At 47.2% G+C, this 1,112,363-nt stretch overlaps 18 protein-coding genes, 7 long non-coding RNA genes, 3 other non-coding genes and 8 pseudogenes across 161 annotated transcripts, besides 157 other annotated features; 17 read left to right on the forward strand and 19 right to left on the reverse strand.

Moving 5' to 3' along the window:
• Window positions 4,958-5,047: a silencer, noted in NCBI's record as "silent region_1730". NCBI's record gives its function as "represses an Ori minimal core promoter by ATAC-STARR-seq in GM12878 lymphoblastoid cells {active_cell/tissue: GM12878}" and the evidence as "EXISTENCE:reporter gene assay evidence [ECO:0000049][PMID:35858748]".
• Window positions 10,204-10,745: an enhancer, noted in NCBI's record as "H3K27ac-H3K4me1 hESC enhancer chr1:204721386-204721927 (GRCh37/hg19 assembly coordinates)". NCBI's record gives its function as "activates a minimal SCP1, AML or CMV promoter by ChIP-STARR-seq in primed H9 embryonic stem cells {active_cell/tissue: H9 hESC(primed)}" and the evidence as "EXISTENCE:reporter gene assay evidence [ECO:0000049][PMID:30033119]".
• NFASC (neurofascin) lies at window positions 86,598-280,768 on the forward strand. Of its 56 annotated transcripts, XM_047449947.1 has the most exons (34): window positions 128,022-128,084; window positions 128,550-128,646; window positions 178,578-178,686; window positions 202,172-202,352; window positions 208,503-208,520; window positions 209,957-210,062; window positions 212,134-212,330; window positions 212,775-212,897; window positions 215,602-215,772; window positions 220,054-220,104; window positions 226,195-226,306; window positions 226,744-226,928; window positions 228,562-228,693; window positions 231,222-231,365; window positions 232,125-232,236; window positions 232,603-232,769; window positions 233,217-233,364; window positions 234,617-234,741; window positions 235,627-235,671; window positions 236,914-237,015; window positions 237,308-237,505; window positions 238,316-238,386; window positions 239,744-239,966; window positions 241,973-242,088; window positions 243,856-244,060; window positions 245,364-245,486; window positions 246,579-246,752; window positions 249,238-249,252; window positions 255,116-255,352; window positions 259,116-259,232; window positions 260,542-260,694; window positions 267,503-267,634; window positions 270,743-270,812; window positions 274,254-280,768. In XM_047449947.1, exons 4-34 carry the CDS (start codon window positions 202,262-202,264, stop codon window positions 274,483-274,485), a joined length of 4,095 nt encoding a protein of 1,364 aa, XP_047305903.1. In that variant the 5' UTR covers window positions 128,022-128,084; window positions 128,550-128,646; window positions 178,578-178,686; window positions 202,172-202,261; the 3' UTR covers window positions 274,486-280,768. The 56 variants fall into 56 exon arrangements, 55 of the variants coding, with proteins under 55 accessions (XP_011507618.2, NP_001365258.1, XP_011507620.1 ...); XM_011509316.2 differs by lacking the exons at window positions 128,022-128,084; window positions 128,550-128,646 and adding an exon at window positions 86,598-86,728; XM_047449950.1 differs by lacking the exons at window positions 128,022-128,084; window positions 128,550-128,646 and adding an exon at window positions 174,016-174,203.
• Window positions 180,003-180,703: an enhancer, noted in NCBI's record as "H3K27ac hESC enhancer chr1:204891185-204891885 (GRCh37/hg19 assembly coordinates)". NCBI's record gives its function as "activates a minimal SCP1, AML or CMV promoter by ChIP-STARR-seq in naive H9 embryonic stem cells {active_cell/tissue: H9 hESC(naive)}" and the evidence as "EXISTENCE:reporter gene assay evidence [ECO:0000049][PMID:30033119]".
• Window positions 181,404-182,104: an enhancer, noted in NCBI's record as "OCT4-NANOG-H3K27ac-H3K4me1 hESC enhancer chr1:204892586-204893286 (GRCh37/hg19 assembly coordinates)". NCBI's record gives its function as "activates a minimal SCP1, AML or CMV promoter by ChIP-STARR-seq in naive H9 embryonic stem cells {active_cell/tissue: H9 hESC(naive)}" and the evidence as "EXISTENCE:reporter gene assay evidence [ECO:0000049][PMID:30033119]".
• Window positions 182,105-182,804: an enhancer, noted in NCBI's record as "OCT4-NANOG-H3K27ac-H3K4me1 hESC enhancer chr1:204893287-204893986 (GRCh37/hg19 assembly coordinates)". NCBI's record gives its function as "activates a minimal SCP1, AML or CMV promoter by ChIP-STARR-seq in primed H9 embryonic stem cells {active_cell/tissue: H9 hESC(primed)}" and the evidence as "EXISTENCE:reporter gene assay evidence [ECO:0000049][PMID:30033119]".
• Window positions 199,782-199,881: a silencer, noted in NCBI's record as "silent region_1731". NCBI's record gives its function as "represses an Ori minimal core promoter by ATAC-STARR-seq in GM12878 lymphoblastoid cells {active_cell/tissue: GM12878}" and the evidence as "EXISTENCE:reporter gene assay evidence [ECO:0000049][PMID:35858748]".
• RPL13AP11 (ribosomal protein L13a pseudogene 11) lies at window positions 204,514-205,140 on the forward strand (annotated as a pseudogene).
• Window positions 233,675-233,794: a silencer, noted in NCBI's record as "silent region_1732". NCBI's record gives its function as "represses an Ori minimal core promoter by ATAC-STARR-seq in GM12878 lymphoblastoid cells {active_cell/tissue: GM12878}" and the evidence as "EXISTENCE:reporter gene assay evidence [ECO:0000049][PMID:35858748]".
• Window positions 247,581-247,670: an enhancer, noted in NCBI's record as "active region_2373". NCBI's record gives its function as "activates an Ori minimal core promoter by ATAC-STARR-seq in GM12878 lymphoblastoid cells {active_cell/tissue: GM12878}" and the evidence as "EXISTENCE:reporter gene assay evidence [ECO:0000049][PMID:35858748]".
• Window positions 270,348-270,901: an enhancer, noted in NCBI's record as "H3K27ac-H3K4me1 hESC enhancer chr1:204981530-204982083 (GRCh37/hg19 assembly coordinates)". NCBI's record gives its function as "activates a minimal SCP1, AML or CMV promoter by ChIP-STARR-seq in primed H9 embryonic stem cells {active_cell/tissue: H9 hESC(primed)}" and the evidence as "EXISTENCE:reporter gene assay evidence [ECO:0000049][PMID:30033119]".
• Window positions 272,009-272,560: an enhancer, noted in NCBI's record as "H3K27ac-H3K4me1 hESC enhancer chr1:204983191-204983742 (GRCh37/hg19 assembly coordinates)". NCBI's record gives its function as "activates a minimal SCP1, AML or CMV promoter by ChIP-STARR-seq in naive H9 embryonic stem cells {active_cell/tissue: H9 hESC(naive)}" and the evidence as "EXISTENCE:reporter gene assay evidence [ECO:0000049][PMID:30033119]".
• Window positions 275,931-276,728: an enhancer, noted in NCBI's record as "H3K4me1 hESC enhancer chr1:204987113-204987910 (GRCh37/hg19 assembly coordinates)". NCBI's record gives its function as "activates a minimal SCP1, AML or CMV promoter by ChIP-STARR-seq in primed H9 embryonic stem cells {active_cell/tissue: H9 hESC(primed)}" and the evidence as "EXISTENCE:reporter gene assay evidence [ECO:0000049][PMID:30033119]".
• Window positions 276,729-277,524: an enhancer, noted in NCBI's record as "H3K4me1 hESC enhancer chr1:204987911-204988706 (GRCh37/hg19 assembly coordinates)". NCBI's record gives its function as "activates a minimal SCP1, AML or CMV promoter by ChIP-STARR-seq in primed H9 embryonic stem cells {active_cell/tissue: H9 hESC(primed)}" and the evidence as "EXISTENCE:reporter gene assay evidence [ECO:0000049][PMID:30033119]".
• Window positions 283,706-284,546: an enhancer, noted in NCBI's record as "NANOG-H3K4me1 hESC enhancer chr1:204994888-204995728 (GRCh37/hg19 assembly coordinates)". NCBI's record gives its function as "activates a minimal SCP1, AML or CMV promoter by ChIP-STARR-seq in naive H9 embryonic stem cells {active_cell/tissue: H9 hESC(naive)}" and the evidence as "EXISTENCE:reporter gene assay evidence [ECO:0000049][PMID:30033119]".
• Window positions 300,852-300,996: an enhancer, noted in NCBI's record as "145 bp 1:205012106 sequence used in MPRA reporter constructs". NCBI's record gives its function as "activates a minimal TATA-containing promoter with rs4951159 allelic activity by MPRAs in C283T melanocytes {active_cell/tissue: C283T}" and the evidence as "EXISTENCE:reporter gene assay evidence [ECO:0000049][PMID:36423637]".
• Window positions 300,852-301,088: a biological region, named in NCBI's record as "melanoma risk locus-associated MPRA allelic enhancers 1:205012106 and 1:205012198".
• On the forward strand, window positions 300,895-336,235 carry CNTN2 (contactin 2). 6 transcript variants are annotated; one of them, XM_017002199.3, is made up of 24 exons: window positions 301,158-301,340; window positions 311,046-311,201; window positions 315,154-315,356; window positions 315,867-316,011; window positions 316,127-316,302; window positions 316,514-316,609; window positions 317,030-317,239; window positions 317,529-317,628; window positions 319,191-319,366; window positions 319,811-319,947; window positions 320,386-320,515; window positions 322,268-322,418; window positions 322,569-322,696; window positions 323,033-323,208; window positions 323,735-323,855; window positions 324,387-324,545; window positions 325,047-325,196; window positions 327,437-327,507; window positions 327,773-328,007; window positions 328,372-328,484; window positions 329,893-330,079; window positions 330,429-330,541; window positions 331,014-331,510; window positions 331,602-336,235. In XM_017002199.3, the coding sequence occupies exons 3-24, from the start codon at window positions 315,302-315,304 to the stop codon at window positions 331,822-331,824; spliced, it is 3,549 nt and encodes a 1,182-aa protein (XP_016857688.1). In that variant the 5' UTR covers window positions 301,158-301,340; window positions 311,046-311,201; window positions 315,154-315,301; the 3' UTR covers window positions 331,825-336,235. The 6 variants fall into 6 exon arrangements, 5 of the variants coding, with proteins under 5 accessions (XP_047285060.1, NP_001333012.1, XP_016857688.1 ...); XM_047429104.1 differs by lacking the exons at window positions 301,158-301,340; window positions 315,154-315,356 and adding an exon at window positions 300,895-300,988; NM_001346083.2 differs by lacking the exons at window positions 301,158-301,340; window positions 315,154-315,356 and adding an exon at window positions 300,895-300,988 and having other exon boundaries at window positions 331,014-331,182.
• Window position 300,924: a transcriptional cis regulatory region, noted in NCBI's record as "rs4951159 or 1:205012106 MPRA-significant variant associated with a GWAS melanoma risk locus at 1q32.1". NCBI's record gives its function as "allelic transcriptional activity by MPRAs in C283T melanocytes {active_cell/tissue: C283T}" and the evidence as "EXISTENCE:reporter gene assay evidence [ECO:0000049][PMID:36423637]".
• Window positions 300,944-301,088: an enhancer, noted in NCBI's record as "145 bp 1:205012198 sequence used in MPRA reporter constructs". NCBI's record gives its function as "activates a minimal TATA-containing promoter with rs2071533 allelic activity by MPRAs in C283T melanocytes and UACC903 melanoma cells {active_cell/tissue: C283T | UACC903}" and the evidence as "EXISTENCE:reporter gene assay evidence [ECO:0000049][PMID:36423637]".
• Window position 301,016: a transcriptional cis regulatory region, noted in NCBI's record as "rs2071533 or 1:205012198 MPRA-significant variant associated with a GWAS melanoma risk locus at 1q32.1". NCBI's record gives its function as "allelic transcriptional activity by MPRAs in C283T melanocytes and UACC903 melanoma cells {active_cell/tissue: C283T | UACC903}" and the evidence as "EXISTENCE:reporter gene assay evidence [ECO:0000049][PMID:36423637]".
• Window positions 305,155-305,659: an enhancer, noted in NCBI's record as "H3K4me1 hESC enhancer chr1:205016337-205016841 (GRCh37/hg19 assembly coordinates)". NCBI's record gives its function as "activates a minimal SCP1, AML or CMV promoter by ChIP-STARR-seq in primed H9 embryonic stem cells {active_cell/tissue: H9 hESC(primed)}" and the evidence as "EXISTENCE:reporter gene assay evidence [ECO:0000049][PMID:30033119]".
• Window positions 312,123-312,318: a silencer, noted in NCBI's record as "fragment chr1:205023305-205023500 (GRCh37/hg19 assembly coordinates)". NCBI's record gives its function as "represses an EF-1alpha promoter that drives an FKBP-Casp9 reporter gene in an ReSE screen in phorbol 12-myristate 13-acetate-treated (for megakaryocytic differentiation) K562 erythroleukemia cells {active_cell/tissue: K562(+PMA)}" and the evidence as "EXISTENCE:reporter gene assay evidence [ECO:0000049][PMID:32094911]".
• Window positions 312,123-312,914: a biological region, named in NCBI's record as "H3K4me1 hESC enhancer GRCh37_chr1:205023369-205024096".
• Window positions 312,187-312,914: an enhancer, noted in NCBI's record as "H3K4me1 hESC enhancer chr1:205023369-205024096 (GRCh37/hg19 assembly coordinates)". NCBI's record gives its function as "activates a minimal SCP1, AML or CMV promoter by ChIP-STARR-seq in naive and primed H9 embryonic stem cells {active_cell/tissue: H9 hESC(naive and primed)}" and the evidence as "EXISTENCE:reporter gene assay evidence [ECO:0000049][PMID:30033119]".
• Window positions 312,510-312,654: an enhancer, noted in NCBI's record as "145 bp 1:205023764 sequence used in MPRA reporter constructs". NCBI's record gives its function as "activates a minimal TATA-containing promoter with rs4951163 allelic activity by MPRAs in UACC903 melanoma cells {active_cell/tissue: UACC903}" and the evidence as "EXISTENCE:reporter gene assay evidence [ECO:0000049][PMID:36423637]".
• Window position 312,582: a transcriptional cis regulatory region, noted in NCBI's record as "rs4951163 or 1:205023764 MPRA-significant variant associated with a GWAS melanoma risk locus at 1q32.1". NCBI's record gives its function as "allelic transcriptional activity by MPRAs in UACC903 melanoma cells {active_cell/tissue: UACC903}" and the evidence as "EXISTENCE:reporter gene assay evidence [ECO:0000049][PMID:36423637]".
• Window positions 330,364-331,563: an enhancer, noted in NCBI's record as "MED14-independent group 3 enhancer chr1:205041546-205042745 (GRCh37/hg19 assembly coordinates)". NCBI's record gives its function as "activates an origin of replication core promoter dependent on BRD2, BRD4, P300/CBP and CDK7 cofactors, and independent of MED14, by STARR-seq in HCT116 cells {active_cell/tissue: HCT116}" and the evidence as "EXISTENCE:reporter gene assay evidence [ECO:0000049][PMID:35650434]".
• Window positions 333,100-333,244: an enhancer, noted in NCBI's record as "145 bp 1:205044354 sequence used in MPRA reporter constructs". NCBI's record gives its function as "activates a minimal TATA-containing promoter with rs10900443 allelic activity by MPRAs in C283T melanocytes {active_cell/tissue: C283T}" and the evidence as "EXISTENCE:reporter gene assay evidence [ECO:0000049][PMID:36423637]".
• Window positions 333,100-333,306: a biological region, named in NCBI's record as "melanoma risk locus-associated MPRA allelic enhancers 1:205044354 and 1:205044416".
• Window positions 333,162-333,306: an enhancer, noted in NCBI's record as "145 bp 1:205044416 sequence used in MPRA reporter constructs". NCBI's record gives its function as "activates a minimal TATA-containing promoter with rs10900444 allelic activity by MPRAs in C283T melanocytes {active_cell/tissue: C283T}" and the evidence as "EXISTENCE:reporter gene assay evidence [ECO:0000049][PMID:36423637]".
• Window position 333,172: a transcriptional cis regulatory region, noted in NCBI's record as "rs10900443 or 1:205044354 MPRA-significant variant associated with a GWAS melanoma risk locus at 1q32.1". NCBI's record gives its function as "allelic transcriptional activity by MPRAs in C283T melanocytes {active_cell/tissue: C283T}" and the evidence as "EXISTENCE:reporter gene assay evidence [ECO:0000049][PMID:36423637]".
• Window position 333,234: a transcriptional cis regulatory region, noted in NCBI's record as "rs10900444 or 1:205044416 MPRA-significant variant associated with a GWAS melanoma risk locus at 1q32.1". NCBI's record gives its function as "allelic transcriptional activity by MPRAs in C283T melanocytes {active_cell/tissue: C283T}" and the evidence as "EXISTENCE:reporter gene assay evidence [ECO:0000049][PMID:36423637]".
• Window positions 333,612-333,756: an enhancer, noted in NCBI's record as "145 bp 1:205044866 sequence used in MPRA reporter constructs". NCBI's record gives its function as "activates a minimal TATA-containing promoter with rs7518906 allelic activity by MPRAs in C283T melanocytes {active_cell/tissue: C283T}" and the evidence as "EXISTENCE:reporter gene assay evidence [ECO:0000049][PMID:36423637]".
• Window position 333,684: a transcriptional cis regulatory region, noted in NCBI's record as "rs7518906 or 1:205044866 MPRA-significant variant associated with a GWAS melanoma risk locus at 1q32.1". NCBI's record gives its function as "allelic transcriptional activity by MPRAs in C283T melanocytes {active_cell/tissue: C283T}" and the evidence as "EXISTENCE:reporter gene assay evidence [ECO:0000049][PMID:36423637]".
• On the reverse strand, window positions 341,075-342,406 carry TMEM81 (transmembrane protein 81). Its single transcript, NM_203376.2, has one exon. It carries the CDS (start codon window positions 342,264-342,266, stop codon window positions 341,499-341,501), a length of 768 nt encoding a protein of 255 aa, NP_976310.1. The 5' UTR covers window positions 342,267-342,406; the 3' UTR covers window positions 341,075-341,498.
• Window positions 342,407-344,087: 1,681 nt separating this feature from the next.
• Window positions 344,088-379,924, reverse strand: RBBP5 (RB binding protein 5, histone lysine methyltransferase complex subunit). 10 transcript variants are annotated; one of them, NM_001193273.2, is made up of 14 exons: window positions 379,801-379,924; window positions 373,804-373,829; window positions 372,735-372,851; window positions 362,974-363,114; window positions 361,803-361,965; window positions 359,546-359,655; window positions 358,098-358,217; window positions 357,857-358,010; window positions 357,687-357,758; window positions 356,935-357,052; window positions 355,272-355,341; window positions 354,628-354,857; window positions 352,819-353,010; window positions 344,088-346,758 (listed from the first exon to the last, which is right to left on the reverse strand). In NM_001193273.2, the coding sequence occupies exons 5-14, from the start codon at window positions 361,941-361,943 to the stop codon at window positions 346,733-346,735; spliced, it is 1,233 nt and encodes a 410-aa protein (NP_001180202.1). In that variant the 5' UTR covers window positions 361,944-361,965; window positions 362,974-363,114; window positions 372,735-372,851; window positions 373,804-373,829; window positions 379,801-379,924; the 3' UTR covers window positions 344,088-346,732. The 10 variants fall into 10 exon arrangements, with proteins under 10 accessions (NP_001180202.1, XP_047282863.1, XP_047282861.1 ...); XM_047426907.1 differs by having other exon boundaries at window positions 344,088-346,761; XM_047426905.1 differs by having other exon boundaries at window positions 352,933-353,010; window positions 372,735-372,907.
• Window positions 348,867-349,161: a silencer, noted in NCBI's record as "tiled region #1805; K562 Repressive non-DNase unmatched - State 17:Gen3'". NCBI's record gives its function as "represses a minimal TATA promoter and a strong SV40 promoter by Sharpr-MPRA in K562 cells {active_cell/tissue: K562}" and the evidence as "EXISTENCE:reporter gene assay evidence [ECO:0000049][PMID:27701403]".
• GYG2P2 (glycogenin 2 pseudogene 2) lies at window positions 349,109-349,976 on the forward strand (annotated as a pseudogene).
• Window positions 362,764-362,908: an enhancer, noted in NCBI's record as "145 bp 1:205074018 sequence used in MPRA reporter constructs". NCBI's record gives its function as "activates a minimal TATA-containing promoter with rs6683762 allelic activity by MPRAs in UACC903 melanoma cells {active_cell/tissue: UACC903}" and the evidence as "EXISTENCE:reporter gene assay evidence [ECO:0000049][PMID:36423637]".
• Window position 362,836: a transcriptional cis regulatory region, noted in NCBI's record as "rs6683762 or 1:205074018 MPRA-significant variant associated with a GWAS melanoma risk locus at 1q32.1". NCBI's record gives its function as "allelic transcriptional activity by MPRAs in UACC903 melanoma cells {active_cell/tissue: UACC903}" and the evidence as "EXISTENCE:reporter gene assay evidence [ECO:0000049][PMID:36423637]".
• Window positions 364,105-364,249: an enhancer, noted in NCBI's record as "145 bp 1:205075359 sequence used in MPRA reporter constructs". NCBI's record gives its function as "activates a minimal TATA-containing promoter with rs4950981 allelic activity by MPRAs in C283T melanocytes {active_cell/tissue: C283T}" and the evidence as "EXISTENCE:reporter gene assay evidence [ECO:0000049][PMID:36423637]".
• Window position 364,177: a transcriptional cis regulatory region, noted in NCBI's record as "rs4950981 or 1:205075359 MPRA-significant variant associated with a GWAS melanoma risk locus at 1q32.1". NCBI's record gives its function as "allelic transcriptional activity by MPRAs in C283T melanocytes {active_cell/tissue: C283T}" and the evidence as "EXISTENCE:reporter gene assay evidence [ECO:0000049][PMID:36423637]".
• Window positions 377,984-378,542: an enhancer, noted in NCBI's record as "H3K4me1 hESC enhancer chr1:205089166-205089724 (GRCh37/hg19 assembly coordinates)". NCBI's record gives its function as "activates a minimal SCP1, AML or CMV promoter by ChIP-STARR-seq in naive H9 embryonic stem cells {active_cell/tissue: H9 hESC(naive)}" and the evidence as "EXISTENCE:reporter gene assay evidence [ECO:0000049][PMID:30033119]".
• Window positions 379,706-379,885: an enhancer, noted in NCBI's record as "active region_2374". NCBI's record gives its function as "activates an Ori minimal core promoter by ATAC-STARR-seq in GM12878 lymphoblastoid cells {active_cell/tissue: GM12878}" and the evidence as "EXISTENCE:reporter gene assay evidence [ECO:0000049][PMID:35858748]".
• Window positions 380,026-380,245: an enhancer, noted in NCBI's record as "active region_2375". NCBI's record gives its function as "activates an Ori minimal core promoter by ATAC-STARR-seq in GM12878 lymphoblastoid cells {active_cell/tissue: GM12878}" and the evidence as "EXISTENCE:reporter gene assay evidence [ECO:0000049][PMID:35858748]".
• Window positions 380,607-380,901: a silencer, noted in NCBI's record as "tiled region #3970; HepG2 Repressive non-DNase unmatched - State 4:PromP". NCBI's record gives its function as "represses a minimal TATA promoter and a strong SV40 promoter by Sharpr-MPRA in HepG2 cells {active_cell/tissue: HepG2}" and the evidence as "EXISTENCE:reporter gene assay evidence [ECO:0000049][PMID:27701403]".
• Window positions 390,279-390,779: an enhancer, noted in NCBI's record as "H3K27ac hESC enhancer chr1:205101461-205101961 (GRCh37/hg19 assembly coordinates)". NCBI's record gives its function as "activates a minimal SCP1, AML or CMV promoter by ChIP-STARR-seq in naive and primed H9 embryonic stem cells {active_cell/tissue: H9 hESC(naive and primed)}" and the evidence as "EXISTENCE:reporter gene assay evidence [ECO:0000049][PMID:30033119]".
• Window positions 392,592-396,288, forward strand: LOC124904585 (signal peptidase complex subunit 1-like; annotated as a pseudogene).
• Window positions 393,296-393,440: an enhancer, noted in NCBI's record as "145 bp 1:205104550 sequence used in MPRA reporter constructs". NCBI's record gives its function as "activates a minimal TATA-containing promoter with rs4330974 allelic activity by MPRAs in C283T melanocytes and UACC903 melanoma cells {active_cell/tissue: C283T | UACC903}" and the evidence as "EXISTENCE:reporter gene assay evidence [ECO:0000049][PMID:36423637]".
• Window position 393,368: a transcriptional cis regulatory region, noted in NCBI's record as "rs4330974 or 1:205104550 MPRA-significant variant associated with a GWAS melanoma risk locus at 1q32.1". NCBI's record gives its function as "allelic transcriptional activity by MPRAs in C283T melanocytes and UACC903 melanoma cells {active_cell/tissue: C283T | UACC903}" and the evidence as "EXISTENCE:reporter gene assay evidence [ECO:0000049][PMID:36423637]".
• Window positions 395,774-396,322: an enhancer, noted in NCBI's record as "OCT4-NANOG-H3K27ac hESC enhancer chr1:205106956-205107504 (GRCh37/hg19 assembly coordinates)". NCBI's record gives its function as "activates a minimal SCP1, AML or CMV promoter by ChIP-STARR-seq in naive H9 embryonic stem cells {active_cell/tissue: H9 hESC(naive)}" and the evidence as "EXISTENCE:reporter gene assay evidence [ECO:0000049][PMID:30033119]".
• Window positions 399,663-399,807: an enhancer, noted in NCBI's record as "145 bp 1:205110917 sequence used in MPRA reporter constructs". NCBI's record gives its function as "activates a minimal TATA-containing promoter with rs3902193 allelic activity by MPRAs in UACC903 melanoma cells {active_cell/tissue: UACC903}" and the evidence as "EXISTENCE:reporter gene assay evidence [ECO:0000049][PMID:36423637]".
• Window position 399,735: a transcriptional cis regulatory region, noted in NCBI's record as "rs3902193 or 1:205110917 MPRA-significant variant associated with a GWAS melanoma risk locus at 1q32.1". NCBI's record gives its function as "allelic transcriptional activity by MPRAs in UACC903 melanoma cells {active_cell/tissue: UACC903}" and the evidence as "EXISTENCE:reporter gene assay evidence [ECO:0000049][PMID:36423637]".
• DSTYK (dual serine/threonine and tyrosine protein kinase) lies at window positions 400,451-469,648 on the reverse strand. 8 transcript variants are annotated; one of them, XM_011509392.3, is made up of 13 exons: window positions 469,217-469,648; window positions 445,391-445,752; window positions 427,109-427,778; window positions 421,669-421,901; window positions 420,869-420,952; window positions 419,982-420,158; window positions 419,204-419,333; window positions 418,060-418,216; window positions 417,493-417,625; window positions 415,219-415,332; window positions 408,626-408,740; window positions 406,151-406,285; window positions 400,451-405,691 (listed from the first exon to the last, which is right to left on the reverse strand). In XM_011509392.3, the coding sequence occupies exons 1-13, from the start codon at window positions 469,479-469,481 to the stop codon at window positions 405,504-405,506; spliced, it is 2,763 nt and encodes a 920-aa protein (XP_011507694.1). In that variant the 5' UTR covers window positions 469,482-469,648; the 3' UTR covers window positions 400,451-405,503. The 8 variants fall into 8 exon arrangements, with proteins under 8 accessions (XP_011507694.1, NP_056190.1, XP_047273103.1 ...); NM_015375.3 differs by having other exon boundaries at window positions 445,364-445,752; XM_047417147.1 differs by lacking the exon at window positions 469,217-469,648 and adding an exon at window positions 429,453-429,507 and having other exon boundaries at window positions 445,364-445,491.
• Window positions 432,645-433,146: an enhancer, noted in NCBI's record as "H3K4me1 hESC enhancer chr1:205143827-205144328 (GRCh37/hg19 assembly coordinates)". NCBI's record gives its function as "activates a minimal SCP1, AML or CMV promoter by ChIP-STARR-seq in primed H9 embryonic stem cells {active_cell/tissue: H9 hESC(primed)}" and the evidence as "EXISTENCE:reporter gene assay evidence [ECO:0000049][PMID:30033119]".
• Window positions 449,505-450,049: an enhancer, noted in NCBI's record as "OCT4-NANOG-H3K4me1 hESC enhancer chr1:205160687-205161231 (GRCh37/hg19 assembly coordinates)". NCBI's record gives its function as "activates a minimal SCP1, AML or CMV promoter by ChIP-STARR-seq in primed H9 embryonic stem cells {active_cell/tissue: H9 hESC(primed)}" and the evidence as "EXISTENCE:reporter gene assay evidence [ECO:0000049][PMID:30033119]".
• Window positions 452,544-452,688: an enhancer, noted in NCBI's record as "145 bp 1:205163798 sequence used in MPRA reporter constructs". NCBI's record gives its function as "activates a minimal TATA-containing promoter with rs12078075 allelic activity by MPRAs in C283T melanocytes {active_cell/tissue: C283T}" and the evidence as "EXISTENCE:reporter gene assay evidence [ECO:0000049][PMID:36423637]".
• Window position 452,616: a transcriptional cis regulatory region, noted in NCBI's record as "rs12078075 or 1:205163798 MPRA-significant variant associated with a GWAS melanoma risk locus at 1q32.1". NCBI's record gives its function as "allelic transcriptional activity by MPRAs in C283T melanocytes {active_cell/tissue: C283T}" and the evidence as "EXISTENCE:reporter gene assay evidence [ECO:0000049][PMID:36423637]".
• RPL17P8 (ribosomal protein L17 pseudogene 8) lies at window positions 460,117-460,717 on the forward strand (annotated as a pseudogene).
• Window positions 468,978-469,027: a silencer, noted in NCBI's record as "silent region_1733". NCBI's record gives its function as "represses an Ori minimal core promoter by ATAC-STARR-seq in GM12878 lymphoblastoid cells {active_cell/tissue: GM12878}" and the evidence as "EXISTENCE:reporter gene assay evidence [ECO:0000049][PMID:35858748]".
• Window positions 469,448-469,577: a silencer, noted in NCBI's record as "silent region_1734". NCBI's record gives its function as "represses an Ori minimal core promoter by ATAC-STARR-seq in GM12878 lymphoblastoid cells {active_cell/tissue: GM12878}" and the evidence as "EXISTENCE:reporter gene assay evidence [ECO:0000049][PMID:35858748]".
• Window positions 472,034-472,178: an enhancer, noted in NCBI's record as "145 bp 1:205183288 sequence used in MPRA reporter constructs". NCBI's record gives its function as "activates a minimal TATA-containing promoter with rs12137432 allelic activity by MPRAs in C283T melanocytes {active_cell/tissue: C283T}" and the evidence as "EXISTENCE:reporter gene assay evidence [ECO:0000049][PMID:36423637]".
• Window position 472,106: a transcriptional cis regulatory region, noted in NCBI's record as "rs12137432 or 1:205183288 MPRA-significant variant associated with a GWAS melanoma risk locus at 1q32.1". NCBI's record gives its function as "allelic transcriptional activity by MPRAs in C283T melanocytes {active_cell/tissue: C283T}" and the evidence as "EXISTENCE:reporter gene assay evidence [ECO:0000049][PMID:36423637]".
• Window positions 485,543-485,682: an enhancer, noted in NCBI's record as "active region_2376". NCBI's record gives its function as "activates an Ori minimal core promoter by ATAC-STARR-seq in GM12878 lymphoblastoid cells {active_cell/tissue: GM12878}" and the evidence as "EXISTENCE:reporter gene assay evidence [ECO:0000049][PMID:35858748]".
• Window positions 485,813-485,992: a silencer, noted in NCBI's record as "silent region_1735". NCBI's record gives its function as "represses an Ori minimal core promoter by ATAC-STARR-seq in GM12878 lymphoblastoid cells {active_cell/tissue: GM12878}" and the evidence as "EXISTENCE:reporter gene assay evidence [ECO:0000049][PMID:35858748]".
• On the forward strand, window positions 485,892-531,289 carry TMCC2 (transmembrane and coiled-coil domain family 2). 9 transcript variants are annotated; one of them, XM_047436073.1, is made up of 6 exons: window positions 485,892-486,717; window positions 498,678-498,866; window positions 499,451-499,990; window positions 526,896-527,830; window positions 529,066-529,201; window positions 529,759-531,289. In XM_047436073.1, exons 3-6 carry the CDS (start codon window positions 499,478-499,480, stop codon window positions 530,068-530,070), a joined length of 1,896 nt encoding a protein of 631 aa, XP_047292029.1. In that variant the 5' UTR covers window positions 485,892-486,717; window positions 498,678-498,866; window positions 499,451-499,477; the 3' UTR covers window positions 530,071-531,289. The 9 variants fall into 9 exon arrangements, with proteins under 9 accessions (XP_047292029.1, XP_005245743.1, NP_055673.2 ...); NM_001375652.1 differs by lacking the exon at window positions 485,892-486,717 and adding an exon at window positions 487,661-488,115; XM_005245686.4 differs by lacking the exon at window positions 498,678-498,866 and having other exon boundaries at window positions 529,742-531,289.
• Window positions 491,723-495,237, reverse strand: TMCC2-AS1 (TMCC2 antisense RNA 1). The gene is made up of 3 exons (NR_183258.1): window positions 495,130-495,237; window positions 494,451-494,904; window positions 491,723-492,089 (listed from the first exon to the last, which is right to left on the reverse strand). It is a non-coding gene; the product is annotated as a TMCC2 antisense RNA 1 (long non-coding RNA).
• Window positions 509,707-509,904: a silencer, noted in NCBI's record as "fragment chr1:205220889-205221086 (GRCh37/hg19 assembly coordinates)". NCBI's record gives its function as "represses an EF-1alpha promoter that drives an FKBP-Casp9 reporter gene in an ReSE screen in K562 erythroleukemia cells {active_cell/tissue: K562}" and the evidence as "EXISTENCE:reporter gene assay evidence [ECO:0000049][PMID:32094911]".
• Window positions 515,279-515,788: an enhancer, noted in NCBI's record as "H3K4me1 hESC enhancer chr1:205226461-205226970 (GRCh37/hg19 assembly coordinates)". NCBI's record gives its function as "activates a minimal SCP1, AML or CMV promoter by ChIP-STARR-seq in primed H9 embryonic stem cells {active_cell/tissue: H9 hESC(primed)}" and the evidence as "EXISTENCE:reporter gene assay evidence [ECO:0000049][PMID:30033119]".
• Window positions 521,211-521,908: an enhancer, noted in NCBI's record as "H3K27ac hESC enhancer chr1:205232393-205233090 (GRCh37/hg19 assembly coordinates)". NCBI's record gives its function as "activates a minimal SCP1, AML or CMV promoter by ChIP-STARR-seq in naive H9 embryonic stem cells {active_cell/tissue: H9 hESC(naive)}" and the evidence as "EXISTENCE:reporter gene assay evidence [ECO:0000049][PMID:30033119]".
• Window positions 525,971-526,471: an enhancer, noted in NCBI's record as "H3K4me1 hESC enhancer chr1:205237153-205237653 (GRCh37/hg19 assembly coordinates)". NCBI's record gives its function as "activates a minimal SCP1, AML or CMV promoter by ChIP-STARR-seq in primed H9 embryonic stem cells {active_cell/tissue: H9 hESC(primed)}" and the evidence as "EXISTENCE:reporter gene assay evidence [ECO:0000049][PMID:30033119]".
• Window positions 527,435-527,955: an enhancer, noted in NCBI's record as "H3K27ac-H3K4me1 hESC enhancer chr1:205238617-205239137 (GRCh37/hg19 assembly coordinates)". NCBI's record gives its function as "activates a minimal SCP1, AML or CMV promoter by ChIP-STARR-seq in primed H9 embryonic stem cells {active_cell/tissue: H9 hESC(primed)}" and the evidence as "EXISTENCE:reporter gene assay evidence [ECO:0000049][PMID:30033119]".
• Window positions 529,659-529,803: an enhancer, noted in NCBI's record as "145 bp 1:205240913 sequence used in MPRA reporter constructs". NCBI's record gives its function as "activates a minimal TATA-containing promoter with rs9659978 allelic activity by MPRAs in C283T melanocytes {active_cell/tissue: C283T}" and the evidence as "EXISTENCE:reporter gene assay evidence [ECO:0000049][PMID:36423637]".
• Window position 529,731: a transcriptional cis regulatory region, noted in NCBI's record as "rs9659978 or 1:205240913 MPRA-significant variant associated with a GWAS melanoma risk locus at 1q32.1". NCBI's record gives its function as "allelic transcriptional activity by MPRAs in C283T melanocytes {active_cell/tissue: C283T}" and the evidence as "EXISTENCE:reporter gene assay evidence [ECO:0000049][PMID:36423637]".
• Window positions 531,467-531,761: a silencer, noted in NCBI's record as "tiled region #11318; K562 Repressive DNase unmatched - State 12:CtcfO". NCBI's record gives its function as "represses a minimal TATA promoter and a strong SV40 promoter by Sharpr-MPRA in K562 cells {active_cell/tissue: K562}" and the evidence as "EXISTENCE:reporter gene assay evidence [ECO:0000049][PMID:27701403]".
• Window positions 532,006-532,587: an enhancer, noted in NCBI's record as "H3K27ac-H3K4me1 hESC enhancer chr1:205243188-205243769 (GRCh37/hg19 assembly coordinates)". NCBI's record gives its function as "activates a minimal SCP1, AML or CMV promoter by ChIP-STARR-seq in primed H9 embryonic stem cells {active_cell/tissue: H9 hESC(primed)}" and the evidence as "EXISTENCE:reporter gene assay evidence [ECO:0000049][PMID:30033119]".
• Window positions 532,588-533,170: an enhancer, noted in NCBI's record as "H3K27ac-H3K4me1 hESC enhancer chr1:205243770-205244352 (GRCh37/hg19 assembly coordinates)". NCBI's record gives its function as "activates a minimal SCP1, AML or CMV promoter by ChIP-STARR-seq in primed H9 embryonic stem cells {active_cell/tissue: H9 hESC(primed)}" and the evidence as "EXISTENCE:reporter gene assay evidence [ECO:0000049][PMID:30033119]".
• Window positions 533,779-534,438: an enhancer, noted in NCBI's record as "H3K27ac-H3K4me1 hESC enhancer chr1:205244961-205245620 (GRCh37/hg19 assembly coordinates)". NCBI's record gives its function as "activates a minimal SCP1, AML or CMV promoter by ChIP-STARR-seq in naive H9 embryonic stem cells {active_cell/tissue: H9 hESC(naive)}" and the evidence as "EXISTENCE:reporter gene assay evidence [ECO:0000049][PMID:30033119]".
• Window positions 542,444-542,543: an enhancer, noted in NCBI's record as "active region_2377". NCBI's record gives its function as "activates an Ori minimal core promoter by ATAC-STARR-seq in GM12878 lymphoblastoid cells {active_cell/tissue: GM12878}" and the evidence as "EXISTENCE:reporter gene assay evidence [ECO:0000049][PMID:35858748]".
• Window positions 549,627-549,866: an enhancer, noted in NCBI's record as "active region_2378". NCBI's record gives its function as "activates an Ori minimal core promoter by ATAC-STARR-seq in GM12878 lymphoblastoid cells {active_cell/tissue: GM12878}" and the evidence as "EXISTENCE:reporter gene assay evidence [ECO:0000049][PMID:35858748]".
• Window positions 551,863-553,062: an enhancer, noted in NCBI's record as "P300/CBP strongly-dependent group 1 enhancer chr1:205263045-205264244 (GRCh37/hg19 assembly coordinates)". NCBI's record gives its function as "activates an origin of replication core promoter dependent on BRD2, BRD4, P300/CBP, MED14 and CDK7 cofactors, with strong dependence on P300/CBP, by STARR-seq in HCT116 cells {active_cell/tissue: HCT116}" and the evidence as "EXISTENCE:reporter gene assay evidence [ECO:0000049][PMID:35650434]".
• Window positions 551,863-553,444: a biological region, named in NCBI's record as "P300/CBP strongly-dependent group 1 enhancer GRCh37_chr1:205263045-205264244".
• Window positions 552,591-553,444: an enhancer, noted in NCBI's record as "NANOG-H3K27ac-H3K4me1 hESC enhancer chr1:205263773-205264626 (GRCh37/hg19 assembly coordinates)". NCBI's record gives its function as "activates a minimal SCP1, AML or CMV promoter by ChIP-STARR-seq in primed H9 embryonic stem cells {active_cell/tissue: H9 hESC(primed)}" and the evidence as "EXISTENCE:reporter gene assay evidence [ECO:0000049][PMID:30033119]".
• Window positions 558,559-559,410: an enhancer, noted in NCBI's record as "OCT4-NANOG-H3K27ac-H3K4me1 hESC enhancer chr1:205269741-205270592 (GRCh37/hg19 assembly coordinates)". NCBI's record gives its function as "activates a minimal SCP1, AML or CMV promoter by ChIP-STARR-seq in naive and primed H9 embryonic stem cells {active_cell/tissue: H9 hESC(naive and primed)}" and the evidence as "EXISTENCE:reporter gene assay evidence [ECO:0000049][PMID:30033119]".
• Window positions 558,559-560,263: a biological region, named in NCBI's record as "OCT4-NANOG-H3K27ac-H3K4me1 hESC enhancers GRCh37_chr1:205269741-205270592 and GRCh37_chr1:205270593-205271445".
• Window positions 559,327-559,621: an enhancer, noted in NCBI's record as "tiled region #6944; HepG2 Activating DNase unmatched - State 1:Tss". NCBI's record gives its function as "activates a minimal TATA promoter and a strong SV40 promoter by Sharpr-MPRA in HepG2 cells {active_cell/tissue: HepG2}" and the evidence as "EXISTENCE:reporter gene assay evidence [ECO:0000049][PMID:27701403]".
• Window positions 559,411-560,263: an enhancer, noted in NCBI's record as "OCT4-NANOG-H3K27ac-H3K4me1 hESC enhancer chr1:205270593-205271445 (GRCh37/hg19 assembly coordinates)". NCBI's record gives its function as "activates a minimal SCP1, AML or CMV promoter by ChIP-STARR-seq in naive H9 embryonic stem cells {active_cell/tissue: H9 hESC(naive)}" and the evidence as "EXISTENCE:reporter gene assay evidence [ECO:0000049][PMID:30033119]".
• Window positions 560,009-579,691, reverse strand: NUAK2 (NUAK family kinase 2). Of its 3 annotated transcripts, NM_030952.3 has the most exons (7): window positions 579,344-579,691; window positions 569,651-569,771; window positions 566,527-566,678; window positions 566,111-566,176; window positions 564,134-564,253; window positions 563,145-563,277; window positions 560,009-562,459 (listed from the first exon to the last, which is right to left on the reverse strand). In NM_030952.3, exons 1-7 carry the CDS (start codon window positions 579,572-579,574, stop codon window positions 561,396-561,398), a joined length of 1,887 nt encoding a protein of 628 aa, NP_112214.3. In that variant the 5' UTR covers window positions 579,575-579,691; the 3' UTR covers window positions 560,009-561,395. The 3 variants fall into 3 exon arrangements, with proteins under 3 accessions (NP_112214.3, XP_047287265.1, XP_005245572.1); XM_047431309.1 differs by lacking the exon at window positions 579,344-579,691 and having other exon boundaries at window positions 566,111-566,171; window positions 569,651-569,740; XM_005245515.5 differs by lacking the exons at window positions 564,134-564,253; window positions 566,111-566,176; window positions 566,527-566,678; window positions 569,651-569,771; window positions 579,344-579,691 and adding an exon at window positions 563,377-563,485.
• Window positions 560,264-561,115: an enhancer, noted in NCBI's record as "H3K27ac-H3K4me1 hESC enhancer chr1:205271446-205272297 (GRCh37/hg19 assembly coordinates)". NCBI's record gives its function as "activates a minimal SCP1, AML or CMV promoter by ChIP-STARR-seq in naive and primed H9 embryonic stem cells {active_cell/tissue: H9 hESC(naive and primed)}" and the evidence as "EXISTENCE:reporter gene assay evidence [ECO:0000049][PMID:30033119]".
• Window positions 561,969-562,819: an enhancer, noted in NCBI's record as "H3K27ac-H3K4me1 hESC enhancer chr1:205273151-205274001 (GRCh37/hg19 assembly coordinates)". NCBI's record gives its function as "activates a minimal SCP1, AML or CMV promoter by ChIP-STARR-seq in naive H9 embryonic stem cells {active_cell/tissue: H9 hESC(naive)}" and the evidence as "EXISTENCE:reporter gene assay evidence [ECO:0000049][PMID:30033119]".
• Window positions 571,610-571,699: an enhancer, noted in NCBI's record as "active region_2379". NCBI's record gives its function as "activates an Ori minimal core promoter by ATAC-STARR-seq in GM12878 lymphoblastoid cells {active_cell/tissue: GM12878}" and the evidence as "EXISTENCE:reporter gene assay evidence [ECO:0000049][PMID:35858748]".
• Window positions 579,198-579,377: a silencer, noted in NCBI's record as "silent region_1736". NCBI's record gives its function as "represses an Ori minimal core promoter by ATAC-STARR-seq in GM12878 lymphoblastoid cells {active_cell/tissue: GM12878}" and the evidence as "EXISTENCE:reporter gene assay evidence [ECO:0000049][PMID:35858748]".
• Window positions 579,692-594,006: 14,315 nt separating the features above from the next.
• KLHDC8A (kelch domain containing 8A) lies at window positions 594,007-614,985 on the reverse strand. Of its 5 annotated transcripts, NM_001271863.2 has the most exons (9): window positions 614,934-614,985; window positions 614,479-614,515; window positions 606,322-606,536; window positions 602,080-602,404; window positions 601,175-601,739; window positions 597,590-597,754; window positions 597,140-597,355; window positions 596,441-596,542; window positions 594,007-595,538 (listed from the first exon to the last, which is right to left on the reverse strand). In NM_001271863.2, exons 5-9 carry the CDS (start codon window positions 601,548-601,550, stop codon window positions 595,345-595,347), a joined length of 1,053 nt encoding a protein of 350 aa, NP_001258792.1. In that variant the 5' UTR covers window positions 601,551-601,739; window positions 602,080-602,404; window positions 606,322-606,536; window positions 614,479-614,515; window positions 614,934-614,985; the 3' UTR covers window positions 594,007-595,344. The 5 variants fall into 5 exon arrangements, with proteins under 5 accessions (NP_001258792.1, XP_024303889.1, NP_001258794.1 ...); XM_024448121.2 differs by lacking the exon at window positions 606,322-606,536; NM_001271865.2 differs by lacking the exon at window positions 602,080-602,404.
• Window positions 597,876-597,925: a silencer, noted in NCBI's record as "silent region_1737". NCBI's record gives its function as "represses an Ori minimal core promoter by ATAC-STARR-seq in GM12878 lymphoblastoid cells {active_cell/tissue: GM12878}" and the evidence as "EXISTENCE:reporter gene assay evidence [ECO:0000049][PMID:35858748]".
• Window positions 601,223-601,783: an enhancer, noted in NCBI's record as "H3K27ac-H3K4me1 hESC enhancer chr1:205312405-205312965 (GRCh37/hg19 assembly coordinates)". NCBI's record gives its function as "activates a minimal SCP1, AML or CMV promoter by ChIP-STARR-seq in naive H9 embryonic stem cells {active_cell/tissue: H9 hESC(naive)}" and the evidence as "EXISTENCE:reporter gene assay evidence [ECO:0000049][PMID:30033119]".
• Window positions 608,458-609,365: an enhancer, noted in NCBI's record as "H3K27ac-H3K4me1 hESC enhancer chr1:205319640-205320547 (GRCh37/hg19 assembly coordinates)". NCBI's record gives its function as "activates a minimal SCP1, AML or CMV promoter by ChIP-STARR-seq in naive H9 embryonic stem cells {active_cell/tissue: H9 hESC(naive)}" and the evidence as "EXISTENCE:reporter gene assay evidence [ECO:0000049][PMID:30033119]".
• Window positions 609,167-609,553, forward strand: SNRPGP10 (small nuclear ribonucleoprotein polypeptide G pseudogene 10; annotated as a pseudogene).
• Window positions 630,327-630,621: a silencer, noted in NCBI's record as "tiled region #5187; HepG2 Repressive non-DNase unmatched - State 22:ReprW". NCBI's record gives its function as "represses a minimal TATA promoter and a strong SV40 promoter by Sharpr-MPRA in HepG2 cells {active_cell/tissue: HepG2}" and the evidence as "EXISTENCE:reporter gene assay evidence [ECO:0000049][PMID:27701403]".
• LEMD1-AS1 (LEMD1 antisense RNA 1) lies at window positions 631,198-645,386 on the forward strand. The gene is made up of 4 exons (NR_038425.1): window positions 631,198-631,380; window positions 637,000-637,271; window positions 639,973-640,090; window positions 643,179-645,386. It is a non-coding gene; the product is annotated as an LEMD1 antisense RNA 1 (long non-coding RNA).
• Window positions 634,167-634,461: a silencer, noted in NCBI's record as "tiled region #658; HepG2 Repressive non-DNase unmatched - State 12:CtcfO, and K562 Repressive DNase unmatched - State 20:ReprD". NCBI's record gives its function as "represses a minimal TATA promoter and a strong SV40 promoter by Sharpr-MPRA in HepG2 and K562 cells {active_cell/tissue: HepG2 | K562}" and the evidence as "EXISTENCE:reporter gene assay evidence [ECO:0000049][PMID:27701403]".
• Window positions 634,856-636,596, reverse strand: LOC105371698 (uncharacterized). Its single transcript, XR_922462.2, has 3 exons — window positions 636,378-636,596; window positions 636,227-636,255; window positions 634,856-635,106 (listed from the first exon to the last, which is right to left on the reverse strand). It is a non-coding gene; the product is annotated as an uncharacterized LOC105371698 (long non-coding RNA).
• On the reverse strand, window positions 639,324-707,912 carry LEMD1 (LEM domain containing 1). Of its 9 annotated transcripts, none has more exons than XM_011510162.3 (7): window positions 679,936-680,002; window positions 678,401-678,520; window positions 677,176-677,298; window positions 674,178-674,242; window positions 647,522-647,587; window positions 642,234-642,310; window positions 639,324-639,802 (listed from the first exon to the last, which is right to left on the reverse strand). In XM_011510162.3, exons 2-7 carry the CDS (start codon window positions 678,480-678,482, stop codon window positions 639,604-639,606), a joined length of 612 nt encoding a protein of 203 aa, XP_011508464.1. In that variant the 5' UTR covers window positions 678,483-678,520; window positions 679,936-680,002; the 3' UTR covers window positions 639,324-639,603. The 9 variants fall into 9 exon arrangements, 8 of the variants coding, with proteins under 8 accessions (XP_011508464.1, XP_011508462.1, XP_011508465.1 ...); XM_011510160.3 differs by lacking the exon at window positions 647,522-647,587 and adding an exon at window positions 655,865-655,948; XM_011510163.3 differs by lacking the exons at window positions 647,522-647,587; window positions 677,176-677,298 and adding an exon at window positions 655,865-655,948.
• Window positions 668,456-668,956: an enhancer, noted in NCBI's record as "H3K4me1 hESC enhancer chr1:205379638-205380138 (GRCh37/hg19 assembly coordinates)". NCBI's record gives its function as "activates a minimal SCP1, AML or CMV promoter by ChIP-STARR-seq in naive H9 embryonic stem cells {active_cell/tissue: H9 hESC(naive)}" and the evidence as "EXISTENCE:reporter gene assay evidence [ECO:0000049][PMID:30033119]".
• Window positions 688,632-688,681: a silencer, noted in NCBI's record as "silent region_1738". NCBI's record gives its function as "represses an Ori minimal core promoter by ATAC-STARR-seq in GM12878 lymphoblastoid cells {active_cell/tissue: GM12878}" and the evidence as "EXISTENCE:reporter gene assay evidence [ECO:0000049][PMID:35858748]".
• Window positions 688,902-688,951: a silencer, noted in NCBI's record as "silent region_1739". NCBI's record gives its function as "represses an Ori minimal core promoter by ATAC-STARR-seq in GM12878 lymphoblastoid cells {active_cell/tissue: GM12878}" and the evidence as "EXISTENCE:reporter gene assay evidence [ECO:0000049][PMID:35858748]".
• On the reverse strand, window positions 692,832-713,991 carry BLACAT1 (BLACAT1 overlapping LEMD1 locus). 4 transcript variants are annotated; one of them, NM_001397426.2, is made up of 2 exons: window positions 713,863-713,991; window positions 692,832-699,008 (listed from the first exon to the last, which is right to left on the reverse strand). In NM_001397426.2, the coding sequence occupies exon 2, from the start codon at window positions 698,970-698,972 to the stop codon at window positions 698,871-698,873; it is 102 nt and encodes a 33-aa protein (NP_001384355.1). In that variant the 5' UTR covers window positions 698,973-699,008; window positions 713,863-713,991; the 3' UTR covers window positions 692,832-698,870. The 4 variants fall into 4 exon arrangements, with proteins under 4 accessions (NP_001384355.1, XP_047277145.1, XP_047277146.1 ...); XM_047421189.1 differs by lacking the exon at window positions 713,863-713,991 and adding an exon at window positions 707,814-707,912; XM_047421190.1 differs by lacking the exon at window positions 713,863-713,991 and adding an exon at window positions 702,982-703,091.
• Window positions 696,021-696,602: an enhancer, noted in NCBI's record as "H3K4me1 hESC enhancer chr1:205407203-205407784 (GRCh37/hg19 assembly coordinates)". NCBI's record gives its function as "activates a minimal SCP1, AML or CMV promoter by ChIP-STARR-seq in naive H9 embryonic stem cells {active_cell/tissue: H9 hESC(naive)}" and the evidence as "EXISTENCE:reporter gene assay evidence [ECO:0000049][PMID:30033119]".
• Window positions 697,765-698,344: an enhancer, noted in NCBI's record as "H3K27ac-H3K4me1 hESC enhancer chr1:205408947-205409526 (GRCh37/hg19 assembly coordinates)". NCBI's record gives its function as "activates a minimal SCP1, AML or CMV promoter by ChIP-STARR-seq in primed H9 embryonic stem cells {active_cell/tissue: H9 hESC(primed)}" and the evidence as "EXISTENCE:reporter gene assay evidence [ECO:0000049][PMID:30033119]".
• Window positions 698,345-698,926: an enhancer, noted in NCBI's record as "H3K27ac-H3K4me1 hESC enhancer chr1:205409527-205410108 (GRCh37/hg19 assembly coordinates)". NCBI's record gives its function as "activates a minimal SCP1, AML or CMV promoter by ChIP-STARR-seq in primed H9 embryonic stem cells {active_cell/tissue: H9 hESC(primed)}" and the evidence as "EXISTENCE:reporter gene assay evidence [ECO:0000049][PMID:30033119]".
• Window positions 699,328-699,447: an enhancer, noted in NCBI's record as "active region_2380". NCBI's record gives its function as "activates an Ori minimal core promoter by ATAC-STARR-seq in GM12878 lymphoblastoid cells {active_cell/tissue: GM12878}" and the evidence as "EXISTENCE:reporter gene assay evidence [ECO:0000049][PMID:35858748]".
• Window positions 701,168-701,680: an enhancer, noted in NCBI's record as "H3K27ac-H3K4me1 hESC enhancer chr1:205412350-205412862 (GRCh37/hg19 assembly coordinates)". NCBI's record gives its function as "activates a minimal SCP1, AML or CMV promoter by ChIP-STARR-seq in primed H9 embryonic stem cells {active_cell/tissue: H9 hESC(primed)}" and the evidence as "EXISTENCE:reporter gene assay evidence [ECO:0000049][PMID:30033119]".
• Window positions 703,215-703,726: an enhancer, noted in NCBI's record as "OCT4-NANOG-H3K27ac-H3K4me1 hESC enhancer chr1:205414397-205414908 (GRCh37/hg19 assembly coordinates)". NCBI's record gives its function as "activates a minimal SCP1, AML or CMV promoter by ChIP-STARR-seq in naive H9 embryonic stem cells {active_cell/tissue: H9 hESC(naive)}" and the evidence as "EXISTENCE:reporter gene assay evidence [ECO:0000049][PMID:30033119]".
• Window positions 703,727-704,238: an enhancer, noted in NCBI's record as "H3K27ac-H3K4me1 hESC enhancer chr1:205414909-205415420 (GRCh37/hg19 assembly coordinates)". NCBI's record gives its function as "activates a minimal SCP1, AML or CMV promoter by ChIP-STARR-seq in naive H9 embryonic stem cells {active_cell/tissue: H9 hESC(naive)}" and the evidence as "EXISTENCE:reporter gene assay evidence [ECO:0000049][PMID:30033119]".
• On the reverse strand, window positions 706,248-706,344 carry MIR135B (microRNA 135b). Its single transcript, NR_029893.1, has one exon. It is a non-coding gene; the product is annotated as a microRNA 135b (primary transcript).
• Window positions 707,929-708,138: a silencer, noted in NCBI's record as "silent region_1740". NCBI's record gives its function as "represses an Ori minimal core promoter by ATAC-STARR-seq in GM12878 lymphoblastoid cells {active_cell/tissue: GM12878}" and the evidence as "EXISTENCE:reporter gene assay evidence [ECO:0000049][PMID:35858748]".
• A 12-nt stretch (window positions 713,992-714,003) lies between the features above and the next one.
• On the forward strand, window positions 714,004-726,970 carry LEMD1-DT (LEMD1 divergent transcript). Its single transcript, NR_148934.1, has 3 exons — window positions 714,004-714,169; window positions 714,838-715,023; window positions 724,567-726,970. It is a non-coding gene; the product is annotated as an LEMD1 divergent transcript (long non-coding RNA).
• Window positions 726,971-732,088: 5,118 nt separating this feature from the next.
• Window positions 732,089-732,161, forward strand: TRK-TTT8-1 (tRNA-Lys (TTT) 8-1). Its single transcript has one exon. It is a non-coding gene; the product is annotated as a tRNA-Lys (tRNA).
• Window positions 738,985-739,044: a silencer, noted in NCBI's record as "silent region_1741". NCBI's record gives its function as "represses an Ori minimal core promoter by ATAC-STARR-seq in GM12878 lymphoblastoid cells {active_cell/tissue: GM12878}" and the evidence as "EXISTENCE:reporter gene assay evidence [ECO:0000049][PMID:35858748]".
• Window positions 739,220-739,820: an enhancer, noted in NCBI's record as "H3K4me1 hESC enhancer chr1:205450402-205451002 (GRCh37/hg19 assembly coordinates)". NCBI's record gives its function as "activates a minimal SCP1, AML or CMV promoter by ChIP-STARR-seq in naive H9 embryonic stem cells {active_cell/tissue: H9 hESC(naive)}" and the evidence as "EXISTENCE:reporter gene assay evidence [ECO:0000049][PMID:30033119]".
• Window positions 748,779-749,430: an enhancer, noted in NCBI's record as "H3K4me1 hESC enhancer chr1:205459961-205460612 (GRCh37/hg19 assembly coordinates)". NCBI's record gives its function as "activates a minimal SCP1, AML or CMV promoter by ChIP-STARR-seq in primed H9 embryonic stem cells {active_cell/tissue: H9 hESC(primed)}" and the evidence as "EXISTENCE:reporter gene assay evidence [ECO:0000049][PMID:30033119]".
• On the forward strand, window positions 762,615-790,736 carry CDK18 (cyclin dependent kinase 18). Of its 11 annotated transcripts, none has more exons than NM_002596.4 (16): window positions 762,615-762,824; window positions 781,093-781,243; window positions 781,429-781,571; window positions 782,178-782,303; window positions 783,085-783,141; window positions 784,011-784,125; window positions 784,313-784,407; window positions 784,721-784,783; window positions 785,740-785,863; window positions 785,994-786,114; window positions 786,945-787,042; window positions 787,270-787,375; window positions 787,467-787,509; window positions 788,205-788,295; window positions 788,574-788,651; window positions 789,290-790,736. In NM_002596.4, the coding sequence occupies exons 2-16, from the start codon at window positions 781,114-781,116 to the stop codon at window positions 789,322-789,324; spliced, it is 1,425 nt and encodes a 474-aa protein (NP_002587.2). In that variant the 5' UTR covers window positions 762,615-762,824; window positions 781,093-781,113; the 3' UTR covers window positions 789,325-790,736. The 11 variants fall into 11 exon arrangements, with proteins under 11 accessions (NP_002587.2, NP_997668.1, NP_997667.1 ...); NM_212503.3 differs by having other exon boundaries at window positions 762,615-762,742; window positions 781,429-781,661; NM_212502.3 differs by having other exon boundaries at window positions 762,615-762,742.
• Window positions 764,539-765,192: an enhancer, noted in NCBI's record as "H3K4me1 hESC enhancer chr1:205475721-205476374 (GRCh37/hg19 assembly coordinates)". NCBI's record gives its function as "activates a minimal SCP1, AML or CMV promoter by ChIP-STARR-seq in primed H9 embryonic stem cells {active_cell/tissue: H9 hESC(primed)}" and the evidence as "EXISTENCE:reporter gene assay evidence [ECO:0000049][PMID:30033119]".
• Window positions 768,049-768,596: an enhancer, noted in NCBI's record as "H3K27ac-H3K4me1 hESC enhancer chr1:205479231-205479778 (GRCh37/hg19 assembly coordinates)". NCBI's record gives its function as "activates a minimal SCP1, AML or CMV promoter by ChIP-STARR-seq in primed H9 embryonic stem cells {active_cell/tissue: H9 hESC(primed)}" and the evidence as "EXISTENCE:reporter gene assay evidence [ECO:0000049][PMID:30033119]".
• Window positions 769,594-770,208: an enhancer, noted in NCBI's record as "H3K4me1 hESC enhancer chr1:205480776-205481390 (GRCh37/hg19 assembly coordinates)". NCBI's record gives its function as "activates a minimal SCP1, AML or CMV promoter by ChIP-STARR-seq in naive H9 embryonic stem cells {active_cell/tissue: H9 hESC(naive)}" and the evidence as "EXISTENCE:reporter gene assay evidence [ECO:0000049][PMID:30033119]".
• Window positions 773,354-774,054: an enhancer, noted in NCBI's record as "H3K27ac-H3K4me1 hESC enhancer chr1:205484536-205485236 (GRCh37/hg19 assembly coordinates)". NCBI's record gives its function as "activates a minimal SCP1, AML or CMV promoter by ChIP-STARR-seq in primed H9 embryonic stem cells {active_cell/tissue: H9 hESC(primed)}" and the evidence as "EXISTENCE:reporter gene assay evidence [ECO:0000049][PMID:30033119]".
• Window positions 775,457-776,156: an enhancer, noted in NCBI's record as "H3K27ac hESC enhancer chr1:205486639-205487338 (GRCh37/hg19 assembly coordinates)". NCBI's record gives its function as "activates a minimal SCP1, AML or CMV promoter by ChIP-STARR-seq in naive H9 embryonic stem cells {active_cell/tissue: H9 hESC(naive)}" and the evidence as "EXISTENCE:reporter gene assay evidence [ECO:0000049][PMID:30033119]".
• Window positions 779,372-780,197: an enhancer, noted in NCBI's record as "H3K4me1 hESC enhancer chr1:205490554-205491379 (GRCh37/hg19 assembly coordinates)". NCBI's record gives its function as "activates a minimal SCP1, AML or CMV promoter by ChIP-STARR-seq in naive H9 embryonic stem cells {active_cell/tissue: H9 hESC(naive)}" and the evidence as "EXISTENCE:reporter gene assay evidence [ECO:0000049][PMID:30033119]".
• Window positions 787,079-787,198: a silencer, noted in NCBI's record as "silent region_1742". NCBI's record gives its function as "represses an Ori minimal core promoter by ATAC-STARR-seq in GM12878 lymphoblastoid cells {active_cell/tissue: GM12878}" and the evidence as "EXISTENCE:reporter gene assay evidence [ECO:0000049][PMID:35858748]".
• Window positions 794,383-794,884: an enhancer, noted in NCBI's record as "H3K4me1 hESC enhancer chr1:205505565-205506066 (GRCh37/hg19 assembly coordinates)". NCBI's record gives its function as "activates a minimal SCP1, AML or CMV promoter by ChIP-STARR-seq in naive H9 embryonic stem cells {active_cell/tissue: H9 hESC(naive)}" and the evidence as "EXISTENCE:reporter gene assay evidence [ECO:0000049][PMID:30033119]".
• Window positions 801,347-801,396: a silencer, noted in NCBI's record as "silent region_1743". NCBI's record gives its function as "represses an Ori minimal core promoter by ATAC-STARR-seq in GM12878 lymphoblastoid cells {active_cell/tissue: GM12878}" and the evidence as "EXISTENCE:reporter gene assay evidence [ECO:0000049][PMID:35858748]".
• Window positions 801,487-801,781: an enhancer, noted in NCBI's record as "tiled region #5902; K562 Activating DNase unmatched - State 4:PromP". NCBI's record gives its function as "activates a minimal TATA promoter and a strong SV40 promoter by Sharpr-MPRA in K562 cells {active_cell/tissue: K562}" and the evidence as "EXISTENCE:reporter gene assay evidence [ECO:0000049][PMID:27701403]".
• Window positions 801,497-801,626: a silencer, noted in NCBI's record as "silent region_1744". NCBI's record gives its function as "represses an Ori minimal core promoter by ATAC-STARR-seq in GM12878 lymphoblastoid cells {active_cell/tissue: GM12878}" and the evidence as "EXISTENCE:reporter gene assay evidence [ECO:0000049][PMID:35858748]".
• On the reverse strand, window positions 812,218-827,251 carry SLC60A1-AS1 (SLC60A1 antisense RNA 1). 2 transcript variants are annotated; one of them, NR_027086.2, is made up of 4 exons: window positions 827,075-827,251; window positions 816,397-816,496; window positions 816,113-816,247; window positions 812,218-814,790 (listed from the first exon to the last, which is right to left on the reverse strand). It is a non-coding gene; the product is annotated as an SLC60A1 antisense RNA 1 (long non-coding RNA). The 2 variants fall into 2 exon arrangements; NR_152721.1 differs by having other exon boundaries at window positions 812,218-815,416.
• On the forward strand, window positions 824,662-824,745 carry RNU2-19P (RNA, U2 small nuclear 19, pseudogene; annotated as a pseudogene).
• SLC60A1 (solute carrier family 60 member 1) lies at window positions 826,960-860,864 on the forward strand. The gene is made up of 10 exons (NM_181644.5): window positions 826,960-827,245; window positions 837,697-837,895; window positions 838,607-838,867; window positions 841,901-842,069; window positions 842,822-842,937; window positions 843,980-844,153; window positions 850,086-850,233; window positions 855,726-855,796; window positions 857,077-857,197; window positions 858,352-860,864. The coding sequence occupies exons 1-10, from the start codon at window positions 827,016-827,018 to the stop codon at window positions 858,405-858,407; spliced, it is 1,545 nt and encodes a 514-aa protein (NP_857595.3). The 5' UTR covers window positions 826,960-827,015; the 3' UTR covers window positions 858,408-860,864.
• Window positions 827,241-827,790: an enhancer, noted in NCBI's record as "H3K4me1 hESC enhancer chr1:205538423-205538972 (GRCh37/hg19 assembly coordinates)". NCBI's record gives its function as "activates a minimal SCP1, AML or CMV promoter by ChIP-STARR-seq in naive H9 embryonic stem cells {active_cell/tissue: H9 hESC(naive)}" and the evidence as "EXISTENCE:reporter gene assay evidence [ECO:0000049][PMID:30033119]".
• Window positions 827,791-828,339: an enhancer, noted in NCBI's record as "H3K4me1 hESC enhancer chr1:205538973-205539521 (GRCh37/hg19 assembly coordinates)". NCBI's record gives its function as "activates a minimal SCP1, AML or CMV promoter by ChIP-STARR-seq in naive H9 embryonic stem cells {active_cell/tissue: H9 hESC(naive)}" and the evidence as "EXISTENCE:reporter gene assay evidence [ECO:0000049][PMID:30033119]".
• LOC124904491 (uncharacterized) lies at window positions 838,866-850,091 on the reverse strand. The gene is made up of 3 exons (XR_007066823.1): window positions 849,816-850,091; window positions 842,796-842,995; window positions 838,866-840,121 (listed from the first exon to the last, which is right to left on the reverse strand). It is a non-coding gene; the product is annotated as an uncharacterized LOC124904491 (long non-coding RNA).
• Window positions 843,688-843,737: an enhancer, noted in NCBI's record as "active region_2381". NCBI's record gives its function as "activates an Ori minimal core promoter by ATAC-STARR-seq in GM12878 lymphoblastoid cells {active_cell/tissue: GM12878}" and the evidence as "EXISTENCE:reporter gene assay evidence [ECO:0000049][PMID:35858748]".
• Window positions 844,217-845,007: an enhancer, noted in NCBI's record as "H3K27ac-H3K4me1 hESC enhancer chr1:205555399-205556189 (GRCh37/hg19 assembly coordinates)". NCBI's record gives its function as "activates a minimal SCP1, AML or CMV promoter by ChIP-STARR-seq in naive H9 embryonic stem cells {active_cell/tissue: H9 hESC(naive)}" and the evidence as "EXISTENCE:reporter gene assay evidence [ECO:0000049][PMID:30033119]".
• Window positions 849,827-850,121: an enhancer, noted in NCBI's record as "tiled region #9898; K562 Activating DNase unmatched - State 1:Tss". NCBI's record gives its function as "activates a minimal TATA promoter and a strong SV40 promoter by Sharpr-MPRA in K562 cells {active_cell/tissue: K562}" and the evidence as "EXISTENCE:reporter gene assay evidence [ECO:0000049][PMID:27701403]".
• Window positions 849,827-850,701: a biological region, named in NCBI's record as "Sharpr-MPRA regulatory region 9898".
• Window positions 849,942-850,301: an enhancer, noted in NCBI's record as "active region_2382". NCBI's record gives its function as "activates an Ori minimal core promoter by ATAC-STARR-seq in GM12878 lymphoblastoid cells {active_cell/tissue: GM12878}" and the evidence as "EXISTENCE:reporter gene assay evidence [ECO:0000049][PMID:35858748]".
• Window positions 850,201-850,701: an enhancer, noted in NCBI's record as "H3K4me1 hESC enhancer chr1:205561383-205561883 (GRCh37/hg19 assembly coordinates)". NCBI's record gives its function as "activates a minimal SCP1, AML or CMV promoter by ChIP-STARR-seq in primed H9 embryonic stem cells {active_cell/tissue: H9 hESC(primed)}" and the evidence as "EXISTENCE:reporter gene assay evidence [ECO:0000049][PMID:30033119]".
• RNU6-418P (RNA, U6 small nuclear 418, pseudogene) lies at window positions 852,987-853,093 on the forward strand (annotated as a pseudogene).
• Window positions 857,911-859,110: an enhancer, noted in NCBI's record as "CDK7 strongly-dependent group 2 enhancer chr1:205569093-205570292 (GRCh37/hg19 assembly coordinates)". NCBI's record gives its function as "activates an origin of replication core promoter dependent on BRD2, BRD4, P300/CBP, MED14 and CDK7 cofactors, with strong dependence on CDK7, by STARR-seq in HCT116 cells {active_cell/tissue: HCT116}" and the evidence as "EXISTENCE:reporter gene assay evidence [ECO:0000049][PMID:35650434]".
• ELK4 (ETS transcription factor ELK4) lies at window positions 865,889-889,957 on the reverse strand. Of its 2 annotated transcripts, NM_001973.4 has the most exons (5): window positions 889,578-889,957; window positions 881,622-881,837; window positions 877,912-878,784; window positions 876,903-877,019; window positions 865,889-874,590 (listed from the first exon to the last, which is right to left on the reverse strand). In NM_001973.4, exons 2-5 carry the CDS (start codon window positions 881,826-881,828, stop codon window positions 874,492-874,494), a joined length of 1,296 nt encoding a protein of 431 aa, NP_001964.2. In that variant the 5' UTR covers window positions 881,829-881,837; window positions 889,578-889,957; the 3' UTR covers window positions 865,889-874,491. The 2 variants fall into 2 exon arrangements, with proteins under 2 accessions (NP_001964.2, NP_068567.1); NM_021795.3 differs by lacking the exons at window positions 865,889-874,590; window positions 876,903-877,019 and having other exon boundaries at window positions 877,214-878,784.
• Window positions 883,331-884,296, forward strand: LOC100420878 (GABA type A receptor-associated protein pseudogene; annotated as a pseudogene).
• Window positions 886,732-887,001: an enhancer, noted in NCBI's record as "active region_2383". NCBI's record gives its function as "activates an Ori minimal core promoter by ATAC-STARR-seq in GM12878 lymphoblastoid cells {active_cell/tissue: GM12878}" and the evidence as "EXISTENCE:reporter gene assay evidence [ECO:0000049][PMID:35858748]".
• Window positions 889,005-889,424: an enhancer, noted in NCBI's record as "active region_2384". NCBI's record gives its function as "activates an Ori minimal core promoter by ATAC-STARR-seq in GM12878 lymphoblastoid cells {active_cell/tissue: GM12878}" and the evidence as "EXISTENCE:reporter gene assay evidence [ECO:0000049][PMID:35858748]".
• Window positions 889,435-889,624: a silencer, noted in NCBI's record as "silent region_1745". NCBI's record gives its function as "represses an Ori minimal core promoter by ATAC-STARR-seq in GM12878 lymphoblastoid cells {active_cell/tissue: GM12878}" and the evidence as "EXISTENCE:reporter gene assay evidence [ECO:0000049][PMID:35858748]".
• Window positions 889,715-889,864: a silencer, noted in NCBI's record as "silent region_1746". NCBI's record gives its function as "represses an Ori minimal core promoter by ATAC-STARR-seq in GM12878 lymphoblastoid cells {active_cell/tissue: GM12878}" and the evidence as "EXISTENCE:reporter gene assay evidence [ECO:0000049][PMID:35858748]".
• Window positions 890,035-890,344: an enhancer, noted in NCBI's record as "active region_2385". NCBI's record gives its function as "activates an Ori minimal core promoter by ATAC-STARR-seq in GM12878 lymphoblastoid cells {active_cell/tissue: GM12878}" and the evidence as "EXISTENCE:reporter gene assay evidence [ECO:0000049][PMID:35858748]".
• On the reverse strand, window positions 915,797-938,455 carry SLC45A3 (solute carrier family 45 member 3). The gene is made up of 5 exons (NM_033102.3): window positions 938,340-938,455; window positions 922,431-922,832; window positions 920,779-921,564; window positions 919,807-920,072; window positions 915,797-917,617 (listed from the first exon to the last, which is right to left on the reverse strand). Exons 2-5 carry the CDS (start codon window positions 922,600-922,602, stop codon window positions 917,180-917,182), a joined length of 1,662 nt encoding a protein of 553 aa, NP_149093.1. The 5' UTR covers window positions 922,603-922,832; window positions 938,340-938,455; the 3' UTR covers window positions 915,797-917,179.
• Window positions 918,023-918,611: an enhancer, noted in NCBI's record as "H3K4me1 hESC enhancer chr1:205629205-205629793 (GRCh37/hg19 assembly coordinates)". NCBI's record gives its function as "activates a minimal SCP1, AML or CMV promoter by ChIP-STARR-seq in naive H9 embryonic stem cells {active_cell/tissue: H9 hESC(naive)}" and the evidence as "EXISTENCE:reporter gene assay evidence [ECO:0000049][PMID:30033119]".
• Window positions 919,931-920,485: an enhancer, noted in NCBI's record as "H3K27ac-H3K4me1 hESC enhancer chr1:205631113-205631667 (GRCh37/hg19 assembly coordinates)". NCBI's record gives its function as "activates a minimal SCP1, AML or CMV promoter by ChIP-STARR-seq in primed H9 embryonic stem cells {active_cell/tissue: H9 hESC(primed)}" and the evidence as "EXISTENCE:reporter gene assay evidence [ECO:0000049][PMID:30033119]".
• Window positions 920,486-921,041: an enhancer, noted in NCBI's record as "H3K27ac-H3K4me1 hESC enhancer chr1:205631668-205632223 (GRCh37/hg19 assembly coordinates)". NCBI's record gives its function as "activates a minimal SCP1, AML or CMV promoter by ChIP-STARR-seq in primed H9 embryonic stem cells {active_cell/tissue: H9 hESC(primed)}" and the evidence as "EXISTENCE:reporter gene assay evidence [ECO:0000049][PMID:30033119]".
• Window positions 921,951-923,150: an enhancer, noted in NCBI's record as "P300/CBP strongly-dependent group 1 enhancer chr1:205633133-205634332 (GRCh37/hg19 assembly coordinates)". NCBI's record gives its function as "activates an origin of replication core promoter dependent on BRD2, BRD4, P300/CBP, MED14 and CDK7 cofactors, with strong dependence on P300/CBP, by STARR-seq in HCT116 cells {active_cell/tissue: HCT116}" and the evidence as "EXISTENCE:reporter gene assay evidence [ECO:0000049][PMID:35650434]".
• Window positions 927,123-927,202: an enhancer, noted in NCBI's record as "active region_2386". NCBI's record gives its function as "activates an Ori minimal core promoter by ATAC-STARR-seq in GM12878 lymphoblastoid cells {active_cell/tissue: GM12878}" and the evidence as "EXISTENCE:reporter gene assay evidence [ECO:0000049][PMID:35858748]".
• Window positions 927,213-927,292: an enhancer, noted in NCBI's record as "active region_2387". NCBI's record gives its function as "activates an Ori minimal core promoter by ATAC-STARR-seq in GM12878 lymphoblastoid cells {active_cell/tissue: GM12878}" and the evidence as "EXISTENCE:reporter gene assay evidence [ECO:0000049][PMID:35858748]".
• Window positions 927,963-928,524: an enhancer, noted in NCBI's record as "NANOG-H3K27ac-H3K4me1 hESC enhancer chr1:205639145-205639706 (GRCh37/hg19 assembly coordinates)". NCBI's record gives its function as "activates a minimal SCP1, AML or CMV promoter by ChIP-STARR-seq in naive H9 embryonic stem cells {active_cell/tissue: H9 hESC(naive)}" and the evidence as "EXISTENCE:reporter gene assay evidence [ECO:0000049][PMID:30033119]".
• Window positions 933,334-933,834: an enhancer, noted in NCBI's record as "H3K27ac hESC enhancer chr1:205644516-205645016 (GRCh37/hg19 assembly coordinates)". NCBI's record gives its function as "activates a minimal SCP1, AML or CMV promoter by ChIP-STARR-seq in primed H9 embryonic stem cells {active_cell/tissue: H9 hESC(primed)}" and the evidence as "EXISTENCE:reporter gene assay evidence [ECO:0000049][PMID:30033119]".
• Window positions 933,835-934,335: an enhancer, noted in NCBI's record as "H3K27ac hESC enhancer chr1:205645017-205645517 (GRCh37/hg19 assembly coordinates)". NCBI's record gives its function as "activates a minimal SCP1, AML or CMV promoter by ChIP-STARR-seq in primed H9 embryonic stem cells {active_cell/tissue: H9 hESC(primed)}" and the evidence as "EXISTENCE:reporter gene assay evidence [ECO:0000049][PMID:30033119]".
• Window positions 936,241-936,410: an enhancer, noted in NCBI's record as "experimental_1682 CRE fragment used in MPRA reporter constructs". NCBI's record gives its function as "activates a minimal promoter by MPRAs in K562 erythroleukemia cells, with activity observed for the introgressed 1:205647508 or rs2793374 variant allele {active_cell/tissue: K562}" and the evidence as "EXISTENCE:reporter gene assay evidence [ECO:0000049][PMID:34662402]".
• Window position 936,326: a transcriptional cis regulatory region, noted in NCBI's record as "Neanderthal adaptively introgressed variant 1:205647508 (GRCh37/hg19 assembly coordinates) or rs2793374 in the experimental_1682 CRE". NCBI's record gives its function as "modulates activity of the experimental_1682 enhancer by MPRAs in K562 erythroleukemia cells {active_cell/tissue: K562}" and the evidence as "EXISTENCE:reporter gene assay evidence [ECO:0000049][PMID:34662402]".
• Window positions 938,000-938,219: a silencer, noted in NCBI's record as "silent region_1747". NCBI's record gives its function as "represses an Ori minimal core promoter by ATAC-STARR-seq in GM12878 lymphoblastoid cells {active_cell/tissue: GM12878}" and the evidence as "EXISTENCE:reporter gene assay evidence [ECO:0000049][PMID:35858748]".
• On the forward strand, window positions 938,316-948,381 carry LOC105371701 (uncharacterized). Of its 3 annotated transcripts, none has more exons than XR_007066825.1 (4): window positions 938,316-938,445; window positions 941,366-941,521; window positions 947,697-947,879; window positions 948,107-948,277. It is a non-coding gene; the product is annotated as an uncharacterized LOC105371701 (long non-coding RNA). The 3 variants fall into 3 exon arrangements; XR_007066824.1 differs by lacking the exon at window positions 938,316-938,445 and adding an exon at window positions 948,303-948,381 and having other exon boundaries at window positions 938,538-941,521; window positions 948,107-948,227; XR_001738415.2 differs by lacking the exon at window positions 938,316-938,445 and having other exon boundaries at window positions 938,538-941,521.
• Window positions 946,293-947,249: an enhancer, noted in NCBI's record as "H3K27ac-H3K4me1 hESC enhancer chr1:205657475-205658431 (GRCh37/hg19 assembly coordinates)". NCBI's record gives its function as "activates a minimal SCP1, AML or CMV promoter by ChIP-STARR-seq in primed H9 embryonic stem cells {active_cell/tissue: H9 hESC(primed)}" and the evidence as "EXISTENCE:reporter gene assay evidence [ECO:0000049][PMID:30033119]".
• Window positions 951,095-951,644: an enhancer, noted in NCBI's record as "H3K4me1 hESC enhancer chr1:205662277-205662826 (GRCh37/hg19 assembly coordinates)". NCBI's record gives its function as "activates a minimal SCP1, AML or CMV promoter by ChIP-STARR-seq in naive H9 embryonic stem cells {active_cell/tissue: H9 hESC(naive)}" and the evidence as "EXISTENCE:reporter gene assay evidence [ECO:0000049][PMID:30033119]".
• Window positions 958,833-959,334: an enhancer, noted in NCBI's record as "H3K4me1 hESC enhancer chr1:205670015-205670516 (GRCh37/hg19 assembly coordinates)". NCBI's record gives its function as "activates a minimal SCP1, AML or CMV promoter by ChIP-STARR-seq in primed H9 embryonic stem cells {active_cell/tissue: H9 hESC(primed)}" and the evidence as "EXISTENCE:reporter gene assay evidence [ECO:0000049][PMID:30033119]".
• Window positions 959,335-959,834: an enhancer, noted in NCBI's record as "H3K4me1 hESC enhancer chr1:205670517-205671016 (GRCh37/hg19 assembly coordinates)". NCBI's record gives its function as "activates a minimal SCP1, AML or CMV promoter by ChIP-STARR-seq in primed H9 embryonic stem cells {active_cell/tissue: H9 hESC(primed)}" and the evidence as "EXISTENCE:reporter gene assay evidence [ECO:0000049][PMID:30033119]".
• Window positions 970,768-1,008,128, reverse strand: NUCKS1 (nuclear casein kinase and cyclin dependent kinase substrate 1). Of its 2 annotated transcripts, none has more exons than XM_005245453.2 (7): window positions 1,007,903-1,008,128; window positions 987,518-987,567; window positions 985,646-985,751; window positions 981,872-981,927; window positions 978,447-978,599; window positions 977,473-977,619; window positions 970,768-976,425 (listed from the first exon to the last, which is right to left on the reverse strand). In XM_005245453.2, the coding sequence occupies exons 1-7, from the start codon at window positions 1,007,917-1,007,919 to the stop codon at window positions 976,226-976,228; spliced, it is 729 nt and encodes a 242-aa protein (XP_005245510.1). In that variant the 5' UTR covers window positions 1,007,920-1,008,128; the 3' UTR covers window positions 970,768-976,225. The 2 variants fall into 2 exon arrangements, with proteins under 2 accessions (XP_005245510.1, NP_073568.2); NM_022731.5 differs by having other exon boundaries at window positions 977,473-977,622.
• Window positions 989,167-989,298, reverse strand: LOC124900423 (small nucleolar RNA SNORA72). The gene has a single exon (XR_007067368.1). It is a non-coding gene; the product is annotated as a small nucleolar RNA SNORA72 (small nucleolar RNA).
• Window positions 997,770-998,375: an enhancer, noted in NCBI's record as "H3K27ac hESC enhancer chr1:205708952-205709557 (GRCh37/hg19 assembly coordinates)". NCBI's record gives its function as "activates a minimal SCP1, AML or CMV promoter by ChIP-STARR-seq in primed H9 embryonic stem cells {active_cell/tissue: H9 hESC(primed)}" and the evidence as "EXISTENCE:reporter gene assay evidence [ECO:0000049][PMID:30033119]".
• Window positions 998,376-998,982: an enhancer, noted in NCBI's record as "H3K27ac-H3K4me1 hESC enhancer chr1:205709558-205710164 (GRCh37/hg19 assembly coordinates)". NCBI's record gives its function as "activates a minimal SCP1, AML or CMV promoter by ChIP-STARR-seq in primed H9 embryonic stem cells {active_cell/tissue: H9 hESC(primed)}" and the evidence as "EXISTENCE:reporter gene assay evidence [ECO:0000049][PMID:30033119]".
• Window positions 1,000,086-1,000,689: an enhancer, noted in NCBI's record as "H3K4me1 hESC enhancer chr1:205711268-205711871 (GRCh37/hg19 assembly coordinates)". NCBI's record gives its function as "activates a minimal SCP1, AML or CMV promoter by ChIP-STARR-seq in primed H9 embryonic stem cells {active_cell/tissue: H9 hESC(primed)}" and the evidence as "EXISTENCE:reporter gene assay evidence [ECO:0000049][PMID:30033119]".
• Window positions 1,000,690-1,001,292: an enhancer, noted in NCBI's record as "H3K4me1 hESC enhancer chr1:205711872-205712474 (GRCh37/hg19 assembly coordinates)". NCBI's record gives its function as "activates a minimal SCP1, AML or CMV promoter by ChIP-STARR-seq in primed H9 embryonic stem cells {active_cell/tissue: H9 hESC(primed)}" and the evidence as "EXISTENCE:reporter gene assay evidence [ECO:0000049][PMID:30033119]".
• Window positions 1,007,302-1,007,901: a silencer, noted in NCBI's record as "silent region_1748". NCBI's record gives its function as "represses an Ori minimal core promoter by ATAC-STARR-seq in GM12878 lymphoblastoid cells {active_cell/tissue: GM12878}" and the evidence as "EXISTENCE:reporter gene assay evidence [ECO:0000049][PMID:35858748]".
• Window positions 1,008,322-1,008,571: an enhancer, noted in NCBI's record as "active region_2388". NCBI's record gives its function as "activates an Ori minimal core promoter by ATAC-STARR-seq in GM12878 lymphoblastoid cells {active_cell/tissue: GM12878}" and the evidence as "EXISTENCE:reporter gene assay evidence [ECO:0000049][PMID:35858748]".
• RAB29 (RAB29, member RAS oncogene family) lies at window positions 1,025,932-1,033,428 on the reverse strand. Of its 16 annotated transcripts, none has more exons than XM_005245571.2 (6): window positions 1,033,348-1,033,428; window positions 1,032,779-1,033,032; window positions 1,030,442-1,030,513; window positions 1,029,418-1,029,599; window positions 1,028,679-1,028,800; window positions 1,025,932-1,028,399 (listed from the first exon to the last, which is right to left on the reverse strand). In XM_005245571.2, the coding sequence occupies exons 2-6, from the start codon at window positions 1,032,900-1,032,902 to the stop codon at window positions 1,028,288-1,028,290; spliced, it is 612 nt and encodes a 203-aa protein (XP_005245628.1). In that variant the 5' UTR covers window positions 1,032,903-1,033,032; window positions 1,033,348-1,033,428; the 3' UTR covers window positions 1,025,932-1,028,287. The 16 variants fall into 16 exon arrangements, with proteins under 16 accessions (XP_005245628.1, XP_047289461.1, NP_001129134.1 ...); XM_047433505.1 differs by having other exon boundaries at window positions 1,032,779-1,033,037; NM_001135662.2 differs by having other exon boundaries at window positions 1,033,320-1,033,428.
• Window positions 1,032,293-1,032,342: an enhancer, noted in NCBI's record as "active region_2389". NCBI's record gives its function as "activates an Ori minimal core promoter by ATAC-STARR-seq in GM12878 lymphoblastoid cells {active_cell/tissue: GM12878}" and the evidence as "EXISTENCE:reporter gene assay evidence [ECO:0000049][PMID:35858748]".
• Window positions 1,033,429-1,047,040: 13,612 nt separating the features above from the next.
• On the reverse strand, window positions 1,047,041-1,071,144 carry SLC41A1 (solute carrier family 41 member 1). Of its 2 annotated transcripts, NM_173854.6 has the most exons (11): window positions 1,070,754-1,071,144; window positions 1,068,016-1,069,033; window positions 1,058,899-1,059,006; window positions 1,057,705-1,057,776; window positions 1,056,903-1,057,047; window positions 1,056,615-1,056,761; window positions 1,055,850-1,055,997; window positions 1,054,870-1,054,949; window positions 1,053,290-1,053,424; window positions 1,052,816-1,052,964; window positions 1,047,041-1,049,664 (listed from the first exon to the last, which is right to left on the reverse strand). In NM_173854.6, the coding sequence occupies exons 2-11, from the start codon at window positions 1,068,385-1,068,387 to the stop codon at window positions 1,049,479-1,049,481; spliced, it is 1,542 nt and encodes a 513-aa protein (NP_776253.3). In that variant the 5' UTR covers window positions 1,068,388-1,069,033; window positions 1,070,754-1,071,144; the 3' UTR covers window positions 1,047,041-1,049,478. The 2 variants fall into 2 exon arrangements, with proteins under 2 accessions (NP_776253.3, XP_047272843.1); XM_047416887.1 differs by lacking the exon at window positions 1,070,754-1,071,144 and having other exon boundaries at window positions 1,068,016-1,069,035.
• Window positions 1,049,578-1,049,637: an enhancer, noted in NCBI's record as "active region_2390". NCBI's record gives its function as "activates an Ori minimal core promoter by ATAC-STARR-seq in GM12878 lymphoblastoid cells {active_cell/tissue: GM12878}" and the evidence as "EXISTENCE:reporter gene assay evidence [ECO:0000049][PMID:35858748]".
• Window positions 1,057,960-1,058,910: an enhancer, noted in NCBI's record as "H3K27ac-H3K4me1 hESC enhancer chr1:205769142-205770092 (GRCh37/hg19 assembly coordinates)". NCBI's record gives its function as "activates a minimal SCP1, AML or CMV promoter by ChIP-STARR-seq in naive H9 embryonic stem cells {active_cell/tissue: H9 hESC(naive)}" and the evidence as "EXISTENCE:reporter gene assay evidence [ECO:0000049][PMID:30033119]".
• Window positions 1,068,209-1,068,440: a silencer, noted in NCBI's record as "fragment chr1:205779391-205779622 (GRCh37/hg19 assembly coordinates)". NCBI's record gives its function as "represses an EF-1alpha promoter that drives an FKBP-Casp9 reporter gene in an ReSE screen in K562 erythroleukemia cells {active_cell/tissue: K562}" and the evidence as "EXISTENCE:reporter gene assay evidence [ECO:0000049][PMID:32094911]".
• Window positions 1,070,875-1,071,134: a silencer, noted in NCBI's record as "silent region_1749". NCBI's record gives its function as "represses an Ori minimal core promoter by ATAC-STARR-seq in GM12878 lymphoblastoid cells {active_cell/tissue: GM12878}" and the evidence as "EXISTENCE:reporter gene assay evidence [ECO:0000049][PMID:35858748]".
• Window positions 1,070,875-1,071,504: a biological region, named in NCBI's record as "H3K27ac hESC enhancer GRCh37_chr1:205782120-205782620".
• Window positions 1,070,938-1,071,438: an enhancer, noted in NCBI's record as "H3K27ac hESC enhancer chr1:205782120-205782620 (GRCh37/hg19 assembly coordinates)". NCBI's record gives its function as "activates a minimal SCP1, AML or CMV promoter by ChIP-STARR-seq in naive H9 embryonic stem cells {active_cell/tissue: H9 hESC(naive)}" and the evidence as "EXISTENCE:reporter gene assay evidence [ECO:0000049][PMID:30033119]".
• Window positions 1,071,275-1,071,504: a silencer, noted in NCBI's record as "silent region_1750". NCBI's record gives its function as "represses an Ori minimal core promoter by ATAC-STARR-seq in GM12878 lymphoblastoid cells {active_cell/tissue: GM12878}" and the evidence as "EXISTENCE:reporter gene assay evidence [ECO:0000049][PMID:35858748]".
• PM20D1 (peptidase M20 domain containing 1) lies at window positions 1,085,971-1,108,078 on the reverse strand. 2 transcript variants are annotated; one of them, NM_152491.5, is made up of 13 exons: window positions 1,107,850-1,108,078; window positions 1,105,831-1,105,917; window positions 1,103,271-1,103,503; window positions 1,102,757-1,102,843; window positions 1,102,033-1,102,163; window positions 1,101,613-1,101,732; window positions 1,100,622-1,100,697; window positions 1,100,100-1,100,161; window positions 1,099,757-1,099,835; window positions 1,098,198-1,098,269; window positions 1,090,544-1,090,712; window positions 1,088,226-1,088,325; window positions 1,085,971-1,086,689 (listed from the first exon to the last, which is right to left on the reverse strand). In NM_152491.5, exons 1-13 carry the CDS (start codon window positions 1,108,016-1,108,018, stop codon window positions 1,086,566-1,086,568), a joined length of 1,509 nt encoding a protein of 502 aa, NP_689704.4. In that variant the 5' UTR covers window positions 1,108,019-1,108,078; the 3' UTR covers window positions 1,085,971-1,086,565. The 2 variants fall into 2 exon arrangements, 1 of the variants encoding a protein (NP_689704.4); NR_135186.2 differs by lacking the exon at window positions 1,100,100-1,100,161.
• Window positions 1,092,251-1,092,750: an enhancer, noted in NCBI's record as "H3K27ac hESC enhancer chr1:205803433-205803932 (GRCh37/hg19 assembly coordinates)". NCBI's record gives its function as "activates a minimal SCP1, AML or CMV promoter by ChIP-STARR-seq in primed H9 embryonic stem cells {active_cell/tissue: H9 hESC(primed)}" and the evidence as "EXISTENCE:reporter gene assay evidence [ECO:0000049][PMID:30033119]".
• Window positions 1,108,007-1,108,301: an enhancer, noted in NCBI's record as "tiled region #4160; K562 Activating DNase matched - State 4:PromP". NCBI's record gives its function as "activates a minimal TATA promoter and a strong SV40 promoter by Sharpr-MPRA in K562 cells {active_cell/tissue: K562}" and the evidence as "EXISTENCE:reporter gene assay evidence [ECO:0000049][PMID:27701403]".

Raw genomic sequence — 1,112,363 nt, forward strand, 5'->3', positions numbered from 1 at the left:
TCCTTGTTGCTTTTACTATGGGGAGAGGGATGATTTGTCCAAATGTTTTCTTACTATTTGCTGATGAAATGCATGAGGCAAAAAGAAAATCTGAGGACCTCACCATCATGTCATTCCTCAGGTCACAAGGTCCCTTGCCAGTTTTGCTGTTACCCTCCACCTTTCAGAGTCTCCTTGGGTTAGTGTCATGTGTAATGTCCAGGGTGTTTAGATGTACCGAGCAGGAGGTATAGGGAAAAGCATGTCTATTTCATTGTTCCAGAAGCAGATGTCCCCAATCCGTTGTTTTTCCTATTTCACAAATGAAGTAAAAGACTCATCTATGCGTGCCCCAGATCACAGGATTTGGAGAAGGATGTGGAGTGATTACCATGGAGCTTTTCCTCCTGCCAGAAACCAGAGGGCCCAGAACATGTAAGAACCAGCAGTAGGGGCCTCAGTCATTCATAGGATGTTATGTGCCCCAAATCACACAGCAGGTAAATAGCAGAACTAGAATGTCATTTCACAAGGTATGGTTCACAGACCACCTGCATAAAAATGTTAAGTATGTCTGTTAGAAATGCAGATACCTTGGACCCTAGCCTAGACCTTCTGCAGAAGGTGATTTTGTTTGTGTGCCCTTTAAAGGCTGTTAAGCACTGCTATGAGAAAAAAGAATTCCATGATCTCTTGGTGCTCCTCAAACTGAGACTCCATGATTCTCTTGAAGCAGTCACCCCAGTCGCCCTGCATGGATGACAGCCCGTGCTTCTTGTTTAATTTCTGGTAAAACTAGCCTGGCGAGCAAGGCCAGCCCTGACTTACTGGAACACACCATGAGCCGTGGGGGTCAGAGAGCTTTCTCCATGGGGAGGAAGACTGGGAGGGGGTGCAGCGGGAAACCTAGTCAGAAGCAGCAGACAGTGGAAGACTAATGGGATTAATACTTGGGATTCATTAGCCAAGGATTCTGGAACTTTTCCAGTCCTCTCCAGCAAATGGCCCAAACTGCCCCCTTAATAGCATTAAGTGAAATTACAAATCAGAGACGGTGGCTGATCAATCTCCTTGGGGCTTCTCTACAGCTTTTGTGCAGTAGGGGTGGTGACAGTCCTTCAGTGGGGCGACTGGTCCTCTGCCAGCAGCTGCAGCACTTGCTCCACTTGGTCCGTTTCCCTCTTCCCTGGCCTGGAAGAAAGGAGCCAGAACACACAGGTCTGGATCACCATCAAGGCTTCTTCCTCACCCATCTCACTCCCTCCCGTTCCATAGCACAAAAGCCACCAGTCAAAGGGGAGCCAGTCAGAAGCAAAACGCTCTGTCCCAGAAATTTCCACGGTCATAAAATTTGGATTGGGGTGGTGTCCTGGGCAGAGGAACCACAGTAGAATGGTGGCAGGAAAGACTTTCTTTTTCAAACATAGCCGAGCCTACATGCCTTGCGAATCTTAGAGGCTCAAAGAGAGAAGAGGAGCCTTCATCCCCTGGGTACCACTTCTCCTTCCAAGTCCAGGCTCTGGGGCAGGGAACCCCCTCGGATGGAAAGGTTCTGATGGAATCTCCCCACAGAGGTCTTGCTGCCTCATCTGATCACCTGCTCACGTTCTCCACCTCTTTAGCCTAACGGATGGGGTTTCATGATCATCCATCATTCTCTCTCTCCTTCCCAAGACAAGCCTAGATCACTTCGTCACCCACATCCATCCTTTCTTCTAGGAAGAAGGATGGGAAATAAATCAGTCAAAGTTCTCCAGAGAAGTAGAACCAGTAGGATATGTAGATATATCACAGGAAATTTATTCAGGGAATTGGCTCACTCGAGAAGTCTCGAGATATGCTATCTGTAAGCTTGGAGAACCAGGAAAGCAGTGATATAATTCAGTCTGAGTATGAAAGCCTGAGAACTGGAGCTCCAGTGTCTGAGGGAAAAAGAGGATGGATGTTCCAGCTCAAGAAGAAAGTGTAAACTTGCTCTTTCTCTACCTTTTTGTTCCATCTGGGCCTTCAGTGGATTGGACGGTGCCTGCCTACATTGGTGAGGACAATGGTTTTTACTCAGTCCACTGATTCAAATGCTAATCTCTTCTGGAAATGCCCTCAGAGACACACTCAGAAATAATGTTTTGCCAGCTATCTGGGTATCCCTAAGTCTAGCTGACACGTAAAATTAGCCATCACAGGAAGATAACCAAGCCAGGTCCTGAAGTGAGAGCAGACGGGTAAGCAGTTTGTGTTGTTCTGCAGTGGCTGAGCCCCTGAGGGGACCAGGGCTGCTGTGCCAGATGGGGAGTGCCCAGCTCCAGGGATGCTTCTATGTTGGCAGCAATCATTAAATCTGCCTGCCTGAATCTCATTGGCCAGGCCTCGTCTCCTGCCAGGTACAGCGTCATTGCCCCTCACTGAGACCAATCAGCAGCACAGTCAGCAGTAGAGTGGGCCAAGAGCAATTTCTTCATGACATTTACAAAGAGAGGGTGGGATTTAGCACATTGTGCATTTCTCTGGGCTCCCTGACGGTCTGATGGCATCCAAATCCCAAAGGTGGTGACCACACATGTGAGCATATGCAGGGCCTGCTGAAGCTGCCTACAAACAGATGTGCATGTGTGAGGAAGCTCGGGTGTTTCTGGGTACCCAATAAATAATCTTATCTATAATACATCAAAACGGGAAATCAATTCTGGTAATTACCCTATTTTCTTCATTCTAATATACCATTGATTATAAGATGCATCACTGATTTAACAGCTGCCTCAAAAAGAAACTTTACAATAAACATGCAGGTCTATTTTAAGACATATCCCCATTTCAGAAATGTTAAAATGTGTGCGAGGAAGAGGGGAGATGCATATTATAATTAAGAGAAAATGGTAATGGGGAGATAGTCAAACCAATTGACTGATTGAATTAATCAGTAAATGCAGTGAGTGTGATTCATTGGAGGGTTTTCAGTGTGTTGGTGGGCACCCTGACTCAGCCACCCTGAGATAAATTATTGTGCTCCCCTCTTAGCCAGCTCTCAAGGGTCTCTTCCCAGAGTAACTCCTCATATTCATTGTCACGTCTGATAGTGACATGTTATAGTCAGGCATCTGATCCTAACTAGGTGACTCTCAGAAGAATTACAGGCAAGAAGATGCTCTCCTCTCCTTTCATCTGGCATTGACTTTTGAGCTCAGTTCCTCCCCTCTATTCCCCAGGGATCCAGATCTCCTGGGGTATCACCATCATGAGATGCCCCTACCTCTAAGCTCCACCAAAAAGCACTGGGCATTCTCCTCCTACCCGTTGTCCAGGTGAGGAGCGAGACCATTATCATTTGCCTCCAGTCTGACTCTCTTACATCTGTCCCAGTGCACCCCAGTATGGAGCCTGTAGCCACCCTGTCTGTCCCTATCTCTCCAGTGCTCTGGGATTCCTCTTGCCCCCAGTCTTCTCCAGTGCTGTTCTCCTAACCCTGAGGGCCTTGGTGACCTTGATCACCACCCCAACTATTGCTCTGAAGATGAAATAAGGTGGGCTGTGGACACATATTGGATCCTGTGATGGACCAACAGCTGATAACAGGCCAGCAGGACACCAGGAAGGTCTAAGGCAGAGGTGTCCAATCTTTTGACTTCCCTGGGCCACATTGGAAGAAGAAGAATTGTCTTGGGCTACACATAAAATACACCAACATTAACAATAGCTGATTAGCTAAAAAAAAATTGCAAAAAAAAAAACTCATTATGTTTTAAGAAAGTTTACAAATTTGACTTGGGCTGCATTCAAAGCCATCCGGGGTCACATGCGGCCTGCGGCCGTGGGTTTAAAAAGCTTAGTCTAAGGCTGGGGAAAAAGCACATTTTTGAGAAAATAAAAATCACAATTTTTTGTTTTTGAGACGGGTTTCACTCTGTCACCCAGGCTGGTGTGCAGTGACACAATCACGGCTCACTACAGACTCGACCTCGCTGGACTCAGGTGATCCTCCCACCTCAGCCTCCCAAGTAGCAAGGACTACAGGCGTGTGCCATCAGGCCTGGCTAATTTTTGTATTTTTTGTAGAGATGAAGTCTCACTATGTTGCCCAGGTTGGTCTCAAACTCCTGAGCTCAAGCCATCTGCCCACCTCAGCCTCCCAAAATGCTGGGATTACAGGCGTGAGCCACTGCACCTGGCTGAAAATCAGAAAATTTTGATCCACACTGGGGACAGGGAGTAACTGGTTGTTAACTGAGTGAACAACAAGGAGGATGGAGTGGTCTAGAGAGAAACTTAAGAGAAAGAGAGAGAGAGGCCATATGCAGTGGCTCATGACTGTAATCCCAGCCCTTTGGGATGCTGAAGTGGGCGAATCACCTGAGCCCAGGAGTTTGAGACTAGCCTGAGCAACATAGGGGGACCCTGTCTCTACAAAAACAAAAACAAACAAACAAACAAAAAATTAAAAATAGCCAGGCATGGTGGGGCACGCCTGTGGTCCCGGCTACTCAGGAGGCTGAGGCAGAAGGATTGCTTGAGCCTAGGAGATTGTGGTTACAGTGAGCTATGATCACGCCACTGCACTCCAGCCTGGGTGACAGAGCAAGACCCTCTTTCAAAACAAAAGACAAAAACAAAACAAAACCCAACCAACAAAACAAAACAAAAATAAAAAGAGGAGACAGTCTTTATGAGGGTGCTACAGAACAGCCCTGCTTTGAGGAAGGTAGGGCACATTTCAGGAGTCCCTTATGGTCTTTAGATTTCTAAATTTTCTATTTTTATCTAGTCTTCCCATCTTCCATTCACTGGTTCTCAACCTGGGTTTAAGGTACTGGCCCTGCCTAGGAGTGTTTGGAAATGCCTAGGAGAGTTGTGGCTGTCACAACTGGGCCTCTACTGCCATGTAGGGGGCAGGGCCAGGGATGCTAAGAAGCCTGAAGCTCTTGGTATTGCAGGTGGAAAAATTGCCTGTCCCAAAGACAAGATACAGATTGAGAAACACCAGTCCCTGCACTACCTCACCTAGCCTCTAGGGGTGCTCTTCTCCCCCTGCAGAGCTGGCCTGAGTTTGCCCTGACTCTGCCATCCCCTATCAGACTCAGCCTGATTTGGAGTTTTCAGATGGAAATTTCTAAAGAAACTTAAGAAGACAGATGGGAAATTATCAAAGAAAGCAACAAAGCATAAAAAAAGAGGAGCATCAACAGATTTCTGAGTCTAAGGAAGCTCAAGTCTATTTAGTCTAGTCATTTTTTTTTTTAACTCACAATTTTCCTGATTGAAACAATTTACTAGGTGCAGAGGCCTCATTTCTTTCCTTATGCTAAGGACACTACAGCCAGTCATAGCTCAGGCTGGCCCTGATACTGGCCTGGTAGAATGTTTAAGCTTTCTAGAGGCCAGGCTCTGGATCTTTTTCTTGGTGTGACCCAGAAAGACCATGGGCTCAAATCACTCCAGTCTCAAGCTGCTTTGGCCTTCTGGCCTCTCCTCAGTCTTTGACCCCTTGCACTAGCTCCACACATCAGGTCTTTCTGAGCAAGGTGTGGCCTTCTCTTTTGCCTTTAGAGTAAGTGTCAAGTAATGCTAGCAGCTGTGATGGAGTTCTCATCAACGCTCATGGTTCCAGACAAGAACAGTTGCTTTTTCACTCACTTACAGCCTAAAACCAATGGTACCAACTGGTGGCAGGTCTCCTCCAAGTGGTAATTCTGAACCCTAGGCTCTTTTCATCTGGTGGCTTCTCCATCTTCATTGTGTGGTTTCTCCACAAGGAGCCTGCAGAAGAGGAGAGGGGATGGAGGATTGCCTGCACGTGGTTTTCATGGGCCAAGCCTAAAATTACCACACATGACTTGTGCTCATATTCTACTGGCAGGAATGGAGACACATGCCCCCAACCTCCAGCTGCAGGAGATGCTGGGAAATGTAACCTAGCTGTGTGTTCAGGAAGATGAAGAATTGGGTTTTACAACCAGTCAGCAGTACATACCTCCACCTCCCATGAATGGGCTTCTAGAAGTCCTATTTTCCTTTTTCTCTACAATTTTTTGGCAGGTCTAAAGCAATGTCCTGGTTACGAATAAGTGGCTGGTTCCTCAAAAAGTTAAACATAGGATTATCACATAATCCTACAATCCTACTTCTAAGCTTATACACAAAAGAATTTAAAACAGTACTCAAACAAATACATGAACACACATGTTCATAGTAGCACTATTCACCCTAGCCAAATCCTTATCGATGCAATGAATGGATAAACAAACTGTGGTACAGATATACAATGGAATATTATTCAGCCATAGAAAGGAATTAAGTATTGATACATACTACAATGTGGATGATTATGCTAAGTGAAAGAAGCCAGACAAAAAGTCACATGTTGCATGGTTCCATTTGTATGAAATATCCAGAATAGTGAAACCCATACAGATGGAAAGAAGATTGGTGGTTGCCCAGAACTGTGGAGTAACTGCTTAATGGAGACCCTTTGGGGATGATGAAAATGTTCTGGAACTGGCTGAAGATGGTGGTTGCACAATGTTGTCAATGTATTAAATGACACTCAATTGTTCACTGAAAAATGGTTAATTTTATGTTATATAAATTTTACCTCATTTAAAAAAATGTTTAAATGATTCTAAAAGAAAGAACAAATGGATGGATTTTTTGCTTTGGTTTTGTTTTTAATGAAGCCTAGTTTTTACGTATTGTTTGTTGTTAATTTTTCTGGTCTGCATCACATAAGATGATTCTTAGCACTTGACCTGCTCCAGCAACTTAACTCCATCCTGTACGCCTTCTAAAGACATTGGAGAAGCAACTAATCTTTCCTTAACTCCATGGACTCTCTCCTTGGGTTTGGTTTCTGATCATATGAAATGCATTTCTGATACCTAGAATAATTATCTGTTAGAGTGTTCATTTGCTGAGCAATGACGATTGACATACCTGGGGCTTAATTATTTTTAAATTTAGCTCATAGTCTCACTTCCATCCACTTCTGGAGGCTCCTCAGCTTCTTTCCTCTCCTTCCTGCCCTCATCTGGTAGCTGCTCCCTTCCCCCACCTCTGGGTGCTGCTTAGGAGGTGGGGACCTATAACATTTTCAAGCCTTCCTCTCACCGGGTGCCAGTCTTTCCTGGGCTCATCAGTCTAGTCAAATATCCCCTAGTACTAAAAATAATTTTAAAAATCAATCTTATTCTACTTATGCTTCAAATAAAATAGCACTTAGCATGATGTTTTGTACTTCTTTTGATATAAGACATTTCATTCTTCTAGACTATAAGCTCTTTGATGGTAAGAACCATGCCTGAATTACGTCTATATTCTTAGCACTTAACACAGTAGCTGATTTATATAGTAGTTGCTCAATAAATATGAATTAAGTGAATAAATAAAATGTAATAGCATACAGATAAGAGAAAGGCTATTTTTTCATGTGAATAAACAACCCAATTGAAGCCATTCTCTTGTAGAGAGAGCAGCTTTTTACCTGAAATCAATGAATTGTTCATTCCTGCAGACCAGCACAAAAGAACCATTATCTAGGGCTGGCATGAATTATAAGCAGGCAGGCTCAAGGAAAAGAACAAGTTTTGTTATAATAAATGGGAGTCTAGAACTCAGTAAACAGTGAAAGGGGGCCAAGGAGGAGAGATCAGAATAGAGAAACCAGTCCCACTTACTGGGGGAGGGTAGGCAGGCACTGCTATGGATGGTGGGAGACATTCCAGCCAGGGCGTGTACTCTGAATGTGTGTGGGGGCATAGGTGGCCTATCAAAGGGAAAAAGAGAGGGTCCCAGCGGTGCTTGACCATTGTGTGTGGGTGAGATGGTGAGGTGCTGTAGCAGGCACCAAGGGAGAGCCAAACAGGCAGGTGGTCAGCATGCAGGGGAACTGACAGCGGGCTGGGCCCTGGGCAAGATTTCTGGGATGAATGATGGGATTAAGAATCCTGGGAAGATGAATGAGAGTAAGGCTGGGCCACAGCCTTGGAGGAACTAGGTTCTTACCAGGTTTCCTAGGCAGATATTCAGGCCCAGGTAGGGGTGTTTGGTGAGAACTTGGACACAAACAAGGCCTTAGAACTGGGTCATGTGGTCAGAGCAGGTCTGGGTGACTGACCTCCTGGACTAGGTAGGGCTCCTTAAACTCGCTATGACTGAGGCCTGAATTATCTGAGATTGAGATAGGACTGTGCATGCAGATGAGACTCAAGTGCCTCTAGTGGGGAAGGAGGGGCTTCAGGGAGAGTGGAGTCATTATAAGCTAATGGCGAAAATCAGACTTAAGTGGTTGCCAAGCTAATGGCGAAAATCAGACTTAAGTGGTTGCCAAGCTAATGGCAAAAATCAGACTTAAGTGGTTGCCAAGCTGGATTCAATGATGAGGCTGTGTACCTATAAATTACTCCACAGGATTTAATGTGTACACATTTTAAAGATTTTCTTTCCCCATAGCAAAGTAGATTTACAGTCTGAATGACTGAGCTTATTAATTCTAATAACCTTTTTTAGAATAAAAGTATATAAGAAGATGGGAAGTAAAAGCCTATGTCCTTAGGTCCAAGAAGGAAGAGGAGCCCTCTCTAATTCCTGCAGTGGTAAGAGTGCCTGGGTGTGAGTGAAGAGGGCCTGCTGCTGACCTCAGCCTGGAATTCCGGTTTCCAGTGCCTCCTCTCCCCACCTGTTCAGCAGGCACCCTCCTTCCCTGGGGTCTCCAGACCAGTAACACTCTCTGTTCTCTTACTCAATGGTTTGTTTGATTGATCTACTCTTCCTGGATGTGTTCAACTGAGATCTCAGTAGAACAGCTCCAGGCCAGTATCTGAAAGACCCTCAGTACGTTCTGAGTGGAGGGCTGCCTTGCCAGAGGTCAGGCTGCCCCCTTTCCTGCCTGTTATTTGAGCATGGTACTCTAGTTATCTCAGCCACTCTGTGAGCTACCCAGTGCTTTTTCAATAAACCCCCTTTTCAGATTACATCAGTCTAAGCCAGTCCTGATGTTTGCAATCAGGAAACTGAACAAATATAAAAATTGGTGTCTTAAGGGGTGGCAGGAAACAGACCCTCAGAGAAGTAAGTTGTGTCAGGGCTTGCTATCTGCCTAGTTGGAGCTGAATGCAGTGAAAACCCAGCAGGGAACTCTAGCAGCCTATGGCCCAAGTGACGAAACAGCCCCTAAAGTTACCCAGTGGTCCCAGACTGAAAAAGCCACTTCAGGCAAGGATATGGAGGTCCCATAGCAGATGGTCTTGGTATCTGCGCCATGTCCCCCTTGTTCTCTCCTGATTTCAGTGCAGCTGTGACGATCTTGTTCAAGCGTGTGCCAGTTTCTCTTTCTGCTTTCTTGCCTCAAGCCTTTCTCCAAAGCCAGGAAAGACCCCTCAGAGGCCATCAGGGCAGCTAGCCCCTGAGTGGGGGGAAACTTACCATCCCTGAGGGCAAACCTCAACCCAAGTGGGATGGGAGCTGGTGGATAAATGTTCCGATTCCTTTCCATCCCAGGACAATTCTGAGGTGCCTTCTGCAACGTGCTTCAGAAGACCCCCAGTGGGAATGAGCCCACACATTGAGGAGCTCAGTCATGCTCCCTTTGTTATAGTAATTTTCCATCCTTTCCTGTCTCCCTCCCACTGCTCCCTCGTCTGCTTTTTGACAGACAGCCCAGATAAACGACCTGCAGCCAAATCTGTGTCTCGAGCTTTCTTTCAGGAGAGCCCAAGCTACTACCTGAAAATGTGACAAGAGAAGAGGAGTTAAAGGACTAAGTGGGAGATGGGAGATGGGGGGTTGGCAGTAGCGTTGCTTCTTCCAGCACTGGGAAGCTTAAGGAGAAAATGAAAAACTCAAACTCATGAATTTCAGCCCAAGGCATAGGCAGAAACCCAGGGACTTTCTAAGACCTACTGAATGGGGTTCATATTTATTTATTTTTAGAAACAAGGTCTTATTATGATGGCAGTGGCTGTTGCCATCACGCTGGCTGCAGCAGGGAGGCGCAGCTGGGGCCGCATACTCCATGGAGCCAGTGGGAGCCCCGCCCCTTCTGAGTTGGGACGCGAGCTCCCTGGGTGCTGCTGTAGCCGCCCAACCCGCAGCTACAGACCCACGCCTCCTGCTGTATGGAGCGGGCAGGAACCCCAGCCTCCTGGGTGGGGCTGCAGGCGCCCAAACTGCAGCTGTGAATGGGAGCCTCCCTGTGCCCTTCCGGGAGGGCCAGGAGCAGGCAGGATCTGCCTTCCCTGGTGCGGCTGCCACGCCCTCCCAGGCTCAGGAGCCGGGTGTCTCTGCAGCCTGCACCCTCGGGGCCCCAGGAGGAACCTCTGTCCCTGCAGGTTCCGGGGTGTCTTCTCCTGCTGCCTGGCCCCTCTCCACTCCCGGCACCTGCTCTGATCTTGGAGCCGGGGTTGGGGCCGAGCCTGGGGGCTATGAATGGCAGCAGAAGGCAGATTGATTCCTGGGCGGGGAAGAGGGGGAGTCCCCAGTAAGGCCCCACCTTTGGGTCAGGGAGGGCCTGAAGGCTGGGGGCTGGGCTGCCAGTCCTGCTGACTGGAATGGGGACTCGTGGTGCCTCTTCTGGGCTGCCATTGGCCACCCCTGGACCTATCAGCATGGACGCACTTCCTCCCCGCTGAGGTCCATAAAAACCCTGGGCTCAGCCAGAGCAGGGCAGAGGATGGCCAGAAGACGAAAAGGGCAGAGAGACTGGGATGGACAGAGAGACGGATATGGGATGGGATGGCATGGGATAGGATGGGATGGGCGACTGGCAGGGAGGAACTACCCTGTCTGCTGAGAGCTTCAGATACCTGCAGAGATATCCAAATGACTTGCCTGCAGAGAGGAGCCACCCTCTCCAGGGCCTCCTCTCTGCTGAGCGTGAACACTCGTTGGGAGGACTTGCCTACAGAGAGGAGCTACCTATTCCTCTGAGCTGTTCTAACACTAAATAAAACTCTTCTCCTTTTTCACCCTTCACTTGTCTGCGTACTCATTCTTCCTGGATGCAGGACAAGAACTTAGACAAAAGTGCTGTGGCCACAGAGGTTTCCAGCCAAAAAAATCGACACCCCAGAGATCCCGTAACAATTATGTTGCTCAGGCTGGTCTTGAACTCCTGGCCTCAAGCATCCTCCCGCCTCTCAAGTAGCTAGGATTACAGGCATATGCCACCACACTCAGTTCAGAATGATGTCTTATGGCTCATAGTTGCAGGACTGAGATAGTCAAAACCAGTCACAAAGTTTGATCCTACAGGTGGTCAAATTATAAATCTAGTAAAAAATCACAGCTTCTCCACATTTCTAATGTGAAAGATAGAAATGATTGATCAGAAAAGAGGGGGACCACAACAGTTGCAACAAGGATATATGGGAAGATTTGATTGGGCTCGTAGTACCTTGAGCTTCTCACCCAGGCTGAGCCTGTCTTGCCAAAAGCAGTAGCTCCTCCCCTTCCGTCCAGTGAGGCTTATCCCTGCCTTGCTTGGAAACTTTATATGAACCCACCTTATGGAGCTACCTTGCAAGGGGAGGAGCCACTACCCTTTTTATCTCCATACTGGAAAAAATAATTAGAGACATTCCAGCATGGGACAGTGGTGGTGGTGGTGAATTACCTAGTTAAACTCTGGAGAAGAAAACATACACACCACAAGTGTTGTATGACATTATTAATTTGAATCATTAAAGATCTGGAAAATTCATGTAGGAATGGATTATTAAAAAAAATAAAACCAAGGAGAGAACAATAGAGTATTGAAGTACCTGGATTTGAAGATTTAGGGACATTTGCTAGAAATTCTACATTGAATGTTCTGTTCTAAGTTGCTAGGAGTGATTTTAATTCTGTTTGGTTAGCTGAAACATAGGCTCCACATTGATTCCCACTAAATGGAGTTGAGAAGCCAGAAATCCCTTGGATGTAGGGAAGAAATGCATAGAACTTAGAAGATAGAAATGGATTTATGTGAAACCCACCTATTCCCTCTGAGAAAACCCAGAAGAGTTTACTTTCCCCATGTTCATCAGGATGTCTAATAGGACACGTCCTGCTGTCGGAATTATAGTTAAAGTCAATGCTTAGAATAGCAGATGCTAAGTACACACATTCTAATTTTTTTTTTTCTTTTTTTTTTTTGAGACAGAGTCTCACTCCATCACCCAGGCTGGACTGCAGTGGCATCTCTCAGCTCACAGCAACCTCAGCCTCCTGGGTTCAAGCAATTCTCGTGCCTCGGCCTCCCAAGTAGCTGGGATTACAGGAACTCACCAACAGACCAGGCTAATTTTTTTTTTTTTTTTTTTAGATGGAGTCTCGCTCTGCCACCCAGGCTGGAGTGCAGTGGTGCAATCTTGGCTCATTGCAACCTCTGCCTGCCAGGTTCAGGCAATTCTTCTCCCTCAGCCTCCCAAGTAACTGGGACTACAGGCGCATACCACCATGCCCAGCTAATTTTTTTTTTTTGTATTTTTTTTTTTAGTAGAGACGGGGTTTCACCATGTTGGCCAGGCTGGTCTTGAACTCCTGGCCTTAAGTGATCCACCTGCCTTGGCTTCCCAAAGTGTTGGGATTACAGGTGTGAGCCACTGTGCCTGGCCACACATTTTGAATTTAGAGTCCACAGCCTCTATAAAGGGCATACTGCAGGGTACCACCCCCCCACCCCCATCCCCACAATGTTAGCCTGTGCGGAGTGTGGTGTACACAAGAAGAAGCCATTCCCTCTCTTCACACCCTTGTGGGAGAGGAAAGGAGGAGGGGTACTTCAAGAGGATCCCTTGTAGAGACAGAAGCAGAGAAGATGGCCGTTTCCTGTCCTGGCTGGATGTCTGCTTAGCTGACCTGAGCAAAGGAAAGGAGACATGGAGAAAAATGATAAGGTAAGGTGTGTGCGTTGTGGGGGGAAGGGGCAGTAAAGCAGCCTCCTCCCACCACTTGGTATGGTAGCAATCCAGGCGTTTCCCCATAGCTGGGTGGACAAAGCAGAAGGGTGAGGGAGCTGGTCTTCAGTGGTCAGTGACACCACACAGGAGGACTGCAGCCCACCAAGGGGTCCCGGCAGCTGGAGCCCAGAGTTGATGACATCAAGTGGGGGCTGAGGGGTGGTGGAGAAATGAGGCGAGCCCAAGTCAAATCTCCAGGGTCAGGGAAATGAGCAGTGCAGGGTCTCCAAAGGGTCCACCAAGAGCTCACGTACAGAGCAGACGCCCAGCATTTGATGCCTGCCCACAAGGGGCTTGAGGACTGGCCAGAGAAGCTGCAACAGTAGACCAAAAGAAGACTTCAACCTCACCCAGTGAACAAGGGAGATGTCTGCCTTTTTCCTTCTTGTTCCTCTTCACCTAATTATTTAATATCCCCAAACTCCAGGACTGGCAAATAGAGACCTGATTTGAGCTATGATGGAGGATCATGGCTCCTCACTTCTTTCCATCCCTGATTCAGTTCACGGACATGGAGTTTTTAGCAATGGGAAGGCCAGGTACTCTGGAGGGAAGGTGCCGCAATAACAGCACAGTAATGCGTTGTGAGTCTTCTTCCAGCTCCCCTAAAGGGGTCTGTGGCCATTTACCAGGGTAACTATGTATTGATCAAGGTAACTGAATGACCCAGACCTTTCAAGGATTATTGACACTGGATCTGGTATAACATCAATCCTGGGGACCCAGAACCCTTTATCCATGGGTTAACATGAGGCTTTTGAAGGCCAGGTGATAAATGGATTTCTACCTGAGTCTGTGTCATGGTAGACCCAGTAGGGCACTTACACCATCCCAGAGTTATTTTCTCAGTTCCTGACTAAACTATTGGAATAAATAACCTCAACTGGCAGACTCCCTACCCTGGCTTCTGACCCGTGAAGTAAGGGCTATTTCCACAGGAAGGACAAAGTAGGAGTCTCTGGAGCCCTTCCACAGCCATGGGGAATAGCTGAGATTAATGCTATTAGCTGAGATTAATGCTTCCACAGCCATGGGGAATAGCCAAGATTAATGCTTCCACGGCCATAGGGAATAGCCGAGATTAATGGCTTCTGCTTTGAGAGGGGCCCAGAGCAAGAAAAGGTTCTGTTGCATGTCCAGGTTGCCATGCAAGCTGCTCTGTCCCGTGCCTCTCATGACCCAGCAGATGCAATGATGATCAATGCTGTGGCAGATCAGGCTTCCATACGGAGCCATTGGAAAGTACCAATGGGAGAATCACAGTGGGGACCCCTGGAGTTTTGGGACAGGGACATCATTTCTTTGCTGTAACTATGCATGTAAGAAACAGCTCTTGACTTTCTACTAGGCCTCACAGACTGAGCACAGTATACCTGGTGACCATGCAACCCAAGTGGCTCATCCAGAATTGGGTATGATCTAATCAACAAACCAAGAAGGGCATGCCAAGCACCACCACATCATCAGGTGGGAACAGTTTATTTGGAACTGGGTCAAGCAGGTCCTGACAGCACGAGCGAGTCACATGTGCTTTACTCTCCCAACACCCCTGCTCCTGTTATACTGCCACCCCACGCACATACCTGTAGCTTCACGAGGAGTCCCCTGTGACCTGTTGACTATGGAGGAACAACTGCAGCCTGATTTACAGGTGGCTCCGCACAATGTGCTGGCATCACACAGGACTGCTGTGGCATTAGACCTGCCCTCAGGACCAGGCTCAAAGGACAGCACAGAGGCGCATCCTTCCAGCAGTACAGCGTGACCACTATTCTCAACAGAAGAGATGGCCCGAGGTAAGCGTCTAATGTGATTCATGAGCAATAGCTAGTGATTTAGCAGATGGCCAGGGACTTGGAGAAATCATGATAGGAAAATTAGAGGCAAGGTGGTTTAGAGAAGTGGTCTGTGGATGAACTCATACCCCCAAATTACAATAACTTGTAGTCTTTCTTCCATCTCTAATACATCTCCCACTCTGCCCTCCAAGCGATCTTGCTAGCAGGCTAATCTAATCATGTCACTCCCCTGACAAGAATTTTAATGGCTCCTCATTGCTTATGGGATAAAATACAAACCCTTTGCAAAACCTGCCCCTTGTCTATCTAGCCAACCTCATCTCTTACCACTTCCTTCCCTAATACTTTGTGCTCCAGGCTGATTCCCAAAAGCATGCCTTTTTTTCTTCAGGTTTCTGAACCTTTGTCTTGTTTTTTCCTCTGCCCAGATGGACTCTGCCCTATTCATCCTCCAGGTCTCAACTCAGAGGTCACCTCCTCCCAGAATTCTTCCCAGATTTGCCCAGGCAGATGCAGGATGGTTACTGTAGTAGACTCCAAAGCCAGACTGCTTCAATCCTGGCTTGGTTACTTACTAATCATGTGACCATGGACATATTATGTAACCTTACTGTGCCTCAATTTCCTCACTTGTAGACCAGGCAAGGTTGGTGTGAGGATTAATTAGTATATAAATATTATTAGTAATAAAATAATAATTAGGTTTTAAAATAATACAACATAAATATTTAAGTAGGACCAGGCAGGGTGGCTCACGCCTGTAATCCCAGCACTTTGGGAGTCTGAGGTGGGTGGATCACCTGAGGTCAGGAGTTTGAGACCAGCCTGAGCAACATGACAAAACCCTGTCTCTACTAAAAATACAAAAATTACCCAGGCATGGTGGCGCTCGCCTGTAATCCCAGGTACTTGGGAGGCTGGGGCAGGAGAATTGCTTAAACCTGGGAGGCAGAGACTGCAGTGGGCCAAGATCACGCCACTGCACTCCAGCCTGGACAAGATTCCATCTCAAAAATTAAAAATATATGCATATACACACACACATATATATATACACACATATGTATACACATATATATACACATATATATATTCCATCTCAAAATATATGTATATATAAATATACTCCATCTCAAAAAATGTATATCTCTATATTTATTATTTATTTTTATATATAAAAATATGTATTTTTAAGTAAATAATACATAAGCAGAAATATAAAAGCAGAAGTGGGCCTGGCCTAAAGTCACTGCTCACTATATGTCATTGCTGCCAGTGAGTGCTGTTTTCCCTACACAGCCCCCAAATTTTATGCACATGCCCAGGCAGACAGGGTAAAGGCACTCTTCCCCCTTGGTGTTTTTAGTTCCCAGCAAGTGCCTGGCACATAGCAGGCTCTCAATAAGTTCTTACGGGATGAACAAATGACGTCTGGAATCAGAATCAGGGGTACAGTCCCAGTTCTATCACTTACTAAAAACCTTGGACAAGTTATACATGATTAAAAGCCTCAGTTTCCCCATTGGCAAAAAGACAGCGAAAGCACAAATATTACACTGAACCATATGAAAGTGCCATTTTTGCTGGTCAAAACCAACTGAACATCAGCAATTTCATGTGATTCAATATAATTCTTCCAGCTTAGAGCTGAAGGGAGGCCCAAGTGAGGTAATGGATACGAGAGTGATTTATGAGCTGTAAAGGGCTGTACAATGTCACTATTGATTATTATCAAATATGTGTGGCAAACTAGAGATGATATATTTGAGTAGAAGAATCATTTCATTTAGTTCAGTTTGTATAATAAATAGCAATCTGGAGAGACAACTTTAAATTTTAGATTCACATGACAGTGTCATCAAAGCAGATTTGAACTCAGGACTCTTGCAGCAGAAGGGCCATGGGTTTGAGTGGGTCCCACGCCAGGGGAGGAGCACAGGGATGTCCTGTGGAGAGTCATGGATTGCAAAGAGGCAGTGGCCTGCTTGTCTGCCTGCCTGTTTGCATTTAGCATTCTATGGCTCTTGGAACCCCCTCGGGGATTTTTCCAGCACTCTATTTCCTCCAAGAGCACACACTATATTTGTTCACACTCACTCCACCTCTCCCAGACTCCCAAGGTGACAGCCTCCCTGGAATTCTTGATGCAGCAGGAGCTCCACAGGTGAGTGTCAATATGCACAGGTCCACAGGAGCCCACAACTTCTAGACAAACCCTTCCATACCTAGGGATTCTGGTGAAAGAGATCTGTTTGCAGACTTGGCCTTCTCCCAGAAAATGCCCTTCTTGCTGTCCTTTTCTTGGCTCAGATGGGTGACTATGTCAGATATGATATGAGGAGAGGGGTTGTGCTTGATGGACTTCTGAGATCCTGGCAGCCAAGCAGAGTCAGTGTCTAGCAGAATCAACACCAAGCTTGCTTCTATATTCAGAGCCCCTTAGTTGCAACTTTTATCTTTTGCCCTCTGGAATTTCCTATATAAAAAAGACTTTCCTATGTAAAAAAGACCTCTGGCCAGGTGTGGTAGCTCATGCCTGTAATCCCCACTTTGGGAGGCCAACACAGGCAGATCACTTGATCACTTGAGGTCAGGAGTTCGAGACCAGCCTGGCAAATATGGTGAAACCCCATCTCTACTAAAAAACAAACAAAACAACAACAACAAAAAAAAAGAACAAGAAAATAAAAACCTAGCTGGGTGTGGTGGCATATGCCTGTAATCCCAGCTACTCTGGAGGCTGAGGCAGGAGAATCACTTGAACCCAGGAGGCGGAGGTTGCAATGAGCCAAGATCACGCCACTGTACTTCAGCCTGGGTGACAGAGTGAGACTGTCTCAAAAAAAAAAAAAAAAAAGACTCTCAATTACTTAAACTTAGTGTGTATTTCATAGAATCATGCGCTGCCAGAGCTGGAAGGGTCCTCAGAGATCATCCCATAATTTACAGCTGAGAAAACTAAGATCAAACCAGAGTTAAGAGGCTTGACTAGAAACTAGGGTTATGGAATCCCAGACTAGTACCCTTGATGCTATACAATATATTTTAAAACAATAGCTATCATAATGTGGGTGTATGCCATAAGATAGTTCTGCGTTCACCTAAATCTGCCCCTTACCAGGTGTGTGATCTTGGGAGAATCACCTTCTCTCTGAGAGCCTCAGTTTTCTCATCTCTAGAAAACTTCTCAGTGTTGTAGAGAATGAAATAGCATGTGAAATGTCCACGATACACGGAGTGCTCATTAAAAGTAAGTTTCATTTCACTGTGGAACAAAAAGCAAACTTAGTGGAAGGATCGAGAAACAAGTAAGAAGATTTGGGGTAGCCTTGGTTGGGAGAAAGGGGAAGGGGAGTAACACCCCAACATATGTGATGTCAAACCATTTTATCCTGCTTTTGTATAAGACTGGGATTTTCCCCCAATTTAATTAAATTCAGGGAACATTTATAGAGCACTTATTATGTGCCAGACCAGGTTAAATTTTATGGGAACAGACTATAAGACAGTGTCCCTCCATTCTGGATGGTGAACATCTAGCTTGGAAGACAGATGGGTAAAGAAATAGCTGTGATGTTATTCTGCATTTGATGTGTGCTAACAGAGGAGTGTACAATGGAAAGGGCATTCCAGGCAGAAGGAAGAGTTTGAACAAGTGCCTGGAGGCATGAAAATCAATTGGAGAATGTATCAGGTAGGCATAGGCTTGGCAGCCAACAATAGAGAACTCAAAATAGCAGTGACTTAAGTAAGCTAGAGGTTTATTTCTTTCATACACAAGAGAAGTGCAGAGCTAGGCAGCCCGGGGCTGGTGTGGTAGGTAGTTCCTGAGTCATGAGGAACCCAGGCAATGCAAGATGACTGCTTAGAGCACGGACTCCAGAGTCACACTGGCCTGAGTTTTAGTCCTTTCTCAGGCCATGAGATTTTGAGGAAGTTACCTTTCCTCTCTGCTTCCTCATCTGTAAAATGAGGATAATAAAAGTATCTATCTTTGAGGACTGCTCTGAGGATTAAATGATTTAATAAAGGAAATGCGTTTTGAACAGAACCTGGTGCAAAATGGTGCCATATATATTTTAATATTCCGCTTTTCTGCTCCACATCCTTAGCACATGGCTTTCATTCTCAAGGTCATCTCACGGTCCAGAATGGCTGCAGGAGCTCCAGCCAACACATCCCAGTTCTGGGCAGCAGAAATAAGAAAGGGAGAGAAGGACAAAGGCCCCTCCCTTCAGCTGAGTCAGTTTCCTTTAAACAGCTTTTCAGAAGTCTCACATTTCACTTCTGTTTAGACATCACTGCCAGAACTTAATTGCATGGCCTCCTGTTTCACAAAGGCTTGGAATCATGGTCTTTTAGCTAGATTCTCTTAGAAAGAAAGAATGGAGATGGATTTTGATTGGCAATTTGCAGTCACTGCCACAGGAAATAATAGATAAGCTCTAATAGTTGGGCTCCACCTTAGGGGTTTAGGGTGAGGTCGCAGGAGATGAGGCTCAGACAAAATTGTGGCTAGCCTTGTCTGCCATATCAGAGATGCGAGGGATCTCAACCTCAGTAGGGAACTGAGCTTGGAGCTATTTTCTGGCAAGTCATCAGAATACAGGTAGTATTTGGAGCAATGGGGGAGTTGAAGATCCCTTAAGTATCACAGGCAGGAGTGAGAAGAGAGATGAGGAAAGAGGTGTATTCAGGTTCTAACATCACAGAGTGCCTGCCTAGGGGCAGGGATTCAATTTCTGATTGGTGAAGGGCAAGTATGTGAAAAAGGTGCCATCCTTTGAAAACTGTCTCCCCACATCTTACAGTACTGCTGCTGCTTTTTTTTCCTCTTACAACAATTGTGAAATCTTTTAACAGATTTTCATCAGTCTTAATATTGACATGCAATATATTACTTTAAAAAATGAAAGGTGCTACTTTTCAGGAATATTCTCTCTTGCACTTCCCTCACTCCCAATGAAGACAGAAGCTTGGAGAACACCAGCATCTAGAGGAGAGGAAAAAGAGGGGTTAATGCATGTGGTTAGGACTCTGAGCACTCAGCTTACTGGTTATGTTTACAGAAAACACCTGTATTCTGCACAAGTTTGCTAAGCATGGGGGTGGAATGGGCCAGGTATGCCCGCATTCATCCTAGCTGTGGTTGATGGCAGAGTGGTCATCCAGTTGGAGACCCTCTGGAAACCAGGCCTACATTTGATGCTCTACTTTTATGCTCAGGGTCCTAGGACCCTCCCCATTCTTTGAGAAGTAGCAATCACTTACTGACAACACTGGCAGCTTCTCTGCTGAGCCCTTTGTAGGATAAAAGGTCGGGTCAACTTTTCTCCAGGAGCTGAAATTCTTTGTCCTCAGAGCACTGCTCCTGACCTGGCATCCCCTGCTGCCTTCACCCAGGACAGCAGACAGACTAGCCAGGATGATGCAAGCAGGGTATCCAAGCTACATTTAAGTTCAGGGAGATGGAGATACATCAAGGAGATGGAGTGTATTCATTGTCTATTGCCGCATATCTATTTACCCCCAAATTGAGTAGCTTAAGATAAAAATAAGGAACATACATAATAAAAAATAAATAAACACAGTGTGTGGGGGTCAGGAATCTAGGAGAGGCTTGGCAGGGCAGTTCAGGCTTGTAGTGTCTCAGGAGATTGCACTCCAGGTGTAGGCTGGGCTGCAGTCATCTGAAGGCTTGATTGGGGCTGGAGGAGCCACTTCCAAGGTGGCTTACTTATATAATGGGCGTGATGGTGCTGGCTGTTGGCAAGGAGACCCAGTTCCTCTCCTCATGGACCTCTTCGGAGGATGCTTGAGTGTCCTCATGACATGGTCACTGGCTTCCCCCAGGGTGAGAGACCCAGGAGAAAGAGATTCAGGCAGAGGCTATCCTTTTTATGATCTAGCCTCAGAAGTCACATGGCTTCACTTCCACCACATTCTATTCTTTAGAGAGAAGTCTGGCTCACATTCAAGGGGAGGAGAATAGGCTGCACCTTTTAAAGAAAAATGTATTTTAAAAGTTTGCAGAAAAATGTAAAAACCATAATATAGGGATTGGACCTTGGGAAGCCTGAGATGAAGCAGGCCAGAGGTAGAATCAGAAAGGAGACTTACAAACTTCACCCTCAAGCCTCTAGGACTTTAAAGACAACGGTGGAAAATTATGTTGGGTTGGGTTGTCACTGGAGGATCCTGTGATCTAATACAGAAATTTCCACATGCCAGGTGGCTCTGATGTTGTCTCAGTAAGGCCTCTATTTAGTTAATGCTAATGCTCCAAAGCCCCCAGATTACAAATTGGTATTGCTGTCGAGATCTATTGCTTTCTTACTAGAAGGTGGCTTCTTCTGGTATGGAAAGGGAAACTAAAGCCTGGAGAGGTTAAGCAATTTGACTTCTAGTCCTTTATTGAGGCACAGGCAGTGGTGGGGAGGGTCCTGAGTCAGGCAGTCTAACCACTGACCTCTATACCCCATCTCTCCAAACCACAGTATCTCTCTCCTGATGCTCTGAGAAGCTAGCATTTGTGGGAAACTTCCAATATGCCCACAGTGTGCTGAGTGCTTTTATGTCATTTTATTCTCCTAACCACCCACTATGGTAGGTATGGAATCCCCCATTTTACTGATGAGGAAACTGAGGCAATGTATAACAGGTATAAGTAGCCCAAGGTTATTCAGGCACTAATGTGTAAGGCTGTGATTCTAAGGCAGACTGACTGACTACAAAGCTAATGTTCTTAATCCCTAGATGCTCCCACCTTCCAAATGTCCTGGCTCCTAGAATTACATCTGTTCTACTCCCTCCATGGCTCCATGGAACCTGGACATCTCAATTTCCTCCCCAAAAGCTGGAGTTCTCCAAGATGCAGAAGCCAGAGGGCTGATGTTCCTGTGCAGGAAGAAGCAACGCCCAGGCCCACTGCCCCCACTCTCTCAGCAGATTCTCATTTTCAGAATCCTGGAAACCAGAGCTAGAAATCTGCCTCCCTCTGTTTACCCTGAGTTCCAATGTCACCAACCCCCTTAATTAATGCTAGGGTGCTGGGTCATGCATAGCACGGTCAGCTTGGTCTCCAGTTCTGGCAGCAGCTGCAGCCAAGGTCAAGAACAACGGGGGCTGGGTTAGCTCTTACTCATCCACCTAAATGCCACTGCCCACGCTCTCCGCTCTCGCCCCTCCCGCTGAGCAGTGGCTGCCAGGGCGGCAGGAAGTCCTTCTTCCTGGGCCTGGCGCCCTCCAGCGGTGGGCGCAGAGCACTAGGCTCCAAAACTAGGAAGCCGGCTCAGCCTGCAGCAGGGCAGCTTGGGCAGCTTCACACCTAAACCAGCCTCTAAACGGGCGCACCTGGACAAAACCCAGTAATTTAGAAAAGCCTGTGTTTCTAGACATCTCGCACTGCCAGCATTCTCCATGAGAAAGGAGCTAATAGGATCAACTTTTCCTATACGCTGGAGACTTAATGAGTCCCTCACCGACCCAAGGCTGACCTGTAATCTGACAGATGACCACGAAAAAGAGGCAATTTCAAGCCTAAAGAAAGGACCCCATTATGTTGACATTTAGGCATGAGTGTGGGTGGCATTGGGGCAGGAGTCCTATGTGCTGCTCAAATCCCACCGTAGAGTCAACTGGCAGTGTGGCCTCTGTCTGACACAGCTCAGGCTCTCCTGCTCCGAGGGAGTTTAGCAGAAGGTCCCTTACCCCACCCAGTTCTGCAGCCCCTCTGAGAAGTCACATAGCTGATGCCCATGGGGGCTGGCGGTGTGCCTTCTCACACCTCTCACATTGCCTGTGGTTCCAGGAGCCAGCTGCGTTTAGTCTGATCTCTGTTTGTGCCAGTTGTACTCTTTTGTAATCACATATTTTTAATTAAATACTATATAACTTGATGAAATACAAGTAAAAAGAATTGTTTCTTTAAAATTTTTTTATTTTAATTTTTGTGGCTACATAGTAGGTGTATATATTTATGGGGTACGTGAGATGTTTCGATACAGGCATGCAATGTGGAATAATCGCATCACATAAAATTGGGTATCCATCCCCTCAAGCATTTATCCTTTATATCACAGGCAATCCAGTTATACTCTTTTAGTTATTTAAAAATATACAATTAAATAATTACTGACAAGAATTGGGTCTATAAAATTAGTCTGAATACTTTGGAAAGAGCCTCTACAGGCAATTTATCTTTAAAAAAAAAGAGTAAAACGTTTTCTATTGAGGTGTGGTTGAATTGTCTGTAAAAGATTAGTGGGAGTAGCAGTGGGGGAGGGGAATTATAAAAATCCCAAGGACTCTGCATTCAGGTTGCTACACAAGTGTTTTCTTTCTTTTATATATATATAATACTTTAAGTTCTAGGGTACATGTGCACAACGTGCAGGTTTGTTACATATGTATACATGTGCCATGTTGGTGTGCTGCACCCATTAACTCGTCATTTACATTAGGTGTATCTCCTAATGCTATCCCTCCCTACACAAGCGTTTTCAAGTTGCTGGGTAGAATAAAAATGAATCTCAGCTGATGTATTATGGGTACAGTTTATGAAAGAAAGATGAGGGGAAGGAAAGTGCATCTATACTAACAAAAAGGTCACGGTCTGACATCAAGAAATTAGCAAATGCCCATTTATAATTTTCAAGGCAATGTTTAAGGTAGGCAATATTTTTTGCATATGTAGATGGCAGCCTGTGCTTACAGAGCCTAACGAGGGAAGAGGCCACGGCAACCCCAAAGTCTAATTAGAAAATCAATGCATCCAGCCCTAACTGACAACGCTAATCATCTCTTTGAACTAAAGTGTCCTAGCTGCACTAGAATCATTAGAGCCTGTCAGCAAAAGATAAGAGTTTAAGATTTCCGCAAGGAAACAGGGTTTTTTACTCAGCAGACCTGGACTTAATCAATATTTCCAATATCATGACCCACGACCTTCCTCCAATTAACAAATGCTTATGCTTGGTAATAGACTTCACACTCTGGACTCCTGATGGCTTTGCCTGCTGTGAGGCTGCATCCCTCTGGACCTGCATGGCCATCTTGGTGCCTACAACTGAGTAGTGCAATGAGGTTGGAAGAAAACTTTACCAGGGAACCTGCTTTTACTGTAAATTCTTGACCACAGCCCTCAGATTGGCATCCAATACTGCCTGGTAATTGCATTATGTTTGTTTTCTGGGGAAAAGTTTAGCACTGTAGGAGATGACTATTTGATACCTTTTCTTCTCACTCCAAGCTTCTCACCTCTGTTCCTTCACTGCTTACTCTCCTGGAACAAGAGAAGCCATCTGACATGCACTGTCTCATCTTTCTCAAACTTTGTCCCTTTTCTCCACTCTTCGCTTTCTCTTGCCTTTCTGTTACAATCAAGAAAGTGCCATGAGGGCAGGGACCATGTCTGTGTTATCTTCAATACCTAGCCCAGTGCCTGGCACTTAGAGGGCTCTCAAAATTGATGAATGAACAATATGGCATCTGCTAATAATATGGCATGACTTATCAGGTCACTCAATTGTTTATGATCTTCGGGAGGAGAGGAGGGAAGACCATAGCACGTTGACTTCAGTATCCCAGATAATAAATAAAAATGGACTCAGTGCTGTCTTCATCATTTATGGATGCTGTACTCAGCTCGCCTTTCCAGGCTCACTCAAGCTTTATTTCATCTGTCACTGTGTTTGTGTGTGCTTCTCCCACAAGGCTGTGCTCTGTATGTCTGGATCCTCAGCATGTAGCAGTACAATGCTTGACACATACAGAGGTGGGGGCTCTGTGAAAGAGAGATGAATTGTTGAGTGTCCCCAAACCCTACAAGTCACTCTGGATTCCTTCTTTTGCTGCTCTTCTCACGTCCAATCCATGAGCAGACCCATTCACTTTTTATCTCTATGCAGGATCAGCACACTTTTTCTTATAGGCATGTGGAACATGGTCTCCATTGCAACTACTCAGCCCTACCATTATGGTATGAAAGCAGCCACAGACAACGTATCAATGAATGGGCATGGCTGTGTTCCAATAAAGCTCTATTTACAAAAACAGGTATGCGGTCCGGCGCAGTGGCTCATGCCTGTAGTTCCAGCTACTCAGGAGGCTGAGGCAGGTGGATGGCTTGAACTCAGGAGTTTGAAACCAGCCTGAGCAACATGGTGAAATGCTGTCATTACAAAAAAAAAATAAATAAAGAAACAAAAATAAACAAAGCAAAACAAAACAAAACAAAAAAGCAAAAATTAGCCAGATGTGGTTGTGTGAAACTGTAGTCCCAGCTACTCAGGAGGCTGAGGTGGGAGAATTACTTGAACCCAGGAGGTCGAGGTTGTAGTGAGCCATGATTGTACCACTGCACTCCAGCCTGATTGACAGGGTGGGGCATTGTCTCAAACAAACAAACAAACACAAAAACAAACAAACAAAACAGGTATGAATGGGATTTGGCCCCGTTTGCAGATCCCTGCTCTATAGTACTGCTTATCTCAAAACTGTTGTTAGCAGAAGAAAATAATTTTGGGAAATGAAGTCATCCTCAGTGTCTTCATTCTCTCCCAAAAGTAACAGGGGAAGGGTTATTTAGCCTTACATGGTCATGGGTATGTGCTTAAATTTAGAGGGGGATCTTCCCTTCACAGGTCAAATAAGCTCTTTCCCTGGCCCACGAATAGGTCTCCCATACCCTTCTTCCCTGATGGGCTTATGTATTCTAGACACAAAAGTTGGTGCCCAGTATTGCCACTTATTAACTGGGTGACCTTCCCTAAGTTGTTCAACCATTAAGATTCTGTCTTGTCTCATTTTCAAAGTTGGAGTAATATTGCTACTTTCCTCATTGAGTTGTCCCAACAGTTAAGAGTGATCATGCACGTACCTAAAATGCTTAGTACCGTGTCTGGCATAGAGCAAGCACTCCATAGCAGTTGTAGTGGTTATTATTATTATCATTACATATTGATATATATTTCTCCATATATAAACACAGCACAGCTCTGTGGTTAAAAGCATGGGCAATTGAGCCAGTCTGCCAAGGTTTGAAACCCACCACTTATTGATTGTGTGAACTTGGGGAAATTTCTTACTCAGTCTGCACCTCTGTTTATCTAACTTGTAAGGTTGTTATGAAGATTAAATGAGTTATTGTATATAAAGTGCTTTGAAAAGTACCTGGCAAACGGTAAGCACTGTGAAAGTGTTTGCTATCATCACCATCATCATTAACATCAACATCATCACCAGGACCAGGACAGAGTCCCAGAATCCCCTGGCCTTCAGCTGCCTTGGGGTCCAGGCATCATGTTAATTGCTCAACTCAAGGCGTTCTAGCATAAAGAGTCAGTGGACCCTCCTTCTTGCTTTGACAGCGTCTGAGCTCCCATGCCCTCCTATGCAGAGCAGGATTCAAAAGCTTCTTCCATTTTCCTTTCCATCTCCCGCCAAGAAAGCCTCTTCTTCTTTCCTGCCTGCTTTAAGCCGGTGGGTAGGGTACCCTCTCTCTCCATGCTTCTCTCCTCCCCTCAACCCTTCCCCCGAGGATATTTGTGTCCCTGATATTTATTTAGCTCCCATAATCAAACTGCTTGTGCTGTGATGATTGGAGTCATACACACTGAGTAAGAATAGAATTCGGTCATTAGCTTCCTTGAAGACCTTACTCACTACTACTGCTCACAGCCTGGCGTAGAGAGGATGGGGGATAAGGGGGTGGGGTTCACCCCTCTCCTGAATTCTTCCAGCATCCGCTGAAGTAGTTTACCCGCCTTGGCATTAAGTACTCAGACAACTGCCTCCTTTGCCCTTTATATCAGATGGACTCCGCTCCTACTGGCCGGTCTTTCTTTCTTCCTTTCTTCCTTCCTTTCTTTCTTTCTTTCTTTCTTTCTTTCTTTCTTTCTTTCTTTCTTCCTTCCTTCCTTCCTTCCTTCCTTCCTTCCTTTCTTTCTTTCTTTCTTTCCTTCCTTTCTTTCCTTTCTTTCTTTCTTTCTTTCCTTTCTATGTTTCTTTCTCTTTCTTTCTTTCTTTCTTTCTTTCTTTCTTTCTTTCTTTCTTTCCTTCTTTCTTTCCTTTCCTTCCTTTCTTTCTTTCTTTTTGAGATGGGCTCTCACTCTGTCTCCCAGGCTGGAGTGCAGTGGTGAGATGTCAGTTCACTGCAACCTCTGTTTCCCAGGCTCAAGTTATCCTCCCACTTCAGCCTCCTGAGTAGCTAGGATTACAGGCACATGCCACCATGCCTGGCTAATTTTTTGTATTTTTGGTACAGACGGGGTTTCACCATGTTGCCCTGGCTGTTCTTGAACTCCTGAGCTCAAGAGATCCCCCCACCTTGGCCTCCCAAAGTGCTGGGATCACAGGCGTGAGCCACTGCGCCTGGCCCCTACTGATTTAGAGTCTCCATTGTGAAATCTGTGATACTCCCACTATTCATGGGGGCTGAGCATCTTTTAAAGGTCAATGGATGCTCTTTAATTTTTACAGGTTTCTGGAGACATCTCCAAGTGATCCATGTGGCCTGATTAAGGTCAGCATGAGAGCAGTAGTTGGACTACTTCAGGCATCGGTGGAAGAAAAAAAAAACAGGATATAACACTGGATACATTCCCATTTTCCATTTTAAAACATTTAATTAGCGAATGGCATGGAAAACTCTTCTTCTTAGAAGGTATGAAATACTCCAGTTAGAGAAGAGTTAAAAGAAATACACCTCCATCGCACAAAATGAATGCTCTGTCATTAACAAAACTGTTATAAATTTCCTTTCTCTGAACAGTTGCTTGTTTATCTCTTCTCCCCACCTCCAGGCAGCCTTGGGCTTTTTCGAAGGTCTAACGCAGTTCGTGTGCAGTTTCTGCTTAGATTACTGATGTCAATTATCTCCTCAGCACCTCTGCCTCTTTGTTCAGAACTCCAAGTCTCAGAGGTTGGCCCTATTTCCAACTTGCCCCAAGTAGCTCTGAACTTCTTTCTAAAAGAGGTACTCCTGCCAGTGTCTTCCCTCGGCTCTTTCTCCCTTGCCCACTCAGGTTCTTTCCTTTCAGTAAGAGAAATCTTCATTTTATCATATGACTTCTGAGGGAATCAGGACTTTCTTCCTTCTGAATAGCCATCAAACAAAACAGAACATGAATTAAACGAGCCTCTTCCCACTCGAAGAAGGAGCTGTGTGCTGTAAGAGCAAGAGCTGAGGCTTCTTGGTTAACAGGATGCACGGAGCAAATAGAAAAGAACTTTACCTCCCCAGCCCCCACCCCTCCCAAACACAAGGGGTCACGGATAAAACAGAACTAAAGAGAATTTGAAGACACAGCCATACTCAAAATTAAGAGAGAGAAGTCCCCAGTGCTTGAGAAAGAGAGCGAAAACTCAAAGTCAGGGTAGTCAGAGGTTGCTGAATCCAAAATGACTCATGGAATGATCAAATCAACTGGGGCTAGAGTTCCAATACCTGACTGGGGAGTGGAGTCTTGGCTGCAGGCCCCATGTGGTGGAGTTGAATGGTCATAAAGGTAAAGATCATGAGAACTGGTGTACCCATGAAACAAGAATAAGAAAAACCCCACAGGCCATCTTGGAAGTTGATGAGGAAAGTTTGATGTTCACTGTGGCCATGGGTATATAACAGGTCTCTACCAGTCCATTCTTGCACAGCTATAAAGAAATACCTGAAACTGGGTAAGTTATAAAGAAAAGAGGTTTAACTGGCTCACAGTTCTGCAGGCTGTGCAGGTAGCGTAGCTGGGGAGGCCTCAGGAAACTTTCAATCACGGCAGAAAGGGAAAAGGAAGCAGGCATGTCTTCACATGGACGGAGCAGGAGAAACAGAGAATGGAAAGGTGCTACACACTTCTAAACAACCAGATCTCATGAGAACTCACTCACTATCATGAGAACAGCAAATCTGCCCCTATGATCCAATCACCTTCCACCAGACCTCTCCTCCAACACTGGGGGTTACAATTTGACATGAGATTTGGGTGGGGACGCAAATCCAAATTGTATCAGGTAATGATAGCCATTATGAATAAATTGGCATCATGAACCAAGTGATGGGCTTGAGTTCTAAGTTCCTACTACTTACATGGTCAGGAACCTCAGCTGAGAAATCAAAATTTAAACCAGCCAGAAGCATTTGAACCTTGTGGGGCCCTACAGATGCCTTGTGAGAAGTGGACACTTCTGGACACTTCCAAAGCCCAGGGCACATGGGAATCCCATAGGAGGTAATCTCCACTGAAGAGCTACTCACCATCAAATATTATAATCACAGAAGAAAACAAACCATCGAAAGGAATTGTCAGCAGATACATCAAATCCAAGAATTTATACCCCAATATCTAGACATAATAAAACCATTTGAAAGAAATTTTAATAAGTACCTTTAAAATGTTAAACTATTAAGGAAGAAAGAAGCACTAAGATGATATGAATAAGACCATACAACAAAATATGTAATTGTCAAAAAGAACATATAAAAATTCTGGAAGTAAAAATCCAATAGTGAAAACCTAAAAATTCAATGGGAGGATGAATAGCAGCCTTTTCAAGGCCAGAGAGAGAATGAGCTACGTTTTTAAAAGACTAGATCTGAGATAACAACCTAAAGTCAGGTTAGGTTAGTTAGGTCAGGAAGACGTGGTATGGGAGAATGTTGGCCCTGTTGGAAGCCTTAGAACCCATTTTTCAGGTCCAATAAACCCCCGGGTCTCCTCCTAGTCACTCCTCCTACCTCCTGGTTCACTAGGAATGAACTTCCTCATACACATTGATTTATGCATTCGCTCTTTCAATGTATTTTTGCTGAGTATCTACTATTTGTCAAGCACTCAAAAAGCTCACATGGTTTTCAACAGCGCTAGACATAAGAATCACACTGAATACCTTGCTAAAAAAAATGTGAATTCCCCGAAAGATTCAGATTCAGTGGTAGAGTCCAGGAAAACACATTTTTAAATTAGCAAGCCAGGTTATTCCGATATGAGCGATTCTTGACTCACACTTTGAGACACATTGGCCTAGTTCTTCCACAGGCTCAGAGTGGCTCACCATTTATTCCCTGTGCCACCAAAGCCTTCATTCTGCTCAGGCTTTCTGTGGAGACTGCAGAGCCGAGAGAGAAGGTGTGGAGTCTGGTGGCCTCATTCTCAGGATTGTGGGCCTCCTTCCTCTCCCACCTTCCTCCACAGAGGAAATCACAGCTCTGAGTGTCGGTGTGTTTGCAATGAATGGGCCCTAAGACTTTCTATAGGGCCAGCAGCCACATGCTTTTTCTTTGAGCCTGTTTGGCTGTTTTACTAATGGACTCTGATATTCTTGTCCCCCCTGCTGTTCCCCCTGCTCAGATATAATGTCTCCAGCTATGAGTTCTGATGTCCTGCCTTCACTATCCTCAGAGGAGATCATTGATTCTGCTTGGTTTCACTGGACTAGAGAGAGAGGTTGAAGCTAGGCTTTCTAAGTACAAGAAAGCCCACTGGACCACATGTACGCATGTGTGACAGATTTAACCTGTTTGCAGAGACACTGATGCCAGGCAGGCAAGCCCCAAAGTGGGGCTTAGTCCATGAGGGTTCTTGGCTTTGTCCAGAAAAGAATTCAAGGGCCAGCTGGTGGTAGAAAAAAATAGCTTTATTGAAGAGGTGTTACAACTCTGTGACTACTCCTGCAGCATGGAACTACCCCGCAGGCAGTGTACAGAGGGTAGCTCAGGGCAGTTTTGCAGTCCATTCTTCTTCTTGGGCTTTGCCAGCTGCTTGGGAACCCAAATTTTTTCTCTCCTTCTCATGTTTTGTTCTTCCTGAATTTCTTGCCCACTCATCTATGCCTACCTGGTCCTTAGCTTTTTATAGATATGGCCCACAACAGATTAGTTTCTCTTTAGAAAGACAGAATTTTCAATCCATTGGCTGTTGTATTTTAAGAAGTTTTAGAAATCATCTAACAGAACTAACTACCCTGCCTCAACCTTCTCCTCTCCATTTTACAGATGTGAAAATTGATATGCACAGAAAAAAAGTAATTCCTTGTGTTTATTCAGTTCACAATCAAACATTAGTGTATCCCTCATCCTCAATGTCAGTTAAACCCAAGGCAAAAATGTGTAAGATAATGTAGGAGATGCAATTAACGGGCAAACATTTGAAGAGAAGGAGGCCTCAGAAATCTGCAGATAAATTATCCGCGCATCTCTAAGAGTGACTTGGTTGTCGTTAGTCTCCTGTTTCTAAAAAGCACAAAATATCTTTCTTTTCACATGATCTCATTTATTTCCAGAGTAGTCTTGGAATTCTAGAGGGTGAAAGATAATTCTTCCCTTCTGCATGCATGAGAAATCAGCTGAGCCCCAGAAAATTCATTTGATCTGCCCATGGTTGTATTGCCAGGACTTTGAACCCAGGTCTCTGACTACCAGGTCCTTGTCCTTTGCATCCCTGGCTATTCCACTGTGAAGAGCCACTTTGACAGCCCAGAAAGACAGTTTCCTTCCCTTTGGGGAAGAAGCAGGCTGCAAAAAACACATCCCATTGGCCAGTGTCCTTCTCCCAAGGTGGAGGTATCTCTGACTTTGTTCTCATGGCTGACTTTGTCTCCTGATTTTGTTCCTTTGATCAGTGACCTGGCCAAGAATGTCAGGGTAATGGCAGGAGATTGCCACTGTAAGAGGAGAATGTTACTTGCACCATGTAGCCCGGGGCTCTGGACCATGGGGCAGGGACATGTCACTTCTAATTCTACACACAGGAGTCTGGGGGAAATCCCTTGGCTTCTGTCCACTCTTTCTGCAGCCCAGCTTTCCCCTTACAATGTGACCACTTACTGAGTTTTTTCTTGCTCTATTTTTTTCTTTCTCAAGATCCATGAAAACAGTCTGTCTTCTTCCCATTTTCTAGACCTAAGAAAATACCCCAGAACAGAAACCAAATAAATGGAGAGCAGCAATTCAAGGGGTTTGTGTTCTAGTCAGCTGCCACCCAGACATGGGGAAAGTCACTTAGACCCTGTGCGCCTTTGTTGTTCTGAATGTTCGGGGGAAAAGCAAAATATGCCTTTGCCATTTCAAAGGCTGATGTGAGACTGAAATGCGAGCATAAGTAGGAAAAAGGCGTGAAAATATGAGCACCATATAAACACAAGCATCAGTGGTTCACAGCCATTGTCATGACAACAATCAATCCTCAGCTCCTAGAAAATTTCTGCTAACCAGAACTCCTTCAGGGCTCCTCTTTCAGCAGGAAAATGATTTTGAATCAAGCTGATATTGGGAATTTATCTTTTGATAAAGTAACTTCTGTCCTGTGCAGTTCCTTCAGCCCCATCACCTTCCCTGTCTTTATCTACATTATCACCTTGAGACTTGGTCTTCTGGAAATAATCACCTTGAGGGCTTTTAAGATCCCCGCTCATCAAAGAAAGCATCAACCATGCTCACTAGGCTGTGCTTATGGTGGGAAGAAAGCAGAGTCAGACGTTTCAGAGAGATATGTAACGAGAGTTTGCAGAATAAAACTTAGTTACTTAGAAAGCTCAATTTACCAGAACAATTCATTTCATGAACATTCCAGTTAGTTGTGCTGCATTGTTACCTCCAAAGGTTTTCCAATAAATGTTTGTTGAATTGAAAGGAACTCCACAAACCTTCTCTTCTCACTCACTGGGGCTGGAGAAGAATGAAGAATGGAGCCCTGCCAGGGCCCTCCAGCCTGTGCTTCTCCCATTGGCAAGGTCTCAGTAGACAGTACTCTAGAGCCACCTCCCATGAGGCCCTGAAAGAGCCAGTAATCCCAAGGCATAACAGCATCCCAGTGTCCTATTGGCAACTAGAACCAGTCACCTAGCCAGATATGGGAGGCCCTTATTGGACCCTATTGGTTCAGTGACAAGAGGAGCCCAAATGGCCGGGAGGAATGTCAACTTCCAATTTAATGAAAACATGGCTGTGTATATGAAATGGTTTGGATTTGTGTCCCTGCTCAAATCTCATGTCGAGCTATAATCCCCAATGTTGGAGGTGGAGCCTGGTGGGAGGTGATTGAATCATGAGGGTGGATTTCACCCTTTGATGCTGTTCTCCTGATAGAGTTGTCAGGAGATCTGATTGTTTTAAAAGTGTGTGTCATTTCCCCCCTGCCGCCCCATTCTCTCATTCTCCTGCTCCGGCCATGTAAGATGTGCCTGCTTCCCCTTCCCCTTCCGCCATGATTGTAAGTTTCCTGAGGCCTCCCTAGAAGCTGTTATTCTTCCTATAAAGCCTGCAGAACCGTGAGCCAATTAAACTTCTTTTCTTTATAAATTACCCAGTCCCATTTATGTCTTTATAGCAGTGCGACAAAGGATTAATACAGTGTGTATCCTTGGGGAAGCATTCCTCCCTTAGGAACTAGGACCTCCAAACCTGCCAAGAGCAGGAGAATGTGCCCATCAAGGAAAAATGCAGTAAGTGTATGATTAGGTGTCATTGTGAGAGGCGTCACTCCCACCTCTTCCTCTTGGGTTTCAGACCCTTATATTTTGGCTTTGAGGAAAATGGCACTATCTTTTGGTCACAGGTTTAAAGCATATGTGGTATCCTATAGGATGACAGCCCAATCTCTCAGAGTATTGTCACCCAACTCAGGTCATAAGTGAGCCTCTACTGACCATTTTCCTTGTCTATCAGATCAGCTGCCTCCAGGTGATGGGTACGTGGCAAAATCTGAATTCTATGGGCATGAACCTATTACTGTTCTATTTTTGTATTAAAATGAGTCCCTTTGTCAGAGGCAATGTTGCATAAGATACCATAATGATGAGATTCTGTAGGTCCCCTGATGATAGTGTTGGCAGAAGAGTTTTGAACAAAGAAGGTAAATCTACATACAGAATGTGTATCTATTCCCGTGAAGACAAAGCCCTGCCCCTCCAAGGTGGAAGGAATTCGTAAAGTGAGGTGATAGGCTGGTTCCCACAGGGATTCTGTGTGAGCAGAGCTCAGTGTTTTGCTCTGCTACTGGCAAGCTGGGGACTCAACAGTGGTGATTGACAGGGAAGCCCTGTGAAGGGAAGTGAGTGACCATTTCTGCACAATGGCCACTATACACATGGGCTGTGGAGCAAGCAGCAAAGTGGCTGGGGAAAGAAGTCGACCACAGCTACAAGGGCTGTCATCTGATCTAACTTGTTTTTGGAAGCTTCCTCTGCAGTGAGTGCTCTCGGCTTAACGTTTCCCAGGGTCATAAATGTCTTCACCACCTTCACCTACTCCAAGAGTTTTATCCACATACTTTTTCCCAGATCTCTTTGTCATAGCAATCTCCAACTCCTAGTCTTTCCAAGCCCCTGACCAGTCAAGCTAACCTGTTAGCCACTGCCCATGAGACTAGATAGATTCCTACTTCAATCCACCTTTCCTTCCAAGCAAATCAGATATTTTGCCCAAATTTCTGCCCACCGGGAAATTTTCTTTATCACTGCCTTTCAGGGCCATCCCTGAGTAAGGTTATAGAGCATCAGCCATTCACTTCTGGCTGGTGCCAGGATACAAATAGACTTATCTATGAAGCAGGCCTACAATTTTTCCTTCTTCTGTTAACTGGTCAGAGAGAATTTCCCATGTGACCATTTACGTGGGTTGAGGAAGAGATGGTGAAATAGTGGATGTGGATGCAATGGGAGTCTCAGTCAATGTATCCTGTGCATCCCAGACCTACTAAGGCCTGGTTTCACATAGACAAACTCTACCTAACAATGGAATGCTGCTGCACACAGCTAATTTTATGATTTAGAGAATGAGACAACACTGAATTCATAATGAACAGCTCAGGTCACATAATCACTCGGTATCATTCAGTCAAATGTGCAGGATCACTTGGTATTCTTTAGTCAAAGTATCTGAATACTTTAGGTACCATTGGATCTGCTGGGTCATACGACCTAAGTGGTACAGCAACTTGTACATCGTCCTCTATTGCTCTGGGACCAGCCCTAAAATGGCAACCTCATGGTTACTGAGTAAATGGGCCAGAGTAGAAGACCCACATGTTTCTTTGAAAATTCAGAGAGATCCACCAAGTACTGGGCCTTTTTCTTTGTGATGCACAGTACAAAATGGAGAATTTAACTTTAACTTTGGAAGGGCTACCCCAAGGCCATCTAGACTGCTGAATCCCCAGGAATTTCATTCATGTGTCAGCATCAGGCTCCTACATGTTGTGGGGTTTCTCTTCCTCCCTCTGTCATGCCTATATCTCACAAAGCCTTCAAAGGTTCTTGGGGCATCCTGGCTCACCCATTGCAACTGACATAATGCCATCAATATATTGGAACAGCATGAAGTACTGTGAAGTATAAAGGCTACTCTGGATTATATTAAGATAGAAAGCAACAAAGTTGCATAACCGTGAAGATCATGAGTATATACTGCATAGACTGCTTCTGATTGTTTTTGCTAATTAAGATGGAGGGAAAAAATCATTTTCCAAGTCAATAGCTATATACCAGGTGGCATTGCTCTAGTAAAGATACAACCAGAGCAGGAGCTGTAGTCAGCAACAGTGACCTAATTGAGCTCAGACAATCCATAGTAATTATCCACAACCCATATGATGCTTCCCCTAACCAAGTAGGTATTAAACAGGGATATGGATATGATTGGAGCCACCATCCTCTCTCTCTCTCTTTTTTTTTTTTTGATACAGTCTCACTCTGTCACTCAGGCTAGAGTGCAGTGGCAGGATCTTGGCTCACCACAACCTCCACCTCCCCAGTTCAAGGAATTCTCATGCCTCAGCCTCCTGAGTAGCTGGGATTACAGGCGTGTGCCACCATGCCGGATAATTTTTGTATTTTTACCAACATGGTTTCACCATGTTGGCCAGGCTGGTCTCCAACTCCTGACCTCAAGTGACCCGCTTGCTATGGCCTCCCAAAATGCTGAGATTACAAGCGTGAGCCACCGCACCCAGCCCATCCCTTCATCTTTTAAGGTTTTGATGGTGACTCTAACCTCCAAATACCCTCAGGAATGTGGCATCGCTTTTAGTTTATTATTTTTAGCGGGTGGGAAGATAAATAATGTCAGCTTCCCAGAGGCTTCCTCTTGGCCTTTCTCACCTTAATAGTTTTCATTCCATGGCACAGGGAACCAGTGTGGGATTCTCCCAGTTGCCATTTATGTCTATTCCAGTTACACCTTCAGGTACTGGAGAAATAACCACGGACTCAGTCTCCGGGCTTGCTAGAGTCATTGTAAGACAGCTCAAGACAAGATTTCATTTATCACCAGATCCTTGTAAGTCCCCACTCTGGCTGATGGACCATGGTGATTTTTAGGATCTCCAGAGATTAGCATCCCTTCAGAGTTAGTATCCAATAACCTCAGCAAGGTCTGCACATTTCCCTTGTCTTGTGCCCAGTCACCCTAGCAAATCGCCTGTCAGGTATCTCTGGGGAAGGCGTGGAGGAAATTTACAGAGTCCCCTGTGGTCATATTTCAGGGCTCTTTCTTAAAGAGACCTGACCTCTCTCTAAGTCAAAGGATTCTAAGCTTGTGAACCGCCTTATCTTTGTGAACTAGGCGAAAAGTTTTTGGCTTTATGTCTGCCTGAGTCAGGTTTCTGTCCACCATAACTATGATTTTCCCAATTATATGGATCTATACTATCTAATGTGGTAGCTGCTAGTCACATGTGGTCATTGAGCACTTGAAATGTGGCTAGCCCCAATTGAGATGTGCTTACATGGAAAATACACATTGGATTTCAAAGACCTAGTACAAATAAATAATATAAAACATCTCATTAATAATGTTTTATATTGGCCAGGCATGGCTTATGCCTGTAATCCCAGCACTTTGGGAGGCCAAGGTGGGAGGATCGCTTGAGCCCAGGAGTTAGAAACCAGTCTGGGCAACACAGAGATACCCTGTCTCAACAAATAATTTAAAATCAGCCAGGGCTGGGTGTGGTGGCTCGTGCCTATGATCCCAGCACTTTGGGAGGCTGAGGCAGGTGAATCACTTGAGGTCAGGAGTTCAAGACTACCTTGGCCAACATGGTGAAACCCCGTCTCTACTAAAAATACAAAAATTAGCCAGGCATAGTGGCACATGCCTGTAATTCCAGTACTCAAGAGGCTGAGGCACGGGAATCTCTTGCACCTAGGAGGCAGAGGTTGCAGTGAGCCGACTGTGCCACTGCACTCCAGCCTGGGTGACGGAGTGAGACTCTGTCTCAAAAAAAAAAAAGGAAAAAAAATTTAGCTGGGTGTGGTAGTGCACACCTGTAGTCCCAGCTACTTGCGAGGCTGAGGTGGGAGGATCACTTGAGACTGGGAGGTTGAGGCTGCAGTGAGCCATGATCGTACCATTGCATTCATGATCTGCCTGGGCGGCAGAGAAAGACCCCATCTATAAATAATAATAATAACAAATGTTTTATATTGATTACATGTTGAAATGATAACTCTTTAGATATGAGTTAAAATACATTATTAAAATTATCATCTCCTTTTTTAACTTTGTTAATGTGTCTACTAGAGAATTAAAATTTACAAATGTGGCTCACATTACATTTCTTTTGGGCTATGCTGATAAAGATCAGTTTGCTACTACCTATGATCAATGTGCTGCAACCATAAATCCATGTGGGACAAACAGTCTGATTACTGTTCTATCTTTCTGTCTTATTGGAGTAACTGGGCCCACCTTGTCTCTGATAGTCAATCACTGTTTCTGATTGTCACTGTGAGTTCCTATTACTACAGTTAGTATTACAGACTGTAATGTAATGGCAACATCTCATCTCACTGTCATCCCTAGTCTTTAGAAGCTACCACAGAACTTTTCAAAGATGCTGGTGTTCTTACTGATGAATTTTTAAATATTTTGTAAGGGAAGTGTCCTCTGTGCCTTAGGGGATGGATTCAGCAGATTATATAATATATAATAGATACATTTCAATTTCCCACCTCAACAAACTTCCAATTCTTTGATTCTTTCTACAATATGCTAGGGAAGTTCTGGCATACTCAGCCTCATTAGATGTAGGGCATTGTTATATCAAAGAGTGAATTACTTAACCAGGCAAACTATTAGAGCCATTCCCAGCTGCTTAAGCTACATCTTGAATCCCAGGTGAATTCACCTATATTGCCAAATTTGATCCAATCCAGCTAGATTTCATCCTGCTTGGTCTACTACTCTTGGAATCTATTCCCAAACATGTTCACCAGGTTTCTGCTAATATAACAAAAAGACATTGTAATTCTTTTGGAGTATAACTATGTCCTTCTGGAGAAGATCTTTCATTTTTTTCCTCTAGGCCATAAGATTTCTCCTGGCCCTGGAGGCAATGAGATAAGGTGGGGCTAGGTCTTTAGGACAATAGACTGCCTCTTGCAAGGCAACTACCCTATGTGAAATAGAAAAGTCTATGCAAGGGACTACTTTCTCCAGTAAGGGTAATTCAGGGGCACTTAGGGGGCCAATTATCTCAGTTTGTTTGTTTGTTTGTTTGTTTGTGACAGAGTCTCACTCTGTCACCCAGGCTGGAGTGCAGTGGTGAGATCTCAGCTCACTGCAACCTCTGCCTCCCAGGTGCAAGCAATTCTTGTGTCTCAGCCTCCTGAGTAGCTGGGATCACAGGTGCGTGCCATCATGCTCGGCTAATTTTTGTATTTTTAGTAGAGATGGAGTTTCACCATGTTGGCCAAGCTGGTCTCGAACACCTGGCCTCAAGCCATCCACCCGACTCAGCTTCCGAAAGTGCTGGAGTTACAAGCTTGAGCCACTGCTCCCAGCCAGGAATTTCAGTTTCATTTGTTTCATTCCAAATGTCCTCTTCCCAATCTCAGGGCCCAATTCTAGCACAGACTAATGTTAGATAAGGTTGTACATTTAAGAGGCTTTACAAATCTTCAACCCCCACAATTATATCTTAGGCGTGACCCACAGCTTTGTCTTCCCTGAGGCTTCATGAGATAAGGAATTCCTATAAGGCCTCCGTAGAAACTTTCCGGTTCTACACCCATGTCTTGAGTTGCAAGTTCAAGGTTCAAAGCTTCTCTCTCTTTCTCTCTCTCTCTCTCTTTCAAACTCTCCAGCACAGTCAGAACTAGCCAGCCCATCCTGTAATTACTGTAATCACCTCTGACTGTTGCCATAACAGTGGTCACATAAAACTGCACCTTCCACTAGCTCTCCATCCTACATCACCATCAGTAATAATGTGAGTCATCTTAATGCTACTTCATGCCACACCATGTCCCATTTCCATCCACCATAAGGTCATTTATGCCTTCATTACATAAGTGAGAAACCTAGTTCCCAAATCTCATTTTCAAGGTTGTTCCTAGGACCACTTCAGTTACCAACTATTGCATTAGTCAGGGTCTCAGCAGGAAGCAGCATCTACACCAGATGGTTTAGATAAAGATATCTTAATGAAGAGCTATCACAGAGGCATGAGCAAGGTTAAGGGGGCAAATGTGGGATGTTAAGGAACTAATGGCTTAGCAACTGTGTGAAGCCATCACTACTTCAAGGGCTGAGAGCAGAAGCAAATAATGTCACCAAAGGAAGAAGTCAGATGTAGAGTCATGAAGGAAGAGACACAGGGCAGGAGTTGCAGTCCATGGAGGGTCACAGCCACCGCCAGAGATGTAATATACATGCAGGGAAGAACTACTCCAACCTCACTGCCAAAAACAATCGGAAGCTGGAAGACAAAGGAGCCTAGGCAGTGCGTTCCAGAAAAAGGGCGAGTATCCTGGGCCACAAGCAGCATAAAGAAGGGCTGAGAATGCATTTCAGGTAGGAGGGAAAAAGCTCTCCAGCTCTCCAGGTATGGCACTATACATGAACCATGTCCCTTAATCCTTCTAACCTAATATTAATAAGGCATAAACTATTATTATCCCCATTTTACGGATGAGGACATACGCTCAGAGAATAGCTTGCTCAAGATTATACAAATAGTCAATGGTGGGGCTGCAACTTGACCTGGGCAATTTGAACTTTAGTTTTTGTATCATGCTGAATGAGATGAGTTAGGCTAGAGTAGAGGGTTCCACTAGAGGAGAAGTGAAGACATTTGGGGCCAAAGCATGGAAGACTTGAAATCTGCTCTAAGGAATTCTGTAGCTTTCTCTCCAAGTTGTAGGCAGGTACCACAACTGTTCTGCAGTGCTTAATCAAGCCCTGCAGGAATTAGAAAATTTATTCACCTTTGCTGCTGCTTCTTAGTAACCTGGTCCAGAGAGTCAGCCTTGAAGAACCTGCCTTGTGCTCCTGAGTGTGGAAGATGTTGGCTGTTTGTGCTCCCCATTATCCATATCCTTTTATGGAGTAAGTATGCTATCATATTACTCTGGGGGAGCCTCCACCATTCCTCTTGGGTCATGAGTTTTGGGTTGAGGTCCTAAGCAAGTCAGCATATTGCATTTTCCTCAGTGACAATGATTGGCCCAAAGATGGATCCAAGCTCCTCAGGAGGCTGAGGCAGGAGGACTGGTTGAGCCCAGGAATTCAAGACCAGCCTGGAGAAAATAGCAAGACCCTGTCTCAGTAAATAAATAAATAAATAAATAAATAAATAAATAAATAAATAAATAAATACGGTGGGCATATGACTCAAGTCAGGCCAAAAGGAGCCAAGAAAAGTCAATTCCTAGAACTTCATCAGAGTAATAATCATCTGAAAAGAATTTGGGGTATGGCTTTTACTGCCAGATTTCTATAGATGAAGCCAAGACTGAAGCCAACACAGAAGAAAGGCGAACTGAGACATGACCCACGTCACATCCCTATAACAGGCTTGAGCCTTCATCCAGCCATAGCCACATCCTGGCAGATCCCTGGACTTTTTGTTACGTAAGCCATCAATTCAGTTTTTTTGCTTATGACAGTTTTTTGCCTTTTGTAATCATAAGGCAAATGTGGCAAGGTGAGCAGCTGGCCCCACCTTCTCCAGAAAGTGCTCCAATATTTCCCTTTATCCCACAGATTCTATAAGCCTGAGGAGTGAGTCCCAAGATGGAAGAAACCTATGTGATGGCAGAGGGTGAGACGCCCCGGAGAAGAGGAATATATCCCCTGGGATGAGAGACAAGATAAACGCTTGAATCAACACACTCCTCCACAGAGGTATATTTAGTAAACTTTTTTCCTCACAGGGCTTGAAAGATCAAAATTGCTTTTTAAAAAATAATAAAAAGAAGCAGCCACTGTGGTTTCTTTTGACACCAGCCCAATTTCGTGCCTGTCACAATACTTCCAAATAACATGTGTAAGACTTCGCTGGGCTGTCTCTTTTTCCATGAAACCCAAAGCAAAAAACAACAACAAAAGTCTGCAGTTCCAGCTGCACAATAACGTTTGGTCAGAGGCTTCCTGAGACCTCTAACATTCCTGGATGGTTTATAGGACCTGATGTTTTCCCTGCAACTGCAAAATATCTTTGCACAGATAAATTGTGGGCTAACAGTATGAACCCACACTGACAGCCTAAACTCCCAGATTCATAATTTAGTGCCCTTGGAGAGCCTCCAAAATCTACCTGGTCCATATTTATACCTAGAAAATATAGAGGCCATCAGAATCTTCCTCATGGAAGACAGAGCCATTGGGCTACTGAACTTAACGTTTCACTGTAGCCCTCAAAGACTTCCTGCTCCACCCCACTTCCCACCCTATTCCCCTCCGTGCAAAAATACTCCCCAAAATAGCTATATTCTCCTGCACTCTCGGTTTCTTTCTTCTAGGCACAAAAGTATATCTTCCAGAAAAAAAGTGTATCTTGTCTTATGCCAAATTTGCCCTTCTATTTGTAGTTTTGATCCTATTTTACACTGAGGACTTGGTCTTCAGTTACTCATTTTCTCTAATTTTTAAAACAAAGTATTTAATCAGCTTCATGGAAGTATAATTTACATACAGCAAAATGCAACCATTTTAACAAATGGGTGAGTTTTGGCAAATGAATACATCTGTCTAACACTTAGCACCACAATCAAGATATAGAACAGTTCCATCACCCCAAAAAGCTGCCTCATGCAATCAATTCTCCTTCAAATCTGCCCCCCACTTCTCAGTAACCACTGCTGGGGTGTTAGAGATCTGTCCTCCATCATTATAGATTAGTTTGTGCTTTAAGAGAATGTCACATAAATGGAATAATACAATATGTAGTTTTTTATGTTTGACTTCTTTTGCTCAGCATAGTGCTTTTGAAATGCATCATATTGTGTATGTCAGTAGTTCACCCTTTTTATTGCCAAGTGGTATTCCATTGTATAGATATGCTACAATTTATTTATTTTTAACTCTGCATATTTACAGGGTACAGTGTGATTTTTTTTTTTTTTTCTTTTTGAGACAGAGTCTCGCTCTTTCGCCCAGGCCAGAATGCAGTGGCTCTATCTTGGCTCACTACAGGCTCCGCCTCCCAGGTTCACGCCATTCTCCTGCCTCAGCCTCCCGAGTAGCTGGGACTACAGGCGCTCGCCACCACGCCTGGCTGATTTTTTGTATTTTTAGTAGAGACGGGGTTTCACTGTGTTAGCCAGGATAGTCTCAATCTCCTGACCTCATGATCCACCCACCTTGGCCTCCCAAAGTGCTGGGATTACTCGCATGAGCCACCGCGTCCGGCCTACAGTGTGATATTTTAATACATGTATACGATGTGTAAAGATCGAATCAGGGTAATTAGCATATCCATCACCTTAAACATTTATCATTTCTTTGTGTTAGGAACATTTAAAATCTTCTCTTCTAGCTATCTGAAAATATACAATTAGTTGTGGTTAAATAGTCATTCTACAGTACTCTAGAACACTATAACATACTCCTCCTAGATAGCTGTCATGCTATAACTTTTAACCAACCTTTGGCTATTCCCCTCACCCACCCCTACTTTACCCCTACCTCTGGTAACCACTCTACTTCTATGAGATCAACTTTTTTAGCTTCCACATATAAGTGAGAACATGTGCTATTTATCTTTCTGTGCCTGACTTATTTCACTTAACATAATGTACTACAAGCTTATCCATGTTGCTGTGAAATGACAGCATTTCATTCTTTTCTATGGCTAAATAGTATTCCATTGGGTATATATACCCCATTTTATTTTTTATTTTCTTTTATTTTATATTACTTTAAGTTCTGGGATACATGTGCAGAACGTGCAGGTTTGTTACATAGGTATACACGTGCCATGGTTCTTTGTTGCACCTATCAACCCATCATCTAGGTTTTAAGCCCCGCATGCATTAGGTATCTGTCCTAATGCTCTCCCTCCCCTTGCCCCCACCGACAGGCCCCAGTGTGTGTTGCTCCCCTCCCTGTGTCCATGGGTTCTCATTGTTCAACTCCCACTTATGAGTGAGAACATGCGACATTTGGTTTTCTGTTCCTGTGTTAATTTGCTGAGGATGATGGCTTCCAGCTTCATCCATGTCCCTGCAAAGGACATGATCTCATTCTTTTTTATGGCTGCATACTATTCCGTGGTGTATATGTACCACATTTTCTTTATCCAGTCTATCTTTGATGGGCATTTGGGTTGGTTCCATGTCTTTGCTATTGTAAATAGTGGTGTAATAAACGTACATGTGCATGTGTCTTTATAGTAGAATGATTTATATTCCTTTGGGTATATACTCAGTAATGGAATTGCTGGTCAAATAGTATTTCTGGTGTTATATCCCTCAGGAATCACCACACTGTCTTCCACAATGGTTGAACTAATTTGCATTCCCACCAATAGTGTAAAAGTGTTCCTGTTTCTTCACAGCCTCGCCAGCATCTATTGTTTCTTGACTTTTTAATAATCGCCGTTCTGATTGGCATGAGATGGTATCTCATTGTGGTTTTGATTTGCATTTCTCTAATGATCAATGATGATGAGCTTTTTTCCTATGTTTGTTGGCCGCATAAATGTCTTCTTTTGAGAAGTGTCTGTTCATATCCTTTGCCCACTTTTTGATGGGGTTTTTTTTTCTTGTAAATTTGTTTAAGTTCCTTGTTGATTCTAGATATTAGACCTTTTTTAGATGACCTTTGTTAGATGGGTAGATTGCAAAAATTTTCTCCCATTCTGTAGGTTGCCTATTCACTCTGATCCTAGTTTCTTTTGCTGTGCAGAAGCTCTTTAGTTTAATTAGATCCCATTTGTCAATTTTTATATACCACATTTTCTTCATCCATTCATCTGCTAATGGACACAAGTTGATTCCATATCTTAGCTATTGTGAATAGTGCTGCAATAACCAGGGGAGTGCAAACATCTTTTAACATACTGGTTTCCTTTCCTTTGTTTTCTTTTTCTTTTTGTTTTTTTCTTTTTAAGGGACACAGCCTCAGGAAGTCCTGACAACCTGTGCCCAAGGTATTCCCCTTTCCTTTGAATATATACCCAACTAGTGGGATTGCTGGATCGATATGTCACAATTTACTTATCTATGTATCTGTTGATGGACATTTGGGTTGTTTTCAGCATATACAATCTTTGTGTGACCACTTTTACGTTTCTCTTGTAGAAATACCTAGAAGTGGAATTTTGAATCATATGGTAAGTGTATATTTACTTTGTAAGAACCTGGCTGGGCGTGGTGGTTTGTGCCTATAATCTCAGCACTTTAGGAGGGCCAAGGTTGGAGAATTACTTGAACCCAGGAGTTTGAGACCAGCTTGGACAAAAAAGTGAGACCCTGTCACTACAAAAAATTTAAAAATTAGCCAGGCATGGTGGCGCATACCTGTAGTCCCTGCGACTCAAGTGGCTTGAGTAGCTTGTGCCAGGAGTTTGAGGTTGCAATGAGCTGTAATCATGCCACTGCACTCCAGCCTGGGAGAAAGAGTGAGATCCTGTCTCAAACAAAAAGAGAGAGAGACCAAGAGAGAGACAGAACCTGACAAATTGTTGTCCAAAGTGGATATACCATTTTACACTATGCCAGCAATATTGAGAGTTCCAGTGCTTCACATCCTAACCAGCACTCAGTATTATCAGTCTTTTTAACTTTTGCCATCTTATAGATCTGTAGCAGTATCTCTTGCGGTTTTAATTTTCATTTCCCTAATAACTAAAGATGTTGTGCATCTTTTCATGTGCTCTTGACCATTTGTATCCTCTTTATTCAAATCTTTTGCACATTTTTTTGTTCTCCTATGATTGAGTTGCATTAGTGTTTTGTGATACGTATTTGAGAGTATGTATAAATATGACAATATATTTATATGAAAATATATAAATATTTTCAGTATTTGTATTATATACATATGTCTTCATTTATGTTTGTTTCCATTTTCTTAACAGTATCTTTCAAAGGGCACGATATGGTTTGGATCTGTGTCCCTGCCCAAATCTCATGTCAAATTGTAATCCCAATGTTGGAGGAGGGGCCTGGTGGGAGGTGATTAGATCATGGGGGCAGATTTCCTCCTTGCTGTTCTTGTGATAGTGAGTTTTCCTGAGATGTGGTTGTTTAAAAGTGTGTAGCACCTCCCCCTTTTCTCTCTTCCTCCTTCTCCGGCCATGTGAAGATGTTCCTGCTTCCCCTTCCCCTTCCCCTTCCACCATAATTGTAAGTTTCCTGAGGCTTCCCCGGCCATGCTTCCTATACAGCCTGCAGAACTGTAAGCCAATGAAAGCTCTTTTCTTTGGAAATTACCCAGTTTCAGGTATTTAGGTATTTCTTTTTCTTTCTTTTTTTTTTTTTTTTGACAGAGTCTCACTCTGCCACCAAGGCTGGAGTGCAGTGGCATGATCTTAGCTCACTGCAACCTTCACCTCACAGGTTCAAGCGATTCTCCTGCCTCAGCCTCCCGAGTAGCTGGGATTACAGGCATGGGCCACCACACCCAGCCAATTTTTGTATTTTTAGTAGAGACAGGGTTTCACCATGTTGGCCAGGCTGGTCTCGAACTCCTGACCTCATGTGATCCACCTGCCTCAGCTTCCCAAAGTGCTGGGATTACAGGTGTGAGCCACCAAGCCTAGCCAGGTATTTCTTTATAGCAGCAATTAGAATAGATTAATACAGAGCACAATTTAATTTTTATGAAGTCTAATTTGTCTCTCTTATATTTTAACTTTTGCTGGTTCCTTCCCTTCAGCATAGAAACACATTCCAGTCTTGTCCAATATCTAACAAAACTAAGCCAAACAAAAACAAGATAACCACCTCCTCCAAAAGCCCTTTATTGAACTCATATCCCTTTCCAGCTACTGGCATGTCCTCTTTCCTCCTTTCACAGCCAAACAGCTCAAAGGAAAAGTCACCTTTTACTGTCTGGACATCTTCTAAAACCTCATTCCATCTTGAACCCACTCTCACCACTCCACTGCAAAATTGGCAGAGTCTTTTTAGACTCAGAAGTATAGCCGTGTTCTAACATCTAGGGAAGCAAGTGTATACAAATATTACCACCCTTGGTTTGCAAGGGCAGGGCTGAGAGCAAGGCTGGACAGAGGTGGGGCTTGTGCAGTTGGGTGGTGGGGACTGGAGAAGCCCTTTGACTACTTTCTCTTCATGTTTCAGAATCTTGCTTTCTCTTGGTTTCTTCTCATATCCTTTGTTGCTGTCTATATAATCATCTCATCAACACATTAACTTAAAAATGATTGATGAAGGCTGGGTGTTGTTTGACAGACCAAGGCAGGAGGATCATCTGACGTGAGAAATTCAAGATCTTCCTGGGAAACATAGCAAGGTTCCAAATCTAAAAAAAAAAAGATGAGGAGTTACCTATGGAGATGCACTTGATGAGGATGATCTTTCCCTGCTTCCACTGCTTCCTCCCAGCCCTTTGGCTTCACAAGCCCACCACTCTATTCCCACCCACTCCATCAAGTAGACTTCAGGTCTCATCTTTCCTGTCTTCCCTACAGTGCTGGTCAGTGTCAACTACTCTCTTATTCTCTGTCACCTCCTCCTTCTTGCCTAGAAACACATATTGAGTACCTATTGTGCAATAGCTCAATGACAAAAAATATTCACCAGATTATGTATCTGATGATGAGAGACACAGATCCTGCTCTCAGGAAGCTCATGTCCTAGTTGGTGAGCCATCTTTCACCATAGTATGATATACAAGGGTGCAGAGGAGTAGCACCCAAGTCAGTTTAAGGGCATTAAGGCATTACAGGAGCTCCAAGCACTGGGAACAGCACCTTCAAAAGTGTGTGAATGCAAGTGTAAAATAAATCAAGTGTGAGAGAGCAAGGCATCTACAGAAAACAGTTCTGATGGGTGGGGCTTAGGGAACTGGTGGGAAGTGGCACAGGATGTTAAGAATAGCACTGCCTTTGTATCACAGAAGTGCCTATCTATCCACCAAAATCCAATCTCCTAGAGATGGCTGGACTACTGGACCATTCCCCAGCCTCCCTTGTTATTAGGTGGAGACACATGGCTATGTTATCATCAATGGGTTGAGAGCAAAAGTGGTATGTGTCACTTCTGAGCCAGGGCTTTTTAAGAGAGTGAGTGTGCCTCCTTCTTGCTCTCTTTCACATTTGAGAGCTGGATAGAGACAAAAACAAGGCCCTAAGGAGACGGTGGAGCCATAAAATGAGAACAGTTCAGATTCCCGAATGACTTTGTGGAGCAGAGCTTCATTGCAAACCTGAACAACTGGCCAATATTGTTACATGAACAATGAAACTTCTAATGTGTTAAGCGTGGAAAGTTTTAAGTCACTTTTGTTGTTTCAGTATAACCTACCCTATCTAATACATTCTGATTATGGTGCATTTGTGAAAACTTTATAAAAATAAATATATATATGTATATATTTAAAAATTGAGTGAAATATACCAAAATGTTAGTAATGATGGTTGTCTGTGGGTGGTGAAATTATGGGTGGATTTTATTTTCTTTCCAGTTTTCTGCCTTTTCCAAATTTGCTACAATGAGCAGTATTGTTTACAGTCATGACAAATGTAAGTTCTCTAAATTTACAGAGTTAAGAAAGTTACAGAGTTAAGAAAGAATCTCATTAATGGAAGCATATAGATATCTATTCAAGTAGTAGATTTAAGGGTAGAAAAAAAAAACAGAGGAAAAGGCAAGAGAGCAATTCAGTTCCACATGTATTGAGGACCTAGTCCTGTAAAGACAAAGAGTAGGGACACAACAATGAAAAGCTCCCAGTCCTTGCCTCTCCTGGATTCTTACTCTCCAGCCCCCAAGCCCAAAACATCACTCCACCCCATGACACGCCTTGTTGCTGCTGGTGGGTGGCAGGGAGGAAGGTTTTCTTTTAGCTTCCTTTGTGTTTTCCTTCACATAGTTTAGGGAGGCTGAAAATACACATGAAGTTGACAGAGAGAGATGGGGGGACCAGAAGATGGAGAAATGAGAACCAGGTGTTGGAAAGGGGAACGCTGGTGGGGCTTTACAGATGGAACACACACTTCCTGTCCCTCCCACTTCCTTCCTAAAATTTACTACTCCCTTGGCTTCTGTGAGAACACAAATTCCTAATTATCCTTCTATCCCTCTGGCCACAGGCTGCTTTTTCTCTGTCATATTCTTGGTTCCTCAAGAATCCATCTGAGGTCTCTTCTCTTCTCACACTGCCTTCTGAAGGGGTCTCATCATGCCAACGTCACCCCACGTCTGTCCTCCAGCTTAGCAACAAGTCCAGATGGAAAACTGCCTCAGCGGCAACACAATGAAATTCCACCACCTCCCTCCCTCCTTCCTACCCGTAAGCCTAGCTCACCACCATTTTATCCAACCCCAAAGAAACCTAGGTGTTATCCTCAATCTTCATCCCTCTCCTCCACTGATTACCAAGTCTGTTCCTTATATTTCTTTAAGATCTTTTGAAAGCACCTAGTTCCCTTCATCCCCACTGCCATGGCATCTATTCAAGGCACATCATCTCTTGTGTGAATTTCTATAACAGTCCCTGAATTCATTTTCAGACGCTGAAGTCTCTCCATTTTTCACACATATCCAAGAATGTATGTTCCTATGTTTCTCTGACTTTAAAACTATGAATTCTTTCTTTCTTTCTTTCTTTCCTTCCTTTCTTTCCGTTCCTTCCTTCCTTCCTTTTCTCTCTCTCTCTCTTTTTTTTTTTTTAGAGACAAGGTATTGCTCTGTCACCCAGGCTAGAATGCAGTGGCACAATCATGGTTCACTGCAGCCTCAACCTCCTGGGCTCAAGCACTCCTCATGCCTCTGCCTCCCAAGTAACTGGGACTACAGGAACATGACACCACACTCTGCTAATTAAAAGTTTCAGTGGCTCACATATACACCATGGAATACTATGCAGCCATAAAAAATGATGAGTTCATGTCCTTTGTAGGGACATGGATGAAGCTGGAAGCCATCATTCTCAGCAAACTATCGCAAGGACAAAAAACCAAACACCGCATGTTCTCACTCATAGGTGGGAATTGAACAATGAGAACACGTGGACACAGGAAGGGGAACATCACACACCGGGGCCTGTTGTGGGGTGGGGGGACGGGGGAGGGATAGCATTAGGAGATATACCTAACGTTAAATGACGAATTAATGGGTGCAGCACACCAACATGGCACATGTATACATATGTAACTAACCTGCACGTTGTGCACGTGTACCCTAAAACTTAAAGTATAATAAAAAAAAGTTTCAGTGGCTCTAAATTGCACTCAATATAACTTCTAAGCTCCTTAACCTGTCTTTCCGGACCACCTGTGGAAGTATTTTGGTCAATAAGCACGTGGGCTCTGGAGTGTACCACCTACCAGCTTATGTAACCAATCAGCGACTTAACTTCTCTGAGCCTCAGTTTCTTGTCTGCAAAATGGGGATAATATTGTGGGGCTGTTGGAGGATTAACTGAGACGTGCAAATTGCCTAGCAAGGTACTTGGACCAAGGCACAAGAAAAAGGTGGAAAGAGGTGGAGAGAGGAAGCTTTTGAAGGAAGAGGAGAAGAAAACAAGAGAAAAAGATCAATAGAGTTTGAGGAAAGAGTTGGACAAGAGGGAGAAAGAAGATTAGAGGAGGGATGTCTAAATGGAGGTAAAGAAAATGGGAAGAAAAAAATGTCGAAGGAGGAGCTACCTTTCCGAGGGAAAACAGCCCTTCTCAGGATGAAAGGGGACTGTGAAGTCTGGGAGCATTTAGTATGATAATTAGGGCTGCCGAGCCTGGGGTGGATGTGGGTGAGGGCTGTCCTGGCGTGGGTCCTATCTCAGGGCTGGACCAGTTCCGCTAGGGGGCAGTGTGGAGCTCTTGCTCTTTGGCGGTAAGTAATTCACCTTCTTCTCCCTGAGGGTGCTGGGGAAACAGCCTCCGTTGATGTCAAGTCACTCGGATAGATTCTGCTACTTGTTATTTGAGGGATAGGACAGGCATCGAGCTTTCTGGAGATTAATTTTTGATTTATTGGTGGTAACAATGATTTATTCTGATACACCCCCAGGGCAAAGAAAGGGCTGTAAATATTTTAAAAGCTGTTAGTCGGTGACAAGAAACATCACCGCTTAGGGAGTAGGGCAGGTGAGAATTTCCAATGCCTTCCCTAAATTACTTAAAGGCAAACTGTGAACGCTTGCTAGCTTGTTTAAGACAGAGGCTGGGGGAGGGGGTGAGAAACATATTAAATTATTATCTTATTAACTCAGACAACATCTTATGTTTTCTCCGCAGAGTCCATTTGCTTTCCCGACAAACTGCATTGGATTGGATTTCACAGGCTGCTGAGGCAATGCAAGGAGACAGCTTTCAGACTCCTGGAGAGAGGAGGCTGCAGGAGCGTGATCAGGACAACAGCCACGTGGCCCATGCTCTCCAGCAACACCCAAGGAGCCCAGGATTCAGAGCAGGGCCGGTGGTGGGGAAAGCCCTGAACGAGAATCCCACACTGGCTGCATGACCTCAGATGAGGCACCTTGACCCTGAATCTCAGTTTCCCTACCTGTAAAATAGGATGATAATTTTTGCTGGTGTGGCAGAGTGGAAACTAAGTCTGGGAGTGTTTGGTTTGATTATTAGAAGAAACAGGCCAGGCACAGTGGCTCACGCCTGTAATCCCAGCATTTTGAGAGGCTGAGGTGGGTGGATCACTTGAGGTCAGGAGTTCAAGACCAGCCTGGCCAACATGGCGAAATCCTGTCTCTACTAAAACTACAAAAACTAGCTGGGTGTGGTGGTGCACACCTGTAATCCCAGAGTAGGCTGAGGCAGGAGAATCGCTTGAACCTGGGAGGCAGAGATTGCAGGGAGCCAAGATGGCTCCACTGCATTCCAGCCCAGGCGACGGGGTGAGACCCAGTCTCACAAAAAAGAAAAAGAAGGAGAAGAAGAAGAAGAAGAGGAAACTGCCCCATAGAGTAGGCTTTTTCAGCCTCCTCTCCCTGGGTCCTCATATCAGCCCTGATTGCCAGGAAGAAGAGAGGTGACGATTTCCTCTCACATAGTAAGGAAATTGTGGCTCAGCGATAAACTCCAGCTAGCTTGGGGAGTGAGAGGAATGCCAGGAGTCAGTCGTGGGTGATGGGCAGCGCCGGGCTCTCTAGGAGCTCCTGTGGTCGTCTGGCTTTATCCCTCCTCAAAGAGCTGGGAGTAGGGGAGTGAGGCACTTGCCTCAGGCATGCAAAATGTAAGGGGGTGCCAAAAAACTCAGTGATCAAGATAAATAATATCTTAATGTGATATTTTTAAAAATCAAAATTGGTGCAAAAAATCCATAATGAACAAAATATCTAATTTTTAAATAAAGATAAGATCAATCCTTATCTCATAACACAAGCTGTCTCTTCTGCCTGAGCACAGAGGCAGGAATGCCCTGGGATGGAGGAAATACTGCGTGGGACTCCATATTGGGGTTTTATTCATCTTGGCCTCTCAGTTCAGGGGGTGACTCTTTTTTTTCTCTGACCTCCAGCTTTCCCACCAGAGGCAGGAGAGCCAAGCAATCTGCCCTTAGGCTCTGGAGTAAGGTAAAGCTGGATGTTAATCCCTGCTCCATTACTTATTAGCTAGGGGACCTTTGGATAGTAGCTTGGAATAGTGGCTTAACATCCTGTAAACCTCAGTTTTCTTTCTTTTCTTTTTTTTTTTTTTTTTTTGAGATGGAGCCTGGCTCTGTCACCCACGCTGGAGTGCAATGGCGTGACCTCTGCTCACTGCGACTTCCGCCTCCCGGGTTCAAGTGATTCTCCTGCCTCAGCCTCCTCAGTAGCTGGGATTACGGGTGCGTGCCACCACGCCTGGCTAGTTTTTTGTATTTTTAGCAGAGACAGGGTTTCACCATGTTGGCCAGGCTTGTCTCAAACTCCTGACCTCAGGTGATCCACCCACCTTGGCCTCCCAAAGTGCTGGGATTACAGGCGTGAGCCTCCACGCTCGGCCTTAAACCTCAGTTTTCTAGTCTGTAAACCTCCATTTTCTAATCTGTACCTGCCTGGCTGGGTTACTGTGAAGATTAAATGAGAAAATGTGCACATGGCTTTTAACACAGGACCTCCGCCATCATAAGTGCTCAATAAACATTACTTACTGTTTTTACCTCTAAATTAAGTATCATTGTCCTCAGTCCCAAAGTGAGACAAATTATATGCTAAAGAGATATGATAGCACCTAGAAGGAAGGAGAAAAAAAATCAAGCACAGTGTCCCATTCCACTGCTGGAAGCCACCAGGAAGACAGTACTATCTACACAACTCTCTGTCTCCTAAAGGAATTCTGGGCATAGTCTGGGTGTTTCAGCCAGGCCCCTCCCAAGAGAAGTTCAAGGTTGAACCCAACCTGCTGGACCACAGGGAGTCTCCTAATCCCAGCCACACATTCCCCAGAGCAGGTGCCACAAGCCCAGAGACAAGTCACCATGGGAAGGTGGATGTCAGGGCAGCTGAGCCCTGAGGGTCTTGGTAATGAAAAACTCCCCACCAACACTATCACTGGTCCTGCTTCCCTTTTTGAATTGGATGCTAAGGAGCCTAGAGCTAAATTTACAGCCCATCTTTAGCAAGCACATAATACTTCACTTCATACATTTGGTGTGGAAACCTCCATCTACAATTCCTGCTGTTATTTTCTGTTTGTCTCATTTCCTCTCACTTGTTTTAATGTACTTTACGCTGCCTTAAATCCATTTTGGAACAAGGTGGGGAATAGATAAATACATCCTAACTGTATTTAAACAGCTTTCCATTGTATATGTATATATTCTTGTGTATCTCTTTTCTAAAAATTACTGCCTGCTGATGCCTGCAAATGGCTGTGTTTGCGTGTGCTAATTGTGTAACTGACTGGATTTAAAATTGAGAGCTTTGATGAGTACCCAGGAAGCAAGGAAACAGGGTGTTTTCATTTTCAGTATAAAAGGGAGGGTTGGGCCCAGGTGTCTGCCTTAAGAATAGTCAGTTTAAGGCAATGGTTCTCAACTGGGGCCAGTTTTCCCTCCCAGGGGGGCGCTTTTGGCAATCTCTGGAGGCATTTTTGGTTATCACAACTTAGAGGGCAGGCATCCGGCATTGCTACTGGCATCTAGCACGTAGAGGCCAGGGATACTGCTAAACATTCTACAATGCACAGGACAGGCCCCTCAACCAAGAGGCACCCGGGCTAAATCATCAATAGTGATGAGGCTGAGAAACCCTGACTTCAAGGTAGAGGAGTTCTAGAAGGAAGAAGGAGCAGAGGCTTGCAGGTACCAAGGCTGCTCTGGGAACCCTCAGGGCAGCCTTCCTGAACCGGGCCAGGAAGAGGAAACAGTGGAGAGGGCCCCAGCTCCTCAGTTACCAGGAGAACCCGGAATCTCTTACTGGGCCATGAGAGAAACAAGAACAACTCATGAATGAAACAGATTCCTCAGGTGTCCAGGAGGAGTGAGGCTTTTGTTGTCTAGGAAGGGGGAGCCTTTCATCTGACACAAGATAGCTTTTTTTTTTTTTTTTTTTTTTTTTTTTTAAGACAGGGTCTCACTCTGTCATCCAGGCTGGAGTGCAATGGTGCAATGTAGGCTTACTGCAGCCTCAACCTCTGAGGACCATCTGCTACACTCAGTCCACCAATTCAAATGCTAATCTCTCTGGGGCCCAAGGGATCCTCCTACCTCAGCCTCCTGAGTAGCTGAGAGCACAAGTGTGCACCGCCATGCATGGCTTATTTATTTATTTATTTTTGTAGAGATGAGGGTTTTCCTGTGTTGCCCAGGCTAGTCTTGAACTCCTGGGCTGAAGCGATTCTCCTGCCTTGGCTCCCCAAACTGCTGGGTTGAAGGTGTGAGCTGCTGCACTTGACCTCAGCAGCAGATGTCTTCTAGTTGCCCCTGCTCCTCCTCCACTGAGATCTCTGCCTCAAGAAGCTTCCAGTTTTGTTCAGCCCCAGCAGAGGATAAGAAGGCAAAGAAAACTGAAGAAGGGACATTGATTTCCTGGCCCCTCTCCATGGGGCTGCCTCAGGTCAGCTGAGTTCCTCCACTGAAGTCACAGCTCCTCTCAAAGGGTCCCTCTCCATAATAATATTTCCTTACAGACTCTGGTAATGACTTAATGTCATCTTCTTTCATCCTTCTAGGTTAGGGATGGTCACAGCCCCCCATTTGACTAGTGCTGGCATATTATGCCATGTCTCATGGTTTCCCCATAGCCTGCTGTATTAGGATTCTCCAGAGAAACAGAACCAAGAGGAGACAGATAGATAGATAGATAGATAGATAGAGAGATAGATAGGTAGATAGATAGATAATAGATAATTAGATAGATATATGATATATTATTAGATAGATGATATAGATAGATATATAATTAGGTAGATAGATGATAGATACACAGATGGACAGATAGATTACACAGATACTAGATAGGTAGATAGATGATAGAAAGATAAATAGATTACATAGATGATAAATAGATGAGATAGATAGAGAGATAGATAGATAATAATTAGATAGATATATGATATATTATTAGATAGATGATATAGATAGATATATAATTAGGTAGATAGATGATAGATACACAGATGGACAGATAGATTACACAGATACTAGATAGGTAGATAGATGATAGAAAGATAAATAGATTACATAGATGATAAATAGATATGATAGAAAGATAAATAGATTACATAGATGATAAATAGATGAGATAGATAGATATAGATAGATAGATAGATAGATAGATAGATAGATAGATAATAGATAGTGATATAGTTTGGCTGTGTCCCCACCCAAATCTCATCTTGAATTGTAGCTCCCATAATCCCCACATGTCATGGGAGGGACCCAGTGCGAGGTAATTGAATCATGGGAGTGGGTTTTTCTCAAGCTGTTCTTGTTAATCAGTCTCACGAGATCTGATGGTTTATAAAGGGTAGTTCCCTTGCACACTCTCTTTTGCCTGCCACCATGTAAGATGTGCCTTTGCTCCTCCTTTGCCTTCCACTATGATTTGAGGCCTCCCCAGCCATGTGGAACCATGAGTCCATTAAATCTCTTTTTCTTTATAAATTACCCAGTGTCAGGTATTTCTTCATAGCAGTATGAAAATGGACTAATCCAGATAGATAGATAGATAGATGATAGATAGATAGATAATATATAGATAAATATTGGCTCACACAATTATGGGGGCTGAGAACCTCCACTGTCTGCTGTGTGCAAGCTGGAGACCCAGGAAAGCCTGATGTAGTTTGAAGGCCTGGGAAGTGGAGGGCCTGATGATGTAGATTCCAGTCCAAGTATGAAGACTTGAGAACCAGAAGTGCCAAGGGCAGTAGAAGATCAATGTCCCAGCTCAAGCTGTAAGGCAAAAAATGATTTCAACCTTCCTCCATGTTAGTATTCCGTTCAGGTCGTCCATGGACTGGATGGGCCCACCCATATGAGGGAGGACCATCTGCTACACTCAGTCCACCAATTCAAATGCTAATCTCTCCTGGAAACAACCTCATAGACACACCCAGAAATCATGCTTAACTAGATAGCTGGGCATCCCATGATCCAGTCAAATTGACACATAAAATTAACCATCACACCTGCCTATACCTCATAAATAGTCCCTTTATTAAACTTTCCTCAAATTCTCCTAATTTGAGTGTGCCATCTGTTTCCTTCAGGGATCTTAGATGATACACATTCATTCATTTGTTTATCAAATGTTCATTGAATGCCTCCTGTGTGTTTAGACACTGTTTTAGGTGCTTTGGCTACACAGATAAAGAAAATAAACCTCCCTGTTCACTGTCCCCTCACCTTCTAGACAGCACAGAGTAGCGCCTGAGTCTGCCTCGCTTCTCGCTGGACAGTGTCACTGTGCCTGCCTCAGCTCCATGCCTGAAGAGTGTACGGCCTGAGTGAGGGCTGCTCAGAGGCCAGCTGGGCAGCATGCAGAGGTGATGGGCCCAGGGCAGCAGGCAGCAGGCCATAGCCCTGACTTTCATGGCTCTGCCACCAGCCAGCTCTGCACCCTTGAGCAAGCCCCTTGGCGTCTTTGGTTTTCATTTTCCTTGTTTCCAAGGTGAGTGACTGCACTAGAAAACCGATTTGCAGATTTCTTGTATTTGGAATGAGAATTTCCTGGTCTGAGTTGTGCCCAAATCCTGTGTTGGGGGCAGCAGAAGCAGGCATTGTGTGCCAGTTGTATACATCCTAAACATTCCAGAAGGAGCCCTGGTGAGGGTGAGAGAAGGCTGAGATTTCCAGGTCCTGCTGTTTGCTGTCGGAGCTAAGGCCCCTGCTTACCTTCTGGGGTACAGAGGTAGGGCAAGTTCCTCTGGGTCCTCTGTGTATCCCTGACTCCCTCACCCCTGCCATGCCAACCACTCCTTTCTCTCAGGGCTCTATCTGTTCTTCTAGGTCCAGGTACTGCAGGCTAGGAAGCTGCAAGGGTGCAGGGAAGGCAGTCCCTGGTCCCCTCAGCACGCCCAGTGTGGCCTTGCCGGTGCCAGCTGGCAGGCCCAAGCAACTTAGGCAACCATATACACAAAGCTTTCTGGATGCTACCAGCCAGCAGGGCCTGCCAGAGGCAAATGGTCTCCCCTGCCTTGAGGCAGTGTTGCATCCAGCCATCTCAGACTTGCAGGCATGTCTTCTGCTCTGATAGACCTTCAGGGCTGGACCCCAGCAACCTCATTTTAGAAAGCCAGTAGAGATTGAAGAATGGGTAACTGGGCCACCAGCAGTGAGCAGTGATCCATGCTGGGAATGAGTAAGCAAACATTTGGTGAGTCCCCTGCCAACCACTCCTTTCATTGTGCCAGGCACCTTAATAGACAGCATCTCACTTAACCCCACAACTCCTTGGTGAGTTGGGTAATCATACAGCCCTTCATGGATAAAGACACTGATCTTAGAGAGGAAAGTGACTTTCCCAGGGTCACACAGCCAGCAAATGGAAGAGCAAGGATTTGAACCCAGGACATTGGGCTCTAAACCCAGAGAGCTTCCCATTATATCATATGCATCTCACTGTACAGAGACAACACTCTGTTCCCCAACCGCAGCTCCACCCTGCTGCAGGATCTGGTCCCTAATCTGACTCCTTGGTCCCATGGGAAATGGTAAAGTTAAAATGGGAGCTGCTGCTTTTCAGCATCTAATCTATCAGGACTCTCTAGGCTCTCAAGTGCCTTCGAGCCAGTCAGTTTAAGAGATGGGGGCCCCTTCAGGAGAGCAACACCCCTGAGGGCCTGCCCTTTGGCACGTAGCCTTCTGGCTAAGGCCCACCCCAACTAATGCTGCGCAGACAGATGGTCAGGTCCTGCGGACATCTTCTCCTGACATCTTCTAGTGAAGAGAGAGAAGGACAACAGGGGCACTGGCCCAGGGTCTAAGCAATCTCCTATCAGCCTTGCATCCGCCTGGGCTGTGGCTGTAGCAGGTGAATTTTGCTAACCCATCAATCAGGGACAAGGCTACTTTCTCCTTTTGAGTCTGCAAGAGCCCAAAGGTGAGAAAATGCTCTTTTCTTTCCACCTAACTTCTTTTCTAGGCTAGGATGGGAGATTCCCTCCTTCTCCCACCTCTCTATCTCTTCCTTTCTTCATTTTTTCTCTTCCATCCATATCTTAACCCCCCTCTCCAATACAGACTTAGTTATCAACTTCCCTTTTGCTCTCAAGAACCCAGTGCATGCTTTATCATGGCCTTATCATCTGGCGCTATAATTGCAACTTATTGTCTGTCTCCTCCAGCCTCGGAGCTCATAGCTCTGCCCTGGCCCAATGCCTGGCAGAGTAAGGGTCCCATACAAAGAACCCTTGGGAGACCCCAGTGCCTCTGTTTGCTTCTGTCCACTGGTGTTATGAACTGCCTGCTCTGTGCCTGGCTCTGGGCTTGGGACTAGAAGAGACTTCTTGGCACTAGAAGAGGGAGGAACCAGAAGACTGGTCTCTGCCTTTGAGGCTTATGGACTACACATCAAGACCCTCCTACTACCATCAGGAAGGGCTTGTACAGTAATCTAAAAAATATTATTTAGCCTTGCAGAAGGAAGAGATCAGTGAGGACAGAAGTTATTAGAGAAGGCATTGAGGAAAAGGTGGAATCCTGAAGAATGTGGGAAGTTGGATCAGTGAAGAGGTGGAAAGGAGAGGGCACAGTCAGGGCAGGGTAAATGGAAGTGACTAGTCTGGCCAGGTCAGGCTCAGCTCTGGAGAGAGGTGGGAGAGGATGTAAGGTAGATTCCTGTTTAGTCCCTGCATGTCAAGCACCTACTATGTGCTGCACACTAATTGAGGCGCTTCACATACAGGCTCTCGCCTGCTCCTGAGAGCAGACCTATGGGGGAAGGCAGAGCAGGTAGATAGCAGGGGATGTAGAAGCTCTGAGCAGTTCAGCAAACTATTCAAGGTCAAAAGACAAAGGTACAAAGTCAAAATCTAAACCAAGCCCTTCTGGTTTTGTGGTACTGGGCTGCATTACTCCATTCAGGCTACTATAACAACCTACCATAGATCTGGTGGCTTCTCAACCACAGAAATGTAGTTCTCACTCTTCTGCAGGCTGGGAAGTCCAGGATGAAGGTGGTGGTGGATTTGATGTCTGGGGAGGCCTGCTTCTGGTTCACAGATGGCCATCTTCCTACTTTAACCTCACTTGGTGGAAGTGGTGAGGGAGCTTTCCAGGGTCTCTTACATAAGGGCTAATCCCATCCATGAGGACTCTGCCCTCATGACCCAATCACCTGCCGAAGACCCCACCTCCTGATACCCTTACATTGGGGGTTAGGATTTCTTCATTCACTTTATGAGAGACACAAACATTCACTGCACTGCACGATGCTCAATGGATGATGGCAGTGGTAGAACAGGAGCTGGACATTCATGCATTCATTCAACAAGTATTTCTTGAACACCTAATAGCTGGGTGCTGGGGCTATGCCAGTGAGCAAGACAGGTACAGTTCTGCCTGCATGGTGCCTGCAGTCTAGCAAGGAGGCGGGCTTCAGATTTCAAGAATTATAAAAATATTTATATGGATGTAATTTAAATATGTATTTTTTGTAAACATAAACCTTGTTTTAAAAATAAGACATATATATATATAACTTTGAACAAAAAGCACAGGGTTCTATGACAGCAAGTAACATGTACCAGTGGGTTCAGAGTTCTCTATAGAAGGTACTTAAGGACGATCCTTGGAGGGGGCTAGGGATCTTTTCTTAAAGCTTTATTGCATAGCAAGCACTTTGTTCTCATATACAGTGGTGTGCTGGTAAATGTTGAGCAACCTGCTGGGGGATGGGGAGAATGATTTGTAGTGTGTGCCAGTTTCCTTAGTGTGGAGGCTCCCTTCATGGCCAATTTCATGCTACCAATGTGAAATCTGAAAGCAGCATTGAGAACAGATGCACACAATCAGCTCTGGCACACCACTGAATTATGCTTATTGGGGTGGGGGGCTTTGAAGGGATTGATGGAGATTATGGGGCTCTAAAGCACCCCCAAGCTTCTCCTTAGTGCTGCCTCTGGGCTATCCTACTCTGGAGACACAGAGAGGATTGAGCCTGGCCTCCTCCCTGGGCCATGTTTGGGGACTGTGCTCTAGGTCACCTGCTGACCCCTGCAGATGAGCACGGAGTCCCAGCCTTGGTACTCTCCAGAACCCGTGCTCCCAATCAGGGTGTCAGATCTGGTGAGGTTCCTTCCAGGCCCCCGTACTGTCCACACACGGCACAGTGCCTCTCATGCATCTTCAAAACACTCTGCAGCAGGTGGCCAGGGTGAGCGAGATGTCCCTGCAGACAGCATTTGTGACATTGACAATGTTTGTGGTATGTGGGTTGATTGGACAGGCAGTTGCCTCATAAAGAAAAGAGAGTTGGTCTTGGAGCCAAGAACTTGAATTTGAATCCCAGTTCTGCTGCTTATGGCTCTGGAACTACAGATAAGGCAGGTCACTATTCTAAGCCTCATTCTCCTCCTGTGGGAGTTGAGGAAATGGGTGGTATTAACCCCTGGACATTGTGGAGGGCAGAATGAGATGGCATCTATGAAAGCATCTGCTTGGTGCTGGGTACGTAGAGCTTGAGTTCTGGGTCTTCATGTTTAGTTAACTATAATCCATGGTGACATTTACATCCCACCGAGTCACAGAGTCACAGAATCTGGGCATTGGGGTGGGCTGAAGGGGTTGTAGATTTCTTCTTCCCACCCTATTAAGAACTCCTTTTACAGTATCCCTGATGGTGGCCACCTTGTCTGTGCTTGATTAAGTCTAGAGGTTGAAGTTGGCTACATCTTGGAGACCCAGACAGCACTCAGGGTTAGAAAGTTCTTCCTTTCTCTGTGTCCATCAGCAGGCCTTCCCCTGCATACTCACATATACTCTGACACACGTCAGTAGGAGCATAAATATTTATGACATGTAGCTAATGCAGTCGGCTTATAGGATTCCCAGAGCTTCAGATGGGAGATTTTTGCACGAGAAGCCCTTTATCTGGGGAGGGGTTCTGGATGGGGTAGCGGCAGATGCAGGCTCAGAGATGCTCCTCTTGGCTTCTCTGAGTGTTCTGGAAGCCTGCCCTTCACTGCGGCAGCCCAAGTGTCTGAATTTGCAAGGAAGGTTAGCTGGCAGCTGCCACTGTGGGCTCTGAGCACTGAGAATCAGCCAGCCTTCGGAAGCTTTCACTCAAGAAGCCCCTCCTGGGCTCTGCAGGACCAGGCCTCAGGAGGATGGATCCCCGGTCAGAGGGTCTAAAGTGCTTCTCACCCTGGCCTCCTTGAGGCGGAGCCCTTTGAGAGGGTAGAGCAAAGGGCACTTACACTCACCCTCACTGGCTTCTAGATTTCCTCCAGAGCTGATTGCCGGAAGGAAGTCTTAGATGACTGCCTCTAACCCTCAAAAGGGCCCCTGGTAAAGTCACCCCAGCACATAGCCCACACACCAGGAACTGCAAATATTACAAAGACTTCAAATAGTGTAGCTCAGGGTTCATCCACACATAGGGTCAGTTCCTCCCATGGCTGGCTGGTCAGTGCCCACCATGTGGCTGTATCATCCTCTAGACTTGGGGGTGGGGCTGGGGGTGAGGAGTGGTGGGCAAAGGAGTGAGAGAGCTGGACTCCCTGGAGAGCAATCAGGCTTGGGCATGAGGGTGCTCCTGCCCAGTGGGATCTTTTCTGGGGAGCATCAGCAGGGTAGAGCTCGGGCTAGCCTGGCCATTGGAGCCTGTGCCCAGCCTGATCTGGAGAGGGAACTGGAGAGGAGAGTGCTCCCTGGAAGGGAGGAGAATGGCTTCCAGCTGGACTCTTGATGAGGCAGGATTTAGTCACCCCAGAGCCCCACTTCCAATCCTCTCCAAACCTGCACGCTGAACTGCTACCTCTCCCTTCAGGGTCTTACACTCTGCACATCTATTTTACCAGGATCTAAACTCATTCCTTTTGCACCTTTGATGAAACCGGTCTCCTTTCTCCGACCTTGGACAGCTAGGCTGAGAAAAGGGAGAGAGCAGAGTATCCAGGCTGAAAAAGACTAGCTGTGTGAGCTGGACTGGGAGCCCCAGGCTCTCATTCACCTTTAAACCTGAGCCAGAGAACCATCTCCTCCAGAAAGTCCCTCATCCCCCCACCCACAAAACCAGTGCAATTCCCCCACCCTCTGTTCTCCTAGCACCCTGGTCAGCTCCCGATCGATCACTGCTAACAACATTGCATTAATTTTGTTCATGTGACTGTTTTCTCCAAAAGACTGTAAGCTCTTTAAGAGCAGCATCTGCACACTGTTTGTCTATCTTTGAACTCAGAGTGCTGCCAGGGTTCAACACATAACTATTCATAAATATATAGTGAAAGTTTCCCTGAACTTGAGAAGTTCACAAAGGAAAATTTAAGCCTCAGTGTACACATATTCATGGTTAAGGTAGGGGTGGGATTAAAGTGCGGTAAGAAAGAAGAGACCTGCCTACATTTTTACATTTTCCAGGGGGCTGGTAGGATGAAGCTGAGGAACTGGGGCTGCAATGATGGAAGAAGGTGCGGGGTTCTGAACTCCTGGGCACACGACCAGCTACAGGCCACTCCCTCTGCCTGTGTGTTATTTCCACAGTGGGAGAGGACCATGGTCTTGTGGCATAGAAAGCAACTAGACCTCCAGGACCAAGTGTTAGTATCCACTGGGTGACCAATAAAAGCAGTAGTGATGTTTTTCTGTGTTGAGTGACCTTCCATCCATCACCTGGGAACTCAAGATATCTCTCTGGGGTTCCCACTCTGCTCTCAGCACTGAGCCACCACAGAGATGAGCAAAATCCAGGCCCCTACCTTCTAGGAGCTCCCGGTGTAGCTGGGGTGAGACTCCTAGTGCTTTGATGGGAAATTTGCCAGGGTATAATTACAGAATGCATTGTGTGGTGTGACCATGAGTGTTCTGGGAGGTCAGGGAAGACAGGAATGACTCTTTACCAAAGGCAGATGGCATTCTTGGTGATAGAAAGAAGTACAACACAATTCTCATGGTAGATGTAGACAAGCAACAAACGCACAGAGCAGCATAAATAGAAAAGAAGAAAGGAAGGAAGAAAAAGGAAAAAAGGCAGGAAGCAGGAAGAAAGAAAAGGAAAAAACAGAAAGAAAAAGAAAGGGAAAGAAGGAAGGAAGGAAGGGAGGGAAGGAGGGAGGGAGGGAGGGAAGGAACATTCCACAAGTTACATGTTGACAGCAGGGAGAGGCCACCTCTATGGGCTTGAGAGAAGGAGTCAGAAGCTTGAATGAGCCTTGAAGAAAAGAAAGTATTTAATTAGGGAGAGAAATGCAGAAGCAGCAGGGCAGATCCAAAGATACATGGGTCACTGAAGAGATGGGAATGTGGGTGCTTGGTCTGTGCCTAGAGACTTGCCTCCCTGTCAATGAATTTTTTTGAAGAGTTTGAAGTTAATGCATGCACACCATAAAGAATTAAAACAGTGTAAAACTAGTATTGATTGAAAATCTAAGCTCCCTCCCAGCCTGACTCTTGGCCCACAGTTCCCTTCTCATGTTAAGCTGGTACCTGTCTCATGGGTTATCTTTCCAGATATTTCTAGGGATATAAAAGCTTATATTTTAATGCAAATAGCCACATACTACACATAGTGTTCTATATCTTGTTGGTTTTTTTAAAGAGATGGGGTCTTGCTATGTTGCTCAGACTGGAGTGCAGTGGCTATTCACAAGTGCAGTCATAGGACACTGTGGCCTCTAGCACTTGGCCTCAAGCAATCCTCCCATCTTGGCCTCCCCAGTAGCTTGGACTACAAGTATGTGCCACAACACCCAGCTTGTTGATCTTTTCCTTACTGATTGGTAGGAGCTTTTACTCATTAAAGGAACCATTTGTTCATGATGTTGCAAATATTTTCTCACTCTGTCATTCATGCTTTTACTTTTTTATGGTGGTTTTTGCTACCATAGTAGAAATGTATGATCTGAGCTTATCAGTTTTTTCTTTTATGACTTCAGGGCTTGAACCATACTTAGATTGTGCACACTTCAAGATTATAAAAATATGCTCCCAGATTTTCTTTTGATACTTGTATAGGTTCAATTTTATTTTAAAATATTTGATTAGTGATCTAGTACTAGTTTTTCTTTTTGACTTTTGCTTGTTTAAATTTTTTATTTAATCCTAAATTTATTTTTAATTATTATGGATACATAGTAGTTGCACATATTTAGAAGTAGTTTCAATTTTAGGAATGATTCTGCTTTTTTAAGTTACAATCTATCTTGGATTTCATCCTTACCATTTTATGAAAGTCATCTCATTCTTTTTCACTGTGTTAATAGTTACTCTATCACATGGACTTACTATAATTCATTAAGTGTGGTAACTCATGACTGTAATCTCAGCATTTAGGGAGGATCACTTGAGGCTAGGAGTTTGAGGTCAGCCTAGGCAACATTAAGACCCCCATCTCTAAAAAAAAATAAAAAATAAATTAGCCAGGAGTGGTGGCACATGCCTGTAGTCCCAGCTACTCAGGAGACTGAGGTAGGAGGATCACCTGAGCCCAGGAGTTTTTCAGTGACTTATGATTGTGCCACTGTGCTCCAACCTGAGCAAGAGTGAGACCCCACCTGTTTAAAATAAAAGGGGAATAAGGCTGGAAGCATCACACTATCTGACTATACTACAAACGTAAAATGCACTACAAAGCAATAGCAATCAAAACAGCATGGTACTTACTCGCAGAAAAACAGACACACAAAACAACAGAACAGAATAGAGAGACCAAGAATAAATCTATGCTCTTACAGCCAACTGATTTCCAACAAAGGCATCAAGAACACACATTGGGCAAAGGCCAATCTATCCAATAAAGGGTGCTGAGAAAACTGGATATTCATATGCAGAAAAATGAAACCAGACTCCCTATCTCTCACCATGTCCAAAAATCAAATAGAGACGGATTAAAAACCAATGTAAGGCCCGAAACTGTGAAACTACTGGAAGAAAATTGGGGAACCCCTTCATGACATTGGTCTGGGCAAGGATTTTTTGAATAAGACCAAAAAAGCACACGCAACAAAAGCAAAAACAGGCAAATAGGATTCCATTAAACTAACAAGCTTCTGCACAACAAAGGAAATGATCAGCAGAGTGAAGTGACGACCTACAGAATGGGAGAAAACATTCATATACTTCGCATCTGACAAGGGGTTAATATCCAGGACACACACGGAACTCAAAGAATTGTAAGTCTTAAACGATGGCTTTAAACAAATTTTGTGAAAATTTAACCATCAGGTCTGGTATAAGCCAGCTCCAGGACACCACTGGAAGGGTTCCTGTTTTGGAAGCTGGACTCTGTCCTCCTCTTGGAGCCCTCGGAGAGAGCAAGCGAGGCTGCTCTGTTCTGGAGGCTCCGTGCCCCTGAGGCCTTTGACCCCGTTACCCGCGTTCCTCCCCTTGAAGCCCGGTCCCGCTCTCCCAACACCAGTGTTCTGCTGCCCCCTAATGGCAGCTTCTGCCATCTGCGGCTGTCCGGGAGCTAGATCCACCGCAAAGTCCACCAGCTCCGCTCCAGGATCAGAGACCCCTGAGCAGGTTAAACAATCTTCCCCCTCCACTCCAGACTTTTGGAACCCAAGGACGGCCGGGTCAGAGTACCCAGGACCTCAAGCCCCGCTGCCCCTTGTCCATCCCAGAATCGTGGTTTCCCACTGCCCTCTGCAGTGCCGCGGCGAAGTGATGAGCCCGGCACTGTGGCGCCACCTAGTGCCTCTGCTGGGTCAGTGGCACCTGCACCTGCACTGCCAGCCCCCTGCTGGGAGAATTCCGACTCAAGAACTGTAGTTTGTTGTGTGTTGTTTTTGCTTTGGGGCTCACTGGGAAACTCTCACCAGTCACCTGCATTACAGCCTGGGGCTTCCTGTCACTGTAGAGCAGGTAAGAAGAGGAGGGAAAGAAAAGACCTCAGCAGCACAGCACCAGACCTTCCTCCACTTGGTGGGGCCTTCTGACCACGAATGGTGAATAGTCCAACTAACAACTAAAAGCTCCAGCTGGGAGGACCCTGGAGCTCCCCTGAGCCTGTGGCCTTCAAACGGTACTGACCAAGCCCATCAGTAAGCAGTGCATTTTACAACGCAACAGTCCAGGACACCCCTGCGTTGAAAGAACTCAGGAAGCAATACTTACCCTTAGTATGCATAGCGTATTTTGACACTTCCATTACTTTTGATTCTAAAAAAAAAAAAAAAACTTGCCACAACTTAATAACTGAATTCACAGTTCATTAATGGGTCACCACCTACAGTTTACAAAACAATAATCTAGCCCTCAGTTCACTGAGAAGAAACAGAGGACAAAGAACAAATTTGCCCAATAGCAAATTAGGGGCAGATTCAGATCTAGGATCTAGAATCCAGGTCTCTGATGCCCAGTCTCATCACTTCAAGGCCTCCTCTGGGCTCTGTACCAAGTTCCTTTTGCACTGAAGCACAGAGCTCTGTCTCTCTCTGTGGCCCAGATCTATATAGGGCAGACTGTCAGGATCTGACTGCAGGCCCCTTTGTGCCCTGGAAGTAAGGGGTTGTCAATTGCTGTTTCTCTTATAATGAACTTCTCCTGTTCTAGCACAAGGCGGCAGCAAAGAGAAGCAAATGGCCTTGATAGTTGGAAGGAAAAAGGAGAAAATAGGCTCTGGGCAGTTCCGGTAACCTAACAAGTAAATGAGTAGCGTTAGCGTTTTGCTTGAGATCAAAAGCCAAAGGGCGGTATTTTGTCAAAGACCTTTGGAACTTAATTTTAAAAGTTAAGGAGGGCCAGGCATGGTGGCTCACACCTGTAATCCCAGCACTTTGGGAGGCTGAGGCAGGGAGATTCCTTGAGTCCAGGAGTTTGAGACCAGCCTGACAACATAGCGAGATCTTGTCTCTACAAATAAAAAACAAAAAATTAGCTGGGTGTTGTGGTGCACATCTGTGGTTCCAGCTTCTTAAGAGGCTGAGGCACGAGGATCCCTTGAGCCCAGGAGGTTGAGGTTGCAGTGAGCTGTAATCATACCACTGCACTCTAGCCTGGGTGACAGAGCAAGACCCTGTCTCAAAATAAATAAAGGCTAAAGGGTGTTGGGAATACTCTAGTCTAAACAATACCTGATGCACTGTTTGTTGCAGGAGTGTTGATAAAAAAGAAATCCGTAATCTTCCTAGAGAGCATATGAATTTTATTTTAAAATTTTAAAATGTTCAAACCCACTGATCCAGAAATTCCACTAAAAGGAATATATAAAGTGCTAATTTTATCCATACAAAGTTGGTCACCACAACATTTGATATTTTTTTGACAGAAAGAGCTAAATAATATCTACATGGAATTAGTTTTAAATCTTGTGTACACCAAAACCAAAAATGTAATACTATGCAGCCAGTAGGTAGGATGATGTAGAATGTGAAAAGCAGTTTACAAAATCCTATGTGTAGTATGCTCCCATCTGTGTAAAGTGCCCAGGGATTCTCTAGGTACTGGGGTGAAGGTGGGGTGCCTCTCTGAAGAATGGAGTCATCATTCAGAATCACCTGGAGAGATTTTATAAACCACAGTCTTCCCCAACCACTCACCCCAGGAAAGTGTGATATGCCCCTTTGGGAGATATGGTTACATTTGAGAATCATTTCAGGAAGGGAAAAGGATAGAGAACTGCTGGAGGTGTACATATAACCATTTGTGTGTACATGCATGTGAGATGGTAGTGGGATGCTTCCCAGAATGACAGCATCAGTCTTCTCTGAGTGGTGAGATTTTCAAGTGTTTTTCAATAATAATAATGACAATAATGATACTTAGAATAATCATGATAAAAATAGTTTGTTTAATCATCTACCTGTTGAAGGACATCTGGGCTATTTTGAATTTTCACCTATTACAAATAAAGCTGCCATGAACACTTGGTGTACAGGTTTTGGTGTGAACGTAAGTTTTTATTTCTTAGACATAAATGTCCAAGAGTGCAATTAAGGCTTGTTTTATGGCCTAGCATATGGCCTATCCCTGATGTTCCATGTGCACTTGAGAAGGATATATATTCTGTTGTTGGATAGAGTGTTTCATAGATGGCTGTTAGGTTCAGTTGGTTTACAGTGTTGTTACAGTTTTCTATTTCCTTGTTGATCTTCTGTCCAGTGGTTCTGTCTATTTTTGAAAGTGGGATGTTGAAGTCTCCAACTATTACTGTTGAATTGTCTATTTAATTTCTGTCAGGTTTTGCTTCATGTATTTTGGTGCTCTGATATTAGGTGCATATATGTTTATAATTTTTACATCTTTCTGATGAATTGAACTTTTTGTCATTATAAAATGCCTTTGTTTGTCTCTAGGGACATTTTTTATTTTGAAGTGTTTTGTTTTATATCAATCAGTATAGCTGCCCCAGCTTTCTTGTGGTTGCTGTTTGCATAATATATATTTTTTCCACTTTTCTACTTTCTATTTGTATCTTTAAATAAAAAGCATGTCAGATAACCTCTGTCTCTAGGAACAGGAAAAGATTTCATGATGAAGACACCAAACGCAATTGCAACAAAAGCAAAAATTGACAAATGGGATCTAATTAAACTAAAGTACTTCAGCGCAGCAAAAGAAACTATCAACAAATTAAACAGACAACCTACAGAATGGGAGAAAATTTTTGCAAACTATGCATCAAAGATCTAATATCCAGTGTCTATTAGGAAGTTAAATTTGACCTTTGTCTAATATCCAGCATCTATATACAAGTTCCTTATAGATGCTCTCATTGTGTAAAGGGATTCTCTAGGTCATGCCCATGTAGCCCTGAACTTAAAATAAAAGTAAAAAAAAAAAAAAAAAAAAAGCAAGTCTACTGTAGACAGCATATAGAGTTAGATGATGTGTTTTTTTCCCAGATAATCTGTCTTTTGATTGAATTGTTTAATCTATTCATATATATTGATATGGTTGGATTTACATCTGCCATTTTACTTTTTGTTTCCTATGTCTCATGTCTTTTTTGTTGCCCCATTACAAAGTGGGCAAAACATGAACAGACACTTTTTCACTTTTCAAAAGAAGACATACATGCTGCCAACAAGCATATGAAAAAAGCTCAACATACTTGATCATTAGAGAAATGTAAGTCAAAGCCACAATGAGATACCATCTCACACCAGTCAGAATGGATACATTAAAAAGTTGCTGGCAAGGTTGCAGAGAAAGAGGAATGCTTATACCAAGTTTGTCCAACCTGCGACCCCCAGGCCACATACAGCCCAGGACGGTTTTGAATGTGGCCCTACACAAATTCATAAACTTTCTTAAAACATTATGAGATTTTTTTTTTTGCAATTTTTTTTAGCTCATTAGCTATTGTTAGTGTTAGTGTTGTTAGTGTTCTTTTTTTTTTTTTTTTTTTTTGAGATGGAGTCTCACTTCTGTCACCACGCTGGAGTGCAGTGGTACGATTTCAGCTCACTGCAATCTCTGCCTCCTGGGTTCAAGCGATTCTCCTGCCTCAGCCTCCCGAGTAGCTGGGACTACAGGCACCCGCCACCACGCCTGGCTAATTTTTTGTATTTTTAGTAGATACGGGGTTTCACCATATTAGCCAGGATGGTCTCGATCTCCGACCTCTTGATCTGCCCGCCTCAGCCTCCCAAAGTGCTGGGATTACAGGCGTGAGCCACCACGTCTGACTCATACACATCTTAAGTCATCAGAATTAGCTTTAGGTTTACACTAGCTTAATTCCAGTGATACATAGAAATGTTTCTTATATATAGTTCTATTCCCTCTCCTCCCTCTTCTGTGGTATTATTATTAAATCAGTTGTCTTTTTTTTTTTTTCTTTTTGAGAGACAGGGTCTCACTCTGTTGCCTAGGCTGGAGTGCAGTGGCATGATCATGGTTCACTGCAGCCTTGAACTCCTGGACGCAAGCAATCACCCTGCCTCAGCCTCCCAAGTTGCTGGGACTACAGGTCCCAACTACTTGGCCATAACATTTATATAACTTTTAAATTTTTGTAGAAGTAGGGGTCTTACTATGTTGCCCAGGCTGGTCTCAAACTCCTGGGTTCAAGTGATCCACCTGCCTTGGCTTCCCAAAGTGCTGGGATTACAGGTGTGAGTCACAGCATCTGGCTGAGGAGCTTTTGAAACCTACAGTTTTCTGGACTCCACCCTAGACCTACAGAATCAGAATCTATATATTTTTAAAGCTCCCGGGTGATTCTGATGATTGACAAGTTTGGGGATCTCTTTTCTAGAAGGTGAGGAAACTGAGGCTAAGATGTAGCACCAGCCATACTCCCAGGGGATGACCAGCCTGTGCCCAGAGCCCAGGCCTTCCAGCTCCCAACCCATACTCTTCCCCGCACACCCTGCTGCTTCCCCATGTGACTGCCCTATGACCTCTCTGTCAGTTTCCTGCTTTTGGCTCCTGCCAGCTTCTCAAAGAGGTAAAATGGATTAGGAGGGGAATCAAGTGCCTTGTAGATTATTGTGCCTTCATGGATTTGAGGGGAAAGTTGGAGACCTTGTACAACCTTTTCCATGGTGACCAACAAGGACCTGGATGAGTCATTCCAAGAAAGGCTTACTCCTCTTTGTTACCTATGAGGAGCTAATACCATAAACTAAAGAATAATCCACCCACTCATTCATCATTTATTAAGTGTCTAGTATATGCCAGGAGTTAGGGCAGGCATTGTAAATAAAAAGATGAATGAGATGCAACTCCTGTTCTCAAGATGTTTATGAAGAACAATGAAGTAAAGAATACATGGAAAATATTTAACCTACTCAAAAAGTTTTGTAAACAGATTTTTTTTATAATAACTTATGTGGTAGCAACATCTGATTAAACCTGAAAATATTTGGTGCGAAAACCTGAGCTGAACTGACATAAGTTAAGGAAATGAATTATAGCTTTATTCATGTCACTTAGTGTGAATATTCATACCTTTTACTGCATACATATTAATGTGTTTGATTTACAAAATTATGCCTCAGACCTCACTGGAGTTGTGACATAACGAATAGTATCTGAACCAAATAATCTTTCTAAAATCTGAAAAATTATGAATTCTAAAATACATCTGGCTCAAGGATTTCAGATAAGGGATTGTGTATCTGTATTTTTTAAGTTCCTTTTGGTTCAGGAGGAATTCCAGAGCTTTGAAGTTCATGGCCATGGTATAAGGCAGAACTTCCAGAAAGAGCCTCTGAATGATAACTGAGATACACGTGTAAGAGCTTCAGCTCTATGTAGGTCAGCCAGGCTACAGCCCTTTATCTTCTATTGCTACAGAGCACTGGACTAAATTTGGCTGGTGAATCTTCTATAGCATCATGCCATAAGCTTGGAGATGGTCTCACCAACTTTGGCAAAGGGCCAAAGAAACAACTGGAACTGTACTGACCCCACAAAGCCAGGGCAGACCCCTCTGCAGGTGCTGGGCAGTGACTCTGAGCCTCTGTCCAGCAGTCAGTGCACAAGTCAGGTTGGGGTCTGACAGGAGGGAACAATTTCCCCAGCAGCTATGTGCAACTCAGCAATGGGAAATCCAGGCATGAAGACATGGAGAATCCAGGGTGAGAGGTAGGCAGCAAGGTGCAACCCTAGACAAGGGGCTCAGGACAGGCCTTCGGTCCCAGAGAAGAGGACAGGTAAAGGCAAGCAAGGACTCAGTCTGAGAAGCTGCCAAGGCAAGAGCTCAGTCAGTGGGGACAGTACAGACGACAAGTTACCTGCCTGAGATTAAAGCAGGGACTGGGCCTCAAGTATGAGACTGGGCCTGCTCAGTATCAAGGCTGCCTGGATCTGAGTTGCACTCTAGAGAGCTAAGTCTTTCCCTACTAAGGTCTAGTTCGACCCCTGAGACTGAGCATGGACCAGATTCAAGGAAGGTTCCCTCTGCAGGCAGGGCCTGGCACCAGAGACCAAAGGTCCACAGAGAAGAGAGATTAGGAATCCCTCCAGTCCTAGGCACCATAGTGACTTGATTTGGTCCCTGTGCAGTAGAGAATGACCTTCCCCACAGAAAGGTTTGATCCTTGCCCAGATGCTGGGAGGTAACCCCTAAGCCCATAGAATATCCTGCCTGATAAGGGTGTGTTTGTTTACCTGCAGGTCTATGGCCATGCCGGGTAGTTTGAATGCTAACAATGCAGTATATGGAATTGGGGGCAGGAAGAAGGTGTTAAACCACCCACTGTCAGTTTGGTTTCTGGAGGGGCTGGAGACTAAGATGTGTGCGATCAGTCACACCTACATGATTAACTCCCAGTAAAAAGCCCTGGACCCCAAGGCTTGGGTGAGCCCCTCTAGCTGGCAGTACTCTCCGTGTGTTGCCCCATATCACTGCTGAGAGAAGTAGGCACTGTCCACAAGCCTTTCCTGGGAAAGGACAACTGGACACTCACACCTGTTCTCTCCTGGCCCAGCCTTATGTGTGTAATGGTTTTTCTGAGTTCTCCAGGTCCTTCTAGTAAATCACTGAAACTGTAGGCGGTCTTGGGGACCTCCCAAACTCCCAAATGGGGCAGTCCCATTTTCCTCCCTAAAACAGACCCCAGATGGACCCTGAATGCCAGGCCTTTTCGTGTCATTCTTATTCCTCCAGGCGCTCCACCATCTCAAGTGCCTCAATGACCCGCTGAATCCCTCTGCAGATCAGTGTGCCATGGCAGCCAGTCTCTTCATCCCCACGACTGGGGCCAGGGGGAGACAGTGCAGCTATGTGAGTGTTCCATCTGCACCGGGTCACAGAGTTCCGTGTCTATTTCTGGCTTCCAGGCCACTTTCCAACAAGAAGTCCAATTATGGAACTAAAATGTGACTTGGACATTGTATATTAGCAATGATTTTATGAGTTCCTATATAAATAACTCACCCTTAACCCCCCACTCCCCACTCAGTGGAGGAGCTGCCTGATCACAGTGAGATCTCCAGCAAGTCCCTTCTCATCTCCAGACTTCAGCTTCCTCCCTATAAACTAATACCTGCCCTGCCGACTCTATAGCTCATGAAGACTAATTATAACCTAGTGTCTGTAAGTGCTTTGTGATATGCAAACTTCAGGAAAGGACATTTTCAGAGGGAGCACAGAGGGTTCTGCTCTGACTAGCTTTGGGTAAAAGCCAAAACTTTTGTCTATGTCTCCTATGTCTCCATTTTCCTTAGAAAAATATTTTATTACCAGCAAACTAAAATAACAACCTTCAAGAAAATTTAAAAAATAGAATGTAGAGCAGGAGAGTACATTCACTTATGCTTTGTGAGTTCCCCGCCCCTATTTCTTTATAAGCATAATTTTAATTGCCTATAACATAGAAAAAGGCTCTCCTCCCTTCACATTTTCACCTAAACCCCTTCTTTTCACCAAGGGAAGTCAACCTTAGTCGTGATTTCACTTTCACTGTGATCCTTGCCCCGATCCCCATAATTCTGGGGGCTTTCCTGCCCGCTGGTCCCTTCCCTTGGTTGTCCCAGCTGATCCCTGCATGGCACAGACACAGCATTATCATTGATGAAGTGTTTTTCCAGAGCAACCACAGCCCAGGTGGTGAGATAGGCATTATTACCCTGTGGGCTCCCTCAGGTGCCACAGCCTGATCCCTCTCAACTTCTCTAATGAGCTGGAAGACAGGAAAAATAACCTCATGAATATGCAGGTGCCATGTCCTGAGACTGGGATCTGTCCTCATCTCTTCTTCCTAAGACATCCTTGCTCCCTCTTCCATTTTTTCCCCACGTTGCTCCCCACCCAGAAGAATCAATAGAGACCAGCAGGATGAAAAAGGCTTTTCACCACCAACCCCCCAAGGAAAAGAAGCAATTCACAAAAAGCTAAAAATCTGAAGTTTTAGCCCAAACAGTCATGCAAACTTTGCTTTCTACTTTAAAATGTATCTACATTTGCTTAAGACATATGCAGTTGGTCCTTGAGCAATGCAGGGTTAGGGACCCCTGCACAGTCAAACATTTGTGTATCTTTTGACTCTCTAAAAACTCAATTACTAATAGCCTATCGTTGACCGAAAGCCTTACCAATAATGTAAGTAGGCAATTAACACACATTTTATGTGTTAATATATTATATGTACATTTTATATATATTATATGTTATGTATATTATGTACTGTATTGTTACAATAAAGTAAGCTAGAGAAAAGGAAATGTTATTAAGAAAATCTGGCCAGGTGCGGTGGCTCATGCTGATAATCCCAGCACTTTGGGAAGCTGAGGAGGGCAGATTACCTGAGGGCAGGAGTTCAAGACCAGCCTGGCCAACGTGGTGAAACCCCATCTCTACTAAAAATACAAAAATAAGCCAGGTGTGGTGGCGGGCACCTGTAATCCTAGCTACTCCAGAGGCTGAGGTGGGGGAATCACTTGAACCTGGGAGGCGGAGGTTACAGTGAGCGGAGATCATGCCACTGCCCTCCAGCCCGGGTGACAAGAGTGAGACTCCACCTCCCCCCCAAAAAATGAAAATCTTAAAGAAGAGAAAATATACTTATTTACTATTCATTAAGTGGAAGTGGATCATCGTAAAGGCCTTTATTCTCTTGTTTTCTTCATGTCGAGTAGGTTGAGGAGGAGGATAAGGAGGGGTTGGCCTTGCTGTCTCAGGGGTGGCAGAGGTGAGAGAAAATTCACATATAAGTGGACTCACACAGTTCAAACCCATGTTATTCAAGGGTCAGCTGAACAGCCATATCTCATTTTATTCTGCTTCATTTTATTTTACTTCCCAGATACTGGGAAGATGCCATCTAGGACTTTCATAGCTACAGAGGAAAAGTCAATGCTTGGCTTCAAAGCTTCAAAGACTGACTCTCTTGTTATGAGCTAAGGCAGCTGGTGACTTGAAGTTAAACCCAACACTCATTTACCGCTTTGAAAATCCTAGGACCCTTAATAATGATGCGAAATCTACTTTGCCTGTGCTCTATCAATGGAACAGCAAAGCCTGGATGACAGCATATCTGTTTAAAGCATGGTTTACTGAATATATTATATACGTGTGCCTGTGTGTGTGTGTGCTTGTGTGGGGGTGGGAGGGGAGAGAGAGAGAGGGAGAGAGAGAGAGACAGGGTCTCACTCTGTTACCCAGGCTGGAGTGCAGTGGCACAATCTCAGCTCACTTCAGCCTTGACCTCCTGGGCTCAAGTGATCCTCCTACCTCAGCCTCCTGAGTAGCTAGAACTAGACACACACCACAACACCTGGCAAATTTTGTTTGTTTGTTTGTTTGTAGAGACAAGGTCTTACTGTGTTGCCCAGGCTGGAGTTTACTGATTATTTTAAGCCCGTTGTTGAGACCAACAGCTGAGAAAAAAATCCTTTCAAAATATTATTGTTTATTGACAATAAAACTGGTCACCCAAGAGCTCTGATGGAGATGTACAAGGAGATGAATGTTGTTTTCATGCCTACTAGCTCAACATCCATTCAATAGCTCATGGAACAAGAAGTAATTTTGACTTCTGAGTCTTACTATTTAAGAAATACGTCTTCTAAGGCTATAGCTGCCAAAGATAATGATTCTTCTAATGGATTTGGGTAAAGAAAATTGAAAACATTCTGGAAAGGATTCACCATTCTAGATGCCATTAAGAACACTCATGATTCATGGGAAGAGGGAAGAAGTTGGTTCCAACCCTCACGATGACTTTGAGGGGTTGAAGATTTCAATGGAGGAAGTAATTGCAGATGTGGTGGAAACAGTAAGAGAACCAGAGTTAGAAATGGAGCCTGAAGATATGACTGCGTTGCTGCAATCTCATGATCAAACTTAAACGAATGAGGAGCTGCTTCTTATGAATGAGCAAAGAAAATGTTTTGTTTTGTTTTGTGACAGAGTTTTAGCTCTGTCACCCAGGCTGGAGTGCAGTGGCACAATTTCAGCTCACCGCAACCTCTTGCCTCCCGGGTTCAAGCAATTCTCATGCCTCAGCCTCCCAAGTGGCAGGGACCACAGGCACCTGCCACCACAGCTGGCTAATTTTTATATTTTTAACAGAGACAGGGTTTCACCATGTTGGCCAGGCTGGTCTCAAACCCTTGACCTCAAGTGATCTGCCCACCTCGACCTCCCAAAGTGCTGGGATTCCAGGTGTGAGCCATCACGCCTGGTGAAAAGTGGTTTCTTGAGATGAAATCCACTCCTGGTGAAGATGCTGTGAACATTGTTGAAATGACAATAAAGGATTTCGGATATTACATAAACTTAGTTGATAAAGCAGTGGCAGCTTTTGAGAGGACTGACTCCAATTTTGAAAGAAGCTCTACCGTGGGTAAAATGCTATCAAACAGCATTGCACGCTACTTTAGTAAAAGGAAGAGTCAACTGATAAGGCAAACTTCATTGTTATTTTAAGAAATTGCCACGGCCATCCCAACTTTCAGCAACCACCACTCTGATCAGTGAGCAGCCATCAACATGAGGCAACACCCTCCACCAGCAAAAAGATTACGACTCGCTGAAGCCTCTGATGATTGTTAGCATTTTTTAGCAATAAAGTATTTTTAAATTAAGGCATGCACATTGTTTTTAAAGATGTGCTATTGCACACTTGATAGACTACATTATAGTATAAACGTGACTTTTATAGGCAGTGGGAAACTGATAAATTTGTGTGACTTGCTTTATTGAAATATTCCCTTTATTGTGGTGGTGTGGAGCCAAACCTGCAGTATCTCGGAGGTATGCCTGGTAGTTTTTGGTTAAAAGCACAGACTCTGAGGCTGGGCGCAATGGCTCACACCTGGAATCCCAGCACTTTGGGAGACGGAGGCAGATGGATCACTTGAGGTCAGCAGTTAGAGACAAGCCTGGCCAACATGGTGAAACCCTGTCTCTACTAAAACTACAAAAATTAGCTGGGTGTGGTGGCACATGCATGTAATTCAAGCTACTCAGGAGACTGAAGCAGAAGAATTGCTTGAACCCAGGAGGCAGAGGTTGCAGCAAACTGAGATCACACCACCGCACTCCAGCCTGGGCAGCAGAGCAAGACTCCAGCTCAAAAAAAAAAAAAAAAAAAAGTACAGACTTGGAACCATACCACATAGGTTCAAATCCAGCTCTTCAGTTTGCTAGCTAGGAGACCTTGGGTAACATATTTAACCTGTCTTTAGCCTAGGTTTTCTCATCACATTGTAGTAATGATTCAATGTGCTTTATCTGTTATCAAGTTCTTAGAGACATGCATATGGTAATCACTACTTGCGTTAGCTATTATTATTTCAGTATACAAATACATAAAATTACCTTCTAGCTAGATTACAAAACTTTCCCCATTCTACCCATGTTCTCATTAAATCTGAGCCAAAATGATGATCCATGAAGATATTTCATGTTCTAGAACCCTTGTTATAGCACTGATACCCCATGTTGAAGTGCATGGAAATAGAGAAAAGTTGGCCCCAGAGCAATCCCAGCCAAAGGCCCTGTAGCAGGGTGTTTGATGCCAACCGGACCAATGCTAAAACCCTTTTGACTGGTGCCAAAGCCCAGCCCAACCTTGTGTGACTGCAGGTTTCTATCTTACTGCTCCTGAACGCAGGCCTATTTGTCAGCCTTGGTACTGTCTTTGCTCATGTTGAGTTCAATTTGGTGCATATTTACTGAAGAAGGGAATGTGAAAAGCAGGATAAAGGAAGTTGCCAAGCCAGGATGTGTCCATGTAAAGGCACATCATACTTTGGCCTGATTCACAGATACTCTGAGTGTAACTCCTCCGAAGAATAGTCATCCTTGAGGCAAGGGGAAGGGATTTTTGCCCCTTGTAAGTCATCACTGGCAACTGCAACCTCCACGCATCTCAGGGAGAGGCAGGTCCTGAAGTGGGATCAGGGCTTCAGGGAGGGACACAGGTGTGACCCCTTCCCCATTAGCTGCAGCACTCACAGCAGCTGGGGGATGGCAGCACCAGCTCTAAAGTGGATATGGCTGGGTCACTAGCAGTGTCTATGTCTGGTTTCCACTTTTTAAGAACGCATCATGCATCATGAGGTTGCCATGGAAGCTATGACACAGAAATTCTAAGCTGGAAGTGGCAATAACAACAGGGACACAGACATGTGACTGAGTGGCTCCAGGGCAATAATGTGCCGGAACAAGCTTATGCCAGCTCACAGGAGCTGATTGTTAAATTTTCAGGAACTTTGCAAGCCAGCTGTGAGAGACAGCCATCAGGAAACATTAAATTATATAAACTTACAATTAAATAATTACATTAAATGAAAAAGTAGAAATAACTCGAAACCCATCATTTTCTAATGATTTTCCTGTGTTTTACTATTATCTATGATCTTGAGGTTATTTACGTTCATAGTAGCTGTATGGTGGAAATGTAATATAATGGTCTCTCCTTCATCACATTGAGTGACATCATGTTGTCATCTTGAGATTGACCATGGCAGGGGAATTTACATCACAGAAATCAGAAAATGCTATACCTCAGGGGTTTTTTTCTTTCCAGTGAACCAGTTGTTAACTATTTACTAGCGCACCACTGATTCAGATGGACTCATTCTCCCCCTAATATGCACCAACGCACACAATAGCCGAATGCTTATCCATGGAGAGGTTCTTCCTGGGCAAGGATGGATGAGCAGCTTTTGTTTGCTCTTGGAGTTTTTTAAAGCTGAGTCTGAATAAGAAAAGGGGTTTCATTTCTCTCACTCCTACATCTTTGCAGGTAGGATTCACCTGGTCATAGCACTTGGTTCGTATGTAGCAGAGGGAACTTATGGCCCATGAAAATGTCTCAGGTACTTTTAATATTTTCCTTAAATGATGACTGTTCATCAATTTGTTTAAAATGCTCTCTTGTGTCTGAGAGGATATGGCACCACTTATTTCAGTCCCAGCTTCAATGAGGGGGTGAATGATGAGGACTTATTACAAGTCAGAAAGTCCCTAAGGAAATATAAGGAAAATATCATTTACTGCAGCTCCTAACACCTAAGAACTGAAGGAGTGAGTCCACTTGGGGCCCTGAGAAGGAACAAGATTTAATTATTAAGGCTATGTTATTTATAAAGCTTAATAGAGTAATTCTTTGTTGCTAATGAAGTCGTAGAGGACCCTTAAAAGGAAGCCTGCACAATTACATGTAAAACTGTGACAAATCTTGTATTTAGAAGCATACACCATCCCATCTGCCACTGTCAGATCCACTCTCCCAGGTCTACCCAGAGGAGGTGGGAGGCAGGAAGGCCACCCACCTCGGGCCTGGCCTCTCAGGTGTGCAGTTTGCAGACCTGAAATATAAAAGCTTATTTTAAACAGACAACTCCTCCAGCCCACTTCCCAGGGGTTCTGTGCTAATAAATTGGCATTAATAAGATAAACTAATTGGGGGTGGCCAGGCCCACAGGCTGGGTTCTCAGCTGCGACCTCCTGGCTCCATGCCCTACTCCTGCTGATCCTGCCAGCCAGCAGAAATTGTGTTGGGGGTGGAGGCAGGGGCAGGACAGGATAGAAACAGAGGAGTCTGGGGTCTGGGGTCTAGGGTCTAGAGACTGGAGCACAGTACCCCTGACTTGCTACAAAGTGAAGGCGAAGTCTCCTTTCCTTTTCCCCAGCTGGGTGGGTCTGGCCCAGTGCAGGAGACATCCTTAACCATTTGGACTTAACAGTTTCTTTAACAGAATAAAATAATAACCCACAGGAAGTGAAAAAGACCCTCAAGGTACAGGGACCACATTTTCCTGATAGAAAGCTGAGGTACTTCTGGTAGGTAATAGCTTAAAAAAAGAAAACTGAGACACTTTCTGTGACAAAAGATTTTCAGACATTTGCTATGTGCAAGAAGCAGTGTCAGAAAGACAATTTAGAGGCTGAAATGTTGCAATGGATAGGACATTTCCATGGTTTATTGAAAACAACAGAAAGACCATCATAAATCTTACCTTATCCAGAAAAATCAGTGGTTGCCATGATGGAGACCTTCTGTGGTTGCTACGTGAAGACAAATATTTTCTTTGGCTATATTTCAATAGCCAGCATGGTTATTTCTGTCTAATATGTTTATTTCTCCAGGAAATAATTCTAGCCAAGTAATGTCCATTTCAAGAAGGGAAACAGACACTAGTTTTTAGGCTGTGAGGACGTCAAACCTCTTTGTATTTCCCTTCTTCGGTCTGTTCATTCTCTCTATATTTGATGATACCTACGCATAGTCTGTTTACTTCATTTGACCCATATTTACTCATCGAGAGGCCATTCTTTACAATGTGTTTTCAGATGTTCTCATGCCTGTCTTAGACTATAAATGTCTGTGTAATTCTTTGATCAGCAGCTAGCACAGCAGCGGTCACAGTACTGCACACAGAGAGGTCCTTCATTCATACAGGCCCACTCTGAACAGTTGTGCAGGTCACGCACTGCATAACTTCAGCTGGGCCCATCATAATGTAGTCCAGTGCTGTTCAATAGAACTTTCTGCAATTATAGCAATGTTCTTTAATCTGTGTCATTTAATACAGTGGCCGCTAGGCACATGCAGCTCTTGTACACTTATAATGTGGTTAGTGTGACTGAAGAGCTGAATTTTTAATTTTAGTTAAATTTAAATAGTCACATGCGGCTAGTGGCTACTGTCATTGGATAGCACTGTCTATATTCATAGCAGCTCTGCTTTTATTCATACTTTTATTTATCATGCACTCATCCATAGCTTCAGCTATGAGCAGTGTATAGTGCTGGACCCTGTAGATACAATGAGAGGAAGATGGTCCCTGTTCTAGGAAACTTCCAGTTGGAAACGCAGTGCAGTAAGTGCTATGAGGGAAGCCCTTACTGTGTACACTGCTGCACAGATGAGAGGCTGAGTCTGGCAGAGGAAGAGTTTTTTGTTTTGTTTTGTTTTGTTTTTCACACCAGAGATGTTTAAGCTGAGTCTTCAGAAAGGAGTACATCACAAAGACAAAGTGAGTAAGGGCTTTCCGGAAAAGAGATTGTTTTAATATATTTTGTTTTGGGTTTTTTTTTTTTTTTTTTTTTTTAAGGACCAGAATGTCTCACTGTGTTGCCCAGGCTGGAGTGCAGTAGCTATTCACAAAAATGGTCATTGCACAATGAAGCCTCCAATACCTGGGGTCAAGCAATCCTCCCACCTCACCCTCTCAAGTAGCTGGGACTGTAGGCATGCGCCACCGCACCAGGCTTTTAATATGTTTTAACCATTTGATTAAGATGAAATGAATGCCTTTGTGGTTAGCTGGGCACAATCACTCTCAAGACTATTAACACAAATACGTTTGCAAGACAACTGCAAAAGGAAAAGCTCTTTTGATAAAGGTTTTCTAAATTCCAGGGTTCCCACCTGGGGAGGGACCATATTTCCCTGTCTAGGGACAGGATTATGAAGCAACCCACCTAGAAGACCAGTCCTCAAAGTCCTCCAGAAAGACAAGGTTTCATATGTTTATAGAGAGAGTTTGCAGTTGGGCTTTTCTTGCTGGTTGGCTCATTAGAAGTAAGAGAGAGAGAAATAGCTTATTTTACTACTATTGTTAATAAACAGGTATAGGCCTGATATGGTTTGGATCTGTGTTCCCACCCAAATCTCATGTCAAATTGTAATCCTCAATGTTTTAGGTGGGGCCTGGTGGGAGGGGATTAGATCATGAGAGTGGTTTCTCATGGTTTAACATCATCCTCCTTGGTGCTGTCATCGCGATAGTGAGATCTGGTTATTTAAAAGTATGTGGCACCTCCCCTTCACCTCTCTTCCTCCTGCTCTGGCCATGTGAAGATGCCTGCCCTTCTGCCATCAGTAAAATTCCCTGAGGCCTCCCCAGAAGCTGATACTGCCATGCTTCCTATACCACCTGAAGAACCATGAGCCAACTAAACCTCTTTTCTTTGTAAATTACCCAGTCTCAGGTATTTCTTTATAGCAATGACAGAACAGACTAATACAAGGCCTTTCATCATGGTAGAGAAAGACTCCAAAAATCCTACTCTTTCTAATATATTTATGCAGGTGAAATTCAAAGGTAGTCTTTAAAGGTGGAAACATGCTCTGTATAAAAGCAGACGGTGGGGCAGTTCCACCCTTTGCCTCCCTCACTCTTGGAGCAGGGACAGGTCTGATACCCAGGCCTAGAGTCAAGGCTGGTTAATGGCTATTCCAAAGCTTCTCTCTCCTCCTCTCTAACTTCCCCATTCACTGCCCCATCTCTCAAATTCCATTCCAGGAATGGAATTTCACCTACGTACAGTGGAAGACTAATTCTATGTAGCTTGGGGAGGTCTCTGCATCTGGAAGGTAAAAGCTCTAACACATGCACATTTCCAAGTGACTTCATAAACTGAGCTCTATGGCTGGCCCTTGGCAGTGGTGGGCAAGAGGCAACTCCCAAGGAGATTTTTATTTTTTAATTTCAAAGCGGGAAGTAAGAGAGCAGATGGAAAGATGCTCTCCAGCTTGGAGTTGGGCTGAGTGCTTCCTTTCCTTTGGCTACTCCCCAGCATGGGGGGAAGAAAATTCTAGGCACTTGAGAATGTGACAGGTGTTGGGGGGTGATGAGGACCTGCAGACAGCATGGGGTCTCCACATCTGCCACTGCTTTGGATCACCAGCATGTGTGCACTGGCCAAATGGGAGAAGGACCAGAGCCCTGTTCCTGGATCCCTCCCTCCTTCCCTTAATGCTGTGTGCAAATTGGGATGCAACTTTCCCCCTTGGCCTAGGGAGAGACTAGAAGATGCTGAGGGAGAGATGAGATAAGAGATCAAAGAGTCTAGTAGCTTCTTGGGGGACCTATGGGAAATTCCTAGTGGTTTTTCCCATTGGCTTTCACTGCACCTGTCTTCCTGCCCTCCTGCATTATGGGGGGGGCCTATATTCCTGGAACTTTCTAAAATTTGCCCCTCTACATTCCTTCTGAACATGCTACTCTGCTTGCTTTTCTGCATCCTCATCCACCTGCTTTGCTAGAGCTCAGCATGACTATCACTCTGCTCTTGTTCTTCCTCATGATAGTGACACAGGATTGTTCCCTTGACCCCCTTTGTGGGCAGGAACTGGAGTGGCTCATTTCACTCAGCCTGCTGATGGCCACTCCTGGCAGAAGGGAGTGTGTGAGTGAGTGCGGGAACCAGAGTGAACGAATGCTAGAACTAGCCGGTCACTCCTCTCTGGTGGGAGCAAGCTCTGTGTGGGCCCTGCAGCAGCATCCAAGTGTGTTGCAATGGATGCTCTTTCAGCTCTGCTGTCCAGAGATGGCCAAGTGTCAGTCAGCTCAGTGGAAGGTCAGGGTGGCAGCCCCTGCCCTCTCAGCACCCGGGTTCTTGTCCAGTGTCCAGGAAGAATCAGGTCACATGAACTGTTTGAAAGGTGATGAGTGTGGAAGACTTTATTGAGTGGTGGTTGGCTCTCAGTGGAAAGGGAGCCTGGAAAGGGGATGGGAAGGTAATCTTTCTCTGAAGCCTGGCTGTCTCCATCTGGGCCCCTCTCTGAAGCCACACTGCCTGAAATTAGCCATGTCTATCCACAGTCTCTGATGTTCAGTTGCTTCTCTGCTCACTGCTCAGCCACTTGTCTCCTTGCCACTCAGCCACTTGTGTTTCTCTGCCAGCTAAAGTCTTTTATGGGCAAGGGATAGGGGCAGGGCAGGCCAAAAAGGCAACATTTGGGAGGAAAAGTGGGGTCAGCTATATCCACTTAGGGCCACAGTTCCAGGCTTAAGGGTGGGGTTTAGCCGGGAGCCCAGCCCTTTTGTATCAGTGGCAGAGTTTCTGTCCTTTGGCACTTGTTATACAATAGGTCGGCGTAAGGGAGTGTTGTGCAGTGGGAGAGGGTACACCCTGGAGACTCTAAGATCTTTGTCCAACTCCCAATTCCACCACTTACCATCTACAGAGTTAGGAAGCAGTCCCTGAGACCATTCTTACTTCTGACCAATTGCAAGCTCAAGCATTCCCAAGACCCCTCTTAGGTCAGTAATTTATTAGAAGGACTCATAGAACTGAGAGCTCATAGGCTCATAATGGTGGTTTATTACAATAAAAGGATACAGATTAGAATTAGCCAAAAGAAGAGACAGGTCAAGCAGAGTCCAGGAGAGTTGCATGTGCAGAGATCGCAGTTATTCTCTCTTGATGAAGCTGAGGACAGTGCTAAAGTCTCCCAGGAACAATGTGTGACACTGCATGCAAAATATTGCTAATCAGGGAAGTTCTTCCAATCCTTAGTGTCCAGGGATTTTATTGGGGCTCAGTCATGTAGTCATGGCTGACCATCCAAGTGGTTGACCTTAGTTTCTAGCCCCTCTGGAGGTTGAGCCGATGCATGCCCAAAGACCCCACCATCCATCATTGTTAGTATAGACTACCTGGTTTTGCCCAAGACCCCCAGGTAGATAAAGATACTCTTATCAGGTGAGATAACCAAGGACTCAGAGATGACCTCCCAGGAGCCAAGGACAAAAGTCAGATCTCTCTAGGGGCAAAGCTAACACTGTACCACACCCCATCTGTGTGATGCTGTACTCTTATTAACCTCACTGGGCATCTATTTCCTCATCAGTAAATTGGGGACAATGATCCCCACCTCACTGGGGTTTCTGAGGAATGAGTAACATAATATATGCAAAAGGCCTAGTATGTGAAAGGCTTCAACAAAAATTAGGTCCTTCCTAGTAAGCTTAAGGGCCTTTGCTCTTATCTTCTAAACTAGCCCAGGGCATTATTCCCTCTTTCCTCTTCTTCCCACCCTGTCTCCCAATTTGCTTTCCCTTTTCCCCCAGAAAAGGATAATACCTTTATTCCCTGTATGTCATTATTAACTTGCTTTTTAAAAAACAAATGTGTGTGTGTTATCATTGTTATAATTTTTAAAACTGTGCTATTGCATGGATTATTACAATGGATGTAATCATTGTCCTCTTGAGCCGCACTGAGTATCCTTGTGCATACACATCTTTGTGGATTGGGCCAGTGATTCTGCAGGCTGGATTCTTTGAGGTGGCATTGATGGGTCAAGGGTGTCATTAAAGTCTTGATGGTACTGCTGTATTGCTCTCCCAAAAAGGCCATACCAAGTTAAACCTCCACCAATGATGCACGAATCTGCCAGTTTCCCCACACTTCCTAGGGACCAGTGTGGAAGAGGATGGCTTCAAGTGCCCGAGACTCATACCTGGGGCTTTCTCTTGGTCTGAGCCCAGGATGAGGCAGGGCTTATGGAATTTCATTGGGAGGAATGAAACACTAGGGAATGTGAAAATCCTGTGACTTGCCATTCACCATGACAGAGGACACAGTGAGTGAGGTTTCAGGTCTGGGTTGAAAGTCCATGCTTGCTGAGGGTTCCAGCCAGAACTAGAGGTGCAAACCCAGGGAAGAAAAAGAAGCAGGAAGGCCAGATAAATGTCAGGAAAGAAAAAGAGCAACCACTTTCTGCCCTCGGTCCTGAGTGAGTCTGTTCCTGACACAGCAGCAGAACAGCCTGCAAGGTGCGTAGGCTCTTCTTAGTCCCCAGAGTCCATCACCAGCAGGGGGTGCCTCTCCCTCCATCAGGACTTGCCTGCAGCTCTGGGACACCACCGAGGCCAAGGAAACACCTTCACCCTCAGGGCCTCTGGGGGTCACCATGCTCCCTTTAGGCCCACACTTAATTTCTTTATACTAAGGCCATGAAACTTGAGTCCCAGTTCAGTTTCAACCACCAAACCACTGTGTGGGGTCCATCTCTCTAGACCTTCGTGTATTTGCTGTTTAAAAGTAATGAAGAAAGGGGAGGGAAGGCTGAACAATAATTAACATTTGTAAAGAACAGTTTGGTTCAGTACCTTATCTCATTGATGCTCACTCTATGCCCATTTTACAGATGGGAAAAAGAAGACTTAGAGAGGTTAAGTGAACTGCCCAAGTTTACCCTGCTGGTAAGCCAGGACTTTCTTGGCAAATCCTGTGATCCTTCAACTTGACCATATTAGAAGATTCTAGTATTGGTGAAATCTAAAACTTGTAGGGCCCATCTTAAAATAGCAAAGTAGTTTTAACTAGGCACTGTCAGATGCATCTGGGCTTTGAATTATTACTTGGGCAGGTTCCTTGAACTTTGGTGTTCTCATCCAGAATAAAAGACAGTGGTGCCAGGGTAGGAGCTATGAGCACAGAGAAAGTAGCCCTTGAATGGGGCCACAGAGGGATGCTGCAGGGGACTGTAGTTTTGGATGAGGAGCTGAACTAGAAGCTTCCAAGTGCTCTTCCAAGACAAAGATTCTATGATTCCCTAACTGGGATCTTTCCACTGTTTCAGGTGATAATTCTGAGCTCAGATCCTGTGCACAGAACCTAATGCAGTCTTCGTGTCAGAGCTAGAAGAGACCTTGGGCGACCACCCAATCAACTTTTCATGGTTCAGTTGTGGAAACTGATGTCCACAGATAAATGTCTTGCTATCATGTCAGATAGTTCTCCAGCCACGACTGAGGCCTGAGTCCCCCTAGGGCAGAGGAAATCTCCCATTTCTAAAAGAAAGCCCCGCACTGTTCATAGCAGTCACAACCTCTCTCACATCCCTGAATCAGGATCCAACGACTTGCCAATCAACAAATGTTGCTGGAGAGTTTACCACAAACAAGTCTCTGTGCTAGGCCCTGAGAACACAAGCTGTCCGGCAACTTCCTGCTCCCTAAAGTCACAGTCTATGGTGGAGGTGCAAACAAGCGATCCTGTTGGGGCTTCAGGGTACTTCCTCCTGTGTGCTTTGCACGTAGTAGGTGCTCAGCGAACGGAAACGGGGAGACTAGTTATCACTCTCCAGGCAAGCCCGCAAAGAGGCCTCAGGTGAAAAGAGAAAGGAGGATTTTTTTTTCCGGCCCTGGCTCTGCGCACCGCTCCCCAGCGCGCCAGGCGGGGCTGCGTCCGGAGCATCCTTCCCTCCGCCTCTGTCCTGGTCCCCGCTCAGCGGCCGCTAGGAGCGCGAAGGGAGGGGCGCGGGGGCGCGCACGCAGGGTGTCGGGGGCGCGCCGGCCGCCCGGGGACGCGCACGGGCTGGTCTCTGCCCTAATGCGGCGGCTGGCGGCGAGAGGCGCTGCAGGGGACGCGGGGGAAGTGGCGGCGCCGGCAGCGGACAGCTCGGACAGCGCCCAGGGCCGGAGCCCGAGCCCTTGGAGGTAGGCGAGCGCGAACACCGGAGAGATGGGGGTAGAGAGTCATGGAAACCCACCTAGCGACACCCCCTTGTTCCCGCCCTCGTCTGTCTCCATCCCCTGACCTGCCCCCTCCCCCTCCGTCCACATTCCCATCCCTTCCCCTCTCCACACTGTCACCTGCCCCGAATCCATCCGATTCTGTTCGTATGCCCACCCCGTCCCCGTCCAGCTCCCAGCCCCCTGCCCACCCCAACACCCTTTCTATCTCGTTGGCCGCGTCCCCTCCCCCTTCCCGCATCCTCAACCCTTTCCCTTTCCTCTCTGTCCCCGCCTCATCCGTGAGCCCTGCCTGCCCTTGTACTTCTGTTTACCTCGACACCCCACTTTGGATGACCCCATGCCTCCTGTATTTCCTACCGCACACATCAGCCCCTTCTTGCCTCCCCTATTCTCTTCCCCATCTCATGCCCCTACCAGTTGGTGTCCTGTCTCTCCATTTGCTCCCTCAGTTTCTGTCCTCCCCTGGTTCCCCCTTGCACGCCCTGTCCCAGCCCCTTCCCAGCTGCCTCTTGGTGTCCTCCTGCATCACAGTCCCTCTCAAGAACCCCGCCTTCTCCCCCCTTTGGCTGTTAGCTGGCCTGACACCCGTCACCTTCCCTAGCTGCCCTTCCTGGTGCTGTGTGGAGCCATACAGCCTGTACCCAGCCCTCCCTCAGTGGCCTCTGGACCCCCCTTCCCTGGGTGGGGATCTTGGTTGTGGAATATAACCCCTTTCTGCATGTTCGATCCTATTTGTGGCTTGGGGAAGAATGCTGGGGGTTAGTAGGCCTCTCTCTTATGTTCCTCTCCAGCCATGCAGCCACTCTACTCCTCTAGCTGTTCAGGTTTGTTTCCTAGATGGATTGGGGGAGGGGGTGCTAGGCATTGGGAAACTAGGATGGGGAAGGGGCAGGGTCCAGGGGAATGACTGAGCAGACTCCTCCTGGGGCTTGGCCTGAGCCCTGATGTAAAGGCCTGGATGAGGAGCCCTGCTGGAGGGCTGGATAATTTTGGATTTTAGAAAAGATTCTGCTTCAGCCTCCAAGTCAGCACTTTGGCATCTGGAGCTGTCATGAGTGTGGCCCATGGGCTGGGCCAAGAGTGGGCAGAGTGCTGAATCACCTAGAATCTGGTCCCCATGGCAGCCCCCATCCTGTCCTGAGCCAGGTTCTGCTCCTGACTCCTTCCTTGGCATTTTGGCATGGGGTGTGTGTGTGTGTGTGTGTGTGTGTGTGTGTGTGTGTGTTGAGCAGAGATGCCTCATCCCTCAGTGTGGGGGAGAGGACAACAATACCCCTTTTCTGCCTGCCTGTGTCCCTGGCATGAGGGCCTAGTGCGTCTCATCTACCCTTGGAAATGTGCTGGGCCCTGCTGGGCCTCAGTCAAATCTCCAGCAAGGCAAGGGCAAGCCACAGGGCTTTGAGACCTGGTTGGACAGGAGTTTAATTGTTTGTGTGGAGCCAAAGCCAGCCTCAGAGCCCACAGAACTTAAAGCAATAGGAGAATAGCCCAGGGAAAATGTGTGTGAAGAGTGGAAGCCTCTGGGGATAGGGGCCATACCAGCTGTGAGGTGGGGGCAGTGGAGGAAGGCAGGCAGAGATCTATCCTCCTTCTGGTTTGGGGATGATTGGATGTGGTGGAATTGCATTGCAGGAAGAATTGAAGGAGATGGGGGCCTGCTACGCAGCTAATACATTTCACCTTTTGTCTTGACTGAGCTGGCACTTCGGAGGGAGTAATTTCTCCCCTTGTCTTTGGATTCAACTGAAGGGGTGTGTTGTGTGTGTTGTGATGTGTGTGTGTGTTGTGATGTGTGTGTGTGTTGTGATGTGTGTGTGTGTTGTGTGATGTGTGTATAGAGAGAGAGAGAGAGAGAGAATTATGCCAGTAAGGAAAGAGACTCACTCCCACTTAGCCCCAGAAATTGTGGTTGCCACTGTGGAACAGGGAATGGCAGCCCGATTCCTGTCTTAGGGGCTTAGACGAAACCCAGAGGCTTAAATTGAGGCGTTAAGAGCGAATTGCAGACAGACTCTGTCCCTTCTCTGCAAGGCTTTCACTTTAGGAATCCAAGTGACTGGACTCCTTCAGCTCCTGTGCAGTAAACTCTGAATGGGCCTCAGGCAGTGCCTGGCAAGGGGATGTGCTGCTGGGGGCACTGGCTGCACCTTGCTTTGTCACCCTTCTCCGTCGCCTCTCCAGCGTGAGAGGGGGTGGGGCTGGAAGCTTTCCCTGGCATCAGTGCCTAAGGGCTGCCAGCTTTTCCTGGTACAGGGAGAAAGCATTACCTGCAGCCGTTGTTGAGAGCTGATTGGATTAAGGTCCTGATGTTGAAATGCTTGACTGGAGCTCAGGTGAAGTGGGGGATTCTAATAACAGTGTACATATTTCCCAGTTTTGTGCAATGAATTTCACCCCTCACCCCCTTGTTTGGCATCAGAAAGAGTACGGAGAAATAAACCAAGGCACACGGAGGGAGAAGCCAGCTCCCCAGAGAGCTGGAGCAAGACCTTCCAATTGTACCTAGCCAGCTCCCTGTGGGCTGAACTGGCTGCGCTCACAAGGGCTGGTTCTTTTAAGGCACACATTGAAGAGGTGGCTGAGAGCTGGGGGTGGGGTTCTGGCTTTGCATTTCTGGGGTGGGTGGGCCAGAGGAGGGTCTGATTTCTGTGGTGAGTGAGAGACAGGATGCCAAGGCTCTGATCAGTATATTGCAACTTGTTTCCTACCTCTGGCTCCACTCTTCTCCCTCAGGCTTTTTTGGAGGCCAGAGGCACCCTGAGATCTTCAAGACCATGGAGGAGCTGGAGTGTGAGAATCATCCCTTTGTCTTTAGAAAAAGAAATTCTTAGGAAATCAGAGAGGGGGAAGCAGAAAAATTCAGTTCTCAGTCTGTTTGCCTGGGGTGATGTTTGGGGTGGGGAGGGGAGAAGTGAGAGGAACGTAAGGCCGGTTTCATACTTACTCATTTAACAAAGATCCATTAAGCCCTACGGTGTGCTGCTCTGCTAGGTGCTGAGACCATAGAGATGAAAAGTAAGCTAGGGTCCAATCTCTCCGAGCTCCTGGGCAATGGAAGAGGAAGACAGGTGATCAGACAAATAACAGATAAGCTTGAGCAAGAGCATCCGGATAGGGATGTTACACAGCGGGATCTTTAATTCCAGTGGTATCAGCACCCTGCTCTCCACAGCTATGAAGAGGGCTTGGCTGATGCTATCCGGAATGGTAGCTCAGGGCTGACCCTGAAGTTGACTCTCAGGAAAAGGGTAGGGGACAAGATGAGGTTCAAGGTGTTGTCAGATCCCCAGCTTGAAGGGCTAGAGGGGTAATGTTCTGTGTGAACACCTGTGTGAACAAGGTGAACCCGGCTAGATGTGGCTAGAACCTGATAGGGGAATACCCAAAGGGAGCTCTGTGATGAGGTCGAGGCTGCTTAACTCTCCCAATCCCATCTTCTAAGCTCTTGTATTTTAGGGGTAAAGTGTGGCTGGATATGCTTAGAATGTCAGTGAGTCAGAGGAAAGAGGCTCTGGGAGCTACTCGTGTGTAGGCAAGATGCACAGGGATGTGCTGAGAGGCAAGGCGAGGAAAAATATTGTGAGGACTGCAAGGTTCACACACCTGCAAGGTGTGTGAAAGGATTTGGCATTATGGGGAGGTCAGAGTCAGGTGGGAGTCATTGATGGGGAGGGCAAGTTGTTGGTAAGCAGGAGAGGTCCTTAGAAGCTATACACTTGACCACAGATTCCCGCAAATATCCATAGCCGAAGTGGGAAAATAGCCTAAGGAGAGAGACTGTCAGTTTCATCTGTCTGAGTAGCCCCTCTTTTCCCCCACACACCCATTTTTGTTCATTTCATCAATGTATCCTGAGCCTTTGAATCTGTCAGGAGCTGTGCAAGCTATTGGGCATGTAAGTCAAATTGGAGACACAGAAATGAAACCAAATTAAGACTCAGCACAAGAACTGCTATAATTGAGGTTAGATGAATTCCTGGTGTTGTAGGAGCATGGCTGAGGGGTCATAGTGAGCAGTAGGATCTGGAGTGATTGCACCAAACTGTCTGGACAGACCCCTGCCTTGGCTTGAGCAAGTTGATGACAAACCTTTGGGCACTTACAATGCCCAGCTAAGGCCCAGGTCTAGCTGCAAGGGCCCAGGCCTAACTGTAAGGGCAGATGTTGGATGCATATGGCCTGGTCCCTGGACTGCAGAAGAGGGCCTGGGAGTTAATGGCTGTGCGGGGTGCTTGAGTAGGCACTTCCACAGCTTTGCTGACCCAGGACATTGGTTAGATTGTGCCAGCTTGAGAACTCTCAGGCCACCCTTTTTTCATTAGGTCTTGAGGCAAGCCAGAAAAAAATAAAAGTGGCGTAATAACAATAGTCACCATTATCGAGTTCTTTCTATGTGCTAGGCACCCTACTCTATGCTTTATATGCATCATTTCATTTCATCCTCAAAGGGTTAACCCTACAAATGAGATATTGTTAAGTTGCTGGTTTTACAGAAAATGACAGATTCAGAGAAGCTGTTACTTGTTGAAGATTACAGAACAGGTGAGTTGCAGAGCTAGAATCTAAACCTTTATTTGTTTGACTTCAAAGCCTGTGCTCCTCTCCCATATGTCGTACTGAGCCCCACCTCCCACCCCCTCCCCGCCTCCAACCCCAGGTAGAAAAATAAAAAGCTAGGATGTTTTATCCACATGCACAAGGCTTTCTAGGAAAATCTGTTAGAAGGATTCAGTTAGAAGGCATTTTTGAATGCCTTACTTTCTTCTGAAAGATAGAAATGTGGTTCCTGCTTTCAAATAGAAGAAATAAGACTGAGACAGGTAAAACACCTTGAGAACAAGACAATACAGGGTCTAATTAAATCTTCATTGGTGCCTCAGACCTGGGACGGTAAAATTTCAAAGAAAAGCATGATTTGTTAGTTGGATTAGGTTGTTGGAGTCATGGAGGTGACATGGCACAGTAGAAACCATTCAGCCTTTGCAACCAGACAGATCTGCATTCAGACCCTGCTTCTACTACTTGCTAGCTGCATAGCTGCAGCTCATCTGCAAAATGGGGATATTAATATGAACCTTGCAGGGCTGTTACAGAGATTAAATGTGAGAGGATAGTGAAAGGCCCAATGTAATACCTAGCTGGTAGTAAATATTCATCAGATGCTAACTGCTGTACACAGAGGTGTTGGGAATGGAACTGAGCCTCGAAGAATTGGCAGAATTTGGATATGCAAGAGAAGCAGAGGGTATTCTAGATGAAGGAACCATCAGGTGTATAAGCAAAAACTTGGGTTCAGATTCTCTGGGAAAGAAGTGACCTGCCTCATCCTGCCTATTCTCCCCCACCCTCCCCCCACCTTCTCCCTGGTCCATGCCGCAAAGTCTTACAGGAAAAGGACATCATCCTAAAAGGCATGAGGGGCCTTCAACTTCTGGCCCCATTGTTAACTTAAATGGATTTCTTTCTCTGTAAAATTACAGGGTTGCTGCAAGTTCCTGTCCCACAGCCTGTGTTTCTGGGATTTATGTCATTGATTAATTTCTTGTCCTGGCTTTCCTCTCCCACATGCAGTGCCATGAAAAAGTTGGAGTGCCTGGGGCATGGTAGGGTCATGCCCTCACTCCCCTATCATCCCCTCCCGGCTCCTGCTGCTCTCTTCCTCCAGGAAGCAGCTGTCTTAGCATCTGCCTTCTCCTCCTTCACCTGCTCCTCCTCACTCCTCCCCTCCCGGGCTGGCCCAGCCCCTCCTGAAAGGCCTCCCTGGCAGCCCCTCTCCCCGTTATTGTGATGCTAATCATGTTGTTATTTTTTTTTGAGATCCAGAAAGAAGGCCCCAATCTGTTCTAATGAATTTAATTAGAGACGGGCTTGGAGAGCTTCAGAACCTCTTACCGGGATCACAATAAACAGAGTTAACAAGATAAACAGCCTGAGATCAGCCACTCAGGGGTTGGAAAGAAGGATTTCCCGGTCAGTCCTAGAATAAAAAAGTTCTTGGCACCCAGAGTTGGAGGAAGGCTGCGTGAATAGTGGTCCTCCAAGTGGGTTCCCTTCTGGCCTGTTTCTGCCTGCCCCACCCAGCCCCTCGTACTTAGCTTCATACCTAGTTCTGACTCTAGGTGGCAAATGAACCTCCTAAGAAGGTCTAATTATTCTCATCATCATCACCAAGCACCTGCTATTTGGGTCAGCGTTACCACATCATCTTCTGGAGCAATGTGGAGGCTTATGAGACCCTGTCTTCTGCCTTACAGGTGGTAAGAGATATGTGTCCAAATATAAGTAATATTTGCTAATTCCAGAATGTAAGTTCTAGAAAGCTGATGGAAGATCACATTGGGCTTGGGTGATCTGGAAAAGCCTCTTGCAAGAGGAAGTACTTGAGGTGGGTCTTTTTTTTTTTTTTTTTTTTTTTTTGAGATGGAGTCTTGCTCTGTCACCCAGGCTGGAGTGCAGTGGCACGATCTTGACTCACTGCAACCTTGCAACCTCCACCTCCCAGGTCAAGCAATTCTCCTGCCTCAGCCTCCCAAGTAGCTGAGACTACAGGCATCCACCACCACACCCCGCTAATTTTTGTATTTTTTGTAGAGATGGGGGTTTCACCATGTTGGCCAGGCTGGTCTTGAACTCCTGACCTCAAGTGATCCACCCACCTTAGCCTCCCAAAGTGTTGGGATTACAGGCGTGAGCCACTGCGCCCGGCTGGTGGGTCTTGAGATATCAAGACTTGAAGACTTTCTCCAGGACTACTGGAGAAAAATCATGTGCAAAAGCAGGACTATGTAGAGGATCTTTGATTCATGAAGGTAAATGGCATGGTTTGGGTGGTGGGTGCATGTAATTCAGTAGTGAGGGGTGTGTCTGGAGCAGTATATGGAGACAAAAATCATAGAGAACCCTGAGTGCTAGTCTTTACTCTTCTAACCTCGTTGCACTGCTGTCTCCCTGATTTGCTTCTCTGAGCACGTACGATGCCCAGCTCTGGGAAAGGCCTTCTAGGATGGGAGACTTCTGGCCTCCATGCTGAGCTAGCTTTCCTGGATCCAGTTTGGGCCAACTGGAGTGGATTGATCAGATGCTAAGTTTTGTTCTCAGATCTTGTGATTTTCTGGGATGAGAGTGAATGGCTGGCAGAGCAATTCCAAGAACTTTTCCCAGTGATGAAAATTCCCTTTTTCTTTACTGATGCTGGCCAATTTGCTTTGGCAGTAGCATTTTAAACAACCATTTGGTGAAAGCTCCAATTTCAGGGTCAGAGAATTTCATCACTCTTTTCTTTATATTACTAAGAATTCTCTGAGTTGTGTATTGGGATATGTGTGTGCATGTATGTCTGTGTGTGCGTGTGTGTGTGTGTGGTGCCTATGTTAGTAGAATTATTCCAACTAAGTCTGGTTCTAGTTTTATCTTTATTTGCAGGGTAAAAGTCATTAAATATTTCTAGGCCTTTTTTGTTGTTCAAAGGTGGAAGAATCTCCCCTATATCTTACTGTGTGTTGACCATAAGCCAAATTATTTGAGAATAACAGGATGTTAATTATGAGGAGGTATTATAGCTATCTATCATTTTGACAGAAGGTGTAATATTGAGGTAAAATTTTAAGTCTGTCTCCCTGCCACCTAATTCTTGGAACATCTTGACTCGTGAGACCAGCCAGAGTTTTATTTGGGGGCACCACCAATGTTTATGCTTCTTGTTACTTTTCCTAGTCTGTCTGGGCTTGTGTGTAATTAGTAAATGAAGTTAGTACATTGCTGTCAGGTGTTGGCTGACCTATATAAGATAAATTTATATGCAAGACATTGTTGTCACTGCCATTGTTATAATACCTATTGTGTGGTATTTTTCCACATGTTGGAGGTGAATGTCTTTATGGAGGAAAATGCCTCCAAGGCCATAGATGATATTTCTATGCTGACGTAGGTCAGGGCAGAAACTGGATATCTTTCCGATTATCATCACACACTGAGTGGAATTGAAGCCTTTGTCATCCACATTGGGAGCTAAACCAGGATTCTGTGGCTGGCCTCAGCCCTGGGATATGCCCTCGTTTTGTTTTTGTAAGATATTCATTGCATCTGCAGTTATTATTTGAAGACCCTGCTATGTGCATTGCACTCTTCTAGGTGGAAACTTGTTCTGAGAGAAACCTAAACTCAAAAATGTTAGAAATGTTTTAGTTCAAGATAGTTATTTTACTAATCAAGAAATGACTCAGAAGTGTGGCATGACTGACTTGTGACTGCATGGCTGGTTGCTGGCAAAAGCTAGTTCTGGCAAAACCCACATAGGAACCTGGTAATGATACAAGATGATTGATAGGTAATTAAGTTTCTAAAGCATGATCTAAACTAGAAGTGCTTTGGGATGTCAGACAACAGAGGAAATCAGTGTAGATTAAAGTCTTTGGGGAAGGTTCTGAAGAGAAGTGGGGGTTGGCTTGGGCCTCTAGAGATGGGTAGGACCTGAACAGTCAAAGATAAGAAAATGGCATTTCTGGTGGGGAAAGGAGTGCCCACTCAAAGGGCTAGAAGAGGGAAACAGCTAGTGTGGTCAGGCATGGTGAATTGGCCAGGCTGCAGCAGTGGAAGAAGCGGTCTGGGGCCAGACTGTAGCAAACCTTGGCTTGCTGAGGAGTGAATTTTTTTGGCATTGGTGAGGAGTATTTGAAGCTTCATAGCTGAACACTCTCTTGTTCTGAAGACAACAAGATTGTGGTGTTAGAAGAAGTGGGTGGGAAGTCCCTTCCCAGGCACCTGGTGGTTTCTGAGGGGATAGTTCCTTCTGAAGGATGTTTGGGGCAGACGGGAGTGCTGAAATACACTGGGAAGGAGCTTGTCGCTGTCCAGAGTGCTGACCTGACCTGAGATATTTTTCTCTTCAGTGATGCTGCACTGGAAAGTAACGCCGGGGAATGCTTACAACCAGCCAAGGGGATCTCGAGAATGATTCTGCCTAGGACTAGGCAGCATGTGGGCTTTTTGTCAGTAAAATAGTTACAGTATCTGACTTTATGGTCCTTGTGATGAAAGCAAAAGTGTGGAAAGACTGTGTGTCCACGTATGCAGGCTAAGATGGCCCACTTTGTAGCCTTGTAAGTTTTGCCTTAGAACTTTTGGGTTTACATGAGAATTCCAGCACACTGCTTCTTTCATTATGAAAATGCACACCCTCTATTCAGCATCCCACAGAACACCTAAAGCCTCCCCAACAAACCAGGGGAGAGCAGCAGAACTTCCCAGAACACCGTACTCATTACTTCAAATGAAACATCTAAATGCTTTATATTAGTGCTGTCCAATAGAACTTTCTTTGATGATGGAAATGTTCTGTATCTGCACAGTCTAACATAATTAAGCCACCAATTACATGAGCACTTGAAATGTGGCTAATATGACTGAAGAATTGAATTTTGAATTACATTAAATTTATTTATGTAATTTATATTAGACTGCACAGCTCTATAGAGTCAGAATCTTTGACCTTTGCCACTTACCTCTCCTTATTGATCCTCATACCTAAGCCTCTCTGACTTAGAGTAAAGTGGACTTTTGAGTGGGGGTAAGTTTGACCAATTGTTGGAGAAAGCCCCATGCTGAATCCAAACTGAAGTCTGTGTCTGGCTGTGAGTTTTGCCCTGACTTTCTTGTTTTCATAATGAGAAAAACCATCCATGATGCCCTGCAAGTTTTCCATTCAAAAGCCGAGGGAAGGCTCCTTGGATTCTGTCTGGGGTCTCAGGGACCTGATCTAAGACTTTTCGGAGCCTGGAACGGGAAAGCGATGTAGTGTTTATGGCCCTGAAAAGCTGGCTGTGGGGTGAGGTGGGGTGGGGTACAAATAATGTGCTGTGGTGTCAGATGTTTGCAGGCATCTCAGCAGAGAAAGGTTCCCGGTCCTGATCCATCTCCCACTGCAACTCTATGTATCTTTACAGTCATCCCGTTTATCTGGTATAGTGAACATGGCCCAGGGTGGGGGTACAGGTGAGCCTTTTTCTGTTTTGTTTTTGTTTTTCTGAGCCATTTTTGCCCCAAGGAAGAGTGAGTGTTAGAAGTATCAAAGGGTGATAAATGCTTACAAATGCCAAGCAAGAGGTAAGTAATAATAATCTGTCAAAAGACTGGAGCAGAAAATTTCCATGGTGTTGGCGCATGCCAGCCTCCATTGGCCTGCCTAACCTTACCATGAACATGCTTGATTTCCTGTGTCTCTGTTCTTAGGCTTGCTATGTATAAGTCTGATTTCCTAAACCGGGATGCATGCTTTTTGAAGGTATTTCTTATTGTCTTCTTGTTTTCTCCAATAGAATCTCAATGTGCTCATAGTAATCCCTCATAAAGGCCTACTTGTGAGTCACTCTTTGTTAGCATGGAGCAGTGGGTTTGACCCCTAGAAAATGTGTGCACATGAATACAAATAATATTTATTGAGCCCCTGCTGGGCATAAGTCTCTGTGCTCAGTACTGCGGGCATTGACAAAGGAGGAGCTGAAGGTGGTTGCTCCCAGTCTAAAGGGAGAGGAAAGGCAGGCACGTATGAAACACACACACACACACACACACACACACACACACACACACACACACACACGATAGGGAAAAACAAAGACAAAGGCGGTAGCGGGGATCCAGAGCTGCGGGTGGGATGCAGGGTGCTGGAGGGGCCAGATTACATGCGTGTCCCTGTCTGGCCTCTCAGGGATTCCCTCCTTCATGAGGGAATGGCTTAGCTGGTACCAGCCACCTCCATGCCTGCAGTGACAGAGCTGCCTTTATGGTTGGTCAGGCAGCTTGCTCTCTCACTGGGCTGTACCGAGGTAGGGCTGTCCTGAGCTCGCCTCTCCTCTTCCATGGTGAAGAGCACTTAGAAGAGGGTAGGGACATTGGGGAAGAGGGCTGTGGAAAGGGAAGAAACTCTTTTTTCTTTTTGTCACTTAAATGGTGACAGAGCCTTGCTCTTAGACTTCCTTTTAGTCACAGAAGAGATTTGTTGGGTCTCCATCAGCTCTGGCACATGGAGCCCCATGATGCAGGCCCAGGTGCAGCTCTGGAGGAGCAAGAGAAGCAGAGCTTGGTGATGTGGCTCCCCATGATCACCCAGGCCCCTGGCTCTACTGTCTTGGGGTGTGCCCTGCCTGGTGGGGAGTGAGTGGGCTGCATATCCCTGTTGGGGTTGGGGAAGAACTTTTCTGGCTGCCTTGCAGGGAGGAGTCTGCCCTTCACCATCCTCCACATAGTGCTTCTCAGTCCTCCACATGCACACAGATCACCTGGGATCTTGTTAAAATGCAGGTTCAGAATCAGCAGGTCTGGACTGGGTTTGAGATTCTGCTTTTCCAACAAGGTCCCAGGTAATGCCAGTACTGCCCATCTGCAAACTGCACTTTGATGGACAAGGCCCTACGCATGGGTTCTCAACCCTGCCAACATGGTAACATCACTTGGGGAGATCTTACAATATGCTGATACCTGAGACCCAACCTGTACCAAATAAATTGCAATCTCTGAGGGTTGGGTCTAGGTACTGGGATGTTGTAAAGGCCTTCCAGGTAATTCTACTATATAGCCCAATCTGAGAACCACTGGACAGTTTTTCTCCTCCTTCTGCTGTGCTTTTCACGTGGCTATATCTTCTTTACAACAAGAGACTATAAGTGGCTTGAAGTCAGAGAATGTCTTACAGCATATTACTAACACCTGCACCACAGTAGTAGTAGTTCTCTGATGTGTGGGTGGTTAGTTCGGTTGATTACAACATGATGCCAAGGGCTCTGTCACTTGGTGCCACAACTACCACTTGCACAACTACCACTGCCCTGGCCACCACTCCTGTAGATCCACCATCACCCATGAGGGATCAAAGAATGCAGCTGGCTTAGAGCAGGCTAGCTCTACTCTTGGAATAGTGACTCTAAGTGGGTGTCCAGTGCCTGGAACTAAGTCAACTTTCAGTAAATATATACCAAATGGATGATTATTCCAGTGGTGGGGAGGGCAGAGACTGAATTAGGGATCAGAAGACTGGGGCTAAAGTGACTAGCACAAACTGTTCAACCTTCCTTTGCTTTCATTTTCTCAGTTGTAAAATGAGGATACTAATGCCCACTTAATAGGGTGATTTAAGTAATCGTAGAGAAGTGGTCCTGTAGATGCTAGTGTTTTACAGATAAATGATTGTATAAGAATTCATTTCCAAAGTGGCAGGGCTAAGCTATAATGTTAACCCTCTGACTCACGTCCTAACGACCCTTTGGGGTCTCACTATGTGTGCCTGCATCTACAGAATAACAAGAAGGCTATGGGACATGCAATTGACTGGACACCTACTCTGTATCAGTGACTGTCCTAGATGCTTGACTTTGTCATCTCATTGACTCATCACAACCCTGATTAAACGTTATTATTCCCATTACACTGAGAAAATGGAAGCTCAGAAGGGGAACCACCTTGCCCCACATAGCACATGGGTGTGTCTGATTCCAAAGTCTCCTAATCCCAGCTCATTACCCATTGGGAAACTCTGGGTTCCAGCACGAGTTGATGATCCCTTTGTTTGAGAAGCCTCCTTGTTTGGCTGTTGCTTGTATTAGTTAGTGAGATAAGAGTCTGAGTATCACAGAGATTCCAATCTTCTGTTAGGGAATGTTAGGATCTGACAGCATGGGAGCTTTGTGAGTCTTAGCCAACACCATACCATAAAGCCACTGTTCAGTGCTCTTGAGGCCCTGAGGCTGAGGCTGTGACATCTTCCCCATAGAAGAATCACCACCTGCCACCACTGTCCCCTCTCTGCTTGACAGAGCCATTGAACCCAGCATTGGTCTGTTTCACTTACAGGTTTACTTTTGATTGTGGTATTAAAAGAAAATGGGAACATACAAGGGGGACAACCCCATGAGCCTTCCCTAACCATCTTACTTCCAGGTGTGTTGTCAACAGAATGTTTATATCACCTGGTGCCAGTCCCCCCATCCTGAGGGGTCGGTGACTCCTCTCCTCCAGTAGGTTTAGCACTGAGATGAGGTCTGATGTCTGCTCTCCTCCTGTCCACCCCTTTGGCTTCAGCTGTGATGCTATTGCAAGGGCACTTCCTGGCAGAAGTCACCCTAGCTAAGCTCTTCAGTAAAAGGAAACAGGAAGGGTTGATTTGCATGGTCTGACCAGTTAGCGGGTGGAGCCCCAGTCCAGGTGCTTATACATCTATACCTGGAGTAGATCTTTATCTCAAGACCTTATTAGGTATTTGCTGAGGCTAACTGAACCCACACTGAAAAGAGAACAATATATAGCTTACCAGACTGGAAACTCAAGCCTGACTACCTAGGAACTGCAGATATGCAATGGGCTTCCAATATACATTTCTAATGCTTCTCCCTGAGGTCTGACTAAGCATATCTGGTCCACATTTGTTCTCTTGATATCTTCTAATTTGGCTGATTCTTCTCTTATGTATTTCCTGAAATTCTTCAGGGCCAGTTTTACACCACCCAGAACTTTCTTAAGCTTTGCTTATGAATTGTTCAAAGTTTACTTAAAGTACAGAGTGTTTAAGCACTGTATTGCTTCAATTTGTTCTCTGCTAAGTCCCCGCTTTTACATTGTTGCTTTCTCCTCCTTTTTTCTCTTTGAGTGTCCCTAGAGCTTTCTCTGTCTGAAAACTCTTTGTCCCATTTTTGAGTGTACATGGTCAGTATGTTGCTCCTCTGGTTGGAATAGAAACTTCCAGTTAGGCCTGGGCCCAAAACAAATCCCCTGTCACCCAGAAGCCTGGCCCGTTCTGTGTAACACCATTAAATGCTCCATCTGACCACAGAGGCCTGGGGTTTTAATGCTTAATCTTTTTATTCCCACTGACCTGTGGTTATTCCAGCACAACCTGTCCTTTTATTTTAGGAATCAGCATGAAGCCTAGTGGGCTCCTGGGACATGGATGGGCTTCGGGAACTACTGGGGCTTTGATGGGTTTGACTGGTGGGCCCGCAGATTCCTGCCTCCTTTCCTCCTCCATCTGGCTGCCCTCAGCAGTGGGGCCATCAGTGTGTTGCCTTGCTCAGACACCTGGGATGGGAGTTGTCTGCCATTGGTGTGGAGGGAAGCTGAGGCTTAAAGGAATGAATGCTGTATGCTGGGCCCTCCTGGAAGGCTGATGTGGGAGTGGGTCAGGGCTGGGTCAGGTGCTGGCTCCATTCTGAGTCAGACTAGGAAAATCCTCTCTGAACACATCCCATGATTCCTCTGTGTTCCTGAAACCTTGACAAATAAAGAGAGAGCTTTTATATGGCACCATAAAAAGTTGCAGCTGGGGCTTCTGAGAGCAAGAATCCTTTGTTTCTCAGCAGGCTGGTGACATCATCCAGGGCCTACCCAGATGCTGGTGTGTTGGGGACAGACCAATATAGGCCAAGGACTACTCAGCAGTGGCTAAAGATATTGTGCTTGCTGGGACTATTTCCTTTTTTAATTGAACATGTTATTGAGATGGTTAATCCACTTAAGAAATAATACAGAGAGATCCTATGTACCTTTATGCAGTTTCTCCCAATGGTAACATCTTGCAAAATCGTAGTACACTCTCGCAACCAGGATATTGATGTTGATATAATCCACTGATCTTATTTTGACTTTTCTAGTTTTACTTATACTAATTTCTCTGTGTGTCACTCAGATTGTTTTTGCTCCAAATCATTTGTCTGCCTTCTCCCCTTTCTTCCCTCTCCAGGTCTGTCTCTCTCTCTCCCTTCTCTCCTTCCTTCTTTCCTTCTTCCTTCCTTCCTTCCTTCCTTCCTTCCTTCCTTCCTTCCTCCCTCCCTCCCTCCCTCCCTCCCTCCCTTCCTTCCTCCCTCCCTTCCTCCCTTCCTTTCTCCCTTTCTCTCTTTCTCTCTCTTTCTCTCTTTCTTTCACGGAATTTCACTCTTGTTGTCCAGGCTGAAGTGCAAAGGGGTGATCTCGGCTCACCTCACTGCAACCCCTGCCTCCTGGGTTCAAGCGATTCTCCTGCCTTAGCCTCCCGAGTAGCTGGGATTACAGGCATGCACCACTATGCCCAGCTAATTTTGTATTTTTACAAAATTAGTAGATACGGGGGTTTTTAGTACAGACGGGGTTTCTCCACGTTGGTCGGGCTGGTCTTGAACTCCTGATCTCAGGTGATCCGCTTGCTTCGGCCTCCCAAAGTGCTGGGATTACAGGCATGAGCCACTGTGCCTGGCCCCAGGTTTGTTTCTCTAAGGCTACATTGTGCAATGCCAGAGTGCATGCATCTGGTCTTGGAAATAGAATATGGAGCAAGAGCCAGGGCCCAGAACCACACTGCCTGGGTTTCCATTTGGCTCTCTGTTCACCAGTTGTGTGATTTCGGCAAATGACTTACATCTTCCCTAATTTTCATTTGTAAAGTGGAGAGTTAAGTAGGGCTTACCCTTCATGGGTTGTTAGGATTAAAATAAGTAATGCACATGAACCCCTTTGCCTAGTGCCTGGTAAAGTAGAAATGCCCTATGAAAGTTAGCTGTTGTATTCTTGCCCCACTCCCTTCCTGAGGGTAGCTTCATGCTCTGCCTTATTCAAGTACACCTGATGGCTTTGGTGAGCAACCATAAAATGTTTTTGAGCCTCAAATAAGTGCTTAATTGTACGCTAGATACTGTGGGTATTACAGTGGAGACAAAGAGGCAGTTTTTGCCTAAAAAGCCCTTATATTCCAGTAGAGAAAGTATGCCAGGCATCCATGCATGGTAAAGATAACTACACAGGTACTAAAGGACAACTGCAGGCTGGGCGCGGTGGCTCATGCCTGTAATCCCAGCGCTTTGGGAGGCTGAGGCAAGCAGATCACTTGGGCTCAATGTAAGAATTAAAGAAAGAGGAGAGAGACACGAATGGTGGCTTCTCAGTCAACAGGGACAGGTTTATTTTAAATAAACTTGAGAGGGGCAGCTGGCTGAGTTAGGTCAGAGCCACACTCTCCTACAGACTGAGAGTTTTTAAGGATTCTGGGTGGGAGAGTTTATCAGAGGCTTGGACTGCTTCTGTGTCTCTTTGTTGTGCTTATCTGGGAGGGAGAGTTGTGTGTCTGTTCCCATACATCTTTCTGTAGCTGCAGGCATATCCCCCCAAGTCTGCGTTTAGCTTCCCTATCTTAGTGCACCTGAAGAGAAAGGAATGTGCTTATTAAGGCCCACTGTTTTACTGGGGCCCATTGTATGAGGGTGAAGTTTGGTAGTTACCCAAGGGACTTTCCCCCTACTTCCCTCTGTGCCCGAGCTGTCTTATCTGTGTTTTACTGTCCACTCTTTCTGGCTGCTTGTAGTTAAAAGAGAAATGTTTTCCTTGAAATGCATGAGGCTAGAAAGGGAGCTGGAACTTAAAGTGGCGGTGTATGTCCGAGATGATGGTGCTCCTGCTCTGTCAGTCAGGAATTCAAAACCAGCCTGGCCAACATGGTAAAACCCTGTCTCTACTAAAATACAAAAAAAAAAAAAATAGCTGGGCGTGATGGTGAGCACTTGTAATCCCAGCTACTTGGGAGGCTGAGGCAGGAGAATTGCTTGAACCTGGGAGGCGGAGGTTGCAGTGAGCTGAAATTGTGCCACTGCACTCCAGCCTGGGCGACAGAGTGAGACTCCATCTCAAAAAAATAATAATAATAATAAAATAAAGGACAACTGCAAATGGCTGGTTGAGACCACAGAAGCTCCTGGAGTGTAGGAAAGGGAGAGGACATTTTAATCTGTGGTACCTAGAAAGACTTAAAGGAGGAGATTTGGGGTGGAACCTTGAAAGATGAAACTCTGGCCAGGCATGGTGGTTCACACCTATAATCCCAGCACTTTGGGAGGACCAGTCAGGAGGATCCCTTGAGGCCAGGAATTTGAGACCAACCTGGGCAGCATAGCGAAATGCCATTTCTAAAAAAATTTTTTAAAAATCAGCTAGGCATGGTGGCACAGCTATAGCCCTAGTTACTTGGGAGGCTGAGGCAGGAGGATCGCTTGAGCCCAGAAGTTTCAGGTCACAGCGAGCTATGATTGCACCACTGCACACCGCGTGTGTGGTAGGCTGAGACCTCTGACTCTTGCTCCCAATAAGCTCATGAGGTTATGGCTCCACGGGGGAAGGGGCTGGAATTCGGAAGAAATGGACAATCCAGTTATCCTCAAGCCCTGATTGCCTTCATGCTGGCCACACCTACAGGGACAAAGGATGGAAGGAGGAAGGGATGACTTCTGATTTAAAAATGGGGCCCATGGCTGGGCGCCGTGGCTCACACCTGTAATCCCAGCATTTTGGGAGGCTGAGGTGGGAGGATTGCTTGAGCCCAGGAGTTTGAGGCCAGCCAGAGCAAGACAGTGAGAAGTGAGATCCTGTCTATACAAAAAAAAAAAAAGAGGGCCAGGGAGGGTAAGGAGACTGACACAAGAAGGTTAGTCAACAAAACAGGTAGAAGTGAGGTGTTATGTTTCAGAGTAGGGAATTGGAATCCATTTCTCATAGTAAGCCATTTTCCTGTGATCTAATTGTGTCCTTATACCCTTGTTCCACCAGGTTAATACACTAAGCCAATATATTATTTCCTCCATAAAGATGGGGAAACTAATGCACAGAGAGCTTGGTGGCCATTTGGGAGTGCGGCATGAATTAGGGTGGGGCCATGCCATGGTAGCCATCTCCTGACTTTGGCCTGTGGATTTCTAGCCTAGTTCTCTCCTGGGCCTCTGTGACCCAGGTCTCAGCTGATATCTAGCCTGAGGTAAGCTCTGGATTCCTAGGTGGGGGATGGAGGGTAATCCACCCAATGTAAGACCTCTTCCAGATCAAGCAGACCTGGCACAGAGAACCACGTGACCATCACTGCACCCTCCCGGCTGTGGCAGGGTTCCAAGCCCTGGTCTCAACAGCCACGGGACTTGGTGGCCAAGCCTGGGAAGAGCCCATTGTCTTCTTGCATCACCACTGGCTGTGTGGCTGCTGGCTAGCTTGCTTGTTCATTATTTGTTTTGTGGAGGCTGCCCTGAGTCCTATATTCAGCCACAGCTGGGCAGCTGGCACTTGCTCAACTTTTGCCCCAGTCTACCCTAGAATCTCAGTGGTGCTAATGGAAGACTGCTGCCTGTGTGTGTGTACGCGTGTGTGTGTGTGTGTGTGTGTGTGTGGTGTGTAGGAGAAGAGGGAGAAAAGAAGGTGTTAAGCCTCCTGAAAAGGTAGGAGATTTCTGTCTCCACTGGGGGCCTGGTTTTGGGTTGAGAGAACTCAGATGTGTATAAATTGACCTTGGTTATTTGCCTTAACCACCAGTGGGAGGACACATGGGTGGTCATGGGGTCTAAGTGTGAGTGGCCTGTGACTACCCCATCCTGGCTATTGTCATAGCAGCAGCAACAGTAGTAATAATAATAGTTAAGTTAAAATAATGGCAGCTACCAGATATTCAAAGCTTACTATGTGCTAGACAATGTCCTAAGTGCTTTAAATAGATACTATCTCACTCCACATTCTACTTACGACATTTTTTCAGCTGCCCTGTTTTCCAGGCAAGAAAGTGAAGCACAGGGCTACCTTCCCATCTGGTAGCCCAGGGTTCTCTAGCCCTGATCTATTTGTAGGATACCTTTGCTTCCCCATGCCCCTCCACCTGCCTACCTAGGCTGCCTATGTGAGACAGTGAGGAAGGAAGGGCAGGTCTACTTCTCTTCTTACCTTGGGGCTGCTGACTTGCTCCGACTACAGAGACTCCTCCTGGCTCTTTCCCAAGGCTACCAGCCTCTTTTCCTTTATGTCTGCTCACTCATTGGCTATGCATTTGGGAAGTCAGGGGGTTGCAGAGGACGTGACTCTCTCCTGCCATTCCCCCTCCTCTACCTTTTTTCTCCAGAAAATTCCACAAACCCAGTGGGTTAAAAGTGGCTCCTCCTTGGCCCTGTGTTTGATCCACTGCCATCTCTGTTTGGAGGCAGGCCACTTTATATTTTACTTCTTTTCCCATGAGCGGTGGGCATGGGTGGTGAGGGGAATATTGTTCAGTTCCTCTGTTTGTCCCATTCTGAAGTGAAAGCTCACAGGATCCCTCCGGGTCAGAGGAGTTCAAGGACATTAGTCACAGTTAATGGTGTTGATAAGAAGATGGATATAAAGAGAGGGTGGAGGGCAGTTTGGGGTGGCAGTAGGGAACTCACCTCTGGCTCTGCTTTTGTCTTCCCATTACCCCTTTGTACTGGAAACAGTGATAATTCCCCCATTTCCCAGCAGGAAACACTGAGACTTAGAAGGGCCCCAGGAGGGAAGCCTGGAGAACTCGTCCTTTCCCTCTCATCCATTCTCTGTCCAGGAGCTGACACTGCCTCTTAGCAGGTGCTCAGTTGGTCAGGCCCAGTGAGTTAGATGCAGTCCCCTTTTTCATCACTTTTGGCAATTTTGTATTTTTTGAAACAGGATCTTGCTCTGTCACCCAGGCTGGAGTGCAGTGGCGCAATTACAGCTCACTGAGGCCTCAACTTCCCCAGTTAAGTGATCCTCTCACCTCAGCCTCCTAAGTAGCTAGGACCACAGGCATGTGCCACCATGTTTAGCTAATTATTTTTTTTAAGAGACGGGATCTCCCTATATTGCTCAGGCTGGTCTCAAACTCCTGGGTTCAAGCGAACCTCCTGCCTTGGCTTCCCAAAGTGTTGTGATTACAGGCATAAGCCACCACACCCGGTGCGAATTTTATTAAAGTGAGACATACAGTAAAGTACACAGATTTATACTTTCTACTTTTTAAATGTTATTTGTCTGATTATAAAGGTAAAAATCATAAACTTTGAAAAGTGACAATCAAAAAACCCCAGTTGCTTGGGAATAGCAACCGTTAATATTTTATGTGTACTTTTTCTGTTGGTCTTCTAATTTGAGAGTTGTTGCTAGAATCTGGCTGTTGGGAACAGAGCAAATAAGGACAGGGGTCATGGAGAGCTCGTTGCCCTCTTCTCAGGATGTTTCCCGGTTACAACCCAGCTTCTGATCTTCACCTGCAGCTTAGAAGCAAAGCGTTCATTATCATCCCTACCCCAGCTGTTAATAAGTTAAATAATCTGCGATAATACCACAGAGGCCATTATTTATTGAACAGCCTGCTTTGTTCAAAATACAAAAGTCAAGTTTGACATGTGGAATGAGATTCCTAGGGCTTGGAGGCAGGCCTGTCCCTGGGGACACCAGTTGGCCTAAGTGAATTCTGTGTGCTCACACACCTCTGTTAATAGATTGGTGTCTACCTTCAGTCTGCTTCTTAGGCCTCCCTTTGGGGCTTGTGATCAAAGCCAGAGGGTGGGAGCCCTGAATGGGAAGATGTGACCCCATTCGTGGACTTAGCAGCCTCAACCATGTGTGTTTGAGCCTCTCTACCGAAACTAGCTTCTGCTGGGGCCTTGAGTTATTTTATGTGAAGTGCTCACAAGAGTGCTTGGCACATTTTGAGAACCTTGTGTTAGCGAATACCATCACCATCAAGGTCACCATCATCTCCTTATCCAGGCTGGGATAGAAACTGTCAGAGCTTCAAGAGACGTTAAAAACAGTCTCTTCTGTGGTTCTCATGCTTTAGCCTGCATCTGAGGCACTGGGGGGGCTTGTTAGAACATGGATTGCTGGGCCCTGCCCACACAGTTTCTGAGGCAATAGGTATGGGGTGGGGGCCAAGAATGTGTGTTTCTGACAGGTTCACAGGTTCTGCTGATGCTGCTGGTCCAGGGACCACACTTGGAGAGCCATTAGTCCAATTCCCTCATTTTGCAAGTGGGGGCCTGAGGGAAAGAACTCAGTAGGAAGCTTAATACTGTTTGGTTTCAGAGCTAGAACCAAACCCAGGTCTGCAGCCCAGTGCTTTAACCACATGATGTTCTGGTCATCCATCCCCCTGGAAGTGCCCGCAGTTGGGTGGTAAGGGACTGCCTTCCCAAGAGTGAAATAGTTTCAACTCTGGAAAGCAAGCAAGAGCAGGCACAGCAGGCCTCTGAGGGCCAGGAGTCCCAATCCTAACCCTGCTGTGGTCTCTCTTTTATGATGTTGGGTCATTCATCCATGTATGTATCCAAGAAGCATTTACTGATTAATTACCTTCTGTGGGAAAAAAGCTGTGTCTGGCACTGTGACGGTACTTAGACAAACAGGACGTAGGAACATCTCTTTCTGTTCAATCCCATGGTGCTGCCGTTTCCTGCAGTGGGCTCTGGAACCTTCTCCCGAGGGGCACACAGTGAGAAGAGAGGACTTGGAGTAAGGAGACTGGATACTAATCCTTGCTCTGCTCTGACTTAATGGGTGGCCCCAGGTGACCTCTCTAGGCCTCAGTTTCTTCATTAGAAAATTCTGTGAGGCAATGAGTGAAGTGATGGTGAACAGAACTCCTTTCCCAGCCTGAGATTTTACAACTCTGGGGGCTTTCAAATAGCTTGTAATGGCAGCTGTCTTGGTTTCAATTTTTAATCATTTATTTAGTACCTTGTCCCATGTTTTCTTCCTTAATATGGAACAGACTGGACTCTCCTTGTGTATAAGGTGTGAGGAGCTAGAGGAGACAAGATGCCTCTCATGCTTCCACCTCTCAGGTGTCTTGTTATCTGCTGAACACTGCCAACTGCAGTGGTGGTTGATACAGCTTGGCTCTGTGTCCCCATCTAAATCTCATCTCAAATTGTGATCCCCACATGTCAGAGGAGGGGCCTGGTGGGAGGTGATTGAATCATGGGCACAGACGTCCCCCTTGCTATTCTTGTGATAGTGAGTGAGTTCTCACGAGATCTGATGGTTTAAAAGTGTATGGCACTTCTCCTTTGTGCGCTCTGTCTCCTGCTCCGCCATGGTAAGACGCGCTTGCTTCCTGTTCACCTTCCGCCATGACTGTAAGTTTCCTGAGGCCTCCCAGCCATGCTTCTGTACAGCCTGTGGAACTGTGAGTCAACTAAACCTCTTTCTTCATAAATCACCTAGTCTCAGATAGTTCTTTATAGCAGTGTGAGAATGGATTCATACAGTGGTTTTGCCCTCATAGTTTTGCTTTGCTTTTCTTCTTAGTCTATTGTTTATTTTATCCATAATGAACCAGGAAACATATGCAACTTCATAGAGTTAATGAGGAGCACAATAATAATAATAATTCTACAAATTTGTCTGAAGATGATGGCTACCAGATTGTATTCATTTCACCAGAATTTTTACATGACACATCAAGATGTTTCAGTACTAAAAAAAAGTGATAATTATATCTGAAGTGGATTTTCATTTACTGGGAATAAACACTATCTACAACAAAGAAGTGCATGTAAATCAGTCTGAAAGCTTCTCTTTTTTAGAAGCAAAATTTAAAACTGACAAAGCACCAAGTGTATGAATTTCCAACTTCAGCATGTGAGAGCAGCTTTTGACTATTTTTAAACCTTAACATTTGATGAAATTATTGTAATATAATTTGACCCCCAAGACTGATATAACATCTAAAAATGTGTTAACAAATCATGCTTTTCTTTTTTTTTTTTTTTTCTTTTTTTGAGACGGAGTCTCACTTTGTCACCCAGGCTGCAGTGCAGTGGCATGATCCTGACTCACTGCAACCTCCACCTCCCAGGTTCAAGTGATTCTCATGCCTCAGCCTCTGGAGTAGCTGGGACTACAGGTGCATGCCACCATGCCTGGCCAATTTTTGTGTTTTTAGTGGAGATGGAGTTTCACCATATTGGCCAGGCTGTTCTCAAACTCCTGACCTCAAGTGATCGGCCCACCTCAGCCTCCCAAAGCGCTGGAATTAGAGTCATGAGCCACCACACCAGGTCAAATCATGCTTTTATTATCTAGTTAATCTGGAATAAATTGAACAGTATGTGCCATTGCTAAATGGGGAAAAAGTTGAAATTTGCCTTTATGCATATAACAATCAACATTAAATATTGTGTTAAAACTACACTTTGTAAAAATTTTCATAGTAAGCTGATCTAAAATTACATATTTTAAAACTTAAAATAATCAACATTAACCAAATATTCTAAAATTCCCTTGGGGTGATCACAAGATAAAAAAGATGAAAGGATTAGAAAGAACAATCTCCAGGATTCTGGCTTTGATGCTCTGGAATTCTAAGATGGTACAGGGTCTGAAAATCATGAAGAACAGGTGAGTATAGTAGTTTTCTAGGAGTGAGGGATGTAATGTGCCCCCCATGCCCTAGGATTGTTGTTAGAAACAGGATTAGACACAGTCTTTAAGAGTCTACATAGCAGAACTAAAATCAGAGAGCAGCTTTCTGTCTAGTTTATCCAAGAACTTTCTAATCATGGGAATCACTGGATATTAGAATTGGAAGGAGCATTAGCGATCATCTGATCCCATTAGAGCTGCCCCCAAATAGAAAGTGGAGTAAGGCTTGGCGTGGTAGCTCATGCCTGTAATCTCAGCACTTTGGGAGGCTGAGATGGGTGGATCATCTGAGGTCAGGAGTTCAAGACCAGCCTGGCCAAAATGGCGAAACCCCATCTCTACTAAAAATAGAAAAAATTAGCTGAGCGTGGTGGCATGTGCCTGTAGTCCCAGCTACTTGAGAAGCTGAGGCAGGAGAATCTCTGGAACCTGGGAGACAGAGGTGGCAGTGAGCTGAGATCGCGCCACTGCACTCCAACCTGGGTGACAGAGTGAAACTCCGTCTGAAAAACAAAACAAAACAAAACAGAAAGTGGAGTGAGAATCCTTGTGAGAAGTAAGTGCTACATCTTAGGATGTGTTTAAGCAGAGGCTGGTTGACCCATGCCTGGGACAATGGCCTCTGTTTGGGCCTTCATGGCTGGAGCCTTCCTGAGGCTCAGAAATGAGCATGGCCACATGGGCAGTATTCCCTTCCATCCTCTCCTACCAGCTGAGTTTTCTTTGGCAAAGTTCAGTCCATAGATGGGTGAGCTCAGGGCCTGGTCCTGGGACTCTGGGGGTACTGCTGTGGCACCATGGAGCTCTCACCAGCCTCCTGGGCTTGCCTCATCTGGGTGAGCTGGCTTGTGTGTCTTCAGTGACATGAGAATTTTAAGTACATGTTTTGGGGACGGGGGCAGTGACCTTTGAAAGAGAGGCTGACGGTCTGGTCTGGAGGCAAGTCCCATGGACTTGAATTCAAGACACACCTGGGGCCTTGCCTAGCCCACAGCATCTACTGCCTTGTCAATAGACAGTGTTCCCATGCCACCTCCTCCCAGCCTGGCTTGATACTATTATGACCCCACTAACAGATGGGAAGCAATGCTGTGGAAAGCCTAAACCCCAGATAATCTACAACCCACATTTGGTTTAGGAATGATCTACTGGATGTCATTTCTAAAACATAGATTATCCTTCCTAATTTTTATTTAGTCAAGGCTGAAAAAAATGTTTTAATATACTTGGAGTCCATATTAGAAGTGGCTAGCCTAGAATGTGTTCAGGCTCAGAAATAAGCTGTCCCAGACCTGAACATTTGCTGCAGATAATTGAGGATTGCTTTTAGTTCCCCATAATCACATTAGCTCATATTTTTGTATGTTAATCCTCTTCAACTTTAGTTATTTCCTCTGTGTGTATGTGTGTCCCCCATGTCCCCCATTTAGACTTGACTGGCTTCCCAGAGCTGCAGCCTAGAGCCTTCTTTCTGCATCTCTTCTTACCTAGGGCTTAGTCACTGGCTCCTGTAGTACTTTGAGGTGTAGTTAAGCGGAAGCCAACTGAAGCATAGGGTTTATAACCTGGAGCCAGTGCTTTGTGTTCTATTCCTATCTGGGGAGACCTTTGTTGGGTATATGTGCATGTGTCCTAAACACAGCTGTTCACACAGCTGCTATCTCTTGGTATTGTGCCAAACCCATACCAGCCCCCTATATTGCACTGAACTGAGAGAAGACTCTGATGCTCTTGGCTTGTCCCACTTGGAGAGAGAGAAGGGAGTCCCCATGGTGAAGGTGTGAATGAGTTTCTTAGCTGGGTTTCTCAAAACACCCCTTTCTGCCTGCTATTCCTACCCATCGGGGCCAGCTAGGCACACCCCTGGGTCTCTCCTGGCAAGGGGGAACCCATCCATAGGGGAGAGAGGGGGAGGAAAGAGACAGGCCACAAGAGAGCTGATTGTGGGGGCTTCTGCTTGGCTTCTTTTCTGCTCCTCCTTGGGAAGGGCTCCAAGAAAGCCTCCTGCCTGTCTCACAAACCTAGACATAGCCATTAGCATAATCTCATAGCTAAATTGTTCACTGACTGCCACTAGGCTGCCCATTCCCCACCCCCACCCACCAGCCTTTTTGCCTGACCTATTCATAGACTCTCAGCAAGAGCCAAAACTCTTGGCCAGTTATCAATGTCTCTTGTTTGCTCTGTTCCTTGGGTAGTGGGCTCATCAAGGGGATGCACGAGTTGGGGGCTGTGTGGGAGTAGCCTCACCTACTTCCATCTCTGTCACGTCAGGCCCCTTCATTTTTGGTTGATGCCTAACCCAATAGGTGAATGCCTATCTTGCCAGTAAGGGAGCTGGCACCTGGGAACTTGGTGTGAGACATAGACCCCGGTTGCGTTGCCTTCCCCCACCCTCCTGACCTGGGAAATCCTCTAAGCTGACCTAATTACCTGCAGTAGGGAAAGCATATGGATTCCCAGCAGATGCTGCAGTTTGAGGAGGGAGGGGACCCTGGGACAGGTGGGTGTGTGCATGACTCTGGGATTAACCCTTTGGCTGCTGCCTCCTTAGGACAGCATCTCCTTTCACTTTGCCATCCTTGTGGGAATGAACAACTCTGGAGTTCTCTCAAGCTGGTTAGCCCTCTCCAGGGCATTCATCTCTGGGACACAAAGCATCAACTTAGTGCCAACTTAGCACTGACTTGGGGGACTTTCTGCTCCTTTCACTTGGCACTGATCATCAGTAGATGGGTCTACTTAGCCAGAAGCCCTAATCTTTGCTTCTTCAAGGTTCCCTGTTCAGTACCCTGGCAAGTCCTTGGTAAGAAGTAGTTTTCCTCTGAGCCCTCTCCTGGCCTCACTCTGGGCTAATAGCTGCTTCTCCAGACCCAATACCATCAGAGAAGCTGAGATACTTGGGAGTGGTATACAAGGTATCTTCACCCAGCTCATCACGCAGTGATTGAGTGTGTGCTTTGCTAATAGTGTCTTACATTGTCACAGTGCTCTTTTACTTGCATTGGAGAGCCTCCTTTGAGCTTCCTGACAGCACTGCAAGGTACTCTTGGGAGCCCTCACAAGGACTCCTGAGACTCAGGCTCCATCAGTGAGTGAGGGATAGAGCCAGGATCTATCTGCTGTCAGTCCACCTGACTCCAGCAACAGTGCTCTTCGCACTATCAGAGCTGCTGCATTAGTGTAGATAGAGCATATGTATAATGAGACTTAGCCTCTTACCTCAAGGGCATTATCTTAGTTTGGAAGCAAGGTTTACCCATGCAGAAAAAGACTCAAGAATACTATTCCATGCTGAAACACAACTGTATAACTGGGAACCAAGAGACAGCAATGGGATTGAGAAGGAGAAAGGCCACTGTTGACTGGAGTCATTGGGGAAGGCTTTGTGGAAAAGGCAGACTTTAAGCTAGACCTTAAAAGATCAATAATATTTTGATACATGGTGAAAAAACGAAAAAAGACTTTAGAAATTAGGACCTAGGAAAGACTGTGGTGGGAATGGGGTGGGTGAGATATGGGGAGGAGGAATAGTAAAGAGACCTCTGAGCACAGGGCAAGGTGTATTATTGAACAGGAGGGCACTGAGCGAGGGCTGAATTCCAAGGTCAAGTCAAACCCAGTTGGACCCAAGAGACTGGAGGAGAAGAGGCCAGGGCTGCCTCACACAAGGACCCTTAGAACAGGGACACAATTCTAAAGCATTGCCTTGGACCTCACCCTCCAACCCTTGCTGCTATGGTCTCACCTGCCCTCCATGCTCCTAGAAGCAGGAGTTTTAGACCCAGAATCCCTGCTTGTTGACATAGCTAGAGATCCAGCAGATATTCTGAGATCCACTGAATGAGGTCTCTAAAGTGGAAACCATGTAACTGGGATTGGGCAGGAAAAGCTTTCAGGGAGGAGAAGCACAAGAGAAATATTTATGAAAGACCATCCTGTTGGACCTTTTATATATGTTTCATTAACTCTTACAATGACCCTATGAAGCAACTATTATCATTATCCCCAGTTCACACAAGAGGAAGCTGAAGCTCAGAGAGATTAGAGTAACTTGCTCTTGGTGACACCGCCAGTCCACGGCTAGGGCCTTTTGACTCATAATTGCTGTTCCCTCCTGCCTCCCTGCTTGTAAAAAGACTGAAAAGTTATGGTCTTTGCCCTCGAGAGCTTGCAGTCCAATTGGAAGAACAGGCTCAAAAGGCCAAGAAGACCCCTAAGAGTACTGGGCAACAGGGTGGGGAAAGTGAATATACAGACAGATGGCTGTTGCAGACAAAGCTTCCCAAATGAAGCTACACTTCGGGACATCAGTGAGGGTGGTGGACAGGGAGAAGGCCAGTTCTGATGGAGTTGGTCACAAAAGTGCCAAGGAGAGATGCAGAACAGGTGTGTGTGTGTGTGTGTGTGTGTGTGTGTGTGTGTGATTGTGTGAAGAAACGTCTGCCAAACATATGTAAAAAAGAAACTAGAACGATCCCCCATGTACCTAATGTCTAAATTTTAAAAATAAGTTATTGAGGTAAAATTTGCATGACATAAAATTAATAATTTTCAAGTGAACGATTCAGTGACATTTAGCAGATTCACAATATTGTGCAGCTATCTCCTCTCTCTAGTTTCCAAACTTTTTCTTCATCCCAGAAGATCACCCCATACCCATTGAAAAGTCATTCCCCATTCTCCCTCTCCCTATCCCCTGGCCATCACTAATCTGCTTTCTGTCAGTATGAATTTGCCTTTTCTGGATATTTCATATTAAAGAAATCATACAATATGTAGCCTTTTATAGCTGGCTTCTTTCACTTAGTTTTCACTAATGTTTTCAAGGTTCATCCACATTGCGGCATGCATCAGTACTACATCCCTTTTTATGGCTGAATAATATTCCATCATAGGTATATACCAGAATTTGTTTCTCCATTCACCTGCAAATAGATTTTTGGACTGTTTCCACCTTTCTGCTATTATGCATAGTGCTGCTATGAACACATAAGTACATGTGCTTGTTTGAGTACCTGCTTTCGATTCTTTGGGGCATTTATATACCTAGGAATGGAATTGCAGGGTCATGTGGTAATTCTGTGTTTAGCTTGTGGAGGAAATGCTAAGCTGTTTTCTAGAGGCTGCACCATGTTATGTTCCCACCAGCAGTGCATGAGGGCTCCAGTTTCCCCTCCTCTTCCTTGCTAGTGCTTGTCTTTTGACTTGAAGATGACCCCTTACAATTTTACACACTGAACTCAGCACAGCAGGTGCCACCTTTTCCTCAAAGTGGGCCCAAAATCCCACCCAGCTTGGGCCAGGAGCCTTGGCCACTTCTCGATTCTGCTTCCCATACTTGCTCTGGCATCGCCAACCTTGTCTTCTCTTAGGTTGGGAGACTGGACTTGTAGAAGTTGGAATATCCTGCTGTGATGGTCATCGGAGCAGAATAACCCAAAATATATGCAGTTTCCTGCACGGCGTGCCCCTGCCTGCCTAGCAACAGGTCAATTGGCTGGTTTCTGGGCTGGGCTGTCCTGCCTGCCCCTCGAGTGCCCTCTGTCTCCCCTGTCGCAGCCCCCAGAATCCCATTGTGTGACCACGTGGGATCTCAAAGTCTGCTGACCCTGCTGCTGGGATGTTTTCAGTCCTGCTTGGGTGCCCCAAAATGTCAGCTGGCTTGAAGGGATGTACACTGCTAGTAGGGTGGTGTTTTTGTTTGCTAGGGCTGACAAAACAAAGTACCACAACCCTGGTGGCTTCAACAACAGAAACTTCTTTCCCCACAATTCTGGAAGCTGGAAGCCTGAGATCAAATTGTTGACAGGGTTGGTTTCTTTTGCAGGGTCCTCTACTTGGCTGCAGATGGCCACTTCTCCCTGTGTCTCCATGTGGTCCTCCCTCTGCAAATGTCTGTGTCCTAGTCTCCTTCTTCTTCTTCTTTTTTTTTTTTTTTTTGAGATGGAGTTTCACTCTTGTCACCCAGGCTGGAGTGCAATGGCGCGATCTCAGCTTACTACGGCCTCCACCTCCGGGGTTCAAGCAATTCTCCTGTCTCAGCCTCCCAAGTAGCTAGGATTACAGGCGCCTGCCGTAACCCCCAGCTAATTTTTGTATTTTTAGTAGAGATGGGGTTTCACCATGCTGGCCAGGCTGGTTTTGAACTCCTAACCTCAGGTGATCCACCTGCCTCAGCCTCCCAAAGTGCTGGGATTATAGGTGTGAGCCACCGAGGCTGGCCTAATCTCCTCTTCTTATAAGGATGCCAGTCATATTGGATTAAGGCCTACCCATGTGAGCTCCTTTTACCTTAATTACCTCTTTAAAGGTCCTGTCTCCAAATACTGCTCAGTCATATTCTGCACCCATACCGGGATAGAACACCAAATGTGCATAATAATAAGGGAGGGGGAAGGGCATCTGGGAGAGGCCTTGTGGTTCCTCTGGGCTCCTGTTTTGGTCTGAGTGACTCATCCAAGCAAATACAGAACAGGTGGAGGGGAAGAGAGTCATGATGGCAACGAAGAGGGCACTGGGGACTTCGGGGAGGTGGGAGAAGCAGTGTCCATGATCAATAATTTATTCCTGGATACTAGGCAGGAGGGCGTTGTCATGGCAACAGGCAGCTCCAGCAGGGACTCCTCTGGAGTCCCCTCTCCTCACTCCCTCCGCTCCCCCTCCTGCCTTCCCTGCTTTCTCTTGCCGCTTCCCTTCCTCATCATTTTCCTTGACTGTCTCAGGAGGCTTTTTGCGGAGTGGAGACTGCCTGCACCTGCTCCGTGTAGGAGCTCTGGGGCTCCCAACAGCCATGGCAGCTCCTTCCCCACCGGGGTCGTAACCCTGACTCTTCTTTCTGGAAAGACCCCAGTGAGGGGCCATCTCACTGATTCCCCACCGCCAGGCATCTTGCTTTAGTGGAAGCACACGGGGCACTCCTTTATCTCACAGCCGGTTTTACCACCCGTCTCTTGCCCTCCGCTATTCAGTTGAATGCACTGACTTTTTTTTTTTTTTTTTGAGACAGAGTCTTGCTCTGTCGCCCAGGCTGGAGTGCAGTGACGCAGTCTCGGCTCACTGCAGCCTCTGCCTCCCGGGTGCCAGCGATTCTCCTACCTCAGTCTCTTGGGTAGCTGGTATTACAGGCGCATGCCAACACGCCTGGCTAATTTTTATAATCTTAGTAGAGACGGGGTTTCGCCATGTTGGCCAGGCTGGTCTTGAACTCCTGACCTCAGGTGATCCACCCACCTCGGCGAATGCACTGACTTCTAACCATGCTCTGCTCACTGTGCCAGGTGCTTCTGTCCTCAGAGAGATCCCCCAAGCCAGGCAGCCGGGCAGGGTCTTCCCCCGCCTTAGCCCCTAGATGGGACCATCCTTGGGACTGCTCATCATTGGCCACAGCAGTTGGTCCTTCATCTCTTCCTCCTGTCCTCAGTGGATGGGAAGATGCCAGGAGCATATGGCCAACCAGAAAGTCTGTGTACCTCACTATACTGTAAGCTCCATGGCAGGGATTCTGTCCTTAGTGCCACATAGTGGGTGCCCAGTAAATTATCTGTGCTATATTGTGGAAAACATGAGACAGGTCTGAAGGATGTCTGAGACAACAACTGGGTCTTGGGTCTCTAAACCAATATTTCCCAGAGGCTGGGTCTTGGGTCCCGCAGCTGCACTGAAGGAATCCATTGAATATTTAAAGTTGTTTTTTATGCACATTAAAATTCACTGCTCCCATAATTTACTGGCTGTAACAACTAGTAAGGGATCTGGGCCTAAAATAACCATTTAAGACTTAATGTTATTAGTCTTGTAATTGCTGCTAAGGGTCTTGTCTTTTCTCTGAGTTTGTAAATCCTCATGCACAAAGATTAGGAAAACATACCCCTAAGCTGGAGGGCGCCAAGGGGACTGGGCAGTTGGAGACCAAACTCAGCTGCCTTCCTGATGTGTTGGTTTCCTAATAAAGCCTTGAGCTGGGGGTGCAGATATAGCCGTGGAGCATCTGTGAGCATCCTTGGGGATCAGGGAAGAAAGGGAGGGGTTACCCGGCAGAAGAGTGTGGCGTGGGCTGCCCTCATGACAAGCAGCTGCCAGTGGAGAAAAGAGCCTTATCTTCAGGGAAGGGACAGCTCCTTCCCAGCCTACAGGCTCACACCCTGATGGCCCAGGAGAGATAGCAGTGATGTTGTAATCAAATGGCCATGATACTGCAGGCAGGGATTAGAGTCACCAAGAAAACTAGCTGTATTGGAAATGTCTTCCTCTGGCTTATCTCAGGAACTGTTCCTGCTTCTCCCTGCAGGGGATCATTTTCCAACATGCCTGTCTCTAGTCCTCATCAAAAAGCATTTATGAAAGGCCTGATAAGTTTTGGTGTGGTGAGAGGTCAGGGCACATGGGCTGACTGTCACTGGAGTGTGGGCCAGTGTCCCCTGTGCCACCCTCACTTGTCTGCCACCTGTGAGGGTCTCAACACTGCTGCCTGTGAGAGCTGCCAACCAGAGCCATCAGCTGCTGCTCTCCCATACCAGAGCTCTCCTAGCAGAATTTAGCACAGAAATTCTGCCCACTTCTTTTTTCTTTGGGGAAAAAGGTAAAATACACTTAACATAAAATTGGTTAAAATTTACCGTTTTAAAGTATGCAATTCAGTGGCATTTAGTACATTTACAATGCTGTGCAACCACCACCACTATCTAATTCCTTAAGACTTTTATTACCCCAAAAGGAAACCCTCTACCAATGAAGTGGTCACTTCCCATTCTTTCTTCCCTTTAGCCCCTGGCAATCATTAATCAGTTTTTTCTCTATAGACTTGCCTATTCTGGACACTTCATGTCAGTGGAATCATATAATATATGGCCTTTTGTGGACTTAGTATCATGTCTTCAAGGTTTATCCACATTGTAGCATGGATCAGTTCTTCATTCCTTTTTGTGGCTGAATAATACTCAATTATCTATATATGGCACATTTTTATTTCTCCATTCATCCATTGATGGACCATTTGGGTTTTTTTTTCTACCTTTGAGCTATTGTGAATAGTGTTGCTATGAACATTTTTGTGTACAAGTTTTAGTTTGAATACTTGCTTTCCTTTTTTTTTTTTTTTTTTTTTTTTTTTGGAGACAAGATCTCATTCTGTCATCCAGGCTGGAGTGCAGTGGTGCAATCATCTGTCACTGCAGCTTTGACCTCCTGGGCACAAGCAATCCTCCCACCTCAACCTCCTGAGTAACTGGGACTACAGGCATGCACCACCACACCCAGCTAATTTTTGTATTTTTTGTAGAGATGAGGTTTCTCCATGTTGCCCAGATTGGCCTGCAACTCCTGAGCTCAACTGATCCACCTGCCTTGGCCTCCCAAAGTGCTGGGATTATAGGTATGAGCCACTCCACCTGACCTGAGCACTTGCTTTCAATTCTTCTGGGTATATACCTAGGAGTGGAATTGCTGGGTCATATGGTAATTCAACATTTGGCTTATTGAGGAACTGCCAGACTCATCTCACTTCTTTTTTTTTGAGACGGAGTCTCGCTCTGTTGCCCAAGCTGGAGTGCAGTGGCGTGATCTCAGCTCACTGCAAGCTCCGCCTTCAGGGTTCACGCCATTCTCCTGCCTCAGCCTCCCGAGTAGCTGGGACTACAGGCTCCTGCCACCACGCCCGGCTAATTTTTTGTATTTTTAGTAGAGACGGGGTTTCACCATGTTAGCCAGGATGGTCTCGATCTCCTGACCTCGTGATCTGCCCACCTCGGCCTCCCAAAGTGCTGGGATTACAGGCGTGAGCCACCGCACCCGGCCTCTTCTCACTTCTTGACACATGCCAGTCTGTGTCTTCTTTTGAGCGAGTGGACAGCCTCCCTGTACCCACTCCAGACTCATGAACTTTGGCAGCCACTTTTGGTTGGTTTCTGGTTCTTAGCCTCTGGTCAAGACGCAGTGACATGGGTGGACACAACATGGGGATCTAGCATTAACAATGGGGTGATTTCTAATTATTTTTAGTGGTGTTACCAGATCTTATTTACTCATACATGTGCTGTCCTCTGAAACTGTACCATGTTGTGGGCTGCATATTTGTTCCTATAATGAAGCCAGTGCTCAAAACCTTGTTTCATCCTGTGTAGGAATAGCCTTCAGAGTTCTTGCCTTGATAATCATTCTTTGCTTTTGACACTAAACAGTATTCCCAACTGCATCACCCACCATCTTTCCCATTCTTGGCTCTATCTTTCAACTTAAGAAAAAAAATTACCATCTACCCTCATAGGATAAAGATTTGTCACCATGGGGTCCCATCAAAAGAATATACTGTAGGCTTGAAAGCAGTTCCAAAAGAAAAGCTTCTGAAATGTTCTAAGCACTGGTGGGTGCATTGTTGGAATATGTATATAGCTTCCCAAGGGGACTTCTTTGAAGGAGACAGCACTAATTTAAATGTATAAATTCTGGTGTGTTCATTTAAAAGATCAGCTGGAAGGCTTTATAGGCATATAATAAAAAGTCGATGTGAATGGTTATTGAATTATGTACACCTCCAGGAAATCAAAGAAAGAGTTTTACTTTAGGAGTTTTAGAGAGATCAAGTTTAAAATATAACCTGGGAGTTTGGTGGGATGGTTAACACAAAATAGTATTACCCAGCTGCTAGAGAGGAGAAGGGTCAGTGGGGAGACCAAAGGCTTGGAACAAGCATCTCATCTTCATAAGGGTTAGGAGGTCACTTAGGTAGTCTGGCTAGGAAGGGGAAGTTGCTATTTTTATTATTCTTTATCTTTGGAGGGCAGTGTGAGGAGGGAGGCTGGTGAGAAGTACAGGTGAACTGGAACCTTGGTGAGTTAAGTTTTTAAATTTTTTAAATAGCACATCTCTTGCTATAGCCTAGACTACTCAAGGCTTCCCTGTAAACTTCAAATATTTTAGCCAGCTTTGGAAGCCTGGCAGAGAAGCTTTGGACCAAGCACTTAGGCCAATGTGCTGGGTGTGTTTGACCTACTGGATGTGGTGCTTTTCCTCCTCGTTCAAAAACTAAAGTCAGCACAGAATGGGGTAGAAGTAAAGTCATCTGGAGAGTAGACTGGAGGGAAGTGATGGGTCAGAGTTTAGTCTGGTTCTTTCGAGATTTCAGAGGTACACTGGAGACTGGTGACACTGTCCCTATTTGACAACCAGGCCTGGGAAGTGGATGACAGGGTCAGCGGAATTTCAGAGCCAAGAATAGATCCCCAGCTCCATGCCATCACCACAGTAACTCACTCCGGAGTTTGAAGAATATCGCCCTCTGGGGAAATAGCGCTTCTGAAAACTGTTTCATGTCTTTGTCTCATTTATCCCAGCAATCATTTATTTGGGGTCAGATATTGATGGATTTGACAGCAAAGCAGTGAAGGATGTTGCAGTGATTTTTAAAAACATTTTTATTGTGATGAAACACAGTTGTCTATATAATAGAAAACTTGCTATTTCAACCATTTTGTAGACATACAACTCAGTTACATTTAGTATATTCACAATGTTGTGTAACCATCACTACTTTTCTGTTTCCAGAACGTTTTCACCCCAGACAGAAACTCTGTAACCAGCCAGGCGCAGTGGCTCAGGTCTGTAATCCTAGCACTTTGGAAGGCCGAGGGGGGTGGATCAACTGAGGTCAGGAGTTCGAGACCAGTCTAGCCAACATGGTGAACCCCGTCTCTACTAAAAATACAAAAATTAGTCAGGCGTGGTGGCGGGTGCCTGTAGTCCCACTACTCGGGAGCCTGAGCCAGAAGAATTGCTTGAACCCAGGGGGCAGAGGTTGCAGTGAGCCAAGATCGCGCCACTTTACTCCAGCCTAGGTGAAAAAGCAAGACTCTGTCTCAAAAAAAAAAAAAAAAGAAAGAAGGAAAAGAAAGAAAAGGAAGGAAGGAAGGATGGAAAGAAGAAAGGGAAAGGAAAGGAGGAAGAAAGAGAGAGAGAAAGAGAGAAAGAAAGAAAGAGAAAGAAAAGAAAGAAAGAAAAAGAAAGAAACTCTATAACCATTAAGCATTAACTTCCTATTATCTACTCCTCCCAGCCTTTGGTAATCTTGAATCTACTCTCTGTCTCTACGAATTTGTCCATTACATTACATATATTTCACATAAATGGAATCATACAGTATTTGTTCTTTTGTGTCTGGTTTATTTCACTTAGCATAATATTTTCAAGGTTGAAATGTATCAGAACTTCATTCTTTTTTATTGCTGAATAATATTCCATGGTATGAATGCACACCGTTTTGTTTATCCACTCATCTGTTGAGGACACTTGCATTGTCTCCATCTTTTGGCTGTTGTGAACAATGCTGCAGTGAATATTGTATATAAGTACCTGTTTGAATTCCTGTTTTCAGTTCTTTTGGGTATACACCCAGGAGTGAAATTGCAGGGTCGTATATTAACTCTTATGTTTAACTTTTTGAGAAACTACCAGACTGTTTTCCAAAGTGGCTGCACTATTTTACATTCCCATCCAGCAGTGTACAAGTGTTCCAATTTCTCCACATCCTCACCAACACTTGTTATTTTTCATTTTATTGATTATAGCCATCCTCTACACATCCTATAGTAGGTGTGAAGTGGTATCTCATTGTTTTGATTTGCATTTCCCTATAATGATTAATGATATTGAACATCTTTTCATGTGCTTCTTGGCCATTTATGTGTCTTCTCTGGAGAAATGTCTGTTCAAAGTTCCTTGCTGTTTTTAAATTGGCTTTTGGTCTTTTGTTGTGGTTATTGTTGTTGGGTTTTAGGAGTTCCTGATATAGCCTGGATATTAAACCCTTATTAAGTGGAATAAGCTGTATCTTCACAGCACAAACCCTCAGCCTACCCTAGAGAACCTTGGGATTTGCATCTGTTTTCTCCCGTTCTGTAGGTTGTCTTTTCACTTTATTGATAACATCCTTCAATACATAAAAGATTTACATTTTGATGAAGCCCAATTTATCTCACCTTGTTGCTGGTGCATTGGTGTTACATCTAAAAGTCCATTAACAAACCCAAGGTTATGAAGTTTTACTTCTAGTTTTCTTCTAAGAGTTTTATGGTTTTAGCACTCATATTTGGGTTGTTGACCCATTTTTGACTCAGTTTTTATATATATTAGTGCCCCTTTATCCATGAGGGATACATTTCAAGATCCCCAGTGGTTGCCTGAAACCATGGGTAGTACTGAACCCCATATATACTATGTTTTTTCTTATGCATACATAGCTATGTTAAAGTTTAATTTATAAATTAGGCACAGTAACAGATTAACAGCAATAACTAATAATAAAATAGAAAACTTATACTGTAATAAAAGTCATGTGAATGTAGTCTCTCTCTCTCAAAATATCTTAATGTACTGTATTCACCTATTTTCAGACCACAGTTGACCTTGGGTAACAGAGACCTCAGAAATCAAAACTTTCAATAAGGCAGGGGGGACTACTGTAGTGTGAGGTTTGTAGTTTGGGGTATAACTTCATTCTTTTGATGTGGAAATACAGTTTTCCTAGCACCATTTGTTGAAGAAACTGTTCTTTCCCCATTGAGTGGACTTGGTACTCTTGTCAAAAATCAGTTGACCATAGAAATATGGGTTTATTTGTGGACTCTCAATTCTATTCCATTGGTATGAAAGTTTTTCCTTATCCCACTACAACACTGATTTGATTACCATAGCTTTGTAGTATGTTTTGAAATCAGGAAATGTGAGTCTCTGACTTTATTCTTCTTCTTCAAGATTGTTTTGCCTAGTTGAGGCCTCTTGCAATTTCATATGAATTTGAGTATAATCATTCTTGAGCATAGTGCTGGCTTCTGTTGGCTGAATACCCAGAGGTAGAACTGTGGGGCCACAGGATAGAAGTATGTTCAGCCTTAGTACACACCGGCAGTTTTACAAAGTGATTGTGCCAATTTACCCTTCTGCCAGCAGTGTATGGGAGTTCCATTTGTACCACACCCTTATCAATATTTGATATGCCAATCCTTTTGTAAAATTTAACCTTTCTGGTAGACTGCCCTAAAATTATGAGTCAAACATTGCTATCTCCTTCAAGGGGCAGCCAAAGTGCAGTCATCCACAACTTTGCTCAAGTGGACTTTCTCCTAGCACTGGGTCTTGGAGATTGCTTCTTGCTTCCTTCCCCATCAGCAGCAATCAGGGTCTAGCTCAGGTCCGGAGGCTGGAGCTCTGGCTGGTGGAAGAGGCAGAATAAGCTGTATCCTCACACTGCCAAACCTCAGCCCACCTGAGAGAATCTTGGGATTTGGAGTGTGTGCGTAGTGGGGGCAGAGAGGATGATCAAGGGATGCTAAAGGAAAAATGGTAACTGGATGCCGTCTTGGCTGCAGGAGTTGGATATGATTCCAGTGTGGATGGGGCTTTTGGAGCTATGCCGAGCCCTTGAGAGGTCAGTTCTTAGGTAACCATGCTTCCAAGAATTAAGAAGCTGGCAGACCTGTCTCATTTGACCTTGAAAAGGCTCTTTCAGCTACCGATCCTGAGTCCAGAAAGGGTAAAAGGCTTTTCCCAGCCCTACAGCACCCTGGGGCTGGAAACTCTCAGGCCTGTGCCTTATACTTGCTCAGCTCTAAAGGCCCTGAGGCAGTGAGCACTCTTTCCACTCACAGCTTGCTGCATAGGTGAACTCAAGTTTAGTAAACATTCACTGCAAGCCTGTGTGTGCAATACATCAAACTAGGCACCTTGGAAGCTGCAAAGGACATAATATGAACTCCCTGACTATAAGTTTTTCATCATCTGGTAGAGGAGGAAATATCTGCACATATCATTACAATGAATCTTTGCTTAGTGATGGAGATACATAATGTCCTTTGGAAGCCAGGGCAGGAGAGTTCATGTCCCACCTTGAGAGATTTGGTGTACCATATCCATGGTTAGTGCGTGGACATGAAGGGTTGGATTGGCTTCCTGGAGGAGGTGGCATTGGTACTGGGCCTTAGAGGATGAATAGGATTTGTTGGGCAAATTTTACTCCAGAGATGGAGTAAAGGAATTGTAGGCAAAGAAACAAAAAAAGCAGCAGTGTAGATGTTACTATCCTGGACATTTGGAGAAAAACAGGTGCAGTCGGATTACTGAATGCTGACAAGGGGGGACCCCTAGATGTCAGCCTGGAGGAGCTAGATTTGATTTTGCAGAAACAGGGAGTCCCTGTTGGATTTGCACATGGAAGATTTATTTAGTGTTGCTCCTAATTGGAGAGCATTCTGGTAACAACAGGGAGACCATGGGACTGCTCCACCCACACAGAAACAGAAATACAATACCCATATCCAGATAGGCATATGTGCCCACAAACACACATACAGGAACTAGGACAAACAAACACACTGAGACCTAGAGACCCACATATCAAAACACATAGTCATACTATCAGAACTCACCACACACACACACACACACACACACACACACTACACAATCCGTAAACCCAAGAAAACACATATTCAATACCACACACATGTCCTGAATACCTATAGACACATGAAGGCTGACAGATGCCCACATGTACTGAGTCACACTAAGGCACACACATATAAGTCAGATAGATCCCCTGTGCCTGATATACACAAACGCCCACCAAGCCTGGCAGGTATACATGCACATTTAGACTTATACATACACCAACACGCTTACACACACACACACGGCCAGAACATGCTCACACTCACTGAAGCCCCTCCCCAGAGACACACATGCTATCTGCGCACTCATGGTCACACGCTCATGCATAGGCACAGCCACAGGCAGACCCACATAGCAGCCACTCCAAGCAGAGACAGAGACAGGCCCTGGCGGGTACCGACTCAGCCCATGGCTGCCTGGTGGCACCTCACACCCTCCTCCAAGGCTCTCTTCTAAATGACTTGTCTCTTGGCTTCCAGCCCTGGGTCATCCTGGGGTCTCAGCCCTGGACAGGCCCTCGAGGCAGTCACATCCTACCTCCTACTCAGTGCTGAGATTTCTAAGCTCCTCTGACAGGGTTACCCAGCTTCTGCTTAAATATTTCAGACAAAATACTTTGTGGTGACAAGTTTCCCGTTGTAATAGCGTTCACTTTCCACGCTGGGAAATGGGGATTATGCACCCAGGGATGAGACTGGACCCTTCACTGCAGTAGTTACAGTCAGTGAGCAAATCCAGCTGGACGGCCTCTGGCCTGCTCAGTCCACCCTGTCCCCAAGTCCCTGTGGGCTGCACTTGGCCACAGGATCAACAGTTCCCCTAAGTCATTGTATTGCTGATCTCTTCTGGTGTGGGAGAGCAGGTGGGCTGGATGTGGCACACCAGACCTCTTTGGAGGGAGCTGTGGCTGGCAGGGGAGTAAGCCTTGGGGAATCGGAGGAGCACGACCTGGCTGCCCTGCCTAGGATGCCTAGGACATGCTGGCGCTCTCCCCCAGGCAGGCCAGCTGTTACTAGAGCCACTCTGCATTGGCACGGGCTGTCCTCTGTGAATGTGACCCACATTCAGGCCTGCCCAGCAGCTGTCTTCCCCTACCACATTCCTCTTTCTGGCTGCCAACCCCTCCTGGCTTCCTGTTCCCTATCGGCATTAGGCTCCCTGGGTTGAGAAAGGGGCTGCTGTCCACAGGTGGCTTTGGGAGATGGGCTGGGCAGGTGTGGCTGCCTCTATGAGGAGAAAAGCCGCAGGAACTGCAAAGCGATGGCTTCCAACACTGAGCTGAGCTCAGAGCAGGCAGAGAACAGGAGGCAGGAGCATGGGGGCAGCTACCCTCTGGGTCTGCCCACCCCTCCAACCCCCAGGCCACCCAGCAGGGGGTCATCTGGATGTCACCTGATTTTCTCAGCATTTTATCCCCTTTTGTTCCGCTTCAATGTGGGATCAATCTGATCTCTCCATTAACCCCTCTGTACCTTGCTGATATGGAAAAGGGCTGCCTCTTCCGGGGCAGAACTTTGCCCCTGACCTGGGCTGCTCACTCTGTTCTGGCTCTGAGTCTTAGGGCCAACGCCTTCCATCCTGGTTGTGCCTTTCCCCTCTATCCTTCCCATTCCCTTACAAACTCCATTAGCCCTGTATTCATTATAGGCAAGAGAAATGGCTCAACAGGAGCCCCTGTGAAAAGGCCAGATGGGGGCTAGATGTGGGGCTGGAGGGAGCCAGGGTGGGAGTGCGGGTTGTTGACTTGAAGCTCAGTATGAGCCAATAGTGGGATGTGGTGGTTGAAGAGGCATCACAACATGAGCCTGTCCCAAAGGGCTGCCCCGTGCACCCTGTGTGGGGAAATTATGCCCTGCCCTGGGCGCCATACCACAATGAGTACTTTATCTTGTTAACAAAAGTGATTTATGTTTACATTGCAGAACACTTAGAAAAGATAAATAAACACAAAGGGAAAAAAAGCAAATTATCCATAATTTCACTGCTCAAAGATAGTCATTCTTCTCCTATATTTATAATCTGTTTTTTACTCAATCTTCCATTTGATTAAAATATTTTACTATATTATTTTATCATTTTGATAAAATATATCATATTTCATTGCTTATGAGAGTATTAAGAGTACAGGCCAGTTTCTTAGCATTTACCATATGTATTAGGTACTGTCATTTAGAGAATCTTTGTACTCAAGTTGACTGTGATCCCAGTTGTACAAATAAGGAAACTGAGGCACAGTTTCCCGAGGCTCGCCTGCACTAAGTAACTTGCCCAAGGCAACATGGCCAATAAATGGCAGAGCCAAATTTTGAACCCAGGTCGCCTGCTCCAGAGCTCTTATAATCTCCACACTATACTGACTTTCAAACCATGGGCGTGCCATAGTTTGTTTATCATTTCCTGTAGTGATGGTTGTTTAGGTTGTTTCTAACTTTTTCTTATCATTATAAACAATATTCTGCTGAATATTTGTGTGACTTAAATATTTTAATTATCTTTGATTATTTAAGATCCATTCCCAGAAATGGAATTTATGCAATGAAGGGTATAAACATTTTTAAGATGTTTTCATGTTTTTCCAAACTCCCTTCTGGGAATGCTGTTATCAGGGGACGCCTCCTCCAGGAGGGTAGGAGAGCTGAGCCTTACACTCTAGGAGAATCTCTGACCCAGTGAAGTTTGTCCATCTCAGAGGAAGCAGGACAATGTGGTGAGTGGAAATAGTTTCATCAGGGGAGGTTGAAGGGACTGGAGATATTTAGCCTGCAGAAGATAGGGACAAGGGCCACACGCATGGCTGTAATCAAATGTGTAATGGGCTGTCAAGTGAAAGAGAGAGGTTTGTCCTGAGGCTCTCGAGCAGAAGTGGACCAGGGGACCAAAGTTGCGGAGAGCCATTGTTCTGTGCGGGAGCCATTGTCCTGTGTGGGGCCAGCACACAGCCCTGGATGGAACAGGGTGGGTATTACATAAAGGTTACATGACCAGCTGCCACCTCTGGCTTGGGTTCATGGAGGACGTGTGCATGGGGGAGGGCCAGGACCACCCCCGCCACACTGTGCTCCCCTACAAAACATGACGTCTCTGAATCTTAACAGGGGGGTCTGCTCCCCACCCCACCCCCGCCTTGGGGAGCCTGGCCCGGCCTGGTACGTCTCTCTGTCTATCCCCTCAGGAGCACAGCCTGGCTTGTGTCATGGGCCACACAACTCTTCCATTATGCATGAGGGAGACCCAGCGGTGAGCGAGTGAGCAAGCCGGCCGAGGGAGGGGTGAGTGGTTATTAATAAACAAGTGTATTGTGTGGCGTTCCATTCACGGCACTCTCAGAGGACGTGGTGGGCTTGAGATAATAAAGCCCTGTTTATGCCACGGAGGGCTGGGGAGGTGGCCGATGGGGGTGACAAGGAGCAGGGAAGCCAGGAATTATTTTGATTCCACCCAGGGCAGGGCTGCTGTGTTTTCTCTGAGGCCAACTTTCAGGGAAAAGAAGGATCTTGCTGGGATTTTGCTCAGGCCTAAGTCTGCCAGCTGGGATGGCCTGGGGCCTAAGAAATGCCTAGCTTCCCTCCCCACCTGTCCCCATGGAGGGAGACTGAGAAGACGCTGGATGAACCAGACCATGGCTCCTTCAGGAGAGAGGTAGGATGGTCAACTCTGCCCTCCCTCTTGGCCTCTCATCCTCACCCCATTCCTCCTGCTTTGGCCTTCAAAGACTCTGAAGCGGTGTGTGCTAGGATTGTGCATACTTTCCCAACAAAGCTAAGACTGTGGTTGTGCACAAGGGCTGCAAGAATCTTCCCGGCCCAGGGAGTGGATTGGTTGGGGTTAAGATCTGAAATATGAAGTAGGCAGGCTTGAAGGGGAAAGAGGTGGTGGTACTGGTCTCCTGTCCTAAATGAGCTGAAATTTTAGGAGGAAGAGAGGCCAAGGACAAGGCTCCAAAGCCCCTGTGTGGGTGGGCAGGGGAGCTTTGATTTGAGGAATGAGGGTGTCTGGAAAAGTGAGATGCCGGAGAGCATTTTAGAGGAGGGAGACTCAGTGTTGTGCGTCTAATTGTGAAGCCTGTGTTAACTCTGTGGCGTGTCTCTGTCCTACGTTAGTCTTCTCCTGTTCCCTCGTTTGGCCATTTGCTCTGGGCTCCACCATCTCAAACCAGCTGTCTCCCTCCTGAGTCTTGGCATTTCTGGATCTCAGGATCTCAGGCCAGGAATGCAGAAGCTGCTGGTTGGGAGGAAGTGAGAATAGTCCCTTTTGCTCTCAGCTGGCTTCTAGGGATGGAGAGCAGTTTCTGGGTCAGGAGAGCCTTGGTTTCCTGTCACTTCATGCTAAACCAAAACAAGAGTGAAGACAGAGCCCACACAGGCTTATGTCACCTGGTCTGGCTGATGATGTTCACTTTGACCTTTGGAGGTGGCTTTGGTCCAGAGCTACCCTGAGTTAGGAAACTCTTTCATGTCAAGACAGCTCTGTCTACAGAGATGTGTACTGGTTTGTTGTTGGTTGGGAGGGAAAAAGGAGGCTGATGGAAGGGACAGTCTGTCTTGTCCTTTGGGTACAGGGCTCCCTGAAGCAGGGGTTTGGATCCAGTGACTTTAAAGTTTTGTTTGGGTTGAAGATTCAGTGACCGTACTTAACCCAGGAAGGTTCGAGGCTGCATTAGGGCCAGAACAAACTGATGATCCCAGGTTATTGGAGTATTGCCTCCCTGGCTCAGACCAATTCAACCTTCCCAGAGGCAGTCAGACCTCACCCCAGGACAGAGTGTCAGGAGCATTGCGGAGTGCTCCCTCAACCCTATGCACAAAGCAAACGGTACAGTTTTCCCTGAGCATCACGCATCCCAGGCCTGAGTGCCGCAGGGTGATGAGGAGGCTCTACAGAGAATTGCAGCTCCTTCCTGGACTCTCCTTGGCTCCCACAGGCACTGTGGACACTTGCTTCCCATCTCCCTCCCACGGTCTGAAGGAGCAGTGACTATTTTTAGAAGCATCTGCATGCTCCTGGGAGCACTGTTTCTGTGGTTTATTGCTGGGCTGAATGCACAGGAGCTGGTGAGACAGCTGGGGCTGGGGAGCGCAGGCTTGTGTGTGGTCAACTCAACCGCAGTCAGCCGGCTGGGCACCTGGCCTGGAGGAATGACCCAGTGTCCTCCACCAAGCTTTTTGGGGGCTCCTACTGGCTCTGTTGTAACATTGTCATTTGCTGTGGGAGGCTTCCTGGAAGATGAGGGCCTTCATCATAGAGTTGGGCAGGCTGAGTCATCCTTGGACAACCCTCTCTCTGAGGCTGATGTGCTCAGGGTGCAACAGGAGGAATTGGTGAGATGGCCTCCCCCAGTGATGGCAACACCATCAACAACTATAATCACAATGGCTCTTCACTGAGAGCCTTCTCCATGGTAGGCAGTTCTCTGAGCATTGGATGTTTGTCCTCATATAAACCTTTCAACAACCTATGCTATCTTCATTTTAAAATCAAGGATCCTGAAACCCAGAGAAGTTAAGCATGTTGCCTGGTGTCACACTGTCGGTGACTGAGCCAGGCCCAAGAACCTGTTCTTTTAGAGCCCCTATGCTTGGAGTCTCTTGGAGCTTGCTGCCATGTTGCCTCTCAGTAGAAGACAATAAAGTGGGTTATTTTGGTGTCCATAAGAAGGACTGAGGTCAGATGCAAGGAAATACTTCCTGACAGTGAGGGGGGCTATGTGAAATGTTCTTCCTTCCAGGCACCTTGCATTTGAAAGGCACCTTGCATTTCAGAGGGGAGCTCTCTTGCAGGCTGGACTCTGGATTAATGACCACTCAAGACATTTTCTCTCTTGGGATTTTGGCAGCTCTGTTTTCTGGACCCTGGGCCAGCAGTGGTCTGCCATGAAAGATGCTGGACCATGTGTCAGTAAGAACAGGGAGCAACCAGCCAGCAGCTCTGGGTACACCAAGTACCTGGCTGGGATTTGGAGTCCTAGGAAAAAGCCAGGGAGGCCAGAGAATCCCCCAGGCTTAGAGAAGAAGCCCGAGAGAGAGAAACCACTCCCGTGGTTTAGTGGACATTTCATTTCTGCCTTTGAGTCAGATGTGCCTGTTCACCCAGAAAGAAGCCTTTGGCTTCTGCTGGGGCCTCTGTTCCTGGGCCTCCCACCACAGAGCACACAAGGAGCTGGACAGATCCCGGGGAAGGCTTCGTTCTTTACCTAGGACACAAGCATCTGCGGGTCATGTGTGCTAGGGACAGCTGCTGGGGGCCTTCCATTCTGAGGCAATGAAGAAGCCAGAGAAAAGAGCCCCTCAGTGGGCTTGGTGAGCCATCTGGATGGGGATGGGGGACTCTTCTTTGCCAACCAGCTGGGCTGCTGTAGCTTTTACTTCCCCTCTGTCACCCTGATCTGTACCATGGCAGCAGTCTCAGGAGAATGTTCTGGGGGTGGGGTACGGGCTGTGTCTTCTCCCTCCAGGAGCTGCAGTGGGGAGCAGGGCAGCTAACACCCTGCAAGTAGCATGGCACAGTGGGTGGACAGGTGGGGTTGGAGCCAGACTGCGGGGGAACAGTCCCAGTTCAGCCCCTAGCTGGGTGACCTCTGGTTTCATCATCTGTCAAGTGTGATATTAATAGCACCTGCCTCTTGGATTTTGAGAAGATAAATGAACTAATCCATGAAATCATTAGCACAGGAGTAGGAAGGAGGAGGCTCTCTCTGTCCAGTCCTATGCAGCCTTTGTTCCCCTTCGTTCCTACCCAGCCGAAATCTTCCTGCGCTGGGGGACAGGCCCATGTTGGAGGTGTCCTCACTGTGTCTCCTGCCGCTGGGCTTGGCTCAGGTTAAATAACCCATGGTCTCCATGTTGCCTCCTGCTGCCACTCCCTTTTGTCGTAGGAGCCAGTGCAAGACCACATGCTAAATTCCAGTTCTTCTGCCCCCTGGGCTGCCTTTCGCCCCATTTTGGGTCTCTGGAGGTGAGCATCGTCTTCTGGTGTACGCCAGGCTTCTGACTTCCTGTTCTTCCTCACAGCTCAGTAGTATCTGGCTGCTTGGGGGCCTGGGAGTGGAATCACGTGGCTTTATTCCACCCGCTCTGCCCTGTGACAGGCTCTCCAGGGCCCTGCCCCCGGTTCCCATTCCTGCACTTCCAACCCACCATCCTGAATCTACTTCCCTCCACCCTCGGGCCCTGGGTCCTGATGGCATCTGCCCCAGATCCTTCCCGCCTCTGCCGGTGCCCTTCTACCCTCCCCACCTAGGCCTGGGGCCTGGTCTGAATGTCATCTTGGTTTATACTTCTCAGGGATTCAAGCACACTTTGCATGCCTAAAGCAAACTTCTCTTGACATTTAAAGGAGGGCCCGGTGATAGAGTCAGCCCCACATTTATAATCACTTCGGAAAAGGAGAGGTAACTTTCCACTTTGCTGTAGACTGAATAAGGTCAAAATGAGAGGGGTGGGTGGTGGGGGCAGGTGGCATCATACTTTCTGGCTACCCTCAGTCACTGCTCCATTCTTTGATATGTCTTTATTTAGTCCCTCAGTAACCTAATGGAGGCAAATACCACAATCCCCATTTTATAGATGGGGAAACACGTTAAGTGACTTGCCTAAGGTTACACAGCAATTAGGTAGGAAAGTCAAGATTTGAGTGTGGGTCTGCTTTGTTGTTGTTGTTGTTGTTGTTGTTGTTGTTGTTGTTTGAATCATTCAGCCTCTAGAAGAAAGTGGGTTGGATAAGGTGCTCATATTGATGTAGACACATCTGCATTTTGATTATCCTTAAGCTGGATTTCTGAGTGTGAACAAATCCAAATCTCCTGTTCACATTGCATCTTCCTCACTCCCCATCCCTTGGCTATGGGCCCTTCTCTCATAAAGAGGCCTGGGAGGCACTGAAGGGAAGATGGGAGACCCCAGCCTTCCACTGTTTTCCACTGGTCTAACCTCCAGGTTAGACCAGGAGCCTGGCAACACTACTGAGGCTGTCTGCCTCCCAGAAGTCACATGTGCCTAAGAGGTGACTATATTTTGCTGGAGGAAGTGGAAAGAAGAACAGAGTAGGGAATCTGGAGGTGCCTGAGTCATACGGGATTAGAAAGTTAAGGTGCTTCTTTTCCCTAAAAACAGTCTAGGAGGGAACATTCTGCAAAGTGATTGCAGATTGTCGGGAGGCCTCGAGGGCTGGAGAGGTGCAGTCCAATGAGATTGCTTGGATCTCCAGGCCCGGGTTCTCTTCTGAGTGCTCCCCTGCCCTTTCCCCCCACCACGCCCCTCAGGTCCCCTGCTGTGGGTTCTTTGTAGGAGAAGATGTAAGTGACATGGTAATGGCCCTAAGCACACACCAGAAGCCAACGGTAGATACCAGCCACCCTGTTCCTCCCCACTCCCACAAATCTCCAACCAAGACAGGATGTTATTAACTAGTTTTTGAGGGAACATTTGGAACTCTAACTTCTATCAGACTGAGGAGAGGTCTGATAGGGTCTTTGTTTGACTGACTCTGAAATTCCAGGGTTGGTGGGGAAAAGTGGAAGGAGGAGGGGTCTGCAACCCTCTTAGACTCAGCCTAGAATTGCCTGGTAATACACAGTCATTTGGGATGTATTGTCTTCCTTCCTAAGCCTTTAAGATAGGCCTCCTAAATTACTAGTGAGGCATGGGGCGCTCTTGCTTTATTTCTTAGAGATTTTTTGTTTGTTCATTTTTGGTTTTTTCTCAACTTTGAAAATCAACTGTATCAAGGTATAATTTACACTCAATAAAATGTAGTCATTTTAGAGTACAGATGCGTTTTGACAAATGTATATGCCCCATGTAACCACCACTCCAATCAAGATGGAGTATATTTCTATTGCCCCCTAAAAATCTCCTCATCCAGTTTACAGTCCACCGCCACCCCACAGCCCCTGCATATTTTAAGGATACTTTCAGCTCTAGGGAAAAAAAGATATAAACTAAAGCCAAAATTTTGCCATTATGATATATCTTTCTTTTCTTTCTTTTGTCATTATTTTCTTATTTCATCATGGTAAAATATGTACAACATACAATTTACTATTTTAACTATTTTTAAATGTACAGTTTGGTGGCATTAAGTACATTCACTTATTATATAACCATCATCACTACACCCATCTTCAAAACCCTTTCATGCTCCCCAACTAGAACTGACCATTAAACACTACCTCCTCATTCTCCCCTCCTTCCAGCCCCTGGCAACCGCCATTCTACTTTCTCTCTCTTTGAACTTAGCTACGCTAGGAACCTCAATAAGTGGAATCATACAGTATTTGTGCTTTTGTGTCTGGCTTATCTCACTTAACATAATGTTGTCAAGGCTCATTATATTGCAGCAAGTATCAGAATTTTATTCCTTTTCCAGGCTGAATAATATTCTATTGTATGTGTTGTCAACTGAAGAATCGTGGGACTCATAAATGTGGAGAGGAGAGCTTTGTTTTTTATAAAGATTTGCAGCAGCTTGTAGGCTCGGAAGCATAGCCTCTGGTAGAAACCAAAAGCAGGCACTTTGATGGAGGGAAGGGTAGAACAGGAATTTATGCCAAATGAGTTGGCTAAATATGTATATATATATATATATATATATATATATATAATATATATTTATATATATATAATATATTTATTTATATATTTATATATATATAATATATTTATTTATATATTTATATATAAATAATATTAAATGTTAAAATATTAAATAATATATAAATATATATTTAATAGATTATAGGAGGAAATGTGAATATTCACAAAGCAGGGGATGCACACATGCACAGTAAGCAAACATGCATGTTACATACATCTCATGTTCACTTTGGAATGGAGACTTAACATTTAAACGCATTAAAATTAGGCTCTGCACACCCAATGGTGAAATGGAAGGCACAGAGGCATCCTATACACAGCGTCTGTGAAACGGCCAGAACCAGTGCATGGTCAGTGGTCTCCTGTTGGGAAGCCGTGCTGGTCACTTGTATCAAAACTGCAAAATGGAACAGGCAGGCAGTTGGTTGAAATCGGGGGTGGATCAAGTCTTTGGAAAGGGTAAGTTTCTATTTAACCTTTAGGAAGGAAACTCTGATAGTAGTTACTGAGGTGGGAGGTATAATGAGGTATGTCTGACCTCCCATCCCATCATGGCCTGGAACTCAATTTTTAAGGTTTCTATGGGGGTCCCCTTGGCCAAGAGGGGTTCCATGCAGTCGATCGGGGGACTTAGGCTTCTGTTTTTATTTATCAATATATACTACATTTTGTTTATCCATTTATCCATTGGTGGACATTTGGGTTGTTTCCACCTTTTGGCTGTTGTGAGTAACGCTGTCATAAACATTGGTGTGCAAATATCTATTCGGGTCATTATGGTATTTGAGTGCTCAGCAGCATCTCCTAGCAACTTCTCCTGGTTCAACCTGCCCTCGCACCAGGACCCGGAGTGGAATGCATTTCTGCTCCTCATCTGCTGCCCTGTCTCCTCTGACTTCGTGCCTGTGGCAAATGATGTTTCAAACACTGCAGCCCTTGATGGGTACTTCCGGACCCAGGCTTCCCAGGCAATAGAGTTTGGAGTTCCTTTCCCCAGAAGCTTTCTTTTCAGTGTATCTAGGTTTCTCCTGGCCAGCAGCTGACTTCTGGAGTTTGATTCCATTAAGCTTGTTAATGCAAGAATACAACAGAACATCTTTGTTTCCTCAAGGAAAAAAGACTAAATTTTATCAAACATCTACTAGGTACTGGTTCAAGGTGTCAGCACAGCACTAAAAACTTCACCTTCTTTTATACAGCAGCTCTGTGAGATAGGGTCAAAATTTGTTTCAAGGGCAAAGAAACTGAGGAGAGTCTCAGAGAGGTTAAGTCACTTGTCCAAGATCACAAAAGCCAACACTCTTTCTCTACACCAACTAAATATTAGTAAATGCAGTTTTCGCCGTTAAAAAAACATAATGGCAAAAACCGCAATTACTTTTGCACTAACTTAATAACTCCCTGGTCTTGTAAATGCAAATGTGCTAGAGAAATTTCCTGGATGTTTTCTTTTACAATGGAAATCAGGCCTGGAGTTCCCCTGATAATTTGGAAAGAAAACCCCTTGGGCTTTCTTGCCCTAGTTCTGGTAAAATATGGAATTATAATTAAAGTTTTGTTGTGTTTTTCAAAATATACAAAAGTAAAGAGTGTAGTATAATGAATCCCCACATACCCATCACTCAGCTTCAGCCATGATCAACACTTGGCCAGTCTTGTTTCATCCAGCGGATTCTTCTCTTTGATCTGCGGGATCCTCCCAATTCATGTGGTAGCAGTTGGTGTGTTTTGGAAGAGGGTAGGAGAGTCGGCAGATCTGGGCACCGTGGAGCTAAATCCTTCCCAGCTGGAAGAGTGTTAATTGCCACCGGTTGAATCCCCTCTGATGGTTCATTATTCATCTGGTTACTGAACACCATCCAGGAGGCAGGGGGACAGATCTTTGGAGAGGCCTGGCCAGAACTGGTGGGGTGGGTTGCACAGAGGCTTCCCTTTTGAAGAGCAATTTCTTCCTACAGTTTGATTTTTATTGGAGATTCTTCTGAGTGGAAAAAAAGAAGGTTATTTGAGGATAACCTTCCCCTTAGGGGAATAGCACTGAGCCAAGCTAATCTGAGGACAGAAGTAGGGACCAACCAGTGCAAAACAAGTCTGTGGCCTCTTCAACTAGATTTAATGAACATTTTTATTTTGTAAATGAAATTTAAAATATCTGCAGCATGCCAGACACTAGGTGCTTTGAATGCAACTATGACAAGTTGGTTAATCTACTCTCAAAAAGTTTGTGGGACAAAAAAATAATAGTGAATAACTAACATTTGTTATGTGCCGACGTACTTTATGGAAATGTGTACGTTGTGTCTCATATTACTACTCGTCTCCCCCGCAAAACAGTCGTCTGTAGGATAGGGTACAGTGATCTCTGTTTTATAGACAAACCAGGGCTTGGGGGCGCTCACTGAACCCACACAGCTAGCAGAGGTGGAACCCATGGACTTTGCTTCTGCTGCTGTCTGTGCAGGGTGAATGTAGGACAGGGAGGACCAAGGGGTGGGAGAGAGGAGAGATAACGGGAACCATCCCTTAGGCTGCAGAAATGTGGTTATGTAAAAATCTCACCAGATGTGCTTTCTCATAGGATCTGGGGGCAGCCAAATGGTACATTTTTCTCTTGACATTATAGAGGACTGTGGGATTTATTTTTATTTTGAAAACAGGGCAGTTCTTTTGGAAATGGGAAGGAGTGAAGACTGGAACTTGAGAAAGTGTTCTATCCTGAGACTGCAGAAAAGGATGGAGAGAAAGGAATTCAGCTGGGTTTGTTTGTTCTGCTTTTATTTAAAAGAAGATTTAGCATCTTTCAAGGGAGAAGAGCTGTGGGAATAGAAGGGATAGTATGAGGTATAAAGGGCAATTTCTGATCTGGTTTGACCTTGCTCAGTGATCAGATGGTTTGGGGTTCTCATGCTGTGGGCTCTCGGCTGTGGGCACAGCTGGTGGTGCTGGCCCTCTCATTCTGGGGTGAAGTGGCTTGGCAGGCTTATTCTCTGCATGGAGGCCTACCTTGTGAGTGTGAACACATTTTCTAGAGCCAGAACATTGACTCAGCTAGTTATCTCAGTAGCAGGGGGAGTGCACAATTTATTTTAAAAGAAAACCTGAGAACCTCTTTTCTTCTCATCCCAGGAAGCCCCTCATCCCTGTCCATGTTTAAGCCATCACCTACAGGCTTTAGGTTAGACTTAGACAGCTCTACCTGCGTGAGCTAAGAGGGAGTTGAAACACTGAAGTGAGGCCCAGTATGGCTGAAATCTCTTAGGAATGAAGAAAAAAGAAGTGTAGCAATTGGCATTTTAATGTAATTTTTTTTCTCATTGTAATGTTTAATTTCTTTTTTATTTATTTATTTTTTGAGACAGAGTCTCGCTCTGTTGCCCAGGCTGGAGTGCAGTGGGGCGATCTCAGCTCACTGCAAGCTCCGCCTCCCAGGTTCACGCCATTCTCCTGCCTCAGCCTCCCAAGTAGCTGGGACTACAGGCACCCGCCACCACGCCTAGCTAATTTTTTGTATTTTTAGTAGAGACAGGGTTTCACCATGTTAACCAGGATGGTCTCGATCTCCTGACGTGCTGCACCCGCCTCAGTCTCCCAAAGTGCTGGGATTACAGACGTGATTCCCACTTGGCCTTGAGTTTTTCACTGTGAGATGGCAAGAGGTTTCATCTGGTTCAGAGGTAGGGGAATGAAACCTCTCAAGTTCCTTCCAGCTGTGGGATTTGGGGTTTTTGATTTTTTCCTAGTTGACCCCACCCTGAGTTCCCAGGTGTTTCAAAAGCAAAATTTTATGCAGGATCAGCGTCAGAGAGAACCCAAAAGAAAGTCCTGTCTTTGAATGGATGTATCATGTCCATTTGCACCTTGCTGACTGAGACAGGAGACAGATGAAAGTGGATGAGGACACGTCTTTCAGGAGTTTCAGGCCTCCCAAGCTAACCAGAGAAATGCCTGTCTCTTTTCAGAATAAGCGAAGAGTGTAGCAGCCCTCCTGCCCTCCCTCCTGGGACTGCAACTCACAAATGTCAGTTACTATGGATACGGGCAACTGAGGCTCCCCTGGGGCAGGGGCAGAGGTGGAGGCTGTTTGTGGCAGTGATGCAGGGTAGTGTCGCTGTGTTCCCCACAATGGTGCCTCAGCATGGCAGGCAGGGACCGGCTTTGCTTGAGCCTCTACCTTGGCCCTAGGGACTGGACCCCAGGTTGACCAGCAGATGCATCTGTTGAGCCACCCCTGGGGGTGTGTGCCCCTGAAGTAGGCGACACCTGTGCAGAGCCGCTGGGCATTAAGTGGCAGGTAGGGCACAGTTCAGGTTGGGGAGGCCTCTCTATTGGTGACAGATGCATAGCTCCCTCCTCTTTTTTCTGATTGTATTAAAAGTAATGGCAAAAATTGCAATTACATTTGCACCAACCAAATAGAGCCTGCTAGGCTAATGCTAGTAGTTCCTCTGCTCCCTGGAGCTCATTTCTGGGTTGGAGTCACTATCCAGTTGAGCTTTACTATGAGTGGGGCCTTGTCCTGAAGACAGAAGGCAGCAGCAGAAGGTAGGGAAGAGCTTCTGGTATGAGACGGGAGACACAAGCCCTGCCGTCAATGAGCTTCAGTCTGATGGGGGGAACCACGGGTTCCTGAAGAACACGGGATAGTAGACAAAAGACAGAAGGAAAAACCCATCAGTCCCTTGTTTCTGACAAAGATTCTTTGCTTGACAAAGATTCTTTGCTTGACCAAACTTTAGCCAGGTTCCTGAACCTTCCGCTAGGCCTACCTCGGCACTTCCTTATAAAATCCAGTTTTAGCAAGAACCCTGCTAAGTCAGTTTGACAAGAACCCCCCACCTTGGATATCTGATCACCCTTGATATCTGACTAGGTTCCTCATCCTCCACCACTCCCCAGGTGATGTCTGATCACCCTGGCCTGTTTGCAGCAGGAATCCTGTTCGGTCTGTTTAGCCAGAATCCCCCTTACTCCTGATGTTTCCTCTTAGTAATTTTCCATCCACCAACCCCCACCCTGCTTCTTGGCTATAAATTCCCACTCACCCACGCTGTATTCAGAGTTGAGCCCAATCTCTCTCCCCGACTGAAAGACCCTATTGCAGTGCTCCCTGCACCTATCTGGATGGTCCTGAATAAAGTCTGCCTTACCACGCTTTAACAAGTGGTATTGGATAATTTTTTTCTTTAACATTTCAACCCACCCCAACCCCTGGCCATGCCTTCCTTCATGCTTCCCCTAAAGTCAGGCTCATCTCCATGGTATACAAGGCACTGCATGATCTGGCCCTCCCTACCCTGCCCCACAGTTCCCCCTGCTCTGCCGGGCTGTCTTTAGGCTTTTCCTCAATGTTCCAGCCAGCTCTAGCCTTGGGGCCTTTCCTTTTTCTTCCCTCTGCCTTAAGCTATTCCCCCCCTCACCTCCCAGTTCGCTCCTTTATTTTATTTAAGTCTCTCTTTGATATCACTTCCTGACCACCCTATGTAAAATCTGCCCTTTCTTTCCCCACTGTGTATTTCTTCATAGCACTTCCCCACTACCTGCACTTACGTCTCTGTTTATTGTTTCATGGCCCGTCTCCCCCACTGGAAGGTAGGCTCTGTGAGTGCTGGGACAATGTCTTGTTTACCCCTGAATCCCATTGCCAAGAGCATTGCCTGGCACCTGTGAGGCCCTCGGTAAATATTTGATGAATAAGTGAAAACTGTAGCTCAGTGTTTCTCACTGAATTCTGGGAGAATGTTTACCATGTGCTTTTCTATTATTTTACCAGTTAAAAGACAAAACTTCTCTTTTGCAATTCTAATTTGAAATTGAAAGATGTTTTTCATAAAAGTGGATTTTGGTTTCTTAGGATAGTGTCTCTCACACTGGGGTATATAGACGCCCGGGGTTCTCAGGTATGCTCATGGGAGTCTGGGAGGTATTCTTTCCTTTGGAATACGCCTACATATGAGTCAAGTTTGGGAAAACCCGTGTATAGCTGCTGGAGGCCATGGATAAGGGCTGAAGGTCAAGCATAAGGGCTAGAGGTAGGGTGTGTTGGAGTTGTCTCCAGAGAACTTTCTAGAAAGCCGATCTTAAACAGTAGTTACAAGGAAGGGGTGAGCCTCAACACAGGATAGAATGGCACTGGATGACTCGCACTGGGAGCCCAGCTTATGTGAATGCAGAGAAGCTATATGTGGCAAGCACTATAGGCCATAAGGGGCTTGGCTGAAACACGGCAGCCTGACTGAATAGGAGTTTCAACTTGGATAGAACAAGGTGCAGAGTTGAGGGCACTTCATACCCCAAAAGTCGAAATTTGAGTGAGTGACAGCTGTGCAGGGCTGGGGCGGCACTGGAGCAGCGACCCATAAACTCTGCTTTCTAGCCCCTTCCCCATCACTTACATCCCATTGAAGTCATGTCAGCATGAAGGCCCCACCAGGGAGCATCGACCCCGCTCTGTGGCCTGTGCAGCTGGGGTGTGGAGTATATGTGCTCAGGAGTCAGCTGGCAGGTGGAAGATGACCCAGCCCTCCGGAGGATGGTCCCCAGCTCACCAGCTTGCAGTCCTTTGTTTAACCAGGAACCTAGCAGGCCAGAGGTCAGCATTTTTCTTGGAAGACTGTCAAAGCATGCCTGTAGCTGAAGAGGAGCAGGGTCAGATTCCCAGGGAGTGGGCCAGCATAAGGTCCTATCACTGCTTAGTTCTGCACTGTCTGCAGTCTGGCTGGTGCCAGCAGCATGGGATTGGCAGGGCAGCTTCCATAGTCTGGCCATAGAACCACAGGCCTGAGCCACTGGAAGGCCCTTTACAAGCCACACAGTGACCTCCATGCTGCAGGGATGAGTGGTGCCTGAGTCCCAGAGAGTTACTGGAAGATCTGAGACCTGAACCCGGATGTCCTGACACCTAGCGTGGTGCTCCCTCTGCCATCTCCTGATCAGGACAGGGAACCCAGGTGGGTAACCCAGTGGGGAACCCAGCATAACAGTGCCTCGACATCTTGGTTTTTCCCTCCCCTGCGTCTCACACAGAAGTATTAAGTTGACGTTGGGAGGCTGAAATAAATGCATCCCACTCTCTGCTGGAGTGACAGTGATTCTCCTTGGACATGTAGCTATAATGTGGCTCTCTCACCCTGTCAGGGCCTTGGGTGTTTTCAGGGGTGAGGGGTGTGTGTGGAAGGACTGTGATTCAGGAACTTTCAAGCCTCAGGGTAGCATCTATATGTAGGGCAGCTTGTACAGAAAGGCTGCTGGGCCTGGGGAGAAGGAGGTCTATGCCACTCAAGGTGCTACCTTTTCTCTGTCAGCTGCTTTTTCCACCTCCCTCTGGTTCTTCAATGGTCAGCAATCTCATTGGTGGTCCCTGAAGTCAATACCCCTTGGGTATTGAGAGCCTCTTCTTCCCTGGCCCTGGAGTTTAGGAAGGCAGGCGAGGGAATGGAGCTGAGGTAGAGAGAACCACCTGCGGTAGAAGATAGGCTGAGGGTGTGTTCTAACTTCTTAACTTGGCAGGGAGTGATGTCTGGATGTTAAGACCTCTGCTTTTGGAGTCCAGGACACCTAGATTTGTACCTGAGCCCCTCCCCTGACCTTGAATAGGCTACTTACTTAGCCTTTGTGAGCCTCAGCTTGAAAAATGGAGTTAATAGCCCCTCGCACATAGTACTGTTCTGAGGATTAGCTGAGGTCGTGCATATCAGCAGAGTACCGTTTGAGTGCCCAGCACACAGTAGGCATATATGATCATGTGATAACATCACCATCACCATCACCACGTGATGGCTGGGTGCCTGCACTGCACCCACCAGCATGCTGGGTGCTATGGGAAATAAAGAGAGTGCCACACTTCAGCCATAGAGCGCATGGTCTTACTAGAGAGAGAATCACACAGGAAAGAGAGGATGTGCCAAACTAAGATTGAGAGATTTAGATTATGGGATATTGGGAGAGATCCATAAAGAAGTAGCTGGGCACAGTGGCTCACACCTATAATCCCAGTACTTTAAGAGGCTGAGGCAGGAGAATCACGTGAGACCAAGAGTTTGAGACAGGAGGATCACTTGAGGCCAAGAGTTTGGGCAACATAATGAGACCCCCATCTTTTTTTTTAATATGTAAAATAAAATAAACTGAAAAAGATGATTTTAAAGACCTTTTGAGGAGCCCAGGGTGGGAACAACTTGATAAATATTCAAAATAATATTTCACTTTTAGTATCTCCTCTCACCCACCCATCACCCCTAAAGTGAACATTTTAGAATAACACAGTGTGGAACAAGGAGGAAATTGTTCCAGCCGTGGGCCAGCAGAAGTCCTGAGTGGCCAGGAGCCCGGGGAATAGAACCCTTCACCTTCACCCTCCCCTTTGCCCTGTGGGGGGGGAAGCATGGTACACTGGGCACCTCCTTGCCAAAGTCCAGAAAATCTGTGTGGCTAAATGGTGAAAGAATTTTCCACCCTCTTTGCCCTCACTGGACTTTGTGGGATGCTAGAAATATTTTGCAACCCACCGTCAGAGAAAGAATTGACCAGGGCTGGTGCCAAAATATTCAGTACATTCAAAAGAGTCTTTTGTTTTATGAAGAAAGTGACTGGGCTGGGAGCCTCGTCTTCTGATTTGACATCACAGCCTGGTGGGTGGGGCCTTCTACTGATCCTGTCCCCACTCCCTGGTTCAAAGTTCCTTAGCCTAGTGAAGATTCTTTAGGAAAGCTAAGTTCTGGTTCAGTTTGTGAGTTCCATAACCTTAGACACATTCTTCACCCCCTTTGGCATTCACTGCTCATCTGTGAAATGGTGAGACTATTCCACTCCTGTCGAAGGGTGAGTTCTTGTTCCCCAAGAATGACCTCTTGTTCCATTTCCAGCTCTCAGGTCTGAGCTTGCATGAAGTGAGTGTTGCCCCTTTCCAGATGGGCACTCTGTGATGTCAAACATGTAATTCTGTCATTATCCGAAACACGTCTGAGCTATGCTTTCGAAATCGCTTTCGAGGCTGCAGCACATTCTTTGAATATCCTCAGGGATGGGCAGTCTTCTTCCTTTTAGAGGGAATTTGATTTCTGCAAGCCGCCTAATCAGGACAATAAGTCTAGGCTCAAGCTAAATGAAGATACTTTTAGTTCCAAACAAATGAAGCTGATTTCGTTCAGCTTCTAAACTGACTCAGCAGTCGGTTCCAAATAAAGTTTCAAAAATGCTTTAAGCAAGAACTGCATCATTAAAACAGCAGGTGGTAGGCTATTATAACTTTTAAGGACAGCACTCATTTGGACTTTTAAAAATTATGATTTTTAAAAAAAATTAATTTGCTACTTTATATTTACATCTCATTTTTGTAAAAAGTAATTATTCTCTTTATTCCTATTCATTTGCTAATGTGTTTTTATGTGTCTGGCTGTTTATGCTTTTTATTTCCATAAAAATGTGGCTTACTCAGATCACTATTAGCTATAAAAACATAAAATGTCCTAGCTCAGTGGTTCTCAAACCTATCTCAGCTTGTTCAAACCTAGACTGCTGGGCCCACACTCAGAGTTCCTGATTCGGGAAGTCTGGGAGGGGCCCAATAATTTGCATTTTTCATACGTTCCCAGATTCTGCTGCAGGACCACAAGTTGAAAACCCCTGGTCCAGCTGAGGTGCTTTGGTCATCTAGTTCAACCCCCTTGTACAAATCAGTAAACTGAGGCCCAGGGAGACGCAACTCCCTTGCCTAGTGTTATAGAACTAGTTACTGACAAAGTTGGAACTGGAGCCCAGGGATTCTGTATGCCCATTCTAGTGCTCTAAAATGATCATTTCTTGGTTGAAGACTTCTTAGCATGACTGTAGGTTCTTACCATTTTGCAGGACCCTATCGAATTCAAATATTCCAGCCTGTTATCCTTTTTAGCACAACTGTGTCATGATTTTTATTTCATCACAGGAAGAGCCTGTGTTTAATTTGCCTCATTAAAAAAAATTGTGATAAAATATACATAATATAAAATGTACCATTTTAATCATTTCAGTTGTATGGTTCTGTGATATTAAGTACATGTATGTTGCTGTGTGCATCTACATTGCCGCCATCCATCTCCAGAACTTTCTCATCTTCCCAAAATTAAAACTCTACTCATTAAACAATAACTCCCTATTCCCTCCTCCCCCAAGCACCTGGGAACCGTCATTCTGCTTTCTGTCTCTATGAATTTGACCTCTCTAGGTAGGTCATATGAGTAAAATCATACAGTATTCGTCCTTTTGTGAGTGGCTTATTTCACTTAGCATGAATGTCTTCAAGGTTCATCCAGGTTGTAGCATGAGTCAAAATTTCCTTCTTCCAAATACTGAATAATAGACCTTTATTTGCATGGATATACCACATTTTGTTTATCCATTGTCAATGGACATTTGGGTTGTTTCCACCTTTTAGCTTTTGCAAATCATGTTGCTATGAACATGGGTGTACAAACAGCTCTTCAAGTGCCTGCTTCCAATTCTTTGGCATATCTGTACCTGGATATGATGTGGAATTGCTGGATTATGTGGTAATTCCATGTTTAATTTTTTTGAGGAGCCTGATTGGCTTTTTTTTTTTTTTTTTTTTTTTTTTTTTTGAGACAGGGTCTTACTCTGTTGCTGTCACCCAGGCTGGGGTAAGATCATGGCTCACTGTAGCTTCGAACTCCCAGGCTCAAACAGTCCTCCCACCTCAGCCTCCCAAGTAGCTGGGACCACAGGTGTGTACCACAACGCTCAGCTAATTTTTTATATTTTTTGTAGAGCCAGGGTTTTGCCATGTTGGCCAGGCTGGTCTCAAACTCCTGGGCCCAAGCAATCAGCCCGCCTTGGCCTCTGAAAGTGCTGGGATTACAGGCATGAGCCACCATACCTGGCCCCTGATTGGCTGTTAATTCTGGGAGTTGGAGGCTGGAAATACAGCTCTGTTCTTAATAAATTGGTGGGTAAACAGAGCCTGAACAGTCCCTGGCTCTTACCCATCTGGTGCTACTCTTGGTGCTCCCCTGAGGCCTTGTGATAAAAGAGACCCTGTTATTCACAGTTCATGGCCGGAGGCTGCAAATGGTCTCTAGGGTTTTCTCTCTTCTCCCCCTTGGCTCTCTCTGATTTCCGTGTCACCAGTTTCCATCCATATTTGTCTCCCTCTTTGCCTTTGGGCAGTTATCTGCTTGTATTTCTGTCTACCAAATCTAGCCAACCCCAAAGCACTCCCACTGTACTGCAGAACCAAGTCTGGAACCAATGGGTCAGCTTCATTACACTTGCCAAAAGACAAAATTACAACAAATTTAGTTAAAGATCGAATTAGCTTTTATTTGTGATCCTAGAATTGGGCAATACCTCATTCTTTAAAATGGAATGAGTGTTCCCATGACCTGAGCAGAGGAGGTTGGCTTTATAAGCAGAAAAAAGCTGAAGAAAACAGTCACAGAGAACAAAAAGCAGATTGGTCATTTCAAACTAACTGTCCTTCTAGGGTTAAAACAGAGGGGACTTCCTTATGCTGACTCAGGTTGACTGGAATCTTCTGGATTTTTGAAAACTGGCCCATTTCAAAGTTTGGTTTGATTCCATGGCACTGAGCACAAGTGACCTCGCATAAACTTTGTTTAATACACAACACCTTAAATTCTGTAATGAAATGGGATTGTAATCTAAGGAGGCAGTATGCCAGGTCATGGGGTGGGAAGACCTCCCATATAGTAGAGATTTTAAAATGCTTACAGAATTAAATGAATGAGTATGACAAGATGGCAAGAATGCTGTCAGGCAGAGCTCTAGGGCTGGCCATTTTGTAGGAAACAGCCAATTACATGGGTTGGTTTTCACCACAATCCAGCAGTCTGGGGATCCACCAACTCTAGGGAACCCTGTGCTGCCCTAGAGTTAGAGGAGGCAATGGGGAAGCCTCATGCTTTCTGCTTCTGAATGATCCCAGCTTGAGAGTTGAAGCACGAGTCTTCCTTGGGGTTCACCCTGGTTGGGATGCTTCCCGTGGGTTGTCAGGCAGTGAGTCCAGGAGTCAGCCGTGTTTCAGGAGCTCAAGGGCAAGAACGACCAGGCTTTGGTTTTGTTGATTCGAGGTTTCTGCCTGTCTGCACAACCTCGAATTTCTCTTACCTGATTTCAGGGAATATTGTGAAACTCTAAAACCAAAACTATTATTTTTTACATTTAAGGAAACTTAAAATGATACAATATTCTTTTCCTAGGTGATTTACAAAATCCTTCTGTCAATGAAGTTAAACTAATAGCAGCCAAGTATAGAGCCCCCATAAGGCTTGTTTCCACATCACCTTCCCAACTTTCCCAGGATCAGTTAACTGAGTGGATAGGTTACTTTAAAGAAAATGTTTTGAAGCAGCATGATGCCTATTATTGATGTCATCAGAAATTACCCTTTTGGTGATAGTACAAGTGCTTCATTACGCAGGTTAACAGGAAAAGTGAAGCAGGTGTGGTAGTTAATCCACAAAATCCATATTGGCTCAGAATAGCAGGTTATTTTGTGACAGCAGAAGCTACCACCTTTCTGAATAGTCTTACGGTGTTCACTTTTACCCACACACTGGTGAATATCTTCTCAGCCCTGGGGACTTTGTGTTTCCCTTCCTCCAGGCTATGTTCCCTGAAGGAGGTAGTCTAGACGTCCGCCCCCAGTGTGCAATATCCTTGTTTCCTTTCCTCAATTAGAATGGAGGCTTCTCAGAGATCCCAGATCCCAGAAACAGTCCGGGAAGGCCAATGTACTGGGTGGTAATTGGTGAGATTTATCTGGCGGCTGGGAGCTGTCATCAGGTTTTCAGAGTACAAATTTGTATTAATAGAATCCATTAACATCAGTGCTTGCAGCAAATTGTAACCAGACTCCACCTTATCACAGCACCATGCTACTGCTTCAGAGGGTAATTCCCCTCCGGCAGCCGACTTCTCTTTCCTGCTGTTCTGTGTGTAAAAATGAGAGGATGTTTATTTCCTCGGGGCTGTAACAAAGTCATCAAATGAGACCAAAAAGGTCTTTGTGGGCCTCCCCTATCTCTGAGAGCTGCTCTGGTGCCATCTGCTTAGGGTGAGGCTGAGCACACAGGCAAATTGGTTGACTTGCCTGACAGAAGATGTAGGGGAAGAGTTGTTTCTTATTTAAAATCCCCTGAGGTGGAGGCTGTGCGATGACCCCTGGGTAACACCTATCCCTTCCTGCATCCATCCATTCACGCAGGTTGTGTTGGCTGCACATGTGCTCATGCTGAAGCAGCCCAGAGTGCAGAGCTGTGAGACCTGCTGCATGCCTGCCCAGAGCCCCCATGTGATTGAGGGATCCAGACGGCACTATGTGAAAACCTAGGAAGCAATACAGGGCAGGCCTGGGGGCAACCAACCCCATCCTTTTATAAGTAAATAAAGTGGGCACGGGAAACTTAGCTTTTTCTCTTGAACTTGGTATGAAGAAAAATCAGAAGGGGAGAAGGGAAACATTTTCAGTAGCTTAAGTAAAGGTCCTTGAGAAAAAGGATGCCTGGTGTCTTTGGAAAGCAGGGAGGCACTTTTTTTTTTTTCTTTTTTTTTGAGATGGAGTCTCACTCTGTCGCCCAGGCTAAAATATAATAGCATGATCTCTGCTCACTGCAACCTCTGCCTCCCAGGTCCCAGCTATTCTCCTGCCTCAGCCTCCCGAGTGGCTGGAATTACAGGCGCCCACCACCACACCTGGCTAATTTTTGTATTTTTAGTAGAGACAGGGTTTTGCCATGTTGGCCAGGCTGGTTTCTAACTTCTGACCTCGGGTGATCCACCCGCCTCAGCTGCCCAAAGTGTTGGGATTACAGGCGTGAGCCACCGCACCTGGCCAGGGAGGCACTTTTCTAAGAAGTGGGTGGTAGAGGGAGTGATAGTGGCATGCATCCCCTGATGCTCACCCAATGGTCTCACCCTGGTAGTGGGCCAGGCCTTCTCCCAAGGATAGTGGGATGAGCCAAGAAGGTATTACTTCAATTCAGGGCCAGAAATTTGGGTCTCCATTGAAGCAGCTAGACATAAGGTGCCTAAAGTCATACTTGAGAGTAGAATGTAAAGGTCTCTTCCCTGATTGGGTCCTAGGTCACTTGGCATCTTGGCATGGAATCCCTAGAAAGCAGAACCTCGGGCAAGGCTTATGTGTTACAACTTTATTAGGGAGTGCAATCCCAGAGAACAGAAGTGAAGGAACAGGCAAGAAGGGCGAGGAGAGGATGAGCCAATATGAGGATGCCCCCACTTCCTGGTCTCAAACCCAACCAGTGGCTCAGGCTATTGGAAGTGTAGAGATGGACTGTTGCTAGGGACAGTGCATCAGGAGAAGGGCCACCCTTTCCCACTGGTCAAAGTTTCAAACCATGGGTCATTAATTCCCCTGAATTTCTGGGTTGCACATGCCTGGGATCTCTGAATAGGTCCTACTTTATCTCACCCCTCATTGTCAATAAGAGGCCCTAGGGCTAGAAGCAAGAGGTGCAGGAAGCTAGGCATACGTCGTGGCACTGTGGGGTGGTGCCTGTATGAAGTGGGTAGCTCTTGCAGAGATAGTCACTACAGCGGTATTTGGAGCCCTGTAAACATGTGCCTGAGAGCATCTGAAATGGCACTGGACCACACACCTCTATAGCACTGTGGATGGGCATCAGGATAGATTTTCTTTCAGTACTGCCAGGAGTGTGGGGCACAGAGTGGGGCTGGAGTAGGTTGGTCCAGGAAACATTATTGTTTTCCTATGGGGGACTCCTTGCAGGCTTGATGAAATGCCTGGCAAGTCCAGAGGAAGGACACAGAGATGAAGAGGCACGTTGCCCAGGCAGGCAACAAGCATGGCTGCCACTTACCTGCTGCAGCCAAAACTTACGGCCAAACTAACCCAGTCTACGAGGAAACCTAGTACCATAATCTTCTCCAGCCCTAGCCTCCATGGAGCCCTGTACCTAGCCTAGGGAAGAAGATACCATGGGCTCCTCTGTTATTACTGAGCATCAGGAATGTGCCTTGTATGCTGTAGGCATGCATTTTTTTAAGTAAATGAGTAAGCCCCATAGCAAGCAATTTTAATCACAGGAAGGTGGCTCAGAGTTGGTAAAAAGGAAATATATTAAGGGAAAGTGAGTTCTCTGATGCTGACTACACATTTGAGGACTGTTTTTGCTAGGTTAGCTTAACCCTTCTTTATCCACCTTGAATAGTTAACCCCTTCCTTTCCTGAACTCTTAACGACTTTCAGTTCCTTAGCAAATGTAGCAACACTGTCTGCTCTAGTATCCACTGTCTTGTTGCATAACAAGCCACCCCAAAACTTAGTGGCTTAAAACAACCATTTTATGTATTCACAATCTATGAGTCAACAAGTTAAGCTGGGCTCTGTTGGGAGATTCTTCTGATGGCCATGTCAGGTGTCACTCATGTAGCGACAGTCATCTGGTGGCCCCAGTACAGCTGGATGATCTCAGATGGCCTCACATGGCTGACATGCACTGCTGTCAGCTGGTTGGTCTAGGGCTGTGCTGTCCAAAATGGTAGCCACTAGCCCATGTGACTATTGAGCACTTGAAATGTGGCTGACCTGAATTGAGATGAGCTGTAAGTATAAACTTTCCATGTTTAATGTAAACTATCTCGTTAATAGTTCTCGATAGTTCTTATGTATTGATTAGAAGCTGATAATATTTTGAATCTTGGGTTAAATAAAATACATTATTAAAATTGAATTGATTTCACCTGTTTCTTTTTACTTCTTTAATATGACTATTACAGAATTCGGAAAAATCCCATTTGTGGCTTACACTATCATATCTCTATTGGACAGTTACTGGGTTGTGCTAAAGCACGCCCACCTGGCATTTGACCCAGATATTCTAAGGTTCTAAGGAAGTCTGTATCATCCATGGCTACAGCAAAGCAAAACTGTACCATGTGTCTTGCAGAAACTCAAGATGAATGTTGTTAGGAAGCAAAAAAACAATGACTAGGTTTCATAGTAATCCCATGAGACTTGAACTAAAGAATCTGTAGGAAGCAAGAATGTAAGGGATAGAGTAAATAGATACTCTGGAGCCAAAATATAGGAGTTGGGTGTGGGAGACTTGGAGAGGGAGAAGAAGCTGCTTTTCAAGTCTAGCTGGTGAACATGCTAGATGGTGTTATTCACTGATAATGTGACTGTAAGGAGGAAGAGAAGATTTGGTAGGATGATCATGGGTCTGGTCTTAAATATGTTGTTTTTAAGGTCCCAGTGGAGATCCAAGTGGAGATAGTTACTGAACAGCTGAAAATATAGATTTAATGGTGGGAGAGATGCTTGGACATGAGAAATCAATATGGGAGTCATTATTGAGCAGGAGGTGATTGCAACCATTGGTGAAGATAAGATTTCCCAGGGAGATTGTGGAGACTAAGAGCATCTCTGAGAGTGGCACCTGGGAAATGCCCATGTTTGAAGTACAGAGAAAGGAAACAAACGTCTGCAGAATACCAAGAAGTGATCTAGCAGCAGGGCCTAGTACCAGATCTAAAATTGCTAAAGAAAGAGAGGAAGCAAGATTCCATGGTGAGCCGTGTGTTCTTCATCTTTTTGTTCCCCAAAGGGCATTATACAAAGAAGACGCACAATTAATGTTTGTCGAATTAGATGAAGTTGCATTGTATTGCGCTGCACTGTATTGCGCTAACTCAAGCTCTGCTGCCTCCTGGGCTGCTCTGGCAGTTTTAGGCTTTCCCCCACTCTGTCAAGCTTCTCCCCCTTTGCCTCTCTTATTCAGTAAGTCCATTATACAGTAAAGCTTTGTTGCCCAACTAAATATTTTAGGAACTTAGTAAAAGCTGGTGTGAATTATGTCACCAATTCCCATTTGCCTGCCTTTAGATGGCTAACAACGCCCAGATAGCAGAGGCTGAAGGAAAAGGACATTAATGACCTCTCATAACAAGTAGTCTGGATGTAGGTGCTTTCAGATTTGGGGCAGGACTTCAGTTATAAAGGACCCAGGCTTTTTTTGCCTGGCCACTTTGGAATCTTCAGCTTATCAACTCTTTGTACCTGGATGTATCACCTCATAGTTATAAGCATCATGTCCTAAAATAGTCAACTTCTTGGTAGGAATAAGATATCAGGCCTCTGCTGTATCTTTGGCAGAGATTAAAAAAATATTTGTCAAAAGTTTCCCCAGCTGACTTCCTCATGCCTCATTGGCCAACTTGGCCATATGCCCATCCTTAAACCAACTACTGGCAAAGGGGAATGTTATTATCATGCTTGGCTTAGCCAAATCATGTCTTATCCCTTGGAGCTGGGGAAGAAGATGGGAATGGCTGTTGGGTAGGAGGAAATGCATTTTGTCTTCCATACTCATTTTTAGGGGATGGGGTTCCTTGTAATTTAGTTTCAAAAACATTCAATTCAACATTTATTGAGTGCTTACTGTGTATCAAGAACAGTTGTTTTACCATTGAGGCAAATATTAATTACAAAGAGCCTAGATATTAGCATGCTGAGTAGATCCTTCTGCCTACCACCTCTTGTTGGCCCTCTGTTATTCCTTGGAATTCTTTCTAGTTGGGATGCTAAACCAGTCCTCTGCCCTCCTGGCCTCCCCTTCAGCTCCTCCCTTTAAAACATTTTACCACCTATTCCCCTTTTGATTTTTAATCAGTCTCCCTCAGTCTCACCTTCCATCAGTCAACCTCAGTGTCACCTTCAAGCTTGTTTTCTTACTGTTTTTCTTCCTGCATCATCCACTGTCTTCTGAGTCATGCCTTTCATTATGCCATTCTCAGGAGTCATCTGCTCACCTCTGCTGACTATTCCCGATTTGGACACCATCCCTGGCTCCAGAAGTTCTAGTGATTCCCTATTGCCTGTTACATGAGGTCTTTAGCCTGGCAGAAGGTTATCTACCTAATTACTAACAGTGTTGCCTCCAAAAGAGACTTGAATGAGAGAAGGGAGCATTGAGGGGTTTATTCACTTAATCTTTATTCTTTGAATCTTTTTACTGCTGGAATGTCTTCTGTGTTGCTTGCATAGTTTAAAAAAACTGAAAACCTCTAGTCTAACATTCCAAATGTTCTGTTTTTTCCAGTTCCTCTCCTACTACTCTTTTACACAAACTTTCCTCTCCATCCAAACTGGTATCCTTCCTGCCCATAAGAACAGCCTTGAGTTATTATTGCTCACACCACAACCCAATATCATATGACCCCTGCCTGTCCCTCCTGACTTACCTAATTTCTGCCACTACTCAAGCTTTCAAGACCCAGACTGTCTACACTTTACCCAACAGCCCCGTCCCATTTCCTGCCAGCCCCTTCCCACTACCACCAGCTTCTTTTAATTTCTTCCTTCTCTGAACTCCTGCTTCAGTTTTGCTGTAGTACATCAGGGATTGGCTCTGAACATGTCTGCCCCTTTGTGTCATTCAACCCTGCTTTTTTACTACTGCCTAATAGAGGATGTGCATCCATTCTCACAGCTTTTACTCATTCACCCCCTGATTTTTGCTGATGACCATGTATGTGGCTGGATTGACCACAACAGTGGGCAGTCAGGATTTCAGCTTACAAAGATGGGCTTTAAGATGTGATCTCCAGAAATGCATTGCCTATAAACTGGAACATCTGAACTATTCATTTCACTTTTAGATGTTTACTTCCTGGTAATATCACTGATATTGTAACCTTGAGGCATTATTTGAATACCACATTGTTACTTTTCAGTGCTGTATTTCCAAACCAGTACTCACAAATATCCTCATTTTTTAAATACTTAAGACCCTACATTTGAATTTGAGCATCTATGTTCCCAACCCCCTTTATGTAAGTGACTCCTCTAACATCATAATCACCTTCTTAGAGATATAGGATCCTCAGTCTTGGGTGCCTTCTTCAGGTTTCTACTTTCCTCCCCAACCTGTAAGAGGTTGAGAATGAAGGGAATTTGTTCTGCAAAGGGGATCAGTGTCCAATCTATTGGATTCCTTGAGATTATTTTGTTTAGGAGCTTCTGAGCTGCGAACAGCTTTGCCCACTCTCTGGCCTGGAAGAGATGGCATGGAGAAGGCCAAAAGGAACAATCTGGAGGAGAGGAAGTGGGGTGCGGTAATCAGAAAAGCTGAATGCAGAGAACTGAGGTGCATCGCCTGAAGCTGCCGCAAAATCAGTGGGAGGGGGAACATTGCAGCCCCCGCCTGTGGCTGCTGCTTGTTGGGTTTAGTAATTGTATTCTGAGTAGCATTTAGACTGGCATTTAGACGGGTCTAGAATGTGAATTCTTGCAGGGGAGGCAGCCAGCACAATCCTGCTTTGTTCCAGTTCTTTGAGGACTAAGAAAATAATTTTTAAAACAATAACCCTCCTTCCTGGGCTGTCACTTGTTTGTTTGCTCTGGGGACTGCCCAGTAACTCTTTGGTCTCTGTTATTTGTGTTTAAACTCTGTGTTTCTACCCACAAGTAGGAATTGGTAGAAGGAAGAAGGTAGAAGGAAGAAGGTTCATAGGAAAGGCTGGTGATGTATTAATTGTGCCATTCCATGTGTGTTGTACACTCAGGAAGGGACACAAGCCAGGGTCTCTCATTCATTTGTTCGTTTAGTCATCCATTCATCAAACACTTTCCAGGTCTTGGTTTTGTGTCTAGGCCATTGTGGGAACTATTTGTGGCAGCAAAGAAGTAAATATATGGTTTTTGACCCAAGAAACTATAATCGGCATATAAAAAAATTATTATTATTAATGGCAGCCGATGCCATTTATTGAATTCCTTGTACTCTGATCAGAAACAAAGCTAGAGACATTATAGATATTGGTCAGTTTAATCATCAGACATTTCTTGAATGCTTTTCATCTAGGCACTGCGCTAGGGGCTGGGATAGGGCAAGAAGCAGCCCGGGGCTCAAGTCTGGCAGGAATTACAAGAGTAATGGTAGGTATGCAAAGGGGCCTTTCCATTCTCAAAGGTGCTCCTTCTAGCAGCATCAGACTACCTGGAGCTTGTTAGAAATACTGACTGTAGGTTCCCCCCCTTCCCCCCGACCCAGACATGCTGATTCAGAACCTGTGCATTTTAACAAGGTCACTGGGTGTTTCATTCATGTGTACATTGAAGTTTGGGAAGCACTGGTGAGTAGCCTGGGATGTAGCTTGGTCTAGGCTAGGATATCAAGGAAGGCCTTTCTGAGGAAGTGACTTTTAAGCTGAGATGTGACAAATGAGTAGAGACTAGCTAGACAAGACAATGACAGATGGAGGGTGGGGTGAGTTCCAGGCAATAGAAGTGCCTGTGGGCAGGCTGGGACTATGAGGTCCTGTGTGATAGTGATAGCAGAGCAGAGGAGGAAACCCCGGAGCAAGGCCTTGTAAACCAGGCTAGAGTTTAAACCCAGTGATACGGAGAAAGGATTGGAGAGCAATCTTGTTCCCAATTTATAGACAAGGATGGGCTGAGAAATTTGCCCAAGGTCACACAGCTAATACTCACTGGTAAACTAATAAGAGCTGGAATTTATATCCAGTGCTCTAATTCTAAAGCTTATTTTCTTTTTCCTTTTTTTTTTTTTTAGATAGGGTCTCACTCTGTCACCCAGGCTGGAGTGCAGTGGCACAATCATGGCTCACTGCAGCCTCAACCTCCTGGGTTCAAGTGATTCTTCCACCTCAGCCTCCCGAGTAGCTGGGACTACAGGTGTGTGCCACCATGCTCAGCTAATTTTTTTTTGGGGGGGGCAGAGTCTTGCTCTGTCACCCAGGCTGGAGTGCAGTGATATGGTCTCACCTCACTGCAACCTCTGTCTCCTGGGTTCAAGTGATTCTCCTGCCTCAGCCTCCCAAGTAGCTGGGATTACAGGTGCGTGCCACCACGCCCAGCTAATTTGTGTATTTTTTTCAAAGAGACAGGGTTTCACCATGTTGGCCAGGCTGGTCTCGAACTCCTCATCTCAAGTGATCCACCCGCCTCAGCCTCCCAAAGTGCTGGGATTACAAGCGTAAGCCACCGCACCAAGCCGCCTGGCTAATTTTTAAAAATTGTTTGTAGAGATGGCGTCTCACCGTGTTGCCCAGACTGGTCTTGAACTCTTGGGTTCAAGCAGTCTTCCCACCTGAGTCACCCAGAGTGCTGGGATTACAAGTGTTGAGCTACTGTGCCCGGCCTAAAGCCCATTTTCTGAACCGCTGCATTAAGGTCATTAAGAAGACAAAATATACAGCTGATAAAATTTTGAATGCAGTTTTGTATTATTTAGGATTTGAAGAACCTTATAATAATCTGGCTTAAATTTAAAAGATGATCAAATTTAGTATAAAATAATAAAACCCATGAGAACCCAGGAGAAAATGTAAGTTCCATTTGAGCACACATTTTTCCCTCGAGTTTCTTAGGAAATATGGTATAAAAGGAAACCTTCTGTATAGATCGCTCTTTTTATCTGAAAGAATGAAGTAGACCTCTCTCTGAGGAAGAACTTTTTATTTTTCTTATCATTAAAGTGTAAGAGGAAGCATGAAGCAATGGATTGTGAGGGCAGAGCACTCTATGGCTGATCTGGGGTCACTTCTTTCTCTAGGGCTGCTGGGCTGAGTGAGCCCTGTATCCTTTCTTTCTGTCTATTCCCAGTGGGCCAAAAGGCAGGCGGGGAGACGGGGGAGCAGAGACCCAGTGCAGCCTCGTGTCCTCCACATCTCAGTCCAGACATGTAAGGGTTGAGCATCGGCACCAGCTCACACAGATCTCCTTTCAGGAGACTCACAAGGTCCCGTGTAGTTCATTGATTTCTAAAAGGACTAATTGGCCGACCCAGTCATTTTGGAGGAGCAGTGAAAGCATACCCCAGTCCTAGGTGTTGGAGGAGGTTAAATGAGGAGATAGGAGCCCTCAGGTTCTAAAGCTATTCTAAAGCTATTTGAGGATATGACCTTTAACCTTGGGGAGCTTCCAGTCTAATGGCAGAGACACAGCCCCTGCCTTCAGACAGCTCCAAGTGTGATGGGGGAGGCACAGCTCCTGCGAAGTCCGGACTGGAGGGGAGAAACAGACCTGCCCCAGGGAGCTCCCAGGCTGATGGGAGGAAGAGAGCATAGATAAAGAGTAAATAAGCACATACGTATCAAAGGTACTGAAGCTATTAAAAAAAGTCACAGCACCGCTGGCTCCATGCAGCCATCAGAGGGCTTTGGAACATGACAATCTGCTTCTTCTTGCCTTTTCCTGAACCACTGCAAAAGCCGTAAGTGCTCATTGCATCTGCAAAATTAGAAGCCAGTGGAAACAGCAACGTCCTCTTCATTAAGTTGGTTTTCTCTGCCCAGGGTTTATTTGAGGTTTCTGCTCATAGCCCTGGCAAGAGAGGAGAAGCTCCTGGGGCTGAGGCCGGCAGCTGGGCAACACTCAGCATCTCTCTCCTTTCCCCCAGTCCAAGCGCCAACTCCACTGGTACCAGTAGGTGAGACATTTGCCGGTTCCTGCCTCTAGAGAACAGCTGTGCTTTCCAGCAGACGTTCCAGAGCCCTGTCTAGCATACAGTATATTTGTCTGGCCTTGGCAGAAATGGAATCCTTCTGTCTCCCTGCCCTTCCTTCTCAAAAGCTCCCCTGGCAGCCGTGACTGCTGATGTTAGGGAAAGAAAGAAAGAAAGAGAACTTGAGGTCTTCTGAAAGGGATGTTGGATTCATTAGGAGGTGCTTGCTTTTGTCCCACAAATGACTTACATATCACCTTGAGCAAGTTCTCCATTTTCCCATCAGTATTAAACCAAGGAAGCATGGCAGAGAAGAAAGGTCACATGATCTGAAATCCTGAGACCCAGGTTCAACTCTTGGCTCTATTACTCCTAGCCACATGACCTTGAATAAGGGGATCCTATTTGTCCTCAGATAAAGGATTTTTAAAAATCATTTGAGCTTCAATTTTCTCATCTGTAAAGCGGGTGTCATGATAATATGTACTGTACTAAGTGGTTAGGATGATCCATTATAGTGGATGTGTTGAAATGCTTTGAAAATCTTAAAGCATTTAATAACCAGTGTTATTGTTGAGGTGGAGATGGCTACCCTTCCCTTTTCTCCACTCATGGTGTGTTGTTGATAATATTGAAAAAAGAATCAGACATGAAAATGAAAAGTTTATTAAAATATAAGATTAAGACTAGCCAAAATAAATACTCTGTTTGAGAGCCTGAGCAGTAGGAACAGTTAATTCATGGTCAATACTGTGCTTGGGCTGAGGGGGATAAAGGATAAATGGAAAACCAGATCTCAGGTTCAAAGAATTCACAGCCTACTGAGAGAAATAAGAACTAAGAATGGGAACAGTAATACATAATATTAACTGCTGCATTTCAAATTCCAAGTGCTGGGAGCTTCAGAGGTGTCAGGAAAGGCCAAATGAAGCAAACACTTTTTATTCTAGCTGCATGTATAAATGTATTCATTTATTCAACAAATATTTTTGGACCACCTTCTATAGACTGAACACTATTCTAAATGCAGGGGATATAGCAGTAAACAAAACAGATAGAATCGCTGTCTCTCAAGGAACTTATTTTTATGGGAAAAGACAGATAACAGGGAAAATAAGTAAAATATGTGTACATTAGGTGGTGCTAAGTGCTAGTGAGGTATAAATTAAGCAGGCAGGGGAGACAGGGAGTGCTGGGGGAGGTGGTTTGCAATTTCAGGTCAGGCAGCCAGGGAATTCCTCACTGAGAGGGGGACACTGGAACGAAGACCTGAGGGAGAAATATAGGCTAGCAGGCAAGAATGGTAGCTTAGACTAGGAGAGTAGTAGTAGAGGAATTGAGAAGAAAACAGATTAGTTTTTTTTTTCAAAGTGGAAATGGGGTCTTGCTATGTTGTCCAGGCTGGTCTTGAACCTCTGGCCTCTAGCGGTCCTCTCCTCTTGGCCTCCCAAAGTGTTGGGATTACAGATGTCAGTCACTGCATCTGGCCCAGATTCCTTTTAAAGATGAAGGCACTAGGATTTGCTGATGGCTTGGGTGTAAGGTGAGAGAGAAAGAGAGGAGGCAAAGAGCACTCTTGAGGTCTGTCATGAACTAAAATGGGAAAGGCTGTGTGTGGTGGGGCAGGGAAGTGCGGGGAGGAGCTGTGTTTTAGTTAGCAGCTCCGAGATGCCTGTTAGAAATACAACTGGACATGTCAAGTAGGCAGTTGGATATGTGAAGCTCAGGGGAGAGGTCTGGGCTGGAGATTTAAAACTGGGAGTTTCCAGTATAGAGATTGTATTTCATACTGTGAGTCCAGATAAGATCACCAAAGCAGAAGAGAAGAGATCCTGGGAGATCCTGGGGTACTCCAACCTTAGAAGCTGGGGAGAAGCAGAGGAACAGCAATGAGAAAGGAGGAAACCCGGGAGGTGGCAGTATTCCAGATGCTAAGTGAAGGATGTGTTTCAAGGAGGATGGAGTGCTCGCTTGTGTTAAATCAGGAATGATGAGAGCTTAGAGTTTATTTATTTACCATTGGACTCAGCACGTTGAGGTCATGGATGACCTTGACAAAATTTGATTGAGTTGTGGTGGGGGAAATCTTGATTGGAATGGATTTAAAAGAGGTTTGGAGAAGAGAAATTATAAGCCATAAATGTGGGCAACTCTTCTGAGGCCTTTCCTTGTGAAGGAAAGAGAAATAAGGCAGTAGCCCGAGGGGAGAGTGGGGGCAAGGGAGGCTCCTCAGGTTGGGATAAATCACAGCATGTTTGTAAGCTTCTAGGAAAGAGCCAGTGAAAAAGGAAAAGTTGAGGAGACAGGAGGTAGAGGAGGATTGCTGGAGCATTGCCCCAGAGCACTGTCCCTGGAGCAGACAGCTCACCCGCGGTAATGGAGAGAAGGTGGCACAGAGGGGCAAAGGCAGGCAGACGGATGCGTGAGGGGGCGGCACCTGTGCAGGTTCTGTTTTGGTGACTTGTTTTCTCAATCAAAGAATAAACAAGGCACTTACCCAAGAGTAAATGAAGGGAGAACCCCAGTTTCTCTAAAAAAAAAGAAGTGTGTAATCCCAACACTTTAGAAGGCCGAGGCGGGAGGATTGCCTGAGCCTAGGAATTCGAGACCAGCCTGGGTAACATAGTGAGACCCCGTCTCTACAACAAGTTTTAAAAATTAGTTGGGCATGGTGATACACACCTGTAGTCACAGCTATTCAGTAGGCTGAGGTGGGAGGATTGCTTGAGCCAAGGAGGTCAAGACTGCAGTGAGCTGTGATTGCACCACTGTCAGAGTGAGTCCCTGTCTCAAAACAAAAAAGGGTGTAAAGAAAAAAAGAGGGAGGCAGAACTTATATAATAGAATAAAAGAGGCCTATTACACATATCAACTAATACGTTGGCCTTATTTGGATTCTGACTCAAACAAACAGTAAAAATAAAAAGACATTTATGAGACAATTGGAAATTTGCACCATCAGTGGATATTTGATCCTATTAAAACGATTAATATTGGAGGTGAAATAATGTTATCAAGGTTACATTTTGTAACAGAGTCATTGTCTTTTAGACATAGATGCTGAAATATCAGTAGATGAAATTAGACAATGACATGGATTTACTTCAAAATAATCCAGTGGAGGGGTGGGGAGAAGGAAAGGTGGGGTGTGGATGAAGTGTGATTGCCTTTGGGTCAATAATTGTTGAAGTTGGCTGATGTGCAAGAGTCGTTATGCTTTTTCTACTTCCATGATACAAATTAAAACAAAGGAAAAAAGAAGAGGGAAGGAGATGCTGGGTGCTTAAGAGGAAAAGGGAAAGTTGGAATTGCCATCTGGGACTGCCAGTGAGGGGGAGAGGCATGTGACTGTCAAATGCCACGAAGGGCCCACTTGAGATTCAAGAGCATAAATTAAAAGTGAGGCCAGACGGCAGGGAGGTATGTGTGAATGTATTTCCGCAGCCATGTCCAGCGGCACATGCAGGCACAGAGTAGGTGGAAGGTTAGATTCGACCAGAGTTCTGAGTTTAGCCAACAAAATATGAGCATTGAGAATACCATTCTCCCATCATATTGATGACATCTCTGAGGACCAGAATTATGTCTTTGCTTCAGTGACATTGGGCTAATTTGACTAGATGATTGCCAAGTCCCCCCTACCCCCACAAGTTTTGACCAATTTTAATACTCTGTCCTCAGCACTTACAAATGATGTATTTGGTTGCATGAGCAAGACAAAAGGAGGGTGGTGGGTACAAGTGGCTCTAATTGCCTTGTCTCTCATTTTTCTACCCTTCTTTCCAAAGTGAAGGGTGCTCATCTTGGTTTGAGTGATCCCTCCCAGTGTGTTTGTGGCTGGGCCAGGAGTGACAGTCATGCCTCTTTTGAACGATGACCTCCCTGCCTTGCATCCTTGTTTTCACTTGTTAGCTTGGTCTGTGGAGGAAATCATTGAGGTCCAGTAGGGAAACAAAGCACTGCCTACAGAGGCCAGGTGTCTCCCATATCCCTGATTATAGCTGGGCCTTTGTGGGGTGTCCCCCTCAGCCCCTCCTGTCCATCGGCTTGTGATCTTTCCCAAGACTATTCCATCTGAGGCAGGAGCTTGGCTCTCATTGGCTCTTTTCTTCCCAGGTCCTACTTGCAGGACTGGGGGCCCAGTTGCTGTGACTTACCTGCTCCAGCTTCCTTGGAGAGAGATGTTTCATAAATCAGAACATGTCTCTGGCCAGGTCATGTTGACCGGTACAAATTTGTCTCTGACTCATGGCATGTTTTAAAACAAAGACATATTGAACATGTAAACTAAGTATAGCCAGTATGGTTTTTATTCCAATTTTTCTTTTGAGAATTATAGCAGTTTTCTGAGATAATCACAAGGGGAACTTTTTAAAGAAATCTCTGTGTCGTTTGCTTATCTTTTTATCTTTCACAGGGTTGTAGGGTGTTTGTTGAAATTTTGCTATATTGCCATGAACTAGGTTTCAGCATGGCATAAAAGGAGTGTAGACTTGGGAACACCAACCTGGGTTTGATTTTGGCTTTGCCACTCACTAGCTAAGAAACCTTGGACAAGTTATTTAACATCGCTAGGCTTCAGATTTCTTCTTCTTCGAGTTTTTCGTGTGTGTGTTTGTTTGTTTGTTTTGAGACAGGGTCTCCCTCTGTTTCCCAAGCTGGAGTGCAGGTACAATTTTGGCTCACTACAGCCTCCACCTCCCAGCCTCAGGTGATCCTCCTGCCTCAGCCTCCTGGGTAGCTGAGATTACAGACACATGCAACCAAGCCCGTCTAATTTTTGTATTTTTAGTAGAAACGGGGTTTTGCCGTGTTGCCCAGGCTGGTCTCGAACTCCCGGACTCAAGTGATCCACCCGTCTTGGTCTCCTAAAGTGATAGGAATGCAGGCATGAGCCACTACGCCTGGCCTAGGCTTCAAATTTCTAATGTGTAAAGTCAGCATAATAGTGTTTCCCTTGTTGGAATGTTGGAAGGATTAAAAGGGATGGTTACTCTAGAAATGGATGTCTGTTCTTAACTTTCCCTCACTGTTGTTGCCTTTTTTGACAAGCATGGCTGTGAAGGGATTAGAATGTAGATATCTCTGTGACCTTAAAGAGATCATTCCTCTTTGAGCTTCATTCACATTTCTTATCTATCTCTGCACCACTTTTCACATGACATTGAACAATGGAATCCAATTAGAGATTTCTGAGATCCCTTTCAGTTTAGATAATCTAGGTTTCCTTTGACTTATTGGAACAGCTTTTCTTTTATTTTTAGAGCTCAGGTGCACAGCACTGGGTTAATCATAATTGTTGGTTCATGACTCACTCTCATCATTGGTCCATGCAGGTCCCACTCTTTTTCTTTCTCTTTTATTTCTGCTCCTTCCTTCCTTTTCTTCCTATTCATCCATCCACCCATCTGTTTGCTTACTTATTTATAATAATATAATAAGTATCTACAAACCTACCACCCCCAACAAAAGCTAGGACCTTGATAATTAGCAAATGTCTAATCTTATGATTCCCTCGCCACCACCAGTACCACCAATCTATCCTCATTGCCTCCTCCACTACCAGAAGCAATTGTTATCTTTTGATTTTATTTTTAATTAATTATTATTTTTTTGAGATGAGGTCCTGCTATGTTGCCCAGGCTGGAGTGCAGTGGTGCAGTCATAGTGCATCATAGCCTGGAACTCCTGGGCTCGAGTCATCCTCCTGCCTCAGCCTCCTGAGTAGCAGGGACTGCAGGTATGCACTAGCACACCTGGCTTATTTTTAATTGTTTGAGAAACTGACCTGCTGTTTTCCTTAGAAGCTGCACTATTTTACATTCCCACCAGCAGTGCACAAGGCTCCAACTTCACATCCTTTCCAGCTTTTGTTATTTTCAGTTTTTTTTTTTTCATAGTAGCCATTCTAATAGATATGAGAAGGTGTCTCGTTGTGGTTTTGATTTGCATTTCCCTAAAGATTAGTGACTTTGAACGTCTTTTTATATGTATGTTAGCCATTTGTGTATCTTCTTGGGAGAAGTATCTATTCAAGTCCTTCGCTTTTTTTGTTTTTGAGTTGTAGTAATTATTCTCTTGAATCCTGTTTTCTTTTTTCTCTTTGCTTACATTATCTTATCGTATAGCATCCTAATTCACATTTTGACTTCTATGTAATATTTCATTGTTTGACTCTACCACAGTTTCATTATCCTTTTCTCTGTTGAACTTTTAGGTTTTTCCTAGGTTTCTGCTGTGGTGAATAGGACTGTGAGGAACATTTTTGTACCTGTGCAAGAGTGTCTCATGGGTATATATCTAGGAGTAAATTTGCTGAATCAGTTTGTGAATGTTCAACATTAGAGGTGATACAAAACTTTTCGCAAAGTGGTTGCAATATATAAGAAATATATAAGCAACAGATAAGAAATCCTTTGCCAACATTTGGTATCATTAGACTTAGTAATGTTTTCCAATTGAATGAGTGTAAATTGGTTTCTGATAATGGTCTTCATTTGCATTTCCCAGACCACCAATGTGTTTATTAGCCATATGTATTCCTCTTTGGTTCCTGCCTAGATGTCTGTTGGATTGTTTATCCTCTTATTAATCTGTGAATCTTCTTTATAAAATATTTAAAAATATTTTTATAGTCACTCATCGTGAGGTGTATCTTCATTGTTTTCTAGGTTTTAACTTCTCATATATCTTAAGGCTTTTTTCTTCCAAATGAGGTTTACTGAGTTATAAGTTACACAGAACAAAATTCACCCTTGCTAGGTGTATAGTCCTATGAATTTTGCCAAACACATAGAGTTATGTAACCACCACCATAAGCAAGATACAGAACATTTCCATCATCCCAGAAAGTTCTCTTGTACCCTTTTTTGGGTTAATTCTCTCCCCTTAATCCCAACTCTGGATAACCACTCATCTTTATTCTGTCTCTAGGGTTTGCATTTTCTAGAATGTCGTATAAATGAGATCCTACAGTATTGAGACTGGCTTCTTTTACTTCATGTATTTGAGATGCCTCTAACTCGCTGCGTGTATCAGTAGAACATTGCTTTATATTGCTGTATAGTATTCCATTGTATTGCATACCATGGTTTATTTACTCATCTGTTGACAGACATATGGTTTGTTTCCAGCTTTTGACAATTATAAATAAACTGCTATAAATATTCTCATGCAGTTTTTTGTGTGGACATATATGCATTTTTTTTTTTTTGAGATGGAGTCTCGCTCTGTTGCCCAGGCTGGAGTGCAGTGGCGCGATCTCGGCTCACTGCAAGCTCCGCCTCCCGGGCTCATGCCATTCTCCTGCCTCAGCCTCCCCGAGTAGCTGGGACTACAGGCACCCGCCACCCTGCCCGGCTAATTTTTTGTATTTTTAGTAGAGACGGGGTTTCACCATGTTAGCCAGGATGGTCTGCATCTCCTGACCTTGTGATCCGCCCGCCTTGGCCTCCCAAAGTGCTGGGATTGTCATTTCTCTGGAGTACATACCAGAAGTAGGAATCCCAGGTCATATGGCAACTGTATGTGTAACTTTTGAAGAAACTGCCAAACTGCTTTCCAAAGTGGATGTACCATTTTTTATTCTCACCAGCAATGTATGTGAGTTCCAGTGGCTGTACATCCTAACTAGGACGTGGGATTATGAGAAGTTTGTTTGTTTGTTGTTTAGCCATTCTAACATGTGTATAATGGTATCTCAATGTGGTTTTAATTTGCATTTCTGTGTTGAGCATCATTTTGTGTTTGTTTGCCATACATATATCATCTTCAATGAAGTGTCTGTTTAGCAAAATGATCTTTTGCTCATTTTTTATTAGGTTGTTTGTTTTCTTACTATTCCACTGAGAATTTTTAAATATATTATGAAAGCCCTTTATAGATTATCAAGTATTTTCTTTCAATCTGGGGCTTGTGTTTTCATCCTCTTAGTAATGTCTCTCAAACAGCTGTCTTAGACTACCCTAGTCTGGACTAGCCCCTCCCTGCCCCCTCACTGTAAGGCAGGCATACATACCTTCAGATGCATGTTCGACCCTGGGTTTCCCAGTGTCACCAACAATCACTCTGGCACCTTGCGAAGATATTGGCTCTCTGCATTGCTTACTGTCCCGTTTGGACTGGTCTAATTGATGAGAGTGCTTACATCTGTTTTGAACTTTCCAGAGAGAATGGCTCAACTCCCTTGCATTTCAAAAACCTTCTCCTCTTGCTAGTGGCTTCAGAATGCAGGTCCAGTTATACTAAAATAAGTTCCCTGTTTTAGCTGAATATGAGATTCACTTAGCAAAAGAAGTTATCAAGGAAGGTTAACACATCTCCTTTCTTGGAAATGTCATTCTTGGGCTCATGATGCCTTGGCATTTTATTCTCAGGAGAAATAGCTTTTAAATACACCTGGGAAAGTGTTTTAGTTTTTAGAATCTATAATACATACTAACACATAATGAGAATAAATGTGTGTGTGTGTGTGTGTGTGTATGGGTTTTAGTTTTATTGTTTGTTTGTTTTTGAGACAGGGTCTTGTTCTGTCACTAGAGCCAGAGTGCAGTGGTGCAACCATGGCTCACTGCAGCCTCAACCACCTGGGCTCAAGTGATTCTCCTGCTTCAGCCTCCCAAGCAGCTGAGACTACAGGCACGCACCACTATGCCTGGCTAATTTTTGTATTTTTTGTAGAGACAGGGTTTCACCATGTTGTCTAGGCTAGTCTCAAGCTCCTAGGTTCAGGCAATCTGCCCACCTTGGCCTCCCAAAGTGCTGGAATTACAGGCATGAGCTACCATGCCTGGCCTGAGAATATATTTTTACAATATTTTCTTCCAGTTTGTATTACTTTATGTGGTAGTAGATTTTTTTTTCCTAATTTGTTTATGCTTTAACTAACATTAAATTGGTTCTGCCAAGAGAAAAATATAAGGTATAAAAATTGGAAAGGAAGATATATTATGATTATTTACAGATTATATAATTATTTACATAGAATACAAAAAGAATCAACTGAAAAACTCTTTTTAATCAAACTTTTTTTTTGAGGGTATTATAGATTCACATTCAGTTGTAGCAGATAACACTACTTTGCCCAGGTTCCCCCAATAGTAACATTTTGCAAAACTATAGTACAATATCACAACCAGGATATTGACATTATACCATCAGGATCACCAGAAGGATCCCTCATGTTGCCCTTTTATGTGTGTGCCCATTTCCTACCACCACCTCCCCCTTCCTTAACCCCTGGCACCCATTAATCACTTCTCCATAATGTTATCATTTCTCCTATATAAATATATCATTTACATCATATATATCATTTCCACTATAAAAAGTCACAAAGTATGTAACTTTTGGGGACTGGCTTTTTTCATTCAGCATAATTCTCTGGAGATTCATCTAAGTTACTGCATATATCACTAGTATAAATAGTCCATTCCTTCTTATTGCTGAGTAGTGTTCCATGGTGTGGATCTACCACAGTTTGTTTAACCATTCACTCATTGAAAGACACCTGGATTGTTTTCTAGTTTTTGCCTATTATGAATAAAGCTGTTATAAACATTTATGTACAGGTTTTTGTGTGAACATAAGCCTTCATTTTTCTGGGATAAATGCCCAGAGGTATATTTGCTGGGTCATAAGACAGTTACATGTTTAGTTATTTAAGAAACTGCCAAACCATATTCTAGACGCTGTACCATTTTACATTTCTACCAGCAACATATGAGTGATCTCATTTCTCCACATCTGCACCAGCCTTTGGTGTTGTCACAATTTTTTTTAAATTTAGTCATTCCAATAGGTGTATAGTGATGTCTCACTATTTTTTTCTCATTGTGGTTTTAATTTGCATTCCCCCAGTGGCTGATGATGTTGAATGCCTTTTCATGTGCGTATTTGTTGTCTGTATTTCTACTCTGATGAAATGTCTTTTTATGTCTTGTGCCCATGTTCTAGTTGGATTATTTGTGCCTCTACTGCTGAATTTTGAAAGTTCTTCACATATTCTAGAACTAGTTCTTCGTCATATGTGTGGTTTCTCCCACTCGTCATCTTCTTTCGCAGATAAAAGCTTAATTTTAGTGAAGTTCAGTTTATCCATAAATTGTTCCTTCTATGAATTATACTTTTGGTGTCAGATCTAAGAATTGTTTGTCTAGCTCCAGATTGCAACAATTTTCTCCTATTTTTATTGTACAAGTTTTATAGTTCTACATTTTATGTTTAAGTTGGCCATCCAATTTGAGTTTGTCTTTGTATAAGGACTTAGGTTAAGATTCCTTTTTTCTTTCTTTCTTTCTTTCTTTTTGCCTAAGGATATCCAATTATTTCAGCATCATTTGTCGAAAAGACTGTCTTTTCTCCATTGACTTGCTTTTGCATCTTTATCAAAAATCAGTTAAGTATATGTGTGTTTCTATTTTGGGTTTTTTTTTTAATTATGTTCCATTGATCTATGTGTCTCTTCCTTCACCAATACCATGTAGGTTTGGTTACTGTAGTTATATAATGAGTCTTTAAATTGGGTAGACTGATCCTCCTATGTTTTTCTTCTTTGTCAAATTTGTTTCAGCTATTCTTGTTCCTTTTTATTTCCATATAAATTTTAAAATAATTTGTCTAGCTGTTAAAAATTTTGTTGGGATTTTAATAAGGATTGCATTAAACCAGTATATATATATGGAGATAATTTGCATCTTTACTGTGTGGAGTATTCCAGTTTATGAACAAAGTAGGCCTCTCCATTTATGTAGATATTTGATTTCTTTAATCAGTTCTGTGTAGTTTTAGCATACATGTCCTATGCATGTTTTGTTCATTCTATGCCTATTTTTATAGATTGTAATTTATTTAAAATTTCTGTTTCCATATGTTTATTATGTGCATATAGAGATAGTTGATTAATTTTCATGTTTGTCTTGTATCCTGCAACTTTGGTGTATTCATTTATTAGGTTTAATTTTTTTTTAATTTGAGAAGCAAGAGCTTTTTCTGTTGTCCAGGCAGGAATGCAGTGGCACCTTCTTTGGCATCTTAGCTCACTGCAGCCTTGAACTCCTGGGCTCAAGGGATCCTTCCACCCCAGACTCCTGAGTAGCTAGAACTTCAGGTGCAAGACACCACATCCAGGCTTGCATCTGGATGTGCTGAGTTGCACCTGCAGTTCTAGCTACTTTAAAATCTTTTTAAATTTTTTTTGTAGGGAGAAGATCTTGCTATGTTATCCAGGCTGGTCTTGAACACCTGACCTCAAGCTATCCTCCTACCTCCGGCCTCCCAAAGTGCTGGGATTATAGGTGTGAGCCACTTTGCCTGGCCTCATATATTAGTTCCAAGAGATTTTTTTTTAAATCAATTCTTGGAATTTTCTGTGTAGACCATCATAGTATCTGCATATAGGGACAGTTTTATTCTTCCTTTGTGGCCTATATGCATTTTATTTCCTTTTCTTGCCTTATTCTATTGGCTAGAACTTTCAGCACTGTGTTGAATAAGTATAGTGAAAGCAGATATCCTTGCCTTGTTGTTAATCTTAGAAAGAAAGCATTTGGTCTTTCCCCATCAAGTATAATGTTATCTGTCTATTTTCTAAACGTTTTTTAAAAAATCACACTGAAGAAATTTCTCTCAATTCCTCTTTTTCTGGGTTTTAAAAAAATCATGAATGAGTGTCTAATTTTGTCAGATGCTTTCTCTGCATTGATTGACACGATTGTGTAATTTTTCTTAATTAGCCTGTTAGTATGGTAGATTATACTGATGAGTTTTAAAATATAGAACCAGCCTTGCATCCCTGGAATGAACCCCATTTGGTCATGGCGTATAATTCTTTTTATTTATTGCTGAATTCTGTTTGCTTATATTTTGTTAAGGACTTTTTTTAAATGAATGTTAACATTTTAACTTTTTATTTAAGAAATGGAGGTCTCAAGATATTGCCCAGGCTGGTCTTGAGCTCCTGGCCTAAAGCAATCCTCGTGCCTCAGCCCCCTAAGTAGCTGTGACTACAGGCAGACACCACCTCACCTGGTCTGTTAAGGATTTTTGTGTCTATATCTGTGAGAGATTTATTGGTTAATAGTTTTCTTTTTCTTTTGTTTCATCTTCTTTTTAAATGTTGCACTATCTATGTCTGGTTTTGGTATAAGGGTAACACTAACCTCATAAAATTAATTAGAAAGTGTTTCCCCTCTTCTATAAAAGAGATTTTATTGAATTGGTGTTAATTCTTTAATAATTTGGTAGAATTCTCTAGAGAAACCATCTGGCCTGAAGGTTTCCTTTTTTGAATATTTTTAAATTATTAATTTCATTTTCTTAATTATAAAGCAATTCAGATTATCTGTTACATATTGGGAAATGTGGCAGTTTGTGTTTTTTGAGAACTTGGTTCATTTCACCTAAGCTTTAAAAGTTATGTGTGTAGAGTTTTCATGGTAGTTTCTTATAGCCCTGCAGGGGCTATTAAGTCTGCAGGGGCTACAGTGGCATCCCTCATTCATTCTTGAGATTGATAATTGAGTCATTCCTATTTTTTTGTGTTTTTCATTTTTGCTAAAGGACTGTCAATTGAAGTGATTTTTTCAAAGAAACGGCTTGTTGTTTCATTGCTTTTTCCCTATTGTGTTTGTTCTCTGTTTTATTGATTTCTGCTCTTTATTATTTCCTTCCTTCTGCTTGCTTTTAGGTTTTGGGGTGGGAGGCTGGCTCTTCTTTTACTAGTTCCTCGAGGTGGGACCTTAGATGACTGATTTGAGGTGTTTCCTGTTTTCTAATGTGTGGATTTATAAACTTCCCCTTAGCAGTGCTTTAGCTGTGTCCCTCGGATTTTGATATGTTGTATTTTCATTTTTATTCAGTTCAATGTACTTTTTCATTTCAATTGAAACTTTCTCTTTGAATTATGGATTATTTAGAAATCACATTCAAGCCAGGCATTGTGGCTCATGCCTGTAATCCCAGCTACTCAGGGGGGCTGAGGCAGGTGGATTACCTGAGGCCAAGAGTTCAAGACCAGCCTGGGCAACATAGCAAGACGCCCCATCTCTAAAACTATAAATAATAATAAATTAGTTGATGCGGTGGCAAGCATCTGTGGTCCCAGCTGCTCAGGAGGCTGAGGCAGGAGGATTTTTTGAGCCCTGGAATTCGATGCAGCAGTGAGCTATGTTCACACCACTGCACTCCAGCCTGAATGACAGAGCAAGCTTCCATCTCTAAAAATTAAAATTAAAATTTTTAAAAAATTGTGGTCTAGGCACAAAGGCTCATGCCTGTAATCCCAACACTTTGAGAGGCTGAGGCAGGAGGATCACTTGAGCTCAGGAGTTTGAGACCAGCCTATGAAACATAGTCTAGAGATCCTGTCTCCAAAAAAAAAAATAATTTAAAAATTAGCTAAGCGTGGTGGCACGTGCCTATAATCCCAGCTACTCAGAAAGCTGAGATGGAAGGGTCACTTGAGCCCTGGAGACTGAGGCTGCAGTAAGTTGTGATCATGCTACTGCACTCCAATCTGAATGACAGAGCAAGACCCCATCTCAAAAATATTTTTTTAAATTTAAAAATAGAAAAATAACTTTCAATGTGGTGGGATTCAAAATTAGTATGCAATAATTATTTAAAATAGCTTAATGAACAATCAAATGCATAGTAATAAACATAAAAATGTTCATAATCTGTACAACAAAATTTTAAAATGAAATTGAAGAATTCCAAAGAAAATTTGAACAAATTAAAATTCATATCACATTCTTAGAGTCAACATCATAAATGTCAATTCTAAGTTAATTTATAATTTTAATATGACTCCAATAAAAATATCATTTGATTTTCTTTAAGAAAGAAAAAGTCTGATTCTAGAGGAATCTGTAAAAAAATTGACAAGCAAGAGTAAGCAGAAAAAATTTTTTAAAGACTATAAACTCGATTATAAAACTACAGTAATTAATACGGTATGATACTAGCACATGAAGGGATAAACAGATGAGTAGAAAATAAAGTCCAGAAATAGACCTAAACACATAGGAGAATTTAGTAGTGTGTATGATTGAAGATGACATTTCAAACCATAGAATAAAAGGTAAATTTTTAAATAAATGAGGTTAGGATCCTCACCATCTTATATACAGTTAGATCCCTTCTTCACATGATTTCAAAGTAAGTTCTAGATGGATTAAGATTGAAGCATGATTACCAGCCTGGGTAACATGGTGACACCATGTCTCTATAAAAAATTTAAAAAATAGCCAGGTATGCACCTGTGGGCCCAGTGCTTGTGGTCCCAGCTACTTGGGAGGTTGAGGTGGGAGGTGGGAGGATCACTTGAGACTGGCAGATCAAGGCTGCAGCGAGTCATGATCATGCCACTGCACTCCAGCCTGGGCAACACAGCAAGACCCTGTCTCAAAAAAAAAAAAGAAAAGAAAAAAGAAATTAAACCACAGAAATGTTAATGAAAAACATGGAAACATAAAAATAGTCTTGAAAAAAGAAGGCCTAAATATGACACAAAACATAGTGAAATAGAAAAGATCCAATCAACTATGAAAAAAATTTCATGCATAATAAAAACACCACAAATAAAGTCAGGAAAAAAAATAATGATGTGGTCGATTTGCAGCCCCTCTTATAGAGAAGGAGTTTCCTAGTAAAAGAAGTTCCTTCAAACTGATAAGAATCAACCAACTGCCCAGTAGAGAAATGGGCAAATAATAGGAATATTGAAATTGATATGGTTTGGCAGTGTCTCCACCCAAATCTCATCTTGAATTGTAGTTCCCATAATCCCCATATGTAGTGGGAGGGACCTGGTGGAGGTAATTGAATCATGGGGGCAGTTTCCTCCATGCTATGCTCATAATGGTAAGTTCTCACAAGATCTGATGGTTTTTTAAGGGGCTTCTCCCTTCACTCAGCTCTCATTCTTGTCTCTCCTGCCACCATGTGAAGAAGGACATGTTTGCTTGCTTCCTTTCCACCATGATTGTAAGTTTTCAAGGCCTCCCCAGCCATGCTGAACTGTGAGACAGCTAAACCTCTTTCCTTTAGAAATTACCCAGTCTTGGGCAGTTCTTTATGGCAGTGTGAGAATGGACTAATACAGTAAAACGAAAATACTCAATCTTACTTATAGTAAGAGAACCACAAAGGAGATGCCAATTTCTGTGTATCACATTGTCAGAGATCAAAAAGATTAATAACACAACATATTGGAGAAGGAATGGGAAACAGGAACTCTCATACATTGCTGGTGGTAGTATAAATTGTCACTACATTCATGGAGAGCAACTTGGCTGCATTATCTTTGGATAAATTACTATCCAATAATTTATTTGAATAACAGTCTTGCAAATATAAGAATCACATTTACCCAAAGATATGTATTGTAGCAATTTTCTATATGAAATGATTACAAGCAACCTAAATGTCTATCAGTAGAGGATTAAGTAAATAAATTATGATCTGTTTATACAATGGAATACCATGGAACTGTTAAAATAACAAGGCACGCTGGGCGCGGTGGCTCTTTTGTCTGTAATCCCAGCACTTTGGGAGGCCGAGACAGGTGGATCACGAGGTCAGGAGATCGAGACCATCCTTGCTAACATGGTGAAACCCCGTCTCTACTAAAAATACAAAAAAATTAGCCGGGCGTGGTGGTGGGTGCCTGTAGTCCCAGCTACTCGGGAGGCTGAGGCAGGAGAATGGGTGTGAACCCAGGAGGCAGAGCTTGCAGTGAGCCAAGATAGCACCACTGCACTCCAGCCTGGACAACAGAGCAAGACTCTGTCTCAAAAAAATAAAAATAAAAATAATAATAACAAGGCAGTTTTATATGAATGAATATAGAAAGATATCTAAGATATTTGTTAATGGCAAAAAGCAAGGTAGGGGAAAATATGTATAGTATGCTAGAATTTTTAAAAATACATGTATATGTATATGTGTTTACATAGACTCTCTGGGAGGGTATACAACAAACTAGTAACTGGTTGGCCAGGGACAGGGTATGAGTGGAGCTTGGGAAGCTGTGCGACAGGTTTGAGAGGACGATGTTCTAGGCTCATCTCAAAAGTATACTGTATATAGTTTTGTATCATTTGAGTTTCATATCACGTGAAGGGATTAACTATTCAAAAAGTAAGTAAAATAATTTTTTAAATGTTTAAGTAAGAATCCTGAGAGACAGAGACAGAATGATCTTTTTGCCCTGAGCACAGTCTAAATATTCAAGGGGTAGAGGCACATGAACCACGAGTCAGGAGAATTTTGATTGTGTGCTTCTTTAGAAATACGCCCTTATGGAATTAGGGAATTCCAAGATGAGAAAGTGTAAGAGATCCCGGGACCAGCTTATACTTTGTGGCAGAGGGAAGGACAGTCTGAGAATAAACGTTTGCTAAGGAATGATCTGTAAAGAATCCCCAGACAGTCATTAAGATATGAATGCTGAAAGAAAGAAGTGTTGGAGCTGGTTAGCAACCCCAGACACTCCCTGTCATCAGTCCGACATGCTGCGTCCTGCCTTTGTTGCTGGGGAGTGTCTTCCACACCTACTCTCCTTGCTTCCAGCCCAGACCTCATTCAGAGGAACGAATGAGGTGTCTGCAGCGTGGCTGCTTCATCTGACCTTCTGGAATCTAGGGACAGCAACCAAGTGCCTAGCAAACTGACCATGGTCTCCTCCTTGCTGTGACCCAGAGCTGCTCTTCTTGCAAATTGGAAGATATCAGGTGCCTTGTTGGTCTCTAGTCCTCCCTGGAGTATCAGGTATCCTTCCTGGAACCTTCCTATGCCTGAGTCAGAGGGACAGTCTATTTCCTGGATTCTAAGTTTCACTTTTAACTAACCCTAAAGTCCTATGACTGGTGATAAAAGCACTGGTGGTAATTGTGATTTCATTCATCTTTAAGGATTATCTGTCTGTCTATATATCTGTCCATCTATCCTCAAATCACAGCCCTCATTTGATCTCTACAGCAATCCTATAGGTAGATCTGATCTCTCATTTTTAAATGGCAGTAAAATATTTGTACGAAGATTTTGTTTTCCAAGTACTTTCCTCTGTGTTATCTCATTGCTGTCCCCTGACACTCTCATCTAGGTGAGGAAGGATTTATTAACCCAGATATATCAATGAGGGTATTGGAGAGTCAACTGTGTGGAATAGTGGGCCTTTGAGATAAGAACATGTGGGTTTGACTCACATGGATTCTTTTTTGTTTTTTTTGTTTGTTTGTTTTTTGTTTTTTTATTTTTATTTTTTGTAGAGACAAGGTTTTGCCATGTTGCCCAGGCTGGTCTCGAACCGCTGGGCTCAAGCCATCCACCTGTCTCAGCCTTCCAGGGTGCTGGGATTACAGGCGTGAGTCACTGTGTCCAGCATCACATGGATTCTTTACACCTATTTCCTCAGGTGTAAAATGGGGATAATAATATCTATATCAGGCTGGGCACGGTGGCACATGCCTATAATCCCAGTACTTTGGGAGCCAAGGTGGGAGAATTGCTTGAGTTCAAGAGTTCAAGTCCAACCTGGGCAACATAGTGAGACCTCATCTCTACAAAAAATAAACAAAATTAGCCAAGCGTGGTGACACATACCTATGGGCCCAGCTACTTGGGAGGCTGAAGTGGGAGGATCACTTAAGTCCAGGAGGTCAAGGCTGCAGTGAGCTGTGATCGTGCCACTCTACTCCAGCCTGAGTGTCAGAGCAAGGCCTCATCTCCTAAATAATAATAATATCTACATCATGTCATACTGGATTACTGTTAGGATTAAATGTCTATAATGTCTATCATTCAGAAGAATTTCAAGAATTAATATTCCAGTGATTTCCTGTTTCTTGACCTGTTCTATCACTTAAAATATTTTTTTACTTTGAAAATGTTTTATGGAAGAGGAGAGAATAATATAATGAAACTTATGTATCCATCATCCTTGTCAATAATTATCAATATAAGGCCAATCTTGTTTCACCTATGCCCCTACCCACTTCCCCCTTTCTTTTGTTAAACAGTTTTCAAAGTAGTGAGGCATTTCCCTGACATCCTTCAGATGTGACTAATGGCTTATTTAGGATTATTTTAAAATATTATTAGGAATTCATAGATTTAAACACATTTGTTATGTTTCTCCCTGTTGCAGTTATTATCTTTATTGATGCTCAGCTTGACCAGGGAAACCTTATTCTTCTTGGTCTCTGAGTCCTTTTGACATGACTCTACTAGTCTTTGACACGACTCTACTGGTCTTTGACACTCTGTTTGCTTTTTTGGTATGACAGTATGTTTAGGCTTATCTTGTATGTTTGCTGCATCAAATTTGGAGTCAGTCATTTCTCCAAGGAGGCCCAATTCCTTCTTCGGGAATGGTATTTAGAATTCATAATCTGATTGCTAGAGGTGCTCATTCTGACTAGGATGGTCATTGTTTCTAGGCCTTACAGTGAACAGAGCTAGGAAATGTGCATGCACAGGTGTGTGTGATTAACCTAAAACATATGAAGGACATACTGATACTCCCAGTTCACAGCCAAGACTACAGAATTTTTACGCAATCTCATTAATCTTACTTTTGTGTCTCCTTTCAACCAGTAAATCTTGTTTCCAAGCAAGATCAACAGTATTACTCATTTGATTTATTCCCAATGAACATATAAAATCTCACAATAATAATATTATAGTACCATCAATAATATGGTTATTGAAAACAGTTTAGGATTTCTTGTGGGGCATAAGGTAGTTCTTTTTATCTTTGTGGTACATCTATCTAAGGCTAGCTTGTCCAGCCCACAGGCCACATGCAGTCCAGGATGGCTTTAAATGCAGCTCAACACAAATTCATAAACTTTCTCAAAACATGGATTTTTTTGCAATTTATTTTACCTCCTTTTAGTGTTAGTGTATTCTATGTGTGGCCCAAGACAATTCTTCTTCTTGCAGTGTGGCACAGGGAAGCCAAAAGATTGGACACCCCTGATAAGGATATGCAGTCAAATTACAATTGTTTTAATCTATGTGTAGTATGCCAACCAACTGGGCTCAAAGGTTCATTTGTTTCATTTTATCTTCATTTTTACATAATTCTTTGAAACTTTTTTTTTTTTTTTTTTTGAGATAGGGTCTTGCCCTGTCACCCAGGCTGGAGTGCAGTGGCATGATCTCAGCTCACTGTAACCCCTGCCTCCCAGGTTCAAGCGATTCTCATGCCTCAGCCTCCCGAGCAGCTGGGATTACAGGTGCCCACCATGACGCCCGGCTAATTTTTGTATTTTTAGTAGAGACAGGGTTTCACCATGTTGGTCAGGCTGGTCTCGAACTCCTGACCTCAAGTGATCTGCCAACCTTGGCCTCCCAAAGTGCTGGGATTATAGGCATGAGCCACTGTGCCCACCCTCTTTGAAATTTTTTAATTATGTTTTGTAATTATGTCAAATATTTACATAGTCCAAAGCAAATCCATGTAACAAGGTCTGTTCAAAGTCCAACTTCTGTCTGTCCCCTGCACTTCTTGTCTCCCTCTCCTTGTAGGGTTTTTTGTTTGTTTGTTTTTGAGACAGAGTCTTGCTCTGTCACCCAGGCTAGAGTGCAATGGCATGATCTTGGTTCACTGCAACCTCTGCCTCCCCAATTCAAGTGATTTTCATGCCTCAGCCTCCCAAGTAGCTGGGATTACAGGTGTAAGCCACAACGCCTGGCTAATTTTTTGCATTTTAGTGGAGATGGGGTTTCACTATGTTGCCCAGGGTAGTCTCAAACTCCTGAGCTCAGGCAATCTGCCTGCCTCAGCCTCCCAAAGTGCTAGGATTACAGGCGTGAGCCACCGCACCTGGCCCCTGTAGGTCTTTTAAAATGTATTTTATGCTTCATCATTTTATTGTCTTTTTTAAAAATACAAGCAAATGCATATATATTTTTGCATTCCTCCTCTCTTTCCTAAATAAATGGTAGCATATTAAACATTATTTTCTATCATGTGTTTTTCACTTAACAAGAACCTTGGAGATTGTAGGTATATAGGATATATTTTAAATAGATTCCTGGAATTGGGATTGTTGGGTCAAAGAGTAAATGCATACTTATTTAGATAGCTATTGCCACATTCCCCTCTACAAGAGTGGATTATACCATTTCCTGCAGACACTTTTTTTGGGGGGCAGATGGAGTCTTGCTCTGTTGCCCAGGCTGGAGTGCAGTTGCGCAATCTTGGCTCACTATAACCTCTGCCTCCCGGGTTCAAGCCATTCTCCTGCCTCAGCCTCCCGACTAGCTGGGACTACAGGTGTGCCCGGCTAATTTTTGTATTTTTAGTAGACACAGGGTTTCACCATGTTGGCCATGCTGATCTCAAACTCCTGACCTTAAGTGATCCACCCTCCTTGGCCTCCCAAAGTGCTGGGATTACAGGTGTGACCCAACATGCCCAGCCTCCTGCAGACACATTCTAATGTTATAACAAATGACTAAATGGAATATGTTATTGCTACCAAGAAAGGTTATATGATTGTTCAGAACTGGTCTTGAACCCTGCTAACTAATGATCTGATCCTGTCTATCATGCCTTCTCCCCATGTTACAGATTAAGAAATTGAGTCACACATAGAGAAGTGTCCTACTCTAAATGACATAACAAGCTAGGATTTAAAATTTGCATCTCCTGACCCTAAAATTGGGTCCCCTTTTAATGTGTTATGGATTTATTTATGGTGAGCTTGGTTTGTTTATCTGTAGACAGAGAAGAAAAACATAGTTCTCCTAGGAAGCTAAAAAATTAATGAGATGATTATGGGTAAATTCTCCCCTGGTGGAGGAGAGATTCTTCGAGGTATGGCTGAACTTCTTGTGGTGAATAGGGAATCAGCAATTAGACTGTGGTGTCAGGGCACTAAGAAATGATCTTACAGATAAGAGAGACAATCACCCTTGCAGGATCTGTCCTTTTTTTTTTTTTTTTTTTTCTTCCAGAGTGCTTTGAACTTCTTTGAACAAAGATGCTGTTATGCTATGCAAAACTTTACCAATGGATGTGGACAAAAATGTAATTTCCCCAGTGAATGAGCAAGCTGCAAACCACAAAGGCTTTTTTTTTTCTTCCTTTCTTAGAGTAACCCTGGGGTTCTCCTTTGTGCTTGCTTGAGACAGGTTGATTGACTTATGTGCAATTTGGGACGCTGGAGTTTACCTTCCCTCCGCAGCCTGGAACAGAGCCTCCTCTGGTGTTGCAAGGAAGAGGCTGAATGAGGCAGAGAAGGTAAGCAGGACTTGGGCCTGGGGTATGTGTCATTGGAGGGGTGAGAATGAGGGGACATTCTCGCCTCCTGCCCCTTCTCTTTGATAAGGGAAGCCTGTTTGCCTGGCCCCAGGAATCTTCTGAGAGGCATCTCCTTTCTTCTCCCCAGAGATAGAAGCCCTGAGTTGCCACAGAACTGCATGCCAAAGTTCTCCTTGCAAGGAGGCTGGTGAGGGTAGCGTTTAAGCCTTCCCTGGCAGGGACAGTCAGCCAACATTAGCGCTGGCATTGTCCCAATGTCCACCTAATTGAAAAATTGGGAAACAACTTTGTGACCCACACCCTACTTAGTCTCGGCCTCTACAACCTGGATGCTCCTGAGTGACAGCCCTGGCATATGGGAGACAGTCCAAGAACCCCTGCCCTGGGCGGGGCATTGGGCCCTGGCAGATGGACAGTTATCCAGGCGCAGTAAGCAGCCAAGGCCCACAGCACTTAGCCATGCCCTGTGCCCAGGGTCTGCCTTGTTCCATTCCGGGTTAGATTTTGCTGCCACTCCCAGCAACTCCTGTTTTACTCTCAGGCCCTGGTAGCCGGGGAGGACATGTGACAACTGAGGGCTGCAATTTTAACAGAGCAGTAACGGGCAGTAGTGACAGACTGGCCTCCTGGAGGCTGCTGGGCTGAGAGGGTCTGGGCTGGAGGCCTGAGCAGGGCAAAATTTCCTTATTCTTTGAGTTTGGGCATCTCTACCTCATCGAAGGTGTCTTTCTCACTCCACCTCACTCTCTTGTTGTCTTTTTTCCTCCCAGAAAGAGTTGGAGCTGGGGGGAGGGGCGTGGAGAGGGTTGAAAAGTGGAAGCTGAGAGTGCCGACGACATGGACTTGGGATCCAGACACATCTGCTGGAATTCCAGATCCACTTGCTTTGTGACCTTGGGAACGCTGAACCCCTCTAGGCCTCAGTTTCCTAGTTTGTACAACAGGGATAATAACCAACATTTTGTGGTAAAGATTAAAGAGTAAATATATAAACAGATGAAGAGCCCTGCAGAGTGCCTGGCTCATTTAATCAATGAGGGTTATTATGATTTCTCATATCAATGGCAATTCAGATATAGTTTTTTTTTTTATCAAGGTAGTTTCTTGTGTGGGCCCTTTAGGGCCACCACTTATCTCAGAACAGTGTCAGGTTTCAGAGACCACCTGGGAAATTCCTCTGACCTTAGGGCTTTTTCACCCTGTCATTGTTACTAAACATTGAACTTGAACATACTGACTGACAGTGTGTGTTTTGGCAGGGGTGGCGCGGGCAGGGGGTGCATGCCATTCTTTTACTACACGTGGAGGAGTATGATTGCAAAAGCGGTGTACCCATTTATTTAAACGGGTACGAAGTATATATGAAACTGGATGGGGACAGAATCGGGTAGTTAATGCAGCTCTGTGTCACCAAGTCCCCGCTCTTGGCACTTTCCCATGCACCCTTCCCACTCTCTATCCCTGTCCCTCCACAGCTCTCTCTGAACATTCACTCTAGGTAACCTGACCAGATCCCCACCTAAGGAACCCCGGGGGCTGGCTTCTCTGATGACAGCAGCCTCACTGTCCGACAGCAGATATGGCTGCCCTGGAGTCGTGCCCTGCCACCTCCTGCCTGACCAGAATAGATTCGTTCTGGCTCGTACTTCTGGACACCACCAGTCTAACCAGCAAAATCGAATATCGGTTCTGAGCTTAATCCTTTTAATAGTGTTTCCATTTACATTAATTGTGTCATTTGACTGTCAACACAATTCAGTGATATGAGCAAGGCTGCTGTCATCATTCCCATTTGATTGGTGAATAAACTAAGGCTCTCTGAGAAGTTATTTCCCCCAAGGTTTCGCAAAACTAATTAGCAAAAGAGCCCCTCCTAGGCTTGGATGCGCTGAATTGTAGACTGTTTTTCTCGCTGTGATATCACACTGCCTCCTCCAGTCTGAGGCACCCACAAATCATGAAGGGGGAGTACCTATCAAAGGACTTTCAGACACACAGAGGAACCTTAAAAAAGACATAAGACTGCAGAGACTGCTTGCCAGCAGGACATACGGCTGTTGAGCGTACAGTAAGTTCTGAGAGAAGGGAAGCTGACCCAGGCTTCTTTAGATGATGATAATCGTCATCATTATAATAATCAGCATCTCAGCACTCCCCGTGCACCAGGCACTGTGCCCTGCGCTCCATCCTCCCACAGTGGCCCCATGAAGTAGGGCCCATTATTACCCGTGTTTTACTGATGGCAGAATAAAAGTCCACAGAGGTTAAGGAACTTGCCCAAAGCCCCCCATCTAAGAAAGGGCCTGGATTCAAATCCTGTGGTCCAACTCTGGCACCTGTGTGGCAACCATTTGGGTTTGGGGCTGGCTGTGTATTTAGGGTGGCTCATTCCAAGATTCACTGGAAACACTGCGTAGCTGTTTCTGAGCAAGTGTTCCCCGGGGCTGCAGGTGTGAGCTCTGAAACCGCCTAAGGAGGAAGCCCTCCGTTTATCTGCGTCTTCTCCCTTTGTTGGAAGCCACTGCCATATGGAGCTGCCCCAAGCGTCTGCTCCTGAGCCGCCCCTCCCTCCTCCTCCCACTCCAGCATGCAGCACCCTCCAAGCTCAGGCTTCGTCTCTCCCCTTCCCTCCCGCCATCCCCAGTACGTCCACTCCTTGTCACCTCCCATCACGGGAAGCAGACACTGGCCCTCTGATGCAAGGCAGAGAAACCACTGAGCTTCCCCAGGCCTTCAATTTCCCAAAAGGATCTATTTGATTAATTGCACTCACACTCCTAAGTCCCTCTGCCTGTCAGAGAGAAGCTGGGCCTCCTCTCTCCAGAAACATTGACACAGGCCCCCTTGGACAGCATGGGCCCAGGACACACAACTGTGGATCACTGAGGGTGGGACCATGGAGCTTCATTAGGAACTGTCTTCCCCACCTGCTGCCCCCAAACCGATTTCAGGCCCCTGAGGCAGGCACCTGAGGCAGCCCCCATGCTTAGCCCCATTTTCCTGTGGGCACCGAGACCTGTAGGGTAAGTGTGGGGTACATGAGTGTCAACGGTGAAAGCTACTGCCCTAATAGCTTGTGCTGTTTACCTCCTTTCTGCTGCAGTGATGCAATCATGTCTAGACCCCTCTCAGCCTTTCCTGCTGCCTCGCCAAGCCCACCTTTCCACCAGAGGCTGGGCTGTTTGAAACAGCATGTCACCTGTGAGTTTCTAATAAGAGGACCATATGCTCTAGCAAAGGGAGGCCCTTCTAGGGCATAAGACAGCAAGGTTTCCTCCACACCACTGGAGCTAAGAGTCTTTGGTATAAGCACTTGCAGCCGCCAGCGCTTTGCAACCAGACTTCTAGACAAATGGTGCATCTTATAACTCAGGAAAATCCTCATTCTGTTGGCTGCCTCCCCCTTTTTGCTCCCACCTCCCCTCCCCCATGCCTCCTGTATTTTCACATCTCCTCCAGCCTGTAGAAGCCTGCCAGGATAGCAGTTGGATCCAGACTGATGTCTGTATGGGATGTAAATGCAGAAGGCTGCAGGGAGGGAGAGAAGGAACAGGTGCTGCTCCCTCCTGCTGTCTTAGTTCTTTCCTCTCTATGCTCCCGCTTATCACATCAGACAGGAATTTAAAAAATGCAACCGGGGATGTGCTGTCCTTGAAATATCAGCAGCTAAACCAATATTGGCAGCTGAATTGATGTCAATTCAGAAGACCCAGCTCCCTCTCTGGGGCTGACTCCAGCTGTTTGGTGGATGTCAGAGCTGGTGGGACATTGGTGGAAGAAGCTGGGGTGGAGTGCTTTGCTTGTAGAAACCATGGCAAAGGCAGGAGAGAGGGGAGCCCAGAGGGGATTTGGCTGGCCTGGGATTTTATAGGAGCCTCCCTTCCTCTCTGGTCTAAAGTAGACTGCCTGTGCAGATAACCATCTGTTGGCTCTAAGAGTAAACAATAATTCCTTAGGTATAGAGCTAGGGTATGGTGTCTGCACAGGCATCGTCTACACTGTAGATCTACAAAGTAGATGTGAAACCCCATCTTGTCCAAAGCCTTATCGCAAATCAGTATACCAGCTGTAACTTGGGGGAGAGGAGAAAGGGCCAATCGTTTATTTTGTTTGCTTTGTTTTGTTTTGTTTTGAGATGGAGTTTTGCTCTGTCACCTAGGCTGGAGTGCAGTGGTGCAATCTGGGCTCACTGCAATCTTCACCTCCCAGGTTCAAGTGATTCTCCGGCCTCAGCCTCTCGTGTAGCTGGGATTACAGGTGCCCGCCACATGGCTGGCTAATTTTTGTATTTTTAATAGAGACAGGGTTTCACTGTGTTGGCCAGGCTGGTCTTGAACTCCTGAACCTCATGATCCACCTGCCTCAGCCTCCCAAAGTGCTGGGATTACAGGCGAAGAAAGGACCAATAGTTTTTGAATGCCAGCTATGTGCCAGGCCTTGGATTAGGTGCTATACATGTACATTAGCTCATTAATTCATTTAGGAATTGTCACAGCAACCTTGTAATAAATAAGTGCATTTATCCCACTTTTAAACATAAGAAAACAGAGAGAGAGAATAAACCGCGGAAGACCATGTAGCAGGTAAATGGCTAGGTGGGAGGGAAACTCAGGTGTGTGTGGCTGCAAGTCACATGTGCCAGCTGGATTAAACATGCTTCCTTGTGAGACTAAATCTCTGCATCTTGTCTGGTATGTTTCCCCTGGTCTGCATGGCTTCCCAGCTAGTGGTTTGTCATTCACCAGTTTATTAAGCCCAGCCCTGTTCTGCTTTGAGTTAATACTCACTTCTGTGAAGGGCCAAAGAAAAAGTAAAAGGCTCTTCCTTTGCCCTCAAGAAGCTCATAATCTGGCTAAGAGACTGAAAGTCATCTCTCTTTTCCCCAACCCAAGTTTCTTCTGCTACAGTCTTGCCCCTCTTTCTTTCCCTGCTCAAGCTCAGCCTATGGTTTTCAAATGGCTTTAGGACTATGGTCTGTTGAAACTAGGCTTGCAATCCACCCAATAGAGGACAGAATAAGCAGCTTGATTTGAGTGATGTCATGAGCAGATGTGTCCAGATGGTGGGTCCTCAGATGGACAATGGTCTGGATTTCAAATGGACAGCCCACTTAGGGAGCTTGGCAGGGCCCAGGGTGAGGAAGCTGGGGTTGGAGATAAGGATGGCTGGTGGAGTCGCACAGATATCTCTTGGGAAAGCTGCTCAGGGAGGGAGAGGTTTCTGGCCATTCTAGAGCCACCTTCCTTTTGTACAGCATTTTATAATTTACTGTGGAGATAGAGACCAGACAGTTTGTGACTTGCTCAAGGTGACATACAAGATCTTAGCCCTAGGTCTTTTTTTTTTTTAATTAACCAATCTTCAATGTATTAAAATTACAAATCCCCAAACCTAATTATTCCTTAAACTTTTTACCTCAATCAACAAATTTTACAATTTTCTTCATGAATCTTATAGATTTTAGCAATCACTTACTTGGTTTTATTAATAAACTTAGTTAATTTAATTCCTTTGAACATTTGAAACTGTATGTGTAAATTTATCCATTTTCCTTTTCAAAGTATCACAGTTTTTTTTCTAACAAAGGCTTCCAAGTCCTTATGTAATTCTTTTTTCATGTATATATATATATATATATATATATATTTTTTTTTTTTTTTTTTTTTTTTTTTGAGAGAGGGTCTCACTGTTGTTCAGGCTGGAGTGCAGTGGCACAATCTCAGCCCATTGCAGCCTCAACTTCCTGGGCTCAAGTGATCCTCCCGTCTCAGCCTCTTGAGTAGCTGGGACCACAGTTGCGCGCCACCATGCCCGGCTAATTTTTGTGTTTTTTATAGAGATGAAGTTTTGCCATGTTGCCCAGGCTGGTCTTGAACTCCTAGACTTGAACAATCCACCCACCTCCACCTCCTAAAGTGCTGGGATTACAGGCGTGAGCCACAGTGCCTTGCCTTATTACTATTTTTAAATGACAGCTTTATTGAGATACAATTCATGTTATAATATTTACTATATAAATTATAGAATTCAGGCTGGGCACAGTGGCTCACACCTGTAATCCCAGCACTTTGGGAGGCTGAGGCGGGTGGATCACTTGAGGTCAGGTGTTCGAGACCAGCCTGGTCAACATGGTGAAACCCCGTCTCTACTAAAAATATAAAAATTAGCTGGTGCACGGCAGCGGGTGCCTGTATTCCCAGCTACTCGGGAGACTGAGGCAGGAGAATCGCTTGAACCCTGGAGGCAGAGGTTGCAGTGAGCCGAGATGGCGCCACTGCACTCTGGCCTGGATGACAGAGGGAGACTCCATCTCAAAAATAGATAGATGATAGATAGATAGATGGATGGATGATACAATTCAGTGATTTTTAGTGCCCATAGACTTGAGCAGCCATCATCACAATGGATTTTAGGACATTTTTATCGCCACTCCCAGCCCCCGCAAGAATCTATGCCATTGTTAGTCACTCCTCTTCCCCACCTCCACCCCCAGCCCTAGGCAACCACTGATCTATTTTCTAGAGATTTGCCTATTCTGGACATTTCATATAAATGGAATCATACAATATGCGGTCTTTGTGTCTGGCTTCTTTTCCTTAGCAAGATGTTTTGAGAGTTCCCCACATCAGTAATTCATTTCTTTTTATGGCTGAATGATATTCCTCTGTGTAGATATACTGCATTTTGCTTATTCATCTGATGGAATTACTGGGTCATACTGTAGGTCTGTGTTTGACCTTTTGAAGATCCCTAGACCTTTTAATGCTAATTCCAAGGCCCCTTTCTGGACTTCTACCTTCAGCTCCTGAAGTATTTTTATACTCTACAAAAGTATACTCTATAAAAAATACTCTCTACCACCTGGGTCCCTCCTCCTTAGCCTTCCCAAATCTTGGGTCCCCACCCTTAGGGACCTGTCACACAAGATTATCACTCCCCACCTCACCATCCCCCTCCCTCTGACCACTCTTCTTTAATGACAGAGCCCCTGGAGACAGCTGCTGCCTGACACCTTGATACCCCACGCCTTCTCCACCCACTTGGAGCCGGGAGGGGGTGGGGTAACTTCACAAGCCTCTCCCTCCAGCTGTGAAGAAGGATGTGTGTCTAATTGCTGTGAAAACTTCCTCCCTGAGGGGAGCAGACAGGGAGCCAAGGCAAGTGAGAAGCTGGGTTCTTGAATTGTAGAGAGGTGGGGGCTCTTCTCCGTGGTGGTGGGATCGGAATTCCTCCCCAGAGGGGGGAGTTCGCTTCTTGCTTTTCAGCAGGTGGAGGCAGGCAATACACCCTAGTGGTAACACCTTAACTTGTTTTCTTTACATCCTGTTTTACCTGCTAATCTTTGTATGGCAGGAGACTGGTCAGGCTGTCAGTGACTAGTAGGGCCTGAATACATCCACTCACAGATAATCCACAAATCTTATTTAAGCCAGCCCTTCACAGGGTGTTGGGTCAGCTAATCAGGAGGGTATACCGACTACATTTGAGCATCTTTTCCATTTCATGCATGTTCCCTAGTCCTGCCCCTAGGAGCATGAATGAGTAAGCAGTAATGAGGAAAAACCCCACAGCCCCAAAGACCCGTAGAAAGCTGGCTGGATTGTAGAGTCGGCGATGTCCTCCCCAGTGTATCCATTGACTGCCAGTCTGTGTGGTGTGGGTGTCAACGACAAAGCTGGGCTGTAGACCAGGGACACCTATGCACTTTGGGCTTCCTTGCTGTGCCAGGCTGCAATGTGCCAAGCTCCAGTTAGTGGGCCTTGGGTCAAAGAGACAGCATGAAGCAGCAACCACATTTTCTCCATATACAAGGATATAAATACAATGACGTGAGTTGTACCATTGTTGTAATAGGGGGGAAAATAAAGAAAAACAACTTAAAGGTCCATAACAAGTGGATGGTTAAAAGATTTGTGGCAGTCCCACACAATGGAGTTACAACAAAGAACACAGACGTCTCTGTGTCCAAGCTATATGGCTTGATAACCCAGCTAGTTGTGGTGTGGCAGTGAGATGCAGGCACCTCCCACCCTAGAAGTGGCTGCACTTTATTGGTGGGTTCAGGCTTTTTGTGGGGCTCTGGTCCTGCTGGTGGCTTATGAATAACATGGCGCCTCATAAAGAGTTTTCGCCCTAGAGAGCCTGGTGTGAATACGAGGTATTCATTAGATCTTCATGGTGGTCACCTAGAGGGAAAAGTCCCTTTCTTCTTTCCCAGCCCTTCCCTCTTCCCCAGCTTAATAATAGCCAAGAGGTTTAGGTTTCAACCTATAGATTAGTTCCGAGTGTTGAGCAGGAAACAGCTGTTTTTCAGCCAAATCCCTAATCCTAAAACCAGGTGTCCCCCTCCACCCCATCCCCAGGAGGGAATCAGGACCACCTGATACCATTTCCCTCCCCCATCCCCCTGACCCATGTGAACTTAGCCAAGGCAGGGAAAGACAGGCTAGGCCTGCTGAGTGCTATCAATGGTTAAACACACAGCCCCTCACTCCTCCCAGATCTCTGCCCCTGACAATGAAGGGGAGCCAAGCGTGAAACACAGCCAGTGAGCAGATGGAGACCACCCCCATCCAACCCTGAGGAGGGAGGAGGGGGAAGCAGGGAGTCAAATCCCATATACAGGGTTTCCTGGGCTAAGTGAAAATTCTAGAAGACAATGACTGGTTGACCCCACACCGGCCAGGAAGCTGGGTTTCTCTCCCTGAGTGTGGGGGAGGCCGAGGTCCTGAAGCAGGCTGGTGAGTGCTTTCCTCTGCTGCCAAGTCCTGCCCTGGAGAGTTTGGTATAGTTACTGCCTCTTCTAAAAGGGGAGGTGGGAGGATTGTGTGGGCAGACTGACTTTCTTAGAAGTTGCTGAGACATGGGGTCATTTCATCCAGGGTAAAGAAGAGATATGGTGAGATGTAATTCTGTGGCAGGTGCTCCCTGGGGAATGGGAGCTGGGGAGTCGCTCCCTGGGGAATGGGAGCTGGGGAGTCCCTCCCTGCCTCTTCCCCTTCTAATCTTATTTTCTTCCAGAGATCCCTCTTTCTCCACTTGCTTGGTGTTCTGTCTCTTTGGGATGGGCTAGGCATCAATAGGGGGCAGTTTGAGTTTCCTAGGAGACTCATAGTTCTGGCCTTCAGATGCCTGTGAGCTGGAAGGAATGGAACACGGCTGGGTCACCATCTGTTGCATCGTTCCTTCCTTGGCATGGGAGAGATGGAAGGGAGGTGGCCATGGGGATCAGAGGGCAGGAGGGGAAGTGGCGGACGGTGGCCCTCAGTCATGCCTAGCCGATCCCTGGGCTGAAGGCAGATTTCAGAACCCAGTGCAGCCAAGCCAGAGCCTCAGGATGAAAGAGAAAGGAAGAGACTGAGAATGGAGGTGTTGTTGATTCTGAGGCTGCTGCCTGGGGTGTCTGAATCCCTCAATTCTGAGAGTCTGTAGAGTGGAGCAAATAGGGTGACATTGAGTGTGGCCCTGACAGGTCAGACAGAAAGCTCTGAGAGTCAGCAGGGGGAGATTTGAGAAAGAAAGATGAGCATGTCTGCAGAGCCGGGGCAGGCTCTGCTACAGGGACAGGATGCTGGTTAGATGTTATTGTTAGGTTATTGCTTTTGTTGTTATTACTCAGGCTTATACTGTACAACAGATCTATCCCGTGTTATAGCAACCAAGGATTTATTGTACTGATTCATTGATGAGCTATTAAAATATCTCCCAGTAATAGGAAGTATCTGATAGGATGTCTGTCCACTCATCCCACGTGTGTTTATTGTACTGTCTCAGGAGAGACAAGACATGGACTCTGAGCTTAACATCAGAGTCTGATGCAGGAGATGGATTTGGGAATAAACTCATCCCATGAGGCAGGAGGAAATGACCAGTGGAACAGAGCATGGGGCATGCTAGGAAGCACAAGAGAAACTGCCACCCACTTTCAATGGGAAGGCAGCAACCCTGTTGTGGAGGGGTGGCCCACTTAGGGCCTTGGCAAAAAGGGAATTTGCACTGTGGAGAAGGAAGAGAATAGCATTTCTGGCGTCAGCAAAGTGGGAGCAGAGATGGCAGGAGGTGCAGAAAGCACGTGGCCTATACAGGCCTGGAGGCTGGTGTGGGGATATAGGAGGGCAGATGCTGGGAGAGGAGAAGCCACACAGGGGTCAGGAGCTGGGTCATACCAGGGCTTGAGGGCTGCTCTGAGAAGGCAGATTTTATCCCTCAGATTCCTGGATGACTTTTTCTGGACAAATCCTGGAGTTGTCCTGGATGACAAATGTAATAGAGGCTAGGCCCAGGCAGGACACACACTGGCTCCTTATTCTTTAAGAAGAAGAAAAAAAAAAGAATATGAATGAGAATGTAGTTATTATAATGTTAATAACCTGAGCTGCTCTGCAAACATTATTACTTTGTATTAGGAACAAATTTCTTGACAAATACATATGATCATTAGTTCCAACTAAAAGGAGCTGCTGCCTGTCCACATGGAACCCTCCATCCCAATGAGGGATAAATCTGAGCTCTTTTCAGATCTCCCGTGTACCCACATGCATACTCCTTAATTTTGTATACTTCTATTTCCTCCTATTTCAGCTCCTCTCTCTCAGTCCTGAACAAGTTGTTTCCAGGCAGCTGTAGTGATAAGCCCTGCTACATTTTTTTATCCCAATGCAGAATGGCTGAGTTTTGCATTGGCTCTGTTGGGCTTTTATTATCTCTTTGTTCCCCAACAATTTCCTGTGGCAGTGATGTGTGAATGTATTTCTCCCTTGGTTCTTGTAGTACTATTCTAGTCACTTGACTAGTTTATTCTAAGAACTAATTGCTGGCATGTGGCCTTGGTAGCAGTAATCTGTTGGTGTATCCCTAGGCACTAACTCATGTGCACAACCTTGGAATACCTGACGAACTGTTTCATTCATGGCTCTTAGACATTTCAAACTGAATATATTCTGTTCCATGCTTGTGATCTCCCTGCATCCCAGTGACTACCAGACTCACTCTCCCTTCTGTGTTCTTGGTGTCAATTATTAGAGTCATCCTAGTCCAGTTTCCCAAGCTAGAAACCTTGATGCCATCCTTCTTCTTGCTTCTACTACCGGTCAGTCATCAGATCCTATTCTAACACAAAAACAGTCCTCAACAGGCTTTGGAGAACATTAAACCATCCTTCTATCATGATCTCCCCTTTTCTCTCTCACTCTGACCAGGGCCACCTGTGGAATCTGGAAGAAGGCAAGTGAAGTGAAGCGGGAGAGGAGACATGGGCTGAGCAACCTCACTCTGGGCTTCACTCCCAGAATAAGGGGATACTATAAGGCAGAGTGTGGCCTGCAGCTAAGCCCCAGACCAGCCCCTGAGAGGCAGAATATAGGTCTCCGTTGGGTCAGGTTTACCCTATATTCAGAGAAAACATAAAGGTCTTGCTTTTAGTGACGTCACTTGAGTTTGTCAGGAAGGAATGCACTAAGAAAAAGTAAAAACAGCTTTATGTTCCTGTGCAGTATTTTATTTAGTTCTTATAACAACCATCTGAAAAAGTCAGTAATGCAGTAATATTTATTTCCATTTTTGAGATTTTTTAAAGGCTTGGAAAACAAGTAATTTGTAAAAGATAAGAGGCAGGATTGAAACCTTTACCTGGATCTTCCATTCCATAAATATTCCTTGCCAGGGACTATGCTGGCCACTCGGCACACAGGAATGAACAGGACACGGTGTCAGCCTCAAGAATTTCACTAAGATTGACAGCGTTTGCAAAAGGCATTTAAAAAAAAAAAAGAATTTCACAAAGTGGGGAGAAAGATTAAGTCAGAAGTTAGCAAACTACAGCCTCTGGGCCAGGTCCAGACCAATATCTGCCTGTTTTTGTCAATACAGTCTTATTGGAACTGAGACACGCCTGTTCACTCACTGTCTGTGGCTGCTTTCACACTGCGAAGGTAAAGTTCAGTAGTCGTGACAGAAAGTGCGTGCCTCACAAAGCCTAAGATAGTCACTATCTGGACGTTTACAGATGTTTCCCACCCTTAGTTTAAACATAGTTTTACCGCAGTGTGCCACATGCCCCAGAGAGGTAGATTTGTGGTTGAGTGGCACAGCAGGAGTGCAGGATTCTTCACTCGGCAGATGTCTGAGCAGAGTCTTGAAGACTGAGTAGGAATTGATCACATGGAAGGAGGAAAGATCCTTCCAGGCACAGGGGATCACATGTGTAAGGTATGGAGGCACAGATGGTGTGCTACAGCATGCAGTTAAAAAGCATTTGGGGTTGGTGGTGGGAGGGTAGCGGGGGCAGTTGGAGAGACCTGCAGGAGCCTGATCTCCAAAAACCTTGAGTGCTGCACTCAGAAGTATGGGTCTGATCTTATAGATTAATGGGATGATATGAAAGGGTTTTCAGAGGAGCACTGACATGATCAGATCAGGTGTTTAGAAAAGTCACTGGAATAGCAGCATGGAGAATGGATTGGATGGAGGAGACCAACTAGGAGGTTATTGCCGTAGTGTATGAGACATGTATGTGAAAGGTGAGATGGGGAGAATGCGGGGGAGATGGAGAATAAGCAACACTGGGAAGTAGACAGTCTGAGGGCCTTGATGCCTGGGTATGGGCTATGAAAAGGGGTGGGTTGTAAGGGCAATTCCCAGGTGTCTGGCTTGAATGACTTGGGTGGGTACCACCAACAAAGATGGGGACTGGAGATGGGGCACATGACCCCAATGGAGACACTGAATTTTAGGCAGAAGAAGAGAATCCGGCCATGGGATCAGTGTCACCATGGAGGCTATAAATGCCAGACCCAAGATGGGGCCTCAAAGTGATGTCTCAGAAGCCAAGGAAGAAAGAATATTAGGATAAATGGAGTGGTTAACAATTTTTAATACCTCCAGGAGGTTTGGCAAAATAAAGACTGAGAACACTAGATTCAGCCAGTGGGAGGTCAGGAGAGGAGAGTTAGAGGAGCATGAGGAGTGAATGGGAAAGGAAGAAGCCAAAAAAAAAAAGCTTTCAGAAGAGAAGAGATGGAGAAAAAAATTCTAGTATGCATATATAGGGAGGCTGTGGGATACAGAGAAGGATCTTTTTGTTATAAGATAGGAGAGGCTGGGCATGGTGACTCACGCCTGTAATCCCAGCACTTGGGGAGGCCAACGTGGGTGGATCATCTATGGTCAGGAGTTCGAGGCCAGCCTGGCCAACATGGTGAAACCTTGTCTCTACTAAAAATACAAAAATTAGCTGGGCGTGGTGGCAGGTGCCTGTAATCCCAGCTACTCGGGAGGCTGAGGTAGGAAAATCACTTGAACCCAAGAGGCGGAGGTTGCAATGAGCTGAGATCACGCTATTGCACTCCACCCCGGGCGACAGAGTGAGACTCCATTTCAAAAAAAAAAAAAAAAACAGATGAGAGAAACTTGAAGATGTTTCTCTGCTGAGGCAGAGAGCCAGTTGAGAAGAGTTTGGAAGTTCTGGGGAGAGCAGCATTTCATGGTCAAGGGCAGATCCATGCAGAAGCTGGGGCTGGTCCAGGTAGAGGTGGGCAGGAGGAAGGACACTTTTTATATACAGAAAGTGGCAGCATAGGTAGGCATCAACCAGCATTCTAAGGGCACTTCTGATTCTGACAGCACTGCCAGTTGCAAGTGATAGAAAATTCAACTCTAATTGGCTTGCAAATTAAAGAGAATTGTTAATGTAAATGTATATGTAATTAAAAACCCACAATAAGACTTGTTTCAGAAAATGTTCAATCAGTAACTCAAACAAGGACATGAAGGATTGAGTCTTCCTATGTCTTCTCTCTGCCTTCCGGGTTATCCTCAGATTTCACATGGAGACACCCTTTCCCACCCCCAACAGCTCCAGCCTCTCCTCTTACTGAAGATGACCACAGGGTCTTTTTCAGAAGAGAGGGGAAACTCCTCTTTCCCAGAGGTCTCAACAGAAGTCTTCATGAATCACATTGCCGCCTGCTGGAATAGATGCCCATTCCTAAACCAGTCGTGGTGGTGACAGGCTAGGAGATGGTAATTGGCTTAAACTAATCAGGGCCCAGCCCTGGAATTGGTGTAGGATTGCTCTGAGAAAGGGGTAGAGATGAATTCTCCGAAGAAAAATATGGGCACTGTGGACGGGAGGAGGATAGTATGGGTGCTGGCTATGCAGCCAGTAAATATGCACTAGAGTTCTCTGTGTGCTGGACGTTGTGCAGGTTGAACAAGACACTGTCTTAGCCTCAAGGAATTCATGGTGCAGTTGGGGAAACAGACAATTAATTGACACTGAAATCTAGCACTCATTATAGTGAATATATTCCAAAATGCTCTAAGAGCACTTAGGACGAGGACCTAATCCAGCCTTGGTGGGAAGGGATGGTGCCAGGAAAGTAAGGGAGACTTCCCAGAGGAGGTAGCACCTGACCTGAGCCTGGAAGATGGCAAAGAATTAGGAGAAAGAAGGAGAGCAGTAAAGGCAGACTAGGAAAGAAGAGTGATTGCCGTAAAGACAGTGTGGAAGTAAACAAAGATCACCCACATGAGAACAAGCGGAAGCTATTTATTCAGAGCTTGCTACAGCAAGGGAGTCAGCCACCATCACCTGCATTTGACAGAGACTCAGAGGCAGGCAGGGGAGTGGGAAAGCTTTGTCATGAGTGAAAGGAAGGCTCCAGATGTGTCTGGGAAACTGGAGATGGGCAAACTAGAAGTGGGCATCTTATGTGATTGGTTTGGGAACGTATTCAGCTTTCCTGGTCAGTTCTGAGTAGAAAGTGGCAGCAAGAAATAGGGGAGCTGACAGCACTGAGCAAGCCTGACTGTCCTGGGCTGGGTGCTGCAGAGCTTGTGTGTCAGGACTGTACTGTCATCTAGGGGCTGGCCAGCGTCTGATCTGTTCAGTCTGCATGGGGTATAAGTAGGAGTGATCCGAAATGGGATAGAGGAAGATGAGACTGGGCACCCCGGTCCTCAACACAAATGCAAAGGCTAGCGTGGGAAGGCTGGGGGATTTTCCAAGGCCAGCACTGCAGCCTTAGCCTGGCGTGTTCCTCCTCACACCCATGTCTTGCCGTTGCCCCCGTGCATCATGGCCACTGGGCACAGGGTTTTTGAATATGGAACATTAGGCTGCTGCACAGGGTTTCCAGTTCTTTCCTCCCACACTATCTTTATGTCAGTCACTCTCCTTTCCCAATCTGCCTTTACTGTGGTTCTTCCTTCACTCAACAGTCTTTTCTTCAAATAAAACCTTATATGAAACCCCAGTATAAAAACAGTCACTGTTGGCAGCTCTGGGGAGAGTGGGAGGGGGGTCCTGAGTCCCACCTGTTCTCCTCCTGCCCAATCCTCCTTGAAGAAGGCCCCTGAGTCATTTTCGGAAAACCCACCAGCTCCTCTGGACCCAATGTGAAAACCTAGCATTAACAGATTCCCTCTCTCTCTCTTTCTTTTTCTTTTTTTTTTTTTTTGAGATGGAGTCTTGCTCTGTAACCCATGCTGGAGTGCAGTGGCACAATCTTGGCTCACTGCAACCTCCACCTCCCAGGTTCAAGTGATTCTCCTGCCTCAGCCTCCCGAGTAGCTGGGATTACAGGCGTGCACCCCCACGCCTGGCTAATTTTTTATATTTTTGTAGAGATGGGATTTCACCATGTTGGCAAGGCTGGCCTCAAACTCCTGGCCTCAAGTGATCTGTCCACCTCGGCCTCCCAAAGTGCTGGGATTACAGGCGTGAGCCACCATGTCCAGCACTAACAGATTCTTAAGAAATCTTTAGCTCTGTCCTCACCCCTCTGGGTATTTTATGTTTTACCCCAGAGATGGCCATGAGGCTGGCTGCACAGGGTGGGGGTCTTGTTGAAAGAGTGTGGGGTGTCTGGTGTGCAGGCTGAGGGCTGGCCTCACTCAGAGGCTGTGGAGCCTCCTACCTGGCCTCCCCACTTCCACCCTGGCCCATTGACATTCTGCCCTCCATGTGGCAGCCAGAGTGGTCTTTACAAGCAAATCTCACCATGTCACTCTGGCTTCAAACCCTGCAGCCGCTTCCTATCATGCTTAGAATGTGCTTCAGGCTCCTTCTTTTGGCCTTCAGAGCTCTCCGTGAGCATGCCCTGGACTCTCTCTCTGACTGTGACTTGTTCCATTCTTGTCCTTGCGCCCTCCAAGCTCCAGCCATGCTGGCTTCTCTCAGTTTCTTGCATGGGGCAATGTGATTCCTGCCACAGGGCCTTTGCACAAGCAGCTCTTCTTGCCTGGGATGCTTTTCTGACCTGTCTTTGCAAGGTTAGTGCCTTCTTACCATTCAGGTCTTGGTCAGATGGCAACTTCTCACAGAGAGGCCTTCCTTGACCACTCGCTTCACTTTATTACATCACATCAATCACTACTGTGGTTTCTTTCTTTAAAAAAAAAAACACTTCTAGAGCAGTTTTAGGTTCAAGGTACAGAGAGTTCCCATGCACCCCATCTTCACACGTACACAGCCCCCTCCATTATCAACATTTCTTACCATACTAACGTGTTCGTTACAGTCGATGAACCTACATGGACACATCATTATGACCCACAGTCCACAGTTGATGTTAGGGTTCACTCTTGGAGTTCTATGGGTTTGGACAAATGTATTATATAATGACAAGTATCTACTATTAGGGCATCATACAGAGAAGTTTCACTGCCCTAAACACCCTCCTCTGTGCTCTGTCTATTCATCCCTCAACCTGCACCCCCAGCAACCACAGATCTTTCTAGTGTCTCTATAGTTTTGCCTTTTCCAGAATGTCATGCGGTTGTAACCACACAGTGTGCAGCCTTTTCAGACTGGCTTCCTTCACTTGGTAGTGTGCCTTTCCTTCATGTCTTTCCATGGCTTGGTAGCTCACTTCTTTTGGGCACTGAGTAATATTCCATTGGATGTACCTCCGTTTCTCCATCCGCTGATGGGAGAACGTCCTGGTTGCTTCTGTCTGGGTTTTGGCAAAATTATCAACAAAGCTGTTAAACATCCACGTGCAGGTCGGTTGTGTTTTCTCCGTTGCACTTATTGCTACTGGATTTTTGGTTCAACATATATTTACTGTCCTCCCTGCTGGGATGGAAGCTCCATGAGAGTAGAGGGACTTTGTCTCTTGTCCATGCATGTGTTCTCTAGAATAATCCCTGCCATCCAGTCGGCTATGTGAATGAATCCCTGCCCACTGCATGCAGCCCAAAAGTCTGAGATGGCTTTCCCTCCAGGAGACGAAGAGCTGCCAGCTGAGCCATGTCTCGACGCTGCCAGTCTTCTCTCCTTGTCACTTCAGATGTGTTGTGACCACCAGGACAGCCTGCCCAGAACGTGGCTGTGGGAATGTGAGGAGCTCCCGATGGCGACAGCTCGTGGGAGCCACGGGATCTCATCCATCTGCCAGGGACAGCTTGTGGAATCAACACCACGGGCCCCCAATGTGGGGAAAGAAACCAGGGCCCAGAAGAAAAGGAAAAACAGAAAAGCAGGCTGTGACCATGGATGCGTCATTATTACAGCCACTTACTACTCATATTGGTCATGTCGTGGAGGTGGACAGAATGCTTCCCTCATCCCTTTGAGCTCAAACCCACTCAGGGGCAGCAGCTGACATTTTTTAAGCATTTACGCTGTGCCCCATGCTTTACCAAGTGTTTTACATAGGAATTGTGTGATAAATCCTCACAGCAGCCTTCTAGAATTGGTGCTATTGTTATCCCCATTTTTCAGATGATAAATACAAAGCTTCCAAGCTTCAGTGCTTGCCCAAGCCCCCCACCCTGCCGCCGGCTCCCATACTTTTAAGTGGGAAGTGGCCTCAAACCAGGCAGTCTAACCATGCAGCCAATGCTCTCGAACTAGACAAGACACCACCATGTCCAGAGGTCTTCTACCAGGCAGATCATTAGCAAACTCACATGTGACATCTTGGACATTTTGAATCTGAATCACTCACAAGCCTTGCAGATTTAAAGGCCTTGTGTTCAGGCAGGTTGCCCATGTGTGTGGACCATCCCTGTGTGAGATAACAGGTTCTAAGAGCATTAAAAACAATCTACAACCTGATTTGGCCCCTGCCTAGAAGATTGAGGGCCCGGGAATCTGTATGTTTGAAGAGTGTCCAGGTGACTCTGAAAAGCATCCAGCCTTCCTCCTGTGTGGGAATGTTGTCAGTAACACACCTAACCAATGCCATTTGGAGTTTTTATGAAACAGTACTTAACATGGCAGAACATGTCACCTTCAGGTAGTTCTATTCTCTTTTCTTCCTGTATGGATGGATGTGTGTGTGTGTGTGTGTGTGTGTGTGTGTGTGTGTGTGTGTGTGTGTAGGGGGATTGGGAGACCTCAGATATACATGAGCTGAATTAATCATGTTCTCCAGTACTTAGTATACCATGCATCCACATAGGATTTATTTCTTTGTTGTATTTATTTTTGTTCTTTTCTGCACTCTCCCCCTGCCCCCTGCAATGAGCCCTCCTCTCATGTATTTTATATCCTTACAGCCTGCCTCTTATGTTATTATATATAAAAGGATCCTTCAAACATATCATATGTAGAGTATGTTTTTTCACTAATGGTATTGTGGCACGGCTGCATTTATCAGACAATTCTTCCTGTGACTCAAGGAAGCACCTGCCTTTCTGAAACATCCTCCTATTTGGTCCTAGCTTTGCCCCTGTGGAACTAAACAGAAAAATTCTACACTCTCTCCCAGCATGTGAATACAATCACTGTGGCCCCTCTTCTTCAGGCTCAACCTACCCCCTCTCCTCTACTTTCCCTCCTAGGATGTGGGAGTTTCCTGGTCCTCCCTGGGATGATCCCACTAGAACCAACCACCCCCACATCTGGATGTTGCACTTCTCTGCACCTAAGCAGTCACCTCTGGTGTGGTTGGAAGTGCTGGGAGAGGAACCCGAGAGGTGGCATGACTGGGCCCTAGGGCAAGACTGTGCAATGACTAAGGTTGAATGGGAAGTGTGGACTTGATTGCTGTAGGCTAGCAAGCCTGTCCCTTTCACCTTTCTTCCTGGTCATCAGGACAGGGGAACTGTAAGCCTTGCTGATGTAGGGGTACCTTCAGGCAGGGCATCTCTGCTGTCACTCTATGTTGGGTTCTTTGAGCTCAGTACTAGAACTCTCATACTCAGAAAGATGGTGGATTCATTCCTTCCTTTGACTTGGATGGAAATTTCCTCAGAATGGATGGCAGGGGTTGCAAACCATGTGCCTGCCTTCCATGCTGAGTGAGCCCAGCCTGGGGAGCTGAGGGCCCTATATGCTCACATCAAATAATCTGTCCTCTTCATCCTCTGTCCCATCTTTATGAGCACATAATGGAGGCCAATATTATACTTTTCTTTTTTGTTGAGGTGAAACATAAACCGTTTTAAAGTGCACAGCTCAAAGCCGGGCGCGATGGCTCACACCTATAATCCCAACACTTTGGGAGGCCGAGCTGGGTGGATCACCTGAGGTCAGGAGTTTGAGACCAGCCTGGGCAACATGGTCAAACTCTGTCTCTACTAAAAATACAAAATTTAGCTGGGTGTGGTGGCACATGCCTGTAATCCCAGCTACTTGGAAGGCTAAGGCACGAGAATCACTTGAACCCAGGAGGTGGAGGCTGCAGTGAGCCGAGATCATGCCACTGCACTCCCGCCTGGGCAACAGAGTGAGATTCTGTCTCAAAAATAAATTAATTAAATTAAGTGCACAATTCAGTAGCATTTGGTCCATTCACAATGTGTGCACCCACAACTCTATCCAGTTCAAAACATTTGCATCTCAAAAGGAAACCTCATACCCATTAACCAGTTTCCCTCCTTCTCCCTTCCCCTCTGCCTCTGGTCACCAAAGACAATCTGTGTTTTGTCTCAGTGTATGTATCTATTCTACAGATAAGACCTAGACATGTCATATCTATGGGATCATTCCCTGTGACCTTTTGTGCATGGTTCTTTCACCGAGCGTGTTTTCAGGATTCATCCATGTTGGAGCATGTCAGTATTGAATTCCTTCCTATGGCTGAGTCATATTCCAGGGTATATACATACTGGAATTTGTTTATCCATTCATTCCTTAGAGGACATGTGGGCTGTGTCCACCCTTTGGCTGTTGTGCATGATGCTGCTGTGAACATTTTGTGTACATGTACTTGTTTGATGCCTGTTTTTAATCCTTTTGCACATATACCTTAGAATTGCAGAGTCATATGGTAATTTTATGTCTAACTTTTTGAGGAACTGCCAAACTATACATTTCTTTTTTAAATAGCAACCTTACTCTGGTACTTTTCCTGTATATACAAAGAGAAAAATGGGTGGAAAATCCCTGGACTAGGAGTCAAGAAACCTGGGTTCTTTTTCTACCTTTGCCACTAACCAGCTAGGTAAACTCAAACCAGTCACTTCCCTTCTCTCGGCTTTTGTTTCTTCATCTGAAAAGAAAGGGGATTGGATGAATCTAGTGTTCTTTAAATTCTTTTCCTCTTGTAAGGTTTTGTTGGAAAAACTGGGTTCCAGAGAGGAAAGAGGGAGAGAATTGCTACACAGCTAAATGTGATTATCTTGAGATTCTTTTTCCACTCTATTGCTAAATAGTGAATTTAAAATATCCCATACAATTGGGCTTTTTTTTCTTGCCAATGTGTATCTGATTTAATGAATAGCTTCTGGCTTCCTAATTCTATCAAGAGTCCCAAAATAAAATATCCGTCTCTTTCCCTTCACTTCCTACTGCTTGGCAGCTCCTAAACCAAACATGGTGGTCGTGGAGCCCGGATGGGAGCCATCCCTGCTGCCCCTGCTGTGCCTTCCTCTATCGCAGGTTCCCTCAGCACTAAGGGTTCAGTTGCCTGATCTGAGTCTGGTCTTTGGAGATGTATAAGCCAAGGAGAGGCATTAGTGGATTCTTTCTGCGACAGTATAAGGACCATCTTAGAGAGTTGGGAAGGTGAACCAAAGACCTCCTGTGATGCCTTCTAGCCAGAGGGTCCCTCCTTGGGAGATTTTCTACTCTCTTAACCCTCTTTCAGCTTGTTGGTTTCCTCTCCAGAGAGCACCGTCTGTGTAGGGGCGGATTTTTTTTGTTCCACTAATGAGTAGCCTTCACAGTATGCCACCCAGGTCCACAGCATGTGCTCTCCTGCGCCGCCTGGTGGTTTTCTGGGGAAACGTGAGGTTTTAAAAAGCACATGATGGTCCAAATGGCTTCTTATTTCATCCATTTAATCATTCGTTCATTTTTTCATCCATCCATATGTCGATCCCTCTCACAGTTTTGAGGATCTGCTATGTTTTAGGTACTATGGTCGATTCTAAGAATAAAACAGTAAACAAGATAGGGTACCTTCCCTTATAAAAAAGCTTTCATTTTCATAGGGGAGATAGACAAGTGGCTTTTGGAATGAATACAAAGTGAAATGTGCCATAATGGGGGAAGTAAAGGGTGTGCAGGAGCACAGATGAAGGACACGTATGTCATACCTGGCAAATACTAACGAGAGAGGGCAGACACAGAGTGTTCTAGACCAGAGCTTAATGGTGCAAAAGTCAGTAAGCAAGACCAAGCATGATGTACCGAGGGAGCTGGTAGAAGAGCAGTCTTGGCTGGAACACAGGATGCAAGGGAGAGATGAGCAGTGAGCTAGCAGAGGGGATGCATTATGCAGGGCCTCTGAGCCATGTCAAGGACACTACCTTTAACTCCCAAGCAGCAGTGAGCTATTGAGAGTTGCACTAGGGGAGTAGCACATTTCTGTTTGCCTTTAGAAATAACAGCTTTGGTTATGAGTGGAGAGTAAATCAGAGGGGCATATCACACTGCATCCCATAAATGCGTACAATTATTATGTGTCAATTAAAAATAATAAAGTAAAAAACAAACCACAGGGGGGAAAAGTGGACCTGGAGAGACCACTTAGGAAGCTGTTGCAGTAACTCTGGCATGAAATGTTGGTGATCAAAACCACGGTGGTGGCAGTGGGAAAGGAGGCAAGTGGAGGAGTCCAGAAATATACACAAAGTTGAGGTTTGGTGCTGGGCCCAGCTTCTGGGAAAGAAACTGCAAAAATGTGAATAAGAATCCTTTAGTTTGCCCCATATCCTGGCACAAGGGAAGTCCCTTGTCCTATTGCAATAATCAGTGACCTGCTTTTTGCTCCAGGTCTCCAGAAGGATGGCCTTGTCTCCCAGGATCTCTCGCCCCCTCAGAGAGCAGGCACTGGAGTCCTGTTCTTATCTTCTGCACCCTCAGTCAGGGTGGATAGGAGATGGTGCATGTGCACAATTGAGAGTGGGCTTCAATTTGCTGCCGAATAAAATAGGAGCAGGAGAATGATGTGTCCATCTGATAGGTAGCTATGAATCTAGGAAAACTGGAGGAATTCTGGAGAAGCCACCTCCTGCCTTCCTCTTTGACTTGCCACCACAGTAGAATAACAAACTGGACCAATTTTTTAAAGTGTATGTTTCAGAACCTCAGGCAATCTTAAAGCACTCTATTTGAGTCTCAGCTGTAGGCCATTCTTGCTCTTCTCTTTCTAGAGGAGGAGAAGAAAGGTTTGTCTCTAAGGATCCATTCTAGGTTCCTTGGACAACCATTTTTAACACCATCCCTGTAAGCCCTGGAATGATTTCTTGTGCTTGAGGATGAACACTGAATCATCATACATGCTGTTTACTCTACCAACCACCTGAAGCCCGCTTCTTCCTGGTCATTGTCTCACCACTGCCGTTATCTATAAAAGGACAATATCAGGGACCACTGTACCTTAGCTGCACAAAATACTTGCAGAAATCATTCATTTTTCTACAAAAATGACAAAAAGTCCTTTGTGCGCCAAGTCTTCACTTATCTAACCCATGATCCCCAGTCCTGCCAATGTCACCCTGCCCCCTTCGTCCTGGGATCAAAGGACATCAGTGCGATCTCATCTCTGTGCCTCTACCGCAAATATGCTCAACCCCAGGCACACTCAGCACATGTGGTTCAGAGAGGCTGTGAGATTGGTGCATTTCTTACCAGATCGGTGCATGGCATCTTCTGGTTGCTGGGCCTGCAGGCCAATAGGCCAATGTTTGTTTTCATGACTGTTCTTTGCAGAGTTGCCCTTCCTTCTCTAACAGTGGTTTTCAGCTGGGAGTTTTGCCCTCCAGGGAACAATTGCCAATGTCTGGAGACATTTCTGATTGGTAGTGGTGAAGGGGGTGGGCTGTACTGGCTTCTATCGGGTAGAGGTCAGAGATGCTGCTAAACATCTTACAATACCCAGGACAGTTCCCCAGGCCAAGAATTGTTCAGTCCCACGTGTCAGTAGTGTTGAGGTTAAGAAACTCTGCTCTATCTAGAACATTACTCTGTGACCAAGGGGGCTCTTCGGTCCTCCAAAGCCCTGTAGGATTGCTAGAGCAAACCACAAGTTCATGAAAAACTCACTTGCTCTTATGTTTCTTTCCACAGCTGAGTGCTGTCCAGGAGGCCCAGTTAAAGCGGCTCGAGGTGACAAGACCCCGAGTGCTGGGGAGCAGGGAGCAGGGCCAGGTGCCGAGGATGGCCAGGCAGCCACCGCCGCCCTGGGTCCATGCAGCCTTCCTCCTCTGCCTCCTCAGTCTTGGCGGAGCCATCGAAATTCCTATGGATCGTGAGTCCTGCCCCATTCTCTTCTCTTTTTTTTCCTGATTTTGGGCAGAGGGGTGGGAGGGGAGGGAAGGTCAGAGGAAAGTTCAGATAATCCAAGGAGATTGAGGAGAGGGGACGCAGTGGATTCTGAGATTCAGAGCTGGGTTTCTCTCCAAAGAATTGACACAGGCTCATGTTTGGAAGTTTGAGACTGTATGTTGCAGAGCCAGTTTCTCAGGGCTGTGGCTGAGCTGATGCTTGGGGTGCCTGGAGCCAGCTGAGTGGGACTAGAGGTGGCGGAGTTTGGGATTCTGAGTGCCACTTGGGTTTTTCCCTCTGCTCACCTCTCCAGGTCCTCTGTGGTCTTGACTTGCCCATGAAAGCAGTCCAGGGTCAAGTGTGGTGGAGCAGTTCTTACTTGCCTTTCTAATGTCTGATATATTCAAATCCACACCCTTCGGGCCCTCTTGGCTGGAGTAATCAGGAGGACACAGGCCTGGGAAGGGCTGGGAGCAGAATTATCTTTGCAAAAGACATGGCTAAATGAGACATTAAAATAGAGCCCCATTATCATGCCGCATGGGAGAACCAGGCATGGATTCCTTCTCATTGTTTTCAACTTTCCTGCAGTAAAGATAAAAAGTAAAATCGCTGTCATTCTGTTTCTCATAGAGGGGGCATTATTTGACCATCAGAATCATAAAGTAAGGGGCTTAAAATGCAAATCTAACAGCCATGTCTCCACCAACCATATCTGTTGCTGCGTTCATCAATGGCCCATGTATTGGCAGCCAAGCTCCTCGGCCCTGCCTTTAGGTGTGTGCCACCTTTACCACAACTCTGACACTTCTGGCAAAATGTCTTAGCATCCCCAGGCTAGGATGTGAGCATGCCATCTCTGACCCCTGTTCCTTGTGTCAAGGAACAGAGGGGACCCACATGACACCAACATTGGCTTGGGCTCTCTCCAGTTAACAGATGTCTGGGGAGGGGGGCAGGAGAGTAATACAAACTCTAAAAAGTCGTCCCTGAGCTCTCCAAAGCCAGACCCCTGGTCCTGGAGTTACCACAGTTTGGAGAAGAGTTGGAGGTATCTCAGCCCTCCTGGCACTCTACTTCACCCATAATAGCTGCCCCTGCCCCAGAGGAGGGGACTTTTTGGATGATAGAACACCAGTAGTAACTGTAAGTCAGACCCAGAGGTAAGATGGGCAAAGCCCCTGCTGCCCTCCCAATACCCCCAGGCATGTGGACTTGAATGTATGTGTGCATATGTATGCATGCCCACACACGTGTGCATGTGCACAGGGAGGGAGGGAGGGAGGAGAGGAGAGTTGTGAAAGGACCTGTTCCCATGGTAACTGTCTGCGAGGCTGGCTCGAGGAGAGTTTCTCATTAACAGTCCCAGGCAGACAGTCTAATAAGGAGCCTGGTAAGGCCAAGTCCCCGGAGGGAGGGTGTGCAGAGGAAATTGGGTTATCAGGGAAGTGGTGAAGGCTCATTTCTCTTCTGCCACTTCTCCTCTCTCACTCACCTGCTGCTTTGATCCCCAGGGCCAGTGGGTGAGGGGTCCCTGCAAGGTGAGCCTATAAATAGATGGCTTTGGTGTCTATCTTAAGAATCTGGAATTCTAAAGCTCTACAGGAAACGGAGACACAGCAGACACCCCAAGCAGTCAGGCTCTCCAAAGCCCCACCTGTAGGGTAGAGCTGAGAGTGCCCTGATCTCCCCACCATCTCCCCATTCCAGTGTCCCTGGGACGACCCCCACCCCACGTTGTGTTCGCGGAAACTCAAGCCTTTGCTAGCTTAGAGTCACACAGCAAATGGTTGGTGGAAACAAAAAAGAAACCACTGGAATCGCAGGTGTCATGCACCAGGAAGTGAGCTAAGTGCTGCATGTGCCTCATCGCACATGGTTCTGGCAGCTAACCCTCAACATAGGTGTTATCCTTAGCCTGCGGGTTAGAGACAAGGAAGCGACAGAGCCGGGATAGGACCACAGCACCTCTCTGATGGAGAGGGAAGTCCTTCTGCAATGCCATTCCAGATGCTCTGGCTGTGTCGGGGCAGGAGACCCAGGCTGCCCGGAGCATGCCCCACACACATGGCACCTCCCCGGTTGCTGCAGGTCCAGTGGCCCTGGCAACGTGTCCAAAAAGAGTCTGCAGAAACTGAACACACTTTCCCAGTGGCCACCGAAGATGACAGGGGATGAGGGGGCAGGTCCTGGCACTCTATGGCCGAGGCCATCTCCTGGGCCTCCTGTACTGCTGGGCTGGAAGGTGGTGGTCATGTACGGCGAGGGCATTGGCATTTCTGGCAATTTCTATAGAAACAAGTTAAAGTACCTGGCCTTCCTCTGCAAGTGGATGAACACCAACCCTTCCCGAGGCCCCCACCATCCCTGGGCTGCCAGCCTTCTTTTTCGGCAGACCCCACGGGGCATGCTACCCCACAAGACCAAGCGAGGCCAGCCGCCCTGGACCGCCTCATGGTGTGTGATGGGATCCCACCGCCCCTGACACAAACAAGCAGATGGTGATCCCTGCTGCCCTCAAGGCTGAGCATCTGAAGCCCACAAGAAAGTTTGCTTGCCTGGGGCACCTGTCTCATAAGGTTGACTGGAAGTACCAGGCAGTGATAGCCACCCTGGAGGAAAAGAGGAGGGAAAAGGCCAAGATCCACTACCAAAAGAAACAGCAGCAGAAACAGGCCCAAAAGAACGGGGAGAAGAAAATTGCAAGTTCACAGGGGTCCTCAAGACCCATGGGCTTCTGGTCTGAGCCCATAAAGACTGTTTATTCCTCAAAAACAAACAAACAGAATAAAGAAGCTGAATGCAAGACAGGAGGCCAGCCCTTCAGAGAGGCCCCCGGCTGCCCTGGGAAGAGGCTGTCCTCAGCAGGTCTCTCCATCTCACTGGGCCCAGCACCACAGACCTCCCATGTGTGCTGAGCTGAGCCCACCCTCCATCCAGCCCTGGGCTGAAGGAAGATCAGGCATTCTTAACGTTCTCGCCCTGCCAGGTGTTCTTTCTACTCATTTGCCCCTTCAGTGGACATTATCTGTGTCTCGAGGGCAGGGGCACTGCTTCTATTCTGGAGAGGCTGGGCGCCGCAGGCCTCCTGGAGCAGAGCCCCAGACCGCTGCACAATCCCTCATTGAAGGCCCAGCCTCCAGCTCCCACTGCTGTGCCAGTGAAGTCACACGCACCCCTCCCACCCATCCCCTCCCTCCCTCCCTCCTTCCCTCCCTATCCAGCCCCAAGGAGAACAGTATGACCTTTGAAAAAAGCCAAGGGTCGCCTCATCAACCAGAGTGAGTTTGCCAAAAAGTGGGTCTGCTGGCCCTTTTGTCCCTGGCCCTGCATCAGGGGACAGCATTTTCCTCCCAGAAGTGGCAGAAACAATTCCTTCCCACCTTCATCACAAATAACACTGCAGGATGGCCTCAACTCATATGCACACTCTCACACATACATGCACATTCACACATACACTCACGCTCACACCTGCTCACTCATGCACACTCACACCCACTCACACTCACACCCTCACATATCCTCACATGCTCACACTCATGCACACTCACACGTGCCCTCACATACCCATATGTGCTCACACTTATGCACACTCACTCCCACTCACACACCTCAATCACACGCACTCACGTGCTCCATCTCCTGAGGGATGGGTGCCAGAGGTCATAGGTATCAGAGCCAGGGAAAGAAAAGAGGCACACGAGTAAAGAAACCTCGCAGACCGAGCAGGCATCTGCCTAACTCCCTGCAGAGCTGGGCTGGAAGAGCTATGGAATTCACTTTCCACTGCTCCATAGAAGGCGAGTGGTGTGACACTGGGTGGGAGCTTGGTCACCCTCATCCGTACAAGCTGTCCCCACTGTCTTCTCCCTGTGGCAGCTTGTCTTCTGGGTTGGTTCTGTCCCTGTAAGAAATTCCTTAGTAGCACAGTGGTGGCTGCAGACGCCATCCCTATAGTCAAGTAGATTCTCCAGAGGTCCTTGGCCTGATAGTATGGGGGCTGGGGACAGCATCCAACCAACTCTTGCTGCCCTGAGAGTCTCCAGCACCCACAGTCTCCCCTCTCACTCACCCTTCTCCAGAATGTCAAGGAGAGCAGAGTCCTGAGGCCCCAGCTGGCTCGCTCACCTCTCTGGCCAAGGATGGATTTGTTAAAAACAAAACAAAACAAAACAAAAAACTCTGGACCAGGCACTGGGAGAGCTGGTTCTCCTTCTAGCTCTGCAGCAAACTTCCTGTATGATCTTGGCCGAGAGACTTCTTCCTTGGATCTGGAGATTCCCTGGACAATGTCTAGGGCTCTTTCCATTGAGTCAGCCTTCGATTCTATAAAAGAGAGGCTTGAAGTCTTGAATAGGCAAAGGAGGTCCCTTGTCAGGCTTGCTAACCAGGGTGAGACCCCAAAAATGTCCTGAATGAAGAAGCTAAGGGCCTGGGCTAAGGGCCAAGGGGAGCGGGTCCCAGTGACAGCCCCACCTCTCCTAAGAATGGCCCCTTCTCCCCACCCAAGCCAACTGGAGTTACCTTTCTTGGGGCCCTGGCAAGAATATCACATATGGGTGAAGATGCTGTGGAGACGAGCTCCGGGGAGCATGTGTTCAGAAGCCATAGATTTTTGCTTTCCCCCTGGACTTTTCATTCCTTTGTCTCCTGCCCAGGCAGCCCTGGGCAAATGGCGAAGCAAATGTCTCTTCAGTCTTCTAGGGGCCACACGAAATAATTATTTTGGATCTTTTCATGAGTCTTAGTCTCAAGATTTTCCTTCATGCATAGCATGTACGGCAGGGCCCTTGTCCTGCCACACTCTGCCCCTCCTCTGGGATCTCTCTTCCCTTCCCTGCTGTGGCTCTTCCTGCACCTCTTGTTCTGAGCTTAACTCTGGCTTCTCCAGGCTGCCCTCTCTAAGCCCCCAGAATCCTCGCCACATCTCACTCAAGTCAAGTAGGAAGGCTTCAAAGTCACCATGGCTTTGCCCTGATGCTGGCAGCTCGCAGCTCCCCACAAGGAGCCCTCACTCTGAAAAAGTCAGCCTGCAACAACAGTACAGTAGTCTGCACCTGCATGAAATGAGAATGCCATGTTACTTTCTGATATATTCATCAGGAAAAAACATTTGAAAGTCACAGCAACACATGTTCCCTTTTCTGCACATTTTAACCAAGACCTTGTCCCCACAAAAAGCACACCATCTAAAACCTTCCTATGCAGAGTGTGGTTCACACACCACCAGCATGGCATTGCCCCAGCACTTGTCAGAAAGGCAGAGTCCCAGGCCCCACCCCAGCCCAACTGAATCAGAACCTGCATTTTAACCAGCCCCCAGGTGATGCATGTTAAAATTTGAGAAGCCCAGACCTCAGATACATACATCCACCTGCACAGGAGCACACCTATACAAGCACATGCACACTTCAGGTAGGAGCTGGGGGAGATTTGTGCCACCTGCCTCCTTACCTTCTTTGTGAAAAGCACAGAAAGGAGCTGTAGCCTCTGCTTCATCTCTGGAGCCTCCCATTGAGAAGCATGATTTCTATAAGGCAATGTACCATGAATAGAAGCAATGTACCATGAAAGGGGCATTTGCCTCTAGAGTCTTCCATAGGATGGGAAAGGAGGAGATGCCAAGGAGAGAAGGTGTCGTGGGAGAAATGAGGCCTTGGAGCTTTGCTCTGCAGCAGTGTTTCCAATCCACTCCCTTCCTGGCACCTGTCTTGCCCTCAGCCTCTCCTGTTCACTGTTGGCTGAGGAGCCCACTTCCCTCAGTGGCATCAGATGGAGGGAAATACCTTCAGGGCCTCTTTCAAGCAGCATTGTCACTTGGGGACATGTGGACTTCCTGGTGACACTGTCCTTTGATCAGAGCCAGTCTTTCTGCCCAACTCTGTGGTTTTGGTCACCCAGGGGAGGCGTCACCTTCTCCATAAGGCACTCACTGGGTCCGTTCCCCAACCCTGCTTGGTTCTTGCACTGGGCTTTGCAGCCAGGAGGAGAGAGCCCTGTGCTCAGCGCCCTCCCCAGGCACACCCCGCCCACTCCCTGTGTGCTGGGGCGTGAGGATGCCTGGGCGGTTGTGTGCATAACGATGTTCTTCTTTTCTCCCTCTCCAATGCTAACCCGTCGGAACTAACAGCAAGCATTCAGAATGAGCGTAAGTGCCCTGTGTGCCTCTCTGTGCCTCTGGGAGTTGGGAGGGAGGAATGAGGCATGAGGTGATACCTGGGGATTAGTGGCCTGCTGGGACTTCTGCTGGGGCCTCTTCATACCAGAGCCCTGTAGTGAGGTATCTTACTGCGGGGGAAGGAAGGAGGCTTGCCTGCAGCATTCTCTTGCTGGGAAAGACAGAAGGGCACGTGGTAAGAAGAGGGTCATTGGATCGAAGCTCATGTGCACCACAGCTGTTTCCCCATCCTCCAGTGGCTGGCACAGGACCCCAGGGTAGCACACTGGCACTTGGGACCTAGAAGGGGAGGATCTGGGAAGTTCTTGGGGACTGAAGGCCCTCTCTGCTCTAGCCTCACCATAGTTTGGCCGTTTGTTGAGCCTCCAGGGCTCAGAACCACCATGACCCCTAAGTTCTGAAAATCTAGCTGCTTTTTCTTCCTTTATTCATTCAACAGACATTTATCAAAAACTATTGTGCACTGTATGTTGTGCTAGGCATTGTAAGGTAAGGATGAGTAAACTAAAAGTCTGGCCTTCAGTTTCTCCTCGGGATGCTATGGGATTTTTTTTTTTTTTTTTTTATGGAGTCTCGCTCTATCGCCCAGGCTGGAGTACAGCAGCACAATCTGGGTTCACTGCAGCCTCAGCCTCCTGGATTCAAGTGATTCTCCTGCCTCAGCCTCCCGAGTAGCTGGGGTTATAGGTGCTCACCACCATGCCCGGCTAATTTTTTTTTTTTTTTTTTTTTTACTTTTAGTAGAGATGGGGTTTTACCATGTTGGCCAGGCTGGTCTTGAACTCCTGACCTCAGAAAATCCATCCGCCTCAGCCTCTCAAAGTGCTGGGATTACAGGTGTGAGCCACCATGCCTGGCCTATGGGATTTTTTTTTTTTTTTTAAAACAGAATATCGCTCTGTCGCCCAGGCTGGAGTGCGGTGGTGCGATCTCGGCTCACTGCAAGCTCCGCTTCCTGGGTTCTTGTCATTCTCCTGCCTCAGCCTCCCGAGTAGCTGGGACTACAGGCACCCTCCACCACGCCCGGCTAATTTTTTGTATTTTTTAGTAGAGACGGGGTTTCACCGTGTTAGCCAGGATGGTCTCGATCTCCTGACCTCGTGATCGGCCTGCTTCTGCCTCCCAAAGTGCTAGGATTACAAGCGTGAGCCACCACGCCTGGCTGCCTATGGGATCTTTTTAAAGGGATTCTTCTTATGCTTAATCTTTGACACCCACCTTCTTTCCTGCGGCACCATTTAAGGAGCTGGGTCTCTAGAATGGGGCCCTGTTCACCGCCCCCCACACCCCACCCACTTGCCTGCTTGCATGTGTGGCTTCTGAAGCTCTTCATCTCAGCTGTTCCCCAAGCTGGACCCCAGGGAGGTCCCTGCAGCCCTGACCATGCTCCCTGTGCACTGTTGCAGTGACGCAGCCGCCAACCATCACCAAGCAGTCAGCGAAGGATCACATCGTGGACCCCCGTGATAACATCCTGATTGAGTGTGAAGCAAAAGGGAACCCTGCCCCCAGGTGAGTGAAGGGGAAAAAGAGTGCATTGAAACCACCCGCTTGCCTCTGGGCCTGATGATAACTAAGGCAAATGAGGCAGCAGGAAAATTGGACTCATCCATTCCAAAAAATTTCCATTAGGCACCTACTAGGTGGAAGGCATAATTGAGGTACCAGGAAATTTTGCCGGTAAGCAAACTGGAGACCAGAAAACAAGTGGCTTAAGTTCACACCAAAAGCCAGGACTGGATGTTCAGTTTTCTGACTTTCCGTATAACATTCTTTCCTCCACGCTGTGTTCCCATCATCTGCCCCACGTTTAGCTTATAGGAAGTTCCTTTTCCAAGCCAACTTGAGTCTTTCATTCTGAGCTTGCCTCTACCTGTTTATGTGCTCATTAAGACCAAGTAAGATGTCAACAGACATGAATTAAAAGCCTGTTGTGTGTGTGTCCGGGCTCTGTGTTAGGTTCTGTTACTCACGTTTTGTTCGACCACCTAACAGTGCTCTGGGGAAGGACCGATGTCCTTATGAAGAGGAGGGGAAAAGGGGTACAAAGGTCCAAGGTTACCCAGCTTGAAAGGGGCAGAACCCAGATTTAAACTCATGCATTTCTACCAAATGATAAGCATCGGAGACATGACAGACGTTATTATCTGCCCCCATCCCCATCCTCAAAGTAGCATCTACAGACTGAGCCTTTCAGGAGCCTCATGCAAGATTCAGACCCGTATGTGACAGGACCACATCTAGGGTGTGTCTGTCAGCAGGAGAAATGAGGCCAAGCAGAGGCAGCCAGGTATGCAGCAGCTTTATTCTGGCCTCCTGGGTTCACACAAGACAGTCTCAAACCCAGAGCTCTGAGCCTGGGAACCAGCAGGGACTCTCTCGCTGGCCGTGGGAGTCACCCTGAAGGGTTAGTCAGGGTAATGGTAACCTCACTTGCTTCTGAGGTTTGGTCTTTCCCCCATGGTTCCTTTGCAGAGACAATAATCCTGTGGCACTGAGCAGCCCCTGCTGTTCCAGCTGCTCCTGCTTTCCCTGCTTCTTTTACAAGTTAGATTGTGGGCATCTGAGGATGTGAGGCCTTGGCTGCAGCTCCCAGGAGGAGCAGAGGGGGCCATTCTAGTGCTCTTCACCAGTGGCTCAGTTCTACTAGGCTGCCATTTCTTTAAAAGCTGCCACTGTTTTTTTGTTTGTTTGTTTGTTTTTTCTAATTGAGACGGAGTCTCGCTCTATCCCCCAGACTGGAGTGCAGTGGTGCGATCTTGGCTCACTGCAAGCTCCACTTCCCGGGTTCATGCCATTCTCCTGCCTCAGCCCTCCCAAGTAGCTGGGACTACAGGCACCCGCCACCACACCCGGCTAATTTTTTGTATTTTTAGTAGGACGGGGTTTCACCGAGTTAGCCAGGATGGTCTCGATCTCCTGACCTCGTGATCCACCCACCTCAGCCTCCCAAAGTACTGGGATTACAGGCGTGAGCCACCGCGCCCGGCCAAAAGCTGCCACTCTTGGGCTACAGGGTGTGGTCACTGCTATATAATCTGTACTCACTGAGCAGGGCACAAGTAACCTAAGCCGTTTCACTTTGGCTTTAAAATGGATTGTAAAATTAAGGTGGCAGGAGGAGCAGAGCCAACTCCCTGAAGTATTTAGGTTGGGTGGAATATGAATTCAAGTTTGCATTCCTAGTAGAAGGTTGGAAATGTCCTGGGGTGGAAGAAGCCACAGATTCTAGATTCTAGAAATGAAAATCTCTCCTCAATAACGTGTTTAACATAACCCCCGAGTAGCTACTTCAGTATCTAACACTTAGAGCCACGAGTCCCAGTCTTAGGTGGGTAGAAATACTAACGTCAGGCCCCTGCCCTGGACAGTCACTTGGGTGGGACCTGGGACTTTGCATTTTATTGAGCTCTCCAGATGGTTCTTCTGCTCAGCCAGGCTGAGACCTGTTGGTATGGGGTGCCACGATGGGACTGAGAGAGGGAATTTTGGTACTGAGCCAGGGACTAGGGATCTGAGATCTGCCTGGAGCCCAGAGCCCACCCCATTCGTCTTGGTTGCCACTGCTCCCCACTCTCCACAGCTTCCACTGGACACGAAACAGCAGATTCTTCAACATCGCCAAGGACCCCCGGGTGTCCATGAGGAGGAGGTCTGGGACCCTGGTGATTGACTTCCGCAGTGGCGGGCGGCCGGAGGAATATGAGGGGGAATATCAGTGCTTCGCCCGCAACAAATTTGGCACGGCCCTGTCCAATAGGATCCGCCTGCAGGTGTCTAGTGAGTAGCGTGGGGCAGGGCTGAAATGCCCTGCTCCTGGGTAAATGGAGAGTGGGGGGTGTGGAAGGCCATTCCAGAAGGGCTGCCCCTGCCCTTGGCCTGCAGTTGCCTTGGTGTTCTCTATGCATCTTCCCCACCTCAGAATGATTCCCTGGAAAGGAAGCTCCCAAAGCTTCCTTTTGAAGTTGTTGTCTGCAACAATTTCACTGGCCACTGCGGGCACAGGAGACGGGAAAGGAGGGGAGCCTTGAAGATGCCTCCCTTCTCCTGCCTCTCAAGGGCGGCCCCTTGAGTAGGCTCACGTGCCCCGTCCCTCTCTCTTGCTCCCTCCTTCTCCAGGTGCCCCTTCTGTTTCTCCTCCTTGCATGCCTGCCTCTGACCCTGCTCCTTGCCCCGGGCCCAGCCATCACCCTCACTTTATCCTCTTTGTCCACTTCTCTCCAGAATCTCCTCTGTGGCCCAAGGAAAACCTAGACCCTGTCGTGGTCCAAGAGGGCGCTCCTTTGACGCTCCAGTGCAACCCCCCGCCTGGACTTCCATCCCCGGTCATCTTCTGGATGAGCAGCTGTGAGTCTTGGGGGCCTGGTGTTGTGTTTATATCTTAACCTTAGGGGGTGGGGTGGGTGTGTTAAGTGGGGAGGGGCTTGCCCAAGCTAGAAGGCCTTGATTTGTGAGAGGCAGGTGCAATGTGGCAACCAGGCTGAGAACACAGGCTCTGCAGAGAGAGGCTGCTTGGGCTTATTTTCTAGCCTGGCTGCTGTGTGATCTTGAGCAAGTGTGATCTTGAGCAAATTGCTTACATCTCTGGGCCTCAGTTTCCTCTTCTGGAAAAAAACAGAGCTAATCATAGTACTTATCTAATAGGATTATTATAAGAATAAATGAGTCAATACGTCCAAAGTGCTTAGAACAGGGCCAGACACACAGTAAGCACTTGGAAACATGATAATGAAAATGAAGAGCAAGACAGAAGGGATTAGGGGAGAAGAGGAGAAATGGTTTTTCCAATTGGCCAATTGAAAGTGGTTGATACCAAACCACCTCTTTCAATTATTGGCCGGTCTGGATTTATTCTGATTCGCTCTTCTGGTAGGAGGAAGGGTGAATGGGGAATTGCAACCTTTCATAAAGGAGTGATGGGGAGATAGGGTATCTGCAGCAGGGACAGAGTAGCATCATTCAGCGATTGTTCTGGCTCAATTTTGAACTGAGCCTCATTCATCCTCTCCGGACCTCAGTTTCTTCCCATGTTTTCAATTTAAATAAAAGCAGAAGCATTAATAGAGGTAAATCGAAAACTGCTATCTCTCTGTGTGTCCTTCTGGCTTCCTGTCCTCCCTCCCTTCCCGCCTACCTGTCTGCCTCCTCTCCCCCTCCTTCCATCCCTCCTTTCCCATCTATCCAGCCATCCATCAACCTATATCTCCACCTACGTACCTGCCAGTCATCCATCCTTCTATCCATCCCTGAATTCTTAGCAGCCTACTTTGAAAAGAGGCTGCCCTGTTGATGAGGCAGCATTGTAAGTTATTTTGCAGGTTGAGGATGGCTTTGTGCTCAATCACTGTCTCTCTCTTCCCCCATCACAGTGCACATTTATGGGGAAGGCTGCCTGGCCACAGGCTGCTGGCCTCACTTGTTAATTCACAGTTCAACTTCTCCTCTCTCATCTCTCCCACATCACATTCACCATCAAGTTGTGTTCACTCTGCCTCCCAAGTAGATCTTAGACCCTTGTCTTCTTTCTGTCCTCACTGACATCTCCCCAGCCCCGGCCACCATCAGTTTTTCCCTGGGTTACAAGAATTATCCATAACAGGCCTCCCTGGTCTTTCTAAAAATGTGATACTTAATTGATAGTTTCATTCATCTGCTTAAAGCCCTTCACTGGCTCCTCCATCACCTCAAAATAATGGTCCAGATCCCTTTCCCTGGCACCCAGTCCCATTCCAGATCTGGCCCTCTGCCTCTCCAGCCCTTGTCTCCCCTCATCCCCTTACACCACTGAGTGGACTATGTACTCTTAGCCTTTATCACACACTCTTCCAGCTCCTTAGAAACCTCAGCTCCCCTGTCTTTTCTCCTGGTATAAGATATGCAGGCTTCAAGGCTCAGCTTAGGACCCCCTAGAATGCACTGGGTTCTTTTTTGCAGTTAATCCCCTTCTAACTGGTGTGTTCTGCTCGCCACGCTGCATTGCAATTGTTTATTTATCTGCTGCCTCTTCTACTAAACTGGAAGTTATTTGAGGGCAGTAACAGTCTTGCCCAACCTTTCACCAGCACCTAGCACAGTGCCTGGCACATAGTAGGCCTACAGTAAATCAGGAATGGTTTGAAGAGCTGACCAGCCCATTATGGGGAAGTTGGCATCATTAACCTTGTGCTTTAAGAAATGGTGACTTAAAAAACAATTGTGGGGATAGGAAGGAGACAGCTGTGAGTAGTCAGCTTTAGGTATATTCTAACTAACCTAACAGCCTGGAAACCTGGTCTTTTGGGTTTACATCAGATATAGCACTTGAAAAAAAAAAGAAAAGAAAATATAGTCAACATTTTCAGCCACTCCAGTTATATCATTAATCAGACATTTTCATATTTTAACATCTCTAAAATTGAAATCAGATTTAACATCTCTTAAAACTGATGATGTACATCATTGATTGGTATATATCTTACAGTTATAATCAGTAGTGCTTTCTTCTTAGGAATAAAAAACAAAGGTATACATTATAATTGATGATTACATTTTTGTTAAATGCAGCAAAGCCAAGTTCAATTTCATTTAATTCAGCAAACTGTTGAGTGACTCCTATATGCCGAGTCCTAAGACAGGTGCTGGGGCATAAGATGAACAGATCATGGTCCCTGGCCTCTGAGTGCTGTCGCTGCTAGCTTGAGAATTTGAACCTTGGGGAGTACCTGAAGGTTTGTGTTCCTTCTGCTGGTCCCACAGCCGGTGAGATCTTTTGTGGCGTGAACAGGAAAGAGAAAAGTGTGGTCATAGAACATGGACATGGTGGGCAGGCAGGTCTGCATCTAAAATCCTGCTCTCCTCTCTGCCTTTGCAATGCTGGACACATTACATCCTCTGCTTTCTGATCTGTAAAATGGGAATAAGCCATACTTCAGAGTTGAGAGGATTAGACCAAGTAATGTCAAGCTCCTGGTCGCCACCTGACCCTCTGTAAAGTGTTCTGTCGCCAGGACTGCGGTGGTGATGATTACTGTTATTACTACTAACCTGCTGCCGTACCTCTGCTTTCTTATAGCCATGGAGCCCATCACCCAAGACAAACGTGTCTCTCAGGGCCATAACGGAGACCTATACTTCTCCAACGTGATGCTGCAGGACATGCAGACCGACTACAGTTGTAACGCCCGCTTCCACTTCACCCACACCATCCAGCAGAAGAACCCTTTCACCCTCAAGGTCCTCACCAGTAAGTGAAGGCCCCTGTCCCGGGGCTGGGGGCCAAAGAAAGAAGCCCACTGATCCCACCCAGCCCTAGGTACCTGAGTCTATAGGGGGAGACTTGTCCTTGAGGCTGACCTAGAAATCCTTCCAGCTCATGGTGCCTGAGCCACTTCAGCTGCTCTTAAACGATCTCTCTTGATTGTGAAACCTTGAGTTAAACTTGGTCCTACTCTAAGTCAATCCTCCTCAAATTCTGGTGGGAATCAGAATCACCTTAGAACCTGGCAGCGTACCCAGAACCAGCCTATCGTACCTCAACAGCCCTGAGCCTCTTTGTTCTTTATGAGCCCTCCAGGTAATTCAAGTGCACCCCAGAGTTTGAGAACCACTGCTTCCAGTGGTCATCTAGAACCCCTCTCCGGACACAGCTTGATTATTTCTTTTATTTCTTCTCATTGCTTGGTTATCTTTATTTGTATAAGAAACCCATAGCAGAAAATATGAAAATTAGTGGAGACACCAAAATAAATTTTATTTGATTCTGTAATATGTATATGCTGAACCATATGGAATCGCTATGTTTGTAAGTTGCAGGCTTATGTTTGAGTTTTATTTGTTTTCGTTTCTATTCCCTGATTCTGTTTGGCTGGTACAAAAGCAAATCAGCATTTCCCGACCCATTATAGTGTTGGTGGCTCTCCCTTGAGGAGAGAGAGAAGCTTAGTCAGAAATGTTCTTCTTGGCAAGGACGAGGCAGCCTAGAGCTTTTGCTGCAAAGTCTCAGCCCACTCAGGACGTTGGAAGTTGTCTATGTTGATGTACACCATGGATTTGTAACACGCCTTCCATAAAGGAGCCCCCCAAAAAACAGACCTTAGTCTGACTCATGCTGTGAGTGTTGTTTCTGATGCTCTGGACAGTGAGGATTGTTGGGGAGGCCAGTAGAGAGCACCATGTGGGTGCTGGCAGTTTGCAAAGGTCAGAAAAAATAGGCTGACCCTGGCTTCCTGGAGCCCCTGCAGAGGTGGTGAACAATGGCTCCCCGGGTGGGTGTGGGTCAGGAGAGGTTCAGGTGAGATCACTTCTCATTCAGGACAGGTAGGGGGTGTGACCATTATCGTTCTCTTCCTTCCTCCCTATCCCTGCTGATGGCAGAGGCTGGTGGTCCTGAGAGCCAACACAGCCCCATGCTCCATTTCCACCATGGCACAGAGGTGGATCCAAAAGGAAGCAGCTTCCTTTTCTCTTCCCCTTCTCATGTTTTTTTTTTTCTTTCACCTTTTCATTTTCTTCCTTTTTCTTTTTCACTTCCTTCTTTATTTCTCCTCCCTCTTTCTTTTTCTTTCTTCTTTTCCATCTCTCTGTTCTGTCTTGGAACTCCATTCTGCCCTCCTCTAATCATCGCCTCCTGCCTTGCAGTGTCCCCACACACTGATCTGTGTTGGTGCTGGGCTGCCAAAGGTGGTAGCCGGCAGGTTGCCTGACACCTGCAGCAAGCCCCTCGAGTTCCTGGCAGGGTGACCTGGCTTCACTCCAGTTGCTCCCCCGTCCCTGACTTTCTCATTCCTGACCCAAGCCCAGGGAGACCCCTTGGAGGAGAAAGTTGGTTTGTCTGCAGTGTCTCCTCAGTCCACATCAGGGTGACTGCCTGCCAGCTGGCTGGGCTGGGAAGGACAGTGTAGTCTGCCCAGGACCTCGGAGTGGCCTCAGCAGCCAGGACAGGACTAACAGCATTGGCAGGGGGAGGAGCAGGGATGTCAAGAACAAGATAACATGCTCGCTGAGCTGAGCCTGGACAGCCATCAGCATCACCACCAGGGCCCCTCTCTCCTTGCCCAGACGACGCTAGAAATCGGCCTGCTGCTTTTGGAACTGAGTCAGTTGACCTTCTGTCATCCTGGGCAGAGCCCATCACTGTCACACAGAGTAGAGCAGAGGCCAAGAGACTGAGGTGGTGAAGAGTCTTCCTCTGTAGAATTAACTAACTTCCTCTGCAGTTAGAGATTTAAACAACATGTAGAACTTGGACTTTCCAGAAACACTCTTCTCTACCAGAAGAAGTAAGGGATGTTTGTTAATTCTTCATTTCTAGGTCCTCTATTCCACTGAAAACTCTTTCCTCCGAATGGCGAGAGACCCCCTAGGTGATTGGAACAGAGCCCCATCAGCTTCCTGGAGTTCTCCCAGGGGCAGCTCTGGCTGGGAGCAAGTTCTGGGCATCTGAGCCAGCCCAGAATTGGGCACACTTGCTTAAAATAGCACAGTGGTGCTCTCTCTACTTTCCTGTCTGGAGAGGACACAGGCTTTCTCTTGTACCTTCAGAACCAGGTCTGGGGTGGGAGGCAAAGCAGTCAGGCAGGGGCAGCTTCAAAGGCCCTATTCTCACCAGGCACTCCTGTCACAGTTTGCCCATTTGGGAAGAAATAAATCTCATCATGTCCCATTTTTATTACCTGCATTGAAGGAAGTTGACAATGGTATGTAATGCAAAATACTGGGTAATCTGAAATCATTTTTAAAACCTGGGATGCAGTCAAAGATAAGCAGTGGAGTTGGGCTACAGAGCTGGGCCCGTCCCACTCTGCCTATGCTGTAACAGGTGCTGGGTGCCTCCTGATGCAATAAGAGGCAACTGTGGTAAGCGAGGAGGGTCCTCCCTAAGGCAGACACCAGGGCACACCCCTTCTTCCTCCAGTGTCTAAGTGACATTCTTGGAGCAGTCAAAGAAGTTTCCGTGAATTTCTCACATGTGCTCCAGAATTCACAAACCACGAGGTCAGTTCTGGGCGTGGGCTACTTCTCTGGAGAGAGATAGGTTACATTTCACCTGGTGATATGGGAGCATGAAGGAAGGGCCCTGTCATCTGTATGTGCCACCATCCACCCCCAGGAGAGGAACAGAGTTGCCTCCCAAGCCCAGCTGCAGCCCCCACCTGCCCTTGGGCCACCCCATCTCTTCGTTACATTGTGGATTTATTCCTGCCTTTAGCTCCAGATGGACCCAAGCAGACTTCCCAAACAGGCTGGGTCTTTACAACAAACCCCATCTTAAGAGAGAGTTCTGAATAATGAAAATCTTCCTACCAGGTGGCAAGCAGATTTGGGATGCAATGCAATGCCAGTCCCAGAAAAGGACTCTCATACTTCTTGCAACTAGTTGTAATGGGATTGGATCTGTCGACAAATATGCAAATGTTTTGGCAGAGCCCCTGTTGTCCCTCGAGCAGTTGGACCATGTTCTTGCCTCCTCAGGGCCATCTGCTTGGCTTCCAGTCAGCTGTATACCCCACCCCCTTTTAGTACTGTCACAATTTGAACCCAGTTGCTGGAAGGGACCAGAGGTAGAGAGGGAAAAGCTCCTTCAGGACGCTGGCGTGATGATGTGTCCTCTTCTGAAATGTCTTTCTCATTAAGGAGTAAATGCCCACGAGTTTGAATTACCTAACATTGGAACTGAAGCCACTGATCTTGCTCCATAAGGAATGTCTTCAATCCTGCATAGTCTAGAGAGCTTCGAACCTCCAGAACGTTCAGGAGGACTTTCCTAGTCTGAAATGTAGAACTCACAGCTTGCACTTTCTCCTGTCCCAAGCTCCAATTCTAAATTCTAAAGCCTGAACCTCAGGGATGTTCTCCCCACCTCACTGAACCTCTCCCGGCATCCTCACAAGGAGGGCTTTCTGCCAACAGAGACATCTCCAAGATCATAGTGGTGCCCACCTGGGCAGACTCCAGTGACACATGTTGCTGGGTGTGGCCAGGGCCCCTTGGCCCAACTCTTTTGGTCAATGACCTCCTCCCATTTACCACCAACCTCCTGCAGCTTAGCTTCTGCCCAGGCAGCACTTTGCTCTTCCCCGGAGCTCACTAACACTCCTTTCTCTTTAGCTGCTCCAAGAGCTAGCCTGACCCAGAGTCCTGGGAACTGAGGATTTTGATAAGAAGGAGTTGTTCAAAAGATGGCTACAGGACACCACTAATCCTTCTCTCATTTGTTTGAAAATATAGCAGGACCAATTAATTAAAGTTCAAACCTAATTTCTTTAATTTTAAAAAAACCATTACTGTATTATTGCCTTCTTTTGCAGGATTTAACCTTTTTTTCTCCTTTTGTGGGCTGTTTTGTGTTGCTTGTTCTTCACTGAGCGTATTGCCTTTCCAAATATGCCGTGTCTTTCCTTTGCAAAAGACCACTGCTGCCCTCCTCAGTTGTTTTTCTGGCTTTGCATTTGTTTTCTCTCCCCGTTTATGCCTCTGTGACTTCTCCGTGGCCTCCTGTTTGCTCACCCTCTTTTGTTTGTTACAGACCACCCTTATAATGACTCGTCCTTAAGAAACCACCCTGACATGTACAGTGGTGAGTCGCAGCGGTAACCTTGGGAGTAACCTTGCCTGTGCTAACCCCAGTTTGCCTAACTTGACTGATACCACGTCATTAACTCCTGCTGGGTGGCAGCTGGCCCAGCCAGGGTGCCAAGGTGACACCTCCAGAAGGCTGCCTGCCAGGAGGCAGTGTGGGGGTTTGAGGTGGCTCACCTGGTGGTGTGGTCTCCTCTAACAGGCATGCCTCAAGTTGCTGAATTCTCAACAAGTTGTTCAAACCAGGGTAGGACTTCAAAAGAACTTCTTGAAAAGCAGGAACTTTTACTGAAAAAGTAGAAGCTTAGGAATCAAGAATGGATGAAGGGAGACTATCTTAAAATAGGTGAGTTCCATAGTGAAGAGAAAACAGGAAGTCTGGTTCCTATTGGTAGTTGAAAGAACACAGAAAGCTTGTTAGTATGTTCAGTTAACTCTAGATAGGAATTGCCTGCTTTGTAATCTCACCTTAGTTACCGGGAGTACCATTTCACAGTGAGGTCCCGTGTCTCTTTAAAATCCATCTGGGCAATAGGAGTAAGAGTCCAGCTCTGAGTTCTCTTTCAAGATGAGTATAAATGAGGTGAAACCATCCACCGTACCCTCTCACCTAGGCCTCTCTCCTCCTTTGGTAGTATATGCAAATCAAATGCCCACCAGTCCACACTTGCGAGACATGGAACAATTACAATGAGGCATGGTTTTAACTCATGACACAGCTGGTTGCTCAGTCTGATTAATAGGGTAATTGGCTATTTCCACACCTGAGTTACCCCTCACCATGGCTCAAGAATGTCTTATTTTCCCTGAGCAGCCAGAGGCACCATCATTTGCTGGCTCTGGTGAGGCAGCTGGCCCCCATCATTAGTTATGCCTCAGAAGCTGAGGCTGCAGGTCCTCAAGGGACCTCACTGTGGGCTGAAACAGATAGGAAGTGTCTGCACTGTGATGTGCTAATACAAAGGATGATGAGTGACTGGAGAAGGGGATGGGATGAGGGAGCGCGAGCCAGGGAGAGAGGCAAAGGCTCTAACTTGGCACCAAGCAGCTAGAACCACACTGAGATCCTGCCAAAGAGATTCACTACCCAAGGAATCAGGGGACCTTTGTTGGATTCTAAGCATTGTTTGTTTTCAAGATAATGGGGCCAACTACTATTGTGTTAAGAGCCCCAGAGCCCTGGTATGGAATGGGCCTTGTTCTAAATCGGATTCCAGGTAATCTGTTATAGGAAGTATTCTGTAAGCCTGAGTGCATCAGAGCCAGAAGTTCCCTTAGAGACCATCTGGTCTAAGTTCCTCACTTTATGTAAGATAAGCCATACAGGGGAACGTACACATAGAGTTGTTTTATCAATGGAATAAGTTTGAGTGATTCCAGTCACTTAAACCAGTTTGTGACCATTGATCAAACTATTATTGCAAGAGAATGAGTGGGACTTATGAGATCCATCCAGGACTATGAAACAAGCAAAGCTTACAAGAGTTTACCTGGAGATTGACCCCTTGTCCTCAATCCAGGGTAGGACGGAGCTGACCCAAGTATGAAGCTGCTGGAAAGGATATAAAGTCAAAGGGAGACACATTTTGAACAAAAGACAACTAGGCTGATGCTTCTAGCAAGAAATCAAAGGGAAATGGAAGGAAGGAGGATGACTTCTTTCTGGAGTGCAGGCATCTGGACAGAGAGACTTGATGAAAAGTGCCCAGGGCATCTGTCTGTTTGGCTCTGAAATATGGCACGTCTCTTTTGTAGCAGGAGGGCCACCCCATACTTCTATTTTGTTTTAGTGATTTCTAGAGTGGATTGGTATCCTCTGAACACTGCTAGGTGCCCCCTGACCTGCTGAGTGGCAGGAGAATCTGGTCTGAGATTGTAACTTGCCGCTTAGGATTCAGCCAGGTGAGGAGACCAAGTGGTTAAGAGTGTGTGCTCTGAGGTAGACTGCCTTGAATTAAATCCAGGGTCCGGGACATACCATTGAGTGATGCTGAGTAAGTCATTTAGTGTCTCAGAACTTTAATGTTCTCATTTGCCAAATGGATGTATTACCTGTCTCATAGGATTGTTGTGAAGATTAAACAGGAGAATGTGCTTATGGTTCCTAGTATGTGTTGGGCACATTCTCGATACTTAACAAGTGTTACCCATTACTGGTTTTAAAGGGAATGGTTTAGTGTTGACTGTATCCTGGATAGTTCTTCTATGCTTCTGAAATTAAGAAGGACAGACAGAACTTAAAGAGAAGCCAAGGGGCAAAAAGCAGGTGCAATTATAGGAAGAAAGTACCATAGAGGGAGAAATTGTAGGGCAGACCAGAGAAACAAAAGCTGTTCAAATCCTCAGCTGTGCTGAGAACTGCATAAGAAGAAAAGCTCCAACTACTGCATATGAGGTTTGGGTTAAACTTACAGGAGAAATTTCCTGGTACTGAAAGGTATCAAATATTACTAGACAAAGAGTTTTTCCTATCTTCTGGGGTTGTTTGGTCAGCCATTCCTAGAGCAAGAGAGGTGAATGAGATGCCAAGAATCTGGCCCCATGAGTCTCTGGTTCTCAGTTCTGAGAATCGAAAGCAGCAAAGTGGTCTGGATGAGGGATACAGATGCCCCTAAAAGCTGTTTTTGGTAGAGGTCCTCAGATACGTCTGATTCATTGAACTTTCTTGTCCTGCTAACACATAGCACTTGACAGAGGGGGGCAACTAAGGTTGTCAGGAGTCTTGATGTTTCCTCAAAAGAGATGATCAAGAGGCATTTATCGTTGGACCTTTAAGGCCAACATGGTTGAGGCATTGTCATCTCCTGTTGTCTGCTAGCTGACCATATTTCCCCAGAAACCCATGGACCCACTCTGAGCCACAGCTTACGAGAGCAGGAGAGGACTGACTGTCCCTGGGCAAGAAGTCAAATGAGCTGGCGAGGGAAGCTCTTCCTGAATCCACACAGATATGAGCTTTAGCGTATGGACTCTGAGTTTGATCAGGCATTAGGTCAGACCCCACTCTGAAGATCAGGGCGAATAACCAATACTCTCCAGGGATCCCTGCCTCCATGATGAAAGAGGGTGTCCCATGATAAGATGAGACAGTCATCTGCCACCATTTAGAGTTTCATCTAGTAATCACTGTTGTCTTAGAGTCTTCCTGTCTCTACTTCTCCAGGGAAGGAAATTAGGCACCCTCTTTGAGAACAGTGGCTCTCAAAGCCACCAGCTCTAGTATCCTTCCTAGATTTTCATATGAGTTCCTCCTGCTGCAATTGACTGCATTTCTTCATAACCTTTCCTTTAGGGCCAGCCATCTCATTCCTTAATGATATTATGTCCCCCAAATCTTCTTCAAGTTTTCCATGCCTTTAAGAATCCAACTGAGGTGCCTTTAGAGCTGCTGAATTCCCTCCTCAGCTTCTTTTTCTCCACCTTGGGCCCGAGTTTTTTTTAATAGCCACTGAGGAGAGGTGGGATCTTAGCTGAGACAGTGAGAATAGTAAAACATAGTGGAAGAGTTTCACCAGAGCAGCTCACTAAGACAGAAATATCTTTCTCCTTTACCTCTTTTGCCCTTGCATTTTCTTTGGTTTGAATAAGAAAGATATTCCTGAAGCTGACTGTCAGAAGTAGGAACAAGTGGGATGCCCATCTTTAGACAGAGAGGCAATGTAGAGTGGGTGGAAAGCACACGTTTTTGGTGCTAAATGGCACAGAATCCAAAACATAACTAGCTTGGAACCTTGGGCAAGTCTGTTGACTTCACTGAGCCTCAGTTGCCTCTGCTGAAAATGGGGATACAACCCTCCAGGTTTGCTGTGAGGATTAAGCATAAATGGTGGTGTGGATGGAGCTGTCAGCACAGTGCATGGTCCCTAGCAAACGTTCACTGAATGGTGGCCCTGATTATGACCTCCAACTTTTAGGATGCTCTTCTCTTTTTTTGAACTTTGGCTTGTTTCCAGTAGCTTCTCCTTCTTTAGGATAATTCTATTGTTGCTAGCCCACATCCTACAAATGCAATATTGCTGTAACCTCTTTATAGTCACAGCTACAGTGTGTCAAGGCACCCACAGCAGAACTCTGTGCTAAATTTTCCTCCTTCCCATCATTATTGCTTTGCTGGGTTGTGCGTGCTGGTGGTGTCGCGCGTTATGGTGTAAATTAAACGTCCATAGGGTCACAGATTGGTTTCTGCAGATTTCCTCCCAGTGTGGAAGGAGTATGACGACTTAGCTGGGACCTACCTCTTCCACAGAATCCCAGGGTTCCCAGCTCTTGACGGATTCACCAACCTGACAACAGAGCCTTCTGCCCTAGAATCTCCTTTCCTCATAGTGCCCATGTGTCTTGGTTGTTTTGGTGATTCCGTGATGGTGGGTGGGAGGAAGCTGTTGGTGTCAGGCTTCCTTGGTGCTGAGAATTGGATGCTACAAGAGTTATAGACATAGATGATAACCAATTAACCACATAATGGATTAACCCCTTCAGTAGTCACTGTTGTAATGTGTGTGCTGGTGGGACAGATGAGGCATCTACAGAAAGAGAAATAATATGGGTTAAACTGCTGCCTTATTTTTTGTTCTCTTCTTCCCCTCCAATCCATTCACCTTATAAACCTTCATTGAGCATTTGCTGTATGCCGTGTATTGTATCATCAGCCTCGTTACCCTCTGCATATGTTTCATCCTTTCTTCTTTTGACAAAAAGATAAAATAGAAGCAAACTCTATGAATTGCACTCCACCAGTGCCGAGGGAGAGAGTTGAGTGCCCCAGAACAGGAGCCCCGCCGGTGCAGCCAGGCCCCAGCAAACCCAGCAAGCTCCTTTAGGAAGCACCAGTTACATCTGGATAAAGTTCCCCCGCACTCTCTCCTCACGCTACCAGCACCGATTAAACCCTGGATAAGTGTCTTCATCCTCACCCCAGGTGTCTCTGAGGCCTCCCAGCTCCTGGCAGCTCTGCCTCCCCTCCACCTTTCCCTTGTCCTGCTGAGTCTAAGACCCCATTAAACCCATGGGTGGGCTCAGCTTCTATTTTTGTTTTTAGCCATTCCTATGTACGATCGTACACCTTGGCCAGGGGGTACTTCCTCCAGTTTCCCTTTTGCCTTGGGGTTTCTGGATGGAAAATTCTCGTTCTTTTCCCTTCCATCTTACCCATTCCCCTAGAGCTATACAAAGAGCTCTGGGGGAAGAGGTGAGGCTCGGGGAAGGTGGAATTCACTCTGTCATGGGTGGGCCCATGCTGGCACAACCCTTCTACAGGGAAACAGCCATCCTGAAAATGCCAATCTCTGTGAGCCACCTGGCCTTCAAGACCTGCATGAATCTCATTGATTTCAGACCCATGACTGTTCCGGCCTAGTTGCATTATAGATCATCACCTCCTCCAACTTGGCGGCCACTTTTCTCCCACCCCCTCCCCGAGCAGCTCACATGTAATTACTACTCTCCTCCCCAGCTGTCTTCCCGAGTCATTAGTGAGGAGGCAGAATGGTCTTGGCCCCGGAGTGATTTCCTGTCATCTCTGTTCATTAACTCTCTCCATGTCTTTGCTAAGCCATTAATAACTCTCCCTGCATTTCTGATTGATTGTGCGGGCTTTGTGACTCCATCCCAGCACCTTGTTTTCAGGGTCCTAAAGAGCAGGTTGTCTGTCCTGTGGACCCAGTACATGCCTTCTCTGCTTCCAGATCCCTGCCTGGGGAGAAGGACCGCTGCTGAGATGGCCTGCCCTGGGGGCCACACAGTGGCCTCTGGGATCCCAACACAAGCTGCTCTGGAGTAGATCTCGCACTGCTCAGACAGCCCCTCCCCGTTCCAGGGAAGGGGAGATTCCCTGAACCTGAGGGAAGCTGGGCTCCTCCAGGCAGATCCTTTCAGAACCTAGAGCTCCTCTCTCTCATGTAGGTGGGGCTGAGGAGCCCTGGGCTTCCTAACACACCTCACTTAATGATGCCCAAGTCCTTGGGATGGTTTCAGCTGGGAGGATCCGGCAGGGGCGGTGATGCCACTTCTCTCTAGCCTGACAGCGTTGGCCTAGTGGGGTCTGCCTTCTGGAAGGAGGCTCATGGGAGTTTGTTCTCTCCTGTTTCAGCCCGAGGAGTTGCAGAAAGAACACCAAGCTTCATGTATCCCCAGGGCACCGCGAGCAGCCAGATGGTGCTTCGTGGCATGGACCTCCTGCTGGAATGCATCGCCTCCGGGGTGTATGTGCGGTTTGCAGCCCCTCTTCTAGCCACCCTCCAGGAGGATGGGGATGGGAGCTTGTTCATGCTCTTGTTAATGCCACATTTAGTGCATACCAGTAGCACAGCAAAAAGAGAAGCAAACAGCCTCTAGTGAGCAGGGTGTTGCAAACCATAGTCATCTCCATCCTATCCTGGCCATCTCTGTTTTGGATAATGAGGAAAGAAGGTGATTAGGCATCCCGTAGATGCGTTAGAATCTCGTGGGACCTTAGCTAAGCCTTCAGGCTCTCTGTGGCTGAGCATCCTCCTCTGCACAGGAAAGATCAGCTTTTAGAGGACATGCATCCTCCTGGGCCCAAGTATACTTTTAGGCCACCTGGGTGTCCCCAGCTGTATAGAAGAGGAGAAAGGCCACGTTTAGTGATAACTTGTTTCCTGCTTGGCGCCTCTCCTAGCCCAACACCAGACATCGCATGGTACAAGAAAGGTGGGGACCTCCCATCTGATAAGGCCAAGTTTGAGAACTTTAATAAGGCCCTGCGTATCACAAATGTCTCTGAGGAAGACTCCGGGGAGTATTTCTGCCTGGCCTCCAACAAGATGGGCAGCATCCGGCACACGATCTCGGTGAGAGTAAAGGGTACGTTGTGTGTATTTATCATTATGATTATGTTGCCAACCCTGAACACCATGCCCACCCTTCCCTCTGAGGGTGGTTGGGGGCAGAGTGAGTCGGAGAGACTTCCAGCCCACTGCTCAGTGGCAATGGCGATCTGCCATGGATGGTGTCACTCGCTGGACGTGAGAGGGTGTGTGCATGCCCGTGCATGGGGCAGGGGGTGTTAAGGAGATCCACCCTGGCCATCATCCAACTCTCCTTGGTGCCAGCGCTCCCTCAGCGGGTGAATTTCCTCCCACGGCCCATTTGGATCATTCCCAGAGCCTTTTTTTCCTTTCGTTTTGCATTCCCGTTTGTGATGTGTCACGTGAGCCCGTGCTGTCTGTGTACCTATGCATGATGCTGTGCTGCTTTTTAAAACTGGGGAGTGGTCATGGCCAAAATTATTTTCTAAAATCACTTCCTTCCCCCCAAAGCAAAGAGGGCCCACCCGAGTGATTGCAGGCACCAGAGCACGTGTCGTCATGGGTCCCCACCGTGTGTGGCAGGCTGCACTGGTCACTGTTTGGCCTGGGGCTGTATGGATGGTTGAGATAATGATGTTCGAGACCAGAGTATAGAAACTTTCTTAGCAGGCAGTCAGTTGATCTTGTGACCTTGGCTTCAGCACCATACACAAACTAAGGAGTTCTTAGACTTTGAGGGGTAGGGGGTGAGTATCAAGATTGTTGATAATCTGATCTGAAAGGCTCACTTCTCAGAAAAATCCACATTTCCACATATTCACAAAATTGTCTAAACAACTGAACAAGGTGGCCAGCTGAGAACTGCTCTAGCTGGGCGTGGTGGCTCATGCCTGTAATCCTAGCACTTTGGGAGGCCAAGGTGGAAAGATCATGAGGTCAGAAGATCGAGACCATCCTGGCCAAAATGATGAAACCCCATCTCTACTAAAAATACAAAAATTAGCTGGGCGTGGTGGGACATGCCTGTAATCTCAGCTACTCAAGAAGCTGAGGCAGGAGAATTGCTTGAACCTGGGAGGCGGAAGTTGCAGTGAGCCAAGATTGCGCCACTGCGCCCCAGCCTGGCGACAGAGCAAGACTCCATCTCAAAAAAAAAAAAAAAAAAAAAAAAAGAACTACTCTAACCAAAATTCAGTGCCTAAAGAAATGTTCATTAGGCTTTTCCTAAATGGTCTGATCTTGCAAAACAGAGATCCAGAGGGACCAACTCAGTGCCCACTTTACCACCTTCCCTAGCAGTGGAGCCATTGGATGCACACCTCAAACACTGGTGACCTCTAAAAGCATCTGCCACCCAGGCCTCCTGTGAGGATTCTGATTTAGTAGGTCTGAGATAGGCCCTAACATCCCTTTTTTTAAAAAAAGCTCTTCAGGGGATTCTAGTGAGCAGCCCCAGTTTAGAACTATTGTTCTGTGAACTCAAAATAGACAGATCAGCATCTGTGCAGCCAAGCCAGCCAGAAACAGGCTGGACCAAGTTATCCCTGTGAGGATGAGCCCTGGGGCAGGTGGTGAGCACGTGGTGCTGGGACTCAGGGGCTCCTGCCATACTAGAGGGAGACTGCTTGGTTTCTTCTGCCTGTCCCATGCCATCTAACTCCCCTGCCTGTGTCTGTCTTGTCTTCCAGCTGCTCCCTACTGGCTGGACGAACCCAAGAACCTTATTCTGGCTCCTGGCGAGGATGGGAGACTGGTGTGTCGAGCCAATGGAAACCCCAAACCCACTGTCCAGTGGATGGTGAATGGGGAACCTTTGCAATGTAAGTAGCGAGCTGTTGTCCCATCTGACTCTCATCTCTCTGCTGTCAAAGGCTTCAGATCCCCATCACTGTAGCCAGTGCTGGTCACACTAGAAGTTCAGGAAGAGAGAAGCCCACTGGTGGCTGTTTCTCAGCTGCCCATCTCTTCAGACATCTCAAGAGGCAGGAAACCTACCCTCTCTTTGTGTGAGAGAACAGGAGGCCTGGAACTCTGTGGTCATATTCCCATGCTTAAGGGATTTCTGCTCCCTTGGGGTTTTTTAAATCTCTGCTTTCTCCCTCTGAACAACTTCAGAGCCCAGTTGATGGCCTGGGGACTGTGGCTGCATCTCTGGGTGGTTGGGCTTTGAGTGATGGCTGGGGCTGGGAAGGTAGAGGAGAATTCAGTAACCCATTGTTGGTTACTCAAGTTCCGCTCTCTGCTAAGGGCAAAAGAAGAAGCAGGGTTGTACAATAATGTGAAATATTATGGTTAGATATGAGGAAGAACTGCCCCCAGAAGAGCAGATGTACAAGTGCACTTTATCGAGTATGCTTAGACTTTGGGGACATTTAGTCCTGCCCAGGTGGATGGAGTAGATGACTCCAAGACCCCTTATAATCAGTGGCCTTGGTCAAGTTTTCACATCATAGACTCTCTGGTTGCATTACTTTTCAAAATGTCCTGTCCTTACTTTCTCTAAGAGGTCAGAGGAAATGTAAACAATGGTATCAACCAAATGGGGAAAAAGTAGATGGCGAGAACTCAGTCTAACTCAAGAGCAGCAGCTGGTAGAAGCAGGTGGAGAGGGGGGGACACAGGTAGAGGAGAGGGTAAGAATTTACCTATTTAGACATATATTGTATGCCACATTCTGTGCTAGATGCTGCACTCCATTGTTGCTTTACTTTCAAACATTTAAGGTAAGGAAATAAGGTTCTCCTCAGTGCAATGAGTTGCCCAAAATCGCATGGCTAGGAAGTGGTGAAGTTGTGGGTTGCTGTGAGTCTGCAATACAACTGCACCAGCTAGTACTGAACCTAGTTATCCCCAGTAAATGTTACTCCCCAGCTACAAGCAGAGATATGGACACTGCCTGCCCTCTACAGTTCTCTCCGTCTTAATAGGACTTTGGGGGTAAGCTAGGCAATTGCGCTAAACTTTACAGCACCATTCAATAAAGCAGCTCAGGACTTGCAGCTGAGCCTCAGCCCTGGAAAGGTCACCTGTCACTCTCCCCAGGGAACGTGTAAGGAGAGTGACTGGGGGGATTATTGGTTGCACGAGAATTTGCCAGGCAAGGAGGTGTACAAGTTTCTGGCATTGCCTTCCTTGGTCCCTTTTCACTGAGTGGGGACCCGGGCGTGGATGATAAGGGTGCTAACTTTGTCTTCCTTTCCCATCTGCTGATTCCCCGGTTCTGGGCTCAGGCTGGCTATCTGTGGAGTGGCGCCTGCAGGGCGACTCCTGCATCCTCCGCTGACTTCCCCTGTAGGTCTGAGTCATCTTGAATGCGTTCATGTACTCTGTAAGCTAAGTCATCAGCTTCCTAGTCCAGAAATCTTAGGAAGGAAAGTCACTTTCTAGTGGTTAAAGATGAGAAAAGTGGCAATTCTTTACATTTCTAGAAAATTTTTGTTTTTACAGCTCATTATTGTTCTCTTATCTTAGCCTTTCTTAGAGTAGGGGAAAGGTGGAAGTGATTCTTCCCCATCTTACAGAAGAAGGAAATGAGGCCCAGAAAGGTTTGTTGATTTACCCCAGATCCCAGAGTGAAGTGTGGACCCCCAGCCCTCTCCAGCCTCTGCTCTCTGCATCCCAAGCCAGCAGTACTAGAACTGTGGGCAAGAATATCCTCTCTCAGTTTAGGACACATTTTTGGGGAAGAGCTGTGAGCTTTGTCAAATAAAATGACTCATTCCATTTTCAAGAGGCATTGGCTTATGGGTTTAACTTTATGAATGTTTGGAGCATGCTCTCTTTGGAGGATGGGAAGGTGGTAGGTTCTGTCTATTGTATACTGTTTTGTCCTTTTCAAAACACACTTAAATATATGCACATTCGATTAAAATGATAATAACAGTATGTGTTAGACCTTCTGTTCATCATTTTGTACATGCATAAAATCTCAGGTTATCTTCACAAAAACCCCATGAGGTGATCTGTTATTCCCATTCTGCAGACAAGGAAACTGAAGCTCACAGAGATTGAATGATGCTGGTAGGAAGTGATGTGGTTAGAACCAAAACTCCTTTCTGTTTCCAAAGCTAATGCTCTCAACCACAACTGCCCAATGGGTAGGTAGGTCGAACAGGAATTCATATTCCATACTCTAGGCTAGATTAGAAATAAACCCCAAAGGTTCAGAGAAGGGCTCAAGGTCACACACAGCCCAGCAGTGGCAAGGCCAGAAGCCCTGTCATCTGGCCCCCCATCTGGTGCTCCCCACAGCACCCCGCTTGTTCCTGGGAGCCCTGGCCAGAGCCCCAAGTGCCCTTCACCCTGCCCTCCCCATCTCTCATGAGGAGCGTCTCTTTCTTGTCTGTAGCGGCACCACCTAACCCAAACCGTGAGGTGGCCGGAGACACCATCATCTTCCGGGACACCCAGATCAGCAGCAGGGCTGTGTACCAGTGCAACACCTCCAACGAGCATGGCTACCTGCTGGCCAACGCCTTTGTCAGTGTGCTGGGTGAGTGTGCCCTTCGCAGCCTGTTTCCCCCTCCTCTCCACTACTGCACAGTCGCCCTGGGGCTTGGTTATGTCGTGGGGCACACTTTCTTCTCCGGGGATTGGCCAAGCTGGGTGAGGTAAGAGGATGTTGGATAGGGGAAACATGGAGATGGGAAAAAATTTGTGAGAGGGATGGAAGGGTCAAAGCTGGGAGGAAGTTAGCAGATCATCTGGATCAACCTCCTCATTGTACAGATGGAAGACTTAAAATTCACAAAGCTGGATGAGCAGACAGTTAATTCCATCAGAGCAGTCAATCTTAGTCTTCTCCCTCCCCTGATGAGATAGAGTGGGACTGTCCCATCGCCTTGGTGTATCCATGTTGACTTCCCCTGGGTTCGCAGCTGGATCTCACGGTGGGAAATGGTTCTGAGTATATTTGCTGTACCCGCTGGGCAGGGAGATGGTGGTGGAGGGGTAGCTAGGAAATGCCTTAGGGCTGTGATGGGGCAGCTATGGAACCTGCTGGATAATTTGGGGAGACCCTTTGCAAAAGCTGGATTTGGATGTAGGGTAGGTTGAGGGCAGAGGACGTAGTAAGCTTCTCCTTCCCCACCTAATCCTTAGGGGCTTCCTGAAGGAGGGAAGGTTGATAGGGGAAGGTGTCTCAGTGCCTGGGAAGCTGCTGTAAGCAGAAGGCATGCAGAGGTGAGACCGAGGGGGAAGAGATGGAAGAGTTTAGACTTGGCACTCGAGATTGCTTCTCTGGGAATTTCAGATGTGCCGCCTCGGATGCTGTCGCCCCGGAACCAGCTCATTCGAGTGATTCTTTACAACCGGACGCGGCTGGACTGCCCTTTCTTTGGGTCTCCCATCCCCACACTGCGATGGTAAGTTCCAGGAGATCAGGCCTTCCACAGCAGGGGTCACCTGTCTCATCTTCTCCTTCCCATCTGGCCCATAGTAGGTGTTCAGCAAGACCTGGGAATCTTAAAGGGTCAAAGCTGGGAGGAAGTTAGCAGATCATCTGGATCAACCTCCTCATTGTACAGAATGGGAAACCAAGACCTTGAGAGGGATGGAGGCTTGCCAGGGCCACCTGGTGGCTAGAGGCAGACCCTCCGAGGCTCAGGGCTCCAGTCTCCTAGCATGGGGCTCCTTCCACAGCCCCCATGGTCTCTCTTGATTGGCTGCTGCCCCTGCCCTTGGGCTGGTCCTGTCTCAGGATGCTGTGTGTTCTGCTGCTCTGTTGTGAGGTTTAAGAATGGGCAAGGAAGCAACCTGGATGGTGGCAACTACCATGTTTATGAGAACGGCAGTCTGGAAATTAAGATGATCCGCAAAGAGGACCAGGGCATCTACACCTGTGTCGCCACCAACATCCTGGGCAAAGCTGAAAACCAAGTCCGCCTGGAGGTCAAAGGTAAAGGAGAGGGTTCGCCAGTGGGAGTTTGGAGAGGGACAAGGAGGCCATGCTGGCAGTTATCCACATACAATATTCACATTGAAAATGCACCACACCTGTCTTTAACCTGGAGTGGGCTGCCCAGTTTGCACCTGTGGAGTCCTTTTAGGATCAGTGTGGTCCAAAGAGAATTAGGAAGGGAAACCTTCTGCTCACACCAACTCCCCACTACCAGCCCAGAAATTACATCATATATTCCTGAGCCAGATGGAGTGGATTTGGGGCATTATCTGCTTTGGGGATTACCCACCCAGAACTCTGCTCCGTTCATACCATAGCATACTGTTTGTGCCCCACTCCATAGTTGGCCCAAGGCCTCGAGGGCAGACATATGCCACTTTGTGGCCGCATGGGGATGCTGGGCAGAGAACAGGCCAGTGGCGAGTGCTCTGGGCTTCTCCACAGACCCCACCAGGATCTACCGGATGCCCGAGGACCAGGTGGCCAGAAGGGGCACCACGGTGCAGCTGGAGTGTCGGGTGAAGCACGACCCCTCCCTGAAACTCACCGTCTCCTGGCTGAAGGATGACGAGCCGCTCTATATTGGAAACAGGTTTCTCTTCCCCCTTCCCCCTTCCTAGTGCTAGTTTGAGGCGCATTTTCTTTTCCCTTGCTGTTGGTGACACATGGAAGAACACAGGGACAGGGAACCCGTGTCATGCATGTCACCAAGGAGCTTCTGCAGAGGGGGTGATGGCCTGGGCAACTCCCCTGCTTCAGGGGAGACCCCCCCACCGACCCTGTACAACCTCCCTCTCTCCCACCAGCTCCCTGCTTCTCTCTCCTACACCTCCTCTCTCTCCCTCTTCTCAATCTCTTCACTTCTCCTCTCCCTGTCTCCCCTCACTTCGCCTCTTTTCCCTTTCATTTTTGCCCCTGTCTTCTCTTTTCCTCCTTTGCTGCATCCCAGGCTCCAGCCTTTCAGCCCTATTTGCAGTACCCCTAATCTTCAGCAGAGGGCAGGGTTGATCTGAGCCAGCTCTCAGCCCTGACTGAACCTGGCATGCTTTTACCACACCCACGCCTGCCCCGCTCCTCAGACCCTGATTTCATTGGTGTAGGGTAGGACTTAGGACACTGGCAGGGTTTAAAAGTCCCCCTGGGGGTTCCAGTGTGCATCAGGGTTGAGAACCACTGTTCCGAGCCTCCCTCCCCAGGGCTTACTTTGCTTTACCTTCTTCCACCCCGAGGGAGCAAAGTTGTGCAGGGCCCTGCAGTTGGACACGGTACCAGCGGTTTCTAGCCATCATTTGACTTTTTGCAGAGGGTGTTCCCCTCTGTAAACCTTCTGGCACTCAGTGCTGACAGCTCTACAGCCCCATTCTGCTCTGTGGCCTCCCCTCTCTATAGGAGACAGTTCCCAGGAGCCTGGGGTCAGGCTGGCCTGAGCATGGGTGCAGAGGAGACAAGTCTGGGCTGAAGACAGACAAAGCTACAAGTATGAGAGGAGAAGGAATACCAACCTACCTTGGGGTCATGGGCCTCATGGTGCCCTCATCTGGGAGGGGTGCACAGCACAGTAAAGGCACAGAGGCAGGCACACGTACAGAATTTGAAGGTGGCAAACGTGCTTCACAGCCACTTGAGCTCCGCCCACTCTCTGTTCCCCTCCATCAAGTATGATGAGTGCTCCAGGTGACTGTGAAGACCTCACCTCTGTCAAAGCATTGAGAGGGAGCCTCATACCCCCAGAAGGAGCTTCCCTTGCCCTCCTGACTCGAGAACCCCCTCTAGGGAGAAAGCAATGGGCAGGACTCAGCACTCCCCTACCCCCTCCTCCCAACCCTTCCTCGGTACCTTTGCAGGATGAAGAAGGAAGACGACTCCCTGACCATCTTTGGGGTGGCAGAGCGGGACCAGGGCAGTTACACGTGTGTCGCCAGCACCGAGCTAGACCAAGACCTGGCCAAGGCCTACCTCACCGTGCTAGGTAACTGCCCATGCTCACCCTGGCACTGACCAGCCCCACCCCCTCCCCAGCAGCCAGAGAAGCAGTGGCCCGGGGCAGTTCCGAGGGCAGTGCCTGCAGTCAAGTGGCCGGGTCAGGCGTGGTGATCTCTTCTTGCCTCGTGATGTCAGGGTTAGGGAGCTGCCAGTTTCAGAACAAGCTGTGCTGGACAGGTTACCTCCTGAGTGGAGTCATTAACTTCCCCACGTCTCAACTGAAAGGGGCCTGAGTGATATAGAGAAAGTGGAGAGGGGTTTCTCGTTGTGATCATTTTACCTTTCTTACAGCTAACTCCACCACTAAGTCAATTAAAACAATCCATCCTTAAAGCAAGACTGAGTTTGTGTTTGTGCTTCCAATGACCTCTGCCAGCCTTCCTTTCCCTCCCGCTCCATCCCTGGGTTTTGGTAGCGTTTCATCACATGCTATGCACTAAGCAAGATGACGTTGTGTCTTCCTGTCCTGCACCCAGGCTGGACTGTAAATACTAAGCTAACCCAAACCAAGAGGAAGGAGGCCTCTCCCTTCCAGGCAAGCAGGTCCTCTGTCACCTCTGCCTCCCCGTGGGTGCCCTACTGCCACTAGCATTGGCGCAGTGGAGAGGCACAGTTGCAGAGAGGGTGGGCCCAGACACGATAGTCACATTGGGATGGTAAGGAAACAGAGGTGCCGCCCCCAGCTGTGGAGGAAACACAGATGGCCTCTATAAGGGTAGGGGATTCCCCATGGAAGGACGGGGACAGCCCTGCCTAGAACACCTCAGCCCAGAGGCAGCTGTTTAAGCCTCGGCTGCCTACCCCCATCCTTCTAGAACACCTTTAATGCTGGATAACCTGCTAACCTGGATAACCCGTCTTACCTTTGCAGCTGATCAGGCCACTCCAACTAACCGTTTGGCTGCCCTGCCCAAAGGTAATTCCCACTAATCACAGTCCCCTGCCAGTGCCCTCTCTTGGCACCCAGGGTGTGGAGTCTGGGAGAAGGAAGCCACTTTGGGAAAGGGCGACAGTGTGTAGGTTTGTGGGCAGCACTCCTGGCTACATGGGACCTCCTTTGAGTTGCCCACGTCCACCTCCCCACGGCCCTTTGCTGGGCTTCCTGCTCCTTACAGGGTGAGCTCGGAAGTTCTCGGCTGCTGTTTTACCCCATCCCTTGCCTCCATCCACACTCACCGCTCCCTCAGGGTGGCCTGTCCTCCCAGCAGTCTTTCAGGTCCTGTTTGCAGGGAATGCGAAAGCCTGCTCCCTTCACATCACCTGGAAACTCATTGTTCAGCCTCCCTGCATCTATTGCTTTCTATCCATTTACAATCTACACACACATGCCACACATACGTGAACGTGGGCCTGTAGGACTCACCTTCCAAGTCCTTCTAGTGACCATCTGAAAGATGGAAATACCTGGTTCAGGGAGTCAAGATGGAGAGAAAATCTTGCCTACCCGTACCACTCAGTAGCCGATGTCTTTATCCCAGGCCAGGATGGCACTTAGACCCACTAAAGCAGTCCCAGTGAGATTCATGCCCTAAAAAAGGTGCTGCCCTCACCCCTGTTTGCAAGCCTGCTAGGCTTCTGTCCTGCTGTCCATCAATGAAATGCCTAAGCCAAGTCTCCATCTCCTCCCTGGTCTGATCCCCTCTCTTTGTTGCCCCCACTCCCCTAACCCATCTGCCATGTTCAGCAGGCCAAGCCCTCTCCTGGGTTCCCATCTCCTCAGAGCCTTGGCACACAAAGTAGAGGACAATTAATGTGAGAAAATGGGACAGAATCCCACACTCCCTCATCAGCCTTCCTAAGTGTCGTGAGCATGGGTCTGATGACGGGTGGCATTCCTGAATGCTTGCACTCTCAGAAGATCCACCAAGACGGAATGGCGTTGGTCCCAGTTCTGTCTGCATAAGCCCCTTTATTTCCTTGTTCCACACCCATTGATATTCTTTGTGGGGGGGGGCTGGGATTTCAGGAGTCTCCTCTTTGTTTTCCCTTGGGCCCCTGTGGGAAGGGAGTGGTCCCTGTGCTCACCCCTCAGGGCAGGCTGGGGTTGGATCCAGCTGGTAGCGAAGACAGCCCGTCAGGGAGCTGTCCAGGGCTAGGGCCATCACAAGGGTGGACCTGCTCTAACTCAGGAGGCCTGCGTGGTGTCTTCTGCCACCAGGACGGCCAGACCGGCCCCGGGACCTGGAGCTGACCGACCTGGCCGAGAGGAGCGTGCGGCTGACCTGGATCCCCGGGGATGCTAACAACAGCCCCATCACAGGTAGCTCAGGGCCTTGCACCCCAAAGCTGGAAAAGAGGGACGGCAACACCCTTAAACCGAAGGCCTTTCCTGGTTTCCAGCCCCACTTCTGCCTCGCTTGATGTGTGTCCTGGGCTAACCTCAGAATGTACAGAGGCCTTGGTGTCTCTTCCTGTGCCTTGGGAAGAATTCTCCTTGTGCCTTTGTGTGAGAGAGATTATAAAGATCAATGGAAGCCAAGAAGGAAGTGCTTTTAAAGAAGACCACTGCTAACTGAGCTCCCGAAACAGCTCTGTTTTCCTTGCCCACTCAGACTACGTCGTCCAGTTTGAAGAAGACCAGTTCCAACCTGGGGTCTGGCATGACCATTCCAAGTACCCCGGCAGCGTTAACTCAGCCGTCCTCCGGCTGTCCCCGTATGTCAACTACCAGTTCCGTGTCATTGCCATCAACGAGGTTGGGAGCAGCCACCCCAGCCTCCCATCCGAGCGCTACCGAACCAGTGGAGCACGTGAGTACCCGAGGGCTGCCAGAGAAGGCTCCGGAACCCCGCACCCCAAACTCACACTGAGATCCCCCCATTCCCAGCCATGTGAACTTAGGTTACTTAACTTCTCCAAGGCCCGGCCTCATCTGTGAGGCAGAGAGTAATAATAACACCTACATCACAGAGCTGTTGTGAACATTTGAGAATGTGTGCCAGGTACTTACTATGATGCCTGGCATGTAGTGAGCACATGATAAATGCTAACTTCCATTTTTATTATTAGTAATTCTTGATTATCTGCTTTAAAGGGGAGAGCTGTGGCAAAGAGGTACAGCAGAAATACATAATTCAGTGTGAGAAATATATAAATTGGTATTACATCAGATTTCTTTTCCTAACACTCTTGGGTAATATTTGGATTTCTGAAATCACACCAGCTCATAGAGGGTAGAGATGCTGCCCAAAAAAAATGTTAAATGCCAGGGATAAGCCAGTCTGGTATGAAACACATTTAGTGGATAATCCACAAAGGAGCTAATCCACATTGAGTTGGCTTACTGACCACCCACAGTGTGGAAAGCCTTATGATAAATGCTGTCTGGTAAAGGATTAAAATTCAGAAGAAATTAGCCCTGCTCTGGGAGTTTAAATCTCAGCTCAAAAGGCACATCATGCACAGAGTAAGCTCATTTACATACCAGACCAAGCGTATACATAGATGCCGAGGAAAGACAGAGCATAGAACAGACCCATCAGGTAGGACAGAGGAAGGTTCCTTACCTTGCCCTGGAAAGGCACAAATTGGACTTGAGCCTGTGTCTGTTTGGGTTCCAGCCCCCGAGTCCAATCCTGGTGACGTGAAGGGAGAGGGGACCAGAAAGAACAACATGGAGATCACGTGGACGGTAAGAGGCCCTCCCAGCCCCAGTGGAGCAGCTCACCTTGCCGCATGCACCGGGAGCCCCTCTCCCTTGATGCCCCGACACTACGAGGCCATGATGTGGTTCAGACTCTCTGGCTGGTCTTGGTGGCCATTCTTCTTTGAGAAACCAAGCTCCTCTCTGAGTTGGGCATCCAGAAACCAAACAGGACAAATGTCTAAGTGTAAGATTTCAGAGAGGAGACAGGAGCAGAGGGGACCAGGGTCCACCGACTGCCAGTCTAGCAAAACGCATAGAGGATGCAGCAAAATCAAGCAGACTTCTCTTGAAGGAGGAGGGACTGGGGTTAGACTTTAGAAAAGATCTAAGCACAACACCAAACCAAGTTCTGGTGTGTCCTAGGGCCCTTTCACTGGAGATTTGTGGGAGCTGGGGAGAGACCAACATCTGAGATGTGTCCAGTACAGGCTTTCTTTTGGTCCAAGAATGGACTAGGTCATTCCAAAGACTCCCTCTGGTCTTAGAAAATCCCATCTTCATGCTGGCTCACTGACTACATTTTCCAAACCAAAACTGGAGTATGTGGTCTCAAAATGACTTTTTTCCCAAACCACTTCCCAGTCTGAGAATGCAAACGCAGCCACTGAAATATTAACATTTCTGAGCTTCTGCCATGAGTAATGGAAACTGGGAGATGCAGTGTTTGGGATCATGACCTTCCCTGTCTTTCTGAAGGCTGCTCCCACAGCAGCCTTGGCCAAACAGGGCAACGGCAGCTGGGCTGAGCCCAGATTCAGGACCCTGGTCTGTGGCTCTGTATAGCAGGCTCCAAGAGGACTGATTCCTGGGCCAGGCCCTTAGAAAATAAAGAGCAGAATCACACCCATGTTTAAAGAACTCTGACCTCTTGGGAAGGACAGGACAGACACACACAAATTCGGTAGAACTAAAGTCCATTCTGGAATTTTGAGTTCATTAGCAGGAGCCATGCTGTGGTTAACCACAACTCATTTCTTCTGACTTTGGAGAAGTTTACCTTTTGTCTATATTTTGCTTTATTGGTTGCTCCTGTCACAGGAAGGAGTTTTGTTGAAAATAAAACCTTTGCACCTACAAATGCGGGTGGCTCTCAGAGTCAGAGTAACTGGGTCTCAGGCGAAGCCTGTGTCACAGAAAATCTGCATGCTGCTGGGTTCACAGGACCTTGGGCTTTTGGGGGACTCACTGGGGTGGGGGATATGGTCTTCCCTACCCTGCAAGGGGGCAGGCCAGTGTTGGGCACATCTGGAAGGGATGCCTGGCACAGCAAGAGAGGGCAAGCTGTGGGTGGATCTGGGCCCCTCTCTGGCAGCCTCTCCAGCCTGTCTGTCCCTCTGCCCAGCCCATGAATGCCACCTCGGCCTTTGGCCCCAACCTGCGCTACATTGTCAAGTGGAGGCGGAGAGAGACTCGAGAGGCCTGGAACAACGTCACAGTGTGGGGCTCTCGCTACGTGGTGGGGCAGACCCCAGTCTACGTGCCCTATGAGATCCGAGTCCAGGCTGAAAATGACTTCGGGAAGGGCCCTGAGCCAGAGTCCGTCATCGGTTACTCCGGAGAAGATTGTGAGTAGTCTCCTCCCCGTCCCCCCATCAGGACCCTTGTGGCTAGGTCGCACGAGGCCACGCTCACAGGCCAGGAACCTTGGGGTGGGTATGGGAGGACAGCCAGTTCCCAGGAAGGAAAAATGTTCTGTAGTGACCTAGAGCAGACAGGCACCCAGTAATGTCAGGAGTGGAAATATCATCCGAACGTAGTTGGAATTACTGAATGTCATCACCCAGTCCAGAATTCTCATTTCACAGATGTGAAAACTGAGGCCCAAAAAGGGAAAACCCTCGGCAGTGTTCCATAGTCATCAATGTCAGTCTTGAGAACAGAGCCCAGGTCTTCCGATCCCCTGGCAGTCTGCCTTACTGCTAAGCCATACTAGTACCAAGAAAAAACATCAGGACTACCCATCCTAAAGAGCTATAATTAGACACTTCTGTAGGAAGCAGGGCAGCTGGCCAGAGGTTCCCCCGGGGAAGCCTTGAGGGATCAGGAGGCCTCCTCAGCAACCAGACAGGAGCACCCCAGACCAGCCCCTCCTGGTGCTCCCGCTGCGGCTCCCAGCCCTGGGAACTGAGCACAGAAAGAGAAGGTCTTTGGGGGCTGGCCCCTGGTAAAACAACAAGATTCTGGTCATATACATGGACATATATGCCTGGCTTCCCAGACGGTGGTGGCCTCTCTGTCCCCAGCACATCAATCCTGTAGGCTGCTAAACAAAGCAGGGGTGTCGGGGAGTCCCCTCCTGGTTGAGGGCCTTTGCGCCCTGTTGAGTCTGGGTCTGATCGGAGAAGTGATCATGTAGGTGGATGGAGTGGGCAGAAGGAAGGGAGGAGGGACAGTCTTGAGTGGGGGAACTTAGAAGGAGCAGTCAAGAGTACGGCCAGTGGCATTCCTAACAGTGAGATGGAGGAAGGGAGGGCTGGGCCCTGGGCCCCACTTTCCCAGAGGTGATTATGGATTGGACTCACAAGGGAGATGAGCAGAGAGGGTCAGCAGGTCCTCTGTCCATCCCACTCCTCACCTCCATGGTGGTGGGCACTTCAGACAGGAGCCCGATGGGACCACTGGATGGTAAGTGCAGAAAGGGTGGCATCTGGTCATGGATTTTATGGACCAGCCCACAGTTTCCATTGCACGCTTCTACCCTGCGGCCCACGCTCTGATGGATTAGAAGGGACGAGGCAGAGCTGCTTTTGCGGCAGAGTGGAGAAAACAGGGACAAGAATCAGTTATGGGGGAGGGAGGGGCCTTCCCTTTCCAGGTAGTCGCAGGGTCAGAATCACTTCCTGAACTAGATTAGGGCATCTTCAACCTGTGGGTAATGTTTCCTGCCAGGAAACAGATGCATTCTCAAAAGGAACTATTTATAACGTGTGGAGAGAGTTGGAGGGAAAACGGCAAGATACGTGATCCACCTTAAAGGCTGGCAGCAGCAGGAAGCCATTATGCCACTCTGAGCCTCCATGGACGGGGATAGATGAGTCCACAGCAAGCAAGGACCGCCCTTAGGAGCCATGGCCTTAGGTAGAAGAGTACAAGGCTGTCAACCTGTAGCCCAGCAAAGAGGAACCCAGGGGAATTGATACCCACCCTTCCTCTTCTCCTGCCCTGGGGCCTCCTGTTGGCACCTGCTATTGGTTAAACCCATCTGGAAGCCTGAGAACAAGGGAACCCCGCTGATAAGGTCCAGCGAGGGCAGCCCCCCAGGAGACGGAGCAGGGTGAGGAAGGGTGGAGGACAAAACGAAGGGGCTGATGGAAACTACCCAGCACAGGAGGGGGCAAATGAGTGCCCTCTGAACATGTAGGCAGAGTCTCTTCCACCTAGACTGCCACCCTTTTGTCCTGAGCCTTCCCCACCACTTTTTCAAGTACTGTCTCATGGAGGAGATATGGCCCCTGCCCTCATGGAATGCCCAGTGTTGAGTGGAGTGCAGGTACAGGCCAGCAGAGAACAAGTCAGAAGCAACTGTAGAGTCCTGCCTGCATAACCAGCTCTCTGTCCCAACACATTGCAGATCCCAGGGCTGCGCCCACTGAAGTTAAAGTCCGAGTCATGAACAGCACAGCCATCAGCCTTCAGTGGAACCGCGTCTACTCCGACACGGTCCAGGGCCAGCTCAGAGAGTACCGAGTGAGGAAGCCAGCTCCGGACTCACCTAACTACCCAGCTCACTAACCAGGGCCAGGGGTAGCAAATGCGGGCTATAAGATATTTGAAAGAAACCCTAGCGTTGTTTATTGAATCCAGGGTTGACTCAAGAAGATAATGTCTAGGGTTAGATGTTCAAAAATATACCCAGAAAAAAAAATTATATATATATGTGTGTGTGTGTGTATATATATATATGTGTGTGTGTGTATATATATACGCATATATATATATATATATATATATATATACACCCAGATGTGTCCAACAGATATGCTGAGAGATTCTGCTCAGCAGAAAATCACGTGAAAGGTGGTGGGTTTGGGTTGGTGTTGCATAGCACGTTGCGTTTGGAATACATGCGTGAGTGGGCACACATGTATCTTCAGAGCAGTGTTGAGGCACCGCTGAGCTACTCCCCTCCCCTCTCCCAATGGCCCCTACTGGGCTCCTTATCTCCTAAGCCACAACTAACAGGCAAAGCCACTGAAAGCATGCAAATGCCCTCCCTGTTGTCGCAGCCAACTCCAGATAACCCAGTATATGGACTATCAAGGCTCTTGGCTTCTCTTGGTCCTCCCTGCCTGAGAGCAGTTTCTGCTCTATCATCCATCCTCTTCAAAAGGGTGAGCTCAGATGGGAAGAAGAGAGAGAGCACCCAGGGTATACACGGCGCTCCCTTCTGAGTAGCGCTAATTAAAAGTTGGCTGGAAAGTGAGGGAGGCAGTAACTGTGATTAATGCACGTTCTGTGGCCTCAGAGGTCATCAGGAGTTGGCTGATGGACAGTTGGAGGCAGAGCAAGAGAGGCTAGTCTCTTCCCAGGAAATGAATTTGGCCAGTAGGGGAAAGAAGGCAACGTGATGTGTACACTTGAATGAGCTCTTCCCCACAGATGACTTGCACCCTTAACCTACTTGCTTAGAGATTTTTCTGGCTAAAGCTTCCCCATGGGTCCCCCTCTAAGTCTGGACCCCTTCCTACCTTGCCACAGGCAGCCTGGGAGACACTGGCGTGGCCAACTGACCTGTGGCTTCTTACCCACTGCTAATTAGAGACTTCTTGTTGCCCAAACTCATTCCACTGCCCCCTCCAACACCACCATCTTCCATAGCTGTCCCTTCCCATCCAAGCTCTGCTACCATGCAGCCTGGCATCCCACTGACTTGGACATGTGACTGTCTCATCCCTAAAGATCTTCCAACAATATGAAAAGAAGTCATTTTACTTCAAAGGATTAAATCAACCCTTTCTCATATTCAGACTTCCGGGGGTAACTTGCTACCTTTCAACTGCTGCCTGCCGTCAATCTAAACCATACTAATCCAATTCAAGGTGATGTGGTCTTTGAGCACAGAGTGGAGCTTTCCATGCCTGGACCCTTGGCTCACTATTTTTGGTTCTGGCACGGACTCCCTGAGCAACCTGGTACCCACCTTGGAAATCAGTCTCATGATGGAGCAGCTCAGATGTAAGTTTGGCCAACTTGCTCATTCCCCAAAGACGTGGCATGGATCAGAAAATAATTGGAACCAAAACCCTTATTTCTTGTTTAATATAAATTCATGTTCAGGAGTGGCTAATGAGCGGGGATTAAAAGGCTGCTTCCTCAGCCTGGATAGGACTGATGAGGTCATTTGGGACTTGGAGGCTGTAGCAAGCAAAGGAAAGACCGGTCACTACCACCACCACTAACAACTAACCCAGCCCTGCCTGCCTGACCCCTCACCAGCCTGCCTCTGTCCCGAAGGCCTACTACTGGAGGGAGAGCAGCTTGCTGAAGAACCTGTGGGTGTCTCAGAAGAGACAGCAAGCCAGCTTCCCTGGTGACCGCCTCCGTGGCGTGGTGTCCCGCCTCTTCCCCTACAGTAACTACAAGCTGGAGATGGTTGTGGTCAATGGGAGAGGTGATGGGCCTCGCAGTGAGACCAAGGAGTTCACCACCCCGGAAGGAGGTAGGTCTGGCCTGCAGCTCTTCAGGGTGGGGCAGGAGAAGGGTGGCACACACCTTGGGCCTGGAGAAACTCCAGCGTGGCTCAGCATGGATGGCACAAGGTGACTTCTGCGAGGCCTCCAGGAGCGGATGACCTGCAAGCCGAGCCACTACAGCCATTCCCAGACCACCATCGCCAAGGTGACCTGCCCTGCGAGGAGGTTGTATCTCAAGAGAAGACCTGTGAGGTCTGCTGACATAATTCCAGACGGGTTATGCAGACTGATCCCCGAGGGCACGGCGGGCACCTGGGCCACCCCACCACCTTCCGAGGCAGAAGGCAGCACGTCCATCCTGACTGCCTGGAACCATCTGATTTGTTTGCCAGCACCCAACACCTTCACGGTTCTCCCCCCACGTTCTCAAGAAGCCGTCACTGAAATAGTCGGCCTGTGTGTGCGGTGGCTCTGCAGAGGGATACCCAAGTATAGCCCCGCCTTCTGCAGGCCTATGGTTTCACATGGCCCTGGGGTCAAAACCCCTATTTTTTGTTTCACATAAATTCAAGTTCATGAATTAACAGATGACTGCAAAGTTCCTGGTTCATCTCCTTGTTCTTGCCAGTCTTCTTTTATCTGCTTTGCATCTGTTTCATCCTCCTCCGTTTCTCCTCCCTCCCTCTTTAATTGTTATTTTCCCCATTTTTCCTCTTCTCTTCCTCCTGTCCTCTGTTCTTCCCTCTTGTTCTCTTTATCCCTGTCTTTCCCTCCCCTTGGTTTGGTTTTCATCATTGGCCTCTCCCCAACACTCCCACCCTCCCACCTCTTCCGGATGTTCCACCCTGGCTTTCTGTCTCCTTACCCCTGAACCCAACATTCTCAGCTCAGAAGCCTGGGCCTGCTGCCTGGACCCAGTGATGAGAATCCTTATCTGAGGATAGGGAACTGCAGCCTCTGTACAAAACAGCTGTAAGTGGTTCTCTACCTAGGAATGGCTCTGCCCAATTTCGAGGTATCTTTGCAGAATCAGAGCCTAACATGTGCTGAATCCAGAGTAGTTGCTAGAAGAAAACCTGATTTACTTCTTCCTCTCTTAAATAGCAGAGTCTGAGCTATGTTTGTCCTCAGACCTGAAGGAAATAGCATCCTGGATGGGGCAATGGGCTCCGGTCGTCTCACGGTTCTCCCAGGCTTCAGTTTAGCAGTGTCGAGCATGGGGGTTGTCCAGAGGTCAATGCCTTCATACTTGTGCTTTGTTTTTTGTGTTTTCCTCATCCTCCCTGCCCCCTCCCCCTCATCTCCCCTGCTCTCTCCTCCTTCCCCAAGTACCCAGTGCCCCTAGGCGTTTCCGAGTCCGGCAGCCCAACCTGGAGACAATCAACCTGGAATGGGATCATCCTGAGCATCCAAATGGGATCATGATTGGATACACTCTCAAATATGTGGCCTGTACGTTCTGCCCTTCCCTTTCTCTTAGATAATCTGGGAACCAGAAACCCCATTCTCACCACTTTTCCTAAGGACTCAAGGTAGAAAGCCTGTGGGTGCAGATGGCATTGTGGAGGGATGGAGGGGCCAACGAAACAGTTCCCAATAGGATTAGGGGAGGCAGATGGGACTCAATCCCTGCTCTCCTTTCATAGTTCTGCCTGCAGGGAGCTTCTAGTCTCACTGATGAGACAAAGGGACCTCCAGTCTAATGAAGCAGACAGCCATGCCTTTAGGGATCTTTTGTAGTCTCCAACACGTACAGAGTCTAGGAGAGAGAGTTCCTCAAGCTCTGGAGCTTCCACCTGATGGGGTAGATAGTATACTCACAGGAGTCCACAGTCAGGACACCCCTTGACAAGATGTCATTTATGATAAGGCAGCTGCATGTAGAGCTGCCCGGTGACTGTGGGGTGACCCGAATCAGGAGCCTGGGTTGGAAAGACCCCACCTCAAGAGCTCAGCATCACCATGCAGGGACAGGAGTGCCATTACATTTGAAACACTTTAGGCCTTCAAAAGTAGGTAACGTACCTCGTTAGGAAACTCAAAGAGCCAAATGTTGTGTTGTTAGCAATTTTAATAGCCAACTCTGTGCTTGTATGCTGTTCTGAATTGATCTCTGGACCAGACCCTTTCACCCTTTGAGGTCCATTGAATAGGCACTTTACAAAGGAGGCATTAAGAATCAAAAGGCCTAGTGGCGTTGTCCTAGTTCTGTTTGAAAGGAAGAAAGAAAGTGAAGAGTTTTGTCCTTGTTGAAAGGGCTTAAGAATATAAACGGAATCTTTCTGAATCAGCCACATAACTCTGCAGTGAGCTAGAGACAACAGGATCAGTGAAGAAGGATTAACCCTGGGTGTAATCAAAGAGCCCGGAGGGAGTTCTTGCCGAGTGTTCTGCCTTTGAACCAAGCCTTTAAGATCACCAGGCAGGTGCCATCATTTCCCTTTCCAGCAAAGTCAGGAAAGTGTTCTTCCTCCAGCTTGCAGATTATATAACCCATCAATAAATGTTGCTAAAGTTTAATTCCACTTACCTCTCTCTCCCCAGTTAACGGGACCAAAGTAGGAAAGCAGATAGTGGAAAACTTCTCTCCCAATCAGACCAAGTTCACGGTGCAAAGAACGGACCCCGTGTCACGCTACCGCTTTACCCTCAGCGCCAGGACGCAGGTGGGCTCTGGGGAAGCCGTCACAGAGGAGTCACCAGCACCCCCGAATGAAGGTAGGTGCATGGCAGCAGCCCCTGGGGTAAAAGGTCCCAGCTAATTCCGAGGCCTAGAGAAACACTGAGATCTGTAGCTGGCTGCCTGGGATGGAGAGGAAATGAGACTTGCAAGTCCTCAAGCCCTCGGAAGGTGAGAACCCATCTTATGTGTGAGAGGTAGGTGCTGGCATTGTATCTGGAGCTCAGCTCTCCTTGGACCACTGTGGTCACACCTGGGTCCCCACTTGCCCTGACTTGCTCAGTCACTTGACATCTATCATCTTTCCTTCTTGTAGAGGAATAAGGAAGAGAGCATGAGTTGAGAAATGAGAGAAATCATAATGAACTCCAAAGAACAGTGAGTGTTCACCTCTTGAGGGAGGCAGGAATATGATTGTGAGTGCTCCCATGAGGGCTCTGGGGACAACCTTCTTTCTTCGAAGGCACATGGGTTCAAGGAGGTAGGGGAAACCGTCAGGATGACGCTGTTACTGGCATCATGAGTAGAGCAGAGAATGTGGTCCTTCCTTGCAGCCTGAATTGGATGCGTTGTCAGGCTGCAGAGAGGAGGAGGAGTTAGGAAACAGCCATTTGCCAAGCCAGCTTCACAAAGAGCAAATGAGTTCATCACCTGGGTCCAGGCGTCATCTGGCAGCATTTCAGCCCCACCAGAGCTGCACCTGCCTGAGGACTCCACTAGAGGGGGCTCCAGGCTCACCCGCACACGCACTGGCATCAGGGGAATGTGCAGTCTGGGACCTCTCGAGGAGGCAAGGCTGCAAAAGCCTCAATACTGGCACACCCTCTGGGAAAGGCTGGGGACCCCCGTGTGTCTCCAGAGATACAATGGTCTATTCAACAGCCATTTCTTGAGTACCCACAATGTGAGGTGCCAGACACTGCCACACACAAGGGATATACAAAGGTAACAAGAAGCTCACACCATCTAGAGGGGGAGTCATCTATAAGAATATCTAATTGCATGTCTAAATGAGGGGGCGCAGTGGCTGGGCAGAGAAGGGGATTCAGTCTTCACGGGAAGACTCCAGAGAAGAGGTGATGTGAGTGGGCACTCTGGAAGCTGACAAGTCATCGTGTCTGGTGCTTTCCACAGAAGGGTCAGGTCCCGTGGCCTGGCCCAGGCCCAGACGGGGTCTTCTGAATACCACCCCTACCCGCATTCCAGGAGAGCATCAGTGCTGCCTTCTCTGGGGCTACCAGGCCCGCTGCGTCACCCCGGGATCCCAGGCAGCTTCACAAGCTGCCCACATCCTTCCCCAGCCCACCACTCTAGCCAGTAGACCAGCGCTGAGGCAGGAGAAGAGGGGCCAGGCAGAAGCAGAGAAAGGCTGACAGCCCGCTCTGCATCCCTCTCTGGTCTCAGAAACCAGGAGTGAGTCACACAACCAGCTCTCCCTCCTGCTGTGCTCTTCTGCACTCTCCCAAGCCCCTGGGCACTCGGGAAGTTTATTAGGGCAGGGGGACTTAGGTTAGTGGCTGATGTGTGTCTGTCACCAAAGGCCAGGCCAGGCCAGGCCATGATGCACTTTCTTGATTACTCAATTCTGCAAATAGATAGATAAAGAGAGCCCCTTCTTCCCTCCCTATGTGCACCCCAATACAGAACATCAGATAACAAAGCCCTATTGTCCAGCCCCAGTAACCACCACAGAGAATGTTCTGCAGCCCCAGGGGACAAAAGGACAAATAGAGGCTTTTTTCTTAACTTAGGGCTTTGCAGAAAATTCAAGAATTTCACTTAGGGCTCTCAGTCCAAAAAAAAAAAAAAAAGAAAAAGAAAGAAAAAAGAAAGGGCTCTCAGTCCAAACTTGGGTTTCTAACTTCATAAAGTCCAACTGGAGGGGAAGAATTGGAGTGACGGAATACCAGGAGAGGGGCTCCAGGCTCCATCCTTCAAAGTTCCCGCCTTCCAAGGTTGCGATGGTGTGGAGTGGGTGCAGCTGAACATGCTCCCTCTCTCCTATCCATCCCACTATTCAGCATCTTCCCCCAAAGACAGGAACCATCCTTTTGACTGGAGTTGGTGTCCTCCCACACCACCTACTCCTTATCCCCTCAATTCCTGGCATCATGGAGCGTCACCCAGCCTGCTCAAAGGTCATGCCAACCTAGCCAGAGCAGGACATGCTGTTGAGGACAGAGCTGGGAACATAATGCTCTGAGTGGACTGTCCCTGCAGCCACCTTTTAGATGTCCAGTCCTTGAATCGAGGTAGAAACAGTGTGTTAGAAAGGTCTCCAAGGCCCAGGTGGAAAGGTTTCTGTAGGAACATGCCTGACTCAGGTGGAGTTGACCGTGAACCCTGAATGCCAGTTGGCATCCTCAGGCCAGCAGCCAGCACCTGGCCACGCCGTCTGCATAAGGTTTGGGCTGGAACCTTCCCTGCTTTCCTTGTCCTGTGGTCTCACTTGTGCTCTGTTTTCTCTTCCCTTTTCCATCCTTTCTCCCTCTGTCTGGCCATCTTGGGCGCTGTGTTCTGAAGCTACTCCAACCGCAGGTACCGTACCAGCCGCGGAGGTAATGGGCATGGCATGGGGCAGCGCAGGCGGAGCCCAGCCCAGCCAGGGCGGACAAGGAGGGAGAGGCTCAGGCTGAAAGCATGCTCCAGACTCACCCTTTCAGTGGTTGGGAAGCCAGACTGTCAAGAGGGATGTGTGTGGAGGATGGGACCAGAGGAGAGCAAGCCCACTTTCCCCCCTTCCCAAACTATTTGCCCCCTGCTGAGTAGGAGAATGGCTCAGCAGGGGTCACACACACACCGGCCCTGACCTGCTCTCTGGAGCTGCAGTTTCATTCTGACACTGAGTAGATTACTTCCCGTTAACCACCTGAGTCCTTGCCTGGGCTTGACAGCTCAGAGCAGTGTCCCCAGCTGTGGCCCTAGAAGGCGCGCTGCAGCAGGAGCAGGGACAGCTGGCTCCTGGTGGGGCTGCCATCTCCTGAAAGGGTGAACATGCTGTGCATGCCAGCTTCGCATGCTGCATGGGGGCCCGGCACCGGCTCTGCCAGCCACCACGGGCTCTGCTCAGTGAGAACAAGCAAGCATGTCCATGGATAGGGCCAGGTGCTCCAGTTCCTGGAGTCTCAGCAGGCACCGTGGGCTGATTATCTCCTCACCCTTCAGAAACCCAGCTTTTCCAAGTCTTTATCGTTAAGAACAGTCTCCACTCTCGGGGTATGGGAGGTAGATCTACAGTGGACTAAGGTGCTGGGCAGCTCTGGGCTTAGGACCTGCTAATCAAGTTACTCCTCTCCAGTCCTCATGTCATGGGTTTGAGGGTCATCAAAGGGCTCTTCATCACAGTTGGCCTGTCCCCAGGCTGGAGAAACGAGGCAGGGGACCCCAGGGTTCCTTTCCAGGCCCTCCTCTGAGCCTGAATTACATCAGATGGGAAATGAGAACAGGATTCACCCTGGCAGAGCAAAGGCTACAAGCAAGTGCTCAGCAGAGCCTCCTTACATGCCAGGCAGTGGAGGGAGGGCTGAGGACCGGGCCAGGAATCTGAGGGTTGGCTTATGAAGGGGATGCCACCTTGCCCAATTCGATTTCCTCCTCGCCTTTGCTTATTCATCCCCACCCCCATCCTAGGTTGATTCTATTTCTGTTGCATACCCTGCTTCCTTCAGTTTGTGTATGTTTTGCGGCCAGATCTGTGGATGGTGAGCTGCCATCATCCTTCCCTCTCTCCCTCAGTCCTCAACATTCACCCACCACCCCAGTGCCTCCCCACAAGGTCTGAACACCCCTGTGAAGATGTGAGGCAGAGAGGTGATCCCAGGCCTGGGGAACAGGGTGAGAGCCATCCTTGCCACACTGGGGGCCTCCCTGACTTCCTGCTTGAAGTTTACGTAAGTCTCTCCCGTGACGAAGAGGAAACGCAGGGAGGGCACCAGGCGAATCAGCTGCAAGCTCAATGGGGAAGCAGCTCCCCGTCCACCTCCCCTGTTCTGGCACCCTGGGACCCAAGGCAGGTGGGCCTGGTGGCAGGCAGTCTGTCTTGTTCAGTGGGCATCTGTGCCGGCCTGTGCTGTCCCTCTACTGAGTGGGTGAGAGGTATCTTTGCAATCACCCCACTTCCTACTTCCCATTTAGAAAAGATCTACACTCATCCAGCATGAGCTCACGGTCTCAATCAAATGTTTCCTGGGCTCCAGCTTCCGTGTGACATGGCAGTGGAGGCAGATTGCACTTTTTTGGAAATGAGATGTGCTGATAACATCAGCTGTTCTCAGCTTTAAATGCGTAAGAACCTTCTGCACAATGAGCAGGTGCCAAGCAACGAAACTCGGGTTCCATGTTTCTGACGTGGGCCTGGCGTCCGGCCCACTGCTGTCTTCCCTCTCGTCCTCTCCAAACCTGGGCACTATTTCCCCAAACTGCCCTGTTCATCTCTCACCCAGTGAAGATAATCCCTCTCATCCACCTGTATCTGTAGTCTCTTAGGATTGCTGCCCGTCTGTCTGACAATCTGTGATTTGGCCGGGGTAGTCAACACGCCATGTGGACATTTTTGGACTAAACCTTCCACCTTGGAATGTAAGGAAGTGCTGTTCTCTTCTTTGACCCAGCTCAGGTCTGCAAATGTTTGGTGGGCTCTTGATAGGTGCCCTGTTCCGTGGCAGGTTCTGGGACAGAAAGATGAATGACACATGTCATCTCTCCTCAGTGTTCTCCATCTCATGCATGGTGCTCCCTGAAACCCACCTGGAAAACCCTTGGCCGCAGCCAGGGTGCCTTCCAGTGTGCATTAGGTCACAAACCTGTGAGGTTGACGCTGCCATCTAGGAAGGGCCTTGTGCTTCCAGCCGAAGCCCACTCAGGATCCCCCCTTAGCTAACAGAGAGTCTCTGCCCGCTGTCCTTGGTCGCCAGGCTGATGGTCTCCACTGAGCACTGGCCAGGATTGCTTCCAAACCTGTAGCTCCTATTGCGGCAGGAAATGACATCCTAGCCCAGTCATGTGTCTGCCCAGCCTGGTGCTGCTCTGTTGGTAAGCCCTACTTCTCAGCTTCGTTGCTCTTCTATCCTCTCCTCCACCTCAGCCCCAGGGGATGAAATAATCTGAATCTCCTTAGACCTGAGCAGTGGAAGGTTTTCCCCATGGAACACTTGTCCTCCTCTCGTTCCCACCTGTACTAGCCCCCTGACAGCTCACTGCCTGACTCTTCTGCACCTTCCCTCGGAGGCTTTTCTTCTTTCCTCCACCCTCCCTAGCTCTCTGGAGGCCCTGTCTTGCCTTGGGACAATAGACACAGCTAATGAGTGGGTCGGAGATGTGCCAGCAGTGACCTTAGCCAGCTGAGGTTGTATCCTCTATGGTAACTTCAATGGTGGGAGCCCCGGGGAGGCTGCCGGAAAGTGACCCCTTTCCTCTCTCTCATCTCTTGCTCCCTCTTACTAAGCCTGAGCCAGACAGGAAGCAGCTAGGTAGCCATCATCAGAGAAAAATGCTTCCTTTCTGCCACACTTGGCAGAAGTGGCCATCAGGGGAGGGGACAATGCAGTGTAGAAACATCTTCAGAGCCATCTCTCATCCTTACCTCTGCCCAGCAGGGCCGGTGAGGAAAATGCTGTCACCTGGGCTCTCTTGACACCTCTGTCCCCCAGCTACTCACTGGAACATCCTGGGAAGTGTGTGCCCCCAGCTATGGCCCTGTTGGGGTATGAGTGTGTGTGTGTCTCTGCGAGTCTGAGGGCCACATGAGAGAGTGTAAAGCTTTGGGGAAGACTGACTTGGATTCTGGGGCCTGGGAAATGTAGCACCACTGCACCTGTAGGAAGGGAGGCCCAGGCTCCTGCACTACGCGGTGTGATGATTCAGGTTAAAAGGGAGTGTTTGCTTTTTTGTTTTGTTTTGTTTACTTGAGGCAGAGTCTCGCTCTGTCGCCCAGGCTAGAGTGCAGTGGCTTGATCTCGGCTCACTGCAACCTCCTCCAAAGGGAGTGTTTTCTAATGATGCCTTTTAGATAGTCATGAGAAGGGCTACCTTGTAAGCATTTGATTTGTCAGAAATTATTAGAAAATATACTATTGATAAGGAACTCCGGCAGGTGCACACTTTGGGAGGCTGAGGCTAGAGAATTGCTTGAGCCTGGGAGTTCAAGACCAGCCTGGGTTCCATGACAAAACCCCATCTCTACAAGAAATACACAAATTAGCCAAGCATGGTGGACCTGTAGCTGGACCTATAGTCCCAGCTACTCAGGAGGCTGAGGTGGGAGGATTGCTTGAGCCTGGGAGGTCGAGGCTACAGTAAGCCATGATCACACCACTACACTCCAGCCTGGGTGACAGAGCAAGATCCCGTCTCAATTAAAATAAAAAAAATCAGAGCAGTCCTGCCCAAGTAGACAAAATAATTGCTCCAGGTCTGTGCCAGCAGCACAGAGCAGCGGAAAGAGCCCATGTGTGTCTATGGCCATGAGAGCTGCAGGGAGCAGGCCTGGGAGAGAACTGACCTTTGCCCCATGGGTCTCTCAGGCTTTCCCATGTATGATGTGTGCACAGTGTGTGTGTGTGTGTGTGTGTGTGTGTGTGTGTGTGTATGTGTGTCGGTGGGTGGGGATAAGTGAATTCCCTCTTGTTGAGTGTTTTTAGTGCTGAGATTATATTCCAGGCCTGAGGCCATCCTGGACTGAGCACAGCCCTAAATAAAGAATCTGAGAGGGAGAGTTGCCCCACCGCTCACCCCTCCGCACGCCGCCCTGATGTCTGTGGGTTGACCGGGGTTTGGGGAGTATAGCATTGTGAGCTTTGAGCCTGCCCAGGAACCTCTGGAACGTATGGGGCATAGTCAGCTGCCCAGTGTGACTTCGGTGGCCAGCACCCTCGGGGCACAGTAGTACCTCTGATCTTATTAGCAGGGAAGCAGGAGTATTCCCTCCTTCTCCAAAGAGGGACTTGTAATTTTGGAGACCCAAGGGAATGAAAGGGCTTTTGCTGGGCAGGCTCTGGCTGAGAAGGCTTAGGATCACTTCACTCTCCCTTAAAAAAAGCTCTCTGGCAATTCTTTCTCTGGCATCCCTCCCTGCCCTAGCCCCTTTCTCGGGGATATTATTTTCCTGAGAGATTTGAGGCTGGGTAGGATTCCTTGGGAGTGAGAGTTAGCTGCCTGTGTTTTAAAGTCCCTGCCTACTGCCCCATTAGCGTCAACACTAGAAAGTGGAGTGCTGTCAGATCACAGGAGATCCAGTGCAAGGAGGAGAGGGGGCTTTGTCTCTCTCTGCTTGGCCTCATTCTCATACTCTCAGCTTTAGCAAATATTAGATCTGCGGGTAAGGATAGGGCAGCCCTTTCCATGACCTTCTATATCAGGAAAGAAGACCTGTGAAAAAGTTGTCACATACATAAGCTTAGCCCTCCCAAGCTGACCAACATCCAAGGATAGCTTTGGGTGGGAGATGGGTGTCATGAGAGGGTTAGCCCAGATCTGAACAATTCTGTGCCCCATGAAGATTTATGCAGAAAAGAAGCCCAGCATGCGCCTCACTCTGCCTGGGACTCCTCTGTCTGCTGTGGGCTGGGAAGGTGGTGCTGCTGAGTGCGGGTTATTCCATTAGCTCCCTCTTCCCATGTTCTCATGTGAATAGAAAGCACCTGGGGTACCTGGACCCAAAGTTCCTAGAGAGAAAGGCAGTTATAAGAAGTGTCACTTTGGATTAGGGTGGTTGCAGGAAGGGCTACCACTGAGCAGAGAAGGGAAAGAGAGGGAGGAGAGGCAGGGGAATGACCGAGGAGAGCCAAGACCGGAGGAGGGCGAGGGCAGGCAGAACGCCGTGCAAGGCTCACCCGCGCAGAGTGGAGATTGTTCCCTCTCTGTCATCGGGTTTGGGTGGCTGTTTGGGCTCATGCAGGCATGACAAAGGGTGATTTTGGAGTGATTGGTTGGGAATGGCAGGCCACTCTAGGCCTCTGCTGGACAGGGCCCCACCGCCTGCCCACCTCTAGGCTGGGGCTCCAGGGCTGGACCCAACTGGTGCTGCTTGGGCCTGTGTCTGGGTGGCATCTGGCCAGTGTTTGGCCTGGGGCTCCATGCCATCCCTGGGGTCTGAGCGATTCAGCCCGTGCCCCCTTCCCGTCTCATCCTCACGCATCCTTGGCTGGGTGCATGCTGGGTGTTTCGAGCCACGCAGACCATGAGAAGAAAATGAAACACACACAGGGCTTCATTCTCTTCCTCTCCCATGGTTGTGTCTTCTGTTGCTGCGACCCGTCTGACCCAGTCCGTTATGCTTGGGGAGGCTCCTGATGACTAAGCCCCGTCTCCTCACCGGGCTGCCTGCCTTGCACGCGGGGGCCGTGTGTCCAGGCTGGGCACAGCCAAACCAACCAGACTCGGCTGTTTTACATTTCCCTCTCAGCTCCTCCCACATTGCCCCCGACTACCGTGGGTGCGACGGGCGCTGTGAGCAGTACCGATGCTACTGCCATTGCTGCCACCACCGAAGCCACAACAGTCCCCATCATCCCAACTGTCGCACCTACCACCATCGCCACCACCACCACCGTCGCCACAACTACTACAACCACTGCTGCCGCCACCACCACCACGGAGAGTCCTCCCACCACCACCTCCGGGACTAAGATACACGAATCCGGTACTGCGCATCGCCCATGCTCCCCATCCCCTCCTGGCCCGCCTCCCCAGCGGCCTCCAGACGAACCCACAGGCTCCCCCAGCGAGGAGGTGGGGTCTGGGGTGGTGTTTGCCACCACCTCCCTTTGTGTTTCCTTTGGAAACTCACCCGTGACTGGATGCTCAGTCCCGTAGCCTGGAGGCCCAGATCTCCCCAGCCTGGCCCTGACACACACACACTCCTTGGGTGGTCCTCCACCACTCAGTACCCCAAATTCTAGCTTCAGATCCCTGTTCCTTAACAGACGGCCAAGCTCCTTGGGCAGGGCCCCCAGGTTCCAGATGTTAGGACCGCCTCCAGCTACATGTCAGGCAGTCAGCTCAGAGCCGAGCACTCCAGAAGGAAGACAGCGTGAGGAGGGGAAAAGGACCAGATACTGTACAGCTGGCCTGAGGGAGTTTCCTGCCCTGGCCACGTCTGCGTCCGGCCTAGAGGCTGAGCAGCAGGGAGTGGCTGTGCCAGGCAGCTCTGTTCCCAGAACCCCTGTCCCTTCCTTGCCTCTCCTTCCGCGAGGAACACTTACAGACTTTTCTTTTACAAAGTCAGAGCTTCCAGGAAACTGTATTGCCAAGGAGGCCCTTAATGCCAAACTCACATTCCCCAAGCCCTCAAATGCAGGCATGGAGGGAAAATTACGGGCATTCTCAGAGCCCCTGGTAAGAATCGATCCCAGGGCTGGTACGCTGAGCCACGAGAATGCACTGTTCCTGTATCATGCAGCCAGGCCAGGAAGCTCTGTTCTTCCAGTTCGGGGAGACCCCAGGGGAATTCAGCGATACTTCCAAGCACTGAGCATCAGTCTTTTATTACCAACAAGGGGAAGGTCTGTAGCTTCCTGAGCTCACAGGCCAGCTATAAAATCAGCGTGAGGCAGCCAGGAAGCACCCAGAACTCTTCTGCCACAGTTGTAGAATTGTAGGACCCAGTGGGCACCACCTTTGTCTCCTGGGCAAGTCCCTTTACCTTCCAAGGCCTCCTTTCTCCCACCCTGCTCCACTTTTCTCAGCCTCCTGAATGAGGATGGAGGCTTAATAGACATGAGAGGATTTTGTTTTCAGTTCAATGACATAGAGTTAAGTGAGCTGTCAGGGAAGACGAGAGGCATAGCTGCTGTGAGCTCCTGAGACCCTGAAAATGCTGGTTTGCTTCACAGGTGCCATCTAGAACTTAACAGGCACTTTCGGAAAAAGTTGGCTGAGGAGGAACCTGCTGGGGTATTAGAAGCTGCCACCAGCGGGTTGGTGATTGATGTTCTTTGGGGCCACGGTGAGGCATCTTTTTCATTAAAAAGTGGGGCTTTGTGTCCTACAAGTGCTTTGAGTTCAGAGAAAAGATGAACCAAAAATGAAGAAAGGAAGTGGCTCTTGCTTCCCCAGCAAAGAGTTACTTGCCTTCTGAAACACAGGCCTTGTTGCCACATAGGACCAGCCCCTCCAGAGTCTCACTCCTCAAGTTCTGTGAGACGCTGCAGAGGACCTGGCCATGGCCTTGATCTTATCTAGACCTTGGGAACACCCCTCAACCATCCTCACCTCACTTCAGCAGAATGGCTGTCTAGGACTTTAAAAATGAATGTTCACCTTTATCGTGCCTTACATCTTGGAAAAAGATGTTTCATAAGTTTACTCTTCTCAGGGTGAAATAGGCCTTTTTATTTGTCCTTCGCCTGTCTTTTTCAGATTTCCAGGGAGATTCCTTAATTCTTACATTCCAGGAGTCAGTGAGACAATCTATGCTTCCCCTCCCTGACCCTTTTTGTGTTTCTCGGTGTTGATATTTCACATGCTTGGTCCTTCTCTTTGAACTTTTTAGTGCTTCCGGGTCATCATCCTGATCTCTCTGTGGCAATGCCTTCCTCCAGCTCCCACCTCTAAATCATCTTGGCTTCCCACTGCCTGGCCTTTTCTAAAAGAACCCCAATCTTCATTGCCTTTAAAACAGCCAGATTTGAGTCAATTTCATATTGGTGGCCAGACTGTTTAAACACAAATTCTCTAGCTATTTACAGGGCTCAGAGCTGAGGAGGAAGAAACTCAAGTCCCCAAATAATGACTAATCACAATTCATTCTCACCAGCAAGAGCCATGAAATTCTAAGGAGCTGGAATTTGGGATGGCTTCAAGTGGCCAGTACAATTGAAGCGTCTGGCAGACAGGCAAAGAAGCCTACCTTCTCCCCTCCCCACGGTGCCATCAATGGAATCACTTTCTTGGTCCCTCACTTAATATGAATCATATTCACCTGGGGCAACCAACGCCTGACAGAGTTGTAGTGCAGAAGGCACCTCTTTGAAGTGAAAACCAGGAGATCTTTTATCACTTCCCCAGCCCTGCAGGCTCAGTCACATGTCAAATAGATAATGAATAAATGCATCGCCAATGCACTCTATTCATTTATTTTTGACAAGTGAGTTGGTGACAGTGCCCCCTTGCATGCTAATAAAATATACAGCAGCCACACTTGTAAAGTCTTTGAAATACGAGGCTTCATGCAAGTACTCCACTATTAAATCTTTGCTGGAAAATGGGGTAACCAGACTGCTGGGACTCTTGCAAAATGATTACGTTTGAAGATTAGTGCCATTCTCCTCTACACAGGCTATGGTTTCAGACAGCACCATGGCTTTGATAAAGTGGCTCCCAGCTCATAGGAACTTGATAATTAATGTCCTCTGTGTTGCATAGAGATCAGGCATCAAAAACTCGGTGGTGCTGAGACGCCAACAGAACAGGATTCTTCTGGTGTCTGGACCACTGAGGGCTGGTTGTCAAGGAGTTATCTTCTCTTGGTCGCACCTAGTCCACGTGAGGGAGAGGAAGGCTTCACATTGTCTTTACTTGGGCCCCTGAGATTCTAGGCTTTAGACAATCTGAAGCTGTTAGACCTATCAGCCAGGCTTCTCTCTGACCAAGGACAACCCAAGGGGCTCCTTAGACCAGCCTCACCTGTCTGGATCACCATTCTCCTCCAGCTTCAAAAGTCCATCCTTCCTGCAAATCTCATCAAGACTCGCGGCTCTTAAAGATAACCCTCTCCTTCCTGCAGCACTTCTATGCTTGAAGGGGAAGGGGCTGGCACACATCTTCTCTGTGTGGCCTCCTCCTCCTGGCCACACGGCCTTTTTCCTGGCCCCTTTCCTTACACTGTTGACATGACAAGGGATCTGAAAAGGGAATAAGTCCAGGTTAAAGCCTCAAATGGCACAGATCAAAACCCACTCTTTCTACAAAAATTTGCCGGGCATGGTGGCGGGGGCCTGTAATCTCAGCTACTTGGGAGGCTGAGGCAGGAGAATCGCTTGAACCTGGGAAGTGGAGGTTACAGTGAGTCGAGATCGCACCACTGTACTCCAGCTTGGGCAACAGAACAATACTCCATCTCAAAAAAAAAAAAACAGAAAACAAAAAAACTCTTTCATTCCTAACGCTACCTATGTGGACACAGTCAGTTTCCAGCTCTCCCTCCGAAGTCCTCCCGACTGTACCTGCTTGTCCCTGGACAGCGACCTCTGGCCTGGCCACCAAGGCTGCAGCTTGGAGCTCTGTCAGGCCCTGTGCACAGCCATTTCTGACTCTCCCCTTTCCTAGATGACTGTGTGTACATGTGTGCGTGCGCGAGTGTGGGCATGTGCGTGCATGCACACGCTTGTGTGTATGTGTGTGTCTCCATATCTCTGGTGCCACTCCCTCCTCATCACTAACCCCTTTTCTAACCCGTCCACCAGCCCCTGATGAGCAGTCCATATGGAACGTCACGGTGCTCCCCAACAGTAAATGGGCCAACATCACCTGGAAGCACAATTTCGGGCCCGGAACTGACTTTGTGGTTGAGTACATCGACAGTAAGCATTGCTGTGCGGGGTGGTGGTGGCGGCAGCGGCGTCGGCAGCAGCGGCGGGTAGTGGTAGATGCCATTAAAGAGCTCCTGTGAACTCCCCCAGGCTCAGAGAGGCCTTTTAGCCTGGCTTAATTATGGCTTAATGAAATCGATATGCACTCAGGCGGCAGTGAGGTGGGAGGAACAGGCTCAAGGAAAAGGAAGGGGGCTTCTCAAGCCATTAGTGGAAGTCTAGGATTGCATGTCTGTGGAGGACCTGGGTAAAGGGGCCCTTCATTCATTTCCTGCCCAGGATGAGGGTTCTGAATAGCCCCCAAATGAGCCAAATCTGTCCTCTGCATTGATCTCCTTAACTCAGGCTCCACTTGACTGGGTGAGCCAGTTCACAGACTTGGACTATAACCCTGCTTTGCTCCCAGAGGAATGCCAGCGGCCCCCAGTCAGAGCCACAGACCAGAGCCATTTGTCCCAGCTGGTGGCTTGAGCTGAGTTGCTCACCCTTTGCTGGAGCTTGGGACCAAGGGTACAGATTCGTTGGACTGCAGAGTGTGGCCCCTGAGTGAAGGACCCTGTTCCTACAGGGTCAAACCCACCATCCTGGCATCTTCAGTATGTGCTCTAAGCAATTAAGCCAACTAACCCAGCCAGCAAATCCACCTGGGATAGCCTACCCAAAGACCCTCTCAGGAGAGAGCAAAGCTGACTTAGTTCTCTCTGGTTGGAGGAGGAGTTCACATCCACAGCACCTGGACTCCATAGTTTGGTCCATACTTTTTCAGGCTCCTACTACCCCTATTCACCCTACAGCCTACATGCACAGGCACACACTTTTTCTGATGTGGGAATTCACCACATGGTGAGAAATGAGAGGTGAAACTAGGAATGAGAGCCAAGAGACAGAGTCCCAGCTCATCTCTGGTTTTCAGGAGGGATGCTAACTGGCTTTTGGCCCTCACCAGCCAGATCCATGTGAAAAGTTAATCGCTTCCAGGGCAACAGAGCATCTGCTGACAAGCTGAGAGTTTAAGGAAGTAGGTTATAATATGTCTAGTGTGAAGACTGTGGTGAGGAAAGCGAACTTCAGGAGAGGGAACGGTGTCCCCAGCTGAAGGGTCGTTTAAAAGCGTTAGTATTGCACAGACAGGCATAGGGAAGCTGCCTGGAAACCTCCTGGTCTGTATGGTGGACTGGACCCGCGGTTCCCTGGTCCCTTCCCCCACACTTTCTACCTTTGACAGGTGACCAGGACCTAAGCACTGGCTCTCCAGCTCCTGGTGCCTGGCTCTAGGCTGATTGAGGTTTCTGTTCCCCAGGCAACCATACGAAAAAAACTGTCCCAGTTAAGGCCCAGGCTCAGCCTATACAGCTGACAGACCTCTATCCCGGGATGACATACACGTTGCGGGTTTATTCCCGGGACAACGAGGGCATCAGCAGTACCGTCATCACCTTTATGACCAGTACAGGTGAGAGGGGACCTGGCCTGGCCATCCCCTGCAAGCATGGGGCATTTCATTCTCATCCTCAGCTTCCTGCTTGCCTCTCTCCTCGGAAAGAAGACTCATCCCCCACCCCATTTCCCACCTTGCATGGCGTGTCTCAGCTCTTATTATGTATCAGCTGAAGGCTCCCAGGAAGCCTAGAGGAGCCCAGTGTGCATGCGTAGTGGAGAGGAAACAGTGATTGTGGCCCCGTGCGGGTCAGAAGGAAACAAAGGATGTTTAATGACAACAGAGAACACTTAGCCCCCTGCTCTGCCTGGTGTGTGTGCACATTTGGTCACTGTCTGTGGGTCTGGGGGCTGCAGGAGAGTAGTGCAGCCTGGCCTGTGCGCACAGGGGCTGGCTCCCTTCATGCAGGATCAGGGGATAGGGCCAGCGCAGGGCCTTGATCTAGAAATCGCTCCAGGAGATCAGTGCATTTGTTACTCCCTTGCCACCATCATCTATTGTTAAAAATTTCAAAGTGAGTGACACAACTTGTTTGGGGCTTTGTTTTTGTCCCAAATTTGTCTTGGCCTAAAAGTAGGTGATTTTTTGTCATGCAGGGAGAGGGGAAGAAGCTCTCCAGAACCGGAAAGGTTCTGGCTCTATAGCGGCTTTAGCTGTGGATGAAGAAACATCTTCCTTGTGCCAAATGAACAGGCCAACTGGGGCTCAGCAAAGGGTACAAGGTTCAGCAATCTCTGTGCTAGTAGGGGTAGCTGGCAGTCTGGATACTTACAGGGCACTCCCTGGTCTGAGTGAGTGTAGCTTTAAACTCAGCCGAGCAGGCTGCCAAGTGGCCGGTATGCTAAGCCCTGGGGCTAAGGGTAAGGGTGGGGAAAGAGATTAAGAGAGAAAAGGATCAGTACCTTGCCCCCAGGGGATATCCTAATCAGATGCAGGTCATTAGATACACAGCATAGCGGAGGGGAAAAAACACACAGTGATTTACATGAACTTCTGAATGTTGACTTAAATATTCATTACTCCTCCTGCACCTGGCCTGGCGAGGCTGATCCTGGTAGCTTGCATCTTGGGAGTCCCTGCCCATCTGTGTAAACGTCTCACCCCACCCCTTCTATCCTAGTCCTTCCTGGTCCAGCATCCTGTCTTCCTCCGTGTCTCCGCCTGTCCTGCACATTTGCATGCCATCAAGGCTCAGAGGGTCTGAGAGTCGGGCTCCCTGATTGAGGCTAGCCAGGCCGACTCAGGCAGGATGTCTGAGTGGCCAGCCTGTCCTGTAACAAGGGGAGCAAGGCCAGGCAACTGGACAGTGGACTGAGCAGAGCAAGTGGCTGGACTCTGTCTAGCTCAGATGAGGTCCCAAGCTGTTGCTCACTGGTATGTGCATTTGATTTTGCTTCATTACATATTTGAGTCCAGCACAGCAGCAAAAAGCAAAGATGATATTTGAAAATAGAGTTCCATCCTAGGGAAGACTGCCAAAACCAGGGCAGCCTGCTTTCAGAGTTTGACTTCTCCAGGTGCTAAGCCCTAGGGCTGTGGGTGAGGGTTCAGGCCCTGCCCTCAGGGATGTCCTAATCTGATTTGGGATATTAAGCACACGACAGAATAATGATTGATACTGGGTATGCTTCTGAACCTAAATACTCATTTCTCTTTTCTTGCACTTGGTGGAAAGGCTCATCTTGATAGCTTGCTTTCCAGTGATGAAGCACTCAGCCCTGGCAAGTCTTCCCAGACTCCTCCCAGCGAGAGCTGGAGTGGGCAGGTTGATGAGCCCAGCTCTGAGTACATATTGTCCACTTCTCTCACAGGCTGGCTGGAAATTACTGTCTGCAAACCACATAGGGAAAGGAAGTATTTTCACTTTCTGAAGTCTGTGGGTGTGTGTCGATATCCTTCAAAAATACACATTCTCTTTCCTGTGGATGGACTCCAGAGCCAAGTCCATGCAATCCACAGATCTCTGTGTTTCATTAAAGCAAGAACTCGTGAGCATCTCTGGGCCCTGACCACTGGTCACTTAGACAACCACAGGCAGTCACTTTAGTCTGCAGACTTGAGTGCGCTATAGCAGTTCAGGAAGGAAATTGAAGGAAACCACTGGGAAGGCTGACAGCCTCTCTGACCCTCACCAGAAAAATCCCAATGGGAAGTTAATCACCTCCTTGAAGTGTCTGAAGCCAAAGAGACCTGAGGGGCTACAAACACATAACCCTGGACTCCAAGAGGCCCATCAGCCCTTCTGTGCTGGGGGCGGGATGGGGTAAGGCAGGAGGATGGTGGAAGCTTAGAGTGGGCCAGCAGTCAGATAGCAGCCTGCCTCGGACCTCAGGAGAGCAGGGAGCAGGGCCTCAGGGGCCCTGAATGCAGTCAGCTTCTGCTGTGTTTGGGAGAAGCATCTCTTTGGTGGGCCAGGATGGGGCAAGGGGTGGAGAGGTGTCAAATGGTGCTTAAGTGAGAACAGCCAAGCCAAACTGTATTTGGGGAAAATCCATCCCCGTTATATTTGTTAATCTATCCCTATTTCTAGAACATAATTCTTCTGCAGACTTTGAGTGACTGGCCTTTCTTCCCTGGCCAAACCCAATTCCTCCCAGTTAGAATTAGGAGTCATGAGAGCTGTCTGCTTTGCAGGTGTATTGCCCGCTTCTGAGTGGGTGTTGCCGGGAGAGGTGTGGAAGGCACACAAAACACGTCTTCTAGTCCAGTGTAAGAGGCGTGGGGGCCGGACGAGAGGATGCTGTTCTGGCTCCCGTCAGTTACAGCTGAGAGTGGCAAGTGTAAACGCACCCTGGTCTTTGCACACAGATATTACTGGATCCGTTAGGAATCTTGAAACAAGTTTAACAGACCGATTGAGTATGGTGTTGACAGTCAAATATAATTGCTCTGGGGCCTTGCTAAAATGCCTTCCTCTCAGAGTCCAGGTCATGGAGTCCCATTATAAGTGTGATCATTATGTCCTAAATTTCTTTTGGTCCTTGAGAAACTAAATCACTTTGATGGGATGTGGTTGAGCCCACCTTACCCCAGATCCCACTTGGTTTTGAACAGCCTTCTGTGTCCAAACTTCACAGGAAATTCTTTCACCTTTTCGGTAAGGACGGAAGGTAACATTTGAACTTCACCTGGTACGTCAGGAATGAAAAGCCACATTTGCTTCCTAATTGCCCATGTGGCCCCTTTCCCCTGGAATGATGACTTTCTTTCCCAAGAGGAAGGAAGTCTTGTGGAGACAGCTGTCAGGGTGCATCAGAACAAGCACCAGGAAGATGGTGGTGCAACTAGGCCATTGACTAGGTCGTTGCAGACGCACAAACCAACCTCCTTGCAAAAGGTGGGTAGAACTATCCAAACACATGTTGAAGTAATTCCTTCATCCCAGTGCCCAGTTCTAGCACACGGGCAAGCCAGTATCCATATGACCCCTAGCTGATATCAGGGGAAAAACCTAAATCAGTATGCCAGGTTAACTGTATTATAGTAAGATTAAATTCACCCATTAATCAATAAGTAGTCACTGACTACTTGTTATGTGACCAGCATTGTGCCAAGTACTACGAGGCTAAAAGAGATCCCCCGTTCTCAAGACTTTAATAGTATAATTGGAAACCAGGACCCAGGAAATAGAACAATTAAATGTTCCACTGCATGGCGCAGCTGGGGGTGAAATCGGAGTTTGGAGATGGTGTGAGTTGGAGCAAGGGGAGATTCAGGGAGGAGGGGTAGAGTGTGCAAAGGTGGCAGTGAGCTAGGAGGGCGACAGCCTGGGCTTTCTTGGGCAGGAGGGGCAGGATGCACGGAAAGGAGACTGGAGCTCCCAGAAGGCCAGGCTCAGAAGCTGAGCCCACACAGTGGAGAGTAATGAAAGGTGGCACCATTGGAAGCCTCCTAGGAAGGTGGTAACGGGATGTCTCATTGTATCCACAGGAAGTGGCAGGCAGGCACAGGTGAGGGGACCCCTGGAATAGAATGGAACAGTGAGAGGAATATGGGAAGTGTTTTGGAAGAAGTGGCAGCTCTTAGAGATGGGCACAGTGGTGTGGCCTGTGGCAGCAGCAGGAGAGCTGGGAGAATCAAGGCAGGGGGCAGGAAGATGCAGGTTGAATTTCAAGCGCATGCATCCAAGGAGAGCTGTAGGAGGAGGCTCTGGGCTTACGGTTGTGGAGGTGGCTGGAGGGATGATGGGGATGAATAAAGGGTCACTGGTGCTGATGAGAGTTAAGGAGGTGGAGGTCAGCTTGGGAGAGGCCCACTCAGTGGTAACAGCTGAAGCGCTAAGAATAGAGGGGCTTGAAGTCAGCTTGCTGGGGGTACAGAAGAGTTGTCGGGAGCTGGAGGGGGTGGAAGAGCATAGAGCGTACCAATTAAGAGGGCAGCATGTGAGCTGGAGCTGAAAAGTGTGGCAAGTTCCTCAAGGGTTTTTTTTTTTAAGACACAGGAACACTTAGGACTTTGAGACCAGCCTCCACAACATAGCAAGACCCTGTCTTTACTAAAATTAAAAAAACAATTAGCTAGGCATGGTGACATGCACTCGTAGTCCCAGCTACTTGAGAGGCTGAGATAGGAGGATCACTTAAGCCCAGGAGATTGAGGTTGCAGTGAGCTATGATAACACCACTGCACTCCAACCTGGGCAATAGAGAGAGACTCTGTCTCAGAAAGAGAAGAGAAGAGGAGGGAAGGGGAAGGGAGAGTAGGGGAGGGGAGTGGGATGGGAGGAGAAGGGGAGAGGATTGGGGGGAAGAGAAAAAAGAAAGGGAGGGAGGGAAGGAAGGAAGGAAGGATTAAATAGATAATGATAGATCTATATATATTAAATGGTTATAAATGCTATGAAATAAGAGATAGCAGCTGGGTGGGAGTTGGGGAGAGGGGCTTTGTTTAAGCTGGGAAGGTTCAGGAAGACCTCTCTAGGAGGTGCCAGTTGCCAAGGCAGCCATTAGAAGAAAAAGCAGCAGATGCAAAGGCCCTGCAGTAGGAATGAGAGCGGCCAGCATGGCTGGAGCATAAAGCATGAGGACAGGGTGGTGGGAGGTAGGACTAGAGAGATGGCCAGGGCCTGCTCTGATGGAGCCCGACAGGTCAGGATAAGGAATGGAGAGTTTTCTTCAATAACAATAAGAAGCTTTGGAGGGTTAAAGCAAGGAAGTGATTCAGTCCTACGTGGGGGGTTGGAAAGATCACTCTGACACTGTGGCGGGGGCCTGCTGGGAGCAGGAGTGGAAGCAGGGATGGGACTTTTCTCTGCAGCCTACCTAGATCATGGTACTCACAAGCCTTGTTCTCGCAGGCCTCACCTGCTTTTCAGCCCGGGGCGCCCTGGGCAACCAGAGTGCAGAGGACACGTGTTCATCAGTCTTCACCCCGTACTGGCAACTTTCTTGGTGCAATGCCCTTGACTGGGCACTGGGAAGGCTGTAAAATCAGTCTTCACCCCGTACTGGGAACTTTCTTGGTGCAATGCCCTTGACTGGGCACTGGGAAGGCTGTAAAAACAGTTTCTGCCCCCAAGAGGAGCAAAGGGTGGGCTTGCACCCAGATAACTGCCCCACAAATGGCATGTGCTGAAGACCTGGGGGCGCAGGTGCTGTGGCCCTCATGCTTTTCCCCGTGCTCCTGGAAGGAGGCTCAGTGCCTTGGCGCCAGCTCCATGGTTCTTGGGGCTCCTGCTGTTGTGTGCCTCTCCCCAGGTGTCTCTGGGCTGGCTGGTTCCAGGGTTACTCTGGGTGTATTCAGTTCCTTTGATCCTTCCCTTCTGTCACAGTCTCACGTTCTGTGACAGGCTGCATTTCAGGAGGGGTCGCTTTTGTTCTCCAGCCGGTAGAAAGGAGAAGGGTGAGTTGGTACTGACCACACCCCCCCTCCCAAACCCAAACCCAGCCATTGGGTCATCAAGGACACCCTCAGGTGACTCCTTAGCACCTGTACTTCAGGCCGTCCTGCAGGCCTTTTAAATCACAAAGGGATCTGCCCACTTTGAAACAGGTCTGCACATACGCTGGGCATGGACAGAGAGGGACTCACTGTCACAGGGGTTGGAGGGGGAACATCGGCTTGTCACAGACCACCGGGGGGGTCACCCTGTGTGGAGTAGCCTGGAAGTGGCATGGAGTGAGCAGAAGGCACAGCCCCAGCCCCACATCGCTGCTGGCCTGGCTAGGGGTACCCACACCAGGATTGCCTTTGCTGTCAGGAAGCGCAGGATCCACTAGAGAGATGTGAAAAGATGACAGGGCATCCTGGGCCTCCACTTGGTCCAGTCCCCACCCTCAGGAAGCCTGGATGGCTTCAGAGCCATGCTGGTGGGCAGGGATGCTGCCGTGTGCCTGTGCAGGCCTGCGAAGGTGTTCTCATAGCAGGTTTTTGCAACGTGGCCACGGCCTGCACTCCCTGATGGGTAGCTTGCCGGCTCCCATTTCTCCACCCTGGACTCATCCATGGGGAATCATACTTCCATGGCCAATCCGTGGCCATCCCTCAGTCCCCATTAGGCTGTGACCAGCCCTCTGGTTTCCAAGAATGCCGTGCTTCATCCCTATGACACTTTCCCCTTCCTAAAGGACCTGTTCAACCTTCTGCTTATTTGCTCCTTGTACCCCTTTCCTTTGCCTCTTTTCTGATCTTTTGACCTTGGCTCTTTAATTATTTTCTTTTTGTCCTTTAGCAGGGTAGTTTGGGCCAGGGGGCTGCTAGGTGGTAGTGTTAGGCTCCAGGAGAAACATCCACATGAGATAGCTGAAGTTCTTCCCTCCATCTCCCTCCTCACCATCTCCCCCATGAAATCATTCACGGGTTTGCTTCCGGCCCTCCCCGCCAGCTTACACCAACAACCAAGCGGACATCGCCACCCAGGGCTGGTTCATTGGGCTTATGTGCGCCATCGCCCTCCTGGTGCTGATCCTGCTCATCGTCTGTTTCATCAAGAGGAGTCGCGGCGGCAAGTACCCAGGTGAGATGTGCAAGAGGCGTGGGCTTGCAGGGTGGGGCACGTCCACTTTCCCGTGAGTCTCCAGGTCTCCAGCCAGATCCGGGGAATGTGTTCTCTCAGTGAAGCCAGCCCTTGCCCGGATTGGAAATACAATCCTCTTGCCTGTGCATCTTCAGACTGCCAGCGAGCACTTGAGTTAATTAAGTTCGCCTGAGTTGGGCGGATGGCACAGTCCAGGCGGCCTCAGAGAGGGGATGGAAGGAACCCTGGCTCCTATTAAGAATGACCTTTCCTCCCCTTGACTCACCACCCATCTGTTCTATAAATTGGCTTTTTTTCAGCCTGAATCTCATTAGGATCCTGTGTCCCAGGGAAGGAGAAAGGAAGAGAGGCATTTTCCCTAACCGTGTCCCAGAGAATGGGGAGAGGAGGGGCCTGGGCAGAAGCAGCACCCACATGAGAGAGTTCCAGAGGTGGGCGCTCAGCAGGACAACAGTGTAACTGCCAATACCACTAGCAAGGGTCAGAAGCGAGGAGCAGGGAGAGGCTGAAGATGGGTGGCACTGGTAGGGACCCCCATGGCCCTAAAGCACTTTGGGCTTCCCTAAAATCCCAAGGATACCTCAAGATCCTTCAGCCCCTAGCCAGGCACAATGACTCACACCTGTAATCCCAGCACTTCGGGAGGCCAAGGTGAGCAGGTCACTTAAGGTCAGGAGTTTGAGGCCAGCCCAACCAACATGACGAAACTCCGTCTCTACTAAATATACAAAAATTAGCTGGGTGTGGTGGCAGGTGTCGGAGGTCCCAGCTATTCAACAGGCTGAGGTGGGAGGATTACCTGAGCCTGGAGAGGTCAAGGCTGCCATGAGGCGTGATTGTGCCACTGCACTCCAGCCTGGGTGACAGAGACCCTGTCTCAAATAAATAAAATTTTTTAAAAGATCCTCCAGGCCGGGCGCAGTGGCTCACACCTGTAATCCCAGCACTTTGCGAGGCTGAGGCAGGCAGATCACTTGAGGTCAGGAGTTCGAGACCAGCCTGGCCAACATGGTGAAACCCAATCTCTACCAAAAATACAAAAAATTAGCTGGGTGTTTTGGCACGTGCCTATAATCCCAGCTACTCAGGAGGCTGAGGCAGGAGAATCACTTGAACCTGGGAGGCAGAGGTTGCAGTGAGCCGAAATCGTGCCACTGCACTCCAGCCTGGGCGGCAGAGCAAGACTCCGTCTCAAAAAAGGAAAAAAAAAAAAAAAGATCCTGCAGCCCAGACATAACCAAGGTCAAGGATAAGGACCTCTGGCATTCTTGTTTCTGGAAATATTGACTGTTTTTTACACAGGAGCAAGAGAGCCATCTGTCTGTGATGGGGTGGGTAGGGACAGGAGACAGGATAATGGATGACCCTGAAAGCAAAGATCTGGCTGGACCACAGAATGCAATTTCTCCCTGCTCCAGAAAGCCCCATCACCAAACACAACCCATGCTCCCCAAATGCTTCCTTCTCCCCATCTCTTAGAACAGGTCCTCCCCCAGGACCCCCCCCAAAACTCAACACAAAGGAAATAGAAGGGAGAGGAGACTGGATTCTTTTTCATTCCCCATGCCCAAGTACCCACAGACTAGGACTCTGAAGAGCTGTGCCTTAAGTGAGGGAGGGCAGGAAATGATTGTCCCTTACTGGTGAGCGATGTTTTCTTTCACTCTGTTCTGCTGTGCTGGGCCTGTCTGGTTCTGTAACAGAGAAAGCCTGAGTTAGGGAAAAGGCTGCCTCCTCCGTCTGACAGTCAGACTTGGGTGGACTGAGTTCACGCCCATTCCAGGTGGAAGTGGAATACTGGAAGAACCCAGCAGATCAACTCTGAGCTGCCCTTTGCCCTTTCAGAAAGTATCTCATTCCAAACAGTTCTTCGAAACTAACCTCTTGCCCTCCAGCTACAGAGTAAGCCCCTGGTCCCTTAAAAAGATGAGTGAACCAGGAGCTACAAGGCCTGGTTGCTAGCCTTCCCTCCAGTCTTCATTCAGTCACTAATTAGTTACGTGACATGCTCTTCAACTCTCAACGGTTCGGTTTCCCTCATCTAAAATGGGGATGATTATCTACCTTGTGTCTCAAAAAGGACACATAGGCCGGGCGCGGTGGCTCACGCCTGTAATCCCAGCACTTTGGGAGGCTGAATGGGTGGATCACCTGAGGTCGGGAGTTCAAGACCAGCCTGGCCAACATGGTAAAACCTCGTCTCTACTAAAAATACAAAAATGAGCCAGGCGCGGTGGCAGGCGCCTATAATCCCAGCTATTTGGGAGGCTGGGGCATGAGAATCGCTTGAACCCGGGAGGCAGAGGTTGCAGTGAGCCAAGATAGCACCACTGCAAAAAAACAAACAAAAAAAGATACATAAAGAGGTTTTCATGTAAGTGCCCGCTGTGCATCCGCCTCTGTGCTGTGCACTAGCGATACTGGAGGAAAAATGATCTCTCCTCAAGGGCACCGTAGCTGACACCGAAAGAATGAGCACAGAACAAGGCAGAGCCTCGGCTGAATGCTCACACATCACAGAGGAAGTGGAGGAAAGGGGGCACGCCAACAAGGGGGTCACAGAGAAGAGACACTTTCCATCCCATAGGTGTGTACGGCGTGTCTTCTCTGCTCAGGGCACTCTGCTAGGAACTGTGAAGAAGCACACAGACCCCCACCCTTGAGGAAAGAACTAGCCTTCTGTGATAGGCATGAAAAAACGTCCACAAATAGTTACACCACAGAGCAGAGTAAGAAAGGTGCAAACAGTGGAGTGTTTGCCTTTGGCAAAGGAAATGATCACATCTGTTTGGTCTTTTGGGGAGACTTCATGGAGATGTGGTGGGGGGAGCTTGGTAGGAGGAGATTTCAGTTGTCAGTAGAGATGTAAAGAGACCCCTGGGGCTGAGAAGGAGGAGGCAGAGTCAACTTGGCAACTGATTGAGTACAGGAAGCAAAAACAAGGGAGGCGTGGATGGTGCCTTGTTAAAAAAGAGTGTCAGTGAGCCCAGGGCGGTGCCTTCTGGCCCTGCATTCAGTGGAGCCCTAGAGAGCAGGGGCATGTACTTAATCGTCGTGTCTGTGTCTTTGCTTCTCCTTTTGACCAAGTACGAGAAAAGAAGGATGTTCCCCTTGGCCCTGAAGACCCCAAGGAAGAGGATGGCTCATTTGACTATAGGTGCGTGATCTCCCTCCTCCTCTCTCAGGCAGGCTGTCCTCCCTGTCCCTGAGGCACCACCCTCCCCTCAGAGTAGCTCCGCTTGGCTGAGAGGCCATGAGTAGCTGTCCTTGCCCATTGGGCTGTGACTCTGCCTCTCTGGTGGCGCTGTGGTGGAGAGTGCATGCTGCTGAGTTTACTCAGAGGCTTCTCATCCTGAGAGTGCCAGACGAGGCTGCTCCCCCAGGAGTCACTGCCCGACACATGCGTGCATTAGTTTGACGAACAGCATTTCATTCATTCAACTGCACAACTCAAATGTATCAAGCTTGCTATGTATGTCTTTCCACCTTTTCACTCTGAACATGAGCCCCAGGACCCTCTTGCCGTGAGATGAGCTCAGCTCTCATGCTGATTCTCTGCCCACACTCCATTCCTAACCCTGAAGATAATGACCCTGGGAGGCTGTGATGTCTTAAAGCCTCAAGGAATGAAGGTGGGGTGATTCCAGGTCGTTTCTCCTTGAACTTGGCGATATCTTTGGGCTCTAGACTGGAATGGGCCTTGGAAAGGCTTCTGGTCCAGTGCCCTATGCCCCAGATGAGAGGACTGAGGCCCAGACCAGGAAGCGAATTGTCTAAGACTCTTCCAAGGTCCCCACCCAGTGAGTTAGTGGCAAAGCTGGAAAGGCCAGGTCCCGCATTTCCAGCTGGTGCTGCTATTCTATACTTCTATACCCATGCTCCTGTCCTACCTGGATGCATCTTTGTATGTGGGCTTAACAACATTGTTGTGGGTCCATGGAGATGGCGAGTATGTTCTGAGCTGAAGGATGATGCAGAGTGGGCTGTGGAGTGTCATTCCCAGACCAAGTGCTATGGGAGGGAATGTCTGATCAGAGCCCTCCCTCCTCATGCCACCCAGTTACTGCCTGGGCCCAGGTCCCCTTGTCCTCTGCTACAGTCTCCTTTTCCTGTCCTGGGCCTCTGCCACTCTGCCCATCAGCCTGGCAAGCACAATCAGATCAATGTGTGGTGGAGCCACTGCCCACACAGGAGCCTGTCTGCAGGCTTATGGGCCATGACTGTCCACCTAGTCCCGACATTCCCAGAAGCATCCTGAAAGGGCAGGCACAAGAGCCCCCTTCCCATCTTCCCTGGCAGGGCTTCCCTGACACAGCTTCCCTGTGGGCTGAGACTTCCCTGGCTTTTTGTTCCAAAAGCCACAGGGCTTCTCCTCCCCCAGACTCTTGGTGCAGCCAGAGAGGAGGAGCTTGGACCTCCTCCAATACAAGGCTGGGCAGCCTGTACTGCGAGGAGTTGCTTCCTTATGCACCTCTCCTGCCCCAGACACCAAAGCTGTCAGGCAAAAACCCCTGCCTCCTCCCCGCAGACACTGACCCTGGGTCTACACGCACAGGAGCATGCCTGGGCCTGCACCCCTACACGCACACACCCCTCTGCTTTGGCTCTGGAAGGTCCGCAGCATCCATCCTAGAGCCCTCCCTTGGATGAGTCTAAGAGCCCTAACCTGGGAAAAGGCTGAAATTAATACATCAGAGAAAGAACTAAGTTTCTAGAGAGGATAGGCCTAGGGGCGAGGAGTGCTGTTCTCTCACTCCAGTCTGTGGCTAAGTGGCCGACCACCTTTCCCATGGGGCACCCTCTGTTTTTCTCCCCTATATCCATCCACCTAGACCTTGAAGATGTCTCAGAAGTGAGGCTGACAGGTGGCCAGACCAGGGCCACCCCTAGTCATTCTAGTTTCTTTCAAGCTTCCCTTAGGAGAGGTCTGTTCGGTCTGTTCTTTTCAGACCTAGATCCCCCGTCCCCTCAACAGCCTGGCATGCTACAGATCTCTTCCCCCGCCCCTTCCACTGGCTGGGCTGTTGCTGCCCAGTGGCTGCACTTAGCTTAGCTGCCTGGAAACAGAGGAGGAATTCCCACAAATCCCATAGCACAGTCCTCATGCCCCTGCACATGGGATAGAGGGCCCTGGAAAGGAGTGCATGCGAATAAGACCTGCAAGTGGGGTGAGGAGCCTGGCGATTTCCCTCCTCCAGTTGGCAAACAGTGACTTCCGCTTCCTGCACAAACTCAGCACAGCCCCAGAGAGCTGCCTCCCTCACACCATCTCCCAACCCACGGCTGTCCCACGAATACAGTTAGGCTGTATTCGTGGGGCAGCACTGTGGGGAGTGGGCTAATAGCTTTCAATCTTCTAACACAGCCCCGGCTCTGGCTCGCTGCCCTCACCTGACAGCTGTCTTTGCCCGACACTGCTATTAGAAGTGAGAACGCACTGCCCACTATAATGGCAACTCAGCTGGTTGTCTTCCCCACGTCCAGGAAGGACTGGGGGTGGGTGGGGAGCTGGGGGCAAGGCAGTGTGTGGTGTGTGTCTGCTCAGACCGCCTGGCACCGCTATGGTCCCACCACTGAGACCCAGACTCCCACTGCTCAGACCCAGACTCCCACTGCTCATCCTGAGCTGCCTCCTGCCCAGGAACTGGGCTAACCTCTGAAGTGCAGCCAGCACCACCTGGTCCCCACTCTGAGCCTTTCCAGCCAAGGGAAGGGACATGGTGCCTGAACAGACGCTGGCTCAGAGAGCAGCCCCGCGCCTCCTCAGGAGCACAGCAGACATCCCAACTGGGTGGCTGTTCCCAGCGGCCCGTGCAGCTTTACTCGGCAGCCTCCCAGCTCTCCCTGCACAAGGGGAGCTTAGGGTCAGGGCCTATGGGCCTCAGAAGGGGCTGGGCATGATCCTCTGAGCCTTGCTGTCTTCTCACGTTTGCTGGCATCACCTGCTTACCTGTGTGCCCCCCCACCACCACCACTCTTGCGCACCTGTGCTTGCTAGGCCCAAAGCAATAACATCTTTTTATAGATCAACCAGATAGCTCAGCGAAAGACACCAAGACAGACAAGCAGAGAGGTGAGGGAGAGGTTTGTTCCTTTAAAAGCCTTGCTTGTTGTCAAGGCGAGAGTGTTTCCCTACAGAGTCACAGGTCTTGGGAGATCAAAGCTGGGCCAGCCCCTCTTGATGGACAGACTGAGGCCCAGGTCACAAAACCACACAGTGACACACTCGGGACTAGAACCATTCCATGTGGTCTCACAAGCAGTGGCTCTGCCTCACCATGGGGTGGCCATCCTCTGTCCACTTCCACCACACACAGGGACCCAATCTCATGGAAAAGACCCAGAACAGGAGCCCAAAAGCATGGGCTCCACTCCCTGCCCTGCCCTGACCTGCAACCTCACCTTAGAGAAGGTGCTTGTCCTCTCTAGGCCTCCATTTCCCTTCTGCAAAGCAGGCTGGACAGGGGAGGGTGAAGCGGGGGCTGGACTGGGCGGTCTCCTGGATCCCATCCTCTCTGAGCTGTGTAGGGCATGTGCTGGCAGGAGGCCAGCTGCCCCATCTCACCCCACCTGAGATTCTCTGTCTCTCTTTGGCCAGTGATGAGGACAACAAGCCCCTGCAGGGCAGTCAGACATCTCTGGACGGCACCATCAAGCAGCAGGAGAGTGACGACAGCCTGGTGGACTATGGCGAGGGTGGCGAGGGTCAGTTCAATGAAGACGGCTCCTTCATCGGCCAGTACACGGTCAAAAAGGACAAGGAGGAAACAGAGGGCAACGAAAGCTCAGAGGCCACGTCACCTGTCAATGCTATCTACTCTCTGGCCTAACGGAGCCCACCCAGGCACAGCCACCACTTTGCAAGTGGGAGGAGGGGAGAAGGGGAGACAAAACCACTGCAGACCTACCACGAAGCCACCACCACCTTCAGTAACAAGGGTACGATATGGGGGTCTGCCAAGCTGTGAGGACCAGTAGCCACCAAGCCACCCACAAGCCCCCTCCCAATGACCCCCCTTCAGCCCCGGGTGCCACCAGTGTGGGAGAGCTGGAGCCGTGGCTGAGCTCAGCTGGAGGGAGCCTGGCCCCTTGCCCGGTCTCGCAGCCACCCCGAGCGTTCCACCACACTGTCCGCCCTTGGCCTCGGCACACGCTCACCTTTTCTGTTGGTTACGGGACTTCTCATTGTCTTAATTTCGCTTTGTGCATCTTCCCCTCCAGACCCAATGTCTCTGTTTTCTTTTCCTTTTGAAAAAGAGTCCCTGGAAAAGAAAGAATAAGTGGATTCTCCCCCAGGAGAATCCTTTTTGCAAAGATAGGCAAAAAGGATTGAATCCATACCAGAACACGTAGACAGGCTGTAATATTCAAACCACCTCTGGGCCAATGCATTTCCAAAGGATGCCTTTCTCGCCATATGCCTCCCCTGGCCCCCAGCCCCTCTGCCTCGGCCTTGTCAGTTGCTGAGCTGGGCTTGGCTCCTTTCTGGAAAATGACAGTATTTTTGGCAGGGAGAAGGTGCGCAGGCCTCCTTGCTGCTCTCTGGTTTGGTTGGGAGGTGTGTTTACCTCTTGCTCCTCATTCCTCCCCTGCCCTTTTCTCTGGAATATCTAAGATGTGAGCTGCATTGACTCTGAAGACGTTTGAGGAACAGGAGTGGGCACTGATAGAAAGGACTTCAACGCCAGTGACTGTGTACCTCCAGCAGAAGAAAATCAGGTGTCTGGTCTTGGGGGCACTGTGCTCACTTCTAGAGAGAAGAAAAAGGCTGGGTTTGGACTTCATGCCTCCTCACTGGTGAAACCCAGGATGTAGATAGAGGGCCACACCCACCCTGTCCAGAGTAGAGGGCACCTGTCCACGTGGCCAGGGCCCATGCTGCCACCCTCGAGGAGATGGAACCCTGTGATGCAAAAGCTTTGCTGGTGTGTTTGGGGCATAAGGCACTGCTCCCCTTCCATCTCTAGCAGATATCATCTTCTCAGCCAATTCTGTAGGACACTGAGGCTCTTGTTTGACATGGTGTGTGGATGGGGACTTGCCCCAAGACTGAGCAGGTCTGCCCTTTCATTGGGGTGTATACATATCAGGGGACCCTGAGGTGGCACCGTACTCAGTGTTGTGATGCCCCCACCTAGGGAGGACTCAATGCTCTTTGTATGCCTTATGCAGCGCTGATCTGTCCCTGGAGTTCCCAGGTTCCCAGCTCCCCCCCTGCAAGCCTTGAAGCCTCCAGCAACGTCTATCTCCAGGAGAGCAGGGCAGCCTATGCAAGTGTTCCGGCAGGACCAGAAGTGGCCACTCAACACACGTCCTCACCAGTCACCCCAAATGGAGACACTCGCAGACCTGCAGTTCTCAGACCGAAGGTGCTGCCTTCATCCTCCCCACCTAATGCATTTTTGAAACCAAAGGTACCTAGCCTCAGAGACAGAGAAGGAGAGGGGGAGATCTTGAGTCTAAGAGGAACCCTTTAGCTGTTTCTGCAGCTGAGGTCAGTTTCAGGAGGGTGAAGCTGATCCCCAGGAATGGATCAGCTGCCATGGGCACAGCCTCCGATTTGAGCCTCTCCGGCTGCCAGCCAGGGGGCCTGGGCCAGACCAGGGCTCTGTCCTTCCGTGACTTTATTAAAGCAACATTTGCCACATGTTTAAGCCGCAAAGGTATTAGCAATGCTTGCATCATTAATAATCATTCAGTTGAAGGTCAAGCCCATAGACACACACTCTCTGCTGGTAAGAAACCATAGCCCAGAACTGAGCCAATAAGGTTGTTTGAACCTGAGAGTGTGTAATGGTCATTTGGGCCAAGCCTCAGCTAGGGCTGCTGCCTGGACGCCTGAGGGGCAGCTTATCACAGTGCAAGGGGACAGGGTAAACAGCAGGGGGTGGGGTGTGAGCTTGGAGGGCCCCTCCCCTGGATTTCCTCCAACACCTGCTTGGATACTAGGCCCACTGTCCCTGAAGGGAATGTCAGGGAAGTGTGCCTGTGAGCTGAATTAAAGGACTGGCCTTTCCAGAAAACGCTTTGGATCTGAGCAGAGTAGTCAGTTTCTCAGACACTCATTCCATACTGCACCGTACATGCCAGCGTACCCATTGCACCGAAAGCAGGCCCTTAGGGCAGGAAGGGACGATGAGCAAGTCTGCCACACCACCTGGTGACTGGGAAGGGCTGCTTCTCTCGTAAGGGTCTTGGGGAGAAGTAAGCCCGCAGCCTGCCTCTGCACCTCGTTCCAGTGTCCTGCCAGGCTCTGTACTGTCCTTTGTGTATGAAGAAAATGCTGTTAGCCCTCTCTCAGGCTGCTGTTCTGTGGGTGCTGAGAGCTGCCCCCCATCACCACGCCATCACACCCCTCTGAGCAGAAGCAAATCTGAGGCTGAAGAATTAAGTTTTCCCCAAGCAAGGAAGGCAGGTGGTCAGAGAGATCAAACGCTGAGGCGTGGGGATTGCAGGATTCAGGAGGCAGCCCCTTTGGGGAAGAGGAGGGTGCATTTTCCATGGAGCCCATGTCAGAGTCCACTCCAGCTCAGCAGGAAAGTGGAATTGCCCAGTACTGCCTGCCAGCTGGGTCTCCCAAGCAACTACCCCAAGACATACCAACAGTGAAGCCAGGACAGCACCATGCCATCGGCGCTCCAGTCTGTCTGGCTGGGAGGAAAGTGCTGGGCATCTTACAGTAACTCTAGAAGTTCCTTTGACTAGGCTGCAATCCCACCTATATGCTCAGCCCTAAGAGCTGTGGTTTCCTGTGCTCTCATTTGTCCATTCATTCATTCATTCATTCATTCAGCAAATAATCTGAAATCCAGTCTGAACTAAGGCCTGAGCTGTGGATACCATGGCGCGTGAGTTAGATGTGGTCCCTGCCCTCATGGGGCTGACAGTCCTAAAATCAAGTGCTAGGACACAGTGGCCATTGAGCTGGGAGCATTCTTCCCTCTACCGCTTAAGCCACTGATGGCTGCGAGCTTGAAGAGAGGGATTCTGAGGGAGAGCTTGGTCCATCTGGTCACCAAGGCTGGGCGGGACAGAGCAGTCAAGAACCACGGTGTGGCTTGAGAAACAGTCCTGCTTCCTGAGCCTCTTTGCTCTGCCTCTTGGGGCAAGCTCCTTAACCTGTCTGTATTTTTATGCCTCTGTCTCCCATTCAGTTCCTCCTTGAATACCTCTTTCTACAGAGAGGCACGGGCTCCCCTGAAGGATTGTCGAGGCCAGGGTTCGGGAAGTACACTGCCATCGGTCAGGGGACAGCTGCCTCCCACCTTGCCTGGGTGATGGTGAATGGGACTCATCTTTTCCTGCCTTGCTTTTGAGGAGATGGTTGAATTTAAGCTAACAGGAAAGCCAAACCAGCACCCTCCTTTGTGCTCTGAGAGGTTGGAGACATCTGGTCCACCCCATTGCCCCTGCCCCTGGCAAGCCCTGAAGTCGGGAGAGGTGACCACAGGTCTGAAAATCAGCCAGTGCCAACATTGCTTGCCCTGCAAGGTGCAACTGAGCCCACATAGCGCATTCATAGTTTCCCTGACCACAGCCTTGGGAAGACGGTGGAAACCCGAGGATGTGTGGGTTTCCCAGCTAACGGACAAGCTCCCCTGCCACACCCAGTGCCCACGCATGCTCACATACATACAGCAGACCACAACCCTGTTGCCAAGCAGTGCTTCCAAGGGATAGCGATCCAGATTCCAACATTGTCTTGGAGAGGGTTAGTCCACATCCAAGTTGCGTGAGATAAGATGCAAAGGGCTCTGTGTGGATGAGGAACGCACCTTAGAGGAGTGGGAAAGGCCACCAGGGTTGGGCCCTGTTTAGGTAATTCCTGTTGGCAGCACCTAGAGAGAGCATCTGAGCTGAAGGAGTGGGAAACTTTGCCCAAGCAATGGCACGGGCAGCGGGCTCTTTCTGGCGCCCTGTGCTGGAGCAGGGCCAAGTCTTAGGGCATCACAAACAGCCCATTTGATGGAGGGAGCAGGGACATAGCACATTTTTGTCTGTCTTTGTGAGGCTGCTTTGCTAACTCTCTGAGGAGAGGAAGCCTCTCGGGCTTTCCGTCGGCTGGGGCTAGTGCCAGAGAATCCCTTCTCAGTGGCCAGCAGGTTCCTGGGAGGCCGGCACAAGGCACCGCTCCCCACTCATGACACCTTGGTGCAGAGTGACCTCCTGCCCAGTCACCACTCCGGCCAGCCCCAGCCAAACACACAAAAGCCCATGGTTGCGGTTGCATCTACACCGTTAGTTGGCAAAGGATCCTGCTTGAGCTCTGCGTGGTGGCCAAGGAGTAGCATGGAGGAGGGCCCTGATTTTAAAAAGGAAAAATAGAGAGGCCTCAAAACAATGAAACAAAGAGCTTGATATGTCAAGAGGAGACCAAGGCCCTGGGAGGCATAGGCAAGCCGGGCAGAGTCAGACCAGTGCCCTCCCTTGACCATCTCCTAGCATTCCTTAACCTAGACAGGGGCTACCCCATGTGAGTCCAAGCCAGACTTTGTGGCTGTCCCCAGCCTGCACAGCCCAAGCCCAGGGAAGTGTCCTTTCTTTCCCTTCCTTACTAATAATGGGCCTTCCTGAGACACATTCAGAGAAGGATCAGAGAGAAAGGAGAACCATCCAGGAGAGCCACAAGCGTCCACCAAACAGTGTCTCAGGCCTCACCTGAAGCTGCTGTTCCTCCTATCAGCACACTAGTATTAAATGGGTGTTCCATAATGAGGAGAATGGAAATAGGTACAAGGCATCTAGCTTAGGACAGAATCGGATTTCGGCATGTGAAGGAATCCCAGAGCTGATCTCATTGAAATGATCTATCGTACAGACAAGGATATGCAAATCCACAGAAGTGAAGGGATTTTTGCTCAAGATCACATAGCTGGTAAACTAAGGTAAGGTTAGGGCTTGAACTTGGGCCTTCTGACTCCTTGTCCAGTCAGTGTTCTTTCATCTCACCACAGCTGCCTCCTTTGAAACAGAGGTATTAAGATCTGTCCTTCTGGTTCACCCTCTCATACCTCTTTACTGCGTCTCCCACATCCCCCACATGCCTCCCAAAATGAAAGACAAACAGGATTGTTTCTGAGACCAAGATCAGTCTGTCTGTGATCAGCCTGTGTGTGGTTCACCCAGTCATGCAATTAAGGGCAGATCTGGGCCAGTGGAATAGGATAGCTGATTGGTGTTTGTTACTGTGAACCCTAGACCGTACCCCGTAGAATGGTGTCTCTTGCTTTGTAACACATCGGGCCTTCAGTGTGCTGTATTCCTCAGAAGTGAGGGCATCTCGGTCCATTCTGCCCATGGCCACAGGGTGCAGAGAGGCAGCAGGGCCCATGCAAGCTGCCACCCTGGGATTTGCTGGGCTGGAGTTCAACAGATGTAAAGACTTCAGTGAAGCAATAAACACAAAACTCTGGGAGAAGATATCCAGAATTTTGTACATTACTCTGTTTCTTTTTCAAAAATGAGGCAGATCAGATGCCCCTGAGCTGCCCCTTTTTTTCTGATTCCCAACTGCAATGTCCTCAGTCAGTGTTGTCCCTCTGCCCGGCTCCCCAGCTCTTTGCCAACCTCTTCACACTCCCCTTGAGCTGAGCATCAGTCGCCTGTGACGTGGCCACCTTCTGTCCTGCTCCCACTCCCGACCCATGCTGGACCCCGGAGGACCTCCTGCCCCGCCCCCACCACACACCCATATCCCCCACCATTCCAATTTGTTCTTTCCCGTGGGGAATTTTTTTTCCCAGCGTCTCCATCCCTTCCTACATATCCACACACACACAAATTGGTCTGATCTTTTTTCCATTGGTTAAACATTTAACTCCATGCCAGACCTTGTTTTAACCCCTCTCACATCATGTTCTTTCCTTTTTTGCGAGTTATTTTGCATTAACCAACTTTGTCAGTGACAGATGCGTATCTGAGGGTGTCACACACGACCTTCAGCAGGGAAGACTTCTGGGCCATGGAGGGCCGTCTAATACATGGACTTATAAACTGACTGCATGAGCAATGAAAAGGCCAAATTATTCTGAATTTTTTTTGAATCACTGTAAAAAAACTGATTTCTTTTGTATAGAGAACACTAAACGTATAATAAAAGTTGTTCAAAATGGACTCTTGCCATGTGATTTGCTCATTTTCTTGATTTGTTCCTGTTGGTAGGTAGGAGAGGGGTGTCAAAGAGCTGATGGCAAAAGTGGATCAAAGGGTTTTTCATGGGTGCCAGACAGCACACTCTTCCAGAATTCTACCATACCATCCCCCCTCTAGAAGTTGTTATTCTCGAAGACTCACTTGCACAATTTGTGTTTTAAACATAGTGTGACTGGTATAGGAATGTGTAATGTGTACAGTCGTGGAGACACCCTCTGATTCAACGTGATGCGTGTGCACATCCACCATTGAAAAAGTGCCATGCTAGGGAAGTCGGGAGAATGGGAGAAATTTGCCATGGTGCTCCGTCTCCTAGCCCCCTCCTCTTTCTGCACCGCTTGCCCTTAGGTCAAACATCAGCGTATGCCCAGCATTGTGCCTGGCACAAGGTAGACATTTCATATTGTTGAAAGAATAAATAAAACTGCTTACTACAAACCAAAAACCCCTCTCAGTAGACTCAAAGGAATCTTGATCAACAACCAAATAGGGGCCAGGCACGGTGGCTCACGCTTGTAATCCCAACAATTTGGGAGGCCGAGGTGGGTGGATCATTTAAGCTCAGAAGTTCGAGACCAGCCTGACCAACATGGTGAAACCCCGTCTCTACTAAAAATACAAAAAAAAAAAAAAAAAAAATTAGCTGGGTGATGTGGCGCATGCCTGTAGTCCCAGCTACTCTGGAGGCTGAGGCAGGAGAATCACTTGAACCCGAGAGGCAGAGGTTGCAGTGAGCCGAGATCGTGACACTACACTCCAGCCTGGGCCACAGAGCAAGACTCCGTCTCAAAAAAAAAAAAAAAAAAAAAGGAAGGGAAAAGAGACAGAGGGGGCCATGTTGATTGTTGAGAGGCAGTGCTCGCAGCTTTCACCATGTCCCCTGGATACTGCCACAACATGTCTGTAGCTGTGCTGGTTCTCACTGAGGAGTGGCCAAAGAGCCTCAACCAGGCAGGATAAGACATGAGGGACCCCCAGACACTGTAACCCCCCTCCCTTTCCTCGGGGTGGTGTGGGGGTTGGAGTGAGCACTGAGAGGTGGTTCTGCTCTTGTAGAAAGTTAACGGATAGTTTCTAGGCATAGGCTATAATGGGGAATGAGGGCAAATGAATTCCCCTGAAAATGCAGACCAAGTCTCTTGGACAAAGAACCACCGAGTAACTGTCCAACCCACCTGTCTTACTCTCCCTTCAAAGTCCTCAGAACAGACAGGGTGGGTGCAAAAAAGAAAAAAAAATGTCCCCAGAACAGATCATGGACTTGAGGGATTATAGCTTCATTAGGCTAAAATGGGGCCTTATTTCCAGGCCTGGCTCCTCCTGAAATGTTGGGTAACTTGGGGAAGTCACACACCTCTGAACCTCCCTATTTACTCCTTGAAATATGAGAACGATCCTTTCTCTCTCTCTCTCTCTTTTGTTTCTGAGGGGTTTCGTTTGTTTGTTTGTTTGTTTGTTTGTTTGTTTTGAAATAGGGTCTTGCTCTGTCACCCAGGCTGGAGTGCAGTGGTGCAATCACGGCTCACTGCAGCCTCGACCTCCCAGGCTCAAGCTATCCTCCCACCTCAGCCTCCCAAGTAGCTGGGATTACAGGTGCCCACCACCGTGCCCAGCTAATTTTTTTGGTATTTTTTCTAGAGACAGGGTCTCACTATGTTGCCTAGGCTGGTCTCGAACTCGTGGGCTCAAGCGATCCACCCTGCCTCAGCCTGCTAAAGTGCTGGGATTACAGGCCTGAACCACCGCGCCTGGCAGGAAGATTCTTTCTCATCATTCTCAAGTTCACATGCTGTCTTTGAAATTTGTCCCTCACATCCATATGCACTGTCTCACCCTTAGTCCAAGCCCTCGTGGCCTGAATTGAGTGTTCCTGCCTCCTGTGTTGCCTACTCCCTCATGAAACTGTAGCCAGAGGGAGCTTCTAAAATACAAATCTGATCATGTCATTCCTTTACTTGAAACCTTCATTCCCTACATTAGATAAAATCTAAACTCCATGGTTTGTCATGTTAGACCTTTAGTGATCCAACCCTCACCTCTCCATCCTCATTTTTCACCGCTTCCCACAAGTACCCCAAACTCTAGCCATTCCAACTATTTCCAGCTTTCCCTGACAGCAACAAAATTCTCACACTTCCCAGGGTTTTCAATTCAATTCAAAAGTATGTATTAACAACCTACTCTGTGCCAATTAACAGCATAAGATAAGTAGAAAGCCCAGACTGTCATGAGAGAAAGTCAAGTAAACAAAAGCGACATTAGAGTGTCTTGGGCAAAGGGCTCAATAAATATGGGCTCAATGGATAAATTATGGCCCAAAGGTGGGTCTGTCTGACACACTCTTCTCTTGACCTTCCACACCACCCCCTAATCCTTCTGCGTTCCTCCTCTTCTTCTCCTTCTTGTTTCCCATTCCAAGCCCCTCTAGCCCCTTTTCTCCTTATAGGCCATTCCTCCGAGACTCCTTGAAGGCAGCTCAGGGAACACTGTCTGCCCTAACAGCCCTGCACACACACACACACACACACACGCGCGCGCGCACGCACACACACGCACACATACACACACATGCACATGCACACATGCGCAAACACGCGCATACACACATGCTGAATGCACACACATGCACACACGTGCACACATGCACATGCACACACACAGGCGCACGCACACACACATTTGCAGTCTGGTTTAGACCCCTTCACTGTGCCCATAGAGCACCTATTTTATGTCTAATGGAGTCTGGGATACAACATTCGTTGTCTTTTTCTTTTTTTTTTAAGAGATAAGGTCTCAGTCTGTCACCCAGGGCTGGAGTGCAGTGGTGCTATTATAGCTCTCTGCAGCCTCAAACTCCTCAGCTCAAGCAATCCTTCCATCTCAGCCTCCCACGTAGCTGGAACTACAGGCACTGCCACTTATGCCCAGATAATTTATTTTATTTTCTATAGAGATGGGGTATCACTATGTTGCCCAGGCTGGTCTTGAATATCTGGCCTCAAGCGATCCTGCCACCTCAGCCTCCCAAAGCACTGAGATTACAGATGTGAGTCACTGCACCCAGCCTCATTGTCTTTCTTTCACTAAACTGTGAATGAACATCCTGACTACAAAAGACCAGTTTTTCACCTGCATCCACAATTAAGTGCTTGGCACATAGCAAGTGCCAAGTGAGGGACAAAATGAATTAATATGAGTAAATGAATGAGACAACATTCCTTTGAAAAATAGTGGTCAGGTGAATTTGAGCTTTGCATATCATCCTCTTTGGATATTGGATTCTTGGATATGACATTTGGGGGCAACCCACCGGCTCGGTTTCTAGAATAGGCGCCTCCACTCAACGGAACAGAAGTGGAGAGATGAGGCGAGCACGTTGTTTGAAGAAAGCCAACATCAATGCAACTGAGGCCAGACAAAGCGCTTGCCTGTCTTCAGAGCCCCAGGGACCCACCAGAATATCTGTCATCCCTCAGTCTCCTGAAGGCTGCACCTCCCAGCCCATTAGAAATGCTAATCTCCAGCTTGGAGTGGGATTAACAGGCCCAGTGGGGAGGGCACAAGCCATCTTCCCATCTTTATTAAGAGTGAAGGCTCTGCCCCCTCTTGCCCAGCTGCCCACAAAGGGCTGGAATCTGGGAATTCATTACAGCCTTTCTCATCAAGGAGGCCTCTCCTGTCCAACATTATTTTAGGTGGAGAAAGGCGGGGGAGGGGGACCCATTTCAGCATCCCCCTCCCCACTTAACGCATCAGAGCCCATTTGTTTGATGTCAGTTCCTGCTGGAGCACCGACCAGGCAGTGGGCCTCAGAGCAATTTAGAGCCACAGCTGTGGCCCGACAGCCCAGCCCCCAGCCCCCAGCCCCAGCCCCCAGCCCCCAACCCTCACTCCTACTCCCACCCCAGAATTTGCTGCTGATTAGCCCCAGCCACACACACACCCCAACCACCCCCCCAACCACCACCAGCAAGAAGCATGGCTTTGTGTAGACCTGGGACTCGGTTGAGTCTGATAAGGTCTGCACACAGACCCTCAGCCCTGGCCGGGGCTCACTGGAAACTCACCTCACCCACACTGAACCCAAACAGGAGTTCTGACTGCTCAGCTTCGCGCAGAGACAACTGCAGAGAGTGAGAAGCTAGAGGACGGGATTCTTCCACACTGAAACAAACACACACAAGGACATCTCCTGTGCTTAAAACCCCAAATACCTTCTCAAAAGGCTGAATCCTAGTAAACCAAGGGTCCAGGCTTGATCTGGGTACAGAGGTTGCAGATAGCATCTGGGGAGAGCTTTGTATAATAGAGAGGGGGAGATTTTGGACCTACAGGGCAATCCAGGGGGCAGCAACTGAGGAGCAAGAAACAGCAGAAAGGAGATTAGAGGAGTGGTTCTCAAAGGGTGGTCCCTAGACCGGCAGTATCAGAACCACCTGGGAACTTGTTAGCAGTATCAGAACCACCTGGGAACTTGTAGCAATTCACATTCTTGGCTGGGCACAGTGGCTCACGCCTGTAATCCTAGCACTTTGGGAGGCTGAGGCAGGTGGATCACTTGAGGCCAGGAATTCAACACCAGCTTGGCCAACATGGTGAAACAAACCCCTTCTCTACTAAAAAACACATTCTTGGGCCTCACCCTATATCTACTGTATCAGAAACTCTGGGATTTGTGTTCTCACAAACCCTCCAGGTGATGCTGATGCAGGCATCATGTTTGAGGCCCCTAGATGAGAGGGACACACTGAAAAACCTGTGTATGCCTGGATGTGACCCTTCTTCACGTCCCCCGAATTGGCAATCAAGCCTACTACATTTGTGAATTTGCTTCTTGTGAATGGATGTTTTATGCAAACTAGCAAAGTTGCTGGACTTTACATCCAAATTGATGCAGGGCACAGAGACTGCAGAAGAATAGAGGGGTCAGAGCATGAACCCCCAGGAATTAGCAAAAATGGTGAGGGGGGCTTGGACTTTCACAGTCCATGGAATTGGCAGGGGACTGAGCTGTTTATACATTACTGTCAAAGAGGCAAGAAGGCACCAGATGGTATTTGGGTCACAACACATTTACATGTAAGTGACTTAAGAGGAGAAGGGGAACGAATATTGTTGAAACCAACTGCATGAGGCACAGTGATGTGCATTTCATGCCAATGCTCTCTTTTAGCCTGCACACCAGCCCTTTGACGTAGGTAGCTTTACATCCTGTTTTGCATGAGGAAATTGTGACTCCAAATAGCAGAATAATTTTTTTTTTTGAGACAGAGTCTCACTCTGTCACCCAGGCTGGAGTTCAGTGGCATGATCTCAGCTCACTCCAACCTCCGCCTTGCTGTTTCCAGCGATTCTCCTGCCTCAGCCTCCCAAGTAGCTGGGATTACAGGTGCCCACCACCATGCCCAGCTAATTTTTGTATTTTTAGTAGAGACGGGGTTTCACCATGTTGTCCAGGCTGGTCTCGAACTCCTGACCTCAGGTGATCTGCCCGTCTCAGCCTCCCAAAGTGCTGGGATTACAGGCGTGAGCCACTGCACCCGGCCCAAATAGCAGAATAATTTGCCCAAGGTAAATGACAAAGCCAGAACTAGCTGCCAGTTTGGTCTGACTAAAAAACCTCCACTTTCACTACTGTGATTGGGGTATGAATGGGCCTCCCTGTGAAGAATCAGCCCTGGTGCCTGTGCCTCAAAGGCATCATGCCAGAGCAGCCCCTGCCAACTCTCCAACATGTCCCCGCAACCGTTCGCCCCCCTCCTCCGCTCTGGGTAGCAGGACGTGCAGGCTCCTGAATGCCCCAGGAAACCCCAGGAGAAGGTTGTGGGTGCCATGCAGCTCGTGGTCACATGATGAGGGGGCAGCAAATTACAGGTGCTCAGCTTTCTGCAAATGTGCCCTAAGTACCAAGTAAGAGCCAGGACTCTGCAGACAGGTCAGGCACTAGCTGTGTGACCTCAGGCAACTGACTGAACCTCTCTTTGCCTGAGTTTCCTCATCTACAAAATAAGGGTTGTCATTGTAGCTACTTTGTAGGTTGTTGTAAGGATCAAATCAATTGAAATGTGAAAAGTGTCTGAGGCATAGGAAGCACTATATAATAATGTATTACATTTAAATAAATGAATGAATCACTTTACACTTTCCCCTCTGCTGTCTACCCAAATGTTCTTCCAGACTCGACACCCTCCTTCAAAAACCCTCCCAATCCTTCAAAGCAGGCTCAAATCCATTTCTCATAATCCCCTTGGCCCACGGGGCTAGCTCTCTCGAGAGCTTTTCTCAACCTTCTTGCTCCTCCAGCAGGGACTTGTCTGACATTGCAGAGACTTTCTCCTGTATCTGGCCAGGCTGCAAACCTGCGGAGGGCAGGGCCAGTACTTTATGCCTCTTGTACCTTTGTGGCCCCCAGTCCTGTGCCCCACACATAGTGTGTGGGGGTCCATAAATACATGTTGACTGATCCTTGGGACCCGCAGTCCCTGCAGGGTAACCAGATCCCATTTGTATTCAAGCTGTCTGCGTTACTGTATTTATTGGCCGGCTAGTGGTTTAGTCCATGGTGTATAGGGGTTAGGGATGAGGAGGGGGCAGGCAATATTTCTCTTCCTAAAAGCAAGTTTACCAGGTTCCAAGTGGCTGGATGTAAGGGCCAGTGATGAGTGTTGAGAGCTGGGGTTCACTCTACAGCCCCATTAATTAACTTTCCCCAAGTCCCCTAAGTGCTCTTGCCTCCCGTTAAAGGCCAGCAACCCACCGTCATTCATCAGAAAGGACAGTCCATCCTTCACTTCCCTCCCTCCTGCTCCTTCTAGCTCCAGCCTGGCTGTTAGGACACACTATGACCCTCAACTCACCCAACAACCCGTGTGGCAGAAGAGGATAAGGCTGGATGTCCAAAGGCCTGGGTTTGCCCCAAGAATGACCCCAGGACAGGACTCAGCCAATGTCCTTTTCACAAGCCCCACAGCACTGGGTCCCCATGGATGTGGATGCGGTTACCTCTCTGGGGTCATTTTACACCAAGATATAGGAGCCTGACTCCCAAGCTTAGAGCTTCTTCCGGGCCATAGGCATTCGGGGTTCCTTCCTTCTCAACACTGACAACACCCCTCCTCAGGGAAAGATGGTCTGGCGAAGACCGACATCAATGCAGTCAGCCCTAAGACCCAGAGGAGCTCACGTCTTCCATCCTTCTCCCTACCGAGTCCCAGCAACAATCTCCGTGAAAAGCAAAAAACACACAGAAAATCTTTCCTTCCAAATTACTGCATCAACCTCCTTCCCAAGTTTTCTGCAGGGCGTGCCCTGGTGTGGCTGGCATGGGTGAGGCCGCTGGCTGACTGCGGGGAACGTGCACAGGGCCCACCCAGGACCCCAGGAGACCCCCTAGTCCCCTCTCAATTATGTGCCTGTGGTTCAGACCCATGGAATGTCAGGGCTGGAGTAAGCCCAGGTCCAGTCCCCTTGTCTTACAGATTCCACACACCAAGTGCTAAATCCAAAACTGGCTCCCATACCGCACAGCAAATGTACCCCCCCACCTTCCACATGAGCTAATGCGTCCTCAGAGAAAGCAGACTCACATTTCAAATGACGGCCACCAGACCTCATCTGAAAGAGCTGAGGGCTTTTCCGGGAGGAAAAAATACACAAACTTAGAAATAGACTCATTCCAAAGCCAAATAGCAATCATCTGGGATTTTCGGCTGCCCCAGACCCTCCACAGCCCACGATCCTCCTATGAAAGCTGGCAGCTAGGGCTGTGGCCAGTTTGGGAAAGTTGAAGGCAGGCACAGGCAAGATGGTAAATCTCAGGCAGCTCATCCCATGCTAAGCTGAAGAATTTGTAGGTGTGACTTTGGTTCCCAGAAGCAGACTCCAGACCAGGGCCTCTACACCCCCTTTCTTCCCTCTCCCTAACCCCGACATGCACCTCCTTCCATTTACCATTCCCCAGCCCCTCCTCAGAGCCCTCAGACCACTCTCGCAGGTCCATCAGTGGCTTTTAAGTGAGTCCCCAGCTTTCATCCTATTAGTGAGCCGGGGAGTAATTACGACTTCATTAGCCAAATAGGTTCTTGGTTCAGAGACTCCCTCCTACAAAACAAAACACACACCCGCTCCCCTCCATCTGAAGTCTGTCCCCGGAGGCCTGCAGCTAACAATGCAGTGGCTTCGGGGAAAGCCAGCAGGAAAGGGGGAAGGAGAGAGGGGAGGCCGGCCATGGGGAGGAGGCCCCCCGCCCTCCTCCAGGGCGCATCTGTCAGCTGGCCCCATAGAGACCTGTGACAGGGAGAGGGATGACACTCCAGCAAATGAGGCCGTGACCCCTCCGAGCCGTCTGCTGTCCCTTGCCCTCTGGCCTTGCTCACCCCTCCAGTTATGGGCTTAACCCATGGCCAGTGCACTTCACAGATGGGCAGGCAGCCTCCTCAGCTGAAGGCTCTCTGGGCTAATGTCCAGGGCCTCCAGAGGGCAGGGTAGTCCTGGCTCCCCCGCCCCATCTCCCACCCTATACTTCAGCTGCTGCAGCTCCAGGAGCAAGGAAGCCATGGGTCTGCCAGAAAGGACAAAGCTGTGACCCCAACCTCCCTGGCCAGGGGAACTTTAGCCAGCCCGCGGCCACCAGACCAGGCAGGCAGGTCCTGGGAAAAATGCCACAACCCCCGGCCTCTTATCTGTCATCCCACACCTCAGCATTAGAAAGAGTTTTCTTTGGGTCTGTATGAGCTCTGCATTGCAATTAAAACCATCCACACTTGGGCAATCGCGTACCCTCCTTCTCTTTTCCTATTCTTTTAATGGATTTTAGGAGCATGGAGTCTAATCCTCCTGCCTCTGAGTGGGACCCAGCTAGCCTAGTCTATGCCAAATCTTCCTGAGTTTCTCTAGCCAAACAATGCTAATCACAACGTCCCGCCTCTCCGCCAGGTCAGGTAAGCATCCAGGATGAGGCCACACCCGCTCCCATCACTCTTTTTTTTTTCTGAGACGGAGTCTTACTCTGTCACCCAGGCTGGGGTGCAGTGGCACGATCTCAGCTCACTGCAAGCTCCGCCTCCCGGGTTCATGCCATTCTTCTGCCTCAGCGTCCCGAGTAGCTGGGACTACAGGCGCCCGCCACCACACCAGCTAATTTTTTGTATTATTTACTACAGACAGGGTTTCACCGTGTGAGCCAGGATGGTCTTGATCTCCTGACCTCATGATCTTCCCGCCTCAGCCTCCCAAAGTGCTGGGATTACAGGCGTGAGCCACCGTGCCCGGCCTCCATCACTCCCATTGCCCACTCTCCGCTAGGAGAAGAGGCAGGCTCCCTGCAGACCCTCTGGCATGTGCCTCTTTGTCCATGCAGCTTCCAAAGAGAACTGGCTGCTTCTTCTGGGGGCTTTGCAAGTAACAGCTGATGAATTCTCATTCCTGCTGAGGGCCCCTCTGCTTGGGTCCTCCACCGGCAAGATGCCATCTGCTGAGGCTGGACCCAGAGGCAGAGGGATAGATGAGATGACCTCCAGACAGCCTTGCCATTTACAAGACTCCAAGCTATGTACAGCCTTGGCCCTGGCTCTGGCTCTAACTTGACCCCATTCTGTCCCCAGGTCCAACGACTCAGCCTCCATCCTCCCTCCCCACCACCCCAATCTACAACCAGTCCAGAAGCCAGGCAAGAGGACCTCTGCTCCTTGCCCTTCAAGGAAAAGGAGTCCTCAGAGGCCAGCCCAGCTGTACACACTGCGCCCCTGCTTGTGTTCCCTGAAAGCAACCGTCCTTTTGTTAATTCTGCCATTTCCCAAAGTGCCAGGAGCATCTCATCTGACAGCCACAGCATCTGTTCTTCTCACTCTCCAGAAGGTTGGGTGGGAGCCGTGCCAGCTTTTCCCCAAGGCTCTCCCAGCCTCACGTTCCTTCTGCCTGAGTTGGACACCCTGCTCACCTGGTCCCCTGGGGGCACCTCCAGTTCCCTCTCTGCATCCCTGGCCCCTGGCACCTCTTCCTATGACCACGGTTGGCAGCCTCGATAGCCATCTCCCCTCCCGGGGTCAAGCTCACCTGGCCAAGCAGATGGGCACCTATCCTCTTCCTTAGGGAAATGCAGGGAAAGTGGCTGTTTTCCATTTGAGGCCTGCCCAGGGCCCCTAGCAGGTATAGGAGCCACAGGCTGCCAAGGAAGGGAGAAGACTCATGCTTGGTCCTTTCCAGGGCCCCCTCCCTCGGTACATACAGCCTTTGGAATGCTCCATTGATTCCAAAGCAGTGAAGTTCTGGCTAGTTCCCCAGCCCATAAGACCCACTGGGAGTCTGGCCTGGCCCTGCCCTAAGCTTTAGCACGGGGCTCCTTCGGGCCGGGAAATTCTTAGGTGGTGGGGGCTGACCTGTGCACTGTAGGATGCTTAGCAGCGTCCTCACCTCTACCCACTAGATGCCAACAACACACCTTCTACCCCACACACACTCCCACTGTGATAACTACAAATGCCGCCAGACCTTGCCAAATGGCCCCCTAGTTGACAACCACTGAGCTAAGGCAAAAAAGAAACCCAACACCTAAGTGTCAGTGACTGACATCCCCCTGGTTTCTGATTCCTAGGCTGCAGGTGACAGAGGCATGGCTTAAACCAGGGATCAGCAAACATTTTCTGTAGAAAGCCAGATAGTAAATATCTTCAGCTTTGTTGAATGAATATCTTCATACAGCCTCTGTTGCAACTACTCGACTGCCGATGTGGCATAAAAGCAGCCACAGACAATATATAAATGAATGAGCGTGGCTGTGTTCCAATTAATCTTTATTTATGAACACTGAAATTTCAATTTCATATGATTTTTATGTGTCGCGACATCTTCTGATTTTTTCAACCATTTAAAAATGTAAAATGCATTCTTAGCACACTCTATGCCGCTGGCTTACAGGAGCTCAGAGGGATCAAAACACCTGGGGCCCTGTTGACCGGCTCCTAGGAGATTAACAAAGCCAAGGGCAGGGTTTGAAGTTGTGAATGAAGTCCTGCGCCTCTAGGACAGGGAGGAAGATCATTCTTTGGCCCAGTAACTCCAGGTACTGTTTTTAGTGGGGAAACCCCACTGACCTGAGCAGGACCAGCCACGTAACTTGCAGTGAGTGCCCAATGCAAAATGAGAATACTAGGCCCCTTGTTTAAAAGTGATTGTAAATTCCAAGACAGCAGCAGAAAAGCATTAAACCAAGCATGGGGCCCTTCTGAGCACAGACTCTACACACAGGCTGGGGATCCAGAAAGGTGGCCCTGGACCTCAGTCTACCTCCCAGAGAGGTCTGCACCCACCTCACAGCCTCTGCCAGCTCAGGCTCATCCTCTGACCCTGGTGGACAGCTTCTCCCAGGGGCCCTGCATGATGACACCTGGCTGAGGCAGTGAATAAAGAGTTAAACCTGGCTCATGCTCCCTCTCCATGCTGTGTGCCCTGGTGCAATTCTGCGTCTGCTTTTTGGGGTAATTTGCTCAACTTAGGTTGGTACTGGTCCTGCCTCCAGGGCACCCAGGGTGGAGAGAGAAGTAGCCACTTGTGCCCCAACACAATTGGTTGTTTATTTGCCTGGTGAGGCTTGGGAATGAGAAAACATTTTAACTGTGTCTTGAAGGAAGACTCTGAGTTTACCAGGTAGACCAGGTGTTTGTGGTATGAGCTGGAGGAGGCAGGGAAGAGATGGTGCCAGGAAGAAGCAACAGCTTGTGCAAAGGTGGCAGCATGGTAGATTTGAAAGGGAGTTGGTTAGCATGCCTGGAGTTGAGGGTGCAAGGAAGGGGTGAGGCTGTATCCCAGCACTTGGTGTAATGCCTGATACAAGAGGTACTTGGCATTTACTTGTTAAATGGATGTATGTAGGTATAGGTGAATGGATGGATGAATACAATATTTTCTAACAATTTCTGGTTATTGTTTATTGAACACCTGTCTACCCCCATTGTGAACCCCCAGAGAGGAATAGAATGACCCACTCATCAATTCATTTAACAAATATATATTAGTGGGTGGAGTACAGTGGCTCACGCCTATAATCCCAGCACTTTGGGAGGCTGAGGTGCGTGGATCGCTTGAGCACAGGAGTTCGAGACCAGCCTGGGCAACATGGTGAAACCCTGTCTTTACAAAAAACAAAAATAATCAGCCAGGTATGGCAGTGCATGCCTATAGTCCCAGATACTTGGGAGGCTGAGGTAGGAGGATGGCTTGAGCCCAGGGGGCAGAGGTTGCAGTGAGCTGAGATCAAGCCACTGCACTCCAGCCTGGGCAACACAGCCAGACCCTGTCTCAAAACACAAACCAAAAAACCCCAAATATATATTGGGCCTTTGCCACTATGCTCAGGGTACAAAGATACAAGATGCAGTGGTGGAGACACCCCGTCCACATAGAGATTAGTAGGCAGGATGCCTAGAAAGGGATAAGGGCACTGCAGAGGGTCACCTACCACCTACAGGGAGAGCCCAGAGCGGGCCTGGAGAGAGAGACTGCTGGCCTACATCTTGAGAGCCAGGGGAATTTAACCAGGTATACATAAGAGAGAAAAGTGCTATTACAAGCACGGAACAGCACAAAGAGAGTGAAATGAGAGAGTCCAACCCCTTCCAGAAATGGCAAGTGGGTCAATCAGGCTGAAGTAAGTCAGGAGAAGGCAAGAGAAGAAGGTAGACTGAGGAAGGATCAGACTACACTATCCCAATGAGCCCTGTGTGGCGTGGGAAGGAGCCTGGAATCTTACCTGGAGGCAAGAGATGCTGGAGAATTTTTAGCAGGAGAGTAACTGGATCTGATTTGCATCTTTGGTAGCTCATTCTGACTGTGGATCTGGAGAGTGAATGGGAGGGGTGAGACTGGAAGGCCTGGTGAGGATGTAACAATGCAGGTGAAAACTAGGGAGGGCCAGAGCTAAGACTGGGAGGAAGGCTGGGAAGGCAGAGGATACATAGAAGAGGCCTTTCGGGGGCAACAGAGTCAGCAGGCCTGAGTGGTTGGCAGGACTTGGGGGTGGGGTTGAGGAGAGAGAGGAGCCACAGAAGATGGAACAGTTTGGAGGGTGCCATTCATGGAGGCAGGTGTCTCCCACAAAATAATATGTTAAAACCTAAACCCTCAATGTGATACCATTAGGAGGCACAGCCTTTAGCAGGTAATTAGGTCATGAGGGTGGAGCTCCTATGAATGGGATCAGTGCCCTTATAAGAAGAGACAAGAGAGCTTGCTCTGTTGCTCTCTGCCATGTGATGATCCAATGAGAAGATGGCCATCTGCACACCAGGAAGGGAGCCCTCACCAGACACTGTCTGCTGATGCCTTGATCCTGGACTTTTCAGCCTCCAGAACTGTGAGCAATACAATTCCATTGTTTCAGCCACCCAGTCTGTGGTATTCTGTTAGCAGCCCAAGTTACTAATACAGCAAGGAACCCAGGAGGAGAAGCAGATAGAGAGGGTGAAAGTATGTATCAATCAGGGTTTATGATTGGGTTTATGAAGTTTATTTCAAGAAATTGACTTACAATTTGGGGGTTGGCAAGTCGGTTTTCTGTAGGGCAAGCCAGCAGCCTGGAAACTCTCAGGCATGAACTGATGCTGCAGGCTGGGGGCAGAACTGCTTACGTCTCAGGGAAACCTCTGTGCTCCTTAGGCCTTGCAACTGATTGGATGAAGACTATCCCCATTATCGAGAATAATCTTACTTAAAGCCAACTGACTGAAGATGTTAACCATGTCTACAAAATGCCTTCACAGCAATACCTAGATTCATGTTTGATTAAATGACTGTGTACTATAGCCTTGCCATGTTGACCCATAAAACTGACCATCACAGGTGGGGGTTTGAGTATCCTGTGGTGACATGAGAGGCCCATGGGCATCCAAGTGAAGACCTGTGGCTGGCCAGCACAGGTCTGAGCTCCGTGTCGAAGGACCCTTCCAGGTCTATGTCACCTCATCTACGACCTGCTGCAATGCCTGACTCGTCAGCCTTCCGATCTCCAGGTAGGCGTCTGTTCTGTGCACTCCACCCTCCCTGCCGCCCCATAGTAGACTCTTCAAAACACAAGTCTCAGCCTTGCAGGTGTTGCTTACATCCTCAGATCCTTCCAACTGTTCCCCCGTTGCCCTTGATAAAGGCCCCAAGGGCTTATAATGCTCATCGTGGACTGGCCACAGCCTACGCCTCCAGCCTCATCCCTTCCTTGCACCCTCAACTCCAGGCATGCTAACCAACTCCCTTTCAAATCTGCCATGCTGTCACCTTTGCACAAGCTGTTGCTTCTTCCTGGCACCATCTCTTCCCTGCCTCCTCCAGCTCGTACCACAAACACCTGGTCTACCTGGTAAACTCAGAGTCTTCCTTCAAGACACAGTTAAAATGTTTTCTCATTCCCAAGCCTCACCAGGCAAAGGCAGATGCCCCTCCATGATACTTCGTGCCAACTTGGGTTATAGCATTTGCAGGATTGGATTCTGATTATTTGTACACGTCATTCCCACCATTAAACTGTGAGCTCCTCATGAGCACTCACCGTGCCTTATTCTCCTCTGTATCCCAGCACTTGGTGCAATACCTGATACAAGAGGTACTTGGCATTTGCTTGTTAAATGAATGTATGTAGGTATAGGTGAATGGATGAATGAATACCATATTTTCTAACAATTTCTGGTTATTGTTTATTGAACACATCTTTTGTGCCAAACACTGTGCTAGAAGCTTTCAGTCCTGAATCAGTCTAGGTTCTCAGTTGCAGGCAGCATAAATAGACTTTGGCCATTGTAAACAGAAATGGAATTCACCAGAAGGCTATCAAGTCGATCACAGAATCAATGGAAAGACTAAAGAAGTCGACTGAGAAATGGGCAGGAGCCAACACAGGCCAGCCAGCAGAGACAGGCTGAGGTCACATCTGGGCAACGTCCAGCCAGGACGCCACCGCTGGCATCACCCACACTGGACACTCCCTTCACTGATGCCAGAACCTTGAAATGCCCGCTGCCTCCTCCACTGTCCAACATGTATGTGTACCTCGCCTCGGCTGATCCACGCAGCTCTCTGAAGCAGAGCCTCTCCTCCACTTTACAGATGATGAAATTGAGTCTTAGAAGCCTATGGTCACACAGCCAATCAATAAGGTGGGTGGAATTGGAATCAAGATCTGTCTGACTCCAAGGCCTTCCAACCACTCTGCACTGTCTCCTTCCCGGGGGCACCACTGACATTGTTCTTCATGAAGGAGCTCCCTGTGTAACGCTACACAGCAGCCCCGAGATTCCACATTGACGTGGGCTGATTGAAACTGCTTCCAAGAGGTTGTACATCAGACACCCAGAGATCCTGGAAAACAGGGGTCTGGCCTAAGGCTCAGGGAGGCCTGCAGAATCTAGTAAAGGACTCCAATGTCCCCACCTGCCCCTTCCAGCTCCCATGTTCCATGGCTGCCTATTAGCCACCCCGGGCAGGCTTAGTAAAGGGCAGACAGAGCAAAAGGTTATCGACTCTTCAGCCCAGCCCACTTCCAGGGTCACAGCTGCCCCCAAGACTGTTCTGTCATATCCTCTGGATGGCATGGCTTTTACCGGGACCAAAAGATGTCCCCACCAGGAACGTCCTCCTTAAACCCAGATGACCTGGGGCAGTCAAGGACAGAGCTCCAGGCAGGGAACCCACGCACCCAGTCCTAGCCCAGCCCCACCTCCACTGCTCTGTGACCTTGGCCCAATCATTTCACCTTTCTGGCTTTGCTTTCTTTGTGACTCAATCCCTCTCTACTGTCCTGCCCTCCTGCCCTCCCACCTTCCACACCAGCCAAATTGTTTCATAAAAAAAGAACTCAGGGTTCTTTGAGCTCTTTGGAGAGACCACATAAATGCAGGGCATTATTAGCATCATTACTATTAAATATTAATAATGACATTAGCATCATCTATTATAAGCCTGAAAAAGGAGCTGCAAGAGCCCTGGGTTGAAATGGCAAAGAGAATAATTAGGCCCCTCCAGGCCACAGACCCCTCTGGGCCCTCACATGAAATTAGGAAGGCAAATGCAGACAGGGCATTGAGATCTTCCTTCCAGCACCCCTGCTAGGTCAACTTGGCTTCTCCAGGCATTACACAAATCATGGCCTTCCCAGGCCCCACATCTTGGCTCCTGCCACACCACATGCCCCCATGCCAGAAACACATTCCCCACCTCCTCTCTGTCCATCCAGGCTCAATTCAAGATGCACCCACCCACCCCCACTGAAAGCTTCACCCACATCCTACCTCCCTCTCTCCTCATCCTCTGAATGGTTACTATAGCTACTCTCCTTCATTCATTCACCCAGTCAACAAATATTTATTGAGTCTCCACCATGCACCAGGCACTGTGCTAAACAGGAGGGTGGGGGACTGGGAGAATACGGACTGATGAGATAATCCCTACCTTTTGGACTGCATAGCTGAGGGAATGGCCATCAGTATTTGATATGGCACTTTGCAATTCAAAGTGCTTTTAAAAACCATTATGTTTAATTCACATATCCTCACTACCATCCTAGATAGGAGTAGGATCATTCCTATTTTACTGGTGAAGAAATGGATTATCTGGGCGATTAAGTGTCATTCTGTTACTTGCCCAGAGTCATCCAGGTAGGAGTGACAGAGCTGGGACAGAGTCCAGTTCTCTTGACTACAAATCCAGAGCCACCCCAACCACTTGCAGCCCTTACTGCTCTGCCTCATATCCTTGTTTTACAGATGAGGGAGGCTAAATCCCAAAAGGGAAATACTGACATTTATTGAGCACCTGCTGTGCTAGCTACTTCACGTGTAACTCAACACTCACATCAACTCAGTGAGGTATGTGTCTTCATCCCCATATTCTGGGTGAAGAGGTATGTGGCTTGCCCATGGCCTCACATCTCCTCAGTAGCAGGACTGGGTGTCAAACGGGTCTGTCTGCAGAGCTTTTCCTTATGGCCATATCAGTTTTCCCCAGAGCTGTGGATGGACAGTCCTGTTACCACTGTCACACTGCTTCCAAAAAGGTCACTGGCACTTTGAAGACCGCATCCCCTGGCTCTTGGATCCCTACATTCCAGGCAGAGGAGCTGCTCCATAAATACATGGCCTCCTGGGAAAAGGGTCTGGGCAAAGATGCTGGTGGCGGGAGAGGCCAGGAAAGGAGAGGTGAGGCGGGGGAGTGGTGAGGAAAGAGACAGCAAAGCTGCAGCATCCTGGGGCCATGGCAGGGTCTCATCTCCTCCCCACTTGTCCCCAGGGATGGGGCCTAGAGGTCCCTTCTTGATCGGTTAGAGACCCACTGGATTCCATTGCTATCAATCTTGTGTGGCTACAGTAGGAAGAAGCAGATGGTCTGGGCAGGGTTGGGTGGCCCTCAAAATGCTTTCTGATCCCCACCCACCACCACCAAGGGAGCACCACATGTTTGCGGACAAATTTATAAGCCATTTGACTAGCCACCTGATTATCTTCACTGGCCCTTTCTTGCCCTGTTTGAAAGTCTGTGGGGACTCAACTTTGAGATGTGGAGTCCCAGCTCTGGACAACATGGAGTCATATTGATCAGCCACAGAAAGGAGAGGTGGCCCTTATGGTCAGCTGCACTGAAGATTGTGGGCTCTGGATGTCACCAAAGAAGAAGAAACTGTTCTGCCCCCTATTTTGCCCACCTCAAAAGAACAGACAGTAGGTAGCTGGAGTCCATGGCACGGTGGCTAAGCCAGGATGCTGGAGGCCGATCCCAGGCCTCACTCTGTCATCTAGGCTGGAGTGCAGTGGCACGATCACAGCTCACTGCAGGCTTAACCTCCCAGGCTCAGGTGATCTTTCTACCTCAGCCTCCTAGGTAGCTGGGACTACAGGTGTGCACTGCCACACTGGCTAATTTTTGTGTGTTTTTTGTTGAGACGGGGTTTCGCCACGTTGCCCAGGGTTCCACTTGTTTACTATTTCTTTTGAGCAAGTTCCTTACTCTTACTGAGCAACATCTGAAAAGTGAGGATAATAACAACATGGACCTCTTGCGCAAGTAATTCAGGTAAAGCATTTAGCACAGCTCCCGGCATGTGGGAGGCATTCAAAACAGATATTATTTCTGTTATTATCAAGCTAATGGGCCCCACAAGCAAAACTCAGCCTGCACCCCCAAATGCCCACCCCACTCTCTCCTCAGGAACAGGAGCATCTCAGAGACTGGGAGTGCAGATCCCCCTAATCTCCCCAAACTCATTCATACTAGACTTCACTGAGAGCTTCAGACAAGTGAGAAGATGAGACTTTGGGAACTGTCTCCCCATCCAAGTCTAGGCTTGGCAAATGTTCTTGTTTTCACTTATTGTGTCTGCCAGAGTCCACATGGAGCATGCTGGTTGCATTGAGATCTGAGAGTCTTTAAGACCCAAGTCACCTGTGCTAACGACCCTCCCCAGAGACCCAGCTCCCACCACAGGGCAGCAGCTGTCCTAAAATAGAGTCACAAAGACAGCTGTCTCCGTCTAAAGCAATCCTTGCAAGCATTTCCAGACTGTTGGTTCCTGGGCCAGCCTATTTCCTGGCCCGTCAGCCCCCTGCAGCAGACATAGCATCCTTTTCTTGGCAAGGACTTGTTCCTGCCGTTTTCTGCTAGGAGAGAACTTGCAGAGCCTCTCTTTGGAGCCCAGGCTGACTTGAATGGTGCCAAAGAGCAAGGTTCACCTCAGGAGCTCAGAGCCAATGTGCCAGCCCTCAGACATACAGATAGGCAAGGACAGTGTGGGCAGGGGAAGGAAGGGAAAGATATCCTGGCAAGGGGTTGATGTGTCTGTCTATATAACAGCATTCAACATTATTTAAGAAACATCATTAGCAAAATCCAAGTCCTCCCCATCAGGAACAAAGAAGACTATCTCTCAAGTTGGGCAAGCCCTTTGGAGGGGCTCAGAAGGAAAGGAGGGGAGCGCATGTGGGACCTGGGCAGACATTCCAGCCTTGGAGGCTGAGCAGCAGAACCTCCCCGACTCCTTCTCCTTTTCCAGACCCTCTCATTCTGGCCCAGGTCCCCAGGACCTCCTCCACTCAGGGAGACATGGAGCCATGATCCAGGCTTGACAGGTATAGCCATTTAAAACTGGGAGGCTGGCCTGGCCCTGCCAGCTGTTGCAGCATCTGGACTGCTCACCGGTCTTGCCTGTGCAAGCTGGACAGCAGGCAGATCAGAGGGGGGTGAGACAACAGTGACAGCCTGACAGGGCCGACTGGTGCCGCAGATGGCTGGTCCCTCCGCCTCCGGGCCACAGCCTTCCTGGGCACTCCCCCACGTGACCGGAGCAGGGCAGGAGAAAGGCATCGCTGACAAGGGTGAGCACTTAGAATCTCAGAGCTGGCAGGACTGTGTCCATCTTTAATCCCTTCAGGTACCAGCGAGGCTCAGAGAGGGCAGGGCACCTAGCCAAGCACACACAGCCAGTCGGTTGTGGAGCCCAGAGTATGCTTCAGACACCCAGACCCCTAATCCAGGGAGCTTTTCATGACATCACACTGCTGGTTGCTTAAAAATGGGATTGGATCCAAACGTACTGATGCGTAAAAGTGTCCAAGATCAGTTACACAGTTAAAAGTCTTTGGCCAATCCTACTGTTTTATGTAATCACATTTGTGTGAAATAACCCTACTAACCCATGTAATTGTATACACGAAAATAATAAACCTGGGGGCATGTACTTAGATTTATTAAGAGTAGTGGTTGAGGGACTTTCACTATGTATTTTTAAATGTCCTCTAATATTTAGATATTTTGACAAAAAGCTCAAACTACTTTTGAACAAGGGAAACAATAAAGAGGAACATGGGGTGGACCGGGCAACAGAGACAGCCCCTCCCTGCCACTTGCCCCACACAGCAAGCTGGGATTTCTGATTTGGATCTCTTCCTCGGATAGGGGATTTCTGGGGAAACCAGGAGTTTTGGCTCCATGGGTCTCCAGGGTTTGAGGAGTAAGAGCCACTTTCTTTTCCCTCTTCACCCCGCCCCTCTCCTGCCCCTTCAGCCCTGGGCAGGGGGACTAGAAGTGGGGCTGGGCAGGATCGGGAGGGCAGGCGGGCCAGACAGCGCCCCGCGGCCTGTCCATGAGCGGCCCATGCATTATGGAAGACGCGCGCTGGGCTCGCTCCCTGGTCCTTAAATGACAGCAAATGAGGTAAAGCCAGGAGGGTGGGGACGGAAGTGGGGTGGGAGGGGGGCAGAAGGAAGCCATCTCCAGGGCCCCCGAGCGTTGGCTGAGGACCAGAGCCAGCCAGTGAGCGGAGCCTGGGAGAGGGAGGAGCACATCTTGATGCAGAGATGCTGCAGTGGCTCCGGGCGCGCTCACACACACGCGCCCTCACCCGCCACCGCCGCCGCGGCCGCCGCCGCACCCGGACAGCGAGCGGCTGAGGCCGCCAGGGCCCAAAGGACAGCGGCCCAGACAGGGGCTGGCGGCCCGGCCGGCCCCGGCTCACCGACTCGGGCAGCATCCACCTGCCCCAGCCAACACCCTTCTCTCGCCCCAGGTAGGTGCCAACCGCTTTTGTCTCCTCCAACCCAGGGACTTCCCTGCGTGCTGTTATGGGCCGGGGCTCCCGGCTCAGTTCCTGTAAATATCCCCCTTGTAACTTGGGAGGGAACAGGGACAGGAACACTGGCAGGCTGGGGCCGTTCTGACTTCTCCCCTCAGCCCCAGGGTGGGTGCTGGGGCTCCCCTCCGCCCTGTCTACGTGGGCGGCATCCCGCAGGGCTCTCTCAGGCCGAGCCTGGCCGAAAAGCTGGACCCCAGGAGTGTGTCCAGGAATTCCAGTTGGCCAGCGGGCAGTGGCAGCTGCCTGTGGAGAGGGCAGTTTCTCCTGGGCCGGCCCTGGGCACCCGGTCCAGGACAGGACCAGTCCATACAGCCAGGCCCTGGGCCCTGGCCTGCCCCAGAAGTCCCTGCATGGAATTGAGCCGGAGTCCCCAGTTTTGAGGTCACCCAGGGTCTACCTCTGCAGGGTGACCTCTTTGCAAAGTCTTGCTTCAGCTGGATGGAGAGGGGGGCTGTGGAAGAGAGAGGGGAGAGTGGAGCACAAGTTTGGGCAAGGGCCTGTCCAGGAACTGGGACTCGGGGAGGAGAGTCCTGAGGCCAGTCACATCCCAAAGGGCGAGAGGCTGGGGCTACCGGGCTGAAATTCCTTTCCTTCCCTTCCCCCTCCCAACCTTAGCTTCTCCTCAAATCCCTCCCCCCCATCCTCACTGGTGGGAGGGAAGAATTTGCACAAAGTTTGGCTTTCCAGTAAGGAAAGGGGCTGGGGCCAGAATGGTATGGGGAAGGGAAGGGGCAGAGCTGGGGAGTTCTGGAAAGAGAGGGCAATCCTTCTGCCCAGCACCGTGGGGCTTACATAATGGGCTGGAGGTGGGGGGCAGCCCCAGCCAGTGAGTGTCCAGAGCTGAATCCTGTCACCTTCTCCAAGAGGGTCTCTCAGGTCTGGGAAGCAGCGGGGCATGGAGAAGGCAGTGCCTATGGAAGGGGAGAATCCTGCTGCTACTTGGGGATGGAGACGGGCACCCTCTAGCCCCAGACCCCTGGGGGTTGAGCCTGTGTCCTGGGGGGGGGGGTCCAGTGAGGCCAGGAGGGAGTGGGGTTGTGCATGCCATGGCCCCAGCCCTGGAGAAAGGTGGGTTTCAGCATCTTTTCCCTCTGCTCAGAAGGAGCTGGGAGGAGGAACAGCCCAAGAAACCCAGTGCACAGGTGATGTTCTGGTCTCGTCTGGGCAACAGTTTCGGCCTCCTCTCCCAACCGTCTGGCCAAAGACGCCTCAGCTCACTTAGCCTCCGAGTCTCTCTACCTCCTGGTCCCACTCAGAGGGGCCGGATGAGCCACTGGAGATCGAGTGCAGCAAAAGGTGGGCCACCTGTGGGAGAGGCTGCTGTGATCGCACCTGGACAGGGAGATGGCCTGGAGGTCACAACAGGTGCCCTCACTCCTGGCCTTGGGAGAAGGGAGCTCTCCCCTTAAAGACAGCAGCATCCAAGCCCCTCCCCAGGGTGCCCACCAGTTAACCCCTTTCTAGCCAAGCTGCAGAACCATGGACAGGGCTTTTGCCACAAGGTCAGAGTCCTTCCTAATCTCCCGTGGAAGTCCTCAGCGAATAAGAGGGAGGCAGGAGGTGAGACAGACAGGAAAGGGCCCCTGACCTGATGATGTCAAAGTCACCCAAGGTCCACCTGCCTCACAGGTGCAGAGACCACTGTGCTCACACCATGAGCGGTGAGGGAAGCAGAGGCACACTCCTTATGCAGATGAGTGCCTCAGACTCCAGGAGTCTGCTCTCATTCCCGGCTCTTTCTCTCTTACTCTCCTCCCTTCCTCTACTCCTTCTTTCCTCGCACTCCCTTCTCTCATCGCGTGTACTCCACCGGCTTCAGCCCTCAGCCTCCCGCCGCCACCATTTCCCCTGCCAGATTTCACTCCTTATGCAACTCCATTCCAGCACCTTCTCTGCCAGCAGTTGTTCAAATAGAGACACATGTGGGATGGGCCTCCGAGGAATTGTGCTTAACGGGGTGATTGCACATCTCGTCTCTGGCTGACCAAACTTACTCCTTAGGAGCATGTACATAGACAGGTGTACCCCAAGGCATCCTTTCTGCCTCTAAAGTCACCAGGGAAGCAACGCATTTGGGGTGGTTTGGAGGATGCATGGTGCCCTCTTCAGAAACCTCCTTGAGCCAAACGTTGGTGAGAAAGCGTATTTCAAAGACAATCTCTAAGCCTGAGTGTGGGTGGTATTTGTATTTTTGGAGGGATTCCTAGGGCAGAACCAGGGGGTTGGAGAAGAGGTGATTGATATGCAGGGGAGGAAGAACCAGAGCAAAGAATATGCCAGGGAAGCCAGAGGGACTTAAGTTAGACTGCAGGAGACACTTCCTGGCTAGAAGAGTGAGCCATGAGGAGGTGGGGCAGTCTCCTTTCAGATGACTCTAAGGATGGTGTGGAGAACTGGGGTCTGGTCCAAGGTTAGAGAGTCCTGCCTAGAGGCAAAGGTTGGGCTGGCTGACCCTGTAAATTTCTTCCAACTTCTAGTAATCCTCTTTCAAATGGTAAAAGGTGGATGTGACTCAGGAATCCATAAGAAGGCAGACATCCTTTTCATCCCCTCATGCATGCTGGCCACCCCCTCATCCTTCAGGACTACAACCCCAATCTAAACAAACCACCCAGAGGCTGTTGCTAACCTGGAACATTTATGGGAGTTTCTGTGGGCTCCGTATCCTGACGGTAACCATCCTAGAGTAAGTCCTTTCTTAGTTTGATGATTCCTTGCTACAAGATTAGCCCATGTTTCTTTGTTTACCAAAGAGAATGCAAACAAAAGCAAGGAGTGTGATATTCTCATCCAAAACCTGAACACCTCCCATCCCAGGACACACTCAGGCCCAAACGCATCTCAGTGTCCTTTTTACCTAATGAGACATTCAGTTCACTACGTAGGTGGGGAAGTCAACCCCAGCCCCTCACACACACCCATCTAGTCAAACCTGCTGGGCTTCCTCCAGCCTAAGCCCACATCTTCTCAGTGCCTGCCACCCTGAACACCCTGACCAAGGGGTTCTCCCACCCTGTGCCTGGCTGGAGGGCAGCCTTCCTGCAGTGCTGCCCAAGAGGTGAAGTTAATCTGGACCCCAAATCCAAAGGAAACTAGCTTGAGAGGAGGAGCAGGTTGGACCTCACCCCCACCAGGCTTAAGCTCTGAGCCACCCTGGAGGAAGCTGTCTAGGAACTGGGGGGAGCCTCCTTGCAGCAGAGTTGGGGGACAAGCAGAAATTGCTCTGCTAATGCACGAGGAAATTTTCTTCCTGATTTGCTTTTTCAGAAACAAGTTGAAACCATTGTTCTTACGCCTGGCATCTCAAAAAGGGATCCTTCTAAAGCCCTCACTCACTGCCTCACACCACACACAGAGCAGGGCAGGCAAGTAGGAAAACCTAAGGTCTGGGGGTGGCTGGCTTCTGATCCTGAGCTTCCCAGGAGGATGGAAGCCTCTCTTCTTCTGTCCACTCCCTACTTTAAAGGGTCTCTCTGTTAGAGTAGGTCTCTCTTGCAGGGGCAAAGACTCTAGGCTCAGATCAAGGGCCAGACTCCCCCCTGCCCAATGCTAGAAGATCAAACAAATCCATGAGCCTGGGAGCCACAGCTCTCCCCAGAGGGCACGTCAGCACCAGGGCTGGGCCTCGGGGAAGCAGCTGCAATCACAAAGAGCCTGCAGAGAGAGCTGAGCAGCTCACAGAGGGGACTAAGGAAGGACGGGGCTGCACGACACCCCTGGTCCCCATTGGGGCTGAGGAGGTCCCTATGTCCCCATTTCTGCCCTAAGGATGTCTCCAGCTCAGGGTACCACAGAGACCCCTCAGTCACAATCCTTCACCCCACCCCTGCCAGCTGCAGCCTGGCCTGGCCCGCTGAGATCCTAGCAGCCCTCACCCACGCCACCACAGAGCCCTGTACTGACCAGAGGGGCATGGGGATGGTTCAGACCTTCCTGGAGGATGATGGTGCTGTCCCAGGAGGCAATTCTTGTCTTAGGCAAAGGAAAAGGTACTGATCTTAGATCCCATCAGGCAGGAGGTGAGGGCTGTTGAGAAGGAGTACCTGCTTGGGAGTGCCTGTCCTGGCCGCGTGACCCCCTGAGCACATTGTACCAGGTATAACTCTGGCATGGGGGCTGTGTCCTTGTGCCCTAGTCTGGGGTGCTGTGCTAGTGCTTACCTATGACCATTGCACCTTTGAGGCGTAAGAGGAGGGAGGCACCTGCCCAGGAGATTGTGGGTTTGTCAGTCTCCTAAATACATATGAGTGCCGCCTGGACGTTGTGACTGTATAGAAGTAAGCCAGACAGGCACAGTGGCTGCGGACACACGGCTGTGAGATTTCTCAGTTCTAAGATCTGATCTTTCCTGAGCACTCACTATGAGCCTGTGATGGTGCTGACCTCACAGCAGCCCCATGGGGCGGGTCCTGCCCTTCTCATCCCATTCTTGCAGATGGGAGAGTGAGGCTGGGAGAGGTTAAGTAACGACTGTGATAACCAGGTTATACTAGTTAGTTTTATTAGGGTTATACTAGCTAGACAGCAGCAGGCAGGTTGACTCAATGGCCTGCCCTGTTAACCAGTGTGCTGTTTTATAGGATAGAGGTCAAGCGGGGGCCTGAAGGGCTCCTCAAGTACTTTGTAGGCTGATAATAAATCACTTAGTCTCTGCCCACAGCTGGGCTCTGAACTCCCCTTTGCTACCACCATCCATCGGAAGTTGCCAAATCTCTCATTGCTCTCCAATCTCCATTACTGGGGAGAAGGGGAGACAGATTCAGGGCCAGGAGCTGGGCATCCCAGTAGGGAGAACTCTGGGGTGGAGGGTGTACCTTTTATTTTTTGACTGGCTCCATGCGGGGGGCCTTATCCCAGAAAACCTTGTCGTGTGTTGGAGCCCCACTCATAGCCTTCTGTCCCCCAGCTGTCCCCCAGGCCCTTTGTTTCCTGGGACTGACAATTCAGCCAACTCCCCCTGGTGCCCCCGAACCCCCCAGTGGTCCACTCCCCCATGTGCTGGTGCCTTGCAGGACCAGCCCCTGCTGATGACAGCCTGTGCTTGCCTGTGCCAGTCTGTGCCTGCACCCCTGCACCAGGGCAGCTGGCCTGGGCGAGGCTTGGCTGGCTCAGGGTTCGCAGGGCCAGCTCTGGGCCTGGCATAGCTCCACTCCAGCCTTGCTCCTGACAAAAAGGCCTCCTCCATCCTGGGCATTCTAGAACGCATAATAGGGCAGATGGTATGGGGAGATGACTGATCGGTGAACTCATGAGCGCATTCTAGGCTGCACTCGGGCGGTCGGGGAGCTCTGTAGAGGCAGTAATTTTATTACTGTCTCCCCTGTGCTTAGCACAATGCCTGGCACATGGTCAATAAACACTGTGATGGAAATGGATGCAGGGCAAGACTGGACGCCAACTGCCTCACCTTTAGGGAGGCAAGGAGCTCCAGCCTTTAGCCCAGACTCTGCGTGTGTGTGTGTGTGTGTGTGTGTGTGTGTGTGTGTGTGTGTGTGTGTGTTCACCCAAGGCTGTGGCACACAATGGAGCTCAATATACATCTGATCAGGCTGATGGGTCTGTGGTGCTCCCCCAGGGCAACCCCAGGTGCTCCTGGATCCCAGCCCCTCCCCTGCAGTCTCCTCTAAGGCTGTATGTCTCGATCCCTGGAGGGTACCCAGGATCCCTGGGCCGGATTATTCGTGATTACCCATGGTAATTACTTATGGTAATAGAGATAACAGATAATTCTGACTACTGGAGGTGGAGGCGAAGGATCTATGATGCAAACCTCCTGGTGGGTTTCAGGGAAACAAGGCAAGGGGCTGAGTCCTCACACCCGACACACACACACACACACACACACACACACACACACACACACACAGACATACACACAAAGACCGGACATCATCATACACAGACACATAGACACATACATACATATACACATATATACATATACATATATGTATATCACACATATACACAGGGACATATAGACACAACAGATACCCACAAGCATTACATCCACGCACACTGGGACACAGACGCGCACACACACCCAGCTGTCACCAACACTGCTGTGGGAGCTAGGGACTCCGGGTAGGAATCTGCTCAGAGGCTATCCTGGAGTCTCCAGCCCCTGGTTGTCTGTCTCTGCCTTGCTCTGGCACATTCAGTACAAGTGCCTGGAGCCCAGGCTCCTCCCCAGGCCAGCACCCTGCCCCCAGTGAGCTCCCGGGCCTGACAGGCTGGCAAAGAGCAAGGAGCAAATGATGATTGAGCACCTTCTCTGTGCCAGGCATCAGGACGCAGCACACCAGTGCCAACGGGGTGATTTTCCAACTTTTTGGAGCCATGGAGCCCTTTGTTTAAAGGGAACTTCATAGGAAAGTCCTGCATATAAAGCAGATACAAGTGGAGCTGCTCTGGCTGGAGTGGAGAAGGAGTCTGGAGCCCCATGCTCTCTCCCTAGCCTCCCATGGTGGCCTTGAGACAGGTCCAAACAGCCCCAAGACTTCACAGCAGCTTGAAAACCACTGCAGGGCACTCTAGCACCTCATGGAACCCTCCAAAGAACTCTGTAAAGTGCATGTTACAATCTCCACTTTGCACATGAGAAAACTGAGGCTTCACAAGGGGCATTAACCTATCCCAGCTCACGAAGCTGTTCAGAGATGAAGTCAATATTAACAACTCCTGTTTATCAGGTTCAAACCCTGGAAGGTCCCGACACCTCTCTATTCTGAGGATAACTCCCTGCATTCGTATAGCATCCAGGGACATATGTCTGTGATTTCCCCTGACCAGATACGCTGCTGACCCTAGAGCTCTGAGTGTGTGTGTGTGTGTGTGTGTGTGTGTGTGTGTGTGTGACAGAGAGAGAGAGAGTTTGTCTTGGGGCTGCCCCCAGGAAGAACGGAAGACCTGTCAACCCTATCAAGTATATACAGACTGTCCCTGACTTACAGTGGCTTGACTTAAAATTTTTCAAATTTACGATGGTGCAAAAGCAATACACATTCAATGGAAACCATACTTCGAGTATCCAACAACTACTCTGTTTTTCACTTTCAGTACAGTATTCAATACATTACATGAGATATTTAACACGTTATTATAAAATAGGCTTTGTATTTGGTGACTTTGCCCAACTGCAGGTGAATGTAAGTGTTCTGAGTACATTTTTTTTTGAAATGGAATTTTGCTCTTGTTGCCCAGGCTGCAGTGCAATGGCATGATGTTGGCTCACTGCAACTTCCATCTCCCAAGTTCAAGTGATTCTCATGCCTCAGCCTCCCGAGTAGCTGGGATTACAGGCACCTGCCACCATGCCCAGCAAATTTTTGTATTTTTAGTAGAGATGGGGTTTCACCATGTTGGCCAGGCTGATCTCGAACTCCTGACCTCAGGTGATCCACCCGCCTCGGCCTCCCAAACTGCGGGGATTACAGGCGTGAGCCACGGTGCCCGGCCTTCTGAGTACGTTGAAGGTGGGCTAGGCTAAGCTATGATGTTCAGTAGAATAGGTGTATTAAATGGAGTTTCAACTTATGATATTTCCAACTTTCAGTGGGTTTATCGGGATGTAACCCCATCGTAAGTCAAGGAGCATCTGCATGAGCCCCATCATGTGTGCCCACGCATGTGTTCACTGGCTCCTGGAGGCATATAATCACAGTTGTTCTTGACCAGTTAAATGCAACATACAAGGAACAACTATGATGTGCCAGGTACTTTGCTAGGCATAGGTAATACCAAGATGAACACAACACAATCTCTCCCCTGGGCAGCTCAGAACCTTCTAATGGAGATGGACACAGTTCTACAGGCAGGGTACCAAAGCTGTAGTCAAGAACAGAGTGAATTGAATTTTTTGCGTAGACAGGGGCATCTTAGGCCCTTCCCGGCAGGGATGAGACATGGACAGGGCCTTGCAGGAGAGACTGCCTTGCCTAGGAAGGGCATTACAGGAGAGTGAAGATGGATGTGCTGGGGGAATGTCGGAGGGGTTGCAAGTGCAGAATGTCTTGAGTTCAAGTCGAACTGAGAGTGGCAAGGACAGGGAGGGGCAGGTATTTTGGGAGAAGTGGCACCTGGGCACCCTGCCTGTCAATCGGAAGTGGATATGAGGCTGCAGTCGGGGTGGAGGAGGGAGTGCCATCTGCTCCAACGCCCCCCACCCCCAGCAAAACACCCAGCTTCTCGGCTTCCTTGGCCATATCCTTCCTGACGGGCCCTGGGGACAACTCTCCCTTCTCTCCCCCCAGGCTCCTTTGGGTGCCAACTGTGGCTGTGAAAGAGGCAGGAAAAGGTTGTGGAGTGGTCAAATGTGGAGGGTTGAAAGGGTTTGGGAGCTCTCTTCCTGAGAAAATAGAGTGTGATGTGAGACAGGGCAGATCCTGAGCTTGCACTGGCCTTCAGCCCCTGCACAGGCCTGAGAGGCAATCTTAGGTCCTCTGCAGCCTTCTTTCTCCACACGGGTCCCCATCCAGGGGACAGCATTCCCAAGCCCTTGGCCACTCTGCATTCTGGGAGCATCACCAGAGCCAGAACACTGAGATCCAGAGATGGGACGGGTCTTGCAGGCAGTTGGTGAAAGGGCCCCCAGCCAGGCTCTCTCCCCAAGCCCTGACCCCCTCCCACTGCTCTTAAGTTTCCGCAAAGAGGGCAGGCAGAGCAGAGCAGCAGAATCTGCAGCCGGGCTCGCTGGCCCCTGTGGAGGCTCTGAGCCCAGTGACCCAGGTTCACTCTGATAACCAATAACTGGAAAGCAGGCCCCTGACATTCCACACTCCCCTCTGAACTAGGAAAGTCCTCCCAGGGACTGGGAGTGAACGGGGAGGCTGGCTCTGCCCCCGCCCTCACCTCCCAAGAGAAGGCCCCATCTCTGAGACTGATGGGACAGGCATCTGACTTGCTCTCAGCAGCTACAGGGAACAGGTTCTTCTCCAGAGCTCAATGATTGAACCAAGCCTCAGCTCATCTCTGTGCAAGAGGGAGGCTCCTCTGGGAGATGCATTAACTCTTTCGACCCAGAAAGCCTGCTGGGCCCCTTCACCCATCTGGTTGGGGGCATTGCTAATGGGGCCAAGGTCATGACTCCACTGGCAAGAGGGTGTGGACAAATCAGTGAGACCCCTCCTCACTGCTAGGAAAACAAGACTGGGAGACTTAAGGCAGCTCCCAGAGGGGCTTACTAGCCCCCACCCAGACAGCTGAGGGGAAGGGGCAGGGGGAAAGTCAGCCCTGAGCCCACCTGCCAGAGGAAGATGTTACTGACTTCCAACCCATGCACAAGTCCTGTTCTCTTCCGGCCTCGCCTCAAGAGCTGACGGGCGAGACGGCAGGTGGGTTCTTACCTCCCAATTAATCACTGCTTTCACTTCCTAAGCGGCACCCCACTGGCTGGAATGGGGGCAGGTGGGGGTACAGGGCTGAGCCAGACTCCCAGGGGACCAGTAGGAGGCACTCAGCCCCAGGAAGAGCTTCTTGGTAATAGCCAAGCCCCTTCCTCTGGGGCCCTGGGGAGAATTAGTGCTTGGGCAATTCCGGCAGCTCCCCAGGCCGAGGTAAAAGCTTTACGGACCCAGATGTGCCTGGAGCTGGGAGGGGCGCTCCTCGGCTCAGAGCCCTCCTTTCTGTCTGCCTCCCCAGGTCCTTTCTCAGCCTCCAGCTGGGCTGTCCCCAAGCTGAGCTGAGGCTCTTCTCCTCCGATCCCCACCTCTGCCCGGACATCCACCATGGGGACAGCCACCAGGAGGAAGCCACACCTGCTGCTGGTAGCTGCTGTGGCCCTTGTCTCCTCTTCAGGTAAGAGGGCTCATCTGGGCTTTGAAGCCTAGCAGGCATGATTATAGTGTTATATCCTTGCTATGATTTGGGTGACGATTACAGAAATCATTGGCTCTGCATTGTGGGAGCAGCTAGATTTCTGAGGCCATTTCCTTGCTAAAATTTCCCATTTGTAGATCTTACCTTCCTTTGAGTTTAGGAGGAGAGGGAATATGTCTTTGCCATATTATAGATGAAGGAAGAATGACCCAGAGAGGGTGAGTGGCTTACCCTAGGTCACACAGCAAGATGATGGCACGCCAGATCTCCACAATATCACCCGGAGTTGTAGCCTCAAAGGCTGCACTGTCCAATATGGAAGGTAATAGCCACATGGGACTACTACAACTCAGATTCAATTCCATTTTAAAAATAATTTCCTCAGGTGCACTAGCCACATTTCGAACGTTCAGTAGCCATATTGGATAGCACACAGCATAGAACATTTCCATCATTGCAGGACATTCTCCCAGACAGGGCTCTGTAGTCCCCTGACATGAGCAGACAGCGGTCAATCCCACTAAACCCTGGAAGGGTTTCTTAAGGCAACGCTGCATCCCAGCAAATGGACCAAGCATAGAACAGGATCTGGGAAGAGATGCGGCAGACGAGGGAGCTGAGGTTCTCCTCCCAGGGGAGCTTCCAGCTTGGAGGAGAGGCAGAGGAAGGCTGGCAGGAGGGGAAGGAGAGGGTGAAGAGGGCAGGCCGAGAGCCACAGGCCAGCTGGACTCTGGAGAGCATGTCAGGCCAGAGGAGCCGGGCCGCTGGCCTGTCCTAGGGCAAGAGGGAGGTCCCCAGCCGCCTCCTGCTCTAAGGGGTCTGCTGGACCCACTGCTTGGCCTCTGCCCTGACCCTCAGCCCAGATCAATAGATGCTTCTTTTCTCCTTAAACATCTCTGTGGGACTCTCCATGGTCCTGGAGTTCTAAGCACCTCAGACTCCACCTCCCCTACCCCACACCCCCTGCAAGGCTACAGCCGGTGCATTTCAGGTCCTTTGTCTCACGAGGGAGGGACTCCACTGGCATACTTTCAGACGTTCTCATTCTGTCCTCACTGCTTCCCAGTCCTGCAGCTCAGTCAGTGAGGCTGCTGGGAAACAGGGCTGACTCAGAGTGTGGGGCGAGCCATCCAGCCCCCCAGGCCTCGCTACCTGTCCAAGGGTCCACCAGACTGGGAAGAGCTACAGGGATGGGAAGCCTCAACTGCACAGAGCAGGAGATGGGCACCCCAGACGGAGCAGAGGGGAGGCGCCTGGGCTTCTAGCATCCGCTCCCTCAGGGACACCTCAGTGCTGGATCCACACCATCTGAGGAAAGGGGTATGGACAGCATCCAAGTTCCTTAGACCCAGAGACACATGAAGCCAATGACCAAGGGGCTGGGATCTGGTCTGCCACCTCCCAGAGCTCCAGAGAGAGACAGGAGTGGCAAATCCCATCGCTGGCCCCCACCCCTCCCAGGAAGTTGCCTCAGCTCTGGGCCTTTCTTGCTGCCCTGTCCTCGGGATATAGCTGTGGATTCCTGGCACTCCAGTGCAAGGAGGGGTATCAAGGATCCCTCTCCACCTTCTCATCTCTTTAACTCCGTTCCTCTGCAAGGTTTCTGACGCCTGTGTTTGGGGGAAAAGTTACCAGGACAGGGCATCAGAAAAGAATCAGAGAGGATGAGGAACAAGAATAAGGAAGGGCTGGCCTCGCCTGGGAGAGTGTGTTTTGTTGTTGTTGTTGTTGTTTGCGGGTTTTGTTTTTGTTTTTGAGATGGAGTCTTACTCTGTTGCCCAGGCTGGAGTGCAGTGGTGTGATCTTGGCTCTCTGCAACCTCTGACTCCTGGGTTCAAGCGATTCTCCTGCCTCAACCTCCCGAGTAGCTGGGATTACAGACACTCGCCACCACGCTCGGCTAATTTTTGTATTTTTGGTAGAGACGGGGTTTCACCATGTTGGCCAGGCTGGTCTCGAACTCTCGAGCTCAGGTGATCCTCCTGCCTCCGCCTCTCAAAGTGCTGGGATTACAGGCAGAGAGTGTGTTTTTGCATGTGCATGTGTAAGCACACACACGGGGAGGCTCATGTGTGGGTGGGTGTGTATGTAGCTGAAGAGGCAAGTGTGGGTGTGTGAGGGTGTCTGTGGATATGGATGGCTGAGAGGCTGGAGGTATGAGTGAGGTGCCTGCATGGAGGTGGTACTACGCTGGGGATAATGAATGTGTCCAGAAAGTCTCACAGCACAGTGTGACCAGCTCTCATATCCCAGCCTCCCTGCAGAATGCCCAGGGGCATTTTCTAAGACTTGGTCTCCTGAGCCTCACTCCAAGAGATTCTGACTCCTTATCTGTGAGATGGAGCAGGGCCTCTGGTGGTTCTGATGGGAAACAGAGGTCAAGAGTCAGGAACAGTGGGGTTAAGAATGCTTGTGGTGGGGTCAGCCTGGCCAAGGTCCAACCCCCCAGATCCGCTCCTTCTCGCTGTGGGATCTGGGGCAAGTTATTGAAGCTTTCTAACTGTCAGTTTCCATGTCAGGAAAATAAGAAAATGGCAATACCTATCTTGTAAAGAGGTTATGAGAAGGAAATATGGAGCATGGTATGGGATAAATAGTAAGCAGTCCGTCTATAGCACCTATTTTTATTATTATGAATGCATGGATTATATATAAAAGTCTCCATGGCCATCTATAGCTGTGTGTCAGGGGGGAATGGATGTGTGTGTAAATGTATGTATCTTGCCATTTGAGCAGCTTAGGGAGGTGCATATGTACGAATGTGTGTATGACATGAGCGTGCATATAAGAAAATGTGTGTAGGTGAGAGATGCGAAGGGGTGTGTATGTGAATATTTGGGTGAGTGGACAGCTGAGAGCAGAGGAGAAAGGTTTCTCGGGAAGAAAGAGTCTGAATGTATCAACATGCCCTGAGCCCACTCAGCCACCCCATCACCCAGCGTTCCTGGAAGCTGCTATTGTACTAGGTGGTTCCCAGCAGTCCGGCTGCCTCCCAGCGCCTCCTTTGCCTCCCCTCCCAGCAGTGCCAGCTGGGGCAGGATTCCTACCGTACACCACCATCATTAACTTGGGATTAAGCTGGACTTTCCAGCCGAGATGATGCCGTCACCGCCCGCCGCCTCCGCCTCTGAGGCCTGGGGCGGCAGTGAGGGAGAATGGCACAAGGGATGCCTGCACCGGGCCATTCCTGGGAGCCCTGCCTCCTACCTCATTCTGAGAGCTGCTTAGCAGCTGCCCTCACTCCCAGGGGGCCAAGGCTGGGCCTCAGCTGCAGCATGGGGCCACCCCCTACCCCTGGAAGAGGACTGATGGCTGGATGCGCTGGGAAAGGAACTAATTAGTTAATGGGGATCCCTTTCCCCATGACCCACCAAGGAAGGCCTGAAATCAGCTGCGTTAAGAGGTAGAAGCCAATTAGGGATAGCCTGGCTCCCACCTGACACCGCAGAAGCAAAACGGACTGGCCCCACCAGTCAGCAGAGAGCCCACCCCAGCCCTGTCGAAGGGCAGGTGTGATGTCCGGCCAATCTGTGGCTCTTCATCCCCTGCCCTGCCCTGCAGCAGGACAATGATGCATGAAGAGAGAGGAGTCTGCCCCATTTGCCTGTGTGGTGCTCATTGGTCCACCAAGCTCAGGAGGAATTGATCTGTCTGTGCCACAGACTTGCTGGGTGACCATGGGCAAGTCACTCCCTTTTCTGGACATTTCTTGAATTGTGATACTGGAATTGTATAAAACTGCCACCAAAGCAAACTGCCCACCCTCCACCCACCATAAGGCAATCCTTCTCCTCCAAGTCCCCACCCCACATGTGGCTCCAGCAGACATCTGCTGAGCACACTCTCCGTGCCCGCCACCTTCCAAGGGTTTGTCTGGCTGAATCCTCATGCAGACCCTGGGAGGTGAACTCATATTCTTTTCATTTCACAGGTGAAGATACTGAGGCTCAGAAGAGTTCTATAACTTTCCCAAGGTCCCACAGCTAGTAGAGGGCCAGCCTAGTCCCCAGGCCCAGGCCTCGTTGGTCCACACTGCCCCAGTAAGGGTATTAGGCTCCAGGGACACACATCCTCTCTGCATGTTTGTGGCTGGCGACGTCTCATGCACCTCACACCCCACAGATCAGTTCTTCTGTAAGGGTCCCTTGAAAGCCCCCTGGGAGGTAGAACTGCTTCCATTCTGAGGCCCCAGCATCTTGAACTTTATGGCATTTGCTACCTTGCACTGTCAATTTCCTGTCTCCCTCCTTGGACCGCAAGCCCCTTGAAGAAGAGGGACTGTGTCTTAATCATCTTTACAAGCCAGTCTCTAGCCCAGTGCTGGGTATAGAGCAGGTGCTCAATACCTAAGTGTAGGATGGGTGATTGATTGAACTAGTATGGCCAGATGGGGCCTGCCCAGCCTATTTAAATTCAAATTTAAATTAATTAAGTAATATAAAATGTAAAATGTCGTTCTTCAGTCGCAATAGCCACATGTCAAGTGCTCGATAGCCCTACGTGGCTAGTGGTTACCACATTGAACAGTGCAGAAAATGGGACATTCCCATCATCAGAGAAAGTTTTACTGGACAGCACAGCCCAAGAGGCCAGGCTCCAGCCAGGCCAAGGCTCTGAGGCATCTGGTGGTGTCATCACCTGCAGCTTGGAGTTCAGCCCTGGGATCCCAAACCACCTTCGGGCCTGTCTTTGAAGACCAGCCCCTCAGTGTGCTATTCCCAGAGGAGTCCACGGAGGAGCAGGTGTTGCTGGCATGCCGCGCCCGGGCCAGCCCTCCAGCCACCTATCGGTAAGGCCTCTGCAGTGGGTGCTGGGAGGCCCTGGGCAGCCGTTGAACTTTCCCTCTCATCAGCCCTGCCACCAGGCAGGACTCAGAGGTCCCCTTCCTCTGTCCCCTGCTGCAGGTGGAAGATGAATGGTACCGAGATGAAGCTGGAGCCAGGTTCCCGTCACCAGCTGGTGGGGGGCAACCTGGTCATCATGAACCCCACCAAGGCACAGGATGCCGGGGTCTACCAGTGCCTGGCCTCCAACCCAGTGGGCACCGTTGTCAGCAGGGAGGCCATCCTCCGCTTCGGCTGTGAGACCCGCGGGGGACCAAGACACTTTGGGGGAGGGGGAGAGGGGGCTAGGAGAAATTACTGAGAAAGGATAAGGGACACCCTCAAGCCGGGCCTTCCTGACCTCACATGACATGCCTTAGTGAACTGCTGCTTCTCCGTGAAGGATGAGTCGGGGAGGGGCTCGCAGGCCAGGAGGACAGTGCCTGAGCCCCTGGTCTCTGCCTCCAGTTCTGCAGGAATTCTCCAAGGAGGAGCGAGACCCAGTGAAAGCTCATGAAGGCTGGGGGGTGATGTTGCCCTGTAACCCACCTGCCCACTACCCAGGTGAGTCCAGACCTGGGGCCAGGGTTAGAGAGGGCACAGGAAGGGCTTCCAGATGCTTGGCAGAGGAAGGATGGAATAAAAGGAGACCCCTGGAAATGACCCTTAGAAGCACCCATCCCTGGGACCCTAACTTTAAATGATCTGTGTTTCCTTTATAGGTCTGTCACTTTCCATCGTTGTGCCCTGCTTCCGCCTTCAAACTGGGTGGCCCCTGAGGGCTGCGATCCCTGGCAGACTTAGCGCTCCCTGAGGGCAGGAATAAAGTCACTTCTTCCCTCTAGGTCTCCCCTTAGCCCCAGTTCAGAGCATGGTGGCTGTCAGGACAGGGCTTGCAGAACCGCACCAGCATGCTGGGGTCCCACCCAGAGTGGCCCTGTTAGCCCAGCACCCCCTGGTTTCCTCAAACTCCTCACATCCTAGGCTTGTCCTACCGCTGGCTCCTCAACGAGTTCCCCAACTTCATCCCGACGGACGGGCGTCACTTCGTGTCCCAGACCACAGGGAACCTGTACATTGCCCGAACCAATGCCTCAGACCTGGGCAACTACTCCTGTTTGGCCACCAGCCACATGGACTTCTCCACCAAGAGCGTCTTCAGCAAGTTTGCTCAGCTCAACCTGGCTGCTGAAGGTCAGGCTTGGCCAGGCGTGGCTGGAGGGAGGGAACTGGAAGGGTCAGCGGGCATTAGGAAAAGGGTTTTTCCTTTGGAGATTGGAAGATCAGCTTGCAGGGCACTGATTCCAGGCCCTGGACCCCCAGATCCTCCTGCTTCAAATCCTGAGGCCCTTGCCCCAGGCCTCAAGGAGATTCCACACAGCTGCCTAGACAGAGTTGGCTCTGAAAGGTGCTGAGATCCCATGCACGGGAGCACCTGACCTGGAGTCATCTGCATCTGATTTGTAAAACCCTCTCTCCCCAGATACCCGGCTCTTTGCACCCAGCATCAAGGCCCGGTTCCCAGCAGAGACCTATGCACTGGTGGGGCAGCAGGTCACCCTGGAGTGCTTCGCCTTTGGGAAGTGAGTGTGAAGAGGGAGGGGAAGCAGAGCACGGTCTCTCGGGGGCACAGGTGACCCCAGGGTGAGGGCAGGCAGAGTCAGGGCTCTTATCTTGGTGTCCCTCACAGGGTCTAGCAAAGTACTGGGCACACAGTGGGTATCGACCACCACTCACTGGACAGTACCTCTCTGGGTGAGGCATCGCATATGCCAGGGGCCTTCCATGGCCAGGATCACTTGGTCTTCCAGCAGTGCATGGCAGGCTCAGACAGCTTGAGTAACACCCAGGGCTGGAGGCAGGCAGCACAGTGTACAGACTCCAACCCTGTCTGTCTCATTCAGATCCCAGCTCTGCCACCCGCAGACCTTGGGTAAACTGCCTAACCTCTCTGTGCCTCAGTTTCTTTATGGTGGTGATAATAGTACCTACCTCATAGGGTTGTCATGAGGATTAAATCAGTTCATATATGTGAGATACTTAGAACAGTGCCTGGAATTTAGTTAAGTGTTCCGTGAATGTTAACAGTGATCTATTTGAGAATGGCAGCAGAAAGTGTTCTCTTTCTCGTACTCCTAGAAGAAGGAGTCACTAGAACAGGGCTAAGCAAATAGCAGGTGCTCAATAAATGTTTGTAGTATGAAAGAAAGAATGTGATTTGTACTTTGGCCCCCTCCTCCCTCAACTATCTCCTATGGTTACCTGGGAGAATCTCTGCCTTGTGGGAAGTTTTGGGCTTCCAGAAAATCCACATGAAAAGCATGTGGAAGTGGGGCCAGGTGCGGTGGTTCATGTCTGTAATCCCAGCACTTTGGGAGGCCGAGGTGGGAAGATCATGAGGTCAGGAGATCGAGACCATCCTGGCTAGCACGGTGAAATCCAGTCTCTACTAAAAATACAAAAAAAACTAGCCAGGTGTGGTGGCGGGTGCCTGTAGTCCCAGCTGCTCGGGAGGCTGAGGCAGGAGAATGGTGTGAACCCGGGAGGCAGAGCTTGCAGTGAGCCAAGATTGCCCCACTGCACTCCAGCCTAGGTGACAGAGCGAGACTCCGTCTCAAAAAAAAAAAAAAAAAAAGAAAAAAAAGAAAAGCATGTGGAAGGGGAATATATTAACCCATTAAAACTGATACCTCAGTCCGTTTTAGTGCACAGATTACTACTAACTAAAGTCCCTTTCAAAGTAGGGGCAAGGCCTGCCCTGTAGAGGCAACGGAAAAGAGAACCCGTAAAGACCCAGGTCACAGGCCACTGTGGCGGAGGGCAGACCCAGAGGCATGGTGACCGGTGCGGGAGAGGGCAGGCCAGCTTCAGGGTGCAGACCCCGCAGAAGCCCGGCTTCACTGGCTCCAGGGTTGTTGCAGGGGGGATGGGTAGAGCAGCCCTGCCTCTTGCCCCTTCCCTGCGTGTGCTCCGAGCCTACCTGGGAGAGGAGAGTGAGGATCAGCCAGAAGGCACCCTCTCTCCCTCTGTTCCTCCCAGGCCCAGCATCTCAGGAGGGCCTGAGAGTCTGGGTATGAGGAGCTGCGGGCACTGGAGGGGTAGGCCCAGCTCAGCCCACACCCTCTGGCTTTGTCTCTCCTGCCAGCCCTGTCCCCCGGATCAAGTGGCGCAAAGTGGACGGCTCCCTGTCCCCGCAGTGGACCACAGCTGAGCCCACCCTGCAGATCCCCAGCGTCAGCTTTGAGGATGAGGGCACCTACGAGTGTGAGGCGGAGAACTCCAAGGGCCGAGACACCGTGCAGGGCCGCATCATCGTGCAGGGTACAGAGCCAGGGACACCTTCTCCGCCCCTCCCGACCCCCCTTCCCGCCTTCACCCTTGTCCCCAAGGAAACAGACCCAAAAGTCAGGGAGGAGACTGGGAGGCCCCCTGCATGAGCCTGCTTGCCCTAGGACTGCACTGAGTCTGGGACCAGAGGAGGCTAGTGCTGTGGTCACCTCAGAGCTTCAGTCAGGGGTGCAGAAAGCACACAGGAGGCTCCAGAATGATTTAAGTTGCAAAAGCAGCCACTGGCACAGCCACAGAGTGCCAGCTTTCTTGTGCCTCCTTCTTCCGGCCCCCTCCTCTTTGTCCTCTCCATCTCAGAATGCTCATGGCGCCCTCTGCTGTCTGGCACAGGTGCTGCTGCCCTGATTTTCTGTTCCTTTTAATGAGCTGGAAGCTCCTCCTAGCTCATGCCAGGTTTTCTTTTCCGGGCTCCCACAGCTCAGCCTGAGTGGCTAAAAGTGATCTCGGACACAGAGGCTGACATTGGCTCCAACCTGCGTTGGGGCTGTGCAGCCGCCGGCAAGCCCCGGCCTACAGTGCGCTGGCTGCGGAACGGGGAGCCTCTGGCCTCCCAGGTAGGAGACATGGGGCTTCCCCCGACACATCACAACTGTCCTCTGCTCACTTGGTTCCCTCCCCCGCCCAGAACTTCCCCTGCACCACTAGTAGCCCCTCTGGGCTAATTAGGGTGTCAGAGGGTGGTCCTAGGACCACCTAAGGACTTCTTCCCATCCCAGTCCCATTGTCACAGGCTAGGCCTGGATCCAGGCACAGTTCAGCCACAAAAGAAGTGATGTGGTCCTGACTGGGTCACCTCACCCTTCCAGCTTTGGGGAGGCCTGGGTAATCTGCATCCTGAGGTTCCAGGCAGCCCTGAGGTAGGACTGGACATATAAGCCATATCCTCTAGGGATTATCAGCCTAGAGTCTCCACTGCTCCCACCCCTGCCAACCCCTCCTCCCTGTGGCTCCTGTGGTCCTGATCCCCCTGGGCTCTGGGCTCTTCTGCACAGAACCGGGTGGAGGTGTTGGCTGGGGACCTGCGGTTCTCCAAGCTGAGCCTGGAAGACTCGGGCATGTACCAGTGTGTGGCAGAGAATAAGCACGGTACCATCTACGCCAGCGCCGAGCTAGCCGTGCAAGGTAAGGGGCCCAGGGAGGCAGGGGACATCCCAAGGACATGCATATGGTGGCTTTCAGAGCTCTGAGTTTAGGTGTTTCCAAACACACATGCACATACCCTGTGGCCATTTTCCTTGGTTTTCCAACAGTTTCTAAGTAGGAGAACTCAGAGATTTAAGAAAGGAGATGAGACACAGGGTTGACAGCTGCCAGAGGGCAGGGTCTCTGACTTGTTCCATGTCTGGCACACAGTAAATGTTTGCTGCAGTGAGTGAAAAAAACAGAAACCAAATCAATCAGATTTGTGTAACCCAACCCTTTCAGCTATGTGAGCTTTGGCAAGTTACTTAGTGTTTCTGTGTTTCAGTTTCTTGATTATAAAATATAGGCAATAATAGTCCTGCCCTCCTGGGCTGCTGTATGGAACAAGTGAGATGAAAGAGGTACAGCATAAAGGGCCTGCCCACCATACAGCAGGTGCCCGGGAAATGTAAGCCAGTGCTAATATTTAGTTGTGTGACTTGAGCTCACTGAGCCTCAGTTTCCTCATCCATAAAATGGACACAGTGATACCCACCACATCAGGTTTTAGTGAAGCTTTGCTAAGAAGCATTCATTCGTTCCTTCATCCATTCAACCACTACTTACTCAACACTTCACAGGGATGAATATAAAAGATACGGTCTCTGCCTTTAAGTAGCTTACAATCCAGTAGAGGGAAAGGGACAAATAAACCCCAAATCAAACAATTAAATAATTTCAGCTAGCCATCAAATATAGTATAAAGAAAATCCAGGCAGGGTGCAGTGGCTCATGCCTGTGTAATCCCAGCACTTTGGGAGGCAGGGGTGAGTGGATCTCCTCAAGCTCAGGAGTTTGAGACCAGCCTGGGCAACATGGTGAAACCCCATGTCTATGAAAAACACAAAATTTAGCCAGGCATGGTAGCACACACGTGTAGTCCCAGCTACACAGGAGGCTGAGGCAGGAGAATCACTTGAGCCCTGGAGGCAGAGGCTGCAGTGAACTGAGATTGTGCCATTGCACTCCAGCCTGGGCAACACAGCAAGACTTGTCTTTTAAAAAAAAAAAAAGAAGAAGAAAGAAAAGAAAAGAAAAAGAAAGAAAGAAAGAAAGAAAGAAAAGAAAAGAAAACCCAGTAGAGTGATGGGCGTGAGATGGGCCTGTTAGGTGGGGTGGTCAGAGAAGTCCTCTCTGAGGAAGTCTCATTTAGACTGTGACCTGAATGTTAAGAAGCCAGCCGCGTGAAGATCTGGGGAATTTCCAGGCAAGATTTACAGCAAGTGCAAAGCTCTGGAGGCAGGAAAAGACTTCACAACTTCAAAAGAGAGAGAGAGAGAAAAAAAAAGGCTAGGTGATTGGAACATAATGAATGGGGGATAGAGTGGAGCAAGATGCGATTGGAAAGGTGGAGACTTATTTGTGAAGAGCCGGGCTTCACTGAGTGTGAGTTGAAAAAGCTGTTCATTCCCAACTGGGTGGAGAAAAGATTGTAGAAGGAAGGTGCAGAAACAGGAAGACTGATGTGGGGTGGCAGGGGTGGTGGTGAGGGGCGGAGGGGGGGCGCGTTGTCAATAGTCCAGGCGGGAGATTTGATAGCTTAGGCCAGAGAAAAAAGGGCTTGGTTCTGGATGCATTCTGGAAGAGGTGCTAATAGGAGTCACTCATGGCGTGGCTTCAAAGGGCACGCCAAGTAACGTCTTAATCAAGGGTGACAGTACTTTTCTCTGTGGCTCTCCCCTTTCCTTCTAGCACTCGCCCCTGACTTCAGGCTGAATCCCGTGAGGCGTCTGATCCCCGCGGCCCGCGGGGGAGAGATCCTTATCCCCTGCCAGCCCCGGGCAGCTCCAAAGGCCGTGGTGCTCTGGAGCAAAGGCACGGAGATTTTGGTCAACAGCAGCAGGTACCACCCACACCCCACCCTGCACAGTTCCTGCTCCTCCTCATTCTCCATGGAGGCCAATTCCCCTCCTGTGACAACAGTCACAGGAGTTGGCCAGCCCCAGGGACAACCATGCCTGAGTTGGCCACATCTGCCTTGTCCTTGCCACAGAGTGACTGTAACTCCAGATGGCACCTTGATCATAAGAAACATCAGCCGGTCAGATGAAGGCAAATACACCTGCTTTGCTGAGAACTTCATGGGCAAAGCCAACAGCACTGGAATCCTATCTGTGCGAGGTGAGGGCTGCCATGTGGGTAGGCCGGGGGCTCAGCCTCCTCAGGGTACTGTCCTCCCCATCATCCTGCTCCTGTGTCCACATTGCTCCTAGTTTGGTGTCAAGGCCACCCCAGGATTCAGTTTTGCTTGGGACCACCCCCTGGCCACCACTGAGACTCTGGTCATGCCTCCCTGCCTGCCACACACTCATGCAGTCCTGGGCAGTTGGGACCTGTGGGTCACACCACCTCTTCTCTTTGCTGGGCCTTAGGACAGAGCCTCTCAGCCTGCCCTGCGGACCCGGCCTGGGCCCATTTCCTCCCCCATCCACCCAAGGGCCTTGTTTTTCTTGGCAGATGCAACCAAAATCACTCTAGCCCCCTCAAGTGCCGACATCAACTTGGGTGACAACCTGACCCTACAGTGCCATGCCTCCCACGACCCCACCATGGACCTCACCTTCACCTGGACCCTGGACGACTTCCCCATCGACTTTGATAAGCCTGGAGGGCACTACCGGAGAACTAATGTGGTGAGACCTAGGGCCAGAGCCCCATGGCTTCTCCCTCCTTCTAGAGAGACAGGGGCCCCAAGATGTCCTTAGCCATCCTCACCTTTAAGAAACCCATAGCCTAAGCGCCCCCATTCCCTCAGGCCCACACATGGCAAGCTCATCCTTGGATGAACAGCTGACCTTCCTGGATTCCACCCAGGGACCATGCATTTAGGAGAGGGTTAGGGACAAACCTGGAGTTGTGGGCAGCCACCAAGACACTCCCACTACTGTTCTTGTTAGCCTGTCCCCTAGGGCAAATGATATTATTAATGTGGACAGTCATTGACTGTCTCCTGAAACAAACTTTGCTGTTTAGTCCCCAGTGGTTCTAAGTGATGAGTCGTGATTCCTCCCATTGAGCAGACAGGAAAACTGAGATCCAGTGGGGTCCATGGATGTCATGGAGTAGGGGACTCCCAAGCGCTGCCTCATGTCTCATGGCCTGCTGCACTGGTCAGGGCCGGTGGTCTGACCTGCTGCCCCTAACTGTCCCCGTGTGCAGAAGGAGACCATTGGGGATCTGACCATCCTGAACGCCCAGCTGCGCCATGGGGGGAAGTACACGTGCATGGCCCAGACGGTGGTGGACAGCGCGTCCAAGGAGGCCACAGTCCTGGTCCGAGGTGAGGGGTTTCCCACCTCTACCCCTACCCCAACTCCCTTAAAACCCAGCTGGGCTGTTCTGACCTGCTCGCCTCATCTCCCCTCCCTTCCCTCAAAGCTGCGGGGAAGGGCTTCCGGCGGAACTCCTGTGAGCTGGATATACCCTGTGGTTCTTCACAGGTCCTAAATGATCAGGACATTTTTCTTCCAAAGTCAAAGTTTAAAAAATCCACTCCTAAACACATCCCAAGACAGGAGTGCTTTACTGAGCCCTGAAGTTTTCAAAGCCTAGTGCTGGGAGATCTATGCACCTCTCCATGTGACAGCCTCTGTGAGCTCCCCCAGCCTTGAGACACATCCCTCCACCCAACAACTGGCACCCGCCCCAACTGCCCACACCCCTTGCCCGCCCTCCCGCCTGGGTGTGTGTTCACTGCATCCTCTGCTGCCCTGTCTTGGTACTGTACCAGCTCAAGCCTGGCTGGGAGGAGGTTGGCTCAAATTGGAAGCTGCCCAATTCTGACCCACTGTGCTCTGACCTCTTGGTGCAGGTCCGCCAGGTCCCCCAGGAGGTGTGGTGGTGAGGGACATTGGCGACACCACCATCCAGCTCAGCTGGAGCCGTGGCTTCGACAACCACAGCCCCATCGCTAAGTACACCCTGCAAGCTCGCACTCCACCTGCAGGGAAGTGGAAGCAGGTTCGGACCAGTAAGTGTGAGCCCCACCTGGGTCAGTGCTGATAAGGCTCGACTGGGTGTAGGAGGTGGAAAGGGTCAAGGTTTGGGGATCGGGGTCTGAGGGCCAGGGCTGAGCCTGGAGCTTCAAAGAGGGACAAGATCTGTCCTCTGCCAGCAGAGAGCATGCAGGCAGGCAGGAAGACAGTCACACAGAAAGTAGGAGAGTCGGGAAAGAGTTAGAAGAGGAGGCGCTTGGTCTATGCCCTTGAAGAATTGGTAGGATTGTTACTGGAGCAATGAAAATATTCATGGGGACATAGGGGCGTAGGCGTGCACACAGCATTGCAGAGGCACCAAGATAGGGAAATTGAGTAGTTTTTCAATCATTTCTGAAAAAGGTACTGAGTGCTTAGTATATGGCAAGTACCGAAGTGAGGGCTGGGTAGATAAGGGGTGATTCAGGCCAGTGCCTGCCCTCTGCACCCAGATGAATAAGCGAATGCTGGAATATGGACTCCCTGGTGCCTTGCAGATCCTGCAAACATCGAGGGCAATGCCGAGACTGCACAGGTGCTGGGCCTCACCCCCTGGATGGACTATGAGTTCCGGGTCATAGCCAGCAACATTCTGGGCACTGGGGAGCCTAGTGGGCCCTCCAGCAAAATCCGGACCAGGGAAGCAGGTGAGAGTCCTGTGTGTCCCAAAAAGCTATCATCAGGGCAGAGACCCTGGCACCACTTATAGGGAATGCCAAGCCAGCCGCAATTATGCTGAGTTCCAACCCTGCTCACAGGGTTCAGACTCTCACAAAACAGAGGAGGACAGAACACCAAGTTGGGACCAGGGCCACTGCATGGACAAACCATCTAGTCCAAACTCCTCATTTAAAAACTGGCCAACCTTACAACTGCATGTGCATCTATAATTTTTTTAAGTTTAATTTTTAAAAGTGGAAAAACCAAAGTTCGGAGAAAGGAAGAGTCACATTGACAGAGCTTGGACTTGAACCCAGGACCATGGGGTGGTAGACAGATGTCTTCCTGGAAGAGTATGCACTACAGAAATCAGTTAATGCTGGCTGGGCGCAGTGGCTCAAGCCTGTAATCCCAGCACTTTGGGAGGCCGAGGCAGGCAGATCACCTGAGGTCAGAAGTTTGAGACCAGCCTGGCCAACATGGTGAAACCCCGTCTCTACTAAAAATACAAAAATTAGCCAGGCGTGGTGACACACACCTGTAAATCCCAGCTACTCGGGAGGCTGAAGCAGGAGAATCGCTTGAACCCGGGAGGTGGAGGTTGCAGTGAGCCAAGATTGTACCACTGCACTCCATCCTGGGCGACAGAGCGAGACTCCATCTCAAAAAAAAAAAAAAAAAAAAAAAAAAAAGAAAGAAAAAAAGGAAATCAGTTGATGTGAAAGATGTGTGTGTGTTCTGTGCAGGGGGCTAGGGAAGCAGCCAGTGTCTCCAAGCCTTTAGATGGTTTCTTTGGGAGCAGATGGAATTGAATAACCTGCCCACAACCCTCAGCAAAAAGCGTGTGGGTGTCAGAACTTGAGTGGAGAAGGAGGGGGAGAAAAGAACCCAGGAGAGAGTAGGGGAGGCACAGGCTCCAGTCAGCATCTGCTGAGAGGCTCCTGCCCATCTCCGAGCCATTCGCAGGGGAAGGCCTGGAATGAGAGCCCGGGGATCCTGGGACCAGGAGCATAGATTAAGGACCCTGCCTCACCTCCTCTACAGACCTGTTGCACTGGATGTGTAGTGAGGGTCCACCTTCTTGTCTGCCTGAAACATGTTCTCCTACATGCCCCAGACTGACTCTCCAGGCCCTTTTTCTAGAATCACTCAACATTTTTAGCTGGTACCTCTCCTGAGTAAGAAATTCCAGAGGCAGCACTTTCTTTGATTGATCCTGAACTTCTTGGAGGGTCAAATGTGGAGAAATGAGGGGACTCCTTTATTCTATTTACAGCATCCCAGTAGCTGAGGAGCACAAAGACAGCTGTGATGCAAAGGAAACATGATGGGCTTTAAAATGAGAAGGGCTGAGTTCAGATTCTACCTGTGCCATGTATTAACTGTGTGACCTTAGGCAAGTTGATTAACTGCTCTGGGCCTCAGTCTTTCCACCCTGAAAAGGGCAATAATAACACCCACCTCACAGGATCAAATGGCCAATGTGTTTAAGTACCTCTTGCAAATTACACGGTCCTAAACTATTGTCATCAGAAGCAAGTGAAAAATCTCCAGCTGCTGGATTCTCTACGGAAATATTTTGACCCCCAGCCAAGTTACTTTCTGCCAAGCTGCAGGAGCTGATGAAATAAATTCCTGTTTTAATATCAGCCTTGTTTAATACTAGAGACAATTAGGAGATTAAATCTGCAACAAAAAGAAAAATAGATAATATATCACCCTGGAGCCCAAAAGTAGTTTGTTTTGTTTGTTTGTTTGTTTGTTTGTTTGTTTGTTTGTTTGCATTAACTGCAGTTCTGGGTTATTTATTCCCCTTATTTTAAAGCGAGTGAGAGTTGGTCTCTGTGATTTAGTTTAAGTTGATGGAGTAAGGAGGACAATGATCATGTGTGCATCATCTGCTCTATACTAACCACCGTCTTGTCTAATTTCATTCTCATTATGGCCTCTGAGAGAAACATGATTATCTTCATGGAGAAGAGAATCAGAGGCTCAGAAAGGTTAAGTGACTTGCCCAGGGAAGCACAGCTAGTAAATGGCAGAGGTGGGATTTGATTTCAGGACTGCCTGACTCCAAAGCCTATGTTCAGAGGGACCACTGGGGGGCAAACCCAGGGCCCAGTTGAAGGGGTTCCCATCTTACGGTGCTCTACAGGCACAGGCTCAGGGCTTTCATTTTTTCCTTGCTCATTAACAAGCCATATCGGTGTCCCTTGGCCCTTGACAGCCCCCTCGGTGGCACCCTCAGGACTCAGCGGAGGAGGTGGAGCCCCCGGAGAGCTCATCGTCAACTGGACGGTAAGCTGCAAGGGTCAGATGTCCTCCTCCTCCTCCCTGACCCCTCTCCCGCTTGAGCAGCTGCAGAAAGGACCACTGCACAGCTCTGACTCAAACGCGGATAACTTCCTGTCCCCCTTCCACGCACCCGCTGCCCCTTACGCGAATCCACGCTGCAGGCGTAGGCGTCCAGGGCCGCTACTCTTGGCAAAGGTTGGGTGGGGCCAGGGAACGGGCAGGGACACATGCCGCGGACCCTCGCCCATGCCATGCTCTTGCCCCTCAGCCCATGTCACGGGAGTACCAGAACGGAGACGGCTTCGGCTACCTGCTGTCCTTCCGCAGGCAGGGCAGCACTCACTGGCAGACCGCCCGGGTGCCTGGCGCCGATGCCCAGTACTTTGTCTACAGCAACGAGAGCGTCCGGCCCTACACGCCCTTTGAGGTCAAGATCCGCAGCTACAACCGCCGCGGGGATGGGCCCGAGAGCCTCACTGCACTCGTGTACTCAGCTGAGGAAGGTGGGCTGCCCCTGGGCCCCCTGCTCGTCCCTACCCCAGCCACTTGTCCACAGGGATGTGGGGTGGGGGAACGCTACTCATCTCCCAGCTCAGTTCCATAGGAGGAGGTTGAGAGGACACCTGGGTTCCACATCATTGGCCTCACTTCCAGCTCTTGCTACCTTGTCTCCCTTCGGGGTTAGGAAAAGGGAGGCTCTCTGGGAATAGAAGTGGGCCCTGGAGCATTGCTTGGGGGGCTCCCACTCGGCCTTCATCCTGAAGGCTTTCCTCCAAAATCTTAAGCAAAGGCAATCCTGGTTGGGGGCTGCTCTGCAGGACACAGGGGGGCCCTGGGAATCCAAACCCATTCTGTATTGGTCCCCAGAGCCCAGGGTGGCCCCTACCAAGGTGTGGGCCAAAGGGGTCTCATCCTCAGAGATGAACGTGACCTGGGAACCCGTGCAGCAGGACATGAATGGTATCCTCCTGGGGTATGAGGTGAGCACCAACCTGGGACTTGGGAGAGGAAGGGGTGCTGGGGCTTCAAAGCCAGGTGGGAACAACTCACAGACCACTAATCATTCCTCCTGGCGTCCCTGGTTCGCTGACATGGCAAACTGAGCATCCAGTCTGTGTAGCACTGTGAATGCAAATTTCACTAAGACCCCATGGCAGGCCAGGCGCGGTGGCTCATGCCTGTAATCCCATCACTTTGGGAGGCTGAGGCGGTAGATCTCCTGAGATCAGGAGTTTGAGACCAGCCTGGCCAACATGGTGAAGCCCCGCCTCTACTAAAAATACAAAAATTAGCTGGGCATGGTGGCCCATGCCTGTAATCCCAGCTACTCAGGAGGCTGAGGCAGGAGAATCGCTTGCGTTCAGGAGGCAGAGGTTGCAGTGAGCTGAGATTGCGCCACTGCACTCCAGCCTGGGTGACAAAGCGAGACTCCATCTCAAAAAAAAAAAAAAAAAGACCCCATGGCTTATGCCCATTGGGGAAGACAGACCCTGGAGGCAGCCTTAAAGTAAATGCTTGGCTAGAGCCAGCATTGGAAGCTGAGAGGGTAGAAGGAACAGGTTCTGGGAAGGGGCATGGCCTGCCCCTTTCATCCCAGAGCCCATTCAGGCTGGCCTGTCCAGGGCTGCACAGAAAACAGCCTGAGCCGCTCTATGGACAGTTGATCATCCTGTCCCGGGGGAATCTGGGGCCCAGCAGTCTGGCCTGAGTCCTGGGCCCACTGAGAACTCCACAAAGGGGTACCTGTGGAGCAGATGGCAAGTGATGGGAAGCAAGAGGGAGAGAAAGAAGGAAAAGCAAGAAGAAACCATCAAGCTGGGCCTACTAGTGATAGCACAAGTTCATTCTAGTAGAGTACTCTAGATTTGAGTACAATAGCTTAGGCAAGCCACAGTGTGGAGATAATTCCAAACTCTGCCCTTGCCTCTGCCTTTGAAAGCATATTTAGCAGGTCTTCATGCTATGATTACCATGAAAATGGGTTTGCATTTATTAGGCAACCTTCAGAAGCTTGCTTAGGGCCAGGGGACTACTTTGCAATACAAATAAGCATTTTCTGTCCCTTAGCAGAATGCCCACGGTAGCCCCCCAAGTTAATGAAATGAAATGGGTTCCAGCAGGCCATTGCTAGGTTGAGCCTGTGCCACCAGCTCCCTCCCTGACCCATGTCTTGAGCACCTTCCTTGAACTACGCACCAACAGACAGCAGGGACTCACACCCACATGGCCCTGCTGTCTGGGTGCTCATGATCTAGTCTCCAGGTTCTGAGGCCTAAGACTGGGTCACAGGGACCAGGATGAGCAAGAGAGGAACAGAATGTGGGGGCCGGGGCAGCCCTGAGATCCTGGGCTTGACTACTACCCCTTGGGTACCCCCGCCTCCTTCAGATCCGCTACTGGAAAGCTGGGGACAAAGAAGCAGCTGCGGACCGAGTGAGGACAGCAGGGCTGGACACCAGTGCCCGAGTCAGCGGCCTGCATCCCAACACCAAGTACCATGTGACCGTGAGGGCCTACAACCGGGCTGGCACTGGGCCTGCCAGCCCTTCTGCCAACGCCACGACCATGAAGCCCCGTGAGTCTGTCTGCCTGGGGTGGGGGTAGGGCAATATTTTGGAGGGTGGGTGCCTCTGAGATCATTCCTTCCCCAATGATAAGACAAATGCTCTAGCCCACCAGCTCTGGGCTGAACAGAAATTAGGCAGCGAGCCTAATGGAAATAAGGGAATGGAATTCATGGCCCCTGAAGCGTCTCACACTTCTCCAACCTTTGGATTTTCATGGGCTTTGTTTCGTGGGCATGACAGAATGTGCTGGGTGTAACTGCTAGAGGCAAACATCCAGAGAAGGGCTGGTTAAAGGTGAGGGGGTGCGGGGTGCCAGGGAAACGTTTGGACATCTCTCCAATTCTTCCTCTCTGGCAGCTCCGCGGCGACCTCCTGGCAACATCTCCTGGACTTTCTCAAGCTCTAGTCTTAGCATTAAGTGGGACCCTGTGGTCCCTTTCCGAAATGAGTCTGCAGTCACCGGCTATAAGGTGAGGAAGCAATCAGCTAGGCCCAGAATGGGAAGGAACAGCTCCTCTGTGTTTCCAGTGAACATAAGCAGCAGCAATTTATAGCAAGAGGCATCTGAGTGAGACATAAGCAAAGGGTTTGTGACTGTGAGAGGAATGAAATTCATGAACTATTCTCTCAGTAACTTGCAGTAGAAACTATAAAAACGGGCAGATGGTATCACTGCAGAAAGGCAGAGTTCACAGGGGCAGTGATGGACTATGGGGATGGAGTATGGGGGTTCTTCTAGCTTAAGGAGTCTACGGAAACAGTTCAGTGGCCTGCAAGCTTTCCTCCACCAATGAGGAGCTTTGTCAATGGGGAGGAGGGGTGAGGAGGCTGGACCTCAAGAGCCCAGAACCATCGGGTCTCCTCCCAGTACCTAAAGCTGGGGATGACTCAACGATCAGCCCTGGTGTCAGGAAACTCCACCTGGAAACCTCCTTCCCACAGATGCTGTACCAGAATGACTTACACCTGACTCCCACGCTCCACCTCACCGGCAAGAACTGGATAGAAATCCCAGTGCCTGAAGACATTGGCCATGCCCTGGTACAAATTCGGACCACAGGGCCCGGAGGGGATGGGATCCCTGCAGAAGTCCACATCGTGAGGAATGGAGGTGCTGCTCCTCCCCTACCCTTATCCCCTCGAGAGATTCAGGATCCACCCAGATACCTGAGAGGATCATTCCCACCCAGGCCAACTCCAATCTCTACCCGCAAAGGAAAGTGGAAGGCAGGCAGGAACCAAGTGCAAAGTAGTCTTAGAACTGCCTCGCCGCCACCTTTCTACCCAGCCCCCAGAACATCCCCGAGGGCCAGGGAAGGGCGCAGGGTGCAGGGGGAGGCTGAGGACCAACCAGCAATAGCAAACGGCCTACAAAGCACCGTAGGAGTCGGACTGAGAAGACCACCCAGCCGTCCGCTCCCAGGCCTGCAGCTGGCCCTGTGAGTCTCCTTAGGAAAGGTCTCAATCTTGCCACAAGGGTGGGGCTAGGGTAGTCCCAGGCCCAGCTGACTCAGCTTGTGCTGGTTTCAGGCACAAGCATGATGGTGGAGAACATGGCAGTCCGCCCAGCACCACACCCTGGCACCGTCATTTCCCACTCCGTGGCGATGCTGATCCTCATAGGCTCCCTGGAGCTCTGATCCTGGAACCCCTCCCTCTGCGCCGCAGCTGGACGCCACCTCCGACGGACACAGCCAGCCCCTTCCTGCTGCCAAGGTGGCCTGACACTGTGCCAGAGAGTGGCTGGTTTTAAATACCTACTTTAAACAGTGCCCTTTTTGTAGGAGGTAGGATATTTTATATTCTGCCGCAGGATAGAACCCACGCAAGGATTTTCTTTAAATTGAGAGGCACCAGGCAGTAACTTCCATGATGACACTGACGCCTATACCTGAGCTCTAGGCTGCCTGGAGGGAAGGAACAGGCCCATGGGAAGAAGGGGGTTTTAAAAACATGTCTTCAACTCAGCAGAGATGGCCCTCTGGGACCCTATACGGACTCCGCCACTTGAGAGCAGTCCTAGGCCCGGCAGGAACACCAGACATGAACAGGTTGAAGAACTGGAGCGAAGTGCACACCTCACCATCCTTCAGTCTAAGGAAGAAGGGCAAGCCCTGGGACCAAGAGCTCTCCCGCCTTCTCCCTCGAGCAGCAGCAAGGACCCTGACGCTGTCCCCGATAACTCCCTAGGGGCTCCTGCCTGCCCAAGCGGCTGAGAACCAGCGCCCCGATGCCTGAGGCTGGGAGCCTGAGCCCCTTCAGCTTTGAGGGGGGTGATACTCCAGGCTGTTTGGGGTGGGAGCCAAAAAGAGTTGAGAGGCCAGGGCCCTTGGTGGAAAGGGGCACCAGCCTTGGTCTGAGATAGTCACAACCCAGGTGACGATGCCCTCTCAGCCAACACTGCCAACCTGACCCTGTCATCCCGATTGACAGCGCCACTTCAGGTGGCTGGGTGACTAAAGGGCTTGTCTTGGTGGGGTCTCCCACCCCTCCAAGACCCATTCTGCACAGTCCCTCCAGGGTTTGGGCAGGAGATGGCCAATCATGCGCCCACCTCTCCAGTGCTGCCTGCAGTCAGCTCGGCCTCCCCGACCTGCAGCCCCAGACTCTGCTCTCCCAGCACTGACTCACTCCTGCCTGGGAGGGGAATGCAGCATTCATGCTGTGTGTCCTGGTATTGGGAGGTTTCTGGGAAGGGCAGAGGATAAATGTGGCCCTGCCTGCTCCCAGGTATACCTAGGACCACCTGGCCAGATCCGCTCCCAGACGGCCTTGGACTGCTTGCATTTCCCCGGAGAAAAAGGGGTTAATAAATGGGCCATCCTTTCCTGAGCTCTGGGTATACTACCAGTCACAGAACGTCAGAGCTGGAAGAAGCCTTAGAGCTCAACTTCTTCAAGCCCCTCACTTTACAGATGAGGAAATGGAGGTGGTCCAGAGAGGGTCTGGGATTCCCAAGGTCACACAGCCCAGAAGAGATGGGGCTGGGTTAAGAACTCGAGTCTTCCACCTTTCTGTTCAAGGCTGTTTGTCTACCCAGAGGAAGGAGGCACTGCTGAATGGCTATGGCCTGGCTAAGAAGGTGATTAGTCAGTAGGGTGTGAAAATTCTACTTCAAGGGGTTCGGATTGGTGATCATGGGGATTGGCATGGCTGGGTTCCCGTCCAAGGTGTGGGCAGAGCTTCTACCAAACTTCAACATGGAGGGCTGACTTGAAGCTCCCTGTCCCCCTCACTCTTGCCCCAAGAAAAGAGGCCAAAGCAAGAGCAGATTCCCTAGGCAAGAGCAGCAGCACAACTAGGAAACCCCAAAGCCCATGCTCCGACAGGTGGCCCTTCACAGGGGGCAGCGGGACAGGCATCTTGAAGGGCATATGTCCTCGGAAGCTCCGAGCCTGTTTTCTGTAGTTTATAGTTAGAGCTCTATTTTGTTATGGTTTTTTAAACTTTTAAGTCCTGCTCTATTTTCCTGGGCAGGTTTATGTTGATGTTTACCCACTACAATTTTTTAAAAATATAAGCTCACATGCCTTTTCCCTGCCACAGCCAAACCCCCACTGCACCCTACCCACCCACCCCTAGCCCAGGTCAGCTTTCCTGGAGCTGGCTAATGAAAGCCTCCTCACCTCTTCCCAACCCTTACAAGCAAGGGTGCTAGGGGCTCAGCTATACGACCATTCTCCCTGACAGGGAGTCCAAACTTGGCCTAGCATCCCTCCTGGCCCCCCTCTGGCCACGACTTGGCCTGTGCCTGGTTCTCTATCAGAAAGGGGATGCTGAACAAAACCTCCTTCCAAGTTTTATCCAATTCGTTCCTCATTGCCTCGGGCTGCGTCAGGGGAAGCAGGGGACAGGTGTCCAGTTGCTGGGCCGAGGGAGGAGCTGGTTTGGCATAGGACCTAACCAGTGAAGCTAGAGGCTACAGCCACTAAACTTGCTTCAGGCCAACGATAGTTACTCACAAGTAAGTACCTTAATGCTAATGAGGTCCACTAAAAAGGGGAGGAAGGCAGACCTCCTGGGAGACCCACGAAGGGTTTTTAGCCAGGGAAAACTGAGCCCCAGGAAAACCTAACCACTGGGCAGGCAGAATTTGTTTGAGGGATAGAACGACAACAAAATAAATGTTCCTGCAGCCTGAGATTTCAGGTAGAGTACTGACTAAGGTTTAATAAGACAATAGGTGACCTGAGGACATGCAAGCTTGTAAAATGCAACAGCCTCCTGCTAGAGTGACTTGTACATGAGCTTGCTTGCAGAAGACTAGATTAGATGTTTCTCAGGATCCCCTCCTGCGCAGGGGTTCTCTGATTTTCGTGTTCTCTGCCCAGATGGGCTGGGGGAGTTGAGAGTGTGCTTATTTTCACTGCGATCATGAGACCACAGTTCTGGGTTATCTCCTCTCATACATCAAGCCCCAGAGGAGGCGGCAAGAGGAACAGCCACAAACAAGTACTTTACCCCACAGCTTAGTGGCCAGTAAACACCCTGGGGACTAGGAAAAGGAACCAACTGTAGGCACCTCTCCAGGGCCTAGGGAGACAAGTGTCCTCTCTTCTGCATACATTTGGGCTCCCCTTACAGAGCCCTTTGCCCTGGCTCTCTGGTCCTTGTTGCTCTAACAGTCCAGATGTACACCCAGCCTCAGGGGGAAGGCAGCTCTCTCCAGACAGAGTCTCAGGGCCCAGCAAGGTCAGGTTATCTGCTTTCATTCAGGGCAACAAATGATACAAATGGTGCCAGGGAGTGGCAAGGCCATGGGGGTAGGTGGGGGTGTCTTTTTCTTTTCATAAAGTAACAACAGACGAGACTGAGGTTAAACATCAGAAAAAAACCTCTGGAATGACCTTCCTCATTCCAGGAGGCCCTGGAATAAGGAAGAGGCTTCTTTCTGAGGGAGCTTTGAGGAATTTTGACAGCTGTTGACATGGGATTTGGGAAAGGTGAAGCTGTGACTGGAGGGGCAGGAGATGGTCCAAGTGTCCATCCAGAGATGAGACTCTTAGAATCAAAGTGTTCAGCCCAGGAAGTCTTGGAGATCCCACCTTCTGTGGCCCTGCACCTTATGGGAAGCCATTAAGGGGGCTCATCTAGGAATTCTGGTTACAGCCCAGTGCTCATCCCAGCGTATGCTGCCTCTTTAGGGCAGCCCCAAGGGCCAGCCAGCCTGTACTCTGGGCAAGAGCCCAAAATGGCTAGGAATGTTTGACTCCCTTAATCTCTTCCCCAGCTACAGAGGAATCTTTTCTCTGCCTGGTCTCAGAATGGGACTGCCAACTGGCTCATTGGTGGGAGACACAGTATCCTCAAACCTGTGGCCACTGGCATGACAGTGGTGCTCTGTCTCCCTGGGTGACACCCACCCTAGGCTTCCTCCTGGATGTGATGGGGATTGCCAGAGAGGCTCTTAGCATAAAAGGCATTAGGTGGGCATTTTTCTGTGTGCCCCCAAAAAGCTCCATGGAAACAGGCACCTGGTAGCTGCGGAACACCCGTGGACTTGTGTATATGGTCATAGGCTTTGGGAAGACAGGACGTAAAGGAAAATGAGAGAAACAAAATGGGTCAGATAGCTTTGGCCACAGCCCCAGGCAGCCTTTGGGGCCTATGACACTTAGTGCCCTTAGATGGGATACATCTTGCCTCGGCCCCAAGACTCCTCCAACTTACCCGTCCCATCCAGGGCCTGCACAGCTTAGAGAGGCTCACAGCTTGGCAAATGCTAGGGCTTCATCAGACCACTGACTTGACTCAGTGTTTGTTAAAATGGAACCACTCCCGTTGGCCTACTGTTTCTCTCCTGTACTTCTTGTAATGATAGTTATTTATTGACTCTGGTAGCAGGCAGTTCTTAAATAAAGATGGTTTCTCAACCTGTTGGGGAAGCTGGCACGAGCTGTGGGTGTTATCATCAGGCTAAAGCATACCTCCTTGTCCTGTTCTTCACTCCAGAGGCTTTTATCCAAGAATTTCTTTACCCCCCACACAGTGAAATATAAGTAAGTTACAACATACAGTCTATATTGCTTCATCCAGTCCCAGGAGGAGGGAAAAATTAGGCCAAGATCTTAAGGCAGGTCCAAGCAGAGCACAGGCAGGCATTTGGCTAGAATCAGTTGGCTTTACCTAATACAGTGGCAGTAAACAATGCTTATGTGATGGTACTGCTTCAAGGTGGCCTGATTTTTAAGACATCTTTGAGGTGTTGACTCAGTGGTCCCAAAGGAAAGTCTCCCTGCAGATATATTAATGATACCCAACTGGTGAGAACGAGGCTGCTGCCTCTACTCTTGGTTCACAGCAGCCACAAGGGTGTGAATTACTAGTCACTTTCCAGCCACACTTTCTCACACATTCGATAACCATTTATCAAACTTTTTTTTTTTTGAGACAGAGTTTCGCTCTTGTCGCCCAGGCTGGAGTGCAATGGCATAATCTCAGCTCGCTGCAACCTCTACCTCCTGGGTTCAAGCGATTCTCCTGCTTCAGCCTCCTGAGTAGCTGGGATTATAGGCACCTGCCACCACAACTGGCTAATTTTTGTATTTTCTAGTAGAGACAGGGTTTCACCATGTTGGCCAAGCTGGTCTCCAACTCCTGACCTCAGGTGATCCACCCACTTCGGCCTCCCAAAGTGCTGGGATTATGGGCATGAGCCACGTGCCCGGCCTATCAAACTTTTATTACAGATGAAAATGTGTGTGGAGATACACTTGCACGACTCTGTGTTTTGAGTCTTTTAGTGCAAAGCAGGTAGGGCTCCATGCTGACTACGCCCCCAGCTTTTTTCAGCGAAGAGGGAGATGGTGAATGGAGGCCTGAATACTCATTAGCTGTGTGCCTGGAAGCCCAGGCTGACAACAAGCCTCCGGAAGGGGCCTGTACGGACACCAGTATGATATCACAAAACGGTCATCTCTTCCACTTTGCCCCCAAAGGGGATGTGGGAACACCAGCCACTCTAAAACCCAAATATTAGTCCAGTCAGCATCCCCTTGACCCTGCAAAGGTAGATTACCTGCACAGACTTCAACAGGTTTTGCTTTACTAACACAACTGAGCATCTTTTGTTCTCTTCTCTGCTCAATCCCTTCACATCCTTGGAGTCAAAACTCAAGAGCCCAATGCATAGAGGGTTATAATGCCAGAACTGTGCAATAGTCCATCCCATGCTTGACTACTGGCTGCAACAGAAGACTGCAAAAGTTACTCAGTCTCTCCATCTGGAAAATGGGACATAGTACCCATCAGTCTTCCTCCCTCCTCAGCAATGTCATGTTGAGTTCATTAAAGTAGGATATTTTATGGTCTTCTAGTGTCAAGACTGCTTGCTTAAAGTACAGCAAGCTATCTCCTGAATGTCTCAGCAAGTTGTCCCGTACTGAATGCTTCATCAATAATATTCCTGAACTCATGTCCCGTACTTCAGTTTACCTCACAGGATCTCACTGGATCCTCACAATCACCTATTTCAAAGATGATGTCAGGTAGCTTGCCCCATTACACCATCAACAGCAGAACAAGGCCCAGAACCCAGGTCTTCTGAAATCTATCCCCTCTGAAGTAAACAGAATGGGGGTAAGGGTACGTGTAAAATGTAAGATCTTTTTTAAAATAAGAGCAACAGTAAAATGACTCCCTATGCCTGGGCCTCAGTCAGTGGTTCTCAACCTTAGCCATATATCAGAACCACCTAACAACCTTAAACAACAAAGATGCTCTGAACTCATGATATACATCTAGGACACTGAGACAGCCTAGGAGCAATGACTCCCCAGTAGCAATGAGCACACCCAACATGCAAACCTTGGTTTCTCAATGCTACTCCCCACACTAAGAGGAACCAGGGTTCCTTGGGGAAAGACCAGATTCAGGTTTGGGGCAAGGAGAGTCCAAATGTGAATCTGAGATACCGTGTTGTACTAGAAGCAAGAAAATGCTCAATGTCAAATAAAACCACAGCAAAAGGGCAAAAGAGCTTGCCTGAGGGGACTCCTACTGGCCAAAATTGGGGACAATTTGAACATCAAGATAATGATCATTTGTACACCAAACCCCCATGACATGCAATTTACCTATGCAACAATCCTGCACATGTACCCCTAAACCTAAAAAGTTAAAAAAAAGATAAAATGATAATGGATTATATATAGCTCACTGAATAAGAAGAATCTATTGAGACCTCAAAAATAAAGAGGGTAAAAAGAGTAAGCTCTTCTTTACAGAGAAATGCAGGCTAATATAGGTAAGATGAACATAAAGAATTGCCAGTTTGCAGTCCCCAACATGTAATGTTCAACAAGGCAAAAACAATGGATGCCAAAATATGTGAAGAGTTTTTGGAGAGCCATATAATCATAAAGTATTACCCCACAGACTATGAATTACAAAGGGGAAAATACACACACACACACACACACACACACACACACACACATTGGTGGTGAGATCTGGCCATCCACCACCTTAACCAAATGATCAAGCTTATTATCAATAGTGGGTCAACCTTGGCTGGGCGCGGTGGCTCACGCTTGTAATCCCAACATTTTGACAGGCCGAGGTGGGCGGATCACCTGAGGTCAAGAGTTTGAGACCAGCCTGGCCAACATGGTGAAACCCCATCTATAGGCGTGGTGGCACATGCCTATAGTCCCAGCTACTCAGGAGGCTGAGGCATCAGAATCACTTGAACCCGGGAGGCAGAGGTTACAGTGAGCCGAGATTGCACCACTGCACTCTAGTCTGGATGATACAGTAAGACTCCATCTCAAAAAACAAAAACATAAACAAAAACATGAGCCTTGTAATGTGGTGCAGTTAAGTACATATCTACATAGGGCTCTTGTCAAAAATGTTTAAGATTCATTCCTCATGAATCTACTCATGAGGAAATGGCAAATACAAATTATGGAATCTTATCTAAGACAACTGGAGTAAATTATTCAACGAAATCAATGTCATGAAAGACAAAGGAATGCAGGAGGTCTGTTGTAAAAGAAGATACTTAAGAGAAACATAACACATGAACTTCTATTTGATCCTGGATCAAAAATGAAATTAAAAAGCTGTTAAGATTTTGGATATTGAGAAGTGAATACAGGCTGAGTATCCCTTATCCAAAATGTTTGGGACCAGACATGTTCCAGATTTCAGACTTTTTCAGATTTTGGCATCTTTGCATTATACTTATAGGTTAAGCATCCCAAATCCAAGAAATCCGAAATCTAAGCTCTTCCAATAAGCATTTCCTTTGAGCACCATGTTGGTACTCAAAAAGTTTCAAGTTTTGGAGCATTACAGATTTCAGGTTTTCATACTTGGGATGCTCAACTTGTATAAACTATATAAGATTAAGAAATTGTTAAATTTTGGCCAGGTCCAGTGGTTCACACCTGTAATCCCAGCACTTTGGGAGGCCGAGGCAGGTGGATCATCTGAGGTCAGGAGTTTGACCAGGCTGGCCAACATGGCGAAACCCCGTCTCTACTAAAAATACAAAAAAATTAGCCAGGCATGGTGGCAGGCACCTGTAATCCCAGCTACTCAGGAGGCTGAGGCAGGAAAATCACTTGAACCTAGGAGGCAGAGGTTACAGTGAGCTGAGATCACACCATTGCACTCCAGCCTGGGCTACAAGAACAAAACTCCGTCTCAAAAAAAAAAAAGAAAAGAAAGAAATTGTTAATTTTTTGTTGTTGTTTTTGAGACAGAGTCTTGCACTGTCGCCCAGGCTGGAGTGCAGTGGCGCAATCTCAGCTCACTGCAAGCTCCGCCTCCTGGGTTCACACTATTCTCCTGCCTCAGCCTCCCGAGTAGCTGGGACTACAGGCGCCCGCTACCACACCAGGCTGATTTTTGGTACTTTCAGTAGAGACGGGGTTTCACCGTGTTAGCCGGGATGGTCTCGATCTCCTGACTTCGTGATCTGCCCGCCTCGTCCTCCCAAAGTGCTGGGATTACAGGCGTGAGCCACCGCGCCTGGCCAGAAATTGTTAATTTTCTTAGTGTGATAAAGATATTGTGGTTACAGAGAACATCCTTATTAGGAGATGCATACATGGTTTAAGAGTTAAGAGTTGCAATGTCTGTGACTAGCTTTCAAATGGTTTAACAAAATCAATCTATATTGAGAAAGATAATTGTGACAAAATGTTAATTCCTGGTGAATTTTGGTAAAGGTTCTATGCATGGTCACCAAACATTTCTTTCAGCTTTTCTATGGGTTTGAAATTTTTACAAGTTAAAAGTAAAATAAATAATAGAGATCCTTTGACCATAATTTAAACTGAATTAGCATTGTCAGGATTAGAGCTCAAGAACCTTTATTTTTCACAAGGTCATCCAGATGATTCTAACACACATCTAGAGAATCGCTGGTCTTTGGTTTCTGCTACCTCCTGTAGTCAGAGAAAAGTGAGAGGAAGAAATGTTGTAATTCTCTCAGTAGAATTAGCTCAGCTGGTGGCCAAGAGTCTTTCCCTGATGGTTCCACAAGCCAATTATCTCAGACACGGTCCGAATGGCCTCGGAGTCTTAAGACTGGATTTCCTATGGAGGAATCAAAGTACTAATCCTCCTTTGGGGGCCTTGGCTGCTGTAAGAAACCAATACTTGACCCTCCCAGGAATAGAAGCTTCAGGGCACTGAAAGAGCTAAAAGGACTGGAGTGGAGGCAAGCCAAGGTGCTGTCTGAATGGTAAGAGGAAACCTACCAGGTGAAGGATCTAGTGTTTTGCCAAGAAATTCAATTTAATACCAAACAGGGGATTTACCTGGGCAGAACAGGCAATTTGTTAATATTTAGTGACTGTTACACACCTGAGTTGGATGTCATTACTAACAACCCCTGCCATAGGCTTATGCACTGCACCCCCTGCCCCCAAAAGCAGACAATTGGTTTAATGTCTATTCTAAGAAACCTGAGGAAAATGAAGCCAGACTGATTATGGGACAATTTAAATAAATACAAGAAACTGAAGAGCAGAAAAAGGTCTCCATACAGCTACTGTGAATTACTTTTATTGAAAAAAAATGTTCACTAAAAAGGCTGAATACATCCCTCTACATGAATACACAGCTCAGAAGAGGGGAAATGGAGGTGGGGAGGCATCCAAGTCATAAAGGGTAGAAAATGAATGCAAGCTTCTTAGAACTCTTCCCAGGAACACAGGCAATGCTTGCAGTTTCCTGGGTACCCAATGGGCAGGGAAGATCAGGAAGAGATCCATGGGACATAAGGAAGTTAGGTTACTGCGCATAGCTCCCAGGAGATTGTCCCCTCCATTTCTCCCACTCATTCTTTTGGCTGTGGGAGTGTTCCCTCTAAGCTGATCCACTACCAGCAGCTGGAACACTCCCCTAAAAAGCTAGCTTGGCTTCCTGGGCAGCCAGTTCTTCAGGAGCAAGGCTGTTAAGTTCTTGAAGCTGTCACTGCTGCAGGCCCCCCCTTAGCGCACAGAGGACAATCCTCACCAACACGCCACCAACCACTCCAATGGCAATTCCTATTCCCAAGGCTGACGCCACCTTCTTTTTCCACTTTGGGTGGTGAGGCTTGGAGTAGCTGTCCAGATTAACTTCCAATCCCTCATCTATTAACTTCTGATCCTCAGTAAGTGACTGATGGAAATTCAGATTCACCAAGTTAGGAGGAAGGACCCTCAACCCAAAATAGAGCCTCTTGACGAGTCTCAAGTTTTTTACCAGCTGCACATCACAGCGATATGTCCCAGAGTCATACTCCTGAGCATATTTAAACTTCACAAAGTGGGAGTTGGCTTGAAAGGGTTTGAAGACCTCATCGTCAGTGGAGATGACACCTCGAGCAAGTCTCCAGGTGAACCGGAAAGCTTCCTGTCCAAACTCCAAGATGTCTGAACTCAGACAGCTAAGCTCAAATTCCTTGCCAATGAGAATGGTGAAATGGAGCATCCCACAGATCCAGTTGGTCAGACATTCTAAGCGCCGAGTCTGACATTTCCTTCTCACTCCATCAGGGCCCACCTCACAGACGGTCTCCTCCTTATAGCCAAGGCCACAGGTGACAGTACAGGTTGTGGCATTGATGATAACTTTCCCCACAGCTTCTTGCAGCTTCTCAGGGATGGCCAGTGTTTTAGGTGTAGTCACCACCAAAGGCAGGTAGAAGGCCAACCCCAGGCTCCCAAGGACAAAACTAGTGGCTAAAACCTTCATGTCTCGGTAGGCGTTTTGCCACCCTCAGCCAGCACCCACAAGGTATTCCAGCTGAATCCTCTATAAATCATAACTTGATTCCTTTGACATGAGATATCCTTCAAAGTCAAAAGATATGATGCATGTATTGTCAATAAAACAACACAACTTAATAAATAAAAGTCCAGTCCTTATAAACAGGTGAGGCCACAAGGCAGGAAAAAAATCACAATGGTGTTGCTTTACTAACTATCGTTGTTAATAAAATAACCACCTTACCTACTAGTCTTCACGCTTTTTTTTTTTTTTTTTTTTTTTGAGGCAGGGCCTCACTGTCAACCCAGGCTGGAGTGCAGTAACATGATCACAGCTCACTGCAGCCTCAACCTCCTAGGCTCAAGTGATCCTGCCACCTCAGCCTCCTAGGTAGCTGGGACTACAGGTGCAGGCTATCACACCTGGCTAATTTTTCTATTTTTTGTAGATACGGGGTTTCACCATGTTGTCGAGGCTTGTCTCCAACTCCTGGGTTCAAGCAATTCACCCACCTCAGCCCCCCAAAGTGCTGGGATTACAGGCATGAGCCACCGCGCTGGCCGTTTTCGTGTTCTCTTAATGACTTTAAATCCACCTCTTGGGAAGACAAAGAAGAAAAGACTTCAGAAACTGAAGTAAATTTCCAGATTACCTCAAATGCATAGTGAAGTTACACTCTTCCTCACCCTTCCCCTTCCCCTCTATAAACTAGGATCTAAATTAAGGGTTTCAAAAGCCCCAGTTAAATGTCACCAAATAAAACAAATACTAAAGTCTAAAAAAAGGAAGATTAACTTGAATTATTTTAATGTTCCTAAACTTCCTATAAAAAGGATTAAGAACTCTGGACTAGGAGGCAAGTAACTTACCCTTCCTGAATTTCTGTTTCCTCCTTTGTAACTTAAGACCTCCTTGCCTATCTGAGGAAGGTCACTTAGAGCACTGAATGATATACTGTATGTGAGAACACTTTGTAAAGTGTGAAACACTGTTCAATGTGTAAGGAATTTTAAATAGAAATGGAAATTCATAAAGACAAGGGCCAAGATGACCTTTTCAAATCAGAATGTTTAAGGTTGTGTTAAAGGCAGCTCCTCTCCCCCTTTTAGGCACTCTTCCTTCCCAAGGATACTGAAGATATATTTTGAGTGAGAGGATGCATGATGCTCCCTGACTCTTGGCCTACTCCCTTTATCCTACAGAATAGAGCTCATTATTCACGTAGGTCAAGGTTGCTATGAAACAGCTATGATGTCAAAGATGGAGTTCTCAATCACATAAGATTAATAAGTAGACCCTCAAATTTGACATTAAAATCAAAGACTTACATAGACTTTGTGAAACATCTTATCTTTAGGAGACAACGAGCATTTAATAAATTTTAAAGCTGCTTCATTCAAAAAAAAAAAAAGGCTAATAAGAATTCAACCGTACTTACTTAGACTTGAAGAAAGGTCCTTGGAAGACAGGAACTTCCTAGCATGCATTTTTGTAACCTCCAGAATGCCTAGCCCTACGGCCTCTTCAGAGTAATTGCAAAACTATATTGAGTTAAATAATTGGAAGACAGATCATTCCTAGATGATCTTTTTGATCAACAACTTTTCCACTTGCATCATTTATTTACAATCTCATCTAGAGGCAGAAATCTAGACTACCTGTCCACTCCCTACCCCTTCCAGATCTATCTTTCCACACTGAAAGATCTAGTATCAACACAGGAAATCACACTTTCCTTTGTACTAAAGCAAAGTGGCCAGAGAGTTCCAGAAGTGAGCAGTGTTTACAAATAAACATCTACACCTGTTCTTTAATAAACATCCGATTTTATTTACAAAGCATTAAAGCTTCAGCAAGAAGTACCCAAGGCTAAGTCTCATCTTGTACAAAACTACAGATTTTTTTTTTTTTTTTTTTTTGAGATGGAGTCTTGCTCTGTCACCCAGGCTGGAGTGCAGTGGCGCAATCTCAGCTCACTGCAACCTCTGCCTCCTGGATTCAAGCAATTCTCCTGCCTCAGCCTCCCGAGTAGCTAGGATTACAGGTGCCCGCCACCACGCCCAGCTAATTTTTGTATTTTTAGTAGAGACGGGGTTTCACCATGTTGACCAGGCTGGTCTCAAACACCTGACCTCAGATGATCCACCAGCCTCGGCCTCCCCAAGTGCTGGGATTACAGGTGTGAGCCACCATGCCCAGCCCAGAATATTTTTAAAAACAAAATTTTGGGGGTGGCAGGGCAGGGATGACAAAAAGGAAGAAGAGAATATACATATATTGTACAAATCAAATAATTCAAATTGAAATGGATAGAAGGTTTTTTAAAAGTTGAAAAAAAAATTCCAAAAACATAAATAATTATTAGGAGCTACTGCCAGAGACAATCTGACAGGGCTGAAGATGATTTTCTCAGTAGCCAGTTTAGGAGGTGGACATAGCACAAACATCCAAATGCACAGGCAGAGGAAACCAAGCTACTTCACACGTGGAAAGATGGCAGAAACCCTCTAAGTCCCATAGTTTGCACACTGCTGCAGTGTACAGTGCAGAGGACTGGAATGGATATAATGTCTGCAAAACAAAAACATGTCTAGTGAGCCATCTACTAATCTCAACCACTGGTCTAACTCATGACAGTCTCAAAATGAATATTTAAGAAAAAAGTAGTGGCATCTAAAAATATAGACGTTTTGCAACTGACTCAGGGAGAGCTCTTTCTTCAACTACTGAATATACTGGTTTTAAATGATGGAGTGAGACAAAGAGGCTCTTGCTGACGTGCTCTACTTTGATTTCTATCCTAAAATCTAACAGGTAATCAATGTGTTTGGCTACCTATAGGAGCATCCACCAACTGATATCATTTTTTTTTTTTTTTTGAGATAGAGTCTCATTCTGTCACCTAGGCTGGAGGGCAGTGGTGCGATCTCCACTCACTGCAACCTCTGCCTCCCACGTTCAAGTGATTCTCCTGACTCAGCCTCCAGTGTAGCTGGGATTACAGGCATGTACTACCACGCCCAGCTAATTTTTGTCTTTTAATAGATACAGGCTTTCACCACGTTGGCCAGGCTGGTCTTGAACTCCTGACCTCGGGTGATCAACCCGCCTTGGCCTCCCAAAGTGCTGGGATTACAGGCGTGACCCACCACGCCCGGCTCACCAACTGATATATTTCACAGTAAGCACAGTATTTAAATTCTCCTTTTAAAATATTGAAAAAAAAAAAAAAAAAAAAAAGACGATCCAGATTAAGCACTTCCAGTCAGCTAAAAACGCCACTCAGAGAAGCTACTGAGCCCTTTTCACACCTGGTTTCCTAATGGGATTTTCAGAGAATTTCAAACACCAAATGTACACATCTATCCAATCTGTTATTTTTATAAAGAACAACAAATGTCAAAAAAAAAGCTAAGCAACCTTTCACAGAAAGGAAGTGACTGAAAACACAGTAAGAAAAAGGAGCACAGGTATAGGCAGGGAAAAATGCAATGACTGATGAGGATAGATTTCCACAGGCAGTGATACAAAAAATTCACCTTGATCTTTGATTTGAACTATGTGGTTGCTGCTTTGATTCTGGATGGTTTTACTTTACTCCTTGCATAGATTCCCCCACCCCAGTAAAAAAGTAGCTTGTTGAGAGACACCTGGGTTTGTTTCCATCTCTGGAAGCCAGCACAGGTAAAGCAATATAAACTATTGATGATTCTTTGCTGGAGATGGATAAAACTAGCTATCTTCAAAAACCATGATTGATGACAATGAACCAATATTGGAGGGAAACATGCAATGAGAGGAAAACAAGGGAAAACCCTGAATTGTTACAGCCCAGCTTCTTGAGCAAAACGTGGTATGAGAGGAAGAGAGGGCCTTCGTTGTTCCCTTTCTGAAAATTTGAAATCTTTCAAGCACTTTCTTTTCTGCCCATCCTTTGCACACAATATGGAAATATAGGAGGTATCTGGGGAGAGGAGAAGTTTAAAATGAGAGTATCCAACAAAAGCTTTCCTAGGATACCAGTAGCAAAATTTCAGATAAGAAGTCACTCAAAGACATGCATTGAGGACCGAAGGCAAATGGGAGATAGGAAATGACATGTCAAAATGACGCTGGGTACAATGAAGTTAGATGAGCAAAACATAAGTATCTTTTCTCCAGCAACATAACTAAGCATCAAAGTTTAAATGAGTCAAAATTCCTATCTGATGTCTTCACAAATCTTCATTCCTGAGAGTCTATTTGGACTTATGCTTGAAAGGGAAGGGAAGGTCGTATACTCTTCTTCCATAATTCACTTCTTCATTTAAACATAAAATTCACCCTCCCACCTCCTGGGTGGGAGGCACAGGCCTTTGTTTTAAATTAAAGTCAATTTTCAAATGACTGACCACAGTGTCCAGAGGCCACATGATGGCAAAGTGAGAAAGAATGAAGAACTTCGAAGGTCTTCATAACAGTTCTGAGATTGCTCCTCCTGCTAAAGAGATTAGACACAAAAAGATTTCTTTTAGCTTCAATTTAGACCAGTTACTTGTAAGAACAGAAATACTGAATGCTGGATGATGCATTACAAGCACACGTGGACCAAGAAATTCCCCTTTTTAAGAAAATACATAACCAACTCCAACTCCCAATTACTCTTTATTGAACAAAAAACAATCCAAATCCAAACCCCCCACCCCAATACTTTCCTCAGTACTGTCCCAAAGGGTTGGGGGAAAAGCAAAATGATCAGAGTTCTATTTTTTCTAAGCTGCTAACCATGCTCTAAGGTGCTAACAAATAATGTTTAACATTCCAAAAAGTGCAATGAGGAGAGGAGAAGAAATTTTAGGGTACCACACCTTTCAACCCTTCATATATTTTAAAGATTGATTAGTCACTAAATGATTAACAAGTGAGCAAGAAACCCTTTTCCCAGCACCACAGTTCCTTAAGTGACATACTTATCACCTTAGAATCCCAAATATGGTGAAATGTTCGTGAGAGCTACTGTCTACATTGCTATACACCAACAATGATCGATAAATAATATCCTGAATAGTACAATGAAATGAACACTTCCCTGATTATTCCATAGAAGCTGCTCAACCTCTGAGAGACATCGTTAAATGAGCTGCTGTGAAATATTAACTAGGAAGTGTAAAAAGAGAAGAAGGTGAAGAAAATCCTCCCAGGTGTCATTTGGAATGGCAGAGAGCATGCCACTTGAAGGTATAATGGTTAAAAAATAATCGCCCAAACTATGAAAGAAAAGTACCCATTTATATAACTTTGATTTTTGAAGTTCCTGCACAAATGAAAACTGGCAATAAAAATATATTCACATGTGCCTGAGAACAGACTAAAGTTACAATGAGATACAAACTTTCTACTGAATGTTATGCTGTTAAAAATCAAATTTAAACTTTTCCATAGTTCAGTCAGATTAAAAGCTTACTTAGCAATGGTTTTTCAGATCTCTCTCAACATAAATCACAATGAATTCCTTGCATTGATTTTTTATTTATTTTATTTATTTTTATTTTTTTAGACAGAGTTTCACTCTTGTTGCCCAGGCTGGATTGCAATGGCGTGATCTCAGCTCACTGCAACCTCCGCCTCCTGGGTTCAAACGATTCTCCTGCCTCAACCTCCTAAGTAGCTGGGATTATAGGCGCCCACCACCATGCCTGGCTAATTGTTTTGTATTTTTAATAGAGACGGGGTTTCACCATGTTGGCCAGACTGGGCTTGAACTCCTGTCCTCGAGTGATCCACCCGCCTCGGACTCCCAAAGTGCTGGGATTACAAGCGTGAGCCACTGTGCCCAGCTACATTGATTTTTAAAAAACTTCCTGTGATAGAAAAATCCACTCCACAAGACTCAATATCATGCCTTACCACTTTAAGGCAATTTTCACCAACTATTCCCACAGGTACCCTGACCAATTTAGTGGTAATCATCTAAAAATGAATACAACATTGCCATTTTAAACCTAAATCATAATAGGAGAAAGTGGCTTGATCACTAATCAACAGCATTAGTAATAGGCACTCAAGATGACTAATGAGCTACCTTATACTGGAGGGCAGCTCATGTTTCTATACCGTCCTTGTTTTTCTGAATAGACAAAATAAATAAATAAAAGTCAAACAAAACAAAAGCTTGTTGAGGCATCAGGCAACAAATCAAAACCAGAGCAAGCAGTACTATGAGCAAGATAAGATACACAGAACTAGCAATATAGAAGACTCCAGCCAATTTAAAGACCTGACGCAGCAACTGCCCCCAAGGAAACATATTATTTAGCTACAACATAAAGGAAATCTCCAGTAATGTAACAGGTAGGAAAATTCAGCTCAAAATGACCAGCTATTATTGGTACTTTCCAGTAGCAGCCCAATCTAGGTTGGCCTAAGAGAACACTGAATCATGATTTCAAACCCTACCTTAGTTAGTTAATAACATCCCACAGAGTGAGAAAGACTACCTTGATTCTAGCAGGAATTCATAAATTAGTCTTCACAAGGAAAGGAAGGAAAAGAAGGAAAGGAGGGAGGGAGGGGAGAGAAAAACAAAGAGAGAAAAAAAGAAAACAAAACTACCAAGCATTAAAAAAAAAAAAATCACAGATTCAGTAAGTGACTTGGAGGTGGTTCAGAGCCTTAGGGTGATGGGCTGGCACCAGGGCAGTGGTGTAGCGCAGCCCAAGACAGGGAAATCTGCATGGTGCCTGTCCACTCCCAGAAATGTCGCTTCTGCTCACTTTGGCCCTTGCCATCTCCAACAGACCCAGGTGTGCACCAACCCCTTCATGTCTACCATCCCATGAGGCCTTTAGAACGTGTATGTAACCGACCACACCTTTGTCCCACTTTATTACTGATGTTTTTACTGCCAAGGAGCCCTAGCTCTTGGGCAATCCTTGAGCAATCACAGACAACTAGGACTGGTGATTCTGCTCACATCTCAAGTTTCTGGTCTCAGGACTGTCCTCTGGAGAGTATTTAAAGTAACTAAGAAGCATTTGATAGATAGCGCAGACTATGTTAGCCTGGTCCTTCCCAAAAGTCCCAAGCTCAGGGTTACCCTCACCAAGCTTCACTTTGGGTCCTCATTCACATAGAAAAATGTCCACATGAATGTGGGCCCTCTAGTGCTAGCCAACACTGACAAGCTGTTTGACAGGAAACAATTTTCTATAGCCCCAGATTCCAGATGGCCAGATTATCTCTATAGTGGTCTCTCTGCCAATTTTCCCTTGAAATGCATACTCTCCTGTTGCAACAGACAACAGACTATGGTAGTTTTGTTAGGGCTAATCAGTTTATGGAACAGTTTCTACAGTAACTGGTCAACTACAGATATTAACAAACAGTTGTCATTCATCTAACTTGGGTAGTAACACAGCCTACAACTATAATCCTACCTTCAAATGATTTGACTCAAATGCTGAAGTTGTCCATGGGGCAGGGGGCCAAAACCTTGAATCTACACATACAACCCTCAGACCGGAGTGATTTTTGAAGATGGTTTGGCCTCAGAAGTTTTGCATCAGGTTTCCTTTCTTAATACCTGGTGGAAAATCTACAATAACTATATATTGGCTTTTACTGAAAATCTCCAAGGTGTGGAAGAATATGAGATCCAAATGCCAGAGTTTCCCTGAGTGGTCTTGATGGGCCATATGCAAATCAGCAGCAGGTACCAGTCTGACTTAGCTTGCTCAGAGCCCTCCAAGACGACCACGTTACTGGATAAAGCCCTACCCTCACCCAAACAATCCCATATAAAAACATGATAGGTTGCCCTAAAACAGACTTTTGATGGAATTATCTGTGATATCCAATTTCATCACTCTCCCCAAAATTTTCAACCTTCACAAAGATCCAAACCACTCTGCAGCTGGTCAATAAAGCCAGATGTAATCCTTCTGTGGAAGTCTTGGAACTATACCTCAATGCCCCTTTGAGGTTTTTGGGTTGTTTTTTAATTATTTTTTTCTTTTGTAGAGACAGGGTCTCACTATGTTGCCCAGGCTTGTCTCGAATTCCTGGGCTCAAGCAATCTGACCGCCTCAGCCTCCCCAAGTGCTGGGATTACAGGTGTGAGCCATTGCACCTGGCTGGTTTTATTTTTGTTTGAGACAGGGTCTCACTCTGTTACCCAGGCTGGAGTGCAACGGCGTGATCATAGCTCACTGCAATATCAAACTCCTGGGCTCAAGCGATCCTCCTGCCTCAGCTTCCTATGTTACCAGGTGGACCACAGATGTGCACCACCACGCCTGGCTAATTTTTTGATTATTTTGTTTCCCAGGCTGGTCTCAAACTCCTGGGCTCAAGCAATCCTCCTGTCTTGGCCTCTCAAAGTGCTGGGATTATAGGCATGAGCCACTGCACCCAGCTCAAGGTTTTTTCTTGTTTGTTTGATTGGCTTTTACATAGATGGGGTCTCACCATGTTGCCCAGGCTGGTCTTGAACTCCTGGGCTCAAGAAATCCTTCTGCCTCAACCTCCCAAAGTGCTAGAATTACAGGCGTGAGCCTTATTTACCATAATTTCCTTTTGAAAAGCACATGATTAGGGATAGACACGTTTTAAGAAGCTAGGAGATTATGTCCTAAAGTGTTTTAATTAATTATGTTTGGCCACATTTTAAATCACCCTTAAAATATTTTAGCTCTCCAGGCCAGGGAAATCTATTTAAACTTTAAATTGCGTTTCTTCTGTAGTGGCATCAGTGTGTGCAAGAAGTGGGTTTGGAAGGATTGCTCTTATTTACATCTAGTCATTCTGCAATCTTTGTTGGCAATGCCCACGACTGCTCCAGGCTACTTTACAATATATACAAACATGCCGGGCGTGATAGCTCACACCTGTAATCCCAGTACTCTGGGAAGCTGAGGTGGGTGGATCACTTGAGGTCAGGAGTTCAAGATCAGCCTGACCAACATAGTGAAACCCCGTCTCTACTAAAAAAACACAAAATTAGCCAAGCATGGTGGTGCACGCCTGTAATCCCAGCTACTCAGGAAGCTAGGCAAGAGAATCACTTGAACCAGGAGGCAGAGGTTGCAGTGAGCTGAGATCGCACCACTGCAATTCAGCCTGGGGACAAGAGTGAAACTCCGTTTCAAAAAAAAAAAAAAAAAAAAAATATATATATATATATATATATATATATATATATATATATATATATATATATATACACACACACACACACACACACACACACACACACACAGCATTATATGTATATATACACAAACACAGCCTTAGGTGGGTTGAATGTGGACGTGGTAACCATCAGTGCACCACCATAAATGTTGTCGGGAAAAAAATATTGGTACTCAGTGGTATGGTGTTGGGCTATCAAAAACTAAAGTCTAAATCTAGTAAACTCGAGATGGAATACTCAAAATGATGAATAACTGTCTATTTCAGCTTCTCTGTAAGAGAATTCATGTTTACAGACAATGATTAAATGATGTAAGTTATAAATTAAACAAAGAATTCTGTTTTGCACTCTAGTCCACACATTTAGATTAAAATTTTAAAGTCGGGGGAGCCTGAATACAACCATTGATACGTTATCAATCCTACCTTTGAGTCTACCAAACTAGCCACAAAAAAATTGAGAATACTGTATTAACTAAAGCAGTGCTTCTATATAAAGCAAAAAAACAATTTCCAAAGCCCAATGTTTACACAGAAATGGATTCTAATTTGATTAACATTTTCTAAACAAGAGACCAATTAGCCTAGGCTCACAAGTATTTGGTAAGAAACAGAAATTGTTTTCTGTCCCCCAATAAAAATCCCTCAGTAATATAAAAGTGAGAAAACTCAAATATTATGTATCAAAAGGCTTAGGTGTTAAGAAACTACACAGATACTGTAGTTTCTGTCTTTTTGATCATCTCCTCCTGTTTTCAGATATTGGAAAAAAATCAAAAACCAAAACAAACCCCATCTTCTTCCTTAACACGATGGTACTAACAATTTCATTATTGCTTCTGGAATACTAAGAGAGAGAAAGCACTACCTGTGGGATTTGAACAATTTGAAGAGGGAGAGAAAAGATGCCACAGTGAACCAGTCAAGGACTATATAAAACAAGCTTGTACTTCTGGCTACTTGTCTGGCTCTTTGAGACAAAACAAACAAAAAACCTAAGAGCAAATATGGATGAAGAAATGAATTAAACCAGAGGTTCTTACCCTTCTTTGGGTCATGAATTCCTACAGGAATCTGAGGAAAGCTATGGACATCTTCCCCAGAAAAATATTCACATAATATTTTGCATATAACATCAGGGGAATGTAGATTTATTGAAAACTATTTACAGACCCAAGGTTAAGAGCCACTGAATTAAGCCAAATCTGGTTTAGCCTGCCCTTAGCAGCAGCTTAAAATTCAGAAATTATCTGCTGCTGGGAAAAACGAGGGAAGAGAGGGGGAAAAAATGTTGCAGTTAAATGAAGTCAAGGGCTACACAAAGCAAGGCCACGAAGCAAGCCAGACAATGCTCCCAATGTGTCCTTACCTGTCAAGGGCTGGCTGAGTTCCGCCTGCACTTTACCCTTCGCTGATCCTTCCAGAGGTAAACCTCTGTCCCCTTTGTAGAGTTTCGGTTTAAATGGAGAATCTTTCTCTTTACCTTTTGATCCTTTAGGCCGGCCTGCTTGCTTCTTCTTGGATTTGCCATCCCCCTTCACACCCAGTAGTGGATGGACTTCTGTAGGACAGACAGGCATGGAAAGGAATCCACATGACACCAGTCTCATCACCCCAACCACAACTTTGTTGAGCAAAGAATGTTGCTTTGTGTCCCAGATCAATTAATAATTATAAAGAGAAAAGTTTGTCTTATTTCTATAAGTATAAAACAGTGGTCATTAAATGAGAGATAGTTCCTTGGCCAAAAGGCACACATGGCTTATATTAAGCTTGTCCAATCTGTGGCCCACAGGCTACATGCGGCCTAGGACAGCTTTGAATGTGGCCCAACACAAATTCATAAATTTTCTTAAAACATTATGAGTTTTTTTTGCAATTTTTAAAAATCTCATCAGCTATCATTACTGTTAGTGTATTTTATATGTGGCCCAAGACAATTATTCTTCCAATGTGGCCCAGGGAAGTCAAAGATTGGACACCCCTGGCTTATATGTTCATGCCAAGCCACAGTAACTCTAAACTGAACAAGTAGCTGAAAGATGCACTAATACTATCAAACCAAGCCAGAAGAAGGAACACACACAGATGCACACACACATACACAGAGAGGCATGTGAGAGCAGAAAGAGAATGGACTTTGGAACTAGAGAGACTAGAATGAGAATCCTGACCCCACCACTTCTGTGAGACTTTAGGCAAGTTTACAGAACCTCTTACACATAACCTCAGCCTAAATTTTCTCCTTTAAAAAGCAGGTAAAACAACTTGCAGGGTTGATGTAAAAGTCAGCAATGGTACATATACCAAACAGTGTCTGAAACAGAGTAGACACAGAAATCGATAGCATCAGGAAAATAAGTAGTTGCAAAATGTGATCTGCAGTTAGCTAAAAGAGAAGAGGAAGGGCCGGGCGCAGTGGTTCACGCCTGTAATCCCAGCACTTAGGGAGGCCGAGGCAGGCGGATCACTTGAGGTCTGGAGTTCGAGACCAGCCTGGCCAACACGGCAAAACCCCACCTCTACTAAAAATATGAAAATTAGCCAGGCGTGGTGGTGCATGCCTGTAGTCCCAGCTACTCGGGAGGCTGAGGCAGGAGAATTGATTGAACCCGGGAGGCGGAGGTTGCAGTGAACCAAGATCATGCCACTGCACTGCAGCCTGGGCAACAGAGCGAGACCCTGTCTCAAAAAAATAAAATAAAATAAAATAAATAAAAATAAAAGAGAAGAGGAAGAAGGATGCTCAATGGTAAACACACACCCCCATCCATCCCTACTTATCCCAAGACATGATAATAAAGGCTTCCCAAGTCAGACTCTAAAAGGTGGCAGGAAGGATGAAATGATTGTCCAAGTCTAACTAGTATTTTACATCTAATAAAACCACTCTACGGGGAAACATTTAAAAGAAGAATGGTATAATAAACTCTGAGCCGGCTGTCAGAAGAATTAAAGTGCAGCATCTTAGGCAAAGTACTGAAGGGCAGAATTTCTCCATTTTAAGAGAGAAGTGAACACAGACGCAATCATTATAAAGTTGTAAAACACTATAAAACAGACTCATGGGAAAATTCCTCTAAGGTGAAATCGCTCAAACAGGAAATTACCAGGTTGCGCTGGGGAGTGAGTAGAAAGTGGCGTCTGCCAGGCCAGAGGGAGAAGATGTAGCTCTTACCATCATTTGGTACTCCTTGAAGTTCTATATTGGTTGTTTTGGGTTTCTTCTTAGGTGGCTGGGACCCATCTGCTGAGGACTGCCTCTTCTTCTCTGAACTAGCCCCTTCATCCATCAAGGAGGTTTGGACTGCATCCGGTGGGGGGCCGTAAGGATTTTCTTCTGGGTCTTCTACCTCAGGGGCAATGGGTAAATACAATAGAGCCTTTGAATCTTCCAGCTCTTCATCACTATTTGGAGCAGGATCAGACAAGGGATTGGAAAAAAGAGGAGATAGTTGCTTAAACCATGAGCCCTTCCTCTATCACCTATATTAAGCATAAGCAACAGGTATGGATCTAGAACTTTAAGAAAGCCAAGAAGAATAAAAGGGAATCAAACAATGTAATTGATAAAATTGGTGATAAAAATAAACAGGATAAATGAATTATTTTGGTTCCTTAAAATTCTCTATCAGGGAGAAGTGAAAGGAACATAGGACTAGAGAAGAAAGGCTACATTGGATTTCTTGTACACCAAACGAGTTATCTCTTTTAGCTAATAAGCAGACGGGAATGAAGGGATAGCCAGGGAAACTGCAGAGTACTCCCCCAGAGGCCAGGAGCAGCAGTAGCCAAGGTGCCCAGCCTTCCGGGCCGGCTCACCTGCTACAGAAGGCAGCAATAGGGTCCACGCTGGTGACATCCACTTCCTCATCTTCTGCAGCATCAGCCCCTGCAGGACAGAAACACAGGAGATGTTTGAGAAGAAGTGAAAAACTGCTTTTTATTTGCAGCTTCAAGGTTTTCATAAGTTGAAATTCCAGAGAAACAAAGGAGGAAAACCAAACAGTTCACTTCACTTAATCATTTAACAAATATGTGCTGAATTTCCACCCTATCCTAGGCACTGAAAATAGTGCAATGACCCAGAAAAAGTTGGGAACAGCTCTTCAGTAAAAGGTTTATAGTCTAACTGGGGAGACAGAGAGACAGTTTCAATTTAATACAGTAATGGTATGTGTAACTTGCTCAGGATATGGGAAGGAGGAACAATTTATGTGGAAATCTGGGAAGGTTTGACAGAACATAACCCTATAATCTAGAACATTCTACTTCCCTGGAGGTCCTCCTAAAACACATTAGGCATGCAAGTTATCTAATATCACAAAAGTGAGGACCAGCACTTTGACACTAAACAGAATCAACCTCATTCCCAATCCTGATTCCTGGCACCATCAAGTATCTCGGGGGTCAATAATCTGTGGCATTAATTACTCACTGACAGTGCCAACTGGGCATCCTAAGCATTCACCCGCACAAACCTTACTATGTTATAAAGCCCTGTGTTAGACACCACGGGGATTAAAAAGTCAAATCTTTATTCTCAAGGAGCTCCTATCTAGAAATTCAGAAGAGATAAAATCACAGTCATAATCATAATGGAAATTAATATCTTAGTGCTTATTATGGCCTAGGCATATATTAAATGCTTTACATGAATTATTTCACTTACTCCCCACAACCCTAAAAAGCAGGTACTATTACTGTCCCTATTTTACAGATGAGGAAATTCAGTTTAAGCAGTATTTTGCCCAAGGCAGTCTGACTTCAGAGCCCAGGTTCTTGACCCTTCTCTTACTGACAAAGGAGTGACAGAATACATGGGAAAAGCTGAGCACTCTTAGCATGGTGAGTTCTTTGCTAGGTGCTGCATGTATGTCCTCACTTAGTCATCTGCAATTAATCAGGAAATACACAATGATATGTTAAGAGAGCTGCTTGAGCCCTGGTAATACCCATATAAGCCCTTAGTAAACACCTTATAAATTAAGGCTCTCCAAATACTGTGGAAATTGTGTAAGCTTAAAGAAAAAAGAAGGCCAGGCACAGTGGTTCATAGGCCAGGCACAGTGGCTCATGTCTGTAATGGCAGCACTTTGGGAGGCCAAAGTGGGTGGATCACCTGAGGTCAGGAGTTCCAGACCAGCCTGGCCAACATGGGGAAACCCCATCTCTACTAAAAATACAAAAAATTCGCTGGGAGTGGTGGCAGGCACCTGTAATCCCAGCTACTCGGGAGGCTGAGGCAGGAGAATCACTTGAACCCAGGGGGCAGAGGTTGCAGTGAGCCAAAATCACATCATTGCATCCAGCCTGGGTGACAAGAGCGAAATTCCATCTCAAAAAAAAAAAAAAAAAAAAGTGTGGGGTGGAGGGGGGCATTTTAGATGAAGTGCTGAAATAAATTTACAACACAAATGAAGAATATTAAGTAAAGCAATCATTTTCCCTTTAGGAAATCCTGTCTGCAATTTAGAAATAGTACCTGTCTGCTCAGGCTCACTCTTATCTTCATCTTCAATATCAAACTCTGATTCCCTTTCTTCGTATTCTACATTTTCATCCAATTCTTTGAAGTCTGGTGCAAATGCACTCCAGTTTTCCTATACAACAAGATATACTACTTAACCATATGTGAAAGCAATAATCTGTAATCTACACATTAATGATAAAATGAAAGATGTGAGCATGAAAGGAATTCACAATTCTTAGATTAAATTTGGCAGACAAGAAAAAAATGGGTATCTGTAAGTTTTACTAGCTTAGGTATTTTCTATCTTAAACATTAAGATAAGCTAAGTTATTAACTGTAGCTCTTTTGAATCACTGCCTTCTTTGGTCATTTTAGGAATTTAGAGGTAAAATGTTAAATTTTCTTGTAAGTACACTGATTACAAACATAATTTAAAGGTGTTCAAAGTAAAATTAAGATGTAAAACAGAAACTGAGCTGAAAGTAAGAAAAGCAAAAGAAAAATGTTATCTCAAATAAATAATAGAAAAATGCAACAGAAAGTTCAATAGAGTTTCTCCCTGAAAAGAGCCAGAAAACCAACTTGGGACCAAGACCTTCCCACCAAAATAAAGTGCAACTAGATGCACTGAACCTATGTAATTTAGGTTGCGAGAATCATATGCAAAAGAAAATAAAAATGTAATTTTTAGCTTCCTATGTATAAGGTTCTTTGATAAAAAGAAGGGGTAACTAGTTTCGAAGCAAGTAAAATAGAATACTTACTACTTGATTCTGTGCCCAGATAGATACCACTCCACTGGAAATGGATGCTATGATGGGTCGAACAGGATGCCACTAAATTTTAGTGAAGGAAAGAAAAACAGGTTGTTAAGAACAGATTTTAGATTTTTTGGATTATGTGACTAACAAAAGCAATGTCCTAATGTACTCACAGCTACATCCAAGAGGAGTTCTCCTCTCGTCCCATGGAGAATCTTCACCAGGTTGCCAATGCTCTTCTCCCAGATGTACAGGGCATGCTGCCGGGCAGAACCTGCCACGATGTATTCCCCATCCCCAGAGAAACAACATTTCTTCCATGGGGTCCTAAAGGACAAGGAAAGTACCAAGGAGAGCTGGAACTCAAGCCCAGGTCATGAATGATCACATATTCTTCTAGGTTGTGATACATACCTATTCACCAAATCCTGCAATTTCTGCATAGGTTCAGGCTCTCCATCTCTTCCACATGTTAAGATTTCTCTGCCATCATAAACTCTGATTATTCGATCTGCCGTGTTAATTAAAAAGCAACTACGGGAAGGATAAAAATATCAACACCAGAGGTCAGAAATCTGTTCCTTAGTACTACAAAACGACTAATAAACTAGGGAAGAATTGAGGAAAAATCAAAGTAATAGACTAGAATATTTATATATCTACTTGTCATCTCCCAAACCAAAATACAATTTTAAGTGGGAATATGTTTTATACTTCCTGTGTATCCCTGAACCCAAAATATACAAATTGTCAGCATTAACTAAGTTCCAAGACCTCTCTACTGAAACCAGCTTCCTAAATTCCCAAGTTTACAGTGAAATGGATATAAATACTTCATCTCTCTGGCCTGTTTTACACATAATATATATTTTTTAAATGAGGTAATAAACTAAATATGTCATTTTAAAATGTCATTTTTACTGTAATGACATTGAAAATCTTAGAAATCTGTATGAAATATTAGTTATTTCATCACTTTCTTGCAGACTTCACTGACTATAACCTTTTCTTAATTCAAGAGAATTTTGAACATTAATATCCTCTAAGTCAGCTGTCCCCAACATTTTTGGCACCAGGGACTGGTTTTGTGGAAGACAATTTTTCCACGGCCCAGGCTGGTGGGAGGATTATGGTTTCAGGATGATACTGTTCCACCTCAGATCATCAGGCATTAGATTCTCATAAGGAGTGTACAACCTAGATCCCTCACATGTGCAGTTCAAAATAGGGTCCGTGCTCCTATGAGAATCTAATGCTGCTGCTGATCTGACAGGAGGCAGAGCTCAGGTGGTAATGCTCACCTCCAGCTGTGTGGCAGGGTTCCTAACAGGCCAATACTGGTCTGTGGCCTGGGGGTTGGGGACCCCTGCTCTAAGTCATGTATGGGTGTTCCTAAACAAAATAGGAGGACTATTACCTCTTACTGACAACGTATTTCCTATTTCTGTTGATATATTCTACGACTTCTAACTAGGTAACCAAACCTACCAGAATAACATCCAAAATTAAAAGGGTAAATAGGCAGTATTCAGTTACAATGTGAATTTGATGACATCAGTCCTGATGATAATAAGTTAATATATACCCAGTGCTTACTATATGCCAGGCATTTTGGTTTTAAGCACTGACCACTTACTTATTTTTCTGTAAAGTAACCGCCTGATAACCTCCAGATAAGGAAGATGTAACTACGGCAGGAAATGTTATGAACTCGAAAACCAGATATTGTAAGTTTCTAAAAACCTTAAGTACATTTTTAAAAAATGCTTAAGTATAATATACATGAAAACTGCAAATCTCCATGTATTTTTGCATTCTATTCACTCTTAAAACTGTCCCTTAAAAGGTAAGATCTCACTCACCTCCCCTTCCGGGCAAACTCAATTGACTTAATGGCTGTGGTATTGCTTGTTCCAGTTGTCACTCTGAAGGAAGCAACAAGATCCTGAGAATCTGTTTTTAGGACCAAAATCTAAAGTTTAAAGGAGGGGGGAAAAAAGTAAGTGTTCCAATAACTAACAATAATTGATTTGGCTTGTTTCTAATACTGCGTAAAGACTGGGTAAAAATGCAAATGTCTCTATTCCCATATATTTGACCTGATTAACTGGTATTGCTGTTTTGCTTCCTTAAGTAAGACAAGGTCTTAATCTAGTCTTTTTTTTTTTTTTTTTTTGAAACGGAGTTTCGCTCTTGTTGCCCAGGCTGGAGTGCAATGGTGCAATCTCGGCTCACTGCAACCTCTGCCTCCTGGGTTCAAGCAATTCTCCTGCCTCAGCCTCCTGAGTAGCTGGGATTACACGCATGCGCCACGACGCCTGGCTAATTTTGTATTTTTAGTAGAGACAGGGTTTCTTCATGTTGGTCAGGCTGGTCTCAAACTCCCAACCTCAGGTGATCCGCCCACCTCGGCCTCCCAAAGTGCTGGGATTACAGGCATTCACCACCACGCCTGGCCAATCTATTCTTAAAATATGATGTTTAGCATTATTCACAATAACCAAAATATAGAAGCAACCCAAGTATCCACAGATAAGCCATATAAACAAAAGTGGTATAAACATAAAATGGAGTATTATTGAGCCTTGAGAAGAAGGAGAAAGATTCTGACACATGCTACACACATGGGTGAAGCTTGAGGACATGAAACTAAGTGAAATAAGCCAGTCACAAAAGGGCAAATACTATATGATTCCCCTTATATGAGGTACCTGGAGTAGTCAAATTCATAAAGAGAGAAGGTCAAAGGGTGTTTCTAGGGGCTGGCGGAGAGCAGGGAATGGGAAATTATGATTCAATAGGTACAGAATTCCAGTTTTACAAGAAGAAAAGATTTCTAAAGATGGATGGTGATCATTGCACAATAGAGTGAATGTACATTAATTACCACTGAACTGTACAGTTAAATATGGCTGAAATGGTAAAATTTATGCTGTGTGTATTTTATCACAATTTCTTAAAAATCAACTTTCTAGGCCAGGCGCGGTGGTTCACACCTATAATCCCAGCACTTTAGGAGGCTGAAGCAAGTGGATCACCTGAGGTTGGGAGTTCAAGACCAGCCTGATCAACATGGAGAGACCCCGTCTCTACTAAAAATACAAAATTAGCCAGGTGTGGTGATGAATGCCTGTAATCCCAGCTACTCGGGAGGCTGAGGCAGGAGAATCGCTGGAACCCGGGAGGGAGAGGTTGCGGTGAACTGAGATGGTGCCATTGCACTCCAGCCTGGGCAACAACAAGAGCGAAACTCCATCTCAAAAAAAAAAAAAAAAATTGCCTTTCTAAGGCCGGGTGCAGTGGCTCACACCTATAATCACGGCACTTTAGGAGGCTGAGGTGGGCGGATCACTTGAGGTCAGGAGTAATTCCAGCTACTCAAGAGGCTGAGGCAGGAGATTCGCTTGAACCCAGGAGATGGAGGTTGCAGTGAGCCGAGATCATGCACTGCACTTTAGCCTAGGCAACAGAGTGAGACTCCATCTCAAAAAAAAAAAAAAAAAAAGGAAAAATTGCCTTTCTAAAATAGCCATGAAATTATACTAACCCATGTGCCACAGTCAAAAAATAAAAATAAAAATAAATCAAGATGCCCAGTGGAACTATCCTAAGCATGAAAAGAATCTTTAAAAGGTCACCTAACCTGACTTCTTATTCCACAGAAGAAACACCTTCTACAATGTATTCCAGAGAAAAGGGCCTACACATTCCAAAAGGCAAAGTCAGAAGTTTGAAGGAAAAAGAAGAATAAGTCTCAGTACTGTAAGTTAAGCTGGCCTGAATTATACAATCTTTTATAAAACCAGATATTGAGAAATTTTGATCAGCAGTGTTCCAGCTGATAACATGACATTGAAATTTTATAATTTCATAATGGCCCTTCATTACTAGCATCCAGTAAAGGTCCTCCCATGCTTTTCTAGGTCAAATAATCTCTATCACTCTAAATCCAAAGAACAAAAATTATTATTAAGAGATGGAAGAAAATTAGACTACATTTGCTGCAGAAAGGAGCTGTGCTTAGTCCAAGAATAAAAACAATTTTCAAAAGAAACAAAACAAGTAAACATTAAATGAGCCAGTGTACAAGATGCCTGATTTGCCAGCTTTTAGGCTTACCTTGCCTTTTGCGTTTCCCGTATAAATATATTCCCCTCGCCTATCAAAAGATGCCACAACGTTCAAATCGGAGTCATCGTCCACCGGCAGAACAACATGTTTGGAATCTGAAAGGGTCAACATGACAGGAGCAGATTTCATGGGACACACGAGAACCTTGTTCCTGTTTAAAAATACGAACAGTACATTGGCTGTTGCTTTGGTATCAGCAAGCTGATTCCCTGTCCTTTTCCCTGATCCCTGTCCATACCCTCATCAATTCTCCCACCCAAGCAAATTTGAAACAGTGAAAAAGCATAAAATCCACAGGTCTAATAACAGGGAAAATTCTGAGTAAAATTAGTCTTGACAAAATAAAACATGATCATTAAAAAAAAGTAAGAGGCCAGGTGCAGTGGCTCACGCCTGTAATCCCAGCACTTTGGGGAGGCTGAGGCGGGCAGATCACTTGAGGTCAGGAGTTCGAGACCAGCCTGGCCAACATGGTGAAACCCCATCTCTACTAAAAATACAAAAACTTAGCCGGATGTGGTGCCTGCACCTGTAATCCCAGCTACTTGGGAGGCCGAGGCAAGAGAATCGCTTGAAAACAGGAGGAGGAGGGTGCAGTAAGCTGAGACTGTGCCATTGCACTCCAGCTAGAGCGTCGCAGCGAGACTCCATCTCAAAAAAATTAAAATTTAAATTAAAAAAAACGCATTCAGGGCCAGGCGCAGTGGCTCATGCCTGTAATTCCAGCACTTTGGGAGGCTGAGGTGGACAGATCACGAGGTCAGGAGTTCGAGACCAACCTGGCCAACATGGGGATACTCTGTCTCTGCTAAAAATACAAAAATTAGCCAGGCATGGTGGCACGCACCTGCAGTCCCAGCTACTCGAGAGGCTGAGGCAGGAGAATCTTGAACCCAGGAGGCAGAGGTTGTGTGAGCCAAGATGGCGCCACTGCACTCCAGCCTGGGTGACAGAGCAGGACTCTGTCTCAAAAAAAAGAAAGAAAGAAAGAAAGAAATGTATTCAGTAGAGCCAACCTAGATGGAAAGATTATTTTATGTAGAAGGTTTGAAGAGATGTGTATTTGCCTTCTAAAACCATAAACTAAAATTATCATGAGCCCAGAGCTAATCCATATAGAATTAGACCCCACCCCAGGAGAGAAATAGCTTAAACATACTGATCTCGTGGATGATATTGGACTTTTAAGATGGGTGAAGGGAATCGAAACCTCTGGTCACAGTCGCCTGAAAGAACATCCCACTGTGACACTATGTTATCAGTGGAAGCACTCACGAGTTTATGACCATCTCGGCTCCAGCTGAGGAAAAAAAAGGGGTAATTTAGCACATATTCTAAGTATATCATACCACTCTCATGAATAAACTGTGTAAGTCACACACATTGCTGCAACTGCACAGGTCAACAATGTTTTTGGTTTTGTTCCACGTATACTCAAATCCATAAGCTTTTCCAACTAGGCAATTAATAAGAAGGTTTTCATGACATTTTACTATCTAGTAATGGAAGCTCATAATATTTCAAGATAAAACTATAAAGTGACTCAGTGAAATAAGAGATTAAAACATCTTAGAAGAGTCTAAAAAATCAGCTGCGCTTTAAGAGTTGATATATTTGAACTTTCTGAAGTCATCTCAGAAGTAGCACCATCATGGTATAAACAAAACAAAAAAATGATAAGTATCTGTTATTTAAAATAATTTTAAAAGAACTGAGAAAGAATTAATTCCTCCTGGTAAGTACAGATAAACACACTGGACATAATATATAAAACAGACAAAAAAGGTTCTGAAAGGTAGACAAAGGACAGGCAAGCCAGAGACTGTAGAATCTTAAGGATGACACAGTAGTGAAATCCCTGAATTTTCTGCCTCATGTTCCCCGTTCTGGGTGAAGGAGAAGCCAACAACCTGGTAATGCCAGTGGGCACGCATAAAAAGCCCCAAGAAGAGCTAAGGGACCAGAAAAGGACAGCCCAGCAAGACAGAAAACTTTAAGACAATAACCAACCTACGCCAGCCAAACATCACAGAAAAGAAATGCAAATCCCCCTCTTAGCCAGGTTGAAGCAGATAGCCTAGACTTCACCTTTATCCAGCTATAACAAGGCACCCTCCCCACCTCACTGGGGTGGTGTCAGAGAAGGATCAGTAGAGAATCAGATTTGCATTACCACCAGCAGTAATGAGGTCGCACCACCATGGTGTCAGAGAAGGACACATAGAGAGAAGGAACAAGGAATTCCTATCCTTCCCAGACAGGATGTTATCAGCAGAGACCTAGTGGAGAGCCTAAACTTCCAATCCCACCCAGCAGTAATGAGGCCAAGTAAGAAGAAACCTGGACTTTCACCCACCTCTGGGAATAACAAGATGGTACACTCCATTTCCCTGTGCAGTATCAGAGGAGGCCTGCTAAACTAAAAGATTTAAATAACATCTATAGGACGGGCGCAATGGCTCACACCTGTAATCCCAGCACTTTGGGAGGCCAAGGCAGGCAAATCACTTGAGGCCCAGAGTTTGAGACCAGCCTGGCCGACATGGTGAAACTCCGTTGTCTACTAAAAATACAAAAAATTAGCCGGGCATGGTGGTGTGCACCTGTAGTCCCAGCTACTCGGGAGGCTTGAGGCAGGAGAATCGCTTGAACCTGGGAGGCAGAAGTTGCAGTGACCCAAGATGGCGCCACTGGGCTCCAGCCTAGGCAACAGAGTGAGACTCTGTCTCAAGAAAAAGTAAAAAATAAATAAGATCTACAGTCTCATAATACCCAAAATGCCCAGGTTTCAACTGAAAATCACTTGTCAACTCAAGAACAAAGAAAATCTCAACTCGAATAAGAAAAGACAATCAATAGACACTAATACAGAAATGACATAAATGTTAGAATTATCTGACAAGGATTATAATGCAGCCATCATAAAAATGCTTCAACAATTATGAACATGCCTGAAACAGATGGGGAAAAAAGCCCAGAAAATCTTAGCAAAGAAACAGAAGATACAGAGAAGAACCAAATGGGAATTTTAGAACTGAAAAATATAGTAACAGAAATAAACTCAATAGATGAATTCAGCAGCCAATGGAGGAAAAAAAGGGAAAGAATTAGCAAACTGGAAGATGGAATAAAAATTACCATAGACATATATATATATGTGTCTGTGTGTATATATGTGTGTATATGTATGTGTGTGTGTGTGTATACATATATATATATACACACACACACACATATGTATCTATACACACAGAGCCTCAGAGACCTGTAGAACTATAACAAAAGATGTAATATTCATGTCATCAGAATCCTGGAAGGAGAGAATACAGACTGGGATGTTAAGGTTATTTGAAGAAATAATGGCTGAAAATTTCCTAAATCTGGCAAGAGATACAAAACCTACAGATTCAAGAACATCAACTAGGATGAGCCCAAAGAAATCCACTCCGAGAAATACAAACTTCTGAAAACTAAAGACAATGAAAAAATCTTGAAAGCTGCAAGAGAAAAATGATGCCTTATCTATAGGGGAACAACAATATGAATGAAAAGGGATTTCTCATCAGAAACCATGAAGGCCAGAAGGAAGTGGCACATTTTTCAAGCACTGAAAGAAAAGAACTGTCATTCCAGGAATAAACGGGTAAACTGAGACACTTGTTGCTAGCAGACATACTCTAAAGAATGGCTACATAATGTTCGGAAAAGATTAAAGGAAGGGTTTAGAACATCAGGAAGGAAGAATGAACAATGAAAAGAGTATAAATATATGGGTAGATAAAATTACTTTTTCTAAGCCAGGTGCGGTGGCTCACGCCTATAATCCCAGTACTTTGGGAGGCCAAGGTAGGTGGATCACCTGAGGTTGGCAGTTGGAGACCAGCCTGGCCAACATGCTGAAAACCCGTCTCTACTAAAAATACAAAAATTAGCCAGGCATGGTAGCACATGCCTATAATCCCAGCTACTTGGGAGCCTGAGGCTAAAGAATCGCTTGAAACCAGGAGGCAGAGGTTGCAGTGAGCCGAGATCGCGCTATTGCACTCCAGCCTGGGTAACAAGAGCAAAAATCTGTCTCAAAAAAAAAAAAAAAAAGGCAGGCGCTGTGGCTCACGCCTGTAATCCCAGCACTTTAGGAGGTCAAGGCGGGCGGATCATGAGGTCAAGAGATCGAGACCATCCTGGTCAACATGGTGAAACCCGGTCTCTACTAAAAATACAAAAATTAGCTGGGTGTGGTAGTGCACGCCTGTAGTCCCAGCTACTCGGGAGGCTGAGGCTGGAGAATCACTTGAACTTGGGAGGCGGAGGTTGCAGTGAGCAGATATCGCAGCATTGCACTCCAGCCTGGGTGACAGAGCATGAATCCGTCTCAAAAAAAAAAAAAATTACTTTTTCTCTTCTTGAGTTTTGATGTTTGAAACACACATTTTAACACTGTCTTATGTGGGTGTCAATGTATGTAGAGCAAATATTTAAGACAATTATATTACACACAAGAAAGGACAAGGGGACAACAGGAAGGTAAGGTTTCTACACTTCACTTGAACTGGTAAAATGTTCACCAATACAACTTATCACCAGTAGACTGTGGTAAGTTATAAATGTATGATGTAAAACCTAGTAACCACTAAAGCTACACAAGGGTATACACTCAAAAAACACTACAGATAAAGCAAAATGGAATTCTAAAAACTTGTCCAAGTAGCCCACAGGAAGGCAGGAAACAAAAACAAAAAACAAATGGAACAAGTAAAAAAGTAACCCAAAACCGATACTTTACCCAGGTTTTGAAATCAAGAGGAGGTGCTATTGAGAAACTCAGCAGGCAATATAATCTCCATGGTTAAGAATATGGCTCAAAAGTCAGACTTCTACTCAAGCCTAGACATTACTACCTCCTAGCTGTGTGATCTTAGCACGTTACTTAAGCTTTATGGGCTTCAATTTCCTCATCTATAACACAGGAATAAAAACGGTATCGACCTGCAGAAGGCTGTTGAAAGAATTTAATACATACAGAATTCTTGGCTTGGCACATAATAAGTACTCAATGCCTGATACATAATAAGTGCTCAATGCCTGGTACATAATAAGTGCTCAAAAAATTATTTATATCAGAGACAAAATAAATATACTGCCAGACTCAGGACTCTAGGAACAGAGGAAGGCAGGGGTAAGCTAAGGTTATAAATATAGAGGGATTAAGTTAAAGCCTGCACACAAAAGGACTCTGTGTGTCTCTTCTACTGGGTCTAGAATACCTGTAGTCAGGCAATCAGTGAGTCCTTCTAGAGAATGTCAACTCTAAAGAGGCCTAAAGGTGTTAAAATGCAAAGGTGCACAATAAAAAAGCCAATAGCTGGATGATGATGATGATAGGAGGGTAAAAGGGTGGATGATGGGAGGGTAAAGGGTAAGTTAAAATTCAAATACACTGTAACAGGAAACCCAATTTCTGAAATTAACAAACCAAGAAAAAGCAATACACATTATATCAGAAATATGAAGCTAAACAGCAGAAGAAATAGCCCCCAAAAATAGAAGTCTACTGGGAATGGCACAAGACTGAGAGTGAGGAGAAAAAAGGAACAGGTTTCGTTGCTATTCTTGTAGGCCTGTTAGCACAATTTGACTATAGAACAAAATGTTAGCTATGATTCTATTTTCCCTCTAAACTCTTCTGTACTAGGGGGTGGGTGGGGTAAAAAAAAAAAGAAAAAAAACCTACTGCTACTGCACTATAATTTTTGTTTTCTTTCACAGCAAGCTTGTATTTCTGTCATAATGGAGGGAAATCTAACTAAAAATTAAGTTATAAACAAAAGTAAAAACTAAAAAAAAATTTATTCTTCAATTCCAAATTCCATAACCTCAAGAATTAGGAATTATACTTTTTCACAGCTTCTTTCCCAAAAACAGATGGGTCTTTACTGATTCCAATGTGCTAAAGTCTACCTATGGCCCCCATCCAGTGCTTGAATTTCTTCTGCAGCATCCTAACAAGGGGGGTGGCAAGCTCAGGCAGGAACAGCTCTCAGATAGCTCTCTCCTGGGCAGTCAATCCCACCCACAGCACCTCTGCTTGGGAGCTCCTCTCTACTTGGAGTTAACTTTGTTTCCCTATAGCTAACTTCTGTTCACTACCTACTAGTTCTGTTTTGTTTTTTGGGTTTTTTTTTTCCGAGACAGGGTCTCGCTCTGTCGCCCAGGCAGATCCCGGCTCACCGCAACCTCCATATGCCGGTTCAAGCGATTCTCCTGCCTCAGCCTCCCGAGTAGCTGGGATTACAGGCGCATGTCACCGCACCCAGCTAATTTTTGTATTTTTAGTAGAGACGGAGTTTCACCATGTTGTCCAGGCTGGTCTCGAACTCCTGACCTCAAGTGATTGGTGAGCCTCGGCCTCTGAAAGTGCTGGGATTACAGGCATGAGCCACCGTGCCCAGCCAGTACCTACCAGTTCTGCTTCTACATCCTGGGCCATTTTTTCTCTCTTTCATACATCAACTTTACTAATAGTTGAAGTCAGCTATCATGCCTACCTAAAACTTCCCTTGGTAAAATTTGTTCCCTAATATGCTCAAATAAGGAACAGTTAAATCTATGATGCATGTATACTGTGCAATACTCTATAGACACAACTATATAAAATAAGGAGACACAGAGAAATATCCACTATATGCTAAGTGGAAAAGCAAGCTACAGAACAAAATATATTTATTTTTGTTTAAAAACATATTATGTGGATATATGTATTAATTATTTCCCACATAAAAAGATATAGATATCTTATAGATAGAATATATTCCACACTCTTTAACAGTGGTTACCCTAAGAAGTAGACAAAGGGCTTTCATTTTTTACTTTGCATATTTATATATTCTTTTAATTTTTAAAAATATTTTTAAATGGCCAAGCACGGTGGCTCACTACTGTAATCTTGGCACTTTGGGAGGCCAAGGCAGGCAGATCACCTGAGGTCGGGAGGTCAAGACTGGCCTGGCCAACATGGTGAAACCCCACCTCTACTAAAAATACAAAACTTAGCCGGGCGTGGTGGCCTGCTTCTGTAATCCCAGCTACTCAGGAGGCTGAGGCAGGAGAATCACTTGAATCTGGGAGGCGGAGGTTGCAGTGAGCCGAGATCGTGCCACTGCACTCCAGCCTGGGTGACAGAGCAAGACTCTGTCTCGAAAAAATTTAAAAAAAACAAAAAACTTTTAAATAATCAAGTATAGGTTTTGTGATTTTAAAATATTAAAAATGTTGGAGGGAGGGGTTGAAAAATCTCTTACTTTATATCCTTTGACTGACTAATAACACTTCTGGAAGTCTACTGTAATGAGAACTCATAGACCAAATGCCCTTTGGGCATCTCAGATGCTTATTGGGACATTTCCCATTCATCCGACAAGTATCTGAATGGCTACTGTATATCAGGTACAACGCTAGAAGCTGAGAACATAGCAGTGAAATGGCACACAAGGTTTGTACTCAAACAGCACTTAAGATCTTACAGGGAAGATACTCTAACACAAATATTTGCAATAAACTAACATGAAAATAATAGGAGACATGCAACCATAATCTCAAACTCACCACTTCCCCCTCAAATCTTCCATTAATGAGTATCTTCAACCAAGCCAGAAACCTAAGAATTATCTTAACTTCTCCATTTCACTCACACCCCAATCAAATTAATGACTAAGTCCTCTTATTTCTACCATTTCTCACATCTGTCTAACTTGGCTCCTTTCTTACTGCAACACTCATTATCTCCAGCCTAGACCACAGCAGTTCTCCTATGTTCACTTACTGTTGCCCCTTCAATCTCTTTTCTACTTGTTGCTTTGAAGATCTTTCTAAAATAAAAGCTCATCATGTGACTTTCCTGCCAAAATCTTTTAATGACTTCAGAGTACATATGAGCTAGGAATCAAATTCCTGAGTATGGCAGACGAGGTTCTCCATGAGGACCTTGGTTTACCTTGGCTCTTGTCATATCGTATGTCCCATACCACAATCCAGCTATCCTGATACCTGTAGTTCCCCATTGTACCATACTTGTTTCAAGCTGATATGCCTTGGCCTGTGCAGTGCCCTCTGCTTGGAATATATCTGGCAACATCTACTTATCTTACAAATTTAAAGTTATAAATTATCTGGCTGGGCATGGAGGCTCACACCTGCAATCCTAACAGTTTGGGAGGCCAAGGCAAGCAGATTACCTGAGGTCAGTAGTTCAAGACCAGCCTGGCCAACATGGCAAAACACTGTCTCTACTAAAAATACAAAAATCAGCCGGTCATGGTGGTGTGCACCTGTAATTCCAGCTACTCAGGAGGTTGAGGCAGGAGAATTGCCTGAACCCGGGAGGTGGAGGTTGCAGTGAGCCGAGATCGCACCACTGCATTCCAGCCTGGGCAACAGAGCAAGACTCTGTCTCAAAAAAATTAAAATAAAATACAGTTATAAATTATCTCATCTATGACGGCTTTTCTGACCGTTATTCCCCTTCACTACAATTGATAACTTCCTTCTTTGTGCTTTCATCTCCACTAAATCTTAAATATAGTTCTTGTATAGGACATATAAAGCTTTAGTATATGTACCTGTATGCAAATCCACCTCCCACTAATCATCTAGAATTTCTCATTTGTTTTTGTGTCCCCAGAGCCTAACATAGCACCTGGTACATAACTCATGGTCAACACCTGCTGAATAAATGAATGAATGAATATATAAGAAAAACTATGGCACAAAGACATTCACTAAACACTATGTAGTTGAGGAAAAAAAACAGAAAATGGTTAAGTAAATTATGGTTTATCAGACAATATACAGTCATTTAAAAAGTTGTTAAAGGCTACTCAAGCAGAAAAATGTCGAGACAGTATTAGGAGGGAAAAGCAAAATACAGAATATAGCACAATTACAAACTATGCTTTAAAAAATCATATCTAGAAACTGGGCAGACATGGTGGCTCACACCTGTAATCCCAGCACTTTGGGAGGCTGAGGCAGGAGGATCGATTGAAGCCAGGAGTTCAAGACAAGCCTGAGCAACACAGCAAGACCCTGTCTCTATAAAAAATTTTTTAAAATTAGCCAGGCATGGTGGCGCACATCTGTAGACCTAGCTACGCGGGAGGATCACTTGAGCCTGGGATTTCAAGGTTGCAGTGAACTGTGATCGTGCCTGTGACTAGCCACTGCACTCCAGCCTGGGCCACAGAGCAAGACCCTGTCTCAGCAACAACAACAAAAATCTATACGTACAAAGTAGTAGTATCTGGTTAGGAGGACTACAGAAAATACTAGTTATCTCTATTTTGTTTTATTTTCCATGATTTTCTAGAATAAGTATATATTAGTATATAATAAAAACACACATATTTTTAATAGGTAAGAGTTCTTTTTTTTTTTAAGAGACAAGGTTTATTGTCACCCAGGCACTGGAGTGCAGTGGCACAATCATGGCTCATTACAGCCTAGAACTCCTGTGTTCAAGTGATTCTCCCACTTCAGCTTCCTAAGTAGCCAGGACTACAGATGTGCACCATACACCCAGCTAATTTTTTTACTTTTTGTAGAGATGAGGTCTCACTATGTTGGTCTCCTGGGCTCAAGGAATCCTCTCATCTCAGCCTCCCAAAGCGCTGGGATTATAGGCATGAGCCAACGCATCTCGCCAGGAGTTCTAAAATTATATTGTGATGATGGTTGCACAACTCTGAATATATAAAAACTTGTGAATTGTACACTCGAAATTTTATATTATGTGAAACACATACACACACACATAAAAATGTGTATTTTTTTTTTTTTTTTGAAACAGAGTCTCACTCTGTTGCCCAGGCTAGAGTGCAGTGGCACAATCTCAGCTCACTGCAACCTCTGCCTTCCAGGTTCAAGCGATTCTCCTGCCTCAGCCTCCCAAGTAGCTGGGATTACAGGCACCCGCCAACATGCCTGGCGAATTTTTGTATTTTTAGTAGAGACGGGGTTTCACCATGTTGGCCAGGCCAGTCTCAAACTCCTGACCTCAAGTGACCTACCCGCCTCAGCCTCCCAAAGTGCTGGGATTACAGGCGTGAACCACCGCGCCTGGCCCTATTTGAATCTTTATTGCAAGAATACAACAAAAAAGAAACAGAAAGGCGGTGGAAGGAACCTAAGAGATCATCCAGGCCAGTGCTTCCTGGATTATTGGATATGAAAGAAAAGTTTTGGCCCAGGCCACCAGTACTTTACTGGCCAAACTTTACTGTGATTCAGGCCTCCTCCCAATCCAGTGCTTTATAATACCATTTAGACAAAAGGAGATAGACTTAACCTTGATCTGATTAGGTCCTTTTGTTGGCCCCAAGTTCATTTAAAAAAAATGCTGCCCCAAAATAAAATTTTCTGAAGCAAATAGTTTCAGAGAGCAAGAGTGAAATCAATGGGAATTTATGTTACAGCAGATTTCAACTGTTTTTACGTTTTCTATAAAGCCTTAATAACTATATTTCATTGAAGGAATAGTCATACTTGTGACCACTAAAATTACTGGAATTCAGTAAACTGCACAAAACTGGACTCGATGACTTCCAAGCTTCTGTCCTAACCGAGACTTTTTATTCTAAATGAAAAGTCAATATCACAATTATACTACAATTACAATCTGAAAATATTTCATTTCAGTATTGAGATATTCTCAGCGCCTGATACAGATCCATAATACAATGAATTTCTCCCAAGAAAGGTGCTTCAAGGACAGCATGGACTCAGGATCTACATAAACCATGATAAACTGTATTACTAATGGCTGAATATTTAAAAATCTAAGTATTAAAATATCTACAATGAGATTTGCAAATATATAGTCATCATTCATTCTCCTCATATTTAAATATTAATTAAAAAATGTCTTACCATAAAGAACACACTGGATGGATGTGTGCACTAATTATTTTAGCAATGCCTCTTGTCAAGAAATCCCAGATGACAATTCGGCCATCATTACAGCCAACTGCAAGCAGTGTGCCCCACCTGTTAAAGGTGCAAGTCAAAGCCATGCTGATACAATCCAAAGTTCCATCAGCTTCCTAAAAATTGAAACAAATACAAGAATAGAGGCAACAATAGCCAGGTATCCAAATTATTTCCTAAAGGTTCTTTATCACTTGTGATACTTTTATTGAATATAAATTACACTGCATACCAAATAATCTCTCTGTGTCTTCTTATATCTATTAAAATAGCCAAAATGAAGGAACATTTATTAAAGCTAACCATGGATTCTGGAAACAGATGTGATCAATCCCTTACATCACTACTATAACTTTGTATAAACTTTCTGGAGGGCAAATGGGCAAAATATAACAGAAGTATTTAAAAAGTCATATCTATTGATGCAGTCATTGTAATTCTGGGAATTTATTCCAAGAATTTAAAACAAAAAGAATTTAAACAAAAAGAATTTAAAAGAATTTTTTAAATAATTAAAAAAGAAAAACCCTGGAATAGCCTACAATGCATAACATTAGAGAAGTCAAATTATTTCATATCAATACCAAGCTATTTAAAATAACCACAATGTCTATCCTCAAACATTCAAGTGTTATAAAATAGTTTTACAATTAAAAAAGTAAAGCACATCTATAGCATACATTTTGCTTTACTACATAAAAACATTGATCAAAACGAGAAAAGCACAAACCTATGATGGTGGTGTTTGTGAAAAATCCTTCAATGAAAGTTTTTCTTTTATTTAAAGGAAAATGAACTGTAAGATTACAACATCATGGTAAGATTTCTAGCCCACATTGCCTATTTCCTCCCTGATCAAAATTGTACACTAGCTCCTTATTATAGCATAAGATATATTATCACACTTAATGCTTCTCTGTCAAAACACAAGGATCAAAAAGTATTTTCTGTTCTAACATAAACACCCAGAAGTTACTATGTTCCTAAAATCACCACAATACTATACTCTTACCTCTGGATAGTTCTGCCCAAAGGACTCTGCAACAAAGCAAAGAAAGAGTTGATGGCACATGTACCACATAGCAAGGATCATACAACTCACGAACAGTGTATAGCAGTGGCTGACAAAACGAAAAGGGGGATATGATGCCCTTTCAGGCATTCCATGAGGCCATACGGATTTTCAAGATCCTGCTAAGATGACTTGTTTACTCTCATTATCTCGGAAATATACAGATGCGTTTTCCTGAGACTATATGACCTGGGATATTGAAACAGAGTGAGGGCAGAAGCAGATGTGAGAAGTCCCCCAACTTCTATTCAGGCAAACATTGAAGAGATTTGTAAAAATGTCACAACAGTGGCATTTTCCTCACTAAATACTTTGTTTTTGAAAACAAAATAACTACTCACATAAACATGTAATGGATTTATTATGGTTATTTCTATATAATATGCTTTAAAAATATTATCTCAGTTTTAACTTCTAAATTGGTAAACACTGGTAGGTAGATATCACCTACATAAACAAAAACTCTCTGGGGACCCTCTACTTCTTAAAAGTATAATAGGATCCTGATACTAAAAAGTTTGAGAACTGTTGACATATCCAAGTTAGCAACAGTCTTTCTCCATCACACCTTTTGGGCATTTCACAATTTATTTCCAAATTTACTAAGGTAAGAGCAAGGAGCCGGGCTCGGTGGCTCACGCCTGTAATCCCAGAACTTTGGGAGGCCAAGTTGCGGCAGATCACAAGGGAGTTCAAGACCGGCCTAGCCAAAATGGTGAAACCCCGTCTCTACTAAAAATACAAAAATTAGCCAGGTGTGGTGGTGTGCACCTGTAATCCCAGCTACTCAGGAGGCTGAAGCAGGAGAATCACTTGAACCTGGGAGACGGAGGTTGCAGTGAGCTGAGATCGTGCCACTGCACTCCAACCTGGGCGACAGAACAAGACTCCGTCTCAAAACAAAAAGAAAAAGAGCAAGGAAAGGCAAGAGTCAATTCATATCAGTCAAATTATCACAATTACTCTTTGAAACCTTGAAACCTTTAACAAAAGCAGCGATCACACCCCTTCCTGACTAATAACAGCATTTAGGTTGCAACAGCAAATAGCAGTTGATTAAACATGAAATTCTCTTTATTTCTTTGTTTTAGTTTTTTTGGGTTTTTTTTTGTTTTTCGACCGGCCTGGTTTTTTTTGTTTGTTTGTTTGTTTGAGACGGAGTCTCGGTCTGTCTCCCAGGCTGGAGGGCAGTGGTGCAATCTTGGCTCACTGCAACATCTGCTTCCCAAGTTCAAGCGCTTCTCCTGCCCCAGCCTCCTGAGCAGCAGCTGGGATTACAGGCATGTGGCACCATGCCCGGCTAATTTTGTATTTTTAGTAGAGACAGGGTTTTACCATGTTGGCCAGGCTGGTCTCAAACTTCTGACCTCAAGGGATCCACCTGCCTCAGCTTCCCAAAGTGCTGAGATTACAGGCATGAGCCACCACGCCCGGCCTAGTCCTTACAAATTTATGTGTAAAGAGCCCGTGTGGTGGCTCATGCCTGTAATCCCAGCACTTTGGGAAGCTGAGGCAGGTGGATCACCTGAGGTCGGGAGTTCAAAACCACTCTGACCAACATGGAGAAACCCTGTCTCTACTAAAAATACAAAATTAGCCAGGCGTGGTGGCGCATGCCTGTAATCCCAGCTACTCCAGAGGCTGAGGCAGAGGAATCTCTTGAACCTGGGAGGCAGAGGTTGCAGTGAGCCGAGGTCACACCATTGCACTCCAGCCTGGGCAACAAGAGGGAAACTCTGTCTCAAAAAAAGAATAATAAAAATAAAAATAAAAATAAACAAATGTATGTGTAAGTGTGTTTATATGAGCAAGGAAAAAGGTATAAAAGGATAACCCCACTGAAAATTTGGGATGGGGAGGCTTTTTTTCTGTATCTGTACATATATATATATCCATATATATATTTATTTGTTTTGAGACAGAGTTCGCTCTTGTCTCCCAAGCTGGAATGCAATGATGTTGGCTCCCTCCAACCTCTGCCTCACAGGTTTAAGTGATTCTCCTGCCTCAGCCTCCCGAGTAGCTGGGATTACAGGCATGCACTGCCATGTCCGGCTAATTTTTGTATTTTTAGTAGAGACGGGGTTTCACCATGTTGACCAGGCTGGTCTCCAACTCCTGACCTCAGGTGATCCACCCACTCTGGCCTCCCAAAGTGCTGGGATTACAGGCGTGAGTCACCACACCCCACCTCAACTGCTTGTAAGTGCTTTTAGCTGGATTCCCATAGCTCATTTATTGTGGTTCCCTATTATACACAGCTACTTGTTTGTCTCTCCTCTTAGCTCTATTTACGAGGGCAAAAGTGGTATCTTATTTCAATGTTTTTCAAACAGTAAGACGCAATCCACCATAAATGGATACATTAATTTAGTGAGTTGGAACAAATGTTGCAATAGATTAGAAAATATCGGCCAGGTGCAGCGGCTCACGCCTGTAATCCCAGCACTTTGGGAGGCCGAGGTGGGCAGATCACTAGGTCAGGAGTTTGAGACCAGCTGAGCCAACATGGTGAAACCCTGTCTCTACTAAAAATAAAAAAAAAATTAGTTGGGCATGGTGGCACACGCCTGTAATCCCAGCTACTTGGGAGGCTGAAGCATGAGAATCACTTAAACCCAGGAGGCGGAGGTTGCAATGAGCCAAGATCGCCAAGATCATGCCACTGCACTCCAGCCTGGGCGACAGAAGCAAGACTCCCTCTAAAGAAAAAAGAAAAGAAAAGAAAAGAAAAGAAACTATCAGAGAACACTGAACATAACAAGGATTAAATATAATTCTGAGAAACTTAGTTACACGTGTAGGTATATATAGTGAACTGTGATAGAATATATATTTCTTACTGTGATTTGTGGTAAAAATAAGTTTGACAAATGATCTTATTTAATTATATCTCCGGTGCACACTGGTGAATACACAGCAGGGACTCAAAAAGTGGTTGCAGAAGTAAAACTAGTGTCTACCTATGAGCCACTTGTCTAACCACATTAAAAATACATTGTCATTCATTTCCTTCATCTGGCCAGATGTCCTTCAGTAGGCTTCCACAATCACATTACTTCTGTTCCTTTCCTTTTATCTATAATCATTAACTTTCTCACTTTAAAATGCAGAGTCATTTTCAGAGATTGTTATCTTTCGGACCCAGGCTTCTTTAATTTGTCTAACCTTCCAGTGCTAAATATTCCTTCCTGGCTGGGCACAGTGGCTCACACCTGTAATCCCAGCACTTTCAGAGGCCAAGGTGGGCAGATCACTTGAGGTCAGGAGTTCCTGACCAGGTTGGCCAACATGGTGAAACCCAGTCTCTACTAAAAATACAAAAAATATAGCCAGGTGTGGTGTTGGGTGCCTGTAATCCCAGCTACTCGGGAGGGCTGAAGTAGGAGAATCGGTTGAACTTGGGAAGCGCAAGTTGCTGTCAGCCGAGATTGTGCCACTGCACTCCAGCCTGGGCAACAGAGCAAGACTCCGTCTCAAAAGATAAATAAAAATAAATATTCCTTCCTAAGTTTTATCCTAATGAACCTTCTGTATCATTCAAGAAAAGCCTTTTGCAAGATCCTGCTACTCTTTCAAAGTACTAGCGTTATCACCTTTCTTCCATCCTTAAGTTTTTACAAGTAAGCGTCAACCTTTTGCCCTTGTCTCCCACACCATTCTAAAATCATTGTAATCTGGTTTCTGTTCCAGCTGCTGAGGAGTCCCAAGCTGCCAAAGGACTAAACAGAGCAACCCATTCTCAGCCCTCAGACTCAACTGCTCTGATTGGCTTCTATGAAGACGCCACACCAATCTGTACTCTCTTCTTCCTCTACATAGATTAATACATGGAAGGCACTTGAAAATCTGCCTAGCTCAGAGAAAGTACTTTATAACCGTTAGCTAACTTATTATCTCCACTTATTCCTCCTCTTAACCTCTAACTACAGATTGTGTGCTTGGCAATTTTCTTTTCTCCCCCTCCCACTTTTTCTCTAGATCATGTCCTCTATTCACAAGGTTTCAATGAGCCCATCTGAAAGAATACAAATCTCTCCCATAAATCCAAACCTGTCTCCTGACCCCTAGACCACATTCAGCTTCTCCAAAGCTGTCTTTTTCCAATGACCTTACACTTTATCAACAGCATCATTATTTGCTCTCACCATTTTTCACGTCACTCTCTTACTCATCAGCACTATATGCAATCTATTCTCAAATTTGTCATCCCTACCTCCTCAATGTCTTTTCTATTTCCTAGCTCAGGCCTTCCTCATCACTCATATAATCTACCCCTCCAAACTGGTTTTACACTCCTCCAAAACTCAACTCCACATTGCTGTCAGACAAACCTTACAAACTCATAGCTCTGATTGAGTTACTAAGTCAAAATCCTTCAATGGATCTACCCTACCTTCCCTAAAAAGCCCAAACTTTTGAGCTAGGCATTCGAGAACCAACACAAAATAGATGGCACCGATCCCATCCCCTGGCATTCTCTTTATCCACAACCTGGCCAAGCAGGAAAATTCTTTAGGTCTTCTCTCACTGATGCCTACTGAACATCCCTCCCATATTTTCATACTTCAGCCTGTTGATATTTTACCAACCTTAAAAATCCACTTAAGGCCGGACACTTTGGGAGGCTGAGGTGAGTGGATTGCTTGGGGCCAGGAGTTTGAGACCAGCCTGGCCAACACAGTGAAACCCCATCTCTGCTAAACATACAAAAATTAGCCAGGCATGGCAGTGCGCACCTGTAGTACCAGCTACTCAGGAGGCTGAGGCACGAGAATCACTCGAACCCAGGAGACAGAGGTTGCAGTGAGCCAAGACTGTGCCACTGCACTCCAGCCTAGGCGACGGCGCGAGGCTGTCTTAAAAAAAAAAAAAAAAGTCCACTTAAAACTCCAACTCCTCCACAGGTTTGGGGGGTTTGTTTTTCCTGGTTGACTTCTTCCTTTACCCCAAAGACATTCACTCTCTGTTCCAAACATTCTTAGCAACTGGTAATGACTCTTTCAGGCCTGCCTACATTCTGCAATATCCTACAGCTATTTTACATAATCACCTTAAACTCCCTGCTTAATGAAAAGCTCTTTAAGGGCAAAGACCATTTTTTATGTATCTTTGTAGCCCTTTTGACAATTAACATATCTTCTGACTTTTTTAAAAGAGAAACCTAACCATTAGGAACAGCAAGTAGTGCAGAAGTCCTTGAAAACCTCAGCTACCCCTAGAATACCATGCTAAATGTCACCTAATGGAAGTCCAGGAGAAAGGACCTACAGTTTTTAAATAATCTGGATAGGAGGTAAGGAGGCAATGACTCAAAGTGAGGGCGACAAAAGACAACTCCCTCCGTATTTCACACCTCAGTGTTTTACACACCGTCCCTAGCAAAGGACCTTAAACAGAAAGTTAGGATAATTGGATTCCAGTGCCAACTATGCCATTTACTTGCTTAGTGCCTAGCCATTACCCTCTGAGCCTTTATTCATCTGTTCAATGAGAAGCTTCTACCAGAAGATCTCCAAGTCCCCTCCTTAGACTTCTCTTTTCTACAAAAAGATTAACCTGTTCAGGCACCCAATTCCCTGACAAGTCTTCAAAGCTTCATCCCAAGCCTCACTTCTTCAAATTCCATCTCCAACAACTCTGGTCCTGGCTGCTCTGGGTACTTCAACACCTGCGATCCTCATAATCAAAGCTAAGTCACAAACTGTCTGTCCCCATCGCTCCATAATTGATATGAAAGTGGCCTCGGGAGGGGCAATGCAACCTACTCGGGCAGAAGGTGGGCTTCCTCCTCCCGCTGCTGCTCCACATCAGGTGTGCCCAGTGATCCATAGCCGAACAGTGTCCCTAAGATTGCAGCCTGACTCCCCTCCCGCCTGGGTTCCCTCCTTTCCAGTACCCAACGCTTCTCTAAAACGCAGCCACAGCCCTTCTCACCCAGCAACTCGAGGTTCATCCCTGCGGACTGTGGCCGCCCGGTCTCAGCTCCGGCAACAACACCTTCTCCCCGGCCGGCTTCAGCAACTTGCGTCTAAGTGGTGGACGCCGCGAAGAGACTGGCGCAAGCTCCGAAGACTTTCGGCCTTAGAAGGCCCCGCGGCTTCCGCTTTCTTCCCCCGCCTTCCTTGTTCGTTTCAGGTGGGCTGCCCAAATATATGCCTGACCAAAATCAAGCATACACTCTCTCGGAAACAATTAATTATGATCTTTGCTGAGGTACAACAATGTTATCGTCACTAGGGACTTTAAATAGCGCGACAATTTAAGATTATTTGCTCCGGGAACATGTAGGTGAGGTAGAAATTCCAGGCATACAGTTAACCTACTAGTTCTTGCCCTGTTGTGTGTTCAGCGGCGTTGTCCGGGCGGGCTACCTCAGACTCCGCAGGAAAGGTTCCGGACAAGTCCTGCTAATGCAAGAAACCAGGGAAGGTCGTCCCCTAGTGCTCGGGTGTGTAGCGCCGCTGACCTCACCAAGGCGCGTACTTACCCTGTATGTAGGTGGCGTTGCAGGGTGTTTCGGTCTCGTGAAAATTATTTCTCATTTGTAAAGATATGCTATTGATCCTACAGAAAGGTACGACAACATATGTTAGGCCTGTCTGTGTTAAGATAATAAAAACCTTATTATCTAAGGTTTTACCCTTTACCAAACAGTGTTGACAGGGACGCTGTGAAAAAGACTGTGAAAAAGAATTGGAATGAGGGGTGGACTGAGTTTCCCGGAGCTCAGTCATACAGAACTCCAATGAAATACCCAAAGCAATTAGAGAAGTCCAGTTACTGGTATCTAGCGAAAGAGCAAATTTTATATGAACAAATTCCTACTATAAATGCTGTGGCTCATCAGAAAAAGGAAACAACGTCAAAGGCTCGCTGCAGAAAATAGTACTCGGGCTAGGTCTCCGACAATGGAAAAATACACATACACAAGTTTATTAATCGCAGTATTGTCTGCAATTGCAAACTTTTGGAAACAATAATGAAACTTTTGAACTAGGGAGCCCAGCATTTTCATGTTGCCCAGGGCCCTGCAAATTATGTAGCTAGTCCAGTCTGCCTCTACTTGACAAATTTGCAGAAAAAGCAGCCTCATTCACACAGTGCACCCTGTCCCTGGGCCCCAGTTGATTGCTCTTTCAGTAAGCCCCTGACCTAAGCTCAACCCAATTAAATTCCTTTCCCAAGAATTTGGAATGGGAATTAAGTGGCCCCCACAGTCTGACACATCGATTGAAGAGAGTAAATGTGAATTAAGGAGCTATTTAAAGCGCCTAATAATAGATGGACACCATGGTAGTTGGCTGCAGGTTGCAGAATGAAGCAGAAGTCCAGAAACTAGTCAAAGATAATACTTGGTGTATCCAATTAGTTCCCAAGAACATATTACATTAATGTCTTCTATTTCCATTATCCTTGGACCTTTATAAAGTATGTCTTTTGCAGCCGGGTGCGGTGGCTCACGCCTGTAATCCCAGCACTTTGGGAGGCCGAGGCGGGCTGATCACCTGAGGTCGGGAGTTCGAGACCAGCCTGATCAATATGGAGAAACACTGTCTCTACTAAAAATACAAAATTAGTTGGGCGTGGTGGCTCATGCCTGTTATCCCAGCTACTCGGGAGGCTGAGGCAGGAGAATCGCTTGAACCCGGGAGGCAGAGGTTTCAGTGAGCCAAGATCGCACCATTGCACTCCAGCCTGGACAACAGAGTGAGACTCTGTCTCAAAAAAAAAAAAATCCACAGTTTTTCTACTCTCCAAAGACAAAGGAAAACTTTGCATAAAGGCAAAAGCAACAAGGAAAAATATCGTGTGAAAACCACAGCCTAGTTTCCTCTAAATTCTCTGACTCTACTCTCAAATCCAAAGTAATCATATATATATGTATTTAGAGATATGGTCTCACTCTGTTGCCCAGGCTGGAATGCAATGACGAAACCATAGCTCACTACTGTAACCTTAAATTCCTGGGCACAAGTAATCCTCCTGCCTCAGCCTCCCAAATGCAGGGATTACAGATTACAGCTGTGAGCTACCACGCCTGATTCCAATGTAATAATTTTTACAGATTGGATGCTAATATAGCTAATGAAGTTAAAATTAAAGCTGTTAAAAATAAAAATAGTGAGGCCAGGTGCAGTGGCTCACACCTGTAATCCCAGCACTTTGGGAGGCAGAGGCCAGGCGTATCACGAGGTCAGGAGTTCGAGACCAGCCTGGCCAACATGGTGACACCCCGTCTATACCAAAAATACAAAAAATAGCCAGGTGTGGTGGCGCATGTCTGTAATCCCAGCTACTAGGGAGGCTGAGGCAGGAGAATCGCTTGAACCCAGGAGGTGGAGTTTGCAGTGAGCCAAGATCATGCCATTGCACTCCAGCCTGGGCAACAGCAAGACTTCATCTCAAAATAAATAAATAAATAAAATGAAAATAAAAATAGTGTTAGAAAACCCCTGAGGAATTTTCTTTTCTTTTCTTTTTTTTTTTTTTGAGAGGGAGTCTTGCTCTTGTCGCCTGGGCTGGAGTGCAGTGGCGCAATCTCAACTCAGCACCCGGCCCACTGAGGGATTTTCAGTACACCTTTTTCCTCACACCTCTTTTTCCCTTTCTACCCCTCCAATCCTATTTGGACTTTCTTTTTTTTTCTTTTCTTTCTTTCTTTTCTTTTTTTTTTTTTTTTTTGAGACAGAGTCTCACTCTGTCGTCCAGGCTGGAGTGCAGTGGCATGATCACAGCTCACTGCAGCTCAACCTCCAGGCTCAAGTGATTTTCCCACCTCAGTCCCCCCAAGTAGCAGGGACTATAGGCAGGCACCAACATGCCCAGCTAATTGTTGTAGTTTTTGTAGACAGGGATTCACCATGTTGCCCAGGCTGGACTCGAACTCCTGGGCTCAAGCTGTCTGCCCACATCGGCCCCGCAAAGTGCTGCCATTACAGGTGGTGAGTCACCATGCCTGGCCTTTTTCTTTTAAAAAAAAAAGAAAGTTTAAATAACCTGTAAAAATTAGAGAGCAAGCCATGGCACTTCAAAAAAAGGGAAGTGATCTATTTGACAACGCCAGATCTCATCAGTAATCAGTAAAATGCAAATTAAGTCACAATTAGATATTTACAACGACAAAGTTGACAAACTAAAAGAAGAGCACCCAAAATTCTTGTAAGAGAATTCTCTCAAGAGAATGTGAATCAGTACAACCACGTCGGAAAACAATTTCTTGTTATGTAGTAAAAATGACCTTGTTTACATTTTTATACACTATGACCAGGAAATTCTACCTGTAGGTATATATTGTAGAAAAACTCTTGCACAAGTGCACCAGGAAACATGTACAATGGACATAGTACCATTGTTCATAATAGCAAAAAAAAATCACAAATAGCCCAAACATCAAAAACTGTAGAATGGCTATATCCTGATATATTCATATAATGAAATCAGCAATAAGCAGCTAATTGGCCCCCCTGCTACCTACCTCTCTTCTACTGAAACTCATTCTTTTTTTTTTTTTTTTTTTTTTGAGACGGAGTCTCGCTCTGTCACCCAGGCTGGAGTGCAGTGGCGCAATCTTGGCTCACTGCAAGCTCTGCCTCGCGGGTTCACGCCATTCTTCTGTCTCAGCCTCGCGAGTAGCTGGGACTACAGGTGCCCGCCATCGCGTCTGGCTAATTTTTTGTATTTTTAGTAGAGACGGGGTTTCACCTTGTTAGCCAGGATGGTCTCGATCTCCTGACCTCGTGATCCGCCCTCCTCGGCCTCCCAAAGTGCTGGGATTACAGGCGTGAGCCACCGCACCCGGCCTGAAACTCATTCTTTTCCAGTCACATTGGCACTGCCTTGCTATTATATGAGCTTGCTAAGCACTTTATTCCTGCAGGAATGTAGCACTTTTGTTCCCTCTGCCTGAATCCCTCTTTATTTGTGTGTGTGTGTGTGTGTGTGTGTGTGTGTGTGTGTGTGTGTGTGTGACGGAGTCTTGCTCTGTCACCCAAGCTGGAGTGCAGTGGTGCAGTCCCCACTCACTGCAACCTCCGCCTCTTGAGTTCAAGCAATTCTCCTGCCTCAGCCTCCCAAGTAGCTGGGATTACAGGCATGCCCCACCATGCCCAGCTAATTTTTGTATTTTTAGTAGAGACAGGATTTTGCCGTGTTGGCCAGGCTGGTCTCGAACTCCTGACCTCAGGTGATCTGCCCACCTCAGCTTCCCAAAGTGCTGGGATTACAGGCGTGAGCCACTGTACCCGGCCCCTACTTCATTTTCCTTCATGGTAGTTATCACCGCTTGTCCCATTATACATTGATTCATTTATTTGTTTCTTCATTGTCTCCCTTTTACGAGAGTATAAGCTCCTTAAAGGTAAGTACTTTGTCAATTTTATTCACAGATATGCCATTGTGCCTAGAAAAGAAAGGGCATACAGGTGCTTTAATATGTATTTGTAAAATATTTGCAAAATAAATGAATCAGTATAATTAATGCAAAGATTTTTTCAGACTGGCTTCAGAGACAGAGGCTCTCAGACTGGCTTAAGAAATTAAAAATAATCCTTTTTATTCATTCTGCAGAAGATAAACAAATATATTGAGATGGCCGTCTCAAAATCTAAAAGCTGTTCTAGCTTTTTAAAGTTATTTGGAAATAAAAATTAAACTTTTTTTGTACGAAACCCTCAGCAGTTCGTTGTGATTTCAGATTATATCATAAGTGATCAACAGTAATACAATTTATGAGCCATTGTTATCTCTTACACTAATTATTCTTTTTTTAACTATATATATATATTTTAGAGATGGTGCGGGGGGGGGTCTCCCTATGTAGCCCAAGCTGGTCTCGAACTCCTGGGCTCAAGTGATCCTCCCACCTCAGTCTCCCAAAGTGCTGAGATTACAGGCATGAGCCATCATGCCTGGCCTACTTATGCTTCGTGAAGTCACATAGTTATTTAAAATATGTCTTATGATTCTTGATAAATAAAAAGATTTATATTTTAGATGAGTAATAAGACCATTTACCAGTAGAAACCCTTGTTCTTTACATTGTATAATAGTGTAGAAAAACATGGTAGAGAAGTCTGCCACTTAAAAAATAAAGCAGAGAGATGAGAATAAAATAATTATAAAAGACTACTTTTTGTACCACTTCATGACAAGAAATTAAAAAATCTAAAGGAAGCCAGGTGTGGTGGTTCACACCTGCAATCGCAGTACTTAGGGAGGCTGAGGCAGGAAGATCACTTGAGCCCAGGAGTTCGAGACAAGCCTGGGCAAAATAGTGAGACCCTGTTCTAAAAAAGAATAAAAACGGCTGGGCACAGTGGCTCACGCCTGTAATCCCAGTGCTTTGGGAGGCTGAGGCGGGCAGATCATGAGGTCAGGAGTTCGAGATCAGCCTGGCCAACATGGTGAAACCCCATCTCTACTAAAAGAATAAAAATTAGCCAGGCATGGTGGCATGTGCCTCTAATCCCCACTACTAGGGGGGCTGAGGCAGGAGGATCGCTTGAACCTGGGAGGTGGAGGTTGCAGTAAGCTGAGATCGTACCACTGCACTCCAGTCTGGGCAACAGAGCGAGACCCCGTCTCAAAAAAAAAAAAAAATACAGCTTTCTGATAACTTTAGGATCACATCATTTGGACTAGGTAAGAATTCTCAGAACTCTAATAAAAGGAATGACTGGTTTATAAAACTGCTAACCCAAACAGGACAAGAATTAATTGAAGGCTGGGGTAGTGCCTCATGCCTGTAATCCCGGCACTTTGGGAGGCCAAGGCAGGAGGATCCCTTGAGCCCAAGAGTTTGAGGCCTGTCTAGGCAACATGGGGAAACCCTGTCTCTACAAAAAATATAAAAATTAGCCGGACATAGTGGTGCATGTCTGTAGTCCCAGTTACTTGGGAGGCTGAAGTGGAAGGATTGCTTAAGCCTGGGAGGGGGAAGTTGCGGTGAGCTGAGACTGCACCACTGCACTTCAGCCTAGGCAACAGAGTGAGACCCTGTCTCAAATAAATAAATAAATAATTGAATACCAAGAAAATACTTTGCCAAATTGTCATACTAGATCAGCCAGTATGGAAATTGTTAAGATGTGCAATTTGAATAAATTCCATGGTCCAACTCAAATTACCTATGCTAACCCATCTAATAAACAGTGCTATGCACCTAAATTGGGGAAACACAGTTGGTATTAAAATATAAGTCCAATATTAGGCGCAGACTCATGGAGAACCCTGATGGCTGCCTGGCCCTTCCTGAGTCCTTAAAGCCTCCATTATTAAGCTTTCCATGATTCATCATGAAGAGATAAAATGTTCCAAATTAAATGTGTGTGTATGTGTGTGCGTGAGTGGGTGTGTATGATGACTGTTCTAAATTGCTAAAATAGTTTATGATCAATGTTTTGTTTGTTAAACCCATAATCCTGGGAAGATGAACACAACTTCAAGTACATTTCTGCTACCTGATGGGTCACTTAAACCTTTATAGAAGAATTTTATTCAATTGTCATTTTCAGTGCATGTTTTCTGGTTGTAGTGATAGAAGTACTAATACTTATTTCACTGGACAAGTTGTAAAAACAGTTTTATTTATTTATTTTGTTTTTTTTTAATTTTTTAATTTTTATTTTTTTGAGACGGAGTTTCACTCTGGTTGCCCAGGCTGGAGTGCAATGGCGCGATCTCGGCTCACTGCAACCTCCGCCTCCCACCTCCTGGGTTCAAGCAATTCTCCTGCCTCAGCCTCCCTAGTAGCTGGGATTACAGGCGCCTGCCACCACACCCGGCTAATTTTTTCTATTTTTAGTAGAGACGGGGTTTCACCATGTTGGCCAGGCTGGTCTTGAACTCCTGACCTCAGGTGATCTGCCCACCTCAGCTTCCCAAAGTGCTGGGATTACAGGCATGACCCACCGCGCCTGGCCTATTTATTTATTTATTTATTTTTCAGACAGAGTTTCACTCTTGTTGCCCAGGCTGGAGTGCAATGGTATAATCTCGACTCACTGCAACCTCTGCCTCCCAGATTCAAGTGATTCTTCTGCCTCAGCCTCTCAAGTAGCTGGGATTACAGGCATGTGCCACCACACCCAGCTAATTTTGTATTTTTAGTAAAGGTGGTGTTTCATTATGTTGGCCAAGCTGGTCTTGAACTCCAGACCTCAGGTGATCCACCCTCCTCGACCTCCCAAAGTGTTGGGATTACAGGCATGAGCCACGGCGTCTGGCCATAAAACAGTTTTTTGTTTTTTTTTGGTTTTTTTGAGATAGAATGTCCCTCTGTTGTCCAGGCTGGAGTGCAATGGCATGATCTCAGCTCACTGCAACGTGTGCCTCCCGGATTCAAGTGATTCTTCTGCCTCAGCTTCCCAAGTTGCTGGGATTACAGGCAACTGCCACCATGCCTGGCTAATATTTATATTTTTAGTAGAGATGGGGTTTCACCATGTTGGCCAGGCTGGTCTCAAACTCCTGACCTCAGGCGATCCTCCTGCCTTGGCCTCCCAAAGTGTTGGGATTACAGGCATGAGCCACCGCGGCTGGCCAGTTTTTAAAAAAGGATTGCAGATACAATAACATTAGGCAAAGCTAACTGAATTGACTAGATTGCCTTGGTCAAAGGTGTACCAGATTGATGACAATCAGATCCACTTCCAGTAGAAGATGGAAGTTGACCCCTTATGAAATAAATAGTCACTGGAAAGGCCTATGCACCTAATAATAGAACGTCTTGTATCTTCTGCTACTAAATACTGATATGACTAAATGCTACAAGGTTTTAATGCATTATGCCAAAGTGTATTTTCACCAGGTTAAAAAAAACTTTCATAGTCCACTGACTGAGGACAATCAAACCTTTCACAATCTAGAACCTGGAGATCGATTGGGTCTTCTGAGGGCAACATCACAGAAAAACTGCCCTTGGCATCCACAATGCAGCAAAACTTTGAGATCCTGAACCTTGGTCTCATAATCTCACAACTCAGAAGGGCCTCCTCCAGACTCTTGGAACTGTATACTGATTGGAAACCTTAAGGTAAAGCTAACCAGGGAAGATTCTCTCCAGAAGCAGATGGCATCCCAGATGTAGACAGCTTTTTCTCAAGATCATGGATCAAGATTGTACTATCATGATACTCTTCTCTCTCAAATTTTTTCTTGCTTGTGCCTGTATGAACAATAGAACTGAAAAAGTGATCTCATGTGTGTACTCATGGGGTATACTTTTATTTGTAGAGGATTTTGCAGCCACATGGACAGTCTTACACTTTGATAGATAGAAGATAAAAGGCCAGTGTCAGGGGAAAAAGAAAGAAAATTCTTAGAAGCACTTTATTAAGCACTTAATTTATCCCTTTTTTTTTTTTTTTTTTCTGAGACAGTGTCTTACTCTGTCACCCAGGCTGGAGTGCAGTGGTGCAATCACGGCTCACTACAGCCTCTACCTCCTGGGCTCTGGTGATCCTCCCACCTCAGCCTCCCAAGTAGCTGAGACTACAGGCATGTGCCACCATGCCTGGCTAATTTTTGTATCTTTTGTAGAGACAGGGTTTCACCATGCTGCCTAGGCTAGTCTCAAACTCCTGGACTCAAGCAATCTGCCCACCTCAGCCTTCCAGAGTGCTAGGATTACAGGCATGAGCCACTGTGCCTGACCTTAATTTATCTTTAGCACCAGGATACACTAAACTTTCTGGAGCTAGGAAACAAAAGACTATTAGCTAGAAGGAAAGGAAAATTGGAATATAGTGAGTTTCTCTCCAGTTCATTAATATCTTAAGGGAATGCCTAATCAATTCTTTGAACATAAGCTTCTTGAAGGCAAGCAGCCTACTCTGTTTTGTTTCCAAGTGTCTAGATTAGTGGTTGGCACACTATACATCCTCAATAAATAATTGTTGATCAATAAACAACCACAGGAACAATTTATGAACTATAATTCTCATCCTAGGCTTTTTTTTATTACTTTATGTTATTATCTAAAAACAGTACACAACCTTGAAACTAATTCACTGTACATTTTATAAGTGATAAAGACAAAATACCTAGCACATTCAAAGCCACGTGTTAGCTTATATTAATTGCGATCCAAACTTGCACACTGAGTTCAGCTCACCAATCCAGTTAATCAAGACAGATCAAAAGCCGATCAGGGAAGGCAGAGGAAAATGAAATGCAGACAGGTCCTATCTTTATTTAAAATTTTTTTTTCATCATGGCTTCTTTTTGGCATTAATTCTGACTTTTAAAAGTATTGAGTTTTGGAGTGCCCCCTTAAATTTTGCACGCCAAACAAGTGCCTCACTTGCCCCACAGCAGAGGCCTCAGACAACCCCACAATAAGCACCAGAGGAGGAATGCTCCTTCCGAGTCATACCAAATTAAGGTCAGAGGGCCAGGCCATTATAGCCTTGAATGACCAGCCATTGGACATTGACTGGTTTTGGCAAGGAGGCAACACCTTGTGAGAGCCAACTCGTATCTGCTGAAGGCAAAATCTGTGGAGAGGAACTTGGCTGTGAGCTATCAGCATCCAACACCCTTTCCAGCTGGGAGACATTCCTGACAGTTTGGTCCTTAAGGGGCAATATGGGAGGCACAACAACTTTTTAGTTCTGGTATTATTATTATTATTATTATTATTATTATTATTATTATTATTTTGAGACAGAGTCTCGCTCTGTTGCCCAGGCTGGAGTGCAATGACACGATCTTGGCTCACTGCAACCTCCACCTCCTGGGTTCAAGCAATTCTCCTGCCTCAGCCTCCTGAGTAGCTGGAATTATAGGCATGAGCCACCTCGCCCAGCTAATTTTTGTATTTTTAGTAGAGAGGGGTTTCACCATGTTGTCCAGGCTGGTCTCAAACTCCTGACCTCAGGTGATCCACCTGCCTTGGCCTCCCAAAGTGCTGGGATTATAGGCATGAGCCACTGCGCCCGGCCAACTTTAGACATTTCTCTACTGTTAAATTACTACAAGTGTATTAACTTTGTAATTCAACTCATTAACATATTGAGTCTCTAAACAACAACAAAGACTGGGATATGAGGTCCTGTGGACCACAGTTTTACATCCTACTGAGGTAGGAGATGACCTTTCTGAAACCCCAATCCAGCCAGTCATTTATTCCAGCTTCTATCCTATAAAAGTCCTCTCCCACCCTACAGACTGGTGAGCCTATCCCAGGGAACACAGCGCTTAGGCTGCAGATGGTGAGGGTAAGCGCCCCTCCCTCAGGTCTCTTAGGCAAAAGGGGAGTTGGTATTTAGGGTCAATGAGAGTAAAGGGCTGTTGATGAGTGTAGGAGGGTGGCTCAGACATCTCAGTTTAGAACCCCAGGCTGACTCGTTCTCATTCTTACCCTTTCTCCCTTTCCTGGGCAGGTCCTCAGATCCCTGACCCCCTAGGTGAAGTGGAGACAGCCCAAGGCAGCAACCTCTGGCCGGCATGCCTCCCAAGTGCTGCCGTGTCATCTGCACCAAGAAGGGTAAGTGGGGGTCCAGGCCGTGGGGAAACGGGCCCTGTCTTAAGTCAGCTCCACTGCCACAACACAATACCATAGAGTGGCTGAGTTAAACAACGGAAATTATCTCTCACAGTTCTGGAGTCTGGAAGTCCAGGATCAAGGTGTTGATGGATTCAGTGTCTGGTGTGGGCCTAACTTCTGGTTCACAGACAGCGTCCTCCCTGCTGTATCCACCTGATCCATCTGCTTCTCAGTCTACATCTTGCCTGAGGTCTTCTTGAGGGACTAGGACAGAGAGCAAGGGCATGAGGGACCTGCTGTGCTCTAGTGTTCCAGAAAGAATGGAGTCTGGCTGCTTGTTCTCGCAGTCCAATAACAAGATGCAGACAGACTGGGAAAGAAGGGAGTTTATTATTTTTATTTATTTATTTTTTGAGACAGCATCTCGCACTATTGCCTGGGCTAGAGTGCAGTAGCACGACCTCAGCTCACTGCAACCTCTGCCTCCCGGGTTCAAGCGATTCTCCAGCCTCAGCCTCCCGAGTAGCTGGGATTACAGGCACCCACCATCACGCTCGGCTAATATTTTGTATTTTTAGTAGAGACAGGGTTTCACTATGTTGGCCAGGCTGGTCTCGAACCCCTGACCTCATGATCTGCCCACCTTGGCCTCCCAAAGTGCTGGGATTACAGGCATGAGCCACCGTGCCCAGCTAATTATGCCTAAATCTTGGCAGAATCCAGAGCCCTCTCATTATTCTAACCTTGTGGGCTTTTATCAGTTTTACAAAGGCAGTTTAGTTCTGGGAAGGGCTATTATTATTCTTGCTTTAAGATTAAACTATAAACTAACTTTCTCCCAAAGTTGGCTTGGAATGACCAAGGACAGCTTGGATGTTAAAAGCAAGATGGAGTCAACTATATCAGATTTTTCTTACAGTCATAATTTTGGAAAGGTGGTTTTATCTGAAGGTAATCAGTATCTTTATCCTTCTCTGAAAATATAGGGATCTTACAATATTTCAAAAGTTCACCCCCTCATTTGAGCCCCAGAGTTCAAGGCTGCAGTGAGGTATGATCATGCCACTGCACTCAGCTTTGGTCAACAGAGCAGAACCCCATCTCTAAAAAAAGGAAGAAAAACCTCTTGGCTGAGATTCTTTTGCCTCAGAAGTTAGATATCATTATACATATTGCTTTATTTATGTATTTATTTGTTTGTTTGTTTGTTTGTTTTCTCGAGACAGAGTTTCACTCTGTTGCCCAGGCTGGAGTACAGTGGCACAATCTTGGCTCACTGCAGCCTCTGCCTCCTGAGTTCAAGTGATTCTCGTGCCTCAGCCTCCCTGAGTAGCTGAGATTACAGGCATGCGCCTCCATGCTTGGCTAATGTTTTTGTATTTTTTTTGTATTTTTAGTAAAGACAGGTTTTCACCATGTTGGTCAGGCTGGTCTCGAACTCCTGACCTCAAGGGATCCTCCCGCCACAGCCTCTCAAAGTGCTGGGATTACAGGCCCATTACATGCCCGACCTGATATCATTATACATTTTTTTTAATATATAACCAATGTGTGTTTAGATTTAGCCATCCATTTACTGTTTTCTTCGCTTACCATTCATTCCTGCATGTCAGGCCTCTCTAGGTTCATGGTTTCCTTTTTCCTAAAATACATCTTTTACATGAGTATTAATGAAAATCAGTTTGTAAATTATTTCAACTTTTGATTTTTAAAAAATGTTTTAATTTTTATCCTCATTCTTGGAGTATACATCAGCTAAGCATATACTTACAGGTTGGTATTTCTTTTCTATCGCCACTTTGGAGATGTTATTTAAAAGACAAGACAGGGCCTGGCGCAGTGGCTCACACCTGTAATCCAGCACTTTGGGAGGCTTAGGCAGGCGGATCACTTGAGGCCAGGAGTTCGACACCAGCCTCGCCAACATAGTGAAACCCTGTCTCTACTAAAAATACAAAAATTAGGCCAGGTGTGGTGGTGTGTGCCTGTAATCCCAGCTACTCGGGAGGCTGAGGCAGAAGAATGACTTGAATCTGGGAGGCAGAGGTTGCAGTGAGCCGAGATGGCACCATTGCACTCCAGCCTGGGCAAAAAGAGCAAAACTCCACTCAAAAAAAAAAAAAAAACAAAAGCCAAGCGTGGTGGTATAAGGCCCAGACCCAGACCCAGATCTGAGTTGCAGCCACCCTCACCATGCTGCCCACTGCCTGCGCTCCACCACCTGCCTCCATGGCCAGTCATGTTGGAGCATATGAGCTTGCTGCCCATACGAATAGATTACAAGGGACAAAAGCTAGTTGAACAAATGTTTCAGAGAATTATTATTTTTTCTTCAGTCATTGGATTTATCTACGGTTATGTGGCTGAACATTGCAGATGAACTGTCTATATAGTTATAGCTGGATTTGCTTTTTCACATTTGCTGACACTTCACCCGTGGCCCATCCATCAGTGGCATCCCCTCAAGAGGTTACTTGTCCAAGACTCATCACAGACAACCAACAAGAAGCTGGGGATAGAAAAATTAAGAGGCATGCTAAAAATACTCTATTGGGGTTTTCCTGGTTTGGCTTTGCTATAACACCTGTTTTTGTTTCATGTGAAATGGATCCAAAACATCAGATAAAAGCCACTCATGCAGGCTGGGCCCGGTGGCTCACACCTGTAATCCCAGCACTTCAGGAGGCCAAGGCGGACGGTTCAAAAGGTCAGGAGATCGCGACCATCCTGGCTAACACGGTGAAATCCCATCTCTACTAAGAATACAAAAAATTAGCTGGGTGTGGTGACACACGCTTATGGTCCCAGCTACTCGGGAGGCTGAGACAGGAGAATCACTTTAACCTGGGAGGCAGAGGTTGCAGTGAGCTGAGATCGTGCCACTGCACTCCAGCCTGGATGGCAGAGAGAGACTCCGTGCCCCCCAACCCCCCCCAAAAAAAACACTTCATACATCCAGGCATGGTGGCTCATGCCTCTAATCCCAGCACTCTGGATCACCTGAGGCCAGGAGTTTGAGACCAGCCTTGCCAACATGGTGAGACCCCCCCCCACCCCCGCCATCTCTACAAAAATACAAAAAAGTTTAGCCAGGCATGATGGTGGGTGCCTGTAATCCCAGCTACTAGAGAGGCTGAGATGGGAAAATTGCTTGAACCTGGGAGGCAGAGGTTGCAGTGAGCCAAGATCATACCACTGCACTCCAGCCTGGACCACAGAGACTCTGTCTAAAAAAAAAAAAAAAAAAGCCACGAATGCTTTCTGGCACAGCTGTATGTAGATCTGGTTTTCTATATTTCATTTTTAATCCCATTGGGTTTTGATTTATAAATATTTTAGAGCCTCTCTTTATTATCTTGCTCTGAAATGGAGAATAGAAAATACAAGTATGCAACATTTTTTCAGGTTTTTATAAAGTTTTCATAATGAAGAATAGTTGGCTTACAAATTATAATACAATTTAACTATCGAAGTGTGTGCATGTGTGTGTGTGAGACAGGGTCTGGCTCTGTTGCCCAGGCTGTAGCGCAGTGGCAAGATCTTGGCTCATGTAGCCTCGACCTCCCAGGCTCAAGCGATCCTCCCACCTCAGCCTCCCTCCCTGTAGCTGGGACCACAGGTTTTGTATTTTTAGTAGATACAGGGTTTCACCATGTTGCCCAGGCTGGTGTTGAACTCCTGGGCTCAAGGGATCCACCCACCTCAGCCTCCCAAAGTGCTGGGATTACAGGGATGAGCCACTGTGCCTAGCCATTAACTATCAAAGTTTTATAATTCACTATGAGTAAACTGTTTAATATTTTCAATTAAAACTGATAGCCTCCTGAGTAGCTGGGATTACAGGCGCCTGCCACCACGCCCAGCTAATTTTTGTATTTTTAGTAGAGACGGAGTTTCACCATGTTGGCCACGCTGGTCTCGAACTCCTGACCTCAAGTGATCTGCCCATCTCAGCCTCCCAAAGTGCTGGGATTATAGACGTGAGCCACCACACCTGGCTGGCAAATTTTTAAAATTTTTTGTAGAGACAGGTCTCACTATTTTACCCAGGCTGGTCTTGTACTTCTGAGCTCAAATGATCCTACCACCTTGGCCTGCCAAAGTGCTGAGATTACAGGTGTGACCCACCATGCCTGACCACACTTGCAAATTTAAAAACATACCTCTGTAAAACTCACCTCAACCTCCTGGGCTCAGTCAGTCCTCCCACTTCAGCCTCCCACGTAGCTAGGACTACAGGCACACACCATACAATGCCTGGCTAAATAATATCATTTTTATAAAGCACAAACACAGGCAAAACCAACGTATATATTGTTTAGAGCTACACATACATTTGGAAATACTTTTCTTAAAAAAAAAAAACAAGAGAATGGGCCAGACGTGGTGGCTCACACATGTAATCCCAGCACTTTGGGAAGCCGAGGCGGGTGGATCACGAGGTCAAGAGTTCAAGACCAGCCTGGCCAACATGGTGAAACCTCGTCTCTACTAACAATACAAAAATTAGCTGGGCAAGGTAGTGTGCACCTGTAATCCCAGCTACTCAGGAGGCTGAGGCAGGAGAATTGCTTGAACCCAGGAAGCAGAGGTTGCAGTGAGCCGAGATCATGCCACTGCACTCCAGCCTGGATGACAAAGCAAGAATCCATCTCAAATAAAAAAGAAAAAAAAAAGAGAATGATCAACACAGTAGTAACCTACGGATGGGAGAAAGGCAGGGAGGTGCCGGAACTGGCATATGGGAAAATCACACAGGGGCTTCCAAACCATGGCAGTGTTCTGGCCCACAAATTGCACAGTAAATTCACATTTTAAAAATTGTTCTTGGCCGGGCATGGTGGCTCATGTCTGTAATCTCAGCACTTTGGGAGGCCAAGGCAGGTGGATCACCTGAGGTCAGGAGTTTGAGACCAGCCTGGCCAACATGGCAAAACCCCATCTCTACTAAAAATACAAAAGTTAGCCAGGCATGGTGGTGCATGCCTGTAATCCCAGCTACTCGGGAGGCTGAGGCATGAGAATCACTTGAACCTGGAAGATGGAGGTTGCAGTGAGCCGAGATGGCACCATTGCACTCCAGCCTGGGCGACAGTGAGATTTCGTCTCCAGAAAAAAAAAAAAATTGTTCTTCTGCATCAATTTTTTTTTTTTTGAAGACAGAGTCTCACCCTATTGCCCAGGCTGGAGTGCAGTGGTGCAATGTCAGCTCACTGCAACCTCTGCCTCCTGGGTTAAATTAATTCTCCCTGCCTCATTCTCCTGAGTAGCTGGGATTACAGGCACCCGCCACCACACTCATCTAATTTTTGTATTTTTAGTAGAGATGGGGTTTGGCCATGTTGGCCAGGCTGGTCTCGAACTCCTGACCTCAGATGATCTGCCCGCCTCGGCCTCCCAAAGTGCTGGGATTACAGGCATGAGCCATCACACCCGGCCGCATCAAAATATATGAGGATGTTACATCTACTCCTTTGCCAGTATCTATAATTTTTAAAAATTGTAAGCAAATCCTGCTCAGTAAAATGTCTTAGACTAACCATCGTGTTTCTCTATGGTCCCAGCTTAGAACCTGGAGCAGTTCCCCTTATTTTCAGAGCCAGTGGCTTCACATTGAGCCTGACATTTGCCTCTTAAACTCCTGCTTCCACACATAGAAAGGCTCTGAGTTAGCCTTTACCTAGATGCTTGAGGGTCTTTGTGATTCATGGGGAAGCCATGCTGAGAAAATAAGGGACGAAGGAAAGAGAGAGGAAATAGAAGCCAAGGCAGTCTTCATAGGTTGAAAAATACTCCAGAGATTTAGAAATGTCCTTCCCAGAGACCAAGTTGTGGCCTCTCTGTGTCAGGCCCCAATCTGTCAATCTTCTTTCACGACCTTGCCTCCCAGTAGTGCCAGAAGGGTGGCTGTGGAGGTCAAGGAGCCCAAGAGGTGAACTGTAGCGACCATGTGTCACCTGGCACCTGTCCTGAATTTAGGTCCCTTTTCTAACTGCTGCTTGATTACTTTTCAGGAGTTATATCTCCTCCAATGAATGTAATTTTTAGTGAGCAGGCAAATTTAGGTGCCTGCCTCCCATCATGGAATCTGAAGGGGACAGATCCTTCCAGTTCTGAACCAGTAAAGCTAGAAGATGGGCCTGGGACCTATGCTGGGCCAGTCGAGAAAACGCGCCCTGGCTGCTAACTCATGAGGGAGTAAAGATGGTTCATCATAGCCTTAGACAGGCCTTTGCAAAAGCTTGCAAAGCTGCTCTGGTTCTAAGGGAGGAGACCACCCCTCATATTGTCTTGTGCCCAATTTCTGCCTCCAAAGAAAGAAGAAGTAAAAACTAAAAGGCAGAAATGAAATCCACAAGCAGACAGCCTGGCGCCACACCCTGGGCCTGGCAGTTAAAGATCGACCCCTGACCTAATTGGTTATTTGCATAAAAAAGGCACTGTGAAGATCCTGTCCTGTTCAGTTCCTTTCTAATTACCGGTGTATGCAGCCCCCAGTCACGTACCCCCTGCTTGCTCAATCGATCACGACCCTCTCACGTGGACCCCCTTAGAGTTGTGAGCCCTTAAAAGGGACAGGAATTGCTCACTCGGGGAGCTCGGCTCTTGAGACAGGAGTCTTGCCGATGCTCCCGGCCGAATAAACCCCTTCCTTCTTTAACTCGGTGTCTGAGGGGTTTGTCTGTGGCTGTTCCTGCTACCGGTCCTGCCTACTGATTCTGTGAGTCTGATCTTCCAGTTCTAGTTGTTGATTTTTTGAGGCACTAGTATTTTTCCAATACATATTTCCTTCCTCCTAAATTAGCCAGGATTCATTTTCTAGATGTTCATAGCAGATAAACAATACAGTAACAGAAATTCCATACTCTAAAAGTTGGAAGTTGCCTCTTTAGGAAAATCACTATTATCAGTTTGATTTATACATTTACAAATTTTTTTTTCTGTGCACTATACATGCAGATGGGCTAAATCTCTCTCTTTTTTTTGAGACGGAGTCTTGCTCTGTCACCCAGGCTAGAGTGCAGTGGCGCAGTCTCAGCTCACTGCAAGCTCCGCCTCCCAGGTTCACACCATTCTCCTGCCTCAGCCTCCCAAGTAGCTGGGACTACAGGCACCCGCCACCACGCCTGGCTAATTTTTTGTATTTTTAGTAGAGACAGGGTTTCACTGTGTTAGCCAGGATGGTCTTGATCTCCTGACCTTGAGATCCACCCGCCTCAGCCTCCCAAAGTGCTGGGATTACAGGCATGAGCCACTGCTCCTGGCCAGATGGACTAAATCTCTAGATAATTTGGGGTTATGGGGAACAAAGGGATTTTTACCAAAAAATGGGTTATGTTATATATATTCTTTTTTTGTTGTTTGAGATGGAGTCTTGCTCTGTTGCTCAGGCTGGAGTGCAGTGGCATGATCAGCTCACTGCAGCCTCTGCCTCCCAGGTTCAAGTGATTCTCCTCCTGCCTTAGCCTCCCCAGTAGCTGGGGTCACAGGCATGCACCACCACACCTGGCTAATGTTTGTATTTTTAGTAGACACCATATTGGCCAGGCTAGTCTCAAACTCCTGATCTCAGGTGATCTGCCCACCTCAGCCTCTGAAAGTACTAGGATTACAGGCATGAGCCACCGTGCCCGGACAAGCCACTGTGCCCAGCCTACAGTTTTGTTTTTTTGTTTTGTGTTTTTACATTTACATCTCTCCCAGACCTGGACTTTTTTTTCACATGATGATTTAAGTATTTTTTTCCTCAGGTGGTGATATGATTTGAATGCATGTGTCCCTCCAGAATTCCTATGTTGGAACTCAAACCCCAAGCTATTAAGAGGTGGGGCCTTTGGGAGGTGATTAGGCCATGCGGGCTTAGCCCTCACGGATAGGATTAATGGCACTATAAAGAGGCTCAGAGGGCTGCCTAGTTCTTCCATCTCTTCTGCCATGTGAGGACAGCGTTAGTCTCCTGAGGGACGCAGCAACAAGGTGCCATCTTGGAAGCACAGAGCAGTTCTTACCAGATAGTGACCCTGCTGGCACCTCAATCATGAACTTCCCAGCTCCCAAAACTATGAGGAATAAATTTGTTATTTATAAATTACCTGGTCTGTGGTATTTTGTTATAGTAGCAGGAAAAGACTAAAACAAGGGGATAGCCAACTTTACTGACTAATCTATTTTTTTCATGGATTTGAAATGCTAACTTCAAAATATACCAAGGGGGCCAGGAGTGCTGGTTCATGCATGTAATCCCAACGCTTTGGGAGGCCAGATCACCTGAGGTCAGGAGTTCGAGACCAGCCTGGCCAACGTGGCGAAACCCTGTCTCTACTAAAAATACAAAAATTAGCTGGGCATGGTGGTGCGTGCCTGTAATCCCAGCTACTCAGGAGGCTGAGGCAGGAGAACAGCTTGAACCTGGGAGGCGGAGGTTGCAGTGAGCTGAGATCACACCATTGCACTACAGCCTGGGAGAGTGAGACTCTATCTCAAAAAAATAAAAATGAAAATAAAATATACCAAGGAATAGACTCTCCCTAGAAGGGCCACAAGAGGCCTCAATCAGTGTGTGTCTCCCCGTAGTAACTGCACTCCAAAGGAGGTTATTCAGTTAGCACTTCATGGACTCCTTGGGATTCTGCTAAAGACAGAAATTTTGAGGTTGAATTTAATAATGTTCAGAAGCCTGAACTCCACCGAAATAAAGGATCAGGAAGGCCACTCAAGTTGCCCTACTCAGGGCACATACCTACTGAGGGATGTGTTCTTGAAAAAGCATACCCAATCTGAAAATGTGTATACCACAAGCTATTTTTTTCCAAAGTAATAAGGGCAAAGGAAGAGGTTAAGAGAACTCCGTCACACTGAACTTCCTAGGAAAATACAGGGCATATGCATATAAGATGGGATATATTTAACTATGAAGTGTGGCTGGAGTTACTAGAGAGTTTCACAAGTGTTAAGAGGCTTATCTGGGCTGGGTGCATGGCTCACACTTATAATCCCAGCACTTTGGGAGGCTGAGGCAGTATTGCTTGAGCCCAGGAGTTTGAGACCAGCCTGGGCAACATAGCCAGACCCTGTCCTTAAACAAACAAAAACAGCCAGGCACGATGGCATGCATCTGTGGTCCAGATACTCAGGAGGTTGAAGCAGGAAGATTGCTTGAGCCCAGGAGGTCAAGGCTACCGTGAGCTATGTTTGTGCCACTGCACTCCAGCTGGGGCAACAGCAAGAGCAAGACACTGTCTCCAAAATAAAAAATAAAATAAAATAAGGCTTATCTGCATTATTAGCATTAACTAACTGAGCTAACCGGCTTCAGTTGCATTAAATGAATACTGTGTCGGTATAGGCTGAGAACCAGCGAGATCAACCTCAAGGAGCAGGACTACACCAGCTATTTAAGATGTGCTGCCATCTGCTGGCTAACCTTGTGTTGCAGTCAAACCAAAAGTACTTACAGCAAAAAATGACAGCCACACAAGCCGGACATGGTATGATAACAAAAAACAAACCAAAGCAAACGCACCTCGTGCTGCACGCTGACCTTCCCTGGTGACTAGAAGTGGTGCCTGTCTCTTGGCGGTGGCCCATGGTGGTGCCTGTCAGGCACTGCTGAGCAAGCAAATCTCAGCACTGGGGTGAGCCTAAATAGAAAATGCAAAATACACTACATGCAGATAGGCCAGCGTAAGATTATGTGCCCAGTTCCCTCACCATGTATTATAATAGAGTAGCTAGGCTCATATATGAACTCACAATGCTGCAGGTTCGTGCTTAAAAGAAGCTGGAAAAAAGCATGTCACCCAGGATAGGCTCTGGAAGATACATGACTATCATCTCACCCCTTTTCTCCACTATCCTATCTCCCATTCCCTTGCCCCACCCTTCAGTAGTGATGATGTAAAGTACCCAGAGGCCAAGAGCCATGGTGGCTGGGGAGGGCCCCTGATGGGAGAGGAACATGTTCCATCCATCTCTCCTAAGGCAAACTGAAAGACATCTGACTGAAGGTCACCAGTGGAAATGGAATGGATTAGGGAACGTCCTGTTACTATGGGTAGTGAGGTAAGGGAAAACCAAAACCAAACAGATAGAAACCTAAAACGTTAATGTGATCTTTATTATACAGCACATCTGGTATTTGTGTATCCCAACAAGTATACAGAATACTCTATAAAACCAAACCCAACCCTTCAATATTACACTAATGAAGATTAACCCAGAGTCGCATCTCTTCAAAATGCACACAATTAAGACGGTCCTGCTGTAACAATATTATGGAAAGAGCCAGGTAGCACAAGAAAGGAGAGAGGATAAAGACTGAAGTGTGTGCCAAAGTCATTGTCTTTTGTTATTGCACTTTTATTCTACACACTTAGTATCTTACACTTTTATTTAACACTGTAATAAACATTAGTCCTTTAAAACAAAGAAAAAACATTACATGAAGACAAAAGACAACAGGCTGCCCAGACCAATTTTCTTTTCAACTATCTGGGCAAGGTGGCCTCCCCAGTGCTAGATGTCCTGATGCACCTCTGAGATCACCTCAATTGGACTGGATGTTAACAAAACAGATGAAGTTAAAAATGAAACCCTTTTAGGAACAGTAGTGCTACTGGAAACCTCCAGGAGAGTTTGGAATACAAGTGTCTCAAGGCCACTCCCTCCTTACCCACTTTAACATCAAACAAGCTCTATTCATCCCACCTCCATAACTGAAGGATTAACCTTCTTTTTCTTTTTCTTTTTTTTTTTTTTGAGATGGAGTCTTGCTCTGCTGCCCAGGCTGGAGTGCAGTGGTGTGATCTTGGCTCAATGCAGCCTCTGTCTCCTGGGTTCAAGCAATTCTCCTACCTCAGCCTCCTGAGTAGCTGGGACTATAGGTGCCCGCCACCATGCCTGGCTAATTTTTTCTATTTTTAATAGAGACGGGGTTTCACCATGTTACCAGGCTGGTCTCGAACTCCTGACCTCAGGTTTTAAAAAGTGGGTTACTTGATCCAGAAAATCCAAAAGCTTTGGAAATTCCAGGAAAGCAACTACTCTTTTGGCAGTGGACTCTTCCAGGGTTGTTAATCCCACTCTGACACAATATGGATGGACTAGGGAGGCTTCCTGATTATCCAAATGGAATACCAAGCATGCCATCATCTCTCCAAAGCAAGCCCAAAGGGGGCTTTAACTTCCCAAAGTGCTACTGTAATCACCAATTCCCCTGGGCCTCCCAGTGCTAAATAATAAGCCAAAGCCAAAAAATAAAGTGTCATTCAGTGCAGTTGTCACTTTGCAGCCCTGCAACCCCGAGGCACTTCTTCCATGAGGAAGAACACTTTGTGACCCTTCTTTGGCAGCTCAAGCAAAGACACAAGAATGCATTTGAGAGCTGACAGGTACTAGTCGAGAGTTCTATGAGTCCCCTATTTCTATCTGTGGTAGTAATGCATTCTTTCCTCCACTGCTTCCTTGAATTTTAGTGTTAAAAATTAGGAGAATCTGCTGCCTAGGCTCTGTCCCCTTGAAGTTGATGGAGTCAAAAGTGACTCTCTTTGGTCTGGGAACAACCAGCACAGTCCTCCTGAAGCGCTTGCTCAGTCAATGAGCTACTCTTTGCAGAGGATCAGGGAACTAAGGTATGCCTGGGGAAACCCCACCCAAATGAGCCATGCCAGACAGCCCTTGCCATCAGCTCTCTAGGCACAGGGTCAGCCATTCCAGGGCCCCAGGCTCCACCATTTCTCCTGACTGCTCTGCAGGAAGGCCTCTCACTCATTTCTGAAACAAAATGAGAGACCAGACTTCAAGCTCTGGCCATTAAAAATGGCCAGGTCATCATTTTCATGTTGGGGTAAGCTGCCCTAATTATGTTGATTAGAAGGACAGACCACAATAAGGGTCATTCTTTCATGCCATCCTTTTTCTTCCTCCAGCCACAATCTCACCTCACCACTTGGGAACACATACAACCAAAGCTGGGAGGTAAAATCTTTAGGACTTTGGTCATGCTGAGCCCTCTATAACCCAAGTGCTGCCAGACTTCTTTGAAAACCTAGTGTCCTCCCAAGTAATATACAATACAGTACATTTCATGGCATTCCATCACTTATAATAAGAATGGATGCCAAAGAACAAAGCCAAAATTAGCTGACAATGTTATAAAACAAAAGCAAAGTATACACACTCTATACACACGTATACCTGCACTCAGCCTGCTGAGTATTTAAATAACATCCCCAAATATCCATATGTGGACTTTGGCTGGCCTAGAGACTTTCAAGAATATTTTGCACCTTTTCTCAAAATACTTTTTTTTAAAGAAAATGAACTGTAACACAACTACTCATCTCCTTACTTATATCAGTCCCTCCCTTCCACCCTCCCCACTGGGGAAAAAACTGTTGGGGAATCTGCTAGAGAACTGGTATCTGACAGCAAACTAAGCCGTGGGGTAAACTAAAAAGGGACTCTGGGTAGAGGAAAAAAATCTAACCTCCCATATGTGAATGAGAGTATGAGCTAATACTTCCCAAGAATGCTAGGAATGTGACCTTCATAATGGAAGCACAGACTTATGATTATAGTTAGAGTCAAAAGAAAACAGTCTGGAAAGGGAACTATATAAGACTTTTCCTAAAATTTCATACACAACAGACTTACAATGATTTTCCAGCAAGTAGAGAGTACTTACCCCTCCTTTCTTGACACCTGACTCCCTTGAAGCCCCATCATAGTTCCCAGAAGGACAGTAAGTTAGTGCAGAGAATAGAGTACTTGAAGTATAGCTAAATAGGTGGTAAAAATTCTGAGAATATACTGAACATCCTACCAAAACAAGGCTAAAGCCTGCAGAGCCCAAAGACACTGAGTCAGTTACTTTATCATTTGCAAGTAAAAAGGTTATTAGCACTACATGGAATTTCTGAAAGGCTCCAAGAGTTTAGGGAGCTACTATGCTCAAACATATCATGATCAGAGCCCAGGATAGCCAAAGAGTTAAAAGTTATATGAAAGACCCATTATAGACTCCATTTATACTCCATTAATATTTAAAAGATGGTCATTCTGTCATAGACAACCCTAGAAAATCCCAGCAGCAGATGTGCGACTCATCTTTGTTTTTTGTTTTTTTTTTTGTTTTTTTTTGAGATAGAGTCTCGCTCTGTTGCCCAGGCTGGAGTGCAGTGGCGTGATCTCGGCTCACCATGACCTCTGCCTCCCGGGTTCAAGTGATTCTCCTGCCTCAGCCTCCCAAGTAGCTGGGATTACTGGTGCGTGCCAGCATGCCCGGCTAATTTGCAACTCATCTTATACACCTACCTGGGGACCTGTTTTACAAACTCTCGGGCTGAACACAGGGGCCAGACCACAGTTATTGGGGATTAGGCAGATGGAGGGAGACTACTCACTTCCACTGTCTACTTCCTCGTCTACCTGTTTTTCGGAATCTAATGGACCAGTTTGGTTGAGGAAGGCTTGAAGTCAAGTGCATCTGAGATGCACCAATATTTAAATTGTTCCCCTTCCTCTGCCTAGAATCAGAATTTCTTTCCTCAAGCACACTTCATGAGGAACCCTCCAAAAGACCACCCACCCGCCTCCCACCTTTCAGGGAAACTTCCCAGACACTAGCACACAGGGGTGAGGGGCACACACAGAACTACCAGAGGAGGGTTTTTCTCTTTCGTCTGCTGCTTTTTTTCTTCTAACAGATTTTTAAAAAGGTAAAAAGAAGGAACAAATTGCGGGAGAAATCGTGGTTAAAAGCTCATTGATCAAGTTTTCCAAACGTCAGTGTGTTAGATTCAAACACAAAAAGAAAAATTTCTGATTGTGTTAAGTTTTAAAAACAAGCTGGTTTTCTTCCAGTATGTTTGTACATAGGCCATGGCCTCCAATCATCTCCCACCTCTCAGTTCTCACCCAAATACTTCGCATTGGGTTGGTTTTGCTTAGACACTCACTCCTAAGTACCATGTTATCTGGAGCTTTCCCACTTTGAGATGAAAAGAGGTAAACAAAAGAAAAGACTCAAAGGTAAAAGAACAGATTCTGTTCTGGGGTTAGCAGTAACTCTAAATCCAATAACTCCTGTGTGTATGTCTATATAGATAGAGATATAGACACACACACATATATACATATACACACAAATATATGCATACACATTCTATTTTTTTTTTTTTTTTGAGACAGAGTCTCACTCTGTCGCCCAGGCTGGAGTGCAATGGCATGATCTCGGCTCACTGCAACCTCCGCCTCCCAGGTTCAAGCGATTCTCCTGCCTCAGCCTCCTGAGTATCTTGGATTACAGGCATGCACCACCACGCCCGGCTAATTTTTTGTATCTTTAGTAGAGACGGGGTTTCACCATGTTGGCCAGGCTGCTCTTGAACTCTGGACCTTGTGATCCGCCCGCCTCAGCCTCCCAAAGTGCTGAGATTACAGGCGTGAGCCACCATGCCTGGCCTCTTTTTTTTTTTTTTTCCTCTTTTCAGGGCCTCTTGGTGATGTAACAGTGAAACCCTCCCCCAGAAACCAGGGATATGTGGTCCTATAAATGTAAACACACTGGCACTATGAGGAACAGATAGCTCTGTTTCTAGCTCCCTCACTGGGACTTCTGACCATTGCAACCTGAGATACCTGGCTGCAGACAGCAGGAACCAGACATCCACAAGTTATTGTTTTTGTCCCCATGTTTTCATAATCCCAGAACTAAGCTCAAATTTTCTGAGTCCTGACTAAACTATTCCTAGCTAGAGCCAAAAATCATGAGAATGAGATTTTTTAACACTATTGCCACTGCAGTGTCCCGCTTGCTGTCTTAGAAGTATATACAGTGAAAAGACAATGGTAACATCTGCCTCCTTTTCATTTGTGAAGCCAGAACACCACATTCCTCAGCTTTTACACATCTGAGACACTTTTTTGCTAAAGGGATAGCTTGGCGCTTCAGTGAGCTGCTGAATATGCTCAGTCATTCAACTCTTCACTGTCCAGGAGTCATCCCTGCCTGGGAAGGTTCCAAGTTTCCCAGCAAGCACCAGTTCCCTTGGGAGTGTGTCCTATAGTGAATAAATGTCAAATTCTCCCCATGGCCAAAAGGTGAGGGGGAAGGAAATAACTAGAGAGTGAAAGAGAAAGGTCTTTGCTTTCAAGTAGAATCATCTAGTCCTCTGTTTGGCTGCTCAGAATTGGACTTGCAGAGCCGATTCATGATGCCCTGGAGCATGGGCTGGACAATGCCCAAGAGAGGCCTCTTCAAGGGGTCGCCATCCCAACAGGCTTCCATCAACTGCCAGCACTCCTCATCAAACACAGGAAGACGTTCTGGGCGAGCCCCTAGAGAAAGGAGCATGGAAACAAGATCACAGTGAGAGGGACCCAGCACAACAAAGAGGCATGACCAGCTCAAAGGCTGACTTCCCAGTGGGGCTCAGAATACTAAGAATGCAAGGAGTTTTGACTTCGATTGCAAACATCTAGGTTAGAACCTAACAGTAAGAGCAATTAAAAAAAAAAAGAAAGAAAGAAAAAGAAAAGAAAAACTGGAACACATTAGCATATGAAGTTGAAGAATCGGACATTTTTTAAAAAAGACTTTTCGAGATAGTTCAATAGAGAGTTGACTTGAAGCAAAGGTTGACTTAAATATCTTTTCTGGATTCATGACAGTTTAAACGTATCTACGGCCCTGCTATGGAGTGGCCAGATGGGATGACAGGAGACCCGGTGACATTGCCTGGGCTCAGTCTGCGCTAGCCAGGGGAGTTAGGACAAGGTAGTACTTGTGGCTCTTACCCCTCCGCACATTGTTCCAGAGATGGTCTTTGCTAGCACACCTCTCAAATGCCTCAGGGAGCTTGACAGAGCCTGAGCAGATATACCAGAAAAGAATTCCAAAAGCGTAGACATCCACGGAATTATCGTACTTCCCTGATGGCAAGAAAGGATGAAACGTAATGAGCCACAGAGAGTCAGGCAGCAGCATCTACACCACCTTGCCTCAGTAGAGGGTTGGCTTTTTCCAAAGCTTTTAACAACTATTATCTCTCAATAACAACCCTGCCAGGTAGGCAGGGTACATTTATAATGCCCATTTTACAATACAATCAACTAAGACATTGGGAGGTCACAGCTCAATACTAAGAGAGCCAAGCCTAGAACTTGACAAAGGAGAAGGAAAATAAGGCCTTTCATTCTGCTAGGACAGTCAAAAAGATTAATCACAAAAGGTCATATTAGGGAAATAAAGTTGGAAATACAGGTGGGTAGGTATGTTGGAACCAGAATATAATAATTTTTAAAGTCAGGTAGAAGAGTCTGGATTCAGTGAGAAGCAGGAAGTCATTTATGTTTTAGAGTAGGAGGTGACATGAAGAATATAATATTTTAGAAAGATGATTCCAACAGCAATAGGGTGGACTGTAATAGAAACAATAAAAGAAATTTAAGTATGAAGTAGCCAAAATAGAATAACAGCAGTGGAATTAGAAAGTGTTTTTTTTTTTTTTTTGAGATGGAGTTTGACTCTTATTGCCCAGGCTGGAGTGCAGTGGCATGATCTCGGCTCACCACAACTTCTGCCTGCTGGGTTCAAGCGATTCTCCTGCCTCAGCCTCCCGAGTAGCTGGGATTACAGGCATGTGCCACCACGCCCGGCCTATTTTGTATTTTTAGTAGAGATGGGGTTTCTCCATGTTGGTCAGGGTAGTCTTGAACTCCTGACCTCAGGCGATCCACCTGCCTTGGCTTCCCAAAGTGCTGGGATTACGACATGAGCCACCGCACCTGGCCGAAAGTTTTTTTTTTTTTAAGTAAATCAAGAGAAAGAAAAATGATGACTATCTACTTGGTTCAGATGTTGAGTACGACTACAGCTGTCTCACTAACACCTAATCCTTACATGTATCACCCAGTGAAGGGCTGGGGGAAGACTCGTACATGAAATGAAAGAAATTTAAATATATTGCTAATTTTAACTCTTACCAATACTAATGACTGACCAGGGACTACCTTTCTATCTTCGCTGGCAATGGAACAATCATTCCCATCACTTGGGCTCAAAACCGTGGAGTCATCTTTTAGTCATTCTTTTCTGTTCACTAACCATATCAAGTTAGCACCAAAATTTTGTTCATTCTTCCTCTGAATTAATCTCAAATTTCTCACGTTTGTTTGTTTTAGCACTAACACCAGCTTAATCATGGAGGCAACCATAGAAGACCAGCTATCTAGTCTTACCTTGGTTCTTCCCAAATCATCTTTACCTACTGTTGCTAAAGCTCATCTTCTATCAACATTTTCCTCTGTCCCCTACTCAAAAGCTCAGTAGCTCCTTAAGTCTTGCACAACAAGCCTTGATTCTTCTGTGGGAATTTCAAACTCAATGTATTTTATCTCCAACCTTGTTTGCTACTATTCCCCAAATGGATTTCTTTCCTGTCATGCTTATTTCTATTCTGTGATTTTCTTCATTATTTCCCCTTCTTTAGCCTCCAGAATTTTCTCTCCTTCATGCTACAGGGTTATACTATGGAGACAGAAAGTCCTAGTCTTAAATCATAGCTCCATTACCTTTTAGCTCAATGGTTTTGGGAGTAGGTTTCTTCATCAATCTGGTCTCAATTTTATCCATTGAATGGACATAAAAATACATCATCGTCACAGAATTAAACAAAATATGTGAAAAACCTACCCATACTGCTTAGGTCAAGGTATATACTTAATAAATGAGTTCCCTTCTCACCTACCAATTTCCCAAATCTGACTCAAGTTCTATTCAAAATCTCACCTCCATCACAAAACCACCAAACATTTCCACCTTCATTTATTCCTTCTCTAAACACCAACAGTACATTATATAGCACTTAATTTAGCACTTAATCATACGTTGTGTTGTACTGCTTCCTATTTTACCTCTTAATATATCTCTATGTCAACGGTAAGTTCTTTAATGATAGAGGACAACTCCTATCACACAGGAGTTATTCAATCAATACTTTATGATTAAATAATTGGCTGATTATGGCAGTTATGGCACTAATAACCGAGAGAGATGTCCAAATGGTGATTCCCATTTGTACTTTTTCTTTCTTACTCCTTTACCTCTTCACTTTCCCTGCTACTTGCCTTAGGTAGGTCTCCCCTGATCTGGTTTCTCCCTTGCCTGTGCCAGACCTGCCAGTAGTGATTGTGGAAACGAGCTCAAGGGGTAGCACTCAGGATTAAAGTAGTACGCCCTGCCCAGACCCACTGCCTGCCCTCCAGCCTTACCTGTGAAAAGTTCAGGGGCCATATGGATTGGTGTCCCCACAATGCTGCCTGACATCATGGCCTCTGGCTTGCAGAATCCTAAGTCAGTGATCTTGGCACGGTTCTGCTTATCCAGCTGCCAACAAAGCAGGGCAAGAGTCACCTTGTTTCTGATCCTGCACACAGCACTGCTGCGTACCTAAGCTCAAAGGTAGGTACCTCAAAGTAGTGTCACTGGATAGGATTATGCTCTGAAAATGAGTTGTCAGGTGATTTCATCCTTGTACAAACACCAGACTGTGCTTACACCAACCCAGATGGTATACCTGCTACACACCTAGTATGGTCTTTTGCTACTAGGCTACAAACCTGTACAGCGTATTACTGTACTGAATACCATAGGCAACTGTAACACAATGGTATTTGTGTATCTAAACATACTTAAACATAGAAAAGGTACAGTAAGAATATGGTATAAAAGATAAAAAATGGTATACCTGTAGAGGGCATTTACAATGAATGGAGCTCGCAGAAGTGGAAGTTGCTCTGGGTGAGTCAGTGAGTGAGTGGTGAGTGAATGTGAAGGCCTAGGACGTTACTGTACACCACTGTAGGCTTTATAAACACTGTATATTTAGGCTACACTAAATTTATTTTTAAAAGCTTTTCTTCAATAATAAATCAACCTCTACTTACTGTAGTTTTACTTTATAAACTTTTTAATTTTTTAAGCTTTTTGTTTGACTCTTTTGTAATAAACACTTAGCTTACAACACACATTGTATAGCTGTACAAAAATAGTGGCTTTTTGTTGTTGTTGTTGTTGTTTTAAAGAGACAGGGTTGTGCTCTGTCGTCCAGGCTGGAGTGCAGTGGCACAATCATAGCTCAAGGCAGCCTTGAACTTCTAGGCTCTTCCCACCTCGGCTTCCTGACAGCTAAGACTATAGTTGTATGCCACCATGCCTGGCTAATTTTTTGATTTTTAGTAGAGATTGGGGTCTTTCTCTGTTGTCCAGGCTGGTTATAGGCTTTCTTTTTTTTTTTTTTTAACTTTTAAAACTTTTTTGTTAAGAACTAAAACACAGACATATTAGCCTAGGCCTGCATGGGGTCAGGATCATCTATATCACTGTCTTCCACCTCCACATTCTGTCCCACTGGAAGGTTTTCGGGGACAATAATACACATGGAGCTATGACAGCAACACCTTCTTCTGGAATTTGTCCTAAGGTCCTGCCCAAGGTTGTCCTTACTGGTTTATATATTTACTATATTATACTCTTTATTGTTAGAGTATCTAAAAGGTATGAAAAGATAAAAAGTATAGTACAGTAAATATATAAACCAGTAACAGAGCTGCTTATTATCAAATATTATATACTGTACATAATTGTGCTATACTTTTATATCAGTAGGTTTACACGAGCATCACATGTGTATTGCACTGTGCTGCAACATTACAACAGCTATGATGTCACTAGACAATAGGAATTTTTTAGTCCATTATAATCTTTTTTGTTTGTTTTTGTTTTTTGAGAAGGAGTTTCGCTCTTGTTGCCTAGGCTGGAGTGCAATGGCATGATCTCGGCTCATCGCAACCTCTGCCTCCCGGGTTCAAGCGATTCTCCTGCCTCAGCCTCCCGAGCAGCTGGGATTACAGGCATGCGCCACCACACCCAGCTAATTTTGTATTTTTAGTATAGACAGGGTTTCTCCACGTTGGTCAGGTTGGTCTCGAACTCCCAACCTCAGGTGATCAACCTGCCTCGGCCTCCCAAAGTGCTGGGATTACAGGCGTAAGCCACTGCGCCTGGCCAGTCCATTATAATCTTATCGGACTACATCGTATATGTGGTCTCACTGACCAAACTGTCATTGCGCAGTGCATGACTGTACTTCATAAATCCTGCCGCCAACCTTCCTGTCTCCAGGTTCATTTCCATTACAGGTTGAGTATCCCTTATCTGAAAGGCTTGGAACCAGAAGTGTTTTGAATTTCATTTTTTTTTTTTCAGATTTTGGAATGTATCTATTATATTTGCTGATTCAGCACCTCTAATTAAAAATCCAAAATGCTCCAGTGAGCATTCCCTTTGAGGGTCATGTCAGTGCCCAGAAACTTTTGGATTTTGGAGCATTTTGGATTTGTAATTTTTGGATTAGGAATACTCAACCGGTACTGTCTTCCTCCCCATACTATGAGCAGCATGAGGGCAGGGATTGCTGTTTTCATCTTTGCATCCCCAGTGCTTAGCACAGTGCTTAGCCTGGTACATATGAAGATCCTAAAAAACCCTGGAAGAATGAGGAAGTACAGGTCCATGGAAGGACACCAGGGAAACACTTCAGTGCCTGACTCTCCTCCTGACCCCAGGGCAGAAAGTTGAGGTCCTCCGGTCAGCTAAGGAGAGTTTCCTAAAGTCCCTGTAGTTTCCTTTCCTAAAGGTCGAAGAGAATAAGTATGTCTAATTTGGCTATTGATCAGCCTTTTAGGTTTCAGCTGTCAATTTTAGGGAGATCGTTCCCTTCCCCTAAATTGCTGTCATCTTTATAAATCATTTAAGTATTGCCAGAAACAACTTAATGATATGCCAGTATACTTTCAAGAGGAGCAGGTCGAAAGATTCTTTACAATTCAAATTACAGGACTGGAGGGTTCATGACCATCTCACCATTTAAGGTACACTTACCCATCTCAGCCTTCATCCTACATCTCTGATCAAACCTTAAGCAATAACAAAGCTCAGACTCCTCAAAGGCAGAAAGACTATTCTAGATTAAAGGAGACTAAAGAAACATGACAACAAAATATACTATATATTTCCTGGATTGGATCCTGTATCAAACAAACAAACATACCATATTTAGGGCAACTGAACATATTTGGGACAACTGAAAAATGTTAATATAGATTACATATTAAATAATAGTATTGTATCAATGTTAAATTTCTTGGGTATGATAATGACACTTTGATTATGTAGAACAATGTCCTTTTTCTTAGGAGATACTTAGGAATAAAATGTTTTCTGTAACTTACTTTTTGTGTGTGTGTGTGTGGCAGGGTCTCACTCTGTCACCAGGCTCCAGCCTGGTGCAGTGGTGCGATCTTGGCTTACTGCAACCTCTGCCTCCAGGGTTCAAGCGATTCTCCTGCCTCAGCCTCCTAAGTAGCTGGGACTACAGGCATGCACACGCCTGGCTAACTTTTTTTTTTTTTTTTTTGTATTTTCGGTAGAGACAGGGTTTTACCATGTTGGCCAGGCTGGTCTCGAACTCCTGACCTCAGGTGATTCACCCACCTTGGCCTCCCAAAGTGCTCGGATTACAGGCATAAGCCACTGTGCCTGGCCTTGTAACTTAATTTCATATAGCTCAGTAAAAAAGTATGCACACGTGTGTGTGTGTGTGTGTGTGTGTGTGTGCATGTATAGAGAGAAAGAGAGAGCGTACATTTTGGAGAAAAGAATATGAGTTTGGGTGAAGGGTATATGGGTCTTCATTGTACCACTCTTCCATAAGTTTAACATTTTTCAAAACAGTGTAGGGGGAAAAAACCTTACACAACATCAGCTAGGTCTATGATGAAACTCCTCCCTAAGCTTTAAGTCTCACACACCATCTTTCACCATGCTGTCAACTCTACTACTTTCTGATATGATTTGTCCCCATCCAAATTTCATCTTGAATTGTAACTCCCATAATCCCCACATGTCGTGGGAGGGACCTGATGGGAGGTAAGGGGTTTTTCCCCCCCTTTTGATCGGCACTTCTCCTTGCTGCCACCATGTGAAGAAGGACATGTTTGCTTCTTCCCCTTCCACTATGATGGTAAGCTTCCTGAGGCCTCTCCAGCCTTGCGGAACTGTGAGTCAATTAACCATTTTTCCTGTAAAAGGTACCCAGTCTCAGGTATGTCTTTATTAGCAGTGTGAGAATGGACTAACACAGTAAATTGTACCAAGAGTAGGCTGCTGCTGTAAGGATACATGAAATTGTGGAAGCGACTTTGGAACTGAGTAACAGACAGAGGCTGGAACAGTTTGGAGGGCTCAGAAGAAGACAGGAAAATGTGGGAAAGTTTGGAACTTCCTAGAGACTTGTTGAATGGCTTTGACCAAAATGCTGATAGTGATATGGACAATGATGTCCAGGCTAAGGTGGTCTCAGATGGAAATGAGGAACTTGTTGGGAACTGGAATAAAGGTCACTATTGCTGTGCAAGGAGACTGGAGGCATTTTGCCCCTGCCCTAGAGATCCGTGGAACTTGAACTTGAGAGAGATGACTCAGGGTATCTGGTGGAAGAAATTTATTTATTTATTTATTTATTTATTTATTTAGAGACAGAGCCTCACTCTGTCACCCAGGCTGGAGTGCAGTGGCGCAATCTCAGCTCACTGCAACCTCTGCCTCCCAGGTTCAAGCAATTCTCCTGCCTCAGCCTCCCAAGTAGCTGGGACTACAGGTGTGTGCCACCACACCCAGCTAATTTTTTATTTTTAGTAGAGACAGGGTTTCACCATGTTGGCCAGGCTGGCCTCGAACTCCTGACTTTAGGTGATCCACCCACCTTGGCCTCCCAAAGTGCTGGGATTACAGGTGTGAGCCACCATACCCACCCCGGAAGAAATTTCTAAGCAGCAAAGTGTTGAAGAGGAGGCAGAGCATAATAGTTTGAAAAATTTGCAGCCTGACAATGTGATAGAAAAGAAAACCTATTTTCTCGCTGGGTGCAGTGCCTCACGCCTAAAATTCCAGCACTTTGGGAGGCCGAGGTGGGCGGATCACTTGAGGTCTGGAGTTGGAGACCAGCCTGGCCAACATGGCAAAACCCTGTCTCTACTAAAAATACAAAAATTAGCCTGGCTGCCTGTAATCCCAGCTACTTGGGAGGCTGAGGCAGGAGAATCGCTTGAACCTGGGAGGTGGAGGTTACAGTGAGTTGAGATTGCGCCACTGCACTCCAGCCTGGGCAACAGAGCGAGACTCCATCTCAAAAAAATTTTTAAAAAAAAGAAAGGAAAAAAAAAAGAAAACCTATTTTCTGGGGGAGAAATTCAAGCCTGCTGCAGAAATTTTCGTAAGTAATGAGGAGCTGAATATTAACCAGCAAGACAATGGTAAAATTTCTCCAGGGCATGTCAGAGACCTTAACAGCAGCCCCTCCTATGACAGGCCTGGAGGTCTAGGAGGGAAAAATGGTTCTGTGGGCTGGGCCCAGGGCCCCCCTGCTGTATGCAGCCTTCGAACATGGTGCCCTGCATCCCAGCTGCTTCAGTTCCAGCTGTGGCTAAAAGGGGCCACCACATAGCTCAGGCCATTGCTTCAGAGGGTGCAAGCCCCAAATCTTGGCAGCTTACATGTGGTGTTGGGCCTGCAGGTGCATAGAAATCAAGAATTGTGGTTTGGGAACCTCCACCTAGATTTCAGAGGATGTATGGAAATGCCTGGATATCCAGGCAGAAGTTTGCTGCAGGGGTGGAGCCCCCATGGAGAACCTTTGCTAGGGCAATGCAGAAGGGATATGTGGGGTTGGAGCCCCCACAGAAAGTCCCCACTGGGACACTGCCTAGTGGAGCTGTGAGAAGAAGGCCACTGTCTTCTAGAACCCAGAAGGGTAGATCCACACACAACTTGCACCGTGTGCCTAGAAAAGCCACAGACACTCAACACCAGCCCATGAAAGCAGCCAGGAGGTAGGCTGTATCCTGCAAAGCCACAGGTGTGAAGATGCCCAATGCCATGGGAGACCACCTCTTGCATGAGTGTGCCCTGGATGTAAGACATGGAGTCAAAGAAGATGATTTTGGAACTGCAGGGTTTAATGACTGCCCTATTGGATTTCAGACTTGCATGGGCCCTGTAGCACCTTTGTTTTGGCCAATTTCTCTCATTTGGAATGGGTGTATTTACCCAATGCCTGTACCCTCATAGTATGTAGAAAGTAACTAACTTGCTTTTGATTTTACAGGCTCACAGGCAGAAGGGACTTGCGTTGTCTCAGATAAAACTTTGGACTTGGACTTTTGGATTAATGCTAGAATGAGTTAAGACTTTGGGGAACTGTTGGGAAGGCATGATTGTGTTTTGAAATGTGAGGACATGAGATCTGGGAGGGGCCAGGGGCAGAATGATATGGTTTGGCTGTGTCCCCACCCAAATCTCATCTTGAATTGTAGTTCCCATAATCTGCATGTGTTGTGGGAGGGACCCAGTGAGAGGTAATTTAATCATGGGGACAGTCACCCTCATGCTTTTCTCATGACAGTGAGTTCTAATGAGATCTGATGGTTTTGTAAGGGGCTTTACCCCCTTTTGTTCAGTACTTCTCCTTGCTGCTGCCATGTGAAGAAGAATGTGTTTATTTCCCCTTCCACCATAACTAAAAGTTTCCTGAGGCCTCTCCAACCCTGTGGAACTGTGAGTCAATTAAACCTCTTTCTTTATAAATTACCCAGTCTTAGGTATGTCTTTACTAGCAGCGTGAGAATGGACTAATACACTTTCTGTGAGGACTTTTCTTAGGATCTAACTTACATTTACATGTACCCTCCAAAATCACTCAGCCACAGAGGTAGGGTATAATCTTGGGGAAACAGCTTTTACTTACCAGCACATTTTTCAGTTTGATATCACGATGGACAAGTCCCTGGCTGTGCAGGAAGCGGATTCCCTCCACCACATCTAGTGCTATCTGCAAACGTGTCTCCAGGGTCAGCCCAGCCTTGGGGAGACAAAAGAGCTTACTTGTCATGATAAGGCAACTCCTCAATTCAACTGACTATACTAGGGCACATGAGGACAGAAAAGTGATTTTTAAAAAGGGGAAGAGCCGGGCACAGTGGCTCATGCCTGTAACCCCAGCACTTAGGGAGGCCAAGGTCAAGAATTTCAAGACCAGCCTGGCAAACATGGTGAAATCCTGTCTCTACTAAAAATGCAAAAAAGAATTAGCTGGATGTGGTGGCAGGTGCCTGTAATCCCAGCTACCTGGGAGGCTGAGGCAGGAGAATCACTTGAACCCAGGAGGCAGAGCTTGCAGTGAGTTGAGATGGTGCCACTGCACTTCAGCCTGGGTGACAGAGCAAGACTCTGTCTCAAAAAAAAAAAAAAAAGGTTGGGGGAGAAAAAGCAGTTAGGAGAGGGAAGTAGAGGAAAAGCAAGGAAGAGCAAGTTGTAAAGGAGACAAAGCCAGATAAAATCCCTTGCAGGCTGCAGTTAAGCCGAACAGATAACTTCAAATGTGACTAGCAGATAGAACCAAACAACTAAGGCATGAGCTCATTTCTAACACTTGAAAAAATTCTGGAACTGCCCTTGAGGCTCAAAGTGACTATTTCTAGGTCCCTCAGGAAGATTTATTTCCATTGCTTTACAGGCCTGGTTAGCCCAGGTTTGGTTTTATGGATTCAAATACCAAAGTCACTCATATTACTTCAATTCAGGGTCTCCTGAATACTGGAAAATGTCACATCACTCATTCAAAAGCTCAAAGGACATTCTCTAGCTCACTTGTGGAAATGCATCAGACAATGCTTAACTCCTCTGAAATGAAGAGGGAAAGCTGCTTGGAGAGTCATTTTCTTCATCATATTGATTCCTCATGACTCTGGGAAGCATTTCTAAGGTTTCCTCTGCCCTACTTCTGGAAGCCTCCATATAAACTGGTCCAAGAGGAATCTGTGAGAAGGGATCTACTCGGAGACTCTGAGGTCAGCTTTTCTCTCCTTCTACTCAGCTCCTACATAGGGAACAGACAAAAGAAACCTCTCTAATTCCCTCTTGGTGGTTTAGATAAGGGAAACTCAACATCCAACTGAGGGTTTCACCTTCACTCAAATAAAATCCTTTAGTAGCTTCTCACAGTCTATAACAGAATTCGAATTCTATGGAAATTCTTAACATTTTGGGTCTTATATAATTTGTTCCCAACATCTCTTTGCACATTATGTCTCCTGATTCCCAAAATGAACCAGCTGCTCCAATGTGCCCAGTGTCCTTACCGGCCTTCGAATGCTCTAGGCATTAAGCTGTTCCTTCCCCTTGCTATGGCCTCTTCCTTCCACTGCCCAAATTCTACCCATCATGGTATATTTGTCAAACTCAAACGCCACATCTTCCTGAAATGGTTGCTGACTACAATTCTCTTAATAGTGCCTGTCAATTATACCTTCTGATATCCTCTAATGGTGCTTAATGCTGGACCTTGTACAAAGCAGTCACTAATAAATATCTGTTGACTAAACAACAAAAACTAGCTTTATCCTCCTACAGCAAAAATGAGAAAGAAGAGCAGAGTTACAGGAAGCTATACTGCTCTTCTAAGGAGTTTAGATTTTTACTACCACCACAGGGGTCTGAGTGGTGATGACAGTATTCTGGGCATATAATGGGGTGAAAATAGGTTCTGATAAATCTTTAAAAATTTTTTTTTTTTATTTTTAGAGATAGGGTCTTGCTCTGTCACCCAGGCTAGGGTGCAGTGGCATGATCATAGCTCATTGCAGTCTCAACCTCCTAAGCGCAAGAGATCCTCCCAGCTCAGCACCCTCAAGTAGCTGGGACTACAGGTATGAGCCACCATACTCAGCTAACTTTTAATTTTTTATAGAGACGAAGTCTCCCTCTATTGCCCAGACTCGTCTCAAACTCCTGGACTCAAGTGATCCTCCCACCTTGGCCTCCCCACGTGCTGGGATTACAGGGGTGAGCCACCATGCCCAGCTGAGAAATCTTTAAGGGTTTTTGGAAATAAGTGAAATAAACCCTAATTACTCCAACAATCTCTGATGAAAGCTAAAAGCTCTTAATAAACAGGAGAGGATGAGTGGCCAGAAAGGAACCCGTGGATTTGGCTGCCAGCTGGATCTTGCTCTCTCCTTACCTTCAGCCCTGTGTAGAGATCCCGGTGTAGCCGCTCCATAATGAGGAGCACAGCAATGCTGGAGCCACCACCATAGTTGTAGTCAATGACTGAACCATGGAGATCCACCAATCGCTCATGCTTCGGCAGAGACCTGGAGGGAAGGAGAGAGATCTGGGCTACAAGGCTTGGGCTCTAATCCTGCATGCCATGCCACAATGTATGAGACAATAATTTCCAGACCATGCTTAGGACAGGTCCAGAGGTAATGGCCCTCAGTGCAGACAGAGCCCTCAGTACAGACAGAGCATGGCCTCTTCAACAAGGATGAAGAATCCTGGATTCTAAAAACTGATAAGGCTTAAGGACTAAAGAAGAAAGTTAAATGGAATGATGAGTCTGAGAAATTAGGATGGTGGGGAAAGAGCAAGCAAAGACAGTAAAGGCCTGAAAGGGAGCACATGTCTGTTAGACACAGAAAACTAAATATAGAGAGGCCATGCTGTAGCTCTTGGTACAAAATCTAAACCAGGGTTCTAGATTCTTCTCTGGATCTTTCTCATAGAGATGAATGAGGCCAGGACCCACCTCATATAGTGAAATTCCAAAGCCAGATCATTCCAGTGCTTCTCATCTGGAGGGACAACTGATTTGAGGGCACAAGGGAAGTGTCCTCCCCAGTTGTCACACAGGTATACCACACCATACTGGCCCCGGCCCAGTTCCTGTCCCAGTTTAGGTTTACCTATAAGGTACAGAGACAGAGATAAGGCAGGAGGAATGGGAACTTCGTGGGCAACCTCTGTAAGATTCTTTTTTTTTTTTTTTGAGACAGAGTCTTGTTCTGTCACCCAAGCAGGAGTGCAGTGGCATGATCTCTGCTCACTGCAACCTCTGCCTCCTGGGTTCAAGCGATTATTCTGCCTCAGGCTCCCAAGTAGTTGGGATTACAGGCATACGCCACCACGCACAGCTAATTTTTACAGTTTTATTAGAGACGGGGTTTTGCCACATTGCCCAGGGTGGTCCCGAACTCCTGGGCTCAAGTGATCCACCCACCGTGGCCTCCCAAAGTACTGGGATTACAGGCATAAGCCACCATGCTGGCCCTGTAACATTCTTCATTGTGAACCTGCCTTTAGGGTCAGGAAGCTGTAATCAAGCCCAGGGATAAAATTCTAGTGTCATTCTAACCCAATAGAAAATAATCTAACTGGTTTAATTCAAATAAACTGTGGTTATGTGGTTTTTTGTTTTTTGTTGTTTTTTTTTTTGGAGACAGAGTCTTGCTCTGTCACCCAGGCTGCAGTGCAGTGGTATGATCTTGGCTCACTGCAACCTCTACTTCCTGGGTTCAAGTGAATCTTCTGCCTGAGCCTCCTGAGGAGCTGGGGTTGCAAAGTGCCACCACGCCCAGCTAATTTTTTTAGTAGAGATGGGGTCTTGCCATATCGCCTAGGCTGGTCTTGAACTTCTGAGCTCAGGCAGTCCACCCACCTCAGCCTCCCAAAGTACTAAGATTACAGGTGTGAGCCACCACACCTGGCCTGGTCATGTTATTTGAACTATATAAATAGCAGGAAGAGACTTTAGGAATTCAAAAACATCAGTAAGGGTTTAGGCAGCTTTGCAAAGAAGCAGCTTTAGACACTAGGATTCTCTGAGGCTGGACATAAGAATGTCAGGTATCCTGAACCATCCTCCAGTTTATCTAGAAGAAAACCAGACTCACGATGAAGCAAGACATCCTGTAAAGAACAGCTTTCCAGAGAAAGGCGGGCCAGGCGGGGAGCATGATCTTTCCGAACCCTCAGCCATAGATCTTCCGTTTTCTCTAACCGGCCTGAGTGGCCAGCTTCCAGCTGGGAGAGAAACAGAAAAAGTACATATGACTTAAGTCCCTAGCTTCAGCTTCCTCACCTGTTATACAGGGATAATAATATCTACTTCATATAGATAATTGTGAGAATTAAACAAGATACATGTAACATGTTTAGCACAGAGACTGGCACAGAGTAGACTCTCAATAAATAATAACTTTTCCTCCTGGATGCATACTCACATCTATCCACTCTCTGCCTGGACACACCCACTCCCCGCCAGTGGACAATCAGATGTCAAACAATTATGAAATATAGAAGTTGGAAAGTCATGTCCTTCTGTCATTTGTTCCTAAAATACTATATAAACATACAAAATTCCTACTCCTATTATCTTTCCTCACTCTGAAATGGGCAGGAATTAACTGAGCTCACTCCATTCTCCCGAGAGTTAGGAAAATATCCACATGAAAAATTTATTGAAAAAACTTCCTATAACAATCTAGAAAGAAAATATACTGATGATTTTAATATACATATGTGTGTGTGTGTATATATATGTGTATATATATGTATACACACACAGACACACACACATATTATATATGAAGAGCGGAGAGCGAAATATTCCCATCTGGATGAGGCTCTTCTCTGCTTGATCCAGCTGTATCTCCTTTCCTACATACCAACCTGCCGCAAGGAGGCTGCAAAAGCCTCGTGGGAACTATTGAGCCGAGTCCGGAATTGGCTGCAAATGCTCTTAGCCAATTTGGAGGCGCTGAGGCTCTCAATGGCTTCCTGGGCCACCTTCCTCTTCCATTCCAGAGTGATGGCAGGTGGGCTCACCCATGTGATGCGCTGGATGATCTACCAGGATGAAGACAGCGAGATCACCAAGGAATGAGAGACAAGAACCACTACAAAGATCCAGTGTCCTTCCTTTTCTGGGTTACCCATTCATTAAGAGCAGGCTCATAAGATGGGAGCCATACGAAGTCCAAAGTTCCTTTCCAATTCCATCTACCACAAAATCAGGTCCTAGCCCAGAGAAAAGCATCAAAGAACACCAGGCCTAGTCTACATGCTCACAAACCCTCAATATATTACATTCAGTGCCAGGGAGTGCCTGATAATCTTTCTGAAGTCAGTAAATAACTCTACATAAGAGCCAGATCAAATTCCAGAACAGAAACCACATTCACAGCCTCTGGCAACAACAAAGCCTAGTTCTGAGAAAAGATTTAGGCTGGGAAAAAGAAATATGAAGAAGCTAGTGTGGTAGAGTCTTATGGCTCCATGAAATATCATTTATCTTTTTTTTCTATTTTTCCATTGTCCACAAAGAGCACCCAACATAAAAATCATTTAAACCCAAAACTTCTGAGAGTTCAAGGGAACAATGTTAATAATTATTTAAGAATAGGCATAAACCAGAATTCTCCCAGGCAGGCAAACCAGAACAAATGGTCACCCTGCCTTAACAGAAGATCCTAGATATCTGTTTCCTACTGGGGTCACTATGATTCATTTGAGCCAACTAGGGGCTTTGAAATCTTTCTCTAAGTAATAATCCCTACCTGTTTGATTTGCTCCCATAGCATCCTTGTAACTGACGACCCTGAGTGAAACGTGACTTCAACATGATAGGCAGCATTTAAGATCTGAAAGAGACAACGCCAAAGAAAACATGTCCTCAGTAGTGTGGCTATTTTAAAAATGCAATAAATGATACTTATTTCAAGAACACAGTCCAGACTCAGGGTTTCCAAACTTACCCCTCAATATATATGCAGAGTCAACTTAAGCTGATTATTTATTTTGTGACTATCTAGCCCCTTCTACCTCATCTTTATATTCATCAACTTATTTTTTTATTTTTTTTTTTATTTTTTAGACAGAGTTTCACTCTTGTCCCCCAGGCTGAAGTGCAATGGCGTGATCTTGGCTCACCGAAACCTCTGCCTCCCAGGTTCAAGCGATTCTCCTGCCTCAGCCTCCCAAGTAGCTGGGATTACAGGCATGCACCACCACGCCCAGCTAATTTTGTATTTTTAGTAGAGATGGGATTTCTCCATGTTGGTCAGGCTGGTCTCCAACTCCCAACCTCAGGTTATCCGCCCACCTCAGCCTCCCAAAGTGCTGGGATTACAGGCGTGAGCCACTGTGCCTGGCCTATATTCATCAACTTAACTGCAGTTTTACAGCTCACCAACATCTCCCACAGGCAGTGGTCATGTGACAGGAAAACAAAATAAAATTCAAACAAGATTCGCAAGAAGCTGAAAGGGAAATTCTTGCCTAATTTGAAGTGTGGACTTGTGCAGATTTTTCATGTGCTATCTATGACACGATGTCTTAAAAATCATTCTTTGTCTACCTGTTTGAGATAATTACTGGTGATGTGAACTGAGACATCCTGAGACTTCTCCAGGCTCTGCAGACATCGTTCCAGGGTTCCGACGAAGCTTTCCCTCAGGTAATCCACTGAGCTGATCAGCTTATTAGCCACTGCCTGATTAAGTCGGGAGATGATGAGTTCCTGGATCTGTCGGATGCAGCATTTGATCTCTCTGGTGCCTACTGGTTCTCCATTCTCAGGGACAATGACGTCTATGGAGGCAGAGAAATAAGCTGAATAGTTGTGAGGAAGAAGGGGCAGACACACTAAATAAAGTCATCTCCCAAATCAGAACCATGGAACTACCGTGATGATGATGGCTGCAAAAAGACATGATTCGTTGATGATGTCTAACTCTCACAATGATCAGGGGTCACGTAACCCTCAACTACTAAAGGCAGCTAAGATCCTGAGAAGAAGCAATTAAGTCCAGGTGCAGTGATTCACGCCTGTAATTCCAAAACTTTGGGAGGCTGAGGCAGGAGGATTGCTTGAGCCCAGGAGTTCAAGATGAGCTTGGGTAACAGTGAGACCTCATCTCTACAAAAAGTAAAAAGATGAGGCAGGCGGGAGGATGGCTTGAACCTAGGAAGTAGAGGCTACAATGAGCTGTGATTGTGCCACTGCACTCCTGCCTGGGTGATGGGAGTGAGACCCCGTCTCAAAAAAAAAAAATAAATAAGAAGCAATAAGTCTAGAATGAGACTGTTGATTTTGTTAGCTTTTTTTTTTTTTTGAGACGGAGTCTCGCTGTGTCGCCCAGGCTGGAGTGGAGTGATGCAATCTCGGCTCACTGCAAGCTCCGCCTCCCGAGTTCAAGCCATTCTCCTGCCTCAGCCTCCCGAGTAGCTGCGACTACAGGCACCCGCCACCACGCCTGGCTGATTTTTTGTATTTTTAGTAGAGACGGGGTTTCCCCATGTTGGCCAGGATGGTCTCGATCTCCTGACCTCGTGATCTGCCCACCTCGGCCTCCCAAAGTGCTGGGATTACAGGTGTGAGCCACCGTGCCCGGCAATTTTGTTAGCTTTTATGTCACATTTATAGGAGGGGAGGAACAACATTTATGAAGTGCAAACTATTTGAAAGGCACTAAAATAAGGATTTTACACATGTAATCTAATTTCATCTTCACAATAACTTTGTTACATGGGTATTATAGATCAGGAAACAGCCTCAAAGAGAGAACAAAGTAGACATGGGAAGGGAATAGTACAGTTAGGAAGTAATACAGCCAGCTTTTGAACCCAGTGCTCATTATTCCAAATCCTATGATCTTTGCAAAATTTCACACTCCCTAGCATATTAATGAGAAAAACCCAAGAGTCAGGAATTGTATTCTATGTTTTGTTTTGTTTTGCTTTTTTTGAGACTGAGTTTAGCTCTATCGCCTAGGCTGGAGTGCAGTGGCACGATCTCGGCTCACTGCAACCTCCGCCTTCTGGGTTCAAGTGATCTTGTGCCTCAGCCTCCCAAGTACCTAGGATTACAGGCACCCACCACCACGCCAGACTAATTTTTGTATTTAGTAGAGATGGGGTTTCACCATGTTGGCCAGGCTGGTCTTGAACTCCTGACCTCAGGTGATCCGCTCACCTTGGCCTCCCAAAGTGCTGAGATTACAGGCATGAGCCATTGCCGCCGGCCAGGAATTTTATTCTAATCAATTACTAGATAAATAAAAAGTAAAACTCAATTGTCCCCACCATGCCACACTATCTCTTAGGATTAGAACATCTATTAATGTTGTAAATCAGAGGACAGAAGAACTTGAGAGAAGTCAAACTACTTGCAAAAAGATGTGCTCCTGAAAAGGCACTCTCATGTCTACTGGTGGAAACTTAAATGGGTGCCACTTCTTCAGAGGAAATTTGGCAATATCTATTAAAATGTTCAACCAACCAAGAAAAATCTACATACCCTTTGATCTAACTATTTTGCTTCTAGGAATTCTTTTTCTTGAGATATACCCTTACAAGTCCCAAGGTGTATATGTACAATGATGATTAATGCAGTACATTTTGTATTAGCGAAAGAGAAAATAAAAAATAAACAAATAAGCCTGGCCAACATGGTGAAACCCTGTCTCTACTAAATACAGGTATGATGGTGTGATGGTGCACACCTTTAGACCCAGGTGTGATGGTGCACACCTTTAGACCCAGCTACTAGGGAGGCTGAGGTGGGAGGATTCCTTGAACCCAGGAGGCGGAGGTTGTAGTGAGACTAGACCAGGCCTCTGCACTCCAGCCTGGGCGACAGAACAAGATCCTGTCTCAAAAAAAAATAAATAAATAAAAATAAAAAACAAAAACAAACAGCTTAAATGTCCACCAATGAGAGAATAGTTCAATAAATTCAGGCATATCCATTAGAAGAAGACAAATTTGTATGAATATTTATGGAATGCCCTCTAAGATACATATTAAATGAAAAAGACAAGTGCAGAAGAACATATGGAGAAGAACTGGGTGGCTGGGGGATGGTGTCTTTATAACTCTGAGTTAAGTACTATACATATAGGTTTTATCTTAAAAATAAATTTTATAAAGTGTGAATATCATGATACCTAGCACATATGCATTGTCTTTATTTAAAAACAGACAGTAATAGTAATCTGGCTCAACGCTGGGCACGATGGCTCATACCTGTAATCCTAGCACTTTGTGGGGGCTGAAGCAGGAGGATCGCTACAAGCCTGGGCAACACAGCAAGACCTCGTCTTTACAAAAAAAAAAAAAAATCTGGCTCCATAGAATATGTGCTAGCTTGCTTCTAAATCTTCTTATTGTTTCAAGGATACTCAGAAAGCACTTAGAACAAGGTAAGAACAATCGGATACTTTACTGTCTGCCCAACCTAGCTGTCCTGACCTCCATTCTGTGTAATATGATGCCGGCAGTGATGCTCTGGTGTCTTTAATCAAATATTGAGAAGACTTCCTAAGATTTCCACTGCAAGTAACACTTCTCAACAACTCCTCTCGCAGTGGGGAATTAACCAAAGAGGTATCTCTGTTCATCTTTAGAATGACTATAAGAAATCAGGCAACCTATGTTTGCTAAAGTCAACCATACTTCCTTTGTATTTATAAGTGTAACTTAAACTAGATACCATCATTCACACACTCATTGATTCTCCAAAGACGTACTGTATACAAGAGTCTGTGTTATTTGCTGCAAGGAATATGATGATGAATAAGACCCAGATCCTACCCTCTTTCAACTCTAGGATTTTAGGAAGTAGTCCGCAGTACATAAATAACTATAATAAAAGATAGAAAGTGAAATATGCCAGAAATAAGTTACAGATGGAATGCTATGGGATTTCAAATGACTGCAATTGTTATTAGCTAAGAAAATTAAAGCAGGGCTAGGTGTGATGGCTCATGCCTATAATCCCAGCACTTTTTAGGAGGCCGAGGTGGGAGGATTGCTTGAGACCAGGAGTTCAAGACCAGCTTGGCCAACATGGTGAAACCCCTGTCTCTAAAAAAAAATACAAAAAGTTAGCTGGTGTGGTGGCATGTGCCTGTAGTCCCAGGTGTGCAGGGGGCTGAGGCAGGAGGATTGCTTGAGCCCAGGAGATTGGGGCTGCAGTGAGCCATGACTGCACTACTGCACTCCAGTCTGGATGGCAGAGCAAGAACCTGTCCCAAAAATAAAAAAAGAAGGAGAAAATTAAAGAAGACTTCATGAAAAATGGCATTTGGGAGACAGGCCCTGATGGGTAGGTAGGATTTGGAAGTTCACAGACAAATCAAAGACATTCCAGGTTTAAGGCAGGGTGTTAGCAAAGAAAAAGTAAAGGGAGCGTATGGAGGACAGAAAGAAGTTAAGACCAACTGACATAGAAAATACAGGAAAGTGCATAGTGGGGAAATAAGACTGGAAAAGTTGGTAAGGGCTAGGCTTTGGGAGGTCTTTAATACTAGGTGTAGGAGTTAAACTTAGTCTGTAGAAGTAGGGAGCCAGTAAAGGTGAACTGAAGAAAGAAGTCAGGGAGATCAGTTAGATAACAATAGTTCAGTTAGACTTAAGACAGAATAGAAAAGCATAGATAGGTATCGAATACGTAAGAAGATTAATCGAGGCCAGGTGTGGTGGCTCACGCCACCCAGCACTTCGGGAGGCCGAGGCGGGTAGATTACGAGGTCAAGAACATCCTGGCCAACATGATGAAACCCCGTCTCTACTAAAATACAAAAAAAAATTTAGCCGGGAACGGTGGCACACGCCTGTAATCCCAGTTACTCGGGAGGCTGAGGCAGGGGAATTGCTTGAACCCAGGAGGCGGAGGTTGCAGTGAGTCAAGATCACGCCACTGCACTCCAGCCTGGGCGACAGAGCGAGACTTAATCTCAAAAAAAAGAAAGATTAATCAGTACTTGGCAACTGATTAGCCAAGGGAAGACAATTCAAGACCATGCTGAGGTTTTGAAGGTGGGTACCAGGAAGAAGGTGGCATCAGTAACTGGAAACAGATTAAGAAGCAGTAAAGGATGGAAATTAAGAATATGGGCTCAGGAATCAGACTGTCTGGATTCAAATCCTGCCTCTAATATTTACTAGCTGTGTGACCCTGGGCAAATTACTTACTCTTTCTAAGCCTTAGTCCCTCATCTAGAAAAAGGAAATAAGCAGAATCTACCTAGGGAGGTTATTTTTTAAAAATACTGATGCTGGGTCCCATGTCAGAAATCGTGAGTAAGTCTGCAGTCATCTTTAGTGGTCTTGAGCATGTGTATTTTCAGAAAGCCTCCCAAGGGATTAGGATACTCACAACTGAGACTCTAAAGGGTAACTTGCAAACCATGTCATTTTAATCTTGCATGGAGGTTTATACAGAAGTCAGTATACAAAATCAGCAGCATCTCAGACACCCAAAGACCTGACCAATCACTTTCACCCAATTTTGTTAGTAGCCATTTGTGAAGAATAGGACTGTCAAAAGGCTAAAAACACAACTTTGGGAAATCCTCCTGATGTGGGCTTCAGAAGCAGCCTGAAAGGAAATTAGACCATGAGACAAAAAGAACCAATAAAGAGGCATGAGCCATACTGCAGGAGCAAAGGTTAAAGCACAATTTACTAACATTCTCCAAGCAGCTCTTCTCCAGCTCCATTAGGGGTTGAGGGGGTACAGGCAGAAAGTGGAGATTACAGAGCTATTAGGATGAATTTACCAAAAGTTGAGCTAATGTTCTTGGGAAGGAATGAGGGTGGAATCTTCCACAATGATCTTTGAGAGCAAGAGAGGCCACCTTGGCTAAATAGTGGGCTCCTGCTGGTAACAGTGGGGTGGATGAAGTTACCCTGAGATTCCTTTAACCTTAGGAATTAACGTTCTTAATTTCCGGCTAGAAAATGGTTAGAGACTCCTCCCGTGCCAGCACCCCAACAAGCTCTCTGGGACCTACCTTTAAACTCCATGTTAGTAGCATCATCCAGAAGTTCCTCCTTCATGGTATTAAGTGTCTCAACAATCATATCCTTCATTTCCTCCTGCTTTCGGTTGGCAATATTCATCAATGATTCATACAACTCATTCTCCTTTTTTCGAGTATATTCCAGACGTTTGGGAGTGATCTGCAGGTCCCGCTGCATGTCAAATGCCTGGTTAATAAAGATGTCAAGGCAGTGGCAGTGCACCAGGTTCAGGGCCTTGGCTGCATCCACCAGGCGAGTCTGTAACACCTGGTGAGAAAATGTGCTCAAGTGTCTCAGCTTTTCACTCTGTTCCACCAACATGCTCTGAGCTTTAGTATCCTGGCCAGGAGCCCCACAGTTCCAGTGACTGCTGCTCAGATAGCCCAGGTCAATTAGCTGGCGATAAAGCGGTGATCTTTCGCTCTCCATTCTCCTGGTTGAGGAGTCTATTATCTCCGAGCCCAGTTTCGGCACTTTGAAAAAGAATACAGGAAAGGAGAAATACTTTCGGATTTCCTGAAGCTCTTGCTCATCCCTCTCAGAGAGTTCATCTTTGTGGAGTGCATAGGTTATCACAGGCAAGAAATCATTCACCAAGTCACCCAGAACATCCACTGTGGGCCGGAGGCCTTGGCATGGTGCTACCACAACGTCCACTTCCTGGAAGGGGAAGGGGGTCATATATCAGCGCCTCAGGGTCAGAACCAATCCCTGTCTCCCCAAAGTCCCACACTGAGACCAAAATCCTGATCTACAATGGAACAATTGGACTTCGGTACCCCAGCCATTGATCCACCTCCTTCCTCGGTTACCAACACTCCCTGGTGCAGCCTATGAAGGCAGGCACTCATCTAGAGAGAGTGAAAAAACAAAGAAGTAGAAAGGATGGCAACCCCTTTAGCCATCAGATTAAAAAAAAATTTTGGTCTCTGCCTTCCTTTATTGCTTAGACATTCCCACTGATTCCCTCTGATGAAGAATTAAGACAAATAATGGAAGAAAAAGGAATTGTAATGGAAATTATCAGACTGGGAGTGAGTCGACCTGGGGCACTCCTCCCCCTCTTGCTCTCCTCTGACACCTCCATCCCTGCCATTCTGACCTGGCTAACTCCTAAGCATCCTTTAAGTTTCAATGTATATGTTATGACATATCCTTATAGAGCCTTTCCTATCACACAGCCCCAACCAAGCACACTTTACTTCCCTCTTCTTAAGGTTCAACATATTTATAATCCACTTCTTTAAAACCTTTCTTTCCCCCATGGGTCTGTAAACTCTTTGAGGGCAGGGACTGGGTCTATTTTGCTTACTATCGTAGCTCCAGTGCCTAGCATGTGGTAAGTCCTAAATACTGTTGAATTAATCAATTAAGCAGGAAACGAAAAGCCAGGTTCACCAAACATTATTACTGTCCTGTTCTGAGTCTGTAGATATCCCGAAGTCTTAGCAACCTAAGTCTAAGAAATACCTTTAGGAATATGATCGATCACTTGGTATGGCAAAGACCAAGGTTTGCCTATCCAATATCTAGTCTCCATGTTATAAGTGAAGGCAATGTCCTTTACAGATAGGGGTATCCGATAAGTGGGTGGGGTTTCCAGGAAAGCCCTTTAGGGTACAGGGGGTGGATTCTACCAGGAAATATGTCCTTTGGCCTTGTCCTTCTTCCTGCTTGGAGCACAGATGTGACAGCTAGAACAGCAGCGATCACTCAGCAGCCCTAAGGCAAACCTGATGGTGGAAGCCAGCACTAAAGATGATGACACCAAAAGAAAGAGGGAGCTTAGGTCTCTGGTGATCACAGAACTGCCATGCCAGCTCTCAGTTACCTAGCTTCAGACTTCTTTCATGTAAGGAAAAAAAAAAAAACCCAAAAACTCTATCTTTAAGTTCCTGGTTTTTTTGTGTTTGTTTGTTTGATGATCTGTTACAATTGAACCTAATCCTAACTGAAATACCCAAGTTTGCTAAAGTGAGTTTCGAGAATGATCTTTAAGCTCGGCGCAGTGGCTCACACCTGTAATCCCAGCCCTTGGGAGTCCAAGGCAGGAGGATCGCTTGAGGTCAGGAGTTTGAGATCAGCCTGGCCAAGATGGCAAAACCCCATCTGTACTAAAAATACAAAAATTATCCGGGTGTGGTGGTGGGCGCCTGTAGCCCCAGCTACTCCAGAGACTGAGGCAGGAGAACGGCTTGAACCCAGGAGGCGGAGGTTGCAGTGAGCTGAGATCGCCCCACTGCACTCCAGCTTGGGCGACAAAGCAAGACTCTGTCTCAATTAAAAAAAAAAAAAAAAAAAAAGATCTTTGAGGTTTGAGGTTTAGAAACAAACCTTCCACAGGTCCTTTGCCTCGTCTGCACTTTCCACTTTGTGTTCTGCTTCTTTCCTGTGAAGGTTCCAAACACACAAGAGCATATGTCCATCTACTGCATTTCCATCCATTGCACAGGTTGTTCCTCTGTGTCTCTGACATTGTCTACTTTGCCTGGCATTCCAGGTGTAAACGGTTAACTAGGGACTCACACATATTAATATATTACCACTGTAGGTACACAGACTCCTGATGTCTTCAAGGGTCTGTAAACTCAGAATCAATCCTCCATAGAATTCTAGCATATTTTAGAGTTATAAAAGAACTCAACACAAATATGCTCAAGTTTGTGTCCTTAACAGTTATCAGATGTTGAATATTTACTTTGTCTGAAGTCTAAAAGATACACAATTTCGTTTCTTTCAGATGATTATGCTGTTTTTATTTCTTACCCTATCTGAGCAGCAGGTTTATTGATTGATTGATTGAGATGCAGTCTCACTCTGTCACCCATGCTGGAGTGCAATGGCACGAGCTCGGCTCACTGCAACCTCTGCCTCCTGGGTTCAAGTGAATTCTCCTGCCTCAGCCTCCCGAGTAGCTGGGATTACAGGCACGCACCACCACGCCCGGCTAATTTTTGTATTTTTAGTAGAGATGGGGTTTCACCATGTTGGCCGGGCTGGTCTTGAACTGCTGACCTCAAGTGATCCACCTGCCTCAGACTCCCAAAGTGCTGGGATTACAGGTGTGAGCCACCACACCCAGCATGAGCAGTAGGTATTTTTGATAAAAGTTTTTCTGTTTGTTTGTGGTTTTTTTTTTTTTTCTGAGACAAGGTCTTGTGCTGTTGCCCAGCCTGGAGTGCAGTGGTGCAATTAAGGTTCACTGTAGTCTCAACCTCCCAGGCTCAAGTGGTCCTCCCACCTCAGCCACCCAAGTAGCTGATACTACAGGTGTGAGCCACTACGCCCAGCTAATTTTCATTCTTTTTTGGGTTTTTTTTTTTTGGTAGAGATGGGGTTTTGCCATGTTGCCCAGGTTGGTCTTGAACTCCTGAGCTCAAGCGATCTGCGCCTCAGCCTCCCAAAGTGCTGAGATTACAGGTGTGAACCACTGTGCCCAGCCTTGAGTTTTTAAAATCTTTTTTATTTCCAACAAAGCACAAATATCTCACTTTCTTTTCTCACAAAGAACTATGCTATATTCTCAGATAGGTCACATAACTTTAATTTGCCTGGCCACTTTGAACTCCCTAAAGCTCAAAGTGCTTTTAGCATCTCACCATTTGTCATTTTAGCAAACACTACATAAGTCAATCCACCCTTTATCCAACCCCAAGCCAAGAAGAAATTTGCTGTTTCATCTGTGTCTCAAGTTGCATGGAATGTTTTCTGGTTGGAAGACTAGTCTGATGCTCATCTTGCTATTCAAAACAAACCCCCTTTCACTACCCTGAGTCACACATGCTACAGTATGAATCATTTCAGTCAGGCATATTCAAAAAGTTGGTAAGTAACAAATTTTAAGGTTTAAAATAGAACATACAACTGCATAAATGACAACATTATAATCACATATAACAATGAGATAAAGACTAAAAGGAAAGGAAAACAGTTACATTAGGCTGGGTGTGGTGGCTCACACTTGTAATCCCAGCACTTTGGGAGGCTGGGGTGGGCAGATCGTTTGAGGTCAGGAGTTCAAGACCAGCCTGGCCAATATGGGGAGACCCCGTCTCTACTGAAAATACAAAAATTAGCCAGACATGCTGGTGCACACCTATAATTCCAGCTACTCAGGAAGCTGAGGCAGGAGAATTGCTTGAACCGAGGAGACGGAGGCTGCAGTGAACTGAGATCACACCATGCACTCCAACCTGGGTGACAGAATGAGACTGTCTCAAAAAAAAAAAAAAAAAAAAAGAAAAGAAAAGAAAACAGTTACATTAAAGTAAAGAATTATAGGTGGAAATATTTTTTATATTACAAAGCTGCCCTAAAGACATATTTTTTAAAAGATATAAATCAACCAATCAAATTTATGAAAGGAAAGCCTAAATATTCAAAACCAAAGTATTGTTTAGAAATTTCAGGAAGAATTTTGTTTGTTTTTTCTGATGGATTATCTTAAAATTCTAGAATAAATTTTCAGGTTTTCCTTAAAGGACCATTTTGTGTGCACAACAGAAACATCAGCCAAAGCTGCCAAGTCCATTTGTAAGACCAATACGGTTGTTTTTTTTTTTTTGAGATGAAGTCTCGCTCTGTCGCCCAGGCTGGAGCGCAGTGGCACGATCTTGGCTCACTGCAACCTCTGCCTCCTGGGTTCAAGTGATTCTCCTGCCTCAGCTTCCTGAGTAGCTGGGATTACAAGGCATGTGCCACCATGCCCAGCTAATTTTTGTATTTTTTGGTAGAGATGGGTTTTGCCATGTTAGCAAGGCTGGTCTTGAACTCCTAACCTCAGGTGATCTGCCTGCCCCAGCCTCCCAAAGTGCTGGGATTATAGGCGTGAGCCACCATGCCTGGCCCAATACTGTTTTTAAGAGACCAGCTGACTTTATTTGCTCATAGGTGTAAATTCATTATTAAAGAAATGAATTTTGGAAGTCAGGCACAGTGGCTCATGCCTGTAATCCCAGCACTCTGGGAGGTTGAGGTGGGCAGATTGCTTGAGGCCAGGAGTTCGGGACCAGCCTGGCCAACATGGCCAAAACCAGTCTCTATTAAAAATACAAAAATTAGGCTGGGCAAGGTGGCTCACACCTGTAATCCCAGCACTTTGGGAGGCCGAGGCAGGTGGATCACGAAGTCAGGAGTTCAAGATCAGCTTGGCCAATATGGTGAAACCCTGTCTCTACTAAAAATACAAAAATTAGCTGAGTGTGGTGGCACAAGCCTGTAGTCCCAGCTACTCAGGAGGCTGAGGCAGAAGAATCACTTGAACCCAGAAGGAGGAGGTTGCAGTGAGCTGAGATCATGCCATTGTACTCCAGAATGGGTGACAGAGTGAGACTCCGTCTCCAAAAAAAAAAAAAAAAAAAATTAGCTGGGCATGGTGGCATATGCCTGTAGTCTCAGCTACTTGGGAGGCTGAGGAATGAGAATCACTTGAACCTGGGAGGTGGAGGTTGCAGTGAGCTGAGATCACACCACTGCACTCTAGCCTGGGCAACAGAGTGAGATACTGTCCAAAAAAAAAATTACTTAATTAATTAATTAAAAAAAGGGATTTCAGGCTTTATTTTTAATTTTTTTTTTTTTTTTGAGACGGAGTTTCACTCTTGTTGCCCAGGCTGGAGTGCAATGGCACATCTTGGCTCACTGCAACCTCCGCCTCCCAGGTTCAAGCGATTCTCCTGCCTCAGCGTCTCGAGTAGCTGGGATTACAGGCATGCGCCACCACGCCGGGCTAATTTTGTTTTTTTAGTAGAGATGGGGTTTCTCCATGTTGGTCAGGCTGGTCTCAAACTCCCAACCTCAGGTGATCCACTCACCTTGGTCTCCCAAAGTGCGGGGATTACAGGCACCAGCCACCGTGCCCTGCCATGGATTTCGGGCTTTCTAATGGTAGAGTATGGCCTGATATATTGGCACCCACAAAGAAGCTGCCCTTTTTTTTTTTTTTTCTGAGACAGAGTCTCGCTCTGTTGCCCAGGCTGGAGTGCAGTGGCGCAATCTTGGCTCATGCAAGCTCCGCCTCCCAGGTTCACGCCATTCTCCTGCCTCAGCCTCCCATGTTGCTGGGACTACAGGCGCACGCCCGGCAATTTTTTTGTATTTTTAGTGGAGTCAGGGTTTCACCATGTTATCCAGGATGGTCTCGATCTCCTGACCTCGTGATCCGCCTGCCTCAGCCTCCCAAAGTGCTGGGATTACAGGCGTGAGCCACCGTGCCCGCCAGAAGCTGCCTATTCCTAAATATACCTTGTACTAAACAAAAATGGATAGAAAACAGGTATCATGCTCTGTCTTCTCCCTTCCCCAGTTGACCAACATGTGCAGTTGGTCTCACTGCTCTGAGTATCATGATTGTCAGAAGATAGGCAAAGAGCTGCTGGCAGAGACCCTGGCAGCAGTACGAATTAGGCTGGAATGTGATATGCGATTCTGCAATACTCAGTGAAGGGATGACTCATGCTTGACGGTTATAAACAAAAAAGGACGCCAACACTGTTTCCTGGAGACAGGGAGTGAAAAAATAAAAATTAATATAAAGAGGATGAGCCAGAGCTGTTATGGGCCTTAGTATGGCCACCTGAGAGGGAAGTCTGACCTCAGACTGTTTCATGGATGGCTATATACCTTCTTAGCACCTAGAACAGTGCCTGGCACTTAGTAAGCATCCAATAAATAAACATGGAATGAATTAATGAAGAAATGATGCTCAAAGCCACTTTCAATCGGCATATGTAAAATCTTCTATCTTTCAACTCCCATCCCACACATTTTATCCCACACATTTATCTGAAATTGCATTTGCCTCTACTCCAAGAATAAAGCAATGAGTAAGCATTTTGCTCCTAACTCAATCAAGTAAAAAGAATCTCAAGGAATCATGACAATAACCCATAATTCCTATATTGAGTCATAGTGAATTCCTAAAGAGATTTCTCTTGTAGAACGCATTCTGCATAAATCTGTGGAGTTTACAGAAGTTGATCTGTTACCACCCATTTTCTCGGCATGATTAAGAAATGCAATAGAGGCTGGGTGCAGTGATTCACGCCTGTAATCCCAGCATTTAGGGAGGCCGAGACAGGCAGATCACCTGAGGTTGGGAGTTCAAGACCAGCCTGATCAACATGGAGAAACCCCATCTCTGCTGAAAACACAAAATTAGCCGGGGTGGTGGCGTATGCCTGTAATTCCAGCTACTCGGGAGGCTGAGGCAGGAGAATTGCTTGAGCCCAGGAGGCGGAGGTTGCGGTGAGCCGAGATCATGCCATAGCACTCCAGCCTGGGCAACAAGAGTGAAACTCCCTCTTAAAAAAAAAAAAAAAAAAAAAAAAAAAAAAAAAGAAATGCAATAGAAAGGAGCTTGCTACTCTACAAACACCAGAATATACTTCTTTGGTTTTGTTTTGGGTATAAAGTGTAAAATGACACTATTTTATTTATTTTTAAATTTTTTGTAGAGACAAAATCTCACTAAGTTGCCCAGGCTGGTCTTAAAACTCCTGAGCTCAAGCGATCCTCCTGCCTCAGCCTCCCAAAGTGCTAGGATTATAGGCATGTGCCACTGTGCCCAGCCAGTGACGCTATTTTAAATGCCAAGAAGTAATCACTCAATCACTGACGAAGGCTGACCCCTTCCTAAGAATACTGACTCTTATAGGTGAAGAATCCTTACTCTGTAGCTCATGGCACATTACTAAAACTCTATTATAACAAAGGATGATTATACTAACTGATAATTCAAACAGAAAACAGTGGCCTGGCACAGTGTCTCACGCCTGTAATCCTGGCACTTTGGAAGGCTGAGGCTGGAAGATCCCCTTGAGCCCAGGAGTTCGAGACCAGCCTGGGCAATATGGCGAGACTCCATCTCTACAAAAAATAAAACAAATTAGCCGGGTATGGTGACACCCACCTATAGTCCCAGCTACTCAGGAGGCTGAGGCAGGAAGATCCCTTGAGCCTAGGAAGTTGAGGTTACAGTGAGCCGTGATCACGTCACTGCACTCTAGCCTGAACAACAGAGTGAGACCCTATTTCTAAAATATAAACAAACATACAAACAAAAAGCCAGAAAACAGTTATGTACGCAGGCTAAAGTTGGTAGGTAGCAGATGTCTTTGCTTTCTCTAGAGTTCTGAAGCCTCAGGTTCACACACAACTATATATTAGTAATTGTCCTGCCCTTGGACAGCCTTGACCTCTATCCTTGTCCCCATATTCTAGCTACTTTACTTCCAATTCTCCTCTCGTGACATTCTCATGGGGCATTTGAAAGGTTTCTCCTGTTTGTTTTCACACAGGGCTGATTCTTTTTCATTTCTAAATAGTTCCCTGAACCATCACTCTTAAATATTAATTACATATTAAGTAAAATACCTCCCTATTTTTGTTATTGTATAGAAAATACCTTGACTTGGCTGGGTGTGGTGGCTCATGCCTGTAATCCCAGCACTTTGGGAGGCCAAGGCGGGTGAATCACTTAAGGTCAGGAGTTTGAGACCAGCCTGGCCAACATACTGAAACCTTATCTCTACTAAAAATACAAAAATTAGCCAGGCATGGTGGCAGGCACCTGTAATCCCAGTTACTCAGGAGGCTGAGGCAGGAGAATCGCTTGAACCCAGGAGGCGGAGGTTGCAGTGAGCCAAGATCGTGCCACTGCGCTCCAGCCTGGGAGACAGAGCGAGACTTCATCTCAAAAAAAAAAAAAGAAAAAGAAAATACCTTGACTCTTTTTGGTACATATACTTTCCAAGGGGGAGCTGCAACCAAACAGGCTATAACATGTTTCTAGGTTATAACATGCCTCAAAGAAACTGGGATCAATGTGAAGGCAAACCAGAGTTTTATCCCAGTAGTCAACATTGAATGGATACAAGCTCATCTCCCTACCTAGTAAAAGCATCAGTGTGTAACTCAGGCCAGATATAAGACTTAGAAAAAACAGAATCACAGTCATAGCCCTCAGTAGCCATAGAAAGCATGAGACAATCATGCTAAAAGTAGAAGAATATTTATAATCCCAAACACCCCAAAGCAAAGGCTTTAGCTCTGATTCTCAACTCATGAGCATGAAGACTTTAAGGATCTCAACTCTCTTCTCTCTATCTCGAATGACAATGGATTAGGTAACCGACAAGTTGATAAGAATATATTGAATGGTCTCTATGCATTCTACCTAATGGACAGTCAAACACCCAGGTATCTACTGATGCAGATAACAGTAGAAATCTGAATTTTATTCTCTTGCCACTTACTAGATTGAGAGAGAGAGACAAAATATTTTCTCTAGAATGGAGAAGAGGGAAATAGAAAGGAGGGAAAACTTTACCTTTCAACTTTTATATACTTCTGTATTATTAACCTTTTATAACAGCTTTCTCCTTTCATTTTATTACAAAAGTAAGCCATAATGAATTATGAAGAACGTTCTCTCTAATAAGAGTAGAAGAATAACTATAAGTAAGTTGGAACAAGAAGCCTTAAGTTTTGGGAGGAGTTCCAATGTGGATGATCGTCAGGGAAAGGATGGGTGGCTGAGAGAGCAGGAAATCTTCTCAAGGACACTGATTTATTCAAAGGCAGGTGGAAATGGGCTTACTATGTGCCAGACACTGTGGTAGGTGCTTTCAACACATTCTCTCACTTTAGCCTCATACCAATTCTAAAAGATAGGAATTATAGGCCGGGCACACTGACTCATGTTTGTAATCCCAGCACTTTGGGAGGCTGATGCAGGCAGACTGCTTCAGCCTAGAAGACCAGCCTGGGCAACATGGCAAAACCCCATTTCTACAAAAAAATACAAATATTAGCCAGGCATAGTAGCATGCACCTGTAGTCCCAGGCACTCAGGGGCTGAGGTGAGAGGATCACTTGAGCCTGGGAGGTTGAGGCTGCAGTGAGCCAAGATCTTGCTACTGCACTCCAGCCTGAGCGACAAAGTGAGATACTGTCTCAAAAAAAAAAAAAGACAGGAATTATAGCCCCATCTTACAAATGAGAGAACAAAGTGACACAGCTAAGTGACAAAACCAGGATATAAATCCAGGTCCATGTAGCTACAAAGACAATGTTTAAACAGTCATTGAAGGCCCACTGTGTGTCAAGCACTGTCTGATTTGGTGTTTGGGAAGTTATGAAAGTAGAATAAAAGATAGACTAGATGCGGCCGGGCGTGGTGGCTCATGCCTGTACTCCCAGCACTTTGGGAGGCCGATGTGGGTGGATCTTGAGGTCAGGAGATCACGAGCATCCTGGCTAACGCGGTTAAATCCCATCTCTACTAAAAATATAAAAAAATTAGCCGGGCGTGGTGGTGGGCACCTGTAGTCCCAGCTATTTGGGAGGCTGAGGCAGGAGAATGGTGTGAACCCGGGAGGCAGAGCTTGCAGTGAGCCGAGATCGCGCCACTGCACTCCAGCCTGGGCAACAGAGTGAGAGTCCGTCTCAAAAAAAAAAAAAAAAAGATAGACTAGATGCTTTCAGGGGTCCTAACAATTCTAGCTAGGGTTCTGTATTAAGAAGTATATGCTGGTTACAAAGTAAAGGCTTTGTTATCAAACAAGATAATATCCTCTATGGATTGGCTGAGACATCACAATAGCAGTCAAAAAGAAAATATTGTTAATAGTCCTAACAACAGTTTCTGCCCGTTGACAATACTTTTCAATCTCTGAGTCTCTGAATTAGGGAAGATTCCCTACCCCATCCATCCTCTACTCAGAAGGAAACAAACAAATATGTGAGATAGTAAAAACAGAAAGGAAGCCATTTGGTGCAGGAAAGAGGTAGAATCCTAGCAAAGGCAGAAGACAAAAGAAGAAGATTAAGACTGTGACTGCTGTCAGATTTTTGCCTCAAGAGCTAACCCTGGAAGGCCAGAGATGAATCACTGACAGTGAATTGAGAAAATACAGCCTCAGCTTCAGGATGTTATTTTGTTTTGTTTTGTTTTTACTTTAAGTTCTGGGATACATGTGGGGAACGTGCAGGTTTGTTACATAGGTATGGTTTGCTGCACCTATCAACCCGTCATCTAGGTTTCAAGCTCCACCTGAATTAGGTATTTGTCCTAATACTCTCCCTCCCCTTTCCCCCCAGCCCCCGACAGGCCCCCGTGTGTGATGCTCCCCGCCTTGTGTCCATGTGTTCTCATTGTTCAACTCCCACTTATGAGTGAGAACATGCAGTGTTTGGTTTTCTGTTCCCGTGTTAGTTTGCTAAGAATGATGGCTTCCAGCTTCATCCATGTCCCTGCAAAGGACATGAACTCATTCTTTTTTATGGCCACACAGGATGTTTTTATTTATTTAGTTATTTTTTGAGACAGAGACCCAGGCTGGAATGCAATGGCGCGGTCTCAGCTTACCGCAACCTCCACTTCCCAGGCTCAAGTGGTCTTCCCGCCTCAGCCTCCTGAGTAGCTGGGACTACAGGCATGTGCTACCACACCCAGCTAATTTTTGTATTTTTTGTAGAAAGAGGGTTTTGCCTTGTTGCCCAGGCTGGTCTCAAACTCCTGAACTCAAGCGCTCTGCCTGCCTCGGCCTCCCAAAGTGCTGGCATTACAGGCGTGAGCCACTGTGCCCAGCCAGGCTGTTCTTTTAAGAGATATCAAGGTTACTATAGTGAGCATAGGGATTAAAAAAAATTATTGCCTCTGAATCACACATATCCTTCATAGGTATATTAGCCTATAACAGGAACTCCCAGGTTTTTTGGTAAAGAGCAATGTATGCAGGATGGTTAGATTTTACTATGTATGCTAGTGCATGCTAGGGTAAAGGTGAGAGAGATATTAAAAACAAAATAGGATTACTGCCATGAAGAATTTATAATTTAGCATTTACCTGAACTTTCCACATCCTTTTTAAATATATCACTTCAGTTTCCTTTTTTTGCCACATAAAATAAGAGTTTTTAAAATTTTAATTATACCTCTAGAATATCATTTCTTGTTTCTCTGTCCTGTACATATAAATGATCCTTGTTTCTTTTCCCTTGGAGTTGACCATTTTTTGGCCCAATTCCATAGACTCCTTCCTCCAACAGTATCTTCTTGCCCTGAGGATCTCACTCAGCAGTCTTTCCTACCTTTTACCTATCAACTTTTATCTTTTAACCTAGATATACTCAAGAGACAATATGGTATCTAACTAAAGGTAAGTAATATATAACAAATGTTGGGTTTGTTTTTTTTGAGACAGAGTTTCACTCTTGTTGCCCAGGCTGGAGTGCAGTGGCATGATCTCGGCTCACTGCAACCTCTGCCTCCCTGGTTCAAGTGATTCTCCTGCCTCAGCCTCCTGAGTAGCTGGGGTTACAGGTGCCTGCCACCATGCCCAGCTAATTTTTGTATTTTTAATAGTGACAGGGTTTTACCATGTTGGCCAGGCTGGTCTCAAACTTCTGACCTCAGGCGATCAGCCCACCTCAGCCTCCCAAAGTGCTGGGACCACAGATGTGAGCCACAGATGTTGGGGTTTGTGTGTGTGTGTGTGTGTGTGTGTGTGTGTGTGTGTGTGTGGCGGGGCAGGGGTGTGGTTTTTTTTGAGATAGGGTCTCACTCTGTCACCCAAGATGCAATGCAGCCTCGACCTCCTGGGCTCAAGTGATCCTCCTGCCTCTGCCTCCTATGTAGCTTGGACCACAGGTGTACACCTCCACACCTGGCTAATTTTTTGTAGAGACGAGGTCTCACTTTGTTGCCCAGTCTGGTCTTGAAATGCCAATACCTAGACAAGAATTGAGAGATGCCAGTTTTCTAGCAACAAACAGTGTTTAGTAAATTTGGGGTTAAAATTTTATGTAAACTTGTCATTTTAAGATCCTTTATAATGCTTATGAGTTGTAAAAGCATTAATTACTGAAAATTTTAAAATAGCAATATCTGTTTATTAAAAACAGGTTAGCAAAACAGACGAACAAACAAACAAAAACAATTAGTGGCCAGGCGTGGTGGCTCATCCCTGTAATCCCAGCACTTTGGGAGGCCGAGGCAGGCAGATTGCTTGAGCTCAAGTGTTTGGGACCAGCCTGGTCAACATGGTGAAACCCCGCCTCTATAAAAAACACAAAAATTAGTCAGGCATGGTGACGCACGCCTGTAGTCCCAGCTACTTGGGAGGAGGCAGGAGAATCACTTGAGCCAGAAGTTGCAGTGAGCCAAGATCGTACCACTGTACTCCCAGCCTGGACAACAGAGTGAGACCCTGTCTCAAAAATTAAAAAGCCAAAACAAACCAAAACAAAAAAACAGATTAGCTATTAGTTGAGGACTATAAAGATAAAACTTTACTACTCCCATTGGTTAGAGTTAAAAACGGTAAAAAAAAAAAAAAAAAAAAAAAAAGGCCAGGCGCTGTGGCTCACGCCTGTAATCCCGGCACTTTGGGAGGCCGAGGTGGGCGGATAACCTGAGGTCAGGAGTTCGAGACCAGCCTGGCCAACATGGCGAAACCCCATCTCTACCAAAAGTACAAAAATTAGCCAGGCATGGTGGCAGGCACCTGTGATCCCAGATACTCGGGAGGCTGAGGCAGGAGAATCGCTTGAACCTGGGAGGCAGAGGTTGCAGCGAGCCGAGATTGCGTCATTGCATTCCAGCCCGGGTGACAAGAGTAAGACTCCGTCTCAAAAAAAAAAAAAAAGTTCCCTGAAGTAAACCCCAACAGATAACACCATGAGCCAAAAACCAGGTCAGTATGTGGAAGCCCAAAGGGCCAAAAGCACCTGGTGGGGATAAACAGGCTACTGATCAGAGCAGATCAACTGAAGGTATGTAACTGCCACAGTAAATGAAACGCCACCTCCAGGCTGCAGGAATCCCATCTTACGCTGAGCAAGTTTAATCACTTCTGCTGCTGCTTCTTCCTTTTCTTATAGGTGTTCACAGGAAAAAAAAAAAAGCACACACACACACACACACACAGAGATATATCAGATTGAGCAACTCTAAGGCAGACAACTGTTCCATCAGATTTGTAAGAAGAAAGAAAAAGAAAAGGAGGTGTCAGATATACATGCTTGAAGGAAAGGCAGGAGGGTGGGGAAGAGGGAGTACTTTTGTATACAAAGACACAACTAGTGAATATGGTGAATGGTGAAATGTGCTGCCAATTGGAAAGTGACTATATTTGAACACTAAATGAGGTTTCAGATACTAATGGCTTGACGGTGTTCCTCTATTGTTGAATTATGAACTGAGAATCTCAGGGGATCCAGAATTAAAAAGGTGGAATACCAAGCAGTGTGGGTCCATGTGAGTTGGCCTATTCTGGAACAAACTGAAAATGGCTAATTTATGAGGACTTTAAAATAACGTATTAGAAGAATGACCATTGTATAAGAGGGCAGGGGAAATTCTGCTTTGATAATTTGACAGTTCAAAATGAACATTGCATTTCCCCTAATTCAATCTTGATTTCCTTTAGCTAAATGTTTCCTTTCTTTACTACCCTCTTCACAAATCAGATGGAAGGGCTGTTTAGAGCTAACTCACTGGTCCTAAAAATAACTGGAGCTAAACAAAAAGCTCATTCTTGCTGGCATGAACAGTCTTCCAGGTAGCTGCTGTACAATGCCCCCAGCAGTAAGCTGAGCATTGCTGATGTATCTAACAGAGACAGGAGCTGGGCTGCAGTGAGAGGGCAGTGCTTGGATTCCACGAAGGTTGCAAGGCCCTCTGAGACTCAACATCAAAGGGTTCTAAACTTAGAACTACAGGGATCTGGTATGAGGCCTACATCAAAACCACTGGAGAATAAAGCAGATCTTGAGAAACACTGGCCAAGGAAGCCTCACAAACCACATGAAACAACATGAGAGGCTAGAGAATTCCTCAAGAAAAGAGAAGAGAGAATATATTTTTTAACTATGCTGAGAGAAAGCTGATTTGGTAACTCAACACCCCATCCAAGTAGTCTCCTCAGTTGTTCCCTCTGTCTGCATGCTTAGCACACACCAGGAGCAGGCCCTGGGAGCTCTCAGTGGGAAGACACATGCTCAGATACGCGCTTGGGGGGATGGCTCATACTTTCCTTTTTGTGACTTTCTTATATCACCTCAATTTATGGAACAAAAGTAAATGAGCATTAGAAATTAAAAAAAAAAAATTTAGGGCCAGGCATAGTGGCTCACGCCTGTAATCCCAGCACTTTGGGAGGGTGAGGGGGGCGGATCACTTGAGGTCAGTAGTTCCAGACCAGCTGGCCAACACAGTGAAACTCCATCTCTACTAAAAATATAAAAATTAGTCGAGTGTGGTGGCAGGCGCCTATAATCCCAGCTACTTGGGAGGCTAAGGAAAGAGAATCGCTTGAACCCGGGAGGCAGAGGCTGCAGTGAGTCAAAATCACTCCACTGCACTCCAGCCTAGGCAACAGAGTGAGACTCCATCTCAAAAACACAAACAAACAAAAAAACCCACAAAGTAATGAAGAGAAAGATCTTTAAAAAATTTTTTTTGAGACAGGGTCTCATTCTATTGCCCAAGTGTTGTACAGTGCTACGATCACAGCTGACCACTGCCTCCACTGGTTGAAGGATCACTTGATCCCCCAACCCCAGCCTTTCAAGTGGCTCAGACCACAGGTGTGTACACAGGATCTCACTAGGTTGCCCAGGCTGGTGTTGAACATTTGGGCTCAAGCTATCCTCCTCCCTCAGTCTCCCAAAGTGTTGGGATTACAGGCATAATCACTGTGCTCAGACAAGCATTAGAAATTTAAACCAATAAAATGAAGGGGCCGGGTATGGTGGCTCATGCCTGTAATCCCAGCACTTTGCAAGGTTGAGAGGTGGGAGGATCACTTATGGTCAGGAGTTTGAGACCAGCCTGGCCAACATGGCGAAACCCCATCTCTACTAAAAATACAAAAATTAGCTGGGCGTGGTGGCACACACCTGTAATCCCAGCTACTTGGGAGGCTGAGGCAGTAGAATTGCTTGAATCTGGAAGGCGGAGGTTGCAGTGAGCCAAGACTGCGCTACTGTACTCCAGCCTGGGCCACAGAGCAAGACTCTCTCTCAAAAATAAAAAATAATAATAGTAATTTAAAAAAATAAAATGAAGGGACTAAGAGAAAAAAGTCAAATGATTTGCCTCTCCTGCAGATGGCTTTGTCACATTCCAGGATTGTTACTAAAGGCAAGAATGGGGAAAATCACCACCTGACTCACAGCAGTCATTTCTGCTATTTAACAGTATTATTATTATTTTTTTTAGAGACAGGGTCTCACTATGTTGCCCAGGCTGGATACAACTTCTTAGGTTCAAGCAATCCTCATGCCTCAGTCTCCCCAGTAGCTGGGACTACAAGGGTGTGCCACTGAGACCAACAGTGTTTTTTAAGCTACAGGTTATAATCTATCAGGTCATAGCATCAACTTAGTGGGTTGCTACTAACATTTTCAAAAAATGAAGTCGAAGAGAGAAGAAATTATCAGTATGTATTGCAGAAAGCAAAAGTAATATTTCATGAAACTTATATTTCAAATGTATATGTGTATATATGTACTGGGTCCTGAAAGAAAATGTATGTCTTACAGTGAATTAAAATATAAAAAAGTAGCCAGGCGTGGTGGCTCACGCCTGTAATCCCAGCACTTTGGGAGGTTGAGGTGGGTGGATCACTGAGGTAAGGAGTTCTAGGCCACCCTGGCAAACATGGTGAAACCCTGTCTCTACTAAAATTACAAAAATTAGCCAGGTGTGGTGGCGGGTGCCTGTAGTCCCAGCTACTCTGTAGGCTCAGGCAGGAGAACCACTTGAACCCAGGAAGCGGAGATTGCAGTGAACTGAGATCGCACCATTGCACTCCTGCCTGGGCAACAGAGAGAGACTCCATCTCAAAAAAGAAAAAAAGAAAAGAAAAAAAATATATATATAAGTTTGAAAACCATTGAGCTATTGGAAGCTTGAAGGAACTAGACCAAGACTGTATACTACAGAGAGACTGTGTATGGATGGATGAAATACTTGTGAATTGTGAAGAAGTTCATGGGTCAACTGAACATGCCACAGTTAATATACAAAGATTACTGCCAGAGTTACTATCAGAGCTATTCAAAAACCCTCACATTATCCTGGAGCTAGGAAATGTGAACTCTCAGTTTGAAAACACAGGAAACCACCACTGAAACTGAGCTGAGAGAGAATGGGGGCTTGTTACATAGCCCCCTGTGGCATTTATCAAGATGAAAGAAATATGGACTGTGGAAGGAAATGAGAGGACAATTTTTACTTCTAGAGTGTCACAGGCCATGGCCACAACCAAAGGACTCATTCATTGACTGAGAAACTAAGCTTCTTAGAAGTGGGGTAGATGAAGTGGTTATAAGAAAGAAGGAAAGAAGAAACCACTCTTTCAGGTCCTGCCAAACTAGCCCATCCTTCCTGGCACAGTTAACCAAGAGCAAAACTCTGAGTATGGCTGAATTATTTTATCCCTACCCACTCCTGACCCTGCCATAGTCACATCCCCATTTGGTCTAATTAAATAGCCTGGTCCTAACTATCCAGTAGGAAAGGAAACGCAGACCAAGACAGAAGTTATTTCCTAAGTGATAATGTATAAAGTCTTAGACAATATGATATCTTACGAGATGGCACAGATCTGTGCTCTCTTTGGGAGTTTATGAGAGAAACTAAGATACTCTTCAAATAACAGGATCTCCGCGTCTCCTTACATTGAGCCAGACCTGTCCTCACATTCCCATGTTCCTTATAAAGTAGGAGAAATGATCTATCCTCTGTACTACTTAGTAAATTAATGGTTAGATCTAAGGAAGAACCCACAAAATTCTTCACTTGGTCTCAATTCCAATAAGAACAATACTCATCCATCATCTATCATTCCTTTTAGAAAGAGGTAACTAGAGACAATTCAAGCAATATCTTCCTGTTAAGAAATGAGAAAGGATTTCTAACTTTGATTACAATTATTCTGTAAAAGCATGCTAAGATACAAGTATCACATATTCCTTTCATTTCAGAAACAGAGATAAGGAAGTGAGGAGACAAGCAAACTACTCAGGGCCTTGCAGCATGGTAAGGAGAGGCAGGAATGGGTATTGCTACAGCCTTGTTTGTTTTTCAACTTCCCAGATTATGTTCCTCTGACTCCACTAGCCACTGCTGCTCAGAGTTCAGACTATATATCATCGAATTACTTTTTTAGAAAGTCAAAATAAAAGGAAAGCTGGTATATATGTATACAATTGGTATAGAAGTATGAGATTGGTACCTGTAAGAGAGCATGGTGCATCGTTACCTCCAGTTCCGCTAAAACATGAGCAGCATCCTCATTGTTCTCTTGGACCTCCAGATCCTCCTCAGGGATGGTCTCCCAGTTGCCCTGATGAGCAACCAGCGTGTGCACTAGTTCATACTGTCCAGGGAGCGCCAGGCTGACCCGAGTCTGAGTCCCATAGGTGAAGCGGAGGCGCCGAAGCTTACAGCTCTCCTCACTGCCCAGCTTGGTGGTGGGAAGCACCTGCACCCCCAACAGCAGATTCAACAGCTGGCACTTGACGTTACAATCCTGGCCGAGGATCAGTATGCAAGGGAGGCAGTCCACAATCTGCTGGAGGTACTTCTCTTCCTTAGGTGGGAAGGAAATGCAGCTCAGTTGGCCTGGTTGGGGAAGGGGAGAGTGGAGGAAGAGAAAGGAGTAGAGAGAGAGGAGTGAGGAAGGGGAGAGAGAGAGACTCACGCAGAAATCCCATGAGGAAGACAAGGTCCTAGAGGAGAAATTTCTAGGAACCTTGGTTGAAGGACATATCAGGGAAAAAACCCCAGTGAGAAAAAGCTCTTCACATATCAAACAGAATTCCTTTCCCTAGCTCACCCCCTAGGAACAAACTGTTATTTCTACCCAGAAATGTGGGAGTGACCTGATCTTCCCGCCCCGCTCCTTTTTCATTCAGTGGAGGGACAGCCTAAGGAGTTTATAAGGACTCCATCACAAACACCAAGATTATTAAAATAACAAAGCCAGAAAAAAACTACACTAGTTGGGATGTGAGCCCAAGGAGAAACGTAACTGAATGTGTCAAAATTAAACCCTTTCTTCTGACAGAAGACCTAATACTTGAACTCAGATTACAGTCGTGTGTTGCTTAACAACAGGCATACATTCTGAGAAATGCATCATCAGGCAATTTTGTCATTGTGTAAACATCAGAGTGTACTTACACAAACTTAGGTGGTATGGGTATAGCCTACTACACACCTAGGCTATAGGGTGTAGCCTATTGTTCCTAGGCTACAAACTTGTACAGCATGTTACTGTACTGAATACTATAGACAGCTGTAACACAGTGGTAAGTATTTGTGTATCTAAACATATCTAAACATAGAAAACGTATGCTAAAAATACTGTACCTTTGTTGACCAAGATGCCATCATGCAGCACATAATATAGCACTATGGAGCCCTTTTAAATTATCTACCATATGCGGTTTTAGCTTATGTTCTTCATTGTGACATATTTTACTACTAAATGTATGAGCTATAAATGTATAAAATGTATAAATGTATAAAATGAAATGTTATTCAAGTTTGCATAAGCTCTAGAATCTTTTCCAGTTCATCTCTCTGATGGCTGGTGACAACGTCCCAGCTGCCAAGTCATCTGTTTCCTTAAAACACTGGGTGCTCAATTAACATCAATACCTCCTAATCAAATCACATTCCTTCTGTTTATGGGAGACAAGACCCTAAATAGGACAAAGGGAAAGAACTGCCTATTAGGATAAAATCCAGGCAAATCTAGAAAGAGATGTGATTTATTTCAAAAACATTCTCCTTGATGGACATCCCAATTACCCTGATTTGACCATTACCACATTGTTACCCACATATCGAAATACCACATGTATCCTATAAATATGTACAATTACTATGTGTCAATTTAAAAAATCTGTTTTTCACCACCCTTACGTTTTGTACAAAAAAAATAAAAAATAAAAATCTAAAACAAAAAAAAACAAAAAAAACTTCTCCTTTCAAGGCAACTACTACTAATCTAAATGGATAACTTCCCCAAACACGTTCAAATAATGTTCAAGACAGAACAAGCTTCCTAAAGAATGAGAATCTGTGTTTGAGAAAAATAATCCGAAATTAGTTCACTGAAACTCTCAGCCTGAACTATATCACTTCCTTATTCCTTCAGTATCAGTGTCTGCCTATCTCTAAGATTCAGGCAATTCCTGCATTTGTTCAGAAAAGCACAGACACAGTTCTTAGGCTGCAAAAGGGCCAATCCTTGAGCCAAACACATCCATCATAACTGAAATTTTGGGTGGCACTAACTGAAACAGTATTTGCTTTAGTCACTTAACCATAAGCTGCATTAAATTATTTGTAGGCCATTTATTTTGTTTGTTTCCAGAATTGGAAGCATAAGAGGCCTGAATCAATTAAGAGGTGGTTCTACTTCAGAGTGAACCTACCTAGCTACGATTTCAAATCCCCAAGCATCCTTCTCTTCCACAAACAGTAACACCAAAAGGGTTAAAGAGGTCTGTGTTCACGCAGATCCCTCTATGCATTTCATTAGGGCCCTTCTTTTCATGTCTGTCTATAAGGATATCAGCCTGGCCCGCACATATACATCAGCAACACCAGACACTGAAACAAGCAAATCTACTCTCCTTGGAAAGAGATGAGTGCCTTTCAAAAACCAACAGAGTTAACTAAGTATATAATTCTGTGCAAGGGTATTTACTAAATACAAGAGTATAACACCAGACCACTAGTCTACTCTTTTGATCTACAACCTAAAAGCAAGAGGACACAGCAAATTGCTTGTGTGGCCACTTAACAAGTAGCAACAGGCCAGTCCTGAGTTCCTTCATACCTTATTCTCAACTGCAGAACACCTACCATGCTTTATTCTAATTACCTGTTTATAATCATCTAAAGCAGGAAGAACCATCCTATTTCATCCTCAACACCCAACACAATGCCTGACACTTACCAAGGGCTTAATGTCATAGATTTGTTTGTTTTGTCTGAGAATCCATTTAGTGGGGACAGCTACCTATAGAAAGCTGTAAGCAAACCCACTGAGTACTTTGAAAAGTCCAGTATCATGATGAATAGTTTAAGAGCAACCATCACTCCTAAAAACCTCCTTCATGTGGATAAAAGAATAGGACCCTTCAGCCAGGTGCAGTGGCTCACACCTGTAATCCCAGCAGTCTGAGAGGTGGAGGTGGGCAGATCACCTGAGGTCAGGAGTCCGAAACCAGCCTGGCCAACATGGCGAAACCCTGATTCTATTAAAAATACAAAAAATCAGCTGGGCGTGGTGGTAATCCCAGCTACTCGGGAGACTGAGGCAGGAGAATCGCTTTAACCCGGGAAGCGGAGGTTGCAGTGAGCCAAGATCACGCCATTGCACTCCAGCCTGGGCAACAGAGCGAGACTCCATCTCAAAAAAAAAAAAAAAAAAAAAACCCAAGAGTAGGACCCTTCCATTCATCTTGTGGAATTTAACTACCATAGTCTCAGCTCGAGCAGTGAGAAGTCCAGCTAGACTGTCTTCACCTCACCTACACTTCCTAGCTTTCTTCTATTCCCTGTCCTCCCCAGATTTTCACATAAGTGTCTACGCATGAATGCATACTGACAACCTTTAAATTCCTATAATAAAAATGGTTTCATCACAAAAAGACCAACAAAACTAAATAACCTTTGTTACTGCTACTACCAGGAGAGTGGATAATAGAGAAGAAAACCGACTAAATCACTTTTCAGGACGAGAGGGAGAGAGCCTCTGCACCTCTGAAACAAAGTGTCAACTACAGGACAGCCAATGAAACAGGCTGCATCAGCCAAAACCAGAGCAGACACACCCCATTATTCATCTGACCCAAATGAACACTTCCCCCCTCCATCTTTCCTACAAAAAGTCACCACAAATAAACTTGCTACTGTCAAAACGACCAAAGACCAGCGCAGTAGGAAAGGGTGCTGAAGTTGATCCCAGTACACTGTTAGAAGTCCATGGCAAACATCACCGTCTTTGTTTTCCAACATGTCACTATCCAAGCTCTTTGCTTCTCCCACTAAATCTTTAGCTTTTTCATCCATTTGACATCTCTACCAGATTTGAACAAGGGCATGGAGAGAAATGAAGTTGAAAGCAGATGGTTTTACTCCTGGATTCTTGCACACTGCTCAGTGATGTGGTGGAATGCAATATGGAAGTGGGAACAGCACGAGAATGAAGGCAGGCTTTGCCACTCTGACTAGCTCTGTGACCTTGGCAATCCACTCGATCTTTCTGAGCCTTGAAATGCTCGTCGGTAAATGGAGGGGGGTGGAGTTGGATTAGATAATCTTTAACATGCTTTCCAGTTCTAAAATGCCAGGTTTTAACTGCTGAAAGACCAATGATGTGAGGGGGATGGGTGGTTGGTGTGGTGGTTTTTATTTTATTTTAAATTATATGTGAATTTAATTACGCAAGTGCCCCTTGGACCACTATAACTGCAGAACAAAAAGTAGACTGAACTAGCCAGGGGCTCTGAGGACCTACAGTGCAGTCTTAGCAGTTCTCTAAAGAAGAGATTAAAAGCTGTAGACTGACAGTAGGAGGGAGGAAGAAAACCTGTTTCAGAGCTGGAGCAGCTGCCTCACTGACAGTTAAAGGACTTCAAGTTAATCGAGTTTTCTTTTGTAATTAATACAACAGCATCTGCATATGGGCTGCCAGAAGGTAACAGCATGGCTTCTCAGCTGGCTCACATTAACCCTGCCAACTCTGGCTGGAGGAAAAATCATATCAAATTGTCTTAAGTGCAAACCAAGGCTTCTGTTGTTGTTGTTGTTCTTGGTGGTTGTTCTTAAATACAGATTTTGATTTTTGTTTACTTCTAAACAAAAGTTTCAAGCTAGATGGAAGAGAAGAACAACTAAAGCAGCAACCTATTTTGGTTTTTGTTTTACATAACATTTATTGAGCCCTTTCTATGTATTGATCACTTTATTTGCTTCATTTCATTTAATGCTCACAATTCTACAAGACAAGGACTATTATTAACTCCATTTAAAAATGAAGAAATGGACCAGGCATGGTGGCTCACGCCTATAATCCCAGGACTTTGGGAGGCCGACATGGATGGATGGATGGAGCTCAGAAGTGCGAGACCAGCCTGGGCAACAAAGGGAGCAACCCCCGCCGTGCCTTTGTTTCTACTAAAAATTTTAAAAAATCAGCTAGGCATGGTGATGTACTACTCAGGAGGCTGAGGTGTGAAGACTCCTTGACCCTGGGGAGGTCGAGGCTGCAGTGATCTGTGATCACGCTACTGTGAGACTCTCCTGGGTGAGTCACCTGCCTCACAAAATAATAATAATAAAGATGAGGAAATGGATGCTCAAAAAACCAAACCAGGCTGGGCGTAGTGGTTCATGCCTGTAATCTCAGCACTTTGGGAGGCCAAGGCAGGTGGATCACCTGAGGTCAGGAGTTCGAGACCAGCCTAGCCAATATGGTGAAACCCCATCTCTACTAGAAATATAAAAACTAGCCAAGCATGGTGGCCGACGCCTGTAATCCCAGCTATTCGGGAGGCTGAGGCAGGAGAATTGCTTGAACCCGGGAGGCAGAGGTTGTAGTGAGCCGAGATAACGCCATTGCACTCCAGTCTGAGTGACAAGAGCGAAACTCCATTTCAAAAAGAAAAAACAAGAAACAGCTCAGGTTTCTCCATTTCTCTCAGCAGTGAACTGCAGAGCTCTGGGGGCCAGTAGACAATGACCCCTACGCCACATTGTTTTCCAGTCTGGGGTCAAATGCAATTTAGTAACTGTAGGACCTCAATGTAAAGCAGACTGATACAATCCCTATGAAAGTTGCCCCAAACCATGAGGAATAAAGCATATGGAGAAAACCGCAGCATTACCACTGGCTGGTACACACTTTCAAAAAATGTTATTCTACCTGAGATCTCTAAAGTCTCTTTGCTAAAAGAAACAGTAGGCTCTTTTCAGAGAAATTCTTAGTGCTCTGCTCAACAGTCAGTGTGTATTACTGTTTGGGTGACTACTCTGAAAAGAGAAGATGGGAGGGAGGAAATACTCGTGACCTGTTTCTGTTGCTAGTGACTCTTTAAGATACATACTTTATTTAAATTGTTTTTGGGGTAATGTCAATCGATTTGTAGCAACACATTCTCCTTCTTGCCTATTTTCCATCCCATCAGGCTCAGAAAACAATAGCCCAAAGTATGGTGCTTTGGCATGCTGAGCACTTTGAACTAAAGGAGATTGGAAGGCTTCAGAAGCAAGGTTGCTCTCTGACCTTCTCCTAGCCTCCTGTCTGCCTCCCCTTTTTCTCCCCTTAAGCTACTCACAGAAACCAGAATTCCTCTTCCTCAAGACCATAGAAACTAGAAACCCTGGCCGGGCACAGTGGCTCATGCCTGTAATCCCAACACTTTGGGAGGCCCAGGTGGGTGGATCACTTGAGGTCAGGAGTTCGAGACCAGCCTGGCCAACATGGTAAAACCCCACCTCTACTAAAAATACAAAAATTAGCCAGGCGTGGTAGCATGTGCCTATAGTCCCAACTAGTTAGGAGGCTAAGGCAGGAGAATCGCTTGAACCTGGGAGGTAGGGGCTGCAGTGAGCCGAGATAGTGCCACTGCACTCCAGCCTGGGCAACAGAGTGAGACTCCGTCTCAAAAAAAAAAAAAAAAAGGAACTAACTAGCAATCCTCTTCTCTGAAGCAAGCCATAAAACTAGAAAGGTTGCTCTCTTTTCCTCTGAAGACCCTCATTCCAGAGAGGACCTGCCACATCCCACACCCTGGGGGAAGGAATGCACATAAAGAGCCCAAGAATAACCTGAGCAGACCAGCCTTGCTGGGTTTCTCAGTCTATTACCATTAGATCATGTCCTACTGTCCAATCACTTTCTACAAAGCAGTCAATTCTTCATCAAACCTAAGCATAAAAACAGTTTTCCCTGGGTCTTTGTGACTTCATTTCTAAAGGCTCCCGTGTCACATAAATTTGTTATGCTTTTCTCTTGTTAAACTGTCTTTTGTTAGAGAAGTGTTGGCCATGACCCTCAAGATGAGTGAGGAAATCTATCACACCTTTCAGCCACTACCAATCAATAATACATACTCGTGAAAGGTAACTGAAGGCTCTTAAGGTACAGTCTATGTCCAAGGTAGGGAAGGCACTACAAAAGTTGGTGAAATAGAAAATGCTTTTGCTTTATTATACTCCTGCAGCTCATAAAGTTAACATGGACTTCAAAGTTAATTCAGGTCTCAACAGAGTTATTACTGCAATACTTGTTCCTGGTACCCAAGGATTTCCCTCCTTCAGTAGTTTTAAAAATCTCACTTTTTTTTTTTTTTTTAAAATAGAGATGGGGTCTCACTATGTTGCCCAGGCTGGTCTCAAACTCCTGGGTTCAAGCGACCCTCCCACCTCAGCCTCCCAAAGTGCTAGGATTATAGGCATGAGCCGCCGTGCCTGGCCTAAAAAAAAAAGACAGAGACAGAGCTCAAAAAAAGAAAACTCCAGCTCTGTCGCCCAGGCTGGAGTGCAGTAGCATGATCTTGGGTCATAGCAACCTCCACCTCCCTGGTTCAAGCAATTCCTGTGCCTCAGCCTCCCAAGTACCAAGTAGCTGGGACTACAGGCGTGTGCCAAAACTCCAGCTCTGTCGCCCAGGCTGGAGTGTAGTGGCATGATCTTGGGTCAGGGCAACCTCTACCTCCCAGGTTCAAGTGATTCTCGTGCCTCAGCCTCCCGAGTAGCAGGGACTACAGGCAAGTGCCACTAATTTTTTTTTTTTTTTTTTGTATAGACAGGATTTCACCATGTTGGCCAGGCTGATCTCAAACTCCTGACCTCAGGTGATCCGCCTGCCTCAGCCTCCCAAAGTGCTGAGATTACAGGTGTGAGCCACCATGCCTGGCCAAAAATATCACTTCTAACATTGAATTTTCCATGCTTTTATGGGAAGTCAACTTAAGTCCCCTCTGAAAGTGAATGAAAAACAAAGGATTTTTATAGTTAACTGAGGCAACCAGTGACACAAAGATGCATTTCCACAAATAGGTAGTGATGTTTTATTTCTTACTATCTATACCAAAAGTAGAGAAAAGAACAAATCCTAAATTGAGAAAGTAATCTTATATAGTCTTTCTACTACAGTCAATTCTACCACAAGCTTCAAAGTACTAAGCTACAAAAATTCCAGGGACTGAGACAGAAAAAATTCAGTCTAGAAATATTTATTTATCCTTCCTAAACAAGCTCTCTGACCTTCAGCTAAATTTTAAAGACTGACACAGAAGGCACCCTCATTTAAGACAAACAGATGCTTAGGTAGTCTGGCTTTCAGAATCTTCAGGACCAAGTAGTACACGCTATTTCTTTGGAAGGGGATGGTTATTGAAGATTAGAGACTGAAATGCACTCTAGTAGGCAAAGCTCTCGCTGGAATCGGAAAAGTCAAGTTGGCAGAAGTCTCTCTAAAGTTATTCTATGTCAGGACCACGTTAAGATCTCTCACAGCTTTTAAGAAGCAGATAGTATTGGCACCGGGGGAGAGGAGACCGCCTCCCTAGGGGCTGATACTCCCTGGGAGCCACGTGAAATGGGAACGCACTCAGCAGCATGCTGAACAAGCTCCTTTCTGGGTGAAACTGCTCCTGAGACTGGTCACACTACCGAGGGAACAGAATCACAGCTGGCAGTTGAGGCTTTAACGTATGGGACGCAGAGATGGAAGTAGTTCCTTGAAGGAAGCCAACCCCATGCTTTACAGAGGGCTTAGTTTCTGGCATTTGGAACGCAGTGTATAACAGTTTATAAGCATTACCAATGATCCAAAGGTGGGAATATGTCAAAAGGACACAGGAACCAGCTTGAAGGGAAACTCACTCACCTCACCAAAGTGGGGACAATTTATGCATAAAAAGTGATAGGAAGATATTACAATCCATTGAAAAAATTCACAAGTCTACACTGATTAAATAAACAAGAGAAAAGGAAAGCTCTTCTTTACAGTAGACTACAACTAATACATATAGAAGGAATGATGGATATAAAAATCACCATTGGGCTGCACACGGTCACTCATGCCTGTAGTCCTAGCACTTTGGGAGGCTGAGGCAGGAGGATCGCTTGAGCCTAGAAGTTCAAAACCAACCTGGGCAACATAGTGAGACTCCATCTCTACAAAAAATTTAAAAATTAGCTAGGCACGGTGGCATGTGCCTGTAGTCCCAGATACTAGGGAGGCTGAGGCAGGATTTCTTGAGCCCAGGAGATTAAGGCTGCAGTGAGCTATGATCACACTACTGCGCTCCATCCAGCCTGGGTAACAGAGCAAGACCTTGCCTGTAAAAAGAAAACAACAACAAAAAAACCCCATCACTGAGACAGGTGGGAGTTGTCAGGGAATGCTAGGTCTACTGGAAGGAGGTTTTTTGAGAAACAGGGTATCAGTGAAATACAAGAACACCTCTCCACAAACTAATCAATTGCAAAGGAAAAAAATGGTGAATTCACAAACTAATCAACTGCAAAGCAAAAAATGGTGAATTTTTTTTTTTTTTTTTTTTTTTGAGATGGAGTTTCGTTCTTGTTGCCCAAGCTGGAGTACAATGGCATGATCTCAGCTCACTGCAGCCTTCCGGGTTCGAGCAATTCTCCTGCCTCAGCCTCCCAAGTAGCAGGGATTACAAGCATGCACCACCATGCCTGGCTAATTTTTTTTTTTGTATTTTTAGTAGAGATGGGGTTTCACCATAGTGGCCAGGCTGGTCTTGAACTCCTGATTTCAGGTGATCCACCCGCCATGGCCTCCCAAAGTGCTGGGATTACAGGCATGAGCCACTGCGCCTGGCCCTAAAACTGGTGAATTTAAGGTGGAGAAAACATCTCCAGGGATGGGTTAACGTCATATACCCTGTGATGAAAGGAAAAAAAAAAAAAGGAGACATTGTTGGGACAGTTGGCAAAACCTGAACAGGGTCTGTGGACTGGATGGTAGTACTGAACCCATGTTAATTTCTTGATTTGGCGAGCTGTATGGTGATCATAGAAGCACATCCTTGTTTGGGAGGAATGCATACTGGAGTGTTTAGAGGAGATGAGAAAACCTAACTGCACTCAGCTCTCAAAAGGTTCAGAAAAAGGCTACATCTAATATAGATCAGGAAGGAGAGAGACTGGGTGATGGAACAAATCCATGAAAATGTTAACAACTAGAAAATTTGCATGAAGCAGGTATTGGAACTCTTTTATTGTTCTCGCAACACTTACGTATGTTTGAAATTATTTCAAAATAATTTTTTTAGGATCCAAATATATACCTAGCAAAGCGTATCCAGCTCTTGATCTCAGAGGAAAGAGATCAAGAGATAGGATTTTACTTGACAAGAAAAACCAGCCGGAAAAAAAAAAAATACATCAAATACAGCAATAACAGGATTTGAACAACAACAGTTTCTTCACTGTCTCCACTTTTGCCCTGCACATTACCTTCCATCCCATCAATCTTCCTGTGATGTTTACTATTGCTTGTTCAGAGTCTGGGGAGTTCAAGGCACTGATCTAAGCAAGTAGTTTAGGATCAGACTTAGAATCCAAATCCACAAGTCTAAGCAGTATAGACCAACATGATGCTCCAGTATAGAACAGTCTGATGAAAGTTACCTGTAACCATCAGGTTCATTAAATAAGAAACCACGAAGGCCGGGCGTGATGGCTCATGCCTGTAATCCCAGCACTTTGGGAGGCTGAGGCGGGCGGATCACCTGAGGTCGGGAGTTTGAGACCAGCCTGACCATCATGGAGAAACCCCGTCTCTATTAAAAATACAGAATTAGCTGGGCGTGGTGGCACATGCCTGTAATCCCAGCTACTCGGTAGGCTGAGGCAGAAGAATCGCTTGAACCCGGGAGGTGGAGGCTGCGGTGAGCCAAGATCACGCCATTGTACTCCAGCCTGGGCAACAAGAGTGAAACTCCGTCTCAAAAAAAAAAGAAAGAAAGAAAGAAAGAAACCAACAGAGGAAGCTTGACTTTGATTTTGCACTGCCTGTAGTGGCCCCTTATGTTTATTAGTGGTAGAGACTATATTGCCATTATACACTAACTACTTTTATCCTATACCAACAAACCACTTTTCCAAGTTAAAGCAGCAAAACTTTTCCAATTCTCTCCATGGGACAGAACCAGAAGAGCATGTCAGTTGTTCAATCAGGAGAAAGTGAAAGAGGTTTCCTCAGTGGGGTTCTTATATACTAAAAAATAAGAATGACTTTTCTTTACTAGCTATATTCCCCCACATTCCTCCTTGCACCTAGATATCGCCATAATATTAAACGCTAAGGCTAGAGTATATCATATGGAATATTCCTAAAACGTAAACTCCATACTGGTTCATTCTCACTGTCCCTCTCATTTGAATAGAAAGAGCTTTTATTTAAAATAGTCTTGTAACCTAGCTGCATTTGTGATAGGGCCTTAGTCTTTGCTCTGGCAAGTTTGACTTGATTTAAAAAAAACAAAAACAAAAAAACCCTGGGAAATTCTCTCCCCATTAAATAGACTAGAAAATATTAAAAAAAAGATCTAAACTGAAATTTGTCTGGCATAAATAAGGCACTAAAGCTTTTTTTTTTTTTTTTGAGATGGAGCCTCGCTCTGTCGCCAGGCTGGAGTGTGGTGGCGCGATCTCGACTCACTTCAATCTCTGCCTCCCAGGTTCAGGCGATTCTTCTGCCTCAGCCTCCCAGGCACTAAAGCTCTTAATCTGATGAAACTAAAGTTAGACACTTTGAGGATGAAAGTACTTTTTTAAAATAAGTGGAATTTTTTTAAAAAATCAAAGGCTTTTATAAATATATAACCTAGACATAATTATTTGGGACAATTCTGATGTATCATTAGTTAGACAAGTGAAAAGCAAAACAATCCTCAAGTCCTACTCCCATCATCCTGCCCAGAGCACACCACCTCAGGGAATGGAAGCATGTTATAATAAAGCCCAACTCCAAAGAAAGCGGTGGTCAAAAGGTTCCCACAGCCACGTGGCACACAGCTGGGGAATATATCCAAACTGCTCACACTGCCTAGAGAAGAAAATAGAAAAACACACTGCCTGTGATGGGCACTTCAACCAGAACCCACAGGGGATACTGATGAGTCTCCATGCTCTGACCAACTTTCCCTCCAAGAGTTTTGGTTTGGACTTTGGAGGAACATTACGCATAAGGGAACTTTCTCAGAGAGTCTCATTTATAGCTCAAAGCAAGGAGACACACATCTTAAGCATTTCTACATCTGTTCTCCTCTGGTCATGTAAGTGTCAAGTTCCAGGTTCCATAGGATCACCAAACTCCCTGTGTGACAAAGAACTGAATCAACCTCCAAGCCTGGGAATGGCCTATACTGAGACTGGACATCCTCCCACGGCACTCCAGTCAGAGCTCTGTGAGGTAAAATAGAAAAACTGCACCCCCACGTGGACTCGCCCTCTGTAGTCTTGTTATGAATGACACTACTCAGATTCCCTGCACCATGTAGGAAGCAAACCCCGTCATCCCTAGAGGCTATTTTCCTGTAAGAAGGAGCAAATTAACCTTAGGTTTTACAACCATAACCAAAAAAACCACATCCACCCATAGCTCGTAGTTTTCCTACCGGCTTCTCTGTAACTTCTAAGAAAGACAGAAATGAAAGAAGCTCTAATAGTAATCTTCATAAATGCATTCTGCATTTGAACCACAAAAACGAGATGATATAATTTTTCCATCAAAGAGAAAATAGGCTGATTTTCCTCTACTGTCAGAAAGTGGGCAGAACATTTCAACTCTTATTCTTTTTTTTAATGAGACAGAGTCTCGCTCTGTCACCTTGGCTGGAGTGCAGTGGTGCAATCTCGGCTGGTTGCAAACTTCGCCTCCTGGGTTCAAGAGATCCTCCTGCCTCACCCTCCCAAGTAGCTGGGATTACAGGCGCCTACCACCGCGACCAGATGATTTTTTGTATTTTTAGTAGGGACAAGGTTTCACCATGTTGGCCAGGCTAGTCTTGAACTACTAACCTCAGGTGATCCACCTACCTTGGCCTCCCAAAGTGCTGGGATTATAGGCATGAGCTACCACACCCAGCCAATTTTTTGTATTTTTAATCGAGATGGGGTTTCGCCATGTTGGCCAGGTTGGTCTTGAACTCCTCACCGCAGGTGATCTGCCCACTTCGGCCTCCCAAAGTGCTGGGATTACAGGTGTGAGCCACTGCGTCCGGCCTCAACTCCTATCCTTATCAATGCCATTTAATCTTACAATTTTCCATATGCCCTACACTCCTACCCACTCAAAGACAACTAATGATTAAGTAGGTAACCAATTTGTAGAAAATCCTCTGGGAGAGACATGATGAAACACTAATCCTTTTTTCCTTCATAACATCAATTTGGAATTAATAATCTCAGTTAGTTGGACAGAGTGGTTCACCAATGCGTGTCCTGTGCCTAGTACAGAGTCAGGCATTAAATAAAGGTTTGCTGAGTGAATGAATATTAAGAATTTACTTCCCATATCATGGTGAAGCTCAGGTCTACTGGTATTGCATGCAAGTCATTCTTTGGAACATGAAAATAATTCTTTGGGATACTGGCACAGAATGCAACTGCACCTACTACTTGATAGCACAACAGGGTGACTATAGTCAATAATAATTTAATTTTTTTTTTTTTGAGACAGAGTTTCACTCTTGTTGCCCAGGCTGGAGTGCAATGGTGCAATCTTGGCTCACTGCAACCTCCGCCTCCCAGGTTCAAGCTGTTCTCCTGCCTCAGCCTCCTGAGTAGCTGGGATTACAGGCACGTGCCACCATACCCGGCTAGTTTTGTATTTTCAGTAGAGATGGGGTTTCGCTATGTTGGTCAGGCTGCTCTCGAACTCCTGACCTCATGTTATCCACCCGCCTTGGCCTCCCAAAGTGCTGGGATTACAGGCATGAGCCACCATGATGGCCCAGTTGTATATTTTTAAATAACTTAAGGAAAGTAATTAGATTGTTTGTAACTTAAAGGATAAATGTTTAAGGGGATGGCTACCCCATTCTCCATGATGTGTTTATTTCACATTGCATGCCTGTATCAAAACATCTCAGGTATCCCATAAATATATAAACCTACTATGTACACACAAAATTAAAAACAAAATTTTTTTAATGCAAAAAAAAAAAAAAAAAAAGAATGCAACTGCAGCCTAACTAGTCACCTATGAAATGCATATCATTGTTCTTTTTTAGGGGCCCAGAGAGTAAAATGTGTGTGAATTTACAAAAATCCTTATGTTCTATGGGGCCAAAAAAAACGCCCTTCCAAGGAAGGAATTAAATTGCATTTAATTTCAAAACATCATTCCAATATCCACCAGCTGTGGAAATAATTTAACAGATATTTATTTGCCCATTATGTACAAAGCACTATGGTAGGCACTACTGGGGGTACAAAATGAGTAAAACATACTCTTTACCCTTAGGGGTACACAATCTTGTCAGCAGGCTAAGACAAACATACTCACAGCTATCATACAAAAGAAAAGGCTGGGCGCAGTGGTTCACACCGGTAATGCCAGCACTTTGGGAAGCCAAGACGGGAGGATCACCTGAGGTCAGGAATTCGAGACCAGCCTGACCAACATGGTGAAACCCTGTCTCTACTAAAAATACAAAATTAGCCGGTCGTGGTGGTGCATGCCTGTGATCCCAGCTACTCAGGAAGGCTGAGGCAGGAGAATTGCTTGAACTTGGGAGGCAGAGGTTGCAGTGAGCCAAGATTGCACCACTGCACTCCAGCCTGGGCATCAGGAAAGGAAATGTGGGAAACTCGGGAAGGGGAGAGGGGAAAGGGAGAAGGGGAAGGGAGAGGGGGAAGGGAGAAGGGGAAGGGAAGGGAAGGGGAAGGGGAAGGGGAAGGGGCTTCTTCCCCTACGTGGCCTGAGGTAATCCGTGAAAATGGTTCGCTATTCACTTGACCCAGAGAACCCCACAAAATCATGCAAATCAAGAGGTTCAAATCTTCGTGTTCACTTTAAGAATACTCATGACACTTCTCAGGCCATCAAGGGTATGCATATACGAAAAGCCACGAAGTATCTGAAAGCTACCACTTTACAGAAACAGCATGTACCATTCCAACATTACAATGGTTGCGTTGGTTGGTGTGCCCAGGCCAAGCAGTGGGGCTGGACAAGGTCAGTGGCCCAAAAAGCTTGCTGAATTTTTGCTACACATGCTTAAAAATGCAGAGAGTAATGCTGAACTTAAGGGTTTAGATGTAGATTCTCTGGTCGTTGGGCATATCAAAGTGAACAAAGCACCTAAGATGCGCCGCTGGACCTGCAGAGCTCATGGTCGGATTAACCCATACGTGAGCTCTCTCTGCCACATTGAGATGATCCTTACTGAAAAGGAACAGATTGTTCCTAAACCAGAAGAGGAGGGTGCCCAGAAGAAAAAGTTATCCCAGAAGAAACTGAAGAAACAAAAACTTATGACACAGGAGTAAATTCAGCTTTAAAGTAAATACAATTAAATATTTTTTTAAAAAAAGGAAAGAAAAGAAAGTAAATAAAGGCATAATCTGTATGAGCAGAGCCTATATTAACTGAGTAACAGGTATAAGGTAAAATTCATATTCCCCTTTATTTCTGTAACTTTTTTTTAGGTTTTATTCTGAAAGGATTGTTTTTGAGAAGTGCATTTATTGGAGAAAGATTCCCTGTTCTCTTAACCTAGTAAAACAGAGAACAGAAGCATGGAGAAAGAAAAGGAGAAAGTAGACAGAGCAAAACAAAATATAAAAACCAGACTGGATTTTTATTTAAATCCATGCCTTCTGTAAAAACTACTTGCAAGGCTGAAGAACTAACCATACTGAAATCAGTAATGACTTTTAAGACTAAACATATTGCAAATTATAATAAGCTTAAAGGCAATAATATTTTCTCTTTTAAAAGCAGGCAGGATGGGCATGGGAGCTCACGCCTGTAATCCCAGCACCTTGGGAGGCCAAGGTGGCCAGATCACTTGAGGCCAGGAGTTCAACATCAGCCTGGCCAAAACGGTGAAACCCCGTCTCTACCAAAAAAAAAAAATAGCCAGGTGTGGTTCGCGCGTGCCTGCAGTCCCAGCTACTTGGGAGGCTGAGGTAGGAGAATCATTTTTATCTAGGAGGCAGAGGTTGCAGTGAGCCAAGATCCAGCCTGGGCAACAAGAGTGAGACTGTCTCAAAAAATAAAATAAGAAAAGGAGAGGGGAGGGGAGGGGTAGGGTAGGGAAGGGGAGGGGAGGGGAGGGGTACGGTAGGGAAGGGGAGGGGAGGGGAGGGGAGGGGAGGGGAGGGGAGGGGAAGGGAGGGGGCAGAATTTCCCAATGTTTTTTAATAGCAAGCTGACCAGCTGGGCAAGGTGGCTCATGCCTGTAATCCCAGTGCTTTGGGAGGCCGAGGCAGGTGGATCACCTGAGGTCAGGAGTTCCAGACCAGCCTGACCAATATGGTGAAACCTTGACTCTACTAAAAATACAAAAATTATCTGGGCATGGTGGTGTGTGCCTGTAGCCCCAGCTACTTGGGAGGTTGAGACAGGAGAAATGCTTGAACCGGGAGGCAGAGGTTGCAGTGAGCTAAGATCATGCCACTGCACTCCAGCCTGGGCAACAGAGCGAGACTCTGTCTCAAAACAACAACAACAAAAACAGCAGGCAGACCTGTACCATGGGAAACAGATTACCCCCAGAAAGGAAGATTCGGAAGGAGAAAGGCCAGAAAGGGAAAGGGTGCAAAGAGCCACTGTGGTTAGGGAGGCCATTTCCTCCCAGGGAGCAGGAGATAGCAAGATCAGCAACAAGGGGCCTGATGCCCTAAATGTCAGGGAGTGGAAACTAGAATAAGAGCCTGAGTAGGTAGTGCCACATTATACTCATTCAATCAGATAGTCTCCCACTCAGTAAATGACAGTTCCATACAAGCTGTGGAGCCTGGGTGACGACTCATCTGTAACAGAGTCTCTTTACTGCCAGGGTGTATTTTGTATTCCCATGGTCAGGTCAGAAAAGAACAAAGGAAGAGCCGCAGAAGCAGAATTGGACTGGGAGCCTAGAGACTCGGGCCTAAATCTGCCTCTAGCTCAAAACTGTTCTGTCCCACATTCCATCTTTCTGTTCCTCTCATTCTTCTGCGAACCCCATGTTCCAACTTTCTAAATCAATGCTCACCATACACACACACACACACACACACACACAACCACTCAAACAGCCATATATATTTAGCATTAATTATATGCCTGTGCTTTAAGGTATATTATCTCCAAATGTCACAACTTTGTAAGGCAGGTATTATCACTCCCATTTTATTTATTTATTGAGATATAATTCACCCCTTTTAAGTGTACAATTCAGTGGCTTTTAGAATGTTCACAAAGTTGTACAAGTATCATCACTATTTAATTCCAGAGCACTCTCATCTCCTCCCAGAAAAATTCCATACCCATTAGCAGTCACCCCTTATTTGCTCATTTTCTTCTCCCCACATCTCCTAGCAACCACTAATCTACTTTCTATCTCTATGAATTTGCCTATTTTGGATATTTCATATCAATGGAATCATACAATATGTGGCATTGTGTATTACTCCCATTATATATATGAAGAACCCAAGATTCAAATAGGTTAAGTAACTTGCCCCAAGTCACACAGTTAAAAAGAGAATGCACTAGAATAGGAACCTAGGTTTCATTCAAATGCTATGCTTGCTTTTGGCCACTGAATGCTGCTTCCATGAGGGAAGAAAATTAAGAAAGAAAGACCAAGTTTTGGATATACTTGGAAAAATGGGATTTTGTTAATCTAAGGTATTACCTTAGAATAGATTATCTTTTATTAAAAGTAATAACCAAAACTACAGCACTATCTTTACTGAGCTTATGTTGAAATGCACTGGCAACTCTTCTAAACAGATGATAGCAAACTACCACAGAGTACACCCATCCCAGTCTCAGCACTGCTGTCACTGTGCTCCACCTCACAATCCCAGCTTCTCCCCACCCCTAAGCCCCATAAAGATGACAGCTCTATAAAATGAAGCTCTAAAGAATCTCCTCTTTCCCAACTTTTCATCCCTTCCCCAAATGTCACTCTGCCACTTAAACTTACTTATCATACAAATTTCTAAGATGACCAAGGAAAATGCCTATTTATTTTATTTTATTATTATTATTTTTTTTTGAGACACAGTCTCACTCTATCACCCAAGCTGGAGTGCACTGGCATGATCTCAGCTCACTGCAATCTCTGCCTCCTGGGTTCCAGCGATTCTCCTGCCTCAGCCTCCTGAGCAGCTGGGATTATAGGCCCGCACCGCCATGCCCAGCTAATTTTTTGTATTTTAGTGGAGACGATGTTTCACCATGCTGGCAGGCTAGTCTCGAGCTCCTGACCTCAGGTGATCCACCTGCCTCAGCCTCCCAAAGTGCTGGAATTACATGAGTGAGCCACCGCGCCCAGCCGAAAATGCCTATTTTAAATAAGTACACTAGTGCTTTTCCCCTTCTTTTAAATGCTGGCACATTTAAAAGGTGTGACAAAAAGAAGGTGAAGAATGTTGGAGAAACATAGCTGTAAGCTCACCAAAGGCAAAGAGCTATAAAAAAAACCTGAGAATTATAACTCATATAAAATGCTTATAACCTCCCTTAGCATTCTGCTTTTTTATGTACGTGTTTTATGTGTTGCACACGTATATGGTTTAGATTAGATTATACCTTTCTAGAGGACCAAGTTCAGGTCTTCTTAGACCTTTTTAATCCATCATCAAACATAAATGATTATTGATGATAATTATAATTATTTTTTCTTTCTTAAAAGTATAGAAGGGAAAGACTGATCTTCACTGGCCTAAGGCCAAGGCCAATGTCTTTATTTGACTCTTTATCCCCCATACGCAGCACATTGCTCAGTACATACCAGGCACTCAGGTATTTATTGAATAATAGCTAATACTTACATAGCACCTTAGCAGGCACTGGTTTTTTTTGGTTTTTTTTTTAGTTTTTTGTTTTTGAGACAGAGTCTCGCTCTGTCGCCCAGGCTAGAGTGCAATGGTGCAATCTCGGCTCACCAAAACCTCCGCCTCCCGGGTTCAAGCGATTCTCCTGCCTCAGCCTCCTGAGTAGCTGGGATTACAGGCATGCACCACCATGCCCGGCTAATTTTGTATTTTTAGTAGACATGGGGTTTCTCCATGTTGGTCAGGCTGGTCTCAACCTCTTGACCTCAGGTGATCCACCCGCCTCAGCCTGCCAAAGTGTTGGGATTACAGGCGTGAGCCACCGCACCTGGCCTGTTCTTTTTTTTTTTTTTTTAAAGACAGAGTCTTGCTTTGTCGCCCAGGCTGGAGCACAGTGGGGCAATCTCGACTCACTGCAACCTCCGCCTCCCAGATTCAAGCGATTCTCCTGCCTCAGCCTCCTGAGTAGCTGGCATACAGGCACCTGCCACCCTGCCCGGCTAATTTTTGTATTTTTAGTAGAGATAGGGTCAGGCTGGTCTCAAACTCCTGACCTCAAGTGATCCGCCCTCCTTGGCCTCCCAAAGTGCTGGGATTACAGGCATGAGCCACCGCTCCCGGCCCAGGTCCTGTTCTAAACATGCACATAGATTCACTCCCAAGAACTCTAGAGATCAGTACTGTTATAATCCCTATTTCCAGATGAGGAAATAAAGGCACAGCACAGTTGTGATTTGTCCAAGATCATTTGGTTAGTAAGAGGTGAAACCAGGATTCAAAGAAGGCACCACAGACCACAGAACTCCAACAACACATATTTAAGTCACTCCAGTATCTTTTTTTTTTTTTTTTGAGACAGAGTCTTGCTGCGACACCCAGGCTGGAGTGCAATGGCTCGATCTCGACTCACTGCAACCTCCGCCTCCTGGGTTCAAGCGATTCTCCTGCCTCAGCCTCCCGAGTAGCTGGGGTTACAGGCACGCGCCATCATGCCTGGCTATTTTTTGTACTTTTAGTAGAGATGGGGTTTCACCACGTTGGCCAGGCTGGTCTCGAACTCCTGACCTTGAGTGATCCACCTGCCTCGGCCTCCCAAAGTGCTGGAATTACAGGCGTGAGCCGCCGCACCCGGCCCACTCCAATTTCTTAAAATTGAGAGGCTTATGACAAATTGCAACAGCTAGGAACTTTACTGGATAATAAAACAAGAAAAATACTTTCCCATGCCGGGCACAGTGGCTCATGCCTGTAATCCCAGCACTTTGGGAGGCCAAGGCAGGCAGATCGCTTGAGGTCAGGAGTTTGAGACCAGCCTGGCCAACACGGTAAAACCCTGTCTCTACTAAAAATACAAAAACAAAATTAGCTGGGCCTGGTGGCAGGCGCCTATAGTCCCAGCTACTCAGGACGCTGAAGCAGGAGAATCACGTGAACATGGGAGGTGAAGGTTGCAGTGAGCCAAGATCACGCCACTGCACTCCAGCCTGGGCAATACAGAGAGACTCTGTCTCAAAAAAAAAAAAAAAAAAAAAAAAAAAAAAAAAAAAAAGAAAAAAAATACTTTTCCCTCTGCTACTCTTAATACTCCACCCTGCCTTTCCTCAGAAGTGCTCAAAGCCTTTATTTATGTATTTATTTATTTATTTTTTGAGACAGAGTTTCGCTCTTCTTGCCCAGGCTGGAGTGCAATGGCGTGATTTCGGCTCACCACAACCTCCACCTCCCACATTCAAGTGATTCTCCTGCCTCAGCCTTCCCCAGCAGCTGGGATTACAGGCATGTGCCACCATGCCCAGCTAATTTTTTTGGATTTTTAATAGAGACGGGGTTTCTCCATGTTGGCCAGGCTGGTCTCCAACTCCCAACCTCAGGTGATCCACCCACCTCAGCCTCCCAAAGTGCTGGGATTACAGGTGTGAGCCACCGCACCCAGCCTTACTTTTTAAATTCTAAAATATCATGTACATTACATATTCTCTACACTGACCCCAGTGAATTCAGAACTATAAAATGTTAGAGGCAAATATTATTTTGGGGTCCTTTACTCTTTTGTGGGTGAAAGTGAGACAATAAAAATTTTTGGTATCATATGGCATTACAAATGGTATATAGACATGAAAATTGTTTTACTATTGTTACCATACTTATACTCCAATCATTTCAAATTTAGAGTTAATCCCTGGTCTTCTTTCAGTTGCTCAAATACCATACTACATCAACCTAGAGGCACAGTTCCATTCTGAAGTGATGCTTAAAACCTACAGGTTTGTTAGGGTAAGAATTGAGTGTTCCTTCAACACCCAAGTTCCTATTAATCAGAGACTAACATTCATAAAAGAAAGTTGAGGACTGGGTGTGGTGGCTGATTACTGTAATTCCAGCACTTTGGGAGGTTGAGTTGGAAGGATCGTTTGAGGCCATGAGTTTGAGACCAGCCTGGGCAACAAAGTGAGACCCCATCTTTACAAAAAATTTAAAAAAGAAAGTTGAGACAGTCTCTGAATAACTTGACCTTACAAAGATGGCCTGTAAATGGGGAGAACAAGAGCTAGTTGTCTTTTTAGGAGTGATTTCTACTTTCTGACATGACCACCTAAACAGCTAGGAAAATGCATCCCTCAAATATACATATTAAGTGTCCCTTCACTAACTTTCCTTGGTGCATTTTTACCCCCAAACTCTCCACGCTGAAAGGAAGAAAAGCATTTTATGGAACAAAACCAAATTGCTCCCACTCCTGCCATCTGCACCCTCCCAGGTTTTTATCTGGGATGGACAGACTCCCGATGGTGAAGAGAGTTAAATACGCAAAGATCAGTTCATGATGCAGTCAACTGGAAAAGCCAATGAAGTGAAATGCAAAGGTATATTTGTATGTCTTAAGTTGTTTTTTAAAGAATAAAAACAACAGCCAACCAAAGTGCCTTGAAAACCTCCATCTCTCTGAGGTTAATCAATTCTCTTTGTTTTAGAAGCAAGTCTAAAATAAATAGTTGTTTTAAAATAAAAACAGCAATAAAGGGCTTTTTAAGATAAGCTGTGAGAGAAACTTCCGAGCAGGAGACACCTCTGGAAAGCACTGTTATGGGTGCGGGTGAAAGTACACATTCTGGGGATCGTCTCAGAAAACATTAGCCCTTCCCATCAGCTGTTTTCTGGTAGCCTCACAGATACTGGTTCTCTCTACAAGTCCATTCCAGGACAGTATATTTCTGGACGTAAGATGTCAAAGACTAGTTTCAGAAAAACTAGTCATCCCCAGAAATGGTGATAAAAATAAGATACTAAGATCATGACAGGGTCCTAAATGATACCGTTCCATTTAGTTGGTTTGGATAGGAATTTAAAAAGCCTTATTTTACCTTGTAACATAAAAGGAGGGGGATGACTAGTTTTTCTGAAACTACTAGTTTTTCTGATACTGTCATGATCTTAGTATCTTATTTTTATCACCATTTCTGGATTCCCAGTCGGATGTAGGATATTAAGCGCAAAACTTTGGGAATATAAGACCTAACACGCAAAGTCAGAACAATTCATCCAGTTCTAAGCCTTGTGTTCAAATTTGCTATGAGCATCTAAATTCATGGTTCTGAAAGTATTTTAACGGACCACCTGCATCACCTTCCCCAGTGTCTTTTATTATTACTATTATTATTATTATTATTATTATTGAGACAGAGTCTTGCTCCGTCGCACAGGGTGGAGTGCAGTGGCACAATCTCTGCTCACTGCAACCTCCGCCGCCTGGTTTCAAGCGATTCTCCTGCCTCAGCCTCCCCAGTGGCTGAGATTACAGGCCTCAACCACCACACCTGGCTAGTTTCTTATATTTTTGGTAGAGACGGGGTTTCACCATGTTGGCCAGGCTGGTCCCGAATTCCTGACCTCAAGTGATCCGCCCCGCCTCTGCCTCCCAAAGTGCTGGGATTACAGACGTGAGCCACCGCGCCCGGCCTCTTCAGGGTCTTTTCATGTTAAATTAGATTCTTAGGACCCACTTCACACACCTATTCAATAGGAATTTATGAGCTAGAGCACGAGACATGGCATTTTTAATACGCCCCTGGGGTGAGTTTAATACACACTTTAGTTTGAGAATCACTAAATTAAACCCACAGACTTCTTTGCTGTTTTGTCCCCAAGATATCTATCTACGTGGAATGTCAGTCCCTTCTCCCTTCCAATCTAAAGTTATTTCCTAATTAGACGCAGTAGTTAACAAATCCTCCAGTTCCCCACCAACAGCAGTTTAAAAGGAAGCAAGACGTTAGGAAAGATTAAAGACTGCACGATTTTAAGTGTTTGGGGGCCTCTGGCACATCCTAGAAAGAATCATGCAAGAAAGAACAAGAGTAGCTAGTTCTCCATTGGCTCAGGACCAAAATGATCCCTTCCCTCTCTTCTTCACCTTAAGCATGAGCAACATCTCTGGCAATTCCGTGGCACCCATCAGATATGATTTCCTCTGGCGACCCCCAACCCTATTTAGAGAATGTCCCCTCTTCACAGAGCTGCCTCATGATTGGTGTGAACACATTTCACATACATCATCAAACCCACACACCCGACTACAGTCCCATGGCCTCCTCGGACTCCCGGGACTCGCTGCCGCCTCTGCTCCATCTCTAAACTGGGGCTCTGACCCACAACGGCGCACGCGCCCGCCCCCAACTCAGAGCAACTTTCCCCACTCCTCGGATTAACTGCTACCCTCTCCGAACGCCGGCCCGCCCCAGGTCCGTCAGCGCACACCCCGGTCCCCGGGGTCCCGCTCCGGGAACTCCGGCCCTCGGTTGCCCCTGGCTCCCGGTCCCCCAGCGGGCCCCTTCCTCCCCTCCTCAGAAGGATGCCCTCCCAAGGTATCCCAGATCCGGCCGGCCCATGCCCGGGGACCCGGCCACACGACACGACTGCCCCTTTCCGCCTGCCCGAGAAGACTCGGGCTTGTTTTGCAGGGCAGGGGTGCGGTCCGTCCTCCGATTTGCCTCTCCTGCCCTCTCTCCCTCCGGGCTGCCCTCCTTACCCGCCTGCAGCCCGGTTTCGGCGACATCGCCTGCAGGGCCGCGCTCGGCCCCGCCGCCGCCCGTGAGGGAGGAGAGACAAGTGTGGTTGTGGGAGCACTTGATGTCGCGGAAGAACTTCTGGGTCTCGCGCAGGTTCTGTCGCAGCCGTCCCAGGTAGCGGCGGTAGCGGCCGAAGCCCCGGCACAGCTCGCGGATCATTCCGCCGCCGCCGGGGCCGGGACCCGAGACGGGCTCGCTGCCCCATGGCACCCCGTCGCCCTCCATCGCCTCTGCCCGCTCTGTCTTTGCGGCTCGGTCCCCGGCCGCAGGCCCGGCCTCCCTCCTCCCCGCCCCCCAGTGCCGAAGGGAGGAGGAATCCGCCTCCTGACGCCCCCGCCTGCAGTCAGCCTGGCTCCCAACCTCCGTCACTGCCGTTGCAAACAAACCAAACCGCAGTGCGCCGCTATCGGAACCTTTCTCTCCACTATCCAGAAGCGTGAGGGAAGGATCGCTGGAGGACACCCTCGCCGCGGGGTCTCCTGGGACTTGCAGTCCGGGCTGGGACCAAACGCCAAAACCTCAAGGCTGGAGAAGGGGAGGCTGTGGATGGGACTGATCCCTTTTGGAGAAAACCCTCACTCGTTCTTGTGTTTTCGCGCTCTCTTCATTTTAAAAAGTGTTCCTAATCCCTCTATGAGCGTCCCTGAGGAGAGGGAGGAGCTGCAGGACCTGAGTGCCAGCAGAAGTGGGGGGGCCTTACCGAAATCGTAGCGAAAGATGTTAATAGTAGAGAAAAGGAAGGAAACAAGACTGAAGACAGTCATCTCCATGGCTACCCTAAGTGGCTCTCTAGTGTTTCGGATACAGTAGATACTGGGGAATCGGCTAAAAGTACCCTGGAAATCGGCTGAAAGTACCCTGGAAATAGGGAAATCTCTTATATTTGCATTGCGTTCCCCTTTTCCAACTTTCCTTCTCCAGACTTGGAAAGGAAGGGTGTGAAAGGATCAACAAGAGCTGTAAGCTGAACTTCAGTGGGTTCCTGAAGTAGGGAGACCGGACTGGGTAAGGGGAAGTTGAGGTTTGTAGCCTTCCAAACTATTTCTGATTATCTTAACTTGGTTTCTGCTAATATGGAGGACTTTCATTGACACACACAGTCACAGACTCCTGGACACAATTACAAAGGGGGCAAAACTTGACGTCACCTCTTTTGTGCTTCCTGAATTATCTCTCCCCTCTTCACCAGGCACAGAGCCCATCTGTATCTTTCTTGCTATAGAAAGACACCGTCTTTTACCTAGGCCAGACTTCTTCTCTGATAGGCTACATGATGTAGTTCCTTGACTGAAATTAAGAGGAGATTTGAGTTTGGATCTGGACTCTTCCTATACCTTGCATTGTGATCTCGGGCAAGACCCCGTTTCATCTTCTATAAAGTAAGGGTTTAGAATGGCAGATCTTTAAGCCCTTTTGGTTTTAAATTTTTGTGAGTCCTGCTTCAGAAATTTTACTTCTCCTGACCTCTCATCGCAGAACACCCAGGTGTTCTTAGCCAAATGATGTCGTGATATTTGGATTAATTGTTGTAAGATGTGAAGGCCTTACCTTTCCAGGGGCATTAGCATTTTATAAAAAGGGGTCACTAATTCAAATGAATCTGTATTTGATAAATGTCTGTGAGGGCTGACTGCAAGGAGGGAGCCTCATGCTCCTTCCCATTTACCCACTCCCCCTTCTGCCTTTTACTTGGTCACGTATTTTCCATCAGCCATTCTTCTTTTGCAAGATTATATTCCCCATGCAATCCCCAAAGGTTCAGTAAAATAGAAATGAAAATTAAAAATGGGAATTTTAATACAAAGTAGATACTATTTTTAAAATAGAAGAGCTGTAAGAAAGCAATGTGTAATGATTTGCCACACACACGAATTTCTAGCACAGGAGATCAGATAAGAGCACTCAAGCTGGAGTTATCCAGAAAAGGAATCTATCTTGAAGAAGGGGCAAAATTTAGATAGGTGGAAGTAATCAGAGAGGGCATTATTTCAGGTAAATATCACAAAGCCCACCCTTTTAAAAACTATTCCTTAGTACTTTGCATTTATTTTCAAAATAAGTAATACACGAATGTGGTATAAAATTCAAATGGTGCAAAGGATATATAAGGAAAAACTAAGTCTTTCTTAGTTTTTCTGTTCACCTCCCAGTCACCTAGTTCCCCTCCCAGGAGGCAACCACTGTTGTAGATATAAATCATGTATAAATAGATCCTATATATGTATTTATATATGTGTATGCATGTATTTTAAATACAAATGATAGCATACGTAATACATATTTGATTATGGCCTTGCAGACTTCTGTACCAAAACATAAAGGTCTGTTTCATTCTTTTTAACTGTGTAACATACTACCACATGGATTGGCATGTTTTATTTAACAAGTCTTCTATTGGCGGACCTTTAGGTTTTTTGCAGTCTTTTGATATTAAAAACAATACTGCAAGAACTAATCTATGTACATCATTTTGAATATGTGTAAGTATATCTCATACCTATTTTTGATCTGTTGAGAAAGGCAATAATTTTTTGCTATTTAAAATCTTAAAAAATGCAAGTGACAATGAGCCCTTTGTAAATCATAATAACTTACCAATTAAAATACATATTTTCTTCAAATATCTAATTCAAAGGACAAATGGAGAAAATAAAGTTTTGAACGGTAAGAAGAGAGGGTTTAAGTTGGTATAGAAAAGTATTTCCTGGCTGGGCACAGTGGCTCACACCTGTAAACCCAGCACTTTGGGAGGCCAAGGTGGGTGGATCATGAGGTCAAGAGTTCGAGACCATCCTGGCCAACATAATGAAATCCCGTCTCTACTAAAAATACAAAAATTAGCTGGACGTAGTGACGCATGCCTGTTGTCCCAGCTACTCAGGAGGCTGAGGCAGGAGAATCGCTCAGGCTTGGGAGGCGGAGGTTGCAGTGAGCTGAGATTGCACCACTCTACTCCAGCCTGGCGACAGAGTGAGACTCTGTCTCAAAAAAACAAAAACCAAACAAAAGAAAAGTATTTCCTGGCCACGTGCAGTGGCTCATGCCTGTAATCCCAGCACTTTGGGAGGCTGAGGCGGGTGGATCATCTGAGGTCAGGAGTCTGAGACGAGCCTGGCCAACAGGGCAAAACCCTGTCTCTACTAAAAATACAAAAATTAGCTGGATGTGGTGGCATGCACCCGTAGTCCTAGCTACTAGGGAGGCTGAGGCAGCAGAATTGCTTGAACCCAGGAGGTGGAGGTTGCAGTGAGCCGAGATCATGACACTGCACTCCAACCTGGGCAACAGAGTCAGACTCTGTCTCAAAAAGAAAGAAAAGTATTTCCTGAAAGTGTCGAGAGTTAAACAATTAATGAAGATGAACACACAGATCTACTTTTGTTCCCTCCTAGAACACCATTAAAATGACAGTAATGGGATTTTTTAAAGCACAAAGCCAGGATAATGAGAGGAGTTGGTAGCAAAAAAGAAAGTGGAAGATGAAAAGCAAATGGGCAAGTTTTAACTAAGAAACCTGAATCCTAAACCCAAAGTAATAAAGTTGAGATCCAACCTTATATTGAAGAATCCCCTAAGTCTTAGAAACTGGTGACAGTAGGTCCCCCCACTGCCTATTGTGGAAGTATAGTTGCTTAAGAGCAGTTAAATCCTGAGGTCACTTCCTCATCTTCAACTTCCACCCCACCCTCCGAAAAACAAGACTGAAGTATTTATTCTCCAGAGAGGGTTAAATAGCTCTCTGCATAAACAGGGAGATAAGTGAATGTATGGATATTGGATACCCTCTTCATTCAATTCCTAGATCTTTGGCTACCAGCTGTTTACCCTCCAAAGATAAAACTTAAAGTGTCATCATGAAGGAATATGAGCAGCCCAAGAAGAAAGACCCAAGTTACTGACATCAGAACTGAGATTTTTGTCTGGCTGTTTGTTTCACTGCTGTATCTCCAGCACCTAGAATAGTGCCTGTCACTTAGTAGGTACTCGTTAGATATTTGTTGAGTGACTGAGTGTTCACTGTAGATTGATTGATTGATTAAGTAGAGGCAGGGTTTTGGGGTTTGCCATGTTGTCCAGACTGATCTCGAACTCCTGGACTCAAGTGATACACACCTGCCTTGGCTTCCCAAAATACTGGGATTACAGGCGTGAGCTATCATGCCCAGCCAACATTTTTTAACATTCAGGAAATCACAAAAGAGAAAGTAAAAACCACTCATACTTTTACTACCCAGAAAAAAACAGTAGGTTATATTGGTATCCATTAATGTTGTCATTGGAGGAAACGAGATAGGTGAGAAATATTCTTTCTAACTTTACTTTTCTATACAAGTTCCTCTTGGTTTGATGATTTCTGGAGAGATTCTGAAGCCTTGATCTTCCTGTTCATGTAGGTGGAAATCATTTTTTTAGAACACCATAAAACATTAACACTTAATTCTTCCATATGAATTAAGAACAGTTTACTAAGAGAAAGTATGACTATTTTCTGTTATGCAACATAAAATCAGAATCACAAATCCAAGAATTTTAAAAATCTACAAATTGAAGGAAAAATAAAGAATTACATATTATTGAGTTTTATTATATTATATTGAAAAATTATATTGATAAATATAAGTATTTCTTTACTACTTGTTTGCTCATTATCATCTTCTAAAGTTACCAGCAGGTAGGTAATATTTAGCTCCAAAAGAGAGGACAAATTATGGAAGAAAAGATGAAAAATACAACCCATTAACCCAATTTTTTTCTATGAATTGGGAAAAGTCACCATTATCGAATTTAACAACCAAACATACTTTCTTGAATCTCAATACTGATTCCCAAGGGAACATGTTTGAGAATCCCTGGTTCTAGACAATCTTGCCCTCTTCCCTGCCTATAGTGTATAATGCTGGCAGTGTTGCAGAACAGTGCTTCTGAAACTTCAGTGTGCTCATGAATCATGTGGAGATCTTGTTAAAATGCACTTCTGATTTAGTAAATCTAGGGTGGTGCTTGGGATTCTGCATTTATTTTATTATTATTATTAATTTTTTTTTTTGAGACGGAGTTTTGCTCTTGTTGCCCAGGCTGGAGTGCAGTGGCATGATCTCAGCTCACTGCAACCTCCGCCTCCTGGGTTCAAGCAATTCTCCTGCCTCAGCCTCCTGAGTAGCTGGGATTACAGACACACGCCACCAAGCCCAGCTAATTTTTTGTATTTTTACTAGAGATGGGGTTTCATCATGTTGGCCAGGCTGGTCTCAAACTCCTGACCTCAGGTGATCCACCCACCTCGGCCTCCCAAAGTGCAGGGATTACAAGCATGAGCCACTGCGCCCAGCCTATCTTATTTTATTCTATTTATTTTATTTATTTATTTATTTTTGAAGCAGAGTCTTGCCCTCTGTCACCTAGGCTGGAGTGGAATGGCATGATCTCGGCTCACAGCAACCTCTACCTCCCAGGCTGGAGGTAAGTGAAAGTGCTTTGAAATGGAAATTGGCCAGGTGTAGTAACTCAGGCCTGTAAATCCCAGCACTTTGGGAGCCCAAGGCAGGAGGATTGCTTGACCCCAGGAGTTGGAGACCAACCTGGGCAACATGGTGAAACTCCATCTCTACAAAAAACTTAAAAATTAGCCAGGTGTGGTGGCACACGCCTGTAGTCCCAGCCACTTGGAAGGCTGAGGTGGGAGGATCACCTGAGCCTGGGGAGGTTGAGGCTGCAGTGAGCCATGATCATGCTGCTGCACTGCAGCCTGGGCAAGAGAGTGAGACCATGTCTCAAAAAAAAAAAAAAAAAAAAAAAGAAATCCTGTAAAAATGTAGGGAAAAGCAAGGGAATCAGAGAGAATCTAACCCGAATTTCCAGTCCTGGCCGTGCTGCTTACTTATTTCATGATCGTAAGCAAATTACTTAGAGCCTCATTCACTTCATCTGTAGAGGAGAACTAATACCCAACTCACAGGGTTGTGAAGATTAAATGACATAATGTTTAAAGCAGTTAGCACCTTACTTTGCACACAGACATGCTTAGGAAATGTTTTCTGTCTGTAGTAACTATTCACATTCAGGATTATGTATTTTTACAAGGAGGATAGCATTTCCAAGAATATTTTATGAGATTCTCTACATGAAGGTTTATTAACTTGAAGATTAAAGCTCTATAAAATTGAACTGCTAAATGCTATTTAATTATACATCAAATATCATTCCAATGCTGAATATTTCATCAGTGCCATGCCTGGCTGTTAGGATGTAGAGCATTGGAGGGAAACAATCAAAGGGAATTTGGTATAACTCTAAACAGAGATCATCTTTGTTTCACTGCCAAGTAGAAGAACAAGGTTTTCCAGAAATGTTTTAGAGTAACTGATCCAAAGCTTTCCAGAAGCCCTGAACATAGTTTTGTCACAATTCATTTTTCATCAGTAAGACAGTAGATCGGCATTGCTTTTCTTTTTCTTTTCTTTTTTGAGACGGAATTTCGCTCTTGTCACCCAGGCTGGAGTGCAATGGCGCAATCTTGGCTCACTACAACCTCCGCTTCCTGGGTTGAAGGGATTCTCCTGCCTCAGCCTCCCAAGTAGCTGGGATTACAAGCACCCACCACCACACCTGGCTAATTTTTTGTTTGTTTGTTTTGAGATGGAATTTCGCTCTTGTTACCCAGGCTGGAGTGCAATGGTGCAATCTCGGCTCACTGCAACCTCCGCCCAGGTTCAAGTGATTCTCCTGCCTCAGCCTCCCGAGTAGCTGGGATTACAGGAATGCACCACCATGCTCAGCTACTTTTGTATTTTTAGTAGAGACAGGGTTTCTCCATGTTGGTCAGGCTGGTCTCGAACTCCTGACCTCGGGTGATCCACCCGCCTCAGCCTCCCAAAGTGCTGGGATTACAGGCATGAGCCACCGGGCCCATCCCCATTATTGCTTTTCTAAGTCTAAATGGCTGTGATCCTTTCTCCACTATGTTATCTGACAGTTCAGTGGAACCCATATTTGGTTTATTTCCCTACCTACCTGGAATAACACCTTATAATTGGTTATATTCTTATCTCTGGGCTGATCCTAGGTGGATAAAGATAGATAGATTAACACCTACCAGTACCCTTTTCTATGTCAATGTCATTTATTTATTTATTTATTTATTTTTGAGATGGGGTCTCTCTCTCTCAATCTCTCTGTCGCCCAGGCTGGGGATGAAGTGGTGCAATCTCAGCTCACTGCAGCCTCAACTACACAGGGTCAAGCGGTTCTACCACCTAAGCCTCTTGAGTAGCTGGGACCACCATGCCCGGCTAATTTTTTTTTCATGGAGTCTCACTATGCTGCCCAGGCTTGTCAACATTATTTTGATAGAGGTTTTCTAGAAGATTCTGAAGCCCAATATCTGAAACATATTCCATCCAGCTTAGTCTGTATCTATCCACATATGCCAAGCCCAATGCCTGAAACAAAGAGTATACTCAATATATATTATCTGAAAGAAAATATTTCCTTTCATTCCCCTCCCTGCGCCCTTTCTCATAAATCCAGCCACCTCTCCAGGGAGGTGGTTTGATGGAAGTGACGGTTAGGATTCTGAAGCAAAGGTGGAAGGCATTCTGGTCAAGAGAACATTCTCTATTCCCAAATTTCAGAGGAAAGAGGGACCTCCACCTATCGAGCTTCACGTGAGCCTCCAAGTGCTTGGAAGAAAGTTCCCGGCACCTGGTTGAGCCACCATCACATATCTCTGTGTTGACAGGGTCCTACCATTTTCCTAGAGCTGATTTCAGAAGCACCAGTCTAGGCACTTTCTCAAAATAAGGCTTAGGGATCCATTTAGGCAAGTTTCCAGTTTACATGCACAAATTTCTTGCATAGGGAATATGACAAATTTTAAGGATGTGGAGGAATAAAGAGTAAAAAATAGTATTTAAAACATTATAAAAATAAATCAATTTTACATAACATTTTAACAGTCTCACATTCTAGCATAAAATTTAGGATTATTTCTTAGCACTGCCTCCCATATTTATCCATGACTTACCCAAAATGTATCAATATAGTTTATATCATATTTCTTTTTTTTTTTTTTGAGATGGAGTCTCGCTCTGTCGTCCAGGCTGGAGTGCAGTGGCGCAGTCTCGGCTCACTACAAGCTCCGTCTCCCAGGTTCACGCCATTCTCCTGCCTCAGCCTCCTGAGTAGCTGGAACCACAGGCGCCCACCACCAGGCCCGGCTAATTTTTTTTTGTATTTTTAGTAGAGATGGGGTTTCACCATGTTAACCAGGATGGTCTCGATCTCCTGACCTCATGATCCGCTCGCCTCGGCCTCCTAAAGTGCTGGGATTACAAGCATGAGCCACCGCGCCCGGCCCAACATATTTAATTCTTACAACAACCCCAGATAGTTTTATCCTTATTTTACAGATGAGGAAATTGAGACTAAGGCTAAGTGATTTTTCTAAGTCCATATAGCTAATAACACAGATTTGTTTGACTCCAAAGCCCTAATTCTTCTAGCTCTACACAATTTTGCATTCTAATGCTTTCATTTTATATTACTTAAAGGCGGCTTTTAATATTTCTATATATTCATCATATTATCCCTTTTAATAGCAGCACAATGTTCCATTCCATTATATTGTTGTGCCTTGTTCCTCATCCATTCCCTATTCTTGAGACATTTTGGTAGTTTCAGGTTTTTCATTATTATTATTATTTTTGAGATGGAGTCTCACTCTGTTGCCCAGGCTGGAGTGCAAATGGTGTGATCTCAGCTCACTGCAACCTCCACCTCCTGGGTTCAAGCAGTTCTCGTGCCTCACCCTCCTGAATAGCTGGGACTACCGGTGCCCGCCACCATGCCCAGCTAATTTTTGTATTTTTCATAGAGACAGGGTTTCATCATGTTGGCCAGACTGATCTTGAACTCCTGACCTCAGGTGATCTGCCTGCCTTGGCCTTCCAAAGTGTTGGGATTACAGGCGTGAGCCACTGCGCTCCGCCAGGTTTTTCATTATTATAAACAATGCTGCAATAAACTTTTTTTGTCATTGTTCATGTAGCTTGTTTTCTTCTTTTGAATTATTTCCTGGAGATCAATTCCCAGGAGGGTATTACTGAGTAAAAGAGTATAAACCTCTATATGGCTGTAGCTCTATGGTACTAAACTGCCATCTGATAGAACTGCACTGTGTCATTGCCTGTTGAAACAGAGTAATATCTTCTTTCACCAGCACCCTGTGAGAGATATAAGACAAGCCTGGGTGGTCTCATTAATGAAAACGCCTTTTGTCCCTATGTCTGCTTGGGTATGTCCCAGAGCCATATGAGCTGCCTGAAAATGGCTTATGACATAAGGATACATAGTCCAGAATAGTATCTCACATGGATGATGTGATTCCCCTTCTCACGAGAGACTTCCTTAAGTGGTCTTTTTGAAGTCACAAGATCAGCAGAAGGTTTTTCAAACAACTGACATTTTCCTCTTAATTCAGAGCAACTCTCCATTCCCATGTTGGAAAAAAGTGTGGTGCCCGTTAGAACTGAAGCCTAGACTTCAGTTAGAATGGCTCATTGTTTACCATTCCAATCTCAGTGTAAAAGGGTTGGGACATTTAGGTAGTTTCAGGTTTTTCATTATTATTATTATTTTTATTATTATTATTATTATTATTATTGAGATGGAGTTTCACTCTGTTGCCCAGGCTGGAGTGCAAATGGCATGATCTTGGCTCACTGCAACCTCCACCTCCCGGGTTCAGGCGATTCTCCCGCCTCGGTGGGTCCTTCCAGGAAGGACAAAAACAAGAAACCTTTTTTTTTTTTTTTGAGACAGAGTCTCGCTCTGTTGCCCAGGCTGGAGTGCGGTGGCGCGATCTTGGCTCACTGCAAGCTCTGCCTCCCGGGTTCAAGCGATTCTCCTGCCTCAGCCTCCCGAGTAGCTGGGATTACAGGCGCACACCACCACGCCCGGCTAATTTTTGTATTTTTAGTAGAGACGGGGTTTCACCGTGTTGGCCAGGATGGTCTCGATCTCTTGACCTCGTGATCCGCCCGCCTCGGCCTCCCAAAGTGCTGGGATTACAGGCGTGAGCCACTGTGCCTGGCCACAAAGTTTGTTTTATGGACTAAATGGGAAGGTGTGTTATGCATATAGTAAGTGCTCAACTAATTAATAAATCTATCAACAAATGTAATCAAACAAGTCTTCCCCTACATCAGTGGTTCTCAAACTTCAATGTACATATCACTTAGGAAACTTGTCTAAAAAGCAGAGTTTCAGGCTCCACCCCCAGAAATTCGGTTTCTATCAGGTTGGAATGGGACCTGGGAATCTGCATATATAACTAAATTTCAAGGTGATTATGTTGCTGGTAGTCCATGAACCATACTTTCAGAAACACTACCCTACAGTCTCAGAGAACAAAGAGAAGAAAAATAATTCCGTTTTAATATGCCATACAACTCTATAGCATGCAGATATAAAATTAAGGAGATCCAAATATTGAATGTTCTATTTTCAAGATGATATTTAGTTCTTCCTTACTTAAAAGAATTAGAATCATCCTAAAGCAATATTTTATCCTTTTAACATTCATGATATGGATGAATGTGTGAAAACATCTCTTTTTGGAGTCATCTTGATCCCTCACAGAGATCTCTCTCTCCTCCAGAACTTGGTACTTAATTAGCTCCCCTTGGAGTGTTGGCAGACATTACCATTTCAATCTTGTGTTGTTAATTGACATTTCGTCTGTATCTCACCTCCCCAACTGGACTTTAAGGCAGGGACGAATGTCTTTTATTGTTCTATATCCTCCACAAGCATATTGTAAAGCCTTTGTACATGATATGTGTTTCATAAATATATGTGAACGAATGTAGAGATATTGAATTGCAGACTAATATTAATTAGAGTATTACTTACCATAAAGTGACTCAAAATTATAGTTGTGAAAAGGTGAGCTATTAGGCTTTTAAGCTTAGAGTAGGGGTGTCCAGTCTTTTGGCTTCCCTGGGCTACACTTGAAGAAGAAGAATTGTCTTGGGCCACACATAAAATACACTAACGATAGCTGATAAGCTTAAAAAAAAAAGGAAAAATGTAATAGAGAAACATGTAATAATGTTCAAAATGCTTCTGAGTACATGATGGTTTTTTGTTTCGTTTTGTTTTTGTTTTTGAGACAGAGTTTTGCTCTTGTTGCCCAGGCTGGAGCCAGGCCACATGATGTTTTAAGAAACATGGAGCCAGGCCACATGATGTTTTAAGAAAGTTTACAGGCCCAGAGCGGTGGCTCACGCCTGTAATCCCAGCACTTTGGGAGGCCAAGGCAGGCAGATCACCTGAGGTCGGGAGTTTGAGACCAGCCTGATCAACATGGAGAAACCCGGTCTCTACTAAAAATACAAAATTAGCCAGGCGTAGTGACGTGTGCCTGTAATCCCACCTACTTGGGAGGCTGAGACAGCAGAATCGCTTGAACCCGGGAGGCGGAGGTTGCGGTGAGCCAAGATCGCACCATTGCCCTCCAGCCTGGGCAACAAGAGCAAAACTCTGTCTCAAAAAAAAAAAAAGAAAGAAAGAAGGTTTACAAATTTGTGTTGGGCCTCATTCAAAGCCGTCCTGGGCTGCATGCGGCCTGTGGGCTGGGGGTTGAACATGCTTGCTTTAGAGTCAGACGGAGCTGAGCACAGATCTTGGACCTATTTTTAAGTGCTGTAACTTCTCTAAGCCTATTTCTCATTTGTAAGGTGGTAATAACACACCTTGTAGGGTTGTTTCAGGAGAGTGTTCACAAGGTTCCTAGCAAAATGTCAAACACCTGTGGATCTCTTTAAATGGTGGACTTTTACTATTACTATTGTATCTAAAAGTACCACATATGATTATAGATAGAACTGCCCACAGATATTTATTTTCAGATGTAAAATAATAAACAATCGATTCTCTCTGAGCAAAGCTGATATTTTCTCTTTCTTTTTAAGGTCTAGAATTTTCAGCTTTAAGTAACAGATTGTCCAGAGGTTTGTATGGATTCCCTATAGAGATGGGAAAGGGCACAAAGCAGCCATTTTACCAGTCCCAGGCTTTCACACATAGTAGTACAATCAGGGTTTAAGTTTATGCTTCACAGTCCTCCTCTGTTCATGGCCATGATTATCATTTTTTCTCCCATTACAGAGGAGAAACCAGAATAAAGAATATGCATCCTACCTGAAATGAGAAGCAGGAACTTCTGGCTTTTTCATATTACAGATAGGAGATTCACCCACCCCAGGAATGAAACAGACATTGGAATCTCCTGTGTAAGTCTTAGGGATGCTGTGAGAGAAATGATCACAAAGTTAGTAATCTGGGTTTGCTTACTCCTTTAAAACATTGCCAGTTTGGGCCAGGCGCCGTGGCTCACACCTGTAATCCCAGCACTTTGGGAGGCCGAGGTGGGCGGATCACCTGAGATCAGGCATTCAAGACCACCCTGGCCAACATGGAAAAACATTTTTAGTCTCTACTAAAAATTAGTCCGCAAAAAATTAGTCAGGCTTGGTGGCAGATGCCTGTAATCCCAGCTACTCGGGAGGCTGAGGCAGGAGAATTGCTTGAACCCAGGAGGCAGAGGTTGCAGTGAGCCGAGATCACGCCACTGCTCTCCAGCCTGGGCGACAGAGCGAGACTCCATTTCCAAAAAAAAAAAAAAAAAAAAAATTGCCAGTTTGGTATCAGAGATTCTGTGTTTTGAATGAAATAATGTATACAATTTCTGCATAAATATAGTAATGGCAGCTTTATTTCTAAAGGCAAAAAATAGAGAAAATTATGTCAAAGGATGAAGTGGATAGTATGTTAAACCATGATATCTTCAGTTGACAGAACATTAAGCAGTCATTTAAAATGTTTACTTAAACATATGGAATATGGCTAATAATATATGGAATAATATGGGAAAATGTAATAATGTTGAAAATGCTGCTGAGTACATTTCAAGTAAAAAATAGGATAAAATTTAGTTTAGGCTAATAAGAGCTTTCTCCAATCAGGAGTGATATAGAGCCTTCCTGGTCCTCTCTTCCTTTTACAATAGCCAGTAAAAAGCCTGTATTTAGGTGGTGGGATTGTGACAACATCAACAATCCAGACAATCTTCTTAAGGATTATTTGCATAGTTTACTCTTCCTAATCCAACAGAACTCAATTTCTTTTAAGGAGTGCACTGCGTGGAAGTGGTCATCTCCAACAAAAAGGGAAGAGAATTACATTAACAAAGGAGTATATGCAATGATATTGGTATCAAAATTCAGTGAGCAAAATTATTATATCTAGTCCCTCTAGAGAGTACTTTTACCTTTGAATCACTCTACTCAGTATGTTAAATCTTAAAATAGCGCACTGACAACCACTTATCCATTTGATGTTTAAATGTTTTTTTAAGTATTGCTATGGAATAGGACATAGAATTGCCTTGGATAATCTGCAAGCTTCTTACTATTGGCAAAAAGAGAAGCCTTTTATTTTTCAGACCTAATTGCTTTTACAAAAAGAAAGAAAACAAAACAAAACCCTACTCTACACTTTGTTAATCTTGGCACCTTATCCTCTATAATGAAAGCTTCAACCATTTATCAAACTAAATGAACTGGGTGTTGACAAGAGAGCAGGATTCCATAATTCTGCCCTTTATACTCCTTGTGTGTATACTTATTGGTTTAGCAAATTTGATACTACCAGAGTGCTCCCTTTCATTAGTTTAACTGGGATTTCTGTTCACAAAAAGCATTCAGCTTATTGGGATAATTCTCTTTCTCATATGGTATATGGGGGGCTTGGACAAGTTAATTATTTTTGTTTCACTTAGTTTTACTGCACATATACCATGTGTCAAGCATTTTCACGTGCATTATCTACCTTCATCCTCACAATAACCAGTGAAGATAGATAGTATTAGCCCTGGTTTATAGATGAGAAAACCGAGGGTGAAAGAGGTTAAGCTCACAAGAAGTAACCGAACTAGAATGCTTACATGAATTTTCTGACACCAAGACCAATGTTCTTCCCACTAAATCATGTTATTTCCTTGTAATTAACTAGGTGTGCCAAAACAGAATGGAAATGCTACTCCTACATAGAAAATATAATCACTTGCATTGTGTATCTGCAAACTTTTGTCTAATCTTGAATATCAAAACATAATTTGTGCCTATATTTTCCCAAAGAAACGTAGAATGATAGAATAATCTAATGCCGTAAACAAAATTTCAACCAACCAAAGTACTTTCAAGTTCTGATTTTCTTAGGTGCTCAAGAATTTGCTGCGGCTAATGAAAATTTGCCATTGGCTTCAAACTGGTGGTTATAGGTCACTCAGGTCTCTACACAGACTTCTCAGCCAAACTTCTTTGGCAGTAGCACACTTATTCCATAATATGACACTCAGTGAAAGTCAGAAATTGGTGGGACACATTTGAACTCCTGAAGATAGAAGCATTGGAGTGAAATGTGCAACACTTCTGAAACTGGATGACATCTGTGGTTATAGCTATGGCCCTCATTCTTTGCTAGGCAATGTCCAAGTGCTTTACATATATTACCCAACACCCTGTATGGTAGGTACTGTCATTATCCCTACTTCCAAATAATTCAGAAACTGGAGCATGAAGAGGTTAGATAACGTGTCCCCACTCACATGGTCAGTGAAGAGCAGAGCTAGGATTTGTCCCCTATCTGGCCATAGAGCCTGAGCTCTTAACCATTATGCTATGATGCCTCTCCAAAATGGAATGTAAAGTATTAGCTGATTTTATGAAACACACCACAGACTTTTTTGCTGACCTGAATCACACCTTGCAAATATGACGACAAGTAGAAAATGTGGCTGTCATGCTGTATGTATATGATAATATAAAAATCAAACTTAAGACCAACTTTTATCTAGTATAGAAATGAGGCATAATTCAAAATTATAATGCTCTCTGCTTCCTTAAACGAAACCAAATCCCTTCCTTAAACCAAATCCCTTCACTTTCCTTCGGCTTCGAGTCAGGTCATGAACATGTGTCAATGCATGCTCACCATTTGCTGGCCACCGCGTGCCCCTCAAGACTTGCTCAGGGTCTTTGGGGCCGCTGCACTTATCTGGGCCAAGTCAGGCAGGGAGCAGTATATTCCTCTGCTTGAAACCTTGCACCATGGGAACCTGCCCCCACCGGTTCTGTCTAGTCCTGCCCACGGTCTACACTGGCATCCTGCCATCCCCTCACCATTGAAAATGCTAAATAAAGGCTTATAGCTTTGTGTTTCCACATTGTGCTCGATTCTTTGTGGTAGATGTGGGGGGTGGTTCCACATTCCCAGCCCATCCTAAATTCCTATCTTCTAAAAGTGGAGCTGCCTAGTTTAGAAAGTAGCTGCTTGGCTGAAGTAAATTCTTAACAAATTAGTCTCTTCTAGGATACACATTAAAATGAGTGGTTGGAATGGGAAGAAGACAGAACAGAAAGTCAAGAAACTCCGACTAGTGAGACTGAAGTGAGGCTACAATGGCATGATGGGTGCGAAAGAGATTGGTAAACTGTAAAATCCTTTAGAGACCGTGTGGCCCCTTCACTGTCTAGGCCAGTGGTTCTCAAAGGGTAGTGTGTGTCAGAATTACCTGGAGGGCTTGTCAAAACACAGATTTCTTGGCTCACTACTTCTGATTCTCTAGGTCTGGCTGGTGGCCAAGAATTTGCATTTCTATCAAGTTCCCGTGTGATGCTGAAGTTGCTAGTCCAAGGATCACAATTTGTGAACCACTGGTTGCTGGATGAGTAAAATCCATTGTGTCCACAGGAGGCATACAATAGACACTCAGATGGGGTTGTTATTATTACTACTCTCCATATCTTGGTAACCCCAACGTTTGCTCTCTTCTGCTTCCAGATTACTCAGCACAGTTTGGCTGAGATTTATGCAAAGAGAGACAGCATTCCCTTTCCACACATCTATATGTAGCAACCTCCTGCCATTAATACCCTTTCTTATTTAAAAGCTGCTTCACAGTTTGTAAGGAACTCTCACATACGTTATTGTGTTTTTATATGAAATTCTTCCCAATTTCTGAGCATAAATTATGCCAAGTAAAGTCTCATTAAGAAATAATGCACTTAAAGCGGGGGACGGGGCGATGAGGAGAGAACGCCCCCTCCCCTTGGCATTTGCAGCTCTGAATGTAGGCATAGATTTAACTCAGACCAAGTATCCTAGAGGGGATAGGTGTCTCCCTTATGGCTAGAAGGTGCAAAGTTAAGAGCCCCAAAAAGCAGTGATAATAAACATCCCTCTTGTGCTCCTTCTCGCCAAATAAAGCGAATGGGTGGAGGAAATCCTGGGCGAGCCCTCCTCGGCAGGGTCCCTCAAGCTGGAGCCGAAACTGCGACTCCCACGCCCGCCGCCCCCGCCCCTGAACTGCAGCCCGCTCTCTGCAATGCAAAAACGCAGCAGCATCGTCCTCCAGCCCTCTCCTGGGGGATCGCACGGTGCAACCAACCCCAAAAACGAAGCTGCGCGACGCCCCCTCAGCCCCGCGGGCTTCCCATTGGCCGGTTGCCGCTGTCACTCCCTCCTAGCCTCGCCTTCCCGCTCCCGGGCGGAGGCAGCCGGGCGGGGTAGGTTGCGCGCTCGCCGCGGGCTCGGGCCGCGGTCGCGGCTTTGCGGCAGGCTGCGCGTCAGGCGGGGAGCGGGGCGCGCGGGCCGGGGAGGGGGCCGGGCGCGCTGCGGGCTCCGCGGCCGGACCATGCGGGGCAGGGGCCGGTTGCAGGGCCGGGGGCTGCAGCCGGCGCCGATGGCGGCCGACTAGGACCTGCCCGGCCGGCTGCCCCGCGCCCCGCCTCGCCCCGCAGCCCGGCCGGCCGGGAGGGATGCGCTGTGCCGCCCAGCTCCTCTCCGTCCTGCCCATGCCCTGAAGCAGAAAGTTTGGGGGCCGGGGGTTGTCTCCCTTCTCCCTCCTGCAATGACTGCCCAAGGACTCTTGCTGCCCAGCCTCGACTGTGACCTGTCTTCGCTCCCCAGGTCGAAATGAACTATTCCAAGCTATAACCAAGGCTCCCCCTTCTCGCCCCTCCCTCACCCGCCTTTAAGAATTTTTTTTTTAATTCAAGAAATTGTGGTCTGCCATCTCCCCTCCTTGTTAATAATTTAGACCCCAGGCCTCATATGAATATAAGAGGGGGTGCGGTCTTCCCCAAGACGGCGCGCTGGAAGGACAGATTCCCCTTGCCGACCCACATACACCATGAAGAGGTGCAGATCGGACGAGCTGCAGCAACAACAGGGCGAGGAGGATGGAGCTGGGCTGGAAGATGCCGCTTCCCACCTGCCGGGCGCGGACCTCCGGCCTGGGGAGACCACGGGTGCTAACTCTGCTGGCGGGCCAACTTCAGACGCCGGCGCTGCCGCGGCGCCCAACCCAGGTCCCCGAAGCAAGCCTCCTGATTTAAAGGTGAGCGCAGACCATCCCCCCGGCAAGCCCAGCCCGCGACTTAGCTCTCGCCACCCCACGCAGAAGTGCTTTAACAGGATAAAAGTGAGGGGGGAAGCCAGGCAAAGGTCAGAGAGGATGAGCGGATGCTTTGCTGGCACCCCAGGGGGGACGTCAGGTACCATTTATGCCTCTGTCTTTCAGCTCCGTGTCAGGTCTCTGTGTTTGTTCCCCATTATTCAGCAAGCGTTTTAGTGACTCACCCATCCGAGATTGTTTGAATAATGTGTGAAGTGTTATTCGCAGACAAAGGGCTGGAGAAATCCAAGATGCTAACCAAAAAGTGGACAGCAGGTGACCATTAGTTTTCCTTGCTGAGTAAGTCTCTACCCATTGGGATCTTTGTGTGTGTGTGTGTGTGTGTGTGTGTGTGTGTGTGTGTGTGTGTATGTGTGTGAGACGGAGTCTCGTTCTGTCGCCCAGGCTGGAGTGCAGTGGCGCGATCTCGGCTCACTGCAACCTCCACCTCCTCGGTTCAAGCGATTCTCCTGTCTCAGCCTCCAGAGTAGCTGGGATTACAGGCACCCGCCACCACGCCCGGGTAATTTTTGTATTTTTAGTAGAGACGGGGTTTCGCCATGTTGGCCAGGCTGGTCTTGAACTGACCTCAGGTGATCTACCCGCCTCGGCCTTCCTAAGTGCTGGGATTACAGGCGTGAGCCACCGTGCCGGGCCCCATTGGGATCTTTGAGCGCTTTCCTGGATGAAGCTCAGTTTGCCGATCTGTGAAGGGGCGGGGGGGGGGGGGTGGTGGCGGGGGCGGGGGGGGAAGGTGGATTTCCTGCCGTTAGGTGGAGCCAGAGGTTAAGATAGTGCTTGGAGATCTCTGCCTGCCTGCTGAACCAACCCCCAGGGTGGAGAACTGACAGGTGGTGGAGCAGTGCTTGGGCTGGTTTGGGGCCTCAGTTCAAGTTGCATACATGCTGAGCCAGCAGCTAGAACCAGAAGCCGAAAGAACTGTTCACATGGAGCTGTTTATTTTCCGGCCTGAGGTTGCCGAGACAATTGGCGAGCTGTCTTGAATATATCTCTATCAATTAAAACAGCAGCTGAGATAAATAATGCACCTTTGCCGGAACTGCCACAGGGACTGCAGGCTCAGGCTTCTCAAGCCAGCTCACCGTCCAGCTGAGCGAGATGTCAGCCCAAGGAAGGAACTTAGATGCCTTGGAAATTGATGCCTCACAGTTATTTTCTCCAGAGAAGGTGCAGGGTCTGGGCTAGGGAAACGGAAAGGACTCTGTTGCATTTAATAAAGCCTATATCCTATGGCAGCAGCCACTAAGGAGCTCACCAGAATAAGCCAATGCCATTCCTCATTTGGCCTGAGCAGCTCAGAGTCAGGAAGTCAGAGCGCAGGTGAGTGTGTGTGCTCTTACCTGTGTATGTTACCTGTCTGTGTGCCTTGGGGAGGAGTGAAAAGGGGGACGACTAGGTTATTGTTGTGTGTGTTTTTTAAACTTTGCAGTAATTATTCAAATCTGAACTCTGGTTCTGCCGCCGTCCTTTTCAGAGCTTCGTGGCTAGACTTATGTCTAGAGGATCTCTGTGGGATAGGCTCTCTCTGCACAAGAAGCTTGAGCTTTTGCCAGGCCCAGGGAGTCCTTGGTGTTTATCTCTGCTGTCACCCCCGAGTCCATCCCATGTGGTCAGGAGGTGTAGTTCCTGTTTTAAGTGAGATGGTGAGGGGGAAGGGGTCTCTTGAATGCTGTTGTGGGGAGGAGGCTAGCCTTCTGCTGCAGACTTCAGCCTCATTCTGAGCCGGTCCAGATGAGTCTGGCCAGCAAACCCTGAATCTTTGACCAATGAGACCCTCAGCTGAGTCTGTGAGAGGCAGCTTTGGAAATTCCCCACTCTCCAACTCAGGACAGCAGTGGAAACTGCTTTCTCCATTTATTCCCCCAGTTGCCTTCATGAGGAAGATGGGTTGGTCATGGCATGGGGGCTGCAGTGTCTCTGTAGAGGGACGCCTTAAGGGATGCCACGTTTCCACTCTCCTGTATTATCTTTTTTTTCTTTCTTTCTTTCTTTTTTTTTGGCAGTGCCCTCATTCTGGTCAGGGGCAGATGTAGTAACAACTTTACACTTGATATTAACTGCCGAACTGCCCTCAACCAGAATTGAAATCAGGTGTAAGAAAAGGAGGCTTCCCCTTACCCCGCGCCCCCATCCACCCCATCCCCCCATCCCCCCCCCCGCCCCCAGAGAAAACATACCATTGAACCCAGCAATGTGGACCCAGTAAGGAGCAGAAAACCCAGCTGCAGCCTGCTTGTGGGAGCATGGGGAAACAAGCAGGGCTTTTCCTGTTTATCTCTGTCTGCTTCATCACAACATGTTTACTACCGGGTGCAAGGGACTTCCAACCAGATGTGACTTGGGGACTTTCACAGTTTGATTTGCTGTGTGGTCTTGGGCAAATCACTCAACTTTTCCGAGCCTTTTTCTGGTGAAAGGGACTAGGAATATCGGAGTGTGTCCAAACTTATTTATTTATTTATTTTGAGACAGAGTCTTGCTCTGTCACTCAGGCTAGAGTGCAGTAGCATGACCACGACTCACTGCAGTCTCAAACTCCCAGGCTCAAGTGACTCCCCAATCTCAGCCTCCCAAGTAGCTGGTACTACAGGCACACGCCACCATGCCTGGTTAATTTTTAAATTTTTTGTAGAGACAGGGTCTTGCTATATTGCCTAGGCTGGTCTTGAACTCCTGGACTCAAGCGAAACTCCTGCCTCATTCTCCCAAAAAGCTGGGATTACAGGTGTGAGCCACCGTGCCCAGCCCCTCCAAACTTGCTTTCCAGTGCTGGAAAAATTGTTTTCCAATGCTGGCACAGTTTTCCAATGATAGAAAAATTCCATTATTGACTCTGGAACTGGGTAGAAGTTGACTTGTTTTAGATTTGATGGTGGTACCACAGAAGGGTGTTTAATTTTTAATGCTCCCCTACCTCATACCTGTGTTTGGTCAAGGCAGATAAGCAGTTCTGGTTTGCTTTTGTTTTCATTTTAAACTTTGGAGATGAGAACTTTTGGTATCTTAGTTCCATTTCTGTTTTCTCATGACAGCTCCAGGCACTGTGATGAATTAAGTGCATTGGAAGAAATCATCTTGAGAAAGGGGCAAAAATAATAATAATAATAATAAAGGACTCTGTGTAAAGCACCTCCGTAGAGGTTGGGGCGGTATTGGAAGAGGAGAGAATTTTTATCTTTGCCAAAGAAATCTGAATGGTGTTTAGTGACAGTTAGTGGTTTCATGGGCTCCTATGGTCTCCCTCTGTTCCTTCAGCACTGTGGACCATCTTACTGTACACTGTAAATTTCTGCTACAGTGCCCTGGGATCTGTGATTATAGGGTGGGAAGGGCCAGTGAAAAGTAGTAGTTAAGCAGCAATTTTAAAACTGTAATTGAAAAATAACCTAAAAATGGACATTGCCTCACAGGAGGCTCATGCAGATACATTGAGGGCCTTCTCAACTGTTCCACACACCTGTGGGACCTTCGGGGAAAATCTCAGTAGACATCCTGCAACAGGAGCACAACAATTCAGTCCCATTCTTCAGCCACTTGCAGCTTGGATTCCTGTTGAAACACTCGAGTTCATGTTTCGATTCATTTGTCCTTATTGCCCAGCCTTTTGCTGCTAACAGATTCCCTGCTTGTTGGGAGGAGATGCTGGGGTTGCTAAGCCACAGAGAGTGCTGGCTGACCAAAAGTACACCACAATTCTACAGCAAGAAAACCCAGTTCCATTGCATATGGGAGGAGAGGTGGGGCTTAGGGGAATACTGCAGACAGGGAGCACACATTCCTGCTAAGAATACAGCATACGGGCCGGGAGCGGTGGGTGGCTCATGCCAGTAATCCCAGCACTTTGGTAGGCCGAGGTTGGTGGATCACTTGAGGCCAGGAGTTTGAGACCATCCTGGCCAACATGGTAAAATCCTGTCTCTACTAAAAATACAAAAATTAGCCAAGTGCAGTGGCACACACCTGTAGTCCCAGCTACTTGGGAGACTGAGGTGGGAGGATCGCCTGAGCCCAGGAGGTTGAAGCTGCAGTGAGCCATGATCATGCCATTGCACTCCAGCCTGGGCTACAGAGCAAGACCCTATCTCAAAAAAAAAAAAAAAAAAAAAAAAAACACAAAAAAACACACACACAAAAAACAACAACCGAAAAAAAAAAAAAAAACCACAACGTGTGGTAGATACTTCTGAGGCCCAGGATGAGTGGCCAAGCATAAGAGTGAGCTGGTTCTATCCTGATATGTGATGGAAGTCTGAAGGCACGGGAGGAAATTACCAACCTCCCCACCTCTCTCACAGTGGGAAGAATTGAGTCTTTCCTGAAAGGAGGTGTCTGGGGATGCTGGCCATGGGCTTTCCCCCTGGACTTCCCCTAAGGTTCTCTTTCCTCTCACAAAAGCCCCTTTAAGTAATTTCCCTGGAGATTTCTGAGCAGTATTAATATATTTCCCTGAAGAAAAAGGGGGAGCTCCAAATTCCATCATTCCCCTCCTGGTTTGAAGCACTTTTGACTCAAGACTCATTTGGGTTCCAGTTCATGTTCCAGTCACACCATACACTGGTCTTCCTGCCTACTTAGTGAAGAGCAGGAAAGATAATTCGAAGCCAGATATCTGAGAGAAAGTCACAACTGAGTCCTGTGTGGTTCTCCCTGCTGGCTCTCCGCCTTTCCTGGTGGTCACAGGCAGCTTCCTCCCACTGTGAGTGGCGTGTGTTCCTTCACCACTCCTGCAGAGAGCCCACTAGAGAAGGGTTCATGCAGTCAGCAGATACCACCTTCAGCAGGAAAGGTGCTGCTGAATTAAATTGTGAAACATGCTTATAAAAGTGCCTGAAAACATGTACGCAGTTTAAATAACAGAAGCAAAGCAGACACCTCATCTACCCAAGTCAAGGAAAAAAAAAAACTGACATTCCCGAGAAGCACCTGCTTGTTTTCTATTTGTTTATTTCTTATATATATATTTTTTCAAGGCTCAGGGTTTTGATAAAATTTATAGGTCTCAGTTTCTCCTTTTTTTTTTAAAGGGTAGTCAAATGAAGCAGTGAGAGTGGAGAGTTTCTTCATTTTTTAAATGAAGGAGAAGACAAGCTACTTCATAAGAACGTAGGTGGAATGAAGATATGTACGTTCCCTGGGGCTCTCCAGGAGTGTTGTGATGGTTGCGATGGCTCTCTGAGGGCCTGCTGCATCTTGAGGCCCAGTAGATATGTTAAGGCTTGAAGATTCCTGCAATCTCAGGTGGGAGCCGGACGCCTGGGATAAGTTTTATCAGAGGAGGTAGAATTGAAGTATACCTAAAAACAAGGACATGGGAGGCCAGGCGTGGTGGCTCACACCTGTAATCCTAGCACTTTGGGAGGCCGAGATGGGTGGATCATGAGGTCAGGAGATCAAGACCATCCTGGCTAACACAGTGAAACCCCATCTCTACCAAAAATACAGAAAAATTAGCCAGGCATGGTGGCGGGCACCTGTAGTCCCAGCTACTCTGGAGGCTGAGGCAGGAGAATTGCTTGAACCTGGGAGGCGGAGGTTGCAGTGAGCCGAGATCGTGCCACTGCACTCCAGCCTGGGCGACAGAGCGAGACTCTGTCTCAAAAATAAAAAACAAAACAAACAAACAAAAAGGAAATGGGAAATTAGTTATTTGGCCTCACCTCCAGCTGATCTCCAGGTCAAATAGGATGAAATACTTCTAAGAAAACCATCATGGAAATACATAGAAGTTAAAGGGTACTTAGAGCATCATGCAGTGCAATCAGAAACTTATGGGGGTTAATCAGGAAAGTTGTTCTGCAAGAGGTGGGTTTAGAGCAAGATTTTTTTTTTTGAGATGGAATCTCATTCTGTCTCAGGCTGGAGTGCAGTGGCGCAATCTTGGCTCACTGCAGCTTCTGCCTCCCGGGTTCAAGCGGTTCTCCTGTCTCAACCTCCCGAGTAGCTGGGACTATAGGCATGCACCACCAGACCGGGCTAATTTTCTATTTTGAGTAGAGATGGGGTTTCATCATGTTTGCCAGGCTGGTCTGAAACTCCTGACCTCAGGTGATCCACTCTCCTCGGCCTCCCAAAGTGCTGGGATTATAAGCGTGAGCCACTGCGCACGGCCTAGAGCAAGATTTTAAAGAAGGGGTGGGACATTTATTACCAAACAAGAGAAGAGGGGCTTTCTAAATGGGGGAAGTGAGGTAGCAAGTGCTTTTGTAGGGTCTTTGCCCTGTTTGACTAGAATGATCAGGAACAATGGAGGGTAGTGCAAATGCTGAAGTTAACTGTTTTGTCCCGCTTGCACCTTATATGAAGCAGGCAGAGGGTTGGAAGGCCCAGGATTGCCTCCCCCCCACCCCCTCCAGCCTAGGTAATATTCAGAGCAGCCCTCTATGTGGGCTCTGGGGGAACTGGTGACCGATGGGAAAGCATGTGGCAAACGAAACTCCCTGTTCTCCTGCCACATATTGAGTTCTAGATTAATTCCCAGCTGCCCTAGTTGTTCTAGTGGGAACTGTCTGGCAGGCTCAGTATTTACAGAATGTGCTTCTTTTTGTGTATCTAATTATGTCTTCACTGCCAATCCCATTAACAAGAATCTCCTTCAGCAAGGAGTTGAAATATCTGATAGGACCTAAATTTTGGGCTGAAGTTTTCAAAGTGTGGGGTTATCAGGAGCTGGGGAAAAGGGCTCAGGCAGCTTCTCAGTGGTGGTCTTAAAGGCCAACTCAGAACTCATTTCTGTTTTCATCTCTCCCTTAAGAAATGGCATCTGCCTTTGAAATCCCCATAGACTACTAGCATGCTACATTTTTGGAATGAGGCCATAGCTGGACAGGGTCCACCTTTGTCAGCCAAACACTTAAGTCTCTCTTCGTGTAAGAAGTTAGAACAAAGCTGTTGGGGGATAACAGGTATGTTTTGTGACTGTGCTAGAAAAACAGTTATTTGGCTGGGCGCGGTGGCTCACGCCTGTAATCCCAGCACTTTGGGAGGCCGAGGCAGGGGGGTCACGAGGTCAGGAGTTCGAGACCAGCCTGGCCAGCATGGTGAAACCCCGTCTCTACTAAAAATACAAAAAATTAGCCAGGCATGGTGGTGTGCCCGTATAGTCCTAGCTGCTCGGGAGGCTGAGGCAGGAGATTTGCTTGAACCCGGCAGGCAAAGGTTGCAGTGAACGGAGATCACGCCATTACACTCCAGCCTAGGCGACACAGCAGGACTCTGTCTCAAAAAAAAAAAAAAAAAAAGAACAGTTATTTTTAAACCAAATGACTAAAGGCTTCCTTATTCCAGCCAGGTTAACTGAGTGATGTCCACCAGGGAAAACAAATCTGGCTGTAAGGACATGAGCCCCCTCCCAAGCCCTCCCTAAGCCATTTGTGAAGACATCACATACATTCTGGCTCCTTGGTCTGTGTTCATCTCCTTCCAAGCCAACTCAATCTTGGCGGTTACTAAGATAATAGAGTGAGAAGAGGGTTTAAACTGCAGCAGGAGAAATCTGAGTTAGACACAAGAAAAGGCTGTTGGAGCATTTGAAATCTTTGTGAAAGGTTATGTCTTTGGAAAAGGTAGTCATCTAAGGATTAAAATCACCTTTGTAAGATGGATTTGTAGAGACTTGGATAGTGGCTGCTCAGAAAATAAATGAACAAATAATTTACCTAGCTGTCTTCCATGTTGGTGTTGAGGCCTCTGCCAGGTAATGTTAGGGACACAGAGATGTAGGAGCTGTAGCTCCTGCTGTCCAGTCACTCATATTGTCATCAAGGGTTCCATCCGTCAGCAGGTGAGAAGTTGGATAACAGTCAGACAAAGCACTAGAAGCGATGTCACAAGGCAGTACACGATTAATTGCAAAATGAGTGGTGCAGATAATGAGCGCTTATGTGTTCAGAGCAGGGCGAGATCGCTGCAGACTGGTGTGATCAGAGAGGGCTTTATGGAGTGGCGAGGTGGTGAAGGATGGGTAGGATGCAAAGAGGCAGAGAGAGGGCACGCCATGCTGGGAACTTTAATAAAAGTCTTCTATGTTGGTGTGTGCTGAATCAGTTCTGCCTAAAGACATGGTGGATGAGGTGACCTTTTCCCACTTGCTTTGGCTCCAGGCTGAATTCTCTAAGCAATAAAGGAAAGAGGAATCAAAATAAAATTGAGAATGGGGGAATTTTTTGCCCGTGTGCCCATGAGTTGAGTTTTTTTTTTAAAATTTCATCTGTGAGGCTGGGGAATAAATAAATGATTCCAAAAATCTTTCATCACTGGGTTTCCAGTAGAAACTCCAAGTGGGCCTGAACAGTTGCAGCTGCCTACTGTACACCACTGTGATCATCAGCGCCAAACCTGGGGTAATGGTTCCTCTCCTGCTCCCACTCAGGCTCCCCACCCAGAGCTTCTTAAGGGCAATTGGAGACTTCTTCAATCCACTTTGGATCCTAAGAGTAGAACTCTGTGGGTTTTTACAGTGATTAGTTCTCTAATGCTGGCCCTGTTTCCATAGAGACCCTATAAATAGAGGAATGTTGGCGACCTAGGCTGGCAAAGGCTCAGGGTGACCCAGTCACCCCACTGAACCCTCACAGCCAAACTGTTGGTAGGGCGGAAGGAGTTTCAAACCCAGGTAGGAGGAAGGGCTATGCAGTCAGCTGCCAGGTGGGATAATTAGCTATAGATTAGTGTGACTTTAAGCTTTCCTGGGATTTGTTGAGAACACACGTACCTGTAAAAATTAGAAACCACTTTTGGTCATTTTTAACCAGATGGTGCCAATGACACTGTACCCCAAGGCATTTTAGTTTTGTATTCATGCAGCTGTGTTTGCAGATTTTGGAGCAAACTTCCCCTTTGGGGGACCCACACCCAGGGAGAAAGACGGATGAAGCCCAACTGTTCAGAAACCACAGCCTTCTCAGGAAGGATCTTTCAGAAGCCATCTAGTCCTCCCTTTTTTCCTGAAAGGACAGTGCCACCCAAGGAGATGGGGCTCTTCCTGCCCTTTCAGATAGTTCCAGGGGAGGGACAGCCAACTCCCCTCACTTCCTTCCCCGGGGCACCTCACCCTGGGAGGCTCTCCTTTCTGACTACCTTATGGCCAGTTCTGGGGACGGCACTTCTTGCTTCGGTCTTACAGATCATGAAAGCCCTGTTTGTTTGCCACCTCTAACTCTGAAGCATCTCAGCTCTCTAATGCATGGCTTCATTTGGCCACCAAAATGGTTTCTGGCAGCCAGGGAAAAGCAAAAGTCAATGTGGAAAAGCAAGTGACATTTTAGGAGCTGGAACCTGTTAGTCAGAGCAGGTGGTGCTTTCTGCTGCGTTGGCGGCTAAGTTCCCTTAAGCTAGTCACCATGGTTTTCCTCACTTCTGAAACTTGTAGCTGGTTATGTGTATGTGCTGAGTTTTTTTTTTTTAAAACACTTACTGTGTTATGTCAAAACTCCTTAACCATCTCCTCCCTGACACCCACATGCAGAAGCGGCCCAGCCCTTGCGTCACTTTGCTGTTCCCGCCTCGCACCTTATCAGTGAGGAAAAACCCCTTCATTTGGAGTAATCTCCTCTCTCTGCACCTTGTTCTTTGACTTCCTTTTTGTTATTTCCCTCCTGCCTGCCTCAGACTTTAATAGATTCCTCGGTCTGCTGGGACAAAGGTCCTGGGGTCTCCTGGTCACTTTCCCTAGGTTTCCTTCAGCTGCAGGACAGCTCAGGGAGGTGGGAAGTAAAGACTTTATAGTTGAGGGTCTTGTCCCATAACATGGGATGGGCAGGTCACAACAGCAGTTCAGGGGACCTAACAACCCTTGACCCAGGCATTTTTGTTTGGCGCCTGCCTCTGATACTATTCTGGGACACATGCAAATACCCTATCTACTTTAAATCTTAAGTCTTGAAATCAGTGTATGGGCCCATGAAGGTAAATTCAATTAGAAGTCGGGGGTTTCTCTGTGTGGCTTGGATGAGCCACTTAGCTATGCTGTGCCTCCGTTTCTTCATCTGCAAAATAGACACTGATGCTGTGACATCTCACATTCCTAGCTCCTGAGATTAGGCTAGTGTCAGATTATAATGACAGTATAAATCGGAACGCACTTTGCAAAATGCTGTTGTATAAATTTTAAAAGTAAATTGACCAAGGATTTTAGGCTCCAAGGCAATATGGCAGACATCGGTGGCCACCGTAGCTCTCCCCAGCACCTCCACCAGCCTCCCGGGGATAGGGGAGAGGAAATGCCTCAGAACTCTAGGACCTCTGCTGAAGTCTTTAGAAGGGAAACTCTTTCTGCCTGAGTGGATCCTCAGTGTTGGAGAAGCCAGTTTAGGAATGGGGGGAGAAGAGGAAGGGACCTGGAATAGAACGCTAGAAAGACAATTCGTATTATGGAATGTGACGATTTGGCAGAGGCAGCTGGGCAAATGCCAGAGCCAGCTGGCCCCATCACAGTGTCTGGAGGGAGGTCTCACATCAGCTTGGGCCTGGGGAAGGGGGAGGTGTCCTGGCAGGTCCCTGGTCTGAAGGCTGCAGGATCTGGCCTGTTCCAAGTCCATGGCAGAGTTGACATCTTGGTTCTCCCCAGCACAGATTCAGGTGAGCCTTGTGACCCTGCCTCAAGCTGGCCCCCAGGGGATGGTAACTCCTGTGGGAAAAGCTGGCATTGTGTAACTTAAGATCTCGAGGGCTGCCCCAGAATTCAGTTCTTGAGAAGGAATCATGGTAGCCTTAATTTCCTCTTCTCTAAATGGAGATGTTTCCGTTGTTGCTTTTGTTACTATTTAGGAGAATCAATGGGATAATGCAGGATACAAATCTCCTTTGAAATGAAAAACCGTTAGTTCGTGATGAGTTGTGATGATGTAATTTATCTGGTCTGTAAAATGGGTGATGTAAGGGCCTCATCTACTTTAAGGATTCTGGGGATACTCAAATGAGGTGAAAAATGAAAATCCTAAAATTTTACACAAATACATAATAGTACAGTTATTGTATCCAGCTGTAAGCGCAGCCATCTGCACAAACTCAAGGCTGAGTTGTAAAGTAACCTAAGAGTGGGGTCAGCTCATTTAGAGGATGTCAGGTTGCTTTTTCTTGGTTTCTATATGGTCTAGATTTTCTGCTCTGTAAGTTTGTTTCTAGGGAAAAAAAAAAAGAAAATCCAGTCTGTGTAATTTTTTGGAACATTTTTTAAATGACTGAGGCAGCCTGGTAAGATTGTGGGTTGTTCCTCACAGGAAATCCTGCTATGGCTCATTGAGTCCCAAATGGCTGGGCCCTGAGTTTTCCTCTAAGGAGCTGCAGAATGTGAGGTGTCTCCTGGTCCTCCAAGTCTCACCCCTCCTTCCAACAGCTCCAAAGCTCTCATAGAGGGCTCAACCTGGCCGGATAAGCCGTCCCCTGACAGAAGCAGCTGTCTGGAATTATACCACAGTTGCTCGCCCTGGCAGGCCATCCAGCTGCCCCTCTGTGAGCAGTCTTGCCGGAAGAGCAGCTGGAGAATCTCAGCAACAGGGCTAAGAGGAAAGGCTGTGGCCTGGGCGGCACCGGGTTGCAGTGCCTCTATGCTTTGGATCTAAGGGGAAAGACACTCATTTGGATAGCTTGTTCTGATGTGTATGCTAAAGAATTGGTCACATTACTATGTCACAAGGTTTGCTCATAGAAGTAAAGTTTATTTCATTGCCAACCATATCAGGAATGAAATTGGTTGCAAATAACAGAAAATCATACTAGAGTTGTGTAGACAAAGATGGGTTTATTTCATGCAACAAGAATCCCAGGATAGATGTTCACAACTGGTTTGGTGGCTCCATAGACCTTCAAGTTCCCAGGCCTGTCCCTTGGGCTCCACCATCTGTGTGCAGACCCTCATCGTCAACCATGTCATCTTGTGGTTGCAGAATGGCCACTGCATCTCCAGGCACTACGTTCCCATTCCAGATGGGAAGATTTGGGAAGGGCCAGTGCCTTTATCAGGAAAGCAAAAGTGCTCCCAGAAGCTCTCACCTTGCTTTTCGTTGGCCCAAACTGTGTCATGTGGCTACTCCTAGCTGCAAGGGGAGTCTGATGAAGCAGGAATTTTTAGCAAGGTGAGTTAAGTCCTTGCAGTTTGGTTGGTAAGAAAGAAAAATAGATATTGGGTAGGCAATTAGCAGTGTCTGCTACAACAGTATAACTTGATTGTATGACCCTGATTTTACTGGGGGAATGTTGGAATTAGGCAACTTTGGAAATCGATGCTTGGTGGCCTGAAAGAACTAGTACAGCTTGAAGGGTCGTCTAACTTGGAAGGAGGGAAGGACTGGGGGTGGGGATCAATCTAGAGGGATACAACCCCATGAGCCAAGTGCTACCTGTGTATGCCATTAAGCCCCAGACTGAAGCCCTGAGAGCATCATTCCTAGAAACTCTGAACCTTCATTTTGATTAGGAATGTCCCGTGGAAAACCGTGGGGGCACACTTCTTTCGGAATGAAAGGATGGGTCTGGGTTGCCACCTTTTCGCAAACTGACCCTTTATGCACGACGGGCCATCCACAGAGATCTTCCAGGTTCAGATGGCTGCATTAGCTATGCCAGTCTACCAAGGACAGACCCTTCACCTTCACCCTCCTACTGACTAGGCAATCAAGAGCTTTCCACTCACCAGGGTTCTTCATCTCTCCCCCTTAAGAAAATCCAGCAGCTGTCAGAGGGCTCCATGTTTGGCCACGGTCTGAAGCACCTGTTCCACAGCCGCCGTCGGTCTCGGGAAAGGGAGCACCAGACGTCTCAGGATTCCCAGCAGCATCAGCAGCAGCAGGGTATGTCCGACCATGACTCCCCAGATGAGAAGGAGCGCTCTCCGGAGATGCATCGCGTCTCCTACGCCATGTCCCTGCACGACCTGCCCGCCCGGCCCACCGCCTTCAACCGCGTGCTGCAGCAGATCCGCTCCCGGCCCTCCATCAAGCGGGGCGCCAGCCTGCACAGCAGCAGTGGGGGCGGCAGCAGCGGGAGCAGCAGCCGGCGCACCAAGAGTAGCTCCCTGGAGCCCCAGCGTGGCAGCCCTCACCTGCTGCGCAAGGCCCCCCAGGACAGCAGCCTGGCCGCCATCCTGCACCAGCACCAGTGCCGTCCCCGCTCTTCCTCCACCACCGACACTGCTCTGCTGCTGGCCGACGGCAGCAACGTGTACCTCCTGGCTGAGGAGGCCGAAGGCATCGGGGACAAGGTGAGATGGGCCTTCTGGGGCAGGGGGAGACTCAGAGGCAAGGGCCATCCGCTGAGGGGCCTTGAGACCTGGGGAGCTGAGCCAGGGGCCCTCCCTGGCAGATACTGACACCCCACCGTCTGCAGAGTTATCTACCTTGGTTAAAGGAGTCGGGTATGACTAGGCCAAAAACAAGAGATGATTCCCAGGATGGCTAATTTTTGTTTCCTTAGGGCTGTTTTTCAAAATTGTGTTTTGCTCATGCTGATATTAATGTTGACTTGTTTTCCTTAAATGGGCTATCAAGAGGCAATAGGTATAGTAGTTTAAAGCACAGACTGGAAGCAACTCTGGTTCTGCCACTTACTCAGTTAACCTCTTTGTGCTTGTTTCACCAATTGAAAATGAGGATAATAATAGTACAGTTGTAGGACTAAATGAGTTAATATATGTAAAATACTTGGAATAGAGCCTGGCATAGTATCATCTTTACTATTGGCACCAACCAAAGAAGATAGGGGATCCATGAAGGGTGATTTGGGAAGGAGAAAAGCTAGTTTAGCACTTCATGAATTTATATATTCGTTCTTTTATTCGTGTAACAAGTATCTATTGAATTCTTATGTTGTGCTACAAGAATGAACAAGCCAGTGTTGCTGTCCTTGTGGAGCTCACTCTAGAGGGGGTACAAGTGGGTGAATGGACAGAGAGATGGGAGCTGCTGTGGGAGCTTCAAGGGAGAGGGGACTTGAGGAGAGAGCGAGGAGCTGGCAAAGACCTGTTTGAGGAAACCATTGAGCTGAATCTTGAATAATTTAGCCAGGGAAGAACTGGGAGAGGGGAAGGGGGAAGAGAGGGCATAGTATGTACAAAAGCACACAAGCTGGTGCTAGGGGCTACTGGGGGTTCATTATGGCCAGAGCATCTAGCACTTTTGGGGATTGACAGGTAGGCAGAGGCCACATCACAAAAGGCCTTGCCATGTTGATTCTGGGAGTAGTGTGAAGCTATCAAAGGGTGCTAGGCAGGAAACTGGCAGGACGAGGTTCCTCTAGGTCTCAATATAAAGAGTAGATTGGGGCCAGGCACATGGCTCACACCTGTAATCCCAGAACTCTGGGAGGCCGAGGTGGGTGGATCACTTGAGGGCAGGAGTTCAAGATCACTCTGGCCTACATGGTGAAACCCCGTCCCTACTAAAAGTACAAAAATTAGCCAGGCATGGTGGTGGGCGACTGTAATCCCAGCTCCTCAGGAGGCTGAGGCAGGAGAATTGCTTGAACCTGGGAGGCGGAGGTTGTAGTGAGCCAAGATCGAGCCACTGCACTCCAGCCTGGGAGACAGAGCGAGACTTCGTCTCAAAAAAAAAGAAAAAACCAACAAAAAAAATCAGTAGATTGGGAAGGGAGTGCAGGACGGGAGTCAAGGAGACTTTGGAGCTAGTGCAGTAGTCTAGGCTGCAGCAGTGGGGATGGAAAGAAGGCGCCAAGTGCAGAAAACATTTGGAAGTGAAAGTCAGAAGTAGTAGGTGAGAAAGTGAATAGGAGGCAAAGGAAAGGGAGGCGTAGAGGATGATTCTAAGGTTATGGGCTTAGTGGCTTTAAAAATGGGGGAATTCTCTAGTTGAGGAATCACAGGAGAAGGAGCATGTTTTGGGGGGAAGGTGATGAGTTCAGTTTTGGACCTGTTGAGTTGCAAGTGCCTTTGGGAGCTGTCCAGCTAGGGAGGACCAGCTGGCAATTGGGTCTGTGGGGTAGGGGCCTGGGCCAGGGCCAGTGCTCTGGGAGCTGGCGCTGAGGTTGAAATCATGGGTGTGGGTGTGATCTTCAAAGGAGGATGTGTCGAATGAGAAGGAGGCTGTGGACAGACCCAGCTGACATGTAAGTGACAGGCCAAGCACCAGGAGCCCGAGAGAGAGCAGTCAGATGGATAGAAGTAAACTTGCAGCAAAGCAAAAGGAAAATGAGCTTGAAGGAGGAGGAAGTAATCAGAGTGAAATGCATAGAAGGGGCAGGTCACATCTGGGTTTGGAAATGTGCACAGGCAGTAGCAAGCAGTGGCTGTCATTGGGAACCATGGCCTGAAGCCAGTTTCTGTGGATTAAGGAGAGGGTGGAAGTGAAGGCAGGTGTGTAGCTTGGCTGGGAAGAAGGAGGGTATCAGGTGGAGGCAGTCTGGTTTTGTTGGTTTTTTTAAGTTGGGAAGCACCTGAGCCCACCTCCATGCTGGCTGGAGAGGTCCCTATTAGGCAGAGATCGAAGATAGCAGTGAGGAAGGGGAATTCTCACTGGGGTGAGGTCAGTGAGTAGGTGAAAGGGTGTGAGATCCAGAAGTCAGCATCGTCCTTGGTCACAAAGAGTCACCTCTGGGAGGCAGAAATGAATTCTTACTTTGTTTTTATTTTCTATGGGGGAAGAAACCAAAGGTGCAAGTGTTTATTGAGAGCAGGAGGGGAGGTGGGAAGGGCTGGCTTGAGGAGGGCAGTAAAGCTTTGGCTTGGGGCAGAGCAAGGCTCTGAGCAGGAACTCACGGGTGACCTGTCTGGTGTTGTAGAGGCTGGTAATTTGTGCTGGCAGCACCCTAGTGGTTGCGATTTGTTTTCTCTCTAGTGGTCCTAGCCAGAGGGTAGGAACAGAGCTGAACGATTATCAGGCTAATCCAGGGTTGGGGGTTGCTGGGAGGGCATGTAAGGGTGACAAAGGAGTTGGGGGTTTGTTTGGGTCAGAGAATGCTCAAAAGGTTGGACCTTGAAACCTCGGCTAGCAGAGAAGGAGGTGGGGATAGGAGAAGGCTGATGAATGTGGAGAAAAGGAGATGGGGGTACTGAGGGAATGAGGGAGCAGGTACATTAAGAATAAAGAGGAGTGAGAGAGACAGGAGAGGGCATTGGAGTTTACAATTTGGGGGGTGGGATAGGGAAGACAAAGGTCAGAGTATACTCATAGAGCATGACAGACAAGGAATGAATGGAAAGATAATTTGCAGTGGCAAGAGCTGAGAGGCTAGGTTGTGGGATGGGCTGTCCACATGACATGGAGATGCCCCCTTGGACAGTGGTCAGGAAGGAGGGCAGCAGGTCTCTTTGATGACTGGAGGGTGGGGGAGAAGAGTGCAATGGCAGGGACCTCGAAGGCCAGGCTGAAGCAACACTGAGTACAGTAGAATGCTGGTCCCGTCTCCAGAGGGCACAAAATGAGGGAGGAAGAGGAAGAAAAAATCACTGCGATTAATGAGGGCTCCGGGGCAAGTGGAGCTGCAGTAAGAGCCTGCAGGGGCCCAAGTGCTAGACTATGGGCAGGAGGCAGCTTGTTTGTTGTGGAAGGAGGACTCTGGAAGGTCCAGTGGGAGGGCGGATGAAAGAGAAGACAGTTCAAGTGGAAGTGAGAGGAGACATGATGGAAGACCAAACAGTTCTACATTTGGGGGATGTGAGGCCCCGTGGATTTTCCAGCGTCAGAGTTCCAAGGGAAACTCAGATATAAAGTTGTTTTTACCTTAGATGATCACCAGAGCAGATCCATCTCCACGTACAGTTTTAAATTGTCCTCTCATCAACACAGACTGTTTCTCAAGTTCTTGTGCATGTTTACATTTGAAAATGTTTGGATGTTCATTCATTCAACAAGCATTTGTGTGTATGCCGTGTGCCTGGCACTGTATAGCAGCTCAGGTTTGGTTTTGCACTTTTCTAACGTAGAAAGTGCTTTTGTAGACATCATTTCATGAATTCATTAAAGCAATCCTGTGAGATAGCTAAGCCAGCTGAAGATATCCCAATTTTTTTTTTTTTTTTTGAGAGAGTCTTACTTTGTCATCCATCTCGGCTCACTGCAACCTCCACCTCCTGGGTTCAAGTGATTCTCCTGCCTCAGCCTCCCGAGTAGCTGGGATTACAGGCACTCACCACCTCGCCCGGCTAATTTTTGTATTTTTAGTAGAGATGGGGTTTCACCATGTTGGCCAGGCTGGTCTCAAACTCCTGACCTCAGGTGATCTGGCTTTCCTCAGCCTCCCGAAGTGCTGTGAACGGGGCGTGAGCAGGGCATCTGGTTCAGAAGCTGTTGAACTACTCTGGGGGTGGGGCGGAGTACCTGTATTCTGGATTGGTTTCAAAGATCAAGCCACAAAGGTTTCTGATGATTCTATGTGGGCATGACAGAAAGAGAGAAGTCAAATGTGGTTCACAGATTTGCGGCCTGGCAGCCAGAAAGAAGAAATGGTCAATAACTGAGTCAAGGAAGATGGCAAATAGAATGAGTACCTGGCAAGGGGTGTGAGGTGGGGGCGGGGGGTGGGGGCAGAAATCAGAGCTAGGTTTGGGGTACCTTCAGTTTGAAGTGGCTATTAAACATCCACGTGGAAATGCCAAATAAGCAGTCAGCTGTACGAGTCTGGAGTTCTGGGGAGAGATCCAAGCTAGAGGCATAAATTTGGGAGTTGTCAGCATATAGATAGTATTTAAAATGATGGGACTGAACCATTTGCAAGCCTAGCCTCCACTGGGGAGAAGTCTGTTCTCAGAGTGAGGAGCTCTGCACGCGTTGGCTAAAAGGGTGGCGTGGCTTTGTGAAATTGAGAGCTGGAGGAGCCCAGCAGAATGAACCAGGTTGTTCAGCCCTTAATGAGCAGACACTCTGCATGTAGAGGCAGCCAGGCCCACCTCTCATGGGTGAGTCAATGAATACATTTTAAAAATCAAATTAGAAAAATCCTGTCAAGCAGGAGTCTCTGGTATGCAGCTATTTTATGAGGAGGGAAAACGTGAACCTTGCTGTCTTTGGTTGCCTAGGGCTCCCATGAAGACCTCCTGAGCAGGGGGAAGACGTTGGGGTGGGCAGTGGGCACTGTCGGAAGCTGGTGAAGGACTGTGGATGTTTGCAGGGGCCTGGGGGAAGTGGGGCAGGCTCATTAGCTGGGGAGCTTCTCTGTGGGGCTCTGCCATGTGGCTCACTGTGCCCAAGATATCCAGATGGGAGGGAGGAACTCTTTTTTTGCTGCTTATGGAAGACGAGACCCAGACACTTTGGGTGACCTGATGAGGGGACGGTTCCCTGGGTTCAGGGTGATCATGGGGGAAATGGTTGTTCTTGTGACTATTTTATATCCTTCTTTAGAACCCTCAGCTTTGTTAGGTGTATGGCCTGGTTGATCTTTATAACATACCTGTGAAGTTGGCAGAGCAGGTGTTATCTCCATTTTACAGATGAGTAGACTAAGGCCTAGAGGAAAAGAGACTGCTTGCCTATGGCACCCAGCTAGGTCTTGGCAGGGAGACAAGGGATCCTAGTCTGTACCCAAGACTCATCTGAGAGGTGACGTCACTGAACCCGGCTGGGGACCATTTTATGCAAAGTCTATGGAGAGCAGGTTTGCCTCAGCCCGAGTGGGATGATTTTATCTCTTGGTTGCCATTTCCCCTTCAGTTGCATAGATTTCCTGACCTGGAGCTGTCCTTCCAGGAATGGGCGTGGCCCTGGGGGTCCTGAGGAGAGAAAGGTTGCTTCCCTGTCACAGAGGAAAAAGGTCTTCCAGCCATCGGTAAACCCTGCTCTGTCAGCTGACTCCCCCAGACCCAGAGGCCCTGGGCTGGTGTGAGAAGCAGTAGTGGTTCTGCCCTGATCTCTGGGCATGAATAGGAGGTATTCTTCTCTCCCTAGTAAACACAGCCCCACATGCTCTCTGCAAGATCCCTGGCGGTTACTAGCATCTATTTTTAATTCATAAGCCTCCCCCACTCCCCCACACCCCCTGCCATTGTTTAGAACTCACCAGCTGGCTTTCGGACCAGAGCAGCCCTGGCAGGGTTGAGTCCAGCCCTGGCGGGGTTGAGTTACCGAAACACCCTGGAGGCAGCTAAATTTCCTCAGCTGTCCTGGAGAGGCTCACCCCAGCCCCACCCCAAGAAAGTAGGAGACCTCAAGCCCCAAAGGGAGCAGGGTGTGACGGGGGACAGATAGGGGCTCACGGTCCAGGGAAGCAGCTCAGCCTTGGTGATGGTAATTTGGCTGTTGGTTATTCCTGCTAGATCCACTTAGTTGTCTTTGAGGTTGTGCCTTCAATTACTTCCCTGTTTAAAAACAAAAACAAAAACAAAACATTCTTGGCTGGGCAAGGTGGCTCCTGCCTGTAATCCTAGCACTTTGGGAGGCTGATTTGCGTGGATCAGTTGAGCCTAGGAGTTTGAGACCAGCCTGGGCAACATGGTGAGACCCTGTCTCTACAAAAAGAATTTAAAAATTAGCCGGGTGTGGTAGCGTGCACCTGTAGTCCTAGCTGCTTGGGAGGCTGAGGTGGGAGGATCACTTGAGCCCACGAGGTTGAAGCTGCAGTCAGGCGTGATTGCACCACTGCACTCCAGCCTGGGTGACAGATTGAGACCCCATCTCCATTTTAAAAAAATCGTCATCTCAGCCTCGCCATTCTGCTTTCTAGTATGTATGCGACACAGAAAAGTAACTGCTCTCTATGTCTTAGATTTGTAAAGTGGGGAAAAAGTTGTCATCAATTGTGGGTGCACTTGGGCATTGGCAGGTGATTAGAGAATGCAGGTTTTCCATCCATGTGTTGCCTTAACCTCTGGGAGGCACAAGCCCCGGGGACTAGAAAGGGAACCACTGGTTATACGTCCAGTGGAGATGGCCTTGGGCCACCTGGCTCCTCAGAAAACAGATGAGGTCCCCACCCTCTTCTCCCTCTTCTTTTTTTTTTTTAACAGCAGTTCCTGGAAAACCTAGGGTCAGAGGGTTGTATTTCTCCTTCTCTCATCTCTCCCAGGCCTGGTTAGGCATCAATCCCTTCTCTCCTTGTTCAGAACCTCTCCCCAGCTGATCCCTGGGCTTGTGCATGGAGTGTCAGGAAGGGGACGCAGCACAGGAGTGCTGGATTTACAGCCAGCCAGCCCCTGACTGTGTCCTGCTCACCCCTTCCCCTCCTGCAGTGTGGCTGAGAAGCAGCACGGGGCAGAGCTGGGAGGGCTTCTGGACAGCTTCAGGAGACTCTGTGGAGGTGCTGGGGACAGGAGGACTCTTATGACAGGCCCCACTTTGAGAGCAGGCAGGAAGGAAGAGAGGGCCAAGATCTCCCCAGTCGTGCTGCAGGTGAAGTGAGGAGGGTGGAGAGATGACAACGTCCTGACTGGATGCTTCCCTGTGGCCTCATGGTGTTATCTCCAGGCTCCAGACAGGGAAACCAGTGGAGTTCAGCCCATCACCTAAGCGAGAGCAGACTCTGAATGCCCTGTGCTCTCCGTCCACTCCCACACCAGATTTATCCAACAAGATTTCTTCTCTGCCCCAGCATAAATAAGCACCCCTGTTTACTCTGAAGGATGGTGAGTGAGGGGCCCCCCCAACCCCTGGCTCTTGCCAAGAAGACAGATCTTGGCAGCTGCCCAGGGGCCTTGGTTTGTTTATGTCTGGGAGTCTGCTGGTTCAGAGGTGGGTGGGGCGGGCTCTGCTGAGAGAGGTTTCCAAACATGACCGCTCAGCCAGCCGGCCGTGGGGGCCCCTGGTATAACTGAACTTGTAGGCCAGGTTGCATGGGAGGCTGAAGGGGCCCAGACGGGCCACTCTGCCTGTTCACACGAATGCATCCACCTTCTGAGCACACCACCACGCAGGTACATGCGCCAGCCTCTGCCGGCCTGCCCTTCCTCACACCCAGGAGTGGTGGAGGGCAACTGCCTCCTCTGTTCCCCTCCTCCATCCCATCTCATCTCTTCTGCCCTTCTTTCTTCCTCTCTGCATGGAAAGGTCCCTTGGGCAGAGGGAGAGCCAGAGGCAGCCAGACCAGCAGCCTCAGAGGAGCCTTTCAAGGCCGTGCCTGTGCTGCCAGTGGCTCGCCAGGCCAGGGCAGGGCAGCTGTGTGATTTGCCATGAATTGCTGCTCCCTGTCTCAGTGACTCAAAGCCCCTATTACCCAGAGGCCTTGGGGTCCCAGCACAGCTGTATATCCTCTTGTGCCTGGAGATCCGAGAAGTTTCTTCCTTTAGTCTGATTTGAATTCCTCATGTTCAGGTGAAGCCCTTGCCTTGTAGGGGTCCTGTCTGATTAGGAGAGGGGCCCATAGTGAGGACTCTGTTTCTGACCTAAAGCTCTGACACCAGAGATCATAAGCTGCAGCGTCCTCTTGACTTTTCAGACAGAATCAGCCACCAGGTAACTGGCCTCCAGAATTAGCCTTTATGCATCTTTTCCCCACTAACACCCACTGACTTTCTTTCTAGATTGAAAATATCGGCCGGGCACGGTGGCTCGTGCCTGTAATCCCAGCACTTTGGGAGGCCGAGGTGGGTGTATCACCTGAGGTCAGGCGTCCGAGACCACCCTGGCCAACATGAGGAAACCCCGTCTCTACTAAAAATACAAAAACTAGCCGGGCGTGGTGGTGGGCGTCTGTAATCCCAGCTACTCGGGAGGCTGAGACAGGAGAATCGCTTGAACCTAGGAGGTGAAGATTGCAGTGAGCTGAGATCGCGCCATTACACTCCAGACTGGGCAACAAAAGGGAAACTCCGTCTCAGAAAAAGAAAAAAAAGAAAATATCCAGTATTCTCCAGATTAGCTCTGGCATCTGGGAGTACAGAAATCACCAGGATAGAGGGGGCAAAATTAGATAACTTCCAAGTTACCTAGCCAAGATGTAAGGTCATGCCTTGTTGACGCCTTTGTCCCTAAGCTCAGGCAAAACTTGGTGGGAGACAAGCTGTCTGTCTGCAGACACAGGTGGGAGAGGCCAGCCAGGTATCTGCCTGGGCTTTCCAAGCTTGCCCAAGGGGAAGGTGCACTCAGGTTTCAGGTGTCAGACCCCTATGCCAGAGCTGGTAGCAGTCAGCAAGAGGAGCTGTCTGTCATCGGGTTCCAGACGGCAAGGAGCCGGCACTGATGATGTGGGCTGGGTCATGGGAGTTGGCTCAGGTCTCCCCGGCTACCCAGCACGTTCTTCCCTGGATCTGCCACATCCCTGAGATGAGAAACGTGACCCCAGTCCCCTCTGGGGTGCCAGATGAGGCAATGGATATACAGCATCATTAACCTGATCCCTGCTTCTGCCTCTTCTTTTCATAGGCATATTTTGGGCTTTCTCTGTATATCCCACAGAGCAGAGGGCGCTGAAATAGAAGTAAAACTGAATGACTGAATGTACACACCCTATTGCATTCCTTCTAGGCTCCTAGGGAATCAGAAGCTCCCCTGAGCTGCAGTAGGGAGTTGGGGGAAGTGAGTGTCATTTCTGGGGACAGCCTTTTCCTACCTCCCTTCTCTGTCCAGGGACAGGCTCTTGGACCCCTAGCCCATTTCCCAAATCTTCCAGAGGCCAACCTAGAGGCCTCCTGCCCGCTGCTGCTTTTGTCCTCTTTGATCCCCCTCCAGGTCTGATTCTGGGAGTTCTCACTCTTCCTTTCCATTTCCTCTTCCTTACAGTTCTCCAGATACCCCACCACTGGGACCCTAGAGCTGAGCTAGTGTCCATAGCTAGTGAATAATTCATCAGGCTCAGCAAGAGCTAAATTAGACCCAAGGTGATACTGTGACCAGGAGGCCTCCTTTGGGCATCTGGAAAGGCGAATCCTGCCCTGGAAAGACAAGTGCTCTGTAACATTAACTTCATTGTATAAGGTTTCTTCATTGCCTGAGAAGGTAGCTTCAGATCCAAATATAATCTGGGCCCTGTGCCTGTCCACTGACTTCTCAGGGGCTCAATGGCTTATGGGCATGCCCCCCAAGAGGTGCCACTCATGTCCTTTTGAAAGCCTTCCTGGCATCAACAGTCAGCTGAACAGCATGCTACAGTTTGCAGAATGCGTTCACACACATTTCTCGTTTAGTCACGTCAGCTCATGGTATGCTCTGAGCCCTTGAGTCAGCAGGAGCACACCAGAATTCGGTGTTTCAATCCTCTGCTTTTAGAAAGGAATTATTCCAAATTATTCCTGGCAAATAGGGTGGGGTAGAGGGTGCTCTGCTTCCTAAAAGTTGCCCAAAAAGGAGATGTGGCTTCCTCTCCGGGTCACTTTCTCTTGGGCCTGTTCCCAGTAAAACCTCCTCCAGGGAGAGTGACTATAAAGGCATGAAATCATCCGTCTTTCCTACCTGCCTGGTACAGATTTTGATTTGCCTAAAAGTGACCTATGTAAGTGGTTCTGTTCACTGCCCAACATCTGGGCTCATGTCTGTGCCCAAGAAGGACTACCTAAACAGGAGTGTCTGTGGCATTAGATGGGCAGAGGACCAGCAGGAGAGATGGCATACTCCCTCCCTGGAAGCAGCTGAAAGGTGCCCTGGTGTGTGCATGTGGGTGCTGCCCTGCAGCTTCCTCCACTCTGGCCTGATCTGTCTGCTTTCCCAGCTCACACAGCTGTGCCTATTCCTCCACGTATTCCTAGGAAGCATGCCCACCTGGGTTGCTGCTGTTCACGCTGAAGAATATTATCCTTCCTCTCGCATTTCCCTGGGGGTTAGCAGAGCTCTTTGGTCACATGGGTTTCTAAGAAGATGCACCTTCTGGCTTGATCTGAAAGTGAATACTTGGGGAGGGAACCTCTGAAAGATGACCATTTTCCAAACCTCCATTTCCAAGCAGGCTTGGTGAGCATAAAAGAAGCCGCCAGCCTTTCAAAGAGGAGTCCTCACTGGCAGATTTTCACAGCACATTTGGGGCCTGAAATTTTTTTAAGGCCTCACCTTGTATTCTAAGCTACTAAATTTAGCTACTTTTTAGCGTGGTTCTTTGCTCCTAAAGCCTATGACTTCTCCAGTTTCCCACCCTTCAAAATGTGTGGTTTGTGATTTTTTTTTTTTTAAGAGAAAGAAAAGTAGGCCAGGTGCAGTGGCTCATGCCTGTAATCTCAGTGATTTGGGAGGCCAAGGCAGGAGGATCACTGGAGGCCAGAAGTTCGAGGCCAGCCTGGGCAACATAGTGAGACCTTGTCTCTCTTAAAAAAAAAAAATAATAATAATAAAACTAGCTGAGTGTGGTGACATGCACCTGTAGTCCCAGCTACTTGGGAGGCTGAGGCAGAGGATCATTTGAGCCCCCCAGAGTTTGAGGCTTCCGTGAACCATGATCACACCACTGCACTCCACCTTAGGGGAAAGAACGAGACCCTGTCTCTACAAGAAAAAGCAAGAAAAATAAGATGATTTTAAAAGGGCAGTGGGGAGAGAACGGAAGAATAACAACAAGGCAAAGGAAGAGAAAATAAAAAAAATAAGATTTAAAGAATACTAAAGAAAGAAGGGGCATGGCATAAAAATTAAGGGAAGAGAAAGAAGGATGTGGAAGAAAAAACTAAACTAAGGGGAACCCAGTAAAAGGGCTGAGACCTTCCAGACGTGCAGAGAGAAGAGCCTGTGCCCAGGACCTGGGCTTCCTTCCAGTCCACCCTTCTCAGATGACAAGAGCCTATCTGTCACCCCCGCCTCAGGCTTAACTTGGAAGGGTGGAAAGAGTGAAGCCAGAGACCCCCTGCCACAGCTCAGCTGCCCATCCTGTGAATTGATAGTGACCACTCTGTGTCACTGAGATGTGGCCTCCATCTCTGCCAGGCCAGAGAGGAGGCGCCCCAGGGATGTCCAAGACTGACCAAGAAGTGCAAGTGATGTGGCTTACTCCACAGCTCCTTTTCTTTGCAAAAGAAGAGCTGCTTTGCAAGTGGTGTCCTTTCAGAGCCCACTGCTTTAGTGCCCTTGGCAGCTTTTCCCAGGTGTGCCTGCAACTCTCTTTGCTCCTGATGGCAGCTACTTCTTTGGCTTTTTCTGTTTCAGACCAAGTCTTCCAGGTACTGTCTGGAATACTGTGGTTTGTGTATGCATGTGCACATACATCCATGGTGAGGGAGCTTCAGGACCAGTCACCTATTTCAGTAAAACTTAGAAAGTGCCATGTGTTTGCACGAGGGCCCTGGGAGATAATGGTCCTATGTACCATTTGCAGCTAGGAGAAGTGAGACTCAGCTGCACAGAGTCTCCAAGGCTTGGCTCATTCACCCTCTCCTCCATCTCCTGATGCCACTGGTCTCACTCTCCAAGGCCGCCTCGTCCAAGCTGCTGCTTTGTAGTTGCTCCTGCCTCCTCACAGTTGTGAAGCGGCACGGACAGAACATGGAAGCCGCACAGCTAGCAAGTGGCAGGGTGTGGATTTTAGACCAGGTCTTCTGACTCCCAAGCACTCTGTGGGCCACTGAAAGGCTCATCCAGTGCCCAGCGAGCCCAGCTCTGGCACATCTTCCTGCCAGACACATTCACCTTAACCCCCTGTCTTTACGCCGTCCTCCCATCACATTTGTGGAAACAGTCTCAGCGCCTACAGTGACTTGACCAAGGTCACTTAGAAAGCATGGAAGTGAGTCTCACGCCCAGGGCTCTACAGGGCCTTTCCCACCATGCCACCATGCTTTGGGCTATCTGTTCCCCACCCCCACCACAGGAAGCTCTGCATCCTTGGCAGATTTGGGAACACGTCTCATGTATAAAGACGAGCAGGCTTAGAAAAGCATTGCTCTGCTGCTAGCTTGCCTGGCAGACATCTCCCTGGTTCTTGTTTGCTACTTTTCTCCTAGTGAACTATTGGTTCCCTCCTGAACCCCTGTTTTCCTGCTGTTCAGTTATTGTGCTGATGGGTAAGCTGCTCTTGGAGTGGAGCTATAACCTTCCATTAGGGAGCTGCCAGGTGCCTGTGTTGGGGGCAGCTCTCCCCAGTTCATTCTGGTGGTGCAGCATGGCCTTGCAGGAAACTCTTTCTGTTGCTTCTGAGCCCTCCTGATCCCGGGAAGCACAGAGAGACCTACCATGCAGAGTGAACCCCAGGGCTCTCAGCTCACTCGGCCCCTCCCCACCTGTCTCCTGCTGCCACTGCCTTCTCTTCCTTTTCCTCTGCTTAATAAGAAAAAGTTTAAAATGTTAGCTTGGGCTGGGCATGGTGGCTCACACCTGTAATCCCAGCACTTTGGGAGGCCAAGGCAGGTGGATCGTTTGTGCCCAGGAGTTCAAGGTCAGCCTGAGCAACATGGTGAAACCCCATCTCTGCAAAAACTAGCTAGACATGGTGGTGCACACCAGTAGTCCTAGCTACTTAGGTGGTTGAGGTGGGAGGATTGCTTGAGCCTGGGAGGTCAAGGCTGTAGTGAGGTGTGATCGTGCCACTGCACTCCAGTCTGGGTGACAGAGCAAGATCCTGTCTCAAAAAAAAAAAAAAAAAAAAATCCTAGCTTGGTGGGGCCTAGCCTGGAGCGGGCAGAGAAGGGGTATCTTGGCCGGGTGCAGTGGCTCATGCCTGTAATCCCAGCATTTTGGGAGGCTGAGGCGGGTGGATCACGAGGTCAAGAGATCAAGACCATCCTGGCCAACGTGGTGAAACCTCGTCTCTGTACTAAAAATACAAAAATTAGCTGGGCGTGGTGGTGCACGCCTGTAGTCCCAGCTACTTGGGAGACTGAAGCAGGAGAATCGGTTGAACCCAGGAGGTGGAGGTTGCAGTGAGCCAAGATCGCGTCAATGCATTCCAGCCTGGTGACAGGGCAAAACTCCATCTCAAAAAGTGAAAAAAGAAGGGGTATCTTGAGTATGAGAAGACCAAGCTGTCTTTGTTTCTACCTGAGACAGAACTGCAGTGGCTGGACTGCCTTTCATGGCAGCTAAATGAGGTAGATCATTTCATTGTTTTACGATGTCAGTATTGAGGGAGGATCAGTCTTATGCTAGGCACAGTGAATGGTCCAGATGAACATAAGATCTGATCCCTGCCTTATCATTTAATAGGGGCATAAGACCTATTTACAAATAACCCTTATGCAAGAACAGTGCTTGGTGCGAAAATATAAAGTCAAGATCCAGTACCATAGGAGGGGGATCATTTGCAGAAGTAGGGGAGCTGCCAGAAGTGTTCCCTGGCCCTACAGGTCAGAGCTGGCCCCAGAAATTGGGACCTATGTAATATGCTTTGCCAGGCTTCTTCACAAACCCCAAGTCATCAGCCAACCACAAATGTTTGTATAGTTTCCATGAGCCCAGGGTATGAGGACTCCTGATCTCAGTGATTTTGGCCTGCAAGCCCTGGCACTGGCTCCCAGAGATAGCACTGGGCCCTTATCTCTTCACACCTTCTTGAATTTGGGACTACCCAATCAACGTGACGCGTGTCGGCCATCAGTATTTAAGCCTGGAGTTCCTCACCAGACTCAAGTGGGTGCAGAATCCATGTCTTTCTGAACGACAGTTCTGCTGTGAGAAGCTGCCATTAGAGAGATCCAGCAGGCCCCAGGACTCAGCTGGCCAGCCGGTGACACTGCTCACTGCTCATTGTCCTCAGCTGTGGACCTCTGTCCCCCTCTGCTGGCCACTCACAGAATTTCCTGCTGGCACTGTCAAGATGAAGTCCAAGGAGGAAGAGACTGCTGTGAGTTTCCCATCTGTGCTTTATCTTGGGTGTTTTTGCCAGGGCAATGCTGGCAGAGACTGGGAAGCAGAAGCTAGTGCAGAAGTGGCCATTGGTGTCCAGGGCAGAGACTGGATTTCTGGGACAGGATCTCAGGGCAGAAGAATTCCCCTGGTGAGGCTGGCTGCTGTCAGCTTCCTCCAGGTGGTTATTGGAGTAGAGAAACTGCCTTGGAAGTGATGGTGCCTTAAGCCAACGGGCAGGGCAGCAGGGAGAGGAGGAGAGGACTCTGGCTGGAGCTGGCTGTGTTAGGATCTGCCAGGGAGCCCCCCTCCAGGCTCTAGTCTTTTTTGGCTTTGGAGAGCTCTTCGCTATCCTGGAAGGCTGGCTGGGAGGCTCACTTCCATTCCGAATCCATGAGACTGCTCTGTTTGTGAGAGGAGCTTCTGATCATGGGAGGCATTTCTGTGAGATGGGAGGGGTGAGGTGGAGTGCCTGTCTTCTGGGTGGTTGAAGGATGCAGGTGCACATGTCATGTGTCCTCGTGCACATCCCTTTCAACCCCCTTTGCCCCCCACCCCCACCCCTCCTCATTGATGCCTGTCACACCTGGGTGTCCTTATGCACACAACTCACAGTGGAACAGCTGGACTTGTGGAGGGGCATCTCATCAGAGCTCGGTCCTCCCGCGCTCGGTGATCCTCCCTGTCTCCTGCCAGATGGGAAGGAGCAGCCCGTGAGCCCCAGGGGAGGGGGAAATCTCCTAGAGCAATCCGCCCCTAATCCCCAGGCTGTGCCTCAGTCTGGAGATGGCGGCTGCAGAGTCTGGGAACTCAGGCACACCTGCTCGCAGCCCAGTGCTGCCCAGGGTCTGTGACCCCGGGGGCCTGACACAGTCCGCAGACAGCTGGGGCCTCAGAGCCCCGGGTACCTCATCGCCGGCACGGCTTCGGGAAACAGTGCCCACACAGGTGAGGCGTCTGGTGGGTGGAAGGAGAGAATTTCACCGGGCGGGGTGGAGTTGGGGGATGGGAAAAGGCCTGTTCTGCAGTTAGTCAGGTGGGCTGTGCTTACACTCCAGTCTCTCAGGGAGCTCTCCTCCAGGTATAGAGAACTGTTTGTGGGTGGGAGAAGGGAGGAGCCTTAGGCTGCCAAATGCTGGGAGAGCCCCTGGGGTTGGATGTGGGCGCCCTGTGCAGGAAGGCAGGTGAACCCTGGCAGAGATGCCTCCAGAAGCTGTGGCTATGTGGCACTTCAGCTGGGGCCCAGGCACCTTATTAAGTGGAGGGGTGTTCCTGGTTGTGGTCGCTTGTGTCTGTGAAGAAACAGTGACAGGAATGGGGACTGTGAAGGTCCAGTGAGTGCTGACCCCAGGGAGACAGTGGGAGAGGCCATAAGGAGTAAAATGTTTGGGTACTGAGAGTTTTTAGGGAATTCAGAGGATGGACAATGGAGAAGACCTGAATATGAGAGGGGAGCTCGGGGCCCCAACTGGGATCTGTGGGTGTGAGGAGACGAGGAGGGTGCAGGACATTTACTGGACAAAAGGGCTTTGTTCTCCACAGGGCAGACACTGAGGGGAGGATGTAGTTTTCATCAGAACTGAGGGGTGGCCCTAATGGAAGGGGCTAGAAGCCAAGGGTTAGATGAGAGGGATGTCTCCACCAGGACAAGAGAGTAGCCCTTAGGGTCAGGGCAGGAGGAAGAACTTGCTGGCCACAGGAGGTGGCAGGTGGAAGCCTCTACCTGGTGTCAGCTGATAATAGGCAGCTGGCTCTGCACTGCCTGGAGATGAGTAGTTGCTGCTTGAAAGGATGAGTGAGTGACTTTCCTTGTCTCTCGGTAGTTTGCACCTGAAATCCCCTTGTAGTAGAGCGAGATGCCTTTTAAAGCTACTGAGGGCATGCTCTGCCCTTCGAATCCCCCATGTGGCAGCTGGGGCCTTGCTACAGGGGTTTTGTCACCCCCTTGTGCCCATGGTGAACTGACTCAGGTCCATACTGCCCCACATGTGTCCCATTCAGTGTCTGAGCACGTGGTGCCTGCCCTCTTGAGAAAAGCCGCTTAGGCTCCCAGGCACCAATTAAACCGATAGGTAGGCTCTTTCTCCACCCCCACCCCTTTGCCCACCTGGGAGCACCCGGGTCAGCTGTGATGACACATCCAGAGCTGGAGTGAGCAGCTTCCTGTTACCCACATATCCTCACCAGGAAGGCAGAGAGCCACCAGCCCCACCGGGCTATTCCTGCTGAGTTGAAAAAATGGAATGGGGAAAGCCTCTGACTTCAGGACCAAGGGTTGGAATAATTTTTCCACCCTGCTCTTGCTGGAATGTTGGGTTGGTACAAGAAATTTCAAGTTCCTTCTCTCCCAACTTTACCGTAAGGTCACATGACCTCTTTGGGTTGAAGGATTTTAGCTGGCTGTAGGCTTTCCTCTCCATCCTAGTCTGGTTGACCTCCCCTTCCATCTGAGAATGGGTAGAAAAAGGGAATCTGAGCGTTCTTTATCCCGAGAGGGCCACTGAAATCAGAGTCACGGGGCAGCAGTCAGCAGATTGAAGCATCTCTGCTGAGTCACCCAGGCCTGCCAGCCCCGGGGCCGCACTCGCCTGCTGGGCTCTGACCCACTGGGAGCCCAGACCTTGCTCCCAGGAGCGGTGTTCTGCACAGGCCTGGGCCTGCTTGTCTAGACCCATAGACAAGCCAGGGTTGACACCTGACTCCATTGTCAGGATGACTGGGCTGCCCTGCTTTCCTAAAGGGAAGCATAGGAACCCCCAAAGCTTTTTCTTTGTCTTTTTTTTTTTTCCATCTAAGAGTGACCTTATATTGTCTTTCCAACTCCTGAGCAGATGGCTAACATGAGAAGGCCCCTTTCTCCCTGTCAGCCTGCTGTGGGGACCCTAACGGGTTCTTTGCGAGTCTGGGAAGGGGCTGCCTGCCTCAGAGGGAGGAGGGTCAGAGGTACAGCTTTCTCGTGCAGCTGGGAGCACAGGTGTGGAGCACATGTTCCTTGCAAATGGCAGCTGTTTCTGTGGTCTATCTTGAAAACTGCTTAATGCATTTACATTATGAAGAAAGAGAACCACGATTCACATTTCCCAATTTACATAGCTAGTGCCCTTCCCCTCCCTCCACACAGCTTCACTTAAGCCTGGATACTTTCTGTTCCAACAGTGTCTACTGTGTGCCTCCCGGATATCGGGGATCCAGGCTGCTGGGCTAGTGTGTGAGAGGAAGCACCGGTGTCCCATGTCCAGGGCCGGGTTGACACGAGGACACTGAGTTCAGGCCCTGGGAGGAGGTGGAAACCCCAGGAAGTTCCACGGGAGCCAGGGCTGGGAAGCCCTGATCCGGCAGCTCCTTATAATCTGGCAGAGAGCCTAATCCAGCTTCATTTAGTGTTGTGAAAGGGGCCAGGGAGGTGAGTCCGGGGTGCCACCAAGGCCATGTGGAGGGGAGCCCCCAGGTGTGCGTGGGCTGAGGGTAGATCTCACTGGAGCAGGAAGAGGAATAGGGAAAGTTGGGTCTTGGACACTTGAGAGAACGTCCCAGCTCTGGCTTATCCAGACATTTGTCAGCACTTCTCAGCCCTCAGCCTTTGTGTAGAGCAAGATGTAAGGCCCTGGCTGGTAGGGTCCCTGAGCAGGGGGCATTCTGGTGTGGAGGGGGATCATGGAAGAAGTATGACTCTCCCTCCACGGTTCTCCTCTTAGAGCTTGCCCAGCCCATTCACAAGGATTAATCTGGAGTCAGGTACCTGTGGAGTGGCCAGCCTATCTCAGGCAGGTTGGGGTGGGGTGAGGAGGTCATGGTGTGGGGGCCACAACTCCAGGTGTGGTGCTGGTGGCTGGGCATGGATAGGGAGCTGGGTGGCATGGGCCAAACAGGACTCTGTGATGGTCTGGAGAGAGGAGCAGTGGTTCCTGTGTAGCCCACCTGTGCCCTGCTTTGGGCTGGGGAACCTTGGGCATTTCTGCCTGCTACTGACTGGGAGTTGAGTGATCTGGTCTTTTTAGTCAACCAGCTGCACGACAGGGGTATTAGGAGTGTGTTAGGAAGAGCTGCTACCCTACTAAACCTGACACAGTGAGCTGAAGGACCCAGAGACCCTCCTGCATACCCACTCTGTAATGGACAATGGTGGGAGCTGTGGCCCAGGCCAGTGGAGGACCCTGGCCTTCCACACCCAATTGTTGAAACATCACCTCCATCTAGTTCCTAAACATTTTCAGCAACCCCAAGGAAACCCTGTACCCATTAAGCTGTTACTCCCCATTCCTTCCCCCACCCCCACCCCAGCCCCCTGGCAGCCACTAATCAGCTTTCTGTCTCTGTGGATTTAACTGTTCTGGATATTTCATATAATGGAATCATTCATTATGTGGCCTTTCTTGTCTGGTTTGTTTCACTTAGCCTAACATTATTGAGGTTCACCCATGTTGGAGCATTACCGGCACTTTGTTTCTTTCATGGCCGAATAGTATTTCATTGCAAGAAATGTCACATTTTGTTGACCCATTCATCAGTTAATGGACATCTGAGTTATGTCCACCTTTTGGCTATTGTGAATATTGCTGCTATGAGCATTTGTGTACAAATGAGTGTTGAATACTCATTTTCAATTCGTTTGGGAATTGAAAATATCTAGGAGTGGAATTGCTGGGTCATAAAGTAATTCTATGTTAACTTTTTGAGGAACTCCCAAACTGTTTTCCACATCAGCTGTGCTGTTTTATGTTTTAGGTATGTTGCACAAAGCTTCCAATTCCTGCACATGCTCACCAACACTTATTTCCTTTTTTTTTTTTTTTTTTTTTTGAAGCAGGGTCTCACTCTGTTGCCCAGGCTGGAGTGCAGTGGTGTGTGTGATCATAGCTCACTGCAGCCTCGAACTCCTGGGCTCAAGCCATCCTCCTGCCTCAGCTTCCTGAGTAGCTGGGACTACAGGCATGCACCACCACACCTGGCTGTTTTTTTATTTTTTGTAGAGACAGGTCTTGCTGTGTTGCCCAGGCTGGTCTTAAACTCCTGGACTCAAGCAATTTTCCCATTTTGGCCTCCAAAAGTGCTGGGACCACAGGTGTGAGCCGCTGTGTGCAGCCCACTTATTTCCTTTCTAAAAATTACTAGGGGCTGGGCTTGGTGACTCATGCCTGTGGCCCCAGCTACTTAGGAAGCTGAGGTGGGAGGATTGCTTAAGCCTGGGACGTCGAGACTACAGTGATCCACGATCATGCCATTGCACTCCAGTCTAGGCCATGGAGTGAGAACCCGTCTCAAAAAAAAAAAAATTATTATAGTCATTCTAAGGGTGTGAAGCGTCTCTTAATTTGTTCGTATTTGTTTCTAAGCACCTGCTTTATGCCCTTTACTCAGTGTTTCATCTCATCGTCCTGATAGCTCTCAGCTGGTAAGTGACAGAGCCAGGATCTAAATTAGTGCCCAACTCCAACTTTAAAGCCCTTTCCTTTACCTTCCGCAGACCCTGTATCCTGTCTCATGGCTGTTCTTTTTGGCAAGTCTTTCTCCTTTTCTCACCCTCTGTCCTGTTCCAGCACTCTGAACAGCTTTCTCATCTTTTTCTTCTTGTTCACTAATTTTCTTTCCTTTGTTAAAGCATAATCTTTCCTTTGTTAAAGCTGTCCCTATCTGTGTACCAGCTCCTTGGCTCTGTTTACCTTGGTTGCCCTCTCTCCATCGAGTCCTGAAAGGTAGCTGTCACCCTGGGTACATGTGCTGGGGAAGGCAGGGCATGGAGAGCTCCCCACCTTCTTCAGACATGCCAGCTCCCTCCACGGGGAAGGAGAGCAAAGTGATGTTCTGTGATTGGAGACCCAACAGCAGATCCCAGGCATTGTAAACCTCTGTGAGGGGTAGGAAAAAGCCGGCGTCCTGCTGCAGGACTCCCAGGCTGGAATCTTGACCCTGGGGTAGAGAAGAGGGGCTAGCAAGAGGACCAGGATCCCAGCCCAAGGCCCCTCCACACACCAGGCCCAGGAGTGTCTCTTCTCTCATTCCTGGGGATTTCCCAGCCAGCTCCGACTCTGCTTCTCAGAGTTGTAACTAGACAGCTCAGCCTCTCAGGGATCTGGAGGTCTTGGGTTTCCTCCAGGGATGGGGGCAGGGACTAAAGATCCTGGAGGGGAAGGATGGGGGGATGTCTGCTATTTCCTGTTAACATGCAGGGTGTTTCCCTTGTTCTCCAAACTTTGAAATAACCTTTCCTGGGTTTGGTCAGCTTGTGTGTGAAGAAGGCAGATCCAAGTGAGATAAATGTGAGGTTTGCCCCAGAGGGAGGCTACCCCATTCTTGATTTGAGGAGTGTCTCAGTGCAGGCTGGGGCTCCAGGCAAACTCTGCCTACATCCCCGTGTCCTTCTTTGCATCCCTGATGGGTGGAGTTGGGGACTGCAGGATCTAAGGAGGAGGCTGGTGGTGGGGAGAAGCTCTTAGATGCTTTCCTGAGGTTGGGCTCCAGGCTACAAGCAGGAATGAGCTCAGTCTCAACTAGGATCTCGTGGTGAGTCCGTAGTAAAAGTCTCTGGTTGGCAGGGGGAGTTATTGAAGGGAGTTAATTCAGATGGAAGTGGTTGCCGAGGTGTTCCAGCCTCGAATGCAAAAACCACAAACAGGATCTTGGTATCTCCCACAGAGTGTTCCCTCAAGCACCCCCCACCGCCTCCCGCAACACACACAAACCTCTTCTCTCTCTTGTTCTGAGGTTTGCCCACATGCATGCAGGTACACACACACACACCCCTAAGCACGAGACGGGGCTGGGTGGGCAAGTGGAGTCTGCATGGAGACCAGTGAGATTAAGGGTTACCTCCAGTGAGGAAGGCTGGAGATGCCACCGTGATGTCTTCAGAGGTGATTTTAAATGCTATGGCCAATATTTGGACCTTTCTAAGGATTTGCACGCCCTCAGATATGGAGAAGGCAGGACGGGGCTGGGGAGAACTCCTTTCTTTTTCCTTGCTCTCTCAGGGTGTAAAAACCCACAGTCTGGCCGAGTGCAGCTTGGCTCAGGCCTGTAATCCCAGCACTTTAGGAGGCCAAGGCAAGAGGATTGCTTAAGCCCAGGAGTTTGAGACCAGCCTGGGCAACATGGCAAAACCCTTTCTCTACAAAAAAATACACAAATTAGCCAGGTGTGGTGGCATGTACCTGTAGTCCCTGCTACTGGGGAGGCTGAGGTGGGAGGATTTGAGCCTGGGGAGGTCAAGGCTGCAGTGAACCATGATTACCTTACTGCACTCCAGCACTCCAGCACTCCAGCCTGGGCAGCAGAGTGATTCTGACTCAACAAAAAACAAAAAAAGCCTGCAGTCTTAGCTATATGAAATTCCAGTTTCATCGCTGTGGAGTGAGGCTGGGCTGTGGTTGATAACCACTGATTAGACTCTTGCTTCCTAAAAAGGTGGCAGAGGGCCAGCTCTCCCAGCCAAAGGTGTCTTAAGCTGTGGATCTGTCAGAGCTACCCAGCCCTCCAAGGTGAGGTTAGGCCCTGAGTTTTGGAGCCAGACAGGATTTATATTCTAGGTTCTTTACTTACTAGTGGTGTAGTCCTGGGCAAGTTACATCTGTAGGCCTTGGTTTTCTCTCCTGTAAAATGGAAATAATAGTGCTACCCATCTTGTGAGGTTAATACTGGGATTAAATGAATTAATAGGTGTAAACACTGAGAGACAAGTCTGACGTATGTCAAGAAATGTTAGTGTTTGAAGGAGATTGGTTCCAAGACCCCCTGCAGATACCAAAGTTCCAGATTGCTTAAGTCTCATACAGTAAATAGTGTAGTATTTGCATAGAACCTGCACACATCCTCCCTTTAAATCATCTCTAGATTACGTACAATACCTAGTACAATGTAAATACTATGAAAATAGAAAATAGTGTGACACTGTTGTTTCTTGTTTTTTGTTTTTTGTTTTTGTTTTTGAGACGGAGTCTCTGTCACCCAGGCTGGAGTGCAGTGGTGCAGTCTTGGCTCACTGCAACTTCCGCCTCCCAGGTTCAAGTGATTCTTCTGCCTCAGCCTCCTGAGTAGCTGGAACAACCGGAACATGCCACCACACTCAGTTAATTTTGTTTTTTTTTTTTGGGACGGAGTCTCGCTCTGTTGCCCAGGCTGCAGTGCAGTGGCGTGATCTCGGTTCACTGCAAGCTCCGCCTCCCAGGTTCGCGCCATTCTCCCGCCTCAGCCTCCCGAGTAGCTGGGACTACGGGTGCCCGCCACCACATCCCACACCCAGCTAATTTTTGTATTGTTAGTAGAGACAGGGTTTCACCATGTTGGCCAGGCTGGTCTCCAACTCCTAACCTCAGGTGATCCGCCCGCCTTGGCCTCCCAAAGTGCTGGGATTACAGGTGTGAGCCACTGCGCCTGGCCCCTGTATTTTAAAATTTGTATTATTATTATTTTAATCCATGGTTGGTTGAATCCATGGATGTGGAATTCTCAGATACAGAAGGCTAACTATAATTGTTATCCTTATCCTTTGTCCAAAACATTTAGAATTTGAGAAAAAGAGAAGAGCCCAGAGGCCATAGGGAAAATATGCCACCTTTCTGGAAGCCAGTGGAACTGAGTCCTCCACAGGGAAGAGAATAAAATGGGGATATGTTCTGTGACTGGAGACTGACCCGCTCAATCCAGGCATTGCAGACCTTCATGTCACCAAGGAGGTGTCCAGGCCTCTGTGGAGGGACGGAAGGAGCTGGTGTCCTGCTGCAGGACTGTTAGGCTCAAGTCTGGGTCCTAGGGTAGAGAAGAGGGGTGGACGAGGGGGCCAGGGCTTCAGCCCAGGCCTCTGCACCCACCATCAGGCCCCAGCTGTTTTTCCCAGGAGTGTTTCTTCTCCTCTCATTAATGGGGATTTCACAGCCAGCTTCAACTCCGCTTTTCCATTTGTAAGCCAGAAAGATGCCAAATCAAGGGAGGAGAGAGCCAAGCTGCTAGGAAGGAGCCACGGCAGGTGGAGACTTTGCTATTTTACACTCCTGTATAGTCCTAAAACACTTTTGCTTTTCACAGCATTTCACATCCATTTCTTATTAGCTCCTCCCACTCTCCCCCTAAGTAGTTGGGACAGACTCTGTCCCTGTTACAAAGATGAGCAAATGGCAGTGATGCAGCCAGACTCAGAACCCATTTTCTTTTCTTTTTTTTTTTTTTTTGAGACGGAGTCTCGCTCTGTCGCCCAGGCTGGTGTGCAGTGGCGTGATCTCGGCTCACTGCAACCTCTGCCTCCCAGTTCAAGAAATTCTCCTGCCTCAGCCTCCTCAGTAGCTGGGATTACAGGCGTCCGCCACCACGCCCAGCTAATTTTTGTATTTTTAGTAGAGACAGGGTTTCACCATGTTGGTTAGGCTGGTCTCGAACCCCTGACCTCATGATCCACCCGCCTCAGCCTCCCAAAGTGCTGGGATTACAGGCATGAGGCACTGCACCTGGCCCCAGAACCCATTTTCTAGATATTCTTTCTCCCAAGAAGACAGTGAAAGAGAGCTGGGCATCTGTGGAAAGGGCAGCAGCTTTATAAGAGAGACAGGTTCTGGGCTGGGCGTGGTGGCTCAAGCCTGTAATCCCAGCACTTTGGGAGGCTGAGGCGGGCGGATCATGAGGTCAGGAGATCGCGACCATCCTGGCTAACACGGTGAAACCCCATCTCTACTAAAAATACAAAAAATTAGCCGGGCATGGTGGCAGGCGCCTGTAGTCCCAGCTACTCGGGAGGCCGAGGCAGGAGAATGGCGTGAACCCCGGAGGCGGAGCTTGCAGTGAGCCAAGATTGCGCCACTGCACTGCAGCCTGGGCGACAGAGCGAGACTCTGTCTCAAAAAAAAAAAAAAAAAAAAAGTTCTGTAACATCAAAGGCCATGTGTTGCCTATAAAACATAATTTTGGGCCGGGCGCGGTGACTCATGCTTGTAATCCCAGCACTTTGGGAGGCTGAGGCGGGTGGATCCCCTGAGATGAGGAGTTGAAGAGCAGTCTGGCCAACATGGCGAAACTCCATTTCTACTAAAAATACAAAAAAATTAGCCGGGCGTGGCGGCTCATGCCTGTAATCCCAGCTACTCAGGAAGCTGAGGCAGGAGAATCACTTGAACCCAGGAGGCATAGGTTGCAGTGAGCTGAGATGGCCCCACTGCATTCCAGCCTGGGCGACAGAGACCCCGTCTCCAAAAAAAAACAAAAAACAAATAAAAAAAAAAAAACCGTTAATTTTGTGTAGTTCTAGCAATACAGAGTAAATTTGTTGGTATAATTTCTGAAATAAATTTAGGCCAGCTTGATTGCAGGCATTTTTTCTCCCAGGGGAAAAAAGGGATTACGCTGCCTAGATTCAGATTCAGCGTTTAATGAGCACCTTCTGTATGCTTCGCACTATGCCAGCTTGCCAGACGTCATCTTGTATAGCTCTCACAAAAGACCTGAGAGTAGCTGTGATTACCCGCTTTTTGTCGGCGAGGACACTGAAGGTCAGGAAAATGGAGAGATGGGCTTTTTGCTGTCACTGCAGGGAACAAGGCAGGAAGAAGCAGCCTAATTGCAGGTTAGGGTTTTAAGTCAGGCTACTGGGACAGTTAAGACCTTGGAGCAGATCACTTAAGGGAGACTGTGGGTATGAAAGGTCAGAAATTCTGAGAAGCAGAGTCCTGAAGGTATGAGCACCTGCTGGGAGGTCAAGGGGGGATGAGGGGAGACCCAAAGCAAACATAAGAGGGAAGTCCTGACTTCAGGAGTGATTAGGGATGGGGTTGTGGTTGTCCACAGCATCCCCAGGGGGAAGTGTAACCTGGAAAAGCCCCAGTGGAAGCCCACAGAGGAGCCGCCCTCCCCTGGCTCCTGAGTTTGGCAGGGCTATTATTTTCAATCGTGTTTTCCAATAACTTTGCACCTTGGCAGAATCAAGCCAAGTGACTTATGCCTGTAATTGGCAGGGACTGTTTCCAGTTCTGGTGCATGTGACTGGGCCACTATCTTTGTGTTTAACCCCTTCCCCCACATATATCTGACCACACCCCTGCCCCCTCCCATACATACTAAGGGCAAATGATCTGACCCAGCCTTGCTTGGGGTGTGCTGTGTGTAAAAATACATGGGGTTGAGCCATTTCCTGCTGCTTCCGTTGTTGTATGGCGATAAGACACTGGGGACTCAGCTGTGGACAGAAAGATCCTCCAACAGGCTGAGAGGAACCAGGCACCAGGGGAGCAGGTCTCAGGCCTCCCCGCTTTCAGCCCACCTTACATTTCCCATCTTTCCTATCTCCTGTGACCTTTTCCTCCTTTCTCTCCCTCCCCATCATCCTTTCTTAGTCTCTCTTCTCCTTTCCTTGTCTCTCCGACTTTGGTGCCACCCTGATGCACTCGGGAAGCCTGCCCGCCTGGTGGGGAGTGAAGGGGGCTGTCATTTCCTTCCTACGCATTCACCCTCTGCAAAGCTGGGCGGCTAGTAGCCTCAGGCCCCCAAACTGGTCCCTGCTTCCCTTGGCCTTTGAGTTACTTCTGGGGCTTTAGTCCTCGGGGACCTGGCCAGCAGGGTGGGGGTGGGGCATGCTCCTCTCCCAATTCTCGGATACTAGGAAGGACTGGGGGCTTCCACCATTATGAAGCGGAAAAGGTTACCAATGACTCTGGAGAGCCGTAAGGTAATGGAGGGCCTGGGAGAGGTGTCAGCAGAGGCAGGGTGGCCCGCTGAGCTGCGTTGTTAGTGAACATGGGGTGGCGAGGGCAGGCAGGCAGGGCACAAAGTGTAGGCGGTCAGCCCTGAGGGAGAGGCCTGCTCAAGGCAGGAGCCTTATGAAGTGGTTGAGTCCAGAGAGAAAATTTGTCTCATTCCTCAGAAATCCAACCCCATGACTCCAGTGAGGCCTCAGACCTGCCTGGTCCATGTGCTGGAGCTTTAAGAGCTCTGGGCTGGGGCCAGGCGTAGTGGCTCACACCTGTAATCCCAGCACTTTGGGAGGCCAAGGCAGGCAGATCACTTGAGGTCAGGAGTTCGAGACCAGCCTGGCCAACACGGTGAAACCCCATCTCTACTGAAAATACAAAAATTAGCCAGGCATGGTGGTGGGTGCCTGTAATACTGGCTTCTCGGGAGGCAGAGGCAGGAGAATCCCTTGAACCAGGGAGGTGGAAGGTGCAGTGAGCTGAGATTACGCTACTGCAGTCCAGCCTGGGCAACAGAGCGAGACTGTGTCTCAAATAGATAAACAAACAAATAAATAAAAGAGTTCTGGGCTGGAGGTTCTGTCCCTTCCTGGCCGTGTGTCCCTGAACAACTTGTTTGACCTTTCTGGGCCAAAAGAGGAGCAGCTCTGCCTAGACTGCATTTTGGGGATGCTGTGGGGACGGGGTAGAGAGCAGATGTGAAAGCCCTGTGTAAGTGGCTGTCAGGGATACTGCTCTTGTGGTGGTTGTCTTCTTTTGGACTCCTGCATCCATTTTCTAGATAGAAAAACCAAGTCCAGAGGCATCCAGGGGCACTCCTATGGTCCCAGGGTTTACCCATGCTTCCTCTGCCTGCCTCTTTCCCCAGGTCGATAAGGGAGACCTGGTGGCCCTGAGCCTCCCCGCCGGCCATGGTGACACCGACGGCCCCATCAGCCTGGACGTGCCCGATGGGGCACCGGACCCCCAGCGGACCAAGGCCGCCATTGACCACCTGCACCAGAAGATCCTGAAGATCACCGAGCAGATCAAGATTGAGCAGGAGGCTCGCGACGACAATGTGGCAGAGTATCTGAAACTGGCCAACAACGCGGACAAGCAGCAGGTGTCACGCATCAAGCAAGTGTTCGAGAAGAAGAACCAGAAGTCAGCCCAGACCATCGCCCAGCTGCACAAGAAGCTGGAGCACTACCGCCGGCGCCTGAAGGAGATTGAGCAGAACGGGCCCTCGCGGCAGCCCAAGGACGTGCTGCGGGACATGCAGCAGGGGCTGAAGGACGTGGGCGCCAACGTGCGCGCAGGCATCAGCGGCTTTGGGGGCGGCGTGGTGGAGGGCGTCAAGGGCAGCCTCTCTGGCCTCTCACAGGCCACCCACACCGCCGTGGTGTCCAAGCCCCGGGAGTTTGCCAGCCTCATCCGCAACAAGTTTGGCAGTGCTGACAACATCGCCCACCTGAAGGACCCCCTGGAAGATGGGCCCCCTGAGGAGGCAGCCCGGGCACTGAGCGGCAGTGCCACACTCGTCTCCAGCCCCAAGTATGGCAGCGATGATGAGTGCTCCAGCGCCAGCGCCAGCTCAGCCGGGGCAGGCAGCAACTCTGGGGCTGGGCCTGGTGGGGCGCTGGGGAGCCCTAAGTCCAATGCACTGTATGGTGCTCCTGGAAACCTGGATGCTCTGCTGGAAGAGCTACGGGAGATCAAGGAGGGACAGTCTCACCTGGAGGACTCCATGGAAGACCTGAAGACTCAGCTGCAGAGGGACTACACCTACATGACCCAGTGCCTGCAGGAGGAGCGCTACAGGTAGGTGCCTGCCCACCCCCTCCTGCAGCCCAGCCGGACGTGGGATGAGGCAAGGAGCACTGGGTTTCAGACCCAGGGTGTGGAGGCAGTCAGAGGAGCATCCTCAGCCTCCTGGCTGCTGGAAGGAGCCAGCACGAGGCCCTAAGGAGCCTTCTTTCTTTTTTCCTTCTGTATTTTTTGGAGGCGGAGTGTCTCTCTGTCGCCCAGGCTGGAGTGCAGTGGCACGATCTCAGCTCACTGTAACCTCTGCCTCCTGGGTTCAAGCGATTCTCCTGCCTCGGCCTCCTGAGTAGCTGGGATTACAGGCACGCACCACTACACCCCGCTAATTTTTTGTATTTTTAGTAGCGACAGCGTTTCACCATGTTGGCCAGGCTGGTCTCGATCTCCTGACCTCAATTCAGGGATGACATTAATTCCTTCTTCATAGGGTCATAAAGATACAATGAGTCCAGACCTGTAAAGTCGAAGCATGTGAATGGATGTATAGCTTCCAAAACATGAACCTCCAGTCGGAGCTCCTGGGGCCAGCCTGGAACAGAGCTGACATCTCTCGGCCTCTCCTTCTGTGTCTCCCTCCGGTCCTGTGCTGCCCTTTTCTGCCCTTGGCTCTGTGCCTCTGCAGCACTTGCCGCTCGCTCCCTGGGCTTGTGGGGGGATCTTTTCCTTAGCTAGCACTTTCTCTTTTTCTTCTCCATATATATAAAGAAGGCTTGGAAAATTGAAGGGGAGCCCCACCTAAAAGCTAACCACTCCTCACATAACAGTCATCTTACGCTATTTTGTGCCTTCAGAGCCGGGATTGTGTCCTCTACACCCATGTGTCCCTGGTACCCAGAGAGCATCTGAGCCTAGGGCTTAAGAGCCCAGGTTGAAGTCAGCCAATCCTTAACTCCTCCATTCATGAGCTGCGTGATCCTAGGCAGGCTCCTCAGCCTCCACGCCTCAGTCTTCTCCTCTGTAAAATGGAGATGACACTGGCACCTATCTCATGGGATTGTGGGGAGGATCCTATGAGGTCATGTAGGTAAAATGCTTAGCACAGTGCCTACACCTAAGAAGTGCTGTGTAAATAGTAGCTTCTATTGTTGTTGCTGTTAAAATTAGAACAGAGCAGAGCTGGACACGGGGGATGGGCTGAGTCATTGTTTATTGAGAGAATGAATGAATCAACTGTGGGAGAGAGTGGAAGCTCGGGGAGCCAGGACTGGTGTCACTCTCTCTCCCTCCGCCAGGTACGAGCGGCTGGAGGAGCAGCTCAACGACCTGACTGAGCTTCATCAGAACGAGATGACGAACCTGAAGCAGGAGCTGGCCAGCATGGAGGAGAAGGTGGCCTACCAGTCCTATGAGAGGGCACGGGACATCCAGGTATGGCCAGGGCAACCTTGGGAGGCCCCAGATGTGCTGGTAGAGCTGGCAGCAGCCAGAGGGTTAGGGTTCTTGTCACGTGGGGCATGATAGACACAGGCTGGCCTGTTGGCCGGGGCCGATAGGCACATGGATGAAGAGGGCAGCGTAGCGGGAGCGGAGTGGAGTGAGCAAGACAGGCCTGAGGCTGACAGCGTGCACTGTGCAGAGGCAAGCCCACAGGGCAGAGGCCACCATGCCCCCCACCTCTTTGATGGCAGCTTCGCAAATGAGTATTTGGAGTTTCCAGGCTCCAGCCTGCCTCAAGAGGGAGCCAGCTGGGATTGGGCCAGCTCTTTTCCTTCCCTAGTAATCAAGACTCTCATTTCCTAGCATCCTCCCCAAAGAGTCATCCTTAAAGGTCTCTGACCCCAGTTGCAGCTGGTCAACCTCCACTCCTCCTGGCCTTTGGAGAGGAGACTTCGTTATAGGCACCTTCTCAGTGGGGTAGGTAGGTTTTCAGCCTAGGGGTCCTGCCCATCCTGAGCGCACACATGCCAGCCCCTCTGCCCCTGCAGGAGGCCGTGGAGTCCTGCCTGACCCGGGTCACCAAGCTGGAGCTGCAGCAGCAACAGCAGCAGGTGGTACAGCTGGAGGGCGTGGAGAATGCCAACGCGCGGGCGCTGCTGGGCAAGTTCATCAACGTGATCCTGGCGCTCATGGCCGTGCTGCTGGTGTTCGTGTCCACCATCGCCAACTTCATCACGCCCCTCATGAAGACACGCCTGCGCATCACCAGCACCACCCTCCTGGTCCTCGTCCTGTTCCTCCTCTGGAAGCACTGGGACTCCCTCACCTACCTCCTGGAGCACGTGTTGCTGCCCAGCTGAGTGGCCAGCCACACCAACCCTGTGCTCTCTGGCCCCCAGCTGGCCACACTTCTCCAGGAGGGACCCTTGGACTTCTTTGTGTGTCCAGTTTGGCCTCCTGCCCAAACTGTCCATTCCAGCAGCTCCTGCCCCCTTCTCTGTACTTGCTTCTGTCTGACACCTTCTCCCTGTTGGCCTGAAGGGAGCTTAGAATGCAGCCCTACCTGGAGATAGTGCGGGCACCTGTGGCCAAGTGGAGCAGAGGTGGACATGGGGTTGGATTGTTTTGATTATTTATAGTTACACAAGGACTTCTCCCAGCTGACCCTCAGGATGCCCCAAGTCAGGAAGACCATTAAGAATAGGAGGAGAGGGCTCTGCCTCAACTTTCCTAGGAAAGAGCCCACCTCGGAGATAGCTACGGTTTTCTCTGGTGGAGATGGTGAGGATGAAGGCTGGAGAGTGAGGGAGGAGGCTCTGCTGGCCGCAGAGAACACAGGGATGGGAGGGTCCCTAGCCTTCGGGCACCTCCAGGGCCAGAGAGCAGGCTCAGAGCAGCTAGTGTGGAGCTCAGCATCCCCACCCCACCCCTCCTCCCTGTAGAGCTGATTTGAGGCCTCCTTCTGGGGCTGGGCTCTGCAGGCCAGGTGGGTGTGGCCTGTGTTTTCCCTTCTGTTCTTTCTGCCTGTACTGGATCTGTTATTTTCAGGGAAACAGGCCCCAGGGCCCCCCTGAGCCTCACCCTAAGCCCTTAGGCCTCTGAGAGTGCTGTTGGGTTCTATTTATTTATTTATTTGTTCCTTTGTTCCCTACCCGTGCCCCCAGTGTCTTCCCTGCTGAGTACCAGGAGAGGTCCTGCCCCATCCTCTCTCTGAAGCCAGGGCCCTTCCATTCCATTTAGCCTTTGGATCATCCTGGCTGGGAGAAGTGGGACCGAGCCACCCAGCCCCACTATCCCCAAGCAGCCCTACAGCCGGGATGGGAGGCACGTGGCCTCTCTTTTATCCGTCTATTTATTTTGTAAGTGTATTCGTGTGGAGGAGGTTGTTGCTTTATTTTTTTAAGGCTCTGGAGTGTTGTGTATGGTTTCTTTTCACATCCCAGCCTCCCATGGGCACTTCTAAGAAGAGAGGGGATTTCTTGGAAAAGGAGAGAGGAATCCCCTAGAGCAGGGAAAGCAGTGCCTGCCAGCTGTTGTGCACCTTCCTGAGAAATAAATATCCTCTAAATTTTCAAACCATCCTGTCTGGTGTTGGTTGATTAGGTTGTGTCTGTGGGAACCACCACGTCTCTCCCCACACCCAAGCATTCTGGGTAACACAGGCTAGGCCTCTCCTGTTGACCTGAGGCCCTCTTCCTCCAGAATCCGACAAGGAACAAGGCATGGCCTAAGCGGTATGATAGAAGGGATGATATCCACCCCATCCAGGCCTCTTAGAGTCCAGGCAAAGGCAATTAGGAGAGAGATTTCCATAGCTCGGAGCAGGTGAGCCACCAGCGGCCTGAATGGCAGCAGCCATACCCAAGTGAGGCCACGAGAGGGCAGCAGAGTCCTTACGCTAACACTTTCTCCCGGTGCAGCCCCAAAGAAGGCAGCTGCTGGAGTTAGCTTGGTTTTCTCAGAGCCGTCAGCCAGAGCACAGAGCACCTGCTCTCCAGGTGCTGGAGCATGGGCTTGAGTGTAGTGACCAGGCCCTCTGTGGCTGCAGCACCCACTCCCGGCAGTTCACACAGATGGGCACCCTAGATGGCACTGCACTCCCAGCAGTAACCCTGTGGGGGTTTAGGAGAGGCCACCTGAATCTCCCTGCTGGGATGAAAAGATGCTGACTTCCAGCATCTGGAACAGGAGGGATGGTGGGAAATGCACCCACCCCAGAGACCTGGGTCCTGGCCCATAGTGAGTAGATGGCAGCCAACTCACATCTCTCTGCACCTCAGTCTCCACATCAGCGGTAGAGGATGTGCAGCAGCTCACTTCGAAGGGCTTGGACATTCTGCAGTTCTGTGGGTCTGACAAATCAGAAGTTGCCGCTGTACTTGTGGCCTCAGGCTTGAGGAGACAACAAGAGTCAGAGACAGTGCTGTCACCAGATTGGAGAGAAGGCTGTGCTGGTGCCACGGGGGGTGGCATTGGTGGCTCATCCTCACCCTCTGCACAATGTAAGAGTTTCACTAGGTGACCTTGCCGGGGCCTTCCAACAGTGTCATTCCTGGACCCTACACTCACCTCCCTTGGGGGCCACAGGTGTCCTAGAGCCCACATTCCTGGGCCCCAGGTGGGGGGTGGCTGCCCCAGGCTGCAGACATTTCCCACATTCCTCCCCAAGGTCAGGTGCCTTCCCTGAATTAAATGTCACTGCCAACAACAGCCCACACTGAAAGGGAGGAGGAAAAAGGGAGGGAGGGTGGCGGCCATGCTCAGCTGATCCTGAGACTGACAGCGAACAGAGGAGGTGGGGGAAGACCAGCCCCAGCTACACAGGGTCATCTGCAAAAAGGACAGAACACCAGCCTGTGTTTGCCTTATCATGACAACGTGTCTAATAAAGCCCTGCCTGTCTGGGACTCTGATGGTCACTGATGCTTCCTTGTTTGTGTTTGAGCCTTCTCGCCCTTTAGAAAAAAGGGGGTGCGGCCCGGCATGATGGCTTACGCCTGTAATCCCAACACTTTGGGAGGCCAAGGTGGGTGGATCACCGGAGGTCAGAAGTTCGAGACCAGCCTGACCAACATGGTGAAACCCCATCTCTACTTAAAATACAAAATTAGCCGGGCGTGGTGGCACATGCCTATAATCCCAGCTACTTGGGATGCTGAGGCAGGAGAATCACTTGAACCTGGGAGGCGGAGGTTGCAGTGAGCCAAGAGTGTGCCATTGCACTCCAGCCTGGGCGACAAGAGTGAAACTCTGTCTCAAATAAAAAAACAAAAAAAAAGAAGGAAAAAAGGGAGTGCATTGCCCCCACTTCAACCTGGCCTCCTTTGCTGGGGACCGTTCTTCAGAATGCAGGGCCAACAGGCAGGTCCTTCCCAGAGCATCTGTCATGCAGGTCCCAGCCCCTCACCTGAGGGTCCGGAGGTCTCAGCCAGGCTGGTATGCTCCCCTCAGCCTGGGTCCACTACAGAGGGAGTAGCTAAGAATTCATGTTGAAGTTGGCACGTTACTGCTCCAGCAGCACTGAGCAGGCAGGTGGCATGTTTACCATGCCCGTGCAGAGCTGGCACTCCCTGCCAACCTCATCAAAACTGTAGGGCTACAACAGGTGCAGCCCTGGCAAACAGCAAAGCAGGCAGACAGCACAGGCCAGCAGGAGGTGACTTAACCCCTGCCAGCACAGGTTACTCTGGAGTGGTTCTGAGCTATGGAGGGAGGGAAGGGAGGAGGAAAGACTTGGGGCCACAGGGTGGGAGAGGAGGGGAGCTGCAGCCTGGGCACCTGGAGGGATCTTCATGGCAGGTTCAATTTCCCTTTCAAAGCCAGGGCCCTTAAGTCAAGTCTGGATCCCAATATTAAGGAGCCAGCAGACCTAGGCTCAAACCCCAGTGCTGCCACTCACCTTGGACAGGGTTCCAGCTGCTCTCAGCCCAATCTCCTCATCTTCCAGGAGGAATGGAGATGACATGGCACTGGCTCACAGGCTTGGGTGCAGGAGACTTGACATTCTGCAGGTCAAGACTTAAGCACAAGGCCTAGAATATGATGGATTAACCCGAGACTGGACTTATTACTGCTCCTCTTTCCTGAGCCTGTAAGATATTAAGATGCAGAAGAACTCTTCAGGGAAGTCTAAGGCCGACCCCACAGGAACATACAAGGCCAAGGGTGGCTAAGTGAGCCTCAGCCTCTGATTCTGGAAAACCTAATAGAGGTCCTTAGGGTTCCTCTTCCCTGGGAACCCAGAGCCTGCTTATTCCCAGCAGCCTCTCCCCTCGGTCTGGTAGACAAAGCTGGTCCAGTCCCAAGAGGCCAAGCCCCAGCTTGAGAGAGGACTGGATTCAGCCTATTTGACCCAAGATGGCTGCCAACACCCCAGCTCCACAAGTGTATCAGTCTGTGGGTCCCTCCCGCCTCCAGCCCATGGTCCTGGGTGTGGGGTCTAGGAAGGAGAGCAGGAATCAAGATGCCTGCTTTTGAGTTGAGACTGTGGAGGTTGTGGGCCTCAGTTTCCCCAGCTGAAACATGGGGATAATCATATCCGTGCTGCCCAACTGTTAGGACACCGGTGAGGCTCGTAGGTGTCAGCTATGAGTGCCTGCCCCATGACACCCCAGGATCTCACTCTAGGGGAATGACCTGTTAGAATGCTGCCAGCCATCTGGGGCCCCCAGGGAGGGCTTTGATCTGCCCAGGGACAGGGCTGGGCAGGGCTTGGGAAAGCAGCCAGCAGTGACCCATGGGCCTGACGGCTTGCAGCCAAACTCCAGATGCAGATGGAAGGAGGAAGCTTGGTCCCCACTAGGCTGCGGGGAGGCATGTGGGGAAGGAGGGGAGGCTGAGACTTGTCCCAGCACATTTGGGCCTGCTGGCAGGTCCTGAGTCACTCAGCCAGAAGAGCAGTCGGGGTGGTGACAGCAGCGATGCCCGCCAGACACAGGGCCTCCCAGGAGAGCACTCCCGCCTTGGTCCCCCCATACCCCAAGGCTCGACTGTCCGGATGAAGCATCCTGGGCCCAGCGGTGCCACCTCAGCCATGCGCCTGCCTCCAGGCAGCCATCCACTAAGCTGGCTCTGATTCCAAAAGCCCCAGAGGTGATCCTGAGAGGTCTGGGTGCCCAGTCTCGGCGCCCTGCCAGCCTCAGCTGAAGGTTCTCTTGTTGCCCTTACTGTGTTTTTTTGTTTTGTTTTGTTTTTAAGTGAAACAAATTATTTCAGTTTAATTTTCTCAGCATGTATCTGGCATTAAGTAGTTGTTATAATTTTTTTTCCATAGGTTATTGGGGAACAGGTGGTGTTTGGTTACATGAGTAAGTTCTTTAGTGGGGATTTGTGAGATTTTGGTGCACCCATCACCCAAGCAGTGTGCACTGTACCCTATTTGTAGTCTTTTATCCCTCTCTTGTTGCCTTACTTTGATTTTTTTTTTTTTTTTTTGAGACAAAGTCTTGCTCTGTCGCCCAAGCTGGAGGGCAGTGGCACGATCTTGGCTCACTGCAACCTCCACCTCCTGGGTTCAAGCTATTCTCCTGCCTCAGCCTCCTGAGCAGCTGGGACTACAGGTGTGTGCTACCATGCCCAGCTAATTTGTTTTTTGTTTGTTTGTTTGTTTTGTTTTTTTGAGACGGAGTTTTGCTCTTGTTGCCCAAGCTGGAGTGAAATGGAATGATCTTGGCTCACCGTAACCTCCGCCTCCCAGGTTCAAGTGATTCTCCTGCCTCAGCCTCCCAAGTAGCTGGGATTACAGGCATGCGCCACCATGCCTGTAATACTAATTTGGTATTTTTAGTAGAAATGGGGTTTCTCCATGTTGGTCAGGTTGGTCTCGAACTCCCAACCTCAGGTGATCTGCCCACCTCAGCCTCCCAAAGTGCTGGGATTACAGGTGTGAGCCACTGCACCCAGCCTCATTTTTGTATTTTTAGTAGAGACTGGGTTTTACCATATTGTCCAGGCTGGTCTCGAACTCGTGACCTCAGGTGATCCACCTGCCTCAGCCTCCCAAAGTGCTGGGATTACAGGCATGAGCCACTGCGCCCGGCCACTTTGGTTATTCTTGCTGTGATCTCAGCTCCCTGAAGATAAGTCTCAAGTAAACACTTTAGAAAGATCTGAGTGTTTCTCTGGCTGGTCTGGGGCTCTGTTCTTTGCTCTCCTGTAGGAAGAGTGAGTCCTCTCCGTACCACCCTAGTTAAGAAACCATCCACTCCTACCTGGCGCTGTCTCCAGCTATTACTTAACTGGGGTCCCTCTGTCCTTTTTCTAGTTGGGGTCAGCCCCAGTCACCCATACTGAGCGTGGAGATGGAGAAGAGAGGATTTCCCATGAAACTGGTCATTAAATGAACTCATGCAAGAGACAAGTCACCAACACAGACCTGATGTCTCTCTGACCGGCATCCTCCTCTCGAGCTTCTCAGCCAAGTGTGGCCTGGCCTGGCCAGGCCAAGGGTGGGAAGACCTGAGTGATGGGATTCCGACTTCTGAGAAGGAAAAGGCCAAGGAGGGGTTCCCTTCCTTCTTCTTCATTTTCTCCTCTGTTGGTCTTGAAGCTCTTATCATGGTTTGGCAGCCATGGAGTCCAGGTTTGTGACCCCCAAACCACCCAGCTTTAGGTTCAATTAAATTCAAGAAACATGGTTTTGAGCTCCGGCTCTGTGACAGGCACTGGAGACACAGAGGAGCAAGACATGGTCTCTGCTGTCATGGAGCTCACGAGCTAGTGGGGACAGACACACACAAACACACACACGCACACGCACATGCACACACACACCATCAACACAAGGGCAGGCAGAGATCAATGCTGCCATAGGGCCTGGCGGGGACAGGAAGGTTTACAAGATGTAGAGCTTCCTTCTGATGGGGGCTAGGGGAGGTTTCTCCAAGCATTGGAGGAAGCATAAGAAGCAAAAAGGGACCGTGTTCTATAGCATGATGGCTTTGGTCACGTCCTGGGGTTGGAGTGGGAGACAGGGTATCCATGGCATGAGTAGCTGTGCAGTTATTTCAGGCATTAGCACTGCCTGGCCCACAACCCAGAGGGCAAGATACCTGAGGAAGGGGCTTCTAAGTCTGTGGCAGTGAGAAGGAGAATGAGGATGGCTTTCAGAGCGGGAAGGAAACTCCACCCCAGAACTCTGAGGCTTGGGGGCTTCAAAGGGGTTGTCTATGCTTGAAAGCCAAAGGTGGCTGGGCACGGTGGCTCGTGCCTGTAATCCCAGTACTTTGGAAGGCCAAGGCAGGTGGATCTTGAGGTCAGGAGTTCAAGACCAGCCTGGCCAACATAGTGAAACCCTGTCTCTACTAAAAATACTAAAATTAGCCGGGCGTGGTGGCGCGTGCCTGTAGTCCCAGCCACTCGGGAGGCTGAGGCAGGAGAATTGCTTGAACCCAGGAGGCAGAGGTTACAGTGAGCCAAGATTGCACCACTGCACTTCAGCCTGGGCAGCAGAGCGAGACTCTGTCAAAAAAAAAAAAACAAAAAAACAAGGAAAAAAAAAAGCCAAAGGGAAGGGAAACACAAAACCACAACAACCACGCAGGTGCCCCTGGCATGGGGACAACCCATTGAAAGCCAAAGGGAAGCCAGAGGGAAGCTTTCAGAAAGAAGAGAAAGAAAAAGCATTCCCTTGAGGAAGAGCTGGAGCCATCTGGCATTCTGGGGATTTGGGGATTGATGCTTAGATGTGCTGTGTGACACTGAGCAGGTAACATCACCTCTCTAGTTCTTGTGTCCCCATATCTACACAAATCAAGAACTTAGGATGGAGAGACTGACATGGCTAATGAGTGACCAAGCCCTGGGGGCTGTGGGAATACCTAAGATGGTGTCTGTGTGCAAAGCCAACTCAAGGGCAGGTTCCCAACATGGTAGAGGGGAGGCTTATGGAGTCAGGGTGGTGGAGAGTAAAGACAGGTGTGGGGCCGGGTGCAGTGGCTCACGCCTGTAATCCCAGCACTTTGGGAGGCCGAGGCGGGTGGATCACCTGAGGTCAGGAGTTCAAGACCAGCCTGGCCAACATGGCAAAACCCCATCTCTACTAAAAATGCAAAAATTAGCTAGGCGTGGTGGCGCGTGCCTTTGGTCTCAGCTACTCCGGAGGCTGAGGCAGGAGAATCGCATGAACCCGGGAGGCGGAGGTTGCAGTGAGCAAAGAAAAGACAGATCTGGGACCTGTGTTCTGACCACCAGAGGGGTCCTCAGTGCTGGATGGTCAGGCCAGTGAGGAGCTCCAGGTGAGGACAGGAGCAAGATTTGGGCTCCACTGGGCTTCCCTGGCCTCTCTGTCACCCTCCCCCAGGGGTGAGGCTGAAGATGAAAGCGATACCAGGGCTACCCTCTCTGCTTGTCAGCTTTAAGATTAAAAAGGAGGTGGCTTCCACGCAAAGCAGCTGTCATCGACTCTGGTATGATTTGAGGGTGTGGGAAGGCCCCACCCTGGCCCAAAGTCATGGCAATATGAACCCTTTTTCTGTTCAGGCCCTTATAGCTCACAAATGCTTCTTGTGTGCTGGACTGAATCATTGTATCCTCACAGCAACCTGGAGAATGGCCAGAAAGGTGTCACTGGACTCTATTTTACAGATGAGCAAGCTGAGGCTCAGAAGGATGAAGGGAACTCACTCATGGACACACAGCTAGTGGACAGCACACCCAGGATGAACCCAGGTTGGACAACAATGCTCCTGCCTGTAACTGAAGCGTGACAAGCCATATTCAGGTTAGGCGTTACTTCTTCGTGTAACATGCAGGTGTGGCTGGGTGCGGTGGCTCACGTCTGTAGTCCCACCACAGGAGACCGAGGCAGGAAGATCACTTGAGGTCAGGAGTTTGAGACCAGCTACATAGGGAGACCCTGTTTCTACCAAAAAATTAAAAAGTTAGCTGGACATGGTGGCTCACGCCTGTAGTCCCAGCTACTGGGGAGTCTGAGGTGGGAGACTTGCTTGAGCGTGGGAGGTGGAAGTCGAGGCTGCAGGCACTACATTCCAAACTGGGTGACGGAGCAAGACCATGTCTCAAAAAAAAGAAAACCAAAGAAATGGGCCCAGCATGGTGGCTCATGCCTGTAATCCCAGCACCTTGGGAGGCCAAGGTGAGTGGATTGCTTCAGCCCAGGAGTTTGAGACCAGCTTGGGCAACATGGCGAAACCCTGTCTCTACAAAAAATATAAAAGATTAGCAGAGGAGGGTGGCGCGTGACTGTAGTCCCACATACTTGGGAGGCAGAGGTGGTGGATCACTTGAGCCTGGGAGGCAGAAGTTACAGTGAGCCAAGATCATGCCACTGCACTTCAGCCTAGGCGACAGAGGGAGGTTCTGTCTCAAAACAAACAAACAAACAAACAAACAAACAAACAACAAAAATGTAGGTGCCCCTCTATTCACAACAGCAAAGACTTGGAACCAACCCACATGTCCATCAGTGATAGACTGGATTAAGAAAATGTGGCACATATACACCGTGGAATACTATGCAGCCATAAAAAAGGATGAATTCATGTCCTTTGTAGGGACATGGATGAAGCTGGAAACCATCATTCTCAGCAAACTATCGCAAGGACAAAAAAAACCAAACACCTTACTCATAGGTGGGAACTGAACAATGAGAACACTTGGACACAGGGTGGGGAACATCACACACCAGGGCCTGTCATGGGGTGGGGGGAGGGGGGAGGGATAGCATTAGGAGATATACCTAATGTAAATGACGAGTTAATGGGTTCAGCACACCAACATGGCACATGTATACATATGTAACAAACCTGCACATTGTGCACATGTACCCTAGAACTTAAAGTATAATAATAAAAAAAAATGTAGGTGCCCCTGGTGTGGGTGACAACCCATTGAACACTCTCCTGCTTTTCAGGAGAAAGGGAAGGTTGGAGTTCGGGAAGTTGAGGGAAAAAATCACTTTCAAAGAGGCAGAAAGCAAGACAAAATGTCTCCAAATTCTGTTGACTTTGTATTTTTTCTCAAGTCTGGGTCCTTCAGCCATGGAGCTTAACTCTAACCCCAAAAGCGAAAAGCCAGGGAGAGGTTGCAAAGGAACTGTTCACGCTTCTGTTCTTCAAACCTGTAGAAACGTTGGCTTGGGCCAGGCATGGTGGTTCATGCCTGTAATCCCAGCACTTTAAGAGGCCGAGGTGGGTGGATCACTGTAGGTCAGGAGTTCAAGACCAGCCTGGCCAACTGGTGAAACCCCATCTCTACTAAAAATACAAAAATTAACCAGGCGTGGCGGTGCTGGCCTGTAATCCCAGCTACGTGGGGGGCTGAGGCAGGAGAATCACTTGAATCCGGGAGGTGGAGGTTGCAGTGAATTGAGGTCGCGCCACCGCACCCCAGCCTGGGCGACAGAGTAAGACTCCATCTCAAAAAAAAAGAAAAAAAGAAAGAAACATCAGGGCCAGGCGTAATGGCTCACACCTGTAATCCCAGCACTTTGGGAGGTCAAGGCAGGTGGGTCACCTGAGGTCAGGAGTTCCAGACCAGCCTGGCCAACATGGTGAAACCTCGTCTCTACTAAAAATACAAAATTTAACCAGGTGTGGTGGCACACACCTGAAGTCCCAGCTACTCAGAAGGCTGAGGCAGGAGAATCACTTGAACCCGGGAGGCGGAGGCTGCAGTGAGCCAAGATTGGGACACTGCACTCCAGCATGGGCAACACAGTGAGACTGTCTCAAAAAATAAAAAAAGAAACATTTGCTTCGTGTAGGAGCTGGGGTATCCAGAGGTGAGCTCGACAGACTCTGCGTGAACATCTTGAAATCTATCGGGAAAGACAGAGATGAAAATAGGTCAGTGACAAGAGAGCTTGGTAAGTGCCAAAATAAAGTCAGGATCTGAGGAAGAGTACAGAGCAACAAACTGCCAGAGGCGAGCTGGATCAGCAGGCAGAGCTCTCTCGGCTCCATGACACACCCATCATCACACACTTCACCCATCCCAGCGCCTCGTTAGCCTTCCAGCCAGAAAGTCTTTTTTTTGGGGGGGATAAGGTCTCACTGCAGTGCAGTGGCACCATCTCAGCTTACTGCAGGCTTGAGCTCCTGGGCTCAAGCGATCCTCCCACCTCAGCCTCCCGAGTAGCTGGTGGGACCACACCCACTAATGCACCCGGCTAATTGTTTTTTTATTGTAGAGATGAAGTCTCACTACGTTGTAGAGATGAAGTTCACTATGTTGCCCAGGCTGGTCTTGAACTCCTGGGCTCAAGCAATCTTCCCACCTCGGCCTCCCAAAGCAGAAAGTCCTTTCTGTTACCTCGTTTAAGTGTCCCTTGTCCAGCAGTGCCCAGTACACCTGACCATGGCCAAGGACCTCACCCTATGATCTCAGCAACTAGAAGACAAAGGGCTGTTAGGCTGGATGCGGTGGCTCACGCCTGTAATCCCAGCACTTTGGGAAGCCAAGGTGGGTGGATCATGAGGTCAGGAGATCAAGACCATCCTGGCCAACATAGTGAAACCCCGTCGCTACTAAAAATACAAAAATTAGCCAGGCGTGATGGCATGCACCTGTAATCCCAGCTACTCAGGAGGCTAAGGCAGGAGAACTGCTTGAACCTGGGAGGCGGAGGTTGCAGTGAGTCGAGATCATGCCACTGCACTCCAGCCTGGGTGACAAAGCGGGATTCTGTTTCAAAAAAAAAAAAGAAGAAGAAAGAAAGAAAGAAAGAAAGAAAGAAGGAAGGGAAAGAAAGAAAGAGAGAGAGAGAAAGAAAGAAAGGAAGAGAAAGAAAGAAGGAAAGAAAGAGGCGACTGTGGAAAAGGATGATTAGGGACGCTAAGGAAGGTAAGAGGTATTTTATCCTTTTGTACAAATTTGCCTCAGCCTCAACTCCTCATCTCTGGTGACAAAAACGTTTCTTTCCCCCCGGGGACAGGGAGAAAAGGGAGGAGGTCAGAGTTTGTCTTTTGTATCAGCTGTTTTTCAAGTGAGAGTAACCCTTATGCTGAAATGGCATATTTTGGTGTGGCATATTCTGTCCCTCTTCAAAGATACATGAGACGACATATGCAAAGCATTTTGCATTGTAAGATGCTTATTACTGTCACTTCACAGATGGGAAATGAGATCTAGGCAACTCTCAGGGTCCAGCCACCAGAAGGTTGAGGAATGCGGGCTCTAACCTACATCTGTCGACTCCAAAGCCACACAGCCGCCCACACAAGGTAGCTCTTTTCCTCACCTCACCCCCTGAGCTCTGGAACACCTTTGTTCTGCCCAAACGAGAATGAAGCAGCAACGGAGGCAGCGGCAGGGGAACTGTAAGGTGGCCCCAAACTCAGACTGTCCCCAAGTTGGAGGCCTGCTAGGGCCTGGGAGCACAGCAGTCCCCCACCAGGGAGTCTTCCCTTCCCCACCTGCCCACTGCAGACTGGGCACCCCTGCTGCATGTGTCTGACCTCTGTGAACCTCAGTTTCCCCAACATACAATAACCCTGACAGTCTGTCATTCTGTGCTTCTGTGACGTCAGCCTTAGGAGTTATCAGGGACCCAAACTTGGGCTTCACAGGGGGCAGGATGGAGGCCCTGCCACTCGGACCAGACCAGGTTGTGGTGAGGGGCAAGGGTGGTGCCTCCAGGCACCAATCCAGAGTGACCTCACTCTCTGCAGGCTCCCCTGGGGCCCTGAGGGAGGGTGGGGTGCTGGACAGGCCTGCTAGATGGGAGCAGGTTTGGAAGGAGGTTTAGGAAGGGTGCGGTGGGGAAGGTGTGCCGCTCAGGTTCAGTGTGATCACTAGAGAGGGGCACGCCTGCCTGCATCGTCTGCCATGCCAGACAGGGCAGGACAGCTTCTCCCCCAGCCTGGGCCTTTAGGATCCACTGTGTGACCATCCTGAGCCCCTTAGCAAGGTGTGAGCGGGGTTGGACACCCTCCCCTCAACATCCATCTAATGTCAGCCACCAGCCCTGCCTTGCTGCATGATGGGAAATCAGGGTAAGGGAGCCAAACCCCAGCTGCTCTCAGAGCTGTGAGGACAAGAGTGGAAAACCTGCCCTCACAGGCCCAGCTGGCCAGAGGGCTTGTCTCTTTCAGTCGCCCTCCCCCAGAGGGAGCAGGAGCAGACAATGGCCACCATGACTCACCAGTGAGCCATCTTCCCCTCCCCACCCCTCCAGCCTGGCCCATGACAGCTTAGCTTGTCCTCCAAGGGAGCTGCAGCCCAGCCTCCCAGGGCCGCCAGCTTCCTCTCTCTTCACCCAACCTGGCTCCCCCCCTGCTTGTGCAACACCACATCAGAGGGTTGTGAAGTGGAGAGGGAGGAGTTTGACAGCTGCAGACCCAGGCAGACAGAGCAGACTCCTTTGTGAAGGAGATAGAGGCTGCAGGGGCCCAAGTCCAGCCTGTACTCCCCTGCCCTGACCCACAAGGCATCACCCAGTCTCCCCAAACCCTAGGGAAGTGGTCATTGTCATTTATTTGTTCCTTTCTTAGATAGAGCTTGGATCCTGTCTGCAATTTATTCCTTCCTGCAAAACCAAGTATGTGAGGCAGAGGAAAGTCCTATTCCATTCCAGGAGGGACAGGGCTCCCTGTTGGAAAGTATTTCCTTTTGCTAAGTTTCTATCTGCCTCCCGGGTAGACTCCACTAGGCAGTATTTCAAGAAGTTAACGCACTTCCAATCCCCATCTAACCTATATTCTTTGCCGCAAGCCAAATACCCTTAGTTCTTTCAGTCATTTCTCCTAAGACATGGATTTAAGACCTTTTGACAGCTTGGCCTGTATCCTCTGGAAACATTTCCATTTACCCAAGTTCTTCTTAAAACATTATGTCTTTGTCCAGGTGCAGTGGCTCACGCCTGTAATCTCAAAGTGGAGGCTGAGGGAGGAGCATCAGTTGGGTCCAGGAGTTTGAGATCAGCCTGGGCAAGATGACAAGACCCCATCTCTAGTTAAAAAAAAAAAAAAAAATTACTGATTCTCACCAAAAAAAAAAAAAAAGCCAGGCGTGAAGACATGGGCCACCTACTTGGGAGGCTGAGGTGGGAAGATCGCTTGAGCCTGGGAGATCAAGGCTCTTGAGCCTGGGAGATCAAGGCTGCAGTGAGCTGTGATCACGCCACTGTACTCTAGCCTACGCGACAGAGTGAGACTCCATCTCTAAAAAAACGAAACTAACCAACCAAAAAAAAAAAAAAACCACAAAAAGCATGTTGTTTTGAACAGAGCGCAGTGCTCCAGCTAAGGTCAGGCCAGCACAGAGGGTGCTAATGAAATTCACCTCGCAGGCTCTGGCACTGTGGTTCTCATGAGCTCTGTTAGCTTGCCGGTATTTTCAGACCCACATAGGCATGTCCTTGTTGAGCAGGTCACTTCGGTTCATGAATACGGCCACCAAGGATTTGAGGCCCCTCTGCCTGCCCCCCATGGAGGGAGCCCTAGGGCTCAGATGGTGGCTCTTAACAGACCTCAATGGTCTGATGAAAACTCTGCATCCTCTTCCAAGAAAAACGCATCTACTCAAAAATTCTCTATATGACACCAGGACTCCCTGCAGACCATCCTCAGACCCCAGGTTAGGAATTTCCATCTGGAAGCTGATACTCAAAAATAAATTCTGAGGCAGCCTCCCTATTCAAACTGTGGGGCTCAGGGCAAATTCAAAGTAATAAAGTAATAACCTCTCACACGAGTGCTGTGCTCGACAACTCACAATACACGTTCACGTACATTGCTGGGATAGACCCTAGGGTCTGGATTATAATCGAATAAAGGAGGTCAAGGCCCAGAGAGGTCCAGTGACTTGCTCAAGGTCACACAGCCAATCTGGGCAAAGTCACTCCAGACTCTCTTACCTTCATGGGGCCTCACAGAAGCCCAACACAATTTGCCCACCAGTGGGGAAGATGCAATGGAGAACAGGTTGCATTTGGCCCCTGGGGAAACTGGTCCTGGCTGTGTTCAGCCGGCTCCTGCCGCTGCTCCACAGAGGCACACCCAGCTTGGCCTCTGTGGTGAGCTGTGGTGAGCTGTGGTGAGCTGTGGTTTGAGCAGCCTCCCTCCTAACGAAGGCAGAGAGAAGGCCAGGTTGTCAGGCTGTGTCTTGTGAGAAGGAGGGAACCAGAGGAGGGGCAACGGCAGAAACCAGACCTGAAGCCTGAACCCCAGGAACCCAGGGGACAAAGACTCCCTGGCCACCACTTGTCCCAAGACTGCAGACACCTCACTGGCCAGGAGCATACAAGCAGGAGTATACAATGTGGCCGGGGGTGCATAGGAGTCAGGATACAGAGCCATGTTCTGTGTGTATGATGTTCACATACAGGAGCCAGACTTGACCATGGGAGACCAGTTTTTAAGTTTCCAAGGAATTCTTGCTCCCTAAACATGTACTTGACCCAGAAAACTCTTCAGCCTTCAAGGCCCAACTCCCTCCACGAAGAATCTGTCCAGTGTCTGATGACTAAAGGCCCTGGATTCAGATCCAGCTTAGGCACCGCCTGGTCATTATCTGACTTCTCTACAGACTGTGCCTCTAGTAGGCTGGAGCCCTGGACTCAACTCAATATTTCACCCCTGCCCCTAGCAATAGGGGGTCAATGGACATTTGTTCAATAAGCTCTAGACACCAGAAAGGGTGAACTGTCTCTTGGCTTCAGTTGTTCTGTGACTTCAGGCTAAATCCAAAACCTCTGCGGTCAAAGAAGGCCATTGCCACCCCTCCCCACCCTGTTCCCTCTTAGGTGGAAGGCAATTGTGGCCCTTAGAAACCCTCTGAAGAAGCATCTAACAGCTTTTCTCAGGCCGAAATGGGAGAGGGTGAAGGTTTAGGAAAGAAAACGGTCATTCTTATGTCTTTCCCCAAACCAGATGATTTCCCTTTGTTCCAAACAGTTGGCAAAGACGTCTGGGCAGAGAAAGGGTCCTGACTTGATGCACTGCTCTGCAGGCAGCTGGGTGACTCCGGCCTCTGTTGGTTTGCAGCCTGGGCCAGGGCTGGGGAGTTGCTGAGGGGTGGGCTCAGGCTCACAGTAGGTAGGCTGCTGCTTGGGCTTTCAACTATTACCTCTGATCACAATGAATTCATGAATTTATATTAGTTTGATGCATATCTCTTCCACTGGACTTCCAACCTCTGGAGCGCAGGAACCACACTGTATTTAATTCTGGAGCCTCAGGGCCTGGCACAATGTCAAGCACACAGTAAGTGCTCAGTAAGTGCTAGAGACAAAAACGCACTGCAGCCTCCCTGCCAGCCTGATTTCTGGAGCATCCCTGACTCTCTTAATGGAAAGAGCTTCTCAGAGCTTCCCAAGCTGACTAGAGGAGGGACTGTCATGGTCATGGGCCCTGCTTCCCTCTTATAGTTCTCTTAGCTGGAAGGCAGGATCCTTCTCCTCTGAGCTGCTTCTGAGGCCACTTATTTGTTTATTTCCAAACCCAAAAATGCTTCTTAGGTTTTGCTGCCACCTGACTTGAAGCTCTGACCACCCCAGTGCTACTTCTGCTCTGCCCCATCCAGACATCAAGCGAGATTCATTCCCCCAGCCTCAGACAAACCACACCCCTATCACAACCGTAACTATTCTTAGCAGAGCAGGAAGGGGGGCGCTGCCGAATGACCTCGCTGCCTATAGAGACTTCACCTCCACCCACCCTTCACTCACCCGGTGTCACTTCCCCCTTTTAATAACAACAACACTGACACCAAGTTTCACTTCCACCACTTCCTGTGGGTTTTGTTCATCCTCAGCTGCTGAGGTTTCTAGAGGGTGGGTGAGTCTCTGGCCCAGCTGCAGGAAGGTCCCTCTGACTATAAACTCTACCCCTAAGCATTTAGAGGCTTGCCCTTCAGTCCTCAGACACATTCACCTTTCTTTTTTTTTGCTTTTTTTTTTTGTTTTTTTTTTTGAGGTAGAGTCTCACTCTGCTGCCCAGGCTGGAGTGCAGTGCAGTGGCACGATCTTGGCTCGCTGCAACCTCTGCCTCCCAGCTTCAAGTGATTCTCCTGTCTCAGCTTCCTGAGTAGCTGGGATTACAGGCATGTGCCACCATACCTGGCTAATTTTTGTATTTTTAGTAGAGGCAGTATTTCTCCATGTTGGCCAGGCTGGTCTTGAACTCCTGACCTCAGCCTCCCAAAGTGCTGGGATTATAGGTGTGAGCCACCGCACCTGGCCACATTCTCCTTTTTTTTCTTTTTTTTTTTTTTCCAGACAGAGTTTTGCTCTTGTTGCCCACGCTGGAGTGCAATGGTGTGATCTCAGCTCACCGCAACCTCCGCCCTCTGGGTTCAAGCGATTCTCCTACCTCAGCCTCCCAAGTAGCTGGGATTACAGGCATACACCACGACACCCGGCTAATTTTGTATTTTTAGTAGAGACGGGGTTTCTCCATGTTGGTCAGGCTGGTCTTGAACTCCTGACCTCAGGTGATCCGCCTGCCTTGGCCTCCCAAAGTGCTGGGATTACAGGCATGAGCCACCACACTTGGCCCACATTCTCCTTTTTTAAAGCTGTCCAGAATAGGGGATTCTCCATCCTTCCCTGGGTCAGAATCCCAATATCTGATCCAAGTTCATCCTGTTGACTAACCCAAATCTCTCCTGCTATTAGGGTTGCCATATTTTGCAAGTAAAAATACAGAACACAGAACACCCATTTAAATTTGAATTTCAGATAAACAATGAATAGAAGGCCAGGGGCAGTGGCTTATGCCTGTAATCCCAGCACTTTGGGAGGCTGAGGTGGGCGGATCATGAGGTCAGGAGTTCGAGACCAGCCTGATCAACATGGTGAAACCCTATCTCTACTAAAAATACAAAAATTAGCCGCGTGTGGTGGCGTGCGCCTGTAATCCCAGCTACTCAGTAGGCTGAGGCAGGAGAATTGCTTGAACCCAGGAGACGGAGGTTGTAGTGAGCCGAGACTGTACCACTGTACTCCAGCCTGGGCAAAAGAGCAAGACTCCGTCTCAAAAAAAAAAAAAACAAAAAAAAAAATGAATAACTTTTTAGTTAAGCATGTCCTGTGTAATATTATACTAAAAAAAAATTCATTGTTTATCGGAAATTCAAATGTAACTGGACATCCTTTCTTTTATCTGGCAACCCCCTGCCTGCTGTATTCCTTCTCTTTTTGTTTGGAGACAGTCTTACTGTGTCACCCAGGCTAGAGAGCAGTGGTGTGATCTCAACTCACTGCAGCCTCAACCTCCTAGGCTCAAGGGATCCTCCCACCTCAGCCTCCCAGATAGCTGGGATTACAGGCACATACCACCATGCTCAGCTAATTTTTGCATTTTTAGTAGAGATGGGGTTTCGCCATATAGCCCAGGGTGGTCTTGAACTCCTGGCCTCAAGTGATCCACCCGCCTCATCCTCCCAGAGTGCTGGGATTACAGGCGTGAGTCGCTGCACCCAACCTTGTATTCCTTCGCATGAAAGCAGCAGTTCTCAACCATTTTGATCTCAGGATCTCTTTACACTGTTAGAAATTATTGAGGACACCCAAAGAAGCTTTGTTGATGTGGGTGAATGATAGCTACTGGTATTTACCATATTAGAAAGGCAAACAGACATTTTAAAAGTAGTAATTAAGGCCAGGCGCGGTGGTTCAAACCTGTAATCCCAGCACTTTGGGAGGCCAAGGCGGGTGGATCACTTGAGGTCGGGAGTTCCAGACCAGCCTGGCCAACATGGAGAAACCCCCGTCTCTACTAAAAATACAAAAATTACCCAGGCATGGTGGCAGGCGCCTGTAATCCCAGCTACTTGGGAGGCTGAGGCAGGAGAATCGCTTGAAGCCGGGAGGTGGAGGTTGCGGTGAGCCAAGATCTCACCATGGCACTCCAGGCTGGGCAACAAGAGCAAAACTCCATCTCAAAAAAAAAAAAGAAGAATACAAAAATTAGCCGGGCATGGTGGCACATGCCTGTAATCCCAGCTACTCAGGAGGCTGAGGCAGGAGAATCACTTGAACCTGGGAGGCGGAGGTTGCAGTGAGCCGAGATCACGACACTGCACTCCAGCCTGGGTGACAGAGTAAGTCTCAAAAAAAGAAAAAAAAGCAGGAATTAAGATAACAGTAATATCTCATTATGTACATATGTACAAAAAATAATTTTTCAAAACAAAAAAAATTATTGAGGAGAGTGGCATTGTTCTACATTATTTTACAAATATTTTTTGATTTTTCAATTTTAAATTATGTTAAAAAACATAACATAAAATTACCATCTTAACCATTTTTTTTTTTTTTTGAGACTGAGTCTCACTCTGTCGCCCAGGCTGGAGTGCAGTGGTGCGATCTCAGCTCACTGCAAGCTCTGCCTCCTGGGTTCAAGCGATTCTCCTGCCTCAACCTCTCGAGTAGCTGGGACTATAGGTGCCCACCACCACGAGCGGCTAATTTTTTGTATTTTTAGTAGAGACAGCGTTTCACCGTGTTAGCCAGGATGGTCTCAATCTGCTGATCTCGTGATCCACCCGCCTCAGCCTCCCAAAGTGCTGGGATTACAGGCGTGAGCCACCGTGCCCAGCCCATCTTAACCATTTTTAAGCATATAGTTCAATAGTGTTAAATATATTCATCAATTGAGACCAGAAGGTCAAGGCTGCAGTGAACCATGATTGCGCCACTGCACTCCAGCCTGGGCGACAGAGTGAAACTCTGCCTCAAAAAAATAAATAAATATATTCACACAATTGTGCAGAGGTAGATTCTTATACCTCCAACTGCTGCATTTGGTATGTTGTAATATCACACACCGTGAATCTCTGGAAAACTCCACTGTACACTCATGAGAGAATGAGAGTGAAAAAGGCAAATGATGTTTCCTTATTATTAGTAAAACAGTTCTAGGCCTATAATCCAGCACTTTGGGAGGCCAGGTTGGGTGGATCACTTGAGTCCAGGAGTTCGAGACCAGCCTCGAGGGCAACATAGTAAGGCCCTGTCTCTACAAAAAGTACAAAAAATTAGCCAGGGGTGGTGGCACGTGCCTGTGGTCTCACCTGAGCCCAGGAAGTCAAGGCTGCAGTGAGCCATGATCACACCACGGCACTCCAGCCTGGGTGACAGAGCGAGACCCTGTCTCATAACACCACCACCACCAACAACAAACCCCACTTCTGACTGTGTGTACCTTCTGAAAAGATTTGGGGAGCCCCCAGGGGTTCCCCCAGGGGTTCCTGGACCACACTTGGAGAACCAGTGCTCTAGCACAATGCCAGAGACTTCAGTGGTGATCGGTATCTACTCCTTTGCCCCGCAAGTTAATTTGGGATGGGGGATGATGTGACACCACACACATAATTTAATGTAATTCCAAGCTGTTCTTTTTTCTGAGATGAGTGGTGCAGATGTGGGGAATCTTGGGGCTAGAGAGACTGCCCCAAAAGGCCTGGGTATGGGACTCAGTTGTGAGGTGGACCAAGCTGACTTAGCTGTGAAGGACAGAACTGCAGTTCTGTGTTCCTGGAGCCTTAAAGAGGCATCTAAAGAAAGTCAACCCTGCTAGGCGGAAAGACAGAATGGGTGAGCCTGGTGGGAGGCCAGGGTCAAGGAGCCAGCCGTGTGCTGCCCACCCCACCCCCAACCATGACTGGCGAGGGAGGGAGTTGACCAACTCCACTCCTCACCCCTACCTGGCATCTGTCTGCCTATTCTTTTTTTTCCCCCTTTTTGTGGAGAATGGGGTCTTGAGATATTGACCAGGCAGGTTTTGAACTCCTGGGCTCAAGCTACCTTCCGCCTCTGCCTCCCTAAGTGCTGGGATTACAGGTGTGAGCCACCACGCCCAGTCTGTCTGCCCATTCTGACCCTCGTGGGCATTTCCAGCAAGGGCTGGGACAGCAAGGCTAACATTGCTTATGAGGAATGACTTGGGCTCTCAAATATCTGCTCTACTAACTCTGCCCCTGGGCCCAGGCGTGCAGAGCCCCACAGCTGGGGGGCTTATTCCTTGACTGACCAATCCAGTGACGCAAGAGTGGGGACCGAAAACAGCCAGTTTTCAGTGTAGCCACGTCAACACAAGCAGTCCCATGACAACCAGCTCCAGTGGAACTGGGGCGTCTTACTACACACACCCTTGGCACACTCACCTCTGTGCTGTTTTTTTTTTTTTTCTTTTTGAGATGGAGTTTTTGCTCATGTTGCCTAGGGTGGAGGGCAATGGTGCGATCTCGGCTTACCTCAACCTCTGCCTCCCGGGTTCAAGCAATTCTCCTGCCTCAGCCTCTCGAGTAGCTGGGATTACAGGCATGTGCCTGGCTAATTTTGTATTTTTAGTAGAGACGGGGTTTCTCCGTGTTGGTCAGGCTGGTCTCGAACTCTCGACCTCAGGTGATCCGCCCGCCTTGGCCTCCCAAAGTGCTAGGATTATAGGCGTGAGCCACAGTGCCCAGCCACCTCTGTGCTGTTAACATCCATCCTGTAGGTGTTAGTTTATGGCCCCAACTTTATTATAAGTAAATTCCTTGAAGGAGGGGACGTGCCTCAATTGCTTCTGTATTTTCCATGGCACCTAGAACAATAGTAAGGTCTTAATAAATGTTGATGTGTTTATTAGGGAATGGGTTTTCACTTGATTTAACTATCAAGTTCCCCTTTATAAGGGGCTGGGGCCAGGAAAGCGGGTGGAGGCCCTTTATTAAACATTTATTGAGTACCTGTTCTCACTCCTTAGGTTTTCTCCAGTGATGTATTGCTTAAAAAGCATGTTCATGTGTTGTCTCATTTAATCCTTGCAGTAATGTGATGGGTGTGAGCTGACTGTGAAAGTGACTCTCTAAGTCATTGCAATGCACTCTGTGGGAAGAATGTGCTAGCCCAGCAAGGCTGTCTTTGTGATGTCCGATGTGTACGTGCGTGGGGAGGCGCTCCCAAAAGCTGCGCTGGGGCAGGGTGTCCTGAACGGCGTTACCAGATGTATCTTGACAAAGAGGTTGGCACCACCATGAAGACCAATTCAACCAGCTCTCCTAGCCCAGCTTCCATGCTCTTCAAGGAGACTTCCCACTGAACTTCCGAATACCCTTGTGTGAAACTGCCACAGGCAGTGAATGTGCTCATCAGCAAACCCAAGTATCTGGTTGGTTTGACAGGGGTTTTGTTATTCATTAGAAATGAATGAATTGGCATGTTGGCTGAATCCATTCCTCTCCTAGAGCTCAGTGAGTCTGCTCCTGAGCCTCCTAGCCTGTTGATAAGCAAGGTTTCTGAGCAGCAAAGTGAGGCTGCTCACTTTGGCAAACAGGTCTTCAGGTGAGCCCGGCCACCATGTGAGGCCCTGTTGGCAGGCCAGGCTCTCCCCAGGCCCCACCTGGCCTCACCAATGGCTCTTGGATTCACAGAGGACTGCACATTGGACTGGGAGACAGGGCAAGCCAGGGGTCCCTTAGCAGAGAAGGGATCCCTGCCAGTAACTAGCCTGCTGTGAGTATGAAGTTGCCACTTACCAAGGACCCTCCTGATGGACACAACAAAGGCGATGGGTGATTGCTGCCAGGGCTCATAAAGAGGTGATTCAGAATCTAGCTGGGGGAACTTTGAAAGGTCATTGCACCTTGACCCTAGCTTCCAGGCGGGACATGTGGTGAGTTCTGCTGCAATGGCTGGGTGCCCTCACAGGCCAGAGCTCAGGTTAATGCAGCTCAGAGCTCGAATTCTGATCACAGGAAGAGAATGGTGAGGAGGATGGAGGCAGGGGTGCTGGCTGGGCCCAGAACACCAAAGGCAGAGCTGAACACTTCCACTGGGAAGTGGGGGTTTTGGCCTCTTGGGCTGGGAAATTCCTGGCCGGCACTGTCTGTTTATCAGGGAAGCTGAGTCAGACTGAAACGTATCTCCTAAAAAGCTCTGCTATTTCTAGGATTCCATCCGGTCAAAGCCAGCCTCCTCTTCCCTGGGGAATTCCTTTGAGGGTGGAGAGATAGAGGGGACAGACTGGCCTTTTCCTAGACATGGAAACCTGAAATCTGAGTTTTTGCCCATTTATGGACCTGAAATCCCCTCCCCCACCTAGGATGACTCATCCCCCAGCTTGACCCAACTGCCCCTAGAGAGGGGAAAGGGTGAAACTGAGATGGTGGGATTAGCTCAGGGAGGGGGTTGGAGGCTGGAAAGAGAAAGGAAAAGACAACTGAAAAGGATGGGGAATTCCTTTGCAAAGAGATGGTGAGGAGAGGATTTCAGAGCCAAAAAGAGGCAGAATGAGAAAGAGAGAAAGATTTTCATCCCAGAGGGAAGCTGCATGCCTGGCAGAGTAAAAATCTTCCAGGTTAAGGTAGGTTCAGGCCCTCACCTTGAGTAAATTCTGGAACTTTAGTGTGATCAGAGCCACTTGCCGTGCTTGTGAAAATGCAGAGATTCCCGTGCCCTCCCTGGGCTGTGATCCGCTTCCAGGCTCCTTCAGGGATCTGAAGTAGGAAGTTCTGAAACACAGAAAGAGGATTGACTGGGAATCCTTCTCCCAACCTGGGGCCTCTGCTGTATAAAGCGACTCACAACCCCTCTGCAGGTGCCAATGTCAGAGGCAGAGCCCTGGTCCAAGGGTGACGTTTCTAACATTCTTATAAAAATCTGTGAAAGACTTTGGCCAGGCCCAGTGGCTCAAGCCTGTGATCCCAGCACTTTAGGAGGCTGAGGCAGGTGGATCTCTTGAGGTGAGGAGTTCGAGACCAGCCTGGCCAACATGGCAAAACCCGTCTCTACTAAAAATACAAAAAAATTAGCTGGGTGTGGTGGCATGCACCTGTAGTCCCAGCTACTGGAGGAGCAGGGGGGCGCTGAGGTGGAGGATCGCTTGTGCTCAGGAGGTCGAGGCTGCAGTAAGCTGAGATTGCACCATTGTACTCCAGCCTGGGCCACAGAGTGAGATCCTGTGTCAAAAAAAAAAAAGACTTTTTATCGGATGGAGAAAGCCAGTCCCCACCAGGCCAAATATGCCTCCTCATTGCAGCACTGCCCACCTCCCCACATAATCATATCAGAGAAGCTTTGGAAAGAACTGCTTTCCTAGTCAATACAATCCTAGGATCTTTACAGCCAGAAGGGACTTCTTCAGGTATCATCTGGCGGGATTTTTCACCTGAAGCAGAAATTCCTTCTAGCAACAACCCCCACATCTCTATCTCCAACCCAAATCTCTCAAACTCCAGGCTCCTCATACCACTTATCTTTGCCTGGAGGCCTAAGTGCCTCTGACTTCACCTCACACCTCCTCCATCTGCAAGTCTTCCCCGACCCAGCTAATGGACACTCTACCCTCCAAGTTTCTCAGGCCAGAGACCATGGAGTGATTCTTGGTTTCTCTCTTTCTTTCATACCCTACATCTAATCCATCAGGAAAGCCTGTTGGCTCTAGCTTCAGAATATGTCAGAAATCTGACAACTTGTCATTTCTTTACTACTGACTCCAGTCCAAGCCCCATTACCTCTTTCCAGAATTGGACAATGTCGACCCTCCCATGGCTAGTCTCAACAAGCAGAAGAATTTTTTTTAATTCTATCTCAAAAAAAAAAAATGTCATTCCTTTGCTCAGAACTTCCTGGTGGTTGGCAATTTCATTCTGAATAAAAGCCACAGCCCATGTAATGGTTCACAAGGCCCTGTGTAATCTACCTTCCCCACCCTTGTTACCTCTCCTGACACGTCTTCTGCTACTCTCTCATGCACTCTGCTCCAGCATCAATGGCTGTTCTAGAACTTGCAACCTGCTCTTGCCTTGAGGCCTTTGCAATGGTTGTTCCCTCCACCCTGAACACTGTTCCCCCAGATAGCCACATAGCTAGCTCCACCCCCAACCCCTGCCACCAGGTTTTTATTCAAATGCCACCTTCTCAGGAAGGCCTTCTCTGATCACCCTTATTTAAAATTTCAATCCTGTCTCCTCTCCATCCCCATACCCCATCCTTATTATTAGTATTTTCCTAATTCTTATCATGACTATTTATTTATTTTTTGATATGGAGTCTTGCTCTATCGCTCAGGCTGGAGTGCAGTGGCACTATCTTGGCTCACTGCAACCTCTGCCTCCCGGGTTCAAGCTACTCTCCTGCCTCGGCCTCCTGAGTAGCTGGGATTACGGGCGCCTGCCACCATGCCCAGCTAATATTTGTATTTTTAGTAGAGACAGGGTGTCACCATGTTGGCCAGGCTGGTCTCGAACTCCTGACCTCAGGTGATCCTGCCTTTCTCTGCCTCCCAAAGTGCTGGGATTACAGGCATGAGCCACCATGCCAGGTCTATTTATTTATTTACTTATGAGACAGCGTCTCACTTTGTTGCCCAGACTGGAATACAGTGGTGCAATCTCTGCTCACTGCAACCTCTGCCTCCCGGGCTCAAGCAATCTTCCCACCTCCACCTCCCAAGTAGCTGGTACTACAGGTGTGTGCTACCATTCCTGACTAATTTTTCTTCTTTCTTTCTTTTTAGAGATAGGTTCTCACTCTCTTGCCCAGGCTGGAGTACAGTGGTACAATCTTGGCTTACTGCAGCCTTGACCTCCCAGGCTCAAGCAATCCTCCCACCTCATCCTCCCGAGTAGCTGAGACTACAGATGTGAACCACCACACCCGTCTAACTTTTGCATTTTTTTGTAGAGACAGGGTTTGGCCATGTTGCCCAGGCTGGTCTGGAACTCCTGGACTCAAGTGACCTGCCTGCCTTGACCTCCCAGAATGCTGGGACTATAGGCTTGAGCCACTGTGCCTGGCCATGGCCTTTTAATATACTATATCATTTACTTATTTACTATACTTGTCTTTCTCCACTAGAATGGATGCCCCATAAGACAAAAATCTCAGTTTTGTTCACAGATGTATCTCCAGAGCCTGGAACAGTATACACTGTTGGCACTCAGTAAATACTGAATGAATGACTGAATGACTGAATGAACATCATACTTTTTTTTTTTTTTTTTTGAAACAGAGTCTTGCTCTGTCCCCATGGCTGGAGTGCAGTGGTGTGATCTTGGCTCACTGCAATCTCCACATCCTGGTTTCAAGTGACTCTCTTGCCTCAGCCTCCTGCATAGCTGGGATTACAGGCACACGCCACCACACCTGGCTAATTTTTGTAATTTTAGTAGAGACTGGGTTTCATCATGTTGGCCAGGCTGGTCTCGAACACCTGACCTCAAGTGACCCACCTGCCTCAGCCTCCCAAAGTGCTGAGATTACAGGCATGAGTCACTGCGCCCGGCCTGCATGAATGTCCTATGTAGGTGGTTGCCTTATCAAGCTGAATCTAGTGTCTCAGTAGCCCCCACTCACTGGTCCTGGTCCTGGTCCTTGTCCTGGTCCTGCTCTCTGAGCCATGGCCTGTACATCTATTCTCTTTTCCAGAAGATCAACCGTGTCATCTATTATGTGATTCCCACCCACTCCCCTTCCCCTACTTTAAAAGTGCCCAGACTCTTCAGCTAAGACCCAGGACTCTTCCTTTGTCCTGGGTCCATCCTTGTCCTCAAGACATGTGTGGGCTATCAGTCAGCGGGCTTCAGATTCTGACTCGCAGAGCTGAAGTCCGCCTCTAGAAGCTCTACTGGAGTGTGGGCACTGTGCTTTGCAGAGGACTGTTGCTTCCCAACAGTGCTCTGGATCACTGTCTCCCCTCTCACTTTATCTGCCCAAGGAGGGCCCAAGGCAGCTGATGGGATGGAGCAGGGGGAGAGGTGAAGGGGTCATCTTGATGGTGGGTACTAACATGCTGCTGCAGTTTCCCTCCCTCTACACAGAGGACTGCCTGGACTTGCCCCGGGAAAGGGCTGAGGATGGGGAGAGGATTCCTACCAGGATTTCATGGTCCTGGTTGCAGAAGGCCCTTTGCTGTCTCTCAAAGCTGCTTCCCCACCTCCCCCAACCCTCGTCATCATCTGGGTTCTTCACATTCCGGAAGCACTGATGTGGCACTAAATATTCCTGCAGCTTCAGCCTTCTCCCTTGGGGGCCCACGTCATCGCTGTGAGCCTGGTTTCTGGAATGTTTTTGATATGAAGCATCCAGGCAGGTGAGGGGAAGGGCTGTGCAGGGTGGGATCCACAGTCCCTCATCTAGGTCTCTTTGGAACCAAGAAAATAGACATTCTCTTCCAGCTCAGATTTTCTTTCCCCAGAAGGCTTCCCCCACATCCACCCCCTCACCTTGCCCACCCTTCCCTCCACCTGGCTTAGAAGAGGTTACATAAGCAGATGCAGGAGGACACAGATGTTAGGACCGAATGGTTATGTTAGGACACAGATGTTAGGACTCTCCTTTCCTGAAAGTCCACCTCCCCCAGCCCCTGCTGAGATAGCACTGATGGAAAGGGCTGTGTCCTCTCCCTCCCTCCCCATTCCACACCCTGCGCGTCCCTTAGGTACAGGCTTTCCCTCCACTGTGTCCTCCTCTCCTCCATCCCCTCCAATTCTAGTCCTGTCCCTCACCCTTCAGCTTCTCGCCGGGCGCAGTGGCTCATGCCTGTAATCCCAGCACTTTGGGAGGCAGAGGCAGGCGGATCATGAGGTCAGGATATCGAGATCATCCTGGCTAACATGGTGAAACCCCGTCTCTACTAAAAATACAAAAAATTAGCCGGGCGTGGTGGTGGGCGCCTGTAGTCCCAGCTACTTGGGAGGCTGAGGCAGGAGAATTGCGTGAGCCCGGGAGGCGGAGCTTGCAGTGAGCCGAGATCACACCACTGCACTCCAGCCTGGGTGACAGAGCGAGACTCTGTCTCAAAAAAACAAACAAACAAAAAAACACTCTTCTGCTTCTCCCACTCACTCTCTCTCTCTCTCTCTTTTTTTTTTTTTTTTTTTTTTTGAGACTGAGTCTTGCTGTCACCCAGGCTGGAGTGCAGTGGCGCAGTCTAGGCTCACTGCAACCTCTGCCTCCCGGGTTCAAGCAATTCTCCTGCCTCAGGCTCCCAAGCAGCTGGGACTACAAACATGCTCCACCATGCCTGGCTAATTTTTTTTGTATTTTTAGTAGAGACGAGGTTTCACCATGTTGGCCAGGCTGGTCTCGAACTCCTGACCTCAGGTGATCCATCCACCTTGGCCTCCCAAAGTGCTGGGATTACAGGCATGAGCCACCACGCCTGGCCTCACTCTCTTCTTTCTTAGCTTTCTCTTGGGGCTTGTGGAGACTAGGAAAGGGCACTTGGGAAATTGGCATATTCCTTGTGCCTGCAAAAGAACCTGGCATATAATGGATGCTCATATAATAAATATTTATAAATAAACCTGGCATATAAATTTATAGTTCCTTCACTTACATTCTTTTATCCAATTCTCCAAACACCATGCCATTCAAGTGAGTCTGTGGGATGCCAAACCTGGGTTTGAGGTCTGATTTCTCCATTTGCTATCAAGTTCCTTTTTTTTGAGACAGAGTCTTGTTCTGTTGCCCAGGCTGGAGTGCAGTGGCACAATCTCAGCTCACTGCAACTATCGCCTCCCAGGTTCAAGGGATTTTCCTGCCTCAGCCTCCCGAGTAGCTGGGCCTAGAGGAGTGCGCCACCATGACCGGCTAATTTTTTGTATTTTTAGTAAAGTCAGGATTTCACCATGTTGGCCAGGCTGGTCTCGAGCTCCTGACAAGTGATGCTTCTGCCTCGACCTCCCAAAGTGCTGGGATTACAGATGTGAGCCACTGCGCCTGGCCTACTTAATGTTTTTGAGTCTCCATTTCTTTTATAAAATGAGAATGATAGAAATAGTACTGAACTAACAAGACTATCGTGAGCATTACATGAGGTAACACACCTAAAGGGCTTGACCCATAAGCACTTAGTGAATGGTAGCCCCTATTATTATCTCCGAAGATGCAATTCTTTCCATCATCCAAACTCCCTTTTTCTTCTTTTTTTTTTTTTTTGAGACCAGGCTGGAGTGCAGTGGTGCGATCTCTGCTCACTGCAAGCTCCGCCTCCTGGGTTCACGCCATTCTCCTGCCTCAGCCTCCTGAGTAGCTGGGACTACAGGCGCCCGCCCCCGCGCCCGGCTAATTTTTTATATTTTTAGTAAAGACGGGGTTTCACCGTGTTAGCCGTGATGGTCTCGATCTCCTGACCTTGTGATCCGCCCACCTCTGCCTCCCAAAGTTCTGGGATTACAGGCATGAGCCACCGCGCCGTCCCCAAACTCCCTTTCAACATGATCTGAACCAATAACAATTTCTCACTGAATTGCATGCTACCTTACCCACAGCCTGTAACCTCCTTGAGGCTAAGATCTCTGTTTTTTTTTTTTTTTTTTTTGCACCAGGGATACAGCAATTACCTCTGTCTTCTACTAAGCTTAGCACACAAAAGGGCTTGATTCATGAGAGGAATGAATAAAGGAGCACTGCTACCCCCACAGCTGAACTCTAAGCTTCTGGAGATAAACCCACCCCCTGGATTTTTTCCATGTTTACCCAGAGTCTAGCCCAGAGTTCCAGCACTGAGTAGGACCTCAGAGACTTAAGACCTAAGTACTCCAGTGTCGCCTAAGCAATGTCTTGTTTGCTCTCCCATCTTGACCTCATAGTTGCCTTGCCCTCCCCATCTCCTTTGCAGACTAGTGACTTTGCCAGCTCAGCTCTCCAGGTGTGGGAGGGGAGGTCCAACGCGCTCCACTGGGCAGGCACCGACAGCCGGCAGGACAGGTGTGTTGTGGGGCCAGAGCCAGAGCTGGGGACGTTTGGAGGCCTCCTGTGACTACCAGAGTGGGTCGGGGTGGGGGAGGGAGGCTGCCTGAAGCCAGAGCCAGCCGGCTGCTGGCCGGCACTTTGTCCTCATCCTCCCTTTCATCCCCAGCCCTCGGAGCCTGGGAGTTTCTCAATGGAGCAGGCGTGTGGGGAATGCTCTGCAGGGGGCTGAGGGAGTTGGCGTACGGTGGGGGTGGACATTCCAGGCATTCTTTGCTTTCTCTGGGAGTCAGGCAGTGAGGACGGAGGGGGGAAAAGCTGCCCAGCACCAGAGTAAAGGGGATTTCTTAGGAGGGAGAGAATAAAGGCTGTGGGGGTGTCTTTACGCAGCAGGAGCAGGGCTCAAGCAGACAGGAGCAGGGGTGGGAGGAGAAGGAGGCAGGTGGTGGGGGCAGGGTGGGATAATCTGCCAAATCCACTTCTACTTTAGTGCCAAAGGCCGGAAGAGCAACTGGGACCCTGGGCCCAGGGCCTTCCCACCTGTGTGCTTAATAGGGTCAGGCCAGAGCTACTGAGCTCACGTTTGTTTTGATTCGGCAGTTTTTCTATTTCCCATCCCTGGCAGCCTAGGGGAACGAGTATTAGGAGAAGGCTCAAAAACCTGCTCAGCACCATCCCTCCCCACCTCAGTCACCAAAGAGAACAGCAGGGCCTGCTTCCAATCACCTTTCTGGTTTTAATGGTACTTTTTGGCCACGGAGGTCCATTAGGTAGAGACCATTAGGTAAAGAGACTCAAGAGTGTGGAGTGGAGTGTGGGGGGTTGTGGGAGGAGGTGGAAATAGTTGCAAAAATATCTCTCTGTACACAAAACTTAGATGTCATAGTGGATTTTCCCAGAACATAGCATTCACATTATTGAAAACAGCAAGATTCACTTTTCCTAAAACACAAAGCCAAGAACATAAAAATAAATATGGACATTCTAGAGTCCTGAAGGCCTAGAGAACACATCCATAGTCTGGACTTTAGAGCAGCTTAGAGGCAGAAGTTCTGAGTCACTGAGGTCCAAGGTGGAGTCCAGAGGAGGCTGGGCCCCTTGAGATGAAGTCCACACAGCAGGCGGAGGCTTTTCAAGTCTTTCAGATTCACAGCAGCAACTTCAGGAGGCTCAGGCCAGGTTTGGAGGATGGAAAAGGGAAGAGAACCATTGAAGAAACAGAGATTGTGTTCTCTTACTCCTAGGCTAAATAAGGAAGGGTTAGGTGGGGCGCGGTGGCTCACGCCTGTAATCCCAGCACTTTGGGAGGCCGAGGTGGGTGGATCACCTGAGGTCGGGAGTTTGAGACCAGCCTGACCAACATGGAGAAACCCTGTCTCTACTAAAAATACAAAATTAGCCGGGCATGGTGGCGGGCGCCTGTAATCCCAGCTACTAGGGAGGCTGAGGCAGGAGAATCGCTTGAACCCGGGAGGCGGAGGTTGAGGTGAGCTGAGATCGCGCCATTGCACTCTAGCCTGGGCACCAAGAGCGAAACTCCGTCTCAAAAAAATAAATAAATAAATAAAAATAAAAATAAAAATAACGAAGCGTTACTCCAGACCATTCCCAGGATGCCTCATGCACATTAGGGGTGCCACCATCCAGTTCTGGTGGTTGGTAGGAACGGGAATGTGTGTGTAAAGAGGTCTGGCCCCACTTGGGCAGGGAATGAGTAGGGAAGGAGCTGTCCTTAGAAGGCACCATGTGTACAGAGTATTCATGGGATGCAGGAGATGGGCCCTGGGAGAGTTCTCTTTCCAGGTCTCTGTGGCCCCCCCATGTACACAAGAAACAGGCAATGTGGACTCTGTCGCGGGCATTCCCGTTCCCCTCTCTTTAGTATCCTCTTCGTTCAGCAGGGCTGAAGACAGACACTGAACCCTTGGCGCATTTCATTTGCCTACTTCCCATATCCAGCCCTGCTCAGGGCTCCACTGCAAACCCTCTCAGCCTTCTGAGCTGGGATGCAGGTCCTGGGAGGTGGGGGAGAAGGCATCTCCCCTCGGGGTGCAACCAGCTGCATCTGAGAGCCTGACCGGGCTGGGGCAATGCCTACTCCACTCAGGTGAGCTTTGAGCAGACCCTCAGTGCCTGTCGGTAGGTCGCTGTCACCTCCTGGCAGTCTGTCAGGGAAAAGCAGCTGTCCCCCAAAGGATCCTGCCGCCAGCGCCTCAGGCAGCTTCCAGGGCCCTCTGAGGGGGGCTCCTCAAGCCCCGTGAGGTTGTCCACAGACACACAGCCCCGCAGTGGGGGCTCTGGGAGCCGTTCAGGCAAGTCCAGCTGGTCAAAGGACTCAGAGGACAGGATGCTGTCCTCGCTCACAGCCCCTGAGGGTCGGCTGGCCCGGGCCAGGGGGCGAGGTGGGGCGAGTTCATCCAGGGAGCCGAAGGTGGTGGGGGCCGCGAGCTCCAAGGCTGTCTGGGAGAACTTGCCATTGAGTTTGAGGATGCCTTTGCGATGGAGGAGCAGCCCTGAAGCTTGCGGAGGCTTCTGCTCCTTGGGATCCCCACTCACAAACACGTCGCCTGCGTCCAAGAGCTCCCCAGATTCACTGGGCTCGGGAGAGGAGTAGTAGCCAGACTCGCGCTGTCGGGGCTTCTTGAGAATGCCCTTCTTGGGGAGCAGGGGGGCAGCCTGCCCTGGGCTCGCAGGGATTGGGCTGAGCTCCGGAGGGTCCTCCTGTACCCCTTCTGCAGAGGCTGACACCTTCTTCTTGAGAATGCCCTTTGGCAGCTTGAGGTTGCTCTTGCCAGGGCGATGGGCAGTGTCATCAGCCGTGTCACTGTGGAGAGACTGGGCCATGTCATTCTCCTTGCGGGACTTCTTGAGCGAATGCTGGCGCTCCAGGCCAGGGGTGGTGCTTCCCCCACCAGGTGCATGCTGCTTGAAGAAGCTGCACACCTTGGCCCCATTCTCCAGGAGGGGGCGGGAGGAACGCCGGAGCCAGTCAGCCATGGAGGCGCGGGCAGAGTCACTGCCAGGGTGCCCACCCTCATGCGGAGCCTCCTGCTCTCCCACTCGGGTGGCGTAGCCCCAGTTGACCCACCAGTGACTGGCCACATCCTCCAGGGTGGCCCGGCGGGTGGGGTTCACCATCAACAGCCACCGGATCAGGCCACAGGCATCTGGAAGACAAAAGGCAGGTGCTTCAGTTTGGCAGCTCCCAGAATAGGCACTCCCTGTCCCCTGTCCCCAGCTCATCCCCTTTTGAGCTATGACACTGCATACTCCTGGGTCGGATGCGTCCCTTCCAACCTAGGGCTCTATACATGCCTTGGCCCAGGACAGCTCCCCAGTCCAGAGTTCCTGGACTGACTCCTCCAGCTGCCTCTCTGTCCTCTGACCCCTCAGGACTGTGACCCCTTCATAAGCCCTTGTGTGTATGTTGGTGTCTATCCTCTCTCTCTCCATTGAAATTCAACCCTCTGAGGGTAGAGACTGTGTTCAGGGTAAACTGGGTCTCTCACACCCTTCTTCCTGCCTTCTGAGTCATAGTGAAGGACAAAAAGATTTCTGAAGATGAGAACAAAAGCAATAGGAAATGAGACAACTGTAGCAAAGAAGATCTAAGTGAGACCTTAGGAACCACTTCCCAAATATAATCAAACATGCCCCTGTGGGAAAGAAAGAGCTATCCCCTCCTTCCCCAGAGGTCTCAACATTGGACATACGGTGGAGGGTACCCTAACCTACCATGGGCCATGATGGACTGTTGCCCGTTTGACTTTAGTGCCACTGTGTAGTTTCTGCCTTAGGAATGAGTGAAGGACACCCCAGGCCTGGATAAGAACGCCCACACCTCTTACTCACCAGAGGGTTTAGGTGGCTCCCGGTAGGCCCCGTTGCTGATCTGTTTCACTAGGATCTTATGGTCATGCCCATCAAAGGGCATGGTGCCATGCACCAGGATGTAGAGGAGAACACCCAGGGACCAGCTGTCCACCTGAGAGAGATGGGGGAGGTCAGCAGGGATGCCCATACCAGACAGGAAAATGTTACATGCTGGAGAACTCAGAGGCCAGCACACCTGAGGACGACCCACCTCTCCTACCCAGGGGCCAAGACGGGGATGCTGCAGAAGGGGTCTGAGATGTTGTCAATCGCATTTCCTGCGAGGGACAGCCACAAGCACAAGAGCTACAGCCAGGTCATCTCTTCCGGGCTGGGGAAGGGGTGGTTGTGACAGATATCATCTCTACATCACTCTCAGGAGGCTGGACTGGGTGCTGGGAAAGGTAACAGGAATGAGGAATGTGAGGGAGGCAAAGAACTAACCTAGGAGTCAGGAGACCTAAGTTCTAGTTCTAGGGGTTTTTTTGGTTTTTGTTTGTTTGTTTGTTTGAGATGGAGTCTTGCTCTGTTGCCCAGACTGGAGTGCAGTGGCATGATCCTGGCTCACTGCAACCTCTGCCTCCCAGGTTCAAGTGATTCTCCTGCCTCAGCCTCCCAAGTAACTGGGATTACAGGTGGGTGCCACAAAGCCCCATTAATTTTATATTTTTTTAAGTAAAGATGGGGTTTCACCACATTGGCCAGGCTAGTCTCGAACTCCTGACCTCAAGTGATCCACCCACCTCGGCCTCCCAAAGTGCTGGGATTATAGGTGTGAGCCACTGTGCCCGGCCTAGTTCTAGTTTTGCCATTCCTGGCTAGACACCTGGCAAGTTACTACTTTTTGGGAGGCTTGAGAGTTGTGCTCTGAAAATGTGAATAACGAGAAAACTAGCCCATCAATCTCCCAGGATCTAAAGTCATAGTAAACATCTGAGGCAGGCTGGCAGGGGAGGGTGGCCACTTACCTCTGGGCCTGTGTAGGGCTTCCCATTGACAATCTCTGGCGAGGCATAGAGGGGGCTCCCACAGAATGTCTGCAGGAACTTGCCTTGATGGTAGAGGTTGGAGAGACCGAAGTCAGCAATCTGCAGGATTGAGTCAAACACGGGCACAGGTCATGTCAAGGCCTGGGTTTTTCTGCAGCTCTTGGCCCGCCCTTCTCCAGACCCTGGGGAAACCCAAGCTCCAATAGAAGGAAAGGGTCCCCATGACCCTTACCCCACACTGAGCACTGTCAGCATAGCTCAGGCCCTGGAAGAACGAACCCTGAGGAGCTGTGTCAATAAGGAGCATCTAGACAGAGCTTTGCGGGGGCTCCAGGATCCTCACTGCTCCCCAGACCACTTTGCTCACATGGCATTCCACTACAGAGATGCTGTCTCATGCCCATATCCCTTGGAAAGTCTCCCATCTCCTTCTAGAAGCCTAGAGTTTCCAATGCCTCCCTGGAGCCCCTGCTCATTAGATCTGCCTTCCAGACAGACTGTACACTCCCATGCTGACCTCCTTGCCCCCACCTCTCCTGCAGCTGCTAGCCCAGGTGAGACCCTGCATGAGGCTCTAATGATGTTTAGTGATGGAAAGGAGGGTCAGCCAGATGGAGGGGGAAAGCCAGCACCTCATGATAATGGCATGGCCCTCAGGAACAAGCAAGCCCTATAACCAATGAACCACGTAAGACTTGAGCTGCCCTTCCTAGCAAAGGGCTCATTCCTGTGTGCACACCGGGGCAAGAACTTGGTGGCAGGAACCTGGGGTCAGCCCAATATAGCTAAGAAGCAATAATGAGGGCAGAACAAACATCAGGGCTGTGGTTACAGCCCAAGACTCCCTGAACCATCTGATATTGAGGGCTTGAGAACCCAACCCCATCGTCTCGTTGCCCGGAGAGACCCTTTCCCACCTATCCTCAGTTAGAGGCTGAGGCCATGCCCTGGTGCTCCCCACCTCTTCACCACATCAGAGGGTTATGTGTATTCAGGGTGGGGAGGGGCTGTTTATGAAACTCTGGCTCCTTTGTTTATGGTTTTATTGGCCTCTTATCAAGCAGTTACCAGTTGAAGCCCATAATGAAGCACATGATTGGTGCAGATAGGAAAGTTCATGCCTGTCCATGTTTGTGCCTGATTATGCGGGTTTACTGGCTCTGGCTTCCCTCCCTTCTGCTCAGCATCAAAGAAAGCCCCACCTGCTCCGGGAATTGGCTGGTAAGAGGGAATGAACTCAGTACCAGGGCACCTCAGGGTACAGGTCAAAAGCCACTGGAAGAGACTATGTCCTGGGTTCAGGAAGATTCTGAAGAGGGTCAGAGTGCAGCGTCACCTTCCCAGATGCCTGCAGGGGCCAGCCTCCCTGTGCCATGTCCTTCCTCCAGCCCTGAGATCTCAGTTTATCCCATCAACATGAACTTCTCCATGCCTAAATTTAACTACTTAAGCATGGAAATCTAGCAGCTGCAGAAAGCAGGAAGCTGGAGCTGGAGTCCTTCATCTGTGGGAAGTTTCCAAAGGGCTATCTAATTGTACCAGATTAAAGCATGCATGTGTGTGTGTATGCAAGTGTGTACATACATGAGAAGAACTCAGGCCGGGCCTGTCCCAAGGTTGTAGCAAACCTGACCTTAGATCTAGACTCCTGTCAGCCTTATGACATCAAAGGAGCACTCATCTGGGAATCAGAAGATCTTGGTTCTAGTCCAGGCTCAGCCACGTGCTAGTTGTGTGATCTTGTGCAAAGCACCCCTCAGCTGAGGCTCCAGCTCTCCATCCACACAATGAGGTGTTGGAATGGATGATGGCTGAGGTCCCTACCAGTACCAATGAAGGTCAGCCTTGCTCAGCTCCTTCAGGAATCCACCAAGAGCTTAGAGCTACTTGGCTGGGGACAGTGCAGAAAAGCTGGGGTGGGCAAGGAGGCTTCTAGAAATAAGAAGTGGGACTCACCTTGATATTCCCATTGGCATCCAAGAGGATGTTCTCCAGCTTGAGATCTCGGTGGACAACTCTGTTCTGAAAGAAGGAGAGGGCAGTCACGGGAAGGTCACCAGGGAAGGGAAGATGATGAGGGGCCCAGTCTGGAGACTGAGGTAAACACAAAGGGAGCCAAGTGGGCTTGAGCACAGGTAGGCTGGGAATGCCTATCTTTATCGGTATGTGCTGCAAGAAATCACGGGCCCTTCTATCCGCGGAGAAGGGACTCAAAGTCAGAGACACTGACATTTCCCTGAGAGTCCAGAATCTAGTTTTGCCTCTGTTTCTGTGTGATCCTGGACAAGTCATGGAACCTCTCTGGTCCAAAACAGCCCTAGAGCCCTGGGGACCACCCACTGAGAATATGGCTGGAGCAGGTAGGTGCTCACCTGATGGCAATAGTGCACGGCAGAGACGATCTGCCGGAAGAAATGCCTAGCTTCGCGCTCACTGAGCTGCTGCCGCTCGCTGATGTAGTCATAAAGGTCGCCCCGGCTGGCATACTCCATGACGATCACGATCTTGCTGCTGTTCTCAAACACTGGGCAGAGCAAGGCAAGGAACGTCAGGCCCTCCCAGAGTGCACTGCTCTCCACTGGGGGTGACTCACTCCTCCCCGACCCCAGGCCCCAAACCAGACAGGACCCCCCTCCAGGAATATCTGCTAATGGGGCTATACGGTGGCAAATAAGGGCAGAAGAAGGGCCTTGGAAGTTCTCAGCATCTTCCAGGAGCCATGAGTTAAGGCCAAAGACACTGGCTCATCCTCTGCCTCCGTGGAAGTTCAGGCTTTTGGGAATTCTGAAAATGACCCTGCCCTTTCAGGAAGGCAGAGACGTCACTAGATGGGAATGAAAGGCCAGGCTCCTTGGTTCAAGAACCTGGTACTTTTTCACCTTGTGGCCTTGGGCAAATCTCTTCTAGATACATGAGTAAGAATGCAGGTTTGCTGGGTGATCTTGGACAAGTCATTAAACCACTGTGCCTCAGTTTCCTCATTTGAAAAGCAGGATAATAAGGCAACCTCACAGGGCTGGGGTGAGAAATATAAAAAGTCAACAGCAGTTCCAGGGCTGGCTGAGCAAGCTGGTATAGGTCTGACATATAAACAAGCACTCGATAAATGGTACCTACAGTTATTTCTTTATTTATTGAGACAGAGTCTCGCTCTGTCACCTAGGCTGGAGTGCAGTGGCGTGGTCTCGGCTCACTGCAACCTCCACCTCCCAGGCTCAAGCGATTCTCCTGCCTCACCCTCTCGAGTAGCAGGGATTAAAGGTGCGCGCCACCATGCCAGGCTAATTTTTGTATTTTTTAGTAGAGACGGGGTTTCACCATGTTGGCCAGGCTGGTCTTGAACTCCTGACCATGTGATCAGCCCGCCTCGGCCTCCCAAAGTGCTGGGATTACAGGCGTGAGCCACCGCGCCTGGCCACAGTTATGTTTATAATCAGTGCCCTCATGCATACATTTGAAAAATAAGGCCAATAATAATGTCTGTCTTGAGGATCAGAAGAGGGAATAAAAGTATATTAAAGTGGATCATGAACTATAAAGCACCAGGGAGAGCTGAGATATCCATCACCATCTCTGACTTCCATCCAGAGGATCCAGGGCAGGGCCTCATGCATAAGGCCTTGTACACAGAAGCAATCAATACATATTTGGTAATTAATTGACTGGCTGGGTTCCTGGCAGCCACCTCATCCCAGCTGGCTCATCTCTCTGGGTAGGAGTGGCCCTCTTGCCACTTGAAGACTAGGTAGGGAGTGGCTGGTTCACCAAACTGGCCCTTCTGCCTGGTGTGTATTAGAACATGTATGTCCCTGACATTGCATCTTTGTGTCAAACGGGTCCTATGAGTTTGGCTTGCTTGGCCTGCCCCAGAGCTAATGCTGTCTAGGCTCTGAGAAGGAGTGAAGTGAAGAGCCTTCTCCCTAGAGGAGTCCCAGCTTCCAGGGAATTGGATACATGGCCAGGAGGACTGTCCTTTTGTCCAGGGGGACAGGAATAAATGGCCCTTATCTGTGGAGGCCCAGCCTCCTGGGGATGCCTGGCTGAGACTCCACCCCTATGGCTCTCATCATCTCTGCAAGGGTGCATGCAGCCTTTGTGCCATAAAATCGGGAGTCAAAAGCCAGCCAGGGCACATTTTGGAGAACAGCTAGGTTAGATGTCATTTCCCAGGACTGAGGCACACCCGCTACCTCACATCCCTTGAAGCCAGTAGCAGGAAGGGGATGAATTTGGGGGAGCCCCTCCAGACACACAGTAACTATGATGTTCTTATGTCTGTTGAATCTGAAGGTGCCAGAGAAGCCATACCCTGAGCTGCAGTGCTCAGTTCCCAGATCCAGTTGGAGATATGAGTGTAAGGCACAATTCACACACACATGCACACGCACACACATGCAGACACACACACACCAATCACCACACTCAGCCTAGCTGGAGATATGGGTGTAAGGCAGAATTCATATACACACACACACATATATATACACACACACACCCCAATCACCACACTCAGCCTGGCTTAACCAATACTTTGTTGTCTCCCCACTCTTCCCTGAGGGAAGCACACACAGAGATAAAATTAGCCTTCTCAGCCACTTGCCTGGCTCTTCATGGGACAGGCTTAAGCCACAGGGCTATGTCTTAAGGCTCTACCCTTAAGGCTCTACCCTTAATCTTTCTATGAACACGACCCAAGAGCAGAGACTGCTCTATTTTTTTCCCCACCAGGAATATACAGACAAAGGGCAGAGTTACAGTCTCCCTTTCTTCCCTCCTGTTGCTATCCCTCGCTTCTCATCTAACTGATATTATGTAAAGTCTCGACGCAGACAGGTGTGTGTAAGAGAGGGCTCCCCATCTTTCCTTCGTCACCCTCTCTTGCTCACTTTGTTGTCTGGGTCATGGGGAGGAGGGCAGCTGGAGTGGTGAAATCAGCACTGATGTCAGAGAAGAGGAGGCCAAGAAAGACAAGGAGAGGTAGGAGCCAGCCCTGTGGCAGGAATGATTCAGAGCCCAGGTCAGACTCTAGGAGGTCTGGCTCTTGGGACGCATGAAGAATAGCACCCACGCACCTGAGACAGGTGCAGGTCTATGTATGTTTCAGCCTCCCCCAGATTGCTAAGGAGCTCACTGGGTTGGGAAGGTAGTGTTCAAGTAGGGAAAACCGAATTATAACAACAAAAAAACCTGCAATTCCTTGAGTACCTCCCATGAGTGGAGCATTCAATGACATAAACAGTTTGATCTTTGCAACCACACTGTGATGTAGATGGGATTACCCCATTTTATAAATGAGGAACTGAGGCCCAGAGACTAAATTCAATGAGTTGTGCAAAGTCATACAGCTGAGTTTCAAATCCAGCTCCTGCTCTTCTCTAGAGCCTATATTTTTTTTACTTCTTTATGTTGTTTCTTCTGACACATGTACATACGCATGTGAACACACACATGCACACACATAGACCCCCAAGTTCCAGCTTTAAGTGCCCACTGTACCTTCATGGATGGCAATGATGTGAGGGTGGTTGAGTGATGACATGATCTCAATCTCCCTCCGTATGTGCATCAGATCTTGCTCATCTTTGATTTTGTCCTTCCGGATTGACTTGATGGCCACCTGGGAAGAGAAGGCATGAGAGTGAGGAGAAAGGTTTGGCAGAGGACACTCTGGGGGCCCTGGTCCTGGTGGTTTGCCTGTAGCTGCTATAAAGGCCACAGAGTACACCCATAGAAGCCACTCCATCCTTCACCAGTGTAGGTGGCAGAGAGGCTGGAGAGCACTTTCTCTAGAAAAAGATCTCACCTGAGCTGAGTGCACATGGTCCATGCAGCAGGAAGGAATATCGACAAGTCACCTCCTTATTCATAGTCTACAGATAGACAAGGAAGGTAAAAACCTGCATTTGCAAGGCTGATGCGTTATGAATTATAAAGCAAACGTGCCAATCTGCACCATGAGGACAAGGACCAGCCAGTTTTGCTCACCACTGAATTCTTGATGCTGAGCACAGTAGGCACAGAATAACTCCTTGTTGCATTAGTAAATGAACTGACCCTCACAACAACCTTGGGAGGTGGGCACAAAAAGCATCATCAATACCCTTTACAGGTGAAGAAACTGGGACCCAGAGAGGTTAGATGATGTGCTCAGTCATACGGTCACTAACTGGTGCAAGTGGATTCGACTACTGGCCATCTGATTCTGAGTTTGGTACTTTTTCTGCTCCAGTTCTGTAACTTGCTATAAGCAATCAGTCCCTAGCCACAAAGTGGAAACAACCCAAATGTCCATCAAGAAAAGTAGGGATAGGTCTGGGTGCGGTAGCTCAAGCCTGTAATCCAAGCACTTTGGGAAGCCAAGTCAGGAGGATCACCTTGAGGCCAGGAGTTCGCAACCAGCCTGAGCAACATGGTGAAACCCTGTCTGTACAAAAAATTCAAAATCTAGCCAGGTGTGGTGGCACATGCCTGTAGTCCCAGCTATAGGCGCGTGCTGAGGTGGGAGGATTGCTTGAGCCCAGTAGGCAGAAGTTGCAGTGAGCCATGATTGCACCACTGGACTCCAGCCTGGGCAACAGAGTGAGACCCTGTCTATAAAAAAATAAAGAAAAGAAATGTAGGAATAAATTACATGTGGTACGTCCATAGGATGGAATAGAATATTATTCAACCATAAAAAGGAATGAAATTCTGACACATGCTATAACATGGATGATCCTTGAAAACATTATGCTAAGTGAAATAAGCCAGTCACGCAAGGATCAATATTGTATGATCCCACTTAAATGAGGTACCTGGAATAGGCAAATTCATAGGGACAGAAAGTATTAACAGAACGGTGGTTACCAGGGACTGGGGGAGGGGAAATGGGGAGGTGTTGTTTAATGTGCATAGTGTTTCGGTTTTGTAAGATGAAAAGAATTCTGGAGATTGGTTTACAACAACGTTAAATTTAACGCTACTGGTACACTTAAAATGGTAACTTTTATATTATGTATGTTTTACCATGTTTTTAAAAATTGGTCCCAAAATTATGAAGAAAAAAAAAAAAAGCCCCCAAACACCAGTCTATTCAGTCCAGATGAGAAACCTTCCTCCCCTGACAACAAACAACTCAACAGTTGCTTGCTATCTCAGGGCTTGCTATCTTAGCCCGGCAAGATGAAAAACACCACATGAGGACGAAGCCCTCCAGGCAGTATGTGTGGTGGGCTCAGGAAAGGTGGAGAGAGGCAGGAAGAAATGGAAAGAGGGCTGCCGAGGTGCAGCTAGCAAAGCTCTGAGCCACCGAGGGTCTCGGTCCCTCTCTGCTCCACCCTCCTCAGCAGCAGCTCCTGGACAAAATCCCAGAAAATACCAGGGAGCAGGGCCTGAGGCGCGGAGCTGGGGAGAGACACTGCCTAGGGAGTCTGTCACTGTCCCCCTGGGCCAGTCCCCACCCCTTCTCAGAGCCTCGGGTTTTTTTTTTTTCTGTGAAACAAACAGGTTGAACTAAGAGATCTGAGGGGCTTTCCTGCTCTGAGTCTATGAAATTAGCCGTACAGATGCCACGGGGCCCTCAGAGGCTGCAGGGCTAGGTGGGAGCTGGGTGGGGGTGGGGTGTCACAGGGCCGGCCAGTTCCTGGCAAGTGCTGCCCAAGGACGCAAATGGTAAATACGAGACTTCCTCTTATGGGGGTAGGCAAGTTGTGAGAAATCTGAAGACCTAGACTGTGGTAAACAGCTCCTCGTTCAATTTCCCAGGAGGGTTTGCGTCCCCTCAAGATTCAAAGGGAGAGAGAAAAAAGGAAACCCCTGCTCGAGGGGAGGAGCCTCTAATCCACCCTTTCACAGGGCTCTGGAGGCAGACAATGGTTTCTGGCTTGCAGGGGCAGCAGGCCCTGCCGGCCTGTGTTCTCCATCGGACAAGAATGCGGAACAGCCCTAATCCCGTAAGAGGAGCTGCTCACAATGCCCTGGCCCGGTCACCCCGGCAACGGGCCAGGGATGGCGTGCCCTCCATCCCACTCCTCCCCCAGAGCTTCATCTTTGAAAGAGGGGAGGCCCTGCTCTCGGGCCCTCCCTGAGCAGGGCAGGGAGGACAATGGCAGGCGGGAGGGATGGTCACCATGGAGCCTCCTCCCCAAGATGCTGAAGAGGCCCATGCTGCAGCTGCAGGGGATGCGATGGGGCTATCCCCCTTCTGCTCCAAACCATCCATCTCTCCCTAGTGAGCTAAGCAAAAAACAAAAACAAAAATAAAAACCTGGGCTTGGAACTGGGCAGGGGGCCAGGGGTAGATGTAGAGAGGGCCTGAATCCTCCTTTAACTAGGAGGTACCTCTCTCTCCTGGATTCAACTTGGAGTATCATTCCCACACACCTCTCGCCTCCATACCCTTTTTCCTCTCCCTGAGGGGGAGATTTTATGGACAAGTTATTTTCTCTCTAAAATTCTTTGTTTAAAATAAAACAATGGATAAAGTTCTATGAGCTCTTCAGAGATAAAGGTCCATAAAGAGCAAAACGATCAATCATATATAAACATGAATCCCATATCTAGATAATCAAAACTATTTCAGAACTTAAGATGTACGCATAGGCACATCTTGGATGTACAGTTGTGTACTCGCAGATACAATAGTGAAATAAATCATCATAGGCTTAGGGGGCAGAACTCTAAAGATGACAAGGCCTAAAATAAATGAGGTTCCAAAAAAGGGAGAAAGGGGTGTTAGAGGGGCTGGAAGGAGTCTCTGCATGGGGGCGAGTGCACAAGTTGAACCCCAAGATCCATCTCTTTCAACTCCAGAAGCCCATGATTCTACATCAGAATTGTTAATCCTCATTGAACAGTTCCAGCCTCCTGCAAGTTTGTGCTCTGGCATCAGGGGGTAGGTTAGGGACCCACCAGGTATCCATATTAGGTCCCAGGAGATCACAGTACGGCTGGCACTTTCCAGGAAGCAAACAAGTTATGTCATCAGGCCTCTATCGGTCTCCAAGCAGGTGGCAGACAAAAAGAGCCATGCATCACCACCCTGGTGGGGCTAGACCACTGCTCCCCAGCCTATCCTGGACCCACAGGAGAGGGCTCTAGCTATCTGCTGGCTAGCCTGTCAAAGTAAATTAGAGCAACAGCTCAGGCCTAGACAGAGCTCAGCATACAGAAAGTGTTCAACAATTGTTTACTGGTGAACATAAATCGCAAATATTTACTAGTTAAGTCACTGGGCTGATGACCTTTGACTGAGATGGGAGCAGTGCTCAGATAAGATTTTCTCCTCTTCTTCCTAGACATGGGTGAAGTCCACCTCGGTTATAAGGACTAATTTTTAGGGACCTTTGTTCTCATCTGCAAGATAGCCAGGCAACTATTCTCTAGAATAAAAATATGTTGATTAGGCTGGGCGCAGTGGCTCATGCCTATAATCTCAGCACTTTGGGAGACCGAGGCGGGCAAATCACTCGAGGCCAGAAGTTCAAGACCAACCTGGCCAACGTGGTGAAACCCCATCTCTACTAAAAATACAAAAATTAGCTGGGCCTGGTGATGCATTCCTGTAATCTCAGCTACTCTGTGGCTGAGGCACGAGAATTGCTTGAACCCGGGAGGGCAGAAGTTGCAGTGAGCTGAGATTGCACCACTGCACTCCAGCCTGGGTGACAGAGCGAGCCTCTGTCTTAAAAAAAAAATAAAAAATAAAAATAAAATGACTAAAACCAAGGAAGAGGGTAACAATTGCTGAACCAATCACCCAGAGGCAGGAAGGCCACATGCCTGAGACAGTCCTGGTCTAATTACTAATATTGCCCCTTTTACTCTCCAAAGTATCCAAGTTTAGATAATACAATATATGGCCACCCTACTCAGAAGGGGAAAGAAAACCAGATTCAATGATAATAACATAAACCTGAACATCTGATTAGTGGAGATGGCATCAAGAGCCCAGGAATCGAATCCTTATTTGCCCCTATAGAGCTATGCAACTCAACATAAGTCACTTGACCAGATAAGTCTGGTTAACTCATCTGGCTGGTTTTCATGTCCTCATCTGAAAAACGAAAGGATATTTATTCTCCAGTCATCTGCTGAGTGCCTACCATGTGCCTGGCTGGCACTGTGCTAGGTGTTAGGGATTCAGATAAAAAGTGGACAGTCCCACAGTCCAGTGGGAGGACTGACAATTAATTAAACTCCATTCTATTGTGATAAATGTGGCAGTTGATGTCCCTGCCTGCAGAGAGGCTCCAAGAGCACTGGAGAGAACTTCCTTTGCCCATAGGAGGAGCAGGGAAACCACCTCTGGGAGAAAAACTGCTTTCGATTTTGAAGGATGAGTGAGGTTTGCTAAGCCAAGGGAGGTGGGCTAGGGAGGGGCAACAAGGGCATTCCAGACAGAAAGAAAGGTTTGAACAAAGGCCAAAAAGAAAGAGCCATTCACGAATTTGCACATCAGGATCTCTACGCACCCTTCCAAACTCTAGAATTCTATGCTGAACTTCTTCAGAAATGGGCCACCTGCTACTATGCCAGGAAGGTGCTAGCCAAGTATTATTATAAGCAGCCCCATACTATGGCCACGGTAGCCTGCTTGAGCATAATTTCTGATTCTGTCCCAGTGGTTTTCTTGCCCCTGCAGTCCTAAACATTGGAAAAGGCAGCAGGGTTAATTCCTCATTCTATTTTGCAAACAGCACACACTGAAGTCCAGAAAGGCACACTGACTTTTCCAAGGTTCCACAACACATCAAGACACAATCAGGACTGAAGATGGAAGGATGGTGCCTGGAGAAGCTTCCATCTCAGCCATAGAGATTTCCCTGCCTGCCTCCCATCCCTGGAGAAGGGAATGCCCCATATCTTGCCCTAGGCCAGGCTGTGTAGTATCACCAGCCACCCCATCCCACTTACAGATATACAAATATGCCCACTCCTCTGCCAACACCCTGGAGAGGTAGGTGCTGTGGCTCAATTGGTAAACACTGCCTCCCTCCCAGGGACTCAGATCAGGAACGATCTGGATTCAGGAGAGGATGGTAGAAAGGTCTTAGAAAAAGAAGATCCAGAGATGCTGGTTCCAGGTGGAGGGAGAGAAGGTGCAAGCTGGGCATCTCTGGTCATAGTTATCACCCAGAGCTGGAGCCAAGATCCTTGATTTCTCTCTGGCCTTTTGTGGAGCAGCTGCTGTCTGGGAGGCAGGGCAAGGAGCTAGGGGATGACCCATTTAGATAACGGAGGAGAGGTTGGGCTGGGTTGGCCCAGGCTGGGCAGAGTGGGGGTGGGCCTAGGGGTGGCTCGCCATCCCACCACACCAGCCAGAGAGCTAGGCAGGGATCAGGAATGGGCTCCAAGGGGAGCCTGAGCCACCTCCCTATACTGTGCTGCCCCCTCCTTGCCATCCTCCAGCCCCCTCTACCGGGTTGCTGGGCAAGGAGCTTCCCTGCCCAGCCTTCTTGTGTGGTTTGGCTGGGGCTCAAGGACAAGAGTGGCCTGCAGCCTCCCTCCCTGCCGCTTAGCAGGCAGGTGCAGAGGGAGCTGGGAGGGCAGTGTCCTGCCAAGCAAGCCCTTGGCAGCCAGCCAGGCAGGAGTCCTTCTCTGGAGCTGGGGCCGAAGGAGAGACGAGGACTTTGAACAAAGCAGCAACCAAAGTGGTTTGGCTTAGGGAAGCCAAGCACAATCCATACTCTTTCTCAGGGTAGGACAGACCTCCAGGACGCAGGGATTCCCCAGGAAAGGGAAGGGCAGGACTTCATCAAAGCCAGCCTTGCTGGGATAATAACACTGTGTGTGTCAGACACTGTGCTAAGCACTTTACATATGCTATCTTACTTAATCCTAAGAGAATCCCACGAGGTAGGAATAATTATCACCCCTACTTTACAGATAAGGAAACTGAGGTACAGAGAGGTTGCACAGCTGGTAAGCAATGGAGCCACGATTTGAATGCTTGCAACCTTGACTGTCAGCTAGGCAGCATCCCCAACAAGGTTTGAAACCCAGGAATATAGTGTAGTTCACCCACCCAGAATCCTTCAACACAGTCACTGTATGTGAGGGTGGGGGTTGGTTCCCAGTGACTCTTCCCACCTGAAGCACTGCCTGTAGTGCTGGGAAAGACAGCGGGAGCTAACTGTTGGAATAACAAAGCACACTGAGGCAAGCCTGGGCTCATCTCAAGACCAACTCCCAGTCTAGGACTCAGTACTTGGTCATCCAGGAGCCCATATTGCAGGCATGCCACTCACCAGCTACAGGATAAGTCACTTCCCCTCTTCGGGCCTCAGCTACTCTATCTGTCAATGAAGGACTCGGACCACCTCAGTCATTTCCAAACATTTTGAAATCCTGCACTGCACTCCAAAACATAAAAAAGACAGAAGCACTCTTGCTCCAGAGCACCATACACTTGGACTCACGGCCCTAATGGTTCCCCTTGGAGGTAAGACTTCCATGCAGATCATCCAAAGGCTTTGGTGGACTCCACCATTTCAGAGACCCCAGCATGTGTTTTTCTCTTTAGGGGAAGGGGTGGCCAGGGGAGCTGGGTGAGTCCCAGGAGGAAATGTCATTTGGATACCAGGAATGTATTGAAGAGCCAGAGCAAATATTTGTTTTTCCTTTGATGTCCTCCTAGAGCAGCCATTAGTTCCGCCCACCTGCCCTTCCCTCAGCCAATCCCATCTGGCCCTGATAATCCCATCTAGGCAGGTTGGGAGCGGGAAGTGTGCTAGAAAGGTGGAGAGAAAATTGGGATGGAAGTCACCCAGCTGGCTTTCCTCTGAATCTAGCTCCCACCAACAATCTCAATTCATTCTAGGGGAGGTCTTGGGCAAGCTCCCACACCCCTCTCCCGCACTGAAGTATCCTGAGGCACTAGGTCTCTCTCGATTCACGAAGGACAGTCAAGAGGCAGGGGTGGGGTGGGGTGGGGAAGAGGCAATGCTCCAGAATTGAGAAACCATTAGCACAGCAGGCAGCTGCTCTCCAAGAAGGAAGGAGACCCTGAGCAAGTTCCCAGCTGCAGAACTGGGTGGTCTATGGATCAGGGAGGTTCACAGCAGGTCCCATGCCTACTGATCTTGGCTTCCTACATAGAGCAAGAGGCATGAGGCCAGGGAGTATCTTCTGATGTAATAAGAGCTGGAATCCCTGCCTAAATCCACTTAAGTTTGAAAACTGAAAGCTAGTTTATCTCATTCTGGAATCAAATGAGATCTCTCTCTTACTCTCTCTCTCTCATGCACATCCACACACACACCCCACAGTGACCTGGGTCAAGAGCCTGATGGGAACTCTGAACTTCAATCTCAGTTTCTCAGTCTCTGGGCCACCCCAGTCCCCACGACCCAGTGTCTCCACCCCCAAGAGGCACGAAGCACAAGCCACCAGCAGCTATTTTCCAGCTAAGCCCCTGACAAAGCCTGGGTCCAACAGCCTCAAGCCTGGAGCCTCACCGGGCCCTCACACTTTGCAGAAAGAGAAAGAAAAGGCAAGCCAGGAAGTACATGATTGCCCAATAGCTGTAACCTGGCAGCAGGCAACTGGGGACTGTGCCAGGCGATAGCAGGAAAAACATACTCGGTCCTATTGATGGGGCCATAATCTACCCCTTTCTCCAACATCCACTCTCCTTCACCAATGAAATGACTTCTTGAATTTCAAACCAGCTACTGGCTGCAAAAGCAAACACAATCTGGGGAAGTAACTGCTGATGTAGCCAATAGGGCAAACCATACACACACACACACACACACACACACACCCCCTCACAACCAGCACCCAACTGGATTTGGCAAAACATAATAATGCCTAAACCACCTGCTCTAAAAGGCTTGTTAAAATATACATTATATGGCCCTATCCTAGACCTTCAGAATAAATTACTCTGGGTGTGGAACCAGAGAATGTAAGTATTTTAAACAAACATCCCAGGTGATCCTTACGTACTTTAAACTCAAGTTTGAGAACCAGTTAACCACTGCTAACTAACTTTTGACAAATTTGCCATCCTTTCTGGGCTGCCCTTTCCAGAAATTCTCACTGCAAGTTCTTTTTTTGTTTGTTTCGTTTTGTTTTGTTTTGTTTTGTTTTTGAGACGGAGTCTCGCTCTGTTGCCCAGGCTGGAGTGCAGTGGCACGATCTCGGCTCACTGCAAGCTCCGCCTCCTGGGTTCAGGCCATTCTCCTGCCTCAGCCTCCCGAGTAGCTGGGACTACAGGCGTCCGCCACCACGCCCGGCTAATTTTTTGTATTTTTAGTAGAGACGGGGTTTCACTGTGTTAGCCAGGATGGTCTCGATCTCCTGACCTCACGATCCGCCCGCCTCGGCCTCCCACAGTGCTGGGATTACAGGCGTGAGCCACCGCGCCCGGCTATCTCACCGCAAGTTCTATGTGTTAGGAGCAATATAAGTTCATATTTCGATCTTATTCAATCCTCACAGCAGCTTGTGAGGCAGGCTGTGTTTTCTACAGTTCTGCAAAAGGGGAAACAAAGTACAGAGATGAAGGAAATTGCCCAAGGTCACACAGACTGCTAGACTCCTACGCTCGCACCAAAGTAACAGGGCATGTTCTTGAAAAGGCCCCCAAACCGAAAGGTGTCTCTGGTACAGTGGACCTGGTTTCACATTTTCCAGAATCAAAAACTCATCATAATGAAATTTCAACTAAATTTTAGAGCTGGAAAGGACCTAAATGTCAAAACCCACCCCGTGCCAGAGCTCCAGTGTGCTGGGTTGCCAGATTCTTGGAGTTGGGGAAATCCACACCTCATCCATTCATTCAACCACACACATATTTACCAAATACCTATTAAGATGGGGTGCCTTCTACTTCCTCTTTCCATTGCACTCTATTGAACAGTCTTTTCCCAGCAAAACTCAACTTAAGTCCCATCCATCTTATCCCAGGACACGACACGATTCGTTTTTCCGCGCCAACTATCCATAGCCTCCCTTTTATTTGGCAATCATCACAGCAGTACGGTGTTGCTGGCTGGGGTTCGCAAGTTTGCGACCACTGTCCCTGCAATCACGGACTGACACATCTGCCAGGGACACCCCGCAGTAGCCCCGCAAGCTCAGCGCGGTAAAGACCACGCTGGCCTCTCCGCCGAGCAACGAGCGAGCCGCCGCCCGCCCTCCTCCGCTCCCTGCCGGCGGCCAAGCCGGAGCCCGCCCCGCGCCGCGAGAGGGAGCCGCACTCACCAGGCGCCCCGAGCTCTCCCGCGCCTTCTTCACCTTCCCGTAGGTGCCTTTGCCCAGGGTCTCCAGGAACTCGTAGCGGTGCCGCAGGTTGTGCTTGTGGTGGTGCCGCTTCACCGCCTGCTTCTTCATTAGGGGCTTGGGCGACTTGATCAGCCCTTCCGCCAGCGGCCGGGCTAGCTCTGCGGCCGAGGGAGTGGGGCCGGAGCGCCGCGCGAAAACCAGCGACTCCATGGCGAGCAGGAGGTGAGCAAGGGCGGCAGGGGAATCAGTAGGCTGTGCGGGGAGGGCTGAAGCGCGGGGCACAGGTCCCGCACCAGGACGGGGAGCCACAGCAGTACCAGAGCGCGCAGTAAAGCACAGCATTCCAAGTTGTTATAAACGCCCTGAGCCCGAGGCCCTGGACACGCCCCCCGGCGCCCATTGGCCTGCTCGACGGCGGCGCGTGACCACGGCCGTCCACATTGGCTCTCCGGGGCTCCAGGCCCCGCCTCCTCCCCCTCGGCGTGGCCGGGAAAGGTGTCAATGGAACCCGCCCACCAGGAATGGGGACTAGGGGATTCCAGCGAAGGCCGCCTGAGGCCCAGAAGCTTACTCTGAGGGCCCTTGGAGCTGCACTTGCCTCTGAGTGGCGCTTGGTCCTGCTTAATGCCCTGTTGTTTTATTGTACTCTGTTCTCAGTTGGCAAGGGGCGATCTGAGGGCACTAAAGGTCACCAAAGTATTTCTTCATCCTGAGTAATTTGCTTGTCCCAAGCCAAAATCTATAATTGCTTGACCACTTCATTGAGTCCATAAAGGAGAAAGGGAGCTGGGATGGAACAGAGGCAGAATCCAGCCTAGTGGGAGGGTTAGTGCAGAGCTGTCCTATGGTTCGAGTTCACTTGTCTTCAGTTAGATCAACCTTACTTGGATATTGGAATCCAATGGCCCTGGAAACTTCTTCCTTCTTCCTCAAAGAGGGCTTCTTAGGCGAATCGCTTGAGGTCCAGGAGTTCAAGACCAACCTAGCCAACATGACGAAATCCCATCTCCACTAAAGATACAAAATTAGCCGGGCGTGGTGGTGCGCGCTTGTAATCCCAGCTACTCTGGAGGCTGAGGCAGAAGAATCGCTTGAACCCAGGAGGCAGAGGTTTCAGTGAATCAAGATGGCGCCACTGCACTCCAGCCTGGGCAACAAAGTGAGGCTCCGTTTCAAAAAAAAAGAGGGCTTCTAAGGTTTAGTAGATTCCCTCAACCACTTAGTGGAATTTATTTAGGATGTGTCGGCTGGAGGTGGAGAGAACCCGAAGGGATACATATTTATTTAACATTTTTACATGCCGACTATCTAACCTGTGTCCCTAAGTCTGAAAATGGTTGCTCCACCCAAGGTTTTCTTGTGATTTTGGTGCCAGGAGCACTGGTGGTAGGTTATGAGGTTTGACTTGAGACGGAGTCTCCCTCTGTCGCCCAGGCTGGAGTGCAGTGGTGCGATCTCTGCTCACTGCAAGCTCCGCCTCCCGGGTTCACGCCATTCTCCTGCCTCAGCCTCTCCGAGTAGCTGGGACTACAGGCGCCCGCCACCACGCCCGGCTAATTTTTTGTATTTTTAGTAGAGACAGGGTTTCACCATGGTCTTGATCTCCTGACCTCGTGATCCGCCCGCCTCGGCCTCCCAAAGTACTGGGATTACAAGCGTGAGCCACTGCGCCCAGCTTGACTTAGTTTTTGAGGCCTGGAGTTGCTAGGTCCAGAATCTCCACTCTGAGTGCTCATTTACAGTGAAATGAGAATGGCCATAGGTTTTCCTTCTTGCTTTAAATGGCAGAAAGGGAACATTTCCCCTTTGGCCATCTTGATAACCTAATCCTGTGAAATGAGTATTATTCTGTCCAAGGCCACACAACTGGTAATAAAGTGGCGGGATTTAGACCCTGGTCCTGAGGAAGAGAATAGAGGACAATAGACCTGGATCCTCTTCCCTGAGGGAAACCCCTTCTGCCAGCCAGTTTAGGGCCCTGGATGGATTCTAGCTATGCTGGAGAGCCAGCCTTCCCCTCAGGCCTTCAGGAGGATGGTGCCTCCCCTGTGTATCCAGGGCATGCTGAGGATGGAGAAGGACCCACCCCCAGTGGCTGCCCACTTTTCTACTTCCACTGATCCTTTGATTATTTTTCTAGTGTGAGTTACAGATGTCTCCATCCCTCCATGGAGCTCTTTATCTCCTTTGTGACTGGAGAGGATCCATCTTACACAGGAAACCAATGTATCGCTCCCAAATTTGGAGGGCCACAGGAGGTGGCAGCTGGTTTGGCATTCTTCCCTCCACCAGCCTCCCCTTTTGCTGTGGGTTTTCTGTGCAAATAGGATGAGGCCCAGAGATAGTTGCCTTGACTTGCTATCTCCTTTCCCCTCTGAAATCTGCTTCTATTCCTGGGGGCTCATCCAGATGATTAGAATTCTCAAAAGGAAGTATGGATAACATAAGAGCAAGCACAGGGCCGAGTGTTGGGGGACCTGAGTTCGAGTCCTGACTCTGACACTAACCAGTTCTGTGGCCTTCTACTAATTACTTCATTCTACAAATACTGGTGCCCACTAGGTGCTGAGCCTGGGGACACAATCATGACAAGATTCCTGCCTTTGGAATGTTCTCAGTCTAGTGAGAAATAAACAAGTAAATCCTGTACAGAGGGAGAAGGGTCCATGATGGAAGAAGAACAGATTGCCTTTTCTTTTTTTTTGAGACGGAGTTTTGCTTTCGTTGCCCAGGCTGGAGTGCTGTGGTGTGATCTCGGCTCACCACAGCCTCCGCCTCCCGGGTTCAAGCGATTCTTCTGCCTCAGCCTCCTGAGTAGCTGGGATTACAGGCATGCGCCACCACACCCGGCTAATTTTGTATTTTTAGTAGAGACAGAGTTTCTCCATGTTGGTCAGGCTGGTCTTGAACTCCTGACCTCAGGTGATCTGCCCGCCTTGGCCTCTCAAAGTGTTGGGATTACAGGTGTAAACCACTGCGCCCGGCTCAGATTTTCTTTAAGATATGTATCCCAGGTGGGAGGAGGCTGGTCAGGCGCAGGTTCCTAAAGCCAGGACTTTTTAAGTTGAGACCTGAAGGACAAGTGGCAATTGGCCAGCTGAATCAACATTTCTTCATAAGATGAAAGAATTATACAGATGAGCTTAACGCTTCTTTTAAGGCTTAATCTAGCTACACTCCTGTAATTTTTTCCAGGTATCCCCAACACCCAGTGTGCTGCGAGGCACCTAAAAGTCGCTCCATAGATGCTTATGAACTGAAGGAATGGATGTGCGATGGAATCCAAAGATGAAACTAAAAGCACCTACATGTGATTGGGCCCACTCCATTACCAGCTATCTGGCCATGGTCGGGAGGGAATCATCTGCAACTTCTTGGACCTTCTCACCCCTGCTCCAGCTTCCTTTGACTACAATCTGAATTCCCATCTAGGTGAGGAGCCATGGGTGACCAAAGATCACAGCAGGTAGGCAAGGAAGACACAGAGCCAGAACAGCATGTGACTCGGAAATGATCTAAGCTGCTGAAACTCATATCTCAAATTCCTTAAAGGAGGTCTAGTTGGTGGGAAAGCGAGAGTGCCTGACAGGGAATCCGTGTTGGTCGGGGACTCTGCCACCAGCAGTCTTGGGGAATTCCTGGGTCATGTGGTCGGATGTGTGGATGTGCTGAGATATCTGGGCTGAGCTAAGCTACTCTCAATCCTGCCTGCCCCACTATTGACTCCTGGAAGGGAGACGCCTACCCCCCAGCCCCAAGTCCCATGGCTGATCCATGTCTGAGGGGGTCATGGGGGAAAGCTGTTTATTGGATCTACTATGTGCTGTGCTGGGAAAACAAGTGGGAACAAATGTCTGTCCTTGTCCTTACACACTTCACAATTTGTGTGTGTGTCTGTAGGGGAGTGGAGGTGGGTCCAGACTGGTAAAAGGGGATTTGAAAGCAGCTCAGTGTGTGGACTGCTGTGATGTGTCCTGGTGGGAGCAGGGTGCAGGTAGGAGCAGAGGTGAGAGGCACCAAGGCCATGCCATGGGGGTCACGTGAGGGTTGGGAGCAGGTAAGGCAGATCTCAGATACCTCTAAGATGAGTCTTGAGCCCTGAGGATGAATTACAGCCTGTAGTATTCCCTACCTCCCCTCCAAGAAAGGGATGCAAATCCTGTTAGTCGCTGGCAAATTGGGAAGCCTAGCTCAAAGCTGCCCTCTTCTGACCAAACTAAGCCTAGCATGTTTTATGGGATGCCCAAAGCTGTGACCACAAGCAGAAGTCGGCTTAGGCAATTTGTTCCTCCAGTAAACCGTTCATTTGTTCATTCATTCATTCATTCAACAAATATGGACTGAGTAATTGCAATAACAGCTATAATGATATCTAACATTTATTAAGCCAGCCCTGGTTCTAAATTCTAAATTCTAGTATGTCTTGCCGGAAGTTTGGAGAATTTGTGCCGCAAACACTGAAAACAGCCCTCAAACTCTCAATTACCCTGAGAAACCGAATGTTATTCACAGACCAGGCCTGGGAGGGGATGTGACTGAAGGAGAAGCTAGCTCTTCTCCCCAAGCCAAAGAGCTTGCCCTGTCTCCATCCTGGAATGGGAGGGAGAGCACACGCAGAGAGACAGGACGCAGGCGTGCCGGGGTCCAGCTCCACTTCCACCACCAACCCACACCATGCCATGGCCAAGGACTTTCTCTTTTAGGGGTGGTTCCTTATCTGTAAAAGGAGATTTGGATAAACCAACTCTCAGTTTTGTTTCAAATCTGCTTTAACTTCTCTGCAATATCTAAGCAGGGACAAATTAGAAACCTCAAGGGCTGGGCGCGATGGCTCACGCCTGTAATCTCAGCACTTTGGGAGGCCGAGGCAGGCGGATCATGAGGTCAGGAGATCGAGACCATCCTGGCTAACATGGTGAAACTCCGTCTCTACTAAAAATACAAAAAATTAGCCGGGCGTGGTGGTGGGCACCTGTAGTCCCAGTTAGTCAGGAGGCTGAGGCAGGAGAATGGCGTGAACCCGGGAGGCGGAGCTTGCAGTGAGCAGAGATCGCACCACTGCACTCCAGCCTGGGCAACAGAGCAAGACTCCGTCCCCCCCACCCAAAAAAATTAGAAATCTCAGCCACTCGCTTTCTTTTGCCACCTGGTAACTGATTCCTTCAGTACTGGACATTCAGGAGCCCCATTCCGTCTCGCATCCCCAGGCTGGCATAATGTTTTTGGCTCAAGAGTCTGGCAACCTGGGCTTCAGGCTCTGCTCTGTCACTAACTGACTGTGACTATAACTCATGTCTCCACCACTTCATGTATAAATAAGAATTATTCTTTTATGCAGCTAACATACTGTGTGTCAGCCACTGTTCCTTAGATTTCCTGTATTCATGAATTCAATCCTTTCTACAACTCTATGAAGTACATACTAGCCTATGATATCCCCATTGCGTGTGAGAAAAGTGACACAGAGCAATTAAGGGCCTATGCAGGGTCACAGAGTTGTCAAGTGGTGAAGCCAGATTGCCTGGGGTCCAATCTGGCTCCAGAAACAGCACTCTTAGCCCTCATACTTTGGCTTAGAGAGGATTCCTGACTTGCCTAGAGTGTCAAGTAGACTAAGCTGCTCTGCGTCATACTTTCCTCATCTGAAATGACTACCTCCTGGGCTTGCTGTGGGATGAAATTAGAAGTGAGGTCGTCAGACTGATGGTTTCCTATCCGTCTGCCTGGCGCTTTGCTGGGCTCTGGTCCTCCCAAGTCCCCTCCCTCAATTTCGGCAGAGACCCAAGAGTGTGTGCGCGCACCTAGTGTGTGTGTGACAGCGAGGGGTTATCAGAGTTCCCTGAGCTCCAGCTGACCTGATTTGGGACAGAAGACAGTTAAGATAAGCTCAGAGCTAGGAAGTGGTCATTGAAACAGCCCAAGGCTGGACCTCTGTGTTAAGGGAGGGAGGAAGGAGCTGATCTGAGAGAGAAAAGAAAGGACCTCTTAACAACTCTTAGTGCTAGATTCGAACACCCGAAGGAAGTTGTTCTGAGAGTTGGGAGGTGGAGGGGTGGATATATGTGTAGATTTGCAGTCTAGAGGGACTGGGCGCAGTGGCTCACGCCTGTAATCCCAGCACTTTGGGAGGCCGAGCTGGGCGGATCACCTGAGGTCAGGAGTTCGAGACCAGCCTGGCCAACATGGTGAAACCCTGTCTCTACTAAAAAAACAAAAATTAGCCAGGCACCTGTAATCCCAGCTACTTGGGAGGCTGAGGCAGGAGAATCACTTGAAACTGGGAGGCGGAGGTTGCAGTGAGCCGAGACCCTGCCATTGCACTCCAGCCTGGGCAACAAGAGTGAAACTCCGTCTCAGTAAATAAATAAATAAATAAATAAAGTTTAGAACTTCCAGTCAGTGTTTTAGAAAGGGTCTCCTTACCCCATTGTTAGTAGCGAAACCAGAGATTTTTCTCTTTTTCTGCCCTTCACTCCTGTGTCCTTTTCCCAGTCACGGAGGATCTGTCACTTCCATTGCTGTGGAGTTGGGAAGTGTGGGTGCTAGGGAGTGGAGAAGCTATGCCGGCGACTGGGGAAAATTTTCATGGGATTCCTCCATGGGTCTTCAAGTACTTTCTACTAACTCACTCTATTACGTTGTAGTCACCTGAGACCCTTTTTGAGTAAAGGATGAGTAAAGAAAAATAACCCCCCATCTTTACAGGTGTCCACCCTTTCACACTCACTATTTTATTGATTCTCCACTGACCCTGTGAAGTCGGGGCTTCTGGTTAGATGTTGGGGTACAGGGGCTGTTGATATAGATGTGGCAGGAGGTATAATGAGCCTGGGAATGGAAGTCAGGAGATGAGGTGCTACACCCAACTCTGCTGCTTGCTGGCCACATGACCTGGGACAGGTGACTCGATCTCCCAGCCCTCAGTTCCTAATTATTCAAAGAAGACCCCAAACTTGGAGATACTTTGTAAGCTGTTAAAGGCTCCCCAGCAGGTGGGGGTTTATGGCAGTGGATACTAGGCCACTTCACACTCCATTTAAATGCTGCTCCCTATGAAGGGGCTGAGGGTCTTCCTCCTGGCCCTGCCTCCACTTGGAATGACCAGGCAGGGCAGGGCATGGGAAGTGTGCCCAGGAGGGAGGTGGGAGAAAGGTCTGCCCATTGCCACCCCCCTTCCCCGTGCCTGGCTCCCAATGGCAACCTGAGCCCTTGGCCTCCCAAGCCAATCCTGGAATGTAAACCCCAAGCAAAGCACATTCTTTAGCCGGGTCACCAGCTCCTGGCCCTTGGCAAGGAAAGGCAGGAGCCAGCATTTCTCTTGGCCCCAAATAACGGTAGCACAATCTGGTACTGAGGGGCTATTACTACAAGGCTGGGTTAATCAGCTGGTTCTCACCCACAGCTCATAAAAAGCTCAGGTCTGACCTAGCACCCCTGTGAGCGCCCACAGTCAAGGGGAGAGGGAACTCAATCCCTAAGCAGAGGGAGTTGAAATATTGCTTATTTCCTGGATCTGGTTCCTTGTGTCAGTTGCAGGCCATAGAGGAACTCAGAGGGAAAGGGAGCACCCTAAAGATTCCCTCAACGCTGGTGCTGCCTCTGGACTCTTTGATTTCTAGCTTTTATTCAACAGTTGTGTGCTACATATTTAGATATCGCATGCCAGGCACTCTGTGTGATGCCCTGGGCCTATAAGAGTTAATAATATCATTACAGTCCTGAGAAGTACCTTAAAAGTTTTGTGTGCATGGGGATGAGGTGGGGTGAGGAGACAGTGGATTCGCCAGGTACACCATTGAGGGGGCATTCCGGGCAGAGGGGACAGGCTGCTTAGGATAGGGAGTCAAGGAGCAGCTGGACGCATTCAGGGAGTACTGGGCAGAGGTAAGAAGAGGAGGTGGGAAGGGTGGGACTTCATGAAGATCCTTAGAGGGAGGCTGCTTACGCTTCACAAGGATATGGTCGGATACGTAGACAAGAAGAACAGAGGGAGTCTAGCAGCCATGTGGAGGGTGTCTGGTGGGGAGCCTGAAGGTAGGGGAAGTGAAGTTGGGAGGCTACTGAAACTGTCCTCTCAAGGGACGGTGACGGTCTGGACTAAGCTAGTGGCTGTGTGAGGGAGAGAAGAGTGAAGATAAGGAGGTCACCTGCCACCCAGGGTTGAGCTGGCTGCCCCGAGGCACCGGGAGCGAAGGTCTGGGGTGGAGTAAGATGAATTTGGAAGGGAAGCTCCAGTCCAGTCTCCTTCTACAGATGGAACAGGGGAGCCTGGGAAAGGGATTTGTAAATTACTGTTCCCTTACAAATGTTTGGTGTTGAGACTATGAATTGCTAGGCTGTGATTAGGACCAAGGCCCATTTTCTGTTGAATGGCAGGCAGAGTGCCCCGAGGTCCTGTGTCGTCCTTCAGGTAAGGAGGGCAGGGTGGGCCACCGTGAGATGGTGCATGGGGCCATGGAAGTTCCCAGCCCTGCTTGCACAGCCATGTGCTCCCTTCCAAGGCTAAGCAGGGGAGGAGCCCCGACAGCCCAGTGAGAAGCCAAGCAGAGCAGAAGGCCAGCAGCTGGCACCCTGGAGCTCCTTCCTGTCCCACTGTCCATGCTGCAGGTACGCTGAAGGGAGGAGGATAGATTTCTCCCCAACCACCTGGAAACCCATCAACTCTGAAATGTCACTTCAGGCACCAAGTGTTCAGATGAGTCTCTGGCCTCCAGCTCTCATCCCATGGACCCTCCTAGTCATCTGTTTCCTTTTTGGAGGGGGGCAGTGGCTGAGGGATCATGCATGAAAAAAAGAAACTGTCTCAAGAGCCAGGAGAGTCCAGTCTGGCTAAATTAGGAACTGGGACTTCCCCTCACTAGGATCTTTCCCAGTTCTTCCCCTCAGAGAGCCATCCAGTCATTTACTCGACACAGGTTTATCAAGTGCTGGTTCTGTGCCAGGCACAGGAGGTGCTAAGCATGTGAGGGTAAGTGAGGAAGACCGGGTTCCCTGCTTCATGGAGCTCAGGAGCTCTTGTGGAAGTCACAGGACTTCTTGAGTCTCCATTTCCTCACCTGTAAAACACCTCACCATCTTTAGAAGGGTGCAGAAGATTCCCCTAGCCATGATGGCAAACTGCAGCTTGGGGTTCCAGAGGGAAGGGTGAGGCCTGGGTAACGTTGCAGCCACTCACCCCCAAATTAAAGGACTCCGAGCCTGGATGCCTGCTCAGAATGTGAGTCTGGGAATGTGAGTGTGTGAGTGTAAGAGCAAAAATATGTGCATGAACATGTGTGTAGAAGCGCATATGGGTGTGTGTGTGAACGTGTAAGAGTGTAAGGTGTGTTATTTGAGGCGTACAAATGAGGATAAGTGTGTAAGGCATGTGTGGATTTGAGGGGTAAGAGTACAAGGAGAGTGTGAAGCATGAATGTGAGGTGTGCGTGTGAGCATGAATCATCCTGTGAATGTAAATATGTGAGTGTTTCCATAAGGTGAGTGTGTAAGAGTGGGCGGTTTGTGGTATAAGCATGTGTGAGTGTATTTGTGGGATGTGTGAGAGCGTGTGTGTGAGCATGAGTGAATGTGCAAGCATGAGAGTAAGAAAGAAGGGGGAGAGTGTGGAGAGAGAGAGAGTGTGTGTGTGTGTGTGTGTGTGTGTGTGTGTGTGTGTGTGTGTGTTGGGGCAGGCAGGTCCAGGGTGTGCTGGCTGGAGTTGCGGGAAGCTCATCTGGTATGAAATAGCAGCTGCACAGGATCTGCAAAGAGCTCACTCTTGGAAAGAAGTTCACTTTGCCCTCTGTGCGGCGATGGTGGGTTCTTGGTGCTCTGCTTTGTGGAGGGGACAGGCTGTTCAGGACAGGGAGTCGAGGAGCAGCTGGACGTATTCAGGGAGCACTGGGCAGAGGTAAGAAGGGGAGGTGGGAAGGGTGGGACTTCACGAAGATCCTTAGAGGGAGGCTGCTTACGCTCCACAAGGATATGGTCGGATCTGTAGACAGGGCCTCTGGGGGTTCTTTGAGCCAAGTACCTGCCTGGGGAGCTCAAAATGAATGGAGTATTTGGGAAACAGCCCATAATTAAACCATTAAAATAAAAAGGATCATACCATGGGGGAGCACGCAAACTCTAAAGACATTTTGCAGCTAACTGGCCCTTCCCCTTCCCCCAGGGATTGTCTCTCCCTCCTCTGTCACCACTTGCCCTGTGGGTAGAGAGGGGTGAGGTCTGAGAGGAACAGCCAGAACAGCTCCATCACACTTAGGCTGACCTGCCCCAAACCCTTCCTCCTGAGGCATTAACCCTCCAACTCAAGGTTTGCACAGACTCCAACGTGCCTTCTGAAGTCTCTTCACACCACTCCCCCAAAGGCCCCTTTGTTCAGTGTGCTTGGCACCTCAAGTCTCCCTTCCCTGCAGGCCCAGTTATAACAGTGGGCTCCTGTAGGGAGCCTTCCCAGAGGCGCTCAGTCCCTGGGGGGTTCTTGCTCTTCCCATCTTGCTCATCCATCCATTACATTGAGTTTTGAGTTGAATTACACCCCCAAAAAGATATGTTGAAGTTTTAACCCCTGGTACCTGTGAATGTGACTTTATTTGGAAACAGGGTCTTTGCAGACATAGTCGAGTTCAAATGAGGTCATACTGGATTAGGACAGGCCTTAATCCAATGACTGGTGTCCTTATAAGGTCACGTGAAAATAGAGGCAGAGATTGGAGTTGTGCCGCCATAAGCCAAGCAACACCAAAGATTACCAGCAAATACCAGGAGCTAGGAGGAAGCGCGGAAGAATCCTGCCCTCCCCACCCCCATCCCAAGAGCCTTCCAAGAGAGCACAGCCCTTCTGACACCTTGGCTTCAGACTTCTAGCCGCCAGAATTGTGACACAATCCGTTTCTGTTTTAAGTCACCTACTTGTGGTATTTTTGTTAGAGCAGGTCTAGGGAACTAATACATATGGTCATTTTGATCCGCCCAGCTTGCCTGGGTCCTTCTGTGTGCCCTCCTCATCAGCTCTCACCTGGCTCCTGCCTTGTGTTGTACTTCTGCAGGTGTTTTATCCTGACATGAAGCTCCTGCCCTCACTCATGTTTGATCTCACTCAGACTACAACCTGAGCTCTCTCTCAAGCTGGAGGCCTTTGGCTCAAAGCTTTGGGCATGTTCTGTAGGTCACATGGTGGCATGGATGGATGGATACACTGACCTCCCTTGCTATTGCCCTTACCGTAGAGCTTAGAGACAGCAGCAGGTGACGGGGGAGGGACGCTGTACACTGAGCTGGGTTAGATTTTCATTCCTATCACTTATTAGCTGTGCCACCTAGGTTAGTCACAGGATTCCCAGTTCTCAGTTTCTTCTTCTGTAAAATGGGGATTGGAAAAGGCTAACTGTACCCTACCTCCCATGCAGGAGCTTTGCAGCTCATAAAGTCCAGTGCAAATGCAAGAGATTAGTAGAAAACAATCCTGGGGAAAGAGAAGTGATGGAGGGCATGGACTGGTCCACTCTCCTGCAGTTCTGGGGTCTCCTGGCCCTCTCTGATTGCCCAGTAGATGGGCCAGCCTTCCGCAAGAGAAGGCCTAAAAAGCTTGGTCTGCACATTGTCCCAGGATTCCAACCCCAGCTGGGGTTCCTTCTGATTTTTTTTTTTTTTTGAGATGGAGTTTCACTCTTGTCACCCAGGCTGGAGTGCAGGGGCACAATCTCAGCTCACTGCAACCTCTGCTTCCCAGGTTCAAGCAATTCTCCTGCCTCAGCCTCCCGAGTAGCTGGGACTACAGGTGCCTGCTACCATGCCCGGCTAATTTTTTTTTGTATTTTTATTAGAGACAAGGTTTCACCAGACGAGGTTGGCCAGGCTGGTCTCGAACTCCTGACCTCAGGTGATCCACCTGCCTCAGCCTCCCAAAGTGCTGGGATTACAGGCATGAGCCACCATGCTCGGCTGTTCCTTCTGATCTTAGATGATGTCTTAGTGATTTCACTTACTTTCTATTCCTTAGAAAAAGAACTCAGAATATCCCATGCTAGGGATGTACATGTCTACATCCCTACAGAGGTACAATTCTGGTCACACTGCTCTTACCCTTAAAACCCTTAATTTATCCTAACTTCCCACATGCATAAACTCCAGACTCAACAAGACATATAGTAAGGCCTTTCTTGGTCTGCCTGCCTGCATTTCGAGGCCCATCTTCCCACATCCTCCCCCTACATTCTCCACTACATGTTTTCCCCCAAATAAGCCAAACCCTTTCCCTCAGTGGGCTTGAGAACACCTCTACCTCTCCTTCAACAACAATGAAATAATAATGCAGCTACTCACTGAACACACATACATCACTTTACATATAGCAGGTAGCTCTTAGCCTCATAAGTGAGGCCTTATTTTGCACATTTTACAAATAAGAAAACTGGGACTCAGAGAGGTTAAGTAATGTACCCAAGATCAATTAGTACATGACAATCGTGATTTGAACCCATCTTTCTTGCTGCAAAGCCTGTGATCATCCTCCTCTGCCGGGCTGGTCTCCCTCTTCTTTCTTTTTTCTCTTTCTTTCTTCTTCTTTTTTTTTTTTTTTTGAGACAGAGTTTCTCTCTTGTTGCCCAGGCTGGAGTGCAATGGCACAATCTCAGCTCACTGCAATCTCCACCTCCCGGGTTTAAGTGATTCTCCTGCCTCAGCCTCCCGAGTAGCTGAGATTACAGGCATGCACCACCATGCCTGGCTAATTTTGCATTTTTAGTAGAGACAGGATTTCTCCATGTTGGTCAGGCTGGTCTCGAACTCCCGACCTCAGGTGATCCGCCCGCCTCGGCCTCCCAAAGTGCTGGGATTACAGGCATGAGCCCCCGCACCTGGCTTCCCTCTTCTTTCAAAGTGCAGTTTGAGATTTATTTCCTGGAAACCTGCACTGAACTCTTCATCTCAGCTCTCTGCAACCACCCTGAGTGGGGTGCCTGTGAGTTGCACTAGCAAAGGCTGACACTGATCAAACAGTAACGGCAGCCATGGTCCCCTGTCTTCCTCCCAAGATGTAACTGCTATAGGGCAGGAATCTAGCACCATGCCAGGCACAGAATAGGTGTTAAATGTTAAATAATGGAATGAAAAAGTTAGAAGGGAATTTTCGGGGGAGTATACATTTAGGAATAATCTATGCCCATTTCACATGAGGAAACCCTTCTCACCCATTCCTTGCGAATACTCACACTCATTCCTTAGGAAACAATCTCAATCCTTCTAGATTTTGAGACATTTTGAACTTCCTACATAGTATAGCGCAGTTGATTTTCTTTCCTTTCCTGGTGCTATTTCACGTGAGGCAATGCAGTGCTGTGGTCACAAGTTTTGGGATCAGACCTGGTTCAGTCACTTACGAGTTTGTGACCCTGGAGCCCCAGTTTTCTCATCTGCAAGATGGGAGGATACTACCTACCTCATGGAGTTGATCTGAGGGTTGAAAGAAGTACCTTACCACCTGTGAGACAGCATTATGATTGCTGTTGTGTAGGTTGGGAAATGAAGACAGGAAAGGTGAGGAGCCTTCCCACAGTGGAAAGGGGACGGGAAAGCCTATGGGGGTTGGGGAGCGAGACCTGGGCCAGGCCATCTTATCCCAGATCCTGTGCTGCCTCTGCAGCACCATGAGGTACAGGACCACATGGCTTAACAGACATTCAGTATTTCCCTCATTCCTCAGTGAGGCACCCCTAAAGTCTTTCCAGAATGGACTTCCAAGGGGTGAGTTCTCAGCAGATACCAGCTCCAGCCCGGAGTTGCCCTCACAGGGTCCAGCAGCTAATTCAACCTTTTAGAGCTCTCTGTACTCCCAAGGTTCCGTCTGACCATTCAAAAATGGCTCATTGTCTGGGAATGGTGGCTGAGGCTTGTAATCTAGCACTTTGGGAGTCCGAGGCAGGAGGATTGCTTGAGTCTAGGGCCAGTTACTTGGGAGGCTGGGGTGGGAGGATTGCTTGAGCCCAGGCGGAGAGTGCAGTGAACCCTGATCGCACCACTGCACTCCAGCCTGGGCAACAGAGCAAGACCCTGTCTCAAAAAAAAAAAAGCTCAGCCCTATCCATGCATATGGGACCACTTTGTGTGCTTGGAAATGCCCCCTCCCATAAGGCTTGGGTTTCTCTTGCAAGGGGTGGAGGCACTCCAGTTGCTAAACACCTTTCTTGGGTAGGGGATTGAGGAGACAGGATGCCTTTGGAAGAGCATCCCCTAATGCACAGTTCCATCATCCCTTATAGTATCTGCAGCTCCTCCAGCTCCTGTTTCTATCTGTTACTTCAGGGGCTGAACTCAAATATAGGGATCCAGAAGCAGCAGGGGAGGCCTCTCTGCAGTCTCCTCACTAGGGGGCAGCAGCGGCTACGGGAGGCCTCCCAGCCCTGGGAGGGGGAAGGGAAATGCTGGGCCAGCAGGTGGCAGTGCCCTTCTTGGACCCAAGTAAGGAAAAAGTCCAAGTACCCAGAGAAAGGGAGGGGAAAAAAATCCGTATCCTGTAAAGACCCAGGTTCCACTTGTCCTTGAAGATCCCGCTGAAGGTGTCACACTCCCTCCCTCCAGGAGGCTCCCTGGACCCCTCAGATCCAGATAGGTGATCCTCCTCCATTCCTGCCTCCTGGAGAAAGAATTACACTATCACCTGATGAGTGATACCTGACTCCTCCAGAACCCTTCAGGGCAGGCATTTTATTCATCATTTATTTTAAAAATAACTGGGAGTCAGAAACAGATGCTAAGAGGAGGCACATTCTTCAAGTTTTCTAAAAGAACCCTTTCTACTTTGGATAGGACAAAAATGAGCTTTGGCTGAATGAACTGAGACTAGACATAAGAAGGACTGAGCTGCTGATGAGTTATGAATGGAAGACTAACACGCAGTCTCAAGGCAGGAGAAGAAGAACATGTGCTGTTTTCCTGGGAGTGGGGCAACTGGTGGTGGCTGTGAGAAGGCAGAGCTCTTCAGAGGGGACAGCCAAGAACAGGTAGTCACTGGGGGCCCTATTTAGCCTGAGAATGCAGGAGGGATTGTTTTATGGGGTCCTCCCTGCCCCTCAAGACACCCTTCCGCCCCATCCCCACACCAGGGTGCTAGAGAAGATAGGAATATAGATTTTAATCATTGTGCTGCTGCTATTAACCAGAGTGCAATTAATCCATCTTTTGTGGATTTTGATGCCACAGTGTAAATGAGAGGGTTTCACACAGAAACACTCTGGGGGCCTTCGGTGACAAAAGGGCTAGGCCTCTGGTGGGGAGGGGGTGGCAAAAGGTGAAGTGGAATTAGGAGAGATGTGGGGAGCAGACCCAGGGCTGGGAGACTGCTCCTTCCCCATCACACATGCCCATCAAGGACCCCAAGAGGAAGGGATTCTTCCTGCCATGGCCTGGGCTGTCCAAGTGAGCCTGACTTCCCTTCCAAGGCAGCTGCCTCTAGCTTCATGTCCAATTCTCGCTGAGTAGATGAGGTCCAGGGTAGGCCCACAGTTGACCACCAAATGGTGAAGAGATATAAGCCAAGGGAGAAGAAAGTGGTTTGGAACCCCCAATCATTCTCCATTTTTCATCCTAAGCTACCTTAAAACTAGTTCAGAGCTGGGGAAAGACAGCAACAGCAGTCTATCCTCTCGGTCAGAACTGCTCTACCTGCCTCCTGGAGATGGGGGTGGGGGGAGGTGGGACTCACAGGAGGGAGAGGTAGGAAATATTCCTGTGCCTTTCTTTGCCTGTGCAGTAAGTGAAGACTCTCTTCAGAGTCAGCTCTGCAGCTGGTGGAGTCATCTGTGCCTCTTACAGTTTTCTGAGATTGGTAGGATTTGGAGCTATAGAGAGGTCAACTTAGAGCCCCAAGGCCAGACTCCACTGGTTGCTAACAGGAGCTGACATTCTTGGAAGTAGCCCCGACTGCTTGGACAAGATCATTCCTCATGTTAAGAGTGAAGTGATATGGTCCAGGGCAAAGGTACTGAGCCCAGAGACAGCTAGGAGTCAGAGACACACAGGGCCTCCACTGCGTCACTCAGACCCTGGTTGACACCTCCCACGGCGAGGAGGCAGTTCTTGACGACTATGCTGGAGCAGGCACAGCGGGGTGTGGGCATGGCAGGGAGGATCTCCCATTTGTTCTTCCCTGGGTGGAATGCTTCCGCCGTCTCCAGGACAGTGGGTTGATTCCCTGAAAGTGTCAAGGGAATCAGACCTTACAAAGGAGTCCAACCACCAATCCATGCCCCACGGTCACCCCACCTCCCTCCCTTCGGCACCCACAAGCAGAAGCCAAGCAAGGTCAACTTCCTTGGCTACAGGATTACTCCCTTTACTAAGCCAGTGGCTTTTGTCAAGCAGCCACTTTGTCCCTCCTACCGTCTTCCTGTCTCTTTAAGAGTAAGCTTTCTTTCCCTACCCATTGCTTTTTACCAGAGCTTTCTAGCACACTACTGCCTCACTGCTGCCCTTTCCTAAAAAAGCTACTGACATGGTCTAGTTGACACGGTTCCTTCATGCCTGAGTAAAGTGGGAGTTTGTCCACACTAAGTAGACTTGGGGTACCTGGAAGCCCTGCTGCCTGGATCTCTCTTCCTTGATGATGGGGAACTTCTCGCTTTAGAGTCCCTCCTTCAAAATACTAGTAATCTCTGGCAGAGTTAATACATCAAACCCAAGATTCATCTGTTGAACTTATTTAATCAGATTGCTTTCCTGTTCCACGATTGGGCTGGAACAGGATAAGAGACTGGTCAGAGGAGGACCAAGGCTAATCCCCTCCACAGTTTGTCTCCAGTCATTCCCGTTTAGGGATCTGTGCTCAGTAAGCCTGTGCTGCACGGCTACGGGTGTCCCTTATTCTCTCTGCGTCACAGTTTCCCTGTGTAGGAGGACAGAAAGGCCACACCTGGGGCCCACAGTGGATAGGTAATATCTAGGCTGGAAGAAAGGGAGTGCTTCGAATTTTTTGGAGTATAGTGGTAGGCAGGTGGTCTGCAGGGAGTCAGTACCCTTTCCTGCATATGCAAAGTGCCAAGGATCCACTGAGCACCAGAACCACAATAAATTCCAGCGTGAAAGCGCCATCCTTACCAAGTCCCCCAGCCACTATGACCCGTCCACTCAGAGAGCCAGCCACAAAATCTGCCCGCCGCTTCTTGAGGAAGAACGATCGTTCCATCTTCAGCCATCCCCCTATAGGCCATGGATAATGGTGGGTTATATAGACAGAATAAGATACAGACCACTCCCACCAAATGCAGATTGTGGCCCAAATAGCTTTCACCCTGGGCAGTGTCTTCACTCTATTTATCCTTTATGCTTGGGGAGTACACAGTTCCTCCTGCTGTTTCAAATTCTCTGTGGCTTCCCCCTCTCCCATGCTTGCTGCTCTGTAAGGCATCATCATCCCCTACAATGAATCACCTTGACTTCTGGTTAGGAGGCTAATAGAGGCAGTGAGGGAGGAGTCAGGATCCTTCTGTTTCTCCATCAGTAAAAAGTAAGAAAAATCCCTCTCTGACCTGGTCCTGTGTGAATATTGTAAGAAAAGACAATATAGGTAGAAAAGGGGCTTTGATAAAAACCAACCAAGCAAAAAGGGGACCTATACCAATGAAGGAATTTGATTCCAAGAGTAGCCCTGAGTGGAGAGGGGTGCTGAGACTTCTGAGAAGCTTGCCCAGCTGGGTAAACGGCCCTGGAAGATGGCTGGAATAGGGGTAAGGGATGGGGAGCCAGCCAGAAGGGCAGTGGGCAGCCAGAGCTTCCTGGGGAAGGTGACCAGCTCACCCTGTTCCATGTCGAACACGTCCATCGTCCGCAGGAACTTGGGCTGCCGGTAGAGGCGACCTTGCCGCAGGCCTCCTAGGCTGTACAAGTGGTTGTCCAGGGTCACAAAGCTGGAGAAGGCCCGCTTATAGGGAATGTTGGGAAACTTGGTCCAGGAGCGAGTCTCGATGTCAAAGACCTCGAAAGCGTTGACCGCGTACTTGGACTGTCGTCCCCCTGGGGGCCAGAGCAGGATAGAGGTTGGGCAGAAGGGTTGTCCCTGAGGACAGCGACAGTGAAAAGGGTTTCCCCTTTTGACAGTTACTCATTCATACAGGAAGCTCCCGGTGGGCTGGGCAGTGTGATTATCCCCAGTGCCGAGGAGATGCTCAGCACACAGGCACTGCTTCCTATGGGAACTGAGCCAAGGGAAGGAAGGAGGGTAGGTATAGAACAGTAACCTGTCCTTACCCAGCACGTAGATCTTGGAGCCTCGGAGGAAGGAGGTGGCAGCATATCTCGGGGTGGGCATGGGTGCTAGGGACACCCACATGTCCTTCAGCATGTCATAGTGTTGGAGGTGGTTGTGTGGACGTAGGTCCAGGCCCATCCCGCCTGCCGCATATACTCGGTAATCTAAGAAGAAAGGCCATACATGCCCCTGGCTTAGCTCACAGGTACAGCAAGACAGGCCCACCAGCATCTATTGCCTCCCATGGCCAGGCCAAGCTTTCAACCACTGCTCAGCCAGAGTGAGTCATATCTGTATCAGTGTGGTTGATAGCACCATTCAAAGAAGTTCCTGCTATAGCTAAGCCTGAGAGTCTGTTTCTTTTTTTTTATTTTTATTATTATTATTTTTTTAGATATGGTCTCATTCTGTCATCCAGGCTGGAGTGTGGCATAATCATGGTTCACTGCAACCTTGACCTCCTGGGCTCAAGAGATCTTCCCATCTCAGCCTCCCAAGTAGCTGGGACTACAGGTCCATGCCACCACACCTGACTAATTTTTGTATTTTTTGTAGAGACAGGGTTTTGTCATGTTGCCCAGGCTGGTCTCGAACTCCGGGGCTCAAGCAATCCTCTTGCCTCGACCTTCCAAAGTGCTGGGATTGCAGGTGTGAGCGACTGTGCCCAGCTGCCTGGGTCTTTTGAAGCCATGGTACGACTACACGCCCTAGTCTTCCTTAGTGTCCAGCCCTTTGGCTAAGCCTGAAACACTGCGTGAAGTTTAGGCCTGGAAAACCCTTTGCAGGTCTTATCCCCTTCACTGTCCTCCCTGGGCAGCCAGAGGGGAAGCCAAAGAGGAGAGGTATTCTTTTTTTTTTGAGACAGAGTCTTGTTTTGTTGCCCAGGCTGGAGTGCAATGGTGTGATCTCAGCTCACTGCAACCTCTGCCTCTCGGGTTCAAGCGATTCTCCTGCCTCAGCCTCCAGAGTAGCTGGGATTACAGATGCCTGCCACCACACCTGGTATTTTTAGTAGAGACGGGGTTTCACCGTGTTGGCCAGGCTGGTCTCAAACTCCTGACCTCAGGTGATCCACCTGCCTTGGCCTCCCAAAGTGTTGAGAATACAGGCATGAGCCACCACGCCTGGCTTCAATGAGTAGAGATATTCTTCTGATGCCCTTTCCCCAGGCATTCACAAACTGGCATTTTTAGATATGGCAGGGGCCTTTAGAAATAAGATGAGTCATGCTGTCACTGGCCTATGGGACACTGGACTGCTGCTGGTTCTGTGTCTGCCAGCCCCATTGGGGAATGCCATCTTCCTTCACAAATTGGGAAACTTGTGGGATCCAGGAGTCACTTCAACTAAATGAGATAGGGCTAGGGGTGAATGAGGGTGAAGCTTTGGAGAGAGTACTGGTCCCTTTAAGAAACCCTGCCCAGGAAGTGAGCTGGGATACTTTGAGAAGTGAGTCTCCTCTCATTCTCTACTACTCTTGACTGTAGGTGGCCTTTCAAAGGACTTCACTACACCAGAGAGGATGGGCAAGGCATCTGTGTTTCCCTGGGTCCCACCCCAGGACCTCCCAGGCCTCTCTTTCTCAGGGAGCCACCCCTGCCCGGGATTCTGTCTGCCAGCAGCCAGTCCTCAATGCTTCTGGCTCCAGGAGGCCTTTATTCTTAAGGTGATTGTAGGGATGAGTACTATTTCCTCCTACTTTCCAATCTTATTGGAAAAAAAAAAAATGCCAACCCTAGCCTGAGGCTGGAAGACGGTGCCTGCTAATGAGGAATTCACCTTGCACAAGATCCACCCCTCCCATCCTGTGTTACTTGAAACTCCTCCTCCTGGGAATCCTCCCATCCACTCCTCACTACTGTTTTTGTGCCCAATTCTTACTCATCCTTTCAGACCCATCTGGGCGTCCCTGAACTACAAGCCTGGGTCGACAGCACCGGCTCAGTGCCTTCTGTTACCCTATTCCATCACCCTAATTGCCACCTGTTACTGAATAATCTTTGTTTCTTTTTCTTTTTTTTTTTGATACGGAGTCTTGCTCTGTCACCCAGGCTGGAGTGCAGTGGCGCGATCTCGGCTCACTGCAAGCTCTGCCTCCCAGGTTCACGCCATTCTCCTGCCTCAGCCTCCCGAGTAGCTGGGACTACAGGCGCCCGCCACTGTGCCAGGCTAATTTTTTATATTTTTAGTAGAGACGGGTTTCACCATGTTAGCTGGGATGGTCTTGATCTCCTGACCTCATGATCCGCCCGCCTCAGCCTCCCAAAATGCTGGGATTACAGGCGTGAGCCACCGCGCCCGGCCAATCTTTGTTTCTTTCAATAGACTGTAGGCCGTTGAGAATTTGTTAAATCTACAGCCCCAGCATCTGGCACAATGCCTGGCACACAGGCATGTAAATGCTTATTAAACTAACTGCAGAACCCATTCAGTGCCATAGTAAGAGCACAGACTCAATCATCACTATCTGTGTCACCTTGGGCCAGTGTTTTAACTAACTCTTTGGGCCTTACACTGCTTCTCTCTAAAATCAGAGTAATACTAGCACTTACCTGTATACAAAGCACAAATGGTAAGGATTCAATGAATGTTAGTTCTTAATCTTTCAAGACCATTTACTGAGGCCTGGGATGAAGATGTGCTCTTTCCCTCCCTTGCTCTCCGTGGGCCTCCAGGCCTTCCATCCTTCTTACTGGGAGGTCACAGAAGCCCCACTGGCCATGCTGCCCTGGGGGATTCTGCACTAGAGTTTCTCTCTAGTTACTTTCATTGGTCAGATCCAGGCTCCTGAAGGCAGGGAACAGATCTTCCGCCTCTTTCCTTCCCTCCTGGAGCCTGGCACTGTGCTGGGGACAGAGCAGGTGCTCAAGAAATACTGGTTCCCAATCTATAGTAGACTTGACATGCAGCTAGTATGGTTTAGCAAAAGAGGGAGGGAGGAAGAGGAGACGGAGGGAAGGTTGCATCCCACTGCAAGCCTGTGCTGCTCAGGTGTGTCTGAACTTGGTGTCTCCTAATTCCCATTGAACCATCTCCCACAAAACCCTTTGTGTTTTAGCAAAAGAGCTTTCGGAGCTCTAGGTTCTGGGCTGTACTAGGCGTGAAAAGAATGAAATGGGGGCTTTGAGAAAGGAAAATGAGAATCACAAAACCATGTAGTGAGGACATGCATGCCCTGAGGACTTAGTGAAACGCGGCCAGACATGAACCCTCAGGAACATTCTGGTCTCCACTGAGCGTCTCTGAGATTGGGAGGCAGAGGGGCAGGTTGAAGGTGGAAGAGGCCCCTGGAATCAGGTCCCAAAGCCCTCTCAGTGGGGCCTGGTGACGCTACAAGGATGGAGTGAGCATTGTCAGGACCCCAAATAGGTGTCTGGGGGTGGTGGCACCTGCAAGGCAAGGCAGGTTTCAGGGGCTGGGGTGTGGCGGCGGGAGGTGCAGGCATTTTGCTGAACGCATGGGGTCTGCAGAAATATGGCACTAAACTCCACAGCCCACAGCAAATGCCTGTTGGTTTCCATCTGTTTCCCTCCTGGCCCCCCACTTCCTTCTCTCTGGCCGCCCTCAGCCCTGGCCCCACTTGCCTTTGGCCGTGACAGAAATGCCCATGGCGGCCTCACGCAGCATGCTCCTCTTCTTCCACTTGCCCTCATCGATGTTGTACATCTCCACGACCTTCAGGGGCAGCTGATTGGTGCCCACGCCCCCAATCACCATGATCCGCTTCCCCAGGGCGGTGACGGCCACCCCCGCCCGGGCTGTGGGCAGCCGGGGCAAGGCGGTCCACTGGTCGGCCTCCGGGGAGTAGACCTCGAAGCAGTCCATGGGGACGCCGTTGTCGTCACATCCCCCGATGGCATAGACCTGGCCCCCGGTCTCCAGCAGGGAGCAGTAGACCCGGCGGCTGGGCAGTGGCGCCAGGCGCTTCCACTGGAAGTCCTTGACGTTAGGCACCTCCATGGCAGCCTTGGGGAGCGCCCGGGCGCCGGGAGAGGTGCGAGCGCGGGGGTCCACCGGCTACTTGGCGCCGGCTCCCACGGCCCCTATCGCCACCTCCATCTGGCTCCCGAGCGCCGGACCCAGCCAGACCCCGGCCAGTGCTTCACCGTGCCCCGAGTCTCAGCGGTCCGGCGGCGTCCACGCCTGGCCCTGCGGGGGGAACGCGGTGAATCAAGGGCAGCTGGGGCCACGCGCCCTCCGGCGGGCAGCGGATGGGCTCCGCAGCCCCTGGTCAACTTCACTGGGAAGACGCGGCGGCGGAGGGCGCCCCCCGGGGGCAGCACCACACCCTGCACTGCTTGGTCCCCGCCCCCTCCCCACCCGCTGCTCGGACACTGCCGAAGCAAGCCGCAGGCCGGGGCTTTCAGGGGTTCGGGGTGCCGGGCAGTCCCCGGGCGGAGGAAGGAGTTAGCGTCTCTCGGCGTCGACGCCTCTCTTTCCCCGCGCCCCCTCCCCGCAGTCTCGGCGCCCCCGCCCCCGCATCACTTACGCTGCCAGGCCCGGGGAGCGCGGCGGCGAGGCGCAGACGACGCATCACTGGGGAGCCCGGAGCCCCCGCCCCGCTGCACGGGAGCCGGGGAGAGGGCGCTCTGTCCTTCCCCAGTCCGCGCGCCGCTGTCACACATGCAGATGAGGAGATGAAGTGAACAGCAGGAAGGAGAAGCGGAGCCGCCGCCGGGGAGGAGGCCGGCGAGCCTGCTCCGCTCCGTCCCCATCCGCAGCCACCACACCTGTGCAGGAATCCGCGTGCGTCCCGGGACACAGCGTGCTGTGACCTCTGTACAGAAGCCCCGCCGCGGAAGCGCTCACCTTGTCTACAGGGGGTCAAGGAAAGCAGGGCACTAGAACCAAGCACCCAGATGACGGGCACAGACGCCCTCCGGTGTGGGGGCGGGCTTTTGTGTTTGTTTTGGATGAAGAGGCGGAGAGTCCAATTACCCAGTTTATCTACAGTACACAGACTCAGCTCGTGACCTGCTAACTCAATAGCCAGCTTTGCTGGGGGGAGGTATTATCATATAGTTTAACCTCATGAAAACAACTTATGTGGGTGTGATGCACGCAGACCTGGCACAGGTACTTTCAAATATAACATATACACCCACTTGCACATGGAAGCATAACTTACACATCACCCTGCCGCCGCCCTCGAAATAGACACATCCACAGAGACACTGACCAGTGATGCACAGACAGACATGTGGACACAGCCAGAGACACCAACATAGACAAACACACACGGGAAGTTTTTCCATCTGCCACACACATGCACAACCCACCACCGCCACCATCACCCTTCACGAGCTTCAGGAAGGGGAAACCTGATGATCAAATCTCCGTCCTCGGCACCAACTCGCAGGGCTTGACAAACAATCCTTGCAAGCCACTCTCTAATACCGTTTATAGGACAGTAGTCCCCAGTAACAAAGGTGCCCATGAGGCCAGAGAACCAACCACCTGGTCTGGTGGACTGCAAGGCCGATGGGATCTTCCTCCTACCTGGTTCTTTCAAATGTAGCCAAGTCTTGAAACACGCAGGCTTGGGAGGCTGGAAGACCTGGGTTTGAATCTTGCCTCTGAAAATTACTTAACTACTCTGAACCTCAGTTTCTTATACAGATAGATAGATCTATGTCTATATATTTTTAAACTAGAGTTTTAATTTTGAGAAAATTTTAGATTCACATGCAGCTGTAAGAAAAAATACCCTTTACCCAGTTTCTCCCAATGGCAACATCTTACAAAACTATAGCACAGTATATATCACAACCAGGGTTTTGAAATTGATCGGTAAAGATACAATATAATTCTGGCCGGGTGCGGTGGCTCATACTTGTAATCCAGGCACTTTGGGAGTCCCAAGCAGGCAGATCACTTGAGGTCAGGAGTTCCAGACCAGCCTGGCCAACATGGTGAAGCCCCATCTCTACTAAGAATGCAAAAAAAATTAGCCAGGCATGGTGGCATGCACCTGTAGTCCCAAATACTCGGGAGGCTGAGGCAGGAGGTTCACCTGAGCCTGGGAGGCGGAGATTGCAGTGAGCTGAGATTGCGCCACTGCACTCCAGCCTGGGTGACAGAGCAAGACTCTGTCTCAAAAACAAAACAAAACAGAACAAACCTTCCACCCCCAAAAGTATAAAATCGAGGCCGGATTTGGTGGCTCATGCCTGTAATCCCAGCACTTTGGATGGCCGAGGTACGTGGATCACCTGAGGTCAGGAATTCGAGACCAGCCTGGCCAACATGGTGAAATCTCATCACTACTAAAAATGCAAAATTAGCTGGGTGCCGTGATGCATGCCTGTAATCCCAACTACTCAGAAGGCAGAGGCAGGAGAATCACTTGAACGCGGGAAGCGGAGGTTTCAGCAAGCTGAGATTGCACCATTGCACTCCATCCAACGGGCCCATCTTACTACTTTGAGTTCTTGGCTTAAAAATTCCACTGTTTTTTAGTTCGAATTCTCTGTACTTACAAAGTAAGCACCTCTAGAACCTTCACAGAGGAAGTCTGTGTCTGTTTTCCCTATTCAATCAGAACTCATAAATTCCAAAAGCATGGGGTGTGAATTCATGAAATTTCACGGAAACACCAAACATTTCCCTTTCTTCCTAGGAGTCTCTATCTGCCTGGAGAAATAGGGAACGCACCTTTACCTCAGCTTGAACTGTCTTCACAAAATCAGAACAGGTGATCGGGAAGATTTAAAGCCATAGACCTTCCTTAAAAGCGCTTGTTGGAGTCCATCCTTAGCTTCTCTTACCCACTGAGCCTTCTACCAAAGCAGTGAGGCCAGGCCTCTTAAATGAGCCTTCACCACCCCAGCTGGGGCAGCTTAATAAGCAGATAGACAGAGCTCCACTCTGTATGTTTTATTTGTGTCACTTGTTGAGATCATCTAAGCCCTTGCACGTCCATTTTCTTGTAATCTTAAAACAGCCCTGGGAGGGGTTCAGGGGTAGGTATCAATATCCACTTTTTGCAGTTGAGGAATCTGAGCCTTAATGAGATGAAGTGACTTACTTAGGACCATGCAGGCCGTTCAGAGTGGGTCCAAGGTATGAATTCCAAATCCAGTGCTCCTTTACTTTATCACAATTAAATCACAAATTAAAGAATTGTGCCTTATGAAGGAAACCAAGTGGGTCCACTCTCCACCTGGCTTCTGGTCTTTATTCCACTGCAGTGAAGAAAGGAGCCCAGGCCACCAAGGAGATTCCAGCGGCTGCCCATACTGTTTGTGCCAGGCAGTGCAGGTAAGGAAGTGCTGGAATCCAGCCCCAGAATAGGCCCCCATTCTAAACTAAGGCTCATATCCTACAGGCACCATCTTCTATGCAGACCGTGAGATCTAGGGACTCAGACCCTTGGAAAAGTACTAACAACAGGATGTCTTCCAGACCATGACCTAATTGCTTGTTCTGGAAGTCCTGGCTTCTCTCCATCTCCCCCATCTCTCTTCCTCTCCGCCAGGTAACATCCTTTAGCGCTTACACTGAGTGCACATCGAGGAAGCTTGTAACCTAGCAACTGCCACTTAAGATTCCCTGAGTCATCTGTAGTTTCCATTGCCTGGGTTGAGTGCACCAAGATGGGGCCTTAAGGAGTGCTAATCGGAGGGAGAGTGTCCAGTGACTCCTTGGTCCCTCCCTACCCTATTCTAGTGTGTAACCATTTTCCTGGTCAGAAAGTTCTTCCTCATGTCAAATCTAAATCCTTCTTGCTCTAAAATCTTGCGTAACATTAAGCCGGTGTTTCTCTTTTGCCTTAAAAAGCATTTGAGTTTTTACGCTGGATGTGGTGGCTTGTGCCTGTCATCCCAGCACTTTGGGAGGCCGAGGCAGGTGATTACATGAGTCCAGGAGTTCGAGACTAGCCTCAAAAACATAGTGAGACCCTGTCTCTGCAAAAAATAAACAAAAATTATCTGAGCTTCGTGGCACATAATCCTAGCTACTAGGGAGGCTGAGGTGGGAGGATCACTTGAGCCCAGGGGGTAGAGGCTTCAGTGAAACAAGATCGTGCCACTGCACTCCAGCCCAGGTGACACAGCAAGACCCTGTCTCTCTAAAAAAAAAGTGTTTCATTTTTCCCCTTCATTACAAGGTAGGAGTGGGAGGTTGGGGAATTAAGGGAGGGAAAAGTCATAAAAGCCTCTAAAGATTACATCTTTGGTGCTGTGGAGTCTTTATTATAGATATTGGTGCATCAATCAAACTTGAGGATGCTCAGCCCCAGAAAAAAGTCACTCAGTACGTTTTGGGTTTTGTTTCTTTTTAAAAAGATGGGGTCTTGCTATATTGCCCAAGCTGGATTTGAACTCCTGAGGTCAAGTCATCTTCTTGCCTCAGCCTCCTGAGTAGCAGGGATTACAGGCATGCACCACCTTGACAGGCTCAGTAAGTCTTGGATTTGTTAAGGTCTAATTTACATACAATGAAATGCACAGTTTTACTCAGTCTCTATTGTCTGGTAGGCATTCAGCAGGATCCTGCCTTCACTAAACTGCGGTACCTTAGGGGGAAGTTGGGGGTGTTGTGGGGAACAGTTTCTTCCCAATAAACCAAGCAGATTCTCAGTGTGGCAGGCCATGGATGGAGTAACTGTGGGAAGGGTTTCAACGTCTGCTGGAATTCCAAGTGTAGGGAACATTTCAGGGGGATAGGAGGGAAGAGGAGTTGTTTAGTGATTAGCTGCTCCTTATCCCTCCCCAGAAATACTCTTTACCGGAGTGCCCTCTGCAGGGTACCACGCTGGCTGGAGGCACACACCAGGAACTCCCCGAGGCCAGGATCACCTTCTTTATGCAGTTTTCTTTCTGCAGCACCCCACAGACCATGTGGTCAGCATCAGACAGGCTGCATCTGAATCCTGGTGCAGCCACCTCCTAGCTGTGTGATTATGCACCAGTCACTTATGTCCTTGAATCTGAGTGTCCTCATCTGTGAAAAAGGGAATAAGCAAATCTACTTTCTAGAGTTGTAGGAGGAAGGAGATGCCAGGCATAGTTCCTGGGCACGTGGTAAGTACCTCATAAAGACTAGTTTCTTTCTTCCCCTTGTGATGGCAAGTTTCTGTACCTCTGACTTTCAGGCTAGTGTGCCCCCCAAGAGCAGGTGCCAGTTTCACAAGATAGGCAGCCTTACCAGGGCCCATACCCTCCTGTAGCCAATCACTTCTGGGCCTGTGTCTTAGACAGGATATCTTTTCTCCTAGCTAGCTGAAATCTCATCTGCTGCAACCTAAATTGCATTCTAATCTGGAGAACAGCTGTGCCCTTCCTTTAGCTAATCACCTTCTCATTCCTAACCAGAAGCATGGTCCTTATTCAGGGAGTGGGGAGTGAGGCTGACTCATCCAATTAGGACTGAGGCTGCCAGCAGACCAAGGAAAGGGTAGTTCCTCCCCCAGCATAGAGAAGCCTCATTAGGGCCTCCTCCCCACCAGTCCCAACATCAGCCCAGAGGAAGGATTTAGAGCTCACGTGGACTTGATGGGAGATGGTATGACACAGTTGCCAGCAGTCAGAACCAGGATCTGTATGTGATCATGTGGCACTGCTGCCTTGCAGGTGGAGGGCTGGAGTCCCGCAGAATGGCCTCAGTTATTCAGGTTCCCTTCCTGACCACGCAGCCTTGATTGGACAGTTGAATCAGCCACATTCCTTCAGCTATCCTCCCTGCTCCCTCCCACTCCAGTGCATAGCTGGTGCCTGGAACCTAGAGGGCCTTAGTGGGTATCCATTAACGAATGCATCTGTTCATCTGTAAGCAACTTCCTGCCTACTTAGGTAAAACTGGGACATTGGAAAGTGGACCCCAGATATGGGATGATGGGTAAAGGGAGGGAGTCATCTTCGTTTTCAGACTCAGGAGTTGCACAATGTAGAGAAGGAAGGGTTGGGAAGCCACACGCTCCTCTGCTGTTTAGTGCGTGCGGGAAGGTATGCTTCTCAAAGACCTCAGCTACTTCCCTGTGCTTACTGAGGAAATCGTAAGAGGAAATGGGGCTTACAATAAAGCCTGAGGATTTGAGTTATAAACAAGGAAGAATTTCCTGACCAGCAATGTCAGAAACCTGAAACACCAGCATGAGGTGAGGTGAGAGGCCACGGAGCTGCCTCCTGTATTGCCGCCCGGGCCATACTAGAAAAACACAGGACAGTCAGAAGACCTCTGCTACGTCTTGTTACGATGAAGGCTATGACCTCCAGCCTACGTTTTGTTGTAACCGGGCTGTGCAACTATGGGCAAGTCATATCCATTCTGGTGCCTGTCAAATTAGAAGGAAGGAAGGTGAAGAAGAGAGCAGCTGGGGTCCCTCCCAGCTGGAGTATTCTGTACTCTTGGGGTGCTATACAGGCGGGGAGCCCTAGAGAAAGAAGCATTTAGCCATAGTGACAAAGCAGCAGATTCTAGAACGAACACCCTCACATTCTGCCAGGTGATACGATCGCAGAGGTCTGGCCCCACCAGCTCTCACAAGCGCTGCCAGCTACCCCAGGTCCAGTCACCAGTGAAGACTTTATCAGGGCTTCCCCTGGCTACCCTCTCTTGCTACCACCACCCTCCTTTCTCTCCAATCAGCCCAGGACAAGGGGGTGCCTTGTGACAGCTGCAGCTGTGGCGAATGGGCTGGCTCCCTATAGACCTTGGGCACCCACCTGCTTCCTGTTGGGTTCTGACCTTTCTGGGGTGCCTGCTGCCAGGAGAGTATGCAAGGGTGGCAGAGGATGCAAGAGCTCAGGTCATCCCGACATGGCTCTTTCTCTAAAAGTGAAAACGTGCCCATTTGTCCCAGGTCACCAGGCTGGGGCCCTTAGGGGGCCTAATCTTCACCCCTTCTCAAGTAGAGGACAGCAGAGCCTTTATGAGGGCAGCTCTGCAGAGGAGAAAAGGCTATAGGCTGGGGAAGGCTGCAGCAGACCACTCAGACACGGCTCTTTAAATGCCCATTAGTAAGTTAATATTGCCCCTTCCAAAGTCAGCAGCATCCTCCATTCTTCTTAATTAAAAAGAGCTCCACGTCCTGGCAGAGCTGAGAGACGGCTCTGAATGATTTACACACCAGCCCTGCTGCTTCCAGCTGGGAAATCAGCAAGGAAGATTGATTGGCAGATGGGCCAGCCTGCCTATCATGATGGCGTGCGTGCCTGTGTGTGCATGTGTGTGTGTGCATGCATGTGTGTGCGCGCACGCATGTGTGTGTGCATGTGTGTGTGTGTGCTGAGGCACTGGGAGCTGGCTCTCCTTCTGGCAGGCTCTAAATGAGCAGGGCCACAGACCCACAGTCCAGCCCCATGGGGCTCTGCAGGCCTAGAGGTAGAGGGCCTGCTAGAAACAGAAGGCTAAACAAAAGGCTGGCCTGCTCACCCTCACCGGAGTCCCTCTTCCTAGGAAAACTGCCTTATTTGGAAGACAAAAGCTCATTTGTTGTCTCATCCCCACCCAGGAGAGAAGGGTCCACTCCCCGAAGATTCCTCTTGTTTCCACATAGAGATTCCTCACCTGGTACATAGCATATATTGGGCTTTTATTTGATCATCACTGCTCACTTTAAGAGCAGGCTTTCGATCTGTGAGCCCGCGGAGTATACACCATGAGCAAAGCTCACCCTCCCGAGCTGAAAAAATTTATGGACAAGAAGTTATCATTGAAATTAAATGGTGGCAGACATGTCCAAGGAATATTGCGGGGATTTGATCCCTTTATGAACCTTGTGATAGATGAATGTGTGGAAATGGCGACTAGTGGACAACAGAACAATATTGGAATGGTGGTAATATGAGGAAATAGTATCATCATGTTAGAAGCCTTGGAATGAGTATAAATAATGGCTGGTCAGCAGAGAAACCCATGCTCTCTCTCCATAGGTCCTGTTTTACTATGATGTAAAAATTAGGTCATGTACATTTTCATATTAGACTTTTTGTTAAATAAACTTCTGTAATAGTCAAAAAAAAAAAAAAAAAAAAGAGGAGGCTTTCTTGGCTGGGCGTAGTGGCTCATGCCTGTAATCCTATCACTTTGGGAGGCTGAGGCGGGCGGATCACCTGAGGTCGGGAGTTTGAGACCAGCCTGATCAACATGGAGAAACCCCGTCTCTACTAAAAATACAAAAATTAGCCAGGGATGGTGGCGCATGCCTGTAATCCCAGCTACTTGGGAGGCTGAGGCAGGAGAATCACTTGAACCTGGGAGGTGGAGGTTGCGGTGAGCTGAGATGGTGCCATTGCACTCCAGCCTGGGCAACAAGGGCGAAACTCCGTCTCAAAAAAAAAAAAAGGAGGTTTTCTCATGGCCTGCCTCTCCTTCCTTGCCTCCCTCCTAACTCCAAATTTTGTCTGACTCTGACATCCAGGGGGATCCAAGGCTGTGGGCCCTTTATGGGGCTGGGAAGAGGATGATGAGGTTCACAGTTTAGGCTGTTTAGGCTGGCATGACACTCAGCCCGGGCCCTCCAGAGAGCCGGGAAGTGACAGCAGTCACCCTGAAAGGTCCCAGGCCTCTTTGCTTCTCCCAGCAGGCCTTGAGGCAGCCTTGTTGTCCATCCCATGCCTCTACTCACTTCTAAGAGCCCACCAGCCTCCCTGGGTGCCAGAGAGGGAGGTCCCGCTCACTCTCCAGATGGAAGGAGGTGCCAGGTCACTGGGGCAGGACCTGTACAGAGGTAGGGAGTGGCTTTTGCTCTCTCCTCACCTCTCCCCTTCTCCTCTGGCACTTTACATTACACACACACACACACATACACACACCCCTTGTTCCCAGAGAAAGGACCAGACAGAGGCACACTGGAGAGGAGGGGGTGGGGACTGGAGCCCAGGCATCATCCAGTGCTTTGCTTTCACCCCCGCTCCCTAGGGAGACGGCAATCTGCTGCAGCAGCAAGGTTGCCATCTGGCGTGCTGACCTGTGCTCTCTGTGCTGGAGACGGGAGAGGGCGGGGACGCGTGATGAGCTGGCTGCGAGTGTGTTGTGTATATGTGTGTCTAAGAAGCCATGAGAGTCTGGAAAGGTGAGAACCAGGCCAAGCTTTGGGTGAATCAAAGGATCTGCCTGTCCTCATCACTCGGCACTCCTGGGGCAGGTGGGTGTGTACCTGAGGATCTCTAAGGAGCCCCAGGAAGCCTGCATTTCTCTCCCAGTGAAGGAGGGAGTGGCAGGGCCTTGGCCCTTGAGCATCCTCCTGTAGCCTGTCGCCAGGAGAATGTGGCTGCCTGCTTAGCACCCAGGAGCTGCCAGTCCATCCCTGCACATCACTAGGCAAGAAACAGAGGGACAATTTTATTCACACCCAGACCTAACAGCTGCCCCCCACGAGGAACCACCACTAGGGATCCAGTGTGTCCTTTGTTCCTCTCTAGTCCTGGCCCAGAAAGGACTATTTTCTTCCTTGGATGCCATCTCCCTGCTTTGGTCCCAGTCTTGGGAATTATGTTCTGAGAGATTCCTTGATAAAAATCCTCCCTAAATCACAGGTTGTACCTCAGTGCAGGGGTCAGCAAGCTATGCCTGAGGGCCAACCCTGGCCTGCTGCCTGTTTCTGTATGGCCTGAAATCTAAGAACAATTTTTACATTTTTAAATGATTGGGGAAAAAAAATCAAAAGAAAAATATTTTGGGATACATGAAAGTGATATGAAATTCACATTTCAGCATCTATAAATAAAGTTATATTGGAACACAGCCACACTCACTCATTTACGTGTTGTCTATGGCGGCTTTCCCACTACAACAGCAGAATGGAGTAGTTGCAACAGAGAGCGCATGGCCCGCAAAGCATAAAATGTTTACTATCTGGCCCTTTACAGAAAATGCTTGTGCCCTCCCCTGCACCTTAGGCTGTTTTAAGGGAACAAGGGGAATGCCACCTTATTCTTTTTATTTTTTGTTTTCTTGTTTGTGTGATACAAGGTCTCACTCTGTCACCCAGGCTGGAGTGCAGTGGCACCATCGTGGCTCACTGCAGCCTCCCGGGCCCAATCAATCCTCCCGCCTCAGTCTCCTGAGTAGCTGGGACTATAGACACGCACCACTCCCAGCTTGCCACCTTATTCTTGACAACGTGCTTCACACCACCGTGGCAATGTTAAGTTGACACGGCAATATCTAGTGGCAATAAAAGGAAACAAACATTTTGAGGGCCCTTGTTGTATACCAGGGACATTTACTCTGTTTATCACATAATCTCTACAACAACCTTGAGAGAAACAAGCACTAAGAGGTCTATTTACATAAGGAAGGAATGGGAGAGATTAGGAAACTCACCAAAGCTATTAGAGTTAGGCAGAACAGGATGCTGGATTCAAACTCAGATCTGCCTAACCCCACAGCCCATATCCTCTTCAGGCCACCATGATTCTAAGATGACCACCAGCAGCCCAGCGAGGACCCACTCAAATGGCTGCTGGTTTGGGCTACCCCCATGAACAGGCAGGGCAATTGGGACTTAGGCTTTAGGGATCCAGGCCCCACCTCAGCTCGCTCCACCTCAGAGCCTGGTCCTGAGCATGGGCCACAGACAAGCCAACAATAGTGACAGCTCCACATCAGCGCCATCTCCCTTTTCTTGCCTCTTTCCTCAACCTTTGCTATCTATTTTCATCACCTTTTAGCTTTCTTTGGAAAGATTAAATTTGCATTTAAATAGAAAACCTCTTGAATGACTCTGATGTAACTTTAGGTACTAATTACAAATTCATTCCTCTTTAAATATTAAGGCACTTCAGTTCATCTCAGGGGTGATGGACAGCAGCAATGCTTGGTATTGATGTGTAATGAATATTGAGCTGTTTATTGCAAAGCGCTTACAATCCCTCACCAGCAGAGGGCAGACAGGAGATGTTCTCAAGACCTATATGGGAGATGTCTTGGGAGCCTAAAATCTGCTAAAAATAAATATCTGTAAGCAGTAATCCTTGAGAGAAATTGGAAGATGGCCAGTGGGATGGAAGCTGCTGGGGGTAGGGTGGGAGCACCCAGAAGTCCTCGGGTTGCCAGTTTCCTCAGTTGCTTATAAGTGTCTCAAGGCAGGTGCATTCATCACTCTTTCCCATCACCAAAACTAATGCCTGGCATTCAATGGGGACCCAAGGAATATTTACTGAATGAATGAGGGAATGAATGAATGAATGGATGAATAAGGCAATTAATCATGATGGGAGAGATCATTCATTCAACTACTATAATGAGTCAGGCATTGCACTTGATAATTTACGTAAGTCTCTTTGTTAAATGATTGATTCCTTTGGATATTTCCCAGGGTCATGAAGATGACGCACAAATTCTCCTTTCTCCTGAAGAATTGCACTTGGTATTTTACCTGCTGATTTCATAGGTGACAAAACAAACTCAGAGAGGTGAAGCAATTAGCCTCAGAGCACCCAGTTCAATCTGAAGCTCAGCCAGGACCCAAACGCTGGTCTCAGGCTCTGAGCCTGGCTCTCTATAAAGTGTATCACTCCCCCTCATCCTGGTGCTAGGCTGGTTATTCCAGTGTTCACAGTGTCACACCCTAATCTTGGCCCTTGTCCTCAAGATGCTGGGAGCCCAAAGTCCAGTCCAGCCTCTCAGCCAGGCTTAATGCCTGGGCTCCAGCCAAACCACTCTATTGCCTGATGCCCAATAGGCCTTTCATTTCCTGCCTCCATACTTGGCTTTGTGCTTTCTGCTTCACATGCTCCTTCCTGCTTGTTGACATTCTATTCATCCTTCAGGGCTTGGCCTGAATGCCGCCTCCTCCACGCCTTGCATGATCCCTGCAGGCAAGAGTCATTTTTCCCGTTTCTATAGAACTTCATCTATAACTATGTTAGCATGATAATAACCACCACTCATTATTCTAAACACCACACTACATTCTTTACATATTTTGTATAATTTGAACCTCATAAAAAGTCAATAATAACAATAATAATCATCTTTAACAAGTATATGGTGCTCAATATGCGTCATGAACTGATCAGAGTTTGGTGTGTGTGTGAGTTGTGTGTGTGTATAATTTAGCCTATAAAGTAGGTACTATTATTATTGTCATTGTACAAAGGTGAAAACTTAGACTTAGAGAGGTTAAATGACTTGCCCAAGGTCACACAGCCAGAACAGGGATGTGACATCTAGCTTGCCTGGCCCCGGAATCCCCATACCTGTCTATGTAGATATTCTTTCTTACCAGATGGTAAGCATCGGAAGGCAGGAACCATGTTATGTGCCATTGCTGTCAAAGCACTTTCCCTTCGGAGCCAAGCACAGCAATGTGTATGTACATAGTAGGTAGTCCATAAGTTTTAAAAATCTTAATTTTAGACCCAGGGGCATGTGCGCAGGTTTGTCACAAGGGTGTATTTCGTGTTGCTGTGGTTTGGGTTTCTATTGATCCCGTCACCTGTATAGTGAACACAGTAACCTAATAGGAAGTTTCTCAGCCCTTGTCCCCCTCCCCCCCTCCCTCCTTTTTGAGTTCCCAGTGTCTATTGTTCCCATCTTGATGTCCATCTGCATCCAGGGTTTACCTCCCACGTTTGTAAGTGAGAATATGCAATATTTGGTTTTCTGTTTGATATTCCATAAAGTTGAGCTGAATTCGGATCAGAAGCCAGAAGTTCTGGAGGTTGGCTGTATGTTGGTCAGTCTGTGCCCTGGACAGCAATCTTTGGAGTTAATTAGCTGGGTTAAAACCAGATGGGAAGGAACCTTTAACTTCAAAGCTAGAGAGGCCCAGCTGAGGAGAAAAGGCCCTTGGAGACCCTTGTCCCTCCTGACCCCCATGCCAGCCTGTCTACCTGGGCAGCCCTCCTCTCACAGACACCACTGCCTGTCTCCCCACCAGCAGGCCCTCAGAATGCCAAGGCATCACTCTGCATAGATGGATTGAAATAAAACTTACCTGACTGGAGGGAAAAGGATCGACACCCGGCGATCATCTGCAAAAGACAAAGAAGGGGAGGGGCCGGGAGAGGGTCGAGCGGGTGTTGGCTCTGAGGCTTGTCCTAGGAGCTGGCTGGGAATAGAGTCGGCAAGGTCCCCAGGGTCCCCAGGGCTTCCTCCACAATTGATGAGTCCACTGCTGCTGCCTCTGGCTGATCGACTGGGATGCAGCCAGGCCCCTATGCACAGGGCATGGGGCCAGCCCCGCCCTGAATGCACAGAAACTTGGGGTCCCTGAGTTCCAGGAGGCGTGACCCCCCTACTGAGAGGGCCTCAGCCAGCTCGTCAGAGCCCCAGTGTCTCCGCGCCTCTCCCTCCACCCAGTCTCAGCTGCAAAGGCCCGCTCTGCGAGGAGAGCGGGTGAGGGGGCGGACACGCTCACACACACAGACAATAACTGCCATGGAAACTAACCAACAAAAAGAAGATTTAGGGAGCCGGACTCCTCTGCCAGATGGGAGAGAATGGAGGGAAGAGAGAAAGGGGCTGTCCTTTGCAACGCTGCCAGTTATGCAAAGGGCAAATGTGCACCTCAGCCCTAATCCAACAATTGCAGATTTTTCCCTCCTCAGGGGTGGGGCTGTGGGTAAAAGGCAGAGAAGTGGGTTGACCTTTTTATATGAAGGTCCCAAACAGCCACCCCATACCTTTGCCTTTCTATGCACAGAGGAGGCATCAGTGTGGTCCAGCGTGGGTGCGAGATTCCCAAGGAAATGCTCAGCACCGCTGGCAAAGCGAAACTCGTTCCACAAAGCAACGTGTTTTACCAGGTCAAGCTGAACCTCAGGGGAATTTGATCACTTTACTTGGGCAGAAGGCTTGAAGGACTTTCTTAGATGAAAAGCCCACTGTTTAATGGGTAGCAAAACAAGGCTTTTCTTCAAGACCAACCTTTCTATCCATGATGTTAAATCTGACTGCCCGTAGTTTAAAGAAAGCCGGGGATGGAGTGGGGGCTAGCATCGATATGGCTTTCCTTCCGATGGCCTTTAGTTTTGTTTGGGGAGATTTTTCTCTCTGGGATAAAAGAAAATCTAATGAGGGAACTTAAAAAAAATTCTCTGGAGGTACTGTAAGGGAAATAAGGTAATCTGAGCACCAGAAATCCTGCTCTAACTCTTTAGCTGTGTGACCTTTGGCAAGTTTCTTCGTCTGTAAAATGGGACCAATGGGGTTGTAGAGAGGATTAAATGAGGTAATATGTGTAACGTGCTTAGAACAGTACCTGGCTCATAGTATTTGCCATTGTTATGGCTATTGTTGTTAATCTTTCTGATCCTCCCTTTCCTCAGCTATAAAATGGAGCCAGTGACACCAATCTCTCATGGATTAAGTGTGAGGATGAATCATGTCGTTATAACTGATGGAGTGGTGGTTATAAGGGTGTATACATTTGTCAAAAACCATCAAACTGTGGGTTTTATTGTGTGTAATTTATACCTCAACTTTTTAAAATATAGGTTTATATCACCAGGTAAAGCAGCCATGAGTGTCTAGAACATAGGAAATATTTATTCCCTTCTTCCTCCCTAGCCATCTTTTCAGGAAGAGAGGAAAGAGAAAGTGAATGTTAGAAGAAAGAAGTAAAATAGAGAATTGCTGGGTGCAGTAGCTCATGCCCATAATCCCAGCACTTTGGGAGGCCAAGGTAGGAGGATCATTTGAGACTAGTCTGGGCAACATGGCAAAACCCCACCTCTACAGGAAATACAAAACTTAGCCGGGTATGGTGGTGTTTACCTGTGGTCCCAGGTAGTTGGGAGGCTGAGGTGGGAGGATCATTTGAGCCTGAGGAAGTCGAGGCTGCAGTGAACTGAGATCATGCCACTGCATTCCAGTCTGGGTGACAGAGTAAGACCCTGTCTCAAAAAAAAAAAAAAAAAAAGTGAAAAGGAGCATTGCATAAGAAAGAGGCCATATTGATTTTGTAGGTAATGGGCTATCTGTTGAGACTCAGTTATTCTGGCTATTTCCTGAGTCTTGAATATCAATCTGTCACCTGCAAAGGCAATACCTGGGTAAATGAGTTGCCTTTCTTAACCCTCTCCTAATTTCATATCCTAGTATAAGAAAGTGAACTGCACTGCAGGGTGCTTCCTACTCCTGTTCTGGAAGCCTTTTCATCACTATTACTTCTCCACCACAACTATCCCTTTGTCTCCCAGATGCCCTGCTGGGCTGCACTTTGGTTCCTGAACAAGGTGGCCTGGGGACCATTGGCTGCAAGGTGTCACACCTAATGAAGTGTTGGCCAGGGCAGACTGCTGTCCATCAGAACAGCCCATGATGAACTGAGTTAGATATACCTGGAGGAGACTGCTACAACCTAATTAAAGAGGAATTGTGTGTGTATGTGTGTGTGTGTGTGAAGGGACTGGGAGGATGGAGAATAGTATGTAATTAAGAATCAAGTAAAAGTAATCCCTGGAGATAGACTACAGACCTCAAGCTGACAGCTTGCCTGAACCATAACTGCTTGGGTGATAGTGGAGATTGGAGTCATGCTGCCAAGTGGTCCCAAACCAAAGGGAAGCTTGCTGTTTGTCTCTGTTTGTTCTATGGGGTGAAGTCTATAAATAAATAAATAAGATATTTCACATCCGAGAACAATTTAAACTCAATTTGTAAATATCCATTCTAAGCAAATATGGATGGGCGATGGCTCTTCTATTTTGTTTGGGATTACAAGACTGAAAAAGAGGCAAATGTGGCCAGGCGCGGTGGCTCAAGCCTGTAATCCCAGCACTTTGGGAGGCCGAGGCGGGCAGATCACGAGGTCAGGAGATCGAGACCATCCTGGCTAACACAGTGAAACTCCGTCTCTACTAAAGATACAAAAAAAAAATTAGCTGGGCTTGGTGGCGGGCGCCTGTAGTCCCAGCTGCTTGGGAGGCTGAGGCAGGAGAATGGCGTGAACCCGGGAGGCAGAGCTTGCAGTGAGCCCAGATCGCGCCACTGCACTCCAGCCTGGGCAACAGAGTGAGACTCTGTCTCAAAAAAAAAAAAAAAAAAAAGAAAGAAAGAAAGAAAGAAAAAGAGGCAAATGCAAAGATGGTGATGAAGAGGCTTCAAAGATGAAATCCTTTCAGGATCATGGCTCTCATCCCTCCAGAAATGTTTATATCTAGGGACAGGGAAGAAAGGAGGATGAGTTCAGATTGTGATAACTAAGATAATCACTAAGATGATTGTAGCCCTACATTACAATTCTCAATGTCAAACCCTGGAGATGAAGAGGTCTAACATTTAGCCCAGAACCTTTCCAGTGATGAAAACAAACAACGACTCTTTTGGCATTGGTCTGATATTCAGTGACAGAATAAAGTTTGTTCCAGCCGAAATTAGCAGGCTAGGGTCCAGGTTAAAATGCAAACAAAGAAAGCAGCCCAGAGGCAGCTGGGATTCTGGGACACAGATAAGTCACAAAGCTGGGTTTATCTGCAGGGTTCAGGATTGATCAGCTCAGCGTATATTTCCAAGGCTCTTCTCTACTCAGCCACCCCTCCCAGCTCAAAAAACAAGAGGCCCACACCAAAATATAAAAAGGTGCTGGATCTAAAATCCTGCCTAATTTAAGCTCTGCTCACAAAGGAGGCCAGAGAGCAGAGGGAGGGGTGGAAATCAAATAAGTAAATGTCAGCCCTGCAGTTGGGTAGAAGCCATTAGCCAGGCAGAGCATCCAATTAGAAGCCATTGAATTAGAGCAGTGAAAGAAGGGCCTCACGTCAGAGGGCACTGCGGGGAGGGCCGGCACAAGTGGGCAGGAAGGAACGCGGGGTGGCGATCAATGGAGGATTACCGGAAGATGTGCAAATGGCAGGAACAGATGCCTTCCAAATGACAGGGCACCCGGTCCAGATACTCTACATAAAATGCCCACATGGTTCCTTTGTCCTCCCCCAAATCCTGTCTGAGGGAGTCCAGCCATCTCATGGGCTATTTTGGAAAACACTGCTCCCTTTTGCCTCAACCCAGAGATAAAATGGGCAGCTCTCAGCCACTCTCGGATTAATCTGAACAGACAAAGAAGGGGAGCAAATCCCTTGGCAAATGGTGCCTGGGAGATTTCATTTTTCCGCTTTGCAGTACAAACCTACTCAAACAGATACTAAAATACAAAGCGAAGTTTGTTCACATGGAGATGTTTTTATTTAAAACTATAATATTATTTTATTTTGTAATCAGTAATTGTCAATGCTCAATCTTTTTTTTTTTAACAAATTCTTATTTCCTTGTTCAGAGAAGAAAAAGATTCACATTTCCTTCCTTTCTCCTAAATTAGAAGATTTCAGATTCAGTCTCTTAGAAGCCACGTAATTTGCCTGTGATGCCCATGTCCCACTGATCCTAGAACTTTAGGGAGAAAAGTCCACTGTGAAAATAAAAATAGAAAGTAGTTCTGATTTAGGACAATCGAGTCTTACATATTCATTTAACAACCAGCTAATGGCACCTCCTGAGTACGCAGCATGAGCTGGCAGAGCACATTGGTCTGGTGCTCAGGAAGCTTCCAGGCTCAGGCAGGGTTAAGACACAAGGCTAGCCTCTGCAGAGTGGAAGGAAGCATGTGTTACGGGACACACAATGGGTCTGCTCTTTGCGCTTTGGGAGTGGAGAGGAAGAAGTAATCATAACTATCAGAGGATGCCAGAGAAGACCTTGTGGGAGAGAGGGTCTTTGAGCAGGGCCTTTGAAGAGGTGTCAGATTTGGGTCAAAATGAGTCGGGGGCATTCCAAGAAGATACAGTGCATCGATGTTGCAGACTGGAATGTGGTTGAGACTAACTGTAGGGCTACCAGATACAACAGAGGATGCCCAGTTAAATCTGAATATTTAGGATATCCCAAAAAACGATTTGTTGTTTAAAATTAAGATTTAAGTGAGTATCTTTTACCCACTGTCTATTTTTTACCCCGTCTATTATTCCTAGAAATTTCTCTTTGTTTTTGGTAGAGTTGGGATCTCACTTTGTTGCCCAGGCTGGTCTTGAACTCCTGGACTCGATTGAACCTCCCACCTCAGCCTTCCAAAGTGCTGGGATTACAAGCATGAGCCACCACGCCCGGCCCAACATTTTTATTTCCTGAATCTGGCAACCTCATGACAAGAGCAAATGACCACTCTCATACTTGGAGTTTCCTGCAGCCTGCCCAACTCCAAAGTTGCCTTGTGAGTTCTGAAAGGAACTGGGAATGGCAGCCCTTGCTTGGATGTCATGTCAGAGGACTAGGCACAGTGGTTGACACCTGTAATCCCAGCTCTTGGGAGACTGAGGCAGGAAAATGCTTGAAGCCAGGAGTTTTAGACAAGCCTGGGCACCATAGTGAGACACCTGCAACACCTCCCACCCCCAATCTCTATCAAAAAAAATTAGCCAGGGACAGTTAAATGTGCGTGTAGTCCTAGCTGCTCAGGAGGCTGAGGCAAGAGGATCACTTGAGCCCAGGAGTTCAAGGCTGCAGTGAGCTATGATCACACATCATTGCATTCTAACCTGGGAGATAGAGTGAGACCATGTCTCTTAAAAAAAAAAAAAAAAAAAGAGCGGCGCTTCTCAGAAGGCAGTAGAGAGACCTTGAAAGTTTTTGAGCCAAGAAGTGAAGTGATCAGAGCAGTGTTTGGAATATTAATCTGGCAGCAGCATAAACAGTGTTTAGTCCAGGAGAAGAGTTTCATGATAAGGAGATCACATAGTCTTCCTTTGTGATTATTTGTGGGGCACCCACTATGTGCCAGACACAATGCTAAACACCAGGGGCATGATGGTGAAAAAGAAATGTATAGTTCCTCTCTTAGTGAAGCTTATGAATAAATTAACAAGCAATTGATTTCAATAAAGGGAGGTGCATTTCATCAGAGAAGAACTTGGCCTACTTAGAAGATTATCAAAATAGCCTACTGGTGAGAAGATGAGGACCTAAATTAGGGTCATGGAAATGGGAATGTAAGATGTTTTTGCAAAGCGAGATTTTAGAATATATTCAGGACATGATCAAGTGATTTGACTCTTAATTACAAGCATAGTTGGAGCAGGAGAAAAACAGATCATTAAAATCCAGAGATAACCCCAAATGCCAATTACTCAGGCGTTTCATGCTTCTCTCTCATCCATGGGTTATGACTGTATTTGTGTCTTTATGCACACACAAAACAGTAAAGCATAGTGGTTTCGAGAAAGAGCTTCAAAGACCTAAATGTAAGAGCTAAAACTATACAACTCTCCGGAGAAAACATAAGCATAAATCTTAATGACCTTGGAGTAGGCAATGTTTTCTTAGATATGACAGGAAAGCGCAAGCAACAAAAGGAAAAAATAGATACGTTGTAGCATGTATCAGTACTTTCTTTTTTGCCTAACAATATTTCATTGTATGAATATTCCATGTTTTATTTATCTATTCATCAGTTGACAGGATTTCTTTTAGGGCTGATAAAATGTTCTAAAATTGATTGTGGTGAGGGTTGCACAAATCCATTTGGCAAAAGCCATTGAATTGTACATTTTAAATGGCTGAATTGTGTGGTGTGTGAATTATTTCTCGACAAAGCTGTGTTTCTTTTTAAAGAGCAAAGCCTTGAGCATCAGATAGATATGGGTTCATATCCTAGTTCTCTGCTTGACCCTGAATAAATCAACTTTCTGAGTCTCAGTTTCTTCATCTGTAAAATCGGATTATTATAGTACCTATTTCACAGGACTGTTGAGAGGATTAAATGAAATAATGTGTGTAAAATACTTAGCACAATTCCAGGCATATAAGCTTTATTATTATTTTTTTTATGTTGCCTAGGCTGGTCTCAATCTCCTGGGCTCCAGTGATCCTCCCGCCTTAGCCTCCCAAAGTGCTGAGATTACAGGCGTGAGCCAGCGCACCCAGCCTATAATAAGCTTTTAATTAATGTGACTTATACTAGTAAGGTTGGATGATTAGCAACTTTAGTGTGTGACCACAGACCATCCTTAATTCTAGCACCTTAAGTTATACAAGGGTATTCCCTGAAAACGTCATGGGACTAGGTATACATTTAGGGAAGTAACAGCTGTGCAATCCCACATATCATTTCAAAGCCAAAAAATAGAGTTCTCAGTTGTCAAAACACAATCCTCAGAATTAAAAACCAAAACTAGACGACACTCAGAGTTAAACCAATTCTGGCTTTGATAGCCAAACTCAGTAGGGGGTATTTATATTATCTTCACATCCTTTGAGTGGAATTCTATGAAGATATCTTAGGTAGATATGTGATTGACTAAAAGATGGTATAACCAGGAACAGAGCAGTAAGAAAAAGTTCTGTCATAATTTTCATAGCTTCCACATGTTTATTTTCCATCATCTAAATGTGAACTGTAAAAATTAAATGCTTGTATTTACACAAACAAGTTATACTGTGAAAGCACAGCTGCCTGTGTACATATGAAAAGATTTGTTAACTAGTTTGATTGGAAAATAATGTAAAAAAAATCTTAAGTAGCAACTTTCACAGTTTAAATTTCTTTTATTAATCCTCTTGTCCAACTTAAATGAAGAAAGGCTTACAAGTAAAGAGAAGATAAACAACCAAAGGAGCCCGAATCTCGATAAGAAAGTACCACCTGCATTAATAATAACTACTGAGGTAATAACTGCATATTATTATTATTATTATAATTTTTGAGACAGAGTTTTGCTCTTGTTGCCCAGGCTGGAGTGCAATGGCGCAATCTCGGCTCACTGCAACCTCTGCCTCCTGGGTTCAAGCGATTCTCCTGCCTCAGCCTCCCAAGTAGCTGGGATTACAAGTGTGCACCACCACACCAGGTTAATTTTGTATTTTTAATAGAGACACAGTTTCACTATGTTGGCCAGGCTGGTCTTGAACTCCTGACCTCAAGTGATCTACTCACCTCAGCCTCCCAAAGTGCTGGGATTACAGACTTGAACCACTGCACTTGGCCCATATTATTATTATTATTTGACTAGTCCCCTTTTTTTTTTGAGACGGAGACTCACTCTGTTGCCAAGGCCAGGCTGGAGTGCAATGGTGTGATCTCGGCTCACTGCAACCTCCGCTTCCTGGATTCAAGGGATTGTCCTGCTTCAGCCTCCTGAGTAGCTGGGATTACAGGCATGAGCCACTATACCTGGCTAATTTTTGTATTTTTAGTAGAGACAGGGTTTCGCCATGTTGGTCATGCTGGTTTCGAACTCCTGACCTCAAGTGATCCACCCGCCTTAGCCTTCCAAAGTGCTGGGATTAAAGGCATGAGCCAACATGTCTGGCCTATTTCACTAGTTACTACAAGATGTTTTCTATATATTATTTACTGCCCAAAACTTATGCAAGGGATAAGCCTGTCACCCAGGCTGGATTGCAGTGGCATGATCTCAGCTCACTGTAACCTCTGCCTCCTGAGTTCAAGCAATTCTCTGCCTCAGCCTCCCGAGTAGCTGGGATTACAGGCACCCGCCACCATTCCCTGCTAATTTTTGTATTTTTAGTAGAGACCGGGGTTTCACCATCTTGGCCAGGCTGGTCTTGAATTCCTGACCTCATGATCCACCCACCTCGGCGTCCCAAAGTGCTGAGATTACAGGCATGAGCCACCGTGCCCGGCCGCAAGGGATATATTTTAATCCCCATTTTATTTATTTAGTTTTTGAGATGGGGTCTCACTCTGTTGCCCAGGCTGCAGTGCAGTGGCATGATCTCCGTTCATGCAGGCTTGACCTCCTGAGCTCAAGTGATCCTCCTGCCTCAGCCTCCCCAGTAGCTGGGACTACAGGCATGCATCATCATGCCCGGCTAGTTAAAAAAAATTTTTTTTTTTGAGATAGGGTCTTACTATGTTGCCCAGGCTGACCTCGAACTCTTGGCTCAAGTGATCCTCCTGCCTTGGCCTCCCAAAATGTTGGGATTACAGGTGTGAGCCATGCCTGGTCCCCCCCCATTTTATATAGATAAGAAAGTGGAAGCCTAGAGGTAGTTTTCCAAAATCATAGAAGTATTAAGTGGCAGCACCAGACCCTGAGGCCCCTGAGTCTGATTCCATATAGAAGCTTCTCCTTTTACTACACCACGAGGCCCCAGTAATTCTTGGCCTGATTTGCCAATGAGGAAGAATCTTAGTCATACTCTCACCTTTTGTCTGAGCAAAACTCATTTGAAAATGTTTAACCTTCTCTAAAGTGGTCTTCGTGAAGGCACACTGATGCCTGTGTCTCTCTCCCAGAGATGCTGATGTAATTGGTCGGGGCTGCAGCCTGGGCATCGGAGAGCATTAAAGGGTCCCCAGAAGATTCCGATGGGCAGCCAGGTTGAGAACCATTCACTTAGGGGAATCTGTGCAGTAATGATTCCAAGCCTTTAGCCCAAACCTGCATCGTGAAGGACTCCGAGGAAGTGCCCTGATTCCACTTAGCTTTGGCCAGATCAGATTCACCAGTGAGATGCTGGGCCTTTAAGATAAAGAAGGAAAATGTCCCCTTACCAGGCCTAAGGCATCCTAGCTGACTCTCCTGTTGTAGGCTCCTGTTAGATAAGAAACCCAAACCCGGGGCTCCAAGCCAGCAATCCCAGGGTCAGGCGATTGTTTAACCAGTTTAATTGTTGTGTGAACAAAATGTACCACTGCAGCAGTTTCTGGAATTTGATCTCAGAGGGACCGGCTCTCCTCTCACCTCTGCCTGGTGGCCTGAACAGTAAAGACAGCTGATTAAGCATCCTAGTGCTCTTTCCTCTGGCTCCTGTCTGGTCCTCCAAGAGCAAGGGATGGCTAAGCTCCAAAACACGCTGGGAGAATCGGTGTCATTTCAGGAAATAGACAAGAAAGACATCAAAGGAGAATGACGGGAGTATGATTAGGAGCTGCAGGAGACAAACACCCACGTGGCTTTTCCTCTGGGGTTCTCTATTGTTTGCAAAAACCACAGTATTAAGACACTCTGCCCATTGTGGGGATCATGGAAAAGAAAAGAATTTTAATATTCTGAGTTTTAGTCTTCATGTTAACATAAATCAAAATATAAAATCCATCCTCCCTTTTTCCTTTCAGTATCCACGTATTTTGTTGTTGTTGTTGTTTTGCAATGGAGTCTCATTCTGTCACACAGGCTAGAGTGCAGTGGTGCAATCTCAGCTCACTGCAACCTCTGCCTCCCGGATTCAAGTTCTTCTCGTGTCTCAGACTCCCAAGTAGCTGGGACTACAGGCACAAGCCACCACGCCCAGCTAATTTTTTGTATTTTTAGTAGAGATGGGGTTTTACCATGTTGGCCAGGCTGGTCTTGAACTCCTGACCTCAGGTGATCCACCGGCCTCAGCCTCCCAAAGTGCTGGGATTACAGGCATGAGCCACCAGACCTGGCCCCACATATGTATTAATACCTATTTTTAATCTCAAAATAACTGACCCAGAAGCCTCAACCATCCAGAACTAAAATTTATGAACTTTGACTCATGCAGCAAACATTTAGGCCCTCATTTTGAGTCTCTCACATTTCTTTCTGTTTTTTTGGGGAGGGGGCGAGGGGCAGGGTCTCGCTGTGTCGCCTTGGCTGGAGTTCAGTGGCATGTGAATAGCTGGGTCTACCGGCGTAAGCCACCATGACCGGCTAATTCTTTTATTTCATTTGTTGGTAGAGATAGGGTCTCACCTCACCACGTTGCCCAGGCTGGTCTCAAACTCCTGGGCTCATGCAATCCTCTGGCATCTGCCTCTCAAAGTGCTGGGATTACAGGCGTGAGCCACTGCACCTGGTTTATTTCATTTTAATTCTTATTAAAATTATATTTTTAAATGTATCCCAAATATCCTTTATTGATCTCTATTATCTGCCGGCCCTGGGCTGGGCATTAAACAGACTGATAGATAATTAAGACATCGTCCTCATGCCCTAAGAGCTCACAATCTAGTTGAAAGCTACACATCTGCAATTTACCACATGACAAGTCAGACTAGGCCAAGAGACAATAATGACAATAAAAACCCAATCGATTCTCCTAAGTCTGGTTAGAGGATTTCTCCAACCAATAGCAGATTAGAGTCAGAAAATTCACATGCAGGGAAAAACCGTTTGAGATGGCTGACAGCCTGGAAGCAGGGGAAGAAACAAACAAAACCAGCAACTCAGAAACACAACAGCCTGGCACTGGCTAGTGTAGAGGCAAGTGTCTTACAGGTCTCTGTAGTCCCCTGAAGACATCCCTATTTTAATATGGTTGTAAAATAACATCTGTAATAATTACAGCAAGAGTTGTTGCTAGGTGCTGTACTAAGTGCTTCAGGATAGACTATATCCTTTAGTCCTCACAACCACCCTATGAGATTGATGTCGCTCCTCCACTCCAGATGAAAGACCTGTAGCTCAGCCAGGGCCCTCAGTTGCTAGGTGTGGGGTCAGAATTCGAACCCAGGTCTATCTCCCTTTCCACTCCATCCCTGAAATGATGCTCATGGCTATAACTTCAAAAACACTTAAGAGTTGGCAAGGACTGGGCAAGGTGATTCATGCCTGTAATTCCAATACTTGGAGTCCAAGGAGGGAGGATCACTTGAAGCCAGGGGTTTATGACCAGCCTGGGCAACACAGGGAGAACCCAGCTCTACAAAAAATTTAAAATTAGCTGGGTGTGTTGGTGCATGTCTGTAGTCCTAGCTACTCCAGGAAGCTGAGGTGGGTGGATTGCTTGAGTCTGGGAGGTCGAGGCTGCAGTGAGCCATGATCGTGCCACTGCACTCCAGCCTGGGTGACAGAGCGAGAACTTGTCTCAAAAAAAAAAAAAATAGAGTTGGTAGGAATATCATCTAATTCAATGTCCTCAAAGAAAGGTATAAATTTCAGGAAGATTTCCACCAAATATTGCCCCCATAACACTGTCATGTGTAGGGTTTTGTAGAAGCAGAGCCTCAGACAGGGATCCAGGCATATGATTTATTGCAGTAGTCTCTCCGGAAAGACCTACAAGGGTCTGAAAGCGCAAAAGGGGAAGCAGCCAAACAGACCTGTGGTCCCAGGTAAAGTCTAGCCCTGGCCTGATTCACAGTGGATGGGTAGGGTCTTCTGGAGCATAAATAATATTGCAGAATTATCCTCTCTCCACCTTAATGCTTATTTATTTATTTACTTATTTATTTATTTATTTATTGGAGATGGAGTCTCGCTCTGTTGTCCAGCCTGGAGTGCAATGGTGCGATCTTTGCTCACTGCAACCTCCGCCTCCCGGGCTCAAGTGATTTTCCTGCCTTAGCCACCAGAGTAGCTGGGATTACAGGCATCTGCCACCATGCCCAGCTAATTCTTGTATTTTTGGTAGAGATGGGGTTTCACCATGTTGGCCAGGCTGATCTTGAACTCCTGACTTTAGATAATCCACCCGCCTTGGCCTCCCAAAGTGCTGGGATTACAGACATGAGCCACTGCGCCCGGCCAATACTCCCCCTTTTAAAAATCAGGGTCTCACTCTGTCACCCAGGCTGGAGGGCAGTGGCACAATCTTGGCTTACTGCAGCCTCAACTTCCCGGGCTCAAGCAATCCTCCCATCTCAGCCTCTCGAGGAGCTGGGACTACAGGTGTGCATCATGACGCCTGGCTGATTTTGTTTATTTTTTGTAGAGATGAGGTCTCCCTAGGTTGCCCAGGCTAGTCTCAAAGTCCTGACCTCAAGTGATCCTCCTGCCTTGGCCTCTGAAACTGCTGAGATCATAGGCATAAGCTACTGTGCCCAGGCCACATCAGTCCATCCTTTGGCTGTGGGCTGCCAAAGGGTATAAGGGAGTGGGTGGGTATAAGGGAGGAGGAGAGGCAGCACCCATCATCTGAGGACAACTCTCAGGAGGAGAGGGGCACCCATGAGCCATTAGCAGCCAACCCCCATGCTGCAGAGGTGGGTGTGCTGAGCCAGGGAAGAGGATCTGGGTAGAGCACCAAAACCGCATCCATCCAAACACTCAGGACAGGTTCTAATCATCTGTTTATGGCTCTGCTTCCCCCACTATTGGGTAAGCTTCTTGAGGGAGGGGAGAGTGTCTTACTTGTTATATCCCATCTCCTAGCACAGTGCGCAGCACATAGTAGGCTCTCTATACTTGCCAGCAGAATGATAAACAGGAGAAAAATTGTCATGGCTCTCAAACAGGTAAACCGTAGTTGTCTGGGGAAAAGTGCTGATCGAAAGAGGCATTGCTGGGCATAGGGCCACACTGAACCACATGGGTGGTTGGGCAGAAAGACTCACTGAATACAGAGCCTACAGCCTTCCCATAGCCAGCAGAGCAGAATTTCCTGAGAATGCAGATCTGTTTATCTAAGCAGTACTTCTGCTTCCCCACTTAGGGAGAGCATAGCACATCCAAAAGAACCTTTTGATGGCTTCTTACAAGCAAGAGACATCTGCGCTGTCACTGAGAATTAATTGTAGAAAGCCTAGCCTAAGGAAATGCTCAAGTTTCTCCTTTTTGCTACCAGATTTGGTATAAGCAGGCATGGAACTGGCAGATGATTAGTGATATGTTCCCCACACTTCTCCAAATGGCCTACTTTTGCAAACAACGTCCCACCTTTAAATGAAGCTGCTAGCAAATGTGGAATGCTGCCTATGTTATTTTGCCAAGTTGCAGTATCAGGCTTATAAGTGAAATACAGTACAGGCGACCTCTAGAATCTGCATGGCTGCTACTACTCCCATAAAGTATAAAACCCTTGTACTCTAGAAGCTTACATATTGGGATGTATTTTCCACACTTGTCAAAAATCAAGAAAGATGCATGATATCATCTGACTTCTTTTTTTTTTTTGATACAGGACCTTGCTCTTTTGCCCAGGCTGGAGTGCAGTGGCACAATCTCAGCTCACTGCAACCTCTACCTCCCGGGTTCAAGCAATTCTTCTGTCTCAGCCTCCCAAGTAGCTGGGATTACAGGCATGTGCCACCACACCTGGCTAATTTTTGTGTTTTTTTGGTAGAGATGGAGTTTCACCACGTTGGCTAGGCTGGTCTCAAACTCCTGACCTCAAGTGATCCGCCTACCTCTGCCTTCCAAAGTGCTGAGATTACAGGCCTGCACCCGGCCTCATCTGACTTCTGAATATGGTAGTGAGTGTGGACATCAGATGTAGTAAGGAAGCTGGTTTTACACCAGAAATTAAGAGAGCAAAGGCATAGAGTGTGATGGGAGAGGAGGTGAGAACTATTTCACTAGGTCTCCATTGAGAAAACTAAGAAAATAATGATAAGAATTAGTAGAATTCTTGAGGTAAAAGTGAGTTTGGGGCTAGAAAATGCACATGTGTACCCCAGATCTCTGATAGGCTCTGCTAGAATGATGGCAGTGTTGATGCCATTGCACCTGCCTATAGGTGGGTGTACCCTGCCTATGCTGGCATATTCTGGCTGGGCTCCCATAGGTACACAATGTAGAAGGTCAATGGACTTATCCAGATAGTTTGTCTTGGCCAGAACCTGTTATTAAGGGAGATATGTGGGGGTGGGAATGCTGGCAAACAAAGAAGAAAAAAAAGTAGATGCTACAGACTGGTTACCTACAGAGAGGCAGAAAACAGAATCTCACCTGCAGATGTATTTTGTTTGCCCACAGTTTGTTGCTTTTTAAAATTTTGAATTAGTTGCCAATTTAAATAATTAAGACATTTCACATAAATATCCAGAATATTCCCTTCCTCTTGAAAAGTCTGATCACATTCCTGCATGGATGGTTTGGCTGGGCTGGGAGCTACTACCTCCTCTGTACGCTAGGCAAGACCGTGGGCTCACTCATACAAATGGCCTGACCCCCATGGGTGCTTGAATTTGAGACTCCTGATACTTTGGGTGAATGTTGTGGATAGTTGCTTAGTTTATTTTATAATATATATTGTGAAAGGCCAGGCACAGTGGCTCACGCCTATAATCCCAGCACTTTGGGAGGCTGAGGCAGGCGGATCACCTGAGGTCGGGAGTTTGAGACCAGCCTGGCCAACATGGAGAAACCCCATCTCTATTAAAAATACAAAATTAGCCGGGCATGGTGGTGCATGCCTGTAATCCCAGCTACTCAGGAGGCTGAGGCAGGAGAATCACTTGAACCTGGGAAGCGGAGGTTGCGGTGAGCCGAGATCACACCATTGCACTCCAGCCTGGGCAACAAGAGGGAAACTCCGTCTCAAAAAAATAGTGGTAAAATATACATAACAAAATTTACCATTGTAACCATTTTTAAGGGTACAGTTCAGTGGCACTAAGCACATACATGCTGCTGTGCAGCCATCACCACCATCCATCTTAGAACTTTTTTCATTCTCCAAAATGGATATTCTGTACCCATTAAACAGTAACTCCCCATTCCCCACAGTCTCCAGCTCCGGCAACACCATTCTGCTTTCTATCTCTGTGAATCCGACTACTCCAGGTAGCTCATGTAAATGGAATCATACAGTATTTGTCCTTTTCTGACTGGCTTATTTCACTTAACGTAATGTCTTTAAGCTTCCCCATTGCATAGTTTCTGGCTCAGATCATTCTAGTGCTCATTTTACAGATGAGGAAGCTGAGGCCCCACGGGAGCCTGCCAGGGCAGAGGTAGAATTGGATCCTGGATCTTCTGCTTAGGACACTCTCCCTAACGTTGCCCCGTTGAGGTAAACTGAGGAATGGAGAGACCGATATGGCAGAACAGGAGGATATTTATTTTAAGATATGCACCGGCTCAGTGGATTCACATCCAAAAAGCTGAGCATTGAACAAAGACAGAGCGGGGTTTTTATAAGCGGGCTTACAAAAGCAAAACAAAGGCAGTTAACCATATAGTGCATAACTTGTGGCCTTGCATAGCTGGTGGCCTTGTAGCTGAGACAAAAGAAAAACAAGAACTAGCTAAATACAGACATTTGTAAAACATAGTTATGCTTAAGAAGCCAGGGAAAGGAGTAACAGTAAAGGAATTTGTCTTTCTTTTTTTTCCTTTCAACCTTGCTCTGGAGGAAGGAGTGGGTGTCTGGAGCCCATTCCTTTGGCCTTGGCTTTTCGGACAGCCTTATCTTATAACTGTCCTTGAAGTGAGCTGCTAAGCAGAGGAAAACTTGCTTCTTTTCTTTTTAACCCTTGCCTTGCCTGTTACTTTTCTCGGAGTGAATTAATGCATATTTATTTTTAAATTTCTGCCTCAGCCCTTCTTAGACCAGATCTCACCTTTCTTTTCTAGTAATGCAAGTGAGAGCAACATGTTCTTCACAGCAGCAAAGCCATCCCTGTTCATACAGGTTGTGGAGTTACCCTTCTCTCTGCCAATTTGAAGGGTTGCCCAACATTAATCTGGGAAGGGAAAAAGGCTGCCTCCTAATCAGAACAGTAATGAACATTAATAATCCATTCTCCTTCAAGAGACAAATTTAAAAAAACCCAGTAGCAATAAACTAAAAAAAAAAAAAAAAAAAAAAAAAAAAAAGGACAAACTCATCCTTTCCCCTCCACATATTTTTAGCTAACTCTTGAACCCAAGGAGGATTTTACCAATGGCTCTCCAGGAATTAGAGTTGTCACACCAGTCTCCTGTTGCCAGGAAATGAGGAGAGCTGTCCTCATCCACATCTGCAGTACCTAGAATAGCCCCCTCTGGCTCTCCAGAGATTGATTCATTAGGCAGGGTTGTGTTTAGGTGACGCCCACAAACGAGAACATTCATAGCAGCCATCATTTCTCAGTGAATGCGGTCCTGTAAATGCTGGCGATCTTGTAGCAGTGCTGATTAGCGAGTTGCTCCAACACCTCCTCATAATTTTTTCCTGCTCATCACTCACCTGCTTTGTCAAAATGAACAAGAAGGAAGCATGATTGAGCTGTGCACCGAGGCGGCAAGGAAGCCCTGGATGACCCTCTTAACAGGTTCATTTCTTCTTGAGCAAGCTTGTTAAAAGTTAGCATTGCTTAACACAGGCTAATTGGCTTCCCTTTCATTTTCTTCCATCCAAGTTTCTATCGGGAATCTTCCTCAGAATAAAATGCCAAGTTGGTTAGGCACTTTCTTATTTTAGTCTTGAGATTACGTTCTTGCTTCAGGAAAGAGTCAAGTTTAATTTTACTTCCAAATCAGCCCCTTCTTGTTACTCTAATCAACAAGACTTTTCTTGGCTGGGAGGTAGGGGTAGGGGAGGAAAGGAAGGGAGGAAAAAAAGCAAGAAAAACAACCTCCTAAACATCAACAATCATTTTTCTTGCATGTAAGATTATCAACTACTATAGATATAAACATTGTGGTCTAGCACTTCTTTATTTATGACTGTGGCAATGAAAATAACTTGGTACTTAACCAATTATTTTTAAGAGGTGGTAGCACAGTATTTCTTTGAATGTCGAAGAACAGAAATAGAGCCTTTAAGAATTTCTTCCATCTGCCACCCTGAATATTGACTGGGTAGAGATTTAAACAGCATGCATGCAATAGAATTGGCCTCATCGCCCCATCTGTAGAACACAAGCCTGTGAAATCCAGTGTGTCTGTGTGACATGCAATTAGCTCAATCCTGTTTCTCCAGCCAGGGCTCCACTTCATTGTTTGGCCATGGGATGGAGAACACCTTTGCTGGGTGGCAGGATTGACCCTGCTGTAAATAGTGACATTTATAGGAATGAGGACTTTGGATGCCGTGGGAATGACAGTGTGTTAGAAGGCTAAACACTGCATAATGAGGTTGATTGGGAATGCCTTTCAACAGCAGTTTGCTCATTTTAGGGACTTCTCATCACAGGGATAAACAGGAAGCAAAATCTGGGGTATTGGTTTTGTGGTTTCAAATGTCTATTTGAGTTGGAAACTGCTCAAAATGGAAATGGGCTCTTTCTGGAGGTAGCACAGACATCACTTCGAGAGGAGATCCAGAGATGATTAAGATACAGTCCTCGACACAAGGAGCTCCAAGATTTGTAGGGGAGGCAGACGAGTCATTGAAATTGAAAAAATAAAACACCTCGCTGGCAAGGAGTTTGCTCTTGACAAGAAGAAATCAGTCTCTAGACTAATTCTCTTCCTATTGCTGAGACTAGAGCCCTGCCTTGGAATTTGATTTGGCCCAAGGTCAAGAAAATCTCAAGATCATGGGTCCTTGTATAGCTGGGATAGGGGTGGGTCAATGACTCTGCTGTTGGAGAAGGCACTGAGGTAAGGCCGGTTTTTTACGTACCAGGTCCCCAGCTGTGCTCTAGAAACTGCAGAAACAGAACAAAGCATAAGATTTGAAAACAAACAAATACACTCTGCACGTTGGAAGCAGGAGAAATCTTGGCATAGTATGCTGTTGTGGAGTGAGGGAGATTTTTCTCTTTCTTTATATAGATTCAGGCAGGATTGTGTCTGAGACCAGCACTACGTCTGAATCATTGTGAGTCACTGGGAGGGAGGTATAACTGTGCCCTGTAAGCGGGTCTCAGGGTGGAGAATCACTCTGAAGGATTAAAGGTGGGGCCCTTGGAAAACGATGAATCCTGAAGCAGAAAGCAAAGCTAGCCACTTCAATGCACTTTTAATGGGGTTAGCACTTTTCATTTTCCTAGGATTCTGGGAATGATTCATTTAGCGTTTGGTGTTAAGGTTCTTCCCTCCCCACATTTCAATTTCATATACATTTTCCCTTCCATCTAAAATGTCAGAAAAGCCTGTTACACAGCCTGTGTCACTGTATTGTGGAGAATGTAGGGACAGGGCAGCAGTGGGAGAATTGGCCTGGCCTGCATCAGCTCTCTGCGGAGGTCAGCTTGATGGCAGTGATCCTGGGATGTCAGTCAGCCTCCACTCCCTGGACCTATTTTCCCCAAATTACCAGGGAAAGGTGAGCCTTAAAAAGAAGATCATGAACTGGGTGCAGTGGCTCACACCTGTAATCCCAGCACTTTGGAAGGCCGAGGCAGGTGGATCACCTGAGGTCAAGAGTTCAAGACCAGCCAGGGCAACATGGAGAAACCATATCTCTACTAAAAATACAAAAATCAGCTGGGTGCGGTGGTGCGTTCCTGTAATCCCAGCTACTTGGGAGGCTGAGGCAGGAGAATCACTTGAACCTGGGAGGCGGAGGTTGCAGTGAGCTGAGATCGTGCCACTGCACTCCAGCCTGGGTGACAGAGTGAGACTCTGTTTCAAAAAAAAAAAAAAAAAAGAATCATAAAACACTTGGGTCACATCACAAATACTCAAAAAACAGGGCAAGTGCATTCTTAGAGTTTTCTAAGCAGAGAGGTTTTAACTGTTCCTCTTCACCCCCGATTCCCCTGTCCTATCTATTTGCACTGGGCAATTGCAGCCACAATTCTGTTCTCCCTGGGAGCCCCACAAAGCTATCTCAGCCACCAGCCAGCACCTCATTATTCCTTCTCTGCTGCTTTTGCTCCAGTAGCATTGCCCCATTCACTGCCCGTATCAAAGGCACCCACATTGGGCTGCCCACATCTGTTGCTGCCAATACACTGCAAACTGACCTGCCTCTCCCCTGTCCCAAGTCCCTCAAGGGATTCAGCACACAGCTCCTTGGTTTGGCCCCTCCTTAGAAGCCTGTCTCTCCAGCTCTCATTCAGGGGGCTGTGGCAACTGACACGGAAGACATTCAGGGAGGCAGACACTGTTAGTCCTTAGAAGAGTTACTTTTCTTATGCATTGGCTTCCATTAAAGTTCAAACTTTAACATAGACCATATTTTCCTTCCTATGGTCCCAAGACCCTCTATGATCTGAATCCCACCTTCTTTTCCAGCCGCATCTCTCCCCACCCGCTTCACTCTCTTGTGGCTTCCTAAACCTGCCATGCAGTCTCTCACACACTAGTCTTTGTAAATACTGCTCCCTCGCCTGGCAGACTTTTCCTTTAGCCTCGCCCACTTTTCCCTTATTTGGACTGAGTCCTACTCATCCTTCTGGCTTCAGCTGTGATACCACTTTTTCTAGGAAGCTACCCCTGTCTATTCCCAATATAGGAGAAGGTTGCTCTTTTGTGCTTCCAGGGTACCCTATGCCATCATCAAAAGGATGTCACTTAACACCGTACTATCTGTTGACTTTTCCATCTCTCCTGTCAGACTGTGTGTTCCTTAAGAGCAGGAACTATATCCTATACTGATTAAAAAAATTTTTTTTTAGAGACAGGGTCTTGCTCTGTCACCCAGGGGGAGTGCAGTGGCACAATAATAGCTCACTGCAGCCTCCTTGAAATCCTGGGCCCAAGTGATCCTCTGGGCTCAGCCTCCTGAGTAGCTAATTTTTCTTTTCTTCTTCTTCTTTATTTTTTTCGTAGAGACAGTCTTGCTATGTTGCTTAGGTTGGTCTTCAACTCCCAGCCTCAAGTGATCCTCCCACCTCTGCCTACCAAAGCGCTAGGATTACAGATGTGAGTCACTGTGCCTGGCTGGTTTTATTTGTCATTTTATTGCAAGGGAACAAGAGGTGCTAATCGACTGTTGAATAGATGGTGACACATTGCCTGGGACCAAACTTGTATGCCTTGAGTCTCTTCTTTTAAGACAAGTTTTTCTCCAAGAGGGAACACGTCCCCACTGCACTTAGGTTCCTGATAGGCTTAACTCATTGGTCCTCTGGCCTGAGTTTTAGAGACTCCTCCTATATATGGATCTATTAGAGATAGGAAAAAAACAAAAGTGTTTTTTCATTTATTTGTTTGTTTTGGGGTTTTTTGTTGTTGTTGTTTTGTTTTTTTGAGACAGGGTCTCACTTTGTCACCCAGGCTGGAGTGTAGTATCGAAACCATGGCTCACTATATCCTCGACCTCCAGGGTTCAACGATCCTCCCACCTCAGTCACCCAAGTAGCTGAGGCTACAGGCATGCACCACCATACATGGATAATTTTTGTATTTTTTGTAGAGACAGGGTTTTGCTATGTTGCTTAGGCTGGTCTCAAACTCCTCAGCTCAAGCGATCTGCCCGCCTCAGCCTCCCAGAGTGTTGGGATTATAGGTGTAAGCCACCATGCCTGGCCAACCAAAGTGTTTTTTTCTACTCCCACCCACCACAACAGTTCTGACACCAGATGTGTGGGTTTTTTCCCCACACACCAAGCAATTCTGGCACCAAATTCTCCATCAGACACCAACTGGATGCCCTATAATTTAATTCAATTCCAACACTGTCTGCCTAGGCACAGCATCAGATCCCACAGGTTCGGGGCTCAGTCTCAGAAGACTGCCCCCCACTTCCAATGCCAGTTAAGAACCCTACATTGTGACCTGTGCTTCTGAACAACCGACTATAAATCAAGGTTCCTAGGACCCTCTCCTTGGGTTAGATTAATTTCCCAGGGTGGTTCACAAAACTAAGGGAAACACTTCCCTTACATGTATTGGTTTAATAATAAAGGGTGCAGATGAGCATTCAGATGGAAGAGATGCACAGGGTGAAGCATGTGGGAAGGGGCACGGAGCTCCGCGCTGTTTCTAGCACTCCACCCTCCAGGCATCTCCACAGGTTCAGCTACCCAGAACCTGCTTCTGAACCCACTCCTTCTGGGTTTTTATAGCGGCTTCATTATGGAGGCAAGATTGATTAAATCACTGGCCATTGATGATTGACTTAACCTTCAGTTCATCTCCCTTTCCTGGAGTTTGGGGGGATGGGACTGAAAGTTCTAACCCTAGAATCCTGCCTTGATCTTTCTGGTGACCTGTCCCCATCCTGAAGCTATCTAGTGGCCGCCAGCCACCAGTCATGTCAAATAGCATAAAAAAGACACTTACCATTCAGGAGATTCCAACAGTTTTAGGAACTGTGTGCCAGGAACCGGGGCAGAGACAAAATATAAATTTTTTATTATATCACTATATCACAGCATCTGATAGGGATGGGCCACCACAATGCTTCCCAAACTTTAATTTGGGTAGGAATCACCTGGGATCCTGTTGAAATGCAGATTCTGGCTCAGTAGTTGGGACGGAGCCTGAGATGCTGATACTGCTGGTTGGGAACTCACACCTTGAATGGTCAGACACAAAAGTAATTGTCTGTGCAGTCTCTTTAAACTGATTCCAGAATTCTAACATAAAAGAACTGGGAAAAGTTGAAAATAATGGAGGAAACTTTCTAGAAGTTTTATTTTTTATCATGTTTGGTTTTATTAAGAACGGAAGTATTGGTGGAGCGCAGTGGCTCACGCCTGTAAACCCAGCACTTTGGGAGGATCACATGAGCCCAGGAGTTCGGAACCAGCCTGGGCAACACGGTGAAACCCCATCTCTATAAAAAATACAAAAAAAATTAGCCAGATATGGTGGCACATGCCTGTAGTCCCAGCTACTCGGGAGGCTGAGGTGGGAGGTTCACTTGAGCCCGGGAGGTGGAGGTTGCGGTGATCCACCACACTCCAGCCTGGGTAATAGAGTGAGACCCTGTCTCAAAACAAACAAACCAAACAACACAACAGAAGTTTTCTTTTTTAAGTGCATGTGGCCACCACTGTAGGTTGGCTCTGCTTACTCCTATGACCAATCCTCTTCTCCCTCTTCTAACACAGAGGCTGCCAAGGCTCCAGCGCCCACTTTCTCAGCCTCCCTTGCTGCTCAGGATGAAATATGTAGAGCTGGAGAAGAGACATGGTTAGTCCTTACGTCCTGCCTTAAATGATGATGTGATGGCCATTATCTGGATCCTTCATGGAATTTCGGCAGTTCCAACGTGTCAGGCCAGTGTCTGGGATTCTCTCAGCCTTTCGCTTTTTCCCCTGGGAGTCGGACAGCTGCTGCAGCTCAGTCAGACCAAACCTCTCTGAATACCACCAAGAATCGGGTCAGTTTCGCATCTCCTTGATCATAATTTTTTCTGCAGCTGGTTTGTTTGAATCAGAATTATATTACATTTTTGGTCATTTTAAACAATATTGGACATCTTAAACTCTAGACTTTTTTTTGTTTTTGAGACGGAGTTTCAAAAAACTCAGGCTGTAGTGCAATGGCATGATCTTGGCTCACCGCAACCTCCACCTCTCGGGTTCAAGTGATTCTCCTGCCTCAGCCTCCCGAGTAGCTGGGATTACAGGCATGTGCCACCACGCCTGGCTAATTTTGTATTTTTAGTAGAGACACGGTTTGTCCATGTTGGTCAGGCTGGTCTTGAACTTCCAACCTCAGGTGATCCTCCCACCTAGGCCTCCCAAAGTGCTGGAATTACAGGGTTGAGCCACAGCGCCTGGCCCTAGACTTCTTTTTATGAGATAAAAATAAATCTCTGTTTAAGCCAGTCTTACTAGAGTTTTATGATCCTTGCATTCAAACTGTAATACAGTATGCAGTTTTTCAAAAATTTCTTCTTCTTTTTTTGTTTTATAGGCAGGATCTTGCTATGTTGTCCAGGCTGGTCTCAAACCCCTGGCCTCAAGCGATCCTCCCACCTCAGCCTCCCAAAGTGCTGGGATTACAAGCATGAGCCACCACATCCAGACAGAATGCAATTTTTAAAAATTAATATTTATATTCTCTCATTAGCAAACTGATACACACTACTTACAGAAATCTTTAAAAATATTTAAAAAGTAGAAATAGGGGGAAAAATTAGAGCTCCAGTCACCGAAGTACTCTTAACATTTTGACATATTTTCTTCCAGTGTTGTGCAGTTGTGATAATATGGTACAACAAATTTGTGTCCTTTTTTGTTTACCATTAAAATGAGCACCTTAAGAATTTCTTTTTGGAATGATGAAAATATTCTAAAATTTATTGCGGGAATGATTGCATAACCCTATGAATATACTAAAAATCATTGAACTGTAACCCTCAGTAGGTGAATTATATGGCATATAAATTATTTATCTCTCTCTCTACATATATATATTTTAAGAGATAGGGCCCAGGCTGGAGTGAAGTAGTGTGATCACAACTCACTGCAGCCTTGAACTCCTGGACTCAAGCAATTCCCCTATCTCAGCCTTCCACAATAAAGCTATTTTTTAAAAAAATTTTTAAATAAGCATTTTCAGGCTGGGCATGGTGGCTCATGCCTGTAATCCCAGCACTTTGGGAGGCCGAGGCAGGTGGATCATGAGCCCGGGCTGTTGCCCAGGCTGAAGTGCAGTGGCACGATCTCTGCTTACTGCAACCTCTGCCTCCTGGGTTCAAGTGATTCTCCTGACTCAGCCTCCCGAGTAGCTGGGACTACAGGCATGCGCCACCACACCCGGCTAATTTTTTGTATTTTTAGTAGAGACAAGGTTTCGCCATGTTGGCCAGGCTGGTCTTGAACTCCCGACCTCAAGTGATCCACCCACTTCGGCCTCCCAAAGTGCTGGGATTACAGGCGTGAGCCACCATGCCCAGCCTTTGGTGCTTTTTTGTACCTAGAATTAGCTCCTCCCATATTGTGCCAAAGTGTAACATTGCTTAAGCATTTATTGAGTGCTTGCTACAAGTCAGGTGTGGACCACACTAAGTCCACTACTCACATTATTTCCTCAAATTCTTCATCACCCTAAGAGGCCTATTCTACCCCTATTTTTGAAAGCTGAAATTGAAACTCCAGGAGGACAACTAACTCACCCAAGGTCACAGGGCCGATAAAGAGAGGAGCCGGGTGCCTACACAGCTCTGCCTGGTCCCTGAGGCCATGGTTATTACATTCCTTTGTCAGATGGTAATTTTTTAGAACCTTGCTAAGTTTCAAAGGCAAAAATGCTATCCTGTTCTAAATTGTTTTCATGGTGTTGGACATTTCTTTGTGTTTACTAAACTAGACACATTCTTCTGCTGTAAATTAGCTGTTTCCCAGAATTGGCTATACAATTGGAGGAGTGAATAAAATGCGACCTATGGCTTGTCACCATACTTAGAAAGAAAAACGCCAGACAGTTTCCTTGTTTGACGCCTGCTCAAATATGGAAGCACCTTTAATGAGAGTTGACATGACTTGGGGGATTTCCTAACCATCATGCTCTTAACACAGGTGCCTGGTTAGGCAGGTTCCTTCCACCTGGCTGAGCCCAGACACCGATCTGTGAGAGCAGCACAGTGCAAGGGAAGGCTCCCTGCAAGGGAGGGCTGCAGGCTAGGCTGGCCCTTCAGGGTAGTGTTTTGGTTCTTTCCTGAAGCAGGAGGCCTCGCTTGGAGCATTGCTTTGCTCCTAAATTACTTAACCAAACAGCGACTTATTTTCCACAGTCAGGTAGACAAACACCACAATGATGAAAATACCAAGCACAGCAAGCTTCAAGCCCACTGGGAAACCTTCTTCTCTCCAGCTCTCGATAGTCTGGTCTTCCGCGCAGTAGTCTCTCTCTTTGGTGATAGTCCCATATGTGATTCTGGTGCTTGGTGCTCTTGCAGCCCACCTGTGAAAACATCAGTGGCTCTTAGGATTGTGGACAGCTGTGGTGCACTTGAGTAGCCCCTTAAAGTGTGTGGGTCTTGAAGCCCAAGGGTGCAGTCATGGTGGGGCTTTAGAGGTAGCCTCTCCTTACTAAAAACCTAGGCTAATTTCTTTTTTTTTCTTTTAAGACAGGATCTTGTTCTGTTGTCCAGGCTGGAGTGCAGTGGTACAATCACAGCTCACTGCAGCCTTAACCTCCTGGGCTCAAGACATCCTCCCACGTCTGCCTCTCGAGTAGCTCGGACCACAGGTACATGCCACCACCCCCAGCTAATTAAAAAAAAAAATTTCGTAGGCCAGGTGTGGTGGTTCACACCTGTAATTCCAGCACTTTGGGAGGCCAAGGCAGGCAGACTGCTTGAGCCCAGGAGTTCGAAACCCTGTCTCTACAAAAAATATAAAAATTAGCTGGGCATGGAGGCTGAGATGGGAGAATCAGTTGAGCCGAGGAGTTTGAGGCTGCAGTGTACTATGATTGTGCCACTGCACTCCAGCCTGGGTGGCAGAATGAGACCCTGTCTCCAAAAAAATTAAAAAATAAATTTTTTTGTAGAGACGAGGGCTCACCATGTTGCCCAGGCTGGTCTCAAACTCCTGGGCTCAAGGGATCCTCCCACCTCAGCCTCCCAAAGTGCTGGGATTACAGGCGTGAGCCACTGTGCCCAGTCTCTAATTTCAACAAGTGATACTAACAGCGTATTGGGGGATATGAGGTCTCTCAAATCCCACAAAACATTTCTTCATTGTTTCCACCCACTTGTGTATCACTTCTCAATGCCGGCATAAAGCCTGACTTGGCACAGGCCTTGCAGATCCCCAAGTCCTCGCTGGGAAATTGTATAAGTGGATGGGAAGCCTCAGTACTCAGGCCCCCTCCTTCCTCCCTTCTCAAGTACAAACACCACCTTTCAGGGTGGAGAGGAAAAGCGCCTTTGCAATCTGCTTATTTTGCACTTAAAAAGGCAAGAGTACTTTCTGAAATTTTTTTGCAAGAGCCTTATGTTTCCACTAGCCTAATTCTGCAAAACCTGCTGAAGTTTATTCAGAAGTTAGGAAACTCTCCAGAAAGCTTTACTTTCTGACTAATACAATTGCCTGTCTTGAGCTTTTATTTGAACTACTTACTCTTTTTATTCGTTTTTAAAAATTGATACATAATAGATTTACATATTTGAGGGTATATGTAATTTTATATTACATACATATTTTTTTGAGACAGGGTCTCACTCTGTTGCCCAGGCTGGAATGCAGTGGCGTGATCATAGCTCACTGCATTGCAGCCTTGAACTCCTGGGCTCAACTAATCCTTCTGCGTCAGCCTCCCAGGTAACTGGGACTGTAGGCACATACCACCATGCCTGGCTAATTTTTAAATTTTTCTGTAGAGACAGGATCTCACTATTTTGCTTAAGCTGATCTCAAACTCCTGGCCTCAAGTGATCCTCCTACCTCAGCCTCCCAAAATGCTGGGATTACAGGCATGAGCCACTGTGCCCAGCCAACATGTGCTATTCTGATACCTTCATATAATGTGTAAAGATCAAATCAGGGTAATTAGGATATCCACCACCTTAAATATTTATCTTCTCTTTATGCTAGGAATGTTTAAATTATTCTCTTCTAGCTATTTTGAAGTGTTCAATAGGTTATTGTTAACTAAAGCCACTCTTCTGACCTATTGAACCCTAGGTCTTATTTATCCTATTTAACTGTGTATTTATATCCTTTTTTTTTTTTCTTTTTTCTTTTTTTTTTTTGAGGCAGAGTCTCGCTCTGTCACCCAGGCTGGAGTGCAGTGGCATGATCTCGGCTCACAGCAAGCTCCGCCTCCCTGGTTCAAGCAATTCCCCTGCCTCAGCCTCCCGAGTAGCTGGGATTACAGGCGCATGCCACCACGTCTGGCTAATTTTTTTGTGTTTTTAGTAGAGATGGGGTTTCACCATGTTGGCCAGACTGGTCTCGAACTCCTGACCTCAGGCAATCCATCTGCCTCAGCCTCCCAAAGTGCTGGGATTACAGGCAAGAGCCACCGCACCCGGCCTTATATCCTTTACATTTTTTTTTTTTTTTTTGCCTCTTGCCCACCTTCCAAGGCACAAATAGAAAGAAATGTTTCCAAATGGCTACACATCAGGAGACTTGGGCTGTGATCTCAGTCCACTGCGACTTTTGCCCTGTCTTCCCAGTTCTCCCGGGCCTATTTCCTTATCTCTAAATATGAACAATGAACTAGTAACTTTGGCTTTGAAATTGTTGGATATTACAAATCTTTCTCCTTTCTCAACAGATTCTTTTCAGGCTAAACCCTTCACAGAAATCTGAATAATTAGTTTTTTCCAGAGCTACAGAATACAATAATATCAATTTCCACATATGCTAAAAAACATCATTACCTTCTTCCCTTGGAAGGCTTATAATCCAAGCAATAGGTATCTACAGCTTTGCGTTTAGTGGTGGAAGCCTCAGGCCACTGATAAACAGAAAGAAAATGTCAAGAGGAATTTGTTTCCAATGTCTTATACAAATAACCTTGGTTTTTATTCTAGAAAAAGTCACATAATATGCCAAAAGTTCTTGGCACATTAGGTAGTTTGGTACTTTAAAATACAAACTTGTTTGTCTTTATTCAAGAATTAGCAAAAACATCTAAGTTCCATGGAGTAATATTTTACTTCAGTGACTCGCATGAGAACAATACACATACAAGGGACTAGGGCCACGTGATGAGAACAGCACTCTGTTCTTAAATATCAGCTCTATTTTGCTTCTTTATTTGTACTTTATTGCTTGGAGCTCTTTTTTATGAGCATGCATCATTTTCTACAAAGAATAAAGTAATTTTAACAAAGCAAGTTGACTATGAACAAGGACTAGAAAATAATTTAGGAGAACGAAATGTTGCTTTGTAAGAGAAGTAGGAGCAATTGTAGGGGACTCCCAGGAATGTGAAGATGGGATGTCAGATGATGTTGCTAATTCTATTGATCAAGCGCTAAGCCCCATTTACCCATTAACTCACTGAGGCCTTCCAGTGAGCACCACCTGCGAGGGAGCACTCCACCCCTATCTAGTAAGCACTATTCTGTTCTGGAAATGAGTCTGAGACACAGAAAGGTTAAGTAACTTGCTAGAGGCTACACAGTATTATCAGTGGAGAACTACGTGCTTGGACTACTACACTAGACTTCTCTCTACCCTTCAGTTTCTAAAAGTAATTTCCCCCATAGGAAATCTTGATTACTCTCATCCACTCAGATCACTCTTCTATGCTATATTTCTTCAGCCCTAATATACACATTTTGTACTGTAGTGTTTTGTTTGTTTGTTTTTGGAGACAGAGTCACCCAGGCTGGAGTGTAGTGGCACGATCTTGGCTAACTGTAACCTCTGCCTCCTGGGTTCAAGTAATTCTCCTGCCTCAGCCTTCTAAGTAGCTGAGATTACAGGCACTCTTCGCCGCGCCTGGCTAATTTTTGTATAATATTTTTAGCAGAGACGGGGTTTTGTCATGTTGGCTAGGCTGGTCTCAAACACCTGGCCTCAAGCAATCCACCCGCCTCAGCCTCCCAAAGTGCTGGGATTACAGGTGTGAGCCACTGTGTCCAGCCCTTATGTTTTATTTATTCATTTAACAATTATTTGTTGCGTGCTGCTGAGTGCCAGGCCTGACGCCGGCTGTGAAGATTTCAGAAGGGCCTGCCAAACCGTCCCTGTCCAAAACAGCTCACTATCAAGCATGGTTATTTTGTAAGTGTTCTGCACTGGCTTCCTTCTTCCCTAATCAGACCATCTGTTGGATCTCATGGAGCTGTCTCCTATTTCTCTGTAATCAAGCCACAGTATCTAACATTTGGGGCCACTGGTAACTTGCCGTCTACTCCCATGCTGGAAGCCCAGGACCCTTGAACATAAGAGGCGCCTTCTGACACCTGCGGTGCTGTCAGAGCCTGCAGGCTGCAGACAGTGAGTCAGGAACTGGAGAATTCCCAGGAGTGGTATAAGGAGCTGGGACTCGCGTCAGACAGGGAAAGGACTGACAGAGACCAGGACAGAACAAGAAGCACAAGGAAAGTCAAGAGGAGAGTAATGACCGCAATCCCAAGGTAGACTGGACTGGAGTGTCTGGAGGGTCCGACAGGAGAAGGGCATTTGTGTTCATCACGGAGCTACTAGGAGAAAGAAGAGCCTGGGTCTTAGCAAGGATGTGGTCAGGACACAACAATAGAGTGGACCCCTCCAGTGAGTGTGGACTATGACTTATGGCAGGCCCAAGGGTCCCAGCGCAGGGTGGGGTGGGGAGGGCATGGCTTGCTGTAGCATCACGCACTGCTAGTCACCATCTACCCAGTACAGGTCACCAATGATGGAACAGCTACAGCCTCCTCCCCTTCCCCTGTACTCCCTGTGCCCCCTTCTTTTTTTTTTTTGAGATGGAGTCTCGTTCTGTCACCCAGGCTGGAGTGCAGTGGCGCGATCTCGGCTTACTGCAAGCTGCGCCTCCCAGGTTCACGCCATTCTCCTGCCTCAGCCTCTCGAGTAGCTGGGACTACAGGCACCTGCCACGATGCCTGGCTAATTTTTTATATTTTTTAGTAGAGGTGGGGTTTCACTGTGTTAGCCAGGATGGTCTCGATCTCCTGACCTTGTGATCCGCCCGCCTCAGCCTCCCAAAGTGCTGGGATTACAGGCCTGAGCCACCGCGCCCGGCCCCTGTGCCCCCCTTCTTAAACATGTTCTCAACAGTGGTTTAGCGATACCCAAGCAAGGCCTTTGCATATGTGGGAAGTTGTGCACCATGCAAGAGTGCCACATGCAAACAGCACCTTTCCCCGTGTAGACACTGTAGATTTACATACCCTTACCACATACCCTTCCAGGAACAGGGAAGCAAAGGCTCTTGAGGAAGAGATTTCCCACAAAGGTGCTATGTGGGTTAGTGTTGGCATGCTCACCAAGAGATATTTCAAGCTATTTCCAAGGGTATTGGAAAAATCATTTATAAGCAAATTCTTTTTTTACTTATGGAAAATTTTAAGCATATACAAAAATAGACAACAGTATCATGAACCTCTACATATCCATCACATGCAACTTCTTTTTAATTCGCTTAAATTTAAAAATAGATACGTGAAATAAAGCATTTGGGGCAGAAGTTCATTGCAAAATCAAATGATAGAATTTCACAGCTCCTAGGCAATCAAATACTCCCCTTGTGCCATAAGGAGATTTAGGCCTTTTATTTCCTTTTCTTTTACAATTTGTTTTCTTTGCTATCATTCATATGTAGAGTTCTCCTGCAGTATGTAGAAGGTGGACATTGTCATTTTCAAAAATGGAGTAATTATGGCCTATCTACCTGACTGTGCAGCTATCAATAATAATTATTATTATAAAGGCCATATAACAGGGAAAAGCATTATTGATTAGTGTTAATAAACGGTATAAATTGTACATAAACAGTGATGTCTACTGTGTGAACATATACTAGATATGCATGTAAACAAAAACTAGAGGTAAATTGAAAAAATAAAATCAGTTTTTGCATCAAGTGGTGTGTTTGCAGTTGATTTATATTTCATCTTTTAAAAAATTCCATTAATGCTGTTATAATATGATTTTCACTATAAACAACATTTACAGTGGAGCTAAAAAATATTGGTGTTTATTAAAGCAGTGGCTCAGTGAGGGTAAATGGCACCCAGGAGACACATAATATCTTTGCTCTCTTCTCCTTAGGCCCAGAGCTAGAATCTGCAAAGATGGCTGTTTTAGCAAAGCATTTGGAGCCCAGAGCTGGGGAATATGTGGCCCCCTCTGCTTTTCCACCCTCTTTGCTATACCTCGGCATTCAAGTCCGAAAATTCCACCACACTCCCAAGGCCTGAAGCATATTGCTGGCCACAGCTGTAGTTAGTTATAAAAGTAGTAAGTCAGAGATATGCCAATACAACAAACTGTGACTGTCTCACTACAACACTAGCTAACACGTATATGGCATTCCCTGTGCACCAGGCACCATTCTAAGCATTTTACATCAGTAAACTAATTTCATTCTCAAAACCACCCTATGTGAAAGGTGCTTTTATTGTGCCCATTTTACAGATGAGAACCCTGAGGCATGGAGCGTTTAAGTAGCTTGCCCATGCTTACACAGCTGGTGAGGCAATGGAGCTAAGAGCCCCACAGTCCCTGCCCATAATCACCACATGGTACTGCAGCATGATAGTGGAGGGAATTAGAAATACCATGTTCTGAACATCTATTATCTTGGGCATTTAACATACTTCAATTCACTTAATCTTTCTTTCTTTTTTTTTTTTTTGTGACAGAGTCTTGCTCTGTTGCCAGGATGGCGTGCAGTGGCGTGATCTCGGCTCACTGCAATCGCCGCCTCCCAGGTTCAAGTGATTCTCCTGCCTCAGCCTCCTGAGTAGCTGGGATTACAGGCGCGAGCCACAACACCCAGATAATTCTTTTGTATTTTTAGTAGAGACGGGGTTTCACCAGGATGGCCTTGATCTCCTGACCTTGTGATCCAACTGCCTCGGCCTCCCAAAGTGCAGGGATTACAAGTGTGAGCCACCATGCCTGGCCAATTCACTTAATCTTTCTAACAACTCTAGGAGGTAATTATTACAGTCACCGTTTTACAGAGGAGGAAGTAGAGGCTTAGGGAGCTGAGTTATTTGCCCTAGACAACACAATTCATAAAAGGCATAGCTATAATTTAAACCCAGATATTCTGGCTCCAATGCTGTAAAAATACATTTCTATTATTATAGAAGAACTCATCATTGAAAATATGTCAAAACATGTTTTTAAAAACTTTTCATTAATTAATAAATTATCAAAATCATTAATTTCCTACGGAAGTAACATTTTTAGTCAATAGTTCCATTCTTAATTTCTCGGATGAATTGACATTTTCATAAGGGTGTTTTTTTCCAGGTGGACTATTTTGTGCTAATTCTGGCCTACTTAGGTATATCACAGTCAGTCTGAAATAATATTGCATATGACATTTTATGTCATACTGTATCACATTACAGTTAACTACAAAACACTGGGCTAACATCCAGAGCCAGAAAGAACAATAATCATTTTGTATTCTCATTAAAATCACCAAAAAGTACATTTGCTTTCTTTTTTTTTTTTTTTTTTTTTTTTTTTTTGAGATAGAGTCTTGCTCTGTCGCCCAGGCTGGAGTGCAGTGCCACAATCTCGGCTCACTGCAACCTCCGCTTCCCGGGTTCAAGCAATTCTCCTGCCTCAGCCTCCCGAGTAGCTGAGACTACAGGTGCATGCCACCATGCCTGGCTAATTTTTGTATTTTTAGTAGAGATGGGGAGTCACTATGTTGGCCAGGCTGGTCTTGAACTCCTGACCTTAAGTGATCCACCCACCTCAGCCTCCCAAAGTGCTGGGATTACAGGCGTGAGCCACTGTGCCCAGCCTACATTTGGTTTTTTAAAAATAATCTACCTTGACTAGAGCCATCACTAACTGTCCATAAAGAAATACAAGTTTGTTTGCATTTCCACAAGACATATATTTACCGTGTAGGCTTGAAGTTGGCCAAAATTTCACAGGCTGACACCTGCAATTAAGGGTAGTCAAGAAAAGGGTGCTGAGAGCCCAGTTTCCTACCCTTTCTTTCTCTTATTCTCCCAAGACTCCTTACCGCTGGACTTGGAGAAGTCAGAAGGCAGGGATGTCCCTGAAGCTTAGGGATGGCATTCTCTCCAAACTGAAACATAATACATTCTCCAATTGCTCTAATTCAATAATGCAATTACTTCTTAAAGGCCTATATGTAGAATTGGACACTTTTACAAATGACATAGCAAACTGGAAGTTATGACCTGATTACAGGCAGAAAAAAGAAAAACTTCCTTTTGATTTACAGACCTTTAAAACTGAGTTAACTCCAAATCCCTTTATTGACTAAAAATTATTAAGTTGGTAAAAGATCTATAATCTTAGCAGACTTTTACTTCATTGTTTTTGCCTGAATCCTGATATGATAAAGCTTTTATTTAAAACGTTGTGTTCTCTTAACCCAAGTAATGATTTTGAATTAACTAAAAGGCTTTAAAAATTATCTGCACCACATTAACAAAAGCAAGGTTAAAAACCTTATGATCATCTCCATTCCTGGTTTTTAAAAAATCTTCTAGCAACCAGGGGAGGTGGCTCACGCCTGTAATTGCAGCACTTTGGGAGGACGAGTCAGGTGGATCACTTGAGGCCAGGAGTTCGAGACCAGCCTGGCCAACATGGTGAAACTCCACCTCTACTAAAAATACAAAAATTAGCCGGGCATGGTGGTGTGCATCTGTAATCTCAGCTACTTGGGAGGCTGGGGCAGGAGAATCGCTTGAACCTGGGAGGTGGAGGTTGCAGTGAGCCGAGATTACGCCACTGCACTCCAGCCTGGGCGACAGAGCTACACTCTCTCTCTAAAAAAAAAAAAAACAACAAACTTTTAGTAAACCAGGAATAGGAACTTCCTTAACTTGATAAAAGACATGTTCAAAAACCTACACCATAAGTCATACTCAAAGGTAAAATATTAGAAGTATTTCCTTTAAAATCAGGACCAAGGAAAGAATGTCCACTGTCATCGCTCTACTTCACTAGTATAATAAAAAGTCTTAGCCAGCACAGTAAAACAAAAAGAAATTAAAGCTATACAAACCAGGCTACAAAATAATCTGCAGAAAAAGTATTACAATTGCAAAGAGTTTATTGTTGTAAAATCAATATACAGAAGTCAACTTCATTTCTATACACCAGTAACAATTTAAAATATGCTTTAAAAGAGGTCCTATTCCCAATGGAGCAAAAATTAAAAGCCTACCTACTAATAAAGCTAACAAAAGATGAGCATATCCTTTACTAAGAAAATTATGCAATCTTACTGAAGGACATTAAAGGAAATTTCAATAAATGTAAAGAAATTAAAATTCCCATTTAAATACACAGGAACACAAAGATGGGAACAATAAGCAGGGGATTCCAAAAGGGGCAGCGAGGAAGGCAAGGGCTGAAAACACATGTTTATGTTTACTACCTGGGCGATGCGATCATTAGAAGCCCAATTCTCAGCACCGCACAATATACCTGTGTAATACCTGTGTAACAAACCTGCGCAAGTACCCCCTGAATCTAAAATTTTAAAGTAAATAAATAATCCATTAAAAATACCGATGTATATATGGAAACTTGATATATGACAAGAACTAACATTGCAGCTCAGAAGAAAAAAAAATGGACCATTGGAAAACAGTATTGGGAACAAATTGGGGTAGATGTACTTCTCTCAATTTATTCTGCTAAGTACAGCCAATCCCCCTGGACATTATACCTAAAACAAGCCTATGAAGACTCTGGAAGATATAGAGAGAAGGTCCACAGGCCAGGGAGCTTGAGACTTAGGGAAGACAAGGTGGTGAGTTCCCAGGGTTTGTTTTTTTTTTAATTTATATGTCCTGGACTGGGAGCTGGAGGAGCTGACAACCTGGAAACACCAAGGGATGCAGGTGAAAAAAAGCTCCCGGAAAAGCCAAAAGACAAGGAAAAGGGCAGCCTAGTAAAACAAAAAATTTTTTGATGTTAACTGCCCTGTGGCAGCCAAACAGCCCATCTCCGCCCCTACTAGCCAAGATGCATGAGAAGCCTGGACTTTCACCTCCATGTGGCAAACCCTCCTGCTCCGCGCCTGGGTGGTGTCAATGGAGCGCACATGGGAGCCCTCCCAGCAGCCCAGGAGTAAGGAGGCATCCCCCGCCTCCACGCACACCCCAAGGTGTCCCCAGTGGGAGCCTGGACTTTTACCTCCACCTGGCAGCAAAGAGGCAGTGCCCCTCTTTTCCCACCAGCATAGAGTCAGAAAAGGTCTGCTAAAACAAGATTTAAAAGCCACCCAGAAGGCCGGGTGTGGTGGCTCATGCCTGTAATCCCAGCACTTTGGGAGGCCAAGGCAGGTGGATCACTTGAGGTTAGGAGTTCGAGACCAACCTGGCCAACGTGGTGAAACCTCGTCTCTACCGAAAAAAAAAAAAAAAAAAGCCGGGCATAGTGGCAGGCACCTGTAATCCCAGCTACTCAGGAGGCTGGGGCAGGAGGATTGCTTGAACCCGGGAGGCGGAGGTTTAAATGAGCCAAGATCACACCACTGCATTCCAGCCTGGGCGACAGAGAGAGACTCTGTCTCAAGAAAAACAAAAAACAAAAACCATCCAGGGTCTCCTGAGGGGAGATCATAATAGACACTGACATCAAGATGATACAAATGTTGGAATTATGTTACCAAGATTTTAAAGCAGCTGTCATAAAATGTTTCAATGAACAATATGAACATGTTTGAAACAAATGAAAAAATATAAACTCTTTGCAGAGAAGTAGAATATATAAAGAAGAACCAAGTGTAAATTTTAGAACTGACAGCCTGCGCAGCAAAGCAAGATCCCATCTCTAAAAATAAAATATAAAAAAATTAGCCAGGCATGATGGTGTGTGCCTGTAGTCCCAGCTACTCGGGAGGCTGAGGCAGGAGGATCGTTTGAGCCCAGGAGTTTGAGGTTACAGTGAACCATGATTGTGCCACTGTACTCCAGCCTGGGTGACAGAGTGAAATCCCGCCTTAAAAAAAAACAAATTAGAACTGAAAAAAATACAACCAAAATATGGACTCAATGGCAGAATAGAGAAGACAGAGAAAAGAATCAATGAATTTGAAGATAGAACAATATAAATCACCCAAGCTGAATGACAGAGAGAAAATAGAAAAAAATAAACAGTGTCTCAGGGTCTCATGAGACTGTAATGAAAGACCTAACATTTGTGTCATCAGAGTCCCTAAAGGAGAGAAGAATGAGGTGGGGCTAAAAAATTTTTTGAAGAAATAATGGCTGAAAATGTCCCAAATTTGGCAAAAGACATAAATCTACAGATCAAGAAGCTGCATGAACCCAAATCAGATAAACCTAAAGAAATCCATGCCAAGACACATCATAATCAAACTTCTGAAAACTTTTGTGTAATAAAGGACATTATCAAGAAAGTAGCCGGGCATGGTGGTACATGCTAATAGTCCCAGCTATTCAGGAGGCTGAGGCAGGTGGACTGCTTGAGCCCAGGAGTTTGAAACTACCCTGGGCAACATAGTTAAAAAGACAATGTATAGACTGGAAAAAAAACTTGCACATCATATATCTGGGGTCTATTATCTAGAATATATAAAGAATTCTTACAACTCAAAAAGAAAAAGAAAACCCAGTCTAAAGATGGGCAAAGGACTTAAACAGACATTTCTTCAAAGAAGATATAGAAGTGGCCAATAAGCACATAAGATTCCTTATAATAAGATAATGACCTATCTTGATATAATGATGTCATAAGATAATGACATCATTAGTCATTAGGGAAATGCAAATAAAAACTACAATGAGATACCACTTTATACCCAGTAGAATGGCTATTAAAAAAAAAAAGGAAGACCGGGCACGGTGGCTCACACCTGTAATCCCAGCACTTTGGGAGGCCGAGGTGGATGGATCACTTCAGGTTAGGAGTTCGAGACCAGCCTGGCCAACATGGTGAAACACCATCTGTACTAAAAATACAAAAATTAGCCAGGCATGGTGGCAGGCACCTGTAATCCCAGCTGCTTGCAGGGCTGAGGCAGGAGAATCCCTTGAACCCAAGAGGCAGAGGTTGCAGTGAGCCGAGATCGTGCCACTGCACTCCAGACTGGGTGACAGAGAGAGACTCTGTCTTAAAAAAAAAAAAAGGAAAATAGCAAGTGTTAGCAAGGATGTGTAGAAACTGCAAACCTCATACATTGTTAGTGGTAACGTAAAATGGCCCAGCCACTGCGGAACACAGTTTGGTACTTTCTCCGAAAGTCAGATATAGAATTATTATATGACCCAGCAATTCCACTCCTAGGTACCTAGCCAAAAAAAAAAAAAAAATGGAAATCAGGTACTCAAATACTTGAACATGAATGTTCATAGTGGCACTGTTCACAACAGCCAAAAGGTAGAAACAACCCAAATGTCCATCAATGGATGAATGAATAAACAAATTGTGGTATATACATATAATGGAATATAATTCAGCCATAAAAAGGAATGAAGTGCTGACGCAAATACATGGACAACATAGATGAACCTCAAAAACCTTATATGAAGCGAAAGAAGTGAAACACAAAACATCACACATTGAATGATTCCATTTATGTGAAATCTCCAGAAGAAGTAAATCCATTAAAACAGCAGATTAATAGCTGCTGCAGGGGTGGGGTGGGGTGGGGTGGGGGGTAGAGCGACTGGCGGGTAACCGCTTAATGGGTATTGGTTTTATTTTAGGGTGACAAAAATGTTTTGGAACTAAAATAGAGGTGGTGGTTTCACAGCATTTTGAATGTACTAGATGCCACTGGATTGTGAACTGTATTATTTGTTTATTTAATTAATTAATTAATTAATTAATTAATTTTTTGAGATGGAGTTTCCCTCTTGTTGCCCAGGCTGGAGTGCAATGGCACAATCTCGGCTCACCACAACCTCCACCTCCCGAGTTCAAGCAATTCTCATGCCTCAGCCTCCCAAGTAGCTGGGATTACAGGTGCCCACCACCAAACCCAGCTAATTTTTGTATTTTTAGTAGAGATGAAGTTTTGCCATGTTGGCTGGGCTGGACTCGAACTTCTGACCTCAGGTGATCCACCCGCCTTGGCCTCCCAAAGTGCTGGGATTACAGGCATGAGCCACCAAGTCTGGCCTATTGATTTATTTATTTTATTTTGAGACCCAGTCTCGCTCATGCCTGTAATCTCAGCACCTTGGGAGGCCGAGACAGGCAGATCACGAGGTCAGGAGTTTGAGACCAACCTGACCAACGTGGTGAAACCCTGTCTCTACTAAAAATACAAAAATTAGCCGGGTGTGGTGACGTGCACCTGTAATCCCAACTACTCTGGAGGCTGAGACAGGAGAATCGCTTGAACCAGGGAGGCAGAGGTTGCAGTGAGCCGAGATCGCCCTACTGCACTACAGCCTGGGTGACACAGTGAGACTCCTTCTCAAAAAAAAAAAAAAGTTAATTTTATATTGTGTAAATGTCATCTCAGTTTTTAAAAATCTTGATTCTTGTCATTGTACTGTGATTATATAAGTGATATTATGTCTTTATTCTAAGGAAATACATACTGAAATTTTGGGCAGAGGTCAAAAAAACATGATGTCTGCAGTTGGATCTGAAATAGGGCAAGGAAAAAAGATAGATAAAATTGTAAAACACCGATGGAAAAATCTTAACCACCTGTAAATTTGGGTATGGTTAGATTCAACATGACCACGTAAGAATTCTTTGTTGGAAACTTTCTGTAATTTTGAAATTATTTCAAAATAGGCTGGCCATGGTGGCTCATGCCTGTAATCCCAGCACTTTGGGAGGCTGAGGTGGGCGGATCATCTGAGGTTGGGAGTTTGAGACCAGCCTGACCAACATGGAGAAACCCTGTCTCTACTAAAAATACAAAATTAGCCAGGTTTGGTGGTGCATGCCTGTAATCCCAGCTACTCAGGAGGCTGAGCCAGGAGAATTGCTTGAACCTGGGAGATGGATGTTGCGGTGAGCCAAGATCATGCCATTGCAATGTAGCCTGGGCAACAAGAGCGAAATTCTGTCTCAAAAAAAAAAAAAAGAAAAAAAAGAGAAAGAAATTGCTTCAAAATAAAAACTACAAATATTAGCACATCTAATTTTTAAAAGGCACCAAGAAGAGAGTAAAAAGACAAACCAAAACTACTGGAAGATACGTGCTACACATATAGCTAGCAAAAGATTGGTAACCACAATATATAACGAGCTTCTATAAATTAAAAAGAAAAAGGTAAACAACCTAATAAAAAATGGGCAAAAGACATGAATAGGCATTTCACAGATGAGAAAACACAAATGACCAATAAATGTGAAAAGATGCCCAAACTTATTAATAATAAAATACATAAAAATTGCAATAATAAAATACCATCTTACACCCACCACACTGACAAAAATAAATCTAGCAACGCTAAATTCTGAAGAAGATTTAGAACAATGGAGCATTTGTTTTTTTTTTAAGACAGGATCTTGCTCTGTCGCCCAGGCTAGAATGCAGTGGCAGGATCAAAGCTCATTGTAGCCTTGAACTCCCAGGCTCAAGCCATCCTCCTGCCTCAGTCTCCTGATAAGCAAGGATTGCAGCTGGGCACCACTATGCTCAGCTGATTGTTTTCTTAAATTTTATTTTTAGAGACAGGGTCTTGCTATGTTACCCAGGCTGGTCTTGAACTCCTTATTTGAACTCCTTCCACCTTGGACTCTCAAAGTGCTGGGATAATAGGCATTAGCTACCATGCCCAGCCCCTGGAGTTCTTAATATATTACTGGGGGAAGCAAAAAATGGTGCAACCATGTTGTAGAGCAATTTAATATAATCTCTTAAGTTGAACATGTGTAGACCCCTTCCATTCAGCAGTCCTACTTGTAGGTACATTCATGCAATCAGAAAAAAAAATTCTTACACATATAAACACTGGGTCCTGTACCACAAAGTTTGTAACAGCATTGTTTGTGTTAGAAAAATTTGAAAATGATCCAAATGTCCAACAAATAGGGAATGAATAAAAATACTTCTCCAATAATTCTATATAGCAGTGAAAATAAATGAACTAAAGCTACCAATAATGACCATGTAAGCTCACAGCATGATGCTGCATGGTAAGGGAAGCTGCAGAAGAAAACCTGCAGTATAATATCATTTAAATGAAATACAAAATCATGAAAAACTGAACTAAAGTTTGTGGATGCTATAAAGAAAAGGGAAAGAAGGATAAGTAGAAAATTCAGGTTAGTGGTTGCCATGGGGGAAAAGGAAGATGTCCCAAGAGGGATACACTGGGGGCTTCAGCTGATTCAGCAATGATTTATTTTTCAATCTTTTGGGTGGGAATCCAACTTCTCATTACGTAATTCTTTATTCCTTTTCATATGCATAATGTATTTTATTTTAAAAGATTTTCAGACACAGTTTTTTCCTCCCCACTTGGGCAAATTCCAGCTACCAATCTGCATATGTCAGCCCATTTCTAACTGTGCTGATTTCTGTGCCATGGTTTTAGTTTGTGATTGGAAGGTTCACCAAGAAGTGCCTCCCATGGACTCTCACTACGTAGCAATCATCAGAAAGACGAGCCTTTGCTTCCGCGGGAAAACAGATGTCCCGAGTCCTTCTGTAATACCATGGAAAGGACACTGAGGGGAGCTATTTCATCACTCAGGTGCCTGGTCTTTTTTTCCTCCCCTGTGGCCTTTTGATATAATGGAGAGGGCAACAGAATGGAAATTAGGCCACTAGATTTCTATTTCCAATTTTCCTCTAATCCTCTATGTGGTCTTGGGCAAGTCATATTCCCTTTCTGCCTGTGTCCTCATCTGTGAGATAAATCACATAGTCTCCTCCAAGAAGGCTGGGCAACACAGCAAGACCTCATCTCCACAAAAAATGTAAAAATTAGCAGGGTGTGGTGGCACACACCTGTAGTCTTAGCTGCTCAGAAGTCTGAGCCCAGGAGGTCGAGGCTATGGAGAGCTATGATCACACCACTGCACTTCAATCTGGGAGATAGAGTGAGACCCTGTCTCAAGAAGAAAAATTATCTATAATAAATCATTCCTGGACTCATGAATTGTAATGAATAATGCCTAGTGCTTACGAAGCCCTGACAAGTCTCAAGAGATTAAAAATAACTCAAGGGTGCTCATATGGGAGGTACAACAGGAAACTCCTCTTCCTAAAATGAAGACATAGATCCCTACTCACAAAGCAAAGTATAATTTAGCTAAAGCCAATATTGGTGTATTCTTAGATGAAAAAGAAAAGAAAGCTGAGTTTTCTAAACAAATCCATATTTTTTTCTACAGGAGAACACCACTGCTCATAACTCAGTTTTATGAAAATAAGTAAGTTTACCCTTATTATCATCTTGGAATCATTATAATCAGTGTTTGGTTCCACTATTTCCTCCTGCTGCTCTTGAATTTCAAAAACTGGGTTCTATTACACAGAAAAGAAATCAACATTTCATCAATAAGATCAAGATATATTGATCATATCTACCAGGAGGTCAATATTTTTACAGGAAGAATGTTAAATTACATTCCTTGTAAAGATGGCATTTAGCAGCTCCCTTAGCACACGTCAAAGGTAAGAAGAAAGGGCTTATTAAGTAGTTCAGACACTATGTAATTTTCTCTTCACTTTGACCCAACTTGAATATACAACTACTACTGGGAATAAGGAAGTTTTTCAATTAATTAAGAAACTATCAGAGAGATGTCTAACATCAGGTCTTCTAAAACCTGTATATACAACTTGAATCACACACTACTTAATGGTAGTCCTTTAATATATATTCCCATGATACACTAGGCCTGCTGGTGGCAGCCTTTGGGGTGGGCCCTGCACATGCTATTGTAGGCTTACAAGGTATCTCATAAGCAACAATAGAAATTGAGGCACAGAGAGTTAAAATCCCATTAAAGTTTTGGCAGAAAGACATTGAAATACACTTAAAATTTGGAAGCAAAAATGAGACGTGAAGTTTTCCTTCCCTTCCTTATCGTCCCCTGGGGTGTCAGTATGCTCTACACACTAAGAAAAGAGGCAGAAGGGACATGGACACAGAAGTGTTGGCATGCCTGGAGGCCAAGAAATGGAGTGGTGAGGTTGTGGAGGGTTTCTGCCTGCCTGGTAGTAGAAGAATTAGAGCAGTGGGAGGGGTAGGGGGACCAGCATGGACACATTAGTGTGCCCTGGGGCAAGGAAGAGGGACAGTGAGGGGAAGGAAGAGGGCTCTCTTGTAGTAGGGGCTGCAAGGGGGTGTTGGTATGTTCCGTGGTCACGGACATAGTTACGGGTGATACAGAGAAGAAAGTGGTTATTGTGACTGGGTGATTAGTTACACTGAGAAAATTAGAAAATTGAGGCTGAGTGTGGTGACTCACGCTTGTAATCCCAGCACTTTGGGAGGCCAAGGCGGGTGGATCACCTGAGGTCAGGAGTTCAAGACCAGCCTGGCCAACATGGTGAAACCCCATCTCTACTAAAAATACAAAAATTAGCCGAGTGTGGTGGTGCAAGCCTGTAGTTCCAGCTACTCGGGAGGTTGAGGCAGGAGAATTACTCGAATCCAGGAGGTGGAGATTGCAGTGAGCTGAGATCACACCACTGCACTCCAGCCTGGGCAACAGAGCGAGACTCCATCTAAAAAAAAAAAAAATAGAAAGCTAAGTGAAAATGTACACACAGTGAGGCTAATGGAATCTATAATCAGAGGATAATGGAATCACTGTCAGATAAGTGATTTTATAAAAGTGAATGATTAGAAAGAACATTGGGTTGTTAGATTGCAATTGGAGATAAATAGAAACTCACAGTTTTTAATTTACATAAAAATAGAGATGTATGTGTGTATACGTATACAGATACATACATTTATTTTCTAGCTCTGTCCACTGAAAAGGGCCTAGAAGCAATGAGACCCAGTAGAAAGGTGCTCACTGAAGGCCTAGATCTTGGTTTCCAAACACCTTGTGAAACACCAAACATCTTGTGAAAGGAATCAAGGCTCCTGGGGCAGGAAAAGTATAAGATGAGTCTGAAACATCTTTTGTGCCAGAAACCAAGGAAGTGCTCAAATAATGATGAGGACATGTCAAAGGACACAGTATCTATCTTGAAGGGGCTCCTACTAGCCAAATCTGGGAGGATTTGAGTATGAAAATAGTGATGTCAGTGGATACAACCCATTGGATGAAAAGAAATCAATGAATTCATACTTACATGAATGAATGAGTGAGTGAGTGAGTTATTGAATGAATAGGGAGAAAGGAAAATGCTTCTTACAGTAGAATGCCAACTAATAAATGAAGAAGGACTGATAGAAATAGAAAATCTCAATAGGCCATCACCACAGTGGAAGCTGATTCAGGCAGAGTGCTCTACAGATGCTAAGGCTAACGAGTGAGGGTCTGTGAGGAACAATATGTTGGTGTCATTTCAGAATATCTCCCCACAGAATGCTGTTCAATTACAAAGGCAAAAATAATGTTTTGGGGTTTTTGTTTTATTTTGTTTTGACACAGGGTCGCTTTGTCAACCCAGACTGGAGTGCAAAGGTGCAATCTCACTGCAGCCTCAATCTCCCAGGCTCAAACCATCCTCCCACTTCAGTCTCCCAGGTAGCTGGGACTACGGGCACGTGCCACCATGCCCAGCTAATTTTTATGTTTTTTTGTAGAGAAGAGGTCTCACTATGTTGCCCACTATTGAACTCCTGAGCTCAAGCAATCCACCTGCCTTGGCCTCCCAAAGTGTTGGGATTACAGGCGTGAGCCACTATGCCTGGCCAAGAAGCCTGACAAACACCAACTTTTCCAGGTAATTAAGGTTAACATTACTAGCAGTGGGACACAGTGACATTGTTTGTCCCACGGCGATGTAATGAGAAGAGCACAGCGCCATTTCTAAAGAATTCCTGCCGAGAACGCATGGCCTCTAATACTAATCAAAAGGAAAAATCAGACAAATCCAATTTGAGGTTCACCCTTGTGATGTGATACAATAAGAAATATACACTTGGTCTTCTGTTCCCCCTCCTGGCACAGAGCTCCTGAAGCCCTTGTAATTTCCTGAGTAATAGGTGTGATAGAAGCATCTTTTATTATAGTATTTTTGTCTTTTTTTTTCCTTTTTTAAATTATTATTATACTTTAAGTTCTAGGGTACATGTGCACAATGTGCAGGTTAGTTACATATGTATACATGTGCCATGCTGGTGTGCTACACCCATTAACTTGTCATTTAGCATTAGGTATATCTCCTAATGCTATCCCTCCCCCCCCCCACCCCACAACAGTCACCAGAGTGTGATGTTCCCCTTCCTGTGTCCATGTGTTCTCATTGTTCAATTCCCATCTATGAGTGAGAACATGTGGTGTTTGGTTTTTTGTCCTTGCGATAGTTTACTGAGAATGATGATTTCCAATTTCACCCATGTCCCTACAAAGGACATGAACTCATCATTTTTTATGGCTGCATAGTATTCCATGGTGTATATGTGCCACATTTTCTTAATCCAGTCTATCATTGTTGGACATTTGGGTTGGTTCCAAGTCTTTGCTATTGTGAATAGTGCCGCAATAAACATACGTGTGCATGTGTCTTTATAGCAGCATGATTTATAGTCCTTTGGGTATATACCCAGTAATGGGATGGCTGGGTCAAATGGTATTTCTAGTCCTAGATCCCCGAGGAATCGCCACACTGACTTCCACAATGGTTGAACTAGTTTACAGTCCTACCAAGAGTGTAAAAGTGTTCCTATTTCTCCACATCCTCTCCAGCACCTGTTGTTTTCTGACTTTTTAATGATTGCCATTCTAACTGCTGTGAGGTGGTATCTCATTGTGGTTTTGATTTGCATTTCTCTGATGGCCAGTGATGATGAGCATTTTTTCATGTGTCTTTTGGCTGCATAAATGTCTTCTTTTGAGAAGTGTCTGTTCATATCCTTTGCCCACTTTTTGATGGGGTTGTTTGTTTTTTTCTTGTAAATTTGTTTGAGTTCATTGTAGATTCTGGATATTAGCCCTTTGTCAGATGAGTAGGTTGCAAAAATTTTCTCCCATTTTGTAGGTTGCCTGTTCACTCTTTTGCTGTGGTAGTTTCTTTTGCTGTGCAGAAGCTCTTTAGTTTAATTAGATCCCATTTGTCAATTTTGGCTTTTGTTGCCATTGCTTTTGGTGTTTTAGACATGAAGTCCTTGCCCATGCCTATGTTCTGAATGGTAATGCCTAGGTTTTCTTCTAGGGTTTTTATGGTTTTAGGTCTAACGTTTAAGTCTTTAATCCATCTTGAATTAATTTTTGTATAATGTGTAAGGAAGGGATCCAGTTTCAGCTTTCTACATATGGCTAGCCAGTTTTCCCAGCACCATTTATTAAATGGGGAATCCTTTCCCCATTGCTTGTTTTTCTCAGGTTTGTCAAAGATCAGATAGTTGTAGATATGCGGCGTTATTTCTGAGGGCTCTGTTCTGTTCCATTGATCTATATCTCTGTTTTGGTACCAGTATCATGCTGTTTTGGTTACTGTAGCCTTGTAGTATAGTTTGAAGTCGGGTAGCGTGATGCCTTCAGCTTTGTTCTTTTGGCTTAGGATTGACTTGGCGATGCAGGCTCTTTTTTGGTTCCATATGAACTTTAAAGCAGTTTTTTCCAATTCTGTGAAGAAAGTCATTGGTAGCTTGATGGGGATGGCATTGAATCTATAAATTACCTTGAGCAGTATGGCCATTTTCACGATATTGATTCTTCCTACCCATGAGCATGGAATGTTCTTCCATTTGTTTGTATCCTCTTTTATTTCATTGAGCAGTGATTTGTAGTTCTCCTTGAAGAGGTCCTTCACATCCCTTGTAAGTTGGATTCCTAGGTATTTTATTCTCTTTGAAGCAATTGTGAATGGGAGTTCATTCATGATTTGGCTCTCTGTCTGTTATTGGTGTATAAGAATGCTTGTGATTTTTGTATATTGATTTAGTGTCCTGAGACTTTGCTGAAGTTGCTTATCAGCTTAAGGAGATTTTTGGGCTGAGACAATGGGGTGTTCTAGATATACAACCATGTCGTCTGCAAACAGGGACAATTTGACTTCCTCTTTTCCTAATTGAATACCCTTTATTTCCTTCTCCTGCCTAATTGCCCTGGCCAGAACTTCCAACACTATGTTGAATAGGAGTGGTGAGAGAGGGCATCCCTGTCTTGTGCCAGTTTTCAAAGGGAATGCTTCCAGTTTTTGCCCATTCAGTATGATATTGGCTGTGGGTTTGTCATAGATAGCTCTTATTATTTTGAGATACATCCCATCAATACCTAATTTATTGAAAGTTTTTAGCATGAAGGGTTGTTGAATTTTGTCAAAGGCCTTTTCTGCATCTATTGAGATAATCATGTGGTTTTTGTCTTTGGTTCTGTTTATATGCTGGATTACATTTATTGATTTGCGTATATTGAACCAGCCTTGCAACCCAGGGATGAAGCCCACTTGATCATGGTGGATAAGCTTTTTGATGTGCTGCTGGATTCGGTGTGCCAATATTTTATTGAGGATTTTTGCATCAATGTTCATCAAGGATATTGGTCTAAAATTCTCTTTTTTGGTTGTGTCTCTGCCCGGCTTTGGTATCAGGATGGTACTGGCCTCATAAAATGAGTTAGGGAGGATTCCCTCTTTTTCTATTGATTGGAATAGTTTCAGAAGGAATGGTACCAGTTCCTCCTTGTACCTCTGGTAGAATTTGGCTGTGAATCCATCTGGTCCTGGACTCTTTTTGGTTGGTAAGCTATTGATTATTGCCACAATTTCAGAGCCTGTTATTGGTCCATTCAGAGATTCAACTTCTTCCTGGTTTAGTCTTGGGAGAGTGTATGTGTCGAGGAATTTATCCATTTCTTCTAGATTTTCTAGTTTATTTGCATAGAGGTGTTTGTAGTATTCTGTGATGGTAGTTTGTATTTCTGTGGGATCGGTGGTGATATCCCCTTTATCATTTTTTATTGCATCTATTTGATTCTTCTCTCTTTTTTTCTTTATTAGTCTTGCTAGCGGTCTATCAATTTTGTTGATCCTTTCAAAGAACCAGCTCCTGGATTCATTAATTTTTTGAAAGGCTTTTTTTGTCTCTATTTCCTTCAGTTCTGCTCTGATTTTAGTTATTTCTTGCCTTCTGCTAGCTTTTGAATGTGTTTGCTCTTGCTTTTTGAGTTCTTTTAATTGTGATGTTAGGGTGTCAATTTTGGATCTTTCCTGCTTTCTCTTGTGGGCATTTAGTGCTATAAATTTCCCTCTACACACTGCTTTGAATGTGTCCCAGAGATTCTGGTATGTTGTGTCTTTGTTCTCGTTGGTTTCAAAGAACATCTTTATTTCTGCCTTCATTTTGTTATGTACCCAGTAGTCATTCAGGAGCAGGTTGTTCAGTTTCCATGTAGTTGAGTGGTTTTGAGTGGGTTTCTTAATCCTGAGTTCTAGTTTGATTGCATTGTGGTCTGAGAGACAGTTTGTTATAATTTCTGTTCTTTTACATTTGCTGAGGAGAGCTTTACTTCCAGCTATGTGGTCAATTTTGAAATAGGTGTGGTGTGGTGCTGAAAAAAATGTATATTCTGTTGATGTGGGGTGGAGAGTTCTATAGATGTCTATTAGGTCTGCTTGGTGCAGAGCTGAGTTCAATTCCTGGGTATCCTTGTTAACTTTCTGTCTCGTTGATCTGTCTAATGTTGACAGTGGGGTGTTAAAGTCTCCCATTATTATTGTGTGGGAGTCTAAGTCTCTTTGTAGGTCACTCAGGACTTGCTTTATGAATCTGGGTGCTCCTGTATTGGGTGCATATATATTTAGGAAAGTTAGCTCTTCTTGTTGAATTGATCCCTTTACCATTATGTAATGGCCTTCTTTGTCTCTTTTGATCTTTGTTGGTTTAAAGTCTGTTTTTCAGATACTAGGATTGCAACCCCTGCCTTTTTTTGTTTTCCATTTGCTTGGTAGATCTTCCTCCATCCTTTTATTTTGAGCCTATGTGTGTCTCTGCACGTGAGATGGGTTTCCTGAACACAGCACACTGATGGCTCTTGACTCTTTATCCAATTTGCTAGTCTGTGTCTTTTAATTGGAGCATTTAGTCCATTTACATTTAAAGTTAATATTGTTATGTGTGAATTTGATCCTGTCATTATGATGCTAGCTGGTTATTTTGCTCGTTAGTTGATGCAGTTTCTTCCTAGTCTCGATGGTCTTTACATTTTGGCATGATTTTGCAGTGGCTGGTACTGGTTGTGCCTTTCCATGTTTAGTGCTTCCTTCAGGAGCTCTTTTAGGGCAGGCCTGGTGGTGACAAAATCTCTCAGCATTTGCTTGTCGGTAAAGTATTTTATTTCTCCTTCACTTATGAAACTTAGTTTGGCTGGATATGAAATTCTGGGTTGAAAATTCTTTTCTTTAAGAATGTTGAATATTGGCCCCCACTCTCTTCTGGCTTGTAAGAGTTTCTGCTGAGAGATCCGCTGTTAGTCTGATGGGCTTCCCTTTGTGGGTAACCCGACTTTTCTCTCTGGCTGCCCTTAACATTTTTTCCTTCATTTCAACTTTGGCGAATCTGACAATTATGTGTCTTGGAGTTGCTCTTCTCGAGGAGTATCTTTGTGGCGTTCTCTGTATTTCCTGAATCTGAATGTTGGCCTGCCTTGCTAGATTGGGGAAGTTCTCCTGGATAATATCCTGCAGAGTATTTTCCAACTTGGTTCCATTCTCCCCGTCACTTTCAGGTACACCAATCAGACACAGATTTGGTCTTTTCACATAGTCCCATATTTCTTGGAGGCTTTGTTCGTTTCTTTTTATTCTTTTTTCTCTAAACTTCCCTTCTCGCTTCATTTCATTCATTCATCTTCCATCACTGATACACTTTCTTCCAGTTGATCGCATCGGCTCCTGAGGCTTCTGCATTCTTCAAGTAGTTCTTGAGCCTTGGCTTTCAGCTCCATCAGCTCCTTTAAGCACTTCTCTGTATTGGTTATTCTAGTTATACATTCATCTAAATTTTTTTCAAAGTTTTCAACTTCTTTGCCTTTGGTTTGAATTTCCTCCTGTAGCTCGGAGTAGTTTGATCGTCTGAAGCCTTCTTCTCTCAACTTGTCAAAGTCATTCTCCATCCAGCTTTGTTCCGTTGTTGGTGAGGAACTGCGTTCCTTTGGAGGAGGAGAGGCGCTCTGCTTTTTAGAGTTTCCAGTTTTTCTGCTCTGTTTTTTTCCCCATCTTTGTGGTTTTATCTACTTTTGGTCTTTGATGATGGTGATGTACAGATGGGTTTTTGGTGTGGATGTCCTTTCTGTTTGTTAGTTTTCCTTCTAACAGACAGGAACCTCAGCTGCAGGTCTGTTGGAGTTTGCTAGAGGTCCACTCCAGACCCCGTTTGCCTGGGTATCAGCAGCGGTGTCTGCAGAACCGCGGATTTTCGTGATCCACGAATGCTGCTGTCTGATCGTTCCTCTGGAAGTTTTGTCTCAGAGGAGTACCCGGCTGTGTGAGGTGTCAGTCTGCCCCTACTGGGGGGTGCCTCCCAGTTAGGCTGCTCGGGGGTCAGGGGTCAGGGACCCACTTGAGGAGGCAGTCTGCCCATTCTCAGATCTCCAGCTGCGTACTGGGAGAACCACTGCTCTCCTCAAAGCTGTCAGACAGGGACATTTAAGTCTGCAAAGGTTACTGCTGTCTTTTTGTTTGTCTGTGCCCTGCCCCCAGAGGTGGAGCCTACAGAGGCAGGCAGGCCTCCTTGAGCTGTGGTGGGCTCCACCCAGTTCGAGCTTCCTGGCTGCTTTGTTTACCTAAGCGAGCCTGGGCAATGGCGGGCGCCCCTCCCCCAGCCTGGCTGCCGCCTTGCAGTTTGATCTCAGACTGCTGTGCTAGCAATCAGCGAGACTCTGTGGGCGTAGGACCCTCACATCCAGGTGTGGGATATAATCTCCTGGTGCACCGTTTCCTAAGCCTGTCGGAAAAGCGCAGTATTCGAGTGGGAGTGGCCCGATTTTCCAGGTGCCATCTGTCACCCCTTTCCTTGACCAGGAAAGGGAACTCCCTGACCCCTTGTGCTTCCAGAGTGAGGCAATGCCTCACCCTGCTTTGGCTCGCACATGGTGCGCTGCACCCACTGTCCTGCGCCCACTGTCTGACACTCCCCAGTGAGATGAACCTGGTACCTCAGATGGAAATGCCGAAATCACAGCGTCTTCTGTGTCGCTCACGCTGGGAGCTGTAGACAGGAGCTGTTCCTATTTGGCCATCTTGGCTCCTCCCCCCAATATTTTTGTCTTATTCCTAGGTTCCTGACACAAGAACTTCTAAGGACCCTTGGAATCTCTGGAGCTACAAGAGTTATCTTTTTGTATGCTAATGAGTTGGCTGGTGCCCAAAGACCCTTAGACAGCTTCAAAATGGGGTCTGGTCGTCAGAAAGGCCAACCATGTGATAAGAAGATTTGAACTTGGGACTGGGCACGGTGGCTTAGACCTGTAATCCCAGCACTTTGAGAGCCTGAGGCGGGTGGATCACGAGGTCAGGAGTTCAAGACCAGCCTAGCCAACATGATGAAACCCTGTTTTTACTAAAAATATAAAAATTAGCCAGGTGTGGCAGCACGTGCCTGTAATCCCAGCTACTTGGGAGGCTGAGGCAGGAGAACTGGTTGAACCTGGGAGGGGGAGGTTGCAGTAAGCTGAAATCGCACCATTGCACTCCAGCCTGGGCAACACAGAAAGACCCCATCTCAAAAAAAAAAAAAAAAAAAAGGATTTGAACTTGGAGCCCCACCCCCTGACCTCCAGGTAGAGGAGGGGAGCTGAAGGTTGAATTAATCACTGATAGCCAATGATTCAGTCAATCATGCGTAAGTAACAGAACCTCCATAAAACTCCTAAAAGACAGAGTTTAGAGAGTTTCTGAGTTGGTGAACGCATTAAGGTACTTAGAGGGCAGCGCGCCCAGAGAAAGCATGGAAACTCTGCGTCTCTTGCCCTAGACCTTGCCCCCTGCATCTCTCCCATTGGCTGTTTCTGAGCTGTATCCTTTAAAATACACTGGTAAGGAAAGAGCACTCCTGAGTTCTGCAAGCTGTTCTAGCAAGTTAGCAAATCCAAGGTGTTGTGGGAACCCTTGATTTTTAGTGAGTCAGTTAGAAGTATGGGAGACCCAGGACTTGAGATTGGCATTTTAAGTCGGGGGCTGGACTGAGCCCCTTAACCTGTGGGATCTGACGCTAACTCCAGGTCTATAGTGTCAGAATTCTACTGAATTGTTGGATACCTGGCTGGTGTCTGGAGAGTTGGAGAACTGGTTGGCATGAGGAAAAAAACCCACACATTTGGCATCACAAGTGTTTTGTGGGTAGAGATAGTTCCTAGTAACCCTACAGAATGAATGGCCTGTACTCTTGAAAACTGTCAAGGGCAGGAATGACAGGGAAAGACTGAGGCACCGTGGCTCCAGATCGAAGGAGAAGGAAGAGATGACAACTAAAGAGAGCGTGTGTTCCTGGAGTGGTTGTGGATGAGAAAGCAAAAAGACATCGTTGGGACAGTTGGTGAAACTTGCATGGGGTCTGAGTACTGGTTGGAAGCAATGAATCAGCGTGGATTTCCTTATCTGGAGGATCATATGGTGGTTATGTAGGAGAGTGTCCTTTGGTAGGCAGAATACTTACTGGGGAGCCCAGGGGCTTCATGTCTGCAATTTGCTCTCAAATCATTCAGAAAGAGACAATGGTAGGGTACACACACACACACACACACACTCCTCAAATGTGGTACCAGGTACCAACTGAGGAACTGGAGTGGAAGGAATGTGGGAGGTGTTTGTACTATCCTTGCAAGTTTCTGTAAGTTTGAAAATATTTCGAGAGGTGTGGAAAAAGATTTAATAACTTTTTCTTTCTTTCTTTCTTTCTTTTTTTTTTTTTTTTGAGACAGGATCTCACTCTGTCACCCAAGCTGGAGTGCATTGGTGCCATCACGGCTCACTGCAGCCTCGACCTGGGCTCAAGCCATCCTTTCACCTTGGCCTCCCAAGTAGCTGGGACCACAGGTGCACACCACCATGCCCAGCTAATTTTTTTGCAATTATTGTAGAGATGGGGTTTTGCCATGTTGCCCAGGCTAGTCTCGAACTCCTGGGCTCAAGTGATCCTCCCTCCTTGACCTCCCAAAGTGCTGAGATTAAAGAAGCGAGCCATCAAGCTCAGCTAAATTTAAGTATAAGATTAAGAAGGAGTCCCAAATACCGGAAGGGCACATGTGACTTAAACAAACAACAACAACAAAAAACAAGGCCTCTGTGACCCAGGCAGGAGTGCAAGTGGCATGATCTGAGATCCTGGGCTCAGGTGATCCTCCCACCTCAGCCTGTCAAGTAGCTGAGACCACAGGTGTGCACCACCACACCGGGCTAATTTTTTGTGTTTTTAGTAGAGACAGGGTTTCACCGTGTTGCCCAGGCTGATCTTGAACTCCCGGGCTCAAGCAATCCACCCACCTCAGCCTCTCAAAGTGCTGGGATTACAGGCATAAGCCACCAAGCCTGGCCGGCATATTATTGTTTTTTAAAGTTCAGTCTGCCTCATTCAACACGCAGGGCTTACAGAAAGTAATCTTTAATTGTATCTGTATATTTACTTCTATAAATATATCTGTAGGCTCTCGATAAATCACATTCTGCAGCACTTAAAAGTTCAATACTAAACATTCATTTTCCATTATGTTATTTTTCACTAAGTATGTTGTGTTGTACTACAGGTAATTAAATATCATGCTTTTCATGTAACAATAATGTTAATGATAATAATAGCTCTTATTTGTACTTGCCTCTTATTACATATACATATACTACCCTGCTTTGCATATTTTAACTCAATCTTCACAACACTCTGTGAGGTTGATACTGTTCTTAACCTTATTTATAGATGAGGAAACTAAGACATAGAGAGGTTGAGTGTCTTGTCCAAGTTAGTAGTAGAGCTGAGATTTGAACCCAGGCAGTCTGGCTCTACAGTCTTTTTTTTTTTTTAAGAGAAGGCCTCACTCTGTTGCCCAGGCTGGAGTACAGTGGCATGAACTTGGCTCACTGCAGCCTCAACCTCCTAAGCTCAAGCAATCCTCCTGCCTCAGCCTCCTGAGTAGCTTGGGACCACAAGCATGCGTGCCACTATGCCCAGTTAATTAATTTTTTTTTTTTTTTGAGACAGAGTTTTGCGCTTGTTGCCCAGGCTGGAGGGCAATGGCACTATCTCAGCTCACTGCAACCTCCACCTCCTGGGTTCAAGTGATTCTCCTGCCTCAGCCTCTGGAGTATCTGGGATTACAGGCATGCACCACCACGCCCAGCTAATTTTTTTGTATTTTTAGTAGAGATGGAGTTTCACCATGTTGGCCATGGTTGGTCTTGAACTCCTGACCTCAGGTGATCTACCCACCTCGGCCTCCCAAAGTGCTGGGATTACAGGCGTGAGCCACCGTGCCCAGCCCCCAGTTAATTTATTTTTATTTTTCTTGTAGAGATGGGTTCTTGTCATGTTGCCCAAACTGGTCTTGCACTCCTGGGCTCAAGTGATCCTCCTGCCTCAGCCTCCCAAAGTGCCAATATTACAAGCATGAGCCACCACACCTGGCAGAATCCATATTTTTGATACCCATATTCTTTGTTTCCAGAGCTCATTTTCAAGTTTCTTCATGATAGGATCTATGCCTTTTTCTGCACTTATATTCTTCCTCAAGAAAATCTAGCACAATGTCCTGTATTCAATAAATAGTTATTGACTCACAGGCTGAGATCCAGGGGTGGAAACTCTGTTGCAACCATTCCCTGAATGGTCATCCATTCACAATGATCTAAGCATCATCTCTCAAGAGACTACATCAAGGTACATCTAAGAGACAACGTATATGGTACAGAATAGGAAGTCAGAAAGAGAAAGATCATCAACATCAGTAGAGGAAAGCTCCTTTCAGTTCAGCCAACAGGGACTGAGTAAGTCCCTGCCCCACCCCCAAATGCCTGGCATGGAATTCAATGCAGAGGAGTCAAATTATGGGTTTTCACCTTCAACATTTTACAGCCTGCGGCAAAAACTCCTGGGCAGGGGTGGGGTGGAGACTGAATGAAAAAGTAGCGAGGCATGGTGCCCCGTGCCTGTAGTCCCAGCTACTTGGGAGGCTGAGGCCAGAGGTTAACTTGAGCTCAAGGAGGTCAAGGCTGCAGTGAATTATGATGATGCCACTGCACTCCAGCCTGGGCAACAGAATGAGTCTCCGTGAGAAAGGAAAGAAAGAAAAGAAAAGAAAGCAAAGGAAGGAAGGAAGGAAGGACAGGAAAGAAAAGAGAAAGAAAGGAAGGGAAAGGAAGAAATAGAGAAAGAAAGAAGGAAAGAAAGGAAGGAAGGAAAGAAAAGAAAAGGAGGGAGGGAGAGAGGAAGGAAGGAAGGGAAAGAAGGAAGGAAGGCAGGAAGGGAGAGAGGGAAAGAAAGAAATGAAGGAAAAAGAAGAAAGAAAAAAGAAAGAAAGGAAGGAGGGAGGGAGGGAAAGAAAGGAAGGAAGGAAAAAGAAAGAAGAAAGAGAGAGAGAAAGAAGGAAAGAAGGAAAGGAAGGAAGGAAGGAAGAAAGAAAGAAAGGAAGGAAGGAGGGAGGGAGGGAAAGGAAGGAAGGAAGGAAGGAAAAAGAAAGAAGAAAGAAAGAGAGGGCCAGGCGCAGTGGCTCACGCCTGTAATCCCAGCACTTTGGGAGGCCGAGGCGGGCGGATCACGAGGTCAGGAGATCAAGACCACGATGAAACCCCTTCTCTACTAAAAATACAAAAATTTAGCCGGGCGTGGTGGCGGGCGCATGTAGTCCCAGCTACCCGGAGAGGCAGAGGCAGGAGAATGGCGTGAACCCGGGAGGCGGAGCTTGCAGTGAGCCAAGATTGTGCCACTGCACTCCAGCCTAGGCCACAGAGTGAGACTCCGTCTCAAAAAAAAAAAAAAGAAAGAAGGAGAGAGGAAAGGAAGGAAGGAAGGTAGGAAGGAAAGAAGGAAAGAAGGAAGGAAGGAAGGAAAAGAGAAAGAAAGGAAAGAAAGAAAGAAAGAAAAGAAAGAAAGAAAGAAAGAAAGAAAAAGGAAGAAAGAAAGAAAGAGAAAGAAAGAAAAGAAAAGAAAGACTGATTCTTGGGCCCAGACCCACAGAATGTGCAGGATGGGTGGGAAGATGAGAAGAGAGCATGCAGGCTGGGAGAACAGAGTAAACTGAGATTCTGGCAGGGACGAGCATGTTGTGCTTGGGAGAGGGTAAAGAAACACCCAGGTGGCCCAGGAGGGCTCAGAAGTACACACCTCCCAGGGCCAGCTGCCCTCTGGTTGTTGGATGCAGCAGCCCTCTGAAGATGGGACACAGATATAAACACTTCCAACCTTGGAACCGCTCCCAAACCCAGGACCATTTGCCCCTATTTGCCCAAGATAGTCCCAGTTTACTCCTATTGTTCCAGCATCCCTTCAGGTTAGTGTCCTTTTTCAAAAGCATACTGGTCAGGATGATAAATTATACGGCCACCTTACTCAAAGCCCATTTTATGTAGCTTGACATTGTAGATTACTCTGCCTCCCTACCAATCAACCCCAAATCCCATTTTCCCGTTTGGTAGAAGGGCACTTAGAGACTGAGTTACACATACTGACTTAATGTCCCACTCCGTTATTGGTAACATAAGCTGTGCCTAGTGTCTTTCTGATGGAAAAAATCCCCAATTAAAAAAAAAAATTTGACCTGGCTTAATGAGTGTTTTTAACGACCAAATCCAATGGGCTGCATATGTGATTTGATAAAGCAGACACATACAGTGTTAAAAAGAGTCCAGAAACTGCATATTCCATATCTCTAAGTGGCTTGCATTCCACTAGAAAACAACTAAAAATGAGAGGAAAATGTGGTATTTCAAAGAAATGCAAATACTACCTATCTAGGCACTCAGAAGACTGTTAGGTACAAACAAATGCTCTTAAGTAATTAAAGTCTACAGTGTTAGACAAGTGTCTCAATAAATACACCTTCTACCACCTTTTACATGGAAATGTGAATGCTTATTTACATTTCCTTTCAGATTTAAGGATGAACAGATGTCTTGAGGCCCTTCTGAGAATGAAAATGGCTTATATAAATCCTTCAAATCAAAACATTTTATGCCATCGCAAACTTCCTATTTAATTCTATTGCCAATTCAAAATATCGATGTGGTTTTATTTCAGGTTTATGTAAAGTGGAGACCGAAGGCCACTGGTCCTAGCTGATGCATTTGCCATACTCAGGTTGCTTTTTCTGCTGCAGCATCTTTGCAGGAACTATATTAAAGGGTTTTCTGCAGAACTGAGGTTTACCGAATGGAAAGGATTCCTTTAATGAGCTATTTGGAAGTTAAAATATACTTTTAGAAATTTTGGTATGATATCAGAATTACTTCATCAAATTTGAACTATGTTTAAACGGGAAGCTGAAGCTATAGCATACATGGCAATGTTTACTTGAAGATTTCTTTTCATTTGTTTAAACTTAGCAACTAGTTTAAATACCAGACCATATTTGCAAACTAACCTTTTTGCCATTGGAGCTGTTTGGTAGATTTGGTGAGGTGAGCTTTGAACTCCTACTATGTGCAAGACCCTGTGATAGCTACTAAATGAGGATAAAATATCATTTTATTTTTTATTTTAATTTTTATTATTTTTTTGAGACAGGGTCTCGCTCTGTCACCCAGGCTAGAGTGCAGTGGTGTCATCATGGCTTACTGCAGCCTCGACATCCCAAGCCTCAAGAGATTCTCCTACCTCAGCCTCCTGAGTAGCTGGGACCACAGGTGCGCATCACCATGTACAGTTAATTTTTACAATTTTTGTAGAGATGAGGTGTCACCATCTTTCCCAGGCTGGTCTCAAACTCCTGGGCTCAAGCCAGCCTCCTACCTCAGCCTCCTGAATAGCTGGGATGACATGTGCGTGTCACCATGCCCAACTTTTTTTTTTTTTTTTTTTTTTTTTTGGAGATATGAGGTGTTGCTATGTTGCCCAGGATAAAATGCCATTTTTTTTTTTTTTGAGAGTCTCCTCTCACTCTGTCACCCAAGCTGGAGTGTAGCTGCACAATCTCGGCTCATTGCAACCTCTGCCTCCCGAGTTCAAGTGATTCTTGTGCCTTAGCCTCCTGAGTAGCTGGGACAACAGACACATGCCACCATGCCCAGATAATTTTTTGTATTTTTAGTAGAGACAGGGTTTCGCCATGTTAGCCAGACTGGTCTCGAACTCCTGGCCTCAAGTGATCCACCCATCTTAATGCCATTTTAAAAGGACTCACAGAAGTGGCCATTGAGATATTCCTTAAAAGATCACAGGGTTTTAACAGGAAGAAAAATGTGGTAGGGGGTGAGAAGAGTGAAAAGAATTTCAGGCATAAAGAACAGTTGAAGTAATGGTTCATGGGAAGACAGTGTGAGAGGTGCAGAAACAAGGTAAGAATTTGTTGGGTTGGATGATGAGGGAGATGAGGTTACAGGAGATACTGGAGTTGACTCATGGTGTATAGCAAGTTTGCATCTTGTTTTGAAAGTCTCTGGACAAGTCAGTAACATGATTAAATCTCTGCTTGTAGATCTGAACTGGAATTGGGAAAAGTTAGAGGCAAACACAGGAGGATTTTGCAATTGTTCAAATAAAATAATAATATGGAGGCCGGGCAAGGTGGCTGATGCCTGTAATCCCAGTGCTTTGAGAGGCCAAGGCAAGAGGATCACTCGAGGCCAAGAGTTCGAGACCAGCCTGGGCGACAGCGTGAGACCCCTGTCTCTACAAAAAAAAAAAAAGTTTTTTTTGAGATGGGGTCTCATGCTATTGCCCAGGCTGGAGTGTAGTGGTGTGATCATGGCTCACTGCAGCCTCAACCTCCCAGGCTCAAGCAGTCCTCCCACCTCAGCCCCCCAAGTAGCTGGGATCACAGGTGTGCACCACCACACCCAGCCAGTTTTTTTATTTTGTAGAGACATGGTCTCCCTAGGTTGCCCAGGCTGAGTCTTGAACTCTTGAGCTCAGGCAATCCTTCCACCTTGGCCTCCTAAAGTGCTGGGATTACAGGAGTAAGCCACCATGCCCGGCCAGAATTGTTTTTCAGTTACCCAGGTGTGGTGGAGTGTACCTGTAGTCCTAGCTACTTGGGAGGCTGAGGGAGGAGTATTGCTTGAGCCCAGGAGTTCGAGATTACAGTGAGATATCATGGTGCCACTGCACTCCAGCCTGGGTAACAGAATGAGACCCTGTCTCTAAAATAAATAAATAAGTAATGTGGGTGCAAGCTAGGATAGCAGCAGGGGGAAGAGACAGAAGGGATGGATTTTTTAACATCATTCAGATCCCTAAGACTTGGCAGCTCTTTGTATGTGAAGAGCTGCAGGGAGGGGGCAGTCCAGTAACTCCAAGGCTTTGAGCCTGGACAGTGGGGAGGTTGTGGAAACATCAGGATAAACCCAGGCCGCAGATGCAGGTTTAGGGTGGGCTGAAATGTGCATGGTCATTCCTGGACACCTGAGCCTGAGGTACAGGGGGATAACCATGGGGAGAAGCATGAACACGTCTGTGTAACCCACAAAATGTTCATGAAGTTAGGTAACCATTTGTCAAATGAATGCAGGAAGAAGCGAGGAAGGAAGGGAAAGAGAAGGAAAAGGGAGGCACTTCCCAGTAGGCAGTTGGATATGCAGACCTGTGCCTCAGGAGAGAAGCGTGTGTGGGGACGCCGCAAAGAGGGGGTGAGGGAATCACACTGAGCAGAGGCTGAAGGAGGAGGTCTCAGGCACAGGCACATCAGGGGCCAAGAGGAAGACAAAAAGTCAGAATAGAAACAGAGATACAGAACCAAGAACCAAAGAGTGGCAGAATTCTGAAATCTAAGAAGGCAGGCATCTCCAAATAAAAATGGTCAGAGGTCAAAAGACAGAAAAAGTCACTAGAGTTGGCACCTTGGAGTTCATTATTAAGCACTAGTTATGGGCTGTGTTTGATGCTCAGAGATTTTCCTGCCTTTAACTTCGCATCCACCCTGTGAGGTAGGCACTGCTGTTAAACTGTGCTAGGAGGCTTAGATCTGTTCACTGACTTCCCCAAAATCACGCTTCCAGGAAGCTGAGGGCAGAAATCCTAAGCCAGTTAGGCCTCACCCCAAAACCTGTAACCCTCACACATTTGGCCGTGTGCTTCAATACGGTGCTGGGGGTAGAAGCCAGATGTTAGGGGCTAGAAAAGCGAACGGGATGGAAACTCACATTTATTCTATGTTCACTGTGGGCCCAGAACCAAGCTAAGTGCTATATGTGAATGTAGACAACAGATAGTGAAAATGGGGAGGGGGCGTGACAGCTGGGGAAAGCAGAGTGGTGGCTTTTTTAAGAAGGGGCAGGAGGGACCCTGTCATTCTGGGTCCTCTGCTAGATCATGGAAATTTTTTCATCATACAGAAATCTGCATTAAAATGATCCTCTTTAAACTAGGATTTTACCACTATAACAGAATGTAGTGACTTGCTATCCCCTTTCTTAATACAGATGAACAGAGCTACTCCCTGTTTTTAATATATGGGTATAAGTATTCAGGCATTAGAATGGTACATACTTTTTTGAGTTTCTTGCTTTTTTCTGTTGAGAGTATGATATTTCCTTGCAAAATGATATTAAGCTCTGGATCATGGGAAACAAAAGGAAAATAGGCCATGAGAACATTTGAGCTAGCAAAGGGAATAAACATCAATCACCAGGGTGAATTCTCTCAATTAGAGGACATTTTTGCAAGGGGATGAAAATTCACGTGGCTCTTCTGACGGAAGAGAACATTTCTCCTGAGCTGGAGCAGCCTTTGTGAAACAGACTTAGGCCTTCCTCTGGGAATAAGGCCTGTCATATTTGCATGCCTCCAAGAGAAATACACAAGCTGGCTGCCCATCTGGGCAGCTGTTTGCAGTCTAGTCATTGTCCCTTTGAACCAGCTGTAAGCCCCATGCATCCCTGAATGCCAAGATAGGAAGGGAGGATTTTCTCCTTCTGGATCCAAAAAGGCACCCAGGGAAGGCAAGGCCAGACCTGTGCTAAAAGCCTTTAAAATTGGGGGAACTGCTAGGGACGGAAAAGGATGTTGTTAATTAGCCTGCAAAGAAGCATTTTGATAAACCTAGAGGAATGGTGGAGTTGCACATCCATTTTAAATGAGCTCTCCAAGTCAAAAATATTTGGAAAGTTTGAAAGCAGTTAGATAATTAAAGCTGTGTCTCCCCACTGACAAGACAGTCAGTTAGTGAAAATGAGAAAAATCAAACCCACTGATTGTTTGGATGACCTCATACTCAGCCTCAGGTCTAGGACTCCCTGCACCTCCACCGCCACTACAAGCCCATTCCAGGACTAGGTGTTTCCATGAAAGGAGAAGGCTAAGTCCACAGGATACCCCCGTCCAGTTCATTACAACTCCTCCACTCTAATGGTACCAGTGGCTATGAGACTTTTCCAATGAGCAAATTCAAATGTATGGTTCAAACCTAACTTGGAGAACCAGGTTTGCTACTTGTGGCAACCACAGAATTGCATTACAAGGGTAGGACTGAATCAACGCTTCCACCTCGACCTGATGGCCCGTAGTTGGCTTAGATCAGGTAGGCACTATCTAAAGCAGTGGCAAACCTTATAAACAGAAGGACCAATTTTCTCCTAGCCCTAGCATCAACGCACTTCTGTAGAGGGCTACATGCTGGGACCCAGGACGGCGGGGACTGAGACCACAACAGCTTGGTTTTGTAGCTTTAACCCGAAGTCCTGGGAAGTCGTGAACAGTTCTGAAATCTTCAACCTGGCATTGCTTTTCACCAGAGTGTTGGTTTGGTCTCTTGAGCCCCTCCCCAGGGCAGGAAACAGAAGCAGGCTTGGATCTGGGACAGGACTCTGAACACAATCTACAACCAGGAGAGGCCTGGGGTAGCCACTTTCCCTGAGGCACCCCCGTGCTAACTGCCTGCTCAAGGGCCAGTGAAGTTTATCCCTAAACCTTGCCATCCTTTTCAAGTGAGGCCAGCGGTGCAAAACCCCTGGGGAAAGCTTTCAGTATCTGTGCCGCCTCCAATGTCGGGATTACAGGATTTTTCAGAGGGCCCCAGGCACTTGCATGGTTTATCCAGTTTTTAATTTGAACTATATGATATTGTCCTTTTTTTGTAGATCAGACATGGTAAAAAAAAAAAAAAATGTAATGTGGTCACACGCTCACAATAGAAATTACGAGAAAAATGTAGGGTATGGAGTGGAAAGAGCAAAGTTTGGAGAGCCAGACTGGGTCCAAATCTCAGTTCTCTCACTTTCTTTCATCCAACAAACATACACCAAGTTCTGCTATGTGCCTGGAACTGTTCCAGGAGCTGGACACAGAGTGGTGACAAAGACAGATGGGTCCCGCTCTGCATGGCCCGTGCTAACGTATGCTTATCTTCTGGGGCTGCTTCCGAGCTCAGTGATGCTGGGCCAGTCACTTGGCCTCTCTGAGCTTCTACTAAGTGCTGTGAGAGTTAAATGGGATGATGAGCATTCGGCCCAGGTTGCACTGGTGGCCTTCAATAAATGGTAGTTCCTGTCATTCTACTGTGGCTCATAGAGAACTCATGATAAATATTTGTTGAATGGAAATGCCTTGGAATGTATTGTGGGAATCCCCAAGCCCTTCCCCTAAGATCCCTGAAGCTAGAAACCACTGCAGGAGAATGGTGTACCCAGAGCAGGGGCCACTGTCAGCAAAGCCCAGAGATCCTGGAGACCCCTGTTCCCTACCCATTCTGTGACCTGAAAGAGACCAGCTGCTGTCAGTTGTCATATAAATCAGGAGGGCAGTCAGCATAGGAGGGGTTTCAGGGAGGTATAATCTGGTTCATCTTTTTTTTTAGACGGAGTCTCGCTCTGTCCACTGGGCTGGAGTACAGTGGTGCCATCTTGGCTCACTGCAACCTCCGCCTCCCTGGTTCAGGCGATTCTCCTGCCTCAGCCTCCCGAGTAGCTGGGATTACAGGTGCGTGCCATCACGCCCAGCTAATTTTTGTATTTTTAGTAGAGACGAGGTTTCACCATGTTGGCCAGGCTGGTCTCGAATTCCTGGCCTCAGGTGCTCCGCCTGCCTCGGCCTCCCAAAGTGCTGGAATTACATGTAGGTGGGAGCCATCAGTGTGGCTCATCTTTCTTAATAGGCATAAAATCATTTAATCCCCCCAAAATAATGGTCAGATTTATCAACTGAGGCAAAGCAGAAGTTGAGTCCTCAAAGGAGGCCCAGAATTTACCTGTAGGAATTTCTGATTGTAAGGCATCACCACACATTTGGCTCTAGTTAGTAAAAGGACATGCACGTTGAGCAGTCATTCCCCCAACTTTCCACCCAGTTAAGTCACTGGCGTGAATACAGATGTGAAGTTAACAGATTCTTTTTACAGCCCAGGGGCCTATTTTCCAGGCTTTCTGTGCAAAGAGGCCCTATGGCTATTTCACAGGTCAGGCTGCACACCATTTAAAGCTGCATAAATCATGCTGGACAAGGTATTAATAAGTGCAAAGTTGCCATCTAGCAGTACAGCTTATGGCGGTACCTTCGCTGTCATCACTGTCCTGCGCTCCATCCAGCTCTCTGGGTCCATTCATCACAGGTGGTGCACAGGGAGGTGAGACCAACAACTGTACTAACTTTTTTTCATACAACTTTCTGGTGGAAGCTGAGGAAGAATTTGGAGAACAAATTAAATTGTTCTGTTTTTTGTATATGAGCCTACTAGGTTCAAGGTATTTCATAACTCAGAATTTTATTCTTAACCCTTACATTATTGGTTAATTATGGCTTTTATTTGAGACAGGGTCTCACTGTGTCTCCCAAGCTTGGTGCAGTAGCTTGATCTCAGCTCACTGAAGCCTCTGCCTCCCATATTCAAGCGATTCTCCGGCCTCAGCCCCTCCAGCAGCTGGGACCACAGGTTCGCCACCACACTCGGCTAATTTTTGTGTTTACTTTAGTAGAGACGAGGTTTCGCCATGTTGGCCAGGCTGATCTTGAATTCCTGACCTCAAGTGATCCACCCGCCTCGGCCTCCCAAATTGCTGGGATTACAGACATGAGCCACTGCGCCCTGCCCAATTACGGCTTTTTAAATGAGGTAGACTCATAGCTATTCAACTCTCTCCTTCCTTTCCACACACTTAGGTGATACCTGTATGGATTAACCACAGAGTCAGGCATTGGACACATCTGAGAACACAGACAAGGCTGTGCATCCTATCTATGGGGAATACAGATAATAAATAAATAGTTAACAGGGTCCACATACTAAAAACAAAACAAAAAAATTGAACAACATAATAAAGAGTAACTGGTTTTTCACTGATGAAAAACACCCAATCCATGCGCTGGGTGTGGTGACTCACGCCTGTAATTCCAGCACTTTGGGAGGCCAAGGCAGGTGGAGTACCTGAGGTCAGAAGTTCGAGACAAGCCTGGCCAACATGGTGAAACCCTGTCTCTACAAAATACAAAATCATTAGTGGGGCATGGTGGTGTGCACCTGTAATCCCAGCTGCTTGGGAGGCTCAGGCAGGAGAATCGCTTGAATCTGGGAGGCAGAGGTTGCAGTAAGACAAACACCCAATCCTAATCTGTAAATAGGATTTGGGTATATTTACCGCCTCTTCCCTCTTTGTGGTTTTCTGTTTTCTCTATGTTCCTATTTCTATTTTAATGGCTTTACTGCATATGTTCCTTCTATTGTAAGTTGTTTATAAACCATAAATGACAAGTCTGTAATATTTGCTGCATACTGTACATACGTAGTATTGGGCCAGGTGAAAATCCAAGCTTCTCAAGTTGGTTCTGCAATTTACAGTCACTCAGACACTTCACATCCACCATGATGATAGAAGTTTGGCCTCTTTTCTGATGGTAGAATCCTTGAAATAACAAAACATTAAATTCATTAAGACAGCCTTACCAATAAGTACTAAAATGTTACCAATCCACATAAGTGTTTATAATCCTATCTCCCCAACCTCCTAGGTGCACAGGCAATAAAGCAAAAATCAACACTTTCTAGTTCTGCCATAAATCCCTGCTGGGATTAGTTGCCTCCAATGTAAAACTTTGGATGGGTGTCATTTTCCCCAGTGTCTTTAGGGCTCAATTAGTTACAACTGTTCTGTTCAATGAATATGAGAAAAATCTTCTGGACAAAATAAACAGATATTTCCATTACTGCTCAGGAACTCTGAGCAAAACTCAAGCTCTGAGAAGATAAGAAGTTAATTAAATATGAAAGAGCTGAGAGGTTTTTTTTTTTTTTTTAGTGAGTTAAATAAAAGTTATTTATCCCTGCCCTCCTTTTGATGACAGGACAGAGAGTACAGAGCATTCAGTTATTGCAAACAGTAGCAGCTTTCACACTTGTAATTTAACTCTGAACGTTAACAAGATGGTAGTTTTTAATTAACCACCAACAGACTTAGTAATTGCTGAATTGGCATTTGAAAAAAAGTCAGCTATTCATTCTCTGGCACACAAATTGATTCATATAGATTTATGTAAATCTTGATATGGCTTTCCAAATCTGCACAACCTCAAATTCAATCAGTTTTATCCACTTGATCCCTTGATCTCCCAAAGTTGACCCTTCTACCTACATAACAAAATCCGCAAAAAGACAGACCCATTTGTCAAACCTTTTAAAGGAGATTTTTAAATTTTGGAGTTTATTGTACCACATTTCTATCATGTTTCAAGGCTTTTTAATACTGCAGTGGAAACAACAGCCAGATAATTATTCAGCATAGGAGGATCTAGACCAATTTTAAATAATGACTTTGCTTTTGTTGGTGATCAATCAATGTCCAATTAGGAAGAACACTGTATACAAGCTAGAAAAAGTCATGAATTGTTATATATAATAGGGTTGTTCTGGAATACCTAGTTTGACAGTTCTCTACTTTAAAGCCATGCTTTAAAGAGAGTTACATTCTAGTACACATAGTAGGTACCTAGTAAATGTTAGTTTCCTCCTTTTCTATGTGTTTGGGAAACTGACTTAACACTTTGAGGCCAGTGGGAAAAAAACTAATGCTAGGAAGAAAAAGGACAATGCATCTCAGCACCTCAGATTTTTTTTCTTTCTTTTTTACTGGAAGCTTGCTTCGGCAGATCCTATGACATTTGTTCCTGAGAACAGCTGTCTGTTGTTTCACCAGCTTCCCAAAAATAACCTCCAATAGAGCCCTCAACAATTTCAAGTGGCACTAGACAATTGCCTAGAGGGAACACACATATGGAAGAAAAATATTCAAATGGAATCCAACTGGATGATTAATTCACTTACCCCTTCACATGGTTATCTAAAGTCTATGCAATCGAGTTGGTTACTAAAGCTGGGTGAGTTTCACTCTGAGGTTTCCACTAGCAACCAGTCCCTTTTTGCCTGTTAGATATTATGGTAATCATAATACTGACAGTGTGACATCAGTAACCCCCATAGCAACAGATTGATGTGCAAATCAGATGATTAATTTAACCAAAGTTCAAACAAAAGGAGGTACTGGTTGACTTCATAGGCACACTGCCATGATACAATGTCAAGAGATGCGGAGAAGTTATCATTATGCACAGCAAGTAAGGAGCTGCTACCAAACCAAATGGTGTCAAGAAACAAGGAAGAGAAAGGAGAAATCAGACAAACCCAACTGTCTAGACCACCCATCAAAAGGCCCATACTAGTAGTTGGGCAATTTGACCATCTACTCCAGGGAAAATAGGAAAGCGGAAGAAACCTGTATTAATTTGTTAAGGATTATTCAATTAAGAAAATAAGAAATCAGGATGGAGGGCAGATAAATAATAATACATTGCAGAAGTTTGATGGATTTGGCCTTTTCAAAGCATGTTCGTATCATCTCACTTCATCCTCTGGATACTCTTATAAGCCAGCTGAGACAGATATTATCATCTACATCGCAAAAGCCTACTTCTTGTTGTTGTCTTATTTTGTTTAAGGAAAGATCGGTGAGACTATTAGCCTGCATCTTTCAAGAAAGACTGCTTAGATTTTAAAGACGTGTGCAAGACAAAATGTAACTGTGAGAAAACGCAATGCCTTCATTAAATTGCAGGATAGAGGGAATGATCTGAAAGGGGTGAAGAGGACAGTGGAGACAGCCTGCTTAGAGTCAAATCCCAGTTCTGCCATTTACCAGCTGGGTGACATCACATCAGGTAAGTTACTAACTTCACTGTGTCTCCTCCTCTTTGTCCATAATGGGGGATAATAAAAATGGTACCTGTATCAAAGGGCTATGTTATTCAATGAGTTATAATACACATAAAGTGCTTGGCACATAGAAAGCATTATATAAATGTTTTCTATTATTCTACTCATGAGCCCTAGCCCCAGAGAGTTTCCACATCCGGTATTTTCCTCAGGAGGCTTCATCTCATTTACACTTGCCCGTGGGAGTCTGTAGTTTCAGTCCTTTCCAGATTCTGGGAAAGAGCTGAACGTCTTTGGGTGGGTGGTTATGAAGGCTCATTGAGTCTCCCAGGCTGTGGCTCCAAGGGCTATGGCTCCACAGTTTCTGAATAGAGCATCAGTTTTCAAACAAACATGTAATGCAAATATTTACCAACATCCAAACATTGCATTCACCAAACAAAGACTTTGAAAATTGACACATTTGTTTCCATCAAAGCAAATAAATGATAGGCTTGGGTTATTAGGAGGCACAAGCATTTTGTTTACATTTCCCAGAATTGCTTTCAACAAAAAAGCAGCCAGCAGGTGGAACTGCTTCCATTTAAACAGTTAGACTATTGGGATGAAACAGACATTTCTAAAATATTTTCTTGGTTAAATCTCTGGGGTTTAAAACAAGCTAGGTAGAGAAGGATTAAATCAGATGATTTCAATCAACATCTATGGGTTGCGCCCTATATTATGTGCAAACTATTCTGCTTGAAATTATTCTCTTGAAAATCCACCAGCATAGTTATGATTCTATTGTCAGCATTATTCCATTTATGAATTCCTGTACTCTGTGCTATCCTGAAATATTTGGTTTCATTGCTTGCAGCACACCATCTCCCTCAGTTTTATCTGTGCAGTCCTGAGCATTAGCTTGTTTTTTATTTTTCATTCTCCCCATGGCTGCAAAGATATTTTATTCCATTTCTTGAGGGAAGCAAGTTTTAATTGAGTAGGTATTCAACATGATAAGGTACCTAAACCCTGAGAGCTTCCTCCTTTCATTAAAATGTAGATCCAATTTCTCTTCCCTTAATGCCACATGCTGGTATTAAACTGAAATAACGGAAATAGTAAAAGCCAGATGTCACTTCAGTCTCAGGTTTGACGTGGGGCACAATTTCCTCTCCTCAAATTTAATCTTTGAGTTATTTACTAACCCCATTCTTTGGAAGAATGCACAATTTAAATGTAAATGCAATTTACATAGGGGAGAAGATAGTAGATTTGCAGTTGCAATTGCCAATAACCATTTGCAAAAGGAGAAATCAACTAAAGCAAAGATCAGCAGTTGTCAGTCTAAAGCCCGCATCACTCATCATTCTCAGATAACTTCTGAAGCCACCTGCCTCTGAGTCTCCACTATGCAGGCAAAAGGAAGTGGAAAGCGGAGGCATTTCCCCAGATATTTCAGGCCGAATTTACTGCTGACCGGAGGGAAAAGGGAGAAGTTTGGGTTTCAGTGAGCTGATCTGGTTGGCATCATTGTTGAAATCATTAGCTGATCAATTTCTTTCAAAAATTATTTGTTGATCATCTCCTGTGGGATAGGGGTTATGCTTGGCCTAAATCAAGGAGAGGTAGAGGAGACTACAAAGATGCAAAAGCTATAGCCCCTCTTTCAAGGAGCTGACTGTCTCCTTAAAGAGAAAAGGAAACAAATAGCTACAAAAAATAAGATAAAGAGTGAAAAGAATGCTGCAGGAGCCCAGAATCTGAACCATAAGCATCCAAAGGTACATTGAAGCTGAGACTTCGAGGATGAGCAACAGTTTGCCCTATAAACAACGGGCTGGGGACAGACATTCTAGGGTGTAGTGAGCAAGACAAGAAGTAAGTCGGGTTGAATAGGTGGATCCCTCCAATTTGTGAAGGATCTGGTGTGTCACACTAAGGGCTCTGCCTTCACCTCTGGGCACACGTAGAGGTTTATAAATAGCTCATGGTATAATTACACCTAGTTTGATATCGAGTGGAGGATGAATTGGTAAGGAACAGTCTGGAGGCTACAAGACTCCTTGGAGGTTATTACAACACTCTAGAAAAGAGATGATTCCATTTGGGGGAGGACTAGAGAGGAAGACACACGATTCATGAATGATTTAGAAGGCAGAATAGCCACAACAGGATGGCTGATTATGTGTTTCCTCCTCACTTCACTTGCACAGGCACCATCTCAGTACAAATCTTTTGTCTCAGCCATGAGCCTGCTTACATAAGGAACCATATGGAGTTTGGTCTACACAGCACTGACACTTTAAAAATTATTCTGCACTTGTCTAGTCAACCCTTGATTATCTACACTACTTGAAGCCAGCAGCAATGCAGATAATCCATAACCCTCTTCTATTTGGCTTCGGAATTAATTACACCTTTTAGAGCAAATTTGCTTTCCTAATTAATCTTTCCTAGGCTAATATTAAAATTAACTAATATTCTCTGAGCCCATGCCAGCTGGGCAGGGGAAGTGGGGAGGTGCGGAGGGGGAGGACAGGGAAGCAGCTCAGGCTTAAGCTGAGCAGCAGGAGGATGCCAACACCACATTAAAATTCACCACGGATCATCCGCAGAGCTCGTGAGCCAGGTCTAGCTCGTTGAGAGGTGGCTGTATAATTAAAGACTCAAACCCCTTGGGAGTTCAGTTACTGAGCACCTACTACGTACCAGGCACCCTGCTAAGGCTGCAGATGAGGAAACGAGTGAGCCCAGTAGACTCCACTCTCAAGGAGCAGCCGGTGTAGTGGGGGAAATGGAAGAGTAAACAGAGCCTTTACTCAAATGCAGTGAAGGTTCTGGCAGAAGCATCTTCCCTTCAAAAGCATGAGGCATGAACAAGGTTGACAGAGGGAAAAAAACAACAAATGTGTATAACAAAGGGGAAAATGCTGCCTAATTGCCATTCTATAAACATAATAGCAAATATGCTTTTAATAAAATGAGTGCATATAATTTCTCCTTTCAATAATCCAAATTAGTAAATTCTTTTTATATGGAGTAAGATGTGATTTTTCCTAGCAATTTTTGAAACTATGATACTCCAGTTCCAAGGTTTCCTCTGCAGTGCCTGGAGCTACCATGGAGGGGTGGGGGACACAGAGCAGCTCCACTCCAGGGGAGCCAGAACAACTCCACCCTCACCTGCTTTACACACTGGACTCATATGAAGAGTACACTTAAAGGAACACTTTCCCTGCTATACAAAGTTAGGAAGATATCCATCTACCCTATTTTCTGAGCTGCTGCTTAAAACCTAAACGGTCCTAACCTCCCGTCCTGTCATGAAGGCAAATCTGACCTTTGATGCTGGTAAACATGAGCTGGGGGCTCCTTTCCTGGTATCCTATGAGTCCTGCATACAGAGATTTATGATACAAAAACCGCATGCAATAAATTGTGGACAACCCACAGGGATAGATAAACATGTAAGATGTAGTTCTTCAAACGGATTACATTCTAAATGGAGAAACCAACCAGAAACACTCATGAGCAAAGGTAAGAAGTGAAAGTTCATAATCAAATACCAATAGAGTGGTAGCCATAAATGCCAAAGAAGGTCAGAAACAGAGAAAAATCTCCCCTGGTTGGGGGTGGTGTTGTTCAGGGAAAGCTTCCTGGAGGAGGTGGAACTCAGAGTGGGAAGAACAAGTAAGGTCTGGATTGGCAGGAAGCAGAAGGATGGGCATCGTAGGCAAAGGCATATCATGAACAAGGCTTGGGGGTAGAAGTGGGGATGAGACCAGGCTGGCTTCAGCGAAGGATGTGCTTTAGCTAAATGGATGGATACGGTTGAACTAGCTTGCAGAGAGCTCCAGGATTTCCCTGAGGGTGTTTAGGCCCCCAGGTCCCTTCAGGTTCCAGGATCCTTCCGGTCTGGGGCCCTCTGAAGCTGATGATGGGTTGCCATCCTGGAGGCCTCTAAAGAAGGGTGTTCAGGGCTGTCAGGAAGAGTAATCTAGCAAGGCAGGGCAGGATGGGAGAAAGAAGGCAGGGAGAGAGACCAAGTGTGTCCCTCACCCCAGTCACTCTGTGAAATGATAATGAACAGTAGTGGAGGAGATGCCGGGAGGCTTTTGATTACCAGAGTCACCAACCAGGAGCTCAGGAAGCCCCAGGGAACCTTAAGAGGCAATTTCAGAGTGGTTAGGAGAACAGGCTCCGGGGTCATACTGCCTCTGGTTGTATCCTGGATTTTTGTATCACTGCCTCCATTTGTGTCACTTACTAGCTGGGCCCTGGCTTTCACATCTGTGAAATGGAAATGTAGTCATAACAGTACATTCCTTCCAGAATTTTTAAGGACTGAGTTAACACATCTCAGGAGCTAAAAACACTGTTTTCTTTAAGTGCTCACAGTAAGCGCTCACAAGTGTGAACTGTGAGTAAGGCCTCAGTATGACAACATGGCTCTGGGGTCCTGCACTGGGATTCTTGCTGATGAGGGGACATCACTCATGACTGGGGCATCTCCCCATCTCATTTGATATCATAGCTCACCCCTTTACCTGGAAACTCAGGGAAACTGAAAGTAGCTTCTCATAATAAAGGCCAGTTGGAATCTGCTTTTTCTCAAAAGAACATTTGAGAGAGAGAGAGAGAGAGAGAGACAGAGAGAGAGACAGACAGAGCGCACACTCAAGGGAATGGGTTTTCACCGCAGTACACGTGGTAAGGAGCAATGTCATGAAATAGGAGACCACACAAACCAAGATGGCGAGAACATTGTGGGACATCCATTTCTGTCCTTAGAATCCAGGAGTGTTGAATTCCCATGGCTTAAAGGAGACTCTGTACCAGCAGGGATCTGAAGACAGTCACAGAAAGATAATAAAAGTGGAAGAAAAAGAAGACAGAAAAAGTAGTAGCATGAAATGGAGAAGGAATGAGGCTGAGATGGAAACTCTCATGGCTGATACACAGTCTGTACATGCAGGAGGATCTCCAAATTGACCTGGCCTTCTAGCAGCCATACAGAAAAACTCTAGTCAATTCCATACTCGTGAAATGGAAACAAACAACTGTTCCAGAGCATTATAACGGTTCCTGGTACTAAGGAGAAGTGTGGATGTTTCCTGAGGATCCCGAGTATGGAAGGCAATTGGGTGACTGGCAACGGGTGAGGCTGGAAGACTGGCAGAGGGCCAGACAGCCAAGGGCCTAGGAAGCAGGATAAGGAGCTCTTAGGCTTTATCCTAAGACAGTGGGAGCCACTGAAGATTTTATGGTGGTTTTTTGTTTCCATAATTTTAAAACATTTAAAATAAACAGAAGTCAATTACAAGCAAGTAAAGTCAAAGCATAATGAAACCCACATATACCCCTCACCCTGCTTCAACAGTTGTCAACATTTTGCCAATCCTGTTACCAAAAAGCTTGGAGCAGGGGAGTGATGCCATGACAGTTATCTTTGAGAAAGAGCCCTTGAGGTGCTACGGAGGGGATGAGAGGAAGGGTGCAGGACTGGGTACAGGGATATCGTTAGGTTGCAGCAAACCATTCCTTCATTCATTCAACAACTATTTCCTGAACCCTACCACATGCTTTGCACTAATTTTGGTGCTATGAATACAAGGTTAAATAAAGCAAACGAGGTTCCTGCCCTCCTGAAGCGTATTGTCCTAGGAGGGAAAAGCAGACACACAAGCAAATGGAGTGAACGAGAACCTTTCAGAATGTGATAATGAGACAGACTGATGTGACAGGGAAAGGCTTGGGAGGAAAGCGCTCTGATTTAGACTGGATAGTCAGGGAGGACCATGTGTGTGTTCGTGGAATGGCAAGAAAAGTCAGGGAGGCTGGCAAAGCATGAGAGAGAGGGTGGTAGACTGGAGAGCAAAGTGACAAAAGATGCTGGCTTGGACTAAGTAACTAGGTGGGGATGAAAAGAAATAGATTTGAGGGAGATTTAGAAGGGAGAGTCAATAGGATTTGAGAATTTGGTGACCTATCAAAGGTGGGGTGGAGAGTGGAGAGTGGAGAGTGTCAGGAATGAGTCAGATTTCTGGCTTGAATATCTCAGTAACCAGAGGTGCCCTTCTCTGAGACAGGGAAGAGAGGTCATGGGAAAAGTCCAGATCTCCACATGGCTCCCTCACAGCCTTTCAAAGTGAGGGCCTGGCAATGGGAAGCCACTTCCACCGCCAGCCCCAGTCAAGTAACCAGCTATCCATGCAGCTTCTGGATCAGACAGTTGCCTCAGGCAATTCCAAGTGATCATCACCACCATCCCTTACCCTCCACAGGTGGCCCCAACCCACCTCCATCTCCAATGACCTAGAGAGTATGGAAGGACACTTCTGGTCCAGTTTAATTTGCTTGGGCAGCGGAGGAGATGAAGGAGATGCTGCAACTATTTTAACACAGCCTTGTGGGGAGGGTGGGTATGTTGAACTGAACCAGAGGAATATGATATCCACGCTGGTGGTGTGTTTCAAAGGCTGATCTTATCATGATGGTAGGGGTCCTCTGAAGCCTTGTCAATGTCTCAGGACATTTTGTGGCTTGGCTCATTTCAATGCCGCATTGTGTCAGGCAGATATGAGGGCTGAGATTTGAAAGGATCAGGATTTTGCTGGGAGGCCATATGCAGCTCTGGGCTAGAGAGAAATCTGGAATTAGAACATCCATTATGCCCTCACACTGTGACTTTTGCATGGGGGACAGATTTATTAGAAGAGGCATAAAAGATGGCCTGTGGAGATAGCCGGGGTTGGGGGAGGAAGAGACCCCCAAATGCAATCTAAACCGGAGATCACAGTGGCTAGCACAGGTCTGTTTCTGGAAATGACTCCTCTACTCTCCTTAGCATGCTTTTTAGCTATTATCTGTCCTTGCCGCACCTTACCCGAGAAGGGCATTTTTCTCGGCTATTTTGATGTTGGGGGGTGGGGGGAGCAGGGACAGGCATTTGGGGTCATTGTCTGGGAATGAATCCTGGACAGCAGGAGGCTGCTGCTCTCACTCCTCATCCCCATCATCTGTCACCCAGCGAGGGCAGCCGGCAGCCAGGCCGCGGACTGCCTAATGAAGACAGAGAGGTGGTTCCGGCTGTGCACAGGTGTCGCTTCCCCATTAACAGAGGTGACATTCCGAAACACTACTCATTACAGAGCAGACATTGGACAGGGCTGGGACACATATTAATGGCAGCAGGGCCAGGCAGCGTCTGTCTCAAATCCCACTGCCCCTGAGAGAGCAATCGAGAGAGCAAGAAAGAAGCATCCTGAGTGTCAAACCAGCAGGCTCCTCACTTTGCAGAGAAAAATGAATTCTTGCCACATAGAAGGCCAAGTCATTCTCTCTGCTGCTTGCACACCCAAGGGTCCTCGGCTTCAGGCCCGCCCAAGCGCTGACCAGCTCCCGTAGAAGCCCCCAGCTCCTTCCCTCTTAGGAAGGGCTGTGTTGAAGACGGCTGGGCGGAGGGGCATCCTCAAATCAGACCTGGATCTGAATGGAGCCCATGAAGTCTTGTTTTAGAGATGGGCATGGATCCCAGTTGTAACTAGGAAGTATAGAGGGAGGCTATGGAGAATTTCCAGACGTTGTCAGGGACGGGGTGGGAGAGTAGGGTAGGGGTGGACAACCAAAGTCATCCAGAGGAGGTAAGAACAAGACAGATCTTCCTCCTGGAATGGGATGCGTGGTTCCCATGAGACAGGAGAAAGCCGCCCATCACCGTGGAGAACCAGGAATGGCAGACCACGCGGACGCCAACAGTTTACGCAGCTCCCCAGCTAGGTGCAAAGTGGCCAAAGGAAGAGCCGGTCTTCCACACGCACACCTCCGCGCCCACACTGCCCCAGGAGCTTCCCACTCAGCCGGGGGACCCCCAAGCAGCCGGCGAGGCGCACTGCGCACGCGCACTCAGGCCGCGGCTCCAGCCGCCCTCCCTCCGCAGTGGGGCGCCCCGCCCCCGCGCCGCTCAGTTTTAAACTCGCAGCAGACGGAACTCGACTTAAAAATAACTATTTTGACAGTTCAGATGTAAATATGTGAGTGACGCGTGGGGCTGTTTTTCCTTCACACTTCCCCTCACCCCTCGCTCCCTACCCCAGCTCAATTCGGCTGAGGCTGAGATGATGGGAGAGCGCCGTCTGCAGGATGCTCCCTAAAATGCAGCAGGAGGAAGAGACTTGTCCTAGAGAGCCCAGCGAGCTTGGGGGTGGGGCGGAGGACCCCCAGCTCACTTTCACTGCACAGGTCACACGCCTTTTGGGGATAAGCAGATTTACACACTATTTCTTGTCTATTACCTGAAAAAGGAGACGTTAGCCAACACACAAGTGAACTAATTTAATCATTCCTGACCTCTCCGTACCCAGTTTTCAGTTCAATTTGACCTGTGCATATTGACTGAATGTCTACTTCGTACCCAACACCGTGCTAGATGCAGTGCAACATGTGACACGTGCAACATGCACACTTGCGATTCCTAATTTTTTCAACGAACCTTCCAGTTAACTCATATTGAACACCTGCTTTGTGCCAGGCCGGGAGCTAGGTAAGCACTTGAGCACAGGCTATCTGACTTGACCCCTGCAAAAACTTGTGGATATTATTATCTGCATTTTCCATATGAAAAACAGAAGTCTAGGGAGATTGAGTGACTTCTCTAGGCCGCCACAGATAGTAAAGACAACAAGTCTTGTGCTCTTCCCTCCATAGCCAATTGAGTGGAAGGTTGGTGGAGGCAGAGTTCCACCCACTTTATAAGTAGGGGAAACTGAGGTCCAGACAAAGTCGCATGTCTGTCTGGTCACCAATACACATTTTAGCTGGGGCAAAGCCAGGAGAACAACACGGAAGCTTTTTTCTTTCTTTCTTTCTTTTTTTTTGAGACTGAGTCTTGCTCTGTTGCCAGGCTGGAGTGCAGTGGTGCGATCTTGGCTCACTGCAACCTCCGCCTCCCGGGTTCAAGAGATTCTCCTGCCTCAGCCTCCAGAGTAGCTGGGACTACAGGTGCGTGCCACCACACCCAGCTAATTTTTGTATTTTTAATAGAGACGGGGTTTCACCATGTTGGTCAGGATGGTCTTGATCTCCTGACCTCGTGGTCCACCCACCTCGACCTCCCAAAGTGCTGGGATTACAGGTGTAAGCCACCGCACCCGCCCAACACAGAAGCTTTAGGATTACCAGCCTGCAGTCCCTTCCCAATCTTCTGGTCCCAGGCAATGTGGTGGGGTGTGACAGATAACCACGTGATATCTTTGAGGTTCTCACTGTCTCTTTGGAAGAAGGGTAGGGAAAAGGTAGCAGGAGAAGAGTTAGAGAAAGGAAGAGGAAGGGAAAAGGAGGGAGGAGGGCTGAAGAGTGGACAAGCATAAGTGTGTGTAGACATGCATGGCCTGGCCAGGTAGTGCAATGAGATAGGGAAGTTCAGAGAGCCCCCAGCCACTCCTCCTTTGTGTGCTCCCGGTCTCCCACCGGCTTGGGCCTCTCCCTCCTTGGCCCAGTGTGCACTGCTCCCAGGCTCTTTCCCCTCATCCTAACAAAACCTGCTCCAAGAGGGAATCTGAGGTAATCACTGATGCTGTGGGACAAGTGCCTGAAAACTGCCCAGTGGTTGCTTCCTTTCTGGATTACAAACCCCAAGAGATCAAAACCTGAAGTCAAAGAGAGGAAGCACTCATGAAATTTCAGATGTCAGACTTTGGAGAGGAGAGGAATTTGGGAACAATAAGGCTTACCTGTGACAGAAGAGGCTTCCTATCATACCTGCCAGCAGGGTCATTGCTAGCTCTGTCCGTGCGTACATACAGCCATGGGCAGAAGTCTGTAGACGCTGGCAAAGAAGAGAGGAGGGTCCCCGGGAAATCCCACCTCAGCCAGGCACAGTGGCTCTTGCCTGTTATCCCAGCACTTTGGAAGGCCAAGGCAGGAGGATAGCTTCAGCTCAGGAGTTCAAGACCAGCCTGGGCAACATAGTAAGACCCTGCCTCTACAAAAAACTACAAATAACTAGCTGGGCATGGTGGTATGTGCTTGTAGTCCCAGCTACTCAGGAAGCTGAGGTGAGAAGACCACTTGAGCCTGGGAGGTTGAGGCTGCAGTGAGCCATGATTGTGCCACTGCACTCCAGCCTGGGCAACAGAGCAAGACCCTGCCTCTAAAAATAAAAAATATAAAAATTCCACTTCTTATGTGATGCCTTCCCTGATTCTTCCCTACTCTACAGTTGTGTTCTCTCAGGACTCTGAAGCCCTGGAGCACTTTGCTTGTACTTTAGCTGAGGCATTTTTGAGCCTTGCCACATTGTTTTCTAAATTATTATTAAATTGGCCAGGCATGGTGGCTCACACCTGTAATCCCAGCACTTTGGGAGGCACTTTGGGATCACAAGGTCAGGTGTTCGAGACCAGCCTGACCAACATGGTGAAACCCCGTCTCTACTAAAAATACAAAAATTAGTGAGGCGTGGTGGCGGGTGCCTGTAATCCCAGCTACTTGGGAGGCTGAGGCAGGAGAATCGCTTGAGCCCAACAGGCAGAGGTTGTAGTGAGCCGAGGTTGCGCCACTGCACTCCAGCCTGGGCAACAGAGCGAGACTCTGTCTTGGGAAAAAGAAAAATAATATTAAATTGTGAGTTTCTCGAGGGCTGGAGCAATGTCTGGCTTTCCTACATTTCTCCTGCAGCCCCTCCCACAGGGCTTTGCATAGGGCCGGGACTCAATATTGATAGAACAGATTCAGTCAACAGCAGTGCACAGCATACATTTCCCCATGCAAGAGGGTGAAGGCTGGGCTGCAGACAGCAGAGGGACTGGGGCAGGCATCTTGGCGGACTCCTGAAGATGGAAAGGCTTGGGGTCATATCTGCCCCAGACCACTTAACAAACACTTAGTGAGCGCTTTGTGCTAGGCATCATGGTGGCTGAGCCTGCAGAAGAGGCAGCCAGCCCTCTCAGGAGCAGTCAATCCACCGCTCTAAACAACAGCTGCCTGTGTGATACTTGAGTCTCGTCTTGGCCCAAATCACTTCTTGCCTTACAGGAGACTGGCTTTGGGGTTAGACTTGATGGCCTGATCTCTCCGCCCTCTCTCAGGGCGTCCTGCTTCAGAGATCATTGGAATCTCTGTTCCCCCATCCAAGTGGAGTTATGACATAATAATTCTTTTTCAAACAGCTTTATGGATATATAATCACATACATGATATAATAATTCTTGTTCTTAATGTTATGCCATCTTATAGCATCTTTCTCTCTTTTATAAGTCTGAAAATTCCCGTGTGTTCTGTGAATACAGTCTTAGGTTCTGAGAAGCCCAACTAAGGATTCTTATCTTTCTTTTTTTTTCTCTCTCTTTTGAGACAGGGTCTTGCTCTGTTGCCCAGGCTGGAATGCAGTGGCATGATCTCTTCCCAGGCTCAAGGGATCCTCCCACCTCAGCCTCCCAAGTAGCTGGGACTACAGGTGAATGCTACCATGCCTGGCTAAGTAAAAAAAAATATATATATATATTATATATATATATATTTAGTAGAGACGAAGTCTGGCTATGTTGCCCAGGCTGGTCTTAACTCCTGAGCTCAAGTGATCCTCCTACCTTGGCCTCACAGGCATGAACCACTGCGCCTGGCTCTTTCTCTTTCTTAAAAGCACCTTTAAGACTATGTGATCACATTGTAGTCCTAAACCACCTTCCCTGTTCCCCACACCCACCCACTCCAGCTGGCTTTATCCCACCATTATTTCTGAGATGGTAAGAGGCATGAGGCCTGGCTTCCTTCAGTTTAGAGATAGCACAACGGAGGCTCACGGAGTTCCAGGAGACCTGGGGTGTCTCCCAAAGCCTCCTTCTTGGCCCCAACACCTCACTTTATGTCCATACTCCTGACTCTTCCCCCCAGTCTCCATTCTCCCTCCTCTCAGCAGATTTGATGGAAACAAATGTTTAGCTTCTGCTGCTGCAGTGTATCACAGTGCAAAATAAACACGGATGCCCCTTCTACCCTGACAACATAATCCATTTACTGCAAAGGGATATAATAAAGTCTGTTTATTACAGCAATTAACAGAGCAGCGTTTGCCGGCATGCTTTTCAGTGGCAACCAGAAAAGTGCTTACTCCAGGTGCATAGATTCGGGAAACCATGCAACTTGAGCCAAAATGAAACCAATTAGAGGCTTAGTAAATGGGTTCCAGCCACCCCAGGAAACTTAACCATCCACGAGTCAGTTCAGCCGAGGAAGAACCTCAGTGCAGGAGTTTAGCATGATATAGATTGCTACTTTACAGAATTAATCCAGACCTGTCGCCAGGGTTGTGGTCTTGAGGACGTGAAATGTATCCGCCCAACACAGCCACCCAGGTGCTGGGTTCAAATCTCGATAAACTACATAGGGGTATATAGGTGGGGAACGTTAGCACCATTGACTCTCAGGGGTCTCTTGCCACTGCCATGGAGGTGGGGACATAAGGAGAGGACTAGAAGCTGGGCCAGAGGGAACAGACAGAGAAAGAACAGAAATCCTTTCATTAGACCCTGTCTTCAAGAGCCTGGATTGAAATGTGGCCATCTTGAGTAGGGGTGAGGAGGAATCTACTTTTCAGCCTGGAGAATATATGCTATTTTGCTTTAGGCAGAAAGACTGGACAAAGACATGAAGCCATTTGTTCCGGTTCTTTGGTGGAGGGACAGAAGAAAGGGAAGTACTGGTTTCAATTCCCCAGTGAATCTGATTGCTAATTAACCAAATTTAATTATCTATCCCCTTTTAGGAGGGCAGGGGTTGGCTTATACCACCAACAGGACATTCTTCAGAATGAAGTTTAATTTTCCCAAGAAGGGAAGTGGCTGCAGTGTCATACCTGTGTAGGAAAAAATCCATCCTGATTGGCAGCTCTTTTCCAGTCTCTCAGGGAGACCATGCAGAGTTTTGATCTAGAAAACATAAACCTGGGTGCCTGAGCCAGGTAGAAAACCAAAGGCTCAAAAGGGCAGAGACAAACCCCTGTTAAACAGTTCCCCCTGGCTGAGGGGTGACCTTAGGGGTTCCCCTTTTCTCCATCACTTTTTCCCATCCTCAGGCCTCTGGGAGAAGATGCTGTGTTAAAGGATGAGGGCAGAAACCAGCCTGGCCTCTCTGGAACAGAGAAAGTTAGAGCTTTGAGCATCATGAACAACGGGATAAAAATAGCAGTGTTGCCATGGCAACAGAGGCTGGGAGAGTCCTGAGGATCTGTCTGGGTCCTGCCATCTCCCCCTCCTGCCTTCCTCCCGCCCCTCAGATGGAACACGGGAATGAGCTGAAGGAGGAGAGACGGCTGCCCCAGAAGGGAAAGAGACAGACCAGCAGCCCACGAGGAAAACCCTTGAACTCCAGACCTGGGGGGTGGTTTCTGTCAGCTCCTGAGCTGCCCAGGTCTGGGAGCTCTTGGCTTTGGCAATTTCTTCCTCAGTATGACGACTTCCTCCAGGGATGCCCTGGGCAGCTACCGCTCACCCTCCTGGTGGATGGTTCTGACCTCCTGGGCTCCTCCGTGAAGAGTCAAGGTTCCTGTTTCTTCTTCATGATCTATAGTTCCTATCCCATGGAAATTTAGAGAAGCGAACCCAGGCGGACTGGCCACAATAACCCCGGCACAGTGGGCACTGACCACTCCAGGGATGGCCTGGGGTCCAGAGGATTCACCCTGACAAGGCAGATACCCTTGTCAGCAATATGGACTTGGGGGGCTGTGTTTGTGTTGGGAGCAGGGTGATGATGGTGACAGCTCTCTCTTGCTCTTGCTTTTGGGTCAGAGAGATAGAACATTCATTCCTTGGGAACAGATTCTGTTTCTTGGTTCTTGTGGTACTGTCAGCTTGATCACCTGCTGGACATAGCAGCCACCTTCAGGAGGAACACCAGACTTCCTGGACCAGCCTGCAAGGAGCCCACTGAACTCAGCAGCCCAGAGATTTTCTTCTCTGGTGAAAGCCCACCTTTGCAGTTGTGAACCAAGTATCTGTCTCCAAAAGTTCCAGCCACATCTGGGCACATCTGATAAGTGTGCCCTTTATAATGCGTGCCTTCCTGTGAGGTAGGGAGGAAATGGGACTCATCGCCACCTGTTATGGAGGAGGCTGGGAGAGAGGAGGCAATTTGCCAAGGTCAGGAGTCAGTCATGGCAGAACACTGGGGGGCTGTGGCTCTCCATCCAGAAACAATCACCAGCACATTCCACCACCAGCACATCTCCAGCCACTGGGCAAAATGCATATTCAGTCTGTAGACAGGACAAACTCCAGCCTGAGGCACTTCCCCTTGCAGAAGGCAAGGAATGAGGTGGGGTGGTTTGATCAGCATGGAGATGAGCACATGAGGAGCTGTGCAAAGGGAAGCCCATGGGTTACATAACTGGAGCAGAGCGCCAGTCCTTGAGATCTCTTCTAGAATCACTTGAGCATCTATCTGCAGGTGGTTGTGGTGGTGGTGGTGGTGATGCTGTGTGTATGTGACAGAGAGAAAGTGAGAACGTACATAAGAGTGGCGCCTGTGATGGCCTAGACAGGACCTGGAGTCAGAGTCTAGGCCAACTGACTTACTCCCCTTGGGCCTGGCTGTAGGAGGGAAGAGAGGCAGAACTGCAAGGAGTCCTGGGCCCTGGCTAGGGGAAGATTCTAGCAGAAGCTCTGGGTGACTTGCCTTTCCCTCTCACTCCCCCTCTCACTTCTCAGAGCCACCATACCACTTCCATCCACCCTCCAGATATGTCTGTTGTCTGCACGGAGTGCATCTGTGAGGGCAGAGGAAACCTGCGACCCTCTGGTTCCACAACCCTATGCCCCACTGAGGCTCAACTTCCCAGACTCACAGAGCCCTGGACTCCAAAGGAGACTTAAGAGGAAATTTATGTAATCCCCTATTTATAGTTGAGGAACCTGAGTCTCAGAAATAAGACATGACTAGTCTAAGGTCACATAGGTCATTAGTTTCCAAGCAGGGCTAGAAGCCAGGAGACCTGGCTCCCAGCTCAGTGCTCCTTGCATCCCACTCTAACACTTCATGTGTATTTCAGTTAGTTAATTATTGCTCTTTTTTTTTCCTAAAAATAACAATCTCCCTATATATTTCTATGAACCCATATGCTACATGCAAAAAGCCCTTCCCTGGGAGCAGAGAAGGAAATGACATTCTGATAAAAAGGTTTCAACCTGAGACAAGAAGCCCCTTGGGTCCTGTGGGCCAGGGTCCTAGGCAACACTCAAGTCACAAGGACCCCAAGCACCCTTCACACTTCTTGATCTTCCATTCAGCAGCCTGAAGCCCAAGAGGGAAAATGGCCATGGGAAGTCCTCGCTTTACAGATGGGGAAAACTGGCCCCCTCACCCATCTGCAAGGAGGAATCAGTGCCACGCAGCAAGAACAAGAGGCCTGATCTCCTCCACAGAATCATCTACCCATGTGCCCCTCCCTCACCCCAAGAGCTCAGGGCCCCCACCTCAAGGTGGAGTCTCTGGGAGAGAACCATGGAGAGAGGATGGGAAGGCAGGGCAGCCAGGCCAACCCTAGAAGGAGCAGAAGCCTGGCCCGAAGTCAGAGGCCCAGGGCGCAGGGTCTGCGAATGCTGGGGCTGCTTTGGCCTTTCCCTATTCCCTGGGCTCATCCAAGGGCCTAGAGGAGGGCACAGGTGTCCAGACTGCTTCCTGAGATGCTAAAAGGAGCAAAGTCCCCATTTTCCTGAGAAGGAAACTGAGGGACAATAGAATGTGGGGTTGGGGTGTGCCTGGCTAGAAGCTGCTACCTCCTGCTCAGACAATTCCAGCTGCAGTGCTGGCCCCAACCTCAGCCCTGGGTGAAGAAGGGGCTGCCGGCTTGGAGGCAGAGGACAACTGGACCTCCACTCAGAACACTTTGACCTTGGGACCCCACCCATGTTCCCAAAGCCAGGGCTCAAGATATCTAGTATCCCTCTGGAGCCAAGGGAGTTCTCCCGGGGGAGGAAGCTCTCTGGATGGGCTCACTGCCAAACCCCTGCAGCTGCAATCCCTGCCAAGGCCTGAGAGGCGCACAAGGGGAAAGCTCTCCTCGGCCACCCGCTCCCCAGGACGTACTTTCTCCACTTTCCTAACCTTTCCTCCTGGTGAGCCTGTGTGGTCAGGACATAACACCCAATATCTCTGAGTCTCCGGGGATACAATTTCATCCTCTGCCACAGAAGTGACTTTTCTAGGATTGCAGCCTCGCAGGTGACCGCTAGGGAAACACATGCCCTCCAGGAGGCTCTCTGGCCTCTGTATCAAGGTAACTTTTTCTGCCCATCTCTTTGCCTCACCCAAGGCCTCTACTATCCAAGAGGACAAAGAACCAGGGAGTTTTTCTTCTGTCCTTTGTGACCCCACTGGCCTTTATTGCTGAATCTTGCTGTTCCCTTGAGGGAAGGACTTCTGTTTATAATTCTTTGGATATAAAAGGAAATAACAGATTGTAGAAGGTGGGGGCTAGGAGGTAGGGGCAAAGGAAGGGGTTGGAGGATGGGAGGAGGAACTCAAGCTGTGCTCAAGCCTCATAAAGACAACCTGAATCCCACCCAATCTGCCCAAAGCCCAGGAAAGGCCCCTGAGTGTGGGCATGAGCTGGGCAGGCAGAGGCTGCCAGCATAGAATGTGCCCTTGCTTCTCCCAGGTTTTGGGCGAACCAGCCGAGGAAGACTTTTGCCCTCCCTAGTTGCCCAGAGAGGCCCACATTCCAAGGAAAGGGGAGCCCTGACTCTCCTATCTTGGGGCCTTGCCCTCTCTACCCAGGTCACCTGTTTACCTGTCAGAAGGGCTATTCTGTCCCTGGGGAGCTAGAGGGGGTCTGACTTTGCTCCTTGGCTGAGCTGCTCCCTGATGAGGGAGAACAGGCTTACAGAATCTGCCTGAAGCATCTCTGCTGCTGGCATTCGTCTCTGCCTGTCTTCTAGCCCCGGAGAACTCCAGGATTAAAGACAAAAGGCTAAGTTATACCAAAATGAAGGGAGAGAGGAAGGAAGGAAGAAGGAAAGAGGGAAGGAAATGCTTTTTTCTTTTGCTTCCTACCTCCTGGAAATGGGCTGGGGGTAAGGGCAGAGGCTGAAGCTGGAAGGTTGGCGGGGGTGGGGGATGAGGGAAAAAGTCGAGGAAGGTCCTAGAGGTCCCCCCACCCTAAGAGTTTCCACTGAAGGCACCACATATGAACGCAGTCCCCTCTATGGCTTCTGAGGAGAGAAGAAAAAGGCAGGGGAGACAGGAGAATCAAGGGAGGGCACGGCTCAGTCCAGGAAAGGGGTCCCTCAGTCTGGCCACGGCAAGACAGTCCCTGAGGAGGGGAGTCAGGGCCTGGGGAACAGGCCTCCCCACATCTGTGATGCTGGCAAGGAGGCACAGGCATCATGAACACGGGTGGGTCAGGGCCGGGGCTGGAGGAAACACTGCTTTCTGGAGAGCAAGAACAGAGGGAGCCACGGAGCCACTGGCCACCTCTGCCTTCCTCCTCACTGGGCTGGCCACCTCAGGCCTGGCCCCACCTGGCCCAGGAGGATGCTGGCAGGGGGCTGGAAAAGGATTCTTGCCCCAGGTCCTGGAATCCCAGGAGAGTCTCACACTTCCGCCCTGGAGGCCTTCTCCAGGGTCAGGGCTGCTGGAAGTTCTCTGCTAGAGCAGCCAGTTTCCCATTTAGCAACAGCTCTCCTAGCCCAAGGCGGCACATGCCTCATGCGGTTACCCTGAGAAGAGTCCCCCGAAGCTCTCAGGGCAGGAAAGAAGTTTCACTCCTTGGCCTCCCTGGGGCTTCTCAGTCTCTGGAAGGCATGCGGCAGGTCCTGGGGTTCCCCCTTGTGTGGCTGGGGCCTCTCTCCAAGGAGGTCTGAGAATTGGAAGCTAATGGGTGTGGGCATGAGGAGGATGAGAGGCACACAGGAGGCTGATGCCCTCGGGTGAGAGTCAGGCTGAGAAGAGCACTGGCTAAATCAAGACTTAAGATACACACACGGCTTCCTGCTCCAAGCCCCAGCCAGAAGCAGGCACCATCAGGCCTGGGACCTGCTGGGGGCTTGATGGAGGGGCCCTGGTTCTGATCACACCGCCGTCTCCCGCTCTCTGTGAACTTCCTCCTTCTTCCTCTTCATTTTGCAGAAGCCGTGGAGACCACAGAAGCAGGCGAAAGTGAACTGGGGCATGCCCTACGCCAGGCTGGGGGAACACTCACCAGAGATCTGCAGGGAAAGGCAGGGGAGGGAGAGGGGGCAGGAGAAAGGCAGGAAGAGAGAAGCAAGCTGGGGTTAATGCTCCCAGAACCCTCTGGGTCTGGCCCAGTCATTGCCACTCCCTGAGGCGGCCCGCTAGGTCTCTCACACCGGCTGGGGGAGGAGTCAAGCCTCTAAACAACAGCTCTTTGAAACCTCAGTGTTTCCTGATCTGTGTGGAGCTGATGTCATTCCTCACATTGGAGACAGGGTGAGTCCAAGGGAGGAAAGAGAATGCCCAGCTGCTGCCTCCTTTTTTCCCCTCCCACCCGCTCTGCCCCACCTCATCACCATATACCTGTGGTTGGGGAACAGGAAGCAAGCTGGCTTAAAATAGCCTCCGGCTTGTGCCACCTTACACCAGGTTCTAGCTGGGGGCTTCCACTCGCTTCTGCAGGTTGCACACACGACAGGCCCTCCTCCATCCAAATGCGGACCCCTTCATCCAGTGTAGCTTTACTTTGACACCTGGGACCGAGTCAGATTCCTCCCTTCCTTAACAACCCCAAGTTGTCTGACACCCTAGGAAAGCCTATAGGGAGCAATTATACCCTTCCTTTGACTGCTCAGGGCAATGCAAATCCCATCCTCACCATGCAGAGAAGAGACAGCAAAGAGGGTTCTTTTAGCCAACAGGCTCTTTTATTTAGCACCTATGCTGGGCAAAGGGTTGAGAGGTAGATACAAAAGGGTAAAGACATGGTTTCTTCCCTGGCACATAAGTCTGAGGTAGAGGCTGAGGCTGGATCTGCCCCAGCTGGACACGCTGTCCCCCACCTCTGGCTGACCCGGCCCTCAGCAGGAGCCAGGGGCCGCTCTGGTATCTGTTGCAGTCTGGCTGGGGAAGAGAGGGAGCTTCAGGAGCTCAGCTTCAGTCTGCAAGAGTATCCCTTTCTCCAAAGGCTCATTTAGGTTTCCCTAGCCTTAACCACCTGCAGATTTTTCCAGTTCACCTCTCTGCCCTTCCTCTGCCCCTGGGCCTATGGAAAGGGAGCAGAAGTGCACTCAAGCCACTCAAGCGGAGAAGCTGAGAACAAAGGAAGGAAAGCGCCCTGCGTGGAGGTCAGGCCGGGGCCTGGTCTGAATCACTCCTCTCTCCAGGAAGAACATGGGGGCAAGCAGGTGAGTGAAGCCCAAGTGCTGCGGGGAAGGAGGGAGGCACAGGGCTATGCGGAAGGGGTTTGGAATAGGGAAGCATGAGGCGCCTCCCTTCTCCAGCCCCTCAAGCAATAGAGATTGCATAGGATGTCCTGGGTTACCCCAGCAAGGCACATGTGCAAAGTGGTTTCACTGCCTTTGAGGAATGTGGCATGGCCCAGATGGTGGCTCTCTGGACAGTTCCACTGGTCTGGACAACCTTGCCCTTTTGGAAAAACTTCCTTCGTGTTTCTCCAGACAGAGCCAAGGCCCACACCAAGCACAGTGCCCGGTGGATCCAAGTCCTGTCAAGATTCTCCCCTCCCTCAGCCTCTCAGCGTCCCGGTAATACAGCTAATAGCTGTAATTAATAGGTGCAATGCATTTCCACTGGCCAGCTGGATGGGCAGGAGGCCCAGCTTGAGTCAGCATGGGTAGGTAGGCTGGTTATTTAATAACCCGATTTCCAGCATCATTTACACACCCACTCTGGTGGAGTATATATAGTTAGCAGAGAGCAACCTCCAGGATATATATAGAGCCAAGACACAACTACTATATTTCTAGATCTATCCCCTGCAGCTATCTCTGGATCCCTCCTGTGACAAACCTAGAGAGAGACGGGGATCCAATCTGGGACTTAGGTGGCCTGGGTTCTATTCCTGGCTCTGATGCTAACATGCTGTGTCATCCTAAGCAAGTGGCTACATCTCTCTGGGCCTTCATTACCTCATTTCAGTGTACCAGGAGATTAGGCAAGATTTAACACTAAGACCCCAAACCTAAGGGGCTGGAATCCTAACTTGATCCGGAAGGAGGGAGGGAGGGCAGGTGGATTCCCGTGTAATCAGTTATTGTCACACGTGCACTTCTCTTGCTGGGGATATAAGTCAAGGGTATGATCAACAAAGCAGTCCCATGATTATTGAAAAATACATGGGGAGAAATTGACAGGCACAACAAGGCTAATCTGGGAAGGAACTCCCAACTAAAACAAGCCAGGCAGGTAGCAGCCCCACAAACAGGTCAAGGTGCAGCTCAGGGTCTCTGGCCCCAGAGTGCATCGATCCCCTTTCCTTTTCACCCCACTTCCTTTTCAATGACTGTTCTTTCTTAAAAACAGCAGAATATACCCCCTTAAATGACCCGTTCCTCCCCAGGGTCCTTTGGGGAATTTAAGAAAATCCTGGCTTTTTTTGCTCAGCTTGTCACTGTAGGGAAGGATGGGGAGTGAGGTCACAGGAACCAGAACCTACACATCAGAGGAAAGGAGAGCTAATGAAGCTGGCCAGGAGCTGGGCTAGGGGCTGTAGCCTGGCTCCCGAGAGGTGTTCGAGGGCTGGCTGCCTCAGTGGGATTCCTGGGTCCTTGTATCTAAGAGTAGAAAGTATCATAAACAGGGCCTGGTTATTCTGCTCAGATCTTTGCTCTAAAGTGCTCTGGTTATCCTTCCTCTTCTCTAACAGGGTCTCTAAAAGGGTCCTCACTGTAAGGTGCACAACTCCATGCCCCGGAGGCTGCCTGGGCTCTGTCTGCAGCATGCAGATTGCCGGGCCAGCCCCTGAAGTGGGGGGACATGGGGCAGAGAATTCCAACCCATTTCCGTATCCCTGCCCGCTGTGAACCCCACTCCTCCCTCAGAGTCCCCAGCAGCAGGTACCTGGGGAGTCCCTCTGCCAGGCTGTGGTCTCTGCTCCTCTCTGCTTTGCTCGAGCAGGAGTCCTGTCGACTCTCTTCCCTGACTTTACCCCTTCACCCTTGGCAGAGGGCTCCAGTACCAGCTGGAGGCTCCCTGAAGTCAGGTCCCCTTGCTGCGTCTATTTGAGGGGGAGGAGTCTGGACTAGCACCTGGGTCCACTCCCCACTCATCAGAGCTCATCATGGGAACTCCCCTCCCATCCTCCCCCTCCTTTTCCATGCCCATAGTCCAGGAGGGACTAAGGAATGGAAAAACAGCCCCCAGAAAAACAGAAGCCCAGAATAGGATGGAGAGGCAGGGTGGACACTGGACAAACCTCCTGCTACCACACAGTTGGCTGCATCTGACTGCAAGCTGTTGGCCCTGGCTTCTTCCCCATCCTCCTCTCTGGCTTTTTCCCAGCTCAGGTCCAAGATGGTTTACGGTCTGGGGGCACAGACGATGCCCTGCCCAGCCAGCTTTGTGGGAGCCAAGCAGAAGAGATGCCAATCCATAGAGCATCCGTCCTCCCCCACCACTAGGAGGTTCCTCGGCCTCCCTGCTGATCCTTTCCCTTGGCCTGACCCCCACATCTCTCTGTGCCAGATACTCTCCTGGGGTCCTCCAACCCTTGCACCTCTGGCAAAAATGGGGCAGTGAGTCAGAGACAGCATGAACATGTGGAAGAACCAAGAGAAAGAGGAGACTCAGAGCAGGCCAGAAAGTAAGATAAAGAGAAATCCAGGGCCCCAGGCTTGCAGACCACAAACTCCTAGGTGTCTCGAATTTTGGCAATGTCCTTCATCAGAGTGGGCGGCAGCGGGGGTGGAAGGCTAGGAAGCTATTTAAAAGTGCTGGGGCATGCCAGCAATTCTCTGATAAACAAGAAGAGGGATATTGCGCCCCCCACGACCCATCCCTTCATCTCCCAAGGCAGAGAGCAGAGGCACTCTCAGCAAGGCAACCCCCACCTTAACTCCCCGCCACCCCCCACCCCAGGTAAAGGGCAAAAGAGAAGTGACCCAGTAAGGAGGGTGTGCCCTCGACGCCTCTAGAACAAAGCTGAGCCCTCCGCCCCCTCCCCGGCTCCCTTAGCACCGCGTCTCAGTAATTAAAATATGAATTCACCTTCCCTCCCTGAGCCATTCATCACTGCGAAGGGAAGCAGCTGCGGCTTAGGAGACCGGATTTGGGGGATTAGCTCGGGCGGTGGAGCAGACACACCAGGAGAAAGAATTAAAAACGAAGGGGGTGAATTGGGTTTTCTCTCCCCACCTCCTCCCTCTCCCTCTCCCTCTGGCCGCCACGGAGCCTCCTTCCCCACCCCTTCCCCCAAAGCCTAGCCTCTGCAGGTTTCTGGGAACTGTAGTCTACAAGACCGTGTTGATAAACAGGCAGGCCAGGGGTGGGTGGTGGCACAAACTACAGATCCCAGGACTTCTTCCCGGAGTTGGCACCAGCAAAACTGGGCACAGACCTCCAGTCTGGGAGAAGCCCGCATTCTCCTTGGAGGTTAACTCCTTCTTGGCCTGCTTGAGCCTGAGCTCTAGCCTCTGGCTCACCGAGCTCTCTGGAATCACAGGCCAAGGCCTCTGCCTCCAATGGCCTTCAGAGACCACAGACCCTAGCTTGCCAGACCAGCCACCCTTGTATCTTGCTTGCCCACCTATGGAGAAAGCTCCCTCCACTTTTCCAGACTGCAAGGGCAGCCAAGCATTCTCAGTGGTTCTGAGATTCTTGGGAGCTGGAGAGGTCAGAGCAGCAATAGTCCTGAAATGTCTTTGTGGCCTGCACTCAGTGTTTTCCAGCCTGGCTCGGCAGAGGCTGGCCCACCGTAAGAGTGGGCAACGTGACAGGCAGCAGCAGCTGGGAACCTGGTGGACCAGACTGTCAGCGCCAGAATGAACCCCAAAGGTCAAACTTTAGTGTCAAACTTTCGAAAGATGGGGAGAGAGACTTTTTTTCCCCAATAGTCTTTATATTTAGGAAGGAGTAGGGCTTAGTAGTCAAACTCTATTTCCACTAAAAATGGAACAAATACAATAAGAGAGAGTCATCTGAATTCAGTGTTGTTAAACATGGGCCCACTCTCGCAAGGGAGGCCTTATGCTGGGTATATCTGAGGACTGTAAAAAAGACTTAGATTGCTGGGAATAAAGTTTCAGCCGTCTGCAGGCAGGGGACAGGACACACACAGCCCTCTGATCTGTGAATCCTCCAGGGAGAAGGGACATGAGGGCAACTTGCTTATTCAATGCAATTGAACAATCATGTGAAATATACAATCACATATCTTCTCCAGGCCTGTCCCATTGGCAGTAGCCAAGAGACAAAGAATAGAATGGAGATCCACCTTTGTAACCCCCAGAAGCAATCCAGGCCCAGCCCCAGCAAAGCGAGGACTGTCTCGGGTGAGTTGCTGAGCTGTGGGCTTGCTCTATGTCCCTGCTGGTGGCAACTTACCTCTTTTACCCCATCCATCTTTTCTCCCAGTTCGTACTTCATTCAACAAACATTTACTCAGCCATCCCTACAAAGTCCCTTGCCTTGCTAGAGCTTTACAGAGGTATAATCTCTGGAATGGCTCATCTGTACCCTTCCTCCTAGGCTGAGCCCAGTGCTGGGGACTACCCGGGCAAACTGAACAACAGGATTCCCGGGAGGGGCCCAGTTGCAGGGGGCAGGAAGGTGGCATGGCTCTAACCTGGCTTTCCAGTTAGGAGATCAGGAGTTAAGGGAAGGAAATCAGGTGCCTGGACAGCCTCAGAGCAGGGTAGGGAACAGGATAGGCTCACTGTGGGCCCAGGGCAGCTGGACAATGAGGGAGGTGGAGGAAGGTGCCAGCCATCTCTGAACTCTGGGTGAGAGAACCCAGAGGGCAAGTAAGAAACCCTGGCCAATTCTCATGCCTTGTTCCTTTCACCATCTAAGCTGGGGCAGGAGGGGAAGTAGCCTGGATCAGCCCCAGCAAAAACCCAGCTGGCTTGGGATTTCTCTTTGCTTCTCCTATTGTTCTGATCCCCCCGCTCCCCCCGACCTCCTGTGGGAAAAGGAAAACCAGTGATGGACAAAGGGTGATTGGAGTTGGGCCACGGGGCCAATTTGTGGACGTGCATCCAATAGAGATCTCGTGAGAACAACCTCCCGTCTGGGTACAGCACTCCCTGGTTTTCAGAGTACTTTCCCATGCACTGGTGTTGGCTCTCCCAATATGCAGCATGATGTGCTAAGAGCATGGGTTTTGGCACCAGACCACGTGGGTTCACGTCCCAGTTGTGCTCCTTCCTATCCATATGAACGTGGGCCAATTTCTTAGCTCCCTGTGCCTCAGAATTCCCATAAGTTAAATAGGCTAACAGTAGACAGGACTGTCTTGAGGATGAAATGGGTTAGTGCAGGTGAGGCGGTTAGAATCATGGGGTACATAGTAGGTACCCAGTAAGTGTTGGTTGGTGAAATTAAGGGCTCTGAGATATTATAAGAAACTTGCCTTCTGATTGTCAATACCAAATCTAGTGCTTTCTGTGATTCTTCAGTGGTCTGTCTTAGACAGACTGGGGACTGGAACAGGGAGTAGGAGGCGGGGTACGAGGATGCTTCCTCTTCCACCACAGCCACCTGTTGGAATCTTCCAGGATGGGAGGGCTAAAATCAGGCCGATTTAAAAGGGGGCAGGGGAAGGAATGTGGGAGTGGCGACAGGCATAGGGAGGAGCCAGGCAAGCTGAGTGACAAGCAGGACGGGGGCAGGGAGGGCTGGTGCCCTTCACACACCGCAGGAGGGGGCAGCTCCTGGAGATGGTAGCACACCAGGAGCCAGGGACCCTGGAGTCCAGCCTGTCGCCCGGGGGAGCGCCTGCCTTCCTAGTTTCACTCTGCAGACACCTCCTCTTCCCTCGTGGCCGGCATGGAGTGTTCCCATTTCAGCCTCAGAAAGAGCCCAGAGGTCTCCTTACACAGAAAAAAGGCTGCAGATTCCAAGCTGACCTCAGAGAAAGGAGTGAAGGAGTGAGGTTTTCCTGGAGGCACTGAGCAAAGGCCCAAGTCTTCATGGCCTGAGGCCCTTGACTTCAGCCCCCAAATCTCTGGCCATAAGCCAGGCCTCAGTAATTTGGCAAGGGGGAAGGAACCGACTCAGAAAGCTCAGCACACCCTGAAGGTCTCCTTCCTTCCTCAGAGGGAATCTCCCTCTGGAATCACCGGCCCAGTCTCTTCATTCCAGAGTGAGGAAACAGGGCCAGAAGGGAAGTGACTGGGCCAAGGTCACACGGCTTAGCCCCGATCCCAGGTTACCAGATCCCGTGATGCCCCACCCCCAAGCAAAGCCTCCTTCTGGTGCCCCTTGGTGGCTGGCTCCGAACCTGGTCCCATGGGAGGTGCAGCTGCGCAGGAGAAGGAGCTCGCCCCTCACTGTAGCCCATGGCTTTTAGCCCTACATGAGTTTGGGACAGCAATCACATAGGAATGAAAAGCCATAGGCCACAGCAGAGTGGAGGGGTCCAGCGGCAGGAATCTCATAGGGAAGCGAGAAGCTGGGGCACCCGAGAAGCCCTCACTCCCCTTCTCAGCACCCCCGACCCCAGACCCACCCACACTGCCTCCCTCCAGGACTGGGCCCCCCAGGTTAAATTCTCTCACCATCTTCCACCACCTGCACTAAAGCCATCCCAGTAATGAGTTTCCAGTTCTTGCCCTACAAAGGCCTCACACAATGGTCCTCACTCCAGGGTATGAGGAGGGGTGGCTTCCTGGCCATAAAGGACCTCCTCAAATTCCCTTAATTAGCTTCCAGCCCCCTGCCCAGGGTCCTTAACTACCCCTTCCCTAGAGAATAAGGCCGGATCTTTTCAAGGCTGCTGCTGCCAGTACCCAGGATGGGGGGCCCCAGGTTAGGCTCCCTCTTTACAAAGCTTAACTCTTTCTAGTCCAGCCACTGGAAGCACAGAGGGCAAAGGAGGGTCTGGGTAAAGGAGGGCAGCGATGAGGACCTACCCTTTGTTTAGAGGGGTTAAATAGGTTTCTTGAGTGCCCCCAGGGGTGGGGGCTGGGCCAACCTACCCAGACCAGTCTGGGTGGTTACCGACAACACCCATTCTTGCATAGTTTAGAGGAGAGTGAGATCTCTGTCTCCAGACCTGGTTGGAGTCAGAAAGAGGGCTTCAGCTGAAACCTCCCCAAGCTGAGGGCAGCTCACTCTGGAGCCATCCCTGACAAGGCTGTGGGAGGGGTGCGCAGTGCCCTGCCGCTCTCATTGGCAGGACATGGGGGTTAGCACAGACATCTCTAGGACTGGATTGAAGAGCTGAGTTAAGGCGAACCAAGGTCTCAGGGCCCTGGAAAAGGTGTGTTCTAATCACAAGTGCTATTTCCCCACCCGCTCCCATGACGGGTCAGCTGCAGGCATCAGCTTCAGAGAAGTGGGCTTCTAGGGCTCCTGCTAGCCCAGGCTCAGGAAAGCCCCAGGGGCCTCAGACCTCTCCCAGGGGCCCCCAAGAAGATGGTAAGAGGCCCCAGGCCCAGATCAGGCCCTGCCTCTGCCAGGGAGTAGCTGCCTCTCCCACCCCAACTGTACCCTCAGCCCCAGGGCAACACTTGCTGGCTCCCTGCACAACCCTGGTAGAAGCAACCTGTTTTCACTGGACAGGAATCCTGCATTCCCCAACAACAGCACAGCACAGCACAGCACACAGCACACAGCACAGCACAGCACGCCCCTCCACACACTCCAGACATGCCCAACCTTCAGGGCCAAACAACCAGGCATCCTGCGGCCTCCCACCTGAACTTTGGGCCATCTGCCCCAGCCCCAACCCCCTCTGGTTCTCCTTTCCTTCCTCTCTCATGGGCCCCCAGAACCCCAGACCCAGGCCCTGCATAAAGCCATGGACTCTAGGCAGAATGCCCTCAGCTCCCTCCCAAGGGATGCTGGGCCAGGGGCTGGGGGTCCCAGGGGCTGCTCACCTGGCGGACTCAACAAGGCCCCCTTTCCCTCGCAGTCCGCCTCACAATTCCCCGCAGAGCCACTTCCTGCCTTCCAGGCAGCCACTCACTCCTCCACTCACCCCGAGAAGCTCCACGCCCCAGCGAGGGCAGGCCTCCTCCCTCCCCCTGCCCGCCCACCACCGGCCAGGGCTGAGCTGTACCCAACTCAACTTGACTCACTTGTGACCGGCCCCTCCCCCAGCCCTGAGGACGGTGGGGGTGGGGGTGGGGGCGGGCTGGGCAGGCGGGGCAGCCAGGTATTCCTTCAACCCTGACTTGGGCCTGAGTAACAAAGGTCTCATTGAGCCTCTGGCTGTCTGGTCGGTGAAGCACAAACCTCTTGTATCTACTGGCTTTTGATCTCACTCCCTCTGAACCAGCCATGTATTACTCACGTCCCCCTGCCGGGCTATTGGTGCAGAGGGGCTGTTTGGTCCCTCCCTCCCTCCCCATCTCCTTTCTCTCCTTCCTTCCCCTGCCGCTCCCCTCCAGCTTTTTTATAGTTTAATTTTTGGCAGGAGACCTGAGACGGCTCCCTGCAGGCCCCCCTCTCCTGCCTGGCCCCCCTCCCCTTCTCCGCAGCCCTGGTTCCTCTCCTCACCCATACCCCTATTCTGCTCCCACCACTCCCCTGCCCTGGGAGGACAAGGTCAGCACTTATCTGTCCTTCCATTTCCTTTCTCAGACCTGCTCGAGCCTGGCCCCCTCCACCCACCCTCACCCAGTCCTGCGCTCGGATTCCCAGCCATAGCCTGCCAATCCCAGCTGCCTATCCCTGGGCACATGAAGGGCTCAGCCCCTGGCCTGCCTACCAATCCCAGCCCACCTGACAAGCCCCAAGTAAGCTGTGGAAGTAGGGCATCTCTCTCTAAGGTGTGTCTGGGCCAGAGGGACTGGGCTGGGGATGGAGGTGGGGACAGCCATCATGTCTCAGGCTGGAGTGAACCTCACTTGAAATATGGAGAAAGAGGAAGCAGGTCAAGCCTCACCTCCTTTCCCGAGGAAAACCCTGCTTCCTCCAATCCCGAGAACCTGGGCAGTGAAAGGCCACTGCTGGGCGAGAACCTCGAGGACTCCCTCTCCTCAAGATGGGGCCATGCCCACGATTCCTGTCTCCTCTGGGGCCACCACAACCTTTCTGCAGCTTGCTGGTGGTGAGAACTGGGGCCCAGCAGCCCAAGGGGCCCAAGGGATATCCACTGTGTATAAGGGCCACCTCACAGGGCCACTGGAACATTTTCTCTTTAGCTTCCCCTGGCTCTGTCCCCCAGGATCCCTTTCCTCCCTTTCCTCCTTGGCCACTCCAGGGAGAGAGGCAGTCACCTTTGAGGTCTGAGCTCTCCCCAGAAATGCCAACAGATGCTAAGAATTCCCATGGTGGCCAATTCTAGAGCCTTGCCCATCCCCCACACCTACCACCAGTGGCCTCCTCTCCACTTCAGGAGTTTCCACCCCTCCCTAGCCCTCAGGTACTCCCATTCAGCCGGATTTGGGAAACTTCTGCCCCAACAGAGGCCCCATTCTTCCTGCCGCAGGCTCCCATTGTCCCTCATGACTCCACACATTCTTGGGCCTCTGATGAGAAGTGGAGACAGCCACCCGCCCTGCTTGCCTGCCCTTGCTGTCAGCACAGCCTGGGCCCTGCCGCCTGTGGCAGGAGTTGGGGGGAGTGGTCGGGGGGGTAACCAAGAGGGAATAAAAGGAGGTGGGAGACAAAACAGGAGTGAGGGGGAGATGGAACTGAGAGACACAGAATGGAGACACTGAGAGAAATTGTGAAGAAGAGGACAGAGGTGATAGCAGATGGAAATGCAGAAGAAACTCAATGGGAGAAAAAAGGCGAGAAGGGGAAAAGCAACTTTTTTTTTTTAGTGAAAACTGTGTCATGCATCTAGGTCCCCCTTAATGATCATCTTTCAGTAACACAAATATTTATTATTATTATTCCCATTGGGTAGATGAGAAAACTGAGGTTGATGGAGGCTACAACTTGCCTGGATGGGCATTTTTTGCTCTTAGAGGAGAGGGTAGGAGAAGCCTGAGAGAGAGAAAGCAGAGAGCCAGAAAAGAAGAATGCTGACAAAGAGAAACTGGAGGCAGAGGTGGAGCACAGGCAGAACCGGAGGCAGCAGGGAGAGATGAGGGGGCCTGGGGCAAGAGGCGGAGGGAGGGCTGGGGAGAAGAGACCTCAGGTGTCCCTGGCCTGATTGGCTGGTGGGTGTGCCCTCCCCTCCTCTGTAGTAACAAGTCCCTTAATCTTAGTGCAAGCTGCAGAAGCCAGGTCCAGCATGAAAACTAAAGCCTGTTTCACTGGGGAGCAGGCTGCAGCAACTCCCTTTTTAGGGAGCCCCCAGTCCCACCATTTCCTTCAAGGGCACACAGTCACCACCCTGGACCTCAGCCCACATCAGGGCACTGGTTGGAGATGGCTCTGGTTGAGGCTAAGCCAGGAGGAGAACTCCTTTGCCAGAAAAGTGAACCATTACCCCTCCGCAGCAGAGAAAGTCACAGAGGGAAGGGCCAGGGGGGCAAACTGGGCTCAGTCCAAGAAAGGAAAGAAGTAGGACTGTTCCAACAGGAGCCAGTGGGCTCCCTGTCACCAGAGATCATCAAACATAGGGTGCACAGCCACTTCTCAGACCCACTGCCTGGCACACAGTAGCTGCTCAATAAATGGTAAGCTAATGTAGAAGGGATCCTTGCATCTGGAATTAAGTTAGACAGATAAAACCTAAGGTCCCAACAACTCCAAAATTTCATGAGTCTACGTTGGAGCTTACTCATCCTCTCAGAGCCTTTCATAGACTTATGTACCCTTTGCAGGGACTTAGAGCTCAGCAGACCTGCCTTTGCCTATGGTGGAAGGGAACCAGGACATTAGGAAGATACTAAATAAAAGCCACTTGCTTTTACCACCCCACATATACTCCAATCCAAAAAGACTAAATCAGAAGCATTTCACATTATTCTATGGATGTTGGCTGAATGGTATAGGTATACATTCAATGAATGAATGAATGGCTGATAAAGCTTGGAAACAAGAGCAAGAGATCTAAGCTCTCCTGTATTTCAGGCTTGGTGTGTGCTTGGAGCTCCCTTATGCCTGTCCCCTCAGGGAAGAGAGTCCCTGGGCTGGAACAGGTTATGGGGTGTGAGTGGGCAGCAAAGCCTGGAAATCTAATTCCACTCACATGGGGGTGGGAAGGCACTGCTGAAACTTCAGAGAGCCTCAGGGGATCTGATTCTGCTATCTGCCCCAAACAAGCCTGCAGATTCGGAGTTGTGGTTGAGACGGATCTGTGGGTGCAGTCCCTGGCCCAGAACCAACGCACGAGAAGGCTAGTTTCATGAAGATGGACCCAGCAGGCTCCCACATACATTGTCCTCCAGACCTGCACTAGACCAGCAGTGTGCTTGCTACGGAGAAAGGCCACTAGGTAGCCTTTCCCCATGACTCCGGTCCCCTCTGCTCCGAGGTCCCATCTCTACTCCAAAGGATGGACAGCTCAGGTTCCCTCTCATTTAACAGCTTGGGAGCCCCCAGCCCCCTGAGGTAAAGTGGGGTGGGCACTGCTCCACTGAGCAGGAAAGCACAATTTTTCCCCCAAGGGCTTTCTCTAGTTGTTCCAGGAGCCTCAGTTCTGAGACTTCCCAGGCAAACAGAGGGAGGTCCTAGCCTGGCAGCCCTGGGTTCTTAGGGAAGGGAGAGACGGGAGACCTGGCAATAGTCCCAGGCAATGAAGATAGCAAGAGACCCAGGGGCAGGAGAGCAAACACGGGCAGAAGCTGGGGGAGTCTCCGCAGCCTGGGTACCCCCAGCCTCTGCATCTGATCTCCAATAAGCTCCAAGGTTGGGCTGTGGGAGGGAGGACACAGGGAGGTTCTTGTGTTACAAGAATCTAGCCTCCCCAAGTCCAGGACCCAGGCCACAGTTTTGCCTCTCAGCCAATAAAGCTGTTAAAGAAAAATATAAGAATGGGTCATTGGCAAACTCACATGCATTTCAACCTGAGCAATTTATGAATATCGAAATGTCTCAGTGTCTGCCCAAGCACTATTCCTGCCCCCACCCCTTTTCTTCCATGCCCCTCCTCAACCCCCATGGGGTGATGGTGCCCCAGCCCAAAGAACTATGGAACTGGGCTCTCCCAAGCCCCTGTGGAGTACCTCTTGGAGGAGGAGGCAGACAGAGATGAAGGGTGGGGAGAATGGCTTCAGGGACACCACTCATTTATCAAATATGCACCGAGCACAGACAGTGGGATGGGCACCGTGCTAGGCACCAGGAGACAGCACTCAGGGAGGCCCAGCAGGCAGTCCAGTGGGAAGACAGGCCCATATGCATATGACTGCAATTCAGAGCAGTCACGTCAGCAGGACTGTGGTCTCCCCTGCCACCCAGTCTTCATGTCACCTCTTCCAGGGTTACACTGAATTTGATCCTCCCTAGTTGAGGGTCTCTCCTTCCTCTTCATGCCTTTAGGATGGTAGTCCCCAGCTCTGAGACTCCTGGATGTTCTCTTTGTGTGTGTGGGGTGCGTGGGATGGGGGTGGGGGGTGGTGGTGTATGGGCAATGGGAGGGGCCCTGAGTCTCAGAGAGTGCCCAATACTACTTGGAGGAAGTGTTATCTGGTGTGAGTGTGTGTGTGTGTGTGTGTGTGAGAGAGAGAGAGAGAGATCCTCTTTTCCTGCCTCTGTGGCAGCCCCAGTGGAGCAATGGAAAGCCGGCATTGAATGACTGAGAGATAGAAGTTGTTTGCAGCCCCAGGCCTCCGTTGTGTCCTCCTGGAGGGCATAAGCCACCAAAATTACCCCTAAAGGGGGTTTCTTAGAGGACAATCCCTTTCCCCTCAATTCAGAGCTCTTTCACCAGGGGTTCCCATCCCAGCCTCAAAAGAGCTGACTTTTCCTCCAAAGTTAGCCCTTCTTAAGGCTCAAGTTGAGAAAAGTTGTTCACTGGCAGATTAAGGTATGTAAAAAAAAAAAAATCGTCAGGAAAGATTAAATCAGACCAAAAGAAGAATTTGTTAATGAGGGTTGAGGAAAGGAAGGCAGTATACAAGCACTTCCAAACGGAGGCTGTGGAATGTTGGTCGGAAGGGAGGGCTCTCCCTTGGGCCCCCAGACGCCCTCTCCTGACCAGCTCAGCACTGGCAGGGCTGGCCAGCTCTTGTTCCCCGGGGGCACCCTGTTATGGACCCTTTCTCAGGAAAGGGAGCACCTATCCTTGTCTAGCTGCCTTCCTGGGCCCCTACCCGGCCAGAGCTCCTCCTCCAGGTGGGCTCCTAGCTCCGGCCTTTCTTAGGCATGCAAGGGCCCCAGGGATGGGGAGGCAGTGGGAGGCAGGCTTATGGCCAAGAGGTCTGGCCAGACCTAGACCCCACAGACACAATGGCTAGGAAGGACTCTGATGTGTGTGGGGAGTAGCTGGTGTCTCCTCTAAGCCTGGGACCATGTTTGCCTCCACATATACTGGAGTTGGTGGTTTGGCCCACGGACATGGCTTCTCCCAGGCCCCAAACTGGGGTCTCCTGGGGCCCTCTGTTCCAAGGGTACCAGACAAACATATGCACAGGTGTCACAAACCCCTGATCCCTAACCCCTTTACAGCCCCTTCCTCATACCACTCCATACCATGGGGTATAAAGGAAACGGAGGAGGCACTCCAAGCGGGTTTCACTCAGCGGGGACAGGAGGATCGGCTACCTCCGGAGCCAAGGCTCCCTCTCACACTCCCCCCAATCCCACCAGCGGCAAAATCCTTTAAAAGGAACAAAGGCAATGGGGGCGGGGAGGGGGCTTCCTCTTTGGTCGACCTAGGGCGGCGGCTGACGCAGCCCGCCGCCGGTCAGCTTTCAGGTGAGTGCCTGAACCCGCATCCCGCCCATGCCTTAGGGACCCCTCTTCGCCCAGCCAAGCCCGGGGCGGGGAGGAAAGTCCCCCTCAGCCGCACTCGGGCCCCCAACCCGGCCAAGGGGTCGCCAACTCGCGGCACTTTCTGCCTGTTTGTTTTCGCTCAGTACTCACAGTTTAGATGCTAAGCCGGCTCCTCTTGCACTCACTTCCTTTGTGTCTCTCTCTCTCTTTCTCTCTCTCTCCCCCTCACCAATCTCTTTCTTCCCTCCTTGTCCGATTCTCTGCTGTAGCTTCCAGTGGAGAAAAATAATTATTCTTCAATGGGTTAGCACGGGGCGCACGCACACACGCGCGCGCACACACACCCCGCCGAGGTACCCAATCAATGCACAAATCTTCGGGGTCCCTTTAACCTCTGCGGATGACTCCGGGAGTTAATTATGAAGCCTATTTCGGCGCGGCATAAATATGCATTAAGGTAGGAAATAATCGATACGCTGAACTTCTGGGAACTGGCATTTAGACGGACTCCGTCTCGCCGCCCCCCACTCCCTCCATGGCCCCACGAGCCACCTCCACAGCCTCGCGCCTTCCCGGGGTCGCAACGCCTATCACAAGCTTCTACCCGGGTTTCAGGGGGCCCCTGTAGTGGCGTGGGCGCCGCGCCGGTGCCGGGAGACCCCCTCGTGCGCCCTCTGCGGTCGGGGCAGACCCTCAGCCGGAGCTTCTTCCTCCCCCACCCCTGCAGGCCGGGCCCAAGCTGCGACACCCCCAGCACGGGCTCAGCCTGTGAACAAACTCCGAGCTCAGTACTCGGAGGAACTGGCGAGAGCGGGACGGCTACCTGCCCGCACGCCCGATTTCCGGGCACAGCTAGAAAGACCGGGACGCGATTCAACTCCCAATCCGGTGAATCCGCCTAGCGCCTTCGGGTCCTGCCGCCCCCGGCCAGTCCCGACCCGCACACATATGCAGGCATTTGCACACACGCGCGCACACACATGCACGCACATGCACACACACATATGCACACCCTCGCGCACACAGACACTCCCGCGCGCGCTCACGCCCGCACACACTCAGGGTTATAACAAAGGAAGAGGGGCCAGCGCTGCCTTACTTTTGTCTCTCTTCTCTCTTTTGCAGCCCCCCAGCCCCGGGGCCGGCGTGCCCGGCCCACCCCGCCCTCCGCGCCCCCCGACGGCCGCGGTCAGCCGGCATTCCGGAGCAGCGCGTCGGAGCTGCAACTTCGCGCCTAAGCGCCCGCACCTCGCAGCCCGGCGGGCGGGAGACAAAAGCTGCGGCGCCGCCGCCGGAGGCCGCGCGGCCAAGGTGTGTTCGCTAATTGTCAGGAAATGTGTGTGTGTGCGGCCGGGAGCCCGCAGGGGCGGGGGAGGGGACGGAGGAAGAGGAGACCCACCCCTCCTACCCCCGCCACTCGCCAGCGCCGGGTACCCGAACCGGGATTAGAGAATAAATTATCTGCTCTCTTCTCATTGGGCTGTGGCTGAGGACGCCGTCGGCGGCGCCGGGCTGGGAGCTCTCCCGGCTCTTTGCATTCACCGCACAGCTCCGGCTCGCCTCGCTTCGTGGAGGCCGAGAGCCCGGGGCCTCGGCTCCAGACATCAGGGGACACCAGCCGGCTGGCCGCGCCGCCCCGCCCCTCCCCTCCCCCGCCACCCGGCTTGGCCTCAGCCCCCTCCCCTCCCAATTCTGGCTTGGGTCTTGGGGACGAAGATACTAGGGGAAAAGGCCTAGAGGCCGAAGATCCCAGTATCTTTCCTCCTCTCCCGCCACGCCCCCTTCCCAAGGAGGCGGAAGTGGGGGGGGGGGGGCAGCAGGGGTTGGTCACCTGAGCCCAACCCGCTTCAGTCAGAGAGGGCTTTTAGAGCCCTCGAGAGGATCCCTTCAGTGACCACGGCCCATGTCCTGCCCCACACACAATGACAAAGAAGAGATGGCACTAAGGATCTTTGCTTTTCTCCTCTCTCCAGCCCCCTCAACTGCAGTCCAATATTGTTACTAATTTCTTTCCTTTGGCCCACCTTGGCAGACAGCTCATTAACTGCCTGGAAGGAAATGCCCTCTGGTTCAAAGCAGCTTCCTGCCAAGAATTCATTCATTTAGCAAGAAATATGCAGGATCCTCCCCCCACCGCCCCCCACCACCCGTGCCATGACACGGGCTGGGTGCCAGGAATGCAAAAGAAGAAGATCCAGATGAGACAATCATGTTTTTAAAAAGCAACAAATACTGGAGTCAGAGGTGTTATCCCAGTGTGAGAGGTGCTAAACCAAGGTACAGGCAAAGTTTGAACCCAAAAGGCAGGATTGAGTAACTTCAGCCATTCATTCAATAATAATGTAGCATGTCTTCCATGCCAGGCTCTGTGCTAGGCATTGGGGATATACACAGGTGAACCAGTGCGTGTGGTGCCCAGTCCTCTGGAGTGCACAGTCTGCTGGACAAGATGAACACTGACTAGTGCCATATGAGCTAATCAGGAGACATCTGGGGAGTGTGAATAATGGGGACTCTTACTCTTCACTGGGGAGCCCAGAAAGGCTTCTCTGAGGAATGAGATCTAAAGGATGAAAGATAGCTGGGTGAAGATGGGATGGTGAGGGGCAAGGGAAGAGTTCTGGTCAGAAGAAACCTGTAGAGAGGCCCTTGAGCTGCTAGTAACTGGCTCATGAGAAAGCAGTGAATCGTCCAGCTTGCAGAGAGGGAGCACACAACAGAGCGAGGTGGGCCTAGGAAGGACCTGCAGAAGCTAGAGAGCTGCCCAGAGTAGTATTTGCAGGTGTAATCCAGGCAGATTTCTCCAGGTTCCAAAGACTAATGTTTTGAAAGAGGCTTACCTGTGTGTTGCTCTTTCTGAGCCCAACCCCACACTGTAGCCCCCTTTAACTTCTAGTGTCTGATGGTTGCAATTGGCCCAACTTTGTCCCTGCTGAAGACATCCCCAAAATAAAGAACATAGATGATGACATCCCTGTTTCAATCTGTCACTCCCCAGTGGCCTGCACCACTCTGTTTACCTCCTCATTTAGTGACCACTGGCCTTCACCTGGGGGGAGCTATCAATAGCACTGGCTAGACTCCTTTCCATGATCTGGGATTGTATGCTTTCCTATACATTTACTATCCCTAGATTCTCACAAGAGCCCTGAGAGTTAAGTTTATCTCCACCGGACAGATAGGGAAACAGAGTCAGAAAGAGGCAGTGGCTTGCTTAGTACCATGTACAAATTCATTGGCCAGAAGAATTGTTTGGCTCCCTGCCTTTTCTCTATTATACTTCAGGTATTTGCTAGCCTCCCAGCTTATCCACGAGCCCAAGATGGTAGAGGCTAAGTAATCCCCTGCCTCTACCAGAGCCTTCAGCACCTAGGACAGGGCCCTGCACACCCAGGCTCTGGAGCCAAACCTGCTGATGTGAGAGGCTGTGGTAGAAGGGAAGGAAATGATTAAATGGTAGATCTGGGAACATGTTATAGCAGAAACTGTTTGGGCTTTGGACTTAACATGCACTTCGATGGGAATTGCCACTGTTACCAACACGCTCTGAGCCATGGTTCCCTCATCTGCCAAATGGGATTTAAGATATCCATCTGAGAAGGCTGTCGTGAAGATTAAATGAAATTGTATATGTGTCGAATGTCTATGGAAAAATACACAAGACATTGCTAATGATAGGTACTTCTGGAAGGGGACCTGAGTGGATGGGGCACCTGCTTTCATTGTTCCCCCTCTAGCAGTTGTGATGTTGTACCATGTGCATGTATTACCTGTCCAAAATAAATAGTGAAATACTTTAATAATATGTAAAACAACATAAAAACAATACTAAAATAGGCACTCTGTGCACTTTTGTTGAACTGAATGGAGTTTTGTGGTTTGAAGCACTGAGATGTATTATCGAGGAAAATCACAGAGTCTCCTTCAGAAAGTGATGTTGGCCTGAAGGTTTGCACAGTGCCGTGTCTTCAGGCAGGGGTGAAGATGGCTAACCAGGTGAGATGTTTTCCAGCCCAGAAATTCTACAGTTCAAACCCTCGTTCACAGAGGTAAATAGCATCCCAGCAGGCTCACTTTCTATTGAGAGATCCAAATCCCTGCAGGTAATAGGAGATGTGTGGGGACAAAGCAGGAGTCATGGGGAGGAAAGGCTGTGGGTCTGGGCAGCCCCTCAGCGGCCCCATTCTGTCCAGAGAGGATAAGACAGAGAGAGACTCCTGATCTGCTGACCTGGTGCTGCTCTTTTCTGGCTTAGTGAGCTAGCTCCCTGCCCAACCACCCTGTAGCCCCAAAGAAAGCTGAGAGCAGCAGGTGCAGAGCCTAAGGAGGGGAGTGGGCTTTCTCCTGTTACCCTCCAGGGATTGAGGTCCTGGGACAGTGCAGGGCAGCCATTCATCAGCCAGCACAAAGAGACAGTCTCTCAGCCACACAGAGACCAGGTCGGGTCACCTCAGACACTGGGGCATAACATCAGTGGGAACTTTAGAGGTGTCTTAAAAAAAACCCTTTGGACTTTCACATCTAGTGGTATTGGCGGAAGGGTTGGGACAGGAAGGAAGCATTCTGTGGGAGATCCTGGGGAGGAAAAGGCAAAGATAGGCCCCAGCTTCAGTGAAATGGAGGAGGGCAGGTGGAATCAAAAAGGCTAGAAAAATAGGAGTTGGACGGGCGCGGTGGCTCATGCCTGTAATCCCAGCACTTTGGGAGGCCAAGATGGGCAGATGACTTGAGGTCAGGAGTTCAAGACCAGCCTGGTCAATATGGCAAAACCCCGTCTCTACTCAAAATAAAAGGAGTTAAAAGAAATAAAAATAGCTGGGCGTGGTGGCTCACAGCTGTAATCCCAGCACTTTGGGAGGCTGAGGCGGGCAGATCACCTGAGGTCAGGAGTTCAAGAGTAGCCTGGTGAAACCCCAGTTCTACTAAAAATACAAAACTTAGCCGGGTGTGGTGGTGTGCACCTGTAATTCCAGCTACTTGGGAGGCTGAGGCAGGGCAATCACTTGAACCCGGGAGACGGAGGTTGCAGTGAACCAAGATTGCACCACTGCACTCCAGCCTGGGCGACCAAGCGAGACTCCGTCTCAAAAAAAAAAAAAAAAAAAAAAAAGAAATAGAAATAGAAATAATTTATTCTGGAGAAGAAGCAACTAAGAAGGAAAAGGAAGGGAAGGCAAAGGCCCAGGACTGGGTGGCCATATTTTCATCTAAAGAAAAAATGTGGCTGTGCCTTTTTCTGCTCTGAGCTTCCAGAGGAGGGAGGCTCTCTGTTTCCCTTCTGAGGCAGAGGGTGCAGTGTTTTAGTCTGGGGCAGGGATATCCTGCAGCTCCAATTTGGACAGGTCACCTTACTGACCCCTACCTTTGCCTCCTGTCCCCCTTCTCCTAATTAACACGAAACACACTGTAGCCCAGTCCCTGGTCAGTCTTGAAAACAGAGATAACTTTCATCAGAAAGGACAAAATGCAGATGCTTTCCTTGCTAAGCAATCAGAAGTACTTAGAAATTGCCGTCACTCACAGCATCCTGAGTCTGTTGTGTGTAGCACAGTGGGCTAGAGCCTATTCCTGTTACAGTCACCAGAGCATCAGCTCTGTGATCCAGATAGAAAGCCACAGTTTTCATCAATGAATATGTCATGTGCCTAGCACAACACCGGACACTTCATGGATACAAGGATTCATTTCAGTCATCCTTTTCTTCAGGAGAGTCCTCATTGCCACCTAAGAGTCTGGACTGTGTGTAGCTTTAACTGACCGTCCACTTTCCTGGATGACAGTATCAGGCATGGCAATACCATCCCTCAACCCATACTTCACTGATATAATAAATACAAATGGATGCAAACAGGTGAGAATTACTTCATGGTCCCATCACAATCCACCAACCCATCTACACAATCTCTACTCATATTCTCTGCCTTCCCTGCAGCTGTAATAGATGAAAAGTCTCCACTCCTACTTAGGGCCAACTCCTGCATTTTTGCACTGGATCCCATCCACCCTCACTTCTGTGTCTTTGCTCCTTGAAATTATACCCTGTCTTTCCTGAATCATCAGTTTCTCCTTCAACCCTAGATCATCCCCACATACAGAAAAACATGCCTTAATGTTGCCTACCTTAAAAAAAAAACAGCCAGGTGCTGTGGCTTAAGCCCGTAATCTGAGCACTTTGGGAGGCCGAGGTGGACAGATCATGAGGTCAGGAGTTGGAGACCAGCCTGGCCAACATGGTGAAACCCCATCTCTACTAAAAATACAAAAAAATTAGCTGGGCGTGTTGGTGCGCACCTGTAAGTAATCCCAGCTACTTAGGAGGCTGAGGCAGGAGAATCGCTTGGACCCAGGAGGCGGAGGTTGCAGTGAGCCGAGATCGTGCCACTGCACTCCAGCCTGGGCGACAGAGTGAGACTCCATCTCATAAAAAATAAAATAAAATAAAAAAACCTTTCCTGGCTCCCACACCTTTTTCTAGGTAATAGCCCTTTTCTTTATCATTTTACAGCAAAACTCAAGATAGTTCTCTGTAATTACTCTACACTTTCTTACCTTTATTCACTCCTCAGCTCACTCCAGTTTGACTTCTGTCTTCACCACCCTGCTAACACTTCTCTTGTCAAAATCATCGACAGTCTCCATCTTGCAAAATCCAAAGGCTGAAGCCAGTTCAATTTCACCCATCATCATAAGTGTATGACATAATTGACTGCTCTCTCCTCCTTCCAGCTCTTCCCTTGAGACACTTCCTGGTACCCCTGCCTCACTGGCCATTCCTCTGTCTCTCCCTGGGCTCTTTTCTCCTCTCAATTCTCGCAAACCCACTCTCTAGGCAATTTTATTCCTTTGGCTTTAGAAACCAAGCTCTCTCCTAAGCTGCAGGCTTGCATATCCAAATGCTCATTTGACCTCTTCACTCAGCTGTTGTATTAGCTTCCTAGAGCTGCTTTAACAAAGTACTGCAAATTATGTGGCTTAAAATGGCAGAAATCTGTTGTCTTACAGTTCTGGAGGCTAGAAGTTCAAAATGAAGGTGTTGGCAGGGCCAGGCTGACCCCTCTAGGGGAGGATCCTTCCTTGCCTTTTCTAGCCCCAGGCGTTCCTAGGCTTGTAGCAGCATCACTCCAGTCTCTGCCGTCTTCATCACTGTGAGACCATCTTCTCTCTGTGTCTATGTCTTCATATGCTGTTCTTCTCTGTGTGTTTTTGCTGAACTTGATCTCTCTCTTTTTTTTTTCTTTTTTTTTTGAGACAAAGTTTCACTCTTGTTACTCAGGCTGGAATGCAATGGCGCAATCTCGGCTCACTGCAACCTCTGCCTCCCAGGTTTAAGCAATTCTCCTGCCTCAGCCTCCCAAGTAGCTGGGATTACAGGCATGAGCCACTGTGCCCGACCAATTGATCTCTCTCTCTCTCTTATTTTTTTTAGACAGAGTTTCGCTCTTGTTGCCCAGGCTGGAGTGCAATGGCTCCATCTCAGCTCACTGCAACCTCTGCCTCCTGGGTTCAAGTGATTCTCCTGTCTCAGCCCCCTGAGTAGCTGAGATTACAGGTACCCACCACTACCCCCAGCTAATTTTTTGGTATTTTTAGTAGAGACGGGGTTTCTCCATGTTGGCCAGGCTGGTCTCAAACTCCTGACCTCAGGTGATCTGCCCCCCTCGGCCTCCCAAAGTGCTGGGATTACAGGCATGAGCCACCGTGCCGGGCCGATCTCTTTTTATAAAGATGATAGTTATATTGGATTAGAGCCACCCTCATGACCTTATCTTATTACATGTGCAAAGACCCTATTTCCAAATAAGATCACATTGACAGGTATTGGGAATTAGGACTTTTTTGGGGGAGACACAAGTCAACCCATAACAGATGTCTACCAGGAACTTTGAATTTAACATGTCCATGATGGAATTCTTGATTTCCATACCCTTTGCTCCCAATCGCTCCTCCTTCAGTAATAGGACCATCAGCGCTGTCCGAAAACGTAGAGAACATCCTTGATTCCTCTCTTTTTCTCGCCCTCCCACAGCTAATCTATCAGCCAGACCCATTGCTCAAATCCAACCACTTCTGTCTGTCTCCCTGGCTGCCCCTTGAGTCTAGTGTTCTTGCCCCTCTCCTGGCTGACTGCGCCAGCTTCCTCCCTGGCCTCCTGCTTCCACTCATTCTTCCCACTACAGTCTACTTTCCATCTAAAAGCCAGAGTGAGTGTTTTAAAGCACAAATCAGATCACATCCCTCCCACTGCTTAAAACCTTCCAAAGACTTCTTACTGGAATTAGAATAAAATCCAAGCTTCTTAACTTGGCTTATGAGGTTTTACACGGTCTGACCCTTCTCTCGTTTACTACAACTCTCCCCAACACTCACCTCCTCTCCAGCTGCACAAGCCTTCCTTCTGGCTTCCCTGAACATTCCAAGATTGTTCTCGCTGAGGGCCTCACACTTGTTGTTTCTTCTGCCTGGAACACCCTTCCATCATCTTGGCATGAATAACTTTGTCTCATCATTCCAGGTGTATCTCAAATGTTACCTCCTGAGAGAAGCTCCCTATTGCAATAGGCACTCTCTATCCCCTTACTCTATCTTACTTTATTCATAGTTTTATTTCTAACTGAGAATGTTTTATTTATTGGCTTCTGTGTTACTATCCAACTCTCCTATTAGAATGTAAGGGGCCCCAATACCTACAGCAGATTCAGTACATAGTAGGGCCTCCATATTATTTTTTTTTATTATTATTATTTTGAGATGGAGTCTCACTCTGTTACCAGGCTGGGGTGCAGTGGTGCAATCTCGGCTCACTGCAACCTCCACCTCCTGGGTTCAAGTGATTCTCCTGCTTCAGCCTCCCGAGTAGCTGGGACTACAGGCATGCGCCACCACGCCCAGCTAATTTTTGTATTTTCAGTAGAGACAGGGTTTCGCCATGTTGGCCAGGATGGTCTCAATCTCTTGACCTCGTGATCTGCCTGCCTCAGCCTCCCAAAGTGCTGGGATTATAGGCAAGAGCCACCGCGCCTGGCCTGGGACTCCATATTATTTATTAAATAACATAAATTTACTACTACATGCCAGGCACTGTACTAGGTATTGCTTTTGCAATAAGCAAATGGTAAAATATGTTTTTGTTTGTTTGTTTGTTTTTGTTTTTGTTTTTTTGAGACTGAGTCTTGCTCTATCATCCAGGCTGGAGTGCAGTGGTGCAATCTCTGCTCACTGCAACCTCCACCTCCCGGGTTCAAGCAATTCTGCTGCCTCAGCCTCTTGAGTAGCTGGGAATACAGGCACCCGCCCCATGCCTGGCTAATTTTTGTAGTTTTAGTAGAGACGGGGTTTCACCATGTTGGCCAGGCTGGTCTCGAACTCCTGACCATGTGATGCGCCCACCTTGGCCTCCCAAAGTGCTGGGATTACAGGCATGAGCCACTGTGGCAGGCGGTAAAATATGTTTCTTCTTTATGAACAAGACAGTGACCCTTCCCCTGGGGAGCATGTCCCAGAGAAAACCAGGTGCTGAACAACTTGTTAGCAACATTATCTCTGAGGATGGGTAAGTTCTCTGTCTTGGGGCCACAGAAGTTTCTCCAAACCTACACCACTCCTGACCCTTCCCTGCCTCCGCATCTCAGTAGATGATCTTGCTTTCTACTTCGCAGAGAAAACTGAGGTCTGGACCAGGAACTGTTGCCCCAACCTATTTCCTTCCCTTTCCTCCTTTCTGCCTGCCCTTCTGGAAAGAGTGTAGGCTTTGCATTCAAGCAAACACAGGTGCTAACTGTGGGTTTGTGAGTTACCTTGGGCAAATTACTTAACCTCTGAGTCTCAGTTTCCTCATCTGTAAAATGGTCGTGATAACACCTACCTCATTAGGTTGTCCTGAAGATTAAATGAAACATCCTATATCAACATGCCTGTCTTTTCATAGTTGCTCAGTAAATGGTCCATTCCTTTCTCTGACCCTCTCTCCCCAGCCACCTGATGAGATAAGTGCTATCCTTCCTGTTTTACAGATGAGGAAACTGAAGGCAAGTCTACTGATGTTCAAGTCTGTCAGTTAACTTACCCAAAGTCACATGTTGCTAAGTGGCAGGCCCTGAGTTAATTCCATATCTCAGACTCCAGCCCCAGGGGATCGCGCTGCTACTGCAAAAAGCAAATGCGAAGACAATCAGTTGGCATTTTAATAATGCCGAATTAATTCAATTTAAAGATTGTTCCTTAGTCTGACATTTTGTCCATTCTCTCTCTCTCTCTCTCCCCACCACCCTTAGTGTTGTTAGAATGTCCTTTATCTCTCTTTCTCTTTTTTTTTTTTTTTTTTTTGAGATAGGGTCTCACTCTGTCACTCAGGCTGGAGTGCAGTGGCACGATCTTGGCTCACTGCAGCCTTGGGCTCAGGTGATTCACCCACCTCAGCCTCCTGAATAGCTGGGTCTACAGGCATGTGCCACCGTGCCCAGCTAATTATTTGCATTTTTAGTAGAGATGGGGTTTTGCCATGTTGCCCAGGCTGGTCTTGAACCCCTGGCCTCAAGTGATCTGCCTGCCTTGGCCTCCCAAAGTGCTGGGATTACATGTGTGAGCCACTGTACCCAGCCTAGAATGTCCTTTATCTTAAGAAATGATTATTGTATTTTTTCCTTACTTGGAAAGAAAGCTAGCTATACAACATCCACCCCCTGCATTACAAAACTGCCTTAAACAGCCTAGGTAGGCTGCCCCTCCTTATTTCTGGCAAAGGGCTGGCCCCAGAATGTGTGTATTAGAGGGGCTAAAGTTGGTGCTTTGGTTGGGAAGAGGAAGTCGAGGAATTGTCTAAAAGCTAGTTACATAACTATTAACCTTTTTTTGAAGGAATTAATGGAGAATTCAGAGAAATCAGAGCTTCTACCCCACCACCCTCTGTCATTGCACTGCCCTGGCACATGGGCACAACGTCTTCTGAGAAGGGACACAAACTGCTCAGACATGCGGCATCCTCCCTGTAGTCCTCCTTTCCTGGCCAGTTGGAGAACGATCTCTGCCTTTCAGTTCTGAACAGCTTCCAGCATGCCCCATAGGGAACATTTTGGATTTGAATGAAGAGCATAAAAATGTGGTCAGCATATTGGCCTTGGTATTTGATTTTCTTTTTTCCATGCAACCGGCCCCAGGAGGTGACTGACAAGTTGGGCCAAGTGCACTGAAAGCCCTGTCTCGGCTGGCCCATAACTCCTGAGCTACACAGACCCCTAAGGACCCCGTGAGCCAGCAGAGAGCCATAAATCCAGCAAGCTGGAGGCTGGGAGCTCACTGATTGCACTGGGGAAAAGCAGCCTGATCTGATTGCTATGTGAGCTGGAGAGAGAAAAGGTGGTAACTGGAGTGCTGGAAATACAACGACTTTGGAACAAAATGAAGCAACAGAGGAATGGCAGGAGGGACTGTGGTTTTCTCATCTGTACAACAAAGGGGCTGGATTGGACTGCCTCTGAAGCCCTTTCATCACAGAAATTCTGTGTTTCTCTTTGTAACTAAGGTCAAACAGATGTGGGAGGGTGTCAGGATGGGAAAGCAAGATCGGGGGACCCAGAGAAGCCAGAAGAGGCAACGAGGAGGCCAACATATTTACTGCCCAATTACTATCACATTTTTTGGTGTGTGTGTGAGACAGGGTCTCACTCTGTCTCCCAGACTGGAGTGAAGTGGTGTGATCTCGGCTCACTGCAAACTCCGCCTCCCAGGTTCAAGCGATGCTCATACCTCAGCCTCCTGAGTAGCTGGGATTACAGGCACATGCCACCACACCTGGCTATTTTTTTATTTTTAGTAGAGATGGGGTTTCACCATGTTGGCCAGGCCGGTCTCGAACTCCTGGCCTTAAGCCACTCACCTGCTCAGCCTCCCAAAGTGCTGGGATTACAGGTGTGAGCCACTGCACCCGGCCAACTATCACATTTAATTCTCAGAATAACAAGTGAGATAGATATAGTTATCGCTATTTTACAGAGAACACTGAAGTACAGAGGCTACATTAATATCTCAAGGTCACAAGGCTCCGTGCTCAGGCTGGGATTCCAACCCAGGCAGTCTGACCCAGAGCCTGCACGCTTGGTCATGAAGCCCTCTCGCCTGAGTATGCAATGTGACCAGGAAAACCCTGGAGGAAACATGTACACAACTTGTGTTTCCTTACTTTTAAGGGTAAGAGTGGAAAACAGATAGTCCCCATGGAGTAGATTGTCCAAAATACACATCTGTCTTCTGGGAAAGAGGAGTGTGTGTGTGTGTGTGTGTGTGTGTGTGTGTGTCCATAGGGGATGTAACAGACAGAACCAAGAAGCATGTAGGTGAAAATATTTAATAGGGATGAATGTAAATTCCTGTACCTGGGCACAGAATCCCCATTATATAAAAATAGAATAGAGAGTTAGGATCAGAAAGCATCAATTTAGGGGCTTCACCTGACAGTAAGCTCAGGTTGAACACCAGTGTGGTGAGGCTTCCAGAAAAGCCCACCACAGGGCTGCATCAACAGAAGGGAAGTGTCCCACACCAGGACAGAACCCTTAGACCATTCGCGCTAGGTTGAGTTCCAGGCCCCTTGCTATAAGAGGGACAGAGCCAGGCCGGAGAGGATAAAGAGGAGAGCAACAGGGATAGTGATGGACATCTGAGGAAGAGGTAAAACACCAGTTGAAAGAACCAGGCCAGACATGGTGGCTCATGCCTGTAATCCCAGCACTCTGGGAGGCCAAGGCAGGTGGATCACCTGAGGTCAGGAGTTTGAGACCAGCCTGGCTAACATGGTGAAATCCCGTCTCTACTGAAAATACAAAAATTAGTCAGGTGCAGTGGTGGGCACCTGTAATCCCAGCTACTTGGAAGGCTGAGGCAGGAGAATTGCTTGAACCCAGGAGACAGAGGTTGCAGTGAGCCAAGATTGTGCCACTGCACTCCAGCGTGGGCAACGGAGAGACTCTGTCATAAAAAAAAAGAAAAGAAAAAGAAAGAACCAGGTGACATTGTGCAAGTTACACCATACATCACAACGTCAGTTTTCCTATCTGCAAAAGGGGTTTATTAGTAGGGACGGCATAGAGATTAAATGAGGTAATGCATGTAAAGTGCTTAGCTGGGGGCTGGACATAATAAACGTTAGCTGCACCAGCCGTTATTAAACCCTGAGCATGCTCACCTCAGACAAGGGGTGCATCAGGGACCTGGCTGGAGGATCAAGCACAGGGATCTCCATGGCATGGGTCCAGAGTCACAGCTCTGCATGTAGCTTAGTGAAGCCAAAGGCCCCACAAGTTGTTCCTCATCCTCTGACATAAGTTCTATTAAACCTCAGCAGCTCATTCTTCTTGGTGGTAGTGAGTTCTCTTAGTGATCAAAGCACAAAGGTGTCTGGCTAGCACTGTTCCCTCCTTTTGGGCAGGCTAGTTGGGTGGGCAGGGAGTGCAGGGGCCATGGGACCAGCAGGGCCCCCAGTGACTGCCAAGGTCCAAGGCACCTCCTGCTGGCTCATTCAGCCCCCTCCTGTTCTGGTCCTTCCCCTTCCCCAGCCCACAGCCCCATCTTGTCCTCCTCCACCCTCCTTGCTCTCTTGCTGGGAGCAGGGACAGCAATGCTAGTCTCCCCTTTGACGCTTTTCCTGAACATTGGCTGAGCATCAGTTTCCTACACTGGCAGAAGCGAGACACACAGTAGGCTTTCAAGGACAGAGAGGAGGAGGACTGAATGCTTAGAAGACAGCAAAGTACATCACAGGCTGTTGGGTTGGAAAGCACCTGCAGGATCACCTAGTTTAATCCTTAGACTTGGTGGTTTTCTAACTGTACTGAGCATAGAATTATTTGCGGTAGATTGTTTAAATGCAGATTCCCGGGCCCTACGTACTGAAATACAGTCTCTTGGGTGGATTCCCAGGAATTTCATTTGTAACCAGCTCCAGCAGGTGATAGCCCATGCAGGTGGTCTGGGTGGACATTTTGAGGAACACTGCCCTTATTCCTGACTCCTCTCCATATTTCTACTACATTCCTGCCACATAGCCATGAGAAAACTCACAGAAAAGAGTTCACAGAACGCCTCTGCTCTCAACTCATTCACAGTCTAGCTGGAGACAGAGGACAGCCACAGGAGCAGTTAGTGCTCAGGTCTTGACCGAGGGCCTGCCATGGGAGTTCAGAGGCAGGCTGGCCCAACTCAAGGCTCCGGGAGGAGACAAGGTTTGAGCAGGGCCAGGACAACCGGATATGGTTTTCTTCCCTAGTCAGCTAAGATCTGTTCTTAGTGGAGGTGCTCAATTAGCCAAGCTCATGAATTCTGCATGTCTGACTGACTTTCATCCACCTCCCTCTCCTCCCTTCAGATGGAGCCCTCTGCTCTCTGGGATGTAATTACGATATCTGGCCTGTTTTAATGAAGGCAAAAATATTCAGTATTTGTATGCGACTTCTCCCATGTTGGAGAGGGTGGGAGGGGGCAGGGCAGGGAGGCGGAGCCTTGGGAGAATGAGAGACTAATAACCGCACCTTTGCACTACCATCTAGCATCTCAGTTCACAAAGTCCATTCGCAAGTATTTTCTCATGGAATCTATGGCCCTACCACGGTGGCCAAGTGTTTTAGAACCATTTGTGCCAGCAAGGTGTGTCTGCATGGTGTTTTAAATGATGTTGACATTATGTCAGCTCAAGTAAATCAATATTTCCATGTCAACCAACTCATTTAGCTGAGAGTTCACATACCAGGATATCAGTTAACTTACATCAAAAATGTTTCATTAGGAAGTCAGTTTTTATTTCTCTTATTGTTCATGGTGATGTTCACTGACCTATTCCTAGCATGTTACACTAACCTTGAACTGTTGATTGGAATAAGCACAATTGTTTTACAAACCACTAGAAAAATAAAGAGTTTTATTAGTTACTATACAACCATTGGTTGTAAACTATGTGCCAATTTCAAAGATACTAAAATTTGAAAAATAATGCATGTTTAAATCTGTAAAATGGGCCAGGCACACTGGCTCATGCCTGTAATCCCAGCACTTTGGGAGGCCGAGGCAAGCAGATCACTTCAGGTCAGGAGTTCAAGACCAGAATGGCCAACATGGAGAATCCCCGCCTCTGCTAAAAATACAAAAATTAGCCAGGTGTGGTAGCAGTGCCTGTAATCCCAGCTACTCGGGAGGCTGAGGCAGGAGAATCACTTGAACCTGGGAGGTGGAGGTTGCAGTAAGCCAAGATCACACCACTGTACTCCAGGCTGGGCGACAGAGCAAGACTCTATCTAAAAAAGAATAAATAAATAAAAATAAATAAATAAATCAGGAAAATGGTCTAGGTGACAATGGACACAACAATAAACATTAGTCCACCTGACTTTGGCACATGAATTTTTTTTTTTTGAGACGGAGTCTCTGTCGCCCAGGCTGGAGTGCAGTGGCGCGATCTCGGCTCACTGCAAGTTCCGCCTTCCGGGTTCACGCCATTCTCCTGCCTCAGCCTCCCGAGTAGCTGGGACTACAGGCACCCACCACCATGCCTGGCTAATTTTTTGTATTTTTAGTAGAGATGGGGCTTCACCATGTTAGCCAGGATGGTCTTGATCTCCTGACCTTGTGATCCTCCCACCTCAGCCTCCCAAAGTGCTGGGATTACAGGTGTGAGCCACCACACCCAGCTGGCACATGAATTTTTTTACTCAACATTGATCCCAAATTCAATAGCAAATGGGAGAGGTACAGAAGGAGAGAGGTGAGAGGCAGTTTCCAACTTATCAAGCTAGAAGATCATAGACCATTCTTCTTATGCTCTAAAAGAGCATAGAGACTTAAAATTTTACAGTTCCATTTCATAGGTGAAATTATCAGTGCTCCAAGACATACATGGCTGCTCAAGGCCACACAGGTAGGAGTGGCATGGAACTCAACACTAGGGCTTCTGCTTCAAAATTCAGTGACCTGAACAACTCAAATTCCATCAACTGATGGGTGAATGGATAAACAAAATATGGTATAACCACATGGTAGAATATTATTCAGCCAGAAAAAGGAGTGAAATAGTGATACATGCTACAACATGGCGAACCTTGAAAACATTCTGCTAAGTGTAAGAAGTCAGACACAAAAAGCACATGTTTATTTATATGAAATATCTAGAATAGGCAAGTCCACTGACAAGAAAACAGCCGAGTGGTTGCCAGGGGCTGAGAGGAGGGGCAATAGGAGTGACTGCTCATGGGAATGGGGTTTCCTTTTGGGGGGATGAAATGTGCTGGAACTAGATGGTGGTGATGACACACATCCAATGTACTGAGTGTCACTAGTGGCCGGGCACGGTGGCTCATGCCTGTAATCCCAGCACTTTGGGAGGCTGATGTGGGTGGATCACGAGATCAGGAGTTCAAGACCAGCCTGGCTGATATGGTGAAACCCAGTCTCTACTAAAAATACAAAAACTAGCCAGAAGTGGTGCACGCCTGTAATTCCAGCTACTCGGGAAGCTGAGACAGGAGAATTGCTTGAACCTGGGAGGTGGAGGTTGCAGTGAACCGAGATCATGCCACTGGACTCTAGACTGGGCGACAGAGTGAGACTCCGTCTCAAAAAAATAAATAAAAAATAAATGTCACTAGTGGTAAATTTTATGTTCTGTGTATTTTACTACGATTGAAAGAAAGGAAGGAAGGAAGGAAAGAGGGAGGGAGGGAAGGAAGGAAGGAGAAAGCAAGAAAGAGGAAGGAAGGCAGGAAGGAAGGAAGGAAAGAAGGAAGGAAGAAGGAAGGAAGGCAGGCAGGAAGGAAGGAAAGAAGGAAGGAAGGAAGTCAGGGAAAATCGAATATTCCATGTTCCCTCCTCCCTGGTACTGTGCAGCCCTGGTCTGCAGGCTGGCACAGCAAGTGCCTACCATGCAGGGGGCGCTGAATAAATTGTTGATAGAATCGGGGGTCGCCGCTGTTTTAGAGAATTTAGGAAATCCCCAGAGAAAAGACAGCGCTTTGCTCTGGAGGTCACAGTCAGGAGGCTGGGGGTGGAGGTGGGCAGAGAGAAAAAGAAGTGAGAAAAGAGAGCTGTGGAGGGACAGGCAAATGGGAGAAACAGGGAAAAAGAAAAGAAAGAAGAGAGAAAAGTGGGGAAGGGGAAAGGGTCTTTTCTCCAGAGAAAGCAGGGCAGGAAGGAGAGAAGAGCGTGGGCTGAGGTGAGTGGAGGAAGGAGGGGCAGCGGGGAGAAGCTGGGGCAGCTGGAGAGCTAAGGTGCCAGAGGAGAGGGCACAGCGGGCACTTGGCAAGCCCACTCCCCACCCTCCACCCGGGTTGTGCCCCTCCTCCTCCCACAGGAAGATGAGCAGAGCTGGCCTGAGATCATCTGTCTTCATTACACCGTCCCCACCAGCCCTGTCACTTCTTGCCAGAAAACTCATCAATATTCCCCTGAGACTTGCCAGCCCCAGCCCCTTTCCTCCCCTGCCCCCACCCCAGCCCCCCACCATCCTCCAAGGCCATGTGCCTGGACCATCTGATGAGCACACCCGAGTCCTCCGCTCCAGGGTCCCTGCTCTTCTCTCTCTCCTCGGCAGATCCAACCAGGGCCCTCCCTCCTGGCCGCAGGGTCCGTGCTAGGGAGGAAATGGACGCATTCCCTGGAGCTGGGGAGAAGCCTTCCTGGAAGCCAGCCGGGCTGAGAGGAGCTATCTCAGTGTGTCAGCCCCATGGGGAAGACATCCTTGACCCCTGTGTTTGAAATTTCAAAGCACCCCCCAGCACTTGGTATCCCTTGCATGTACTTCATTTTTCTCTAGTCTAAACCCTTGACCGTTGTCTAGTATGGGCTCTGTATATATAACCTATAGTGCATATTTACGTTGTTTATTCATCTCCTCCTTGTAGAATACTCTGGGAGGGCAGGGCTTATGTCAGATGCGTTCACTGCTGCATACCCACGCCTAGGACAGTGCTGGGAACATAAGTGGAATGAATGAGTGTTGCAGTGTTGGGTTTGGATGCCCAGCAGCAAAGTGTTGGCACCTTCTGGGTGCCTAACAGCCTCACTAAAGATTGGGATAGGGAAGTTTCAGTACTGAAATCCAATGGCTTCAATACCAAGAAACAAAAGCAGAAGCCAGATTTAAAAATTCCTCTGATTCTCACCCATCCAGTGGCCTCTGTTACCTTTAGAATAAAACTCAAACTGTTTCCCAACCTGGCCCAACTTGATGAGGCCCCTGGCTGCATTTTTCATCTCATTTCCTACTAAGCTCTGCCTCATTCACTCTGCAGAAGCCACTGTGGACCTCTTGCAGCTGCTCCAACCCTTGTCCCAACCTACCAAGGTTATTCCCCACTGAGTGTTTTAGCACCACAGCCCAGACTTTAATACAGGCAGGTGAGCCCGGAGAGCTCAGTGGGTAGAGCATCAGACTTTTAATCTGAGGGTCCAGGGTTCAAGTCCTCGTTCGGGCATCCTATTTTGGCTGGGCACGGTGGCTCATTCCTGTAATCCCAGCACTTTGGGAGGCTGAGACGGGAGGATCACAAGGTCAGGAGTTCGAGACCAGCCTGGTAAGTATGGTGCAAACCTGTCTCTACTAAAAAGTGCAAAAATTAGCCGGGCATGGTGGCGTGTGCCTGTAATCCCAGCTACTTGGGAGGCTGAGGCAGGAGAATTGCTGGCAGGGTGAAGTTGCAGTGAGCCAACATCGTGCCACTGCACTCCAGCCTGGGTGACAGAGTGAGACTCTTGTCTCAAAAAAAAAAAAAAAAAAAATACAGGCAGGCAACTGGCTTCAGACAGCCTGTCCCTCATTCTATTTAGGTCTCAGCTAGAATCTCACCTCCTCAGAGATGCCTGCCCTGACCACCTAAGCTAACACAGCATCCCCCATCCCTCTCCAACCCCTGACCTGCTTTTTCCCTTCTGGTGCTACCTGACTGTATAGTACATATGTTTGTTTATGGCTCTTTCATTAGAGTGTAAGCTCCATGAGGGCAGGAACTTTGGTTCACCCCAGGTAGTAGGTGCTGTTGGTACTCTGCTCACCTCCTTTGCTCTAACTACAGAGCAGTGCTTAACCATCCACCAGCATCTGCCTTTCTTTGCCAGATGGCTTTCTCCTGCGGTACCTGCTTTGCTTGCCTTGTGATATGGCTTGGCTCTGCGTTCCTACTCAGATCTCACCTTGACTTGTAATAATCCCCATGTGTCAAGGGCGGGACCAGGTGGAGATAATCGAATCATGGAGGTGGTTCCCCCATACTGTTTTCATGATAGTGTGTTCTCACCAGAGATCTGATGGTTTTATAAGGAGCAGAATTCCCCCTTTGGTCAGCTCTCATTCTTCTCCTTCCTGCTGCCATGTGAAGAAGGACATGTTTGTTTCCCCTTCTGCCATGATTGCAAGTTTCCTGAGGTCTCCCCAGCCCTGCAGAACTGTGAGTCAATTAAATCTCTTTCCTTTTTAAATTACCCAGTCTCAGGCAGTTCTTTATAGCGGTGTGAAAACGGACTAATACACCTTGCATCCAGCAAAAGGTAATTCTCAGAAAACTAACACACACCCCAGAAACCCTCAACCAATGGCAGTTAATAGCTCTCGGGTAGCAAGTATTATTACTAGCATATTTAGTGAACCTGAGGTATTTTGAGTATAAACAAGTGTTATAAGTAGAGGAAGGGATCCTACTAGTGTGTAAAATAAGAAGTATGAGCTTGGATTGAGGTGTTCTGGTTGGTTGCCTCAGTGGGTGATGATGATTAGGGTAGAAACTAATCGTTGTTGGGAGCTGGTGTATAACATACCTCTACCCCTTTGTTTCCCAGGTAAAATGATTCTGTGGTGCCCGTTCTAACCTGGCTCCCAGAGTTACTCAGTGGCCTTGAGCTTTGATGACTCCCAGGGGTAATTTTCCTGATAATGATCCTTTATGGGCTGCCTTCCCTTCCCAGTTTCCCTTCCCTATTCCACTCCTGGTATATCCTGGGATCACTTCCTAAATAAAATTCTACAGTTAAAACTTTATTTCAAATTGGAATGCTTCATACGTTGCTGGTGGGAATGTAAAATGGCGTAGCTGCTTTGGAGGATAGTTTGGCAGGTTCCCAAAATGTTAAATATGGAGCTACCATATGACCCAACATTTCCACTAGGTATCTATACCTGAAAGAATTGAAACATATGTCCGCACAAAAACTTGTACATAAATATTTATAGCAGCATAATCCATAATAGCAAGAAAGTGGAAACCACCCAAATGTCCATGAAATGGTGAATGAATAAGCTAAATGTGGTACATCCATACAATGGAATAGTATTCAGCCATAGAAAGGAATGAAGTACTAATACATGCTACAACATGGATGAACTTTGAAAACATTATGCTAGATGAATGAAGCTAGTCACAAAGGGCCACATATTGTATGATTCCATTGATATGAAAGTCCAGAATAGGGAAATCTATAGACACAACAACTATATTTGTGATTGCTAGGGGTCAGGGGAAGAGGAGAATGGGAATAACTGCTAATGTGTATGAGGTTTCTTTATAGGGTGATGAAAGTGTTCTAAAATTGTGATGGTTGCACAACTCTTAATATACTAAAAATCACCACATTATACACTTTGAAGGGGTAAATTATATGGTATGTGAGTTATATCTCAATAAAGCTTTTTAATTTTTTTAAAGCCCTTGTCTCAAGGTTCACTTCTTGGGAAACCTCAACTAGGATTCCCTAGAACCTAGAATTGTGCCTAGCACATAGTAAGTGTTTAATCAGTGTGGAAATACATGTTGAATGACTGAATATTGAACAACAGCAAACTCAGGTTTAATATGTCACATACACACAACTGCTAATAGAACCATACCTCCATTCCCACAAGCCAGGCCTTGACCACCACCTCATTCCCTACGGGAAACATTAAGTCCGGCAGGCATGTCTGTTGCAATTGTTAGCTTGTGAAAGGAGCAGAGTGGTGTGTATGTGTGTTAGTGAGATGGTGAGGGAGGGAAAGGGATGTGTGTGGTGTGTATGGGGTTGGGGGTGTGTGTGTGTGATGTGTGTGTAGTATGTGTGGTGTGAATGCTGTGTGTGTATATATGTGTAGTGTGTGTATATGTGTGCTGTGCGGTGTGTGTGTGTATGTGTACAGTGTGTGTATGTAGTATGTATGGTATATATATGGTGTGTGCTGTACATATGCATGTGTGTGTGTATATGTGTGTGGTGTATGTGTGGTGTGTGTGTGTATACGTGTAGTGTGTTTATATGTGTGTGGTATGGGGTTCCTGCAGCAGGTCACTGTCACTCTGCAGGGTGTCCCCACCCGCAGGGATTTGGCCGACATCTTCAGCTGTCCATTGGTTGGCCAGTCCCATCTTTTGGGGTTCAAAGGCTGAGAAGAGAAAATGGAGCCCGACCCTGAGCAGGTTTAGAGCAGAGGACACCCCTCACCCATGATCCAACATGCCAGACCCTTTCTCATCTGTTAGCAAGAAAGCCAGTCCTTGAGGGACTTAGATCACTCCCATCACCATTAGAATGGGCTTCCCAACATCTATGACTCAACATCCCCCTCAACTGAGTGAGACTGTCAGATCCCTGCCCCCATCCCCCACCCCTACCTGCTATGGCCTAGCTGAGCTCCAAGGATGAAGACCCCGCGGCCCCAGGTGTGCCTGCGAAGCTGTATGTGGGGTGAGGAGCACACTGGTGAGCAGGGTGTGAGCCCTGGGACTGTCACAGCCCCGTAAGGTTCAGAGCAGGCTCCTTCCCACCTTGGCCCGGGTCTCCTGGGAGTGTGGTGAGGCACAGGGCTGGCTGTCTGCTGACATTCTCAGTCCTTCCAGCAGGGTACATCCTCTGCCCTTCCCCCTGAGGGGTTAACCATCAGGACTGCCCCTCCTTCCTCAAACCCTGGCAGTTCCAGGGGTGCCCTCTGTCCCAGGCCTGGCCTGGCCAGCTGCCCCCTCCATTCTGCAGGGCCATGTGGATTCCCTCTAGCTGTCCCTGGTCCAGGCGCTCAGTGGCAGAACTGTAAATCCTCTAGGCTGGCTCCAGACTCTACCTGCCTGGGCACCTGCTTCGGAGGACGGGCCTGCCTTTCCCGCCCCCGGCAGATGGCCACTGCGCCTTGGGATCTGCAAGCAGGAAAAGCAGCACCAAGCATCCCCTGACTGGGCCTCCCTTGGTCCTGGCCCGCTTCCCTCACACCCCTCCCCAGGCAGCGTGCCCCTGCCCACCTGTGGGCAGCACTGGCTGTTGGCTCCAGCCCATTCCAGTGCTCATTCTGACGGTTAAGTCAGACGTCACTCCACAAATATTTTTGGCCTCCTTGCTCTGAGCCAGGCACTGTGCCAGGCCCTGGGGATACCAAGATGAATGAGGAAGCTAGAGGGTACTGCCCACAAGGACTCAGGAGAGCAGAGCAAGTAACACAGAACGCAATGTAGTAAAAGCAAGGGCATTGTTCATAAAACAGAGCTAATCACACGCAGGCACTGCTGTAAGCACTTTATGTACATTAGGTCATGTAGTTGCACAGCTCCATGGTGGAGGTCTCATTACAAATACGGAAGCTGAGGCTCAGAGAGGTGAGGACATTTGTCCAGGGCCACCCAACTACTACAGGGTCGAGGTAGGATTCAAACCCAGGCTGTCCAGCTGTCCAGCTCGAGCCTAGCTTTTATTTATTTATCTATTTATTTATTTGAGACTGAGTCTCACTCTATCACCCAGGCTGGAGTGCAGTGGTGCTATCTTGGCTCACTGCAACCTCCGCCTCCTGGGTTCAAGTGATTCTCGTGCCTTAGCCTCCAGAGTAGCTGGGATTACAGGCATGCACCACCACACCCGGCTAATTATTGTATTTTTCAGTAGAGGCAGGGTTTCTCCATGTTGGCCAGGCTGGTCTCAAACTCCTGACCTCAATTGATCTGCCTGTCAAGGCTAGCTTTTAAACAATGTTAGATTGCTTCCAGATGAACCCAGGAGGAAGAAGCTCAGAGGGCATCTCTGAGCTGCCTGGAGAGGTAGTGAGGGATCACCGGGCAGCTGGCTTTCTCTTCCCAGAGGCATTGAACTGATTTAAATATGGCTCTAAACACAGTGAGCTGGCAGGGGCCTTGGGGCCTCATGATATTAAGCCCTTAATGGTGTGAAGCCCTTCCAGGTACTAAAGGGCAGCAATGTTGGCCCTTGGCATGGGAGGGCAGGGAGGGAGGAGGGCCATGGTGCCAAGAATCTGTAACCACAAGACACCATGTCTCAAAAAAAAAAATTTTTTTTGAGACAGGGTCTTGCTCTGTTGCCCAGGCTGGAGTGCAGTGGCACAGTCTTGGCCCACTGCAGCCTCAAACTCCTGGGCTTAAGCTGTCCTTCCACCTCAGCCTCCCGAGTAGCTGGGACTACAGGTGTGTGCCACCATGCCAGGCTAATTTTTTAATTTTTTGCAGAAGTGGGGTCTTGCTATGTTGCCCAGGCTGGTCTCGAACTCTGGGTTCAAGCAATCCTCCCACCTTACCCTCCCAAAGTGCTGGGATGACAGAAGTGAGCTACTCCTGGCTAAGACACCCTGTCTTTGGTGCCAATATCACCACATGAGCAGAGGGCAGTCCTGGGGGTCCCAATGAGGCCTCTCCACCATTTATTTTATTCATTCCATTATAGTCCATACTTGCTTGATCACCACACTTATTTCATTGCCTGTCTATCTCCTAAGTCTCCAAGTTCCCCCATGAGCCATCACACCTGGGCAGGGCATGAATGTTAACATGTATCCCCAGGACCATGGTGATGGGGAGGGGGGTGGGGTGGTGGGGGGTGGGGGGGCAGGGTGAAGCTTCATTCATAAGCACCCTCACTCCTCACTACAAACTCTCAGAGAGTTCTGAGAACTCTCCAGGAACAATGTTGCAACCATTCGTTCCACACATATTTATCAAGGGCCTCCTGTGTACCACGCAGGATTTAGGCACCAGGAACCCAGATCCGCCCTCAAGGACCTCTAGTGCAGCAGGGGAGACAGAGAAGAAAGCAGGCAGCCACGTGCTAGGGAGAGCCAAGCCACGGGGGAGACCAGTGGCTCTTGGGGGTGGACTGATGACTGCAGGGTGAAGTTATCCCTTTGAGGGGCCCAGACACTGAGCTGAGAAATGGCACAATTGCTAGAGAGAGAATTACAAGAAAAGCTGAGCTGTGGATACAAACGTGTGAGACAGAGAGGGGCAGGAGAAGAAGCCAGGCTGGCAGGGGTAGGGGGGTAATAATTCCAGTTCTAACTGCTTCTACACAGAAAAACTCATTCAATCCTCGCAACAAGTTTATGAGGCAGGTACTCTTAAAATACCGATTTCATAGGTGAGAAAACCATTGGCACAGAGAGGTTCAGTGACTTGCCTCGGACACACAGCTAGAAAGTAACAGGTAGGTTTTTTTTTTTTTTTTGAGACAGAGTCTTGCTCTGTCACCCAGGCTGGAGTGCAGTGGTGTGATCTCAGCTCTTGCAACTTCCACTTCCCGGGTTCAAGCTATTCTCCTGTCTCAGCCTCCAGAGTAGCTAGGATTACAGGCGTGCACCACCACACTGGGCTAATTTTTTGTATTTTTAGTAGAGGTGGAGTTTTACCAAGTTGGCCAGGCTGATCTCGAACTCCTGACCTCAAGTGATCTGCCTGCCTCGGCCTCCCAAAATGCAGGGATTACAGGTGTGAGCCACTGCGCCCAGCCACAGATAGGATTTGAACCCAGGAAATCCGGCTCCAGCATCTGTGCTTCTAACCACCATACTGCACGGCTGTGGCAAGCAGGAGTCAAACCATAGACATCCTTTTGGTCATACTAAGGAGCCTAAAATGCTCTCCCAGGGGATGCGGAGACCCTGGAAGTTTGAACGGGAAAGAGGGATGAGGCTGGAGGCCGCATGGAGGATGGGTTTCAGGGGTGAGGCGCGAGGGCAGCCAGGAGGCTGTTGCTGCAGCCAGGTGAGAAGAGGTCCAAGGCAGCGGTGGGAGAGGGCAGGATGAATTTGAGAAAAACCAAGAAGGTAAACTTGGCAAAATGTGTGACTGGCAGGAAATGAAAGCTTGTGAAGAGGGAGGTGTGAAGAGGGGCTTTCCGATCTCTGGCTGGGTGCTTGGGGGAGGGTGCGCCACCGGCCAGGCCACCGAACACAGGAGAAAGGCTGTCGGAGTGACGCTGAGTTGAGGTTGGGGTGTGTTGTCTTGGAAGTATTTGCGGGACGCCCAGGTGGAGGTGCACAGCAGTCAGTAGAACCCCACAGCCCTGCTGCTACACCAAACCCATCTTCTCCCCACCCACCCTGCCCCCTCCCCCAGCCCCATCTTCCTCACCCCCCTCCTCCCTCCATTCTAGAGCCACCAGACTCCTGGAAAGCCCCAGTGCTTCCTCTGGGTTCCCAAGTCCTTGCACCTGTGTGGCACCAGGGCCTCCTCCCTGAAGCAACAGTTCGCCTCCCGTGGAGTGGGCATCGCAGATCCGCTCCCATTTCCGGCCTGCCCTTAATGTCCTCAGATGCTGGGATGGGAGTTTTCTAGTCTGTTTTCCCCTGGCAGCAGTGGGGACTTGATCTCCCTCCACGTCGTGTGGCCACAGCCTGTGACTCCATCCCCGTTAAGTGAACCAACACCGAATTGAGGAAGATCCCGTGCCGACCTGCACACTGATCTGTTGCAAGTCTGCTCATCAGGGTTCCTAGAGGGCAGCCACCTGGGCTGTGGCAGGGAAAGAACTGGGTGTGTAGGGGAATCAGGAAGGGGGATTTGTGGCAGACAGAGCTTGGGATGAGATGGGACCCAGGGTGCCTGGGAGAGACCTCTCACCAGAGGTTAGGAATCTAGATGCTAACCCTGGCCCTGCTACTGTGCTGCTGTGTGACCTTGGGCATGTTACCCAACTGCATGCATCTCCTCTGTCATACTCAGGCTCAACAGCATAGCCTGGCAGCCGGACATGTGGGCTGTCGACCTCCCTGTGTCACCTTCCTGCAGGGCGGCCTCTCTGCCATCAGGAGAGGGGAAGCCCACAGAGCCACAGTGAGCAGTGCTGGAGGGGTGGGCGCTTGGCAGAAAGCCCAGCAAGGTGTTTTAGCAGCAACAGGACAATAGAGCGGCTTAGCACCGGGAGCTTATTCTGCTTATTTTCCCATCTGTGTGTCGGGACATGCCAGGGCTGGGTGTCTACATTTCGGTAAGCCTCTTGCTACAATAGCATTCTCAGCAGCTTCAGTCACTTAGACCACAGTGGTAATCCGCTCAGGAAGAGCCCAGCCCTCGCCGCAGCAGCCCGGGGGGCCGTATTTGGGGCAGGACGCCCGTCTGCCTCTGCAGCCACTCCTATTGCCTGCCTGCCTCTCTTTCCTTGTCCAGTGTGTCACCTTCAGATGCCCTACAGGCCCCCCAACAAGGGTGGGTCAGTGGGAGCACTGATGGGTCCCTCCCAGCTGAAGGGAATTAGGTTAGACATGAGGAAGAACTGTCCCAGTGTTGGGGTGGCAAGTAAAGAGGAAGGTGGTTTCTTTTTCCCTAAACAGTTTTAAAAATATTAGCTATTCTTCTATCTGAGGTACAGTCAGGTGAGTTTGGCCTGGGGGCAGGGAGATGGCCACTGAGCCCCTGGAAAGGAGTTGAGTGGGGCTGGGCTTGGGGGAGGGAGGGCTACAGCAAAGACATGGGTGAGGAGGAGCTCTGGAAATAGCTCCCCCAAGGGGAAACATCTCCCTTTCCTCCTTGAGGTAACTGATCAGACTGGGAGTTCTGAGTCCTGGCTGTAGGGGCTGCCAGATTCTAGAAGCCTCTCTGACCCCCAGGTTCCTTTTCTGTCACACAGTTTTTGAGTAACTATAAAACATCTCTGGGCTGGGTGCGGTGGCTCACGCTTGTAATCCTAGCACTTTGGGAGGCTAAGGCAGGAGGATCGCTTGAACCCAGGAGTTTGAGACCAGCCTGGGCAATATAGCAAGACCCCATCTCTACAAAAATTAAAAAAAATTAGTCAGGCATGGTGGTACATGTCTGTAGTCCCAGCTATTTGGGAGGCTGAGGTGGGAGGATCGCTTGAGCCCGGGACGTCGAGGCTACAGTGAGCCGCGATCAAACCACTACACTCCAGCCTGGGCAACAGAGCAAGACCCTGTTCTCCCTCACCGCTCCCCCTCAGAACCGCTCCCCCTCAGAAAAGTCTCTGATCTGACACTCTCAGCATTTGATACTATTCACCCCTTCTTCCATTTTGAAATGTTCTTCCTTAATTATTGAAAGCAATATTCTTCAGGCTCTCTTGCATCTTCCATAGGAATTAGGAATCTTCTATTTGCAGGAAACAGAAAAGCTCTCTACCTAACAGGCTAAAAAATACAGGACATCTATTCATTCACAAATGGTTCCAGCAAGGACTGATGGAGCAACGCAGGGATGTCACATAGGGCTAGTTCTTTCTTTCTGCCCCTCTGTCTTCCTCAGCCTCATGCTCCCTCCCAGGCTGCTGCTCTTGGTGCCACCTGCCTCTTCCTTCACACAGTGATAGAAAGAGCTTCTTGTCCCAGGGTGTCATTCAAAAGCCCTGTAAGTCTCTGGTTGGCAAGACTTAGGAGACATGTCCCCCTCGAATCAATCATGATACCATGTGCTCCACTCCACAGCCAGAGATCCCTTCTGTCCCCAGAGTTGCCAGGATCTTCCAAATGAAAATAGGAGCTGCTGAGGTGGAGAAGGGGACTGGCCACTGGGGAGACCTCAACACATACCCTTGCCCTGACCCCTCCCACCTCTAGTTCTCTTCCTGCTGGCCTCAGCCTCCCTCTCCACACTGGCTCCCCCTGCATCCAGAGTCCCTCCCCGGCTGCAAGACCATGCCCCTGTGGCTGATTCCCTCCTTATCCACACTGAAGCCCTGACTGTCTTCCAACATCCTGTCCTGTATCTTGATCTGTTCACGAAGCATTTCTACTTGATGTCCTCAAATTAACCCTCATATAAAAAGAACTAATGATCCTTTCCCTGACATCACACGCCCGTCCCCCGACACACACACACACACACACACACACACACACACACACACACACACATTGCTTGACTCTCCAGTTATTCCCATGTTGGGCTGGTCCTTCTCCTTTACCCCCAACATCACATCCTGCAGGACATCCTGGCAGTTCTCCGTTGCGTCTACAGTTAGTTACCTTAAGCCTGGGCCACAGAAACATACTCCCCTAGTCTACAAAAATTAAAAGAAAAATTAGTCTACTCTTCAGTCCCAGACATGCTCCCAGTCTCCTCCTCACTTGGATGTCAGCCTTCCTGAAATGCCACTGCTTCCTGTCCCCCCTCCCTCAAACACCTTCAATGACTCCCCGTCTCTCACATGACCAAATTGACCTCCCTTCGCCTGGCATTTGAAGCTCTCTGAGAACCAGCCTGCTCTAACTTGATGGGCTTCGCTCTGCCGTCTGGTACAGATGTCTGTCTGGTTCACCATATACCTAGAAAGACCCTGAGCGTTCCTGCCTCTTCACTCCCCTGTAGCTTCCCAAAGGTCCCCATGCTCCTGGCAGCCTTCCCTGACCACCACAGCCCCACAATCTCTCTGTCACTGTCTGGGTCAGTTGCCTGGCCCTCAGAGTCACTGCCCAGCCTCCCATTTTTGTGTGTGTAGAACTGTCTGCCTTTGTATTCCCAACTGCATCCAAAGCCCCTTGAGATAAGAGTCGCTGTCCTCAAATGCCCTGGGGGAGCCTGTTCTTGGTAGAAATGAGCTCCTGTGCATGGAAGCACCTTGCACCATTCTGAGTTCTGAGAGGGCAGAAAGGGTGGTTTGGTGTTTTACCAGGGAGGAGGTCAGGAGCAGGACCATTGAAAGAAACTGCAGACATTAGAGCCTCCTCAGGGAGGGTGCGGTTGTTAAGGGCAGCCTGCTTACAGGAGAGAGCCACAACCTGGCATCAGAAGACACCAGCTATGACCAGGCATGGTGGCTCACGCCTGTAACCCCACCACTTTGGGAGGCTGAGGCGGGCGGATCACCTGAGGTCCGGAGTTCCAGACCAACCTGACCAACATGGAGGAACCCAATTGCTACTAAAAATATAAAATTAGCCGTGTGTGGTGGCGCATGCCTGTAATCCCAGCTACTCGGGAGGCTGAGGCAGGAGAATCACTTGAACCCGGGAGGCGGAGGTTGCAGTGAGCCGAGATCAGGCCATTGCACTCCAGCCTGGGCAACAAAAGTGAAACTATGTCTCAAAAAAAAAAAAAAAAAAAAAGGAAGAAGAAGGAGAAGAAGAAGGAGGAAGAGGAGGAGAAGGAGAAGGAGCAGGAGAGGGAGGAGAAGAAGGAGAAGAAGAAGAAGGAGGAGGAGGAGAAGGAGAAGAAGAAGGAGGAGGAGAAGGAGAAGGAGAGGGAGAAGAAGGAGAAGAAGGAGAAGAAGGAGGAGGAGGAGGAGGAGGAGGAGGAGGAGGAGAAGACACCAGCTACGATCCCAGCCACCCTGCTCACCCGCCGTGGGATCTTGGAGAAGTCACTTAGCCTCTCTGAGCTTTGGTTTCCTCACCTCGATGAAGGGGTATCATGTTACCTGCTCTGCCTGCATCCCTGGGCTGTTGGAGGAGCACATAAGGCAATGTGCATGGAAGGGCTTTGCAAAACTCTGCAAATAGACTGGCCAAGGAGTGTGTATCCAGTGGCCTGGCCTCAGTCTGGCCTGCCAGTGGGAGAGGCGAAAGGGCAAGAAGGAAGCCTGGCCCGCCCCCAGCGGGAGGCTGTGCACCCGTCTGGCCCTCAGCAGGCCATGGGGAGAACAGAAGCTGATCAAAGGCCAGGGTTGTAAACAGCAGGGGAGGGCACCTCTCCCCAGGAAGGGGGACCTGCGGACCAGCTCCATCTGACACCCTCCTGGCCGCCAGCAGGGACTTCCTGCCCTCTAGTGGACATAGTTAGGAGGTGCACCCACTTCTGAAGCCTGCGGGCTTCAGAAGCTGGCTGCGGGCTGCCTGGCCTAACAGCAGCAAGATCTACAGATTGCAGAACGCCATCTGGCACCAACAACTGTGGCATGAACTTTGTTATCTTTTGGAATTCTCAACAACCTTTCAAGGTTTGCATTATTATTCTCATCTTACAGAGGTGGATCCTAAGGCTTAGAGGGTATGGAATCACTCAAAGCCATAATGTTGGGGCTGGGCTTCCTCTCCACACCAGAGTGTGTGTGGAGTGGGGGTCTGAGTCCCTCTAGGCCAGGTCTCATGGAGCCGGGGGTGTGGAGGATGTGGGCTCATTGTCAAGAAAGCCAGGCACGGTGGCTGATGCCTATAATCCCAGCACTTTGAGAGGCGAGGCCGAGGCAGGAGGATCGCTTATGCCCAGGAGTTCGAGACCAGCCTGGGCAACATAGTGAGGCCCCATCTCAAAATAAAAAAAAAAGAGAAAAAAGAAAGAAAGAAAAGAAAATCAGGACAGCTGGTGTTCTGACAAAGGCCTCCTGAAAACCCACCCCCTTCCCCTCTGTCTCTGTCTGCAGCTTGAACTTCCCTTCCAACATGGGGGCCAAACCTGTGGCCCATGACCCTTATCCTCTGAGGTAGGGTTGGCAAGCTTTTCTGTAAAGGGTGGGATAATAAACATTTTAAGCTTTGTGGGCCCTGTGGTTTCTGTTGCAGCTACTCAACTCTGCCGTTGTAGCAGGAAGCAGTCACAGACAATGCATAAGTGAATGAGCACGGCAGCGTTCCAATAAAACTTTATTTATAGACACTAGAATTCCAGTTTTTATAAATTGTCATGTGTCATGAAAGATTGTTTTTCTTTTTGGATTTTTTTTTCAGCCGTGTAAGAAAGTAAAAACCATTCTTAGCTTTCAGGCGGTCCAAAAACAGAGGCAGGCAGTGATTTCCCGATCCCTGCCCTAAGATGCAGGAGTCCATCTCTGAAGTATTGATACTTCAGCTCCTCTCGTGTGACTGTTTCAAGTCCCTTTCCCTTGTTCCATTTCTTCTTCCAGTGCCCTCTGTGATGCCAGAACCCAAGGTCCTGCCCTCAACTCTCTGTCCTCCCTTCCAGGGGACTTTTCATTCCATTGTCACAGTCGGCCGCAGGAAGTGCCAGCACATGCCCCTTTGCCCTCACTCCTCAGCCACAAAGACTTTTCCGACCACCGACGGTCACCCATCCTTCAGCTTGCCTCACACCTCACCTCAACATCTGTGTGTTTTAAGAGCCATTTGCTCTTAAAACAGTGGCTCACACCTGTAACCCCAACACTTTGGGAGGCCAAGGCAGGTGGATCACCTGAGGTCAGGAGTTCAAGACCAGCCTGGCCAACATGGCGAAACCCCATCTCTACTAAAAATACAAAAAAAAATTAGCCAGGCCTGGTGGTGGACGCCTGTAACGCCAGCTACTTGGGAGGCTGAGGCATGAGAATCGCTTGAACCTGGGAGGCGGAGGTTGCAGTGAGCCAGGGTTGTGCCATTGCACTCCAGCCTGGGTAACAGAGTGAGACTCTGTCTCAGAAAAAAAAAAAAGAAAGAAAAAAAGAGCTATTTGCCTTCTGCAAACCCGCAGAACAGACATGGCACGCTAGAGAAAGCAGACTTGTTTTGCCACCGCTCTAACTTGGATCTAAATCCTGACTCTCCCACCAGCCAGCATGTGATCTTTATCCTTTCCCTCTCTGGGCACTCATTGTGTCCATGTTTCATGCTAGTGTTGGAGAAGCAGTGTGGTGCTGTGATGTGAGCACTGAGTAAGTATCCAGGTGCCCCGGGGTCTGGTTCCAGCTCTGCGTTTTGTAGCCCTGTGACTTGAGGGAAGTTACAGGTACTGGAGGGCTCGAGCCATTTGCATTTGCATCAGGATAGACCTGGATCTCTAAAGAGATCAACATTTGGGGCCTGGCACAGTGGCTCATGCCTGTAAACCCAGCACGTTGGGAGGCCGAGGCAGGTGGATCCATTGAGGTCAGGAGTTTGAGACTAGCCTGGCCAACATGGTGAAACCCTGTATCTACTAAAAAATACAAAAATTAGCCGGGCGTGGTGGCACGCACCTGTAACCCCAGCTACTTGGGAGGCTGAGGCACAAGAATCACTCGAACCTGGGAGGTGGATGTTGCAGTGAGCCGAGATCGCACCACTGCACTTCAACCTGGGCAACAGAGCGAGACTCTTAAAAACAGAGAGAGATAAACATTTGGGAATCAACAGAGTATAGATCAGGGTTATCCAATCTTTTTGCTTCCCTGGGCTACATTGGAAGAAGAACTGTCTTGGGCTACATAGAAAATATACTAACAATAGCTGATGAGGTTTTAAAAATCTCATAATGTTTTAAGAAAGCCTATGAATTTGTATTAGGCCACATTCAAAGCCATCCTGGGCCACATGCAGCCCACCGGCTGCAGGCTGGACTAGCTTGCTATAGGTGGTCACGTAGCTGTGGCGAGGATGTCATCATCCAGAGAGAAGTTGAGTACCAGGGACAGAGTCCTGAAATACGCACACAGGGTCAGTCTTAACCTTTGGTGGCCAGGAGGTGGCAGTATATGCCACTAAGGGGTGTTCTGAGGGGCAGGAAAGGGGCACTCAGGAGAGAGAAGCAGATCTCCCAAACTTCAGATTTACTTCCTAGTTGGGCAGTGGTGCCTGGCACCTAGGTGGTGTGGGGAGTGAGGGATGAGGTAGATGGAGATGAATCAGACGGAAGTAGAACTATGTGTAGCTTTCAACTAAAAACTCACTGGAGGCTAGGCTCTGCGGCTCGCACCTGTAATCCCAGCAATTTGGGAGGCTGAGATGGGCAGACCGCCTGAGTCTAGGTGTTCAAGACCTGCCTGAGCGACATGGTGAGACCATGTCTCTACAAAATTTTTTTTTTAAATTAGCCAGGTGTGGTGGTGTGCACCTGTGTTCCCAGCTACTTGGGACTTGGGAGGCTGAGGCAGGAGGATCACTTGAGCCCAGGAGGGTGAGGTTGCAGTGAGCCGTGTTCATACCACTGCACTCCAGCCTGGGCAACAGAACAAGATCTCCTGTCTCCAAACAAAAGCAAAAACAAAAACCTCACTGGATGGGGATCAAGATGTTACATTGCGAGAAGCACTTAACTAGGAGCCCAAAGGGTAGGGTATCTAGGTTCAAATCCCAGTTCTACTGTTTACTAGCTGTGTAGGCTTGGGCAATCTATCTAACCTGTCTGTGTTTCCATTTCTTTGACTATAAAATAGGGGTAATGATAGTATCTATCTCCAACGGTTGTGTGAATATTAGATTAGTTGATATAAGAAAAGTTTTTAGAACAGCACTTGGCACATATAATGTGCTTATAAATACTAGCTACTAATATTATTATCTTTTAAATCATCCCTGAATGGGAAACCCTCCAAGTCCCTCTTTCCTATGAAGAGGCCCCAAGATCTAAGTCTGGGACTCAGAAAGGTACCAGTCACGTAAGATCAGCTGTTGGGAGAAGGGTCCTGGCAGACACGTACCACACCATGCCATTCCAGGAACCTCAGACTTCAGAGGCCATGCCAATGGAAGGGTAGGGTCAGAGCCACATACCTCCTTACCTTGATGTTCTTTTTACCTGACTAGGGTTTAACACCTCAGTGTCCAGGAGGAACTGGATCTAGAATAAATCTAAATGTGTGTATGTGTGTGTGTGTGTGTGTGTGTGTGTGTGTGGTGCAGGTGGACAGGGGTGAAGTCTCTCTTCTTCCCTCACCCCTCCAGTTTGTCCCTGATCCTGAAGTCAAATGGTGAAGTGGAAAGACCCCTGGGCTGGGCATTAGGTTACCCATGTTCCAGTCCTGGCTCTGTGACTTTGGGCAACTTACTTTCCCTCTCTGACCTCAATTTCTCAAAGGTCTCTTCTAGCTGAGATATTTCATAATCTTTGAGTCAGCCTATGATTCTCCTCCCCAAGTCCTGCAGCTGCACCTCAGCCTCCTCTTCCACTGTCCTCTCCCTCATCACCACCCCCCAACTCCAGTGTCCTTGCAAAAGGCTGCTAGACCTAGAAATGGCTTAAATCGTCTTTTGAGAGACAGAGAGAGAAAGAAAGAGAAGACAGACAGCCTCCCGATTTTCATTTCCCCTATAGCGATGCTTCTCAGGGGTCAGTGGATGGGTCAAAACTGCCAATTTAGCAAACGCCTGGGCCCCTGGGAATAGGAGTCTGAGAACAGGTAAGGGGCAGGCACTGTGGAGGTCAGATGTTTCCACGCAGGCTGTAGTGGAGGGAGGTGGTGGGCTGAGCTCCAGCTCCTGGAACGCCTCCCAAGGTGATCATTTCCTGACATTGCTGCTCAGAGCTCTGTGTCTGCCCCGGCCTACAGCCCTCACCCTAGTGGGCGGGGAGGGGCCACAGCACACTGCTGGGCCCCGGTGGAAGATGTGAGTCCCTGGGAGCTGGGGGCCTCCAACCTTGTGAGGCATTTAGTATCTTGCTGTTGGGCTGGTGGCATCAGGGAGACCACCCTTCATTGCCAGAAACCAGGGCTCAAGATTCTCCCTCAAAAGTCCCTCTCCTCAGAACAAGCAGGGGTATGATCTGCTTTCATCTCCCTGGAGGTGCTGGGGGCCGAAGGAGAGTTGTGGTTCTGTCTGGCTCACTCTGATTTCTTATAAGCAACAGCTAGATGCACGGAGGATAAGCAGAGAAGCATTTCCTGGGCAGACAAAATCACGAAATGATGAAATGGTGGCTTGTTTCATAGTGTGGGTCACAGGTAGTCCTTTCTGGATTCAAGGAACTAAACCCACACCAATAACCCAGATGGGCTAGATAATTTGCAGGATCTGATGCAAAATGAAAATGCAAGGCTCCTTGTTGAAAAAGTATTAAGAATTTAAACAAGAGAACAATAAAGCATTAAAACAAGCAGGAGGCCCTCTGAGTGTGGGGCCCTTCTGAGAACAGGACCTGATAGACTGCATGATGCGTGCCCATGGAAGCCAGCCCTGCAGAGAACTATCATTTCTTAAGCACCTACTATGTGCCAAGTTTTTTATTTAATTAAATTAATTAATGAATTTATTTTTTGAGACAGAATCTCACTCCGTCACCCAGGCTGGAGTTCAGTGGCACAATCACGGCTCACTGCAGACTTGACCTCCGCGGTTCAAGTGATCCTCCCACCTCAGCCTCCCATGTAGCTGGGACTACAGACACGTGTCATCATGCCTGGCTAATTTTTAAATTTTTTGTAGGGACAGAGTCTCACCATGTTGCCCAGACTGGTCCTGAATTCCTGGGCTCAAGTGATCCTCCCCATTCAGCTTCCCAAATTGCTGGGATTACAGGCGTGAGCCACCACATGTGGTCCGTGCCAGATGTTTTATATGCATTATCTCATTTAATTATGAAACAACCTTAGATGAAGGCGTGACGAGGTTCTCTTTGTGGATGGCTTGCCCAAGGTCACATCTGCTCATGAGTAGCATCGGAATCCAGAGTCTTCCGAGTTCAGAGCCTATGTCCTCTCTTGAGCGGCGCTGCCTCTGATTCAGAGTCTTTGGGGGCTGCCAGGAAGCAGGCATGCACCAGAGGATGGGCACACTGAGGTGTGGCAGAGACACCCTCCCGAGTTTGACTTGCCCCGTGCTAGGCTGCTGGCATCCCTCCCTGGGTCTGGAATCTCCCTGGGTCTGGAGCTGTTACAAAAGGCACACATGCTTGGGACTCATACCTGGATGCTCTGCCTCACACTGAGTGACTAGGAAAGTCACATAACCTCTGTGAGCCTCAGTTTGCTCATCTGTAAAACTGGCTAACAACAGTGACTTCGTGTTGTCCTGAAGATTCACTGTAGTCTGGTATATAAGGTGCCTGACACACAGTAGGTGCATAGCAAAGCCCGTTCTCCTCAGGACAGCACACCACTGCCCCCTCCCTGCCCCCACCCTCTCTCCTCAGCAAGCCCCACCCCACCTGGGCCTGCTGCTTTTGAAGCACCCCAAATTCACTGTCCCTAGGGCTTCTCCCCGAGGCCGCACTGGTAAGGGAGAGCTCCTGGCTGCCTCTCCCTGAAATCACACTTTGAGTTCCAAGATTCATTGCTAATCACACCAGGGAGAATTCCATTACAATGCCAAGGGTGGGGAAATCACCAACTTTCTGGATTCACCAGATTTCTGGAGTGGCCGTGGCCTGACTCCTTTCTGAGGCGGCAGCCCCAGCCCTGGTACTCATGGACCACCTGCTTCCATTCCTCACTGAGGGTCTCACTCCAGTCCCCAGTCTTTCCTCTTCCCCATCCCCTTTCAGGGAAACCTGCAGGCATCCTGCAGGCTGCCCCTTCCTGCAGGACAGCCTCCTTTCCCTGCAAGCCCCCCGCTGGGGAGGCTCCTTGTCCTCTCAAGCTGGTGGTCTGGGTTTCTCACCTCCCGGCTGAGGTTCCTCATCTACTTGGCTTCACCCCTCTCAGGGACAGTTCCCTGGGGACAAAGCTCCCTTCCAGTCCCCTCCCCAGCCCATGTCAGGAAGAGGAGGCAGATGGTTAGGTGGGGAATACCTAAGGTCTGAGAAAGCCTCTGGCACCAGAGAAAATAGCAAACCCTCCCCTCCCTTCCCCCAGACCCAGCCAACTGCAGTTCCAGGCTGCCTGGAGTGACACCTGCCCCTTTGCCCTCTTTCCAGGAGTAAATATTGGATCAGGTTCAGTCACCAGCTGTTTGACTAAGAGCAAAGTCAGTTGTGGGATCATGAATGGCTGGGATCCTAGGGAAGACATGCTGAGAAATATCAGTGCCCCGGGGGACCCACGGGAGAGCTCCTGGAGCAAATAGTAGGCCTGGGGAAGTACAGATTCCAGCTGACAAATCCCTTTGTTTCCCTGGCTACACCAGGTACTGCCAGATACCAACCTGCAGAGCTAGGCTGGCCCCTGGAGGAGCTGGCCCCCTGGAGTATGTCTTTCTTGCCAGGACATTTGGCATAATGGTCTGATTTGGAGGCAGCTTGATATATTCAGGTATTGTACCAGGTAAACTTGCCAGGTACCACTGCCTGGCCACTCAGATAGTGGCACCTGGTAGTAACTGACACACTCAGGTGCATTTTGGTTGGATATACCTGTTCATGTGGGTGTGGGCCCCTGAGTCTCGCTGATCATTCAGGGGTGTCTGAGCTGAACAGGCCTGATAACTGCCCTATCACTCAGCTTGCATTCCCGGGAGGCCCTGGTAACTGGAACCATTCTGGTCCCGGGGCTCAGCCGAGAGGAAAAGGAAGTGCGAGTCTAAACCCCAGGCTCTTCCTCACTGGTCCCGATGTGGTTCCCACCTTACGCCTGTCCAGACTGTTCCCAGGTCCTGACCCCTCCCTGTTCTGCCAGGCCCCACTCTTATCCCTGGGGCCACACCTGGCTGCTCTGTGGGTCCCAGCCCCTCCCAGGCTTCAGGGAAAGGGGAAGCTGGTCTGGGAGGAAATTAGGGAAATTAGCTGCAACTCCAGGAAACAACATCCCCAGGACTGGGCTAAGGACTCCGTGCTGGTCCCGCAGGCAAGGGAACTTGGTGCCTCCAGGCTGAGGTTGGGGCATGACAGCTGTCTCTCCTCAGTCTTGGGCACAGGTCCCAAGCCTGGCCAAGGGCTGCTTCTCAAACTGAGCTTCTGAGTGAGGAGTGGGAGGAACACAGCCTGCCCGGGCATTTCTCTGGGCTGTGCTAACCTCAGAGGACAACACTCTGAGTCACCACCACAAGTCTGTCCTCACCCCTGCCCCTAGGATGGAGGGAGGCAAAGAGTGAGCGGTGGAGGCAAGATCTGGGGCCAAAAAATCACAGTGTTGGCCTGGGGCCAATTGGAGCCAGAAGAACCACCAGGGGAGAAGGGCAGGGGCTGGGGGAATTTCTATGCACTTTTCTGATGCTGTCAGCAGAGTTAGTTCCCTGGGCTCTAGCTGAATGCTGGCACCAATGCAGTGGCTCAGTTTTAACATAAAATGCCATGCAAATGTCTGCCAAATAGCATCCACATCTTCTACCCATGCCCTGGTTTCAGAGGCTCTGGCCTCTGGGTCCCCTGTCTCTGTCTCCAGTAAACTCGCCTGCTTGCACGATTTTCTCTCAGGCTCTGTCCTTCCCTATCAAGATCCAGCGGCTGGAGCTGGAGCCTGGCGTCATCCTGGCCCAAGCTGCCCAGGCGGGACGACCAGAGAACTCAGAGGTGGGGATGCAGGTGGGGATGCTCCCCTCCCCAGGCGCCAGGCAGCTGCCCTCTCTCCTCTGCTTCTGCTCCCATCCTGGCTGTCCCTGGACAGCAGCAGTTGGGTGGGATTCAGAAGCCTGGAGCATTTTCTCCATCCTCCCTGGTGGTCACAGTTGGCAGGAGACAAGTGGGCAAGCAGGGCAGGCTAATCATTTGTCACTGCTTCATGGGGACATCTTTTAAATATTTGTTCAAAATAGGTTTAAAAGAGATGCCAAGGGCTTTGTGAGGTGGGCAGAGAAGAACTGCGGGGGCCAGCCTTGGTCCCTCTCCCCTCCCCAATCTGGTCTGTGTTCCTCACCCAGCAAGCAAGAGCCCTGCTGTGCAGCCAGTCCCACCAGCTTGTCATTAGAGAAGTCACCACTGTGAGGGGCTCACTTACAGCTTACACACTTGTCAAACAATTTCTTTTTTCCTTTCCTTTTCTTTTTTTAGAGACGGGGTCTTATTCTGTCACCCGGACTGGAGTGCAGTGGTGCGATCACAGCTTTCTGTACCCTTGACCTCCTGGGCTCAGGTAATCTTCCCACCTCAGCCACCCCAGCAGCTGGGACCACAGGAACATGCCACCATGCCTGGCTAATTTTTTTTTTCTTTTGAGTCAGGGTCTCGCTCTGTCACCCAGGCTGGAGTGCAGCGGTGTGATCTCAGCACACTGCAACCTCAGCATCCCGGGTTCAAGCAATTCTCCTGCCTCAGCCTCCCAAGTAGCTGGGATTATTGGCTTGTGCCACCATGCCTGGCTAAGTTTTGTATTTTTAGTATAGATGGGGTTCTGCCACATTGGCCAGGCTGGTCTCGAACTCCTGGCCTCAAGCGATCCGCCCGCCTCAGCCTCCCAAAAGCTGGGATTACAGGTGTGAGCCACTACACCGGCCTATTTTTTTTTTAACTTTTGGTAGAAACAGGGGTGGGGGGGCTGGCAGGGAGGCAGTGGGGGAGGGACACTATGTCTCACTATGTTGCCCAGGCTGATCACAAACTCCTGGACTCAAGCAATCCTCCTGCCTCAGTCTCCCAAAGTGCTGGGATTAGAGGCACGAGCCACGGCACCCGGCCCCAAACAATTTCTCCAACCACACATCTTGATACTTTCCAAGGGCATTCTGTGCACCTGCCAGCTGGCCACTCCTTAACCCAGTTCTGGCTACAAGGCCCTTTGGGGTCCACCTTGTCTAGCAACCTGACAGTGCCCCAGCATGCATCTCATCAGCCCTTGTCTGGCTCCAAACCAATGGAGTCTATGTGGGTGTGCTCAGATGTGGGCAGTGGAGTGAGTAGATGTTCTCAGACAATCCCCCTCTTTCTAGGACCTCATTTCCTAAAGTTGAACCTCAGAATCTCCTGCAGAAGCCAACGTGGCCCATTTTCTCTCTTGGTCTCAGGCGTTCAGGTAGGAAGAAGGTGGGACTCCCTCCTCTCATTCCGTGCCCTTTCACTTCCTGTCCCAAATCCCCTCCCAAGGTCATGGGAGAGCCCTGGGCTGACTGCTCACAGCTCACTCCTAGAAGCAAGGCCTCACCTTGGCTCTGTCCCTCCCCCACTGCCTCTCTGTCCCCCACAGGAGGGGCGGCGGGTGCCTCCACGAGGTTGGGATTTTGTGTTTAATTATGGAGCAGGAACTTGGCAATGAGGCAGCTCCCAGCAGGGTGTGCAGTGTCTCTCGGCACCCTGGCTAATGAGATAGTGTGGAGCCAGCTGACAGAGGCAGGCTGTGTAATTTACGAGTGCCTAATTGCTGTGGAGGCTATTGCTTTTAATGTGATCCAGAGCAAAGGCCTTCTTTTCTTTTCTTTTTCTTTTAAAATCCATTCCCCTGGGGGAAGCGGAGTTCTGGTTTCTCTCCTAACATGTGTTTTAACCTGGACATGCTATTCAGTGGCACTGGGGACAGTCCATTCAAATGGTCTTTCCTCCTGAGTGGCTGTTTAGAACAGGGTCCTGAGCTACTTGGGGGTTGGGAGATGCAGAGGGGAAGTTCAAGGTGCCTCAAGTGCACCTCAGACTAACTCCCCTTAGCACTGTCCCAGTGGGACGCCACGTTCAGCACGCAGGTTGCTCACTCACTGGACCAGTGGCTCTTGGAACCTTTTGAGAATTTCACAAAAGTTCCTTTCTCTCAAAAAGAACAATAGCTAGTGTTAATTGTCCTCTTAGTATGTTCCAAGATCTATGTTAAATTTATATACCTATCCCATCTAACCCTCATCATGGCCCTATGAGAAGGGTGCTATATTACCCCCATTTTACAGATGAGGAAATAGAGGTACAGAGTGCCAAATAATTTGCTCATATCACATATATAGGACTTGAATATGGCAGATTGATTCCACTTGAACATGTTAATTTGTAGAGATTCTCTCTCTCTCTCTCTCTCTCTTTCTCTCTCTCTCTCTCTCTCTCTCTCTCTCTCTCTCTCTCTCGACAGGGTCTTGCTTTGTCCCCCAGGCTGGAGTGCAGAGGCACGATCTCAGCTCACTGCAACCTCCGCCTCCCAGCTTCAAGTGATTCTCCCAACTCAGCCTCCTGAGTACCTGGGACTACAGGCATGCACCACTATGCTGGGCTAATTTTTGCATTTTTTTGTAGAGATAGGGTGTCACCATGTTGGCCAGGCTGGTCTCGAACTCCTGATCTCAAGCGATCCACCTGCCTCTGCCTCCCAAAGTGCTGGTATTACAGGCATAAGCCACTGCACCCAGCTGAGATTCTCTCTTTAGAAACATACAGTCTCTGCTTCTCTATCTCACATAACACACACATACACACTCACAATGTTAGCATATAATGTTATGGGTTTTCAGACTCACTAAAGCCCTGCAAGGACCCTCTTCTGCTGCTCAGGGATATAAAACTCCCCTATTTAGGAGGCTGGAATCCAGACTGTGAGGTGCCTGAGGGCAGGAAGTATGGCAGTCACCACAACTACTGAATTCAAACACCACTTAATTAGTGTTTACTGAAGGAAGGAAAGGGGAAAGAGAGGGAAAGAAGGGAGGCAGTGAGGATGGGCATGATCCCTGCCTTCAAGAAGTTCAGAGGTCTGGCGGCAAGGTGCTCATGCCTGTAATCCTAGCACTTTGGGAGGCCAAGGCAGGTGGATCACCTGAGGTCAGAAGTTCAAGACCAGCTTGGGCAACATGGTGAAACCCCATCTCTACTAAAAATACAAAAATTAGCTGGGTGTGGTGGTGGGTGCCTATAATCCCAGCTACTTGGGAGGCCAAGACACAAGAATTGCTTGAACCCAGGAGACAGAGGTTGCAGCGAGCTGAGATCACGCCACTGCACTCCAGCCTGAGCAACAGAGCAAGACAAAAGTTCAGAATCGAATTAGTCAGACAATCTATTAATATGCAAAGACAAATGAGACTTGTAAATAAGTTCAAAAGAAGAGAAGAGCCATCCCCAGTCCAAGCAGGATCCATTGTGCCAACTGGATAAAACCCCTGAATACTTACTGCAGGAAGTCAGACAACGGAGAACCGCTGGTCCAGTGGGGATTGGGGTGGTGCGGGACTAGTTGGGCAACCCAGGTGGTGGGCTTGGAGCCTTTCAAGAAGAATTCATTAAGGGTGTACACAGTGTTCCTGACGGCAGCTGTGTTTGCTTTCTCTCCAGGGAGGGGGTTGGCAGTGGGCAGGAGGGAAGGGCCAGGAGACCGGCACGGTCCTTAGCTCCTGCCTCCTTTCAGCTCAGCCAAACAGCTCAGCAGCCACCAATTCTCCCAGTCTCCCTCTCCCGCCTTCCATTCATCCCTCAGCCCACCATTCAGGCCTCTGCCCTACTCCCATCTCCAGAATTGCCCTTGTTAAAGTCACCAATCTAGGGCTACCAACCATCTCTGTCTGCCCAGGACTTTCAATGCTAGAACTGGGAGAATCCCAGGCAAACTGGGCCTATGGCCACCCTACCAATGGCTTCCTAGTTGCCAAATTCAATGATGTCTTTCAGTCTTGCTCTGTGGGCACCTCCTGACTCCCCTTTCCTTTCCAACACCTCTCTTCCCCTTGCTCCTGTCCTAACTTCTGGTCTGCTTGTTCTCTTCTTCCTTCATCAGCTTTGCTTCCTCTGCCAATTCAGTTCTGCTGTGTCGGTTCTGTAGACCAGTGGCGCCTAACCTTTTTGGCGCCAGGGACCAGTTTCATGGAAAACGGTTTTTTTCACCGACCAGGCAGGGAGATGGTTTCAGGATGATTAAAGCGCATTACATTTAGTGTGCACTCTATTTCTATTATTATTACCTTGTAATATACAATGAAATAATTATACAACTCACCATCATGTAGAATCAATGGGAGCCCTGAGCTTGTTTTCCCGTAACTAGATGGTCCCATCTGGGGGTGATGGGAGACAGTGACAGATCATCAGGCATTAGATTCTCATAAGGAGCATGCAACGTAGATCCCTCACATGTGCAGTTCACAACAGGCTTCGTGCTCCTATGAGAATCTAATGCTGCCACTGATATGATAGAAGGCAGAGCTCAGGTGGGAATGTGAGTGACTGGGAGCGGCTGTAAATACAGATGAAGCTTTGCTTGCTTGCCTGCTGCTCACCTCCTGCTGTGTGGCCCAGTTCCTAACAGGCAGCCAGGAGTTGGGGACCCCTGTCCTAGACCCCGGTGAGCACCTGATATATACTAGTCCTGGGCATACAAAGGCTAAAGATGTAGTCTCTGGCCACGGGAAGCTCTCAGCCCAGTAAAGGAGGAAGACATGGAGCCCCCAAGCACTGGGAGGCACACAGTGAGAGAAGTATGTCGAACAGACAGGCTTCCGACTGGGGAGTGGTCAAGCCTGTGTAGACAACACTGAACCTGTGTGTGTCAAGGAGGCAGTGACTCTTGAGCTGGATTTTGAAGAATGAATAGGAGTTTACTAGGTAAGTGGTGAAGGAGGGAACCTCTCCTATAGATGGGAACATGTGCCAAGGCATGAAGCAGTGAAACATAGTGGTGTGTACAAGAGAAGTACTCATAGTTTGATGTGGCTGGACACAACAAGAGAGGGAGAAAATCAGGATGAGCTGACGAGGGAGGCAGGGGATCCATATGCCATAAGGGAGTCTGTGAATGAGCACAAGGAGGCCCATAGCTCATGAAAATGAACAGAAAATGTTGTGCATATGTGTTTTGATTCCTCAGATTTCATCAGATTCTGAAAGAGGGGTTGGGGACTCAAAGGCCTCCTGTTGGGGAGCTACTGGAAGCAACTGGGCAGAGGAGGAGCCACTGGCAGATTGGCCAGTGGCTAAGGTTAAGGCCTCTCTGGCATCTGTCTGAAGGAGGGGTGTGGGGCCTGGAAGCTAAAGGCCAGTGGGCCAGTGGGGCCTGCGGGTTCAAACCATGGCCTTCTTCCTTGGCCCTGAGCAAGGTCTTTCCCGGTCAGCCACCTCCAGAGCACTTGTCTCCAGGCCCATCCAACAGGCCTCTGGAGCATTTCTAAAAGTCTTCACCAAGATGTTCAACTGGCTCCTCAAGGGCTACCTGGCTACAGCTGAAATCAGCACCTGTGCTTGGCCCATGGCAGATATTGAGTAACTACTTTCAAACTGAACTAAGATCCAACTGTCCAATGAACTCATGAGCTGGGTTTTAGGGTTTGGTTTTAGGTCTTCCTGGGGATCAATCAACTCTCTTGGTCCAAAAGTCTCAAAATTCTTAAGGTTTCCTGAAAAGAAAATCTACGGTTCCTATCCCTATCTATTAGTTGAGAAATAATTTCATTACATTTCACTATAATCCAAGTAGGAGTCTTTGACCCCATTCTCTAGGTGAGCAAACAGAGACCCAGGGGTAAAGAATGGGCTTAGAAAGCCCAGGTAAACCAGCTGTCTCTCCTCTCCCACCCTGCATACGGGTCCTCTCAGTGGCCCACCCCAGCCAGTGTGGCCTGCAGCCTCACCCCAAAGACTCTTCTAGTCTTGTTCCTAAGGACCACTTTCCCATTTACACCAGCTTTGTGTGGTGATTCTGTTGTCATGGCAATGCATCAACCTGAAGGGGGTGGGGTGTGTGTGTGTGTGTGTGTGTGTGTAAGTTTGGAAGGCACCGCTGGATGTAGTGGTGGGGTTCTAATTGGTTTGATAGTTGCTAGGGTCAACTGGTCTGTGATTGGCTGACTCTATTTATGGGTCCACCCTGTCCTAGAACCCTCTGGGGATGCAGCTGTTGCCTCATCTGAAGTCTAGAATGGTGTGTGTGTGTGCGTGCATGTGCATGCACATGTGTAAACACATGCATAAATGCACACATGCCTGTACTTTCACCACAAATAGCGAAGGGAGGATATGACACTTGGTGAAGTGATAAAGCAGAAAGTCCCAGGCTCTCTGCTGGAATCACACTGCTACAGGTAAATGATATTTTTCTCCTAATCATCCCCACTTCTCATAAATCACTGGAAAACAATGGCCTAGGTTTAGCCAGAGGAGGAGTAAGAATTGGCTCAGTCTAGCCAAGTCCTGCTGTCCCAATGACTCACAGACCTCTAACTAGCTAGGCCATAATGGGTCAGTCCATCTTCAGGTCTCTGCTGCCAATCTCCCTCCTGCCTGCCAAGGGCAGGCTGTTGAGGTGAGTTTCTCTGTTCTCACTTAGCTTCTCATTTCTCATGTCTTTACTTGATTCCTGGAACCCTAAAAAGGGCCCTCTGGACAAACACTAATGATCTCATACACATGCAGGTCGTTCTACAGTGTGCAAAGCACTTTCACAGTCACCTTTGCATTTAGTTCTCCCATCCTGAAAGATAGGTATTCACACTATTCCCCTTTTGCTATAGAGGAAAACAGAGGCCCAGAGAAACAAAGTGATTTCTGCACCTTAGGGGCGGAGTCAAGTCTCCGGCCTCCCAAATGTCCCTGCAGTGCTTTCAGAGACTGTGCCTGCTCGGATATAGGGCCAGAGGGGAAGGGAGCCCCTGACAATGTGCAGAAAAGAGATTCTCTGTTGGCTGAACTCTCCCTGTCTGGATGCTGTGCCTCCCAGGGGAAAGTGGGGCGGGCTTGAACTTTGGTTTTTCAGATGCTATTCAAATGCACTGCCCACACAGTCTGCGAGGGAGAGCTGTTTCCAGCTTCCCTGCTCAGCCCTCAGGCACCCAGGGACGCCTGTCCTATCTGCAGAGCAGTGGCATGTCACTGGCAGCGAGGAGGAGACAGGAGCAGAGTGGGCAGTGGGCTGAGCTGCTGCTGGGGCCACCATTGTCATGCTGCTCAGGCCTGCCAGCATTACACTGCTACATGGCTAGGGTGACCAGGGCCTCCCGGGGATGCCACAGATCCATTAGACTAGCAGAGGGGAAGGGGGCTGCAGGACCCACAGGGGATGGGCCCCAGGGGCTGGGGTGCCAGGGAAACCCCCAGCTGAGGGTCTGTTGTCTGTCCCTCTGCAAGGAGGGAGTTAATGGGCTGCAGAAAAGAGAAACAGCATTGATTGGGTGCCAAGTTTACATCCTATTGAAACCTCACAACAGCCCCATGAGAGAGGGACTATTACCATCTCCATGTTATGGACAGGAAAGGAAGTCAGATATGTCAGTAACTGCCCAAGGTCACACAGTTTACATGGCTTTAAAGCTCAAAGTATTGCTTGGTAAGGCAGCAGGGAAGGAGCCCCTCCTTAGTGGAAGTCCTAGGTAGTGCTGCTTCTACTGTGTTTGGCTTATTGCAAGATGCACAGAAAGAAAGTTGGCATCGGAGGGCAGGGGACACCAAGGGGTTCAGAGGGAATTTTTGAAATGGTACAGATGAGAAGCAGAAAAATTAGGCTGACCCAAAGAGCACACATACACAGGCCACTGATGTGTATGACTGGGTATCATGGACTCCCTATCCAGCTAGTAAGCCCTGCCCAGGGTCACTCTTATCTGGTTCCCCCCTCCCACCTCCCATCTGCACTTGCCCTTTCCTGGGGTGGCCAAAGCTTGTTGTGCCATTCTCTGGGCTCCATATAGATGCCCACCTGCAGTTCATCCTCTTCCTTCAACCCTGAGAACCAAGACGATGCTTCAAAACTGAAGCTTTCAGAGATTCTGAAGCAATCCCATGTGGTGGTGGTGGGGCAGGGGGTGATGTGACAGGCTCTGAGCAGGTGGCTGGCCCTACATCATTTCAGCTGTCATCTCTCCTCTGTGGAGCTGTCCCAAATTCTCTTGGGCAGAGTTAAGGGCTTCTTCCTCTGCTCAGCCCATATTGCCTTGGTAGGTGACTGCCTCTGCATATCTTTCTCCACCTGAACAGTGAACTACATGAGAATAGGAACTGAGACTTAAAATCATCTATCCAATGCAAGGATCCAGTATAGTCCTTGTCACATAGCAGGTGTTCAATAAATGTTTGTTGAATGCATGAATGATGGTAATTATATTTACTATCTATTGAGTTCTCCATTATGAGCCAAGTCCTATGCCAGGCCCTTAGCATACATTACCCTAATATGTACAACAACCATACAAGATTGATTTTAGCAACTTTGTTCTACAGATGGCCTCAGAAAGCTTAGTTCGCTTGCCCAAGTTCACAGAGCAATCTAAGGAGGTGCTGGGAATCAAGGCTCACTTAAGAAGCTCCAAGGTCCCACTCAGCCTATCACATCAGTGCTTCTAATCTTGACACTGTTGGCTCCCTTATCTTCTAGAATCCAATAGTCACAAGGCTCCATGACCCTGTCTCCTACCTATCTCTCAAATCAGTTCCCTCCTCTCCTCCCTGCTGCCGCTGTGTGGTCTAAGCTCATTCTCATTTTCCACTAGGATCAGCCTCCACGTTGGGGGTCTTCAGGACCCAGCACCTGCCTGCCTCTACAGTGTCACCTCCACCCCAGACTTTAAGTTCTGACCTCATGGAACTGTGGGTCCATATTCTGTCACCCCTGCACTCTGCACAAGGGATTACCCCTCCTGGAAAAAACAGGGAAAATCCTTCCTCCTCTCTCTTGTCCCCTCATCCTGTAACCCTCACCTCAAGCAGAATAGCTCCTCCCAGGCATCCGTAACACTAAGCCTCCTCCTATAGCATCCTAACTGTTTGCTTCCCTGCCGCATTACACCAAGAGCTTCTTGAAGGCAGGGACTGGGTTATACTCATCTTATGTGCCCAGAGCCCTGGCTATCATTTGGCACATAAGAGATGTTGAGAAAGTGTTTGTGGAGACCTCTTGACTTCACCCCCCTAGTTCCTTGAAATTCTACCCTTTGGCCCCACTCTCTCTAATCCGCCAGTAAACAGTTCCTTGGCCATAGTCCTTCTCCCTTTCCCTCCCTGCCCCTTCCAAACCTCTTTATGGCCTCCTGCTCCCCAGGCTTCTCACCATCCACTGGACTACAGAGCCAGGAGGTTGCTGCACACCTAAAGGCTCTGGATCCATGCACCCCGACAACACTTGGCAGTTTCATTTTTAGGAAGTGCTGTGCCCAGGAAATCTGCATGCCTTGGCAGAGAAAGCGAGGTAAAAAAAAAAAAAAGAGTTGGGAGGCCCTCTGTGAGATGTCAACTACCCACAGGTCACTTTCATGCATGGGCCCAGTGTCTTCCTTCATTCTCCTGTCTCCAGCTGACAGTGGGACCTCAGGCCCATGTCTTCCAGAAGGAAACTGTTCTATTCTCAACAACTCACAGTCCCCAGGGAAAGGGTTCAGGTAGAAGCACATGTACACTGTGGAGCACCCCCTCCTAAGGAGACTTTCCCTGTGGGAGACCCCAGACTGCAGCAGCCAAGCCCTCTGGTAGGGCAGGGGACACAGACTGCCTTGATGAGGTGCCATAGAGCCAAGGCACACCTCCTCTCCTCACAGCCCTCAGGAGGAAGCAGAGATGAGAGGGGCCTGGCGGTGGGGCACTGTGCCCTTCACCCCCATCCCCAGATTTTTGTTTTGTTTTTTTTTTTGATCCTTGAAGTCAGATGATGTGGGTGCAATGGCCATTGGCCTGAGTTCTAATCATGGCTCGCCATGAACTCTTGTGGCACTTTAGGCCAGTTCAATTGCTTTGCTGGGCCTCAGTTTCCCCTTCTGTAAAATGAGAGTGCCACTAGCTGAACTAGCCATTCTGTAACCCTTCTTGGATGATTCTCAAATATCCTGTGGAGTTTAATTCCAAAAGGACAAGTTGAATTATCCTTCGGGGAGGGAAATGTGAATGATGGCTGGTAACAAGGGCTTCATTCAGGTCCTGGAGAGGTGGGAACTTTGTCCGGAAAGGTAAGTGACAAGTCCCACTGGATAGGGTAGAAGGGGAGCCCGAGGGCTACTATTGTCAAGAAAATGACCACCAAAATCTGTCCATGCACATTCGTTCCTAGGGCGCCAGGTACAGGGAGGTACCTAGGAGAGGTAGGAGCACCGCTTTTAGAGACAGGCAGGCACTCTCAGTGTACCCCTGGCGCCTTGGTGTCCTGGGGTGATCCAGTCCAGAAGGCCTCATCCCCTAGCCAAGGCTCTCAGGGCCGGTTTTAGAAACGAAACAGGAAGAGGCACTTGGACCCTGGTTCCCAGAGTGGGAGAAAGGGGTGGGCACCCGGGCAGAGGGAGCCCTGGGGATTGGTAGCGGCTGTGGGCAGGGCGGGAGGGCCGGGGGCGGAGTCAACTTGTACATGTGAAAAACTCTGGCGGGGGCCGGGCATTTTCCTTCCTCCTCCTCCTCCTCCTCCTCCTCCCTCCTCTTCCCCACCTTCCTCCACTCCCTCCCTTCCCCTCCCCTTCTACCTCCTCCTCGGCCAGCTCAGGTTGCAGCTTCTCTGGGGAACTGCTCACCTTTCCGGAGCAGGGGAAGCTGCCCCGTGCCCGGGAGGGAGCGGGCGCACCGCGGCCCCCAGGACACGCGCTGTGAGTCCCGCGGGCGGTGCGCCTGGGAGGAAGGGGGAGGTCGGAGGAGCGGGCACCGCGGCGCCGGGTATAAGGAGCAAAGGTAAGCGGAACGGCTCTTAAAGGCGCAGTTTTGCTTTTGCCCTGAGGCGAGAGGTTGGAGGGAAATACCGGAGCGGCGAGGGGAGAGCAGAGATCACGAGGCGTGATCTGTGTGATACTGTGTTGTGTGTTGAGGGGTGGGGGGTGCCCTCGAAAGGCCACTCGTAAGTTCCAGGTGCTTGAGAGGGAGGGTTATTTTGCAATCTCAGACCCCGCGCCCCCTTAGGGAGTCTCCATCTGGGATCACTTTGGCCCCTGGGCTCCCGTCTGAACCCTACAAAGCAAAGTTTTCCACCCAGTCCGGAACCAGGCGCTTTCTAAGCTCCCTTCATTCTGGGAAGGGCAAGGGTCAGGAGTCTCCAGGGACCAAAGGACCCGAGAGTGTGGGGCCACATCGCTGCCTTGAAGGGCTTCCTGGGCTCTGGTGAACTTTCCAGAGCGGCAGGCAGGGGGTGGGAGGCCGGAGCCCTGGGAAGAACGTGGAAGGACACGTGAAGCCCTGCAGGTCCCAGTTCTGGGGGAGGCAGGGGTCTGGGGAATGCTGCTGCTTCTCTCTTTCCACCCCGGAAGACCAAAGGGGCAGTGCCCCCCTCCACCCCTCATCAACAGGCGACAGAGGGTTAATGCAGCAGAGGGAAAGGAGGCTGGGTGGGGCCGGGGGGAGTGGGCGGTGACCTGTTGGGCTAAGGAGATGTGCCTTGAGGATTCTGCTGTAGTTGAGGGACACCATCAGGAATCTGAAATCCAAAATCGGGTCTGGACTGGAGGCCTCTGTTTTCGCCCTGTGGGGGGCGGGGATTCCCTGAAGGTGTCTGCAGACCTTGTGCTGGGTGGGAGTTGGGCTGCAGAAACAGTGAGGGGTTTTCTGTGCTGCAGGGTCAGCACCCTCCTAGGCACCAGCCCTGCCTCTCTTCATTCTCTCTGGGCACCTCCCGGCAGTCGGGGTGGGAGGATTGACACTGTGGGAGTGAGAGGCCCTGGAACCTCTTCCGCGCTATCTGCTACTGTCTCCCCTTCTTCCCCACCCCTAGCCCAGCCCTCGGCAGTTCCCCAGCTGTAGCCTGGGCCCTGTGACTCACTAACACCACCGGCTTGCCCCTCCTGTGTCAGCACCCAGTGAGCTTCGGCATGTTCGCGTGGCATTCCCCACCCGGGCATGGGCATGCAGCACATTCCTGGACACGGGCCTGAGAGGATGCCTGGAGCGCCTGGTGGACTGGCACGTCCTCAGAGATCCCCTGCCTTTAGCCTGGCCTTGGGAGGGGCCTGGGAAAACGGTGCTGAGGGTGCTGAGGGTCGGTGGAGTACAGGGCGACACTGGCTCCAGGTCCGGGTTTGCATCCTGAAGGCGTTCCAGAGAGAGGGTCACCTTGCCACAGCAAAGCTGCTATCTCGGGTTACCCTTTCCCAGCCACCTCTTGTGCAGCTGAGGAGGCTGTGGGGCTGACCCCTCCCCCACCCTTAATCTGGGGTGTACCTGACCATTGGGTTCCCAGGACTCTCCCCACTGGGTCCCCAGGACTCTCCCCATACCCTGCCAGGAGAATGGAAGAAGCTCTCCACGCGTGCCAGAAGAAGTTCTTCCCAAACTTATCGGGGGTGCCAGAGGCAGAGTAGACAAGCCTTAGTGGCCACCATTTGTTGAATATCTACTGTGCGCCAAGCAGTGCGTCACAACTTTATGAAGTAGGTATTATTATCATCCCCATTTTACAGGTGAAGAAACTGAGTCTCTGAGAGACCAACTTTTCCAAGGTCACACAGAGGTGGGATCCAGCCCACTTCCGTCTGACCCCAAGCCCCTGCTGTTAACCCCTGCCCCATTGTGGGGAGGTTCCGGCCCACTCTGGAGTTCTCTGGTCTGCGTCAGTCCTCAGGAGAAGAAAGAATGGGGGTGATGCTCCAAATATTGAGGCTCCCATCTGTCTGTCCTGCACTAGGCAGAGCCAGGCTTCTCCATGGGGCACAGGAGAGAGGGCACCAGATCTGAGGAGCAAATAGGTTCTTGGTCTGAGATCTCGTGGGATCAGGTTGCCAGCCCTGCAAACCCCCGCTCAGGTCTAGAGGACATGGAGCTGCCTTTCAGGGTGCATTTGCTTCCTCTACAGACTCGGACTCTGTCCTCTGCCTACTTGGGCCGTCCCGCACTCGGGAATGCGTCCTACACTGTAGGGCAGAGCCCGGCTTGACTCTTCCCGGTTCCTACCCTAACCAAGCCTCTACTTTCTGGGATCACCCTGTTGGGACTTTTGTCCAGCATCTCCATCTACCTGTCCTCTGATTCCTTCTGTTCTTCTCTAACTGAGCTTGAGAACTAAAGGGGAGGGCAAACTTCTGGCCTTGGTGGAATCCAGCTCCAGCATATAGTAGCTATGTGACCTTCCCCTCACTAGCACACTCGTGAATTTCTCCCAGCATCCGTTCCCTCATCTGTAAAATGAGGATCATAATAGAGGGCTGTTATAAGATTTAGGCTGGGTGCGGTGGCTCACGCCTGTAATCCCAGCACTTTGGGAGGCCGAGGTGGACGGATCACGAGGTCAGGAGATCGAGACCATCCTGGCTAACATGGTGAAACCCCATCTCTACTGAAAAAAAAAAAAAAGCACAAAATTAGTCAGGCGTGGTGGCAGGTGCCTGTAGCTACTCGGGAGGCTGAGGCAGGAGAATGGCGTGAACCCGGGAGGCGGAGGTTGTAGTGAGCCGAGATTGCACCGCTGTACTCCAGCCTGGGCGACAGAGCGAGACTCCGTCTCAAAAAAAAAAAAAAAAAAAAAAAAAAAAAATAATGCACAGTGCCTGGCATGTAGCAGAGACTAAATAACTGGTAGCTATAGTGGTTGGTGGTGCTTGTTTGGAAAGGGAATTTCCTGGTGATTGCACCAGGGCTGGTCTAGAGACCAAGGTAGATTTTCCCAGCCCCATCAGGCCAAGCCCTTAGTTAGACAGAATCTTTACTGCTCTTCCAGGTTAGGGAGGAGGGCTCTGTGTAAGAGAATGGTGGTGGTGGTAGGGGAATGGGTTGGATGGAAATCTTCCAGGAGGGGCCAGGAATCTGTGCTGTGGGGGCCCTACCTTCTGGCAGTTATGAATGAGGCAGGCACTGGGAGCTGGAGAGGCAGCAGTCTCTTGCTCTGAGGGCCCTCTGGCAGCGCCTTCTTTCCCTGAGGTAGGAGGACCCTCCCCTGGTACTTAATTAATTGCAGTCCCTGTTCTGCTCTGTTGTTCAGGGTGAGTGGCTGGCCTGGTTCCAGGCCCACCTGATTAGCCCACCTTTGGCAATAAGTCACATTTCTCTTCCTCGGCTCTGTGTCCCACCATAACCCCTTACGTCCCCTTCCCTGGACTTTTCACCTTTGCCCTCCAGGCATTCCCTGCTGAGTGGGCACTTTCCCACATCCAGGGGGTGGGAGCAGACCAAGGTTAATCTTGTCCTGGCTCCCACAGCTGCTTACACACACACAGCTGCATGCACATGCACACACAGGCTGGGCTCACAACAGCTCAGGCCAAGGGTCTGGGATCCAGGATCACTACAGAGCTGGTAGCTGGGCCTGGCTGGAGCTGGCCAGTGGTTCAGCAGCAAGTCTGGAAGAGGAAAAGCCGTGGGCGCATCTCCGCCAGACCTCCTGTCTGAAAGAGAGCCCATCTGCTCCTAGAATCTCCACAGCTACATCTGCAGAGGAGGAGGGGTAGTGAGGCAAGTGTGAGGTTTGGTTTTAAACTGAAAAGGGAGGTGGGCGGATTGCTTGAGCCCAGGAGGTCGAAACCAGACTGGGCAACATGGCAAGACCCCATCTCTAAAAAAATACAAAAATTAGCCAGGTGTGGTGGCACGCGCCTGTAGTCCCAGCTACTCGGGAGGCTGAGAGGGGAGGATCGCTTGAGCCTAGGAGGTTGAGGCTGCAGTGATCCATGATTGCATCACTGCACTCCAGCCTGGGCAACAGAACAAGAACTTGTCAAAAAAAAAATTGAAAAGGGTCTTAGGCCGGGTGTGGTGGCTCATGCCTGTAATCCCAGCACTTTGGAAGGCCAAGGCGGGTGGATCACTTGAGGCCAGGAGTTTGAGACCAGCCTGGCCAACATGATGAAACCCTGTTTCTCCTAAAAATACAAAAATTAGCTAGGCATGGTGGCGTGTGCCTGTAATCCCAGCTACTCGGGAGGCTGAGGTAGGAGGATCGCTTGAACCCAGGAGGTGGAGGTTGCAGTGAGCCGAGGTCGCACCACTGCACTCCAGCCTGGGCGAGAAACAAAACAAAACAAAACAAAAAACGGGTCTTGAAGCAAAGCTCCCTGACAGCATGAGTAACCCTGAAGAGACTGGACACCTTGCTCTGGGAGACATGGGCCAGAACTTTTGAAAGGACTATGATGAGATCCTCTTTCCTGGAGCTCTTGATAATGGTCCCACCCTCTGAGCCTCCCTACCCCCACCATTAAATAAAAGTCTTCCCTAGAAATGGTGGAGTCGGGATAGACAAGATGACCCAATAATGGCTGGCTGGTGCACTCATCATTATTTATATGTTGAGTGTATGTCTCCTGTCCACCATGGGTGGAGGCAATTTATGGACTTTGGGGTCAGTTCAGATTCTGCCTCTTCCACTCAGTAACTGGTTGCCTTAGGTTAAGTAATTTGCTCACCCAGGTTTCAGTTTCCTCATTTATAAAATAGGAGGATAATACTATTATCTCATGTGATTGCGAGGACTCCAGTGAGATAATGTCCACCTAGTAGCTCTTTGCTTTACCTGATGTCATTATCAAGGGGTGGTGGCAGAGTTAATGGGCTACATTTGGTAGTTCTCAGTGCCTTTGGCCCCACTTGATATTTTTTTCTGAAATCAGGGTCCCTGCAAACATCAGGGATCAGCCCCCAAATTGGGAAGAGAACTCTATTCTTAAAATGTTTCTGGCCAGGCACAGAGGCTCACACCTGTAATCCCAGAACTTTGGGAGGCCGAGGTAGGTGGATCACCTGAGGTCAGGAGTTCAAGACCAGCCTGGCCAACATGGCGAAACCCCATCTCTACTAAAAATACAAAAATTAGCCAGGCATGGTGGCAGGCACCTGTAATCCCAGCTACTCCAGAGGCTGAGGCACGAGAATCGCTTGAACAAGGGAGGCAGAGGTTGCAGTGAGCCAGGATTGTACCACTGCACTCCAGACTGGGTGACAGAGCAAGACTTTGTCTCAAAAAAAAAAAAAAAATTTCTACCCTCCCTCACTCTGAACACTGTTCCCCATCTTATCATTATCGAGGGAAATTCAGAGCTCCAGAATGATTACTGCCCTCACACCTTGCTTCCCTAAAGAAGCCTGCCCTTTTCTGCCTGGGGAGTCTCCTCAGGAACCAGACCTTCTTCTCTTCTCTGGCCCCAGCCACCCAGCACCCTGGGCTGCGGGGTGACCAGCCCAGGAGGTGACAGGGCTGTCCTTCCCACATCCTGGCAGGACCCACTGCCTGGAAGCAGGTGGGCGGTAGGTGTTATGCTAGAGGGCATCACTCTTGACAAAGCAGCACTGGCTCCCAAACTCTGCCTGCAACATGGGATGAGCCCAGGAAAGGGGTCACAGAGCCCCTCCCTGATCCTGCCGTGGAGCCCAGCTGGCAGCATCCCCTGCCGTGGCTGGGCTGGGTGCCATGTTCTGTGTGGGTGCCAAACCTGGCATGGCTCCTTCCCAAGGAAGGTGGCCCTTGGGGATGCTGTGACTTTCTTGGCTGTGGTGACCAATAAAGGGAGTGCCATCTCTACGCAGGCCCATGCAGTCCCTTCCAACCCTGCACAAAGTCAGAAGCCCAAAGTGTGGTCCCAGCTCTGCCCTGTCACCCTCAGTGGCCTCGGGCAGATCGCTCACCTTTCTGAGTCTTGCCTTCTTTGCCTGAAACATGAGGGTGCAGACCAGGGGATTTCCAAAGGCCCCTCTGAGGCTGCTGGTCTGAGGCTCCGACTTTTGCCTGTCCTGCTAACAAGGTGAGCTGTGTGCTGGGGTCCCAAGAGGGGCTCAGCCTCCTGTTCCTCCAAACTGTAGAGCCAGGGGCTTGCCCCAGCTGATGGCTGGGTACCTGGTCCCTGCCATGCTGAGATGGGCAAGGAAATCCTGGAATGCCTCAGCCCTGTCAATTAGGAGGAGAACAACTACCTCGCAAAGAAATGGATGCTGGATTCAAACACTACACAGGCACTGGATGCTCAAGGCTAGGGGTTGGCAAACCATGGCTCTTGGCCAAGTCCCGACAGTTTTTGTATGGCCCATGAGCTAAGAATGATTTTTACATTTTTAAGCAGTCGGTAAAAAGTCAAAAGAAGAAAATAAAGTTTTGTGACCCTTAAACATTTTATAAAATTCAAATGTTAGTGTTCATAGTAAAGTTTTACTGGTGTGAGGCCAAACTCATTCATTTACATCTTGCCTGTGGGTGCTTTTGTGCTGCAAAGGCAGAGTGGCAGAGTGGCGACAGAGACGATGGCCCGCAAAGCCTAAAATAGTGGCTGTCTGGCCTCTTACAGAAAAGGTTTGCTGACCCCTGCTCAAGATAATCATAGTTCTCTCCAGGCCTTGCACTAAACTGCTCCAGGATCTCAATCTAAAAGTACTTTCTTTTCATTTAAAAAGAAGTGTTGCTATTTTCTTCTTATGTAAGCAATAAATGTTCATTATGGAAATATTAGAAGATGCAGATAAGCAAAAAGAAGACATTAAAATCACCCATAATTCTATCACCCAGGAATAACTACTGCTGGTGTTTTGACTTACCACCTTCTGGGTTATCTAACAGTGTGCTGTGTTTATATGTGCATGCCTGTGACACATGTGTATATCCTGCATACGTACAGCTTTTACAAACTGTACACATCTGTCCTCTTCACTTAAAAACACATCTTGGCCAGGTGCGGTGGCTCACACCTATAATCCTAGCACTTTGGGAGGCCGAGGCGGGCGGATTACCTGAGTTCAGGAGTTTGAGACTAGCCTGGGTAACATGGTGAAACCCCATCTCTACTAAAATACAAAAAATTAGCTGGGTGTGGTGTCGTGCGCTTGTAGTCCCAGCTACTTGGGAGGCTGAGGCAGGAGAATTGCTTGAACCCGGGAGACAGAAGTTGCACTGAGCCAAGATCACGCCACTGCACTCCAGCCTGGGTGACTCCGTCTCCAAAAGAAAACACACACACACATACCTCTAACTGAACCCTTGGGGGACACACAGGCAGGGTGCCCAGAAGGCAGCTGCACCCAAGCATCTGGAGCTGAGGGGCTTGGTGGGGCCAGGGCTACAGATCTGGAGTCATCAGCACGCGGGTGGTGGTTTCCACTTCGGGAGGGGATGAGGTCACCCAGGAAGCATGCCCAGAGAGGAAGAGCAAAGGGCCAAAGAGAGAATTGTGGGAGTGTTGACATTCAAGGGACAGGTAGAGGAAGTAAGTCCACCAGACCCGGGAGGAAGGAAGAAGCAGGAGGAGACCCAGGCAGCCAAAGGGAGTGGAATCCGAGGCCCAGGGCCCAGGACAGTGCCTGGCGCTGAGCAGGTGCTTGTGAAATGAGTGAGTGACTTTGAGGAGGCTGAACCCTGGTGAGTGAGTGACACTGATAAAAGACATTTAGAGAACAGTTGAACAACTATGAGATGTTCAGAGGCCTGGGGGAGGCCATGCAGGCCAAGGAGGCCTCCTGGGCCCAGCCTGGTGGGAGGGAGGCCATGCGGAGTGTGAGGAGGGAGAGGCGGGGCAATCCAAGTGACCAGAAGCTGGGAGCTGGTCAGAGGAGCCCAGTGGAGTTCTTGGCGGTGACATGAAGCTGCTTTTTTTAAGCTAGTCTCTCAGATTGGAATGAGGAAAGTTGGAGACGACCAGCCAGGGGTTCTTGTCAGAATGTGGGCACTGGGCGGCGTGGGCCAGCTGGTGGGGGTGGAGTATAAATAGGAATATGGTTTAGAGATGCTGGGAAATCCTCCCCATTCCCTCCCCCTCCTGAGACTGAGAGGTCCCCAGGGATGCCAGGCTCAAAGGCCCCTGCAGTTCTGTTGCCAAAGTTGGGCATGGAGAGAAACCCAGAGACAGGACTGAAGGTCCCATGACAGGCCAGCAGGAGAGCTGGACACGGGATATCTGGCTGAGAGAGGGCTATTGGGTGGGTGAACTCAACACTCTTCTTTTCTTCTCCAATTTATTGTGTAAAAGATGGTAGGCACCAGTTTCTGTGCCAGAGCAAGTGGAGAGGAAACAAGCTGTTTCCTCTGGTATTTAAGGAAGACCTAAGGAAAGGTTCCAGACTTTGGGATCTCAAAAACACAGGACAGTTGGGGAAGGACCTTCCTTGAGTGTCTTTAAAGAGGGCTGATAAAAGGAGCAGAGAGGGCTCCTCTGGCTGGGAGAGTAAGGCGGGCTTTCTCTGGAGGCAGGAGGATGGGGGAGATGGAGGCCAGGCCTATCCTGGCCCTTGCCCCTTGCTCTGGTCTCTGATCTGGGATGTTCTGTACGCCCAGGACCAGAACTGACAGAAGGGCTCCTTGTCCCATCTTATCACTTGGACATCCTGAGCCTCCTCAGAGAGTGCAGACCAGCTTTAGCTGGGCCCCCAAAAAAGGTCAAAAGGAAAATACCAGAAGATGCAATATGCACCTCTATTCCTTAAGCCTCAGGAAGCCAGAGAGCAGCAGGGTGGACATCAGTAGGACTGAAGTGGAGCCACACAGAGGGGCTAGATAGGAGGTCGTGTGGGGTCAGAAAGGGTCATCTGTAGGGGTCAAGGCCAACATCTGAGCCTGAGTAGTGCACCTGCCCTACAAGGCTCTGAGAATCTTCCCTGAGTGATAGAGCCAGGAAGAGGGCCACAAGCCCCTCCGAACCCCTTCCCCACAGCCCTGGAGGCCCTAGCTCAATGCATGTTGCAGGAGGAACTTCTCATTCGGGTTCTTCTCATTCCAGTCCACCCCTCACTGTAGGATGGTGCCTCCAGCCCAAAAACCTCCACAGACCTCACTGGGGGAGTAATTGCTGGGCAGGACACTGCCCCCACTGCCTCAGCCCATCTCCCGCTGCTGTTGGGCCACATGCTGGCTAGAGGAAGAGGGTCAGGTTTCAGCTGAGGCCTCGAGTCCAGCTTTCATATTTCATTTGCTGGTCATTTGAGGGCTCACTTTGTCTCAGGCTTTGGGTCAGGCTCTGGGGGTGCAATGACGAGTCACGCCACAGTGCTTGCCCTTAAAAAGCCCACAGGCAAACTAGGGAAATGACAAGTAAACAGTTACAGGACAGGGAGCCAAGTGCCCTGCCTTGGGATGTCAGAAAGCTGTGGGAGCACAGAAGAGGGACCATCACCTGGCTGGGGACAGTGGAGTTTCGGGCTAGAGGAGATGCAGAGGTCCCCATGGCAGGATGAGTAGCACGTTGTTGGTTTCTCCCTAGTCCCCCATCCATCTGCTTGGGTACCAATCCCTGTATTCCTGTTCCCTCTGAAACCCAAGAAAACTGAGGAGGAAGCATGCCCCGGGGAGTCTGGGGCTGGGTGACTGGACAGTCTAGGCTTACTCTAGTGTGCCCAGAAAGAGGACAGGGCCAGGCCCACCCCAATCATGCTCAAGTCTAACTAGGACAGGAGATGGCCTAATGAGAAGATACACCTAGAAACAGGTCCCTGGCCTGCCTGAAAGTGGAAGGAAAGGCACCAACATTTATTGCACGTGGCAGTGTGTCCTGGATCTTAAAGGTGACTAAGATACAGTCTTTGTCCTTGAGGGATCTAATGTTTCCATATCTGTAGAGGAAAGAGGTTTAAACAAGTCATCATGAAGCAGTGGCTCGATGGCCTCATTCAGTCACTTGTTCATTCGTTCCACAAATGCTGAGTACCTGGTGGGCTCCTTACTCTGTGTAAGGCATCAGGGAAACAAAAATGTTAAGGCCCCATTCTTGTCCTGAAGGATCTCACAGTCTAGTTATGAGTGTGTGCTGGCTGCTCTGGAAGGGACAAGGAGGAAGCATCTCATTCTACCTAGAGGAAGAAGGTGTGGTCATGCACAGTCTCCCAGGGGAAGTGACCCATGAGTTGAGTTTGGGAGTGGTTTTACCGAGGGAAAAATTGAGGAAGGGCATCCCAGGCCAAATGATTGCAAAGCTGTGGGGTGTGAGTGGAGTTTGCTCTGGGAATGCCAGGTACATTTGATAAAACCAGACCTTCTGGGGAGGGGTGAGAGCTGAGGCTCAAGAAGACAGGGATCCAAAAGCCTGGTCTGCCAGGCCCTGGAATTTGAACTTTTTCCTGAAGGCAGTGTTAGCTTTGAAGGATTTTTTTTTTTTTTTTTTTTTGAGATGGAGTCTCGCTGCAACACCCAGGCTGGAGTGCAGTGGCGCCATTTCGGCTCACCGCAAACTCTGCCTCCTGGGTTCAAGCGATACTCCTGCCTCAGCCTCCCAAGTAGCTGAGATTACAGGCGTGTGCCACCATGCCCAGCTGATTTTTGTATTTTTAGTAGAGACAGGGTTTCACCATATTGGCCAGTCTGGTCTTGAACTCCCGACCTCAGGTGGTCCACCCACCTTGACCTCCCACAGTGCTGGGATTACAGACATGAGCCACCGCGCCTAGCCACTTTGAAAGATTTTAAATGGGCAAGCGACATCATCAGAAAGCAGCTGAGAAAGTTAAGTCTAGGACGCTGATGGCAGTTGGATTGGAGGCCAAGTATTATTCTCAATTAGCAGCAAGGAAACTGAGGCATGGGGTGTTTTTTCAGGTCACAGCTACTAAGTGGGGTTTCTTCCATGACACCAAACTGCAGAGAATTTTGGAGAGCAAGGCTAGACACCGTGTGTTCCTCACTGCAGGACATTTCTGATTGGAGTGAGACTCTAGGAGACAATGGCGTATTTGTCTGGAGCAAGGGCGACCCTGATCCCCACTTTGCCTCCTGAGCAGACATCCAACAGGTTTGCCCAAATTGCTCCCGGAAGGCCTTCCCCGCCTACTTCCTGCATTCCAAACAGAGGCTGTGGGAATCCTCTTGGAGCTCTGGGACTGTCCAGAGCATCTGTTTGTTGGCAGGGTGACTGCAGGCCTGGCTATCCTCATTTCTGGCCACTCTGAAGGTTTCAGGCCTGCAGCCTCTCTCATCCAGGCTGGGGCAGGGCAAGGTTGTGAGGAGGCCCCAAGGCTTCTGCTGCTGACGCCGCCACAGCTCCAGGCAGCTAAGGGGTGACTGGCTTCCCCTGAGGTTTGTCCCAGGCTCCTGGAAACTAAGGCCTCCAGCTGTGCAGAACAGGGTCAGCTGGAGGATGAAGGAAGAGATGGTATCTGCAGGCTCCCAGCAGGCACAGTTCTCCCTGGGAGGAGGGAGTGTCTCTGAGGTCCTAGCTCATGACGTCTGCAAACTTGGTCAGCCATGGCCTCTAGTTCTTTGAAATTCACCCAAGGGCCAAAGTGGCTGAGTGACCGAGGCAGGGGCAGGGACTGGGAGATAGGGTGTCATAGGGATCCTGGCTGGTGGTCAGCCTTCGTGACTGAAGGGAAGACCCTCTGGGCTTCAGAAAGTGGGCAGCCACAAGTTACGTCCCCCAACCCCTGCCCCTGGGCCCACAGAGACCAAGATTGAAAAGAAAAGCAAACAAAACAAAAAGAGGGACTTGGGGATGCATCTAACATGTGCCTGGAACACAGCAGGTGCTCCACATGTGCCTGTAAAGCAGACACATGCCTGCTGTATGCCACCAGCACCAGGCATAGAGACCAACGTGCTCCAGATGAGGGAGACAGGTGAAAAGTCACGCCCCATTGAAGGAGGGGCACCTGGTGGTCCTGGGGGTGGGGTGGAGTGAGTTCCAGGAAGCTCCTGAAGGCCCCAGAGACTTGTACAGCATGCAGGGGCAATGAAGAGGGGCAAAGCCAGAGACGAAGGGGCCCCAGATCTTGAAGGGCCTTTGGGTGCAGGCTGGGGAATCGGGGCTTTGTTCAAGAGGAAGGCAAAGAGGCTTCTTGAAGGGGTTTGCTGAGAGAAGACTCCAGTCCTGGCCCCAGGAGCTTGAGAAGTGAAGCTGACTTTCCCGCCCTCCAGTCTACAGCATCCCAGATTCCTGGGATGCTCTGTCAACCTCCTTCTCCACCTCCATGGTCTCCAGGTCAAGGTCTCTCAGGGGTCCAGCCCCAAGGCAGGTATTAGGTCTGTGGCCTGGCACAGGTTGTCCCAGCAGTCAGTGGGCTGGGAATCTGCCCTGTCTGGACACTGGGGCCCTGGGGCTGGCCTGGCCTGCTCTGTGGAGCTTTCTTTCCTCCTAAGAGAGAAGATGGGGCTTGTCTGCCAGTAGCCGGGGTTCCCTGCCTTGCACGGGCCCCACCCTGCGTGGCCCTGCAGTTGTCTAAGTAGGGGGGACCCTGCCTCCCTGGCCCTTCTCCCCCTCACATCTGCCAAGAGATGATCCTGCTCCCTGTCTCCTGGCCCTCTTCCATCCTGGGATCCAAAAGCACCTTGCAATAAGGAAGTCTGCAGGGATGTTTGATGAAGTTTATATGAGGACTCTTTTTGTCTGGGCAGTAGCTTGAGAGAGGAGAGCCAAGCTTTGCTGGACATCTTCCCTGTGCCAGTGGTGTGTTGTGTTGGCTCACCCAGCATGTTTGCTCAGATACCACTGTACGTTGAAAATGTCACCTGCCCAACATCCAACTCCTGGTCTTCCCACTGAAACCACTACTCCCAGAATGCCTTGTCTCCTCCAGTGACTGTTCTATCTCTCCACTCCGGCTGCTTGGCGAAAACCCTGCTGCAGAGTCATGCTTGACTCTTTTCTCACCCACAACATACAATCCATCTGCAGAGCTCTTTGCCTCCACCTTCAAAATATAGCCCAAATCCAGCCACTTCTCACCATCTCCACTGCCCCCCGCTGGTCCCAGCCACCATCAAGCTCTCTCCCCTGGGCCTCAGCAGCAGCCTCCTGCCCGGGCTCCCTGCTCTCCCCTTGCTCCCCTTGTCTGTTCTCAACACAGCAGCGTGTTAAAGCCTCAGTGTGATCATGTCACTCATCCGTTCAAACCCTCCTTACCCCTCGAGGCCCAACACAGCTGCTCCGCACTCCCATCCAGCATCTTCTCCAGCCACATCATTGTCCTGCAGTGAACCAGACTTACTTCTGCCTCAGGACCTTTGCCCCTGCTGTTCCCTTGTTGACCTGCTTCTCCCAGACCCTGCATGACTGACCCCCTCACCTTACACCTACTCTGGATTTCTCCTGAGATGTCACCTGCTTCTTGGGGAGGCCTTCTTGACCACCCTACTTAAACTTGCAACTGCACTTCCCACACCTTCCCTCTTCCCTGCATGAATTCCCATCATTGCACTTGTCACCATCCATCATACTGTGTATTCATTCTGTCTATTGTCCGCACCCCCCTACCCCTGTTAGAAAGTATTAGGAAAGGAATTAATGTCTGTTTCATTCATCTGTGGATTCTCAGGGTCTACAACAGTGCCTGGCATGCAGCAGGTGTTCAATAATTGTTGAATGAATGAATGGAGCCAGGGGTGAGAGGGGTTTTATCACGTCATTGCGATTCCATAGCCTGCTAGTGGTAGCACCAAAGTTTGAAACTGAGTTTGTTTGGCACGCAGTTCAGAGTAGGAGAAAACAGTCAAGCCTGGGCCACAGGGAAGGGGCAAGGGCGGGGAGGGCTCCAGGTAGGAGAAGAAAGGAGCAATATGGTCACGTTTGTGCACTTGGCAACAACCAGGAAATTGCTGCGTGATTCTGGGCAAGCCATTTCCCCTCTTGGATGTTCAGCATCTTCACTGGGCAAGGGATGGGGATGGAGGCTGTGTGAGCGTCTTCCCCTGCTAACATTCTGGGAGGCCAGCCCTGCTCACTGGGGGCACAGTGGCCTCTGGCAAGTGCTGGCTTTCTTCCCAGCCTGGCTCCTCCTTCCTCCTTCTGTGCCACCCATGGCTCTGGCACCAGCAGGAGGTTCTGGGCCGGCTGCTGTGTCCCTGGGAAGAAGCAACTGGAGCTGGCTGAGCTTTATGACTTACCTGGGCAGGGAGGTGGGAGGGGAGGTTGGCTGGGGTCTGCCTGCCCACCCTGCAGCTCCTCAGTGGGACTCTGCTCCTTCAACTTCCTCCACCCCCCACTGCCGGGCCAGTATCCCTGGACACTCATCGCCCTCTTCCCCTGGCACCAATTGCACGGGGACAGCCCCAGATGGCTCCTTGGTCTGGGGACAAAGGCTGTGCTGTGCCTGGCCCCGGGCTGGCCTCAGGCTGGTCATACTGAGCCCTTCTGTCCCCACTTGGGGGTGAGGGGTAGATAGCACTAAGGTGACAGGCCTTTTTCCTGTCTCCCTTCCCCCTCGACCCCCAAATCTGAGGAGCTGACTCTCCCAAGGGAAAAATGACAGAGGCATCTTGTGTCTTGACCTAGGGAACAACAGACTATTCACTGCCCAGTCTGCCCTGTCACACCCAAGACCCTGCTGGGTTCAATGCCCTGGTTGTCCCCAGCAGAGAGAGACATCCACTCTGCTGTGGTCACCACCCCCACCGCCTGCTCCCCTGTCACCATCAGGAAGTCCACCCTACATCTGACCTCCATCCTTCCATCAGGAAGTCCATCCTACATCTGACCTCCATCCTTCCATCAGGAAATCCATCCTACATCTGACCCCCATCCCTTCTGCTGCTGTGACAGCCACTTCCTCTCAGGCTCCTGTCCTGCGGGTGGAGAACAGCTGGTCCCCATCGCCTGCACTGCTTGGCCCCACATTCCTGCTCCAGTCAGCTGCCTCTGGCCTCACCCTTCCTCCAGCTCCCAGCCCCACTGTCCTCCCCACCCCAGGCACAGGCTGGTGGCTCCTTGCTCCTCACTGAACCTTAGGGAGAGCAGGTGTGACTCAGGGCTGAATCTCTTTTGTCTTGCAGAAATGGGGGGCCTCCTTCCCGGAGGCTTTTAATGAGCTCCCCTCCCCTCACCCTACAAGCAAGAGCAAGGGTGTGAGATTTATGGTTGCTACTTGTAGATTCCTGAGCCGCAAATCCAACATGCCATCCCATAAATCCCAGACTGCAGGACGGTTTTATGGGGAAGCCCTGTTTTTAGAAAGGGGTGTGGCTGGTCTCCCTCCTGGCAGAGCTCAGACCTCAGGGAGCCAAGTGCCTGCCTCTCCCCACCCCCAGAGAACAACCATGACAAAGCACGGGGACATTGGGGACATCAGTTGGTGTGGTGGAGATGCACTGGCTTCCAGGACAGAGAGACTTCCTCTCCTGTGGGGGGCCTCCTGCTTCCCTTCCCTGCTCTGAGGATCCCCCGTCTCAGCACAGGAGGGTGGCCTGGAAGCCTGGGCAGATAATTGTCCCTGACCTGGACCTTAGATGTTTTCCTGGTCACCGCTCCAGGTGTACATCATTGGAGATGTTTTTTCAAATGCATTTTCCCAGGCACCATTCTCAGAACCTCAGTTCCAGAATCTCAGGGTGAGACCTAGGAATCTGAATTTTTTTACAATGCTCCCTGGTGATTCTGATGTTCAGCTATCTTTGAAAATAATTGGCTGAGTGCTGTGGCTCATGCCTGTAATCCCAGCACTTTGGGAGGCCGAGGAGGGGCAGATCACTTGAGGTCAGGAGTTCGAGACCAGCCTGGCCAACATGGCGAAATCCTGTCTCTACTGAAAACACAAAAATTAGCCGGGTGTGGTGGCGCGGGCCTGTAATCCCAGCTACTCAGGAGGCTGAGGCATGAGAATCGCTTGAGCCCGGAAGGTGGAGGTTGCAGTGAGCCAAGATCACGCCACTGCACTCCAGCTTGGGTGATAGAGCACGACTCTATCTCAAAAAAAAAAAAAAGAAAAAAGGAAAAAAGAAAATAATTGATCTTTACAAGGAGCCATCTCCACTCTCCTATCTTGCTCGGAAATGGGAGTCACCAGGTAGGTGTGTCTGGGTCCTCTTGTCACTGGGACCCACACCCCCTGCCACCATCATGAAGCCTCCAGATTAGATCTCTGTGGCCTGAATGCTATACACAAGTGTGAGGCATGGTGGCTGCCCTCTGGAAGCTTCCTGTCTGCAAGAGTCCTGCAGACAGCAGGCCTGAGACATTGCACAGAGCCACGGAGGAGCGGCTGAAGATGACTGACAGGAAGGAGTTTAGGGATGGGGAGTCAGGAAAGTCCAAGGCTGGTGGGCTCTGCCAAGGAAGCCAGAGGAAGCGCTTTCAGCTACCTTCTCATCAAAGGAGGCATCACCAGCCCCTGAGTTTCTTGAGAATGGGGACCACCCTTTACTTGCCTCTGAAACCCTCATGCCTGGCACAATGCTGGCGCATAGTAGGTGCTCAGTTTTTTGGTTTGTTTGTTTTTTAAGACAGAGTCTTGCTCTGTCGCCCAGGCAGGAGTGCAATGGCGCAATCTCCACTCACTGCAACCTCCGCCTCCAGGGTTCAAGCAATCCTCCTGCTTCAGCCTCCCAAGTAACTGGGATCACAGGTGCACACCACCATGCCCAGCTAATTTTTTTGTATTTTTAGTAGAGACAGGGTTTCGCCATGTTGGCCAGGCTGGTCTCAAACTCCTGACCTCAAGTAATGCACCTGCCTCAGCCTCCCAAAGTGCTGGGATTACAGGCATGAGCCACCATGCCCGGCCAGTTCATTTGTTCAGTGGAACTGAGTGAGACTTCAGGGCCCACTGACAGAGATGGGCCTGCCTAGCACTGCAGACCCGAGGCCTCCACTCTGAAAGGTGCCAGCCCGCTAAAGGAATGAAGGAGAGCTTGTTCATACCCAGCCATGAGGATCAGGGCAGCTGGAGGGCCACCACTGAGCTGTGTTTGGGGGCAGCCAGGAGCATGCGCTGCCAGACAGAGGACCCTTTCCAGGCTGGCTGAGGACAGAAGGATGTGATCATTAAGCAAAGCCAACATGTTACTGACCCATAATCCCTTAAACCAGGAGGATTCGGGAAGGGCCTGGTCGCCTTGGCAACTAGGTGCTGGCCAGTCGCAGGGCTGAGAGCATCCTCCAGGAGTGGGCTGTGCCTGGTGCTGGTGCATGGGTAACAGCTGGGAGCGGGTGCAGGGCGGCCCATCATAGGGCTCACCCCCTGGTGCCTTCTTGCCAGCATGGGTGGAAGCCCTTGTGAGGCCTCAAGGGCAGTGTGTGCAGAGCAGGATGAGAGGGGGGCTGCACTGAGCGTGTAGGAAACCATGAAGGGAAGTGGAGGGGAGGTGAGACAGCGCTGCTCTGGGTTTTCAGGGCAGGAGGGAGAAGGGAGGGTCTGCAGGAAGAAGCAGTTGCATGGGTCTCATTGGGTGGCCAGCAGGGCATCCTCTAATTCAGAGGGCACGAGGAGCTGGGTAGCCTGAAGAAGAAAGCTTTCATGGTTGGGGACAGGACCGTGGGGGTGGGCAGAGCAGCTTACCCCGCTCCTCCATGGTGTTCTCGGTAGGGGATACCTGCCTGCTTGGAGGGCTCTGGCATGGGAAGAGGCCTGCAGGGATCAAGCCTCATCTTCCCTAGGGCTCGACTCTATTAATGGCAAGCTTCCGTGTTTCCCCTGAGACCTTCCACTGCTCCTGACCTCCTGTATTTCAGCTGGAGAGAAGGTGCAGCTGGCCAGCTCTGATGCACTCTTCCCTTCCTCCTCTTTTTCCCCTCTTGCCTCCTGGGGCATGCCAGAGCAGAGACCTTCAGGTGTCAGTATCAGAGGTGAAATGAGGTTTGGACCCAATCATGTCCCAAGGGTGTTGGCCAAGCTGACATTCAGTTTACGGGCCTTGGTCAGTAAGATTTATTGGCTGTTGACACATTCAGGCCCTTGGACACAAGTTGGTAAATTTCTGCTGGTCCAAGGACTGCCTGGTTCTGGCACCCTCCCTGCCACCCCAGCCCTTCCCCCAGAACTCTCTAGACCTCCAGCAGCTAAAGGGCTTAGGTCTGGGGGGCCTTCAGGATCCTCTTTGCACATCATGCCTGCTATTATGACCAATACTTTGCTGGACTAGGTGGTCCATAGAGAACTGCACAGGGCGTGGCGGGGCGGGCGGTGGGCAGTGGAGGCAGTGCTGAGGGTCACTGGGAGGAAGAAGGTGACTGGGAAGAAGAGGGTGAACACCCACCCTCAGAGGGGTCAAACTTTGCAGAAGACACAACCCTGGCTCCCAGTGATGGTGGCATACAGGGCGACAGAGCTTGATGAGAGAGCTGAATTCCCAGTGGGTGGAGACCTGGACTGGTTGCCTTGTTCTTTTCAACTGCTCTTCTCACACTTCCCATCTCAGGACCCGGCTGCCCAGTCCCTCATGATCATGAACAAGATGAAGAACTTTAAGCGCCGTTTCTCCCTGTCAGTGCCCCGCACTGAGACCATTGAAGAATCCTTGGCTGAATTCACGGAGCAATTCAACCAGCTCCACAACCGGCGGAATGAGAGTGAGGGGTCTGGGCCCACCCAGCACCTCTCCCACCTACCAGACACTCCCCAGTCACCTTCCCCTCCCCGCCCACCCCCTCCCCACTGGCCTTAGGGGAGGAGCACAGCGCTGGGGGAGGGGGGCTACCCTTCTCTCCCTCAGGACAGAGAGGCAGGGAGGGGAGCTGACGCCTGTCCCTCTTAGACTTGCAGCTCGGTCCTCTTGGCAGAGACCCCCCGCAGGAGTGCAGCACCTTCTCCCCAACAGACAGCGGGGAGGAGCCGGGGCAGCTCTCCCCTGGCGTGCAGTTCCAGCGGCGGCAGAACCAGCGCCGCTTCTCCATGGAGGTAAGGGCCTCTGGAGCTCTGCCCCGGCAGGTGGCAGGATGCACGCACAAGGGTGTGCACAGGAGGGCAGCTGCCTTACAGCCAGACTTTGTGAGTTCAAATTCCACCTCTGCCATTCATTAGCTCTGTGACTTTGAGCAAGTTACTCAACCTCTGTGCACCATGGTCTCCTTGTCTTTAAAATGGTCATCATGGATTAAATGGGTTTATCTATGCCAAGTGCTTAGAACATTCCTGAATTTAGCAAGGGCTAGACAATTTGACTATTTGATCCACACACATATGCCCAAGTATATGAAAAAATATACTTACAGAATCGGTGCCTGTAAGGGCATGAGACTGATGTTGCACAGATGGTGATACTGTGGCCCAGAGAGGCAGAGAGTGACCTGGCTGTGCTAAGGTCACACAGCAGCCCCGGGTGTTCACGTGTATGTCTTGAGCACACACTGGGAGCAGCTGTGAGCCTGGGGTCACAGCCTGTGATTGGGCTCTGAATGGTTGTTCTGCAGGGAACGCTAGGTCCAGAGTGAAAGTCTGGAGCCCCACAGCCCTAGCTACCCTGAAACCAACAGTGGTGTCCCCATCTCATCCCTGTCACCACAGGACGTCAGCAAGAGGCTCTCTCTGCCCATGGATATCCGCCTGCCCCAGGAATTCCTACAGAAGCTACAGATGGAGAGCCCAGATCTGCCCAAGCCGCTCAGCCGCATGTCCCGCCGGGCCTCCCTGGTGAGTCCCAAGAGGGTCAGAGGACACAAGGTGGGGTGATATGCCCTCCCCAGCATGGGCATATCAGTCCCAGCTGAGGCCTAGATGGGATTTCGAGGAAGATTCCTGGGCCTCTGGTGCCACCTGCTGGCTTGAGTGCATTCAACTAGCTCGTCCTCCTACATCAACATCCATTTCCTAGATGGGTCTCACTTGGGCTGGAATGGGACTCTAAGCCCACAGTGGGTCCCACGGTCTCCACATGGTTAAGATCAATAGGCCAGCTGGCATGTGCCTTCCAGTCCTAACTGCCTATCAGAGCTGTTTGGGACATCTTACAAAACACAGACTCTACCTCCAGACACCTATAGAATCAGCCTCTCCGGCTAGGGGGTCCAGGAATCCGTCTTGTTAAGGGTTGGATACACCTGAGCTAGAAGTGCGCTGATGAGAGACACAGTCAGAGAGGTGGATTCTGAACTGGACACTCAAGGTACAATGGGAAAAAAGGCAGCACTCACTCTGGAGGAGCTCGTGGTCTCAGTCGGAGACACAGGTAGTCAAGATGTGCAACAATCCCAGGTGCCACAGCTCTGGGCTCTACACTCTTGGCTGTCCTGGGAGGAAGAAACTCACACTTTCACGAGCTCTGTCCTTTATCACAGGGATAAAGGGAAAAGGAGCCCCTTCCACCATGGAGTCTCATCCCTTCCCTCCCAGAGGCTGGAGTTGGGGGAGGCGTCATGTCTGTGGAGCTGCTAAGGGCTTCAAGCTCACGGCATTCTATGTCTCTCCCTCTCAGTCAGACATTGGCTTTGGGAAACTGGAAACATACGTGAAACTGGACAAACTGGGAGAGGTAAGACGCTGGGTTTGGTCTTCTCCGAATAGCCAGGCAGGATGGCTTGGAGGAGGGGCAGACCTCCCTAGTCGGCCCTCTCTGGTCGGCCCTCTCTGGTTGGCCCTCTCCTGGCCCCTGCCCCATAGAGGTGCACAGTCTTGGCTGTGCGCTCTGGCCCAGGCTTTGGCAGGGATTGAAGTGAGCTCAGATCCTGAAGGAGGGCGTGAGGATAGAGTAGCCATGGCCCTGGGCAGAATCCAGTCTTTTTTTTTTCTGCAAGTCCTTCTTGCCTGGGTTCAAAACCTAGCTCCACCATTTACTAGCTCTGTGACCTTTGGCAAGTTACATGACCTCTCTGTGTGCCTCAGTTTCTTCCTCTGTCCAATGAGACAGTAATTGTCCTATCACATAGGGTTATTGTGAGGATTGGGCAGGTTACTGTAATCAGCTTATGTACGGCACACAGACAATGCCTGGCACATAGGAAGTGCTGTGTCACTTAGCTATTTTTGTTGTCACTGTGCAGAGGCCTGGGGTGGGTGAAGGTTTATAGAGAGAGGGAACACACAGCCCTTTCCCTCCAGGAGCCCAAAGAGGTGACCTCTGTGTAAACATCAGCATCGTATAAGGAAGAAAAAACCTGGTGTTATCATAGACGGGCACGCGGCGTGCTGGGGCTTAGAGGAAGGACGGATTCACTCCGACTGGGGAGTCATTAGGGATGCTTCCTGGAGGAAGTAGGCTTTGGAGGAAACAGCATGTCAGTAAAGGGAGGAAGGGCACTCAGGCCCCAGTCGTAGCCCAGGCAGAGGCACAAATGGGGAGGCACTGGACAGAGGCCAGCAGCACCTGAATGCGCCTGGGGCCGCTGTGGCCCTCCATCCCAGGGCACCTATGCCACAGTCTTCAAAGGGCGCAGCAAACTGACGGAGAACCTTGTGGCCCTGAAAGAGATCCGGCTGGAGCACGAGGAGGGAGCGCCCTGCACTGCCATCCGAGAGGGTACAGCATCCTAGGCTCCCACGCTCCCCTGGGGGCTTCAGGAGGAGGGGTTCACCAGCCTGCACCCTTGTGGGAGCTGGGGGTAGAGGATCATTGCTGGAATGGGACTCCTGGCGCTGACCCCAAGAAAAGAGGGTATGGGGACACATGGGGTCCTAGGGACCCAGGTGGATCTGTCTCCTCACAGTGTCTCTGCTGAAGAACCTGAAGCACGCCAATATTGTGACCCTGCATGACCTCATCCACACAGATCGGTCCCTCACCCTGGTGTTTGAGTACCTGGTGAGAGTCCGGCTGGGGCTGGCCGCCTCTCCCTCTTGTGGTGGAAACGGGGTGTGGGTAGGGGAGTGGGAAGCTGAGGGAGTGGGAGTAGTGGGATGAGGGCGACCCAGGCCTTGTTCTGGAATCAGATTTTCAGATGCTCCCGTGCAGGAGTGGGCCAAGAGCTCAGGCTTACGGGTGGCTCGAGCCAGGGACCTGTCCCACTAGTGGGCGTGGGCCCTTCCCAGGGAGGGGCTTCCTCTCCTCAGCCTGTGTCTGGGCTTCTGGCCAGGGGTCAGCGTGGGGCAGGACTGAGCCACGCTCTGTGTTCCAGGACAGTGACCTGAAGCAGTATCTGGACCACTGTGGGAACCTCATGAGCATGCACAACGTCAAGGTGAGGCCTCGGGGGCAGGGTCCCCCCATCTTGGCAGCCACCTGTCCAGAAGCCCAGTGTGGGGACCCACTCTCACCACCAGGGATCCGGCTGCTGAGGTGGCTCAGACCTTCCCACGTAGGAAAGAGGGAGAGGGCAATGCCATCAACGAGTCCAGGAACTGGGTTGAGCGCTTTACCCCAAGAACAGACACACACTGTCTGCCACTGTCTAGCTGTTGGTATAAAACCCACTCTCAACTCTGAACATCAGTTTCCCAGTCTGTCAAATGGGAGTGTGAGCTACCTGCCAAAATGCAGGGAGGCTTCTGGGGAAGCTCGGGGTTATGAATGACCTCTCCTGGTGTTTGTTAAAGAATCAAGGCTGGGCATGGTGGCCCACGCCTGTAATCCCAGCACTGGGAGGCCAAGGCAGGAAGATGGCTTGAGCCCAGGAGTTTGAGACCAGCCTGGGCAACATGGCAAGACCTCATCTCTACTAAAAATTGAAAAATTAGCCGGGCACAGTAGCGTGCACCCATAGTCCCAGCTGCTTGAGAGGCTGAGGCAGGAGGGCCACTTGAGCCCGGGAGGTTGAGGCTGCAGTGAGCCATGATCACACCACTGCACTCCAGCCTGGGTGACAGAGTAAAACCCTGACTCTAAAAGAAAAAAAAAAAAAAAAGGGATCAAGCACATATGTCTCCACATAGGCGGGCATCCTGACCCCCGTGCTCCTGACTGAGACTTCGCTGGCCTCCCCCACACTCACTGCGTCCTCTGCACCCCTGCTGTCCTCCCCTCTGGATGGGATTCCCTGGTGTGGGTGGGGTCCAGGATGGGGGCTGCAGGGTGTGCAGGAGAATGAGGGGCTTGTGCTGACCTCACTGCCAAGCCCCTGCCCCCATCCTGGTCCCAGCCTTGGAGCAGAGGCTCAGGGCCACCTTCCACCCCACATTTCTCTTCCCCCTCCCCCAGATTTTCATGTTCCAGCTGCTCCGGGGCCTCGCCTACTGTCACCACCGCAAGATCCTGCACCGGGACCTGAAGCCCCAGAACCTGCTCATCAACGAGAGGGGGGAGCTGAAGCTGGCCGACTTTGGTGAGGCTGGGGCTAGGGTGGGGGTCTGACGCTACTGGGGTGCCTCAGGGTGTGGGTGCAGTGGGGGAGGGCATAGCAGTCAACCCCACAGCACCTGTGGACAGAGGTCCAGTGACATGTCTGCCCCCAGGACTGGCCAGGGCCAAGTCAGTGCCCACAAAGACTTACTCCAATGAGGTGGTGACCCTGTGGTACAGGCCCCCCGATGTGCTGCTGGGATCCACAGAGTACTCCACCCCCATTGATATGTGGTGAGTGAGCACTGTGGGGACCGAGGAGGGGAGGACAGGCCTGGCCACACCTCCAGACTCTCCTTTGCTTCCCCAAGGGCCTCGGGGAAGAACTGCCTAACTTCCTTTGCCTAAAAGCCTTGTGACATCCTGCTGAAATGGATGTTAAAAAATTAGGTCTGAAATATAATAGGTTAGGGTTTCCCTGGCTTAAATAGACCCCCAAGCCTGTGCATTTGAAATCCTCCCCCAGAGGCCTGTGGGGGGTTACCAGAGACCCAGAGGGTCCAGGAGGGCCCCTATAGTAAATACGATGAATCTTCCCCAAGCATCAGTCCCAGTGAAAATTTTGAAAGAGAAGTACTATTTTTATGTTAAAATGAACAAGTGTATGATTTGGTGTAAAATGAAAAATCAGCCCAAATTGCAAGCCAAGCCGCCGGTGGTTATGAATGGCTGCTGTGACTCCGCCCCAAGGTTCCCCAGGAGAATGGATTTATGTACTTCTCTTCCAGTGGGGCACACAGTGGAGAGAGTTTGAGACAACACTGCTGAGAGAATTGCCACATGGGCGCTGGCTGCACAGACCCAAACCTCACAGAGTGAAAGGGGACTTTCCTCACAGAGTGAAAGTCGCAGCTTTCCCGAGCCCAGGGAAGCCCCCCAGAGAGGGGCTGTAGTGGGGGCTGGGCAGTTCTAGGAGCCTCCACTGCCCTGGGCCACCCCTCCGCCGCCAGAGCCACGATCCCTGCAGCCGCCTGTGGCAGGTCGTCATTGGTGCCCTGGTGGAGCAGCCCTAGGAAGGGCGGCCGCCCCTGCCTGATGCCGACCCTACCCCTTGCTCCTCGCAGGGGCGTGGGCTGCATCCACTACGAGATGGCCACAGGGAGGCCCCTCTTCCCGGGCTCCACAGTCAAGGAGGAGCTGCACCTCATCTTTCGCCTCCTCGGTCAGTCTCCCGCTGCTCCGTCCCTCTCACCACCAGGGGGCGCCGGAACTCCTCCAGCCCAGGCGCGGAGCGGGACGGGGAGGAGCGGCTCGGCCGCCTCTCTCCCGGGCGGGGACCCCCTGTGGCCTCGGCCATCTTTGCTCCCACCTCATACATTGCATCCCTTTCAAGTCGGCCTTGGCCCTGGGCCTCACGCAGGCCCTCCCCACCCTCTCTCGTCTCCCCAGGGACCCCCACAGAAGAGACGTGGCCCGGCGTGACCGCCTTCTCTGAGTTCCGCACCTACAGCTTCCCCTGCTACCTCCCGCAGCCGCTCATCAACCACGCGCCCAGGTAGCCCCTGCGCCCGCCGCCCCTCCTGCTGCGGCCCTGGCTCTCCCATCCCCAATCAGGCACAGCCTGTGTCCGCGCCTTCTCCTTGCAGGTTGGATACGGATGGCATCCACCTCCTGAGCAGCCTGCTCCTGGTGAGTGTCCTCCCGGCGGGGCCCAGGGAGAGGCAGCCAAAGAGCCAGGTCCCTGTGCCCCATGCCGGGCCTACGCCCCAACTTCTGTGGCTCGTGTGCTTACACGTCTTTGAAACATCTCCCCTGTACTCTCCACCCCCAAGGCCAAGGGGTGGCCTCCATACACATCCTCTGGAGTCTGTGCACTGCGAGCCCAAACCCGTTACTTAGCTGTGTAGCTCTGGGCAAGTTACAGAGCTCCTCCATGCCTCAGTTTCCTCAGCTGCAAAGTGGGATTAATACCTATTTTATAAGATGGCCGTGAGGATACATTGAGATGACGGGACACACTTAGTGTGGTGCCTGTCTTGTAAGGCACACGATGAAGGGTTGTTATCGGCACTACGCTTCCTGTTACGGATGTTCTCCATCTGATCATGGTTGGTTTGCATCTGTATTTCTATCCCAAGAGAAGGTCACTCTCCTGAAGTTTCATTTCTGGTTTTTCCTGGTGGCTGGAGACCGAGGAGCCTTCCCCTGAGTCTTGAGATGGCCTGAGGTTGGGTTTGTGGTAGGGGCTGGAGGCTGACCTGGGGCTTCTCCTGTTAGCCTCAAGCCTCACCCACCTTGGTGCTCTAACCAGCACTGGAGTCCTGCTGCCCAGAGGGTTTGCAGCCCCCCAGCCGGGCCCAATAGCCCCACCCTGTGCCTTTCAGTATGAATCCAAGAGTCGCATGTCAGCAGAGGCTGCCCTGAGTCACTCCTACTTCCGGTCTCTGGGAGAGCGTGTGCACCAGCTTGAAGACAGTGAGTACTGGGGGTCCGGGAGCAGGGCCACCCAGAACCAAGGAAAGGGGTTGGTGAGTGTGGGCAGAAGAACCAGAACAAAGAGGCCAGAGGCCCCAGCCCCAGCAGAGCAGCCCCGGGCACCTTGCCTCCCCTGCTGGGGTTCTCATTCCAAATTGAGGGGGCAAACAGTGGAAATGAGACGCTGCCTCGAGGGCTCAGTTGGTCCTTCTGGGCCAGTCCTTACTGGAGGCCAGCTCCACGCAGCCCTCTCCAGACTATGCACTTCTCTCCCCCAGCTGCCTCCATCTTCTCCCTGAAGGAGATCCAGCTCCAGAAGGACCCAGGCTACCGAGGCTTGGCCTTCCAGCAGCCAGGTAGGGGCTTGTGCTCTCCTGGACCCCTCCCCTTGTTAGTGGAAGCCAGAGCAGGCGACCCCTCCCCAGTGGGGACTCCCATGGTCCCCCCACCACTGGCTTCCCTTTGGACTCTTTGGGGAGCAGAGAAGGGGTTGGTTTCTCCTGCCTAGACTTCCTCGTCCAGCTCTTCCCTCCTCAACCCTCCACCCCAGACAGGACATTGCATTTGACAGTAGCCCTGGCAAAGAGGCATGCTGTCTCTGGTGCATTCTCTCTGCAAACCCTGAGCTCTCTAATCAGATTCCATCCTGGGAGAACGGTACTTTGTTCCTAGAACAGTCAATGGCCTTGGACATTGACAAATGCTTTCCATGCATCGTCTTCTTTAATCCTTAAAATACCCCTTGAAGCTAGTACTATTAATATTCCCCATTTCATAGTCAATGAAACTGAGGCTCTGGGAGGTTAAGTCACAAGTTCATGCAGCTAGTAAGTAGCAGAGATGGGATTTGACACCAGGTCAGACCGGCTCCTGTTTGCATGCCCTTGCTTGCTCTGTCAGAGCAGCTCTGGGGGACAGCGACTGTCCCTGCTGACCTGGGGTACCCGTCAGCCCAGCCTCCTCCCTGCAGCCCCACCTCTTCTCCATTCTCCAGGACGAGGGAAGAACAGGCGGCAGAGCATCTTCTGAGCCACGCCCACCTTGCTGTGGCCAAGGGACAAGAGATCACATGGAGCACAAATTCGGGTAGGATGGAGCCTGTGTGGCCCTCGGAGGACTGAAGAACGAGGGCTGACAGCCAGCCTGGAAGACCGCTTGGCAGCCCTTCTGGCCACGGCTGTTTCTTCTTTGTGCTTCCCGTGTGCCTCCCCAGTAGCCCTCACCTGCATACCAACCCCTCCTTTACCCACGTTGGGGCTGGCATAAGCTGCTTCCCTGAGAGGACATGAGGGGGGGGCGGTCCTCGTACCCTCTCCCACCCTGGTGTTTGGGCACCTGCGTGGGATGCACACGGATGACAGAATCAAGGCGCCAGGATGGGCACTCTGCCCTGGATACAGGCTCTACCCTCCTCCCCCAGGACCTGCCTAGTGCCAGTTTGGTAGTCCCCCTTTCTGGCCCCTTGGAGCCCACACACGTTTCATCTTTTTCCCCTCTGAGAGCAAGAAGAGACATGGCATGTTCTCTGGGACCCTGGAATCCTAGGTACCCACATGTGTGCCAAAGCCTACCCCACCTGGCAGGTGTCCCACAGCAACAGAAGGAATAGTAGTCCCCACTCTTTCCATCAGCCCTACCCTACCCTCATTCCCCGACACCCTCTGGCTTGAACCATGGCTGAGCAGTGCCGGCATACGCTTTGCTGGCATGCTTGGATGCCCAGCTGTGTCCAGAGGTGGCCTGGGACCGCCAGTTGCACGCCTGCCACCTCAGCCAGCCCCCGCCCAGCTCATCAGTCTGAATGGAGTTGCCTTAAATTGGCAGGTGGTACCGTACTCACTGCCCTTGGAGCTGTGACCGGCTCCTGCCTGTCCACCCCTTCCCGAGGTGGCTCCTGCTTACCTTATCATCCCAGGGCTCTGATTAGCCAGGCCTGGTCAGGGTCCTGGGGACGGCACCCAGATATGCAGAGTCACCCTGACACTGGTGCCAGGCTGACCTCAGCTCCCGAAGGCTCGCACAGCCTCCCCATCCTTCCTTCCCAGCCCTTGTGGCTCTGTCCACCTGATCCCAATACCAGCTTCCCCCAGCCCCTGCCACCCCAGAGGGCGGCCACGACAGGGAGAGGTGTAGATGCCACCATCTGAGGGAGAGGAACGTGGAACAGGAGCAGGCTCTGATGCTGAGAGGCTTGCCTCCGGGGGCTGGAAGCCTGGGTGGCCGGGGCCCCTGAAGAAGGCTCCCCTCTGTATCCCCCAGGTCTCCTCAACACTGGGCTGATCCTGAATGGCACAGGCCAAGGGGAGGCCAGCCTCGCCTTTCTACCCAGGCCCCCTGCCCTGCCCACCTCAGGCCCCCACCCTCCACTCCTCCCCACGGTACTGTGAACGTCGTGTGACTCAGTGCAGAGACAGATAATATATTTAATTCATGTACAGAAAGGAGCGAGCAGTCTCGTACAGAAAAGCTGACTTTGATAGATTGATGCCAAAGATGGAGAACTGAAGTCCCCCCTCCAGGCCTAATGAGTGTGGGTGGGGTGTGCTTGTGTGTATGTGTGTGTGTGTGTGTGTGTGTGTGTGTGTGTGTATATATATATATATATATATATATATATAGTGAGGAGAGAGTTTGATTTGTGTGTATCTCTGACCTCCCCTACACCCCAGGCTGTGGGACGAGTGCCTAGCATTCACCTTGCTGTATCCTGGGTGCTGCTGCGTTCAGAGCCAGAAGTTGGCTCTTGCTGAGGAGCATCAGTGGTTGTTGTGGGTGGGCAGAGGAGTCCCAGGCCTGGGAGTCTGACCTGTGGCCTGGCATTGGCCCAAGTTGGTGCCTGTGGGGTGGGGCTGGCCAGGAGAGCAAAGAGGGACCCCTGGGCGGGGGTCTGGGGTCTGGCCGTGCAGCTAATCCCTGTGTTCCTGATGCCAAATGGCCCCCTGGCTTCTGGGGAGGGAGGTAGGCAAGATCAAGATGAGGTTGACATGGGAGATGGCCAAGGCCAGGGCAGCAGGACGAGGGTGTGGGCCTCACTGTAATTCAGGCTCTGCAAGAATTGCTGCAGACCTCGAATACACCTCCTGCTGCTGCCTAGACCGCCTCCCCACCTTTGATCTGGACACAACCCACCCCCGCAACACATCATACACAGCTCCCAAAGTGCTCAGAGTCCTGCTGTTGTCCAGTTCGGTGTCCAGGTTTGTTCTTCCCGAGACCACTCTGAGAATGCCAGGCCCGAAACCCTGCCTCCTGACCTGTCCTCATGCCTGGCCTTAAGCACTTTGCAGTTTGCCGGCATGGTTTGCAGTTACTTAAGAGGGTGGCTGCTTTCCAGAGGAGGAAGCTGATGCTGAGGTTGATGATGTCTCCCAAGGCTCTGGAAGTAAGGGGCGGGCCAGGGCTCCATTCTCAGCTCAGCACCAGTTCTACCGAAGGAGACCTCCTCACTTTGCTTGTAGGCAGCCAGACACCAAAGTAGGGTCGTAACTCAGACAATTAGTGCTTGAGGGGAGGAGAAGGGCTGGGAAATGCATTGGTGGGAATTGGAAACCAGACATTTATTAAGTTCCCTGCTGGGTGCCAGGCAGCCCTGTGCCCAGGCATTGTCTCACTGAATCCTCATAGAAACCCCCCTTTCTCCCCACTTTGCAGATGAGGACAGGAGCCTCCCAGGGGTAGCCTGGGGTCACATACCAAATTAGAATCCCAGGTGTCTGCCCCCCAGCCCTGTGGTCTTTAAGGAGTGGGAGGCGTGGGGAGGGTGAGGTGGAGATAGTGCAGAGGCCCTGGAGGGAGGAAAACACACAAGGAAGGATATGGGCAGATGCTGCCTTGAGGAGCACTTTGCAAGGCAACTCTTGTGGCAGGCAGAGGTGGCCCAGAGTCGCTGGGGGCAGCCGTTCTTGCTGCTGCAGCTGTGGCCCTGCTGAGGAGGCACACACCTAGGGGCTTCTGACATCAGGCATGCTGAGCTTCTGCCCTAGAAAGCTGCCAGGGCTGGGAGTGCCGGCCAGCCTGGGGGTGTGGAACTCAGCTGGACAGGCCTACACCAGGCCTTGGATATGATTGGTGCTCAAAAAGTGATGGCTCCGGAGAAGGAAGCTGGGTTCGGGTGTGAAGAGGGGCTGAGTGATTTTGGCCATGAGCTGCCACTGGGCTCCCAGGGACCAGGCTGAGCTACAACCCAACCCAGTGTCCTGGAGCCCTCGGTTTCCTGGGCACCCCTGCAATCATTTCCTTATGCCGGTGACTCTCAAAAACAGGAGCCTGCCCCATTCTGCTGGAATCCCCGGCCCAAAGCAGCCTTTTACAAGTCATTCCCCCTCAGGCCTCACTTGTCACCTGCCTGCTTCTGGGACAGGTCAGGAATATCCAGGGTGCAGATGCCGTCCCCTCCACCATGGCCACTTGGCAGGGGCATTTGAGGCATGTAGCAGCCCTGCAGCTTCAGACAAAATGTCCTATTTGCTGAACTCTACAGGGTGGGGGTGATATCAGCTCCTGTGCTTGGCACTGCCCACATCATCTTGCACCCCGGTGGGACCTGGAGCTCGCTCTCCCCTGCCCCACCCTCCTGTGGGCTCCCATTCACCCTGCCCCTACTCTCTGGGTCCAGTGGTCAGGGCTGATGTCTAATAGGCCACCACTCCTCTACCCTGCTAGGCCCCCTGGGTCAGCCAAGTGTCAGACACTGTTGCAGGCCTGCTCCTTTCCTCCCTTCTTGAAGCATCCCAGCCTCCTTTGGGCCATCTCCCCACCTCTATCACTGCTCAGACCCTTGCTTTTGGCCGTGACACTCTACAGCACCCCAGTGAGCCCCTCTATCTCCAGAGCAAATCATCAGCACCATGAATTAGCCACAGCCTCCTCCATGCCTGGCCCTGTGCTAGATGCCAGGGACACCAAGATGCATGACATTCCACCCCTACCTTCCAGAAGCTCAGACCTGCCGGCAGAGATGGCCTTGATTACAACAGGTTTTCTCAAGAACCCACTGTGCACCCGGTGCTGTGCTAGGCACTGAGGATACAGCCGTGAACAAGATGGCCAAGCCCTACTCTCATAGAGCTTATGTTCCAGTGGGGGGTATAAGACGTTATCCAAACCAACAGGCATATCAAGGGGTCATAAGTGTGATGAGACAAAATAAGGCAGGGGCAGGTTTGAGGGGGAAGAATGTGATGGCATAGGGAGGGGAACTGCCTGGTCAGGGAGGGACCTCTCCATCAAAAATGAGCTATGGGCTGGGCGTGGTGGCTCACACCTGTAATTCTGGCACTTTGGGATGCCAAGGCAGGCAGATCGCTTGAGCCCAAGGGTTTGAGATCAGCCTGGGCAACATAGCGAGACCCCGTCTCTATTTAAAAAAAAATTAGCTGGGTGTGACGGCTCATGCCTGTAGTCTCAGCTACTCAGGAGGCTGAGGTAGGAGGATCACTTGAACCCAGGTCGAGCCGCAGTGAGCAGTGATCATGCCACTACCATCCAGCCTGGGCAATGGAGTGAGACCCTGTACCAAAAAAAAAAAAAAAAAAAAAAAAAGTGAGCTATGTTGTGTAAGGGGGCCAGGTGGACAGCCAGGGACAGAGTATTCCAACAAAGGCCCTGAGGTGAACGTACTTGAGAATGAGTGAGAGGCAGTGAGGCCAGGGCACAGTGAGCCAGGCAGCATGGCAGGAGGGATGTATCATGTGGGGCAGTGGCTCTGCCCATTAGATCCACCTGGGAAGTGCTTAAGATCCACTGCCATCCGGCCCCAGCTCAGATTGATTCAGATGACCCTAACATGTATCCAGGGTTGAGAACCGCTCACTCGTGCGGGGTCTTGCGGGCTGTGGTACGGGTTCTGGATTTTATTCTGAGATGGGAAGCCACTGGCCTCTGTTTTTAAAGGCTCAGAGGGTCAAATAGGAGATGTCAGCCCCTATAAGGAGGGTGATGGGGCAGGGAGAGGAAGGATCCCCCAGGTGGTGGTAGAGCAGCAGCAGGTGTGGTGGGAAGGGAGAAGGGAAGCACCTGCTCTCCTGTGTTGCTGCGAGAGGGACTGTCATCCTAATCCCAGGGAGGGCCACAGAGGCTCTAGGGTTAGGTGACCTGCATGGCCACACAGGGAGTAAGGTGGACTGTCAATTACAACCCAGGTCAGCCTACCTGAGCAGCTGCCTCCGGGCAGGTGTGGGCACTGGCACGGACACTCCACCTCACTTGTTTGCATGGAGGATGGGCATCTGGTTTCCAGGGACTGGGAAATCCTTGCCTTCTGGTCACCTAAAAGCATTGTCTGACAGGCAGCCAGTTGACACCTGGGGGTTGGGCAAAAGTCACTATCCCCCACCCCACCAAGTGCCCCCTGAGTGATGACTCAGCCCCTCTTCCGGACCCTCAGAACCTCCCACCATCTGCCAACTAAAAGCATCATTGGGCACCAGGGCCCTGCTCCCGCCCTAGCTGTGGAGGCCCGGTGGCTGGCATCATTGCTGATGGTCAGTGCCCAGACTCCAGGGAGTGTGTGCCAATTCTCCTAGACAGGACGGGTGGGGCCAAGGGCAGCTCTGATGAGATTGCAGGTGCCACGTGGCCACTCCCGCTTCCTCCCTTGTTTTCTCCTCTTCCTTCTTCCTGCTTCTTTTTACTTCTCTCAGTGCCCCTTGGGGGCACTAGGTATTACTCAGTGGGCGGCCCTGAGTAATACTGAAACCCAGAGATCAATAATTTGACCCAGCCTCTTGTCTAAGGAAGGAGATTTTGCAGCCTCTCCCTTGAATCAACCCAAGCCTCCAGTCCCTGAGATGTGTTCTCAATGCCAAGCATCAACCCTTGCTCCTGCATCCCTGGGCCCTTCCTGGTGATGTGACGCAAACATGGAGAGCTGAAGCATGGACAGGGCGTGGCAGGGAGGATCCCCGCTGCCCTCCTGCATGTGGTCAGCACTCCTGCTTGCCCCTTTCTGGGCTAGAAACTTCTAGCCCAGTTCCTCATCTTCCTGTCTCCTCCAGAGCTCCTCCCTCCCTAATTTACTCATTATCCATCAGATGGTTCCAGACTCTGTGCCAGGCTCTGTTTTCAGTACCCAGGATACAAACTTGACCCTGACTTAGACCCCACTCCCAGGAGCTCAGCATCTCAGAGGCGGCTAGGATAATCTTTTCTTCCTCTCAGCTTCTTAAGGTCTCAGCTACTTGGGGGAAAGACAGTTGTCCATTAGTCATTCTATTAAAATTTCCTAAGGTTTTTTTTTTTTTCAAGAACAATAAAATGTTTTAATGTCCTCATGTTTTCCCTGGAGGAGAGATTGGCTAAGTCCTAGGTTCCTGGGAAGAAGGAATCTTGAACAACCAGGGAAATAACACACAGGCTCCAAAATCACAGACTTGGATTCAAATCCCAGCTCTACGGCTTGCAAGCTGTGTCACCTTGGGAATGTTCCTTAACTGCTCTGTGCCTCAGTTTCCCTCTCTGTAAAACGGAGATAGTGATAACACCTATTTCACAAGGTTGTGAGGATTTAAGAATGAATATTCAGGCCGGGCGCAGTGTCTCATGCCTGTAATCCCAGCCCTTTTGGAGGCCGAGGCGGGTGAATCACTTGAGGCCAGGAGTTCGAGACCAGCCTGGCCAACATGGTGAAGCCCCATCTCTATTAAAAATACAAAAATTAGCCGGGCGTGGTGGTGGACCCCTGTAATCCCAGCTACTTGGGAGGCTGAGACAGGAGAATTGTTTGAACCCAGGAGGTGGAGGATGCAGTGAGCTGAGATCGTGCCACTGCACTCCAGCCTGGGTGACAGAGTGAGACCCTGTCTCAAAAAAAAAAAAAAAAAAAAAAAGACAAAAAGAGAATGAATATTCAGGAGGGGCCTGACCCAGAGTGCTAGGTGAGTGAGCTTCACATCCTCACTCTGCACACTCCCACCCACTTCTCCACAAGCAGGAATTCCAGCTTCCTCCCTCCTGGAAGTAAAGTGGAAGATCATATGCTTTTATTTCTTGCATTCTTCACTCTTGATAAGATCTCAATCAGCAAGAATGTATTAAGAACATCCTACTTAAAAGATTTTGCAAGACTTTTAAAATGACCTCAGCCCAGAGTTTTTTCTCCACGGAAGCTTTAAACGTAGCTGGGGAAGTAAACATGGAAAGAGAATTTATGATAAAAGGCACTGGGTCAGGCGTCACTCAAAGTGGATCCGCTGCCTCTTGAGGTAGTAAGTGCTTTGTCCCCCAGACTGGGAAACCACTTGGGAATTCCAGGGGCATCACTGCCTCTGGTATGTCTTGCCAGGTTCCTGAGGAGCCAGCAGCCAGATCTGCACCTGGCCTGACCCTATTCCTTGGATCTTTCTTTTTTGCTGTGCGGAGTAGCAAGGTGTAACTGGCAGATGAGATACCTTCCTCAGAGAAGCCAGAGGAATGTGGCAAAGCATGATCCTGGGCTTGCAAACACCCTTCTCCTTGGATTCCAGGATGCCAGGGGTATCCTCTCAGGCCTGTCACTGGCTTTGAGGCCAGACTTGGCTTTTCAGGACCTGAGACTGATTCTGGGGTGTGGGAATGAACTAATCTGGGACTTTTTTTTCTTTTTTTTGAGACAGTCTCACTCTGTTGCCTAGGCTGGAGTGCAGTGGCATGATCTTGGCTCACTACAACCTCTGCCTTCTGGGTTCAAGCGATTCTCATGCTTCAGCCTCCCAAGTAGCTGGGATTACAGGCATGTGCCACCATGCCCAGTTAATTTTTGTATTTTTAGTGGAGATGGGGTTTCGCCCTGTTGACCAGATTGGTCTTGAACTCCTGGCCTCAAGTGATCCACCTGCCTCGGCCTCCCAAAGTGCTGGGATTACAGTCATGAGCCACCATGCCCAGCCCACAATCTGAGATTCTTAAAGCTCGAGTTGATGAGAGTAGGAGGGCCACCTCAGGGAACAGGAGATGGGGCCAGAGGTTAGGGCTCAGTACTGTTTCCTGCCTTGGGCAGATGCCTTGAGTGGGTACCTTCAGCCACCTGTGATTCCACACCTCCAGCCAGTGTTCCACTTGGTAATGGAATTTACTGCCTGGCTTCTCTGTAGAAGATGAGTGGGGGTGGGGCGAGGTTGAGATTTATAAGCAATAGAGGCAGTGCTGTGCCAGGCTGCCTCAGCCTAAGTCCTGGCACCACCACATCCTAGTTGTATGAACTTAGCCACATCGCATGGCTTCTCTCTGCCTCAGTTTCCCCACCTACAAAATGGGGTGATCATAGGATGAGTGTGGATTAAATGAATTAGTACATGAAAAGCACGCAGAGCCCAGGCACGGTGGCTCACACCTGTAATCCCAGCACTTTGGGAGGCCGAGGCGAGCAGATCACAAGGTCAGGAATTCGAGACCAGCCTGGCCAACCAACATAGAGAAACCCCGTCTCTACTAAAAATACAAAAATTAGCCAGGCATGGTGATGCACACCTGTAATCCCAGCTACCCAGGAGGCTGAGGCAGGAGAATCGCTTGAACTGGGAGGCGGAGGTTGTGGTGAGCCAAGATTGCGCCACGGCACCCCAGCTTAGGCAACAGAGCAAGACTCCGTCTCAAAAAAAAAAAAGAAGAAGAAGAAGAAGGAGGAGAAGGAGGAGGAGGAGGAGGAAGAGGAAGAGGAAGAGGAAGAATAAGAAGAAGAAGAGCACGCAGAATTTACTGGTCATGTAGAAAGCATTACACAGTGTAAGCTGTTGTTATGTCATCTTTCCCTGAGGGTAGAAGCAGGCATCACCCACCTTCTCTGTTTCACTGTGAGGGCTGTGACCAGGAGGCAAAGGCTTCTTACTAAAAGGAGGAATGGTTCCGTGGGGCACACAAGTGAATAAAACCCTTTCTGTCTATGGAGAACTACCTGTCCTCCCAAAATGCCATTAGAGTTTGGGAATTCTGGTGTCCCTTACTCTAACAGATACCGATGTTAGGCAAAAGGCTATGAACTTAACAAACATTACCTAAATTTTAAAACTTTTTAAAAGTTAAGAGACAAATCTTTTGGGGGCCAGGCACGGTGGCTCACGCCTGTAATCCCAGCACTTTGAGAGGCCGAGGCAGGTGGATCACCTGAGGTCAGGAGTTCAAGACCAGTCTGGCCAACATGGTAAAATCCCGTTTCTATTAAAAATACAAAAATTAGCCGGGCATGGTGGCATGCACCTGTAATCCCAGCTACTCAGGAGGCTGAGGCACAAGAATTGCTTGAACCCGGGAAGCGGAGGTTGCAGTGAGCTGAGATGGTGCCACTGCCCTCTAGCCTGGGCAACAGAGTGAGAGTGTCTCAAAAAACAAAGAAAAAAAAACTCCCTGGGTCCAGGTCCGGTACTCACACCTGTAATCCCAGTGCTTCAGGAGGCTAAAGCGGGAGGATTACTTGAGGCAAGGAGTTCGAGACCAGGCTGGGCAATATAGCAAGACCTTGTTTCTACAAATATTTAAAAAGTAGCCAGGCATGGGGGTGCATGCCTGTAGTCCCAGCTACTCTGGAAGCTGAGGCAGGAAGAGCGCTTGAGCCTAGGAGTTTGGGCTGCAGTTAGCTCTAATTGCACCACTGCACTGGAGCCTGGGCGACAGGGCAAGACCTTGTCTCAAAAAAAAAAAAAAAAGTCTCCTTGGCTTAGACCACTCTGTGAAACACTAGAGATTCAGAAATAAATAAACAGTGTTCTATCCTCAAGGAATTCACAGCCTGGTAAAGGAGAGAGATATCGGTTGCAGAAATGTGGTAGGGATTATCCCAGAGATTGTAAACAGCTGCCCAGATGACTTGCTCCTTCCACCTCCCTCCACTCCCCTTCCTCAGCCCCTGCAGTACCTACCTGGTTTGCAAGCCTTGTAAACTGAGTTGGGCCTCACTGCTAGGCTCATAGCTGTGAATGAAAATATGAGTGAATACAAACATGAAATGTCTGCTACATTAGGAACTTGCTGGAACCCACTCTTGCCTGGCCAGCTCTCTCCCTTCCCTTCCATGCAGCAGCAGGCACCTCGGGCTACCCCTGCTGCCTTGAGCTTAGACTTTAGACTCGAGTCCCCATTTACAGTCACGGGGTACAGCCAATCTTGTTTCTAAGGTGTTTCCAAACTCTACTCCCCAACCTCCACTCCTAGGTGTTCCTGGGCTGCAGAGGGCCTCCAGAGAGGCTTCAGGACATTCCACTGACTGTCCCACTGTCACCACTAAGGGTTGAGCCTCCTCGCTAGCAAGGTGCCTAAGCCCCTTGTACCCTGGCTCCGACTTCTTTGCATACTCTGCAATCTTGCTACTAGACCAAGGACCCATTTTCCCCAAGGGCACCTCCTACCTTAAGCCCTTGTGCCTGAGTCTGTCCACGTTCCCTCTGTTTGGACTTCCTTCCTTCCTTCCAGCTCCCTGCAGCACCAGTTCCAGTTCAGTCACTGTGCCTTGGGCAAACTCCCTCACCTGGCTGAGACCTTGGTGCTTTTGTCCCTACAATGAAGGTGGGTCCTGGATGCCCTCAGAGTCTCATTCTTGCTCCTGGATGTTACATAAACCTGTCTGCTGTCACTTTCGTGTTTTATAATCCCCCCTCTTCTTCTTTCAAACATGCCTCAAACTCCCTTCCTCCAGGAAGCCTTCCTTAATCAGCCCCGTGAATGCTCCCATATGTGCTCAGTTCTGGTGGTAGCAAGTGGGCCTATGCCAGTGCTGGTGCCAAGGGGTCCACAGGGGCCTTAGCTCCCTCATAACCTCCATTGCCTGAAAGGCCACCCAAATACCTATAACCTAAGTGAAAAACAGAGCTTAGCATAGAAACAGTGACCACTTCTCAGTAAATCCCCCAAGCATTCTCCCAATCCCCAACCAGACCTACCCCAAGCCAGACAGTCTAGAAATTCTAGTTGTCTATAGTCTACACTTTTTATTTTTTTGGAGACGGAGTCTCGCTCTGTCACCCAGGCTGGAGTGCGGTGGCGTTATCTTGGCTCACTGCAACCTGCACCTCCTGGATTGAAGCAATTCTTCTGCCTCAGCCTCCCAAGTAGCTGGGACTTACAGGCACATGCCACCATGCTCGGCTAATTTTTTGTATTTTAGTAGAGACGGGCTTTCATCATGTTGCCCAGGCTGGTCTTGAACTCCTTAGCTCAGGCAATCCGCCCACCTTGGCATGCTGCTCTCAGCGCACACAATGGGCATGGGAGAACAATGACGAGGAGAAAAACATCCCGCCCGCGCGTCCATGGGCTCACATCCTCCTTTCCCAAAGTGAAAGGATTACAGGCATGAGCCACCGCACCCAGCTTAGTCTACACTCTTGTATCTAGGTTTTCAGTGTCTAAGTCTCTTTCTTGGGTTTAAGTTGTAAGCTGCCTGGGATGAAAAGCGCCATGCCTTCTAATTCCTGGCTGTGACCTCCCCCAGTGGCTTTGTCAGAGGAATGACACCACCTGGTGACCAAGTATTTTTTTAAATAATTATTTGGGTTTTTGTTTGTTTGTTTTTATTTATTTTTTGAGATGGAGTTTCACTCTTGTTGCCTAGGCTGGAATGCAATGGCACAATCTCGGCTCACTGTAACCTCCGCCTCCCAGGTTCAAGCAATTCTCCTGCCTCAGCCTCCCAAGTAGCTGGGATTACAGGTGCATGTCACCATGCCTGACTAATTTTGCATTTTTAGTAGAAACGGGGTTTCACCATGTTGGTCAGCCTGGTCTCGAACTCCTGACCTCAAGTAATCCACCTGCCTCAACCTCCCAAAATGCTGGGATTACAGGCGTGAGCCACCGCGCCTGGCTAATGTTTTTAATAATTATGAAAATGCTTTCACGCCCAGTAGCCCTTGTTGCCTCACCTTCTGTGAGGGAAACAGAGCATGCACGATTTCCCCATTTCAGTGGATGGGGAAACTGAGGCTTTGGGATTTTGAACTCCTTGCACATGGGAGGTTAAGTGGCAACACTTGGCCTCCTACCAGGCACACCCCTGCCCCAACGCTGTGCACCGTAGGTCAGTAACTCTGAACTGTTTTGTTTGCCAGCTCAGGTTTTAATCCGTTTCAGCATCGGGCCGTGAGCAGTGGCCGCGGGGCTAGCAGGAGAGCCAGAATAAGCAGATTTGGCTTCTAATCTGACTCACCCAACTGGTTCAGAATGCAGCCAAACCGGGGAAATTTGGGTGAGCTCCTCCTCTTCCCCTCCCTCACTTGCTCTCGCAGTTGTCCTCTAGCACCTCTCTCTATCCCTCCCTCCCCGTCCCCCCGCCCCACTCCCCCAGCTCTGGGAGCGCATGCGGGGGCGGGGTCCTAGGAGGATGTGAGCCCATGGACACGCGGGCGGGATGTTTTTCTCCTCGTCATTGTTCTCCCATGCCCATTGTGTGCGCTGAGAGCAGCACGTCACCAAGTCGCCTGGCAGGCTCTCAGCAGAGCTGGGGAATGTTTCCGGAGTGGACTAATCCATTATGAATGGCCGAAACTTTTTAAAAGCTCTGGCGTTTCTTTGCATGGCCAGACTGGGAGAGCCAAAGAGAAGGAAGGATTTGGAAACTCCTGGCTTTGAGGCTACAGGTCCCAGGGACCTTGGCAGACCCGTGGTTTGCCAAGAGGGCCTTTCAGACTGGGCCTGCCACCCAGTGAGGGATCTAGGAATGTCACGTGGAGGGGAAATGGCAGGTGGGGCCGTGGATGGAGGGCTCAGCTGGAGGTGTGGAAGGAGTCAAAATTGTATTATTTTTTGTTTACAACACCTGACCCCAACTTGGGACTTGGGATGGCTCACACCTGAGTATGGGAAAGGACCTAGTCACCTTTGAAAGCTTCACTGAGCTCCCCCCAGAGGAAATGGAAAGTCAGAATTGTTTTGAAGTGGGTCAGTGTTTGCCAGTGGGTGAGTAATGCTCAGTGCTCCCAGCTCTTTCCTCCCAGAGAAAGCATTCCTCTATGCATCCCTCTCTTTACCACTAGGCTGGGGGTGCCATCTCTCCGAGGTGCCCAGTGCTTTGCGTACATTTCTTCATTGTTTGATTGGTCTTGTGAGAATCAACTCACAGCAAGACCAATAAGCTTGTGTAGTAACCTATTTCTTTAGATGAGGAAACTGAGTTTCACAGAGACTGAGATTGCTCCAGACCACGCAGCTACTTTGTGGCAGAGCTGGGACTGGAACCCAGGTCTGTGACACTCCAAAGTCCATGTTCTGCGACAGAATTTCTCAAGCATTCAGGTGCATAAGTGATGGCTGGGGTGCCAGCCGAGAGTGCAGATTTCTGGGCGCTGTCCCCTCTTCCTCATCCTAATTCAACAAATCAGAGTTGGGGGCAGGAATCTGCATTTTTGACAAATAACAGGTGATTCGGAAGCGGTTGGGGCAAGGTTGAGAAACACTGACTTGGGGCTCTGTTGTTGTTGTTATTGCTTGAGACAGAGTCTTGCTCTGTCGCCCAGGCTGGAGTGCAGTGGCACGATCTTGGCCCATTGCAACCTCCACCTCCCAGGTTCAAGCAGTTCTCCTGCCCCAGCCTCCCAGTTAGCTGGGATTACAGACGTGTGCTACCACGCCTGGCTAATTTTTTTTTATTCTCCAATTTAAAACTTTTAATTAAAAAGTAAACTTCAATGTCAAAAATGCAAACTTGGGGAGGGCAGAAGTATCACCCACAAGGCTGTCACTTCACACTTGGAGGGTTGCACAGCGGCCAGGCAGAGGCACTCCTCACATCCCAGATGGTGGGCGGCGGCCGGGCAGAGGTGCTCCTCACTTCCCAGACAGGGTGGCGGCCAGAAAGAGGCACTCCTCACTTCCCAGACAGGGCGGCGGCCAGAGAGAGGTGCTCCTCACTTGACACGTGGCTAATTTTTGTATTTTTAGTAGGGATGGGGTTTCACCATGTTGAGCAGGCTGGTCTTGAACTCCTGACCTCAGGTGATCCCGCTGCCTCAGCTTCCAAAGTGCTAAGATTACAGGCGTGAGCCACCACGCCCACCCAGGGCTCTGTTTTATGACGTCAGCCAAAAGAGCAGCAACCTGGTCTGAAAACAGGCGCAGGCTAGGGCCCTGCTGAGCCCTCAAGGGGCGGCCCTCTCCCCTCACTCCGCCTTCACCTATAGAGTGAAACCCAAGAGAAGTAGCCCCATCTCTCAGAAGGCAAAGGACCCATCTTCTGCCTAGAAAATCTCCCATTGCACTTTATAACATTTTCAACCCCCAGAGAGAAACCTGAACCACACCGGAACATTTAGTCATCCCTCAGAGGTTTATGGGCCCCTTGCCATGAGTAGGGGTTGGGACAGATACCACTCAGATGGGTGTAAAGCAGGTTTCTCAGAGATGGGTGCATCAGGACCCTCCTGCTTCAGAATTATCTGAGGGTCTGCTAAGAATGCAGAGTCCTGGGCCCTACCCCAGACCTCCAAAGTCAGAATCCCTGGAGGATGAACTCTGGGAATCTGCATTTTAAATACTCTCCTCAAGCAATTCTGTAGCAAGTAGACGTTTGAGAAGTGGTTTCCTGAGAGTCTGGGAAGGAAAGAAACTGGAAACGCTGTAGCTTTGGGTCCTGCGGGTTAAAGACCACAGTAAGACACCCAAACTACATTTGTCAGCCGGGAATCCCTGGAGTGCAGCTGTGGATTTGTGAAAGGAGAGCTGCACATGGCACGTGGAGGTCTGGGTTTGAATCCTGGCTTGGCTACTCTGTGATTCTGGACCAGTGACTTAATCTCACGGAGCTCAATTCCTCACATGCCAAATGGGATACTCTAGTCCACCTCCCAGCATCACCATGAGGACCTAGTGAGCATGCCGCAGCTCCGAATGAACAGCGCGGGCTTGTGCTGCCAGGAGCTCATTCTGCATGATGTGGCTCTAGGCAATGCCATCAATGGGCTCCTAGTAGCCTCAAGCTGGAGCAGACCCACTTCACTCTGCTGGGGAGCCAAGGGCTGGGGTGGGGTGGCTGGTTAGAGTTCAAAATCAGACTCTGGACCCATGGGGTGGCCCAGGGTACCCAAAGAGGGTCAGGGGTCAAGCTGTGCCTCACAAGACCCTGAAAAGGAAAGTGTAACCCTAGCAGGATAGCCTCGTGGTTAAGGGCATAGGCTCTAGAGCCAGAGGGCTCAAATCCTGGCTAGTGTACTTGCTAGCTGAGCGACCTTGGGCCACTTACTTCACCTCTCTGTGCCTCAGTTTTCTTATGTGTAATATGGAGATATAAAAAACATACCCACTTCCCTGACACAGGGGAAAAGTCCTCAAAATATGTCACACAATATTAGCCATTATTGACTATTAATGGAAGGATTTTATGCATGGGGAGTCTTTTAATAGTTGACTTCATAGTTGTCTGTGTCTGTGCAGGGCTGTGTGCCCTCCACATCCAAGTTTCTCCCTGGCTGCCCTAATCTGGAGATAATGCTGAAAATGGAGCCAGATGTCCAAGACTTCCAGCTGGGATTTATCCTCTTGGTAAATCTGCTAGGGTATAAGGATAAGGATGAAAGCAACGACAGCCAGATTAGGAAGTATCTCTATTAGTATCTCTTAAACCAAGGCTGCTTAAGAGAAAGCATAGATGGACATAAAAGGAATTTGACACCTGCTCTTCTCTCTTTTTTTTTTTTTTTTGAGGCAGAGCCTCACTCTGTTGCCCAGGCTGGAGTGCAGTAGCGCAATCCTGGCTCACTGCAACCTTGACATCCCGGGCTCAAGCCATCCTCCCACCCCAGCCTCCTGAGTAGTTACAACTACAGGTGTGCCCCAGCATGCCTGGCTAATTACTTTATTACTTGTAGAGACGGGATCTCGATATGTTGCTCGGGCTACTCTCTAACTCCTGGGCTCAAGGAATCCTCCTGCCTCGGCCTCCCACAGTGCTGGGATTACAGGTGTGAGCCACTGCACACGGCCTGCTCTTCTCTTCCATTTCCTTTAGGTTCAGTGAGGCATGGTGGCTCACGCCTATAATCCCAGCACTTTGGGAGGCCAAGACAGGTGGATCACTTGAGGGTCAGTTCAAGGCCAGCCTGGCCAACATGGTGAAACCCCGTCTCTACTAAAAGTACAAAAATTAGCCGAGCGTGGTGGTGCACATCTGTAATCCCAGATACTCAGGAGGCTGAGGCATGAGAATCGCTTGAACCCAGGAGGTGGAGGTTGTAGTGAGCCAAGATCGTGCCACTGCACTTTAGCCTGGGTGACACAGCAAGACTCCATCTCAAAAAAAAAAAAAAAAAAGAGACCAGCCAGGTACAGTGGCTCACGCCTGTAATCCCAGCACTTTGGGAGGCCAAGGTGGGCAGATCACCTGAGATCAGAAGTTCAAGACCATCCTGGCCAATGTGGTGAAACCCCGTCTCTACTAAAAATACAAAAATTAGCTGTGCGTGGTGGCGCGTGCCTGTAATCCCAACTATTCGGGAGGCTGCGGCAGGAGAATCCCTTGAACCAGGGAGTCAGAAGTTGCAGTGAGCCGAGATGGCGCCACTGCACTGCAGCCTGGCGACAGAGCAAGACTCTGTCTCAAAAAACAAACAAACAAACAAAAAACATTTCCTTTAGGTTCAACTTCCATGTGGACTGGGGGGCAGGGCTTGGGTAAGAGATGGGTGCAGGCAGTCTGTGAATTAAGGGATCTTTGCACGCTGAGAAACTGGGAAGGAATGGGATTCTCTGCCAGCTATGCTCTTCTCCATGAATCTGCTAAAAGGCAAGGAACCATCTCAAATCCTCTGAGAGGAAAGGAGATAGATTGGGGTTGGGCCCTGCTTCAGTCACTCCCCTGCTCCTGTCTCCTCCCCTCCTGCCCAATTTTCTTTTGGACAGATGCAGGCAAGAAGACTTGGAAGGTTCCTAGGAGGGAGTGGAAGTGTCAGGACAAATGTGTTACTTGGGCTCCCAGCCCCATTTTCTCCAAGATTCCTGACGGGATGTGAGAAAAAGCCCTCCTCTTGCCCCTCTCCTGAGGCCAACCAGCCGTCCCGAGAGCCCCTGTTCCTCCAGCTAGACCTCTGGGGGTTGGTCGGTAACCATCCTTGGTTTGGAAGATGCAGCTCTGTCTGAAGGATGCTGCTAAGTCGAGGGCCCCCCCCCCAGTGGGGAACAAGCACTGCAGCATGTCTGGCAGAACACCCCGGAAAGAGTGATGCCCAGAAAGGAGACACCACCATGAAGAGAGGACTGTGGCCAACTCGGACTCTCGTAACCCAGCCATCTCACAGAAGGTGGAGGAAGCCAACAAGGGCTTGTGGTCATTCAGCTGCATTTGCCAGCACTCGGCACGCCCCCTGAGTCAAGGCGGGGGCCATCCTAGGTGGCAAAGGGACAAGAAGACAAGGTCCACACCCACCAGGAATCCAGGCCAGTGGGAAACAGTTGGCTACATAGGCACAAAGGAAGAGCCGCTGATTCTATCTGGAAGGGGGTGACACACAAGCTGCACAGTGGAAGCTGGGTCGCATTTCTGCAGGACAGGGGAGAACAACCAAGGGGCCATGTTCAGAAACCACCGATCCTGCTGTGCTGGGGGAGGTTGGGAAATGATAGGGGAGGAGGATGGAAATGCATTGAAGACACTGAGCTTGGTCCTGTGCACCATGTGGGGGAGGGCAGCATCCATTATTTTTTTGGCTGATTATTAGAATTGATATGCTTATCATAAAAAAAATTGAGGGAGAAACAGAAATAGGATAAAGATTAAAATCACTCATATGCCAACTACCTATAAACAACCACTGCTAGTTAATATTTTAATGCTTTTGTAAACCAAGAATTTTGTGAGGCAGGTGTCAATTAATTTAGAGGTTTATTTTTCCAAGGTTAAGGATGCACATCCAGAAGACAGGTCTGTGCCTGTCTCCAAGGATGATTTTGAGGGCTTCAATATTTAAAGAAGAAAGGGTGGATATTGGTGAAAGGAAGAAATTTTTAAAAGGCATGGGTAGATAAGAGGCAAATGGTTGCATTCTTTTGAGTCTTTGATCAGCCCTTCACATGTGAGAGGTGGGCAGAGGACTAGTCACCTATGCATTCATCTAGCTCAGTGAATCTGCATTTTTACATAAGATAAAATAAACATAGGGGCCAGCATGGTGGCTCAAGCCTGTAATCCTAGCACTTTGGGAGGCCAAGGCAGGTGGATCACTTGAGCTCAGGAGTTCGAGACCAGCCTGGGCAACATGGCAAAACCTAATTTCTACAAAATATACAACAATTAGCTGGGCATAATGGCACATGCCTGCGGTCCCAGCTACTTGGGAGGCTGAGGTGGGAGGATCACCTGAGCCCAGGGAGGTAGAAGCTGCAGTGAGCTGTGATCACGCCACCATTCCCTCTCTATAATCTTTTGCTTTATTTATAAACAGTGCTGCAATAAATAACTTGGTACATACGTCATGTTTTACATGTACAACTCTGTATGCAGGATAACTTCCTGGAAGTGAAATTGCAGGTCAAAGGGCAGGTGCAGTTATCATTTTGGTGGATATCACCAAATAGCTCTCCATAGAAGTGATGTTAATTGCTTTAAAATGTCCTTCTTTTGCTGTAAATGAGGGACATAATAAAGTCTGAATTTAGAGCTGGTAAGGCTGGATTAGGGGAGGGTTGGCAGGGACCAGCTAGGAGGCTGCTACAATCGTACAGGAGAAACCGCCTGGAACTGAACTACGGGCCAGAACCACTGGACTAAGGCAGTAGAAGAAGCTGGAGCCCTGAATTCAAGGAACATGCCAGACTTAGAACTGACAGGACACAGACATGATTGGCATTTGGAGGTGAGGAAGCAAAGGTCTCTGACAGGGACGAGTGGGAAGCTGCATCTGAAGTCAGAAACAAAAGCAGCCCAACAAGCTGGGCGTGGTGGCTCACACCTGTAATCCCAGCACTTTGGGTGGCTAAGGCAGGAGGATCGCTTGGGCCCAGGAGTTCAAGACCAGCCTGGGCAAAAAAGGCGACACTCCGTCTCTATAAAAAATACAAAATTTAGCCAGGTGTGGTGGTGCGGTGCCTGTGGTTCCAGCCACACAGGAGACTGAGGCTGGAGGATCACCTGAGCCAGGGAGGTCGAGGGTGTAGTAAGCAGTGGTCACGCCACTGCACCCCAGCCCAGGCAACACAGCAAAACACTATCTCAAAAAAAAAAAAAAAAAAGAGCCCAACAGAGAAGGAAGGAGCCTCTCAGATTTCAGGAGCCTCTGTTTCACAGAGGGAGAGATATTAATTATGATGATGAAGCTCTCAATTTGTTTCATTCTCCTATGTTAGGAGAATGACCATTCTGAAAAAGATAAAACACACACATTAAGAGGGAATTGAAAATTTCCATTCATGAGCCGGGCACAGTGGCTCATGCCTGCAATCCCAGCACTTTGGGAGGCCAAGGCAGGTAGATCACTTGAGGTCAGCGGTTCGAGACCAGCCTGGCCAACATGGCGAAACACCATCTCTACAAAAAAAATACAAAAAATTAGCCAGGTGTGGTGGTGCACGCCTGTAATCCCAGCTACTTGAGAGGCTGAGGCAAGAGAATTGCTTGAACCCAGGAGGCAGAGGTTGCAATGAGCCAAGATCGCACCACTGCATTCCAGCATGAGACTGTCCAAAAAAAAGAAGGAAGGAAGGAAGGAAGGAAGGAAGGAAGGAAGGAAGGAAGGAGAAAGAAAGAAAGAAAGAAAGAGAAAGAAAGAAAGAAAAGAGAAATGAAATCTGCCAGCTGACCAGGATGGCTCACTCTTAAATATGATAAGACAAAGATCGTCAGATATTTGAAAAATGACCTTAGCATGAAAAAGAGACAAGGATAAATGGTGGTGGTGGTCAGGGCAGAGCTCCATAAGAAAGAGAAGTAATTTAGGAAACAGAAGACAAAAGAACATTTTAAATATTTCAGGCATTTGTCAGATAGATTGGAGAGGTGTTACATCCCTAAACAAGGACAGGATGCTATGAAAAGGAGTAATCAGAGAATAAGTGTGAACTACTGGAAATTAAAGATAGGATCACAGAAATAAAAAAGTCATTAGAAGGTGTTGGAAGGTAAGAGAATTAGTTTTATATCTAAATGATAGTATATCTAGATCCTAAAAATTTCCTTAGAGGTAAAAAAAGAAAAAAAGAAAGGTTACCTAAAAATTTCCTTAGAGGTAACAAAAGAAAGAAAAAAGAAAGAGTACCTCTAAAAATATAGGCATCAGACACTGGGTGTGGCGGCTCACGCCTTTAATCCCAGCACTTTGGGAGGCCAAGGCGGGTGTATCACCTGAGGTCAGGAGTTTGAGACCAGCCTGACCAACATGGAGAAACCCCGTCTCTACTAAAAATACAAAATTAGCCGTGCATGGTGGCACATGCCTGTAGTCCCAGCTACTCAGGAGGCTGAGGCAGGAGAATCACTTGAACCTGGGAGGCAGACATTGCGGTGAATTGAGATCTCACCATTGCACTCCAGCCTGGGCAACAAGAGCAAAACTCCATCTCAAAAAAAAAATATATATATATATATTTATATGTATATGTATATATAGTTATATGTGTATATATTTGCATATATATTTGTATATATATGCATATATATTTGCATATATATGTATATATTTGCATATATATGTGTATATATATTTGCATATATATGTGTGTATATATATTTGCATATATATGTGTATATATATTTGCATATATATATTTGCATATATATTTGTATATATATATATTTCCATATATATATATACATACACATATATATATGCATCAGACTGGTCTCAAAGTTCTCACCAGCAAAGGCTAGAACTATGCCTTCAATATTCAATGACCAAAGCAATTTTCAATCAAGAATTCTATATCTGTCCAAATTGCCATTCAAGTGTGAGGGTGGAGCAATGATACTTTCAGACATGAGGGACTCAGAAAACCTACATACCACACACTCCTTGAGAAATTAAAGATGTGGTACAGCAAAATGAGAGCATAAACAAAGAAGAAACAAGCAGAAGAAAGGAAGAGAAGGAGGGAGGGAGAGAGGGCTGCCAGGCCCAGGGCATCAGTGAAAGGAAGAAGCCCCAGGCCAACACCTATGTGGCGGAAGGGCAGAGGGCTCTGTGTAACAGGTCCTGAGAAATAAGGCACCTCTACTCATTTGCTGGAAAGGTGAGAGCAGACTTGAGGAAATGACAAGGGTATTATTAAAGAATAAGCCTGGCATGGTGGCACATGTCTGTAATCCCAGCTACTTAGAAAGATGGCTTGAGTCCAGCCTGGGTGACACGGTGAGACCCTGTCTAAGAAAGAGAGAGACAGAGAGAGAGAAAAAAGAGAAGGGAAACGAGAAGAAGAAAGGCAATTAGAAACTCTTATGAAAAACTAGAAGAAATAAAAGAAGAAAATTCATCATAGGACATTGTGTGGCTCTGTAATAAACAATATTTACATTGTCACAAAATGTAAACACTATTTATTGGATTTAAACATTTAGAAACCTATAAGCAAAGCACAGAAGATTAGAACATAATCTAATGAGAAAATTGGAACATAAATGTTGTCAACATTGAACATTTAAAGTAAATGTGCCAGGCGTGGTGGCTCATTCCTGTAATCCCAGCACTTTGGGAGGCCTAGGTGGGTGGATCGCTTGAGGTTAGGAGTTCGAGACCAGCTTGGCCAACATGGCCAAACCCTATCTCTACTAAAAATACAAAAATTACCTGGGTGTGATCGTGCATTCTTGTAATCCCAGCTAGTTGGGAGACTAAGGCAGAAGGATCACTTGAACCTAAGAGGCGGAGGTTTGTCGTGAGCCAAGACCATGCCATAGCACTCCAGCCTGGGTGCACTCCAGCCTGGGTGACAGAGCAAGACTCTGTCTCAAAAAAAAAAAAAAAAGTAAATGTTCAGAAGACAGAAGTTGGGAAGGGCAGCCTAAAGGGAAAGGTAGGAGTGATGATATCTTTATCCTATAAACAGTGAGTCAAAACTACTATCAACAGCTAGTGGGATGAAAAATAAAGATGTAGTCACTTAAAGCAACAGAGGTAATTGACAGATTTATTTTTATTTTATTTAGAGGAATTAAATAAGAACAGTTATATAACTGTACTGACAGTAGGGTGGGGGGACGGTTGTTTGGATTAGATATGTAAACTAAATCCTCATTTTTGATAAATTATTATTATTATCATTGTTTTGTGTGTGTGAGATAGGGTCTGGCTTTGTCACCCAGGCTGCAACCTCCGCCTCCCAGGTCCAAGCAATTCTCCTGTCTCAGCCTCCCAAGTAGCTGGGATTACAGGCATGTGCCATCACACCCAGCTAATTTTTTGTATTTTAGTACAGATAGGGTTTCACCATGTTCCTCTGGCTGGTCTTGAACTCCTGAGCTCAAGCAATCCGCCTGTCTCACCCTCCCAAAGTGCTAGGATTACAGGCGTGAGCCACCGTGCCCCACCTCATTTTTGATAGTTATAAATTAATAGAGGATGTTTAAACTTGAAAAGCCAAGGAACAGTGGCATTAGCATATTATTTAGAGATATGGAAGTTACTCCCAGAATAAAGAGCTAAAAGAGTTAGAAGCAGTTGCCTCTGGGGAGCAAGACTAGGGGTGGGAGGGATGAGGTAGGGGACTGTAAGCTCTTCTGTTCTAGTTTATTTTTAACCATGTGCATGAATTACTTTGATACAAAACATTTTAAGTGTGTCACAAGACAGATGAGAAGGTGGAGGGCAGACCTTTTGTGGCCATAGATGAGTTCTGGGGGCCTGATTCAGGTAGGACACCAGAGTCATGAAATCCCTTGCAGGTAGGACTGAAAAACAACCTAGATACTTGAGGACAGTGGAGATGGGAAAATGTTCCGATTTTTACAAGGAGACAGAAGGTATTTCTGGAAATTATAGACCAAACGGCTCAATATAGAATCCTGGCAACATTCTGGCACAGATTATTAAACAGATGGCTTGGGAGTGCTTTGTGACTTTTTATTTATTTATTTATATGCCACCTCATTCCAAAAAGAGGAATCTGTAGTGGCTTACAGAGATACATACTATACTATAAGACAAAAACATTTCTTTAAATGAGGAAAGGGTCTCAAAAAGTTAAACACAGAGTTACTATCTGACACAGCAAACCACCCTTCTAATATGTACCCAAGAGAACTAAAACATATTCACATAAAAACTTGTGCATGAATATTCTCAGCAGCATAATTCATAATAGCCAAAAAGTAGAAACCCAAATGTCCAACAGCTGATGAATGTATAAACAAAATGTGGTATGTCCATACAATAGAATACTATTCAGCCATAAAAAAGGAATAAACTACTGATACCATGGATGAACCTTGAAAACATTATGCTAAGTACAGGAAACCAGACACAGAAAGCCACATATTGTATGATTCCATTTATATGAAATATCTAGATATGAAATATCTAGAACAGGCAAATCCATAAAGACAGAAAGTAAGTCGAGGGGAAGAGAGAGTGAGAAGTGACTGCTAATGGGTGTGGAGTTTATTTTTGGGGTGATGGAAATGGTCTGGAATTAGTAGTGATGGTCACACAATCTTGTAAATACACTAAAAACCACTGGATTGTACACTTTAAAAGGGCGAATATTATGATATGTGAATTATCTCAATTAAAAAGCTTTATTATAGAAAAAGTTAAGGAAAGGAGGGTGTATTCATACATTCTCACACTGATATAAAGACATACTTGAGACTGGGTAATTTATAAAGAAAAGAGGTTTAATTGACTCATAGTTCTGTGGGCTATACAGGCTTCTGCTTCTGGAGAGGCCTCAGAAAACTTACAATCATGGCGGAAGGCGAAGGGGAAGCAGGCACATCTTCACATGGCCAGCAGGAAAAAGAGAGCAAAGGAGGAGGTGCTACACACTTTCAAACGACCAGATCTCATAAAAACTCATTATTGAGAGAACAGCAAGGGGGATGTCTGCCCCCATGATCCAATCACCTCCCACCAGGCCCCTCCTCCAACATTGAGAATTATAATTTGACATGAGATTTGGGTAGGGACACAGACCTAAACCATATCAGAGGGTGAAGAGAAAAAGACAAAAAATAATGCAGAACCAAGTCAATATGTAACACACACACCACAAAATTCTTTGTAGGTGATAAAGATGCACCATGGCTTTGATCTTGAGCTTTGCAGCAGCTACTACAAACCTGGAAAATAGTGTTAATTAAATGATTCCTGGAATCCGTAAGACAAACATGAACTGGTTGCTCAGGAGGATCATGGCCTTTTTTTGGTGCTGATGCCCAATAGGCATCTCTCTGGTGTGTCTTCATAAAGAGGATCCATTGACAACAACATCTCCCCATATCTCCGGTGACAAGAGTCGCACAGTTATATCCCAGGTTCAGTCAAATTGGACACAAAGCCCAAGTATAATTCAATAAAGGCACTTTAGTGCAGGGCCTAAATGGTACAGGATATGCAGGCAGTTCTTCAGTGGTAAAATGTGGATTTTCTGGAGCAGTGGTTTCCAACCCTAGCTGCACATTAGGAAGTCCTGGGAACTTTTGCAAAATACCAACACAGGACTCCACCAACCAGAGATTCTGATTTTTTCTATGTTTCCAGGGGATTTTAATATATAGCCAAATCTGAGAACTGATGAGATCGATAAATTGTACATTTTTCATGAAATCCTCTATAAATACTATTTCTTGCCTCAGAGTTTCATCAACTCAAGGTTATAATACTTAAACACATTTTTGCGTAGCTAATATTTTCTGAATGCCAGCTATGTACCAGGCAGGTGCTGTGCTCTAAGATATAAGGATAATTGTGTGACCCAATCTCTATCTTCAAGGAGCTGATCCAGTATTGATTCGGGTTACAGACACCTCAGCTGCTTGTCACAAAGGAAGGTGGTGAGGGGATGCAGAGAACACAAGGCAGGCACTCGGGGCAGCTCTGGGTGGGTGGAGCACTCCCAGCAGAATGAACAACTTAGCTGAGTCCCAAAGGAAAGATTAATTAGGAAAAAGTGGAGTGGGAGAGTGGTACATTGTGGTCAATATTTTTCTCAATAACTTGGATGACTATTAGTAACCATTCTATATGAATGTGAGGTGCCATGCTTACTCAAGAACAGCTGGAGGAATAGCCCCTTGCTACATGACTGAATGGGGGACCAAAGTGCACTGGTGGGCAAGAGGAACTCAAACCAAGATTAATTGACACTCCAGATCAGGGGAAGGCAACTAAGAAGCATGAGCAGTGCTGCCCTGAGTGTTCTACCAGAGGCTTTGCATGTGTTATCATGTAATCCTACATCGACATTTTACAGTTGAAGAAAATCAGCCTTATAATGTCAAGGTAGCCGCCTTGAGTTGGCACAGCCAAGTGTGTAGCCAGAACTCAAGTCTAAGCCTGTCTCACTCCACGGTCCAGGTTCTTTCTGTTATTCCACATGTATCAAGTCCTGTATCAATTCTTTAGATTCAAAGAATCAGCTGCTCATAGACAAGATAGGCAGGCTTGGTTCAGCTGCATTTTCTGTGGGGGAAAATGTTAACAGCTATCAGCTTATGCACTAGTCTTAGATGTGTGTATTGGAGTTGAATGTGAGAGGCAGACATTCTCATGGGAAGGATCCAGACTTTGGAGTCAGGCAACGCAGGCTCAAAACTCAGCTTTGCTACTTATGCTGTGTGACTTTAGGCAAGTTACTCTGCCTTCCTGAGCCTCAGTTTTCTTATCCATAAAATAGGGATAATAATATCTACCTCACAGGACCATTGTGAAGATTAAAGTTAATGTATATGCATGGAACATTTTCCAAGATAGAGCATATGTTAGGCCACAAAATAAATCCCAACAAATATTAAAAAATCAGGCTGGCTAGGTTGGGCATGGTGGTTCACACCTGTAATTCCAGCACTTTGGGAGGCCAAGGCATGTGGATCACTTGAGGTCTGGAGTTCAGACCAGCCTGGCCAACATGGTGAAACCCCATCTGTACTAAAAATACAAAAATTAGCTGGACGTGATGGTGCACGTATGTAATCCCAGCTATTCAGGAGGCTGAGGCAGGAGAATTGCTTGAACCCGGGAGGCAGAGGTTGCAGTGAGCCAAGATCGTTCCACTGCACTCTAGCCTGGGCAACAGAGAGAGACTCCATCTAAAAAAAAAAAAAAAAAAATTAGGTCGGCTATGGTGGCTCATGTCTGTAATCTCAACACTTCGGGGGGCAGGAGGATTGCCTAAGCCCAGGAGCTCGAGACCAGCCTGGGCAACACAGAGTGAGACCCCATCTCTATGGAAAAAAAAAAAAAAAAAAAAATAGAAACCTTACCTAGTATTTTCTCAAACTACAATGGAGTAAAACTAGAAATTAATAACAAAAGGACCCCTGGAAACTATACAAATACATGGAAATTAAATAATACATACCTGAACAACCACTGGGTCAATGAAGAAATTAAAAAGGAAATAAAAAAATGTCTTGAAACATGAAAATGGAAACACAACATACCAATACCCACAGGATACAGTAAAAGCAATACTAGGAGAGATGTTTATAGCGATAAATACTTATATCTAAAAAGTAGAAAGATTTCAAATAAACAACTCCATGATGCTCCTCATGGAACCAGAAAAGCAAAAACAAATTGAACCCAAAATTAGTAGAAGCAAAGAAAGAATAAAGATCAGGGCAGAACTAAACAAAATAGAGACTAAAAATAGTACCAAAAGATGAAAAAAATGAAAACTTGTTTTTTCTAAAGATAAACAAAATTGACAAATCATCAGCTAGACTAAGAAAAAGAGAACACCCAAATAAATAAAATCAGAAGCTAGGCACGGTGGCACATACCTAGAGTTCCAGCAACTTTGTAGGCTGAGACAGGAAAATCGCTTGAGGCCAGGAGTTCTAGGCTACAGTGTATGATGATTGTGCCTGTGAATAGCCACTGCACTCCAGCCTGGGCAACAAAACGAGCCTCCATCTCTTAAAAAAAAAAATCAGAAATGAAAAGGGAGACATAATTGACACCACAGAAATATAAAGAATCATTAGAAACTATTATGAACATCTATATGCCAACAAATTGGAAAACCTAGAGGAAATAGATAAGTTCCTGAATATATATAACTTACCAAGATTGAGCCAAAAAGAAAACCTGAAGAGACCAGTAACAGGTAACAAGATTGCACCCATCATGCCACTGCATTCAAGCCTGGGTTACAGAGCCAGACCCTGTCAAAAGAGGAGAGGAGAGGAGAGGAGATGAGAGAGGGGAAGAGGGGAGGGGAGAGGAGGGGAGGGGAGTCTAACACCAATTCTTCTCAAATTATTCCAAAATAATTAAAGAGGAAGAAATTCTTCCAAACTCATTCTATGAGGACAGCATTTGATACCTGATATCAAAAACCAGACAAGGACAAAACAGAAAAAGACAACTACAGGCCAATATTTCTGATGAACATAGATGTAAAAATCCTCAACAAAATATTAGCAAACAGAATCCAACAACACATCATAAAGGTAATAATACACCATGTTCATGTGAGATTTATTCCAGGAATGCAAGAATGGTTCAACATTTGCAATTCAATAAACATGATACGTCACTTCAACAGAATAAAGGACAAAAACCGTATGATCATCTCAATAGGTGCAGAAACAGGATTTAATAAAACTACATATTTTCATGATAAAAACTCTCAACAAATTAGGTTTAGAAGAAACATACCTCAATACAATAAAGGCCATATATGACAAACCCACAGCTCACATCATACTCAATGAAGAAAAGCTGACACCATTTCCTCTAAGAACTAGAACAAAATAAAGATGCCTACCCTCATCACTCTTATTCAACTAGTACTGGAAGTCCTAGCCAGAGCATTTAGGCAAGAGAAAGGAACAAAGGGTATCCAAATTGAAAAACAGGAGTCAAATTGTCCCTTTGCAGACAACAGGATTTTACATATAGAAAAATCTAAAAGATCACACACACACACACACACACACACACACACACACAAACCTCTTGGAACTGATAGACAAATTGAGTAAAGTTGCAGATACAAAATCGACATACAAAAATGAGAAAATGAGTAGCATTTCTATATGCCAATAATGAACTAGCTGAAAAAGAAATCAAGAAAGCAATCTCACTTATAGTAGCTACAATAAAATAAAATACCTAGAAATAAATTTAACCAAGGAGGTGAAAGATCTCTACAATGAAAACTATAAAACACTACTGGAAGAAATTAGAGAGACAAAAAAATGAAGACATCTTATGCTCATGGATTAGAAGAATTAATATTGTAAAATGAACATACTACCCAAAGCAATCTACAAACCCAATACAATCTGTTTCAAAATACCAATGACATTCTTAACTGAAATAGAAAAACAATCCTAAAATTCATGTGGAACCACAAAAGACCCTGAATAGCCAAAGCAATCCTGAGCAAAAAAAAAAAAAAAAAAAAAGAAAGCTGGAGGCATCACGCTGTCTTCAAAATATGCTACAGAGCTATAGTAACCAAAACAGCATGGTATTGGTATAAAAATAGACACATAGACCAATGGAACAGAATAGAAAACCCAGAAATAAATTCATGTATTTTCAGCCAACTGATTTTCAACAAAGTTGCCAAAAACATACCCTGGGAAAGGATAGTCTCTTAAATAAATGGTGCTGGGAAAATTAGATATTCATATGCAGAATAATGAAATTAGACCCTCATCTTGCACCATGTGTAAAAGTCAACTCAATGGATTACAGACTCAAACATAAGACCCAAAACTACTAGAAGGAAACATAGGGGAAATGCTTCAGGACATTGGTCCAGGCAATGATTTTATCCATAATATTTCAAAAGCACAGGGAACAAAGACAAAAATAGACAAATTGGACTATATAAAATGAAAAAGCTTCTGCACAGTGAAAGAAACAATCAATAGAGTGAAGAGACAACCTGTAAAAAGGGGGGAAACATTTGCAAAGTATTCACCAACAAGGGACTAATATCCAGAATACATAAGAAACTCAAACAACTGGACAGCAAAAAAAAAAAAAAAAAAAAAATTAAAAAGTGGGCAAAGGATAAAAAAAAATAGACATTTCTCAGAAGGATACATACAAATGGCCAAACAAACATAGAGAAAAATGCTCAGCATCACTAATCATCAAGGAAATGTAAATCAAAACTGCAATAAGATATAATCTCACCCCAACTAGAATGGCTGTCATTAAAATGATAAAAAAAATGCTGGTAAGGATGCAGAAAAAAGGGAACTCTTATACACTATGGGTGAGAATGCAAATTAGTAAAACTATTATAGAAAACAGTATGAAGGTTCCTTAAAAAACTAAAAATAGATCTAGCTACCATACAATCCAGCAGTCTCACTACTGAGTATTTATACAAAGAAAAGAAAATCAGTACATCAAAGAGCTATCTGAATCCTCATGTTTATTGACGCTCTATTCACAATAGCCAAAATATGGATTCAACCTAAATAGACATCAACAGATGAATGGATAAAGAAAATGTGGTTTATATACACAATGGAATACTATTCAGACATGAAAAATAATGAAATTCTGCCGTTCACAGAAACATGATGAACCTGGAAGGCATTCTGTTAAGTGAAATAAGTTCAGGCACACAAATATTAATGTAGCATGATTACATTCATATGTGGAAGCTTGAAAAAACTGAGCTCATAGAAGTAGAGATAGGATTGTGGTTATTAGAGATTTATAAGGGTGGGGGGACGAGGAGGATAGGGTGAGGATGCTTAATAGATACAAAGTTACAGCTCGATGGGAGGAATAGGTTCTAGTGTTCTATAGCACTGCAGGGTGAACATGGCTTACAATAACTTAGTGTATATCTTTGAATAGTTAGAAGAGAGGATTTTGAATGTTCACAACACAAAAAAAATGATAAATATTTGAGGTGATAGATATGCTAATTGCCCTGATTTGATCATTACATACATTACATACATTATACCTGTATCACAACATCACTCCCTGTCCTCAGACTGTGCAGATAAAAAAAAAACTCTGTGCCCATAAGTATGTACAATTATTCTGTGTCAACCAAAGATAAAAGGAAAAAATAATGTATGTGCAGACAAGAAAAAGGTATTTACAATACATGTAACTGACAAAGAACTCATATCCAGCATATATCAAGAACTCCTAAATAAATTTCAGAGATAGACAACCCAATTTTAAAAGTAAGCTGAAGACTCAAAGGGGTATTTCAAAAAAGAGGATGTGCAAATTGCCAATAAGCATATGATGAGATACTGAACCTTATTTGTCATGAGGGAAATGCAAATGAAAACCTTTGAGATACTAGTACCCCTACAGGGGAGGGGAGGGGAGGGGAGGACTGACAATGCCAAGTGTTGACAAGGATGAGGAACTAAAACTCTAGTAGGAGTGTACACTGGACCAACAACTTTGAAAAACTGTCTTGCAGCATCTGCTAAAACCAAACCTATCTGTGACATAGCAATTTCACTTCTGGACATAAACTGAATAGAATGGGAGCTTCTGTCCACCAAAAAATAAGCATACAAATGTTTAGAGTAGCTTTATTGTAGCTGCAAACTGAAAACAATCTGAATGTCCATCAATAGTAGATGAGAAAAATATATTGTGGTATATCCATGTAATGGAATACTACATAGCAATGAAAATAATGAACTGCTGCTCTCACATACATAATGTGGAGCAAGTACACTACTGTTTCTGGCATGGGTGCTGGAAATGTTCTATATCTTGATGTGGATGGTGGTCACATAGATGTGTACACGTATAAAAATCATCAAGCTATTTAAGACTTGTGCACTTTAATATATGTAAGTTTAACCTCAATCAAAACAGTAAACTAAAAAATACTATATGTTATGTGCTTGGCATGGAGTGGGCACTGAATAAATAGTTGTCAGAATTTCTAGAGAAGAGGAGGCAGCAAGCCCATTGCACTGCGCACTGCTCAGACCACCAGGAGCCCTCGGTGCAGTGCTGGGAGCCACCCTTTTTGAGAGGGTCGCTGACCATGACAGCATGGCATGACGGTGTGATAAGAATAGCAAGGGAGTACTTGGTAAATGAGAGATGGCTGAAGGAAGCAGAGACAATGATGTCAGGAATAAGACTTCGAAAGAACATAGAGTGTATTCCAATAGTGAATGGCTCTCTGTAGAATGGGAATTAGACTTTTGCTTTGTGGCTCTAAAGTAGTGATTCTCAAACTGTAGCTGCATCTCAATCCCCTGGAGGGCTTGTTAAAACACAGATTATTGCTGCGCACGGTGGCTCACGCCTGTAATCCCAGCACTTTGGGAGGCCAAGGCGGGTGGATCACTTGAAGTCAGGAGTTCGAGACCAGCCTGGCCAACATGGCGAAAACCCATCTCTACTAAAAACAGAAAAGTTAGCCAGGCGTGGTGGCGTGCACCTGTAATGCCAGCTATGCAGGAGGCTGAGGAAGGAGAATCGCTTGAACCCGGGAGGCGGAGGCTGCAGTGAGCCAAGATCACACCACTGCACTCCAGCCTAGGCAATAGAGCTAGACTCTGTCTCAAACAAAAACAAAAACAAAACAGGTTACTGAGCCTCACCCCTAGAGTTTCTAATTCAGCTAGTCTTGGGTAAGACCAAGAGTCTGAATTTCTAACAAGTTCCTCAGACATGCTGCTGCTGGTGGTCCAGGGACACGCTTTGCCAGCCACTGTTCTAGTGCACAAAATGAGGATGGCAGTTTGTGTTGTTGTTAATAATAATAACCATGAGAATTTATTGGGAACCTGGTGTACCAGCTCCTGTTACATACTGTCTACATTTTCTCACAGTAAGGGAGTTCTTATTCACCCCATTTAAAAAACGAGGAAACCGAGGGTCAGTTTCTCACTGATTTCACAGCCTGGGCTAGATCCACTGATTCCTGAGCCTAGGCGTGCTCAAGCTGAGGCCAGGTGGCTACCTGCAGGGATGCTGGATGCTGTAAGTGGAATCCCATTTCTGAGTGGGAGGTTGCACTAATTTCTTTCTTTCTGTCTTTCTTTTCTTTCTTTCTTTCTTTCTTTCTTTCTTTCTTTCTTTCTTTCTTTCTTTCTTTCCTTTCTTTCCTTCCTTCCTTCCTTCCTTTCTTCTTTCTTTCTTTCTTTTTTTTTTTTTTTTTTTGAGACGGAGTTTTACTCTTGTTGCCCAGGCTGGATTGCAATGGCACAATCTCGGCTCCCTGCAACCTCTGCCTCCTGGGTTCAAGTGATTCTCCTGCCTCAGACTCCCGAGTAGCTGGGATTACAGGCGCACGCCACCACGCCTAGCTAATTTTGTATTTTCAGTAGAGACGGGGTTTCTCCATGTTGGTCAGGCTGGTCTCGAACTCCTGACCTCAGGTGATCTGCCCTCCTCAGCCTCCCAAAGTGCTGGGATTACGGGCGTGAGCCACCATGCCTGGCTGGTTGCACTAATTTCAGAGAGTCCTTCCAACTGTCCGTTAAACTAGTTTCAACTAGCACTTTTAAGCACTAGCACCTAATAAGCACCAACTAAATGCCAGATGCTAGGCAACACCTCTCCAGGGTGTTTATGGCAACTGGTCTAACTCTAAGATGTTTCCGGGTCATCTCACCTCCTCCTGTCCCTCCCTTTCTTGGCACTTGTGTGACCACTCCCCTTACCCTCCAGGCAGGCTAGCACTAAGTAGCTCAACCGGATATTTGGTAAAGGAGGCTCTTTGTACACACACCCGCCTCTGCTGTATTTGCATTCATGTGCCTTAGGATGGCTGGGCCATCCAGGTATAGTCCTTGGCACCAAACTATCTGCCATCCGCCCCATGCCAACCTCAGACAGAGCCTTCCAATCCACCGCCACACTCTGGCCAGCAAAACAACCACACAGGGAGTGACAAGACAAAATCTGGAGATAGGGGAGGGGTGGCTTCATGACCCAGAATGGCCAGACTAACTGCAGGATGTGCTTAATGACCTTGAGCTGGAGACTTCACTCTACTGCTCCTGCCTGGCCTCTGCAGAATCTGGAAGCAGAGACCAGAAGGCCCTGGGGACAGAGGGCAGCCCCAGGTCACTAAGAGGATCCTGCTAAGCATGAAATCAAGCCCAAGTCCCAGTGACTCCCCACTAGGCTGGTGAGAATCAGGCCTCTTCTCTTTATATCTCATTTAAATATTTAAGGTTTTCAGTTCTAACAGAAACAGTAACAAAAACAAAATACACAACATGGGTTTATACACTAAGGAATTTCTGCAGCTGTAATGCATGTAAAAGGATAGTGGTAAGGGTATCTAACTCTTATTTCATTGTTCGTTTACTTTCTTCTGTGTGTTTCCATGACATAGATTACCTACAGATGGTCCAAGATCTGCAGGTGATTTATTGCTTCTCAACTTCCAGGTATAAAGCATAGGAGTTCAGCTGAGTGCAGTGGCTCACGCCTGTAATCCCAGCACTGTAGGAGGCTGAGATGGGCAGATCACCATGGGCCAACATGGTGAAACCCTGTCTGTACTAAAAATACAAAAATTAGCCAGGTGTGGTGGCGTGCACCTGTAATCCCAGCTACTTGGAAGGCTGAGGCAAGAGAATCACTTTAAACTGGGAGGCAGAGGTTGCAGTGAGCTGAGATTGCGCCATTGCACTCCAGCCTGGGTGACAGAGCTACATTCCATCTCAAATAATAATAATAATAATAATAATAATAATAATAATAATAATAAATGAATAAATAAAAGGCCGGGTGTGGTGGCTCACGCCTGTAATCCCAGCACTTTGGGAGGTCGAGGTGGGCAGATCATGAGGTCAGGAGATCGAGACCATCCTGGCTAACATAGTGAAACCCCGTCTCTACTAAAACTACAAAAAAAATTAGCCGAGCGTGGTGGTGGGTGCCTGTAGTCCCAGCTACTCGGCAGGCTGAGGCAAGAGAATGACGTGAACCCGGGAGGCGGAGCTTGCAGTGAGCCAAGATGATGCCACTGCACTCCAGCCTGGGCAAGAGAGCAAGACTCCGTCTCAAAAAAAAAAAAAAAACACAAGAGTTCAGTGTAGTATAAACACCTCTCACCAAGGAGTCAGAAATCCAGGCACCCAGTGATGAACCAATCCTGTGGTCCTTGCCTTGGAAGGGCGGCACTAAACAGAATCAGCACTAGGATAGTTTGGGAGCCCCAAGGAGGGAGCCTAGGAAGGTCAGAAAAAGGCTTCTGGAGAGCCAACCCTTGAGGCAATTAATAGATTTCAGGCTCCAAGAGCTTGAGAACCCTTTACTCCCACAGATCCTTTATTCCAATTAATGTAACCTTTCCATATTTGGGAGTCTCAGATCACTTTCCTTGGCTTGTGACGGTGGGGGATAATTCCCTTCTAATTTATAAGGGGGGAAATCAGAGAGTAGTTAAAGAAGGATCCAAGGTTTTGCCCTTCAAATTTAAGAATAACCACAAGGTGCCCAACTAAGAACAGACATGTGAATACACAGCACAAAGGAAAGACTGGATAGCGTCTGCCCTTGGGGAACTTGTAAGTGGGAGATAAGACATGTAAATGTAAAGCCAAAAGTAATTGTATAATTTTTGTGCAAACAATTCACCTCACCAGCTATTTGTCCAGGACTTGCTATCTGCAAGGCATTCTTTTATGTGAGGCACATGAGAAGGGGTGGAGTTAGAACACAGGTAAATATACTCCCAGCCCTTAGGAACTCATGATTTAACTGGCTCCCGTAAGGGGCTGGAGGAACAGTCCGTGGAATGTAATACCTGGCCTTGTGAAGATAGGGTAGCAGTACAGGAGTGGATGAGAGTCTTGCTGGAAATAAGAATTTAATAGAATTAATTCATCTGGGAAAGATGCCTAGAGGAGGTGGACAGTGTGTGATGCTGGAAAACAGAAGGGACAGAGAAAGGGATGAAGAAAGCAAAAATAAGCAAAACGTTTTCACATATAGACTTGGCTTTCAGACCCCACTCAAAAGTCACCTCTTCCATGAAGCCTTCCCAGGCAGAATTAGACACTTAGCTCTCCAGGCCCTCAAACCACCCCATTACAGAAGGTACCTCACTGCTGCACAGTTGGCCCCCTGTCTCTGTGGGTTCTGCATTTGTAAATTCAACCAACTGCAAATCGAAAATATTTGGGAAAAAAATTCATCTGTACTGAACATGTACAGACTTTTTTCTTGTCGTTATTCCCTAAACAATACAGTATAACAACTATTTACATAGCATTTACAGTGTATTAGGTATTATAAGTAATCCAGAGATGATTTAAAGTATACAGGCCTATGGATGTAGGTTATATGCAAATACTATGCCATTTTATATCAGGGACTTGAGCACCTTCAGATATTGGTATCTATCGTTTCTCAGCCTTTTGGCAAGACCAAGTGTAGTATCTGTTCTTATCAGATATTGGTATCTGCAGGCACTCCTGGAACCAATCCCCCCACGGGATATGGGATATGGAGAGACAACTGTAACTTGTTTCCATATCTGCTTATCTCAACCAGAGGACCTTGTACAGTACCAGAACCCAATAGGTCTTTGACTATGAAGAGGCTGAGTACTGTATTCACGGTGGAATGCCTCCCTTTATTTTTACTTACTTTTTATTTTTACTTTTTACCATTTTAATCAAGTATAACTTACACACAAAAATGCACAAATCTTAAATCTACAGACCAATAAGTTTTTACATATATTTACACCTGTGTAACTACCACCTAGATCAAGCTTCAGAATGCTTCCAGCATCCCAGGCACTGGGGGCTACCTCATTGTGGCAGGGTCATTTGTTACTGTGGCTAGAGGAGCTGAGCCAGCAAGGTGCTGTAGTTGGGGAACGCCATTTAGGGAAATTATGGAAGGATTTCAGGTGTTTGGGCTAGAGAAGCAAAATCATTAGGGCAAGGTCATTTTGGGTGTGAAGGACTTACATGACAGAGCAATTAGATTTGTTCTGTGTGGGGCCGTGGGGAGCAGTTACAGGGCGAAGCATTTCAATTTTGCCTAAGACCATTTCTACAACCAGAGCTCATCCACACTGCAAGCAGAGCCCCTAGGAATATGCAAGGTCCCCAGCACTAGAGGTGTCAGTCAAGAACAGGACTGGCAAGCATTCAAAGGCAGTTATGGGGAGGGGATAGGGGACTCAATTGGAGGCTATTCCTTCCAATTCTGAGCTTCTATGGTTCCTGGAGTTCTGTGATAGTGGCAGAGAAGACTCAGTCAAAAACTTGTGGTTATGATTTGTTTGGTGTTTTTTCTTTTTTTTTCCCCCAGAGGGTAGCTTTTCAGTTTATTACAATTACTGTGCAGGCCCCCCATCATCACTATCGAATAAGTACTTGTCATTACCCACAGAGTGATGAGCCAGAGGGACCCTGGGGCTCCCCCTTCTCTGGGGCTCACTGTCCAAGAAGGGATAGGGCAGATGCAGGGGTGCGGCTATGAGATGGGACCAGTACCTGCAAGAGAAATTGGTTGCCCCACCTCATGCCAAGTTGTCTTGGGGACACCCGCCCACATACCTCCTCAGTCTTTTCAGCCCTGGTCCCCCTGGTGGGCCAGTGGAAATGATGTCATGGCTCCTGTCATTACCAGAAGACCTGGGCAGAGGGGACACCGCAGGGCCTTACTGTTCTGCCTCCAGGGGCCAGATCCTGGCTCCCTTAGGAGCGGGAACACACAGAACCCACCAGCCAGCCCGAGGCCACCTAATGAAGGGACAGCCTAGGTCAGCTGCAGGCTCCTCGAAGGACACCCAGTCTAGAGAATAATCAACCCCTACTCACTGCCAGGGATTTATCCATGGAAGAAAGAATTTTCCCCAGAACTCTTTTTAAATTTTTTTTTCTAGGAGATTATTTCAGAATTCCTCCCGGGGTTCCTCCAGGACGCGGCCCTTCCCTCTCTGCCCTCCTCCAACTAGTTAGAAGGAGAGAGAGAGAGTCAGCATAGACCAGCGTCATCCTCCTCCTTCCCGCACCTGGCCAGGTGGGGAGGAGGGCCTCATCTCAGGCCCTTCCAGGGAGCTTAGTGTGAGGAAGATGTTGAGTTTCTAGGGTTCTCCTTCTAAAGGGCAATGTGATTAACCTCTTGGGGTTCTAATGAAAGCCATGCACGAATACTCTCCCAAGGAGAAACATATGTACAACAAGATTTTGCCTTCTGTTCTGGGGGAAAGGGGGGTGCCGTTAGACCCTCGAAGTCCATCTGTGAAGCGCCTAGGTTTAAAGGGGTCCGGGTTTCCTCCACTGCCACAGCCCGGGTGCGGGGAGAGGGCCCCTAGCCTTATCCGGAGATACAGGATGTCTCGGGCTCTCCATCTGCCGGGCTCTAAAATGGGCGCTCGGTCCCTGGGGGCTGCATCCGGAGGCTGGGGGGACTGGTCGAGGGAGAGCGGGCGGGGGGCAGCGCGGCTCCCGGTTGGTCTCCGCAGCCGGGGGAGGGCGAGCATGTGCGCTCGGGTAGGAGGGGGAGGCCGGCGCCTGGCACCGCACGGGGAAGGCGCGGGAGCGGACGCACTGCCCACCCGCCGCAGAGGCGCCCCCGCCGCCGCCCGGGCCCAAGGGCGGGGCCCCTCGCTGGGGCGGCCCCTCCCCGCCCCTCCCTCCCCGCCGCGGGCCTCCCCAGCCCGGCCGGCCCTCCCGCGGGCGGCACTCGGGCACCGGGCTCGCCGGGACCAGATCCGCGAGCCCGTCAGCCTGCGCCATGGGCTGCGACGGCCGCGTGTCGGGGCTGCTCCGCCGCAACCTGCAGCCCACGCTCACCTACTGGAGCGTCTTCTTCAGCTTCGGCCTGTGCATCGCCTTCCTGGGGCCCACGCTGCTGGACCTGCGCTGTCAGACGCACAGCTCGCTGCCCCAGATCTCCTGGGTCTTCTTCTCGCAGCAGCTCTGCCTCCTGCTGGGCAGCGCCCTCGGGGGCGTCTTCAAAAGGACGTGAGTGCCGCGCCCGTGCGCCCCCGCCCCGCGGCCCCCGGCACCCACCCTCGCCGGGCCGACCCTTCCCTCCCGCCCCGCGACCCGGCCTCTCCCCCGGCCCCGTGGGGCTGCCCGTCGCCCCCGCCTCCCGGCCGCGACCACCCCTCCCAGCTCCATCTTGGCCGAAGAGCTGCCTCCCTCCCTCCCTCCCTCCCCCGCAGCTCTCCCTGGAAAACTCTCTCCAGAGACTGAAGGTGACTTCTGGCTTATTTATTTGTCATCACTCATCCCTGTGAGAGGATAAAACCAGTTCCCACCTGCTTCCCCCACCCACCGCCCCGTGGGGAGAGGAGTGATAGAGTTTGCAGAGGTGGGGAGGGTGCCCCTCTTACACAGCTCCTCTGGGGTTTGTCAGTAGCCCCGGCTGCCGGGGGCGGGATTGGCAGTGAGGTGGAAGGACCGTGGGAGGGCCAGCTCTGTGGCGGTGCAGGGTGCTGGAGGTGGCCTGCGGCTTGACTGATTCCCAGGGCCAGGCTCCACTGTAGGCAGCTCCACATCAGCTAACACAGGCTGTCCCTTCCCCCGGGTAGCCACGGGGTTTAGTGGGTTCTGTGTAGCCCTCCTCCTGAGGCAGCCAGAACATGGTTCCTGCATGGGCCCCCGAGACACACAGGACCTCACCGTTAAGGCCAGGTTGGGAGGGGCAGGGCACTTTACCCATAGCTTGGTAAGGTGACTCTCCAGCCCTGGTGCCAAGGTTCCCCTCCACTCCCCACCCACCTCATCCTACTCCTGCTGGGCCTCTGCCCCACGACAGGGCTCTGGACTCTCCCTGGCACCACCCCCAGAAATCCCCCTTTGACACTATTGCAGAGCCTTATTCTCTCGGCTTAAATTGGACAGGGCCACCTCCGGGCTCCCTTGTGGAAAGACAGCCAGATTCACTCTCCCAGTGCAGCATGGAAAACAGAGACCCATAATAGAATAGGGAATAGATGACTTGCAAGCCAGAGGCTGCTGCTTGATTTCCCCAGTCCCAGCTCCTGGCTGAGTGGTTTCCTAGATCCCATGGACTCAGTCGAGCAAGCAGCCGGCCTGGAGAAAAAACCGCAGTTGGGCTATCCCAGAGAAACCTCTGGAGGGGCCGTTCTGGGCTGTGGTCATGCCCTTTGGCTTAACGCCTACAGGTGTTCGTGAGGGCAGGTGTTTCCATCCACCTTGCTTCCAGAGCTGGTGGAAGGAGCACAGGTGTCAGTACAGATGGACCCCACTTTAAGCCTTAAAAACATGACCAATTTTGGAAGCGATTATCCCCATTTTCCCCAAATCTTCTTGTAAACCAAATTATTCTCTTCTTAAAAAGCAAGTCTCCTTGTGTACACCAGTGTTTTGTGGGTGTGGTACAGGATTGGAATATACAGAAGATTCAGAAAATCTTAAGGACAAGCTCAAGATTCATTCTGCCTAGAGGTTTAATTAGAAACTAAGATAAAGTATCTGTGGCTAGCACAGGTTTTTTGGTTTTAAGTACTTTGACTTACAAAAGCTCCTTTACCTGGAACTTTTAAAGAAAATATGTAGTGCAAAGAACACGGAGGGGAAGGAGGATAATTTGAAATGACAGGTTGGCAGGGCAGGGTTTGTGAAGCCAGCAGAGATGCACACCCACCCAGCTGGGCCATCTCTTCCTGGGTAGTTTTGTATCTTCCTCAGCACTGCTTACCCAACAGGGGGCTCTGAACAGGCAGCAGAGAGAACCCTGCAGCAGGAACTGGCTCACAGAAGAGAAAAAAAATCATGGTAACAATGATAACTAACTTTATTCTGCACTTACTGTGTGCCAGGCACTATTCATAGTACTTCACATGTATCAGCCCATTTAATCTTCACAACCACCTTGCGAAGTAGTACTGTTATCTCCATTTTATGCATAAGGAAGTGGAGGCACAGAGAGGTTAAGAAACTTGGCCCACATCACATGGTTGTTAAGAAGAGGCCTAGACAGAATTTGAACCCAGGTGTTGTCTCTAAGACAGATACTTAGGCAATCCCTCTTGCTTTGTGAGTCATCAGTGTAAACTCTGCAGATCAGGCACAGGTTTGGGATGAGTAGCCCTAAGGATGCTCATGGGCTGGGTATTCCTGAGCTCTGACAACTTCTGGGAATGTAATGGTGGCCCTCTGGGGCTTCCTGCTGGGATCTTTTTGGGGTGGGGTAGATCCTATCAGTGGTTGAGGTTTAAATTCTGAACCTCAGTCCTCCCACCCCCAAGACAAAATGCCATGAAGAACTCTTTCCTTTGGTTAAGAGCAAAGCAGATATACAGTGGAAACAGAGGGATGTCCAGGGGTGGCCTTGAGTGTAGGCGACAGTCTCCCACCACCTTGCTGACTCTGGGCAGCTCTCATCACAGTCTCCCATCCCCCCAGCCAGAAGCTCCACCAGCCCTGCAACAAAGCTTTAAAGCTGGATTCTGTGGGACCATGTCTCAGTTAAAATGCAATACCCCTGCAAGCAAGTGCTTTGCAGCTTAAGTGATTACCAGCTAACGCTCTCACTTGGTTTATACTTGTGAGTGGGGGATTGCTTTAACAAATCTGTGAGAGCCAGCTGTTGCGGGGGAGTGGGGGAAAGTTTAGGATGACACATGGGAGAGGATAGTTGGGGGCAGTGTCTTTCTCGTGGGTTCCTACTCAGGTCCTGCCTACTGCTGGGCCCAGACTGAGGGCACAGGCAGAATGGGGCTTGTGGATGCCTCCATAGGGATGTGCTTTGGGAGGACTACGTGTGGAAGGTGGAGAGCCTTGGCTATTGGAGTGGGTGCAGGGGAAGACTTGAGCTCAGGGCAGCACCAGCTTGCTCACTCTCTCAGAGAAAAACAAAAAGCCACCTGGTTGGCAAGGGTGTGTAGGTGTGTGCTTTGTCAGGCAGGAAAGGGGAAGGGGTATTTAGATTAAAGGTTAGGATTTTTCCTGGTTTCTTGGGGATCTGTCTAACCGCCCTAGGGAATTAGGAGACCCCTTTATCTCGAAGGCGTCAGCATAGGTAAACAACTTTCAGAGCTTCCCCAGGCTTCTCCCAGCCTCACCTTGGCCTCTCCCCTGCCCATGCTTTCTTAACAGAGGGTTTGTCAGAGGATCTGTTGAGTTCTTCCTCTCTTTGACCTATTCACTTTTCTCTTTTTGTTCCTTTTTTCCCCCTCAAATTCCTCCTAATCTGCAAGTCCTACCCTGCCCCAGACCTAGCTATGACTCCCTCCTGGCCATTGCACCAAACCCTGTCTTCCATACACCAGTTGCCCAGGCCACCCCTAGATATGCTGGCCCCCTCCAGTCCCTGGAACACAGGACAAACCAGCTTCTCCCCTTGAGCTGGGCTGTGGTTGGTCTCCCATCCAGAAAGCCTCTGCCTCTCCCTCCAGCACCTTGTCTACCAGTCAGCATGCAACAAACCTGTGCCAAAAGCCTACTGAGCGTCCAGTACCAGACATTGTCCTTGTTTTAAAAATCAGTCTCAACATGGGGCTATCATAGGGTCCCAACTCCCAGGTATGATCCCCAAAGAATTGAAAATGTATGTCCACACACTAAACCTGTACGTGGATGTTCATAGCAGCATTATTCATCCGAGTCAAAAAGTAGAAACAAACCAAATGTCCATCAGCGGATGGATGGACAAACAAAAACGTGGTTTATCCAGCCAGGTGTGGTGGTGGATGCCTTGTTGTTCCAGCTACCTGAGAGGCTGAGGTGGGACGCTCGCTTGAGCCCAGGAGTTCAAAGACAACCTGGGCAGCACAGTGAGACTCCAGTGTCAAAACCAAACAAAACAAAAATGTGGTATATTGGCCGGGCACATTGGCTCACTCCTATGATCCCAGCACTTTGGGAGGCTGAGGCGGGTAGATCACCTGAGGTCAGGAGTCCAAGACCAGCCTGGCCAACATGGTGAAACCCCATCTCTACTAAAAAAAAAACAAAAACAAAAATTAGCTAGGCACAGTGGTACGTGCCTGTAATCCCAGCTACTCGGGAGGCTGAGGCAGGAGAATCGCTTGAACCAGGAGGCGGAGGTTGCAGTTAGCCGAGATTGTGCCATTGCACTCCAGCTTGGGTGACAAGAGCGAAACTCTGTCTCAAAAAAAGAAAAAAAAAAAGTGGTATATCCATGCAACGGAATATCACTCAGCCATAAAAAGGAATGAGATACTGACACATGCTATACCATGGATGATCTGGAAAACATTATGCTAAGTGAAAGAAGACAGACACAAGAGATCACATATCATTTAATTTATGTAAAAGTTCAGAATAAGGAAATCTGCAGATACAGAAACTAAATTAGTAGTTGCCTAGGGCTAAGGGTAAGGTGTGGAGATGAATGGGGAGTGACTACTAATGAATATAAGATTTCTTTTTTATTTTTATTTTTTGAGACATAGTCTTGTTCTTTTGCCCAAGCTGCAGTGAGGTGGTACGATCTCATCTCACTGCAAACCCTGCCTCCCGGGTTCAAGCAATTCTCATGCCTCAGGCCTCCCTAGAAGCTGAGATTACAGGCATGCGCTGCCACACCCAGCTAATTTTTGTATTTTTAGTGGAGACAGGTTTCACCGTGTTGGCCAGGCTGCCCTCGAACTCCTGACCTCAAGCAGTCCGCCTACCTTGGCCTCCCAAAGTGCTGGGATTACAGGTGTGAGCCACTGCGCCTGGCCTGGATATAAGATTTCTTTTTGGGGTGACAGAAATGCTCTAAAGGTAGATTGTAGTGATGGTTTTACAACTCCAAATATTCTAAAAACCATTGAATTGTACGCTTAAATATGTGAATTTTATAGTATGTAATTTATATATCAATTTTTTTTAAGTTAAAAAAACCTCAAAGCCAGGTTCGGTGGCTCACACCTGTAATTCCAGCACTTTGGGAGGCCAAGGTGGGAGGACCACTTGAGGGCAGGAGTTCAAGACCAGCCTGGGCAACACAGTGAGACCTTGTCTCAAAAAAAATTTTAAATTAGCTGGGCATGGTGGTGCACACCTATAGTCCCAGCTACTCAGGAGGCAGAAGTGGGAGGGTCACTTGAGCCTGGAGGTTGAGGCTGTCGTGAGCCATGATTGCATCACTGCACTCCCACCTGAGCAACAGAGCAAGACCCTATCTCAAAAACCAAAACAAAAATCTCAAAACTTATACCATCCATTAATTCACTCATTCAACAAATACCTCTTGAGCCGGATCCTGTTTTAAGGGTGACTACAACAGACAAAGTAAAAGTCGCTGCACTCTTGGAGCCCACACTGTGGAGAATTTTACATTGTGAAATGAAGGAAATCAAGCAGGGTAGCATGGAGAGTGGCACATTTTGGGGGCCACTTAGCTAGGTGATCAAGGAAGCCCTTTCTGGGGAGATGATATTAAAGCTGACTCTTGCGCGACAGGAGAGAGCCAGGCGTGCAAAGAATTGAGGGAGAGGTGTTCCAAGTGAACAGACTGCAAGTTCAAGCTCAACCAACATCTAAGGAGCACGCCCTGTGTGCCTAGCACCATGGTGGGCCCCAGGGGATGCCATCATGCACAAGTTGCAGCTCCCAACCTCAGAGTCTAACAGGGTGGTCCTGCCGTAGCTTGGAATCTCCCCAAAGACCAGTTTGTCTGCCCCTCCCTTTGGATCTCTCCAGCTTTAACATGGGGCCCTTAACAACTGAGGTGTCAGTGTGAAGGCTGGGGTGACCAAGTTAGAGGGGGGCCTTTTTATCCCTGGCCTTGCCCTCAGTCTCAGCTGCCCCTTCCCCATCAGCCTGGCCTGAGATAGAGTCACCAGCCTGCCCTAGCTCCCAGGGGGTCCCTTGTCTACTGGTTTCTTGTCCCAGGTCCCCAAACCATCTCCTTCTGGGCTGCTGCCCCTTTTGGGGTGGATAGGGGCTAGGGACACTTCCATCCGTGACTCTTCCACATTTCTGCTCCCTGCCCTTCTCCCCTGGTCCTTCGAGGAAGGAGATTTTCCAGGCTGGGAGGGGAGAGGTGGGAGGAAGATGTCCTAAGCATCCCTGCTGGGCAGAGGGATCACCTGGGACAAACATGTGAAGAGAATGTCGATGCCATCAGGCCCTACCCAGGGTGGCATGGGGGCTGGGCTTCAGCAGCATTCTTCCCCACCCCTGGGGTGGCAGGCAGGAATGGGCTGCCTGGCATCTTACTGCTCAGGCCCTTCCCCTGTTTCAGAGCCAACTATTCCCTCCTCTTTTCACAGAACCAGGAAGGCAAGAACAGGTGCTCAAGGCAAGGCCAGGTCAAAGTGATCATGTATGCCCTGTGGGTAAGGCAGAGCATGGGGCTGAAGGGGGCAGCAGCAGCTCAAGGTCACCCAGCAACAGGGGCTGGGCAGGCAGCTCCAGCAGAGCCACAGCTCACCTGGGGGAGAACTCAGGCTCCTTCCTCTTCCCTCTCCCACTTAGACCTTCTGTGTGGAGCCATTAATAAGTAACTTGGTCATTTCTGAGACTTCCTGAAGTAGGTTTTCCAGACTGTCCAGGCTATATCTTGGGTCTCTCTGGGCCTTGGGGAAAGTGAGGCTCTTTCTCTAATTGGCCTGAATTAACCTGTGAGCCCAGGACCAGGGGAGGGAAGACCAATGCCACTCTGCCACTCTGCTGGCTTTGCCTGGGTTGGGAGCCAAGACTTTGGATCCTGGCTCAGTTCTACTCCTCTCTTTTCCCCTATCTGGGCCTCAGTTTCCTGATCTGTAAAATGAGGGACAGGACTCATGTCATTGCTGCCACCTTAGCTGGGACGCTGCCCAGGGTGGAGAGTGAGTGGGGCGGGGGACAAGAGGTAGGAGCAGGGGTATCTCCCTCCAACAGTTCCTGGGCCAGCCTCCCAGGGTCACCCCAAAGGGCACTGCAGCAGGAATAGGGGCAGGCCTGGGAGGGTAGAATCTGGGAGCTGGCACTGGTCTCTGTACCCTGTCAGCTCAGTGCAGTTCTCTGGGCCCAACATTGCTCTTTGGGGAAGCCAGGGCCAGCAGGGAGGCAGTGAGCACCTGGGAGGGGTGGCAAGTGGCCAGGGGAAAATCCCAGAGAGTGAGCAAAGGAGGATGAAATGTCACATCACATGGACTCCTCGTGGCAGCCCCAACCTCATGCAGAGCTTGTTATCCCCATTTTACAGCAGAGGAAACTGAGGCTCAGAGGGGCTAAGCATAAGTGGCTTGCCCAAGCCACATCTCTGGGAAGTGGCCAAGGTGGGCCTAGAACCCAGTATTCTGATTCCAGATCGCACTCCATCCTGGATGCCAAAACTGTTTTGACATGGTTATTCCATAATTTTTAATTATCCACATTCCTAGAAGGGGCTATTGACCAAGCCATTTAAAACAGGCAATAAATGTATTTCGGTCTGGCTCTGGGATGTGTCTGGGACTTCCTTTTCCTTGGCAACAGCATATCATTCTAAAGAAATTTGTTCAGGCTGATGTTTGGAATGCCCAGGCACAGCCCTATGGAAGCAACTGGGGAGGGTGGGCAGCCTGGGATCTACAGACAAGATTTCCTGTGATACAGATGTCCCCATTTATTGGGAACAGGTCTCCATCGCCCTAACCTCCAGGCCTATCAAACTAAAATCACAGTCCAGGGAGATGCAGGGAGGGGATTTCCCAGGCGTGGTTCTCTCCAACCTCCCTTTTCCGTCTTTTCTCTCTTTATCCCTCCCTCCTGCCTGTGGCTGAGCCTGGGACAAACCATACCTCCAGTGGGCACCTAGTGTCCTTCTCAAGAATGACAGGTGAAAGGAGACAAACAGCAGTGAACAGGACAGAGATGAGACCTGGACAGGGCTTCCTGACCCCTTCCAGCCCTTACTGACCCCTTCTCTTTTTCCCAATCCCCACTGTACACCGGGCACCTTCCTGGCAACCCGTCCCTACATGATTCTTTCTCTGCCTCTATCTCTGTCTCCCCTATCAGATAAACTAGCAAAACTCCCACATCGGCCTCCCAGCAGTGCCCAGTCCCTTCTACCAGGCCACCCCATGTGGGCTGGCAAGACAAGCGTTCCCCAAGCACTGCGCCGGTCACTAGCCACGTCCAGGAACCTGGGTTGAGCGTCTCTGCAGAGCCGAACATGGGGCCAGGCATGGCTTCCACAATGAACAGGCAGAGGCAGATGCCTGGGGAAGCTGGTGGTGGAGCCAGCAGTGATGCTCGCGAGCATGTGGATCTCTGCTAACCCCCGCAGAGGGGTGTTAGAGGCGCATGTTCTAGAGACCGCAGCTGCTCTCCAGTGCTTCCTAGCCTTGCCATTCAACGCTCTGCAGAATCTGGCCTCCTATTCTCGGCTGGCACTCCCCTCTCCAGCCTGGCTGGGTCCGTGGCTCCTTCCTCTCCCCTCCTGCATTTGCACCTTCTGAGTGGAGCCATTAGCGAGTAACTCAGTCACATACCCATACACATGCACCCACATGTGCACGCACACACACTCCTCCCTGGAAAAGCAGCATAGCATAGGGACTATCAAGCCAGAAGACCTTGGTTAGAGTTCAGGCTCTGTCTGCTGCTATCTTAGCTTTTCTCAGCCCGAGTTTACTCACTGGTCAAATGGGCACAACGACAAAGCCTGCTTCATAGCCTTGTCATATGAACCAAGTGACAAACGTTAGCAGTTGTCAGCAGACCGTAGTACTCGCTATCATCCTGGTTTCCTTTCCCATACCTCTGCGCAGCCCCTGCCCCTGTCAGTTTACTGATCCCAGGTCCCGTTCCCCTCAGGACTTTGCTGCAGGATGGATGACTTCACTTTCCTGCAGGATTGAAAGACAATAATGATAATGAGCTAGTTCTTCGAGAGAGTTTTTGCACTTGCCTTGGGGCATCCCTGCTTACGCAAAGTGGTGAGTGAGGTGGTAGAAATGTCATGTCCTGGTACCCGTGTCAGTAGAGGGACCTCTGAGAGTGCAGACAGGGGACTCTCTGGCTATCCCTGAAGTCAGGCCACCTAGGAGGCTGCCTAGTCTGTCTTGTCCAGGGAAAGGGAGGGGAAAGAGAGAGAACTATGATGAGCAGCCTGCTGTTTTATCAGCCCACGGTGTGTGTTAGCATTGCCTCCCCATGACGCACTCTCCCTCCATCTCCTAACAGCTGGCCTTGAGGTTGGTCCCCCTCTCCTCCCCCATGAGTTCTGAGCTGGGAACATGCTGGGGTCATGACTGTCATGATCGGTAATCTCCCCAGCAGATCAGCCTGGAAACAAGAAAGGAGAAAGTAACGAACTGCTCTATCAGCAGAGCCATTCTGATAGAGGATTTAATCAAAGATGGGGCAAGATGAGATGGCTGAGGGCCAAGGCCAAGAGCCAAGGGGGTCAGGGGCAGAAGCTCTGGGAAGACAGCCTGAGTGATCACTGGGGCCCTCCTCTTTTTTTTTCAGTGTGAAACTCAGAGAGGCCTTTCCCCCTCCCCTCTCTCAGCTCCCACCTTTCCAGGTCCAGCAGCCACACTGGAGGCTGATGGGGTGGGGGGCTCTCTCCCTTTTCATAATCTGAGAAAGTTCCTCTACAACCTCCAGAACCTGCCTGCTGCCCAATCTCTCCTCTCTGACATTAGACTTTCAGACTGGTCTCAGAAAATACAAGTCTTTATCCTTTCTCTGAGAGTCTGGTTATTGGGCAGAGTGTCCCAAAAAAGACCTTGACAGAGCCTTAGACACTCCATCCAATCATTCATTCATTCACTGATAGGGTAGCAGGCCCTCCCCCTGCCTGCTGTGGGCTTTTCTATTATCTGAAAAAGGGGAAGATCAACACGGTCACCTTTCAGTGTGTATGGCCACAGCCCCTCCTTTCCCCACTTCTGCACATTTGCCAGGCACAGAGCCTGCGACCTCTGCCTGCTACAGGGGTCATCAAATCACCTGAATACCTGGGTTGTGGGCGCTGGTGTGGGCGTCTCAGGCCGGGTGCCTGTGAAGCAATGGCGTCCTCACCATTCCTGTGTGGGGAGGACACAGGGCAGCCAGCGCCAATTCCTGGGCAAGAAGAAATGCCCAGCTCTGAGACTTCTGGGCTCAGGTTCCATCCAGGTGGGTCCCACCTGCGGTTGCATGCCTATGACACATGCCTCTTGAGATGCTCAAAACAGGTTCCCTGAAAAGGGTGGGGAATATTTTTGCATTTAATTGCTTTTAAGTAAACAATTTAGGGTTTAAGGAAATAACGTGCAATTGTTTGTAAGTAGAATACTAGTGGCTAGGCTTTGTGAAGTGTCCTGCAGCCACCTTGTGAGGTAGATTGTTATCTGAGCAGACTTTGACAACTTGCCCACAGCTAATAAGTGAGCAGCTTCTTCCTCAGCTCTCTTCCTTTTCTACCAGAGGGGGAGAAATGTCTTGGCTGCCCAGACCACCCAGTGAATGGAGGAGAAGGGGGAGGGGATGCTTCCAGCCCCATCCCCTGACATCACCCTTCCCTCCTGCAGCCTGGCCCAGTCACTATGGGCCCTGTTCACCTCCTCTCTGGCCATCTCCCTGGTGTTTGCCGTCATCCCCTTCTGCCGCGACGTGAAGGTGCTGGCCTCAGTCATGGCGCTGGCGGGCTTGGCCATGGGCTGCATCGACACCGTGGCCAACATGCAGCTGGTAAGGATGTACCAGAAGGACTCGGCCGTCTTCCTCCAGGTAAGCCCGGCCAGCAGGCACAGGGCTGGGAGCTGGGGAGGGCATGGGAGCTCCCTAGGCCCCCTCAGTCTCTCCCAGCCTCCTCCCCCAGGGGCCCACTTACCAGCTGGGTTAGTAAGTTCTAGACTCGGTTTTCCCATCTCTAAAGCAGAGCAGTGATCCCTGCCCTCACTGCAGGGTGTCCCAGGAGCCTAAGCGCTTGGGAAAGAAAGCTCTTTGCGAACTGGAAAGGTGGTGTGACTCAGGGCTTGCCTCCCCTCTCCTTCCCCTCCTTCCCTCTCTCTCCTTTCTTCGTCTTTCTCCCCCCGGGATTCAGCCAGCCCTTCCCTTTTTGTGCCCAGGATTCAGCCAGCCCTTCCCTTTTTGTGCCCCCTTCCCTTTAGGGTGTTAGCTGGTGGATGCTAACATGGTGATCAGTCCCAGCTGAGGATTAACAGAGATGGGGAGGGAATTGGGCACTGTCACCCGAGTCATCCCAGGCTGGCAGGGTGGTTGAGAGAGGTGTGTCACTCCTCACCTCCCCTCACCTCTCCTGCTTCCTGCACCCATGGCTCCCCATTCCAGGGCTGGGCAACAGCCCCTACATGGGGCAGAGGGTGGGGCTGGGGGAGGGGGCTCAGTGTGGGTCCTCTGGACCGGAGGCCAGGCCACCACTTCCCCGGGCTGAAGACTGACCCCCACCCCCACCCGCCACCTCTCCTCTGTCCCCAGGTGCTCCATTTCTTCGTGGGCTTTGGTGCTCTGCTGAGCCCCCTTATTGCTGACCCTTTCCTGTCTGAGGCCAACTGCTTGCCTGCCAATAGCACGGCCAACACCACCTCCCGAGGCCACCTGTTCCATGTCTCCAGGGTGCTGGGCCAGCACCACGTAGATGCCAAGCCTTGGTCCAACCAGACGTTCCCAGGGCTGACTCCAAAGGACGGGGCAGGGACCCGAGTGTCCTATGCCTTCTGGATCATGGCCCTCATCAATGTGAGTGTCCCTGGGGTGGGCCAGGTAGGGAGCTAGTGGACAGTCCACACATCCCAGTCCACCCCACACCCAGTGAAGATTCTTCAGATGCTGAGAAACGTGCTGGGGCTGAGGTGTGCATCCCAGAGGCAGGAGGATGGGAGGACAAACCCTCCCCGGGATCCCCTGCACTACTCCACCATCCTTCAGCGACCTGTGATTGCAGTTCTCAAGGAGGGTAAAACAGTGAGCTGAGCACAGTGAAAATCAGGGTCAACTTTCGAATTATCTGAGGTTCTGTGGGAAACTAGTTTTTTCCTCCAAGGCCAGATGAAGTGGACCCTGGACAGACCCCGGCAGGAAGTGGAAGGTTTTTCTCTGGGTCCCTTCATCAATGGTGGGATTCTCCTGTGCCCTCCTGTCAGGGGCTCCTGTGGAGGCTAGGAGACAGACAAGATGACCTCTGAAGGGCCCTGCCTGCCAAGGCAGCCTATGGTGGGAACAGCGAGAGACCACTTCACCCCGTGACTGCGTCACATACCGAGGCCCGCTTTGTACACCCCTGCCAAGTCAGCACTGACTCTGGCCTCCAGCTGGAAACCTCCTCTGGTGCTCTGCAAACCCAAGTTGGGATCTCTCACGTTAGCCCAGACTGGAGCCAGAGTGTCAGGTGGGGAGACCCCCTACCCCCATCCACCTGGGTTGGGGAGGACTGTCGGGAACACCAGAGCATCCCTGGCTCCTGGGCCGGGGGTGGGGAGCATTACAGTGGCCACTGTCTTGGCTGTGGGATGGAGGCACCATGCTGCTTGTCATGGTGGCTTAGAGCCTCTCTTTGCAGTAGGTGGACTTCTCAGCTCTCCTGGGGCAGGTGGGCTGGACTCAGGCACTAGAGCAGCTGCCCAGCTGCTGCTGAGCCTCAGAATATGCCACACACATAGCACTGAAAGGAGCCTTTGAGACCACCATTCCAGTGAGCAGCAGGGCAAGGGTGGGGGTGTCATGCCATCACCAGCTCAAAGCCCTGACAAGGGACTGATAGGAGGCTGAGCCCGGCTGGAAGCCCTGACCCTCAGCATAGACCATCTACCTGCTGCCCCCTCATCACCAGTCCTTTTCCTTCCTTTCCTTTGTAGATTTCCTTTCCCTGGCCCGAATCTCCTCTGGGGGCTCTCATAAACCCACCCTCTCCGTCTGCTCCTTCCCTTTTCAGCCCATGCCCATCCATTGTTTTGGAAAGAATGCGGCTTTGGGCCCGTTCCTTCCAGGAGAGACCTGCGAAGGAAAGGAGCAGTGTCAGTAGAACCTCTAGGCTGAGACTCCCAGACCAGGAAGCCGGAAGGTCCGGCTTAAGCCCGAGGTTTGTTCTCTCTTGCCCCATGAAGTGCAGGCTGGAGGGACTTTGTTTGCTGCAGGATTTCCGGACTTTTTCTATTGGTTTGTGTCTGAAAATAAACAGTCCAGCACGGAGGAAGATGGGCTGTGCATGTACTCATGTGGGTGCACACGCACACACACATGTGCACCCCACCTGCCCTTCTCTGACTTTTAAGGTGGGGCTGCCTTCCCTGAATGGAATTCTTATAAAATTGGGTGTGTTCCTGCCAGCAATGCCAGCCAATCCTCTGTGAAGCCCTTCCCAGCACCCACCTCCCTGGAAAGCCCCACCTGAGCGATCACGCCTCTTGTACAGCTGTTTCCACTTGGCCTTCACTCAGGCACTCTGCCACTACAGGCCTCTGTGGGTGGGTTTCCTGTTTCCCCCCTCACACTGGAGGAAGGGCTGTGTCTCCCCCATTAGGGCTCAGCAGGGGCTGTTCTCTCCCCACTCAGGCCTGACTGCCAGGGGCCATGTCTGACCTTGACTTCTTTTTGAGTGTGCAGAAAGGCTCCCAAGGTCACCATAGGGAGGTGCCAACACAGGGGTGGTTTTTGTCTTTCACTCCTGTTAGGTGACTTGAGGAAATACTGGTGAGAGCCAGCCTGCCTCCAGGGGCAGGGAAGGGCTCCCCCAGAACACCACCAGGCAGGGGCTGGCAGTCTGCCAGCCTTCCATCTCTATCCTATGCCTCTCCCGTGGGCCAGGAAGAGCCCAATAGCTGGGCGCTCTCACCAGCCTCTGGGAGACATCTGCAGCTCCCTGGGCTTCCTGTCTTTCCTAAGTGAAAGGAACTGGGCTGAAGTTGCAGCAAGAAGGACAATAGTTAGACTTGATGCGGTACTTCCTGGCAACCAGGGTGGTGAGACACAAGCAGGGGCCCCTGAGGGAGGTGGTGGAGGCTTCCCCAGGCAACCTCAGAAGCAGGAGCCATTTCCCACTGCTCTGAAGGAGTTCCGATTTAGCATAAATAGCAGCAAACTGAACATAGGGCTTATGTGTACAGGCTGTTCGTAAACATGTATTTCTCAATCAAAAGGAGATCATGTTTTTGTTTTCAAGCCCCTGAGAAGAGCCTCTGTGCCCTGCTAGGATCAACATCACCAAGGCATCTCCTTAGGTAGAGACAGCACTGGAAGGATCAGGATGCCAGGCTCCATTCTGGCTTTGCCCCAAGTCCACTGTGTGACCAGGGCAGTCTCTCAGTCTCTAGTTTACCCCTCAGATCTCTTCCAGTTCTAACAGGTTACGACTAAGTGATAACATCCCCCAGCATGTTTTGTAGAGATGTGATGCCCAAAAGCAAAGCTGCTTTGTAAAGCATCACGCAACCCACCAGCATGAAGGAGTGTGAGGTGTGACACTCCAGCAAGCTTACTCCCAGCACCTCTCCTGGGCCAGCAGAGAGTTTGAGTCTAAGCTTTGCATGCGACAAATATCTGTCTTTTCAGGGACGCGAGTATGGTGATCAGGCAGCAATTACAGCAGGCCTCCCCACTCCTACCTTGGTCAAGGCACCTGGCTTCTTAGGTTGGGATGGCTCAGCTTTTAGCTGGGCACCCTTAGAAAAGAGCTGTCTTCTCCCAGGACTATGCACATGCAGTGTGTGCAGAGGCCAGGCGTGGGAAGGGGGAGCTTCAGGGCAGGGCTCTCCTGACCCTCTGCCTGCTCCCCAGCTTCCAGTGCCCATGGCTGTGCTGATGCTGCTGTCCAAGGAGCGGCTGCTGACCTGCTGTCCCCAGAGGAGGCCCCTGCTTCTGTCTGCTGATGAGCTTGCCTTGGAGACACAGCCTCCTGAGAAGGAAGATGCCTCCTCACTGCCCCCAAAGTTTCAGTCACACCTAGGTAGGGGCTCTAATGAATCTGCATCCTCACAGCCTCATGTTGAGGCTTCCTTGGTAACCCCTCTCCCAGAGAGAGTGAACCTAGATCACAGGTGATTTTTTTTTTTTTTTTTTTTGAGACAGAGTTTCACTCTCGTCGCCCAGGCTGGAGTGCAGTGGTGCAATCTCGGCTCATTGCAACCTCCGCCTCCCAGGTTCAAGCGATTCTCCTGTCTCAGCCTCCCAAGTTGCGGGGATTACAGTCACATGCCACTACACCTGGCTAATTTTTGTATTTTTAAAGTAGAGAAGGGGTTTCGCCACGTTGGCCAGGCTGGTCTCAAACTCCTGATCTCAGGTGATCCATCTGCCTCGGCCTCCCAAAGTGCTGGGATTATAGGTGTAAGCCACCATGCCTGGCCACAGGTGATAGTCCTTTTTTTTTTTAAAAAAAAAAAAAAAAAAGAAAATCTTGGCCCTGATGGTGCAACCTGACCAAGAGAATGAGGAAGGCAGACTTCTGACTTCACCCTCCATTCTGCTCAGCCTTGCCTTTTGTTACCTTGGGCAAGTCACCTGACCTCTCTGAGCCTTGGCTCCACCAAGACTGGGAGATGGACAGGGGTTATTCCTAACAGAAAGGTCGTGAAAGTAGAGGCAGTAAGTGGGCCCCATCCTGCAGGGCTCTTCTGACTGCCAGCCACGGCCCTGGGACATGCAGAGGGAGGGAGCAGAAGCTGAGACTCACCCCTGTTCTTCCTGTGCCTCCTGCAGGGCATGAGGACCTGTTCAGCTGCTGCCAAAGGAAGAACCTCAGAGGAGCCCCTTATTCCTTCTTTGCCATCCACATCACGGGCGCCCTGGTACTGTTCATGACGGATGGGTTGACGGTGAGCCTGCCTCAGAGGGCGCCCCCTACTGGGGGACCCTTCACCCCCAGACTCCAGTCTGGGAAAGGCAAGAGAAAGAGAGGAGCATGAAGGTTTCCTGGAGACTTCTCCTGGAGTACACTTGATTCAAAAATTTAATCTGAAGTCCTAGGGTGACTGTCTCCAGAATCAGTCACAGCACGTTGGTACTATGGGCTTCTGTCTTGGCCAATTGTTTTTTATTTTTGTTTTATTTTTGTTAATGCTATAGGTAGGGGCCTAACTGGTCTGTTGTCAAGGACAGGCTACCTGCATTTTTTAAAGGGGTGGTGCCCTATTCCCCAATTAGAGGTCATGCTATATAAACAGGGTACTTTGCTTCCTGGAATACATTACAAACCTGGGTGTCTCGAGCCAGTGTTGTAAACAAGCTTCAGGTGGAATTTAGGCCCAGCTGTTCATGCCACTAGTGACCTCTGTTACATTAGTTAGCACCTTTTTCCAGAAACTTCTTAGGATTATATTAGGGCAGTCGTGAATGGCTGATCAACTGATTGCCATATGATGACCTCTCCAGAGAAAAAGCCCTAAAAACTTAGATGACCTGGTGGAAAGTACTCGTGACAGTACTGGTTGACTTCCAGCACTGGGTGTGACCTCGGGCAAGTCACTTCTGTCTGCTTTCTCATCTGTAAAACCAGATGCTTGCACACACCTTTTTTTTTTTTTTTAAGTCATGTTCTGCTCTGGTTGAAGTGGGGAGCAGTGCCTGTCTGCCCAGGCCCTGCGGGCACTCCCATGGAGATCCAGAGCCACCTCTCTGGAACCCCTAGGTCTCCACAGTGCAGTCTGTAAGCTAAGGCACCCCAGCTTCTGTCCTCAGCTTGAGCCAAGTGTGTAGTGTGGCCTTGACTCCAAGCCCAGCCCTGGCTGAGCCTCTGGGAGTGGGAACAGGCAGTCCTCCCTCTGCCCTCCCCACACCTGCCCAGCCTGGGCTCCCTTTGTGAGGGTCATTGTCTGGCTGGGCTGCAGGTGTGCTCAACAGCGCCCGGTCTCTCCACAGGGTGCCTATTCCGCCTTCGTGTACAGCTATGCTGTGGAGAAGCCCCTGTCTGTGGGACACAAGGTGGCTGGCTACCTCCCCAGCCTCTTCTGGGGCTTCATCACACTGGGCCGGCTCCTCTCCATTCCCATATCCTCAAGAATGAAGCCGGCCACCATGGTTTTCATCAACGTGGTAAGCAGCTGAATAGCCTCCTCTCTCTTCTGAGAGACCCAGGAGAAGCCGCCTCCTCCTGGCCCTACCCCAGGACGTTTGCCCAGGCCTACATTCTGCCAGCAGGATGGGAACTCAGGAGTAGAGGGAAGAGAGGAGAGAGAGGATGACGAGGAAGGGGTGGGAGCCTGGGAGGTGGAGCCTACCTGGGTGACCATGAAAAGTCCCTTCCCCTCTCTGGGCTGCTGATCTTATACCCTTAAAACATAAAAGGAAAGGTCTGTAGGAGGTGCTGGCTGCAGTGTGTGGAGCCCATCCCAGCCAACAACTGGCTATGAGCGTGAGGAAAGCCAGTGCTGGCCCTGGTCCTCCTGTGTTTACCTTGGTGCCCAGCTGCTCAGAGCCCTCCAGTCAGTGGAAAGCTGTGGAGGCCAGGGATCCCACAACCGTCGGAATCACTGCCTCTGGGCTGGGGCCTGGGGATTTGCATTTGGTAGCTCTCCTAGGTGACTCTTTTTTTTTTTTTTTGAGATAGGGTCTCCCTTTGTCACCCAGGATGGAGCACAGTGGTGTGATCTCAGCTCACTGCAACCTCTGTCTCCCAGGTTCAAGTGATTCTCCTGCCTCAGCCTCCCAAGTAACTGGGATGACAGGTGCCTACCACCATGCCTGGCTAATTTTTGTATTTTTAATGGTGATGGGGTTTCACCACGTTGGCCAGGCTGGTCTTGAACTCCTGACCTCTTAATGATCCACCCGCCTCGGCCTCCCAAAGTGCTGGGATTACAGGAGTAAGCCACTCTGCCTAGCGCTAGGTGATTCTTAAGTAGGCAGGACATGGAGGATGACCTTCAAGGAACTGATCTGCCTAGGAGGCAGGAGGTCTGGGCCTGAGCAGTGGGTTAAGACCCTTGCCTTGGTGTGTCCATCCAGGTCACCATCCATGACACAGGGGTCCACATTACAGACTTCTGCCAAATTGTCTAGTCCAACCTCCCATCAGGCTTGAGCCACCTCTATCTATAACATCCCTTCCAAGGGGTTCACTGTCTGCTTAAACACCTCTAGTAACTGCAACTCACTACCTTTCCAAGTAGCCCAATGAGGGTACTAAGTCCAGGTAAGAAAGCATTTCCTTGGTTGAATTTCTAGCAGAGAGCGGGTTTGGACATAAGGTTGCAGTTTCAGAGACAAAGATCATGATCCCCAAGAAAGGCCTTTGGATTTGACCTCGTGCCAGTTGACCCCCAAGAAAGAAATTTCAGTTCAATGTAGATGGGAGGTAGGTGATAAACCCAAACGCAAGAGGTTGAGGGTGAGAGGGAGATGAGCAGTGGAGGAATTTGCATTTCTCTTTGTAAATATTTTTGAGTTGAAGGGAGTTGTGTTCTGCAGGACTCAGGGTGGTATGGGCCTGCTTATAGTAGAGGATAAAGGGAGGACACCTATTAGGAGGAGGAGTCTGTGAAAATACCATTGTGAGAGAGTAACCGAGTGAGGAAGGCCCTGACAGAGGGGAGGTGGGATGGAGAGCGGGAGTGGAGGAGGCTCTAAGCTCAGCAAGGAGGAAGGCCCCTGTCCATGGAGTTGGGGCGAAACGATGTCAAAGGGGAAAGGTTCCAGAAGAGGAAGGGCACAGACATGGGGCCAGCCCTGGCTTCCCTGTCTAGGTCAGACACAAGGCCAATTGCTAAGACAGAGGAGAGTGGGTGGAAATCTGGGTTTGGGAAAATAAAGGTCTGAAGCATCCACATATGTTAGGCATTGCCCATAGACACTCACCTGGAGTGCTGGGTTTTAAAAAGGAAAATCAGGTTCCTGGGCCCAACCCAGACTGAGTGAATCCGAATGTCCAGGAGGAGGCATAGCAATCTATAAATTAAACAAATACCCCAGGGGAATTACATCATCCAGCAAGCTCAGGAAAACACTGTCCTAGAACAAGTGACTCCCAAATACATTAGATTCACTGGAGCTGCTTTTTGAAAATAGGATCATGAAAAGGCCAGGCGCGGTGGCTCACACCTGTAATCCCAGAACTTTGGGAGGCCGAGGCGGGTGGATCATGAGGTCAGGAGTTCGAGACCAGCCTGACCAACATGGTGATACCCCATCTCTACTAAAAATACAAAAATTAGCCGGGCGTGGTGGCGCCTGCCTGTAATCCCAACTACTCAGGAGGCTGAGGCAGGAGAATCACTTGAACCTAGCAGGCAGAGGTTGCAGTGAGCTGAAATGGTGCCACTGCCCTCCAGCCTGAGAGACAGAGCAAGACTTCAAATCAAAAAAAAAAAAAAAAAAAAAGAAAGAGAAAATAGGATCATGGACCCCTACCCCAGAGATTCTAATTTAGGAGGTATGGAGAAGAGCCTGGGCCTCTGGGTTGTTTTGGAAGCTTTCCAGCTGCTTTTGTGGGCACCCTGTTTGGGAACTGCAGCTGAGTGGCCCTGAGCAAGCCTCTCCTGTGTAGATGTGAAGTGCCTGTGTCATATTCACTGTGACTACTTCCGAGTATTCCTCTCTAGGTTAAATTAATGGCCACCCTGTTCTCAGCATTCTCCTGGAGCTCAACAGCTACTTCCTGACTTAGTATGTTTGTGCTATGTGCAAAGCCCTGCTGCAAACTGCAGGCCGCCAAGTTCTGGAAGACAAGGTTCTTGCTTCCAGGGAGCTTACGGCCGGCCAGAGGAGGGCAGTGTGCCCCAGCACAGATGGAGGGTGAGGGTGTAGGCAGTGGGGATGCAGGCTCAGTACCAGACTGAGTCACTGGCTGAGGCAGGGGCCACACTGCGTGGGAAGAGAGTTGGTGGAGCTGATAGTTCGTCCTGGTTAGTCTTCTATCACCAAGGCTAAAATAAGACTCGGGTGTCTTTCAAACTTCCCCAAATTTAGGGATTTTCAGGGTGACGGTCTTTGAGGCATGGCTGGAAATGCATGTGGTTTGTACATGGGGTAGCCAGGTGGAAGAAGAGGAGCAGGAGTGGCGGCTTCCAAACCCCGGCATCTGTCCCAGGCTCCTAAGTTGAACACTGAATATTAAGAAGGTGCCAGCCCCTGAAGGCAGGAGGTGAGCAGGCCTGGCTGAAGTTCAAAGGCCCGTGTTCAAAGGCCTGGGTTAGGGGCTAGGAGGCTAACTTGGGGGGAGCACGGTAGGCAGGGTGGGGGATCGGGAGCAGAAAAAGATGAGGATGGGGAAGTAAACAGGGGCTACATCCTCAGGGTTTTGTAAGGTGGGCTTTGAATTTTATTCTAAGTGGGCAGGAAGCCAATAGGTTTTAAGCAGGTCTGCGTTGCATTTTCTTTTTTCTTTTTATTTTTTTGCATCTCACAGATACATTTATTCATGCTATGAAGTAAACGACACTTATACAGGTGCCCCGTGATGTTTCACATTTCCATCTAACATAGCTTGCATTGCATTTTTAAAATTTATTATTGTTTTTTTTAGAGAGACAGGGTCTCACTATGTTGCCCAGGCTGGTCTTGAACTCCTGGGCCCAAGCGATCCTTCCTGCCTCAGCCTACCAAAGTGGTAGAACTAGACAGGAGCCACCATCTCCAGCCACTTGCACTGCATTTTAAAAGTGCACTCCAGTGTGGAAGAACAGACTGTAGCTGGCAAGAGTCAAACACAGACTGTCTGTTATTGTAGTCCAGGCGCAAGAGGGAGGTGGCTGGGATGGGGTGGTCTGGATGGATCTGGAGCAGTACAAGGATCGAACATGTTTTTTGAGATGGTGTGGACAGGACTTGTTGCTGACCCAGGTGTGGGAGGTAAGGAAAGGAGGAATCAAGGACCTTAGACACAGGACTTGAGCAACTGCATGACTGGGATGCCCTCACTTGATGTGTGCAGGAGTAGGATTGGCAGAGGAAATTAAGAGTCTAGTTTGGGCCACATGGTTAGTCATCCAGGGACTGACTATATCCAAGGGGCAGCTTTAGGTGCAAGTCCGGAGTCCTGGACACAGCTCATGGCTAGAGGGATAGATACAAGCATGCCTGCTGTAGAGGCAGGTGAAACGTGGAGCAGGGCACTGCGGACATGGAAGAGCCAGAAGAGAATCCTGGGCCACCCCAACATTGAGAGAGTGAACAGAGGGGAAAGCAAGAACAAATGGATCTCAGGGACCATGTTCTGTGCCAAAGAAAGACATGACCTTTGGAACCATAGTTATGCTATGACTTTCATATTTTTACTGCATGAAAGAAGTCTTTTGTCTTTCCATTTCCATTCTGAAGGGAATGTGTTTCTCTCCTTCGGCCACTGTTTTGTGGCTGATCCCTCCCCAGGGAAGGAAGTCTGTCTGGGTAAGGCCTCTGAGCCTCGAGACCACCTTCCACCTAACAGATCCTGTGGCAGAGACGGAAGGGCTGCTAGAGGAGCGTAAAGGCCTCAAGGATTAGGAGCACCGGCTTTGATTTTCCAATTGGAGCAACTCTCCCAGGATCGGCTCCCAACCCTGAAAGTCTTTCCTTTCTGCATGCCCAGAAGTGGAGGGGTTGGGAGCTGGATGAGATTTCTTGCCTAGCTCTATAGTCTGTACTTACTTTTTAAAGAAACAGATGTCTTCATCCAGGAGATTTTTACCTCAAAGCCATAGGCTGCTATAGAAGATCCTTATCTCCTGAGACGTCTAAGAAAAGCCCACAGAGAAACACTAGGACTCATATTTGTCTGAAGCACCACAGTTTACAGAGCCCCTTCATCTGTATTATTTCACCACCACTCTTTAGTGTGGCTTTTGTAACTATTCCTATTTTGCAGATTAGGAAGTTAAGAATCAGAGCAATCAGCTACTTCTGGGTTCCACAGCTGGTAAAAAACACATCGGGACTTCCACCTGGGTCTTCTGACCCCAAATCTTGTGCTGCCTGGGTTTATTCCCAGATACATCTTGCACAGAAGTGACTCAATGCAGACATAAAAACGTGTTTAAAGAACTTAGAAATATGGTTATATTAACAAAAACATGCCTGTATGACAGAGACCTTTACTGAACTAGAAAGATTTGGCTGGGCGTGGGGGCTCATGCCTGTAATCCCAACAGTTTGGGAAGCTGAGGCAGATGGATTGCTTGAGCCCAGAAGTTCAAGACCAGCCTGGGCAACATGGCGAACCCTTTCTCGACTAAAAATACAGAAAATTAGCAGGCGTGGTGGCACATGCCTGAGGTCCCAGCTACTCAGGAGGCTGAGGTGGGAGGAACGCTTGAGCCCTGTAGGTCGAGGCTGCAGTGAGCTGAGATTGCACCACTGCACTCCAATTTGGGCAACAGAGTGAGACCCTGTCTCTCAAAAAAAAAAAAAAAAAAAGGAAAGAAAAGAAAGATTTCTGGGTCTCCAACCATAGGTTAGCATCTGCCCATGGGAATCTGAGCCAAATCTGAGGGTGCCAAGCTGACTGCCACAGCCACTGACCCTCTCCCTGGGTGGCTGGCTAGGATTCCCAGAGGATGGGACCCTGCTGCCACCACCCCTCTTCCCCTGCTATCTGATGGCTTCCTGTCTGTGCACTCTTGGCTTTCAGGAGAAGAGAAGCAGCTTCTCACAAAGAAACAGAGACTCTCCTACCCCCAGGGCTGGCAGGGCAGAGAGAGCTGATGAAATTGGCTTGGGTGGAGTTCCCGCGGTTACAGATAAGACCTTGGGGACAGGTAGTCCTCAGTCCCCAAATGCTTACGCAGCGTGTACCGTAGCTGTTAGGGGAGATGTCTAGGTGGGAAGATGTCTAGGCGGGGGTCTCCTTTCCACGCTTCCTTCCAGATGTCAGAACGGTCCCCGGAACACTGCGGTTCCCGCCTGGTCCACGGGGTGGCGCGCGGGTCACACAGCTGGGCTCCTTGGGCTAGAGAGGAAACGCCAAGCCAGGAGACGCCGACTCCTGGCGGTTCCTCACCACCGATGCTCAGCTTTTCGCAATTCCTAACCGCCTCCACCTCTGCCGCGACAGGTTGGCGTGGTGGTGACGTTCCTGGTGCTGCTTATTTTCTCCTACAACGTCGTCTTCCTGTTCGTGGGGACGGCAAGCCTGGGCCTGTTTCTCAGCAGCACCTTCCCCAGCATGCTGGCCTACACGGAGGACTCGCTGCAGTACAAAGGTGAGGGCCGGGCCCGAGCCAGGAGGCGCGCTCTATCTAGCTGGGCGCCGCCGCCTCGCTCTGCCCTGTCTCTCTGTGCTCTTTTTTTTTTTTTTTAATTTTATTATTATTATACTTCACGTTTTAGGGTACATGTGCACAACGTGCAGGTTTGTTACATATGTATACATGTGCCATGTTGGTGTGCTGCACCCATTAACTCGTCATTTAGCATTAGGTATATCTCCTAATGCTATCCCTCCCCCCTCTCCCCACCCCACAACTGTCCCAGGTGTGTGATGTTCCCCTGTGCTCTTCTAGGCCAGCACCATCTCCCAGCGAGAACGCTGCCCTAGCTCCCTGGAGAAATGAACACCCCCCTCCTGACTTTGGCGGGAGCAGGCCCACAGCCGGGGTGGTTCTGACCCGCTGGGCTCCCTCCATTCAGAATGATCCCCGTAATGATGGGATTTTAGGCCGCAGAGAAGCAGTTAAGCTTCTTTTTTCCATCCGCTTTGTCCCCATCGTAACGTCTGCTGACCTGCAGCTGACATTTTGTGCGATATGGATGTGCTGGAAATGCCAAGTTCAAAGAAAAGCAAAGATGCACAGGAGAAGTTATGGCATAGGAAAGGCATTTTGTAAGCTAATTTTCAGTAACAGTACGTGCCTGCCTTGTGGCTGTGGTGGATGTTAGAAACGTGGAGGATTAGAACACAGATCTGGTTTCAGGAGTCACACAGCCTCTTTGATGTCAGAAATCTCTAATTCTCTCGACTAATCTCCCTCCCCTTTCCCTAGCCTCCCGAGTGCCTATAGCAAAGATCTCTTTTTTAATGAGTTAATTAAAAATAATTATATTTTGAACATCACCAGAGACGCACTAGAGGCTGGAAAACCAGCATTAAGATAAGCGATTTCTGGCCGCGCGGGGTGGCTCACGCCTGTAATCCCAGCACTTTGGGAGGCCAAGGCAGGCGGATCACGAGGTCAGGAGATCGAGACCATCCTAGCTAACACGCTGAAACCCCGTCTCTACTAAAAATACAAAAAAATTAGCCAGGCGTGGTGGCAGGCACCTGTAGTCCCAGCTACTCGGGAGGCTGAGGCAGGAGAATGGCGTGAACCCAGGAGGTGGAGCTTGCAGTGAGCACTCCAGCCTGGGCGACAGGGCGAGACTCTGTCTCAAAAAAAAAAAAAAAAAAAAGATGAGCGATTTCTTTAGAGAGGAGTGGGGGAAGTTGGTGTACAGGGAGAGTCAGGGCAGTTAGAGCTTCACCCAGCAGTTATCCACAGCCTGGATCCTTGAAATTGAAGGATAAGCCCCAGACAATTTTAGCACATAACATCACCATCAGTCGTTAGGAATAAAATCTTTTCTACGATAAACCTGCACACTTTTTGTTTTGTTTTCAAAATGGAATTTTTTTTATTATATAAGTCGTATGTGCTCACTGCAAAAACCTCAAACAATAGAAGCACAGTTTAAAGCAGTAAGTGAAAGTAGCTGAAAATAACCCTCTTAGCAGTTCATTTCCTCCCAGATCCCTTCTGAGCTTGTGAGACCATTCTCTGCGCTGTTTAATATTTGCAGTTTAGAAGACAATTCCTGTGAGAGAATGAATTAGAGAATCAAGTGTATCTGAGTTTCTTTGGCTTCTGGCTCCTCTGAGTGGGGGCACTACACATCATCTGAGAAACACCCCCAAATCAGGGCACACTTGGTATAAATTCCATTGAATCATGACTCTGAAGAGATCCTGGCCACGGTGAAAACTGAGGGCAGAAAATGCATCAGCCAGTCATCATCCAGGCAGCCCATCCCTCACCCATCTTTCTGCTACTCAGGACATCATGCTGGGCCCCACGGGACATGGCCAAGGAAACACAGTCTCTCCCTGCAGCTTGTCCTAACAACAGGACAGCCACGCACCCAGCTCCCATGGGCGAGGGCCCAGGAGCCCTCAGACTCCTCCCTCACGCATCAGTCTCCAAGCCTCAAGGGAATAAATGAAGTAATGAAATAAGGTAGCTATCACATGTCACACAGTACAACTCGAGAGTTTTAAGTGATCAACACATGTTAGAGTTTAATAATGATAAGTGAGGCTGGGTGCAGTGGCTCACGCCTGTAATCCCAGCACTTTGGGAGGCTGAGGCGGGTGGATCACTTGAAGTCAGGAATTTGGGACCAGCCTGGCCAACACAGTGAAACCCCAGCTCTACTAAAAGTACAAAAATTAGCTAGGCGTGGTGGCAGGCACCTGTAATCCCAGCTACTTGGGAGGCTGAGGCAGGAGAATTGCTTGAACCCAGGAGGTGGAGGTTGCAGCGAGCTGAGATTGCACTCCAGCCTGGGTGACAGAGCAAGACTCTGTCTCAAAAAAAAAAAAAAAAAGTGATATTGATTGATTCTGCCTGCAAATGATCACTCAAATCCATCATCTTCATTTCTTACTGTCCCTGCCTAATTTAAGGTCTTTATCTTCATTGACCTGCTTGGACTAGTTAATGGTACCCAGGTTTTTCCAAGTTCTAATCACCTCCATCCCTTCTTTGATGGGTCTTGGCTTGTCTCCTTGTCTTCAGTCTTGCCTCCATCTAACCCAGCTGGCTGAACATTAAAATCACCTGGAGTTCTGGTACCAAAACCCAGTGATTGGGCCTTACCTCTGAGTCTGATGCAACTGGTCCGGAGCTGCTGGGTGATTCTAATGTGCACCTAGAGGTGAGGACCATGTACTAAGCCACCCTCCACATGGTAAAACAGGGCTGTGCTTACTTCAGCAGCACATGTACTATAATTGGACCAACACAGAGATGATGAGCATGGCCCCTGTCCAAGGATGACATGCAAATGTGTGAAGTGTTCCCCCAAAAAAACCAGAAAACAGAGCTGATCACAACCTCCAGATCTACCTATGGGGCATCTTTCTCTCCAGACTTCTCTCTCCCTGCTTCCCCTGCAAACCTGCATCCTAGCCACGAATTACATGCTATTCCCTGATGGCACAAAAACTGTTCTGTACCTCCCTACTTTGGCACGTGGTGAACCCTCTGCCTGGAACATCCTCCCTGCTCCATCTCGCCCCTTTATCTTCCTGCTCTTCCTTCCAGACCTAACTCCAGGAAGTGTCCCTCTCCAGGAAGCTCCTCTGATCCCCACTGGAAAGGTGTGCCTCCCCTTTGTGCCCTTTGACGTTGCCCCTGTCTCTCATGTTTGACCCATCTCAAGACTTTTGTACCTAGGTTATCTGCTTCTCCTAGACAACATGACCCTACCAAGGGACAAGGGTAAGAGCACGGGCTGTGCAGGCAATAGCACACCTGGCAGTCCTGCCTCCAGAGTTACTGGCTTTATGACCTTGTGCAGTTTCACTTCCTTCCCCTCTCTGAGCCTCAATTTTCTCATCTGTAAAATGGGGATGCAAATACCTGCCTTTTAGGATTGTTTTGTGCATCAGAAAAAATGTAAAGCTTTTGACTTAGCATCAAAGCTGACTCACAGGCACTCAGTGTCTTGTTAACTCTTAGTATTCACCTGAGCATCCTCAGTGGTTAGCATAGAACCCAGTGGTCCTCAGTTTTTTAAACAAATGAGTGGAACAGACAGATGGGTGCTGCTGGAATTCAGGGAAGGGAGTGAGGGGGCAGTGTTGATTTAAATAAAAGTAGCTTCATAGAGGGGATGGGATGTGAGCTGGACCAGAATCTAGAAAAGCAGAGAGGAAAATGGAAAGGCCTTCCTGGGTAGGGTGGGGCAGTGAACAGAATGAGAGCAAAGGCACAGAGACAAGTCTGAACATAAGTGAGACTGAACGAGCTAGAAGGAATGTGAAGTCCAGAGTAGACAATGATGACAACCATTTTATTAAAAAAAAATAGTGTCTACTATGTGTTAGCTGCTGTGCTACTAACAGGCACTGGTTTTTGCCAGTGATCTATAAGACAAGGCATGGCCATCCTCTCCTGGGCTTCCAGCCTAGTGGGGAGGGCTAGCTGGTCAACAGACAGTGTGGTGAGAGCAGGTGCAGAGTGATATCACAGCACAGAGAAGCAACCCATCCAGGCATGGGGACCAGAGAGGAACATTACTGATGGAAGTCTAAACTAGGACCTAAAAGATCAATGGGAACCAGCTGGCCAACATGGTGGAACCCCATCTCTACTAAAAATACAAAAATTAGCCAGGTGTGGTGGGGCATGCCTATAATCCCAGCTTCTTGGGAGGCTGAGGCACTGTACTCCAGCCTGGGCGACAGAGCAAGACTCTGTCTCAAAAAAAAAAAAAAAAAAAAAAAAAAAAAAAAAAGATGAATGATAGTTTACCAGAAAAGAGGAGGAGGATGAATGTTCAGTGGGGAGTGAAGATGTGTGCTGAAGCCTGGAGGTGAGAGTTACGGAGGGTGGAGGGGGAGAGAGAAGCCTGAGCCATTAGCAGGGGCAGAGTCTAAAGGGCTCTGCAAACCACTTGAAAGTCCTTGGCCTTCATCCTGAAGGCAGTGCTGAGGGGCTTGCGCAGAGAGTTGGGCTGGTTTTGAGTTTACTGTGTGCCAGTCCTATGCCAGGCTCTTGGCATGTCTTACATCAGAGTTACCCACACGGTAAGTCTGTGAAGGAGGTGTGATGCTCATCTTACAGAGAAGGCAACCAAGGCCTAGAGAGGTTAGAGAACTTGTCTAAGGTCACATGGCCAGTAGGTGACAACCTGGGCTTGGAACCCAAGTCTGACTCTGAAGCTTGGGCTCTGAAGGTGTGCACCACACTGCCAGACTCATCAGGGCGTGTGGCTGGTCAGTGCAATGCCAGGACAGCGAAGACACTAGTCTGCCTGCACCAGAGGGCTAGCCTCAGGATATCAGGAAATCTTTCTGGAAAGGTAGGTAGCAGTCAGAATGGGAATGGCGCTGAATGCCAGGGCTAAGCAAGATGGGATTTACCCTGAGATATTGATGAGCAATTAAAGGTTTCAGAACAAGGAAAGGACAAAATGACAGTAAGACCTAGGCATTCCCAAAGCAAAGTTACAGGCTCATGTCTGAGAAATCCAAAGTAGTCCTTTCTGCCAGGCCATCTTCCAGAGGTTTCCCAGAAGCAACCTAGGTTGTTTTTTTTTTTTTTTTTTTTTTTTTTTCGTTTTTTGACAGGGTCTCACTCTGTCACCCAGGCTGGAGTGCAGTGGTGCGATCATGGCTCACTGCAGCCTCCAATTCATGGGCTCGAGGGACCCTCCTACCTTAGCCTCCCAAGTAGCTGGGACTACAGGTGCACACCACCATGCCCAGTTAATTTTTTTAAATTTTACTTTTTGTAGAGACCAAGTCTTGTGATATTGCCCAGACTGGTCTTGAACTCCTGGCCTCAAGAGATCCTCCCACTTCTGACTCCTAAAGTACTGGGATGTGCCTTCCGAAATGCATATGCCACTGTGCCTGGCCAGCAACCTGGATTGTAATGCTGGCTTCTGTCTCCTTAACTTGCTTTTACCAAACCAAACCTTCTCTTTTTGTTAGGCTGTGCAACCACAGTGCTGGTGACAGGGGCAGGAGTTGGCGAGATGGTGCTGCAGATGCTGGTTGGTTCGGTATGTGGGGACCTGTAAGGGAGAGGGGAGCATTTGGGGAGCACTCCTCTGACAGGTGAGAAGATGCAGATAGCCACCTTCTGAACTCAAACTGTCCCTTTCCTGAGTCTCCAGCAAAGCCAGCAGGGCCCCCTGTGCCGTTGTTACCTGTTTCCGTTTCCAAGCCAGCCCTGAGAGCTGAGCCTCCATATGTGGGATCTGGAGATGTAAACGGATGCATGGAAAAGTCCAAAGCAAACACAAGCCATGTCTGGGAGCAGGGCCAGAGGGGGCCCGTGGGAATGCTGTTTAGCTCTCAGAGCCTGAGATGGGTTGGAACTGCAGTCAGAGTTCTTTTTCCATCCCTTCGGAACCCACCACTCCCTACCCCACCTCTCACAGCCTCTGGCCACCCTGCAGAGGGCCCAGCTTCCTGCTCAACTCCTGCCCTGACCGAGAGGGCCAACTCTTCCAGTTCTATTCAAATCCACCCATGTTTCATTTATTCACCAGGAAAAAAAAAAAAACAACCTAACATCTACTTTTTATTGAATACTATAATGTAGATATTATTCCCCTTTTTACAACAGAGGACACGGAAACTCAGATGAATTTAGCAACTTACCCTAGGTCAGTCACACTTCCAGAAACTGACAGAGAGGACCTCACATCTAGATCTTCCGGCCTCCAAAATCTCCCTCATTGTGACTCCATTCTCCTTTCCTCCTCTTTTGCCCTGCTGGAGGGAGGGGAAGAGCTGCATCTCACCATACCCTCCTCATTGAAATGATGTGACATCTGGGACTTGCTTTAGTGTAACCTAGTGCAGAAAAGAAGTGCAAGGCCACCAATGAAACCGGTGCTGACTGCTAAAGTTGAGTGTTGGGTTCATTGGAGCTCCATATACTACTTTAACATGTTTTAAATTCTCATAATAAAAGAGTAAAACAATATATCCTCTGCAAAGTTCTGGTTAGGGCTTATGGGTATAGAAACACCTAGTATGACTGGAGCTTCAGTGATGATAGAGATCGTCAGAAGGTTCCAGAACACAGAGCTGCAAGGGACTGCAGGGGGTCACCAGGTCCAGTCCCTGCCTTAGAGCAGGACTTCGGCCTTCTCCAGACACATCAACTTGAAACAAGGCCAAGGCCTCCCTCCTCCCCGTGATTCCATCTCTTGGTGTGACGGGCCTCAACTTAGCTGAAAAACCAGCCAAGGATGGAGAAGGCTGCTTCCTCCGATACACCTTCCACGTGAAGTTTTAATTGTCTGTCTCTCTGTGTTTTCCCCTTTGGCAGATATTCCAGGCTCAGGGCAGCTATAGTTTCCTGGTCTGTGGCGTGATCTTTGGTTGTCTGGCTTTTACCTTCTATATCTTGCTCCTGTTTTTCCACAGGATGCACCCTGGACTCCCATCAGGTAAGGAAAGTATCTGTTTCTACACAAGAGGAGGAAAACAGAGCCGGGGTCGGGGAGCGGGGGAGCAGGAGATGCTATGGATCTTAACGTGCCAGAAACGCTGCTCTGTTCCAAGTAAAATGCAAGGAAATGTTTATTTTTCTACAGCTTCCTTTTCCTCTCTTCCTGCTTTCCATACGATTGTCTGCGCTGGACTCTTAAGATAGGCGAGAGCTGGGTCGGCTGACTCATGGTTTCTCCATTAGCAGAGGGGTATGGATTGTGAACTTGGCTTCCTGCATCCCACCATGTCATGGGACCATGAGCCAAGAATCTCTTTCCAGCCTGTTCAGGGAACTGAAAGGCAGAGCCCGACTCCTTGGCTGGAACTCAGCCCAACGGCCTAATTGGCCATCTCTTTGCAGTTCAGGATTTTGATTCTAGTCCAAATCTTTTTTTCAAAAAGAAGTCCTTCAGGCCAAGTAGCAAAGAAAGTCTCCTTCAGGGCACAGACACCTCCTAAGAATAGTCTCCCTTCTAGAGACCCCAGGCAGGGGGAGTCCCAAAGCAATTTTCATAACCCTGAGCCCTTACCTGCCCTTTTGCCCACTGCTTTCAAAGTGCCCAGGGACTGCATCGGCTGTGTGCAAAGCCAGTTCTTAAGAGAAGGTGCCCAGGCGGAGACTCTGTCCTCCCTATAAAAAGCAAAATCATCACAAAAAGACTAAAGGAACAGGCATTCACCATCCGCTCTCAGTGGGTGAACATATCTACGCTCTAAACGCTCAGTACAAAGGCCCAGAAGGAAAGGTGGCCCCCAAAACAGCACTAACTATAGCCTCACTTCTGAGACAGCAGTACTGGTTGCACACACACAGGAGTTTCATTTAAGACCTACATTCAATTAATATTTGCTGAACATTAAATGAATAACACTTAATGGGCTCCTTATTCATGGGAGACAGACACATTCCCCAAGCCCTAGACAGCAGTCTCAGGAAACTGCCTCCACCAACTGTTCGCCAGAACTAGGGGGTCTGACTTTTCACTTTGCTCCCTCTAGAGCCACAGAATGGCAGAGAAACAAACAGCCTGGGTAAGCTCTCAGAATGAATCATCACTGCAACTCATCAGAGCTGCTGAAACATGCTACCTGTTTTGTTTTTCTTTTGTAGTTCCTACCCAAGACAGATCAATTGGAATGGAAAACTCTGAGTGCTACCAGAGGTAAAACTGGGTGAAGAAGGCAAGAGAAGACTTTCAGCCTCTTGATCACCAGCACGACCATACTGTTTCAGAAAGCTGGGTGGTGGTGGAGGCGCTCTCTCAATGGCTATTCAAGTCTTCTCCACTAAAACTTGGTTGGGTAGAGGAAATTAAATTGAGTCCTGGTACCTGGTCAAAATCATTAGAAGTTTACCTGGCTTCTCAAGTTATCTTCTTCCCTGGTTCAGACTGTTGGTAAGAGCTGTCCAGATACCCAGATGGGAAGGAAGGAGACAGCCGCGCGCTTCACTCCATTTGTCACCTCATGCATGGACCATACTCTGGGTTTGAGATCATTCTTCATTGAAGTTTGTAAAAATAGGTTGAAATTGTAAAGCTCCATGATCATTGCTATATGTAGATATATTTCAATTTAAGCAAAACAAGCTGCAAGTTATTCCCTGGCATGCTCAAAGGATTTTCGTGCTTTTCACTTAATAGTCCAAAGTCTCTTAAATTCCTGCTGCAGACATCAATAGCTTATCTATATTCTCAAACACCAAAAGGAAAAGTTGAATCTTGCTCTCTTTGGTATACTAATGTAGTGGTATGCTAAGCTGGCTCATACCAACTTAGAAAAGCTGATTGTAAAATTTTCATTTTGACAGCTGGTTATTAAATGCAGCCATTATTAAAAATCAAATCATACAAACTTATAATTAAATCAATTACATTTAAAACAAAGGTAATAAATATTCAAAGCATATCACTTCCTAATTTGATCTTGATGCTCTTGAGGTAATTTACGTCCATGGTACCTGTGTGGTGGAATTACTATATATGATGGTGTGCTACTGTGCACCTTGTCTCAACTCCACTCTTCGTGATAGCATGTTGGTAGCTTGAAATCAGCCTGGTGGGAGTATTACCATGGACACTGGCAAAAGCTACAGATCCCGGAGAGCCAGTGGTTAAACATTTACCAGCATACCACTGCTAGTAATCAAGGCTAACTGGTCCAGAAATCGCCCAGGAGAATGAAATGGATGTTCCATTTTTTTCTACTGACATTGACTAGCATATAAAAGGTATAGAAACAGCACTAAGACTTTCTGAAAATACCTAATGAAAATTTTACATCTTTTTTTGTTTTTGTTTTTGTTTTTGAGACAGAGTCTCACTCTGTTGCCAGGCTGGAATGCAGTGGCGTCATCTCGGCTCACTGCAACCTCCGCCTCCCAGTTTCAAGCGATTCTCCTGCCTCAGCCTCCCAAGTAGCTGTGACTACAGGCGCATGCCATCACGCACAGCTAATTTTTTGTATTTTTAGTAGAGACGGGATTTCACCGTGTTAGCCAGGATGGTCTTGATCTCCTGACCTCATGATCTGCCCGTCTCGGCCTCCCAAAGTGCTGGGATTACAGGCGTGAGCCACTGCACCCAGCCAAAAATTTTACATCTTTTATAGAGGGAAAAAAACTCTTTATACCATGGCAAGGCCTTTTCTTTCACAAAAAGCTGGGCCTACTGAACAATTCAAGCTGTGCAGTAGTAGACTGAAAGCAGGATTTGTTGAGGAGTTACAGCTCCTGTCCAGAGCAAATCCTGTAGTGATACAAGGAGAATGTAAACTTGCCAGCTTAGACAGGGATCAGTCCTGAGACTGCTGGCAGTAGCAAATGGCTATTAGAGTAACTGTATAATGGTTTTGCCTGCACTTTCTCTATGTATATACAAATGTACATGTATAAATATAAAAATTAAGTGATCATGGTTCTTGGTAACCTGTCCCAAGTGCTGTGATTCACACGCCTGACACTAAAAGGTTCTTCCTGGTCCAGTCAGCCAGCTGTGACCACCAGCAGCACAGCTGAGTGCTGAGAATCTGGCTGGAAAGAGAAACGTGGCTCAAGTGCTGGCTCACCTTCTAGCTGTGTGGCCCTGGGCAGGTTACTGAGGCTCTTCCAACCTCACTTTTCACATGTAAAATGGCATTTCTAAAAGTACCTACCCTACCTCAAAGGAATTCTGAAAAAAGTAAGTGAATTTGTATAAAGCAAAGCACTCACAATATGCCTGACACACAAACTGCTTAATAAATGTTAGTAATTTTTAAAACCTCCTCATAAGCGGCTTAGAAATTATTCATGTTTGGTACATATTTATTGCAAGTCAAGCAGATCCAACTTTTTTGAAAGCTGGTGGTCTAGGAGTATAGTTTTAATTATATTTGTAAATACTCAAAAGTATTAGATGCCAGTCTAATTTAAATGCAGTCTGACTGTAGCGAGTAACTGACCTGGGCAATGAAAAAGCAGTTGTATTTTTCTTGTGGTTTTTCAAGAAAATATCCTTTTTATACAGATTTAGAAAGAAGAATCAATGGCTATATCGAAGTTGATTGTGACTAATTTGTTAATACAGAAAACAACATTAACACAAATCTAAGAGTACCTTTCCTAAAATAAAATATTTAAACTTATTAAGTGTGTTATCCATTATGAAGAACAATTGATCCTCTTGCATACACTCAGAAACAAATGGTCTGATGTTCCCCAGAGGCAGGTCTCTCTCATACTAATAAGTTAATGTGGCTTATATTTTAGAAGAAAGAAAACTGTCTCACAAGGGAAACTCTGAATTTTTTTAAAAAAAGATAAATAAATAAATAAATAAATAACCTCTCATAGCAGGGCTAAGTGCCACTATTCCCTATTACATAAAATCAGAATAAGGAATAAGGAAAAGGCAGGTCGATTCTTACACCACACGCTTCTCAGTTACACAAGTAGGACTTTCTTCCTCATCTTCCTTTCAGGAATTTGGACATTTCAGAATCCTGTGGAATCACCCTGTTCCCAGATTTTCCTCTGCTACTTGTATATGGAAATCTAACCCATCAGGCACATCGGATTCACTAAAAGAAGACACAGTGACATAGAGTTCTTTTAGAGTGAATTTCGTTTATTCAGTCAAAAAGGATTTGTTAAGCACCTGCTATGTTCAAGGCACTAATCTAGGTACAGACATACAGTGGTGACTGAGACAGAAGTCCCTGCCTCACAAGGATTATACCGCAGGTGAAGACATACAGACAGCAAACAAATACTACACGTAACATGCCACAGGGTGAGGGGTAATGTAGCACCATAGAGAAACATACATACAGGGAATATGGAATAGGATATGGGAATGCCACAGGGTGAGGGGTAATGTAGCACCATAAAGAAACATACAGGGAGTATGGAATGGGAATAGGGAATGTCAAGAGATGCTCTAGGGCCAGGCACAGTGGCTCACACCTGTAATCCCAACACTTTGGGAGGCTGAGGCAGGCGGATCACCTGAGATCAGGAGTTCAAGACCAGCCTGGCCAACATGGCAAAATCCTGTCTCTACTAAAAATACAAAATTTAGCTGGGCCTGGTGGTGCACACCTGTAATCTGTAATCCCAGCTACTGGGGAGGCTGAGGTGGGAGAATTGCTTGAACCTGGGAGGTGGAGGTTACAGTAAGCTGAGATTGTGCCACTGCACTCCAGCCTGGGTGACAGGGTGAGGCTCTGTCTCAAAAAAAAAAAAAAAAAAAAAAAAGATGCTCTGGAAGGCGTTTCTAAGGAGGTCCTATTTGTGTAGAAAACTAAATGATACGTGGGACCAAGCTATCCAAGTACGTGAAAACATCCCATCAGGCAGGGGGCACAGCAAGTACAAGAGCCTTAGGCTGGAATATGCTTATGGTATTGGAGGAACAGCAAGTAGGCTGGTGTGGCTCAACTGCAGTGAGGAAGAGTCAAACGGAACAAGTGGGAGTGGTTGCTAGAGGCCAGATCATACAAGCCATGGTATGTGTAGAGGTTTTTTGGAGTGATGTAAGATGACTGGAAGAGTTGTGAGCAGGCAAGCGACACGATCTGATTTACATATCTAAAGTATCACTGGTTACTATGGAAAAGAGACTATGGGGCAAGCATGGAATTGGGAAGACCACCTGGGTACCACTGCAATAGACTGAAGAAATAATGGTGGCTTGGAAATGTAGATAGCAACGGAAGTGGTGAAAGTGATTGGATTCAAGCAATATTTTGAAGGTGAAACTGACAATTTGCTGATGGATTGGGTGTAGTGTGAGAAAGATAAGAATCAAGGATGGGCCGGGAACGGTGGCTCACGCCTGTAATCCCAGCACTTTGGGAGGCCAAGGCAGATGGATCACCTGAGGTCAGGAGTTCGAGACCAGACTGGCTAACATGGCAAAACCCTGTCTCTACTAAAAATACAAAAATTAGCTGGGTGTGGTGGCAGGTGCCTGTAATCCCAACTACTCGGGAGGCTGAGGCAGGAGAATCGGTTGAACCTGGGAGGCAGAGGTTGCAGTGAAGTGAGATCACGCCACTGCACACCAGCCTGGGTGACAAGAGTGAAACTCCGTCTCAAAAAAACAAACAAAAAAGAATCAACGATGACCTGAAGGAATCTGACCTAAGTAACTGGGTACATGATGAAGCCATTTAACTCTGGAAGGCCATGGGGAGACATTCTGAGTTCTATTTTGGACATGATCATCTTATGATGCAATCTTGGATGTCAAGAAGGCTGTTAGATATAGAAGTCTAGAGTTTAAAAGAGAAGTCAAAGCTGAAGATACAAATTTTGTGGTCACATAAAGAAGTATTTAAAGTCATAGGACTAAAATGACACAAGCTAGGGAATGAATGTAGAGATGGACAGATTGAGCCCTGGGATTCTTCAACATCTAGAGTTTTAGAAAAAGAACAAGTCCCAGCAGCGCACATGAGAAAAGCCAGAGAAATAGGAAGTTCAGGAGAAAATGTGGTTTCCTGGAGGGCACATGAAGTGCATCTCAAGAAGGAGTTAAGTAATCAGTGCTGCCAAGAGGTCCAATGAACACCGAATGTCAACCACCAGATGTGGCAACATGTAAGGCAATATGACCTTGACCAAAGAAGATAGTTTTGGTTAATTATGGTGACATATTCAAAACATATGGTGGTGGCTCATGCCTGTAATCTCAGTGCTTTGGGAAGCCAAGGTGGGAGGATCATTTGAGCCCTGAAGTTTGAGGCTGCAGTGAGCCATGACTGTGCCACTGCACTTCAGACTGGGTGACAGCACGGTTGACCCCAAAACAAAACAAAAAACATGGGAACCATCCAATGGACTCCTTAACACCAATGCTTGTCAGCTGACTGGCACAGCTGTTTGAGTTTGCGCTTTTTTTTTTTTTTTTGAGACGGAGTTTCACTCTCATTGCCCAGGCTGGAGTGCAATGGCGTGATCTTGGCTCACTGCAACCTCCGCCTCCCGGGTTCAAGCGATTCTCCTGTTTCAGCCTCCCTAGTAGCTGGGATTACAGGCACGCGCCACCACACCCAGCTAATTTTGTATTTTTAGTAGAGACAGGGTTTCACCTGTTGGTCAGGCTAGTCTCTAACTCCTGACCTCCGGTGATCTACCTGCCTCAGCCTCCTAAAGTGCTGGGATTACAGGCGTGAGCCACTGCGCCCGGCCCACTCCTGTTTCATTTAATAAAATGAAGTCACTTTCATAGACTCCCTGCAGTTACAGGGGGTCGGTCGTCCAGTTAGTACAGTGTTTTGTAGCAACAATCAATGTGAAATCATCTAACTGTTAATTATTATCTCCTACCTGATAATGCCAACCCTGGAAAATTACCCAATATTAGGGTATTAGTTTGTCATTAAACGCACCTATAAAACACAGAAAGTGCTTGCAAAACAGGTAGGCTTCTCAAAATAAGTGTCAACAGTCAGAAAGGTTAGAAAACGGTGGTGACTTAAACAGGCTTTTTTTTGTTTGAGATGGAGTCTCGCTCTATCGCCCAGGCTGGAGTGCAGTGCCATGATCTCAGCTCACTGCAAGCTCCACCTCCTGGGTTCACGCCATTCTCCTGCCTCAGCCTCCCAAGCAGCTGGGACTCCAGGCGCCCGCCACCACGCCCAGCTAATTTTTTGTATTTTTAGTAGAGACGGGGTTTCACCGTGTTAGCCAGGATGGTCTCGATCTCCTGATCTCGTGATCCACCTGCCTCGGCCTCCCAAAGTGCTGGGATTACAGGCATAAGCCACCACGCCCAGCCTAAACAGGCTTTTTAACTGAAGGACTTGGCACTTTTCATATTCTGAAATTTCCTTTTGAATTTCCGTGAAGAACCCATTTCCCAAACTGATTTTACCTCGTGGGACTACCGTCGCAGTTGATACTCTGAGAGCAGTGTGTTAGGAGCATGCAGTAGTCCTCACTGTGCTCCACATGCTGACTGACCCACCAACCAAAGTGACATTTCACCCATTTCACCAGGGTAGTGAACTGCCCCCTTTGCCCCAGAACAATCTGTCACTCTATCCTCCTGTGATTTTCATTAAGAGATACGAAAACAGCTCTCTGCTGTCATTTTGCCACCTATAAACCCCACTTTTGGGCTGGTTACAGTGGCTCATGCCTGTAATCCCAGCACTTTGCGAGGCCAAAGCGGGCGGACCACCTGAGGTCAGGAGTTCCAGACCAGCCTGACCAACACGGAGAAAACCCGTCTCTACTAAAAATACAAAATTAGCCGGGTGTGGTGGCGCATGCCTGTAATCCCAGCTACTCGGGAGGCTGAGGCAGGAGAATCGCTTCAACCCAGGAGGCAGAGGTCGCAGTGAGCCGAGATCGCACCATTGCACTCCAGCCTGGGCAACAAGAGCAAAACTCTGTCTCAAAACAAAACAACCCACTTTCCCTTATGTATATTATTTTGACCCAATTCTAAAAAAGCCTAATTTCATTTGCTAAGTGAAGTCTACATTGCTTTTTACAAGGGCTAGATAAAAGCCTCTGATTTTTTTTTCTTTTTTTTTGAGATAGGATCTTGCTCTGTCACCCATGATCACACCAGTGCAGTGGTGTGATCTCAGCTCACTGCAACCTCTGCCTCCCGGATTCAAGCGATTCTTCTGCTTCAGCCTCCCGAGTAGCTGGGACTACAGGCACACCCCACCACGTCCAGCTAATTTTGGGAGGATTTTTAGTAGAAACAGGGTTTCACCATGTTGGCCAGGCTGGTCTCAAACTCCTGACCTCAGGTGATCCACCTGCCTTGGCTTCCCAAAGTGCTGGCATTACAGGTGTGAGCCACTGCACCCAGCTGATTAAATTTTTAAAAACCCTTTATTTTTCAAGTAAAACAAAAAGAGATTTCACATGGTGAATATTTTTTCTAGCCACTCAGTTCTCTCTTAATTCCTTTTATGTCAACAATCATTTTACAATCTCCCCTGTTCACCACCTATCTGAATCTAGACTTTAAATATTTTAATGTAGATACATATCAAATTGTTGAAGGCCAGATTTTAATGATAGCCATTGGGAAAACAACTCTTTCCTGACCCACAGTTAGCATGGATGAAAATGTAATACAGAGACTGTAAAGAGACCACCTCAATGAATGTGAGAGAAGGGAATAAATAATCAATTCAGAAAATCATTTTGTTAAAAATATTTATTTAAAAAAATACAACTGCTGTCCATATCTAGTTGCACATATATCTATTAACATATATGTATACTTTTAGACTTGTAGTAAATTTGCTACAGTGCTTTTGTAAAGCCAGCCTGCATTATACAAAGCAAATTCCTCTGTCAGTTCTTACATAAAATAGATTTTTAAAAATGTATATCTTTCCTAAAAGATGCATATCACCATTATAGAATTTAACAAAATTTTTGCATAAAACCTGGGAAGTGATAGAAAAAATGATCACCTGATTGGTCAGAGCAACCCCTTACTATGTCTGGAGATGCACTGAGTATCAACTACACATTTTTTTTTTCAAGCAGCATATTATTATAAAGCCCTCAAAGTGCTTTTGCATCCTTTCGCTCACCTCTCTACACTCTATAAAGTTTCTCTGCCGTATACAGATAGAATTCAAGACTCTAGCTACAATCATCCTAATCAATCTTAGAGCAATATCCCTTTGTTTCCCAACAGGTAAGTCAGACTGCTTAGCTAGGAGATGTGGCAGCTTCCCTCCAGCTGTTTCATCAACTAACATGAAGTTTAATAAATGTTAGCAGTGACCATTTTAATTGCTTTTTTAGGAAAAAGAAAAAAAAAAGGTGCTTTTAATACTTTGAAGGTGCTTTTTAGGTCTCCCTAATGTAAATTATGCTGAAATCAACTAAGACGAGCTATTATTAACACTTTAACAGTTATCCATTCCTCTGGGTAGGTGTGCACTTACATTATATGTAAGTATCTCTACAAAGTGTTAGATACTGGATATGAGATACAGATTTCAATAAAACAAGGGAAAAAATAAGCAATGAAGTAACTGTCTTCTCAGTTGAGCTGACAGGTTTGAAGAAAGCACTCTTGACATGTTCTTACTACCACATATCCCAAACTAAGACATACACATAAAATAACATATCTCTCCTGTGTTAACACTGATGGAGACGCACTGCAATAGTCCCATGGCAGACATATGCTTTTCTTCTGAATTACAGATTGGCTTAATGAAAATTAAGAGTTTATTATTAAGCATCTTTTAATTTTTAAGTGATGTTCATACTTGACGGTTCAGAAACTGCCACTGCCACTGTGGTTAAATCACTTGGTGTATGGAATTTAAAATAATCTAACCTAGAGCTATTTCCCATTAATCAAACTCATCCCTAATTGTCTCTTAGGAAGGTCTTCTTTAAAGAAGATCGAGTAGGGCTCATGAAAAATTATTGGTTTGTTCTTCAAAATGCAAAGTTACATACCCTTATTTTTTAGCCAATTTGATTATTTGGTAAAGCAAGGGCATAATTTTAAGAAACTAATTTTAATCAAAAATTTTTACTTGCCTCAAACTAAAGCTAACCAGTAGCAAAATGACTGGACTGAATTTCATATTTAATCTTCCCTGCCCACAAAGATAAATGAAACTGCTCAAAGGCAAAAATAAAGAAATATAATTGTGATTAGAAAAGATCCAGGGCCAAAACAAATAAATAGGCCTCAAGGAATAAAAAATTAATTGTATTCGTTTCTTTTCTATCTTTACATATACGCATCTGTCAATTTCACTAATACTGAACAGGGAAGTTCATAAAAATGCTACTCTACCACTTAAACAATAAATGTAAGCAATGAATGTACATACAAAGGCCACTGGTTAATACTGCCCCAAGTAACAAAACAATGAAATGTCAGGATTGTGTCCCCTACACAATAGACAATAAGCAACAATGACCAAACAGAAAAGAAACTTAAAATTGGATACTTTATAAATTTAAGTGTAATCTATCAATTGCAAATTATTTTTAAAAATCGTAAATTTCTACAAAGCACAATATTAAAAGCTTGCAAATTATTTTAAAATATCCTAGCCAAAAGGGCATACCTTACAGAGCCTAGAAGAATGGCTCATTAGGTAACCCATTTATCCCTTCTACAAACACCCTATAAATTCCAGAAAACATAAACAAGAAATAAACCTTACTTCTCTGACCCTCAATATCCTTAAGTTGAAATTAAACAAACAAAATAATCATTAAGTGCTTCCAGTTATTAAAAATGAAACAGTGCTAATATTGGTGCCCAAGAAAGTGCCAAGTGATTAACACCAATATATGGCATTCCCACCCCTGAACTTTAGGCATTCTTGAATGATTCCATTGGCTAGAACTCTGGGCCAGCCACAGGAAACCCCCACCTCCTCCCCGACCCCATCCAGAAGATCCCAGGCCTATGTGAGCATGACTCACAATCCTTGGAAGGGAAAAGAACCAGAAGGAGCCTTTATGAGATGGGAAACAAGGCAAAGTTGAGAAGATCATTCAGCCCAAGACACTCCACTCTGAGGTTTTGGCTAATACTAATGACATACAGTTTAAAAGGATAAATTAGGCCACAATACCAGCATTCCTCCACTACTGTATTCAATCCATGGTCGAATCTCTGTACTTTAGAAATACTGCTTCCAGTATAAACCTCCTCTTTGAGAAACTTACAAACTAATAAAGATTTTACACAAAAGCAAACATAAATGTAGAAATTTTAAGAAAGGACATCCTTATTTGCTCAATAATACATGAACCTAAGAGAACAGTTTACTATGACTTTGTTTAGAGTATGTCACATGTAAGCAGTGTATTTCTAAAATGTTGGTGAGCAATTCATCTTTAAGGCCTACTGAAATGTGCAAAGCATTAATCTTTTAAAAAGTGGCAACTGCAAAGTGCAGCAAATTTTTTTAAGTTTTAGTATAAAATAGACTAGGAGCCATCAATGTATGTTCCCTATGAAAACAGATTTACACGCGCACACACACACACACACACATTCAGTCAATACATCAGTATATATGCATACACATACATTTACTAGGACAATAAATCAGAATGACTTGGAAAAAGAAATGGTCTAGTCTCCCAATTAAATATTTCAAAGTAAAGTTTTCAACCTCATAAAACTTCCTGATGTGGACTATACTCAAATGATTAGCACTCAAGAGATTAACTATGTTTGATTGTATCCCTCATGAATTTTCTTGTTAAAAGTTTCCTTTAAAATTATGTCAACAACAGCATGAATTTCCTGTTTTCTGTAGAAAGCTTAGAGCCAGTATTTCCCCTCTCATACAAACCACTCTGGATTTTCATATTTCACAATAAGTAAGTGTGGATGGCAGCACCTTAGAAATTGCTATTTTCTGGCAGGCTATCAATCTATCATAATTTTTTTCAGAGAAGTGACTTGAAGAAACTGACAGTTTCAAATGAAACAATTATACTACCATTAACGATTCACCTTTCAGATTTGCTCGGCTTACAGGTCAAAACATGACTTGTATAGTAACAGGTTCCACCAAGTACAAGAAATAAAATCAAACCACCTTCTTTTCTTAATACACGACCAACCACAAGAATTCTAGATCCTAAGATTAAACTTCAACTTCAGTAAGCAGAGTTCTGATGACATAAGAGGAATAACAGGGCACTTTGTTTCAGGCAATGCCAGCAACATTAAAACAATAACAAAACATTTGTTGATCCCAAACCAAGAATATAATTCTATTTTCCACAGAACCCAGTCTCTGGTTAGAGTACCTGCTGAAGAAAGACAACTATGGCTGACCTCCACACTTCACTTACACTACTATGGACTGAACAATTAACTTCTCAATACTATTTTAGAAATAATATATTCTATCATAGCTTCAGATGACACACTACATCATGAGTAGTATTTTAACTTTCCTATTGGTTTGGTAATTCATTTAGAGCCCCAGATTTCTGCACAGAGACCTGCATTGGTCTCCAAACTTGTTTTCATACCTAAGAATGGCACCTAAGCACGATTCTAGACTCCTGGCACGGGTAAATAAAACATATACAGTCAATGAGGTTAAAAACAGAACAGACCTATAAAGAAAAGTATTCCTTTAGTTGCTGAAATATCAGATTTTAAAAATCAAAAACTTATTAATGCAGCAAGAAAATGTAACTTGTTATATATTTTAACATAAAGCAACTTGAAATAATTCTAAATTTGTTGGTAAAATATAACATAAGTCCCAAAGAAGTCTGTGAGCAGACTAGTAAAATAAAAATAGAGTCATACCTAACATGAAGATAAGAGACAACAGGCTGACGAAAGTAATAGGAATAAAGCTGTGGAAAACATGTGGTAATGGATTATTATTTGGGAATTTATCAAAAAGAATTAATGTGAAATTTCAAAAGTTGACAATAAGCTCTCCTGAAAAACTCCAAATCTCTAGGATTTCTCCATATATCATAAGAGAGCATCATATATGTTTGGAGATTAGAATGAGAATATCCTGAGTCAGCAGTCTTTAGGAAAAGCGTGTGCTTCTGGAGGGTGCACAAGACAACCAACTGGGGTGTGGGAAGAAAATACTATAACTGCTACTCAAGAATTACTTTTTATGCCATCCTTCACTTCAATTTTTGTGTATTTTTTTATAACACACATATTACTTTGGTATAGCGGTATATAATTTAACATATACCCATATGAATTTTTAATAGGGAAAGTTTTTATGTTCAATAACTCTTACTGATCAATTTGTGTGTTCAAAAAGGCTGGACACTCCTTTTCTGAACCACTGCTTCAGAGGTATTGAGAAGTGGTACTGAGTGGCTCTAAATGTGCTTACATTCACCAAAAACATAAAAGGACACCTTTAAGAACTTAAGAATCATAGTAGAAAGTCAGATCAGGATGAAACAATGTTGTCAGACTGGACGTCACACAATGCAGGGGTGAATGGAACTGAAGTGATACTATCAACAGCCTGGAGTTACAGCTCCAGAATTCCAAACCTCTGATTTACTTAAGTCAGTCTTGACTTTTAAAATCTGTAATATAGTATGTAAATCTTCAAGGAATTTTCCAGTTAAAAAAAATCCAGTAGCCTAATAGAGGCTCATAGGTTTACTGTCCCTATCAAAATTTCAACTGTCAAAATGTGGGAAAAAATTAAACTCATATTTTAACTCTAAGAAGCTTACGGTTGACCTTTCAAGGGCCTCTAATTCTTTTTTTTTTTTCCTGACCGTACTCCTCAAAATCCAGATTGTTTGTGCATACATTTAAAAAAAAAAAAATCAATGGAAATTTCCACCTTTGTTCGAACACATAAAGTATGCCATGAGCAATATAACATCACAAACGTACTGTGACAAACCATTAATAAAGAAGGATTACTAAGCCAGGTGTGGTGGTGCATGCCTGTAGCCCAGCTATGCAGGAGGCTGAGGCAGGAGGATCACTTGAGCCCGGGAGTTTGAGTCCACCCTGGGTAACACACCAAGACTCCATCTCTAAAAAATTAAATTAAAGGATTACTGAAAGATCTCATTTCTAAAAAAAGAAAAAGAAAAAGATCACTGAAGTCAGACATGATATTTTAATTTTGTATTTTGAAAAGTCAGTATATAAATAAGAAAAAATTATTTTAGAAATTATGTGAAAATCCACTCTTGGGTGGAGTAAATGCAATGGTTTGCCAGCACTGGCTCTGAGCCAACTGTGCACATCCTTTCTGAACTCTAAGGTGGTAGCTTGAAATCAGCCACAGGAGGAGTAACTAATTTATATCAAAGAATTTGATATAAAATTCTAATTTATATTAGAATTTTATTTATAATTTATATTTGCAGCAAATGCTACAAATTCAGCGCTCCCCCCCACCCCCACCCCAGAGATCCTGGTTGTTAAACATTTCTAGCACACGACTGAGTGGATAGCGACCAGAGCAGAAGGAAAGCTAAGGTATCAGAGAAGATGTCTCAAAACCCCATTCAATCTGCTCCCCTTCCGTAACTTAGGCTACTGCTGCCCAACAGCATTCATCCTGGCAAAGTGACTAGGGATGGATACGAGCTACAGCTACCAATTACAAGTCTCTCCAGTGAAAACTGATCTGAAGTGGTACATCACCTTTCACACTAAGAATTCTGCATATATTCAACAGAATATGAAGCTGAGACTTTTCCAGGAAGGAGGTAGTCTATAAACAGAACTGTCTGCCTCATACACCTGCAGTAAGGTTGTAAACTTTGACTTAAAAAAGGATACGCACACACACACTTCTCCAAATTAGTTGATCTCAAAGAGATAGCAGATCACCAATCTGTGACAGCCTCACACCTCTGAGAGGCTATAGATTTATGCAAAAAGGACTCACTAAAATGGTTTACTAGGAAGTTGCTTCAACTGAGTTTCAATGGTGCCCTTGGTTCCAAGGTACCTCTGTGCTGAGACAGTTAATTATTAAAAATACTGTCTGTGAAAACAAATCAATGGCTTTTCTCCTTTAATTCAAAAAGATAAAATACCTTTGTGCTTTCAAAATTTAACACATCTAGTTAAATCAACCATCTATATCTACTTATTTAATGTACAAAATGTTAACCTAATTAAAACTATTTCAAAGTGCTGCTGAGAGGTCCAATTTCAAACAGGCATGCAAACTAAATAATTTAATATGGAAAAAAAAGTCCAATATGTCTGTTCCCCATCACTATTAAACAATACCTTTCAACACTACTATTGCACATCTCAGGAACAGAACCTTCAACTGATAACCACAAATGAACCAGTAACAAGTCTCCGACACTACAGATATAAAGGCAGCTCACTGAATATGTTCCCTCTACTACTACTAAGTTAGCTAGCATAGATGTCTTCTTATACAAGAGCTTCTCTACACTGTATATAAGCACATTTAAAGTAAATACCATGCATCTGAAGATGCTAGTTTGTAACAGTGTCAGTCTGAGCCTTCAAGTTCTTACTTCTTCATTTAGTTCATGTGATTCTACAGGATTAGAAGACGAGTTTAACCGGTGGGAGAGATTGGTGGGGGAGGGTGGTAGTGGTGGTGAATGGTGACAACATATAATTTAATCCTGGACTTTAATTTTCAAAAGACTCCACTGTGATACTGATATCAATTCAGTTTGGGGAACCAACAAATCTGTACCTGGCATTGATTACCATATAGTAATATTTTAAAAATTTGGTAATGTAGAGAATAAGGCCTACATTTTTTACTACTAATATGAACAATCCAATCCCTATGTATAAGCATTCCCAAATGAACTCTGCTCTTCCCCATTTAAAAAAAAAAAGTTGAAAGAAATAAGCACATCTGAGCCTGCGCCTTTGGGAGGCTGAGGTGGGCGGATCACAAGGTCAAGAGATCAAGACCATCCTGGCCAACATGGTGAAACCCCGTCTCTACTAAAAATACAAAAATTAGCCAGGCGTAGTGGCGCATGCCTGTAGTCCCAGCTACTCAGGAGGCTGAGGCAGGAGAATTGCTTGAACCCGGGAGGCGGAGCTTACAGTGAGCTGAGATCGCGCCACTGCACTCCAGCCTGGGTGATAGAGCAAGACTCTGTCTCAAAAAAAAAAAAAAAAAAAAAAAAAGGAAATAAGCACATCTTCGCTCCTGACTGGGGAGGCTTCACTTTGAATTCTACCTTCCTAACTGCATCTTTAAAACTATCATAACCTCTAACAACCTTAAACATAAAGGAAAGGTGATAAATGTATAGTAGAAAATGAGGTAAAATGAACAGGAAAAAGACAGGTCCTTCACTTGGTTATCTTCTAATTGAGAAAACCACTACATGTTGTTTCAAGTTATCTGATCGAATCTTTTACTCAGAGATGTTTCAAATATTCAAAATCCAAGTTCATCCTCCTAAAAGTGATCATTTCCCATGCTGTATTCCATGGGCATATAATCATACCACCCAGAGGGCAAAGAGCATTTCTGTGCTAGATGTGAGGTCCCATATTCTTACTAGGTGTTCCAAAAACTGTCTTAAACCCCAGGTCTAAAAATCTTTCTATAGTGAAATAGACTAGCTCCATGCTCTGTTGACAGGTTCAGACAGGATCATACATATGGCTAAGAGATCCACCCTGAATAAAGGTAAACAAGATGCCTTTTCATGGAGTTGCTTACACGTTATAGTTCACACAAAACAATCTCCCCAGTATGACTGCTCCAATCTTACTTTGTATGAATAGGAATGATTCTTCTTCTTCCACTGCTTAGGAACAGCTCACTTTAAGTCATTCAACAGAGCACACTTAGTCCTAAAGATGCCAATTCATTTCACAAATATTTCTTTAAATAATAGATTCTAAGCATAATTTTTCCTGGCCAAAGGGTCCCAATAGCCAGAAGGAGTAACTTTGTTCTTAATTGCTTTTGCAAAGCACAGTCACTAAAGCCCACCAAAAACTTCTTCAGCACAAAGCTCAAAATATTTTTAAAGGAGAAAAGAAAAGGAAGGAAGGAAAGAAAAAGAAAAGGAAAAGACAGAGGGAGGTGGAGTTTAGACTCCAATTAAGGCATTTTTATACATATAGTCCAACTTGAGTCCTATTCAAAGAGAATCCTAAAAAGATGTTTTCAATGGGGAATGGCAAAAATCACAATAGTCTATTATCAGCATTGTAGAACTATCAATTGCTCACTTCAAATGCAATCATGTTGAATGTCTGTTTCTTCGTTCCTCGGTTCTCTCATTCCACAAGTGCATAGGTTATGTCTTCTGTAGGTCTGGGGAAAATGGGCCAGGGGTGGAAGGTCCATCCAGCCCAGACAGAGTGAATGGCCCATGACTGTTCAGTACAGAAGGAAACTGAGAAAGAAAACAAAACACATTATCATCCTATTACTCAACCCCAACTTTTACTTTCTATCCTACTCTATTACCTGAGGCAAAACACAACAGCCTTCTGTAATGGCTCACAGGACAAAGGCAGTGGCTGTTTATCATGAAAGAATATGATGTCATAACAAAAACTAGAAACAAAAATCTTTTGTCCTAACATATTAAATATTAACATTCTCCAACTTACCTCAATGGAGTAGAAACAAAGAACAACCTGTACCCTCCTTCATATCCTAAGGTACACAGGTTTACAATTAACCTCAAATGAAGGTTTTAGAAAGTTCAAGTAAATGACAATATGCACTACAGAGTGTAATTCAATTATGGAGCAAATCATAAACCCTCAAAAAGAGATCCAGAAAGGTATAAATAGCACTCATCCTAGAAAAGGGTTCCCCATCAAGTATTCTGAGGCCAGCTCTACAGGGAGATTCCAGGCTGAAGCTACAGGAGCACTATGACTTTGCTTAAGGTCTCAGCTGACTCTATAACTCAATTATCTGCTCATGTGTGGCAATGAAAAAAAATATGAAAAATTCTCAACTTTTTTTTCTATTCAATAATTTTAAACGTTGGCAAAAAATAAAAAGCAGAGAGATTTTTAATTTTCCTCTTTTTCCCTACCATTTCATTTCTAAAAGAATGAGAAGTTAAATTACAAAATATAAGAAAATCAGAGATAGTCAACCATGAATAAGTAAATGAATTGACTCCAAGAAAGTCTTTAAGTTATAACATCTAAGTGTTTTGGGCAAAATAATGGCTAAACCCATTAGGAATGGCAAGAACTTTCCTAACGTCTTGGTGAAGAGATAATATTCATTTTTTTAAAAATGTACATATAAAATGTTGATAAATTATCAATTCTGACTGAGGGAGAAATGGGACTGTTTGATATACCATTTTCAAGACCTTTCTCTATTAAAAAAAAAAAAATGCTTGGGCCGCGTGCAGTGGCTCATGCCTGTAATCCCAGCACTTCGGGAGGCTGAGGCGGGCGGATCACCTGAGGTCAGGAGTTTGAGACCAGCCTGATCAACATGAAGAAACCTCGTCTCTACTAAAAATACAAAATTAGCCTAGCATGGTGGCACATGCCTATAATCCTGGCTACTCGGGAGGCTGAGGCAGGAGAACCGCTTGAACCCAGGAGGCAGAGGTTGCAGTGAGCTGAGATCGTGCCATTGCATTCTGGCCTGGACAACAAGAGCAAAACTCCGCCTCAAAAAAAAATTTTTTTTAATCTTTAATTAAAAGAGGGAACCTATGTGCAGAGATCCCCCATATATGTGTGTGTGTGTGTGTGTGAGAGAGAGAGAGAGCAAGAGAGAGAGAGAGAGTGTGTGTGTGTGGATTTTGTTTTTTTGAGACAAGGTCTCACTGTGTCACCCAGGCCGGAGTGCAGCGGTGCCATTATAGCTCACTGCAGCCTTGATCTACTGGGCTCAAGCGGTCCTCCCACCTCAGCCTCCCAAGTAGCTCTAGGGGCCACAGGCACGTGCTACCATGCCTAACTTAATTTTTTTTATTTCTAGTACAGACAAGGTCTCCTTAGGTTGTCCAGGCTGGTCTCAAACTCCTGAGCTCAAGCAATCTTCCTGCCTCGGCCTACCAAAGCGCTGGGATTACAGGCATGACACACACACTGCCTGGCCCATTTTTTTTTTTTAAATAGAGAATTTCTAGTGACAAAAACTTGGGGTAGGCTCTAAATCTCCTACAGTATTGAACAATTCTTGGTCTAACTCAAATGTATGTAATAGTAAATAATGAAAATGAAACTTTGCTATATTTATTCAAGCTGTTTGCCAGCTAGAAAATTAATATTTGGAAATTCAAAAATAAATCTAAAGAATATTCATTGGGCAGGGCACAATGGCTCATGCCTGTAATCCCAACACTTTGGGAGGCCAAGGTGGGCGGATCACCTGAGGTCAGGAGTTGGAGACCAGTCTGGACAACATGGTCAAACCCTGTCTCACTAAAAACACAAAAATCAACCAGACGTGGTGTTGCACACCTGTAATCTTAGCTACTCCGGAGGCTGAGGCAGGAGAATCGCTTGAACCTGGAAGGTGCAGGTTGCAGTGAGCTGAGATTATGCCACTGCACTCCAGCCTGGGTGACATGGTGAGGACTCCATCTCAAAAAAATAAAAAAAGAATATTCATTAAATAGAAGTTTTATAATGATTAAACTGAATAGTGGGACCCTGCCTTTTTGCCTCTTTCTTCATTTAACATGCTCCAACTACAGAAGACAGATATTTATAAAATTACCTGGAAAAGTGTGTTAGCACCTTGCAGTCTGGCTGGACTTAGGGGAGCAACAGGACTGAGAGTACTCCAGAAGTGGATACTGGAGAGCAAGGGGCTTGGAGTCAGTATGATGGGTGTCTGCAATACACAAAGCAAAAATATTCACTGACTGACTTACCAGGATGTTTTATCCTTGAAACAGCACACAAATAACCCAAACCTAAATATTGCCCTATCCTCCACTCCAAATATCTCCAAGTCTGAAATATTATCATGACAAAACTCAAAAATTATTTTTACAAACTAAGAGGGATAAAGGTGATAATAACTACTTAAAATTTTTTAAATTTTTATTTCAATAGTTTTTGGGGGTACAAGTGGTTTTTGGTTACATGGATGAGTTCTTTGGTGGTAAATTCTGAGATTCTGGTGCTCAACCTCTTTTTAAGCCAACATTTATAAAGTCTTTTCCAAATAGAAAAACCAACCTGAATTCAGGTACAGAGGAATAATGGGTAACCAAGACACCAGCATGTTTGTTTTTTTTTAATAATGAGGTGTGTGAAAAATCTACTAAAATGTTCTATGAGATGAGCAAGTTAATAAATAGCTAAAGTAACTGTACCAACTTGTTACTCAACATCACACCAGTCATTTTTCTTATGGTTCTCAGGACCTACTGTTTTCTAACTTGAGATTATCACTGTTTGTTTTATAAGACACCAACGAGTTTTATAAGACCGAGAGAGAGCGAGAGAGTGTGTGTACTTTCTTTAGGAGGAAATAGAAAAATCAAAATATTTATTTACTTGTAGAACAATGAATTTTTTAAGAAAATACTCCAAACTTTCTATTTTAGCAATCCTAATTAAGATGAGAAATGGGGTAACTTTCACATGACAGTCACACATAACCTTTCTAAGACAAACCTAAGTAACAGAAAGCAAACTTGAGTGTATAAATTCTGGATTTGCTTAAAAGGGCAAATAAATGAAAGCAATGGTGACACCATAAAGAGCGAGCAAGCTACCTGTGAAAAAAATGCTGGTGTAAGAGAAGCTGTAGGGAGAGATGGGCTCAGTATTCCCAGTGGGCTTGGATCACTGCTCGTGATCACAAGGGTGGGTGCCAGTTCTAACCCTTTGGGTTTCTTGGATCTTGATGAATTATTTACTTTGTCCTTTTCTAGCAAGACTGAATCCTGGTCTTTAGGCTCCAGTGACAAATTCTCTGGAAGTTCCATTGGCTGAGAAGCCACTGAATCAATGTCTGTGTCGATGTCTGGGTGAGAACTCAGTGGTGGTGAAGGTGTTCTGGGAGGTTCCTGCAAAGGGGGTATGGACGAAATGGGTGGTGTGGTGGCAAAAGCAGTCATTACGTTAGAGGCAGAGGTTGGGGCTTCCAGGGAAGGCAGTTTTGGGGAAACCAATGTCTCCAAAGCTTGGATAGTTTCTTCTGAAGATGGAGAAATACTTGGGCCAATTGAAATGGTGGCAGCAACAGGTTCAACCGGTGGCTTTTTGGAAGGTGTCGTGACAAATTTGATGACAGATGGTGTGGGCTCCTGAGGAGATTTTTTCTCTGCCAGTTTCTCGGCTGGATTCTCAGTCTTTATCAATTTGAAAAGCTTTACATTGGAGGAGTTCAAAGAGTTGAGAGTAAATGAAGAATATAAGCCAGAGTGTATGTAGTCATTGCGGCTAGAGGTCTTGGCACCAGGCTGAGGTGGTTTATCTTTCCCTCCATTCTCCACATCTTTGGAACTGCTGCTGACTTCACTGAAGTTTAAACTTTCACAGTCACCCTCAATCCTGCCCACTGTCATTGGATCCATGTTCAAAATCTCTGGATAAGAGACAAACTTGTACACAAACTTCTGACCATTCACTTTTTTGATGATATTCTGTAGGTTAAAAAAAAAAGCATTTTTATCCTTTCTTATAAACTTATATCCCATAGTTCATGAAAAAGCTGGCATCGGCCAGGCACAGTGGCTCATGCCTGTAATCCCAGCACTTTGGAAGGCCGAGGAGGGCGGATCACGAGGTCAGGAGATTGAGACCAGCCTGGCCAACATGGTGAAACCCCGTCTCCACTAAAACAGAAAAAATTTGCAGGGCATGGTGGCGTGCGCCTGTAGTCCCAGCTACTCAGGAGGCCGAGGCAGGTGAATCCCTTGAACCCGGGAGGCGGAGGTTGCAGTGAGCCAAGATCACACCACTGCACTCCAGCCTGGTGACAGAGCAAGAGTCTGTCTTAAAAAAAAAAAAAAAAAAAAAAAAAAGAAAAAGCTGGTAATGAGGTTCTCCATTTTAGAAGTAGACATCACTTACTTAAAACTTTCAAAATCACCTAAATTCATCTAGCCATACCAAACACAGTCCCTACTATTATGGAGAAGTTAAGGCAAGAACATTTAAATGTCTTATTAACAACTGAACTAATATGTTACATAAAAACTGAAGGATTTTAATTGCTTACCACTCTCAACCAAATATCTGTGCAGATTAGAACTCCCTGAACTGCAGTCTCAAACAATTCCAAAGGTATAAGCCATACACATCCTGAGTAAGCAAAAAGGAATTTATTTACTTATTTTTTTGAGATGGAGTCTCACTCTGTCACCCAGGCTGGAGTGCAGTGGTGTGATCTCAGCTCACTGCAACCTCTGCCTCCTGGGTTCAAGCAATTCTCCTGCCTCAGCCTCCCAAGTAGGTGGGATTATAGGCACACATCACCATGCCCAGCTAATTTTGTATTTTTAGTAGAGATGGGGTTTTGCCATGTTGGCCAGGCTGGTCTTGAACTCCTGACCTCAACTGATCCACCCACCCCGGCCTCCCAAAGTGTTGGGATTACAGGCGTGAGCCACCGCGCCCGGCTGTGAAAAAGGAATTTAGAACATAGTATCTGTTAAGGTTCTTACTTCCTTCAGAAATTCCAGTTTATCTCCAGACAGGAAAGCTGGTAAGATCAACCACTTAATGGTGAAAGAGCCCTGCACAGTGGCTCACGCCTGTAATCCCAGCACTCTGGGAGGCCAAGGCAGGTGGACTGCCTGAGGTCAGGAGTTCAAGACCAGCCTCCCGTAGAGATGGTGAAACCCCATCTCTACCAAAAATACAAAAATTAGCCAGGTGTGGTGGTGCATGTCTGTAGTCCCAGCTACTCGGGAGGCTGAGGCAGGTGAATCACTTGAACCTGGGAGGCAGAAGTTGCAGTGAGCTGAGATCACGCCACTGTGTTCCAGCCTGGGCAACAGAGCAAGACTCCGTCTCAAACAAACAAACAAAAAAAAGTGAAAGAAATTAAGATCTCAGCAATTTTAACTAAAAAACCAACTCTGTGTATAAACAGCTACTACTTAAGGTATAAGGTTTTAATTTGTGTTCCCTGGGTTAAACTAAAACTAAAAATTAAGATATAAAACGTATATATGTAGATATATGTGTGTGTGTATATGTACATATATGACTTTTCTCCCCAACAAGACAGGGTTCTCATGGAGTGCAGTGGTGTGTGATCATGGCTCACTGCAGCCTCAACCACTTGAGCTTAAGTGATCCTCCTGCCTCAGCCTCCTGGGCACTGGGACTACAGGTGTACACCACCGCGCCACACTGTTTTTTGTAGAGACGGGGTCTCCCTGTGTTGCCCAGTCTGGTCTCAAATTTCTGGGCTCAAGTGATCCTCCTGCTGCAGCCTCCCAAAGTGCTGGCATTACAGGCATGAGCCACTACTCCAGGCTTCACAATTTTTAAAGTAAATTATGACACACATGAGAATATTTACTTATCCTCAAGAATCTCAAATTGCCTTTGTCATATTCCAATTCTGTACATATTTTTTCTTTTAAAGACAACTGTAATTAGGAATAAAATATGTGTAATGGGAGTAAGTTAATAAATAAAATCTGGGGCAGCTGGCTGTGATGGCTCACGCCTATAATCCCAGCACTTTGGGAGGCCAAGGCAGGTGGATCACCTCAAGTCAGGAGTTCAAGACCAACTTGGCCAACATGGTGAAACCCCACCTCTACTAAAAAAATAAACAAATAAATAAATAATAAAAAATTAGCTGGGCGTGGTGGTGGCCACCTGTAATCCCAGCTACTTGGGAGGCTGAGACAGGAGAATAGCTTGAACCCTGGAGGCAGAGGTTGCAGTAAGCCAAGATCGCACCATTGCACTCCAGCCTGGGCGACAGAGTAAGACTCCGTCTCAAAAAAAAAAAAAAAAAAGAAGAAGATTTGGTAGAGATTCAGCCGGAACATTTATACCTTGTATCCTAATTCCAAACTGCTGAAGCTACAAAATACACTGGATTAAAATAAACTAGGAAATTGGTATCTATAACCTCAACAGAAAACAAGGAATCTTTTTTTTTTTTTTTTTGAGACGGAGTCTCACTGTCACCCAGGCTGGAGTGCAATGGCACAATCTTGGCTCACTACAACCTCCGCCTCCCGGGTTCAAACGATTCTCCTGCCTCAGCCTCCTGAGTAGCTGGGATTACAGGTGCCCACCACCACGCCCAGCTAACGTTTTTTTTGTATTTTTGGTAGAGACAGGGTTTCACCACATCGGTTAGGCTGGTCTTGAACTCCTGACCTCAGGTGATCCACCCTCCTTGGCCTCCCAAAGTGCTGGGATTACAGGCGTGAGCCACTGTGCCCAGCCAAGAAGGAATCGTTCTTGTCTGGAGGTTCTCTGTATAGTATAAGATCAGGATGTGTACTACCTTTACATAATAGTATCTGAGGGCTCGGCTGAGTTTGTCATAATTCATGTTAGGCTTGTTCTTGCGAATCCCCCAGAGACGAGCCACCTCTTCTGCCTGCAAAAGCTTAAACTGCCCATCATTAGAGGTCCAACAGATCATGTGCTTGTTCTGAGGCTTCTGCAGGAGCTGAAGAAGGAACTGCCACAGGGTGATAGCACTGTCCATAGCAATGAGCTGAAAGAATATAGATAAGATATGTGATAATATTAACAGCCAACACCTATTTAACACTGTATGTCATGCACTGTTTTAAGTGCTCTAAATGTATTAATTCATCCCCACATTTCTATAAGGTAGATACTACTGCATCCTCATTTTACGTAAGAAAAAACTGATTCATAAGAGGGTTAAGGAACTTGTACAACATCACACAAGTAAACGGTGAAGCTAAGATCTAAGCCCAGGCAATCTGGACCCAGAATCCAAACTCTTAAGGATGCCACGCTGCTTAAGAAATGTCTTAAGCAACAAGCAACTTGCAAGGAGGATAAAGCTAGTTCCCTAAATTATAGGAAAAAACAATGATTGTCAATCACTAGTGACTGTCAATCACTGTTGTTAAATTTGAATCCTAAAATCTCATTGCTGTATTCTCTCAGGAGACCACCATTCCAGCATCTGTCTAAATCAACCCGGTTTGGTTATCTGCCTGTGAGTGTATGTGTTTGTGTCTATCTCAGGGTGGCCCAGGGACTGAGGTGTAGGGAATAATCTACTTTTGCTCCAACTGGTTTCCATCACCATAAATGTCATTTACATACAAATTGGCAGCATTTTGAATTCAGCAAAGTGTTCTCTTTTCTGTCACTGTTCTGTCCACAGTGATTCCATCTGCAAAGATTCTCCTTTGATTAGCAATCTTTATGTGATTATCAAGGCATGGATTGAAGAAAAATATTTTAATATCTTAAGTTTCAGGATCTCCCTGTTTAGGCCAGAGTTTCTCAATTTTGGCATTATTGGTTTTGGGGGCCAGATAATTCTTTGTTGTGGGAAGCTGTCCTGTACACTGCAGTTTGTCTAACAGCATACCCGGCCTCTACCCACTAGATGCCAGTAGCACCGCCTGCCCCATTGAGACCATCAAAAATATCTCCAGACACTGCCAAATATTCCCCCAGGGGTCAAAGTCATCCCGGTAGATAACCATTGGTTTAGGCAAAGGAGCAGCAAGGAATGCTCTCTCATAAAGGTATTTTCCTCATACAATTTCAAAACACCTTTCTATTAGGAAGAATTCTTTAGGGCAGAAACTCTGGCCAAATCCGTATAAGTGTGTCCTAAGAATCTTATGATTGAATACTTCACACACACAAAAAAAAACAAAAACAAAAAACCTTCCTTTCTCTAGTAATGAGATCTCAATGGGTTAGAATAGAGTTTGAAAACAAATTATATCAATACCATTAAAACACTACAAGAACAGATCAAAACTGGACTACAACAAAATTTAAAATTGTTGTGCTGCAAATAATGCCATCAAGTGAGAAGACAATCCCCCAAATGGGAGAATATTTTCAAACCATGTATCACAAAGGGAGCCTGCATCCAAAATATATTAAAAAACGCCTACGACTAAAAAAAAAAAAGCAAAGAATTTGAAAAGACATCATAGCAAAGAAGATATACAAATAGCCAATAAACACACGAAAAAATGCTCTACATTGGCTGAATCTGCCTACTTGTCGCCACTATCACTGCCACCCACCTCCCGGCTCCCCCAGGTTCCTTCAGCCCAGCCTAGTTCAGCCGGGTTCCCAACAGGATGAAATTCGTGTACAAAGAAGAGCATCCGTTCAAGAAACGGGCGGCTCCGAGAGCAAGAAGACTGGAAAGAAATACCCGGACCGGGTGCCGGTGATAGTAGAAAAGGCTCCCAAAGCTCGGATAGGAGACCTGGACCAAAAGAAATACCTGGTGCCTTCTGATCTCACAGCTGGTCAGTTCTGCTGCTGCTGCTTCTTTTTTTTTTTTTTTGTGAGATGGAGTCCCACTCTGTCACCCAGGCTGGAGTGCAGTGGCGCAATCTGGGCTCACTGCAACCTCCGCCTCCTGGGTTCAAGCGATTCTCCTGTCTCAGCCTCCCGAGTAGCTGGGATTATAGGTGCATGCCACCACGCCCAGCTAATTTTTGTATTTTTAGTAGAGGTGGGGTTTCACCATGTTGGTCAGGCTGGTCTTGAACTCCTGACCTCATGATCCGCCTGCCTTGGCCTCCCAAAATGCTGGGATTACAGGCATAAGCCACTGCGCCCGGCCCAGTTCTACTTCTTGATCCAGAAGCGAATTCATCTCCGAGCTGAGGATGCCTTGTTTTTCTTTGTCAACAATGTCATTCTGCCCACCAGTGCCACAATGGGTCAGCTCTACCAGGAACACCATGAAGACTTCTTTCTCTACGTTGCCTACAGTGACCAAAGTGTCTACAGTCTGTGATGCTGCTACCCCTGAGCTGGAAGGGGGGTCTCATTCTACAGAGAGGTGGCCTCCCTTTCTTGACCTCCTCCTCCAAGCTCAAACACCACCTCCCTTATTCAGGACCGGCACTTCTTAATGTTTGAGGCTTTCTTTCCAGCCTCTCTTAGGAGGGGTAATGGTGGAGTTGGCATCTCGTACCTCTCCTTTCTCCTTTCTTCCCCTTTCTCTGCCCGCCTTTCCCATTCTGCTTTAGACTTCTTGATTGTCAGTCTCTGTCACATCCAGTGATTGTTTCAGTTTCTGTTCCCTTTCTGACTGCCCAAGGGGCTCAGAACCCCAGCAATCCCTTCCTTTTACTACCTTTTTGGGGGGTAGTTGGAAGGGACTGAAATTGCAAGGGGAAGGTAGGAGGCACATCAATAAAGAAGAAACCACCAAAAAAAAAATGCTCTACATAATTAGTTATTAGGGAACTAAAAATCAAAACCATCTGAGAAACCACTTCATGCCTACTTGGAAGGCTATAATCAAGACAGACAGACAATAACAAATATTGGCAAGGATGCAGAGAAATTGAAGCCCTTGTACATTGCTGGTGGGAATGTAAAATGGTGTAGCCACTTTGGACAAGTTTAATACATGACTCAACAATTCTACTCCTAGGTATATACCCAAAAGAAATGAAAACATACATCCATACAAAAACTTACACAGGACTGTTCATAGCAGAATTATTCATAACATCTAAAAAGTAGAAACAAACTAAATGTCCGTCAACTGATGAATGGATAAATAATATGTGGCACATTCATAATGGGGTATCATCCAGCCACAGAAAGGAATGAGGTACACACACACACAAGGACAAACCTTGAAAACATTATGCAAGTGACTAATAGAAGCCAGTCCACAAAAGACCACATATTGTATGTTTCCACTTATATGAAATGTCCAGAATAGGAAAATCCAGACACAGAAAATAGATTAGTAATTATTTAGGACTGGGGGCTAAAATGCGGGGAAGAGAAGTGGGGAATGATAGAAAATGGGTACAGGGTTTCTTTTGGGGGTGATGAAAATATTATAAACTTAGGCAGGGCGCAGTGGCTCACGCCTGTAATCCCAGCACTTTGGGAGGCCGAGGTGGGCTGATCACAAGGTCAGAAGATCGAGACCATCCTGTCTAACACAGTGAAACCCCGTCTCCACTAAAAATACAAAAAATTAGCTGGGCGTGGTGGTGGGCGCCTGTAGTCCCAGCTACTCAGGAGGCTGAGGGAGGAGAATGGCGTGAACCTGGGAGGCAGAGTTTGCAGTGAGCTGAGATTGCGCCACTGCACTCCAGCCTGGGTGACAGAGCGAGACTCCGCCTCAAAAAAAAAAAAGAAAAGAAAATATTATAAACTTAGATTGTGTTCATGCTTGCACAAAACCCACAGCATATTACACCTAAGGAGGTGAATTTTATGGTATGTGAATTATATCTCAATAAAGATTTTTAAAACAAACAACACAACAAACACTATAAAAGTTAGGTCTGGGAAGACTAATTCTAACAACATTTAACTCACAGAAGATGGGATTCTTAAGGGTCAACTATACCTACTTCCAAAAAGGGCAGAGATAAGAAACTGTAGTGGAAAATAGTTGGGTTTCTATAACTTTTCTGAAACACTCAAAATGTCCTCCAGTAATCCTCACGATTATCACTTTGAAGCTGGTTGTACAGAGACAGTCACCTAAAAGTAACGATGGGAAAATAATAAAGGATAGAAAGGGAGAGATGCTGCCCACAGTCAGAATTCATGGAAAAGCTGAGGCCATGAGTCCCAAGTCTCTTTCATCACAGTCATGTACTCTGTCCATTAGGGAAACCACTTTCCAAATAAATAAAAGCACTCATATCGCTAATTGATTGTAAAAAAGCATTACATATTAGATACCGATAATAATCCACAAATATGAAGTGCTACCTTAATGCCAAATAACCATGCCCGCTAGAAATCGGTTCCCCATAGCCTCACTTAAGCGGGGCTAAAATAGCGGTTTTATACTACGGCCATTAAGTATGGTGGAAGCAGGCAGGGATTCCCTGTTATGTCTCTTGAGTTTACCTGACAGGCCTTTCTTCTGATGATGCCTAATGATGGCAAGTTACCGTTCTACTACAGTTTTCCCACTTAAACAATTATTTCTAATCTAATCCTGTTAAAACTACTCTCTAGTAAATGTTATCTTAAGCCAAGAACTCAATTTCCACATTTCCAGACATCACCTTCATATAAGACTGCTTATAGGGGTGGAGTATGAATCCATTCGTGAGATGATGAAGGAAAGACAGAGAATGGGAGTCTCTAGCCTACACAGATGTGGTGCCTATTATTCCATTTGTTTTTGAAAAAATTCCAACACCCGGATCCTAGAGTCTTAATACCTATTATGTAGATAACATTTCAGCCCTACAAGTTTAAAGCCTCAGCTATACATCTAAAGACAAAAACAACAAATTAACGTCTCCATAATGAGCACCCAAGGAGACTCCCCAAAATAACAGGTGTTCCCCAGATGGTACAGGTTTAACTTGCACCTTCCCTGTTGGTTATCAGTGGAGCAGCATGTATTTAGTCAAACACTGGTGAGCTGTTGGCTGCTTTAAGGTAGAACCGAGCTGTTGTGGAAAATGCTGATGCTTATTTAGCAACTACAGTGTGTCTACGATAGAAGGTTGAGGACAGTAAAAAAAAAAAAATGGCTTTGGCCGGGTGCAGTGGCTCACGCCTATAATCCCAACACTTTGGGAGGCCGAGGCAAGTAGATCACGAGGTCAGGAGATGGAGACCATCCTGGCTAACAAGGTGAAACCCCCGTGTCTATTAAAAATACAAACAATTAGCCAGGCGTGGTGGCGGGTGCCTGTAGTCCCAGCTACTCGGCAGGCTGAGGCAGAATGGCGTGAACCCGAGAGGCGGAGCTTGCAGTGAGCCGAGATCGTGCCACTGCACTCCAGCCTGGGCAACAGAGCAAGACTACGTCTCAAAAAAAAAAAAAAAAAAGAAAAGAAAAAAATGGCTTTGAGGTTTTAGACTGAAGTATTAGAAATGAATTTTGAGAAAAAGATATAAAGTGGACATTTTCACTGGGTACTTTAAAGGAATATTTTATTAATTCAATTATGATATCGTTATTCTTTTGATTGAAAAGCAGCCAACGTCTTCTTACATAGTTAAGTCAAAACTCTTCATTTTAGTTTCAAAAAGTGTGGTATTAACAATGATCTTCAATGATTTCATCAGATATAAAAGAGAGCTGGCCGGGCACAGTGGCATACGCCTACCATCCCAGCACTTTGGGAGACCAAATCGCTTGAGGTCAGGGGTTCTAGACCAGCCTGGCCAACATGGTGAAACCCCGTTTCTATTAAAAATACAAAAATTACCTGGGCGTGGTGGTGGGCACCTGTAATTCCAGCTACTAGGGAGGCTGAGGCAGAAGAATCATTTGAACCCAGGAGGCGGAGGTCACAGTGAGCTGAAATCACACCACTGCACTCCATCCTGGGCGACAGAGCAAGACCCTGTCTCAAAAAATAAATAAATAAAATAAAAGCTAAAGAAAAAAAATCCCCTAAGACAGTTATTAAAAATTATGTGGTTGCTTCATGCCTGTAATCCCAGCACTTTGGGAGGCCAAGGGGGGAGCTTGAGCTCAGGAGTTCACGACTGGCCTAGGCAACATGTTGAAACCCTGTCTTTACCAAAAATACAAAAAATTAGCCGGGTATGGTAGTGCGTGACTACTCGGGAGGCTGAGGTGGGAGAATGGCCGGGAGATGGAGGTTGCAGTGAGCAGACACCACATCACTGCACTCCAGCCTGGGCAACAGAGTGAGACCTTGTCTCTAACAAAAACAAAAACACAACAAAACAAAACCAAACAAAACCTTTTATTCTTGTTACCTATCAAAAAAAAAAAAGAGGCTAATTACTTGATTTTCCTTCTTACAGGAATCCCGAGTTTTCCACAATTGCAATTTTTAAAGTTTAAAGTTATAACAAAGGAAGAAAACACTTAACTGGTCCAAATGAAGGTATTTGATTTTTGAGGGGGTAAAGGCTGAAAACATAATTGATTCTATTTTAACACTTCAAAGATAGACCAATCCCTGTCCTAAATTGAAAGGGAGCATGTTGAAGTAATGTATTAAGGAAAGGAAGTCTCTATTAAATAAAACCTTTTCCACCCTAAACATGTTTATAATACACACAGTCCAGTTGCTGTGGTGACCCATAGCCCAACTATTTTTCAGAGACAGTAGCTAAGACCCAAAAAAACACAAAGTCTCCAAATTTTCTTCAGCCTGCTACTTAAAAAACCAAGTTATGAATGTATCAAGCCTAGTTTCGAATCAAAATACTCACCGTTGTCAAAAAGTAACCAAAAGTAACATGACGTTTTTAACTACACAGGCTCCTAAAAAATACTCTTTGTATAGGATCCTGCACAGTTCTTACAATATTCTTACAATAAAACTTAAAGACACTACCTCACTAGGAATGAACAGATTCCACTTACGCAGTTTTAATGTTTAAGTAAAATCAAAGAGAAGAGTGTTCCTGAAGGGAAAATATTGAATCATACTACATTTTAATGAAAACACCGCTGCCAAACCTAAATATTGAAGCACCAAGTTTTCCAAGCCAGGGGGTGTAGGGGGTGGGAAAAGACGACAGAGGATCTGATCTATCAACCAAAGAGATGGACAAACCATTCTGATGAGGCATAGAACTCCAGAATCTTTATTTAAATTCCCCAAATTTCAAATAGCAATAGCTGGAGAAAAAGTGAAGTGTGTACTTTTGACTACTTCAGTCAACAACATCCCTATTTCCTTCCAAGGCCAGTTACTATCCCGCCCCGAAAGATGTTTCCAATTGATCTTCCCAGGAATGAAGTTACCAGCCTCGATGCAGCTGTGCACAAGGCGGAAAGTAAAGAGGGGCGGGGGGCCGCTGGAGCGAAAGAGAAAAAGAAATGAAACTCGACACCGGATGACTAGCGAGCTAGGGGAGAGGAAGAAACGCGGACGGCCGCGTGTGCCCTACAGGAGATCAAAGTCTGGGGGAAGAGGTGCAACCTCACCGGGCCTTGGTAAGCACTGAATTACTGTACTTTCATTTTCCAACTTCCTGTCACTACAGAAAATGAGAATTGCTCCCCTCCTCCCCATCCACGCCGAAAAAATCGCCGCCACCTTTCGCCCACGAGACTTCGGGGGACCAAGAGGCGACGAGAGCTGAGCGGTGCGCTGCGGCGTCCACCTGTGCGCCGCGGTGCCCGGCGGGCCGGGGGCGGACCCAAGGGGAGCGCGCGCGCCCGGCCCCGGCCCCCGCCCCCACTTCCTGTTGTGCCGCGCGCCCCTCGGCCCCCGCCCCCGCTCCCGGCCGGTGGGGCTGTGGCCGCGAGATCCCGAGGGGGCGCGCGGGGCTGACCGCTCACCGACGCCGCGCGCGGGGCTCCCCCTCGGTCTCCGCCTCGAACACGATGCGCCTCTCCGCCCTCAGCCTCCTCCTCACGCTGGAAACTCGAGGACGGCGCGGCAGCCGCTGCGACCCCCGCGGCGGAGCCGTAGAAGGCGGCGGCGGCCAAGCCGAGCCCGCCGGGTGCCCGCAGCCGCCCGCATCTCCCGCCGCCGCGGCTCCTGGCGCCCCGCCCTCCCCGCCCCCGCACGCGGCAGCGGCGGCGCGGGTCTTGGGGCCGCTACACGCCGGGCGCGCGCGTTCGGGGCGTTCCTTGCAGCGGCGGGGCCTGCCAGGCCCTCCGCGGCCGCCGCCACTCTCAAACCCCCCGACTGCTCCTGGGTCCCTCCCAGACGCCGTAGTCGCTACACGTCACTTCCGGGGGAGGGGCTGCGACCCTAAGGGGTGTCGTGAGCCGCGTCTGCCAGCAAACCCGGGTTTGGTGTGGCCGGGGGATGTAGCTCGGGCGCCTCCTGGAGTCGTCTCGCCGCTCTCCGTCGCGTTCGGTGCGGTTGCTTCCAGGTCCCTGAGGCGCCCGTCCGGAACCCGCCAGGACCCAAGCTGCCGCCTGGGCCGGGACCTCGGACTCCTCAAAGGCGCGCCACTTTCTCCTCGGTTGGAGGGAAGAGGTGGCGCTCGCAGAGCAACCTGCGGGGGACCACTTCTGTTGGTGCTAAGCTTTGGGGAGAGTCTCCTCCCTCCTGTGTCCCTCGTCCTCCTTACCACTCGCTGTTAGAAGTTGGGGCCGTCACAGCTTTCTCATCGAAGTGCCAGATCCCAGGACACTACAAACGCTTGATAAATACTAAATTAGCACTGTGGCTTTCTAGCCTGGGGACTGACAAATGGAAGCGCTGGAGTCGTGGGAAAAGCTTGCCCTGACGATGGAGGCAGCGACCAGAAATCCATTCGTGGCTCTACCCCTCACTAACTCACCAATTTTAAGCAACCTTAACCTCTCTAAAACAGTCATCATTTATAAGGTGGAGAGAACCCAATCTTAGAGTTGTTGTAATGATTAAAGAAAATAAGGTGCATGAAACACCTAGCAAGAGTTTCTAGCTTAGAGGTTCTCATTAAGTAAAATTCTTAAGGAATCAGGTCACACTTGATACAAGAGGCTACTTGAGCAGTTTAGCACCAGAAGGAATGTAAAGTCATAAATTAGGACAGCTGAACAAAACCTCCAAGAAATAAATTAGGTGTTTGTTTAACAAGAAACCAAAGAGAGGTCAGTGTCTGAGTTACTGGTTATTCGAGGCCATTTACTAGCTGTGTGACCTGTAGTGAGTTGCTTAACCTTTCTGGACCTCAGTTTCCTCATGTAAAATGACGATAATGAGCAGCATTGCTGAGAGGATTAAATGAAGTATAGAGCATAATGTACTTAGTGCATTACCTAGCACATAGTAGATACCCAGTAAATCGTGGTGTCATTTATTTTTGCCCCCACAATTGAATGTATAGTTAATTGAACTCACTGAGTGAAATGTGATTCTGTCATCCTTTTGTAGGCTTTTGGAAGAGAATCATCACTTCCTTGATTTCCAGCCTCCTCTTCCATAATACAGAGTAATTATAATCCACAAAGGTAGCTATTCCTGTAAAAACAACTCTACCAAAAGATGTTACCTTTCCAAAATTAGTTTTACCAAAGCATGCAAACATATTAAGACATGTTTTATAAGGAACATGCAGTATCTGAAAAGCACTAGCAGTCTTGGCCCCTAACATAAAATTTTCCTTGCAACAAGTTCCATCTTGGAAACCAAGAAAAAAAAAAGTATTAAGGTAGGCTGTTTAGGATACACCTATTGGAAACATTTGTTTATAAAAAGATTTCATTTTAAAGCCCCCTACCAAGAACAGTTAAGGGTTGTGGAGATCTGCACACTACGCTGCTCTGTTCAAACTGGCAGTAAACATCTGATTCGGCCTTAGGGCCAGTAGTTGTGTCATATCCCTTTTAGACTGAGCTTACGGCATTGTCAATTGCAGTGTATTTTTGGAAAACAGCCTGCTTTGGGAGTTCTTAAATTAGTCATAGCAAATCTGTCTGCTTTTAAATTGACTTTTTTTTAAGGCGGTACATATTGACAGAAGAGAAAGGAAGAAAAGTGGATTTCTAATTAGAGAACTTGAGGGGAAAAGTTAATTAATGTGCCTGGTTTTCCCACTCAAGATTCTATAAATACACAATCTCTCTCCATGGTTCCTCACACAACAGATGGTTCTGTTTGTGCAAACTCCATGGTAGTTACGTTGGTCAACCAAAAAGACTGCTTTTTCGTTATCTTGTTTGGTCACTTTCCCACCAGATAGATGGATTCCTGATCTTAGCCTTAGTTACTCAGAGCCATCCCAAAGAAAATTTGTAGATTTTATTACAATGTTTATTTATTTTTTTGAGACAGAGTTTCGCTCTTCTTGCCCAGGCTGGAGTGCAATGGCGCAATCTCGGCTCACCGCAACCTCCGCCTCCCGGGTTCAAGCGAGCCTCCTTCCTCAGCCTCCCAAGTAGGTGGGATTACAGGCATGCGCCACCATGCCCGGCTAAATTTTTTTGTATTTTTAGTAGAAATGGAGTTTCTCCGTGTTGGTCAGGCTGGTCTCGAACTCCTGACCTCAGGTGATCCGCCCGCCTCGGCCTCCCAAAGTGCTGGGATTACAGGCGTGACCCATCACGCCTGGCTTAAAATGTTTAAATATGTATTTTCTACCTGGCCTGCCCTAGATTTTGTTTTTTGTTTTTTGTTTTTTGTTTTTTTTTTTGAGACAGAATCTCACACAGTCACCCATGCTAGAGTTACAGTGGCACAATCTCGGCTCACTGCAACCTCCGCTTCCCGGGTTCAAGCGATTCTTCTGCCTCAGCCTCCTGAGTAGCTGGGACTATAAGTGTGCACCACCACGCCCAGCTAATTTTGGTATTTTTAGTAGAGACGGGGTTTCACCGTGTTGGCCAGGCTGGTCTCAAACTCCTAACCTCGTGATCCGCCTGCCTTGGCCTCCCAAAGTGTTGGGATTACAGATGTGAGCCACCGGGCCTGGCCTAGATTTTTTTTCTTAATCACTGCAGTTAACTCAGCTCTGCAACCCCTTGCCCCTAATTTAATTACATTTCCTATCCCAATAACACCTAGTTATGATCATTACTTCTCAAGGCAACTTCCTCTTCCCTCTCTTTATTTCACTGCTTCATCATTACTCCCAGTCACTATCCCTTTTTCCTAAAGAAGTGTTTCACGGATTTTTGACTGACTAAGCAAGCATGGAGCCATCCAGTTGCCTGTTACGTCTTTCAAGCAATATCCTGTAGCACGTGACATTAAGAAGAGATATCTTTTAAGTCAAAGACAGCACCCACAACCCCAGGTGGGGACAAGTGTGGAGCAAATTGCAACATGACTGAGAAGAAAGAATAAAAATCTGGGATATCTGGGTTCTAGCCTTTGGGTCTCCCTAAACTCAAAACTTGAACCTCCTGAGAAAATCCTTGCGACTTACCCTTTCTGGGTTTCACTTTCAACATCTTTAGAAATAAAAGAGACATACCTTTCACTTCATGTCTGTAATGGATAGACTAAAAGAAAAAGGCAGTAGGCTGGTTGTGGTGGCTCACACCTGTAATCCCAGCACTTTGGGGGGCTGAGGCAGGTAGATCACCTGAGGTCAGGAGTTCAAGACCAGCCTGGCCAACATGGTGAAACCCCATCTCTGTTAAAATACCAAAAAAATTAGCCAGGTGTGGTGGCAGGCACCTGTAATCCCAGCTACTCAGGAGGCTGAGGCAGGAGAATGGCTTGAACCCGGGAGGTGAGGGTTTCAGTGAGCTGATACCGTGCCACTGCACTCCAGCCTGGGTGACAGGAGCGAAACTGCGTCTCAAAAAAAAAAAAAAAAAAAAAGCGGTTGATCAAATGATGCTTTGAACTCTTGGTAAATAGCCCTATTGCTGTTATATTTGTGTGGACTGAGATCTTAGATAGAGGTAAAGTTATCTTTGAAAAGAAAACTCTGGCTAGCTGTATATTGAATCTGGCAGCACTGGCAACCCCTACTACCTGTTAAGGTCCTAAACTTTACCAAATATAACCAGTAAACGTTTCATCCCCAATAATAAGGCTTTTAATCAGAGGGTATTAAGGGTCCGGAGAAAACCCAATCTGAAGGTCATTGAACAAGGTACTTGTGGCCTCTAGACTGTGAAGTAAACTCATGGCAACATCTTTCAGGACTAGCTGTAATCTCCACACAATACATTGTTTTTTCAGAGAGGACATGACGAGACATGAGTTATTGCAATTACCGCCTGAGGCATAGCAACTGTCTAATATGTTTGATGACCTGTCACAAACACAGGTCAGAAAATAGCTTCATATAATTTTCATTCTTGATCTCTACACCCAGTCTACTTATTTTCTTTTAATATTTTTAACCTCAAGTAATTTTATTGGTCTTTGATAAATGTATTATTTCTAGACTTATAAAAATTGATATGGAATATGTAATAGAGAAAGAAGAGAGAATATATCAATTTTTTTTTGAGACAAAATCTCACTCTGTCACCCAGGCTGGAGTGCAGTGATGGGATCTCGACTTACTGCAACCTCTGCCTGCCGGGTTCAAGCGATTCTCCTGCCTCAGGCACCTGAGTAGCTGGGATTACAGGCGTGTGCCACCATGCCTTGCTAATCTTTGTGTATTTAGTAGAGACGGGGTTTCGCCATGTTGGCCAGGCTGGTCTCAAACTCCTGACCTCAGGTGATCTGCCCACCTTGACCTCCCAAAGTGTTGGGATTACAGGCGTGAGCCACCTTTGGAAAAGGTGTTCCTTAATTGATAAAAGCTCATGAAATCTGCCTTTTGTATAATTGTTTAAGATTCTGGTGTTTGGACCAGCTCCTTGCAGAATACATATTGCTCTGAATTTTAAGCCAAAATAATTTTTCCTCTCTGGTGTATTTTATAATCACTGTCTGGAAAAAAAACTTCTTCAATTAAAGTTAATTAAGGAAGCACCAATATATGATACTATGCTGTTATTACAGAAGAAACTCAAAGAGCATTTGCTCTTCTAGGAATTCTGAGTCTTGAATTGGCAACACTGACACCCTCAGCGACCATCATTGCTGTCCACGACTTCCAGCATTTTCAGAATTCTTTTGCTATCCCGTTGACATGAACAAAGAATTCAGCTAAGGATTCAGAAATGATGGGAGAGGCAGTCAGGCTGACAAACGAAGATATAAGTGCAGCTCTGAGCAGGGTTTTGTGTTGTGAGGGAAGTAAAATGAGGGTTTGGAGAGAGTAAAATTACCACCTCCCACTGCATTAAAGAACATTTCCTGGAAAGGGTGGAGTTTGAAAGACTTGGTGCTAATTCAAAAAGATGGAATGCCATCTTTTTTTTTTCCTTGCTTTATATATCCAGCAGCAAAACAAAATTGTTCTGCTGTGCTAGAAAATTTGGCTTGTGAGTCGTGTACACAACTCAGGAGTGTGACACAGCTACCAGCTTTCCTCCTAACTCTCAAGGGAAGAAAATTCAAGTTCTGTCTAGGCTCACTCTGTAAAGTGGGAAACTTGCTGGTTTTGTAGGCTTTTTTTCCCCTTCTTTCCCTCTCTCAGCTTCTCCCTGCTTCTCAGAAGATGGAGTTGTGATGCCTGCAACTTACCAAATTTATCTATGAATCAGATTCCAGTGGGAGACCCCTAAAGCAGAGGGAGAATAAGGAGTTCTCCCCATGATGGAAAATATCCAAAGACAAGGTTTCATGGAGCAAAGAATTCTGGCTAGATTTGGTTTGTAAGTGGATCCCTCCCCACTGTGTGTACACTTTATCTGTCTCTTTGCTTCTTCCCCACCCTCTTTCCCAGCTCTCTCTCTGTCTCTCTCTTGTTCCCTGACCCTTTTTTCTTCCTATGCATACTTTTTTCTTTCCCTTTTTAATCTCTATATCTTAATCCTACCAATGGCCCTCTGAGAATTTATTAGCCATGATAGGGATTCTTAGGCCTGAGATTTCTTATCAAAAAATATTTTTAAAGCATTAACCGTGTGCTGAGCTCTGTGCTGGATACTTTAGGAGATTCAAAAATAAGACCAGTCTCTTCTCTTCAGAAGTTTCCAGTAGATAAAGGGGTAACATCACTATAATATAGGAAAGAGTATTTAGTGGAGGTAAAAACTACGAATGTTGAGAGTGTTGAGAGTAGGGAGGAGAAGATCAGGAGAATCTTCGTGTTCCCACCAGAGAACCAACCTGACCACTCCAGGGTATGGTATTCAGGCATTTGGCCTGAAATGTCTTCTTCTTTACTCTCTCCCATCTGACTGTCTCCTACTTTAGGGCTCAGCTTAGATGTCCCCGATTCCAGGAAGTCCCCTAACACCCTAAACTAGGTTTGGGACTTTCCAGTGTCTCCCATCATGTCCAGTACTGGTCCTTGCAGCACTCTCCACACTGACTTGAAGTTTCTTACTTGTCTCTTCAAGTGTTGGAAATGAGTTCTGGAGAAGAGAGCCCAGGTTGTTTACCTTTGCAGCACAGTTGCAGAATAATCCCTGCCCCAGGAGTGGCTCAGTAAAGGTTTATTGAAGAGATCATCCAGGAAAAGGGAATGGCATGGCAGAGCTCAGAGGCACAAACTGCCTGGCATAGAGATTTGCAGCGTGGCTTGCGCTGGAGTCCGTTTCGTCTGCCTCTCCACGGCCTTTGCTTCACCCACTACTGCCTCTCTTACGTTCGGCCTCTCACCTCCCTCTCCTTCTGCTAGTAAACATGCTCAAGTCCCACCCATTTAGAAAACTTCCCCCTTCAAGTATTAGCCTTTCCTTCTCTTTAGTATCAAACTTCAAAAAATAATGGTTTCTATCTCCTGCCTACCCATCCTCACCTTCTGCTTACTCTTCAGCCCGCTGAATCTGTCTGCTGTCTCCACCACTGACTTTTCCGTAGTAAAGGCTACAGCTATCCTGATTGCCAAATCTCACATTCCCTTTTCAGGAACTGTCCCGTTCGCCATCTTCGGCTGTTCCTCAAGACCAGTTTAGATGTTGCCTCCTTAGGTACACATCCCTGACCTCCAGAGCAGACTTAGCTGTCCCTTCCTGGCACCCTCTCGGAAACACTCTCTTCTCTTGGCCTCTGTGATTCTTCTATCTCCCTAACCAGTTTTTGTCTCTCTTTTGGGACTTCTCTTCTACCAGCTCTGAAAGAAAGTTCTGTCCTTGCTTCAGGTTTCTATCTTCGGCCTGTTGTCCTTCAACACACTCCCCATAAGGGACCCCATTCTCTCCAAGCCTTCGTTCATCACCCAGATGCTAATGAGCCCTAACCTTTATCCTGTCTTCTGTGAACTCTGGATCCGTTTCCAGTGTCCTACAGGATTTCTCCACCTGAATGTCCTCATGACACTTCCATCTCAGAATATACAACTTGAACTCATTACTTATACCTGCCACACCAAACCCTTTCCCAGTTTCAGTTGATCCCCTTTCCCAGTTTCAGTTGAAAGCGTTACCCAGACACCTCAGTCATCCTCAACAATTCCTTCTGCCTCACCCTCCACAGACAATTGGTCACCATGGCCTGATGCATGTACCTCTAGAATATCTCACATTAATCTGTTCCTCATGCCTGTCCCCAAGGCTCTCATCATCATCTCTCTCTCTTTTTTTTTTTTGTTGAGACAGAGTCTTGCTTTTTTTGCCCAGGCTGGAGTGCAGTGGTGCTATCCTGGCTCACTGCAACCTCCGCCTCCCAGGTTCAAGTGAGTCTCATGCCTCAGCCTCCAAGTAGCTGGGATTACAGGTGTGTGCCACCACTCCCAGCTAATTTTTGCTTTTTTTTTTTTTTTGGTAGAGACAGGGTTTCACCATGTTGGCCAGGCTGGTCTTGAACTCCTGGCCTCAAGCAATTTACCCACCTTAGCTTCCCAAAGTGTTGGGATTACAGGTGTCAGCCACCGTGCCCAGCCTGTCATCATCTCTTGCTAGGACTATTGCAGTAGCCTTCTAATTTGTCTCCCAATAACAAGGCAATCCAGCCCATCCTCCACATTGCCACATGGAAAATTTCTGAAGTACACATTTGATTGTGTCACTCAGCTGTTTTAAGAGTAGCCAGTGATTGATTTCTCTGCTGCTTCCAGGATCAAGTTCAAACTGTAACCTGAAAGACCTGTAAGCAGCAAAGTTTAAAGGCCATATCACCTTCCACTGTTCCCTACTTTCACCTTTCACTGTCTAGCTCTTTTTAAGCCTAATCCCCTCCTTCATAAACTATATCCCCTGCAAACACATAAAGCATTTTCAGGACTCCAGCCTTTTGTTTATATAGTGCTCTCAGCCTGGATTGTCTCCTCTATCCGATGAGATTCTGAAAAACTAAATGCTGTGTCAGTCATCTCTGTATATCCAATGGGTCCTTGCCCAATGCCTGGCATAAAATAGGGACTTAGTAAATTTTGAATGATTAATTCCCACTTCAAGGAAGACTCAGCTCTCAAATGTTATTTCTTCCCTGCTTCCCCTGACCACCTCCCACCTCTACCCCATTAGATGTGATTGTTCTTCCTGTGGGAATGTTCCTATTTATTTAACAAATATTTTGTGAGTTCCTGCCATACACCAGGCACTGTGCTAAGAAAGAGGAATATAAGATGCTTTCAGGGCCAGGCACAATGGCTCATGCTGGTAATCCCAACACTTTGGGAGGCCGAGGTGGGCAGATCAGTTGAGCCCAGGAGTTTGAGACCAGCCTGGGCAACATGGCAAAACCCCCTTTCTATTAAATACAAAACTTAGCTGGGCATGGTGGCATGTGACCGTAGTCCCAGCTACTTGAGAGGCTGAGGTAAGAGGATCACCTGAGCTCAGGAGGTAGAGGCTGCAGTGAGCTATGATAGTACCACTGCACTCCAGCCTGGGTGACAGAGTGAGACCCTGACTCAAAAAAAAAAAAAAAAAGAGAACAACAAGACATTTTCAGTTAAGGGTAATAGACTGATAAGTAATCATTTATAGCACTGTATGAATTTGACTTCTCTAGGAAACTCATATAAGTGGAATCATTAGTATTTGTCTTTTTGTGACTGGTTTATTTTACTTGGCATAAATGTCCTCAAGGTCCATCCATGTTATAGCAGGTGTCAGAATTTCCTGATTAATACTAGAGACTCACTTTTATAGCATACCTGTTTGTTTTGCCTAATTTTTTTTTTAATAGAGTCTCACTCTGTCGCCCCGGCTGGTGTGCAGTGGCACGATCTCAGCTCACTGCAACCTCTGCCTCCTGGGCTCAAGCAATTCATCTACCTCAGCCTCCCAAGTCGCTGGGATTACAGGTGCCCACCACTGCGCCCAGCTAATTTTTGTATTTTCAGTGGAGACGGGGTTTCGCCATGTTGGCCAAGCTGGTCTTGAACTCCTGACCTCAGGTGATCCGCCTGCCTCGGCCTCCCAAAGTGCTAGGATTACAGGCATGAGCCACTGCACCCAGCCTGTTCTGCCTAATTTTTTTTAAACCATGCATTAATGATGAAATAGTCACCGCTTTCATGACAGCTTTCCTTGCTCTCCAAACTGTGTATTATTACCATCTCTTCTGTATTCTAGGAGAGGAGGAAGAGAGGTGTATATGCCTCTTTATAGCCTGTGTAACATTCTGTTTTGTATTACAGCCATGTTTGTACTTGGGATGGGGACCTTAGCATCTCTTGTTGAACAGAGCGCTTTATACACAACAGACCAACACGTTTGGTTGGATGAATGGTCATATTCAACCTCTTCAGATGCCACTATTCATGGCAATTGACCATTGTCCACAGCCTCATATCAGAGAATCTCAAGGTTAAAAGGTGCTTAAAAATAATGTAGCCCAAGCATCCCTTAATGCTTCAATCTCCTTCACAACCCTGCACCAAACACTTATCCAGCCCATGTTCCAAAACCTCCAAGGCAGAACCCTTCACCCTTTGCCTACCAAAACCTGTATTCCTGTAACCTCTCCTGGCCCCATTCTGATCTCTGGAGAACATAGAACAACTCCATCCCTTCCTCCTCAGAGCAGCCTTTTCAATAGCTGAAGACTGCTCTCAAGTCTCCTGGGAATCTCTTTGCCAAGCTAAATATATCTCCATCCTCTAGTGAGAGGATTTCAAGAACCTTTACTATCTTGCCCATTGCCCTTGCTCTAAATAGGAGGTAAAATGACAATAATGGCCACATTGGGCACAGCATGGTTTTCTGTTGCAAGCTATCGACCCCAGATTGAACAGTCATAAGCTTTATGTAAGCAAAAAGAAAAAAAGTTTTACATCAGGTTTGAAAATAGGCTGCCAGTTGCCTCACTGCTCCAAACACCCTGCTGCCCACTTTGCCACCAGCTAGCAGGTGAGATTAGTGGATTGTGCAGTGGGAAGAGCCTTCCTCATTGGGCCTGTTTCCTTTTCTGTAAACTGAGGGAGTGGTTTGATCCCCACTTCCACAACACAACCAGGAAAGGGGTGGCATGCCTAAAAATGTCATTGTAAAGAAGATGCGATGCAGTGCTACTGCTAGAAGACTATTTGCAGAAATTTTCTACCAGCTAACTGAAATTAAGCATTGGGCCAGCTCTAGCCATTCATCCCTCTGGATGTGTACTGTTGAATTAGTTTCCCAGCGTAACATAGACTGCAGTGGTCTGGGCCAGCTCTCAACAGAGTAACAAGGAGGCAAGGTCTTTGGGCCTGCCCTGTCCCTCCTGTACCCCATCTCTCATTGTCCTGAATGCTCAGTTTCAAGAACCAAACTATGCTCACTGTGGATAGTTTGCTTCTGTGCATCTTTGAAACTCATTGATCAGGGATCTCCGAGAGGATAGGGACTGTATCTGTCTATTCACCCTGTACCCCTGCCTTCCCCCATTGCACCTTGCTCTTCAGAAAAAAAAAAAATTCATCCAACTGTTTATATTTTCGTGTGAATTTATGTCAGTGCATTATTTTCCCATTTTAAGTCTTATTTCTAATTATGGTCTCCAATTAAGGGGATTCCATCCTCAGCTAACAGGTAAGATTAGTGGATTGTGCAGTGGGAAGAACCTTCCTCATTGGGCCTCAGTTTCCTCATCTGTAAACTGAGAGAGTGCTTTGATCCCCAGCTCTGGTATCTAAGGATTGATGATTTATTTGGTGTTAGTAAATAAACCTAGGGGCCCTCTGTGCACTCCCAAACCCCTGGGCCCCCATCAAAACACTGTCACCTTGTATTAGGATCTCCAGATAAATAGAACCAATAGGGTTTGTGTGTGTGTGTGGTGTGTGTGTAAAGAGATTTATTACAAAGAATTGGCTCACACTTATTGAAGGCTGACAAGTCCCAAGTCCCAAGATCTGCAGGGTAAGTCAGCAAGCTAGAGACCCAGGAGAGCCTGTGGTACAGTTCCGGTCCAAAGGCTAGCAGTTACAGACCCAGGAAGAGCCAATATTTTAAGTCCACAGGCAGGAAAAAGTCAATATCCCAGTTTAAATGCAGCCAGGCAAGAGGAATTCTGTCTTACTCAGAGCAAGGATCTGTTTTGTTCTGTTCAGGCCTTTACTGATTGGATGAGGCCCACCCACATTATGGAAGACAAACTGCTTTACTCAGTCTACCGATTTAAATGTTCATCCCATCCAAAAACATCCAGAATAATGTTTGACCAAATATCTAAACATCCTGTGGCCCAGTCAAATTGACACATAAAATTCATCATCATACCCTTAGAGGTAGGTAACAGCCACTCAAAAGGCCTGGCCCTGTCGTGAACAAGAGAGGTATCAGACAGGCAAGTTCTTTGAACTCCTGGATATAAAGGCAAGGCCCATCCTTGGTCTCCGACTCTATCTCTTCCCCTAACACCCCTGCCCACAATTCCTACAATTTCTTTCCACTGCCATTCACATCTTTTTTTTAAGATGGAGTTTCACTCTTGTCGCCCAGGCTGGAGTGCAATGGTGCGGTCTCGGCTCACTGCAACCTTCACCTCCCAAGTTCAAGCGATTCTCTTGCCTCAGTTCCCTGAGTAGCTGGGATAACAGGCACCTGCCACCGCACCCAGCTAATTTTTGTATTTTTAGTAGAGACGGGGTTTCACCATTGTTGGCCAGGCTGGTGTCGAACTCCTGACCTCAGGTGATCCGCCTGCCTCGGCCTCCCAAAGTACTGGGATTACAGGCGTGAGCCACTGCGCCCAGCTATTTTTTTTTTTTTTTTAACATTAAGAAAATTTTAAGCCAAGCGCGGTGGCTCACGCCTATAATCCCAGCACTTTGGGAGGCCAAGGCAGGCAGATCACTTCAGGTCAGGAGTTCGAGACAAGCCTGAACAACTTGGTGAAACCCCATCTCTACTAAAAATACAAAAATTAGCTGGGCATGGTGGTACATGCCTGTAATTCCAGCTATTCGGGAGGCTGAGGCCGGAGAATGGCTTGAACCCAGGAGGCAGAGATTGCAGTGAGCCCAGATCACACCACTGCATTCCAGCCTGGGTGACAGAGTGAAAACTCTGTCTCAAAAAAATAAAAGAAGAAAAAGAAAATTTAAAAGGATTTTTAGGAAAATATTACTTATAAAATTACTAGATATTCATAAATTAAATAAAATTATTCTTTTTATAGCACACTGAAACAAAAGCCACAAACTCATCTGAAAAACTGTGAAACCACTCATCATTCATAGAGTATTACTAAACTGAATCTAAAGGTCAAAAAAAAGTACTGCAGTAAACCACATGATACGCAAAAGTAAAACACAACTTTTATCTTAGGCCCAGCCACCTGATATTAGAAGCTGGAGCGTTAAGCTGAGGTTGTCCACTTGCCCAAAAGAAATACAGTTTTCATTTGCCCATTCATTTTGTTTGCCCAATAATTCATTTAAACAAACAAGCAAATGTAATGAGCACCTACTATGTGTAAACACAGAGCTAGAGTGGGGGCAACACAACAATGAATAAGATGCAGCTTTTCCCTGGAAGATCTTGGTGGAGGACCAGATTGCAAATTCTTGCCTGGGCTTCAGAAATCAATTTAGTATCATGGCTGGGCGTAGTGGCTCACACCTGTAATCCTAGCACTTCGGGAGGCCGAGGTGGGCAGATCACCTGAGGTCAGAAGTTTGAGACCAGTCTGGCCAACATGGTGAAACCCCATCTCTACTAAAAAAAATACAAAAATTAGCCAGGCGTGGTGGCACGTGCCTATAATCCCAGGTACTGGGGAGGCTGAGGCAGGAGAAATGCTTCAACCTGGGGTGGGGAGCTGAGGTTGCAGTGAGCTGAGATAGAGTCACTTCACTCCAGCCTGAGCGAAAGAGCAAGACTCTGTCTTTAAAAAACAAAAAACAAGCATCGTTTCTCCTAGGAAGCCCTCTCTGATCCCCCAGGGCCCCTCTGAGACTGGGCCCCTCCAGGCACACCCCCATCACAGCACTGTGACACATTCTATAATTGCTTCTGCATATCTCCAGCCCCCTCACTGCTTGGGGACATCCAAGAGGACAAAGACTGCATCTGTCTCTTCACCGTGTCGCAGCCCCAGCACGTGGTAGTTGCTTAATAAATGTGGAAAGACTTAGCAGATGATGAAGTCAAACAAATTTCTGCCCAGTGAACATAAGGACCACAGTAGCAGTATGCTATAAGGAGACTGAGGCAGGAGTGATTAACTTCAGAGGCCATAGAAAGAAATGTTTAAGCTGAGTGTTGGAGAATAAATACAAATTCAGTAGGCAGAGAGCTCTCCATGAAGAGAATGCAGCCAACAGCAAAGGCACTGAGGCTCAACAGAGCAAAGTTTGCTTGAATGGAGGGAAGCAGGTCATCATGGCTGAAGCAGGATTTGAGGGGCTGGGAGAGCTGAGGCGGTGGGCAAAGGGGATAAAGAGGTGTACAAAGCCACACGTGAAGGGGCTTGTTTGTCGCATGCAGAAACGTGAGTCTCCTGAGGGTCCTCCGCCAGCCCAAGCATGAGGTAGTCAGCTCAGTGCTCCGGCCAGATAACCCAGGCTGTAGTACAGGCATGGACCCAGCGGAGGGACAGGCGGGACTGGAGAAAGGAAGAGGGATGGGTTCATGTGTGAGTCCAGAAAGAGATGCTAAGGGCCCAACCATGACAGTAGCAGTGAGGATGGCAATGAGAAAATCAATGTGAGGGATAGGTAGGAGATAAAATCAATAAGACTTAGTGGGTTTTTTTTAATGGCTAATGCATGAAGGCTAGGAAAATATATGTACAATCAATTGAAGTGCTCACATCTTTCAAGAGTTCATTATGTCAAAAACATTCTGCAGCTGTTTCATACAAGGAAATCTTTTTTTTTTTTTTTTGAGTTGGAGTCTTGCTCTGTCACCCAGGCTGAAGTGCAGTGGTGCCATCATAGCTCACTGCAACCTCTGCCTTCCAGGTTCAAGCCATTCTCCTGCTTCAGCCTCCTGAGTAGCTGGGATTATAGGTGCCCGCCACCACCCCAGCTAACTTTTTTTTTTTTTTTTGTAGAGACAGGGTTTCACCATGTTGGCCAGGCTGGTCTTGAACTCCTGACCCCAGGTGATCCACCTGCCTCAGCCTCCCAAAGTGCTGGGATTACAGGCGTGAGCCACTGTGCCCGGCCAGGAAATCATCATTTTTATTCCTATTTTAAAAACAACCTTCTAGTGGTCATTTCTCTCCACTTCCCCCAACTTTGTACCTCAGTACCTATTGGCAGTTATCAAACAGTCTTGTGCTGTTAGAAATAACTTTCCTGGCCAGGCTCGGTGGCTCATGCCTGTAATCCCAAAACTCTGGCAGGCCGAGGCCACAGGATGACTTGAGGCCAGGAGTTTGAGACCAGCCTGGGCAACATAGTGAGACCACATCTCTAATAAATAAAAAAAAGAATAATCATAAAATAAAAATTACCAAAAAAAGGACTTTTCACTTGAACATGTCTTATTTTCCCACAGGGAAAACTGAGAACTCAAAGAGAGCAATGATAGCATTTTAGACATCTTCATACCCACCCCATAGTTGTACGTACCATGGTGCCTTATACCTACCAGGTATCCAGTAAACAGCAATGGCTGGTTGACTGGTTGGTTGGTGTGTATCAGAAGGTGAGGAGACGGGTCAAAAGTCCTCCACTTAAAAAAAAAACACCTTTTTATTTTGGAATATTAGAGTTACAGGACAGCTGCAAAGATAATGCAAAGGTTTCCTATACAGCCTCACCTCCACCTTTGAAAATTGGTGATGGTAGAAGAAAAATAACCCTGAACCAGTGTGCCCTTGGGCAGGTCACACCACCTTAGCAGGCTCCAGTTTTATCACTGAAAGCAAGATAACAGGGTTCGCCTCACTGTCTTAGTCAGCTTGAACTGCTATAACAAAATACCATAGCTGGGCACGGTGGCTCACGCCTGTAATCCCAGCACTTCGGGAGGCCAAGGCGGGTGGATCACGAGGTCAGGAGATCGAGACCATCCTGGCTAACACGGTGAAACCCCGTCACTACTAAAAAAAATACACAAAAAAAATTAGCCGGGCGTGGTGGCGGGCACCTGTAGTCCCAGCTATTCAGGAGGCTGAGGCAGAAGAATGGTGTGAACCCAGTAGGCGGAGCTTGCAGTGAGCTGAGATAGCACCACTGCACTCCAGCCTGGGCGATAGAGCGAGATTCTGTCTAAAAAAAAAAAAGAAAAAAATTCCGTAGACTAGGTGGCTTATAAACAATGGGTATTTATTCCTCACAGTCCTGGGGCCTGGGAAGTCCAAGGTCAAGGCTGTGGCAGATTGAGTGTCTGCTGAGGGCCTGCTTCCTGGCTCATAGAGGCCATCTTCTCGCTGTGTCCTCACATGGCAGAAGGGGCAAGAGAACTCTTTTAAAAGGGCACCAATCCTATTGATGAGGGCTTCCACCCTCATGACCTAATTGCCTCCCAAAGGCTCCACTTCCAATGCCATCACACTGGGGGTTAGGTTTCAGCATAATCTGGGGAGGAGCACAGTCTGTAGCAGCCGCCTCCACACTCTTCACCCATCACTGTAATAAAATCACTGAGAAGAGGTCAGGCAGTGCCGTGTTCTCTGGGTCTAGAGCCTCTCCAGGATCAGGTCCCTCAGCAGGCAGGCAGCTGCTCCCTGTCTGCCTCCTCGGTGCCAAATCTGGGCTGCCAGTGTGTCTTTCATTGCCACAGCCCCAGAACTAACATGAGGCTCAGCATACAGGAAGGTAGACAGATACTACTTGATGGAAAGAAGGAGAGTGCATTAACTAGGGACTGTCAAATACTAAACAGTCAATTGGGGGAGGGGGGTACAGAGTGAGGTCCTGGAATTCTAGAGTTGGGTCTGTAATCCCAGCACTTTGGGAGGCTGAGGCGGGTGGATCACGAGGTCAGGAGATCGAGACCATCCTGGCTAACACAGTGAAACCCCGTCTCTACTAAAAATACAAAAAATTAGCCAGGCGTGGTGGCAGTAGTCCCAGCTACTCCGGAGGCAGGAGAATGGTGTGAACCCAGGAGGCGGAGCTTGCAGTGAGCCGAGATCGCACCACTGCACTCCAGGCTGGGCGACAGAGGGAGACGCCGTCTCAAAAAAATAAAATAAAATAAAATAAAATAAAATAAAATAAAATAAAATAAAATAAAATAAAATAAAATAAAATAAAATAAAATGATCTGTTAACACCCTCACTTGTTCACACAGTAGGACAGTAACTTGTCCAAGGTCAAATGCTACTAGGGGGCAGAATGGGGCCAAGTGCTTCTGTCACAGGGCAAGCTGCCCCTAATGTGCATGGAGATCTAGTGACAGTATTGGGTGCCAGAAAGTCCCAGCTCTAAACAGTCCTTCTGCCAAGGGTGATAAAACCGTCAGGCTGCTGTAATCAGATCTGAGCCTGGAAACCAAGGGCTTTTTCCCCAGCAGCACCAGGAGTAACCTGAGATCCAAGCTCCCTGGGAGATATTCCCCACCCCTACGCTGGCTGCCCACTGCCCCATCTCTCTGTAACTGGCTCTGCAGGGAGGGATACCCCAGGCCAGAAGGGAAAACCCACGAAATGTGTGAAGGATGGGACATTGCCCATCCAGTACCCCTCCTGCCCCCTTCTCTTCAATTCCCAGCCTCAAATGCAGGCCAGAACCCAGGGCTCCACCCACCTCTGGGAGATGGGCAGAACCCAGCATGATGGGGCAGTGAGGGCTGCTCCCTCCTCCTCTCCCATCAGGAGTAATCATGGACCTCCCTCCTCTAAACTCTATTTGTGGCTCACGTTCTGCGTTTTCTGCTTTCATCCTCCCTGACACGTCTATGCATGGTTGACTCACACCTGCTTTTTCTTTTCCACCTAAATTAAGTGGTCCTTAAGGGCAAGGGCCAGATTGCACTTGTCTTAGACCCCAGGTGGAGAGACCTCAGTAAACATGACATTTCTGAGGCTACTTGCAGTTTCCCACTTGCTTTCTAGAGTCTCCCTTCTTCCTGATTCTCTCCTCACTTCTGTTCTTCTTAGCAAGTTGATGTTTCTATGAGGAATGTGATTTAAAATCAAGAAACTACCAATACAAGGCCCCAATTGCCTGTGAGCTGGTTTAGTGGTCCCAGATATTTATTTATTTTTTTGAGACGAAGTTTTGCTCTGTCATCCAGGCTGGAGTATAGTGGCATGATCCCGGCTCACTGCAACCTCCACCTCCTGGGTTGTGATTCTCCTGCCTCAGCCTCCCCAGCGGCTGGGACCACAGGTGCACACCACCAAGCCCAGCTAATTTTTTGTATTGTTTTGTAGAGACAAGGTTTCGCCATGTTGCCCAGGCTGGTCTCGAACTCCTGAGCTCAAGCAATCTGCCCACCTTGGCCTCCGAAAGTGCCAGGACTACAGGTGTGAACCACCGTGCTTGGCTTTGGTCCCAGTTGTTTAAAATGTGTGCTAGAAACGCTCCTCTGTGCCCCTGAGCTTCCTGTTCCTTAAGAACTTCCAGGCTCCTTTTGTGTGCCCTGTTGAGTGTCAGGACTGAAACCATTCACACATGTGAGGAGGACAGCTCCTGTTCCCAGGGAGAAAGGATGAATGCACCTGTGAGCCAGATTCTAGGTGTTGGTACCACAGACAGGCTGACCCTGATGATTGACTGGTGGTTCTTTTTACTTCTCACATCATCCTTAACACCCACCTGCACACCAAAAGCCTCTGGGCCAGGCCTTTAACTCTGTTTCAATGTGGGAGAGATTAGAGAAGATGCATGTATATACAAGATACACAGTTCTGAACTTGCATTGGAAATATCAATATAAACTCACAATGTAGTTACATTTTTCAGCCTTGCACTGTGGCTGAAGCCTATAATCCCAGCACTTTGGGAGGCCGAAGTAGGAGGATCACTTAAGCCCAGGATTTGGAGACCAGCCTGGGCAATATAGTGAAAGACCCCACCTCTATTTAAAAAAAAAAAAAAGAAAGAAAAAAGAAAACAAAAAACATTTCCTGGGCACATGTTCTCAGGGCCTCCTGAGCCTGTGTCACAGGATATGATCCTTACACACAAAATCACAAATTTCCTAGCTTTGTCAACGGAAAAAGCCTAAAACCAATGACCAACTCAGTAACAACAAACACTTCTGATGGCCATGGTATTTATGGTCTCTAAATCTCATTTCCATAAGAAGCAACCAAAGACCCTTAGAAGAAATAGCTCATTCCAGGTCTGTGGCAGTAAAAATACAAGCTAATCCTGCACATCCAGTCATGCCAGAAAGCAAAGAAGCTTTGAAAGATCACTTAGTGAAGACTGCAGTGAGCCATGAACGCACCACTGCACTCCAGTCTGGGCAACAGAGCAAGACTGACTTCAAAACACAACAAAACAAAGACCATTTAGGATTGTGTCAAAGGACTCAGAAATCAACTTGAAGAGGCTCCCACTGGCCAAAGATGGGGACAATTTGAACATGAATAAGGATAACAACTGCAAAGGATTTAAACACAACAAATATGTTTAAATCCATGAAAACATCATGAAACTAAGGAAGAAACCTCTGCCATCATCAGGGGATGCTAGGGAATCAATTCATTATTTTGAAAACTGGTGCGTGGCTGGGCGCAGTGGCTCATGCCTGCAATCCCAGCATTTTGGGAGGCCAAAGCATGTGGGTCACCTCAGGTGAGGTGTTCGAGACCAGCTTGGCCGACATGGTGAAACCTCGTCTCTACTAAAAATGCAAAAATTGGCTGGGTGTAGTGGTAGGTGCCTGTAATCCCAGCTACTTCGGATGCTGAGGCAGTACAATTGCTTGAACCTGGGAGGCGGAGGTTGCAGTCAACTGAGATAGCACCACTGCACTCCAGCCTGGGCGACAGAGCAAGACTCCATCTCAAAAAAAAAAAAAAAAGAAAGAAAGAAAAAGAAAACTGGTGGGTACAAGGAAGGAGGTATGCACTTGTTGAAGAAACGATAGAATATCCTATGATAGATAGATAGAAAGGATAGACTATCCTATGATAGATAGAAATGATACAATATCATATGATAGATAGAAATGATAGAATATCCCATGATAGATAGATGGAAATGATAGAATATTCTATGGTAGTTAGAAATGATAGAATATCCTATGGTAGATAGATAGAAATGATAGAATATCCTATGATAGATAGAAATGATAGAATATCCTATGATAGATAGAAATGATAGAATATCCGATGATAGACAGAAATGATAGAATATCCGATGATAGATAGAAATGATAGACTATCCTATGATAGATAGATAGATAGAAATGATAGAATATCCCATGATAGACAGATAGAAATGATAGAATATCCTATGATAGAAATGATAGAAGGCCGGGCGCGGTGGCTCACGCCTGTAATCCCAGCACTTTGGGAGGCCGAGGCGGGCGGATCACGAGGTCAGGAGATCGAGACCATCCTGGCTAACACGATGAAACCCCGTCTCTACTAAAAGTACAAAAAATTAGCCGGGCGTGGTGGCGGCCACCTGTAGTCCCAGCTACTCGGGAGGCTGAGGCAGGAGAATGGCGTGAACCCGGGAGGCGGGGCTTGCAGTGAGCCGAGATCATGCCACTGCACTCCAGCCTGAGCGACAGAGCCAGACTCCGTCTCAAAAAAAAAAAAAAAAAAAAAAGAAATGATAGAATATCCTATGATAGATAGAAATGATAGAATATCCCATGATAGATAGAAATGATAGGATATCCTATGATAGAAATGATACAATATTATATGACAGAGAGAAATGATAGAATGTCCTATGATAGATAGAAATGATAGAATATCCTATGATAGATAGATATACATGATATAATATCATTTTACAACCCCTGTGAAATAATGGATCTAAGTAAAGTTATCAATGACTGCAAACACCGAAAACAGAAGACAACCACTGGCCTGGGCTACTTTGTGAGACCCCGTCTCTACAAAAAAATACAAAAATTAGCCAAGCAGGCCGGGTGCGGTGGCTCAGGCCTGTAATCCCAGCACTCTGGGAGGCCGAGGTAGGCAGACCACCTGAGGTCAGGAGTTCGAGATCAGCCTCACCAACATGGTGAAACCCCATCTCTATCAAAAATACAAAAATTAGCTGGGCATGGTGGCGAGCGTTTGAACCTGGGAGGCGGAGGTTGCAGTGAGCCTAGATCACGCCATGGCACTCCAGCCTGGGTGACAAGAGCGAAACTTCGTCTAAAAAAAAAATTAGCCAAGAGTGGTGGTGCACACCTGCAGTCCCACCTGCTCAGAAGGCTGAGATGGGAGGATCACCTGGCCCCAGGAGGTCGTGGCTGCAGTGAGCCACCACTCCAGCCTGGGTGACAGAGTGAGACCCTGTCCCAATAAAAGAAAAAAAAAAGCCCAACAGTATATGCTCCCTTATATGGAAGTACAAATCTATTAAGTATTCTTGCAAAAACAAACAAACCAAATCTGTTGTCTCTGACTTTAATTACCAGTTTACAGAAAATACAGGGGCAGTAAAAAAAATTTACCATGGGAATACAGATGGTCTAACAGAAACTCCGTTTAACAAGTAAAGAAAAAATAATCGAGGACATACCTTTGGATTAAAAGATTACAAGAGAAATGGGCACGGTGGCTGAAGCCTGTAATCCCAGCAATTTGGGAGGCCAAGGCAGGTGGATCATATGAGGCCAGGAGTTCGAGACCAGCCTGTCCACAACGTGGTGAAACCCCGTCTCTACTAAAAATACAAAAAAATTAGCCGGGCGTGCTGGCAGGCACCTGTAATCCCAGCTATTTGGAAGGCTGAAGCAGGAGAATCGCTTGAACCCAGGAGACGGAGGTTGCAGTGACCGAGATCGAGTCACTGCACTCCAGCCTGGGTGACAGAGTGAGACTCCTTCTCAAAACAAACAAAAAAAGATTACAAGAGGATTTAATAACAAGATTACAAGAGGATTTAAGAGACATATCAGCCCGTGGCAATGTATGGAATTTATTCAGATTCCAATTTGAAAAAAACTATACCCCCAAACATTTATGAGGCCGGGAAATGTAAACGGTGACTGGATATTTGCTTATCTTAAAGAATTACTATTCTTAGGTATCATCATGGTAGCGTGACTACTTAAAAAAAAAAAGTCCTGGCCGGGCTTGGTGGCTCACGCATGTAATCCCCCAGCACTTTGGGAGGCCGAGATGGGCAGATCACCCGAGGTTAGGGATTCCAGACCAGCCTGGCCAACATGGTGAAACCCCATCTCTACAAAAAATACAAAAATTAGCCAGGCATGGTGGCTCATGCCTGTAATCCCAGCTACTTGGGAGGCTGAGACAAGAGAATCACTTGAACCCAGGAGGCAGAGGTTGCAGTGAGCAGAGATCGTGCCATTGCACTCCAGCCTGGGCGACAAGAGTGAAACTATGTCTCAAAAAAAAAAAAAAAAGAAAAAAAAAGTCCTTATCTTTTAGAGATATATTCTGAAATATTTCCTAATGAAATATGCTATCTGAAATTTGCTTCAATGTTATGTAAGAGGAATGTACAGAAGTATTGATGAAACAATGTTGACCATGAGCTGGTAATTGCTGAAGATGAATGATGAGTACATTGGCATTCTTTATACTCTTCTCTCTGCTTTTGTAGGTATTTAACATCTCCATGACAAAAAGTTTAAAACAGGCTGGGCGCGATGGCTCACGCCTGTAATCCCAGCACTTTGGGAGGCCGAGGCAGGCAGATCACTTGAGGTGGGGAGTTTGAGACCAGCCTGGCCAACATGGCAAAACCCTGTCTCTACTAAAACTACAAAAAAAAAAAAAAAAAAAAAATTAGCCAGGCATGGTGGCATGTGCCTGTAGTCCCAGCTACTCAGGAGGCTGAGGTGGGAGAATCACTTGAACCCGGGAGGTGGAGGTTGCAGTGAGCTGAGATGGTGCCACTGCACTCCAGCAGCCTGGGCAACAGAGTGAGACTCCATCTCAAAAAAAGAAAAGTTTAAAACAGCATTTTGAATATATGTCCCTAACTGGATATATCCCAAGGACTAAAACAACCACAAAGAAATCTTAAATTTCATTTAGTAATGTTATTGTCAGCAATATATTACTATTGTCACTTTGGAAACTTATATAGACTGAATGATAAAGCATATAAGTAATTATGTTAATATGACTAGGAACCCAAAATTTCAGCTCACTGCAACCTCCGCCTCCCGGGTTCAAGCGATTCTCCTGCCTCAGGCCCCCGAGTAGCTGGGACTACAAGTGCACGCCACCACGCCCAGCTAATTTTTGTATTTTTAGTAGAGACGGGGTTTCTCCATGTTGGCCAGGATGGTCTTGATCTCGTGATCTGCCTGCCTTGGCCTCCCAAAGTGCTGGGATTACAGGCGTGAGCCACAGCGCCCGGCCCCTGCAAAATATATATATTTTTGAGATGGAGTTTTGCTCTTGTCACCCAGGCTGGAGTCCAGTGACACGATCTCAGCTCACTGCAACCTCCACCTTCCGGGTTCAAGTGATTCTCCTGCCTCAGCCTCCCAAGTAGCTGGGATTACAGGCATGCGCCACCACGTCCAGGTAATTTTTGTACTTTTAGTAGAGATGGGGTTTCTCCATGTTGCTCAGGCTGGTCTCAAACTCCTGACCTCAGGTGATCCACTCGCCTCAGCCTCCCAAAGTGCTGGGATCACAGGCATGAGCCACCGTGCCCAGCCACCCTGCAATATTTAATTTGACTTGGAACATCAGTATTAACTTACTTTTTGTTGTTTCTGAAAGATAAACATCTCCTAGCTATGCCCACTGAAAAGACCTAAAAAAAAAAAAAAAAAAAAAAAGGCCAACCTAGTAGCAACCCTGTACTCAGATTGTGGTCCCTGACATGCACCAGAGATTGAGAAATGGCCAAGTCCATGTCTGGGGCAGGAAATGGACAAGATGAACTTGAGCTATCTTGTGCCTAAAATCAAGGAAACATCAAAGGCTACTGGAGTGGTCAAAAGAACACAGGAAACATCCGGAAGGAGGTCCCAGATGGACAGCTTGAGCCTCAACAATACCAACTGCAATGGATTGAAACACAAATGCATGAAATCCACAAGTTTGTAATGATAATTAATTTAAAACAATAACCTCACTGATCACCTTTGGTAGCTGTTAGAGCATCATCTGATTACTCCAAAAATTGGTAAGTGATGGGATAGTATCAAGCATTTATCATAGTTTTCCCATACAAACCATATTTTAGCATAATCAAATAATGAATGAGGAAAACATTTTCTTTATGGAAGACTCATACCGAATAAGTAATTAAGGAGTGATAGAACTAGAAAATCATAAATTTGCATATCTAATGCAATAGAATCTAGGCAATGATCATCAATGGTTTAGGAGAAGGGTTAATGAGACACTTTATAATGGCCAACATGGGCAACATCTCTACAAAGATAAAAACTAGCTGGTGTGGTGGTACACACCGTAGTCCTAGCTACTTGGGAGGCTGAGGCAAGAGTATTGTTTGAGCTCAGGAGGTGGAGGCTGTAGTGAACTATGATTGCACCACTGCACTCAGCCGGGGTGACAGAGTGAGACCCCGTCTCCAAAAAAACCCACAAACCGTATAATGGATGGGTCAGTCTGACATCACCTGAACCCACTGAAAGTGGAACAGTGAGGCATGATGTGCCACATGAGATGATGCCATCTCCACAGCTCCGCTTATGAAATAGTCCTGTCAAAAAATAAATAAAAATCTGGCTGGGCACGGTGGCTCACACCTGTAATCCCAGCACTTGGGGAGCCCAAAGCGGGTGATCACCTGAGGTCAGGAATTCCAGACCAGCCTGGCTAACATGGTTAACCCCGTCTGTACCAAAAAATACAAAAAATTATCTGGGCATAGTGGTGCGTGCCTGTAAATCCCAGCTACTCGGGAGGATGAGGCACAAGAATTTGCTTGAACCTGGGAGGCGGAGGTTACAGTGAGCTGACATCATGCCACTGCACTCCAGCCTGGGCAACAGAGCGAGACTCCGTCTCAAAAATAAATAAATAAATAAATAAATAAATAAATAAATAAATAAATAAATAAATAAATCTATCTAAATTTATTCAAGCCTCCTAGCTCTTATTAGCTTACAGGGGAAAAAAAAAGAGGACAAAGAGGAGTATCTTTTTATTTTTTGTGGAGATGGGGTTTCACCACATTGCCCAGGCTGGTCTCAAACTCTTGGGCTTGAGTGATCTGCCTGGCTCAGCCTCCCATAGTGCTGGGACCACAGACGTGAGTCATCTGTGCCTGGCTCAAGAGGAGCATCTTAAACACCACTCTGAGGATACGGTCAGCCAAATATAGAATGGGGGCAATTCTGTAGGAAAAATTATTGTTCATCAATAAGTAGCACTGAAAGAATAGAGGAGCTGTTAGAGATTAAGAGAAACCTGAGACACACAGCAACTAAATACAATTTGTTTATCTCAGTTGATTCCTGATTCAAACCAACCAAAGAATTTTTGAGGCAATTGGAGAAAACTGTCCATGGACTGGATAATTGATAAGGAATTATTGTATACTTTGTGGGATATCATGGTATTGTGATCAAGTTGTTAAAAATTCAGTCCTATTTCTTAGAGACACATACAGAAGTATATACAGGTGAAACTAAATTGTCTGGCACCAGCTTTAAAAATACCCTAGGGGATGGGGGAAAGGGAAAGATGAAACAAAGCAGCAGAATGTTAATAACTGTTGCAGCTTGGTTCTTTATATCTGGCTCCCTACTTGTGTATATTTGAAATTTTCCGTAACAAAAAAGTTAAATGTAGAACATTTTTTTAAAATAGGTAAAACAAGCCCTTGCACAGGTTATTAACGGAACTGAACTCTTGGGAATTTAAGGAACTGGAAGGCCAGTCGAGGTTGGAGGCATCGGGGAGATGGCAGGGCAGGGAAGACTCTGAGTTTGACCGGACCTGGCACGAGGGTGGAGGAGAGGGGAAGGGGCATGAACCAAGGCACAGTGGGGTCAAAAGCCTCATCGTGCACATGCCAAGTGCATTCCCTATTCCCATGCTGTGGGTGATGGGTGCTTGTTCCATCTCCTGGCCACACTATGGGTTTTTTTTTTTTTTTTCATTTTTTGAGATGGAGTTTCACTCTTGTCACCCAGGATGGAGTGCAATGGCACGATCTCGGCTCACTGCAACCTCCACCTCCTGGATTCAAGCGATTCTCCTGCCTCAGCCTCCCGAGTAGCTGGGATTACAGGCACGCACCACCACACCTGGCTAATTTTTTATATTTTTAGTAGAGACAGGGTTTCATCATGTTGGCCAGGCTGGTCTCGGAACTCCTGACCTCAAGTGATCCACCTGCCTCAGCCTCCCAAAGTGCTGGGATTACAGGCGTGAGTCATCATGCCCATCCCTACTCAGGGGTCTTTTAGAAGGAAAATGCCACCATTGCCCCACACTTCAGACTCTTTCTGACCCCCTCTCCCCAACTCCGAAACCCCCCAGTCCAAGGTGCAGCACAACCCCCCACAATTGGCAATTGACACAAAGAGTGCTGGTCTATGCCTCCACCTGCTGGTGGCCACTGGGAAGTGAAGCTGTCAAAAGCCAAAGGGCTCCCTGAACTGAGAGTTAAGAATGTTGTAGAAAGATCAGGTCTTTCCCCCTCCTAAAAGAAACACATGCCAATAAACATATAAGAAAGCCTTTAATTTTGTCACCATAAACATTATACTCTGATTGCTCACTTACAGTATAAAATATTCACCCCGCTAAATAAATAAGACGACATTATTGCAAACGGCACTTAAACCCCCCCTGAGAGATAAGACCTCCCTTAGCTCAGGCAGGGGGTGCTCCTGAGTTTCTGTGTGAGATTCCCCAAGCACAGATATACTCTGGGGGCTGAGATGGACAAAGGCTTGGGAAACCGCACTTTGTGCTTCTGGTCCTGCAGTAGCTCCAAACAGGGTTGTGGAGCTGGTGGGGAAAGTTGGGGGTAGGGGAAAGTTGGGGGTAGGGGAAATTTTGGGCAGTGCCTTCATCAGCCCAGTCCTAGAGAGAGTAGAGGGGAGTGGAAGTGGGGGGAACCAGGCTGGGCCAAGAGAAGAGGGGTGGTTAGGGAAGCCGTTGAGACCTGAAGCCCCACCCTCTACCTTCCTTCAACACCCTAACCTTGGGTAACAGCATTTGGAATTATCATTTGGGATGAGTAGAATTTCCAAGGTCCTGGGTTAGGCATTTTGGGGGGCCAGACCCCAGGAGAAGAAGATTCTGGCAATGATCAGCCCAATGACCAGCTATCTCAGGGGACCTGATTGTTGGGGATCCCCCACCCTACCCAAATATTAGACACCAACACAGAAAAGCTAGCAATGGATTCCCTTCTACTTTGTTAAATAAATAAGTTAAATATTTAAATGCCTGTGTCTCTGTGATGGCAACAGAAGGACCAACAGGCCACATCCTGATAAAAGGTAAGAGGGGGGTGGATCAGCAAAAAGACAGTGCTGTGGGCTGAGGGGACCTGGTTCTTGTGTGTTGCCCCTCAGGACTCTTCCCCTACAAATAACTTTCATATGTTCAAATCCCATGGAGGAGTGTTTCATCCTAGAAACTCCCATGCAAGAGCTACATTAAACGAAGCTGCAGGTTAAGGGGCTTAGAGATGGGAAACCAGGTGACTGAGTTTATTCAGCTCCCAAAAACCCTTCTCTAGGTGTGTCTCAACTAGGAGGCTAGCTGTTAACCCTGAGCCTGGGTAATCCACCTGCAGAGTCCCCGCATTCCAGTGCATGGAGCCCTTCTGGCCTCCCTGTATAAGTCCAGACTGAAACCCCCTTGGAAGGCCTCCAGTCAGGCAGCCCTAGAGACTGGGGAGAGAGGAGAGGGACGCCCCAGCCCCCAGCTGTGCAGCTACGCACCTCAGCAGCACAGGGTGGCAGCAGAGAGCCACATTACTTTGGCAGCAACAGAAACTGGCGGCCAGCCCGGCAGCCCCATGGGGCTAACAGGAGCGGGGAGCTGGGACCCAGTGAGGCAGGCCCTCCACCCCAATGTGCTGGAAGTTTTCTACGCTGAGTATTTGGCCAAGTCGCTCTTGTCAAATACTACCTGTGTAGCAAAGTAAATGGCGACCAGACCCAGGCCTGCGGCAGACACCATATAGGCAGTGACAGACTGGCTGAGCTGGACAATGGAGCCCATAAACAGGGATGGGGCCACCTGGGACAGCAGGAAGGCACTATCCAGGATGGCGAGGTCCAGGCAGATGCCCCGGCCCGGAACCACCCTGGCCTCGGTGGGCTCACCCACCACCACACGTACGGAGACATCACAGGCAGAGGCCCCGCAGAGCGCGGGTGGAGGTGGGAGCAGGCCACTGCCTCCAGCACCCACGTGTCCATTAGGGAAGGGAGCTCCAGGCTTAGGGCCTGGCAGGAAGCTGGTCATCAGGCTGTCCTCACTGCTAGCACCTCCAGTGTCCCCTCGGTATTTGGGCAGGAACACCTAAGGCAGAGGGGTGAAGAAAAGGGGAAGAGGACAGGTGTGTACCCAGCACTGGCACCACCCCAGCTGTGAGAACAGACCCTTGCCTCCATCCCAGGGGCAATGGGACTTCATGAGAATCAGGAGCAGGAGAGAAGATGGAGACCCTACTTGGTCCAAGTCTAACCAGGACCCTTCCTCAGGAGTGGGAGAAGGGTAACGGGGTAGGGCGGGGACAAATGTGAACCCAGAAGTCTAGGTCTCCTCTAGCCTCTTAGAACAGGTAAGAGGCAGACAAACTCAATATCACAGATCAGAGAGAACAGAGCTCCAAGGTAAGGAAAAGACACAGGGGGAATGAAGACGGTGGTAAGAGATGCACAGAACAGAGGAACAAAAGCCAAGGCAGGGCCCCTGATGGCCCAAACCCCACGCAGGCTCTCCTAACCTTCCTTCCTGCCTGCCCTCCACTCCGACATCTGGAAATCCTCATTGCCCGGTGCAGAGAAGCTCTGCCTCTCTGGGGTCCCAGATGCCACTAGGGTAGCTGCCCTGCCATGAGCTCCCTTGTCCCCAGCCTTGGGGCAGGGAGAATCCAGTAGACCCCAAGCAGGAGGAATGTCCCTCTTCCCACCTCCCCCAGCCCCAGCTGTGCTAATGTTGAAGGCTTCTCACTTCCTTCCTGCTGTCTGACTTAGATCAGAGTGACTGGTCGACCACCATCCCCCCAACCCCTGCCCTTGATGGCCCAGAGCCTCCTATTTAAGGACAAGGCCAGGTCTTATCCAACATTGTCCCCATGCCAGAAGAGTTGAGTTGGCTGCATTTGCGAGGTGGGAGCCATGGCAGAGCTCAAACCTGACACCAGGGAAGCCCACGGCTCACCATGCAGCTCAACAAGTGGGCAAAGGAACAGGCAGACAGCGTGCAGTGCCAAGTCTGCCATCAGCTGCTGTTAGGAAGGGGCCTCCCAGGACTTCTCCTCCCTGCCTGCCACCCCAGGAATGTCCGCTGAGGTTGGAGTCTGGAGTGGTCCGAGGACAGACATGCTCCTCCATCTGGAGAAGATGGCTAGCCCCAGAACGTTCCCTGGCACGACAGCACATACTCAGGCCTGGCCGCTGATGCCAGCCCCCTGCCCCCAGCCCAGGCAAGCAGAAGAGTGAAGGCTGAAGAAGGTTATCAGTGGGCTAACAGGGGTCTCAGGGACCAGGCTCCCCCAACCAAAACCTTAGCCCCTCCCCTCCATACCTCTCACCCCTGCAGCTACCTACTCAGTTAACCAGCCTCTCAGCTACGAACTTACCTACTCCTCTCCTCAAGTGCTACGAGACGCAGGGGCAGGTCTTCCCTACAGTCTGAGAGCTCTATGAGAGCAGTCCTGCATCTCCTCCTCCCTTGGGACACCCCAACTTCATGCCCCTCAAGGCAGAGTCCAGCACCCAGGTTTGTAGCTCAGTGAGGTCAGTGGAGGGGACAAGGATGACCACACTACCTGGGTTAGGTGGCTTCCCAAGGAAAGGGGCCCCTGGAGGGGCTGGTTAGTGTAGGGCCAACCAAGAAGGAGGTCCCCACAACTTACACAGTGCCCAAGTGAGTGGGTCAGGTGTCAAGCTCAGATATCTGCCACAGGGGAAGGGGAAGGGGAAGGAGAAAGGGAAGGAGGCAAAGGAGGGATGCAGGAAAAGAAAAGGGAATTAGACAGAAAAGAAAAATAAGCCAGAAAGAAAGGGGGTAGGAAGGAGCCTGCCCCATCTCAGAGACCAGAGTAGGATACAGGCTAAGTCAGGTTGCTGCTCCCTGAAGAAAGGTGTTGCTAAGGCTGGACCATTCCCACTCCCGTCTGCTGAGGCTGAATGGCCCAGGGGTCATCTGATTCAGCGCCCTGCCTCTCCATAGAACAACCAGCCTAGAAGCCTAGGGCTCCTGCTGGCCTGACCCTTCGGGATTCCCACTATCGTATTTTGCATTTCCTGCAATCATCCATTCAAGTGCTACACAGTCCTGACCCCAGGAAGTCATTCCCAGAATCTAATCTACACTGTTCTGCAGCCCAAGCCTCTGGCCCTGGGGCTAGGATAAGCTTCTTCTCTGATTCAAAGAAGCATTCTCCAAAGTTGCTTGCCAGATACCAGGTTCTGAGCTAGTTGGCCTCCCAAAAACCCAGACCACCCCTCCCACCCTGACTCCACCCACTGGCCAATGAGTACCTGCTTCTCCCGGTGGTAGAGGGAGGCCAGTGTGTAGGGCAGGATCTGCAGGGCTGAGAAGGTGAACCCGGTGAGGGCGGCTGAAGCTGTCACCACGGCCACACTGTGGGACAGGCATGTGGCACCGGCAGCCACAGGGAAAGCTGCCACACTGGCCAAATAGACTGCTCGAGTGCCGAATCGCTGCACCAGCCGGTCCATGACCAGAGAGAAGACCAGGGAGATGGCGCACTGCAGGAACAGCCCCAGGCTGCCCATCCGAACGCCTGCAGAGGGAGAGGGGCCATCAGACAGAGCCTGGGAGGGAAGGGTCGGAGCAGTCTCAGGGAGATGAGAAGGCGGAACCACAGGTACCTGCTGCACGAGACCTGCTGTGGACCAGCCCTGCTCCCCAGCACCCTTCCCCTTTCTACCTCTAGCAATGGGAGTCTAGGTTCTTCCACTGACCCTCAGAGAATGTGGGCAACGCCCCTTGCTGAAGGCAGAGGAAGGTAGTCTGAAGGTTTCCTGGGAGTCTCAGCTGTGAGGACAGGCGGGTGAGAGGGAACACAAAGACAGCTGGCCATAGGCTTCAAGACGCTTCTAGGACGCCTGAGCTGGAAGGCGCTGGTGAGATTATTTGGAAAGTCGTTGGGGGAGCAGAGGGCACACTGCGGCTGGAACCAGGCAGATCTGAAATCCAGCCTTAACTCCTCCACTCCCTCTAGACTTTGAATAAGCTCCGCCTTTCCTTCTGTCAAACTGGGGCAACGACTCTGATCAGACTCCTAGAGCAGCCAGAGGCCTTCCTGAAACCGCAAGCAGAGATGTTCCACACCCATGAGAAGCCGTGTATGCAGATGGGGTCCATCCCCACTTTCCTGACAGAGAAGTCGGGGCCAGGATGGAGAGGCACCAGCCCAGACACAGCCCCGAGTGTCGTCTCTGGTGGGCGGCTCCCACACCAGCCTCTGCTGGCTGCCAAGGCCTTACCTTCATCATAGTGTCTCCGGGCCTCGGTGCCCGGCTCAGCTCTGGGCACGCCCTGGTACAGCCCCTCGCCCACGAAATCCGTGTAAAACAGCGTGAAGGTCATGAGTGCCATCCAGCTGCACAGCTCAGCCACGAAGAGCCGGCGCAGGGTGCGGGGCATGCGGCAGCACAGCTGGTGCAGCCGGGGAAGCAGGGCGCCCAGGTTCCGGAAAGCCAAGCGGGCCCGGCATGGACAGCAGTGGGGCGACAAGGAGGGGGCCGACAGCCCTTCTGCTGGCTCGGTGGGGCCCAGCGCTGCCTCCTCAGCCACCAGCAGTGTGGCTGCTACGCAGGTGAGGAAGATGAGGGTGAGCAGGCCAAAGAGGCACTCCTCCTGGGTGCCCAGGTAGGGGGCCAGGGCACTGGTGTCCCAGTCAATGGCAGGCAGGAGGTAGCCCAGGCAGCCCCCAAGACTGATCATGAAGGCATAGACAGAGTAGGCCTGGCGACAGTGGTCCGGGTCCCGGAAGAGGTCAGAGAGCAGGGCCTCCAGTGGAGTGAAGCACACCTGGCCACAGAAGTCCAGCAGCCCCACGCCCAGGATGAGCAGTGCCAGCTCCAGGGGCCTGGGATCCGGGCACAGCAGCCCTGCTAGCCAGCCGGCCCTTGGGATGAGAAAGAGGCTCAGCAGGATGCCCAAGGACAGTGCCCAGATGAAGGGCCGGCGGCGGCCATAGCGTCCACGCCAGTGGTCACTGGCTGAGCCTAGGAGCGGGACACAGACCAGGCCCAGCACTGGACCAATGCCTGCAAGAAGGGAAGTAGTATGAGTCAATGGCTGGGACAAGTAAAGGGCAAGGGGAAGGGGAACCAAGCTCCGTGAGAAGGATGGAAATAACATTCCGTACTCGACACTGTGCTACGTCTTCACAGGGATGCTGTAATTTACTCCTCATAACACAGGCATTACAGATGCCCCCATTTTCAGATGGACAAACTGAGGCATGGAGCAACTAAGAAGTGATACTTATTCAAAGGCGCAGACCTAGGGAGGGTAAGAGGCAGCGTTTCAACAAGCAGTGTGACTCCAGAGCCTGCAATCCTCACAGGGGCCCCTCTTCCTGGGGGTGAGGGGTTGTCACACAATGGTTACTACTTGCCTTCTGTGGCTTTTGTAGAATTTATCTGCAGAGTCAGGAGTCCACCCCTTGTCCTAGGGGTAGGAGCAAGCTCCGGCTGGGAGACCTTGATGGAGTCCCAGCTCTACTGTTCAGCTGCTATTTGGCTTTGGCTAAGACTTACCTAACCTCTTAAAAGCCTCTGCTTCCTTCTCTGTAAAATGGATCACCTCAAATGGTGGTTGTAAGCATTAAATGAGATAATCGCTATAAATTATAAAAGGGCTAGCCAAAGGTTAGGAGCATTTCTCCAGTGTCTCCTATGAGCCAGGCTCTGTGCAGGACCAGGGATCCAGAGGTGACTGGGGTATGTCCTTGGTATTCTCTTCTTTCTCTTGGTGTGCCCCCTCAGCCCAGGGTCACCCTCCTGCCCAGCAATGCCTTCCCAGCAGACCACCTCTCCCTCCAAGCAGCTCCCAGGGCAGAGGTACTCCTGTCCCACATGCCAGGTGGCATGTATCTGGAACAGGAAGGAAGGAGGATGTAGTGACTCACCCAGCACCATGGTCATGAACTTCTCCTCTACCCCCACTTCCAGCAGCAGAGGCGGCACATAGGTGATGCCTGCGGCCAAACACACCTCCAGGCCAAAGGTTAGCAGGTTGACCAGCAAGAGCTGGGCTTTCCGGTGCCGCAGCAGGCGGCTCACCCACAGCCTCTGGACCATAGTGGGCCAGGCGGGTAGGGCTCAGGGGGCCGTTCAGGCACTCCAGAACTGCTTCGTCTCGGCTCTGCTCCAGAAGCTGCGGCCTCTCCTCCTTGCTGCCGCCAACTGCCTAGGAATCAGCCAGGCGCCCATTTCTGCCAGCCCTTTGGTGCCGGTCCAGCTTCTCAGCCCATGCTCAACACCTGCTGCTGTGGGGCACCTCAGTGGGGACACGTCTCATCACTCAGATCCTAGAAGGGCGGGGCAATCACAAGCACACGGGGTGTTAAGTCCTGGGAGCCAGGTCTCCACGATTTGCTCTAAATTGTCTGGATCCTGATCATTCACAGGCTGGCGACTGGCCCTGTCACCGAGGTGCCACCCCCTTCTGCCCAGTCAGGAAATGCATGTTAATATTAGCCTACGGCTGACATAATTAATAAGGTAAATATGATTTTTTAAACCTCAGCACACTCCAGAGCCAAACAGATGTTGGTTATTCTCTGTTTTGAAAAATCTACAATTTCCCTTCCCTGTTAGTATTGGGGAGCGGGAGGGAGCAATCAAACCAACTGAATTTTTAGTTGCCCAGCTATCAAGGTGCCCCTGGAGACCCTCTGCCAGGCCTGGTTTGTTTGCTTTTGTCTTTCTACTCCCCAAACCTGGGGTGTTCAATTCCCCTTTGTTAAGAGTAACACTTCCTATTCTGCATTGCTTGGCCATGAGCCACACTGCACCACAACCCCTAACCCCAAAGACCAGGATGAAGGGGAAAGGGAGGAGAGGCTGTTTTGTTGGGTTGGGTTTTAACTTACAGAAGGCTCCCTGGGGTGAGCCTAGGCCTGAAAATCTCTCCCTTGAGTTTCTCCCTGAGTTCAACGTTCAAGGGGAAGAAACAATCCCTCACATGGCCGTCCAACTGTCATGGGAGAGTGGAGCCGTCCCCAGGTTCTAGCTCACAGGGGCATGAAACCACACCACCTGGCAATACCTGTAATGATACCAGTGACTCCCCCAAGCTGACAGGATGCCCAGCCACTTCCAGGGCAGCCTTTCTGTGCTCTTAAATGGCAGAGAAAGGAATTTTTCGGTGCTCTTTTCAATTTTCAGCAGAGAAGTCCCACACCCCTTCCTGCTAGCCCTGCCTCCTGTGCAGAAAGAACCATCCTGTACCTCCCCCGCCAAGCAAGCGGTCTCCAAGTCTTGCTTCCCGACAATACAGCCATTGCAGTATCTAAGCCTCTGCTTAGAAGTGACTATGAAAAGCTGGGTGCGGTGGCTCATGCTTGTAATCCCAGGACTTTGGGAGGCCAAGGCAGGCGGATCACTTGAGGTCAGGAGTTCAAGACCAGCCTGGCCAACATGGTGAAACCCCATCTCTGCTAAAAATACAAAAATTAGCCAGGCATGGTGGCAGGTGCCTCCACCACCCCCAGCCCCTACTCATGCCCTCTGCCAATCTCAGCACCTCATTATAAAAGGCATTTCAACTTATCTTATCTTTTCACACAATACTAAACCCCATGGGGCCTTGCATATTACAAAGCGTGTTGTGGGTGCTCTGAGCTGTGCCACAGAGAAATCAGCCAGGACTGAGTGTGGTGGCTCATGCCTATAATCCCAGAACTTCAAGAGGCCAAGGCAGGAGGATCACTTCAGCCTGGGAGTTTGAGACCAGCCTGGGCAACACAGCGAGACCCCCTCTCTACAAAAAATTTAAAAATTATCCAGGCGTGGTAGTATGCACCTGTGGTCCCAGCTACTTAAGAGGCTGAGATGGGAGGATTGCTTGAGCCTGGGAGGTCAAGGGTGCAGCGCGCAGTGATTGGACCACTGCCTCCAGTCTGGGTGACAGAGGGAGACACTGCCTAAAAAAACATCAGATGGCTATCAGTCCTGGGTAAGGTCTGTTCACTCCACCACCACCTTCAGGGGCTTTGCAGCTGGCAGATCATGAAGGAAGGGAATTGAGATAAGGCTGGGCAACCAGCAGCCTCCTCCCCTAAATCCTGCTCAGACTCACCCTTTGGGATGGGGCACACGGCCTCCTACGGAGGTGGCATGAGAAGGGGTGTAAAATACTGACCCATACTGTCTCCAAAAGGAAGGTGGAAGGCCAGACCTCAGTCTTAGCTGAGCTGTCATAGGTTCAACTTGAGCATCTCATTGCTGCATTTCCACAGTACCCCCAAGAAGGAAAGCAGGAGACAGCACAGAGACCAAGAGGCAGTGCTATCCAGCCTAAAGGGAGGGGTTCTGCGGCCAAAGGCTTCCAGCCCATTCCACTCCCCACCCTTGTTCTGGGAGGGCCCTGAATGCTAACCTGCTCTGGGTTTTCAGGAGACCAGGTCCTCCCTGAGCAAACAGAGACTTTGTTAGACCCAGCCTCGCCTATAACCTGCACCCATTCTCTAAGTCCTGGCTGCTCCCTATTGTTTAAAATAAATTGCAGGCCAGGCACAGTGGCTCACATCTGTAATCTCAGCACTTTGGGAGGCTGGAGTGGGATGATGGCTTGAGGGCAGGAGCTTAAGAACAGCCTGGGCAACATAGAAAGACCCTGTTTCTACAAAAATAAAAATAAAATAGGCCAGGTACAGTGGCTCATGCCTGTAATCCCAGCACTTTGGGAGGCCAAAGCAGGCAAATTACCTGAGGTCAGGAGGTTCGAGACCAGCCCGGCCAACGTGGTGAAACCCCATCTCTACTAAAAATACAAAAATTAGCTGGGCATGGTGGCGTGCGCCTACAATCCCAGCTACTCGGGAGGCTGAAGGAGGAGAATTGCTTGAACCTGGGAGGCGGAGGTTGCAGTGAGCCGAGATTGTGCCACTGCACTCCAGCCCCATGACAGTGCGAAACTCCATCTCAAATAAAAATAAATACATAAGATAAAAAATAAATAAATAAAAATTAGCTGGGCATGGTGGCATGCACCTATAATCCCAGCTACTCAGGAGGCTGAGGTGGGAGGATCTCCTGAGTCCAGGAGTTCGAGGCTGCAAGTGAGCTATGATCGTGCCAGTGTTCTCCAGCCTGGGCAACAGAGTGAGACCTGGTCTCTAAAAAATAAAAAAATAAAAATAAACCACAGCTGTCCAGCAACCATTAATCACCCCACCTGCCTTGCCCCTCCCTTAATCAAGTTCCCAGGCCCCCCAGGAATTAGCAGGATCCTTCTTAGCCCACATGGGAAAAAGACAAAAAGAAAGAGGTAAAGAGAAGAGTGCCCCCCACCATCCTCCTACAGCCCAGATAGCTCATTAGTAGCCTCCCAGTTCCTGGGGTGCCTTTCTCCAACGCCCCCCATCCCCACCCAGAGATTCTTTACCTGGTAACTTGGGGTTGGGCCAGGTGGGGAAAGGATTTGACTAGGAAGGGTGCAGGCTTCAAGCACCCCTGTATTCTTTGGTGGCAGAGTCCGTCCTCCCTTGTTTGAGTTCTACTCTGCCCAGCGGGTCCAGAGTCCTCTTGATACCCCCAGACTTTACTCTTCCCAGCCCGGAATTGCCTGAGAAGTTCCAAGCCCATAAGCACACACTACCCTCCAAAGCCCCCTTTTCTTATCCTTGCATGCTTTCCAGTGCCCCAGTCCCTGTCATTTCATCCCTCCTCCAGGGTCCTCGGGCTAAGGAGACCACAGAGGACTCCTGAGCACTAAGTCCAGCTGCTCGCCATCCCCGCTCCAGGGCCGCCTTCCCTGGAGCACAAACGGAGGAGCCCAGCCTTTCTCAGTTGTCAGGCTCAGGGAGGTCAGAGAACAAGAAGTCTTTCAGTACCACTTTTCTGGCCACCACTCCCATCAGCAGCCTCAGGGCAAGCTTCTTGCCAAAGCTTGCAAGTGACAGATCAGTGTTGGAACCCCGCCTCCTGCCCCAAGTCTGCGGAACTCCCCTGTCCTCCTGGGGACAGGGTCCAATTCTCCCTTACACCCTCCAGTCTTGGAGATGCTTCTAAAATCCTCCTGCCCTACTGCTCCTGGAACACTTTGGCAAAGACAAGATCAACCAGAAGAGCCAGCCTCAGAGCGTTCACCTGGCAAGGAGTGGGCAGGAAGAGGAAGGAAGTAGAGGGGCTGACCTCTCAGAAACGCAAGGAACAGGCAGCCTTCTAGGACAAGTCCCTCTCAAGTTCCAAACATCTCCCCTCCTCTCTGGGCCCAGCAATGCCAAGACAGCAAGAAAGCTGGAGGAAACCTAAGGCCTCTGGGAACCTTTCTGGAGCTCTGCCCCAGGTCATCCTTCCTCATCCTTGGGGGAAAAGAATCAAAACCCAGAGAGACCAAGGGCCGTGGGCAAGGTCAGTGAACCTGGATCCCCGCTGCACCCCTCCAGGTACTGGGAGATACATGCCCCTATGCATCCCAATATGTGACACCCCCAGGGCTGGCTCCCACCCCAGCAAGAAAAGGGGCCGGGAAATGTTTACCTAATGAATGAATGGCTAAGAGCAAGGGGTGGCAGTAGAAGCAAGGGTGAGGGCTTAAGTCCTCCTCCTCCCACGTGCTCGCCACACACCGAGGACTTTGCAGGCCCAACTCCAGAGGGAGCAGCTCCTATGGGCTCAAAGGTGGTGAGTGGCTCAGATAAACCCTCCTGGACTGGAAAGCCCCCACTTCAGACCAGACCCCAAAAAGGGAGTTTTGGGGGAAATGAAACTGAGCAACAGGAACAAACTTGGCCTGAACTTTGTCCAAAATACAGAAGACAGAGTGGCAGAGAAGGAGGAAAGCTGACCCGAGCCCACTCCCTGGTAGCTCCCTAAGGGAAGGGAGGGTCAGAGGGGGATGTATAAAGAGGTCTTTGAGGGCTTTCAAAGGGGCTTCTGCCACCCCGCATGGCTGAGGTGGAGCTGGGGGAGCAGATTCCCTCTACTGACAGACAGAGGCCCGTGGAAGCCCAGGCTGGGGGCAGCCCCCACCCCGGGCCTGTGTCATGCAGCAATTCTAAGGCTTCTTTATGCAGGCCAGCGTCAAACCCCACCCAGGCACATCAAACGGCTGTAGCCCCCACCCTGACCCCGCAGGCTCAGCGACCCTGCGTGTTCCCTGCACACTCACAAAGACGCTCTGCTTTCTCCCAGGCTCCTCAGAAGCGGCTCCTCTCCCCTTCACAGCCACCCCGCAGCCCTCCCCACAGAAGGGGAAATCGGGGGCTGGTGAGGCACGAGGAATAATGACTCAGCTGAGGAAAGCGGGTGGGGTCACCCTGGGCCAACCTCCCGGACACACACCCCACCAAGGCTGCCCTGCCCCAGGTCAGTGAGATGGCAGAGAAGGGGCAACCCCAGCACCTTGCTCCAAACTGAGCTCTCCAGGGTCCTCTAGGTTGGGGGCAGGGAGTGGACCTCTCAGGTCTGGGGGTTCCCCAGCCCTCCTCCCCATTACCCACCCCCTCCTCGCCCCAGTCCCAAGGGACCAATGCTGTCACCTTACCTAATGAAACCTGGCACACTGACTGCACTCCCCACGAGCCCCACCCTCACGGCAGCTCCACGGGAGCCTTGGGGACACCCCAGAAAGAGCCTGCACTAGCCAGGAGACCTGGAAATGAGCATTCTTGTGAGACAATGCGCTCCCCATCATGACAGATCCCCTTTGTGAGGGGTGCCATGTGCTTGGGCTGCTGGGGAGATGGTGGGAGGGACACGGCATTAGACAACCACGGCTTTGGTGACTCCCAACCCACTCAGTCTTTGATTCTCTGGGGCCAAATATTTCCAAAGCAGTGAGGGTCTCTGCTTTCCCCAGTCTTGCCCTAGAAAAAAACAGTGATTTGCAGAAAAAGCGGAGGCCCACGACTTCACAGGGCTCCCAGGGGAACCTGAGGACCCCACTCAGAATGAAGCCCCCCCACCTCAGGGACTCCTAAGAAAGAATAAGGGCCGGCAGTGGGACGGGGGACCCCAGCCCCATCCCGGACTTGCTCCCTGGTGCCTGCCTCCCCCAGGGCCTGGAGGCCAGGGATTTAGAGTTCGCCCTGCTGAGCTGCCTTTTCTTCACCGTTACTGGAAGCCTTCTGCTTAGCAGCTTGTCAGAGAGGGTGAGGGGGCTGCAGGCCGGGACACAAAGGGGGATTAGGGAGAAACCTCTCGGCCTGCAGAGTAATCCATCAAACTCTCTCCGGCTGCCAGCGCCGGCCCCTTCCCACTCAATTCCCCTTCCAGCTGCTGCTGGCCCCCACCCCCTCCGGCTCCTGAGCCCGTCACTTCGGGCAGCAAAGAGAATCCCAGGCCCTAGGGGGGCAGAGGGGGCACACCACAGACACTGGGAAAAGGGCAATGGCTCCCTCCCCCCACTCACCCCCAATGTGTGAAAACCCAACAGGTGGCTGTGGCGCGGTGGAGAGTGGCTTTTGTTGCCCTGTCTGAGAGCTCCAGTCCAGCTTTGGAAAGGAAACAAATGCCAGAGGAGATTGGGGGAAGGGGAGGGGAAGGGACAGAGGGGCAGTCCCTGGAGCCAGCACTGCCCTCCCCTCCCCTCTCCTACCCAGTGACAGGGATTCTGGGGCTGGCTGACCCTCACCTTGGCCAGAGTCAGTCCTGGACAGCCTAAGCTAGGGCTGAAGCATGGGGACTCTCCCAAGGGTCACCTGGCAATCCCATGGTGACAGTCAATACAGACACACATTCTGACTCCAGGCACCTGGGCCTCCCAATCACACTTAGTTTCTGAGAACAGCTGCAACCCAAGGTCACACTGGGCATGCCCTCCAAACCAGGACCAGCAGTGCTCTTCAACCTGGAGCTCTCTTCCACCCGAGGGACCACAACCCTCTGAATCCTGACGTCCCCAAACCCTGGCAGACTCTGCAGGCTGACCTGGGTTTGGGTGTCTGCCTGACCTGGGTTTGCATGCCAGCTCCACCACTTATTATAATTGCATGAGCCTGTAACTTGACCTTCCCATGCCTCAGTTTCCTCATCCACAATGAACAACAGCAGGCCGGGCACGGTGGCTCACGCCTGTAATCCCAGCACTTTGGGAGGCCGAGGCAGGCAGATTACCTGAGGTCAAGAAGTTTGACACCAGCCTGGCCAAAATGGTGAAACCCCGTCTCTACTAAAAATACAAAAATTAGCCAGGCCCAGACATAGCGGCACATACCTGTAATCCCAGCTACTCGGGAGGCTGAGGCATGAGAATTGCTTGAAACCGGGAGGTCAAGGTTGCAGTGAACCGAGATCATGCCACACTGCACTCCACCCTGGGCAACAGGGTGACTCTGTCTCAAACAAACAAAAAACCACAAACACGCACACAAAACAGAAAAGAAAACGCACAATAGCAGCCAACATTGAGGTTATAATACATACTAGGCACTCTGCCGTGCGTCTTGATCTTCCAACCATCCGATGAGGTGGGTACAATTAGTATACCCATTTTACAGGCACAGAAACTTAGATTAATACCACCAACTTCATAGATGTGGAGTGTGTTTGAGATACAGGATATGAAAGTTCCTGGCGGCCACTTCTTTGGTCGCCTCCTCAGTGGAGGAAGGGCTTTCTCATTCCCAAACAGGAGCGGCTGTGGTTAGGGGAGACCAAGTACACTTTCTTCTCGGTTTCCATTCCCCCCCCTCACCCACGTGCCTCCCCCACCACACCAGCGCCTCTTTCAGCCCCTAGCAGCAAGAGGAATGCCAAGAATGCAACTGCCTCCCCAGGTGCTGGCCCCAACAGGTGAGGAGAGGTCACTGCAGCAGACCTGCCTGCTGGAGGAAGGCTGAGAAGGGAGGTAGAAGGTGGGACAAAGATCCCATAGTTATGAGACAGCACGATTTCCATCCACAGGGAAAATGAACACAGTGGCCGACCCCTACTAACTGCCTCAGAGGCGTCTAGCGTGTGCCAGGTACTTGATATATTGTACCTTCTCTCTAATAACTCATACAATTCATACGCTCCAAATCCAAGGTAGGTGTTTAATATTCATATTCGAGATGAACAGCTCAGTCTCAGAACGTAACATGCCCAAGGTTGCACAAATAAACAGTGGTTGAGCAGAAAATTCGAACCATTTGAAAATGCTGGAAGGTGCTCTGAACTGGGAGCCAGGAGAGGGCAGTCCTGTTTCAGCCACTTTTTTTAAGAGCTGTGTAGCCTAGACAGGCCATCTCACCTCTCTGGGACTCAGTTTCTACACCTGTAAAATGAGAGCTAATCTGGATAATGCCGAAGGTTCTTTACATCTGTGCAACCAGGTGATCTCACATGCACCCCCTACCCCCGGCAGTTGCTTCTTCACGGGCAGGTACCCCCTAAGGGCTCACTGATGAGGCTACATGACATTCAGGAAGGGATTCATGTTCACCCTTGTGAAATAGGAATATAAAATCCCTACTTTGTATTTGGACTTTCATGGCCTCCTACCAATGAGTCAAGGGGAATGAGGTGGAGAAGGACACCCCAGCCGCACTTACCCCATCCTTCACCTGCCCACACACTCTCAGGTACCAACACAGTGCCAAGGGTCAGCGGTCACCTGAAACTAAGCCGAATAACCAGGACATCTGGGGGTAGAACTGCCCTCTTCCCTAGTCCTTCCCAGAGTTGGACTCTGTTCCTGGCAGAAATTAGTAACTGAATTCTCTTCTTGGGCCACAATAAATGCTTCCCTACAAGGTGGGGCAGCAGTACCAAGAAATTCCTTGGCCCAAGGTAGGGGAATATGAACATGGAGGGGGAAGAGGGAGCTTGGCACAGTGTCCAGGCCACTCGGAAATTCCTTCCCCCCATCCTGCCTTTTCGTACAGCCACTGAAAAGAGAAGCCTAAATGGCTTTCCTCCTACTGAACTTGAACTCTGCCAGTCAGCCAGGCTAGACAGCTCTCCCTGTCCATGTACAGCCAATCCTAGTCTTCCCTTTAGCCTGGCCTCCCTTAGGAGGTGAGGTATACAGGAAAGAGGCCAGGAGACTAAAGATCTATGCAAACCTACAGATGGGCAGTGCCCTGCACCAAGAGTCAGACCATGGTGCTGGTTCCAACTCTGCCATGTCCCACACCTCTAGGGTTTCAAACTCATTGGCCTGTAAGGCTTTATTAGATCTGAGTCCTAGAGTCTGTGATCAGTCCCATTTATAAAGAGAGGGCTCCAAGTCAGACTCAGTACTCTGCAAGTGTGTTCTCAAAAACAGTCACTCTCAGTGGTGAGCAAGGAAAGGGTAGGCTCTCAAAGAAACTCATTTTCTGATTTAAAGATCCCAAGCTTGCTGACCCTTGGAAGTATACCTCAGTGCATGCAACCTAACCTCCCCTAAGGGAATGTCAGACAGCACTGAAACCCACCTACCCACACCCAACACCACAGAGCCTCAATTGTGTATAAGCCTGCTGTGAAGATGCTGGGGACACAGAAAACAACTGATCGCAGCTCCCTTTGGCAAAAGGGATAAAATGCAATCGGTGTGCAATGAGATGGCACAGTGGCACAAGTGTGAAGATACAAATCCACGTGAGGGGGTGGGACCCAATGTGGGGGGCACATGCAGTTCTTCCAGGGCTTCCTAGAGGGAATGGCCATGTTGCTTAGCCTTGAAGGATAAGCAGGTAGGTACCACGCAATATAGGGGTGGGGGTGGGGGAGATCCCTTTTTCCTCCCTATCATAAAGGTCAGAACTGACACTTCTATAACGAAAGATATGGTAACAAGAGAAAAGCACAACAGGCTGGGCACAGTGGCTCACGCCTGTAATCCCAGCACTTTGGGAGGCTGAGGGAGGCGTATGACTTGAGGTCAGGAGTTTGAGACCAGCCTGGGCAACATGGTAAAACCTCATCTCTACTAAAAATACAAAAATTAGCTGGGTGTGGTGGCACGTGCCTGTAATCCCAGCTACTCAGGAGGTTGAGGCAGGTGAATCGCTTGAACCTGGGAGGCAGAGGTTGCAGTGAGCTGAGATTGCGTGACTGCACTCCAGCCTGGGCAACAGAGCGAGATGCCATCCAAAATTGATGCTGTTTCAAAAAAAAAAAAAAAAAAAAAAAAAAGAGAAAAGCATACAAATTTATTTGATCATAGTTTTGTATGACACAAGAGCCCTTAGAAATGAAAACCCAAAGACCCAGGGTGAAGTATCTTTTCTTTTTTCTTTTTGAGACTAGCTCTCATTCTGTTGCCCAGGCTGGTGTGCAGTGCACGATCTCAGCTCACTGCAACCTCTGCCTCCCGGATTCAAGCAATTGTCCTGCCTCCACCTCCCAAGTAGCTGGGACTACAGGCGTGTGTCACCACGCCAGGCTAATTTTTGTATTTTTAGTAGAGGTGGGGTTTCACTGTGTTGGCCAGGCTGGTCTCGAACACCTGACCTCAGCTGATCCACCCAACTCGGCCTCCCAAAGTGCTGGGATTACAGGCGTGAGCCACCGCGCCCAGCCTAAGTATCCATTTTTATGCTTAGGTTTGAGGAAGCACACACAGGATGCAGAAATGTGACCAGACAAAAATGGTATGAGCTAATGCTAATAGACTGAGTGGTGAAGCCCAGCAAGGCCTGTCCAGATTCTTCTTGGCCTCTCCGTTGCCAGATTTCTTCCTCCCAGGAATGGGGTAGGACCCCTCTGCAATGAGGGCCTTATGACCTACTATCAAACAAGGCAGGTCAGATCATTTCTTGATCACCAGTTCTTACCTAGAAAGCCAGGAGAAAGAGTAATATTTTTAGGCTGTATGGCTGGCTTTGGGGAGAAGGCTTCTAGTTTCTATGACCTGCCCTGGAAAAGAGGGATTCGCTTTGGCCTGCCTCGGAAGAGAATAAGGGGTAAGAGACAGGAGATCAGACAGAAACTTTGCCTCTGAGGCCTTCACTTTGGGGTATTGTTTTCTGAGCCCCAACAGCAGAAAAGGGTGTATGTCTGTAAAACAAGGCCCTTGGAGCCTGGGACTTCTAATCACTCCCACCCCTCCTTTTGGTCTCTCCCCAGTGAGGTGTGCTGGAAACAATACCGGACTGAAAATCATGAGACTGGGTTTTGATCTCAGATCTGGGCTGGCTATCTGCGTGTCCCTAGATTATTCAGCATACCTCCATGGGCACCCAAATAAGGGAATTCATCAGCACTAGGCTTGTTTTTGCTTCCAAGGTGGTCACCGTGCTCCAGTTACTTCCCCTTCCTGGACTGCCTGTCCCCTCCACCTGAGCCCTGCCCAGCTCCAATCTCACACCTCCTCCACAGCCCCCTGGAAACCAAGCCGTCAAGTATCCCCTCTCCCTGCTAAATCTCAACTGCTCTAACCAGGCAGCCCCCAGGGTTGGACGCTGCCCACGGTCCTCAGGGTCTTGGATTTGCAGTCCTTCCCCCACTGCCATCCTCCCCACTAGTGCTTCAGCTCCTGGAAAGCAGGAAGCACAGGCCCTGAGAAGAGTAGGTACCCAAGAGAAAGCCTATGGGTAAGGCTGAATCAGGATTCCCATTGGATGTGACTTTACCAGTGTGCCTGGGATCCAGGCAGGGCCACATTCAAGCTAGCTGGGTGCTCCGCTCACTAAGGACAGGAGCCAGGAGTGGGAATCTAAATTGCCACATCCCTAGGGATGGGCCAGGCACTCCTAGCTTGAACACTATTTGCCAACTCAAAGTACACTTGAGATTAGCGAGGCCGGGGGCAGGGGGGCACACAGCGACCACAGGGGAAAGACAAGAACTGCTGTTGTGGGCTGGCTGCTCCTGAGGGTATCCCCTCTGGCTGGGCATCCTGCTATCCTGGATATGGTGACTGGGGGACTGTGGACTACAGCGCCAGGAAGTGGCCTCCAAACCCCTTCTTGCTGGCTGGTCCCCACTCCCCAGAAAGTGATCTCCAGAAGTAACAAAGAAGGGGAAAGGAACAAACATCTATGGAACACCTGGCGTGTGCAGGTGCTTGGCTGAATATGCACATCACGCTTAATCCTCACCATAACCATGCAAGGTGAATCTCATCTCCATTTTACAGGCAATGAAGTCAAGGCCAACAGGGGAAGCAGGCCCATGTCCAACATCAGAAGCAAGAGATTCCACAAGTCAGTCAGGGCTGGTGGCAAAACTGTGGACTTCTTCCCGTGGAGGGGAAAACACAGACCATGTAGTAGAAAACAGGATTCAACAGGAAGTTCTGGCCAGGGATCAGGAGCATCCCGTGATGGCTCTGTCACCAGCTGCCCCCCTCCCCAGCCCAAGCAGGGACACTTAATACACTGGACAAAGCTCAACACTCCAGCTCTATTGCTGGGAGTCGAGTGGCATCAGTGTTCAAGACACTGGGCCTGGTACCAGCTGGTCCAGTCTCCACCCCTGCTGCCCAGCAAACAGGGCCACTAACTGTTCAAAGAAAGCTAGGCTGGGTTTTTTTCTGGACACCAAAGAACAGTGCAAAAGATCCTAAGGGTTGGGGAGGGAGGACAGAGCAGAATCCCAACTTCAGGGCACCCTCCCTATACAGTTTTCCTAAAAATAACAACAAATAACTGTTTGCATAGAAGGCTCTTAACTTCTCAGGATATACATTCATGTTCATGGTACCCTTTTCCAGCCTGAGGGGTACACTCTGGGAAGGTAGGCTGGGCAGGGGTTTCTGCACTAATTAAATAGAAGTCACACAGTAGCAGAGTAGTAGAGGAGAGACACGGACATCCAGTCCTGCTGTGATCTTTGCACAGGACCACAAGTTCAACTGCAGATGCGTCCTTCGTAGCTTACATATAGTTATCTACGGGCCGATTCCCTTGCTAAGAAACTCTGGTTTCTAAGTGTAAACCACAATGATTGGCTCCATTGTCACCAAATAACAGCAGCTGACATTTATCAAGCTCTTTTTACAAGCAGCTGCTGTGCTCAGAGCTTTACCTACATCAGCTTATTTAATCCTGGAAATACTGTGAGGTAGGTACTATTATCCTCATTTTACAGAGGAGGAAGTTGAAACAGTTTAAATAACTTGTGCAAGAGGAAATCAGATTAAAATCATTTTGCCAAAGCTCAATCTCTCAACGGACTCCCCAAAGTCCAGGAGACCTTGCTACCAAAGAAATAAGGTCTAGAGCAGATTTTTGTTTTCTGTTTTTTAAGAGCAAGGCCCAAGAGGAGAGTCCCAGGCTAGGCACTGCTGTCCATTCAGTCCCAAATGATCGATACAATATATAGTTGGTACTAACATTTATTGAGCACTTATGTGTCAGACACACAGTTTAGTATTCTATATACAATATTTAATAAAGCTATAATTTTTAGACTATATATAACGTAATTATATGTTTATAAATTTTATGTCTGTTATAATCTACTTAACAAAGCTATACAGTAAGTATTATCATTCCCATTTTGCAGCCAGGGATACTGAGGCTTGGACGAGGTTATGTAACTTGCCAAGCTGGTGGAGCTCACCTAGTGAAGCAGCCAATATAGAAACTTTCTTTCTGGCCGGGTGCGGTGGCTCACACCTGTAATCCCAGCACTTTGGGAGGCTGAGGCGGGTGGATCACCTGAGGTCAGGAGTTCAAGACAAGCCTGGCCAACATGGTAAAACCCTGTATCTACTAAAAATACAAAAATTAGCCAGGCATGGTGGTGGGTGCCTGTAATCCCAGCTACTTGGGAGGCTGAGGGAGGAGAATCACTTGAACCCAGGAGGCGGAGGCTGCAGTGAGCTGAGATCGTGACATTGCACTCCAGCCTGGGCAACAAGAGTGAAACTTCGTCTAAAAAAAGAAACTATCTTTCTGACAGTCTGGGTTTTTATCCATGTTGACTTATCAGGCTGTGACGTCCAGATGATAGTACTTAAAGTCTTCAAGTTAACTTTACTTTGAATCTTCAGACCAGCCCTGCCCAGGCTGAGAGCTCCAGTCTGGGTAAGGGGAGAGCTGGAGAGAGGCCTCCACTATCCCTCCACCACCCAGTGGCCTGGAATGGGCTCAGGAGACCACCAGGGATCACTGTCTACTCCTCCTCCTCCTTCAACGTTATTCAGGGAGCCAGGAGGGATGGGGAAGTTCACCACACACTCCATGAATACATAGGAAAACTCCCCCTAACACACACCCACTAAATTGGGGCCTGTCTGTCCACAGCTGTACATTCATCCACAGCTGTATTTTTATCTTCAAACTCATTCTGCTGACTCAAGCTGCATTTTCTGAGCACTTTCAGAACAACAGAGTCCTGGCTCCACGACAGGCCTGGTGGGAGGAGATAAGGGAGGAATGAGGGAATGGGACTGATCCAACAGAATGGCCTGCGACCTCAAATTGCGTCCCACTTATCCCCTACAATATGCTGCTCTATGGGTTTCCTCAGGCTTCCCGTCTAGCCTGGGCCTCCTGGGCCCTCCCACTCCCACCCCAATAGGCCAGCCTGTTTCCCAGGCCTCGGGCAGGTGAGTCTACACCAAGGCGGTCTCTGCTCTGAAAGGAGATCTGCTAAGTGCCTCAGGAAAGGTAGTCCGAAGCCCCTAGGACCTCAACCCCACCCCTGAGCAAAGGTTCCAGGACCCCAGCAAGGGTCACTGCGGGCCCTGGTCAACTGGCAATGCCCGGCTGCAGACTCCAGGGCAGCAAGACAGCAGCTGGGCTATTCTTAGTCCCTGCTCCACCGGGACCGGGTCTGTGTAACAGCTGAAGGGCGAGTCCTCACCAGGTACCCACCATGCCAAACCCCTCCCTACCCCCAACTCTGGCCCCTTGGAAAAAGAGGAAGCATAGGGAACACGCCCTGGAGTGGGGAAAAGCTGAGCAGGTCAAGAGTGTCTGTCAGGAAGATGGAGGCTGATTCAGAGGTCAAGGGCAAGAGCAACTCACAGGACTGCAGTGCCTGGGGGGAGCGGAAGACTACAGGAAGGCCTGACCCGCACTAGGGAGAAAGCATGCAGGTCCCTGGGGCTTTTCTAGCAAGCCTGCCTAGGCCCAGAGCTCTGAGAAGCTGCACGGGATGCCTAGGTACCACCACATCACACCTGTTTGCCGTTTGCAGAACTCTGTCCTTCCCCACCTGAGACCTGGGAGGCGAGGAGAAAACAGCGGCCTTTCTCTCCCCACAGAGGGGGAAACTGAGGCTGAAAAGGGGACACAGTAACACACACACACACACACACACACACACACACACACACACGGTCCAGTCCCAACTCTGTACCCAGAGCTCGCCCCAGTTCTAAGTCCAAGAGGGCTCAGTCCCCTTTCCCTGTCTTAATAACTCACTCTTCCTCAAGAAAGCCGGCCTGGGCCTGAGCACCCCGCGGCGCCGCGGCCGTCGGCTCCCGTCCCGGCTCCCCCAAGTCCCGGACTGTGCGCGCCGCAGTGACTCATCCTGCCCCTTTCCGGTGAAGCCCAGACAAGAGAAGAAAATAAACGCAACTTTCCAAAGAAAAGTCTGACACGGGAGGCTGCAACAGGAGCCAGCGGCCGGTCCGCCAGCCGTCGGCCCGGCCCGGTCCGGCCCGGCCCGGGGCTCCGGGGAGGGGCCGCTCCCCGCCCACACCGCCGCCCCGCCTGGGACAGCGCGGGCACCTCCTGCCTGCCCGCCCTCCGCGGAAGAAAGCACAGCTCAGCGGGGACCCGTGCAGGCGCCGGGCACTCGGCACCCGCCCCGGCAGAGCGTGTGGGACGCGCCCTCCTCTGGGATTCGCGCGGGGCTCGGCGCGCAGCGCCCCGGACGGCCACGGCGCAGCCCCATCCCGCGGGGCGCAAAACACGCGACAGCGCGGAGCTCGGCCGTGCACTGCTGCTCCCTTTCCCGCGCCGGGACCCTCACCCCTGGGAGAGGAGGGGGCGCGCTCCTACCTGGCCGAGGCGCGCGGCTGTCACCCGGAGCCAGCGCGTGCAGGCTGGTTCCGCCCCCCCTTCCTTGCCCCCCACGCGCGCCAGCCGGCGGCTTTTAAATCTCCAGGTTACTCCGCGGGGGGAGAGAGCATGCGCGCTGGGACTGCCAGGAGGGGGGCGGGGCGAGGCGGGACGGAGGTGGGGGGTGCTGCGAGGGGGGATAGAGGGGTGGGGCTGGTACCCAGGGGAAGAAAGCGGGAGGTCTCGAAGCTGGCTTTGTAGCCGCGCCGCGACGGGCAGCCCCCGCGTGGCTCCCAGACTGCCCTATCATTACCTAGGGCAGGGCACCGCCCCCTCTGTCGCTCGCCACCAAACATTTAGGTGAAAGCTACCCGGCTTCGCGGGGCACCTCCCCTCCCCTACTCGGAGCCAGTCTGCTGCGACCATTACCCAGGCGTGCCATTCTGGCCACCCGATCTCCAGGCAGAGCTGCTCCCTACCTGTCCAGGACCATCCCTTCAAAGGAGATGTCACATTCTCTCCGAATTACCCTTCTGCTCTTTGCTATTCTCCGACGCAGACAGAGCTAACTCAATCCCTCTTTCTGCGCTGAAAACCAAATTCCAATTTTTTTTCTTCTTAAGAGTGTGTACGGGGAAGAATGGATGATAAATTGCCAATGAAATGTTCTCTTTGTCAGCTGTTGAGCAAGGTCCGAACAGATACCTGTTCCAGAATGTCTTTGATGGAGTCCCAGGCTGGCCCTGGGGTTGGGGGTTGGGGGGCAGTTTTGTCTTTTTTTCCTCCATGGAGTTTTATTGGGTGGAGAGAAATCCAATTTAGTTGGATTGTTGACTTGAATACTACAAAGTCCCAGGAAGATGCCTTCGAAGGGGAAGACCTGGTTGGCCTTAGCCAACCAGGCACTGGGGCACTGGGTTCCAATGCTGGCCCTGTGTCAACAGCCGTATAACGTGGGCCAAGTCCCTTCCATGTTCTGGGCCTCTGTAAGAGGGGGTGAGCCAAATGATTTCTAAGGGCACCTTCCAGCTGAGAGGTAGAAGGAGGCAGAGAAGAAAGGGAGATAGAGAAGGGAGAGGAAATAGTGGCGCCCTGGTGGTAGTGGGGAACAGAGAGCAGGTGCCAGAGAGAGTTGAGAAGAGAAAAATCAAGAATCTACCTTCTGAGTCACTAAACAAGTTTAACTTGAAAACTGTCTCAGCGTTGCCTCCCTGGAGCAGACACACCTCTACCTGGGGACCCTCCTGGAGATGGCTTTCCAAAGTCTTTGGCATACCCTCTCGTGGCAAGCAGAGAGACTAGGGTGGAGTCCAGGGTCTCTGAGCTGGTGTCCCCTCTCCTCCAGGAAAGAGGTCAGGAGTCAGGGGAAATTTCAGGTCAGCTGGAAAATTACAGAGCCAGGAGAGAGTGGACGGTGGTATTTTGCAGGCTTGGGAAAGAACACTGGGAACATGAGAGAGTTGTCGCACCACAGACAAGTAAGAGCCCCCCTCTTCCTCCTGCCTCCCACCACTTCTTTCCAGGGGCCCTTGTGCTTTATGCCTTATGACAGGGGGATGAGGAAGGAGAGCTCAGGGGAGTGAGCACACAGCCTGGATCCCATGGTGATCCTGGGCCCTACCCAATCACCCCTTCCCAACTAAACCAGGTGGATGCACTGGCCAGGCCCCACCCAATACAGGGTACAGTAGGGCTCTCTGCTCTGAAAATCCCCCTCTTTCTGCTGATGTAGCCTCATGTTATAATAATAATAGTTGGCCAGGCGCAGTGGCTCACGCCTGTAATCCCAGCACTTTGGGAGGCCGAGGCGGGCGGATCACGAGGTCAGGAGATCAAGACCATCCTGGCTAACACGATGAACCCCTGCCTCTACTAAAAACACAAAAAAGTAGCCAGGCGTGGTGGCAGGCACCTGTGGTCCCAGCTACTCCGGAGGCTGAGACAGGAGAATGGCGCGAACCCGGGAGGCGGAGCTTGCAGTGAGCCGAGATGGTGCCACTGCACTCCAGCCTGGGCGACAGAACGAGACTCCGTCTCAAAATAATAATAATAATAATAATAATAGTTAACCATTACTAATTGTGCCAGGCACTGTTTCTAAATACTTTGTGTGTATTAACTCATTGAATCCTTAGCACAACCCAAGAGACTGGTACCATTTTCAGACAAAACAGAGGCAATTGGCCAGGTGCAGTGGCTCACGCCTGTAATCCCAGCACTTTGGGAGGCCAAGGTGGGCAGATCACGAGGTCAGGAGTTTGAGACCAGCCTGGCCAACATGGTGAAACTCTGTCTCTACTAAAAATACAAAAATTAGCTGGTTATGGTGGTGCGCACCTGTAATCCCAGCTACCAGGGAGGCTGAGGCAGGAGAATGGCTTGAACCTAGGAGGCGGAGGTTGCAGTGAGCTGAGATCATGCCACTGCACTCCAGCCTGGGTGACAGAGCAAGACACCATCAAAACAAAACAAAACAAAACAAAAAACAAAAAAAAACATAACGGAGGCAATTCCTCAGGGCAGTTACTTCACCCACAGCCCCTGATTACACAGAAAAAAACAGTCTCTGGGCCCCAGAAACAAGGCAGAGGCAGCAATCCCTCAGCAAGCCTGGCCAGTGACTTCAGAGCCTCAGAGAAAACCCGTACTACCCTCTAGGATGCTGTGGCATTCTGGGCAAATAACAACTTCTCTGGGCCTCACTTGTCCATGAGGTCCGCTGTAGGAAAACCACCATTGCCCTTTCCCTTCCTCTCTCTTCCCTCCCCCACCACACACACACACACACACACACACACACACACACACACACACACACACATTACTCCCCAGCCACTTCCCATTTATAGGAAATGGGGGATGATGTGAGGAGCAAGGCCATCCTTGGGGAACTGCTAATAGTCTAGCTGGATATTGGAGAAACCAAAGATGCTGGCAAAATGCATTAGCAGTCTCTGCCCCACCCCCACACACAGCCCCTCCTCATTGTCCTTGGGCTAAGAGCAAGCATCCTTCTCATTCCACAGAGACCAGATACCCAGCTGCATCTGGTTGGCCTCACGGAAGCCTGAGAAGTCATGAAGGACCTGGAGCTCCCTTGCTGTTCCCATCTCTTGCCATCTCCATCATCCAGGGCCGGTGGTCCACTTTGAGATGTCTGTGCTGTCTGCCTCAGGATGAGGGTGAGCAGTCTCTTCAGGCATAAGGGCCAGCAGCAAGGCCAAATCCTGGCTGTGGACTTGGAAGGAGGGATGAGCCCCCTGAACACAGCAATTCCATTTCTGGAATTTCTCTGGTGGCAAAATAATCAGAGATGTGTATATCAGAAGTATGTAAGAGTTTTTCATTTCATCATTCTTTATAATAGTGAAAAATTAGAAACAATTTAAATGTAGAATAATAAGCCATTGGCTAAGCAACTTATGGCAAATCCACTCAATAGAACACTATACTGCCATTAAAAATGATGGCATAGAATAATTTTAATAAGCTAGGCATGGTGGCTCACATCTGTAATCCCAGCACTTTGGGAGGCGGAGGTGGGTGGATCATTTGAGGTCAGGAGATTGAGACCAGTCTGATCAACATGGCGAAACCCCACCTCTACTAAAAATACAAAAATTAGCCAGACGTGGTGGCGGGAGCCTGTAATCCTAGCTACTTGGGAGGCTGAGGCAGGAGAATCGCTTGAACCTGGGAATCGGAGGTTGAAGTGAGCAAAGATAGTGCCACTGCACTCTAGCCTGCACTCAATTTTTCTTGAGATGGAGAGCGAGACTCCATCTCAAGAAAAATAATAATATATATATTTTTTGAGACGTAGTCTCGCTCTGTCTCCCAGGCTGGAATGCAGTGGCACAATCTCGGCTTACTGCAAGCTCCGCCTCCCGGGTTCACGCCATTCTCCTGCCTCAGCCTCCTGAGTAACTGGGACTACAGGCACCAACCACCACGCCCAGCTAACCTTTTTTTTTTTTTTTTTTTTTTGTATTTTTAGTAGAGATGGGGTTTCACCTGTTAGCCAGGATGGTCTCGATCTCCTGACCTCGTGATCTGACCGCCTCGGCCTCCCAAAGTGCTGGGATTACAGGTGTGAGCCACCGCGCCTGGCCCAATAATAATAATTTTAACAGCCTGGGGAAATGTTTATGATATTTTATTATTTTTTTTTGAGAGAGAGTCTCGCTCTTGGCACAATAGCAGCCGATCTCGGCTCACAGCAACCTCTGCCTCCTGGGTTCAAGTGAGTATGTCCAGCTAGGTTTTGTATTTTTAGTAGAGATGGAGTTCCTCCATGTTGGCCAGGCTGGTCTCGAACTCCTGACCTCAAATGATCTGCCCGCCTCGGCCTCCCAAAGTGCTGGGATTACAGGCATAAGCCACCATGCCCGGCCTTATGGTATACTACTAAGTGGAAAAAGCCAGCAACAAAATGGTGTACAGTGGGATATACATTTTTTTTAATTGTATATATACTAAGGCAACAAGATTGGATCTTGGAACAGAAAAGGGACATTAGTGGAAAAACTGGTGGAGTCTGAATAAAGTCTGTAGTTTAATAAATAGTGCCGCCAGTACTAATTTCTCAGTATTGTTTTTGTTTTTGAGACAGGGTCTTGCTCTGTTGCCCAGGCTGGAGTGCAGTGGCTGGAGCCGTGGCGCAACCATGGCTCACTGCAGCCTCGACCTCCTACGCCCAAGCGATCCTCCCACCTCAAGTCTCCTGAATAGCTGGGACTATAGGTGTGCATTTTTTGTACAGACAGAGCCTCATTATGTTGCCAGGACTGGTTTCACACTCCTGGGCTCAAGTGATCCTCCTGCCTTGGCCTCCCAAAGTGCCAGGATTGCAGATGTGAGCCATCAGGTCTGGCCAATTTCTCAGGTTTTTTTGTTTATTTTTTGTTTTTTGAGACAGAGTGTCACTCTGTCGTCACCTAGGCTGGAGTGCAGTGGCGTATTCTCGGCTCACTGCAACCTCCACCTCCCAGATTCAAGCAAGTCTAATGCCTCAGCCTCCCGAGTAGGATTACAGGCATGCACCACCATGCCTGGCTAATTTTTGTATTTTTAGTAGACATGGTTTTGCCATGTTGGCCAGGCTGGTCTCGAACTCCTGGCCTCAAGCGATCCACCCACCTCGGCCTCCCAAAGTGCTGGGATTACAGGCGTGAGCCACCACACCCGGCCAATTTTGCAGTTTTGATTATTGTAATATGGTATTGTAAGATGTTAACATTAGGGGAAACTGGTTGAAGGGCATATGGGAACTTAGTATTATCTGTGCAGTTTTCCCATAAATCTAAAATGATTCCAAGATAAAAAGTTGTTTAGGTATATATCTAAAGAGAGGAAACTATAAGAAAGGAAAGACATAACCACAATGTGGATACTGTTTTTTTGTTTGTTTGTTTTTTGAGATGGAGTTTTTGCTCTTGTTGCCCAGGCTGGAGTGTAGTGGCGCAATCTCCACTCACCGCAACCTCCACCTCCCAGATTCAAGCGATTCTCCTGCCTCAGTCTCCCTAGTAGCTGGGATTACACGCATGCGCCACCATGCTCAGCTAATTTTGTATTTTTAGTAGAGACGGGGTTTCTCCATGTTGGTCAGGCTGGTCTCGAACTCCCGACCTCAGGTGATCCACCCTCCTTGGCCTCCCAAAGTGCTGGGATTACTGGCGTGAGCCACCACGCCTGGCCGGATACTGTTTTGTTTTTGAGAGGGAGTCTCACTCTGTCACCCAGGCTGGAATGCAGTGGTGCCATCTCAGCTAAATGCAACCTCCACCTCCCAGGTTCAAGTGATTCTCCTGCCTCAGCCTCCTGAGTAGCTGGGATTACAGTCGCCCGCCACCCGCCCGGATAATTTTTGTATTTTTAGTAGAGATGGGGTTTCACCATGTTGGTCAGGCTGGTCTCGAACTCCTGACCTTGTGATCCACCCACCTTGGCCTCCCAAAGTGCTGGGATTATCTGCATGAGCCACAACACCCAGCTCGGATACTGCCTTTTTATGAGTGGAAGAATGACTTTAATTTTGAGGGGGTGCTAAGAGAACTTTTTTGAGTCTTTAAGTCTTCTATCTGCATCAAAAATTGCTTTTGTAAATAGAAAAGAATCAATAAAAATATTTTTAAAGGGCAGGAATAAAATAACATGAAGAAAGGAGAAAGAAAGAGGAATGAGAGATCACCATGGCAGGTGTTCCCCTGTGTGGACTGCAACACTCCACTTCCATCCAAACGACTGGAGTCACGGAGAGATCAGGAACCTGAACAGGAGAACCAGCCCCAGGAGCCTCCTTAACTGAAATGCTTAGGAAGGTCTGGTGAAAAGAAGTAAGATGGAACAGAGTTTGGAAAGGGTGAAGAAAGAACCTGCACCCAGCTCTCTGAGTTTGGGATACTCTGTGAGGACAGGACTTTTAAAATTTTTTTTTATTTATTTTTTTATTTTTGAGACGGAGTCTTGCTCTGTTGCCCAGGCTGGAGTGCAGTGGCGCGATCTCGGCTCACTGCAAGCTCCGCCTCCCGGGTTCACGCCATTCTCCTGTCTCAGCCTCCGGAGTAGCTGGGACCACAGGTGCCCGCCACCACGCCTGGCTACTTTTTTGTGTTTTTAGTAGAGACAGGGTTTCACCGTGTTAGCCAGGATGGTCTTGATCTCCTGACCTCGTGATCCACCCGCCTCGGCCTCCCAAAGTGCTGGGATTACAGGCGTGAACCACCGCGCCTGGCCTTTGTTTTTTTTTTTCTTTTTAAAGAGATGGGGTCTCCCTATGTTACCCAGGCTGGCCTCAAACTCCTGGACTCAAGGAATCTTCCCACCTCTGCCCCTCAAAGTGCTGGGATTTCAGGCATGAGCCACTGTGCCTGACCAGAGGAAGAAATTAAAACCGCTGAAAGGAGAATTGGACAGCTGCTTCTTCCCTGTCAAATCCCAAGCTTAGGAATGACTGTGACCTCTAGTTCTGGAGGTCACCCATGCCCCACCTTGACTGTCATCACAAGATGGCAGAGCCTTGGAGTTGCTGACAAATGAGCCCTTCACTACACAGCTGGTGACCTCAGGTTTGAGTGTTGCCCCTGCAGGGAAGATTTTGAAACAACAAACATGGCCTTCAAGGGCACTTTCTTCAGGAAATATCCCCCTGACAAATGAACATCAGAAACACTTCTGTAAAGGGATCTTTCCTCCCAATTTGAACCTCCTCCTGAGTCTTCCCCTTCCCCACCCAGACCTACGGGAAGTCAGAGAAGAGACCAGAAGTGCCTCCAAAGCAGAAAGATTTAGCTGAGCAGAAAGCAGAGGTGGTGAAATGCTGAACCCATTCCTGCCATGGAAATGTGTTGGCTCTTCTGCAGGCAAAGTCCACGCTGAAAAGAAATGGCTTCGGAGGGCAAACCTCCATCCGAGGAGACAGTTCGGGAGCCAGATCAGAGCTCAAGTTAGGGAAGAAGAGGTCTAAGGGAGTTTCCCTAAGGGGCAAGTCCCAAGTGGCTTTAAGCAGAGATTAAGCATGATGGGGACATTGTGAGACTTTCAGGCACTAGGTAAGAGGTGAGGCCGAATGAACACAATGGTCCTTTTCAGTTCTGAAATCCAATGAAACCCATCACAATCTCCTCTCAAAGACCCTAGTAGCTGGGTCTCTTAGCCTCCCATGTTTTAGAGGCAGCAGCAAAATGCCATGATGGTTCATATTTTAGAAACAGAAATTACAGGACAGATTGGGATTGGGGTTAGGCTGCTTGGTGGAGCTCAGTCAAGGCTGAGAGGCAGAGGCATAAAAGGTAATGCTATCTCCTTCTCCCTGAGGGTTTCAGGATAGAACCAGACAACCTCCCAATAAATCTCTAAATAGCAAAGACACCAAGGTAACTGGACTGGCTTCTGAAAAGCCTGGAGCGAGGAGGTGATTATGTCACTGTGAATACCGGGGATTCTACTCCCAAGCTCAGATGCCTGAGGTGCTAACTACAGGGTGGAGTTTGAGACTGGGGAGGGACAGCCAGAGGCGACAGAGCTCTGCCAGCTCCACATCCCCCGTGGAGATCTTTCCCCAGCTAAAATCACTGAGGGGCTGTGTGCTACAGTGGAGAAAGTGTGGGCTCTGGAACCAGACAGACCCAATGCCATTTACCATGCATGCAGTCATTCATTTCTCATTCGATGACCATTTAAGGAAATAACAGTTACAAGTCAGGCTCAGTGCTAGGATCGATCTAGTAACCTTATGCCTGTGAGTAAGTCATTTAACTTCTGAGCCTCTTTTTTTTTTTTTTTAATGCAGAAAGCTTTTTCTTCTTCTTCTTTGAAAAAGGGTCTTGCTCTTTTGCCCAGGCTGGAGTGCAATGGTGCAATCACAGTTCACTGCAGTCTCTACCTCAAGTGATTCTCCTGCCTCAGGCTCCCAAGTAGCTGGGACCACAAGTGTGTGCCACTATGCCTGACTAATTTTTTAAATTTTTTTGTGGAGACAAAGACTCACTGTGTCTCCCAGGCTGTCTTGAACTCCTGACCTTAAGCGATCCTCTTCAGCTTCCCAAAGTGCTGGGATTACAGGCATGGGAGCCACCTTGCTTGGTCACAATGAATGTTTGCTCATTCTTCTGTCTGTATAGAATCCTAAATGTGATGCTGTGTGGCAATGGGGAAGATCATACAAGATACAGTTTCTGTCCTTGTGGAGATGACAGTCTACTCTGGAAAACAGAAAGTTGTACACAAACGTGACCCAGCAACATGGCAGCAAATGCAAAAATCTCAAGGCTGCAAACCAACTCCAGAGGGCAAAAATGATCCGAGTTCAGAGGGATAAATCCAAGGAAGCAGGGTGGAGTGGGGGAAGTTCTGAGCTGAGTTTTTGAGGCCAGTTGGCTGGTGATGGTGGAAGATAATTACTTATTTCTGTGCTATACTTAAGGGCTTTACTAAGCTCTTTAATAAACATCGTCAGGTTTGATTCTCACAAGTACCTCTAAGGTAGGCAGGTGCCACCTCCTTTTACAGATGGGGAAACTGAGGTCAAGTGACTTGCCTAAGGTGGCATCTCTGAAGAATGAGAGCCTGAGGCCGCATCAGCTGGGTGTGCTCTGAGAGCCCTGAGTTCTCTGTCAGGCAGCAGAGGAGAGGGCTCCGCTGTCACTAAATTAGTTCTGCACCTCAGCAGTGTGTTACGGCAGCAGCAGCAGGCTCAGACAGAGCCCAGATCAGGAGGCTGAGGAGCTCAAAAGGGATTTGGTTGCTGGCTGTGACTCCACAGTCTTCAGAGTGGGGAAAATAAAAGGGTCAAACAAGGGGCAGGAGGGCGCAAGGGGAGAGGCCGAGAGGTCTCATTCCCATTCTCCCCTGTAGGGCTGACTCTCTGACTTCAAGATAGGAATAAAAGGAGGAGGAGTCTGCTACACCCACCATCAAGTGCGCTCACAGTATTTACTCAACCAGTGACAAGGAGGGCCAAACAAGAGGAAAAATCCTAGAACTGCAGCAAGACAGATGGGAATCACACTAGAGGAGGGACTTCCCAGGGCATCTGAGGTAAGGTGTAAAATCTCTGCCTTCTCCTCCCTAAATGTCCCCACAACTGAGTCCAGTGCAATACAGCCTGAAGATGATAGATGGGTGAGATGGCATATGGAAGCCCCATTGCAGGCCTCTGATGATGGGGGTCCTCCTGGCTGAGTAGCTTTTCCCATTCTGGAAGGGATGTCCTGAATGTGCTAGGAGTTGTGAGAGATGACTGGAATTCCAGTAACTTTTGGCAGGATTTACTACTGTATCTGGATCTTTGGGATTGAGAGAGGAGCAAGAAGCTGACACTGCCTACTGCAAGTGGCTATAAAGCCATTCTCACGGTCCTGATGCAATGCTCAAGATAAAAAGCAAGTGAGTAATTAATAACTAGGTTGTGAACTAACCTCTTGCTCCAAGGCATAGTACCATTTTGCACAATCCATCCAGGCCTGCGGGAAGGAGAGACACTGGCCTGAGTCCAGGTGTCTGAGCAGGAACACCAGCCCCAGACTCCAAATGAAGCTCCAGAGGAACAGAAGGAGTTGGTGGGAAGGGCCCCTCTGCTGGGCTTCAGGGCCAGAAAAGGGAGAAGGAACAAACACAAGTAGTGGCAGAGCACCATCCAGTCATGTTGGCCAAATGATGCCTCCTTTGTTCAGTAAGAAGTGAAGAGAGAATGCTAGAACCGCAGCCGGGCGTGGTGGTTCACGCCTGTATCCCAGCACTTTGGGAAGCCAGGCGGGAGGATCACTTGAGGTCAGGAGTTAGAGACCAGCCAGGCCAACATGGTGAAACCCCATCTCTACTATTAATAAAAATACAAAAATTAGCCAGGCGTGGTGGCATGTGTCTATAATCCCAGCTACTTGGGAGGCTGAGGCAGGAGAATTGCTTGAACCCAGGAGGCGGAGGTTGCAGTGAGCTAAGATTGCACCATTGCACTCCAGCCTGGGTGATAGAGTGAGACTCTCTCTCAGAAAAAAAAAAAAAAGAATGCTGGAACATCCCATTTGTTCCCTGGCTGTCCAGAGCTGTTGGTGCAGCAGATGAAACAGCACTTGCAAGCAGTCACACCAAGGTGTGCTTATCATGTGTACTGAGTCTAGAGGACCTGCAGAAGGCACTTGGTCTGCATTTGGAGCAAAGAGCGCCCTCCCTCTACCTCCCTTCTTCACAATACCCCGCCCCCTGCGACACTCCTCTTCCCATTTGTATATCCTTTTTTGTTTTTTGTTTTTTTGAGATGGAGTGTCACTCTGTCGCCCAGGCTGGAGTGCAGTGGTGCGATCTCGGCTCACTGCAACCTCTGCCTCCCAGGTTCAAGCGATTCTTCTGCCTCAGCCTCCTGAGTAGCTGGGTCTACAGGTACACACCACCACGCCCAGCTAATTTTTGTATTTTTGGTACAGACAGGGTTTCACCATGTTGGCCAGGCTGGTCTCAAACTCCTGATCTCGTGATCCGCCCACCTCGGCCTCCCAAAGTGCTGGGATTACAGGCATGAGCCACCGTGCCCGGCCTCCATTTATATATTCTTTCCCACGTTTTTTTTCTTCTTCTTTCCCATTCCCAGTTACTCTTTATTGTTTAACGCCCTCTTTTCCTAGACTTTTTTCTTTTCTCCTTTAATTAATTAGTTAATTAATAAATGAATTAATTTCAGTCTCTCCCAGGGCTTCCATGTACAGTTGTACATGTGATTCACTTCCCAAGCACAAATAGGCATGCCTCATGGTTGCATCTACCTTGTTCTAAGCTGCATAAAAGCACTATATGGACCAGCAGTAGCCCTGGCACTTTCTGTGGGCCAGGTATTGTGCCAGGCACATAGAAATACTTCCTGTCTCTCACTTCCTGTATTCCAGTGGACTCTTCTCCTCCTATCTCCATTTTACTCTTATGCCTACCCCCAGAATAGGTTTTCTGGAAACTTGGTGGAGTGCAAAGATCACAGACTCTGGAGTCAGACAGATTTGGGCTTGCTGGTCAACTCTGCCCTTACTAGCCTTAAACTTTGGGCAAATTGCTGAACTTCGCTGAGCCTAGGTTGCTTCCTCTGTAAAATGGATATTACAGTGTCCATATCACGGGCTGTGAGAGGATCAGAGAATGCTTGGTTTAGTGTTGGACATACAGCACTAAATCATCATTTTCCCCCTGCCCCCCAGTCCCTCCACACCTTTCCCCCTCTGTCCCCCAGCCCCTGGCTAAGGCCTGCTGCCTGTTTCTGTCCCCATTATCCCACCAGTCTGTGTCCGCTTCCCCATTTCCCACTCTTTGAAAATAGCCGTCCCTTGCATGGAAATGGAGCCATTTTCAAAGCACTTCCATAAGCGCCTCACATTTGCTCCTCGGCACTGAGAGTGGGCAGGAAGGGAATCGATTCTGCAATTTATGGGAGGAGGTTCAAGCAGTGGAGATTAAGTGACTTCCAAGAGCTCCATGGCTACCGAGTGGCAGGCCTGGACTAGAGCTTGGGGCCCACTCCCCTTCACACCGAGCTCCCCTTCCAAGGATAAAAGAGAAGAAAGAGAGTGGCACCTGAAGTCCACCACATTCAGAACCTCACCTCCACCATTCCTGCCTTGAGCAGCTGAGCAGCAGAGGAGGGCCAAGACCCTGGAGAAGCTGCAGCACCAGAGTGGGTGGGCAGCAGACCGCTATCACGGTCCAACTGCCAGGGTCGAACAGGAAGGCTGCGCCCTGTCAGAGATGCTGAGATCAGACCACAAGCATGATAGCATCTCCAAGGCCTCCTAGCTGTTGGAAGGGCCTTCCTCTTCTCACTCACTTCTCCTAGATTGGATACAACACCTTGGTGATAGAAGCCTCATCCCCATGGCTGGGCACAGTGTCTCACGCCTGTAATTCCAACACTGTGAGGCCAGAAGTTCGAGATCAGCCTGGGCAATAACATAGCAAGACCCCAGCTCTATAAATATATTTTTTTAATTAGCCAGGCATGATGTCATGCCTATAATCTCAACTGCTTGGGAGGCTGAAGTGGGAGGATCACTTGAGCCCAGGAGGTAGAGGCTGCAGTGATCTATGATTGTGCCACTGCACTCCAGCCTGGGTGACTATGCTTAGGTGTGTGCACATAGATTGTAGCTTGTTCACATGAATATTCCTTCCTGGGCTTTATAGTTTTAAAAGTGGTTTCATGTGCAGCATGTCATTTTGTCCTCACAATGACCTTGGGAGACAGGTATCATTATATGAGGGAAATGTAAACTTAGAGAAGTAGTGGCTCGCCCACGAAGCCACTCAGTGTTGGAACACGTCCTCAACTTCTAGTTATCCATCCAGATCTACTCCTAAGGAAGATGACCCAAGGGGGAAGAGGCTGCTGGATGCTTGGAACTGGGGATGCTGAGAAAGGACAATGTTCTACCTTTGTTACCTGAGAAGTCTGGTAAAACAGGACTTTTCTTCCCTGCAGGGAGCAGGGCAGTGGTGGGGGCTCGGCCCAGCCCTCCAGACTTCCCAGAGATGGTGGAGGAAGGACAAGGGGAAAGAAGGAAGCATTCAAGTGGTGGGCTGGCTGCACGGCCACACTCCTGCACTGCACTGCACTGTGCCCTAGCCCCCGCACTTAGGAGGGCAGCCGGTGTTTCCTCCTACTTTCAACTTCCTGTTCATCCCCAGTACCCTGGCCTTTGCAAGGACAGAGCCTTTGCGTTTGCATTTAAATTCCTGTCCCTTCTCTGCACAGCCCTGTGAATTTGCACACATACCCCCACCCCCAAGGCCACACAGCAGCCTTCTTCAATGTCGTTGGCTCCATCAGCCCTGGTGTCTCTGCCACACGAAGGGGGAGCCTCCCACGGTGATTATAAGCTCCCTAGAGAGAGAGACCTGTCATTAGGAGCAGACTTTCCACCTCCCTGAAGCGGCTGGCTCTCCTGCTTTTCCTAAGAATAATCTACCAGGGCTCTCGCAGACTGCCCGCCTACATGGGGCCTGCAGTGCGGATGTGCAACAGCCTCTGGGAGGAGAGAGGGTTCCCAGGGCTCCCACTTGGGGTGGGTCGCCTCTGTCTTGGAGAGCTGATGTCTGGAAGTCCAGCTACTTTAACCATGCCACCCTCCCTACCTTCTGGAGAAAACTAAGCCCAGGAAAAAGGGAGGTCAGAGGAGCTGCCACAGGGCAAGTGGCTCCTGGGGGGGCTTCCCTCTGTGGGGGCTTCCCTCTGGGGGCTCCTTCCCTAAAACGCTTAGGAGGTGTACAGCTCCCTCAAGCTCTCTCTGGGCTCCAGGAGGCTGGCAGTGCCTCTGCAGCCAGAGGTAAAACAGAACCTTCTGAAGCATGCAGCAGAGAGCCCTGAAAGAGAAACAGTCCCCTGAGGTTGGCCTGTCCTCTCCTTGCCACCATGCAGTCTCTTAGACAAGCTCCTTATTAGAATCCGTAAAGAGTCAGATGGGAAATATTGCAGGGGCTATATGGTCTCCATCGCAACTACTCACCTCTGTGCTTGTAGCACAGAGCAGCCACAGATAATACAGAAATGAATGGGTGTTGCTGTGTTCTAATGAAACTTTATTTATGCACACTGAAATTTAAATTCATACAATTTTCATGTGTCATGAAATATTCTTCTTCTTTTGATTTTTTTCAACCACTTAAAAATGTAAAACCATTCATCGCTCAGGGACCATACAAAACCCAGCAGTGTGGCTGGGCGTGGTGGCTCACGCCTATGATCCCAGCACTTTGGGAGACCGAGGCGGGTGGATCATGAGGTCAGGAGATCGAGACCATCCTGGCCAACATGGTGAAACCTCATCTCTAATAAAAATACAAAAATTAGCTGGGCGTGGTGGCATGCGCCTGTAGTACCAGCTACTCAGGAGGCTGAGGCAGGAGAATCGCTAGAACCCAGGAGGCAGAGGTCACAGTGAGCCAAGATCACGCCACTGCACTCCAGCAAGACTCTGCCTAAAAAAACCAACCAACCAAACAAAAAACAAAAACAGAAAACAAAACAAAACAAAACCTGGCGGTGGCCTGGATTTAGTCTGTGGATGGTGGCATTCTGTTTATCCCTCCATCAGGGTTGCCTCGTATTGCAGCCTCCTTAAATGAAGAGCATGATACAGTTGATTAAAGGAATGGAGGCAAGATTATTGTGTAACGGCACCCAGACTCTGTTTTACTATCTCTGGATAACCACGTGGATTATTTTTAATCCATATCTATTTTGCACTTTCATGTAATTCTCTCCTCCTCACCACAATCTTAGAAGCTAAGCGATAGCATTTCTGTTTTACAGATGGGGAAAATTAAATTCAAAGAAGTAAAGTAACTTGTCTGGGATTACACAGCTAATATATGGCAAACCTAGGATGCAAACCTAAACTTGTCTGGTTTATTTTGTTCCTATACTTGGTTTTCTAGTCTCCGAGGCCAGCGTTCTGCCCACAAATGGGCCTTCTCCAATCTCACTGCAATATCAGAGGGATTCATTTATCACCCAGTGAAATATTTGGCTGGGTGCAGTGGCTCACGCCTGTAATCCCAGCACTTTGGGAGGCTGAGGCGGGCAGATCACGAGGTCAGGAGTTCAAGGCCAGCCTGACCAACATGGAGAAACCCCGCCTCTACTAAAATACAAAAAAAAAAAAAAAAAAAAAATAGCTGGGCATGGTGGCGTGCGCCTGTAATCCCAGCTACTCGGGAAGCTGAGGCAGAAGAGTTGCTTGAATCCCGGAGGCAGAGGTTGCAGTGAGCTGAGATTGCACCACTGCACTCCAGCCTGGGCGACAGAGTGAGACTGCGTCTCAAAAAAAAAAAAAAGAAAGCCAGAGTACGAGAGGCGTAAATGGGGTGAGATAAGTGGGCAGAAACTAGACCATATGTATTTCATTCTCACACAACAGGAAGACATTAGAAGGAGTCAAGCAGAGGAGTAACATGATGTAATTGACTTAAAAAAAATTTTTTTTGAGACAGTGGCTTCCTCTGTTGTCCAGGCTGGAGTGCAGTGGCGCCATCATGGCTCACTGTAGCCTCAACCTCCCTGGCTCAAGTGAATCTCCTGCCTTAGCCTCCCTAAGTGCTGGGACTTATAGGTGGGAGCCACTGCACCTGGCCATAATGTACATTTTTATTTTTATTATTTATTTATTTATTTTTTTAGACAGAGTCTCTCTCTGTTGCCCCTGCTGGAGTGCAGTGGCGTGATCTTGGCTCACTGCAACCTCCGCCTCCCAGATTCAAGCAATTCTCCTCAACCTCCCGAGTAGCTGGGACTACAGGCACACGCCAACATGCCCGGCTAATCTTTTGTATTTTTAGTAGAGACAGGGTTTCACCATGCTGGCCAGGCTGGTCTCAAACTTCTGAACTTGTGACCTGCCTGCCTCGGCCTCCCAAAGTGCTGGGATTACAGGCATGAGCCACCACGCCCGGTCTACCCATAATGTACTTTTTTTTTTTTTTTGAGAGGGAATCTCGCTTTGTTGCCCATGCTGGAGCGCAGTGGCATGATCTAGGCTCACTGCAACCTCTGCCTCTTGGGTTCAAGAGATTATCCTGCCTCAGCCTCCTGAGCAGCTGGGATTACAGGCATGCGCCACCATACCCAGCTAATTTTTTTTGTTGTTGTATTGTTAGTAGAGACAGGGTTTTGTCCTGTTGGCCAGGCTGGTCTCGAACTCCTGACCTCAGGGGATCCTCCCACCTTGGCGTCCCAAAGTGCAAGGATTACAGGCGTGAGCCACCATGCCCAGCCCCATAATGTACATTTTTAAAGGTCATTTTGGGAGGTATAAATTTGGCTCCAGTTAGGACCTGAGAGGTGCCAGAGGCAGGAAGAGTAGATGAGAGCAGGAAACAGAGACTCGAGAGCCTATAAGCCCGACTTTTTTTTTTTTTTTTTTGAGACAGGGTCTTGCTCTGTCACCCAGGCTGGAGTGCAGTGGCACAATCATAACTCACTGCAGCCTTGAACTCCCAGGCTCAAGTGATCCTCCTGCCTCAGGAGGGATCAATAAAACCAGTGAAAAAAGTAATGATTGGCACAAAGAAGTTTGGAATAGAACAGAAAATGTGCTGTGACCACTAGAGTGGTGGGGAGGGCCTTGAATGAGGTGGAAGGGCTCTTTTAGACTGGCCACATCCAAAGCAAACTCTGTCTCTATCCTCCTCCTTCTATCTCCCCTACCCCATGCCCACTCTGGAGGAGGCAAGACCGGAGGCCCAAAGGGCGATGGGAGAGAGAACTGGCAGACCACGCATCCAGGAGCACAGTGGCCTGTTGCCCCTGGTCACCACCACCACTGGCTTCAAAGGCCAGGGGCTCTTCCCAGCCACATCTCTGGCTCCAGGGGGAAGCAGGAGGAAGTCAGGAGCTGGGAGGTGCCAGAGGCAGGAAGAGTAGATGACAGCAGAAAACAGAGACTCAAGAGCTTATGATCCCCTTCTGTTCCAAAAGACGCGAAGGGAGGTAACCCATGTTCAAAAGAAACAAGAGTGGGAACAAGGAAAGGAGGGTTCTATTTCCCCCCATTCCAGTGGCCTAGGGCTGGGGAACAGTCCCATGATGGGATCAAAAGGTCAAGTGTCTTCGTGAGATCAAAGGTAGCCCTGGGAGGAGGGCTGTGCAGGGCCAGGCACTTTCTGGAAGGCGTTGGAGGGACCAAGGACTTTGGCTGCTTGGGGTTTGGAATCTGAAGAGGGGGTGGTTTGGTGGATGGTTTGCATTTGCTGGGCTGGAGGAGAGGGGCAGGCGAGCATCTTGTCCAACACACCCTGGTAGCTGCTCCAAAGAGGGATGCACACTGTCTGTGTCAGGCCTTTAATAAAGTAAGGAGAAGCTCACCTTGAAAGCAGAAAAAACAGAGTGTGGAGTACCCAGCCAAGCAGTAACTGAACTAGTGACCCCTTGGGCCAAACCCTATTTGTGAATTCCTGCTCTGCTTTGAGGCAATCCCTATGCTCCAAAGAGGGGGCCTGCATCTAATTCAGTCCACTTCTGAGTCCAGTCTCCCTGCCTGAGTTCAGTCTGTCCTCTGTCTTACTCGTATGCCCCCTACAAGCTTTCTTTAAACCAAACTCCTTTTCAGAGGTCTTTCCTGACTAGCCAGCCCCAAAATCTTTTTCTTTTTTTTCTTTTTTTTGAGATGGAGTCTTGCTCTGTCGCCAGGCAGGAGTGCAGTGGCACAATCTTGGCTCACTGCAACCTCCGCCCCCCAGGTTCAAGCGATTCTCCTGCCTCAGCCTCCCTAGTAGCTGGGACTACAGGCGCAAGCCACCATGCCTGGCTAATTTTTGTATTTTTAGTAGAGACAGGGTTTCACCACATTGGCCAGGCTGGTCTCAAACTACTAACCTCAGGTGATCCGCCTGCCTCAGCCTCCCAAAGTGCTAGGATTACAGGTGTGAGCTACCAAGCCCGACTTTTTTTTTTTTTTTTTTTTTGAGACAGGGTCTTGCTCTGTCACCCAGGCTGGAGTGCTGTGGCACAATCATAACTCACTGCAGCCTTGAACTCCCAGGCTCAAGCGATCCTCCTGCCTCAGCCTCCTAAATTGCTGGGACTGCAGACATGAGTCACTGCACCCCTAATATCTATTACTTCTTTACTTGCCATTAGGGTGGGGAGGCAGAAAGGAAACTAATATTCATTCAGGGACTACTGTGAGTCAAGAACTTTATGTATCCTATTTTACTCATTGCTCAGGACTCTTATGAGAAAGATACTATTATATCTTCATTTTACAGGTTAGAAAATGTAGTCTCAGAGAGATTAAGTAATTTGCGCAGAACACACAGCTAAAAAGTGGTGGAGGCGGGGTTTGAATAAGGTGTTCCCAAAGCCCCTGCTGTCATCACTGTTAGAGCTGCTTCAGGATTCCTGTAACCTGCATGTATATCATTTCACACACTGTCCCATGCCATGTCCACTGTCACTCTCACCCATATATTATCATTTGTTCACTATATGTAATTTTGGCCTCCTGTAGTCCCAACTGCTTAATACTAATCATGACCATGCGTCCTTTGATCAATCCTTTCATCAGACTGAGCCTTGATTTTTGGCTCATTGTTCGTGGAAATGACCACCCCCCACCGTCATTCTTGCTTTCTTCCCTACTCCCACCTGGACTACAGTGCTAGAGCAGATTGTCCTGAGTCATTTCCAAGGAACACTGACTGAGGATCTGATGTGTGCCCGGCACGATACTGGCACTGGATAGACAAGCATGTAAAAACTTGATGTTCATATAAAAATGAACTGTCACATAAATGTCCATAGCAGCCTTATTTGTATAGCTCCAAATGGAAAACAACCCAAATGTCCTTTGACAGGTGAATGTTCAAACAAACTCTGGTACTAATATACCACAGATTACTACTCAGCAATAAAAAGGAATGAACTATATCTTTTTTTTTTTTTTTTTTTTTTTTTTTTGGACAGAGTCTTGCTCTGTTGCCTAGGCTGGAGTGCAGTGGCATGATCTCGGCTCACTGCAACCTCTGCCTTCTGGTTTTAAGCAATTATCCTGCCTCAGCCTCCCGAGTGGCTGGGACTACAGGTACACACCACCACGCCCAGCTAATTTTTGTATATTTTGTAGAGATGAGGTTTTGCCATGTTGCCCAGCCTGGTCTTGAACCCCTGAGCTCAAGCAATTTGCCCACCTGGCCTCCAAAAGGGCTGGGATTACATGTGTGAACCACCGTGCCCAGCCAGGAATGAACTATTGATTTATGCCATGACTTGGATGAATCTGTAGGGAATTATGCCAAGAGAAAAGCCAATCCCTAAAAGTCACATGCCATATGATTCCCTTTATATAAGGTTTTTGAAAGAAAATTTAGAATTGGAGGGCAGAATAGTAGTTGCCAGGAATCAGGTACAGAAAGGGGAATGGGAAGGGAGGAAGTGTGGTTTTAAGACGGCAACATAAGGGACCTCTTCATGTTATAACTGTTCAGAATCTGGATTGAGGTGGTGGATACTCACATGTGGGTGATGAAATTGTATAAAACTCAACACACACACACATACAGGTACAAATAAAACAGGAAATCTGAATAAGGTTGTTGGATTGTATCAGCGTCAATATCCTGGTTGTGATATTTTACTGTAGTTTTGCAAAATGTCATCAATGGGGGAAACTGGGCAAGTATACAAGGGATCTCTCTGTATTGTTTCTTATAACTGCATGTGAATCTACAATGATCTTAATAAAAAGTTTAATTCAAAAAAAGACTTGAGGCCGGTGCGGTGGTTCAGGCCTGTAATCCCAGCACTTTGGGAGGCCAAGGTGGGCAGATCACTTAAAGTCAAGAGTTTGAGATCAGCCTGGCCAACATGGTGAAACCCTGTCTTTACTAAAAATAAAAAAATTAGCCTGGCCTGGTGGTGCACACTTGTAATCCCAGCTACTCAGGAGGCTGAGGCAGAATTGCTTGAACATGGGAGGCAGAGGTGGCATGATCCCTCAGTGAGCTGAGATCACGCCACTGCACTCCAGCCTGGGCGACAGAGCAAGGCTCCATCTCAAAAACAAAACAAAACAAAACAAAATAAAACAAAACAAAACAAAAAACCAAACACAAAAGACTTGAAAGGTCTCCTGCCCTCAAAGGGCTTGTACTCTCAACTGTGTTTCCGGTTTCTTTCTTCTGCCTGTTTCTCTTATCTAGCTGAATGCCATCGATGCACAACAAATGACTGTCCTGATTTTCTTCCGGGAAGACATTGCTAAATGATTGGTGAAGGACCATATATTCAGGTTACTCCTCTTCCTGATTTCCCCAATCCCAGTCTCTTCAACTTTGGCATTTTATTTTTTTAAAGGAGAATTGGGAGGTGGGAAGCTCTTAGAACCTTCAGGATAACCCTGTTTCTTGTTTGTGTTTGACCTGTTCATGTGTATGATAGAGAAATAGAGAGGCAGAGTATGAAATTTTTGTGTTTTTTGGAGGGTGGGTGGCTGAAAGAGAAGAGGCCAGAGATTTTCTCTTGTGTAATCCCACATTGCCAGGCTCCCAGCTGACCAGCTTCCATCTCACTGTAGGTGTTGAAGAGACCATGGAACCACTGTGGGTCTCTCTCTCTCTCTCTCTCTCTCTCTCTCCTTTCCAGTAGTGGAAAGAGGAAAGGTGCCCAGAACCCTCACATCCTGGAATCTGCTCCATGAGTAACCTCTCTAGGGAAACAGCAGCCCAGCTGTTTCCTGGACCGGTAACTTCTCTCCCCAGCCCCCCTCACCTATAGTCCCCAACTGACTGTTTTCTGAAACCACCTCCCAGAGACTGTGCTGACTGAGGGAGGCCCTGGAGGGAGAGGAAGATCTTGCAGCCTTGTCCTGGGACTTCAGCCAATCTCCCCTGCCTCCCCCACTGTGTCCCTGCCCCCAACCCCAGCCAAGCTTAGAGCAGCCGGCTCTGTCCCCAGCAGCTGTACACAGCAGGGGTGGGGGACAGTCACACTCCCTCACTCCTAGGCTGCAGCTGAGGGGCTGTGAATAAAAAGCTTGGCTTCCTCAGGGGTCTGGTTGACATCCAGCCTGTATCCACCACCTAATCCCATCCTTTGCTTGGGTTTTCTCAACGTATCCATGTCCTGGCCATGCCCAGTGGCAGGTCTGGAGGCTCCTGCTGGCAGAAGGAAATGGTTCCTGTCTCCAGGTGGGGCCGGGCACCCCTCAAGAGGGTTGGGAAGGCAAGAAGTAGAAGCAGCTGCTTCCTTTTTTGTCCTTCCCAGATACCCATGATGAGGGGGCACCAGGGACTTGGGTTTCCCAGCTTAGCTGAGAAACTATTTCCTTTCATTAAAGAGGCATGTAATTAGCTGGGGGAAATGGGAGGACCCTGGAGAGTGAACACATCCTTTGGTGCATTGACAAGAGAGGGGCTCCAGAGTGATGAGAAGCCCCTGTTTCAGCCCCCCACCCTCCCAAACACACAAAAATTCCACACTCTGCCTCTCTGTTTCTCTATCATACACATGAACAGGCCAAACACAAACAAGAAACACTAGGTGTGCCCTAGGGTACATAGAATTCCAAAAATCTTGCTGCATTAGGAGCACTGTGCGGCAGGAGGCAGGCAGATGCAAGCCCAGCCCCAGCTGTAAGTCCTAGTTGTGCGTTCCTAGAGGTGCTGTGCCTCCTCGTGATCCTTTTCTTCCTGCTTCTAGTCCAGGTCTGGGTTGCCAGATGGACTGCAGTGGTCAAGGTGAAAAAGCAGAGGTTTCCTGGGGCTCCTTAAGCTAGGCAGGGCAAGTGGGGCCAAGGGTTGGGCTTCTTCTCTTGAAGGCAGCTTTGTCCCTCGCTCTTTGATAAGACCTATAGAATGAAAAACTCAAGACCAAATCACTAGAAAAAAAATTGTAGGAAACACTTAGATCAGTGTTGTCAATTGAGGCAATTTTATTCCCCAGTGGACATGTGGCAGTGTCTGAACACTTTTCTTTTTATTTTTTTTAATAACAACTAGAAGGCTGGGCGTGGTGGCTCACGGCTGTAATCCCAGCACTTTGGGAGGCTGAGGTGGGCAGATCACAAGGTCAGGAGTTCGAGACCAGCCTGGCCAACATGGTGAAACCCATCTCTATTAAAATTACAAAAATTAGCAGCGCGTGATGGCGCACGCCTGTAATCTCAGCTACTTGGGAGGCTGAGGAAGCAGAATTGCTTGAAACCGGGAGGTGGAGGTTTCAGTGAGCCGAGATCCTGCCACTGCACTCCAGCCTGGGAAAAAGAGTGAAACTCTATCTCAAAAAAACAAAACAAAGCAAAACAAAACAAAACAAAATGACTAGGGAAGAGAGTGCTATTGGCATCTGATAGGTAGAGGCCAGGGTTGCTGGTAAACATCCTACAATGCACAGGACAGCTCCCCAAAACAAAGAATTATCTGTCAATTCGTGCTAAGGTTACAAAATCCTGATTTCGGCTGGGGTGGTGGCTCACTCTATTGCACTCCAGCCTTGGTGACAAGAGTGAAATTCTGTCTCAAAAAAAAAAAAAAAAGAAATCCTGATTTAGATAAACCAACATTTGTCTGACTCCTTATGATAAAAATTTCTCCTTCCTCCCCATCCTACAGGAAACAAAAAAAAAGCCCCACAAAACTGTCCACTTAACAATATATTACTTCCTGATCACTTTGGGTCAATTTTTCTTCTCTCAAGAAAAAAAAAAAAATGGAAGCAAAGCTCCCCACTAACAAAAAATTTGTCCTCCACCTAGCTGGCAGATCAGCTTGCATCCCCTTCCACAGTGGCACATTAAAAAAAAAAAAAAAAAAAGGAGAAACACAGCCAAATAATAAAACAATATCTTCTGTAAGTAAAGAGTACACCCCTGTTTACCTGGTCGCCACTGTTTATTCTGAAAGACTACACTAAGCAAATACTGAGCCTGACAGCTAGGCTGGAGGGGAGGGGTCTCTAGGCCACAAAGGTGCAAAGCCCTCTTTCAGATCCATCTCCACCATTTCCCTTCAGGATGGTGGGTGCAGGACCACCCCTAGCCATGAGCAACTTGAGTTCCTAGAGGGAGGTGGTCCTTTTCTTCATGCTTCATGCTTCTTGTTCACTTTCTATTCACCATCAGCTCTTCCCTACCTCCCCGCAAGACTGAGAGCCTGTAGTTCTACAAGGCTGACAATCAAGAGTCTATCCACCTATGTGTGGATGTGGATGTGAATTCCAGGCCTCCCCACCACACTCTGACTCTGCTAAGCCCCTGTAGGGAGGCGGAGGTGAGCCAAAAGCTGACTGGTGGGAAATACCCAGTGTGGCCTGTCTTCCTCTCCAAGGCTCAAATAAACTCAAGTCATCTGCACCAAGGGAGCAAGGGAAAAGGAACAAGAAAGCTGTGTGGGGTTATTCTGCATCTCACCTGCCCACCACCTGCCCTTCCCTCCTTTTTAGGAATCCACTGCAGCATTGGAGAGAGAGGCCTAAGAGGGAGCTCACTGTACTCCCAACCCATCCCTCTGCCCAGCTCTTATTATTATGGTCCCATTTCCTAGGGTAGAGCTTCCACATTCAGTGTCTCACAAGGGGTACTAGTTACCTATCATTTCCATCATGCCCTCCACCCACCACCTAACCAGGGAGATCTGACCAGGCAAGAGAATGTTGTGAGGCCGACCTGATTGTTGCCCTTCTGAATGTTAGGGCATTCCAACAGAGACCTCTGCCTGGCTCCATCCACAAGTATCAGAATGTCATAAGAAGTGTGTTGTTTGCCAGATAGTTCACAGAACAAGTATAAGTTAACAGATAGCGTCTGAAGCAAGGCACCCAGGGAGGCACAGAGGAACGCAGGAGCGCTGAGACATGGTGGATGGTAGGATTCCAACCTGCCCTCCTTTCCCCTTATTTACCCAGTTTGCGCCATCATCCCACCCTCCAGAGAAAATACGGAGACAGGGAACGTCCCTCGGCAGCAAGAATGAAAGGTACGGTGGCTCAGCAACCAAGGCTGCTCCTTGTTTCTGCTACTGATGTCCTATTAACTTCTTATCTTCCAGGGTGAAGATATTACTGCAAGGCCTTTTGCCAGGCAGTTTCATGTATGATCCTTACTACAACCCTGAGAAGTAGATGTTACTGACCTGGTTAACAGTCTCAGAAACTGAGACTCAGAGAGATTGTGTTCCCAAAGACCCAGCTGGTTAGCAGAGAGCCAGAACTCAGACCTAGGTCCCTGACTTTCTGTCTAGAGTTTTTCCCACTGTTTCTCTTTTCATCTATTTTTGGTCAATTCACTGCTCCCTGATGCTTCTGCTGGAGGCTCTATATTCTGGGAAACAAGCGAAGGCAAGCAAAATGCAGCCAATCAGTGCTGACCTTAGTCAATAAAAAGGTTGCAGACAGTTGTGGTTGTCAGGCTTTGTTGCTTAACCATCTCTAGACCTCTGTTTCTTTCTCTGTAGATTGGGGACAGTAATATTACCTGTATCTCATGGGACTGTGGTGAGGATTCAATGATAAAAGGCAGGACAAGTGCTCAAGAGGATGCCTTGAACATAGTAAGCCCTCAATAAAGGGGAGCTGCGGTTACTACTAAGACAGTGTTGGAGAAAGTACAAGAGCCACAGTTTTTCCAGGGTAAGAGGTAGATTATTAAAGGCTGATACTGTATATGTTCTCTTAGCTCCTCTCTTGAACATAAACATCTGTGGTTTGTCAAAGACATTTTCAGGATCCGGTTTTCTTTTTAGAAAGAGGAAGGAAAAAAAACCCAAGGCCTGAATCTATAGGAAGTCCAAATGCACCCAGGATTCTTAAGTCACAAGATAAAAAGTGGAGATGCTTGAAGAGGCATCTGATAGTGGAATTCATGGAAGAGGAAAAGGTCAGTTCCATCTCTAGTGACTCCAACAGAGGGATGAAACATCCAAGAATGAAGAAAATTATTTCCAGGAATGGCAAATGAGGATGGAACCATAGGATATAGTTATTATTGTTAAACCAAACCCAGTGCAATAATTGGTCTGTCTCAATAACATCACTCCGGCCAAGTTGCCGTTTCCAAGAAGGAAAGAATAAGAATTTAGTCCAGCTGATTCTTCGGCATGATTTAAACCAGCAGTGGTTGTCAAACCTTAGTGTGCCTCAGAATCAACTGGAGGGCTTGTTAAATCCAAACTGCGAAGTCTCATCCCGAGTTTCTCATTTAATGGATTGGGGGTGGGACCCGAGTTTGCATTTTGAACAAGCTACCAGCTGATGCTGAGACTGCTGGTCCATCCAGGGACCACATTTCGAGAACCACTGATTTAAAGCACTTTTCTATGGGCAATCAAAGAATATCAAATTGCATAATTCTTTTTTATTTTTATTTTTGAGACGTAGTCTGGCTGTCGCCCAGGCTGGAGCGCAGTGGTGCGATCTCGGCTCACTGCAAGCTCCGCCTCCCGGGTTCACGCCATTCTCCCGCCTCAGCCTCGCGAGTAGCTGGGACTACAGGCGCCCGCCACCACGCCCGGCTAATTTTTTTTGTATTTTTAGTAGAGACGGGGTTTCACCGTGTTAGCCAGGATGGTCTCGATCTCCTGACCTCATGATCCGCCCACCTCGGCCTCCCAAAGTGTTGGGATTACAGGCGTGAGCCACCGCCCCAGCCTCAAATTGTAGAATTCTTAATACCTTGCTTCTCAATATGTATAACAGTTGCATTTACTTATTAGCCTCTCTCCTCTCTTCAGTCACATTGATTAGAAAATGAATACGTGTTTCTCAATTAAGAATCTTATGGTAAGGCCGGGCGTGGTTCCTCACGCCAGTAATCCCAGCACTTTGGGAGGCCGAGGCGGGTGGATCACGAGGTCAGGAGACTGAGACCATCCTGTCTAACACGGTGAAACCCCGTATCTACTAAAAATACAAAAAATTAGCCGGGCGTGGTGGCGGGCGCCTGTAGTCCCAGCTAGTCGAGAGGCTGAGGCAGGAGAATGGCGTGAACCCGGGAAGCGGAGCTTGCAGTGAGTCGAGATCGCACCACTGCACTCCATTCCTGGGAGAGAGAGTGAGACTCTGTCTCAAAAAAAAAAAAAAAAAAAAAAATTATGGTAAAACAGGAAAAATCAAGAGCAAAAAACCCAAAACAAAGAAACTTCCTGTGCAAGTCTGACTGACATAACAAGAACTAACTTGGCTTGTCAAGTAGGTAGACACAGGGGGCTCCAGAAGCAGAGGTGCTTATTTCTCACTCTACTCCTTCACCATTGAACACCTTCAGACTGAGAATTGGCCTTGCCTATGTTTATCTCCAACTAAGTTAGCATTCTGACTCCACAAGAATGTTGTGAAAGCGAAGCCTGGGGAAAGAATGCTATCCTAGTTTTCAGCTAAGTTTTCTTAATATCATACTCTTCAGAGGGAACAAAATCCAGTTCTCACGACCTTAAATGCTGACACTTGTCCAAAAGGCCTAATGAGGGAGAAGCATGCGTCATGCACATTAACAGAACTCAGTGATAGAAATTGGGTTGAGACAAGTGAAAATTTTACCAAAGCCAAATGACTAGTTCTATCTCCTTCAGCAAGATAACATGACAAGAGGAACTTCAGACTTCTGAGAGTTATCTTATCAATCCAAGAAGCACAAATGATGATCTTAGCAATCTAGAGGAAGAGGGTATTACAAGATAACAGGCTCCTGACCAAAATTTCAGTATTTATACAGTCTGTTACTCAACTTACATAAATCAAACTTTTAAAAACGGCCTCTTCACTATGTTGAAATTGGGTCTTTCTTCCCCAAAGATTGAAGAGAATTTGCGGGGGATGAGGGCGGTGTCTATCTTATAGCTTGTCCCTGGGGTTCAATTGCCAAAATGTTATCAGTCTATGTAAGGGTCTCATGATAGGGGCCACCCACAAAAAGCATTCTAGTGAGACTTCAGTATTGTGAGAACACAGGATGTCACATTTCATCAGTAAAACAGCCCAGCTGAGCCCCAGGATTCTGTCCCCAATCATGGCTCCAGTAAGTTTTGTGGCTTCCTTTCTGGTATTGAACTTGAAAGATCAAGGACACAAAAATAGGATGATTTCATAGACTGAAAATATGCTATTGACAAGTATTTGTAATAGGTTTCCAGTCCAAAATGAATGTTCTCTCACTTGTAATATATATCCCATAACTAGAAATACAGTTTGAAACCATTGGATAAAATTATTTTTTTCCTAGGAGAAGCTAAAGAAGCATTCAAGATCCAATCAATAATTCTGTGTACGTACACTGGGAAAAAACAAAACAAAACAAAACAAAACTTTTACTAGTGCAGGTGACTTGGAAGTTACTGTCACTCTTCCCTCCCCTCTAAAACCATCCTATACTGTGAGCTGGTTAAAGTTTACCTTTCTGCAAGAGTAAGTGTTCTTACTAATAAATAACTCATTTATACTTCAGAGACAAAGCTAAAAGGATTTCAGTTCTGCAGGAATGAGGTTTTCAGCCCCCATAAACCTTGCCTGGAGGTACATCGCTGCTTTTGTTTGAGGCTAGTTGGTCTACAGTGCCAATAGCAACATATGTGCATAGACAGCCTGTGTTCTAGGCATTAAGTACCCATGGCCTCACTTATTCTCATAATGTCCTTTTGGTTTGTTTTTTTTTTTTAGATGGACTCTCACTTTGTCACCCAGGCTGGAGTGCAATGGCGCAATCTTGGCTCACTGCAACTTCCATCTCCCGGGTTCAAGCAATTCTCATGCCTCAGCCTCCCGAGTAGTTGGGATTACAGGCGCCTGCCACCACACCTAGCTAATTTTTGTATTTTTAGTAGAGACAGGTTTCACCATGTTGGCCAGGCTGGTCTCGAACTCCTGATCTCAGGCGATCCGCCTGCCTTTGTCTCCCAAAGTGCTGGGATTACAGGCATGAGCCACAGTGCCCGGCCCCATAATGTCCCTTTGAAGCAGAGGAGAATCAGTCCCTTATAATCCTCATTATATAAAAAGAAGAAACGAGCATAGAGTGGGAGGTAGGCGGATAAGCTGACTTGCCCAAGATCACCCTGTCGATTGATCTGACTTCATCTGCAACCAGCCACATAGCTTCTCCAAAGCAGGTCGCCAGACAAGGAAAAGTGATTGGGGGTTCAAATAAAACAAATGACTACTCATGCTATAGTTAGCACGATGTGCTGTTCTGAACTCTGCTGTGGAACACCTGTTGCACTTTTTATACTATTCACATACATTACCTGGAATACTCCAGTTTTCAACATTGTCTGCTTCAGTCCCTTAAACCATAGAAGTATCCAGACATGCCAATATCATGAGAACCAAACTATACCTTAAACTGTTTTTCCTGTTGAGGAATATGAAAGAACTCTTCATTGTAGCACAGATCCCAATTTTTGGTGGAATATAGTCACCACAATTTTCATTGTCAATAAATATTGCTGGCTAATTCAGAGGTGACCTGTGGAAGCAACACGTGCTCTAAGAACTCCTGTTTCCACTGTCTGGTATTATTAGTGTGTCCTTACTTAGACTTAGCTCTCCCAGAGAGAGAGCCATCTGCTTCTCTCATTGCACAGTGACTGTGCAATGGTGTTGACTTCTAGAGAAGAGTAGCCCAAGAGCTAAATATTAGAGGTCTTATTGCTTCCCTTAAGTGCATGGCAAGAGAAAGGAAAGCAAGGTGAGAAAAGGACTGACTTGCTTTGCCAATGGCCCAGGACTGGTGATTTTATAAGGTTTAGCACAAAAACCACTCTTTTGAACTAGATACTGTGTATATCCTGTGTACTTCAAGTCACACCAGCATTCCCTACAACAGAGCTTAGGAATGCTATTTATCTTGTACTCAGGCCAACTGTGTGGCTCTCTACCGAACAGCTGGTTCCCCATCCACCTCTAGGACTATCTAGTTGATGTATAAACAATATTTTTGCCTCAAAAACGCTAACCCCATGGAAACTAACTGTTCATCCACACACACACACACACACACACACACGCACACATACACACACGAAGGAAAAGAAAGATGGGGTTAATTAGGTCAGAAGCAGGAGGAAAAGACAAAACAGGGGGAGCTTGGGGTTTGTAACTGAGATGTGGCATGCATTAGATTTGAAGTCAGGTTACTGAAGCCCCAGATTATGTTCCAAGGTCTAAACAGAACGTCCATTGAGTCTTTGATTCCTAAAGACATTTAGTGCCTTATAAAAGAGCTTAGCTATATCATTATTCCTGATTACCTTAGAAGTAAAACGATATTTTTAAAGTGTTTAGTATTTGTATTCCTCTAGGCTGAATTAGTGAACCACAAGAGACCCAATTTATAGCCACAAAATGAGGATCCAGTGTGGGTCACTGTCTACACACTTCTTGGTAAACACCAGTGTTTCACAATCTATTTTTCGTTATTTCTTTTTATCTTTTAAGAGACAGGGTCTCATTCTGTCACCCAGGCTGGAGTGCAGTGGTGCGATCATAGCTCACTGCAGCCTTGAACTCCTGGGCTCAGGTGATTCTTCCTCCTAAGCCTCCCCAGTAGCTGGGATTATAGGTGCATGCCACTATACACAGCTAACTTGTTTATTTTGTTTTTGTAGAGACAGGATCTCACTGTTTTCCAGGCTGGTATGAACTCCTGGCCTCAAGCAATCCTCCTGCCTCAGCTTCTGAAAATGTTGAGATTACAGGTGTGAGCCACTGCACCTTATTTTTTGTTAATTATATTACTACACACGTTCAGTTCTTTATGGATGAGACACTTCTTACCAGATAACCAATCAGCTAGGGTTACCAAATTGGTAGTTATCATATCCTAAAATTTAGGCTATCATTTTTCTTGGATCAATGACTTTCTATCTCCTTCAGAGCCTTACTTTACCCATCTACCCTAATCTCTTATAATCAGGAGAGCCCTGACTACATATAGACTGTGTATTTGTGTTTCTTCCCAAGATGGAAAAAGTATAACTATTACACACATTGCTTTGTACATCAGCCAAGGAGGTGGTCTTACACATTCTAATAAAAGGGTTTGTGTATTCAACTTAATAGCTAAAACATTACCAATAATAATATATATGTGTACTCTTCCTTGATCAACCTGTTCCTTAAAGTTAGATTTTTAAACAAATCCCTTCTGGGTGCCAGCTTACTGCTAAATCAAGGCAAACAATTATTTCCAACATTTTGTTATCATAGTTTAAAGTAATTATTTGCTTTATTAGGATGGGAACTCTGGCTGTACCCTCTCACTCCCTGACCCCAGAATTAACACAGCATTTATTTCACAATATTTGTGCAGGGTTTACTATTGAACCAGGGGGCACACCCATGAATAATACTGATTTCTCTTGGTGGTGACCCAGCCAAAGCATGTCAAAATGAGTACCTATCTATTCTAGTAAGATAATGGAGGAAAAGAGAAGCAAGTCATCAAGATAAAGGAACACAAACTACCATATTACCTTGAAAACAAATCTAAGTATTTGTTGTGTGTGAACACATATCAGTGCTGATTGTACAAGAAACAAGGCTTTTGAGCTGGAAGGCAATTTCAAAGACAACACCTGTTTCAAAATAGGGCAAAGAGTTCACAGCTGCATTTTGAAATTTCAGTCTGCACTTCTATTTCGGGATGTTATCCACATAGGCTTAGGAGATATAAAGAGGGAACAACACAAGAAGACAGATGTGCATGAATCAAGAAATTCTATTTCCTATTTAAAATTCAGAAAAGATTGCTGCTACATACATTAGGATGTTAACTGGGTACACTGATCACAGGGCTTCGATAACCCAAGTAAGTGGCAAGGTGTTGATACACTTGCAGAATATCAACTGAGCCTAGCCGACAGTATCTAAAAATGTCCTGAGCCTAGTCTGATAGTATCTAAAAATGAGATGGGGAGAGCAAGCATTCCACTACCTATGGAGGACAAACACTGCCCTCTACTGGCAGACTGTAACTGCTATACAGTCAACATGACGAACATTTTCCTCAACAGTCACTATCATGAGACATAATCAGAAAATAAAAGCTTTTAAATAATTTGAGGCTTTGTGTCTAGGGGTCACCAGGATTTTCAAGCAAACCGAAGTATTCAATGAGAAATCTCCTTACTCATTGAAGTTTCCGACTTTCCCCATTAAATCTTTGATGTAACTCATTGGACTGGTTCAAGTATCACTGTTACTGGGAGATGTGAGAGAACAGCAAAATGCTCAAAAGCTCAATACCAGGAAGAAGGCTTAAGGGACCCATGTATACCAAAGGGAGCTGGCTTTAGAACGAACAACTGTGATAACTTAAAGCACACAGCACTGATTCAAACCCTTGTTGTACTACATACTAGCTACATCAGGTACCACATAAAACCTCATCTTACCTGAACCAGGTTATTCTTTACAATATTGGAAGAACAAACACTTGCCGATCTCACAGTTGTTGGAAAAATTAAATGAGGTAATATGTGTTGCACAACTACAGTGTAGTACTGTATACCGATGTTCATGGATAGGAGTCTAGGTAGCTCCAAGTGTGTTTTAACCTCTCTTCATCTGTTTATCCACTTGTTGGTTTTTGAAATCCTTTAAATCAGACTGCATTTCTTCAGCACTGTCCTGAAACATAAAATTGTCTATGTTATCCATAAAATACTTAAGGATTATGAGGAAAAGTAGATGGTTAATGCTCATCCAAATTCAACTTTAACCTGAGACAACTCATTATATTAAGAAATAAATGTATGTGGGCAGTGTGCCTGCACCTGTAATCTGAGCTACTGGGGGAGCTGAAGCAGGAGGATCCCTTGAGTCCAGGAATTTGAGACCAGCCCAGGCAACATAGCAAGACTCTCATATCTCCGAAAAAGAATAAAATGGCCGGGAGGGGTGGCTCACGCCTATAATCCTAGAACTTTGGGAGGCCGAGGTGGGCAGATCACTTGAGATCAGGAGTTCAAGACCAGCCTGGCCAACATAGTGAAACCCCGTCTGTACTAAAAATACAAAAATTAGCCAGGTGTGGTGGTGTATGCCTGTAATCCCAGCTACTTGGGAGGCTGAGGCAGGAGAATCACTTGAACCCGGGAGGTGGAGTTTGCAGTGAGCTGAGATCATGTCATTGCACTCCAGCCTGGGCGACAAGAGCAAGACTCCATCTCAAAAAAAAAAAAAAAAAAAAGAAAGAAAGAAATTTAAAAAGTTAGCTAGTCACTGACGGATAACAGGATGCACAAAGCATTTAATTTCAAAGCCAAATTTGCATTTCAATTATAGTATTTGGCTGACAAGGCAAGTATGTAAACAAGAGGAAAAGTTAAAAAGAAAAAAGCCCTAATAGCTACAATATCAGCCCAGTTCTAAAGAGGGATCTTGTACCACATTGTCCACCTAACAAGTAATCTTTAATTCAAAATTCAGCGTAGTTCTTATGGGTATTTGGAATTGAATGCAAGTGTGTTCTGTGAGTATAAACATTATCTTTTATTATATATGATTGTTAAACTTTGCTTTCCACAACACTTCATAACCTTGGATGTAAACATGAGAAAAAATGCTAATTAAGAATCCTTACGCACCCAGTCCAGTGCTCCCTTAATTAATCAAACTGGTAAGTCTACTGCTTCTTGATTCCATCCTGAGGTATTAACTTTTGAACCAAGACATGTTTATCTTTTACCAACAACAGGGATGGTCACTGTTAAAGTTTCTAAATAATTTATTAGGGAAATAAGTTCCCACAAAGTCAGGCTGAACTGGGAGCTGATTAACAAAGCTGTGTAAGTTAGTGTGTTTGCTTTAAGGTATTACAAGAAGTACACAGAGCACACATCTGGGTTATAAAAGCCCTTTTATAAAGCCATTTTTAAACAAAACAAAAAAAAAGTTTACAAAAGAAAAAAAGATACAGAAAAAGAATAACTTGCTTCATATGTCCCAAAAAGAGAAAAAAATAAAGGGGACAATGCCAACATGCTCAACAATAAAGGCTTCTTTTTCTTATTTTTTTAATACAAAATACAAGCAAAGGATACACATACTTAAAACAGAGCTCAGGAGCAGACACGCAGTCCTGGAAACCCTTCAATAAAAGCAAAGCAGGAGTTTGTTTTTTCTTTGTCTATGCAGATACATACAGAGACTGGGATATGTAAAAATTAAGTATCACAAAAGACCATCACACGATTCTACCAATGCATGTTGCATCTGTAATTCACGAACATGGTCAACAAAATCATGTTCACTTCAACCCCATTTCATTTAAATTAAAGAAAAAAACCTTTTAAATAAAGTGGTTACATTCAAACTTTAACTTCCTTAGTACCATGCTGCAGATTTCAGCACTGTTAAGGTATTGCAAGAATGCCCAACCCTCTGGTGTCTGATCATGTATCTAGCAACATTGCAGTATGAAGAAAAGAGATGCCCCGGTCTCAGCCCATGGACTAGTTAATACAGTGAAGCAGGTTCCTGTCTTTTACCCTTCCTGCTCAGAACATAAAAGATTAAGGACTAAAATCAAGGAAGACTGGGAGTTTTAGAGCTGGCAAAATGAAGTCTAAAAGATAAATCAAGGCAAACAATTACTGAGAACTTGGCTGTTGCTTAACCTGGCAAGTCTAAAAGCCTTTCTTTAACCTTGTAGGAATTAGATGCATAAGGTTTGCTGCAACATGTTCATGGTAAACAAACTAAGTAGAGCTCTTATTTACAAATCTTGTAACAAATACTTCTGGAGGAAAAAGAGAAAAGAATTCACTAAGTTCCAGAAGACAAAGCTTTAATTGCCAGATGTATACAAACACACACTCACACGTACACACCCACACAATACTTCAGGGGTTTTTATACATGTTATTTTAGGGCATAAGCTGAGTACTATACCCCCACACCCCATCAAAAAAGGAACAACAAAAAAATCCCAATTTTACCCTCCCCCAATAATCTAGAAAACCCTCCCTTCACCCCTGATGTACAAAGTGTATGCACAACGGTGGCATTCTACCAGCCACACAAAGCATGCTCAAACAGATGTCACCAGTTCAGTCACTCCATTGGCATGGCAACAGGCAGGTTTACGGGATGTTTCCCAATAGTGGTTATTACACAGTCAGCACCACTGTGAATTTTGTGAATTTGAAAAAAAAAAGTGTAATTTATGGATTCAGGATTCAAAAAGAATCATTTTGTATCGAATTTACCCCAGACAAAGGGAAAACTGGTTGCGACTGAAACTTGGCTATAGATAGCTTGATGTCCCAATATTCAAACAATAAGCCAACTCTCCATTTTCAAGTAAATCCAGCTTCATCCACAGAGAAACAGACAATTTTCTAACCTCAAGAGCAACCAGCTTGTTACATTTTCCCTATCCTATGGCAGGAAATGCGTATTACTTCTGTTCTGTTTAAGCATCTCAGTCTAAATGCCATGAAGACCAGAGCCCAGGTTTCTTCCTTTTCAAATTCTTAAGGTGAAAGTTTTTTCCTTTCAGTGCAGCTACCAATGATGCAGGCAAAGAACTGTTCAAGCCAGCACTCATTCTTCAAAGCTGCAACAGTGGCCACCATGATCTTTTATAAAGCTTTCCCCGTTGCTCCTGATATTTATTTCTGCTTTTGCCTAACGCTCTCAAAGCATCTCGTAAACTGAAGTTTAAAGAAAAGCACGATTCCCATCCCCAACCAGTACTTGAAAATCCACTTATCTGAATGTTCACAGATAAAAAAGCCATTAAAAAAAAGAGTCAAGTTTAGTCTAGCTGACCATATTCACAAGTGTTAAAAACTTTACTGGAGTATAACCTCAAATTTCACTCTTGATTTGTTATCTGTAAGAAAATGCTATTTGAGCCAGTACCAAATTAAGTATTAAAATGAGGATTGAACTGGGGCAAACAGGTTATTGTGAAAACAGTCAATATGTAAGCTCCTTCAAGGGAAATCAACTACTGTTCCTCAAGATTAGAAGATGTCCACACTCTTTGCATTACCTCCCTAAAGGAGGAAACACCCATTAATTTTCCCTTATGGAATCAATATGGAGTGGAAATATGAAATGAGGAGATGTTTTAGAAAGCAGGACAAATCTACCTACCATTACTGGAATTAAAATGTATCCTCTGGGCCCACTCCATTGATTCCGATCTGAGGTGAGGAGGACTAAAAGCAGCAGCAGGTTACAGAAAGACTGAATAAGATGAAAGTATGCTACGTATGTCTAGCTGGGGAAGGGGGGATCTGGAAAAAAAATCTTAAGAACTAGAATGTAGTGTCAGTCAGCATAGCTGCTGAAATCTACGTTGTAGAGGTAAACCTAGCAGAGCTAATACAAACAAGCACCTTCAAAGTTAACGTCCCACTTCCTGAGCACTGCAAAATACGACAGTGAATGCTATTGCCATTTCACCATAGGCACACTAGAGAAAAAGAGGAAGGTTAGTCAAGGATGGTGCCAATGGCCAGTCAGTATCGGCTTACAGCTTGTAATGCGTCCTGACATCACTATCAAGCCTGACTATTGAGCACCTGTATCCAGTTGAGTCACCACCACTGTCCTCCTATTTGCATGCATGATTTGAGGGGAAGACTAGAGTGTTTTAAATCATCAATAAAAAGTGGAGAAAACAAAGGTTATTCAGAGCCTGTCTCACTTGGGGACACAGATCCTTCTGTCCAGTCTATCAGAAATATAGAATACATTTTTCAATCTAATGAATTAATTTTAAAAGGGACCCTAAACAAGAAGCCCAATCAAATGCACACAAGTAATCTAGAAGACATGATTACCTCTAAAATATGTGCATATATCACAGAGATGTTAGTGCAGATTAATATATTAAAGAGACTGTTAAACAACTGAGGCTGAAGTTTTAAAAGAGCCCTCCCCCCAAATCTTCACGAAACATAACCTAAGAAAAGCCCAAATGTTACTAGGAATGTAAGACTTAAAATTATAAACTCCTAAAAAATAGAAGTGCATGGTGGAAACACTGATAGGTCTTTTACTATATGAACACAAACTTCTTTGTTAAAAATGGATACCTGAACAAACCCATTTAGGCAAATAGATTAATCTTTAACACCCTCATTACAAAGTTCACACCTCTGAATTTAACCGTCATGAAAGAGAATGATCCAACTGCTATTTATGTTCAAGTCCTGTATTTTTGGCCATGTAACTGAAAACTCCTTATTCATTCTTTAACACACAGTGCAATAGTGAAATGACTCTGCCACTGTGTGTTTTTTAAAAAAAGATCAGAGTAAGCATGTTCCTAGTAAACCACAAAGTAGGATATTGAGGAAGCAAATCTAGATTAAAAGGCAGGAAAAAAAGGCAGAAGTTTAAATTTCACTAATTTTTCAATTTATTAGCATACCAGGACCCTTTAAACCTTGTTCCCATTAGCGCCTGGTATTAGATGTGAAGGATCAAACCTACGGATCTATCTCCTGACTGCTTTTATAAGGCGTGTAAAAGTCGGTTTTCAACTGCACACAGGCCTCCTAAAATGCCTTGTTTCTCTAGTCCCTCCTGCTTTAAGCAGCATGAGCAGTAAAGCAGGGGTTGGACCAAATAAAAAGACAAGAGCTAACTGAATTGTATGGGAGCAGCATTTAACATATTCCTAGTCAAGGACAGGATGGGAAGTAAGTGAAGAATAGGGCCAGGAAAATAGTGTCCTATAGCAGAGGTGGTTGGCACTCGGGGTAGGGTGTGCAGTGGTGCTCTACGAAGCAGCAGGATCACAGGGATGTACTTCTTATCACATTTCTATGAAGAAATGGGAAGATCGGGATATGAAAAAGAAAATGTTCTATCCCCAAATAAAAGCAGAGCATGGTTAATGGGACCTGAATGCACATTTATAGCATAAAAGAATGTCAATTCTATTTCATAAAGGAAAAATCTCAACTCTTTGTGACTGAGTTTCACATTAACTGGAACTTTATTTGCTTAAAACCTAAACATTGTCAGTTTGAAAAGAAATCCACTGTGACCTGTAGACTGATCTTGTTGATTAAATTCTAGGGTTTTTTTTTTTTTGGATTCTTGGTAAAATTTTATCCAAAAAACAGGATACATATATATTTAGAGAAGGAAATATGAAATCAAGAGTTTTGGCAGCCCCTGCTTTTTTTTTTTTTTTAGCTCCCTAAAGACTGTAGCAGGATAAAAGGATCACTGGCTCCGAGTCTCTTTGAGATAACAAGTGATGAAATAAAAAAGAAAGCCCATACCCTCAAATAAGGTCAGGTAACCCCATTGCCCACCCTCCCTACAAGGTAAAAAATGAGTACTTTTAGTAACAGTTCAGAATTCATCTTTATCTCCTACCTGCCTCATCGGTGGAAGTTTAAAGTCATGATTTTTTTTAGACATTGATACTTGTGTCTATAGACAAATAAACTCATATTAGATGACAATTGATTTTTTAAAAGTCCAGGTAGAGAAAGGAGCAATCATTTTGAACTAAAATCTTTCTATGTTTTTTGATTACTATTCAACTTGCTATTTTTTAGCAAAAAGCGAAGTTTCAATAGTGTTCATCTCAAATCTTATTGCTTTACAACCGTGGTACACCTTTCATTAAAAATAAAAAGATGAAGCAGTCAATCCAGTGATTAATTTGACATGGCTTTCATTGGGAAAGGGGAGGGCTGGCAAAGAGACCAATAGACAAAAAGGTAACTTAAACACTTACACATACAATGGTTTGCTTTAAAAAAAAAAAAAAAAAAAGAGAGAGAGAGAGAAATGTTACTTTCAACAAATGGAAAAAAGCACTGAAAGCCCATGAGTCAAGCCATAGCCAAAACCATGTTCTATCTTAAGTAGGTTCTTTTTTTTCCTCCCTCTTTTTTCTTTTTTTTTCTTTTTTTTTTTAATAAAATCTCTCCCCAGACCATCATCACTTTTAATCCTCCCCAGAAGGGGCTTCATCTTCAGACCCTTCATCCCCAGATTTCTCGGGTGGGGGGCTTGTAGATGTTTTCTTTTCTGGCGGGCTTTCCGGTTCCTCATCTTCTTCTTTGGGAGAAGGAGTCTTTTCCTTTGATGCCTTTGAAGCTGTGGGGCGACCCACTTTCCCTTTGCCTTTCACTGGACTTGGCGTCACTGAAAATAGAAAAATAATTTGGGGAAGGGAAGAGAAAAAAATGTCTTTAATAAAAGTCAGCTACAAAATACAACAATCTGTAAGAATAAAATCTATAAAGACAATATGCAACTTACTAAAAACCAAGGTGGGCACAAGGGAGCACATATATCCCTAGGTAAATCTATCTCAGTTTCTAAACTGGTCATAAGTTACTACACTATGCTACAGTATTTCCCATCAGTTTTTACCAACACTCTATGATGTTAGCAGTAATACCTGTAAAGAAGAAGCACCATGCTATAGAATATGCACAACATCCTTAATTGCTTGGTAAACTAACAGTTGTTTATGATAAAAGTTGTTTATAAAAAGCAGGTCAAAAAGACGGAAGGAAAAGAATTAATCTGATCAGAAACTAAAGCCATCAAATAACATTTGATAGTTCCATCATTCCTAACAGTAGGAAGTGATAAACAGAAGTTTAACAATGACTAGTTCTACCTAACAGAATAAAACCACCTACACAAAAAGCAAATTGATTTCTGATTTAGTTAACAAACTAGCTCCAACGAGGAGAAACCATTAGGGCTCAGAAAAAAATCAACTCATGTCATCAAGTGTGGTTTTATTCTGATAGCACAGAGGATGGGGTAGAGTTCAGAACGTGGAACTTAAACGTATTACTCTAGGTTTGTGCATTTTCACAATTAAGTCTTTGCTGGCTGCTGAGACTGTGATACCAGTGAGGAAAAAAGAGCAGTAACAACTATGATGACACAGTGTTTCTACCACTGTGTCTGAAACAAATAGATCATTCTGAAATCTTGCTCAAGTACTGGCAGTAGTTGAAGAACATGGCTAAGCCCACTAGACTCTTAAACAGGCTAGTGTCTTTATTAATAAGAGATACTTCCAGTTGCAGAATACAAGACCCTTTTAGATTTCTTGTATTCCTGCTAAACATCAGGCCAATGCCAAATCCTAATGAGGAATTTCTGTATTGAAAATAATGATTCTCAAAATTTTTAAAGCAGTAAATTTAATTTCACTTCTGCAGAAATTACCTGTAGCCTTTAGTCTGGGTTTGGGCATTTTCTTTTCTTTTCTTTCAGGTTTGGACTTCTTAACCATCTTTTTGTTTTTCTTTTTCGAACTGCCATAGTCACTATCGTCATCATCTTCCATTAGGAAATCTTCATCGCTGCCGGAATCTTCTGAGAAGAAAGAAGAATTTCAACATCTAACTTAATGTACACATCCTTCCAAGTAAAAAAGGAAGAGAGTGCTAAGAATGACTAGAGGATGGGATTTGGGAGTCAAACACCCTTGGATTCTATTTGGAGCTGTACTACCAATTTGACTGGAGTCATCACTGGCCTCATTTGTCAAATGGATTTTGCATGCACCTTACATGAGAGAGTTACATGAGTGATGTGTTTGAAAAGTAGATTGAAAACAGGAAGGGTAAGAGTTAATCTGAATAAAAACTGAAACTATCAAATAACTTTTGGTAGTTCCATCACTTCCAAGTAGTACTGGTTGAGACCAGGGAAACAAAACTGAACTGACAGGGCCTTTTTGGTCCAATTATGAATAAGTGAAACAAGAAAACCAAACACAAAACAAAAATACATAGGATTAACTAATCTGAATAACCTGTGAAACACCTAAATTTTATTATTAACATGTTTTTTTCTGTGAAAAGAGGTCTACAACCTCCTCCACCAGGGCAAAATACAAATCTCAATCACAATGCCTAATGTGACTGTTACTTAAGCAAATTGTTCATTCAGTGTTTGAACACAGACATCATTAAATAAAGGGTGCAACCATTACAAATGGTGGGCAATCGTGAGAATCTCTGAACCTTTAAAAATATTAACAGGAACCAATACAGTCATCTCTTTTAACACGGAGTATCTACCCAATTTAAGGGACTGGTTGTAACATTTAGCATCCTAGAAAATGCCAAAGTAACCAAGGTCACAAACTACAATTATGACCAAACAACCAAAGTACACAAAACAACTTCACATACTCTCCTGGAATGGTGCCTCATCCTCCTCTTCTTGTTCTTCCTCACTGCCCACATCTTCCATGAGCATCTCTCTCTGTTTAGAAGCTGCTTTAGATGCCGCCTGCCGTTGTTGGCGCACATTTTTATGATCTTCTTTTTCATCTTCACTATCCTCTGCAATATCAGAATTACCATGATATAATGATTAAAGAATTTTATATTTGACAAGATAGTGCAAAAGATTAATAATTGACTGAAAACATAACTGACTGAAAAGGCCAACACAGTGGCCAATATAGGATATAATCTGCAGCTTTATTTCATTGTAAAAGGGCAAATTCTATCCTTCAACATTTCTGCAAAATGATGGAATCAACTCAAATGCCCATCAATGATAGACTGGATAAAGAAAATGTGGTACATACACACCATGGAATACTATGCAGCCATAAAAAGGGAAGGAGATCATGCTCTTTGCAGGGACATGGATGGAGCTGGAGGCCATTATCCTCAGCAAACTAATGCAGGCACAAAAGACCAAACACTGCCATGTTCTCGCTTATAAGTGGGAGCTGAACAATGAGAACACATGGACACAGGGAGGGGAACAACACACACTGGGGCCTGTGGCGAGGGAGGGGGCAGGGTGGGGGGATGGAGAGGGAGAGCATTAAAAATTAGCTAATGCATGCTGGGCTTAATACCTAGGTGATGGGTTGATGGGTGCAGCAAATCACCATGGCACACATTTACGTATGTAACAAACCTGCACATCCTGCACATGTATCCCACAACATAAAAAAAAAAAAAATTCTACAAAATGTATAAAGGGGACCTAAATTCACAAAGAATGAACTTGGACAAGACTATGTAACCACTATTACATATAAAGTAACAAGGGAATGTAATTTTAAGCAGTAGACAAGCTGAATTAAAGCGTGAATACATGACTCCTATACTTTAAAGTTACATCATTGCTTTGCTCTACAATTCTCAATTACATTCAAATCTATGTTCACTGTTTTTGAAAGCTAAAGTTAGAAAAATATCTTAACATAGTATGAGAGAGAAAGAATGTCTTCCAATAATCTTTATTCTAAGACATAAAACACGAAAACCCTAAAATAATGTCAAACTGTTACCCTTTACAATGAATGGCTTGTGACCATTTCAATTTAGAGGGGATTGTGGAAAACCTTTTTTTTTTTTTTGAGATGGAGTTTTGCTCTTGTTGCCCAGGCTGGAGTGCAATATAGCGCAATCTCGCCTCACTGCAACCTCACCTCCCAGGTTCAAGCGATTCTCCTGCCTCACCCTCCCGAGTAGCTGGGATTACAGGTGCGCACCACCACTCCTGGCTAATTTTGTATTTTTAGTAGAGACAGGGTTTCACCATGTTGGTCAGGCTGGTCTCGAACTCCCGACCTCAGGTGATCCACCCTCCTTGGCCTCCCAAAGTGCTGGAATTACAGGCGTGAGCCACTGCGCCCAGCTGGAAAATCTTTAAAATACATATTTAGATTAATTAGTGAAAGACATTTGGAGAAGCCTATAAAAAATTTACTTTCACATATTCTTAGAGTCTATTAATGAAAAAAAAATTTTTTTTTTTTTAATTTGGAGTCTCACTCTGTCGCCCAGATTGGAGTGCAGTGGTGCAATCTTGGCTCATTGCAGCCTGTGCCTCCTGGGTTCAAGCTATTCTCCTGTCTCATCCTCCCGAGTAGCTAGGACTCCAGGCACATGCAGCCATGCCCGGCTAATTTCTTGTTGTTGTTTGCTTGTTTGTTTTTTGAGATGGAGTTTTGCTCTTCTTGCTTAGGCTGGAGTACAACAGTGGGATCTCAGCTCACTGCAACCTCTGCCTCCCAGGTTCAAGTGATTCTCCTGCCTCGGCCTCCCGAGTAGCTGGGATTACAGGCACCCACCACCACACCCGGCTAATTTTTTTATTTTTAGTAGAGAAGGAGTTTTGCCATGTTGGCCAGGCTGGTCTCGAACTCCTGACCTCAGGTGATCCACCTGCCTTGGCCTCCCAAAGTGCTGGGATTACAGGCATGAGCCACCGGGCTCAGCCAAATTTTTGTATTTTTGATAGAGACAGGGTTTTGCCATGTTGGCCAGGCTGGTCTTGAACCCTTGACCTCAGGTGATCCACCCACCTTGGCCTCCCAAAGTGCTGGGATGGCGGGTGGGAGCCACCATGCTCAGCCTAAAAAAAATTTTTTTAACACACAGTTGTGTTTGTGAATAAATTTGGTTAAAGGGTAGGCTGCCAGCCTACTGCCTCTAGACTAAACCATATTTGCCTTAGTCTCTACCTACAGCCCTTTTCTGAAAACACTTCTAGTCCCATGAGCCTTGCCATAGTCAGTGTTCAAGTCATCTCTTTCACTTTTAAAAATCTCATCTAGAGACAAACAGAATAAAGCTGACATGGCCGACCCAAAACTAAACCCACTTGGTAGAAGCTTAGCTTAATACTAGTACAGAGTTATTTATCTAGAAGTGCTCAATAAACTAGCAAGTGTAAGAGATTCAAACTAGGATTTACAAGGCAAATGACTGAAAGCATATACTCTATTATCACAGGATCACCAGATAGTGCAAAAGATTAATACAGTTTCTTTTCAACTTAGGTAGCCAGATAGTATACTTGAATAGGAGGGAAAGCAAAACAGCTAAGCAGAGTGAATTTAGCAGAACTTTGTCTCTCCCCTTTGTATTAGCTAAACAGCAGTCTCATTTAAAGGGAGATCCAGGGAGACAACAGCAAGGGAATGTAGGTCAAAACTAAAGTGGCTGGAAGTAATATGGATTAAAAATCTCAATTCTTAGAAGATTAAATTTAAAAATAAATACCAACAACAAGTAGAATCATCAGGACTGAACATTTTATTTGGCCATGGAGACTCCCCATTAATTCATATTAATTTAAGTTAAAATTTTTACAAAAAAAACTTTCTCTATGGCTACTGTTACAAAAGGCTATGTCTCCACTAAAAAGAGTGGGAATGAAACTTTCATTTGCTTTTCCACCCAGAGTCCACCACTCCCCCTTTTTATGCCCCTATTTTACCAAGTTTTATATTTATATATTATTCTATTTAGTTTGATGTCTTTTGTTTACGTAAATGATTTCCAATATTGACTGTGCATAAGAATAATGTATAGATACTTAAAGAAAACCAAGCCCCAACATCCCACTTAGATCTATTTAATCAGAAATTTTGGGACAGGACCCAGAATATGCATTTTAAAAAAGATTCATAGATGACTGTAATAAGCCACCAGGACTGACAATCATTAGGAGCTCTTTGAAGATGGAAACGTCTTTGTAATCCCAGATTTGCAACAGTGCCTGGCATAGAAATCACTTATTAAAACATCTAATAAAATAATATACAAATATAATTATACCTCTTACATTTAAAATAGTTTACTACCTGCTGAGTGAGAATCATCCTTCTTGGTCTTCACATCTTTGTCTTCTGAGTCCTCACTATAAAGGGAGGCAAAAAAGCAAATGCATAAAAGTCTTAGCTCAAAATCTAAGTGAACATAGATCTCTGATTTCTGACTTGAGAAGAAGTGAAAAATACCTCTTCTATATAAAATCTTCAAACAAATGCTAAGGAGTACTTTATTTCCTTATTTACAGGGATGCTGGTGAATAAGCACAATTTTATTTACGTTACAAAACACTGCTTCCAAAGACTCAAAGGAAAAAAAGAAGCTGTCTCAACACAGGCTGGAATTTTTTCACCTATGGATAAAGCTTGGTTCACAAGAATATTTAATAAGAAAAATATTCTCGAACAGAGGCAGAGTATAAAAATACTAAAAATACATAGTGTTGATGGCAAATAAAGATCACTAAATATACACAAGAAAAACTGCTAAAATATCTAAAATTATTAAAAGGAACTGTAGTCCGGGCGTGGTGGCTCACGCCTGTAATCTCAGCAGTTTGGGTGGCTGAGGTAGGCAGATTGCTGGAGGCCAGGAGTTCAAGACCAGCCTGGCTAACATGGTGAAACCCTGTCTCTACTAAAAATACAAATATTAGCCAGGCGTGGTGGTGCATGGTTGTAATCTCAGCTACTCGGGAGGCTGAGAGAGGAGAATCACTTGAACCCAGGAGGCAGAGGTTGCAGTGAGCTAGGATTGCACCGCTGCACTCCAGCTTGGGTGGCAGAGCAAGACTCCATCCCCACCCCCCCCAAAAAAAGGAATTGTAGTTCAGTTATCTTACCTAACTTATAATATGCCTAAAAATTTACCTAGAACAAAATGGAAAATAAATTGATTGAATTATCCCCTATTAATATTTCCTTCCAATATTTCTTTGCATCAGAAACATCAACATATAGTCCTGCCTGGTGGTACCATGAAGAAAATAAAATGAGCTCAAAATCACTCCACAAAGTAAAATAAGAAGTTAAGGAGCTTCAAAGTTCAATGGAAAGTTTTTAAAAACAATTTTTAGTTACAACCAAACACATTATGTCTTCATAAGTCTTAACTCCAGAATCTGGATTCTAGTATCCTATCTCTCTTTGTTAATTTCCATATTTTTAAAAATAGAGATGGGGTTTCACCATGTTGCCCAGGCTGGTGATGAACTCCTGAGCTCAAGTGATCCACCTGTCCTGGCATCCCAAAGTGCTGGGATTACAAGCGTGAGCCACCATATCCAGCACCTAGTAGTCTGTTTGTCATTAGTTAGTTGTATGATCTTAGGCAAATCACTTGGTATTCTTCAATGCTACAATTTTACGATTCCATGAAAAATTCTGAAGAACAAAAACCAAAAACTCGCACATAAAAACTGCCTTCAAAGCTTTCCTTTCTCAAATAGCAGGTCTTATAAATCACTTTTGGTATTCTCCATAATCTAGACCACACTCAAATGAGAAATTACTGAACCCATGATTCCTAAGCAAAGAGAATGACCAAACATATTCCTTTACTAAGCAACCTGAGTCCAAGACACTTTATAATTCTGAAACCTGTGACTGTTCTGTATAAATGTTTTTTATGCAAAATAAGCACCAAATTCATAATTCTAACACAATGATGAATTATATTATTTTTTCCAGCTCTTTTATCGAGTTTATAGACTACATTAATCTTTAAGTACCACTACAGCAAAGTTAAGTGAAGGCTGAACTTTGAAAACAGAAAAATCAACAGAGCACTGGTCTGAGAATAAATACACAAGGCATACAGATAGCAATAAAACCTGTATTTATTTCAATCCTTCCAGCACTCAGAATAATAAAATCAAATGACTGCAACAAGAAAAACTGTAAGCTAGATGTTAATTATGTCAATGAGACATTATAACATGCCACAAAGCAGGTCTTTCCTAGGAGAAATAAGATAATGAATATAATGAAAAATAGTTCTGAGTTGGGCTGCCATCTAAAACTGTTTGGCCCGGCGCGGTGGCTCATGCCTGTAATTCCAACACTTTGGGAGGCCGAGGTGGGCTGATCACGAGGTCAGGAGTTCAAGACCAGCCTAGCCAACACTGTGAAACCCCATCTCTACTAAAAATACAAAAATTAGCCAGGTGTGGTGGTGGGTGCCCATAGTCCCAGCTACTCAGGAGGCTGAGGCAAGAGAATCACTTGAACCCAGAAGGCAGAGGTTGCAGTGAGCTGAGACCATACCATTGCACTCCAGCCTGGGTGACAAGAGTGAGACTGCCTCAAAAAACAAACAAACAAACAAACAAAAAACTGTTTTAGGCCAGGCATGGTGGCTCACACTGTAATCCCTGCACTTTGGGACGCTGAGATGGGAGGATCGCTTGAGCCCAGGAGTTTGAAACTAGCCTGGGCAACATGGCGAGAGCCCATCTCTATTAAAAACAAACAACAACAACTATGTTAGACATATACCAAGAAGCTCTAGAAGACTTGTTTCCCAACAGTATAATTCTGTATTATTTTTCCTTAAAAGCACACTTCTGAAATGCTCCAGCAAAAAAAGTATTAGAGGTTGTCAACATAAATAAAACTACTAGGTAAATACATGAATTTAATAATGATTTTGGTGCTCCAAGATTCTTAGAAGAAGCAGTGAGAAATATTTCATTTATTTGAACTGCTCATTTGTAATAGTATTATTTGGAAGTGGTATAGAGCTCCAATGGTTAAACAATGTACTTTGGAGTCCAACAGACATGGTTTCATAACCTGTTTGTCCATTTGCTGGATAACTTTGGTTAAATCACAGAACCCCTCTAAGAAGTTAATATTTACCCAAATAGAGATGATGTAAGAATTAAATGATAGTGTACGTAAAACACATAATAGAGATTGTCACATAATAAACAGTAGCCATCACCATCACTATAATCACCATTATCACCAAGAAGGTCTTGTTACACCAAGTGTAACAAGTTCATGTTACATCAAGTGTGAGAGTGTGTATAACTTTACTAACAAGGCAGAAATTACAATATCCTCGTCTTGTTGTTGTTTTTTTTTCCCAAGACAGTCCTGGCTCTGTCACCTAGGCTGGAGTGCAGTGGTGCAATCATAGCTCACTGCAGCCTTGAACTCCTGGGCTCAAAGGATCCTCCTGCCTCGGACTCCTGAGTAGCTGGGACTACAGGCAAGTGCCACCATTCCCGGCCAATTTTTAAATTTTTATGTAGAGATGTGGTCTCCTTATATTGCCCAGGCTGGTCTCAAACTCCCGGGCTCAAGCGATCCTCCTACCTAGGCCTCCCAAAGTCCTGGGATTACAAGCATGAGCCACCATGTACTCCTAATATCCTGGTCTTATGAGGCAAAATTATAGTTAAAATCACAACTCATTTGTAAAACTAAGGGAAAAGAAACTCTCCAAAATGGTTAAATTATTTAAACAAAGGAGAATTGATTATGAGACAGCAAAAGGCAGCAGGCTATACAACTTAAGATTCTACAAGCTTTAGTTGTAATTAATTGTGCCAGTGATTTGTGACTGAATGAGATATATCACTTATTTTTTGTTATCACTACAATGAAAGTGTCAGTATTAACCTTAGATAACAAATTGTATACTCGAGCACAGCCTGAGATAATATGAAATATGCAAAATATTAAGTGGACAGTAAGTACTTTTCAAAAGTATATGAGATTCCAACAATTTAGAGATCAGAGACTGCTCTCATCTCAGAGTGGTAACAGTGTAAGCAGGAACAGAAAAACAATGCCTCTTACCTATCTTCCTGTGAATTCTTTCCAGATCGCCTCTTATTTTTAGCTTCTCGGGGAGATGATCGAATTTTCTTAGTGGGAGGGCCCGAATCTCTTCCATAATCTTCATCTAAACAGTGTTTTTCAAACTTAATTAACTATGATTTTTACATGTTAAAATCACCACTATATTTACTGACATAATTATCTCTCATGCTGTTTAAATGGTGAGAGGAGCAGGATTTCCCAAATAGTTTCTTTCATCTTTAAAAAACTAAATTATTTCCCAACGCAGTCCTATCACCTTCACTTCGTTTTTGCATATTACCCTCTAGTCCTTATGATATATATTTCATCTTTCTATAGCTAAACCTCTCTCATCATTTTATACCCTCCCCTTTTGATTTCAACATCTTCACACTTATTTGAAAATTATTGTAATATGGTTATATTACAAACATTTTAGGAAGTAAACACAATTACTATTACTAAGCAAATTACTTTTAAACTAAAGCATTAAATACAACATAATCTTGCACTTGAAGAAAATATCTCCAATTTCAAAAGCCCTATAAAACTAAGGAAAATGACTCTACCTTAAAAGGAAATTATTTCCAAAACTGTTTACTGCACCATTTGCACACACACACATGCACACACACACACACACGATGGCGAGATGCTGGAAGTAGTCTGGAGCGTCAGCAATTATTAAGTGGTCAGAAACATTATAAATTCCATTATGGGATATTATATAACCATTGATAGGAATTTTTCAAATACCTTTTATTAACAAGATACTCAAAATAGAAATAATAATAGTATATCACACATTAACAGATTATTCTAAGTAAATATTAAATACAAACATTTGAAACAATTCCTGACATGTAGCAAGCATTTAATAAATATTAGTGCTACATATTATTTTTTTTCTCTTCTTCATATCTTTCAGTATTTTCTAAGTCTTCCCAAAGGGCACATATTATCTTTATAAAGAAAAGTTAGAATAAAAAGAAAGAAAAAAGAATAGTAAACATACCTGGAAAGTAATGAGATTAAGGAGACAACTCTGAAAAAACCTCTTATGGCTAAGACTTAGCTATACAACACTCATTCCTTGATGAATTAGTTCATAAATATAAGTTGTTTCACAAAACAGACTCTCATCTTAGTTGCTTTATTATGTAAAAACATAATACAAGGCACAAGTTTTATTGTAGTAACAGCAGGAGATTTTTTTTCCCCTGCAAAGTGCTGGGATTCATAGGCGTGAGCCACTGCGCCTGGCTGTAGTGGATTTTTTTTTTTGAGACAGGGTCTCTTTCTGTTGCCCAGGCTGGAGTGCAGTGGCGCCATCTCGGCTCACTGCAACCTCCGCCTCCCGAGTTCAAGCGATTCTCTTGCCTCAGCCTCCAGAGTAGCTGGGATTACAGGTGCATGCCAACACTCCCGGCTAATTTTTGTATTTTTAGCAGAGATGGGGTTTCACCATGTTGGCCAGGATGGTCTGGAACTCTTGACCTCAAGTGGTCCGCCCACCTTGGCCTCCCAAAGTGCTGGGATTACAGGCATGAGCCATGGCGACTGGCTGACAGCAGGAGATATTTTAAGCAATGAACACTGTATCAGAATTACTGGACATTTAAACTTTGGACTCCAAAACCAGGTAAGAAAAAAGCTTTTTAATGTTTATTATCAATGATTTACCAAGGAAAAGTTAAAATCCATGTAAGTTCAACTTTTGCTTTGGTTGACACAGATCATGACATGGTTTTGGTAAATGATCTAAAAATAAAAAAGTAAAACTTATTCCAAAAGCATAATAAAACTATATAAGCTGGTAACCTCCACTGGTCAGTCCAACTTAAAATTTGTTGAAACCACAAAACTTACCTGCATCATCAGATTCCTGAAACTGTGAGTAATCAACAACCTTCCTATTTCTGTAGAAAGAAGAGACTCTAATTAAAATCATAAAACTGTAGGATTTTTCTAAGACATCAGAACACACATTTCTCTTTCATAAACAGAACTGAACTAGCACTTTGAAAATTATTTAATTGCTGGACGTGGTGGCTCACACCTGTAATCCCAGCACTTTGGGAGGCCAAGGCTGGTGGATCATCTGAGGTTGGGAGTTTGAGATCAGCCTAACCAACATAGAGAAACCTTGTCTCTACTAAAAACACAAAATTAGCCAAGCGTGGTGGTGCATGCCTGTAATCCCTGCTACTTGGGAAGCTGAGGTAGGAGAATCACTTGAACCCAGGGGTCAGAGGTTGTGGTGAGCCGAGATACCTCCATTGCACTCCAGCCTGGGCAACAAAAGTGAAACTCCATCTCAAAAAAAAAAAAGAAAAGAAAAAAAAAGAAAATTATTTAATTAATTTTTTGAGACAGGGTGTCACTCTGTCGCCTAGGCTGGAGAGCAGTGACACAATCATGGCTCACTGCAACCTTGACCTACTGGGCCCAAGTAATCCGCCTGCCTCAGCCTCCTGAGTAGCTGGGACTACAGACGCATGCTGGCTAATTTTTTTTCATTTTTTGTAGAGACAGGGTCTCCTGGTGTTGCCCAGGCTGGTCTCAAACTCCTGAGCTCAGGTAGTCATCCTGCCTCAGCCTCCCGAAGTGCTGGGATTACAGGCACGAGCCACTGCACCCAGCCAAAAATTATTTTTTAAAGGCCCCCACTTAAGCCTAAGTACTTAACATTCTGTTATAAGAAAGCATAGCATAAACCACAAGTATGTCAAGCTACAATTCTCATACTGCTCATCTCAGTGATAATTCAAATACCATTCTTTTCTCTCTCTTTTTTTTTTTTTGAGATGAAGTCTTGCCCTGTCGCCCAGGCTAGAGTGCAATGGCGAGATCTTGGCTCACTGCAACCTCTGCCTCCCAAGTTCAAGCGATTCTCCTGCTTCAGCCTCCCGAGTAGCTGAGATTACAGGCGTGTGCCACCACGCCTGGCTAATATTTGTATCTTTAGTAGAGACGGGGTTTCACCATGTTGGCCAGGCTGGTCTCCCCTGATCTCGTGATCCGCCCGTCTTGGCCTCCCAAAGTGCTGGGATTACAGGCGTGAGCCACCGTGCCCGGTCTCAAATACCATTCTTTTCTACAAAACAATCTCCCGTCTCTCAAAACAAATATACATAAAACAGCAAAATGAGCCAAATCACCATGTACCTATGTATTCATTATATACAAAGATGCCCTATTTATAAGCTAAAGTTGTAAATGATATTTTACTCTTACTGCTACACACATATATATGTATACTTGATAAACAAGGTTATTACTAAGCTTTTCAAGGCAAAAGCAATTTTTAGGTATAGTACAGTTACATTATAATGCACAAAAATTATGGTAATGTTAAGCTTTATACAGAAGGGGAAGGAAACAAATTAATTGGTCCAGTCAAAAGATGCTTTATTTAAAAAACTATGAAAGCCTCACAGATTTATGTACATCTATGTATTTGACTCTATTCTTTTGTTTCTAAACTTTTTTTTTCCTTTTCCAATTTTACAGACCTGGTTTATCAGCAACATTTATAAAACTAGACCTCAGGAAAGAACTAGTTCTGGGGATATATGCATGGTCTTAATAAAGTGAATGGTTAGCCTGTCCTGACTATTACAAAATCAAAACAGTGAGAATATCTGCAGAATCTATTTGACTCTAAATGACTTTAAGTACTCCCTATCAAGTAACGTATCTTTAACATCTCAAACAAATCTTCATTTCTATTTTTGTACTCTGCACTCTAAATCTAAAAGTTTAATACTTCTTCTCTAGAGATATACATGTAAGCTTCCATGTTAGTACCCAAACAGCCTACCTGGCAAAAGAGCCTTAGATTAAAAAATGCACTGTTACTGTAGGCCTAAATTGATCAAGTGAACTTAAAAAATTAAGAGAAATAGGCCAGGCGCAGTGGCTCACGCCTATAATTTCACCACTTTGGGAGGCCGAGGCGGGCAGATCACGAGGTCAGGAGATTGAGACCATCCTGGCCAACGTGGTGAAACCCCGTCTCCACTAAAAATACTAAAAAATTAGCTGGGTGTGGTGGCGGGCGCCTGTAGTCCCAGCTACTCGGGAGGCTGAGGCAGGAGAATGGCTTGAACCCGGGAGGCAGAGCTCGCAGTGAGTGAGCCAACATCACGCCACTGCACTCCAGCCTGGGCGAAAGAGAGAGACTCCGTCTCAAAAAAAAAAAAAAAATTTAAGATAAATATACATTACCACCTATACTTAAACCTGAGCAGAGGGATATTCTTGGCTGTATAGATTAAGACACCATTTAAATTCAAAGACAGGATGGTCAGACTGCAAACACTGGTCCACCTTCTAGTATAGTATGTGGAGATGGTATGGATGGAGGTGAATTCTGGAAAAAAAGGCTTGGGCTTATATGTAGAGGAATATATAGTTACATACTCAGCATTAGAAAGAGAAAAAACAAGGCTCTTAAGGAGTTCCACCTTCTGTTTTTCTTTAGTTTAACAAAACTATAAAATATACTCCAACTATATATTTTATTGTAAGAAGCTGAGTTTATATTACCAAAGATACTATATTATTAGGAAAGCTAACTTTAAATATGACTATTAATTCCATGTACATGAGGGACCTAGAGTAGATGAATTCAGAGAGACAGAAAGTAGAGTGGTGGTTGCCAGAGGCTGGAAGAGTGGGGATGAGGAGCTGTTGTTTAGTGGGTTTAGTTTCAGTTTTGCAAGATTAAGAGTTCTTTACAACAATGTCAAGTACTTAACAATACTGAACTATACACTTAAAAATGGTTAACATGGGCCGGGCACAGTGGCTCATGCCTGTAATCCCAGCACTTTGGGAGGCCAAGGTGGGCGGATCATGAGGTCAAAAGATCGAGACCATCCTGGCCAACATGGTGAAAACCCGTCTCTAGTAAAAGTACAAAAATTAGCTGGGCGTGGTGGTGCGTGCCTGTAGTGCCAGCTACTTGGGAGACTGATGCAGGAGAATTGCTTGAACCTGGGAGACAGAGGTTGCAGTGAGCAGGGATCGCACCACTGCACTCCAGCCTGGCAACAGAGCAAGACTCTGTCTCAAAAAAAAAAAAAAAAGTTAAGATGGTAAATTTTATGCTAAGCATATTTTATTACAATAAAAATATATTTTCTTTCTTAAAAATATGACTATGAAAAAATCTAATATTTTTGGGCTACTATGGAAATGCCTGCCATGTTCTGGCAAAACAGTGATTTTTTAATGACAAATGCCATGAAAAATAGTATGATGATCATAATGCAAACACGACCATTTTCTGTATTATTTAGGATAAAAAAAATGGGTCATAGAACCAGGGGAAGAAAGGTATCTAGAAGAGGAACTCTTACATCTTATCCTCTAATAATTAAAATACAGGTTCCGAACTTGTAGGTATAATTCTAGCTTATCCCATGCTTGTGGGGTGGCAACTAACATATTATTACCCCATTTCTGGGTACGACGTAGCAATGGATATATCCTATGAAACTACATAAGGATGGACAACCAGAATGGTAAACGGTATATCATATGAAGAACAAATGAATAAATTGAGAATATTTAACTTGTAAAATGGGAAAACATGTTAGCTACTTTAGGGCTTTGATGTGAAAGGAGTAGTAGAGGTACAGCTTAGCTTTAGCAATCACATTAAGTGTAGGTTCAACATAAAGAGCTTTAACTGTCTGCTAACAATGGCTACTTCCTTACTCTATCACTAGAAACACTCAAGAAAGGAATTAGTATGGACTCTTTGTACTAGGAATCCTGGGTTCTGGTTCTAGAATGTCAAGAAAATCATGTAATTTCTCTGGGCCTTAGTTCTTCCTCTGTTGGAACTGATAACCTAAATTGCTTGACAGATCTAAAAGATATTCTATAAAATTAAATGTTTAAATAATAAATTAAATAATAAATAAAATATTTAATAAATAACATAAATGGCAGGCATTATATTAAAATATAATATAGAAAATGGTCACTGCAAATGATCATATTGCATTATGATCACAATACTGTTTTTCATGGCATTTGTCATTAAAAATTAACTGCCCTCCACAACAGAAGAAAACTTAATCTCCTCCTCCTTCCCTGTATATCTATCTGTATCTATCTAGACAGACCTACCTACCTATCTTCCATCTGTCCGTCCACCCATCCATCCATCCAACAATTGAGACAGGGTCTTGTTCTGTCATCCAGGCTGGAGTGCAGTGGCAGTCATAGCTCACTGCAGTCTCCAACTCCTGAGCTCAAGTGATCCTCCCACCTTAGCTTGTGGAACTACAGAAAGGCACACAGCCACCATGCCTGGCTAATTAAAAACAATTTTTTTTTTTTGTAGAGACGGGGCCTTTCTATGTTTCCCATGCTGGTCTCAAACTCCTGGCCTCAAGCAATCCTCTCACCTTAATCTCCCAAAATGCTGGGATTACAGGTGTGAGCCACCAGGCCTGGCCTGTAACTTGTTACTTTAAACCTAAGACACTAAAAAGGATACTTTTTATTTAGTACATATTTTTCTATCCTACTTTTCAACAAACAGAACTACAGAAATGCCATGTAGACTATATTGGCATTATATAAACAATTAAATTTTAAAATTAAATTGAAAGACTATCCCTTCCGTTGAAATATGAAGTATTTTAACTTTCAATGATCTGAAAACAGCCAGAATGATCTCATATGCCATTTATCACAAATACCATAAAATCAGTGTAAAGCAAAATATGAATATAGAAGCAATTCTGCCTTATTAAGGGCAACCAGTCAGAAACAAATATAGTCATCCATAAATGCTAAAGAGGGAAAAGATAAAATAAATAAATAAAAGATCTGTGATAACAAGGGCCATTCATGATGACTCATAATGACTCATAATAATTTGGTTCAGGCCGGGCTTGGTGGCTCACGCCTGTAATCCCAGCACTTTGGGAGGCCAAGGTGGGTGGATCACCTGAAGTCAGGAGTTCAAGACCAGCCTGGCCAACATGGTGAAACCCCATCTCCACTAAAAATACAAAAAATTAGCCAGGCGTGGTGGCGGTCACCTGTAATCCCAGCTACTCGGGAGGCTGAGGCACAAGAATCGCTTGAACCCGGAAGGTGGAGGTTACAGTGGGCCAAGATTGTGCCACTGCACTCCAGCCTGGGTGATAGAGCAAGACTCCATCTCAAAAAAAAAATAAAAAAGTTTATTTCCCAAACAATGTCCTGCCTCCTAAAGATGCTTATTCAAAATAATATAAATAACATACTATTTCCACCACTTAAAGGCTTGCTTTGTCTGGGGTTGAAATACATTTTTGATGAATTTGTTCCTAATGAGATGATAGGACAGAAATCCAGCATTTAAGAATTTCATTTAAGTCCCAGGGCATGAGAGGTTCTATTTCTAGGTGAAAACAAAGAAACATTCTAATTTCTTCAAAATACAATCATGTGCTGCATGACATTATGGTGAACTGCATACATGACAATGGTCTCACAAGATTATTATAGCATATTTTTACTGTACTTTTTCTATGTTTAGATATATAAATACCTACCATTGTGTTACAATTGCTTACAGTATTCAGTACAGTAACATGCTATACATGTTTGTAGTCTAGGAGCAATAGGCTATACCATACAGCCTAGGTGTGCAGGAGACTACACCATCTGGTTTTGTGGAAATACATGCAAATCACCTAAAAATGCAGTTCTCAGAATGTATCCCTGGTGCTATGTGACACATGATAGTTAAATGCCAAAGCTAAACTAACTCTTCAATGTAAAATGAGTATCAATAACTAGAACTGGAGGACAGCATAAAATTTCAATATAGCAGAGAGGTTAAAAACACAGATTCTTGAATTTACGTCCTGACTCTTACTAGTTGTATATCCTCAAGCAAGTTACTTCCCCTGACTGAACTTCAGTCTCATCATCTGTAAAACAGGAATAACAATACCTGTTACAGGAATAACAAGAGTGTTGAGAACATTTCAGAACATTTGTGCAAGGTATATAAATATCAATAACAGCTATTATTACTTATAAGTATTAACTTGTTCCACCCAGAATACCACTGTAATTTTGAACACATAACTAACTCTTATTTGGATATGATGATTAAGTCACTTTGTTGAAAAATATGTAAGTCTTAAAAGTATTGGTTCTAGTATCATTCAGAAAGATTGTCTTTGTTTTCTTGTTCATCTCACTAAAATGTAATACCAAAATATCTCTTTTTTTTTTTTGGAGACAGGGTCTGCTCTGTCATCCAGGTTGGAGTGCATGAAGTGCAGTGGTGTGACCATAGCTCACTATAGCCTCAAACTCCTGGACTCAAGCAATTCTCCCAACTCAGCCTCCTGGGGAGTTGAGATTACAGGTGTGTGTCACAACAGCCAGTAAATTAAAAATTTTTTTTTGTAGAGACCAAGTCTTGCTGTTTCCCAGGCTGGTTTTGAACTCCTGGCCTCAAGTGATCCTCCCTTCTCGGCCTCTCAAAGTGCTAGGATTACAAGCATGAGCCACCACATCCAGCCCTCCCTATTTTTATTTCTGACTTTATGGCAAAGTTCAGGTTACCATTTAGATCAAAAATTTTTAAATCATTTTTTAAGTTTAAAGCATTCATAAAACCTATCAAAGTCTGATGGTCGTGGGGGTGGGAGATATGGTGGTGCTGAGAGTATTATATGTAGTAGAGCTACTGGACCCTAGACAATCTAATTCAACCTTTAGCTTGTATCCTGTTAACAAATATCCCTAGAAGAGAATGACTGAGAACTTCTCATGATCTCCAAGGCAGCCTATGCTAAGAAAATTCCAGTAATTGCCAGGTGTGGTGGCTCACCCCTGTAATCCCAGCACTTTGAGAGGCCGAGGCAGTGGATCACCTGAGGTCAGGAGTTCAAGACCAGCCTGGCCAACATGGCAAAACTCCATCTCTACTAAAAAATAAAAAATAAAAAATTAGCCCGGCGTGGTTGTAGGCGCCTGTAATCCCAGGTACTTGGGAGGTTGAGGCAGGAGAATAGCTTGAACCCGGGGAACGGAGTTTGCAGTGAGCCGAGATCACGCCACTGCACTCCAGCCTGGGTGACAGAGCAAAACTCCTTCTAAAAAAAAAAAAAAAAAATTCCAATAATTAAATAGTTCTTTACAAGGAGATGAATCTGCCTCTAGTGTCCACTCACTGGTTCTATCTAGTTCCACCTCCTGGGATTAGCATGGTCTAAATCTAACCCCTCCTCTTCAGAGCATTCCTTAAATTTATATGACTATTCCCACTTTTTCTCTGAAGCTAAATACTAGGGCTCCTTTTTAACACTTCCTCATATTTCAAGTACTCGCTTCATGCTCTAGCTGCTTTCCTCCATACCACCTTGGATTTAGTAAATACTAAAGCAGCACCCAGGATGAAACATAATATGATTATAAAAAGATGGGGAATGGGGAGCAAATCAGGATTATGACCCTCCTCTTCCTATTCTACTCTATACTTCAATGCAATCCAAGATTTCAGTTCCCTTTTGGACTGTTCCATCATTCAGTGGACTATATATTGTAATTCCAATGACTAAAACCTCCTTTTCCATAATCTAAGACCGTTTGGTATCCTGATCCTGCCATTTCAGCATATTATTTATCTTCCCCAACTTCTTAACATCTGCAAATTTAATCAGCACACCATCAGTGTCCTCATCTATATCATTAATTAGAAGATATGCCAAGAACAGAATCCTTTCAGGCAACAGTGCAAACAGTCTTCCAGGGTAACAATCTATTTATTTGTCAGCCCTCTCCGGGTAAGGCTGCTCAGGCAAAGTCCCTCACACTGAGCTATCATTCTGCCTGTATTTCTCCATCTTACAAGGACCTATGTGAAGCTGTCAAAATCCTTGTTGAAATAAAACCTCGGTATTTTCACAGAATTCTTTTGCTCTAATAAATTTTTAAAAAAGGAAATTAGTTCATTTAAATCAGTGACAGTTAAACTTTTTAGCAGTAAACACTTTTTGTTCAAATAAAATCTTCCCAGGAATCATAAAATTAAACACAGCTAATCAAAAGTATTTTAAAAGTATACATTTGTCTTATAGTATCGTATTTTAAAAATTATCTCATTACAGAATTGTCCAACCTGTGTTGTCAAAATAGGTTTTCTAAAGATTTACTGGTAATTATCAGTTGGATATTATCAGTATTACCACCCCAATAAACATTCAAAATGAATTTTAATGTGAAAAGCTTTGAAAGTTCCACATTAAAGAAAACTGCTAAACTTTACCTCCAAAATTATATTTATCTATTTTTATCTTTTATTTATTTTTTGAGACGGAGTCTCGCTTTGTTTCCCAGGCTGGAGTGCAGTGGCGTGATCTCGGCTCACTGCAACCTCTACCTCCCGGGTTCAAGCAATTCTCCTGCCTCAGCCTCCCCAATAGCTGAGATTACAGGTATCCACCACCATGCCCGGCTACTTTTTTTGTATTTTTAGTAGAGACAGGGTTCCATCATGTTGGCCAGGCTGGTTTCAAACCGCTGACCTCAAGTGATCTGCCCGCCTTGGCCTCCCAACGTGCTAGGATTACAGGCATGAGCCACCATGCCCAGCCTATTTATTTTTAAAAGACAGGTTTTTACTCTGTCACCCAGGCTGGACTGCAGTGGCTCACTGTAGCCTCCAGAGTACCCAGGACTAGAGGTGGACACTACCATGCCCAGCTAATTTTTTTTTTTTTTTTTGTAGACAGGTTGCCCAGGCTGGTCTCCAACTCCTGGGCTCATGCAATCCTCCCACCATGCTGAGATTACAGGCAGGAATCACTACGACTGGCCCAAAATTATACTTAAAAATTTGAGACAGGCATGCTCGCTTTGGCAGCACATATACTAAAATTTGAGCCAGGTGTGGTGGCCCACACCTGTAATCCCAGCACTGTGGGAGGCCGAGGTGGGCGGATGGCTTCAGCCCATAAATTCAAGATCAGCCTAGGCATCATGGAGAAATTCCATCTCTACAAAAATAAATAAATAAAAATAAATTAGCTGGGTGTGGTGGCATGCACCTGTGAAGTCCCAGCCACTCCAGGGGCTGAGGTGGGAGAATAGCTTGAGCCTGGGAGGCGGAGGTTGCAGTGCGAGTCGAGATCACCACACTGCACTCTGGCCTGGGTGAGAGAGGGAGAACCTGTCTCAAATGAATAACTACATAAAATTTAAATCAAATGTTTAAGACACCTCCAAAAGCAAACATTATGAAGACTCCTGACCTATATGACATTTTTTGTGTGTGAATCCACGGCGACTTTTAGTAATAATTATAACAGCAGTTACTTCAGATATTTGATATGTTCTAGTTACTTTGCCTAAATTCTCATTTAATTCTCACCCTAATGTCACAAGAGGAGCTAATTAACTGAGGAAACTATGCTCAAAAGGCCAAGTAACTTTATTGCAAGCCATTAAGTGGTAAAAACCATTTTCCAACCCAAGTCCTTCCAAACCTATAATCCACACATGCTACTGTTGATGCAGCTTCTCAAACCTTCCTTTCCTAAGTCTTTACAAATCTAACTCTTCCAAAGAACTGATGCAATTAAAGTTGCTGCACACCAAGTACTGCTGCTTTCCCTTTAAAATTTGGAAGATTTACCTCTTTCCACTCTTCCTGCCTCAAAGATGATTAAGAAATCTCACATGCAAGATTTTCTCAACATAAAAAAATATTGAGGGCAGAATGCCTGAACACAACTCAAATTTTTTTTTTTCTTTTTTTGAGACGGGGTCTCACTCTGCTGCCCAGGCTGGAGTGCCATGGCACAATGACACCTAACAGCAATGTGGACCTCCTGGGCTCAAGCGATCTTCCCACCTCAGCCCCTACCCCAGTAGCTGGGACTACAGGCACTGGCTAATTTTTTTGTAAAGATGGGGTTTCAGCATATTGCCCAGGTTAGTCTCAAACTCCTGAGCTCAAGCAATCTTCTGCCTCAGCCTCTTAAGTAGCTGGGACTACAGTTGTGCAACACCATGTCTGGCTGATTTTGTTTATTTTTTGTAGAGATGAGGTCTCCCTATTGCTCAGGCTGGTCTCAAATTCCTTGACTCAAGCGATCTGCCCTCCTCGGCCTCCCAAAGTGTTGGGATTATAGGTGTGAGCCACTGTGTGGCCAACTCCAGGTAATTTCTTACAGTAGCTTCATTTATCTTGACCTTCAAGTTCCTTTTGCCTAAAATACATTGTTTTCACTGTATTTTACATCATCCTGCTATTTACTTTAGGTTTTTTTTTTTTTTTTTTTTTGAGAGACAGTGTCTCCCTCTGTTGTCCAGACTGGAGTACAGTGGCATGATGATGGCTCACTACAACCTCTGCCTCCCAGGTTCCAGCGATTCTCCTGCCTCAGCCACCCCAGTAGCTGGGATTACAGTTGTGCACCACCACAGCTGGCTAATTTTTTTTTAAGTTTAGTAGAGAAGGGGTTTCACCATGTTGGCCAGGCTGCCCTCAAACTCCAGGACTCAAGCAATCCACCCACCTCGGCCTCCCAAAGTGCTGGGATTATAGGCGTAAACCACCACACCTGGCCCATCCTATTTACAATTTAAAATATCAAATTCCCTCTGGTTGTGGTAGCTCACGCCTGTAATCCCAGCACTCTGGGAGGCAGAGATGGCAGGATTGCTTGAGTCCCAGGAGTTCAAGACCAGCCTGAACCACACAGCAATAACCTGTCTCTTCTAAAAAAAATTAGCCAGGTGTGGTGGCGCACGCCTGTAGTCTCAGATACTTGGGAGACTGAGGTGGGAGGATCGCTTGAGCCCAGGAGGCTGATGTTGCAATGAGATCAGGCCACTGCACTCTAGCCTGAGCGACAGATTGAGACCCCATCTCAAAAAAATAAATAAAATAAATATAAAATTCACAACAAAGCCACAAGATATGAGAAAGCAAAAATAAAACCAAAATCCCCAATAGCATTATAGAAAAGAGCTCCTAATTTTTTCAAATCAGATGTTTCTAATTTCTGCAGAAAACGGAGGTGGGTAAAGGTGTTCTGAATGACTGAGCCAGACACATTTACTAGATCACAATCTCCTACTAAGTATATATATATATATATACTTAGTATGTATATATATATAAAACCAATATATTACCAACTTGTTAATGGTTTAGCCCCATGAACAAGTATTAACTCTTATAAGGCACTCCTTATTCCCAGGACTCAAGTTACTTTATTTCACAACTTACCATGTTCAGTTTCACCATATAGGAAAATGTTTTCTTTTAAAGTCACACACGGCCGGGCGCGGTGGCTCACGCCTGTAATCCCGCCTCAGGAGGCCGAGGCGGGCGGATCACTTGAGGTCAGGAGATGCAGACCATCCTGGCTAACACGGTGAAAGCCCGTCTCTACTAAAAATACAAAAAATTAGCCGGGCGTGGTGGCGGGCGCCTGTAGTCCCAGCTACTCGGGAGGCTGAGGCAGGAGAATGGCGTGAACCCGGGAGGCGGAGCTTGCAGTGAGCCGAGATCGCGCCACTGCACTCCAGCCTGGGCGACAGAGCGAGACTGTCTCAAAAAAAAAAAAAAAAAAAAAAGAAAAGAAAAGAAAGAAAAAGTCACATACAAATTTCAATGAGCATAAGATAAAGTATTTGATAAATAAAGTCAGCTAGGTTAGATTTTTCCCAGTGGAAGTTTAGTGTAAAACCTATGCAACTGGGGACAGAGAAACCTCTAATGTGTGAGACTGAAGGGGTCTCAGATGCGAAATTACTGAGTAGAGTCCCATGGTCTTGGAAACCTCGGTGGTGTCTTCCAAACTGTGTAACTCAATCGCTAGGGACAAACCTGTAGCCTGACAAATTTAGGTTTATTGACTGAATACAATGAAGGACAAGCACATCAGAGAAGTGTGAAGCATCTCATGTAACAGAAAAAATTACAGAATTTTGGAGAAGGGTAGAACTAAGATAAATGAAGCAGTATCTTGATAGACTATAAGCACAGAACTGTGTTAAAGGGATCAATATCAGGTCTGGACTGCAGAGTGGAACTAGGGTCCTATTTCCTGGGAAAGAAGTTAGGGTAGATGCAGAGTTTTGTGTTTAACAACCCCTTATCCAAAGCTCTGAAGTTGTAAATCAAAGCTAGTTCTCTGTGTCAAAATGACTTAGATCTTCCTGACAAAAGTGTGACGTTCATTTTTACTCAGAGAATTCCAAACAGTAAAGTTTCTGATAGTCTCTGATTTTATAGAACCAAGTTTCTCTGTAAGAGAGCAGTAGTCACTCAAGGAAGAGGGGTTGTTAAGAATCTCTAGAGCTGCAGCAAGTCCTTGGAAGACAAGCAGCTGTATGTTATCCCAGTGTAAGAGATAGCAGCACCGACTTTTACTCTTTCAGTGGAGCTAATATTTAGTTTCTTGAGTAGTTCATTTTCTAAGTCATTTTATTGTGACCTAGAACACTCCAACCAAAGGTAGCTGGAAGGGAAATCTCCCTGAAGATCGCCTTGCTTAGCACAGAACTGAACAGATACACAATTCAAATAATAGTAACACCTAAGAAGCACCTGAAAACTGCAATACCTAGTTGAAACACTCTTAAGCAGCCTGTGATCTCTTCATCTAAAGTGTTTCAAAGACCTACAATTAAGACCATTTAAATAGTAGTTATTTTAAAACATGGCAATATAACTGTATAACGATTAGTTTCACTTCCTAGAATCTAGACAGCAATAATTTTTTCCCAACAAAATAAAGGGGCGCCCAGTTTGACCGAAGTGGTCTTGTGCTAAAAAATAAAAGGTTTCCTCCTGGGGCCGGACGCTGTGGCTCACGCCTGTAATCCCAGCACTTTGGGAGGCCGAGGTGGGCGGATCACAAGGTCAGGGGATCGAGACCATCCTGGCCAACACGGTGAAACCCCGTCTCTACTAAAAATACTAAAAAATTAGCCGGGCGTGGTGGCGGGCGCCTGTAGTCCCAGCTACTCGCGAGGCTGAGGCGGGAGAATGGCGTGAACCCGGGAGGCGGAGCTTGCAGTGAGCCGAGATCGCTCCACTGCATTCCAGCCTGGAGGACAGAGCGAGACTCGGTCTCAAAGAAAAAAAAATAAATAAATAAACAAACAAATAAATAAAAGGTTTCCTCCTATTGTCCACAACATGTGAGTCTCCTAGGTGCAGTCTCCAGTCTCAACAATCCAAAAAGCTACTTCTGAATTTAGAGTAATACGGTCACATTCCTTTTACAGCTAGGAATTGTTTTTAAAATGCAAATTTAACACTTTTCAGCATGCTCAATACTTTTTAAGTTCAAAGTTTGCAAAGTAACCCATTTGGCCATGCAGACTGTAAGTCATACAACTCTAGAGGGACAACCTTCATGTAGAATGCGTAGGCGCAGTATCCCAGCGTTACACAGTATGGTGACTGTTACATTTTTGGGAAAAAACAGGCCAAAAAAACCCCAAAAACCAAAAACTTTTATTCAAAATTAGCTTTCTTTCTTAACTAACGGTGTTTTTTGGGCTGGAGGAAGCCAGTGAGAAAAAGTTTTGAAAATTGTAAAATGCTTTGTGACTGCAAGATACTATTACTCCAATGGAGTTCAACATCTCCACTATATAAACCCAGAAGAGGCTGAAATCCGTTTCCTGATACCCAGGGCTTCTTTTGTTGTGCCAGGATTATCTCTCCCCAATAATTAATCACTAATCGACTTAAAACACTAAAAACTCAACCACTTAACCTATTTGTAACCTCAGTCAAGTTAATCATTTCCTTCTAATTTTAATGCATTAAGTTTTACAATAGGCGTTAAACCTTTTTCAAATGCAATGGTTTTTCCTTTAGTCTTTTAATACATTGACTCACAGAAAGATTGTTTTGTTCTTGGGACAAACCCTACTTGATCACATATATTTTTAATACAGTTCTCACTTAACGTCACTGATAGGCTCTTGGAAAGTGGAGCCTTAAGTGAAATGTTGCAGTAGACCTTTCTCATCGACCTTGTAACACAACATTATTAAAAAACCTGTTTACTGTATATCATGTTGCTTAAAGTTAGAAGTTTCCAAGAGCCTACTGATGACAGTGAGTTAGTGTACTCATTGGTTTCAGTTAGCTAATTGTCTGTTTAGCATTTTTGCATCCATATTTTTATGTAAAATGAGCCCCTCATTCCCTTTTTGTCCTTTAGGTGGCTTTGGAATCACCTAGTTAAGGGGAAACGCCCTCATATTTTGAAACGTATAAACTTAAAACAATGCCACCTTTTTCTCGGCAAAGGTTCACACTAAATACTCCACTGGTTTTTCCTCCTGTCAGGTGTATCTCCCCTTAATCTCTTCACATTTTCTCCTCTTCCTCCCTAGAAAATTAGGCCTCCCCACAACAAAAGTTCTATTATGAACTGTAACTTGCTCCAAAGAAGACAAAATGTGCTAACACCGTGACAAAGTGTACCCTGTGACAATGTCACATTGAAAAGATCACGAACTGGCTTTGGGTTGTTCACAGTGGGATACAAATTCCTGCTTCATCTCTTAATAGTTAGGTGAACTGTGTAGTTACTTTTTTTATCCTAACCTCAGGCCTAACATATGAAATGAGGATAACATATGCCTTTAAGAGTTGTGCATGATTTTGAAATATGTATAAAGTACCTGGTGGAATTATTTGGCATCTAAGAGTTGCTCAGTAATTGCTAATTCTACTAAGTGAGGAAGTGATTTTTTTTCAGCTCATGCTGTTAAATGTCCTCAATCCACCAACCCACAATTTAGAAATCCAAAAAGTTCTGAAAATTAAGTATTTTCATAACTTACATGGTGGCAAAATATGATGACCTAAATGTGAGGCCTTTCATATCTCAGTGTGAAAATTCCTAAGTTCACTAGAGTTTTTTTTTTTTTTTTTTTGAGACGGAGTTTCGCCCTTGTTGCCCAGGCTCCAGTGCAATGGCGTGGTCTCGGCTCACTGCAACCTCCGCCTCCTGGGTTCAAGCGATTCTCCTGCCTCAGCCTCCTAAGTAGCTGAGATTATAGGCATGCGCCACCACGCCTGGCTAATTTTGTATTTTCAGTAGAGACGGGGTTTCTCCATGTTGGTCAGGCTGGTCTCGAACTCCCGACCTTAGGTGATCTGCCCGCCTCAGCCTCCCAAAGTGCTGGGATTACAGGCATGAGCCACCGCGCCTGGCCCTCACGAGAGATATTAATGTGATTGTTTACAGGAGTACTACCCTAAACTAGTGATGGTACATTACTATACAGTACATGCATCCTGTTACCTTTTGGGAATTCCACATTTTTCAAAAATTTTAAACCACATATGGCCCCAATGGTTTCAAACTAGGAATGTGGACTTCTAATACACTCTCTGTAAAATCAAATACTGTATATACAAATAGTAAAAAGGAGAATGACTAAGATTTATGCAGTCTAAATCCAGCCTTGATATTATCTCTACACTAACTCCTTGGGTTCAAAGTCATCACTGGTAAACTGAAGGAACGGGACTTAAGTTCTTTCTAGCTTATTTTTTTAATTTAGTACTTTTAACTATCTCTCTCAGCCTGAGCAACATGGTGAAACCCTGTCTACAAAAAATTAGCCAGGCGTGGTGGGCCACACCTATAGTCCCAGCTACCTGAAAGGCTGAGGTGGGAGGATCACCTGAGCCTGAAAGGTTGAGGATGCAGTGAGCCTGTGATCGCACCAGTGCACTCCCGCCTGGGTGACAGTGAGATCCTGTCTCCAAAAAAAAAAAGTATCTCTGAAAATTATTTTAAATATTGAGTTGAGCAAAAACGCTAAGTTAAACATTTTGGCTGTTTTTCCTAAAATGTTTTAAACAGCTAAAAATCAATGTGTATGGAATGTATTCACCATTGAGGAGATATTAAAAAAAACCTGACCATCTTCACACTGAATACTAGGCAAGAAAGATTAGTACCATGGAAAAAAAATGCTAGTTTTGTATTCAGATCTGAGCTCAAACCTTAGCTCTGCTATCATAGCTCTGTAACTGTAACATATTCTTTAAGCTTGTTTTGTCATGTTACATGGTGATAAAGAAAAATACTTGTTACAGGGTTGTAATAAGGATAAAACAAAGTGAAAACCTCTAGCACAGTTCCTGACTGCATTTTTTCTCAATGTTTGTTGAAAATGAAAACATTTTAAACATTTAAAATGAAAATTTTAAACACTGTAATTTTCAGGTAATTAATTACATGTATGTTGAGCAAAAGTGAATACTTTTCTTATAAAAGTAACTTTCCGGCCGGGCGCGGTAGTTCACGCCTGTAATCCCAGCACTTTGGGAGGCTGAAGTGGGTGGATCGCCTGAGGTCAAGAGTTCGAGACCAGCCTGGCCAACATGGTGAAACCCTGTCCCTACTAAAAATACAAAAGTTAGCTGGGTGTGGTAGTGGGCACCTGTAATTCCAGCTACTCTGAGGCTGAGGCAGGAGAATCACTTGAACCCGGGAGGTGGAGGTTGCAATGAGCCGAGATTGCACCATTGCACTCCCGCCTGGGCAACAAGAGGGAAATCCCATCTCAAATAAATAAATAACTCCCCCATTATTCAGGCATTGTAAATTATGTATCTTTGATGGCATGTCTTTGAAGGAATTATGTCTTTTTAGAGGAAACTGACAGGTAATTTTAAAAAGTATAGATCCAAGGTTAATAAACTCACTTCTCTCTCTCTCTCTCTCACACACACACACACACACACACACACACACACACTAGAGAATAAGAGAATGAGCCAGTCTCATCTACAACCATATTAAACTTGTGTCTTCATGTGCACATTTGGTAACACATTTTGAACTACCTTGAATTTTCAAGTTTCTAGTTTTTCTCTTTAGCTGAGGACTTCTTGAAACCAATTGTTTTGGGGGAGAGAATATTTTTAGAATCCAGGCATGGCCCAAACAATTCTCTTTGAAAAGAAAGCAAACTGGAATCCTGGGAAAGCCGTTAATTCTCAACACTACTTATAAACATGACAAACAATAAAATAAATTCTATAACAACTTGTAAGAGCTTATGTTTTCACATCTAAATTTTCAATGGTAAGGTTCCTTACAATCTCAAGTGTTAAACAAAAGGTATCAAGCACACTTAGGTTACAAGGAGAAGCAAAAAGATTGGTTTGAGCAACCTGGATCACTTTCAATAAGGGAGGAGGATCTCTGGAGAGTGTAACAGCTGAATTTCAAGAAATCTGGTTTCTAGTTTGGGCAAGTCAGTAAATCTGAGCTTTCTTTCTCACCTCTTACAAGTAATGGCATTTTCCTTCCTTCCTCACAAAGTTGACTCATGAAAGCACTTAAAAAAGTTAAAAATGTTACATACTATGTTCTTTAATCAGCACTAATAACATTAATATTGATCGGGCAGAAGGTACAGCGATCATGCGGGTGGGGACCAGAATTGGGAATTGGGAATTGGGAAATCTAGGTTCTCAGCCCAACATTTGCACCTGCTAGTTCGTGATGCAAGGCACCTCACTTATCCAGGTCCCCATTAAACTAGGTTTAATAAAGTGAGTTTGCCTAAACCTCTTCCTAGCTCCAAGGCTAATTTTAAGCTATTAATTTGAATCCAAGGCCTAAAATATTTGAGCTCTCATTTAACAGTCGGCCACTGCAAAGGGTAAAGACAGCAATCTTGTATGAACAAAGTTAAACATAACGTGCTAGACACAGGTCTTTGCAAAACCATGCAGTAGCCAATAGGTCCACCATACCACCCTTCATTTGGAAATTGATGCTAAGGTGCCATAGGTACATTTCCAAATGCTCTTAAAATGTTTAGGTTCATATTAAAATAAAAATGGATATTTATGGTACAATGAGAACCAGAAAAACTGCAAAATTATACACAGGCCTAAGGGCAGAAATACCCCAAAAGACGACACAGTGACAATATTTTCCAACTTGTGCTTTTTTGTTTTTAAAACAAGGCTGATGATTCTGAAATCAGGTCAATGTCTATCACTTTTTTCGTTGATGTTAAATGCACTAAGGGAATATAGATTCTTCAATTATACTTTGAAACAACATCATTTCCCTAAGTCAGGACTTTTTTATTGCAAAATTTAACAAACCACCAAACTCAAGTTTAATTATTTCTGCTTTATTATTGGTCATGAATAAAGACTTCTTTTAAAAAATAATTACAAAGAATTTATGACTAAAATATACTCCGTAACCAACTTGCTCTGAAATTAATAATTTGAAAATGGCAAAGAAAAAAAAAAACAGCCCACAACATATTAACTTCACTCTTCAATTAGGGGAAATAAACAAGGTCAAAATTAGTTTAAACAACATACTGAGTAATAAAAAAGTTGTGCAGAAGTCCCAATGCCTCCAAAAAACTGATAGAATGTGCTTAATATATATATCCCCACATGGTAACATAAAAAATCCAAGTTTTCCAGTAAAAATGTTCTGTTCATGTTCCAATACCTAAATCTGGGAAAACAAATTCAGGCAGATGAGATAAGAACGTCACCACAATAAAATAAAGTCATCAAAACTTAGTGAACTAAAATTTAAAAGGTAGAGGAATTATTTTTCCTAATTTGACCTAATTTGACCACACAGTAATTACTTCCAGAAGACAAAAGATCCAATCCAGGTAAAATAAATCTTTATTTTATTATTTTACCTGATCCTAAAGAAAATATTCTACGTGAGTTGATGGATACATTGGTCAAGTTTTATGCCAAAAAAATTACGCAAACTATACTCTGAAAGAGCTATCCAGACTCCTTGCCAAAAGGCCAGCATAACTTTCAGAGTAGAGATCGTGAGTTACCACAGATGCTGATTGAAACAGAGCTAACAGCAGCTTTCTCCTCATTCCCACCCCGTGTGTAGGAGTACGCAGTCTCATACCACCACCAGTTGGAGGATGATCTAGTCTGGAGACAGAACGGTGTAGAACAAAACCCTTGCCAGGGTCCCAAACCTCTCTTTAGAACTCTAATTAAAGGTACTTCCGTTTCCCACACAACTTGGAATGAAGGGGAAGCAACGACTGTTAAAACATTTAAAAACTAAGCCTTTATCTATTTATTTAGAAAACACACTATGCAAAGAAGCCAATTCCTTACATTAAAAATATTTATTTGCAACAGCTCTCCTTTTTAAGGCCTCAACAGATTGGACTAAACCACACCCCTCCATAAATGGCACATTCCATACAATAGCCTGGAGAATGGCATAGGACGATTCCACCGACAGCTGGGGGAATAGCAAACTTGTTGAAATTCCGAGAATGAAGTCTGATGGTTACCCGAACCTAGCCCTTTTATTACTAAAGTCACTCGGGGACAAGAGGGTTACAAAAATATCCCGAGACGCGTACGCGGGTGAGAGTGGAACGAGAACCACACGGGATTTGGGCCGTGCTGTTAACCCGCACCTCCCTGAGTACGGACATTTCCCCGAGGAAGGACATTTCTAGTCGGAGAGAAAGAGCGAACTTTGGGGTTAACTCTCTCAAAACTCTGAGGTGGGGAGAGAGGCAGCAGCCCATTATTTTCCAGGATCCAGTCCCGAACTCTCACTTTTGCCCGGGGGGAAAAAAACGGGTCCCGCCCACGCTCGGCCCGATCCGGGAGGCGGGGCCTGCAGCGACCCCGAAGGACAGAGGCGGGGCCGGTTGGCAGTGCTGCCCCTCCCCCTTTGCCAGGAACACCCCCGTCCGCTACAGAGAGGGCTCAGGGCCCCCACCCCCGCGCCAGTCGCTGGGGGAAGGGGCAATACGGGTGCCTCCGCCCCTCCTCGCTGAAGGTGGGGAGTGGAGCTCGAGTCCGCCCGCCTCCCCGCGCTGGCTCCAAGGGGACGGCCCCGAGGAGGTGGGGCCTCTTGGGGGCGCTGACTTCACACCCCTCCCCCTCCGGCCGCTGGCGGCTCAGGGACACCCCGCCCGCTCTAGTGCGGTGGGTGGGGGAGGCAGCTGAGCAGACCGGAGCCCTGCAGCGGCGCGGGGCGGGGAGGGGCGCGCGCACGGGCGCGCAGCCACCACCCCCGCGCGCCAGCAGGGCCCCCCACGCTCAAGGGTGCGCGCGGGCCCCGAAAGGGAGGAGGCCGCGCGCGGCACCGGGGATGGCGGACTCTAGCCTTCTGTCCCCCACTCTTTTCACCACTCGCCCCCATCCCCCTCCAACCCGCTCCAGGCCTCAGACTCCGCACTGACCTGACAGGCCGCGACATGTTCGCTGTCGAAACAGGACCGAGTCGAGAAGCCAAAGACCAGGACCCCCCCCACCCCGCGCGCTCGGCGCCCCACCCCCCCCGAACTTCAGCCGATGGGACCGCTGCTGCCGAACCCCGAGCTGCTGGCTTCTCAAACTCCGCTGCTCTTTGGTTCAGGGCTCCTGGAACAGACGAGCCCCCCGCTCCCCCGTCTCTTCAAAATGGATGAATCAAACCAGCCGAAAATGCGCCAAAGCCGCCGTGCAACCAAACCCACTAGGGTTTGTGCGCTCCTCCCCAACACGCCTGCTCATTGGAGACTTCTGCCAGATGCGCCCAGATCATTAGTCCGTTTGAATCATCACGTCTTCCAGGCCCCGCCCTGCTCTCTGATAGGCTCCACCTTCACCGTGGGGGTCCTGTTAGTCAAGATGCTCTGAGAGCGCACGGCCGCAAAACAAAAATGGTCGCTGCTTAGCCCGCCCCCTGGTTTCCACTCCAGAGTTGCAGATTCGTCTGGGGTCGTATCTTAGAAAGACTAGAAAAAAAGATTTATGTAGGGTTCAGCGTTGCTCAGTGTTAGTTTAATGGTGTTTCATCTCGTCTGCCTTGATCACCTTGAAAATCCTCTAATAGCAAAACCCGTGGGAGAGGCAGCAGATTCGTCACTGCGGGGCTGCTACAGAATTGGAGGGAAATTCCTTAGGTTCAAAAAATTTGACCTTAAACCTACAAGCCCCTTACCCTGGCTTCGGCATTAACCCTCAGGGACCAAATGAGGCTGCTGGAGTAGAGAGGCAGGATCATAATCAAGGAATATCTTCACCCCCAATTACCATTCTCCATTCTGGACCTTGAGATCCACTTCAGGGTCATTAAAGTCCCAGTCTGGTGCATTACTATTTTAAGAAAAGAGTCAGGTGTACAATAACTAAGAGCATGAGCTCAGGGGCCACAAGGTATTTCAGGTGGAATCCCAGGTCCACTACTTAATGGTGGTATAACTTTCCTTCTCTGTGCCTCAGTTTTCTCATCTGTAAAATGGGAAACAAGGGTACCTAACTGCATAGGCTTATTAGTATTAAATGAGTTGATATATCTATCAAAAGTCTTTAGGATAGTCTCTGGCTCACAGTAAGTGCTACGTAAGTGTTAAATCCAAGTTTTAAAAGATGATTCCGTCCCTGGGTAGAGATGGGTGGAGCTGGCTCAAGACCCTATGAATTCTATTGATTTACCCTTGCACTTTGAAAAACAAAACAAAGACTCTTCGAAGTCATATAACTGAAAGTAACGCACATCATTTCACTTAAATCCGTGAGCATTTGTTGGATGCCTAATACTCTCAAAGGCAGAGCTCAGGATTCCTATGTGAATGGCTAAGGCTGAGTCTGCTATCGAAAATAGACGTCAATCCCTGTCACAGTCAAAGCGATCATTTTTGTTTGGTGGCTGTGCGCTCTCAGAGCATCTTGACTAACAGGACCCCACGGTGAAGGTGGGGCCTATCAGAGAGTAGGGTGGGGCCTGGAAGACGTGATGATTCAAACGGACTAATGATCTGGGCGCATCTGGCAGAAGTCTCCAATGAGCAGTCAGTTAACAACCAATTGAAGATACACTTTCCAAACAACAACAACAAAAAACACACCACATCTGCCTCCTGAAAGTCTCCCTTTGTAAAATCTGGCTTCCCAAAAAGAAGAGAATAGCACAGTCCACCAGTGAAGCATTAAACAAATTAATATCTTTTGTCTCTTCCATGTCATTCCACCCTCTGTCCCTCTTATTTTTATTTTTAATTTTTATTTTTTCGAGACGGAGTCTCACTCACTATGCTCCCCAGGCTGGATTGCAGTGGCACGATCTCTGCACACTGAAACTTCCACCACCCGGGTTCAAGCGATTCTCCTGCCTCAGCCTCCCAAGTAGCTGGGATTACAGGCGTGCTCCACCATGCCCAGCTAATTTTGGTATTTTATTGTGGAGATGGGGTTTCACCATGTTGGCCAGGCTGGTCTTGAACTCTTGACCTCAAGTGATCTGCCTGCCTTGGCCTCCCAAAGTGCTGGCATTACAGGAGTGAGCCACCGCACCCGTCCCCCGCAATTTTTTTAAATTGTGGTTAAAAAAAAAATACATAACATAAATGTACCACTTTAACTGTCTCTAAGTGTACAGTTAAGTGGCGTTAAGTACATTCACATTGTTATGCAACCATCACCACGATTCAACACCAGAACTTTCTCATTTTCCCAAACTGAAACTCTGTGCCCATTAAACACTAACTCCCCACTTTCCCCCTTCCCCATAGCCGCTGGCAACCACCATTTTACTTTCTGTCTGTATGAACCTGACTGCTCTAGGAATCTCATGTTAGTGTAATCATACAGTATTTGTCCTTTTGTGACTGGCTTATTTCACTTAGCATAATGGCATCCAGGTTTATCCATGTTGTAGCAAGTGTCAAAATTTCCTTTCTCTTAAAGGCCAAATAATATTCCACTGTATGTATATGCCACATTTTGTTTATCCACTCATCCATCAATGGACACTTGGGTTGCTTCCACCTTATGGCTATTGTGAATGATGTTGCTGGGCAAGTGGGAGTACAAATATGTTTGAGTACCTGCTTTCCTTTCTGGATATATACCCAGAAATGGAATTGCTAGATCATACAGCTATTCTGTTTAATTTTTTGAAGAATTGCCGTATGGATTCTCCATCAGCTGTATCATTTTACACTCCTACCAGCAATGTGCAAGTGTTCCAATTTCCCCATGTCCTTGCCAACAGTAAGTTTTTTACAATAGCCATCCTAATGAGTGTCCATATACGGTTTTTTTTTTTTTTTTTGAAACGGAGTCTCGCTCTGTTGCCCAGGCTGGAGTGCAGTGGTGCGATCTCTGCTCACTGCAAACTCCGCCTCCCAGGTTCACGCCATTCTCCTGCCTCAGCCTCCCAAGTAGCTGAGACTACAGATGCCCGCCACCACGCCTGGCTAATTTTTGTATTTTTAGTACAGACGGAGTTTCATTACGTTGGCCAGGCTGGTCTCAAACTCCTGACCTCAGGTGATCCACCCGCCTCGGCCTCCCAAAGTGCTGGGATTACAGGCATGAGCCACCACGCCCAGCCTTTTTTTTTTTTTTAGATAGAGTCTAGCCCTGTCACCTGGTCTGGCTCACTGCAGCCTCTACCTCCCGGGTTCAAGCAATTCTCCTGCCTTAGCCTCAGAGTAGCTGGGATTACAGGCATGCGCCACCACACCTGGCTTTTTGTATTTTTAGTAGAGACGGGGTTTCACTATGTTTGCCAGGCTGGTCTCGAACTCCTGACCTCAAGTGATCCACCCACCTCAGCCTCCCAAAGTGCTGGGATTACAGGCGTGAGCCACCGCGCCCGGCTCCATATATGTTTTGACTAAGTGTATTACCATCCCCACTATTGTCAGAATGCCAGGGCAGAAACTTGGGTGGCAGAGTGATCACCAAGTGGCTTTGGTGGAGGCTCTTTTATTAGGCCAAATTGTTATTATTTTAGTAAACATCATTATTTGGTATTGTGAGATGGGGCAGAGGAATTCTTGTTACTCATTTATTAGGTAGTGAACAGAAATGACCATAGTCAACATTTGCAGGCAGGTGGAAAGTTCAGAATAGGTCTTCAGGTTGTTGGCCTGATAGTGTAGTGCAAGGCCAGTATACAAATGGCCACTGAGTGAAGACTCTCCTCCTTCCAAGTTCAGCCTCATATCCTACCTTTCTCTTCACTGCAGCTTCAGCTAACATCTTCCTTCCATTTGCTCATTTATTCACTTAGTATTGCAATCAACATCGTCTCTCAGGGAAGAAATAACTTAAGACTTGAACTTCGAGTTTACTTTTTAGTGGACAAGTACAGAACTATGGCCAGTAGTGCCAAAAGAACGTGGAATGCAGTCTCCAAGGTCAGTTCCCTCTAATCTGTACCCCAGTGATCTGCCCTGTGTACCTGTTTTAACCACAATCAGTTTGCTGGAAACTGAAGAAGGACACTGATCATAGGATAGGTCAGGTTTTAGAAGCACTATCTGATAACCCCGAAGGGACAATATGTGTAATAAAACTAGGAGAAACTATGAAAACAGAAAAGCCTCAGGAGACAGAAAAGGCGGAATTATTCCTTTTCCCTGGAAATGAAATCTCATGGCCTTTTAAACACAGTGCTTAATTTTCCCCTGTGATTTTTAGTTATGTTTTGAGAAGTACCATTTTCCTTCTCCTTCACATATGTTAGACAGTAAGAACTGGCAGTGCTGGGATGGTAAGACTGATGGGTTTTCCACATACCCAACAAAAACCCATTTCCATCAAGGGCTACACTATAGCAGCTGAGAGCTTCATAAAAATTTTTCAGCATTGTGTGCTGGGCACTTCCAGTTCTGTGATCTCATGAAAGTCAACCAACCAGGTCTAAAGACAGAGACTGCTTCCACAGAGAACAGGACCACAGAAGGGTACCACTCTTTGGAGATGCTGCCAGGAAGTTAAAGAAACCTCCAACTCTTTTTTTAAAAATTTTTTATTTTTAAATCTTCTACCTCCAACCTGCTGGCTCTCTCTGTACTACCACTCTAGAAGACAGGATGGGATAGAAGAACTGTGTGTATTAGGTCTGTCTCTCTACAACCCCAGAGACTGAGTAGCCTGCTTGGAGATAGATCCGTGATTAGAGGAAATTTTCCCTTGTCTTCTTTTTCTCAAGTGTGTATTTCTTTGCTCCAGATTCCCATCTTCCTCTCTACTTTGAATATTAAGAGCTAAGCTTAGGTGATTTTGTACTACTAAAACAATAAAGATGTACAACTCAATATCCAGTTTAAATTGAAGAAAAATACAACAAGACTAACTTACTGTTTTGCTGGACACAAAATCCATAGAAAACTTGTCATTGTAACACTGAGGGAGAGACAGCTTTATCTATGCAAACCACTGACAAATATTGTGAGGTGAACACTGCTGAAAAGCGAGGCCCCAAGGTAGAACAAAAAGAGCACTGAACTTGTAATCAAGATTATCTGTCTCTGAGCTTGTAATTTACTACCTATGTCCTTTAGCAAATTTCAAACTCCCTGTGCCTCAGCTCCTTCATCTGTGAAATGGAGATAATTATACTGGTCCTTACCCACTTCACAAGGTTAGCATAATAACAAGAAAAAAAAAAAGGGATCACTTGCGAAAGTAGTTTGTAGACTGTGAAGCACTATGAGCGGTAGAATGGGATCACATTCGCTTCACTAAAGGAAAACCCCAAATTCCGATAGCTGACTTATTCCTCCAACAGAATACAACCATCCCTGAATACTGGTAACAGTTAAAAAAACTGCTCAGCAGGGCGCGGTGGCTCATGCCTGTAATCCCAGCACTTTGGGAGACCAAGGTGGGCGGATCACGAGGTCAGGAGTTCGAGACCAGCCTGGCTAACATGGTGAAATCCCGTCTCTACTAAAAATACAAAAATTAGCTGGGTGTTGTGGTGCACACCTGTAATCCCAGCTACCAGGGAGGCTGAGGCAGGAGAATGACTTGAACCCAGGAGGTGGAGATTGCAGTGAGCCGAGATGGTGCTACTGCACTCCAGCCTGGATGTCAGAGCAAGACTCCATCTCAAAAAAACAAAACAAAACAAAACTGCTTACAGCTTCCAGATGAGATGAAGAAAAGGTGCAGTAATGAGGAGTGATGACCATCAGCTTGCAGCACTGCGATACACTTTCTGTTTCATATAGAGAGACAATGACATTCTCTACCTCCCAACTATTCCTAGGAGAATTAAGCTGCTCCAACCATGACCATATAGGCATGATTTCACCAACTAGTGCCAGCCTTTCTACTTCTGTATTGGTTCCAGCTCGGTATCCCTAACTGCCTAACAGGTATTTCCACTTGGATGTCCACAAGCTCAATTTATTTATGTCAAAAAAAATCATCTTTCCCACCCACATTATTTTCCTGACTCTATTCCTGTCCTCTGTATCATTTTCCCCTGTCAGTTTTATTGAGGTATAATTGACAAATAAAAATTGTATATATTTAAGTTGTACATTGTGATGTTTTGATACATTATGAAATGATTATCCAATCAAGCTAATTAACATGTCCATGGCCTCAGTTATCTTTTTTTGGTGTAGTGAGAATACTTAAGATCTACTCTCCAAGCAAATTTCAAGTATATAAAATATTAACTATAGTCACCATGCTGTACATTAGGTCTCCAAAACCTGTTCATCTTATAACTGCAAGTTTGTGCCCTTTGACCATCATCTCCTCATTTTTCCCATCCTCTGACCCCTGGTAGCCATCCTCTACTCTCTTTTTCTATGAGATCCACTTTTCTGAGATTCCACACACTGGATAAACGAGATCATGCAGTATTTGTCTTTCTATGCCTGGCTTATTTCACTTAGTATAATGTCTTCCAGGTTCATCCATGTGGTTGCAAATAGCAGAACTTCAAGAAGGCTGAATAATATTCTGTCGTGTGTATGTAGGTATATAAACACACATATCACATTTTCTTTATCCATTCATCCACTGACAATCTGATTCCATATCGTGGCTATTGCAAATAATGCTGTGATGAACATGGGCATGCAGATACCTCTTTGAGATACCAATTTCATTTTCTTTGGATATATATCCAGAAGTGGGGCTGCTGGATCATATGGTAGTTCTATTTTTAAATTTTTTGAGGAACCTCTATACTGTTCTCCACAATGGCTGTACCAATTTACATCCCACTAATGATGTATAAGGGTTCCCTTTTTTCCACCTCCTCACCAACACTTGTTATCGTTTGACTTTTTGAGAATAGCCATCCTACCAGGCGTGAGGTGGTATCTCATTGTGTTTTGTTTTTTTTTGTTTTTGTTTTTTGAGATGGAGTTTCACTCTTGTCCCTCAGGGTGGAGTGCAATGGTGTGATCTCGGCTCACTGGTTCAAGAGAGTTTCCTCCCTCAGCCTCCCAAGGTAGCTGAGATTACAGGTGCACACCACCACATCTGGCTAATTTTTGTATTTTTAGTAGAGACGGGATTTTATTACGTTGGCCAGGCTGGTCTGAAACTCCTGACCTCAGGTGATCCACCCACCTTGGCTTCCCAAAGTGTGCCCGGCTCATTGTGGTTTTGATTTGCATTTCCCTGATGACTGTGATGTTGAGCACCTTTTTCATATACCTGCTGGGTGTTTGTTGGGTGTTTGTATGTCTCCTTTGGAAAAATGTCTATTCAGGTCCTTTGTCCATTTTTTATTTGGGTTATTTGGGTTTTTTTTTTTTTTTTTTTGCTATTGAGTTGTATGAGTTCCTTATATATTTTGGATATTAATGCCTTACTGAAAACATGGTTTGCAAATATTTTCTCCCATTCTGTAGGCTGCCTTTTCATTTTGTAGATTGTTTTCTTTGCTGTGCGTTATCACCTTCCTCTTAGCTATCTGTATTCAAATCTTGGTACTACTGACTCCGTCTTATGCCTCACTGTTAGTCTTCAAAGTGGAAACCTCTTGATTCCTTCTTCATTGCATTTGTCAAATTCATTTTTCACTTGCCATTTACATTGTCACCATTCATGCTTAAACTACTATAACAGTCTTTCTTCTTTCCTTTTTCTGTAATCTGTAGTAGACACAACAGGCAATACTACCTTCCTGTGGTTTACAGTACTCATATCATTCTCATACTCAAATTTTCAATAAGTCCATACAGCTTCCACAATAAAGGCTAAACTGTGCTAGCATTTAAGCTACCATCAGACAGATTTCTCAAGCCCAAATCTAATATTACTCTACTTAAAATACCTCCACGGGCCAGGCACAATGGCTCACGCCTGTAATCCCAGCACTTCGGGAGGCTGAGGCAAGCGGATCACTTGAGGTCAGGAGTTCGAGGCCAGCCGGACCAACATGGTGAAACCCAATCTCTACTAAAAATACAAAAAAAAAAAAAAAAATTAGCTGGTCATGGTGGTATGCGCCTGTAATCCCAGCTACTGAGGAGGCTGAGGCATGAGAATCAAATCGCTTGTACCCTGGAGGTAGAGGTTGCAGTGAGCTGAGATGGCGCCACTGCACTCCAGCCTGGGAGACAGAGTGAGACTCCGTCTCAATAAAAAATAAATAAAATCCCTCCATGAACTGGGGAAAATATTTGCAATATGTGTGACAAAAGGTTAATGTTCATAATATAAAAAGAACTTTTTAAAAGTCACAAGAAAAAGACAAAATGAAAACAGACATAGGACACAAATAGGTGATTCATACAATAAAAATGACTAATACATTTAAAAATATGATCACTTGTAACAAAAAACAAATTAAAAACATTTTCTAGCATGCACACTGGAGGATTAGAAAAGGTAAATTATTTTAAGAAAATTTAAAAAATATTTCATTTCTTAGATTGGTAAAAGTTGAAAACAGTCTTGTTAAGGATATGGGGAAAATGGCCTCTCAGACCCTACTGGTGGGAGTTTATTTCAAAGTGCATATACTCTGACCCATTTCTAGGAGTTCCTAAAGAAGTTTCACATAAATTTATAAATATGTAAATATGTTAGTTTGTAGCACCGTTTGTAATAGAGGAAAAAGGAATACCTCAAATACCCATCAATAGATAAAGGCCAGGCACAGTGGCTCACGCCTGTAATCCCAGCACTTCAGGAGGCCGAGGCGGGTGGATCACCTGAGTTCAGGAGTTCAAGATCAGCCTGGCCAACACAGTGAAACCTCGTCTCTACTAAAAATACAAAAAATTAGCCGGGCTTCTGGTGGCAGGTGCCTGTAATCCCAGCTACTGCAGAGGCTGAGGCAGAATTGCTTGAACCTGGGAGGCAGAAGTTGCAGTGAGCTGAGATCATGCGACTGCACTCCAACCTGAGCGACAGAGCGAGACTCCGTCTCAAAAAAAAAAAAATAGCTTGGCAACATAAATTATTAATATATCCATATAGTCCTATGCAACAATGAAAAGGAATGAGCTGGAACTGTATGTTCTTAGATGGGAACATAGCCAAGATACATTAAAAAGAAAAAAGCAAACTACAGAAAGCCAAGTATGAGCCTGTTTATTTTATTTATTTATTTTTTTAAGGGGAATGGTTCATAGCTAATACCGTATATGTAGAGAAAAACCTGAAAGGATACTCAAACTCTTAATCAAGTTATCCTTCAGTGATGAAATTAGAGGAAAATTCTCTTATTTATTTGTTTGTTTGGAGATAGAGTCTTGCTTTGTTGCCCATGCTGGAGTGCAGTGGCACGATCTTGGCTCACTGCAACCTCTGCCTTCTGGGTTCAAGCAATTCTCTTGCCTCAGCCTCCTGAGTAGCTGGGACTACAGGCTTGTGCCACCACACCCAGCTGATTTTTGTATTTTTAGTAGAGATGGGGTTTCACCATGTTGGCCAGGATGGTCTTGATCTCTTGACCTTGTGATCCACCCGCCTTGGCCTCCCAAAGTGCTGGGATTACAGGCATGAACCACCGCACCCGGCTTTTTATTTTTATTTTTTGAGACAGAGTCTTGCACTGTTGCCCAGGCTGGAGTGCAGTGGCATGATCTTGGCTCACTGCAACCTCCACCTCCTGGATTCAAGCAACTCTCTTGCCTCAGCCTCCTTAGTAGCTGGGATTACAGGCATGCACTACCACACCTGGCTAATTTTTGTATTTTTAGTAGAGATGGGGTTTTGCCATGTTGGCCAGCCTGGTCTTGAACTCCGGACCTCAAGTGAGCCACCCGCCTCGACCTCCCAAAGTTCTGGGATTACAGGTGTGAGTCACTATGCCTGGTTCCTTTTTAAAAATGTCTATAATTTGAATTTTAAAAAACAGTGTTTATTCTTGGCCCTACTACCAACTAGCTGTGTGACCTTGGGCAAGTTCCTTAACCTTTCTACTACTCAGTTTTCCCATCTTTGGTAGGTACAATAATGACTCCCCCAAAATGTCCATGTCCTAATTCCTGGAATCTGTGAATACGTGAGCAGCGAGTAACGTTGCTAATCAGCTGATCTTGAGGTGGGATAATTAACCTCGATTGTCCCAGTGGGCCTAAGGTAATCACAAGGGTCCTTAAACGTGGAAGAGGAACCAGGCATGGTGGCTCATGCCTGTAATCTTAGCACTTTGGGAGGTCGAGGCAGGTGGATTGCTTGAGGCCAGAAGTTCGACACCAGCCTGGCCAAATGGCAAAACCCTGTCTACTAAAAACACAAACATTAGCTGGGCGTGGTGACGCATGCCTGTAATCCCAGCTACTCAGGAGACTGAGGCATGAGAATCCCTTCAACCCGGGAGGCAGAGGTTGCAGTGAGCTGAAATAGTGCCACTGCACTCCAACCTGGGCGACAGAGCAAGGCTGTTTCCTGCATCGCCCCTCCCGCAAAAAAAAAAAAAACCAATAAAAACAAAAAAAATGACAGTGGAAGAGGAACAGACAGACGTGGTGGCTCATGCCTGTAATCCCAGCATTTTGGGAGGCTGAGACAGGAGGATAGTTTGAGCCCAGGAGTTTGAGACCCACCTGGGCAACATAGCATCCTCTGCCTTGGTCCCCCTAAGTGCCTATCTCTATAAAAAATTAGGAAAAAAAAATTAGCCATGTGTGTTGGTGTGGGCCTGTGATCCTAGCTACTAAGGACACTGAGGTGGGAGGATTGCTTGAGCTTGGGAAGTCCAGGCTGCAGCGAGCTGTGGTCGTGCCACTGCATTCCATCCTGAGCAACAGACTAAGACCCTGTCTCAAAAACAAAATAAAACAAACAAACAAACAAACAAGTGGAAGTGGGAGGCAGAAAAGGTCAGAGTGATGAGATATGGGAAAGGTTTCATCAGCTATAGCTGGCTTTTGAAGATGAAGAAAGGGAACCATGAGCCAAGGAATGTGGGCAGCCTCTAGAAGCCAGAAAAAGCAAGAAAAATGATTCTTCCCTAAAATAGCTGCTAGAGAGGAATGCAGCTCTGCCAACACCAGTTTTACCCGAGAGAGACCCATTTTGGACTTCTGACCTCTAGAGCTGTAAGATAATTAATTTGTGTTGTTTTAAGCCACTTATAAAAGAAGTAATGTTTATGTTTTTCAATAAGAAAAAAAAAGATTAAAAATGCCCTTTCAATAGTTCTCTACAACAGGGTGAAATCCAGGCCAGATGTGGTGGCTCACACTTGTAATCTCAGTACTTTGGGAGGCCAAGGTTAGAGGATCACCTGAAGCCAGGAGTTCGAGGCTGCACTGAGCTATGACCACATTACTGCACCCTAGCCTGGGTAACAGAGCAAGTCCCTGACTCTTAAAAAAAAAAAAAAAAAATGGAGCCTAAACACTTCAGCATGGCATACAGACTCTCATTAATTTGACCCAAACTCCAATCTCATTTTCTCACCTCTACCTTTGCTATGATCTGTATGTTTTGTGTCCTTCCAAAATTCATTTCTGTTTTTTCTGAGGCAGGGTCTTGCTCTGTTGCCCAGGCTGGAGTGTAGTGGTGCAATCATAGCGCACTGCAGCCTCAAACTCCTAGGCTCAAGCCATCCTCTGTCTTGGCCTCCCAAAGTGCTGGGATTACAGGCGTGAGCCACCATACCTGGCCCTGTTTTTGTATTTTTTTGTAGAGATAGGGTCTCACTTTGTTGCCCAGGCTGGTCTCAAACTCCTAGCTTCAGGCAATCCTCCCACCTCGGCCACCCAGGGTGCTGGGATTAGAAGTGTGAGTCATTATGCCCAGCCTAAAAATTCATATGTTAAAATCTATTTCCCAGCCAAGCATGGTGGCTCATGCATGTAATCCCCACACTTTGGGAGGCCGAGGTGGGTGAATCACTTGAGGTCAAGCGTTTGAGACTAGCCTAGCCAACATAGTGAAACTCTGTCTCTCCTAAAAATACAAAAATTAGCCAGGCATGGTGGTGCGTGCCTGTAATCCCAGCTACTCAGGAGGCTGAGGCAGGAGAATCGCTTGAACCTGGGAGACGGAGGTTGCAGTGAGCCAAGATTGCACCACTACACTCCAGCCTGGGCAATAAGAGTGAAACTCCATCTCAAAAAAAAAAAAAAAAAAATCTATTTCCCAATGTGTTGGTAGTAGGAGATGGGGCCTTTGGGAGGTGACTAGGTCATGAAGGTGGCAGTCTCCTGACTGGGATTACTGCCTTTATGAAAGACGGCACGGGGAACTTGTTTTGCCCCTTCTGCCATGTGAGGAAGCAGCAAGAAGGTGCCACTTATGAAGAGGAGGGCCCTCACCAGACACCAAATTTGCTGGCACCTTGATCTTGGACATCCAGCCTCCAGAATTGTGAGCAATACATTTCCGTTGTTTATAGATTACCCAAATCTAAGGCATTTTGTTATAGCAGCCTAAACATAGAGAACGCTACAGTCCTCCTGCCAGCTCCAGCTATAATGAATATCCACTATTCTCCAAATTTCCTGTAATCTTCCATTTGGCAAGCTTTTACCCAGCTTGAGCACCCTCTCCTTTACAAGGATTTCCTTGACCTCATCCTCGCCCTCCATCACTACAAGAAGTAAAGACTTGGCGCTCTCTGCACTGAGACACAATTCTTTTTACATGTCCACCTGCTTTCTGGACTGCCCTTCCTAGACAGGAACGTTCTTTTCCCCAGCCCTGCATCCTACATACCTAATGAAGTACCTGGCACATGGTAGGTACATCACTATTGCTTATATTAATGACCTAAACAATCTGCCAATAATCTAAGCTTATTTCCCACCGCTCTAAACATAAACCCTGGATTCTACTGGCTCCTTCCCAAACCTGCATAAGAATTCCAAACTTCTTTTGCCCCAACCTGAAATTCTATCTCACCTCTTGATTTTTATCCATCTTAAATGCTACTTCAAAAACTCTTTCTTGACCTCCTTCTTCTTTGGACTTCAGTGGCATAGGCCTTTATATCCCCTACAACTCCTACTGTAATCATGGACACATAAAAGGTGTGTAATAAAAAATACTCTGTTTAGGCTAGGTGCAGTGGCTCATGTCTGTAATCCCAACATTTTGGGATGCTGAAGTGAGAAGATTGTTTGAGGCTAGGGGTTTGAGACCAGCATGGGCAACATAGCAAGCCCCTGTCACTACTAAAAAAAAAAAAAAAAAATTTTTGTTTAAATATGAATACAATTATGTGAAAAAATATTTGCATAAAAGTTGATTGAAGGCAAATTTATGAAATGTAAATAGAGGTTTTGTTTGGGTTGCTGGGCCCTAGGAGGTTTGGATTTTCCTTTCTTCCGCCCCCTCCCCCGCCTCCCCACCCAGATGGAGTTTCACTCTTGTTGCCCAGGCTGGAGTGCAATGGTGCAATCTGGCTCATTGCAACCTCCGCCTCCCAGGTTCAAGCAATTCTCCTGCCTCAGCCTCCTGAGTAGCTGGGATTACAGGCCTGTGCCACCATGCCCGGCTAATTTTGTATTTTCAGTAGAGATGGGGTTTCTCGATGTTGGTTGGGCTGGTCTCGAACTCCTGACCTCAGGTAATCCGCCCGCCTTGGCCTCCCAAAGTGCTGGGATTACAGGCGTGAGCCACTGTACCCGGCCCATTTTATTTAACGAGTAGGTTTTTCATCTTTCATTATAAAAGTATTGGAAAATTTGTATACCCTTTAATACATTACTGTTTCCACCATATTGAAAACTTGTTAAATGGAAAAACTTCAAGGAGGCACTGTAGTAGAGTAAAGGGCCCAGTTTCTGGAGCAACACCACTTAAGGTTAAAAAAAAAAAAATCACAGTTTGCCACTTGCTAGCTGTTTCATCTTTGAGCAAAGTCTAAATTTTTTGTTCCTCAGTTTCCTCACATATTTATCTCATAGGGTCATTGTGAAAATAAAAATAATCCATGTGAAGTACTTAGGTGAGTACTTGGTTTATACCAAACACTCCGATTAACATTAGCTATTGGCCACAACAGTTGAAGCTGGAATGGCTGTCAAAAATCTCTGCACTTGCAAACAAAAAGCTGATATTCAAAATTAAATGACAGTCACTAAGGTGACATATCTTAGTAAGTGGAACTTGTCAATTAAACAGCTTGGGATATGTCTGCACTGCATGCTATTCTAACTGCACCTAATTTGGCCCCAAATTTAATTACATGCATGTCTCTATTTCACACATGAACATGTTCTCAAAAGATATCTAACACAAACCAAGAGTTTCAAAACCCAAAGGGCTCAGTTCTGTTTCTCTAAATGTCTGGGCTTATTTTCTAAAATAGGTTTTTCAGGCCAAATGTTTCCCAGAAACCTAAATGACAGAATGGAGACAGAGAATGAGAAGACTTGCAGTTATGCCTTGGCTGTATTACAAATTCAACCAGCTGCCTTTCAGTCAAATTTCAAGACATTTGTTCCCTGAAACACAGAATGGGAAGAATTGCTTACTTTCTTATTTCAAAGATAGTGTAAGAGGCATATACAACTCACAGATCTGAGGGACGAATTCTATACAAAATAAATCATAAAATACCTCTTTCCTCTTCCTATCTGCTTTCTTTATTCCCACTAACATATAGTTCTTAATCAGATGAACTTTAACTTGATTGCAAATTAAATTAGACTATAAAAAAAAGGAATCAAAACAGTACCCATCATGATGTGATGGTTAATTTTATGTGTCAACTTGACTGGACCACAGGGCGCCCAAATACTTGGCCAAGACATTATTTTGGGTGTTTCTGTGAGGGTGTTTTGGATGAGATTAACATTTAAATTGGCAGACTGAGTAAAGCGGATTGTTCTTCCCAATGTAGGTGGGCCTCATCCAATCAGTTGAAGGCCTCAGTAGAACAAAATACTACCTTCCCCCAAGTAAAAGAGAATTCTCCTTCCTGACAGGCTTTAAACTGGAACATTGACTTTTCCAGCCCACTAGACAACAGCTCTGCAGATTTTTTTTTTTTTTGAGACAGTGTCTCACTCTGTTACCCAGGCTGGAGTGCAGTGGCATGATTTTGGCTCACTGCAACCTCCGCCTCCCACGTTCAAGTGATTCTCCTGCCTCAGCCTGCCGAGTAGCTGGGACTACAGGCGCCCACCACCATGCCTGGCTAATTTTTGTATTTTCTAGTAGAGATGGGGTTTCATCATGTTGGCCAGGCTTATCTTGAACTCCCAACCTCAAAGGATCCGCTCGCCTCAGCCTCCCAAAGTGTTGGGACTACAGGCGTGAGCCACTGCACCCAGCCAAGCTCTGCAGATTTTGGATTTGCCAGCCTCCATAATTGTGTAAGCCAATTCCTTATAATAAATACACATATATTTATATATCTATATCTCCCTATATGTTTATTTCTATATATCTTTTACTTATAATATTTACCAATCTCTCTTATTGGTTCTGTTTCCCTGGAGAACTCTAATATAGAACAATAAATACCATTATACCAAAACTGCAGCTAAAACTTCAGAGAATTCAGGTCATGCTGGAAAACTAAAGGCAGGCAGGGTTTTTCTAACAACAAAGGTCATATATTCTGACTATATCCTGAAGTCTCTGGTATTTATGGCAGAATAAAAAAATATGTAGAAATATGGTGAAACCCTGTCTCTACAAAAAGTACAAAAATCAGCTGGGCGTGGGGGCATGAGCCTGTAGTCCCAGCTACTCATGAGGCCGAGGTGGGAAGGTTGGAGGATTGATTGAGTCTAGGAGGTTGAGGCTGTAGCAAGCCGAGATCGCACCACTACACTCCAGCCTGCGTGACAGAGTGAGACCCTATCTCAAAAAAAAAAAAAAAAAAAAAAAAAGACATAATGCAAGGCTGGGTGTGCGGTGGCTCATGCCTCCTATAATCCCAGCACTGTGGGAGGTAGAGGCAGGCAGATCACCTGAGCTCAGGAGTTCAAGACCAGCCTGGGCAACATGGTGAAACCCTGTCTTTATAAAAATACAAAAATTGGCCAGGTGTGGTGGCATGCGTGTATAGTCCCAGCTACTCGAGGCTGAGGTGGGAGGATGGCTTGCATCCAGAAGGTCAAGGCTGCAGTAAGCTGAGATTGTGCCACTGGACTGCAGTCCAGCTTCAGTGATAGAGTGAGACCCTGTCTCAAAACAAACAAACAAAACCCAACTCTCTCTATATATAATATATCATATATATAATTATATGTAGAATTCTTTCCAGAATACCTCATTTTCTAGTGACTTCCTGCCTATTCTAACCTGCAGCTTTGGGGGTTATTTGGCTTTAACAGATGAGTCACTTACACAGCTGAGGAAATCTTCCTATACACAGTGAACCAAGAAGGGTGGAGGGGAAGGCTGGGTGCAGTGGCTCATGCCTGTAATCCCAGCACTTCGGGAGGCTGAGGCAGGTGGATCACGAGGTCAAAGATCGAGACCATCCTGTCCCACATGGTGAAACCATGTCTCTACTGAAAATACAAAAATTAGCTGGGTGTGGCGGCAGGCGCCTGTAGTCCCAGCTACTCGGCAGGCTGAGGCAGGAGAATCGGTTGAACGTGGGAGGCGGAGGTTGCAGTGAGCTGAGATCGCACCACTGTACTCCAGCCTGGTGACAGAGCGAGACTCCATCTCAAACAAACAAACAAACAAACAAACAAACAAAAAGGTTGAAGGGGAAAAGTACATTGAGTTTAGTTTCCTTGGGCAATCTGGTTACTAGATTTTACAGAATTCCATGGAAATTTTTACATCCTCTAACCATGGCCTTAGCCACTGCCTACAAAAGTATCAGGCAAGACAGGCCTCACGTTAGATGAGATAGTATCCTGAGGACCGAAGAGAGACCACCTACAGAAAAAGTTAAATCTGGAGATAACAGGAAACAGTGAGGGACCCTACCTGGAGAAAGTGAATTAGGGAAACACCTTGGGGTAATTCTGGCGCAATAGTAGTGATAAAGCAGCAGACCATTCTTTACTGCTAAAGGGCCTTCCCTGACCTACAATCTCCTCTGCTCCACTTATTTGGTCACTCAGCTAAGTGACCAAATTTCTTCTGTTCAAAGAAGAAAGTCAGGGCAGACACTACCCCACAGCTGTGTTCTCAGCCCTCCCTTAGGGTTTCTGAGAACACTCTGGGGGAACTGTTTTCTTTTTTGACCAAAAGCCACCTGAGTGGTTGGAGAGGCATCTTGTCTCAAATGTAGGACCTCCTCTAGGGAGGGGCTACGATATCTACGTTCCAAACAATTTTGGACGCTACCTCTTTTGAATGCACCAAAGAGGTAGCATCCGAGTGATAAGACCTAATTATTTTTAGTAGCATCGCATTTCCATTCATGTAAATATTTTATTTTTCCTAATCATAATTGCTTTTCTCTTATGGATAGGGGCACGAAGAGGAATTAGGTATATTTCAGTTCCTTCTTTAATTAGTTTCAGGCCTATAATGTTCACCAGTTGGGAGAGAATATCCAGAAGGGCTGGCTGGCTGGCCAGCCTCTAACAATGCTTGAAAAGGCAGGTAAATCCTGAGTCAGCAAATGGGAAAAGCAAGCACATTCAGTTTTTCAAAAAGGTCACGTTTCCAAGTAGTATTTGGCATGTTCCATCAAGTACTGAATTGGTACTAGGCAGATGGATCTAAGCAATTGGTATTAGTAAGTTAACAGGTAAACAGAATAATATTTACCTTCATTTTAAAAGAAGGTATTTAACCACATTTCTCACTTGTAAGTGGGAGGTAAACATTGGGCACACACATAAAGATGGGAACAACAGACACTGGAGACTCCCAAAAGTGGGGAGAGAGGGAGTAAGCGTTGAAAAAGTGCCGACTGGGTGCTATGTTCACTACTTGGGAGACAGGCTAAGCAGAAACCCAAGCTTTAGCATCACACAATATATCCATGTAACAAACTTGCACACGTACCCCTTGAATTGAAAATTTAGAAAAAGGTATTTAAAAAATAAAGTCTCCATTTCCGCAATCCTCTTGAGCTATCAGTATAAAACAGCACTTTGACAAACTCACATTAAAGGCCAATAACCACCATGAATACAAGACTTAGTTCTCATTTATTTGTGATTTTGCAGGTGTTCAAACCAATGAATGAAAATCAATTATCTCTTCATATCAATGAAATTCACTATTTCACTATTATCTTCAGAATCATAGTGATCAAAACCCTACCTGAAAATGGTAATACAAAAGAGAACTATTAATACAAGGTTTCAGAAGACTGTGCAAGTTAAAATAATTGGCATTAAAACGACACACAACAAACCACCGAAGGTTTGGTCCCTTTTCTCTCTGATATGTGGCCTCTGATCTCTTTCTTAGGGCAGTGGTTTTCAACGTCTGTGTAGCAGAATCACCTGAAAAGCTAACAGAATATATAGAAACCCAGGATTTGTATTTGTATTTAAATGTAAATACAAAAGGTCTGGGTCTCTGTATCTTTACAAAGTTCTCCAGCAATGGTTTCCAAACCAGGCTTATCACAATCACCAGGGAAGCTCTGAAAACAACAACACATTCCTAGGCTTCATCCCTAGAAATTCTGATTCAGTAGGTTTGAGGTCGGGACCCAAAAATCTTTTTCTTTTTGTTTTTTTTTTTTGGAGATGGAGTTTCACTCTTGTTGCCCAGGCTGAAGCGCAATGGTGTGATCTCAGCTCACTGCAACCTCTAACTCCCAGGTTCAAGCGATTCTCCTGCCTCAGTCTCCCAAGTAGCTGGGATTACAGGTGCCCGCCACCACGCCCAGCTAATTTTTCTTATTTTTAGTAGAGACGGGGTTTCAGTATGTTGGCCAGGTTGATCTTGAACTCCTGACCTCAGGCGATCCACCTGCCTCAGCCTCCCAAAGTGCTGGGATTACAGGTGTGAGCCACCACGGCTGGCTCAGGACCCAAAAATCTTAAAACATTTTTAAAAAATTTTAACAAACTTCCCAGGTATTCCCGACCAGCCAGATTTGGGAACCACTGACTTAGGACACTTATTTAAGGTCTATCACAGAACTTCAGGCCTCAGAGTTTAGTAAGAATATCGATAACTTTGGGTAGGTTATAAATCACCATCCTAGAGATAATTTAACAAATTAAATGGTCTAGTAGTGATTTGATACTAAAAAGCCCTGCCCAATTTAGTACTTAAATTACCTAATGATTTTCTGTCTATCTACTTTCCTCCCCCAGGCTAGGACCTGCACATAATATGTTTCCTATGACTAAGTGCCTACGTGTTCACAAAGTTGCCCCAGTGGAGGTTGTTAACTTCTCTCTTTTCTTCTTCCATTCAGATTCCCAAAGCTGTGAGGAGCAGACCTATTTCGAAGCATCACAGCCAGCTGATGTCACTTGCAGTATTATGCATTAAGACATCAACCCAGAAACCTGCAAATGGGAGACACTAGGCAATCCTATCATGAGGATTAAGCTCTTTGTGGAAGAAAATGCTTTCATTGCATGAGATAGGTAGTTTAAAAATGACTATTCTTTTTTCTTTTTTTTTTGAGACGGAGTCCTTCTCTGTCACCCAGGCTGAAGTGCGGTGGCATGATCTCGGTTCACTGCAACCTCTGCCTCCCAGTCTCAAGCGATTCTCCCACCTCAGTCTCCAGAGTAGCTGGGATTACAGACACGTGCCATCACGCCTGGCTAATTTTTGTACTTTTAGTAGAGACGGGGTTTTGCCATGCTGACCAGGTTGGTCTCGAATTCCTGGCCTCATGTGATCCGCCTGCCTTGGCCTCCCCAAGTGCTGGGATTACAGGCATGAGCCACCATGCCCGGCCAAAAAACTTGACTATTCTTGATGCCAAGACAAGAGAAACTTAATTATGACGTTAGAAGTTTCAAAAATACAGTGACTTCTGGGACACTTCTAGTAGCCAAAAATCCACAGATGCCCAGACCCCCTCCTTCTGCATTCCAGAATCAGATGTTTACATTCCAAGACAGAAAGAATCTGAAACAACGGCCTACAAGAAATTTGGGAAATGACATTTGATCTCATTTTCCTCTCAATTGGAAGTCATGATATCAATGAATATCAAATGGAAAAATAAGCTCAGAAGTAGGTGAGAATTATGATCTCTAAAACGCAGGTGCTGATTTCTAATCCTTCTCATAAAATTCCGGATCACAAATTGAGGGCTGATGAGAAGATCTTACACCGAAGGCACTAACTGGCACTAATGTGAGCCAGCAACATGTGAAAGGCTAATCCAGGAGATGCAGAAATGCACATGGGTTCCAGGTGTCTTTTCTAAGTGACAATGGGCCTCCTTACTGGACAGTAGTCAGGAGACAATTCAAATGTACTTAATAAAATTGTCAGGTGGGCAACCAAAGGGAAGAGACTTAAAAGACCTCCCAGAACTGGGATGGAAAATAAGCCAAACACTACTAGCAGCAGGACCAGCTGGAGGACTTGGTTTGTAGATTGATGTAGTCCCCTTGGGTGGACAAAGACATGATATCTTCTGTGGAATTTCTCATCATCTTTTCAATGAGGACTCTAAAAGACAAAAAATAAGCCTGAGAAGCTTATTTTGGAGGAAAAGCAGAAATGGCAGATGTAGTCTGACTTATCATCAGAGAGTATTTGGTAAAGCCAGAAGGTTTAAATGCCCCTTTGTCCCCAGTTATCTCAGGAAAGACAGTATCCCTGACCTTTAGGGGCTAGCATTCCAATGGCTCAGTCTGTCATTGTTGGCTCAGAAATAAGAAAAGAGGGTCCACAGGGCCACAGTGGAAGATGGATACATCTGCATGCCTATCAGCATGAGCTACTTACCTCATAGCCTCATTAATATTTTTGTTCTCCTTGACTGATGTTTCTGTCCAACCTGTGAAACCGTTCTCTTTACTGAACCGGTCAATCTGGTCCCGGCTCACTGCCCAAGGGGACAGATCACACTAGCAAAGAGAAAAAATAAAAGGCAGTATCATAAACTTCCTGCAACTAAGAAAGAATATGGCTCAGATACTGTGGATTTTAAACATATTTCCACCAATGGATAAGAACACCAGCATCGGAAATCTATAATCAACATTCTTCCCAAAGAAAGTCTCACCCTTGGCTGGGCGCAGTGGCTCACGCCTGTAATCCCAGCACTTTGGGAGGCTGAGGCGGGCAGATCATGAGGTCAGGAGAGCGAGACCATCCTGGCTAACACAATGAAACCCAGTCTCTACTAAAAATACAAAAAAATTAGCTGGGTGTGGTGGTGGGCACCTGTAGTCCCAGCTACTCGGGAGGCTGAGGCAAGAGAATGGCGTGAACCTGGGAGGCAGAGCTGGCAGTGAGCCGAGATCGCGCCACTGCACTCCAGCCTGAGCAACAGAGCGAGACTCCGTCTCAAAAAAAAAAAAAAGAAAGAAAGTCTCACTCACCCTCAACATCCTTTGAAGGAGGTAGAGATGATTTTGCCAACTTAAGAAGGGGAAATGGATGCCCAGAATCAGAGAGCATTTTACTTCCTTTCTAACCACAGATAGAGGCTAGGGACCATTTTCTGAGATTGGCCACATACCTTGTTGGCCAAGAGCAGGCAGGGCACCGGCTCTCCATTGGGTAGTGTGAGCTTGCTGTCTAGGTCCTGTTTCCACCTCTGGCTGTTGCTGAAGGTAGTGGCATTGGTAACGTCAAACATAATAACACAGGCAGAGGCATCCCGATAATACAATCGTGTCATAGAGGTGAAGCGCTCCTGCCCTGGGGAGAAAGGGGAGAGTTCTCAAGGTGACCCAAGAGCCGGCCTCTCCCCATTCCTTGTAGAAGAGGGCAGTAAGCATATGTGTCAGATGGGGCCACTCACTTTCCCCCTCTGACTCTTGGTTTTCTATCCCATAAAGGGATAATGAAGCCCAATTATTTCCAAGGCAGATTCCGCACCCAGATTGCTCCAGTCCAAATCCCTGCTCTGCTGCATACTATTTGACTTCGGGCAAATCAAGCTCTCAGTGCTTCAGATTTCTCATTTGTAAAGTGAAGATAAAAGCAGTCGCTTTTTTTTTTTTTTTTTGAAACAGTTTCCTGCACTCCTGTTGCCCAGGCTGGAGTGCAGTGGTGCCATCTAGGCTCACTGCAACCTCCACCTCCCAGGTTCAAGCAATTCTCCAAAAGCAGTAGCTTTTATGATAGGGTTGATGTGAGGATTAATGAGTCAGTGAATTTAAAATACTTAGAAGAATGCTTGGCACATAGTAAGGATTCACTATTTTTACTGTATCTATTTTCTGGGGATCTTGTTTTTCACCAAGGTCAGCCTTAAACCTAGAAAAAGCACCCTCCCCTGCTGTGGGAGTGTCCACCTATAGTCTGGACAATCCACCACCTTGCCAGCCCCTCCATCCACATAGAGACTGCTCCAGATCTATTCAGGGCAAAACATCTACAAAAGCTCTGCACCTATTCAGCTCATGTGTCCTCAGAGCAGCTCAATCATTCCAGCTTCAGAAAAACAATTTCTGGCTTTGCTGCCCCATTTTTTCCTCAGAGCTTTCTAGTTAAATCAAAATTTCTTCCCTTGTTCCTATCTAGCCCTCCCACTTTACCTGCAATATCCCACAGCTGAAGCCGCACTATCTCGTAGTCAGACCACTGGAGAACCTTCAGAGCAAAATCCACTGAAAATATATGTACATTATACTTTAATAAAATTTCACTGTAAAAAATTAATAGGGATAAACTCAAATCAAATAGGCAGTGAAACCCTATGGACACACAACTCCAATCCCATATGTTTAACTTTAAGCCCTCAATTCACTGAGATGAGTCCACATGCGTGTATTTAGTGTGAGATGGATGATTCATACTCACTCTCCAAAGGGGTTTCCAGCTTTTACTCTACTGTCAAGCTCATTTATTTGCTACTGTTTGTCTCCAAGACTGGGGGTGGGAGTAACTATGAAAACAATTCTCATTCTCAGGTTAAATAGTTTCTGGGAGATTTAGGGGGTTTTCTCAGGGAAGGGGTGATGGGGGAGAAGGGGGAAATGAGACAAGTGTGGTTGCTTTCGTATCTTCCACATTCAATTTCACTGTTGGTTTCTAATCAAATTGTATTATGAAAAGAACACACCCTGGGGAACTCTACATCCACCATAAGGTTGCAGGTATTATCTTGGGCAAGAATGGAATAAATGGAAAAGGTCCCAGAGGAGTCCCAAGAAGAAGACACTGTGTGGATGTTGCTGAAGAGTCCTGCTGGAATCTACCACCAAGTCTGCAGGTGCTGAGACTCCTTAAGGCTGAGTAAGTATTCCATGGGGAAAGCCTTTTGGCTAAGGAGAGAAACAGAGTAATTTCTGAGGTTTGGAAATATTATCTTTCACATCTGTGACAGGAATCAAAGCTAAGGGAAATTTAGACTAAACACTGAAAAAAAAATTAGCCAATTATATTCTTTGCTAAAGGAAAACTACAGCAATTGTTAAAAATTAACTATTAATAGCAGGCCACTTTTAACCCAAATCCGTGAAATAGGGACCCTTATATTATTTAGGAGTGGGAGGGCAGAGCGGTCAGGATAGAGTGTCTGAAACTTTGAACCTTTAATTTTGCCAGACTTAAATTTTTTGTTCCTTTGTTTTTGAGACAGGGTCTCACTCTGTTGCCCAGGCTACAGTGCAGTGAGTGGTGCGAACGGGGCTCACTGAAGCCTCGACCTCCCCAGTTCAAGCAATCCTCTCGTCTCAGTTTCCCGAGTAGCTGGGACCACGGCTACTTTCTTCTTTAATTTTTGTAGAGGTGGGGGTCTTGCCATGTTTCCCATGGCTGGTCTCGAACTCCTGGGCTCAAGCAATCCTCCCGCCTCAGCCTCCTAAAGTGCTGGGATTGCAAGTATGAACCACGGTACTGGGCCCTACTGGGGGTTCTTAAGGAGAATGTTTTAATTGCAATGTAAATGTTTGTTAATTTCTTTTTAAACTTCCATATGAACAGGAGCACACATTTTCAATTTTTCCATTGGTACGAGTTTTCCCCCCTTGAAACAAGTTCTTTTAACAGAGAGAAATAAAATTTTAAGTTACTCTCCCCCATCACCAGCTCTTCCTAGCTAAATACCTTCTAATTAACAATAAGGCATTTCTGCCTCTGAAAAAATAGTTGAGTCCAAAGGCCACACCCGGGAAAGAAATGAATGAACTCGGTGTCCCCTTCCTCCCTACCTTCTCCAGTTTGAGGAAAAAAGTGGTGGGAAGATAGGTCAGAGAAGTGGTATATTTCACATTCTTGGAAGAATTCCTTGGTTACCTTTATTTAAGCAATCAACGGACAAAAACACAGCTCATCAGCCCTCATGGGCATCTGACTGCGTAGCCAAGGGGCTCGTTCGGGGATTTTGTGTCTTCCATCCCACCCACAGCCCCACAACAAAGCTACAGTCCTTCAGACCAGTTCCGCTTCCTGCGTTCTCCCACTGAAGCCAGGTTAAACACCTTGCGGTTCCTCCCTCAACAGAGGGGCAGGACTACAGCCCCAGCCGGCACCTAACCAGGAGGCCCCACAGAGGATCTCAGCTGCTTCTGCTGATTGGAGAGATTTGCCGGACAGCTGAAAGGCTGGAGACTTAAGTTCACAGTACGCCTGCAATAAACAGCAATTGCTCATCCTCATCCTCCCTTCCCTATTTCTCATCTTCACGCCTTTGCTCTTACCTTTCTCCTGGCAGTGGGCTCAGTTTGGGAAAATCTAACGGGAAACTCAAGAGAGGCGTGTAAACCAAACACCCGGCAATTACACCATCTAGGTTCCCAGACAGTACTTCCTGACCCGAAGAAGGACCCAACAACCGACAGCAAATCCCCACCCCACTTGGGTCCCCAGCTCGAGTCCGCGGTCGGGGCCTCCTCCTCCCCCTCCCCCTCCCCACCCCCGAGACGTCTCACCTCCCACCGTGGACTTGTAGTGTTTGCTGAAGCTGTCCTGGGAATATCGCTGCACCAGCGACGTCTTGCCCACTGCGGCGTCCCCCACCACCAGCACTTTGAACAGGTGGTCGCGGCTGCCCATGGCTAGCGGGGTGTGCGTTTTAGGGAGGCGGGAAGTGTGGTCGGGGATCGGGGGTCGCTCGTTTTAACCCCTTTGGATCCGGACCCTCTTCAAACTGAAGTGAGGCATTCCCACCCACCGCCTGTCTGGGCTGCTCTGACGAGAAAGCAAAAAAGGAAACTTTGCACTCAACCTATACGCGCTTCCTCCCCGGGCGGCCGCAACCTGGGTGGGGCGCAGGGCGCGAGCTCCGAGCCCCCGGCTGTTCGCACCTTCCCCACCCCCTCCTGGCCTGACTGCCGAGAAACTGGACCAGGCGCCGCGGAACCTCACCCACCGGGACTTCCCCCGAGCGGCTCCAAGTCAGTGACTGAATCCCAGTCAGCTCCTTACACCACTGGGGCCAGATGATGGGGACCCTCCCCTTGCAGCACAAACCAAATTGTGAGGAAGGAGCAGCCGGCACCTCGATTCCCTAGACGCCCTCCCGCGCGCCTCTCTCTCCCCTTCCTCCGCAAGCGTCACGTGCAGGGTTGCCTGTGGCACTACATTTCCCAGCTTTCCTCGCGGTAAAGAGAACCAGCCGAGTGCGGAGGCTCACCGCGAAGCCTCCTGGGAAATGTAGTATATTCGTTATTTTGTTTTAAGCAAACCTACACCAAGTTTCAAGGCTTCAAACTCCCTCGACAGTTTGGAATCTTATTTTGAAACAATTCTAGGTCAGTAAAGATCCCTTAAGGGGAGATTTGTGCAACGTGATCTCACTGGCCTGAATCCATCCCCAGATAGTTTTCTCCTGTCTTTAAAGGTTTAACTGAGTTAAGATTGAAACTTATTTCATTAGTAAAAGCCCAAGCCTCATCCATCATGCTCCAAGTGAAGTCCATTTCCTATTCCTTCAAGTAGATAGACAAGCCCAGGACTTTGTGAAATGACTCATATTTTCTGTGTGAACTTGCCCAATACCAGGCAAGTTCAGGAAAACTTGACCCAAGAGACCAGTCTTTGGAAAAAAACCTATGCCAAAAATTACAGCATTTAATATCCAGCAATAACAATAAAGATGGACAGAAAACAAGAGACAGTTCTCCATTCATACTTCTACAATGCCTATTCTAGCCATACTACTCATGTATCACTTGAGCTAGAAGCTAATTGAAATACACTGGGACTCCTTCTTGATTTGTTGTGGCTGTTGTTAATAGATAATCATAAAACTAGTGTTTGGCAAATAATTTTAATTTCTCAGCCTGTAACTTTACTGACCTACCTGTCACTTGGGTAGAAGTTGGCAGGACATGAGCTCAATGGCAAGCAAAGAGAGCTCCATTTTCTATACTTTTCTAGGAATAGAGGAAGAGAACCAGCGGGGCCATGGGAAAACAGCCCAGGACCAGACACTAGGAAATCTAGGTCTCTTGATAGAGAGGCTATCACTTATGTTTTGTGGCGAAAGAACATCAGCATGGTTCACAATATATTTTGCCCAGAATGTTCGTTACCCAGGTACAGGAGGTTAGTTCAAGCTACTCATCTTTAAGGATCCAGTTTTCTCTGTTCTTATTCGTTTTGACATAGTTGACCACTCCTTGACATTTGTTTCCCTTATGCCTTCTATGACGCTGTTCTTTCTTTGTCATCCCCGTACTTCTCTGATGATTATCTTTTTCTTTCAGGTTTCTCTCCATCCCATTTCCCGCTAAGTATTTCCTAAGGCCTGATTCTTGGTCTCTGAGTCAATCATTCGATAAACTCTTTAGTGAATTGTCCTTGGTGTCAAAGATCTATCTTCACTTTATTTGTTCTTTATCTCTGATCAGTGATATTCTGTCAAGACCAGCTCTGTTGGGGAGACCCTAACCCAGTGGCGCTAGAGGAATTAAAGACACACACACAGAAATATAGAGGTGTGAAGTGGGAAATCAGGGGTCTGATTTCCTTTAGAGCTTTTAGAGCTGAGAGCCCCGAACAGAGATTTACCCACGTATTTATTAACAGCAAACCAGTCATTAGCATTGTTTCTATAGATATTAAATTAACTAAAAGTATCCCTTATGGGAAACGAAGGGATGGGCCGAATTAAAGGAATAGGTTGGGCTAGTTAACTGCAGCAGGAGCATGTCCTTAAGGCACAGATCACTCATGCTATTGTTTGTGGCTTAAGAATGCCTTTAAGCGGTTTTCCACCCTGGGCGGGCCAGGTGTTCCTTGCCCTCGTTCCTGTAAACTTACAACCTTCCAGCGTGGACGTTAGGGCCATTATGAACATGTTACAGTGCTGCAGAGATTTTGTTTATGGCCAGTTTTGGGGCCAGTTTATGGCCAGATTTTGGGGGGCCTGCTCTCAACATGTCCCTCTTCTCTGATTTGCAAATTGATAAATGCAAAGGCAGCTTTGTCACGGTGAGCTACTTCTCGCAGGAGTCAGGATACACATCTGCAGACTATACAAAGACAAACAACACAGATTAAAAGCACAATCATCATTGAAATCACAGAGCTTCCAAGTGTTTTTATCCATTTTCGGCTCCTTTAAGCACTCCAGTTCCTGGCATTAAGGTCAAGTGTGCCTCGGATGCTTTAAATATTTCTTCTTTTAATTTTAAATCCTTATGTTAAGCTCCTAGAGCGGGCCATATCATTTGAGGTTGAGGTGTCACTATACTGCCATGGTTCCAGATAATAGGAACTCTTGCTGTACTTCTTATTATATCTACCATCTGACCATTTTGTTCAGACCAGCTGAACATAGTGTGGCCGTGGCACGCAGACTGAGAGGTGCAATTCAAGCTAAACATCCCCTTAGGGGACCAATTAATAATGATTCCATAGGAATCATTGTGCAGCATCTCTGCCTGTTCTGCAATGCAATCTTCCTAAACAAGTACGTTCATTTTTTCTAACTGGGTCCAATCCTGTTTACAAATAAGTTTTTGAGGGCGGTATGCCTCAATTATAGGAGCAGATTTATTATGGTAAATACTGAGATCAGAAAGCATGTGTAACTGCGTCATAAAGTGATTGCATCCAGGCATTATTGCCAGCCAAGATTGATAAATATACCCAATAAGTATAATTGTTCTCTGTGTCAGCCCTTAATGAAGGAATACTCACGGCACTGGTGATAACCGCTATCATAGCTACCATTAACACTTTATTTGTTCTTTATCTCTGATCAGTGATATTCAGCTGCCCAAAAGGTGCCCCCACTTGGATGTCCTGCCACATCCTTCCTCTTACTACATTGCCATAAAAATAGCTCCTTTTCTCAGCTTCCCTATTTCTGTCACTGGTCTCATCATTTCTTGCCTCCATGTAGACTTCAGATTCTGAGCATTATTATTTCCTTTACACATGTCCCTTTATACCTATTTATTTGTTTGTTTGTTTATTGAGATGGAGTCTCACTCTGTTGTCCAGGCTGGAGTGCATTGGCATGATCTTGGCTCAGTGCATCCTCTGCTTCCTGGGCTCAAGTAACTCTTGTGCCTCAGCCTCCTGCGTAGCTGGGACTACAGGCGCATACCACCAAGCCTGGCTAATTTTTGTATTTTTTTTGTAGAGACAGGGTTTTACCATGTTGGCCAGGCTGGTCTTGAACTCCTGACCTCAAGTGATCTACCCGCCTCAGCCTCCCAAAGTGCTGGGATTACAGGCGTGAGCCGCCGCACCTGGTCTATACCCTTTTAAAAAAAATTCAGTTACCATGTCTGATTGATTGTTTCTTCAGTAAATGGTTTCTCCCACTCATCCTCTCTGCTTCATATTCAGTAATACTTTCCTTTTTTTTTTTTCTCCAACTTTTATTTTAGGTTCAAGGGGTACATGTGCAGGTTTGTTACACGAGTAAACTGCATGTTGCGCGAGTTTGGCTTACAGATAATTTTGTCACCCAGGTAATCAGCAAGTAACACTTTCCTAGTTCAGGCTTTCACCATCTCACACCTGGATTCCTGCAGTAACCTGTTTATTGGTCTCCCTGAATTTATTTTCTTTTTAACTCACCGTCTACAACTGGACAGGATGGTTTTCCTAAAACACCATTGTTTGTTCTTCCTTGTCTACCAACTGTCTTTCAAAAAAAAAGGCCAACCTCCCTGAAGCTGGTGTCCAAAGCTTTCTATGCACCTGCCCCGGCCTACCTAACCAATTTTATCTCACCCGACTTCAAATGGGAGTTTCCTTCTTCCAACAAGGTGAGGTTCCTTATGCTCTTTTAAAGCCCAATGTCATTTTTGATTTTCTGTTTTTGTCCAGGATGCATCACCTTTCAGAATACTCTTCAGGTTTCTTTCTACACATCTAAATCTTACTTAAATATTATTAAGAAAATCAAAAGGAAGAGAAACTATATTATTCACTAAGTGGGAGTGGATTGTCTTAAAGGTCACCGAAGGTTCTAAAATTTTAGTGTGCATAAGCATCACCTACCTGGGGTACTTGTTAAATACCCACATTTTGATTCTGTAGGGCTAGGGGGTGACCCAGGTTAATCTGCATTTTTGACAAGTACTCATGTGATTGCTACACCACATTCCACTTTGAGAAATAGTACTTTTGAGAAATGGTGCTTCAAGGCCTGACTTAAATATCTACTTATTTATAAACATTTCCCTTATTATTGCAGCCTTTATTGGTCACCTGTAGCATTTATTTTTTTATTTTAATTTTTTAATTTTTTTTTTTTTTTTGAGACAGAGTCTCGCTCTGTCACCCAGGCTGGAGTGCAGTGGTGCGATCTGGGCTCACTGCAAGCTCCGCCTCCCGGGTTCACGCCATTCTCCTGCCTCAGCCTCCCGAGTAGCTGGGACTACAGGCGCCCGCCACCACGCCCGGCTAATTTTTTTTTTTTGTATTTTTTAGTAGAGACAGGGTTTCACTGTGTTAGCCAGGATGGTCTTGATCTCCTGACCTTGTGATCCACCCGCCTCGGCCTCCCAAAGTGCTGGGATTACAGGCGTGAGCCACCACGCCCGGCCTATCCTTTTTTTTGTTTTTGAGAGGGAGTCGCTCTCTGGTCACCCAGGCTGGAGTGCAATGGTGCTATCTTGGTTCACTGCAACCTCCGCCTCCCGGGTTCAAGTGATTCTCCTGCCTCAACCTCCCAAGTAGCTGAGATTACAGGCACGTGCCACTATGCCTTGCTAAGTTCTGTATTTTTAGTAGAGACAAGGTTTCACCGTATTGGCCAGGCTGGTCTCGAACTCCTGATCTTGTCATCTGCCTGCCTTGGCCTCCCAAAGTGCTGGGATTATAAGTGTGAGCCACTGTACCTGGCCTGTAGCATTTATATTCTATTTGCACTTTGGTCACTTAACTATGTGACCAATTTGTAACTATTTAACTTATATAAGCAACCAGCGTGTCTCGAAGAAAACAGGAAGAAGTAAATTTTTCCTTCAAAATTTTGACTTTGCTCCTGATCATCTGTGAAAGGAACTACTCTTAGCTTCCAAAATCGGAAAGGTCGGGAGTTAAGATTTAAGAGGGAAGATTAGCAAATTTCTGGTACTCCCTGAAAGACACAGTTCTCAAAGTAGTAATCATTTCTTTGATGGGGATGAGAAGTGTTTTTCTTTCTCTCTTCTCTTTTTTTTTCTTTTTTCTTTTCGTTTCTTTTCTCTTTTCTTTTCCTTCTTTTCTTTCTTTCTTCTCTTTCTTTCTCTCTCTCTCTCTCTTTCTTTTTCTTTCTTTCTTTCTCTCTTTCTCTCTTTCTTTTTTTGAGACACAGTCTCGCTTTGCTGCCCAGGCTGGAGTGCAGTGGCACAATCTCGGCTCACTGCAACCTCCATCTCCTGGGTTTAAGCGATTCTCCTGCCTCAGCCTCCCGAGTAGCTTGGATTACAGGCAGCTGCCACCACGCCCAGCTAATTTTTTTGTACTTTTAGTAGAGATGGGGTTTCACTATGTGGGCCAGGCTGGTCTTGAACTCCTGACCTCAAGTGATCCCCCTGCCTCAGCCTCCCAAAGTGCTGGGATTACAGGAATGAGCCACTGCGCCTGGCTGAAAGGTGTATTTCTTCAACACTAAATTGCATTTCTGATCTCAGTTTTTAAGAGAGACGGATATAAATAAGAGAAAGAGAACACACATTCAAGGTGCCAAACAATTGATTTGCACATATAGTGGCCCTTGAACCACTCAGGGGTTAGGAATGCCTACCTACCCTCCAGTCGAAAATTTGTGTGTCACTTTTGACTCCCCGAGAATTAACTACTAATAGCCTACTGTTGATTGGGAGTCTTACCAATAACATAAACAGCCAATTAACACATATTTTGTGTGTTATATGTATCATATACTATATTCTTACAATAAAGTAAGTTAGAGAAAATAAAATGTATTAAGAAAATCATGAGGAAGAGAAAATATATTTACTATTCATTAAGTGGAAGTGGTTCATCATAAAGGTCTTCATTCTTGGTGTTTTCATGTTGAATAGACCAAGGAGGAGGGGAAGAAAGGGGAGGGTTTGGTCTTGCTGTCTCAGGGGTGGCAGAAGAGGAAGAAAAGCCCTGTGTAAGCGCATCTGTGCAGTTCCAACCCGTGTTGTTCAAGGGTCAACTGGTATATGTTTGGAAATATAGTTTGGAAGCTGGGGAAAGGGGTCAGCCTTGCTCTGTAACTACCACACTTCCTGTATGTGTCTGCCTTTCTCTTTTCTACTTTTTACTTTCCACTTTTTATTTTGAAAAATTTCAAACCCATAGAAAAGTTAACAGTACAATGCATACTAATATGTCCTTCATCGGGATTTACCAATTACTAACATTTTGCCATATCTGCTTTGTCTCTTTGTGTGTGTGTTGAACTGTTTGAAAGTAAGTAGCAGACACTTCAAGCTTAAATACTTCAACATGCAGCTCCTAATAATAAAATTATCCTACAAAGCCAAAATACCATTATCTTTTTTTTTTTTTTTTTTTAAGACAGAGTCTCATTCTGACATCCAGGCTGGAGTGCAGTGGCACCATCTTGGCTCACTGCAACCTCTGCCTTCTGAGTTTAAGTAATTCTTCTGCCTCAGTCTCCCAAGCAGCTGGGACTACAGGTGCACGCTACCACACCGAGCTATTTTTAATAGAGATGGGGTTTGCCATGTTGGCCAGGCTGGTCTCGAATTCCTGGCCTCAAGTGATTTGCCTGCCTCGGCCTCCCAAAGTGCTGGGATTACAGGAGTGAGCCACCTCGCCCAGCCCAAAATACCATTGTCACATCTATGAAAATTAACCTTAATCCAATAATATCATCTAACAAACAGTTTACATTTACATCTCTCTATAGCTCCCCAATATTTTTTTCTCATTTTCTCCTCACCTGTCATCCAGAATACAATGAAGTTTCATGCATGGAATTTGGTTATTCTATTTCTTTAGTCTCTTTCAATCTTAGGAGCATGCTGTGTCCAATACAGGAGCCAGTAGCCATGTGTGGTTATTTACATTTAAATTATATAAAATCAGCTGGGCTTGGTGGCTCCTGCCTGCAATCTCAGCTACTCAGGGAGGCTGAGGCAGGAGGATGGCTTGAGGTCAGGAGTTCGAGACCAGCCTGGGCAACATAGCGAGATCCCATCTCTAAACAAATTTTTTAAAGTAATTAATTAAAATAAATAAATGTAAAGACCAGCTCATCTGTTGCCTAGCCACACTTCAAGTGCTTAGCAGCCATATTTGGCTAGCAGTTACTATATTGAACAGCACAGACATAAACTAGTTTCATCATCACAGAAAGGTCTGTTGGACAGTACTGTCTATAACAATCCCTTGCCCTTTTTTTTTTGACTTTCTTTTTAGAGTCCATGCCAGTTGTCTTACAGGAAGTCGCATATCCTGGATTGTCTGTTTATTGCCTCAAGATTTGATTTAAGAAACATTTTGGGCAAGAGCCCCACACAGAGGATGTGGTGTGCATCTTAGTATGTTGCTGATGTCAGGTAGCTATTAGTGATGCCTACACTATGAATTCAATGAACACTTGTTGAAGAAATGATCTGGTGCCAGGCAATCTCCTAAGGACTTGGGAGCTTGACTTCAAATAGGAGAGAGACAGCTTATATAATCTCCAGAGCCTCCAACATTGTCCTAGGAGCAGAGTGGAAAAATGCTTTGTAACATGAAGGGAAGACTGAAGTGACATAGCAAATGGCCCAGCAGCAGCACAGAGGAGAGGGACAGACCCAGAGAAGGGTGAGGTCAAGAGGCTACAGCTGTTCCTCAGCCCCAACCCCCAGACTCACTTCGATGATCATAACTTTTTGGCTGTTGCTTTGGGGAGGGGCAGGCAGCTTGGTGAAATGCCTGTGACCCAGCTAAGCATTCAGCTGGAAGACTTCGCAGCAAGGTGCCCAAGGAAACCCTCAGGACAGAGAGGCTGGCAAGTTCAAAGGGCAGCCTGCCAGTCATTCCTCTGCTGGCCCGTGCCAAGGGTCTAGGCCAGATTTGGGCCTGGGAGTATCTAGGGAAAACATCAAACTATAGTTTTCACTGCCTTGGTTGTCACATTTGCCTCCTTCTGTGGCTACCCTCCTTCCACCCCAAATAAAGGCCAGGGAAAGAAGACAGGAAAAAAGTGAAAACTAAAGAGAAAATTTTGCTTCAAAGAACTGGTTGTGTGGTTCCCAACTGTCCATATGGCACAGGAAAGTCTCATCTGTGAAACAAAATAAAGTTCCCTTCCAACACAGACATGACTGTTCTAATTTCCTATGTTATTTCAACTCTCTAGGAGGTGAGAAAAGCAGAAATTATTGCACCCATAGGCCATCCTTAGTTATCCACTGATAACCTGCCCCTCCTTGCCAAGAACTTGGAAGTAGCATTGTCCTCCTACCCCTCTCAAAGATAAACTGTGAAATCCACATGTAATGAGAGGTGCCCAGGCAGGAGGTGACATTGACCCAAGGTATAAACACACCTAAAGAAGGAATGCACTGATCCAAAGAAAGGTCTCAGAGGCAAAGAAAGGAGACTCTGAAAGAATTCTGGCTTCACTTCTTTGGGCTCTGTCTGGCAGAGGGACCAGAGTCTTACAAGAATATCTGGCCCTCTGTCAGGTATCCCTATTGTGCAGACTCATGCAGCCAAATATAACAAGGCCTGGCGCCTGCTGGACTTTTGCGTTTTAAAACTAACTTCTCTATTAGGATTCCTGACTTTCCAGGTACTTTCTGATCATCTGCCTTCCCTTGTGGCTTGCTTCCAGGAGTGAATGTGCTGGTCAGGCTGACGTGTCCGTCCAGTCCACTGACCAGCTGGCATCTGGTCTTATGCACAGGCCTCTGGGGGTGTGTGGGTCTGGCAGCCTCCTTGAGTGGGATGACATCTGAATGGGACTAGGTTTCTGAGCCTCTGAGGATGCAGCTGGACTCAGGGTCATAGTTGGCTTAGCTTAGCCATGTCATAGCCTTCGCCCAGTGGAAGCCTAGCTGTGAAACAGGCTGGTCCTCCTCACTGCTCAGCGTTGTCCAGCTTCAGCTGCACCCATGTCACAGATGGATAAAACCCAGCATCGGCTGGGCTTGGTGGCTCACGCCTGTAATCCCAACACTTTGAGAGGCCGAGGCGGGCGGATCACCTGAGGTCGGGAGTTCGAGACCAGCCTGACCAACGTGGAGAAACCCCGTCTCTACTAAAAATACAAAAAAATTAGCCAGGTGTGGTGGCGAATGCCTGTAATCCCAGCTACTCAGGAGGCTGAGGCAGGAGAATCGCTTGAACTTGGGAGGTGGAGGTTGCAGTAAGTCGAAATCGCACTATTGCACTCCAGCCTGGGCGACAGAGCAAGACTCCATCTCAAAAAAAAACAAAAAACAAAAACCAAAAACGAAACAAAAAAAACCTCACAAAAAAACCCAGCATCGCTCCAGGGCTATCCACTTCTTCATTCCCCAGTTCCTTCATATTATTACCACCACTAATTCAACCCACATTTTATCATCATCATCATAAAAGCTTCTATTTGTCGAATCTTCTGTGTGCCTAACAACCCCACAGAGAGGGCATTATTGTTCCATTTTGGGGACCAAAAGAGGCTAATTATGGCCACGAGCTGAGAGAGCTGGGATCCAAATCTATTACTATGTCTGTCTACCTCTAATTACAACTATTTTTAAAAATTAAGCTGGGTGTGGGGATGAGGGAGGTTTCCCAGAAGAGTACAGCATCCTTAGCATGTTTTCTGAGTTTCCTCATTCCAAAGGTGGAAAACAGGACCCCTACTTACTGAAGTAAAAAAAAAAAAAAAAAAAAGAATCTGCCCTGATTGGCGAAGGCAGCCTGGCAGTTGTGTCTGGTTGGAGAAGCAGGAGAAATTCTAGGTAAGCCCTGGGTCATCTCAGAGGATTCTGGCAGCCAGCTGTGACCCTGATACAGAAAAAAGATAACCTAGATGTTAAGCTAAGCGAGAGATATAGAATGTAGAAGCATGAGCAGAAGCATGAGTGGGCACATGATGGACTATTCTGGCTCCACAGGATGGGAGTTATGAGGGCGAGAGATCAGTGGCCTTGTTCTTGGCTTGGACGTGGGTCCCCTAAGAGCACTTCCGGCCATGGTGACATCTTTCCCCGCTACCTTCTTGAGCCTGTGTCGAAGGGTGGTTTGGTGTGTGGCCTGCCAATCAGGAGACTGTAGTTAATATTCCGTCTTTGACACCTGGGGCAGGTCTTAAAGTTAACCTCTTAAAGCTTTAGTCTCCCTTTCCATGGACTTCGAATTCCTAAAAACCACATACTTTATTTCTGAGTAATTTGTGAAGTAGTTAACAATTTAGGTAATATGATTGAAAGTTATGCGCATGACAGCCTGTGGCCGAGTAAAAGACAGATAAACATGTGGGTGTCCCAAGAAGGCCGCAATTTGGGGCTCTTCTAATGCAATGTTCTCTATACAATTGTTCAACATTTTTTTCACTTAACATTTGAATATAATACAAAATATTTATGTTCAAAACAAGGACTGTATATCACATAAATATGACTGAATAGGACATAACTTTTTTTTTTTTTTTTTGAGATGGAGTCTCTCTCTGTCACCCAGGCTGGAGTGCAGTGGCACGATCTCGGTTTGCTGCAAGCTCTGCCTCCCGGGTTCACGCCATTCTCCTGCCTCAGCCTCCCGAGTAGCTGGGACTACAGGAACCCACCACCACACCCGGCTAATTTTTTTATTTTTTATTTTTAGTGGAGACGGGGTTTCAGTGTGTTAACCAGGATGGTCTTGATCTCCTGACCTCGTGATCCGCCCGCCTCGGCCTCCCAAAGTGCTGGGAATACAGGCGTGAGCCACCGCGCCTGGCCAGGACAGAACATTTAAACTTATTTGGATGTGTTTTTCATTTAACTTAAAAAAATCACCAATGACTAGATAATATTAGTCATTCATACTTAACTAAACATAAATATGACTGTAAAGTCTTTGAAATTATTTTTAAACATTCTTTTTTGGTTGGCCAAGCTGTCTTCACTTTTCTGCAATTTCTTTTTCTTTCTTGAGTTATTAAGATTTTTGTGTTTTTGAAAAGAGAGTCTCACCAAATTGCCCAGACTAGACTTGAACTCCTGAGCTCAACTGATCCTCCGGCCTCAGCCTCCTGGGTAGCTGGGACTATAAGCTCATACCACCATGCCTGGCTGTAGAGTTTTTTTTTTGTTTTGTTTCTAATCATTCAAGCCAGACATTTTCATGGGTGCCATATTAAAATATTTCATATTTAGATAATGTAATAAAAATACAGTACAGTAAACAGCATTATACTATGCATTATTCGGTTTCTGAAGTTTAGCTAAAGGAGACAACTAAGTTCAGGAGACTGTCAGCTGACTGACCTCTGAATTGGTAGTGCTGCCTGTAATTATGTTATAAAAATACCATCAGAGATAGGCTGGCGCCTTGGAGCCATGACTTTAAATGTCCATTGGAAGATACTATTTCAGTAAACAATTAACGTTTTGCAGTCATGTATAGTGTCTCATAAGCAAAACTGAGATAACAGGCACCCATTTTTCTGATCGTTTTAGCAATGTTTTATATTCCTTATAAAGGGGCACCATGGCCAGCCATTTCATCTGGCTCCAGGCATAGAAGGCACGCACTGGGCTAAGAAACCTGGGTGTGAATATATGACCTGGGGCAAGACATTTAACTTTTCTCTGAGCCTCAGTTTTTCTCTTGCAAAATGGCAATAATATCTATCTCATAGCGTTATTAGAGAAAACATTGATGTTACAAATGAGTCTATCACTTAAAAGTATATGTATAGTATACTATATAGTGAAACACTATATAAATAATAATTAACAAGCAATTATCCTCTTTCCATTAACCTTTACTAGCCTTATAAACATTGCTTTGAAGAGTTAGTACTGGAGCACAGGCTGTGATAAAAGGCAGATTTTTGAGACTGGCAAATGTTCTGCACCCAGTATCTGCTCAATACTTTTGTGACATATCCCATGGGGGCATGTCCTGGGTGGGCAGTGGTTCCCGACACAGGCTTTGTAGTCAGAGATACCTCAGTGGGGCTGTGCTCTGACTCTGCCTTTCTGTATCTGCCATCTCAGAAAAACTGCTTTGTCACAAATACGTGCGTCTCATAAGGTTGTGCTATCAACGTCTGCGCTCCCAACTCCAGTCATACAGAGCTATTTGCAGTTCCCAAAAGCATCAGGCTTACTTCCTTGCTCAGCTCCTGGTTCCCTCTGCAGGACGGCTCTTTCTCCTATTTTCTGCTAGGCTAACTCCTATTCTTCTCAGCTTCCTCCAGGATGTCCCTGACTCCCAAGCCTTGATCAGGTGCCCTTTTCATTGGCCCGCTCCCTTATCCACCCTGAATTTATCCCATGGCCAGCGTACTGACATGACCTAGTCACTGGCCTTCGTCCCTCCCACACTGTAGTATTGATTAGGATTTTTGGGTTTAGTATATACCAGGCACGGAGCTTAGTGCTTTGTTTATTATCTCACTGAGGTCTCATAATGATCCTATGAAATAAGTATTAGTACTGATGAGGAAACTGAAGCTCAGAAAGGGTGAATGATTTGCCCAGGGTTATACAAATACAGGCAGAAGAGCTGGGATTTGAACCAAGGCCCATCTGACTCCAAACCCTTTGCAGTCAGTCTATTATAAGTTTCTAAGGGCTTAAAGGTGAACGGTGAAGACACACAGGAAATACTCAACAAATAAGAGCCGTCATTATTTTGACCCAGATTGTAAGCCTCGGTAGGGAGGGAATCTTAACCCATAAATGCTTGGACCCATAGCACAATCCCCCAACAGAGGCTGAGTTAACACATGGAGACCAGAGTACAACCTCCTCGAGAGCAAGGACCCTGCATCTAGCTTCTTGAGTGTGTCCCCGTGCACCAGTTTCTCAATAAATGCCTGTTGTTTTTTCTTTTTTTTTTTTTTTTGAGGCAGAGTTTTGCTCTTGTCACCCAGACTGGAGTGCAATGGCATGATGTCAGCTCACTGCAACCTCCACCTCCTGGGTTCAAGTGATCCTCTTGCCTCAGCCTCCCAAGTAGCTGGGATTACAGGCGCCCGCCACCACGCCCAGCTAATTTTTGTAGAGACGGGGTTTCACCATGTTGGCCAAGATGGTCTCGAACTCCTGACCTCAGGTGATCCACCCCTCTCAGCCTCCCAAAGTGCTGGGATTACAGGCATGAGCCGCTGTGTCTGGCGATGCTGTATTTTCTATCACACAATCTCTGCATTTTAGAGATGTTTCCTTTTTTTTTTTGAGATGGAGTCTCGTTCTGTTGCCAGGCTGGAGTGCAGTGGTGCAATCTTGGTTCACTGCAACCTCTGCCTCCTGGGCTCAAGTGGTTCTCCTGCCTCAGCCTCCTGAGTAGCTGGGACTACAGGCACCCGCCACCACACCTGACTAATTTTTGTATTTTTAGTAGAGACGGGGTTTCATCATGTTGACCAGGATTGTCTCCATCTCTTGAGCTTGTGATCCGCCCGCCTCGGCCTCCCAAAGTGCTGGGATTACAGGCGTGAGTCACCGCAGCCGGCCGAGATGTTTCATTTCTTGTCACACTTTGGCCCCTTTCTACTCCTAATTGAGGAGAGGGTAAGGCCTACAGAGGGGCCCAAGACAACAGTTGAAGCTGCTTTTTGATGAGACATACAGGAAACACCAACCATCTAAATAAACGTCCTCTTTATTTTACCAAATATAATTTATCAGTTAAGTTGACATTTGTCAATTCAGTTATAGTAACTATAAATAATTCTCTTAAGACACAGTTCTGTAACTTTTTAAGGATACGAGAGTAAACCAATATTGCTCCTTGCAGCCAGGCCAAAAGTACATGCAGTTGGTACAATCGGGGAAAAGAAATGAAACTTCCATGAAAGTCACCTTCATTTTCTTTCCCTCTCACCCTACAGTCCTCCTCTGCTCACTCAGGGCCTGGGGCATGCCTATCTGTCTGCTTTTTAGGCAAAGGAGGTCACTCCAGAGTCTTCTGGGACTGCCTGGCCAAATTCCAGAGATGAGGAAGGGGCGAGTGACTGGGGTAGGGGTGGCTGGAGACCACAGGGACACAGCCTTAGGGGCAGAGGAGTTGGTTTTGATGCCTGTACAAGAAGAATCTGTGTGTAAGTATTTTTTGAGGTGGAGGAAAAGATGAAAAAAGTCCAGAGGGAGGAGGAAAAACAAGCCCAGGCTGGTGTTAATGAATTCTGTTGGACACAACTCCAACTAGAAAACCTCTAAAATTCCTTCCAATTCTACGGTTCTATGATTCCAGAAGGAGGCCTGGAGGTCTGGGTAGAAATGGAGGGAGAGAAAATATGGTCTCTGGAGGTCTAGGGCAGGTTCCTGGGATAAGGTGCAGTGTTGGTAGAAACAGGATCATTGCCTAAGCCTTCCCTTGGAGGTGGGCCCTTGAGGCTACAGATGGAAGGGTTTCTGTAGAAGCTTCTGAGAGAGAAGTTAGAAAAAGCCTACATCCAAATCCCCAGATCTGTACACGTGTGACTGCGGATGGAGGCTCCAGTTTTCTCCCAATTTTGTGCTAGGCAGAGAAAAGTAGAAACAACCAGATGATGTCCACCCTGCTAGTTCTAAATCCTCTTTTGGGTGCTTGGTAAGGAGAGGTGGAGGGAAGGGAATGTGAGGAAGGGTCGTTTAGGGAAATAAATACTGGTTGAGCAATGGGGCGGTGGCTCTAGCTGTGGTCAGCACTGCACAGAGTAGGGGTCTGGAAAGGAGAAAGAGGCAGAAGAATCTGGCTTGAAGTAGATGCAAATACTTACAACGAGGAAACTTTCTCTGCCAGATTCAAAGGGGCACATGGCCTTTGTAACCTGGAGAATGAGGTGAGGTTAGAGCTGTGTTTCCCTTACCACTGGCTTATCAGTGCCTGGCACAGTACCTAACACATAGTAGGCACTCAATAAATATTGCTCAAAGAATGTTTCAGACCATGCTTGTCTGCAGGAGAGCTCATCTTGCGGAGGCTGCATATTTGCTAAATGAACGAATAAATGATTGGTGAATGTTTGTGGGTAGAAGCCAAGAAAGAGGAAAACTGACCTCTATGGCATGACAGAACGAGTAATTTTAGGAAGTGACAGGGTCCAAGGTGACCAAGTGATTATGTCCTCAGGAGAAATGGCAGCAATGAGACACCTGTGGTTGTCCTCAACCTCCAAACCATTCTCCACATACCCATGACCTGACCCTAATCTCAAAACCCAACCTGGCAAGCTCTGGGGAAGGTAGTGCTTAGAGACAATTTGAGATGAAGGTTGAAGAGAGACAAAGAATCTGGGCCCAGGGAGACAAAGTCATTTGGGCCCAGGGAGAATGTGGATTTTGGGGAACCAATAGGTGGACATGGGTCAACAGGGAGAAGAGTGCACTGTTCCATTTTTTCCTGGATATGACAATCAACTGGAAATGATCAGAGGGAGGGGTTGTTGATGTTGACCAGGCCATTGAACAAGAGGCATGTGCACAAATTGAAAAGTCAGTCCACCTTACTCTTTCTGCGAGTGGGAACGCTTAGGTCCAGAGGGCAAGAGAACAGAACTGGGATCACAGGGGCCTGGAGCAGGTGTCTCCTGTCCAGAGCTTTGAAGTTGGTCCACTTCTACAAAAGTATGTCTGTGTTTGGGAGTGTTACTTATTCTTCTGTCCCTCTGTTCAACCAAAACCAAAAATAAAACAAAACAGATAAAAAGAAAACAAAACCAAAAATCCAGAGCCCACTTACAAAGGGTTTCTCATTAGGGCCAAGACAGGTTGCTAAAGCCAAACCCCATGTCCCCAGATTCCAGACAAAACTCCCCTGCTCCAGTCCACATCACCTGGAGGCACCCACCATGAAACTGCACTTGGTGATTGTCTCAAAAACCTACTTGTACTGCTTATCTCAGGCCATCTGTGTTTCCCAAATTCTTGCTATACAAACTTGGCTCAATGTATAAAAATTCCCATTGAAAATAATGAGAATTTGGTATCAAAGTGAAGTCCTAGAAAGAGGTGGGAGTGTGGGGTGGAGGAGGGACAGGGGAACAAAAGAAAAATTTCAAATAGAAAGTGCAGAGGGATGGGGAAAATGTTGAGTGACCAAGCTAGTCCCCGACATCCGTGTCTCGGTCCCCTATGAGCCAGAGAACATGGAAGCTGAGTGCTAGGAGCCCAGTGCCAAGCAGGTCCCCCAGAGCAGTCAAGTATGGGATGGAGAAGTTGTCCGGGTCCAGGCCCCGGCCCCACATCCAGTGCACCATCCAGTCTGCGATGTACAGGAGAATCAGCACCTGGGGAGACAAAAGGGCCCAGCCTATAGCCATCCTCTCTCTCCAGGGGGAGCCAGAGGCCACATGATCAGACCCATTCAGTGCATCACAGGGCTTGGCTGGCCATAATCCTTACTTTTTAATCTTCCTCTTTCCACCCCAGCAACCTCTCTGTGTTTCTCCACCCCACAATTACCACTTTGAGCAGACAACAGGCACAATAAGAGCTCTTTAGAAAGGAAGATGCTGCTACGACCCAGGGTCACCCACATCAGCATTATATTCTGCTCCCAAGTTTACCAAACAAGGAGCTTCCTGACCTAAATCCTACTTGTTGCAGAAACTCAGCCCTCTTGCCTCTAACTCTGGGTCACCTCATTCTGGGGTCACTCCAATTCCTGCCATGTTGGCCTTTCCAGGAGCATGGCAGGGGGCTGGCTGCTGGAGTCAGCTTTTCCTAAAGGGATGTCTTCTCTCGGCAGAGTGGTATAAGGATAGTGTTTGAAGCTGCTGCTGGCGGTTGTCTTAAGTAACAGATGATCATCCCAAGCTGGCTTCCTCCTGACCCTTTTCATTCTGTTGTTGTGGCTTTTCATTCCATTCTTTTCCATTGTTTGGGCTCAAAGAATGCAAGTTTATTTTAACATTAGTCCTAATAAAGTTGAATTGTGAATAAGTCACCTCAATATTAATATAAAGCAGACAATGCATACCAATTCAAAATACATTTGACATGATCTGTGGCTTTGATTTTATCTGTGTTCTTGCTTACCTTCTATTAATACAGATAATTAAGAATGACTCAGATCAGAATCTCGCTAGTGGGCCCAGGACCAGCAGCATCAACAACAGCTGGGTGCTTGTTAGAAATGCAAAATCTCTGGACCTCTTGAGTCAGAGTCCGCATTTAACAAGATTTACATGCGCTTTTAAGTTGGCGATGCCCTTGATCTAGAATACCACGGTGGGGCAGGCCTGAATCTCCTAGAATCTGCACAGTGCCTGACATTTGGGCTCCCTAAATGACTGCATCTGCGTGAGAATGAAACAGATTCTGACGGTCAAGCTCTAATACAGTCAGTCATCTGGGAGGTTTTACCCTTGACTATACTTTGTAAATACTGTGGTATGAAAATTCTGCCCTAAGGGATCCAGATGCGGGAACCACAGCCCTTAAGGGATCCAGAAGCCAGAACTGATACCTATTTTTAGGCAATCTTGGTTGCTCTCCTGTCCTCTCTCTTTTTTTTTTTTTAAATTTTAGGCTCTGCCTGAGAGAATCCTGCCCTCTCTCCAAGGAAGCCAGAGATGACTCTTCACATTCTCCCTTGCTCTGCACACAGCTGTCTTGTGCTACCACGGCCTTGGCTCCCCTACCTTCCATAACTTCACACCCTTTCCAGCAGCTGCAGAAGGGTCCCAAATAAAGAGCATGGCCAGGAGGCCTTTGGGACATGCCCTAGGAAGGGAATGGTAGCAGCTGTCCTCACATTCCAGCTTCTTGAGCAGGCCCCAGGACACACAGCTGGGAGGAGGTGGCAAAGGGATCAATAAGAGCCTTTACAGGGGATCAAGTGTCACGCTCTGGCCCTCCACAGATCTAGAGAGGACAGCAGAGGCAAGAATGTCTCCAGGGTATTCATCATGGGTGATGGCACTGAGGCTCATCCTTTCCAATTCAGGCCAAGGGATGAGCTGAAAACCTCCACCACAGACCCCTGGCATATCCACCCCCATCTTCCCACCACGTGCTGCACTGGAACCCACTAGCAATGGAATGTGGCAGCTTGGCTAACTGCTGCAGGGCAACAGCATATGGCTGATTCTCAGCCCCGCCCCTGCCAAGATGTCCGAACACAACCTTTCTAAAGCTGGGGGTGAGGGGGCTGGAGGGATAGGTGTTAATCAATACAGGACTGGCGAAATAAAATTATGGTCTGTGTATCACAGAATATGATGGAGCTGTAAGAAAATCAGGGTGTTGTTCTCTTTATGTATTGATATGGAATGATCTCAAAGATAAACTTAAATGAAAAATGCAGGGTGCAGACAGTGTGTACAGTATACTACATGTGTGTAAAAAAGAGGAAGGAAATAAGAAAAATATATGTTTACTTTTATAAATATAGAATAGGTTTGAAGGACACACAAGAAAGGGATAATACTGATGGTCTGTGAAGGAGAGAAACAGATGGCTGTGAAGAAGAGGACAGAAAAGAAGACTTTTCACTGAGGTTTCTCTATGAACCTTAAAACATTTTTGAACTATGTGACTATTCAAAAATCAAACCTATAAAAATTTAAAATGTAATAATAAGGGTGGATCTAGCTGTAAAGGGATAGCATAAGGGAGCCTTGTGGTGATGAAACAGTTTTCTGTATTTTGGTTATAGTGGTGGTCACACAAATCTCCACTTGTGATAAAAACTGCATAGAACGAACACACACGCACACACACACACGAGTGCATGTAAAACTGGTTCAATCTGAATAAGCACTGCAGATTGCATCAATGCTAATTTCCTGATTTTGATACTGTCCTAAAGTTATGCAAAATGTTATTTTCCCATGGAGGGAAATTGGGTAATGGTATATGGGATTTCTGAACCTTTTTTTTGAGAACTTCTTACAAATCTGTAATGATTTCAAAATAAAAAGCTTTTACAATGTAATAATACAAGAAGGGAGAAAGTGTCATGGTATTATGGAATGGCAAGGCTACACAGGATCCGACAGATTATCTAGTGCAGTGGTTTTGACAGTTTTTCAAGCTATGGGATGCTTTATGCAAATGAATTTCTTGAGAAAGCTCAACATGCAAAACAGAGCCATGTGGAGCTCTGTGGCCAGTGGGGTTGGCATGCAAACCCCACAGGCTCAGCATCCTACAACCACCTGCATGAAAACTACCACCCCTGGTCCATTCCTCTCAATTTACAACTGTATCGCTGAGGATCAGGGTAGTAAAAGAACAGGGTCAAAGTCACACACCATGTTGGTGACTCTACTGGAACTACCATCTGTTCTCCTGCACCCTTGTCTGGTGTTTATCAGCTGCCCTGACACAGAGAAAGAGGAGGTTGAGTGTCTAAGAGGCCAAGTCTGGCCTCCTCTCCCATCCCTGCAGGGCATCCTGGCTCCTTCCCATGCCCCTGCTCCTGCCACTTTGTACCTGGAGCAGTGCAGCTGTCATATAGAAGATGATGAAGATGAGTGTGAGGGTGGTGTGCCCGCCCTGCATACAGCTGATGGTGTAGAGGAACACCAGGTGTCCTGGGACCACGAGGAGGAAGAGGACCCGGGCTGAGCGAGAATTCACATCTGGAATTGGGGAAAAGAGGGTGTAAAGAGGAGGGGAGGAGAAGACCTGGCCCCAGAAGGCCTTTCAAAGTCAGGAGGGACGGCACCATACCCCAGGGCAACAGACAGATGAATGTCTCTACTTCTGCATCCTGTGGTCTCCAACCCCTAGGGTGCTCCAGGAAAAGACAGCCCTCCTGCCTGGGCTCTGCCCTTCAGAACAGCTGGCACAGCCCAGCAGAGAAGGAGAACCTGTGGATCTGGGGCCCCAGCTGTCTCTTAAGTGAAGCTCACTGACAGTAGGCCCACTCCCCCCAGGGCTGGGAGGCTGGGAATCTGCCGTTACCAGGGCTGAAGAAGGTGGTACAAGGACTGGGACAGCGGCGAGGAGCTTGCTCAGAGTTCTCTCCGGGCATTCCATTCATGTGCAGGAAGGTGGAGATGCGGCTGGCCTGCACTGCCACCAGATTGCCCCCAACACCTGCAGAGACACATACGGGCTTAGACACAGACAGAGGTCAGAGGGAGGAGTGGGAACAAAATGATCTTCTCACTCTTTGTCTTCTATCTATAGAGGCACTGTCCTCTGTCTTAATTTAGGGTCTATGTGGGCATCACCCATTCACCAGTCCCCAAAAGAAGAGTAAGGCACTAAGAAGGAAGACAAAGACCCCTGCTTCCAGTGCATCTTCCAGCCTCCCCCATCCTCCCCTCTATGGAGATGCAGCAGTTCCATGTTCCCCTGGCAAAGCTGTGACAGTGCCGGAAAGGATACGTGCAGATCTGCAGACTCAGAGAGCCTGACTTCTCCACCAGTAGAGCATGGGCACCTGCCTTCCTACACAGCTGAGGGGATGAAGCCCTGCCTTGCCTCACCGCCTCACCTCCTCTCCAATGCTCTGAGCAGACCCAGGCATCCTATGGTCATATGCTGATTCTGGTAACCAGTTTCAAGGATCAGGTTTGAGCTCCAAACTCTGGAATCTGGTATCTCCGCCAGGACCTGTGCTGATTTCTCTGTTGCCCTCACATCCCAACCTGCTCCCTGCTCTTCTCAGCCTTGCTCTGAGCTCTGGGGGACTGGTCTCCACAGACTGCATTACCCAGTCTCCCTTGCTGGCTGCTTCCACTGTTTGTTCAGTGGGAGGCAACAGCAGGCAACCAGAGGGCAGGTGGAGAGAGAGATCAGGTATTTCTTTCCCAATCCCTCCCTGCTTTTCAGCATTGGCTTCCCCATGTTGGGGGCAAAGACAGAGCTTTCACTGGACTCCTATAATGCTATTCCCTCGTTACTATGGTTTGAATATAGTTTGTCCCCAACAAAACTCATGTTGTGGCTTGGTCCCCAAATGTGGTGGTGGGAGGTGGTGCCTTTAAGAGTGAATAGGTTATTAAGATGGATTAATGTCTTTCTTGGGAAAGGTATAGTTCCCATGAGAGTGGGTTGTCATAAAGCGAGGTTTGCCTCTCTTGTTTTGCCCATTTTGCACATGCCCAGTTTTCCTTCTGTTTCTCCATTTGGATGTTTGGATGCAGCATGAGGCCCTCACTAGAAGCAGCTGCTCAATCTTGAACTTCCCAGCTTCCAGAACTGTGAGCTAAATAAACTTCTTTTCGTTATAAATTAGCCAGTTTCAAGTATTCTGTTCTAGCAACAGATAATGGACTATGATACTCCCCTTGACCCTTTAGGAGTAGAGGCTTCCCATTGCTGCTAATCTCTCGGTGCCTCAACATCCCTTATCTGTCCTTTTACTCTGCTCCCACCTCTGTAAGCAGTCCCTTCATTAAGGTCTTGAACCATCTGAGCTAGATTCTCGTCTGCTGGAACCCTGACTGATACAGAAACCAACCCCTTAAGTCCTCTTCTCCTGTCCCTTTCCTTCCCCCAGCCCTGCCCTCTGATAGCTGATGCCCAGACCTCACCATTAATCACAGGCGTGAAGACAGCCATCCCAGCAAAGTTGGGGTCTGAGACAGTCTTGTCCAAGATGAGGCCTCCCACACTATAGAGACATAAAGACAAAATGACGCAAAGACCACTGAAGGGTTCTGCCTTAGTCTCTGGGATGAGAGGTCCAGGCCCACCTATCCTTGGAGATGAAGGGAAGCACCATGGCTCTCAGGAGTTCCTCACCATCCAGTCCTTGCCTCCCTTGACAGGATTAGGTGCTGCTCATAACATTCTGACTGGGCACAGTGACTCCAGAACAAGCTGGTGGTACTGGGTCAGGCAACCACCTCCTGTACCTGCCCTCTAAGTTGGCCGGAGGAGCAGCCTGCAGGACTATCTGCCTCTGAGGACCTCTGTTGTTCTGCCCACTCAGCATTTACTTCCCTTTCTGGTGATAGCACTGGGCTCCTCCACAGGGAACCACCTCTCTCAAGCTCAGTGACTGTGGCTCAGGTGACAATGCCTCAATGATAGCTAGGCTCCAGGTCCATCCAATCAGAGGATTGCAGCCCCAAGGCCACGCTGACTGGTTTGGAGATAATCATGTCACCAGATGAGAAGCAGTGGAACTCTATTCTGGGACTTTGTGGAACTGTTGGGGGAAGAATCTCTCTTCCCACTGGAATTTGTAGGAGTAAGAAAAGCATAAACCTGGGCTGTAGGCCATGACAGAGAAGAGCAGAGCTAAGAGTCACAGAGTACTGGGGCCCTGATCTTAGGTATGTCGCTGAATTCAGCTGTGCCTTTTTGGTTCTCCAGGCCAATACATTCTGCCTTGGAATGAAACCCAGTTCAGATGGTTTCTGTCATTTTCAACAGAAGGACATGTGACTGAAACACTAATGAACACATTTCTAGGGTCTGACCCCCACCCCATCTCTCCAGGGTTTAAAAAGAAGTCTGTGGAAGGGTTGGAGTGGGGTAGGAGTGGATACTCAGGGCCCCAGCCTACCTGCTGATGGCCATGGCAATGATAACAGGCTCCCAGCCCGAGTACAACACCTCCCTTGTGGCTGGACTTCGTCGGGCCAGCACCACCCAGACAGGCAGCAGGGCCACAAAGAAAGCACACACCAGTGGGTAGATGTATCGCCAGTGATCTGAGAGGGCAGAGGTCAGAAGGAGATAAGCACTGTGTTTCCCTACCCTAAGTTTCTCCCTGGCTCAGCCTGAAAATGTCCCAACAGATCAATAGCAAGACTACACTAAATGCCAGTAAACACATTATCCCATTTGATCTTCACTGGCAGCTCAGGAGGTAGGTGGGACAAGCCTTTTCCATTTTATGGATGAGGAAACCAAGGGAGAGAGCTAGCCAGGCACTGAGCCAATTAGGGACAGAGACCAGAGGACAGAGACTCTAGGTCTCTTGATTGGAGCCCAGAAAACACCATCTCCCACCCGCTTCTTCATTTTGCAAGCAGATCTAAGCCTCTGGTTCCTTTCCTTTACCCTTTCCACCTCATCCCTCCAAGAGAAGTAAGAATCTGCAGGACCACACAGGAATATACTTCTGATACTTTTCCCCTGCCCCTGATGCCTGCTTGAATTTGAGATCAGTACTTAGCTTCAAATCTCTAAGATCAGGAATTATTACAACCTGTGTTCAAACCAAATAGTTTAAGAACACAGAAGAAACTCTTGCACATTTGCAAACTACTACCATCTCTCCCAACCCCACCCAGGACTCCAAGAAGCCACACTCTTGGTGGCTCACTCAGTTCCAGGTAGAGTCCCCAGCTGATGCCTGAGAGCAGCGCCAAGGTGATGAGGTCGCCCAGGCTGGCAGCAATGGGTGTGGCCACGTTGTCTGGGTTGATCCCAATCTTGCGAGAGCCAATGATGACTCCAATCATGATCATACCTGGTGAGCAAGTGGGAGGAGGGGCAGGCAGGGTGAGAAGAGATAAAGGAGTCTCAACAAACAAAAAGAGAGAGTGGAAGTGCCAGGTGCAGTGTTCTCTGGGGCGGCACTCCTTACTCCTCTATGCCCTCCCTTTCTTACCCAGTACCAGGGAGGCAATGAAGGCTGTGGCCACGCTGCTAGCACAGAGCAGGAAGGCGTGCGGAATACTGAAGTGGCCATCAGGGATCCAGCCAAAGACGACGGCTGCGATGGACGCCAGGAAGCCCACCACCGTGGCCTGCACCTGGGGACAGGAGTGGTAACTCAGAAAGCCCTGAGAGCAGTGGGCTTCCTAAGCTGAGGTCATAAGCATCTGGGCAGACCTCTTCCTGGCTGGCAGTAGCCCCAGGAGGCAGGCTGGACTGCATGGTCCAGTCCTCCCAGGCTGGAAGGATGTCTTTATTTATTTAGGTTCACACCAGCCACTAGTACTGGGCAGTGCACTCTGCAGGAGCCCAGAACATGTTACTGGCTGAATGAGTGTGCCTCTGGGGATGGGAGTGAGGTTCAACAGAGCCGGAGACTTCCACCCAGAGTCAAGGCCTGGGCCTCAAGGGGGAAGGCTCCCAGTCTGAACCTGTGTGGTCTCATGGGGAGATGGGACAGCAGTGGCACAGGACATCTCAGCACTCCTGAGTCTGCTCATATTGCCAGGATCTGCTGGGACTCAAAGGCACGTGCACCACCAAGAACTGAGAACCAGAATGGGTGATGCTGGGCCCTCCTCATCTTGGGCGTTTTCCTGGGTAACCTAGTTACCTCCTAGAGCTACTCTGGGGGAAGCCAGCTCAGTGGGATACTGGAGATTCACTCAGGAGCCTGCTGGGGCTGACCTAAGCCTTTCAGAGATTCCTGACTAAGGGGAAGCTTAGCCCACCCTCTCTGGTCCCTGCCTTCTTACCTGGATGAGGGCCATGTTCCCAGTGATCATCCGCCAGAGCTCCTTGGGTGTGTCCATGTGTCCAATGTTGGCCTGGGAAAGGGAGGGCAAGGGGCTGGAGCTTCAGGCTGGAAAAGGCCTGAAGCTCCATCCATTAGGCTCCTGCCTAGATCATGAGGCAGTACATGTGGCCTAAGACTCTGAGAGCAGGACCTGACAGTCCCGGAAAGGTGAAGCAGGATCAGGGAAACTGAGGTGAAAGGGAAGGAGCTAAAGCTGGGCTCCTGCAGCTGGGTGGGGGGTTGGAAGGGGGTCCCCTAGGCAGTCGCCTCTCTTCCTCTCAGGACACCAGCTGAGCAGAGGCAAATTCTATCCTTTGCCCTGCTTATCTGGGCAGCCCATTCCTGCATGGGTCAGAACAACCCAGTCCCTGACTCTGAAGCCAGCCTGCGATCCCAGGGAAGGAAAGGTCAGCTGCTGGTGCAGGACTGAGGCTCCAAGAGTATTTGGGAAGGAGTGGGTGGCATGGGCCAGAAGTCGGGTATGGCAAGTCAGGGTGGGTTAACTTGGATGCCACTTCTGTCTGTCACCTTCTCTAGACTCTTGACCCTGCAGGGAGATCCCTGGCCTCCTGAGTTTTATCATCTCCCACCTCCAGCCCAGGGCCCTGTATCTGTTCAGGCCCGGAATCGTCACGGCTCACAACTGTGGGAGGTAGGAATGACGAGCAGCTCCTCTCTGTCTGTTTCCTTAAAGAAGAGCAAGCTGCCATGGGTAAAGGGAATGGGATGGCCGGGGGGCTGGGGGTGCTGGGAGGGCCTGGCTCTGCTCCCGCCCAGCTGCAAAGCAGGGGCTGGAGATCAGAGGAGGCCCCCATCTGTGCGGGTGGAGGAACCAGCATGATGCCTGCCTGTCAAAGCTGCACAAACAGTCACGAGGTGGTTGAGAGGTAGGGGGTGGGGCAGGAGTCCAGGGGTGGCTGGGACATCCAGAAACCAAGCCTGGGAACCACTTTGGGCAGGGAGCCCCTGCCCAGGAGCAGGACACCCAGCCTGGGATCTCCCTACACCTGCCCAGCCAGGCCCTCCCTTCCCACCCCAGCCCCACACTCCAGGCCTGGGCAGTGGAGAAGGGCTCGTAGCCCTCTCCCAGTCTCTGGCTCTGTGCTGCCCAGAGTCCTCTCTGTGCCCCACTCCTCCCAGCCAGGATACTCACTGCAGTGGAAAGCCTTGATGCCAGGGTCATTTCCAGGTTCCCTTTGAGCCCCAGCAGCGCAGGCACTAGGATGAAGACCTCTGTCACCTTCTGGAAGACTTCCCAGTGCTACGAGGTGAAAACAGAACCCAGGAATTTCAGTGCCCCAAAGGGCGGGCATTGAGGTTCAACAGGTAGTCTGAGATCAGGGGCTCGAGGAGGAAATAGAATCAGCAGGGAGTGAGCACGCCAGCCACCTTTCCTCCAAGAACCTTGGAACCAAACCAAGCCCATGATTCTTCAAACAACACAACCCCCCTTCCTGCCACCCAGAACCAGGGAGATGGAGAGGGTTTCTGCCGGTTGGGAGACTCTCAGTCTGGCCCTACCTTTTCTGTTTTCCTGGAGGTGGGTGGGGAAGGGTAATGGGGACCCACACAGCTGAGCTGCCCTGGGCTGCCTGACACCCCAGAAATCCTTTGCAATCCCCCCTCAAATTGCAATCCCTGGCCCCTTTGCCTTCAGTCCAGTTTCTCTGTTGTCTCAGCTGTGAAGAGTTGGGCTCCACAGGGCTGGGGCCGAGGCTGGGGAGATTAGAGAGTTTGTTTGGTTTCTATCTCCAAGGGCTTTGGGCCTCAGCCACAGCAACTCTCCTTCTGAACAGGCTCTGAATTAAGACTGTGGCCCCTAAACCTCTGAATGCTGGCCTGCAAGAGGCTTTTTATTTCTCTGTGCACTGCCTTACCCCCACACACCTTCCTCAATCTCTCAGCTAGGAGAAGCAAGTGTACTCCTGTAGGAAGAGCCCTGGACCGGGAGTCAGGAGACCTGAGTTCTAGTCCCAAGACAATCAATCCTGGCTCTCCTACCAATGTCTTTGGTTAACATCTATTAAGGACTGATTGTGTGCTAGGCTAAGTGCTCTCCATGTATTTTCTCTTTTAATCATCTTAACAACCCAGTAAGGTAGGGGCTATTTTTATTCTCATTTTGTGAATGAGTAAACTGGGGTTCAGACAGTATTCCACTAGTTAGTGCTAAGAGGACTGCAGGAACCAGGACTGGCTATTTGAAAGCTACTTTACTTGCAATTGAAACTGAGGACTTGCAAAAAGGTTTAGGATTGTGTCTCCCTCCCTGGCCCTAACAGGGTAGGTGGTTTCTTTTATTTGTTTTAAGAATGGAAAGCCTCCAGGTTTGGAGAGGGAGGAGGAGGCAGGAGGCCAGGCGGATATATATGGGTTGGTCTGCGTATCATGGCTGGGAGGCCAAGCACTATGTTTGGCAAGGGCACTGGACCAAGAGCCTTGGGTCTCCTACAGGAGACAGCAGGGATGGCCCCCTGCTTATCTCCCCAGTACACCTCCTCACGTAGACCGGCTGGACACCTTAGACAAGTTACAAGGGCCTCAAGCTCTTGAAAAATGTTCAATTCAGGGACCAGATCAGATGGTCTTTCAAGGCAATTCCAACACCCACACTCTGTCGTTAAAGATGAGCAGTGGCCGAGCGCAGCGGCTCACACCTATAATCCCAGCACTTTGGGAGGCCGAGGCGGGCAGATCACCTGAGGCCAGGAGTTTGAGACCAGCCTGACCAACATGGAGAAACCCCGTCTCTACTGAAAATACAAAAATTAGCTGGTCGTGGTGGCACATGCTTGTAATCCCAAGCTACTCGGGAGGCTGAGGCAGGAGAATCGCTTGAACCCAAGAGGTGGAGGTTGCAGTGAGCCAAGATCGCACCACTGCACTCCAGCCTGGGCAATAAGAGTGAAACTCTGTCTCAAAAATAAAATAAAATAAAATAAAATAAAATAAAATAAAATAAAATAAAATAGATAAAATAAAGTTGAGCAATACTGTAGATTAGTAAGAGATCACCTCACACTCATTAGGATGGTTACTATTTAAAAACCCAGAAAATAATCAGTGTTAGCAAGGATGTAGAGTTTGGGCTGGGCATAGTGGCTCATGCCTGTAATCCCAGCACTTTGGGAGGCCAAGGAAAGTGGATCACTTGAGGTCAGGAGTTGGAGACCAGCCTGGCAAACATAGTGAAACCCTGTTTCTACTAAAAATACAAAAATTAGCCGGGAATGGTGGCGCACACCTGTAATCCCAGCTACTGGGGAGGCTGAGGCAGAAGAATTGCTTGAACTTGGGAGTTGGAGGTTGCAGTGAGCCGAGACAGTGCCACTGCACTCCAGCCTGGGTGACAGAGCAAGACTCCGTCTCAAGAAAAGAAAAAAGCATGTGGAGATTGGAACCCTTGTGCACTCTTGGTGGGACTATAAAATGGTGCAGCTGCTATGAAAAACAGTACGGTGGTTCCTCAAAAAATTAAAAATAAAACTACCACATGATCCAGCAATCCCACTTCTGGATATTTATCCAAAAGAATAGAAAGCAAGGTCTTGAAGATATATTAATATGCCCATGTTCATAGTAGCACTATATGTAATAACCAAGAGGTGGAAGCAACCCAAATGTCCATCAAGGAATGAATGGATAAACAAAATATGCAAAGTGTGGTACATATATACCATGGAATATTTCTCAGCCTTAAAAAGGAAGGAAATCCTGTCATATGCCACAACATGGATGAACCTTGAGGACATTACTCTAGTCATAAAAAACACTGTATGATAAAACACTCAGATAAAAAACACTTATCTGAGGTATCCAAAGTAGTCAAATTCTTTTTTTTTTTTTTTTTTTTCTTGAGACACGGTCTCACTCTGTGGCCCAGGCTGGAGTGCAGTGGTGCAATCATGGCTTCGGGCTCCAGCCATCCTCCCATCTCAGTCTCTCGGGTAGTTGGGACTAGAGGCATGCACCACCACACCTGGCTAATTTTTGTATTTTTTGTAGAGACAGGGGTTTCACTATATTGCCCAGGCTGGTCTCGAACTCCTGGGCTCAAAGGATCCTCTCGCCTCGACCTCCCAAAGTGTGGGGACTACAGGTATGAGGCACCGAGCCCAGCCTAAGTAGTCAAATTCATAGAGGCGGAAAGAAGAATGGTGGAAGCAAGGCGCTGGGGGAGCAGGGAAAAGAGTGAGTGTTTAATAGGTACAGAGCTTCAGCTGGGGAAGATGAGGAGTTCTGGAGATCTGTTGTACAATGAGGTGAATATACGTAGTACTATTGAACAGCACACTTAAAAAAGGGTTAAGATGGTAAATTTTATGTTACACATTTTTTACCACAATAACCAAAAAGATAAGCAAGGCTATCAGAGGGGGTGGGGCTAGGGCTTGAGACCAGGAGAGGCTGGGCGCTGGGTGGCCCTATAAGGCAAGAACCTCTCTTTTCCTGTCGGAGCTCTCCCTGTGTGAATGGGGTGGGAGGCCTCACAGGATCCTGGGGAAGGACTCATTTCACTGGGGCTGGAGCATACGCTTGCCTGAGCTTCTGGTCTGGCCAAGACCTGGGACTCTCCTTAGGGAAGCCCCACCGTAGGGACTAACAATGGGGAAGAGACTGCCCCCCATCTCAACAACAGTTACTGGGCTTCCAGGCAGCCAAAGGATGAGCCAGCCCTCTCCAAACACTGAAGGGAAGTGAATCCCTTCCCACCCTAAGACCCCCCAGAGAGAAGGCAGCCCCAGTGAGCCCCATCTGCCCTGGAGCAACTTGGGGACTGTTACTCTTGGACACGGCTGGTACATACCACTGAGGCTCCAGCTCCCTGCAGTCTGGCCTTGCTCTGCTTCGCCTCCTGCTTCCTCCCAAACCAGCTCCAGAGAGGGGAAAAATCCCCCTCTTCTCCCCTCCCTTGCGGGCTTTCAAAGCTCCTCTCAGAGCACAGCCTCAGAGCTCATCTTCACCCCAAAACACCAGCTCCACCCTGCTTCCAAGCTGCCAGCTCCATGAAAATCTGACTTCTACAGGTAGGTGTATGTAATGTACATGTACTCATAGAAAGAAAAAGCCCACAAGAAGACTCCACATGTATGCAAGCAATGTTTTCTGAGCTGTTTGTAATGAATATTGCTTGCTTTTATTATTATTTAAGAAAAATGTATAAAGCTCAGCTAAGTTCCTCTGGTTGCTACCATAAGCACCCCAAATCTCTCTACCTCCCAGCACAATGCACCCTCTCCTTATAGCTACAGGAGGATCTACAAAGTACGGAGTGTTAGGAGCAGTGGGATAAGAGACAGACAGGCAAGGAGAGGGAGCAGTCACAGTAACAGCCCCTATGCAAAAGTCTTCCCGACTCTTACAGAATATAGCCTGGAACCTCAAACGACCTGACCCCAGGCCAGCAAAGCCCCGAGTTGGCACTTGGGTCAGAGAAGCCAATTCCTACACACATACTTTCTTCACCCACAAACCCTCTCAAAGCTGCAGCTCAGGCAGAAAGCCTCTGACACATGGGCATGCATAGGACTCTGGAAAGAGATGCTGGAGGCTGGAGATGTGGAGCCAGCCCAGGAATCAAGGTGGCCTTAAGGTTAGGAGTAGACAGGATGGGCAGGGGCAGACAGTGAGTAGCTCTTCTTCCTCCTTTGGCCAAATTCAGCCCCATCCTGTTCATCCAGGCTAGGAGTATCTGCCCCTGAAGTCACACCCGTCTGCCAAGCAGCCACCCACGCCTTCCTGCTCTGATGGGGATGAAAAAGGGCATGTTCCAGGAAGTGCTGCCCTGCTTGGAGGTGAGGGGAGCATCTAGATTTTAACTACTTCTCAGAAATGCAGCTCCTCATCTCTTTCCTTCTCTAACCTTGGTGTGAGGGGCTCATGGATCCCTGGTATTCTGCAGGTGAGGGAATAGACTGCCTCCCCCATAGCCAAAATGAATCCTGAGGCACAGCAATCACCTTAAGTCTCGATCCTCAGTGGTCCTGCCAGTACCTCTTCCTTGCCCTTCCAATGCGCCTCTTCCATCCTTCACCTACTCCAATCCAAGCTCATACACTGACCCTGACCTGCCTTCAAGGGTTCTGGCCTGAGCCACCTCAGGAGGGTAGCAGCAGGGAAGAAAGTCAGAGCCAGGAATCAAGACATTAAGAAGACTTAAATTCCCAGATACAAGCTTTAGGCTCCAGGCTGGGGAGAATCTGGGCTCCTGTGGGAGAAGCTGGGCTGGAGCTGATCTTTTAGGGTAAGGACTGGGTCAGATGAGATTACAGTAACCCCAGGCTTCACCTGTCTGAGGCTTTTCCAAAAGGCATCCTCTAGGTGTCCAGGAAAGGGCTTTAGGGCAACACCTGGATATACGGTGCAGGACAAAGCAGGAGCAAAGCAAATGGGTCCCTGACAGCAGGCAGGGGACAGAGATGGGAAAAGCAGAAGGGGTGGTCAAGTGAAGCAGATAAGAGTGTCCCGCCCAGGGATGCTGCGGCCACAGGAGCAGGCCAGGCACAGGAGGAATACTTCCTTCCCACTCTACTTCCCCAAGGCCACGCTTGCCATGCACTTTCATCGTTGTAGACTTCTGTATACACAGCAGGATCTACTTTGTTCAAGATCCTTAGCAGGTGAGTAGTGAGTTAAAATAAGGACCTGTCTTAACCTAGCTGGGAATTAAAGTGCAGATGGGCACACTACTTCCTGTCACCCCATCCCTCACAAAGGCTGACAGATAAAGGGAGTGAGACATCCGGAGCAGCCTAGGACCAAACTGGGCAGATGGGCACAAGGCTCCTGCAGTGAGGAGGCTCCCATATCCCAACCCCCTTCAGAAGCCAACACCAGGCCCCAGCCTGCTTCCCTTCCAGATGCTGCAGGAACTTTCAGCCATGGTTGGGAAGTTAGAGCAGATGGAGGTCCATTTATCCTTTTCCTACTTTGGGCCAGCACCAGCCCCTTATTTCACTGCAGATGCTGCTGTGCACATTTACGGGAGGGCAGATAAGAGGAGGCAGAAATGACCCTTCTAGGAAGAGAGTGGGTTTTCTTTTTCTTTTAAATTAAAATTAAAATTCAACTTTTTATTTTTATTTTTTTTGCATCTCGTTGGTGAAAAAGAAACCAAGTTTTCTACAGCAGCAAGGAAAGATGGGGGCCCTGGACCAAGGAGACATCTGAACCAGGCCCAATATGGACTCCTGCTCAGTTGCTCCAAGATGCTGGGGACACTCCATAGCCAGCTTCTCCAGATGGCCCCATGGTCTTGGGGCACTTTCAGATTCTCTTACTGAAGTCCATCTTAGCTTATGAAGGGGTAATATAGGTGTGAATCCTTAGAAACCATCCCGCTCTTCCTGAATCTGAGATTGTCAGTCCCCCTTTTACTCCCATGGATGTGGAATAACAATCTCCCTGTGGTCCCATGTCTCGGTCCCTCTGCACTCACCCCCTCCTGCCATCTCACTGTTGCCATCTGCAGGGCCTGCTCCAGCCCAGCTGTAGCAGGAAGGCTGGGGGAGGAGGACATGGACAAACCTGTCATTGTCATCCACACCAAGTGGACCCTAGCTCTGAGGTGAGCTGAGGTGCCACACTGAGAGCAGCTCCAAAGGTTCCCTACCCAGGCCTCTCAATGTCTCCAGCTCATGGGCCTGGAGTGGGGATGGGGCAACACATCAGAAACTTTGGAATCTAAGTGTGTGGGATGGGTAGGGGTGTGGTGTGTATGCGGGGGTCCCTCCCTACCCCATCTAAGAACTTTTATTCTTGCTCACTTCAGAAGATAACGCTAATTAATCCAGATTCTAATCCACCCAGTTCTTCAAGGAAAGACAAAGAAAATAGGCTCCTCGTAGAGTCTTTTTTTTTTTTTTTTTTTTTTTGAGACAGCGTTTGGCTCTGTTGCTGAGGCTGGAGTGCAGTGGTACAATCATAGCTCATTGCGACTTCAAACTCCTGGGCTCAAGTGATCACTCCTATCTCAGCCTCTCAAAGTGCTGGAATTATACGAGAATGCCACCATGCCTGACTATTTTTTTTTTTTTTGGTAGAGACAAGGTCTCACTTTGTTGCCCAGGCTGGTCTTGAACTCCTGGCTTCAAGCGATCCTCCTGCCTCAGCCTCCAAAAGTGCTGGGATTACAGGCATAAGCCACCATGCCCAGCCAGAGTTTTTTTTTTTTTGAGTTGGAGTCTCGCTCTGTCACCCAGGCTGGAGAGCAGTGGCACGATCTTGGCTCATTGCAGCCTCCACTTCTCGGGCTCAAATGATTCTCTTGCCTCAGCTTCCAAGTAGCTGGGACTACAGGTGCCTGCCACCATGCCCAGCTAATTTTTTGTATTTTTAGTAGAGACGGGGTTTCACTGTGTTGGCCAGACTGGTCTCAAACTCCTGACCTCAGGTGATCCGCCCGTCTTGACCTCCCAAAGTGCTAGGATTACAGGCATGAGCCACTGAGCTCGGCCCCCTCTCCGAGTTTTTAACCAACTGGTGAACCATGGCCATGGCGAAGGCCACAGGGGTTAGTGGTGTGGGCTCTAGGGTCAGATGACCAGGGACAAGTTACCTAATCCCTCTAAGCTACAAGTTCCCTACCTACAAAATGGAGATGATTATGGATCCTACCTCATGGGCCTACCGAAGAGCCCCCCAAATGCTTCCCCACTACCATTACTATTATCCAGAAAATAAGACAACTCTCTTCAGTTCACCTCTGGACCCTGGCTCTGCAACCCTTTGTAGGTATCAAACCAGAATGCAACAACTTCAAGAATGAGAACTGAGGCCACAGGAAAGGAATAGAAGAGGTGAAGAAAAATGTTACCCTAGTCTCTTTCTCCTCCTCCTACTGTCCCAGTCCCGGCCCTAGGGGGAGGAGCAGCCCCTAGCAGGAGGAACCCAAAGCTCCAGGCTGGCTTCCCAACCTCCATGTAGGAACAACCTTCAAGATAACAGTTTTGGGGAAAGGGGAGGCAGTGCAAGGCACTTTGGCATGACTTAAACAGCACTCTCATGAGCAACCAAAGGTGCAGGGTTCCCCTGAAGGGCTCAAGTCAAAGTTCTCCATGTGCACACACTATCAAGAACCAACCCCCTTCAGTCTCCCAGGACACAGGCATGGTGAGACCTACCAGCAGAACTCTATATCACTATGGTCTGTAGGGTTGGCTTGGCACAGGGAAGGTGATGCTAAGCTTCGTGTCCTTCTGGGAGATATCACAGTCAGGGAACACTGGGGGTCCCAAAAAGCAAAGGCCAGATCTCCTCCTGCCTTGGTATTAATATTTCTCTGAGTACCTAGGACAGAGGCCAGCATTCAGCAGGAATTTGATACACATTGCTGAATTACTTAGGTAAACCCAGCACCTTCAAAAAGTTTGGTGTGCCACACTGTGCCTAAAAAACTTTTATCTAAAAACAAAACTTTAACTCTTGGACCTGGAGGTTCTTCATAAGTCCTGACTCACAATAAATTAACATGGCACATCTCTGGCTCTTAGATTCCATGTCCCACCGACTCTCATCCTTCATTCTACCCAATGTCCTCAAAAAGAACCCTCTTTGCCCAGGGCAGGTTCAGAATGACAGGTGAGGAGCAAAGAGGAGAGACAGTTCTGCCCAGGCCTAGTTACATTTTGTCCCCATTTACAGCAGATAATTAGCACATTTGGGTCTTGTTACACCAAATCTCCAAATCATGCATCAGACAGCAAGTGCCCACCCCCACCCCCCAAGGGGATTATGCCAAGGTTACAGGAAGATAAGCAACACAAAATGCCTTCAAGAGCCTTCCTACTTAATTTGAGACCCTCTTGGCAGCTGAACAAATTCCTGCCCAGTAGGGGGATGGAGGAGAGGCTTGAAACTGAGCTTTCTACTATGGGTATCCTTGAAACCCCAAATGCAGGGGACAAAAGGCATAAAGAGGAGACCCTTGTAAATGTCTCCTACTGAGCTGGGCTCGGCAGGACTGCTTGGGAGAGATGGCAAGCAACGACCCTGTTCCATCTCTCCTCTCCCAAGCCTGAGCTCGGGAGCCAATTCTGTTTCTATTTAGCAATACTGCCCTGATCACCTCCCCAGGGCTACTCGGTTTCCTTGAGGCTTCTGTAGAAAGGAACTAGACCAAGAAGAAACCGAGGACATGATCCAAAGGAAAACAGTATTCTAGGAAGCAGCAGCCACTTCTGACAGGGAGGTAGAGAGGAAGTTCCAAGTTTCCCAGCAGGCAAAGGTGGCCCTGGGCTCACAGTCAAGAGCTGCCCTACTCAGGTCCTACCTGCACGATGTCCAACACCATGCCAGCAGCCACGGTCCCAAAGCCTGCCAGGAGGAATGGAAACAGTACTTGCAGCCCGATGGAAAAGGAGGTCTCCTTGAGCGGGGAAGGTGGCGCAGGGCCACGGTCTGTGCTGACGTCGTCACTTTCGTTGCTCTGGCTCCCGTTCTCCAGCAGGGCGTCCTCCTCCCGAACCCCCTTGGCGTTGGCCCGAGACTCAATCACCACCTCTACCCCAGCCCCATCAGGCCCCAGGAACTCTGAGGTCCCAGCCAAGGGCTCTCTCCCTGGGCCATCTGAAGAGCAGGGAGAGGCAGAAGGGCCAGTCCCGTTCAGTTGGTGGACGTCCTTCGGCTCTGGCTTAGAGGACATGACAGGCACGGAGGAGGGGAAGGGAGAACTTTCCTCTCTTCTTTTTGCTTTCTCTCTTCTTCTCTAACTTGGGAAAGAACTTAGTCTTGGGGTGAACCCAGGCTTGGGCGCCGCAGGACCTCTTCCCACGGCTCTCCACTCCTACCAGGCACTGCAAAAACTGATCCACCAACAGGCAGCCCCATCAAGCACTGAAGCCGCAAGCTGGGAAGAAACAAGAAATTCCTCACCAGACAGCCACTAGGGGTGCAGATGCCTGACTCCAACCCACCAGCTCTGTGCTTGAAGAAAAAGTATCTGTCCTCTTATCTTCTTTGGTTCTCAGTGGCAGGCTCCTCAGAGCAGGGGGCATCCAGAGTAGAAGAGCTCAACCAAATTCTGGGGTGCCCTCTGAAGTGGCCCCTCTTCCGTAAAAAGCAGCTTGAGTTCAAATCTTTCAGAACACAGTGCCAGCCTGGGGCTGCGGCTCCTTCCCGCTCCTTTGGCTGGGCTCTGTCAGCTTCCCACAGCTCCTCAGGCTCTGCTGGTCCCAGCGCAGCGTCTGCCGTCTTTCCCTTCTCTTCCAGAAACTTCCTCCCTTCCTGGGAAGAGCTAATACCTCTTCAAATCCCTGGTCCTTAAAGTCACGAGAATCAGTGTGGAACACCTTATGTGGGAAGGAGAAAGAAAAGAAAAAGAACATTACACTATAGCAAAGGACAGCTTGTACTGGGAGAATTTCCCCCCAAGGAAGTTAGGAGTTCATCATATAGCTATAGAGTTTGCTATTTGCCTCCCTTTTTCCGCAAAAATTACTCAGTCCTGCACTGCTCCATCTGGAGGCTCAGCAGGAGCTATCCCCGCCATCCTCCCCACCAGCAACCCTCCTGAGGGATCACCACCGTGGTCACCAGCAATGAGATGTGACCAGCCTGGGATTGGGAAGATGCTGTGCAGAAGCCCTCTGCACTGTTTCCTCAGCAACTGGGGGTGGGTAGGTGTGTCCTCAGCAAGACCCCTTCTTGAATGCCCATTAAGAACCCTGCATTATTTAAGTGGGGTTCAGTTACAAATTCAGTCACAAACTCCCTGCCACACAGCCACCCCTGTATAAAGTGACTGCTTATCATCACAAGACAGCAACAGAAAGACAGCCACACAGGGCAAAGAAATAGGGAGAAACTGATTGCTGAGTGAAGTCCCCCAGACCCCAGATCGTTCTAGCTTCTGAGAAAACAAAACAAAGCTAGGAGGACTCCCTGGGCAGTGGGGCAAGCCTGCCAGACCAAGGCCAAGAGCCAGAGGCCTACCCACTCCTGCCCTTGAGAGTCAACAGTGTTACAAAGAGCTCAGACAGCTGACTCGGATCCAGGCCTCTGTCTCTCCCCGTCTCCCCCTGCTCTTGGCCCTGTGAGCTTGTCAGATAGGACAAGGGAGTTATCTCAGTTAGAAGGGACAGAGCATAAAACGATTGCTTATTACCCACGCATTTCAGTTAATTAGGCTCCTCCTGTTCCCCAGGGTTACTGAGAGTTGGATATAGTGGAATTCTTAGAAACAAAAACAAAAAAACAAAAGTAGCAATAAAAAAAACCCAAAACAAAAACCAAAGCACCGTAAGCCAATATGCACTTGCTCCAAATGCATCTCTTTAGCTGTAATGGCTCCACTTCTCTGCCTAAAGGAATCCCCAGGCTTCCTAATTCCTGATGGACTCCCATCCTATTCCATTTCACCAGAAGAGCTCTTATTCGTAAAAAATAAATTTAAAGAGAGTTCCACCAGGTAAGAGGAACAGGTCCTTAAGTATTCCAAACACACACAATTAGTCAAGTTCAGTTTAGGAAAGGAGGTATCAAACCCCAGGAACTGGCCCAGGAGAACTGTTTCCTCTATCAATTCAGTCACCCACCAGGACTCCCTTTTCCAATCTCCTTAAACACAGTACTGTGGTTCTTTCAAACTCCCTCACCAGAGATCCAGGAGGAAACCTCTGAGTCCAGTGCCCCTATGCCAGAAAAGTTTCTGAGTCCGCTAAAAGCTGACACCCCCGCCTCCCTCCTGTGTTCCTGGCAGGCCACTGAACCTGAGAGGGGGCTCCCAGGAGGGGAAGCCAGTCCTCCCTCACCACTCCCCCTGTAAAGAGACTTCAGACAGGCCTAAGGCCCTGGGACGAAAGAAGCAAAAGTGAACCAGGACGCCCTATCCCCTCCTCCCAGGCGGGGACAAAAAAGACCCATTTTAGTATCCCCAACCCCGAGGAGGGAGAGAAAGTAACTGGGTGGCCTCCTCAGTCTCTCCACCACTCAGATTCAGCAAATGCGCTGCGCGCCAGGACTGCCGCCCTCCACCACCCCCTCCCCGCCCCAGGACCCCACAGGACTGACCTGCCCCTCGCCTGGGAGGAAGGGGGGCGCCTGGCAAGTGGCAGCGTGGCCCGTGGTCTCGGGGGGTGCAGGGCACCCCCTCTTCTCATCACTCCTCCTCGACAGTCCTCCTTGGCCCCCGGCGTGCCCCCCCACACCCCCAGCCAAGGCGAGCGTCCAGCCGCGACACCCGGCTCGCTACATTTCGCTTCTGCGTTACAGCGAGGCCGCCGCTCCGCTTCCACGCGGGGGAGGTGGCCGGGGAGGGCAGGATATATCGCTTCGGGCCCGGCGGGGGGGCACCCGGACGGGGGACCGGGGAGCCGAGCTCACGCGCCCCCAATCGCTTCTTGCCCGCGGACTCGGGCCCAACTGGTTGGCTGCCGGTGGCAAACGTGATCTGGGGCAGACTGGGTGGCACCCCCCCCGCTCCATCAAAAATAGATTCTCGGATGGACAACAGCAGCAGCCAATCAGGGACTGGGGAGGGGGCGGGATCAACCTCGGCCCGGCCCCCTTCCTTCGCTTCGTGCCCAGGAGGCGGGGCGCCGGGGAAACGCAGTAGGAGGAGTGACGGGAACCGGGAGCCGGCTCCATGCGCCTGGAGCGCGCGGGTCCCAGCGCCCATCGGCCCGGGGTCCGAGGGGCCCGCTGCCCGGGCTCGCTGCGTGGTGCTACCGCCCCCGGGCCCGCTGCGCCGCGTCGGAGCCCCAGCAGACTTTGAGAGGCGTGTGCGACAGTGCGCGTCCTCTCCTGCCTCTGGATGTTTCCTTGGAGCCTCTGGCCTTCGGGAAGACCGGTAAACGTCCCTGTGGAGCCAGCCAGCCAGCCACCTCTGACCCCCGGGCTCAAGCAGCCAGCCGCGTGCTCCCTCCTCCCACTTGGTACCCGGACAGAACAGTCCCTACCTTGCTCTTCTCCCGCCGGCTCGTCACTTTAGGCTCCCTCCAGATTCCGCGTTCCTTGAGCAAATGGCTCACCCCTGACGAATCCGGCCTTAAAAAAGTCCCGGCCTTGAAAGGGGTGGAGACTGGCGGGCGGGAGCGAAAGGAGGTCAGACCCATGGCTGGGGTCGCACACGCATCACCTGAGGTCGGAGAGGAGGGGAGCCTCACTTCCTCTGACCCACTGAGCCTGGTGGCAGCGTGCGGAGAGATGTCACCATCCCGGACTAAATGAAATCCAACTTTCCCTGACGCACCTTGTGGGATCAAAGAGGGGTGTTCCCATGCTCACCTTTCGCCACTTCCTCCCTGGGGTATCTCCACCTCTCCAACACAAGCTCAATGCCAGTTCTCTTTGGGATGTTTTTGTGCAGGGGGTGTGACCTCCCTCATAAAGGAACCCCCACTCCCAAGTTTTCCCCTCTTGTCAGTGGAACCTGTGACCAACGGTTCCTTCCTGTCCTTTTCCTCCCTGAAAGTAGCCCGGGGGCATTCGAACATGGCTCTAGACCCCTGAATAGGGTTTGGAGCGGAGATGTGCCTGGGGAGAAGAGATCGCAGTGCTGTGTATGAAGCTTTGGGCACGTGCTCACAAGAGCACACACAGCAACCTGAGCAGGTCATTCCTTTTGATAAGGATGACAAATACACATACCAAACCCTGTTCCCCTCACCCACCCCAAACCAGTACCCCCAGGATGATTCCAGATCAGCTCTGGAGCATTTGCATCAAGGGCCTGCAGACTCACAGGACCTACTAGAGCAAAATATCAGTGTCTCAGACCCCAGTTTTGGCCTCAAATACTGGGTTTTTCTGCCAGGAGAAGTAGCTGCTAGTCTAGGAAATGCTGGGACTTGTCCAGAAAGATGAGGTTTGTGAATACGGGGTGTGGGGTTGGGTGGGGAATTAAGGCTGATGTATCTGGAGGAACTTTGGTTGGGCTGGAGGCAACTTCTGCCCTGTTCTATTCAACAGTTCCCTCCCCTCCACTACCCCATTTAATCTGGCCACAGCTCAGCTACCTGTGTATAAAATCTTGATCTCTCTCCTATTTCCTTTCTACCTTCCGTGTTTTTACTTACTCGAAAACTGTTCCCCTCTCCTGTGTGTATTTTTTTAATTGAAATATACCAGGCATTTAGGAAAGGAACACGAAACCTAAGTGTACAGGTCAACAAATGATGACACAGTGAACACCCCCATATGACCACCATCCAGATCTAGAACGAGATCATTATTGGCATCCCAGATACCCTCCTTCTATCCGCTCCTGGTGACTATGCCACACTCCTTCTCAAAAGTAACGTTTATCTAACACTACAGGTTAGTTTTGCTTACTTCTGAACTTTATATACATGGAACCATTCAGTAGGTATTATTTTGTGTCTGGCTTCTCTCACTCAATACTATGTTTATGAAACTCATCCAAAACATTGTGGTAGCAGTAGCTTATTTGTTTTCATTGCCGTACGGTATGCCATTAAATAAATATACCACAATTTATCTGTTATTCTGTTGACGGACATTTTGGTTGTTCCTACTTTGGGGTTATTATGAATAAGGCTGCGATAACGTTTTTGTTCATGTCCTTTGGTACACTTACGTTCATATTTATACTAGATATATACCTAGGAATAGAATTACTGGGTCATAAAAGGATATGCATATTTTTAGCTTTAGCAAATGCGACTAAACAATTTTTCAAAGTGCTCATATTAATTTACACTCCTGCCAGCAGCGTCTTAGTGTTCCAGTTGCTCTATATTCTCATTAACACTTGATATTGTCAATCTAGAAAAATTAAAAAATTTAGCCATTCTGGTGGGTGTATAGTGGTATTGTAGTTTAAATTTGCTTTATCCTGATAACCAATGAAGTTGACCACCTTTCCATGCATTTATTTGACCCTTGGATATCTGTTCAAGTATCATGTCCATTTTCTATTATTCTATTCCTTCTGTCTTACTACTTTTTTTTTTTTTTTTTGAGATGGTATCTTGCTCTGTTGCCTAGGCTGGAACCTCTTGGGTTCAAGTGATTCTCCTGCCTCAGTCTCCTGAGTAGCTGGGACTACAGGCACATGCCACCATGACAGGCTAATTTTTGTATTTTTGATAGAGACAGCGTTTCACCATGTTGGCCAGGCTGGTCTCTAACTCCTGACCTCAAGTGATCCGCCCGCCTTGGCCTCCCAAAGTGCTGGGATTATAGGTGTGAACCACTGAGCCCAGCCCTGTCTTACCACTTTGTAGGAGTTCTTTATGAATATCAGATACGAGTCCTTTGTTGGTTATAGGTATTGCAAATATTTCTATGAGTAAATAAATACAAAAGCCCTTGGTTTTGGTGTCTTCTGAAGTGTCAGGGCCACTGGAACAAGAATATAATCTCTATATCTATTTTGATCACTAGTGTAAACCCAGCTCCTGGCACATAGTAGGTACTTAATAAATATGTTGAATGAATGATGGATGAGGTGGATAAAGCTGATGTAGGTACTTTGCTCTGTATTGTGCTGATCCCTAGAGTCAAACACCAAGAGGACCTGGGGGAAGCAGATTTCCTCTGGCTTAGCCAGCTGTGACCTTAGGAAGAGGAAGACATCCTGGCCCTTCTCTACTGAAAGAGCAGAAATAGCTACAGTCTGTGAAATGATGAGCACAGATGTAGGGAGCGGAGGTCACAGATGAAAAGACAGGAACTACCAGCAAGTAGCAGGCCAGCCAGATACTTCAGAAGGAGAGACGCAGTTGGGGGTATCAAAAAGATAGTGAGGGTCTCTGAGCATCACTGTGGACCTTTGTATGACAAGAACCTCCAAAGGTCATGTGGACTCTCTCTTGCCTCAAGACATGCCCAGTCTTTGAGCTTGTTAGCCAAGAGAGCTCTTCCACACCTAGAAACACATTTCTTTCTCCAAAGGAGGTTCCCTGAAACTTTGGTTGGAGGGTCTTATTCCTAACCTGCATTGGGCAACTCTTTTTTTAAAATCAGCTTTAACTTCCTCATGGCCTGTAATGTCCATCCTGAATATGGAAGACCACCGAATCAGCCTCTTCTCCATGCACTGTTTTCATAGGCCTGTTGCATTCTACAGCGTTTTTCTCTTGCTGTGTTTCTCTCCAGCATCCTTGACCAGCTCTGGTCAAGAGTCTCACTGATTCCTGTTACTCTGGGAGACAGAAATTTCCCCTTGCACCACCCTAACAAACTCACAGCATCCCCTCCTCATGTCTTTCAGAACATAATGTGGCATTTAACTAGAAGCTAGTAGTAGCACCCCAAATTTTTATATAAACTGAGCTTGGGGACGCCATCTAGTTGGAGAGAGGCTGGGTGACTTGTCATGAAACATCATTTGTATAGCAAGCACAGTGTTTTCATTTAGAATATGAGCATATGTTGGGTGTGGGGTGGGAAAGAGTGTTGTGGCAAAAGGAATTGTTGATCACTCCACAGGCAGGGGCCTGTGGAGGAGCCTGTGTGGGAAGGTCCTCTGTGGGGCAGCATTCTTCAGTCTTGCTTGGCACTTGTCCTAATATGTGGTTAATTTAGCCTCTATCCTGAGGTTCTCTTAGCCCCATGGCCTTCCTTCTGGGCCAAGTACTGTCTACCAATGGCTTCTCCATAGACTACCTGAATACTCATCTTGAGACATCATAAAATTCCAGAGCCCCATAGATCCTGGACCCCCTAACCAGCATGGCTAGTTGTAAGACTAGCCTGACGTGGCTGGAAACTTTTCTATCTTTTGTTCTGTGGGGGAGGGTGCCCCCTCCCATTTTTCCCCTTGCTGTGACCCCTCCGCTGCTCCCTCCCTCCCAGAGGTCAACTTCTTTCCTGCTGCCCAGAGCTGAGGTGACATCCCCTTCCGGCTTCATTCAGTTTTAGGAGGATGTAGTGATGGGGGTGGGATAGGGAAGTGTGGCCATCTGTGCTCAGCACTGTCATCATTCCCTTTGCTTCTCTATAACTGAGCTCCCTTTCCCCAAAGCCCCCTGGATACCCACCCTGGGATTCCCTTAGGCAGGATGGTTCCAGGTATTTGGAGCTGCAGCTCTGAATTTACTGAGTATAGCTGGGAAGCCTTGACAGCAAACAAAATGGTCTGGTGAACTATAACTGGGGATAGAAAAGTAATCTTTGAGAGGCAGTGCTGCAGAGTGGAATATGCCACAGCATTGTAATCACATGGATTTGAATCCATGAATGGCTCAGCAATTCATTAGGCACATGACCTTGGGCCATGTCTATCAAATGGAGACATAATTCCCTTTCTGCAATATATGTTCCATGGTGAGCAGTTCTATGCAAACCTACCCCCAAAGTCTGAGAAAGCTCAGAGGCCAAAGAGGCTGACAAATCTGGTTTCTTGAAAGAAGCATTTAATAGGGACTTGCGAACAGAAGCCCTGTCTATATCCCGGACAGCAGTAAGACCAGGGCTTGAATACCTTATAAGGAAGGAATACCTATACCTTACAGGGAAGGAATGTGTAGGACAATTGTAGGGAAAGGCGAGAATGCTATGTGAAGTTCCCTAAGGGCAGGATTTATGGTCAGTTGTTTTAACCTAAGAGCAGGATTTATGATAAGTATATGGTCTTACCAAGGAATAGTAGATAAAATAGAAATCTTAGAGGCATTTCCAGAACTGGAGTTAATCAGAAGTCAACATGGTGGATTAGCATCCAAGATGGAGTTGCATTAGCCTTCACAGATGATGAGAGGATTAGGATAATATAGCATTTGGAACATTCCCTGCACGCAGTAGGACTGTTAAGATCTCACCAAAGAGAAACAGCCAATAAACAGGGATTAGGCACTTGGAACGGGCAGCTCAGGCTTTTTCTGGGCCTCACGTGAAATTTTAGACTTCCCAGAGTGTGAGGGCATGCCTACCTGGAAAGGGTTAATGATGGACAGTCTCTTACATAGATGCAGGTAGGAGCTAATAGGGGCAGCAACCCCACAGTGGGTCACAAGCCAAAGATGAGCAAACTTTATCTTGCAAGAGCCAGGATGCAAAAAGACTGTATCTTGCAAACCAGATTACCTAGTTTCAAACTGCCCTCTGTGTTTACTGCCTACTGCTCTAGGATTATCCTCTAGACCAGGGTTTCCTAAACTGGCCTGGTCATAGGAATCACCTGTTGGGAACTTCTTTTAAAATATAGATTTCCAGGCCTCTTTCCTGGAAATTCTGTTTCCAAACGTCTGGTGCTGGGCCAGGAAACCTACCCTTTTAAATAAGTGCCCCAGGTGACTCCCATGATCCTACTGGGTTGGGAAACTGCCCCAGTCTGGTGGTTCTCAGTCCTGGCTGCATATTAGAATCTCCTGGGGAGCTTTAACAAAAATATACCTTTGTCACAGGAGGAAACACTGTGACAAAGGTATATTTTGTCACAGGAAGGCAAGGCTCAGGAAGTCTTCAAAGACATGGAGGTGCTTTGATTGAATCTGACTGTGTGGGTTTATATGCAAACTCATTTAATCCTAATAATTACCCTAGGAGGTAGGCTGTTGCAATATATCAGGTGGAAAATGAGGTCAGTGGGTTGGAGAATGGTAAATAGATTTAAAAGTTATTTAGGTTAGTTGTTAGAGAATTGCAAATCAAAACCACAATGGGATACCACTTCATATCCAGTAGGTTGGCCATAAAAAAAAAAGAGAGAAAATAACAGAAAATGACAAGTGTTGGTGAGAGTGTGGAGAAATTGGAACCTTGTCCATTTGCTGGTGAGAATATAATGTGGTGCAGCTGCTATAGGAAACAGTTTGATGTTTCTTCAGAAGGTTAAACACAGAATTACCATATCACTGAGCAATTTCATTCCTAAGTATATGCCTAAAAGAATTGGAAATGGGAAAGAATTATTCCAGTTAGAGAGAACAGAGTGAAATGGCAGGAAGGCAAGGGAGAATTTGGCATTTTCAAGGAACAGCAGGTTCTTCAACATGTGGTTGGATGCACGTAGGGACGTGTTAAATGAAAGATGAAATGGTAGGCTTTGGTGATATGTTACAGAGCTGAAGGCTTCTTTGACATGAACGTATTGTTTTATGCTTGATCACAAAGTCCTTGAACACAGAGACTTTATATTTTAAAATTTATATTAATTTTGAAATACCTTATATTTTAAAATTTCTGTGATGTTTGCTGACACCTTGTAATTTACACATCTGGGCCTTCTTTCTCTGTCAGACCGTTACATATGGAGTCTCATTCACTTGCATAGTGTCCATTTATGATGCTCTGTTCATGATGCCCAAATATCTTTGTCTTAGACTTCTCTTCTGAGCTCTGAACTTGGATGTCTCAGCACTTCCAACTTGTGATATCCAAAATGCGCTAGTTCTCTCCCAGATGTCTATTTCTTATTCTGTCTTCTCCATCCCAGAAAAGAGGATTCCCTCGCCCATTTGTTTGTCAGCCATCTGGGAGTCATTCTTGACTCCTTCCTCTACTTCCCCGCCTCCTCGCCCACCACCCATCAATCACCATTTGCCATCCATCGACTCTACCTCCTAAATAACTTTTTTTTTGGATTTATTTATTTTTTGAGGTAAAATTCACATAACATGAATTTAACCATTTTAAAATGTACTATTCATTGGTGTTTATTATATTGATAGTGTTGAACAACCATCACTCTGTCTAGTTTTAAGACATTTTCATCACCCCAAAAAGAAATCCTGTATCCATTAGCAGTCAGTACCCACTCTCCCCTTCCCTCCCCTCCTCTCCCTGCTTAGTCAACCACTAGTCAGTTTTTGTCTCTATAGATTTCCCTATTTTGGATATGTCATATACATGGAACCATGCAATATGTAACTTTCTGCGAATGGGTTTTTTTACTTAACTTAATTTTGTTGTTGTTGTTTTATTTTTTGCCCTTAAATATTCTTCTATCCAGATGTTTTCAAGGTTCAACCACATCGTAGCATAGATCAATACTTCATTCCTTTTTATGGATAAATAATATCCCATTGTATGGATACAACACATTTTGTTTATCCATTCATCCATGGATGGACATTTGGGTTGTTTTCACCTTTTTTGATTGTGAATAGTCCTCTGTGAACATTCATATATAAGCTTCATTTGAATATCTTTTGTTTAATTTCTTTTGACCATATACCATTGTTGGGTGATATGGCAATTCTGTTTACTTTTTTTTTTTTTTGAGATGGAGTTTCACTCTTGTTGCCCAAGCTGGGGTGCAATGGTATGATCTTGGCTCACTGCAACCTCTGCCTCCTGGGTTCAGGTAATTCTCCTGCCTCAGCCTCCTGGGAGTAGCTGGGATTACAGGCATGCACCACCATGCCTGGCTAATTTTTTGTATTTTTAGTAGAGACAGGGTTTCACCATGTTAGCAAGGCTGGCCTCCAACTCCTGACCTCAGGTGATCTGCCCGCCTTGGCCTCCCAAAGTGCTGGGATTACAGGTGTGAGCCACTGTGCCTGGCCTTTTTTTTTTTTTTTTTTAACCTAGGTTGAACTTGAACTCTTGAGCTCAAGCCATCCTCCTGCCTCAGCCTCTCAAGTAGCCAGGATGACAGGTACACACCACCATGCCCAGCCTATGTTTAACTTTTTGAAGAAACACTAAACTGCTTTCGATAGCTGCTGCACCATTTTACATTCCCGCCAGCAAGGTACAAGGGTTCCAGTTTCTCCACATCCTCACCAACATTTATTATTTTACATTTTGGATTATGGCCAACCTAGTGGATGTGAAGTGGTATCCCACTGTGATTTTGATTTGCATTTCCCAAATGACTAACCTAAGTAACCTTCTAATTTGCCTACTTCATAGGGTAATTATTAGGATTAAATGATTATATATATATATACACATGCATACACACACACATGTGACTTAGAACAGTGCCTGGCATATAATAAATAATGTATAAGTATTAAAAAGAAAGTAGAAAAAGGAACAAAAGAACAGAAGGAAAGAAGGACCTCTTAGCTATACTTTCTTTCTTACTGTCCTAAGTCAAAGCCCACAATTCCACTCCTAATTTACAAGGCCCCAACTGGACTTCTTTTCTTTTCTTTTCTTTTCTTTAGCCAGAGTTTCACTCTTGTTGCCCAGGCTGGAGTGCAATGGCGCAATCTCGGCCCATCGCAACCTCCGCCTCCCGGGTAAAAGCGATTCTCCTGCCTCAGCCTCCTGAGTAGCTGGGATTACAGGCATTCGCCACCACGCCTGGCTAATTTTGTATGTTTAGTAGAGATGGGGTTTTTCCATGTTGGTCAGGCTGGTCTTCAGCTCCCGACCTCAGGTGATCCTCTGCCTTGGCCTCCCAAAGTGCCAGGATTACAGGCATGAGCCACTGTGCCTGGCCAACTCCTTTCATTTCATGAAGGTTTCAGGCTCTCATTTGCCTTATAGTCTTTGTCTACTGTATTCCCTGTCTGGCACAATTCTCTCCCTTGTCCCCCAACTCTTTGCCTAGCTAACTCACTGTTTTTTTGTTTGTTTGTTTTGTTTTTAAATTTAAGAGTTTTTTTGAGGTATAATATGCAATAAACAGCACAGATTTAAGGTGTACAATTTGATGTTTTGACATGTGTATACATCAGTAAAACATCACTACAATCAAGATAAAGAGTATATCCATGACCCCTGTGTTTCTTCCTGCTTCTTTTAATCTTTCTCTCTCAACCCATGCGTTGGGCCACCTGCCGTCTGTCACTACAGATGTTTTTCATTTCTAGAATTTCATATGAATGGAATCATGTAGTATATATCTTTTTTGTCTGATTTCTCTCATTCAGCATACTTATTCTGAGATTTATCCATGTTATGTGTATCAACAGGTTGTTCCTTTCTGCTGTTGAGTAGTGTTCCATCATATGGATGCACCTGTTTGTTTATTCATTCACCTGTTGATGGACATTTCAGTTGTTTCCAGTTTGGGGCTATTACAAATAAGGCTGCTATATGCAATGTGTGCAAGCCTTTTTAGGGGTATATATTTTCATTTGTTTTTGTTTTTCAAGTTTTGTTTTAGACTCAGGGGTACCTGTGCAGGTTTGTTAACTGGGTATACTGTGTGATGCTGACGTTTGAGGTATGAATGATCTTGTTACCCAGGTACTGAGCATAGTACTCAACAGTTAGTTTTTCGACCTTGTTCCCCTTTCCTTGCTCCCCTCCAACAGTCCCCAGTGTCTATTGTTGCCATCTTTATGTCCATGACTACCCAAACTTGTAAGTGAGCACATGTGCTATTTGGTTTTCTGTTCCTGTGTTAACTTGCTTAGGACAATGGCCTCTGGCTGCATCCATGTTGCTACAAAGGACACGATTTTGTTTTTTTTTTTTATGGCTGCATAATATTACATGGTGTATATGTACATTTTCTTTATCCAAACCACCACTGATGGGCACCTAGGTTGATTCCATGTCTTTGCTATTGTGAATAGTGGTGTGATGAACATGTGAGTGCACGCGTCTTTTTGGCAGAATGATTTGTTTTCTTTTGGATGCATATCCAGTAGTGGGATTGCTGGGTCAAATGGTAGTTCTGTTTTAAGTTCTTTGAGAAATCTCCAAACTGCTTTCCACAGTGGCTGAACTAATTTACATTCCCACAAAGAATGTGTAAGTCTTCCCTTCTCTGTAGCCTCGTCAACATCTGTTGTTTTTTGACTTTTTAATAACTGCCATTCTGGTTGGTGTGTGATGGTATCACACTGTGGTTTTGATTTGCATTTCTCTGATGATTAGTGATGTGGAGCATTTTTTTCATAAGTTTGTTGGCTGCTTGTATGTCTTCTTTTGGAGAGTGTCTGTTTATGTCTTTTGCACATTTTTTAATCGGGTTATTTGTTTTTTGCTTTTTCAATTGTTTCAGTTCCTTATAGATTCTGAATATTAGACCTTTGTTGGATGCAAAGTTTGCAAATATTTTTTCCCATTCTGTGCTTTGCCTAGCTAACTCTTACTCAACTTTGAAGTCTCAGCTTCAGTCATGACTTCCTCACCAGAGGCTTTCCTGATTTTCCAGACCAGGCACCATGTGGTATATAAAATAACACCTTATCTCTCAGACCCAGGCAAGAAAGCCCCCTGCCTCGAACTTAATGCTTTAGAAGGCATCATATAATATAACCACAAAGGAAATAAATCCATTAAAAACACAGAGATGCTTCTGTCCCTTGGGATTCTGTGCTCAGCACTGGCACAGAACAACCAGTAACACTGAACACACATTACTGAGTCTAATACAGTTCAGGCTCCGGAGGTCACTTCTTTATATATCTTGTTCTGTCTCATTTATTTAAGTTGATAGATAAACACTGTATGCATTTATTGTGTACATGATGTTTTGAAATATGTATACATTAAAAATATGGAGTGCTTCACATATTTTTGTGTTATCCTTGTGCGATTGTGTTGTTTTAATTGGAAATTTGTATTGTTCCAATTTTAGTGTATGTGCTACCTAAGCAAACACACTTTATGTCTTTAAAAAAGAAAAAGGTAACTGTGTCTGGATGCCCTGAAGGTTTGTGGGTTGTATCAGTGTGAACTTTGGAGGCCACTGTGGTTTTGGAGTATAGGCAGGAGTTGAGCTGTCAAAGTGCTTAGCTAAGAGAAAAGAAAATTAACTTGTCAAATGCTTCCTCTTAGGTAGCATGGCTGTAGTGGATTCCTTTTTTCTGAGACAGAGTCTCCCTCTATTGCCCAGGCTGGGGCGCAGTGGTGCGATCTCAGCACACTGCACACTGCACACTGCTTGAACCTCTGCCTCCCCGGTTCAAGCAATTCCCGTGCCTCAGCCTCCTGAGTAGCTGGGATTACAGGCGCATGCCACCACACCCAGCTAATTTTTGTATTTTTAGTAGAGACGGGGTTTCACCATGTTGGTCAGGCTGGTCTCAAATTCCTGACCTCAAGTGATTCACCCGCCTCAACCTCCCAAAGTGCTGGGATTACAAGCATGAGCCACTGCGCCCTGTCTGTAGTGGATTTTTTTTTTTTTTTGAGACGGAGTCTTGCTCTGCCGCCCAGGCTGGAGTGCAGTGGTCATCTCAGCTCACTGCAACCTCTGCCTCCTGGGTTCAAGCGATTCTCCTGCCTCAGCCTCCCAAGTTGCTGGAATTACAGGTGCCTGCCACCAAGCCCAGCTAATTTTTGTATTTTTAGTAGAGACGGTCTTGCCATGTTGGCGAGGCTGGTCTCAAACTCTGACCACAGGTGATCCACCTGCCTCAGCCTCCCAAAGTGCTGGGATTATAGGCGTGAGCCACTGCGCTCAGCTGTGTAGTGAATTCTTGCATGAAATACTATCTACCAGTAGTGCTCAGTGTCCATTTTCTTGCTCTGTTTTATGTTCCAGTTTCTGGTTCTGGAGGTACCCATGAATTAGTGTAGTGTTTGCAACATTGCACGTGGGAGCTAAGGAACATTTTGTAGTAATAAATAATTTATATTATCCTTAAATTTTTATATTTGTACCTCTAGATACAACATGTTAAACATGATACTGGTTCTTTTTATTGACATTAGATGGACACTGAATGCTAGAATTGCAAGTAGGTTTGTTTTTATAAAAATATTTCATTAGGCCAGGTGCAGTGGCTAACACCTGTAATCTCAGCACTTTGGGAGGCCCAAAGTGGGAGGATCACTTGAGCCCAGGAGTTTAAGACCAGTCTTAGCAACACAGTGAGACCCTATCTCTACAAAAAAATAGAAAAAAAAATAGCCAGGTGTGGTGACGTGCACCTGTGGTCCTAGCTATTCAGGAGGCTGAAATGGGAGGATCTCTTAAGCCTCGGAAGTTGAGGCTGCAGTGAGTCATGATCTTGCCACTGCACTCCATCCTGGGTGACAGAGCAAGACCCCCTCTCAAGAAACAACAACAACAAAAACCAACCGTCTTTGATTAGATTTGAATTTTCAAAAAAAAATTTAATGAAATGTTCAGCTCTCAAGTAGGAACTTTGTCTCCTATTATCTCCCTTGGATAAAAGGAATACTGGGTTTAGGATGGCCATGTTTTTAGCAACCCAGATTCACAATCAAGGGATTCCAGCCAAACTTTCTGTTCCCATTCTCTTTGCTTATGAATATTTTGTCTTCCTTCTCGCCTTAGGTAGTGAGGTGTAAAAAGCTTGAGCTAAGTCCTTGATAGGGGTGTAGGATGTACCTGTGGTTATCTGTTGGAGCTCTTTCATTGGGGGATTTGGGAAGTGGTCTAGATGGATGGGGACGGAGTGGCGGAAAGTCACCGATTTGTTGCCTCATCCCATCCAGAGTCTTTTGTTTTTTGAGATGATGGTCTCACTGTATCACTCAGGCTAGTCTCAAACTCCTGCCCTCAAGCGATCCTCCTGCCTCCACCTCCCAAAGTGCTGGGATTAAAGGCGAGAGCTACTGCGCCAAGCCCCAGCCAGTCTTGAGGCTGCTGTTGTTCCAGCCAGGCTGGGGACTTTGAACTGCTCTCTCGAGAAGCCTTCAGGGACCACTGGGCTGTAATTCATGCGTTCTCGGAGCCAGGATTTGTAGCAGTTCCCTCTCATGGGCTTCCTACCCCCTCTGGAGCTTTTTTTCTACAGCTGGAAGAGTGTAGTGAGACTAGAGGAGGAGAGGGTCTGCTGTTCACTCTTCTCCCAGTTGCTCTATGATCATTAGAGACCTGGTTGTTCCCAAACTCAGAGAAAAGGGAAAAAAGCTGAACCCAGAAGCTGGGGGTGGGGCTGGAAAGAAATGCTGGCAGACAGCGGGAGAGGTGTGAATAGGGAGAGTTCAGCCAGAGGAATACAGATAGCTAGAGCTAAGAACCAAGTCCAACAATAGAACAGCCTTTGTCCTTGACATCTCTCTGGGTCAGAATGAATGAGCCACACACCACAGGTTCTTGGGGCAGGCAGCACGGTGCAATTGAAGAAGTACTGGACTTGGGGATTTTTGACCTGCATTTCAATTCTGGGGCTGCCCCTTAAGAATGCTGTCAAATGGCTTCTCTGAGTCTCAGTTTCAGTACTTTTAGCACAGGCTTTGGATTCAGATAGACTCAGCTCCTGGCACCTGCATGACCTTGGACAAGTTACTTAACCTAAGAGACTCAGTTGCCTCATCTGTAAAATGAACAGTAACACCTTAGAGTTGTTGCGATGAGTAAATAAGATAATTGATGGGAAGTAGATTCTATTGGTACGTAGGATTGTAGAATAACAGTGAGTTTGGAGCCAGGTGACATGGGCTTGAGCCAACTGCCTGCAGCTAGATGTGTAGCCTCTCTGAGAACCAATTCCTCCCCTGTAAGAAGGAGTAACAATGCCTTCTTCGCAGGGTTCTTGTGGGTCTCTGCTGAGATAAGATGTATGAAAGCACTCTGTACAGCTCTGTAGAAATGTGAAGGATTATTTTTGTTCTTCAGCTCGCCCTCTAACAAAGGCTGAATAAGTACTGAATTGGCCAAAAAAGGGAGGGCAAAGGAAGGAATGTGAATCTTAGGGGGAGTAGCAAAAAAGCTGGAATAATCCCCACACTGTGTTTCCAACACTTTTCATGAAGCCCGAGCTCCAAGAAACAGTACACATCCAGGGAGGGAGGTGAGAAACTGGGGACTTGAGGGGGAAGGGGGTTAGGAGGAGAGGGAAAAGGAGCCCACTGCTGTCAAAGCCCAGGAGGACATGGAAGGTCCTTGCCTGGTGAGGAGAAGAAGAGGGTGTCTCTCGAGTCCCAGCTCCTGCTGCGTCTTCCTTCGTGATCCAGACTCTCTTGTGATCCACAAAGCACAGCTTCCAGCTTTGAGCCAAGAAATGCTGCCTTCCAGTGCCCCCCACCTGGCAGCTACTGAGCAGATTCAAATATGCTCAGGGTTGGAGCCCAGAGAAAAAAGACAGGAATTCTGCTGTCCCCAGTGGAGGCTGGTTTGTCCTCCTCATACCCCACCAGACAGGGCAGAGCCCCTCAAGCCAGCCTCCCCCTCCTCCTCCACTTTCCCTTGATCTGCCTGAACCAGGACATGATGCCAGGGCCATGGACCTGCTGGTCCTGAGCTCCGAGAGCCCTTCCCTTGGGAGCTCAGCCCATCAGATGTGCCAGGGAAATGTTTCCACAGATTAGTGCCTCCTGTGGTGAGACAGTAGCAGCAGGTGTCAGGAACAGGGCAGGGAGGGAACAAAGCCCAGGGAGCCCTTGGGAGGAGCCCAAGGACAGAGGCTTTCTTTTCCAGTCTCTGGCCTCCAGAACCAGGAGGTTTGGGGTTCCTCCAAAGCCCCTGCCTCAGTTTCACCTCTCAGTGACCAGCTGGTGATGCACAGATCACTTTATTTGACTGATTATGGTGACAATTATGGTAGTATCACAGTTTGGGTAAGTCCAGGTCCAGAAGTAGAATAAATTGAAGAGTAAGGGGAGAGATGCAGGAGAGAGAGGAGAGATGAAGAGACAGCTCATGAGTCCAAGAAGAGAGGGGAATAAAAGGGGGAAGAAAGTTCTAGTAAGAAGAAATATATAAGCTCTGGAGAAAGCATCCCAGCAAGAGTGCCCTAAATTAAAGACTCCTATCAGGTAACAACTGGTTGAGATTTCTCAAATCTACATTTGTTAAGTCAAGCCTGGAAGGTGAAGCAGTGAAATAACCAGCATAAGACAGATAAGGGACAAGAGGGCAGCAAATGCCAGTGGATCAAGGGATGCAGATGTCGGGAGGAAGGGAGAAGCCAGATTTCTGCTGACTTTACCTTACCCCGGCCTTGTTCTTGGGAGAGTTTAAGAGTGAGCAAGACAGATGGGCAATGTTTTACAATGTGGTTTTGATCAAAAGTTTCATCAACACTAGCTTTCCCCCTTGGGTTAGTCCTGTCCCGGGGTCGGGCATGCCTAACCCAGCAGGCCCCTTGACCTCACAGTTTGTGCAGGTGAGAAACTGGCTCCTGGTCTGTGTCAGCATTCTGAATCAACTCAAAGATGAATTTCACTTGGGTCTCATAGGCTTGGACTGAGATTTTCTCGTTGACTCCATGGATGCTGAGGAAAGTAAGGTGCATTTAGGGAAGGAGGGGAGGGCCAAGTGCCACAGCACAAGTGTTATCACAGAGCACTTCCCTTACTTCCCTCACCAACCCGGAAACTACTGGCCCTCCAGGGCTAGGAAAGAGAGGGGCAAGGGAGGGGCCATCTGAGATTTCGGATGCACATTGGTCGTTTCTCAGGGATCCATCTATGCTCGTGACAAAGAACAGTGTGGAATAAACTCCTGGGGAGTCCAAAATAATCTCCTGCTCTGAAATCCATTCAATAATTTGTCCTCCGGGAGAATTATCTTTTTTCTTGAGATAGGTTCTCACTCTGTAGCCCAGGCTAGACTGCAGTGGTACAATCACAGCTCACTGCAGCCTCAACCTTCTGGGTTTCAGTGATCCTCCCACCTCAGCTCCTGAGTTGCTGGGACCCCAGGTGTGTGGCTAAGTTTTTTATTTTTAAATTTTTTTTTGAAGAGATGGAGTCTCATTATGTTGCCCAGGCTGGTCTCAAACTTCTGGGCTCAAGTGAGCCTCCTGCCTCAGCCTCCCAAAGTATTGGGATTATAGGTGTGAGTCACCACACTTGGCCAAGAACTATCTTTCCAATTGTCTTTCTCTTAGGACAGAATGCCTAGCTAGACTATCTCTAAGCCAGTCTCCTACTGTCCCACTTACTAGGGCTAAGAGAGGGTAGGGAAGGCAACTGCCCAGGGTGCCTACCCAGTTTTCTGTGGCACCTAGAAACTTTACTATCAGACCTCACATCCACCAACCTGCCTCCCCACAGTGAAACAAAACAGAGCAAAACAAAACAAACAACAACCAAACTACATATGTAATCTCAAAGATGAAAGGAAACAGAGTACCTACCCATCTCCCATTTAAAAAACAAAAACATGAAAGCTGTTCTTAAGCTCCTATTCAAATATTTTCACTCTGTCTACAGAGGATTTAGGATGGGGAAATCAAGTCTGGACGTGATAAGTAGCAGAGAGGTAAATGGAAATCATCCTCCCAAACCCCAGGATTGAAAATGTGCTGAAGAACCCACAAAAATAGTAATTCACACAGAGCAGTTAAAATTGGTGCTCACATCTTGGATTTCCATAGTGCTTTCTTCTGAGAAGTCAAAACACGCATCCACCTTTGACCTCATATGTGTCTGCATTTCAGAAAATGCTGAGGAGTCTCCCCATTTTGTAAGTGGAGAAAACGGGGTCCAGAGGATAAGCCCTCTCCCAAAGAGAGGAAGAGCTGGGATTAGCACCCAAGGGTACCGATTCCACCAGGTTCTCCCCAATCACCCAATTATCTCCATCTTTGTAAAAGAGGGGCCAATTTCCATAAATTCTAGGGGGTGACAATGAGACTCTGGCAATAAGGACAGTAGATGGGTTAGGTTCTACAATGTCTCCATTTCATTTTGCCAAATCCTGGCTTTCCCCCTGATTCTGTGGACTGCCAGGAGCATGGGGTAGGAAAAGGACACATCAAGTGTATTTCTTTTCTCCCACCTGCTGCTCAAACCTGTTCCACTCACCGTTTGAAGTCTTCAGGCTGTATGTAGATGGGGTAGAACCTGTAGATGCCAGTGGTGAGGTTTGTAAAGAATCGGCTGTCTGTGTTGCCAATAGAAGTAACTAGAGAGGGAAGATCAACAGGAAAGGGGCTTTACATGAGCAATCAAACCAGCGAAGTGGCTGGGGTGTGGCCTGGCTGGAAAATCAGGACTACTGGATCACTACAGAGCAATGCCTGGGCTCTCCTGAAAGCGTATAGCTATCCTTACAAAAAGCACCATTTCAGCCAGGAACATGGAATCTCCTTCCAAGGGCATTGGTGAGACATCCCTTGGATGGACCATTCAAGGGATGTCTCACCAATGCCCTTGGAAGTGTCCTCTCCCCATGACGACCAGGGAGGCCAATATCTTCATTTCATACCCAAGGCCATGGCCATTTGCTATTCCCCATGACGCCCAGGGTGGCCAGTATCTTCATTTCATACCCAAGGCCATGGCCGTTTGCTGTTCCCCATGACGCCCAGGGTGGCCAGTATCTTCATTTCATACCCAAGGCCATGGCTGTTTGCTGTTCCCCATGACGCCCAGGGTGGCCAGTATCTTCATTTCATACCCAAGGCCATGGCCATTTGCTATTTAAGAAACCAGAATCTAGATAGCACTTCTTTATCACCTGACCTTTATTCTGTATCACTCTAGGTCAGAAATAAATACCCTCTGGGAGAACTTTACTACTATAAAATATCACCGTCTTGAATTGGAACAAAATTTCCTGTTATTCTCATCCTCTGAAGTCTTCCTAGAGTCAAACCTTAGGTCTGGAAAGTGCCAGGATACTCTCTTTCCAGTTTCCCACTCTCCTGAAGGTGGTAGCAGGTCACCTAGCAGAGGCTGGGACTTGTGCCCATAGGTGTGTTCTTTGGGAAAAGACACCCTGGAGGATCAATTCAAGTGTGTGCGGTGATTTGAGATGGTAATTTGTGTTTTGTTCCATCTTCCACTCCTGGTTTCAAATGGACATCCAGGCCCTTCAAGTTCCTTGCTTTGTGGTTGATTGCTGCCTATCTTTTTTCTGCAAAAGCCTGGCCCCATTGGTGGATTACAGTAAGTGCTCCAGAAGAAAGAGAATAGAGTAGGTAGCCTTTGAGGGCCAAGAGAGGAGAATCTGGGATTGTGAGGGCCGGGTTCCTGGATGTTTGGAGGAATCTCTGATTAAACCAAGAGAAAAGAAAACTAGACACAGGCCTTAATATTAGAGCATTAATAATTGAGCAATATCATTATTATTGAGCAACGTCTCTCTCCTTTTTTTTTTTTTTTTTGACAGAGTCTTGCTCTGTCACCCAGGCTGGACTGCAGTGGGGCTGTCTCGGCTTACTGCAACCTCTGCCTCCTGGGTTCAAGCGATTCTCCTGCCTCATCCTCCCGAGTAGCTGGGACTACAGGCGTGAGCTACCACGCCCAGCTAATTTTTGTATTTTTAGTAGAGACGAGGTTTCACCATATTGGTCAGGCTGGTCTTGAACTCCTGACCTCATGATCCACCCGCCTCTGCCTCCCAAAGTGCTGGGATTACAGGTGTGAGCCACCGTGCCCGGCTGAGCAATGTCTTAATATTAGAGCAATAACCATTGACCAGAGATTCTCAAACTATAGTTAGTCATCACCTTGTGTCAGAATCTCCTGGGGGTATTTGTGAAAAAGGCAAATTCCAGGGTCCCTTCCAGATTTGGTTAACCCAAATCTTTGTAGTGGGTCCAGGTAATCTGCATTTTAATAGTTCACTGGGGAGACCTATTCCACTCTTAGATTGGAGAACCACTGTCTGCAAAGCACAGATTTGGATGGGGTGCTAGAAGGCTGCAGAAGGGGAACAGAGGGGTGCTGCTGGGATTGGTCTGGGCTGGGAAACGTAAATTAGGTTAAGGCAAATGGTATGGGCTGGGAGGCTTTTCTGAGCTGAGGATTCTGAGCTCTCCTGCTGAGCTGTTATCCTAGAATGGATCAGAACCAGACTCTGGGAAGATCTTGGCCCCTTCTGTGGCTCCTAGAGAGGAGGGAGTAGTCTAAGCCAATTCTCCCCTCTATGCCAGAGTGGCTGGCCTAGGTTAAGCAAGGACCCAGGCTTGACTGACCTAATTTATTATTTCTGTTCCTTTCCTGTTTGCGTTCTCACTTCCACTCTGAAGGGAAAATACAGTTCTAGTCTCATCAGGAGGGGAAGCAGCCAGCTGTTTACAGGCTGAACATCTAGGGTGGGGGTGGGGAAGTAGACATTGGATAGGAAACAGTTCCAGCCCCCTCCTCCCTCCAGCCACAGCTGATGAAGTCATTACCTGGGGCAGTAATATTGACTTCCGGGAAGACGGACTGTACGGTCTGGCGGAGCAGCTGGTAGCCCAAGGCCTTGTCATCAGAAGGGCTGACGGGGAGGGGGTCAAAGGCACTCAACACATGGAACTGGACTCTGTTATCAGCCACAATGTTCTTCGTGAGTTCTAGGACCTCCAGGGTAGAAACAAAGGGGGTTCGATTTCTTATTGATTTCTATACATGTACAATATGGGCTTAAATATCCTGATTTCTTTCCAGCAAGGCAGAGCCTCAGGGTTTACAGACAGGACTTATTTTTTTTAAGCACTGGGACTTCAATTTCAGCTGACTGGCTATAGGTGATGTAAGAGCTGGGTCTTCCTGGAAAGCAACCTACAGCATGATAGATTTAGGTTAAATGTTTTGGGAGACTTGTCTTACAGTCATGAATCAGATCTTGAATTGGAACAAATTTACATGAGCAATCAAACCAACGAAGTGGCAAGGGGATGGCCTGGCTGGAAAATTGACTACTGGGTCACTACAGAGCAATGCCTGGGCTCTCTTGAAAGCCTATAGCTATTCTTACGAAAAGCACCATTTCAGCCAGGAACATGGAATCTCCTTCCAAGGGCATTGGTGAGATATCCCTTCGATGGAAAGTTGGATGGGAATTGGAAAATCAGGAAGTTATGTATCTTTCCCCTTGGGTGGTGAGCCACAGGCTGGATGAAAGTGTCGAAGACACAGCAGAATGTCAATCATCTCGAGGCTGGGGAATAGATGTGATGACCTGGCTTCAGCCTCGGAGAACCTCAGACAGGTAATAAAAGGGTCACACACTTTTTTCCCCCTCTCTGGGCATTTCTGCTTCCTGTTTGTAACCAGCTGCACTGGAGCCAGGAAGATGAGCTCAACACAGACAAAAAGTCAGAAGTTATGATACTTGTATTCAAGTTTTCTCTCTTTGCTTCGTTTCCTTGGGAAAGAACCTAAGGAAACTCCTAGAAAATTCTGTCTGAAACGACTAGAGTGAATCCAGAAAAATTCCTGGCTGCAGTCAGGAAGTAGACCAGACCCTGAGGATTAGGTCACATAGAGCCACGTGGGAATGGACCAGGAGACTGGCTTAGAGGGACCCTTGCTCTCCAAAGCTCCAGCACTAGTCCCAACCCATTTGTTCAGTAGTTGCTTTAAAACTGCCTCTGCTCTAGAAAGGGGGGGTTGTCCCATAGCTGCAGATCACCTGAATGGGGGTCATTATCTTAAGAGTACCTCTTTTTTTTTTTTTGAGACAGAATCTCACTCTGTCGCCCAGGCTGGAGTGCAGTGGTGCGATCTCGGCTTACTGCAACCTCTGCCTCCCAGGTTCAAGCAATTCTCCTGCCTCAGCCTCCCGAGTAGCTGGGATTACAGGCATGCACCACTATGCCTGACTAATTTTTGTATTTTTAGTAGAGACTGGGTTTCACCATGTTGGTCAGGCTGGTCTCAAACTCCTGACCTCAAGTGATCTGCCCGCCTTGGCCTCCCAAACTGTTGGGATTACAGGTGTGAGCCATCATGCCTGGCCAAGAGTACCTTTTTTTTTTTTTTTTTGAGACAGAATCTCGCTGTGTCGCCCAGGCTGGAGTGCAGTGGCACCATCTCGGCTCACTGCGATCTCTGCCTCCTGGATTCAAGCAATTCTCCTGCCTTAGCCTCCCAAGTAGCTGGGACTACAGGCATGCACCACCATGTGTGGCTAATTTTTGTATTTTTAGTAGAGACGGGGTTTTGCCATGTTGGCTAGGCTAGTCTTGAAACTCTTGACCTCAGGTGATCTGTCTGCCTTGCCCTCCCAAAGTGCTAGGACTACAGGCGTGAGCCACCGTGCCCGGCCCCAAGAGTACCTCTTTTATGCCAGAAGAATGTTAGGAGTTGAGTCTGGAGAGGAAGTGAAGGTTCCCACTTCTGGCTTAGAAACCACCATTTGAATCAAAACAAATATCCTGCTATTGGATGGGCAAAGGGGTCATCAAAGTGTATTCTCACTTCTCAGAGCATATTTTCACTCTAGCACTTATAATACAAATATCCTAATACAAGAATTAATGCACGGTCTTGACATATTCTCAGCCCATTGGCAAGTTTCTGAAGTCAGCCTCCATGAGGTGGGTTGGGACTGTGCCCACTGCCCCAAATTCCTTAGAAGTCCCTCCAGAAATCGAAGAAGGCATGCAGAATGGATCCCTTCAGTAAGAGGCTGCAGGAGCTCAGGTTTCCCACTAGCTGCTGGGCCAGGCAGGGACTGTGTCTGACTCAAGGGCAGGGACTGTGTCTATCTCATTTCCGCATTTCCAGTAGCAAGCACATAAAAGTCATGCAATAAATCTTGGATACATAAAATTTAAAAGATGTGAACCAATAAAAATAAGAATAGGTGTTGATTCATTAAATAACTTGCCATGGGTTATACAGTCAGTATTGTCAGGTCGGGTATCTGTCTGACTTTACAGGAATAATGCTTTACTGCTTCCTAAGTACGTACAGTTAGAGGTGGTGTGGAGTATAACCTGAGAGGAGGTGTTCATCTGAGATGGACTCCTTAGTGGTATGAATGTTTAGCCCAAGTTTCAAGGAAGGATATGAAACTGACAGAGACAAGGTAACAGATCGTCTGAGCATGGAGAAGGGCAGGCACAAAAATTGAGATGTGACAACCAACTTTGTGCCTCAGTCACTCACAGTTGTATGACCTTGGACAAGCTTCTTAACCTCTCTGTGCCTCAGCCTGCCTATCTGTTAACATGTAGATGATGGTAGCACCTACCTCATAAGTGGTGGTGACCATTACTGGAGTTAATATGTGTAATGTGCTGAGGTCAGGAGATCGAGACCATCCTGGCTAACACAGTGAAACCCCGTCTCTACTAAAAATACAAAAAATTAGCTGGGCGTGGTGGCGGGCGCCTGGAGTCCCGGCTGCTCGGGAGGCTGAGGCAGGAGAATGGCATGAACCCGGGAGGCGGAGCTTGCAGTGGGCCAAGATCGTGCCACTGCACTCCAGCCTGGGTGACAGAGCAAGACTCCGACTCAAAAAAAAAAAAAAAAAAAAAAAAAGGTGTAATGTGCGTAGGGCAGTGCCTGGCACATGGTAAGCACTCAAAAAATGCTAGCTGTTATTTGCTTATTTAGAATAGAGGGACCACCTTGGGCAAGAATCGGAGGTACAAGAATGGAACTAGGAGGAGAGACTTGTCAATGGTGAGAGACCTCAAAGGTGACTTTAGAGCACACGAATCTCTCATTTCTCTGATCTCCTGTTCTTTTTTTTTTTGAGACGGAGTCTCGCTCTGTCACCCAGACTGGAGTGCAATGGTGTGATCTTGGCTCACTGCAACCTCTGCCTCCTGGGTTCGAGTGATTCTCCTGCCTCAGCCTCCTGAGTAGCTGGGATTACAGGTGCCCACCACCATGCCCAGCTAATTTTTGTATTTTTAGTGGAGACGGGGTTTCACCATGTTGGTCAGCCTGGTCTTGAACTCCTGACCTTGTGATCTGCCCAGCTTGGCCTCCCAAAGTGCTGGGATTACAGGCGTGAGCCACTGCACTGGGCCCAGATCTCCTGTAGTTCTTTCAGTGCATTCTCACAACCTTATGTTGTTCTCTGTTTTATGTGTAGAGATATTTTCCTCTAAGTGAACGGTACAGCTGTTGAAGGCAAGGACAATGGATACTTAAAAACAGGTAAGGTCTTTAGAGTTAGCAAGTCCAGCTTCTGTCCTGCTGTAAGGCTGCTCATCAGAAAACTCAAGACAGGTTGTCATCCCATCTGCTGCAATATTTCCAGTGGCAGAAAGCTCGTCACTGCATGCTATATACCATTCCATTTTTGAGTAGTTCAGTTATAAATATCTTGCTTATAACTCAGATATGGTGTCCCGTAATATCTAATCCCTCTCCTTTTTTGAGACAGTGTCTTGCTCTGTCACCCAGGCTGGAGTGCAGTGGTGTGATCATAGCTCACTGTAACTTCCAACTTCTGGGATCAAGAGATCCTCCTGCCTCAGCCTCCTGTGAGTAGCTGGGAGTATAGGAGTGTGCCTGCTTAATATTTATTTTTATTTGTAGAGATAGGGTCTCACTGTGTTGTCCAGGCTGGTCTTGAACTCCTGGCCTCAAGCAATCCTCTGGCCTCAGCCTCCCAAAGCACTGGGATTATAGGTATGAGCCACTATGCCTGGCCCTGCCTCTCCTTTTTTTGACAATGAATATACTCCACAGGATGTAATATAGTACTAGACGCATCATAAACACTCAGCAGAATCTTACCTGTCAAAATTAGAGGGCATCTGTACTGCTTCCCACTTTGTGCTCTTGCTGCCTGGATGCTATTGCCAGGTCTTTGCTCCTCCTCAGAGAGGGCTTCAGTGACCATCACATTTAAAGGACCTCACTGCTGTACTTCTGCCCCACAATTACTCTGTGACACAGCATCCTATTACTTTCTTTGTGGTATTTACCACTTAAAAAAAATTTCCTTGCTTACTGCTGTCTCTTCGCTAGAATGTAAACACCATTAGAATGGGAATCTTGTCTGTCTTGTTCACCATTCTCCCAAATGCTTAGAAGAATGTCTAGTCCACAGTAGCTACCAATAGACACTTGAATGAATAAATGAAGGAAGAAAGGAAAGAATCTTCTCTACAACACTCTTATTGAGCCCTTTTAGTGATGAGGAGCACAATCATTGTCCAAGATAGCACATTCCAAAACTCTCCCTCAAGTGGAGACTCCCTCAAACATCTCCCACTGGCCTTCTCTCTACTCCTTCAGGCCCATTCAGGACACACCTTCCTTTCCACATGGCAGCCTCTTGGATTTCTGAAGGTTCTGTTCCTCACAGATAGGTGCTGGAGACCTATCTACAACTGAAGTTGAATATGGAGCAAGAGAACTCTGGGGGCGGCCTGTGTTCCTGCTGGATCCAGCCCGAGGCTCTGTGCACAGGGAGTGCAGCAGGGAGTGTTCCTGACGCATGGAACTGGGGCTGGAGGGAGAGGAGTAACCAGGACAAATGCGCCCACAAGCTTTCTGAATATGGAGGCTTTCCATTCCTCACTGCGGCACGTGGGCAGGATGGACCTAGGGATTCCAGGGGTTTCATCAGAGAGACCGGAAGGAAGGTCACTGTGGCAAGGGAGTAGAGAGGAGGGAAGAGTGCCAGGACCTGGGGAGATGAAAGCCCCAGCTGGGTGGAAAACAGCCCTTGGAAAGGGCATGGAGTTGGAATGAGGCTGGAAAAAAACTAGTGGAAAGAAGCTCAATGAGGGGAATTCAGTGATTTCCTGGCCCCATGAGACCCCAGGGAGAGGACAAAGGTTGGCACCTGATGAAAGGCAGGAGAACCCAGGGCTCACATTGGTCCTAACTACCCCCCACTCCCCCAACCCCCTCAATGCTGGGTGGCTCTGGGCAGGATGTCAACCTTCTCCCCGCTCTACAATGAGGAGTGTGCCTCTCTCCTTGCATGAGGACAATTAAAGTCCTCTCTGGGGAAGAACTTAGGAGAAAGGACCATAGAAGTCCAAGTGCCACTGACCCTTGATGATCTGTGGCACAGAACTGCCCCTAACCCTGGTATATTCTGGAATGTATTACTCATCTGATAGTCACTGGGTTGTCTTTTTGGATCTTTTTTTTGTTTTTGAAGCATTGGGTTTACCTTTTGAATTCCTTTTAGCTCAGCCTGATGTTTAAATAAGCTGGCATTTACTGTGGATGTCAGACATTCTGTGTAACTTCTACTCACCCTTCAGCTTTCAGCTTAAACATTACTGCCTTAGGAAGCCCTGCCTGATTCCCAGATGGGGTCTGGTTCCTTGTTATATTCTCTAACAAGCACCAGGTTCCTCTTCATTATAGCACTCATCGTGGTTTGCAATTATACATTCATTTTTAAACTGATGTTTGTAGCAGACCATTGCAAGGCTCTGGCCTCAACTCTTTTCTCTCCTAGCTCTCTGCACCTTCTTCCCATGGGCTTTTATTGAATCTAGAGGTTCCCATGATGTTAATGACACTCCAGCCTATATCTCTAGTTCATATCTCTCTCCAGACCTGAGGTATTTATAATTGCCTATTTCATATGTTATAAGCTTCTCAAACTTCCAAATTATGATATTCTTGAACTTGTTTTAATTTCTGAATTCCCAATCTTAGTCAAAGGCATTAACTACTTGGTCAACTACCCAGGTTAAAAACCTTGGAGCCATCCTGCTTTTCTCTCGCTCCATACCCATATACATACCACATCCTATTGAACCCACCTCTCTCCCACCTCTGGTGGTTGCTCTCTTCTCCACCCCACGAGCATGGCCTCAGTCCAGACCTTCACATGCACTACCTAAGATGCTGAAATAGCTCTCTGTCTCCTTCTCTTCCAGCACTCCCTCTGCAATGCTGCTAGCATGACCTCTCTAAAAGCAAATCTGAGTATTTGGTTGAAGACCTCTAAAAGTTCTCTCCTGCCACAGATTTCACAGATTAGGGCCCAAACTCCTCAGCATAGCATACAAGGCCTAGATCCCTAAACTACAACTCCATTTCCTATCAGTTTTCATCTCCTATTACTTGTCCCCAGTTTATTCTATTCGTTAAGCCACAATGAATGTCTTACTTCTAGCCAAGTTCTGTTTTTCCTCTAAGGCCCAGTTCAACATTTTAGTAGTCAGAAAAGACTTTTTTGACCCTAAGAAGTAGCATGAATTTCTTTCTTTGCAGTGGTCCTATGGCAATTTGTTCACCTCTAATTTTTATAATCATAGTTTAGGGTTGTGGCTAAAAGCACAAACTCTGGAACTAGACTGCTAGATATATAATCTTGGGTATGCTGTTTGATTGCTCTGGTACTCTGTACCTCAATTTTCACCAGTTAAATGCAGATTTAGGGTGGGTAGTTGTGAGGATTAAAATGTATGGGTATACCTTAGAAAGGTGCCAAATATGGCTGGGTGTGGTGGCTCATGTCTGTAATCCCAACCCTTTGGAAGGCCGAGGCGGGTGGCTCACAAGGTCAGGAGATCAAGACCACTCTGGCTAACACGGTGAAACACCGTCTCTACTAAAAATACAAAATACAAAAAATTACAAAAATACAAAGTACAAAAAATACAAAAAATACAAAATACTGAAAATACTAAAAATTAGCCGGGCATAGTGGCACGTGCCTATAGTCCCAGCTACTTGGGAATCTGAGGCAGGAGAATCGCTTGAACCCGGGAGGCGGAGGTTGTAGTGAGCCAAGATCGTGCCACTGCACTCCAGCCTGGGCGACAGAGCAAGACTCTGACTCAAAAAAAAAAAAAAAAAAAAAAAAAAAAGAAAGGAAGAAAGGTGCCAAATACACAGCAAGCCTACTACACTACTACATATATATAATGTTATATATAATGTTTGTTACTATAGGTATTGCTATCATTTATTCATACTCATCTTCCATTTCAGACCCCATGTTTACCCAAACCCAGGATCTCCAATCCTAATGAAGTATCCGGTGCATAGGTTGTCTTTGAAAAATGTTGGTTGAATAAATGGGACACTGGACCAGCCCTAGGACTGTAGTTAAACCCGGGCCCTGAGGGCCACATCTCCCTGATGCTGCATGAGTTGTTGTCTGGAACATATGGTACATACCTCTTGGACTGTCTGTCCAGGGTGAATCCGGAAGTTGACTGTGGCCTGGGCCACTGGGGGGATGACATTGAACTAGAGAGAGAAGCACAAAACCCTGGCTTGAGTCAACCTCAAATCTTCTACATCTGCCTGCCCAGGAAATGCTAATTTCCTCAGCTCAGGCAGAGTTGGCTGATTTGACTTAAGGACCCAAGGCTTAGCTTTTCTAGTCTGCCTCTTGTCTTCTCTGAACTAAGTGACATGTTATATTCAGAGCTGAAGGGGTGTCTCTGCTTTAAGCCAGACCTTCCTGCTTCTTGGTGCTGCAGGGGGTCACAGAGATGTTCAGAGCAAGGCTGCTTTCTCTGATCACCCAGATATCTCTGTTTTGGCCCCATGCTGTGCTATTAGAAGCCTTCTGTGTGCACTTTCTTTCCCAGCACACCCAGGACATTTCTGCAGCTGTTAACATTAGTGCTTACTCACGATGGGGCAGCCAGAGCCTCTGTTGACCCCCATCATGGCATAGCACGGGGCTCACATCAGGTTTGATCCTTGAGGGGGATGAGAAGAACACATACTCCTCACATATTCCTGGTCAGGCAGGAACAAAAGAGTGACAGAAAAGTAACCTTCAGAGTAAGAAAAGGACCCTAGTGCTGGCCAGTGCTCTGCCTGTTCTCACCTATTCCCAGCCAGTGACTGAGCCAAGACAGAGGGATCTGGCTTGTTCTCTAGGGCTGTTAGTATGTTTCTGAGACCCTAAGACCTAACATAACCTTTGGGAGCTGGTTCCCTCTTATCCTTGAGGCTGCTGAGCAATTGTTCTAACCAATCAGATAAGCCAGTCAGGCAGTAATTGCCTCCCCATTCCCGACCTTCTAGCAGGGATTGGTGGTTTCCCAGGTCCAGTTGTAAAATCTGACTTTTTTGCCTGACCAGGAGGAATCCAGGACTAACTGGAGAAAAGAGTTAGGCTATGGAGGGATTGTTCCTTGGAGGCCGGGAGACTCCCCAAGTGCATATCTTTCTTTGAACTCGTATGGTGCAAAAAAGCACTAAGTGGTCAGGGACAGAGCTGGGCTGTTGCAAATTAGCTGTTGCAACCTCTTTGTGCCTCTGTTTTCTCAACTGGGTATTGGGGCAATACTCATAGGACTCTTAGAAGGCTCAGATGGAGTAACAAAGTATCCTGGGGAGATGAAAACACCATTCAAATGTCAGGACACAGTGCTATTATTCTGATGAACACTACAGCTGACACACTGGACGGTCCAGTGAGTTATGCCAGGAATTAATTCAGAGGCATCATTCACTTATATACCCGATTACTAGAGTGCTTCAAGGTCACATTGTACTCTAGGTGAATGGTGCCCCCTGAAGTTGTGCTGGTGGTACTGGCAGTTACAAGAATGGTCTAACTCCCTTCAAGATTTCAGAAAGGCCTATGTCTTTGCGTGGCTAGGCTTGGATCCAGCTGACACACACAGAAGGAAGGAAGAGCCAGTAGATAGATTCAAGGAAGGGAGGAGTGGAGGGCGGTAGGGAAAAGCTATATGGGGAGGAACCAGGGATGTTACCTTGACCCCTGCTTTGAATATGGTGAGTGCCGTGGTGGTCCTGATTATTGCATTGGTTAAGGGATTTCTCTCCATAAACCTAAAACAAAAGGACCAAGGTCAGATGTTAGAAAGAACCAATGGGGTGAAGGAAAGGGCGGAAACATTACCCACTTTCCTGAACCTTGGGGATCTTTAAGACTGAGAGAGACGTCTTAGAGATGTCTTAAATATACACACTTAGAGATGCAGTATCTGGTGGCTGAGGGATGATTAGTCAGGCCCAGTTAAGCCAAGGAGAGGGGCCTGGGGGGTGGGTAGGTTTGAGGTGAGGGATGTGAAAAAAGGAAAGATAATACTTTACCTGCTTATAAGTGGTTCAAATAGCCATGGGTTGCTCAGGATTATATTGACAGGGAAGGGAAACTGGGAAAGAACAAGGTCAGCACCACAGGGTCACCTCTAGTTTAGCCTGGGTCTCTGAGACCTGAGTCTCTCTCTACTTTAGAGCTGCCTCAGGGGCCCTTAGCAGTCAGGAGTGCTGCTAAATTCAGTTAGCTCAATCCCTGCTAGAGGATCAGGAATAGGGAGGCAATTACTGTCTGGCTGGGCTTATCTGGTTGGTTAGAACAATTGCTTAGCAACCTCAAGGATAAGTGGGAACCAGCTCCCAAAGGGTAGATTAGGTCTTAGGGTCTCAGAAACACACTAACAGCCGTAGAGAACAAGCCAGATCCCTGTGTCTTGGCTCAGCCACTGGCTGGGAATAGGTGAGAATAGGCAGAGTGCTGGACAGTACTAGGGTCCTTTTCTTACTCTAAAGGTTACTTTTCTGTCCGTCTTTTGTTCCTAGCTGATTAGGAGTATGTGATACTTCTTCCCATACCTCATTTGCCAGTTGCTGCAATACAGTCACCACTGTCCCGCTTCCAAATATGATAGGCATTGGTGTCTGCTCCAATCTGGAAGAGAAACAGAGTCCTCAAGACTTAGCGAACCCCAGCCAAAGATCAGTGGCTTGAAGAGGAGAAGAAGGGAGATAGGAGGAAGTTTCAACGCTCCTGGCCAAGAGGTCTCTCATTCACCTCCCTCCCACCTCCACCAACTCAACATTCTGAAGATCTCAAAACATCCCCAGGAGCTTTCCCTGTCTACCAAGTCTGCATTAGGGTCCTTCTTTCCTCCCTCTGCTGTTCTCTAGAATCCTGTGTGTCCACTCTCATAGCCCATCCCATACTACAGCAGAATTGTCAGTCTCCTGACAATTTGAATGAATATAGCACTCCTTCCCACTTTGCTAAGAAAACCCAGCCAGGAGTAAGCTCTGCTGTTACAGATTCTGCTGTCCTCATTCATAGCCAGCAACTCTTATTTATTTTTGTCCTCCTGCCAGGACAGGTGGAGAATTTCGACAGCTCTACCAGTCATTGCCAATTTGTGATTCTAAATGTCTGGACTCTGGACTACTCTAGCTGCCTGACCTAGCTTCTGCCTGTAGGTCCTTGCTTTCCATATGGATATACTGACAGATCCTCTTCTGACTCCAGCCCTTGCAGGATACTGGTGGCTCTGTCTCTCCTGTGGCTCCCCCAACCCCCACCTTGGAAGGAATTCTCACTCCATTTGAGATGACCCCAGCCTGGTATCTGTGAGCCATGCTGAGATAACTCTTTATTTACACCTGTTGTATTAATCACCTGGATCTTTAGTCTGTCCTGGGCTTCCCCTTCTGTTCTTCCTCTAGTGTCAATTTTTTATAGCATAGTTTCCCAGCCCAACTTTAGGGCAGGAAGCTTAGCCTCCTCAAATTTAAAGTGGGAAAGTGCCAGGGCTTCCATCTCAAGTCTGGCATGGGAACAGGGCCAGGAGTTGCTTACCGGCTGACAGCAGCTGCAAGGATGCCAATGCTTGTCTCCTTTGGAGGAGCTGAAGAGTGGCCTGAAGTCATGTTTACTTGCAGCATGAGGTTCATGGAACCCTTCTCTGAGACTGCAATCCTGTAGAAGAGGATCGGAAACCACTCTCCTGACTTCTTGCCTCTCTGAATTCTCCCATAGGCCCATAGGTCCATCTGTGCAATAGTCTAGTGGGCAAGGAGGTAGCTTCATGCTGCTTTAAAAATTTTATACTGGAGGAAGAATGGAAGGGGAAGCCTAGGAGAGGTTAAAGATTGGGGCGATTAATGCGAGAGGTGTACACAAAGAGTTGTCTCAGCATGGCTCACAGATACCAGGCTGGGGTCATCTCAAATGGGGTGAGAATTCCCTCCAAGGTGTGGGGTGGGATGCTTTACTCACAAGGCGATGGGCTTCTTGAAGTTAGGAATGAAATCATCCAAGATGAAGCCCCCCTCGTCCACAATGAAGGCTAGCTGGACGCCCCTTGACTGTAGCAGGGCTGAGATCCTCTGAGCCCCTGTCCCTGATGACTGCAGACATGGAACATAGAGCTATAGTCCTTCTCAGCCAGAGACAGACCTCCAGACATAGCTAATGGGGACCTATTCAGCCTAGCTAGGGGCTCCAGAACCTTTCTACCTAGTCTCCTTCCTGGGAGCCAGGGCCCTAGAGAATCCTGCCTTACAGAATTCTGGAATGTCAGAGCTGGCAGGCCTCACCCTCCCTTATTTCACAAATGAAGAAACTGGAGCCAAAAGAGTGAAGTGACTTGCCCAGGGTCTAAGTAAGTAGCATCATTGGAAATAAAACGCAGTCATCACTCTCCCTTTTCAGTTCTTTTTCCATCACACGTATGTTTCTTAGGGTATAGGTGATGGACCCACTGCCTGCCTCAGATATTATGAAGGAGTTTGTTAAAAATTCAGATCTAGGGCACAGGGCCCAGGAATCTGAATTTTGGTCAAGGTCCTTAGATAGTCCTGGCATACAGACACACGGAGAAGTTGGCAAACTACCGTATCATGGAGACCTTGCTGCTGTGGGCAAACTGGACTAGGGTTAAGCACCCACTCCCCTACCCTCAACAGAGGACAGAGATAGGTATAAGGTGAGGAGGCTCTACCTCCTCATCATGGCCCAGAGAAATGAAGAAAGATCTTCGGGGGATGTACTTCCTGATCAGCAGGAGCTCCAAGGCCTGCAGTAATGCCTGGGGTTCAGAAGCACAATGGAAGAGGAAAAAGACGTTATTTAGGTGGGAATACCAGGGTATCAGAGACATTCAGTTGCCTGTTATCAGGGCTGGTGGGATGAGGATGTGATAGATTCTCTTGAAAGAGAACAGATTCAAATGGTACAGGGGACCTGATGCGGAGAAACAGAACGTTTACCACCTGGAGAAGAGCATAAACATATCAGTGTCAGGACTGAAAGGGTCCCTGGGGACCATTCAATCCCATTTACAGCTGAGAAATCAAGGCCCAGAGAAGGGAAGTGACAAACTGATGGCTGGAACCCAGGTCTCCTGGAGCCAAGATTCTTTTTACCATTATCTCCCACCTCCCAGGGTCAGCCAAGCACCCCCATCCTGATTGATCTTTAGGGCCCCAAGGCAGAGGGAACATTGCATCTCAGACCATCACAGAGTTCTTGTCGTCCAGTGTGCCCCGACCATAGATGATGCCATCACGCTCCAACCCAGAGAATGGGGGCACCTCCCAGCCTTCTTCAGGGGCAGGCACCACATCAAAGTGAGCCATCAGCAGGTAGGGCTGCAAGCTGGGGTCCGAGCCTTGGATAGTGAACAGGTGGCTATACTCTTCCACGACTTCATGCTGGATAAAGCTGGTGCTGACCACTGTAGGAAAGACTAGAAGCAAAAAGGGCAGGAAGAGAGAACCAGGGTTAACAGTTTCCTTAGGTTTTCCTACCAAGTTGTGCTTCCTGTTCCTTTATTTATTTATTTTTTTAAACATGCATCCTCCTTTAGGAAGCCTTCTAGGACAAAGCTAGTCTGATTCCTGATCTACCTGGACAATCTTTGAAATTCGTCTTCCCCATATTTCAATGTGCTATTACTATGTAATAAATGCAAATCAAGAGCCACCATTAAGGCCAGGCTTGGGGGCTCATGCCTGTAATCCCAGCACTTTGGGAGGCCGAGGCAGGTGGATCACCTGAGGTCAGGAGTTCCAGACCGGCCTGGCCAACATGGCGAAACCCTGTCTCTACTAAAAATACAAAAATCAGTGAGGTGTGGTGGCTCATGCCTGTAATCCCTGCTACTCAGGAGGCTGAGACAGGAGAATCGCTTGAACCTGGGAGGCAGAGTTTGCAGTGAGCTGAGGTTCCGCCATTGCACTCCAGCGTGGGTGACAAGAGCAAAACTCCATCTCAAAAAAAAAAAAAAAAGACTCGGCCAGGCGTGGTGGCTCATGCCTGTAACCCAGCACTTTGGGAGGCTGAGGCGGGCAGATCACTTGAGGTCAGGTGTTCGAAACCAGCCTGGCCCACATGGTGAAACCCCGTCTCTACTAAAAATACAAAAAACAGCTGGGCGTGGTGGCACGTACTTGTAATCCCAGCAACTTGGAAGGCTGAGGCAGGAGAACTGCTTGAACTCAGGAGGTGGAGGTTGCAGTGAGCCGAGATCACACCACTGCACTCCAGCCTGGCTGACACAGCAAGACTCCAACTCAAAAAAAAAAGACTCACTATTAAGATGGTCAATATCTCAAGCTCAGGCTTGGTCAGACCTATAACATGCTATCACAAGTACGTGTTAAAGGGCTATGCAGATGAGGGATGCATTAAATTTTGACCATAGGAGGCCGCATTAACCAAATTATATTAAATTATTATATTAAATTAGTAGGCCTCATTAACCAAATTATATTTAAATATTATATTAAAAAGTTCAGAGACATTTTTCTTTTTAAAAAGCCACACATCTAGTGTATGTGTTATGTGAACATAAAGATTATTCTGTTTAGCACAAGGTCGTACTTCTGCGTGCAGGTGTAGATGTTCCTAGGGTCAATTATTCAAGCGACCTTAGCTACATAGGAGAAATAAATTTTATCTCTCTCTGGGTTTTTTGGAAGAATTCACATAAACTTCTGTGGATACCCGAAAACCGAAGAAGACTATGGTTTTATCTTGTCACCTAGCTTATCCAGTTTACTGTCACTATACATTTCCTTTCCTATGTTTGTCTCCTATTTAGTAAAGACTTGCAGCCTTTTCAGCCTGGCCTCAGCTTGGCTACTGGGCATTAATCCCTGAGCCACTCATTTTTGTTTTTTCCTTCCTTCCTTTCTTTTTTTTTTTTTTTTTTTTTTTTTTTCAGAGACAAGGTCTTGCTCTCTCACTTACACTCGAGCACAGTGGCACATTCATAGCTTACTGCAGCCTTGAATTCCTGGAATCCAGCAACCCTCCCACCTCAGCCTCCTGTAACTAGGACTACAGGTGCTCGCCACCATGCATGGCTAATCCCAGAGCCATTTGTCCCAGGGTGTTAGAGAGGGGGCTGCTTGCTGCTCCTAGGCCACCTTCTCCCACCTCTGACAACTTTGGAGGGGTTGTTTTTAATTAGATTTAGGAAGGTAATCTCATCACTCTCCATGAGATTTTCATAAGGGGAGGGAGGAGTTCCAAGAATCCTTTTTTCCTCTGACCCATCCTTCCTCAGCTCTGTACTCAATGGGTGGTAGGGATGAGGGAAAAAGACTGATGTTATAGCTCAAAGTTGTTGACTGCCTAGAGGCCTAGAAATGTGTTAGTAATGAATCTGGGGTAGGCCTGAGTACGTGGAGTGTATATGTACCGGTGTGTTTGGGTGTGTAAGGAGGTAGGGGTGGGAGGAGCATGGAACATAGTTCTGGGCAGTTGCACAAGTAGAAGGAAATCCTAGTTCTACTTTTTGATGATTTAACATTTATTGAATGACACACATGTAGGGCAAAATTTGAGAGAGTTTGTACTCTAATGCAATGGCTGGATGAACTCTCAATCTTTGCCCTACATATGGTGGCTTAGTTTTTCCAAGAGCAAATCTACAGTCTCTACTCTGCCTATGGGAATTAGATTGTCCTCTGATCAGTCGCAAAATAAACTTCTTTATCACTTTGTAAAAGAACTGTGTCTCCATTGCTATTTCTACCACCCACCCCTTGCCCCTGATTTGCAGCTGACCTTTATGAATGTATTTTCCGAACTCAGCCAGGGCTGTAGTATTGGACTTCTCAGAGCTAAAAGTCACTGTTGGAATCTGGATGGCACCTGTCAGAGTCAAATAGAGATGAAAGATTGAAAATGAATTAGTCATTGTTTTTTTCTACAGTCCTCTGTGCACAAAAAGTTCTTTTGCCTTCATTATCATATTGCAGAGGGCAAAACACTAATGTGAGGTAGGCGCTATTGTTTCCTCTAATTCGAAGATGAGGGAAAATGCTTGGAGAGGTTAGGTGAGCTGTCTGAGCAACAGGCAGACTATAGATTTAAACCTATGTCTTCTGGGTTTGTTTAGGCTGATATGGTTCTTAAAGGCAAATACAGTCTAAGATTGGAGGGAAGTGGATTTTTGGATCCTGGTCTTGAAGGGAAGCTACTATAAATTGCTTCCTAAGGCCTCACTACCTCTGAAATCACCAATTGCTTTGATGAATCCAAGCTTCATCATTCTCAAGGCACCCACTGTCCTGGGTCCCTACATCAATGAGGCTTGTGTGTTTTTGTATGTAAAGGCTTATTCCTTATGCAGAGTCTCACTAGTCTGTCAACCAAGACCAGCTTTTTGGGCATATAATGCCTGGGAAGGGGTGGATTTAGAAGCCTCCAAACAAACTCCTCAGTCCTAAAATAATCTCACCCTCCTTACTCAGTTGTCTCAGTTCCTGAACCTTCACTGGGCTCATCCCTTTGAGTCTTTAAGACTTTACAGTTTTAAAGAGTTCCATGATCAAAGACAAAACCACTGGGAGGGAAAGCATGAATCATGAGAATATTGAATTAGACTGCTCTCCAAGAACACAGTGCAAACAAATTCACCTGAGGCAGGAAGGGTCTCTGAAAGACAAACTTCATCAGTTTTGCTAAGGATCAACCCTACAATAGCATAGCCCACCAGATAGATGGGGAAGCCGAGGTTCAGAAAGATTCAAGTGCCTACTCAAGGGCAGACCCAAGGATCTGATCTCAGGTGTTCTGTCCCCTGCTCAGAGTTCCAAGCTGTGTTGCTATGAGGTCCCTATTCTAGCTTATGTAGCTTTTGTTCTCTTCTGTGCAGACTGTGAGTGGCTGTCTAATGCCTTTTAGAGAATTATTTATGCTTTGGGAAAGCCCTGCTCTGCCTCCCAGGCTTGTCACTCTAGCATATGAACAATCTATATCCAACTATTGGGGTTAGCTTTTGGTCCCTGCATCTGCTTCTATATGTTTATGCAGGCAGTCTCTCTTAATCCATTACTTAATGAAAGGGAAAAGACTGGAGCTAAGCTGAATGGTAAAGAAGGATTTCATCCCATAGGATCTAGCACTCAACAGAAACTTTCCTGTTTCCTGGAAAATGCAGATTCAGAACAGGGATGAATTTTTGGTCTGGATTAGAGATCTAGAGGAGACATGTTCTTCAATTATGATTGAGAATTAGGAACATCCCACACCCCGGGAACACTCCACTCCCTTTCTTTAGAGCCATCTGATCCCAGCGAGTCCGACAGGCACTAGATGCTGTCACCCACTGCCCACTCTTTGCTGTGGGGCCCTGGGGAAGATCATTTAGCTGACCTAAGCCTCAATTTCTCTCCTTTGTAGATAAGACTAATATCATTTGTCTTATTTTACGACACCGCAGTAATTTATCAGGCATGCAAACTTTCAAAGGTTAAAATTGATGTACAAATGAAAGCTGGTGTAATACTCGAGGCAAGCAGGGGAAAGAATGGACGGTGGTCACGCCAAGAGGGGTGAAGTTGGAGCTTCCAGGTTAGGCAGGGCACACCAGAGTTCCAGGAGCCAGGTATGGGGGAAGTGTGGCGTCCCCAGACAGGGGCACGATGTGCTGGGAAGGGTGTTGGGGCCGGGCTGGGGTGCGTGTCGGGGCTCCAGCTGCAGTAGCAGATGCTTTGCGGCGGAAGCGGGGAGTCACGGGTTGACCTGGGGAGGGAGGGACCCACATATGAGCATAGGTGGGTGAAGGGGACCCGGGTTCACCTTTCAGCGCCTCTTTCATCGCGACGCGTTCCTCTTTGCTGAACTGAGAAGGGATTCGCGACGCCCTTTGATGCTCCCCGCTCCTCGGGCCCATCGATCTGGAGACGGTAGGGAAAACTAGGAGCAGCATAGCCACCAGGGCCAGCACGCAAACGCACCGCTGAGCCATGCTTCTCTCGAGCTCCTGCTGTCAGGCTACCGGGGTAGTTCTGACCTAAACGCCCAGACTAGCGTTTCTTGGCCCTAGCTCTGCTCTTATTCCGGCAAACAGCCTTAGCCACACCCCATATCCAGATCTGACCAATCATCGCTTCGCTAGGACAGCGGAACAACCAATTGACAGAATGACCCCGCCCAGGATCCTTAAGGCCTTTCGAGGGTTGTGGGTTTTCGTGCTGAGGCCAGCAGTTCCTGCAGAGCAGAGGTGAGGTCGGGCTCCAGGCTAGAGTCATGTCTGGTCCGCACTTGATCTCTCACCCATAAATCCTTTCCTGTATGACAACAAATCAAATAAAGGAGGAAAAGCAAAATAAAATGCACGAAGCTTATCAGACCATACTCTGCTGCTCGTTTTTTCCGAAGCTTAGAACCTGACTACAATTCCCTAGATCCTGGGGCGGGGGAGCTCTCTAGGTTCCCAGCTTGATTTCATCTGAAATTGGAACAAATTGCTCTGTTTATAGATACTGCTTTGAAATACCAGCTCAGAGGGTTGGCTCCTGTTTAGAAATTTCATTGAAAGTGCTTTTAATATTAATGTTAACACTACATTTTTGCAACTCTAGACAAGTACAGTAAGACTGAAGGATTTTTAGAAAGATTACTATAAAATATTTAAGAGAATTTTGATGTATAAATAATTTTGATGTATTCCACAAGTGAAATTTTATGGTTATTCAGAGTAGAGGATCATTCTGGAAAAAAGAAAACCTGTCTTATGTCACAGAAATATAAAATCAGATTTCCTGAAGCCAGAATAAATCGTTCCTTTCAGATTTCTTGATGCAATTTTATCTGGCATCACTCTCAAATTTTAGAATTCTCAAGAAAAATTCAGTAAGTGCTATACAACCAGTAAGGCCATATTGCTACCTGTGACCAAAGCTACAGGTTCACAGTCCTGGTGTTTGCATTTCATTTAAGATTTGCTTAAAAAAAAAAATTCAGCCATGTAGTTACTTTTCTTTTCTTTTCTTTTTTTTTCTCTCTCGGTGCCCAGGCTGGAGTGCAATGGGGCGATCTCGGCTCACCGCAACCTCCGCCTCCCAGTTTCAAGCAATTCTCTGGCCTCAGCCTCCCAAGTAGCTGGGATTACAGGCATGCACCACCATGCCTGGCTAATTTTGTATTTTTAGTAGAGATGGGGTTTCTCCATGTTGGTCAGGCTGGTCTCGAACTCCCGACCTCAGGTGATCTGCCCACCTCGACCTCCCAAAGTGCTGGGATTACAGGCGTGAGCCACCACACCCTGCCTAGTTACTTTTTAATAGCAACTTTAAAACAGTATCATGAAATACTTCACATATTATAAAGATATAAAAAATAACATAATGAACATTTCTGGATTCACCACCTAGTTTAAGATTTAGAATGTTAAAAATAGAGTTGAAATTTAAACATGAACATTGACATAATTTTTAGTAAAAAGTAGCTTAATCTCTACCTAACTTTAAAATTTTTTTAAAAGAGACTTTTTATTTTATATATTTATTATTTTTTAAAATTATTATTATTTTTGTAGAGATAGGGTTTCACTATTTTGTCCAGGCTGCTCTTGAACTCCTGGACTCAAGCAACCCTCCCATTTAAGCCTCCCAAAGTGCTAGTATTACAGGAATGAGCCACCACACCCAGCACAATTTTTATGATTGTAAAATTCATGTATATTTATGCCCTTGTGAAATATTTGGAACATTAAGTATAAAGAAAAAAATCACATGCTATCCCAATATCCAGAGACGTTCACTCATCATATTTTGATGTTATCCAATCTTTTTTCTCTGCACACAAATACCCACAAATGAAGGATGTCCCTGTTTTAAAATGAAACAGATGCATATACTGCATCCAAAGTTCTATGTTCTGCTTTTTTTCCTTTAACATTATGTCATAAACACTTCCTGGTCCTTAAATATTCTTTAAATTATCTTATCACATAATATTTGATAATTAAGAGTACGTACAACGTGTATGTAAAGTAAATAATAACATGAACACCCGTGATTTGGAGTTTAGACCTAACTGGTCAAACTGCATTTTTTCTCCTGTCACTGCTCCAATTCTTGCAATCTGTCTAATTCCCACACTGTTCCCAGATCTAGCCAATCATGGAAAATTATCAGTAGCATTGAAGGTGCATGTGTTCTATTGCCTTTATTTTCCAACTCCCTGCCCAAGGTAATTGTATGACCGTGTTGTGTGTTTTAAATAGTTCTACAACATATGTATGATATACATATATGTATAGTGTGTGTGTGTGTGTATATCTTATAAAAATGACATCATGTTGTGTGTAGTCTTCTGCAATTTGCTCTTTTTACCCAACACTGTTTGTGGGATTTATGCATGCTGTTATATCTTGCTACAGTCTATTGACATTATTGTACATGTCTCCTGGGCCACAGGTAAAAGAGATTCTCTGGAATATATATCTAGGAGTGAAAATGCTGTGTTGTACTGTATGTTCTATTTTACAAGAGAAGGCTGAATTATTTTCCAAAGTGATTGGAACAATTTATACTAATCAGCAAGGTAGTGCATAGTATATAAGTTCCTGTTGCTTCACTTTCTCACTAGCTCTTGGCATTGGCATTTCCAATATCTTCATTTTGCCCATTTAGTGCCTGGAAAATATCTCCTTGTGGTATTATTTTGTACTCTCTAGTTTGTTAAAGAGTTTAAGCTTTATTTATTTATTTATTTATTTATTTATCATAGGGTCTTGCTCTGTCACCCAGGCTGGAGTTCAGTGGCACAAGTATAGCTCACTGCAGCCTCCAACTCCTGAGCTCAAAGAATCCTCTTGCCGCAGCCTTCTGAGTAGTTAAGATTGCAAGTGAACACCAACACCTTCAGCTAATTTTTAGAAGTTTTTTTATAGAGACAGTGTCTCTCTATGTTGCCCAGACTGGTCTTGAACTCCTGGCCTCAAATGATCCTCCTGCCTTGGTCTCCCAAAGTGCTGAGATGACAGGCTGAACCACCATGCCTGGCCTAAACATCTTTAAATATGCTTATTTGCCATTCATGTTTCTCTGGTAAAATGACTGTTCATATCTATTGCCCATTTTTGTTTAGAGCTGTCTTCTTATTGAATTTTAAGGGTTTCTATATATTGTGGAGTCTAAAATTTTGTCAGTTTTATTTAAATTATAAATATTTCTCTTCATTTGTGTCTTGTGTTTTTATTTTTTTAATGGCCTTTTGATGGGTTGAAGTCTTAATAATATAGTTGAATTTATTATTATATTCTTTTATAATTAGTGATGTTTTCTTGCTTAAAAAATCTTAACAAATCTAGTCCAAGGTCATAAATATATATATATATATGAATTTTTAGTAAAAAATAGCTTAATCTCTACCAAACTTTAAAAATTTTTAAAAAGATACTTTTTATTTTATGTATTTATTATTTTTAAATTTATTATTATTTTTGTAGAGATAGGGTCTCACTATTTTGCCCAGGCTGCTCTTGAACTCCTGGACTCAAGCTTTTTCCCTTATCTTCGAATTAGAGAAAACAATAGTGCCTACCTCATATTAGTGTTTTGCCCTCTGCAATACGATAATGAAGGCAAAAGAACTTTTTGTGCACAGAGGACTGTAGAAAAAAAAATGATTAATTCATGTTCAGTCTTTCATCTCTGACCATTTGACTCTGACAGGTGCCATCCAGATTCCAACAGTGACTTTTAGCTCTGAGAAGTCCAATACTACAGCCCTGGCTGAGTTCGGAAAATACATTCATAAAGGTCAGCTGCAAATCAGGGGCAAGGGGTGGGTGGTAGAAATAGCAATGGAGACACAGTTCTTTTACAAAGTGATAAAGAAGTTTATTTTGTGACTGATCAGAGGACAATCTAATTCCCATGGGCAGAGTAGAGACTGTAGATTTGCTCTTGGAAAAACTAAGCCACCATATGTAGGGCAACGATTGAGAGTTCATCCAGCCATTGCATTAGAGTATAAACTCTCTCAAACTTTGCCCTACATATGTGTCATTCAATAAATGTTAAATCATCAAAAAGTAGAACTAGGATTTCCTTCTACTTGTGCAACTGCCCAGAACTATGTTCCATGCTCCTCCCACCCCTACCTCCTTACACACCCAAACACACCGGTACATATACACTCCACGTACTCAGGCCTACCCCAGATTCATTACTAACACATTTCTAGGCCTCTAGGCAGTCAACAACTTTGAGCTATAACATCAGTCTTTTTCCCTCATCCCTACCACCCATTGAGTACAGAGCTGAGGAAGGATGGGTCAGAGGAAAAAAGGATTCTTGGAA

The sequence above is a fragment of the Homo sapiens genome, chromosome 1 (assembly GCF_000001405.40).
Source record: "Homo sapiens chromosome 1, GRCh38.p14 Primary Assembly".
Classification (NCBI taxonomy): domain Eukaryota; kingdom Metazoa; phylum Chordata; class Mammalia; order Primates; family Hominidae; genus Homo; species Homo sapiens.

What these genes read in the sequence shown, in the direction of transcription:
- NFASC (XM_011509316.2), top strand. Translation starts at nt 86,622, where the DNA reads ATGCGGCGGCTGGCGGCGAGAGGCGCTGCAGGGGACGCGGGGGAAGTG. An exon ending in GATCCGCCTGCAGGTGTCTA is followed by an intron (nt 212,331 to 212,774) that starts GTGAGTAGCGTG and finishes ACTTCTCTCCAG; the next exon opens with AATCTCCTCTGTGGCCCAAG. An exon ending in GAATGGGGAACCTTTGCAAT is followed by an intron (nt 228,694 to 231,221) that starts GTAAGTAGCGAG and finishes TCTTGTCTGTAG; the next exon opens with CGGCACCACCTAACCCAAAC.
- CNTN2 (XM_047429104.1), top strand. Translation starts at nt 311,132, where the DNA reads ATGGGGACAGCCACCAGGAGGAAGCCACACCTGCTGCTGGTAGCTGCT. An exon ending in GGCCACAGTCCTGGTCCGAG is followed by an intron (nt 323,856 to 324,386) that starts GTGAGGGGTTTC and finishes CTCTTGGTGCAG; the next exon opens with GTCCGCCAGGTCCCCCAGGA. An exon ending in CTGCAGTCACCGGCTATAAG is followed by an intron (nt 330,542 to 331,013) that starts GTGAGGAAGCAA and finishes TCCTTCCCACAG; the next exon opens with ATGCTGTACCAGAATGACTT.
- TMEM81 (NM_203376.2), bottom strand. Translation starts at nt 342,266, where the DNA reads ATGAAGGTTTTAGCCACTAGTTTTGTCCTTGGGAGCCTGGGGTTGGCC.
- RBBP5 (XM_047426894.1), bottom strand. Translation starts at nt 373,953, where the DNA reads ATGCCTGAAAGGGCATCATATCCCCCTTTTCGTTTTGTCAGCCACTGC. An exon ending in CGGGAAACGCAAAAGGCAAG is followed by an intron (nt 359,656 to 361,802) that starts GTAAGCCTAAAA and finishes TTTAAACTTTAG; the next exon opens with ATTTTGGTCCTAAAAACAGA. An exon ending in TCTGGGCACAGAATCAAGTA is followed by an intron (nt 357,053 to 357,686) that starts GTAAGTATTCTA and finishes CTTGTTGTATAG; the next exon opens with GAAAACTGGAGTGCATTTGC.
- DSTYK (NM_015375.3), bottom strand. Translation starts at nt 469,481, where the DNA reads ATGGAGGGCGACGGGGTGCCATGGGGCAGCGAGCCCGTCTCGGGTCCC. An exon ending in CGAAACCGGGCTGCAGGCGG is followed by an intron (nt 445,753 to 469,216) that starts GTAAGGAGGGCA and finishes TTCCCCAACCAG; the next exon opens with GCCAACTGAGCTGCATTTCC. An exon ending in TACTAACATGGAGTTTAAAG is followed by an intron (nt 421,902 to 427,108) that starts GTAGGTCCCAGA and finishes CTGCCTCCATAG; the next exon opens with ACGTCATTGTCCCTGAGAAT.
- TMCC2 (NM_014858.4), top strand. Translation starts at nt 486,511, where the DNA reads ATGAAGAGGTGCAGATCGGACGAGCTGCAGCAACAACAGGGCGAGGAG. An exon ending in CTGCAGGAGGAGCGCTACAG is followed by an intron (nt 527,831 to 529,065) that starts GTAGGTGCCTGC and finishes TCCCTCCGCCAG; the next exon opens with GTACGAGCGGCTGGAGGAGC. An exon ending in AGAGGGCACGGGACATCCAG is followed by an intron (nt 529,202 to 529,758) that starts GTATGGCCAGGG and finishes CTGCCCCTGCAG; the next exon opens with GAGGCCGTGGAGTCCTGCCT.
- NUAK2 (NM_030952.3), bottom strand. Translation starts at nt 579,574, where the DNA reads ATGGAGTCGCTGGTTTTCGCGCGGCGCTCCGGCCCCACTCCCTCGGCC. An exon ending in GGGAGAGCTCGGGGCGCCTG is followed by an intron (nt 569,772 to 579,343) that starts GTGAGTGCGGCT and finishes TTCTCTTCCCAG; the next exon opens with GTGGCCATCAAGTCAATCCG. An exon ending in AGCCCTACACAGGCCCAGAG is followed by an intron (nt 563,278 to 564,133) that starts GTAAGTGGCCAC and finishes CATCTCTCTCAG; the next exon opens with GTGGACAGCTGGTCCCTGGG.
- KLHDC8A (NM_001271864.2), bottom strand. Translation starts at nt 601,550, where the DNA reads ATGGAGGTGCCTAACGTCAAGGACTTCCAGTGGAAGCGCCTGGCGCCA. An exon ending in CATTTCTGTCACGGCCAAAG is followed by an intron (nt 597,755 to 601,174) that starts GCAAGTGGGGCC and finishes CTTTCTTCTTAG; the next exon opens with ATTACCGAGTATATGCGGCA. An exon ending in CTCCAAGATCTACGTGCTGG is followed by an intron (nt 597,356 to 597,589) that starts GTAAGGACAGGT and finishes TCTGGCCCCCAG; the next exon opens with GGGGACGACAGTCCAAGTAC.
- LEMD1 (XM_011510160.3), bottom strand. Translation starts at nt 678,482, where the DNA reads ATGGTGGATGTGAAGTGTCTGAGTGACTGTAAATTGCAGAACCAACTT. An exon ending in TTCACCTGGCCCAATACTAC is followed by an intron (nt 677,299 to 678,400) that starts GTATGTACAGTA and finishes ATTCTTCCTCAG; the next exon opens with CTTCCACCAGAAAGTTGTAT. An exon ending in ATTCCAAGATGATAATAAGG is followed by an intron (nt 642,311 to 655,864) that starts GTAAACTTACTT and finishes TCTGTTTATCAG; the next exon opens with TGGCCTGAGGCTTCCACCAC.
- BLACAT1 (NM_001397426.2), bottom strand. Translation starts at nt 698,972, where the DNA reads ATGCCCCAGTTCACTTTCGCCTGCTTCTGTGGTCTCCACGGCTTCTGC.
- CDK18 (XM_047422207.1), top strand. Translation starts at nt 781,114, where the DNA reads ATGATCATGAACAAGATGAAGAACTTTAAGCGCCGTTTCTCCCTGTCA. An exon ending in CCACAACCGGCGGAATGAGA is followed by an intron (nt 781,244 to 781,428) that starts GTGAGGGGTCTG and finishes TGTCCCTCTTAG; the next exon opens with ACTTGCAGCTCGGTCCTCTT. An exon ending in CCTCATCTTTCGCCTCCTCG is followed by an intron (nt 787,043 to 787,269) that starts GTCAGTCTCCCG and finishes TCGTCTCCCCAG; the next exon opens with GGACCCCCACAGAAGAGACG.
- SLC60A1 (NM_181644.5), top strand. Translation starts at nt 827,016, where the DNA reads ATGGGCTGCGACGGCCGCGTGTCGGGGCTGCTCCGCCGCAACCTGCAG. An exon ending in TCATGACGGATGGGTTGACG is followed by an intron (nt 842,938 to 843,979) that starts GTGAGCCTGCCT and finishes GTCTCTCCACAG; the next exon opens with GGTGCCTATTCCGCCTTCGT. An exon ending in GCACCCTGGACTCCCATCAG is followed by an intron (nt 857,198 to 858,351) that starts GTAAGGAAAGTA and finishes TTTCTTTTGTAG; the next exon opens with TTCCTACCCAAGACAGATCA.
- ELK4 (NM_001973.4), bottom strand. Translation starts at nt 881,828, where the DNA reads ATGGACAGTGCTATCACCCTGTGGCAGTTCCTTCTTCAGCTCCTGCAG. An exon ending in TCAGATACTATTATGTAAAG is followed by an intron (nt 878,785 to 881,621) that starts GTAGTACACATC and finishes TTTAACCTACAG; the next exon opens with AATATCATCAAAAAAGTGAA. An exon ending in CACCAGCATTTTTTTCACAG is followed by an intron (nt 877,020 to 877,911) that starts GTAGCTTGCTCG and finishes TGTGTATTGCAG; the next exon opens with ACACCCATCATACTGACTCC.
- SLC45A3 (NM_033102.3), bottom strand. Translation starts at nt 922,602, where the DNA reads ATGGTCCAGAGGCTGTGGGTGAGCCGCCTGCTGCGGCACCGGAAAGCC. An exon ending in GTTCATGACCATGGTGCTGG is followed by an intron (nt 921,565 to 922,430) that starts GTGAGTCACTAC and finishes CCCTTCTTGCAG; the next exon opens with GCATTGGTCCAGTGCTGGGC. An exon ending in TCTACCACCGGGAGAAGCAG is followed by an intron (nt 917,618 to 919,806) that starts GTACTCATTGGC and finishes CCTCTGCCTTAG; the next exon opens with GTGTTCCTGCCCAAATACCG.
- NUCKS1 (NM_022731.5), bottom strand. An exon ending in AAGAATTCACAGGAAGATAG is followed by an intron (nt 981,928 to 985,645) that starts GTAAGAGGCATT and finishes CTCCCTTTATAG; the next exon opens with TGAGGACTCAGAAGACAAAG. An exon ending in TGAGGCACCATTCCAGGAGA is followed by an intron (nt 977,623 to 978,446) that starts GTATGTGAAGTT and finishes CTTTCTTCTCAG; the next exon opens with AAGATTCCGGCAGCGATGAA.
- RAB29 (XM_005245571.2), bottom strand. Translation starts at nt 1,032,902, where the DNA reads ATGGGCAGCCGCGACCACCTGTTCAAAGTGCTGGTGGTGGGGGACGCC. An exon ending in CTACAAGTCCACGGTGGGAG is followed by an intron (nt 1,030,514 to 1,032,778) that starts GTGAGACGTCTC and finishes ATATATTTTCAG; the next exon opens with TGGATTTTGCTCTGAAGGTT. An exon ending in TCAGCTGTGGGATATTGCAG is followed by an intron (nt 1,029,600 to 1,030,441) that starts GTAAAGTGGGAG and finishes CTTTCTCCCCAG; the next exon opens with GGCAGGAGCGCTTCACCTCT.
- SLC41A1 (NM_173854.6), bottom strand. Translation starts at nt 1,068,387, where the DNA reads ATGTCCTCTAAGCCAGAGCCGAAGGACGTCCACCAACTGAACGGGACT. An exon ending in CATCAAGGCTTTCCACTGCA is followed by an intron (nt 1,057,777 to 1,058,898) that starts GTGAGTATCCTG and finishes TCCCTTTCCCAG; the next exon opens with GCCAACATTGGACACATGGA. An exon ending in CATTGCCTCCCTGGTACTGG is followed by an intron (nt 1,056,762 to 1,056,902) that starts GTAAGAAAGGGA and finishes CTTGCTCACCAG; the next exon opens with GTATGATCATGATTGGAGTC.
- PM20D1 (NM_152491.5), bottom strand. Translation starts at nt 1,108,018, where the DNA reads ATGGCTCAGCGGTGCGTTTGCGTGCTGGCCCTGGTGGCTATGCTGCTC. An exon ending in TATTCAAAGCAGGGGTCAAG is followed by an intron (nt 1,098,270 to 1,099,756) that starts GTAACATCCCTG and finishes TTCTCTCTCTAG; the next exon opens with TTCAATGTCATCCCCCCAGT. An exon ending in AGTCAATATTACTGCCCCAG is followed by an intron (nt 1,088,326 to 1,090,543) that starts GTAATGACTTCA and finishes TTCCCTCTCTAG; the next exon opens with TTACTTCTATTGGCAACACA.